At 35.6% G+C, this 1,153,433-nt stretch overlaps 3 protein-coding genes and 1 long non-coding RNA gene across 12 annotated transcripts; all 4 read right to left on the bottom strand.

Moving 5' to 3' along the window:
• Positions 1 to 155,863: 155,863 nt before the first annotated feature.
• HGF (hepatocyte growth factor) lies at positions 155,864 to 236,343 on the bottom strand. Of its 4 annotated transcripts, none has more exons than XM_061197654.1 (18): positions 236,099 to 236,343; positions 228,207 to 228,372; positions 216,543 to 216,655; positions 214,919 to 215,033; positions 209,371 to 209,498; positions 203,252 to 203,372; positions 201,738 to 201,856; positions 187,233 to 187,407; positions 183,616 to 183,743; positions 173,869 to 173,971; positions 170,370 to 170,503; positions 165,195 to 165,233; positions 163,878 to 163,974; positions 161,274 to 161,348; positions 160,239 to 160,385; positions 159,646 to 159,752; positions 159,379 to 159,524; positions 155,864 to 157,006 (listed from the first exon to the last, which is right to left on the bottom strand). In XM_061197654.1, the coding sequence occupies exons 1-18, from the start codon at positions 236,184 to 236,186 to the stop codon at positions 156,830 to 156,832; spliced, it is 2,178 nt and encodes a 725-aa protein (XP_061053637.1). In that variant the 5' UTR covers positions 236,187 to 236,343; the 3' UTR covers positions 155,864 to 156,829. The 4 variants fall into 4 exon arrangements, with proteins under 4 accessions (XP_061053637.1, XP_061053636.1, XP_061053638.1 ...); XM_061197653.1 differs by having other exon boundaries at positions 209,371 to 209,513; XM_061197655.1 differs by lacking the exons at positions 201,738 to 201,856; positions 203,252 to 203,372 and having other exon boundaries at positions 209,371 to 209,513.
• Positions 236,344 to 336,057: 99,714 nt separating this feature from the next.
• Positions 336,058 to 348,441, bottom strand: LOC133096461 (uncharacterized). The gene is made up of 3 exons (XR_009701780.1): positions 348,390 to 348,441; positions 344,314 to 344,393; positions 336,058 to 336,198 (listed from the first exon to the last, which is right to left on the bottom strand). It is a non-coding gene; the product is annotated as an uncharacterized LOC133096461 (long non-coding RNA).
• A 34,156-nt stretch (positions 348,442 to 382,597) lies between these two features.
• LOC133096172 (ribulose-phosphate 3-epimerase-like) lies at positions 382,598 to 383,284 on the bottom strand. Its single transcript, XM_061197657.1, is given in 1 exon segment — positions 382,598 to 383,284. A coding segment is annotated over 1 exon segment (687 nt).
• A 48,425-nt stretch (positions 383,285 to 431,709) lies between these two features.
• CACNA2D1 (calcium voltage-gated channel auxiliary subunit alpha2delta 1) lies at positions 431,710 to 926,254 on the bottom strand. Of its 6 annotated transcripts, XM_061198476.1 has the most exons (40): positions 926,090 to 926,254; positions 925,708 to 925,857; positions 839,509 to 839,590; positions 814,779 to 814,895; positions 659,964 to 660,023; positions 626,148 to 626,189; positions 608,162 to 608,291; positions 569,752 to 569,883; positions 550,225 to 550,294; positions 547,611 to 547,661; positions 545,326 to 545,425; positions 519,536 to 519,694; positions 514,613 to 514,717; positions 501,918 to 501,996; positions 500,972 to 501,021; positions 499,730 to 499,819; positions 495,586 to 495,663; positions 493,592 to 493,666; positions 493,242 to 493,316; positions 486,112 to 486,168; positions 484,785 to 484,856; positions 481,840 to 481,901; positions 475,426 to 475,502; positions 474,121 to 474,141; positions 473,382 to 473,442; positions 465,697 to 465,794; positions 462,751 to 462,838; positions 461,586 to 461,648; positions 460,797 to 460,900; positions 459,807 to 459,893; positions 456,903 to 456,970; positions 456,471 to 456,509; positions 454,634 to 454,705; positions 453,306 to 453,458; positions 453,167 to 453,219; positions 451,469 to 451,524; positions 450,934 to 451,063; positions 448,878 to 448,987; positions 447,665 to 447,747; positions 431,710 to 432,260 (listed from the first exon to the last, which is right to left on the bottom strand). In XM_061198476.1, exons 2-40 carry the CDS (start codon positions 925,800 to 925,802, stop codon positions 432,144 to 432,146), a joined length of 3,261 nt encoding a protein of 1,086 aa, XP_061054459.1. In that variant the 5' UTR covers positions 925,803 to 925,857; positions 926,090 to 926,254; the 3' UTR covers positions 431,710 to 432,143. The 6 variants fall into 6 exon arrangements, with proteins under 6 accessions (XP_061054459.1, XP_061054458.1, XP_061054461.1 ...); XM_061198475.1 differs by having other exon boundaries at positions 925,708 to 926,254; XM_061198478.1 differs by lacking the exons at positions 925,708 to 925,857; positions 926,090 to 926,254 and adding an exon at positions 897,969 to 898,055.
• Between the last annotated feature and the right edge of the window lie 227,179 nt (positions 926,255 to 1,153,433).

Genomic DNA, 1,153,433 nt, shown 5'->3' on the forward strand with positions numbered 1-1,153,433 from the left:
CCAGAATACTGCCAGACTAGGTTAAGAATTTTCTGAGCAATCAGGTATTCTGAAGGGGAAAATGTACTAGGGATCAGGAAATCTGTGTTTCAGTGAATGAAATCTTATAGATTTGGTACTCCTTTTATATAATGGAAATAACTTATCATGCCTTCATTGTAAAATCTCTATGTAATTAAAAAGCTGAAAGTTTGCATGTGGCTTTAGTGCTATCTTTAAATTAATGCCAGTAACATTTTAAAAATGAATTATAATTTACTATCCATACATATATATAATTTTTAGTGTGATAGTTGTCTTACCTCCCTGGAAGCACGGCGCTAGACAAATGTCATCTTTTGGGGTCCTTTCTAGCTTTAATTTTTATAATTTTCTGCGACAAAATAAAGCAGGTCCAATTGTACCAGAGAAGCTGCAAATTGGTTAAAAATACAGTAAAGATGGAAGGAAGGGCTTCTTCTTCATTCCAGGAATAGTATGTTGTTTACCCATTTATTTTTCTCTCTTTTCTCTCTATGCCAAAATCTGAAGACCAAATTTGCTATAATAACTTACATGTAAATATCCTGAGTGCATTGAGGTGGATTGTCATTGACATCTTGTAGAATCACTGTGAGTGTTCCAGTTGTGGAATGCAGTCGTTCTTTGTCATAAACGCTAAAATATAATACCCAAGAATGTGGGGTGGGTGCATCTTCATAATCCAAAGGATAGGCGATTGTGACCTCTCCTGAATCTAAAAGGCAGATAATGAAAATTTGTTCAACATTCACAAGGTGAAAACACTATAAATTAAAATAGTGATATGGAGAAAATTGTTCTGGGGATAAATTAAAGGACAAATCACAGTTGCTGACCTGATGAAGCTTATACACCACTCACCGTTGAGGATCTGTTGGGAATGGTTAGTGACCTGGAAGGGAAACCCTCCTGAACTGCATAGGTCAGAAAATATTTCATAGGAGGGTCATGGTGGGTGGGGTGAGGGGTACACAGTGAAGCTTATGCTGAGTGTTGAGAAACGAGCACAGGAAATCCAGGTAAAGAAGACTGGGGTGGAGTGGAGGTTGCGAGGAGGGAGTTAGGGCAAAGGGAAGCCAAAGGAGAAGAAGAAGGAGGACGGACACTCCAGATAAATGGAATAGCACATGGAAGGGCAGAAATATGTGCAAGAACAGAGTATTTTGAGAAAAGTAAATTGTACTGCTGAGGATTGGGTGAGAGATGTTGAATTACAATAGTGATGGAAAGAAAGGATTTTAATTTATATTTAGCAGATAGAATTGGTAAACATATATATTCTAGCTGATTAGGCACTTTTGTCTTAGAAGGAGCAACAGAAGTGAAGTGAAGACAATAAGAGAAATTCTTAATATCTTTACTATATCCCGTCCACTTTTCAAATTGTGTTGTTTTAAAGATATAGTTTATTGCAATTGAAAATATAAGGTATTTACTTTTATTATGATGGGGGCATATATTTTTCTGAATAAAAAGTTTTTATTTAAAAATTCACATATATTAAATCCAAGAGAATTATACAATGAACTCTTACGTACACATCACTAGCTTCAACAATTACAATATATGGCCAATTTTGTTTCATCTATAGCATTGCCTACTTTATCCCCTACTTGGATTATTTTGAAGAAAATCCCAAACAACATGTTATTTCATTTGTAAATATTTTATTATCTATTCTTAAAGGCAAAGGACTCTTCTTTTAAAATATAACTGTGATATAGTTAGCATACCTTAAAAATCACATTAATTCCTTAACATCATCATATATTCAGTAATGATAAAAATTTTTGGATTGTCTTATGAAGTTTTGTTGCTTTTCAAATCATCGTCTAAGTAAATTCCATACTTTTTAATTGGTTGGTATGTCTCTTAACTCTCTTTAATCTATAAAATTCTCCAGGATTTAAAAAATTTGTTGTATAATTTTCTGTTCTTTCCATGATAAATTTAACAGTAACACATTATGCACACTTTTTTTCACCTTCCTCCCCCCCCCCAATATAGTATCTCAGAGATCATTATGTAAATAATATAGAGAGCTTCCTTATTTCTTTTTCTATGGACATATTATTCCATTGTCTAGGTGTATCACAGTTTATATAATCACTACCCTATGGATATTTTCAATCTTGCTGTTAAATAATGATGCAACGAATGGTGTGTGCATACATCTTTTTATATTTTTGTCAGTGTATTTGAGGTATTTTCTAGAGGTGAGATTGCAGCATCAAAATGTAAATGCATATGCAGTTTTCCTAGATTCTACCATATTCTCTCAGTAAAGGTTGTAGTATTTTTCATCCTCACCAAGAGTTATATGAGGTCTGTTTCACGCAGCCTCACCAACAGAAGATATTTTCAAACATAAATTTTTGGTAATCCTATAGGTTACAAATAGTAATGTAGTATTATTTTAATTTTCAATTTTATTATGAATAAAATAGAGCATATTTTCATATGCTTGAGAGTCATTTGCAACTCCTCTAAACTGTTGACTCTTGTCTTAGTCCATTTTCATATCTGATTGTTACTTTTATTCTTCTAATATGCAAATATTTTCCCAATTTCTCATTTGTATTTTTACTTTTCTTATGGTGATTTTATTTGTTTGCCATAAAAATGTTGTTGTTGTAGTTCTTGTGATGATGGTGATGATGATGATGGTGATCATATGATGATTTATGTCACACTCATCAATTTATTCCCATGTGGTTTCTGGATTTTGAGTTACAGTTGTAAGTTTTTCCTACTCACAAGTTATAAAGAAATTCATTCATATTTTCTTCTATTATGTGTATGATTGCATTTTTGAGAAAATCTAATCAATTTGATAAAATCTGATATACAATACAAAAATGTTTTATTTTCCTCATGCTATGAGTTATTACATCATTTTTAAAAATGTCAACCTTTTCTGCACTTTTACATTTTCATGATCATTTGGGACTCTTATCAAAATTTTATATTCTGTTCCATACATCTATCTGTATAATCATTTGTCACTATCATACTGTTTGCAATTCAGAGGCATTATAACATGTTTTAATATCTACTAGAGTAGTCTCCCCTCATTGTGCCTCTGTTCCAATTTTTTTCCCTACTATAAATGCTTTTAGTTCTTCTGGCCCAGGCAGAGTAGAGTTAGGGTAGGGAGCTGTGTGCAGCGAGAAAAACAAAAACAACAAAAATCAACAAAAATAAAAACTTATAATATTTTAATTAACAGTTGCTTTTTAATTAATTTATCTATATTTGCAGCTAATGTAGCCTTTATGTGTAGTACACTCTCTAAAAACATTATTTATTTTTAATTTTGTAAATAAATATGTATTTGTCTCTCACCATCATTTCTTATGCTGATAATTCTCCAGTTATTTTGGTTGTCTGGAGTTCATTCCCTAGCAAATTCCTCAGGAAGAACTCATAGGAACAATATTTCCTGATGGCTTCCATGGTCCTGAAATTTTATCTGCTTTCTTTATCTGTGAGGTCATTTTCCTTTGTATAAATTTTTAAAGTCACAATTTGTGTCCTCAGGTTTCCTAAATACGTTACTCTATTAACTGTGGAAATTCTTGTAAAAAAAGTCTTTTTACAATTTGACTATCACTCTCTTATAACTGACTTAACCTTTTTGCCTAGGGGCTCAAATATTTTTTTCTTTTTCGTTAATATCTAATGGTTTACTAGAAAATGTCTCATATTCAGCCACTCCGTATTGGTCTTCCATAAACCTAGTTTGCCTTTTGTAACATGTAGCCTCAAATCATCTTTTATTTTAGAAACATTTTCTTGAGTGATAGATACTTTTCAGTATTCTGCTCTACTGCTTTTATGTGCTTCTTCAGGAATTTTTAGAATATGATTTAAAGTATTGCCTCTTTTCTGACTATCTTCAATATCATCTTTTTTTCTTTCTTGATTTCTATTTTTTAGTCTTTATAATTATTAAATGTTTTAAATAATCATGAACATGTGGGAAAAATTTTTTTTTCCTGAACCATTTGAGAATAAGTTGCTGATCTTGATGTCTCATCATCTCCATATACTTTAAGGTATATTTCCTAAGAGCATCCTCCAACATTACCACAATAAAAACAACAAAATCCAGAAGTTGACATCAATACACCTAATACTGAGACCTCCTTTCAAGTTTTACCAATTGTCTCAATATTTTTATAGCAAAAAATCCGGTTGTCATGTCCTTTTAGTCTCCGTTGATCTGGAAAGTTCTTCAATCTTCTCTTAAGTTTTAACACGATTTTGAAGATTAAAGGCTGGTAATTTTGGAGAATTTTCCTCAAATTGGATTTGCCTGATGTCTGCCCATGATAAGATTTGGGTTATGTAGTTTGGGATTAAATATCACAGAAGTTACAATATCTTCTTATGGCTTGCTATCAGTTTGACTAATTACTGATGATGTTCACTTTAATTACTTGACTAAGATGGTGTCTACCAGTTTTCTCCATTCCAAAGTTGCTATTTTATCCTTTGCAATTAATGAATATTTTATGGTGAGGTATTTTGAAAATATGTAAACATTCTCTTCCCCATGAAATTGTCAATTTATTTATGTATTTATATCTCTATGGACTCATGGAGTCCCATTTTTTATAATGGGTTATAATTTGGAACTATTATTTTCATTTATGAACTATTATGTTCAAAGTGCCCTTAAATTGGCTAGAGGGAGCCAATTCAAGCTAATTTCTGTTTGTTTGTTTGTTTTTTAACATACCCTCACCATTCCTTGAGCATGTTCTTGCTTTCTTTCACAACGAGTTATTTCAAGCTCATCTTGCATTTTAACTCCTATCACTTTCAAAATGAGTCATTGCTCTAGGGAGCTCTTATAGGATAAAATGGTATGTAGAAGTCAGTATCTGGGTACTAGATGTGCTCATTGCTATTGTTGTATCATCCTCCTAAGTTCTTTCACTCTTTTAGTAGATGTAGCTACAGATATGCATCTGTGTGTGTGTGTGTGTGTGTGTGTGTATGCGTGCTCACATACAGTTACATCAATATTTATGTAACTGTACACACACACACACACACACACATCTTCCTGTACCTAACCATGTAATGAAAAACATGTTTACTCTAACACTGTTAATTTTAATTTATCCTCATATTGTTCATTATAGTTTTCTCATTTTCTACTTTTGTAACTCACATGTCTGACAGGAGAAACCAGCCTTCATTTATGTTTAACACAGTTATTGTATCAATCCTCCTTTATGTAATGAATCTCGTATTTCTGCTGCCACTCCCTTCTTATCACTTCTGACCTGAACATCCTTCTCGCTTTGCTTAAGGTCTGGCGTGCCACAGGTCTTCCCTTCCACAGGTCTCCTTACTCACCTCTCAGATTCTACTCCCTATGTGGGACTCTTCACCGATAGGAAAGGCAGTGTGTGATTAATCCTGCTCTTTTATGCATGCCAAATGTACAATACCTCTTAAGAAATGGAAAAACCTTTCTTTCTCCCCTCCCCTTACTTTATGCCTAAGTTGTTAGAGGCATGCATGAACTCCTAACTTGTAGTCATATAGAATGTACTTAGAGTTATAGGTCTCTTTTTCAAGCAGTCTGAATTCAAGCGCAGGTTATGACATGCAAATTAGCTGCATGAGCTTGAGTAAATGAAGATTTCTCTCCAGGCATCGTATGTTACATGGGGATTAGGATAGTAAACAAAGAAGTTATTGTATATGCAAAGTGCTTATTAGAATGTATGATATAAAATAAATATTCAATTTATGTGACTAATATTATGGTTTTCATGGGAAAAGCTACTTCTCACAGAAAAATCATAAAATCCCAGGGAACCATGCTGTGGGTCTGAATTGTTTGGGAGCCCCCTGGAGCATACAGATTGTGCAGACTATTTCCATACTTCTGAGAAGGAAAAAATGATCACTTTTTACCTCATATAAAATATGCTAAATATGCTGCTGAATACTTTAAATATTCTTTTATCCTTATAGAATGGTAATCAAGCTTATTTTTAACTAGTGAAAAATACATTTTATAATATACTTTGTAAAATGATTAGCAACAAAAAATTATTATACCTTCATTTATTGAAAATTCTTTTTGTGTGTCTATAAATTCATAATGTACCGAGTCCCCTATGTCTCTATCAGTTGCTGTCAGCTTCACTAGCTTTGTTCCAACAGCCAGATTTTCATAAATATTTATAGGTGCATCTGGTATATATCTGTGGGACAAAAGGGATTTTTTTATCACTTAGTGTAAACAAATGTCTCTTTTCATCTGTCACACAACAAATATTTTAAATTTTATGTGATACATATTTTGTAAGAGTTTCAAGCCCCTGGCCTCAAAAATTCTTTTTCTTTATAAATTACTACATCTGTTAGAGAATATTTAAGTATTATAAAGTGAAGTTAAAAGTTTTCTCCTACCTATACCCTTTCTCTAGTCCTTCTACTGAATGGTTAATTATACTTTATTCCAGATAACAAAATACTACAAACACTTTTGAAATCACTGTTTCATTTCATATTCAGGCATACCTCATTTTATTGCACTTCACTTTAATGCACTTTGCAGATATTGCATTTTTTACAAATTGAAGGTTTCTGGCAACCCTGCATTGAGCAAGTCTGCTGATGCCATTTTTCTAACAGCATTTGCTCACTTGGTGTTTCTATATCACATTTTGGTAATCCTCACAATATTTCAAAATGTTTCATTATTATTATATTTGTTATGGTGATCTATGATCAGTGAGCTTTGATATTACTACTGTAATTGTTTTGGAGCACCACAAACTATGCCAATATGAGACAATGAACTTAATGGATAAATGTTGTATGTGTTCTGACTGCTCCACCAACTGGCCATTCCTCTGTCTCTCTTCTCCTCGGCCGTCCTATTCCCAGAGACACAACAATATTGAAATCAGGCCCATTAATAACCCTACAGCGGCCTCTAAATGTGCATGTGAAAGAGATGCATGTCTCTCAGTTTAAATCAAAAGCTAGAAATGATTAAGCTTGGTGAGGAAGACATGTAGAAAGCCAAAATAGGCTAAAAGCTAGGCCTCTTGTGCCAAACAGTTATCCAAGTTCTGAATGCAAAGGAAAAGTTTTTGAAGGAAATTAAAAGTGCTACTCCAGTGAATCACAAATGATAAGAAAGTGAAACAGCCTTATTGCTGATATGGGGAAACTTTTAGTGGTCTGGATGGAAGATCAAACCAGCCACAACAGTCCTGTAAGCCAAAGCCTAATCCAGAGCAAAACCCTAATTCTCTTCAATTCGAATGTATCAATGTGCATTTTCTACAATATTTTACTTATTAAGGAGTATTTACAATATATTACTTAATAGGAAAATAGAAAGCTTTGAATTCTTATTCCATAAAAAAAAAATTGACTTCTGTGGTTTCAAACATAAAATATGATTGAGGTTGACTTTCACTGTGTGTAAAAAGAGCAATAGTATGGAGCTAATAGAGGTTTGCTTCTAGGTCACTTTGAATGTTTGTAAAAAAATTGACAATGGAAATAATAACAAAACTCTGATATTTACCCCATTATAAAAAAAGTTTCAGTGGTTAAATCTTAGCATTTAAATATTTAGATTACTCTTTGCTTACGTAAGAACAGGACTCTCATCATTAACATTCCTGCTGTTTAAAGTCATGGTGCCAATGCATGACTCCAGAGACAGGTTCTCTCTATTTCTCGCAGCAACCACTATCTGGAAATGATAAAATAAATAAGAGATGACAGAATATGTTTTTTGAGTGCTTAAAATATGCAATTTCCCTTTACAAAAATATTTTTAAAAATAAAATTGAAAAACACTTTAAAAATTGCAGCATAAGAATGTAGGTCTATTCCTAAAAAAATCTTAAGGTCATTTGTCAAAAGGAGTATCTTTTGTACCCTCATGTAGATTTCTGTGTTTAATGCTACCTAGCAATTGTTATGGAACTTTGACAATGTTTTTAAACATTGGTATTGGTATGCTACATTTAAGGCAATAGAGTCAATTTGAATTTGTTGAAATAGCAAACTAAAAGGATAACTTAAGTTTCACTGTTTAGGAAAAAATATGTGAAGGTAAACAGCTATCTTATTTTTGGAAAAAAATTGAAAAATCATGAATACTTTAGAAACATCATAAAAAGTTGTAAAATTTTCATATAAAAAGTTGATATTCCAATGTCATAATAATCAAAAATGTTGTCTAATAGAATAATAACTAAAAGCTTGATGAAGTCAAAGAATCATTTTAATTTTTGTTTTATTAAATTTAATTATATAATTAATAAGTAGATTATGTACAAAAACAAAAGGCAAATCAAAGTGCTTTTAATTATATAATATTATACTGATACTTTATTGAGCCTTCTATTTCAGAAATATTTCAAATAAATGAGAAGAAACTGAAGATTACAAGGAATATTTAACAAAACTGTAGCTTGACCAAAAATATATTACCACTGAAGTAAATTATTATTCAAAAAAATGTATAAACTGCTTAAAAGACAAAGAGAAAGGGTGATTTAAAATGAAAAGTTTATTTTCAAATATGTCAATTTTCCTTTCTTTGACACTGGCTTAAAAAAATGGGGTTCCCTACGACAGCACAGCTGTTCTGAATTAAGTATTCACTCATTTGTTCACGCATCCTCAGTAGTACATCATTTAAGTACCAAACACTGATATTTAAAATAAGCAGCACACAGTTTCTGCATGTACAGAGATTACAGCAGAGCATGAAAGTATGAGGGAGGATAGTAACAGCTTTTTAGAAGAGATGACAAGCCAACAATGGCAAAGTAGCATAGTGGTGAAATACCCATACTAAAGTTAGGCTGCTTGAGGGAGGAACACTCCCAAACTCATTCTACGAGACCACCATCACCCTGATACCAAAACCAGACAAAGATGTCACAAAAAAAAGAAAACTACAGGCCAATATCACTGATGAACATAGATGCAAAAATGCTCAACAAAATACTAGCAAACAGAATCCAACAGCACATTAAAAGGATCATACACTATGATCAAGTGGGGTTTATCCCAGGAATGCAAGGATTCTTCAATATACGCACATCAATCAATGTGATAAACCATATTAACAAACTGAAGGATAAAAATCATATGATCATCTCAATAGATGCAGAAAAAGCTTTCAACAAAATTCAACACTCATTTATGATAAAAAACTCTCCAGAAAGTAGACATAGAGGGAACTTACCTCAACATAATAAAGGTCATATATGACAAACCCACAGCCAACATTGTTCTCAATGATGAAAACTGAAACCATTCCACTAAGATCAGGAAGAAGACAAGGTTGCCCACTCTCACCACTATTATTCAACATAGTTTTGGAAGTTTTAGCCACAGCAATCAGAGAAGAAAAAGAAATAAAAGGAATCCAAATCAGAAAAGAAGAAGTAAAACTATCACTGTTTGCAGATGACATGATACTATACATAGAGAATCCTAAAGATGCTACCAGAAAACTCTAGAGCTAATCAATGAATATGGTAAAGTAGCAGAATAAAAAAAGAATGCACAGAAATCTCTTGCATTCCTATACACTAATGATGAAAAATCTGAAAGAGAAATTAAGGAAACACTCCCATTTACCATTGCAACAAAAAGAATAAAATACCTAGGAATAAACCTACCTAGGGAGACAAAAGACCTGTATGCAGAAAACTATAAGACACTGATGAAAGAAATTAAAGATGATACCAACAGATGGAGAGATATACCATGTTCTTGGATTGGAAGAATCAACATTGTGAAAATGATTATACTACCCAAAGCAATCTACAGATTCAGTGCAATCCGTATCAAACTACCAATGCATTTTTCACAGAACTAGAACAAAAAAAAAAATCACAATTTGTATGGAAACAAAAAAGACCCCGAATAGCCAAAGCAATCTTGAGAAAGAAAAACGGAGCTGGAAGAATCAGGCTCCCTGACTTCAGACTATACTACAAAGCTACAGTAATTAAGACAGTATGGTACTGGCCCCAAAACAGAAATATAGATCAATGGAACAGGATAGAAAGCCCAGAGATAAACCCCACGGACCTATGGTCACCTTATCTTTCATAAAGGAGGCAAAAGTATACAATGGTGAAAAGACAGCCTCTTCAATAAGTGGCGCTGGGAAAACTGGACAGCTACATGTAAAAGAATGAAACTAGAACACTCCCTAACACCGTACACAAAAATAAACTCAAAATGGATTAAAGATCTAAATGTAAGGCCAGACACTATAAAACTCTTAGAGGAAAACATAGGCAGAACACTCTATGACATATATCACAGCAAGATCCTTTTTGACCCACCTCCTAGAGAAATGGAAATACAAACACAAATAAACAAATGGGACCTAATGAAACTTAAAAGCTTTTGCACAGCAAAGGAAACCATAAACAAGACAAAAAGACAACCTTTAGAATGGGAGAAAATATTTGCAAATGAAGCAACTGGCAAAGGATTAATCTCCAAAATATACAAGCAGCTCATGCAGCTCAATATCAAAAAATCAAATAACCCAATTCAAAAGTGGGCAGAACACCTAAATAGACATTTCTCCAAAGAAGATACACAGATTGCCAACAAACATGTGAAAGGATGCTCAACATAACTAATCATTAAAGAAATGCAAATCAAAACCACAATGAGGTATTACCTCACACTGGTCAGAATGGCCATCATCAAAAAATCTACAAACAATAAATGCTGGAGAGGGTGTGGAGAAAAGGGGACCCTCTTGCACTGTTGATGGGAATGTAAATTGATACAGCCACTATGGAGAACAGTATGGAGGTTCCTTATAAGACTAAAAATAGAACTACCATACGACCCAGCAATCCCACTACTGGGCATATACCCTGAGAAAACCATAATTCAGAAAGAGTCATGTACCAAAATATTCATTGCAGCTCTGTTTACAATAGCCAGGACATGGAAGCAACCTAATTGTCCATTGACAGATGAATGGATAAAGAAGATGTGGCACATATATGCAATGGAATATTGCTCAGCCATAAAAAAGAAACAAAACTGAGTTATTTGCAGTGAGGTGGATGGACCTAGAGTCTGTCATACAGAGTGAAGTAAGTCAGACAAAAAAAAATACCATATGCTAACACATATATATGGAATCTAAAAAAAAAAAAAAAAGGTTCTGAAGAACCTAGGGGCAGGACAGGAATAAAGATGCAGACATAGAGAATGGACTTGAGGACACTGGGAGGGGGAAGGGTAAGCTGGGACAAAGTGAGAGAGTGGCATGGACATACATACACTACCAAATGGAAAATAGATAGCTACTGGGAAGCAGCTGCATAGCACAGGGAGATCAGCTCGGTGCTTTGTGTCCACCTAGAGATGTGGATTAGGGAGGGTGGGAGGGAGATGCAAGAGGGAAGAGATATGGGGATATATGTATATGTACAGCTGATTCAGTTTGTAATACAGCAGAAACTAACACACCACTGTAAAGCAATTATACTCCAGTGAAGATGTTAAAAAAAAAATTTTTTTTTTAAATAATAAAGTTAGGCTGCTTGTGTTGGAATCATGATTCATCCATTTACCAGCTGGATGATCTTGGGTAGGCCACTTATTTATTTGGACTTAGTGTCTTCATCTATAAAATGGAGGTTAAAATGGTATCTACCTCACAGGGCTTTCATAAGCATTAAGTAAGTTATTATGTGTAAAACACCTTACTGGTGCCTAACACATACTCAACATAACGTAACTGGTTTGTTGCTTTAGGAAAAAAAATATATGTGTGGCTTCTTGAAAATCTGGGTAAGAGTGCCAACACAGTACTTGGCAATTCAAAAATGATTTCAAAGTAATGAATCTATTGTTCCTCATTGTTTTAAGTCTTAATACATGGACCCTTGAAATTAGTAGAGAGAATTCATGCTTTCATTCAAGAAATATTCTTGAGCACTGACTATACGATGCACTGTGCAGTACACCAGAGACAAGAAGTAAATTAGAAATAACCTTACCATGGAGGAAATCAATGGAGAAGATTAATATGTAAACCAAAAGAGGATGAAAGTTTATCAAATGAAGGTTTGTTTTTAGATCAGGTTGGTGGACAGAGTAAAATCATTTGCCATAATCCTTCCAGAATACCACTGCCGTTAAATTATAGGAGAAAAAGAAAGAGGGAGAGAGAGAGAAACTCATAAAAGTTAGGTTTTACTGCACATTTGGTCCAAGAATAGCTGGGCCATGAAGTTAACATATAAACTTACCTGAAACCAGTGATGCCCTATGAATGCCAAGAGGTATACCCCTTTGGAGGGACAATTGCTCAACACTGTTTCAATGTGTAAACATGCAGAAGCTCTTCTAGTGATGAGCTCACATGTGGGAAGAAAAAATGAGTGAACAAACCACCTTGAGCTTTAGTCAACAAAGACAAGGGAACATTTAGGATTACAATCCCCAAATTAAATTAAAATATTAGCAAATTGAATATAGTAATCTATATTGAAAACTACCTTATATGGGTTAGGTTATATGCCAGAAAGACAAAGATGTTATAATAACATAAAATGTATGAAAATAACTTATACATTTAATAAATTCACAAAAAGAAAACATATAATTTTCTAAGTAAATGGAGAAAAATATCGTAAAATTCAACATCAAATATCCCTTAACAAATTAGGAGTAAAAAAAAAACTTTTCTGGGCTTCCCTGGTGGTGCTGTGGTTAAGAATCCGCCTGCCAATGCGGGGAACATGGGTTCGATCCCTGGTCTGGGAAGATCCCACATGACGCGGAGCAGCTAAGCCCGTGTTCCACAACTACTGAGCCTCCGCTCTAGAGCCCACGTGCCACAGCTACTGAAGCCTGCACACCTAGAGCCCGTGCTCTGCAACAAGAGAAGCCACTGCAATGAGAAGCCTGCGCACCGCACCACTCGTCACAACTAGAGAAAGCTCGCATGCAGCAACGAAGACCCAACACAGCCAAAAATAAAATAAATAAATTTATTTAAAAAAAAAACAAACTTTTCTTACTTAAAAAAGATGTCTACCATAGCCCTATAAGAAATACCATTGTCATTTGAAAAATTAAACAACAACTTTTAAAATCAGGACGAAACAAGGATGCATCCTATTACCACTTCTAGTAAACATTGTTCTGGAAGTCCTCATCAAAAAAATAAGGCATACAATATGAATAAGAAGTTTTAAGAATTGAAGAGAAAAAAACAACTGTTACTCTTGACAGTTATTTTAACTGTGAATGTTAACACAGTTAACATAGAAATGAAAGCTCATCTAGAAATTATTCAAATTAAGCAGTTAGCAAAGTTGCTGTTTTAAATATCAAGGTGTAAGAATCAAGTTTAACCTTGAACAATTAGAAAATGAATATACAGCAGCAAAAGTCAAGTTGTCTAGGAATATCATACATATAATGTGTAAAATTACAAACTTCTGTGGAGAAAAATATGAAATATATGGAAGGAATTAATGAAGTTCTGAATAAATTAATAAATCATCCTGCTTTATGGATGATAGTGATGCTAATTCTCTTCAGTCTAATTTATAAATTCAGTGTAATTAAAATCAAAACGTGAATGGGGCTTCTTTCATAAAGTTAATTTTGAACATTATATGAAAGAGTAAAGAAGCAAATAGAACTGAAGCACTTTGTTTAGGAGTGAATGGAAAACAACAAAGTTGATAATATGAGAGATGATTGTACAATACCAAAGTGAAAATATTATAAAACCATTAGCCAGTTGTCCTAGAGCACCAGTTGTTGCTTTTAATTTTTCCTCTAACTCTCACACAGTGAGAAAATCCTGGTCAAAATATTTGTAGCTTGTAAAGGCTTGTTTTAGGTAAGGCGATGTTTTTAAAAAAACAGTGTTTCCTGATAAGTCTACTACTGGAAGCATTGAGAAATGTTTAAGGACACTGGGAAACATTTGAAATTTAAGTGGTCCCACTTCCCAGAATGACTTTGTAGGAGAAGAGATTTGTTATGTTTTTCCATACCCTTATATCTTTCTGTTCTTTCCAAATATTTGCAAATCTGAAATTTGACTAGGACATTGGGGGAAAAAAAGATTTAGGCCAGATCTCTACAGTCAAGTAAAGCCAAGGATAGAGGCAACACTCCAGATAATTTGTGACTGTAATAAAGGGCAATTTTATTTAATTACCCAGAACGTTGCCTCAGTTTTATGCTTTTGAATATGGAGGCAATCCCTTCTCCAACATTTTTATGCTTTTGAGTATGGAGATAATGCCTTCTCTAACTTTTATATGCACTTAAAGAAGCAAACACAAAAATTGAAATAATATTTTTTAAAAGTCTAATGGAAAGAGTAAAATGAATCAAATAAAATTCTAAATTTATTTTCTTAAAGTGAATTTTTGCTTGATCTATGTGAATATGAAAATGCAATTACATAAATTTGGTATTTTTATTTCAATTTAGGTAAGTTTTTAAAAGTTATTCTTATTGAAAATATTGAAAATTATTCTTATTGAAGGGTATTTAAAGGTATTTATTATTTAATGTTAAGTTTCATATTTATTCTTACCTTAGGATTTGTTTCATAATCCAAAAGAGGTCTCGTGGTTTTAGAAATCACGCCATTATGTGAATCCAAAGCAAAGTAGGCAGTGGCATTAACTGAAGAGTTTAATATTAAAAACTTTTAAGAAAGCACACAAAAAAAATGGTTAATACATTATTGAAAAAGCATGGATTCTGAACTTAGTTTTGATGCAGTTATTTGGCAAGACCTAAGTAAACCAAAATTAATTTTGTGAAGACAGTGCCCATAAAAATGAAAGCTAAACTTTCTTTTCCGGACTTCAAAAGTAATCTGAAAATTCATTTACATTTTTAGTTGTATTTTTTCCAAAGGTTTTTATATTTAAGTATTAGAGCATTTTTGGTAAATAACTATTATTGGTTTTATAATTAGTTTATTTTCTAGTGTTGCATTTACAGATTTTTCTAATATATAAAAAGTCATTCCCTCTTGTATACTCAGGAGGCACATACACTGAATTATTTGGAAAAAGCCATTAGATCTCATCTCTAAATTGATTTTCTGTATGGCACAATAAAATATTGCTTTAGACAAAGATATTTTTTAGGGACATCAGCATGTTCCTCTCCATTGTTATCACTGTGCTTCTAACTGGGCTCAGTTTCAAGATGAATATTAAAGATTTTTAAAGGGATTTAGTAAAGACATCATATTTTGAAAAAATTTACATCCAGTTTCTGGTCCAAAGAGAAACAATAAAACCTGAGAGACATATCCAATGCCATTTCCAAAAAGGCATCACAGCCATTTTGATGGGCATACTAACTGATTTTTATTTGTCTATGAGTGAACAACCAAAGTTGGCTTATATTAGGCTAAAATCCATTAAATGTTCTTTTGGAAAAATCTCATTTTCTTTGTTTCTCCCATTATTATTATAGCTTTTTGTTTAAAAAAATTATCATTTTCCAAGTCTTTGTTTTGTTTTTCTTTCCCAGTGACTTTTACAATATAATTCAGATATAATATTTAGTTATGAAATGTGTAATATTTAGTTATGTGTAAACACATAAAGTTGTAGTCGGTATTTACATAGTCACCCCATCCTCCTCCCACATGCATGTATCCTGGCCTAAACCCACATATATATCTACACACCCTAAATGCACATAATCCCCATATCCTGACCCTGTCCTCCCACACACATTTACACACCCACATAAATGGAGCTTCTGAACCTAGTAAACAAGAAACTACACTTTTCCTGTGTCATCTTCTGTCCTCAGTCTAAAATTCACATGAGCAAAAAAATGAAATTGGGAGTACTGATCAATGCCTCACTGTAATCAGGTCACCAGAAAAATTATATACAGGCTAAATTTTCCAACAATGACGCCCTAAGCTTTCATTTCAACCTTATTCTCCAAATAATGTTTATAAGCCAGCTATCAGAGTAAGTATGAACAAATGGAAAAAGTTTAGTTTGCTCTAAAGAGAATTAGAGCAGAATATTCCATTGTACTAATATGACTTATAATACATCCTATAATCAAAAACTCAATTTTTTCTTACAAGTACAATTAGAATATAGTTCATATGTACACCATAAAAATTCCTGAGAAAATCTCGAGTGATTATCTTGTATTTCTTCTTCTTTACTCCCTCTTAATCTGTAACTATTTTGTCATGTATTATTTATTAAAGCACTATTAATTAATTATTGCTGAAACTAGAACTTATATGAAGATACAACATATCCTTTATTCAAATTATGTGTATAATAAAGAAAATATGCCTGATCTGGGATGAATAAAAGGTAACAAACATTAAAGGATATTCTCTCAGCTGTATAAATGTCATCAGACAAATGGAAAAAAATGTAAGCTCTAGTTTTTCTAAATGCCTTTTAGAGCATTTTAGAAGGTCTGTTGCTTTCACTTCCAAGTCATATAATTTTTAGTCTATTACTATATTCAAAGGTTTAAAGTCCTTCTCTCACTTCAGTGACTACCATAAGATACAAAGACAATATTAATTCAAAGCCTGATGAAATAATTTTTTGCTCATTGAAAATTTGAGCACTTTTTAAAAAAAAAAAGTTGGAACATATTAATAGATAATAATACAATACTTACGTCAACTTCTTGTCCTGGATTTGGATCTCTTGCAAGAATCCTATATATAAAAGCAAATGCAGGAACATTTTCAGGAATAGACACTGAAACACCTATACAATTATATAAACCATGAGCAATAATTTAAATTCAAACATTCTTTCACTACTTTTTGCTTCATATTGGCTCCATAAGAATTTCTCCCTATAGCAGTTTTCTTAATGATATTTATTTCAGAGAAATAAAGACCACAAGTAATTTTTCCCACTAACATTCATTTTAAGAAAGCCAATATAAAAATATCAGTTTCATATTTCTACATTTAAATTTTGGGCTAGTGTGTGGAATAGGATATAATTGCTCAGTGTCTGGCACAAAGTCAGTGACCATCAAGATATGCTTTCAACTTTGATTCCTTTGTTAGATAATTGAAGTCTTCCATCTCTTTTCACAGTAATGTACAAAAATAGAGCAAAAGCTGTGGAGTCAGGAAGAAATGCAGTTGAATTTCTAGTCCATCAATATTCTCATCTGTACAATAGGATAAGATATATTCTCAACCTTAGAGTGGTTCTGAGGATTAAATAAAATACTATACGTAATGCAACTCACAAGTGCTCAATAAATGTTATTTACTTTCCTTTCTTCAACCACTGCTTCTTATCTTTCTTTCAGTGTTACCAATTGTGATTCTGTCTCACCTAAAAACCGAATAACACAAATGCACACACATTAAACTGTAAGTATTTTCTTCACCTGTTGTACGATTCTACAAATGATACTCTTTTAAAATTATTCCTGCTTTCTGTGCACTTGAATATTGAATATCAAGTCTATAACCTAGACTAGGTAGTCCTGTAAAAGCCTCATACAGTTTGACTATTTCGAAGAATGTAATGGAACAATTGTTGTGTGAACAGGTCTTGCTTATTTTGAACCTTTGTTTCAAACTGAACATGTGTAAACAGATTTCCTAATTTAGTGGTCGCTCTAGTTAATTAAGGCCATTGGATAATTTAACATAGTAAGTGAATTTAATATGTATGTATCACATCAGCCACCTGAAAGTTGTGTCAGTACCCTGTCTTGAAAAACCTCACAGAGACCCACAGAGTTACCCTATTTTAGATAGAAGGCAGTATTTTCTTGTCTGCTACTTCTCTGTCACAAAGACCATAAACCCACATGATGGAAGAGAAGAGAATCTTGATCTTGATCCTGCCTAAGCAGCTTATGCTGGTTCAGCCAAGTCTGTAGTAGAAGTCAGGTCAGAATGGCCTCCTTGGGGTCCACATGTATCTTTTTAAAGCTTTCTATGATTTGGGGGAGACCAAAAAAGTAAATTACGAAGAACATCAGTTCAATTGTCTCAAAGTGATCCAAAAGATAAAGTTTTCATAAGCAACAGGCCTGTAAGGTGATTCATTGTAAAGCCTACTAGGAGGCTTTTCTTTCTTAAGTTTAGCATTTATGAACAAGTCCCTTTAACACAAATTCTTATTTCAGATAGATTTATCACATAGTAGAATGTATGTTTTGGGTCAAAGTACAAAATCGCTTTGTGTGTATGCATGTGCACATGCATGTGTGTTTTGGAAATTTTCCGTTTCCAATAGAGTGATATTTCTAAAAATTGGAGAAGTGATAATACTGGCTGTGTGAAATGAATAGAAAGCAACAATGGACAGGAATCCAAAACAAAACAAAAAAAGCTATTTTAATAAAATTTGTGGTGTTCCATTTGCCCTCAACTTTATTATCCTCTCATTGTCTCCCAGTTAACTGGGTAGTTTCTCCTAATAGAAACAGCTAGAGAAAGAAAAGGAGTCAAAACAGAGAAGGCAGAAAGAGTAAAGAGGGTTTTACTATGACAGATAAGTAAGCTAGTAAGGTTAGAGATAAATGGAGGAAAAGAATGGAGAGACTAACTAGCAGAACAGATATAATTGATGAGCTTGAGTTGACCAAACCAAATTCAAACCAATCCTACTTGGATTTTCTGAGATACTACTATGTGCAAAGTCTCAAGTACATTTAAATGTTTAAAAGTTTTTATTTTCAGGAGGTCTTTATGAAAAACACAAACACACATAAGGGTGAAGTCAGGGAACAGTATATGAAGCTGTGATTTGTATGGCACTAATGAGAACATACTTCATTATCTTATACATGAGGGTATGCTGATTCTAATTAATATATTATGAATGTTTTTTAATGGGTGAAATTTTTAAAATGAAATGCAATTGACAAAATTTTAACTTATACCAAACTTTTCAGGAACATCTATTTTACTGAAGGATACCTCCATATATTACTTTAAATATCTATTATATTGCAATTTATATAATTGAAAACCTGTTTTAAGCAAGTACTCTTTTGGAGCAAGAATATCAGGTGAAATAGCTACGAACTATTAGGAGTAATGATGGTGATTATTCAAGAAGTTAAAATTGTATAACTGTAGCTAGAGTTTTAATTTGAGAAACATTTTTAAAATTAACAGTAGAGAGTATTGCAAAATAAAGAATAATTTTTTGTAATTATACAAAAAATAAAGGTAACTATGGTCATATATATAAAATGGTATTTATAATTATGGGTTAATATCACATAACATGTACACAACAAAATTAGGGAAACTTTACAGTTTGTATCACCACATGATTACTATTTTTTGAAAAGATAATTTTTAATTGCTAGGTAGCATTTCATCAAATGGATATACTATCTTTTAACCAATTTCCTATTATTAGGTATTTTTTTATTTCAAACATTATGTTACTATAAACTTTGCACATAAATCTTGATCATATCTCTAATAATTCTATTAAAAAAACTCTAAGAAACAAAAATACTGAAATGAAGATAATACTCATTTTAATACTCTTTATAAGTATTTACTAAAATAGTATTTTAGATTGTTATTCAAAATTTTGCTTTATGAAAGTGTTAATTTCTTTTTTATTGAAGTGTAGTTGATGTATAATATAAGTTACAGGTTTGCAATAGAGTGATTCACAATTTGTGTGTGTGTGTGTGTGTATTATACTTTATAAATATATTTAAAATATTTGACCCCAGAGTAGAAATAAAATATGACTTATGAATAATAATTTATTTGTCTGCTGTCATCCTCCTGAAATTTCTGCTCCTCAAATTTCTAGAGCCAATTGTCAAACCCTAAGCACTCCCCGCTTCCCCATTCCTGATTTTTTTACAAATTTGATAAGGGTCCCAAAGTTCTTCCATTCATTAGACTTTGAAGACATTGATTATGGGGATGACCTCAGTGTTTAACACTTAGTACATTCCTGCCATTCTGGAAAGAGGAGGTTTCTGAAGAACAGAGGAACACTCTGAGGCTTGTCCATTAGAATGGAGAGACAGGTGACACCAACTTGCAGAAGGTGCTTTATCTTCATTTTGCAGACATACTACTTTATTCTTGCTTCCATTGTCAAAATTCAGTAGCATATAGCTGTTCAGAATTTCAGGCGAGAAACCTAAACGTTTCCAGGTCACGCAATCTCCCAAATTTTGTCACCTTAGATCCTTGTTTACTTTTTCCCATATCAAAGCAATTAAATTATCTGAAAACTATGCCTCAGTTACATGATTTAATTTCCCCATCCTTCAAAAACAGTTCATACAGCCATTTTGCTCTTGCAAGAGTGTCCTAAATGGCTTCTCAACACTCAGTTTCTCTCCCTTTATGTGGCATCCAGACTGACTTTTTAGGTAGAACCAAAACTTATGATTTCTTTGCTTAAAACTTCTTAGTCATTTTCTATTCCTCCTGAGATAAAATTGGAACTCTCTGCCAAAGTTCTAAGACCCTTCATTATTTAGCCTCTTCCATCCCTTTCCAGCTCCCTCGCTGGTCCATGGACCAGCACCATCAGCATCATCTGGGAACTTCTAAATGCAAATGTTCAGGCCCCACACCACACCTGCTGAATCAGACCACTGTGGCTGTAACCCAGGTATCTGTATTTCAACAAGCCCACCAGGTGATTCCACTACACAATAAACTTGAGTATCCACTTGTCTAGAAGTATTGGCTTTCTTGGAGTTCTTCAAACCGACCATGTTCTTTCCAGCCTCTAGACAATTGCATTTATTTCTTTATGTCTAGAATTTTCTTCCTTTGTCCTACTCAACTTTTTACTTAAATATCAGCACTTAAAGATGCCTTCCCTGACCTCCCATCTAAATTCTCCTAATGTTCTCTCCATCAAGTTAGTCTCTGTTCCCCTTTTACTATTATTATTATTTTTCTAGTTACTAATATCATAATGAAAGTTTATTGTATTTCTTATCATTTAAGTTCACCTTCATCATCAAAACTTTTCCTTGGGTTACGTGGGTGGATATTCTTCTGGGGAGTAGAAAGAGAGAAAGGTGCTCTCCCCCGCCAGCCACCCTCTCTCTCTTTTTTTTTTTTTTCACAACTCACACACACACACTGTATTTTATTTTTGCAAGAGATAAATAAACTGACACCAAGCATTGTAAATGGATGACCACAACAAAAGCAACAATTACTGCAATTACCAAACATGAAACACACTCATACTATGTCATAATATTGACATTCAGTCCAGTAATCCTCCACTGAAACAGCTTCGTTACTTTGCAGTGAAAATTGATTTGTATATTTTTTGCCTCTGAGTCCTTGTGGGATTTTTTTTTTTATTCAAACAGAAAGTCACAAAAATTATAATCATCCTCATCAGTTCACTCAGTCCCATGAAATTACTTTTTTTTCATCTTGATCTTTTGTTAGCACTTTTATGAATTCGTCAGTTTTCCATTAGAGTTCTGAAAATGCTTATTCATTCAGTTCAGTAGTATAGTCAGTTACCAGAAACCTGTACTTGTCAGAGTCTTTTCCATGAATTCCTTGAAGATGAAACACTTTTATAGGAACATTTTTGCGAAAGCATCAGAGTACACCCAGAACTGTCTGTAAATGACAAAAGACTTAAAAATAAAGATGGTTAAAGATTTGATGAAAGTTCATAATAATGCAATTGACAAGGAAATTTAGTTATTTCTGAGATATACATTTTAAAGTAATAACTAGAATTATGACTTATAACATTATACCAGAACATATAAGATTTTTAAAATTTCATGTAATGTCTGAAACATTTATATTAACATATTTCCATACAAATAACCCAAAGAAAGTTTAGTATTAGTTGTTATTTTTTGTTTGTTTGTTTTTTTATACTTCAGGTTCTAATTAGTGATCAATTTTATACACATCAGTGTATACTTGTCAATCCCAATCGCCCAATTCAGCACACCACCATCCCCACCCCACCGCCGCTTTCCCCCCTTGGTGTCCATATGTCTGTTCTCTACATCTGTGTCTCAACTTCTGCCCTGCAAACCGGTTCATCTGTACCATTTTTCTAGGTTCCACATACATGTGTTAATATACAATATTTGTTTTTCTCTTTCTGACTTACTTCACTCTGTATGACAGTCTCTAGATCCATCCACATCTCAACAAATGACTCAATTTCGTTCCTTTTTATGGCTGAGTGATATTCCATTGTATATATGTACCGCAACTTCTTTATCCATTCGTCTGTCGATGGACATTTAGGTTGCTTCCATGACCTGGCTATTGTAAATAGTGCTGCAATGAACATTGGGGTGCATGTGTCTTTTTGAATTATGGTTTTCTCTGGGTATATGCCCAGTAGTGGGATTGCTGGATCATATGGTAATTCTATTTTTAGTTTTTTAAGGAACCTCCATACTGTTCTCCATAGTGCTGTATCAATTTACATTCCCACCAACAGTGCAAGAGGGTTTGTTTTCTCCACACCCTCTCCAGCATTTGTTGTTTGTAGATTTTCTGATGATGCCCATTCTAACTGGTGTGAGGTGATACCTCATTGTAGTTTTGATTTGCATTTCTCTAATAATTAGTGATGTTGAGCAGCTTTTCATGTGCTTCTTGGCCATCTGTATGTCTTCTTTGGAGAAATGTCTATTTAGGTCTTCTGCCCATTTTTGGATTGGGTTGTTTGTTTCTTTAATATTGAGCTGCATGAACTATTTATATATTTTGGAGATTAATCCTTTGTCCGTTGATTCATTTGCGAATATTTTCTCCCATTCTGAGGGTTGTCTTTTCGTCTTGTTTATGGTTTCCTTTGCTGTGCAAAAGCTTTGAAGTTTCATTAGGTCCCATTTGTTTGTTTTTGTTTTTATTTCCATTACTCTAGGAGTTGGATCAAAAAATATCTTGCTGTGATTTATGACAAAGAACGTTCTTCCTATGTTTTCCTCTAAGAGTTTTATAGTGTCCAGTCTTACATTTATATCTCGAATCCATTTTGAGTTTATTTTTGTGTATGATGTTACGGAGTATTCTAATTTCATTCTTTTACATGTAGCTGTCCAGTTTTCCCAGCACCTCTTATTGAAGAGACGATCTTTTCTCCATTGTATATCTTTGCCTCCTTTGTCATAGATTAGTTGACCATAGGTGCGTGGGTTTATCTCTGGGCTTTCTGTCTTGTTCCATTGATCTATGTTTCTGTTTTTGTGCCAGTACCATATTGTCTTGATTACTGTAGCTTTGTAGTACAGTCTGAAGTCAGGTAGTCTGATTCCTCCAGCTCCGTTTTTTTCCCTCAAGACTGCTTTGGCTATTCGGGGTCTTTTGTGTCTCCATACAAATTTTGAGATGATTTGTTCTAGCTCTGTAAAAAATCCCATTGGTAATTTGATAGGGATTGCACTGAATCTGTAGATTGCTTTGGGTAGTATAATCATTTTCACAATATTGATTCTTCCAGTCCAAAAGCATGGTATATCTCTCCATCTGTTGGTATCATCTTTAATTTCTTTCATCAGTGTCTTATAGTTTTCTGCATACAGGTCTTTTGTCTCCCTAGGTAGGTTTATTCCTAGGTATTTTATTCTTTTTGTTGCAATGGTAAATGGGAGTGATTCCTTAATTTCTCTTTCAGATTTTTCATCATTAGTGTATAGGAATGCAAGAGATTTCTGTGCATTATTTTTGTATCCTGCAACTTTACCAAATTCATTGATTAGCTCTAGTAGTTTTCTGGTGGCATTTTTAAGATTCTCTATGTATAGTATCATGTCATCTGCAAACAGTGACAGTTTTACTCCTTCTTTTCCAATTTGGATTCCTTTTATTTCTTTTTCTACTCTGATTGCCGTGGCTAGGACTTCCAAAACTATGTTGAATAACAGTGGTGAGAGTGGACATCCTTGTCTCATTCCTGATCTTAGAGGAAATGCTTTCAGTTTTTCACCATTGAGAATGATGTTTGCTGTGGGTTTGTCATATATGGCCTTTATTATGTTGAGGTAGGTTCCCTCTATGCCCACTTTCTGGAGAGTTTTTATCATAAATGGGTGTTGAATTTTGTCAAAATCTTTTTCTGCATCTTTTGAGATGATCGTATGGTTTTTATTCTTCGATTTGTTAATATGGTGTATCACATGGATTAATTTGTGTATATTGAAGAATCCTTGCATCCCTGGGATAAATCCCACTTGATCATGGTGTATGATCTTTTTAATGTGTTGTTGGATTCTGTTTGCTAGTATTTTCTTGAGGATTTTTGCATCTATATTCATCAGTGATATTGGTCTGTAATTTTCTTTTTTTGTAGTGTCTTTGTCTGGTTTTGGTATCAGGGTGATGGTGGCCTCATAGAATGAGTTTGGGAGTGTTCCTTCCTCTACAATTTTTTGGAAGAGTTTGAGAAAGATGGGTGTTAGCTCTTCTCTAAATGTTTGATAGAATTCACCTGTGAAGCCATCTGGTCCTGGACTTTTGTTTGTTGGAAGATTTTTAATCACAGTTTCAATTTCATTACTTGTGATTGGTCTGTTCATATTTTCTGTTTCTTCCTGGTTCAGTCTTGGAAGGTTACACCTTTCTAAGAATTTGTCCATTTCTTCCAGGTTGTCCATTTTATTGGCATAGAGTTGCTTGTAGTAGTCTCTTAGGATGCTTTGTATTTCTGCGGTGTCTGTTGTAACTTCTCCTTTTTCATTTCTAATTTTATTGATTTGAGTCCACTCTTTCTCTTTCTTGATAAGTCTGGCTAATGGTTTATCAATTTTGTTTATCTTCTCAAAGAAGCAGCTTTTAGTTTTATTGATCTTTGCTATTGTTTTCTTTGTTTCTATTTCATTTATTTCTGCTCTGATCTTTATGATTTCTTTCCTTCTGCTAACTTTGGGTTTTGTTTGTTCTTCTTTCTCTAGTTCCTCTAGGTGTAAGGTTAGATTGTTTACCTGAGATTTTTCTTGTTTCTTGAGGTAGGCTTGTATAGCTATAAACTTCCCTCTTCGAACTGCTTTTGCTGCATCCCATAGGTTTTGGATCATCATGTTTTCATTGTCATTTGTCTCTAGGTATTTTTTGATTTCCTCTTTGATTTCTTCAGTGATCTCTTGGTTATTTAGTAATGTATTGTTTAGCCTCCATGTTTTTGTCTTTGTGTTTTTTACGGGTTTTTCCCTGTAATTCATTTCTAATCTCATAGCGTTGTGCTCAGAAAAGATGCTTGATATGATTTCAATTTTCTTAAATTTACCGAGGCTTGATTTGTGACCCAAGCTGTGATCTATCCTGGAGAATGTTCTGTGCTCACTTGAGAAGAAAGTGTAATCTGCTGGTTTTGGATGGAATGTCCTATAAATATCAATTAAATCTATCTGGTCTATTGTGTCATTTAAAGCTTCTGTTTCCTTATTTATTTTCATTTTGGATGATCTGTCCATTGGTGTAAGTGAGGTGTTAAAGTCCCCCACTATTATTTTGTTACTGTCGATTTCCTCTTTTATAGCTGTTAGCAGTTGCCTTATGTATTGAGGTGCTCCTATGTTGGGTGCATATATATTTATAATTGTTATATCTTCTTCTTGGATTGATCCCCTGATCATTATGTAGTGTCCTTCCTTGTCTCTTGTAACATTCTTTATTTTAAAGTCTATTTTATCTGATATGAGTATTGCTACTCCAGCTTTCTTTTTACTTCCATTTGCATGGAATATCTTTTTCCACCCCCTCACTTTCAGTCTGTATGTGTCCCTAGGTCTGAAGTGGGTCTCTTGTAGACAGCATATATATGGGTCTTGTTTTTGTATCCATTCAGCAAGCCTGTGTCTTTTGGTTGGAGCATTTAATCCATTCACGTTTAAGGTAATTATCGATATGTATGTTCCTATGACCATTTTCTTAATTGTTTTGGGTTTGTTTTTGTAGATCCTTTTCTTCTCTTGTGTTTCCCACTTAGAGAAGTTCCTTTAGCATTTGTTGTAGAGCTGGTTTGGTGGTGCTGAATTCTCTTAGCCTTTGCTTGTCTGTAAAGCTTTTGATTTCTCCATCGAATCTGAATGAGATCCTTGCCGGGTAGAGTAATCTTGGTTGTAGATTCTTCCCTTTCATCACTTTAAGTATATCATGCCACTCCCTTCTGGCTTGTAGAGTTTCTGCTGAGAAATCAGCTGTTAACCTTATGGGAGTTCCCTTGTATGTTATTTGTCGTTTTTCCCTTGCTGCTTTCAATAATTTTTCTTTGTCTTTAATTTTTGCCACTTTGATTACTATGTGTCTCGGCGTGCTTCTCCTTGGGTTTATCCTGTATGGGACTCTCTGCGCTTCCTGGACTTGGGTGGCTATTTCCTTTCCCATGTTAGGGAAGTTTTCGACTATAATCTCTTCAAATATTTTCTCTGGTCCTGTCTCTCTCTCTTCTCCTTCTGGGACCCCTATAATGCGAATGTTGTTGCATTTAATGTTGTCCCAGAGGTCTCTTAGGCTGTCTTCATTTCTTTTCATTCTTTTTTCTTTAGTCTGTTCTGCAGCAGTGAATTCCACCATTCTGTCTTCCAGGTCACTTATCCGTTCTTCTGCCTCAGTTATTCTGCTATTGATTCCTTCTAGTGTAGTTTTCATTTCAGTTATTGTATTGTTCATCTCTGTTTGTTTGTTCTTTAATTCTTCTAGGTCTTTGTTAAACATTTCTTGCATCTTCTTGATCTTTGCCTCCATTCTTTTTCTGAGGTCCTGGATCATCTTCACTATCATTATTCTGAATTCTTTTTCTGGAAGGTTGCCTATCTCCACTTCATTTAGTTGTTTTTCTGGGGTTTTATCTTGTTCCTTCATCTGGCACATAGCCCTCTGTCTTTTCATCTTGTCTATCTTTGTGTGAATGTGGTTTTTGTTCCACAGGCTGCAGGATTGTAGTTCTTCTTGCTTCTGCTCTCTGCCCTCTGGTGGTTGAGGCTATCTAAGAGGCTTGATGGGAGGGACTGGTGGTGGGTAGAGGTGACCGTTGCTCTGGTGGGCAGAGCTCATTAAAACTTTAATCCACTTGACTGTTGTTGGGTGGGGCTGGGTTCCCTCCATGTTGGGTGTTTGGCCTGAGGCAACCCAACACTGGAGCCTACCTGGGCTCTTTGGTGGGGCTAATGACAGACTCTGGGAGGTCTCATGCCAAGGAGTACTTCCCAGAACTTCTGCTGTCAGTGTCCTTGTCCCCACAGTGAGCCACAGCCACCCCCTGCCTCTGCAGGAGGCCCTCCAACACTAGCAGGTAGGTCTGGTTCAGTCTCCCCTGGGGTCAGTGCTCCTTCCCCTGGGTCCCAATGCGCACACTACTTTGTGTGTGCCCTCCAAGAGTGGAGTCTATGTTTCCCCCCAGTCATGCCGAAGTCCTGCAATCTATTCCCACTAGGCTTCAAAGTCTGATTCTCTAGGAATTCCTCCTCCCGTTGCCGGACCCCCAGGTTGGGAAGCCTGACGTGGGGCTCAGAACCTTCACTCCAGTGGGTGGACTTCTGTGGTATAAGTGTTCTCCAGTCTGTGAGTCACCCACCCAGCAGTTATTGGATTTGATTTTGCTGTGATTGCGCCCCTCCTACCATCTCATTGTAGCTTCTCCTTTGTCTTTGGATGTGGGTATCTTTTTTAGTGAGTTCCACTGTCTTCCTGTCAATGATTGTCCAGCAGCTAGTTGTGATTCTGGTGTTCTCGCAAGAGGGAGTGAGAGCACATCCTTCTACTCCGCCATCTTGTTTCCTCTCTGATTCACAATTTTTAAAGGTTATACTCCTTTTATAGTTATTATAAAATATTTGCTATATTCTCCATGTTGTATAATATATCCTTGTAGCTTCTTTTATACCTACTAGTTTGTGTTTCTAAATCCCTTACCCCTACATTGCCTCCCTCCCACCTTCCCTCTCCCCACTGGTAAGCACTAATTTGTTCTCTAGATCTGTGAGTCTGCTTCTTTTTTGTTATATTCACTAGTTGGTTGTATTTTTTCAGTTCCACATATAAGTGATATTATACAATATTTGTCTTTTTCTATCTTACTTATTTCACCTAGCATAATTCCCTCCAAGTCCATCTATATTGCTGCAAATGGCAAAATTCCATTCTTTTTTATGGCTGAGTATTATTCCATTGTAAGTGTTAATTTCTTTATATCTTAGCCAGCACTGACTTTTTTCCTGTTATTTTTATGTCTTGGTCAATTTAGAAGATAAAAATTGTATTTTATTGTTTAGATTTTCACACATATGACAACTTGTTAAGCAACCTGTTAATTCATATGTTATGGATAAACAAAATAATTTTGTAACTATTCCTATACCCGATCTTCCACACAAAGAAATAATTATTTGAAAGTTACTTTAAATCATACCAATTCTATATTTTTTCTTTGTAGGAGTATATCTCTCACTTTATTGAGTTCTTTTACTTACTTCTCTTTTATTAAAACTAAAAAAAAAAAACTTTAGTTATTATTAAAAATTTTATTCTAAAATTTTCTTACTCTTTCATTTCATGAACGTTATCAATAAAATAGACTTGTAATTTACCTGCTCCTATTGAAAAACTTGAGTCACAGACAATAGGGTCGTCTACATCCTCCACAAAAACTGTAAACATATAGGTACTGGTATTATTCCCATTATCTATGGCCTCAATTTCCAAAGAATAGGTTTTAGGATTATTTGGGTTGTCAGGATTCAAAGGCTGAAGAAGAGTGATTATGCCTGTAACTAATGAAAATAAATAAAGAAAAATTACCAAACTCAAATAATTAGGCATATATTAATTTATTCATATTGATGGTAATTTAATTCATTTAATAGTATACACTTTTAGTGAATAAGGAAAGTGATGTTTAGCAGCTCTACAATCATTGAAAATATTTCTTTAAAAATGCCCACTTGCTTTATACTTGCCTTTAAAATATAATTTAATATTATAAATGGTTTCATCATATTTTCCTCCAAATCTCTGAATTGTAATTTATGGATTTACCGAGCATAGGTAGCATCTCGACTTTAAAAGTACCAAACCACAGTATTTTATTTTAATTATAATAATAGAGTTATTAGTGGTTTTGAGCCTGAAAAAACTAGCCTAACTATGTTAAAATCCTAATCATGTATTGTTTCTGCCATCCAAGTTAACTAATTCTTCTTTTTTTTTTTAGAAATTTCATGTAATGTCTGAAACATTTATATTAACATATTTCCATACAAATAACCCAATGAAAGTTTAGTATTAGTTGTTTTGTTTTTGTTTATACTGCAGGTTCTTATTAGTCATCAATTTTATACACATCAGTGTATAAATGTCAATCCCAATCGCCCAATTCAGCACACCACCATCCCCACCCCACCGCAGTTTTGCCCCCTTGGTGTCCATATGTCTGTTCTCTACATCTGTGCCTCAACTTCTGCCCTGCAAACCGGCTCATCTGTACCACTTTTCTAGGATCCACATACATGCGTTAATATACGATATTTGTTTTTCTCTTTCTGACTTACTTCACTCTGTATGACAGTCTCTAGATCCATCCATGTCTCAACAAATGACTCAGTTTCGTTCCTTTTTATGGCTGAGTAATATTCCATTGTATATATGTACCACAACTTCTTTATCCATTCGTCTGTCGATGGGCATTTAGGTTGCTTCCATGACCTGGCTATTGTAAATAGTGCTGCAATGAACATTGGGGTGCATGTGTCTTTCTGAATTATGGTTTTCTCTGGGTATATGCCCAGTAGTAGGATTGCTGGGTCATATGGTAATTCTATTTTTAGTTTTTTAAGGAACCTCCATATTGTTCTCCATAGTGGCTGTATCAATTTACATTCCCACCAACAGTGCAAGAGGGTTCCCTTTTCTCCACACCCTCTCCAGCATTTGTTGTTTGTAGATTTTCTGATGATGCCCATTCTAACTGGTGTGAGGGGATACCTCATTGTAGTTTTGATTTGCATTTCTCTAATAATTAGTGATGTTGAGCATCTTCTCATGTGCTTCGTGGCCGTCTGTATGTCTTCTTTGGAGAAATGTCTATTTAGGTCTTCTGCCCATTTTTGGATTGGGGTGTTTGTTTCTTTAATATTGAGCTGAATGGGCTGTTTATATATTTTGGAGATTAATCCTTTGTCCGTTGATTCGTTTGCAAATATTTTCTCCCATTCTGTGGGTTGTCTTTTCATCTTGTTTATGGTTTCCTTTGCTGTGCAAAAGCTTTGAAGTTTCATTAGGTCCCATTTGTTTATTTTTGTTTTTATTTCCATTACTCTAGGAGGTGGATCAAAAAAGATCTTGCTGTGATTTATGTCAAAGAGTGTTCTTCCTATGTTTTCCTCTAAGAGTTTTATAGTGTCCAGTCTTACATTTATATCTCGAATCCATTTTGAGTTTATTTTTGTGTATGGTGTTAGGGAGTATTCTAATTTCATTCTTTTACGTGTAGCTGTCCAGTTTTCCCAGCACCTCTTATTGAAGAGACTGTCTTTTCTCCATTGTATATCTTTGCCTCCTTTGTCATAGATTAGTTGACCATAGGTGTGTGGTTTATCTCTGGGCTTTCTATCTTGTTCCATTGATCTATGTTTCTGTTTTTGTGCCAGTACCATATTGTCTTGATTACTGTAGCTTTGTAGTATAGTCTGAAGTCAGGGAGCCTGATTCCTCCAGCTCCGTTTTTTTCCCTCAAGACTGCTTTGGCTATTCGGGGTCTTTTGTGTCTCCATACAAATTTTAAGATAATTTGTTCTAGCTCCGTAAAAAATGCCGTTGGTAATTTGATAGGGATTGCATTGAATCTGTAGATTGCTTTGGGTAGTATAGTCATTTTCACAATGTTGATTCTTCCAATCCAAGAACATGGTATATCTCTCCATCTGTTGGTATCATCTTTAATTTCTTTCATCAGTGTCTTATAGTTTTCTGCATACAGGTCTTTTGTCTCCCTAGGTAGGTTTATTCCTAGTTATTTTATCCTTTTTGTTTCAATGGTAAATGGGAGTGTTTCCATAATTTCTCTTTCAGATTTTTCATCATTAGTGTATAGGAATGCAAGAGATTTCTGTGCATTAATTTTGTATCCTGCAACTTTACCATATTCATTAATTAGCTCTAGCAGTTTTCTGGTGGCAGTTTTAGGATTCTCTATGTATAGTATCATGTCATCTGCAAACAGTGACAGTTTTACTTCTTCTTTTCCAATTTGGATTCCTTTTATTTCTTTTTCTTCTCTGATTGCCGTGGCTAGGACTTCCAGAACTATGTTGAATAATAGTGGTGAGAGTGGACATCCTTGTCTCGTTCCTGATCTTAGAGGAAATGCTTTCAGTTTTTCACCGTTGAGAATGATGTTTGCTGTGGGTTTGTCATATATGGCCTTTATTATGTTGAGGTAGGTTCCCTCTATGCCCACTTTCTGGAGAGTTTTTATCATAAATGGGTGTTGAATTTTGTGAAAAGCTTTTTCTCCATCTATTGAGATGATCATATGGTTTTTATTCTTCAATTTGTTAATACGGTATATCACATTGATTGATTTGCGTATATTGAAGAATCCTTGCATCCCTGGGATAAATCCCACTTGATCGTGGTGTATGATCCTTTTAATGTGTTGTTGGATTCTGTTTGCTAGTATTTTCTTGAGGATTTTTGCATCTATATTCATCAGTGATATTAGTCTGTAATTTTCTTTTTTTGTAGTGTCTTTGTCTGGTTTTGGTATCAGGGTGATGGTGGCCTCATAGAATGAGTTTGGGAGTGTTCCTTCCTCTACAATTTTTTGGAAGAGTTTGAGAAAGATGGGTGTTAGCTCTTCTCTAAATGTTTGATAGAATTCACCTGTGAAGCCATCTGGTCCTGGACTTTTGTTTGTTGGAAGATTTTTAATCACAGTTTCAATTTCATTACTTGTGATTGGTCTGTTCATATTTTCTGCTTCTTCCTGGTTCAGTCTTGGAAGGTTATACCTTTCTAAGAATTTGTCCATTTCTTCCAGGTTGTCCATTTTATCGGCATAAAGTTGCTTGTAGTAGTCTCTTAGGATGCTTTGTATTTCTGCGGTGTCTGTTGTAACTTCTCCTTTTTCATTTCTGATTTTATTGATTTGAGTCCTCTCCCTCTTTTTCTTGATGAGTCTGGCTAATGGCTTATCAATTTTGTTTATCTTCTCAAAGAAGCAGCTTTTAGTTTTATTGATCTTTGCTATTGTTTTCTTTGTTTCTATTTCATTTATTTCTGCTCTGATCTTTATGATTTCTTTCCTTCTGCTAACTTTGGGTTTTGTTTGTTCTTCTTTCTCTAGTTTCTTTAGGTGTAAGGTTAGATTGTTTACTTGAGATTTTTCTTGTTTCTCGAGGTAGGCTTGTATAGCTATAAACTTCCCTCTTCGAACTGCTTTTGCTGCATCCCATAGGTTTTGGGTCGTCGTGTTTTCATTGTCATTTGTCTCTAGGTATTTTTTGATTTCCTCTTTGATTTCTTCAGTGATCTCTTGGTTATTTAGTAACGTATTGTTTAGCCTCCATGTGTTTGTGTTTTTTACGTTTTTTCCCCTGTAATTCATTTCTAATCTCATAGCTTTGTGGTCAGAAAAGATGCTTGATATGATTTCAATTTTCTTAAATTTACTGAGGCTTGATTTGTGACCCAAGATGTGATCTATCCTGGAGAATGTTCCGTGCGCACTTGAGAAGAACGTGTAATCTGCTGTTTTTGGATGGAATGTCCTATAAATATCAATTAAATCTATCTGGTCTATTGTGTCATTTAAAGCTTCTGTTTCCTTATTTATTTTCATTTTGGATGATCTGTCCATTGGTGTAAGTGAGGTGTTAAAGTCCCCCACTATTATTGTGTTACTGTCAATTTCCTCTTTTATAGCTGTTAGCAGTTGCCTTATGTATTGACGTGCTCCTATGTTGGGTGCATATATATTTATAATTGTTATATCTTCTTCTTGGATTGATCCCTTGATCATTATGTAGTGTCCTTGCTTGTCTCTTGTAACATTCTTTATTTTAAAGTCTATTTTATCTGATATGAGTATAGCTACTCCAGCTTTCTTTTGATTTCCATTTGCATGGAATATCTTTTTCCATCCCCTCACTTTCAGTCTGCGTGTGTCCGTAGATCTGAAGTGGGTCTCTTGTAGACAGCATATATATGGGTCTTGTTTTTGTATCCATTCAGCAAGCCTGTGTCTTTTGGCTGGAGCATTTAATCCATTCACGTTTAAGGTAATTATCGATATGTATGTTCCTATGACCATTTTCTTAATTGTTTTGGATTTGTTTTTGTAGGTCCTTTTCTTCTCTTGTGTTTCCCACTTAGAGAAGTTCCTTTAGCATTTGTTGTAGAGCTGGTTTGGTGGTGCTGAATTCTCTTAGCTTTTGCTTGTCTGTAAAGCTTTTGATTTCTCCATCAAATCTAAATGAGATCCTTGCCGGGTAGAGTAATCTTGGTTGTAGGTTCTTCCCTTTCATCACTTTAAGTATATCATGCCACTCCCTTCTGGCTTGTAGAGTTTCTGCTGAGAAATCAGCTGTTAACCTTATGGGAGTTCCCTTGTATGTTATTTGTCGTTTTTCCCTTGCTGCTTTCAATAATTTTTCTTTGTCTTTAATTTTTGCCACTTTGATTACTATGTGTCTCGGCGTGCTTCTCCTTGGGTTTATCCTGTATGGGACTCTCTGCGCTTCCTGGACTTGGGTGGCTATTTCCTTTCCCATGTTAGGGAAGTTTTCGACTATAATCTCTTCAAATATTTTCTCTGGTCCTGTCTCTCTCTCTTCTCCTTCTGGGACCCCTATAATGCGAATGTTGTTGCATTTAATGTTGTCCCAGAGGTCTCTTAGGCTGTCTTCATTTCTTTTCATTCTTTTTTCTTTAGTCTGTTCTGCAGCAGTGAATTCCACCATTCTGTCTTCCAGGTCACTTATCCGTTCTTCTGCCTCAGTTATTCTGCTATTGATTCCTTCTAGTGTAGTTTTCATTTCAGTTATTGTATTGTTCATCTCTGTTTGTTTGTTCTTTAATTCTTCTAGGTCTTTGTTAAACATTTCTTGCATCTTCTCAATCTTTGCCTCCATTCTTATTCCAAGGTCCTGGATCATCTTCACTATCATTATTCTGAATTCTTTTTCTGGAAGGTTGCCTATCTCCACTTCATTTAGTTGTTTTTCTGGGGTTTTTTCTTGTTCCTTCATCTGGTATATAGCCCTCTGCCTTTTCATCTTGTCTATCTTTCTGTAAATGTGGTTTCTGTTCCACAGGCTGCAGGACTGTAGTTTTTCTTGCTTCTGCTGTCTGCCCTCTGGTGGTTGAGGCTATCTAAGAGGCTTGATGGGAGGCTCTGGAGGTGGGTAGAGCTGACTGTTGCTGTGGCGGTCAGAGCTCCGTAAAACTTTAATCCACTTGACTGTTGATGGGTGGGGCTGGGTTCCCTCCCTGTTGGTTGTTTTGCGTGAGGCAACCCAACGCTGGAGCCTACCCGGGCTCTTTGGTGGGGCTAATGGCAGACTGTGGGAGGGCTCACGCCAAGGAGTACTTCCCAGAACCTCCGCTGCCAGTGTCCTTGTCCCCACGGTGAAACAGAGCCAGCCCCCGCCTCTGCAGGAGACCCCCCAACACCAGCAGGTATGTCTGGTTCAGTCTCCCCCAGGGTCACTGCTCCTTCCCCTGGGTCCCGATGCACACACTATTTTGTGTGCGCCCTCCCAGAGTGGGGTCTCTGTTTCCCCCAGTCCTGTCGAAGTCCTGCAATCAATTCCCACTAGGCTTCAAAGTCTGATTCTCTATGAATTCCTCCTCCCATTGCCGGACCCCCAGGTTGGGAAGCCTGACGTGGGGCTCAGAACGTTCACTCCAGTGGGTGGACTTCTGTGGTATAAGTGCTCGCCAGTCTGTGAGTCACCCACCCAGCAGTTATGGGATTTGATTTTACTCTGATTGCGCCCCTCCTACCATCTCACTGTGGCTTCTCCTCTGTCCTTGGACGTGGGGTATCCTCCTTGGTGAAGTACAGTGTCTTCCTGTCGATGATTGTCCAGCAGCCAGTTGTGATTCTGGTGCTCTCGCAAGAGGGAGTGAGAGCACGTCCTTCTACCAAGGTTTTGGTTTTTGAGAAGGGGATGTGGCCCTTGGAGAACAGGAGGGCCACAGAGAGAACCCAAGCTCCTCAGTCCTGGGTTTATCCACAGTCTATCCCAGTCCTTGAAGTATCCGGAGATCTCTCCACTTTAAAGGCTTTCTTCTCGTGGCTCCCAGGACCCAGTCCTTTCCTGAGATTCCGTCTATGTCAATGGCTGCTCCTTAGGAGTTTTCTTTGCTTCTTCCTTCTCCTTCTCTCTACCTCTCCCTGACTTTGGACCTACTATGTCTCTCAAAGCTCCTAATTCTTCTTTTAAATAATTTTTATTGTAGTATAGTTGATTTACAATATTGTATTAGTTTCAGGTGTACAGCAAAGTGAATCTGTTATATATATACATATACCCACTCTTTTTTAGATTATTTTCCCATATAGGCCATTATAGAGTGTTGAATAGTGTTCCCTGTCCTTATTAGTTATGTTTTATATATAGTAGTGTGTATATGTCAATCCCAGTCTCCCAATTTGTCCCTTCCACCCTTACCCCCTGGTAATAATAAGTTTGTTTCTACATTTGTAACTCTATTTCTGTTTTGTAGATAAGTTCATTTGTACCCTTTTTTTAGATTCCACATATAAGAGATATATTTTATAGAAAGATGAAAAATGAGCTCAAGGGTCAAACTTAGGAAAATTTGTGAAGACAGAAATGACTGTTCATCCCTGGTGCCTCCAAGGGAGAATCTTGGTTGAACAGTTGAAAGTTAGCAGCAGACATTTCATTTCTTACATATGTTTTTGCTGGTCTGCTATCTCATCATTGGCGTGAAGTAGCAGCTGGCTCTGCAGCTGCTCTATCCACCTCTGGATCCTCTTTCAGCTTCTCTGACTCCTAGAACAGGTGTGTGTGCTCAGCCTTATAATGAAAGGCCCCAGCTTCTGCAGGATACCCTCACTACCGAGGTCAGCGGCAGCAAGAACAGACATGGGTTTTAGTGCATTCTCATAGAGTCCAGAGCCTGCTTGTGTGTCTGGTCTACCCTTAATCTCCCCCACTTTGTATTTGTCTTCCGTCCTGACCTCTGGGCTTGTGGACCTCAAGCTCTGGCATTAGACACAGAGACAGCAGCCTTACAGGGTCTGCTTAAGAAGCTCTCATAGTTGTGTTGCTGGTGGGGTTTTTTTTTTTTTTTCTGGTTGAATGCTGGACAGTTAAATCAAGTACTGTGACAAGCCATAGGAAAACAATATACCAGAGTAGTAATTCTGTACACATAGGTAGGAATATATCCATAATCAAGTATCCAAAATATAATTATTAAGGAAATGTTCCTATTTTCACAAATGAAATTAAGGGGTTAGATATGACTTATCTGTCCTATAGTTTACAAGGATTTCACAGAAGCATTGCACTGATTGCCTCTGAAAGCCAATAGCCAGTTATAAAAATAAGTTACTATAACAGTCATTATTTCACAAGAAGGTCATTTTTACAAGTAGGAAAATAGCAACTGTCAAATGCCACACATTTTTGGTGTTTCCTTCTCCATATTTAATCTAATTTTGAAAGGGTAGCTTTACTAGCCCGAAGTCTAAAGGAAATGCCGAGATTAGATAGTGAATGCTTAAATGAAGACAGCTAGAACTATGTATTTAAAACTTACAAGGGTCCAAAGCAAACTTTTCCTGCTGAGTTCTAAAGGTATAAGTGATGCCGCCATCTTCATCTCAGTCTGTTGGTTTTACTCTTGCTATAATTTCTCCAACAGGTTTTTCTTCAGTTACATTAATAGAATTCAGAGGAAAAGGTCTAAAGAAAAAAAATATGTTGATGAAAAAATGTTGCAAATGCAGATTTGTATGCACATACCTGCTCAGTTCTGATAACTTGCAAAGAATCTTTTGGATTTGTCATAATATTACCTTCATCTTGTCAAGAATTTAAGAGTTCCAAAAATATTCAAATGTTGAGAAAATCCATTTCTGGCACAAAGTTACATAACTTTTTTGCATAAGCATTAATTTTTAATCACTTAGTCTCTGGCATCATGCCAGACATGAAAGATAGCATGACATCAAAGAGATGAAAACTGGAAAACAGATTGAAATAGTGCACCTCTATTATTCCAAATACCAAATGTATGGAATAGTTGGCAATTGAACATAAGGGATTAAATATATTCATTTTCATCTTGTTATCTGGTATGATGAAATGCTGTCCAAAGTCATAACTTTGGACAAGTTTGGACAAGCAAGTTATCAGGACATTTATTTTAAATTTATTGTTCATCTCTTTCAAGTATATTTCAAGTCCCTGATCAATTTCCAGAACATTTCTGAAACTTAAATTTCTTTCTTATTCAACCTTCCATTCAAGCATCAGACATTTATCAGTAACCTACAGTATGTTATTCCAGTTTATATGCCTAAGAATAAGCCGGCTTCTGCTCTTTAGATCTCACTGCTAAAGGTGAACACAGATATAAATAACTATAGTGCTGTGTGATAGATACCATAACTTTGCTACACATTTTAAAGGGAAGGAAAGGCTAAATCTGGGTTTGGGAGAGAGGTTCAAGGAAGTTAAAGGAAAAGGGAGGTGAGTGGGTGAGGCCATTCCTCTGAGCAACCTTCTTGACCACCACAATCTAATGTGGTTTCTCCTTTACAGTGTGGTTTCTCCTTTATACCATAATATAATATAACTCACAGTATTTACATTCTGGACCACTTTGAATCATTTCCTTTTCTGTTTCATTAATTGTAATTTAACATACTATGTCTCTTAAGAAATGAAAACAATATTTTGGGGCCATACCAATATTTTAGTAATTTTGGTATTGCTTATATTATCTAGCATTGACTTCTACTAAATAAGTAAAGGCAATAAGTTTATGCTTACAGTAGGCATGCAGGTGACAAAAAATTATTTTAAGAAGTTGGCAGCACCTCTACCACAAATGTAGTAGGACAGGTAGAGTAACTATCCCCAGAAATAAGAGAAAAACTAAGCTCCATATTTGCTTCTCTTGTTCAGATAATATAAAAATGAATTTGGGGATTCAAACAATGTTACTCTCCTTAGTCATCTGTAGAGATATAACTTAGGGGTGGAAGGAAAATAATTTGAATACTACCATTTTTCTTTTTCTCTTCATCAATCTAAGTAGTATTTAATTTTTCTTAGATTGTAGTAATGTGTTTGATTACTACATTTTGAAGTATAGAAAAACATCTAACAGACATTCGTAATCTGAAAATGTTTTTGAATGCTACAATTATATCTCAGAGTATGGAAGTAAAGTAATTTAAATTAAACATTTTAAACTACATTTTAAGGTCTACTTTTCCCATTGTTTAAAATTAATATATTTATTTAAAAGCAACACAACAACTTTACAAAACCTTTGGGGAAGAAAACAAAAGACACACAAAAATCTTTTCACCATATCATATTATGATGTTGGTCACTTCTATATTTGTTTACCAATATTTTCTGACATATGTTTTACTTTCTATCAGCATATGTATCACTTACGTATATAGTAATATATTTTAATATAACAATAAAATATTTTTATGTAACTATATAATCTTTATTATTATTATTTACAATATGTATGAAAAGTTTAGTTAGCCATTCTCTATAGTTACACTTTAAAATAAATATGCTTACTCAGATTGAGGCGTCTCATCATTTATGTTTCTAATCATGATAATTAGTGTCCCTTGACAGAATAGACCTGTTGTGTCTGTTGCTCTCAGTGTAAGCTGGAAAACCTGGAAAAGAGTTTTTTTAAAAAACTTTACAATATACTATTTAGTAATACTTGTGTATCTTTATGATATGTCTCCTGTTAGGCTTTTTTGTTGTTGTAATGTTCTCCAATTAAATATAGTGTTTTATTTGTCTTCTAGGCAACTAAAAGAAATATAAGTGCTTTCTTAGTTAACTAGATTAGTTGTATATTTCAAAATAGCTTCATGTCATTTGCCATTAAATCTCAAAGGTCTGTGTAGCTTGGCTGCATGCCTAAATATAGACTAAATTGAACAAAAAAAAATGAATGAATTACAGATTCAATTATTAACTAAAAGTACAATGCACTGAAACCATTCACAAAGCAGACTGTTTAATGCTAACCCCTGGAAACAGGACCATGAATTACTCTTTGCGATCAGAACAGGAGGTCATTTCTGAAAAGAGTTTAGAATGTCATCAGATCTCAAATATTTTCCCCATCATCCTGTCACACATCTTACCCTTTAAATATTATTTATTCAGACATATCAGTAAGTGTCCTTCTGAAAAGAAAAAAACACCCCGAGGCAGTAAGGTATCCACTAAAACGTTTTTAAGCAAACATTAAAAAAGCCCTTACAATGTACAAGAACCTGTGCTGAGTGAGGGGCTGACAATGAGCGTATTTAAATTTCTTTTATAAAATGTCATAAAATTTATAGGTTAGCTATGTAGTAGAAAGATGAAGTAAGTAGGTCTTAAAGGACTTACCAAGTTTGGTTGAATGTGTGAGTCAAGGTAAGCAAGGGAAGTGAGGCAGCGAATGGGCACAAGTATGGAGCTGAACTGCTTAATACGTAGGTAGCTAATATGCACAATCTCCATTTTTCCCACCTAATTTTAATTTTAAGCTCATATTAACCTCATATTGTAGTCCTAACACTCAAATTGCTTAAAAGATATGTATCATTGGCTTCTTCCCCATTCTGTGACATTTAACATTTCCAGATTGAAATTGAAATAGAAGTCATTGGCTTTCTTCTACCCTTTATGTTCTTTTAGGCTAGAAGGTTGAGATCATCTTTAGTTATTAATACTCTTTCTCCTAAATATCTATTCAGCAGCACATTCTCTATTTTTTCTATAAATTCTTGCATTTGCTCTCTAATGACTATTTTCTCAACCACCTTATTGAAATAATACATGTGGAGGATTTCTGAAAATGGAAATGTTTTACCAATGCCAGTAATAATAATAATAATAATTTATCCCTTTATTTCTCAAATTTCACACTCCATTTCTGTGTGCACAGGTTATCTCAATAGCCCTCTAGTTGTTTTCTTTCCAATCATTGTTCCTACTAATATGTCATCCTCTACTAAGAAAAATCTTCCCAACAATGCTTTCCTTCTTTTTTTCATGGAAATACCAGAAATTGTTCTTTTTCCCTACCTCATTAGTTTCAAATTCATCTGAAAGACTTATACCCCATCTTACCTTGGCTACCTATGTGTTTTGTCATTCTAAGTAGGGCAGGGTATAAATTGTTTCAATACCACAACTTGACTGTTTTAAATTTCTTCCCATTTGTGATATTCAGAAGATTTTTAAATTTAGTGATTTACTGATTTAGTTTTCCCTAATTAGAAAGCTACTTAAAGTCTTTTTTTTCTGAAACTTCTTTAGATAGATCGAAAAAGTTAAGACATGATCTCTATGTTTTGATATCCACCAAGACTGGTTCTAGATATTTGGTTAACTGCACTAATCCTCATTAATGAATCACAAAATATTACTCTTCCTTTAAAATAATAATCTGTTTAATCTTTCAGGCAGAGTTCAGTTATGAAAGATTCTTGTCATTCTTTGTAGAATAATAAATAAATATATTAACTACATGATATCCAGCCTCAAAGTCCAAGGGATCATTCCCTCTCACACTAACAATGCCACTTACAGAATCCACTCCAAAAGAGTTTGCTCCTTTCTTTGGTCCAGATAACTGTGTTTCAGTGGAGTACTAGAAAAATAAAGCATACATTAATCGCACTAAACTAAAGGAAAATGTATTTGGAAGATCATTCAGATACAATAATGGAGCAAATATATAGAAAGTTCTTTATTTTTACATTGATTAATTTCTCTCTTTCTTTATTATCTAAGCCTGTATTAAAACCATTGGAATATACTGATGCAGAATACAGGAAAAGTAAGAGTTGTTTAGCTTATTAACACAACCAAAAGATTTGCTATATTTTTACAGAGCTGCATAACACTATACACATTCCTTTAAGAGAATTTTTTTTAAAAATTAGATTTGATTCTGCAAATTAATGCATCTCTCTCTGAAAGAATGTACAAAATAAACTCACTGTCACTGTTTGACTTTTTAGAAACAAAATAAGAATTATAATGATATTAACCAATTGCAAATATTAATATGGTTGAATACAGTTTATAATTTATCTTACTTCTTGATTGCACTTTTTATTTATTTTCCACCATGTTTGAGAAGAGGTGAGAGTAGATAAATCATTCTCAAAAGTATCTGAAAAAAATGTAGTTTGAAATGAGGTAAAATTTGATTAAAGTTCAATTATAACTGCATATTTTTTTAATTTGATAAGGATCAAGCCTTTAGCAATGTAACTATTTCCCAAAACACTAAATTTTAAAACACACCTGCTGCGCTCTTTTCCTGCGAATGACAGAACTGGTAATAACTATTTTCAGCTGGACCATAGGTTATTTTTTTTTTTTAACATCTTTATTGGAGTATAATTGCTTTACAATGGTGTGTTAGTTTCTGCTTTATAACAAAGTGAATCAGTTATACATATACATATGTTCCCATATCTCTTCCCTCTTCCATCTCCCTCCTTCCCACCCTCCCTATCCCACCCCTCTAGGTGGTCACAAAAGACATCATCTAATAGGAAAAGTCTCGTATTTCTTAACAATTTCATATAAATTGCATACTGGCTGGTCTACAACAAAGTATTTTTGAGCAGGGATTTTGAGTACCTTGACTGACAACAGCCCATATATCACTGGAGGTTAACTGGAAATCAAGGGCGAGAGGGATTAAGTGACTTCCCTAGGATTACACCGCTAGTTAGTGGTAAAGTCCTAACTTGACCCAAGTTACCTAAAGCGCCATTACTTCACCCCCATACAGTGCTCCTTACTTCATACTGTGAATTACCAAATTAGAAGTAAACTCTTTCAATACATGTTTAAAAAGAACAGCTGCAGAGAAAGCATGCTGACTTTTATAGTCCAATGTACTGCTAAATTCTCCATGTAGAGCTTTATGGGTTCTTTTTATTTTGCCAAATCTCTAAGAGACTTTACAATCATGAATCAATTATGAGAAAAGCAAGTCTCTTATAGTTAGATATCTAGTAATTAGGATACTGAAACATCAAAAAATTATAATCACATTCACATGTGACATTGAAATAGCTAGACAAGTGGAACAGTTCTGAATAGAATCCAAAAGACAAAGCCCCAGTTTCAACTCAGCGTTGATGTCTTTCTTGCAGCTGCCCACCTCCGTTAGAAGTTGTATAATTTTCTTATACTCATTAAGAAAATTTCTTATAAAAATGCTATTTCCAACATTAACACTAATATTGCATTAGAGTGGTTGTCAGCTTCATTATGCTTTCTTTAATTATCAAATTAAATATATTAACCACTCTTGAAAAATATCTCCAAAGCATAGCACTGTACTCAGAAAAATCTTCCCAACAATGCTTTCCTTATTTTTCTCATGGAAATATCAGAAATTGTTCTTTCCTACTGGATTAGTTTCAAATTCATCTGTAAGGCTTATATCCCATCTTACCTTGGCTGCCTATGTGTTTGCCATTCTAAGTGCATGCCAAAGCAATATATGTGTCTCACACAATGATCACCGCCTACCATCAGTATATCACCATTTAAAGAGTCCTCATCTGTGGCTGTCACTCTGTAAATTGACTGATATAATGGATAGTCCTCATCAATTTCTAAGGTAGCTGTGAAGTAAAAATCAACATGTATCAAAAATTAACATATATGATGCTTTCATTAGCTCTTTATATAATAAAAACATAACAAAACTAATTGTAGATTGGATGGTAGGGCTGGGATAATATTTTAAGATAGCGATCTATTTTTGTATTTTTCCCTTTGGCTTCCTGCCATCTTTCCTGCTCCTACAGAGTGCTTTTCCTTACTTCCTAGCACTGTCTATGGCAACTATAGCCTAAACAAAAAGAGCATGACATATATGCTGACAGATTGCCCCAGGAGAAGCCAGCCAAGTAACCTCAAAATAGATTCCTGTACTCCAGTTTCTAGACCTGATGGGGCTATGCGTGGAGGAACTCTTTCTTACAGAAAAACATTTGTGGACATCTGTGATTGACCTCCATCTTTCACACACCTTCTAAAATCTCCCCATAGCCTTGACCATGGGTAAAAAAACACAAACTACAATGCAACATGGATGGAGTGACCTAAGGAAAGACTCAGGTTGTTTTATTTGTTCTCTGATATTTTCTGTGCCTTGTATGTGTGTGTGTGTGTGTGTGTGTGTGTGTGTGTGTGTTTTATTACAATACATAGGTATGAGTTTGAAATAGAGTAACACAAGCTGTGTAATGAGGCACTTTAAAATCTTCTATTTCTTACACACATACATTTATGGACCAAATTTATACATCTTAATAAATTTAAATTTTAACAGATTGCCCAACTAAATTTAATTGATCTTTGTTTTTCTAATGTGATTACATTTAAAGTGAGTGACCAGGAAATGTCAGTGTAGGTGAAGATAGTGAGATAATAAAATAATGGTGGCTGCCTTAAAGCATATCTCCCAATATTTTCTCCAAAAGCAATACAGAAAACAGGAAGAAATAAAATTACACAAAATCCTGCCCTCAGCATAACTTGAAGATAGAACATGACCAAACTTCATAATAACTTTAAGTAAATTTTTTAAAAACCAAAAGAAACAAATTTAACAAATCCTGGCAAATAATATCTCAAGTTTTCATCCCACCATGAGGCTTCGTGTCTAGCAAAGGATGATGCAGAAAAGTTTTTGGTAAGAGTAAAAGATAAAGCAAACTACAGGCCTAAGATTGATGTAAAATTGCTGTCAGAAAGAGTAAGTCAAAATGTAAAAGAAAAACCCTAAAACTTCTATTATGTTGAAAGTACCATGCTTAGTACTGTAGGGAAATACATAATGAAAAAAAGCAAGTTCCAAATCCCCAATTTTTTTTTCTTAAGGGCAAATAAATAATAAAAACAAAACTGATTTTAAGATATAATAAATACTTTTAAACTGAACAATAATGAAGTAAAATATGTGCTAGAGATATACTGGCGTCTATATACTTGTCTTTGACTCAAATACTGGCATCTATATACTTGTCTTTGACTCAATCAGAAAATTGAACTTAAAAGGTTTTTTAAATTCTTCAACATTTAGACAAAAGTCAGATTCTGTGATACTTCATATGTATAAACCTGAACTATTAATCGCAAAGAAAATTAATAGAGGAATAAGTGTATTTGTCCCTCAATGCTGTTAAGCAAGTCCTGTTCTATTTATTCTTCACCTTTCTACAAAAATTATTTCAGACTTTGGCTTTTTGCCCCAAACCTGTTGCTCCTTCCCATCTGTCTTACTTCCCATAGAAGATCTCTCTTCTTACAACACAGAGTAAAGAGAAACCACTAGACTAGTGATAGCTCACTTTTTCTTTTAAGATCTATAGTCCCGCTTACATCTGCACCATTTTCCCTCCCTTTATAGTCAAAGGAGCAAACTGCTTGTTATTAATGATAATCCATGTCCACTGGGAGGTGTTTCCCCTTCTACTTTCTCTGGAACTTAACTCTATCTCCCACTTTCAAATACTCCCTCACTACTGTCTACTTTGTATTACCATTTGAACATGCTCAAATCTCATCCATTAAAAAAATCTCCCTAACCCTAAGCTCACTTTAGCTATGGCCCTGTCTCTCTACTAGAGTTTTGGATATTTCTTCACCTCCCACTCAGTCTTTAGTCCACTCTACTAGAGGTTCTTCCCCCCTACAAACACTAAATTTTTTTCCAAAAAGTCATCAAAAGCCTCCATGCTGAAAGACCCAATTAATACTCACTGTCCATCTTATTTGATTTCTCTTTGACGTTTACACAGTTGACGCTTGCTTTTTCTCTTGGGAGAAAAATATCATTGCAAATCAGTAGGCTCTGCTCTAAAATTTTCAGTACCTTTGGAAAAACTGCCTGGGAAACTCAAACTTGGCATGGTTCCTGAAGAGCCATTAAGTTCTCATATCAGATAAAATACTTGTTATAGCTTTTCAAATATTAACCAACAACTTCTAAATAACCTGCAGTCTCCTTTAGCTACCACCCTACTCTGTAATCCTTGAGTGCACACCTTTCACCACCTCATATCCTGGACAGAGCCAGCATTGGGAATGGAAAACAGAAAAGACTCAAGGGCCCTCAGTGTGACATAGAAGAGGGCTGAGAGCCCAGGAGAGCTTGGGAGAGATTATCTAGAGTCTTACCCATTGATCAAGAGAGAAAGGAAAAAAAAAACTATGAAGGGATTCAGGTTACTTATTCACATCCATAGCCAATATCATTATTGAACATGTGTATTTTTATTAATTAATTTTTATTCGAGTATAGTTGATTTACAGTGTTGTGTTAGTTTCTGCTGTACAGCAAAGTGAATCAGTTATACATATACATATATCCACTCTTTTAGATTCTTTTCCCATATAGGTCATTACAGAGTATTGAGTAGAGTAGAGTGCTATACAGTAGGTTCTTATTAGTTATCTATTTTATATATAGTAGTGTGTATATGTCAATCCCAATCTCCCAATTTATCCCTCCTCCACCCTTTCCCCCTTGGCAACCGTAAGTTTGTTTTCTACATCTGTTACTCTCTGTTTTGTAAATAGGTTCATTTATACCATTTTTTTTAATATTCCACATATAAGTGATATCATATGATTTTTGTCTTTGTCTGGCTTACTTCACTCAGTATGACAATCTCTAGGTCCATCCATGTCGCTGCAAATGGCATTATTTCATTCTTTTTTATGGCTGAGTAATATTCCATTGTATGTGTGTACCACAATTTCTTTATCCATTCCTCTGTTGATGGACACATCCTGGAGAATGTCCCATGTGCATGTGAAAAGAATGTGTATTCTGCTGCTTTTGGATAGAATGTTCTGTATGTGTCTATTAAGTTTATCTTCACAAATGTGTCATTTAAGGCCAGTGTTTCCTTATTGATTTTCTGTCTGGTAGATCTGTCCATTGATATAAGTGGGGTGTTAAATCAAGGGATGACAGTGTGTTTTCAAAATACTATATTTTAATTGGATGATAAAGAAAATTTCTGTCAGGCACACAACCAAATAAACTGGGACCTTCAATTCACTACTTGTTTTTCAGAGATTAGAGCTGCTAGTCTGAAAGAAAAGTCAAAGCTTCAAGGCATTTTGAATTTGTTAAGTATGAAAATAAATTGGAAATGTAAATATAGACATCTAAATTTTTGAGATGAGCAGATTAGTTTGATTAATTCCACCTGGGCTTTGATCCCATCTCTCTTTTACTTTCTCTTTCATGTATCTTCAATCACCAAGTTAATGAATTATCCCCACTTTTTTGTAAAATTACTCAGGTGTCTCCCTTTAAAACCAAATGCACCAGACAAAGTTTTCAATCCAAAATAGTTCTGCCACTGCCTTCTCTCCAGTTTCATATGCAGATTTCTGAAACATGGTTTTTATTTTCATAATCTCACTCCTAATTCCGCTCTGTTCTGGTTTCCTCCCCTATAATACCAATAAAACAGTTCTCAGTAGGTTCATTAGGTTTTATTATCCCCATATCACTAACTAAATGCAATGGACATTTTAACATCATCTTACTTGATTGTGGAATTCAAGTCTACTAACCACTAGCACTCTCTTTCAACACTCTCTCCCTTTGCCATTCAGGGTACAACTTTCTCTTTTTTCTACCACCACTTGAGCTGCTCCTTGCTGTCCTTGGCAGGCTGAGCTTCTTCCCTACATAATTAAGTGTAGGAGTTCCTCAAGGTTTGGCCCTATGCTCTCCTTTCTTCTAATTCTCTACTCTCTAGCTGAGTAATCTCATCCAAGTTTGCGTTTTCAATTACAAAACATGTATAGACCTAGGCAAGACCTATGAGCTCCACTGCTTATTTAAATCTCTCCTTTGATATAACAAAAGCATATGAAGCATGAAATGTTCAAAAGTGAACTCATAATTTTCCTCTGCAAATTTGGTCTATTTCTAGATTTTCCTATCCTAACTGAGAATCTCCAAACCAGTTATGCAAATCATAAACCTCAGAGTTCTCCTCTCTTCCTTTATATTTAATTCAATACCAGATTAATTTACCATTTAAATATCTCAAGAATGTCTTTTTATTTTTATCTCCGTCACCTTCCTTGGCCAAACTCTACCATTTCTAGTCTGAAATAACTTGATAACTGGCCTTCCTCTCTCTACTCCATGGGTCTTCAAACTACCGCCCACGAGTCAAATCTACACTGCTGCCTGTTTTTATATGGTCTTCCGATCAAAGAATGGTTTTTGCATGTTTAAATGGTTTTAAAAAATCAAAAGAAAGAGTAATATTTTGTGACACATGAAATTCAAATTTCAGTGTTTATCAGGTATTAACAGAACACTTACACACCCACTTGTTTCTGCATCATCTATTGCTGCATTCTTGCTATGCTGGCAGATTTGATAACAGAGATAGAGACCATAAATGATGCTCTCATTACTTCACATAGTATAAATTGCAGTAATCCAGTCACAAAAGCATTCCAAGCACCATGTTATTTTTTGTTATCATGCCTACACATCATGGCCAAGTAAGAAAAGAAGAGAAATGTGAACTTTGAATGCCACACTTTTAAGGTATGATGGAGTGTGGATTCTTTTAAGGCACGACAGGTGTTGCAAAGCATCATGCTTATTATACGGAAGCATTATAGCTGATAAAGGAATATGATGTATAAAAGAAGACTAAGCACTTATCACTATATTCCGATTTGACAGGAAAACAATGGTCAGAAAAAATGGTAAATGTATAACAAAATATCCCATGATGACAGATTTTATTCACAAAAATAAATCAAAATGAAGCTGCAACCAAAATAAGATTCTGAGTGGCTCATTTGTTATCCAAGCAAGGAAAACCACTCACTGATGTTGAGTTATTTAACCCCTCCAACCATTAAAAGGAAATTTAAAAAAATTATAAGGAATTTTTAATATTATTATATTTAAAATTTTTATTTCTCAGTAAAAATGTATAGAAATTTGCTTCCTCCATTGTTATATGAGTACTACATAAGTAATATTTTTGATCTTGCCTTTTGGACTTCAAAACCCAACATATTTACTCTGACCCTTCACAGCATCTGTTGACACCTCTTCTACCTTTGTCCCCTTCAAATATTTCTCTCCACTCAACCAGATGTATCTATTTAAAACACCTACTTGCTTATAATATTTCAAAGGATTCCCACTGCCCTTAGGGCAAAGATCAGCACCCTTAAAATACCTGTATTGCCTTTCAGTATTCATTTTGTGTCATATTGCTTAGTGATCTCTCCATTTCAGTCACTAGATTTTCAATTCTTCTTACCTTGTTCTATATTGTCTCAAGGCATTTGTACATACAATTCCTTTGACATGAAGATACTCTTCCCTCTCTTGTTTATTTACTTATATCAGAGTTTGGATCTAAAGTAAATTGTCAGTTCTTTAGAGAAAGCTTCCCTATGTCTAACTTGGTCAGCCCTTATACACAAATACACACACACATTATTTGCTTTTGTAATATGAAAATACCCCTTGAACCTTAAGGGTTTTAAAAATAAATTATTCTTTGAAGCATTTTCACAAATAAGGGTTTAAATTTATGTATTATGTTGTCCAGGCCTTTTATTTATTTATTTTTTTCTCTCCTGCCTCACTTTTCTTGTAGTAAGTCTTTTTAAGAATCTCTATTGCTGTTTTTAATGTATTTGCTTTCTAACCTCTTAATTGAGAAGTGAGAATTTCTACATGGTAAACATTTTTTCCAGACCATTCCATAGAGAGTTTATATGTTTTCTTATATACATGTATATCTGCACATGTTTTTGTATATTTACATAATAAAAAAATCACTGAACGTATCCGACTGGAGAAACATGCCTGGCATCTTTCATTATATATAGCTGTTGAAAGTAAACCATAAGAATTGATCATACCTGTACCTGAAGAAAACTGGATCAGCAGTACAGCCCGGAGGTTCCGGAACATCAATGATATTAACGGTCAAAATATGTCTTGAGAGACCTTCAGTATCAATTATTAGTAGAAACCTTCTGGGATCAGTTTCATAATTAAAAATTTTGGTAGATATTATTACACCATAACCTAGTTAAGAGATAATCCATAAATTATAATTACCATAAGCATATAGAAACATATCTTTTGAATTTTGAAAGATTTTAGAATTTCATATTTTAACTCTTCTATTTTATAAAGAAACTAAGTGGGAAATGATGTCATCTACCCAAAGTCACACAATTAACAAGCATGGCATGAATCTTTAATTGAAGGAAAAAAAAAAGCAGGAGTGGAAGTGTCCCAATTTTTATTTTTTCACTACCTCACAAGGAAAAGATTTAAAGCATGAAACGAAATAGCAAACACTAATAGTTGACTTATTTTCTTTTCAAAATGTTTCACAATTCAGACTTCTATTTTTATTGAACTGCATTTTGCTCTCAAACATTTTCATTGAAAATTATTCCCAAAGATTACAGGGACCATCAGTCCCGGAGATTGTATTGTGATTACAATACATGTCTATTTTTTGTTAACAGAAAAAAAACTTTTTTGTTTGTTTATATCCAACCTCATTAGTTATTATGAGTTTACCAAAAATCATAAAATAGGTTTGGTATAATTTTGATCTGGCACCAAGGTAAACTTTATCAAGAAGATGTCCTTGTTGTCAAAGAAGGCATATTGCCTCTGAAAAGGTATTTTTATATGCTACTAAGTTCAACAGCAACTAATTCCCTTCTGGGCTAGCCTAAGACCTGGGTGTAAAATAATTAGCTGTTTTAAGTGAAGACAAGAGAATAAAGTATGGATGAAGGGAAGAAAAACACAGACACTAATAAAAATATTTTTAAAAATTTTGTTATAGTGGGCAAGGTTAGTTCCATTAAATCTGGGCATTTTTAAGAAATTCTCATCATTTTTAACAAAGAATGTCTTTTAAAGTGAATGAAATATTGGGGATATTCTTAGAAAGCCCTGAGTCACTAAGGCTGTTGAATTAGAGGGAGAAATATTATTCTTAATTTGGGGAAAGTCACTATTATTGATAGGCAACTCTTTTTAAAAGTATGTACTAACAAATATTAGCTAATAGATTTAATATGGGCAAAAGAATCAGTCCATAACAAATTAATTTCCTTCAAGTTTTTGTATTTTTTTTTTCAATTTTATGGAATAATGAGTCAAGCAAAATTAGATCATAAGAAGAAACAAGAATAACCCAATGCAGAACTTCTTTCAAATTGAAGTAGAGGTTACATATCCCTTCCAAATAGGACAATAAGTCTCAAAGTGTGGTGGTGGATCAAACCTAGAGGGAATATTAATAGGTTTAACCATTGAGTGGTTGTTTATTATAATGTCTCCTAAGAAGTCTCTTACAGCCATACTAATGGAACTAAAACTTGATTGAATAATTCTGTGATTCTCTCCAATCCCCCTAGCCCAAGAAAGATTTTTTTACCCCTTATTTTGGCATGAAGGATACAAAGGAGAAAGAGTTCCAGTATCAGTATTGACATGTCAAGCAATTTGTGGTTCAATTTAATCAGTTGGATTCATCTAGGGACTGGTTGTTAGACTAGGTTTCAGAGGTTAACATGTTTTTTATTTTGGAATAGACATGAACACACCTTTGGAATTCAGTCATATGAGTGAACCCAGGCAAAATAGCAGATGAATCATTCAGCCAACCCACAGAATTATGAGAAACAAAGCTCAGTGTTTTAAGCAACTATATTTTTGAGTGATTTATTATGCAGCACCAGAAAATTGAAATAAGAGGCATACAGGCTTAAAGAGTTGGGTGAATAATTAGAAATACAACCAAGAGTCTATTGGTGTAGGAACATTCATAGAGATAAAATCAAGAGGGAAAAAAACTGAATCAGGCATAAGCCTTGTGTCAAGAGATTCAACCAGGGAAATAAAATTGCTGAAGAGTGATGTAAAAATACATAAGAAGGGCATTTTACCAAACGTTGGGATCAGGATGGATACTGAAACTTCTTCTTGGAGGGAATTATTTCTTAACTAATGCCTGAAAGATGTGAAGGGGTTGGTCACATGAAGAGGAATAAAGAAGGAAAAAGACGTGATATGTGCAAAGGCCCACAGGCAGAAGATAGTTTTGCCTTAGGAGATGTATATTTTGACTAAAATAAATAGCATGTAATGGAGGGTGGTTCCTTTTGAGTCTGGAGAAATAAACAGGAACCACATCTTAAAGAGATTTGTATGTCAGTTTAAAGAGTTTGGATTTTACTGTGAGGGAATTGGAAGCTGTCAGAGAGTTGTAAGTGGGATGACATTGATAGATGATAATGATAGATATCAAATAATTATAGTGTTCTATTTGTACTTTAATAACATTACCAAGTCAGTGAAGGGAAAATTGTGGAAGAGTTCTGGAGACAAGAAGACAAATGAGGAGGTAAGTGCAAAAGTCTAGAGGAAAGGTAATGGGGAAGTAACCTGAGATAGCGATAATGGGAATGGGATGAATATACCAGAGATTTAAAATCTGTAGGTTTTGGTGATTGGTCAGAGGTGGAAGTTGTGGCAAAATGAGTCAATAAGTCATGCCTATCACACAGTTTTTTGAAAGATAGATGGCAACAAATTTATCACGTATGAGGGTGTTTTCGATGTCCTGCAAAATAGTCGATGATAATTAGGGGGTTGAGGATTCTATACTGCAGTGCTAGGCTCCTTCTGCCCCCTAGGTTACTTTAACACAAAAGTTTAAGTAAAAGTAGATTTGGAGAAAAAATAACCAGTCGAAATTTGAATAACTAAATTTAATATTAGTTGTGACTATTTCAGTAAAGTAGATGTATTGGTCTGGTGTCTAGTCACAGTGTTTGAGTTTGTGTATATATTTGGCGATCATCAGAACATGTTTTGTAATTGTAGCCAAGAGATAGATAAGATTGCTCGGGTAGAATATGAACAGTATGAAGAAAAGGAAACCTAAATAACCCTGAAAAACACACACATGGACAGAATAAATAGAGGAAGAAGGTATGTCAGAAAAGAAGAACATAGAGGAAGAGGAGGAGTTGGAGAGGCAGGGCGATGACAAGGAGGATCACAGAGATGGGGAAAACCAGTAGAATATAGTGTCACAGGAATCAAAGGATGAGAGTGTTTAAAAAGTATGGAATGTTACTAAATGTTCTTAATGCTAGAGGGAGATTATATGAGACGAGGGCCAAAATATGGTATTATATTTAACAATAAATAAGACTGCTATGTATGGTGACATGTCTTGGTGTTGTGATTTGTCAGTACTTATACTGAACTTTGTGCAAGAATAAATGGAGGTGCAGGGGTGGAAAAAGTGGTGTAGAGAATTCTTTAAAGATGTTTGGCCAGTTAGAGGAGAAGTGAGACATTCTATAAAAGGTCAAAAGGAAGACAGTTAAAGGAAAGAGACATCAGTCAGGAGTGAATTTTATTAACATAGGAAAGGCTTAAGAGACTACTGAAAACTTAATGGAAGCAGCAGAAAAGAAGAAAAAATATAAGAAAAAAGGTATAAAAAGCATAGCAAGATGTCTGAAAAGGGTAAAAAATAGAATTCAGAATAAAGTTGAAGGGAATGGAAGTAGATGAAAGAAAGCATACATCTTCCTTTATGACAAGAGAGCAGAAAGAAGGAATAGGTTGCAAAGAACCACTGTCTACATATAACGACAGAAGGAAATTCCCTCTTCATGGCCTATATTTTTCCTCAAATACATAAGTTGAATTCATCTGATAAGAGGAAAGATTTAGGAGATTTGAGATGAGACTGGAGAAAATTTTAAATAGCCAAGTTGGCAATGAAAGAAAGATTTAACTAAAGAAATTTTGAAGGATTACCAGAAAGTATAATGAGACAAGTAAAATTTAGGGTTAATATGCCAGCTCATGTGATTTTCTCTAACAATACTCATTAGCCCAGGTGTAGCAGGAAATATCAACTATTGGATTTATCTCATGTTGAGTTTTCCTGGGTAAAAGTTATAGAAGAACAACAAGGCAAGTTATCTGAGGATATTATCACGGAGGGGTTGAAAGATACGTCGTAATGCTAGATAGGGAAGTAAAGAGAAGAGGTGAATAATTGAGAGAAGATCAACCAGTGGATATGTAACCCTGGTGATGTTGACAAAACAGTATAGTAGTAGGGATAACTGAGTAAAAGAGGTGAAAAGAACGTAGGAGCGAGATGTCTGAGATTAGGAGTGCAGAAGTGGAATTGTTCTAGATGCTAATGAAGTCCTGGCTGTGGCCACAGGAGTGCGTGTGTGGAAGTAAATTTTAAAGTCACAAGAATTTAGGTACCAGGATTTACACTAGATAATGTAGAGGGACTGAGCTTGTGGGGTGCTGGATGGGCCATAATGTGAATATCGAAGTAACCTAAGAGATGGTGGCAGGACTTGATATAGGGAGAAACACTGAGTGATATATTCAAGTCCCCAGGGCTTGAGGAAGAGTGATTAGTATATTTGGTAAGGAGCCAAATATCCTGAGCTCCAAATGAGCAAGGGAAGTGTCTAAAGAGAACTGGAGTAATGGTCAGGGATTGGCTTGGGGAGTGAGAAGAATGCTGACTTCCCACTTCCTGACCCAGAGATATGAGATGTGTGGGTGAATGAGTAACATCAGCTTGAGGCATGCTGTGGTTGTCCCACAGGACAATACATTTCAGTTAAAGCAAGAGGTAGAGAAACGTCACCAAAGAAATTTTAAAAGAGATTTATTTATTTGTTTATTTGTTTGCCACATAATCGGGATTTCACAATCCATAATTGAAAGGTGTGAGAATGCAAGAAGAGTGTGAGGTTAGATTAGGGGAGAGGAAACCTGGAGCAGTATGGAGATGAGAATAGAAAAAAGAAAAGAGGATAAACACATATTTGCAGGAGCTTTCATCTTAGGCAATTACCAGGGATAACAGGGATATGAGAAATAGGGAATTTAAGTGGAATTTGTGCTTAACTATAGAAACCATAACCTGAGTAAAGAGCATCCTGGTAAGAAAATAAATGGACCCTATTTCAGAGGAATTCAGAAATATCATTTGTATCTGTGATTGACCCTGGTTCAGTTATGATTTTGAAAACAAAGTTTGTTTTTGAATTTGGGTTTTAACTGAGAGACACTGCTCCACTTTTTCTTTGCACTTACTGAGGACCTACTGTGCAAGCCACCTGCTGAGGCACAGGGTGCTATGGGGAACACAGCACAGCACATATTCCCTGCCTTAAGTGAATAATTTATTAATTCTTTTTTTCCAGAAACTTTTCTATTCTTTAGCCAGAATTTTAAAAATTATTTTTCTTGAAATTAATACAAAAACATGTATTCTGGATCATCTTTCTTATTACTCAGAGAACACTTTTTTCTCTGAAAAGAATGGGGTGACTCTCATGCCAAATTAATAAACAAAATTTTTATTTTATCAGGAAACATTAGTGGCAACACTGGGATTGTGAGGCAGGGTAGTAATGAGAAGCTTCTCTAGAAATTAAGTGTTTATATAACTATCTGCAGCAGGTTTTAACCAAGAAATCTAATATAACACTTAGGTTTAATTACTTTTCTTTAAACTCTGAGTCTTAAAAGTAACGTCTAAAATAAATAAATAATATAAATGCTAAAATTCATTTACTTGCGTCGATGATAAAATCCTTTGTTTTACTCAGAAAGCAACAGACATCTGCTTTTCCAGCTACATCGCTGTCATAAGCTCTACTCAGTTGTGTCCCAGGAAGCGTGTTTTCAGGCAAATTCACTGGGTTAATAAAGATCTGAATCTTTTGCTGCGATGTGTGAAAACATTGAAGAGAAAACAGACTTTTAACTAAAACTAAATTAAACTATTAAAACGAACAAATTTATCAATAATTATTTCGTGTGTTTGTCCCTATAAATTACATTCACAAGTAAAATTGTAATTTTGAAAAAAAGTTTAAAACTAAGTCAATTTTTTTTTTCTTTTAACTCACATTTCAGTATTGTTCTGTGTTGTGCTGTGCAGAACAAACTTAAAGAACAAGTTGAGATCCCAGCTTTACTACAACTTATTTCAGTTCTTTCATTAACAGCTATAATGTAGAATGGTTATTTCAGTTAAAAGCCAGTTTCGTTAATTCTCTTCTTTAGCTTACTGATCATTTCCATCGAATCATTTTGCACATTTGAATAAGCTATATTTTTCATGTAAAAGTTTGCTGTATTGTATTTTTAAATGCTAGTTGAAAAAATCAGTGAAACATCCTTTCTGCATTAAATTATTTAATTATTTTCATTGCTTTTCTTTTTATTAGAAAAAAAGAGGCTCTGTTTTTGGTTAAGTTATGACTCATTGTAAATTGTGTTATGCTGCACCTCCAGAGCAAAAATCAGAAATAAGCATATCCTGTAACTCACTCCCAGAGTATGTAGTGTGACTATAAGTCAATATAAATAATATTTAAAATAGCCCAATATTAAAACAATAGTCTTAAATTATTTTATATAACATTTTGTTGTATAATAGAGTTTTTTATAAAACAAATTAATAAAAGAGGGCCCTAAAGGTAAAAAATAATACCAAAAGTAGAGCCTTGTTTGAAATAATCCAACATTAAGTCCTGAGTTTTTCTTCTTTATTTAAATACACGCACACAAGAAGAGACAGAGTGAGAATCAGAGAATAAGAGAAAATAATATTCAATGATTTAAAAGGATCTCAGCAGGGATTCAAATTCCTTATAACACTTAACCTTAAATATCTTAAAAGCTAAGGAATCAAAAGTTAAACAAACCTGTGCATATTAATAAAATCTTGAAGATGTTCATATCTAGACCAGCTTCCCTAAAGCCCATAGCAATGCCTGCTAATAAATGCATGGCTTTGAGTATTTATACAAATTCAATCTTTACTCGAATTTAAGCCAACAGGTCAATAAATTGTTTTTGTTTTTGTTTTATTTTATTTATGGCTGTGTTGGGTCTTCGTTTCTGTGCGAGGGCTTTCTCTAGTTGCGGCAAGTGGGGGCCACTCTTCATCGCGGTGCGCGGGCCTGTCATTATCGCGGCCTCTCTTGTTGCGAAGCACAGGCTCCAGACGCGCAGGCTCAGTAATTGTGCCTCACGGGCCTAGTTGCTCCGCGGCATGTGGGATCTTCCCAGACCAGGGCTCGAACCCGTGTCCCCTGCATTGGCAGGCAGATTCTCAACCACTGCGCCACCAGGGAAGCCCCAATAAATTGTTACTCAATGTTGAAACCAATCATTTTCTTCTGTTTAATTGAGTGATTATGCACATAGACACAGAAGCTGAAATATGACCTGTTTCCTGTGTATATCTGGTGAGAAGATTATCAGCAAAGCCAGGATCATTGTGTAACATCAATTTAAATTATAAATATTTGGAGTTGAGGTGGGGTATCCTATGGAGACTTTTTGGCAAGCAATCCAGGTGATTTGCAATTTAATCCTTGTTTACCTAATAGAAAGTGCTCTATAATAGGATAAAGAGTTATTTTTAACATTACTCAGTATATATTTGTATACCCTAAGGCGATTCAGTCAACATGTATTTCTGAGTGCCACCACCAATGCATTCAGTACTCGATGTCTGAGGATCTCCAGAGGTGAGCAAGAACCATTCTTAGGTTGTTTGTAACCTAGCAAAGATAATGGAGGGATAAAAATAACCACAGCATAGCAGAGTGGGTGATAGGTTTCAGTAAAATAGTATCAAAGTTCAGGAGAGAGAAGAGACACTTCCAAAAAGGGGAAAAGAAAGAAAGCTTCAAGGAGGATGTGACTTATATAAAATGAAGCTTTTAAGTACCAAAGTTTTTTGATCTTATCAGTAAAATGGTTTTAGTGGGTGTCTATCAATATATGTACATTTATATATTTATAAACTATATCAAATATGGCATAATATATGCTATAAAATATAAACAAAAATTAGAATAAATTTAAAAGAATGATACATGAAAAAGACTGTATCACATTGTTATGCATATTGTATTATATTTATCATAAATATTATTGAATGCAAAATGACATGAATATACTACAATAAAATGTTTTTCTCTCTTTAAAGTATAAATAATATGGTACATAGTGCTTTCTATTATTTTATTAATACTATTTCATAATGAGATGAAGAATCTGCTAGAGATAAATCAAGTAATGTTTCTTTAAAAACTTATTAATCATGCAAGAAGCATTTGACATATTAAACTCTTAGTTATATTTTATATAATTAGGTATATAATTTTATATAATTTAGGTATATAAATATAATGTTGATTATATTATTTAATAATACTTATAGTGAGAGCAAATGAATATGCTTCATTATTATTGACAGTCCAATTTTTGCATTGTGTAATATAATATATTCATAGCCAGGGTCAAAGGTCAGTTTATATTTAACTTGGTGGTTGTTAAAGATGGAAAAGATGCCATAGATCCCTCACAAATATGTGTAGAACTAAATGGAAGAAGTACATCATTTTGTAGTTAATAAATCATGAACTCATCTTTTAGTTTTATCTGCCAGTGCTCAAAAGTATTGAATATTGACAGACATAAAATGTTCTTAACCTTTGATGTAAATCTAATTTTATTTCAAACTAATAGGAAAGTATTGCATTTTACATTTTTAATCAGTTAGTTTAAAATCTGATGAGTCTTTTCATGTGGAAGATTTTTAAACTGATTAGAAAATTCTATTTTCCAGTACAAGTGGGCTGGCATAAGAGTATTTGTAGGTGGCACACTTTCAGTGATTTGAATCATAGAATGGTGGAAACATTTCCAAATGCATCTCTCCATAGCATGAGTTTTTTTCCGAAAGCAGTTGCTTTCTTATTCATCATTAAATGCCACATTGATCTCTAGGGGACTGATAGAGTACTTTCTATTATTATTATCCTCCACAAAGCACTTGAATATTACAGAAATGGTAAACATATTTGGAAGACTTTTTTTTTTGTAAGGAAAGTTATATAACTCATCCTTAAACTTGACAATTCTTTGAACACTGTGACATTTAATAACAAGTAAACATGTATAGGAAGATGTATTCTCATTATTTTCCTCACCTCTGTATAAAACATTATGATTTTTAAAGATCTGTTTCCTCACCTCAATCTCCAAAGTAGCCACTTTGATGATTACTTTTTTCCCTTTCTGTCTTAAACTTCTCCATGTCTGCTGCAATAACTTGCTATGAATAATGAAAGTGAACGTATTGATATGTCACATATGATGCTATTTCTATAAGCTAATTCTTGATTCCTTTGTTTATTTTTAATACAAAACAGCCATTTTATCAGAGATTATCATTAGATTTCCCCCCCTTAATTTTATCTTCTTTAGAGTGGTCATTTTTGTGTGTGTGTGAGAGCCCTTTTTCTTTAGTGAATTTTTCCTTTAGTGGTTCAAAAAAAGTAATTCTTCAAATTTTTTGTTACCAAAATAGAATCTAATAAGTACCATAAGCTAAGCATGTTTAAAGCCTGCACTTTTATCCAACTATAGTGCAACAACCTCATACTAAATGGTTAGTTCTAGTAATAGTTTATTTAAAACTTTAACATTTCTCTACATCTACCAAAAAATTAATATCTACCAAAAAATTAATAACAAAGCAATGCATTTTGCCTTGTCTATTATTACACATGAGCTCTTTTAGCCATATTTCTACTGTATAAATATCAATTATTACCTTAATCAAATGTAGACTTTTGACTTTTGCTATTATACATTTATTGCCAAATTGGTAAAATTTTGTCAGGCTCCAAATATACTCCTAATTTGCAACATTGCTAAAAATATCACATAATATTGACATTTTGCTAACTCTGATGTCTTCAAGCCACCATGAGCTAATATCTCCAAGAAAAATATGCACTTCAGCTGAAATTCTTTATTAATAATAATACATGCAAATCCACATTGCAACAACTTTTTCTGAATAATATTGAAGGTTTTTGGCTGTCTTATTGGTAGATCAATTTTTAACTCCTAATACCAGCATCAAGCATGCATGTCCAATGTCATTTATTGCTCCCCCTCTGTTTTTCTTCACTCTTGTTTCATTGAATTTAAATTTATTTTTTAATTAGCAAAGAGAGATTTAAACAAGATGATATAATACATAAATTCACTTCAATCATATTTACATGATGTGCAAATGATGCAACATGCCAGATGTAAGCAAATATCCCTTGTCTGTACAGTGGGATTCCTACTCTGACCTCCATGTGGCTTGTGCGTGTTTGACATGAGGACCCATAATAATGCCACTGCCTAAATGAATATTAAAACTTAGCTTCTCTTTTATATTTCAGATTTTTTAAGTGTAAATAGAAATTCTAATGTTTCCTTCCAACAGTACAGTAGATTATTTTCCACATTTCCTTGTGTGTTAGAATACACTTTAGAGAATGTTACCTTAATTTACTTCATTTATATGAAATATTTCACCATTAATATTTGCTAATTTATTCATTAATTTATGCATTCATGTAATAAAGGGAAGAAGAAAAGGGGAGAATGAGAAACTGGTGGTGAAGGCAGTATTAGCAAAATTAGGATGTTGGGAAAATATTTTTGTATAATGAAATACACAGCAGTTTCTCATTATTCACTTTTGAGTTAGGCTATGACATGACTGCAGATGCATTTTAGAAAGATTCATATGAAGGGATACTAAGGGTTGACTAGCAAGGTGAGAAAGTGGAGGGTACAGTGGTAAAAAGACTTTTATAGCTTTCTATGTGAGAGGTAAGGAGTACCCAAAATAAGTTGTCAGGAATATAGAAAGATACTTATACTTTATACTTATAGAATAATCTCTGGTATGTGGAATATATATTTATATTATAAACAATCATATATGTACACACATATATGGATAGGTAATTTAAAAGTAATAAAAGGATATTTATTTGATTCATTGTAATTTAAATGAAAATCAAAATGTTTTATTTCTTTGTAATAAAAAAAAACTTTTCCAGATTAGTTTGAACAGTGCTTGCTTTCTTCTCATCATGTAATTTGAGATATAGAACAAGGATCATTTCTGTGCCATGGCAAATTGTCCTATTTCTTTCTAGGCTGGATGAGCTTCCCATATTTTATCATTTGCACTTTCAACGTGGTTACATGTCTTTGAGATTTCCTTTAATGAGAAGTTTTTGACGATGTCACTACCTCTGGGACAGCTTCATCCTTTTTATCACAACGATTTTCTTCATTTTCATTGATAAGTCACCTTCACTGTGTTTCTCTGGCTACATATCTGGAGTTTCTCAAATGGTGGCAGCGTCAACATTCCCACAATCCTCTATTTCTTCTATTAACTCCATTTGTGTTTGATTGGAATCCTGCAAAGTTATTTGCACAATGTGGTAAATATTTCTACCATACTGCATGCATATTATTTGCTATTCCTTCTTTCCTGATGCTCTCATGATTTTATGTGCATGCTTTATGTTATATTTCATCCAAAAATCAGCTAAGGAAATTGCGTGATCTTCAGTTTTTGTGTCAATAGCCCGCCTGAAAAACAATCTAAGGTTATAAGCTTTACAAATTGAAATGATTTCTTGATCTATTGATTGGAAAAATTAAATTGTGTTTGGTGGTAAAAAGAAATTTTTCACATTTTCGTTCATGACCCTAAGAAAATCAGGATGATGTGAAGCATTATCTAGATTAGAAGTGCTTTAAAATTTAAATTATTTTGCCAATAGTATCTCTCTACCACTGAGAAAAACAAGGGTATATAGGATTCAACCAGTCACAGTGCTAGAAAAATCCTTTGAAGCACATCATCCTTTAATGGGGGCATCAAAATCTACCAAGGTTTGAGAGTTTTCTATATTGGATTAAAAATCAATTCCACACAGCCTTATTAATCATGAAATGAAATCAACAAGCTTCTATATAGCTGTGGCAGTGGAATTGAACTTGGCTTAGATGACCCAATTAAGTTCTAGGAAATGTTTGCATCTCAAGGGTGCCATGGGACTCCAGGTATGTAAGTTAGAAATGGTGGTTGGTTAGATTTCCTCACATATACTCTAGACACAGTTTCCTTTTGAGTGAGATGCTAGAAGACAATTCTCCATGGATTTCTTGCATTTCTATTGGTCTTGTGTACACAGAACATGACCACCTTTGTTCTAGACTATCTTTAAGGATTTATGTGTAGGGAACAGTCTTGAAAGATAGAAATAATGTATCTAGAATAAGGGATTAGTTTGTTTAGTGTCCAATATAATAAAGTCTCCCTCCAATGCAAAAATCAGGCAGACATAATAATGCTTATAAAAGATTTGATTTCCCTAAACCCGAAGATCCTCTCTTGTAACTCAACCCACTGCATATGCAGGCATCACATGGCCTCTTTGAATCACTCTTTGAAATTCAGGACTTAAGAACCAGTGTGAATGCTGACACTCTGGCTTCTGCAGTTCCCTTGAGTAATAATGTACTTTGTCTCTGACCCAAGAGACTTATGTCTTCCACCATGAGCAACCATGGTTCTCATAGCAGCAACCATGAAGCTATGGGAAGCAAACCTCTCTGCTTACAAATAAAGCAAAATTTCATACCCTTCACAAGTTCTCCCCATGATAAACCTCAATATATCTTTCTAATCACTCAAACAGATCTCAAAGCATAACTAGAGCAAGTTCAAAATGGTAGAAAGAAAATACTTCCTAGGTGTGCTATGCCTTAATGGCAAACTACTAGAGATTCTTATATAGAGAGGCCAAATTTTCAGGGAAGTAGTATAGCAAAGTACTTGTAATCAAAGGTACCTGATTTCAGTAAAGTTGTTACTTCTATGGATGTTATTTAACCTTCCTACACATCGTTTCCCTCATTTATAATAGGTGGAAAGTTATAGTAACTACCTCAGAGCTGTTATGAAGAGTATTTGAGGTAATGCATGAAAGGAACAAGCACAGTACAGGATATATGAGAAGCACTCAACAAATATTTTATATTGCTTTAGAGTTACTTAGGATACCTCATTAAATATTTCAAAATCTAGAACAGAATCTTGTGGATCCTCACATCGTACACCCCATGGGATTGTGATTTGAATTTTTTTGGAAGTAATCTATCCTATTCTGAGTTCTGTTCAACATTAACACTTGCAGTAAGATTCCTCTGTAATGTTATAAACCTTTCCCTAAAGAATTAAAGCATCTTTATACATGTATCTACAGGGATCTCTTATGAACAGATGGTAAATGTAGAAGGTTGCCTGGATGGTACAATTCATCCTCCAACCCACCATCAAATAGTTCTAATTTACAAACCTGATTATGTCAGTTTTCTGCTAAAACATTCTCCTTACAAAAGAGAGACCAAACAACTTAGCATGCAGTATCTCACATTTTGCTCATTTCTCCTTTCCCCTTCTCATGTACCATACATCCAGTAAAATCAAGGCTTCTTCGTAGTCTCTTTAATGCCTCCATTTTTACAGATATGATTCTGTGTCCAAAAAAGCCTCTCTCTGGTTTATTCCTTGTCAAATCTTACTCATTCTTCAGGAATCGAATCAAACATCATTTCCTCAGTGAAGACATTCATGATTTCCCCAGGATGGTTAGTCACCCAGCCTACTATCATCTAAAAGAGTTCTGTACACACTCTATTATGGCACTTATAACATAGAATGTAAAGATTTGCTTACATGAGTGTTTCCTTATTGTCTAACTCATGTTTGTGTTTCTATTGCTCAGAACAATGAAAGGCTTGTTATTTATCTTTTTGGTCTTTGAATGAATGAATGAACAAAAGACTCTGTGTCTACCATGATATTATGGCTTAAATTCTACTGTGAGAATTTAATTCCTTTGAATCTTAAGGATGTATATTCTTACAGAATCTTATATTAAAGTCCAAAACTGTCTGGCATGCACATCCTGCCAAACACAGTGCTGCCTCGGTCCCTTTGAAATGACCATTCTCTCTGCCTGGAACATTCTTCCCCTGGATGTTCACATGTCTTGATCCGTCATCTCCTTCAAGTTTTGCTCAATTATCACCTTCTTTTTGAAGTTGGTAAACTTCTGATTTAAATAGAAACTCTTCCTTCTTTCCCTGTCTTATTTTCATCTATAGTAATCATCCTTTAAAATACTATGCAGTTGTTTATAATATCTATTGTCAATTTCCGCTCACTGCAATGTAAACTATATGAGATCAGGGATTATTTTATTCTTTTCTTGAAGGAGCCATCGCAATAACTGGAAGAACACTAGGCTTAAGGATTATTTGAAATAATTACTATAAGGGGCAAACTATGGACAAGAGTTTCTCATTGAGTTCTTTCTGAATTCAACATCTTATAAAACTGATTCAGAGAAAAGTTCAAGGATTTGATTTATGATATTGAAATGAACTTTAGAATGCCTCCAGTACAGATTTCATAGTTCCTCCCGGGACCTGGATAGACAGATAGATAGATAGATATAAATTTATATGCTTATATAATGTTTTTTTCCTCTCAATGATTATGTTAGTCAACTCCTTCTAAAATATAGTTTAATGTGTGAAAAAACTATAGTTTTTTTTAAAGCATCTTTGAAAGTCAAGAACTAAAATAAGCAACAGAAGGGCATGCTGAAAGCAATCAACTGATTTGTGTGTTTTGGCTAAGCAGGGAAGAACAGAGGGTAATGGGGGGAGAAAAGAAGAGGGCTGGTCTGTTTGTTACTCATCCTGTTGAGTCACTGGTTGCGTGTCTGAAAAATACAGATCTTTTGTGAGTAACTCAAGGTCTTTTGAACCAAAGGCTTAAGTAACCCTTGGAGGAAATGAGAGTTTATAATTGATTTCTCATATATTATTTAATCTTATAACTGGAAAAATCCCATTAATACATGAATTCCCTCATATAGGATTTCAAACTAACAGATAAAGATTTTACACAGTAGTAGTATTTTTCTGGTTGATCTGTTTATTTAGTATTATACAATTTATTTCAGTAAGACTAAAAATCATTCAGGTATTTGTCTATTATTTGGTTGGTTGGTGGGTTTTTAATTACCTTCTTTTCTGAAATCTCCCAAAGAACTTCAAAGAGCCTAAATTTTTTTTTAATAAATTGCTAATTTACCCCTGATAGAAAAGGTACACAGTTAAAAGGCACTCTGTCTTTTTTGTTTGTTTAAATTTATTTATTTTATTTTTGGCTGCATTGGGTCTTCGTTGCTGCTCTTGGGCTTTCTCTAGTTGTGGCGAGGGGGATGCTACTCTTCCTTGCGGTGCACGGGCTTCAGTAGTTGTGACTCGTGGGCTCAGTAGTTGCGGCTCGTGGGTTCTAGAGCGCAGGCTCAGTAGCTGTGGTGCACGGGCTTAGTTCCTCCCTGGCATGTGGGATCTTCCCGGACCAGGGCTCGAACCCCTTTACCCCTTCATTGGCAGGAGATTCTTAACCACTGCAAAAGACTCTCTGTTTTTGGCTTTGTTTTTCCTGAATAGAATGTTTATGATGACAAATAGAGAATGAAGAGAAAAAAAATCAAGGACAAATAAATTTGTTTTTCTCTTTTGCTTCCATAAAATATTCCTTTGCAAGTTTCATTGTTTATGTAGTTTGGAGAAGTAGTCAGGCCTTGAAGTCTTAAAGTTATCAACCAGTATATGGGTCATGCCTAGTCAATCTGTCACAAAATGAAAGCTGGAAAATATTTTGCTGAGATGTAAATAGTCTTAAAGAGTCAAAGTTAATTACACTAATCCCTCTACTTCCTGAAGTTGTGATAACGAAAGAATTTATTTATACACTTAAATATATGAACTGAACATATGAAAGCAATCTGAATAGTGATGAATCTAATAGAATAACATGAGGCAATCTTTTCTGGAACTAGAGAGAACATAATATTCACTTCCAGTATTCCCTTTTGCACATAAGGGAACCAAGATCACGAATGGATATGTTGACATTTCACTCCATTCTTGGAGAACTCTATTTGTATACATGGTTTGATGGGGAAGAGAGCTGGAAGTCTGCTTACCACTTAATAACTCTCTTATTTATAATTTGTCCAAACCCCTCACTTTTCTTCTCTTTAAAATGAAGACAACGTTTTCCTCACAGTCTTTAAACATTATTATTATATATATGACATATGTATGACATCTATGACATTTCTTGGCTCATAGAGGTATTCATCTCCATAACCTTTCTCTTTATCGTCCACTCATCATCCCAAATTTGTTCTCTGGAGCTAAACAAGCCTCATTGCAATTCTTATTGTTTCATGAATTTGAAAAGGAATATTGGTATTTTCCTCAATTATTCAATGGTCCTATTATCTACTTTAAACATCACTAGTCCTGTCATTGTTTTTTAGGTGATATAATCTCAAGTGTTCTCCAAAATGTAGTTATTTTTTCCAAAGGCATGTCTGTAAATTTATGAAATGCAGTGTTCTGAACTCTATTCAATACCCGCAAAGGAAGGTTGATTGTTTCCAAGGTGTATGTTATACTTACATAATAATGGTAAGAAGTGATATTTTATTCTCTACTAACTTTTGTTTGTATTCTTTTATATTTGAGAACAAAATGAGTGTTAATAATTATATCAAAGATACTTTGGTTGGAACCCTAACTGCATAGCCACAAAGCCTACAATATATCCCATAATATCTATTACATTATTTTGGGAAATGCTGAGTTTGTTTAAGTCTCCTGGGTCTTTTTCATAAAATAAGTATACTAATACCCAGGTTGTATTGATTATGGTGTCTGGCACATGGAACACACATTAATTAATAGTGATATTAGCAGGGAATTATTGTGTCATAATTTTAGTTTTTCATCAACATTATAGAGTGTTTTAATAAGCCACATGTCTTTTAGCTAATTTACCTTTTTCCTGCTTGAAAGGAACTAATCTTGAAATTATAGTTTGGAAATACTCCCTCTCTTCTTTAGCCACAAGAATTTTAAGCTGTAAAGTCTTTTCCTTGAAGTTGAGGAAGCCCATATGTCTAATGTATGGGAGATATCTTTGCTCACACTCAGTGTTTTCTGCCTTGGCCATCACACACACATTTAAATGACATGGTCACTTTTCCCCAGATAGCATTAATTTACTTAATCCTTGTTCTTTCAGATTTAAATCTAAAATAGCAGCTCTACTAGTCAATCCCTTTACCTTCTTGAGAGAGGAAATAATCTCTAAGACAGAATAAAAATATAATAAGTGCTCATCTTTTAGTAAAATAAAATTTATATTTGCTATATGAATTACCAAATTCTCATATCACAAATAGTTCTTTTCTGTGACTCAGTTTTGTAATCAAATAATATGCTAATGAATATAGTTGTGATAATAACGATCAATGTTCGTATTTAGCGATCTTATAAGTGCTGTATCAGGTATTGTTTATTCTCACAAATCTATATTTTTTGGTTTCCACCACTCCCAATAGCATCTTCTGCTCAAGCCATATAGAACTTCTGCAGGTTTTCCCAACTGTACTCTGCTGTTTTAAACCACCTAGGCTTTCTATACTGTTTTTTCCATGCCTTTTCTCCCTGGAAAACTCCCAGTTATCATTAAATATCATCCTCAGATAGAGTTAATCACTCCTTCTATCATTAATGCACTTATAAAAAGGCATTTTAATTGCTTGTTAGTATGTCTCTAACAAGACATACTGGTTATGAGCACCTCGAAGGCAGAGATAATTTATTTTCATCTTAGTATTGTGTGCATTGCACACAGTACAAAATTTGTTGAATAATGGAATACTGAATGAATGTACAAACTGAATGAATGAATGAGTGAACCTCTAAATATGTAATGGTTATTAAATCTGGAATACAACCAACTATGGAGAACGCAGTCTCTTTATTTCCCATCCATAAAAATAACTGAGGGTCCAAATGGACCTCATTCAGGCATTGCACATTAGAAACCCATTTTGTTTTTTAAAAAAAAGTGAGTAAAATGCCAGTAATTAAAAATCTGGAGATTGCACATAAAAAATCCAAATTCCTAACTTCCTTGGAAAATCATAAGATTTGGCAACACACTGTATGCATTCCTTTATGACAACTGTTGGCTAAAGTTAGATGGTAGCTGCCCCCTCTAGTCTGGCACATATAGTCCCTGTCCCTATATTCTTACATACAGATTCTCTCATTCACCACTAGTGCATGAATTTGACCCAGGGATTCGGTGAGTTTTATTAGAGTTTTTAAAAACTGGGGATTGTTCTAAATCGAACACCACTGTTCTCAGTAAAAAGGGATAGACATTTTAGAGAGGGGAGAAAGAAATAAAGATGAAGCACATATAATAGATAAAACTCATGTGAAAGATTTCCTCCCTGTACCAGGAGGAAAGAAAACATCACCAGAGATGGGAGGCCAAGAGAAAGCTATACAAATAGACAATGTTAAAATTACTTTTATCTTCCTTTAGTCTTCCCATATATTTTAGTTATTTTTCCACAATCGCTTTTCTTTTTTCCACCTAGTATATAATATATAAGCACTTGGGTCTATTGGCTTTTTGAGTATTTTCCTTTGGAAGCTTCCATATATGTGTAAAAATGTATATGCTTTTCTCCTGTTGATCTGTTTTATGTCCATTTAATTCCCAGGCCCAGGTGGAGACTCTAAGAAGGTAGAGTAAAATTTTGTCTCCCCTACATATGGGTACACCTCTAACAGCCTTTTCTTCATTTTGCAACAGAACACTGTATAAATTTGACATTGCAAAGGTCTGTACTGTCTTGTCTTTAAATGTGCAGAGTAGTTTAGATACAGCAGAATCTAGCAGATGATCCACCAGGAGATGGTGGCAGATGTAGCAATAAGTGGTACGTGGTGAGTGAAAATAGTGGAACCCAGAAGCTGCTAAGCAGATAAAAGATGGTGTGGCAGTAGTGGGTATATTCATGAGTGCCTGTGACACATATTCAGAAGCACACTTGAGGGTTAATTTATAGGTAGTTGATATCCTTTGTGAAAACGAGAGACAAAGTCCAGTTATGCTTATTTTGAAATAGTTTATATGACCCTGTTCTGACACTTGCATGATATATAATGAAATATAAAATATTGTGTTTTAATATTTGAAGAACTTCCTAACTCCACTCCTGAGAGCAGCAGAGATAACTTTGCATTTACCAAAACCCATGATCTATATTTCCTGCTACACAGCTAGAGGACATTTTTGAGCCTTCCTTTCACTAGGTATGGCCAATAAGATGTGGAAAGAAGTGTAGTACACAATACCAGGCCTGGCATGTAAAAATATCCAGCATAATCCTTTAAACTCTCTCTTATGATTAGATAGGAAAAACCTTCAGTAGTCTTTGAGCCTTACGGATTGGGAGAGCCACATGACTAAAAGAACCTGGATCCCTGAAAGACAATATGGAAAGCTGCCCACCAACCAGAAACATCTGCATTAGGCTTGAGTGAAAAAGAAACTTCTACTGTGTTAAGCCATTGTTATCTGGGGGTTACCTATACTAACAAATAAACCTAGTCAACCAAATAGTCTGAAATTCTCTCTCTTCACATCTTTTCAGTTGATTACCTCTCTGAGTCAATGTAAAAAAGAAAAAAAACAACCCAAATTAGCTGAAACCAGAAACCACAAACAGTCTTTGTGCACAAATAAGTAGCTATTTGATCTGTTCCACAACCATCATTATTTCAGTCTTTGCATTGTCTACCTGAGAACTATCAAAAACACTGTCTGTCATATTCTCTTCCTTGTCTGGAAGAAACTAGACACGTTCAAACGTCCATGGCCATTCCAGTAGTATTGTTAAAAAAATCACTGCACACTCACAAATCTGTACTTTCCTTCCTAAAATAGGGTGTTGACCTCAAACGAAAACAGTTTTAAGCTACATCTACATGGGTGACCATGTGTGGCATAAAATAGATTTTCCAGCATGTGTTTATTTGGCAATGACTTAAAAGTACAACCAGATGTTTTTATGGAGAACAGCTCTTTTAGCCACAAATGTTTCCAATTTAAATACGTTTGTTTTGACTCTGTTTTGCTGCAGATGGAAAACATCCATTTTCTTTCTTTCTAGTGGGGATAGACAGTGAACGTTGGCAAATCTCATAGAGAATGATTACCACTGTAGACAAAACTTCAGTGAAAGCTTTCGTTTTCCATAAGGAGAATTTTTAAAAGACAATTTTGCATTTTAAATAGGATGGCTCTTTTAAGACCGTTTTCCCCCTCTAATTTGTACCATAAGTCTTAAACATCTGTATGTGTTTGATCCAAAGGGAACTACCTTACTTCTAAGTGATAAGTCAGATGGATCTATTCAGAATGACAGCATAGCTTCTGGGTGTGCCATCAGTAGCTACTGCATATAGATATTTCAAAATGTCTTATCAAAATGTGTGTTACGTAGAAACTTTTTATCAAATTTGTTTGCAATTGGCAGGTTGAAAAGTAACAGGAATTTTAAATATCATATAAGAATAACAAAAGTTTTTCTTATTTTTGCAAGAACAGACTACTGTGTACATGACAGAGTATAAAATGATCTTGGCAAGATTATAGTTTTCTGTTTTAAGAACCTCATTTTATTTTAAGTCATAAAATATAATATTTTCTTTAACCAAATTATTCTTAACATTTGCTCTTATAGTTTAACCTATGATATGTGAGGAGCTTGCTGAAAGACAAGAAGATGTTTTAAAACTGTATTCCCTGTCTTATGTATTTAAATGAGTAAAAAAAGTCCAAATATTGTTTTAAGTAGCAAAATTATAATTATTATATATCCATTGAAAGAGTGCAATCTCTATCATCCAGAATATACTTCCAATGACTGAGCACTGTGATATACAAATGTTATTTTTAAAAATAAAGCCTTTAAAAAGGAGATTAAAATACTAAAATGAATATTGACTTTTATGTTAGTCATTAGATTGATACAAAAACCATTGTTTCTTCCCCCACATCTTTCCACTTTCAAGTGTTTTCATTTAAGATATCATTCTTTGTGGAAAGTATTCATATCTATGTTATACAGATTTTTCTTCCAGATAGCATTAATCTCTATTTGTTAGATATCTTTTGATTATTCTCTTCTGTCACTGACTCTCCAATGAAATTTCAGTTATTCAAATAAAGGTCATGTTCCTAAAAAAAAATACTCTTCATCCTATGTTAATTACTTAAGTTTTTGCCACATGATCAATTGGCATAATTGCAAGATATTGGTCTCAAGAATGGCTACACGTTGGGGAAAATCTGGGGTTCTCCTAGAATTCAGTTAAGGAAAAGAACACTGAGATCTTGGCCCTGTTCCAAAACCTCTCCAGTGGCCCTACCAGTTTGATATCACTGGGGAAAAAATTCATTTTTCCAGATCACAAGGCTAGGCAAGGCCCAGAGAGTGTGGAGTAGTCATAGATTGTTTAAATGACCCATTGGAATTGGCTGTTGGCTGGGAAAAGTATGAATAAAAGGTAATTTTTAGCAGCAGAGTAAAATGTATGTTCAAAAATATTTTTGTGTTATCTGGAAAAGGAAAAGCAACACCTGTCCATTTATATTTTTCCTTAATAGCACTATTCTGTTTTATTAGCAAATTAAGTGATAAATAGAAAATGTGACCACTTTACTATTACCTCAATCTGACATAATATATATGATGGCAGTTTTAATGGGAGGATAAAAGAGAAGAATATCTCTTTGTTTCACTCAAACTAAATAGATGATTTTATACTACATTTAATTAAGACATCCTACCTCTGTATTTTTCTGGAAAATTTACTATTTTAATGTTATAAAAGCACTCTTGGTTAGGAACATTGTGTATTATTATTCTTTTTTTTTTTTTTAATACATTTATTTATTTATTTATTTATGGCTGCGTTGAGTCTTTGTTGCTGTGCGCGGGCTTTCTCTAGTTGGGGTGAGCGGGAGCTACTCTTCGTTGCGGTGCGCGGGCTTCTCACTGCAGTGGCTTCTCTTGTTGTGGAGCACGGGCTCTAGGTGCACGGGCTTCAGTAGTTGTGGCTTGCGGGCTCTAGAGCGCAGGATGAGTAGTTGTGGCGCACAGGCTTAGTTGCTCCACAGCCTGTGGGATCATCCCAGACCAGGGCTCGAACCCACGTCCCGTGCATTGGCAGGCAGATTCTTAACCACTGTACCACCAGGGAAGCCCTTATTCCTTCTTTTTAATCTGTTGATAACTGCTGGAATATCTATCTTGGGTTCAAGCATAGTTTGTGTTTGTTTTATGATAAGATGACTTAATACCTTTGTCTATTTTAAAATATTGTTCAGAATATTTTTTGTCTAAAATTTCATATACGTTAGCATATAAATTTTTATAATATCCTTGGCTTATCTTTTTTCCAGTTTTATTGACATAACATTGTGTAAGGTATCCAATGTGTTGATTTGATACACTGATATATTACAAGATGATTACCGCTATGGAGTTAGCTAAGACCTCCATCAGCTCACCTAATACTATTTCTTTTGTGTGGTGAGAAACTTAAGATTTACTGTCTTAGCAACTTTCAAGTATATAATACAGTTTAGTTATCTATAATCCACATGGTGTACATTAAATCCCCAGAGCTTATTCATTTTTTAACTGGAAGTTTGTACTCTTTGACCAACGCCTCCCATTTCCCCCAACCTTCAGCCCCTGGTAACCACCATTCTACTTTCTGTTTCTACACGTTCAACTTGTACAAGTTATAAGTGAGGTCATATCTCTTCTTTCTCTGTCTGACTTATTTCATTTAGCATAATACCCTCCAGGTCCATACGTGTTGTCCCAAATGATACAATTTCCTTTTTTTTTGTGGCTGAATATTCCGGTATATATATATGTATCTTGTTTATCCATTCATTCATTAATGGACACTTAGATTCTTTCCATATGTTGGCTATTGTGAATAATGTGCAATGAACATGGGAGTGCGTATATCTTTTCGTGATCTTTATTTCCTTTCTTTGGATATATATCCAGAAGTGGGATAGCTGAACTATATGGTAGTTCTATTTTTGCTTTTTGAGAAACCTCCATGGGGCTTTCTATAGAAGCTGCACCGATTTACATTCCCAGTAACAGTCCACAGTGTTCCCTTTTCTCCACATTCTTGCCAACACTTAGGCCTTTTCTTTTTGGTGATAGGCATTCTAATGGATGTGAGGTGGTATCTCATTGTGGCTTTAATTTGCATTTTCCTGATGATTATTGGTATTGACCATGTTTTCATCTACTTGTTAACTATTTGGTTGTCTTCTTTAGAAAAATATCTATTCAGTTCTTCTTCCCATTTTTAAATCACATTATTTTATTTTATTTTTTGAGATTGAGTTGTATGAATTCTTTTGATATTTTGATATAACCCCTTATCAAATACATGATTTGAAATATTTTTCCCATTCAGTAGGATGCCTTTTCATTTTATTTATTATTTCTTTTGCTGTCAGAGCTTTATAATTTGATGTAGTTCCACCTAATTGATTTTTGCTTGTTGCTTGTGCATCATATCCAAAAAATTATTGCCAAGACTAATGTTACGAAGTTTTTCCCTGAGTTTTCTTCAAGGAGTTTATGGTTTAAGTTTTTAGTTTTCAGTCTTTAATTCATTTGGAGTTAATTTTTGTGAGTAGTGTAAGATAGAGGTCTAATTTCATTGTCTTTAACGTGGTTATCCAATTTAAATTTATTGAAGAGACTGTCTTTTTACCATTGAGTATTCTTGGTTCCCTTGTCAAATATTAGTTGATCGTATATGCATGCATTTATATCTGGGCTCTCAATTCTGTTCCACTGGTTTATGTGTCTGTTTTTAATGCCAGTATCCTGTTGTTTTGATTACTGTAACTTTGTAATATTGTTTAAAATAAGGAAGTGTGATGCCTCCAGCTTTATTCTTTTTCTCAGGATTGCTTTGGCTATTCGGAGCTTTTTGTGGCTATGTACAAATCTTAGGATTTTTTTTTTTTATATATTTCTGTGAAATACGCCATTAGAATTTGATAGGAATTGCATTGAACCTATAGATGACTTTGGATAGCATGGACCTTTTAACAATATCAGTTCTTCTAATCCATGAACACAGGATATGTTACCATTTGTGTCTTCTTCAGTTTCTTTCATCAAAGTATTGTAGCTTTAGGTGTACAGATAATTCACCTACTTGGTGAAATCATCCTAAGTATTTTTTTATGCTATTGTGAATGAGATTATTTTCATTTTTTTTCAAATAGTTCATCATTAGTGTATAGAAATGCAGCTGGTTTCTGTATGTCAATTATTTATCCTATAACTACTGAATTTATTGATTAGTTCTAACAGGTTTTTTTTTGTGGCATGTTTAGGATATTCTATATAAAAGATCAAAAGATTTTTCTAGTTCCTTTAGGTGCAAAGTTAGCTTGTTTTTTTGAGATCTTTACTTTGTATTAATGTATATATTTGTTGCTATAAACTTCTACGGGAACTGCTTTTTCAGCATTCCACAGCTTTTGGCGTTTCCGTTTTCATTTGTTTAAAGATTTTTTAAATTTCCGTTTGAGTTCTTCTTTGACCCATTGGTTGATCAAGAGTGTGTTGTTTAATGTCTACATATTTGTGAATTTTTCAGCTTTCCTTCTGTTATTGATTTCTAGTTTCATACTACTGTGGTTGGATAAGATACTTGGTATGATTTCAATCTTCTTAAATTTGCTAAGACTTGTTTTATGACTTCTCATATGATCTATCCTAGAGAATGTTCCATGTGGACTTGAGAAGAATGTGTATTCTGTTGCTGCTGGATGGACTGTTCTATTTATATCTGTTAGGTCCATTTGGTGTAAAGTATCGTTCAAGTCCAAAGTCTCTTTGTTGATTGATCATCTGTCTGGTTGATCTACCCATTGTTGAAAGTGGAGTATTGAAGTCCTCTACTATTATTGTATTGTCAATATCTCCCTTCCGATCTGTTAGTATTTTCTTAATAAATTTAGGTGCTCTGATGTTGGGTGCATATATACTTATGATTATTATATCTTCTTGATAAATTGATCATTGTATAATAACCGTTGTCTCTTGTTACTATTTTTGGTTTAGAGTCTATTTTGTCTACTGTAAGTATAGCTCCCCCTGCACTGTTTTTGTTTCCATTGCATGGAATATCTTTTTCTATCGCCTCACTTTGAGCCTATGTGTGTCTTTAGGCTGAAGTAAGTCTCCCGTAGGTAGAATATAGTTGGGTCTTTTTTTTTTTTTTTATTCATCCAGGCACTCTATACCTTTGATTGGAGAATTCAATCCATTTACATTTAGAGTAATTGTTTATGTTTAAAAACTTACTAATTCTATCTTATTATTTTCCGATTGTTTTATACTTTTTTCTTTCTTCCTCTCGTGTGCCTTCCTTTGTGAATTGATGATTTTCTGTAATGATATGATTTGATTCCCTTCTCTTTATCTTTTGTGAATCTACTATAGATTTTAGTTTGGTGATTATCATGAGGCTTACAAAAAGCATTTTATAGATACAACGGTCTATTTTACATGAATAACAACTTAACTTCAGTCACACAAAAACTCTACCCCTTTACACCCATCCCCTTTTACGTTTTGATGTCACAATTTACCTCTTTTTATATTGTGTATTTATTAACAAATTATTTTAGCTATAATTATTTTAATAGTCTTGGGACTTATAAAGTTAGTCACCTGTGAATTAAATTTTTCTTAGAATGTTTGCTTTACTGTATTTCATGTGCACTTAAGAATAAATTGGGATAGATTATAGGGTTTCTGAATCTATTTATATAACTCTCACTTATTCTGAAAACTGTATTTGTGCCCTTCTAAATCAGAAATTCAAGATCTAGTTGATACTTTATACTTACAAATGTAGTCAGAGTGTAGGTAAATGGTACTTTAATGATTATCTGCATTACAATAATCTCCAAAGAACACAGATGTTGAAAGTCAATCTTCCATGCTCCATGAAAATGAAAATAACTTCATTTTAGGAATTTCCAATAAGAGTAAATTCATGACATCATTTTCCTTTATACTAAATTTAGAAAGCTGTCTTGAAATACATGGTACCAAAAGACTCCAATGATGAATTTGTAAACAATAGTTTCCTTTCATAAATGACCTCATGGACCTATGGGAAACTGCTAGGTTCTACATCTGGTATATGGTGAGTAAGACTGAGCAAACAATTTGAAGATCTTGATTCAATAAAATTGAGTAACCTTAAGGAAGTTAAAACTTCCTATAGCAGCTCAATGTTAGTCCACAAATAGCATGGTCCTGTAAAGTCAAAGCACTTGTTTTTAAAATTCATTTAATAACTCTTTAACACAATACATTGAAATCTATGGAAAATTAAAGTCCCTATTACTTTCAGCACAAAGAATTACTTAAAATTTGATGTATCAGGAGCCACGAACCAAAACATATAAAGTGGTTCCTAAAATAAATGAAGTCCAAACAAAAACTCAAAAGGATAATTGAGTAGATAAACAGTAGACTCTTACTTTATGACTTATCTATACCTAAGTCTGGGCAAATTAAACTTTGGACAAAATAAGGATAAATTAGTAAGACAATCAGCCATTTAGTAGTAATCTTGGCATATTCATCATATATTCTCTTGTATCCTCTACCTCTAAATGGAAACCACAGGAGCTTATATCCTTGAAATTCATATTTGGTCTAGGCTCTTTTTTGCCTTTATTTAACAATTCTCCTTTCTTATCTACCAACACTTTAGCCTCTTACCTACTTCCAGAAACAAGAATAATAACCATTTAAAAATATATTCTGAAGTTAATGTACGTGACATCCTATTTTTGTTTTGTTTTTACATTGGTAAGAATTAGCCAGCCATAAACCTGTATCAACTGATAGGGAATATGATAATTACTAGAATTTTAAGGCAAATAGAGAGCTAGATGATAATATATAATTATATATTGATTTAATATGAAAATCATAAAATCTTGACGTTAGGCCTGGAGGTTAATTAGAAGTTAATGCAGGTAGTATTCTCTCTATATGCAAATAATCCAGGTGACTCAGGACTCCAAGAGTGAGTTATCTAGGAAACAAGGTGCCTGATCTTTTATAACGGCCTCAAAAGTCAATAGTATTACTTCTGTCATACTCTATTGGCTAAAGCAGTCAAGCCCATTCAAGATTCAATTTCTTTACGGAAGAAATGTCAAAGAATTTGCTCTCATCTTTTAAACTTATGCCAGTATGCCTCTTACCATAAATTATTTATATACCTCCCATAAGCAAATGCACTAATTTCCTTCCAAGACCTTCCAAAAATTTTATCCAATGGCCATATAAGATCAAGACCATGGCCATGAATGCCATCATTTAAATCGGATCCAAATACAGATGAAGTTCCTAAGTTGTAATTCTTTAGTTACAGTTCATCTTGATCAGCCCCTGCCTCCTATCATTGCTACCACATCCAATATTCTTTGGTGAGACAGCATAGGTGTATTAGCCAGGGTTCTCCAGAGAAACAGAACCAATAGGAGATCTATGTATATCGGCTGTGTAATTGGCTCATACAGTTATGGAAGCTGAGGAGTCCCACAGTCTGCCACCTGTAAACTAGAGAACCAGAAAAGCCAGTGGTGGACAGGCATACCTCTTTTTATTGCACTCCGCTTTACTGTGCTTTGCAAGTATTACCTTTTTTATAAATTAAAGGTTGTGGCAACCCTCCATCAAGCAAGTCTATTGGCACCATTTTTCCAACAGCATTATTTTTAAATTAAGGTATATTCATGATTTTTTAGACATAATGCTCTTGCACACTTAATAGAATACAGTATAGTGGAAAGTAACTTTTATATGTACTGGGAAACCAGAAAATCTGTGTGACTTGCTTTGTTGCCACATTCGCTTTATTGCAGTGGTCTGGAATCAAACCTGCAATATTTCTGAGGTATGCCTGTAATCCAGTACAAGTCTGAATGTCAGAGAATTGTGGGGCCAATAGTGGAAAGTCCTGGTCTGAGTCCAAAAGCCCAAGAACCAGGAGTACTGATGTCCAAAGGTAGGGGGAGATGGCTATCTCAGCTAAAATCCTTCCTCCATCTTTTTGTTCTATGCAGACCCTCAACAGATTAGATCATCCCCAGGGGCTTTGGTGAATGCACTTTCTTTACTCAGTCTACTAATTTGGATGCTAATGTCTTCCAGAGACACCCTCACAGACACACTCAAAAATAATGTTTTACTAGCTATGTGGGCATCCCTAAGCTGACACATAAAATTAACCATCATAATAAAATCACCTCAACAGACATTATTTTCAAAACTAAATCTTAAAATAGATCTTAAAGTTATCATCACAAGAAAAAAAAAATGTAACTATGTGTGATGATGAATGTTAACTAGCCTTATTGCGTTGATCATTTTGTAATATATACATATCAAATCACTATGTTTTACATTTGAAACTAATATAAAGTTATACATAAATTATATCTCAAAAAATAGATGAAAAGAGAAGGTACACAACAGTTATTTGTCCATAGCAGTTTTATAAACCAGGCACACCCACAAGCCAATTACTTAATTAGGGCTTAGTCTTCTTTCCTGAAAATAATTCTCTGCAGCATGTGGCTCTACTTTGTTCATGTTCACATTTGAGTTTATTGCGCACAGTAGTGTAAGCAAATAAAGAACACTTTTTCTTTTGTATCATATTTATCCCCTTCAGTGCAGACTGGTATAATTCCTTTAAAAACATTATCTCTTTAATGCATAATTTGTAAATCAATTCCTTAGACAAAAGTCATCACTACAAATATCTTCCACTTAAGCCTTTCACTGCTTTAGGTTCCACAACTTTGAGACTGCTGTATGAAAAGCCCTGAAGAGTCTTACAACTCTTACTATCTAACAGTATCTGCAAGGCCTAAGCATAAGATCCTTAGACAGCCTTATGTCTTTCTGAAACATCTATGAGAAAGCACTTTAAATCCCTCTGAGACCTCAGCAAAGAATTTTTCTCTCAAACTTTGCCTTCATTTACACCCTGAGGCCATGATTTTTTGGCAGCATTCCAGATTTGATCTTTTTCTTGAGGTCTTTCTTACTTTGAGATCCTTTTGCAGGCTAGAAAGACTGTCAAAGATAAAAATTCATTTTTCTAGACCTTCCAGTAACATTTTCCTCAGTTTCTTTCAATCTTTCATAGACAAGCTCTTCAAGGACTGGCAGGCTTTCATATATTTGGTCCCCAAACCAGAATGTCATAGATTTTTTAATGAAACTCCCCAGATTTTTGGTTCCACTCCCAAATTATGTTCTGGTTTTCTACTTTTTAAAATAACAAGTCACCAAATCTTAATAGCAAAACACAATCATTTTATTTTGCTTATGGTATTATGGGTCAAGATTTAAAACAGAGCAGGGTGAGGATAGCTTGCCTCTGAATCACAATATTTCACATCTCAGCTGGAAAGGCCAGAACAACTGGGAGTAACTCAAATGATGAGATTGGAATGATCTGGAGGCTTCTTCACTCATATGTCTGGCACCTGGGCTGAAAGGACTCAAGGCATAGGCTGAGCTGAAATTATGGAACAAAACATCTACATAGCCTTCTTCATTTGGTTTGGCTTACTCATTTCATGGAATTTTTAGTGTAGTCAGACTTCTTATATGATGACATGTTTCTAAGAGTGAGTGTTCCAGCAAAAGGTGAAAACCATTTAGTCTTTTATTACCTAACTTGGAAAGTCACATAGAGTTAACTTCTGTTATATTCTTGTGGATGAAGTAGTCACAAGCATAGACAGACACACAAGGAAAAGTTAGAATCCACCTCTCCATGGGGGAAATATCAAAAAATGTGGGACCATGTTCTAACAATACCATAATAGTATATAAATAATAAGCAAATAATAATGACTTTTATGTTTGTTATATGGAATAAATATTTTAAAGGATCTATATATTTATTCTGTATTTATTTGCTTCATATATTTATTTTTTTAAAACTCCAATATAGATTTCTTGTATAAATATCCATTTTAAGATGGATATTTATTTAGTATATATTTGGTTTGAATGGGTTATGAAATACATTTTCTAGTACTAAATTGATCAAAATGTGAATATCTAGAGTAAAGGCAACTGAAATATAATTATATAGGTTATAAGTTGTATAGACTGGCACATTTATCAGAAAGCAAATTAACTTAAAAATTCCAAAGATTGCAAAACATATTGCCTTTTATTTTTATTAATTTTTCTAATTAATTGAAATATATTTTCTTTCCTCACACTCTCTAACTTATTCAACCATTTCAGTTCTTTTATATTATATTGACAATTGAAAAAATCAGAAATTTAAAATATAAATTTTGGACGAAAGTACCTGAGTGTTTCACACCTATCTTATAATTGAAATATCTTATTGAGTCATTGGAGAACTAGAATTTCAAGGCCAAATACCAAAGAAGAGAAAGTAAGAATAAGTTAAGAATTTTTCCCCTCTCCTTAAGGCAAATTTTTATTCTGAAAGCTAAAAGTGAGAAGCTGAGTAGCTAAGCAGGTCTTTCAGTAGAATTAGGAACATCTAAAGAAGAGGATACTAATAAATCCAACAGGTTTTCAGATAGGACTCTTGAACTACATCACAGGAGTCAGATTTCACAAGGACTAAAGCCCAGATTTGAACAATTTTGCTAAATAGAAGATGTCATCACAAAACAGGAAACATAAAAAATGAACTCACTGCAAAATTAAAAATTGAAAAAATGAAATAACTGAATCTAAGAAATTAATAGATGAGATTATATAAAGTTGAAGAGAGACTTAGCAAACTGGAAGATAAAGTAGAAGAATATATCCATCCTACAGTTATAAACGGATTTGAGCATGGAAATTACATGCAAAAAAAAAAAAACTTATGGAAGGGAGTTTTTTAAAAGAATAATATATGTGTAATTGGTTTTACAAAGGAGGAGAAAGGATAGAATTGGGAAGAAACAGCATTTGAAGAGATAAATGGCCAAGAATTTTCCAAAGAAGAAAAAAGATAACAAGCCATAGATTGAAACTGTACTACATCAACCCAAGTAAGATAAATAATAAAGAAAATCACATCTGCTTTCATTACATACAATTCATATGCATTAGCTTAAAATGAAATACATAAATTTGAGGCACTCAGAAAAAAAATACATATTAGCATCAAAGAAGGAACAAAAAGTCTAATCAGTAACTTCTCAATAAGAATAATGGACACTACAGTAAAATGGAATTATTGTATTTTCAAAATACACTTCTAAACTAAAAATATATATCCATGAAGCTTCTAAAAGGAAACACAGGAGAATAACTTCATGAATTTTTATGCAGGCAATTTTTTTTTTACAGGTTAAAAAAATTCAACAATGAAAAAATTTAAATGAACTTCATCAAAATTACAAATTTCTATTCATCAAAAGATACCATTAAGAAATGAATGGACAAGCTATAGGTCATTAGAAAATGTTCATTATACACACATCTTTCAAAGGACTTTTAAGGATAATACATCAAAAATGCTTCTAATAGTCAGTAATAAAAAAAAAAAAAAGACAAGCAACACAACTAGAAATGGATAGAAGTCTTGAACAGACAGTTTGCAAAAGATTTTTGATTGGCCAAAAATTCATAATAGTATACTAACAAAATTAGGCATCAGGTAAATGCAAATTAAAACCACAATGAGATTTCATTTAACACATTTGAAAGCCAAACAAAACAAAAACAAAACCTGGCATTACCAAATGTTGGAAGATGTAAAGCAGCTGGAGTATCCATACATTGTGTGGGAGTAAAATATGATACAACACCTTTGAAAACCTGATTTGTAGTGTCCTATAAAGTTAAGCACACATTTATCAATGACCCAACAATCCTTTCCTAGGTATTTACCCAAAAAAATAGGTCCACACAAAGACCTTCACAAAAATGTACATAATGGTCTTATTCATGATAGCCATAAACTGGACAGAATCCAAATGCCCATTAGCAGATAATGGATGAATTGTGATATACTCATATAGTGGAATAAGATTATGTGATAAAAAGGAATAAACTACTCATATATGCAGTAACATGGATGCATTTCAATAACATTACATTGAAAGAAAGAAGGCAAATGCAAAAGAATATAGTCTATATTATTCCACTTATATGAAGTCCAAGAACAGGTGAAGTTAATCTAAGGAGACAGAAATAAGAAATTTGTTGTATCCAGGGGTGGAAGTGGGAGAGTTATAAGGAGTTACTAGGAAAGGACACAAAGGAATATAAAGTTGGGTATATAATGTTATTAAAACTCAAGGAACTTAACACTGAAGATACAGACATTTTATTATGTATATATTTACCTTAATGAATAAACAAAAAAGATAATAAAGATGTTGAATAAGAAATTAATCCACCCCTCCACCTCCAACAAAATAATTCTAATTTACACACACTCACACAAAAATAAAAATAACACTTAATAACTTGGTTTAAGACTACAGTGTCTTGATACCAAAACCAGACAAAGACGAAGTAAGAAAGGCAAGTTCCAAGCCAATCTCTCTCACAAATATAGATTTTAAAATTCTAAATGAAACATTGGCAATTCAAATTCATGGTGTGTGAGTGCATGCGTGTGTGCATGTATGTATGTAAAATCACAACCAAGTTGGATTTATCCTAGTAATGCAAATTTCTTTTAAAAGTTCATTAATACAATTTACTATATTACAAGGATACAAAAATAAAACTGGTATTTTAGGTGCAGGAAAGGAATTTGATAATATTCACATTCATTACATAATAATCTTTGTAAACCAGGAAAATAAAGGAACTTTCTTACAAAACTCTACAGCAAACATACACTTAATGATAAAATTAAGTTAATTAATCAGTTCCTTGATAATTTATTAACAATGAAAGCTTTCTCTTTGAGTTTGGGAATGAGGCAGTACTATATAATATCATTACTTCTATTTAACATTTTTCTTGAGGTTATTTCTAGCCAATGCAATATAACAAGTAAAAGAAATAATGGAAAAGAAGAAATATAATTGTCATTATTTCAGACGACATGAATTTACATGAGATAAACAATCTATACTTAATTATTAAAATAAATAAGTAAATTTAACAAGTTCACATGATAGAAATATTAATTGTATTTCCATAAACCAGCACAATCAGAGGCTGAAAATTTTTTAAAGTCCTATTAACTATAACGTCAAAGAACATAAGATACCTAGGAATGAATCTAACCAATGTTTTGTAAGAGTCCATAGAGAAAACAACAAATCACAGGGATATTTTAGATTCTAAACTTAATGTTGAATTGCAAAAAGCCAAAAATAAAGAAGACAATATTGAAGGAAAAAATTGGAGGATTTAGTCTACACCATATCAGCCATAATAAGTAAGATTCTGTTATCTTGTTATAGTATTAGATAGCTAAGGCAACACAGTATTACATTGACTAGAACCCAGAAATAGATGCAAATAAAACAAAAGTAGACAAAAGAACAGTAGGGGAAAGGATAATCTTTTCAATAAACAACCTAAATATTTACTAATTAATAGAAAAGATTTAAAAATTATGTGTATTCACATAATGAAATATTATACATCATAGTTGTTCTCAAAGGGTGGTTGGGGAAACCCTAATGGTCCCTGAGGCCCTTGCAGGTGGTCTACAAAGGCAAAACTGTTTTCATAATAATGCTAAGATGTTATTTGCCATTTTCACTCCTGTTTTCTCACAAGCATTCAGAGTCTGATTCCACTTATAAGAAGTCCCAAGGCAGGTAAAATTAATATAAAGTGGCATAAATAAGATATTTGTTGTATCTAGGAGTGGAAGTGGGAGAGGTATGAGGGGCGATGGATTAGTACAGTTTCAATTCCACATTCTAACTTACCTTTAAGAAATTACCACTTGTAGAGATTTTCTGTACTGTCAAAGTTAAATATATGCACAATTACCTGAAAAAAGATATTTAAACAGCCTTTCTTTGCCAACTACATATTTGCATGAAATTACATGTCCTTCAAAATATTCAACTGAACAACATGTAGCAAAAAATGCAGAGACTGATATAAAAATCCAAATTTCTTCTATTAATACACATATTAAAGAAATTTGAAAAATGTAAATAATGACACTTCTTACATTTTGTTAGGGAAAATATAGTTATTTTACATAAAATTCAATATTTGTGTTACATTTAATGATTTTATTATTGCTATATTAAATTAATAAATATTTTATATATTTTATTTTTAATTTTAACACATTGATGGATATATATGTGTTTATTTTGTTATAATCTGCTCTGTACACTTATGATGTGTACACTTTTATGTATGTATATTGTATTTTAATAAAGTTTATTAAAGTATAAAAATATTTAATTGGCAGTGATGATTTTATGTGCTGGGGAGGATTTTCTAGGTCTTTTTCCAGTAAAATATCATCCATTTTAAAATTATATATTTTTTAATTCTTAATTACCATTCTCAGGAAATGAAGAGAATCTTTACTTTTAAGTTTAAAAACATCAACTTTATTTTCTCTTCATTACTCCTCTTTTCCATATTTAATCAGAGGTGGAGATTTAAAAAGTACTACTAAAGCTCTCATGATTTTTAATGAGGTAATTATTTGGCTGTCCTTTAACTATTCTGTTATCTGAATTAATAAAATAAGGCAATCAAAAGGTTTTGTTTTGTTTTTTGAAATTCAGTTTCAGACTGGTTGGACAAAACTCACTCGAGATGATTACCAGCAGTGAAGATATTATTTCAACACAAAGATTACCAAAGGAACAGAAAAATATCTTCCTTGTTTTCCAGGTCCTAGTCCAAAGATGTCAAGGAGAAGGAGCTGAGGTTTTGGAGAAAAAAGAAAGATGAAGCGTTATAGGGAATGGAGAACAAATATTTGTTATCTCCTACTATGTACAGGAACTGTTGATTTTTACATTAATGCTGTCAATAACACTGTGAAATAGGTGATTTTTTTTTCCTGTTGGAATTTAACATCAAAGAGGCTTTCATATAACAATCAATGATATAATCAGAGGGCAAATACAAGTCTGTCTATTGCCAAGGTTGGTGGCCTTCTAATTAATCATAAATGCATCACAGTCACCAGAAGTGATTTAAAGATGGTAAATCTCTAATCATAGCAGAGTTGTTATTCTGTAGTCACTAGAATTACAGGCTTAGAGAAGTAGAAACCAGCTTGACTCTGCTTGAAGAAAACAATATTCAATAAGTCAGCCCATTCTGGGGATCTTTGGTGTCCCTAAAATGATCCATAGACTAAAACATGTGAAAACTCGTATTCAAGAAGACCATTTTCTTAGCCAAAATCCTGTCTAATTCCATATAATCACGTTTCAGCAAATTTATCCTTTGGATGAACTAATTCTCCCTGGATGTAAATGACTCTTCTCTTGAATCTCCTGATTTGGACACACTTATAAAGGTCATATAACATATTTCATTTTTAATTTGTAGGAACTTGAACAGTCAGATTAAAGAACTAGAGGTAGAAAATAAAAATAGGAAAGCAAGCTTTTCTTTTTTCTTTCTTTTTTTTTTCAAACTTTCAACTTTTTCTCTCAGGATCCAGTATTAACTTTCACTTAACAGCAATCTCAAAAGTATGCCTCTTAGTTCCCTAGAGAAAATGGTAAACCAGTAAAAACAGAGACAGTACAGTCATTTTTGGCATGAGAGCATAACTTATTTGAACATATCAGGAAGCGTCAATAAAATGTAGTGACACAATATACATGGAAATATGATATACTGTAGGGTTATAGATTAAAGAGTGTCTCTTCTCCTAATATACATGTCAATCTAGCAAGATGATGGTCTAGCTCTCTGGTGTCTATCAGGCCATGGGGTCATCGTGGGAAGATATAGTCCAGATTATGCAGAGATCCACAAATGGAACACTGCAAATAGATAGAGGGATTTATGTCTTTATGCATTTCAAGAGATAATGTTTCAACTGGATAATTATAGTGTTTAATTTTGTGGAATGTCACAGAGTCCAGATTTCAAAAATACCTTAGTTGAAGCAGCCATTTATTAAAAATAGTTAATTCATTGATTTAGAAAAATATAAAAACGGAAATGAAAAAGACAGAAAACACCAGATATTGTACTCCATTTCACAGAATTTCAAGTAAGAGGAGAATAACAAAGTCATCTGAGATAATATCTATGTGGCAGGTAAACCCTCAAACCAATTGATTTCTATCAAAATGATTATTAATAGTTTATATTATGTTAAATTTGCTCCCCATGTCAAATTCTTAAATGTGAAAACATTTATTAATTTTATCTTTGGAAAGTAGTGTATTTAAATATATAGGTTGATAAATAATGTTTAGCAGACTCTAATTTCACTTTATTTTTAATATTACAGTATCACCACCTGTGAGACAAATAATATACTATTATTAAAATATCCGTAATCAAAGAAAGAAAAACTAATAGTATAAAGATTATTCCATTTATCATACCATGTTTTTTAAATCTAAGCCTTAAAACACTTCAATTATGTATTTTTCCCAAGGCGATATATATAGTATGCAATATATATAGGCGATATATAGTTCAACTCAAAATGCCCACCCCTGTTAAGGGCCCGCCACCTACCTCACTACTGAACCAAGAACTTAAGGAAAGTAAGATGAATATGAAACCATCCCTACCCAAAGGCAATTACAGTTTCATGGGGAAATGAAGAGACAAAAATAATTTAAATCTACTATAGTAATTTAGGTGAGGAAGATGTATTTAATTAAGTCTAAAAAAAAATCAGAAAACTCCTCCCTGAGGAAGTAATACAAGAGCTGAGTCTAAGTGTATTATATGTTCTAACCAAACTAGAAATGAAAGGAAGTCCCTTCCAGGGAGAGGAAACAGTATGAACAAAGGAACAGAAGTATGAAATGATATAGTACCTTCTCTCCTCTATCTCCTCCATCTGTGTGTGTGTATGTGTGTGTGTGTGTGTTTATGTGTATAAAAAAGAGAAAATCAGTTCAAACAATGAGTGAAGTGTGAAGTTCATGACAGATGATGAGCCTTGAATAGCAGATCACGATGACCTTGTTAAGTGATGATTTTTTTAAAGGGATGATATAATCAGATTTGTGTTTTAGACTCATTGATTTGAGTGTGTTGCAAAGTTTGGGGGGGTAAAATCCATGCATGAATCACATGGGACTCTGTTGCAGTTAGTCAGGTGATAAGTAGTAAGGATCCAAGCTAAATCAATATAAGTACAAATGGAACAAAAGGGGACCACTTTTTAAATCATATGTAAGTGATGAAAAGGTAGATATGGCTAGTAGGATTAAGATGTAGCCTGACTGGCTCCCCCAAGTCCCTATCTTGGGTGTTATATCGATGGAGGTGTCATTAAGTAATATGGGAAATGCAGGAAGAATACTGGGACATTGACTGAGAGGAAGGAGAGAGTAGTGAATGATTATTTGAGTTTGGGTTACACATGCGACATCCAAGTGGTTATTCACTAGGTAATATAATATATATATATAGAGAGAGAGAGAGAGAGACAGAGAGAGAGCCTGAGAGGAAGGAGAGAGTAGTGAATGATTATTTGAGTTTCGGTTACACATGAGACATCCAAGTGGTTATTCACTAGGTTTTATATATATATATATATATATATATATATATATATATATTTTTTTTTTTTTTTTCCCCTAAAGGTTAGAATAGAGATCAGGTCAAGAAGCAAATATCTGGCAGAGAAAACAGCATAAGGTTGTTAGTATCTTGGGTATAAATAAGGTAGAACAAAGAAGAAAAGAACTTTCTTAAAAAGCCACTATTTAAGAAGAAGTCCTAGTAAGACCACGCCACAATGGAGAATGGGAAAACATGATTAAAAAATATATAAGACAAAATCAGTAGAAAGATTGTCAAAATGATGAATGGGAAGGATGACTGCTAGATTTTGCTCAAAAGAACTCCTCTAAAAAGGGAGAGGGGATGAGAGAAGGGAAGAGAGAGAGAGAGGGAGAGAATGAATGAACAAACAGTACTTAGAACTGAAGAGTAGAGAGAAAGTTATTTAGAACAGGAGGAACTTGAACAATGGAGCTGATAGAGAAGAGAGCAGATCAGCATTGGTGCGTGCTTCTTTACAAGAAAGGAAGTGGAACCAAGAGCTCAGAAGCAGGAATTAGCCTCCATGGGGAAGGCCCCTCAAGTACTGAGGATAGAGAGAAAATATTACAATAGGGTAATGTAGATAAATTGGCCTGTAGGATGGGAGTGAAGTTGAGTTGTCTGTGATTGTGCATATCAGTTTCTTAAAGAAAAACAGGAGGGGAGCTTGTAGAGATTGAGGAGAATAGGTTTGAGTAGGAGGATTAAAGAAAGCAATGAAAAGTATGACAAGGAAGCTAGCAAAAAATAAGAAAGGTAAAGAAACACAGAGGTCTATTATACATTGTTAGTTAGGACTTGACTGCAATGTCAAATGCAGCATATAAATTCAGCATATTCCATCTATCCAAAGGTTAACTGTATAAGACCAAAATACATATATGAAATAGACTATAATATAATGGTTTTAGAAAACATAAAAGGGGACCCTAAGCAATCTGGAAATCATGAGAAAATGCTTGAAGATGTAAAACAAATGGAATTGAATTACAGGAGAAATGGAAGAAAGAGTATTGCAGCTCAAAACCTAAACTAAGAGCAACAGGGCCCTTAAGAAGCTTCAAGTTGGGAGTCAATAAACTCAAAATTTTGAGTAGGCCTTAGGCTAATCATCAGAGTTTAGAAAGGGAACTTCATTCTGAAGAGCTGAATCAGATGAGCCCAGTGGGTTTTGCCCTCAGCCTGCAAACCAAGAATTTCTCTGGAAGCAAAATGAGCCATCTGCCAAGGGAGTTATACAAATATGGGGGTTGCAAAGCAACAAATCTGCAAAGTAGACCTTAAAGTAGCTCTGGAGTCTAGACTACCACACATAAGGCTGGATAAAAGCAAAGACAGACTTATCTGAGAGTGAAATACACTGAAGTCCCCATATGCCAAGTGCAGATCTCTTCCTGTTCTGTTAAGGGTGGAGACGCTGGCTTTTCTGCGCGCTGCAGACTCACACCCCGTTGAATCCTGATTGACAGTAAGTAAGGATGAGAGCCCTCAGCTGTGCTCCATTTAAAAACAAGTTCTTTGGAGAAATTTACCTAAATCAAGGTAGAAGAAAAGCACACCAGCTACTTAGATAATTAACCTAACCCTTCATGTTCAAACATGAACAAGCTACCACGGATCATCAGATAAAGAGAAGAAAAAACCTGAATGAAAGGGACCAAGGTAAAGAAATCAACCTGGAAAACAAAAATAATTCAAGGAAGAAAAAACACACTTGTTTCAAGTTTTTGATTAGTATAACCACAGACAGATAATTAAAATAACAGTTAATATTAATTGAGGGCTTACTATGTGCCGGCCACAGTGTTAAGTGATTTGTAAGTATGAATATATGTAACCCTCATAGATCATAAAGATCTAAAAATCATAGACCTGGGAACTATTTTTATCCTTATTTTTCACAAGGTCCAACACATACCTTTTAGAGTTTGGAGTTGAACACAGATTATTTGATAAATTGGGCTCTTAATATTCATGTGACATCCCTTAAACAAAAAAAGGCTACTGAAAAATAGTGCTTCAAATAAACAGAAATATTACTGGAAATTAAAAGTATGAATGAAATTAAAATAAGAAGAAATAATAATGAATTATATAATAAAATGAATCAAGTTGTGACATACAAGATAAAATCAAGTAATCCTCGCAAACTTGAAGAGACAAAGACATGCAGTATATCTGAGAAAATTTAGAAGAAGGAAATAGAGGATAAATCAAGAAATTTCACAAGTCCAGAAACAATGTAGGGGAGGAAATATTGAAAGAAAGACACCTGAGTGAAATTGATTGAAAGGATCCACTCAGTTCTCAGTAAAATGAAGGAAAATAACCTATACTAGACAATTAGAAAAGTATCTCTCCCAACCCATACCTCTGACCCCTTACTATTATATAATTCCCCAGAATTATTTATTTTTGTGCTCCCTTCCAAATATACAGATGAAACTATCATTTTAAGTGTGAATAAACATTTTGTCAAAGATATTTAATTTAGCCATTAAAATTAATAAAAGCTAAAGTAAATTAAACATATAGGAAAAAAACAAGGAAACACAGCAATTATTTCCTTACCCACAACTTACTCCCAAAATAACAAGTTTACTTTCAAAATCAGGGAACAACCAGTAATGAAAGAGCAGCATGAGTGACCATTTCATTATTCAATATTTTATTTGGAAAGACTAAATCTCAAAAGATAAAGATTGCATGATTCATAAGATATTCTCAATAAAAAAGCTTATTTTATACAGGAATCCTTTTGTAGATACAAAATTGTAAATTTTCCTGTAAGTTCAAAGTGAATTTTTTGATTCAGATTGTATTTAAGTACAGTTAAAACTAAAATAATACCTGGTTTGAAAAGGATTAGATGTAGGTAGAGAAAGATAGTTTCTTCTAAAAGAAAATATGGACTTTCATCAGTTTTAAAAAGTCATACAGATAGATCAATTTAAATATATCAGAAACACTTATTACAACAAAATTTTAGATGTGAGCAACACATAATGAGATTAGAAAAATTTAGTTTTACTGAATTATAGATTTGTTGTCCGCTTAAAATTTGAATGAAGTCAATGGATAGAAAAGAAAAACTTTCTCATCTTATGATGACCACTGCTTTTAAATAGCATTTTTAGATCTATGGTAGTTAATGAAGCTTACTTCAAGTGGTGGAATATAAAATGGGCAGTGATATAAAAATAGCACATCTTCTTAGATGTCTTTTTTTTGTGTAATGCATAGGTGGCAGCGCTACGTATTTTGGCAATGCTGTGCATTTCCTGTTACATCTCATCAGGAAGCACATAATATCAGGTTGTTCCACTTTTAATGATGTTAAGATTGATCAGAGGAGTTGTGATACTATTTGAGACCCAGGTGCAAGCCATACCAATTAAATCTGAATATCCAGGGCTGAGAGTAAGGCCTCAGTAGTTTTTAAAATTCCCCACGTGATGCTAATATGTGACAAAGTTTGGGAACCAGTGGATTAAAGTGACGCTAACCTAATTCATCTATTAATTCCGTTTTAGTGTAATGATCATTACTTAGATCTATTATTTCATTACAGTATACTAATGATGGCTTTTAAAAATTCTATCATTATTTCTGATCTCATTAGTCTCATTAGCTGGACTTCTATAAAGAAATTTTCCTCATCAGTTATTTGATTACTGTAAAGTACAGTTTCTACAAGAAATCTGGACTAAATTTGTCATATTTACCTTGACTTATATTAGAAGTAGTGCTGGCTAACTATAGCCTATGTACTGTATATGGCCCATGCCTCTTTTTGTATGGCCCATAAGCTAAGATTGTCTTTTACATTTTTCACTGGGTATTAATAAAAATAAAGAAGAATATGCAACAGACACATTATGTAGACTTGTTGAAGAAGAAGGAGGAGGAAGAGAAGGAAGAGAAGGAGGAGAAGGAGTAGAAGGGGAAGAAGAAACCGAGACTGGATATGGACCCCATATTGTAAAATATTTATTATGTGGTCTTTTACAGGAAGTTTGCCAACCCCTGGTTTAGGATGAAGAGTTTGTGTCCTAGCAATCACCAAAGGTAAAGATAACAAATAAGGTTTTTTCTTTTTAAATATACTCATGGACTTTAAAATAACGTGTGGTTTCAATCATTGCAGTTACTATTTTCTTTGATACTATAGCTCTCCTACATTTTAGGCCAGTGGGAACACTTTCAGTGGTTCCCTAGTTTTGTTTAGTTAGTTTTGTTTGGAATTTTACTGGATTCCAGTGATACTGGATAGCTTCCTTTGTTTCTGGCACAAGATGCTCCTGGACCATCTTGTACTTTTCTTGCCCCAGACCTGTAAGCAACCATTTCTTCAAGAGTCCTGGTTCCTTTTAGTGGGACATCATACATAAAGACCCAAATCTGGGTGTTAGTGGTGCTAATTACTGCTGAATGTCATCATTTGTAGACTAGGTTGTTATTTTTCTATGCTTTTTCAATGAATGGCGCTTGAGAATAGTTATTTGTTTTAGAAATATAAAAATAAACTATTAAATCTTTCTGATATTCCAAAATCACTTATAAGACTATAGATATTTTTCATAACTCATGTGATTTTATACTATATCTCTTTTCTTTTGTGCTGAAATCTTAATTTATAACATTAACATAACTTCTTGTTTTATCTCTAATATGTTTAAAAATAACAATACTATTAATGGATACAAGTTAAAATTATGTAGCCTTGTTTATGTGTATTTTTGTTTAAAGACACATTATTTAACATGTACTGTTGATTCATTAGCATTGAACTCAAAGCCAACAGAGCTATCACTTGTTTTTTGAATGAAACTTGCTCTTGACTTCTGAATTACAGACACATTTTCTCTGTAAGGCACATAATAGCCTACTTGCACTTAGGAATACTAGATAGCACTGTGCTTGGGGTCCATTTTAAACAGCAAATCACCACCAAAAAAAGCACAAAAATGCAGAAAACATAGCACTAAAGAGATGGTGAAGAGAACACATTTTTTCAGTAATAGAGCTGAAACAAGGCAGAGCATCACCTTTTTGACCTTCCCAAGGAACTTGTACATTGGGGAACTCAAATATACATGAATGACTGTGAAAGATCCGTGAGTATTGATTTTGGGGTTACAAATAAATTATAGCAAATAGATTCTCAAATATGGAATCTGTGAATACTGAAGATTAGCTGTATGTGAAAGATTCATAGGTAACATATAAACAGGGAAGAGATATGATATGGGAAGAGTGGGAAAGGGTTATATCAGGTTGACTCCAAACTTAGAAATTTTAACCTGGAAGAATTTGTGCATGAGACAAGAGCATTACAGATTTTAAGCTGAGGAGTGATAAGACTGTATTTTGGTTTTATAATGATCACTTTATTTATGTGGTGGGGGAGAAGGGTATGGTGAGAAACAAGTTAAAGACTTATTCGAAGCTATAGTACTAATCCTGGTAAGAAATTGTAAAGCCTATCTATAACAAGGAAGTGGCAGTGGCACAGTGTGAAAGGGCTGGACATGATGACTGATTCAGGGTGAAGGATAAATAAAAAGGGAGGATTCAAAGTTGACTTTATGGGTGATAGAGGTGCCATGTACCAAGACAAGAATTAAAGGATAAAGAGCCAGTTTCAAGAGGGAAAAATGGAGACTTAAGTTTAGTCAGTGTAGGGGAGGAAAGTCTTTTTCTTTACTCTCTTAGTGCTTAAGATTAAACTGACATAAGACAGATTAACAGGAGAAAACCATACAATTTTTTAAAAATTAATTTATTTATTTTATTTTTGGCTGCCTTGGGTCTTCATTGCTGCATGTAGGCTTTCTCTAGTTGTGGCGAGCGGGGGCTGCTCTTCGTTGCGGTGTGTGGGCTTCTCATTGCAGTGGCTTCTCTTGTTGCGGAGCACGGGCTCTAGGCGTGCAGGCTTCAGTAGTTGTAGCATGCGGGCTTCAGTAGTTTTGGTTCACAGGCTCTAGAACACAGGCTCAGTAGTTGTGGCACACAGGCTTAGTTGCTCTGCGGCATGTGGGATCTTCCTGGACCAGGGCTTGAAACCATGTCCCCTGCATTGGCAGGTGGATTCTTAACCACTGCGCCACCAGGGAAGTCCCAAAACCGTACAAGTTTTAATTTTTTTTTTTTTTTTACATATACATGGGAACCTTCACCAGAAATACGAAGATCCAAAGAAGCAGAGTTGAATGCTTGCATGAGTTGGACAAAGAGTAGTAATTTGTGAAAACGTGGCAAAGCAAAGGGACTTGGGCTGGGGTAGTTAATCAATGGAGAAAGGACTAGGAGGATAAAACTTATTTTAATAAGGTTTGTTTGTACAAATATTTCTTGGTCTTGACTTCCCATCCTTGGTGATGAAAATGTTTCTTTCCTTCTGGTATAGGGAAGACATCTTTTACGTGGGAATTTAATCTACTTGTAAGAAAAAGAAGGAAGTTCAGAGTGTCTTTCTTACATCTGCTGCTTTTCAAGTACATTCAACGCAAGATAGTCAATATGCCAAATCAACATATTTTGAGGTAGTGCATTCCAAACTCCTTCACCATGTTGAGTTTTAGTTGCCTGTAGGATATCCAAGCATAGGTTTCCAGAAAATACTTAGGCATGTGAATTAGCTTTTCAATGAAATTTAAGTAGTGATGATTGGGCTGAGGGCTGAATTAAAAAAAACAGAACAAAGCAAAAACAAAATAAAGCTAAGAGGTTAAGTGATATGGAAGAATCTGTGAAAGAAACAATTCTTTAAAAAGTGGCCAGTCATCTGTTGATGGACACTTAGGTTGCTTCTATGTCCTGGCTATTGTTAATAGAGCTGCAGTGAACATTGTGGTACATGACTCTTTTTGAATTATGGTTTTCTCAGGGTATATGCCCAGTAGTGGGATTCCTGGGTCGTATGGTAGTTCTATTTTTAGTTTTTTAAGGAACCTCCATACTGTTCTCCATAGTGGCTGTATCAATTTACATTCCCACCAACAGTGCAAGAGTGTTCCCTTTTCTCCACACCCTCTCCAGCATGTATTGTTTGTAGATTTTTTGATGATGGCCATTCTGACCGGTGTGAGATGATATCTCATTGTAGTTTTGATTTGCATTACTCTAATGATTAATGATGTTGAGCATAATTGAGTTATTTGTAGTGAGGTGGATGGACCTAGAGTCTGTCATACAGAGTGAAGTAAGTCAGAAAGAGAAAAACAAATACCGTATGCTAACACATATATATGGAATCTTAAAAAAAAAAAAAAAAAAAAAAATGGTCATGAAGAACCTAAGGGCAAGACGGGAATAGAGACGCAGACCTACTAGAGAATGGACTACTTGAGGATATGGGGAGGGGGAAGGGTAAGCTGGGACAAAGTGAGAGAGTGACATGGACATATATACACTACCAAATGTAATATAGAGCTAGTGGGAAGCAGCCGCACAGCACAGGGAAATGAGCTCAGTGCTTTGTGACCACCTAGAGGGGTAGGATAGGGAGGGTGGGAGGGAGGGAGATGCAAGAGGGAAGAGATATGGGGATATATGTATATGTATAACTGATTCACTTTGTTATAAAGCAGAAACTAACACACCATTGTAAAGCAATTATACTCCAATAAAGATGTTAAAAAATAAATAAATAAATAAAGCAAAAAGAAAGAAAAAAAAAAAGTGGCCAGAATGGTAAGAAGGAAATGGAGAGTGTTTTCATGGAAGCTAAACAGGAGAGAGTTTCAATAAAGAAGAAGTAGATAATGATGTTAATTATGGCAAAGAAGTGAAACAAGTTAAACTCAGAAAGACATCCAAGAGATCTGGCAATTAGGAAGGACTTGGTGACCCTAGCAAAGAGAGTTTCACTGTAATGAAAGCCAGATTGGTTTAGATTGAGAGGGAAACAGATGGTTAAAAATTCTAGGCAGCCTATTTATGATCAAGCACAAGAATTCAGGCTTGTCAAGGTTCAAATCCCAATTCTGCCACTTGAAAACTGTGTAGATGTTGAAAACTGATTCAGAGTCTCATGCTGTTGTTTTGTCATCTGTATAATAGATTTGATAATAGTACTTAAATCATAGAGCATTATCTAAAAATAAATGAGTTAATGCACATGTGCTTAGAATACTGGCATAGAGTATGCACTTCCTAAACTTATAATAAAAATGCATTCTGACCCTAAATTTTTATACTAGACACTGTTTAAAAACACTACAATCAAAAAGAGCATCTATATAACTTTAAATCTATTTATTGGGAAAAAAAAGGAGACATATAACCTCTACAAATATCTTTAAAAATTCAAAAGTCCTTGTTTATTATTAAGCAAAAACAGACTGTAGAAAATTTAATTGCTATATACTTGAATTTCACATAACCAATGTTTATTTTTAACTTTGAAATCAGGTTCTCTTTAAAGAGTCTTTATAATATTTCTTGTACATACTTAACTTTAGCATTTATATTTAAAAATGCATTTTGTACCATACATTATAATGTTTTACATCTTAGTTTTACTTAGGCTTAAAAATGTTTTAAATTTCTGAAATAAAAAAATTAGTAAGAAGAAAAAAAAAGTACCTTTATTTTATTTGATTTCCAGTTTAATCAAAATGTTATGTTTTATTTATCCTTTCACATCATGAAGTGTTGAAAATTTTTTTAATGTTGTGGTTTTCTTGGACGTTGCATTACCATGAAACTGCAATGTTTTAAGTGTGAAAGCATTAGAGTTTCAAGTTTGATTTGGCAGGAATACTTTTCTTTGGCAAACCTTCAGCTTCAAATACCTACATGCCTATTTGTGGTTTCTTATGGTTTTAGACCTCTTAGGGGAGAAAGAGATTGGCTTAATATGGTTAAAAATATCTTTGTGGGGTGCTGGCAGGTAAAAAGGGAAACAGACAAGAAAAGACTGACTACATAAAGGATTCTCAAAAGATGTCCCAAGAGGAAAAAAAAAAATTATTCTGTTAACTATGTTAAACAAAATACCCATATTAGGTACAGTTCATACTTGACAAAATTGTGCTTGATATTTATTTTAGCTAGATTTGCCTTGGTATTAATCCCAGCTATTCAGTTTTCTATTTCTGGAACTTACTGTTAAGAGTTGTCTTTACATTAAAAAATGTCTCTTCTCTCCTGATCAATTCACAGTTGTCTCACCAGATCCTCAGGCTCAATTTCCCCAAATACATAATTATCAACTCTCTCCTATCATTCCATTTCTTCCTATACAAATGGATTTTTATCATTTTGGAAGGTTCAGGATCCCTTTTATTGTTTTAGCATAATTCAACAGAAAGTTTTGGGTAGCTAATATGTGCTGTACACTATTTACATGTGCTAGTGACAGAGAAATGAGGAAAATATGTTCAAAGATCCCAGTATGAGACATTCAACTTAGAGAGCAGTCAAGTCTACAGTACTTATTTAAAATCATTATAATCAAATCTTTCTAATGAGGCACAATGAGAACAATTCATAAGAAGGCCTAACCTTGTTTCAAATCAGACAATAAAGCCAAACTCTGGAAGTGAAAGCAGAAAACAGCAGGTGTGAAGTCTTCAGGGAATAATGATCTCCAGGTATTCACAGAGCTGTAAAAAGACCAGTAAGGCTTGAGTTAAAGCTTAGTTGGTAGGCAAGGGTTTGCAATAGTATGTGAGCTGAATATGAAGATGAAGTCAGGGGTTATATCATGCAAAACTTAAAACCTGTTAAGATATTTATCGAATGCTTTCTAGGTACTGTTTTAAATCTACTATTATTTAAATTCATTCAATTTTTACAATAATTCCATAGTGTAGATACATTTTATCCCCACTGTATAGTACTCAGTCACATTTTAACGATACATGCTGGTGGGGCCCAAAAAACAAGACACAAATGAGTACATTTTTGGTCTTATCCTTCCAGCTGTGATGGAGTTGCTTTCAAGAGACAAATTCTCCTGCTGAGAATAAGTATAAAAGCTATAAAAAAATTTTTAAAATAGCTGTTAGGAGGCATTAGAATAGTACCTAAGGCAGACAGGACTTGAGGGACTAGGTTGTTAAGACAGGAAAACACATTAAGATAAGTCCTAAATTCTTCACTGATTTTCAACCCAAGGTGTTAGCATATGTGTAACTTATGCAGACTGATCAGTAGCTTAGTGCTTTTGGAAGACAAGAGAGTAGGTAGACAAAAAACGGGAGTTGAGGACTACAAATTAGTTCTACAGATTATAGCTACAAGTTACAACTGAAGGGCTGAGGTCACAAAGAAAACAAAACTATAAGGAAATGAGTGTGGAATTGTGCACTGCTTTTTCTGGAGGTGTTTCCTAATCCCTCTGTTGCATATGGTAAGTGGCCAAGAAACCAAGCCTAAAGCAGCAGAATCTAAAAAGCTAAGCAAAGCTTTAACAGTAACATAGTGCTAGAGAGACAAAAACTGGAGCTCAGGGCCTAATAAGAAGGAAGGTACCTGGAACATAACCCAGACCTTCAGCTGAGATTTCTAAAGGGCTCGCCATAAGAGGAGAGACAAACAGGGTCACTCTTCACAAGTGCTGAAATATAACCCAAGTCTGCATATTAATCTGTACCTATTCTAATAAAATGCCAGACAAACTAAATATCCCCTGAAATAAGATAAACTAAGAGAATAAATAATTTTTATGTATAATAGTTATTCAAATCAGCAATTGTAGATATATGAGGAGGATCAATCAATCAAAAAACAAGAAAAAGACCTGAAAATAAGGTTATTGGATTGGTGATCCATATACTCTAATTTTTAGGCATGAATTTTAGAAAAATGGTGTTCAAGAAAACAGATTTTTCAAAAGCTAGAAATTTTCACCAGGGAACTTTAGACTATTAAAAACAATCAAATGGAAATTCCAGAGTTGAAAAATATAACAAGTTTAAATAAGAATTCAATAAATGGGGCCAAATAGACACAGCAGAAAGACAATTGATGAACTACAACATTGATCAGTTGGAATTGTTCAAACTGAAGAAAGGTGAAGAAAAAAAATTGAAAAAACAAAAGAGTTTAAGATGTATTTGGATCACAGTAAAAATTCTGACGTATAGGTAACTGGGATCCTAGAAAAATAGGAAAGAAATAGAGGGACAAAGCCAGTATTTGAAAAGATACTGGCAAAAAATATTTCAAAAGATAAATTAGACCATCAAGCCACAGAGACAAAAAGCTCTACAAATATACAACAGGATAAATGCAAGAAAAACATACCTAGCCACTAAAATAAAAAAACTAAGAGAAAATTTCAAGAGTAACGATTATTTTTAGTAAGACTGACTGCTGACATTTCAGTAGAAACACTAGGAGACAAAAGAAAATTGACATTTTAAAATGATAAAAGAATAACTGGCAACCTAGGATTTTACCTAGATTGGGTCCCACAGAATGTGAAAGAGAGCTGTGGATAGCTGGAGGCTCTTGGCACCAGCACTGAGGTTCTTCCCATGTGAAGCAAGTAGCAGCAGAGGTTGGACCTGGTAGGAAGAGGCTGCCTTAGCCCTCATAATCTGCATAGACCCTTACTCCTCCACCTACCCAAATACACTGGCTACAGAGTTACTGTTAGCACTCCACATCCAGTAGCTTATCTCAGCTTCTTAAAGAATCAGATGGAAATTTCCATAATGCTGCTGTACGTGATATGGATAACATTAGCATGTTACTGGGAGGAAGTGTTCCAAACACAATATTTTCAATGAGACATTCTGTTTAGATATATGTCCTTAAATGCTGCAGATACTCTTGCAATCAATATGGAATGATCAGCGCTAGTGAGTTGTTCTTAGTTTAGACATCAATTAGCACTTAATAAAAAGTTCTCTTCAGAGACTGAAGCTCCATGTTTCTTAAGGAACATAACAGAGGGATAATAACACTGAGAATTTCAGAAACATGGTACTTTTGTGTTCCTATGCTGTGTTACAGCCAAGCCAGTTGCCACCAGAAAGCAAGAGCTCCTTCAACACTTTCCCAGGAACCTCAAAGGAATAGAAGCTCTTATAAAGATTGGTTTCTCAGAAGCATTCAAGCAACTGAAGCTGAAGAGAATTCCTAAGGTAATGGTCAGCTTTGGACCTACAAAATGAAGCTACAGATGCCTCTATTATGAAGATGGAAATTCTGTGCCATCCACTATGGTTTGAATACAAGGCCCTACCTAAGATATGATTTACAAAGAAAAATATACATTAAATCAATTGCTATTTCTATCAGTTACTGAAAAGAGTTTAAAGTCTTTTGTTTGCTTTCTCTAGAAACTACAGACTCAGGAACATTTTGAATGTTTGATTGCTGGTGTAATAAGTGATTTTGTATAAGATCCAGGAGAAAAGATTAGAGTGAGTTGTTTCTCTGTTCTAGTTTTGTTTTGAGGTAAGACCTGATATGTGTGAAATGCCATTTGATCAGGATTTTCCTTGGTAGAAGTCTTCAGTCTCACACACTTGTTAATAGAGTCTGTTAGAAAGAATTTAGGTCAGGAGTCAATTGTGTAACTGAGTCAGAAACCTTTACCTTCAAATCTGAGTTGGATGTTTTGTTTGTGAACACAGATTATAAAGGCTAAGCATACTTCAGAAGAAATGTGTCATACATGAAGCAAGCTCAAGTTTTCATTTGGGCCTTTTTGAGTAAGCCTCATAGTATTATGTAAAAACTAAATTTTTTTTCAGAATCTTTGATCTTGTTCACAATGAAAATATGCAGTACTGTACCTAAGGAATATGACGCAATGTCATGTTTTGTTGTTCATCCCTAAATATAAATTTTCTCTTTTGATTTCAGTGGAGGAATGGAATGATACTGTTTTCTTCCAAAGAGGGAATAGTAAATATTTTAGCAATAGGATTTATCTATTCTTTTCAGCACTTAAGTATTTAGGGTTACATGGAAATGTTCTAGGAAAGTATAGTGCTTTGCAAAACAGGTAGATCTACTGTAAAATAAGATACTGTAGCTTTTTTTTAATTTTTAAAATTTTTATACAGTTTTAAATGTTACTTTCCATTTACAGTTACTACAAAACATTGGCTATATTCTCCATGTTGTACAATAAATCCTTGAGCCTATCTTATACCCAATAGTTTGTACCTCCCACTCCCCCACCCCTATATTGTACCCCCCACACTGATAACCACTAGTTTGTTCTCTGTATCTGTGAGTCTGCTTCTTTTTTGTTATATTCACTCATTTGTGTGTGTGTGTGTTTTAGATTCCACACATAAGTGATGTCATACAGCATTTGTCCTTCCCTGTCTGAATTATTTCACTTAGCATAATGCCCTGCAAGTCCATCTGTGATGCTGCAAATGGCAAAATTTTGTTCTTTTTTATGGCTGAGTAGTACTCCATTTTATATATAAACCACATCTTCTTCATCCATTTATGCATTGATGGACACTTAGGTTGCTTCCATATCTTGGTAATTATAAAAAATGCTGCTATGAACATTGGAGTGCATGTATCTTTTTGAATTAGAAGTAAATTAGAAGTAAAACTGTCACTGTTTGCAGATGACATGATACTATACATAAAAAATCCTAAAGACACCACCAGTAAATTATTTGAGCTCATCAATGAATTTGGTAAAATTTCAGGATAAAAAATTAATATACAGAGCTCTGCTGCATTTCTATACACAAATAATAGCATTTCTATACACAAATAATAAAGTATCAGAAAGAGAAATTAAGGAAAGAATCCCATTTACCATTGCCTCAAAAAGAATAAAATGCCTAGGAATAAACCTACCTAAGGAGGCAAAAGACCTATACTCCAAAAACTATAAGACACTGATGAAAGAAATTGAAGACAACACAAACAGATGGAAAGATATACCATGTTCTTGGACTAGAATAATTAATATTGTTAAAATACTACCCAAGGCAATCTACAGATTCAATGCAATCCCTATCAAAATACCACTGGCATTTTTCACTGAACTAGAACAAATAATTTTAAAATTTGTATGGAAACAGAATAGACCCCAAATAGCCAAAACAATCTTGAGAAAGAAAAACAGAGCTGGAGGAATCACTCTGCCTGACTTCAGACTATACTACAAAGCTGCTGTAATCAAAACAGCATGATACTGGCACAAAAACAGACACATAGATCAATGGAGCAGAATAGAGAGTCCAGAAATAAATTCACACACTTATGGTCAATTAATCTGTAACAAAGAGGCAAGAGTATACAATTGAGAAAAGATAGTTTTTTCAATAAGTGGTGCTGGGAAAACTGGACAGCTACATGTAAACGAATGAAATCAGGACAATCTCTAACACCATATACACAAATAAACTCAAAATGGATTAAAGACCCAAATGTAAGACTGGATATTGTAAAACTCCTAGAGAAAAACATAGGCAGAACACTCCTTGACATAAATCAAGCAATAGTTTTTGGATTCATCTCCTAAAGTAAAGGAAATAAAAGCAAAAATAAACAAATGGGACCTAACTAAACTTAGAAGCTTTTGCACAGCAAAGGAAACCATCAACAAAATGAAAAGACAGGCTACTGAATGAGGGAAAATATGTGCAAATGGTGTCACTGATAGGGATTAATATCCAACATATATAAACAGCTCATACAACTCAACATCAAAAAAACAAACAACCCAATTAAAAAATAAGCAGAAGAACTGAATAGACATATTTTTTTCTAAAGAGGAAATGCAGTTGGCCAATAGGCATATGAAAAGATGCTCAACATTGCTGATTATCAGGGAAATGCAAATCAAAACCACAGTGAGATATCACCTCACACCTGTCAGAATGGCTATCATCAAAAAGAACACAAATAACAAATGTTGGTAAGGATGTGAAGAAAAGGGAACCCTTGTACACTGTTGGTGGGAATGCACATTAGGCAGCTGCTGTGGAAAACAGTATGGAGTATTTTCAAAAAACTAAAAATAGAGCTATCATATGACCTAGCAATTCTGTTCCTGGGTATATATCCGAAAAAAACAAAAACACTAATTAAAGTAAGATTCTGTAACTTTAAAAAACTAACATGTAAAACTTTATTGCAGATATTTTTCTGTTTGAAATAGTTATATCTCACACCCTGTTTTATTAAAAAAAAATTTACCCCTGTGATTAAAAAAAAAAAAATTGAAAGCAAAATAAAGATGTTTTCAGGGAAAAAAAACCCCAGACAATTTGGTTTAAGCCGATGTCTTCTAAAGGATCTCTTCAAGCAGAGGGAAAATTACCTATAATGGAAGCATAAAAATTCACGAAGGAATAAGAAACACCAGAAAGGGTAAATAAATAAGCAAATACAAATTAATGCTGATTGTATAAAACATTATTAATATGAGTCAATATATTAGAAAAAAAAACACAATAGACTAGAGAGAAGTAAAAGGAGATCTAACTGATGTAAGATCTCTGCATTGTCTTAGAAATGATGAAAATACTAATGTACATCACACTGTAGAAAGTCAAGGATGTACATTGCTATCCCCAAGGTAACCATAAAAAAAAACTTGAGAGAGTATCAGGATAATTAAAAGAAAAATCGATGAAGAAAGAAAGGAGACAAAGGAGATATAGTAAAACGGTAGCTGTAAAACTAATTGCATCACAAGCAAATAGATTAAAAAGTCCTACCAAAAGCAAGATTGCCATATTGCATTAACAAATCAACAACTGCATTCTGCTTACAAGAGATACTTGTTAAATCTAATGACAGAAACATTTTAGAAAATTTTTAAATATTTAAAAATTTCTGTGTAAACACTACCCACAACTAATGAAATCTTGAATAGCCATACAATATCAGATAAAGATTCTGTGGCAAGAAACATTACTAGAGATGCAGTGGATATTTAACAGTGATAAAAGGGTCAATCCATTGAGAAGATATGAGATTCTAAATGTGTTTGCAGCTAATAACATAGTCACAAACTATATAAAGCAAAAATCAATGTAACTGTAGAAACAAATAGAAAACTCAAAAAGTATTATGGTAATTTTTAATAGACTTTTCAAACAACTGATACAAAATGTAGAAAAAACAAACCAGTGAAGATATAGATTTGAATAACAACATTAACAAACTAGCTTTAATTGACATGTATAGGGTACCATGTCCAATAATTGTAGCAAAATCATTATTTTCAAGTGCAGATGGAATATTTACCAAAATACTGAAAGGAAGTCTTAATACATTTCTAAGGATGTAAGTAATATAGAGTATATTTGTAGACCAGTTGAATTAAACAAGAAAGCAATAGGAACAAGATGATAAAAATATTACATAAACTTTTTCAAAGAATGTAAAAAAGAGGGAAAACTATTATGCTTTATGAGATGAGCATAAGCATGGTATGAAAACCTGACAAGTACATCACAAGAAAGGGGAATTATGAGTCAGTCTTTCTTATAAGCATCATCACAAAAATTCAAAACAAATATTTGCTAATTGAATCCAGATATATATAGATACATATATATATATATATCCAGATATATATATATACACATATATATATATATGGAATTTCTGAATATTCAGACACAAGCAATTAAAGAGTATATTTTTAATCTGAGATAAGGCATCTATATTACAAAAACCTTCTAAAAGCACACACCATGTGACCCAGTAATCCCACTCCTGGGCACATATCCAGAGAAAACCATAATTCGAAAGGATACATGCACTCTGATGCTCATTGCAGCACTATTTACAATAGCCAGGACATGGAAGCAACCTATATGTCCATTGACAGAGGAATGGCTAAAGAAGATGTGGTACATATATACAATGGACTACTACTCAGCTATAAAAAGGAACAAAATAATGCCATTTGCAGCAACATGGATGAACCTAGAGATTGTCATACAGAGTGAAGTAAGTCAGAAAGAAAAAGACAAATATCATATAATATTGATTATATGTGGAATCTAGAAAAATGTACAAATGAAGTTATTTGCAAAGCAGAAATAGAGTCACAGATGTAGGAAACAAACTTATGGTTACCAAGAGGGGAAGAGGGGATCGGATGAATTGGGAGATTGGTATTGACATATTTACACTACTATATATAAAATAGGTAACTAATAAAAACCTACTGTATAGCACAGGGAACTCTATTCAATGCTCTGTGGTGACCTAAATGGGAAGGAAATCTGAAAACGAGTAGATACATGTATATGTATAACTGATTCACTTTGCTGTACAGCAGAAACTAACACAACATTGTAAAGCAACTATACTTCAATAAAAATTTAGAAAAAAACCCCAGAAAACATACATACTTAAATTTGTTTTGAAAAACAGGCACATATATTTATGAAATATTGGAAAATATCCTTCACACCTCAAGTTTAGAAGTAAGACAAGAATACTCTTTATCATCATTCCTACTGATCATTGTTCTGAATATCTTAGCCAGTAAAAATAAGAAAGGAAAGCAAAAACTCATTATTTATAGTCAACATGATTGTATGAATGATAAATCTTTAAAGAATGCATGGAGTGTACTATTATACTATTCGATGATTTCAATTTTATTAGAATTGAACTATTAGAATTAGAACTATTAGAATTAATAAATTGGAAAGGTTAAAGATAAAGGTTAATATGAAAATCAAATATATTTTTATGATGTTACATATTGAATACATATTTGTAAACAGAGCATAGCCTTAAAAAGTGATACTACATAGAGCATGTCAATAGGATATTTACAATACCTCAACATTGAACACTTACAGTACTGTGGAAAATTAATTACCCAGAATGTACAGTGGTAATAGATATATGTAATAATTCCAGAATGTCCACATTTGTTTCCTGACTCATGAAATAAGGACACTTATTATAGAAAACAAAAAGTGTCATCCCCTGGCTGGAACCACTCCCACACATTCCAGTTAACACTGAGTCAAAGAATAAAAGCAATACCATGTGTCTGGGTTGTGCAGGCCAAGATTTTAGGCTATACCCAATTTCCATGCGTGCTATAGGGCACTGTGAGTGAAGTTCCAGTTTCATTTGTTATTGCCAGACTTGTCAGGCAATGCTAGACTAGCTGCCCCAAATTCCATTCTGCATTTTAATCTGAAAGTGCAGGAGCTAAACCCTTAGATTCATGTGACTGTCCACAGGATTTTAAGGTTCACCTTCCACCTTATGGGCTTAAGTTGACCTTGAATTTGTTAATTACATAAATTCTGATAACATCCTTGAAATCAGAGACTTTTTTAAAAAATGTATTTTATTGAAGTATAGTTGACTTACAATGTTGTGATAATTTCTACTGCACAGCAAAGTGATTCAGTTATACATATACATGCATTCATTTTCATATTATTTTCCATTATGGTTTATCACTGGATATTGAATACAGTTCCCTGTGCTATATAGTAGGACCTTGTTGTTTTTCCATTCTATACATAATAGTTTGCATCTGCTAATCCAAAACTCCCAATCCATCCGTCCTCCACCTGCCCTCCCCCTTGGCAACCACAAGTCTATGTCTATGAGTCTGTTTCTGTTTTGTATATAAGTTCATTTGTGTCGTATTTTAGATTCCACATATAAGTGATATCATATGGTATTTGTCTTTCTCTTTCTGACTTACTTCACTTAGTTTGATAATCCCTAGGTCCATCCACGTTGCTGCAAATGGCATTATTTCACTCTTTTTATGGCTAAGTAGTATTCCTTTGTATATATGTACCACATCTTCTTTATCCATTCATCTGTCAGTGGACATTTAGGTTGTTTCCATGTCTTAGCTATTGTAAATAGTGCTGCTATGGACATTGGTATGCATGTATCTTTTCAAATTAGTTCTCAGGATATAAGCTCAGGAGTGGGATTGCAGGGTCATATGGTAACTCTATTTTTAGTGTTTTGGGGAACTTCCATGCTGTTCTCCACAGTGGCTACACCAATTTACATTCCCACCAACAGTGTAGGAGGGTTCCCTTTTCTCCACATCCTCTCCAGCATTGGTTATTTGTAGACTTTTTAATGATGGCCATTCTGGCTGGTGAGAGATGGTACCTCATTATAGTTTTGGTTTGCATTTCTCTAATAATTAGCAAGATTAAGCATCTTTTCATGTGCTGTTGGCCATCTATATGTCTTCTTTGGAGAAATGTCTATTTAGGTCTTCTGCCCATTTTTTTATTGGGTTGTTTGGTTTTTTTGTTGTTGAGTTGAATGAGCTGTTTATATATTTTGGAAATTAAGCCCTTGTTGGTCACAAAATTTGCAAATATTTTCTCCCAGTCTATAGGTTGTCTTTTTGTTTTGTTTATGGTTTCTTTTGCTGTACAAAAGCTTGTAAGTTTGATTAGGTTCTGTTTGTTTATTTTTTGCTTTTATTTCTGTTGCCCTGGGAGACTGACATACGAAAACACTGGTATGATTTATGTCAGATAATATTTTGCCTATGTTCTCTTCTGAGAGTTTTATGGTGTCATGTTTTATATTTAAGTCTTTAAGCCATTTTGAGTTTATTTTTGTGTATGGTGTGAGGGTGTGTTCTAACCTTATTGATTTACATGCGGCTGTCCAACTTTCCCAGCACCACTTCCTGAAGAGACTGTCTTTTCTGCATTGTGTATCCTTGCCTCCTTTATTGAAGATTAATTGATTGTAGGTGTGTGGGTTTATTTCTGCGCTCTCCATTCTGTTCCATTGATCCATATGTCTGTTTTGTGCCAATACCACACTGTTTTAATTACTGTAGCTTTGTAGTATTGTCTGAAGTCTGGGAAGGTTATGCCTCCTGCTTTGTTCTTTTTCCTCAGGATTGCTTTGGCAATACTGGGTCTTTCATGGTTCCATATAAATTTTAGGATTATTTGTTCTAGTTCTGTGAAAGTGTTATGGGTAATTTGATAGGGGTCACATTAAATCTATAGATTGCTTTGGGTAGTATGGCCATATTAACAATATTAATTCTTCCAATCCAAGAGCGTGGGTTATATTTCCATTTCTTTGAATCAGAAATCAGAGACTTTTAGGTCTCAAATTCACCCAGAGAAACATTATAGTTTTCATCAATGAACAAATGAAAGGAGTATAGGTGTATATTATAAAGGGAATATACAATCTTCTTGGGTTAAAAGAGAACTGAGAGAAATTATCCAAACCCACGCATAGAAAGGTAATTAAACAGGGCTTTGATGAAACACTGTGCCTAGGAATCAGGTTTCCTCGAAGAGAAAATGTGGTGATTTGTAAAAAATGCTTAAATGAGAAAGGAACAGTTGATGAGTAAGAGAAAGAGACAACAAGAAAGAGCGAAGGAGAGAGAAGGAAGGAAGGAAGGAAGGAAGGAAGGAAGGAAGGAAAGGAGGATGGAAAGGAGGGAGAGAAAGGAAGACAAGATGATTCAACTGGAAGAAAAGAAAGATATCATTTGGGAAAAGATTGATGTCCAACGTTTAGAGAAATAAATTGAAAAAATATATATATTGAATGGAAAAGTTAATGCTTTCAGATCTAATTACTCATAAAGAGATAAATAAAGGAGGAAAATGTGTCAGCTGTTACTAAATCATATTGAGTCCCAAGTGGAGCAAAGTCTGAAAGAATAGATTGGATCAGTCTTCCAAAGCAAGCTAAGATCCAAAAAAATAATTAAGAAGTGTTTCTTAAATTTCCATTTTAAGAGCAATTTGGAAGCTATCTCCTTAAAGTTTGAGACTTTTGGCCACAAGATTACGGAAAAAAATTCACTGACTTTAGAGGGGAAGACTAAGAATATTGGAATAAAATATTCAAGGCATTAGTAATTGATTTTCAAGATGATATTATAAGTGGAACTACAAATACTGCCTATGCCTAAAGGATGTGTGACATTAGGCCTCTGAGGGAAGGTCCACAAAAAGACACACATTAAACATAGAGGAGAGAGATGGAAAGAGACAGATTGATTCCAGGCCTAGGTTATGTTTTAATGGGAGAATATCTCCTGGGTGTCATTCTTTCAAATCAAGAACTTCAAGGTGAAAAGAGTTATTTGGACAGTGGGTGGTTTGGAGAGTCATTGAACTAATTTTCATTATTTACCCTGTAGGAGATAACCCAAGACAACAAATAGAACATTATGAAAGTGGAAGGCAGGACAGATATTGGAGTAAGAAAGGAAAGGGGAAAGGAAATTGAAAGAAAGCATTCTGACCCAGTTTTAGTCCAAGTGCACTAAAGATGGAAAGGAAACAACTGGAACTTGTACCCACTCAGTTAAATCTTCCTAAAAAGGATAAAGAATATAAAGAAATTGAATATTAGAGGCATGAGCCACTGCTGCTGGTCAAGGCCTTAAAGCTACACAAGCCTTTCAAAAGCTGAAGAAGGACAATGCCTGGCGGAGTACATTTAGTGCTACTGTCTGACTTGAACTATGGGGCCCGCATTTCAGAGGTGTCAGCTGCACCTCAGTTCAGAAATCTCCTAAGAACAAATAGATAACTGAAACAAATGAGGAGATGAGGGATAAACCTTTCCTAGCAGTCAGGTATCACCTGAAAGCCTATGGAAGACAGGTCATCCCTAGAGGCCACACCCAACTCAGCATAGGAGGAACTTATCAAATAGGAGAGTTTGAACATGCTGGATATGCATATTGAGTGTGGGCTGGCCAAAATGCCATTCTCTGAGAGGAGAGAGAGTATGTATCAATGGCTTTTCCCCCCAACAGGAACATGCACAATGCCAAATTGGCCACTTGAAAGGGGTCTCCCAATAAAGTCTAACAGCTCAAGTTGTACACTCTGGACAACTAGCACAGAAAAACTGGCATCATTTGAGGCAAAGACAAATTTTCTCCGTATACTCTCCTTATGTGAAACACCACTACGTCTCCATTTTATATTTTGGAGTCATTCTGGAGTCCTGTATTTGCCTGAAATAATTGCTTTACTGGCTAGGGCTTGACATTTTTATTGTTGTTGTTGTTTTTTAAATTTGGTGGCTGAGGGTCCAATGCATGATCATCTTATTCATTCTGCTAGTTCAGTACTTAAGTGCAAGAAGTTATTCTAGACACTGAGGATATGGTCATGAAAACACAGAGCAAGTTCTGGAGACTACATTCTAGTGAGAAAGATGTATAGTAATCAGGCAAACATAATAATAAGTAAGATAATTTTTGATAGTTAATACATTTAGCCTCAATTTTCTTTTTTTATGAATTAAGAAAAATGCTGCCTACTTCATGGTTATTGCTGAGATTAAATAAGATAATATGTGGAAAGCATTTACTACAGTAAAAATTACAGCTCTACTACTACTGCTACTATAGGAGTACACGTTTAACTTTTGTTTGAATCTCTCTCTCTGTATATAGTATTTTTTCCTGCCTATAAAGCAACACATGCATACTTTAACAAGATTTAAACAATATAACTGATTTCTTAAATATTATACAGTAAGAATTTCAGTTTAACTTTGAAAATCTAGGCCCTCAATATGCCCAGGGTTTGCAATACTCTATTGTCTGTTCAAAATCTTTGCCTTCATTAGTAGCTTTAAGGAATTTAAGATAAATATTTGCATAAGAAAGAGTTTTTATTGAAATGATCCCAAATCAACATATGCTTTGTCATTTGCAATATTCCCCCTAGGAAGTAGGATGAATAATAAATGACCAGCCAGATGTAGAACTTATTTAAGTACTTAACAAAAAGTTTATATTTGAGGCATTTAGCCGTAACCGTACTTCAGCTGCGTTTCTGTCTTGAGACACATATTTTTTCCTAACTCTGTGCATGCAGAGAGCTTCAGACATCTACCATCTACTTTGACTCTTTCTCTCTCCCTTTTTCTTTTCTTTTTTTTTTTTTTTTGGCTCTAACAAAATGGGGTGGTAAGAATAGTTAAATGTGGTAAAGACAACAATTTTGCTTTCATCTGATAAGTCACGTTGCTCACAGGGAACCACCTATAGGTCAGTGGTTGATTATTTATGAATATGAAAACATTGTAAAATATTCCTAGAGCACTTTAGCCTGGTTAGAATCATATAAAATATTATAAGTTTATACACTATAAATAAGCAGATAATTTTACTGTTCATTTTTAAAAACAAATATACTGAAGGTTTTAATTTAACAGCCATTTAGTGGCACTTACTGTGTGCCAGACAATTTACAGATATTAACTAATATTAATACCTGGTAAGAACTAATGAAGAAGTTTCTAATACAGCCTCTATTTTGCAGTTAAGAAAACTGGAGCAAGAGAAATAAGGTAAATTTCCCAAGGTTGCACAGCTAGTAAGTGACCAAGCCAGATTCAGCACCAGTAGCTTGGTTTCTGAATCAGGGTTCTTAACCATAGGCCTCTGCTGCCCTACTTAAAAAGCACCTAGAAAAGGTCACTTATGGGTAGTGAAAGAAAAGTCGAAGCTAGTTTTGTTTAATATTATAAATCCCTGAACTTTTGCTATCTCTTTTTAAAAATATTGTTTTTTCCAATATTAAGTAATAGTATTCTAAGATAATTCTTATATTTCTCAATAGTTATCACTTGCTCTACATAGTTACTGAACTTGGCATGATTCTGCAAAGGGGAATGGATTGTTATTTTCTAGGGAACAAAAGATATTGCCACACTAATAGAATGTTCAGATATGTTTTATCAGACTTTTTTACATTCTTGGTAAAAAGAAGGATGCGAGAGTTTTTAATATGTAACACCAAATACATAATGAATTTTGTGAGAGTTGGCAAATAATATTTTCTGAGAGAATCATATAGTGTGCAGACAACAGTAATTATAAGCTAGTTTATTTCACTAATACTATATCCAAACGAAGATTGTATATACTTGGTTATTGACCTTTCAAGTCTTTTTTTTTTAATTTGGGGCCTATACTAGTTTCGTAGCAGACTTTAGCTATGATATGTAACTATTAGCAATAATATAATGAAGCCAAATGCTTATACTATTAGACACCAGAGCGTTTTGTAGCCCTGGTCCGCCCACCAATTAGTTGAAAACTCTGGAAAAGAAGAAAAGAAAAAAATGTCATAGAAAAGAAAGGGTGTATTTCAGCTAATTAATAAAGAAAGGAAAAACCAAGGATTACTGAATAAATTACATTTCACACTAAATCTGGATAATTTTATCATTCTAAATAGGAATGAAATTGTTATTAGCTATTAATACCTTGAAATTTTTAGCATAGTAATGTAGTTAAACCATTAATCATATGCAACTATTTTCCCACTTTGGGCTATCATGTTCTGCTGTATCATAATTACATAATGTGTGATTGGCTCTTAATCCAGGTCAACTGCTTACTAAAGCACGAAATCTCCAGACTAGACTGACAACAGTAAATAGCTCTACAAAAATACTTGGAAGTTTAATCTTGAGTTTCTTTCACTTAATCTTTATCAGAGGTTCATCATTATTGAACAGTAGCTGATGAATTTGCATCCCAATCCCTTTTCTAAGTCAGTCCCTGGATTAACCTAGAATCTGGATGACCAGAGAACAGTCTACCTGGATCTTATTGGGTGCATTTTCCTCTTAGAAAAGATTTCTCTGAAATGTTTTATTGGGAAGGAAAAAACTTTCCTCTACCCTTTTAGGTTCTTCTGGCTGGTCTAAGAATTAAATTGACATGAGACAGATTAACAGGAGAAAATCAAATTCAGTTTCAGATGAAAGAGAATTCCGCATACATGAGAGGTTCAGAGACAGAAGGTAAATGAGGTATATATGCCATCCTGAGCTAAGGAATGGGATAGGGACCTGGGGCTTCCAAAGACAGGAGGGTCATTCCCAGGAATATAAGAAGAAGAGCAAATGTTTGGTAATTAGATGTTTGCCCTGCCATATAGGTGGAACCATTTAGATAAAATTTATCTCCAGGAATAACTCTTTGTATGGGAAAAGTCCCTTAGTCTGTTAGTCCTGAGATCAGGTCAGTTCAGTTAAATAGTTGTATCTCCTTTCAGTAGGTGGTGATGCAGGTACGCTTCCAAAGCTAGGCCTATGGTGCAAGTAATCAGGTATTTAATAAGAGATATTTCTATGAAAACAAAAGAGAAACAATGGTTAGTGATTAGAGTAGACTATAATCCCAGTTTCTGAGTTCTGAAAGTAGCCAGTCAATAAGAATTCTAGATATCAGTCTCAAAGCAGCATTTGCAAATGTTTGAAGGCAAATAGAAAGGGATGTGGTGGACTTTGATTTTTGTTCTAATGTCTATCCTTCCATCTTACTAAAGGAATTCCAACACCTAGCCATATACCAATATGAGAGCTCTCAAAAAAAATTTTTTTTTTAATTTAGCCAATTCGAAGAATCCATTATGTGGCCATTGATGAGTAGGATCTGTTAATCTTAATAGCAACTCAAACCAATAAGCCTTTTTATGGCTTAACCATGTAGGTAAGAGCTGTCCCATAAGACAGTGTAAATGATTCAGCCCTCACAAGATCCAGGAAGTTCACTCTCAGAGTTAGCCTAAGAAAGTAAAGTCAGTAACTATGAGGGGGCTCTGTTTTTAAGCAGCTGTTCCAAAACACAGGGAAGCACATTTTCCCCTCACTGAATAGAATAGGACGACTCACCAACCCACAAGTCACCCATTTCTTTAGTTCCCTAAGCTTAGGTCCACAGCCTACTCAGCTGCTCACCAGGTGCATTTGTATCCTCTGGCCGGCAGAGATCAGAGAGAAAACAATGATCGTCTCTGGGAGGAATGGGATCAACAGAAAACCAGAATATACTCATCCCAGATATTTTCTAGAGCCCCTTTTGCCCAAAGAACTAGCTCCACATATACTTTCTTTCGGTAATCTGAATTTAGAAAAGAGAGAAGGGGGGGGGGGCGGGGAAAGACCCTTACCACTCTCACTTCCAACGGACCCTACAGCAGGCAGAGATCTGGGAGACTGACATGGCAAGAAATCTAACCTTCTGCCTGCTGTTGTCAGATGTCCCAGAATCTCTTCATCTGCAGTAGTCTTTGGGAGAAAGCACTTTTTTCCAGCCAGTGAATGCCCTACATTGGGTACCAAAACTGTCAGGAAGGAAAAAAACTTTTCTCTACCCTTCTAGGTTCTTCTGGCTGGTCTAAGAATTAAATTGACATGAGTCAGATTAACAGGAGAGAATTAAACTTAATTTTGTACATATGGCAATCCCACACACACGAGAGGTTCAGAGACAGAAAGATAAAATGAGATATATATGCCGTCCTTGTCTAAGGAATCAGATAGGAGCCGGGGCTTCCAAGGACAAGAGGGTCATTCACAGGATGATAAGATGAGCAGATGTTTGATAATTAGATTTTTACCCTGCCATATAGATGGGACCACTTAGATAAAATTTATTTCTGGTAATAACTCTTTTTCCAGGAAAAATTCCCCATTTAATTTCTTCTAGGTAGTTAAGGGATGGGCAGTAGTTTCTCTTGAACCTGCAGGGTCTAGATTGTCTTTAGCTCAAAATGATCCTCTTGCAAAAGCGACATATTTTGGTGAAGGCTTGTTCTGAACCCCTACAGTTTCTTGTTCAATAGTATTTGTTTAGATTTTTAAATATTATGAAGAATGAAATTCATAACTGCAAGGATTTTGAGGACAATATTCATTACTTTAAACTATGTCTTTTTTGTTAGAACACTTAGAACAAATTCACTTCTGGTTTTGTCATTAGGAAAGCTCTGCCTCTTCTGAGTAAATTTTGTCACTGTATATGGCTACCTATATGTTCCTCTTAGATTTGTTGGTAAGGAAGCTTTAAAAACTAGTTGCCTCCATTTATCATTTATTATAATTTTGTGGCAGTTTTGTATATGTTTTAGCTGGGTCTCAGCTCTCAGCTAGTATTTCCTGGGGTACCACATGGGACTGTACTACTTGTGGCAAGTTGCGATAGACATTCTCCAGAGGGAGCCAATGTTGTGACTGGACCAACCCTTCTGATTCTTACTATGATTGCAGGATGTACCTCAGCAACAACTATCAGGGAATTTTGAAAAGCAAGTTTTATTACTCACAGGTCTTGGAGGGTACACAGGACACCTAGGGCCACTCAGCTAAGTCACCGAGAAAGACAGAGACATAGCAACGACCTAGGATTTTGCCTTTATTGGGGTTGAGGGTGGGGTGCCCAGGATTTTGTGAGTTCACTCTTTATCAGTGAATTTAAAACATAAGAATAGGAATTCAAGCATGGGAAGGGAAAAGAGGGATCACTCAAGGGGTCAGTTATCTAGGTCACCCAGGGCTTTCTAAAAGTAATTTTATGGGTGGGGTGGCCTGAATCTTTATTTAGTTGTATAGCTGGCAATATGTTTATTTGAGATGAATGTCTTTGAAATGGATGCCTCAGCAATCAAAAGCTTAATGTCGGGCACTTATATTACAATAAAAAAAGCTAATTGTCAGGCACTTACACTAAATTACACTACCCTCATCTTTACTCAGTGTTATGTGGATCCGGTTCCTTCCTGTCAGACAGACCTGCAGTGTGTCTAGTTCCTATGAGGAGACTGTAGTACTTACATCCCCTGACGCAGCCTTATTGCCCTGCGCTACCAGCTGAGGTTGGTAGCTGCTTCCTGCTGTTGCTAATTCCTCTGTCCCCTATTTGGACTCTCCTCCAGTTTACCCCTGTGTAAACAATTTCTTCTATTAAACTCACTTTATTAAAACATGATTAGAGCAGTTTCTGTTTTCCTGTTTACACCCTGACAGTTATCTTGCTGAATTTCATGTATTTCCATATAAGGTATCTTATCAATAAATCTTTTTGGAACACAGCAGAGTCTGGATAAAGAGGGAGAAAGGGGAGAGAAAGACAGAGAGAGACAGAGACAAAGAGAGACAGACATAGATTCAGAAACAGAGACTGTATAAATATTCCAAGTTTGTAATGGTTGTAAACAGATTTCTAAGGCACAATTGCTTTCGAAGTTGCATTTCATTATGTAATTCATTCAGGTTTTTAAATTCATTTTTACTTTATAGTCTTTATAAGATTGTCGTAAAAGGATGTTAAGGAATCTAATTTATGAAAAGAAACAATTAACTGTTTTTTACATGACTGAGAGTAGCTGCAATTTTTTAATACTTTCCATTTCTCATTTGGATTTATTTAAAGCATTCTTCAGTCTTGGCTAAAATAACACATCTTACTTACTCGTACACTTTGAGTCAATTCAAAATTAATGTGCAAAATCTGATTTTTTCAAAGAAAGACACATTTGTTTTCTTTTTAATGTCGTGAATAATAATCACTCCTAGAAATTCCTGATATTAATATATGGGAATTATAATGAAGATATTATAAATCTGTTTCACCTTAAAAAAGCAACCTAACTGCTATCTTATTCCATATGTGCTCCAGATATTTTTCCAGAATCCTTTAATGAGACCTAGTTGTATTACTATGTACCCATGATTTTAATGTGCTTCATAGGAGTTTACATTTTTTAAATTTTTCATCTTTTTAAGCATTCCTTTCTGACATGCCGTTTGTCAAGAAAAGAGACGTGATGTGTGAGTCACAGCTCTTCAGTAGCAGATGTATGTCCATGAGAGACTTCAAGTTTCTTTTTGATAAATATTTATGTGACTTTAACACCACAAACTAAACTCTCAGCAAGCCACATTGATTTTTTTTCTTCCACAAAAATCTTTATATAATAAATACATTGACAAAGACAGCTACTCTCTATTTTGACAATTATTAATTATCAACAAAAAATCAGTAATTATTACTAATTATAATTTTTAACTTTTGAGACAAAGACTCTCTTCTCTCTTAAAAGAGAAGCTAACATTTTTCATGTTGGTAATTATGATTTCCATTAATAATTATGGTATATATTACATTGCAGGATTTATTTCTTTTTTCACGGTGGGTTTTTTTTTTTTTTTTTTGCCTGTTTAACTTATTCAATGCAAGCCTTTTTTTTATTGAAGTATAGTTGATTTAAAATGTCCTGTTAGTTTCAGGTATACAGCACAGTGATTCAGTTTTATATATATGTGTATATATATATATTTATTTTCAGATTCTTTTCCCTTATAGGTTATTACAAAGGTTATAATAAAATACTGAGTGTAGTCCCCAGTGCTATACATTAGGTCCTTGTTGGTTGGGAGGTTAATCCCAACCTCCTAATTTATCTCTCCCCAACCCTTTCCCCTTTGGTAACCATAAGTTTGTTTTCTGTCTCTGAGTCTTTCTGTTTTGTAAATAAGTTCATTTGTATCTTTTTTTTCAGATTCCACATATAAGTGATATCAAATGATATTTGTCTTTCTCTGTCTGGCTTACTTCACTTAGTATGATAATCTCTAGGTACATCCTTGTTACTGCAAATGGCAATATTTCCTTCTTTTTTAAGGCTGAGTAATATTCCAGTGTGTGTGTGTGTGTGTGTGTGTGTGTGTATGTGTGTGTGTATCACATCTTCTTTATCCATTCATCTGTCAGTGGACATTTAGGCTGCTTCCATGTCTTGGCTATTGTAAATAGTCCTGCTATGAACATTGGGGTGCATGTATCTTTTTTTTTTTTTAATCAGTCATCAATTTTATACACATCAGTGTATACATGTCAATCCCAATCGCCCAATTCAGCACACCACCATCCCCACCCCACCGTGGTTTTCCCCCCTTGGTGTCCATACGTTTGTTCTCTACATCTGTGTCTCAACTTCTGCCCTGCAAACTGGTTCATCTGTACCATTTTCTAGGTTCCACATACATGCGTTAATATACAATATTTGTTTTTCTCTTTCTGACTTACTTCACTCTGTATGACAGTCTCTAGATCCATCCACATCTCAACAAATGACTCAATTTCATTCCTTTTTATGGCTGAGTAATATTCCATTGTATATATGTACCACATCTTCTTTATCTATTCGTCTGTCGATGGGCATTTAGGTTGCTTCCATGACCTGGCTATTGTAAATGGTGCTGCAATGAACACTGAGGTGCATGTGTGTTTTTGAATTATGGTTTTCTCTGGGTATATGCCCAGTAGTGGGATTGCTGTGTCATATGGTAATTCTATTTTTAGTTTTTTAAGGAACCTCCATATTGTTCTCCATAGTGGCTCTATCAATTTACATTCCCACCAACAATGCAAGAGGGTTCCCTTTTCTCCACACCCTCTCCAGCATTTGTTGTTTGTAGATTTTCTGATGATGCCCATTCTAACTGGTGTGAGGTGATACCTCATTGTAGTTTTGACTTGCATTTCTCTGTTAATCAGTGATGTTGAGCAGCTTTTCATGTGCTTCTTGGCCATCTGTATGTCTTCTTTGGAGAAATGTCTATTTAGGTCTTCTGCCCATTTTTGGATTGGGGTGTTTGTTTCTTTAATATTGAGCTGAATGAGCTGTTTATATATTTTGGAGATTAATCCTTTGTCCATTGATTCGTTTGCAAATATTTTCTCCCATTGTGAGGGTTGTCTTTTCGTCTTGTTTATGGTTTCCTTTGCTGTGCAAAAGCTTTGAAGTTTCATTAGGTCCCATTTGTTTGTTTTTGTTTTTATTTCCATTACTCTAGGAGGTGGATCAAAAAAGATCTTGCTGTGATTTATGTCAAAGTGTGTTCTTCCTATGTTTTCCTCTAAGAGTTTTATAGTGTCCAGTCTTACATTTAGGTCTCGAATCCATTTTGAGTTTATTTTTGTGTATGGTGTTTGGGAGTGTTCTAATTTCATTCTTTTACATGTAGCTGTCCAGTTTTCCCAGCACCACTTATTGAAGAGACTGGCTTCTCTCCATTGTATATCTTTGCCTCCTTTGTCATAGATTAGTTGACCATAGGTGCGTGGGTTTATCTCTGGGCTTTCTATCTTGTTCCATTGATCTATGTTTCTGTTTTTGTGCCAGTACCATATTGTCTTGATTACTGTAGCTTTGTAGTATAGTCTGAAGTATGTATCTTTTTGAATTATAGTTTTCTCTGGATATATCCCCAGGAGTGGGATTGCAGGGTCAAATGGTAACTCTGTTTTCAGTTTTTTAAGGAACCTCCATATTGTTCTCCAGGAGGGCTGTACCAATTTGCATTCCCACCAGCAGTGTAGGAGGCTTCCTTTTTTCCACATCCTCTCTAGCATTTAATATTTGTAGACTTTCTGATTATGGCCATTCTGACTGGAGTGAGATAATACCTCATTGTAGTTTTGATTTGCTTTTCTCTAATAATTAGTGATGTTGAACATCTTATTGTGGGCCTGTTGGCCATCTGTATGTCTTCTTTGGAGAAATGTCAATTTAGACCTTTTGCCCATTTTTTGATTGGGTTTTTTGGGTTTTTAAATTAATTTTTATTGGAACATAGTTGCTTTACAATGTTGTGTTAGTTTCTGCTGTACAGCAAAGTGAATCAGCTATATGTATACATATATCCCCTCTTTTTTGGATTTCCTTCCCAGTTACGTCACCACAGAGCACTTAGTAGAGTTCCCTGTGCTATACAGTGGGTTCTCATTAGTTATCTATTTTATACATAGTAGTGTATATATGTCAATCCCAATCTCCCAATTCATCCCACCCTTCCTTCCCCCCTTGGTATCCATACGTTTGTTCTCTACGTCTGTGTCTCTATTTCTGCTTTGCAAATAAGTTCATCTGTACCATTTTTTCTAGATTCCACATATAAGCGATATTATACGATATTTATTTTTCTCTTTCTGACTTACTGCTGTAAGTCAGTCTGTAGATGCATCCATGTCTCTGCAAATGGCATTATTTTTTCCTTTTCATGGCTGAGTAATATTCCATTGTATGTATATACCACATATTCTTTATCCATTCCTCTGTTGATGGACATTTAGGTTGCTTCCATGTCCTGAATATTGTAAATAGTTCTCATAGATAACTAATGAGAACCTACTGTATAGCACAGGGAACTCTACTCAATGCTCTTTGGTGACCTAAATGAACATTGGGGTGCATGTATCTTTTTGAATCATGGTTTTCTCTGGGTATATGCCCAGGAGTAGGATTTCTGGGTCACATGGTAGCTCTATTTTTAGTTTTTTAAGTAACCTCCATACTGTTCTCCATAGTGGCTGCACCAAATTGCATTCCCACCAACAGTGTAGGAGGGTGCCCTTTCCTCCACACCCTCTCCATCATTTATTGTTTGTAGATTTTTTGATGCTGGCCATTCTGACTGGTGTGAGGTGATGCGTCATTGTAGTTTTGATTTGCATTCCTCTAATAATTAGTGATGTTGAGCATCTTTTCATTGGCCATCTCTATGTCTTCTTTGGAGAAATGTCTATTTAGGTCTTCAGCCCATTTTTGGGTTGGGTTGTTTGTTTTTTTTTGATATTGAGCTGCATGAGCTGTTTGTATATTTTGGAGATTAATCCCTTGTCAGTTGCTTCGTTTGAAAATATTTTCTTCCATTCTGAGGGTTGTCTTTTTTATGGTTTCCTTTGCTGTGCAAAAGCTTTTAAGTTTCATTAGGGCCCATGTGTTTATTTTTGTTTTTATTTTCATTACTCTAGGAGGTGAGTCACAAAAGGTCTTGCTGTGATTTATGTCAAAGAGGGTCTGCCTATGTTTTCCTCTAAAAGTATTATAGTGTCTGACCTTACATTTAGGTCTTTAATGCATTTTTAGTTTATTTTTGTGTATGGTGTTAGGGAGTGTTCTAATTTTATTCTTTTACATGTAGCTGTCCAGTTTTGCCAGCACTACTTATTGAAGAGACTGTCTTTTCTCCATTGTGTATTCTTGTCTACTTTGTCATAGATTAGTTGACCATAGGTGCGTGGGTTTATCTCTGGACTTTCTATCCTGTTCCATTGATCTATAATTCTGTTTTTGTGGCAGTACCAGACTGTCCTGATTACTGTAGCTTTGTAGTATACTCTGAAGTCAGGGAGCCTGATTCCTCTGGCTCCATTTTTCTTTCTCAAGATTGCTTTGGCTTTATGGGGTCTTTTGTGTTTCCATACAAATTGTAAAAATTTTTTGTTCTAATTCTGTGAAAAATGCTATTGGTAATTTGTTAGGGATTGCATTGAATCTGTAGATTGCTTTGGGTAGTATTGTCATTTTCACAATATTGATTCTTCCAATCCAAGAACATGGTATATCTCTCCATCTGTTTGTGTTATCTTTGATTTCTTTTATCAATATCTTATAGTTTTCTGCATATGCTTCTTTTGCCTCCTTGGGTAGGTTTATTCCTAGGTATTTTATTCTTTTTGTTGCAATGGTTAATGGGGTTGTTTCCTTAATTTGTCTTTCTGATCTTTCATTGTTAGTTTGTAGAAATACAAGCAATTTTTGTGTATTAATTTTGTATCCTGCAACTTTACCAAATTCATTGTTTAGCTCTATTAGTTTTCTTGTGGCATTTTTAGGATTTTCTATGTATAGTATCATGTCATCTGCAAACAGTGGCAGTTTTGCTTCTTCTTTTCCAATTTGGATTCCTTTTATTTCTTTTTATTGTTTAATTGTCGTGGCTAGGACTTCCAAAACTATGTTGAATAAAAGTGGCAAGAGTGGACATCCTTGTCTTGTTCCTGATCTTAGAGGAAATGCTTTCAGTTTTTTACCATTTAGAATGATGTTTGCTGTGGGTTTGTAGTATATGGCCTTTTTTATGTTGGCATAGGTTCCCTCTATGCCCACTTTCTGGAGAGTTTTTATCATAAATGGGTGTTGAATTTTGTCAAAAGCTTTTTCTGCATCTACTGAGATGATCATATGATTTTATTTTTCAGTTTGTTAATATGGTGTATCACATTGATTGATTTGCATACCTTGAAGAATCCTTGCATCCCTGGGATAAATCCCACTTGATCATGGTGTATGATCTTTTTAATGTTTTTTGGATTCTGTTCGCTAGTATTCAATATTTTGTTGCGGATTTTTGCGTCTATGTTCATCAGTGATATTGGCCTGTAATTTTCTTTTTTTGTGATATGTTTGTCGGGTTTTGGTATCAGGGTGACTGTGGCCTCGTAGAATGAGTTGGGAGTGTTCCTCCCTCTGCAATTTTTTGGAAGAGTTTGAGAGGGATAAGTGTTAGCTCTTCTTTGAATGTTTGATAGAATTCGCCTGTGAAGCCATCTGGTACTGGGCTTTTGTTTGTTGGAAGATTTTAATCACAGTTTCAATTTCATTGCTTGTGATTCATCTGTTTGTGTTTTCTATTTCTTCCTGGTTCAGTCATAGAAGGTTGTACATTTCTAAGAATTTGTCCATTTCTTCCAGGTTGTCCAATTTATTGGCATAGAGTTGCTTTTAGTAGTGTCTTATGATCCTTTGTATTTCTGCGGTGTCAGCTGTAACTTCTTTTTCATTTCTAATTTTATTGATTTGAGTCCTGTCCCTTTCATCCTGGTGAGTCTGGCTAAAGGTTTGCCAATTTTGCTTATCTTCTCAAAGAACCAGCTTTTAGTTTCATTGATCTTTGCTGTTATTTTCTTTGTCTCTCTTTCATTTTTTTCTGCTCTGATCTTTATGATTTCTTTCCTTCTACTAACTTTAGGTTCTGTTTGGTCTTCTTTCTCTAGTTGCTTTAGGTGTAAAGTTAGATTGTTTATCTGAGATTTTTCTTGTTTCTTGAGGTAGGATTGTGTTGCTATAAACTTCCCTCTTCGAACTGCTTTTGCTGCATCCCATAGGTTTTGGGTCATCATGTTTTCATTGTCATTTGTTTCTAGGTATTTTTTAAATTTCCTCTTTGATATCTTCAGTGATCCATTGGTTATTTAGTAGCATATTGTTTAGCCTCCATGTGTTTGTTCGGTTTTTTACAGTTTTTTTTTTTTTTTTTTTGTAATTGATTTCTATTCTCATAACGTTGTGTTTGGAAAAGATGCTTGATACGATTTCAATTTTCTTAAATTTATTAAAGCTTGATTTGTGACCCAAGATGTGATCTATCCTGAATAATGTTCCATGTGTGCTTGAGAAGAAAGTGTATTCTGCTGCTTTAGGATGTAATGTCCTGTAAATATTAATTAATCTATCTGGTCTAATGTGTCATTTAAGACTTGTGTTTCCTTATTAATTTTCTGTCTGGATGATCTGTTCATTGGTGTAAGTGGGGTGTTAAAGTCCCCCACTATTATTCTGTTACTGTCAATTTCCCCTTTTATGGCTGTTACCCCTTGCCTTATATATTGAGGTTCTCCTATGTTGGGTGCATAAATATTTGCAATTGTTATATCTTGTTCTTGGATTGATCCCTTGATCATTATGTAGTGTCCTTCTTTGTCTCTTGTAATAGTCTTTATTTTAAAGTCTATTTTGTCTGATACGAGTATTGCTACTCCAGCTTTCTTTTCCATTTGCATGGAATATCTTTTTCCATCCCCTCACTTTCAGTCTATATGTGTTCCTGGGTCTGAAGTGGGTCTCTCGTAGACAGCATATACACAGGTCTTGTTTTTGTACCCATTCAGCCAGTCTGTGTCTTTTGGTTGGAGCATTTAATCCATTTACATTAAGGGTAGTTATCGATATGTATGTTCCTATTGCCATTTTCTTAGTTGTTTTGGGAGTTTTTTGTAGGTCTTTTTCTTCTCTCGTGTTTCTATTTGGGCTTTTTTTCTTTCTATATTCACAATGTATTTATTTCTCTCATCTCAGTTTACTCATGATGCATACTCCACTCTCTTCCAGTAAGATTTTGGGAAGAATAAAATTAAATATACAGGAAAAAGGGAAAAACATTATGAAATTTAAAAATAAATTTAAGCCACAGATATAGGAATCATCAAGCCCTAGATTAAAAAATTACCAATATTGTGATAAATGATTACACATTTTTGAAAATCAAGGCCAGAAAAGGCAAACAGATATTCTGCCACTCACAAATTATACTAATTCACATGTAAATATACATCTTTTTCTCAGAAATCAACTGGGAATTTTACTCCATGACATTTAACAATAGAGTAGAAAATATCTTTAACTACCACAAAGGTGTCTTAATTAATTTTAATTATTCTAGTAATACCTGTTTTTATAAAATTTTCCAGAAGATGCAGAATCACTGTTTTAATGGTTAATACTTAAAGAATTCTTCTATGAAGTGCAGGATATTATATTAAATCAATATAGAAGACTGAAACAGAAGGTCCAGACACTTTTTTTATGTACTCTTACTTAATACTGGGATAGAACTTGGAAAATGTTTTCTGATGGATATTAAAAATGTCTGCTAGTCTGTCCTCAAATGTCAGTGTCTTAAAAGAGTCTTTGGCAGGTATTGAATGGCAGTAGACATGAATGAATCCCCTGATAAGTATATTTCCTTCAAATATGTTGCTAAAGTGAAATTCAGTTGCTTTATATAGCAGAAGCAAGGGAGGGAAAGTCGTCATACTTTGAATTTTTAAGAATTGGATGTTTAATCTTAAAGACAATTCAGAATTGATGCAGGCATTATGCATCAGTTAGATGCAAATCTGTACTCAGAAAAGAGCTTTGGCTCTTAAGTGCTATGAGAAAATGTTGGATGTATGAACTTTAAACCACAGGAGATATTACAAAGTGAAAACAAAAAATATGAAAGTGTTAGTAGCTCTGTATAACTCATAGAATGTCTAAATTGTATAAAGGATTAGGCCATAATAAACCATGAAGCCAAAGGAAAGTTTTGATGCTATCATTTAAGTCTACTGGTTTAAATGTTGGAGAACACACATGGAACACAAACCATTTTCGATTAAGTGGAATTGATACTGAGATGCCTTTCCAGTCATGAATCAGTCATGAAGCCTAATCTCAACACAAACCCACTACCAAAATGCAAGAAGTGTGAGGGTGATGCTTTGGCCTTTTTGTATTTTCATAGAGGAGAGGCATTTATTGAATTCACTAAAAGATCTAGTAAGTGATTATAGATTAAATAGTAAAAGTATATGAGGAAACAGCCATTTGACAATTTAAGGTTGGGATTAATGTCTGGGTATAAGTGATATGGTAATGTAAACATAAAAGTAACTAGTAAAAATTAAAAGAATAAATAAAAATTTGTACAGAAAAATTAGAATCAATGTTTAAAGAATCATCCTGATAAACTGTCCTCTGTTTACTAACTCTGGAGACTAGTTCAAGAGATCTCTGGGTATTATAAATAGGCAGAAGATAACAAATAGCTTGTAATGTTTCCAAGAGTAATTTTGGTTTAAACACAAGGCTTTACATGGTAACTGCCCCAAAGTACCTTGTTCTGCAAATCTTAACTTCTAACTGGTTTGAAGGACTGAAAGAAGGTAGACCAATCCATTAGGTTGGATAAAACTCTTTCTGAAACTATATTTACTTATAATTATAACTCACTAGCAATTTTCCTCTTTGAAGATCTCTATTTTCTAATGAAGTAATTGGAATTGGTATATATTTAACACCTACTAAGAGTGTGATTATTCAAAGTATGGAAGCAGAGTGTTAAGAAAATTCAAGTCCTTTTGAGGGGAGGGGGAATGCCACAATTTAAAGAGGAAAATTACTTTAACAGCTCAGTTTTGATGACAGTAAGTCTTAAAGACTTCTCTTTAAGGAATTATTCTGGCTTTCTTTTTCCTGAATAAATGTAATTGTCTTACAGTCAGCTTTCAATTACCTCCACCCAATCTGAGTGGAACAGAAATGCCCTACCCCTTCACGGCTATCTGTTGTCACTAATAATCTGAGTTGGAAAATCATAACTATGAAATGCATGTTTTTGCCAAGAAAAAGATTTCATAATTTTAAAGTAGTAGTATTACTTGAATTCATCTATTATGTATTTCAATTCTATGAAAACTGGGACCACAACTAAAATATGATACCAGACACAAACTCTTATTCAAAGACTGTAGTTCTCCCAAAGGATAAAGATAAAGCAAATTAATAACTTTAATCTCAACATCAACTATAAGGAGATTGTTAGTAAGACAGCTGAATTTACCCAAGAAAACCCCTAAAGTAGAAGTTATTTGTTCATATGCACAGTGCAGAATCCTCACATTTCAAATTTCTAACAAAATTTAACACTAATTCTAAAGTGTACTTTAAAGTTAATTAAAGATAAAATGTCTGTCTTTAAGCCAAAGGTGAAAGAGTTAGAAAGTACTACAGTAACTTGGAAGTCAAACTTGGTGACTTCCATTCTGTGAAAGGACAGAAAAATGATTCCTTGGCACTTAGAGTCACACAAGTGTGTATTATAGTTTAAGGCAATTTAGCTTAATTAACCACTTGACCTTAATGTGAGTTAGTTAAAATATAGATACATATATTTTATATTAATTTATTTATAGGTAAGAATAATTTTTGCTGAACTGTGGTAATGTTCTCTTTTGCTCTGACAAAGAAAAAGAAAAAGAAGGAAGAAAGGGAGGGAGGGAGGGTGGGAGGAAGGAAAGAAATTTGAAAGTTATGTTAATGAGCCAACTTGAAAATACACTATATTTGATTATATATCAGGCTAGTATTTGTGCAAGAGAAAACGTTGTTACCTAAATATCCCAAAGGATAAACATTAAAAAAGAAAAAAAGAGCCAATTTGTGTCAGCAGTTCAGTCAGGGAAGTCAGAGCAGTGAGTTAATTGGAGCAAGGGAAGGTAACAGATTGGGATGACAATTTTCAAGTTTACAATGTATTCGTCTATCCCTCATAATGCAGAAATATTTGTTTATTTGCTGCCTTCTTCACTGTTAGGATTTATCTTTTTCTCTTCTCCCGTGAATTTTGTTTTCTTTCTGTAGTCCCTTCTGAAAGGGAACAGGAACGCTGCTCTTGAATTGCCTTCCTCCATTAAGAGCCAAAGTCTACTCTGAGAACCTTCTGGGGAACTCCCAGTTGCTGAGACATGAGTTAAAATCTAGCAAGTGGATTTATTGATTGTTACAAACATAAAATATAGATGTCTATAAGCTTAATAGCCTTACTACAACATTAACACTACTTCCTTGATCATATTAATGGCACAGACTGGACATTATTTCAATAACCACCTTAGTTCTAAAGCCAAAAGAACTTAATTTATAAAATGGCCTTTTATTTATAAGAGATAAATGTGCAGTACAGTTGCATTTGCACTTGATTGAAAGCTACATTGAATTATATGCCATTCTTTGGAGAGAATTCTACTTTTAGATTTATTTTTTGGAAACAATCAAACAGCTGCTTTTAGTTTAAATAGTTTATTCTTGCTAAAAGCGATGGCAGTCCAGAAACATTTTTCTATCAAGGTTTATCTCCACTTGTTAAAATTTAGATAAGAGACTGCCAGATTTTCTGCTTCAAAAGAGATAAGAACAACTGTAACCACAGACACTGCTCATTTATCACTAGCATGTATGGTTCTACAGAACAAAGTAAAAATGCATCTATCTCTGCTTAGAAAGAGAATACATTTGTATTAGACCAAGGAAGAAATACCAGATATTTAATTTCAAAAGATAGTGACACAGTTTTGGTGCAAGAGGAGAGAATAATTCATAACTAATACAATAATGAAATTTTAAAGATAAAGTTGATAAATTAGTTTTGAACTTCACTAGATTCAGGTGTTTTTAAGGGTTTTTGGAGAAGAGTGAATGTTTAAAATTGTCGCTTATTTTTATTCTAATGATCAGGATCGAAACATAGTGGTTTGTCTATTCACGAAGATTTGCAAATATTTTTAATGACTACATAGTATCCTTTTTCAATTCAGCCTCCAATATTTATGTGTATTTAAATAAATAAATTATTGAGGATTACTAATTATTACAAACAAAATAATTATTAACAATTACTGTGTAGGTAGTACAGTCTAGGCATGATGCTAACAGAGAATTAAAAGACAACAAATAAAGAATTGCAGAGGGAGAAGCTCTATAAAAAATACAAATAATCAGAATATAGTATGAGAGGGATTATGGGAGAACAATGAATAATTAATTTATGGATAAAGCATGATTCATGGAAAGGAGGATATTGGACCTGGGACTTGAAGAATAATCAGGATTTTACCGAATAGAGAATAAGAACGGGTAAAGCAAACTATTTAAGGGGCGTAAGCAAAGGCACTGAATCATAAAATATTAGGAGTTTAGGGACAGAAATACAGTATGACTTGATCATACATTACCAGGTGCTGAAATGGTCTGGCAGGAAACACATAGGAAATATAGATTTAATGAAGAAAATGTGATTGAAGCTCTGTCAAAATTGCATGGTACATTTTTGTCATGGCAAATAGGTCACTATGGCTAAAACATCTTTGGGTAACCAAGGAAAAAAGAAGCAGATAAAAGACTGGAGAGATATGTTTGTAGCAAATTGACAAGCACATCACATCATGTTAAGTTTGTATTTAACTTCAGGCAGTGAAGGATCACTGAATTTAAGCTGAGAAATAACGCAATGAGATGTTAATAGAGAAAACTACTAGTAATGCTGTGTAGTATAAGAATGTGAAGGAACTGAATTGCATAAGACCAGGGTCATGTCAATTTTGCCTTCCCGTCACTCTTCTTCCCCCTTTTAGTAAATGCACCTTTTCTTTTTTTCTGAATCTGGAAGGAAGGAGCATCCTACCTTACCTTGGCTGGGTTAATTATGGTATCATTTATCCATGGCTATAGCTAAAGGACCAGAGAAGAGTATGTATGCCAGCTGCCTGAAAATTACAGATTAGAGGTGAAGAGAAGAGAGAAAGAGACTAATTCCTGACAGAATTCTATCCCCATATCTAATCTCTGAAAACAGCTCCATCCCATTTCTAAATTTTGTTTATGTGAGTATAGTATATTGAGTGTGAAAATGGCACCAACTCTTCCTCTCTCTCTTTACCTGTGCCCTTTGCAATGTGAATTTTCATCTCCTTCCATCAAAAATAGCATCTATTTCCCTACACTTTAAATCTAGGATAGGCTGTGACTTGCTTTGACCAATAGAATGAGGCAGAAGTGACTGTGTTCCAGTTATGAGCCTTGGCCTCAGAAGGCCTACGTTCTCCTGAAACCCTGCCATTGCCATAAGAACAAACCCAGGGCAACCTGCTGAAGGTTGAGAAACCATATGGAAAAAAGTTGAGTCAGCCTAACCACTAGGCAGCCAACCTGCCAGTCTACCTCAGACACATAAACTAGCCCAGCCAAGGTTATTCATACCCAGTCCATGTCAACAGAATTGCTCACCCAACTCACAGACTTACAGAGCAAAATAAATTTTAGTGTTATATTCCACCGAGATTTTATGTTTCTTTCTGATGCAAAATTATTGTGGCAGTACATAGTTGATACAATAAGCCACCAAATTTCCCCTTTTTTGAGTAAGTTACCTGGATTTGAGGTTCTGACACAACAGGTTAAGAAGGCATTTCGATATCTAGGTGAGAGTTCAAGCCAGAAATACTGTGGAACGCACAAGTCGTTAACATTAAAAACCAATCTAGGGGCTTCCCTGGTGGCGCAGTGGTTGAGAATCTGCCTGCCAATGCAGGGGACACGGGTTCGAGCCCTGGTCTGGGAAGATCCCACATGCCGCGGAGCAACTAGGCCCGTGACCCACAACTACTGAGCCTGCGCGTCTGGAGCCTGTGCTCCGCAACAAGAGAGGCTGCGATAGTGAGAGGCCCGCGCACCGCGATGAAGAGTGGCCCCCTCTCGCTGCAACGAGAGAAAGCCCTCGCACAGAAACGAAGACCCAACACAGCCAAAAAAAATAAAAATAAAATAAATAAATTAATTAATTAAAAAAAAGAAAAATCTAATGAGTAATGCACAAAACATTTATGCAGTTGTATATGGTTTGGGACAAAGTGGGCATTATTATGAATGATGCTAAAATTTATATCTAGAAAAATTGGATGATTTATAATTAAAATGGAGAATAAATAAGCAGACCAGATAAATGTGCCCTAGGAAAACAGTAAGTGTAATAAAGGTATTTTGCATCCGATGTCCTAAGGGAAGTGAGGAGAAGAGTGGAGTTAACATTTAATGTTTCAAATGTTTATGGAGTTCAGATGGAGTCTGAAATGAAGGCATTGTGTTTGATAATTAGCAACGCATGAAAGGTGGAACTTTTCGAGAGGAATTTCAGTGAAAAAAATACAGTTAAAATGTAATAGAAAGTACAGTCTGCGTAAATCATTAACAGTGATTGTTATATTCTCTATATCTACACATATATATTTTTGAAAGGTAGGAATACGTATGTATTTACTCATTAATTTATCCATTCAACATTTATTTATTGCCGGCTCTCTGCCATGTTTATTGCTAGGGGTGGTGATAGAGCCTCTGACCATAGTCTAATGGATGAGATAATTTGTGCATATACACCTGAAAAACACTAAAAATAAGACGATAGAGGAAAACATTAAATAATATAAAATGTCAGATTATCATAGAGGTAGAAATAACCAGCTCTACCTTTCATAAGGCTTCCTAAAAGATAACAAATTAATTAAGTTTTAAAGTGTGCATTTAAATTCTCCATTTGTTTTTTTGTTTGTTCGTTTGTTTTGTTTTGAGGGATTGTTTTGTTTGTTTTTAAGCTTTTTTATTAAAGTATAATGCATACAGAAAATGCGTATATCATAAGCATATAGCTCAATGAATTCTCACAACCTGAACTTAATTCAAGAAACAGAACATAACCAGAACCCCAGAAGCACTCCCTGTGCTTGCTTCTAGGCCTTACCGTCCACCTCTCCTACCCACCAGGTAAACACTACCTTGACGTCTAACAACATGGATTAGTTTTGCCTGCTTGGTATTTTATATAAATTGAGTCAAAGTTATATTTCATATTTTAGTAATATACTCTTTAGTGTCTGTCTTCTTTCATTCACATTATAAATGTGAGATTCATCCATATTGAATGTAGTTGTAGATAAATAATTCTCATTGTCATGTCATATTCCATTGTGTGAATATTCTACAATGTATTTATCCATTCGGAATAGTGCTGCTATAAATACTTTAGTACCTATCTACTGGTGAACATGTTTGTGAATTTCTGTTAGGTATATATCTAGGAGTTGAACTGCCAGGTTATAGGGTATCAGGATGCTCAGCTTTATTTTATAAAACTAGTTTTCCAAAGTAGCCACACCAATATACACTCCCCCCAGCACAGATACAAGTTCTAGTTACTCTATATCCTTTCCAGCACTTGATATTTACCATCTTTTTTACTGTAGCCATTGTGGTGGGTATATAGTGATATCTCAGTACAGTTTTAATTTTTATTTCCTTGTCCTCCATTCCCACCATAGTGTCTTCCCAAGACAGTTGACTGATATCTGAGACCTGAGACCCAGGTACAGCCTTCACATGACTGCACCATTTTATATCCCACTAGCAATAGTAAGCAATTAGTAAATTTAAATCTTCCCACACAAAAAAAGCCTGAAGTCTGATGGATTAATTGGTTAATTGCATTAAGCATTTACAGGAGATATAACATCAACACTCCACAAAATTTTTCAGAAAATAGGGGAAGAAGGAACACTTTTCCACTCTATGAGGCCAGTACTACACTGATACTTAAGCCATAAAAATATACCACAAGGAAAGAAAGCTATAGACTAATATGCTTTGTAAATATAGATGTAAAAATTTTCAACAAAATATTAGCACATAGAATCCAGCAACATATAAAAGGTTTATACATCATGACCAAATGGGGTTTATTCCAGTGATGCAAGACTACGTCAACATTCAAAAATCAGTCAATGTAATCTACCATATTAATAGACTAAAGAAGAAAAATCACATGATCTACAGATTCGGTACAACTTTATCAAATTTCCAGCAGGCTTTCTTTCCCAGAAATTGATGAACTAATCCTAAAATTTATATAGAAATAGAAAGGACCAAGAATAGCAAAAAGGAATTTGCCAAAAAGCAAAGTGGGAAAACAGTCACCTCCCAATTTCAAAATGATTATAAAACTACAGTACTCAAATTACTATAGTACCGGCGTGAAGTAAATTCTCCATTTGGATAAGCACATAAATGACCACCCAAGCAAAACAAAATAAAGAACAACAAAAAAAACACAACGATTTGCCTGAATGCACAGTGTTGTAAAGGCATATGGGATATGATCTAGAAATTTCATCAACTTGATTTTACTGGAGCACAAATTATGCTATGGAAGTTGTAATCAGTGAGGTCAGGGACAAAAGCATGGTCCAGATGAAGACGTCGTACATTACTAAGATTGGGATTTGTCCTATAAAGAAGCTTAGGAGTGGTTGACACTTAAGGCAAAGGGCTACAGGATCAGATTTTTGTTTAGAAAGATAACTCAGGGGACAGTATGGAGATAGAAAGAAGTAAAGATGAGGCTGGGGTAAAAAGACAGTCCAAGTAACATGTTTTTCAACCATCAGTTATTCCCATAAAAGTCATCAAGATTTTTTGCATATCAGTGTATTACCTATATATGTCTTTACTTATTGCTTACTTTTGTATCAACTTGCTTTAAAATTCAAACCTATTCATTCAGAGAGAATACTTGTATTATCTTAAAATAAATAACTATTTTTTATTTATTCTTATATGCAATCTAAAATAATCTTCTGTACTACTAGTGGCGTGTGTACAACTTAGAAAACAATACATTATCATTCATTGGTAACAAAAAGCAGAGGATAGAGTTGAGAGACAGAAAGAGAAAGATTCACCAAGGCCTCGTAACTGATTGAATGATGGTGGGAATATTAGCTAATTTTATATTAGACACTTAATATGTGCTGAACACAACTGTAAGCACTTCACTGTGAGAATACCATTATTATCTCCATTTTATGGAGGTATCCACATTTTATAGATGAAAAATCAGGCATGGAGTCTAGTAGGATACTTCTCAGATTTCCCATCCTGTTGATTTTCTCTAAAGATTCAGATGGGTAAAATAAAGAAAAATTCAACATTATTGTGAATAAGCGAACATTTACTGGGCACTTGTTTATAATTATTATTAGATATTACAATCAGATTTTGATGGTGTATGTTGGTATTACATCGAGACACAAAGAAATAACCATATTCCCCCCTGCTTATGAAAACTAACCACTTGTCTTCTACTACCATGTTAATTTCCCTGTAGAATTATTCTTAAAGAATGGCAGCAAGTTAAGGATTAAAGTCTCCATTGAGACAGTAGTCTATAATGCCAAGGGAAAACTCTGGTGAACTTAATTGAAATGTATAACTTGGGCATACAACCTTCTGCTGATCTATCTTTTTTAATCCCCCGTTCATGTGGTAAATGAATACTGGGTACCTGATACACTGTGTCAAGTACTAGGATTATGAGATTAAACCTACACCTCTCTACCTTCCTGGAGTTTATGTTCCCTTGAGAGAAGAGAGACAATTAACAAGTAAATTACATTTTCAGTATATTGGATGATCATAACTGGCATGGGGGAATAAATAAAGCAGCGAAAAGCAATAGGGAGAGCCAGAGAGATAGGAATGCAGTTTGTAGTAAGGGTGGATGAGGAAAGGTTTCACTGAGAGCTGTGCTCTTTGACAAAGACCTGAAGAAAGTAAGTCATGATATAACCAAAGTAGAAGTATTCTAGGCAGAGGTAGAGAGTAAGGGCTGGAAGGCTTAGCTAGGGTCTTATCCGTTCAGCCACCTACAAAGAGGAAGTGGAAGAGAAAGAACCGAACAATGGCAACCACCCTTTAAGTTATTGTTACCCCATTTGCTGGTTATTGCAGTTGATGACATCTTGTACTTGAGCTCTGATCAGAGGCCAGCAACTAGCTCTTCCCTGAGGAAAAACTAAGAATGGGTTTAACAGAGGCAAGCATGACATGAGAAAAGGGTAAATGTATTCTTCCCAATGCCAATCTCAGATTATTGATAGATGAATAGAGTGTCTTTGAATAACTTCAATGTGTGCCAGATTGTGTTCAAAGGATTGCTTTTCCAAATTAACTTCCCTGTGTTATCATCATGTATGCATCTACTTGACTTAATTCATCGCTGAAATAAAGCCAATCCTGTGCTTAAATACAATAGCTGTTTTCTAGTATATTATGGAATAATTGAAGGTAAGAAGTTTAAACACTATAATAATGCAATTAATCACTATTTTGTTAGAGTTCTCTCACTTAAATGTAATCTTATTTTTAATAAAGTATTGACTTTCAGTTTATAAAAATCAATAGCTCATTGGAAAAGAATTTTATGATAGTATAAATATGCATTCAACCAGTAAAGTTGCTCATAAGAGGAAAACAACCTTCAAATATAGGATATTATTGAAATGAGGTTCTTATATCCGCACTGGAAAGTCCCTGTTTCTAAAAATCTAAGAAGAGGGTGATTATAAATATGAATCAAAAGCCGCTGAAATGTCAGCAAAATTCAATAAAAGATACACTGGCCTGGCTTTCCCATGTGGCTTTACCAGAACTAGAAAATTATAAATGAAGAAGGTATAGCTATCATGAAAAGGTTTGGTGCCTTTAAAAGGAGGCCAAGGGAGTCTTCCCTCAGGTCTTCTTCTTGTGGCCAGCAAAACAATATACATGTTTTGGACCTAATATCATAGTAAACTCTGGCAATATCTGTTGGCTTCTTTGAATTGTCCTATAGTGGAAAGAGATGTCTGTCCAGCATTCTGACCTTTTTCATATCAGCTCTGGAGTAGAATAAGCCACAAAAGTGATAAATTTTAGACCATGATCAGTATCATCCACAAGGTACAAAAATACACTCCCCAAAAAGATGCAGATTTACATTAAATCAATATTCTTTTTGTAGATTTAGTAATTTCTTATTCTGTTATCAGAGTTGGTATATAACCTTAAAATAAGTATTTCATGGGATTTATTTAGCTCTCATTTCTTAAGCACTGACTATTCTAGCCAGTAGGCTAGACTGTTGGGAAGACAGAAGCCTCAAACACAAATCTTACTTTCCAAAAGTTTGTGTTTCAGTGGAAATAAAAACATAATTGTGCTATATTATGATATGTACTATGGTAAAGGCATGCAAAAATTGTTTTAGTAGCTCATAGTAGGAAGTGATTTTTTTCTCTGAAGAAGTCTAGGAAGACTTCCCAGAGGTGGTGACAATTCAATGGTATATGAAATATGAATATATGTTCACCATTTGTAGAAGTGAAATGAGATAGCATGTGAGAAAGCATACGCAAAGTTGTAAAACAATATGTCATGTTTGGTGAATGAAAATTAGTTCAGTATGATGATGGTATTTGGAAGCAGGGGACAAATGTTTGAATGGCTTTTAAACATTGTTGATAATTTAAGACTAGATCCTTTAGAGAATTTGAAGACATTGAAGGTTTTTAAGTAGGATTATTACATTTTATTTTAGAAAGATAAAATGCGGAGCAGTGTAAAACAAATATTATTTATTACAAACACTTAAATAAGTGACATTAAATGGTTTAATGGAAAGATTAAAGGCTATGTATTTATACAGATATGTTCATATACTATCACAGCCCTTTATCACCTTTACTTTTTAACCTTTAGAGCCCGTTTTCCCTCCCTTTTGTAAAATGGTGATTATATATCAACTTGCATGATAGCTGGAAAAAATTCACACAGGATCAGGTACATGGCAGGTGTTCAGTAAATATTTTATCACCAATGGCTTTTATTCATAGGGTTGTTATGAAGATAATATATTGAAGACAATGTATCTATGTATAAAACTAAAATATAGAATGATTTTAGATATAAGAGAGATAAATTATCCATAAATGTGATCATGGAAATATGCACATGATATAGTGTTGAGCATACAAAACAAAAGTATATAGTATTATATGCATAAGATACAATTTGAAAGATATATGCCAAACTGTTAATATAATTTCTGTGATGATTGGTCACTTTCAATTATACCTTATATTGTTATATTGTTCTGCATCTTTTGCATTTTTTATAGTTGTAGGCATGTTTTACATTTTTATTATAAATACGAAACTTGGTAATACAAACACACACAATTTATTTTACACTAAGATAAGACACAAAAGACGGCATTAAAAAACAAAACACCAATTCCTTTTACAAAGGGATCCAGCTCACAAAAATGCAAAGGGGAAGTAGTGGCTTTACCTCAATGATAAGGTTGACATTGAGAAAGTCCAGGGGAGGGTAATTGAAGAGACATACGGAGCCATGTTTCCACTCGTTTATGGTTGGTTACTGACTACCAACACTGCTGCCTTGTAAGGACCGCAGAGGCAATCTGTGTGGCTTACAATTAAGTAAGTAAAGATAAATCTCCTCCTTTATTCTACACGGAATTAGAAGCAAAAGTGGTCAGGGACTGAGGTGATAAATAGCATGAAATTAAACTTCAGCATATGGCTCCTGCAGTGACACAAGAAATATCTTCAGAGACTCCAGCTAGAGTTAATAAAGTTTTCATCATTTTCAAATGATAAATTGATGGTGTAAGATTATGAAATGGATTAATATGGAGTTATAAAGAGTCTCATTATGAGTTGCACAAAAGAATGTTGGCAATGTTAAAGGGGAAATTGCTATTTTTCATGTACATGAGCACTATGATTTTCTCTTTTAAACACTTTATGAACATTTTGCGTTTGTTATATTATGTTTTTCTGGTTAGAAAGCCCAAGGCTGAGAGGGAACATCTGGAAAAATACAAACTAAAATTACCTGCTAATCCAATACATCATGTTTAATTTCTTTTTCACCCTCAATTGAATCTTGTCTTTCTAAGATCAACCATAACACTCTACCTGCCAAATCCTATAGCCCCTATTCCTTCCTTTTTCAAATGTGGGTGCTTGCATACACTGTAGAGTAATAAAAATTAGTACAAAGTAGCAAGAATAATTTGAAATCACTCCTTTGTTCATCATCTTATGACTATAGTTGTCACCATTTTGGTTTCTTGCCATCCCACAGTTTTCTTTTTCACTTTTATTTTTACTGTGCTATATATATAGACTTCATAAGCACAAGCATTTTACATGTAACCTCAGCACATGTATTTTAATAGCAGCAAAATATATCGATGAGTTTGTACTATATATTACATCATTCTAAAGCTGGCTATTTAGGGTTTTTTCAGTGTTGAAATATTATAAAATATTTAAATATGATAAATATATTTGCATGCTTTTTTTCTCTCTATATATGTAATTGTTTCCTTAGGCTAGATGAGTTAGACTTCTCGGCCATGCTATCAAGAATCAATAATAATACTTATAGTAAATAACTCCCTGACACCACTCACCCTGGCCCAAACCAGAGTTGCCTATGAGAGGTAGGTAAGCTCTAAGTCAACACCTCTTTATTTGGAGTATCTACCTAGCTGAAATTTAATTTTGACTTCATACATGAAACCACCATTTGTTTTCTCATTCCATAGAATCTTTTTTCTTTTTTCAGCTTTACGGAGGTACAACTGACAAAATTGTCATAGAATCTTAATGCTTATTGTGTACTGTTGCTGACTGACCTTTCAAGTAGGGGTCTTAGTGTATCTTTTAGTTGCAATCCTCTGACACGTAATTCTATCAGTCAAGATAGACTAGGTTATGTCATGGTAATAAACAAAATGAATATCCTAGTGGTTTTCAAAACAAAGCTTTTTTTCTTTTCACCCCACATATCCATTGCTAGTGGAAAGAGCATGGAAAGGGACATCTTCGGAGTGAGAGAGACTTGTGGTGGGGGGGCATTGAAACTCTAGCTCCTCTTGGAAATCAAAGTTGGAAAAAGTGTTCCTATTGTGCTATATGAAGAAACCAAAACACATGAAGCCAGAAAACAAACTACTCATGATGCTCCAGTGACACTTAAGTTTTCATATGTTACTGATGGACGTTTAAATTCATCCAACCCAATGTGAAGGCAACTTGATTATATGTGTGAAGAGCTTCAAAAATAATTATCTCAATAATCCAATGATTCTTTCTCTAGAGCTTTAAATAGAAATTTTGACCTGTTTGTCTGGCGGATATGTCTGTTACGGAAATAGCTGGAACTTTGGTGGGGTTTTTTGCAAAACTGAGAAAATTTATTTAAAATCGTGTGATTTAAATTCTGTTGTATGCAGTATTTGAAATTTGTTTGGGTGGCACAGAGGACCCTCAAAGTAACAGCTATTGTGGTACATTATGTTATTATTCATAAATGTTCCCTCCCACTCCCTGGGGAAAGATTACACTGTCTCTCACAGATGCAGGCTTAGCCACGTGACATGCTCTCATCAATAAACTGAATGGAGAAGTGAAATGTGTTACCTGTGGGCAGCAGCTTTAAGTCCTTTCTGCAGTGAAATCTGGCAGGGGTCCAGACTGAGGCTTTTCCATCAAGCTGACTAGGCAGAGCTCCCTATTACATTTAGAATAAACCCATACTCCTAACCATGGCCTACAAAGCTATATATGATCTGGCTCCTGTCTACCTCCAAACCTCGTTTCACTACTCTCCAAACTCTCCTCCAGACACTCAGGCTTCCTTGCTGCTCTCATTCTCCAAGCATTTGACATTTCATGTCCTTTATTCTGTCTTCCCTCCCCGTGGAGCACATCTTTTTCCTCCCTATATTTTCTATCTCTACTCAAATATGATCTTCATGAAGAGAGAGTTCTTCCCTGATTATAGATCTAATACTGCAGGCTTTTCTTCTTGTTTATCTTCCTACTCTTTTATTTCTCAGTTCTAAAACCATTGTTTTTATATTTTTAAAAATCTGTTTACTGGTTTACTACCTGGATAGTTCACTGCTGTGTTCCCAGTGCTTAGAAAAGTATCTGACACATAACATCGGTTCAATAAATATGTGCAGGTTAAATTAATTAACAAATGTAACTTAGAGCAGGACCAAGTTTCACATTCTTGAATAAATTGTTTGTTGTCTTGCTGCAAGAAATTTTCATGAATATCAACAAGCAGAAAATAAATTAACTCCTTGAAACATATACTTAAAAACCAGGAAGGCAGACCATATAAATACAGCAACAACACTAGTATATCTGTCAAAATAGATGTTTTAGCTATTTCATCCTGATATTATAAAAGACTGAGAATAAAGCTCATGTCATGGTAGAGCAAGATGAAAATATCTGTGGTAAAGAGCACAGATTGGTTGTGAACACTTAATAGCTATCAACCATGCCTACTTTCTAATGTTCCATTAACTTGCAGCTAAAATGAAGATATACAGATTATTTTAAAGATTAAATTAGAAAACTATATTCATTTCTTACTCTAGTATCTGTCATATAGGAAGCACTCAATAAATATTAGCTGTTTTATATTATCTTTAATAAATATGCTTTAAATTTTGGGTATATAACACATCACTATTTTGAAGTAGATTACCTAATCATAAATATTTTCCAAATCAAATGTCTATTTAATAATGAAAAAGTAGGCATTACACTAGATATGCACTTTAACTTAAGATTTGGCCATTGTAGAATAAAACTTTCTTCCTCATAAGTACATAGACTCCATATGTACATAGACTCCTGACACAGAGTGTCAGGCCATTGTAGAATAAAACTTTCTTCCTCATAAGTACATAGACTCCTGACACAGAGTGTCAGGCTTTGGTGATATTTTTTTATCTACTACATGTTTTATCACAAGAATATAAATATGTTTGATTTAAATTGCAACAGTTGCTAGAACATGCATAAAAAATATTACTCCACTTTCTCTCCTGCATAAAATCCATAATTAGCATAACTATCCAACATACAATCGAATCACATGAGTGTCGCCTGAAGTACTCATGACAAGATGTTAAGTACAGCTTTGTCTTTCTAATTTAAACAAGATATTGTTTATCAGGCATAGAGGGAACATACCTCAACATAATAAAGGTCATATATGATAAACCCACAGCTAACATCATATTCAATGGCGAAAAGCTGAAAGCATTTCCTCTAATATTAGGAAAAAGATAAGGATGCCCACTCTCACCACTTTCATTCAACATAGTTTTGGGGGTGCTAGAGAGAGCAATCAGAGAAGAAAAATAACTAAAAGGAATCCAAATTGGAAAGGAAGAAGTAAAACTGTCACTGTTTGCAGATGACATTATACTACAAACAGAAGATCCTAAAGTCGCCACCAGAAAACTACTACAGCTCATCAAAGAATCTGATAAAGTTGAAGGATACAAAATTAATATACAGAAATCTGTTGCATTTCAATATACTGGCAACGAAGTATCAGAAAGAGAAATTAAGGAAAGCTTCCCATTTACTATCACATCAAAGAGAATAAACTACCTAGGAATAAACCTACCTAAGGAGGCAAAAGACCTGTACTTTGAAAACTATAACATGCTGAGGAAAGAAATTGAAGACAGCACAAACAGATAGAAAGGTATAATGTGTTCATGGATTGGAAGAATCAATATTGTTAAAATGACCATACTACCCAAGACAATCTGCAGTTCAATGCAACCCCTATCAAAATACCAGTGACTGTACACTGACTGTACAATACATTTTTCCCCAGAAAGTACACATAATAAGAAGTAAACTGTATTAAAAAGTGAAATTTCAAGAGTACGATCAGATGAAAACAGTAAAAAAATGAATATAAAAGGAGAATATGGGGGGCTACGAATTTTCTTTAGCATATATTCCCATTCTCAGTCCAAATAACATGGAATACTTATTTGAACTGCTTACGAATACCTGATTGTCCCTTTCAGAGCCTGATCCTGTCATTTAAAGAAAATGCTATTATTAGTGATTTAGATAATTATGTCAATATTCCTCTAAGTGTTAGAATAATACTAATTTGTTATCTTTCCACCCTCCCCCTCTAAGCCCTACTACACAAGGAAAAGAGAGCTATATGTTAAGCATTCTCCTCAAAAAATTTAAATCTTTTCTTTAAAAAAGTAAATCCTCCCTATCACAGAGTTTGCTAGCATTCCCCAAATCCATTCTCCATCTCTCCCTTAGTAACAGCGTCTGCAATGTTTAGCTTGGCACATGGAGTCTGAGATACCACATTGTCCTAGTCACAGTTTCAGCTCAGGTTTGGCCGTGTGACTACGTTATGGCCAGGGGACTCCTGGGAAGTGCTCTTAAATGCAGGGTGCCTTTCCATCCTTCCTTTCTCTTTTCTGCTGTCTGGAACACAGACTTGATGATAGAACTTCGAGCAGCTATTTTGGACCTGAAACAGAGCTGAGTACTGAGAATAATGCAGCAATAAAATAGAATCCCTAATGATTTCCTTAATTTACCATGCCAACACTGGACTCCTACCTCCAGATTGCTTTTATATGAAACAGAAATAAAGTTATTATTTTGAATTTTTGTCAGTTGTAGCCAAACCTAATTTTAACTGAAAAACCCACACCCATGGGGTTTTCTTTTGTATTAATAAACAAAAATATTACTATCAGAATACTTGCAAACTATAACAACAAAAAACAACAAAAGTATCAAAAGTATAGACAGTTAATTACTTAACTGGAGAATTAAGGTGATCCAAACTACTACTGATGAACTAAAAATCGAAAATTAAACTAAAAATCTAAAATTAAAATAATACAAACCCAAGGTCATAATTATTTTAGAAAACATTTATGTGTACAGTTTTCTAAATTCCATTTCATGGAAGGGAAAGCAAAAATATCAGAATCTATGGTTCATTGATAAACACCTGTTCCCCCTGCAGTTGTGAGCATATTAGGTGACATGATGTGGAAACAGAAGCTCCAAGGAAGAGGGATCAACTGTGAGAATAATGTCACAGGAGTTTTACATGTGACTGTTGTTCAAGCTCCAAGGGGCTAGGCCCAGCTAACAGCTACAGAAATGAGATTCTGTTGCTTCAGGGAAAGTAGGTTCTTTAAGGATATCCATCTGAAAACAGATGGAACTGATCTAGAGCAGTGTTTTGCTCCCAGACAACAGGGCTGGCAGAAACTGAACAAGAAAGTTGGACCCAGCCAGTCAGCTGGTTGGGATAAAGGACAAGAGGAGGCTACACCTAGGGTCAACCTCAAAACTTAAGATGTTAGCAAACCACAGAGATGGTAGGCAGAACTATTTCAAGAAGACAGACCATGACAAAGTTATTGAGGAAAGAAACAAAGGAACAAATAAAAACAAACAAACAATAAAACAAAATGAATCACTTCTTTAAAGCAGCTCCCATGATATCTGATATCTGTTTGCCTGAAGCAGAGTTAACTAGGAGGGAAGAGGTATGGAGTGAGCTCTGAGGTCACTCAGAAGCTTGGGGTCTGCATCCTGGCAGATGGAGAGTCATATGTATGTTTTGCCTTTGTCATATGTGCCTTTTAAATGGATCACTCTATCAGTATGGAAGAGGATGGCTTAAGGGAGAACCAATTTGGATTTAGCCTTTTAGGATACTGAGGCAGTAGAGGGAAATAATGAGGGCTTCAACCAGGGAAGAAGAGGTAAAAAGGAAGAGGAATGATCCTTTTCAAGGCATAATTAGGTGTTAAAATCAGCACACCTGGAGATCTGAGCGGTGGGGAAGGGGGAGAAGAATGGTATGAACCAGGGCTCTCACTATAAGAAGCCAGGGCTCTAGTTTGGTGGGTTTGCAGATGGTACTGCCACAACTGGAATAGGAAATAGAAAATACTGGAGGAAAATCAGGTTTAGGGGGAAAGAACCTGTTCTAGGTTTGGAAGATATTGTTTGAAGTACCTATTGGACATCCAGGTGGAAAGAGGCACAGGAGTTTTGTCTTTCTGAGTGAACCTCAAGAGAGCATTTTGGACTCTCGATACACTATACTCAATGTAATGGCCAGTTACCCAGGTTTGGCTGGGGCCTGTGACAATGGCAAAATGATAAGACTACCCTTTTTTGGTCATAGCTATGGCAAGGGTCAGAGCAACGATACAGTGTGAGAGAACAACAGCTATATGCAGTCTATAATGCATTACAACAGGTGGAAGACATTATAAAAGGCCTATGTGAGTCATGGAGCAATGCAAAAACCCACTATTCAGGGTCTAGAAGAGCTGTGCACGACATACAGGACCCCCATCGACATTGATAGTGACCAAGGAACCCACTTTACCCACCACAAAGTTCAGGAGTGGGCCTCTAAAAATGACATATGCTGGCATTTCCACCTGCCCTACAACCCCACTGCTGCTGGGCTAATTGAAAGGATGAAAGGACTACTTAAACAACAATTGAGACAGGAAATCTATAACCGAACATTCCAGGAGCAATCATCCCAGGGCCTACGCCACGTTAACCCAGAGACAACTAGTCAACACCATCCGAGTTCAACTGTTGACCACCAAAGGACCACTGCCAATTATAGGTCAGGACAATAACTCACTTTTGCCCTTGCCACAGAATCTTCCCCCCGAGGAACATATTATAAGATGGCCCTGAGACTGGCAGTATTCGACATCAGCTGGGGGGACTGAGTGTGGACAGGTGGTGTGGTACTGCAGGCCAGGACGAAAACCACAGACCACTATGGATACTGAAATGATTTGAGACGGAAGCACCTGCCAAGACAGTGTGTCTCAGAAACATAAAAAGAAACCTGATGACCAAGGAGCCTTCATAGCAGCTTTGAATGAAGACCTTCAGCCCTCCTTCACATGAGAGAAACAAAATTTATAAGTCATTTTATCGATAGTTTCTTTTATTTGCAGAAAAAAAAATGTAATGCTATGCATTACAGTGCATAGCACTTTAAGAAAAATCCAAAAAAAATTCAGTTGACTAAAATGTGTGCCACATTATCGTGAGGTTAATAAAAACAACATTTTTCAGTTTGTCGTTACTATTACCAAAAAAACTCCACAAAACTCAAGCTTATCCAACTGGACATCATTGACCATATGCTGAGGTGATAAAACTTGAAATGATCCAGAGGCCACATTTGCCAACCCTACCTCTTCCCCCAACAGGACTATTACATGAAGCAGAGACTGCACGTTTCTGAGACAGGATCACTACACTAAAGTAGGCCTTTGTTATGTTTTTAGACGTGAATGTCCTGAGAATGCTCATGAGGTACATAGAGGCAGAGTTTGAAAATTCAAACTGATGAATTAAGGTAGCTGAGGAATATATAAATCATGTGTATAATATTGGGAATTATAAGTACTATTTTAATAAGCCTTTAATCCCGATGTATAACTTTGTATTTGGGAAGTTTAGAGCTAGAGTTTCAAACTCATCTCCTTAACAGGTTGCACAACCACAGAACAGCCCTGACCCTAGAGGAGGAACTGAAAACAATTCTAATCTGCAAATAAAGCCAATCTTTTAAAAACTGCTTTAAAAAATAAAATCTCTGGGTGAGGAACTCTTATCAATTTCTGAATTGGTTAGCCCGGTAGGTTTATTTCCCCAGGGGTTGGAAAGGACAGTCCTGTGCACATCATTTCATTTTATGCTACTGCTTGTTAGCATGTGTTTTTGCTTCTTCTGCATTTCAGTTCCATTTTTGCCAAAAAAATAATCCCCCAGCTTGTCCTTAGAAGGCTTCTTCCCAGTCAGAGATGGGATCAGATCACAAACTGAGCTAGGGAAGGAAGCCAGATGACATCCACCTTGGCTTACTCCTTGTGGTGGAGTTTTCTAGATCTCTACCTGGGATGGCCCTCTCTGCCAGGAATTAGGCCAGATCCCTTTAGGCTGTAAAGTAAATTGGACGTCACTTTTACTTGGGCAGTATTTTAAGTTTTTGTTAACCTTTCTTTTAAAATTCTTTTTAAGTACTGTAGTTCTTTTGAGGTTTTGACTAAATTTCAGTATTATGTATTTTATGATCTCACTTCAAAATACGTAAATAATAAAACCAAGGTTTTGAATTTTAAAAAGGAGTAGATTTTGTTTCCGGGATAGGCTCTGCCTCTAGATGTGTGACCCTAGATAAGTCATTACACTTTTCTCTTTTTTTTTCTCTGTAAATTGACAGCCTTTGCAGCTATCAAAGTCTATGGTTTCATGGAGCATAATGCAAAAAATAAATATTAAATCAAGTTTTTCCCAGGACTGCAGTGGCCCTTTGTAAAAGATTATAATTTCCTTTGAAGGTTTTTCCCTCGTTCATATAACACCCTCTGGTATCTGCAATAAAGGACAAGCACCATTACTACTTTTCTCTGTTTCAAAATAAATTCTGAGTTCTTTTTCCCCATTGGGGCCCCTTTGAATTCTTACCACTACATGTTTCTCTATGGTTCCTACTATTTGTATCTCACAAGGCTGTTGTACTTTTTTTGTCAATAGCTATATCCACCTCCCCCATCAAAGATAAAGAAACCTCCCCTGTTGAACTAGCTCCTTACCCCACTGACCTTCAACTCCGTCATAATTAGCATTACAAGCAACTCATATTTTAGCCATTCATATTTGAAGGTGAGGAAGCCATGCTCCTTTAGCTGATGCCTCACAGAGCTTTGGGCAAGGCCTGCTTGAAAAGCAATTTGACCCCTGAATAGCTTTTTGCTCATATAGTTCCCAGATGATGGCAACGTTTCCTTGTTTAAATAAGAGTTTCCCCCTTTGCCGTCCTTTGCTGGAAAATAATTAAATTAAATACACATTAGACAGGCTAGAGTGAAAGAGTCAAGCAGAATTAATATTGAAAATCTGCCCGTAAGTATGTTCTTATTACAAGTTACTTGAACACTTCCTTTTCTCTAAAATGAATATAGAACCTGCCTATATAACTTCGTAATGATGATTAAATGAGATAAAACAGAGTCTGGCAAATAGAAAGCACAGAATAAACATTATCTATTGTTATTAGATCATCTTCAAATATAATTAAACACTTATCATGATAAAACATTTATCAGTATTGCGCTAGCAAAAGAAACCTTTATAATTTCATCTCTAAAAATTGTTAGTGTTCTCTCCCTTTGAGAACTTACATTATTTCCTGGATAATAAATGCGTAAACCTCTCTGAGTCTACCAAAAGTGTCATAAGATTCTTGGGAATGTAAGGAAAAGGGGGCAGAATTTAAAAGATTAGGAACCTGGAAAACTGAATAAAAAGGGGAAAGATAAAAGAAAAGGAACTGTAAACTTAGTTAAATAGTTAGTAATGCAATGATGGAAATGTTCATAAAATAGAAAAAGCTAATATTCAAATTGGCAGGATTTAAGGCTACAACAGTATAGAAAGATTGAGGGAAGATGAGTAAAAAGCTCAGTGAAATCTTACCATATGCTCCAGAAGTTATTCACACTTCTCAGTTAACACTTTCAGGTTCTTGTTTTATGCTTATCTCCCAGACGTGCCTGTATTTAGAATCAAGGTAGAGGCCAAGTTTTATTTATTCACTATTGTATCCCCAGCACCTAGCCCTATCGTAGTAGGTGATCAATAAATATGTGCTGACATGAAACAAGTGTATGACAGAGGCCAGTAAAAACTACCTCCCTGACACTACAACTGAAGCAATTTGGAGATGCTACTATTTTAATAGCAAACAAAATTTAGAAATTATAAAGAGATTGTATTTTGGAACTGAATGAAAAATAAAATATCCTGCAAGCAGATAATTACTGATACATTGACTTAAAAAATATTTGTCATGTAGTACTTAGCTGGTACTGAAGATAAACGTGTGAAGAATTTAAATCTAGCCCATGTTCTCATTGAGCTTACAATCTAGTAGGAGAGACTATGCAAATAACAATTTAATTAACTGAGATAAGTGTTCTGAAATAGAAGTGCATCATACTTTAAGATGTGTAACAGGGTCAGGAGTTGTGGGGGTGGGATAATTTGTGACATTTAAGCTGAAAGATGAAGTTGGCATTAGTCAGGCAAAAACTGGTGGGTGGTGGGTAATTCCAGGCAGAAAGAATAGCAGATGCATAGGCTTTGAGGAAGTAAAGAGTTTAGCCTACTCCCGTAATGGAAAGAGTCTGATATAGCTGAAAAACAGTGGACAAAAGGAAAAGAGGTAATGGATGAGTTAAACAGTCAAGGACAGTTCATATAGACATTCGTAGGCCAATAGTAAAAAGTGTCTTTCTGGACTGTAGTTTGTGCAAACCAGATTGATGTGCCTTTTATTGAAAAGAAGATTGAGGGGAAAAGAGGGAGTAGTGTTTAGTTTTGGATTCATTCAGTTCAGATGGTGAGAGCACATCCAAGTAGTGATGTCAAGGGGACAGTTGAACTTTTGCCTTTGTGCCTCCATTTGATACCTCAGTTCTTTCCTGTTGGGCAGTCTTGCTGAAGTTCCAGCCAAGTTCACTTGTATGTTATGGCAGAGGAGAAGATGCTAAAGCCCTCGAAGGTGAGAAGGGGGTTGTAATATTTTACAGAGCAACATTAATATATTGAGAATTTTGTTTTTCCCTGTTGGGTCACAGGCAATATACAATCGAGGGAGGCAGCAAGTAAAAAAGGAATAGAGAACATGAGAGAATAAAAATGGGACATTGACTGTGAATGTAGACAATCTATACTCATACTCTGTGTTTGTTAAGTTTAGGATGACTCATTATATTTAGTCTTTACAAGTGGATTTAGGAAATACAAATGATTGTGACTAAGAAGGAAAGAGAATAATAAAGGATAATGCTTTAGATGAAAAACAAATACCGTATGCTAACACATATATGGACTCTAAAAAAAAAAAAAAAAAGGTTATGAAGAACCTAGGGGCAGGACAGGAATAAAGACGCAGACATAGAGAATGGACTTGAGGACACGGGGAGGGGGAAGGGTAAGCTGGGACAAAGTGAGAGAGTGGCATGGACATATATACACTACCAAATGTAAAACAGATAGCTAGTGGGAAACTGCCACAGAACACAGGGAGATCAGCTCAGTGCTTTGTGTCCACCTAGAGGGGTGGGATAGGGAGGGTGGGAGGGCGACGCAAGAGGGAGGGGATATGGGGATATATGTATATGTATAGCTGACTCACTTTGTGATACAGCGGAAACTAACACGCCATTGTAAAGCAATTATACTCCACTAAAGATGTTAAAAAAAAAAAAAGCATCCCAGCATCTCTAAAACTTATTCAAGCCCCAAACACTTTGTTCTCAGCACAGCTTTTAGTGTCCTGCAGAATGGTGGTCCATGACAGACCAGTTTGGGTAAAGCTTACCTAAGTCAATCATGAAATATTCCCTATTTTAAGAAATGTCCATAGTTAAGAGGTTCTCAGTTTTCTTATTCATTTTTGTATTCTATAGTCTTCAGAACTAGGGAGTTCTACCTGATACCTAAACTGTCTGACAGAAATATCAATCTTATTTTTCCCAAATCCTTACTTTCTTAATCAGAAAAATCTAAGCATTTATTTCCTCTCAGAATGACTCTGAACAGCCAAAGAAAGATGTTAAATCATATGTGCACCTTCTCTTCTCTACTTTAAAGAGACCTAATTAACTTTTATCATTCCGTGGTGTCAAATTTCCACTTATTAAATATTTTATTATTATTCTTTTATAGAAAATAAAGTTTTAGGGTATAGTCTTATATTCCATACTGTCATTGCATTTGGATTTTAGCCACGTAAAAAATAAGATATCTGAAAAGTAGACAATATCTTGTAAAGTGCTAAAAATATATGGAAAAGAAACACGAAAGTCCTTATCTGCCTTTTCTCCATTTCATTTTATTGTAACATATTACCTGAGTAGATTTCTCTCAATTAAGAAAAGTCATCAAATGAAAATCCTTTGCTAATTAAGTAACAATATTGTGAAACTTCTCAATGCACAGCAGATGTCATATTTGCACATAAGTATTGAGTGGACTATTGTTGACTCAGAATTTTTTTGCAGTAATTGACATAATCCTTTTCCCCTAAAAGTTATGACATCAAGGATTCATAAAAGAAAATCAGATGGTAAAATATTCACCAACATAATCAACATTATATTAGGTTGTATGAAGTAAATACCCGTATCCATTGGCGAACTAAAATCTAGTTTTCCATTTTTATTTTAATAACTACATTTACAAATATAAATGTAAAAACTCTTAAAGTTAATAATTCCTCTCTTTTCCAGCTGTATGTTCTAGTGTGTGAAATACAATAAACTACTTTTAAATAGTCCCACTTACTAATTCAAATCTAAATAATGCAGTTAAATATAAAACCCCAATTTCTTAACCTTCAGTGAGAGTTGCACAATTTTTACAAACACTACAAAATCTCTGGATAATACTGATAAGCCCTCAAAAAGAGGATGGATTATAAAATATTAATAATTATAAAATATATATTGGGTATTACATGTAAGCACTGTGCAAAATAACGAATATACAAATATTAATAACAAGATATTGCTGATACCTAAGTGTCCATCGACAGATGAATGGATAAAGAAGATGTGGCACATATATACAATGGAATATTACTCAGCCATAAAAAGAAATGAAATTGAGTTATTTGTAGTGAGGTGGATGGACCTAGAGTCTGTCATACAGAGTGAAGTAAGTCAGAAAGAGAAAAACAAATACTGTATGCTAACGCATATATATGGAATCTAAAAAAAAAAAAAAAATGGTTCTGAAGAACCTAGGGGCAGAACAGGAATAAAGACGCAGACGTAGGGCTTCCCTGGTGGCGCAGTGGTTGAGAATTTGCCTGCCAGTGCAGGGGACACGGGTTCGAGCCCTGGTCTGGGAAGATCCCACATGCCGCGGAGCAGCTAGGCCCGTGAGCCACAATTACTGAGCCTGCGCGTCTGGAGCCTGTGCTCCGCAGCAAGAGAGGCCGCGACAGTGAGAGGCCCGTGCACCGCGATGAAGAGTGGCCCCCACTTGCCACAACTAGAGAAAGCCCTTGCACAGAAACGAAGACCCAACACAGCCATAAATAAATAAATAAATAAATAAATAAAACAACAAAAAAAAGACACAGACGTAGAGAATGGACTTGAGGACACAGTGAGAGGGAAGGGTAAGCTGGGATGAAGAGAGTGGCATGGACTTATATATACTACCAAATGTAAAATAGATTGCTAGTGGGAAGCAGCCGCACAGCACAGGGAGATCAGCTCGGTGCTTTGTGACCACCTAGAGGGATGGGATAGGGAGGGTGGGAGGGAGACGCAAGAGAGAGGAGATATGGGGATATATGTATATGTATAGCTGATTCACTTTGTTATAAAGCAGAAACTAACACACCATTGCAAAGCAATTATACTCCAATATAGATGTTTAAAAAAAAAAAAAAAAAGACATTGCTGATGTCTCCAAGGAGCTTAACGTGAGTGGAGGTAGACTGAACATTAAAAACAAAGCAGAATACGTCAGCTGACTTTATGCAGAAATTTTGCAAGCCAGAAGAGAGTGATAAAATATATTTAAAATGATGAAAGGAAAAACCTAAAACCAAGAATACTCTACCTGCAAAGCTATCATTCAGATTTGAAGGAAAAATAAAGAGGATTACAGACAATACAATGCTAAAAGAATTCAGCAGCACTGACTTTACCACAACGTTAAAGGAATTTCCCTAAGGGAAAAAGAAAAGACCAACACTAGAAAGATGAAAATAATGAATATTGTTTAGCATCCACAAAAACATGCGGACGCTAAACAATATGCTACTACATAACCAATGGATCACTAAAGAAATCAAAGAAGAAATTTTAAAATACCTGGAGAAAATGAAAACAAAAATACAACAATCCAAAACCTGTGAGACACAGCAAAAGCAACTCTAAGGGGGAAGTTTATAGTGACACAAGCCTACCTCAGAAAACAAGAAAAATCTCAAATAAGCAACCTAACCTTACACCTAAAGCAACTAGAAAAAGAACAAACAAAACCCAAAGTTAGTCGAAGGAAAGAAATACTGAAGATTAGAGCAGAAATAAATGAAATAGAGACTTTAAAAACAATAGAAAAGATCAATGAAGCTAAGAGCTGGTTCTTTGAAAAGTTAAATAAAACTGATAAACCTTTAGCCACATTCATCAAGAAAAGCAGAAAGAGGACACAAAACAATAAAATCAGAAATGAAAAAAGAAAAGTTACCATCAACATCACAGAAATACAAAAGATTATAAGAGATTACTATAAACAATTATATGCCAATAAAATGGACAACCTCTAAAAGATGGATAAATTCCTAGAAACAGACAATCTCCTAAAAGTGAATCAGAAGAAATAGAAAATATGAACAGACCAATGACCAGTAATGACTTTGAATCAGTAATAAAAAACAAATCCCCAACAAAAAAAAGTCCAGGACCAGATGGCTTCACAGGTGAAGTCTACCAAACAGTTAAACAATTAATACTTATCCTCCTTAAACTATTCCCAAAAATTGAAGAGGAAGGAACACTTCTGAAATCATTCTATGACCAGCACCACTCTGATACCAAAACCAAAGACACCATGAAGAAAAAAAAAATACAGGCCAATATCACTGATCAACATAGATGCAAAAATCCTCAACAAAATATTAGCAAATTGAATTCAACATTATATTAAAAGGATTATATACCATGATCAAGTGAGATTTATCACAGAGATAGAAGGATGGTTCAATATCCACAAATTGGTCAATGTGACATACCACATTAACAAACTAAAGAATAAAAATCATATGATCATCTCAATAGATGAAGAAAAAGCTTTGCCAAAATTCAACATTTATTTATGATAAAAACTCTTAACGAAATGGGTAGAGGGAAATACCTCAACATGATAAAGGCCATATATGACTAACCTACAGCCAACATCACACTCAGTGGTGAAAAGCTGAAAACATTTTTTCTAGGATTAGGAACAAAACAAGGGTGCCCACTCCTGCCACTTTTATTCAACATAGTATTGGAAGTCCTAGCCACAGCAATCAGAGAAGAAAAGAAGTAAAAGGAAACCAAACTGGACAGAAATAAGTAAAACTGTCACTATTTGCCGATGACATGATACTAGATATCGAAAACCCTTAGACACCAGTAAAAAGCTATCTGAACTAATAAATGAATTCAGTACAGTTGCAGGATATAAAATTAACAAATAATTCTAAAATTGTATGGAAATACAAAAGACCCCAAATAGCCAAAACAATCTTCAGAAAGTAAAACAAAGCTGGAGGTACAGTCCTGCATGATTTCAAACTATACTACAAAGTAATGGTGATCAAAAGAGTATGGTACTGGCACAAAAAAAGACACATAGACCAATGGTTCAGAACAGAGACCCCAGAAATGAACCCACGCTTATATGGTCAATTAATCAATGACAAAGGAGGCAAGAACAGCCCCTTCAATAAATGGTGTTGGCTAAACTGGACAGCTATATGCCAAAGAATCAAACTGGACTACTTTCTCACATCATGTACAAAAATAAACTGAAAATGGATTAAAGACTTAAACATAAGGCCTGAAACCATAAAACTTCTAGAAGAAAACATAGGCAGTGTGTCTTTCACATGGATCTTAGCAATATTTTTTGATATGTCCTCAAGGGAAACAGAAGCAAAAATAAACAAATGGTACTCCATCAAACTAAAAGGCTTTGGCACAGTGAAGTAAACTATCAACAAAATGAAAAGGCCAACTGAATAGGAGAAGATATTTGGAAATGATATATCTGATAAGGGGTTAAAATCCAAACTATATAAAGAACTCATTCAACTCAACATCAGAAAAACAAACAACCTGATTAAAAAATGGCAGAGGACCTGAATAGACATTTTCCCAAAGAAGACGTCCAACAGGCACATGAAAAGATGCTCAATATCACTAATCATCAGGAAAATGCAAATCAAAACTACACTGAGATATCACCTCGCACCTATCAAAATGTCCATTTTCAAAATGATTATATATAACAAGACTTGCCAAGAATGTGAAAAAAAGGGAACACCCATGCACCGTTGGTAGGAATGTAAGTTTTTACAGCCATCATGGAAAACAGTGTGGAGGTTCCTCAAAATATTAAAAACAGAATTAACATACGATCCAGCAATTCCACTCCTGGGTATATATCCAAATAAAATGAAAACATTAATTCAAGAAAAATATGCACCCCTATGTTCATTGTAGCCTTATTCACAATAGACAAGGTATGGAAGCCACCTAAGTGCCCATGGATAGATGAATGGATAAAGAAGAAATCGTAAATATATACCATGGAATATTACTCAGCTGTAAAAAAAGGAATGAAATCTTGCCTTTTGCAACAACATGGATAGACCCTGAGGGTATTGTGCTAAGTGAAATAAGTCAGATAGAGGAAGACAAATGCTGTATGATTTCACTTACATGTTGACTCTGAAAAAAAGATAAATGAACAATCATAATAAAACAGAAAGTCATAAATACAGAGAAAAAATTAATGTTGTTGCTGGGTTGTGGGGGTGGGTAAGGGAGCATGAGGGAAATATCACAGTATAGGTTTAGGATAGAATGGAGTTTTAGAAAAGAGTGTAAAAAAATCAAAATTTAGAAAAATCGAACAGGATATACATTTGAAATATTCTTACTGACACCGAAAAAGATTGAGTACATATATTCTGCTTGGACCATTATCATCAAGAAGATTAAGTATTTTATAATGGGCTCTAGAATTAGATACATTAATCATCACTTGAGATAAGTATCTATGCCAGAAAAATTAGTAGAGCAACCTTTTGGAGGGAGAGGCAGTATAGTATAACTTGAAATAGGCAATGGTGTTACAGAACTCTTTTTGTTTAGATCAGTTTATAATTAGTTCTTCCAATTTTGCTTCCAATTTGAATGAAATGAGTGAATTTGATTCATATTTATTCTGAATTTAATGCATATTTTGAAGATATATTCCAAATTGATTAATTGAATTATAATTCCCTTTGTAATATATAGTGATATGGTAAAGAAATTCAGATGATCATTCATGACAACACTATATATATACATTTATATATAAGCAAATTATATCATAGTACCACTCTAGCAAATATGAAGAATGAATAATTATATTTTGCAGTGGGAGAAATTGAAGTGCATAGAGATTAATAGTTTACTGAAGACCACTGATATTACCATAGATACAAGTTGGAATAGAATAATATTTTTTTGTCTTAGTTCTATAGACAGGTTACATGACATTTCTTGCAACAAAGTATATGTAATTTCTGTCAATGAGATCATTGTTGTTGTTTTCTGCATTAGGCCCTAGAGCAGATTCAGATATATCCATGTATATAACTAAAATAAGAAAAAGAGAGCATTTTGATAAAATATTTTATTATTATTAATAATAATATAATCATGGTTATAAAAATAACAACTTTATTAACTACAGAAAATGTATATACACGTCATAACCACAGTGTTCCCCTTTTGGGTAAGCATCCAGCTATACCACTCAATAGGCAGATTATCTATTTCCTATTTACACACAAGACAAACAGTCATAACATCCACAGTATTCCATTTTCAGTTTCCTAAAGACAGAAACTTTCTGTGCAAATGGAAATGAACCTACTTAAAATTACACTGTCAAGATTTTCAGGGTCCAGAGAATTTTAACATTTTTTTTTGTATTAGTAAATTCTTAGCTGAAAATTCAGTTGAACATTGAAAGGTAAATTCTTACTGGATTTTATTGTGAAAAGTAATTTATTCACATAAAGACTATATCTCATTTAAAATAACTTTATTTCTCAAATGAGTTTGTCTATAAATATGGGATATAATTGATTGAAAGTAGTTCTTTTTTGGACCAAGTCAATTTAAAAGTTTTTTAGTATGAGAGTTTACTAAAATTCTTTACCTCATGATCCCTATATTGAAAAACCATTATTTCTTTTTAAAAAATGTTTACAAACAACAAGAAAATTCCTGACAGCAATTTCTTATTTCTTGACAGTGTTTTTTTCAAGAGAATGTTGTGGCTATAACATTCACTTTGTACAGTACCATTGGTACCAACAAGAAATATTCACAGGAATAAGTGAAATACAATTTTGCTATCACATGTCATTATTGTTATTTTTCTTGCCTTCCAGTGTCTCACATTTCCCATAGTTTGAAACACTTAGATAGCAAGCAAGAGCCTGTTAATACTAGAGATTGACTCAATATAAACCATTGTACTGAGGACCTGCCCACAGCAGATAGGTAAAAGTCATTACACATTTTACAATAAAATTAAAGAAGTATACAAAAGGATTATCATCCCTTCTGCACGGCAGAGGCATTATGACAAATATTTTAATTTTACATTACTATTCCTGGTAGACATAAGAAAATGTCCACAATTATAACAGCATATAACCATTATTCAAACAGCCAAAATAAAAATAACATTGAAAACTTCTCATTTAAAAGATCTTTTTTCCGTGACTCGAAATGGATTTTTAGATAAATTGGATTTTTAAATTTTTTTTTGTAGTTTATTAAGAAAAGAATGCCCAGGAAATAGTATCTTTCACCAGAGAAAAATGACATGATTATTCCCTGTTGTACCACCTAAAATAACATGGGTCTTGTTCATCTTGCTTTTATTATCAATTCCATCAATCTCCTCCTATTAAAAGGAAACTCTCAAAGAAAGAACTGCATTTTACACATGTCTGATGGTTTATTGGTGGTCTTGTTTTTACCCTTTAATAAAATGGAAAACACTGAGTTCAAGATGTCTATAAAGTTAGCTTCATTTTGTATCTAGGCCATCCCTATCTCTCTGTGGAAATTTAGAGGAAAAGACATAAAAGAAATATTTTAAAATGTGAGTATTTAAAAGAATTACAATTCAGTAAATGTTTTACAAATATCATTAATATGTGACAATAAAATTTTGCCATTTAGCAAGAAGAAACTGAAAAATACTTTAATATTTAGACAATATTCCTTTGAAATTTCTGTATGTTGATTATAATGGTATATTACACAAGGGAGAGAGAAATACAATCAGATAAGCCGGTATGGACTAGCAACTTGTTGGATCTCTCTTTGCTTTCACTGTTTCTTGATACCAGCACAGATCTTATTACAGAAAATAAATAAATAAAATGGCACAATTTGGAAAAACATTTCTGGATTTGCTGCCCTATACTCTGTGGACTAAGCTCTTGAGTAAAGTGAAAACCGTTTTACTCAAGATGGAACACTGTCTTATGGAGCTTTTAGAGCATCATTTGAATCCCTGGCCTTAATTGAGACAATCCAAAAGAAACAAATTAGAGACATGGAAATACTAGATTCAAAATATTCAAATAATTATTTTTAGAGAACTTTTATACAGGAATATTTTGTGAAAATTCAGAACCTATCCTATTGCTCTTTGTTATTTCATTTCTTGGCAAATACATGATCTTTAGCTAATCATGACTAATACAACAATAAGTATGATTTGGTTGTTATCATACAGAATACAAAATCTGAATATTTCCCATGCAATAGGAAAGATCTATGTAAAATAAAGATAAAATTAAGATTTTTTGATAAAATATCTCATTCAGCAGATTTAACTGTACTTTAAAAAATAACTGAATACAGAGTTTAGACAAGCTAGTTCCTTTCCTTTCCTTTTACATTTTTTTCCTTTACTTGACTAAAGTTTTATTAGACTAAAAGACTTCCAGGTAGAGAAAAGTATTTTGACTTCTTTCTTCAATATATATTTTAATGCATAATTTGATAAAAAGCTATTTACAAATTTTGGAGACATGGAAATTTTCCTCTTAAATATTGTTTTTAATTTAAAGAAGGTGAGATAGAAGCCAATCACAGCAGCAAGTCTTAGAGTTAACATATTTAAATACATTTTAAAGACCAAAACACTTTTAAACTTCAATTAGTCATCTCAGAATTTTTTAAATACTTTAGGAAAAAAGATCTAAAAACATCTTGCATAAATAATTGTCCCTAAATTTGAAGGAAAGAAATAATACTAATACACATATTAGCCTCTTCTCTTTAAGAATTAGAAACTACGTAAAATAACTTGGATGATAAATATATGTAAGAACCTATGTTAGGTGTTATTTAATTTCGTAGGTCATGACCACACCTCACATGCCAACCAGTAGAGGTCATCTGCAGATTATGGATGGAGGATGAGCTAGTCACTTCTATCTTGCACCTTTCCTTAATATTTCTACTGGTCTTTAGAAATTTGTATATTTTTCTTAAGGAAAAACTGTAAGTACACAATTTCAGAACATTTAGGGGTTATATTAGATACACTACAATTTGAACTGTAGTGCATGCACATGTGTACCCAGGCATTTGTGTATAGGTATATGCTTTTGTAAAGAGTATATGTACCAGTATTACAGGATACATGGTGAGGAGAAATGAATGAAATATAATGTATGGCATATTAAAGGTAATATAATTTAATATAGAGTTACAATTTAAGGACACAAGATATAAATTGTTTTTGTGAGGTTGAAATAATGTTTAACTTATGGCTTATTTATTATTGAGAAACTAACCTTGGAAAGCAGCCGAGAGAGATTAGTTGATCTTTTCCATTATATCTTTAGCATCCAGCAATTATACCTTTGCATTTTTTAATCCATTCAAGTATCTTCAGGAGATATGTTACTACACTTGCATGTACCTTAATTCACTTCAACATTTACAAAATAACACTGACAAACAAAACAACAGAAAACACCCATAAATATTAGTGAGTATCTTAACAAACATGACACTCAAGTAGTTGTCTTGGGATTTTTTAAGTTACATTTTAATTCCATGTTCTCTGAAATCTTCATGTAAAGGAGAGTTGTATTATTGGAAGCTTCAGACACAGTTACATCAGCTACGACTGTGGTACCTTATACGTTAATATAATTTTGTGTATCCATTTTGCATAATATGCCACTCGGACAAAAATACCAGGACGATTTGGAATGGCACATCCACGACCAGGAACGATGACACCAAGAACCATTCTCATTTTATGCTGTTCACAAACCAGTGGGCCACCATAATCTCCCTAGGAAGAAGACATGCAACAATAACAACAACAAAGTATTATTTTAGAAATAAAAATTGACAATTCATTAACATTTCCTGTATCAATTTATATCTCAAATATACATATGTGCAAAAAAAGAGAATAACTTCAATTGAAATATGAAGACATAAAATTGATGTACTAGACCATGGCTGTCTTTCTGTTGGACTGAGATAAGTACAAAAGTTCAAAGTGTTCTATCATGTGTAGTTATCATTTAAGTATGACTTGTCTTTTCTAAAATAGTCACTCATGTTTTAAAGTGGTTTTTGCCTTTGTTGAATGCAGACTAATTAACACATGACCATTGATAGCTCTTTAAGAAGATAGATTTCATATTTATTTTGACTTTCTTCTGATGTTCAAAGTATGTTCAATATAGAAAATTTGGAAAATGTAGAAAAATACACGTATCCAAAAACTCACCTGTAATCATACAGTTTTAATGATTAGCCCACATTAAGTTTTCTCTTATTTCTAATTGTTTTCCTTTCCCTCAATCCTGCCCCCAGAATGATTTTAACAGTTAAATAAAAACTTGTAGGTGGTAAAATAATTCTGTTTACTATGTGGAAATTGCTTTTGCAGGCAGAAAGAAGGAATGTTTCTCCACTTAGTGTTAGTAGTTAATATATTTATATTTTTTTCCCCTTTGTGGAAGGTAGTCTGTGATATCATGGCATTTCTTGTATGGTAATCCTGTTGTATCATCATATATAGATAGGTGATAGATAGATGAAAGATGAATAGATTGATAAAGTGATTCGTGTGTATATTTTTATATACATATGTTTATATACATTGTTATATATGATCATTAAAAAATGCTGCATCACTTTTTTGTGCCATGTAGCCTTCCTAGGATTGCAGTGACTAATTTTTGGCATCTTTGTATTTAGAAGAGTGCTTCCCCCAGTAGTGATGTGATGAGATAAAACTAAACTACTGCAAAATTTAGTTCTGTAATACAGGTGGAAAGAAGAGAGCTATTAACATTCTACGACAGAGAAAATCAAGGTGGGGGTGAAATAGAAGATAAAACACTAAGGAAAATAGTTTATTCAAAGAGACTTCATATAAACTCTGCCACAGGTGTTAAATCTGGTTTTTAAATTAATGCACCAGTGATTACTGATATGAACTCTTCAAATCAATTCATTTTGAGACTTTCACTAAATGTGATGCTATTGCTATTATACAAATGTTTAGGAGATTTCATTTTTAGGTGTCTAGATTTCCCTGGTTTGGTGATTATATTACCCTGTTTCAAATATCAGTGATGTAAAAAAAAAATTCTGGAGGATGAGTGCAATTTTGAGAAGTGGCTGAATCAATTTGATTGACTGTAAATATAGATAAAAATAACAAATATGTGATAAATTTTTCAGTGCTAAAGTTAGGAATCTAAGAATGTATAGATGACAAACCAGATTACAGGCTATTCCTGAAGAGCAGATGTCAAAGTAGTAATGGCAGTAGGGCTGGGATAAGTGCAAGCTTTCTAAATATCTCAAAGATCTGGTCTAGCTCAAAACTTTGTGTTTACAGAACTCAGTAATAAGTAAACAAACAAATAGATAAATAAATAATTCTTTCTCCTAGTAGATTTTCATTTGTGATGAAAATCTTAGTGATACTGATTTACTGGAAAAAACACCAAATTTGAAAGTGGTTATAAACACATAATCAGTTTTTAATTGTATTATTTTAAAGCAATTTTTAAAATTCATTAACTTAAAAACATCAAAAATAACAGTTTAACAGCTTGTCTATGTGAAATAGGGATAGGAACACTGCCAAGTGGAAAGAACAGTTGCTTAACAAATGAAATGTCCAAGCTCTTAAAATCATAAACTTTGACCTTTTGGTTTTTTAAATAGAATTTGTTTAAACACACACACACACATACACACACACACACACTGGCTTAGCCAAAAACATATTTAAAAGTTTAAAAGCAAGCATGTCTCTCTTACTAAAATTAATAGAGTTAAGTTAGAATTTGGGAAGATCAGATACATTTAGAAAAACATTAGAAAAATGCAAGCTATTGTATCAAACTGCATATTGGATACTTATAATTTGAACAGCTTTCTCTTAGAGTTTTGGCTGTATTATTTTCTTGTTTTTTGAGAGACAAATGTCATCTTAGTTTGCTGCTAATGAAACATGGATTGCTTCACTATTTAGCTAAAAAAAAGTACAAGGATAATAAGGGTTATCTTTTTCAATTCCTCTCTCTTAGAACAGGTTGGTGTACAATGATTCTCATTTGAGAAAAATAGAAAATATAAACACAAGAAACTATGCTATCTATCACATACTCCTTATGTAAAAATCTCCGTTTTTACCTCGCATGGTCCTGATACAATATTTTCAGCCCCAGCACATATTTCAGACTCATTCAGAGTCACCTTCCCTTGATGATATTGGCTGCATTTCTCATTCCCCATAATATAGAGATGTGCTACTCGTAATAGACCGTCCGAGTTGATCACTAGAATGGCGCAAAATATGTACAGTTAATGAGCACAGGGTAAGGTGAGAAAAATAAACAAATATAAAATATTTTTACAAAATACATATGATATTGCCTTATCTTTCTAAAAATAGCTTACATCCAGTGTAGCCCCAGCCATAAACACTGCAAGTGGTTTTTTCAGGAATTGTGCACCCATAATTAGGTAAATCAATTGTACTAACAAAATCATCCAGAACAGCAGGCCTGAAAAGAGAAAATATAATGGTAAGTAACCTTGATTGGATTCAACACAAAATTAACATATTAAAATGTAGTGTGAATGTTTAATATGATTCATTTAGAGAGAATAAACAATTTTGCTTCGGAGTAGGTAGTAGAGAAATGAATATTTACTTACAAATATTTAAGAATAAATGGTCACTGCTATTTTTTTAATCATTATTTTACCTGTTAAAGTTATCATATAATTGCTCACTAACCTTTGGTTTTAGAGCAGGCTGATCATACTGTTGGTCCAATTTCATTTATTCACTTTTGAAAAATTTGAAAATGCCCCTCTCTCTGCCTCTGTACACACACACACACACACACACACACACACACACACCATGTGACATATGCTTTTATAATACATCTACATGAGAGAGAAAGAATAAGAACATAGTTGAAGAAAAAGCTTCAACAATTCCATTCTATGTTAAAAATATGAAACTATCTAAAGGAACTCACCTAGCAAGCTTCAGTAATACCAGATCTGATCCTTCCGGCCCATATACCAGTTGGGTAACATTTAGAACCTGTTTGCGTTTCTCATCTCCTCTTCCATGGACATCATGAATTCCAAGCCAAGCTTCATAATCTTTCAAGTCTTTGTTTCTAAGTAAAAAATTAAAATATAACTTTAAAATATGTAATATTAATCACATATATTGTTATATTAGCTTATAAGGGCAGATAAATAACCTAAATTTAAACTTTAAAATATAATAAAGAGCAACACATTTGTTACGGGAGATTCTGAATACTACAAGAACATATAAGCAGGAAGAACCTTTAAATTGCTGAAATTCTAAATGGCTTTTTTTTTTTCGAAAACTTGCTTATTCTTGCTAGAGAGTAGGTCATTTATGAGACATTCTCAGGTAAAGCACATTACATGAGTTATAATTTATTGCAAATTTTCCTTTTTATCTCAAATGTGTGTGTTTGGTTTGTTAATAGGGATTGAATATATATATATATATTTTTTTTTTTTTTTACAGGGATTGAATATTTATACTAACAAAATCAGTGTGACCTTAATGGGAATCAAGGAGTAAGCTTACAAATGCTACCTCCTTATCTTTTCCTTAGGCTAATTTCCATTGAAAATTATTCTCAGTATTATTCTGAGGCTGGTTCTACATAAGAAAGAAGTGAAGATTGAGAGAAGTTTGTTGATAATTCAGAAAAAGAATATCTAGAAATATACAGTGCAAGAAGGAGGTTGGGGTAAAAATTATTAACATAATTCTAGCAAAATTTTTCCTCAAATGAGAGTAGTGCCAATCGTGGAAAGAGGTGAACAGAAGCAGTACCCATAAGTAAGTATCAGTTAAGTCAAGGTAAATTTTATAAGCTAAATCTAAAAAAAGAAATTAATTTGTTCACCCTATGCTGGTGAATCTCTGTTAAATGAATACACATTCTAAGCCTAAAAGCTAAGTGGAAGCCATACATATTTTTAAATGCTCAAAACAAATATTGGTTTCAGAAATACTTTACCGAGAAGGGAAGCACTGTCTTGCAGTAAGAATCCAACTTTCCTTTATCAATGATCCTCCACAGATATGTTTATTTCTAAGAGAAAGAGGAAAGAGAAACAAGTAACGTCTGTGCAGAAAGGGTGCCTGCCAATTAATGCAAAACCTATGGCTCCACTTATTAAACACATTGAGAGAAAAATGTAGACATTAACCCAACTAGAATAAAACGAGTAATCCTTTTATCAGAAGGATGATATTTGATGATTATAGCATTAGAACTTTTTTTCATAATGTGATTACAATTTTATGAAAGCAACTTTATTTTTGTATGAGGAACGCTGTCACTACACACGAAGATCCATTCCCAACACATATGTTCACGTGTGTGTGTGTGTCTATCCTTGTGAGAGAAAGTATGTGCTACAAATATAGGATAATTAGACCTATTTTAAATTCAGTGTTTGATTATGAAAACTGCAAATTTGAGTTTTTATTTAAAATCTGAAAACCATCTGGTGGTAACCATATATAATATTTATGCGCTATTCCCTTCTTTCATTACCATTATGTAGTTCTGATATATTAACTTAGAGTATAACTGAGTTTGAGTAATTTGTTTGTTCAGCTTAAGACCAACAATATAACATTTATTTATAAAATCAAAACAATTTTGCAAGACAGATCTAGGAAATTATAAAATATTTGTAGAGAATAATAAATACTAGAATATTTACTTGATGTATCCAAAATCTGTAAATCCATTATTTTTTGGCAGACACATGGAAAAAAGTACAACTATTCACAATTTACATTTCCAAAGCATACAGATGTTCAGTGCTTCAGAGGGTAATAGAATAAGATTCCCAGACTAAGACCACAGTTATTTATGGCCTGTACCACACAGGAGGTTAAGAATATATATCGAGTTTGAATCTCTATTCCTCTCTGTGAGTTTTGGAAGAATAGCTAAACAGCTGTTGTTACTAAGAACTTGGATTTAAAAGGAAAAGTACTTTTAAAAAAAAAGTTTATACTACTCTGATCTGATGAAAAACAGTTTCACCTGCTTCTCCAAGGATGGAGACTTCCAAAGGAAGTCTCCTTTGAATAAGAATAAATTGAAAAGTATTTGCCTTTTTTTTTCTCGAGTAATGAGATTTGCAGAGATCCTCTAATTAGTTCAAAGATGTAGATTCTTGGAACATTTTCTATAATAAGGAAAATAAAACACCCCCCCCCCAAGTTTTACAGCCTTCATTAAGTCTTCATATTGCACAATCAGCTTTAATATTCTGGTGAGTTTCATAAATCTATTTCGGTACTACACACCCAGGACAGCTACCCTACAATTATCAACATAAATATTTATAAAAATTGATGAGTTACTCCTTGAAAGAAAGATACACTAAAAGAGAACTTTAGGCCATCTTCTACCTGGTATCTAAAGTCATATATATATCAAAGGATATAAACTTCATGCTTGTTAAGAATTGACTTATTTAAAAAAAACTTCAGTTTCAAGTTCTCTATTCTAATTTAATGCCACTGTGATTTGGTTATGGTTAAAAAAAAATGGATTTTCTTCCTCTATTCTAGGAGGCTAGAGGTAAAGGAACAGGGAGGGTTTCCAAAAAGAGGAGATATTCCAGTTGGTATTTAAAGAATGAAAGGTTTTCCAGGCATAAAATACAGAGGAAGAAAGCTACAACATACAGTGGGAACCACAGCACAAAGGCTCGGAGAGAGAAACATGGGGTGTCTTGAAAACAAGGGAAAATGTGGCTAGAATTCAGGTGCACTTTGGCGTATGTTGCATGGTGAGGTTCCAATACAGATAGATATAGACAAAGATATTTTAACATTCTGATTACCATACAGTATAATATGTGTAGTATATAGAAAGTTGTATGATCAGGTTTTAAGCTAACTCCTGTTTTCAATATTTAATTCTTACAACATAATTACTAATCTTAATTTTGTATAATAGTATATTTTGAAAAATTTTACATAGAACATGGCATTGATTCTTACAACATTGAGAAATAGACATGCCAAGAATTTTTTTATCCACTCTGAATATTATAATTTCAAGACTGTTCAACTATCAGTATAATTTGTTAATCTTTTCCTTAATGATGAAATGTTCTAGAATTTTAAATTATTGCTATTTTTCATTAGAATGACAATAAAAAAGTCAGAAATTAAAAACAAATATAAAATTTTTGATATGATTGTGCATAGACAAGTTAAAAAATAATCTCATAATATACTAGATTGGGAAATTAATAATATAAGTATTATAACTATATGGTGATATCAAGGTATAGGTAGGTTCTCTGTGTAGTTGTCTTTTGCTTTACGAGAATTGAAGTGCCACATCAGGGGCAATGCAAACACATATGGGACCTTTGTAAGCATTTAAAATGGCACCATCTCTGGAGGCACAAATTGCAAAATCCATGGCTTTTGGCAAGCAGAATGTGATTAGTCCCCTCTCGTGCCCCCCCTCATATAGGTGCCTTGTGGAGGGCACAACCTGCACGACTACACATGGCCATACTGCTGGGAATATAACTTTTGCAAATAATCCAGATATGTATGATTTGTGTCTATTAATAATTACCTGTATTTCAAACTAACCATCCATCCTACATTTGTTCGTGTTGGAATTCCATTTACAACTCGCAATTGTTTTGTTTTGGCGCAAGATATTACAGGATCTAAAAAGAGGACCAAACATAACATTTTGATAACACATTTTGAAATAATCCGTGCCTCTCAGCTTTCTTTAGTGCAATGGTAACTACACAGATGTAACTACTGTAATTGTGTCAGAAGAACATTTTGGACAAAAGAAGGTAAATAGCATAACTACAGTGCCAAATCAGGCCCAAAATGTTTGCTATCCTCATCTAAGTAGATGGGTAACACAGAAAAACTAATCAACTCAAGGTCAACAGCATTACCATGATAGTGACAGTGGCTTTGCTCACTATGTACAAGTTCTTCAGGTCTAACATTAATTATATTTCCCATAACAACCTCAACATAAAATGGAACAATGTTATTTACAGTGCTTATTTCTAAATGTCAATGAAAAGCAATAGCCTAAGTGAAAATAAAAAAACTATATTTGGTTTATTACTCCTGAATTTGTATAGTAAGAATGTAGAACCATTTTGCAACATATTACCAAAGTTATATTAATTGAAATTTTATCCAAATGACATAATTATGTCTAAATCATTATATCCAAATGATATAATTCAGAATTCTTTGAAGTAAACTTTTTCCTGACCCTCCTCTGTGTTCCTTGCCTTATCCTTTCCACTCTTGTCCATGGTCTAAAATAGATTTCCATTTGCTCTTCAGCCTGGGACACAGCAGGTGGTCTCTTAAATCAAAACATTTGAGTAACTTCCTTCAGCCCAAGAAATGTGTGAAAATCAGATACAAGCAGCTCCCAACAGATTTTCTTAAGCTGAGGATTAACTGAACCTCTCAGATTGTGTCATCTTTTGCCTCCTAGAGCATGCAAAGAGCTTTAAAGATAGAGCAGGATAAAGACACTGCATAACTTTCCAACCTTCGGGTTTCATTCTTTCTGACTGTAGCATCCTGATTTAATTTAAAGGATGGTGAAAGTCCAATGGATACCTTCTGCCCCCAATTAGGTAAAAGCAATATACATGCTTTTTTCAAAGTTAAATATAACATATTTTGTGACAGAGCATTGAATTTTGATATTCACTATGCAGTTGCCTTTGTAACACCTTTACACATGCACACAGAAAAAAAAATGTTCAAATAAAATAAAATAGATTATTTTATTTTTATGATGGAAGTTTATATAATGATAAGTTATTTTTCTGTGAAGAAAATAATGACATCATTTCTGACACATAGAGACTCAGATATATTATTTTGAAAGATTACTTACGGTCTAAATTGACTATTGTAGGTGTGGTATCACCTTCACCTGTAAAAACAAATATATATGTATATACATAATTTTTACATACATATTTCTGTTATATAGAACCAGAATTGTGTATTGAAATCCAAACATCCATGAATGGATAATTTACTACAATTCTTTACATTTTATTCAAAAATAAAATGCAATAATACTCTTTTGAGTAATTATGTATCGCTTTTAGACAAAGTTGAAAGCATGCACCTACTGGTAGTGGGTCATGTGAGGAAAGCCCTGTTTTATGACTGTGAAGGTTATCAGGTATGTGGTTTGATGGATGTTGGCAGTTTGAATTACACTGCTAGCAACAAGGAGCTGCCTCATTCTCCCAAGATGCCAAACATCGTACACAATGAACATTCCACCGAACAGCACTAACGCTTATTATTGTTTACTTGGGCCATTCATATAGATAAACTATGTAGCTTTACTGTAATTTGACCCATTTATATTTTTTCTGAAAATTAGTTTTCTTTTATATGGTTAAGGATAATTAAAACTTTCCTATGTTTCAGAAAACTTTTTTAAGAATTCGAGAAGATAGAAATCAAGGTCACTCATGGAAAAAGAGGGATAGCCAAATATAATTATGTTTTGTTAGCATATTTCAAAGACTGGTTTTTCTAGGTAGTAAGGGGAAAAGTATTAAAAAAAGAATACCAGAAACTGCAAATAAATTATAACTAAAACTTCATACTTACTTCTTTTTTACAACCTCCCTACTGAGTGGGGTTTAATTGCTGCCAAGAGAAAGGCTTGGAGGATGCTAGCATTTGAAAATACTTAAGTAGTAATGAATGAGGTACAAGACATTTCCTGGAATTTAGTGTGTGACTGTCCAGAATTGATGACATAGAGTTTAGTCAGGCATTGTTTAGACCCAGCTGGTTGTTAGTCTCTGGAAGTGCCCTGAGCTCAAATAAACTGGCAACAAAACAAAAATGGCATATGGATTCCTTTGTAATAGATGCAAATTTGATTTTTATTTATGGGAAATCTTGAGAAAAATTAATACATGCTAAAGCGTTTTTATTTATGTCCATTTTCCAGATCTAGATATTTTAAGTGAATAAGTGTAAAGGTGAACATACAAATTTCATCATTTCCCTTTCCCTTTAGTTTATCCTTGGGGATCGTTTTGTCTTAGAGTCAGCTGAGGTCATTGTTTTAGTTTACAGTACAAATTAGGATGGAGGCCAACTGTGGTCATTAAAACAACAAGGATATTGCTTTTTCCACTCAAGTTAATTACATAAAAATTCTAAAATAAAAAACTAGATATTTATTCTTTGTATCGTTTGTGGTGAGAAAGACTACACTATTCATTGTATTCTTAATTGCATATCAAGTTTCCTATTTCTAGGCATCAAGTTAATACATCAACAAAGTATTTCATTCATTATTGTACCTTACTAAAATATTTAAATTTTTTAAAATGTGTAGATCTTATCATTTAGGGGCTTTAATAATTAAGAGTATATATATAGATTTTCCTCTAAGCCAATATTTCTCACAATTTAGAACAAGCTGCATTACCACTTAAAATCAGATTTCTAGAGATTCTGGGTTGCTGGTTAGATTATGAATTTTTTGAAAGCATTCTAGTTTCTTCTGCTTTCTAGGCCTTTTCCATTTTACCTTAAAATACTATTTTCACTTCTCCTCTTTTACTTTTCCCTTACGTCTCCACCATAGTACTCAAATCTGAACAACTATATATGATACAAATCTTACTTTATATTGATTTACCTTAAACTTGAAGAAGGAAAACATGTCAATGATAAAAGTTTTTCCTATGGAAGTGTAGGGGTGTGTGTGAGTGTGTGTGTGTGTGTGTGTTTATATGGCCTCAGAACCAAACATGTGCTCTTACTGAAAACATAAAGAAAACTTTCTTTTAATAGGTCCTTAAAGTTTCAACTCAAATTCGAAACTTTATGAACAGCACATCTTTTTCCACGCTGACATTTGTATTCCCATTCTTATTATATATTTTAATATTAATATGTATGTATTTAAATGACTTTATTTGAGATTATGTATGTAAAATGTCTCCTCTGTACACTGAAAATGATTTGAGTGTAGGAAACATTGTTTATATTTTCTATACCTAGAATGATATATAGGGCTTTGCACACAACAGCAGCAAAATTTAAAATTATTAACAAATGAATAAATAAATACAAACTGAGGTGGAGATAATTTACCCAAGGCACTTAAAGTGATAGAACTAAGATCCTTACCCAGGAAATCAGAGTTGAAACTCTAAACCACTATGCTCTCTTAATACTTAAGAATTTTCTAAGATATACTGTGTATATGCATATAGACAAATATAGACATTTCTACAGTTTTATTTTTGCATCTTGAGAACCTTAAAAATATATGTTAAATATTATTTTGTAAGCATTTTTTAAAAAGGAATACAAACCTTTACAGGTTTTGTAATACAAATGTGCAGTGTGAAAATGATATATAGTCTCTGAAGTTAAATAAATAAGAACTCAAATCTTCTAAAGATAAACTTTATTAGCCTTTCACCAGCAAGAAAAATGTAAATAAATCCTGGCTATAAATATTAGTTAGAAAAATGACAGTGTAAAAATATTTGTTGAAATTAATTAATGTTCAGAATACACTGAAATAAATGAGTTATCTGCAATTGCATTTAATCAAATACTAGCGACACCCTGAAGTCTTTCAATAGCACATTACTAACTTTTAGTTTAAAAATGTTAGTTGAAAATATGCTTTAAAAACTTTAAAGTTATTAGAGTCTTGTCTCAAATTTATAAACCAAATCACAGTTCTCTATGGGAACATTTTACTCTTAAGTATATCTACATACTAAAATTAGGCTACTGTGATTTTTAGAAATCTGGAATTCTATAGGGAAAGCAATAGAACTTGTTTTAGAAGCCAGGTCATTGACTTCTTTCCTTCTTCCTAGGTCATTGAAGAGTCTATTAGCCTCCATTATTCTTTTTTTTTTTTTTTTTAATAAATTTATTTATTTATTTATGGCTGTGTTGGGTCTTCGTTTCTGTGCGAGGGCCTTCTCCAGTTGCGGCGAGCGGGGGCCACTCTTCATCGCGGTGTGCGGGCCTCTCACTATCGCGGCCTCTCTTGTTGCGGAGCACAGGCTCCGGACGCGCAGGCTCAGTAGTTGTGGCTCACGGGCCCAGTTGCTCCGCGGCATGTGGGATCTTCCCAGACCAGGGCTCGAACCCGTGTGCCCTGCATTGGCAGGCGGATTCTCAACCACTGCACCACCAGGGAAGCCCAGCCTCCATTACTCTTAATCGTAGAAACTTCACAAAGAGGTACCATGAAATAAAACTAATATTTAGAAAAAATAACCGTTTCACCATTAAAAAAATTTTTTTTGTGCACCAGAGAGGTTGGAAAGGTTGGTCTGTTTGCTTGTTTATTTTAATGTTAAAACCAGAAAGACATCTTCTATAAAAGAACATTTTCAGGACCTATGCAAACCCTAATCTGGGATAAGTTAGGAACATTAGGAGAACACTAATTAATTTGAAAGGCTATGATTAAAGCTGATGAAATGATATATAACAATATGAAATACTGTTTCTTTGCGAACATATATTTACTATTATAGAAAATTTCTTTATTAAAAATAGATTGGGAAGTTCCAAGTTTTAACTATAGATATAATTGATTAACATCATATTTTAAAAGTTTGCTTTTATGCTAAAAGTTCATGAAACGTGACTAGTGTTACAATTTATGGTGAGAAATTATCTCTTTAATTTGATGTATATTATGGAAAATATAGACTTGTGTTTGTGTTTTATGTTTTAAAGCAAACATCATTTCTTCAATCTAATCTCTTTTAAAGTGAGTATTTTTGCTGCTATTTTCAAGGTACTTGCTACTGCCTTGTCTCACATGAAAAACATTCTTAAAACAGGACTCTTACTGAACATATAAAACTATGTCTTTTTTAAACAAGAAGGCAGTTTAACATAGTGTTTAAAGATGTTTGCTATAAACAGAGCTGTGAGACATGTACTACAGTAAAATGGTCTCTTGCTACTAATAGAGCTTTATAAGTCTTTTTCACTCAATCAATAATATATTGAGGATATATTTTCATCTCAATATACATTAGCCTCCATTAGCAGTGGAGGTGATGCTATTGACATCTAGTGGGTAGAGGCCAGGAACACTACCAAACATCTTATAATGCATAGGACAGCCTCCCATAACAAAGAATTTTCCAGCACAAAATGTCAGTCGTGCAGAGGTTGAAAATCCTGATACCTTTCCCCAAACTGACTTCAATACAGGCTTCCCAGTACACAGAGCAGCACAGTATTGAGAGAGTCTGATTACCCAGGTTCTCACTAATATTAGGCATTAGCAATCATTTTCTTATTTGCCAACCTGATAGGTGGAAATGATTTCTTATGCTTTTATCTTTTCATTATAATTATTATATTTTCTTACTATTAAGTTTTAATATCTTTTCATTTGTTTATTAAGTTTATTCTTGAAGATTCATCTTCAATTTTCTCGAATCATCTCATCTTTTTCTTATTGCTATATAGACGCTCTTTTGCATGAAGTGTACCAGACATATACATTTTACATATATCTTTTACTTTATGTGCTAATACTTTTTAAACAAAATCATCTTGGGCTCAGAGAAGTAGATGGAATGTTTTAGGCTTCTTAGTCTTGGCCTAAACAGCTGAGAAGAAAATGGAAGCACAACTATCTCTGATCTGTTTATGGGTCTGTTAGTGGGCTGGGGACTTTGCTAAGAGCTCTGCTACTTGCAGAGGCTGAACAGTTAGTATTTATTGGTGGTGGTGGTGGGGGGGTGGAGAGGTCTTTCTAGCCCAGTCAGAACAATGGCCATGTATTACTTCTGAATTCCAAATAGGAATCTTCTGAGGGAGGAAAATCTCTTTTAAAAGGTCAGCAGATTGTCCCCTTGTCTAGAGGAGAGACGAAGTTGTGTGTATGTGTGTTGCTGTCTGGAATGCATCCTTATTTTGGGATCAACTCTAGCCCTCCTATATTATTTCCACCTCTGGTTAAGGTATCATTTTAGAGGTCATGCAGTATATTTAAAATGGTTCACCTGAAAAAGATCACAAATGTACTTACAACGAGAAATAGGGCAGTAATCCCAAGGAATGAGAGGGTTCCCCGTGTAACACCAGGGACCATGGGCATCATCATCAGGATTCCGGCAGTAATTCTTATTCAGCTTACTAGCATCTGGTTCCCAGAAGATATGCCTGCATAAACAACAAACTCTGAACATCACAAAATGCACATCTTGTCCAAGAGAAACAAAATGTCACGAAGATATAATCCTAGTGCATAACTTTCATTACAGATACAATGAAATTCACAAGCTACCTGCTGTGAATTTTGGGGTTTTTTTTTTTTGAGACTTATTTTGTTGTTCTTGCAGTTTGGAAGGATGTTCTTTAACTCAGGAATAAGGCTGAATAATCAGCATAGATAAAGTGATAAAAGATTTTATGACTTTGCTTCTATTTAATAACTATACTGGCAAGGTAACAATACCCCTGTGCCAAAAAAGGAGCAGATGACAAAGATCTAAGTTATAAAATGCATAGAAAATGCAAGCTATTGCAAAAGTATTTTTTTCATGTTTCAGAAACATGTAAAGAAGCATCACTAGCAACATTACTATGACAACGTACTGGAAGATACACTGAAAACAATAATAATGTGCTAATAAAATTATTAAATTCTAAAATTTCACTGGTCATATAGTTACAAAATATGATTTTTTGACAGATAATTGAGTAACACTTCAGCCTTTCTCATTTTACATCTTAACTAAATTTATTACAAAAGTAAAGCAAAAATACTCTATGTTATTTTATAAGACCATGCCCACTCATATAACATCAATATTTACATTTACCTCAGTAACATTAATGAAGTCAAATTCCACATGGCCATCCTGACCACGTGATGAAAACTATACATCCTAACTTAATTTGTTTTGGATTACTAATTACTACCATGCTTGAACATAATTAATGTGTCATTTTTAAAAATTGGGAAGAGCTTCAACATAGAAACTTGGACTATCTTACTAAACTTGGATTTACTTTTTGGACCAATACAACAGTAAAGACATACAATACTTACTATGTGACAGGTTCTATTACAGATGACTTACATATATGCCCTTAGACCAACCTGATGAGACAGGCTCGAAGATTATGCAATTTTGTATTTGACGAAATTGAAATCCACAGAGGACAATTAATTTTTCTAGGGTCACATGGTTTTTAAGCTTTAGAACATGTGTTTGAACACACGGCTCTTTCCAGAGTCAGTGTTCAAAACCACCACACAGTATTACCTCTTTACTCGTCATAGTTTGTTCTTAAACCAAAATGGTACCATGCAACTTAATCATTTATCAATATCCTACAAGTTGTTTCCAAATGACTCTTAACTATTTCCAAAGGCAAACCTAAACTCAATGAATTGAGTTATAACCATTGCATCCCTGAATAAATATGCGACGTGTTTCCAGTGGTATGCTGGTAAATGTTTAACAACTAGCACTCTGAAGTGTGTATGGGGGGAGGGGGTCTTTATTTGTTGTCCTTGCATATTTCTGTAGTGTAACTGTAACTACTTCCACCATAAAACTGTCAAGCTTCTAATATGGAATCACTGAAGGCAGAGTTGGTTACAATTGTCTTTCACAAGTCCGTGAAGAGCTAGATCCACCCCACCATATTTCTAAAAATGCTTTTAAAAATATCAGTGTTGAAATCAGCATTAATTTCAATCATGCCAATTCTTGCTTGAAATTCTTGAATGAATTCCTTTAATGCTTAGGATAAAACTCAAATTTCTTAACACAGCTTACAGGGTCCTGTATGGTTTTGCCACTGGAGAATTTCTTCTCTGTGGACATTAACCAAATTATACTGTTTCAACCTTATTAAAGTTATTTCTGATTTTTATACACCTCCATTTTGGGGCTTTTGGACAAGTTATTTCTTCTGCCTGATGTACTTTTCCTCCTACACTTACTTTCACCAACTCCTACTTATTATGTATGTCCCAACTAACATCCCTTCCTGTAGGAAAACTTCCTGACCATTTAAGTGTGGGTGTCACTTGTTTGCAGTCCCATAACATAAGATATGCTTTCTTCGTGGATTTTCTAATATGGCATTGGCATTTGCTGTTTTCTGCCATTCCATACTAGAGTGAGATCCATGATGGCAGAATTCTGCTTAACTTTGAAGTCCTAGAGCTACAGTGTCCAGTACAGTAGCTACTAGCCAGAGTAACCGCAGAAAAGCTAGTATGTGGCTCATCCAAATTGAAAGGTGCTATAATTATAAATATACAACAAATTTTGTAGCTTTAATATAAAAATGTAAAATAGCTCATTAATAATTTTTGTGTTGAATACATATTGAAATGAAAAGCTTTAGAAATATTGGATTAATAAAAACATTATTTTAAAAATTTGCCTGTTTAATTTTACTTCTGTAAGTATGGCTACTGGAAAACTTAAAAAGTACAAGTGCGATTACATATGTCAATTGCATATTTATGTTAGAGAACACTGCTTTAGAACTATCACTATTTGTGAAGTAAATTAGTCAAAAAAATATCATCCACTAGTGAGTAAATTTTGAAAGAGAATAAGAACTTTAAAGCTAAGGTGGAACCAGGAGCAAAATGACTCAACTTCTCTGGATCCTTAAATTCTTATTCACACATACAGAAATATCTTCCATATAGGATTATCATGGTCAAATGAGATAACAACTCACAGAAAGCAACCATGTTGTAGATACTTTATTAAATGACACTACCATTTTTCTTTTAATCCTGCTGTATATATTCCAGGATATTTAATACAAATCTGTTCTATGTTGCAACTATGTCTCATACGTCTTTTGTAATTTCAAACACACTAGCACTACTGCTGGGGTCAAGTGGAAGATAACTGCTTTTGTTGTGAATATGTCCAATGTCAAAATCTCTAATTCTCTGAAATATATAGATTTTTTTCAATTACATATCCATTGCTTTAATTATAGAAAAAGCGTGTGTATCAGAATAAAGCTATACAAGGAAACATGTCTCAATAAGTTTTTAGTAGTTAAGTGGAATTTTAAGGTGTGTATATACATGAAGATGGTCACTTATCAATTTTATAAACTAATATTAATAATTAAATAATTATGAGAATATAATCCTATAATGTACTATTTGAAACACTAGATTTGACATTTCATTATACAATGTCTTATCCAGTTGTGTAATTGTTTTCTCCGTATGACCATATCATGCTTAAAGGTGGAGCCCAAATGTATGTCCACTTTTTGTTAGTGTTCCCGAGGCACCTGTTACAGAGCAGAACACATAGTAAATGCTCAATAAATATGTACTGGTTTGAATTGTTTATTTAAGTTTGCCACATAGAGAGAAAATGTTAAATTGAGTTGCACAGAACGATCAATATAATGTTTTTATTAGCTTGCTATGATATATAAATGAATAGAAAGACATACCAATGTACCTCAATACACCTATCTGCCATTATCACTACATACTATATATTGAAAGAAAGAAATTTACATACCGATGTAAATCTTCCATGTTCTTGTCCCACATTGAACATGTTAGTCCAGATCGTGTTTTAGATAAATTGCCCATATAATTTTTGCCATTCCCACGGTAACAATCTAAACATAAAATATATGGAAAGAATAAAAACACAAATAAACAAATGGGACCTAATGAAACTTAAAAGCTTTTGCACAGCAAAGGAAACCATAAACAAGACAAAAAGACAACCCTCAGAATGGGAGAAAATATTTGCAAATGAAGCAACTGACAAAGGATTAATCTCCAAGATTTACAAGCAGCTCATGCAGCTCAATAACAAAAAAACAAACAACCCGATCCAAAAATGGGCAGAAGACCTAAATAGACATTTCTCCAAAGAAGATATACAGATTGCCAACAGACACATGAAAGAATGCTCAACATCATTAATCATTAGAGAAATGCAAATCAAAACTACAATGAGGTATCATCTCACACCGGTCAGAATGGCCATCATCAAAAAATCTAGAAACAATAAATGCTGGAGAGGGTGTGGAGAAAAGGGAACACTCTTGCACTGTTGGTGGGAATGTAAATTGATACAGCCACTATGGAGAACAGTATGGAGGTTCCTTAAAAAACTAAAAATAGAACTACCATATGACCCAGGAATCCCACTACTGGGCATATACCCTGAGAAAACCATAATTCAGAAAGAGTCATGTACCAAAATATTCATTGCAGCTCTGTTTACAATAGCCAGGACATGGAAGCAACCTAGGTGTCCATCATCGGATGAATGGATAAAGAAGATGTGGCACATATATACAATGGAATATATTACTCAGCCATAAAAAGAAATGAAATGGAGTTGTTTGTAATGAGGTGGATGGAGTTAGAGTCTGTCATACAGAGTGAAGTAAGTCAGAAAGAGAAAAAGAAATACAGTATGCTAACACATATATATGGAATCTAAGGGAAAAAAAAAAAAGGCCATGAAGAAACTAGTGGCAAGATGGGAATAAAGACACAGACCTACTAGAGAATGGACTTGAGGATATGGGGAGGGGGAGGGGTGAGATGTGACAGGGTGAGAGAGTGTCATGGACATATATACACTACCAAATGTAAAATAGATAGCTAGTGGGAAGCAGCCGCATAGCACAGGGAGATCAGCTCGGTGCTTTGTGACCACCTAGAGGGGTGGGATAGGGAGGGTGGGAGGGAGGGAGATGCAAGAGGGAAGAGATATGGGAACATATGTATATGTATAACTGATTCACTTTGTTATAAAGCAGAAGCTAACACACCATTGTAAAACAATTATACTTCAATAAAGATGTTTAAAAAAATATATATATATATATATATATGTATGGAAAGAAGACTAATGAATACTAGGGAGTATAGGACAAAGACTTTTTTTACAAGCATATGAATTCATGAAAATCAACATAAAAATTAAAACAAAGCACTGAAATCTGTACAAAGCAGACACTTAACTATCTCTCATAAAATATCTTTATTTTTAGTCAAATTTCTTCTTCATTAAAATGAAAGTTTATGTATCAAATTACAAATTCAAAAAAAATCAAAGAAAAAATTAAATGAGTGGCTCTTAGGGACACCAAAGAAATGAGAATTTTGTGAGTGACATATATATTTTTCAATATTTTCTACTGAAAAATTTTACTCCACAGGAAGGTCACAAGAATGATATAATGAGCACTCGTATACCAGTCACATTTGTTGTGTTTTGATTTTTGTCTTTCGTGAGATTGACATTCTGAGTCATCCAAGCCAGCTGTTTCACAAATGCTCTTTAATTTCATTTTGCCTGATTATTTTCTCATGAATGAAATCAAGTTAAATACAGAAATATTGCCTAGGTGATATTTTGTCCTTTTTTCAGGATTTTTTCATGTGACACATGATGTCAGTTTGTTCGATTATCGCTGATGAGTTTGATAACTTGGTTAAGTGGTATAAAGGAAAAACTTCTCTTCATATATAAGAAAAACAAACAAAAATATTTTGAGGCCTTTGAGGCTGACTACATCCTATTCCCAAACAAATTTTCACAAAATGGCTTAGGCATACTTTGATTAATTTTGCATGAATCAGTTATTACTCTGCTGGTTTTAAAATAATTTTTTTATTTCCTACTTTTCTTTCTCTCTTGTTATTCTTCTGTAAATGAAAGTTTTTCCTTCTCCTCTACTCCTTCCATTTAAGTATTACTACTACTACTAGTAGCAGTAGTAGTGGTAGTAGTAGTCTACTAGTAGAAGTAGTAATGTAAATATGGACTCATGGATTCTCTTTTATTCAGCATGATATATTATCTATTCCTGTTGTTCATTTTGATGCTCAAATTGTTCCATCTTTAGCCAATGGAAGCCATGTTAAAATGGCTCTTGTGTCTTTTATCATTTCCCATGTGGTTTTATTTTTCACTTTTTTTCAACTGAGCAGTTTGCGTTCTATTAAACATTTATAGAAGTGTCCGTATTTGTAATTTTAAAAAATAATAAAAAGAAGTTAAGTTCTTTCAAATATGTAAGTTGCAGTTCTACATTTGAAAAGAAACACTATTCCATATTTTGAAATAATCCTGCATATTTTAATAGTAACTATTTAACAATTCTGATTTTTATATGAATAAAAACTGTAGTTTTAACTATAAAATGTTATCTACAAACATACATTAACATTAAGATTATTCTCTGGTTTAAAGTTGGTAAGCCTTAGTATATTATCATTGGTTTTAAATATGCTATGTGATTAGAATAAATAATAGGTACAAATTCTAATAAAATTTTTAAATGAATAATAATTTGTCCAGGAGTTAGTTAATTTAGTAAAAAAGAAATATAATAATATATTCAATAGTCATGTTTTGGTATCCATAAATTTGAACTTAGATATAAAAACTCAAATAGGATAGGATTTGATACAGATAATATAGCAGTCATTACCATATACAATAGTTGTTTTCAGAAAGCATAAATTTGTAAAATCCAATTCTTGTACATAGGCAGAATATATCAGTTAAAATATTTTCCTCTGACAGTGCTATTTTTTTCTACATTAGGAAAGGTTAAACCTTTGGCTGTTAGGTAGTAAATTCTTCAGATAATTTCTTACTGAAGAAAGCAATTGTGCAAGGCGGTATATTGGTACTACTCTTTGATACATTTTTGATTTTACACCTGTGTTTTCTGTATTAGAGAAAGAGATCCTCCTTACCACTACCACCGTTTTATTTGAATATGAGCTAGGTTTTTTATTTCTTAGTAAACTTTTTATTTTAGAATAGCTTTTAATTTACAGAAAAGTTGTAAGTTGGTACAGAAAATTCTAATATACCACATAGTTTCCCCTACTTTTACTATCTTATATTAGTATGATAGATTTCTCACAACTATCTACCATACTGATGCATTATTACTAACTGAAAACTATATTTTGTTTAAATTCTTAGTTTTTACTGAGTGTACTTTTTTGTGTCCTAGGATCCCACATGATACCACATTACCTTTAACTGTCATGATTTTTAAGGCTCTTCTAGATGTAACAGTTTTCTCAGACTTTCTTTTTTGATGATCCTGACAGTTTTAAGGAGAACTAGTATTTTGTAAAATGTCCATCAGTTGGGTTTGTCTGATGTTTTCCTCATGATTAGATCTGGGTTATGGGTTTTTGAGAGGATGACATAAATTTTGAGCACTTATTAACTTGCTGGCATAAGATATTCCAGCTTCACTTTATGTTTTTCTTGCCCCAGGCCTAGAATCTTCAATTTCACCAAGGAACCATTGTTTATGTTAGTGATGAAAGGTAAGGAGAAGACGTGGGTGCCATGTGTGCTCATTGCTATTTGGTACCATTGTTTCTAGTCCCTTTCATTTGATAGAGCTGGGAAGTGTGTGCATGTGTGTGTGAGTGTGTGTGTGTGTGAGTGTGTGTGTGTGTGAGTGTGTGTGTGTGTGTGTGTTCATGAGTAACTGATCCCTCTAACTCCAATCTAGCTCTAGAGTTCTTCCTTGTCTCCTCTTCATTTGTGTATTTCTTCTCCCATAGTTAGAACCATGATTCTAGGTAACATCAGTATCTTTGCTCATTTTCTGAATTCTCCAATGCACACAAAATAATGTTAAAGCTGCTACATCCTAATACAGCAAAATTACACTTTAAAGTTCAAAAGGTATTTAAAGTTATCTAACTTTAAATGTATTCCAGTGAGGCTATATATAGTCAGAAAATTGTGTTTAAAAATTATTTGGAATTTTTTTCCAAATTCTGTAGTAATGGTATCTATTTGATATACAGATAGGCACATTTCTGTGTTTTTTTCCATCTTTCTTGAGATTACTTTTTGAACATTTAAAACATTATTAAAACATTAATATTGGTTGATAGTTAAAACTATGTGAAAGTGTGTATTCAGAGTGTTCTCATTTTCCCTCTTGCTTCTGTGTCATATTTCTACCCACTACTACCCACCATTACAAGTAACCAATTTTATTAGTTTCTTGTTTATGGCTCTTGTGTTTCTTTTTTTTTTTTTACTTTTTTGGCAAAGATGTATATACACACACACATATATACATATGTAATATAAATATATAACTATACGTATATATAGTCTATATATGTATTATTATATCCCATTCTTTATTACTAGTAGTAAATCCCTTTATTTATTACTAATAGAATACCAAATATATATTTTAGTGCCTTGCTTTTTTTTAAATTAATAATATACCTGAAAATCACTTCATATTAGTTCATGAAAAGTTTTATCATTCTTTCTGCAAATTTGCAGTATTCCATTGTGTGACTTCACCAGAGTAGATTTGGGTTGTTTTGCTAGTACAGAAAACGCAATAAAAAACTCGTGCATATGTTTTTGCATATTATTGGAGCTGTATATTCAGATAGTGCATTATTGGTCCAAAAGGTGAATGCATATGTAATTTAATTATTGTAATATTCTGTTCCATAAGGATTTTATCATTTTGCACTCCCAAGAGCAAAGCATGAGAGTTCATTTCCCCATACAGCTTTGCCAAAAGATAGTGTTGTCAAGCTTTTGAATTTTTGTGAATTTATATGTGAGAAATAAAAGTCTCATATTATGAAAAATCTCAATACTTATATTTTAGTTTTTTTCTTGTTACATGTGAATTTAAGCATAATTTTCATGTATTTAAGGGAATTTTTATATTTTTCTCTAAAGAAATCTTTCTGTTCATGTATTTTGTCCATTATTTAATTTTTTGGTCCTATACTTTTCACTTTCACAGTTCTTATATATTAAAAATAGTTAATCTTTGTCTGTGATATACATTTTAAGACTTATTTCCAAATTTGTCTTTTGAATTTAAATATGATGGGTTTGTTTATGTTTTTTGCCATGGCAAGTTTTTGATGTAGCTTATTATTTTTTTCTTTTATTGCCTTTAGATTTTTAGTGTTAATTAAAAGCATATCACCACATCTAAGTTATAAAGGCATTTTTCCAAGTTCACTTCTAGTATATAAATGGTATCCCTTTTTACACTACATCTCTTATCCATTTGGAGTTTATTTTCGGGTATGGTGCAAGGCATGGATTTAATTTTATTATTTTTCCAAATGGTACTTTATTGATCCATTATTATATTTTAAAATTTATTTTTACCCAGTGACATATAGTGCCACATTTTAAATATAATCTCAGTAAGGAGTCTATTTTTGGATTCTGTGTTCTGTCAATTTATTCATATGCTAGAACTACATTCTTTTAATTATAAACTCTTTAAAAAATATTTTAACATCTGATAGGGTTATTTACCTCTAATCCTCTTCTTTTTCAAGGTTTTCCTTAGTATAGTTACATGTTTATTCTCCTAGGAAAAATTTAGAATGAATTTGTTTGATATCAGAAAATATCCCGTTAAATTTACAAATTAGCTTAGGTGGAATTGATGCATTTATGATGTTGAGTTCTCATATCAAGAACAACGGATGTTTTTCTACATGTTAAAGTACAATTTGGGGCTTTCAGTAGTAATTTAAAATTTAATTACATAGATTTGCACAACTTTCCTAAGTTTATTCCTAAGTTTTCCTCAGTTTTGTTTCCTATTATAGATGTAGTTTTCTCTTTAATTAGATTTTCAAAACCATATATGAATGCTATTAATATTTGTATATTAATTGTGTATCCTGCTACCTTAGTGATTTTTTTATTTGAATTCAGATTTCCAAGTATATTACTATTATATCATTTTCACAAAGATCTTTTGCCTTTTTACCCAATCAATAAATATGCCTTCTTATCTAATTGTATAAAATAATATCGACAATGCAATGTTACAGAGAAATATAATGTTAACTTATATTTACAATATTAAATAGTAAAGGAGATGCTAGACATTCTTGTTTTCTTTTTGACCTTAGTAAGAATACCTCTTATGTTTTCCCATCAAGTAAGTGGTGGTTTTATGACTGAGATTATATCTACATCTATATATCTATATGTATATACTATATATATATATATATATACACACACACATATATATATATATATATGAGTGGATATATGGGTGTGTGTGTAAGTATGTATGTATTCCACAAATTCTTGAGTACTTTTATGAAGAATGCATGAATTTTGTCACTGTAATTTCAAAGTCTGTTAAGATTTGTTATATGGTTGTTTTTCTTACATCGAAGATGAATTATATTAATGGGTTTCTAAAACTGAACCATTTTTGTTCTCAGACTAAACTCCACTCAATCATTATGTATTATTTACTTAATTTCTTTATTGAACTGTTCACTCAAATTTCATTTAAGATTTTTACATTAATATTTACAAATGAGATAAGTCTATAGTCTTCTTCTGTGATACCTTTATCATGTTTAAGTTTCAATATTATAATTCCATCATAAAAATAATTTGGAAATTTTACTGCATTGGTCAAGCTACAGGGCAATTTACGTAGCATTGAGATCACCTGGACTATGAATTCATCTAGGCATGATGTGTTTGTGGTGGAATACTTTATTAGTAAATTTCCATGTTTCTTCTATAGGAATGAGTCTAAGTTTTCTTTCTCTATCAGGGTCAATTCAAATAACTTGAATTTTCCTAGTATATTACCCATTTTACTTTCATTTTCAGTTTTTACATGAAGTTGTATAAAATAATCTCATGTTTTCCTGTTTCACTGGTTATTTCTGCCTTCATAATTATTATTTTATATATTTTTCCTCTCTTGAGTCAGTTATCTGGTGGTTGTCTATTTTGTTAATTTTTTCAAAGAATCATCATTTGGCTTTATTCATTAGTTCTACTGTTTTCTTTTCTTTACCTTATTAATGTCTGCTTTTATCTTAGTTGTTTTCTTTCATGTGTTGCTTTTGGTTTACTTTTTCCTCCACCTCTTTGAGTGGGAAATTTCATTCCCCGGTCTTCATTATGTGTATTATTGATATAAATATTTAAAGCTGTGAATTGTGTTTTGTTTCCTGCCTTAAATGTACCTTATATAGTATAATACACTGTGTTTTATCAGCATTTTTAAAGAAATTCTGCAATTTCAGTTTTCTTTTTTTTAGCAGAGTTATTTAATATCCAACTGGAAGAGCTTTTATATATATGCTAAATCAGATGTTGCAAGATTTGAGCAAAAGTTTTTAACTCATCAACCTGTATGTGGAATTTATATTTCCTGCTATATAGAGAAGGATAAGAGCAACATCCTTTTGTGTGTGTGCGTGTGTGTGTGTGTGTGTGCCTGCATGCATACATATCAAATATGTAACAATCCATACTGCTAGCTTGGCAGTATTATACAATGACATAACTCTCTGTTAAAATTTCACAGCTGTATGTTGAATTGGCTAACAGTGTCTCTTAAGTAGGACTTATTCATTTTCAAATTGCCCCACAGAGCCTAGCACATTGTTGCATATATCAGGTATAATATAGTGTTAAAGAAAAGGAATATAATATATTGTTAAAAAAAGGAATATAATATATTGTTAAAGTGTTATTGAAAAGGAAAAAGCGTTGAGTAATGGAAAGGTCATTTTAAGGAGAATTTGAGTGACTCACAGTTGTGCTAATTTGAGAGTTCAGGCAAGTTATTTAAATTCCATAAAGCTAATTTCTTCATCTATTAATGTGCAGCTCTATTATATAAGCAACAACATCAGCTTAACTTTCAAAACCCAAAATCCTCATATTCTATTACCTGATCTTTGATAAGTGATATATATGTACATAAAAGCATCTTAATACACATCAGAAGCTTATAAAACAATTGTTCTCACTTGCCTCTATCACTCAGAATTTATCAGTAATTGTTTAAATGACTAAGGCAGGGACAAAGAAGATCCAGCTGGTACCAAACCTTCCTTCATCATTGGTTTCAACTTTATTTCCAACTGACCTTTAACGTCTGCCCACGAAGAGTAAAATTGATTGAAAAGGGACTCATCTCTTCTTCCCCCTACAACTGTTTTCAGAGTTGTTCACAAAAAATGGCACTGAGGAAAGTCAGGGGATGGAAGAAGTATGTACAGGGCAATAAATCCATGAAATAGAGTTTTAAGTTTGGCTTGGACTTTTCAGAATGATTTAGGACTGACCATGGCCATGACCATCATAATTAAATTTATGTGAAAGAATGTGATTATTTAAAAATCATAACTCCTAATTCATTATATACCAATAAACGCCCAGAGCCCATTATTATTAATTTTTGACAAATGATTTTTTAAACCTATTTCAATGTGACTTTTCTCAACCACTGCTCCCTGAAACAATTATTTTCAATGGTGTCTATGTTTCCAAGCACAATGGTGATTTATCCCAAATCCCACTGTTACATATCATCTCTACTGCTAACACCCCAGTACACATCACTCTCGTCTCTGGCCTAAATTACTGAAGCAATCATTCAGTTGATTCCCCTGTTTTGGCCCTTTGTCAGGAGTTCTGGCTATTTTTCATAATGCGGCCAGAGTCATCCAGTTAAAATTTAAGTCAGACAGATCATTTAGCTCCCGTCTCAGAATCCTACAACAGAGTCTCTCCTCTTTCAGAATAGAAGTGTAACTCCTTCCAGTTTCTACTAGGCCTATGGAATTTTAGCCCAGTTGCTCTCTCACCTCATCTCCTGCTACTCTCTACCTTGCTCATTCTGTACCAGCCACAGTGATGCGCGTTTCTTTCTCTTAACTTTCCAAGCACTCTCCCATCTCATGCCATTTTCATTTGCAGTTTCCTCTACCTAGAATGCTCTTTACAGGTATGTGCACGTGGCACGTGCTGCTCCCTGACTTATTTCAGGTCCTCCTTAAATGTTACCTTAATATGTAAGATCTTCTCAGACCATTAACGTATAAAATAGCAACACCCTCCTCCCTCTAACTCTGGGACATTTATCTCTCTAGCACTTACACAAACTAACTTACTATCCCCACCTACATTTTAATTTCGCTTGTTTTTGTTTGCTGGACGTTAGTTCAGTGGGGTCAGAGAATTTTGTTTTGTTTTACTGGTATATCCACAGTGCCTAAAACTGTCCCTGGCACTAGTATACATTCAAATAAATAAAGGGATATTGAACAAATTAATATATAAAAGAAATCCAACTTCAGGCTTGGTGATTTTGTTTGCTAACAGTGCAACAAGAAATAAGTCTTCTGCTGTAATGTGTACTCCATTCAGGCATTTCCACTGAATTTAATCATGCCCACACTGCAAAATGTCAGCTATTACCTTGTCCACTTGACACATCACATTTTGGAATTTGGGAGCAGTAGCCAACTCGGATGTTTGGATCAGTGGTAAAACACCACGGTGACTCAGCCCCATCTGGATTTCGGCAATAATTTTCTCTTAGGTCCCTATTGAGAATAAACATGTTAATGTAAATTGCCAGGGTTTCTTACATTGGTGAAGTCAGAGTTATTACATTTCTAGGATCCTAGAATGTATGCATTCTATAAATAGAGCCCTACGTTTTAGATTTAGGATAGTTATAACAGTTTAGAATTCAGTATACACAACTGACACTGCCCACATTACTGAGATAAATGCTGTCAGATGTCAGAATTCTTCTTCTTCCACAGACCTGGAGTTTCACACAAACACTACTGCTTCGTGAAAGAGAGAAATAGTACCACTTCATTCTTCTCACTCATTTTCAAGACGTGGACTCTCAACTGTTACAATTTTTAAAAACTGGTCTGTTATTACTTTTTCATGGACTGTATATAATGTAGAAACACGTTCTCTTTACAGAAGAAAGGCTATTATAATTAATAGTCTTTAATTTCTGTTGTTTAAAAATGAAGTTCCACCTATTCAAACATTTGCCACAAAACACATGATAGATATTTCTTCTTTAAATTCTGTATTTCTTTGACTTATTTAATTCACTACATAGATTTCTTTTAATTCCAATGTAGTTCTTTCTTGATTTAGAGATTACAACATGCAATTTTATATTTCTATAAAATTAAATCCTAATTACAATATAGATAACCTAACTATAGAAAAAGTTGTCAATGTAATACATGTACTTCCTTTATTTTACCAATGATATAGTTAGACATTTAGAGTTCACAATAAGGAAAAAGTCTAAACTAATATTATCTGTATGTAAAAGGATTTTACCTTAATGCAAGGTTCATGTTAAATAAAATGTGGAATTTATGATTTGCTCTCCTGATAATGCTCTCTAATTTGAAGAAAGCATGTACTTTCTTTTCGTAAATCCCTGCTAATAATTTAACAAAATTAATATTCAGTCTATTGGAAGGTACATTATTTATTTCACTTACGCCCAATTAAAAATACTACACTTTTATTACTATCCAAATTGACCATTAGAAACTGAAAAGTTTTTAAAGAAGAAGCTTGAGTTTGGTTATAAAATCAACAGGTAGTAGTTTATCTAGCCAAAATAGGTCCTGACATAACTGTTATTTAAGGTTGTAAGAACAGTGAATGCCAATAGCTAAGGCCATTGTATAGCAAATATTCTTATTTATAACCTATATTCAAGCCTTTACCCTTCTTATAAAATTATTAACTGGAAAGATGAAGAAAATCTTTTCTTTCTTCTAACCAATTTATACTCATGTTTAAAAAAACTGTCAGTACAAAATACGTGCATTGAATTTTACATAAAGTGTACACAAATTTGCAATTTTAGATGAATAATTGCTTAGTTAAATTATTTCGAGTTATTAATTTAAGGCAAGATAATTAAACAGAGATCTGAGGCTATCAAAAATCTTAGTTTAGGCCCGCTTTTATAATGTATATCTAGAAACACCTCATTAATCTAGATTAAGCAAGAATGAGAGTCAAGGTTTGCTCAAATATTTTTTCTAAGTTCTTTCCCTTCACTTGAAGAAAGAAGTGTTTACAATTATTAAAGCGAATTAATGATTATATGATTCATGTACATTCACCACAGGCAGTATTGTTCAGTTATAGTGTTTTTGTTTTGTTTTGTTTTGATTGGAGTAAAATTGCTTTACAATATTGTGTTAGTTTCTGCTGTATAATGAAGTGAATCAGCTATATGTATACCTATATCCCTCCCCCTTGGACCTCCCTCCCTCCCTTCCCCCCCCCCCACCATCTAGTTCATCGCAGAGCACCGAGCTGAGCTCCCTGTGCTGTACAGCAGATTCCCACTAGCTATCTATTTTACACATAATAGTGTATTTATGTCAAACCTAATCTCCCAATTTGTCCCACCCTCCCCTTTCCACCCCGTGTCCACATGTCCATTCTCTACGTCTACGTCTCTATTCCTGCCCTAAAAATAGTGTTTTAAAGATCGTCATTTGTAAGGAGTGTCAGTTTTGGGGCAAATCGTGTTTAATACAACCAGAGATACCCGACCAGTATTCCATTCTCTGCTAGCCCACAAACAGTAAATGCATCAATACTCTGAGTAAAATGTTGAGTCAGATTTTATCAGTTTTATAACACAGCTCACTTTTTGGTTTTTTTACATTTATGTTTGGTTACCTTGACCAAATAACCAATTAAGAAAGAATGGCTTAAATTCCAATAACATGTAACAGCTAAACTTTTGATCATTTTTAATTGTGAAATGTGTGGATTCAATTTCTATATTATCTTTTTTCTTACAGATGAGGTTCATTTGGGTATTTACACATACACAATCTCTAACTTGAGTATTACCAGTCATTAGAAGTTGACAAAAAGTGTGCATGGTGCTGACACTGTCTCCTTTGTCTCCCTTAACTATTTGTTTCTCATTTTCTTTGCTCTCTCCAGTTTTATGTTTATTTCTGAGGTATGAAACACATGGGTCAAAAATAGAGAGTGAATTGCTGTGAAGAAAATGAAGGAAATAAACCCCAGAGTGGCAACTATAAATTTGTTACTATAAAATAATTTTAAAAACATAACAGATGAATATTTACTATCTAAGCAAAGAACTCTGAATTGGCTTTAAAAATCTAAAAATAAAATAAAAAAACATAGACTATATCCCCTCTCCAGTGGATGGGCCAACTAATGTTCATAGTTCTCCATCTTGGAATGTTAAGCTCTCTTATTAAAAGCCAGTTACATAAAGGCAATATATGTTATTTATAGGTGCTATTTCAGCAAAGCCACTATGAGTGACACGTGTGTTATAAATTTTAAAAGCAATCATTTTATGTTCCTAATAACAAGGTGGGCAATTTAAAAACACATGGCATTGTGGCTGTCTGTCTAACAAAAGTTAAGTGGTGAAGAAAAGCAGCCATGGAGAAGAACATAACAACTATGTAATTGATATTCAAGGGCAGTTTCTTCGGCTTGGTTCATCTAAACAGCTGTTTTATTTCCCCACTTTTTAAAGAAAATTTAGAAACAATAAAAATCACTCATTCAAAATTTTAAAAATAATTTTTTTCAAGGCTGAAAACTCATCAGTTTACCATGTTGATTGAAATCAAGGTGTGCCTTGTAATCTCCCCTAAAGTTAATATGAAAATTTAAGAAGGCACTAGTTTGAAACTTGCCTGGTTATCATTACCACTAATTGGTTTATTAAATAGACCTGCAAGAGCAAAGCTGTGATCAGAAACCTAGGGATGTGTTTCCCAAAGCATGGATGGTACATCAACCATCTGATTCAGAATCACCAAGAGTGCTTGTTAAAATGTATTATTTGAAGTCCAAATTTCAGACCTGAGCAATCAAAGTCTCTGGGTGGATGTATCTGCCTTTTCATTGCTGAATTTTCCCTAGGCACACTAAAGTTTAAGGATCACTAACACAGAAATTAGTAAAAAGCAACCACTCTGCCTCGTTTCCCCCAGGGCCTACTGAAATTTATATTTCTCTAATTTACTCACTTGCACTTGAAATTTTCAGGAGTTATGTCATGCTGGTGAGGATACTGGGAATCCCAACGCTGACAGGGAATTCCATTCCAAATGGTATTGATGATGCCCCGGTAACCTTCTCCTTGACCTTGAATGCATTCAGTTGTTTCCATAGGGACATCCGTGTCATTCATAGTACTGTGAGCTATTGGTAAAAAGAAATATAAATTTAAATAAAATATTTCAATCTGTCATATCTACCTCTTAGAGTTCACTTGCATTTTATTAGCAGGGTTTTCTGTCACATAATTTTTATAATAATTGAATGGAATAAAAAATTCAATTTATCTTTACTACTGTCTCACTCAAACAAAAGGAGGAATTAACATGGTTAACTCAACCATGGAATTTCTCTGCTTGTAAAAAGAACATTCTGGCTTGACTTTATCTAGACCTGTTTTAAAAAGCATCATTTAATAATATTTAAATTTCCTGGATCTATCTACTCATTATTAACAATAGGTGTAAAATCTCTCTATTTATTAATGTTTAAGTATTGCATATATGTTTTTTAAAAATCACTTTTCTTACTTTTGAAATTGGAAAACATCTACGAATAATATAGTGACCAAGTAGGGAAATTTTAGCACTGTGCCGTAAGTTTGGCCATTAAAAAAAGTAAGAAAAAGAAAATTAATGCTAGTCTAGAGAACAGAGTTATTTTAAAAAAATCAGTTTGTCACTATTACTATCTCCATTCCAATTCTTTTCATTCAAACACTAAATTAGTTTATTCTTGAAAAATTCTTTAAAGGCATTTTACTTCCATATGTCACTATAACTTATACATGCCAAATATACAGTATTTCTGAAATGACTATACAATTACTCCTAAAATTAGTCTATTTAAATAGTTACAAAGTTGGTAATGGTATTAACCATGGTTTTCCTCTAAAATAATAAATATATTCTAAGCTGATATGTTACATTTTTCTTCTTAATCAACTTGTTGGCTTTTAAGAAATATTACTTGCTTCTAGGCAGATTTATTTGTTGCCTTTTTCCTAGTCCAATTGCAGTGCTTTACCATACTTCATGAAGATCCTGAAAATCTCAGTCAGAAAATTTTTAAAGTACAAAATTAAATTTACCACAACTTGAACTCCGTCTTTTGTCTTAAGGTTTACTCACTTGCATAAAATATAACTCAAAACATTCTGGAGCAACTAAAATTCATATACCTTCTCAAAACATTCATGAAAATGTTTGTTTCCATGTAAACTTCCCAGTTACCTTTATAACCTAAATGGTTATTCAAGGTGCCTCTGCATAAAACTCAAGTTGACACCCTCTAGGATAGTTTAAGAAGTGAATAAATGTCTTTGATTCATCCATTCTGGAATTCGATGCATCATTTCTCCAAAGGAGAGGTTAGAATTAGACATGCCTTCAGAGGCTAGGGATGTCTATAATAGGGTTCCATATATAATGGTTAAATTCTTTTAAAGTGGCTCTTTAACTTTATTTTAAATTTCTTTCTTTCTTACAAATAATTACTACCTTATGTGGCTGAATGCTTTATTTCATTGAGTTCCATGCAAACTAAGCAGAGCCTAAGTTTGGAGTTATTCTATGAAGTTTTGTGGAAAAAAAAAGGAGGATTAATTAATGACCATCCCAATCACTAGAATGTTTTATATACAGATTTCCAAAAATTGCCCTTTTAATAACTCTTCTTTTTAAAAAAAAATCTCTTCTTCAGCTCATCTTAAAATGTGTTTTTATTTCTTATGTATCTACTTTAGGGAATAGAAATGCAGCTCAGAAATATCCTAAATTGAAAGGAAATTCAAATGGACATGAGAAAATGTCCAGAGATTGACCTATAGAATGGTCATTGACAGTTGATGGCTTAGAGAATTTATATGTATTGATATTGGTAATATATATCGATTTAGGAAGAACAAAAATTTTGGACTGAGAGAAATGACTTGTATAGAAGAAGTTGGTGCTGTTTAACCAAGTTCATTACGATTTTAATATTACCTGAAGTTCTTTGATGAAATAGAAAATAAGATGGATTTCATAGGTTCTGAGGGTTAGAACTATATTTCATTAAAACAAATGCTATTAAGCTATTTTTCTGATGATTTGAGTTGATTGTTACATGATTTGAGGAAACTGAGTACGTGTGGGAAGTCTTTAAAGGGTGACAACTCTAAAACAGGTAAAAGGTCAAGCTTATACTGACATATATCATTCTAATTATAAAACTATGATGTGAAAGAAGACAAAACGAATGTCCCCAGGAATCTATCAATTCATTAGCTTAACATTTTAAGAAGAAAAGTTTTGATTCCCCCACTTCTTGGGTACAAGCTCCTGGGCAGCAAACTTGTGGCCTCAGTTAGGACTCAGAATACTGACAATGGGAGGAAGGTCAGAGTTAGGGCAGCCAGAGCAAAAGCACTTCCACTAATCTCACAGATTTCATTGCCTGACTTGGGTACTACAGCTCTCTTCCTTTCTTAGTTATTTGTGTGTGTCTTGTTTTATTCGTGTATTACTGATCCATTCTTCTCAGTATTATTTTGGCACTGTGAACTTGTAACCAAAGGATCCAGTCTTGATGAGTCAACCAGGGCCACGTTTGGCTAGATATGGGCCTATCACATCTCACTAAGTACCTAGTTCAAGGCTAAGCCCATCAGAGATTAACACACTGAGCTCCTTGGACTCTAGTATGATTTTCCAGACATCAACCTAAACAATGAAAAAAGAGGAATGATAAAATTTAAAAGCTAGTAGAAGATAAAAATTTTTCTAATTTGAGGGTAAACTTTTCAAATTTTAGGAGTCCCTGTGAAAAGAAATATCTATATTACAAAAACCCTAGGTCAGAGAAAAGAGTACCTATATAAGAATACTGAGGAAAATATTTCACTGCTGATTGATACACTAAAATTTCAGTGTCAAGTGCAGAGACCTGAATTGTTGTACTAACTTTGCACCTCAACTGCAGAGGTTCCCAGCAAGATTTAATTAAAGAATCTTTCACTTTAAAAGTAGCTATCATAAAATCCTCATTTGAACAATTATGTCAAAGATTTTTTTCTAAACTTTCATTATTATATTTTAAAACTTACGATATAAACTTATTTTAAGGGGGTCACTAAATATTCACTAAAAGATAATATAAGTTAAAATGGTTAGACTAAAAACCAAAATTTTGGATTTGGATTAAATAATTTGGATTATTTAACAGATTCTAATTTGGAGGTGGAAACTAGAACCTTTTGAAATTACAAAAATTACAGAATACAAAGAATTACTGCACATTAATAAAATACAATATTGTACAGAATAAATACAAATTTTCATTAGGCCTTGCTATAAACTGAATGTTTGTGTCTTCCTCAAATTCATATGTTGAAATCCTAATCCCCATGTTATGGTATTAGGAGTTGGACCCTTTGGTAAATGTTTAGGTTGTAAGGGCAAAGCCTTCATAAATGGGATTAGTACCCTTATAAAAGAGACCCTGCAGAGCTCCCTTGCTCCTTCTACCATATGAGGACACAGGGCAAAGCGTGAACCATCTGTGAACCAGGAATCAGGCTCTCTCCAGATACCAAACCTGCTGTCACCTTGATCTTGGACTTCCCAGCCTCCAGATCTATGTGATATACATTTCTGTTGTTTAGAATCCACCCTGTCTATGGTATTCTGTTATAGCAGCCTGAGCTGACTAAGTCAGGCCCTATCAAGTGTAAAGAATCTAAATAATATTATTATTTTTGTCTCATTTTAATAAGCATCTGTAACTTTGAAATACATAACTGAAACAACTTGAAAATTTTACTTATTGTTGTGTTTTAATTCAGTGGAAATATTTATTTTGATTTTAACTACAAACTAGCAGTGTTCACATAGTATTTTTCTTTATTTAAAAAGTACCCTCTGAAGTTAGTGCATCTGTATTTATCCCATTTCACATTCAGCTGCTAAAAGTAACCCCATAAACAAAAGCTACATAATTCTGGTGGTAATGTATAGAATAAATAATATAGGCAAAAAAAGATATATTAGTACAACAAGGTAACTACACAATTTTCATCAATTAGTAAGAGTTATTTTGCGACTTCATGCAGCTGTTTAATAAATATTATCTGATGGGGACCATGATGAATGATTTGTCCATAGACCATTTAACTGTGATGTAAATGTCTGATCTTTGTTGCCTGCATGAATACTTATGATTTGAACAAAAGGAATTATTCCTGAACCACAATAAAATAGACTCCTTCAGCTGTCCCACTATATAAACATCAAAGTTTGGTGCAAAAACAAAACAAATGTTTCATGCCAATTGATTGGGAAAGGGCTATTAAATGTTGGGAAAGCTATTCCTTTGGACTTAATACTTAAACATGAGACCTGAATAAGGGAAGGCTCTGAAGAGTCTCCAGTGGCCTAGTGAAGAGTTAAAGAAACACAGAAACATCCCCAATATCAGCTGAAGATTATCAAGTTTAGCCAAAGCAACATGTTTTTAAAATACTGCATCCCCACATCCACAAATGTTTTTGCAAGTATGTCTACCAAGCTCACACTGAAAATACCAGGAACTCTTCTGAGAGTTCCTCACAAATAAAACATTTTGCCAGGGGTGTCAGTGGTGGTCACCCTTTGGAAGCAGATGCAAAGATATTTATATGATCCTCAGTGGCCTATGAGTGAAGGAATGTTTTTCTTTCATGACTGACACAAAGTTTTCTATTTGGAAATGCTTTAAGGAAAACAACATTTGCTATTGAAAATTTTCACTGTCCTGTTAGAACATGATCAAATATAATGGTTGCCTCTTGGAACATTAATTTCACTTTGCTGGTGTGGACCTGCTATGATCTGATTGCTCTACTATTTGGTAGAGAACTTTAAGGTTTGAATAGATTTGTTGAGAGAATGAACATTAACTGTTATGTAATTGTTGGGAAAACCCTCTCGCCCCCCCAACAGAAAGAGATCAACACAACAAGACAACACATAATAAATCCAAACTTTTTCTCTGTGAAAGACTAGCCAAATCCTTGCGGAGAGGCCACAAGGCCCTGACAGAGGTCCGTGAATGGCAACTGGAGAATGTGAGTGCAACTGGAGAATGTGAGTATATTACAGAAAACCACACCTAGGGATCCATAAGCTTTACATGGGCAATAAGTAAACCCTTATGTTTACTGTCCCCTTAACCCTCCAAAACACCTGGATTTCTTAGTGGTGACAAGCTATTGCTATTCTTTTGCCTGTAGTTAAGAACAAGTTGCTTCTTAGGCCATTGGACAAATACCTGATTATTCTTGGAATAATTCAACCCATCCCACTTCTTATTCCCAGCTACTGAAGAGCAATTGAAATATAGGATTTACTTTATGATGGTCCCTGGATATTTAGAACAGTGTGTAAAGCTACTCTCCCATCAACAGACTTGTGCTCTTTGGCCGCAAAGGGCAGGATCAGGCTCAATGTAAATTTAAAGAGCTTCTTGTTTTAAAATTGACGTGGGAAAATAGTATAAAGACCTCCAAAGCACAAACCTCAAATTGCTTGCACGTTTTCTTTCCATGTGGACCTGGGATTCCTGTCTGAAACTTTTCTCTGGACTTTATCCAAGACTTTTCTGGTATAAAATACTCAAAAGACAAGACTTTCATGAAAGGTCTTCAATCCTATACTCTTACTCCTTAGAAGATGACTTGGAAAAGACCTCCAATACAATATCTTTCCCTTGAGAAAGGATATTGATAGCATTGTTTTTTCCTGACACAGAATACAATAAGAGGATTATATTTCTATGAATCTCTGTTCTGGCCTTGGATGAATTAATAAAATTTAGAGAAATAATCAGCTTTCTTTAAGAAAGAAAATAATTTGCTAAAATTATTTTCCCAACACACAGAGACACTGACGTTTAAAAGGTTACATATTCCTTTAAAATGATTCCAGCGTACATTAGTTACTAGGAGGAAGGATTCTTTTTATGTAGTACCAATGGCAACATATCTTCTTAAGCTACCGTAACAAAATAAGACTGGGTGACTTAAACAACAGTAATATATTTTCTCATAATTCTGGCAGCTGTAAAGTCCAAGATTAAGGTGGCAGCCAATGGTTCCTGGTGAGAGTTCTCTTCCTGGCTTGTAGATGTAGGTATAGACATATCTTTTTGCTATGTCCTCATATGGTAGGGAGAGAGAGAGATCACTCTCATCCTCTACTTATAAGACCATAAATCCCATTGGATTAGGATCCCGCCATTATACTTCATTATCCTTTATTATCTCCTAAAAGCCCTATCTCCAAATGCATTCATGGCTTAGAATTTAACATATGAATTGTGGGTGGTGGGGAGCACAATTCAGTCCACAATGATAATTTTGATAGAAATCTTAACTATCAAAGATCTGCCTCGGCCACACTTCTGCAGTGGAGAGTTGTTCAACAGGTAATAAAGTTTCAGTTATGCAAGATGAATAAGTTTTAGAGATCTACTATGTATAGTAGATCTACTATACTATGTTGTACATAGTACCTATAGTTAGCAATACTGTGTTGTATACTAAACAGTTGTTAAGAGAGTTGTATTCTTACCACACACACACACAAAGGCAAGAGGGGGCAGGAGGAAACATTTGCAGGAGATGAATATGGTTATTATCTTTGATTGTGGAGATGGATTCATGGGTGTATGCATACGTTCAAACCTATCAAACTGTGTACATTAAATATGTGATTTTTTAAATATCAATTATACCTCAGTAAAACTCTTAAAAATATAAAGTGGCTGTGGACACTTACATATCTAGAAGTTTAAAACATAAGAAGGAAAAGAAAGAGGAAGTGAAAAATAAGGTAAAATATGACAAGATTTGTTTATTTTGTTGAAGGAAAAGCCATCAAGACCTCAAGCAACGAAGGAACAAAACTAGCTCATGGAAGCATGAAAACTGACAATGAGTTGAGGTGTTGGGAAGAAGGTATGAAGCAAATCTTCCTGGTTGGCAGTGTTTGGGAAAAGCCAAGTTTTCATATGAAAATCAAGAAGCATAGAAGAAATTCCAGGAGACACTAAAAGAAAATGAAAACTACCACTGAGCAGGAAGGTAACCGTCGTTCATTCAACAAAGACTTGTTGAACTCCTGTCACATGCAAGGCAATGTGGTAACTCTGTGGAATACAAAAACGACCTGTTCCTTACCCTGTTGGAACTTACAAATTTTGATAGAGACAGCTATTAACCAAATAACTTCAAAAACAAATGTAAAAACCAAATTCTGAGAAGTACATGGAAGGAGAGGTTTATGTTGTTATAAATATACAATAAGGAATTTGACCCAGTCAGGGAAGTCAAGTGAAGATATGATAACTGACTTGAAATTTGAACAATGGGTAGCTGTCAACTAGGTGAGGAAGGAAGAGAAAATTTTTCAGGGGAGAGGAGATGGCAGGGGTGAAGAAACTATAATGAGAATATGGAAAATATGAGGTATAGGGAGAAAACTATTCTGGCTGGAACAGAGAGCATGGAGAGAAATGTATATGAGGCTAAAGATAGGGGTGGAGGAGTAAAGGATGGTTTTGTTTTGTCTGTGTCCTAAGATCAAAGGAAATGATTGAAGAGTTCTAAGCTGTTGTGTATGTGTGTGGTATGCTAGGCATAGGGAATGATATATTCAGATTTTTTAAAAATGTCATCCTGTTTGCAGTGTGGAGAAGGGATTGGAGGGGAAAGCTGGTGAACGTGGATATAGCTCCACTCAGAAGGCCACCCAAATATTCAAGATGAAAAATAACGCTGTCTTGGATAAAGGAGACAGTGATGAAGTGAAATGGAGATTTGATAGATACATAGAAAATAAAATTGACAGGACTTAATGATGGATCAAATGTGAGGAGTGAAGGAAAGAGCATGTTTAGGATTATTCTAGGCTTTTGGATTTTAAACTGTGTAAATGGTGGTACCAATCATGCAAAAGAGAACTTAAAAAAAGCAGATTAGACCATCCTATAGGATAAATGAAGAAAATCAGAGAAAAAGATAATACACGATAAAAGTCTCCATCCAGGCAAGTTGCTGGTGGTAACAGGTGGGGAACAATTGGAACAGCCAACAGGGATATCCTAGTAGGTGTACTTTAATGGGACATCAGCCTTACACGTATGGCATGTAGCAAGAAAGTTGTTCTCAGAGGGATACCTGGAGTTCCAGAGATCTTTTCAGGGATCTAGGAGGTCAAAACTGTTTTCATAACAATGCTAAGATGTCACTTGTCCTTTTTACAGTGGAATTTCCAGTTGCACTTGATGTATGGTATCCCAGAAGACTGAATGCAGAAGCAAATATGAGACACTCAGCTATCGTCTTCTAATTAAGGTAACATTAAAGAAATTTACAAAGAATCTAAAACAATGTCATTGTCCTTCCTATTTTTCTGAAAAAAATAGTTATTTTTCTTTTAAAATGTTATATTTATTAACATCCAATGAGCTTATTATTTTTAATGAATTAAATGTTTTTTAATTTATGTTTTAATTTCCAATACAGTAGATATTGATTCATGTAACCCACGCAGACAATTTGGGGTTCTCAATAATGTGTAAAGATACCTTCAGTCCAACTGATTTAAATACTCAATGGGATAGCTAAGGGACATCAACCACAAGATAAGGGGCATTAACCACAAGTTAGCTTTTCAGTTGCCAAAGAGCTACTAAAGTTCACTTCAGAAAAGCACAACAAATATTATTTCTCTCTGAAAAGCAGTGAACTAATGTGTAGAACAAACTCTTATTCAGAATACGAAGTTATTATTATAGGGGAAAACCATAAAAAAATCAGTACTTCATTTAAGCACTGCATGGGACTTCCCATCTTGCTATATGTTTGCAGTGTCTTAAAATTTCATATTCTTGGAAGTCTGTTAAAAGTTACACAGCCAGAATATGTGTGGGCTGCTGCCATTTAGGTAGATGTCACCTTCTGAAGAACATGGTGTGAAGGAGGACTGAGAAGGCCTGTCCCAGAATACCCTGCTACACATTTGTCAGGTGATGAGCAATGTTCATCCTTCACTTTTATACTAATTGTAAGACTGAAAGTTGGAAGCAAAGTGACACTACAATAAATCTGTAGTTCATTCAGCTTTTTAACAAATAAAAGGAATTGAGAGCAGTATTCAACACCTTGGATCTGGTGTAAATAGCCCAGTGTCAAGGCAATGTCAGCTTTTACTTTACTAGTTCATGCTAAAATTCTGAAATTTTAATTTTATCATAGATCTTGGTCCGTTTTGTTCACTTCTAGGAAAGTTCCCAGCAACTAGGAAAGCATGTGACGTATAAGAGCTACTCAACAAATATTTATTTAATGAATTCTATAGAAAAGGGGCAAAAACTCCTCTTTATGCTCTCTCTATGCTTCCTGGGATTGCTACTATGTCCAAGGCTTCTGCTATCACTATTCACTTATGACTCTGCATGACCTTCAGGGAAGACTGAACTTAGATGTACTTTGAGCACAGACATGAAGCACCTGCATCTCAATATAAGCAGAACCAAACTTATTATCTTTCTCCTCAAATTTATACCTCGTTAAATATGTATCATCTACCCAATAACTTAGGAAGAATATTAGACTTTACCTTTTCCCTATCTCATTTCCCACATTATCCAATTCATCATTATATATGGGACGTTCTAACTCTTTAATATTGCTCACATCCTCCTTCACATTGTTATTGGCACTGCTTACCGCCTTAGTTCACATTCTCTTTATTTCTTACTTGCCTGTTAAAATCAACTCTTATCAGATGCACCTGCCTCCTTGCTCGGCCCTCTCCATGCTAATTACCCAGAATACATAGTAATTCTTCTGGATCAGTAGTCTTCAAATGTTGTTGGTTTTTTAAATTTGTTTTTGTTTTTGCTCCTGTTACTAAAATAATTTTGAAAAAATATTTATATTCCCTCTCTTGTTTTTAAGTTGACATCTACATTTTTATGCTAAGTTTAAATAGCTGCAAAAGATGTGATTTCTAGCATGTTTTAACTATCGATAGTTTTAAATTGAAAATTTTTATATCACTCTTCTAAATGGATTTAATGGACTCTAAATACCACAGTGATTTGACACCTATACCTTTTTCTGGATAAAATGTACATTATCAAGTTCTTTTTCTCCTTGAATCATTTTTCCATTCCACTTTACCCACAGAATGTTATTTTAGTGTAATGTATTTTATTTTATGTTGGAGAGTCTTTTATTCCTCACCTATCATACTTTCCTGAAAGATTTTTATATACTTAAATTTTTTTTTAATTTCTTGTGACCACAAAATTCTAAGAGATAAATGCACACTATACTAAACACACGCACAGCCACAAACACACAAATATACATATATATGTATACATGTTATGGATAGAGTTATACAATTATTAGCAGAACGTTAAATGATAAACAACAATAATATATAGTATTTTCAGAGGTCTCTTTGTTTAGTGTCCCCAAGGTTTTTACACCCCAGGACAGTGCACCACATTAATATTCAGGAAGGATTAGCAGTTTGCCTTTTTTCAATAAAGTAGCAAAGGGCAGTTGTCAATGGGCAGGGAGGAAGTTGAACTTGACTGACTCCTTGGGAACACATGCATCTCAAGCAGAAGACTTTGGGAAAGAATTCATATAGAAAACTAGGAGCTGGAATTTGAGCCCTTTAACCTATCCATGCCCATAAACCCCTAGGACAGTCTTTGTGTTCCCCTGGGTTTCATAGACACCGATTTGGAAGCTACTGTTCTAGATGACAAATCAGATAAGACCACTCTCCCTGCTTAATTTTTCAGTGTTTCTCATGGCAACTGGATGGGCTACTCTTGGATCCTACTTCATCTGCCTCACATCAATCTTATTTTTCTTATCTTCTTCCATTTCTCTGTCTTTACCCCATCCCTACCCATATCAACCTAATTACCATGTCTTGAATATTGCCGTGCTGCTTTACCCATCATGTCTTTGCACACCTTTCTCACTGGCCTACCTAATCACAGTCATTTTGTAGAATTGAAATGAGGATTATTGACAGTAGATGGAAAGCACCTTTCTGTAGATGTTAAATAAATGGTAGCAATTATAACCTTCTTATACAGTTATTATATAATAAAAAAAGAGTTTTAAAATTCCCCTTCAACTTTAGAGAAGACAGGTGACACAATCATAAACTCTATTCTTTTCTTCAAACATATTGAAAACTCAGAATGAATTCAAGCAATTGGGACTGAGAGAAAACCAGAGAGCTCACCGAAGAATCAAATGATATAAATAAAAAGTGACAATCAATATTCTGTTACAACTAGTGCAGGTAAATATGTGTGTGGTATACAGAATTCTAATACACCCCTAAGATTCCTATCCACTGATGTACACTCTGTAATCCCCCCCCCCTTGAGTGCGGGTAGAACTTGTGAATATAATGGGAGAGCCACTCCTGTAGTTAGCTTATGTTGTACAACAAAAGTGAAGAGATTTTGTAGATGTAGTTAAAGTTCCCAGTCAGTTGACTTGAAATTAATCAAAGGAAGACTTCCTTAGGTGGGCCTGACCTAATCAGGTGAGCTCTTTAAAAGCAGGTGCAGAGCCTTCTGCATCGAATCACAGTGTGGAGGCAAAAACTGACCAGTTATTTTTCAATCATTTTCCCAAATAAAGATATATGATTTTCCCAGGAAAACAAAACACTGTTATTTTTACCTTTCACAACTCTGTGTTAAGGGGAAAGAAATTATATGGAAGTTCTAAAGGATATGATTTCTGAACAAGTCCTTTTGACATTCATCCCCAGTGCAGAATCTTGGGTAAAGTTGGCTTATAAAATTTTAATACCTTTGAAAAATATTCTTAATAAATAAATGGAAGAGGGTGCAGAGGTCAGAGGTTGAAAGTAACAGAAAGCTATCCTGTTGGCCTTGAAGAAGTAAACTGCCATATTGTGGAGAGGGTCATGTGGTAGGAAACATCAGGCAGTCTCCAGGAGTTGAGGATCTCAGCACTACAACCATAAGAAACTGAACGGGAATATTGGAATGGGACACCAAGTCTTAGATGAGACAATAGGTCTGGTGGGCACCAGGACTGTGGCCTTGTAAGAGCCTAACCAGAGGACACACCTGACTCATGCCTTGACTCCTGACCCACAGAAACCATGAGATAAGAAATATGTGTTATTTTAAGCTACCAAGTTTTTGATAATTTGTTATGCAGCAATAGAAAATTAATACACAATTGAAACCATCACCAAATTCCTTAGTTTTGCATTGTAGCCTTTACTATATGTATAAGCCAAAATATCTGGAAGACATTCTCTCTTATGCTTTCCAAAATTCCTGAATGTCACTTTATTTCATTAATTTTAATAAAAATATAGTCTCTATATATAAGTTTACAAACTAAAATCTGTCCTGTAATAAAATATTTTAAAAATATTCCCAAAGCTGAAAATATTTTTATCTTAACTACAATTGACCCTTTAACAGCATGGGTTTGAACTGCATGGGTTCACTTATACGCTGGTTTTTTTCTAGAGTAAATGCTATAGTACTACATGATCCCAAGGTTGGTTGAACTCACGGATACAGAGGAACCCAGGAGGGTCAGCACCTCCTAATCATCATGTTGTATATACTATATACTGTATATAGGTTGTATATATTAATACTATATAGGTTGTATATACTATATAGGTTGTATATACTATATACTGTATATAGGTTTGGGTCACAAATTCTACCACCATTTTCTTAGAATTAGCATCCTATAAACATCACCCTCTGTTTAAAAAAGCCATCAGAATTGTTGCACGTTAGTTGTATAAATAGCTAACTGTGGACAGAAAAGAAAAAGAAATTTACCTAATAGTTAGAAGTGTCATATTCATTCTATTTTTTTCCTCTCCCAATGTCTTTTAAAAATAGCCAGTCTTATGCATGCCAGTTGAAAGGTGAATGTGCCAGTGAATATGCATGTGAGTGTGTGTGTGTGTCTGTTTATACTGGTCTTATTCCAGAGACGATTTATGAGTGCCTAAAACACACACAAAAAGAAAAATGGAAGGGAAACTATTGGTTTGTTGTACCTAGCTGGTCTAGAATTACGGACAGATTAACAAGATTTTAAAACTCATTGAGTTTAACTAACCAATCTATACAGAGAAACACTGTCACAAGAGTCATCTCTTATTTTAAGGACCAAACAGATGGTTCAATTTCCTTGGAACACTGTGTTCACATTGAGAGCCTTCCAGATTCTGCAGTTATTTCACATATGCCAGACATATGTGGCTTTCTGTGGGTTTTATTTGAGTCGTCCAAAACGTTTCCTTTTATTAGCAGGTCTAAGTGGAGAGATATTTACCTTGGCAGTATCATAGTGTAGATAATACTGAATAAGTCTGTTCAAAGAAATAGCCTCATCATGCCAATCTAGGGAAATATGCAAATCCCTATCCATAGCCTCATAATTGTATATTTATCATTCTGGGTGCTGGTACCTGATTGTATGTCTTTACATTTTTCTCTCTAGATATACATATCTTTATATTAGCCAGCCAATTTATAACATGATTCCACCTTACTAAATTTATGCAATTCTGATTTGAAAGCATTTTAGGATCCAGTTGAAAAAATAAGAGTGTACACAGAGAAATAAAAGCATGTTTACATCTAATTATTATCCAGGATTATTTCAGAGAAGAATAAAAATGTGTGAGTTAACTGTGGAGGAGAGGACCAAGTGTACAGATTTAAAGGGGTATCACAAAGCAAGTAAGAAAAGAAGCTTTTATCATAAACTCAGGCAAGTTGGGTAAAGGCCAGTATATAGAAGGATAGTAGGACTGCTAAAAAACAGGTTGAAAGAGAATGCAGGCTGTGTATAAGGAGGCCAGAGAGGTGAGGATCAGCCACTAGAGATTAAAGATGTCTGTGAGAATCTTCTGTTAGACTTAGTTTTCTACATTGCAGCCTCTGTCATTCACCAGAAGATGTGCATAGTCAGTTGACAGCTCATGTTATATCTGGGAGGATAGGTAGGGAAAGGATACAGGATTGGAAGGTAAGAATCTGAGGTCCTAGCTCTTATGGCCCTAATGACATTATGATACTGCACATAATCCCTGATCTTTTTCCTCCCTCTGTAGATTTTTTTTTCCCTTTTTCTTGGTAACATGAGAATGTTTAGGTCTTTGCCATAAGTATAAATGTTTTGTGTGTACGTGTGCACTTGTGTGTGTATCTCTTTCAAAATAATGGCTCTCTGAAATGCAAAAGATTGGGTAGGATTATGTAACACATTCTAAAAATGTTAAAACCTATACACGTTAAAGTATCAAGTAAAGTAGTTGTTAACCTGTCTCATTAATAATCGCCTGCTTAGATCCAGTCTGTGAGAGGAAAAGGAAGCAATAAATTTGACCCTAACTTACCGCACATTTTAATTGCACAGTACTCCCAGGGGGTGTCAGGGTCAAGAGTATAGCACCATGGCCTCGGCTTGCCATCAGGATTGCGGCAATAATTATCATCAAAGCCCTTGTCGGGATATCTGCAAACCACACCAAGAAAAGTGTCATGTAAATCTGCCTGGAACACCACCCAGCTCTCAGCTCACAAAATAACTTTTGACTTAGCTCGGATACTGTTAGCTGAGGAAAGAAGAGATTTTCTATGTTTTGCCTTACAAGGACTGCTAATCATTGACTGCTGAATCTATTACTGTGCATATTCTACTAAGGCTAGAGTACCATCCCCTTTGCTAATAAGTTCGGTCCACTTGGTACCGGTCCACTGGTTGAGGTCCCAAACTGAATCCCCTTCTCACAAAGCCCAATTAAGGACAGATTACATAAACATGACCTCGTGTAGAATGCTCATTAAGAAAACAGGTCCTCTTCTAGGGCAGACTTAAAGTTCAAACTGAAAGTTAGGTTTCAATAGCTATGTTACTAATGATAGCTCAATTTTAGAGCTAGAGTCTTTCTAGGTCATGCCCTCATCTCCAGCAGAGCTAGAGACAGACTCTGTCACACCACTTTCTCTATACCCACCTCCCTTTAAATGAACAGGGTCCTGAATTGGTGAGTTGTTTTTAATCGCTACCATATTCCTTGTGCTCTCACTTAAAAGACAAGAGATGCACTTCAAAACAAAGCAGTTTTAATTTCATCTAGAAGAGCAAGACAAAAAGAGAAAGAAGAAAGAAAAAACACCTTTCAGCAACTTCAGAAGAAAGGTGGGGATAGACCTTCTTCTGTAGTTATTTGTATTTTTAGTCTTTATAATAAAAAGAAGGAAAAATTTTTTTCAACTAAAATGTTTCCTGTGAAATGAATGGGCCAAAATACACATAATTTTTAAACCATTTAAACTCAAAACCTACTCCTGAGGAGAAAAGTAGACTTGGTTGCCTGACTTTTCCAGATGGGCAACTTCAAAATCCACCACAAGAAAGCAGCCAAAGAATTGTTTGCTCCGCCTTTCATTCCCTCTCTATGGGCATGAGCTGCGTCATGGTGTCACACATTGACCCCACTTTACCTAAGTCACGGAAGGTGTGGCACTAGGAGGAGATTCACATTCACTTTTATTTAACAATAATGCCGCCCTCCCCAGCTTGAGCCTGTCCAAGTGGTTATTATTGAATGAGCTTTTCTCTCTTTGCTGCTGTGGAAGGGAAAGAGGAAGCTTCTATTAGTGTTTTCCTTCTCCAGACACTGATGCTCCTGTGTTCAGGACCATCCTGATTTCAGGGACTCTTAACCTAATCAGCCAAGACCAGTTGGAGGTGAAGCCAGCACTCTCATATACCTCATCATAAATCCCTGTGCCCCAAGACTATCAGGAAAACATTATATCAAGAGAATTTCCATGGTAATTTGCCATGGGGCAAATAACAGTTTGTAAATAGAATCATTGGACACATGATTTGGTGGTATTTTACCTTTCTGGCAAGAATTTATGCCGATGTGGAGTCTGATGATCCCAGCGCTGACAAATCTTGCCTGATTCTGTATGATCCATGGGACCTCGATAACTTTCCCCATTGCAGGTCATGCATTCAACTAATAAAATTAAAGCATGGCATGTTAATTGCTTCTGACAGCAAAATCAAGAACACCACTGTTCCATTTAAAGAACAGTAAATCACCTGTTTAGCAAGGATATTTTTAGAAAAACTTACGTACCCTTTTAACTTTAAACTAGGGCTTAATGTCCATTAATAGTGGCATAAAATACTCCCTACTGAACTTTTCATACAGTTTAAATGGGATTTTTGTAGTTAGTGTCATACAGATTTACCATAGGGCCAAGATGCTGCCTTTCTAATTTTTTAATAACTGTCCAAAAAGTACCTAGAAACTGAAAATCCTTGGGGATTTCCCCTTTGTTGTTCTAAAATGCCAGGGGTCTCAATATCTATACTGTCAAACACGATAGTGCTCTTCTCTCAACCTACCCTGCAACACATACACAGAAAATACATAATTTAAAATGAGTACACATCATACTTCTACAGTTAATGCCAAGATCAGGACCAGATAGATCTGAGAGACCAGCTTCAAATAGTAATCTGGTACTATTTAAAGAATGTGAATATTTTACAGGACGAAATCACGGTTCCTTTCTATCAGTGAGTATCCACATCGAATAGCTGAGCAGACTTACATACTTATCTAGCTTAGGATAGAACATGACCTGCTATTGAACTTCTTATACTCACTGTTTTTAAAATGTATAAGCTGATCTAATTATGCTGGATATTGCTGATGACTCTGTGAAGTTAATTAATAGTTCTCTTCTGGCTGGCCTCTTATACCACACTGAAAACTCTGAATCACATCAACTAGCTGAAAATAAGGCTTCTCAAATGGACAGGTTGATTTGTGGCACGGCAGGCATCCTGTGGAATAAATCATTGCTTGACTTTCCTACAAATCCGGCAAACTTCCCCAAACACATCATTTGTATCTTGTGATTACTGATCGTCTAACATTAGCTGAAGTGGGAAAAGATATCAGTGTTCAGTTTTATCCACCGGGATCTAGCCTAATGAGTATTTGTAGAAATTCGGGATATATTATTAGAATCGTCACTTTTGAACCTTTGATTTTTATAATCTAATAGGACGTTAATAACTAAATCCCTAAAACATGAAACCATTTGGCCTGATCCATCTGCTTCTTTTCGTGTAGGTTGATCTATGAACTAAGACAAGGGACCAATTCAGCTTCCTCTCATTTGATACTGAGATCCCCCAGACAACAGTCAGTAAGTTCCTGAAGTATAAATGAGAGGGATCCAAGATCATACCGATAAAGGTGCTCTGGTTGGCCAAGGTCAATTCCACATCGGTTATGTAGTATCACATTTCAGCTTTCCATCTGAATGGGGGTACAAGCTTAGTTCCCATTTTAAAAAGAATGCAAGGTTTGATATGTTCACAGAAAATGAGGCAACATTGATCATTGTTGTTTGCTCCTTTATATTGAATGAAAGAGTAGAATAGAATCCTATGATCGCAAATAAGGGGATAAAATATCCACATGTACAATTTCTAATCTTGTATAGTACTCAGGAATCAGAATATACCTATTTTGTCTCAATCAGAAAATGCAGTTTATAAGAGTATATCCTTCTCTAATTAGAGTGAATAAAATTATTTTCTGGGAAACTGTGTTGGGGCATTATTAAAAAACACTTCTCCTGAAACTTTAGAATTTTAAATTTTCTTAAGGAAACATAGCTACACAAATGAAACAGGTGATTCTATAAGATGACTGCTTTCCAGCATGAGCGGTAGATCAGTGCTTCGCCAAACTTTAATGTGCATAAAAGTTACTTTGAGATCTTGTTAAATAAAGGGCAAGTTCTGATTCAGTGAATCAGGACTGAGGCATTAATAACAAGCTCCCAGAGGATGATGGTGCTGCTGGTCCTTGGACCTCACATGGAGTAGCAAGTTTGTAGATAATTTATTCAATTCTGAAAGTTCTTAGTGTTTGGCTTTTAGGAGAGAATGGATTTTACTTAGACCTTGAAGGATGGATAAGATGTGGATAAACTATAAAGGGGCAAAATAACATAAACGGTACAGAAACATGAATTAGTATGCTATGTTTATAGTAAAGTGAAGAGAGAGTTATGAATGCAGGTGCAGACCTAATGAGATTGAAAAATAATAAAAGTTAACACGAAGAATGTTAGATTTTGGAAGGCAATGAAAGTTGCTGTTGGGGTGGGAATTAAGTGAATCCTGTGATAGGACTGAGATGCTAAGTATATTATAGTTACATATTCTTTGATTATTCAGTATTTTTAACATATAAGAAATCATTTGAGCCTTACAGTGAGGAAAACAAGGCTCACAAAAGTTTTAAGGGACTTACCTAAAACAGAAAATGCCAGATCTGTGCCTGGAACACAGGTCCTCTGACCCACAGTCCAGCACTCTTTCCATTCTCCCTAATTGCCTCTTTGTCCTACATATTTTAACTTGTTTCCTACACATTCTTACTGGTCATACTTTAAAATAGGTTGAAAGCAAAACTTTTAGAAAGTCAGTCTCCCTGCCTTTTCTCAGTATTGTCCTCATTACCCTCTTCGCTCCTGTTTACAGCAGTAGTTTGCCCACCTGTTGGTTTCTCACCTATTGGGGGCTAGGAGAAATGAGACTGGCCATCTTATCCAAGGATGAAAAATTTGTGGTTTCTCCACTGCATCAAACCGTCAGATTAGTCATAAAAATTACTTTGAGAAAGGCAAATTTTGAACTCATATTTACTTCTCAAACTTCAAGAATTCTAAGACTCTTCTAAGTTTTCCCAGCTCAAAGTCAAGCCGTATAGGTGGAAACCAAGTCCACCTACCTACCAAGGACTCAGGTGAAAGCATTATCTATATAAGAGTGCAAGAGGGTGAGGATTGCACCTCCTGCTGTATTTCCTTTTGACGCTCTCTATTGTTGCCAATGTATTATTTAACCGTTCCAGCAAGTTCTTCCCTTAAAAAAAAAACAAACGAAAGCAAAATACTGTCCCAGTTCACAAAAGCTCAAACTAAATAAATGTTTATATTCATAAGTAAATGAATACCTTTTTCTAATTATAGTTCTGCCCTAATTGATAATAGAAAACTACAAAAACTACACCTGAATTGTAATATAACTAGGATTAATTTAAAACCTTTCTCATATACTAACTAAACTCAAAAATTACTGTGTTCCATTTTTATCAATCATAAAACCACAAGTGATCTGAGTTTGCAGACTAAAACAACTATTTTGAAAATATCTCTCAGACAAATCCACGCTAGTGATTACTTCAGCAAAACTGAATGTTTAAAATATGGTCTCACAAATCCACATTTATAAATAATAGTTTTATTTAAATCTTTGTTTTTAAAAGTCTTTTGCCGCACAGAGTATGGAATTACACATTTAAAGTTATGGCAGTATTATTTGGTATTTTAAGTGTAAGGTATTTAAAAATAATGATTATGGCTTAATAAAATGCATTTACTTGAATATTTATCATTTAAAAAATCTGTTTCAATGACTAGTGATTGCTTTATTTTAAATCCCAAGCAAATGTTAAAGCAAGAAGTCAAATTTTACATACCTCCGTTTTCCATAATCTTTGAATTAAACATTAATGGTAATATTTTCTTTACATAATTATGTAAGGTTCTAAATGTGATAAACGAGTATTCATTTTGGAATGCTTAATATATTTCAAAGGTTTAAATTAAAAGAAAATAATTTTAATCTTTAAATACCAGATATAGTTTTATGAACCAAAATTGCAGACAAATTTCAAGTGATTATTTAGCAAATATTGTAATGTAGTTAGAAAAATTCCAAAAAATATATACTGTTCTACTTGTCCTTTTCCAAAGAACAGTCCAAATTTGACCACATACTTTTCTTATTTAATTTTAAAATATACAAAATGATGTGATCATTAATATTTCATCCATAACAATATAACCTTTGGAACTTGACATTTATAATATCCATAGATTAAAATGTCTCACCCATCATACTATTTAAACATTGTGGATTTTGAGGCTTTTTCCTCATATATGTATTTTAATAGAAATTTACATCATATCTACATTATTTTGTATATTTTGTATTACCCATTTTATAAATAGCTATTTTTCTCCATTAATGTATTGACAATGCTTCTTCTTATTTTAGATACCCTTCATTAAAATCCTGCTAAAACACTGTTTATGTTAGCATGAATTTAAATATCACAGCTCAATTCACCGTCCCTGAAATATGTTTAGCCTATAGGACAGGTGTTGGTTTACTTCTCTCACAGGAGGGTTATTGTACTCTTTCAGACTTCTAGTTGTTTCCAGAAAAAGCGTATCTGCAACCTTTAATGCCACCGTGACCAATAGCGTCATGTGCCATTCATACTAATGATCAATGCCCTTTTCTAAGGGAGGTGCGATGACCTCAAATCATTAAAAAATATTAGGGACGTATACTCTAATGAGATAAGGAATACCAGAAATTTTTCCAAGCATTTATTTTTTATCACATTTATTCTACACTGCCTGTCATTTTAGATATATGCCAATATAGTTTGATGAAGGTTCTTCTTTTAAACCAGGGGTTGAAAAATCACATTCCCACAGACTAGGCAGGCAAGATAAATGCTAAACTGTTTAACGTTTGACCAATTTACCTTCCCTTGAAAACACTGTCCCAGGTCAAACAAAACCAATAAAGAAAACTCCTTGCCAATAACTTTCAACCTCAGAAAACTGTGATAGCGGAGAGTTCCCTAAAAGTAGGGTTTTCTTCCATGTGTAAATTTAAGACAAATATTACAGACTTATTCATACAAAACAGACATTCATAACGTTATCACAGATCAGTTTATTATTTTTAAAAGAAAAGAAAAACAAGAAGTTATAGTGAACAGAATATTATATGGAATGGAAAGTAAGAATTTACAAACAGATGGAACTGGCTCTAGCACATGAATTCAAGAATTTTAAATTAACTAACAACAGAAAACAAATTCACCTTCTCTGTGACAATTAGCTAACAATGGCCTTTTTATGTGATAAATATCAACCTAATACTTAATGAATATTATGGAAGAAATAGTTCAAAAAATATTTGGTTAATAACAAACAGGTAAAATATCTCACTATAAAAACTGGACAGCATTCCAGCCGTAATCCCCACGCCAAGTACTTCAAAATGCTACTAAATTTTTATCAGAATTCAATCCATGTTTCATTTTGATTTTTAGTATTTTAGTTTCTGACAGAACTAAAAAGCCAGCTATTCAGTAGCCAGATAACCAAGAAAAATGAAGCCACATACAATGCTGAAATGGTTACTCTTCCTTCTTGCGGGTCATTCAGTTTCCACTGTAAAAGTAAGGACAGTGCCCTTTCATGCTGTGAGAGGAGGTGAAGACACAGACATGGGTTTAGAGTGCCTGCCTTCCAGACAGCCTGTGATCTACTGTTTTGATCTCTTCAGATACCATTCTGAATGGTATTCAGTTCCAGACTATGTATCAAATTTGGTTCACCAAAACACACACAGGGCACTCGAACTTTCAGTGACCCCCTTCTTTATTCTCTTCTGGGTCCGTATACCCTTGCCACACCACTTCAAAATAGCTTTGACAAAACTTCTGCAAAAGCGGGTTCTGGATGAGTAGAATTAGTGTTACTCATAAAGGGCTAAGTGTCATTCTGCTCCTTTCAGGTGATGTATGGGAGCAGATTTTGAGCTATTATGAGCTCAAAACAGCAGATGAGGAAGCCCAAACTTTTACTCTCCCCGAAGAGATACCTCAGGCTCTTTTGAAATTCAAACTGATAACTCGCTCCATTATTTTGCATTAATCTGATGATAATCAGTTTTTAAAACATCCTATAAAAATGCTCGAATTATGATCTATAGTTGCAATTGAATGAACATCATATTCGTTGTGATTTGATTCAATTCTGTTAACCTTTAATGTGAGTTGCAGTTTTACACAAAGGGAGAGCAGAGTGCCCCACATGGCATTCAGGTTCATTTACCTTCTGAACACTGAGGAATGTCACAGACTTCGTAGCGTACCTCTGGATTGCTTGTGAAACACCAAGGTCCCCCTTCTTCCCCTCGAGGATTTCGACAGTAGTTTTCCTGTAGGTCTTTACCCCGATAGCTCGAAGGCAAAAAGCTAGTTTTAAAATGATAATCATTACAGTATAAGAGCATGCAACTTTTGGGGGGGGCCTATTAATTTTACTAACTAGTGGGTATGTTTTCCCAAAAGTGGAGAAATCCTTTATTCTATCTCAGACCTCCATAGATATTAACCTGAATTCTGTCATTTCCATCTATTCTTAAGATACTTAAATTTTATAGACGTTTACCTAACTGAATTCTCGTATTCAGCAGCCTTAAGAATGATTCACCTCTGGATTCACTAAGAGTCAATCATTCTAGAGCCTAACTGACATTGTTTGAACCACAATTTCAAAGTTCCACTCAAAGGCAGCAAATGATTGAGGAAAGCCACTTGGGAGAGAACTGCAGAAATACTGCACTAGACCTGGAAATCTCACTATTACACTGCTTATCTGAGATAATTATTTGTTTATTGCTTTTCTTATGAATGATAGCCCCCTTTTTTTCTGCACAATTGAGAAATAGATTGATAAAGTAACAGGAACAAAGGGTCTAGAAACAAATTGAATCTGGACTCAAATTTCAGCTCTGTCTTACTAACTGGAGACCCCAGCGGGCAATTTTAGCCTCTTTCAGCCTACTAGCTTACCTATACACTGAGTATAACCATAACTTATAACATCTTACACCTATGTGGTTGTTTTGAGAAGTTCAAAGAGATGAGAGAGTAATTGACACTTAATAAACTCCATCTGTTATTAGGCACACTCCACTTAGTAGTCTTTAGACTGTCATAGTAAAAAACAGAAATGCTTATTCTCTTTAAAAATTTTTAAAGTTTTCACTGTGACTGGGGCTTGGTGCTTTCAGGTTTAATTCATAATAGTTGGCCATTGCGTGCAGACTGCAATATATTACCTTCATTTAAAATGTCTAATGCCCTGGTTATAATTTTGTTACCAGCACACAGTACTTCTACATAAGAGCAGAAGAGTTCAAAGCCCTTTTTATTCCTTTGTACTGCTTGTGACCTTGGCCTCAATGATGCTGCAAGTGTCTGCTAGATTGCACACAAAAAAAGCATAAGTAAACAATATATATCTGTAGGTAACATTAGTAAGCACTTTTTTTTGAAAATCAGGTTACATTTTCAATATTCAGTTCAATTTTTGCTATAAAGCCTAATTTCTACTTTTACTGACCTCTGAGATCTAAATGGTACTTAAATTACAGTGAAGTCCAAAGATTTTAGTCTCTCAGTAAATACCATTCAAATATGTTTCCTACCCATTGAAACCTCTAGTTAAGAAATTATCATTTTTGTTATGCTGTGGCATAAAATAAATATGGACATGCCTTGGGTACCAAGCAACATTTTGCAATGAAATTATTTAATTTGGACAGGAAATACACCAGAGTTAAGTGCTCAGAAAATGTAAATTATTGGTCAAAAATAAAGAGTCCAAGAGACTTACTACTAACCAAACAATTTCAAAATATCTATTAAGTATTATAAACATTATGAAATGCCAAAATGTCTTTACATAAAGAGTTTATATCCCTACTTCACTGGCATTTTAAATATTGGGGAACAAAAATTAGACATTAGGTCTTATGACTGACAAAAATTATAATATAATGAAAACTTATCATGACTTTACAGTTCCTAACAGTAATTTTCAAAGGAAAAATAAGTCATCTTTTGTCTTAGTTTTAGCCCCATTATTCCAGAATAATTTAATATAATCTTTGTGCCATTGTGTGAAAATTATTTCCTTTCATTTTGCCAGTTCTCCAATTTTTCATAGTAAATTTATAATGAAACACTCATTTTTCTGATAGAATCAAAACTGACTTTTACTTTATATTTTTTTCATAAAGTACTGCATTAATCAAATTTACCTAAGAAAATCCCCCTATAACTCTATTTTCTGAAAAAGCTTGATATAGTATAGTACTGAGAATAAGTTATTGTTAATCACAAAAATCTACATTGTTGCCCTATATGTATCACTCGACTAGTATATGACACTAGCCCTTAGATAATTTACTTACTCTTTGGGTTTTCAACTTCACTTACGAGATGAATGGAATGAATTAGATTATTATAAGCTCCTTCATTTTATATCATTTTATGTATTAAGTTTAAAAAACTAAATAATGATTTAACACATGTTAAATGCACACATATAAAATATCTACAGTTTTAGAGATTTTGTTCCACACACACACACATATACATATACACACATATACCTTTCCAGTGGATTTGTAAAGCAGAGAAGAAGTAGTGAATGGGACTTCCCTGGTGGCTCCGTGGTTAAGGATCCACCTGCGAATGCAGGGTACATGGGTTCGAGCCCCAGTCCGGGAAGATCCCCACATGCTGCGGAGCAACTAAACCCGGGCACCACAACTACTGGGCCTGCGCTCTAGAGCCCGTGAGCCACAACTACTGAGCCCGCACACCTAGAGCCCGTGCTCCTCAACAAGAGAAACCACTACAATGAGAAGCCCATGCACCGCAATGACGAGTAGCCCCCGGTCGTCACAACTAGTGAAAACCCACGCACAGCAACAAAGACCCAACACAGCCAAAAATTAATTAATTAATTAATTAATTAAAAAAAAAAAAAGAAGTAGTGAATGAATAAGTCAACAGTTTAGTAGGAAAAATGCAAGTAGGAAGGGAAAGAGATAAAGTAGAAATCAAAACTAGCTATGGTTAAAAGATGAATAAAGTTTTCCCACTGGAGTTAATAAAAATGAAAAATGAAGAGAAAAATGTGTGCTGCTTTCCACAATTCTATATCAATGCATATCACATGCCTCTTTAGGACATGCAGGGTAAAGAGCAGAATGGGTCATCTCTTCTCTTCAGTCTTTGGTGTATATGACTTTCTACCCCAATTAACTGGTTTTCTTTTGTGTTCTGAAGTTTTCGTCTGCTTTTCTTTAGTATCCCATACTTGACCAAGCAATGAAGCCTAGCCCTGCTCTTTGCACTCTATGTGTTCATTCAACACACGTTTATGAGAACCTATTACACACACACCTTGTAATAAACTGTAATAAACTTTTACTCACATATATACTATTTTTGGTTCTCTGTCCTTGTGAGCAAGGCTCTATTTTTAGAGAGATAAGTGAAGGAATATTTAAAATTGAGTTACATCCAAATATACTTTGAAACATAAATTAGATCTTCTGGGTGCTGGCCACCTTTTCTTTTCTTTTAATATGAACTGTGTTCATAGGAAACTTGATCCATTCCATCATCTGCTTCTTTAATGAATGCTGGGTGGCCAGTGAAGGATATAGATGTAGATATCAGGTCACCTGATTTTCTAGTTAAGCTTCTATACTAATTTCATCATCTATCATCGTCTTCCCATTAAGCCGCTTGTAAAATATTTCAATTTAGGGAGTTGACAATAAATCACTCCTCTAGACAGACGTATATAGATATATATTTCTCTTTCAATTTTCCATAGAGTTAATCTTTAGTTAACACTTAGAAGTGTTAACCTAGCATGTAGATATTCCAATAAGCTGCTAATTGATGAAAATGTGTTGCTCCCATTGAATAAAATTTTAAAAAATGATTAATGTACAAGGTCCTCTCAGCCCTAAAGCTTTATATCACAAGGAAATGTTTGTTGGTAAAATAGCTGATTGGACTGGGAAGCCAGTTCCCAGGGAGATCTATTTCACATGTACTCCTGTAGCAGAGAATCACAATCATAGAGAATTTGGGTTGAAATAAGACCTCTAGTGGGTCATCCAGTGCACTCTCCTCAACTAGGGTAGGATTGATTTCAAACGCCATTCCTTTGTTCATGAAAAACTTAGATCCATCTATTTAAGCAAAATGTTTTCCTCACTATGCAGGGAGTGACGCCATGCAAATCCTTATGAGAGGACAAAACCAATTACATTGTTTGTTTTGTAATGTAAAGATAAAACTATGTTTTGGAGGTATTCATGTAATTCATAAGTAATGAATTTGGAAAAATTAGTTGTTTTCTGTTATTGAAACACTGTAAAGCTGATCTGCTTGGACACTTACTAGCTGTTGTTAACAAGGCCAAAATCACAGGTTTGATCCCAGTGTAGAGCAACCAACTCTTTTTCTTTTTATGTGGGCCAATGAACTCGGTTTCTGTTTACTGAAGTAAAATCATCTTGCATAGTTTTGCCCCCCACCAAATGAATGAAATGGAATAAAAAGTGGATTCATCAAGGCAAGTTACTACCTCTATTGCAAAAACAGGTCACAGCACGTATCCTACTGATTTGCTGGGTGTTTAAGGCCCTGGGCTTGTTAAAACACAGCATATAGAGTGACACTGGCTGGCCTCAGATTCTGGCCATACCACTTGCTAGTTGTGCATGACCTTGAAAAGTTACTAAGGATCTTTGCTCTTCAGTTTCATCATATAAAAAATAGAACTAATAAAATCACCTACTTTGTGGTTCTTGAGAGGATTAAATGAGATAAACCAGGTATACTGCTCAACAAGGTACTTGGCACATGGTAAACTAAATCTTCCAATGCATCTAATAACCAGGGAGAGCTGTTTTAAACTACTTTAGTTCCTGTTAAAATTCTTTGTGAAATAAGTCTTGAAAAACTCTGGCTATATATGGTTCTCTAGTGAGTAGATATCTATGTTTCTCCTCCATGATGATTAAAATTCTCAGACTAATGAGCCTATGGATATTATGTTTACTCATCTTTAAATAGCATTCATCTGTTATAATGAACACAATTCTTCTCTTCACTATACACATTTAATTTCCAAGGAATAAAGTTTTCTCTAGTCATTAGGCACTAGGTGAAATGGGAAAGTTGGTCAATCTGAGGCATGAATTTTTAGCAGAGGTTCTCAATTTTGACTGTGCTTTAGAATCACCTGGGGAACTTTAAAAAAAAATACTGGGTGCCAAGTGATTCTGATTTAATTGGTCTGTGTTGATGCCCGGGTGGTAGGATTGCTTATGGGCTTGTAGCAGGTGATTTTAATGTGCAGTCAAGTTTGAGAACCACCATGGCTAAAGAACATTTGGCCCCTGGGTAAGATCAGAATCTGTTCCATCTCCAACTTAATCACAGGCAACCTCTCCACTCCAGCTGCAGAGTGCTGTGCCTTTTCGCAGGCAAAGAGAGGGGAAAAAATTTTTTAAATTACTTTTTTATTATTTCTTCCCAAACACCAAGATCTATAAATTGAGGTTTCGAGGTGAAAACATGTTAGGCTAAATCTTAATGATAATTTTTTATTCTTTGGCTAAATATCAGTTACAAATTCAGATAAGCTTTGGCCTAATACACTTCTGCAAAGTTGGCTAAATTATTATAGAAGTGTAGGATTATTCTGAAGCACTAACCTGGGATTGGTAACACACCTATAAAAGAGAGGCTCTATCCTCTTTTCTTCATGCTATTCTTACCTGTGTTCGTGTGGTATCATGGAATTCCAGGGCTGGCATTTGATGCCACTTTTAGTGATAGATACCGTTCCCTTATAGCTACCTCCTTTACCGATGATGCAGTTTCTAATGTAGTCTATCAGAAGAAAGCAGAGAAAAATGTTATAACTATGTGTAACATATATGCTGTGTATATTAAAAATAAAAATGATAAAATTCCATTCAAATCTTTAAGTAATGCTTATAAACCATCACAAATCATATTGAAATTTCTTGCCTAAAAATTCTACTAATATTTTCAAAATAATACATTTCAGAGTAGTCCAAAACAAACAAAAAACACCATTGAGAAGTTTTAATTTTGTGAGTATATACCTGGATAACTGTAGAGATTAGTCTACCTACTTAACGTAGATTATTCTTTATACTCAACTGGACAGGCAAATTTTATTTAGCATAATGATTTGCTCAAATTCACAGACCATTTTAAGAACATATTAAAAACAAAAATTTGTAAATCTATATTGAATTCAAAAAGTTACTTTAAGATAATGGAAATAACTGATTTGTCTTTATATCAGTAAAATTGTGTGGGTTTTTGTGTATGTGTGTGTATGTGATAATTACATTATGCTGATTGTTATTTTCCATATTTTTGCTAACAGATCAGCTGCTAAATTATAGGACAATCAAACTGAAACAAGCTGTATATTTCTATCCAATAATAGTATATACAGTTGTTAGCAACCTAGAAGATTAAAGATGGTTTTATACTAGATTATGAATTATATTTAGGATTTACAGAATTATTGGGGTATATAGAGATCATCTTATTTTCTAACATGAATTAATTTTAATTTCATTTAAACATTTTCCCTATTAACAAAGAAATGTCTGTGTATATTACTAAATACCTACGTTTAATAAAAAACACAGTATGATTTAAGAAAACATTAAAATTGAAATAAATAGTATTATCATAAACATAATTCATGATTATTATTTTGTGTAATGAGAGATTTATTCTGTAAAATACACATTTAATAAACATTCTTCAATTATTTATTTTATTATTATAAATCCACTTTTGAACAAAATAAATACCTTGTGAATATAATATCAAACTACCAAAGTAGGCAAATTAACTAATAATATGGTCTCAATTCCTTCAAAGATTTTTTAAAAGTATGTAACTAAGAATAGATCCAACTAATTTTTCAAAACCTCCACGTTTTGTTGTTATCAGAAATCATCACTATAACTTAGATTAATTATCCAAAGTTATTAAAATTTATAATACTATAGTAAGCTCAAAATTTGCTGTTATATAAAATGTCTTAAACTAATAACTTAAGGTGGCACTTTCTAAAATGACTGTGGAGAATATCAGTTCCGGGAGATGTTACTAGAAATAAACAAAGAGGGGAGGGATAATCTAACTATGGAAAATTTGGGAAAAGGTCTCTTTAAAGTACCATACTGAAAATAGTCAAGGCAGTAGTGTCATCTGTCTTAATAGATGAATTGAATGCATAATAGATCCATGATATAATGGAAAAATCAGTTAGAAAGAGCACTGTGGCAGGCAATTACATATATTTTATACTTTGTTTCATTACGAAATATTTAGGGAGAAGCCAGTTACCTTTGTTTTCATAGAGGTCAAATTCATGGCCAAACTCTTTTTTCACTCCACTTGACATGCTATTGAAAGGGAACCAGAGGCATCGCTTTCTTGCTTTGTCAAAAACAAAGGCCCTGAAAAAAATATCTGAATGAAAAGAAGGAATACTACTATTTATACAGTTTTTAAAGAATAGGCACCTGGTTTAAACAAGGCAGGCAATATAAAAACAGACGCATTATTACATATACAGAAACATGAGGGATATTTGAACCTACCATTTTGATAGCCAAATAAGACAGAACAAAATTAAATTTTTATAGGTGTAGATTTAAATATCAGATAGAATAAAATTTGAAATGTTCTCATGTTATTCTAAATGACACATAGAAGAATGAGGGCTTCAACAAGCAACATCAATATATAGCACAACTACTTGGAATATTTCTGAAGACTTTATTTTTTTTGTAAGTACACAGCAAGTTGGAAGATATTTTTGCAGTTACATACAAATTATTATATTTGAAATATCATGATTAAATTCTAAAGGTTGTAATTGTATAAAGCACATTCTAAAGTGACATGTCCTAAAATGTATTAGACAAATCACCACCCCAGGAGATTCTCCAGAAAAGAAGGATCTAAAATCAAATGTTTGGGAAATTTTGCATATAATATCCCTTCTTGGTGAGTTATAAAGCATTTAAGCTTATTAAAGGTGATGAAAATCCTGCTCTTAGGTAACTTTACATAAGTCAATGTTTCCTAAATGGATTTGCTTGCATAAGCATTTTTAGTTTAAATAAAAAACTACTAATATCAGAGAGAATATGCTTTTGATATACCATCTTGACAAAAATTGCTGAAATGTGTTAACTCCTAAAATTATCATTCCTACAGCTAAGTATTATATTGGTATTTTCTTGCTCACTAAAAAAAGTATTTCTAAAGCAAAATGATAAATACAAAAATCCCTTAACTGAGAATAGTAAAGTACTTAAAATTTTCAACACATTAAGTGTTACCATTTCTTAAAATACAGAAAATAAAGCTCGAATTCTGAACTATTTTCTTTCGATTAAGAAATAGTATTAAAACTCCTTCTTAACCATGTTCATGCTAATTATAATGTCACCATGTATAAGCATCTAATTAAGAAAAACACATAGATTTTCTAAGAATAAAGATTTTTGCTTCCAGATTATATATATATATATACATATTATATTAATATTAATATTAATATATACATATTACAATATATACATATTAATATATACATATTATATTTTAACATCTTTATTGGAGTATTATTGCTTTACAATGGTGTGTTAGTTTCTGCTATATAACAAAGTGAATCAGCTATATGTACACATATATCCCCATATCCCCTCCCTCTTGTGACTCCCTCCCATCCTCCCTATCCCACCCCTCCAGGTGGTCACAAAGCATCGAGCTGATCTCCCTGTGCTATGCGGCTGCTTCCCACTAGCTATCTATTTGACATTTGGTAGTGTGTATATGTGCATGCCACTCTCTCACTTCGTCCCAGCTTACCCGTCTCCCGTGTCCTCAAGTCCATTCTCTCTGTCTGCGCCTTTATTCCTGTCCTACCTCTAGGTCCTTCATAAATTTTTTTTTTTTTAAGATTCCATATATATGTGTTAGCATACAGTATCTGTTTTTCTCTTTCTGACTTAACTTCACTGTGTATGATAGACCCTAGGTCCATCCACCTCACTACAAATAACTCAATCTCGTTTCTTTTTATGGCTGAGTAATATTCCATTGTATATATGTGCCACATCTTCTTTATCCATTCATCTGTTCATGGACACTTAGGTTGCTTCCATGTCCTGGCTATTGTAAATAGAGCTGCAGTGAACATTGTGGAACATGACTCTTTTTGAATTATGGTTTTCTCAAGGTATATGCCCAGTAGTGGGAATGCTGGGTCGTATGGTAGTTCTATTTTTAGTTTCTTAAGGAACCTCCATACTGTTCTCCATAGTGGCTGTATCAATTTACATTAGCACCGACAGTGCAAGAGGATTCCCTTTTCTCCACACCCTCTCCAGCATGTATTGTTTGTAGACTTTTTGATGATGGCCATTCTGACTGGTGTGAGGTGATACTTCATTGTACTTTTGATTTGCATTACTCTAATGATTAGTGATGTTGAGCATCCTCTCATGTGTTTGTTGGCAATCTGTATATCTTCTTTGGAGAAATGTCTATTTAGGTCTTCTGCCCATTTTTGGATTGGGTTGTTTGTCTTTTTGATATTGAGCTGCATGAGCTGCTTGTAAATTTTGGAGATTAATCCTTTATCAGTTGCTTCATTTGCAAATACTTTCTCCCATTCTGAGGGTTGTCTTTTTGTCTTGTTTATGGTTTCCTTTGCTGTGCAAAAGCTTTTAAGTTTCATTAGGTCTGATTTGTTTATTTTTGTTTTTATTTCCCTTTCTCTAGGAGGTGGGTCAAAAAGGATCTTGCTGTGATTTATGTCATAGAGTGTTCTGCCTATGTTTTCCTCTAAGAGTTTTATAGTGTTTAGCCTTACATTTAGGTCTTTAATCCATTTTGAGTTTATTTTTGTGTATGGTGTTAGGGAGTGTTCTAATTTCATTCTTTTACATGTAGCTGTCCAGTTTTCCCAGCACCACTTATTGAAGAGGCTGTCTTTTCTCCACTGTATATTCTTGCCTTCTTTATCAAAGATTAGGTGACCATATGTGCATGGGTTTATCTCAGGCTTTCTATCCTGTTCCATTGATCCATATTTCTGTTTTTCTGCCAGTACCATACTGTCTTGATTACTGGAACTTTGTAGTATAGTCTGAAGTCCAGGAGCCTTATTCTTCCAGCTCCGTTTTTCTTTCTCAAGATTGCTTTGGCTATTCAGCATCTTTTGTGTTTCCATACAAATTGTGAATTTTTTTCTTCTAGTTCTATGAAAAATGCCATTGGTAGTTTGATAAGGATTGCACTGAATCTGTAGATTGCTTTGGGTAGTATAGTCATTTTCACAATGTTGATTCTTCCAATCCAAGAACATGGTATATCTCTCCATCTGTTTGTATCATCTTTAATTTCTTTCATCAGTGTCTTATAGTTTTCTGCATACAAGTCTTTTGTCACCGTAGGTAGGTTTATTCCTAGGTATTTTATTCTTTTTGTTGCAATGGTAAGTGGGAGTGTTTCCTTAATTTCTCTTTCAGATTTTTCATCATTAGTTTATAGGAATGCAAGAGATTTCTGCGCATTAATTTTGTGTCCTGCTACTTAACCAAATTCATTGATTAGCTCTAGTAGTTTTCTGGTAGCATCTTTAGGATTCTCTATGTATAGTATCATATCATCTGCAAACAGGGACAGATTTACTTCTTCTTTTCCGATTTGGATTCCTTTTATTTCCTTTTCTTCTCTGATTGCTGTTGCTAAAACTTCCAAAACTATGCTTAATAAGAGTGGTGAGATTGGGCAACCTTGTCTTTTTCCTGATCTTAGTGGAAATTGTTTCAGGTTTTCACCATTGAGAACAGTGTTGGCTGTGGGTTTGTCATATATGGCCTTTATTATGTTGAGCTAAGTTCCCTCTATGCCTACTTTCTGGAGGGTTTTTATCATAAATGGGTGTTGAATTTTGTCGAAAGCTTTTTCTGCATCTATTGAGATGATCATATGGTTTTTATCCTTCAGTTTGTTAATATGGTGTATCACATTGATTGATATGTGTATATTGAAGAATCCTTGCATTCCTGGGATAAACCCCATTTGATCATGGTGTAGGATACTTTTATTGTGCTGTTGGATTCTGTTTGCTATTTTGTTGAGGATTTTTGCATCTATGTTCATCAGTGATATTGGCCTGTAGTTTTCTTTTTTTGTGACATCTTTGTCTGGTTTTGGTATCAGAGTGATGGTGGCCTCATAGAATGAGTTTGGGAGTGTTCCTCTGTCTGCTATATTTTGGAAGAGTTTGAGAAGGATAGGTGTTAGCTCTTCTCTAAATGTTTGATAGATTTCACTTGTGAAGCCATCTGGTCCTGGGCTATTGTTTGCTGGAAGATTTTTAATCACAGTTTCAATTTCAGTGCTTGTGACTGGTCTGTTTATATTTTCTATTTCTTCCTGGTTCAGTCTTGGAGCGTTGTGATTTTCTAAGAATTTTTCCATTTCTTCCAGGTTGTCCATTGTATTGGCATACAGTTGCTTGTAGTAATCCCTCATGATCCTTGTATTTCTGCAGTGTCAGTTGTTACTTCTCCTTTTTCATTTCTAATTCTGTTGGTTTGAGTCATTTCCCTTTTTTTCTTGATGAGTCTGGCTAATGGTTTCTCAATCTTGTTTATCTTCTCAGAGAACCATCTTTTAGTTTTACTGATCTTTGCAATCGTTTCCTTCATTTATTTTTCATTTATTTCTGATGTGATCTTTATGATTTCTTTCCTTCTGCTAACTTTGGGGTTTTTTTTGTTCTTCTTTCTCTAATTGCTTTAGGTGTAAGGGCAGGTTGTTTATTTGAGATTTTTCTTGTTCCTTGAGGTAGGATTGTATTGCTATAAACTTCCCTCTTAGAACTGCTTTTGCTTCATCCCATAGGTTTTGGGTCATAGTGTTTTCATTGTCATTTGTTTCTAGGTATTTTTTGATTTCCTCTTTGATTTCTTCAGTGATCTCTTGGTTATTTAGTAGTGTATTGTTTAGCCTACATGTGATTGTATTTTTTACAGTTTTTTTCCTGTAATTGATATCTAGTCTCATAGCGGTATGGTCGGAAAAGATACTGGATATGATTTCAATCTTCTTAAATTTACCAAGGCTTGATTTGTGATCCGAGATGTGATCTATCCTGGAGAATGTTCCATGAGCACTTGAGAAGAAAGTGTATTCTGTTGTTTTTGGATGGAATGTCCTATAAATATCAATTAAGTTCATCATGTTTAATGTGTCATTTAAAGCTTGTGTTTTCTTATTTATTTTCATTATGGATGATCTGTCCACTGGTGAAAGTGGGGTGTTAAAGTCCCCTACTATGATAGTGTTACTGTCGATTTCCCCTTTTATGGCTGTTAGCATTTGCCTTATGTATTGACGTGCTCCTATGTTGGGTGCATAAATGTTTACAATTGTTATATCTTCCTCTTGGAGTGATCCCTTGATCATCATGTAGTGTCCTTCTTTGTCTCTTGTAATAGTCTTTATTTTAAAGTCTATTTTGTCTGATATGAGAATTGCTACTCCAGCTTTCTTTTGATTTCCATTTGCATCTTTTTCCATCCCCTCACTTTCAGTCTGTATGTGTCCCTAGGTCTGAAGTGGGTCTCTTGTAGACAGCATATATACGGGTCTTGTTTTTGTATCCATTTGGCCAGTCTATGTCTTTTGGTTGGAGCGTTTAATCCATTTATATTTAAGGTAATTATCGATATGTATGTTCCTATTACAGTTTTCTTCATTGTTTTGGGTTTGTTATTGTAGGTCTTTTCCTTCTCTTGTGTTTCCTGCCTAGAGAAGTTCCTTTAGCATGTGTTGTAAAGCCAGTTTGGTGGTGCTGAATTCTCTTAGCTTTTGCTTGTCTGTAAAGGTTTTAATTTCTCCATCATATGTGAATGAGATCCTTGCTGGGTAGAGTAATCTTGGTTGTAAGTTTTTCCCTTTCATCCCTTTCAATATGTCCTGCCACTCCCTTCTGGCTTGCAGAGTTTCTGCTGAAAGATCAGCTGTTAACCTTATGGGGATGCCCTTGTATGTATTTGTTGCTTTTCCCTTGCTGCTTTTAATATTTTTTCTTTGTATTTAATTTTTGATAGTTTGATTAATATGTATCTTGGCATGTTTCTCCTTGGATTTATCCTGTATGGGACTCTCTGCCCTTCCTGGACTTGATTGACTATTTCCTTTCCCATATTAGGGAAGTTTTCAACTATAATCTCTTCAAATATTTTCTCAGACCCTTTCTTTTTTCTCTTCTTTTTCTGAGACCCCTATAATTCGAATGTTGGTGTATTTAATGTTGTCCCAGAGGTCTCTGAGACTGTCCTCAATTCTTTTCATTCTTCTCTCTTTATTCTGCTCTGCGGTAGTTATTTCCACTATTTCATCTTTCAGGTCACTTATCTGTTCTGCCTCAGTTATTCTGCTGTTGATTCCTTCTAGAGAATTTATAATTTCATTTATTGTGCTGTTCATCATTGTTTGTTTACTCTTTAGTTCTTCTAGGTCCTTGTTAAATGTTTTTTGTATCTTCTAAATTCTATTTCCAAGATTTTGGATCATCTTTACTATCATTACTCTGAATTCTTTTTCAGGCAGACTGCCTATTTCCTCTTCATTTGTTTGGTCTGGTGGGTTTTTACCTTGCTCCTTCATCTGCTGTGTTTTTCTCTGTCTTCTCATTTTGCTTAACTTACTGTGTTTGGGGTTTCCTTTTCACAGGCTTCAGTTTCGTAGTTCCCATTGTTTTTGGTATCTGCCCCCAGTGGGTAAGTTTGGTTCAGTGGGTTGTGTAGTCTTACTGGTGGAGGGGACTGGTGCCTGTGTTCTGATGGATGAGGCTGGATCTTGTCTTTCTGGTGGGCAGGACCGCATCCGGTGGTGTGTTTTGGGGTGTTTGTGAATTTATTATGATTTTAGGCAGTCTCTCTGATAATGGTTGGGGTGGTGTTCCTGTCTTGCTAGTTGTTTGGCATGGGGTGTCCAGCACTGTAGCTTGCTGGTCATTGAGTGGAGCTGGATCTTAACATTGAGACAGAGATGTCTGGGAGAGCTCTCACCGAATGATATTATGAGTAGCCGGGAGGTCTCTGATGGACCAATGTCCTGAACTTGGCTCTCCCACCTCAAAGGCTCAGCCCTGACACCCGGCTGGAGCACCAAGACCCTGTCAGCCACATGGGTCAGAAGAAAAGAGAGAAAAAAAAGAAGAAAGAAAGAAAAAAGTAAATAAAATAAATAAAGTTATTAAAATAAAAAATTAAAAATATTATTAAAATAAAAAAGTAATTAAAAAAAAAAAAGAGAGCAACCAAACCAATAAACAAATCCACCAGTGATAACAAGCACTAAAAACTATACTAAAACAAATGGACAGACAGAACCCTAGGACAAATGGTAAAAGCAAACCTATACAGACAAAATCACACAAAGAAGCATACACATACACACTCACAAAAAGAGAAAAAGGAAAAAAAATATATATATATATATATAAAAAGGAAGAGAGCAAACAACTCAATAAACAAATCTACCAATGATAATAAGCTCTAAATCCTAAACTAAGATAAACATAAAACTAGAAACAAATTAGATGCAGAAGGCAAACCCCAAGTCTACAGTTGCTCCCAAAGTCCACCGCCTCAGTTTTGGGGTGATTCATTGTCTATTCAGGTATTCCACAGATGCAGGGTACATCAGGTTGATTGTGGAGATTTAATCCTCTGCTCCTGAGGCTGCACAGAGAAATTTCCCTTTCTCTTCTTTGTTCACACAGCTCCTGGGGTTCAGCTTTGGATTTGGCCCTGCCGCTGCATGTAGGACGCCCTCTGGCGTCTGTTCTTCGCCCAGAGAGGAGGGGGTTAAAGGAGCAGCTGATTAGGGGCTTCTGGCTCACCCAGGCTAGGGGGAGGGAGGGGTATGGAATTAGGGGCAAGTCTGTGGTGGCAGAGGCCAGTGTGAAATTGCAACAGCCTGAAGCGCACCATGTGTTCTCCCAGGGGGAGTTGTCCCTGGATCACAGGACCCTGGCAGTGGCGGGCTGCACAGGTTCCCAGGAGGGGAAGTGTGGATAGTGACCTGTGCTTGCACACAGGCTTCTTGGTGGCTGCAGCAGCAGCCTTAGCGTTTCGTGCCCATCTCTGGTGTCCACGCTGATAGCCACGGCTCGCGCCCATCTCTGGAGCTCATTTAGGCAGTGCTCTGAATCCCCTCTCCTTGTGCACCCTGAAACAATGGTCTCTTGCCTCTTAGGCAGGTCCAGACCTTTCCCCGGACTCCCTCCCGGCTAGCTGTGGCGCACTAGCCCCCTTCAGGCTGTGTTCTTGCAGCCAACCCCAGTCCTCTCCCTGTGATCTGACCTCTGAAGCCCGAGCCTCAGCTCCCAGCCCCCACCCATCCTGGCGGGTTGGCAGACAAGCCTCTCGGGCTGTTGAGTGCTGGTCGGCTCTGATCCTCTGCACGGGAATCTCTCTTCTTTGCCCTCTGCACCCCTGTTGCTGCGCTCTCCTCCGTGGCTCCGAAACTTCCCCCCCCCACCCCCCATCTCCGCCAGTGGAGGGGCTTCCTAGTGTGTGGGAACTTTTCCTACTTCACAGCTCCCTCCCCGAGGTGCCGGTCCTGTCCCTATTCTTTTGTCTCTGGTTTTCCTTTTTTCTTTTGCCCTACCCAGGTACGTGGGGTGTTTCCTGCCTTTTGGGAAGTCTGAGGTCTTCTGCCAGCATTCAGTAAGTGTTCTGTAGGAGTTGTTCCACATGTAGATGTATTTTTGATGTATTTTTGGGGAGGAAGGTGATCTCCACGTCTTACTCCTCCACCGTCTTGAAGGTCCTCCGCCAGATCATATATTTTTGAAAGCACATAATTTTCTTATAATTTTATGTAGTTCAAATTAGTCATTTATTTCTTAACATTGTAACAACTTTTAAGTAATTTTAAATAAGGGGAAATAACTTTTATAAAACAAATATTAAAAAGGTGTTATAAAATTAAAATATTTTAACTATTATTTTATATTTTTACATAGTGCATTTTATTCTATATCTAAATAACTTCAAAAATTATATGTATAAACTTTGTGCTTTGATTTACATGCAGACATTTTGAAATGTCCACCTACAAGAACATGTTACAGCTGAAATAGTATTAAAGAACAAACATAAAAGTCTATTTTTGCAACTGTGGCAGAATAACTTGATAAGAGAAAAACTGGCTAATAATATATTTGAATTTTGATCTGGTAGATAGTAAAATTATGCAATACATGTAAAATTTCCTATTTCCCTATTGTAGGGTGTTGGGGGGAGAGAGTTAAATAACCTTGAAAGCACAGTAATTAGATAAAGAATACATATGAAGATAACAACTAAACGAACATCTAAAAAGAAATTTTAAAATTACAGACTCAAATACCTGCCACTTAACATTAAAATAAAAGTGTACCACACATATATAAACTACTACTTTTTTTTCAGTAATATGGCTTTGACATGAGTTTGCCTTGCAAGTGACTCATGAGCCCCATCAGGAACATGTGAGATTTGCTTCTGTGAATACAAAGGTGATTCCATCTGGAAAGTGGGTGACAGGGTTTCCAGTTTGCTGATTTCATTCACCCTTTTCTCTCATTCCATTACAATTCCATATACTCTCAGAAAACTGTATTTGCTTGTATCATTTTACACCTCCATATGGACTGGATCCAAGCTGACAAATTCCATGAGTTGCATATCTTCTTTTAAGTTTGACTTTAGGAGTCTTTCTCTTGGCCTTATTTTAACTATCATCCTCCTTTCAATAATTTATTTTGTTGAGTTGTTTATGGCAGAAGGGCAATTCCAGTACCAGTTACTCAGTCATGGTTAGAAATTTTCATGTCTTGAGTCAGTTCATGTACAGTAATTTTTTGAAACGCTTAGAATCAGGCATTCTGGTCATCTTCCTCATCCAGCAAAACACAGCTTCAGTCCCTATAAAGTCAATATTGTTGATACCTTCTCAAGAGGAAAGAAAAGTTGAGACCTCTACCTCATGCCCACTGAATCACAGATGCTTTCACACAGCATTGTTGGTATTTTCCAAACATCTTAGTGTGTTTGCCATTGTTTTTCAATGATTCTAGTTCATGTAACAAGTCCTCAAAAAGATCTTTAATTCATTAAGAACCTACTTTCAGAGTATCACAAGTATGTCCATTCAATTCTGAATAAGGAATGTATTCAGTGATTCCAAATAAGTATGTATATATATTTAGTATACACAAGTGTGAAGGATGACACCATTTCTGAGCAGAGAACTTTAGCTGTACGTTGGTATTGCTACATGTGGTTTTCTGCACAGGTTGCCATAAATTTGGAGACTAAATATAACTCAACCAGAATATGGTTGAAAAGCGTGAAACCTCATATACATGGGATATGTAAAGTTTTATTAATCTGGTCACATGTGTTCTCCAATGCAGCAAAATCATTTTAGTTTCTCCTAAATAAAACAAAGGGAAAGCTGTTTTTTTTTTTTTTTTTTTCCTAGGCATAAGGCTGACTAATGTGAAAATCGAGGTTTAGCAATACTTTCCTTACTTGTGGATCCAGGAGAGTGTATTTTCAGATTCAAAGTTAAAAATCAACAATGAGATGTGGTTCTCCCATTCCCTTTGCCCTGCCCTTCTAACCCTGAAAGGGGAAAATACAATAAATCCAACCTCCTCAATTGCCAGAAGAACATCTCCATAAATCTACACAGCTGAGATGTTGATTGAGAGTAGTTTTCTCTAATTTATTTTTTTAAATCTCAAGGCTTTTCTAGGAAAGTCAGGGAAAGAAGGAATTATCATAGGAATTACTTGCAAAGTTAATTCCCCACTCCCAGTGCCAGGAAATATCTCCCTGAAAGTGGCAGTTTGGCTATAAAAATACTTCCAGAGGAGATCTAAATGAATAGAAAAGAGATAGTCTCTCCTCCTGCTAAATCTATTGAAGACCTCCTCTAACCATGTCCTTTCTCCTCAGGCCCATAACACTTACTTCTCTGAGAAAGGCAAGACGAATTTAGGACCTCTTGCCATGACATTACTAAATTCTGTGTTCACATTATGTGTTAACTACCCAAATGTAATAGAGTGGAATTCAAAAGTGACAGGATGCCATGTGCACTCCTGTTAAAGTGGGATGAAATAGGGAATAAAAAGGTGGAAAGTAAGTGTGGGGAGGGAATATTTATGAAGAACTAGGAAATGCATTTTCTTCTGGCAATTTGGAAAACTATTCAGATGAAATTGTCACCTTCATGGCCCCAAACTCCAAGTTTTATCCTCTGGCATACTGGCAAAGTTGTAAGGAATTTTTCCCTGGGAGGTCACAGAGAGACTTTCAAAAGATAAGAAAACTCTCCATTTGAGTTCCCTCATGCCTCTTTGAATTGCCCCATCACTTTTCACCTAAAACTTCATCATCACTACCCGCTAACTTCTTTTAAACAGCCTCTGCTGCTGACACCAATCCCTCTAGTTTTTTTATCTGATTATCTCAATGTTTTTTATTTACATCCCTAAAGACAATGATACAAGTTGCAGTAAGTTTTGGTTGTTGGCCAACTTCTATTCTGAAAATTCCTCCACTCCTCTTGTAAGAAAAAAAAAAAAGTTTACTCTGAATAGAATATTGTAAAATATTAGAGAGATAAAAAGTTAATCTAATTGAATTTTAGTTCCTAAAGTTCAATTGTTCATAAGATGATAAAATATAAATTCCATAACTAAAGCCCCTGTGGATTCTAAAAGATCTCAGTTTATGTGTTCTCCCTTACTCATATTTCCATCAAATGAGAGCTAAGTCTTCTGTTGCAATGAGTTAAAACTAAAATCAAGCTTACAATTTTAAGAGTACATTGCATTGAATACAAAAAAGATGATGATAATGAGTCCATGCCATATTTGGAAAATTATTCTAAGAACGAAATGAAGCAACTTACTTGCAAGTGAATGGAAGTCCTTTATTCCTAATACATCTATTGGCACATTGGTCTGCAGTGTTCATTTTTTTTGTTTTTATCTTCAGTAATGGGTCTTCTTTAATTAGAGTAGTCTTTGCTGACTTTTTGAATTCATGAAGTGTGTTTCTTCTTTTCTTCTGTCCTTCTATTAATAATAATAATTTTTTAAAAACATACGGGAAAAGCTTTTAAGGCTCATATAGAAAAAAATATCCCTAAGAATCATCTACGAGGTAATGATTTTATCTGGCAACATACCAGACCTCCAGGGGTTGGGGGGTGGAGTGATGTGGGTAATGATACTCTCAGATACTTAAGAGCAAGAGAGGAATAGTTAATCAGTGAAGAAAAAATAACTTCACATACAGAGTCATTCATCTACATTCTTTCAAATGAAGGATGCTTTTAAAAATTAGGACAGAGTTCACTCTTAAGAAATAAATAACATGGTATTCTCCAAACAGTATGAAAGGAAGTGCCAGGACATATCATATCATGCTCTATAATTAAATCTGTCATTTCCTTCTACAATTGGTCCTTATGTAAGTTATAGTACTAATTAGATAAGCCACTTCAATGACAGGTGAGAAACTTCTCACTAAAAATGGTGCACTGGGTAAATTCTTCTGAATTGGTCTTTAAAGTATTTCATACTATTCATATTTTAGCCCTTTCATTTCCTACATAAGTGTTTTCTGTGCTTTTGGGCACTATTTCTCAGTATCACTGAAGTGTTTGTTTTGAAATCAAGCCAAATGTTGTAAATCAAATGTATGTAAAACTTCATCCTTTAATGTAGCAATATCATTTTTCTTCATCAACGTATTCTACCAGGCCCCTAGATAGCATGAAACCTCCTATTAAAAAGCTGAAGAGCAAAGCTAAAACATGCCAAGAGACTTAATCTTATGGATAACTTTAGAATATGAAGAACTTGCTTCTTCATTCTTAATTTGCCCAGAGTTACCTGGTTTCTAATGGTAATCACCTCTTCACAATGAGGATCAAATTGTCTAAGAGATTGCAGCTGTTGTAGAACAAGGATGGACATAATGGTGCCCCTCCCCTGCCTGTCAAATTATTTGAATACCCTTATAACAAAGGCAGTAATAATACGTACATTTTTAAGATACGGAAACCAAGACACACGGGAAAATTGACGACTTAGAAGATCTGATTGAAAATTCAGCTGCCTGGCTTCAGAGCCCCCACTGTTAAACACGTATGATGCCATCTCTCTCTAAGACTTGCTAAGAAAGCATGTGGAAATAACGGCTTGTAAACAGTTTCTGAAGATTTGGTTAAAGCTATCGGTAGAGAAGTAACTTGGATGGCAGAACAGGAAATCACTTCTTGGCTTTAAACGTGGTGAAATGTGCCAAGAAAAGGGTGAAAATTTTTCTGCAGAAAATTTGGAAATATGGCTTAACAGAGTGAGGTACCAAGAATGGCATCATACTCTTAAGTCTGCCAGCAACCACTGGCTCCAGTTGTTTTATTAAACATGCAGATGCTACCCATTAATATCTATCCTAACCTGGAGTCTACAGTAAATAAGAGAAAACATGAATTCCTCTAAATTTCTGGTTCTCTATAAAACTCCAGAACACAATCCCCAAAAGACTGGTACTAATTTCTGTAATAATGCTTTCATTTTCTTTTCTTTTCTTTTCTTCAACTTTTCTTTGCCCTATAAGATGGAATGGCTATGGTAGAACAGATATAATTTAAAAGACATTTTAACATAGAAATTCAGTCAACCAAATAATCCATCAACATGTTATTTATTGAGTGTGGACCAAATGCCTTGCATAACGTTGGCAGACTGATGATAATTCTGGCATTCTTATTGACTTGCCAAGTGACTTTGTTTAATTACCTTAAATGCTAATATCCCATTACTCAATTTACAAAATGAAAGTTATATTATATTTGAACTAAAAGGAGCTATTTAAACTATAATCATTTGGAAATCAATTTGGGTTAAAAATGTTATGAATATGCAAAGTTTTAGTTTTGTTTTTGAAAATTCATCCTTTAATTTCTGGCATAAGAGAAGAAACCGTTATTATCCCAAGCAAATAAGTGGTATTATTCTTTTCAAATTTTGGTTTCTGCCACAGGACCATGTTAATGGGAGATAAGTTTCTCCACTAAGAGTTTCTGCTTCTTTTGACATTAGTGCACAATTTCTTAGGTGCTGTGAAATGTTTCACAGCATAAAAATCATCTGAATTCCTGTATAAATTGGAATACTTCTCAGAAACAAATAGTGGTTAATGGACGCAGAAAATCTATTCAAAAAACTATCTGCCAAAGTGGAAAAATTGTGGTATATATATGTATGTATGTATATATATATATATATATATATATATACATACATACATATATATAAAATAAATTCAATTAACTAAAAGTATAGAATTAAAATTGGCCTAATGTATTATGTATTTATTACCTATGTTTAAGTGTGAGAGAAGAACATAAAACTAAATTTTAAAAGTCTAAGACAAACATTGAGTTCAGATATATATTTTACTAATTACCAAATAAAATAGAATACCTGGTCAATGCTCTGGTTTCTTTTCTCAGAACCATACAACATGAAGGAAGGCACTGAGGATGACTAGAGAAAAGTGGTTTCTGTGGGATCGTTGATTATATTTAATTCTGCAGATCCTCAGCTGTCCTATTGAAATGTGTTAATGCCTGGCTGTACCTCATAAAAATAGTCTACTCTTGCTTGCTGATAAACTTTCGATCACTACCTTTCATCTAAAGATCAAAAAGTATCCTGAAAAGCAAATAAATCTATGATTTCCCTTTACTAGATAATAAATAGGAGAGAAAAGCTTGTCTGGGGCTACAAAGCTAATCAGGGGCAATCAGAACCAGATACTAAGATTCCCTTCTCACTCTTTATTTCTCATGACTTAGAAACTTTCCCTTATAATTCAGTCATATCTACTAGGTCAGTAACTAATTATTCAAAAATGCGAAGTTCAAGCTAGTTGTACGTCATGTAATCCACACATCAATAAAATTAATTCCTTCTTCAATAAAAGAAAAATTCAAAACAGAAGTCATTCAAAAACAGCATCTGAAAATAAAATTCCTTTGCTGAAAATACTTTTAACTTTCTCTTCCATATGTATTAACAACTGATGCTTGTTTTAACAACAGTTAAAAGACAAGCTTAATTTGGGAAGAAACTCAAAAATATCTTTGGATCATATTTTTCCCTACTATTTTTTGTGCATGACTGCTAGTTGAAGTTTATAAACAAAACATTGAAATGAAATCAAAGGGTAAGAGATCACTGCAACTTTGTCATGCTTTCTTATATTTTAAATTGCAACTCCTTTTCCCTCTTCCCTCAGTATGGGAAAACATTCTGTAGCTATATTTCCTGAAGAAACCAAAGTCCCTATTTTAAAACTGAAATCATTAGGCTCTTAGTGAAAAGCTACAAACAGAAAGTAGGGTCAAATGTATCAAGGTGCTTGAAGAAAGACACATTTCTCCCTCTGGTCCCTGGGCCTCACACTCTTTTCTCTCAGTACCTCATATATTTTCTTCTCTGTATGGACTAACCATTGACTTCAAAGAAAAATCATGCAAAGGAAAGGATTTGCAGGGTGTGGAAAGAAGCAGGAATCTGGCTCCACATATTCTGAGAAATCTACCCACATGATTAGTGATTAACAGCTTGAAGTGGCAAGATGTTAAGATGAAAGTACACAAATAATTAATGGACGGGAATGGTGGTGACTGGAGATTTACTTCCCAAAGGCAAAAATCATAAATACAAGTCCAAATCTTCATTTCTATTATCTAGGACTTGGGTTTCACAAGTGGACAATTTTCATCCCTTCTTTAGAGAAGGGAACAATATCATAAATAAAGATGTCAAGAAGGGATCAAGTCAGATTTAAATCAAATGTTGGTATTTGAGAAGCAGCATAAGTATCTCTTCCAAAAAGATTTACAAATGAAATGATGTTCAGTGTGAGAATAGGGACCTCCCTAGATATTTCCCTCCTTCTACTTCCATGCCACTTCCTCATTCATCCTCCTCCTGGTCTCTTCCTTCACTGTCTGTTTCTGCCTGCAGCTCTCCTCCACACACCAACTAAAACAACACTAAACAACACACCAACTACAACACACTTCAGTCAGGTATCTTGTCAACTCAAAAACTTCCAGCTGTGACCCATAATGTTTAAAATAGTGTAATTTAGCATGATATTCAAGCATACATGCTAGTCTAGCTTACTTTTCCAAACCCAGGCCATACTCCTCCTCCTCAGGTACTCAGTACACTAGCCCTACATGATTGCCTGTCCTTATACTTTCTCACTTCAGTACCTTCAGCCACTTTGTGTTCCCCTGACTTAAGTACTGACCATACTACTACCTGTATTTTCACACTCAACTTTAGATTGCATACTCCCTAAACCTGGTTTGATCCTCTAAGCTAGAAATGAACTCTCAACCATAACATAATAATACTTCTGACACAGAATTGTTCCTATATTACTTAGCAAAATGGATTTTTTAAAGCGAGTTTCAGTTGATTTCACTGCTGCTGTATTCAATATAAATAAAAGGGAAAAATGCACATTGCATATTTCATTCACATAGATTTGGGTAGGAATCTCAGCTCTGTCCATTATGTAAGATAATAAGAAAAAAATAAGTTCTTTAACTTCAGTTTCCTCGTGTAAGATGAGTCAATCCAATAATGCCAATCTTATTAGAATTAACTAAGCTTTGTTTTAGAACTTGGTGCATAACAGTCGCTCAACAAATGTAGCTTTCATCATCAAAAAATCTACAAACAATAAATGCTGGAGAGGGTGTGGTGAAAAGGGAACCCTCTTGCACTGTTGGTGGGAATGTAAATTGATACAGCCACTATGGAGAACAGTATGGAGGTTCCTCAAAAAACTAAAAATAGAGCTATCATATGACCCAGCAATCTCACTACTGGGCATATACCCTGAGAAAACCATAATTCAAAAAGAGTCATGTACCACAATGTCCATTGCAGCACTATTTACCATAGCCAGGACATGGAAGCAACCTAAGTGTCCATTGACAGATGAATGGATAAAGAAGACGTGGCACATATATACAATGGAATATTACTCTGCCATAAAAAGAAATGAAACTGAGTTATTTGTAGTGAGGTAGATGGACCTAGAGTCTGCCGTACAGAGTGAAGTAAGTCAGAAAGAGAAAAACAAATACCGTATGCTAACACATATACATGGACTCTAAAAGAAAAAAATGGTCCTGAAGAACCTAGGGGCAGGACAGGAATAAAGACACAGACGTAGAGAATGGACTTGAGGACACAGGAAGGGGGAAGGGTAAGCTGGGATAAAGTGAGAGAGTGGCATGGACATATACACACTACCAAATATAAAATAGGTAGCTAGTGGGAAGCAGCCGCATAGCACAGGGAGATCAGCTCGGTGCTTTGTGACCACCTAGAAGGGTGGGATAGGGAGGGTGGGAGGGAGACGCAAGAGGGAGGAGGTATGGAGATATATGTATATGTATAGCTGATTCACTTTGTTATAAAGCAGAAACTAACACACCATTGTAAAGCAATTATACGCCAATAAAATGTTAAAAAAAAATGAAGGTATTGGGGTGGCGAGTCAGTAAAAAAAAACAAAACAAAACAAAAAAAAACAAATGTAGGTTTCTTTCTCACTTGTTCATCTGTACATCTCCCACAGGCTCCTTGATAGTAGGTGCTCATTTAATGTTGTGTTGTTGTTGTTAGAGGGGATTGGATATTTGTATCCAGTGTAGGTGGGAGTAGATAGAGGATAATCCTATGTAAACCAATTCCTATAAAGATGGCTTGGGTCTATTATATTGAACATTTCTTTAAGTTTTCTGAAGCTTTTCTAAAAATATCTCCATAATATATTCTGCTCATAACTGGTTGTCACCTCATTATAGTATCCACTTCTTTTTAAATATTGTCTTATTTCACAATAGGTAAAACAGCAGACTCATAAGCTAAATCAAAAAGTATAACCGAAGCAAGTAACAACAAAATTCTAAGTGTTCGATGTTAGATGATATAAAAATGAACAGACTTTCTTTATATGTTCTAAGAGGGCTATCCATGTTTTCCACTTTGAAGAATGTTATTTTTTTTAAAACTATCAAAATAAAGTTGCCACCCAGACAAAGGCAGACCCTCTTTTGTTAACAATTTTAGCATTATCCACTTTAGGAATTATTCTATTACTTGTAATTCCCAACTGGCCTCTCCTTGCCTGCAGCATACTCTTGGGCTGCATTCCCCCTATCCTCAGGAAACGCAGTCATTTCAACATTAGCCAAAATGAAATATAATTACAAATGTAAATCTCCTGCCAAAACTTTGCAATGCATGCCAAAAACAAATAGACATTGTCTATGGTTGATCTACTGTTTGGGTTTTCCACACTGTGTTCCCCATGCATAAGCACAGATGATTCCAGGTAACCATATTCTACTTCAGCCCATCAATAGTTTGATCTTTGAAAATGAAAGTCCTCAAAATATTAGCTGTCATTTCAATTTATAGTCAAAATCCCACAAACCAGCAATGTCATATAAGAATCAATTTTAACATGACCCATCTCAAAGGTGATAACCTGCTAGATTGAACTTTTTTTTTTCACCTCTTCAGAAATCTAACATAAATGTTCTCGAACTGACACTTCCCACACAGTGTTGTTTTCCAAAAGGGACACATCACAAAATTGAAGAAAGCCAGGTGGGACTGATTTTTCTCGTCATTTTGCAAATTCTTGGTGCTTTCAACCTTTGTATTACATTGGAAACTAGATTGGAGGTCTGATAAATGTCATATTTAACTTATCTCAAAAGATATAACTGAGATATATCTCAGTTCTCTGTCTTACATGATTAAAAAAAACTATGTCTACTGTCTGGGCATTTATTCCATTCTTTTATTCCCCTGTGCCCACCTATGATGCTCACTACCTTCTCCCGTTGGCATCCCAGCCACGACAATGATAATACAACCAAATACAGATGTTTCCTCTTGCCCTGATAACAACAGAAAACTTCCCAAAGCAGCAAATGAAACCTCTAAACTTCCAGGCAATATGAACTCCCAAGCAACTCCTTCCCAACCTGTAAATTCTGGGGAGAAAATGGGAGACTGAAAGGAGCAGTTCTACAGCTATAATCAGAGTCACACAATTTTTGCCTCCTTGGCCCTGCAGTTTCAAAAGGGCAGGCATCCATACCCAGAAAGAATGAGACCTTAGGAGAGAGGCTTTCTCTTTCATTTTTTTTTCTTTCATTTTTATAACATGCATATACTCAGAGTTTAATCTGCCTTCTCCAAATGAAAACCTGTATTAAGTCATAATTTGGCCCTGAATGTTGACTGAGTGATGTGGGGTAGTGGATTGTCATGGAAAATTGTCCTCTGGAAAAAAAAAAAAAAAAAACATGTCCCTGCTGTACTGACCATCACTTTCCCCCCTCTCTTCAGCTTTAAATTTATCCAAACCAGCAAAGTTCAGCCAGTGTTAGCATCTCGTTCCCATCCCACCATCCCTGACTATCAGGCTAAGAGAGGGGGCTGGATCAATGGGGAGGGGGATGGAAACAACAGAGGGGATGCTAAGTATCTTTTTAAACGCTTTTCAAACAGAAAGAGAATGTCAAAAGAAAGCTAAATGAGAGATTTACAAAACCCATACCACATACAGAGTTAAGGAAGGATGCTGGGAATAGGGTAAAGAGAGAGCGTTAGGAAAAGGAAATGTTAGCAAGAGAGAGTTAAAGAATAATAATAATAAGGAAGAAAAGAGAAAACTAACCTGCATAGGGGATGGCAGTGGGAAGCAGGAGGAGGTGGAGGAGGACGTGCTGCAGCAGTACGACTGGCAGAAGTTTGGTCACCCACATGGTGCTGCTGGAGGTGCTGGCGGATCCCACTGGCGATGCCTGGATGAAAGAATCCTGTTCCGACTCAGTGCCTAGAAGAGCCCGGCGGCTCTGAGCTGCTTTTTATTGCGATGAGCTAAGTTTGTTGTGTGATTAACTGGAAAGATCTAGGTCTGAACTCCCTCTTACGGTAAGAAACTGTTTAACAACAGCCCTTTACTCTCTTCCACCCCCCTCCTTTTCCTCACCACCCCCCACCCCCCAACAGCACCAAACAGATCCCAGCTCCCCACGACCCCACCCCCACTCTGCTGAGGAAAGAAACTTACAAAGAGAAGGTCACCTGGCCTGAGGCCAGCTTCAATTTGGAAGTTGGAGCTCCAGCTCCCAGTGGCTCCTATCCGAGCAGGGAAGGGAGGAGCAAGGCTCAGCCCAATAGCTAAATCAAGGCACAGGCAGAGGACCAATTCGCTCAATGTAAGCAGGAAAATACACGTGTTTACATCTCTATTTGGGAAAAGAGGAAGGGGAAGCAGCATAAGAAGAAAGCACAGCACTGCCTTTCTGTCAAATGTGCGTCAGCTCCTAATCTGTCTAGTTCCACTACTAGAGCAATCCAGGGATTCCAAACACGGACACAGGCTCCCCAGGTGGTCAGAGCCCGGGAAGGAGGGGGGAGGCAGGCCGGCAGGCAGAGCGCAGACAGGTCCAGCCCAGGTAGCGAGAGGTCCGGTGAGAAAAGGGTATGATATTGTAGGGTAAAAATAAGTAAACAAGCAAAACAAAAGCACCCACAGTGTCAGGCAAGAAAATTGCCCCTGCCCAATGGGCTCAAAGCAGGTAGCTTTTTTCAGAAGCTGAGCTAAGCTCCCCAGTCACCACAAAGGTACCAAAAGCACATAGAAGAAATTTGTCTGGTTTGGGGTCTGTGATAAAATCTGGTCATGTACTCCTCTTAAAATGTCTAAGACATTGGGATTACCCACTGCCTCTTCCTGACAGATAAATGTGGCACGGATTACATGTCCTTGTGCACACACACACATACACACTCACTCACACATGTGGGTAACTTCTAAGACTAACTTTCACGGGAAATCTCTCAAGGGGGTTGAATTCATAAATAATTCACACCCCTCTCTTCTCTAGCTCCATCCCGCCTGCATGCGCTCAGCAGCCTCCCTAAATCTAAGTGGAGAGAAGGCGAGCTTGCATTGGGGTGGCGGCGGAGATAAGGGACAGACACTTGTTATCTAGAGATTTGTCTTTGCACCTTGAGGTGATGCTTTGATTGCTTTAGGTAAGAGCTTGCTTGATTTTTAATGGATTTAGGGGTATAGTTGCCCCTGTGTGTCTCTGAAATGGGTACAAGTAGGAACAGTGTCTCTATCCACGGAAGAAAGGAAAGTGGGCATAATGTGGAATGTCTCTGGAGCAGTGTGCAGCTGTACAGAGATGGTAGTGGGTGAAATTAAAACCATCCACAGAACAGCCTTCCCTGCACAGTTCTCATTTCTCATCCTCCAGTTCAGTCCACCCCCACCTCCAGAAAGAACCTAAGGTTGGGGGAGAGCTAGAGAAGCTAGTGATTAAGAACTAGTTTTGAGGAATCCACTTCATCTTACCTTTTCCTATTGTTAATCCTTCTCTTTGATCATTTTCTCCTTATAGAAACAAAACCAAGCAAACTTAAAAATCATTTGTCAGCCTATTTTACTTTCCTTTTCGCTTTCTATTACCATTCTCAATTTCAGTATATTGCGTGACCATGATTCTGAATTGCCCCATGGTATCTCCTGTGCTTTACTAGGGATTCAGACGCCTTTTAAAGAAGCTAGATTTTTTCTGTAAGTAAATTCTTATAGGTAAAGAATGAAGACCAGTCTTTCTATTTGTTTTCTCTTTCTCAGAGAAAACAGAATCAGGGCCATAAGCATAACTGCAATTATCATTATAGCTTGGGGCAAAATCTATCCTGGATAAGAGATTCAGGGCACTGAAAAGAAATTGAATAAACTTATTTAACAGGTCACACATTTTCACAATTTTTTATTGGCACATTAAATATAATAAATGCTTAACCTTATTTAGAGTTATTTATATTTCTATTTTGACAGGTTATTTGGTTTATCTATATTGAAATGACAGCTAATATGCATTGAGTTTTTAGTGTATGCTAAGCATTGTACCAAGTACTCTTAAAAAGATTCTTATTTAATCCTTACAATAAACCTACATTAAAAAGAATTATTATAATTCCCATTTTATAGTTGAGGAAACTTAAGTAAATTATTTTTATTCTTAAATAACTTGTTCAAGATCCCAAAGGAATAAAGATTCAGGTGGGAGAGTTGAACATTGTTGGTCACAACCCATAGGATGGGGTTAACTTCTGTAAACCTCGTAAGAAGAACCACATGTCTTTTGTACAAGATTATAATCACTAAAATCAGCCTAAGACCAAACATAGGAGATGCTTAATAATAATTTAGAAAACAAACCAAAATATAAACAATTTAAAATTTCCCAAAACTATGATAAAATACACAAATAAAATAATAAATTGTGCTGTTATTTTACTTTGTCTTGATAATACATTCTCTCTTTCTTTCTAAATTATAATAATGATGTTTTCCCCGTGCTCTGCTCTTACCTTTATACTCCTTAGGTGTTAAACTGTGTAAATCCCCAAAACTGTTTCTGAAAATTTTTTGATGAAACAGAAAATATAAGGAGAATACTTTAAATGCTACAATTTGTGTAATTACTTAAATACAGGATGGATACTCATTGCCCATATAATATCATTTTAAATCTTTCATAACTTTAAGGTCTCTAGTATTCCATGTAAACTGGATTGATTGAATGGAAAAGTGTACGCCACTGGAGTTTTTTTAAAGCCTGCACTGGGTTCCCCCCCAAAAAGAAAAAAAAAGGTCCTTGTCGTCAAAAGCCTCCTGTTTCTCAAGCACCAGTGATGTTTGCATCTATTTACATCAGAGTGAAACTGATAGGACTTTGTGCTCTGCAGACCACTGATGAGTTCTGCACTCTTGGACTAGTCATTTCATTTATTAAGTGATTGGCATATACGTGGTACCATTCTGTTTGCTACTACTACTCCTGTAGACTCAGTTTAGTCGTATGCCTGGTTTCAAATCCCAGTTACTAATTGAGAAAGTTAATTAATCTCCCTAAAACTCAGTTTCCCTACCACTAAAGTGGGACACTCTGTACCAGGTATTGATACTTGGCTCAACATTTCAAATGTGTTATCTCACTTACCCACCCACCCCTGAACAGAAGCTATATAAGTATAAGAGGTAAGTATTATTATTGTCTCTGATTTACAGATTTAAAAAAACTGAGATTTAGAGATGATAAGTAACTCGCTTTAGGTTAAACTGCCAATAGCATGCGATTCTAAGCCACAGCTATCCAGGTATCAAGTCACTGCTATCAAATACTATGCCACACTGACAGATCCAGATTGAAAGATTTCCAACCTTCTTCCTAGCTTTCAAATTTCCTTATTCTACTTATATGAATTCTTTAGTGGTCACTATACTTTTATGCAATTCTTGCCTTCAACATAAGAAAAACAGTACCTGTGTCATCTTTGAGATGGCTTATCTTTCCCATGCAACCATATCTTCTCATTCTTTCCCTACTTATTTGTTCCACCCTCTAAATGGTAATTTTTCATCTGTAGGCCTCACCACTAAACAATCGTGTTGATTACCTTTAATGTAGGAAATATTGCAAAATTCATTATGATTTGTACTGATTTCCTTTAGATAATACAGCTCATTTCAGAGCATGTATATAAAGTGTTGGTCGACACATTCATTAATTTGCCTTGACTTATATCCGGGGTGCTACCATCTGAATGTTTGTGTCCCCCCCAAAATTCACATATTGAAATCTTAACCCTCAAAGATGATAGTACTAGGAGGTAGAGTCTTTGGGAGGTGCTTTGGGAAAGGGATTAGTGCCTTTATAAAAGAGACTCCAGAGAGACTCCTTGCCTCTTCCACCATGTGAGGACACAGCAAGAAGGCACCATCTATGAACCAGAAAATAGGCCTTCACTAGACACCAAATCTGCTGGTTCCCTGATCTTGAAATTCCAGCCTCCAGAACTGTGGGAAATAAATTTCTGCTCTTTATCACCCACCCACTCTGTGGTATTTTGTTGTAGCTACTCAAAAAGACTAAGACACAGGTACCTTTAACAGTAGCTCCTAGTGAAGGAGTATATGTTCTAGGGATAGAAAATGGTTATTGGGTAATTGCTTTTCAGAAAACAAAATTTAAAAGTGTCTAATGTCTAACACTGAGTACTAGTTCAACAAAAACTTTGGATCAGATAGAAAACATTTATAAATAAGTGAAGCAGAATCAGAAAACAATATGATAAAAGTAGGCATGATAGCATGTTTATTTGAAAGTTTCTTCAAGACAGGGTACAATGGCCATGTAAAAACCTCACCCTGTGCTGTCAGCATGTTAGCCACAAGCCATATGTGGCTATGTAAAAACTTAAGTAAAATTAAAACTAAACTTTCAAAGTTGCACTATCAATGTTTCAAATACTTAACCGTCAAATGTATGTCACTCCCGTCGTGAACAATGCAGATATGGAATATTTCCATCATTGCAGAAAGTTCTATTAGATATAAGAGGTCATTTAAATGTCATTTTAATGTGATTGTAGGCTCAAGCAGAGAGGTAGAGCAAAACAATGACTGTTAAAGATGAAAGAAAAAGAGAATACTAAAAATTAATCTGTACGTTGGTGACATTTACTTTGAAATCCCCCAACTTTCTTTCTATTAGTATTTTACATAGTTTGAACAAGTATAACAGGACTCCAAATTACTTTGTCTTTTGAACAGAAGACAGGTCATTGTTTGGAGAATATGTCAGGCACACAGGACAGACACAAGCACAGAAAAATTTGTCATGAGAAAAAGTTTTTAAAATAGGTATTTTTAACAAAACACCTGTCTACTAAGGAATGTGATACAACCCATACATTCAAGTATAGGGTCTCTGGGAATGTGGCAGGTCTTTGTCTATTACATTTTTTTAAAAAATGACCTAATTGAAAACCCCTGGCAGGACTTTAGGATGCATTATAGATGTAACGTAAGGTTTTTAAAGTTAATTCAACATTGATTTACCACTAAAAAGATTAATGTTTACTCAATCAAATCATAGGTTCAACCCTTAGCCCTGACTTTTGCCACACTTCCAGGGAATCTGCTGCAGAGTCTGTGGTAAGACCACAAGGCAACATCCAGGAAAATGACAGTAAGATCATCACAAGGTAGGAATGGTCAAGTGTGTAAAAAAGCAGGGTTATTTTTTCTGTAGAAATGTATCATACATACTTAAGCAGAAATCTGCATTTTTCTTCATGCAGTTCATTAATGTCTATAAAGCAATAGCAGGGTATGTTAGAAAAAATTCTTCTAAAACCAAAAGGACAGTCATGATTAGAGCTGTTCCTTGCCTTTGGGGAGTAAAGAGAAGATAGGCATTGAGAACACCAGGAAATCTGAGCTAAAACTAAACTCTATGATGCTGCATTTTCAGTTTTCTTTTTTGAGCCGTGAGGGGCCATTCTTTGAATCCAGGGGGCCTAGTTAACGAACACTGATCACCTTGCGTTTAGAGGCCAGCTTTTATGTATTTCCAGGTGTTGGCTGCTTTGTTAAATCTGGAGTGCCCCCAAACTTATAAAGCCTAAGCATTCCACACCTGGTACGTTGGACACTGGCATATTAGTAAAATGTATGAATTTAGGGAATCTTGTCTTTTTTCTGAGTTTAGAATCCAACAGTGATAAAATCATTAGTGTAAGAAAACAAATATTCACAATAAGGAATTTTTCAAAGCAACTGTTTGATCCATTTATTTTTTACATCTAAAAAGCCACACAATAAAATTGAGGTTTCCTTTTTATTATATGTACATGTTGCATGTTTATTGTGGTCTTGGGGATATCTGAGGGCAACTCCGTTTACCAGATGGCACTCAATACCAGGAATTATATTTCAAACTTGAGAGAAAAAGGCTTCACCTGGTTGAGTACTGCTTTCACATGAATGTGGACATGTGTGTGCTGGGGGGTGCAGGGGGGAGTGTTTTTTCCTTATAATATTCTATACTGTACATAGCTCATCTGGTCTATTGGCCCTACTTATGAGTTAAAGAGCTATTTAACTAATGCTATGATAGCATGGTCCCATATAACATAATAACCTTGGTAATTTTTTTAAATGACTGAATTTCTATCTAGTTTGTTTGTAAGGCAATGGGGTTTAGGTTGTTAAGCAAGCTTACCCTTAAATTCCTAATCTATGAGCCTGGGACTCCTTACTCTAAATGGTAGGGTCCTTGGCTGACTTCTTACCCCTTTCAAGTTTGGGAGTATTTGTACTCACTGGACCCCTGGAGACTTTATAGAGCCAAATCCATCAGAAACATCACTTTTTACTGGCAATGCAGCGTTGAATATGAGGAGGCAAATTCATGGTTCCTGAAACTTTTTCTTTTTTAATTGCTAAATTTATATGCTTTTTCAGTTCACAATATTAGGGGAAAATAACAAAATTATGTAAAATGCCAGCCTTAAAGGACAGATGAAGTATGTTGCTGGATGCTTTAATCTAATCCTGAATGAAGGGAGAGAAATAACTCTAGAATGAACCAAATGTTCTCACCCTGAAACTCTAAAACAGAATTCCACCTCATTTATTGAATAGGTGATGACATTTAGCAGGACACCCACAATGGAGAACACTCGATTATAGCTATCTTAAACTTTTATTTTTTATTTTTATGAATAAGAGAGGTTATAACCTCCTTTTAAAAGTAAATAAAGTAATTTCTTTAGCTATTCTATCCAACCCCAAAACAATATATTTATCCTAACATTTCTTGTGTTTAAAGGTATACTAATATTTTTTCCAGGTTTTAGGTTTTGTTTTGTTTTTTTTCCCCTGACTTTTTGCTCAGAAACAGCTTCCTAACTCTCCAAAGTGCTATTTCATGTTATGGTTATTCTGCATCATCTGACAAGTTAATTATCAGAAAAAAAACAGTATCTTGCTTAATTTTTAATTCAGGATTTCTATACAATATATAACCTTAAGGCCCTACAATTTAACATTCCTTATTATGGATTTATTTGATTCTTTCTTAATGTATGCAAAGAGTGCAAAGTCAAGACTAGCTAGTTCAAGTCCTAATTATTTCATTTACTGAGCAAACCTGGAAAAATTAATTCACTCTACTCATTGGCAAAATGATTATAATTAGGGTTGTAATATTTTTTTTAAGTGAAAGCAAGTTTATTCAGGGAGATACACACTGCATAGATAGTGGGTGGGCCATCTCAGAAGGCAAGAGTCCCCAAAATATGGGGTGGTTAGCTTTTACAGGCTGGGTAATTTCATAGGCTAATGAGAGGGAGGATTATTCCAACCGTTTTGGGGAAGGGGAGGAGATTTCCAGGAATTGGGTCATTGCTCAGTTTTATAAGACCCTGAGGTGCTTCATAGACCTTTAACCCATCTTCCTCTCCACCTCCTTTCTTTTTTTTTGTTTCTAATTTTTTAAATATTTATTTATTTATTTAGGCTGCGCCAGGTCTCACTTGCAGCATGTAGGATCTTTAGTTGCGGCGTGTGTGGGGGGATCTAGTTCCCCGACCAGGGATGGAACCCAGGCCCTCTGCATTGGCAGCGCAGAGTCTTACCCACTGGACCACCAGGGAAGTCCCCTCAATTTTTGGCCTTTTATGGTCGGCCTCAGAACTGTCCTGGCGCCTGTTGGTGTGTCATTTAGCATGCTAATATGCTACAATGAGCATATAATGATGCTCAAGGTCTACTGGAAGTCATATCTTCTGCCATCTTGGGCCTAGTTTGTTCTAACCAGTTTTTGTCTTATCCTCAATGGCTAATAGTTGTGCCCTGCCCCCTTCCCTCCTGTCTCATTCCCCGCTCAGAGATTTTACTCCCATAATCTTATGGGAAGCAGAGGGGCAACGGTCCGTCTTCTGTAGCTGTTTCAGGGCTGAGTAGGAACATCGACTCTGCCTGTCAGAGAGTAAAAATGTCTCAATGCCTGATCTGGGGGTCCAGGGAGAGGACAGCTTCTTGTAACAATTATTTATAATTATATTTATTTTATAATTATTAATTATAGTAATTTTTGCTGAATTGGTTGACTGGCCCCCACGCCGGGGCCCTAGCCCCAGCCTAGACCTCCTTGTCTCAGCCAGGGAGGTTCTTTTTCCAATTGGATTTGCACAGCCAATAATGAAACTGATGCTGAGACTAAAACAGCACAAGCTTTAATTGATGGCCAAAGAATTGAAAAGCAAGAACTTAGTTCGCAAATCAACTTCTCAACCCAATTTGGGCAGAGACACCAAATTTACAGGAGGGTTGAGGTAAAGGGGCGGGGGGGGAAGGAAAAACTGGAAGGAATAGTCATGACTTATCACATGGGTGTGGTTTGGACCCGGAACTGCTGCAACCCTCCTTTTCAGTCCTTGCTTGGGCTTTTCTGGTTGTTGTCATAGCAATTGTCAACTGTCATGGCACTGGTGGACGTGTCATTTAGCACGCTGATGTGTTACAATGAGTGTATGAGGCTCAAGGACTACTGGAAATCAAGTCTTCCACCATCTTGGGCCTAGTTGGTTCTAACCAGTTCTTGTTGTTTTCTCTTTGCAGCTTCCTCTTGAAATTTAGGTAAGAGTAATTGGTTTCCATGCAAGGGAGAGGCAGGGGTATGATGCTGGGGCAATAGCCTTGGTAACATAGTGATTAGCAAATAGTCATACAAAGCACATGGGAAGTATTTAGGAATGCAATACAATTTTAATTATTATTGTCCTTTTAGATGCTCTTGTCATTTAATATCTCAAACAGAAAATACCTAAATTAAAATTCAGAGTGAAGACATGTTCTTGGCATGATGCTGTTAGGAAAACCCCTAGTATTTAACAGTTATTTAATCCGAAGTGTCTGTTAATATTTTGTGATAAATTTTAAGTGGCACTAAATATGAATTTAAGTTTTCCGTATGTATCCATGTATTAACTAATCTAGGGAAGTAGAAGGAGCCACAGAATTCCATATTATAAAGTAATGCTAGTGAAAATTAAACATAAGTAAAATAATTTGATAATTTAAAATGTAAAAAGTTTTGGGCATGCTCAATTTTGCATTGGCATCTTGCTTGGATAAATGTCATTAAAATATATTCCTTGAAGTTACTTAAAGGAAATATGGCATCAAGAAACTAACAGTATTTGTGTTCTGTTCCATTAAATCAGTAAAAAAGGTATTAAATGCCAGCATGCTTTATCCAAAAGATTCTTATCAACTCCATTTCTCAATGCTAAAACGTTCACTGCTTTTTTCCTATTTCCAAGTAACTCAAGCTACCCACTCATTTTACATTCAAGTCTACAGAGGAAATGGTTGAATAGATATTGTCCACCTTGCCAGTTAGAGCCTACAGCAATGTCTGGAATATCTTAGTGACTACCAACAGTATTTAGATTCAGAATAAGCTTTATGAATTTTCACCTAACATATCCAAAATTTTTGATGTTTGTCTTCAAACAGCATGACAAAATAGTAGTAAATTCACCATTTAATTTTATGCACATAGGCTTACAGATACACACATGAGTGCATAAATAAAATCTATTGGTCAAAACTACCATAAACTCCTCTAAGGAAAGCCAGTTTACCATTTAGTAGACCGCTAGATTTTTAAGTGACCCAAAGTCTGCTCTTTACAAAAAAGAAATTTAAACTGAAAGCAAAGTTCGACTTTTGTAGAACACTCAAATATCCCCTATTCTCTGACCTACATCTTTAGACATTGATTTAAGACAAAACCCAAGATCTATGTCCGTTGATGCTCTATTGAGATTGATTTCAGCTCTAATAAATACTATCTTAATAGTACATGATTTGTAATAGCAAAACTTAGGAACTATTTACATGCATCAACATTAGATTTATTTTTGATAATTTAACAACATCCAATGACATATCTATGAGCATGTATTTATAATAAATTCTAAATAGATATCTTTGAATCTTTTGACTTGAAATCTTTTCCTTCAAACGACTGTGTATTTCTGTAGTCATAGCCAGGTCTTGTAAATTTATGTACAAGTGATGTCTGTTTCCAAAACCCAAAACACACTTTCCTTGTATCTTTAATATATTGCTTTATAAATCTTTCCATTCATTGATTCAAAACATTTATGGAGCACTCTTTAGCACTGGTGCTAAAGATGCCACAGTGATTATACGTGTTGTGGTAGGCAGAAGAATTGTTCCCAAAGATGTCTGTGTCCTAATCCCTCAACCCAATGAATATACATAGCAAAAGAAACTTTGCATATGTGATTAAGGTTAAGGATCTTTTGATGGGAGATTATGTTTGGTTATCAAAGTGGGTGCTATCTCATCACAAATGTCCTTTAAATCAGAAAAACTTTCCCAGCTATTTCAGAGAGAGAACCATGATGACTGATGAAGAGTCAGAGAAGTGCAAATTGCTGACTTTGAAGATGAAGGAAAGGGGACACAAGCTAAGGAATTGGGGTAGCCTCTTGAAGCTGAAAAAGGCAAGGAAACAGATTCTCCCCTAGAACCCCCAGAAAGAACACCGCCCTGTTGTTATCTTGATTTTATCCTAGTGAAACCCATGTCAGACTTCCGACTTACACTAACTGAGGTAATTAATTTTATTGTTTAGGCCACCAGGTTTGTAGTAATTGGTTACAACAACAATAAAAACTAATACATATGCGTATGTCTAACCTCCCTGAGTAGTTTGTAAACTCTTTAAAGGTGGGAGTTAAGCCTTACATTTCCTTGTATCTTTCCAAATTAGCTTTGGAAAGGTAATTTGGAAAGATGCTTTCACTTCATATGTATTTTCACCTAGTAAGTATTCAAGAAGTCTTGATTGAATGATATAATATAGAAGTTAAAAAAAAAAACAAAAACCGTCTGTACTAACCAGTCTGTGATGGCAATCTTAACCTCATAGTGGTTTCTGCCTTGCCCTGTGCAATAATGCACTAACTGCTCTCTGAGAGAGACATTTTGCAATGTGCTGTCTATTCAAGTAATCAGGAGAAAGCACAAAAAATCACACTTGACAGTGCAGGAAGATTAGCAAACAATACTGCTGTTTTGAAAGACAGAGATCTGTATGTTTGAAAGGGGAAGTTGCAAAACTATCTTTTCCTTTATCTATTCAGATTCCTAAGGAAGGAGGATTTTACAACTAGTATTATCCTTGTTGGAGACTCTTTTATATGTCTGGCACTCCTCCAGTCCAAGTTTATCTGATACCCTAAAACTTCCCAGAGCCTCCTCTGGGATGTAAATCCAAAGTTCTTGTGCAAAAGTAACTGAAAATTTGACATAGCAGTGCAAAGAAAAAGCCAAATAATTTATTTAAAAAGAGCAGAAAAATAGTTATAAGAATTACACAAAGTCTGTCAAACACAGATGGATCTTGCTAAAAAGCCTGGCCACATACTCTAGGACCTATGGGTGTAAAGTGGGTAATTGAAAGTATTTTTATCCCCTCCAACCCATTTACTGTTTCTTGGATGACTGTTGTATTTACACATCTTATTACAAACATAAAATCATATGTTAAAACCTACTCCAATTCTTGCACCTGCTGGGAAGTAACATTAATAATATTTGACTGCCCAATGTACTAATAGATATGAGACCATACAAAGGAAAGGAGACATGATCCCCATCCAAAGGATGAATTATCTTCTACCAATAAGCCTAACAATGATAACCTGAGAGAGCCACTAGAGATATATTACATTATTTCGTGTATTTTTACATTTCATTTTGTGTTTCCATTCTTTGTATTACATTTCCTGTGATTTTTAAACTGTTGAGTCAGCAAGTAGAACTGGGTTTATTCTCTTCCTTTCTTCCTCACTTATCATAGTTTTTGGTCATGATGATGGCTAGTCAATACTATCCATCCATTTCCAGTTTCTGCAGCCTTAATATTTTCACTGTATTTTCTAATTTAAAAATAACTAGACATGCTATTTTCATTAATTTAAGAAATGTGCATGGGAAATCACCAGGTTATCTCCCTTATTGATTTTGCTGTAAGTTAAATGCATTAACTCCAGATCATAAATAATAATACACATTTATGGGAGCACTATTCAAAACACAGCTGATTCACTTTGTTGTACAGCAGAAACTAACACAACATTGTAAAGCAATTATACTCAAATAAAGATGTGAAAAAAATAATATAAGAAAAAATAATTTTAAAAATCGTCACAACAGGGGCTTCGCTGGTGGTGCAGTGGTTAAGGATCCGCCTGCCAATCCAGGGGACACGGGTTTGAGCCCTGGTCTGGGAAGATCCCACATGCCACGGAGCAACTAAGCTGGGGTGCCACAACTACTGAGCCTGCGCTCTAGAGCCTGCGAGCCACAACTACTGAAGCCCGCGTGCTTAGAGCCCGTGCTCCGCAACAAGAGAAGCCACCGCAATGAGAAGCCTGCGCACTGCAACGAAGAGTAGCCCCCGCTCGCCAAACCTAGAGAAAGCCTGCCTGCAGCAACGAAGACCCCAGGCAGCCAAAGTAAATTAATTAATTTTTTTTAAAAAGTATAAGGCACAGAGTTATGTGAAATAGTATGTTTGAAAAATATAGAAGATATTAAAAACAAAAAATCACAGCAGACATCTGGATAGGTACTATTATTGTCTCCACTTTACAGATGAGGGTCTGAGTCTTACTACGTACAACTAGTATATGGCAAATATAGGATTGGTACCCAAGCATTCTGCTTCTGAAGCCTACATTACTAGCCTCTCTCAAAACAAAACAAAACAAAACAAAAAGTAATATACTGCACGGTAGTCTAAGGACAAAGGATAAAGGGTTTCCTCTAATTTGAACTTGAATTAATTGTGGAAAATGGGGAGAAACCTGTCCATTAATATAACTGATTTCTCCATCTGGTAGGTGGCAGTGGGATTAGTCACTTCTCTCTCTCTCTTTTTTTTTAATTAATTTATTTATTTTTGACTGTGTTGGGTCTTCGTTTCTGCGCGAGGGCTTTCTCTAGTTGCAGCGAGCGGGGGCCACTCTTCATCGCGGTGCGCGGGCCTCTCACTGTCGCAGCCTCTCTTGTTGCGGAGCACAGGCTCCAGACGCGCAGGCTCGGTAGTTGTGGCTCACGGGCCTAGTTGCTCCGCGGCACGTGGGATCTTCCCAGACCAGGGCTCGAACCCGTGTCCCCTGCATTGGCAGGCAGATTCTCAACCACTGCGCCACCAGGGAAGCCCCTAGTCACTTCTCTTAATCATTACTCAGGACTGCCCCATTCCTGTGTACATCTATATAACTTTCCATTTTTTCTGAACCCTATTAGTGGTTACAGCTTTTTTCGCTATTGAAATAAAATATTGATTCCAAAATCCCAGTTACCCATTGTTGCAAACGACACCTTCAGCTAGTAGTCATTCATCCCCTCTTATTTCTTCAAAGACAAGAAATCCACCATCATTTTAGGTAGCTCTTTCTGTTGTTGAGCATTTGTACCATTAGATAATTCTCTTTCATCTTGATCTGAAGTCTACCATTTATAACTTTCACGTATTTGGTCCTGATTCTGCCTCCCGGAGCCAAAAAAATAAAACTACTCCCATTCAAACACATAAAGATGTGTACTGCTTCTTTAAGCAGTGCACCTTATTCCAATCCTTTCAAACACTCACTTCAGCTTTTTCTTAAGTTCAACTGCCCTCTTAAATCACCAAGTCCAGAGGAGAAGGGAACACCATAAACATGAACCAATCCACACAGAGTGAAACTCAGATTAACTCTATTCATGAATTAAAAACTAAAGAGATGTCAATTGGATTCAATTCTTATAATGTAGGCTCTGCCATCTATTGACAAACTATTATGTGCCCAGAACTGGGAAAGAATTTTGTATAACACCATACCATTTAACCCTCCTAACAACCCCAGGAGATAGATACTGTGGGGATCAAAGCATACCAATTCTATCCAGATGCAAATTTTCCTTCTCCACATTTTGTTCACTGTGGTCTCTCAGTGCCCACTCAGTATCACTTCTTCAAGCAGCCTTGTGAATATTCACATACTTCATGGATATTTAGGAACAATAAAATATAAAATGTACATAAATATATTTTATAGGAGTATTAAAACGACGTAGTAAAACTATTCCCACATAATAAATCCTCATAAATGCAGTAATTTTAAACGGTTATTTTCCCATGTAATCCATTCTCTAACTCATGCTTATAAGGTTATATCAGCTCGTATATTTACATATGATTTATGTAATATTTACAGATAAATATTTGGTGTTAGAATTTCTATCTTTTGTTCAAAATTGAAATCCACCATAATTAGGAAAAATGCGTATCATTAAGTAAATGCTGTTTGGAACACAAAAATTAAAACAACTATGCAAAAAGTATTCATAAATCACAAAGAAAAGCCTTTGAAATATTCACCCACATTTAAAACTAAAGATCCTGTTTTTTAACTGGAATAAAATTTAATTATGATACCATTAGGATCAGGGATAACTATCCAATAATGTGTTTTAAATTAACAAAATGACACCTTACACTCTTTCACATCTACTCCAGGAACCCCTGATCTTCATAGTTCACAAAAATATAAACAGACTTGTCAGACCTCACTAAATTTATTAAGGTTTGGCAAAATGCCTGTGGGAGAAAAAATCATATTTCAGAATAAAGTTTAAAATGAGTAAGAAAAATAACCTCTTGAAAGTCAAGCAGCAGAGCAAAGCAGGTTGCAGCTAACTGGTGAAATAATGAGTTCCTTTAGTATTTATCTATCATATGCTTACCATTCTTTTTTTTTTGAAACAAAGTTCTAAAGCAGATTTACTGCAACCTGAGTTCTGTTCATTCTGGCAGATGTAATCAAAATCTTACTGAAGTAAATCTGTGTCATGAAAATGAGGGAGAAAGATGAAGATAAGCATCTTAACTAGATGATTCTGTCTTAAAATTTGTTTTCACCTAAAACTTGAATCTATATAGAACTTGGTGAATCACGCCTGTATTACTGGACTTTAGGCATGGAACATTAGACTGCAGCTGTTTCAAAATAAACAATAAAACAATGGATAAGAAGTCTTTCATAACATTTATAGAAATAAAATGCATTTAAATCACCATTCTTTATTAATAAATTAAGAAAATATTAATGAAAAATGAATGCACATGTATAAATATTTACTCAAAATGTGTGCAGAGAAATTACTGTGTTGCTTTTATTTACCAAGATTTTGATAACTATTCATTAAAGATTTCTGGAAGTGTAATATTTTAAAAAGATAAGTCCATTTTAAAATTTAATGACTCAATATATTTAAGAATGAAAAATAATTGTTTTCAATAGAATAAAAATTACCCAAGGCCTTACTAATGTGGTACATTAATTGTGTTCATGATTAACCTAATTTTCTGCTACTATGGTTAAAAATATGCATGGGATCTACTCAAGTAAAGAGAGGATATGAATTTTCTAGATGCATCTATAATTTAAAGTGATTGTTGTTAATGACAGAAAGGAAAATGACTTCTGAAAGAAACAGAATTGTTTTGTAAGTTCTTTATTTTAATTCTTGAAATAAAAACAGAGAAGTCAGTTTTTTACCTCCCATTGAATATATCATAACAACAAAGACATTCAAGATAAAATAGTCAAAACTCAAACAAATTTGGAGACTAAACTAACTATAAAGTACACAGTTACCCCGTGAGTTACAAATTGAGTATAACTTTCACTAAAATAAAATTTTAGTGGTAGTAATTAAAATGTAATTTTAATTTTCTGCCAAGAGAAATATTGTTTTCATTCTTGCTAATCTTTTCCAGCTATTGAACTACCACTAATGTTACACTTATCTCCACATAGGGCCACTGATTTCAGAGGAAAATGATAATATGTAACAGGCCAAATAATGTGTTCTGATGTAGAGAAGGATAATTCCACCTAACTGTTCAGATGTAGCATAGATTATTATGTTTTTTCTATTGTTATTAAATATTTATTATACTATGTAAATATAATCCAAAAAGCACATGCAAATTTGTATTTCACACATTACCATTGAAACATTTCAGGAATGTTAGGGGCCAAAAGCAAAATTACTATAAATATTTAACGTATTACTTATTTTTGAATAAGAAAGACTAAAGATAGAGTTAATAACTTAGCATCTAACTAGGCCCTACATATTTTTGTTATCTCTGAAATTAATCAGTGAATGCAATTTAATTTTTATTCTGTATCACAAATGTTCACCACAATGCAATTTTCTCACTTGGTTTTTATATTATTCTATCATACTATGTGCTTTTCTTTTTCTTTCTCATTGCATCAGTTTTGTCCCACACACCATGTCTTTGGCTGCTCCCCAGAGTTTAGTCTTTCATTTTGTTCTTATACCTAAATACCTTCTCACAGAAAACTGCTTTATAGTCATGCCTTAACTCCTTAACGCCAAGTAATAAGCTTCACTAATTTATGAATCCTCAGTATTTAACTCAGAGACGCACATACATTTTGGTTTAATCATTTACATTTATTCCTTCTTTCTTTCACTTATTTTTTCTATAAAAATTTATTGAGTGCCTTTCTTCCAATAATAGTTCTAGGCTCTGAAGATACACTGGTAAACAAGATAAGCAAAGGCCCCTGGTCACCTGGAGATTATATTTTAGTGGGAAAAGACAGCATACAAGTAAGTAAATAATGATTAAGGTTATTTCAGAAATAATAAGTGCTAGGAGAACATAAAAACACGGTGATGGGTAGGTAGGAATGGAAAATTTAGATTGGACTAGGGAAGGCTAAGTGGGAGAGCTAACAAGAGAGTTAAGACCAGAATATCAAGAGGAAATAGCAGGTATAATTTCAAAGCTGTATTTCCAGAATAAGCCTGTCACATGACCTACCCTCTCAATTATCTTTAGTTACCTTCTGGTCATCTCAATAAAATATTTGTATATCAACTCAGAGTCAGTTTAACAAATCACCATATTAACTTCCTCTTTAAACTTGCTAACCCTTTTACCTTTAAAATGTTTTTGGTGACGTTACCATTTTTCATACCAGGTTCAGAATCTTGAATTAGCTGACACCCACATCCTTCCTTTTCAGGAAGCATCAGCCAATATTCTTTTGCCATGCTCTCCTATCTCTCTTCTTACTTCCCTGGATATGTCAGCCTAGACTAGTTCCATGACTTCCTTAAAACAATTTTTCATCTGTAAAACAGAAGTAATGATTGTATACACTTCTAGAGGAAATAACAAGGGTTTTGGAAAGATGTAAACAAATTTAAAATGTAGCTCACCACTTATTAGCTATGGCCTCAGAAATGCGACAACTTGTTTTTTATCTTTTTTTTTTTTGTCTTTTTTTGTGACAACTTATTAAAAATTTTTTATTGAAATATAGTTTTTTTTTAAATAAATTTATTTATTTATTTATGGCTGAGTTGGGTCTTCGTTGCTGTGTGCAGGCTTTCTCTAATTGCGGTGAACGGGGGCTACTCTTCGTTTTGGTGCACGGGCTTCTCATTGCGGTGGCTTCTCTTGTTGCAAAGCATGGGCTCTAGGTGCGTGGGCTTCAGTAGTTGTGGCTCAGGGGCTCTAGAGCGCAGGCTCAGTAGTTGTGGCACACGGGCTTAGTTGCTCCGCGGCATGTGGGATCTTCCTGGACCAGGGTTCGAACCTGTGTCCCCTGCATTGGCAGGCGGATTCTTAACCACTGTGCCACCAGGGAAGCCCCTATTGAAATATAGTTGATTTACAATGTTATATTAGTTTCTGGTGTACAGCAAAGTGATTGAGATATATATAGAATATACATATATTCTTTTTCATATTCTTTTCCATTATGGTTTATCATAAGTTATTGAATATAGTTCCCTGTGCTATACAGTAGGACCTTGCTGTTTATCCATTCTATGTATAATAGTTTGCATCTGCTAATCCCAAACTCCCAATCCATCCCTCTCCCTCCCCCCATCCCCCTTGGCAACTACAAGTCTGTTTTCCTTTTTTTTCTTTTTTTTAATTGGGGTACAGTTGATTTACAATGTTGTGTTAGTTTCAGGTATACAGAAAAATGAATCTGTTATACATATACATATATCCACTCTTTTTTAGATTCTTTTCACATATAGGCTATTACAGAGTACTGAGGAGATTTCCTTGTGCTATACAGTAGGTCCTTATTAGTTATCTCATATATATAGTAGTGTGTATGTGTCAATCACAATCTTTCAATTTATCCCCCACCCTGTAACCATAAGTTTATTTTCTACATCTGTAACTCTATTTCTGTTTTGTAGATAAGTTCATTTGTAGCCTTTTTTAAAGTTCCACATATAAGCAATATCATATTTGTCTTTTTCCATCTGACTTACTTCACTCGGTAGGACAGTCTCTAGGTTCACCCATGTTGCTGCAGATGGCATTATTTCGTCCTTTTTTATGGCTGAGTAATATTCCATTGTATGTATGTACCACATCTTCTTTATCTATTTCTCTGTTGATGGACATTTAGGTTGCTTCCATGTCCTGGCTATTGTAAATAGTGCTGCAATGAACATTGGGGTGCATGTATTTTTTCTAATTATGGTTTTCTCTGAATATATGCCCAGGAGTGGGATTGCTGGGTCATATGGTAGCTCTATTTTTAATAGTTTTTTTAAGGAACCTCCATATTGTTCTCCATAGTGGCTGTACCAGTTTACATTCCCACCAACAGTGTAGGAGGGTTCCCTTTTCTCCACACCCTCTCTATGTGACAACTTATTTTAATCTCAGTTTCCTTATTTTATAAAAAGAGAATTCATAAAATAGAAATGGTGTACTTGCTCCACAAGAGTTTTATAAAGAATAAGGGGAAGATATTACACCAAAAATCCTGACAAACAGTTAATGAGTGTTAAGCAACCTTCCTTGTCCTTTTGATTGTGGAACTGAAGGAATTAATATAGAAACTATTTTCCTGATGATTTTCCTGATATCAAGATGATAAAACATTTTGTCAGGTTTTTTTGTTTTGTTTTGTTTTGTTTTGCTCTTATCTTCCCAATGTCACCATCTGATTCAAATCCTCATCTCTTCTTACTTGAATTTTTCTCTAATTTTTGGCTGTTAAGTGAAAAATTCAGAATCCTTCTGCCTTTAGCTGTCTTACATCAAGCAAATGGAAATTGGGACACTGGAGCATACAGCCTGGAGATTTTGACTGGAATTGGTTCTAGGAGAGAGAAACTGTCATTGAGAAGAGTTGTGGCAGTTCAAGTATCATTTGATTTTGCTCCACCAGTAACAGTCCCTTGGGAATGAAGGCCTAAGCCCAGTGCAAGTTAGAAGGAGGATTCCAATCTCCATTAGAAGGAGAAACTTCTCCATTTAACTGTGATCTCCTGAAGGTCAAAGCCAGATCTCATTCACCTCAGTATCACCAGTGCCTAGCATAGTTCCTAGAACATAGTAGGTGCTTAATAAATGTATTTATTTTCAAGTGATGCTGATATAGTCTTGAGTAAGTTTTCAAATAAGAGGAGGATGTATTACTGAATCTGAAACTTCATCATACTTCCCATGATTGAGTTTCTAAGGGTGCAGAGGTTCACATGGGGAAGTCTGTAACCCCTGGCACCGTGTGGTTTGAGTGACTGGTTATTCTGAAAGGACTGCAGTCACTGAGCCAATTGGGAAGGGAGTCCTCGCCTAGTCCTGTAAACCCCACACCACCCCCTGTGATCAGGAGCCTGGCAGCTTTCTCTGCAGATTTTGCCAGCAGAGTGACTATAATATCATAGAGCAGGTCATAGCCCTCAAAGATCAAGAGAGAATCTCTTTTTGAAGCTATCATTCCCTGCACTGGGAGGTCCAGCAGAGAGGGTCTTTTGCTCTGGTCGCTTTATTTGTTTTTGGTTTTGTTTTGTTTTGTTTTTGCTTTTTTTAAAAAAACCAAATTCAAGGCCAGAGAAGTGTATTGCCCATAAAGTTACCCCAGAACTTCATGCCAGAGGAATTTCTGACAAAATGAATGGTTTCAAATGCAACAGCTTGCTACCAAGTTCCCAGCTTGTGATCTCCCTGGAATCTGCAGTTTCAGATTAACCCTCAGCTAGAAGCCCCTCATTCTGATGCCTCTGCTGTCCCAATAGTCTGCTCCAATCCTAGGGACCCTCCAGGCTGGGTAAGCTAATTTGGACAACTAGATGTGTGATCATACTTAAAAGCCATCTTGTTGTATTCCTTCCAAATATACTTTTTAAAGAATGTAAGGAAAAAGTAGCAAAGCCTCTTTAAATACCCAAATTCAAAAAACAGCAGAAGGAACACAAGAAGTTTTACTGAGTAACTGAAGTGATTACATGCAAAGCACTTTCCCATAATCAAGGAGTTTCAAAGGAGGGTAGAGGTGATTGACAGTGTTGGCCACCCTTGAAACTACATCCTGATTGGAGGAAATAATTACAAGCAGGGAGAAAGAGACCCAGTACTCTACATTTCTTTATTTTCAGATCTAATCTGGCAAAAGAGAGACAATAGTGGAAAATAAACTTTCGAAAGTTTAAAATCTTGTTCTTGGGGAACAAGAAAGTAGGAGTCCCTGATATATCTATGACAGATTTCCTTTTCCTTTTTTCTTTTTTAATTCATTTACTGAACACCTACTATGCTCCAGATTGTAAGAAAGATTAAAGGATATCATGTCATGAAACCCATTCATGTGAACTGTAAACCTAAAAAAAGACATAAGCTGTCATTGTGGATATTAACTTCTCAAGAAAAGTGATTAGGGCAAAGAAACAAGCCATGAGGCTGGATTAAGCTTGCTGTGTGTCTGCCAGAATGTACATCTGTATCCACATATGTGCAGATAGATGCAGAGCAATTTCAGTTGAAGCAGGCATGGTGTCACTTGACTCCAAGAATTTTAGAGTTCAGGAGAGCACTTGGAGGCCACTGGGCTTGAGGAGTGTTCATGCATCTTTGTCTGCTGTTGGTGCTTTGGCCTTTCAGAAGGAGCCAGGCTGTCTTCTTGATGTCTTTGAAATGCTTCCTCCTTTTTACCCTCTAACTTGTTTTTACACTCCAATGCTCCTACCTTCAATTCTTGATTTTGTCTTTTCTTCTTTTTTTTTTTTTTTTTTCTAAAAAAGCAAAAACCTGACCATCTTCCCTGAAGATTCCCAGATTCACATTTATCTTTTGATTTCCCTCGGTCGTCTGTGGTAACTACTAAAAGTACAGTATTTAATTGTATACATTTTTATTACTTACTCAATGTATGAGTTTCTCATAAGTCCCAAGAAGCTCATGAGGTAATTATCTACATCTTTTAAAAAACTTATCATGAGTGCCCAGTCTTTGGAGTCAGCTTGAGAAGACTAGAATCCTGGCTCTACCACTTTTTGCCGTGGCCTATAAGTAAGCTACTTACCATCCCTATGCTTCATTTTCTTCATCTATAAAATGGTGATAATACTAGCATTTACTTTTTATGGTTGTTTTAAGTGTTAAATAAAATAATAAATGTACAGTGTTTAGCACAGTGCCTGGCATGTATTACATACTCAATACATTTCAGCTGTTATTGTTAGTGTCAGTACTATAATTATTTTCTCAGGAAAATCATACTAAATGAAATTCTGTTGAATAAAAATTAGAATAGGTCTATGTTCCACATTCTTTCCCAAAGAGAAAAATGGAAACTTTTCAGAATGTCACCCATTCACAAGAATGCATTGCCACAGCCAAATGGGAAGGAACTAGAAAATCCTGAATGGAACTGGCTAAGCAGAAAGTATATTAGACTAAACAATGAGCCTGGTGATGTAGGGGAATAAGGCATTAATAAAAAGAGCATTGGCTTTGAAAACCCTGGTAACCCATGGTCAAGTTGGATGAGCAGAAAGTGATGCAGCCCAGCTGCCTTCCTCACCACGGCTTTGTCCATGTTGGAAGCATTTTCTTTTGATAGATATAATATCAACAGTATTTAATCCTACCTCTAGGTATTCCATTCCATTTTATGATTAATCATTCTCTAAGGTCCTTAGTGGATTTTGTAAATTAATTATAGGTGGCAGAACTTAATTGGTCTAGAAACAAATGTGGAACTTGGATATTTTTAGAGACACAGATAACCAACTACTCTTGGTGTAGGAGCTGGTCCACCAGTTCTGCTGTGTGCTTTTTAACTGTAAGAGAGTTGTGAAATATTAATGCTGAGCAAAACTTTAGATTCTACCAAACAGAAAACATTATGACATTTACAAAATGAAATATTCCATAAATAGCATATACAATGAAACACTTTAAAAGGATTTCTCTTTTTAATCATGTTTAAGTAAGTTATTTAATCTTGTACATTTTTCTAATTTGGTTGACATTCTCTCAGCAATCTTGTTAAGTAAATATCTTGGCTATTGGTCCAACACCATCTTATGTGTAAAAAGAAGCTACTTTATAAATAACTGAAATTTTAACTATTTCATCCCATATGTGACATACAAGATAAAAGCAAAATACTAAACCCCCTTTTTAAGAATATAAACTGTATAAATCACATAATCCACTAAATACATTTGTGATCACAAAAGTAAGTAAATTTCTCCAGGCTCAATATATCATGGACATTATTGGGGGCAGAATAGAAGAGAGAATATTTTTAATTATTATTTTTAATAATTTCAGTTATTCTCCCTATTTTTAGAAGCCGAAGAATCATAGGATAGAATTCAGCCACTCATTTAACATATATTTGTTGAATTCTCTCTATGGCCCTAACAGTTATAATCCTCTGGTATGCAAAAAATTATTTATGTTTTATTATATATATCTATATAGTAGATGTATGCATATATGATCTATAGGATATGATATTTATATATAATAAATGTATATGATATATAATAAATATATATATAAATATATATATCAGCCAGCAACTACAGAGATCTTTTTACGTGCTGGAAATTGCTCAAAGCACTTTACCTATTTAATATATCCAACAACTGATGAAATATGTATTATCTCCCATTTTGTAGATGAGTAAACTGAGACACAGAGATGTTAAACAAATGTCCTATACTCATACAGCTATTAGTGGTTATAAATCTAGGTCATCTCTATCCACAGAAGATGGATGAATACAAGAATATTAACCATGAACAGAACTTTTAACCAGGAAAAGAAGAATAGAATACTGCGTTTGTTTTTGCAAAGTTCTTAGCTGTTGATGGCAACAATTTCCTTTCTTCTGAATTTGAACAATAGGAGTTAATGTTCAAGAGAAACATTTTAATCATTACTGATAAAGCTGATTTCTCTCCAGTCCTTAAATCATTCTTGCGTTGGTAGTACAGTAGAGAGAGGTCTTGATCATAACACTTGGCATTTATATGTAGTTCATTAAAGATTATTTAATGGTTGTAACATTCCAAAAAAGAAACTTTTGAAAAAGATTCTTCAGCTCCAGTTTGAAATTTTACTTGCCTTTTTTTTTTTTTTTAATTACACCAAATTACTTCCCAAGAAGCAAGGCAAATGTTATTTTGCCCATTTAACAGATCAGAAAACTGTAGTATAAAGAGGTCAAGGAACTAACCACTTCCCACTACATTGGACTGAGATGAGTCTAAAGGCCAGATCTCTTCATTCCTACTCCAATTTTCTAGCCACTTCATGCTTCCTTCCCACATCAAAGAGTGCCTAATATTCTAAAAACAAATTATAATTAACCACTGGGTTTAGATAGTGGTGGATGATGATGTCCTCCCACCCAGTGTGTGCCCTTCCCCTCCACCCATCCACTGTGTGATTTCACTTTCAAAATCCAGCACCTGTGCCTCTTCCTCTGAGGGTGACTGCAAGGGCTTAGGAATTTTATCTCTAAATGGTAAGCAATCCTGAGGGTTCCCAAGCTCCCTTTTGCCTGGGGCAGTAACCCTCAGTCACATCCTAAACTTCTGAGTCCCTCTACAGCATCAGGCTGAAGCTACACTCTGGAGGATTTTGCCTGAGATGCTTCTTGGTTTGGCTTATTTCCCTACCTTGTCCTGCTTCTCCTCTCCTTTCCCACTTTATCTGAGGTTCCTCCTTAATAAATCACTCATACCTGTATCCTTGTCTCAGAGTTTGCCTCTCTGGAACTTAATCTAAGACAGATGGTATTTGTTTATTAATATTAATAATATTATTGTTCTCATAATAATTAATTTTTTGCTTTCTGTACAGTCCCATGACTACAATACTATTACATCACATCTCTACCTCTTCCTGAGATCTAGATTTGAGTTGCTAACTACTGAGCACCATCTATGTGGACATTTTGAAAGTCCTAAAGTCCAAAAGTGACTGTATCTTCTCCATACACCCTCACTGCCTTTCCTCCTTATCTCTGTTAGTGGGAATTTCTTAAGGAAGAAACAGCAGTCATTTTAACTTTTTCTTCTTTTTTTACCTTTTTATATTAAATCTGTCCCCAATATCTACCTGTTCATGCATTTCTTTTCAAATAACCTCTATTACTCCTCTTTACTACTTAGTTTACATTCTCATCACTTCTTTCGTGTACTACTCTAATGATGTTCTACATTTCTGCATTGTCTCCCTTATCTATCCTCAAATTTATTCTACACCAGAATGATCTCAAAATGTGATCATGTTATTTCTTTGCCTGAGGAACTGATGTGAATATTGATATTTTAGTTTTAGCAGGTAAAACTTGGTTTGGTTCAGACCACAAGTTCTGATCAGCCTTCAGTGAGTAAGCCTTCAATGTCAGTTTCTTTTTTTCAAAGACTTTACTGGTGATATTTGTATCAACCCCATGTGTGTATCACCAGTGGCCAGTCTGCAATCTTGGTGGTGGTCTGTCTCTTAATTCAGTTCTCAAAGTCTAGTCGGCTGTTAGATCCACATGTACACAGCTTGGTGGTGAACCCAACCCAGTTCTAATCAAAATCTCCAGTTTCATCTCATGGCAAATTCCTCCACTCAAGGAAATGCTCATCAGAACTACTGGGAAACTATAAATGTCCAATGCACTTAACTCAGAAGTGTCCATGGAGTGTCCCCTCTACCTGGAACACACTTTTCCCAGTTTATCTACCTCCTGGCTCTTTCTTCATCATTCTATCTTATAATCCAACACCTTCACTGAATTATCTTCTCTGTCTTCACCAGACAAAAGTAGTTCCTCCCTCCTCATTTGTACAATGAACTGGTTACAATATTTGTCATGTGGCTGTCTCTCTCACTTTAGGCTGTTAGCTCCTTGAGGGCAAGGACTTTATTAATGTCATGTATTTTCAGTTTGAGGCACATACTAGAGGAACAAAACATGAATGTTGAAAAAACAAATGCTAAATATTTTGTGACTAAAGAAGAATATATTTTTTTAAAAGTTTTCTACTAATTCTGAGGTGTAGATTGATAGAACTGCTAGGTTACTTTCTTGAATTCAGAAGTTTGTTCAACCCCCATCCCAATTCCAGGAAGCCCATTAACCAATGTCCCTAATATGAATGGTTCATCCACAGTCTGCTTGGACACAATATTTTGGGTTTCATTTCCTTGTTTGCAAATGGGGATAATTATATCTATCTCACATATAATATGTAAAACAAACAAACAACAACAAAAAAAACTCAAGGCATTAATCAGCTTTTTACAAATTCAGATGTTACTGTTGGCACTAAAGAGTAACAGCAAGAGACGCAATGACCAGGGACTTCCCTGGTGGCGCAGTGGTTAAGTATCCGCCTGCCAATGCAGGGGACACAGGTTTGATCCCTGGTCCGGGAAGATCCCACATGCTGCGGAGCAACAAAGCCCATGCGCCACAACTACTGAGCCTGCGCTCTAGACCCCGAGAGCCAGAACTACTGAAGCCCGCGCGCCTAGAGCCTGTGCTCTGCAACAAGAGAAGCCACCGCAATGAGAAGCCCGCACACCGCAACGAAGAGTAGCCCCCGCTCACCGCAACTAGAGAAAAGCCTGCACACAGCAGTGAAGACCCAACCCAGCCATAAATTAATTAATTAATTAAATTTTAAAAAAAAAAGGAAGAAGAAGCAATGACCATTGAGGGGCTTCCCTGGTGGCGCAGTGGTTGAGAATCTGCTTGCTAATGCAGGGGACACGGGTTCGAGCCCTGGTCTGGGAAGATCCCACATGCTGCGGAGCAACTAAGCCCGTGCGCCACAACTATTGAGCCTGCGCGTCTGGAGCCTGTGCTCCTCAACGAGAGGCCGCGATAGTGAGAGGCCCGCGCACCGCGATGAAGAGTGGCCCCCGCTTGCCGCAACTAGGAAAAGCCCTCGCACAGAAACGAAGACCCAACACAGCCAAAAATAAAAAAAATAAATAAAAATAAATTAAAAACCAGTTGGTTAAAAAAAAAAAAAAGAAGCAATGACCACTGAGAGAGTGCCCATTGGAAAGCCATTCCCAGGAGGAAAGATTTGTCAATTATCTTTGAACAAACCCATTCTTTTCTGGGAAAGCTTTAAGTCCACATTTCAGTACACAGTGCTGATAAACTTAAAATGCTAATGGAGATGCCATATGGTACTCTTTCAAAGGACAAAAAGGAACACTTACACCTCCAGAATCTTTAGGGGCTAATAATTACATCAGATTGATCATTCAAGATATTCCTTTAGGTGACCAACAGGTTACTATAGATTTGGCTGGTTCTAGATTTATTGTAAATAATTCTAGACTAAATACCTCATCTTCTAAAATAATATCTTTTCATTAAGAAACAGGTTAAACATTATAGATTATGTGTTCTGAAATGTCTAAGAGAATGATATCATTAGCTTCTAAATATTCTTTGGCTTCATATAATTCTTTGATCCCATATAAGATAGAGATAGATATACAAATTGTTCTATAAATATTGATTGCAAGTATATATATGCTTTACTAAATCAAAATGCATGAGAACATGTAAAATTTCCAGATTTAAATGCTGACATATTTAGTCACGCCTGTAAGATTCTTTCTATAACCCCTACTTCTGATTTAAAAGAACTTTAAAATATAAATATTGACAAATACATAGATACTTTAATAAAATTCCCTGATTGATCTTGATCTCTCTAAATAATACCTTAAGGAATTGTGTTTCTTTGTTACATAAAATGCAAATATTTTCAGGTGAAGTGTATAATGCACATTGTTCAGTGAAGTTCATGAGATGGTATAAATGATACAAACTTTTATTTAAATTACTCCTGATGTAAATGTAGATGTAGGGTAGAAAATAGTCAAGGCTCAATAGGAAATATGCTTACCTTAAAACATAGTGTGTATATTTCTCTATGTTTGGGAAAAGTAAGTGGTAGTTATTTCCTTCATTGTGTTATAACCCTATGTTGAAAATGTTACTAACAGACTATAACAAATTAGATAGTGGCTAAAAAGAATATTTGTATAGAATGTTAAATCCATTTAACCAGCGCTGGTTAGAAAATCTCCACCACCAGCACCAAAACATGAAATCAAAATGTAAATAAAGATCAAAGGCTTTGCACAGCTGGCAATGGTGGCCACTCAGTTCACACCAGGCCTCACTGAGCAGTTAACGAAGTCATGTTTAATAGCTATGCTGAGTGTCAGTGTCACCCTGAAAGCAGTGTATGGTTGGAGATCAAGGAAGGAAAATGGAGACAGGGTTATAAGAGAAGCTGAAAATATCGGGAAAATTCCCAGGAAAGCCTTGCCCTGCAGAGAAGAAAAATGATTTGGGCTTTAACACTTATTTCACCTTTAATAAGCAGCTTCATTTTGTAGATTTTGTTTGAAACAGTTTCTTGAATTAGTAAACATTTTGATTTTCAAACAAAACCACATGACACTGTCAAGTAACCTTAAGATTTGACACACTGTACATCATCAATTCCTCTCTTTAAATCAGGCATGCAAATTCCAAGTCACTTGCTAGGGATCAGTAGTGAATTCTGTCTTGCTTATATGAGGTTGCTTTATGCACAGAGTCTTCATTCATGGAATCATTTCAAAGAACATGGTGACGAATATGAATTGAATTCTTCTGGAATGAGATTATTACACAGAGCAACAATGGGTGGATCCCACTGTTTGAGAAATAGACCATTCCCCCGACCGCCACCCGCTTTTGTTTATAATGCCCTTTAAAGTCTGTCTATAATACATCTGGTGTTTGTTCTCCTAGACTGAAAATAACTAGTAGACCACCAGTAATTTAAATTGTACCCTGTTCCAAGGATATTTGACATGTGGTCCCTTTGGAAGAACTAATGCAAAAAACTGGCTCTAACCCTGGAAATAAGGTTACCATAGACTCACAGAAGGTTGCAATTAACTAATATCAAGAAGGTTAACCTGCAAATTTCTCTCTCAAATACATACTAATCTCATTTGTAGACCATTTTATGCAGTTACAGAGAATGAAATAATAAGGGTTATAATGTTTAATTTTAAATTTGATTTCTTTTCTCTGAAAAGAAAAATAAGAAGGAAATGTCACATTAAGTTAATAGTTGCCAGTCTACCAAAGAACACACACACAGTGAATTTATTCAATGCCTAAAATTTATAGATAGCTCTGAGAGAGAGAGATTTCTTCTGAAGACCATGACATCTGTTTTATTTGTGTTTAAACACGTTTAAAGGAAATAAATAAAACTTTATAAAGTCTCTCTAATCATTCTCCATCATTGTGATTTTCTACTGAGGTGGGGAGAAAGAATAGACTCATTAGAATATTGGAGCGTAAAGAGTTAGAAATTATGTAATTTAACCACTGCACTTCAGGGATTAGGAAACTAAAGCCCAGATCACTGAAGTGACTTGCTGCAGTGCGCACAGACAGTTACTTGCGAACACAAGCTAGAGATCTGTTTTCCTGATTCAAAGTCCAGAACACTTTTTTACAGTTCCATAGTGTCTCTCATAAAATATTCTGCATGTATCTCTGTAACTGACAAAATGTGGGCATACTTAACTAGAGGTTTAAATGGAAGCATATAAAACTAGGTGACAAATTTAAATAAATTCCTGTATAAAAAGTTTCCATTTTAAAGATTTTTTTTTAATAAAGTGGGTCAAGAGCATGAATTTTCTAATAAAAGGGAATAAATTATTTGATCCTTTTTAAATAAAAGAATCTGATCATGAAACATTTAAGACTTACCTGTAGTTTAAAGAATTATTTTAGTTTCATGCTGACTAATTGGAACAAAGTCCATAAACTGAAATAGGGAGGAACATATTACTATGTTTCCTGTGAATTATGATGCTATCCATCCACACATAATAAGATCAGTAGAAATCCCTGTGTTATTTTCTTTTTTACTTCTGTTGCTTAAGAAAGCATGTTACAGAACCACACACCAAGCTAAAAAAAGCAAAATAAAATAAAAATTGAAATGGACACAGAATATTAATTTATATGACAAAATAGATTTGTCTATAAAACTATAGAAATTATTATATAGTCATCCTGAGAATAAGTAAGTTATTGATTATTTTAGTCATTTACATTTTCCCTGTAGCCCTGCAGCACCCTCTTCCCAGTGACCACCCTCTCATGCCCTCCAGCTCTCTTTTTCCTTGGCTGGTTTATCTATGGCAAAGTGGATCATTCATTTATTTCCTCCATGTGAATATTAAATACTGAAACATAAGTCATAACACCATTAAATCCTAAAACTTTAAATACCACTGCACTAACATCGTTCTTGTTTTTTATAATATATTCAAAATATACAAAATTGAACAACAGAATTGACACTAAAAATGTCAACAATTTGGCTGAAGTGCAGATCTTCAACATGGGGAAGGAAATGAGCATTTGAAAGACTTGAAACAATGTCACTGATAATAAGGTTAATAATACAAATAAACTCGGCAATACCTACAGTTGATATTTTTACAGAGTGAAATAAAAAGGAAAAATAAACATTATTTTACAAAGTAAAAATGTTAGAAAATGTTACCTTCTGATCATGAAATTGTGACACACTCTTGACAAATTTTACTCCTGGAGATTTGATCTTGAAAAGTATCAGAAAGTCAGGAAAGATATCAAGTATGAATAAAAACAATATTCAGCAACTCCTCAAAGTATGATCAAATTAATTTCCAGAATAGGTCTAGGCTACTTTTATTTTTGGTACAAAGTCACCATTAAGAGAATATATCAAATTTTATCTTGAGTTTCCTTTCAAAGACTGGAAAGAAAGTCTTCCAGAAGGTGAAGTGATAAAGTAGCTATGAAACTGTAGAGATTATCGGTGTGACCCGCTTCAGTTTCCTGAACCACACTTTTCTCATCTGAAAAATATGGAAACTAATAAATGTCTTGCAGAGTTGTGTTGAGTTTCACACATAACATGTGTAAAATGCCTGGTGCAGAAGAGGAGTTTACTAAATGATAACCAGTGTTACTGATGTGATTGGAGGACATAGGTTCAGCAAAGCATGGGAGAAACTTCAGACAGAGGAAAGGAATAGAAAACGCCAGTTTTGCTAGGCTTGGCTCTATTAAACATCATCTTGGCAAGAGCAAATAATTTGTACAATGCAGCATTTTTTATGCAGGTGCAAATGCATGATTTATGCACTTATAAGTAAATCTGGCTTTACACATGGTTGACTGTGTAAAATGGGTTTTTTTTCCCAGGGGATTTGTGATCATGGTATTCGTGCATAGAAGAAAGTGGAATTACTGAGAACCCATAACAATAGGAATTATGGAAATGATGACTTTTCTTTCAGGAAAAGATTGAAATACTAGAAAGTAATTCTTTTAAATGCCATTATACCCAAGCCCGTGGTCATGGTTTACTTTGTAGAAAATAATACTGAAAAGAAGTTCAAAATTAAATCATAGGCAGTGTGCTGTCCATAAAGATCTATATGGAGGGGATCATTAAGCAAGAGATAAAATTTCAGTTATTCATTTGCTATCTGTGGGACCATAGTTAAAACACTGGGCACATTGTTTTATTAACAATAATCTAGGTCAGTGTGTCACTGGCTTTTTATAATTTTATTCTATTTATTTAAAAAATTTTTTGATTAGTCATGAAATCCTTACTTCAAAAGATAGCTTACTCATATGCCTCCTATTTAAGACAGATAAAACTCCATCTTCTCTGACTGAAGCAGAGATGGTACCCCGGCATTCTTCCAGAGTGGCCTACATACCGTCGTCCCAACCATCTTACCATCTTAGTGCACCATGCGCAGTTTGAAACAATCTTTTCAGGAGTCTTTTGACAGTTTAAAAAAAATGTTTGGTCCAATGGTTCATTAAGAACAATGACTACACTTTCCTTAAGAATATATCTCCCTTTTTGATTATTCAAAGAAAAATAATTATCTCTTCCATTTATTTATAAAAATATTTGACATGAGTCATCCACAGTTCTTCTGAAAAGACATATGGTATGAAATAAATAACAGTGGGTTTTGAGCAACAAAATCTGGTTTGGTTCTGCTTGCCTCCATTATCAACCTGGGTGACCTTGGCCAAATCTAACTTCTCTGAGCCTCCATGTTCTGAAATACCTAATGCACGTGATGATCTCTACTTATCTCAAAGGATTGTTTTGAGCTTCCAATAAGATAAATATATAAAAGTGCTTGTAATATTTATAACATTCGCATTCTGTACTATGACACTAATTTCCACAGATTCAGGTTATGAGTTTTTGTTCAATATTCAAATTGATTGCTGATTTATTTCTCAGTTTAACTCTTTGAAAATAACTGCCTTTCTCACAAAAATGCAAATTTGTAGAGTCATCATGTAAATAATACAGAATTTTACATTTGTAATAATAAATACATATTTATACTTCAATTACTAATAGAATTCAACATATGAAACACCCAAGAATCTTTTACTCCAAAGGAAGTAAATATTCAGATATGAAAAATAAATCTGAATGGCATGGTCTATTTCTTTTACTGTCATTGATAAGGCAATTAGAGTTCATGGGAACCCAATTACAGGCTGAAGGAAAACTTTGGTGCAGCTTTAAATGTATTTAAACTTCCTGAGTTATTTCTTGTTTTCTACTTGTTTTTTTCTTTATTTTGTCTTATTCTTGGTTTGTGGAAATGATTATCATTTCAAGTCTCTCTGAGGGTAACCCATAAAGATTTATTCAAGTTTGCTCTGTGTTCTAAACAGGGAAGGCCTGCTTCATGGGTGTGCAATCGTGCAGTCTCACAGGGCCCTCTGCTTAGAAGATCTCTCTTGGCTTCATGCTCTGCTGTAGCCATCTTGGAATATTTAATAATTTTTGAACAAGGGACCCAACTGTTTTTCACTGGGCGCCACAAATTATAGGGCTGTCCCAGGTCCTAAGTCTGCTCTTTCTTCTTCTCTTTCTTCTTCTCATTGTTTGCCTCATTCTGCTGCTTTTCTACAACTCTTTAGTCATCTTTGGTTGCCTATGCATTTTTTAAGGTGAGGTGATTAAAAATGCTCTTGGGATTTCTATGTATACAGACAGGGCTTTGCCTTAAAGTGCTCAGACAAGGAGCCTTCCCCTTCCTGTAGGGACTTAAAGCTTGTTCTTGGGACATTGGATTTCTTCATGGAACAAATTTCTAATTAAATGTAATACTGATACAATCACCTTTCAAGTTAGGGTCACTCCAAGGTACAATTGAAAACAGACCCCTCTTTATCCTCCCCACATGTAGCAGAATACATCTATATAAATTATTTTCCTAGAAAAATCCACCTTCTATGATGATCTTCTCATAATCTTATCATCAAACATCTAACAAATGACTCATTTCAAGAGTTAAGCGATAGAAAATGATAAGGTTGATTTAATGGAAGAAATGCTGTTTGAGTAGCTAAAGGAGCCTCTTTATAAGAAAGTTGGTTTAAGTATAGAAGATACTGAGGGAACTTCACAGTAAGATTCTTCAATGTTTACTGTGGACATGAGAAAATGTTAAACCCTGTGTGTCCCATGCACACATATGTGGTGCCTCATCCTGCATATTTTTAATTATAGAAAGAGCTGGTGCATTGAGGAGGGTTAGAAATGTTGAGAAAAGCCTGGGAATGCTGAGAAAAATTAGTAAACTCAAGTTTCATTTTAACCTGTCTTATTCTCACCCATTTCATATTCAAAGTGTTGCTAATTTTAAAATTTGAAAAATACCCCAAAAGTGCAGTTTTCTAGTAGTCAATAATATTTCTCAGAATATACTCAAAATTATAGAAATTCACTGTAACATGTCAATCTATGTGATAGAAACACAATTTAAATTTGTAGCAAAATAATATATAACTTTTATTATTTATATCATATATAACATAGTATATATGTATAATCTATATTATAGCATATTATATCATGTATAATATATATGGACATCATTGCATATAAAAGTCATATTTCCTGGTTTAACCTCTCAGTACACATTTCCATAAGTTGATTCTCAAATGAAAGAATACTAAATTAAAATGAGAGGTCTCACCATAAAACTATTGTCACTTGAATGACTTTATTGTGCAATGAACCCCCCCCAAATCATTTATAGACTTGTGGGAAGTACATATGTCTGTATGGGTGTGTATATATATATATACATATATAAACATGTATATACTTATATATATATATATATATATATTTTTTTTTTTTTTTTTTTTTTTTTTTTTTCCTAAAAGAAGGAGACGGAGTAGATTCAGAGTTATCAAATTCTCCCATGGATCTTAACATTGACAAAGTTAAAAAAAAATCACTCCTTTTTTTTGAAACTAAGACTACAAAGCAGTGACAGAAGTTGGGATATAGTAGAAGATAATATTTCTTCAATTTCTTACCTTGCCACTCAAATAATTTGATTATCATTTTCTTGGAGAAAAATATGAGACATATAAGATTTGGTGACATAAAATTTCAGTTAATAGCTTTCTCTATTATTTGGCTCTAATTCTGGGATAGAAATATCCCACAGCCATCAAGGAGTCTGCCTGTTTTTTGTGAACAGGGGTGTTTTAAAAAATGACACCTCACACTATTTTCATTTAGGGAATGGGACTGGCAGAGGATATGGGCATCAGTGACAAGGAACTTTTCCTTTGAAATTGGGGAATATCTGAAATTTTATAAAATTATTGGCAACATATTCCTTACTGTTTTTGTTTTTTAAAATATACAAGTAGAAAAAAAAAATTAAAATACTTTGTCTAGAATAGAAAGATACATTTTCAGAGAAAGCAATTTTAAATTCTGTACCATTAGAAAAAAAAAAAAACTTCTTATTTTTTCTAAAATAATATTGATCTTCATCTACAGCCTCATTTATTTAGCCTTATTTTTGGTATGAACTTGATACTAGAGGGGTTTTTTAAATAATATATTTGACATACATTTTTCTGAGTATATTTGATTATACACTCAGTGCTTTCAAGGAGCTCTGATTTTGCATTTATTTTTGTGAGAAGAAGCTGTATGAAAGCAGTTTCTGCATCTATTTTAAAACAGCTATTGAAGGTGTCCGTAGGGATTAAGAACATGAGTCCAGAGGTCAGGTTTGAATCCTAGAACCATCCCTGATCATCTGAGTGTCTTTGGCAACTTATTTATTAAAATTACAGTTATAAATTAGTACCCCATCTTCATAGGGAGGTTGTGAGGATGAACAAATGTAAAGTACTTCAAACAGTGCCTGGCAGATAACAGGCACTCACTAAGTGTGAGTGAGGTACTGTTGGTTGCTCTTCTTGCCTCTGCCACCCTTACTGGAGGGTGACCCTTCTGAATTGATTGCCCAGCAATCCATTTCCCCTTTTTTAAGATAACACTGATCTCCTGTTGAGGAATTGCCACTCCCCTGCTTTGTGTGGCTTGGGGGGATTGTAAATTCAGAGCCTCCTTTACCACTAGGGAAGCCAGTGAGGTCGCTGGAGCCTCCTTACATCAGATCCTTCCTCACTCTGCTCCATACAGCAGTTGTATGGGCTTGTGTGTCACCCAAGGTGGTGGTCAGCCAACCACCCCTCGGCCAACCAGCCCCTTGGGACTTGATCCCAAGCACCTTACCTATACGAAGCCATTTTTTTAAAATATCTGATATACCCTTTGCTTTTCTAGGTGTGGCTCTTTATCTCTCCTTCCCTGAGGGTGATAGGTTTACTCCCTCCCCCTTCTCTTTCCTCCTGCACTCTGGCCTGAGGGTAAGGGTGAGGAGGAGCTAAGACTAAGATTCCCATTTAAAGTGTTTCATTTTCTCCTGAAAACTTCTGTCTCTGGGTGTAATTATCTGTAGTCTTATCAGATTATTAAATTTCACTCTCAATTTCAGCTCAGTATTCCCTCTCCCCTCAGAATAATTTGCTTAACCATATTTATCTTGACCTGACAAGGGCTACTAGCTACTGGCACAGTGGGAAGGGGTGGAGGTTGATAATGGTGGCAAGAAAAGGAAAGCAGTTCCAGATCTCAAGTGACTTCCACAAGTAAATACTTGTTATAGAAGCAAGGGCAATGGAAAAATTGGACTAATTCATTAGCGTGATAGTGCCTGGGAGAAACTGTCAAATTCTTTCTACTATTGAGACGCGAGTCACCTTGTTATAGTACTGGACACAGGGACAGCAGGAAAGTGGGACTTACTGAAATGCTATTGCCTGGGAGAGGCTGTCAGATTGTTCCAGCTGTTGAGACTCTTAAAAAGCTTGCTTCCTCTTGGGTCCAAGCTTGGGATTTCAACCATCCCTTTGATTCTGGGAGCTCCCTCATATCTTTTCAGTGAGTTTCCTCAAGTTACCCAGAGGTGCTTTCTGCTGTTTGAAACTGAAGACTAACTGAATCAACGCTGTACAGTGTCACTTATGAGATAAAATCCTGAAAATTAGTGCTAAGGGAAAATTTGTTTTCCTGGCATTCTATTATGCTTCCCATGAGATAATTCATTCTATTCCTCTTTTTGCTTAGTCGCTAGAAAATTTAGGACCAGAAATAGTTCATGACTACAGTAGCTATCTTTAAGCTAGGATTTGGGGGGAAAATAATAATGCCTTTTTTTCCTATTAGTACTTCTTTACCTTATTTTGAAGTTTTTTACCTTATTTTAATTTTTAACAAAGATTTGCCTTGTATTCCAGGTTGCTCCCTTTATGCTTAAATGGATTAATAAATAAAAAACAGAACTTAAAAAAAATAAATCAAATCAAAAATGGAGATGGTACATTTTTATTTCAGGCTATTAAACCATTGCCCTGTTTTCATCTGCTCTGCTGCTCTCCTATACCTAGCCCCAAAGAATCAACTGTGAAGACACAGACTTTTATTCAATGTAACAAATTAGTCTTTACGTTTATTTTACCAGATTTCTTTTAAACCTGATATTTGCATATACGTATAGGTATAGAACTTTAGTGTCAGTAAGCCAGATTATCATGAAAATTTGCAAGATTTGTTTTTCCTCTGATATTTAATGTCATTGGACCCTTTTCTTTATATTTAAACTCTTCAGTGACACTCACTAATGATTAATGACCCACTGGCTCGTGCTGCCTTATAACATGAAAGTCACCGAAATACCTTTTCCCCAGAGAGCAATTATTCTATGGAACAATATCCCCTACCTGGTGCATTGAAGTCCCAAAGGCTGGCTGTTAAACTTGCAGTTGTAATTTGTGAAAAAGTCCAGAAAGCCAAGTTTTGAACGGCTGGGGATTTTATGCACAGTTGTTTCATTTTACTAGAGCAACTTGTTTCTTTTCTGCCTTTTCTTGCAAAGATTTTGAATAAGTGGCAAGAATGGCAAAGACTTGATTTAGAGGTTTTTCTATTTAAGTCCAAGGATAGCTACCTGGGAGCTATGTATCTTCTAGTTTTTTGGTTTGTGACGCTATACTGCTGACATGAAAAAATGCAGAAATTTAGCCCATGTGTACGTGTTCAGATGCTCATCCATTCTGATATCTCAATAGAGTAAGACAATTAGAAAGAGGATGCAGCTCAGACATCAGAGTTACATTTTGAAATAGTGAAGAATGTCAATATGTAATTCTGCATGTAAATCTCTGGTCCATGAAGTAGAGGATGCATCTTATTCCGATACTTCCCTTGTCACCAGAATATTCAGAATATTTGGCTCAGGATAAGTATATAAATAAAGCCAAAATTATTAGACTTGTAAAATCTAAAGAAGTCACTAACCTCCTTGAGATATTTGATACTGATGGATACCTTGCCCGCTTTTCCTATCTGCTTATAAAAAATAATAATGCATGTTTAGTGAATTAGTCAATTAGCAAAATATTACTTTTATGTGACTTCAACTGTTTTGGTGCTATGAAAAGTGCAATTAATATTAGTTCTACACAATAAGTATTTATATTCTGTTTGGTAAAATAAATACACCATATCCGTTAGAGCACAGTGAAGGACCAGAGCATATGATACTGATGAGAATCATGTGAATTCAGAAAATGGAGACATCATTACAAACTTCCTTAATCATAGAAGATGGAGGACAATGGTTTTGAGGTGGGCCTCCAAGTGTGGTTACAGTTTGAATAAAAGAAGAGAGGTAAGAAGGAAGGAAGAGAAAATTATTCAAGACAAAGTTTTGAAGCAGAAATAAGGATACTTTGTGTGGGAGGATGGAGGGAAAATGGCTTCCCTTGAGCTGAGAGTAAAGGTTAAGACTGTCCTAGAAAATTGACTTAGATTAGAAAGACTCAAAATCCCAGAAGAAGTGTTTGGACTAGCTAGTGGCTGTGAATATTGACGGGCCACTGATCTGAGGCCAGGGTGGCAGATGATGGAGTATAGGCAAGGGAGTCATCCTGAAGCCTCTTTCAGTAATTTAAGCCTGAGGTGATGAAAGCCCTGAGTAGTGAGGTAGCTGTGGGAATCCAGCAGGGGAGGCAAAGATGAAGGGTTGATAACTCTTGGGGACAGATGGTAATTAGATGATGAAGGAGCAGAATGAATAAAAGATGACTCCAAAATTTCTAGTCTCATTCAGATGACTAGAAGAATAATAGTATCTGTGAGAGATATGATGCAGTTAGGACTTGATAAATTAATTGTAGTGGCAGACAGTTCAGTGGTAATGCCCTGCAAGTAGTTGGAAACGTGACTCAGGAGAACTGCTGAAAGATCGGATATATATCTCCTGAGATATAAATGTTTATATATCTCTTGAGATATAAGTGTTTCTATGACACTTGGATGCATGCCATAGAAATTAGTAAACAGGAAACTGGGAAACCTAAACTAATTTCAATTTTGATATAAGTAAAAACGAATTGCCATATTAAGAAATCTCATTTATTCAAACTTAATATCTATTGACCCTGGATAAGTGCCTCAGCCACTTTGCACATCATTCTCCTTATCTGTAAGCTGAGGATAATAACCTTGGCCTTTCCCAGCTGAAAAGAAAGTATCCAAATTTTTATCCTAATTATGCTTTATATTTATTTTTAAAAATCCCCGGTTAGTCAATTAGCCAATAAGTAAAAATCTTTTTTTTTTTTTGTATTTGTATTTTGTTCTTATCTCTTAGTGATATAAAGATACGTACATAAGTTATAAACTATATACGGCAGTTTCTGACTACTCTGCACGTCTGTGCTGGTTACTTCCTGATAGCTACCTCAACTAGCCAGCTAAGGGGCTTACACTCTGGGTTATTGTAAAGTATACCACTTCCCTTACCCAACTGATGGGGAACATGATCCAGCTGATGTCTAACAAGCCCACTGCAACCCCCCACAGCTGCCTAACACCGTTTCCTTCTGCTTCTCCCATTCTAGAGGCCCATGGGGAGCAGTGGGTCATGGCTGCCCTGACAGCTGAGTGAGGAGAGGAGAGGTCTGAACAGAGTGCCCTGTGCCCCAGACGCCATCAGGGTGTTAGCAACCAGAGTATTCCACAGTTCTCCTGCTGCAACAGAGAGGAAGTAGAAAGGAAAGAGGAGAAGGAAGAAGCAAAGAGTAAAGTTGAGAAGGAGAATAAATCGCGGGAAAAGGAGGAAACAAAGTTAAGTCCTTTTCAATCATCAGCGAGTGTTCTAGAGCCCCTCTTTATCACGTTAACACTTCACTGCTATTTCTCAGCCTCTAACTCCTGATACTTGAATTCTTCTGTGTCTCCTCTACCCACTACCTGGAGTCCTTGCTTTCCAGAATCTTTAGGTCCAGAGTACTGAAAACAGTGCCGCTAGTCTAGAGTTGAGGTGAGTCTTGTTTATCATCATCTATCAACATCTAGCAGGACATAAAAGGGATGGAACGGTAAGAAATGAGAGAGTTTTCTGCCTTTGCACTGTTGTGCCATCACAATAGTGATCTTCTTGACCTCAAAATTCACTATTATAAAAAGAAATTGATGTCACGGAAAAGGTAAAGATTTTATTGTCCTTTTCCTCTCCTTTCACTATGCATAATACATTTTCAAAGATTTCTTAGCATTTACGCCTTGAGAATTCTAATTTCCATTGTTCTGTTCATAATGTGTTTATCATATTTTTTAATCTCTAGGTGAGATCCAGTCATTGGTATTTTCTGATTTCTTGATTTCTTGAATGAAATATTTTAGAACTTCCCTACAATTTTGTATGAAAGAAAGCACTGAACAAAATTTTTAAAAAAAATTCTTATCCCAACTTTGCCTCAGGAGCCTTGGGCACATCACATTGATTTCAGTCTTTTTAAGTGTATGTCATCACTGAAATTCAGTTCCCTCAATGTAAACTTGAGATGATAATATTTATCTCACTGGGGTCTTGTGACCTTTACATTAGGTAATGTAATTAGAGCATTTGGTAAATATTAGTATTTGGTGATAGCTTTAAGTACTATCTTTTATTAGTCTTTAATGAGAATCACAAATGTTTTGCAATATGGGATGACGTCAGTAACAGTTTGCATAATGAAATTAAGAAACCAACTCATATTGTGAATTAAACATTTTTGAATTCAGAAACTATTGATTTTATAAAGATTTAAACATCTTTTTCAAATAGAGAAAAATGTTGCATTTTAAGGCAAAGGAAAGTTGGATAAAAATAATGTTAACAGATGTCTAGAACTTTAAACAAGTAGATAGACACCCCTACCCCTGTGTTCTTGGAAGATAAGGCAGTCCTGATCCACTGACAGTTTGCCACTGGCAGAATTTTCCTTTCCCAGTTGCCATCTGCTCTGTATTTAAGTAGCATTTTAGTCCCATCATCAAGGCAGTGTCAGGAAAACAGGTATGTAGAGAATCATCCAGGTGGCTACTTTCACAGGTAAAACAGAAAACAAGCATTGAAGATGGTCTTAATCTATTGCAAATAAACTTGTAAATATATTTTTAATTTAGCTTTAGTTTTTATTGATTATTAGAATCATGAAGATTAAAATAGAAATTTTAAAATTTTAATTATAACAAAAATAATCCAATAGTTTTAAGGATTTACAACTTGCATATTATAAACACATCTCTTTTCTTTCACTATAAATGCATTTAGGCACTAAGTTCATTTTATGCATAGCGAAATTATAAAATGCATTTGTATTCAATTAAAATTTAAGTAAATATTTTAATAATGGGGCAATATAATATATGTATATTTTCCATTTTAAGAAATTTTGCCTCAGTTTTGCTAAACCTCTGAACTTCCTACAGGCATTTCCATATTTAATCAGTGAAATGTACAATTGTATGTTTACTCATCTGAAAATTAGTGATATTTTTCTCTATTCATTCACATTCTGAGGGAAACAATCATGTTTCGTGTTGTGATTCCTATCATAAAGATACCGTACAAATCGTTCACAAACATTCTGCTATATTCTCTGGCACCAGCAGCCTTCAATGGAAAAGGTTAAGTTTCCTCTATTCCAGAGTTTGGCACATAGAATTCTTTTTATAAAATATTTTTTAATTTCAGAGGCTTGGTCTTTACCACATTTAGAGATAACATCAAAAGTATCTAAACACTGGAGTAAGGCTGAGTTAGTCAAAAATCAGCTTGGCTTCCAGGGCAAGTCATTTCATTTCCCTTTGCCTTTTCTGTGAAATAGGGGCTAATCAGGCCTTTCTTTCTAGGCTCTTAGGAGAAATCAATGAAGCAACCCACTGAAGGCAACGCAAGACCTAGTAAAACTGTTAAGCACCCCCATCATGCTTGGCACTGGCCCGGGAGCAGGAGGTTAAGGGCATGAGCGTGTGTACATGCAGCACACACACACACACACACACACACACGCCCCACTCTTTCCTTCTTAGGGCTGAAAGATGCAATGGCACTGTTCTGAAAAGCCTCTATTTATTGTCTTCTAATGAAACCACAGTTTATAAATACAAGCTAGGTGTGTACTAACACAAAATGCAATACAGTTAAGTTCATACTCTCTTTGGACCTTGGGTGTGTTTCTCTGCCAGTCACAACTTTAACTGCAGACGCTCAAGAGAGTGTAGCAGGGACAAGGTTTACTCTCTACCCTGGACTGCACAGCTGCAAAGAGGCATTCTCTCAGCCTCTTATCAGCTGGTTTATAACAATCTCCACTCGGGTCTCACTTAGAAGAGCGCAGATCCAAGGGAAAGTCATTCTGTTTGGGACACTTCCGAAAGCATTAAACTGAACGTTAGAGAAAGTTTTAAAGGGAAAAGAAATCTTAGAAGCACAGCTTGAATGCATCTTTGCTATGCTGCTTTGGGATTATTGGCAGCCTGCCGGGAAACACCTTACATGCTCATAAGAGAGGCCTTCTTAGACCTTTTAAAAATAGTTTCATCTATAACTGGAATAAGACAATACGGGACTGACACTTTGATCCCTTCAGAGATAAGCACCGAGTGGGGGAAGCTGAGCTTAGTATGTGGTCACACCAGAAATACCAAAGTTAATTTAGGGAACTTAGTGAGAGTTTATGACAAAACTATACTTATAGTGGTATAATCTTTACATTTTGGTACTTTCTGGCATTGGTTTTGCCATGCTGAAAAGAGTCTGGTTTTAACAAAACACCAGAGCAATGGTCCTTTACAGATGAAAAGAGAAGCAAGTGATACTGTCTTCAGAAGAAACCTTAGTCTCTCAGGGATTCAGAAATGAAGATATACTACAAGACTTGCTTACAGCGGTCAGTGCAAGGCTCTGAACTTACCCCACCAATCTATATGGTCATGTGGTCCACCAGAGCCTGGCGCTGACAACACGGATTGCTTGCTGAGGCAGCAGGATTATTTTTAAGTATTATTTAATGGTCTTGAGTCCGTTGTTGAAAAAAAAAGCAAGCAAATGAGAGAAAATTCCTCTTTCCTTTCCTAAGTAAGGCAATACATATGTGGAGGCTCTGACCAGATCACCAAGACCTGATGCAGCACAGCTAAGCCTCTGGAATAAAGTTCCACTTCTCAGCTGACTGCTCTGGCACCACACAAAGGCTACTTCAGGGAGAAAGAGAAGGCAGCAAATTCTGTAATATCCATCCAAGAGTCTTAATTTCTGAAAGTCCTGTACAATACTTGGTGAAGAAAATCAGTCACTGAATGAATAGGTCAGCCCAGTAGTCCCTACTATTCTGTGACCCCTCACAGCACTAACGTTGTGTGAAAGCACAACGTGTACGTAAGCACAGGACATATGGAGTCACTATGGCCAGCACTGTGGGTCTTTGAGAAGAAGGCCACTAGGGTGAGACTGGACTCTTCCACCTATGTGACTTTCTAAGAGGCTTCACAATTGGACAACTCCCTAAGGGAGTTATCTGATCTTCATAACTGAGAAGTGTAGAAAGTTTATTTAGTCATCACACCAGAAGTGGTGTAAAGCAAATGTATTAATCTGGTTCACAGTAAACTCTGGATAAGCCAGAATGACAATTATCTATTTACAGCAAGAAATACAGTTATATTGGAAATTGAAAACCTTGCCCATGTGACCATTTTCTCTATTTGGGAGACTGGCGTGGGGATCCCAACCAAAACTCTAAGATATAAGCACAATATCAGAACAGAGAGAATTACATAGGCAGCATATCTTGGTCATAAGCTCAGAAGCTTGCTAAAAATATAGATTATCTAGCCATACTCTGGAGATTATGAGTGGGGCATGGGAATTGTACTTTAAAAGCAACTCAGACAATTCTTTGGCACCACTGTGCATGTTGAGTGATGTAGAGATCATCCAGTATGCACTGGAATCAGTCTAGGACAATCAAATGAGTTGACCTCCACATCAAACATATAACAGTCTCCTGGCTAAACAGTTCATACCCTTATCTCCTGTCCCCTTGGATGTAGGTAAATGAGCACTGCCCGTGTGAAGTTCCTTCTCAAAATGCCTACGGCTAAATAACTGCTTTTTTAACCAACACCTTCTTTGTTTACATACATTGCTATGGTCATTTGATTTTGTCATCAACTGGGATCTATTCTGTTTCCTCAAAGGCAGATTTCTCAGATAATAGTTACATTCATGGAACACTGATTTATTATTTACAAGATCTAATGCAAAGTAGTTTATAAACATTTTCTCATTTAATTTTCACAATTGCCTTGATAACTTACTCCTATTTTAGAGATAAAGAAAATTAATTTCAGCAAATTTAAGTTATTTGCCCAAAGTAAAACTAGTAAAAAAAATATGGTGAAGCTGGAAATCAAATATATTTTGAGTTAACTTAAATCCCAATGCCATAACCACTAGGCATATTGCCTTGTGCATTGGTTTTTATAGTTCAACTCACAAAGGATATTGTTAATCCCAAGCACTTGTTGTCCTGTTTTCTTTCTCTTCATGTATTACCTCTCATAGACTTGATACCTGATTGTCTAACAATGTATTTGTCTGGTCCAGACAAAGGATTCTGGAATTTTATGTATTTATTTATTTTGTCCATTTCTTCATTCTATTCATAGGCTCAATGAGAAAATATTTCAGTTTTATCAACAAGTGAACATTAATTTTAATAGAATATTGGAAAATGTCTAATATCAGGGGAAAACTTTTAAATGATTGGTTTTAGAATGGAGATTAAATAATACATGATAATTTTTGTTAGGAGAATATATACGCATATGATGGAATAGGAAATGGCTAATAAATATTGAAGGAAATATGTTCTTAATTCACCATAGGGTTCTTTAAAAACATATAAATTTCTTAATTTTGAAATTCTGGAGGTCAGGATACCTTCCTCCTCATTTTTGTTCCTTCCCTTCTTCACCCACGGTAGTAAGATAAAATTAGGGCAGGGGATATCTTTGGTAAAAGAGACGGACAACACCAGCGCAGGCAAAGTTTATTTGGCTTTTGTGGTGCTTCAACGGGAAATATATGAAATATTTAAAATCTCTTCTAGCAATGAAAAGTAAGTCACTCCTACATCGCTTCAGGGAGCATAACCTAGAGTCTCCATTATTGGAAGGACATTTCTCCGAAGTCATGAGCTAGGGGACTTGACAGAGAATTGCAAAATGTTGAGAAAATAGTGAGGAGAAGAGAGAAGACAGTAGGGGACTATGGTCACAAGATTTCAGAACATTGGAAAAATCCTAATTGGGCTAAAAATTAACTCAATAGGAAAAGGAAATAAATGTTTGGCACCATTGGACAGCCTCTAGACTTCAGTAGCATTCTGTGTCATCTAAAATGACTGTTCTCTTTCAAGGAGAAGACTATACCTAAATGTCCTGCTGGATGATGAAGATATAATGAAGAAATAAGCTTATTCACATTTTCTTCTAACAACTTGTCCAGCAATTAAAATAATGTCCCTAAACCTCAAATTCTGCCAAGTCCTCACCTTTACTTTTGCAAAAAGCATCAATGTAATTGGCAAATGTTCATTCATCTCCTGCCTAATTTCACACTTGATTCTTCTTCCCAATTTGATTTGAAAATTGTTCAACTTTTATTCACTCAACAAACTTTTATTGAATAACTACTATCATCTAGACACAGTTACATAGTGATCAATCTGCCTGTGGATTAAAGCTTTACCAGTTTTTGTGTTTTTTTTGAGTTCATGACAAATAAGTTCCCAGGCTGTTTAATATTTCTATACTTTCACTCAGGGTCTCTCTTCTTGCTGTCATGTCTTACTACATTGGTACAAAAATTAAACATCTTCTTTATATTTTAAAATTCAGGCCAAAGTTTACCTAATCTCTTAAGCCTTCCTTGACCCTTCCCATCCCTCTAGAATACTGGACACCAATTCCTTTGTGCTCTGATTAAGCCCTTCTCTATTTCTATAATACCTAGGTTATATATCTTTAAAATATTCATAACAGACATCATATTTTATCTTCCTAGTTATTTTTTGGAAAATTATTTCTCTTCATTTTGGTCCCTATGGTTCGGGCTGAACTGACTCCACCTTCCTGCTCATAGGATAGATACACAAGCTAATCATAATACAAAATGCCTCTGGCCACAATGAATAACTGAGGAAGAATAAATGACCCAAGTGGTAAAAGCCGGATTCCACTTTAAAATTGATATTGACACTTGAAAAGAAAGGGTCTCTTTTCTGAGATTGCAGTTGCTAAGCGTTATGTAAATTTGCAGGTCATATTTGCCCCCATTTATTGGAAGCACGCCTGAGAGTGAAGTTATCAAAAAGTAAAGAACAATCAAGAAGTCAAGAGGAAGAGAATGAACAGTAAAATATTATTTTAGTGCCAGGATTTAGTGCTGAAGCCATTTGTACCCCTTGGATATTCCAGCTGTTCTTGCTAATGGACATTATTCTCAGCTAGTTTGGGTGGAGTTTTCATCATTTGCAACCAGAAGAGTCTGCATTATTACATCATGTCTGTGTCTGTCACTACAACTGCAATATAGAAGTTGCCTATTCTATTCTATGACAGGACTTGGAACAAAGTGAATACTCTGTTTACTGATTAAAGAAGAAATGAATGGATGAATGGAAATAAATAAATAAATGAAGTATAGCCTAGAAATATGAGAAAAATATATATATATTTCTTGCTGTAGACCCAGGACATCAACAATTTGGTGCCCTTCTCCCAAGTAAAATAAAAGAATTTCCCAAGTAAAAATTAATTATTTTCAAACTATTGTACTGCATAGTGCTGGGTCATAGCGGTTTGTGATTCCGAAAAATATCCTTAAGGTGGCTTACTCAGGTTGGATGGATTTAGTAAATATCTCAGGATAATTAAGCCCTTTATTTACTATTCTTAACACCAAGTGATATCCTCCAGGTCCTAAAGTTATTTTAAATGGCACATGAGATAGTGTCTCTGTCAGTTCCCTTCGGATCGAATTTCATGGTTTAATCAGACTCACCATTAACAATCTTCCCCTGGACAGGAACAGAGCTAATATAGTGTGATGAGAGAGTGTTGGCCAGTGGCTCAACTAGCTCTGCAAGTCTGCACATGTGGATTCTATTTTCAAACCTATGATTGATTTACTTTCTGACCATGGCAAACCACTCCATTCTCCCATATGATGCTTATCAACAAATGGTGTCTGCTCAACTCATTTATTGAGAAAATATAACCGCATTTCAAAAATTGGAAATTATTTCCCATGAACAATTTTTGCTTTTTTACCACACTGCTTTTCTGCATGTGTGATTTACTACCTGATCAAAATAAAGTGACTTTGGGACAGGGATTTAACATTTTAGAAATTCATTATTTTCTCTTTATAAAGATACTGACCTCTTTAGATAATTTGATATTTCTCTTATCTCAATTCATATGTCATTTATAATCTCTACTGTAAAAAAATCCATTTTGAGGATGCATTGTTTTTAAATGTTCTCCAGTTGGTTCCCTACAGATTGTAAACTACTTAGACAGGGAGGAAAGGGGATTGAACAAATATTTGTTGATTTGACTTACTGACTTTTGAACTTGATGCAATAATCATCAGTTTCACATATTCATATGCAGTGATGTGTGTATGTGCGTGTGTGTGTGTGTGTGTGCGTGTATAATCTCCAAATGCAAACCACTAGAAGGAAGGAGTACTCACTTGGGATTCATTTTTCTTTTCTTGTTATACAAATTTGAGCTGGTTTGTGATGGGAAGAAATGGCATGGGCTGTGAGAAATAATTACAGCTCCTAAACTACTGCTGTACATTAAAGTCAAGAGTTAGGACAGATGACTTTAATGGATATTTTAGGAGTGATTTTGTTGTTTGAAAAGTGATATTGGACAACAGGAGAAATTATATAACACACTGTCATATACAAATTTTCTTTAAATTTTAAAAAATCTGTTTGTATATGGATTTATGGTCAGAGTTATGCTGATGTACTTGTCTCCATGTTATGGAACACACTAAATAAGATCAGCATTGTCTGTTCCTTCAAGGATCGAAAAAGAAAAGTTACCTGGGAAATTATCTAAGACTGACACCGGAAAGAGTATTAACTTCCATGGCGATTTGTTTCCATGGTTAATGGTTTGTTCAGTGTATTTCTCTTTTCTAGGAGCACTTTGGTGGTGTTGTTATTTTTAGTTTTTTGTTTTTTTAGTTATTTATGTACTTTGGTTTTTATTGTAGAAAATCTTCCGTTTCTCCTAAGTTTCCGCATTTATTCACATGTACTTTTGCAAAATAGGGCACTAAAAGTTATTTACCTCTGTGTCTGTGCCTTTTGGGTTTTTTATGATTGTGTAGCTAAGTTTTTTAATTTCATTTCTTTGTTAAGAATTATTTTATCTAAAATATTTGGTTCTTTATTTTTATTTTTTTCTATTTCTTAATCAATTTATTACTGCTTTTAACTGTATTTGTATCCTTCATTATTCTTCCCTTAGGTCTATTTTGTGCTCTGTCTCTATCTTGTTCTATTAAATGCTTAATTTAATCTTTTACATTATTGTATATCAAATTAAGTAGCATTAATGTGTAAGCCTCTAAATTTTTCATCTCAGCCTAAATTTAGCTCTATCTTATATATTTTGTGCATGTGGAGGTTTCATTTTGGATATTTTCTATCTACTCTGATTATTAAATATATTTACAGACATTCATATATTCCCATACGTATTTTGGAATGTGTTGTCTAAAATATACTATTTTTTGGAAATGCTATAAAATAACTTGAGAAGTTTTACCCTAATGCCATGATGTTTATTCACACATATATTTGGATCAACCTTATTAATAACTGTGTACATTTATAACTTTTTGTTTGTCTACCTGATTTTTGGGGGAATGTAAGATTTCTTGACTTACTCTCTTATTTCTATTGTTTCTATAGATTTATCTTTGAAAATCTGCCATTCTTGTTTAATATATAGTTGACCCTTGAACAATGTTGGGGTCAGGAGCACTGACCCTCTGCACAGAAAATCTGTGTATAACTTAGTAGGCCCTCTGTGTCCACGGTCCCTCATCTGAGGATTCAACCAACTGCAGATCACATAGTACTATAGTGCTTACTACTGCAAAAAAATCTGTGAAGAAGTGGACCTGTGCAGTTGAAATCTGTGTTGTCAAGGGTCTACTGTATTTGACTATTTACTATTTACTGCAGAATGAGTCATTCTCTAGTTCAGGAACATTAGGAATGTCTCCTAGAAGTTTAGTGTTAATTCTGTACCCAATCTAAACCATCTTTTCTCTAACTACTTTTCTGTGTCTTTTTTATGTCATTATTTTAGTTTTTATATATGCATATTTATTCTTTCCTAATAGTCACTTATCTATTCATTCTGTAAAGATATGGTTTTGATTCTCAATTTGTTTCCTGGTTCCACCGTCTCTAGTTTATGTCACTCTGTTGTTTCATTATCTCATCCTTGATTTATTTTTTGTTTCACTGATTTCATCTTTCTTAGCATTTCATCTGAATTTGAAAGTATTTTTTAAGAAAATCTTTTTCGGCATTTGTGTAAATTCCATAAGAAGTATTTTTAAGCCTGCAGTGCATTTTATGTTCTTAAAATTGTGGTAACATTTTTTTCCACAGTAGTCCGAGGTTTTCTTTCCATCTTTCTCACATTTAATGTGGGTAGTTATATCTGAATATTTTTCCCCAGATATAGTTTATATGAATTCCCTGTGATTCTTTTACTCACTTATCTGAGTTCTTTTGGTGTTCACCCCAGACTATCATGAAGTCTGAGGGCTGATTATTGTTGGTTTGTGTTCTGTCTGTATTTTTGTGCACTTATTTTAGATAGGAGGCATGGATTCGTCAGTAGAGTCTGTGTATTGACGTGACTGGTGGATTTGGTCTCTGATCTTTTTTTACTATACGTTTTATACCACCTAGTTACAGTCTCTCCTAACCCAATAAGAGATACATTCGAATTTAATATCGAAGTCAAATCGTGAAGGCTTCATCTCTCAAGGACTCAATCAGAGGGGTTGAGCTCTGCATTTTTGCCAACGTTTCCCCAGCAGGTCTCCACCTCCTCTCTTAGCCAGAGGAGAGAAAACTAGACGAAGTTTGTAGAGCTCAAATAGAGCTTCCTGGGAGGCCCTTGCCTTGGGCACTTACACAACCTCAGAGATCCTTGTGGAACTCACTTTCTCTTTTGTGTTTCTGTCTGGACAATTCCGTCTTTATTGTTGTCACCTCCCTGCCCTTCTACCTGCAAGAAGACAAACTCATTCATCTTCAGTGAATAATTCTTATGATGATGATGACATTTGCCTTTTCTTCCCTTTAGCTATCTGTCTGCAGATAAAATTAATTATTCGAGAAATGAGGTTTGCTGATTATTTAACCTGAAGTAATCCATTTTCCACAGCTCAATCAAAATTCTGAGAGGTAGGTAAAACTTCTGAAACAAATGTTCACATCTACAATGATCGATCCACCAGAATACTCATTTTCTTCTGAAAATATTCATTTTACTTTTCTTAGTTCCATAATGATGATGAGACATACAAGTCATAAAAAATTTTATTTTTTTTTTAATTTTAAGATTTCTATAGGCTATGATTTCTACAAGGCTAAAGGAAATGCTGTTTCTTTAGCTTTGCCACACTAATTTGTCCTGGTCAAGCCAAAATATCATTTTAGTTCATGTGGTATTTAATTGTGAACAGCAATGGCTGGAGGATTTTAAGGGTCACTAGGTCCAGATGTTTGGTCATTAGTCACCACCATATAACCCACCTTCAATATAATAAATATGGATAAAATAAGGAAACACTTCACCCGTCAACAAGATTAGTGTTCAAGACTAATAGGAGCCTGATTTCAACTTTGTTAACATTTAACCCTTTGAGGGCAGAGGATTTCACATGAAGTAAATCTCTCCTTACACGCTCTGCTCTTATTTACTGAAGTTTATATACCTTCATTAATGGCACGTCTATTCACCAAAAAAGTGCAGGCATGCTTTTAAGTATTTTAATACTTAACATCACACTTCATATCTTTTTCTTAACAACATATTGGAATGTTTAAAAAGGTGGTTTTGTTGGACAGTCACGTAATTGTCTGATAAAGGACCTATGTCTGTGGCTATGAAGCAGCCTATTTAAAAGAATTTATTGGACATATTGGGCTGATCTGGACTCCCCCAAGCAATAGAGATTCTTTCAAAACCTCTTTGTATGTTTACTTTCCTTTTTTTTTTTTTTGTATTTGTGTAGAATGAAAAGCAAATATACTAAAATCTTTTTATCTCTAATGTAGTATTTCTCACCTGCTGCAATGGAAGCCATTTCTGTAGGTTCCCCTAAAGAAAATTGAGAATAATAATACTAACCAGGTAGAGTTGTTGTTTGGATTTAATTTTACGTAAGTAGACCTTCAATTAATGTTAATTCTGTTTTCCTTATTTGCATAGACGTAGTACAATATTCTGACAGATGTGTTTGCAAATCAAATATCTACTTGAAAAAGTGGTTGAGAATATTGGCTACAAGGTGCAAAGTATCCAGTTTGGATACTTTCACTGATATTTTGCTGGTATTTTGGCATTATGTAATGCTTATAATGTCTATTATTTTACATCTAGCCCTTTCATGAAAATTCTTATGTTATATTATCAGATTAGGTATCTCCTTGATTCCATATTAGGGGAACTTTTTCTTCCTGTCAAAGCAGTCCTCATTCTGTACTATTAATAAGTTGCTTAAATTCTAGCTTTATGTTAAAAAAATCTTTATTAAAAAAAGAAAACAAAGAAAAATATATATCTCTGGCTAGTTGATTCAGTTTATTAGGGTGTATTTTTAATAAAGACAAGATGGCAACTCTGACCCCCCTTGAGTACAGATTATTTTTGCCCCATTTCATTGCTCCAGAACCTTACGGCTGGCCCTGTTAAATCATAGCTTGCCTCCTCCAGGACTTTGAGTCCCTCCTTGACCTGTCACAGGAGCCAGGTGGCAATGATCCAGGTAAAAAGAATTGTTCAACTGAAGGAAAACAGTGGGGAAAAAATGGATCACCCAGTCTAACCAAGAAGTGGGAGTCCATTGATTAAATCTCAAAACAGCCTCAGAAATTCTTCCTTTTTTAATGAATTGTATGGTTTTCTTGTTTCCTGCTCTCCCTACTCCTGCTTCCTCTTCTCTTTCTCTTTCTATAATTTATTCATTCCTCTATTCCAAACATTAAAAAGATTAATCTCACTCCACATGGTCTATTCTCATATTCCATTTTTATGAAAATAAAAAACAAGCATTTTATTTCCATGCTAATTTTATGATCATAAAAAGCCAACTTTTTATAACCATCTATATAATAACTAGCTGAATTATTCATTTTCTATTGAAATATTTCATTTTTTTGAAAACTCAATCAGCTTTTGGTTTTATTTAAATACTGAATTAAATATCAACTGTTTACTTACCCATAACCTTTATTTTTCAAGACCACTTCTCAATCAAAATATATTAAATGGCTACATTTAGTATGTATGTGTAGCACATACATGAATAAGTATATATTGTTCACACCAATATATACATATATGCACCTAAATATGCAAATTAATATCCATTTGTATTCATTTGGTCTTGTAAATCTAGAAATAAGCTTTCCAATGCTTATTTGCCTTATTTTTATTTCAATCTATCCCTATTGAATCTGGGAACATTGTCACAATTTATGTCATACACTGCTATAAAGCTCTGCAGAAAATATCCAATTTCTTTTTCAAATGTCGACCAAACACTTTATAGATCTTTTTTCTCCATCCCCTTCTTTACCCCTTTTACTTAAATTAGCAGAGCTGTCTAAAAAGTCAGATTTAAAGGCTTCAAACGTTTTCTTGGTCTTAGAACAGATGCCTCAGGAGACTTTCCACCAGGAAAGTACATTGGATTAGCACAGCCTGTTTTCCTACTACATTCTTTAAACATAACAGACAGCCCCAAAATAAGGAGGACAATTTATTTGTTAGGACATGTATGGAATTTAAAGAGAGGGCATATTTTCACCATACCAGTGTGATGGAGACCAGAATAAGTTGTTTAGGAAACAATTTCATACCATTTCAATGAACAATAGGAGGTCAAATAAAATACTTAAACGTGGCAGGTTTCTGTCAATGAAATGGATACTTGCAAAATGAGAAGAAAGGTTTGATGGTGAAGAAAATTAGTGTATCAGCTTAGTAGAGCTATCACTCCAGGCATAATTCTGTGCTAAGGATACTTGACATATAATAGCATTACTGAGTGCACACACTATGGTCTGGTTTTATTGGAACACACACATCGATAGAAGCCATGTTTATTGATTAGACAGAAATGAGACATTATGAGATCTGAGACAGAATCTGCTACCCCTCAAGAGAAAAATGGGTTTAGCAAAGAATGCAGCACCTGCGGCTTTTTACCAAGGGAGATTTTTCTTGTTTTTTCTTTTAACTCTGAACTGAGAAAGTAGACTTTGGATAATACCTCAGAATTAGAAAACACAACTCCAAGATGAAAGGTAAAGGTATGTCACAAATTATAGAGAGATGACTCATGAAAAATGAATAGGAAATATAAGCAAAACATAAATAATTCTGTTGCACTCTTCCAATTATGTGAGGGGGGGAAATGTGTCTGAGTATAAACTTGTGTTTTGGCACAAAAGACCCCGAATAGCCAAAGCAATCTTGAGCACGAAAAATGGAGCTGGAGGAATCAGGCTCCCTGACTTCAGACTATATTACAAAGCTACAGTAATCAAGACAGTTTGGTACTGGCACAAAAACAGAAATATAGATCAATGGAACAGGATAGAAAGCCCAGAGATAAGCCCACGCACATATGGTCACCTTATCTTTGATAAAGGAGGCAAGCATATACAGTGGAGAAAAGACAGCCTCTTCAATAAGTGGTGCTGGGAAAATTGGACAGGTACATGTAAAAGTATGAAATTAGAACACTCCATGACACCATACACAAAAATAAACTCAAAATGGATTAAAGACCTAAGTGTAAGGCCAGACACTATCAAACTCTTAGAGGAAAACATAGGCAGAACACTCTATGACATAAATCACAGCAAGATCCTTTTTGACCCAGCTCCTAGAGAAAGGGAAATAAAAACACAAATAAACAAATGGGACCTAATGAAACTTAAAAGCTTCTGCACAGCAAAGGAAACCATAAACAAGACCAAAAGACAGCCCTCAGAATGGGAGAAAATATTTGCAAATGAAGCAACTGACAAAGGATTAATCTCCAAGATTTACAAGCAGCTCATGCAGCTCAATAACAAAAAAACGAACAACCCAATCCAAAAATGGGCAGAAGACCTAAATAGACATTTCTCCAAAGAAGATATACAGACTGCCAACAGACACATGAAAGAATGCTCAACATCATTAATCATTAGAGAAATGCAAATCAAAACTACAATGAGGTATCATCTCACACCGGTCAGAATGGCCATCATCAAAAAATCTAGAAACAATAAATGCTGGAGAGGGTGTGGAGAAAAGGGAACACTCTTGCACTGTTGGTGGGAATGTAAATTGATACAGCCACTATGGAGAACAGTATGGAGGTTCCTTAAAAAACTAAAAATAGAACTACCATACGACCCAGCAATCCCACTACTGGGCATATACCCTGAGAAAACCATAATTCAGAAAGAGTCATGTACCAAAATATTCATTGCAGCTCTGTTTACAATAGCCAGGACATGGAAGCAACCTAGGTGTCCATCATCGGATGAATGGGTAAAGAAGATGTGGCACATATATACAATGGAATATTACTCAGCCATAAAAAGAAATGAAATGGAGGTATTTGTAATGAGGTGGATGGAGTTAGAGTCTGTCATGCAGAGTGAAGTAAGTCAGAAAGAGAAAAAGAAATACAGTATGCTAACACATATATATGGAATCTAAGGGAAAAAAAAAAAAAAAAAAAAAGGTCATGAAGAACCTAGTGGCAAGATGGGAATAAAGACACAGACCTACTAGAGAATGGACTTGAGGATATGGGGAGGGGGAGGGGTGAGATGTGACAGGGTGAGAGAGTGTCATGGACATATATACACTACCAAATGTAAAATAGATAGCTAGTGGAAAGCAGCCACATAGCACAGGGAGATCAGCTTGGTGCTTTGTGACCACCTAGAGGGGTGGGATAGGGAGGGTGGGAGGGAGGGAGATGCAAGAGGGAAGAGATATGGGAACATATGTATATGTATAACTGATTCACTTTGTTATAAAGCAGAAGCTAGCACACCATTGTAAAGCAATTATACTTCAATAAAGATGTTTAAAAAAAAAAAAAGAACTCTTGAGTTAAGAAACAAACAAGAAAAAAAGAACTCTTGAGTTAAGAAACAATAAATAAATAAATAAATAAACTTGTGTTTTGGGCTGCAATGCTCTTCCTTTTTGGCCAAGGAATTTTCCGTCATGAAATAGTAGCTTTTGTATACTGGATTCTAGCTTCTGACTTACTTTATGCAGGCGCTGGTTATGCTAATAGTGTTATTCAAATAATGAGACACATTTCTACACAGTGAAGACAAAGAATCCCCACACAAACAACCTGTACATACATTTTCACTTTATTACTTTAATAACAAAATACACATTTTAATACATGTGAGGCAAAAATACATCTAATTATGACTCGTTAGCATATCTAAATTTTATTTTTTACAAAGCTATGCCAAATAGAAGAATTTTATTTAAAGCAACAAAACGCTAGACTTTCAACAACAAAATAACTATAAGTATGGTAAAGGTAAAAAGAAAAAAGTCATAAAATAAAGAAGAGACAAAATACTTGTTGAGTATTTAATATGGGCCAGTTGACTTCTGATTTCTGATCCAACATGTAAAGAGCTTGCAAGTCATCACTCCCATCCAGATATGAGAAATCCTGAACAAATTGCAAATCAACAAATCTTCTTAGATACAGCAGAGAATTGAGGTCTCAGCTCTAACTGCTATCCTGAAAACTGGAAAGACAGACAGGCAGACACAGAGAATCACTGCTTACCTGAAGCAGAAGCACAGGAGCAGAACCCTGCAATGGATCTAGTATCAATAGGAAGACTTTAAGCTATGACTGATGAATTGCTGGAGGCACAGTGAGAGTTAAAAACTCAGAGCTGGCCCATTCTTGTCTGGGGAGGGGACCACTTTCATGATTCTTACTTCCAGTTGCCCTATCAGATTCTGTGAAGATTTGAGAAAATTACCTCATGTTTCCAGCAGAGGGAGGGAAAAAGTAATCTTTTTGATATATTTTCAGATCTCTGTTGCTGGCCCCAGGGAAACTATTTACCAAAGTCTAACTGATTGGGGTTTTACCAGAGGCTATCCAACCTGGAGAAGGGAAATACCCAACTCAAGCCTCCTCTAGCCTTTGACACTGGGGAAGGGAAATACCCAACTCAGACTCACTAAAATAAATGAGACCTAATCATGGTACTAGAGATCACTTTCCCTCTCCCACACCTTACCACCATATCAATAGAGTTCCAGTATAATAACAAGAATACAGCTAAAAGAAGTTCAAACCTCAGACCCTATTAAGAGGTCTCTAGGAAAACCCAAAATCACAGGAGAGGCTAAAACATGGACAGTAAATGAAATGTTAGCCTCTGAAACTATAGCTACGACAAACATACACACAGCCTAAGCCCTGGACAGAGAGATATAAAACCTCACACTGAAAGTCTATCTACCTCATTCCTTTTACCTGATAGTCATGTCTGGCTTTCAACAAGAAAATCACACGGCATGGTAAAGACAAAAAATATACTCTGAGAGGTAAAGTAAGTGTCAGAACCAAAGCCAGATATAATGGAGATTTTGAAATTATCACACTGGAAATTTTAAATAACTATGGTTAATATGCTAAGGGCTCTACTGGAAAAAGTGGACAACATACAGGACAAGATAGGTACTGTAAGCCAAGAGATAAAAATTCTAAGAAAGAATCAAAAGGAAATAGTAGTAATTGCAAGACTGTAAGAGAAATTAAGAATGCCTTTGCTGGGCTCATCAGTAGACTGTACACAGCTGTGGAAAGAATCAGTGAGCTTGAAGATATGTCAACAGAAACCTCCAAAACTGACACACAAAGAAAAAAAAAGAAAAAAAAGATGGAACAGACTATCCAATAACTGATGGATGATTATAAAAGGTGTAATGTATGTATAATGGGAATACCAAAAGAAGAAGAAAGAGAGAAAAAGTAGAAGAAATTTTTGAAAAAATATAGTGGCCGAGAATTTTCCAAAATTAGTGACAGATACCAAATCACAGATACAGGAAGCTCAAAAAACACCAAGCAGGATAAATACCAAAAAATTCTATACCTAAGCTCATATATTCAAACTTTAAAAAATCAAAGACAAAGTTTAAATCTTGAAAGAAGTCAGAGGAAAAAAAAAAACTACATTACCTACCGAGAAACAGGGATAAAAATTACATTGGACTTCTCTTCAGAAACCATAGAAACTATGCAAGCAAGAAGAGAATGGAGTGGAATATTTAAAATGTTAAGAGGAAAACAAAAAAACTGCCGACCTAAACTTCTCTATCCAACAAAATTATCCTTCAAAGAAAAGGCGAGTACGTTGATGATTATGATGTGTCAATGTAGGCTCACCAGTTGTAACAAGTGTCCCACTCTGGTGAGAGATACTGATAATGGGGGAGGCTATGCATGTGTGGGGACAGGGGGTATTTGGGAAATCTCTGTATCTTCACCTCAATTTTGCTCTGAACCTAAAACTGCTAAAAAATAAAGTCTTTGAAAAAATTGCATTTTTAGGTTAAAAAGAAAAAGAGTGAAGCAGGAATACTTTCTCAAACAAAAATTCAGAGAGTTTTCTGCCAGTAGATTTGCCTTGCAAGAAATATTAAAAGAAGTTCTTCAAAGAGAAGGCAAATTATACAGGTCAGAAACTCAGATCTACGTGAAGAAAGGAAGACTATGAGAGAAGGAGTAAGTGAAGGTAAAATATCTTATTTTTCTATTCCTAATTGATCTAATAGATAACAATTTGTTCAAAATAATAACAACAATGTATTTGGTGATTATAGCTTGTGGTTAAGTGAAATGAATGATAGCCATGCCTTAAGGGAAGAGAGGGAGGAAATGGGAATACTCTGTTATAGGTACTTGCATTGCCTATTAAGCAATATAGCATTTGAATGTGAATTGGGATTATTTGTAAATATGTATTGCAAACTCTAGGGCAAATATGGGTCAGTCATTTTACATGGTTTAGCTCCATAATTCCTTCAACCCTGTAGTAAATACTTATATTCTATTATAGATGTGAAAACTAAACATAGTTTACAAAAACAAACTAAATATTTTGTAAATGAGAAAACTAAGGCTCATAGAAATTAGATAAATCACATAAGGAGGACTCATGATTTTAACACATTTCTGTCAGGCTTCAAATACTGTAATTTCCACCACAGGTCCAAATGAGATCCTTCTCATTTGTGAGCAATGTTTAAAAGATCAAGGAGCAAACTCATAACTAAATGATCAAAGCAAACCAAAAAAAAAAAAAAAAATTAGGTAATATTTTTATTAAAAAGTGATATCAATATAAGAAATATATTTGGAAGTAGCAAATCTGTTTGCCACATCTACATTAAATAAAAGGTAATGATGGAGAATACATATCCAAAAAAGTTCAGTTCCTTACATTCCTGGGACAGTACTGTTGTCAATCAACTTAAAGGTATATATATTGTCAAAGGATGGAAAACTGATGTCGTCCAGTGTCCTAGAGAGGCATCCAAATCTTACCTCCCAACCCAGTTCAAAGTTTCATTCATTCCTTCAATAAATATTTATCCACCAAGTACAGCATGCCCTGAAGGAGAAGATGCTCTGATATTTCTGTGCCAGAACAGCTCTAATACAATTATATTGTACTAAAAGCTGCTTCATTAGTCCTAATCCTGCTTTTCAAATAAAAACCAGTACATTTTCCACATGGTAGTCTTGGACATATTTGAAGTATGTCTCATGACTTGTCTGGACTAAACATTCCTGTGCTTGTCCTTTGTGGGGGAAAAGTCATGACTTTCATTTTTCTAGCTGCTACCCTGAGGAATAGTTCCAGATTAGGGGCCCATGTTTGCAGAATATTTTTCTTGACCCATACATAGTTTAAAAAAATCAATTGCCAAGATTAAAAATCAGAAGATATCACATAATAATAAATATATCTCACATTTTGGTAAATACTTCAAGGTCCCAAGATCAAAGGCCCCTGGAGTAGCAGCCCCTTAACCATGTCATGCACTACCCAGTTCACCACACTCTTCACCTGTTCTTATTGCCTGAGGGAGGCCAAGTGGCAGTTGCCATTTAACATCTTGCTCTTTCTTTCTCTTTCTCCCACCCCACCCCCTTTCCTCCCTCCTTCTTCCCTCCTTTTTTCCCTTCCTTCCTACCTTCCTTTCTTCCTTCTTTCCTTCTTTCAGTTCTGGGTCAACTTCATTTCTTTACATTACATGCCTGGTATCTTAAGCAATTAAATTTGCTCCTAAACCAGACATCACTATCCCTCATAAAACTTTATGTCCAGAATTAAGCACAATACAGCACTTTTTAGACCACTCTCTTTGATCATGATGCTATACTCTTATATGAAATAACAACTGCATTATATTCCTAAGTATCCAAAATATTCAATTCACAGTCAAGTAAAATTCTCCAGGCTGAAGCAGCCCTTTCTACAAAGCTGGAATTCCTTGAAAACCATCTGCAGACTCAGCACTTCCTTACATCCTAGAGGAATACTTGGAGCTCTAGCTAACTGTGAGACTAAACATAAGTCACCCCCGAAATGACACATAGCTATGTTCTAATAACTCAGCTTTTACCTTATTCTCACTTGAATCTTTATTCTGATAACTGAATCACTGCTTATTTACCTGTGCAGAAGCTCATGCTTGGAACCTTGCCATTCCAGAACATGTGCCTGGTCCCTAAACCCTAGCACAGTAACTGATGCTGTTACTGACTTTAGAGGAATGGTACGTTGCTTGTATCTCAAAATGAATCTGGCTGTTGTATGTCTCTGTTATCCCAGCATCCTCATTTGTAATTGTTCCTGTTCTACCTGTTGGATTGATTTGCCCCCTTCTGCATAGGCTCTGGATCCCTCAGTGTCAACCCTATGAGCAGGCAAGCCCAGATCCAGGTGCCACTCCTAGTGATCTACATGATCTGCTAAGTAAATCATGCCAACTTTTATCTTCTTAAATGTAAATAGTAGATAACTGAGTCTTTGTAGTGTAACAGTTTGAATTTTTTAGTCTTAATTAATAACAATATTTACCAGCAGTATAATTAATGATGTAAGTACGTGACTATTTTTAAATTAGCATAGAGTTACAGTCCCAAAATACTCACAAAGGGCCTTTACAGTGTCCATGTTTTCCAATTGCTCTTTCCTTTTGGTTACCATCAACCTCCACGTTGCTTGTTTTAGCAATAAACTATAAGTTAGAGTTTACTTTTTGAACCTCGATGTAGAACTTTATAGATGTCCCTACTACATTTACCTAGTTAGCTATAGCCTTTCATTTCACTTTTAAACACCTTTTCAACCTTAAGTTATACAATATATTACATATGCATTCTAGTTTTAAAGATTCTGAAAAAATGATAATTATCCCCTTATTATCTACAAAGTAACTAAAGCAAATTTTGAACAGGCCAAGTATGGAGACTTGCAGCTCTTTTCTATAGACAATTCTCTGAGTTAATATATTTCTTGATTTACTGTACCATTAGGACTTGAGTTTTAGCCTTTTCCTTTCTTCTTACTGTAACATTGATGTTTTTAGTAGTTGGAAAACATTCAGTAAATAAATATGGATTCTGGCATTTAAAATTCATAGTTAAAATTTCTTCTTCACTAGTAAAATACAAACAGTCCAGGTAGAAGTGGTAGGTATCTGGTATAAGTGATATAAGTAAATATTTGAGCGTAGAATCCATAGAACTTGGGCTAATTCAAAGTGAGGTTACAAAAAAGAAAGGCAGAATCTAGTCTGACTTCTAAGTCTGCGATGTGTGTGATGTGTGATGGAGTGTATGGAGTACCACAGCCAACAGAGGATGGGCCTTAGGAAGAGGTAAGACAATAAACTATATTGTAGATGTGTGGTGGTCAGGGTCTTGTGGGATATCCAGGCATGGATACATAAAACACAGATAGATATATTAATCTGAAACTATAGAAGTCTATAGAGGAGAAAAAGATCTGGAATTCATTAGCAAAACAGGTACGGTGTGAAGCCATAGGAAATGATGAACTTGCTCAAGAAAAACATGCAGATGAGAAAGAGCATGCAGAAGAAAGAACGTTGAGGGACATAACAGGACTTGGTTAAATTGTGACATTAACTACCCCACTGGAAAAATAATATTTTAAAAAATTGGATAGGCTGCCAAAAACTCCATACCACTGCACATAAGGCACCAAGGTCAAATGGTTTCATAGGGAAGTTTCACAAACATTAAACTTTTCCAAAGCATACACCAGTGGATTTCAACCGGGGAGGATTTTTTTGTTTGCCAGGGGACATTCATCAATGTCTGGAGATATTTTTGTCCCAACTGGGAAAGGTGGTGGTGGTAATGGGGAGGGTGCTCTATTGGCCTCCAGTAGGAATAGGCCAGAGTGCTGCTGAACACCCTACAATACACAGGGCAGCCCCTGCAGCAAAGAATTACGGGCCCAAAATGTCAAGAGTGCCAAAGTTGAGAAATTCTAGCACAGAAGAAGAACTTGTAGAATGCAAAAAGCTTATTCTTGGTTTCTATTCAAAGGCAAATGAAATTCCTAAACTAAAGACTATCAAATGTGGCTGGGATAAAATTATGAATAAAGCTTACTTACAGTTGTTGATGCAGTTATATCAATAAAATATGAGCAAGTCCAAAGTTCTTATTAAAATAATACACATGACAGAGAAGGCTTTACTTCAAGAGTGCATGGGTGATTCAACAAAAGCAAATCTGACAATATTTAATATGAAAAATAATGGAGAAAAACTGCATTTCAACGTATCCCAAACAGTATTCAAAAAATTCAGTATCCAACCCTAATTAAAATTTATAATCCTAGCCTAGTGAATGAAAGAACCTTTCTAACACAGTAAAAAGCATATATTAAAATTTTAAAACTCTTATTCAATAGTGAACTACTGGAGATATTTCCATCAGAAGTAGGAAAAAGAAAAGTGTGACATTCATCACTGTGTTGGGTAATACTCTGTATTATAATAAGACAAGAAAAGGTCTAATAATATAAATTTTAGAACGGAAGAGACAAAATAATCATTATCTATATATATTTTGAATGCTTAGAGAATTCAAGAAAAAAGATAGAAAAATATTCAAATTATTGAAAGAATACAGAAAATTTTATTAAAGCAAAATTTAAAAATTAATTTAATTCTAGAAATAATCAACTAATCATCGAGTTAAAATTGTTATTCTATTCACTTTAATAATAATGATAATAAGCTTAAAATAGAGCCTATCTTTTGTTTTTGGCTACCCACCATCTCTTCCTCCTTTTCTGTATAGCAACCTCCTCGTTCTATGGTGGGGAATTGGAGATGTCCGTTACATGCTGCTACCTCGATCCCCAGAGCTACTCTGGCCATCTTTTTCTGAACCCATTATTTTTCTTTGTTTGTAGAGATACCCTCTAAAGGTTCAATTGATTTGAAATTGTTTGTTAAGAGTAGTTTTATTGCTTTCACACAAAGAACTAAAAAACTGATATACAGAGGACAAAAAGAAAGTAAAGTTCAATCACAAAAGCAAAAGAACACATGAGCAATTAGATGTATGTTGCTCCTGAGTGGAGAGACTCAATCAGTAAAGATGTAAGTTTTCTCCCAAATTAATGATTATAATTCTCTGCAATCACAATTCCACTGTAAGGGTGTGACTCAACTAATTAATACTACATTTTATTTGAAAAACAAATGCAAGAAAATAGGACAACTTTACAAGTATCACGCAGTGGATCTTCCCATCAGATAATAAAAACAGAACAAATAAGCCCTGTTTATTGTAGGAAGGAACAAGAATAAACACATAGATGAACAAACATAAAAGAAATTCGGGCAATAACTTCACAAGTAATAAAATTCTAATTGAAAACTAGTAAAAAATTATTCAAACAAGTTATACCCTCTCCCCCTATATTACACACACATTCACACATGCTCTAGTTTGATTAAAAGTTTAGATTTAAAGTATCGAACCATAAAAATTTAAGAGAATATTTTCATCACCTTGGTGCAGGGAGGGTCTAAATTTAGAAAAACGAAACCTTGACCAAACACCGTAAAGGAAAAAACGGATATATCTGTTTACATAAAATATAAAAATAAAAGTCACTGCACAACAAAAGTCACCATAAATGAAGTCTGAAAATTCATTTGACAAGTGAAAACATACTTTACCTCATTAGTAATCCAAGAACTGCAATTTTAAACAGCCAGTCAAATTGAGAATGATTGAAAGACCTATTGAGAAGGAGGCTCCAAACACTGTGGACAGAGACCAGTACATTTCTGACAGGCAATTTGGTAGAAGGACTTTACATTCTAAGTGCACAACAATTTCTACTCAGCAAATTTACTTCTAGGAATCGATTAAATGGGAATAATTTGACAAGTACAAAAAGCAGATATATGTTTTGTTCTTTGAACATAATAATACTAATTTGGAAACAGCCTGAATGACCATCAGTGGTGGATTATTCATGAAAAAAGTACAGCACAACCATGCAGGAAAATATTTATTATACAATCATTAAATATTCTGAATTATGACTAGAGGTAATAAACAGATGTCCACAACACATGAAGTAAAATAAAGCAGGTTGCTATTCAGTTTGTCTCTATGCTATGGAGTATAATCCCCAATTATTAAGACAAAGTCTTGAAGAATATACATCAAATAATTAGAATGATTACTGGGGGGTAAAAAAATGTTAAATCTTAGGTTTTTACTTCATATATTTTCTTACTGCTTGAATTTTTCACACGCATCAAATATTATTTTTGTAATTGCAACACATTAATGTCAGTTCACTTTTGAAAGAAAAGTTGGATCAGAAAAAAAATCATACATTTGGACCCAATAATCTCACTTACTATAGTTAATCCAAAGAAAAATAATTCAAAATAAGAAAAATCTACAGAACTATTTTATTGGATCATAATTTATAATTGTAAAGTATTAAAACCAGCATATGTGTCCAACAATAAGAGAATATGTTATCTGATGTAAAATTGTACAGCCATTAAAATGCAATTACAAAGTTTTGTAGGAACTTGATACAACATATTTGACAAAAATAACAAGTGAGAAAGCAGGATATAAATTGTATGTATTTAATAAATATCCAAGTGTGTGCAAATGGATGACAGATTTTAATGGGCATTAAGTTAGATAGGATTCTTCTTAGTCTGTATATATGTTTAAATTTTAAACTCTTAGTAATATTATTTAATTTTATTCCATGAAAATACTTTTAAAAATGAGGCATCCTTCGTTTCTTTCCATTAAGTCTCCTTGGCTGTTCAGTGAACTCCTGGGAGGCAATCAATTCCTTTTACCATTGACACTTCACTGTGATTTCACATTACTTATCACAGTTGTGATCATTTGTTTATTTGTATATTAACTGATTTTCAGTCCTTTCAAACTTAATCGTCCATTCATAAGTTCCATTTTTTTTCCCATTTTACTCACTAAATTCTAAGCAACATGAGGGCAACCACCACACCTGTTTACTTATACTCTTTTCTAGTAAAGTTATCGAAATAGTTCCACATTTACATCGTTTAATACTGTTTAATAAACTGTTTAATACCGTTTAAGAAACGGTACTAATCTGTCAGAAAATAAAAACTGCCCAGATAGGAGAAATATATTTATAAAAAAAATAAAGGGGGAGAGGACAACACACAACACTTACACAGTCCTTTATTAGGTTCTAGGAACTGTTATAAGCACTTTACAAACATCAACCCCTTCAATCCTCCTAATGAGCCTGTGAAGTAGGTACTACTGATAAACTATTTTACAGATGAAAAAAGCTGAATTATAAGAAGTTAAGGACTAGATGAATCCTGGTATGAACCCAGGCAGTCTGGACATTCTGGCTCCAGAGTCTGCCACTCTTTACCACTGGTGTTATCTAACATGGCTCTTTCGTACTGTTATTAAACAAGTACATCAATTAATATTATGTGATATACACATAGAATAACTAATTTAAAGAAAACTGTTGAAGATATGCATACATAGTGCACATAGTATTGAAATATTAGGAGGTTTTTTTCTGAGGATTTTATGTACTTACAGGAGTTGGTCATAGGGAACCCACTAAAATCTATCTAAACTTTATTTTTGGTCTAATTAATAAAAAGATCTCTCTGAAAAACTATCAGATAACATTCCTTTTCTCTAATTCCAAAGTGTCATTTAAAATTAAGAAATGAAATTGCATATATTTAACTTACACAGAATCTAGATTATTTGGAAAGTTCATCTGTCCTCACTGGTTTTTTGAGATAGACCGAGTAAGTAAGACTAGCAATTATAAAATATGGTTCATCAAATTTTCTCTGAATCGTCTTAATGGATTGCTGGCAATGGAATAGGAATTTCCATTATATAGAAAGGAGCGGTCACTAATTCTACTTAAAGCCAATGGCCTGAAAGATTTTGGCCAAAAAATGTTGTAAACTCATTTGCAATGCAGCACTAAAAGTATTTGCAGGGAGACAAAATGATTATTTTTAGCAGGTAGGGTCTTCCACATGTTAAAAATGTGTTCTTCACTGGTACTTCCTAAGCTCTTGGTAAACTGTGAATTTTACAGATTAGCCTTTTACCTACTATCAATGCAGTACAAAGTCAGGCTATTTAAACTGTAAAAGTGATTAAATTGTACACCTTAGAGAGAATGCTTTACAAACGTAATCATAAATTCATAGTTCCTTTTTTTTTCCTATTTCAAAATGGGCTGTTGATGGCTATAGCTAGGATGGTCCTATCTCGTCTGATGTTATTTTATTGTTTCGGTACATTTGACAGTAAGGAATGTAATTATCTTTTCTACAGACTTAGCAATGGTACTATGAGACATTAGCAATCAACCAAAGCAAAATACTTAAAAATTTCATACCTCTTTTAGGTCAAGCAGAAGGACAATAATGCTCTACTGTTTTGTGATGTATGGCAATGTTTGTTTTTTCTTATTTTGAAGTGTTCCATGCCTTTATAGAGAGTGGATCGTACTCTTCAAACTGTGAGTGTAAAACAAGATAATATAAGTAAAAGCACTATGGAAAGTGTAAACTAGGCAAGGTATTCTTCATCATTCTTATGTCTTAATTCTTATGTCTTTTTTATTATATTATCTCCCTCTCCCTATCCTTCAGCCTAAATATCAAGCTGCCCTCCCTTCATTCCACATAGGGTAGATTCCCCACTAGTCATTAATCAATGAAGCCATTCTGTGGGGTATGGCCAGGAAATTTACCTCATCTTCCAAATTTTAAATTTGCTGTGTTTAAACAATGGGAAGAGATGAGTTGTCAACTCACCATATTGTCATTTTAAAAATCCAACATTTCTAGTCAAACATTTGTGATTTTGATACCTCCTTTTTGGTCTTTAGATTCCTATCTCCACCTCCCTCAAATAGGTCCTAGTTAGGTTCACAGTAGGAAACACCAGCTGAAATAAAACACGTGAACTTTGGAATCAGACAGAATTGGGTCCCCATTCTTAATTTGGTATTTTGTGTTTGTGGGTTTACCATTGAACTACGTAATCTCACCATTGAACTACATAATCTTTCTCAACATCAGCGTTCATAGCTGTCAAGCGAGCACAGTAATAAAACCTCTTAAGTTGTTATAAAGCTTAATATCCAACCTACTACATTTAGTAAACTCTCTATGTGTGATATTTAGTGCATTTTCTTCTTTCTATAACAATTAAGGTCAACTCTTCTTTGGAAAGCTATTTTTTTAAAGTCCTAAATAATCTTCTTTAATGTTGCCTATGTAATAGGAGCTATAAACTCTTTGCCTCTCTGTCTTAACAGGAATGACCAAATTATATGTAAACAAATGTTCTAAAAAGTTCAAAATGATATGGTATTTGTTTGAGAATTAGATGTATCTTACAGACTAATTTGGATTCTTGATGTTTAGTTTCCTCTTTCATTCTGCTCACAACCCAGATGATAACTGAAAAGAGATATAAGAAATGTTTACAGTTTAGTTTATCCTCTCGTGTTCTTCATTAACTTACTGTGGGTGTTGTTCTTTTAAAAGGCCAAGGTTCATGGTTCTGTTTTTTAATTGCCATTCACTCTTTCCCACTTCTTCCAGGAGCTTCAGCTTTATCATTGCTGTGAGATTTACAGTGCTTCCTTCCATCGTCATCTTGCTAATAGGCAGTGGTTGAACTCCCCAGAGCCTAAACTAGGAAATATGAGCAGTATGTAATTGCTGTGGCTGGAATCGCATTCCACTTCAGAAGCTTCTTAACAGCATTCTCAGATGTGTGACTATCCATTAGTGACCCAAGGGGATTACTCCCTGGCACCAAGTTTACCTTTATGAGGGGCCTGCATGATGAGCCCTTCCCTCCCATAAGCAGAAGGTGAGGAGAGGCAGGGGGCTCAGAGGTTGGTGAATTCAAAAGGAAAATATGTGGGAACAGAGAGTGCTTTTAAAAGAAAGGAATCCAAAAGGGAAACTATAAAATTTGGCCTTGGGGGTATGTAAGTTTAGTATTTATACTGCGTAAATAGCTAACATATTTATCAAAACATCCAAGGGCAGTAAGGCTAAGTAACATGACTTGATCTTCCTGTGTCTGTTTATGTGGATGGTAACTGAGAGTAAGCAACACTGAACTTTCACTTCCTGTTCACTGGATCTAGGACAGACAACACTGGGACGATGACTCAGTTGCTCCAGCAGCAACTGCCCTTTGAGGAGAAAGCTTCCTGATGTCACCATGTCTCTGTTTAAATATTTCTACCCTTCCTGCCCACCCCCAACAGCCCTTCAGCTTCTCTTTTTGCAACATGTCTAACCACTGTCCCCTAGATGTTATAGCAATCACAAAGGCTCCTTTTCACAGTTTTTAGATCAAAGCAGAAATATTTTGGCATGGATGTGCTTATTTTACAGAAGAGGTTCACGGGTTTTCTTGCATAAACAATGTCTGCATTATCACATATGCACAATCAGTGTGAAAGGCTACTATGTATTCAAGTACTATGTACAGTGAGAAGATAAACAAAGAAAATTCTAAGGTTAAATTTATGGTTTAAACCCATGATATGAGCAAACTGAGGAAAGAGTTCATTCAAAAATATCAGAATCTGGAAAGTATCTAGCCACACTGTATAGCCTTTCACAACTCCTAGTAGAAACCTTTGCTTCTAGTAATAAATACACTATTTAATGTTAGTGCAACAGAGGATTTAATAACATACAGTTTAAAATTATAAGTTTTGAAGGCTTATATGAATAAATTAATGAATATAAGGATAATTTAATTAGAATTAGAAATTTCCTAGGCCAAAAATAATGGCTTATATGGTTCATAAACAGATGGGTATTCAGATTTCATCCATTAGAGTGGGTTTCACAACCCTGGCTATATGTTAGAATCGCCTAGGGAGCTTTTAGAAAATGCTGCCTGAGCCCCACCTCCAGAAATGCTGTTTTAATTGGTCTGTGGTGGGCCTAGGCATGGGTATTTATTGAAAGCTCCCCAGGTGATTCTAATATGCAGCCAGGGTTAAGAATCACTACATTACAGTCTCATAGGTAGGCTTTTAGAATTCCTTGCAGATTATAGGAATGAACATCTCTCACTGATCTATTAGGGAGAGGGAACTGTGAAAGAGCTAGAGAAAGAGGAAAAGATGTGGAGAAGGAGAAAGAGAGGGAGAAGAAAAGGAAAGAGAAGAAAAAGAAAGAAAGAAAGAAAGAAAGAAAAAGAAAGAAAAAGAAAGGAAACAAAGAAAGGGAGAGAGAAGGAAGGAAAAGAGAAAAGTAAATAAGTGAGTTCTGGCTGTTCCACATTAATACTGAGTTCTTACTGGATAGCTGTTAAATATTGACACCTATAGTAGTGACTATAAACACACTATGGTGAAGCTTATAGTCTATTGAGAGGAAACAGACATTAATCAAATAAAACAGAAATGCCTATGAAATTATAAATGACAAAAGCCTTGAAACCAAAAGTACACAGTGCTATAGGAAAAAGGTTCTTCTGTACTGTGGGAGGCAGGGGTTTCCCAATGAAGTAATTTTGAACTGAGATCCGAATTACAAGAAAAGATGAAGGAATGAAGTGATAAAAGACAGAGGGAACTGCATGTGCAAAGGCCGTGAGCCTCCAGGGACTGTATATTGAAAGGAAAACAGTAAGGTTCCATATAGAGATCAATAAAGAGTTTTTTCATAAGCGATACAAATTTAGGAGTCATTTCCAAAGTGAGTTAATGAATACTATTGGATGAAATTTCCTTTGGAGAAAGTATAAAGAGAAGTTTGAAGAGAAGAGAGTCTAGGGCCTGATCTTTAAGAACATTCTCTTCAGAAGAAAACCAAGAAAATGTGGTCTACATTTATTTCAAATTTTCTTTCTTTTATTTTCCTGCATCTATGCATCATGATATAGAAGTTTCCATGAAGTTCGAATCAGTTTAAATGAAATATGGTCGTTACTGTCTTTGCTCCCAACCCTGACTTCTCTAAGTCCTAGATTCATAATATTTTTTATAATATAGACTTTTTTAAAAAACATCTTTATTAGAGTATAATTGCTTTACAATGGTGTGTCAGTTTCTGCTTTATAACAAAGTGAATCAGTTATACATATACATATGTCCCCATATCTCTTCCCTCTTGCATCTCCCTCCCTCCCACCCTCCCTATCCCACCCCTCTAGGTGGTCACAAAGCACTGAGCTGATCTCTCTGTGCTGTGCGGCTGCTTCCCACTAGCTATCTATTTTACGTTTGGTAGTGTATATATGTCCATGCCACTCTCTCACTTTGTCCCAGCTTACCCTTCCCCCTCCCTGTATCCTCAAGTCCATTCTCTAATAGGTCTGCGTCTTTATTCCTGTCTTGCCCTAGATAGACTGAGAAAGAGCAATCTGATGCTCAGAGAAAAACAGATGATTCAAAAGAGAGTGAGAAGTTTCAAAATTATTAGAGCATCCAAAATCTTATGGAAATTAATATAGATCTAATCAATGGTGTGCTGGTAACTATTTCACAATTGGTTCTTCAAAATTGAAAAAAGAAGCTGATTTGGAACAATTGTCCATTTTCATAGTGTAAGTACTCCCACTCTGGCTGATTTCCAGCTTCAAGGACGTCACTGAACCTAGCGTTTAGAAGAGATTCACAAAATTGATCCTTGCAAGCCAGTTCAAGCCAGCTCAAGATGAAAACACGAAATCTCAAGAGACTACCCCAATTCCATAATCTCATAGTTCTAGCATATGGAACATCTGAAAGAGAGCTCAGAACATCTCACAAGTCTAGTGGTTTTTCTACTCACCATGCTAATAATAGTGATATAGACTAGTAGTTCTCCAAATATGATCCCAGAACCAGCAACCTAAGTAGTATCTGTGAAATTCTTAGAAATGCAAACTCACAGGTCTCTTCCCAGACCTACTGGACCAGAAAATCTAGGACACAGCAATGGGAGTTGTAATAAGCCCTCCAGGTGACTCTGATGCATCTTAAATTTTGAGAACCACAGATCAAGACAATAATAATCCCTTGAGTTTTAGGTAAGAGATGCTTTCCAGAGAATTATTATCCTCTCATCCATGTTTCCTATAGCCCTAATTCTAATAAAAATGTAAAACTGCTCTTTAGGAAGATCAATCTGGAAGCTTTGTTAGATTCAACAAAGAGAAATTGAAAATTTAGAAAGAAGTTAAGGTCTTGATTTATTGTGCTGATTGTGAATGGAGAAAGGAACAGTCCCAAGGTAGAATCGGTAGCAACAACATCTTTTTGGAAGTGAAGGCTAACATACAGAGAAATTTAAATTGCCTTCAAGGTTTTCAGCTTGGTTAGCTGGAGGAACAAGTGTTTCACACAGAAATGAATTAAAAAAAAATCCTGTCTGCAAACCTATCCTGGTTTCTCCCCAGTTTGTCTCTATGGTCTTTCTTCTTTTTAACACACTCAGAACTTTATAAATATATCTCCTATAACACATAGTCTCCTGAATAGTATTATATTTTCAATCTCTGCACTGGAGGATGCAGAGCTGTATTCACCCTTACATCCATTGCAAAGCTTGGCAGAATGTCTTCCACATAGTAGATTACCCTAATAACTGAAATAAGGAATCCAGATGTAGGAATCATTTCACAAAGGTGATTAATTTCATCAATATTTATATACTTTGACGTCTCAGGACAATGGGAAGCATGAGGTGAAAATATAAGGAACAGTTGGAGTCAAATTTCCAGGAGTGCTCACAAGCACATGTAAACCTTCAAACAAGGTTCAGTCACAGTTTAGTTCAAGCCAATACATTTTTAAGTGAGTTTCCTTTGCTGCAGCCAGCACTCATTTTGTGTATGCCAAGTCCCTGATTTTAGCGTTTTCCCTCATTTTATAGTTCCTGTAGTTTGGGGGTCCTAAAACTGTTAAGCCTTTCATTTTACATTAATGTAGAAGTCAATATCAATTATGGAACCTATTTTTAAATTGAAAATGTAGAATTACATGTCAAAATATATTTTAAATATTAATTCTCTAATACTCTTGCTGTCTGAAATATTTTAGCTAGATGGAAAAAACATTTATCTTTACACTTATACGCCAAGGCATGCATAAACTATTTTACAGAAAATAAAACAGAAGCTTCTAGTAAATTCATTATTAAGAATATAGAATATTATTATAGAATATAGAATAGGCATTTCTGAGTTATGAGCAAAACCCAAGTATGTTTACTATCAACTGGAAAGGAAAAAGGAAAGAAAAGAAAGAAAAATTTATTTGTAGGCTATAAGAAAGAAAAGTATGTTTTTGTACATATTCAAATACATGTGGAATTTTAGAAAAAAGTGATGTATATATTTGGGTGTAATTCGACTCATATTCTTCTACTCTGAAATAAACTAAATTATATGGATCTAGGTAAGAAAGAGTATAGGTAGTGGAACAAGATGCCAGGAATTGAACCTCTTCTGCCACTGTGACCTTGGGAAATTCATTTCATGTAGGTTTCAATCTGAAAAAAATGAGATAATAATAATACCTACTACAAAGTGTTGTTCAGAAGACTGAATTCTGTTTCAAATAGAGAAGTTAGCATAGCACCTGAATCAATAGCAGCCCAAGCATCTAAAACCTAGATAAGAATATTCTGCGGGGTAAGAATTTAATTATTTGAAAGTTTAATCACATGAAGGAATTATTATTCACTTTTAGTTGTCATAATCGTATTGTGGTTATGTTTTTGTTTAAAGAGTATTTGTCTTTTAGAGATTTATTGATGTACGTATAGATGAAATAATGTCTCAGATTTGCATGAAAATAATCTGGAGGGAAGCAGTAGATAAAACAATTAGACATATTGTTGAAATTAGAATATATATACATGGGTTTCATTTTACTATTCCATTCACTTTTGCATGAATTTGAAAAAATCCATAATAAAAAGTAGCTAATAAGATTAACTGCTTGAACTACACTCTCTTGTGCTTTAATTCTTGTTGCTGCTAGTCTCTGGGAAGCTTGACTGTCAAGTAGGAAGCTGCCTTGCCTGTATGCCCATGGCGTCAGTGACTGCCAAAATATACAAAGTTCACTGAAAGAGGAGGAAAATGCTTGCTTCTGGAACTCTTTCCTAATAGCAAATAGGTTCATTCCTCCTCCCTGCCCATACATACAAATAAAGGAGACTTTTATGCAAATAGAGTATGTTATATATTAATGAGGTAATTTTTCAGTAAATATGAGTAAGAACAATACTTTTTTTGTGGCTCAAAAGCCTAGTATCCTAGTGGATTTAGAAAACTCTGTATAGTTGGATGAGGCATATCTATATATGATAAGACAGCAAGGAATAAGGCAATTTCAATATAAAGATATATCGGAGTAATGAAACTATGCTAAGTGTTGGCCATATGACAGATTTTCCATGACTATAAAAATGTGACTACTTTTCCAAACTTTTGCAAATTCACCCTTATGGAAAACCTTTCCAAGCAACAAGATATGCTCTATGAGAATCAAAGGGAAAATGCATGGTTAACCTTGAACTTCATTTAACCTAACCAAATCCCACATAATTGATGGAAGGCAGTTTTCAAATCATCTCAAAATAAATAAATTTATCTCAAGATAAAAAAAAAAACATGTATTTGTTCCACTTAAATCTAATTTTGGCAATCTTCCTTATTGGTTAGGTTTTCATTATAACTATCAGAATAAGATTGTTCTTAATCTTAGTAAATTTTTCATGTAATTCATTGTTAGGTCATTGTTGTGGTGAAGGTGAATGTTTGACTCCCAATGAATTTTTATGATAAGGAGGTATTGTACTTCAAAGTCACTTCTTAAAGTGACTTTGGTAATTGATATGTTTTAATTAGACCTACTCTTACAAACATCCAAAAGGAGCCTAAATTTTTTGGTTTCATCCTTTACAAATATATGACTTTCTGACAACCATGTACTGGTAATTAAATATAGATCCGGTGTAAACATGAGAAGCCATAAATCATAGTATCTTTTCAAAACTAGCTTAGTTCATGCAGGCATTTCAGAAAACCTGGAGCACCTTAAGCTTGCTCAAAGCTCAAAACAAAGCAAAGAAAGCCCCCTGTATTGCATTTGAGTTTTATTGTTATTGTGGTTGTTGTTTAGTGATTAAGACAAGCAATGGCAACAAACTTCTAATTCATGAAAATTGGGGAAAAAAATCTCTGTTTAACCTCAGAAGAACTTGTTCTGATTTATCATCTAATCCTGATAATCAGACTATTGAAAAGGAGTCACCTTCTGTAAAAAAGGAAAATGTTAAACTGGACAATGTTATTTTTATAGGTAATATTACAGAGCATGCGCTTTCAGCTGAATTTATTGATACGCATGGACAGAATTCATGGCATTTTTCTACTTAAATGATTATTTGCATACGGTTTGATTTATATGCAAAGAATACATTTAGAAACCGCATGGGTTATCACTTTTTTTAACCTTACATTCTTAGTTTAAGGCAAAGATAAAATATGTCCAGATTAAGTCTCCAGAAGATGCTTCGAGTTTTACAATTTGGGATACATTTGCTTTTTGGGGGGAACGTACAAAAGTCCCTCCTTAGCTCACATGGAATTATTATAGAATGTTACTCACCACTGGTGATAACCCTTGACTTGTGTTGTGCTGTCAAGTGGTAGGATGAAAAAACAAGCAGCCTTAGATTGTGATACAATCGCATACTCTTTTCTGCTGGATTTAGACAGTATTAGTGTTAAGTTACATTGCATTCATCATGATGACATGAATACGATGATGTGGTATAGCAACAGACACCTGACCCAACTTCTGAACTCAGAGTCATTCTCCTTCGCGTGGGTGCGTCTCGATCTGTACTCTGAATAACAGAACAGCCCTTCAGTTTGTCTGACCTGCTAATCAAACTTCAGCATACTATAAATCCATCAGATGTCTCCAAGTACACTCCAGACTTTTTGTATTTTATATTTTGGATTGTATTTTATTTTGTATTTCATTAAGTTGCATGGGTTTTTTTTCATTTTTTTTTTCTTTGTGCACAAATCTCCTGATATGAATTGCTCTTTGGAGTAGCCCCTGAAATTAAAGTATGCTCTTATAATAGAAGGAGGAATTGGCCAAAAAAAAATGTATCCTGTGTTTGTCATATGCATATTTTAAAGGATATGGAAAGGGAGAGGGAATGTAATGCAATAAAAAAGACACAAGAATTGACATAACATTTAGGTCCATGTGAGTCTTGAAGAAAATATGTTATCACTGATGTCAGATAAAATGTTATTACTCTTTGTTTTTTCTCTTATAATAGGTGAAGTATGTTTCCTAAATTTTATGCAGCTCTCAATACAGGAAGAAAATATGTAATACATTCTTCATGTTTTAAAACTCAGATTTAGGAATAGTATTTTAAGGAAATTATGCAAAGAAATTGAACAGAAGTACCATAAGGACTGTGTTAAGCCTATGATTACTAGATTACACAAGTAGACAGAAGTTTTAAGGTGTATGTTTAGTTAACTAGCTGTCATCACTATAGCCCAAAGGATTATTGCACAGTTTTGCAAAACAATTAGCGTATTTAGTTTTGGCTGCTAAAGCAGTGTGACAGAGGAATATATTTAATAGACATTAACAACATGAGGCTACTAATGGTATGATTACTGATTAGAGGTTGGTTTTTTGTTTTTTACATTTTAACCCTATAATTCTTTCTCACTCTCCCTCCAAGGTATGAATAATTTTTCAGTTTTGATATCTAGTATGGGTGATAAAGGCAATAGGTATATCAAACAGTTTTTTTCATAAACTCCAGAATACTTTTCCTATCTACAACATGGATATTTGGTAAGCCCTTTCCTCAGAGGATATGTTTTTTAGTCTAACCCTGGTGGAGAATGACTCTCTAGAATGATGAATTTCTTATTAGGGGTCCAAAGATCATGAATGAAATTTGAAATGAATCAAATTTAAAATAAAGCAGGGAACCACTTTCTTGCTTTAAACACTTAAAATTGTTTTGGGGGAAATTTCCATTTGTTACTTAGGTATTTTAACAACAAAGTGGTATAAGGAGTCATGTAATTCTAAAGAAAATATATTATTATCATTTCTATGTTGTGAATTCTAGATTACAATTACAGTGGGTTACATGGTGGCAGTCAAAAGGTATGTCTGTATCCTAATCCCAGAACCGGAGAGTATGATCTTATTTGAAATAAAAAGTCTTTGCAGATGCTACTAAATTACGGATCTCAAAATGAGATGATCATGCATTATCAGGATGGGTCCTAAATCCAGTGACAAGTGTTCTTAGAAGAGACACACAGAGGAAAGACATATGGGGAGAAGTAGAAAAGTCAAGTGAAGCCAGAGTCAGAAATTGGAGCTCTGCAGCCACAAACCCAGGAATGCCAGCAACATTCAGAAGCTGGAAGAGGCATGGAAAGGTTGTCTCCTAGAGCCTTTGGAGGGAGCTTGGTTCTGCTGACACCTTAATTTCAGACTTCTGGCCTCCAAAACTGTGAGAATATAAATTCTGTTGTTATAAACCACCCGCTTTATGGTAATTTATTTTGGCAGCCCTAGGAAACTAATATGGTATCCAAGAGTATAAATTAAAGAAAACACACCCTTCAGTTTTAATTACAGACCATTAAATAGGCACAGGCACCACCAAATGCAGAGAGCCAGGCACCTAGTAGGTGCTCAATAAATATGTATGCTAAATGGCATCTCTCTTTTCTTTTAATACCACAATTCATGTAATGTAAAAAATGTAAAAGACAAAAAGTAAAGCAAAGATTTAATATGGGTTTTTAAAACTTAATTATATGTGATAGGGAAGCAAATTTTCAGTGTTTCTAATGTTAGTGTGGAATCAACAGGAATCAAAAAACCTGAATGAGAACTTCACTCCTGTCCTTTGTGAAAATACATCGTGCAATATGTGTTCTTTCTGAAGGGAAAGTTTCACTTGAAAATATTGATAATTTACTATAAGTTGCTTCTGCCACAAAACCATGAATGAAACAGCACAAGAGGTTTAAACTGTTTCCATGTAATATGAGATGCATACAAGAGAAACAGATATTAAATATTTCATATATGTTATGAAGCACAGTAAAAGAGCAACCATGAACCCCCTTCCCCCCTTCACTTAAGAATTAGAACATTAGGAATAAGATACTTTTTACCTTTGTGCTTCTTCCTTGGTTTCATGACCCTTCCTCTTCCACCCACCCCACCTGTTTTAGCTATTTTTTGCTGCAGAAAACAATTAACCAACTTAATGTCTTAAAACAACACCTATGTATTATCTCAGAATTTGAGTTCTCTGCCTCATGAAAAGATTTAAGACACATGGAGCTGTGCTTATTAAGCATGACATCATATTAATAAAAAGCTGCTGTCTCCCTATACAATTAGACCCAAGATGCTAGTTCTTAAGTCTGTTTCTCAAGGTTTCTGGCCCAGCATACCCATTGTATGCTGAACCAATCGAGAAATAGATACAAGATCAGATGTTCTCCAAATTTTCTCTTTACTTCCAGTAGAGCTAGATTAGAAAATGAAATTCAATTACCAGAACAAACTCAGACGTCATACTATTCCTTGTGCAACTGAATTACCACCCAGCCAGAAGGAGCAAATGATAAACAGCAGTTTACAACATAAGTTTACCAGGGAGAATAGAAAGCATTATGAAAGCACACACCCCGTGAAAGGCAATTTATTGATTCACGCAGGAGCATAGTCTTTCAGCTTACTATCTTTCCTAAACAGTGGGCAGCTTCTTGCAAGTCCCTGGCTCCTTCCCACTGCCCATCCACACACTGGTGTCTGCACCAGCTGTGGCCCCATCTCAGCCTTCCCCTCCTCCAAACAAGTTTACTGTACTGTCACCATCCTCCAGCACCTCATTCACCCAACAGGTCCTGTCCCTCAGTAGATCATAGGAAACTTCAGCTAGAACATTTAGACTCTGAGTATGGTCGGAAACTGAAAGCCATGTTGAGATGTGGGGAAAATATAATGGCCACAAATGAAGAAGCACTTTCAACTGTCCTAGTAAAGGGGGAAGAAGATATTGAAATATTCATTAATTTGACATATTCCTTAATATTTGATTGCTTTTATTCCTTGACAGATTATCAGTACTTTGTTCAAATAGTCATTGTAGCAATTATAATGTATTATATATATATGTTTACATATCTATTACTCTGATTAGACTATGCATATCTCAAAATAAGACTCCATTCTTACTCTTGTTTCTCTCTATAGTACTCAGTGCTATTGCTGTCTCTATAGGTACTCAAAGAGTTTGAGAAATGAAGATGTATTATCAGATACGAAACTTTATAAGTGAACTCGAAGGAAGAAGAAAATCTTAGCCAGAATGATTAAGAAAAGATGATGCCAGTTTTGTTGGAACTTTGTATCAAACCAGTTTGGAGGACTGACCTAGAGTACCTCTTTGATCAAGGAAGATGACCAGCAGACCCAATTCTGTGATCCAAAGGGATATGATCAACATAGGTTTGATTTTGACTGGCTTCTATATTGAAGGTTGCCTGATTTGGTGGAGGCAAAACCAGCAACTAAAAATCATCAGGGAATCATATTACATTGGGTAGGGGGCAATGTTATTGATCAGGATATCAGTTCATTTTAAAATAGTATCCCAGTCAGCAAATGAAAGCACAAAGAGAGTATAGGATTCATCCCTATGAGACAAGAACTTAGTCTGATTTTCAAGGAAGGTGTGAGCTCTGAGTAAGCTTTCAATCTAACAAGGAAATTGCAGTGCTAATTAGGAATTGGAATAAGCTTAGTTGGAGGGAATGACTAAGAGGATAAGAGAAAACTCTGGCTTAGTGGGTTTTCTAGTATCCGGAGTTCAGTCGCAGAAACTTCTGTATATGAAAGTTTCAATATTAAGTAATAGTAAGCATTTTATAAAGCTAGCCTTGGCCAGGAGGCTTTGCTTTCAGGTTAAAAGCAGGTGTATATAAATTTGAAAGATACTTTAAAAGATGAGAGCTGAATACAACACTAAAAGCTTTAGAAGAGGAAACAACGTCAATAACTTGCAGCAATGTAACATTTAGCTCCCTTAAGAAATGGCTATATAGAATTACGCTAGTTGTCCATTGTTTTATAAACCTATTGTTATATTACTGAATATAACAGAATTATGAGAATTATGTTTTTTCCACCATCTTAGTCTTCCTTTCAACAAGGCAGGATCCAAAATGAGATATATTTGGTGGTGGTTTATTTCTGAACATATACCATTTGTGAACTCAATTTCTTGCATTCCTCTCAGTGCAGGGATTTAAGGAACTTTACTATATTTGACTATCCCTATCTTAGGGAAACTGTGAACGTAATGACATAGACGTTTTATTAGCAACTCCTGGGGATCTTCCTCACTTCACCTAGTGGGACACAGCCTGGTTACTCATATCTACTTCTCTTCCTAGGAATCCAGGAAGAAGACATTTCCAGGATCCCTTCAAATTAAGCTTGGACCATGTGACTGACTTCTCATGCTTCGGATGTGGCCTCTTTTTGGCCTGTGTGTTCATTCTCACTCTGGTCTATTTCAGTAGGGATCTTGGAGGTCATATGATCAAGACAGCGGGGTCACAAGGTGAAAGAGCCTGGGCCCCTGAGTTACCACTTGCTCAACCTATTATCTTTTTTATTATATGAGCAAGAAATAAACCCTTATCATGTTAAGCCATTGAATTTGGGTGGTTATACGTTACAAACACATGCATTAGTTTACTTGACTAATACTTCTAGCCTGAGTTAAACATCTTCCATTTCACTATAGTAACACCATATTTACATGTCTCATAACTTTTGCCTCAATAACTTTACTCTCTCCCTCTCTTTCCCTCTCTCTCTCTCTCTCTCTCTCTTTGTTGCTTGAGATATAAACACTAGCCAAACTAGCTAAAAGCATTAACAAGTAGTAACTATTACGTATTATTTTTTTATCATAGCTGAACTATAAAGAAAAGGAAACTTGAAGCTTCCAGAAGGAAATTTGAAGCTTCATTTCATTCCAGTAATGAAGAGACAACGTAAAGGCAAATGGAAAATTCACTAGTTCAGGCTTCAAGAGGAGAAATTAGGCCCCGATACAGAATCTGCATCTAGAGAACTGTAGTTTTAATAACCAACAACAAGAGAAAACATGGTATTGAATCTGAATTTAGTGTAGAGTTGGAAATAAGACTTCTAAATACAGGTGGGACTCTCAACGTTTGTCCACTCAAGACAAACAAAGAAGAGGGTCTAAAAATATAGTTCTCCTTGTCCCAGTGTAACAACAGGGAAATTTTGCCTTCATCAGGACTTTGGTGTTGAAAAACAGTCTCTCATAAGAAGTAAAAATTCCAAGCTTTACACAGCTCTGTGCATATGACCCCCTTTAGTGGAGGGTTGGTGTTGCGAAGGGGGAATCTCACAAATACAAATTAGAAAGCCACAGTTAGAAAATGTCTGCCATAAGGAAGAACCAGTAAATAAGGGGTCTGTCAAAATAGCTTGTTAAACCCTCAGACCAATCTGCCAAAGCAGACATGCCAGACAACAGTTACTCTGCCACAAGCATAAGAAAAAAGGCTTCTCCTCACTAGTATTGAGAGACATACATCTTTAAAAGCCTATATAATTATAGACTTTCTTTTAGGATATTGTATTAGTTTCCTAAGGCTGCTGTAACAAATTACCACAAACTGGCTGGCTTAAAACAACAGAAATGGGCTTCCCTGGTGGCGCACTGGTTAAGAATCTGCCTGCCAATGCAGGAGACACGGGTTCGAGCCCTGGTCTGGGAAGATCCCACATGCCGTGGAGCAACTAAGCCCGTGAGCCACAACTACTGAGCCTGCGCGTCTAGAGCCTGTGCTCCGCAACGAGAGAAGCCACGACAATGAGAAGCCCGCGCACCGCGATGAAGAGTAGCCCCCGCTCGCCGCAACTAGAGAAAGCCCTCGCACAGAAACGAAGACCCAACACAGCCAAAAATAAATAAATAAATTTATTAAAAACAAAACAAAACAAATTTATTCTCTCACAGTTCTGGAGGCTTAGTTTAGAAGTCCAAAATCAAGTTGTTGGCAGGGCCATGCTCCCTTGAGTGACTGTAGGGGAAAATCCATTCTTGCTTCTTTTAGTTTCTGGTGGCTCATAGCAATCCCTAGCCTTCCTTCATTTGTGGCAGCATAACTCCAATTTCTGCCTCTGTCTTCAGAGGGCCTTATTCCCTGTCTCCTCTGTATCTCTGTATATCTCCAAAGCTCCCTCTCCTTATAAAGACACCAGTCATTGGATTTAGGGCCCACCTTAATCCAGTATGAGCTCATCTTAAATTGATTATACCTGCAAAGCCTTACTTCCTTCCAAATAAGGTCATATTCACAGGTACCCGGGATTAAAGCTTCGACATGTCTTTTTGGGAGACACAATTCAACCCATGACAGATATATAAATGCTTGTGGTGATTCAAAGGAACAGACATTCTCATAATGTGCTGTCAAAGATTTGGCAACTTTTCTGGAGGAAATTTAACAATAATTATTGAGACGTGAAATGTTCATATTCTTTGGCATAATGATTTCACTTTGAGAAATGTATTCTCTAGAAATAGTTGGAAATATGTAAAAACTTAAGTACAAAGCTGTAAAAGCTTCATTTATAATAAAGTTTTAAATACATATTATTTACATAGTAATAAGGACCTTAAATTATATATTAAGTAATTTTTAATATTTAGTAAAATACTAATGAAATAATTTAAAGTAAAAGAAAAAATTTTGTACCACAGTTTGTACCACAGGTATTCATTTGTCAAAAGATATTTTTCTAGGTGCCATAGTTTTTTATTTTCCTTTTTATATATTTATTTATTTTTTCAAAATTTCTCTAATGGTCATACACATATGTTACTTTTATAAATCAGGGGAAAAAATAGAACAATGTTATCTAAAAACCCACGTATTCTGTGGTCATTCCAGCTGTAGTGACCTCTCAGTCTCCAGTTATAATAGATTGTATCTGTTCATCCGCTTTTTTGTCTTTTGTTTTCCTGAATTGTAATCATGTCTTTCCTCAAGCTCTTTCGATCAACGCTGTTATTGTTTTTCATATCCTACTGAAATAATAATGTACTGTGTGTGATCACAGACCTGCTGAGGTAAATAGAAAATGATTTTGAAAAACAGCTACTTAAAAAAATAAGAATACTACAAAAATCTCTCAGCCACACATTTAGCAAGTTATACAACACTCTGAAAACATGCTGAGAAGTTATGCTATTTCACAGATGTGGCAGAGAACCATCAATAAAAGAGAACCATAAAAAGAAAAGGATCAAGGAAAATCATAACAATCCACAAATTAGAAACTGAAGAGTTGAGTGGCTAGGATACACCTGGAATGTTCAGATTATTTCAATATAACGGAGGATTTCCAAGCTTGTTGTGTTATCCTTGTTTCGATAAAAGGTATATCCTACCAAGCAGACTCTAGAATTAATTAATTAATTAATTAATACTTTAATGCCCAACGTGTGTCGAACTCTACGGAGACCTAATCAGTCCGTCCACTCTATTGGTCTGCGATGTAGGAATTGAAATCTCATCAGGAACAACAGCCTGACATTTCGAACACTGTGGGGAAAATGTTAGGTTAACTTTGAAAATAAGTTATCAGAATATTAAAATAACACAAAGTGATAAATTGAAAAAGAGAAGTTAGACCTGAGAGCATAAATTTTAAACTGAAAATTGAGGTCAAGAAGGGCCCAAGAAAAACTCAGGAGGTGGGGAAAGCTTGAAGGGAAGAATAAGCTATGGCCCAACAATATCTCTGTTGTAAATATGTGGCTTGATGGCCTCCAAGGAGATGAGATTTGGTTGTGGATGAACTTGACATATTAGCAATAGTGGATTACTGAAACGTCTTGGATTCCACTTGACTTTCAGTCTTCCTCTAAAATCCTCATGGGTGACAAAAGTTCTCATATGTGTATATGTAATATTTTAGTGAACTGAAGTTGTACGTGGATGTTGCAGAGACATGTGATTGCACTGAGGTGCCACTACTTCTTAATCTGTTACGCACTTATTCTAACATTACATTTTTATAACCACAAGCAATTATCAATAAGAAAATTATTTAAAACAACGTCATGCTATTTTCCTTATATCAGATTGTAGAACTTTAACAAAAATGACTGTGCTGAATGTTGGCCAGTATATGGAGAAATATGCATTCTCATGTGCTGTTGTAAGGTATGTAAGTTGATATCCAATTTCTGGAGGGAAACTGCTGTCTCTGTTGACCAGACCCACCTTGATTAAGGAATTTTGCTTCTGGGAATTCACCCCAAGGTAATATAAGGATATCATATAGGAATATATGAATAAATATGTTCATTCATATTTTTAAAATTTCTAAATAAGGAAAAAAGCCCAATATCAAAAATAAGTGCTTATTACATGTAAAAAATTATATAAAATAATAATAATTTAAAACGAAATATCTATAAGTAGAACTCTTTATAGGAATTAATAGAAAAATTATGTAGATACCGATTTATTGATATGGGAAATTATCTCTGCTACATTATTTACCAAAGTGAAATTAAAAAATAGATTTTAACTGGTGAAGATTATCAAGAATTTGCATGGTATGGCCTTTTATTCTTTAACATCTTTATTGGAGTATAATTGCTTTATACTGTTGTGTTAGTTTCTGCTGTATAACAAAGTGAATCAGCTATACGTATACATATATCCCCATATCACCTCCCTCTTGCATCTCCCTCCCACCCTCCCTAACCCACCCCTCTAGGTGGTCACAAAGCACCAAGCTGATCTCCCTGTGCTATGCGGCTGCTTCCCACTAGCTATCTATTTTACATTTGGTAGTGTATATATATATGTCAATGTCATTCTCTCACTTTGTCCCAGCTTACCCTTCCCCCTCCCCGTATCTTCAAGTCCATTCTCTACATCTGCGTCTTTATTCCTGTCCTACCCCTAGGTTCTTCAGAACCTTTTTTTTTTTTCTTAGATTCCATATATATATGTGTTACCATACGGTATTTGTTTTTCTCTTTCTGACTTACTTCACTCTGTATGACAGACTCTAGATCCATCCACCTCACTACAAATAACTTAATTTCGTTTCTTTTTATGGCTGAGTAATATTCCATTGTATATATGTGCCACATCTTCTTTATCCTTTCATCTGTCAGTGGACACTTAGGTTGCTTCCATGTTCTGGCTATTGTAAATAGTGCTGCAATGAACGTTGTGGTACATGACTCTTTTTGAATTATGGTTTTCATTAGGGTATATGACCAGTAGTGAGAGTGCTAGGTCATACAATAGTTCTATTTTTAGTTTTTTTAGGAACCTCCATACTATTCTCCATAATGGCTGTATCAATTTATATTCCCACCAACAGTGCAAGAGGGTTCCCTTTTCTCCACACCCTCTCCAGCATTTATTGTTTATAGATTTTTTGATGATGGCCATTGTGACCGGTGTGAGGTGATACCTCATGTAGTTTTGATTTGCATTTCTCTAATGATTAGTGATGTTGAGCATCCTTTCATGTGTTTGTTGGCAATCTGTATATCTTCTTTGGATAAATGGCTATTTAGCTCTTCTGCACATTTGTGGATTGGGTTGTTTGTTTTTTTGATATTGAGCCGCATGAGCTGCTTGTATATTTTGGAGATTAATCCTTTGTCAGTTGCTTCACTTGCAAATATTTTCTCCCATTCTGAGGGTTGTCTTTTCGTCTTGTTTATGGTTTCCTTTGGTATGCAAAAGCTTTTAAGTTTCATTAGGTCCCATTTGCTTATTTTTGTTTTTATTTCCATTTCTCTAGGAGGGGGGTCAAAAAGGATCTTGTTCTGATATATGTCATAGAGTGTTCTGCCTCTATTTTCCTCTAAGAGTTTTATAGTATCTGGCCTTACATTTAGGTCTTTAATCCATTTTGAATTTATTTTTGTGTATGGTGTTATGGAGTGTTCTAATTTCATTCTTTTACATGTAGCTGTCCGGTTTTCCCAGCACCACTTATTGAAGAGGCTATCTTTTCTCCATTGTATATTCTTGCCTCCTTTATCAAAGATAAGGTGGCCATATGTGCGTGGGTTTATCTCTGGGCTTTCTATGCTGTTCCATTGATCTATATTTCTGTTTTCGTGCCAGTTCCATACTGTCTTGATTACTGTAGCTTTGTAGTATAGTCTGAAGTCAGGGAGCGTGATTCCTCCAGCTCCATTTTTCTTTCTCAAGATTGCTTTGGCTATTTGGGGTCTTTTGTGTTTCCATACAAATTGTGAGATTTTTTGTTCTAGTTCTGTGAAAAATGCCATTGGTAGTTTGATAGAGATTGCATTGAATCTGTAGATTGCTTTGAGTAGTATAGTCATTTTCACAATGTTGATTCTTCCAATCCAAGAACATGGTATATCTCTCCATCTGTTTGTATCATCTTTAATTTCTTTCATCAGTGTCTTATAGTATTCTGCATACAGGTCTTTTGTCTCCTTACGTAGGTTTATTCCCACATATTTTATTCATTCTTTTTGCTGCAATAGTAAATGCGAGTGTTTCCTTAATTTCTCTTTCAGACTTTTCATCATTAGTGTATAGGAACACAAGAGATTTCTGTGCATTAATTTTGTATCCTGCTACTTTACCAAATTCATTGATTAGCTCTAGTAGTTTTTGGGTAGCATCTTTAGGATTCTCTATGTATAGTATCATGTCATCTGCAACAGTGACAGCTTTACTTCTTCTTTTCTGATTTGGATTCCTTTTATTTCTTTTTCTTCTCTGATTGCTGTGGCTAAAACTTCCAAAACTATGTTGATTAATAATGGTGAGAGTGAGCAACCTAGTCTTGTTCCTGATCTTAGTGGAAATTGTTTCAGTTTTTCACAACTGAGAATGATGTTGGCTGTGGGTTTGTCATATATGGCCTTTATTATGTTGAAGTAAGTTCCCTCTATGCCTACTTTCTGGAGAGTTTTTATCATAAATCGGTGTTGAATTTTGTCAAAAGTTTTTTCTGCATCTATTGAGATTATCACATGGTATTTATCCTTCAGTTTTTTAATATGGTGTATCACACTGATTGATTTTCGTATATTGAAGAATCATTGCATTCCTGGGATAAACCCCACTTGATCATGGGATATGATCCTTCTAATGTGCTGCTGGATTCTGTTTGCTAGCATTTTGTTGAGGATTTTTGCATCTATGTTCATCAGTGATATTGGCCTGTAGTTTTCTTTTTTTGTGACATCTTTGTCTGGTTTTGGTATCAGGGTGATGGTGGCCTCGTAGAATGAGTTTGGGAGTGTTCCTCCCTCTGCAATATTTTGGAAGTGTTTGAGAAGGATAGGTGTTAACTCTTCTCTAAATGTTTGACAGAATTCGCCTGTGAAGCCATCTGGTCCTGGGCTATTGTTTGTTGGAAGATTTGTAATCACAGTCTCAATTTCAGTGCTTGTGATTGGTCTGTTTATATTTTCTGTTTCTTCCTGGTTCAGTCTTGGAAGGTTGTGCTTTTCTAAGAATTTGTCCATTTCTTCCAGGTTGTCCATTGTATTGGCATATAGTTGCTTGTAGTAATCTCTCTTGATCCTTTGTATTTCTGCAGTGTCAGTTGATCCTTCTCCTTTTTCATTTCTAATTCTGTTTATTTGAGTCTTCTCCCTTTTTTTCTTGATGAGTCTGGCTAATGGTTTATCAATTTTGTGTATCTTCTCAAAGAACCAGCTTTTAGTTTTATTGATCTTTGTTATCATTTCCTTCATTTCTTATTCATTTATTTCTGATTTGATCTTTTTGATTTCTTTCCTTCTGCTAACTTTGGAGTTTTTTTGTTCTTCTTTCTCTAATTGCTTTAGGTGTAAGGTTAGGTTGTTTATTTGAGATTTTTCTTGTTTCTTGAGGTAAGATTGTATTGCTATAGACTTCCCTCTTAGAACTGCTTTGGCTGCATCCCATAGGTTTTGGGCCATCGAGTTTTTATTGTCACTTGTTTCTAGGTATATTTTGATTTCCTCAGTGATCTCTTGGTTATTTAGTAGTGTATTGCTTAGCCTCCATGTGTTTGTATATTTTACAGTTTTTTTTCCTGTAATTGATATCTAGTCTCATATCATTGTGGTTGGAAAAGATTCTTGATATGATTTCAATTTTCTTAAATTTACCAAGGCTTGATTTGTGACCCAAGATATGAGCTATCTTGGAGAATGTTCCATGAGCACTTGAGAAGAAAGTGTATTCTGTTGTTTTTGGATGGAATGTCCTATAAATATCAATTAAGTCCATCTTGTTTAATGTGTCATTTAAAGCTTGTGCTTCCTTATTTATTTTCAATTTGGATGATCTGTCCATTGGTGAAAGTGGGGTGTTAAAGTCCCCTACTATGATTGTGTTACTGTCGATTTCCCCTTTTATGGCTGTCAGCATTTGCCTTATGTATTGAGGTGCTCCTATGTTGGGTGCATAAATATTTACAATTGTTATATCTTCTTCTTGGATTGATCCCTTGATCATTATGTAGTGTCCTTCTTTGTCTCTTATAATAGTCTTTATTTTAAAGTCTATTTTGTCTGATATGAGAATTGCTACTCCAGTTTTCTTTTGATTTCCCTTTGCATGGAATATCTTTTTCCATCCCCTCACTTTCAGTCTGTATGTGTCCCTAGATCTGAAGTGGGTCTCGTGTAGACAGCATATATAGGGGTCTTGTTTTTGTATCCCTTCAGCCAGTCTATGTCATTTGGTTGGAGCATTTAATCCACTTACATTTAAGGTAATTATCAATATGTATGTTCCTATTACCATTTTCTTAATTGTTTTGGGTTTGTTATTGTAGGTCTTTTCCTTCTCTTGTGTTTCCTGCCTAGAGAAGTTCCTTTAGCATTTGTTGTAAAGCTGGTTTGGTGATGCTGAATTCTCTTAGCTTTTGCTTGTCTGTAAAGATTTTAATTTCTCTGTCAATTCTTAATGAGATCCTTGCTGGGTAGAGTAATCTTTGTTGTAAGTTTTTCCCTTTCATCACTTTAAATATGTCCTGCCACTCTCTTCTGGCTTGCAGAGTTTCTGCCAAAAGATCGGCTGTTAACTTTATGGGGATTCCCTTAAATATTATTTGTTGCTTTTCCCTTGCTGCTTTCAATATTTTTTTCTTTGTATTTAATTGTCGATAGTTTGATTAATATGTATCTTGGTGTTTTGCTCCTTGGATTTGTCCTGTATAAGACTCTCTGCCCTTCCTGGACTTCATTGACTATTTCCTTTCCCATATTAGGGAAGTTTTCAACTATAATCTCTTCAAATATTTTCTCAGACCCTTTCTTTTTCTCTTCTTTTTCTGGGACCCCTATAATTCCAATGTTGGTGTGTTTAATGTTGCCCCAGAGGTCTCTGAGACTGTCCTCATTTCTCTTTTTTTTTTTTCCTACCAGAACATTACATAAGTTTATCTCAGATGTAACATCAATGTTAAAATCAACAAGTTTAAATCTTAACTGCACCAAGTAAACTCAGCTATTTAAGTATTTTTAAAGTTATTCCCTCCAAAAAACTGAGGGAGCTTTTCTTTTCCACCCCATATGTCATGGTTTCCCAAGAGTTGTATTTTTGGAGGACTTTCAATTTATGAGTAAACTGCTTTGGGGATATTTCAGAACTTCTTTCCCCAAATGAAAACTAATCTGGACATATTATATATTGCATAGATTTCTCTGTGTCCTCAATTCTTTTCATTCTTTTTTCTTTATTCTGCTCTGTGGTAGTTATTTCCACTATTTTATCTTCCAGGTCACTTATCCATTCTTCTGCCTCAGTTATTCTGCAATTGATTCCTTCTAGAGAATTTTTAATTTCATTTATTGTGTTGTTTATCATTGTTTGATTGCTCTTTCGTTCTTCTATGTCTTGTTAAACATTTCTTGTATTTTCTCCATTCTATTTCCAAGCTTTTGGATCATCTTTACTGTCATTACTCTGAATTCTTTTTCAGGTAGACTGCCTATTTCCTCTTCATTTGTTTGGTCTGGTGGGTTTTTACCTTGCTCCTTCATCTGCTGCATATTTCTCTGTCTTCTCATTTTGCTTAACTTACTGTGTTTTGGGTCTCCTTTTTGCAGGCTGCAGGTTCATAGTTCCCATTGTTTTTGGTGTCTGCCCCTAGCTGGTAAGGTTGGGTCACTGAGTTGTGTAAGCTTCCTGGTGGCAGGGACTGGTGCCTGTGTTCTGGTGGATGAGGCTGGATCTTTTCTTTCTGGTGGGCAGGACCATGTCTGGTGTTGTGTTTTGGGGTGTCTGTGAACTTCTTATGATTTTAGGCAGCCTCTCTGCTAATGGGTGGGGTTTTGTTCCTGTCTTGCTAGTTGTTTGGCATGGCGTGTCCAGCACTGGGGCTTGCTGGCTGTTGAGTGGAGCTGGGTCTTAGCGTTGAGACAGAGATCTCTGGGAGAGCTCTCCCCAGTTGATATTATGTAGGGCCGGGAGGTCTCTGCTGGTCCAGTGTCCTGAACTCGGCTCTCCCACCTCAGAGGCTCAGGCCTGACACCCGGCCGGAGAACCAAGACCCTGTCAGCTCAGAAGAAAAGGGAGGAAAAAAAGAAAGAAAAAAATAATAAAATAAAATAAAGTTATTAAAATAAAAATTTTTTTTAAATATTAAAATAAAAAAATTTAAAAAGTAATTAAAAAAAAAAGAACAATCAAACCAAAAAACAAATCCACCAATGATAACAAGCGCTAAAAACTAAGTTAAGATAAACACATAAATCAGAAACTAGTCAGTTGCATACAGCAAACCCCAAGTCTGCAGTTGCTCCCAAAGTCCAGTGCCTCAATTTTGGGATGATTCGTTGTCTATTCAGGTATTCCACAGATGCAGGGTACATCAAGTTGATTGTGGAGATTTCATCCGCTGCTCCTGAGGCTGCTGGGAGAGATTTCCCTTTCTCTTCTTTGTTCTCACAGCTCCTGGGGTTCAGCTTTGGGTTTGGCCCCACCTCTGCATGTAGGTTGCCCTCTGGCATCTGTTCTTCACCCAGACAGGAGGGGGTTAAAGGAGCGGCTAATTAGGGGGCTCTGGCTCACTCAGGCCGGGGGGAGGGAGGGGTACGGATGCGGGGCGAGCCTGTGGCGGCAGAGGCCGGCGTGACGTTGCAACAGCCTGAGGCGCGCCGTGTGTTCTCCCAGAGCAGCTATCCCTGGATCCCGGGACCCTGGCAGTGGCGGGCTGCACAGGCTCCCAGGAGGGGAGGTGTGGATAGTGACCTGTGCTTGCACACAGGCTTCTTGGTGGCTGCAGCAGCAGCCTTAGCGTTTGATGCCCGTCTCTGGTATCTGTGCTGATAGCTGCGGCTCGTGTCGGTCTCTGGAGCTCATTTAGGCGGCGTTCTGAACCCCCTCTCCTCACGCACCCCAAAACAATGGTCTCTTGCCTCTTAGGCAGGTCCAGACTTTTCCCTGGACTCCCTCCCGGCTAGCCATGGAGCACTAGCCCCCTTCAGGCTGTGTTCACGCCGCCAACCCCAGTCCTCTCCCTGCGATCTGACCTCCGAAGCCCGAGCCTCAGCTCCCAGCCCCCGCCCGCCCTGGCGGGTGAGCAGACAAGCCTCTCGGGCTGGTGAGTGCTGGTCGGCGCCGATCCTCTGTGCAGGAGTGTCTCCGCTTTGCCCTCCGCACCCCTGTGGCTGCGCTCTCCTCCGTGGCTCCGAAGCTTCCCCCCTCTGCCACCCGCAGTCTCCGCCCGCGAAGGGGCTTCCTAGTGTGTGGAAACCTTTCCTCCTTCACGGCTCCCTCCCACTGGTGCAGGTCCCGTCCCTATTCTTTTGTCTCTGTTTATCCTTTTTTCTTTTGCCCTACCCAGGTGCATGGGGGTTTCTTGCCTTTTGGGAAGTCTGAGGTCTTCTGCCAGCATTCAGTAGGTGTTCTGTAGGAGTTGTTCCACATGTAGATGTATTTCTGATGTATTTGTGGGGAGGAAGGTGGTCTCCACGTCCTACTCCTCCGCCATCCTCCTATGGCCCTTTTTTATGTAGAGTGTGTGACACAATACACACCAACAAGTTGTGTAAACAATCAAATGTAAGGGTATTTTTTGCTTTTTGCTTCCTTACTGTGTCTAAGACTACACAATAGCCATGGGATAATGGATAATAGCAAAATAAAAGGGAGAAGCAGTATGTTCAATTCTTTACCACCTGACCTGCTAATTTAGGTTGTCCTGTATGGTCATCAGCTTTTTAAAAATCTTAAAGCACTAGCCTTTTAATAAGTCTTAAAACATCAGAGTCAAAAAGATGGACATATACTTGTTGTAAATTGTTTTAATATATTGTGAGAACATTTTTCATCTAATACTAGGTTGTAAAGTGGTCATTGTAATTACAGCAGAGTATATGTGCAGGGTCTTCCTTTAGCCCTTGGACAATTTTTGAGTGCTTAAACTTGAACAATTGAGGTTGTGCCTGAAATAGAGTTTCATTCAACAAATATTTATGGAATGCCTACTATGTACCAAGCACTACTCTAGGCACTGGGAATAGAGCAAAACAGGGAAATTCCTACTTCATGAAGTTCTCATTCTAATAGAAGAGACAGATAATAAGCAAAACAAGTAAGTAAACTATATATTTTATTAAAGATGATATGTGCTATGGAGAAAAATTAAGCAGGGAAGCCTACAGAGGCAATGCCAGGGGAGGGAGTGTTGCAGATTTTAATAGGGAGGTCAGAAGCCAGAGAAGGGTGCTAGTTATATCCCATTTTTCTTACTCAGATCTATTCTTCACACTTCACAGTACTTTCCTGTGCTGTGCCCCAGGAAAATGATCTCTATGACTGCATCATCTGGGCTCTGTTGTCCTCGGAGTCTAGTTGAATTTGGGCAAAGGAGGTTACAAGTCAGAGAGTAACTTCTCATTTGAAGTGAGAGAAGTCTGATTATTTATTTCTCCCAACTACCCGCTGTGGGACATGGCTTTGGTGCACTAGCCTAGCCACGGATACTGTTGGGAAACTTGTATACTATGGAAACAGCTCTCAAGTTTCTCTTAATTTCCTACCTTTGTCTGTCAATCTTAAGTGTTTTAAGGGTTTCTCATCAATGAATCTTTCTGGGTGCCATGCCATCCCCTATTGCTTCTCTTTACTCTGTTTACACCTACTTAAATTGTTCCTACACTGAACTGTTGAAATACTGTTTTGAGTGTACTGTTTCCTGCCTGGCCAATTTCTGATACTTTAATTTTTAGCAAATTTCAGCACCCCAAAATAGACCTTCTACATTAGATTTAGAACTATTGCTCATGTATTTGAAAGAATGCAAACTAAGAATCCCTTTGCTGGAGTAAAATGGGACACAATTTGTGGCTTGCATTGGTATTAGGATTACTCAAACTATCACTGGTAGTGGCATGGGATGGAAAGCTGGTGGAGGATAAGGCATTTGCAAATCTTGCAGTAGCGAAGCCTTTAGTCACTATGGTGATGATGATGATGATTATAAAAACTGTGGGATGAGTTAGTCGTTTCTCAATAACTTAAAAGCGTGAAAAAGAGAGATACACTGAAAGCCCTGAATTCAGAACTCAAATCATGGGTGGAAAATCAATTGGCTTTCAGGAAATATAAAAGAATTATCTTATTTAGTCACAGGAAAGACATGGCTAAGGATTCAACCCAAGGCCCGATTGCTAGCATTATAAAATTTCAATTCCAATTAAATATGCAACACTTTCAGTCTCTTCTCCTGAGAGAAAGATATAGGCTTAGTAGGAATAGTCCCTGAGATGTGGTATAGAGACATTTGGGCAGCTGCAGACAAGATAGAAAGCCTTGAACATTCCTATTTTTCTCAACATTCCCTGGAAAACTCATTCTTCCTCCACTCTATCCCCTGAGAAACAAGCTTCCCCTTCTATAAAAACCTTTCAATAACTTTACTAATTACAAACAGTTACAGATTCTCTTTGTTGTCACTCACACCAGTTTCCCTCACTTCCAGGCCCATGGGAAGGAGAATTATATCTCAGCATAGGCAAGATATAAAAGTGAAAAATCTTCTCCAAGCATGAGGCAGCTCAAACAAAGGATCTTACCTAGTTGCATAGTCAAGAGTTTAGGCAACATAAATGGGAATTATTTACTAGAGTAGGAGAAAAAAGAGGATAAAATATAAGGTTGATTTTAGCTGAACTTAGGGAAGCTGGGATGAACTTAACATGTTAGCTCAAGCACTTGGGAGCAGAGTTCACAGTGGCTTGGTTCATTAACCAAGTGAAAACTGAACTCAGTGGTGAAATACTATCAATGAGGTTGAAATGACAATACATTCTGGCATGCCAAAGGAAGGCGTGTGAAGGCCTGAGGAATGTCAGAGTGGATCCACTTGTGCAAATTGCTCAGCCACATCCTATCTTCCCAGAAAGGCCAGAAGATATGCTCTTTTCCAAAGCTTTAGTGAAAGCTCTGGGATGACGATCTTCTATAGATAATGATGGGAGACAATAGATTGGAACTGAGATCTTTGAGTTTAATTTTAATAAGAATCTCCTGGTCAAACGTGCCAGAAGCAGGCCTAAACCATTAAAGACAACTCACCATAAGTATTCGAAAAAGGCCGCTGCAATGTGGCCACAAGTTATATCATGAATCTTTCTCTCAGTCTTCTCCAAATGGAGGGAGAAGGTGGTAGAACTCTATACCAGAGATGAAAATACACAGACTTTTCAGAAGGTTATTAGACCTACCCAGAGGCTCTTCACTGAGGCTAATCCCTAGAAATCCAAAATGCCACTGATATCCACGGCTTAGAGTGGAGGTTAATCGAAGTACAATGATAGATGGAGTCTTGGTCTGAATCTGTCTCACAGTGAGACCAGTGAGCCATCCTGTGGTTATTTACCCAGTCCAAGCACGCTCAGTGAGAATGTATATACTGCTTAGCAGCTGGCCAAACTCCCCACATTAATTACCTGACCTTGGAGTAAGTGCTATTATGATAGAAAAATTCTAGTGGAAGCCTCTATGAATGTTGCTCTCCACCCAAAATAGTACATTCAAGGCAACATTGCATCTATAGGAGAATTACAGAGATTAACACTATCATTAAGGTCTTGAAAAATGCAGGGTTTGTAATTCCTCTCACAACCCTGTTTAACTTGTCTCTTTAGCCATTGGGAAACCAAATGTGTCTTGAATAATGACTGGATTTTCTTAAGGATGATAATCCCAGCTGCTCTTCTTGATATGATCGTGGCAAATCAGTTCTTGATACCTGATATACAGCCATTGATAAGACATGACTTTCTTTTCAATTCCCATCAACAAAGAGAAGTAGAAGCAGTTGACCTGCACCTGGAAAGGTGGAAGAGTTTTGTTTGCTGGAAGTGATGCACAGAAATGAGCAAGCACATTAGATACACTGTAATAGTCTGGTATGATGTCCTTGTAATGGACCAGCAAGATGACTGTGGTTCCTCTGGACTATAATACAACAGAGAGAAGAGATGACATAGACCTGAGGTATGGCAGTGAGCACAGATGGCTGATTTTTCCAGGTGCAAGCCCATTACTTCTACTTATCTTTGTTAATGGGAATTGACCTTTAAAATGTCAGTTTTGTGGCATGTAAAACATTATGTCTGTACCGCTATTATTTTTTTTAAAAAGTGGATTCTGGGAGTGGGGAAGGGATGAACACCTGTGATTATTTGCCATTTTACCCACGAGATCTATTCTCTGACTTTCTTTGCCCCCACTCTGTGCTCTCAGAGGCTTTCCTCTACAGTGTATATATCCCAGACTTCCTCACTCTTTGGCCTTTATTCAAACACAGCAAATGTAAGGTCCCACCAGTTAATCATAGGATGAAAAGAGAGAGAAGGATCAGGGTATCTATTCCCTTGATGAAGTACAGTTTGTTAACACCCTTGTTTCACTATTTACAGCTAGAAGCTTCTGTCAGGTAGCTTTCCTCAATATTACAGCTCTTTCTACTTTCAGGTAAGAGTCTCTCTCCCTGGTGCTTTCACGCTAGGGATGGTAATGGCTTCCAGCTGTTGCTAATTTTTGGAAGCTTCACCATCCTTTTGTAGTTTCCATGAGACTTCACAGACTTTGCAAATAATCCCTAATGATCTCTTGAAATTGAGGCACCAACTCATTTCTGCCAGGACGCCGGCCGACATGGAAGGTCTGACAGAGCTGTGAGAAGGTAAGGTTTGCAAAAATATTTTAAGAGGCAGCAAGCAATATGAATATGTTGGGAAAGAGTGCTCTGTACTGAGGTAAGAGAAACACCAAGGCCTTGAGGCAAGAGTGTGACCATCTTCCTCGCTTGAGAAGTAGCAAAGAGGCAAATTTTGCTAAAGTGGAATATGCAAGGGGAAGAGCTGTAGGAAATGAAGTGGAAAAGAGAACAGGTTGGTTGAACTTAAAATTTGTTGTAGGGACTTTGGGTTTTACTCTGTAAAATGGGACGCTATTGGGAGGTTCAAATGCAAAAGATAAATTATTTAACAGGATCACTCTGCTGTGCTGTGAACAGACTGTAGGGGCAAGTGTGGTAGAGATAGTTGCAATAATCATGAAGTAATTTAGGCTAGAGATGATGGTGGCTTGGATCAAAGTGATAGCTGTGGAGGTAATGAGAGGTAGTCAAAGTCTCAATATATTTTGAAAGTAAAACCAGCAGTATCAACTTATGGATTGGATAAAGAATGTGAGAGAAATAAGAGAGTCAGGAGTGTCTACAGCTGTTTTGTCTGACCAATGGGAAGATCAGACTCACCATGAATTGAGATGATCTTTGAATTGTTTCAAAGGAAAACAGAATACTCATTTTTATAATCAATTCACACATTAATCCTTCTGAAGAAACTCAGTATTTTGTCTATCTGCTTTATCCTACAAGATATAAAAATATGTTACATATTGTTTTTCTTATTGAATGACAGATTCTTTAAATTCTATAGTGCTTAACAATTTTCAAAAGTTTCACACAAATGATTTCATATAACCCCATAATAACCCTTTTCTTCCCTTACCCCTCTATTGCCCCTCCCCCACTTCCCTCTCTCCACTGGTAACCACTAGTTTGTTTTCTATATCTGTGAGTCTATTTCTTTTTTGTTTTATTCACTAGTTTGTTGCATTTTTCATTTTTCACATATAATTGATATCATATACTATTTGTCTTTCTCTAACTTATTTCACTTAGCATAATGCCCTCCAGGTCCATCCATATTGCTGCAAATAGCAAAATTTCATTTTTCTTTAATGGCTGTGTAGCATTTCATTGTGTGTGTGTGTGTGTGTATATCACATATTCTTTATTCATTCATATGTTGATGGACATTTAGGTTGCTTCCATGTCTTGGCTATTGTAAATAATGCTGCTATGAATATTGCGGTGCATGTATCTTTTCAAATTAGTGGGTTTTGGTTTTTTGGATATATTACATACTGTTTTATTGTAACATTGTTGTGTGATGATTCTCTAAATAGCAAACCAGTTGAAATTTTCACAACTTAATTTATTTATTTTAAAAGTACACAGGGTTTTCATGCTTTATTTTTATAACACAGTGTAAGAAGCTGTATAAACCAAAAAGAATTGTTTGATAATGGCTACTCACTTGATAATCATTCATCTTTTTTCCTTGTGAATAACACACTTGTAATATTTAAAAAATGATAGAACTGTTTCCTGGGAATGGCTAGGACTTTGAAGATCATAAAACCTACCGTCAGGGTGCTTTATTGTTTTTTTAATTCAAGAAAAAATAGTGCATGTGGTTAGGTCACTGACGTCAAAGCGATGATGTGTCTCACAAGAACAGATGTAGGGATTTTTTTTAATTTCATAAATTAAACACATTGTTTTCTTAGATGTGTTTCAGTTTACAGTAATTAGAATCTGATGTTTATCTAAAAGAATCTGGAATTATTGCTGTAACTGGTCCTACAGTTTGCATAAGATAAAAATGAACAATATCAATGAATTGTTAAGATACTCTGGGCTCTATATTTTCTTAAAAAAGGTTTATTGAAACTTACAAAGAGAAGTTTATTAAATTTTTATGCGGAGATAATTTAAGTAAGTTAAACACCATTAAACAAATACTCATTATCCAAACATGGGTTTATCAAGGAAAAGTCATGAAGTAAGAGAATGTTGCCTTTGATTCCTTTCAGTGCAAGATTTGATGGATCTATTTTCCTCGGGATATTATTTCTTTAGAGAACTATTTAATGATAGGCAACTGAAAGACTAAATTTTCTTACTCTTTCAAATTTCAAATGTAAGCCTGACAAGGGCAAAGGACATAGAAAAAAAACAGTCATATCTGAATGTCTGAAATAACAATAATAAAAGTGAAAATCACCATTCCAATGTTTACAACAGTGTAGTATTTTATTAGGCCTTTAGAATTTCAATCCTTTAATAATTGAAATTATATTAATTCATGTAATTCTTATCATGACCCCATGGGGGCCAATCTAACTAATTTGTACATATGGTACACCATGACTTAGATTATGAAAATTCATCTATTTAAAAAAAATCAGTCTTTAATACTATACGTTCATATCTCTCTAGATATAAAGTCAATAGGCCAGTTTTGAATGGGTCCGCTAAACAATGCTAACTCACCTAAGAACTGAATATCTAGTGGTAATTTCTTGTTGCTCATTAATCAATACCTATTTAAGAATAACATGCTAAATCTACCCAATTTGCAGTCACCAATACCCCTTATAATAGGATCTGCACATGTACTTTCATGAATGATAATAGAATGAAACATACAATGAGGCCTTACCAACCCAGAAAAATATAGAAGGCAGATGTAAATGTATAAACAATTTAAATTACCATTTCAGTGTAATTGTGTTAATCCCAATAAGCATTTAAAAGCTACATTAATGGGTTCTTTCATTAGGTTTATTATTAAAGTATATACCTATAACAGTTTTTTGCATGTAAGTAGCACTTCTTTTTAAAATTTCTCTGCCCCATTTTGTTGGCATGATTAATTTGCATTGAGAAATATTTTTAAAAGCCTATCAAAAGTCAATTTAAGTCTGGCTCCTGATGAAATTTTCATAGTCTAAATTGGTAGAACCTAACTTAATGCCAGAAACTGAGTGTTGTCCTCAGTTCCTCTTGACTCTACCCCTAACCATTCAGTTCCATTCAATAATGGCTTTTAAATATCTCTTCAGTGTATATATTACTACTGAGCCTATATCTAGGCTTTACGTGGGCTCTTTACACCCAATCTTGAATTGCTCTGAGTGATTCTCAATACTGCAGTGACAAAGATAGCAAAAATGTCTCTGAAATACGAATATGATCCATCTATTTGTTTAAAGCCCCTCAGGGCTTTCCATTGCTCCAAAGATGATATCCAAAATCATTAGTAACACTACAAGGTACTTTCCTTTAAAATAAAAGCATTATTCAATAATTATAAAATAAGTGTAAAAAATGATGAGCCACACTACAGTTCATCCAAAATGCTTCTTTATAAATTAAATAATGCTACCTGTTTGTTTTATTGAATACAATACAACTTTAAGCCTTCACTTGTGTTAACTTCGGCTGTGAATCTGTTCTTGGAAAGTTCATATGATTTTGGATGTCATTGATTTGCCCCATGATTTCTCTTATGTGTTCACCCTCCTCCTTCAGGATGGACTGAACATACTTCACTGGTAGGCACGGAGAGTGATGGTGGGTTTTTGAGGACTCAGTATCTTTTTCATCTTACTCTGTTCAGTCATTTTTCATAGTAACCTGCCTGATGGCATTGCCCAAATGTTGAACAGGTATCAGTAATTCTTTCTTCATGTCTCTCTCACTGACCTATGCTTATCTTTGCTCCTTATCTTCCCCAACCTCCCTAACTCTACCTCTAGACTCCAAATCCCAATGAGCAAACACACAAACCAAAACGTCTCTGCCCTTTGTCTCAGCCATGCTGACTTCCTTTCCTGAATTTAAGACACTCCCCCTACAACTTTGCCTCCAGTCTTTGTACATGTTTTTCTCTCCACCAATTTTTAACTTAAAAGTTATCTTTCAATAAGCCTTGTTAGACCCTCCCACCTTTTTAAGGCCTGGTTTAGGGGGTCCTTCTGTCATACCATAGCGTCCCAATCTATTAATCATTTTGTTTATTTGTCAGTCTTCCCTCTCTAATTGGAAGTTGCTTAAGTGTGTTCTGTACTTTTATTCCCAATGCTTAGTGGTTCCCCCAACTAAATCATAGAATTAGTTTGATGCAATGAAGTTTAAATTTCTTGCAGAGAATTTATTTTATTTGAAGTCACCGAATAAAAGTTGCTAGCAAAATAGAGGCTAGGCAAAAATTAATATATTAATAATTACAATTGTTGGAGTCCCTCCACTTCACTCTGCAGACCCGCTCTCCTAACAAAATAGTCTCAACACAATAGATAGCTAACAGTCATAGAGATGATTTAAAACAAAAATCAGATTGTTTTACTTCCTACATAGTCTATAAAGCCTTACATGATCCAACCCCATCTCCTACCACTCTCAGGCCTCCTCAATCCTCAGTAGATATCTTGCAGTTTTCCGAGCACTGGATCCTTTCCTTAGGGTCCTTATACACGTAATCTCTCTGCCCTGAGTTACTTGCATGTCTCCCTCCCTCATTTAGGTCTTGCTCAAACAGCACTCAAAGAGAACTAGCTGACCTGGGCACCACGCCTAAGATATCAGCTCCTTGTACGCCATTACTCTCTTGCTTTATTCTAGTATCTGTACTTTCTTAATAACTCTTTTCAATATCTGATATTGATTTGCATATTTCTGTATTTATTGACTCCTCTAATTATAATATAAGCTCAAGGATAACAAGGATTTGTCTTATAAACAGCTCTATTTCTAGCACCTGGATCAGGGCCTCACACTTAGTATATGTTCAGTGAGTGTTTCTGGAAGGAAGGCTAGATTAAAGATTTTAAACTGTTAATTTTCAAAAAAAAAAGTTTATTCAGTGCTTTAAACCAGTTGAGGAGCTGACTTGTCATACACTCAATAAACTGGGCATGCAGTCATCTGCCTTTTAATTAATCTTAAATAACAAGCAACAGGTTGATTAAATGGTGGATTTGATGATTATGTAGAAATAATCTCGTCAGAATTACATTTTAATATATTGTGACTGCAGAGAACACATACATCATGTTGTAACATTACAGTAATAATTGCAGATAACAGACACAGGATGTTTTTTTTTTTTTTAATTTTATTTTATTTATTTATTTATGGCTGTGTTGGGTCTTCGTTTCTGTGCGAGGGCTTTCTCCAGTTGCGGCGAGCGGGGGCCACTCTTCATCGCGGTGCGCGGGCCTCTCACTATCGCGGCCTCTCTTCTTGCAGAGCACAGGCTCCAGACGCGCAGGCTCAGTAGTTGTGGCTCACGGGCCCAGCTGCTGCACGGCATGTGGGATCTTCCCAGACCAGGGCTCGAACCCGTGTTCCCTGCATTGGCAGGCAGATTCTCAACCACTGCGCCATCAGGGAAGCCCTGAAAGAATTTTTTTAAACAGCAGAGATAGTCCCCTTTCCCTAGCTTCAGAGGTGAGAGTGTTTGAGGACAGAGATGCAGATGGCTGTTTCCACCCCCATCTCGTGGAGAAGTCCATCTATGGTTAAGATAATGAAGATGACTCACGGGAAGAAATAGAAACCAGGGATAGACAAAATCTTACAGACATTTGTTGCCTGGTTTGAACTGGTCTGACTTTGGAGCTGTCTAGTCTGAGGTTTGGTGGTTTAGTTTTTCTTTCAGTTCTCTGTGCTACCACAATATATGTCCAATACGTTACTTATTATTGATTAAGTTGTTACAAATTGATTTCTGTCTTTTGTAACTAAGAGTTCTGACCAACATCATTATTCGTAACAGAAGACTTATTTTTTGAAAATTCGTTTGATTGAACCCTTTGAAATTTTATGATGCTGTTAAAGAAAATGGAGATAAATTAGTACTTGGAATTTGCCTCAGTGCATTATACGAACAAATTTAAAAATAGCATATATCACAAGATACCATTTGGGCTGGGGGCTGAGAGTATTGGGGGGCAGGGGAACTTTATAATTACATATTGAATTTTTTGTTCATTTACAATAAATATTCATTATGCTTATATTTTTTTAATATAATAAGAAATGTAGAATTATTTAAAAAGTAAAAAATAAAAGCAAGAAGAACCTGTTTACCAATTTAAGGCAATTCAGCCTAGACTGAGAATACTATGGCTGTGTCTATACTACTAAGCCATGTTATGTATATTTTTTAGGCTAAATTTTTGTCTTTAAACTGGTAGTATAATGGCAACCTGATTTTGACAATTTTTTGATTGCTACAAGCCACCAGCCATGATAAGGCAACTCCATAGACATAAATCATGTTTCTAAGATCATGTCACAAACTTTATTCAAGTTGTTTTATGTATTACTATACTGTAAGCATTTAACAAAAGATATATAGCCAAAAGAAAAAAATCTTTCTATAAATAGTTGAGAGAGGAAACACAGAACTAGGGTTACACATAGATTATTTTGTGTGGAGACAAATTTTGGACCAATATTCTTTAACTGTATTATTATAGGCAAAGAGTGAGGCTGTTAGCCCTGTGGCTCACGTGCTCTGTGGTTTCATAACAACTGACACAGATGCAAGAATTCCTCGGCACTCTGGGTCTGGAGTCTCACAGAAATATGATGTGACTTTCCAGCTGTTGCAATGCATTAACTTCACATAGAAAATACATGATACTTCTCACATCAAGCACTGATGTCACATGTGTGTTACTTAAACTAAGTTCTGATTCAACATTGCCGGGATCCTTTTCATCAAGTAAAGATAATGTATCATAGTGGAAAAGAGCAGGACTTTTGAGGCGTTCAAATCTGGGTTTGAAATCCTGATTCTGTTACTTATAAGCCTTGGGATTTAGGCACATTACTTAATTGTTTTAGCATGTTTTCCTAATATGAGAAATAGGTTGCTAATGTCGAACATACAGAGTTTTTGTTAATTTTAATTGTGAAGGGTTTGACACATAGTAGTGCCTCAGTTACTTATAGGCATTGTTACCATTACTCTATTCAACATCCAGCTCAGTCACACCAAAAAAACATTGTTGAATAAAAGGCTCATAATGAGTAGAGACAATTGAGGCAAAGTCTCTCGTAATATTTTTCTATGAGCAATTAATTTAACCTTCAACAAATAGAATTACTATTATTATTATTGTTGTTATTTTAAGAATACAGTTTGCTCAGACTATTAACGTGCCCTGTGTCAGTTCTAGTAGCAATATGACAGATTCATTATGACTATAATAAAAATCAGCATAAATCCTAAGCTCTCAGAGATGATGTCTATGGTGAAATTATCTGGAACTGCACACACAAAAATATTCATCCTTTCTGGAATTGATCTAAAATGAACTGACCAAATTTTGCCTATGAGATTTTATTGAAATTTATTCCAATGCATAATTTCCCCTACAGCTATAGTTAACCACTGAGAATTTACAGGGTTTAAGTATTTTGAGAATATAGCTTTTAAGAATAAGGTGACTTGAAAACAGCAAGACAACAAAAGAAATTGTTTTTTGGAGAATCAGGAAATTGTAACCCAGGTCTCTCTTGTGTGTTTACTACAATGTCATCCTAATTACATGGGTTATATGATTTTTCAACAACTTCTGCATTTGCACAGACAACAAAGCCACCAAGTATGATTTCCTTAAAGGTCCAGATAAGGGTGTAGTGTCAGTTTTCTGAGTGACAGTTGATACTAGATGACAGAACAGATAACAGGCCAATAATGGGAAAATAAAAAGTGGCAAAGAGTGGTTCTGTGCCTCCATGGGATCAGGACCAACTTCTGATTAGTTCAGTTGTATCAACTTCTGATCCTTTAAATTCAAATATTTCAGTAAATGTCCTCTATTTTTTATGTCGTAATAAGAAAATTAATGGCGATCCACAAACCATCCTGGGAGAGCTTTTGATTCATAAGTTTTACATAGCATTCAGTTCAACAACTATTTATTTACAAACTTCAACAAATATTTGTTCATTCTGCACTAGGCCTCTGCATCCCTGAACAGATCTTCCAGAAATGAACTTGCCCTTTTGCTTCCTTTAATAAACTGAGAGAACTATTTCCACAAGAGTTTTCTGGATAATGGATATCAGCAAAAATATACATAGAGTATTCAGAATCCCAGTATTTTCTGGCTATGATACATTAGTATCTTACCTAAAAAGCATATTTTAAAAATGAATCGTACCATGTGATAACTTAGGAAAATACAAGGTTAATAGTCTCATCTTCTATAAAAATAATAACAAGAGCAGCAAAATCTAGACTTGTTCAGGATTTAGGTATAAATTGTGAAAACAAGCTAGAAGGAAATAGAATTAAAGCAAATCTGCATTCTAGCAGTTGACCACACAAAAACTGAATGTATCAGAAGCCTTAGAAATGATCATCATTTAGTACCCTGCAATTCTGCTTCAAGGAATTTATTCTAAGTGAGTTATCAACGATAAGTGTATATAAAATTTTATATAGAGATGTTTTTATTTTTAGCTAATATAAATCTGCTTGCAATAACAAAACCTAGAACTCTAGGTCTAATAATAGAATGACTAAATTTCATTTGTTATAGACAAAAAGGGGATAATACATTTTCAAAGAACTTTTAGGAGATGAGATAATGCTAATGGTATAATGTTAAGTGAAAATTTGACACACTGTGCAGTCCATTGATGAAAAGCAACAAAAGAAAAAAAAATATTAATAATTACTTTGGAGTGGTGGACTTAGGATTATTGTTCTCTTCCCTTTTTATATTTTTAATTTTTAAAAGTCATATAGTAATTTCAGATTTAAATAAAAATAACCATCATAAAACTGAATAATATAAACATATGCCATATATAATATAGGAATATGACTGTATGTCTAGCTTCCTTCCATGTATGGGAGGAAGATGCTCTACATTTCTGTCTTTTTCGTCCAGTTCATATTAGCGTTTTTAATCTAATCCATCCAAAAAGAGTTTATTCATAGTAAAACAAATCCAAACAAAAACAACTAAGGTAACTATAAGTGCCCATTAAATGAATAATGAGATTAATGAGGTTTGCACATGACAGCTTTCACTGAGGAAACTAACATACAGCACATATTTTTCTTTCGATTCTCATATATGATTATTTTCTGAAAATAAAGAGTTGGACAATGGTAGTGTTTAAGGGATAGTTTTTGAATATTAAAAAAAGAAGAAGAACCTTAGGCAGGACAATATTCCCTTTAATGGAAATAACACAGGATTTTGCATGCTGGCTTCCTCATAAACATCCACTTGCCTTCCTGGGTAAAATAATGTTTGGTCCTCCAGTTTGAAGCAAGCTATCTTGTTGACAATACAAAACTATGGGACTATAGTATAAAATCTAAATCTTTTCTAAACTTTTATTTTATATTGGAATATAGTTGATTTACAATGTTGTGTTAGTTTCAGGTGTACAGCAAAGTGATTCAGTTATACGTATACATGTAATCTATTCTTTTAAAAATTCTTTTCCCACTTAGGTTATTACAGAATATTTAGCAGAGTTCCCTATGCTATACAGTAGGTCCTTATTGGTTATCTATTTAAAATATAGTAGTGTATATATGTCAATCCCAAACTCCCAGTTGATCCCTCCCCCCATCCTTTCCCCTTTGGTAACCGTAAGTTGGTTTTCTAAGTCTGTGAGTCTGTTTCTGTTTTTTAGATAAGTTCATTTGTATCATTTTTTTTTTAGGTTCTGCATATAAGCAATATCATAGTCTTTCTCTGTCTGACTGACTTAGTATGATAAGTAAGGTAACATAAGATAGGTCCATCCATGCTGCTGCAAATGGTGTAATTTCATTCTTTTTAATGGCTGAGTAATATTCCCTTGTGTATATGTACCACATCTTCTTTATCCATTCCTCTGTCAATGGACATTTAGGTTGCTTCCATGTTTTGGCTATTGTAAACAGCGCTGCAATGAACATTGTGGTGCATGTATAATTTCGAAGTATGGTTTTCTCCAGATATTGGCCCAGGAGTGGGATTGCTGGATCATATGGTAGCTCTAATTTTTAGTTTTTTAAGGAACCTTCATCCTGTTCTCCATAGTGGCTGTACCAATTTACATTCCCACCAACAGTGTACGAGGGTTTCCTTTTAACCACATCCTCTCCAGCATTTATTGTTTGTAGACATTTTGATGATGGCCATTCTGACCAGTGTGAGGTGACATCTCATTGTTAGTTTGATTTGCATTTCTCTAATAATTAGCAATGTTGAGCATCTTTTCATATGATTTTGGAACATCTGTATGTCTTCTTTGGAGAAATGTGTATTTAGGTCTTCTGCCTATATTTTGATTGGGTTGGGGTTTTTTTTTTGATATTGATATGTTTTGGAGATTAATCCCTTATCATTGGCATCGTTTGAAAATATTTTCTCCCATTTTGTGGGCTGTCTTTTCATTTTGTAAACCCATGCACCTATGGTCAATTAATCTATGACAAAGGAGGCAAGACTCTACAATGAAGAAAAGCTGTCTCTTCAATAAGTGGTGCTAGGAAAACTGGACAGCTACATGTATAGGAATGAAATTAGAATATTCTTTAACACCATACACAAAAATAAACTCAAAATGGATTAAAGAACTAAATGTAAGACCTGATTCTATAAAACTCTTAGAGGAAAACATAGGAAGAACACTCTTTGACATAAATTGAAGCAGTATCTTTTTCTATCAGTCTCCTAGAGTAATGGAAGTAAAAACAAACAAATGGGACCTAATTAAACTCAAAAGCGTTTGCACAGTAAAATTTAAGTCTTTTCTGTTTAAAATATCTTCCCTTACTCTGAGAGTCTATTCTGTCCAGTTGTTTACACACTAACCAGATCTTCAGTCACCATATAATGACCGATTTATATTTATTCATTTACAAACACATTGTACTGATAGCATATTTAAACCTTATTTATTTTTTTAATTGAGGTAAACTTGGTATATGACATTATGTAAGTTTCCGGTGCTGACGTTATGATTCGACATCTGTGTTCATTACAAAGTGATCATCACCAAAAGTCTACTTACCATACATCACCATACACTCAACCCCCCTAAATCATTTTTAAAGGGAACTTCAAGACTAATGCCATCTTTTGATAGTTTAATATATGCCATAATATATGATACAACATAAGTGATAAATATTATAGAAGTTTTACCAGTTAATGGCCTACATTAAAAATAAGACAATAGGGTATTACCAGGTGTGTGTGTGTGTGTGTTTCCTACTCTCATAATAAACATGAGTTTCTGCCATTAGTATCTAATTTCCTTTAATCTGCTATGAGGTAATAAAGACAATAACACCTATTAATGTAGCTTTTATTATGAAAATAAGTAGTGGATTATTTGGGGGGGACTGCAATAATATAGAAAAGTGGAAAAATAAGAATCGGGGATGGGAAAAAAAATGAAAGGTAAAAATAAGTCATCCATCAAGAGACTATTAAGATAATATGACTGGCTTTCAGAAATTCAAACATAGCATAGTAGAAAAAAGAGCGCAGGCTTGATTCCAGTTCATACTCTATCCCTTCCTAACAGTTTGGATGTGGGAAAAATAATAGCTACCCTTCAGTGAGGAGTTACCCTCTCAGGTGCCATAAATTTATTTTTCCTAATCATCAAAAATAGTTGAAAGAAATTATCAGTGCCTGGCATAGAGTAGGTACTTAATAAATATTTAAAACTAATAATAATAAATACTTATGTAGGTTAGAATAGAAAGTCTCATGTGACACAAAAATATCAATTTCACCTGCCAAGTCAAACATGAACGAATGTGTTTTATACAAGTGTGTTTAAAATAGTCAGTAACATTTTAAATGTTCTCTTCAGCTCTAAAAATTGTCTTGTCTTTCTTGTGGAATTTTTTGGACTTGAGCAGTTCTAGTAACATTATTATGGCCTGTCCGCATTTCACTTTCTCCCCAGGTTAAGAGGATATGATTACACCTCTCTCTCAACCGTAGATTTCCTTTGCACTTGGTCATTTTATAAATTCTCCATCTTCACAACTCTCACAACAACTACTTTTTACAATCTAGTTCTTATACCACAGCTTAGAAACAGGAAAACAGGATCAAGTATAAGCTGACCACTGAAACAATTTTCATTATTAAAAACCCAACATTTATTGGAAATTATCTGTGTTACCAAAGATAGCCACAAAGATGATACTCATACTAACCACAGCATGTTGAAAGACTTTTCTTTAGTGTTGCACATTTTCTCATATGCATGGTCCACAGAAGCAGATAAGTCCATATTTTATCTATAAACCTATAGGTAAGATATGTACTTTCAAATTTTATCTATAGCTTTAAAGGGAGAGAAGTTTCTATTTTGATGCCACCATTTTGTTTCACATCATCAAGACTGTTGACAGCACAGCTCCCACTGTCATGCTTGTTATCCTGGTCCTGGCTTACCTACAGTCTTCCAACTTTTCTCACTCAGTGACACCAATTTGCAGTTCTTATGGAAGTGTTGTTTTTCCAGCACAAAATACAGCCACCCTCTGATAGGCTTGATATGGCCATTATTTCTCCAACCTGCTCTTGGGGGAAGCTCCACAGAGGTGGCCTTTATATGGCTCTTCAGATTTCTTATAAGCAGTATTTACATTCATATATAGTGATATTCCTCATGTTTTCCTTCCATGTGACTTTTGCTCAATGCTCTTCATTTTCTTGGTATATTTGGTCATACCAAATTTTTCACAGCTTCCCTCAAGTGTCTTTTTCACTATCATAGTCATGGGCTACCAAATCCAGCCTGGAGAAGAGGTCAGCCAATATGAAGTAAAGGATCATTGATTCTGAAACGTAAATCTAGGACTGTAGAGAAAGCTCTGGTTATATCAATAAATCTCTTCCCAATAAATAATTTATTCCTACTTGATTGATGAGGAAATTGACGTGCAGAAATGTTAAGAAATGAGTCTACACTTACTTGAAAAGCAGAAGCAGCACCGTGACCCATTGCCTGACCTTAACTGATTTTAAAGGCTCTGCTGTTGGTAATCAGCAACTACCATCATCAACCACATGACATTCTTGCTTTCTTATACCTGATCCTGAGTCTGGGGCAGATGCTAATGGATCACAGCACCTTTTCCAGCTGAATCTGAACTTAACCTCTTAATCTTTCCCAAAAGAACTTTGCACACAGGCACTAGCAGTTGGCTTTAGTTAGCAGTCAAACACAAAGCTATTTTCTGTCACAAAGTTAGAATACATTTAGGTCTTTGTTTACTTATCTGCAGAATGGGAACTTTGGACTAGAAAATCTCTGAAGGTTTTGCCACACTGAAATTTATATGAAGATCACCAATCTATATATTCCCAGAAAATACATAACTTAGGAATTCCTGGGTATTTTCCATTGAAAATATATTTGAAATTCAGTATGTTTACAGTAGAAAAGTAGTGTTACCCATGAACTTACATTCATTTTGCAACCTTCAAATATTTTTCCTCAGGGTGGAAATTTCTCATGCTTGATCACAGCTCAAAGATAATTTAGTCCTGGAAAATACACACACCATATCTTTATTCATCTAGAAGTCCTACCCTGTATGTGAAGAAAAAGAAAAAAAAAATGAAGAGCCCCACACAGTTGAAATATTCCATGTGTCTGGTCTTTACTGAGGCATATTCTCCTGAGAATAACCATTTGAAATATGTTTTACAAATTGAAATTTTAATGGACTATATGTAGTATGAGGTCAGGAGAAATTCTTTGGTTATTTCTTTGAAGTTTAATGTTTTAAAAATAATGCCAATACAGATTTAGGAATCTTTCAAAAGTACATAACTGTGGTTTAGTCTTGCTTTTTAACCTAGAGGTATAATCTTTTTTCCCTCTTGAAAGACACCAGCAAAGCACTGCCGTGAGAAATCTCTCCCTTTCCCAACCCCTTGCCTTTTGGCCAAAATTATGCTCACATCTGTCCAGAGTGGAGGAAGTCCCAGCCACCACATGCCAGTCTTTGTGCTTTCAGCCTGCAGCCCAGGAAATTACTACCTGTGTGGGCAGATCCTCAGTCCTTAAATGTGAGGTCCCACTAAACTGAGGACTCAGCAAGAATAAAGAGGGGGGAGCAGAGGATGGGCGCAAGGTAGAGGGGGAGAGAGAGAGACAGAAGAGGAAAGAAGGAAATCTCTGCCTCTTCCACCGAAATACTCACCATCATTTAGGGTTTCATAGCCAGAGTTACACACAGAGTAGAGAGCCAGAAATATATGTTCCCTTATAAGTGGAAACTAAACAAAACACATAGAACACCCTTAATGACGTTTAAGAATATTTTTATAATAATAAAAATAACAATACATTCACCAAGTGAAAACTCTGTGCCAGAGTTTACTCATTTACTCATCACCTCAACTCTGTTTACTACAGATTATTATCTCTGTTTTATAGATGGAGAAATTGAGGCACAGAGAAGCTGAATAAATTGTCCAGAGGTCCGGGACTGAAGTAGTGGTGCTGGGATTTGACTCATGAGTCTCCGACTCCCACAAACTAGAACACTGACCTGTGCTGTCCCATCACTAGATTTATGCATAAGACCTATGCATCTTTCTTAGAGCCTTCATAGCACCCCAGATAATATAGTGTTGTAATTACTTTTTTAGTTCTTAATAAGAAGAGAATATGGGGTGGGGGGGGGAATCTGCTCCTTTGGGGGACCATCATTTCCACAGTCTTCAACCCGTAGCAAATGCTATTTTAGAAATTCCCTATGTCATTCTCTCCTCTGTGACACCCCGAGACTACCCCCTCTATAACCCAATGGGGTGCCACAAAACTCAGTCAACCTCTTTCATTCTGTCACTCTTTTACACACCTAATCAGATGATTTACTATAGTATGTGGCAGGGCAGTGATACAGAATCTGGAAATTCTCTTCCTTAAGGGCCCTGCAATGCCCAACATCCCATAGTGTATTGATGGCTGTGTTCCGTGGGAATAAGAGCTACAGATATACAGATAACACTTAATCACTGCATGTCATTGTTAGTGTTATGCCTAGAAAACACCCCTTCCAATTTAGTGTTCCGTTAGACATAACAAAATTCTTTGAGGAATGTAAAAGCAATATTGTGTGGTAATCCAAGTTGGCATTAATATATTTAATATATGCTCAACTTAAAGAGGCAGGATGTATAAATAAGATGTTTTCTCATTTTGCATATGCAGCACTTAATGTTTTAACTCTAGTTTAAATATCTGAACAATCAGCAATAAACAGTAGCCTCAGAGGTGTCTAAAAGAGTGAATTTGTCTATCTCAATCATCTTTGAATTTCTCCTCCTCCCTTCCCTACACTGGAAGTGTTCAAGCAGAGGATGGTGGCCTATCTTCCAGGGCAAGAGTAGAGAGAATACTTATATTAACAGAGTTTGAGTGAGATAGTTCAAGAGCCCATCCTGTTATTATCATTTATGATTCTGGGATATTGTACTGTATTGCTATATTAGGAATAAAAAAAAGCATATAAATCTTAATTACGAGTTCCAAATTATTTAGAATATAATTTAAACCTAAACCAATTTCTATATGAGTGGTGATAAATTGAATTACGTTTTAAAAAAATATTCTGGCTAGATTCCCTGCAGCTAATCTATATGGTTATGCCATGTGGTTGGGAACAGGAAACACCTGTCTCTCTGCTTGCTAGCACTCACTTAACATGATCCCTGGCAAAACAGTTTTTTCAGCCCCAGTCCAATTCACCAGAGGTCATTTCAATATGGACTATTTCAACTTGTATTACAAACCATCAGTGTTTAACAATTTTGAAGCACTTTCTGGATATGAATCATTATATAGTCACCAGAGGTTTTTAAACTATTGTCCTGAGGTCCTCTGAAAGAGATCATTTGCAAATTTCAAATTCATTGGGATTTCAATACATAAAATACCTTATTTTTACATTTTTATTGTCATAGAGAGACTATATCTCACCTTGCAAAATGAAATGTGTATTTCTAGTTCTCTGTTTTTAAAAAGCATAATAAATAAAATCTATTGTAAGAGTTTCAAATGTCAGTGCAATATATTTGCGTTAGGGCATTTAGTTTCTTTTTTACTTTTTACAGTGCTTGAGAACAGAATCCTCATATTTAATATCCCACTCAAGTTCTGGCTTTGAATTTTGCAATGCAAAGTTTGACAGTTACCACCAATACAGATGCTTCAGATATGCTAACAATTTCAGCTCTGGGAATGAATATCTAGACTTTTTTTTTTTTTTTTTTTAACATTTCCATGGTTTCATAATTGGCAGTCTGCCTAGGTTGACCAAGAAAACAATGAGTTTGGGCAATTGCTTTACCATTCCCTCTGGCTGTGAGTATACTCATTTCCAAAAGAAGGGGATTAGAATAAATAGACTAGACTTGTTTTTTCTCCAACTTGGAAGGGTTAAGAGGCAAATACTGACTGACAGATAGCAAATTGCAGAATATATGTTATAAAAAACGATCCCCAATTATTGTGCTATTTAGTCAATCATCCTGTAGAACTATTGGTTGCTTAGCAGAGCTGTTTTCCCTGATGTAACTGCTCTCTTCTCCTGTGCACCCGACAAAACTATCTGATAACCCAAGTAAATACTATGTAGGTCTGGCTCTGAGTTATTATGACACTATGTTCCTTACCCCTTAAATTATAAACTGCCCTATATCATGTTTTACAACCTGTTTGGTTAAAAAGTCAGTATGACAAACAGCAACATAACAGCATGCGTCTTCAGTGAAAACAAAAATAAATTTTACACATAGATTAAAATTTGGCAGCCTACCTGTGAATGGTTTATGGTCCATCAACTTGCCTTTGTATACAGGTGAAGCACTAACTGATTAAACCTGGATCAAGTAGTCAGGCGATCAGGCAAAAACCAAGACCAATGGTTGATGAGGTAGGTAGAATTAGGAAAGGTGGCAGATTGCCACCACTTTGTAAAACCACCTAGCCCCATGCCATCCCCACCCTCCAGAACCTAGAGAATTTTTTGAGCAGTCAACTGTTCCAATAATGAGGTTAGTCCATGGAAAATGGGGAGTTGGAGGGTACCAGCCACAATGTGTCAAAAACAGTTGCCAGGCATGAGTTCTCTGGGCAAAAGTCATGCCTATACGTGTAGAAATAGGCAGCCATATGTCAACTTTTTTTCAGGAATCTGTCTCTCTCAGTGGAGATGTCTCTCCAGACCCAGGGAATTCTCTGCCAGCTCTAAATTTATTGCATAGTTTTAAGAACTATATTACACTTTGGGAGTCATATCATTACCAAGGGAACTGTAATTCTGACCAAAGATAGCTCAGGACAACAAGAGCAAGGCTTTTTCCTTATGTCAAGTATTTACCAATTTACATGGAAATACCTCAATATTGAAACAAATTTTTAAACTACCCCATGCTTTATTATTCCAATCTAGAAATAAAAAAGGAAGCTGTAGGACAATAATATAATCCCTTATTGTATAAAAATCAAAATAGAGGCCAAGGACCTACCTTTTCCTCCAAGCCAATGACCCACACAGATCTTAGCAAAACTCATAAAAGTCCATTTCCTGAAATACTCACTTAAGCTGTAAATGAAGTTTCCTTGTCAGGATGACACAGCACATTGTAGCCAATCAGCAATGGCCTAAGTAAACTGCTTGTCCAAACCAATGAGAATTAAGCTCTATGAACTTCCTCTTTTATGCTCCATAAGCCTTACTGTAACCCTGAAACAAACTTCTTACCACTTTTGGTTTTGAAGCCTCCTTGTTCAAGAACAATTTGTTTCTCACCCAGTAAAATATCCGTATCAAGTAAAACCCTGAATTTTCTTTTGACACCATTTACACATAAAAATCTTAATTTGAGGAAAAGAAGGGGGAAAAGTGAGAAAGAGTGAGGAAGACAACACATTTTATAGGACAATTTGGATGGGATAAAAATAAAATTTTGACTCTGATTTGTCTCCAGTCAGCCTGAACAACTTGAGCCATCTCCCTGAGCAGAGATTTAGTGAGATTCTCCTGCTGTTTAACATTCTCTAACCACAGGATAATTATGAAGACACAGAAATAGTTAGCTTATAATTGTTATCCCTCCCAAAAGATTTTAGGAAGGTATTTTTTAGGAACATAGTGGTCCTAAGTAAAAAAATTTCAAAAGAAGATTTGATGACAAAGATTCAACTAAAATTTCACTCCCCTACCACCCGAATCCTAAGCTCTTCTCTCGGCTTCTACCACCTCTCACTCTGAGTTCACCGAAAATGGAACCTCCTGTGAGTAAATCTCCATGTTGATTTTTAGTTGACTAAATGAATGTTCCTAAGTTTTAGAAATCAATTTAAAATAATCTGATTTCTCTTGTGAGAAAAAATAAAGCAGAACATTTTCTCAGTGGTGATTTCTTCTCTAAGCAAGTGTGGCAAGTTAAAATCCTTGTTATATGTTATTGAAACAACTGGGGGAAATGCTTCATGTTGTAATTTGAAATCCAGAACAAAGTCTACCATGGCAGGAGGTTTGGGGGCCTTTGTTTAAAACAGTGGAATCTTTTAATCTATTTCTTGTGACCTTTAGTAAGTTCTTAAGAAAGGAAGAGACATCAAAGAGGCATAAAGGGAATTTTGTTTTTTAAAAAAAATCCTTCTCATGGACAAGTTTGTAAAATGACTAACTCCAATAAGAGTCCTACAGAACTCTAACAGGTTAATTCTCTGCCACATACTTAAGTTCACATGGGCAAAGGCACAAGATTGAAGATAAAATTGGGTTGTGATGGGTAGAGATGGGAAACCTTTAGGCACCTCTGCATTAACTCTGCTGTGTACTGTTTGCCCAGAATAGTAACATTTTCACCTCCCTTCCCTGCAACACAAAATGGGATTTCATGAATGCATCATGGAGCAGTGGGCATATTAGATCTGTCTCACATTTGTGTAGGGGAGGTAATAGCTGAGACTGTAGCTTTAGTTTGGGAGCAAGGTATTTTATCAGATAAGTTACCACTAATGCTTGCTAAATAACTGAGTGTGAGTATTGCCAGAAAACATCAAGACTGGTAAACATAGGTACATGATTCCTTATAGAATATCCTAGAAGCAGTAAGACTCAGAATCCGTGGTTCTTTTAATTTTCTATCTATTCTATAAGCTATCCCAATATACATCCCAGAAAAACGGGGTGGTGTTTTTTCCCCCCATTAAATTACTTGAGGTCAGTTTCTTTTCCCATTAAGGACTTTTACTTCTCACAAAATTCAAAGGAAATTCCATTTTCTGAACTGATATACATCAGAGTTCACTTAACACAGCTTTTTTGGTGGCTATTTTTGCCTTGGCCTTATAGGCAATATTATGGTCTCTCCTGAAATATTTAGTCTATTTATATAAGTTGCTACCCTAGAGGAGGAGATGGGAGATCAACAGCCTGTGAACTTTCCAATGCTGGAACTATTTCTGCAGAACGAAGTCAGGAGTCGATATATCAGCTTCACTAACAGCAAGAATCTAAAGACACCTGGGAACCCTGCACCCTTCTTTTGAAGATAACTTCTGCTCAGACAACCTCAGAATGGAAATGTGGATTTCTTATTCATTTCTTGCCTGACAAAGACAACATCAATGAGGTATACCTTGCCAAAGATTATGTCAGCCTTGAAGATGAAAGAAAAGATTTGACATGATTTCAAAGAAATGTCAGAGAATTCTGGGTTTCCTTAACATAAGCTACACTTACCTGGAGAAGTGGCTATGAGAATTCACTCTGTTTCTGTTCGCTAACACATACTTTTATGAGTATGGATTTTCTGCAGCCTGCTGTTAAATAGAAAATGGTCAAAATTAATTGCTTGTCAACAATAGCATGTGCATTACCATGTGAAAGACCACTCACCAATTCAAATTATTATTCATACCCACAACATCAGTCCTCATACTCAAAGTTACTTGGAGCAGAATTAAACTGATTTGCACAAGTTGAACTTAGTTCCGTTTTTAGAGGAAATGGTCATAGGATTTGTAGCAAAATTATTAATGAAAGACACAATTTTTGAAACATAATTTAAAAAATTATTTTTTCTTATTAGTCATCCATTTTATACACATCAGTGTATACATGTCAATCCCAATCTCCCAATTCATCCCACCACCACCACCCCCCCACTGCTTTCCCCCCGTGGTGTCCATATGTTTTTCCTCTACTTCTGTGTCTCAATTTCTGCTCTGCAAACCGGTTCATCTGTACCATTTTTCTAGGTTCCACATGTATGCCTTAATATATGATATTTGTTTTTCTCTTTCTGACTTACTTCACTCTGTATGACAGTCTCTAGATCTATCCACGTCTCTACAAATGACCCAATTTCATTCCTTTTTTAGGGCTAAGTAATAGTCCATTGTATATATGTACCACATCTTCTTTATCCATTCGTCTGTTGATGGGCATTTAGGTTGCTTCCATGACCTGGCTATTGTAAATAGTGCTGCAATGAACATTGGGGTGCATGTGTCTTTTTGAATTATGGTTTTCTCTGGGTATATGCCCAGTAGTGGGATTGCAGGGTCATATGGTGATTCTATTTTTAGTTTTTTAAGGAACCTCCATATTGTTCTCCATAGTGGCTGTATCAATTTACATTCCCACCAACAGTGCAAGAGGGTTCCCTTTTCTCCACACCCTCTCCAGCATTTGTTGTTTGTAGATTTTCTGATGATGCCCATTCTAACTGGTGTGAGGTGATACCTCATTGTAGTTTTGACTTGCATTTCTCTGTTAATCAGTGATGTTGAGCAGCTTTTCATGTGCTTCTTGGCCATCTGTATATCTTCTTTGGAGAAATGTCTATTTAGGTCTTCTGCCCAATTTTGGATTGGGTTGTTTGTTTTTTTAATATTGAGCTGCATGAGCTGTTTATATATTTTGGAGATTAATCCTTTGTCCGATGATTCATTTGCAAATATTTTCTCCCATTCTGAGGATGGTCTTTTCGTCTTGTTTATGCTTTCCTTTGCTGTGCAAAAGCTTTTAAGTTTCATTAGGTCCCATTTGTTTATATTTCCCTTTCTCTAAGTGGTGGGTCAAAAAGGATATTGCTGTGATTTATGTCAGAGTGTTCTTCCTATGTTTCCTCTAAGAGTTTTATAGTGCCTGTCTTACATTTAGGTCTCTAATCCATTTTGAGTTTATTTTTGTGTATGGTGTTAGGGAGTGCTCTAATTTCACTCTTTTACATGTAGCTGTCCAGTTTTCCCAGCACCAATTATTGAAGAGACTTCCTTTTCTCCATTGTATATCCTTGCATCCTTTGTCATAGATTAGTTGACCATAGGTGCGTGGGTTTATCTCTGGGCTTTCTATCCTGTTCCATTGATCTATATTTCTGTTTTTGTGCCAGTACCATATTATCTTGATTACAGTAGCTTTGTGGTATAGTCTGAAGTCAGAGAGTCTGATTCCTCCAACTCCTTTTTTTCCCCTCAAGACTTCGTTACCTCTTCGGGGTCTTTTGTGTCTCCATACAAATTTTAAGATTTTTTGTTCTAGTTCTGTAAAAAATGCCATTGGTAATTTGATAGGGATTGCATTGAATCTGTAGATGGCTTTGGGTAGTATAGTCATTTGCACAATATTGATTCTTCCAATCCAAGAACATGGTATATCTCTCCATCTGTTGGTATCATCTTTAATTTCTTTCATCAATGTCTTATAGTTTTCTGCATACAGGTCTTTTGTCTCCCTAGGTAGGTTTATTCCTAGGTATTTTATTCTTTCTTTTGCAATGGTAAATGGGAGTGTTTCCTTAACTTCTCTTTCAGATTGTTCATCATTAGTGTATAGGAATGCAAGAGATTTCTGTGCATTAATTTTGTATCCTGCAACTTTACCAAATTTATTGATTAGTTCTAGTAGTTTTCTGGTGGCATCTTTAGGATTCTCTATGTATAGTATCATGTCATCTGCAAACAATGACAGTTTTACTTCTTCTTTTCCAATTTTTATTCCTTTTATTTCTTTTTCTTCTCTGATTGCCGTGGCTAGGACTTCCAAAACTGTTGAATAATAGTGGTGAGAGTGGACATCCTTGCTTGTTCCTGATCTTAGAGGAAATGCTTTCAGTTTTTCACCATTGAGAATGATGTTTGCTGTGGGTGTGTTGTATATGGCCTTTATTATGTTGAAGTAGGTTCCCTCTATGCCCACTTTCTGGAGAGTTTTTATCATAAATGGGTGTTGAATTCTGTCAAAACCTTTTTCTGTGTCTATTGAGATGATCATATGGTTTTTATTCTTCAATTTGTTAATATGGTGTATCACATGGATTGATTTGTGTATATTGAAGAATCCTTGCATCTCTGAGATAAATCCCACTTGATCACAGTGTATGATCCTTTTAATGTGTTGTTGGATTCTGTTTGCTAGTATTTTGTTGAGGATTTTTGCATCTATATTCATCAGTGATATTGGTCTGTAATTTTCTTTTTTTGTAGTATCTTTGTCTGGTTTTGGTATCAGGGTGATGGTGGCCTCATAGAACGAGTTTGGGAGTGTTCCTTCCTCTGCAATTTTTTGGAAGAGTCTGAGAAGGGTGGGTGTTAGCTCTTCTCTAAATGTTTGATAGAATTCACCTGTGAAGCCATCTGGTCCTGGACTTTTGATTGTTGGAAGATTTTTAAGCACAGTTTCAATTTTATTACTTGTGATTTGTCTGTTCATATTTTCTATTTCTTCCTGGTTCAGTCTTGGAAGGTTATCCCTTTCTAAGAATTTGTCCATTTCTTCCAGGTTGTCCATTTTATTGGCATAGAGCTGCTTGTAGTAGTCTCTTAGGATGCTTTGTATTTCTGTGGTGTCTGTTGTAACTTCTCCATTTTCATTTCTAATTTTACTGATTTGAGTCCTCTCCCTCTTTTTCTTGATGAGTCTGGCTAATAGTTTATCAATTTTGTTTATCTTCTCAAAGAACCAGCTTTTAGTTTTATTGACCTTTGCTATTGTTTTCTTTGTTTCTGTTTCATTTATTTCTGCTCTGATCTTTATGATTTCTTTCCTTCTGCTAACTTTTGGTTTTGTTTGTTCTTCTTTCTCTAGTTCCTTTAGGTGTAACATTAGATTGTTTATTTGAGATTTTTCTTGTTTCTTGAGGTAGGCTTGTATAGCTCTAAAATTCCCTCTTAGAACTGCTTTTGCTGCATCCCATAGGGTTTGGATCATCGTGTTTTCATTGTCATTTGTCTCTAGGTATTTTTTGATTTCCTCTTTGATTTCTTCAGTGATCTCTTGGTTATTTAATAACGTATTGTTTAGCCTCCATGTGTTGGTGTTTTTTACGTTTTTTTCCCAGTATTTGATTTCTAATCTCATAGCATTGTGGTCAGAAAAGATGCTTGATATGATTCCAATTTTCTTAAATTTACTGAGGCTTGATTTGTGACCCAAAACGTGATCTATCCTGGAGAATGTTCTGTGTGCACTTCAGAAGAAAGTGTAATCTGCTGTTTTTGGATGGAATGTCCTATAAATATCAATTAAATCTATCTGGTCTATTAGTTCATTTAAAGCTTCTGTTTCCTTATTTATTTTCATTTTGGATGATCTGTCCATTGGTGTAAGTGAGGTGTTAAAGTCCCCCACTATTATTGTTCTACTGTTGATTTCCTCTTTTATACCTGTTAACAGTTACCTTATGTATTGAGGTGCTCCTATGTTGGGTGCATATATATTTATAATTGTCATATCTTCTTCTTGGATTGATCCCTTGATCATTACATAATGTCCTTCCTTGTCTCTTGTAACATTCTTTATTTTAACGTCTATTTTGTCTGATATGAGAATTGCTACTCCAGCTTTCTTTTGATTTCCATTTGCATGGAATATCTTTTTCCATCCCCTCACTTTCAGTCTGTATGTGTCCCTAGGTCTGAAGTGGGTCTCTTGTAGACAGCATATATATGGATCTTGTTTTTGTATCCATTCAGCGAGCCTGTGTCTTTTGGTTGGAGCATTTAATCCATTCACGTTTAAGGTAATTATTGATATGTATGTTCCTATGACCATTTTCTTAATTGTTTTGGGTTTGTTTTTGTAGGTCCTTTTCTTCTCTTGTGTTTCCCACTTAGAGAAGTTCCTTTAGTGTTTGTTGTAGAGCTGGTTTGGTGGTGCTGAATTCTCTTAGCCTTTGCTTGTCTGTAAAGCTTTTGATTTCTCCATCGAATCTGAATGAGATCCTTGCTGAGTAGAGTAATCTTGGTTGTAGGTTCTTCCCTTTCATCACTTTAAGTATATCATGCCACTCCCTTCTTGCTTGTAGAGTTTCTGCTGAGAAATCAGCTGTTAACCTTATGGGAGTTACCTTGTATGTTATTTGTCGTTTTTCCCTTGCTGCTTTCAATAATTTTTCTTTGTCTTTAATTTTTGCCCATTTGATTACTCTGTGTCTCGGCATGTTTCTCCTTGGGTTTATCTTGTATGGGACTCTCTGCGCTTCCTGGACGTGGGTGGCTATTTCCTTTCCCATGTTAGGGAAGTTTTCAACTATAATCTCTTCAAATATTTTCTCTGGTCCTTTCTCTCTCTCTTCTCCTTCTGGGAGCCCTATAGTGCGAATGATGGTGCATTTAATGTTGTCCCAGAGGTATCTTAGGCTGTCTTCATTTCTTTTCATTCTTTTTTCTTTATTCAGTTCCACTGCAGTGAATTCCACCATTCTGTCTTCCAGGTCACTTATCCGTTCTTCTGCCTCAGTTATTCTGCTCTTGATTCCTTCTAGTGTAGTTTTCATTTCAGTTATTGTATTGTTCATCTCTGTTTGTTTGTTCTTTAATTCTTCTAGGTCTTTTTTAAACATTTCTTACTTCTTCTCGATCTTTGCCTCCCTTCTTTTTCCGAGATCCTGGATCATCTTCACTATCATTATTGAGTTCTTTTTCTGGAAGACTGCCTATCTCCATTTCATTTAGTTGTTTTTCTGAGGTTTTATCTTGTTCTTTCATCTGGTACATAGCCCTCTGCCTTTTCATCTTGTCTGTCTATCTGTGAATGTGGTTTTTGTCCCACAGGCTGCAGGATTGTAGTTCTTCTTGCTTCTGCTGTCTGCCCTCTGGTGCATGAGGCTGTCTAAGAGGCTTGTGGAACTTTCCTGATGGGAGAGACTGGTAGTGGGTAGAGCTGGCTGTTGCTCTGGTGCACAGAGCTCTGTAAAACTTTTATCTGCTTGTCCGCTGATGGGTGGGGCTGAGTTCCCTCCCTGTTGGTTGTTTGGCCTGAGGTGACCCAGCACTGGCGCCTACTCGGGCTCTTTGGTGGGGCTAATGGCGGACTCTGGGAGGTCTCATGCCAAGGAGTACTTCCCAGAACTTCTGCTGCCAGTGTCTTTGTCCCTTGGTGAGCCACAGCTGCCCCCTGCCTCTGCAAGAGACCCTCCAACACTAGCAGGTAGGTCTGGTTAAGTCTCCTATGGGGTCACTGCTCCTTCCCCTAGGTCCCGACGCTCACACTACTTTGTGTGTGCCCTCCAAGAGTGGAGTCTCTGTTTCCCCCAGTCCTGCAGAAGTCCTGCAATTAAATCCCGCTAGCCTTCATAGTCTGATTGTTTAGAAATTCCTCCTCCCGTTGCCAGATCCCCAGGTTGGGAAGCCTGACATGTGGCTCAGAACCTTCACTCCAGTGGGTGGACTTCTGTGGTATAAGTGTTCTCCAGTTTGTGAGTCACCCACTCAGCAGTTATGGGATTTGATTTTATTGTGATAGCACCCCTCCTACCATCTCATTGTGGCTTCTCCTTTGTCTTTGCATGTGGAGTATCTTTTTTGGTGAGTTCCAGTGTCTTCCTGTCTATGATTGTTCAGCAGTTAGTTGTGATTCTGGTGTTCTTGAAAGATGGGGTGAGAGCATGTCCTTCTACTCCACCATCTTCAACGAATCCTCGAAGCATAATTTTTTGAATTTTAATTGTGAAAAGGAATTAATTTCTAATGCAATGCAATGAATTTTTGGTAAACTTTTGACTACAAGTGTTGATACATATTGGAGTAAGTGGGGGAGGAAGAGTTTTATACATTTCTTCAGTCTTACAAAGGTACTTGGCTCTAAAAGATTGAGTCACTTTTATATGGTTTACTTCCTTTGTTGTTATATTTTTAAATAATTGGCAATCTATATATTCTACCTGCATGTATTTTAAATTTTCTGTTTAGTTTTTTTGTTGAGCAATGACAAGTCTTTAGACTTCCATATTATGTAGAAGAAAGAGTTTAACATTATTTTATAAACACTTAAGATTGGAGCCCAATAGATTTCTCCTCTATTGAATGTATTTTTCACTTTCAGATCCTGTTTATTAAGTACTATATTTTTTAATAGCCATATGAACTTTGAAGGAGTAATTTTGTAATTAGCCCCCCACTTTGCCATCATATTTACTAAAATTATTCAGAACACTATGTGTTTAAATGCTTCAATATCTTACTGCTAGTTCTTTTTATTTTCCTGTTTTTAAATATTTATTTTTATATATTGAGAATGTGTATTAAATATGTTTGAGCCATTTTCATATCTGAGAGAAACTTACTATAGTTTCAAACATAAAAAAATTCCAACTGCAGATGAAATTCTTATTTTATAACATTTCACTTTAAAACTAGTGATTATATGATTTCATGTTCTAGATCATCACCTTTATTTCCAGTCTGATTTTTGTTCAGTGTTAAACAATTTTCACCCTCCTCTAAAATTTACATTGTAGAACAGTATCAAAACATTTTTATTATATTGCTTTAATTTAAAATGTATTTGCTAATTTTTCACTAATTTTTCATGACACAAGGAAAGCCGGTTAGTTTTCTGCATAGCTGGATATCTTTTTTTTTAAGTCTGGAGTTTTATTATGTGTTTGGTTAATGCATTCTTTATGTCATATGTATTATTTTGATACTTTGTCAAAAGTTTTCACACATTGATTCCTTTTGTCCCTGTTCTCAATGTGTATATTTTATTTTTATAACCTACTTGTCCATTTACACTTCATTATAACACTACACTGAAATAATTTCTTAGATTTGGTCTCCACTTAATTGATTTCTATGCTGTCTATTCTATTTACTGCCTAAAATATAAAATTTTGCTCTGCTACCAATATTTTAGTTTTGTTAAAATTATTTTTTAAATCTCACCAATGAATAAAAAAAGTTTTACATATCCCTTTACAATATGAATACCTTTTATTACCCTGCATTGCTTTACTGCACTGGCTAGAAACTGCAGCACAATGTTGAGTTAAAGTGCTGAGAGGGGACATCCTTGTGTTGTTACTTATCTTAGAGGAAAAGTACTTAGAATTTCACTGATAATGTGTGATATTTGCTTTAGGTTTTTCAGAGATGCCTCTTATTATATTGTGCAAATTTCCTTCTATTGCTAGTTTTCTGAGCATTGCTGTGTGTGTGTGTGTGTGTGTGTGTGTGTGTGTGTGTGTATCACATTTTCTTTATCTATGATGGACACTTGGCTTGTTTCCATGTCTTGGCTATTGTAAATAATGCTGCAGTGAACATGCAAGTGCAATTATCTTTTTGAGAGAGTGATTTTCAGTTCTTCAGATAAATACCCAGAAGTGGAATTGATGAATAATATGATAGTTTTTTTAAATTTTTTGAGGATCCTCCAGACTGTTTTCCACAGTCACTATACTAATTTACATTCCCACCAACAGTGTACAAGAGTTCCCTTTTCTCCACATTCTCAACAACAGTTGATATTTCTTGTCTTTTTGATAATCGCAATTCAAACAGGTATGAGGTGATATCTCATTGTGGTTTTGCTTTGTGTTTCCCTGATGAGTAGTGATCTTGAGCACCTTTCATTTACCGGTTAGCCGTTTGGGTGTCTTCTCTGGAAAAATGTCTCTTCAGTTCCTCTGCCCATTTTTTATTCAGATTGTTTGTTTTTTTGCTATAAAATTGTATGAGTTCTTTATATAATTTGGATATTAACCCTTTATCAGTTGTATGATTTGAAAATATTTTCTCACATTCCATAGAATAACTTCATTTTGTTAATGGTTTCTTTTGCTGCTCAAGCTTTTTAGTTTGATGTAGTCCCAGTTGTTAGTTTTTGCCAGCTTGCTTTGCTTTTGGTGTCAAATCCAAAAAATCAATGCCTAGACCAATGTCAAGGAGATTACCTCCTATGTTTTCATCTAGGAGTTTTATGGTTTCAGGTCTTACATTCAAGTTTTGAATCTGTTTTGAGTTGATTTTTGTGTATGGTGTAATATAATCGTCCAGTTTCATTCTTTTTCATATGACTGTCCACTTTTTCCAACACCATTTACTGAAGAGACTGTCCTTTCCCCGTTGTATTTTCTTGCCTCCTTTCTTTTTCTTTTTTTTTTTAAATTATTTATTTATTTATTTTTGGCTGTGTTGGGTCTTCATTTCTGTGCGAGGGCTTTCTCCAGTTGCGGCATGTGGGGGCCACTCCTCATCGTGGTGCGTGGGCCTCTCACTACTGCGGCCTCTCCCGTTGCGGAGCACAGGCTCCAGACGCGCAGGCTCAGCAATTGTGGCTCACGGGCCTAGTCGCTCCGCAGCATGTGGGATCCTCCCAGACCAGGGCTTGAACCCGTGTCCCCCGCATTGGCAGGCAGACTCTCAACCACTGCGCCGCCAGAGAAGCCCTTGCCTCCTTTCTTATAAATTAACTGACCATACATGTCTGGGTTTATTTCTGTGTTCTCTATTCTGTTCCATTGATCTGTGTGTCTGTTTTTATGCCAATACTATACTGTTTTGATTGCTATAGCTTTATAATATAGTTTGAAATCAGGAAGTGTGGTGCATCTAGTTTTATTCTTCCTTCTCAAGATTGCTTTGGCTATTCTAGTCTCTTGTGTTTCAAAACAAATTATAGGATTTTATTTCTATTTCTGTGAAAAATGCCATTGGAATTTTGTTAGGGATTACATTGAATCTTTAGATTGCTTTGGATAGTATGGACATTTTAATATTAATTCTTCCAATCTATGACCATTGATTATCGTAATTGTGTCTTTGATTTCTTTCATTAGTTACTCATACTTTTCAGTCTACAAGTTTGTTACCTCCTTGGTTACATTTATCCCTAAGTTTTTTTATTCTTTTTTTTAAAAATTTATTTTATTGAAGTATAGTTGATTTACAATGTGTCAACCTCTACAGCAAAGTGATTCAGTAATACATATATATACATTCTTTTTCATATTCTTTTCCATTATAATTTGTCACAGGATACTGAATATAGTTCCCTGTGCTATACAGTAAGACCTTGTTGTTTACCCAGTCTATATATAATAGTTTGCATCTGCTAATCCCAAACTCCCAATCCATCCGTCCCTCACCTTCTTTCCCCCTTGGCAACCACAAGTCTGTTCTCTATGTCTCTGAGTCTGTTTCTGTCTCATAGATAAGTTCATCTGTGTCATATTTTAGATACCACATATAAGTGGTATCATATGGTATTCGCCTTTCTCTTTATTACTTACTTTACTTAGTATGATCATCTCTAAGTCCATTCATGTTGCTGCAAATGGCATTATTTCATTCTTCTTTATAGCTGAGTAATAGTCCATTGTATATTTGTACCACATCTTCTTTATCCATTCATCTGTTGATGAACATTTAGGTTGTTTCCATGTCTTGGCTATTGTAAACAGTGCTGCAATGAACATTGGGGTGCATGTATCTTTTTGAATTCGAGTTTTCTCCAGATATATGCCCAGAAGTAGGAGTGTAGGATCATACAGCAACTCTATTTTTAGTTTTTTGAGGAACCTCCATACGGTTCTCCATAGTGACTGTACCAATTTACATCCCCACCAACAGTGTAGGAGGGTTCCCTTTTCTCCATACCCTCTCTAGCATTTGTTATTTGTAGACTTTTTAATAACAGCCATTCTGATCAGTGTGAGGTGGTACCTCATTGTAGTTTTGATTTGCCTTTCTCTAATAACTAGCAGTGTTGAGCATCTTTTCATGTGCCTGTTGGCCATCTGTATGTCTTCTTTGGAGAAATGTCTTCTGCCCCTTTTTCAATTGGGTTGTTTGGGTTTTTTTGTTACTGAACTGTAGGAGCTGTTTGTGTATTTTGAAAATTAAGTCTTTGTCACTCGTGTCATTTACAAATAGTTTCTCCCAGTTCATAGGTTGGCTTTTCGTTTTGTTTATGGTTTCCTTTGCTGTACAAAAGTTTGTAAGTTTGATTAGGTCCCATTTGTTTATTTTTGCTTTTATTTCTATTGCCTTGGGAGACTGACCTAAGAAAATATTGGTGTGATTTATGTCAGATAATGTTTTGCCTATATTCTCTTCTAAGAGTTCTGTGGTGTCATGTCTTATATTTAAGTCTTTAAGCCATTTTGAGTTCATTTTTGTGTATGGCGTGAGGGTGTCATTGATTTACATGTAGCTGTCCAAGTTCCCCAGTACCGCTTATTGAAGAGACTGTCTTTTCTCCATTGTATATTCTTGACACCTTTGTCAAAGATTAATTGACCATAGGTGTGTGGGTTTATTTCTGGGCTCTCTATTCTGTTCCATTAATCCATATGTCTATTTTTGTGCCAATATCACACGGTTCGATTACTGTAGCTTTGTAGTGTCATCTGAAGTCTGGGAAGGTTTTGCCCCCTGCTTGGTTATTTTTTCCCAGTTTTGCTTTGGCAATGCTAGGTCTTTTATGGTTCCATATAAATTTTAGGATTATTTGTTCTAGTTCTGTGAAAAATGTTATCGGTAATTTGATAGGGATCACATTAAATCTGTAGATTGCTTTGGGTAGTATAGCCATTTGAATAATATTAATTCTTCCAATCTAAGAGCATGGGATATTTTCCATTTCTTTGAATCATTTTCAATTTCCTTTATTAATGTTTTATAATTCACAGCATAAAAGTCTTTCACCTCCTTGGTCAGGTTTATTCCTAAGTATTTTTTTATGTGATTTTAAAAGAGATTTTTTTAAGTATTCCCTTTCTGATATTTCATTGTTAGTGTAAAGAAATGCACCCTATTTCTGTATGTTAATCTTGTATCCTGCTACCTTGCTGAATTCGTTTATCAGTTCTAGTAGTTTTTGTGTGGAGTCTTCAGGGTTTTCTATATATGACAGTGTCATGTCATCTGCATATAATGACCATTTTACCTCTTGCCTTGCAATTTGGATACGTTTTATTTTTTTCCTTATCTGATTGCTGTGTCTAGGACTTGCAATACCTTGTTGAAGAGAAGTGGTGAGAGTGGGCATCCTTGTCTTCTTCCAGATTTTAGCGGGAAGGCTTTCAGCTTTTCACCATTGAGTATTAGATTGGTTGTTGGTTTGTCATAAATAGTTTTTATTATTTTGAGATATGTTCCCTCTGTATCCACTTTCATAAGGGTTTTTGTCATGAATGGATGTTGAGTTTTATCAAATGCTTTTTCTTCATCTCTTGAAATGATCATGTGGTTTTTGTCCTTTCTTTTGTTGATGTTGTGTATCACACTGACTGATTTGCCTATGTTGAACCACACTTGTGACCCTGGGATGAATCCAACTTGGTCGTGGTGTATGACATTTTTTTATGTGTTGTCAGATTCTGTTTGCTAATATTTTGTTGAAGAAATTTGCATCTATATTCATAAAAGATATTGATCTATAATTTTCTTTTTTGGTAATGTCTTTGTCTGGTTTTGGTATCAGGGTGATGGTAGCTTCATAGAATGTCTTTGGGAGTGATTTTTTCTCTTCAGTCCTTTGGAAGAGTTTGAGAAGGATCAGTACAAGTTCTTCTTTGTGTGTTTTTTAGAATTCACCTGTGAAGCCATCTGGTCCTGGACTTTTGTTTTTTGGGAGTTTTTTAAAATTACAGATTCTGTCTCACTTCTAGTGATCAGTCTGTTCAAATTATCTATTTCTTCTTGAATCAGTTTTGGTGGGCAGTATGTTTCTAGAAATTTGTCCATTTCTTCTAGGTTGTCAAATTTGTTGGCATATAATTGTTCAAAGTACTCTCTCATGGTTTTTTGTATCTCTGCAGTATCGGTTATTATTTCTCCTTTTTCATTTCTTATTTTGTTTATTTGGGTCCTCTCTCTTTTCTTCTTGGTGAGCCTGGCCAGAGGTTTGTCAATTTTGTTTACCCTTTCAAAGAACCAGATCTTGGTTTTATTGATATTTTTCCATTGTTTTTTGAATGTCTACTTATTTCCTCTCTGATTTTTATTATTTCCTTCCTTCTGCTGACCTTAGGTTTTGTTTGTTCTTCTTTTTCTGATTCTTTTAGTTTGTAGCTTAGATTGTTTATTTGAGATTTTTCTTGTTTTCTGAGGAAGGCCTATATCACTATGAACTTCACTCTTATGACTGCTTTTGCTGTATCCCATAGATTTTGTATGGTTGTGTTTTTCTTCTTCTTGTTATAATTATAAATGGGATTATTTTCTTAATTTCTCTTACTAATAGTTCATTATTAGTGTATAAAAATGCAACTGATTTTTGTGTATTCATTTTTTATCTCCTGCAACTTTACTGAATTTATTAGTTCTAACAGTTTTTTGGTAGAGTCCTCGGGGTTTTCAATATGTAATATCATGTCATCTGCAAAAAGTGACAGTTTTACTTCTTCTATTATCATTTGAAAGTATTTTATTTCTTTTTCTTGCCTAATTGCTCTGGCTAGGAATTGCAGCGCTATCTTGAATAAAAGTGGCAAGAGTGGGGATACCTGTCTTGTTCCTGATCTTAGAGGAAAAGCTTTCAATTTTTCACCATTGAATATGATGTTATCTACAGGTTTGTCATATATGTTCTCTATTATGTTGAGGTATGTTCCCTGTATACTCATTTTATTATGAGTTTTTTAAATCATAAATGGATGCTGAATTTAGTCAAATGGTTTGTCTGCATATATTGAGATGATCATATTATTTTTAGGCTTCAAATCGTTAATCTTATATATCATGTCAATTGATTGTGGAAAATAAACCATACTTGCATTCCTGGAATATATTCCTCTTAATCATGGTATATGATCCTTTTAAAGTATTATTAAATTTGGTTTACTAATATTTTGTTGAGGATATTTACATCTATGATTATTGAGGATATTGGCCTGTAATTTGATGTTTTTAAATTTAATTTTTATTTTATATTAGAGTATAGTTGATTTACAATGTTGTGTTAGTTTCAGGTGTACAGCAAAGTGATTGTTATACATATGCATATATCCATTCTTTTTCAGATTCTTTTCCCATACAAGTTATTACAGAATATTGAGTAGAGTTGCCTGTGCTATACAGTAGGTCTTTGTTGATTATCTATTTTGTATATAGTAATGTGTATAAGTTAATCCTAAACTCCTAATTTATCCCTCCCCCCACATTTCCCCTTTGGTAACCATAAGTTTGTTTTCAATGTTTGTGAGTCTGTTTCTGTTTTGTAAATAAGTTCAATTGTATCATTTTTTTAGATTCAACATATAAGTGATATGGTATGATATTTGTATTTCTCTCTCTGACTTACTTCACTTAGTATGATAATCTGTAGGTCCATCCATGTTGTTGCAAAAGGCATTATTTCATTCTTCTTTATAGCTGAGTAATAGTCATTGTATGTGTATATATATATATATCTCACAACTTTTTTATCCATTCCTCTGTCGATAGACATTTAGGTCACTTCCAGGTGTTGGCTATTGTAAATAGTGCTGCAATGAATATTGGGGTACGTGTATCATTTTAAATCATGGTTTTCACTGGATATATGCCCAGGAGAGTGATGGCTGGATCATATGATAGTTCTATTTTTAGTTTTTTAAGGAACCTTCATCCTGTTCTCCATAGTGGCTGTACCAATTTACATTCCCACCAACAGTGCAAGAGGGTTCGTTTTTCTCCACACCCTCTCCAGCATTTATTGTTTGTAGACTTTTTGATGATGGCCATTCTGACCAGTGTTCAGTGATACCTCATTGTAGTTTTGATTTGCATTTCTCTAATAATTAGCGATGTTGAGCATCTTTTCATGCACCTCTTGGCCATCTGTATGTCTTCTTTGGAGAAGTGTCTATTTAAATCTTCCACCCATTTTTGATTTTTTTTTTGTTTTTTTGTTACAGAGCTGCATGAGCTGTTTGTAAATTTTGGAGACTAATCCCTTGTTGGTTGCATCATTTGCAAATATTTTCTCCCATTCTGTGGATTGTCTTTTTGTTTTGTTTATGGTTTCCTTTACTGTGCAAAAGCTTTTAAGTTTAATTAGGTCCCATTTGTTTACTTTTGTTTTTATTTTCATTACTCTAGGAGGTGTATTCAAAAAGATCTTGCTGTGACTTATGTCAAAGAGTTTAATTAGGTCCCATTTGTTTACTTTTGTTTTTATTTTCATTACTCTAGGAGGTGTATTCAAAAAGATCTTGCTGCGACTTATGTCAAAGAGTTTAATTAGGTCTCATTTGTTTATTTTTGTCTTTATTTTCATTACTCTAGGAGGTATATTCAAAAAGATATTGCTGCAACTTATTTCAAAGAGTTTAACTAGGTCCCATTTGTTTATTTTTGGTTTTCTTTTCATTACTCTAGGAGGTGTATTCAAAAAGATCTTGCTGTGACTTATGTCAAAGAGTGTTCTACCTATGTTTTCCTCTAAGAGTTTTATAGTGTCCCATCTTACATTTAGGTCTTTAATCCATTTTGAGTTTATTTTTGTGTATGGTGTTAGGTAGTGTTCTAATTTCATTCTTTTACATGTAACCGTCCAGTTTTCACAGCAGCACTTATTGAAGAGGTTGTCTTTCCTCCATTGTGTATTCTTGCCTCCTTTGTCATAGATTAGGTGACCATAGGTGCACAGGTTTATCTCTGCACTTTCTATCCTGTTCCATTGATCTATATTTCTGTTTTTGTGCCAGTAACATATTGTGTTGATTACTGTAGCTTTGTAGTACAGTCTGAATCAGGAGAGTCTGATTCCTCTAGCTCCATTTCTCTTTTTCAAGATTGCTTTGGCTGTTCAGGGTCTTTTGTGTTTCCATACACATTGTAAAAATTTTGTTCTAATTCTGTGAAAAATGCTATTGGTAATTTAATAGGGATTGCACTGAATCTGTAGATTGCTTTGGGCAGTATATTCATTTTGACAATATTCATTCTTCCAATCGAAGAACATGGTATATCTCTCCATCTGTTTGTGTCATCTTTGATTTCTTTCATCAGTATCTTCTTGTTTTCTGAGTACAGGTCTTTTGCTTCCTTATGTTGGTTTATTCCTAGGTATTTTATTCCTTTGATGCAATGGTAAATGGGATTGTTTTCTTAATTTCTCTTTCTGATCTTTCATTGTTAAGGTATAGGAATGCAAGAGATTTCTGTGTATTAATTTTGTATCCTGCAACTTTACCAAATTAATTGATGAGCTCTAGTAGTTTTCTGGTGGCATCTTTAGGATTCTAAAGTGCTGAATCTAAACAGTGACACTTTTACTTCTTCTTTTCCAATTTGTATTCCTTTTATTTCCTTTTCTTCTCTGATTGCCATGTCTAGGACTTGCAAAACTATGTTGAATAAAAGTGGCAAGAGTGAACATCTTTGTCTTCTTCCTGATCTTAGAGGAAATGCTTTCAGTTTTTCACCATTGACGATGATTTTTGCTGTGGGTTTGTCATACATGGCCTTTATTATGTTGAAGTATGTTCCCTCTATGCCCACTTTCTGGAAAGTTTTTATCATAAATGGGTGTTGAATTTTGTTGAAAGCTCTTTCTGCATCTACTGAGATGATCATATAGTTTTTATTCTTCAGTTTGTAAATATGGTGTATCACATTGATTTATGTATGTTGAAGAATCCTTGGATCCCTGGTATAAATCCCACTTGATCATGGTGTGTGATCCTTTTAATGTGTTGATGGATTTGGTTTGCTAGTATTTTGTTGAGGATTTTTGTGTCTATGTTCATCTGTGATATTGGTCTGTAATTTTGTTTTTTTGTGTGATATCTTTGTCTGATTTTGGTATCAGGGTGATGGTGGCCTTATAGAATGGGCTTGGGAGTGTTCCTTCCTCTGCAATTTTTTTGGAATAGTTTGAGAAGGATGGGTGTTAATTCTTTTCTAAATATTCGATAGAATTTGCCTGTGAAACCATCTGATCCTGTACTTTTGTATGCTGGAAGTGTTTTAATCAGAGTTTCAATTTCATTACTTGTGATTGCTCTGTTTGTATTTTCTATTTCTTCCTGATTCAGTCTTGGAAGGTTGTACCTTTCTAAGAATTTGTCTACTTCTTCTGGGTTGTCCATTGTATTGGCATATTGTTGTCTGTAGTAGTCTCATAATCCTTTGTAGTTCTGCAGTGTCAGTTGTAATTTCTCCTTTTTCGTTTCTAATTTTATGGATTTGCATCCTCTCCCTTTTTTTCTTGATGAGTCTAGCTAAAGGTTTATCAATTTTGCTTATCTTCTCAAAGAACCAGCTTTTAGTTTCATTGATCTTTGTTATTATTTTCTTCATCTCCATTTCATTTATTTCTGCTCTAATCTTTATAATTTCATTCCTTCTACTAACTTTAGGTTTTGTTTGTTCTTCTTTCTCTAGTTGCTTTATGTGTAAGGTTAGGTTGTTTATTTGAGGTTTTTCTTGTTTCCTGAGGTAAGATTGTATTGCTATAAACTTCCCTCTTAGAACTGCCTTTGCTGTGTCCCATAGGTTTTGGATTATTGTGTTTTCATTTTTATTTGTCTCTAGATATTATTTTATTTCCTCTTTGATTTCTTCAGTGATCTATTGGTTGTTTAGTAACACATTGTTTAGCCTCTATGTATTTTTGTTTTTTACTTTTTTTTTTTTCCTGTAATTGATTTCTAATCTCATAGTGTTGTGGTTGAAAAAGATGCTTGATATTATTTCAGTTTTCTTAAATTTACCAAGGCTTGATCTGTGACCCCAGATATGATCTTTCCTGGAGAGTGTTCTATGTGCACTTGAGAAGAAAGTGCATTTTGTTGCTTTTGGATGGGTTGTCCTGTAGATATCAATTAAGTCTATCTGGTCTATTGTGTCACTTAAAGCTTGTGTTTCTGTCTGGATGATCTGTCCATTGGTGTAAGTTGGGTGTTATAGTTCCCCACTATTATTGTGTTACTCTCAATTTCCCCTTTTATGGCTATAGCATTTGTCTTATATATTGAGGTGCTCTTATGTTGGGTGTGTGTATATTTACAATTGCTATATGTTCTTCTTGGATTGATCTCTTGATCATTATGTAATGTCCTTCTGTCTCTTATAACAGTCATTATTTTAAAGTCTATTTTGTCTGATATGAGTATTGCTACTCCAGATTTCTTTTGATTTCCATTTGCATGGAATATCTTTTTCCATTCCTTCACTTTCAGTCTATATGTGTCTCTAGGTCTGAAATGGATCTCTTGTAGACAGCATTTATACAGGTCTTGTTTTTGTATCCCTTCAGCCAGTCTTTGTCTTTTGGTTGGAGCATTTAATCCATTTACCTTTAAGGTAATTATCTATATGTATATTCCTATTGGCATTTTTGTAATTGCTTTGGGTTTGTTTTTGTAGGTCTTTTTTGTTCCGTTCCTCTTTTGTCCTCTTCTCTTGTGGTTTGATGACCATCTTTAGTGTTGTGTTTGGGTTGCTTTTTCTTGTGTGTGTGTGTATCTATTGTAGTTTTGGGGTTTGCTGTTCCCATGAGGTTTTGATGTAGTAGTCTGTATATGTACAAGGTTGTTTTACATTGCTGGTTTCTTTCCCACCTAGAGAAGTTTCTTTAGCGTTTGTTGTAAAGCTGGTTGGTGGTGCTGAATTCTCTTAGCTTTTGCTTTCTGTAAGGCTTTTGATTTCTCCCTCGAGTCTGAACAAGAGCCTTGCTCGGTAGAGTATTCTTGGTTGTAGGTTTTTCCCTTTCATCAGTTTAAATATGTCCTGCCACACCCTTCTGGCTTGCAGAGTTTCTGATGAAAAATCAGCTGATAACCTTATGTGGATTCCCTTTATGTTATCTGTTGCTTTTCCCTTGTTGCTTTTAATATTTTTTCTTTGTCTATATTTTTTTCAGTTTGATTAATATGTGTCTCAGTGTGTTGCTCCTTGGGTTTACCTATATGGGATCTCTGTGTTTCCTCGACTTTAGTGAGTCTTTCCTTTTCCATGTTAGGGAAGTTTTTGGCTATTATCTCTTCAAATATTTTCTCAGGCCCTTTCTCTCTCTTCTCCTCCTGGGACCCCCATAATGTGAATATTGGTGCATTTAATGTTGTCCCAGAGGTCTCTTAGGCTGTCCACATTTCTTTTCATTCCTTTTTCTATATTCTGTTCCACAACAGTGATTTCCACCACTGTCTTCCAGCTCACTTATCTGTTTTTCGGCCTCATGTATTCTGCTGTTGATTCCTTCTAGTGTATTTTTCATTTCAGTTATTGTATTGTTCATCTCTGTTCTTTAAAACTTGTAGCTCTTTATTAAACATTTCTTGTATCCTCTTGGTCTGTGCCTCCATTCTTTTCCTGAGATATTGTATCCTCTTTACTATTATAACTCTGAATTCTTTTTCAGGTAACATGCCGATCTCCACTTCACTTAGTTGTTCTTCTGTGTTTTTATCTTGGTCCTTCATCTGGAACATATTTCTCTGCAGTCTCATTTTGTTTAAATTTCTGTGTTTGTGGTCTGCGTTTCTCAGGCTGCAGGATTGTATTTCTTGGTTCTGGTGTCTGCCCCTGGTGAGTGGAGTTGGTCCAGGGGCTTGTGCAGGCTTCCTGGTGGGAGGGACTTATGTCTTCCCACTGGTGCGTAGAGCTGGATTTTGTCCCTCTGGTGCATAGGGCCATGTCAAAGAGTGTGCTTATAGGCGGCTGTGGGGTCAGCTTGACTTTAGTCAGCCTGTCTGCTGATGGGTGGGTCAGTATCCCACCCTGTTGGTTCCTTGATCTGAGGCATCTGAACACTGGAGCCTGGAGGCTGTTGGGTGGGGCTAGGTCTTGGTGCCAAAATCATGACCTCTGGGAGAGCTCACGCCAATGAGTATTTCCTGGAGCATCTGCTACCAGTGTCGTTGTCCCCACAGTGAGCCACAGCTGACCCCCGCCTCCCCAGGATACACTCCAAGGCCTGCAGTCATGTCCAGCCCAGGCTTCTGTGGAGTCAGTGCTTTGCCCTGGGTCCCATTGCATGTGAAACCTTGTGTGTGGCCTTAGTGAGTGGAGTCTCTTCCCCCAGTCCTGTGGAGCTTCTGCACTCAAGCCCCACTGGCCTTCAAAGCCAAATGCTCTGGGGGCTCGTCCTCCTGATACCAGACCTCCAGACTGGGGAGCCTGACATGGGGCTTAGAACCCTCACTCCTGTGGGGAACCTCTGGGATATAATTATTTTCAAGTTTGTGGGTCACCCACCCAGTGGGTATGGGGTTTGATTATATCGTGAAAGTGCCCCTCCTACCATCTTGTTGTGGCTTCTTCTTTGTTTTGGGGTGTAGAATATCTTTTTTGGTAGATTCGAGTCTTTTTTGTCAATGGTCGTTCAACAGTTAGTCGTGATTTTGTTGTTTTTGTGAGAGAAGATTATCTCATGTCCTTCTACTCTGTAATTTTGTTTCCAGGCTGGCTTGTAATTTTCTTTTTTGTAGTGTCCATGTCTGGTTTTGGTATCAAGGCAATGCTGTCCTTGTAAAGTAGTGTTTGGAAGTGTTCCCTAGTCCTCTCTTTTTTGGAAGAGTTTGAGAACGATTGGTATTAATTCTTCTATAAATGTTTAGTAGAATTCACCAGTGAATACATGTGGTCCTGGACTTTTGTTTGTTTGGAGTTCTTTGATTACTGATTCAGTGTCTTTACTTTAATCGGTCTGTTCAAATTTTCTGTTTCTTCATTATTCAGTCTTGGTAGGTTGTATATTTCTAGGAATTTATTCATTTCTTCTAGGTTGTTCAGTGTGTTGTATAATTTTTCATAGTAGTCTCTTAAGATTACTTATAATCATGTATCAGTTGTAACATATTGTCTTCCATTTCTGCTTTTGAGTCCTCTCTCTTTTCTTCATGAGTTTCCCTAAAGTTTTGTCCATTTTTTTTTATCTTTAAAAAAAACAGCTCTTAGTTTTGTTGATTTTTTTCTATTATCTTTTTAGTCTCTATTTCAATTATTTCTGCTCTGATCTTTGTTTCCTTTGTTCTACCAATTTTGAGCTTAGTATTTTCTTTCACTAGTCCTTAAGACATAAAGTTATTTGTTTAAGATCTTTCTTGTTTCTTAATGTAGACAATTATTGCTATGAACTTCCCTCTTAAAAATACTTTTGCTGCATAAATTTTGGTATGTTGTGTTTCCATTTTCATTTGTCCCAAGATAGTTTTTTTAATTCTCCTTTGATATCTTCTTTGAGCCATTTGTTGTCCAGGTGAATGTTGTTTAATCTCCACATATTTGTGAATTTTCCAGTTTTCTATGTGTAATTGATTTCTAGTTTCATACAATTTTGGTTAGAGAAGATGCTTGATATGATTACAATCTTTTTAAATGTATTATTTATTTCATGTGCACTTGAGAAGAATGTGTATTCTGCTGCTTTTGGATAGAATGCTCTGTAGACATTTATTAAGTCCATGTGGTCTAACATGTCATTTAACTCCAGTGTTTCCATATTGATTTTTTGTTTGGATGATCTATCCCTTGATGAATGTGGAGTATTAAAGTCCCACACTATGTTGTATTGCTGTCTATTTTTCACTTTACGTCTGCTGATATTTGCTTCATATATTCAGATGCTTGTATGTTGGGTGTATAAATATTTACAAATGTTAAATCCTTTATTGGATTAATCCCTTTATCATTATATTTATTTCTGTCTTTTATCATAGTCTTTGTATTAAAATCTTTTATCTGATGTAAGAATAGCTACCCCAATGTTTTTGTTTTTTATTTTCTTGAAATGTCATTTTCCATCCGTTCACTTTTGATCTTGTGTGTTTTTAAAGCTGAAGTAAGTCTCTTACAGGCAGCATATTGTTGGGTCTTTATCCATTCAGCCAGTGTATGTCTTTTGATTGAAGAATTTAGTCCATTTACTTTTAAAGTAATTATTGTTAGGTGTGGACTTATGGCTATTTTGTTAATTTTTAATGGCTTTTTGTAATTCCTTTGTTCTTCTATTGCTCTCTTCCTTTGTGATTTGATGTGCTTCTATAGTGGTATGTTAGATTCCATCCTCTTTATCTCTTATAGGTTTTTGCTTTGTGGTTACCATGAGACTTACATAAAACATCTTAAACTCATTCTAAAGCTCTACAGTTTTACTCTAACTGCCATGTTTTATGTTTATGATGCCACAATTTACATTGCTGTATCTTATGTATCCAATAACAAATTACTGTAGTTAGTTTTTGACTGCTTTTGCCCTTTAACCTTCATACTAGATTTCTAAGGATAACCTACCACCACTTCCTTATATTACATTATATTTACATTACATTTCCCAGTGAGAATTACACATTCATATGTTTTTCTGTTACTAATTAACACCCTATTGTTTCATCTTTAAAAAAGTCTCTGTAACATTTCTTGTAAGGTTTAGCTAGTCATGCTGAACTCCTTCTGCTTTTGCTTGTCTGGGAAACTTTATTTCTTCTTCAATTCTGAAGGACAAATTTGTCAGGTAGAGTATTCTTGGTTAGCAGTTTTTTTGTTTTTTGTTTTTCTTTCAGCACTTTGAATGAATCTTACTACTCCCTTCTGTGTTGCAATGTTTCTGCTGAAAAATCTGCTGACTGTCTTAGGGGGTTTCATTGTATATAACAAATTGTTTTTCTCTTGCTGGTTTTAAGATTCTCTCCTTGTCTTTATCTTTTGACAATGTAACTGTAATGTGTCTTGGGGTGGGTCTCTTTAGATTCCTCCTGTTAGGAACTTTCCCAGCTTTCTGGATCTAGATATCTGTTTCCTTCCCCAGTTAGAGAAGTTTTCAGTCACTATTTCCTCAAATAAACTCTGCTGCTTTCCATCTCTTTTCTCCTTCTGGGACCCCTATAATGTGAATATTGGTCTGTTTTATATTGTCTCATAAGTCCCTTAAACTATCTTTTTTCTTTTTCATTCCTTTCCTCCACTCTGATTGGAAGAATCCTACTTGCCTTCATCAAGTTTGTTGATCATTTCTTCTGCTTCATCTAGTTTGCAATTGAACCCCTCTTGAATTTTTCAGTGCAGTTAATGTAGTCTTCAACTCTGTGATTTCTGTTTGGTACTTTCTCATATTTTCTTTCTCTTTGTTGAAATTCTCATTTCATTCATGTATTGTTCTCCTGACCTGAGGAGGCATCTCTGGCCATTATATTGAGTTCTTTATCAGTGAATTTCTCTTCTCTCTTTTATTAAGGTATTTTCCAGGGGTTTTATCTTGTTTTTTCATTTGGAACATATTCCTCTGTTTTTTCATTTTCTTGACTCTATCTTGGGTTTTTGTGCATTTATAAAACAGCCACCACTTCCAGTTATGAAAGAGCAGTCTTGTTTGGGGTGATGAACCTTACTGTTCAATCCTGAACTAGCTCTTAGTTGCTTCTCAAACTTTGTGATTGTCCAAGCAGCCACCTTTATTCTTAGTGGTGCCCAGTAGGTGAGAGGATCTTAGTCAGCACCTAGACTCAGGTTGATTGGAACCTGGACACTTGGCAGAAGATTTAAAGTATACAAATATGCTTCTTTCAGAGGAAGTCTGGGAGATGGGCATTTCTGTCTGCTCCTTTTTGCACTGAGACCTGGGGGGAATAGCCAATAAAAAACTGTTTATTTTTTTGCTACCACCCCAATGAATTTGTGAGCACAAGACCCACTGGTCACCAGAGCCAGGCTATCAAAGGATGTATCTTCTAAGTGACAGCCACGGTAGCTGGGGTGCCAAACATTTGAAGAAACTCCTTTCATGGAGACACTCATCTCCTGGGTCGAGGTAGAGGGAGAGTATAAAAATGGTATCTACTGGCCTCACCTGTCTCTGGAGAGAACTGCAGTCAGACCCTGTATGTGTGTTAAATTAGTAGCCTGACCTTCAGGCTGCTGTTTTTAGGATCTTCAAATAGACAGAAAGACAGGACATTTCTGTCTATTGCCTCTACACTGTGCCCTGGTGAGTCCCCATAAGCCTGTTAAGAACTGTTTCTTAGTTCTCTACATTCTTGTGAGTCTCATGGATGCAAGCCCTGTTGGCTTTCTGAGCTACATGATTTGGGGACCTGTCTCTGGGTAAGAGTCTTAAAAGTTGGGGCACCACATATGAGTCCAAACCCTTCATTCCTCAGTGAGAATCTGGGAGTTGTTAGTTCCCTCCTAATTGTGTGTCACTGTGCCTGGGGTGGGGTTTATGGCAAGAATGGATCTCAGCCTGTTCTATACATTTCAATGCGGGTTTTTTCTCATTCACCCAGTGTGTAGCAGTTGTTAAGCTAGCTTCTAGATCTCTTTCAGAGGGAATTTTTGTGTATGTAGCTGTATATTTGGTGTGTCTGTGGGAGGAGGTCAGTTCAGGAGCCTCGTATGTCATACTCTTGAACCAGAACTCCCCTTTGCGCTTTTAAAAATTATGTAGTATTTGCTATTGAGTTGAATGAATTTCTTGTGTATTTTTATATTAATTCATTTTAAGATATATAGTTTGCAAATATTTTTACCCATTCTGTAGGTTGTCTTTTTGCTGATAGTTTCAGCTTTTTAGATGGATATAATACCATTTGTCTATTTTGATTTTGTTGTCTGTACTTTTGGTGTCATATCTATGAAATAATTGCCTAGACCAACGTCAAGCAGGTTTTTCTCTAGGTTTTGTCTATATTTTTATGGTTTTGGGCTTATATTTAAGTCTTTAATCCATTTTGAGTTTATTTTTGTATATGGTGTGAGATAAGACTCCAATATCATACTTCTGTGTGTGGATATCTAATTTTCCCAACACAATTTATTGAAGAGAATATCCCTTCCCCATTCTCTGTTCTTGGCACCCTATTCATAGATCTGTTGACCGTAGATGTGTGGATTTATGTCTGAACTCTCTATTCTTTTCCACTGGTCTGTATGGTTTTCTACAAGACCATGCTGTTTTGACAGCTGTAGCTTTGTAAATATATTTTGAAATCAGGAAGCGTGATACCTCCAGCTTTGTTCTTCTTTGACGTGATTGCTTTGACTACTTGAAACCTTTCATTATTCTATATGAATTTTAGGTTTTTTTCTATTTCTGTAAAAAAGTGTAACTGGGATTTTGATAGTAGATCACTTTGGGTGGTATAACCATTTTAACAATATTGATTGTTCCAGTCCATGAACATGAGGTGTTTTTCCATTTATTTGTGTTTTCTTTAATTTCCTCATCAGTGTTTTATAATTTTAAGTGTGCAAGTCTTTCACTTTTTTAATTTCATTTTTTCTTAAGTATTTTATTCTTTTTTGTTACAACTGTGAATGGGATTGTTTACTTAATTTCCTTATAGGATGGTTGGTTGGTTGTGTATATAAACATGATTGATTTGTGTATTCTGATTTTGTGTCCTGCAACTTTACTGAATTTATTAGTTCTAACCTACTTTTTATTGTTGTTGAGTGTTTTCTATGTATATGATCATGTCACCTGCAAGCAGAAATAATTTTGTTTTCCTTTCTGATTGGGATGTCTTTTATTTCTTATCTAATTACACTGGATAGGATTTCCACTACTTTATTGAATATCAGTGGCAAGAATGTCTATCCTTGCCTTGTACCAGATCTTAGAAAGGAAGATTTCCATTCCTCTCTCCCCACATTGAGTCTAATATTAACTAGGGCTTTTCACTATGGCCTTTATTATGTTGAAGTAAGGTCATTATCTTGCTATTTTGTTGAGAGTTTTTATCAAGAATGGATGATAAACTTTGTCAAATGATTTTTCTGCATCTATTCAGAATATCAGGTGTTTTTATTTATTTTATTTTGTTATTTATTATGTTGTATCACATTAACTGCTTTTCATATGTTGAACCATCCCTACATCAGTGGGATAAATCCCACTTGATCATGGTGTATAATCCTTTTAATGTGCTGTTGAATTTGGTTTGTTAGTATTTTATTAAGGATGTTTGCATCTATGTTCATCACGGATATTTGCATATAGTTTTCCTATAGTGTCTACTTGGTTTTGATATCAGGGTGATGACACTGTCCTCATAAAATAAGTTTGGAAGTGTTTCCCCTTTTATTTTTTTTTAAAGTTCAAGAAGGATTGGTATTAATTCTTCTTTGAATGTTTGGTAGAATTTACACATGAAGCCATCAGATCCTGTGCTTGAGTCTGGGAGATTTTTGATTACTTATTTAATTTCCTTTTTTTTTTTTCTGGTCTCCTCAGGCTTTATATTTCTTCTTGATTCAATTTTTGTAGGTTGTATGCTTCTAGGAATTTATTCATTTATTCTAGGTTATCCAAAATTAGTTGGCATATAATTGTCCATAGCAGTTTATGTACTTTTTAATTTTTATGGAATCCATTGTAATGTCTCTTCTTTCATTTCTGATTTTATTTATTGAGTCTTCTCTCCTTCTTCTTACTTAATATAGCTAAGAGGCTGTCAACTTATATTTTAAAAAACCAACCTAATTTTATTGATTTTTTTCCTTGTATTGTTATTATTCTTTATTTGATTTGTTTCTGCCGAGATCCTTATTATTTTCTTCCTTCTGCTAAGTTTGGACTTAGTTTGTCCTTCTTATTCTAGTTCTTTGAGGTATAAGATTCAATTGCTTATTCGAGATCTTTTTTTGTCAATATAGGCATGTATCACTATAAATTTTCCTCTTATTTTTGCTTTTGCTGTATCCCATAGGTTTTAGGATGTTTTTATTTTTATTTTATGTTTTTATTTTATGTTTTTATTTTTGTCCGTCTTGAGATATTTTTTAATTTCCCTTTTATTTCCTCTTAAACTAATGGCTGTTCAAGTATATGTTGTTTAGTTTCCTTGTGTCTATGAATTTTCTGGTTTTTTGCTGTTGTTGATTTCTGGGTTTATTCTATTTTGGTTGAAGAAGATACTTAAAATTATTTTGATTTTCATAAATTTCTTAACACTTGTGTTGTGACCTAACCAGTGATCTCTCCTGGTGAATATTCGATATGCATTTGAGAAAATTGTGAACACTCTCTTTGTTGGGTGGAAAATTATATTAGATCAGTTACATCAGTTAGATTTTTTTGGTCTATAGTGTTGTTCAATCAGTCATTTTTTCATTTATCTTTTTGTCAGGATGTTCTATCAATTATTGTTAGTAGGGTATTGAAGTCCCTTACTATTGTATTGCTGTCAATTTATGCCTTCAGATCTGTCAATATTTGCTGTATATATATATGTGCTCTGATGTTGGTTGCATGTATATTTATAATTGCTATATCTTCTTCCTGTTGAATTGACCCTATAATTAGCATTATATAATGACCTTCTTTGTAACTAGAAACAGTTTTAGATTTAAAGTCTACTTTGTCTAAGTATAGCCACTTCTGCTTTTGGGGGGTTACCATTTGCATGAAATATCTTTTTCCATCTCTTTACCTTCAGCCTGTGTGTGTGTGTCTTTAATTCTAAAGTGAGTCTCTTGTAGACAGCATATCGCCGAATATTTTCTTTTTTCTTTTAATCCATTGAGCCACTGTATGTCAGTTAATTGGTGACTTTAATCCATTTACATTTAAGGTAACTATTGATAAATTAGGAGTCAGTAGTACCATTTTGTTCATTGTTTTCTTTTTGTCTTGGTGTTGTTTTGTCCCACTCATTCTCTGTTGCTCTCTTCCTTTGTTATTTGATGAATTTTTGGTAATAATTTGTTTTGTGTTTTTTCTTTATTTTTCCTGTATCTTTTATGTTTTCTCTTTATGGTTGGCTTGAGGCCTAAATAAACAATCTTGTAGTTATAACCTATTTTAAGTTGATAACTACTTAACTTCAATCACATTCACTTTACTCAACCCCATTTACACTTCATGTTCTTGTAGTCAGTTTGCTTCTTTTCATGTTGTGTGTCTATTAACAAATTTTTACTTATTAACTTTTATATTAGGGCTATATTAGTATTAAAATACTTTACAGTATTTTCATTTATATATGTCTATACATTTACCTATATGTATGAGATTTATGCTCTCATATGTTTTCACATTATTGCTTAATACTTTTACATTGCAATTTGAAGAACTCCCTGAAGAATTTCTTTCAAGTCAGATCTAGCGGTGACGAATTTCCTCAGTTTTTGTTTGTCTGGGAAAGACTTTTTCATTTTTAGAGGATCATTTTGCTGTGTATAGTGTTCTTGGCTGGCAGGGTTTCCTTTCTTTCAGTACTTTGAATATAACAACCCACCCTTTTCTGGTTTGTAAGGTTTCTACTGAGAAATTTGTGTATAGTCTTATGGAGTTCCCTTATATATGATGAGTTGTTTTTCTCTGGATGCTTTAAAAATTCTCTTTTTGTCCTTGACTTTGACAATTTGATTATAATGTGTGTTGGTCTAGACTTATTTGGGTTGTTCTTATTTGAGAACCTTTACGCTTCATGAATCTGAATGTCCATTTCCCTCTCAGGATAGGGAATTTTTTAGGCAATATTTATTTAAATAAGCTTTCTGTCCTTTTCTCTCTCTTTATTCTCCTTCTGGGACTCCGATAATGTACATAACAATTCGGTTGTTGTTGGTATTCTATAAATTCTGTAGATTTCTTCACTCTTTTTCCTTCCTTTTTTCTTTTTTGAAAATTTTGTTGTTGTTGTTGTTGTTGCCTTGAGGAGTATCTTTATTTTTTTTTAACATCTTTTTTTTTAAACATCTTTATTGGAGTATAATTGCTTTACAATGGTGTGTAAGTTTCTGCTGTATAACAAAGTGAATCAGCTATACATATACATATATCCCCATATCTCCTCCCTCTTGCGTCACCCTCCCACCCTCCCTCTCCCACCCTCCCTCTCCCACCCCTCTAGGTGGTCACAAAGCACTGAGCTGATCTCCCTGTGCTATGCCGCTGCTTCCACTAGCTATCTATTTTACATTTGGTAGTATATATAAGTCCATGCCACTCTCTCACTTCGTCCCAGCTTACCCTTGCCCCTCCCCATGTCCTCAAGTCCATTCTCTACATCTGCATCTTTATTCCTGTCCTGCCCCTAGGTTCTTCAGAACCATTTTATTTATTTATTTAGATTCCATATATATGTGTTAGCATATGGTATTTATTTTTCTCTTTCTGACTTACTTCACTCTGTATGACAGTCTCTAGGTCCAATCCACCTCACTACAAATAACTCAATTTCATTTCTTTTTATGGCTGAGTAATATTCCATTGTATATATGTGCCACATCTTTATCCATTCATCTGTTGATGGACACTTAGGTTGCTTCCATGTCCTGGCTATTATAAATAGAGCTGCAATGAACACTGTGGTACATGACTCTTTCTGAATTATGCTTTTCTCAGGGTATATGCCCAGGGGTGGGATCACTGGGTCATATGGTAGTTCTATTTTTAGGTTTTTAAGGAACCTCCATACTGTTCTCCATAGTGGCTGTATCAATTTACATTCCCACCAACAGTGCAAGTGGGTTCCCTTTTCTCCACACCCTCTCCAGCATTTATTGTTTGTAGATTTTTTGATGATGGCCATTCTGACCAGTGTGAGGTGATACCTCATTGTAGTTTTGATTTGCATTTCTCTAATGGTTAGTGATGTTGAGCATCCTTTCATATGTTTGTTGGCAATCTGTATATCTTCTTTGGAGAAACGTCTATTTAGGTCTTCTGCCCATTTTTGGATTGGGTTGTTTGTTTTTTTGATGTTGAGCTGCATGAGTTGCTTGTAAATTTTGGAGATTCATCCTTTGTCAGTTGCTTCATTTGCAAATATTTTCTCCCATTCTGAGGGTTGTCTTTTCGTCTTGTTTATGGTTTCCTTTGCTGTGCAAAAGCTTTTAAGTTTCATTAGGTCCTATTTGTTTATTTTTGTTTTTACTTCCATTTCTGTAGGAGGTGGGTCAAAAAGGATCTTGCTGTGATTTATGTCATAGAGTGTTCTGCCTATGTAAAATAATGTAATTAGAACACTCTCTAACACCATACACAAAAATAAACTCAAAATGGATGAAAGACCTAAGTGCAAGGCCAGACGCTATAAAACTCTTAGAGGAAAACATCAGCAGAACACTCCACGTCATTCCTTTTTTCTTTTTTTTCTCTGACTGGATAATTTCAAGTGACCTGTCTTTCAGTTTATATATTCTTTCTCCCATGGAGAGCAGTAACACCAAGAGGATTCCTCTTGGCACCTAGCTGTGCCAGACTGGAGAATGGGGTGATGCAAGCAAAATGCTTCCTATGTTTTCTGTGTAGGCATCCTCAGTGTCTGTGCTCCAAGTGTTTCTGCACCTCCTTTACTATACTTCAGAGCTCTCCCAGAGCTATTTTCATTGCTGTGTAGATGTTATTTATTATGTTCGTTGTTGTTGTTGTTTTGGGGGGAAGCACTGGGATCTCATAGTCTGCTATCTTGCTTACTTCACCTATTAGCCTTTCCTTCTTTATCATCTCTGCTTTCCCTCTCTGACATTGAGAAACCTGGCTCCCACAATCCACCATTCATTATATTTGTCTATTTATAAGTTCCTTTTTGTCTTTAGACCAATAGTTCCAGTCAAACATCATTTTCCAAGATTAATTAAGGCAGTTTCTCCCTCACTTCCCCTTCAGTGTGGTTATCATCTCACATGTTGGTAATAGAGTTACCTTTATTTGTTACAGTCAGCATTCCATCGTGGCATCCCTCAGCACCCTGGATGATGGTCCTTTTTCTAATATTATAGACTTATATATCTATAGTTCCCTTGTGTGTCCTCTCTGTAGTTAACCTCCCACCCCTCTTGAACAACAACTAGCAACTACTGATCTGTTTTCCATCTTGATTGTGTTGCTTTTTCCAGAAGGCCATATAACTGGGGTCATTTAATAGGTAGCCTTTTCTGACTGGCTTTTTCCACTTAGCAAAATACATTTAAGATTTATTCATGTAGCATGAAACTATAGCTCATTTCTTTTTATTTCTGAATAGTATTACATTATTTATTTCTCCATTCCCCTTTTGGGGAACAACTTGGTTGCTTCTAGTTTTAGTTATATGAAGAAAACAGCTATAAAAATGTTTTATGTGTGAACATAAGTTTTCAGATAACCTGGGTGAATACCTAGAAGTGAAATTTCTGGATTCTATGGTAAATCTATATTTAACTTTATAAAAAACTGCCAAAATGTCTTCCAAAGTGCCTGAACAATTTTGAACTCCCTAAACAATAAATGTTCCACATTCTTGCCCACATTTGGTACTGTCATTTGGGGGGATTTTAGTTACTTAATAGGTGTGTAGTGACATCTCATTGTTTTCATTTGCATTTCTCTAATTATAAAGGATATTGACCATCACTTGATATATTTATTTTTTTATCTGTTTATCTTTGGTGAAGTTCTGTTAAGATCTTTTTTTTTTTTTAAAGAAATTCACGTTCTTATTTATTGATTGATTGCTGTGTTGGGTCTTCGTTTCTGTGTGAGGGCTTTCTCTAGTTGTGGCAAGCGGGGACCACTCTTCATCGCGTTGCGCGGGCCTCTCACTATCGTGGCCTCTGTTGTTGCGGAGCACAGGCTCCAGACGTGCAGGCTCAGTAATTGTGGCTCACGGGCCCAGTTGCTCCGCGGCATGTGGGATCCTCCCAGACCAGGACTCGAACCCATGTCCCCTGCATTGGCAGGCAGACTCTCAACCACTGTGCCACCAGGGAAGCTCCCTGTTAAGATCTTTTATCCATATTTTATTGGGTTGTTTTCTTATGGTTGAATTTTGAGAGTTTTCAATATGTTCTCCTTGAAGCCATTTATCAGAGATGTGATTTTCAAATACTTTCTCACAGTCTGTGGTTTGTCTTTTCTTTCTCTTAACAGTGTCTTTTGCAGAGAAATTTCTAACATTTTGATAATGTCCAGTTTATTGATAGTTTCTTTCATGGGTTTTGCTGTTGGTGCCATCTCTAAAAAATTGAAGATGAATTTTATAGTTTAATGTCTTACATTTTGACCTATGATCAAATTTTTGTATAAGGTGTGATTTGTGTGCTGGGGCTTATTTTTATTACTTTTTTATTTTTTATTTTTGCATATCAATGTCCAATTTTTCCAACTTGTTGAAGAGACTGTCCTTTATTAAGTTACCATTGAGCCTTTGTCAAATGCTGTTGGTTATATTCGTGTGGATCTATTCTTTTTTATTTGATTTCCTCATCTATGTGTCTATCCTTTTTCCAGTACTACACTTTGTTTTTCATAGTAGCTAATATGCCTTCCTTAGGCATTAAGACACATTTCTGTTCATAATCTTAATACAGCAATATTTTTATTCCTTATAAAAATTGTCTCCCAGTAAAAATGGTATTTTACCACACTAATCTTTAAATTCCATCCTAGAAATGTAGTTATACCACAAATTTCTAACCTCTTGGACCATTCGGCATAATGGATTTTAGTCACTGGAATAAATAGTTGCTCAGAAAAGTAGCACTGCCTCAATTGTGGTATGATTTGGTAGTCAATATTCTTGTTTTCCAGTATAAAGGAGATCTCATAAGCAGAAACACTGGACTCCTTGTGGTTTCATCGATCAAGAGAATGTTTCTGAGCAGCTTCTGAGCAAACATTTCTTAACAAGTTGATCACAGATCTGGGATCTTCACTCCTCAAAATGGCACTGCCAGACACAGTCATGTTAGCTCCTGCCTCTGCACATTTATGGATGGTGTCAGGATCTACTCCACCATCAATCTCTATGTCCAAAGATGAGAACTGGGTCCTCAACCAGTGAAGCTTTGGCATCATATATTCCACGTATTTCTGCCCTCCAAACCCAGGTTCCACTGCCATAACGAAGGCCATATCTATCTGATTAGCCCATGGTGCCAAATATTCAACTGTAGTCTCTCGTTTGATAGCAAAGCCAACCTTCATTCCATTCTCCCAAATGTCTTTGATCAAAGCCCCTGGGTTCTCGGTAGCCTCAAGATGAAAGGTAGATTGATTGGCTCCTGCTACAGCCATTGGATTTACCCACTCTTCTGGCCCAAACACCATCATATACATGTCAAAGAAAGGGTCCTAGCCTAGCTGCTTTCAGAGGCTTTCTACCACAGGGTGACCAAAGGTGATGTTGGGAACAAAATGCCCGTCCATTACAACCAGGTGCAGATAATTGGCCCCAGAGTCCAGCATCTGGAGGCCCTCGACCCCTAAACTGGCCAGGTCAATGTTGAGGATGGATGGGCCAATCTTGTAGCCAGAAGCCATGGTGCTAGTTCTCTAGAGATACACTGTCTTGATTACTGAAAGAACACAGTAAATCTTGAAATTGGAAAATGTGAGTTCTTCAACTTTGTTCTTCCTTTACAGATTGTTTCGCTAATCTAGTTCCTTTGATTTGAATGTAAATTTTAGAATCAGCTAGTCATTATCTAATAAATTCTTAATGGATTCTTGATTGAGATTGTATTAAATCTATTGATCCACTTGGAAAGAATTAACATTTTAACAATATTGAGGTTTCCAATCCATGGATATGACATCTCTCTCAACTTATTTAGATTTCTTTGATTTCTCTCATTGGCGATTTATAGTTTTCCACATACATAGCCTGAATGAATTTGTTAAATTTATACCTACATACTTCATTTTAGGCTATTATTTTACATGGTATATATTTTTTTACCTTCAATTCCAATTATTAATTCCCAGTATATCAGAATACAATTGATTTTTGTAAATTGACCTTGTATCTGCAAATTTGCTTAAACTCATTTAATATTTCTGGAAAAAAATTTTATAGATTCATTGGGATTTGTTGCATAGGAAATCATGTCATCTGAATAAAGACAGTTTTATTTCTTTCTTTCCAGTTTGATTGCTTTTATTTATCTTTCTTGCTGTACTGCACTAGTTAGGACTTTCAGTGTGATATTGAAGAGGAGTGGTGAGAGGGGACATTCATGCCTTGTTCAAGATATTAGAGGGAAATCATTCAGTTTCTCAACATTAGCTATAATATTAGCTAAGGACTTTTTATAGATACTCTGCATTAGGTTAAACATTTTACCTTCTATCACAGTTCACTGAGAGTTTTCATCATGAATGGATCTTGCATTTTGTCAAATGCTTTTTTTACATCTATTGATATGGTTTCTCTTCTTTAGCCTCTTAATATGATCAGATTCATTGGTTGTTTTCCAATATTGAAACAGCCTTGCATCTGTGGATAAATTTCACTTGGTCATGATGTGTTGTCTTTTTTACACATTCCTGGATTAGATTTGCTAATACTTTGTTAGCGATTTTCTGTCCATATTCATGAGAGATTGAACTGTACTTATAATGTCTTTGTCTGGCTTTGATAATATGCTGAAGTCATAATAACATTGGAAGATTGTTTCCACTGATTCTATTTCTGGGAAATGATTTTGTAGTTCTACCAGTACATATATTATGTAGTTCCATCATTATAAATAACTGACATTATTTATTTTTAAATGTTTGGTAGATTCACTTTTGAAATCATTTGGACCTTCAGTGAGTTAAAACCTATAATTGTATTTTATTTATTTTGTTGAAGTATAGTTGGTTTACAGTATTAGTTTCAGGTGTAAAACAGTGATTCATGTTTTTTATAGATTATACTCCATTTAAATTTATTTAAAATATTGGCTATATTTCCTGTGCTGTACAATGTTTGTAGCTTATTATTTTATACGTATTAGTTTCTACCTCTTAATCCTCTACCCTATTTTGCCCTCCCCTCATTCCCACTCTCCACTTGTAACCACTAGTTTGTTCTCTATATCTGTAAGTCTGTTTCTGTTTTCTTATATTCATTCATTTTTTTAGGTTCCACATAGAAGTGATCATATAAAGCATTTTCTTTCACTCTGATTTATTTCATTAAACATAATACCCTCCAGGTCCACCATTTTTTTGCAAATGGCAAAATTTGTTCTTTTTTATGGCTGAGTAATATTCCATTATATATATATATATACACCACATCTTCTTTATCCATCCCTCTATTGATGGGCACTTGGGCTGCTTCCATATCTTGGCTATTGTAAATAATACTGCTACGAACATTATTGAGGTACAGGTATCTCTTCAAATTAGTGTTTTCGTTTTCTTCAGATATATACCCAGGAGTGGAATTGTTGGATCAAATGATATTTCTATTTTTAGGTTTTTTTTGAGGAAACTCCACACTGATTTCCACAGTGGCTGCACTAATTTACATTCCCAGAAACAGCGTACAAGGGTACCATTTTTTTTGACATTCTTACCATTTGTTTTTTGTGGTCTTCTTGATAATATCCATTCTGACAGGTGTGAAGTGATATCTCATTGGGGTTTTGGTTTGTATTTCTCTGATCATTAGTTATGTTGAGCATCTTGTACACCTGTTGTCCATCTGTATGACTTCTTTGGGAAAATGTCTGTTCAGATTTTCTGCCCATTTTCTGACTGGTTTTTGTGTGTGTGTGTGTGTGTGGTTTTTTGTTTTTTGTTTTTTTTGATAGTGGGTTGTATGAGGTGTTGATATATTTCGATATTAACCCCTTAATGGTCATACCATTTGCAAATATTTTCTCCCATTAAGTAGGGTGTCTTTTCATTATGTCAGTGGCTTCATTTGCTGTGCAAAAGCTTTTAAGGTTAATTAGGTTCTATTTGTTTATTTTTGCTTTTGTTGCTTTTGCCTTAGGAGACATATCCAAAAAAATATTGTGACGATTTATGTCAGAGAGTGTTCTGCCTATGTTTTCTTCTAGGAGTTTTATGGTTTCTGGTCTCACATTTAGCTCTTTAACCAAGTTTGAATTTTTTTATATAGTGTTAGAAATTTTTCTAATTTCATTCTTTTACCTGTAGCTGTCCAGTTTTCCCAGCACCACTTATTGAAGAAATGGTCCTTTCCTCATTGTATATTTTTGCCTCCTTTTTTGTTAGACTATTTGAGCATAGGTGCATGGGTTTATTCTTTTTTGTTGTTGTTATTCCATTTATTTTTAAAAATTTTTTGTTTTATGTTGGAGTATAGTTGATTTACAATGTTGTGTTGGTTTCAGGTGTACAGCAAAGTGATGCAGTTATACATATATCTATTTTTTCCCAAACTCTTTTCCCAGTTAGGTTATTATAGAATATTGAGTAGAGTTCCCTGTGCTATACAGGAGATCCTTTTTGGTTATCTATTTTAATTACAGTAGTGTGTATATGCCAATTCCATTTGTATCATTTTTAAAAAATTCTACATATAAGCGATATTTGTCTTTCTCTGTCTGACTTACTTCACTTAGTATAATAATTTCAACATCCATCCACATTGCTGCAAATGGCATTACTTCATTCTTTTTAATGGCTGAGTAATATTGCATTGTATATATGTACCACATCTTCTTTATCCATCCCTCTGTCGATGGACATTTAGGTTGCTTCCATGTCTTGGCTATTGTAAACAGCACTGCAATGAACACTGGGGTACATGTATCCTTTGGAACCATGGTTTTCTCTGGGTATATGCCCAGGAGTGGGATTGCTGGATCATATGATAGCTCTATTTTTAGTTTCTTAAGGAACCTCTATACTGTTCTCCATAATGGCTGTACCAATTCACATTCCCACCAACAATCCCTTTTATCAACACCCTCTCCAGCATTTATTGTTTGTAGACTTTTTGATGATGGCCATTCTGACTTGTGTGAGGTGATATCTCATTGTACTCTTTTGGTTGTTTGTTTTGTTTAGCAAGGAAACGCATTTTTTTTTTTCATTGAAGTATAGTTGATTTACAATATTGTGTTAGTTTCAGGTGTACAGCAAAGTGATTCAGTTATATATATATTTTCAGATTATTTTCCATTATAGGTTATTACAAAATATTGAATATATTTCCCTGTGCTATCTAGCAAAATCCTTGTTGTTTATCTATTTATGTGTAGTAGATTGTATCTATGAATCTCATACTCCTAATTTCTCCCTCCCCTCCTCCCTTTTCCCTTTGGTAACCATAAGTTTGTTTTCTATGTCTGTAAGTCTGTTTCTGTTTTGTATATAGACTTATTTGTATTATTTTTTAGATTCCAAGTATAAGTGATATCATATGGTATTTGTCTTTCTCTGTCTGACTTCACTTAGTATGATATTCTCTAGACCCTAGAGTAATGGAAGTAAAAACAAAAATAAACAAATGGGACTTAATTAAACGCATTGTACTTTTGTTTACCATTTGTCTAATAATTAGTGATGTTGAGCATCTTTTCATGTGCCTCTTGGCTATATGTGTGTCTTCTTTGGAGAAATATCTATTTAGGTCTTCTGCCCATTTTTTAATTGAGTTGTTTGATTTCTTTGATATTGAGTCACGTGAGCTGTTTGTAAATTTTGGACACTAATCCCTTGTTGGTCACCTGATTTACAAATATTTTCTCCCATTCTGTGGGTTGTCTTTTTGTTTTGTCTATGGTTTTCTTTGCTGTGCAAAAGCTTTTGAGTTTAATTAGGTCCCATTTGTTTATTTTTGTTTTTATTTACATTACTCTAGGAGGTGGGTCAAAAAAGATCTTGCTGTGATTTATGTCAAAGAGTGTTCTGCCTATGTTTTCCTCTAAGAATTCCCTAGTGTCTGGTCTTACATTTAGGTCTTTAATCCATTTTGAGTTTATTTTTGTGTATGGTGTTAGGGAGTGTTCTAATTTCATTATTTTACATGTAGCTGTCCAGTTTTCCCAACACCACTTATTGAAGAGACTGTCTTTTTTCCATTGTATAGTCTTACCTCCTTTGTCATAGATTAATTGACCATAGGTGTGTGGGTTTATTTCTGGGTTTCTATCCTGTTCCATTGATCTATATTACTGTTTTTGTGCCAGTACCATACTGTTTTGATTACTGTAGCTTTGTAGTACAGTCTGAAATCAGGGAGCCTGATTCTTCCAGCTCTGTTTTTCTTTCTCAATATTGCTTTGACTATCCAGGGTCTTTTGTGTCTCCATGCAAATTGTAAAATTGTTTGTTCTGGCTCTATGAAAAATGCCATTGGTAATTTGATAAAGATTGCATTGAATCTGTAGATTGCCTTGGGTAGTATATTTATTTTGACAGTATTCATTCTTCTAGTCCAAGAACATGGTATATCTTTCCATCTGTTTGTGTCATCTTTGAAAACTGTAAGACATTGATCAAAGAAATCAGAGTACAGGTCTTTTACCTCCTTAGGTAGCTTTATCCCTAGGTATTTTATTCCTTTTGATGTGAAGGTAAGTCAAATTGTTTCTTTAATTTCTCTTTCTAATCTTTCATTGTTAGTGTGTAGAAATGCAACAGATTTCTATGTATTAAATTTTTATCCTGCAACTTTACCAAATTTATTCATGAGCCCTAGTTGTTTTCTGGTAGCATCTTTAGGATTTTCTATGTATAGTATCATGTCATCTGTAAACAGTTACTGTTTTACTTCTTCGTTTCCAATTTGGATTCCTTTTATTTCTTTTTCTTCTCTGATTGCTGTGGCTAGGACTTCCAAAACTATGTTGAAAAAAGAGTGGCAAGAGTGGATATCCTTGTCTTGTTACTGACCTTAGAGGAAATGCTTTCAGCTTCTCACCATTGAGCAAGATGATAGCTGTAGGTTTGTCATACATGGCCTTTATTATGTTGAGGTAGGTTCCCTCTATGCCCACTTTCTGGAGAGTTTTTATCATAAATTGGTGTTGAATTTTGTTGAAAGCTTTTTCTGCATTTATTGAGTTGATCATATGATTTTTATTCTTCAATTTGTTGATGTGGTGTATCACACTGGTTGATAAGCAGATATTGAAAAATCCTTGCATCCCTGGGATAAATCCAACTTGATCATGGTGTACAATCCTTTTAATGTATTGTTGGATCCATTTTGCAAATCATATTAATATGATTTTTGCATATTAATGTTGTATCCTGAAACTTTGCCACATTTATTGTAGCACTCTAGTAGTTTTGGAGAAGTGTCCCAAGGATTTTCTACATATATTATGTCATTTGCAAAAAGTAACAGTTTTACTTCTTCCTTTCCAATTTGTATTTCTTTTATTTCTTTTTCTTGTATGATTGCTGTGGCTAGGATTTCCAATAGCACCTTTAATAAAAGTGGTGATAGTGGCCAACCTTATCATGTTCCTGATTGTAAAGGAAATGCTTTCAGCTTTTCTCTATTGTGTATGATGTTAGCTATGGGCTTATCACATATGGCCTTTATTATGTTCAGTGATTTTCCATCTATACCCACTTTCTGGGGAGTTTTTACCTAAAATGGATGTTGAATTTTATCAAAAGCTTTTTCTGCATCTGTTGAGATGATCATAAAATTTTTATTTTTCAACATGTTAATGTGGTGTATCACATTGACTTGTGAATATTGAACAATCCTTGCATCCCTGGAGTAAATCCCACTTGATCATGGTGTATGAGCCTTTTGATGTATTGCTGGATTTGCTTTTCCAATATTTTGTTGAAGATTTTTGCATCTATGTTCTTTAGTGATATTAGTCTGGAATTTTCATTTTTTGTGATTTCTTTATCTGGTTTTGGTATCAGGGTGATAATGGCCTCAGAGAATGAATTCAGAAGCATTCCATCCTCTGTAATTTTTTGGAATAGTTTGAGAAGAATATGTGTTAACTCTTCTCTAAATGTTTGGTAGAATTCACCTGTGAAGAATCTGGTTCTGGACATTTGTTTTTTGGGAGTTTTTAAAAATTATTATTACTGACTCAATTTCATTACTGGTAATTGGTTTGTTCTAGAAAATAGAAGAAATTTTCTATTTGTTCCTACTTTAGTTTTGGGAGAGTGTACATTTCTAGGAATTTGTCCATTTCTTCTAAATTGTCCACTTTATTGGCATATAGTTGCTCATAGTAGCCTCTTATGATCCTTTGTATTTCTGTGGCATCAGTTGTTAATTCCCCTTTTTCAATGCTGATTTCTTGGATTTGGGTCCTCTTTTTTTTTCTTGATGAGTCTGGCTAAACGTTTATCAATTTTGTTTATCTTTTCAAAGATCCACCTCTTACTTTCATTGATCTTTCTTTTATTTTTTTTAGTACCTATTTCATTTCTGCTCTGCTCTTTATGATTCCTTTCCTTCTACTAACTTTCAATTTCATTCGTTCTTCTTGTTACAGTTCCTTTAGGTGTAAGTTTAAGTTGTTTGTTTGAAATTTTTCTTGTTTCCTGATTGAGCTTGTATTGGTATAAACTTCCCTCTTAGAACTGCTTTTGCTGCATCCCATAGATTTTTGATCTTTGTGGTTTTGTTTTCATTTTTCTCTAGATATTATTTTATTTCTTCTTTGATTTGTTCATTGATTCATTGGTTGTTTAGTATCATATCGTTTAGCCAGCCATGTTTGTGATTTTTACAGTTTTTTTCTTGTAGTTGATTTCTAGTCCCATAGTGTTGTGGATGCAAAAGATGCTTTATATGATTTCAGGTTTCTTAAACTTACTGAGCTTTGTTCTGTGGCTTGCCACTGCAAGCTGTGAGACTGCAGTGGTCCTGGGATTGGTGTCCGCCTGCTGGTGTGTGTGACCCAGGCTCAGGTGTCCTGGGGCTGGTACCTGCCCACCAGTAAGTGAGGATGGTCCCAGGGCTAGTGCTGGCCCTCTGATTTGGAACAGGGTCCTGGGCCTTCTGTGGGACAGACCTGTGTCCTTTTGTGGCTGAGGCAGGGCAGCCTGCCTGCTGGTGGGTATAGCTGTGTCCCTGTCCAGCTAGTTGCTTGGCCTGAGGCTTCTCAATACTGATGCCAACAGGCTTGTTCATGGGACTGGTTCCTGGTGCTAATAAGCTAGGATTCCTAATGACGCTTGATAGCACCAGTGTCCACATGGTAGAATGAGCTTCCAAAAATGACTCCTTCCAGTGTCTGTGTCATAGTGTGAGCTCCAGTTGCCTCCTGCCTCTCCAGTATACCCTCCAAAATCAGCAGGTGGGTCTGACCTAGGCTTCTTTCAATTGATTGCTTCTGCCCTGGGACCTGGAGCATGTGAGATTTTGTGTGTGCACTTTAGGAATGGAGTCTCTATTTCCCACAGCATTCTGGGCCTCCCAAAAGTAAGCCCTGCTGGCCTTCAAAGCCAAACATTCTGGGGGTTCCTCTTTCTGATGCAGGACCCCTGGGCTGGGGAGCCCAACATAGGTCTCAAAACCATTGCTCTTTGAGGAGAACCTCTGCAATTGTAATTATTCTCTCATTTGTGGGTTGCCCACCCAGGTGATAAGGATCTTGACTATACTGTGACTCTGCCACTCCTTATCTCATTGTGGTATATGTGTGTGTGTGTGTGTGTGTATATATATATATACACACACACATATATATTTGTAGAAGATATTTTCTGCTAGATTCCAGTCTTTCTTATCAATATGTGCTCTGTAAGTATTTATAATTTTGGTGTGCCCATGAGAGGAGGTGAGCTCAGGGTCTTCCTACTCCACCATCTTGGCCAAGCTCTCAAAACCTATAACCTAAACTACAATTTAATTTTTTCAATAGGTTTTAACTACAATTTAATTTCTTTAACAGACATAGGACTATTTGGTTTATCTATTTCTTCTTTGGTGAGTTTTGGTAGTTTGTGTCTTTCAAGGAATTTCTCCATTTCATCTAAGTTACTGAATTTATGGGCATAGGTGTTTTTTTGGGGGGGAGGCGTAGCATTTTTTATTATCCTTTTAATCAGTAGTTTTGTCTCCATTTGATTCCTGATATTGGTTAGTTTTGTCTCCTCACTTTTCTTCCTGGTTAGCTGAGGTAGAATGTGGGCTTCACCTAATAAAAGAATGAGATTTATAAGAGATACAAAATTTTAATTTATATTTTTCTCTAAGAAAGCAGGAAGATAATTAAAGAAGGATGTAGGCCAAAATAATATAGTTAAGAAGGAAGAGCTAATTGATATACATCAAACTCTGTACTCTAAAAATGAAGAAATTATCTTCTTTTCCAGGGTTAACGGAATAGTCACAAAAATTGACCATATATTATTTCACAAAGAAAATGTTCTAAAAGTACAAACCAGTAGTACTACTATATACAACATTCTCTGGTTACACTGCACAAAAATTAAACCTTAATTAATGACAATTACCATAAACAACTATGGTAGTAAACCTTAGTAATTCTAGTCTTATTGGATAGTAAGCACTTTATAGAAGAAACTGGGGAAATCAACTATACTTCAAGAAAAGAAAAGAAAAATCTAGAATTTTCTGCCTTGCAAAAGAAGGCAAAATGAGACTAAATCAAGCTAACAAAGATATGTAGCTCCCCTTTGAACAATCACTAACTCAGTCAAAATGATCCTGGTGCATGGAACTAACCATGTGAAAATTGCTATGTGCTAGTAGTGAATAACATAGTTCAGTATTTTAATTTATACTTATACTTTTTTAAATTTAAATAAGAAGTTATTTACACAGCATCCTTGGTTTGTATCTTGAATATGTAATGCCTCCTTTAAACTTTTTATAGAATTTTCTATCAACATATTCTGTACACATATTTCTGAGAATGCTTCTGGTGTGTTATATAATTTTTATGAGGCTCTGAGTTCATCCTGGAAACATTGGAAGAAGTAATTATACATTTTATATTCCACATCTTATCTTAAAATGTTTCTATGTTCTTATTAATATTATAATGGAAGCATTTGCAATTATACAATTATTATTACCTTTTTAATGACTTATAGGTAGTGGAGATCCATGTACTAATTTGAGGTCAAACTCTTCTTTTAAGGTATAATACATGCATTTAATCCTGTACATTGGAAAATGTGAACTTTTAAATACTATACAATTCTTCTGTAATAACACCTGCAATCAAAAAGCCATTTCCCACACATTAAGACTTTGAGTTGCATGGCATATGCTACTGAAGGAAAAGTAAATCTCTCAAGCTTGCCAGAATTTTATGTCTGAACAGAGTTGATGATGATACGTTAATTTCCTGTTTGATACACTTCTAGATAATTTCCATTCTAATCAAATACATTTTTTAATTGGGTTAGTGGATTATTTTGAAAAGTTACAAAGAGTATCAAGAATAGGTCTGTAGTTCTACTAAGAAAATCTGTTTGAAGCAGGGTAATTGAATAATGTGTGGTTACAACAAATAATTCAGACACTTATTGTTGTTAATATGAGACTATTGAGATTGGATAAAAAGGTTTTCTTTTGCAAAATTTAAAAAATAAAGGATTTATGTCAATTTCATGCTACAAATTAATGATGACAATTGCCTCATTTAATTTTCCTCAGACTTCTTTGGAGGCTATTTTAATCCTACAGATTTTTTTCAATTCAAATGCAAATATGTGGAGAGGGTCAAAATGCCTATTTGTTTCAAGAAATGAAACTTGAACCCAGCCTTCCCCTATATCTTTCTACAATTATTCTCTGCAAAACACATTGACTCACTAGCAACATAATATGCTTTTAATGCTGTTATCTCAATTCCTGCTTAATTCATCAAGGGTGGTTTCTGTCCTTAACACCTCATTGCAATCACAGTCATTAAGGTCAGTGGTTTGCTGTCTTTTACCTACTCTCTTTAATCTCATCAACACCATTAACCTAATAGGTTACTGTTTTACTCCCCCCCTTCTTTCCTCTTCCTTTCCCTCCTTCTCTTCCTCTGTCCCTTCCTTCTCCTCCTCCTTTTCATTGCATGAGATTCCCTCCTTTTCTTGTACATTCCTGATGCTGGACATGAAATAAATCTGCAGTGAAAAAGTTAAAAATAATAATTATTCCATCTTCAAGTAAACTGTGTATACACTGTGGCAAAAATATTCTGGAGGTGTAAAAAAATAAAACAGACTTTTCAGATGACCTGAATGCTATTTGTATAATTCAGTTGAAACAATATGCCTTTTCTAAATTATGTCATAAAATGAACCTCAGTGATAGATTAACCATATTGCTCAAAGGGTGTCAAATGAATGACTTCTTCTGAAACAAAAATGAATACATACAATACAGGTTCTTTGTTAATATAAACATTTTAAAGGTCATTTTTCAAACTGTTTCAGTGACCTAGAGCCAAATTCTATGCTTCAGGTGAACAATAATCTATCTTTTCCAAATGAACAGTAAGGACTGGCAGTTTACTTAGAGGAAAGAAATGTTTAATATATTTTCTCTGCTATGACTATCAATAGTGATAAACTATAAAATATAAAAGAACCTCTTTGTGAAGAATAAGCTTTGCTTCACCCCTGTGTTAACATAAATGCAGTTTGTACTCACAGAAAAACAAAACTTTAAACTAAAATGTAGTACCATGTCACATCAGTCTTAAAAAGCTTACTTATGTCTCAACCATATGGATGAACATCAGAAAAAAATAATGTCAACTAGATATATGTTTTTAGCAAAAGGAAAAAAACGTGTTTTTATTTTCTGGCTTAAAATATTGCTGTTCTAGATGTTTTTCCCCAAAGCTCATGAATATACCATACATCTAAAGTAATACAGTGAATTATGAAACTGTAAACTAGTCAGTGTTTGAATAAATTAATAATGAATCTGAAAGTATGGAATAAATCCACAAAGCATGTAACACACAATTAACTCTTCACAGGCTAATAATTTTTAAAACTCTGAAATCAGATTATTTTCCAATAAAACATGTCATAATAATTTATTTTATAATTGTGATAAGGACATTAAGATCCAATAAATTGTGATGTCATCAAGGTTTATTGAATCAGTATGTAAAGGCAAGGGGCAGTGATCATATCTTTATTACAGCAAATATAAGAATGCTTAGCAGTTTCAGTTGCAGTTAAATAGAATGGATTCAAACAGTATTGTTTGTCTTGGAATCTATAGGAAAGAACTGTATTATTTGAAAACCTGATGGATGGAAGAAATGAGGCCAAGGTATGGGTAAGCTTTGGGAGGTAGAAGGAAGGCCTCAGAAGAGACACAAAAGTGGAAAGTGTGGGTGAGATCAGAAGAGTGCAAGTGTTATGTTGTATTCTAAGAAAATGCAATGTTGTATCTGATTTAGTAAGGGGACTGAAGCTGATGAACTACATAAATGCCCTCTATATCAAATTAATCTTGAAAGTCTAGTTTTTATATGTGGATTTCTAAGAAAAAGTGGAGGAGTAAAGAACCCAGCTACATAGCCCAGACTCTGTCTGTGATCCATCTGTGATTGATTCTCTACTAGTCAATACCTTCATCCAGAAAATAATTCCTGTCTGGACAAAAATCCCATGTTTTTTCATAGTCTTTCCCTTTCCTTGATGTGGTCTTTTCTAGACAACCAAAATATGATTGTTAAAGTCATTTTCATTTTTTGCCTTATGAAAATTTAATATCACGGGTATCCTTTTCCTCATAAACTTTAAAATTAATGTGTTTAATTTAAAAATAAATTCTTACTACATTTCTTTTGTTAATTTAAAAAATTGATTTAGTGATAACTGATGTTTTTATTACAGATTTTCTCATCATGCTCAAAACATAATTTTCCATTTATTCATTTATTTTCAGTTCCTTAGTAGTATTTATTATTTTGAATGTTGGACCATAGTTTATTCCTGCAAGTCACATTGAAAAGAAAAAACAGCTACTATGGAGGTGGTAGGTGTAGTAGCATTTATTTTTAAATGTATTTTTCCACATTTCCTGTTAGCCTTTTCCCCTAGATATTTAATCTTTTTATTCCTATCTTCTAATGTATTCTGTGTTTATAGGAAGACTCCTAGTATTGTATATTAATTTTGTACCTGCCACTTTACTATATAACTTAGTGTTTGTGATATTCTCTAGAGTTTAACTAGTGCCATTTCATCAACATATAATTATAATTTTACCTTCTCCTTTCCAATTTTTTAACTCATTTACTTTTTTCTTTCTCATTGCATTATTTATATAGTATCATTCAAAATGACTTGAGCTAAAATGTCATAATTTTGTTAAGTCATTTTGCAAGTTTTTGTGAAAGAGGTACGTTTTAGAATGTTTTGAAGTACTGATGAACAGAATAAATGAAAATGTAGCTATGAGAGTGATGCCTTGTGAGAAGCTTCTGAAGTGGAACAGATGACTGATGTGGACACTGAGTATTGCAAAAAATGATCTGTCAACCTCATTTTGCTGATGAAGTAATCAAAGCAGAAGTAGCATCTGCCTTTCACTTTTTCTCTCTGTTTACCTAGCATCATTTGGTTTGCTGTCTTTCTCCTAACCAGTTTCTAATACTGATAGGGGTTCTTAATCTACTCTGGCCATCACCTCCCACTACTCTCTGGTCTTTCTTTAGTACTAAGGGCTAAGTGTGGTCATTTCCTCAGATGTGCCACCAGTTAGATGTGGGGTCTACCGTCCACTTGGTTCCACTGGTCACTCATGTTAATCCTAGAGCTATAGCTCTCCCCACCCTTTGTGCCGTATTCCTATTACTGAAGCTTGGCTTCCCTGAGGGACTGAGCCCCAGTCCAATGTCTTGTGACCTGCCACTTCAAGGGCAAAACTTTAAAATGACCATGTAACCCACTAGTTCCCAACCTTGACAACATATTAAAATTATCTGGGGTGCATAAAAAATTTATACTTGTCTGTGTTTCAACCTCAGATGTCTGGGTTTTGACCCTAAATATCTGATGTCATTAATATGAGATGGGGCTCTACAACTCTGTAGTAGTTTGAGAACCACTGATCTTATTTGACTATAAAATACCATCTGCCCCTCTCCTCTGTCTTGCTAGATGACATTCTACCAGTACGTGGATACCTGTAGGGGACTATGGCCTTAGATTAGCCTGGGTTTACCAGTTTTCTTTGACCACTGTTCTCTGTATTGTCTCCCTGGTAGATGCTCTTTTGTCACTCTAGCTCACCTGTCAGCCTATTCAAATCTGGTAAACTGCTGCCTCTCTCTTTATGTAACCTAGGCTGTAGGGAGCAAGTATAATTTACACTTTAGTTGCTCACATGGGTATTTAGCAGTAAAGCCAGGGCCACCAGGTGTACTGACTTCTAGACATCTGTTCTTTGCATTATGCCTGAATGCCTTTAATTTAGTTCATTATTTACTTTGCTATGTTCTAGATTCTCCCTTTTCTTCCCGCATTTGGGCCTAGTACACTCAATAAATATAGATTAGTGATTATTTATTTTTTTTACACATTTTCTCCCTTTGTACACATATCTCATTTTAGACAATGCTGAAAAGATCATGATTCATTATTCCACATAGAAACTAACAGCTGGAGTCAATTAAAGTGAGTCTAACTCATATACCACATGGTACAGAAGCTGGATGAAGTTTTTATTGAAGCTAGACATTGGTAATGCAATATGTAATGTATATAGACTCTTTATCACATTTCATTCCACATGTCCTTGAACTTAGGTGCTATAAAAAGGCATGATCAGTTGATGAGAAATTATGATGTCTTAATTTTTTTAAAAGACATAACTGTTTTTCATCTAGGTCCCCACAACTATACTTTATAACAAATTAAAATACAAATTATTTTTCACTCTAATACTGAAAGAATCTTGAAATAAAACAGCAAAAATGTGACTTAAAGTATTGGTTAGTGGTGTTTCTTACAAGAAGTCATAACGTTCTTATCTTTCTTCTCTTTAAATTTTTTTTGTCATTGATGTTGGTATTTAAAACCACAGCTAAAGATCATATTTCTGTAAATTAAGCTATCATACTAGACATACACATCACATTATATAGTTTAATCTTTGGATCACTAAAAACTTAAAGAGGTATCATGTATTTGTCCTACAAGAAATAATAGCAAATGTTGTGTTTTTCAAAGTTATATATCAAATACAGGTGGACCAAAATGAAAAAAAATCATAAAATATTAAACTATTTGTGTTTTAACCATAGGAAACCACACCCAAATAGCATTATACATGAATCCCAGAGACATTTATAAACTTTAAAGATCAAAACAGAGCCTTAGATCACATTCTCTAAGTATCACATCACATTAAGGACTGAAGTCTTATTTTCATCCATTCATTGATTGTGACAGTTGCCTAAACAGTGAAGAGTAAAACTGTACCCACCACATATGGATTGAGCAATGGGTTAGAGATCTTAGGGAAAGGCTGAGTTTAGAATACAAGTTTCTTCTCAACAGAAATGCCTACAGTGTAAGTTAGTCTAATTTCATGTTATGATTTATTTTTATAAATAAAGCTCATTATTTTTCTCCCACGGATTCCAGTAACTGTGTGATACTGTAATTTCTTTCATCTCTAAATCTAGTTAACATCTTCACACCAGTCACGTGATTTATTTACACATCCTTTAGTATGTGCCCTGGATGCAAAAGCATAGTTGCAACTTAGTGTAAAAGCTAGCTACAATTTAGATATTCATGGCTGTCACCAACATGAAGAAGATTGGGAAATTTCTGACTGTAATGCAAAATGTGATTGACATTATGAACCAGCATGCCTGCTGAGGGTTCACAGTGGAATGGGGCAAAGGGACCCTGTAGCTGAGGCTATAGAAATATAGTCCAAGCTGTATTGGGAGATAGCTGAGTTAAGAGCATTAGTCTTTGCAACAAAGACTAAGATGGAACCCAGATTGACAGGAGGAGAATCAAAAAGATTCACTCCAGAAAAAAATAGTTTACATTTCCTATGAAAGCAGAGACATAAATTATTCCATCTGGGAACAAATTATTGCAATGGAGACAGTGGCCAGCATCCTAGGCCGGACATGGGAGGCTATCAAGGACAGACATCAGTACTTGGAGCAGACATAACACTCCTAGGTACCTCCCGTTCCCACTCATTCCTTCTATCAACAGGAGAAGCAAGATAAGAAAAGAGTCCCAAGAGCCCAAGCTTTAAAACCCTAAGTATCTGAGTTACCTTGAATTGGCCAGTTAATAACTTCTACTACCAAACACTATTTGGGATTCATGAGCTAAAAACAAATTTCAGTTAGGAAGAAATATGGACACTATAAATGGACACTGTAATTGTGTTCATTTCGTAACTGCAACCATTTAAAGCATATTATAAACTCTGAGTGCATTGCCCTACTCTCTTCTCACATTCAGGGTTGCTCTTTGATAAGTCTGAAAATTATTATAGTCAACACATTAACTGCTTATTGGGTCTAGGTACTGTAGTAAGCACTTCAAGGTCTTAACAAGATGGAAACTATTATTATCTCCATTTTATAGTTGAAATAACTGAAGCACAAGTTAAATAAATTGCCGGAGTCACATGGTTAATAGACTGCAGCTCCTGAATCTAGACCTCATGTGTTTAGATACTACATCACACAGATCCTCATGACAGGCACTTTCTCACTGCTTTTTGAGTGGCTCTTTAACAAAGTCTTTAGAAGCTTTTAATATCTTCTCCTTTATTTTTCTGAAGTTTAATGAATATATGTCTAAGTGTGAGCCTTTTAAAATTTAAAGAGATGGGCATTTGATGAACTGTTTCTAAAAATTCTGTCTCATGTCAAATCTGTTTTTCTCTTCTCCATCTTTTCTCTTTATTTTGTGTGAACCTGCAAAAACTGGAATGATAAGGGCTAAAAATATCCACAATAAAAGGCTTGTAAGGACTTCCCTGGTGGCACAGTGGTTAAGAATCTCCCTGCCAATGCAGGGGACACGGACGGGTTCAAGCTCTGGTCCGGGAAGATCCCACATGCCGCAGAGCAACTAAGCCTGTGAGCCACAACTACTGAGCCTGAGCTCTAGAGTTCGCGAGCCACAACTACTGAGCCCACGTGCCACAACTACTGAAGGCCACACGCCTAGAGCCCGTGCTCCACAACAAGAGAAGCCGTCACAGTGAGAAGCCCGTGCACCACAACGAAGAGTAGCCCAGCTTGCTGCAACTAGGGAAAGCCCGTGTGCAGCAACGAAGACCCAAGGCAGCCAAAAATATAAATAAATAAATGTATTAAAATAAATAAATTAATAATTTTATTAATAATAAATAAAAGTTATTAATAAATGAATAAATTTATTAATAAATAAATTTTCATTTTAAAAAAGCTTGTATTTCCCACTCCCCTCCCCCCTAACTTCTGGATAAGACAATAGGCAAAATAAGAATAGATTGGATTTTGTTAAGAAAAAACCAACCAAAAAACTTAGTGACTTTAACAACAGTAGAGACCGGCATCTTTGTTCTACATCTCTTCAATCTGGGTGTAGGCTGATAAAGCAGCCAGCATCTCGATGTTGCTGCCCTGTGATTGACGGAAACAGAATTCTGCAAGGGTACCAATTAAATGATCTTGCCCCCAAATGGACACATAGCACTTTCTCTGATAGTTCATTGGTCATAACTAGTCACATGGTCCTGTACAACCAACAATGAATTTGCTTGGCAATGAATATGTATTGCTTGTAATTTGTGTGTTCAAGATTAGAGAAAGGGGAATGGGTGTCTAAGGGCAGTTACTCCATAGGGACATTTTCACTGAACTTCAGCCCTAATTTTCATTTCTGTGCTTTAGCCTACTCCTCACTCTGAGATGAGAGCTTCTGAGAGTTTCTCTGTGAGAACTTGCTCCTTCCTTCCTCCTTCTACCCTATTCTCGGTTGCAGTTTCTCTCCCTCTTCAACGAAAGTGTTGGTCTTTCTCATTGGTCAGTGATGCTCACGCCCCAACTCCTGTTCTCCTCGGGGTTACACTTTTTCTTTTTTATAATTTAGTTTTTATTTTATATTAGAGTATAGTTGATTTACAATGTTGTTAGTTTCAGGTTTACAGCAAAGAGATTCAATTATACATATACATATATCCATTCTTTTGCAGATTCTTTCCACATATAGTTATTACAGAATATTTTTTAAACTTTTTATTTTATTTTGGAGTATAGTTGATTAACAATGTTGTATTAGTTTCAGGTGTATAGCATAGTGATTCAGTTATACATGTGTGTATTTCTCAAGTTCTTTTCCCATTTAGGTTGTTACATAATATTGATCAGAGTTCCCTGTGATATGCAGTAGGTCCTTGTTGGTTATCCATTTTAAATATAGCAGTGTGTATGTGTCAATCCCAAACTCCCTAACTAACCCAGCCCCCCACCACTCCCCCCTGGTAACCATAAGTTCATTCCCTAAGTCTGTGAGTCTGTTTCTATTTTGTAAATAAGTTCATTTGTATCTTTTTTTTAAGATTCTGCATGTAAGTGATAATCATACGATATTTGTCTTTCTCTGTCTGACTTACTTCACTCAGTATGACAATCTCTAGGTCCATCCATGTTGCCACAAATGGCATTATTCCATTCTATTTAATGGCTGAGTAATATTCCATAGTATATATGTACCACATCTTCTTTATCCATTCATCTGTCAATGGACATTTAGGTGGCTTCCATGTCTTGACTATTGTAAACAGTGCTACAATGAACATTGGGGTACATGTATCCTTTTGGACCACGATTTTCCTCCAGATAAATGCTCAGGAGTGGGATTACAGGATCATATGGCAGCTCTATTTTTAGTTTTTTAAGGCACCTCCATACTGTTCTCCACAATGGCAGTACCAATTTACATTCCCACTAATAGTGTGAGAGGGTTCCCTTCTCTCCACACCCTCTCCAGCATTTATTGTAGATTTTTTGATGATAGCCATTCTAACTGGTGTGAGGTGATACCTCATTGTAGTTTTGATTTGCATTTCTCTAATAATTAGTGATGTTGAACACCTTTTCATGTGCCTTTTGGCCATCTGTATGGCTTCTTTGGAGAAATGTCTATTTAGGTCTTCTGCCCAGTATTTGATTGAGTTGTTTGTTTTTATGATATTAAGCCGCATGAGCTATTTGTGAATTTTGGAGACTAATCCCTTGTTGGTTGCATCATTTGTAAACATTTTCTCCCATTCTGTGGATTGTCTTTTTGTTTTGTTTATGGTTTCCTTTGCTGTGCAAAAGCTTTTGAGTTTACTTAGGTCCCATTTGTCTATTTTTGTTTTTATTTCCATTATTCTGGGAGGCAGCTCGTAAAAGATATTGCTGCAATTTATGTCAGAGAGTGTTCTGCCTGTGTTTTCCTCTAAGAGTTGTATAGTGTCTGGACTCACATTTAGGTCTTGAATCCATTTTGAGTTTATTTTTGTGTATGGTGTTACAGTATGTTCTAATTACATTTTTTTTTACATGTAGCTGTCTGGTTTTCCCAGCACCACTTGCTGAAGAGACTGTCTTTCCTCCATTATATATTCTTGCCTCCTTTGTCATAGATTAATTGACTGTAGGTGTGTGGATTTATTTCTGGGCTGTGTATGCTATCTATATTTCTATTTTTGTGCCAGTACCATATTGCTTTGGTGACTATAGTTTTATAGTATAGTCTGAAGTGAGGGAGCCTGATTCCTCCAGCTCCATTTTTTCTTTCTCAAGATTGCTTTGGCTATTCAGGGTCCTTTGTGCTCCATACAAATTTTAAGATTTTTTTGTTCTAGTTCTGTGAAAAATGCCAGTGATAATTTGATAGGGATTGCATTGAATCTGTAGATTGCTTTGGGTAGCATAATCATTTTGGCAATATTGATTCTTCCAAACCAAGAATATGGTATATGTTTCCATCAGTTTGTGTTGTCTTAGCATATAACATTCATATATAACATAGAAGCATGTTAGTTATTTTTGTCATGTTGTCCTTTACATCCCTAGGACTTATGTATCTTATAACTGGAAGTTTGTACATTTTGACTACCTCATCCAATTCCCACCCACCCCCCGTTTTTGGTAATCACAAATCTGATTTCTCTTTCTATGAGATTGTTTATTCATTTATTTTTGGAGTATAGTTGACCTACAACACTGTGTTAGTTCCTGATACAGAAAATAGTGACTTTATATTTTTGTACATTTCAAAAAGATCATCACAATCTAGTTATATGTCACCATACAAAAATCTTTTAGAGTCATTGATTATATTTCCATCACTGTACATTTCATGCCTGTAACTCATTTATTTTGCAACTGGAAGTTCGTACCTCATAATCTTTTTACTTATTTCTTTCCTCCCAACACCACCCTCTCTGCTGGCAACCAGCTGTTTGTTCTCTGTACCTATGACTCTGTTTCTCTTTTATTTTTACTCATTTGTTTATTTAGATTCCACATATAAGTGAAATCGTGCACTATTTGTCTTTTTTTGTCTGATTTATTTCACTTAGCATAATACCGTTTAGATCCATCCATGTTGTCTTGAATGGCAAGATTTCATTCTCTTTTATGACTAAGTAATATTCCATTGTACATATAAACCACATGTTCTTTATTCATTCTTTTATTGATGGACACGTAGGTTGCTTCCACATCTTCATGATTGTAAATAATACTGCAATAAACATAAGGGTGCATATATCTTTTCTACTTAGTGTTTTGGTTTTCTTATGATATATACCCAGGAGTGGAATTGCTGAGTTATATGGTAGTTCCCTTTTTAATTGTTTGAGGAACCTCCGTACTATTTTCCATATTGGCTGCACCAATTTACGTACCCTTAAACATTCCAGCACAAACGTTCTCTTTCCCCATATCCTTGCCAATATTTTTTATTTGTTGTCTTTTTGATAATAGTTATTCTGACAGGTGTGAGGTGATAGCTCATTGTGGTTTTGATTTGCATTTCCCTGAAGATTAGTGATTTTGAAAATCTTTTCATTTGCATGATGCCCATGCGTATGTCTTTGTAGGAAAATGTATATTCAATTCCTCTACCCATTTTTTAATTGGGTTGTTTTTAATCACTGATGTGGAGTTTAATGAATTCTTTGTGTGTTTTGGATATTAACCCCTTATTAGTCACATCATTTACAAATATCTTCTCCCATTCAGTAGCTGGTCCTTTTGTTTTGTTGATAGTTTACTTCCCTGTGCAAAAGCATTATAGTTTGATGTAATCCTATTTATTTTTTCTTCTGTTTCACCTGTGCAAAGAGACATACCTAAAAAATATTGTGAAGACCAATGTCAAAAAGTCTATTACCAGTTTTCTTCTACAAGTTTTATGGCTTCGTTTTGAATTTATTTTTATGCATGGTGTGATAGATAAGTCCAATCTGATTCTTTTGCATGTAGCTGTCCAGTTTTCCTACTGCCATTTGTTGAAGACTGTCTTTTCCCCATTGTATATTCCTGCCTTCTTTGTCATAGATTAATATTCCTTATAAGTGTGGGTCCATTTCTGGGATCTCTATTTTGTTCCACTAATCTATGTGTCTGTTTTTTGTGCCAGTGCTGTTTTGATTACTGTAGCATTGTAGTATAGTTTGAAATCAGGGAGTTTGCTACCGCCAGCTTTGTTTTTCCTTCTCAAGATTGTTTTGGCTATTCAGGGTCTTTTGTGTTTCCATACAAATTTTGGAATTATTTGTTGTAGCTCTGTGAAAAATGTCATTGGTATTTTGATAGGAAGTGCATTGTAATTATAGATTGCCTTGGGTAGTATGGTCATTTTTATAATATTCTTCCACTCCATGAACACCGTATATTTTTGCATGTTTGTATCATATGCAATTTCTTTCATTCGTGTCTTAGAGCTTTTGGAGTACAAGTGTTTTACCTCCTTAGTTATATATATTCATAGGAATTTTGTTCCTTTTGATGTGATGGTAGATGGGATTATTTTCTTAATTTTTTTTCCTTTTTATTTATTTTTAATTTACAATCCACATTTTACCGTAATGTGTTAGAAATCAGTTCTGGCTGTATATGTCTTTCACTAAACTTGAGAATTTTATTTGTTTCATATATAGGACATCATTTACAATAGTAATTTAATATAAAAATCACAAAAATGCTAATGTGATGACTATAAATTAGGAAAGAATAACGTTTAGTCTGATTAGAGTACATACATTTTAGAATTTCAATCAAGGTCAGATCTGTTAGGTAGGAAGCAATTTTTTTCATGACCCTTTTAATTATAATTTTGAATCTGTTTACCTAAACAGCACTACTGTGGAAGTACTCTTTAAACATTTGATAAAGGTAACAAAATGACTGAAATATATTTTAAATTACTACAAATTTGCACATTCTAGCTTTCAGTTTTCCACATCCTCTTTTAATGTTTGCATTTACATGTATGAATTTTACATCCTAGCAATGATAGGGTATAATTGGCAAATTTTTTTTAATTTAATTTTTATTTTATATTAGAGTGTAGTTCATTTACAATGTGGTATTAGTTTTAGCTGTACAGCTAAGTGATTCACATATATCCATTCTTTATCAGATTCTTTTCCTGTATAGGTTACTACAGAATATTTAGTAGAATTCCCTGTGCGATACAGTAGATCCTTGTTGATAATCTATTTCATATATAGTAGTGTGTACATGTTAATCCCAAACTCTTAATTTATCCTCCCCCCCCCCACCCCAGTGCTTCCCCTTTGGTAACCATAAGATTGTTTTCAAAGTCTGTGGGTCTGTTGCTGTTTTGTAAATAAGTTCATTTGTATCTTTTTTTTTAATATTCCACATGTAAGTCATATTATATGATATTTGTCTTTCTCTGTCTGACTGACGTCACTTAGTATGATAATCTTTAGGTCCATCCATGTAGCTGTAAATGGCATTATTTCATTCTTTTTTATGGCTGAGTAATATTCCATTGTATATATGTACCACATCTTCTTTATCCATTCCTTCTTTATCCATTCCTCTGTTAGTGGACATTTAGGTTGCTTCCAGATCTTGGGTATTGTCAATAGTGATGCAATGAAAGTTGTGGTGCATGTATCTTTTCAGATTATGGTTTTCTACAGCTATATGCCCAGGAGTGGGATTGCTGGATCATGTGGTCATTCTACTTTGAGTTTTTTAAAGAACCTTTATCCTGTTCTCCATGTGGCTCTACAAATTCACATTCCCACCAACAGTGTATGAGGGTTCCCTTTTCTCCACACCCTCTCCAGCATCTATTGTTTAGACTTTTTGACAAGAGCCATTCTGACTAGCATGAAGTGATATCTCATCGTAGTTTTGATTTGCATTTCTCTAATAAGTAGTGATGTCAAGCATCTGTTCATGTGCCTCTTGGCCTTCTGTCTGTCTCTCATTACTTTTTGATTGGCTTTTTAAAAACTGTCTTTAGGTGATTTTAATATCTTCTCCTTCCTTTATTTTTTTGAAGTTTAATGAAAATATGTCTAAGTGCGAGCCTTTTAAAATTTAAAGTGAGGAACATTTGACGAACTCATTCATTCTAAAAATTGTATCTCATATCAAATCTGTTTTTCTCCTCTCCATCCTTTCCCTTTATTTTGCGTGCACCTCCAAATACTAGAATGTTAAGGGCTAAATTCTGGGGTACAAATGTCCACACTAAAAGGCTTGGATTTCCCATTCCCCTTCCCCCAATTTTTGGAAAAGACCATAGGGAAAGTAAGAATAGATTATATTTTGCTAAGATAACAAGTAAACCAAAAAACTCAGTGACTTTAACAACAGTAGAGACAGGATCTTTTTTTCACATTTCTTTACCCTGGGTGTAGGCTGATAAAGCAGACAACATCTCAATGTTGCTGGCCTGTGATTGATGGAAAGACAGCTCTGGAAGGGTAATAATGAAATGACCCTGTCCCCAAAATGACACAAATCACTTCTGATTGTTCATTTGTCATAACTAGTCACATTGTCCTGTACGACCAAAAAAGAATTTGCTTGGGAACAAATATGGTTTGCTTGGTTTATTTTATTTTTATTTTTTTGTAAATATTTATTTATTTATTTACTTATTTATTTGGCTGCACCAGGTCTTAGTTGTGGCATGCGGGATCTTCATTGCCATGTGCAGGATCTTTTAGTTGCAGCATGTGGGATCTCTAGTTGCAGCATGCGGGATCTAGTTCCCTGACCAGGACTCGAACCCGGGCCCCCTGCATTGGGAGCATGGAGTCTTAGCCACTGGACCACCAGGGAAGTCCCAGTTTGCTTGTGATTTGGGTGTTCAAGATTAGACAAAGGTGCATTCACGTCTAAGGACAGTTATTCCATAGTGACACTTTCACAGAACTTCAGCCCTATTTTTCATTTCTGTGCCTACCTCCTCACTCTGACATAAGAGCTTCTGAGAGTTTCTCTGTGAGAACTTGCTCCTTCCTTCTTCCTTCTAGCCTATTCTCGGTTGCAGCTTCTCACCCTCTTCAACAAAAGTGTTGATTTTTCTCATTGGTCAGTGATGCTCATGCCCCAACTCCTGTTCTCCTCAGGGTTATACTGTTTTCTTCTTCGTAATTCATTCCACCTATTCCAGAGGAATCTCACAGAGAAGGGGGGCAAACTATACGTATTATCTGACATCTCAATCTGAAGTCAGAACACTTTTTTCCACTTGTTCAGCCTCATGTTTTATTCATTCATTGAGACGCACGTAAATATATGAGGAAAAATGCATTGAGTGCTTTGAGATCACATCTTTTTACAAATCAAAATTACACTATAGATCTGTTCTTCCTAGATTTATGGGACAAATATCAGACTTTTAATCTTCTATGTCACAGTGGGATTACAAAGGTAATTGGCCCTTGGTTTGAAAAACTCAGGCTTCACCAGTGAGGGAAGATACATAAACACAGATATACAGCGTTTTTTTTTTGTTTGTTTTTTTAATTACAAAACAACTACAGAATTACAGAAAAGGAATAAATTATTTTTACCTATCAAATGCAAGAATGTCTGCATAGGAGAAGTAATATTTGAAATGAACATTCCTCCTCTTCTTTACCCACCCTCTCCTTTACTTCTCTTTACATATTCTAGTTTTTTTTGCTCTGCCATAAGTTCATTTCAGCTAAGTATGGGATGTGTTCGATTCCTTCACAGGAATTTGAGAAAATACCTACTCAATATTTAGGGTTTATTTCATATGTTATCTAAGACCTCAGACATTGTTTTGTTATCAAACTTACCTAAAAAGCAAGAGATTATTTGGGCATAGTCATGCAAATAAACATGTTTCTTAAAAACATCTGTTATATCCTTTAAAAATCTACATTTATACGAAACTTAAATAAATAAGATTGGCACAAATAAAGTTTGGAATCAAAAGATTCTTTAGACTAAATACATGATTATTGCCAACATTTCTTTTTATTTCCCTGGCCTTGCATGTCTAAACTGATGACTTCAAGTGGTATTTATAGATTGAACCCAATCTGTCTTTTTCCCTACGAATTCTCCTGCTGAGATGTGGACTTATATCTTACAGCTACTCTATACCATGTTATCCCATGGGTACATGAAACCAAACCTTGCCAAATGAACTCATTCTTTCTCTTCCAATCTAGTCCCTCTCCTGAATTCTTTTACTTAGTGAATGGTTCCATCTTGTATCTGGAATCATGGTTCAGTTTAGTTCCATTTGTTTCCATTAGGGTTCTTTTGCTTCAAGAAACAACAGCAGACTAAAATCTGAAGAAATCATTATCCTATCTACTTGGTTATTGTTTAATTGCTGTCTTTTTACCCCACTGGTGAGAGAGGAATTCCCCAGCCTAGAGTTATAGGGATGTCTGTACACAGCATCAGTCTCTGGGCAGATGAGACTGACAGTAGTTGATTAGTCACATGTACCCACAGCCTGGGGTAGGATGACACAGTACGCACTAAAAGTCCACGTGGGGTTTGTAGTTGAGAACAGAGTGAACAACCAGGTATGGCGGGAAGCTTTGGAGTATCAAGATAGTAAAATGCCCTCTGGGTTCAATGGGAAAATATGATTGGCTTCCTCGAATAAGTCTATGTGCTTATAGTGAACTGAAACTTGTTACAATGGTATAAACAGAAATTGTCCCTGGTATATTTGATAGACATCTTATCCACAGGAGTAGAGAGGGGAGGAGAACTTGTCATTGAGCCATCCCAGTTTCGGATGTCAAGCTGGCCCTTAATATTCAGACTTACTTTTAGTTAGGCCTTACACAACAATTAAGAGTTGTTTTCTTTCTTTTCTTCCAGTTTTATTGAGATATAATTGACATAGAGCACTGTATGAGTTTAAGATGTACAGCTTAATGATCTGACTTACATCATGAAGTGATGATCACTGTAAGTTTAGTGAACACCCATCATCTCATACAGATAGAAAATTAAAGTGAAAACAATTTTTTTTGGTCTGATGAGAACTTAGGATTTACTCTCTTAATAACATACATATATAACATAGAGCACTGTTAGTTATTTTTATCATGTTGTACATTACACCTCTAGTTTAATATTGTCCCAGAGGTCTCTGACACTGTCCTCATTTGTTTTTTCATTCTCTCCCTTATTCTGTTCAACAGCAGTAATTTCCACCACTCTGTGTTCCTGCTTGCTTATTCATTCCTCTGCCTCAGTTATTCTGCTATTGATTCCTTCTAGTGTATTTTTCATTTTAGTTATTGAATTGTTCATCTCTGTTTGTTCTTTAAATCGTCCAGCTCCTGTTTAAACATTTCTTGTATTTTCTCAATCTGTGCCTCTCTTCTTTTTCAGAGATCATTACTCTGAATTGTTTTTCAGGTAGATTGCCTATCTCCTCCTCATTTAGTTGTTCTTGTGGGTTTTTATCTTTTTCCTTCGTTTGACTTCGAACATAGTTCTCTGTTGTCTCATTCTGTCTAACTTTCTGTGTTTGTGGTCTCCTTTCCACATCCTGCAGGATCATAGTTCCTCTTGCCTCTTGTGTCTGCCCCCTGGTGGGTGAGATTGGTCCATGGGTTTGTACAGGCTTCCTGGTGGGTGGAGCTGGGTCTTTTTCCTCTGATGGGCAGGGCCGCATCAAGTGTTCTGTTTTGAGGTAACTGTGATCTCACTATGACTAGGTAGCCTGTCTGCTGTTGGGTGGGGCTGTGTTCCTGTCTTGCTGGTTCTTTCGCCTGGGGCATTCCAGCTCTGAAGCCTATAGGCTATTGGGTGTGGCTGGATCTTGGTGCCAAAATAGGGACCTCCGGGAAAGCTCACACCATTCAATATTCCCTGGGTCTTCCACTACCAGTGTCCTTGCATGCACAGTGAGCCATAGTCGACCTTCGCCTCTCAGGAGACCCTCTAAGACCCCTATGTAGGTGCAGCCCAGGTTCCTATGGAGGTACTTCTTTGTGCTGGGTCCCAGTGCATGTGAGACCTGGTGCATGCCCTCCAAGAGTGGAGTCTCTGTTTCCCCCAGCCCTGTGGAGCTTCTGCACACAAGCCCTGCTGGCCTTCAAGGCTAAATGCTGTGGCAGTCCTTCCACCCAATGTCAGACCCTCAGACCGTCTTGGAGGACTATTTTATGTGGCAATGTCCCTATGTCACCTGAGTGGGTTTAATATTTTTTGATGTGAGTGTTGTTTTTAGTATAGATGTCTGCCACCTCTTTCCTCAGTGTATGCTGGCTGTTACCCCTTTATAGGCGGTGTGACTGATGTTGTGGTGACAAGAGCCTGCACTGGATATTGAGTAGGGCCTCCGCTTTGCTCTGTGGTTGTCACTGCCCTGTCAGAGGTGGGGTCTGCTTCCTAGTTGTTGGAGTAGATTCCCCCACATCTGTTTCCTAGCTGTGTTTCTGGTCAGCAGTGTGAGGTATGTGGGATTGGAGCACTCCCACTGGGAGGGAAGCCACTAAGAATTCCTCCTCTGGAGCTGTTCACTTGTGAGTGTGCTCTGTGGTGACACCTTTCACCCGTTGTGGGAGCTCTCAGATTACACTGTTGCTGGCACTGTTCTCAGCCCCATCTTAACTGTGGTTATGTTGGCAATTGGACCTGGTGTCTCTCAGACATTTTCACCAGGCCACCAGTGTAGATCCACTGAAGTCAAGTCCTAGGATTGCAGTAATCATGGATATGGACCTGCTTTGGGTGCTATGGGGGCAGCTCTGATTCTAGCCTGGCCCAACCCCCATGTGTATGTGCCCACAAAGTCTACAGCTGCTACAACTAGGCCTGTCTTGTCTATGGAGACAGGCACTTGCTGTGTGTTCAGATGTTCTGTATGTGCTGAGTTTACAAGTCCGGTCACGGGGGTGCAGTTTGCGTAGCTGTGAAGAGAGATTTCAGCTTTTCTTCTTTACTTGCACAGCCCCTGGGACTCAGCTGTGGTTTCAGCCACACCTCTGCATGTGGGCCACCCACAGGGGACTACTCCCCAGGCTGCCCCGGAGCACATGATTCTGCCCAGGCAAAGAGGTGGCACGGAGGCAGTGCAGCGGCCAGGGTCGTGGGAACCCTGGTGGAGACGGGTGCGTGGGGGAGCCAGCAGCCATGGGCATAACAGAGCTGGCCTCAGCGGTGACAAGACACACAAGGGAGCCAAGGGTCACAAGCGCAAGAGAGCTGGCCCCAGTAGGGGCCTTTCCTAGCGCCAGCCACCCGAGCGAGAGAACAGGTCCCACCAGGGGCCTTCCTAACAACCGGCCACCAGTCCAAGAGAGCCAGCCTCAGTGGGGGCCCTTCCTAGTGCAAGGCCATGGGCATGAGAGAACCAGTCCCAGTGGCAACGAGACATGTTGGGGAGCTGGCAGCCGTGGGCTTGACTGAGTCAGCCCCAGAGAAGGCCGTTCCTAGTGCCCGGCTGCCCGTGTGAGAGCTGGCCCTGGTGGGGGCCCTTTCTAGTGCTTGGGAGGCAGGGCCTGGCACATGGGGAAGGAGGCTGCAATGGCGGCTCCGCCCATTGTGTGTCACTTAGTGATGGTGCTTTACTTCTGTGGCAGCCTGGATTTCCTTCACAAGCATTCCCGGTTGTGGACTTCCTCACTCTTGTCCTCTCAGGCTCTCTCCTTGCAGCCAACAGCAGTCCTCTTCCCAGGTTTGCTCTCCAACCCCACGTTCCAGCACACAGCCCATGTGCACACTGGGGACACACGACTCAGGCTGAGGCGTGCAGGGCTGTGGCACGCGCCATCTGTGTAGGTCTCACTCTGTCCTGCCTGTCACAGAAAGGTTGCTGCACTCTCTTCTGATAGCCCCCGAGCTCCCCTTCTGTCCCAGCTGATCTCTCCACCGGTGAGGGGGCTTCCCTGGTTGCGGGAACCTATCCTCACCTTCAGCATCCCACCCAGGGGTGTTGTTACCACCCCCTTCCTATCCTCTTCATTCTCCCTTCTTCTTTCTTTCATCCTACCCACTTTCATGGGGATCTTTCTTGTCCTTTTAGGTGTCCGAGGTCCTCTGCTAGTGTTCAGCAAGTGCTCTGTGAGAATTGTTCTATTTGTAGAGGTATTTTTGATATATTTGTGGGGAGAGATGAACTCCATGTCCTCCTGCTTCTCTGCCATCTTGACCTCCCCACTCATTTGTTTTATTTAGATTATACATATAACTGAAATCATGCACTATTTGTCTTACTTTGATTTATTTCACTTAGCATAATACCCCTAAGATCCATCCATGTTGTCATGAATGGCAGGATTTCATTCTTATTCATGGCTAAGTAATATTCCATTGTACATATAAACCACATCTTCTTTACCCATTGATTTATTGATGGGCACTTAGGTTGCTTCCATATCTTGGCAATTGTAAATAATACTGCAATGAACATAGGGGTGCATATATCATTTCTAATAGGGGTTTTGGGTTTTTTCTGATGTATACCGAGGAATGGAATTGCTGAGTTATATGATAGTTACCTTTCAATTGTTTGAGGAAGCTCCTACTATTTTCCATATTGGCTGCACCAATTAACATATACTCCAGTCCTCCAGCATGAAGGCTCACATTCTCCATATCCTTACCAATGCTTGTTATTTGTTGTCTTTTTGATAATAGATGTTCTGACAGGTGTGACGTGATACCTCATTGTGGTTTTGATTTGCATTTCCCTGATGGTCAGTGATGTTGAAAATATTTTCATTTGCCTGCTGACCATGTGTATGTCTTTGTAGGAAAAATGTCTATTCAGATCCTCTGCCATTTTTTAATTGGGCTGTTTGTTCTGTTGACGTTGAGTTGTATGAGTTCTTTGTATATTTTGGATATTAACCCCTCATAAGTCACATCATTTACAAATTTCTTCTCTCATTCAGGAGTTGGTTCTTTTGGTCGTTGATAGTTTACTTCCCTGTGCAAAAGCTTTTCATTTGATGTAATCCTATTTGTTTGTTTTTGCTTTTGTTTCACCTGTGTGAGGAGACATATTAAAAAATAAATACTGTGAAGACCATTGTGGAAAAGCATATTGCCAGTTTTCTTCTAGAAGTTTAATGGCTTCATTTTGAATTTATTTTTGTTCATGGTGTGATAGAGCAGTCCAGTTTGACTCTTTTGCATGTAGCTGTCCAGTTTTCCCAGTGCCATTTGTTGAAGAGTCTGTCTTTTCCCAATGTATATATTGCCTTTGCCATAGATTAATGTTCCATATAAGTGTGAGTTCATTCTGGCATGTCTATTTTGTTCCACTAATATATGTGTCTGTTTTTTGTGCCAGTACTGTTTGGATTACTGTAGCTTTGTAGTATATTTTGAAATCAGGGAGTGTGCTACTTCCAGCTCTGTTTTTCTTTCTCAAGATTGTTTTGGCTATTCGAGGTCTTTTGTGTTTCCATACAAATTTTGGAATTATTTGTCTTAGCTCTGTGAAAAATGCCATTTGTATTGATACTTTGATATGAATTGCATTGATTCTGCAGATTGCCTTGGGTAGTATGGTCATTTTAAGAATATTCTTCCAATCCATAAACACAGTATATTTTTCCTTGTTTGTGTCATATGAAATTTCTTTCATTTGCGTCTTAGAATTTTTGGAGTACAAGTCTTTTACCTCCTTATTTAGATTTATTCCTAGGTATTTTGTTCTTTTTGATGTAATGATAGATGGGCTTGTTTTCTTAATTTTTCTTTCCTTTTATTTATTTTTAATTTACAATCCACATTTTGCTGTAATGTGTTAGAAATCAGTTCTGGCTGTATGTGTCATTCACTAAACTTCAGAATTTTATTTGTTTCATATATGGGACATAATTTACAATAGTAATTTAATATGTAAATCAAAAACTGCTAATTTGGGGACTATAAATTAGGATAGGATAACGTTTGTTCAGATTACAGCACATACATGTTAGAATTTCAATCAAGATCAGATCTATTGAGTGGGGAATCATTGTTCTCCATGACCCTTGAAATTATAATTTTGAATCCATTATAGAAACAGTCCCACTGTGGAAGTACTTGTTAAATATTTGATAAAGGTAACAAAATGACTGAAATATATTTTTAATTACTACAAGTTTGTACATCTTAGCTTTCACTTTTCCACATTCTTTTTTAATCTTTGCATTTACGTGTATGAATTTTACATCATAGTAATTATAGGGTATAATTTGCAGCCTTTTTATAAATTTAATCTTTATTTCATATTAGACTATAGTTGATTTACAATGTGGTATTAGTTATTAGTTTCAGGTATACAGCTAAGTGATTCCGTTTTATATATATAAAATGGAAAAGAATATATATATATATATTCTTTTTCAGATTCTTCTCCCATATAAGTTGCTACACAATATTGAGTAGAGTTCCGTGTGGTATACAGTCGGTCCTTGTTGATTATTTATTTCATATATACTGATGTGTATATGTGAATTCATATATACTGGTGTATATGTGAATCCCAAACTCATGATTTATCCCTCCCCACCACGTTTCCCCTTTGGTAACCATAAGATTGTTTTCGAAGACTGTGAGTCTGTTTTTGTTTTGAAAATAAGTTCATTTGTATCATTTTTTTTTTTTTTTAGATTTCACCTGTTAGTGATATCCTATGATACTTGTCTTTTTCTGTCTGACTTACTTAGTATGATAATCTCTAAGGCCATCCTTGTTGCTACAAATGGCATTATTCCATTTTTTTATGACTGTATAGTAATCCATTGTATATATGTACCACATCTTCTTTTCCCATTCCTCTGTCGATGGATATTTAGGTTGCTTCCAGGCCTTGGCTATTGTCAGAGGTGTTGCATTGACCATTGGGGTGCATGTATCTTTTTGAGTTATGGTTTTCTCTGGATATATGCCCAAGAGTGCGATTGCTGGATGATAATGGTAGTTCTACTTCTAGTTTTTTAAGGAACCTCCATTCTGTTCTCCATAGTGGCTGTACCAACTTATATTCCCACCAACAGTGTAGGAGGGTTCCCTTTTCTTTAAACCCTCTCCAGCATTTACTGTTTGTACTTTTTGATGGTAGCCATTATGACTGGTGTGAGTTGATATCTCATTATTTTGATTTGCATTCTCTAATAATTAGCCATGTTGAACATCTTTTCATGTGCTTCTTGGCCATCTAGCTGTCTCTCATTGATTTTGAGGGGCTTTTTAAGAAAATGTCTTTCAAAGCTTTTAATATCTTCTCCTTTATTTTTCTGAAGTTTAATGAAAATATGTATGTGTGAGACTTTTAAAATGTGAAGCAATGGGCAGTTGATGAACTCTTTCATTCTAAAAATTGTATCTCATGGCAAATCTGTTTTTGTCCTTTCCTTTATCTGTGTGAACCTCCAAATACTGGAATGATAAGGGCTAAATGCTGGGGTACCAATGTCCACCCTAAAAGCCTTGGATTGCCCCTCCCCACTCCCCCAATTTTTGGATAAGACAATAGGCAAACTAAGAATAGATTAGACTTTGCTAAGATAAAAAACAAACCAACCAAAAAACGTAGTGACTTTAACAACAGTAGAGACCAGGATCTTTGTTCCACATCTCTTCACTCTGGGTGTAGGCTGATAAAGCAGCCGACATCTCAATGTTGCTGGCCTGTGATTGGTGGAATGAGAGCTGTGGCACACTGGTGGGTGGATTTGAGTTCTGGGATAATGGTTGCTAAGCTGGCGTTCCCAGATCTTATGTCAGCCTGCTGGTGGGTGGGGTTCCTTCCTGACATGGCTACTGTGGGTTTTGGGGTATCTCAAGGCTAGTGCTGACCCATTAGTGAGTGGGGCTGGATCCTGGGGTGGCAGGCTTGTGATCCCAAGATGTCCCAGAGCTGGTGTTGGCTTACTAGTAGGCAGGGCCAAGACAAGGTGAACTCGAGGCTCATGCAGGCCTGCTGGTTGGTTGGCTGGGTCCTGACAAGCCAGGCTGTGGGGCTGCAGTGATCCTGCAGCTTGTGTCTGCCTGTAGGTGGGTGTGGTCAGGGCCCAGGGGATCATGGGAGCCAGGTGGAGCCAGGTCCTATGATCTCTGGAAGGAGGGTCCTAGGGGTCCTGGAGCTGGTGTTGTCCTGCTGATGAGTGGGCCCAAGTCCCAAGGAGGATGGCTGAGGGGTCCTGAGGTGTCTCAGAGCTAGTGATGGCCTGCTGATGGGTGGGGCCAGGGCCCAGGAGGTCCCCGGGCTGGTGCCAGCTTGCTAGTGGGTGGTCTCGGTTTTGCCATGGCAGGCTGTGAGGCTGCAGTTGTCCCGGGGCTTGTATCCTCACATTGTTGGGTGAGTCTGGGGCCCAGGTGGTCCTGGGGCTGATGCCTGCCCACTGGTGTGTGATGTTGGTTGTAGGGTTAACAGTGGCACTCTGATGAGCAGAGCCAGGTCCCAGGGTTTCTGGCTGCAGGACCCTGGTGGTCCTGGAGCTGGTGTTGACCTGCTGGTGGGTGGGGCTAGGGCCCCACAGGGTCCTGGGGCTGGTGCCTGCTTACTGGCGGGTGGGCCCCTGGCCCAGGAACTCCTGAATCCGGTGCCTGCCCGCTGGTAGGCCCAGCCAGGTCCTGGGGTCTCTGGCTGCAGGCCCTGCGGGTGGTCCCTGAGCTAGTCCTGAAGCACTAGTATGTGGGACCATGGCCTGGGTCCTCTGATGGGCAAGACCGTGTCCTGGGGCAGCTATGGGCTCAGGGGGTCTGAAGGAAAACTGCCTGCTGGTGGGTGAGGCTGTGTCCCCACACTTTTAAGCTAGAGGGAGGATTCCAAAATGGTGCTTACTAGCACCAGTGTCCTCAAGGTAGAATAAGCTCCCAAATATGGCTGATGCCAGTGTCTCTGTCCCCAGAGTGAGCTTCAGTTGCCTCCTGCCTCCAGTAGGCTCCGTAATATCAGCAGGTGTGTCTGACCCAGGCTAGGGAGCTTGACGTGGGTCTCACAACTGTTGCTCCTTGGGGAGACCTCTTTTAACTTTTCATTATCCTCCTATTTGTGGGTCGCCCACCCTGAGGGTAGGGGTCTTGACTATACTGGGTGTCCGTCATTTCTTATCAGCCTTGTTGTGGTTCCTTCTTTATATCTTTAGTTGTAGATAATCTTTTCTATTAGATTCCAGGTTTTCTCATCAACAGTTGCTCAATAAATATTTGTAAGTTTGGTGTGCCCATGTGAACAGGGGAGCTCAGGGTCTTCCTACTCTATCATCATGGCCACCTCCCACCTACTCTCTTCTTAAATACCCAAGAAGCACACTTTTTTTTAATACACCACATTTTCATAGATTGTAACAGAGATATGTTCCAAATATTATTGCAGTCTGTGGAAGGAGGTATAATCACACCAGAGAAGGCTTCAGAGAGATGGCAGCATTTGAACTGGGTTTTCAAGTGGAAGTGGAAGTTATAGGGGAAGTTAGAAGTTATGAGAATCACGTGTTCAGGCACTGAAATGTGTTGTATTTGGATAACTGTAGGTAGTTTGGTAAGACCTGAGGTAAAAATTGCATTTTTTGGTGTTGGGATGGGAATGGGAGGGAATATTAAGTTAGATTTAGGTAGAGGTCAACTCCTAATTGATGTCATATGTCTTCCAAAGGAATTTGTATTTTATTTAATAGGCAATGAGGAGTCATGGAATGTTTTTAAACCAGAAAATGATGTGGTTAGGGATAAATTTTAGAAAAATAAAATAGCATGCAGGATAGATTGAAGTGGAAAGAAACTCAAAGTAGGGAATCCAGTTGGGAACCATTTAAATAGTCTGGGGGAGTTGAAATTCTGAAGCAAGAAAGTAGCACTGGACATGAGAAGTGGGGAATTAAAAGGTATTTAAGAGCTAAGTAGGCTTGTCAGAATTTGGTAACTTAATGGCACAAAAGACTCTAGTTTAAGTGGCTAGGCCTCTCTAACTAGGTCTTTTCCCCCCCCCCCCACACACTGTATTTTATTTTTACAAGAGATAAATAAACTGACACCAAGCATTGTAAATGGATGACCACAACAAAAACAACAATGATTGCAATTACCAAACACAAAACACACTCATACTATGTCATAATATTGACATTCAGTCCAGTAATCCTCCACTGAAACAGCTCCGTTACTTTGCAGTGAAAATTGATTTGTATATTCTTTGCCTCTGAGTCCTTGTGGGATTTTTTTTTTTAATTCAAACAGAAAGTCACAAAAATTATAATCATCCTCATCAGTTCACTCAGTCCCATGTAATTAATTTTTTTTCATCTTGATCTTTTGTTAGCACTTTTATGAGTTCATCAGTTTTTCATTAGAGTTCTGAAAATGATTATTCATTCAGTTCAGCAGCACAGTCAGTTACCAGAAACCTGTACTTGACATGCAGAATCAAAAAGGAGAAGAATATATTGAAATATAGATAATAATTATTTTCTTGGCATGTGTTTAAGACATCTAGGAATGGGTATCAAATGGCACTTGGAAATTTGGACCTCACAGAATATAAAAAGGCATGAATTTTTATTTTTTACTCTTCTCACTAATTTTTTTTATTTTGGAAAATATAGTTATTTTTAATAAAAAAATATAATTATTTTTATTTTTTGCTTTACCAGCTTTTTTTTAAAACATCTTTATTGGAGTATAATTGCTTTACTATGTTGTGTTAGTTTCTGCTGTATAACAAAGTGAATCAGCTATATGTATACATACATCCCCATATCTCCTCCCTCTTGCATCTCCTTCCCAACCTCCCTATCGCACCCCTCTAGGTGGTCACAAAGCACCGAGCTGATCTCCCTGTGCTATGTGGCTGCTTCCCACTAGCTATCTATTTTACATTTGGTAGTGTATATATGTCCATGAAAAGGCATGAATTTAATAAAATCAGAGAAGTGAATAATTTAGAGTGAGATAAGTAGAGAAGTAAGGATGAAATTCTACAAACATATTTATGAGTCAGGTGAGTTGGAAAATCTTGAGAAGGAGTAGAAAGAGAGAAAGAGAGTGAGCAGGAAGTCAGTGGAGCATTGAAACCCAGAGAAATCTTGAGTTTTAAGGAGACAGAATATGACAGGTAGAACACATTGAGATTGGAATGTCATCAAAAGCAGTTTTTGGAGAGAGGTGGAGATGAAATTTCAAGAGATTAGAAGTAATAGTAGGAAAGCACGTGGTAATTGAGCACAGAAAAATTTGAAGAAGGTTTGTAATAAAAGGAGCAGAGAAAATGGATAAGGGGCTATATTTTAGTTCAGGGAAATTTAAGTATAGGCCCGTCAGTGAGAACGAGTTCCTTCTTGCACAGCCGAAGCTGTTATCTGAAGTCAAAGGTTCTCCTCAGGGCTAACATCACCATCTGCTACACTCTTATGTCTATATTTACTGTGCTCCAGGTGTCTAATTGTTTTTTTTAATTGAAATGTATTTGACATATAATATTGTATAAATTTAAGGTTCAAGACATGTTAATTTGATACATTTATATATTGCAATATGACTGCCATTGTAGTGATAATTATAATTTCTATCCTGTTATATAATTATCCTTTCTTTTTAGTCGTTGCAATAATTCTAGTCTCTCAGCAAGTTTGATGGTAATAATACAATATTGTTGCCTGTAATCACTATTCTGTGCATTAGATTGCTACGACTTATTTACCACTTGTTGCAAGTTTGTACCCTTAAAAAACATCTGTTCTATCTCCCCACTCCCATCCCATGGTAACCATCATTTTATTCTTTTTAGGAGTTTGGCTTTTTAGATTCCACATGAAAGTGATATCATGGAGTACTTGTCTTCCTCTGCCTGACTTATCTCACTTAGTGTAATGTGTTCAGTGTTCATCCATGTTGTCAAAAATGGCAGGATGTCCTTCTTTCTCATGGCTGAATAATATTCTGTAATTATTAATAATAATAATTTACATATGTATGTATGTACATTGTATATTTTTAAAGGTAACAAACTTGTATACTGAGGTAGATACTTTTTTTTTTATGTGACTCCATTTGGAAATAGGGTCTTTTTTTAAAAAAATTTATTTAATTTATATATATTTTGGCTGCGTTGGGTCTTCGGTGCTGCGCGCGGGCCCTCTCCAGTTGCCGGGAGCGGGGGCTACTCTTCGTTTCCGTGCATGGACCTCTCATTGTGGTGGCTCCTCCTCTTGCAGAGCACGGGCTCTAGGCTCACAGGCTTCAGTAGCTGTGGCACATGGGCTCAGTAGTTGTGGCTTGCGGGTTCTAGAGCACAGGTTCAGTAGTAGTGGTGCATGTGTTTAGTTGCTCCGTGGCATGTGGGATACTCCCGGACCAGGGTTCGAACCTGTGTCCCCTGCATTGGCAGACGGATTCTTAACCATTGTGCCACCAGGGAAGCATATGTGTGTATGTGTATATATAAATATACCCCACTTCTTGTTTATTCATTCACCCACTGGTGAGCACTTAGGTTGTTTCCATATCCTGGCTATTATGAATAATGCTACAATAAACATGAGAGTGCATATATCACTTCAATATCCTGTTTTCATATCCTTTGAGTATATATCTAGAAGTGGAATTGCTAGATCATATGGTAGATCTACTTTTAATATTTTGAGGAACCTCCATATTGTTTCTATAGTGGTTGCACTGTTTACATTCCCACCAGTAGTACAAAAGTGTTCCCTTTTCTCTACATCCTTGCCAACACTTGTTATTTCCTGCTTATTGATAGTAGCCATTCTATCAGGTGTGAGGTGATATTTAATTGTGATTTTGATGTGCATTTTCATGATAATTTGTAATGTTGAGCATCTTTTCATGTACCTGTTGGCCATTTGGATATCTTCTTTGGAAAAATGTCTTAGCTCCTCTGCCCATTTTAAACTCAGATTGTTTGGGTTTTTTTTGTTTTTGTTTGTTTGTTTTTTTTTGTTTGTTTGTTTTTTTCCTGTTCTGTTGTATGAGTTCTTTATATATTTTGGATATTAACCCCTTACATACGATTTGCAAAATGTTTCTCCCATTCAGTAGGTTGTCTTTTCATTTTGTTGTTTCTTTTGCTATGCGGAAGCATTATAGTTTTATGTGGTCCCATTTGCTGAGTTTTGCTTTGGTTGTTTGTGCTTTTGGTATCATATCCAAAAATTCTTTGCCAAGACCAATGTAGAGGAGCTTCTTCCATACATTTTCTTCAAGGATATTTATGGTGTCAGGTCATATGTTTAAGTATTTGATCCACTTCAAATTTTTTGTGAGTAGTGAAAGATAGGGGTCCAATTTCATTGTTCTGCATCTGTTTATGCAGTTTGCCCAACATCATTTGTGAAGAGACTTTTCTTTACCCACTGGGGGTTCTTGGCTCCTTTGTTGAATATTTAGTTGACCATATAAGTAGGGTTTTTAATTCTGGACTTTGTATTCTGTTCTGTTGGTTTTTGTGTCTATTTTTAATGCCAGTACCATACTGTTTTTATTACTGTAGCTTTACAGTATAGTCTGAAACCAGGAAGTGTGACACTTCTGGCTTTGTTCTTTTTCCCCACAGTTGTACTGGATATTCAGAGTCTTTTGTAATTCCATACAAATTTTAGGATTGGTTTTTCTATTTCTGTGAAGAATGCTATTGGTATTTTAATGGGGATTGCATTGAATCAATAGAAGACTTTGGGTAGTATAGATATTTTAATGTATTAATTCTTCCTATCCATGAAGAAGGGGTGTCATTCCATTTGTTTGTGTTTTTTTTTATTTCTTTCAGTAAAGTCTCATCATTTTGATTGTTCATATCTTTCACTTCCTTGATTAATACATGCTATTTCATTGTTTTTTTGATGCTATTGTGAATGGGCTAGTTAGTCTTTATTCCTTTTTCTTATGTTTCATCTTTAATGGATAGAAATGCAACTGATTTTTGTATGTTGATTTTATATCCTGCAAGTTTACTGGAATCATTGATTAGTTCCAACAGTTTTTTGGTGGTCTTTTTTTTTTTTGGAGTATAGTTGCTTTACAATGTTGTGTTAGTTTCTGTTGTACAGCAAACTGAATCAGCCCCACGTATACATAGATCCACTCTTCCTTGGATTTCCTTCCCATTTAGGTCAGCACAGAGTATTGAGTAGAGAGAGTTCCCTGTGCTATACAGTCTGTTCTCATTAGTTATCTCTTTTATGCATAGTAGTGTATATATGTCAGTCCCAATCTCCCAATCCATCCCACTCGTCCTCCCCCCATGGTATCCATATGTTTGTTCTCTACATCTGTGTCTCTATTTCTGCTTTGCAAATAAGTTCATCTATACCATTTTTGTGATTTTCTATGTACTAAATCATATCATCTGAAAATAGTAACAGTTTTACTTCTTCCTTTTCAATTTGGATCCCTTTTATTTCTTTGTCTCGCCTAATTGCTCTAGCTAGGACTTTCAGCACTATGTTGAATAGGAGTGTGAGAGTGGGCATCCTTGTCTTGTTCCTGATCTTAGAGAAAAATCCTTCAGATTTTCTCCCTTAAGTATAATGTTAGCTGTGGGTTTGTCACATATGGCCTTTAGTATGTTGAAATATGTGTTCCTTCTACAACCAATATGTCAAGTGTTTGTGCCATTAAAGGGTGTTGTATTTTTGTCAAGTGACTTTTTTCTACATCTATTGGGATGATAATGCGATTTTTAAATTTCATTCTATTAATGTGATGTATTACATTAATTGATTAACATATGTTGAAGTATCCTTGTATCCCAGATAAAGTCCCTCTTGGTCATGGCGTATAATCTTTTAATGTGTTCTTAAATTTGGTTTGCTAATATTTTGTTGGAACTTTTGCATGTATAGTCATCTGGGATATTGGTCTAGTTGTTTTTGATATTTGGATGAAGACACCCAGGACAGTTTGGCTCTTCCACCTCCCTTCTTCCCAGCCCTGTCGCTAAACCCAGTTCAGTTTCCTCCTGGCCCTGTTCTCCAGCTTACCATCAGTTTCTTATTACCAAGATCTTTTATTACAATGTGACTTTTTACAGTTAGTAATAATGTTTATTTACGTGAATTTTTGGATGAATTTTCTCCCCATGTTCTTCTACAGTTTTGCTGCTTGTATTTCTCGTCATTGTATCCATAGCGTCCCACAGTGTAAAAACTTTGAAGTTCTGGCAATATTCCTCACACATTAGAAATCCTCTTGATGCCAAGTTTCTCTAGGCACTCTTGAAATCATCAGCATCAGAATGATTGAACTTCTGAGATAAAAAGCAGAGGCTGAACAACTCTTAGATTGTGACTATTATCATTTTTATATCCAAATATTTGTGGAGTCAATAGTATAAATAAGACTGACAAGGAACAGAAAGTTAGAGATGTTACATAACGTGCCCCAGTTGGCGAGCTGTGATGTGGACCCAGGTGGTCTGACTGCAGAGCTTGGCATCTCTATTATGTACTCAATTGTCTTACCTCAGTCAGATATTTGAGGTTCTATGGATTAGATGGACAGGGAAGTCTGAAATCAATCTGAACACTAATCTTTTTAGTGGGTTTTAAAAAGTTTTGGTTAGCCTTTTATTTTATTAAGGAAAACATTACTTAATTAAATACAATATCTATAGAAACCAGATTGTCAAGTAATATTATTTCCTAATGTTATTCTGACTTGCCATATCATTTGCCATAAGAATGAACCTATTGACAAAGTTCTCTGATAGTATTTATAGAAATCTGTGGTTCAACCCTATGAGACATTTGATATCATCAATATGACTAATAGGAATAGAATTTCCTGTAGTAGAAATTGTCCTAATAGTGGTTGTGATTATCAACCACAATCAATGATAACTTTATTGGTTATCAGCTGTGTACAGTTATAGAATCTGGATTTGAAGAGAAAATAAAACATTAAAAAGTATAGCCTTCAGAAAAATTGCAGTTGAGTTGGAATCATAGTGTGTGTTACAAAAAAACATGTTCAAAAAGGGGTTAATTAAAAAAAAATTGAACCAGTAACATGCACCTAAATTGGGTTTTGAGAAGTCTAATTCAGAAATAACCTATACCAGAACTGTCACACCTGTCATCTAAGATGCCCCCAGGTAGTGTAATGCTTGCTGTATGCTGGAAACAGTTGAGATTCTGAATTAGAGTGGGTCCTGAGTGTCAGTATTTTAAACAAAACAAAACTAATGAAACCTCCAATAAGGGTTTCTAAATGAGTCAGTGTTGAGAATCATTATCCTGGAGTATATATTCCAGAGCATGAGAGAGCATATCATCTTTGTATCCTCAGCACCTTACAAAAATCTCATTCACAATATTTCTGAAGAGTACGCCCTCATGTTCTCCTCCAGACTTGTCCCGCCAATCCCTGCTTCTAGTACCCTCCATTGTTGCCTAACTTGGGGGACTGCATCCCTCTGCACAATATTAAACTTCAAAAACCTGGGAGTAATTGTAAATTTTGTCCTTTCTTTTTTAGTACACAATCCTTTTTCCCTTCTAAATATTTCTAAAATCAGTCCACTCTTCTTTATCTAGCTTCCTATGCCAGTCAACAAAAAGTTCTCACCTTGACAATAGCCTCTAAGTTGGTCTTCTTCCCTGTAGGTGTTCTACCAATAACCCACATTTCATCCAGAGTGTTTTTCCTGAAATGCGAATCTGATCAAACTGTTCTCTGCTTAAAAATTTTCAGCAGCTTCCAGTTGCCTAAACACCCCATGTCATCCAGAGAGGACTCCAGGCTCTGGAGCTTTTTCTCTTCAGCCTCATCTTCCACTTCATCTCTACCTACTTATTACCCACCCCTCAAGCCATACTGAACTCATATTCAGCTCCCTCGTTTCTTGCATGCACCTCTCAGCTTTCACACTCTCCTCTATTTGAAACAGTACTGCTACCCCTTTCCCTCAACTCAAAATCATGGCAGCCTTCTCTGGCCACTCAGTCTAAGTTACCCTACTGTAAGCTCCCACGGTACCATTCTTTTCTTATATCATAGCACTTACTTCATACTGTTGTAAATTCTTGTTAAATTTTCAATATTCCTAGCCAGTAGTTCCATCAAGGAAGGAATTGCTTTTTATCTTGTATAAGGCTCTACTTCTAACACTTTACTTGAATAAAGAATTAGTAAATGTCTTAAATGACAAATGATGCAGATAATTAGGATCTTAAAAGCTCTAGGCCAAAATGAGGATTATGATGACTGGGAAGATGATTGTGATAGTAATTCATAATACTAATGGAGAGCATTGTTGAGAACTTACACAGTACTGGGCCCTATACATTAATTATATCACTGAGTCAGCATTACAACCCTACTGTGCAGTTACTATTACTCTTTTATGGATGAGGAAACGGAAGCTTGGAAACATTATGTAATTTGCACAGGGTTACAAAGCTAGTAAGTGGTAAAGTCAGAATCCCAATCTAAACAGCAGATTGCAGTTACTACTTGGCTACACTGCCTTCATGATAAGGACTAGGTCAGTAGTTACCAGATGTAGGAATTTTACAGCTTAGTATAATTTTGAAATTAAAAAAGGAGGGATTAGAGTGCATATATGACATGTAACCTAAGTTTATTAACAATTTCGCTATTTATAATAGTTATCATCAACTATCCCATAATTTCACAAAAGATAGATCATTGTTTCTTAAACAATTCTAAACAAGAAAAGAAACTACCTGGAAAAGAGCAGTCCTTCTCAATATAGGAAATTGCCAATGTTACTCCAATCTTGGTACGTTATGCATTGTCCTTATATCAATGAAAATGTTACAAGTAACCTTTAAAGATATGTTAGGGTCCTGAGATACTCAAGAACTATTATTATTATGATAAAGCATTTTGAAAAAATAAATACATGCACCTAAGAAACTCAAAATTTGAAAAAAATTTCATGAGTATGCATTTTGGTAAATATATTTTAATGTACTAATAATTACACTGTATAGTCAGATGGCTGAGTCCAGATTTAAACTTTAAGACATTTGTGGCAGAAATAGAAAAATTGCCTAATTTATCATTACAATAAATGTGTTGAAGAAGTGTTAGGTTAAATCTAGTACAATTGACCCTGGTTTATGCTGATTTTTTAAAATTTCATTATGATAGATATGAACCTGTGACATGATTACTAATTATGGCAAATTATATTGGCTTTCCAATTCTGCAGTAATGTTAAGTTTCTTTCTTAAATACATTTATTTAAAAAAAAAGAGTCCATTTAAATAAAAATTCTATTAAGCAGCATTGTCGATTATATACCAATTTATAGAAAATTGTGTTGGTGCTTTGTGAATAATAACCCCACTTACAGATATAATGAATTTGAGAATCAAGAAGTGCCCAAGACCTTAAACTTATTAGAACTTCATACCAGTAACTAAAAATTTTCAGTGGTCACCCAAAACTAAAGGTCAGAGATAATATGCCTTTCAGATCTAATATTCTAAGGCCTAGTTGAGTATACTGCAAAGAGAAGAGACTGTCAATATGCGTCTGTGAATGTTCAAAAAAACTTTTAAATTCTAGGTTTATTACTCTAGGAAGTAATGGGGCGAATGTGCAGCACTGGATGTTTGATTTTCCTGTCTGTTTTAAGTAGAGGTGTTCTGAATGTGTTTGCAGGCAGAGGGAAGAAAGCCTGTACAAAGGGGAGACTGAAAATGCTTGAGAAAGGAGAATTGATGAGGCAAGGTCCCAAGGGAAGAGGTGGGGATGGGATCAAGATGATTGATAGAGGAAATGAGGGTAGCTGGGGAGTAAGAGGATTGATTGAGGAGATAAATTGATACAGAATGAAGCCAGATGTTCAAAAAGCAAATGTTATCCACCTCACCCTTTTAAGTAGGGTTTTCCTGTTAAAATGCCTTGATCAGAGACTAAGGGTCAGATTTTCCAGTAATCACCATCATTGGTACCCACACACTACATTCCTCCCGTGTAGGTATTTTCGCTCTCTCTTATAGGAGTCCCCAGAATGAGAAGTAGGCTTACATTATATTAGATTCCACATAACATCAGGCTCATTACTTATTAGGTGAGCATAGCGGGGCAGGTGGTAAACTGGTCTAAAGGTAAAAGGCATATAGCAGTTTAAAAAAACAAAAACAAAAACAAAACTCTTTATACTATACTTCACTGCCCTAGCTTCTGTTTGCTATAAACTAGCTAGGAGAGATATTTAAGTGCTAGTCAGATGTATAAAATATATGCACGTTTCAGATATTCTAACTTGTTTCTTTCAAACTATTTTCCCAAGGTCTTTAAAGAAACATGGAAACATTATTTTTGCCTAGAAAAAAGTTTTTTCTTACATAAGTCAAAAGTCTGTTTTAAAAAGTTTCTAAACGCCTTGATGGCAAAAGCACATGTGAGAAGTGTCAGAGTCTCAAGGAGTTGCAATTTCATTTGTTTGTGAGTTGAGGTTTGTAATTGTAAAGGCAACTTTCATAATCCCAAATTTTACTTCCACAATCTAGAATTCTCTGCACTGGAAAGCCTGCTTTCTTAAACTGTATGTATGACAGAGACCTCTGTTTCTTTCAATTGGATTTTAAATAATTAAATAATCAAAACTGGTGACTTTATGACATAAGTCAGACAAAGAAAGACAAATACTGTATGATCTCACTTTTATGTGGACTGTAAAAAAGCCAAACTCGTAGAAACAGTAGAATGGTGGTTACCAGATGCTGGGGGTTGGGAAACTGGGGAGATGTTGCTTAAGGGTAAAAACATGCAACTAGTAGGTAAATAGGTTCTGGAGATCCAATGCACAACATGGTGATTATAGTCAGCAATACTGTATTATAAACTTCAAAGCTGCTAAGAGACAAGATCTTGATTGCTTTCCCTGCACACACACAAAAAATGAGAATTATGTGATTTAATAGAGGGGTTAGCTAGTGCTATGGTGATAATCATATTGCAGTACAAATGTATTAAACCAACACATTGCACACCTTAAAAAAAACAAACAAAAAAAACTGGTGACTTTAAATGATAAACTTTTATTCTGAATATACTGTTTTTGCACAGGATTTAACACAACATTTTCTGGGATTATAAATATTTTTATAACAGTAATATACAAATTTTTACAAAACGTTTTTATCAGGCTAATTTCCACAAAAGTGTCAAGAGAACATAATAAAGGGGAGAAAAGATCTTTTGTTCACAAAGCCACTTGGCCTTTTGCATGATGCACACTGGGCACTTCAATAAAAGTATCCCTAATAGTATGATCCAACAACATACAGCACAACAAAAAAGACAGCTTTGTCAGGTCACACTGTAAACTCAATTGGCATCTATTCAAGACAGTATCCCATTAGTCTCAGTGGAATTTCTTTGAGTTAACCTTGTGAACTAGAAATAAAGTAGAGGAAACTTGGTAAGGGTTGTCTAAGACTTTGAAATTCTGGAATTTTTTCAAGAAATCAAGAAACTTCACACTTTTGCTTTACTGATTTGCTCTTTACAGAAATGTACATGGAATAATAGCAATGTTAACATTCTGCTATGGGAAAGCAACACACATTCCAGATAACTGTAAAATATTTGAAACTGTGGTCATTCCATGCTACGCTTAAAAAAAAAGTCACAACATCCATTTTGTTACACTAGGTCAGACTCTGTACCTCTAGACACTTTAATGTCAACTAACATGATTAATGGAATAGTTCAGTTCAGAGTTTTAAATTAAGACATAGAATTTAAGCTTTGGTGGAGAGAAAGATTTAAATGAGATGTAAAGTACAAGAGAGCATCAAATAAGCAAGTAACACTTGGGTTGCAAAGGTCACTTAAAAGGGATACTGCCTATTTGAACCCCGTAAGGCCAGTTTTAACGTTAATAAAAGGAATATTATAGGAAAACTTACAAATGGCAGCAACACTGTCTTGTTTTTCCAAGTTAAGCAATAACGCCTCAAGCATTAGAAACATGAAAAAAGATCATACTAAAATCTTATAGGCCCAGGACCTAAAAGTCTCTTCAGTCAAACTTGCTAACTATGTCATGTTAAAAACCTGTTACAAATATGGACCACGATTGGTGTTTGGCAGTAATGCTGGTTGTTCAAATGAAGAAATATAAACAAACCATTAATGCAAAGTTCATTCCTGTTATTCAACAGCAATGCAAGACTTTTGATTCTGTTAGTGACAAACTACATTAAGCTGCATGAACATAGCAAAAATTAAGTAAGCAAAAGGGGTTTAAAAGCCTTTTTCTTGATCTCTTGTACTGTTTAGTCTTTGAAAATCAGTATTTATAACAGGCTGAAATTTAAGTTCTTGTCAACAATTAGAACTCACAGAAAAATCCTAAATTAAAGATAACAATCGGATGGGACAAGTGTTACTGTCTTTCAAAAAATTACGCCAAATGCATGAAGACTAGTATTAGGCATGAGAACAAGGTTCTAACCCAATTTATTAACGTATGTGTAGTTAATGTTCAGAGAGCATGTTCTTGCCCAATTTATTAACGTATGTGTGGTTGTTATAGTATATGTTTATTTTATAACAGAAAACAAAGGATCAGGGCAAGGCTCGTGCATGTAAATATATTTTGATGGCAAGTGAAATCAAATAGGACCCTGCCAAGAGATGCCAAGTTTAACTGTGATGAACACAACAACAATGTAGTTGATGAAAACATTATTTCAGTGACATTAGCCATGAAAATACACTTAATAGATTTTAAAGATAATTTTAAGGTAGTTTGTTGTATGCTGGAAGCAATTCAGTTGTTTAAATGTGCGTCGTTTATATACACAAACTAACATAACTGTATATTTCGATATCCCCTTCCCAACACTTTCATGATTTAAAATAGTCTAGCAAAAGTTAACAATAAGTTTTAAATATTTAATTAACAAACAACATGATTTAAACATATTGTTTCTAGAGTGAGAAGTTCCATATTTTTTTAAATCACTTTGGTGTTTTCTAAAATGTCAATACCAGTTACAAATGAGACTACAAAATCACAACAATGCATTAGAAATGGTAACTGATGTCAACTCTTAGAACAATAGTTGGCAAAGTGATTCCATTTTCCCCTCCCCCCATTTTTAAATAAAAAAATATTTTAAATAAGGAAATGTACACAAATGGTACCTAGGGTATATTGGTGGTGGAGGAAATTACAAATGTATGCAAAGCTAAAAACAAAACAAATAGACCTTTTAAACTCTGTTAAAGAATTGGTTATATCTTTGATATATGAAGCATATTAAAGCATGCCGGATAATGTTAATAAGATTTTTACTTAAAAATGGTATATAAGAAAATTTCCAGCATAGACACACACCAATATTTGGCATGTTTGAAAAAAGAACAAATGCATTTTACCATTAAAAATATCTGCATACTTCCAGCCTTCAGCAGAATTATTCCCTATAATTAGAGTTACACATTCATTGTTTTTACGCTTTCTTCAAATACTGTTTACCCCTGAAAATAATCTTTAAAAGCATAAATAAATTCTGCTACCATATTACTCTATAATGAAATATCTGATTTACTACACTAACCATTTTCACTAATGAGGCTGTATAAAAACAATTTTGATTATTCACAATCAAGTATTAGTGTGCATACATACAGATTCAAGGTTTCCTATTTGTTCAGATTATTGTAAAACCCTCATCAAACTGCATGGAAATTTTGGTCAAGTGATCATACCATTTAAAACAGAGGGAACAAAAGCAGCCGCAGCAGCAAATTTGGGATTGTACGTGCTGCTATTCCAGCGAACAAAGAGGAAACCTAGGATGAATCTTCATTGAGAACGTATATGTACTCTTCAAAAAATAAATGTGTCAAATCTGATTTATGTACTTAAAATATCTGTACATAGGTTTTCAGGCAAAAGCACGAATCTGTATAAAATCCATTAATTCCCATTTCACCATTTACCTAATCCAATCATTCAGCATTTACATTGCACAGTATATTCAGAGTAGTTTAACGACATTTTAAAAGATGACTTAAGTGCATTACATTGCAAGGTTCAGATTCTTACATAACAATAATGTCACTCAGTTAACTTTTCAATGGACTATACTCTACAGTAAGAGAGAAACAAACCGAAAGTTAAAATAGCAGCAGCATCATGCAAAATACCCTTGGTAACCAAAGTTCATTTATCACAAGAAAAAACATTTCCCCTCCCCCCAACAAGCTTTTCTTAGAGCATTTTGAAATATCTGGCTAGCACTACAGAACTTTACTGTGAACAAAAAGAACATTACATCAAAGCGTTTATTAAGGGCTCACATTTATGAGGAAATATGTCGCATATTAATTCTACCCTCAAGCACCTTTAATTTCTTAGTTATTATTTTCAAACAACCAATTCATTACCCCACCAAAACTTGGTCATCATTTGTGTTATATTTCTGGCAGAGAAGCCATTCTTCATAAGGCATTTTATTCATGGCGATTTTTTTCGTAGAAAATAAGCCATAATTTCTATTTTGACAGATTACACCAATGTTAATTATCTCTCTCCCTCTCTCTCTCTATGTATATGTTCAATAATAATTACTCAAAGCAGGAAATAATTTGGAACAGAAGAACAAGTGAAGGAAAAAATAACTCTTTCTTTTCCCCTAGAGATTTTCTTGGTAAAAGGACAAGGATTGCAGCAAGTCAAAATTCCAGGTCAAAATCAAGATAATTTGTATGATTCATAAACAACTGTGTGGGGAGCCCTTTTACATGTAACCACCAACAATGCAACAACAAATTCTCAAATTTTCCAATAGAGAGCATGTATAGAATTTTGCTTTGATGTTATATATAGATGATGCAGCGTTCACACTTAAGGATCTGACACCCTGACATGCAGCCAGTGGGTGCCTTAAGAGTCTGTGTCTTAGAGTGATGCCATGGGATGGGCCGAGCTAGTGGTCTGCTGATTCCACAGTTGACCCTCTTTTAATGCAATGGAGGGCTCATGTTTTGGCAGGGTCTGGAGTTTAATATGCAGATTCGGTTTTAGAAGGTCATAACTGGTAGTGTCTGCTGCCAGATAAAAGCCAAAGTAGTACACACTGGATTCCGATGATGGACCACAGGGAGGGACTTAACCCAGAAACACCCCCGCAGTCGGTATAATCCTCCTGTTGGAAAGAAAAGGAAAACAAAAAACTCCTGAAAAATATTTAGTAAGACATCTCCCAGAGCATGCCGTGTTTAGTCCACTTCTGAACCCACCTTATAAAGCTGCTTTAATTTGAATCCAGATAAATTACACTGTCCTAGATTTTACTGTTCAATAATTTTAGATAAAGCCATTTTCCTAGTACCGTTTGAAGAATGCTTTACATTTTTAGTTGTAGATTCTGATGATTATGAAAGGAAATACTTTAACAATAAATGCTGTTTTGAGTGATATTCCAATTTCTAAATTGAAAAATCTTACTTTCACAGTATTAAATATCCTTCTATATTTATAAGTACAAGATATAAAAATAAAATTTCATAGTCTATCTTACAATTCCCAAGAATTATGATATTAGCAATTATGCTCAATAAGGCAAAGTTTGAGATTGGTAAAATAAATAAATTTGAGAAATGAACTTCTATTTTCCCTATGCCTTATATCCAATTTCAAACGTGAACATATCATGCTGCACATGTAGCATCTGGACCTTCATCAAGAATTAAAATGAAGAATAATGTAGTTGAACCCTAAACGAAAGGACACTCTGAAAACCTATATCCAAAATAAAGAGCTAAGCTAGCAAGAGAGGTTTATCCTATTTAGAGAACCATGAAATAGAAGCTACATATTTGCTCATTTGGATCCCCCCCTGTCTAGTGGCAGATCATTAGATTCCTTGCTAACACAAAATTATTCTTTACCTTTTATTCCTAGGTTCAGTATTCTGTAACATTTTCTGCATCCTTTGATTCCTTTAACTATACTGAATTTCATTAAAAAAACTTCCTATCTTAAGAGGTACAAACTATTAGGTATAAAATAAGCTAAAAGGATATATTGTACAGCACGGTATATAGCAATATTTTATAACTATAAATGGAATAAAACCTTTAAAAATTGTGAATCACTGTATTTTACACCTGTAACTTAAATAATACTATAGGTCAACTATACTTCAATTAATAAAAAAAAAAACAAGAAAACTCCCCTTCTAATTATTTTCCTAAACATCTTTCAAGAATTCACTAATCCAAGGTTCATCTTCCAATAATCAAAATAATAGGTTATATAAGAAAATAAATAAATTTTCTAGTCTGAATAATTTTACAAAGACTCTGAGCTCCCAGAGACTAAAACGTTGGCTCTTTTTGCTCATTAGAGTTTAATACAGTGCCTGCCACCAAGTAAATAACATTTCCTTCTTGAATTGTATTCTAGGGCAGCAGAAGTCTATTAAAGAGAATTCTGAGGAAAAAAATCTATTAAGGAAAATTTTATTTTTCAAATCCCAGAAGTGGGATTGCTGGATCATATAGTAATTCTATTTTTAATTTTTTGAGGAACCTCAATATTGTTTTCCACAGTGGCTGCACCAATTTACACTCCCACCAACTAAGTGTAAGGATTCCCTTTTATCCACATCCTTGCCAGCATTTGTTATTTCTTGTCTTTGTGATAATAGTCATTCTAACAGGTGTGAGGCGATAACTCATTGTGGTTTTGACTTATATTTCTCTGATGTGTACTGATGTTGAGTATTTTTTCACGTACCTGATGGCCATCTGTATATCTTCTTTGTAAAAATGCCTATTGAGATCTTTTGCTTATTTTAAAATCAGATTGTTTATTTTTTTGATCTCGAGTTATATGAGTTCTTCATATATTTTGGATACTGGCCCCTTATCACATACATGATTTGCAAACATTCCCTCCCATTCTATGGGCTGCCTTTTAATTCTGTTGGTTTCCTTTGCTGTGCAGAAGCTTTTAAGTTTGATGTAGTCCCACTTTTTCATTTTTGTTTTTGTTGCCTTTGCTTTCTTATGGTGACAAGTCCAAAAAGTCATTACCAACACCAATGCCAAGGAGCTTACTCCCTATGTTTTCTTGTAGGAGTTTTATGGTTTCAGGTCTTCAAGTCATTAATCCATTTTGAGTTGATGTTTGTGTATGGTGTAAGATAGTGGTCCAGTTTCATTCTTCTGCATATGGCTGTTCAGTTTTCCTAGCACTCTTTATTGAAGAGACTATCTTTTCCCCAATGTATATTCTTGGCTCCTTTATCATAAATTAATTGACCATATATGCATGGGTTATTTCTGGGTTCTCTATTCTGTTCCATTGGTCTGTGTCTTTTTTTATGCCAGTGCCATACTGTTTTGATTACTGTAGTTGTTTAATCTAGTTTCAAATCAGGATGTATCACGCATCCGACTTTGTTTTTCCTTCTCAAGATTGTGTTGGATATTTGGGTCTTTTGTGGTTTCATATATGTATTTTAGGATTGTTCTTATTCTGTGAAAAATGCCATTGAAATTTTGATGGGGATTGCATGGAATCTGTAGATTATTTTGGGTAATATGGACATTTTAACAATTGTTCTAGTCTATGAGCCCTGAATATTCTTCCATTTATTTGTGTTGTCTTCAGTTTCTTTCATTAATGTCTTATAGTTTTCAGTGTATAGGTCTTTCACCTTCTTGGTTACCTTTATTCTTAGGTATTTTATTCATTTTGATGCAAATACAAGTGGAATTATTTACTTTCTTAATTTCTCTTTCCGATAGTTCATTATTATGGTAAAGAAATGCAAATGATCTTTGTATATTAATTTTGTATCTTGTAATTTCACTGAATTTGTTTATTAACTCTTAATAAAATGTTAGTTTCTTGGTGGAGTCTTTAGGACTTTCTATATATAATATCATGCAATCTGCAAATAAAGACAGTTTTAATTCTTACTTTTCAACATGGATGGCTTTTCTTTCTTTTTCTTGCCTATTTGCTCTGCCTAGGACTTTCAGCACTATGTTGAATAAAAGTGGTGAGAGTGGGCATCCATATCTTGTTCCTGATCTTAGAAGAAAAAGCTTTCCGCTTTCACCACTGAGTATGTTAGCTGTGGTCTTGTCGTATATGGCCTTTATTATGTTGATGTACATTCCCTTTATATCCACTTTGTTGAGAGTTTTTATCATAAATAGATGTTGAATTTTGTTAAATGCTTTTCCTGCATCTATTAAGATGATCATATGATTTTTAGCCTTCATTTTGTTAATGTATGTATCACATCAATTGACTTGTGGATTTTGAACAATCCTTGCATTCCTGGAATAAATCTCACTTGATCATGGTGTATGACCCTTTTAATGTGTTGTTGAATTAACCTTGATAATATATTGTTGAGGAATTTTTCATCTGTTTTCATCAAGGATATTGGCCTAAAATTTTCTTGTAGTGTCCTTGTCTGGTTTTGCTATCATGGTAATAAGGCTGGCATTGTAAAAGTGAATCAGGAAGTGTTCATTCCTCTTTAATTTTTTGGAAGAGTTTGGAAGGACAGGTATTAATTGTTATTTGAATGTTCGGTAGAATTCACCAGTGAGGCCATCTGGTCGTGGACTTTGTTTCTTGGGAGGTTTTTGATAACTGATGCAATCTTCTTACTAGTAATTGGTCTGTTCAGATTTTCTATTTCTATTTTTTCATGATTCAGTCTTGATAGGTTGTATGTTTCTAGGAATTTACCCATTTCTAGGTTGTCGAATCTTTTGGCAATTTTTACTTTGTCTTGCTATTTCTCCCTTTAAGTCTGTTAATATTTACTTTATATATTTAGGTGCTCCTATGTTCGGTGCATATTTACAAACGTTTATATCCTCTTGTTGGATTGACCACTTTATCATTATGTAATGACCTTGATTGTCTCATTACAGTTTTTAAGTCTATTTTGTCTATGTATACCCACCCCAGCTTTCTTTTGGTTTCCATTTGCATGGAATATCTTTTTCCATTTCAGTCTGTGTATGTCCTTAAAGTTGAAATGTGACTCTAATACACAGCATAAAAGCATCTCCTGTTTTTTTTTAATAGATTCTGCTACTCTATGTCATTTGATTGGAGAATTTAGTCCATTTAACATTTAAAGTAATTGCTGATAGATGGTAATTATTATTACTACTACAATTTTGTTAAATTGTTTTTGAGCTATTTTGAAATTCCTTTGTTCTTTTTCTCTTATTGCTCTCTTCATTTGTGAGTTGATCATTTTCTATAGTGGTATGCTTAGATTCCGTTCTCTTTATCTTTTGTGTATCTACCATAGGTTTTTGCTTTGTGGTTATTATAACAACTGTTATAAATACAACATATTGTATGTAAGCCTCATAATATTGTGTTATAAATAAGTTGATAAGCCTCATAATAAGTTGATAACAACTTAAGTTCAAATGCATTCTAAAACCCTACATTTTACTTCCTCCTCCATGTTTTATGTTTTTGATTTCACAATTTACATATTTTTAGTCTGTGTATCCATTACTTATTGTATGATAGTTATTTTTACTATATTTGTCTTTTAACATTCATACTAGATATATGTGATTAACCCACTATCATTACAATATTAGATTATTCTGAATTTAACTATATATTGGTCTTTACCAATGAGATTTATACTTTCATATGTTTTCCTGTTACTAATTAGTGCTGTTTTGTTTCAGCTTAAAGGAACACCTTTAACATTTCTTGTAAGGCCAGTCTAGTGGTGATGAACTCCTTTAGCTTTTGCTTGTCTACAACTCTTCATTTTGCCTTCAAAGTGGAAGGACAGTTTTGCTAGGTAGAGTATTTATGGTTGGCAGGTTTTTTTCTTTCAGTACTTTGAATACATCATGCCACTCCCTGCAGGCCTGCATATTCTGGTGGAAAGATCCTGGTAGCCTTAGAGGTTTCTTTGTATGTAACAAGTTATTTTCCTTGCTGCTTTTAAGATTCTCTCCTTATCATTTACTTTTTAAAAAAAATTTAATATTTTATATTAGAATATAGTTGATATACAATGTTGTTAATTTCAGGTGTACAGCAATGTGATTGTTACACATAGACATATATCTACTCTTTTTTCAGATTCTTTTCTTATATAGGTTATTACGGAGTGTTGAGTGGAGTTCCCTGTGCTTTACAGTAGGTCCTTTTTGATTATCTATTTTACATATAGATCAGTGTGTATGTGTTGATCCCAACCTCCTAATTTATACCTCCCCCAACGTTTCCCCTTTGGTAACCATAAGTTTGTTTTTGAAGTCTGTGAGTCTGTTTCTGTTTTGTAAATAAGTTCATTTGTACCATTTTTTTTTATTCCACATATAAGTGATATCGTATGATATTTGTCATTGTCTGACTTACTTCATTTAGTATGATAATCTCTAGGTCCATCCATGTTGCTGCACATGGCATTATTTGGTTCTTTTTTATGGCCGAGTAATATTCCATTGTATATATGTGCCACATCTTCTGTACCCATTCCTCTGTTGATGGACATTTAGGTTGCTTCCATATCCTGGCTATTGTAAATAATGCTGCTATGAGCATTGGGGTGCATGTATATTTTCAAAGTATGGTTTTCTCCAGGTATATGCCCAGGAGTGGGATTGCTGGATCATATGGTAGCTCTATTTTTAGTTTTTTAAGGAACATCCAGACAGTTCTCCATAAAGGTTGTACCAATTTACATTCCCAATAACAGTGTAGGAGGGTTCCCTTTTCTCTGCACCCCCTCCAGCATTTATTGTTTGTAGACTTTTTGATGATAGCCGTTCTGACTGGTGTGAGGTGATACCTCATTGTAGTTTTGATTTGCATTTCTCTAATAATCAGTGATGTTAAGCATCTTTTCATGTGCTTTTTGGCCATTTGTATGTCTTATTTATTTATTTTTAATTAATTTTTATTGGAGTATAGTTGATTTACAATGTTGTGTTAGTTTCTGCTGTACAGCACAGTGAATCAGTTATACATATACATATATCCACTCTTTTGTAGATTCTATTCCCATATAAGTCATTAGAGTATTGAGTAGAGTTCCCTGTGCTATACAGTAGGTTCTTGTTAGTAATCTCCAAATTTATCCCTCCTGGCCCCCCCATACCCCATGGTAACCTTATGTTTGTTTTCTACATCTGTGACTCTATTTCTGTTTTGTAAACAGGTTCACTTGTACCATTTTTTTTAGATTCCACATATCATTTGTATGTCTTCTTTGGAGAAATGTCTATTTAGATGTTCTGCCCATTTTTTGATTGGGTTGTTGGTTTTTTTGATATCGAGGTGCATGAGCTGTTTGTCTCTTTTGGAGATTAATCCCTTGTCTGTCACTTTGTTTGCAAATATGTTCTCCCATTGTGTGGGTTGTCTTTTCGTTTTGTTTATGGTTTATTTTGCTGTGCAAAAGCTTTGGAGTTTAATTAGGTCCCATTTGTTTGTTTTTATTTTCATTACCCTAGGAGGTGGATCCAAAATATCTTGCTGCGATTTATGTCAAAGAGTGTCCTGCCTCTGTTTCCTCTAAGAGGTTTATAGTATCTGGCCTTACATTTAGGTCTTTAATCCATTTTGAGTTTATTTTTGTGTATGGTGTTAGAGAATGTTCTAGTTTCATTCTTTTACATGTAGCTGTCCAGTGTTCCCAGCGCCACTTATTCAAGAGACTGTCTTTTCTCCATTGTATATTCTTGCCTCCTTTGTCATAGATTTACTTTTGATAATGTAATTAAAATGTGTCTTTGTATGGGTCTCTTTTACTTTAATTGAAATATATTTGGAATATAACATTGTGTAAATTTAAGGTGTACCTGTTAATTTGATAATAATTTATGTATTGTAATATGATTGCCATTAAAGTGATAATTAGCACCTCTATCACATTACATAGTTGTCATTTTTTTAGTAGTTGGAATAATTCATTTTTAGTCTCAGCATATTTGATGAATATAATAGTTTTCTATATTCACTGTACTGTGCATTAGCTCTCTAGGGCTTACTTACTACTTGTTGTAAGACTGTACCCTTGAACAACATCTGTCTTATCCTCTAACCCCCACTCCATAGTAACCACCATTTATTCTCTGTTTTTATGAGTTTGGCTTTTTAGATTCCACACACAGTACTTGTCTTTCTCACTTAGCAAAATGTGCCCAAGGTCCATCCATGTTGTTGCAAATGGCAGGCTGTCTTCTTTTCTCATGGCTGAAAAATGTTACACTGTGTGTGTAAGTATAAATCCCACTTCTTGTTTTATTCATTGGTTGATGGCCATCTAGGTTGTCTCCATATCTTGGCTGCTGTGAATAACGCTGCAGTGAATGTGGGAGTACAGATATCTCTTCAAAATCCTGTTTTCATTTCCTTTGCACATATACCCAGAAGTAGAATTGATGGATTTTGTGGTAGATTATTTTTAATTATTCGAGAAACCTCCATATTGGTTGCAGTAATTTACATTCCCACCAACAGTGTATAAAGGTTCCCTTTTATTCACATCTCCCCAGCACCTGTTGTCTCTTGTCTTCTTGATGACATCCATTCTAACAGGTGTGAGGTGATAGCTCACTGTAGTTTTGTGTTTCCCTGATGATTAGTGATATTGAGAATCTTTTCATGTGCCTCTTGGCCATTTGGATGTCTTCTCTGGAAAAATGTCTAGTTTTTCTGCCCTTTTTTTAGTTGGATTATTTGTTGGTTTTTTTTCTTTTTGTCTTTGAGTTTTATGAGTTTTTAAATATATTTTGGATATTAACGTCTTATCTGATACATGGTTTGCAAAATTTTTCTTGCATTCTGTAGGATGCATTTTCATTTGGTTAACTGTTTCTTTTGCTGTGCACAAGTGTTCAAGTTTGATGTAGTCCCATTTGCTGATTTTTTGCTTTTATTGTTTGTGCTTTTGGTGTTATATCCAAAAATCATTGTCAATACCACTGTTGAGGAGCTTCCTCTCTATGTTTCTACTAAGTTTTATAGTTATTAGGTCTTGTGTTAAATCTGTGATCCATTTTGAGTTAATTTTTTGTGAGCCGTAAGATAGGGGTCCAATTTCATCGTTCTGCATGTGTTTATCCAATTTCCCCATTACCATTTGTCAAAGAGACTATCATTTCCCCACTGGGTATTCTTGGCTCCACTATCAAATATTAGTTGACTGTGTATGCAGGGGTTTAATTCTGGGCTCTCTTCTGTTCTGTTAGTCTGTGTCTATTATGCCAGTATCCTACCCTATTTTAAAAATTACTGTAGCTTTGTAGTATAGTCTGAAAACAGGATGTATGATACCTCTGGCTTTGTTCTTTTTCCTGAGAAATGCTTTGACTATTTTGCAGACTTTGTCACTTCATATAAATTTTAGGATTTTTTTTTCTATCTCTGTGAAGAATGCCATTGGTTTTTTGATGGGGGATTGTGTTGAATCTAAGGTGACTTTGAGTAGTACAGACATTTTAACAGTCAGTTCTTATGACCCATCAGCATGGATGTCTTTCCATTTGTTTGTGTCAACTTCCATTTCTTTTAGGAAAGTCACGTAGTTTTGATTGTACAGAACTTTCACTTCCTTGGTTAAAGTAATTTCTGGGTATTTCATTGTTTTTGATGTTATTGTGAGTGTGATAGTTTTATTTTTCAGACATTTCATCCTAGTGTATAGAAATGCAACTGATTTTTGTATGTTGATTTTATATCCTGAAATTTAGTCAAATTGTTGATTAGTGCCAACAGTTTTTTACTGGAGTTTTTTATATACAGAATCATATCATGTGCAAATAATGACAGTTTTACTTCTTCCCTCACCTTGAGTTTGGAGTTATTGCCTCTTCCTCACTTGGTTTGCATGTATTTGGATAACTCTTATTTGTAACTCTCTGGGCTTCCTGGATTTGGGCATCTGTTTCTTTTCCCAGGTTAGGAAAGTTTTCACTCATTATTTCTTCAAAAAGTTTTCTGACCTTGTCTGCTTTTCTTCTTCTGGGACACTATAATGTGAATTTCGGTCTGCTTGATGTTGTCTCATAAGTCCCTTTAGCTATCTTCACTCTTTTTTAAATTCTTTTTTCTTTTTGCTCCTTGATGGGATGAATCACTGCCCTGTTTGTGAGTTTACTGATACTTTCTTCCACTTCATCTGGTCTGCTATTTGAACTCCTCACTATTGAGTTTTTCAATATAGTTACTGTATTGTATTCTTTGGCTCTGTGCCTTCTGTTTGGTACTTTCTTGTGTTTTCTTTGTTGAAATTCTCAGTTCACGCATTCTTGTCCTGACATGGTGACCATCTTTATAACCAAATTTTGAACTCTTTCTCATGTCAGTCACTCTTCTCTGTTTTATTAAGGCCTGTTTGTGGAGTTTTATCTTTTTCTTTTAAAACATATTTTTCTGTGTCTTCATTTTCCTTGACTCTCTGTGTTGGTTTTTGTGCATTAGATAAAAGAACCACCTCTCCTGGTCTTGAATTGGCTTTTTCTTCTTGGCTCCCCACAGTTGAGGACGTGCTAACATCTGTCAGTGTCCCAGTGGGGAAGACCTCAGTCAGCATCAGGTACAGGCTGACTGGAGGCTGGATTCTCAGGCAGCAGCTCTCAAAGCGTGCAAAAAGACCTCTTTCAGGGAAAGACTGAGAGACGGGCATTTCTCTCCACTCCCTCTGTCCTGAATTCTGAGGGGATAGCCAGTTGAGAACTATTTGTTTGCTGTGGTCCAGGATCCTTTGGTGCTTGTGAATGCCAGTCCTGCTGGTTACCAGAGCCAAGTGATAAAGGGGTGTGTCCTTTGGGCAGCCACCTCAAAGGCCAGGATGCCAGGTGGGTTTACAAGCCTCTTTTAGGAAGGCACCACTGACCTGGAGTGGGACAGAGGGTCAGTAGGCATAGCCTACCCCTTCCCCTGTCTCCAGGGAGTCTTGCAGTAAGCCCCCAAAGCTGAGCTAAATTAGAAGCCTTACTTGCAGGCAATAACTTTTAAAGTATGCAAATAACCTCTGTCAGGAAATGATTGGGAGAAGTGCATTTCTCTCGGCTCCTGTTTCTCTGAGCTTTGGAAGGATAGCCATGGTGAGTCCTTGCGAATCTGTTAAGAATTGTTTCTTTGTTGGCTATAGTCCTGTGGGTCTCATGGACACAAGCGCCATTGGGCGTTCAGAGCTAGGAGTTTTGGGGGCCCACCCCTCCGTGAGAGTCCTAGGGTGACAGATGTTCAATCTAAACCCTTCACTGCTCAGGGAGAAGCTGGGTGTTGTGAGTTCCCTTCTAATTTTATGTTGCTGTGCTGAGTGTGGGGTTTATGGAGATAGAGTTCCTCAGCCTTTCCTACCCATTTGGATGTATATTACGTTTGCCCAGTGCATAGGGGTTGCTCATCTACTTCCTAGATGTCTTTCAGAGGGAATTGCTCTGTTTATAGGTGTAGATTTGGTAGGTCTGTGGGTTCGGGTGAGTTTTAGGCGTCCTATGTTGCCATCTTGGACCAGAACCTCAATAACTCACACTTTTATATCTTCAGCCCTGAAAGCTCCGCTGACCTCCACATTCATTGATCACTATCACCTCTCCTTCTGATCCTCAGAAAGATCTCAAACTTGTCCCCAAATATTATTTTTCTGAATGACACTTCTAGGAGTAATGGATCAGGTCAAAGACAACAAGTCATCTTTGATTCCTCCTTTTTTTCCTCAAATCTAATCTATCAGCTTGTCCACTTAACTCTAGCTTCAAAATATAGCTCCAAACTTACTACTTACAATTGCATGTCCAAATTACCATTACTTCTTGTCTACACTCTTGCAAAAGCTGCCTCACTTGTCTCTCTGCTTCTACTCTTGCCCTTTAACAACTTTTTCTCCCAAAAGCAGTCTTCTTAAAACCGTAAATCAAATCCTTTCGTGCCCTTCTTGAAATTTCTCAGAACAAAATCCAAATTTCTTATGAAGGCCTACAAAGCCTTAGGTGGTCTGCAGCCTGGCTGCCTCTCCATCTTCATCCTATATTCCTCCCCCTCCCCTCACCACTCACACTGCTCCGATAACACTAACTTTCTCTGCAACAGGTCAAGGTATTACTATCTCAGGACCTTTGCACTTCCCCTTCTCTTTGTTCAAATACCTTTCCATTTAGGTAGGTTAACCAGGTAAAAAAACAGGGTGCTGAGTTACATATGAACTTGAGATAAAAAGTTATATTTTAGTATAAATGCATCTTAAATATCTCATGCATAGAAGAATGGCATGATACATAGTAGGTGTACTGTAAGTACTTGATAAATGATTAGTGTGTACTCAAATAAAGCACTGCATATATTGATTGGTTAGAAACACTGTAAACGTAAAATACTAACTTAAAGACTTAATTGTCATTTCACCAGGAGAGCTCCCCAGTTCTAGTTAAGTATTAATTTGATGGAATGGAAAATTAGCACACATACAAGACCCACTGATGTATTAACGTAAAATACATCCTTATGTTCTAGAAATGTTATGGAAAGAAAAATATTCTCTCTGGCTCTGCTTCCATTGTTTTTATATTTCTAGTGTGTTTTTTTTTTGGGGGGGGGGTTCATTTCCTCTGTGTGATGATGAGATATGTCTGTTTCAGTCTGGGAGGTGGTAGTTCAGATAACTTATTTGGAGTCCCTGAAGTCTGCACGTAGATTCACACTGAAAAAATCTGTCCCTTCAGTTTCCTGATCATGTTTTCTCATGTGTTTTGCATGGGCAACCACATCTACCAAGACTTGTAATTATTATATGAAAGTAAATTATGAGATACATTCTAAAAACATTCTAAATCACAAATGCATAGATGTGGGAGAAACCTCAGCATTTTTTCTATCTTAAAGAAAGACCAAAATCCCACTAACACCATGACCAGAAAAATCACTCTGATTTTTAAAGATTATTGTAGTAGATAATAATAACAGATTGGTAGCTGGTTTCAGCTTAAAATAGTAAAGGGATACAGTGCCAACATTATATACATACGTTTTAAAATGAGTAATTTAAAAATTTAATTTTAAAATTAAATAATTTTAAATGAGTAATTTTAAAATATGAGTAATTTTATTTGATTTCCTTCTAGGGATCTCTTTCAAAATACTCTTAGTAAAGATATCAACTAAGAATCCCTCATTCTTTTTTTCTTTCCCATTACTACTTAAAAGAAAAAGATGTCTAAACCATAGTTATAGTCATGATTTCGCCCCAAGGCTTACTTTTTAAAACCAGGTATACTAGTGAGTAAAATCCTCTTCATTTTTCTCTTAGACAAGTATTACTAAACCCTTACTCTCCCTTTCTTTCCCCAACCAGAACCTGGGGTGACTAATTGCAAACAATAAGAGTTCAAATCACTGGTAAAAACATCCACCAGAGAATAGCTAACTTTTGAATTCAGATAGGTCTATACTTACGTCACCCACAGCAGCTTCAAAGAAAATGCATATTTAAAATTATTTAGGCAGGTAGATACCACACGTAACTCTTTTAATCAGAATAAGATCCCTAACAAATAGTTTCCTACAGAGAACCTTAACACACTTACCACATTAATTCATGAGGTGGGTTTAATGTATGTATGTGTATACATACCTATACACACATTTATTCTGCATATTCATGTTTCATGTACCCAGTAACGTGCATTTATCAATTATGGTTGCATAAGATAATGAACTTCCTCAATAGTACATGTTATTGGCTTGCTTTACTTTCTTCTTTGATAAACTTTAGCTTTGTTTTTCTTTACCACTTAAATCTTCAAAACCATTATTTTATTATCCCAGAACAAATTTAGTTTTTTCTGACACTCCCTCTGCTTCTCCACTTTCCCCTCCTCTGATGAGCTCACTGCATTTATAGTAATGGCCACATCTCCATCTAGTGGTTTCCTAACCAATGAATACCTGGACAGCAATGAAGAAAGAATACAACAAAAGTGGTCTAGTTACAACAATCATGATTCCAGACCATCAAAAAAAAAAAAATGCAAAACTGTAAATGGAGCCCTGAATGTAAACTCAGGCCCTAAAATATCTATTCAGTCGTACTGAGTATGTAATTCAGAAATTTGTCAAAGAGTAACAAATAATGATAATCTTGGCCTAGATAATGTAAGTTATACTAAAGCACTTCACTAAGAATATCAATATCTAAAAAATCTAAAAATGCTGTTTAAACCATATCTTTTTGTTTAGAAAGGAAAAGAAAAATTAGATAATGAGCTTAGAAGGTACTGAATAATGCTTAATAAAATTGAAACAGATCATTAATTTTATGTTAGCATCTTCTGAAACAAAATTGATGACCAACTCTAATAATTGTCCTTAGGGTATTCCTCTTAAGTAAAAAGTTAAGACATCGTGAAGCATATATAATTTTTTTTCTCCACACTGACTTAATCTTTATACAAAACCTTATGAGAAATTACTGATTGATTTTTAAATAAATATAGGAAACTGATATGCTCTGCTCAGGATTAGAAACTTCTGTAACATTTGAAAGCTGCTATTCTCAAAACAACATTACTACTGGCATTTTAATAACCTGGTTTCAGGACATTTATTATAGTGGATTTAGGGATATGGATTACTTTTTAAAATTTCAAGCCAAACGCAAAAGCAAAGAAAAATTAGAGAAAGTGACTGACCATCCACACCACATGAAAACTTGCAGTAAAATGAAGATAGATAGGAGCTGACATCATGGTAGAGGCACGATTCGTTGTGCATATAAGTTGATCCTATTAATAACGGGCAAAGTAGCAAGTACAGGAAAAGGAAGGAAAACACAGAAGACATACAAGATGAGATTTCATGCAATTTGCTGGCAGTTAGCAGTTTATGTGAGCCTCGATCCAGAGCAGATTCACAGTGACCATTGCAAATAAGCATTACCAAAATATTCCACTGCCAAAAAAACACAAGACATTATTAGCACATTAAGCTACTGAGCAAAAGTTGTACTTTCACACACAATCCACTGTATAATTTATAGGAACTTGAGTATTGGAAATTTTTGTCTTTGTAAAATCTTCATTATGCCTCGATCAAAAAGATAGTTACCTATGGTGAAAATATTGGGGGTAATGGTTTTTATACGATCTTTCAAGTGCATCTGAGTAAATTTATTCTCAGTCTTTCTTTGGTGACAAATAATTGATGAGGGAAGTTTCCCTAATGAGTGATACTACCCTTGGGCCCACAGACAACACTCTCTGGGGAATGATTTGACGTGGCCAAAGCTCCTGAAGGTATATAGTAGACAGAACAACAGAAGTCCTCATATCTGGATTTCATTTAAGGCTCACTGTAAAATGAAAAAAAATCAAGTAGCTGCAACTTTGAATCACTTTACCCCTCAGAGAGGAATGATCAGTAATAGTCCTTACAGAGATAACTGGGATTTATTGGCTAAAACATTTTGCTTTTTTAGCCTTATTCCCCATCACTGATTTTATTTCTTCTTTGCTCCACTTTATGTTATCTACTTGCATATTATGCATCTATGGAAATGCCTTATTCTTTTTTGGAACAAATGTGGCTATGTGTATTTGAGTAAATAAGTACATACTAGGTAAATCTGTTCTAAATAAACAACCACCCCTAGAAATGCACATTAATCAATAAATGATCTGACATGTTTTTAGAATAAACAGTTCCCAAGATGATAACGCTTTATGTTTGCAAGCCACTTTATGCAAAGAGACATGACAGATTGGAGAACTGAGAAATATTATTTTTAAAATTTTAGTTTTTTATAAGTGGTGAGAAATTTTTATATGGGCTTTATGCTTGAGAATAAAGCTTCTTAAAAATTAAAATAATTTGAAAAGCATAAAACTGCTTCTATACACAGTAAGTCCAAATAGTGTTTATGAGAGGAAGACAGCTGACCTATAGGAAAAGTAGTAGTCATCTTAAATAACATACATTAAATATGCTTTGTAAAATTATACCAACTTAACCCTGTGTTATTGACCTGGCCTAGTTTCAAACAATATAAAAAGTAATACAATTAAGAGAAATAATACAAACCTAATAGGTGGCAGAATTAGAAACCATGTAAAGTACAATTACAAAATAAGGGGAGGATAGTGATTTAACAGGTTTTTAAATACACTGAATGAAGAATAAACACAAAAAATGTTACAATAAAAATAACTGTTATATCTTCAGGATTGGAATATAAATGAAGGTGGGCAACTCATATACCATTAGTAACGTTTACTGTCAGTTACTGGTCATTAGAAAGTTTTAAAATCATCAGATTTGTGATCTTGGATTATTAGTAAATTGGTCGGCATTGTGTTTGAAAGTACAATTTCTGTGGAAAGGACAGAAGAGGCAACTGTTAAGCTTATGCTAACCACGAAAAATACTGAAATAAAAAATCTATATACCAGCAAGTATGTCATGTTAATGAGAAACACTATGGTTATGGTTAAGACATTACACTGGAGTTAAAACTACAATTTGTCTCCTTAAATTATTGTGACCATTGAGTTATATATTTTAATATAGCAAATGTTTGGTCTTACTTACCAAGGCATTGTTATCAAAGCAGACATCAGGTCCTTTTCGGTATCTGGGTTGCTTCACCATATCACAAGGATCTGGACCATCAGCTAAAGAAACTTGTTAAGGAATATGAAGTTACTTTTTTTTTTTTTACACAATTAAAAAAATACAATGCAACACACTTATTTCTTAAAGCAAGCCAGAGAAACCAATGCCATTATTCTGGTCCCACACAACCAGTTCAAGTACTATGGGATTTAAAGTACTGAACTGCCACAAATTTTCTCCTGTCAGTCTAGGGCCTGTGTGAAGAGATCAATGCTTTACACGGCATGGTCGCTGGCACAGAGGAAGTACTCAGTAAATATTTGTACAATACAAGTGGATGAAATGTGCAAATGACGTAGCATATAAGACAGGGTCATACACGTAAGACCATAAGGGAGGGCCTGGGTGCCTCCTATTTAGCAAGATAGAAATAGAAACTAATTCCTAGTAATAAACATCAGTTCCAAACATAGGTGAGGGCTATTTTTTTTTCCAGAAACAGCAAAAACTAGAGGCAGTCTACCGAACCTCTGCCTGCAGTGCTTCAATAGTCATTTCACTGTCATTTAGCATATTTACTACCCGAAGTCTTTTTAGCATTACTGCCATGGCAGTTCTAGCATACAACAGGATTTACCTTCTTTTTTTTAAGGCTGAATAAGATTCCATTGTAGGTATAGACAACATTCAACTCCATTTTTGATGACTGGCTGTTGACAGCTTTCAAGCCACAACAATCCCTTTTCCCTTCTGCCCCACACCTGGGCGAGCTGACAGGGAAGACTGAGTGTCCCCTCCTTTGGCGCTGCCTGGAAGTTCGGGCCAACAAGCCCCAGGCAGCACTGGCAAAAGCCCAACACGGTCCCCAAACACCATAAAACCCCAAACCAGGTACTTCTCCCTGCTCTCTCTAGCCATTTTCAGGGCTACTTGGGAACCTGCACTGCTCTCTCCACCAAGACTCACTGTACCAGTATGAAGCCTTTCACATCCTCTTGGTGCATGTGTAGCATCATCAGTCTTGACATCCAAATGAAATTTTGTGTGGAGGGTCCATTCTGCCTCTGTGAGGTGATCTCAGCACTCTGTGGTATTTTTCTCTTTCTGGGCACGAACAACGTGACGAGGTTAAAAATGCACAGCTTTAAGACGGTTTTCCATTCCAAACCTCCCCAATGTCAAAGGATACAAGTCTGCTCTGCTTGTATGAGCAATCGCGTGTCACAGGGACAAGTCCCTTTGCTCTCAACCATTATGAATATTAAGTTGGTGTTCATAAGTTTTTCTACGTGGAAGATTCTGTAAAATAAATATTTTTAAAGATCAGAAAAAACATTATCATCTGAGAAAAGAATAGATTTCAAAGATTTTTACATATTAAAATGAAAGAAAATAGGACCTTTTGAAACAAAGCGTCACCTACATGAACAGTAACATTGAATTATTTTAGAAGAGAAAGATTACCATGTTTGATTAACATGGACGTGCTATCTCTCAAATGAATACTAAAAAAATTCCAACAGATGTTTTAAGTGTGACCTTTGTTTCTTAAGTGATAGTCCTCATTGCAAAATAAACACCATCTAGTTGTTTCATTTTACATATTTAGGGAATTGTGGTATCTATCACTGAAAATGTGCCCAAGTCATGGCAGACTGAAGTGTGGATCCGTGCCGTTCAACAAACTTTCTGTGAAGATAGAAACGTCTTCCGCTTTAACCAGCATGGTAAACAATTGCCACATGAGGCTATTGAGCACCTGAAATGGTGACTAGCGTGACTGAGGCACAAAATTGTAATATTACTTAACTGCAATTGATGATTGAAATTGCCACCTGTGGCTGGTCACTACTGAATTGGGACAACACAGGTGTAGACAGAATTATGGGCTTTGAATTCCATGCAGTGTTTTTTCCACATCTTAAGCTGCTTCTACCTTCCACAATAAAAAAGTAGATCTGTCATTGAAGAGTAATTTATTTTTCAAAGAATGGGATTCTTTTTTTTTTTAACCTATTGAAGTTGGGACACAGTGTAAAGCAAATCAAATGTAAGCATGATTTAACTTAATATCTTATATTGATCTTTACAGTTTAACTTAGTCATTTTTTAGAGTATATACTGCTATTACTGAACATCAATCAATGAAAGCCCAAAGACTCTAAACTCTTTCTGATGTACCCATTAAACATGCCACAGTTCTGTTTCCTGAAGGTGATGTCCTGATATGCTAATCTCGAAACAAGACGGTCTGCTTTTTTCTGAGTACATGCCTTACTCCGCCCCTTTCCTCTTCCTCCTCCTAGGATATACAGGTTTAATAGAGTAAGTCATAAAATCATACTGACCATGTCTATTAAAAATTTGTGCTAGTTTCAGTTAACCCCTTCCTGAAAATATATATTTTTTTAACTGTTATAAACTTCTTTTCCAAATCGTCTAGCAACTAACTATTCCAGCCCTGTCACCTGCTCAGATTACCTCACCTCCTCATCTTTCCTCTTCTCTCTGTTAACATTTCTTCTAGAATAAGCTGTCCTCAGCTACGGAAAACAAAGTGTCCCAACTCTGTGCCTTTCTGCTCTGTTCTCAGGGATCCTGTGACATGGATCATCCCTTTCCTTTCAAAACTTCAAATATCTCCCACCTTGCCTTTCTCTCTCTCATTACAACAAAATTAAATCTCTCCATCTCTTCCAAAATTTTTTCAAGATGTTTTATGGGCAGTGATGACTAACATTAACCTTGATTTTAGGAAATGATATGTTCTCCTAGTTCTTTCAGTTTCAACTCAAAGATACATTCAATTCTAAGTTTAAGTGAAGACTACAAGTAAAACTTACTAGCCAAGAATATTTTTGTTAACCTGTTTAGTAAATATAATTAATTCTAATCTTATCAGAGAATATAATCTCTGAAACTATCTCTACATTAGAAAAATTTTAATATGGATTCTTCTAGACAAAATATAATACAATCAAATTTCTCTATGTTCTGCCTAAAAGTGGATATAATTTTTTTGATCACATAATTATTACAGTTGAAGGGATTACAACTTATCAGAGTTAGAATTAATTTTAAAAACCTTCAGAGAAACTGAAGAGGTCTGATATTTTCAACTTAAAGCAGTTATTCAGATCTCTCACACTCAAAAGACAATCTGTGTTATTTTCTGTGATGATTATAAAAGTGAATACAATTTCTTAGTCAAACAGGACTAGTCCAGAAATGAAGAAACAAATTACCTGGAACAGTTTCCACAGTCTAATACACCGCTGAATGATTTACTATCGTTATCGAAGAAATACTGGGTTTGTTCGGTAATGCAGCTCTGCTTTGACAGAGAGGCTGTGAAGTCGTCATCTTCCATCTCAACTGTGGGGAAAATAAAGACCATCACCATGAGGGGACACTTCAGTCCGTCTCCCAGAGCCTTCATTTCTCACAGAGCAAAACAAATGTATGAGGGCAGGCACCTCAACTGGCTTGTTTACTCCGTGTGGTGTAGTGGCAGCCCTTAAAGATGCCCAATAACTATCAATAGAATAAATGAATTTGAATACATTTGAGTTTGAATACAGCTGCAAAACAGAGGCCAATATGACCTAGGAATGTTTCTAAGGCACTAGGACAGTTCTGACAAAAAGATTTCAACCTACAAAAGTGTCAAATGGACGATCTCTCTCTCTCTCACACACACACGCACTTTCTGAGTTTTGAACTCGGAGCATCCAAAAAGAAAATGTTAATTATTAGGACAGTATCTGAGCATTTACATACCTGCCTCAAGAAGTCGTGGAAAGGTCAAACTCAAGAGAAACTGCTGTAGAATAGACCTGAATTTTAAATATGAAAAAGTATTGATATTTTCCTTCATAAATTAACAAACAAAGACCAGAGTATTTTTGCATGTACACAAACACGTTTCTTTTTCATCTTTTTGGAAAAAGTTGAGAATTTGCTAATAGAAAGTTGAACATTTTTATATAAGTATTTCTTAAATTATGCAAGACATTGTCAATTCCCTTCTGTAAAAGAAGTCATGAAGTCAGATGTGTTCAGGACCCAGTGAGGGACACATATGTGTGAAGACACCTAACACAAAATCAGAGCGAGGAGAAGTGATAACTCTAAGAGGGACAATGTCATTATTCTGGTGCGTAGTTTTCACACGCAAGATTTTCTCCTTATTTTAGTTATTAAAGCTCTGTGGTAGGAAAAAAAAAACCCCAAAACAAAAATGACTTTGTACCATGGGTTTACGAACGATTTACTTTACAATATAGAACATATTTGTAAATACATAATGTGGCATTCATGAAATACAACATACATATTATATATAGGGCATATGTCATGTTTCAGTTTTACAATAAATGACAATTGAGCCAAATATTAGTAAAAACTCATCTGGAACTGAGTTTAGTTAAAACAAAAGTTGGGTGGGGGGGGGAGGTTGAGGAGGGGGAAGGTTCTGGCCAGAAAATAGCATAAAGACAATCAAGTATTTCAGGATGACTATGAGCTTCAGAAAACCTATGTAAATTCATATACAAATGTCATTGTCAGAACAGAAAGCACCCTTTTTCACAATTTTTTTAGAAAAAATTGGATTTTTAATCTCACATCTTTGCTATTTTAATAAAATGGCATAATCATTTAATTTTCACTGGGAAAGCCTCAACATCAAGTGAACGTTATAGATTAATCTACATGGAATAAAACTTAGACAATACAGTAGGGTAATGATACAAAAGAGAGAGAGAGAGGGAGGGAGGAAGGGAGAGAATGGACACAGACACAACAGGAGGATTAGTTACTTGACTGATCAGACCCAAACAATGACAAATTTGATCTTCCAGACTTTCCACAGTGCCTCAATAAGCAGTTTAAATGTCTGCTTTTCATAGGTGGCAGGATATAGGTAAGAGGGGAAGGAGGGAGGAAGGGTAGAACCAGTGAAAAGAAAGAATTAGATCCATTTCAGGAACATGATGCTTCTAAAATGATGCCAGCCTTTGTAAGAAAAGTGAAGAGGTAGAAAGATAAGTCATCATGTCATGAATTTGATGGATGAAGACATTTAACTTGGATAATGAAGACATTTAACTTGGATAATGAAGGCAATAAATAGTAACTTTTTATAGATCAGTATGCCTAACATGTAAGGATTGAGTATAATATAAACAAAAAATACAAAGGAAAAGAGTTTCAACAGATCCAAGGATAAAAGAAGCCCCTGACAAGGCCGAAGTGTGCATGAGCATAATACTGTTTTCATATAAAAAGCTGAATAACTGTAACGGTTTTACAGTGATCATTAAGAAAAAATACTTATGAATATTACCAATATGTGCTGTAGGAAATGAAAACACTAGTTCCCATAATAATTATCTACATATCCATCTTTCCATCACATTCTTTACTATTTCACAACACTTTTCTCTCATCACCAATAAAACTACAATTTTGACTTACCAGGCAGCAGCAGTGGCCCACCAGCCAATGTGTAATATGTCTGCTATTGATGGCTGTAAGGTAGAATAAAAAAGTATTACATTAATCTACACTGAGTGTCCCTCTGAGAGAGTGGAAGGGTGACTTGCACATTACTGACCACGGATGCTGAGCGATGCCCTGCTCCTTGTTTCGGTGCAGCTCCAGGCTCACACACTGACTGATAATCATAAGATTTATTATAAGCATAAACTGATATATTAACCAGGTGTCTCATCAAGCTTGGATCAATCTCTCCAAAAAATCTTCCAATCTGGTACAGAAAAAAATAAGAAAGTTTCAAATGTAAGCCAAATATTAACACCTGAACCAGTACAAACAAAAGAAATGATACAAAGAAACAGAACTAAAACTATTGAGGAGCTTGAAAACAAAAGCAAGTAATAAACCAGTATATGACACTCTGAAAGAACTCCAGTGAGATTAGGTATTCTCACTTCTGAATGGCTCCCTGTGCTACTTGGAAGGAACGGACAGTTTACTAAGCCTTAAGTCACAATCCAATAAGAGAAATGGTGAAACTGGAAAAAGAAACTTGTAGGGATTGTGCTGAACTGGGGTGAGTCCCATCTATAGGGACAACCTCTAGCTCACCAATTCCAACCCATAAATATTGTCATTTAGGAAAACTGTCCAGTATTGAGAGATCTTTTTTGTTTGTTTTTTAAAGAAAAGCCAGATATACAGATTCAGAAATGAAATTAGTTGGCAATTAATTCAACTTTGTTTAAAATCCTGTGTAAAGCAAAGAGCCTAACTGTTGCCAATTTTCAAATTTCAGGTTAGAATTTTCATCTGTTTCAAACCAGCTATGTGTTAGGACTGACATTATCAACTGATTAATATGTGAAAATTTTCTAAATTTCTGAGAGGTCAAAAATAAAAAGTTCATATCATGTTAAAATCCTTAGCTCTGGGCTTCCCTGGTGGCGCAGTGGTTGAGAATCTGCCTGCTAATGCAGGGGACACGGGTTCGAGCCCTGGTCTGGGAAGATCCCACATGCCGCGGAGCAACTGGGCCCGTGGGCCACAACTGCTGAGCCTGCGCGTCTGGAGCCTGTGCTCCGCAACAAGAGAGGCCGTGACAGTGAGAGGCCCGCGCACCGCGATGAAGAGTGGCCCCCGCTTGCCACAACTAGAGAAAGCCCTCGCACAGAAACTAAGACCCAACACAGCCAAAAATAAATAAATAAATAAATAAATTAAAAAAAAAAAATCCTTAGCTCTATGTTTTAATGGTAACTGTACCAGAAAGTAAACTCAACTAACAAATATAAGGAAAACCAGTTTTAGGATGCATTTCTTAATGGTTTATATTACACTAAGCACTTCAATTATCAATTTTTATAGTGGTGTGAAGGAGTTTTGTAATGTTGATCAGGGAAACACACTTTGGAAACCCTACTCCTTGCCACTTTAGGTACATACCTGGTTAGTGTAATCATCATGATTTGCCATCAAAAGAAACCCACCGTCATCTAGAATCACACAATCCATTACCTAGCAAAACAAAAATAACAGTTAATACACTTTTTTAGGAAGGTTAGGTTACATAATCATTACTCCATTATATAGATGATTATAACAATAAAAATAGGAGAAAAACTTCTTAGATAACTGTATCTTCTCTTGAACATATATGCTCAGGAGATTCTGATGAAATAAATTAAGGGCATGCATATAGATCGCTATCAAACCATCAGGGCTTGAAATTCCACCACGATCCATCCAGTTAAAATTGTCAACTCAGGGACTTCCCTGGTGGTGCAGTGGTTAAGAATCGCCTGCCAATGCAGGGGAAAACGGGTTTGAGCCCTGGTCCAGGAAGATCCCACATGCCGCAGAGCAACTAAGCCAGTGTGCCACAACTACTGAAGCCCACGCACCTAGAGCCCGTGCTCCGCAACGAGAGAAGCCACTGCACCACAATGAAGAGTAGCCCCTGCTCGCTGCAACTAAAAGAAAGCCCGCGCGCCGCAACGAAGACCCAATGCAGACCAAAAAAAAAAAAAAAACAAATGTCAACTCAGTCTGAACGAAAACATAAGAACAAATCAGAAATAATCTTTTTGCCACCCCACTGTCATCTAAATGAACCAGGAAATTGGATAAACCAAAACATTTAATAATGTATAATTATTATTTTAAACACATACTTAAGATTTTGACAAGAAAGACATTAAGAAAAATCCATTTGGGGCACTATTCATCACAGACTTAAAAATAAAAAGCAGCAGCATGAGGTTATTTATAACTATTTTATATTAAAAATATTTGATTGATTGGATAATTTGAGATGTAAAAGCAGGAAGCAAGACAAAAAAAAATGCCGCTGACAGAGGAAAAATAATCATATATCCTAAAGTATTCCTATCCAGTTTAAATTATGTTTAAATGCATGAATCAATAATTTTTATTGTATAAAATCACAATTAAAAACATTATTTTCAGATTTGGGGACATAATGCATTCTATTTTTCTAATATGGAAGGAGCTTGCTAAAACCTTTGCTCTAAAAACAGCTAATACATAGTCTATGTAAAATGGATGTTACAAAAATAATTAAAATTACTGGCTTATGATTTCACAAGACTAGGAGCGATAAAATGATATGAAACCCTTGCTTCCTTTGGAAATATACAGACATACATAAGAGGACTGAAAGAAAATAGTGGAATTCATCATTCTTATTTATTATATGAATAATGTATCTAGTATCATTCTTACAGCATCTTCAGCTTGGAACAAAGCAAGTTGACATTTGCTTTTTCAATTTCTCAAACAGAAATGGAAGTAATAGAAGACAATGTAAAATACAATCCCGGCAAGTGAAACTATGTAATACCAAGGTTTAGTTAAAAAAACTTTCTCACCACTATAAACACAGTGTGAAAAATTCACATAAACTGCAAAAGATGAGGGAAGATTGCACTGATAATCAATAAATATGCTTCAGTTAGAAACTCTGGTCAGAAACAAATTTGTATTTATATGTACAAAGGAATCTACCACAATTGAGACTGAAGTGAATACAATCTATATTGATATGGCTTTCTAATGAATATTTTTAAATGCTTCTCATGTTTAAGGTTAGGAATTAAAAGCATATAATTCAAATTCTTATCTATGAATTAGTTCACAATTCCATACAATATTTTTTTAGCATTTGACTAAACCTTCCTGCATCTTTCTTTATCATTAGAGTCTTAGAAAGAGTAACACAAAAAATTGTACTTAAAAATTCCATTTTAAAGAGTTTTCTTACATCACTGTTTCTTTTACAGTCACAAACTGGACCAGCACACTGAAAGACAGAAATACAGTTATCACCTCATATTATCTTTCTAATTGGATTTTAATTATATCATTTTAATTAATACCATATTGTAATTAGAAATTTTATAATAATTCAGTTAGTATAAAAGATTAAATGACAGTCTAGTCAATAGCTTTATCTTTACAAATTAGAAAATATCAGCCAAAGATATTTAAACTAGCATTTTAAATTATAATATTGAAATATTTTTCTTGTATTATTTATTAGTTGACTAAACAAAAAAATCTTTGAAAAAATGGGAATTCATAATTCTGCTTCAATGTAGTAGCAACGAAAATTTATTTTGTCACTGTATAAGACTTTATTTGCTTTCTAAGATCAGTAAATGTAGCATAAGAATGTTTTAAAAAGTTATCTTACCGGATCCCTGATTGATGTTTTGGTGAAATTCTCTATCCAGGAATTTACATCAATTTTAATTCCAACAACTGAAACAATCATGTAAAGAAAAATTGACACATACATTTAAAAAATGTAGCTATAATTCTCAATTATCTTTCCTCTCACATTTAAAAATTCCTGAGCAGGCAAATGTAAGTTTCTTAAGATTAAAAAAAAAAAAAAAAGTTTAATTGCAGATATACATTGAAAAGCTGATTCAAATTCATTTAAAAGGTGGCAAATTTAATTAGCTACAATATAATTTCTGGGGTATGATAATTTAAATAATTTATATTCAATTTAATGCTATTTTATAATGTTTATTACCGATATATATTTCTTGGGGTTTTCATTAAGAAGTAATGCTAATAGCTCTTAAACTGTTATATAAACTTCATATATACACACATTTATTTACTATAACCTGGTCAATTAACTAATAAAGGAGGCTTAAAAAAATGAGTGTCAGGAATGGCTTTATAAATATGAGGTCATTCAAGTGGTGGGTTTTAAGAGGCTTCCCTAACCTGACCAGTGCATGCAGTAAGTGCTTAAGAAATGTTTGCTGAGAATATACAATGGAGAAAAGACAGCCTCTTCAATAAGTGGTGCTGGGAAAACTGGACAGCTACATGTAAAAGAATGAAATTAGAACACTCCCTAACACCATACACAAGAAAAACTCAAAATGGATTAAAGAGCTAAATGTAACGCCAGGCACTATAAAACTCTTAGAGGAAAACATAGGCAGAACACTCCATGACATAAATCACAGCAAGATCCTTTTTGACCCACCTCTTAGAGAAAGGGAAATAAAAACAAAAATAAACAAATGGGACCTAATGAAACTTAAAAGCTTTTGCACAGCAAAGGAAACCATAAACAAGACCAAAAGACAACCCTCAGAATGGGAGAAAATATTTGCAAACGAGGCAACTGACAAAGGATTAATCTCCAAAATATACAAGCAGCTCATGCGGCTCAATATCAAAAAAACAAACAACCCAATCCAAAAATGGGCAGAAGACCTAATGAGACATTTCTCCAAAGAAGATATACAGATTGCCAACAAACACATGAAAGAATGCTCAACTTCACTAATCATTAGAGAAATGCAAATCAAAACTACAATGAGGTATCACCTCACACTGGTCAGAATGGCCATCATCAAAAAATCTACAAACAAGAAATGCTGGAGAGGGTGTGGAGAAAAGGGAACCCTCTTGCAGTGTTGGTGAGAATGTAAATTGATACAGCCACTATGGAGAACAGTATGGAGGTTCCTTAAAAGCTAAAAATAGAACTACCATACGACCCAGCAATCCCACTACTGGGCATATACCCTGAGAAAACCATAATTCAGAAAGAGTCATGTACCACAATGTTCACTGCAGCTCTATATACAATAGCCAGGACATGGAAGCAACCTAAGTGTCCATCGACAGACGAATGGATAAAGAAGATGTGGCACATATATACAATGGAATATTACTCAGCCATAAAAAGAAACGAAATTGAGTTATTTGTAGTGAGGTGGATGGACCTAGAGACTGTCATACGGAGTGAAGTAAGTCAGAAAGAGAAAAACAAATACCATATGCTAACACATATATATGGAATCTAAAAAAAAAAAAAGGTTCTGAAGAACCTAGGCGCAGGACAGGAATAAAGATGCAGATGTAGAGATTAGACTTGAGGACATGGGGAGGGGGAAGGGTAAGCTGGGACGAAGTGAGAGAGTGGCATGGACATATATACACTATCAAATGTAAAATAGATAGCTAGTGGGAAGCTGCCGCATAGCACAGGGAGATCAGCTCGGTGCTTTGTTACCACCTGGAGGGGTGGGAAAAGGAGGGTGGGAGGGAGACGCAAAAGGGAGGAGATATGGGGTTATATGTATACGTATAGCTGATTCACTTTGTTATACAGCAGAAACTAACACACCATTGTAAAGCAATTATACTCCAATAAAGATGTTAAAAATAAATTAAAAAAAAAGAAAGAAATGCTTGCTGAAGTGTGGATAAATGAGTGGATGAGTAGGTAGGTGAGTGGGTAGGTGGCACATGAATGAGTGATTGAGAGAATAAGATTGAATGAGTAAATGAGCAATTGAGAGAATGGAGGAAGGAGTGAATGAGTTGCTGAGTGAATGTATGCAGTTCAACTGCTGGGGGGTGAAATTGCCCTCAAGAGCAGAAAGGAGTTTATCTACCTTCTCAATCTGGCCTAGTTTTTCTAAAATTCAAACAATACTGAATTATGCATTTTTTTTTTTTAGCTTTTACTGCATCTGTTCATTACAGCCCACTTCTAATTCCCACTGATGCTCAGTTTTATGAACTTTTTCATTTGCTTGATTTCTTTTACCAAAAGACTCATTATTCTATATGTTTTATTGTAAGGTTTTTTTTTTAATAGATCCCTACCTAATTCTTTTTAACAGATACATAGTATAGATATGCCACAATTTATCTTTTTCCCCAATGATGGAAACTTAACTTTTCATGTTTAAATTATTACAAATATTCACATCCTTGCCCATATCTACTTTTGTATATTTGAAATGCTTTATAGGATAGACTTCTGAGTGGAATTGCTGGATCAATCCAGCATTTAGAATTTTGATATACAACATGAAACTGACTCCCTGAATTTATGTCAAGAGTGTATAAACATACACACTTCTTTGAAAACTCAACTCTTATTTTATCCCCAATCTCATAGGTAACTAATTGTGTTTCATTTTATTTTTCAAATTTGACTTATATTGGTTGAAGCTTTCTGATAGCCTTCCTGATAAGCACTGCCAGTTGATAATATAAACAGTAGGTCACATTTAATTTTGGTTGTGTGTATGTGTATAATATATGTGCTTACCTGCAGGTTTAAGAAGTTTTCCTTGGATGTATATTTCTACAGCTTTGCTTACCATAATGCCTGATTCATAAGCACCAGGTCCACTTTCTAAAAAAAAAAAAAAAAAGGAAAAATAGACCTATCTAGATAAATCAAATAATATTAAATTTATTTTAATAGGTACAGGTGGATACTGTTTTACTTAAATGTTCTAGCATAAATATGTCATCAAGAAGTGGTCTCCTCTTCCCTTTTCTTCCTTTTTATAGCAGGCTAATTAGAGTGTCCAGGAATTGGTTTGCATTAATTGACTTTGGAATGAGAATTACTCAGCTTGGCTGTATCACTCTCACAATAAAGGATGCACACCAAATCCCTGCTTTATGACACTTACTACGATATTGGGGAGGCTGCTGAAGTAAAGCAGAAAGATTGATCTTAGATTCACAAAACTGCTGTAAAACTGTAAAAGATACATATTCCTGGAAAAAACTGAAATTCTCTGAACTTCAGTTTCCCCATTTGTGAAAATGGTGATGGTAAAACCAACCCCCAGAAAGGCTGAAGGATTAAATTAGAAAGTTTTAGGGAAAGAACCCAATAAAGTATTTTAAAATATAGGCTATTATTAATTTTTATAAATGTTATGCAACTAATACTGATTAAAGAGCAAACTGATTAATTACATTTTAAAAATTCATTAAACATTCTTAAATATATTTGCAGTTTGTGAAATGAGGGATGATCTATATGTGTTTCAATGTATTATGCATGCCTGTAGATATGCTGTCTTTACATTACTGGGTGGCTGATTTCTTGTAGATGCATTTTCTTTCCTCAACTAAATGGATGCTCTGTCCTTCCAATGTCGTGCATATGGTATATGCTTAATGATCACTATTCTGAGCAAATAACATAAAATATATTGTTTGTGTGGGGGGAAGCAGGTAGTAGCAATAATTTATTTTAAAAAAAGGAATTGAGATGGCTGAATTCTAAAGCAATACTTACTGTTAAAGTACGGAGCAGTGAAAACATAGTTATCGTTATCGAGACTTCTTTTATAAAAGCTGTCCTCATATGTTTCTGGGTTTTCTTGCCAATTTTCTCCAGCCCTAAGGAGGAAATGGGTCATCATTTTTATTCTTTAATCTACTCGATAACTTACTTTTCCCTTTGTGGACACCACTGAACTTTACAGATATGTCTGTATCTCAGGTACGTCTAAGGAAGTTAGTGGTAATTGATGGTGTAAATGACATTCACTACTAAGCAACAGATCTGCTTAGAGTTAAACTAAGGAGCAGAAAAAGCTGACGTCTAGTTTTACTCTGCCATTTACTAGCCAGGTAATTATAGAGAAGTCAGTTAATAAGTCAATTAATATTAATAAGCCTACACAGCCCACTTTATGGACTCTTCTGAAGATAAACACAGATAAAATCCATAGAACAGTGAAAATAATGAAGTGCTATGCCAATATTGCCAGTCAACATATTCGTAATAACCATTATGTTCATTTAACCAGGTTAGCTTATGTCTATGAAGAGAGAAATCTCTTTGATAACCTCTTCAATGTTGTAATATATATGACAAGCAAAAACATCATTGAAGAATCATATAATAGCATGTTTGAAAGAAATGGAGTATTTTAATAATTAAGTACTTTAGGTAAATTCCAATTTAACTACTAATAATGATCAGTTTCTCTGAAGATTGGCTTCCTTATACAGTAAGGTACAGATCCTTGGAGAAGTCCTTTGTAATCTAGTAATTTTTACAGATGCTATTTGAACTTACTCTTTGGGATAAACTCTGGTAATCCCACCATCAGTCACAACAAACCGTGCTTTCACTCCCTTGCTGGAACAGAAGACAATAGAAGGAAATTTTCATTCAACTTATTCTTTGTAAGGTATTACTTTAGGTGTTGGTGGTACAAAGAGAAACAGAATGAGTTCCTGAGATAAAGGAAGCCAAAGTAAATGTATCAATAGATGTAAACTATGTTTTAATAAAACATAGTTTTTAGATATTTCTTAAAATATCTAAGAAATAGTTAAAGGGAGGATGCTTAAGGAAGACATTTCATAAGAAATAATGAGATAGCTGCATCCTGAAGATGGAATGGGAGTTAACACAGATAACAGGAAGACATCACATGTAAAGAAAAGAGTACATGTAAGGGAAAGCTAGTGAAGAGCGGTAGTATTTGGTGTAATAAAAGCATAAGGCATGAGGTGAGAAACAACAGGAGGTAAAGTTGCAAGTAAAGCTTCTGAAGAATGGTCAGCTCGTGAGTGATCGTGAAATCCACGCTGGAGAGGCTGCTTCACCTTCACTCTGAAGTTAGGGCTCCATTTTAAAAGTGAGACTCTGGAAAGTATGAGTTACATGGAGAACAGCCTGGGGCCCATGGGCAGAGGAATTGGAAGCCCTAAAGGCGGAGACATCAGCTGCTGTGATTTCTTAGAAATGGAAAACAATTAGAACCCTGAGTATGAAGAAGAGAGGAAAACATTTTTAGAAACAATATTTAGCACTTGGTGGTTGATTGGAAATGGGGCGGAGAAGAGACTGGAAACGAGAACCATCATCAGATTTCTCCATGTCTTGACTGGCTGTAGGGCAGGGCTATTAGAAAGCTAACTGAACATTCACTAGAAGCCCTAATTTACCACCAACACTGAGACACACGCAAGCACATCTATTTAATTTGGTTATTCACACTGTAGTGTATACATGCGTAAAGCTGAGTAATGGTAGATGTTAGTCCTGACACACACCCACAACCGAAAATTCAAGTTGTCAACAACTACAAAATGGTTTTCTTGAGAAACAGTTATTAAAGAAAGATAAATAATAAACTTTAAATTTATGACACCTATTTTCCAAAAATTTCCCCAAGAGAAGCTAAACCGAAATACAGAATGTATATCCTTTATTAATAAGAACAAACACTTACATGTTTTTCTGCTTACTCCAGTAATTTTGGACAAGTTCATTTGTAAAGCCTGCATCCAGCAAGACTCTATTAATCAAGTCCGTATTGCCTAACACGGAAGAAGGAGAGCCTCAATTACACCCACATAGTTTAATTAGGATAGTAATGAAACAAACATTTTCTATTTCCAGATGCAATTTAGAGTGGATAATATTTCTATGAATTTAAAAATGTAACCTTATTAATTTTCTACATTTTTTATATTGTTCCTCTTCCATTTTTCAGGATATGGACAAAATTAGAAGTGGAAAAACCAATTCTAAATGAGGCAAATTATTTTCTAAATGCTATCAAAAGGATAAGGATTCCAAAGTATCATAATTTCACAGACAATTTTATGCCTAAATGTAAAACTATATAATACATATAGGGTTTTCTTTGTTTGTTTTTTTGTTTTCTGTTTTGGGGCCAAGGAACAGAATAACTTATCACAGACCAGCACTGCTCCAAGACCGGCTTTTGGAATCTGTTGGTACTGATGAAAGAGCACAGGCTTCAGGCTGTCACTTCTGGAGTAACTGAAGACAGTATTAGCCCAGGTTTGAAGGTAATGGAGGGAAGAGATGACGAGGACCAAGGGTCAATGAATACACTCTCTTAAACAAAAAATGTTGCCTTCTTCCCTTTCTCTTGGCTCCTCTGCTCTAAGCCCATAAAGCTCTGAAATAACCTACACGTACCGACTGAAACTTCACACTTCTGATTTCATTTTATTCAGATACGGAATATATGGTCTTACTTAATATTGTATTAACACAAGAGTTGGGGGTGGCATAGGCTAGAAAACATTTTAGTTCCTTTTAATTATTTTACCTCAATGTATCTTTCACTCAAGATTAAAGGATCAATTTAATCCATATTTTAGACTTCAATTCATTCTAGGAACTTTTATTACACTATTTTAGAAACAATCACTATAAAAAATAATCCTTTTGGAAAGTGAGTGATATATTTTAATTCTTAAATCCTTTTAATTCTTAAATCCTTTTAGGTAAAACAAAAGAGACCATTATTTTAATCTGTAATATAAATCAATGTTACAAGTAATTTCATAGTTTGATTCATATTTTCATTATGCTCTAAGCCTAAAATCAATCTTGAAATCTGTCTCCTGCAGCTGGTTACATGCAATAAATAGATTATTAGTATTAAGCTTTACCATTTTATACATATACACTTTTCATTTTTACTTTAATTCAAAAATAAAGAAGAATATGAAGAAGACAACCACCCTACAGCATTCACATTTAGGTAGGTTAATAAATTAACTTAAACAGTAGGTGAGAATTGTAATTTTATTGATGGATTAAGTACTTTTATAAACCAAAGTTAAACTTGACTGTACCTCTTTTAAAAAAAACCATTTAGGTCAGTTACATTTCAGTCACTGATATCTACTTTTAGAGTTGGTTTTACAGAATATTGATAACATGAGGTAAAGTATGATTGAGAAAAATCTATAACACTGTCAGAGGAAAATAGAGATTATTTCATAGCTATTAACTCTTTTATAATAAAACATCTAATAAGTTCTCAATTTTTTATATAATCATCTCAAACATTTCCCATAGAATTATAGGGGAGGCAGAAAACAGTTAATTGAAATGAAGGAAGAGACTGAAGAACAGAAATAACACTATGGATATTAGCGCTATTTTACTAAAAGTATTTTGTTTAAACATTTATACTTCTCTGAGACGAGACATCCAAGTAAAGGAGTATTCAATAATCTTATTATTTCAGTTCTCTGTTGGAAATAAATAATAACACTGTAAAGGTTCTGCTCAGAATGAACTCACACGGAGCAGAAAGTTTTGAAATCACGCGTGTTCAGGCATGATCAATGCAGACTTCACCCACCCATGACAGGTTTCCAGAGCGGCTCTTTCGAGCAACTGGCTAACTCGTCTTCGAGGTGCTCAGTAGTTATTTCTTACGAGATAAATATAAGCTTGAGAGACAGCTTTAAGAAGGGATTTTCTTTTTTTATAACTGAGGAAATGCTTTGTTTAACCCTTCCTGATAGCAGGAGAAATAACTTTTAAGAAGAAAAAAAGAGAGAAGGACGAGGGAGAGGAGAAGGGAGAAGATGCAAGAAGGAGAAAGAGAACAAACAAGTCATTTATGTGCACTTTTATCTGCAAGTTATATTTACTAAGGTAATTTTTGCCAGGCAGTTGGTTTTTCTCTCTTATTTCCTAAGTATACTGCCTTTTCTCCTGATAGTACTTTTTAATAAATAGGGTAATTTTAGGAAGAAAAAACAGTTAAGAGTTTTAAATGTTTTAAGAGCCCAGAATCCATAAATCTCTATGAGGTTTCAGAGTATAAATGATGCAAATTTCTCTGAAAGACAAATAAAACTGTTAAAAACTAACTACTAAAATTTATCCATTCTAACTTGATTTACTTCATAAAATGGGAAATTATAGATGCGTATTTTTTAAGATTAAAGTTGACTGTGATCAAGATAAAACCCCACTGTTATGTCTCTATTTGTTGTTTTTATGCTATCCATGTTAAAACTCATTATATAAATTGGAGGATATAAATAACTTGATTAAAATGTGTTTTCCTCTGCATAGAGGAAAGAACAATGCAATAAAGAACCTTCAAAAGATCATTCCAAATTAAATTTCCCAAATTTGAGAGGGACAAGGTAAGCATATACTATTTACATCTAACCATTTGCAAGTATTGAGTACCTGGCTTTGAACATTGAATTTTACTTAACAACAGAATGAAAATTCTGTAATATATAAAAAAATTAAGGGTCAAATTGTTACCATTAAAACTTCAAAAAGTAAATAAATAAACCAGCATACCAACAAACTAAACTGAACCACGATTTGACTACTTTGGATATAACCACAGTGAAGCAATTATTGCAAATTAATGCATACTTACATGATGGGTTGTTTGGAGTTTTTCTATCGATAAGCTCATTAAAATTTAAAAGAAATTCGGTGTTATTATCTGATATTTTAAGATCATTGCAGTAATCTCTGAAAAAAATATTTTAGGATATTAGGCGTTAAAATCACAACTTTACAAAAATGTACACAGTAAGCATAGGTAGTGAAAACACTTAATTTTTAAACGTTTTACTATCTGCGTGACTTTGCAAGCTGTTGAATTCTGGTTATCTCCATTTCCTCATCCCTATAATGGAATAATACTTTAACATCAAGTGGTCAGGATAATATATTATATACTAATATATATTAACCATTTGAACTCTGGACAGAAGGTGCCCAATAAGTGTTGGCTTCTGTTACTCCTACTGTACTATTGTCATTTTATGCTGTAGGTTAGCAATTTACATATAGAAATTAAGACTGAGAAATTTAAAGATAACTATTTATCAAATATCTACAATAAACCCATTATGTTAACGTTTTTTTGAGAAATTACTATTTAAAAAAATAGAGTAAAATAAAGTGGCATTGATTTAGCTATTTGCACATATCTGTAATTACTGACTTAAGAGAAGACAATAATGTCTCTGCATTCAGCTGACTGCAAGATTGTTTTGGCACATGAAAAAAGTAAGTGCTCACACAGATCATCAGTTGGAAAGGAGAATTATTTTAATAATCTTTTCAGATAATTGTGGGTGTTCTTTTTTTTTGAGTAACACACTAAAACTTGATTATTTGCAATTTCTTGATTCGTAATTTTGATATGGAATCTGAAACAATACCAATGAACATTTTGTACTCTGTTATATTAAAATTCAATGCACCATCTTACATTTTGAATGAATCTTTTACCCATCATGATTTTTATCACATCATAAATTGGTTATTTGGAAGATATGAATAATGCAGATGTTCCAAACGGTAACATATTATACAATAATGAAAATTCACATTCATTAATAACATCACTGATCTCATCAGATAAGTCTGTAACTATTGGGAAGCTGTCATGCTTACAGTAATGAATATGTAACTTTCCTAAAATTCTAACTTTTGTTTGAAGTTCAGGTTTTGTCATTGGGAACAAATACTTTCAGTTGTTTTCTTCAAAGTAAAAGGCTCACTTGATTTTTGAGAAAATGTCTGCCAAACACCCAAGTCTGAATAACCACAGTTTCTCTGTCATTCATTCTTTCTAGTAAAGTCTCATGGAAAATCTAGTCTCTAGTAAAATCTCATGGGAAAAAAGCAAGAAGCTCCTATTTTAGCTCTCAATTCACACAATTTTTGGAGATAGGCAAGTTACTCTGGTATGCAGTAAAACTTCCATTTTTTTTTTTTTTTTTTTTTTTACACAGAGTATTAAAAGACATATACTCACGGGTAAACCTCAATAAAATTAATAATTCTTACTGCTTTAATCAAGGATATTTTAAAGTGACACTGGCTTTTTCCCCAATGTGGGTGCCTGGCAATGAAAATTACAGTGGCTACCAGTAGTCTTCAGTACCATTGTCTTGATTCCTGATAAGGTATCAGCTCACCATTGCTTTTGTACTGTCACTGCAAATGTCAATATGATGAAAAACACAAATGCCATTTAACATTGTTAGGAAAATAGCTTTGTCCTTGCAGATTCTCTGAAAGAGACTTTGGAACCCACAGCGTTCTATACTTTGAGAACTGCTGTCCTAAGTGTTTTGGAAATTAAGAATAAATGTAAGGCAACATAAATATTATAAGAAGATTGCAATTATAATAACTAGGTTAATACAACTAACAGACTGGATAATCAAATATTCAAGACAAAAATGCAATCAAAAAGTAAATATTTTCAGATGCAAGGCCATTATCTAAATACAAAGCTGCAGAGAGGAATAGAATGTCAGAACATCAAAAACAAGACTTCTCGGTTCATGGAAAATTTTCGTTTAGAGACAAGGTTTAAAAAGTTTTCATAATACCCATTAAATTATTGACAGAGCTAAAGCTGACTTCTTCCCACAATGCTATGCTTTTTTGGAAATAACACTAGCCTGGAAGTCAAAAGGCCAATACATTGAACTAGGATCGCACAGAATTAGAAGCTGATGGGAAGGTTTTAAAAGGATTAAATAGAATGTTTTAGAAGGACTAAATGAAATAATTATTAATAAAATCATTAATAAAACATGGAATTTAAAAATTCCATGTTATCTAGAAGGCATTTCTAAAATTATCTTTTAATCATTTAATCCTAAAAATAACTTTATCAGAAGGTAATTTAATATTTCAATAGTGAGGAAACTGAGATTCAAAGATGTAAAAAGATTTACCCAAAGGCACCTAACTAGCAAGTGGTCAAGCCCTGAGGGGAAGCCAAGTCTTCAGATCCCTAATTAGTGTTTTAACATAACCTACACTGTGCTTTGAACTTTCAGTCTGTGAGCTTTTATAGTCACAAAGCTTCAGGCCAAAAGCAGCTTTGACCTCTACCAATAGAAGGCTGTCAGTGTTGTGAGCAGTTAGTTTAGACAATGTCATCATGTTTTGTTTTGTTTTTGTTTTGATCCTTGCTGGCTCGGTTGTGCCCAACTTTGAAGGAGTCTAAAGATATTATTGACCTTTTGATGTATCGTAATGGCAAAAGCAGTGAAAGTGCTGAAACTACCATTAAGGAGAGTTGTTGAATTAGGATGTGAGCAGAAGTGAAAGAATTTAAACAACTGCGACGTGAGAAAACACAACGCTGAATGTTGTGTCAGGGGAATGAGTTCTCCTGCAATAAGAATGAGCCGGGACAACAGAAAGTCACCCACCAGGCAGAGCAGCGTGCCTGTGCACTAGGTAGTAAGTAGCAAGAGCCTGACTGAAATATTTGGGATGCGAATGTACGTCTAGACAGACAGCATCAACATCGGTTGCCTGTTAGCCTAATGATTGTTCAGCATAGGCCTGGGAGCTTGACAACTGGAGATAATCAGCGTTTCTTAAGATCTCTCCCAAAGGAACCACCCCAGGAAAGTGCATGACAGGCAATAACTGTGGTTAGCACAACTGCTGAGTTCCCTCAGGACGTGTGGGATAGACTTTGCTGATAAACTTTCTATGAGGCGCTGTTTTTCTAAAAGAGATCAATTTTACACATATTGATCATTACTTTTCTGAGGAATTTTTTTTTTTTTTCCCCCTAAAAAAGATTAAAGTAGCAAGGTGGAGAAACCTCTGCATGGCTTTAAAGGAACAAATTCAATTTCGATTTGCTGAAAATACCTTCAGGGCCTCAAAGCTATATAATCTTTTTTGATCACTTTGTGTTTCTAACCAAAATGGGATTTGTAACTTAAATGGCTGTAAACTAAAAGATGTTTGGTATTAGAAATTTGGCAAATTATTTATTTCTAGAATACTGAAAGTCAGTTTGTTCTCATTCTATTCCACGAACTTACATAGGTCATACATCTCAAATTAGCATTGAATTACTGGTGATCACATACTTTTCTTTCTTATTCTAACTTATCTTTGAAGTGCTTTCTCATTTCTGATTATCCAAGAAAGATAGAAAAATTAATCCATGTTGTAGACTTTCATCCCTATGACTGTAATTCTCTTAAAGATAGGAATAATGCTCCACACATCTGTATTCTCCATGCTTTCCTTTCCAGTAGTTTTCAAAATTTAAGGAAATTGCAAAAACCGAGTACTAATTAGGATCAAAGAGTTTAATTATTTAAGAATTAACAAAAATGGTTCTACCTTTAAAATTCATGAGCTTTCTTCAAATTATTTTAAAATAACTGCTTTTTAACATCCTTTATTATTATTATTATTATTATTATTATTATTATTATTATTATTGGCCACACCACATGCCTTGCGGGATCTTAGTTCCCCAACCAGGGATTGAACCCCGGGCCCATGGTAGTGCGCCAAGTCCTAACCACTGGACCGCCAGGAAATTCCCACAACATCCTTTATTAAATAACTATCCCTCCTCCTCTGACCTCTTACTATGACCATCAATAATAATAACTAATATTTATTTAGAGCTTATGTTATACCAAGAGCTATGCTAAATATCCTGCATGCAATATTATCTCACTTAAAGCTTATAAAAACTGTACGAGGTAGGTATTATTGTTAGCACCATTTTGCAAGTAAAGAAACTAAGATGCAGAGAATCTGAGTAACACAGCTATGACCATGAAAATCTGGCAAACAGATCCTGAAAGTCTTTCTCTAGAGTTTGCTTCACTGTTTCCCATTAATAACAGTGACAAAAACATATGCCGGATGTTCTATACTACATAAATGTCTCCCTTTTCTCACCAATTTTTTCTTTATCCCAATTTTCTATCAGTTTACTTTCCACAAATCTTTGAATACACATCCAATGCTCACGTTTCCAGGAAATGTTCCCTACAAAAATATTTTACTCAGCTGTACTGGACATTCTTTTGAGATTCCCTAACTAAGTATTTGCATATTCAGTGTAGATATTTATACCTTAGAGTAGCAAGGAAACGGATTCAAATCCTGTATTATTTAACATCTCTAAAACTGTTTCCGAATCTGTGAAATAGGATAATATATAACACTAATTTATTACAGAGCTCTTTTGAGGGGTAAATATAATCAAATCATACATGTAAATCATACATGTAAAAGGCTTAAGACATGTTAACTGGGGTGAACACTCATTGTTTCTCCCACAAGCTACAACATTTCTTCCCTTCTCTGCTATTTGCTCCTTCCCCGAACACACAGGTGAATTCCAGTCTTCCAGCCAGTCAGTCATATTGATATTGAACGTGACAGGCCACAGAAACGATCCATATGCTAATGCTTGCTGAACTATAACAAAATCCATTGTCTGTGAATTGGGAATTGAGATTGAGAGATATACTTATCTTCTCTGGGAATTCCTGGACGTTTACCATGCTCGGAGGGAGGGTCTCATCGACACAGGGCACCCAGTATCTCAACCTCTTCTCACCCCTGTGCTACATTAATATTCTGCTTCCCAGCTAAACCTAGTTTTAGCAGTGGCCCAAAGTTACTTGTATCAAAAAACTGCTAGTAAGATTGCAGGTATTATAATTAATAATATGATTTTTAAAATACTTTTCATACATTTATAGATTCTCAGTCATCAAATATTTATGAGGCCCCCACTGTGTGCCAGTCAGTGGATTTGATATTGAGTACTGAATGGTAAGTCAAATAGATGCCATCATGTCTCTGTTGGGGAAAATAAAATGAAATGTGGCCAGTACTCTAGTATGGGAAATACAGGATTCTATGAAGCAGTCAGCAAGGATGTCTAACCCAGTGAAGATGGGAAAGAAATTCCCAGATCAAGGAGCTTTGAAGTTGGAGTCTGGGAAGGACTGGAGGTGTGTGTGTTCAATCCAAAATAGAAAAGAAAATTAGTGGATGAAAAGCAGTAAGGAGGAAAAAACAGTGCATTTTAGGAAATAAGAAAAGTTTAGTGCGGCTAGACTTTAAAGCAGAGGTTGGCAGACTGTTTCTTAAAGGGCAAGAGAGTAAATGATTCAGGCTCTATGGGCTAAAAGGTCTAGGCCACAACCCCTCAGCTCTGCTTTTGTAGTGAAAGCAGCCACAGGCAATACATCAACAAATGCCTGTGGCTGCGTTCTAATAAAACTTTACATATAAAGTTTTATACGTAAAACTGCAGGCTGTAGTTTGTCAGCCCCTGATTTAGAGTATAGGGGACCACACGGGTAAACTGGGACCTAGTGACAGAACATTTGAAAGCTATCCTATACAGTATCGTTTATCATGAGGATAATACTAAGCCACTGGTTAGTATTTAACAGATGAGAAACATAATGTTATTGAAAGTTTAGAAACTCCCTCTGCTTACAGAAAGGAGACAGAAATTGGAAGCAAAGGAGAAATACTGGAGGCAGGGAGATCAATTAGGAGGCAGCCTTAGTAGTTTAAGTGAGGAAGGCACTAGTCTGAACTAGAACAAAGGCAGCAGAGTTTGACAGACATACTTGATACTCATAAGATAAATTCTATGTGGCAAGACTTGTTGATCGACCAGAAGTTACATATAAAGGAAAGTGAGCAAAGACATCTGTCAGGTTTCAAGACTGGGTATTTGGGGAGGACAGTATTTTTGTCACTGAGGCAACACAGAAGGAAGAGTTTTCCAAAGAGGACAAATGTTCAGGAGTTCATGAATTTGAAGCACCTTGAAGAGAGATTCCTATTAGGCTCCATAAACATGAAGTCTCATATTAAAATATGTAGGGTAGGCATAAAGTCTGGAAATAGATATACTGTTTGATCTTATATTATAATGTAAGGTCAATAAACCACATAGTATGTCTATTTTGTTTCTAGATGTTATCAACATCCTGTAGATTGGGGAGCCATCACCCCAAACTGTAGACACGGAATAGTGGGCGTCTGTGGTATGTCTGTAGACTCAAAATAGGAAGAGAGCCCAGGCCAGCAGCTTCATATGAGTGATGTGCACAAGAAGGGAAGCTCATGAAAGAGACTGAATATGCAGCCAGGGAGGGAGGAAGAAAACCAGAAAAGCATGTCATTAAGCAAGAGGAGGCAGAATGTCAAAGGGTGGGATCAGCGGTGTCCAAGACTGAAGGCAATTCAAGCAGGAAAACTGCTAGAGGCAGAGTCACTCACAAAGCCAGAAATATGCTTTGTTAACAGAGACTTCTCAAAAAGTTATATATATTCCCTACTTTCAATAAGAACCAAAAATTCAGATAGTCTTATGCAGAAATAAAAAGAAAGAATAACTGAGACCAATTTTTAGGAGCCTTCTTAGAGCAATTTCTTTAAGAAGGAAAAATTGTGAGAATTGGATACTACAAGCTTCTGAATCTATTTTATTCAGTAGCCTAGGGTAATAGGAATTCTGTTGATTTGTATTATTACATGTGTCTGATGGAGAGTGGGAGTCAAAAACTAAGGAAAGAAATAGAAATAAAGAATAATCTTGGATTCTTGAATGGAGTTTCAAATAATTACAAGAAAATAGAGGTAGAGATGAAGATGTATATTAGAGCTAGGGAAGGGGGATTATAAGCGAGAGAAGTAAAATTGGTTAGGAGGAAAAAGAATGCTAATCTTAGAAATTATGTGAGAAAATCTCACTATATAAAAATATATTTTCCCAAAAACTTGTGTTAAAAAAATCAATGATGTTAAGCCATTCTATGAGGCATACACATTCTTGTGTATATATATACATATATGTATATATCTGTACATATCTATGCATATCTATCTCAGTGTGTGTGTGTGTGTGTGTGTGTGTGTGTGTGTGTGTGTGGAGAGAGAGAGAGAGAAAGTGAGAGTTTGTATGTGTATACATAGTCACAAATGCAAATTCACAACTCTTCATTTTTGTTGGATACACTGTTGGTTCCAACAAAAACAAAACCTCCATCTGTCCTATTCAACGCTGTATCCCCAAGTCAGCATATTCTTTAGCACACAGCAGCTGCTAAGTACCTGAATGAGTAAATGGATGAAAGAACAGCATTCTCTTTCAGTTTTAAAGTTATTGTTTCCTTTGGTTCCATAATTTGGCATGGCATAATCCAGAGCAGTCTTGACCCCAGCTCAGACCTGTTCTTGAAGGCCTACATATCCACAATGACCTATAAAAAAGAAAACAAAACCTACCTTGGTGCTATGAATGTATAGCCAGATTCTTCAAAATTATCCGGCTTCAGTGTTTCTGAATCTGCAAAGATAATGTTATAGGGTTAGACAAACAATGCGGAATATGCACCCTGAGATTTGATGTCAATAGGAAGGCATTCGAAAAATAACTTTACACGGAAAAATAAAAGTAGACTATTTCCATCCTAAACTGAAACACATGAATGAATATAAAGATCCCCAATACTTTACAGTAATAAAATCAATTTTAATTTCATAACATGGATTACAACAGTTATATCAAAGACAATGTTAGGTCTATAATTTTCCCATTTACTAACTAACCCTACTATAACTAAGATATCCTTTAAAAAGTGACTTTTGTCAATGTTACACCAGACGTATTTATTTAAAATGCCAAATATTTTACCAATATTATGATAAAGAAAATGTTTTTAATAAACCCATTAATGTCTTTAGTGAATTAATAGCATTCTTCATATTAGTATGAATTAGTAAGTGGAAGGATAAAAACACACAAGTATTTAAGTTTAAGGAAAAAACCAGAAAGTGAAATAGGTTACATATATAAACACAAGCATATTCTTTCCCCCTTTTTTGCCGCTAAGGTCTCAGTGATCATGGAGGAAAATCTAGCAAATGAGAAGCACAGAGGATAGTATCCAATAGGAATGGAAATATCAGTGGAAATGTCAAGTGTACTAAACAAAAAGAAATTGAGCAACAAGAAAATACTTGCCCTTCATTCTGCCCTTTTTTGCTGTGAAAATCCATCAGAAAGAGAAAGCAGGGAAACAAAAAAAAAAGAGGGTAAAAGCAAAGGGGGGTCACAAACAATATTTTATTCAATGACTTTCTTGAATAAAAATATTGTGCATAGATCAAAGGTTTATTTATGTACAGCTGTAGTCTGGAAGAAAAGACACATATTTTTGAAGACTGGAAAATATGTCCTGTCAATTACTACTAGAGCACCCTCTCTGTACTGTGGTTATTTCAAGGGTCTGTTTTGCAAAGTGGCTAACGCAAGTGCAATACCAATGATGCTAGCCTATAAACAGAAGCATTTACCCATCATCAAAGACCCACTAGGCACCCCCTCATTTATCAAGTGAAGAACTAGCTCATGCAAAGTTGGTGGTTGTTAAAAGACCATCATATCTATCTATCAAGTGAAAGCGGAAACATAAAGGTCTAAATTACCACAATGTACAATGAGAACCAGGACTGTGGACAGCAAAAAAGAACTGACAGAGAAAGGAAAGAAACTGTAGTTCATGTACAATCAGAGGTAAAAGGTATATTCATATATATATGCATATATATATTTTACTTTATCGTAACAGACAAAATTTAGGCGGTTAGGAATAATTGAGTGATATGCAAAGGATATGATGGTCATTTTACTTTACTAAAGCTAGTCACCCAAAACAAAATAAAGATTAATAATGACTTGAAGTATGCACTAGTGTTAATAATTACTCCACATTCCAAATGACGCTTAAAAAAAAAAAACCAAACTGATCCATTTGAGTTACTGAAGACATTAATTTGGATAATTAGAAGAAAGTTAATTGCCAAACCAAAGCCAAAGACCAGTGCAATTTAATTTATTCCAACAAAGTCGACGATGTCGAGCATAATATCATTCTTGCCAAATGCAAAAAAAAAGAAAAGAAAAGCTTTACTACTACCAGCAGAGTGCCGTGAGTAGAGACTATGTGAAACATTTTGTGCCAGCTAGCAGACCCTTAAAACAATAGCAACAGAGGACACAGCACTGCAATGATTCTATGAGCACAAAGCAAGGCAGGGGAGGGTGGCAGGGACTGCCAGTGAGACTGGAGTACCTGCTCATATTCTATCCATGTAGAATACTTCTTGTTCCTTGCATGTTTGGAATGGGTTAGAATCATTGCTGTTGATTTGGTAATAACACCCACTAAAATGTATAAGCCTTGGGTATTCCAAAGTCTAGACGTAGTTAAACCTCTGGTACTAGGAGATAACAAACAGACCCTGAAGTCGCTTTCACAGTACTTACATCTGGCCTGAGTTATTGTCTCTTCTATTTTGGCTTTTATATAGTAAAAACTGTAGGTTGGTAATACCAAGGCCAAACTGCAATAGAAACAAGAGAAGCATAAACACAAACAAACAAACAAAAATGAAACATAACTTAAAAAAAAAAAGACACATCAAGTTCATGGAAAATCCAAAGATCTTCCTCACGGGAAGGAAAAGACATATTACTTTGACAGGAAAATGCTTTCAGCAAATAGGGTACTTAATTTGGTCTTGCCATCCAGTTCTCTACATCGTAGAGAATCAGAAGAGACACATGGAAAATAAGCTACAAAATGCGCCCACAAATCAGCTGAAGAAGAAATGTCATGGATACTGTATTTCCAGAAAACTATATTAAAATACTTTGTGGACAAAAATAGAAGAATACTAGGGCTACGTTTAAGCAAAGTAATTATATCATGCCAATTGGCTATCTCCTCCCTAATGAATTATACCTAATGCTACAGTGCTTGCTAGCAAATGTACACTACTAAAAATTACAAATGAAAGAAGTATTATTATCATTGCTAATTACACAATGCATAAAATCATCTGAAATAGTCTGTTTTGAGGGGTTAAATACCTAATATTGTACAACTCTTTTCTAGGCAATTTCCCCCACGTCTTTTGGAAGGGAAATTCACATTCCTTTATAGCACTTGCTCATCCCATTGGTTCTTACCCAACAGTGTAACTGTATTTATTTCAAATTCATTAACTGTGGATATCCCATATCATTTGGTAGATTGCTGTTAGGTACAATAGGAAAAACATCTTGACTTTAATAGTTTACAAGAGCCATGGGCTACTCTAGTCCCATGGTACACGTACACACTGGAGGAAAGCTCCAGTGCAAATCTTAAGCCAAATTCTGAACATTTTAGACGCAGGGACTGTCAAACAAGCCTGTCATCCAACCCTGTCTTAATATGACTGTACAAACTAAAAAGCTGACAGGCAGGTAACTGCACTCATTTTGAAGCTGACAATTAATAAAACACACAAAATGTTGGAATTGTTAAAAGATATCAGAATATTATGCACTCTCCCGTAACAACGGCATGTGTGTAATTCTTCTACTCTCACAATGGCTGATACACATGTGCAGAACATAACTAATTATTCCATATCCATACTTACAGTTGCAAATGGCCTCTGCTATCCTTTGAATACAGAAGGAAACTAACGAACTAATGCCAAAAATGAGGTTATCTTTAAGATTCCCAATGCAACTATTATTAAAAAACGACGCTTGATTCATGTGACCAATTGAGTTATTCAGCATTCATTTTTACAATTTAACCCCAAATTTAGCAATGCACAGAAAAATGTGTGCATTTCTAGGCTTCTGAGTATTTCTAGGCATTTGCAGAAGATCTTCTTTTAAATCACTCAAGCCTCATGTTTCCCAGGCTTTGGGGATGGATGTCCAAAGTGTAATCCTGTTACACATTTTTTATTAGCAATATAGAACAGGACAAAATATAAAATTCCAGGTTTTTCTTCTTATGAATATATGCTAAAAATTCACTCTATGAAGAGGAAAAATGCAAGGGCTTATTTGCTACAATTTAATTATGCAGTCAAGAGAGCAAAATAAGTGGATGCTTGTTACCTCCAATTCCCAAACCTTTCTCCATCATTAAGTAATTCATAGACTTTCCTTATGGGAAAAGGTCAGAGAAATAAAATGTTATGTAGATTTAATGAAAATCTCCACATTCGTTTTAAAGGTAACTTCCTTTAAGGGGAGGCAGAGATTAAAATTAAAATAAGCAGTGCAATTAGTCTGAAAGCAAGATGACCTTTCATGATTCACTTGCCATTTATAAAATGTAGAGCAGAATTAGTGAGCATTTGAAGACTGTCTCCCACAAATGCCTCTCAAGGGAAATTAGGACGTTTTTATTGCCCTATCAGCATTTATAGCTAAGAGAAACTTCAAATTAAGACCGATAACATTACATCATGTGGCTGCTACAGTGTCACACTGTAAGCTTGGGTTACATCTCATGTACCATAAAAAATAGTGTGGAAACCCATGAGGAACACAATAGATGTTTTAAAACTGACATATCGAATATACATTTTATTGGCCTGCAAGTCTCAGGTTACTATTAATAGCTATACTTTATTTTATAGAAAAATATGGTTACACATAATTTAATGATTTTTTTCTTCAGGCAACAGTTATTTCTTCAACCTATAGCAGATAAGATCTTCAATCAACATTCTGAGTCAAGGATGCTGCCATATGCAGTGTTTGCTGTCTCTCTCCTTATAAAACCAACAAATCAAGTCTGCTTTATTTTCTCCCAGGGATAAAAGTCTAATAAAGCCAGTGGCCACCAGATGGATGGTACAGCCCATGCAATATTTTTGTGACTCCCATAAACATGGTTAACTTAGTTAAATGGAATGTAACACACTTTTCAACTCATTTATATCACCATAAAAATCAAACTCTTCATTAAAAAAAAGAGAACATTCTGTTAAAATAACTACTATATTTCAAAATATGTTATATCAAGTTATATCAAGGCTTAAGGAGACAGAAATCACTAAGTGAAATTTGATACCTAATTCATTAAATAAAAACACTGCCATTTTTTTCCTTCAATTTAGATGTAATATGTTGTTCTAGCTTGTTATTTGTGGATTTATTTGTACGGAGATTCAGGGGAGTACTTACAATGGAAATAGACTTAATCTGGCTCTAAGTTGTAGATTTGTGAAGAGAATGTGTGAAGAAAACATGCAAAGGTGGTGAAGTTAGGGCTTGTTCAGAGAACAGTGGTTTGTATGGGTAGTGCAGTGCAGTGGGGGAAACGACAGGGCAGACAGGTTAGGCTAGAAATGTGTGATGTGAATTTCAGACTTGGAATCCAAACTTGGATAAAAATGGGAAGAGACTAAAGTTTTGTGAACAAGGAGAGACGTACTCAGAACTGGAGAAAAGAACATTAATCTGGCCACCTGTATTACAACTTGGTGTGTGAGGGAAAGGGGATGAATGCAGTAGACATTTGTGAGACTATTAAAAACATATTTAAGAAAGGTATAGTAAGAATTTAAGATTCCCCCAGAGTATAATTATGACTGCAGTAGGACCAACCATCAGACTCACTCACTATCAGGGTCAAAAAGAAATGGTTTTTCTAACTTAGAATTTGTTTGTCTAAGAAACAAAGGCAGAGAGCACTTTCCCACACGTGCATCCAACATTTCCTTTTATCATGAAATCATCGCTAACGAGACAGGGCTCCCAGATTTCCTGTTGGCCGTCACACCTTTTGACAAGTTTATCCAAAAAAATGAAAGGTGGCAATAACCGTGGAAACGGAAAGAAAAATAATTACTGATGTATGTACATAAAGATTGTATATGCGTAAAGAGATGCCTAATAGAAATGAGAGAGAGAAATCAAGAGACACAAGTAAAATAAACATTCATTCTGGTGTTATTCAATAGGTTCAAAATTATGTCAAAAACTGAAAAACTGGAGAAAGACTGGCAGGTGGCGTCTCATGACATTGGTAACCGTGTGCCCCTCTTCTAGACCTAGTCTGCATGCCATCCTAGCAACCCACTACAGCTCTAGGGGAATCCCCAGCACTCTAGGCTCCCCTGAAAAGTTATGTGTATGTTCTGGGGCAGAGTGGGGAGGAGTGTTGTTTCGTTTTATTAGGAAAAGAACAGTTGAGTCCACCACAGCCTATTAAGTAGGCTACATATTAACTGTATATTAATATGTAGTTAAAGAGGCCCTCATATTTGAGTATTGCAATGGAAGTTTGGAAACTATTATTTGGATTTGACAGAATGAGACAAATTGAAAATCTAAATATTTAACTGTGTAAATATTTACAGAATGTCTACTCTGTGCCACTGACTTATGAGCTGAGGATTCAAAAATAAATGAAGCAGGCAACAATCTTAGAATCTCAGAGTCTAACAGTCTTAGAACGTTGCCCTCTTAGAACTTAATACTGAAGGAAGACAAACAATAAACAGTAGAAATAAATTTCTTTATATATGCTTCATATATATGTGTGTGTACGTGCATATACACATATATAATATCAAATGATAATGAGGCACTTTACACTTTAGGTAGGATTATTGGGGAAGGCCTTATTGAGGCGACAAAAAAGTAAGTGAAGGTGTGAAGATGGAGTAAGCATGTGAATACCTGGGGAAAATTCATCCTAGGCAGAAATAACTTCAGGTGCAAAGGTCCTGAGGCAGAATGGTCCCGGGTTTATGAGGACTAGCAAGGAGGATAGTGTAGCTCTAAGATGAAGGTGGTTCAGTGGAGAATCTGAGAAGGTAACTTCAGAGAACTGATGGTAAATGAGGTCAGATGCTGTAAGTCCTCTAATGGTCATGACAAACTTCGGATTTTATAGAGATTAAGATAGCAAATTATTGGAGAATTTTGAGTAGAGAAATGAAACAATATAACTCAAGTATTAATAATATCACTCTTGTTATTGTGTTGTGAATAGAAATAGAGATAGGAGATGGAGATATAGATGCAAGTCGTTATGTGGTAGAAGGTCTCTTCTGATCGCTTCCTATTTCACTGAGAAAAACAGAAGTAAAGACATCACCTGAGAGAAAAATGGATGGGAAAGAGATGGGTTTGAGCAGTGAAGAGAGGCTATCAAAAGTCATCTAGAAGCATCCTAAATTTACTGGACTATTGAGATCAGCAGGCACTACTGAAGTACACTTAAGGTTATAGGTCCTGAACTTTAGATGTCATCAGTCAAGCAATATTTTATTTCTCCCATTTGTAGCTGTGTGGGTGCAGTGTGGTGTTGGTAATAATTTAATTTAACCAGGATTGGGATTGGTCAACCTACTGTTTGCCAAACGTGAGTATGACGCAGGGAGTTGATGGTGTGTGTAATAGAGTGAACGTAGTAAGACCCAAAGAATTTATGCTGAATAAAGAGGGGTACAAGGACATGAGGAAGGCAAGGACAGTGAAAAGGTCGAAGGGGTTGATGGATTTCAGGTCTCAATTGAGTCAAAGGATTGTTACAGTTGGACTATTAGAAGGAGGGGTTGGAAAGCTAAAATGTATTACTCTGAGAGTTGGATAAAAAAAACTCAAGATTATGAAGGACTTGCAGTCTTAATGTCACAGTTGTAAAACATGACCTTGGAGTAGGTAGCTAAGGTAGGGGAATGACAAGATCATCAGAGGGGAGGAGATTTAAAAAAAAAAAAAGAGAGTCCAGGCACCAGAAAAATCATCTAAGTCACTGGTATTTAAAGTGTGTCAAGGGACCTGGCCCACTTGCAAACTATCTATTACCAGCTCATGATTAATTAAGCATAGAAATTGAGAGTAAGCATTTAGAAATTTTTATAGCAATTTGACACACGAATTTCATGTCTATGAAATGTAATAAACATTTTTTTTCCACTTGAGTTTTCATCTCTTTTAAAGTTCATTTTAGTAAACAATTTTTGTTTTATTTTATATAAGTGTGGGTATGTCTCAAATGCTTTGAGAAACACTGATCCGTGTGAATGGAGGAGAGGGTGGCAACCACGCAGAAACTGATATCTCACAGGAACGAGAGGGAGATGACTGTTCAAAGGGAGGAATGGTGCACGGTGTGGTCTGGTGACATGAGATCCAAAGATGGGAGGTGTGAGGGAGGAGGAAGAGAGAATGAGTAACAAGAAGGACATTTTCATATCAGCCTCAGTAGTATGAGGCTGTAGGAAGCAGGACCACAGGGAAAGCGGTGACCTTAGAGTTAGAGCAAACAAAACAAAAAATGCTCAGCAAATGTTGAAGAATGGAGAATTTCCAAGAAATTTTAGGGTATTAGTCTGTCCAATTTTCCAAGGTCCAGTCAATTGAAGGGACCAGGATATTACAGAATTTCTACTCATAAGATTAAATTATATCAATTGAGCGTTTTATATCCGATTATACTATGATGTAATAAGTTTCATTTTTAAGTTAATTTGCAACCTAAATGTAAGTAATGTAAACTAAATGACAATTTAAATGAGGAGGTCAGTGGAGGTGATGACCACAAAGTAAGTAATAAATGTCAACATTTATTATTACTAACATAAATATATAAAACACCAAATATATGTATATCATACAAGTTTTCATTTCTAAATTTTATATTTCTAGCTTTTTCCCATCTTTCTCATTTTGAAAATCAGAATGTATAACTTTAATGCATTTTAATGTTGGAAAGGATAACATTTCTATTTTAATTATATTGAAAATAGCTTATGAGTATGTAAAGACAACATTCATCCACTGGAAAAATGGCTACTTAAAAATAGGTGAAAGGCACTGAACTAAATATTCTTTTATACAGCACACATATAAATAAATAAGGTTAATTACCTGTAATCTGTGCCATTGACAGGGGTCCATGTATACGTCCTGTTTCCTTTGTCTATATATCTCTAAAAAAAAGAGTTGGACATGGTTATCATCACTTTTTATTTGAAGTGAATTTATATGAAGAGCAGAATGCTAGGCTCTATTTATAAATTCAGTCATCATTCAATACCCTTCTTCACAAATATCTGATCTATTCTATTCTACAATTATTTACTCTGTTATGGGGGGTGTGTGTGTGCAAAGCAATATTTTAGGAAAAAAAATACCCACATAATAAATTTTAAGGACGTTTAAGTGCAAAATCTTAGTAATTTATGCCAAATTATTAACCTCAAAACTTTAAAAACATTTCCTGAAAAATAAATTTTAATAATGAAACAGGACTGAAATATTAGATAATGCTCAGATATTTCCATAGTAGGGGATGTTGAAGAGAAATTGATAATATCAGGAAATTAATGCAGTGTGTCTAGACCCAAATGTATGATTAGCACATTACTGTTCTTATTAAGCCATTATTATAGTATTTATCTATTATAAGAGACTAATTACTTAGTATCATTGAAGGTTAGAAAGACAACTATATCCACCAGGGAAAGGAAGTAAGAGCTAAATAACTTCATGGATATTGAATCTTTCTTATGGAGCTACTGAACAGTAGTAAAGAAATGATCATTACTTCTTCCATTAGGTATGGTGATGACACATATGTATCTTTCAATATTTTTAGTTATCACCAGCTTCATCATCCTCATCAGAACAATAATATTCACTGAATATTACTTGGTGTTAGGCAATATCTAGGCATTTTACAGTCATTGTATCATTTAATCAACTCCCTGGAGTAAATGAAATACTATTCTTTTCCACAATTTACTGATGAAGAAATGAGGACTTTAGCCGGCAGGATGAAGGAGAATGTACGATGTCAAGTTCATTTTATAACAACTACACAGTGTTGCTTCTATACATCAAATATCCCCATGGCTTTACTGAGGTGTGTGGAGGATGGGGGGGAGGGAGGGCAGGAAGTGCTCAGGAAATTTTTGGACTCCTAAAATTCATAAAAGAATTAAAAGAACTAATGTTTACATATTTATTACTCATAAAAAACCATGGCAAACTAGTATTGTTCAGCAAGTTATAAAAAACAGAATATCAAAAACTGTGTTGGATTAGAGAAATAAACATACAAAACACTACTTTCTTCAATATAATTAATAGGAAAAGTCTATGGGTGGATATGGGTCAAAAAGAAGAATTTACAGTAAATTGAAGGAGAGAAATATCAAAGTGATTGAATAAACAGAAAACTGATTTGTAAGTGGAAACAAGAACGTGCGGGTCCCAGAGTTCTTGTTGGCAGAACAAGACGGAGAAGCTGGCAGAACTGCTGAATGCCTTACACCTTTCCTCTGAAAAGTGAGGTGGTAAACAGCATGGCTAAAGTCTAAGTAAACAGAGTTGACGTGTCAACAAAGACGGAAACTGGTGTATACCCCCCCCCCTTGGGTTCTGGTAATAGGGACTCCTGATGATATTAAAATGAGAAAAGGCACGTGTTAATGAAGTACTGTATTTAGATCCTAGCTCCATCTTAGGGAAAGCTCTGCTGAGAAATTCAGGAGAAGTGTTACACTTAAAACGGATGGGGGGCTTCCCTGGTGGCGCAGTGGTTGGGAGTCCGCCTGCCGGTGCAGGGGACACGGGTTCGAGCCCTGGTCTGGGAGGATCCCACGTGCCGCGGAGCAACTGGGCCCGTGAGCCACAATTACTGAGCCTGTGCGTCTGGAGCCTGTTCTCCGCAACGAGGGAGGCCGCGACAGTGAGAGGCCCGCGCACCGCGGTGAAGAGTGGCCCCCACTTGCCGCAGCTAGGGAAGGCCCTTGCACGGAAGCGAGGACCCAACACAGCCAAAAATAAATAATAAATAAATAAATAAAATTAAAAAAAAAAAAAAAAAAACGGATGGGATTGTGAGGAAACAGACATAAATTATACATAAAAGCTTAAATTAAGTTTCCAGGCTCAAAAGCTTGGGAGTTCTATACATTTTTCCAATCCTCAAACATACGAATGTGTATTTATTCCACACGTGACTGATAATGAATAGACACACTTCTCATATACACGGAGTTTTTCCACGTCAATATAAAACAATACAAGTGTTACCTAGCTGTACCAGTGATTTTATGGCAGTAGCTGTGTTATCTCTTGATTTAATTTCAGGTTTAAATTCAGGGCAATAGTGCATAAATAGTAAAAGAAGATAAATGAAGCCAGAAACAAGTTAAGAAACAAAAAAACAAAAAATTAATATATGGAACTCAACAATTAGAACATCTGCATGCACAACCCATACAAAACATACAGCTATTAAATACTAACTTCAAATTTGTATGACTGAAATGGCCTAAAAGAACATGGCAAACATCATATTGTGTATTCTATTTCTTATACTGGTAAAAAAAAAAAAAATGGAGACATAAATATAATTTTCGCTAACCAACAAGGACCTACTGTATAGCACAGGGAATTATATTCAATATTATGTAATAACCTATAGGGGAAAAGAATCTGAAAAAGAATATATATATATGTGTGTATATATATGTATGTATAACTGAATCGCTGTGCTGTATACCTTAAAGTTACATGATATTGTAAATCAACTATACATCAATTAAAAAAATTAAAAAATAAAATTTTCAGGAACATATTGTAAATGATAGAAGAATACATCAAGAAATCTAAAGCAACATTTTATAAAAATTTCAGAGTTAAAAATCTTATTAAAAATATCCCTCCAGCAAAGAGTGCTTTAAACAATTTTTATTTTCTAGAAACATCCCTTTTTATGAATAAATATTGCTTTACCACTAATATCAATGATCATTATTAATATATACATTTTTATTTAAGAATAAACCTGACTTAATTCTTACCTCATCTTGAGATTTAACCAGGGTTCTGAATGTTTTTTCTCCGCTTTCTCCATCTATCATTTTATTTCGAATCTAAGGGAAATTGAAACAATTACTTTATAGCAGATACTAAATTGACCTACTGAAGTGTGGAAATATTCTTTTAAAAGTTACCACATCGTTATTTTACATCATCTTAAAGTGATAAAAACATTCTTAATGAAATATTTTCAACCAGTCATTAATTTTTGAAATGTAATGAATAAAAGTGCTCAATTACTTTATGGGATTGATGGAGGGGAAATTGAGACTTGAGAGGTTAAATATTATTACAGTTACTCAGTGGTATGAGAGTCCAGAAACCAAGCTCTTCACCATTACACGATCCTACTTTATCCTGTCAAAATACTTTACAACAAATATTCATTATTTACCTAAAACATCCCAGCACTATGCCTCAGTCTAAGGTAACTATGATAAATAGATTCTCTTGTTCTACATTGAGGGAGTAAGGTTGTAAAATGTGTACAGCAAGTACAAATTAAAACACACTGTGACAAACTGTAAAAGAAATATGGTGGCCTTTGAATAGATAAGAGAAGGAGTTAATTCATCTGAAAGAATCTTAAAAATCTCTGCTCTGGAGTGCAAGGGCCAGGTTCAAATCCTGGTTCTGCCACTTAACTAGCTGAGTAACTGGAGATAAGCTATTTAACCTCCTGTACCTCAAACAGATCATCAGTACAACAGATATAATAATAATAACAAAACAATGTATCTATTCAAAGGTTCTTGAGAATCCATGACTGACACATATCATGTACTCAATAAATGTTATTATTAATGATTATCCCTATTATTATGGAAGGCCCTCTCGGAGGAAGTGGCATGCAATTTTGGTTTTGAAATAAAATAGAAAATTTCTGAGTATAGAGTACTAAGACAAACATGGCAGCTTCTTTCCTCATGTTGTTTATTGGGTGGTTGGATGATTAAATTCCCTGCAACTTTTCTTTCATCTCTATGGCAACGTCCCCCTCTCTGTGTTTTTTATTGAAATTTACAAGTTACATTTGTATTGAGATACTGAAAATAACTCTACCTGTGGAAGGAGAAAGAAAAAAACTAAGGTCACACCCAATTTAAAATATTTATTCCTTTTCATAGGATCTTTCGGATGAGAGAGCCCAGGATCTAGAAAATTTTAAAGATAAAAAACATTCATCTTCGTGTGTATAGTACCAAAGACAGAACCAACACAATGAAGCTGCTCAACAGATCCCTGTAGACTGGAAGAACACCAGCATCTGACCTGAGGGTGTTGTTCAAGCTGACTGATTGCACTCACCTCCACTTTAATATCGTTCTCTAATTCTGCATCAAGGAAATCCAAAGTTACTGGCTCCTGAGATTTGGGGTTCTACACAGAAAATAGTAATTAAGCATATATGACATTGTAAGATGATGCTGTATATAGAATAACTCAATAGATATTTAAATATGAAATTAATTCCATAAAAGTTACTTACCTAAGGTATCTTAAACAGTTGACAAAATAATTATATAAAGGTATATTCTTTCATATATATTTTAAAATAATAATAAGTAGGCTAGGGATTTGAGCTTTAAGTACAGCAGACAAATTTTAATTAATCACCAACTGAAGAGTTTTGAGTCCTGTGTTAGATAGGACATTTATAATCACAAATCCTGTGGCAATATGACTTTTGAAGATCCACCTACAGCTTTTTGTCTTTAATTGGGATGTGAAAGGAGCAAAATGCAGCCATGTGGATAACATATTTGGCAATAAAACAAAGGCAATGTGTAAGTAATATACATTATTTGTATTCCATAAAAAATAAAATTATATGGGGGAAAATGTTTTAAAAAAGTTTGAATTTGCTAAGCAAAACAAACTCTTCTAAATTTATTTTTCCTTCTTCAAATGCATAAAGATGCAAGTTTGCTTCATGTATTTGAAACTCGGAAATTTTACAATATATTTTAATGAGTCAAATTAAGTCAATTTTGTAAGATAAAATTTATGGTAAAGTCATAAGGATTTTAATAAAGATTAGCTATTGTGATTGAAGTCTAACTTGAATAATAACCCCTAGGTTCACTAAATACTGTTTTCCTGCTCTACACGTCCTACTGCTGCTTCTTGCTGGTGTGTAATAAGAAATCAAATTCACTATGGAACAGGCAGATTATTTATTTACATAAACATATCAAATGAAACTGTTAACCTGGTAAATTTACCTCACATGACATTTAAAAAATTTCTCAATCATAAAATGAGGATATCAAAATATTTGATAAACAAAAATATACTATTCTCTTATAACACTTACTAAGTAATGTAACATGCCATAGTAGAATTTCAAAGTTCACTAGAACATAAAATCATAATAGGTGTCTATCATTTTACAACTGTAAAAATTTAGAAACTGGATTTTTAATATTTACTAAAATAAATACCATCAATATATGATAACTAATTAGATAGAAGTAATAAATAAATAGAAATTATGCTGTATTAGTGCAAGGTCACTGGAATTTTAAAAATTTCAGCCTCACAGGTTCTTCCAAAATACGTTCAGATCATCATTATTTTAAACACTGTTTTAGTAGGGTTGACTACCCAAGACAATGCCAATAATTAAAAATGTATTAAAGTTAAACATATTTATTTCAAATGCTGAATGACACAGTATACATGGCATGTATTTACTTTATAATAAAGACAAAAATGCCTTCAAAGAGTAGCTCCATTTAAATAATGAAAACATATGATTCCCATTGGTTTTGATGAATGGGGATTCTTAAAGGCAAATTAAAAAAAAACAAAAAACCCAACTGTGCCTGGCATTTTTGTTAAAAAAATATTCACTGCTTATGAACTTCATATCTAGATTCACAAGGTTCTAGAATATTGAAAGTAAGTATTAGATTGTTCAATAGGTGAAAATACTGATCATTGTTTAGGCAGCATCTTATTGGCTCAGAAGCAAATACTCTTTGGAAAAGTAATATTTTATAAGAAGAAAATAAAAATCAGCATTGAAAATAATTCTAGTCCTCTGTTTAAAAAACAAAACTGAGAAAGTTTCTATCCAAAGGATAGTCTAAAGCTGACAAATTATTCTGAATTGCTTATTTAAAGTCTCATGAAATAAATTATCTTTACACAAACACCCTCACATCAGTGTTAAAATTTTAACTCACCACAAAACAAAGTCAAAATAAAATGATAAAATATAAACATAAATAAGAATATTATCTTACATGCAATGGATAATGCATAGCATGACCAGACCCAAACAGCATGCACGGAGGAGGCATTATCAGGAAGAATTGGCAATATGAAGATCACGTCCCAATCCAACATACAAAGACACAGACAGGAAAAGGAAATCATAAAAGAAAAATGTCAATGCATCACTTGTACTTTTTAAATGCCAATCTGGCTGACCATTTTTTAAAAGACTCATTACAGGTACAGTGATTGAAAAATTCAAAAGCAGAACTCTTCTCATCAGAAAGCACCAAGAGAGGCTTGAGAACTGGAATCCAGTCCCTGCACTCCCAGTACTTTTGTTTGATGTTTTAAATATCTAACAATTCTCATTTGTAAAATTTGAATATCAACTGATATAAAGACCATACCATTTGTGGAACTAAGATAAAAGGCACAAGGCAATGTTGTTAAATTTTAAATTGAAATAATTAGTAGTTGGTATTATTAAAAATACTACATAGCTCAAAAAATATTTTCCAAGTTCATACGTCTTGTGTGGTTGCTAGTTTGCCATTTGGAGTTTCCTTGGAAGGAAAACAAAAATAAAACAAACCATTTTTCAGGTTGTTTATTTTTAAATTATATCACAATATTTACATGCAATATTTGAAAGTACGGCAAAACTAAAAATTCACTAAAATGTACATGACTGCAATGAGTATAATCCAAGGTAATCCACAAAAAGAAACATGCAAGAGGAGTAACATAAAACAATTTAATAAATCAAGAAAAGACATAAACATAATTTTAACCTCTACAGGAATCACAAAAGAAATGGAGACTGATGCAACAACACGAAATTCAGATTGTCATGGAATTCTAGAGCTAGAAGGAAACTGAAGCTTCTATTAATCCATTGGCTCTTGTACTTTAGAATTACCTGGGAATCTTTAAAACTATTTCAGAAGCCCGGCTCCCATCCCTGGTCAAATTAAATCAGAATTTTCAGGAGATGGAGCTGGGGATCAATATACGTATTCAATTTCCTAGGAATATACTGTGTAGGATAGGAAACAATTATTAGTTTAATCTTCCTGCTTTTCAGATGAAGAAACTGAAGTACTATGGGGTTTAGTGAACTACTCAAGGATATAGTGTTGGCTATAAGTAGAACAAACTGGAACTCAGTTCTACTAATTCATAGCTTAATGATCTCTTAATATCACACTACCTCTCCATTGTAATGTCACCAACTTTTTAAAAAAATGATAGGCTGTCATAGAAAACCTTAAGTCATATTGAACTTTCTCTGAAATTTTGAAATGCTCTTGCTAAATTCTACTAAACTATAGGAAGTATCTTTTTATGCTGATTATTTTTAGTGCACTTATAGAAACAAGCATACATAGAATAATGTTTAAATATGTTGCCATCAGAGAAAAGATTTTGCAGTAAGTTTGCCAGATAATATTTATTTGCAATTCTGGACATTTTTAATTAGGTGAAGGGAACTTCCTCTAACTGCTAATCTGAAAATACACTTAGAAATCCAAAGAAATTTTGGGTTAAATTGTGTGGTTTATAGAAATTATATAATAGAATTGTATTTTTATTTCCACAAAGAAGTTAATTTTACAAGCAAATTGTTAGGATTACATGGATTTGACACTAACTTCACAATATTTAATAACAAATTTATTTTTTAGAAGCCGTTTAATAGCGATTACTATGATTATCATTATTACTACATCATTTGCTAGCAATCTTTAGTCAGCAAATGCATACCCTCTGCCATTATTAATAACATTTTTGCTCTGGTTTATTGAGAAATGATGCTCATCTCCATCTCATGCTCTGGAAGCTTGCTGTCAGGAAAGGCAGCATTAATCATATGCTTTTAGGAAGAGAAGCTTAATTGCAACTCTGATTTAGCAAATTTGAAGGCACTGCTAACTTCATTCACAGTTACCTGAACATTGGGTCTCCTTTTTCTTAAATTAATTGTTGGTATACCTACACCAATAGGCTGAAGCAACAGAAAGATGGTAATTCATCATACTACATATCAACATGGGTAAGCGTGCTATCCTATCATCAATTTTGGTCAGGTATTTCCTCGATCAGAAACCGGTATCATCAAGTTCATGATGAGTCAATAAATGAAAGTTCAAAAATATTTTTAGTGAATAAAATATGTAATGCTAGTAAAAATACTCAAACTTTTTTTTTAGCAAAATGACTAATGTTTTCCTTTTATTCCTAGGGGAAAAAGAAGTGAGAATGTAGGAAATGAGAGAGATGGTTTGTCTCAGACAACTTCTCTGCTGATTTTATTTTATTTTTGGCCGCGCCCCATAGCTTGCGGGATTTTAGTTCCCCGACCAGGGATCGAACCCAGTCCCACCGCAGTGAAAGCGGCGAGTTCTAACCACTGGACTGTCGGAGAATTCCCTATGGTGATTTAAAAAAAGGAAAAAACAGGAATTCTTTAGAATGTATATGATTCAAATGTGTTAAAATATAAATACGATAGGATATTAAAAAGTCAGTCTTAAACGCTTAAAATTTGTGCCTTTGTTAGTGACATCAAATGTTACATCTATGGAACAAATGGAGAATTCAGTCATAACACTGTAGGTTTATTTTAAATATGGACTTCTAAAATGTAAATTATGCACAATTTCCTATACAATAAATATTTCTTTAGACTGATAAAAATGAGGTATTAATAAGTATACCTAATCTGGTTATTTCATTGAAACACAACGGAGGAACTCTCAAATGCATTTTGGAATAAAGGAGGATACATAATTCAGCATTTGTCAAAATGTGGTCATGGTGGATACTTTGAAAAGTCTCTCTGAGAAGATAAGTAATGATTCCTCAGAAAATTAGATATGCAAAAGATTCATAGCTACTTTATTTTCTGATATTCTTGCCTTTAGGACACTTGTTCTGCCTTCTATAAACTTCAAAATTGTACTGAAACAATGTGAATTAAGATTACAGTTTCAAGAAGAAAACAAAAGGCATTCAGCAAAGGATACCTGCGTAAGATTAGACTTTGATCTTGTTAAATAATAATGGGTACTATGGAATGTAGCATTATTTTCCTTTATTTCTACTGGTGAATTTTGGATGAAAAAATTAAGATTAATTTTGTTAGTATATTACTCTAACCATATTGGTCCTCTGTATTTGTCAATTTCTAAAACAACTATCTTATACTATATCATCCTTTATCAGGTTCTTGTATCTCTCTGTATAGCAAGCACTGTCACCCACAAAAAGAAATTATAATATTTAACCTGTTAATGATGAGAATTGATAAGCATATTTAATTCACAAGCATGAATTTCGGAAAAAAATAATACATTGACTGTTCAAACATTTTATTTTTAATGGTTTTCTAAAACAATATTTTTTCTAAAAGTTTTTTCTGTTGCACACTTGCTTATAATAATCTCCTATATTAAAAATATGAAAAGCTAACATAATCCTGAAGAAAAATCACCTGGGCTTTAATAAGAATTTCTAAAGAATTTCTATTTTCTTTGTAACTTTACAAATTTTAGTAAATTGATTATTCCAAATATGAGTCAAATATATGTTAACAGTATTCAAATAGTAATAAAATACTTTTTACATAAATACTGATTATTAGTACAAGAAGGTAGAAAAGGGGAAAACCCTTTTCAAATAATTACCTCTAAATGATGGTTTTATATATATACATCATATGTGATTATTCTAATTATTCTTTTTTATTATTTTGTCTATGACATATTTTAGTTCTTTCTGGGGAAGGAGTTAAGACTTACAATCATAAAATGTCCAACTACGTAAAAGTTGGGATCCTTCACATCCTTCAGCACATTACATTATTACTGCATTTAAATCACTTTACTTACGGGAATATAATTTAAAATACACTGGATATACAAACATAATACAAAATATACTGTAAATGTTAAAAACTCTTAAAAAGACTTAAAAATTTTCAATTATGGAAAAATCATAGAATGATTAGCCAATCATAAACAACTCTGAGAGGAACTTAACATGACATGTTTTCAAAGAGCTGTGATAGACTAATAATAATGTGAAAATATGCTTATACCACATTTACAATAAAATAACAACTTTAAAAATAATGCAGGGTGATCAGCAGCTACATATGATTAGCAAATATTTAGATCATGATGGATTTTATATGGAAATAAGTTCCAAAGTGAGAAATAAAATATAGACATTAATTATAACCATTCAATATGTTTTTACATTCAATATTAATGGTTCTTAATTATTATTTTTTTGAACAGTTTTTAATGACCCAACTGTGTGTGTGTGTGTGTGTGTGTATGCACATACATACTTGTATGTGTCCTAAAACATCACTAACATTAAATCTCCATGTCTGGGGAGAAGGAAATAATATGCATAAGTCTGTATATATTTCCATCCAGCATGGTTTAAAGTATCCTTAATATTATCTTCAAAGTTAAACAATAACTTGAAGATGCTTATAAATTAAAAATACATAAGGTTTTGCCAATTTTACTTCTGGATAAATAAAGTTTTTTACCTGTGAAGCATTAATGAAAAGTGAAATGAGTTGGATGAGACATTTAGGAAAGTATTTTATATCTTGGGAAAATAGGCATAAAGATTAGGATAAAATGGTTCATGTATGGAATTTTATCACTTCCATATAACTCCCTGATTAATAAACCCTTCCCACTTCTGAAGCCCATCCCATTTGAGTTTTTCTTTTTGAATTTCATACATATCTTTATAAGCCTGGCAGATGGAAAGGAGAGATAATTACCAGAAAAAAAAGGGCAATGCAAATGGCCTACGCATAGAGGAACATGAATAATGCTCTCAAGTTCACACCTATCCAGGCCATCTCCTTCACCACCTTACAGCCTAATCAAAATACCAAGCGGGATGTGTGAAGCTCAGGCCCAGGAGGTGATAATGGCTGCCTTTGAGATAGGAATATTGGTTAGCTGGATAGTGGATAGAAACATTTCAGAACTAAACAGGTAAGAGAAAACGAAAACTGTTTTCACACCTTCATATATTATAAACTGTGGTCTTGTCATCTATTAACGTTACAGGTATAATGTTCCTTTATACTTAGTGCTGTATAGTGAATTTAAAAATGACGAACCTTTTAAGAACATTAATTTTACAGAACACTAATCATTGTAAATAAATTATATACATACCTTTGGCTGAAGATTTGGATGTAATAAAACATAACCATTAGGATCAATTGCAAAATAATAGCCATTGGGGCACAGCTGAAAAATAATAAGAAACAACCTTAAAGATTCCTGAGTCACAATCAGAAATCCATATTCTTTAAAAAAAAAACTCTTAAATACATATTTTAAAGCATAAAGAAAGATAACATGATATCTTTACACTCTTTTAAGAATCCTTTTAAATATTTAATTCTTTGCTAAGATAACGGCACAAAATTTTTGAGAGTTCCTTTTAAGTGCTTTAAAAACAAGCTAAATTAGTACAGAGTTTTAAAACAGAAAAGTTACCAAAAGAGTAAATTGCATCTTACTGTAAAACGTGGTGTCAGTCTTTTAATATCTTCCAAAGACACATCAACTCCCATCACACCAAGAATCAGCTGGTTCTATAATAAGATAGCAAAAGGCAGTGTATTTTCTACCGAAAATTTACATATTTCTACACAATTATTATATACGTTCATCCTTCTGCTTGACAATGGTTGTATTCCATACTAGCTTAAACATATATATATGTAAGGGTGAGGCACTTTTGGTATCAACTTGCAATGATTCTCAGCTTTGATTATATTCCCACAACTGTATCATTATTATTTAGCTTAAAAAGTGAAATCTTGATGATTAAAGCTAAAATACAAAAGATATATGAAATTTTAAATTTGATACTTCTTGTACTAATACTTATTTTAATTGCTGTACAGTCAGCAGCTGTAGGGGTCTGTGTGTGTGTGTGTGTGTGTGTGTGTGTTTGTGAGTGTAAACTAACTTTTTGGTATGCTATGATTAAGAAATCACAAAAATGTCCAGTTTAAAGTTAATTAGGCAATATGGAATGAGAAAATCATGGATTTTTGCTGCTGATAATACCTGTGTATACGTGAAAAGTACAATATGTGACCTTATTTGTAATAAAATAGCAGAAATTCTTCCAACACTATTTCTGGTTGCTGCTAACTTCTAAATACCAAACAATGGGCATCACAGTTTTAGTTGCAAATCAAAAAGGCCATGTGGTAAACTGTTATCATAATCTTCTGTGGGACATAGGATGTGAATGGTGTTAAAATTTAGAATCAGGAGTTTTCATCTTAAATGTAATTATATAAATTATAAAATAAATCAAAATGTTACAAAGAAAATCATAAAATCCAGTTAATAGTTATCACAAGAACATTTTAAATTTTGTGTAGGTGCACATAGAACGAGAAAGTCATGTCAACAACTGCTCTTTTCCCATGAACCAACCCTAGTCTGAGCAAATACCCTAAATTTAAGCATTCCCTTCGATAATCTACATGAGGAGTTAAGAGAATTACTCCTTCCTGAGTTATGATGACTAGAACCAGCAGATAGTTAAGAATGGTAATGGGCCCCCAAAGAGGAATAACCAATGTTTTCTATGGCCACATTATTAAAATAAGGAGTTCCACTGACATTTATAATAAGTGAACAAGCAATACTTTAGTGCAACTGACTTCATTACATTATAAACTGGAAATAAATTTCCCTCAAATCAGGAATGTCAACCAAACTATAAAATGAGTATTTAGCATTAAAAAATCTTAACTTCTCCCACATTCTTAAATTCCTTCTTATGTAAGCTAAGAAACAGAAATGTAAACCTACTTTTCAATCAAAAGTATTTTTAAAAAATGAGACAATTTAACAAGTACAAGAGACATATTTTTCAAAACTTGTAGAACTTCAAGTTGGTAGCATTATATTACATTGACAATATTACCAGCACTATAGAAATCAAGATTTTTAATGAAACTCATTAAGTATTTTTCCTGAATCTTAAAAAAAGAGAAAAAAATAATGAGAACTATTCATTTAAATCAGATCCTTAAGTTACATGACAATTAAAAAAACTATCCTTTGAATGTAAGCTGGAGGAGGAGTGATTCTAAAAAGGTACCTATACACCTGATACAAACATCACCATGGTTTTTTTCTTTGGATTTTTCTTTCTGAACTCCAAGGATATCTTAGATGCATTTAAAAACGTGCACACAATAGTACTTGCCCATTTATCATGTAATTACTCCCGGAGTCTGAACTTGTGTTCTCATCAAGTCACAGTTAAATAGAGTTAAGTTGAATCTTGGCTCTGGGGAACTGAGAACTTGACCTGCATTTCCTTTTTCCCAGGTGGTTATCACATAGGCAGCTGCTGCCTTTTACTTCCCGCCTCACGAGACAGTTACATTGTATGTATTTCCTTATAGAAATATCTTATCCACACTGAGCTTCAACGTCATAGCTTATCATTTATTATTATTAATTTTATCAATTAACTTTTAACCTTTAAGTTTGTCTTATTTTCGTTTTGGCCGGTTATGTTGAAGACCGGAAGAGTTCCAGTAATGACAAGTCCCAGTTCCTTAAAATAGATTCAGAGAGAAAAGTCAAATTAAAATTACAATTTAAACTTTATCATTCTGCATTAGTTTTTGATATCTGACAGTGCATTTTAGTTACTTTATAAACAGCCACAAAAAAATTAGTAATTGATTTTGAAAGCTTACTTTTTAAAAAGGCAATGAAATGTCTTAGAAATAAGCAGGATCTAGTAGGCAGTTCTTTGAGCACGCAACATCTAAAATAATACTCTTACGAGAGCATTGCAAATAACTATAAAAATCAAATTACACTAAACATTGCAGTAACCCTGCCCCTCCACTCTTTTTTTCATAGTGAGTGATAGTTCCCCTAATACCAGGGTCCACCATGAGCAGAGTGATATTAAAATATTGTTTCAAATGATTTACTTAACCTTCCTTTCTTTTTGCTTCATTCTTAACTTTTTTCATGCCCTAAGCCAAAGGCTTCATGCTAAACCACAGATGTGTAGCAGAATAACATTATAAACAGAAAAAACATGATACTGCATCTCTGGGATATTCTAGGTAAGTACACTATGATGTTCAAAAGAAGCAATATTGCTTCTAAATACTCTCCAAAATAAATAGTGATTTTTGACAAAGTGAAATGATGCAGACAACTGCAAACATCAAATATGAAAGTCCAGTCATGAAACCTTTTAGTATAATAAAAATAATCGCATACTGTTACTCAGCATGTAGACAGTTTCCTATGTTACATGAATCCACAGAGATTAGTTGGAATAAACTAATTTTCAGGTCAGAGGTTGCTTTTTTATGACTGTCATCTGCAACAATTATATTTCTTTTAACACTATTTCATGTCAAAACTACATTTTCACAAAATTACTCTTTAAAATAATTTAAAAATTATTGTTGAAAATTTTGAATTTGCTGAGAAAATATTAGTAATCTTTTTGTGAATAGAGACCCCAAATCCAAATCTCATGACTCCTGTTCTAATTCTAGAAACAGCACGGTCTTATAAAGAAAATGGCTTAGGCTATGGTTTATTATTAATTATACCTGTGGGAAGCTCAAAAACAATGGGAACTGAATTAGTGCGGAAGGACAATCATAGGCTTTCAGCAGAACAAGATATCAAATTGTTTGGAACCAAGAAAATTAAAATTAAGGAAATGACTATACGTAGTTGGCTGTATGATATACATGTTGGCTTTCTACTTAATCCTAAGGAAGAACCTGTGACCATGAAAAATCCTTAATTGAATATGCAAATTAATATTTGCAGTGAAAACTTTCCACCTCAAAGAAAGGCAGATTACAGATAATTTAGAAACCTAGTATCCAAAAGACACCAAAATCCACGGATGTTCAAGTCCCTTATATAAAATGGGTAGTATTTGCATATAACCCATGCACAACTTCCCATAGACTTCAAATTATCTCTAGATAACTTATAATACCTAATACAATGTACATAGTTGTAAGTACAATGTAAATGTTATGTAAACAGTTGCCAGTGCCTGGCAAATTCAAGTTTTGCTTTTAAGAACTTTCTGAAATTCTCTTTTCCTGAATGTTTTCAATCTGCACTTGGTTGTGCCTACAGACATGGAACACACGGATATGGAGGACCGACCGTATATGTATATGCACAGTTTTAAAAATGGTAGCATGGTATAAGATAAGGTATATATGGGTGCTCTTTTTCGTTGCATAACTTTTACATTTACACAGAATACCATAATTTGCTTCTCAATATGGTAATATGTGCCCCCCAAATGAGATACTAGTCTTCTAACATATTAGACAAAATTATGGATGAACTTATTTGTGCCTGACTTCCATTTTCTCTCTCCTTCATTAAGCAGACCAAAAAAATTGTACGCTATTCCAAGGCACTGTGCAAGTCTCTAAAAAAGAGAAATAAAGTAAGATTTCTGCCTCCTGGAATTTATTTGATGTTTCGTTTCTAGGGTGCAACTCTTTTCATCTCTCTAACATAAAGAACCTCACTTTGTCTCCCAAATAAAATGAACCCTCCACAATTCTGTCCCAGTCTTGGTTCTGTTCTCATCTCCCATTATCTCCAAAAGTGGCTTAGGTATCATTCTTTTAATATACCCGGCACTTCTCCAATTTTCATACTGCACCTCCCTTCTCTGATTTCACTACTCATCACCAATTTTAGAAACCTTACCTAGACTCATATATTTAGCTAACATGACACCATCTTTTCAACCTCACTCTACTCTATCCCCAAATATATGGCCTTCTTTCTTCTGATTTCCAGAGCTCTCTTCGTTTTCCTCATTATATTCATTACATTTTGTCTTGGATTATTTTTACCTTTTTCTTCTTAAAATAACTGTTAATTTGACTGGCATATATTTTGAATCTGCTATGTGCAGAGATTATAAACAAATACTTAGAAATGAAAGATGGGTCACTTTTTATTCTCAAGTCAGTAAAAAGAATGCTCTGTATATCCACTGACTAGACAATTCATTTGTTTCCTTTTTTTTTTTTTACATTTAGTTTCAGCTGGTAGAACAGCATATTTAGAACCCAAATCTCTTCCTAAAGTCATTTGTGCTATCAGTAAGAACCTCACCAACAAGGCAGACATGCTGGTTAATGAACTTCTGGTCATAGGAAATACAACAGGGCATAGTTATTGACTCCTCCTATCATATTTTGTCCTGTGATGGATTTGGATACGTGAAACATTTTGACCATAGATTTAGTTGACCATGTGACCTTAAATAAATATGTGATGTCAAGAAGGAACACTGGACAGTAATTTTAGCGAGGGCTTGAGGTAAGCAAGCTTCACTTTATCTTTCTCAGCACGCAAGGCTGCTGCTAATAGTGCCTATTTTTCTTCTAACTTCCTGTGTATGTTTATTTTACAAGAACCAAATGATAAGTAATTCTAAATGGATTGCATTCTGCCCTTTGGGTTCATCATTGCATTCAGAAAAGTAGTATCAGCATATAATTGAACTCCAAGTAGGAAAAGGGGTTATTGAATTAGCATTTACTTTTCAGGGCTTAATATTTTAAGTCTCTCCAATATATTACATTAGTAAAATTGTTAATAAAGTCTTCTCTAATTAAGTTAAGTGTATGAGTAAATCTTAAATATGATAATTACTATTGATAACTTTCATACCAGGAAAGTAAAAATTACATTAAAACATGATTTCCCAACTTCGGCCCTATTGATATTTTGAGCTGGATAATTCTTTGTTGTGTGTGTGTATGTGTGTGTGTTGGGGGTGTGTGTGACTGTTTTGTGCATTGTGTGGGATGTCTAACAGCATCCCTGGCATCTATTCATTGGATGCCAGTAGCAACCCCTCCCTATTCAGTCATGACAATCAATAATACCTATGGATATTTCCAAATGACCTGAGGGGCAAAATTACCACCAGTTGAGAGCCACTGCTTTGAAATTTGATGGCGTACCTGTACTAAAATTTCTATTGTGTAGTGGACAGATTAACATGTTTTTGTTATTTCACACCAGATTTGATCACTTCAATGGCTATTTCCATAAATATTTGGGGTTGAATCTAAAGCAAGAAATTATATATGAAGAGGTGGTTAGGTTTGTGATTGTTCCCGGATAGGGTAAGATACTTTCTATTTAACTGCATGTACTTCTGAGTTTTGTTGAGTCTGGTTTGAGATATGGAGGATATACATGCTTCTGCTAGCTGAAGTCTATTTTAAAAATACCTTCGTCACAATTCCTGTTCAAAATCTGCAGTAATAGGTACTAATTCATGTGACTTTAGTATTTTTTTTACATAAAAATTCAAAAAGTTATCAAAATGGTCTTAAATTCAAGATTAGAGGTTTGAAATTCTACAACCTCAATGGCAACTGAAAAATAACACTTTACATCTGTGGTTCTCCACTACACATAAGTCTACATTTTTATGTAAATTATCTAAATTCTAGCAAAGAAGGTTGTGATAGAAGGAATTTTGAAAGGGTTTCATGAACAGGAAAAGAGAAATGGAAGCTAGAAAGAAAGAGAAGTCAGCTGTGTGCTTTTGTTATAACAGTCTTTGGTTGAACAGCTTAGCTTACCAGTGCATCCAGGTATACATTTGTCCACTGGACTTGCTTAGCTTTGTCTCCTGCTAAAACCATTGGTCTTCCCAGAACATCCAAATATTCCTATATATACATATACATAAAAAAGAGTTACGTGGTTGAAAACTAGGAACGCAGTGCTAAAAAAAAAAAAAAAAACTTTACAGAGAAAAAATTATCTAGAGTTAAAAATGAAGATGGAATCAAAATTATTAAGAAAGTTAAGCATATAATCATTCAATTCCTGCTTTGGGTACTCCATAAATGGTATGTCTGCATACTTAGAATAAACAATATTTGACTTATATTATTTATACAATGTATCTACCCCAGTTTTTTTTCTAGTAACAAAATATTCTCTTTCTGAGGTTCAGCCAACAATAAGTGAAATAGGTTCCTTGTGAATTGTTTTATGTTAATCTAAACTATTTAAGGCTCTGTGATTTACTGGATGGAACTACACAAATTTGAAATAATAAAGCAGCCACGTACTTGTTTTCATATCACAGATTGTTTGGCTGAAATTCAAAACTACATTTAAACATATCAAAAAATACATGAACTACTGTGCCAAATCTAGACACCAGGCTTAAATACAGCTGCTGTTTCATTTCAAAATTCAATGTATTCAGTATTCATTTCCACAAATGCCACGTTATCTGTGCTAAATTTTGACTTAGTTTATTTTGTAGACCCTCAGTTATGTTTAGAATTAATGAGTTTAAGTAGCAATTTAGGAATATTTAAAAATAATATACATTTAAATTAACTTAATTGCTTCAATCTCCCTGGTTATTTAACAAGCATGTTTTCAACTGAATGGTTGCAGAAAAATCATCTCCTTGTTGTAAGTTGTAATAATTATTGTTTAACTTTCTATGTTGTACCTACAACTTGGAGAAACTCATTTAAATAATTTGCAATAGAACCAAGTTGAAATTATATGATGAGATTGTTAGTAAACTGATTTTATTTACTTTCTATTATGTTTTTAACATCTGAGAAGAAAAAAATACTCATATATTTTTGCCTGAGTTTTGGATGTCTAAAAACACTTGGAACCCTAATGAAATGAAAACCAATACATTACCATGATACTTATCATTTTATTACAAATGGAATAGTATGAATCATTTATTCATTTTCACCCATTTTCTCCATATTGAGCATATTTAAAGCAGCGAAGAAATATCCTAGTTTGAAAAAATACTTTAAACAAGTTTTAAAAAACCATACCTGAGTATTGATTCTTATTGCTCCAATGGAAGGAATTTCATAATAATAACCTGAAATATATATATATACAGATTTATACATATAAACATTATGATAAAATAAAGGACCACAAAATTATTTTATGGCTTTGTAGGAGACACTGAGCACTTCTAATTGAGCAAACACTAAAATATCAACATCACTGATAAATCTGGAAAATGTTTGATGAATGTATTCTCATAGCAAATACACAGGCTTTATGAGAAATATCACTACATTTCTTAGATTGTATAAAACAAATGTTATTTTTCTACAAAGCAGTAGGGAACCTGGTATCATTAAAATTTTTTTTCATTGAAGAAATTATTAAAAATACACAATGATGGGTATCTAACAATTATTATATTCATATAAAATACCTGCCTAAAAATAGCTTTCAGAATAAATCTACGTTCTTTTTATTGCCATGTGGCATTTTTCAAATAACATGTTTTTTTTGTCTGAGTATAAAAGTAATATAGGTTCACTACACAAAGTCTGAATTACCTAGGAATGTATAAGAAGACATTTAAAGAAACAATAATTTAACCACTCAGAGAAAAAAATGTGCATATTGTGTCACACTTCCTGATACCTAAGTTTTACATAATTCAGATATTGTTTCATTCTTAATTCTTCATGTCAAGTTATATTTGATAAGCATCATTAGTATCATGCAATAAAATATACTCCTTTATAAATGTACAATATGATCAGATGTCTGCATTTTAATGTAATGTAACACTAATATCAAAGTTTCTTAAGTGTGTGTTTTTTTAATAGAAAACATCTTCAGCATCTTATTCTTGCCTTGATTCCTATAAAAAATTAGCTATAACTTTAGAGTATTTTAAATGATAATATGTAGAACTAACAACTACCAAATTCTTCTTCTTATAAAATGTGGTCAAGTAAACAGACTTGTTACCTTTATTTTCACAGGCCATCCACTGAATAGGTCCTCTGTCATAATTATGTTGACCAACTGAAAATGTGAATACACGTACCTGGTGAATTGAAAAATGGGTATCTGTTAGGCTGCATAAAATTTAATTGAAAGGCAAAACAAAAGAACTAAAATAAAAAACATGTAAAAGCATGGTTTTCAGTTAATTAACGTGACAAGGAGAATTGAGGCCACTAAATCACTCAGGAAGGCACCAGAGAGAAACCACATAATCTACTGTAAATACAGACTTCAGTTACTGAATTTAAGTTAGTACTTGGGTGCCCTGCACCATATGTCAATCCTGTGGCAGGATCATGACTAAGGTTTCATTAGTAGAAATGGCATCTTTCAGGTTCAACCCAACTTCACCTGTCTCACTTGGTTAAGACATATTATTCATATATTTAGTCACTGCAAAGAAAAAAAAAAAAGTCCTATTTCATAGGTATGAGATTATAAAAATGTATATAGAAAGGTGGTCATTATACTTTTAGTTGCTTAGGGCATTATACTTAATGATGGTTTCACTACTTTCACATCATAGAAATATTTAGGATGTACATGTATGATTATGATGTTAGTCATATTACTTACTTTCTATAAAAGATGACGGGCATATATGATAAATATTTTAAGCTCCTAGCATTTTTAAAAAGAATCAAAATATTGACTGTTTCTAATATATAATATGCAAATGTTTAAAAATTTAATTGAGATAGTGTTTAATTATAGTAATTTATATATTCATTGGAAGCCACTGAATTTAAATAGTATAAAAGCATAGAAGATAAATTCAATGATGTCAATAAGTATTTAATAAAATGGCTATTTGACTTATATCGATTTTTACCAATTTAGTAATCTAAGTAAACAGGTACTCTAAGTTCATCATTTTAGCTTTTTCTAAAGATAAACATGCAGAAAATCACTTTTCCATGAATTTATGGTCTGGTTTGAACTATGTTAAGAGCTTTTCCCTAATTCATGTCGATTGTTTGAATTGACATTTTCTAACCGTTTCATCTGTTTCATCTTTTGCACAACTGCAGAGCACAAATCTCAAAAGAGATTTCACATCTGTTCTCTGTTCTTTTGCTGGTCTTGACTGCACTGAGGTCACATCATGACAATCCTTGCCCTAAAATGTACATCAGGGATGTTGTTTCACTTGTAAAGTTTTACGTGAGCCACCCTTAGGTCGTCTGGGTTTGCCTCGGCTAGTTATGTAGGAAGCCATACGTCAGAGTTTTAATCATCTCAAATTGTAAGGACAAATGACTGGTTCTAGTTTAACAGAAGTTGGTCACACCCACCTCTCTCTCTCAATCCCTCAAAATGCAAAATGCAGTCTCATTTCCTTAAAATCTTCAATTGGGTCATTTTGGGGGCTATGTATTTCAATGTAGCGTCACTACTTACATCGTAAAACTTACTCCTAAATGGAAATATTTTTATAAACAGGTTGGCAACCCTACTAACAGTTCAATTTAACTGCCATACCTTAAAAAACTGTCACGTGAATTCAGGGCAGGGAAACAATCAAGATGCTCCAGAAAGCACTTGGGGATGGCTTTCATAATTAACATTTGAAAGCATGTCTCACACTTTCAGTTTAAAGCACTGCTTTATCTGGTCGCTCCTCTTACCACGACAGCGCTCCAGTAAAATGTTTTCCATAGAATACTTTTCGGTACAAAGAAATAAATAATAAGACTAAATGAATTATTATATCTACATCCCTAGAAATCAAGCATTTCTAATAACAAAGAGGCTACACTTAGACACACACCATGTGATTATTTTTGACTGATGTTATTCATTAAATAGTCCAAATAAACACAACTCAGCCAAAAAACATACTAGTAAAACACAACCACCAACAACAAAACTTGTTGTTTTATTTGTTTTGCTACAAAAGTTTTGCCTGACCCCCATCGTTGGCCTCCATGGAGACCTCAGAGGTTGTTCAAATTAAGGAATTCCGCATCAGAGCTGGGTGTCGAAGTGTACATTGTCATAATTAATTATAATTTAATAAAATTTTACTGCACACTAGGCTTTTTTTTTCTCTCTCTTTATTCATTTATCACATAGGTCCTTCCCTGGCTATTTGAATATAGGCTGCATTAACTGACTGACTCATTCCCATATTACAAATATATAATTTTTACCCCTTTCTCAGTTGTGCCACAATGAAGAGTTGTGGCACGTGGACGCTCAGCTGCGGCAGGCACGCGGGATCTAGTTCCCCGACCAGGGATCGGGAACCCAGGCCCCCTGCATTGACAGCATGGAGTCTTACCCACTGGACCACCTGGGAAGTCCCTAGACATTTTTTTTTCTTTTTTTTTAAAAAGATTGATTGATTGATTGATTGTTTGATTGATTGCTATGTTGGGTCGTCGTTTCTGTGCTAGGGGCTTTCTCTAGTTGCGGCAAGCGGGGGCCACTCTTCATCGCGGTGCGCGGGCCTCTCACTATCGCGGCCTCTCTTGTTGCGGAGCACAGGCTCCAGACGCGCAGGCTCAGTAGTTGTGGCTCACGGGCCCAGTTGCTCCACGGCATGTGGGATCTTCCCAGACCAGGGCTCGAACCCGTGTCCCCTGCATTAGCAGGCAGATTCTCAACCACTGCGCCACCAGGGAAGCCCCCTAGACATTTTTAAAGACATTATTTTTCTGAAATTTTCCTACCAACGGTTACTAAAATCTTAAAAATTACAAATTCAACCTTTCTATAGTTTCAGCAACTGCCTTACCATTACAATATTTACAAAATCTTTCTAATATATCTAAAATGCTTATTTTTCTCTTGGGGGATACACACATGCACACAAAACATATGCATGTAAAAATTTAATGATTTTATAGATTATCTTAGAATTTTCTAAAATGATTTTATAAATATATATTTTGTTGAGAAAATTTTAATATAAACCACTCACACTTTTTAATTCTTTATATGACAGTGAAAAAAATCAACATAAACATTACTTCAATCCCAGGTGCTGTACCCATGCTGAATTTGGCTTTGCTTTACACATTTTAGCTAATTATGTAATATGGATTTTAACTTCATTGATTTCATAAGGAGGTATGATATTCAACATTTCATAGTGCATGTACACAATGAATTGGTGAAATTTGATTATTTTTGTATCCTAACTTTCTACTTGGAGTTTTAGATAGTTTCATTCCTCCTTTTCCACACTATATTACTGCCACCCCGTGGAAGAGTTAATGAACTAACTAAAATTCCAGATGCCAAATCCACAGAGATGATTGCTATCCCCTCATTCTTCTGGTGTTTTTCACTTCTTTAAGTGTACCATTCTTCCTTAGCTATAATTCTGGGGAAAGGAAAAAATAAAGTGATTCCTTGAAATAGGCACGATTTAGAAATTAAGGTAAATTACATTCTCAAAGATGTGTATTTTTAGAGTTCTTTTCTTATTAATGTATTTACATGGTCTTACATAAAAACAAATAAAATGACATATAAAATAACTTGAAACACAATGTGCAGTCATACAAGCGAAATATTCCATCTGAAGTTTCCATTAAGCAAATTATTACTTTAAATCAGGCCTCCATTAAAGCAAAGTTAACTTTACATTGATAATTACAACACGAGATGCATGTAACAAATACATACTGGAGACTTCTGTTCTAAGTGAAATGTTCCTAGAAAATTTGCTAAATGATCCTGAACTGGTTGATTTTAGGCCATGTTTCAGAATGTTCAGCTCTGTGAGGGTCATATATGAAATATACACAGTTATAGATGGCTTTGAAAAATATTCTTCATAATGCTGGAGTCTAGGTCTCTAACAGAAATAATGTGCGAAGGTAGTATTGAATAAACTCTGGCTAGGGTTAAAACAGTTCCAAAATTGCACTACTGTATCTATTATAGTGCCTTATACAGAAATAGAAATAAATATTAAATGAAAAAAAATTGAATAGCTAAATGAGTGGTCTTAACGTTTTCCCAGAGGGACATAAGACAAACTTTGATATCATCTGACATATAAATCAGTTCATTATTATAATAGAGTAGAGCCAAAACCGGACTGATAGACGTCTTGCATTTTATACTCTGGGTTGTTTCATATACTTATATCATGGTAAATTCATAATCTTTTTTTTTTATGTTATGCTGTCTTGCTCAATGGAGATGAGCAAACTTTTTCAGGCAAATTAAAGTATGTATAATACACTTAAACCCTTTATGTGCTGTATTATTCCTAGAGAATGAAAATAACTCATAATTATTGACTCGTGCTTAGTTATATAAGAATAGTCACAAAATAAATTGTAATTTGAGAGCGTATTTAATAAAATTAAACTTAAAACAATTAAAAATCTCTATTATTAGTTGCAAATTTATATAATTCGGCCTTCAGTTGGTTCAAAAATCATTTTTTCTCTGAACAGAACATTATAATTCCAAGATGCAAATTTGACATGTCAAGCCTGACCTACTTGATCAGAGAAAACTTTTAATTAACAGCAAATTGGGTTATTGATTGGTTTCTTACAATACACCACTGATTTATCCTTCAGTTCTAGACTTCCGTTACTCTGGTTTTTATTTTGTCTTGTTTGTTGAAGACTAAAATACTTGTCTTCAATTAAGATTTTTCCAAAACCACAGGGTCAACCTATTTTTAAAAGCCATAGGAATTTCTTGTTTCCCAGCAGAACCCAGTTACTGGAAACTGTCACCTCAACAATTATCAGTTACCCAGAGTTCAAGTTTAATTTACAATAGGCAAATCTCCAAGGAATAATGGAAATGAGACTATGAAGAAAGAAAGCCAATAAAACTAAAATAAAAACTTCAGCTATCGACTCATGTTAGAAAAATGATGTCAGAAATGGGTTTTATTAATTTACTGTGCGTACTAAAATTTTTGGCATGAAGCCTATAAAAATACTAGATTGGACTGAATATTTCAGGAGAAAATTCTACAGCGGTTTCCATAATTCACAAGTGTACCAGAATCCAGAGCGTTTAAAATAACCTACATCTCTAGTTTTATAGCATTATGAAATAAATAAAAGCGTCTAAATACACCTTTCACACTTAATTTATTTTATAAAGCCCAGTGATCTGAAAGGTTCTTACAAGCCTGCAAAGATCTGATGGCTTAGTTTAATCCATCTTAGCCTCTTAAGGCTGTGAGAAATATGTCCCTTAGCAGTAAAGCTTTGCTATCCGACCAGAAGGAAAGATCCTGGGTGGGCAAATGATGATTGGCATGGCCACAAGGCTGCCCTGGAGAGAGAGACACACACAACCAGACAGCGTATTCCACATGAGGTTATGAAATTTGGACTGTAGATCATTTAAATGACTGACTTTGCCACTTAGTAGCTGTTTAACTTTCAACAAGTTCCTTAACGTCTCAAATTTTGGTTTTATTTCCAAAATGGGGATGATGTTGATGGTAATAAACATCTTTTGTCATATGGTTATTACAATTGTGAATGAAGTAATACATGTAAATCTTTTGTATTATATGGAAAATAATAAGCACAATAAATATTATCTATGGTAATAAAGATGACCATCATGATGATGGTGACTACAATGTCTCCTACAGTCAAGCTATCAGAATTCAATGAGGTAACATTTTCCATTAGTGGGATACTAGCCTTTCGTGCCTTAAAAAGAACTTAAAATAACTTGAAGTAACACCTTCCCAAAGGAACAAATTTGGCTTGCTTTATTACATTTAGCAGTAAACTCCAAAGAAAAGGAGGCAATATTGTCTAAATGCCATTGTGTCCATATAAGATATATCTGCATGGAATTGCCCAGGGTCTGACGAAGGCAAGAATTTCATAAGTGACCTTTGAATTAGTCTGAGTAAATCACACAAAGCAACTTTAAAAAAGGAAAACAAAATGCCGTAGGTTTTGCCTACATGATCTTAAAGCACCAAGCAGATATTTCTCTCACATCTCTTGCATGTGCGTACGTAACATAGATACATGCCTCAGGATTATATCAGTGTTTAAAATTTTTAACAATTATAATGAATCACCCTTGCATTATCAGATTATAAGGAAGTAATTTTGGGTTTCCCTGCATACATTTATAGTACTTGACACAGGAGGAATAAGCTATGGACGCATTTCATTTCCAAGCAGTTATAGCTCTGCAAAGACTATTGTCAGCAGAGGCCAAGAAATAAGCAATATACTGATTTATTTCAGGTGTTCTTCTTGGGTAATGCTAAATACTTCACTGACACTAATTATGAGAATACTCATGAAAAACTATGTGTTGGACTGGTGAGGGTGAATGGAGAGGTGCCATCAATACAATAGTTTTTTAATATAAACTTAAGCCCTCCCTATTTACTTATAAGATGACATATCCAAGAGTGGAACATAAATTTTACTCTACATTCCACTTATAAGGAAAAAATTGTTTTAAATTATTTGCTTTTAAAAGAGCAAAGCTATTGAGTTTTTTTAACATTTATGAATGTTTTATAGTTTACCTTCGAGCTTATTCATTGCATATTTATATTTATTTATGTTGGGCATCCTCAGTAAATATACTTAGCAACTGCTGTGCGTCAAGCCCTTGCTAGCCTCTAAGGAGTCAATGGTAGGTTTACAAACTAACACAACCCCTAGTTCATGGAGCTTTTAAGAGAGGAGAGTTCAAGACAACAGGTGAATAAATACATAATTAAAACAATAAAAAATGGTAATCTGGGAGAATGAAAACAAAGAGGAAAGATGGTGCTGAAATAGAGAATGATAAAGAAGGTGTGTGCGGAAAGGAGACCACACTAGAAAGACTGAGCGGGGAAGACCTCTGCGCAGAGATACACGGCAAGCAGAGTTCTCATCTGAGAAGAAGGCAGCCACAGAAAAAGCAGAACAGAGTGCCTCTCCTGGTAGAACGATTGCACACAAACAAAAGGCAATCCCAATTTGAGGTGGCACAATTCTACCTAGAAATTATTTCGAGTGCATTTTTTGCACTCTATGGCTTAAGTCTTGCAATATATTTTGTGCTTAATGTAATACTTATTCTCATTCTTCATTGGATTTGTTTTAGCTACTAAATTAAGGACTCTGTAAAATGTATGGAAGTAATATTACTCAGACCTGAAGAGAATGTACCTGATAATATTTTCCTTAGTTTAGGCAATGAATTATCAACATTAATTTTATTCTAAGAAAGCAAATGTAAATAAATCTGTCAGAGAGAAGGACACATACACACATGTACACGCACGCACACACATGCCTTTTAAATTGATCATCTCTCTACTGGGCCAGTGTTACTTGTAATTATTGTTTTCAGCCATACCATAAGTCCAGCATAAATAATATATTTGGTTTTTAGAACACAGGTACAGTTCCTAATCTAAAGCTGAAAAATCTTTTGGAAACTGTTGAAAGTGCCAAAATACACGAAATGAAACTTTTTAGAAGCAGTGTATTTGTTAAACAGTATTAAACATTCTACAAGTCTGAATGCCCTTCATTATCACATGTTTGAACATTCCTTCCAAAGGCTTCATTCTTTCCTGATGGAGAAGCCAGGCAGAGACAATTGAGAAGGCAATGAATTATTTGCCATGAATTATTTTCCTTACCATCTGTTGAAAAAGTAATTGACAGTTTTCACTCTTATCGTATAAAACACATGTGCAGATTCAGCCATTTGTGATTTGATTTAGATTTTTGTAGCCTATAAATTATTTCTCTCTATTTTGGATCTGACAAAAAAATAGAAAAGACTGCCAATCATTTTTTAAAGAATTAAAAAAAATAATGCATCTATTGTCAGGCAATTATAACTTTAGCTATGTATTCTTTATTTTAAAAATTATTCCACATCTATCATATGCTTTTTTCCCATTTGTTCTTCTCTTTCGATTGACTAGTTATTTTGAAATTTTCATTTTATAGATTTTGAATGCCTTTTTATTTTTGATTAATTCTGAGAATTAACCTAAGAGTCCGAGAACTATTTTCTAGCTGGCTAGACAATCTTAAGTGTGTACTGCTAACCAAAATCCCTTTGCTATTATACAGAAAATCAAATATCTTTAATTTTCCTAGGTCTGGGAATTATCCTTCAACTCTGTGTCTGGTTTTACTTTCCTTTATTCATTTGTGTGCACTCTATGATAGAGTTCATTTTGGTTTTGGCACCATTTTTAAGGAAGTCTCGCACACATGGGTGAGCCCTAAGGAATGGCATAGTTACAGGTAAAGATTAGAAAGTGAATGCATTTTAATGTGGAACAGCTGTGTGAGGAGATTACCATGCACTCAGTTTTAAACTGTACCTATCTATAATCAGGTAGATTAATTCCCAAGAGTAATACATTTCAAAAGAACCCAAACATTTTGTTCTAATTCTTAAACCTTTTGGCCTCATTAAATTGTGCTGTATATCTGCAGCCTCATTCATCAGCTCTCTGATGTATCTCATCACACCTACCTGGGTTGCTCTGAATGATTTCTAATGTCATCTGGATGAAAAATGGCTTTAAATGAATCATTCAGCAGCCACATTAATGTCAAGCAAGAGGCTTGGGGAGAAAGTAGGATTCAAAGAGTAGTTTTCAGATTTTTTTTCTTTAAAAGCTCTCCAAACTTTGTGACTTTGTAATTTTGATATTGTTAAGTTACAAGTGAACTTCTGTCTTGAAGAGCATGCTTTAAAATAAAGTTATAATCGAATATAGAATTTTTAAAAGTATTGAAAGTTTTTATTTTACTAACTCTAGCAAATTCAGTTTTATACATCAGCCATTTGAAAGATAATGTGTCTAGTGAAGTTCTGAGTTGATAAACTTATTATGTAATATATGAATTTTGCAGGTAAAGAATTGGTCTGTCATACCCATACCCATCCTTAGATGACAAAGATAGACAATGATCTTCCATATCAGTGTCTGTGGCAGCAAATCTCTCAGACTGGGTGGATGAATGGAAGGTATAGAGAAGTCTGAATAAGGAGGGAAAGTTAGAAAGGGTTTGACAATTCACCCAAAACCCTTTGAAGCCATGTTTGAAGATGGTGGAAAAAACCTCTCTTATACATATACACACTGTTTTTAGTAGGTACATTTACACACTATTTGCACACATACACCCTTGGCATAAACAATTAACTATGTAAATGTTGTCTTGACAAAGTACAAATACACTCAAAAATATAAGTGAATTAAAAGTGGTTGTCTGCCATCATCTATTTTCACTGTTAGTGGACACAGAACATACAAATACCAAGAGACAAATTTTGTGTTTAATGTGGTTTTCCCACATTAGGAAATTCGAAAAGCCATTGAACTTGAAGTAAAGTGCATATGAAATGTGGTACAACAATGTTTCCAGAAATATAATTCCTACTTGTCCAATTCAGGTATCTGTGCTCTGTATCTCTCTCAATCCCTCCTCTTTCAGGGGTCTCCATCAATTATCCTTTCTCTGTTTTGTAACTATAAGATTTCTTGTCTGGGTATCCCTTTACTAACCTTAACATATAATAATGACTTGGCTCTTCCAACTTTAAAAAAACAAAATGTATGCATGCACATATGTGTGTGTGCACAGCTTCACCCAGAACTGACTGTCTTATTTTTTTCCTAGTATTTCTTAGCAAATTTGCGAAGATTTTAGAAAAATTAGTTTATGTTCAGATTTCTACTTCCTCATGCCTTAAGCACTTCTCAACTACCTGTCGGAATTTACTCATTGAACTTTATATAAGAGAGCTAAGCCAAAGTTACACACATGGTCCCTTGTTCCTGGAGATACGATGGACAGAAGGAATGTCCATTTAAAACAGATATAAATATGTGTGCATATATCTATGTATGTAAGTACATACACATGTATGAGTGTGTATCACAGAACTTCGCTACACCACTGAAATTAGACTCACATAAAAAATGTAGTATCTAATTCCAAGGACATCTTAACTTTTCTTACCTAATCATACATTTACTTTAAAATCACAGAAACTAAGCACTGACTACTTAATTTTCAAAGTTGCTTTGGAATTCACAAAAATTATATGTCCTTAGGAGAAGTGTGTGTCCTTAAAGCACAGCAACATTCACAGGCAAACAGCATGATTGTTGAGTAAGATTAGATTCATCAGTTTTACAAAAATGAATTCAATATGAATAATTTCTTATGTGGTTTAGCATGTTGCAAAATGCCTTTGTTTAAAACGTGGAGTTCCTATAAAAGCTGAAGGGGATGAGAAGCAGTGTTTCAAGATAATAATATTTACATTGGACATTTTTAGGATATATACATAGAAAAATGATTTTCAACTAGTTAATTCTTCATATATTCAATCAACTGAACAATTTGTGAAAACAGAGGGTAGAATACAATTGTTTTCCTTATGGTATAAAACCTCTTATATTTTAAAAAAAGGAAAAAAATAAACTTATGATATGCCTCCAAGACATATTATTGTGTTAATTCTATATACAAACAGAGTTCGGGGAGAGAAAGAAAAAAAGTTTAGATGAAAATTTCCTCTCTTTTTATACATTTAAATTCTTTTACTTAAACCTGTTAAAGTTTTTTTTTTACTCTTTGAAATCAGAATATATCTTAGGCACAAATTATGATATAGATTGTAACATTCATTGCCATATTTGTTTAAGAAACTCTTCCATTTTGAAGAAAAATATCCAGAGGTAAATGATATTCCTGCTGGTTGGTTCAGATGATATCAAAATTAAAGAAAAGATTTATCTAAACTTATATTCATTAAAAAATGAAAAGTAGTGGGGCTTGCACTTATATACCTCTATCACAAAATAATAAAATATACTTGAAATTATGACTATAAGATGCTAAGAAGTCTCTTCCAAATTATCAGTGTATGATTAATTAGTAGAATATTGAGATAAATGTATTAGATTAATAGAGTTCAATTTGGGCTAAATTTATTTTATTACATTTGAGTTCTTCAAAACATGGTAATGTTACATTATTGAGAATATTTAAATAAGCAAAATAGTCCTTACTCCAGGTTATGTTTTATAATTATGAATTTGTTCTATAACAGAAATCATGCTTCCAACTTTTGTTAGACATACTCAAGTTACTTATTGCCATGTATTGAGAACTATCTCTGAATCTGTGCTCTCAGCAGGATGCTGAGAGTTCAAAGTTAAACAATACAAAGGCCCAGTCTTGTAGGACCTTGTCATCTAGAGAGGGAACAGAGAAGAGATTTTGTGGGTAGAATACAGTGTGAGGGACGCGTAGGGCTGAATACACTGTGCTATATGGGATCAGAGCACGAGCCTGAAGTGGGAGGAAAGTGTCAGGAACATCCTTCAGGGGGTGATGATTGCCCAGGATTCTGAACAATGAGTAGCAGTTACTAAATAAAGTAAGTAATGCACACTACATCTTAGATTAATACATCTGTATCTTCCCATTACTTTTCATTCTACTGATGTTTTTGAAACAAATATTCACAAAATCAAGTTACCATTTGAAAATATTCAGTCTATTAACAGTTCAGTCCATTTATCAACTTTTCCAAAAGGAATGGCTCTTCTGTATAATCAAAGTCACCAGGTGTTTTAAAAAAAACTTAACCCTTGCATTAAACTTATGTCATATGACATTATACTTTAATAGCATATGTAATATCAAAGAGTTGAGTATTAAAAAATTTTGTGAATAATTTGAAGTTATATGTATTGGGTTGGCCAAAAAGGTCGCTCGGTTAATATGTTGTTCAATAAAGTTCCTAGTGAAAATGAAAAATGTGTCTTTTATTTTTACTTAAAACTGAACGAACTTTTTGGCCAGCCCAATACGTCTATGTTTTCAACTCGAATCATTTTTAAAGTACCTAAGGGTGTTTCAAAGCGTCCCAGATTTTTCCATTAATACTCTACCCCATTATTCATAATATTTTGCCTGCCAAAATATATAACTTACGTATATTTACCTAAATGTATTAATATACATTTTTTTCTCTTTTTAATTCCTCAGACGCATATAAAACAATTCATTAGAGTTAATGACGAGTCACACCTCTCAAAATGGTAAAAATTTCAATTAAAAGCAAAGTAAATTGGCATTTTACCCTTCAGAGTCCCCTTGTGAAACATACAATTTCTGTTGAAATTTTGGAAACACAAGATATAGGTTATAATTTTTCATTACTTATTTATGGATCCTTAGCATTTTAAGAAACCAAGTTGAGAATCATTGATCTTTTATAAAATATGGAGAGTCAGTCAGAAAATTGAAATAAGCTGATAGTAGCAGTGCTAGAAAAAATAGTTACATTTGATATTTTCCACACTATCAGTAGGTTCAGCCACATGGGTGAACTTTCAAAACAGGTCTTTCTACAATACTTTCCTCTGCAGTAGAACAAACAAAGAAACAAATATATTCCTGTATAGGCTTCTATAAGTTCAAATTATTTTATTAATGAATTAGTCATAAGGTACTTATGAATCTCACAGAAGATATCTAACATTTAATTCAGTGATTAGCTTATAATCCATCTGTATGACTTTATAATCAGCACACTAATGTTTTAACCAAAAATGTCTTCCCTCACCACCCCTACCACTCTCTCTTTAAAAACCACCTAAATTACTATTAAATTTAAAACATTGGAAAAATTACACTCACTTTTTTGTCTTTGTTGTATTTGGTAAATATCTCCTGAGCTCTCTCTTCTCCTCCATCCGTGAACAACATGATAATCTTATTGCAGTTGGCTCTAGACACATTATACTGTTAAAAAAAATGTATATCATTCATAATAAAAGGTAGGGAGTATAAAAGTAATATGGAAAGAGCATGCACAGGTTGCAAGTAATGACTGAAGTATCTGCTCAATAAGTCAATTCTAAGAACCGGTTCCTGGATCAGGCCAGGCCTACGCATCCCTACACAGGGGCTCTGCCTCATTCCCAACACCCACGGGTCTCCCTTCCTTCAGGCTTCTGATCAAATGTCACCTTACCAGTGAGGACTTTCCTGACAACTTTACCCTCCCAGGCTGTATTTTTCTCCATAGCATTTCACATTCGTTTACATGCAGTATATATTTTATTTGTCTTTTTATTATTGGCTTCTCCCAATAGAATGTTAAATGCCAAAAGGGCATAAACTTGTGTCGTTTTTGTTCAGTGTTGTTTCCTTGCCTAGATGAATGCCTAGCACATAATAACCTCTCAGTGGTTAATTAATAAATGGGTTTTAAATTAATTAATGGCCATGATGTCAATTTTATACCCCTATAGTTTACACCATAAAGAAATAATATTAATAAAATGTGCATAACTTTTCACATATATTTTCAATCTATTCACAAACATTTGTTCCTCTCTTCCCTCCTTCATCTTACTTTATTCACTTTACGTTTCTGAAATTGCAGTGTTGATCCCTAATGCCCAGTGCTCTTTCATATCTTTGTAAATGTCGACACCTACTTCCAGAATATTCTCCTATCTGCTCGCAAGCAGCCACACATATTCTAATCATGAAAGACTCAATTCCAGTGGTAAATCCTTTCTTACACTTTCTTTAAGGTCCCCAAAGAGGTGGATTTAGGTAAACAATGGATTAGCATCAAAGGGCCATGAAAATGCACAATTAATTTAGAAAGCTGTATTTCTTTGAGGTCTGAAATTATAATCTCAGCCTTTCTACTGTTGTGAAATGTGTTTGTGAAAGTGTTGAGAATAAAAGATTCACACTGATTTATGAATGCTCAGCTTCTTCGAAAATGTCAACCCTCTAGTTCAGCAATATTCAAAGGAGATATAATGTGAGCCTAATTTGTAATTTTAAACCTCTAATGGCCACATTAAAGAAAGTAAAAAGAAATATCTGAAATTCTAATAACATATTTAACTCAGTCGTTCAAAAATGTTATCAATTCAACATCAAATCAATATAAAAGTTACTGAGATAATATACTTTTTTTTCTTTCATAGGAAGTACTAAAATTTCAATGTGTACTTGTAACACATTTCAGTTCAGACCAGGCACATTTCAAGTGTGCAACACCCACTTGTGATCATGGTTATCACACTGGACAGCACAGTCTTGGTCTTTAAGTGACTAATACATTTTTTAAAAAATCACTAATTCTCCTATAGTATTTAAGCTTATTGAAGGTCCCTATACCTATTTGTCAAAAAAGGTAAATCCCACTTCCTGTGGAAAAGTTAATGAAGACAACATTTTGCTTTACTGATGAAAAGATCCTGTTTCATATATTCTTACCTCGTTGACTAGGCCATTAGACCATGGGGAGTTAAGGCTTTTAACCAAGCATTGTGAAAACTCAAGTATTAACTAATACAATTTATCACATTCAAGCACCATTCTTATTTTTGAAGATAATTATCTGAAAATATGACCATACAAAAATTTACATATTTTATCATCAAAATAATTTTGTGAAAGATGTTGAAGTCCCTTAAACTAAAATTAGTTTCTCTGATGACTTGTGTTTTCTATTTGCGTATGTAAAATGGGCAAAATAATATTTACCTAAAGGACTGTCTCAGAAAAGTGATAAAGTTTTTAGAACAGAACTTGGTTTCATTTTTTGAAGTAGTGGAGGTATTATTATTATTATTATCACTAAATACAAGTATCAAAGTTACTTTTAGCACATTGAGTCTTGCTGATCTTTCGTAAGACACCCACAAAAAGAGGAACGCAGAAATGTGTTTTCAACATCATTCTTCCTCAGAACTTGTGGGAAAGCAGAGTCTATCTCAGCAATTTTTCATTGGGTTTGCAGCTATCTAAAGAATCACACAGTCACAACAAGTATACGTAACTGGCTTGGAAGGAACTAATCAAAGGAAAGAAATTGATTATGTCAATAAAAATACAACAGCTAGAGTTGGTAATCTACTTTAATATGGTATTTCATGACACACTGTTGTATCTCTGTGTGGCCAGTATGTAGCACAGCATCTATCATATGCACTCAATAAAATTTTTTTGGAAAAATGCATCTCAATATATTTGTCAGTATTTTATGAAATGCTAACTGAAGACTAATTCAAATCTTAATATCTAATTCTATTTGACAACTGGTTCAGTGATCTTAAGGGTAAACCTGGCCAGGACAAACAAAAGAGAAGGAATGGCATTGCATGATGCGAAAAAGACTAGAAGTGTCTGAAAGAGGTAACAGAACATGCCTCAGCTGAATAAGGCAAGCCATGGCATTTGGGAAAATTATTTTAAAATGAAGAACTGCAATATCTAAGGGACATGTGGAAAGCAAAACACATGAGGTTTACTATTGAGGACATATTAAAAATCATTTACAACTTTGGTAAAGGCAGTGGGAGAGGCCAACAGGAGTTAGATCATATTTTATCAGCAACTAATAATGAACGTGGGAGGTAACGTGGCCCCTCTACATGACTGCCTCTGAAATAGTACATTAGGCTTGAGACTCCTCCTCATCATTTCACAACGGAAACCTGAATAGGAGGGAATGAGTGAGGCCAGTTAACAACACTAAGAGGAATAATTAAAATGCCAAGATCTAGAAAACTTGATTATTGACTCAAGAGAAAAAATATAAAAACCTTTCACATTCCTTTACTACAGAAAGAATATATCCCACTCTAATGATCAATTACGCTTGAATTTCAAAGTTTTGAGTTTTCATTTTTTTATTAATAAACATACATTATTTAATAATCATATGTATTTTACCAAAGATAATTTCCCCTGAAAACTGCAGTGTGGAACTCCTTTGCTTTTCTACCTCCTTACTTGCTTATCTAATGGTATCTAAAAAAAATATCACTACCTCCAACTCCAAATAATTGAAAATTCTACTCTCACATTCCCTCTTTGTAGACTCCTGTGCCACCATCCACCTAGTTTTCCAGTTCAGAGAACTTGGAATCACCCCCTCCCCCTCCCTGCAACCCCTCCTACCCACCCAATCAGGTCACTCGCCTTAACATCTCTGCACATCTAGTCCAACACCAGGATTTCTACAATAGCTTCTTAACGTAGAACACTCGTCAGACCATGTCATTCTCCTACCACAAACTTTTCATTTGCTCCTACACACTTCATTTAAAGGCAGCTCATGGTCTTTCCTTTTCCATCACCTCTCCCCTACTGCTTATGGCCCAGCCATACCAATCCACCTGCAATTCTTTCAATGTGCATGACACCCCATGCTTCTGTGCCTTTGTTGATGCTGTTCATTTTATCTCCCTCACCACCTACCTAGATTCAACTCATTCTTCAAAATCCTGTTTTCAAGGAAGTGCAACAATTTTCTGACCTCCTTTGGGTAAGTTGAGCCCCCTTCCCCAAGCTGCTCCGAGCAAACACACCGTGAATACCCTGTAACAGCACTAACATGTTATATGAGAAATGATGATTTAGCATGTTATGCTCAACCTTCTTGAGAGCAAATGGTTTTGTTTATGTCTGGAATTTCAGCAATAGCACTGTGACAGGATAAATTGTGAGGCACTCAATAAATACTGGCTGAATGAACAAATCAACGAGTCATCACCCAATCAGAGATCTTGAAAACTGTTTAGAAGATTTACTTCGGGAACAACGAAATCAAGTTTGCAGAAAAGACCAAATATAAGGGCTTATTTAGTGACTCAGCAAATATGATAGGAATTATGTGCTGATTCTGTCCCAGCCACATGCTAGTTATTAATTAATTATAATACCAACTCAACAGCCTACAGTCTCATGTGCTTTTCTATGTGGTTTGCTATGCCCACAGATTCTGTGGACATTCTTTACACAACCCCAGTTAGGAAACCAAGGCAGAGAGATGTTAGGTCCATACTCTGAACCATTGCAATAATATTGCTTCAGAAGAGATACAAACCTGAATGATAGCTCCTGCTTTCAAGTAGTTCAAATGAAACAGACAACACGGCCATTTGAAAATACTAGTCCGCAGTGTGAGATTCATGTTATAATATTGTTATGATATGGGACAGGGAGTAGGTGTGCCAGAGTCTAAAAGCCTAACTATAGACATCGATGATTCATTCAAGGGAATTTTCTCTTTGGAAGGAATTTCTGCTCTTCCTGTCTACCTTGATGTTAACCATTTGGACCTTTCTGTACATTTAGGAACAACTTGAAGACTCAAACTAGATGTTTAAAACTGAAATATTTCCAGAAACCATTTGATGATTGAGAGCACAAGTTTCCAAATAAATACAGTACTAATTGAGATAAGACAAAAGAGATGATATTCTAAATGTGCCAACTAAGTTTCCAGTGCTTCTTCAAAATTAAATAATTACCTTACAAATGTATTTTTTAAACATAGTTTGAAAAAAGAGAGTAGAAGAAAAGATCTAAAAGAAAAAGAAAATCTACATTTTGTATACCTTCTGAATTTTGGATTTAAAAATTAAAAAAGTTCAAACATTTCTACTTCCTAGACACATCTGCTTTCTAAATGAATGAAAAACAGAACTGTTATCTAACCCTACAGAGCTGCAACTACCAGGATATTGAAATTCAGATCCTACAATTCAATAATAAAAGACAAAAGGGGGTAGAATTAATACTTACATTAAGCAGCTGTTCAAAAGCAAAACTAAAGCCCTTCTTATAATCTGTGATTCCTTTCGCTGTGATATTATTCACTGCATCTTTCAGCACTTTCTTATTTCTTACATTTGCTTGGACGAGGTGCTGAAAACAGCTTACATCCTGGGCATTGCTGTTAAACTGCAAAAGATAAAAAGGTAAATGTATAAACCAACATTAAAATCAATCATGTAATTTTTACTGAATTTGTGTTATACTTCTCAATCCTTCTGCATTGCTTTCTCTTTCAAAAAGAAAAGTGAGTAGATTGGTAACAGAAGTGCACTAAAGATCAAACAGTAATTTTCATCCACGCCCCAACCCCTACTGTATTAGCCTGTCGCTTATTGACACTTTCCTGAACCTAGCTTGGTTTCCCTGATTATAAATTTGGGATTTGAGTTATGTGAGGTCCCTCCCAGCTCTCAAATTTTATGAGCATTTAGATTACAAAAAAAAAAAAAACCACACAAAACTCTCAACAAACAATGAAATATATTCAGAATGCAGAAATGATATGATGATGCCTGCACAGAATACAGGGAGAAACTGAGCATTTTACTTGCCTCGCATGAGGAAACGCTAAATGGAAAAGTGGTACACAGAATGACAGGAACAGATGTTTAGTAAATTTGAAATTTGATGGTAGTCTTTCCATGGGGGTTAAAACAGGAAAGTAATCTGAAAGACTCAAGAACAACGAGTGGTCTTTCAGAACTATCACTCTAGAGGTTATATAGGGAATGCAGTGGAATCACAGAGGCAAGAGAAAGGGCAAGCAGGTCATGGCAGAGTTACTACTGTGAGTGATAAGGGCCTGAACAACAAAGAGTCTGTAGGAGGAGAAAACAAACTCCAATAATATCTGCCCCAAATTGAAAATTTAAGAATGATCACCAAAGTAATTTCAGCAACCGTATAAAAAGTATTCACACAGTTCACTGGATATTTCCAAAAAGATAAGAATAGGACTCCAGCAAGAAGATCAGGGCGCTAAAATGAATGGGATCGTCCTATCATTTATTAACTCTGCTATGTGTACAAGCCCCTTAGGCTCCTGGGGCCTAGATTGTCACATCTGCAAAATGAGAATGATAATAAAAACATACTTGCTAAAAGGAAAGGGGCTGGCCACATCAAATGTTGAAGACATTCTCAGATCAAAAGCACATAATGATTTTAATAGGTGGATCACAAGCCAAAATATATATTTACATAAGTGATTATCTATTCTCGTAAATATAATGCATCATTCTTTTTTCTCTGAAGATCCCTGAAGCCTAGTGATAAGGTACACTGTACAATTCATCAATCCATTAAGCAAATATTCATTGGCGGCCTGTTATATGTCCAGAGCTGTGGTAGGTGAGAGCTCTGTGCCTTCAGACATGAGGTAAATTATGCACACACACATATATATGTATGTAAGCACTTATACGTGTTTACTTTGTGCTGCATTGACTATTTGCTCTACAAATACTAATCATTTCCTCTTTGGAAATGCGCTGCAAGTAAGTAGTATTATTACCCATGAGAAACCTTAAGCATAGTTAAATGACTTGTCCATAGTCACGTAACAAATAAGTAATAGAGAGTCAGGATTCAGACTAGCACTGTAGCAAGAGTCTGGGATTTTAACTACTCCCGCAGTGCCCCTCAATATACTACAATAAATCATGATGAGTTATGTAAAGCAATATAATCCTAATCTCTAAGAGATAATATCTGGAGAATGGGTTCTGATTCAGACTGTAAGCAGTTCGGGGGAAAATTCCCTAAGAAATGGCATTTCCTGTGATTCCACAGAAATGTTTCCTTGAAGACTATGGAGGAAGAACATTCCAGGCAGATAGAACAACACGTAAAAAGGCCCTGCTGTGACAAAAAGAAAAGAAGCCTCTTAGGGAAACATAAAGATGGAGAGTTTAGCTCAGTTTCACATGAGGACTAATGACATGAAATGAGCCCAGGGACGGAGGCAGGTTCTAATGGCAATGCTAAACAATTAGGCATGTATTCTCTGTCGAACGGCCAGTCACGAAAGGTTTTAAGCCAAATGCAAAATAATTTAATCTAGAACTTTAACAGCTCGCTTAGGAATTGGATGTAAGGTGAGCAAAATTCAAAGGATGGAAAATAATTAGGAGGCTATTGCGGTAACCCAGCTGAACAGACAAAGTGGCTTTGTTATTCATGGAGATGGTCTGAAAAGAGGGGTTCAAAACCTATTTTGGAGAAAGAATCACTAGCCTGTGATGGTGCACTGGGTCTGCGTTGAGTAAGAAGAGAATTCTGACATGGGCATCTGCGTGGCTGGAGGAGGGACGGGTTCAGGGACACTTGAGGATTAGGGGAGAGAAGCACACAGTTCAAGTGCGGGTGAGACTTCAGTATGTGAGATACGCAAATGAAGATGTCAAGAAATCATAACGTTGAAAGCAAGAGGCTCAGAAGAAGTCTTGATTAAATATAAAAAACACGGAAAGCTTCAGCAGAGAAATCTGGTTTAAAACCATGTGAATAAAAGTGAAGCAGAGGAGGGGTCCCTGAGAAAACTGAGCAGGAGTAAGATCCCCTGGAGGCAGGAAGGAAGTCAGGAGACTGGACTGTCTTAGATGATGAGAGGAAAACAGTCTCAAGAAGAACACACTGCGGGGCAGAGACAGGAAAGATGAGGGCTTAAAAGCACCCACTGCACTCATCCGCGTTACACAGGCAGCGTCTGGAGGGCGGGGCAGGAACCCGATGGAGCGCGCCGAACAATGGGAGGGATTAGCCCGTGCAGAGGCAAGTCTTCAGAGCACCTCGGCTGGGAGGCAGAGAATTAACAGGGTGGTCCCTGAAGGGGTGGACTGGGGTCGAGGAGAGGCTTCTTTAAAGTGAAGGGTCACTAGAGCAAGAGAGGATTTATCTTGAAGAGAGAAGGAAGAAAACTGTGCAGGCAACAGAACAGAGGTGAAAAACGAAGCTCTTGTGAAGATGGGGAAGGACGGGATACAGATGCTCCTAGAGGAACAAGCCTGTAAGAAACCATGTATCCACTTCATTGTTCTGGGAAAGAAGAGCGAGGGCTGAGTCCCGCCGCTGGGTGTACAGAGATTTGGTGTGGGGAAATGATATTATTGCCTGTGGCTTTTGTCTCCACTGGACCATGAAGCAAGGTCATCAGGATAAAGTAAAACAGGAGGTGGAAGGTTTGGAGAGAGTATAGATAAAACAGGAAGCAAAATGTCTTGCAAAGATAAATACTGAGTTCTTTCTCACTTTTACTTTGAACATTACTTTTGGGTACATCATATATATGAGAACAAAGCTCCAATATACTTGTTTTCAATAAAGTCAATCATTGAAAAATCAGTATCTTCAGATCCGAATCCCACTGCCTCTTCCCCCGCCCCCCATTATTTGATAATCTGACACAATCTTATGCTACACATCCCGTTTTAAAAGAAAAAGAATGTGAGAATTCCCCTGTTAGAAAGTAAAAAAATAAAGTAAAAATAAAAAATGGATTGCCAATACATTAACGGTAAAACATCTGACCTTAAAGAATCATTAGAAATGATTACAGGAAATGTTATTATGTGATTTAATTAAATCATGAAACTTGATAAAATTACAAGTTATGCAGAAAATGAACACTGAATCATGTATTGCCCGGAGTCTTTCGGTTGGCCTTAACCTGCTTTTAACACAGAAGAGTGAAGCATCTCATTAAGTCACTTTAATACAAACTGATTAAATGTAAATTCAATTCATTAAATACAAATTCAGCGGTGTATAACAGAAATACTACAATTATACTCATAACAAAACTCATAAATAATGCAGAGAAAGGAATAACTCACAAAGTATAAGTCCCTATGGCAAATCTTATTCCCCAAGAAAGGAATGAGAAATGTGAAAAGTTCTGACTTAGGTAAGTATATATTTCACAGACATCTTAGACTCACTTGCTTTTAGAATAGAAAAAAAAAAAAAAAGAACAGATTTACTTTCACGAACTGAAATTACAGTCTTTGGTGACATGTGTCCTGACTGTAATTTATAAACTACATATTTAATACATTAACCACCACTTAGGGCAAAAGTCTAATAATATAGCATTATACAGCTTTGAAATACTACATGGTGACTGAAAATAGATTTAAGGAGTCCTGCTTTTGTAATCTCTTAAGAAAATACTTTTAAATATGTATACTTAACTAATCCTACAGAGCCCCAAATCCAAACTAACATCGCGCTCATTCCTTTCCCAATCCCAGAAAATTCAACCAAGTAGGTCCCTTATCAGAAATGCTGAGAAAAATCTCTGCTAGCACGCTGAGACAGGAAGGTGTGTGGGTTAACGTGAGCATCTGGGGTAGCAATGAGGAGGGATTTCTACCTCTGCCCCAGCATTTGAACATTCTTTTGCTTTCCTCTTCCACATACCCTGCTCCTTCCGCCTACAACACTTGTTGTCCCACTTACCTCAACATTCTTTCCTTATAAAAGGCTTTCATGATCTTCCCTGACTAGGTCAAATCACCCCATTAAAAGTTTCATAGGCCTAGATATATCTTTTTTATGGACTACATCACAGTCATAATTCTATATTTCTTTGTATGATATCTTTATAGACTCTTTGACTGGATTAAAAGCCATGGCCAAAAAAGAAAATAGCCATCCCACCACTGTACTTGACATATTAACAGGTATCCATATAATTGGTGTACAATAAACATACAAAATAAATATTTACTGAATGAATGTATGGAGTTTAAGAAAATTAGAAGACAGTGCACAAATACTGATCAATAATTTAGCTAAAGCCTTCTAAGTATAGAACCTGTATTTTAGTTCTGCAATATCTTGTTAAATTTGTACATTTAAAAATATAAATACTCTGTCCAAAAAGACACTATTAAAATATCCAAATGAAGATGTATGCAGAACACCTAGCATGGAGCCCGGCACATAGTAAATGTTAAATCAACTGCAACTCTATTGTTTTTTTTAAATTTTATTTATTTTATTTATTTATTTTTGGCTGTGTTGGGTCTTTGTTGCTGCACGCGGGCTTTCTCTAGTTGCGGTGCGCGGGCTTCTCATTGCGGTGGCTTCTCTTGGTGCGGAGCACGGGCTCTAGGCGTGTGGGCTTCAGTAGTTGCAGCACGTGGGCTCAGTAGTTGTGGCTCACGGGCTCTAGAGCGCAGGCTCAGTAGTTGTGGCGCACGGGCTTAGTTGCTCCGCGGCATGTGGGATCTTCCCGGACCAGGGCTCGAACCCGTGTCCCCTGCTTTGGCAGGCGGATTCTTAACCACTGCGCCACCAGGGAAGCCCCAACTCTATTGTTTTAAAAATTATTTTAGTAAAAACATTAGTATACTTCATAAGAAATAAGAATAGATTCCTAGATTCATGAGAAAGATTCATATAAACAATATCAGCTTTAGTGACCCTTAAATAAAGTTCACTACTGGGATGGTACAGGTGGCCCTCAAACATTAGTTTAGTTCTTGAAACAGTCTCTGGGAATAACCATGAACAGTAAATTTCAATGCCTCCAATGAACCTTCCTATTAAATATCACAATCAAGTACACGTATCAAATTAAAAGATAATTTAAGACCCAAACAAATTGTTAATTTCTCAAATGAAATAACTTAAACTCTTGGTTTTGTAAAGGCAAGGTCTATTTTTTGTTCTGATGTCCTGTGCCGAATAAGAAATCATCCACAAAATATTTCTGAGAGAGGAGGCTCTGCTGCTCATTGGATTAACCTGAGATACAAACACTGAAATGCTGACATTGCCTTGATATACACAAGTCTAAGAGGCATCAAGTTCCTGAAAAGCAACCTTGTCTAGAAATGGCACCTATAATACACCTTCATGGAGTACCAAGGCTCCCACTGAAGAGATTGGTGGGCTCAAGTAGTTTTGCCCTAGACGGTTGAAGAATTAAAGGCAAAATAAATCCAAAGGTGATGTTCTTCCACTTGGAACTGCAGAGAAAAAGTGGCCCATTTAATCTTTGTCTGACCACTCAGTATGTCCTTAATTTCCACTCCCTCACCTCATTCATGTATTTCAAACTCTATTTGTTTTTTTGCCATGAAAAAGAAATACAGTGTAAAATTATGGGCTCACGCTGTGTAGATGATCAGCAAAAACAACTCAAATTCAGACTGGCCTGCTTTGGAACATGGGTATTTTTTTAAATTATAAAATATAAGTAAACTACTTTACATAATTAACTACTGTAAATAATTTATATAACAAATTTATATTATATAAAGTAATTTAAATGGATTATCTAAGTTAAATAAACTGCAAACAATTTTGCATATCAGGCAGTAGTTACGAATTGTGGTATCAGAAGCGATCTACATTTTGGACACCAGATGGCAATGAAGGAAAATAAAAGGAAAGTGAACAGAGGCTGTGATCTTCAAAATCTTGGTTGCTTTATTCCTACTAAAATACTTGTTATTTATTTTGATTTTCCCATTTTTCATAGGAAACTAGGAAATATTATAAAGAAACAAAATGGTTATTCTAAAATCCAGAGAAAATAGCTTATAGCATTTACCCGCATGCATATGTACATATTCCTAGTTAAGAATGATTTTAAGGTTTTTATCTATTGCCAAATTACTTTCCAGATATATTGAGCCAATTTAAATATGTGTGAGAGTCTCACTTCACTCTCAGACACACATTTTTATTTGCTAAACTGTAATTTAAAATAATATTTCAATATTCAATAATTACTTGAATTCCTCAGTGGTTAATGAAGTGAAAGTTTTTCTCACATATTAATTGTCATATAAACCTGTGAATTGTAAGTCCTATTTTTTCCAGTTTGTTGCTTACCTTCTAGTTTTAACTTTTGATCCTGTTCTTTATGATTTCTTAAAATATTTTTATGCTTAGAAAACCATCCACTATTCAGGTAAATAAACATCTACAGTTTCTACTAATATTTGATGGTTTTGTTTGCTTGTTTTACATTTGGTGTTTAGTCATGGTGGAAATTATTTTCCCCAATAGTACGAGGGGACAATTAGATTAAGCAATTTTTTTCAAATAGCCAATTTTCCCTTTTATTGAATAATTATTGGCTCCTGATCCACTGTGTATAATAAATTAAGATTATGGATACATTTCCTTTACTATTTGGATACATATTCCTTTCCTGTTCCCATTATTTCACCAGCTTCTTACTTTTTAATATTAATAATAAAAATATTAGCTAACATGTACTGAAAATCACAGCTATGCCAATCTAAGAACATCACATGTATTAATTCACTTAACCTTGACCAAGCTTAAAGTCTTAGCTGTAATATGGTTTCCCTTATACAGTTGAGGAAATGAGGCTTAGAGTGTCAAGGAAAGTGCTCAGAGTCAGTCAACAACCGAGGTCAGGACTCTACTTCAAACCCAAACCCCTGAAGCTCTGCTCCATGGTGTCTAATCACTTTTAATTTATGCCAGAAGAATAAGCTGCCATACTCTGTCACGCTACTTTTTCCACCACTATTTTCCTATTGAACTTCAGAACTGTCTTTTGTCAAATTAAAACCACATTTACCAATAATTTGGGGACAAACTGGTATCTTCACATGAGTCAGCTTTTCATTCCAGGAAGAATTATTCATCAATTCCACATTTATTACTGTTCCTCCATTTCAACTCTTATACATATATCTCATATACTCTTTTCTCTTTCTTAAACTTCAAGTCCTAATGAGATCAATCAAGATGGCAGAGTAAGAGGATGTGAAGCTTACCTCCCCCCACAAACATATCAAAAATACATCAACATGTAGAACAATTCTCACTGAAAACTAACTGGAAACTGTCATCAGGACTCCTGTACAACCAAGGCTGTCAGAAAGATACATATGTAATTGGGTAGGAAGGGAAGAAAAGTGATTGGGTCAGGACCTGTGCCCCTGGGAGGGGACTCAAAGGAAAAGGGAGATTCCACAGACGGAGACCCTCCGTGGGGAGCGTGCGGTGTGAGCCACAGATGGGGTAGCCCAGTACCGGTGTCCTGCACGGGGCGGATGAGACCCTCTGGCTGGTGGGAGGACCTCTGCAATGACCAGGAGGGCTGCGGGTAGCCTGGACGTCACTTGTGAGGGGTGCATGCATGCGCTGGCTTGCTCCCAAATCAGGGTGAAGAGAAGACTACTCTGGCGGCTGCTGGTGGCCCATGACCACCTTGCTGCCTGCCTCAGCCCGAGCTGAGAGAACGCCCTGGCCCCGCTCATTCCATGTCACAATGCGGCACTGGTTCTGGGGTGGCCACAACTGGGAAGAAGATTCAACACAGGGACACGGAGGCGACGCCATCCCAGGGCAGAGCCTGGGTGGACTGACAGTGGCCATTGTTGGCATTTACTCAAGCAGCGCCTCAGAAGAAGCCCAGATTTCTGATGGCAGCTGCTCCATCACAGCTCATGCCCCAATATATGCTGGGAGTCCATACGGGCCCTGCCTGCCCTGCGGTGTGGCTCTACCACAGAGTGGGGGCAGCAGAGTCTTAGGGCTGTGGTCAGCTGTGAGGGACAAAAGGCACTGGCACCCAAGGCTGTGTCTGAGCAGAGCAAGGGAAACAACTGCGGGCACCTGAAGGGACAGCTCATCTGAGACAGCTCAGACTCCTGTCTGTGGACAACATGAGCCAAGAGCTCACATGGGCCCCCCTGGCTTCAGCACTCCCCCACTCTGGGGCAAGGATCCCATTTTTGCGGAGAAAGGAAAAGACAAACTTAAAGAGAACAGGACCAACTCAGGCCTGACCATCAAGGCTTTTGCTCCAGCAACTTGGGATCAGACCCCCCCCCCCCCACAACAGGGCAGTGATGGCCCCTGAGCAGAGGGTAAGTCTTGCCTCACACCCAGCTTCAGCTTTAGCCCCTCTGTGTGCAGTCCCACCCCCTACCAGGGTGACAGATGCCAGCACATCCTGAAGAAAGATGTTACTTGCATCCACGTCAAATCCAGCTCTCCCACCAAAGGCACTGGGCACATGCAGTCTGTACAGGGACACTCTCACATAAGCACACACATTTAAAACTGCAATAGGTAACTGCTTCACCTAAATTCATAGAGGCAGAGAAATTTAAGCAAAATTAAAAGGCAGAGGAACTTCTCTCAATTAGAAGAACAAAAGAAAATCCCTGAAAAAAAGAACTAATGAAACAGGAATAATTTTCCAGATAAAGAATTCAAAGCATTGGTAATAAAAATGTTAACTGAATTAGGGGAAAGCATAGATGAACACAGTGAAAACTTTAACAGAGAACTAGAAAATACTACAAAGATCCAATCAAAAATAAAGAATTCAGTAACTGGAGAAAACAAACAAAAAAACCCAACACACTATAAGGAATGAGTAGCAGATCAAGTGATACAGAAGAATGCATAAGTGATCTGGAAGACAGAATAATGGAAATCACCCAAACAGAACAGCAAAGAGAAAAACAAATTTAAAAACATGAAAACATTTTAAGAGATCGCTGGAACAACAAGTATACCAACATTTGCATTATAGGGGTCCCAGAAGGAGAAGAGAGAGAAAAGGGTATTTAAAATGTATTTGAGGAAACTACAGCTGACAACTACCCCAACCTGAAGAAAGAAACAGATATCCAGAAGCACAGAGAGTCCCAAACAAGATGAACCCAAACAGACCCACACCAAGACACATCATAAGAAAAATGGCAAAAGTTAAAGTGAGAATTCTAAAGGCAATGAGAGAAAAACAAAGAGTCATACAAGGGAATCCACATAAGGCTATCACCTGATTTCTCTGCAGAAACTCTGCAGGTCGAAAGAGAGTGGCATGATATATTCAAGGTCCTTAAAGGGAAAAACCTGCAACCTAGGATACTTTACACAACAAGATTATAATTTAGAACAGAAGAAGAAATAAAGAACTTCGCAGACAAGCAAAAACTAAAAGAGTCCATCAATACTAAACATACCCTGAAAGAAATGTTACAAGGTCTTCTCTAAGTGAAAAAGAAGTAAGAATCTATATGAAAGGGGAAATCCCACTATGAAATGCAAATATATTGCACATATTGAGGATCAACCACTTAAATACGCCAGTATGAAGATTCAAGGACAAAACATTGTAAAAGAACCATAACTACAGTAAACAAGGGATGAACATGAAGATGCAAAATATGACATCAAAAACACAGTATGTGGGCGAGGGGAGTAAAATGTAGATCTTTTAGAACGTGTTTGAACTTAAATGACTATCAATTTAAAACAACTAGATACAGTTATAGGTCAACATGTATGAACCCCATAATAACCATAAATCGAAAACCAACAATAGACGTAGAAAAAAAAAAAAAAAGGAACACAAGCATACTACTAAAGAAAATCATCAAACCACAAGCGAAGAAGCAAAAAGAAAAAGGAATGAACAGAGAAGAACTATAAAAAAATACCAGACAAGAAGTAATAAAACAGCAATAAGTACATACCTACCAATAATTACTTTAAATGTACATTTAATCCAACAATGCATAAAAAAGATAATACACCATGATCAAGTTGGATTTATTCCATGGTACAAGGATGGCTCAACATATGGAAATCAATCAATTTGATAGACCACATTAACAAAAGGAAAGACAAAAACCACATGATCATCTCAATAGATGCAGAAAAAGCAGTTGACAAAATTCATCATCCATTCATGATATAAACTCTCATCAAAGTGGGTACAGAGGGAAAATATCTCAACATAATAAAGGCCATTTATGACAAATTCACAGTCAGTATAATATTCAATGGTGGGAAGGTAAATTTGTGTAGCCACTATGGAAAACAGTATGGAGGTTCCTAAAACACTAAAAATAGAACTACTATATGATTCAGTAATTCCACTCCTGGGTATATATCCAGAAAAAACAAAAACACTAATTCTAACTGATACATGCACCTCAATGTTCATCGTAGCACTGTTTATCATAGCCAAGAGACAGAAGCAACCCAAGTGTCAATAAACAGACAAATATATAAAGAAGATGTGGTATATATTTACAATGGAATATTACTCAGCCATAAAACAATGAAAATACGCCATTTGCAGCAACGTGGATGAACCTAGAGAATATTATGCATAGTGATGTAAGTCAGAGAAAGACATATACCATACGATATCACTTATGTGTGGAATCTAAGAAAGAAAACAAATGAATGTAAAGAGTAAAACAGAAATAGACTCACAGATATAGAAAACAAACTAGTGGTTACCAGTAGGAAGAGGGAAGGAGAAGGGACAAGATAGGGGTATGGGATTAAGAGGTACATACTACTGTGTATAAAGTAGATAAGCAAGAGGGATATATTGTACAGCACAGGGAATTATAGCCATTATCTTGTAATAACTTCTAATGGAGTATAATCTGTAAAAATACTGAATCACTATGCTGTATACCCAAAACTGGTAAAATATTTTAAATCAAAGATACTTCAATAAAAATAAATAAATAAAATAAAATAAAATGCAGGTCCTAAATATATTAGTAAAAGTACTGCTAGGTAATTCATGGCTTTTGCTAATATTGCGAATGTGATTTTAATTTCTATTATTAATCCTTGTTCAGCGAAAACCAGACATGTGGCCACCCTTCCATGGTTAGAGGTGCCACAAGTATCTTTGCTAATAGCACTCTGGGACTTCATCACTCCTGTCCTCAAATTGATGTTGCTGTCCCCTAACATTGGCTGCTGGCTTACAGTTTCCTTAGCCTATAGAAAAAAATTTTTAATAAAGAATTGACCATTTTTTAATTCAGTTTAGGAAAACCAGGTCTAGTCCAGGCCCTGCCTGTAATAAGCACCCACAGTCATGGCTGATACAATTATCTCCTCTGAGCTTCTGGTTTTTCTTTCTGAAATAAAAGCCTTTGCTAGATCACTTGGAAAGCCCCTCGAATTCTAAAATCATATTTATATATGATAATTTTAACTATGATGGAAAAATTACATAAATGCATAGGAATAATAAATTCTGTATATACCAAAAGAAAATGGCATCAGTAAAAAGTGAAAATATTGAGAACATTACTAAGACACAATTTATGTTTGCCTCTAATTATAAATCATGGCCCATCAAAACTTCTGATAAATGTTGTCATTTTTAAACAAATATTCCCATTAACTTGAATCATGACATGCCCAAAATTCAGTCTGTTGACTTTTGTCAAAAACTTGAAAGAATTTCTGAGTAAGTCCCAAGTATCTTTTTAAATATATTCTATTTACATGTTGGTACAGAAAACTTTTAAACCTCTCTAAATATAGGCATTTATAAGAATTTCAAGCAATTGAGAGTGTGCTACTCTTTTGCTTCAGAATTAATTTGTATTTAGCTTCCTTGCTCATAACAACTTGATATTTATATTTTCTCAACCATCTTTTAATCAACCAGTGTGCAATTCTGATTCCAGAGCACTCATCCAACTAGAAATATGGGCAGCTTTCTCTCCATCATTCTCGAGATATAATAATTGTATCAGTATTATTCCTAATATAAGTATTTTTCTCATAGCCCTGTGGAAATTTGCGTGCCAGCTCCCAAAGATGAAGCTTTACTGAAATGACCAAATGATCACATACTCTATGATCACTTCCTCTTCACCCACACTGTGATGCAGAGCTGATCAATATGTTTAATATTTTCATGGTACATGAAGCTGAGTACTTGGAACATCTTCCCTAATTGAAAAAAGAACATTTGTGATGATGGCTGGCTTTGCCTAAAGAACACAATGAGCAAGATACACACACCTAATGTGTTTGCAGAGTAGAGATACTGTCATACAGACAATATGAGTGAGAATGACTCTGGTCACTTAAAACACAAAGGTATTTTATCACTGACTGAAATTTGTTATAAAATGACATCTATACAGCACTCTCCCCGCCGCCCCAGCAAACTTTACTGTTGTCTTATTTTAAGAAATGGCCACGGCCACCCCATCCTTCAGCAATCACCACCCTGATCAGTCAATGGTCAGCAACAAGGCAAGATCCTCCATCAGCAAAAAGATTAAGATTCAGTGAACGGGGCTTCCCTGGTGGCGCAGTGGTTGAGAATCCGCCTGCCAATGCAAGGGACCAGGGTTCGAGCCCTGGTCCGGGAAGATCCCACATGCCGCAGAGCAACTAGGCCCGTGAGCCACAACTACTGAGCCTGCACTCAAGAGCCCGCAAGCCACAACTACTGAGCCCATGCGCCACAACTACTGAGCCCATGTGCTGCAACTACTGAAGCTCACGCACCTAGAGCCCGTGCTGCACAACAAGAGAAGCCACTGCAATGAGAAGCCCGCGCACCGCAACGAAGAGTAGCCCCTGCTCTCCACCACTAGAGAAAGCCTGCGCACAGCAACGAAGAGCCACCCCAGCCAAAAATAAATAAAGTAAATACATTTATTAAAAAAAAAGACTCAGTGAAGGCCCGGATGATGATTAGCATTTTTAGCAATAAAGTATTTTTTAATTAAGGTATGTACATCATTTTTTAAAGACAATGCTATTGCACTCTTAATAGACCACAGTTTAGTGTAAACATAACTTTTATATGCACTGGGAAACTAAAAAGTTCGTGAAACTTGCTTTATTGTGGTGTCTGGAACTGAACGGGTAATATCTCTGAGGTATCCCTGAACTTTGAAAAATTTTACCTGTTAGGTGCAGTTATTCATATGTGTTTACTGGACGTGAAGTCTTTTCATAGTCCTTCTAGACCCAGCAAATAAATCAATAACTTTTGTACTTTTAAAAACTATAGTTCAATTCAAAATGAAAGTATTCCCTCTGCCTCACCTTAAGAATTACTTTGCTATTTCAAAAACTGCAAATACAACTAATTTCTAATTATAAAAAACTATCTTTAGTGCATCATGTAATTAATGGAAAAATATTTATCATACTTGTCAACACCTTCCTATAAACTTTCCTTATACTTGCAAAGCAATTAAGTTATCCTCTGGCATACTCTCTTTTTAAAAATTAAATAACCTTGGGGCTTCCCTGGTGGCGCAGTGGTTGAGAATCTGCCTGCCAATGCAGGGGACACGGGCTCGAGCCCTGGTCTGGGAAGATCCCACATGCCACGGAGCAACTAGGCCCGTGAGCCACAACTACTGAGCCTGCGCGTCTGGAGCCTGTGCTCCGCAACAAGAGAGGCCACGATAGTGAGAGGTCCGCGCACCGCAATGAAGAGTGGCCCCCACTTGCCACAACTAGAGAAAGCCCTCGCACAGAAACGAAGACCCAACACAGCCATAAATAAATAAATAAATAATTAAAAAAAAAAATTAAATAACCTTGATTACTTGCCCTGCAAGTAATATAATTACTAAATTTGTCCATTATTTCAGACTCTTTTCTTCACAGTCTGTTATTTTTTATGTCTTTTAAATGAAGATAATTCTAAGAAGCACCGATGTTTTTTGCCTTAACAGTACTTTTAAAAAAATTGAAATATAGCTGATTTACAATATTGTGTTAACTTCAAGTGTACAATATAGTGATTTAGTTTTTTTTTTTCCTTAAAGAAACAAGTATATAAGAGAGAGAAAACTCTGGTTCTCTTAATGAACTTAATTCGACTCCTTCTTTCTGCTCTTTTTTAATACCTCCCTCCAGAAAGCAAATGGCTGCAAAATAAAATACTCATAAACGTCCATAGAACTAGCAATTCTATGAATTAAAAGGTCTTAAAATCTAAGTCAATGATATGCATGATTAGTTATAACAAGCCCCAGACAGATGCCGGCTGGACTTTGCTAAAAGTACCTCCCTAAGGTACCCTGATTTCCTCATTGCTTAATAATCACCTGGGAGACTTGCTAAATGCAGATTCTGGCTCTTCAGGTCTGGGGTAGAGCTTGAGATTCTGCATTTCTAACCAGCTGCCAGGCGCTGCTCAGGCTGCTTGGCCACAGACCTCACTTTAAGAAGGAAGGGCATAAACTACAATATTCTTGTTCGTTGACATAAATGATATGAATCAACATAAAGTTTTCCTGAAATCTAGATGGGTGACTATTTGATAAGACATGAAATGAAATTACTCTCCTCGAATTCATATGTCACAAAACTGTACTGGTGTGCCAAATATCTTTTACTTTACTTGAATTCTGGCAAAAGGGCCTGTTTTGCAAGAGTGGAGAAATCACTTTTAAATTTAAATTGTGCCACAACTTACAAATGTGCTCATTATCATATGCAGAGTAGGAAAGTTCCTAAGCTAAGAAAACCATGCCTTTGTCTAGGAACACATTAGGGATATTTTAGAAAGAAAAGTGAAATTTAAAGCACATAGGAAAAGGAACAATCCAAATCATGTCTTTCTTGCATATACAGTGCAATTCGATATTTAAACAAAGCCCCACTCTGACATTAGTAGGTGTTAAACTGTCAAGCCAAGAACTGAGATTTTATCCTTCTTGCAAGCTAATGAGTAATCCACCTACAGCTTCATAGACACTGGCAGAAAAATACAAGCCCTTTGGGTCAGAGAGAAAAGGCCGCTTACTACTCATAGCAATACCAATAGCAGTACCAAGAGCCAGACTGCCACCTTTGCTCACACTCACAACTCAATTCCCACAGGAGGATGGGAAGAGGGCCGGGGGTCACCTGCATAGGCAGTAGGTGTGTTTCAGGCAAGGAATCCCAAGATGAGGAAGGCCTTGATCTCATATAGGGGCTGCTGGCAGCTGGCCCATCCTCCTCTCCAGATAGACAATATCTTAATTACTCTGCGTTGTAAATCTCTTCTGGGGAAGGAGACATCTCTGTCTTTACTTATCTTGGAATGTACATAAATCTGAGCAACTGACTGTTAATGCTCAGACTTGGAAGAAATGTGACACATTCACGAAGAACTGTCTCCTAACAGTTGGTATAAAAATGTTGGAAGATGACAACAACAACAACAACAATAATAATAACCAGAAAAATGATTACGATAAATAAGCATTTTCATGTGTTATTCCATTTAGTGCTCAATAACTTAAAGGCAAGTTAAATATGGTTCTGGCTATTTCAAAGAGGAGAAAACAGATCTGTAAGCCTTAAGTAACTTGTATAAGCTCACATAACTAGTAGTTTTGAGGCAGGAGGCAGATGGGCACCTCCCCCCCCCATGGCCAGCAATTGGAGATTCATTCCCTGTAGACCGACACTCCAAGACGAGAATAGCAGGACAACTGAGAGAGAAGGCTGGGCGCTGCCCAAATAGAAGATAACAGACCACATATTTCTATTCTCGAAGTCAAGGAGACCCTCCCAACTAGAAAGCTTCTTGGAGGTCAAAAAGGGAGGGGCGCCACCCCATAGTAAGTGATGTCAACTACCCGTAGGTCTCTTCACTAGAATCCATCTTGGCTCAGAGATGCACAGGCACACGTGGCAGAATCCTGAGATACACCAAATACGGACTCAGAACTAGGCAAATCAAATGATTGGCCAAAGGAAACCTGGAAGAAACGCCCCAAAGAGTGATTCAAACTACCGCGAGGGCGTGACTCTCTCTCTGAGTCCGCCCATTTGTCTAACCACATGTGCTGTGCTCCTTTCCCTCCTAATAAATACTTCACTTGCTTCACTACTTTCCATCTTTGTGGGAATTCTTTTCTGCAAAGCCGAAGGGGCAGGGCCTTGTCACTGGCCACTGGTCTAGTGGCTAGGATTTGGTGCTCTCACTGCTGCGACCCGACCTCAATCTCTGCCTGGGAGCTGAAACCCTGCTTCAAGGTGCTGCAGGCCGAGGCCACCTGAGATCAGTTTCAACGGTTGTGCATTACTCCTATGCAATTCTATGAGTACATCTAAGAGGCAGGATTGTGAGGAGAGTGGGAAGTAGGGCACTTAACCAGAACTTAGCCTGACTAATGTCACCAGATCCTTTCATCATGATCATCCCTTCCAGCCTCCTATGTGGCTATGGGTCCTCACTCCTCATTTTGCACTGGCATTTAGAGATTGTCACCTCTAGAAATGTTGTTTAGTGACTACAGTTGGGGCAAGGGGTAGAGTTGAATTTTTTTTAAAAGTTATCTCCTACAACTAATAGCAAAGATATTATAAGGAGTATTTTGATTATTTCTTTCTGATGAATAATCAAAGATAGCATTTTAAAATGACCACAAGTTAGGAAAGCTTCCCACAAGAAAACTGACTCAAAGATCATTAACGAAATCCTAACATTTGCATCTAATTCTTAAATAAAAATATGTGATTTTATTGAAACACAAGACCATCTTCTTCAGTTGTTAACTTTTCATATATTGTCCATAATCAGCATACATTTTCCTTTCATCCTCCACTGGCTTGCAGTATTTTACTCCTAATACGTCAAACTTCCTCACTTTCATAAACAAATTCCACTCTTTGTGTCAACATTTGAAATTTTGCCTGCAAATCAGAACATGCTGTGATTGAATTGCTGCTCTTATCATCTACCACTTACTTCTGTCAAAGTATATAACTGGATTAGTGGGAAAACAGCTACATTATGCCTGCATTTAAGCTTTGCCTAACAGCAGGCTTCCTGTCTGCAACAAAGAACAGCCCTGGAGATTACAGAAACACTAGGAAACGATCAACATTTGTTCTGACATTTTATGTGTGATTGAAGCATAAAAATTACCGTTCTCAAAAAAATAAAGAAACTTAGATACATAAGCCTAAAAGTGAGAAGCTGCTTGATTTTTCTGTCTGATGGTTCTAGGCAACATTGGGAAAGCGTTCATACAGACTGCATCATAACTCTGGATGACAGACATGATCTTAGGTTATGAGGATGAAGAGAAATGCATGAGGGCTTTGTGGGAAGATTACTGTCAGAGTTAATTATAGAATCACTACCAGCTTTCCTCAGTGCCTTATTATTATGCCTCCCTGAAGTTACAAAAGCTAAAAGTTATATTGCTTCTTTCCTAGACTTTCAAGCAGTTTCAGAGAGAAAAATATACAAGCACGTCTGCGTGCATACACACACATATAGCCCAAGAGATTACAACTATATTAGAAGTTTTTTTTCCCACAGAATCTCTACATCATTAAGTTATTACATTTCTATTTAATGAGAAAGGCCTATCTTTTAAAGACAAAAATATGATTTTACTTTTCTTTGACCAAAATGTTACATAAGAATTAATTCTTTTAAGTTTTTTAAAATTAATTTTTATTGGAGTATAGTTGTTTTACAATGTTGTGTTAGTTTTAATTCTCTTTAAATGTATCACTTTCAGGTATTTTTTTTCACCCAACTAATAAAAATGAAGAATTTCTTTTAAATTATGAAGTTGATGTGGTTGACATTAAATATTATATAAATGTAAATAACAATCTATGTAGTTTGATAGAAGCAAAAGGACACATGATAAAGGAAGTAAATAAATTTATAAAAAGAAGACACATTACCTAAGCAAAAATGTATAATCCAGATATAATGTTTAAGTGTTTATTTGCAATTATAAGAATAATCCAATTCATATATGCTTTTTCAAGCCAAAATACGGCAGATTTCTTAAAACAAGTCCTCCACTGAAACATAAATAACTTTCTTCTTCAAAAATTAATAATAAATTTAGATTTAAAAGAAGCATTTCTCCTTGCTATTATAACCTAATCATATTTTATCTTAGAATTTCTAAGAATTCTAATAGCTTGGAATTTTATTTAAATACATCAGATTATGCACTAAAATTAGTAAACTTACTTTATATTTTCCTTCAGGATCCAACCACATAACTTTGTGGATAAATCTAGACTAATAAATGAAAACAGCTGTGCTCCAATCCTGGCTTCTCACTTAGAAAAGTTACTACACTTTATGTTTCTTTATCTATAAAATTTAGGTCAGTAATATTATCTCCCTCACAAGGTTGTTGTGAAGAATAAGTGAGTTACTCTGAAAAACACATGGAACAGTTCCTGCCTCATGAGCAGTGTTAAAAAAATTAACTCTAATAATTCACTATAATGTGATTAAATTGAAGATTAATACACAAATTAGATAAATAATGAACACATACCTACTTTAGATCTTGTTCGTATTGATTTTCTGAAGGGTAAATCTATGTCTGGAATAATATGATCAGCTAATATCATTTAGTGACTTTTCAACCATGAAAATGTACTAATGTTTTTTCTCAAATAACAGAATTAAACAAAAATATATGGTCAATAAAAAAATCAGCGTATAGTTGACAAAAATATCTCCTTATGGTAAATAAGGACCATAAACCACAAAGTAAATTAATGAACCTCAACTAAATAAACCAATATACTAGGAACTGAGACCAGTAAAAAATTTCTCTGGGAGTAGAGTGGGATATCACTATGACTTCATCATAGTGTATGATGAAGCATCTTCTGCAATATTCACCTTAGAATTTGCATCTTTTAATATCACTCTTCTCCCCTATTTTTGAATACATAACTGACATATTTTCATAATTTTTAACTCAACACATTGAGATACATTACTTCCATATCAAATGCATTCCCAGTTCTTTCTACAAGCAACATATTCACTTTGCCTATATGCTTTCAGTTCACATATTCAAGTTACATCAAGTGAGGACGCCCCAGCAAGGATTTACAAAGAGCTGTCAATGCATCAATAAAGTTTATATTAACCTGATTCACAGAGATCACAAGACCTTGCAATTTTGTTTCTTAAGAACTTAGTTAACAATTTTCTTTAAAGAAATACACATTTAACAACCATAATATTTTTAGGAGAAGCAAAGGTCCTTAAAACTTGTCAGGCATTAAGAATCTCAAAGGCAAACAAACGTATGGACACCAAGGGGGGAAAACCACGGTGGGGTGGGGATGGTGGTGTGCTGAATTGGGCGATTGGGATTGACATGTATACACTGATGTGTATAAAATTGATGACTAATAAGAACCTGCAGTATAAAACAAACAAACAAACAAACAAAAAACAACTAATACTAAACTTTCTTTGGGTTATTTGTATGGAAATATGTTAATATAAATGTTTCAGACACTACATGAAATTTCTAAAAATCTTATATGTTCTGGTATAATGTTATAAGTCATAATCCTAGTTATTACTTTAAAATGTATATCACAGAAATAACTAAATTTCCTTGTCAATTGCATTATTATGAACTTTCATCAAATCTTTAACCGTGGTCATTTTTAAGTCTTTTGTCATTTACAGACAGTTCTGGGTGTACTCTGATGCTTTTGCAAAAATGTTCCTATAAAAGGGTTTCATCTTCAAGGAATTCATGGAAAAGACTCTGATAAGTACAGGTTTCTGGTAACTGACTGTACTGCTGAACTGAATGAATAAGCATTTTCAGAACTCTAATGGAAAACTGATGAATTCATAAAAGTGCTAACAAAAGATCAAGATGAAAAAAAATTAATTACATGGGACTGAGTGAACTGATGAGGATGATTATAATTTTTGTGACTTTCTGTTTGAATTAAAAAAAAAAAATCCCACAAGGACTCAGAGGCAAAAAATATACAAATCAATTTTCACTGCATAGTAAAGGACCTGTTACAGTGGAGGATTACTGGACTGAATGTCAATATTATGACATAGTATGAGTGTGTTTCGTGTTTGGTAATTGCAATCATTGTTGCTTTTGTTGTGGTCATCCATTTACAATGCTTGGTGTCAGTTTATTTATCTCTTGTAAAAATAAAATATAGTGTGTGTGTGTGAAAAAAAAAAAAAGAATCTCAAAGGCAATCCCATCTAAGTTTTTTATTTTAATTAGGAAAGAATCATTGATTGCTACCTAAATGTTGAAAGCATAAAATTCATTCAAAGCCATTTCTACTGTTTAGTCAGAAAGTCTTTTGAAGCATATTTTTTAATAGCACTGTTCAGTTTCTAACTGAGGCAGATGCTACTGGTGCCCCATCCATATTTCCTCACATATCAGCCCAAATTTAACTGTCCGAGATTTCTGGGAGCCTTTTGCTTGTGCACATGGTGGCCTGGGAACACTGGGGAATTAACGTCCCTTGGGAGCAGTCATTAACTTCAAATACTCCAGCACACTGTCCCCTTGGAAAGAATAATTTTAATTCATGCAATCTACCTTGGTACACAGAATTGCCCAGAGGATTAAGCTCTACTCACTCACAGTGGTAACTTGTTTGATAACCCACTGTTTATCAGTTCTCTTCTTTTTTTGGCTTTACTTCTCACATTTCTCTCAATCTTTCTTAGAATTACTTTCCAAATAAGTCATTTGTACTTGAATCCTTATCTCATGAACTATTTCAGAGGAAAGACAATATAAGCTGATATTAGCAGAGGTCTTAGGAAACAGATCGTCAGGATGGGATTCCAGAATTAAATCATTCACCCGCCATGTGGCAATAAAGATTCCTCTGGTAATTGGCTATATATCAGTGGTAACTGGAGTAAAGAAAACCCCTCAGAGGCCACAGCATCATAACTGCTAAGATTTTTACCTGTAGTGACTGGAACACAATACAGAATAAAGGGGAGGCACCTAGCATTTGAGAAATATGGTGACAACAGTAATTATAGGGGCTTGGAGTTGGCTGGTTGTTAAATTCAATGAAGAAAGTGACAACCTCAGATCAGCCAACTACCAACTAAGGGCAAAATGTGAAAGCCAGAAGATATACAGGAGCCAATAAAGAGATTCTAATTTTTTGATGTGAGAAGGACAACGTGTGCTAGAAACAGACACAGAATTTGCTTTTGAAAGTCACATAACTATAAAGGAGGCCGCATCCACAGCCATGGCAGGTTTCTATGCAAAAGTCAGGGCACTGATAGGCAAAGAATGGGATCTTAAGAGTAGAATGGGGACATGGGTAGATGCTATTGAGAACAATGAACTTCCAGATTCCCCTATACCCTCTGGGTACGCAGAAGTAATCTCTTCCTCTTAGAAGGTAGTAGCTTCTCCCATTCCTAGAGACCATAAAAGATGATGCTCTCCCTTAAGATCTGATCTCATCTTCCCTCATGGCTCTAGGCAACAAATAGACCAGGTCTCAACATGGCCTACCTAGAAAAATAGTCTCTGTTCCAGGAAAACAGAAAAAGAGAATATTCAACAAAAGAGATGCAAGATCTGTCTAATATGAACAGCAGATACTGGGAGAACATGCCAGGGGATGGATGTTGATGAATCTTGAGGCAAAAAACACCTGGTCATCAACTTGGTGTGAGGGAGCAAGTAGCCTGAGATAAGACAACACCACTCCTGCATAGGGGCAAATGGCTTAGCTGGTTGGCCAATGCCCTTGAAAAAGCAAGAATGGAAGACTTTCCCCAGACAAAGAGTTCTGGAGAGGAAGCGAGAGGATGGACCTATGGGAGTAGGCATGAAATGTGCAGATGTCTGTCTCACATCAATCACCACTAGAGAACATTCACACAGAGGAGGTACTGAACAACTGAGTGGAGAGGAGGATTTGTCCACTGTATGCAGCAACTGCCCATAAATGCAGCAGCCAGGTAGCAGAGAAAGAGGGGATATATGTGGGCCTAAAAACCTGGGCTCTTTCTCACCAAGTGGGATATAGCTATCGCCATTAGTGAATGGCTAACCCATTGGAAACTGTCCAATGCTGAGTCTTTAATACAGTATCACTCTTCAAAAAGACATTCAACAACTTGATTTCAAACAGATTGTATTCGATTTTATCCCTCTGGAATGGGGTGGCGTCAATTTTGCTTTTCTTGCTATTGATACATGTTTCAGTTAAGAGTTCCCCTTTCCTGTTTGCAATGCCTCATGCAGTATCATTAATCCTCTGGATTCACATACTGTCTGATTTATCATCATGGGATACCATCATGGAATCCTACATAATATCTCCTCAAATCAAGCAATCTATTTTATGGTGAAGGAGGTCCAACAACAAACAAATGACCACAGGACCCACTGGGTCTACCATATACTGTATCACTTAGAAACAGCCAGCCTGATAAAACACTGGGATAGTCTCTTAAGTGTGCAACGAAAGCTCCAGCTTGCAGATGACAGTCTTTGAGTAGGAATGTTGTCCTTCAAGATGCAGTATGTTCTTTGAATCATGGTGCTAAGTCCACTGACATGCTGGCATCAGACTGTATCCACTCATAAAAAACAATGTTACATTTTCAGGAATTTTTAAATGATAAAGGGATCAATCCAACAAGAGAATATGATACTTGCAAATATCTATGCATGCAATATAAAGCACCTAAACACATAAAGCAAATATTAACAGATATAAAAGGAGACACTGACAGTAGTACAATAATAGTAGGGGACTTTAATGCCCCACTTTTATTAATGGATAGATCATCCAGACAGAAAATCAATAAGGAAACACTGGCTTTAAATGACATGTTAGATGCCATCTTTAAGGATCATGAACTGGATACAGTGGACATACTGGACAGGTTTCTAACTACCATCACCTGCAACTTTTTGTTACATTTCTCTCTCTTATGGTCAGAGTATATTCTGCCCACACATATGGAAGGCTGGTACTTAAAACCGCAGCTCACTTGGCCTTGAGGCAGACTAACTTTGAAGTTCATATTCTATACAGCTTCTAGGATGCCTCAATAGGATTAAATCCCTTTAAATTAAATTAAGTTCTTTTAATTGGCATTCTTCCTTCCTTCCCTTGCCTAATTTCCTTTAATTGGTTGTGTTTCCTGGGATACTGTCCCCAAAAAACCATTTACACTTGAATCCATGAGTAAGAATCAGGAGGAAGCCAGATTAAGACATTAACCGTATTTAATGTCCGCTGGTTTTATCTAAATTTCATTAGATATGCCAAATCTGTACTGAATTTAATGTTTTTACAACTTTCTCTTTTGCTTTGCCAAAGATAATGTTTTGTTAGCAACCTTTCCAATGCCTTTGTAATAAACAATATTTTTATGTACAAATTAAACTAAATGGTTATCTTTTCTGATCATTTTATTTGAGAGACCAAGCACTACATTTTACTTGTTCTCATTTTGTTGAATAAGTCGTGAGCTAACACACAGGGTCAGATTACAAAATCAGACTGACATGAATCAGAGCTCTTAAGCAGTATCAAATTTTACTAATAATATCAAGGATGCAGACAAGCTAAAGGACTGCTAAACGTTCAGATAAAGCATAGAAAGATCTGGGTATGGAGGGCAGTTCCCCAGATGTTATGAGCTGAACTGTGTCCGCCTCAAATTCCTATGTTGAAGTCCCAACCCCTGGTACCTCCAAATGTAACAGTAATCATAGATAAGTTCTTGAAAGAGGTGATTAAGTTAAAAATGAGGCCATTAGGGTGAGGGTATAATCCACTATGACTTGTGTCCTTATAAGAAGAGGAAGAGACCCTAGTCTGCACAGAGGGATGACCATATGAAGTGGTAGCAAGAGGGCAGCCATCTGCAAGCCAAGGAAAGAGGCCTCAGGAGAAACTGACCCTGCCGGCACCTTGATCTTGGACTTCCAGCCTCCAGAACTGTGAGAGAAAAATTTCTGTAGTTTAGGCTACCCAGTCTGTGTTATTCTGTTACAGCAGCCTCAGAAAACTAATAGACCAGGTCCTTCATTACTGTATTGGAGACACTCCTCTGGGCCCAGATGAAAGAGGTCTCAAAAAGAGCTTTGCAGGGTTCCTTGTATAGTGGGAGTATTTAAACTATGAAATATCTCCAGTTTATCACCCAGAGAGTTATATTACCTACTAGATAGTTTTAAAGGAATCTTGTTTCATTCATCTTGGGTTCTATTTATGACAGTTACCCTTAGCTAGGGATATCCTGCTAAAAGCATTTTTGGAGTAATTCCTCTTCCTCTTAGTAAATATGATTTATCTAGTTACTTGAGGCTCTGGTTGACAAGAGACTATATTCAGTTTCTCTGCCTACTTTTTTCCAGGGGGTACCCTTCCAGTGAAGGGAGTAAATTGACTGTAGGCCAGCTGCTTTAACTTCCTCCCATGTGGTTTTAGAAGTAGATCCATTCTCCTATGTTCAATACAAAATGACCTCACCACAAATACTTCTTCCCTCACGTGCATCTCTATGAATATAACCACTTCAAGTGTGAAATTATATCAAGCAGTACACGGCCATGAAATTTTCTGCCAAAATTCTATGAATTAAAGTGAGATACAGTAACATTCATTTTGTCCTGTTTTATTTGCTTCAGAGTTCAATGCTCTCTAGCTATGAGGAGGAAGGTCTAAAACGGTTCCTGGAAACAAGAATTTTAAGAAAGCACATTCAAATTATCTATTGGTTCTCATGTTAATAAAAAAAAAATTTTTAAAACATAATACATTATGGATATGTGTCCAGTATGAAAAAGGAGCATTACAATGAACAGAAAATTGCCATACAATTACACTGCCGAGTCACTATTTATTGGGAGTTACAATGATATCAATGAGTACGGGGGTTCACGTCAACTGTTTAAGTACCTCTGAGTCAAAGAGAATATATATAATGTTTTTCCTTCATGTTCATTGCTTCAATCACTCCATTCATGGGTAAATCCTCAAACATTCAGAAAGGACCTTGGTGTGGAAGTATGGGAGAATGAGTCACAAGACAGGACAGCTCAGTAAGATAGTCTTGTAATAGGACCAGAAATATATCAGCCTATCTATGACAAAACACTATAAAGTATTTAAAACCAGAGGGAGGTAAAAATTGTAGATTTTACTCAGCAAAAATGCAGTCATCATATACTTACTGAAGCTACGTTCACAAAATCATCATCTGAGAGGGTTTCCAACATTTCAGAGACAGATGTTCGGATGAGCTTAAGTGTCAATCCACTAACACTCCCACTCCTATAAAAAAATGAGTCCACACATGTTAATGACCATGTAGTTAATTAACATCATACACCCTAAGGAAACGCAACTTATGCACTGACTCTAGATAATAATATTCAAATAATTTTGTCTTCAAAAAACCAGTAGTAGAAAAAGTCCTATTTTTGATAGCAAGTAGAAATAAATTACAAAAAATCTTGTCTTTCTTTCCTGCAAGCATCAGAATGTATATTTTTCTAACTACAATGATGAAAATTACATGTCAAGTGACAATTTTAAGAAACTGTAGATACTCATGGCATATTCACTTATTCAGGACATATACACTGAATACCAGCTCTGTTAGCCAAGTTAGTAGTGAGGGCTACAGAGGTTAATAGATACAGTCACTGCCCTAGGGAGCTCATTGTTTGACTTGATTAAACCAATAATTATGAAGCAGCATAATAATTTGATAATAGATTTGTAAACAAAATGCTTTGTTTTATATCCTAAAGTAGATATTCTCTGGGGTTTAGTCTTCATTTTTCTTGTCTCTACATATTTTATGATCCTGAATGACCGCATCTATTTGCAGGGCTCATCTCTAGGCAATTAACTTCCACTTTTATGTCTCTAGCTCCCAACTTTTTCCCAGTTTTACTTTTCTAGCTGTTTTCAGATGTTCTCATCTATGCCACTTTGCTTCTGTCATCCTTCTACCTGAAATTCCACTCTCTTTCCTCTCCCTTCCCATGCTTGCCTTGTTAAATCTTAGCTATAAGGATTCAATTCCAATTTTATCTCCTTAATGAAGTCTTTCCTGACACTTTAAAATGAAATGTGCTCTCTCACCTATGTATTCCTTCAGTGCTGTGTCATACTTTATATCTCTCACTTCCAACAATTGTTTTAATTTACTAATGTGAATATGGTTTAATTTCACTAATACATTTGAATCATCTTTGAGATCAGGGACCATGTCTTAATCATCTTTGTATCATCACATTGTATATAGGATACCCTCAACACATTTCTGTTGAAATAATTTTTTAAAATGGCATTACAACTTCTTCTACATTTTTATCCCACTTGGTATCCAACATGGGTTCCAAAGATTTTAATAAAAGAAATTATTTCAGGAAATTAGCATATATCCAATAGGATTATAACATATTGCATTACCATTCAGATTTATACTTCAGAAGAATATCAAGGATTAGCATATGTACAAACTCTATAATAACTTAATTAAAACAAGATGAAGTTTAAATGCATTGTAACAAGTGAAATGAGATTTAATATTTGTTACATTTGTCAAATTCATTTATCTTCTCTTTCTCAGGCAAGGTTATAAGATTTTAAACTTGTTCAGTTCACATTATAATGGAGAAATTTTCAAATGCTGACACTATCCTGTGAAATGAATTTAGTTGCCTATAAAATATTGGATTCTGTTTCTTCCAGTGGCAAAGAACAGATGAGGGTATACTTTTATTCCCTCAGGGAAAATAATATAAGCATTTTATACCTCACATTTTTAGTTCCTTGGTATTGCTCTTAAAAACTAAATCTCCAAAGCAGGATATATTCTTTGCTATGTTCTACAGTTTCATCATCTATCTTATTGGAAGATTACACACACAAGTGTGCGTGCGCACACACACACACACCCTAACTTGAAGTAATGTGACAAAAAAATAAAATGACCAATATAAAAACTCATGAAATTCTTTCTTGTATTTCAGCATTGCCCTTGAGAAAGGCCTAGTATTGACATTTAATATATGTAATATTTATCTATTGATATTTTGTGGCCAATCCCTAAAAGATATTTGAATCATTAATAACTAAGTGCCAACTAATTATTCTACTTTTTTTGGAAGCAGAAACAGCTTAGATTTAGCAACCACGTACTTTAATATTGTTTAAAATATAAAGCAAAAAACTGGAAGCAAATCAATAATTTTTCAAAAAGCTCAGACTTCAGAACCAAGCCATAATTTTCAATTTTGACATAGATTCCTCTCATTTTCAATAAGAGAATTTTTGTTTGTTTTGTTACTGCCTTAATTTGATTTCTTTGTCTGGATATAAAAGCCATCATAATTATTCCTTGTCTTTTTTTCAACCTATTTTCTAGTCCCAACCTACTACTGTTATCTAAAACTCCTCCCTATATTCTCAGTATATGAAAATTATGTAATATTTAACTACTTACACGTCAACCAGAATAAGCATGTCTTTAGGAGATGCGGCTCCTTGGATGTACCTGTAACAAATATCATACGAATAATTTTTTCTCTTGTAAAATATCAAGCATTGATATTTGTTGAACTGCTATTTACTAATCTCTGAGATATTTTCCAAGCAAGGCCCTACTTCCATTCTATCTAGGTAGACGATGCTCTTTTATTCACAATTCTATAACATCAACTTTAGAAAAGCTACATTTAACATAATAGAAATGTCAGAGGCATAATACATAAGGTATGTTTTACAGATATTTATAACAAAGGAATAAGAGATGTGCTTTAATACTAGGAGCAAAAGAAATTAACTTCTGGAAGAACATTTCCCTAAAAAAAAAAAATGTTATCCTAAATTCCATTTTGCTGACCACAGGTTGTAAAACTCACTCTAAAGAATAATAATAGGGCTTCCCTGGTGGCGCAGTGGTTAAGAATCCACCTGCCAATGCAGGGGACACGGGTTCGAGCCCTAGTCCGGGAAGATCCCACATGCCGCGGAGCAACTAAGCCCGTGCACCACAACTACTGAGCCTGCGCTCTAGAGCCCGCGAGCCACAACTGCTGAGCCCACTTGCCACAACTACTGAAGCCCTCACGCCTAGAGCCCGTGCTCTGTAACAAGAGAAGCCACCACAATGAGAGGCCCGTGCACCGCAACGAAGAGTAGCCCCCGCTCACCACAACTAGAGAAAGCCCGTGAGCAGCAATGAAGACCCAATGCAGCCAAAAATAAATAAATAAATAAATACATAAATAAAGAATAATAATAATAAAAACAAATAATAAGATTGTATCATATATTTAAACACACACACAAAAACCCCGCAAAAATAGATTAGTGGTCTAATCTGACAAAGGGACAATAAAGACTGACAAAGGGACAATAAAGTAATTAAAAACAATATATAATGTTACTTCCAAGAGTTTCAAGTAGTGGTTCTCAGACTTTATAGTATCTTAAAAATCACCTAGAGAGCCAGTTCAAAATGCTGATTCCCACACTCAACCCCAGCCCTACAGATTCAGAATCTCTGCACGTGAAAAGAGACTCAAGGAGAATAGTTCAGCCACTGTAGAGATAAACTTAACTACAGGTGAATGATCCTGAAAACTCATGTTGCCTGGCCACAGGCTGATGGGAAGTGGGGACCTGCCTTCCCCAACAAGAAGAGCTGCATCTGAACTCAGTGTTCTACTTATTGTCCAAGACTCTAAATCTAACTTCTCAGAAGCCTGCCAGATCACTTGCCAATAAGTTTTCAGGCAACATTCAGCACAATTAGTAACTATTCAGGACTATATGTTCATGAAACAGAGTTTACAGCTTGCACTCAAGTTTGTTTTTCTATTAGAAGGTAAAATGGCAGGGTTGCTGGGATATTCCAGTGGAAGGCAAATCTAGTTCATGTCTAGCACCTTGACAAATGGTCCTGACATGCCTCTCCTGAGGAAGATGGAGGACAGGATATCGTCTGTCTCTTCTAGTTGGGACCTAGTTTCTAAGTTTCCGCCGAAACAACTGGTTCCTGAACCCAAATCACGTGATGTCATAGGCTTTGCCTCCACTCAACAACCCATGGCTCCAAAGCCACTAACTTAGAGAAACATTATCAAGAATAATATGTGGATTAATAATACCTGGTACTATTATACATGGTTGGTGTTTATGTAAATTGCTACTGGGACGTTTAATAGGGCATTTTAAAAGCCTTAAATACGTTTCTTTGAATCAACTATTATGTGTCTTAGAATTTGTCTGAACCCTAGCAAAAAGTCAGAAATAACCTAAATGTCCAATAATAGGGGATTTTTAAAGTAAGCTACCATCTGGTCATTCTTTTAAAATGATGTTACTGTGTCTCTTATGAAAAGGTATTGATATGAAAGAGTAGGTTACAAAGCACTATATTGTATAACATGTGAACTCATTAAAAAATATAGAGCCACACATTTAAATATATTAAAGCAATGAATTAAAATGCATGAGTTTAATAATTGTTTCCCAGTGACTGTAATTATGATGTATTTGGTATTTTTTGATTCATATGTTAGGAAAATGAGTTTATTTAGTAGTAAGGAACAAATAAATTTTTTTTTGGAAAAATGAAACATAAGCTATATGACTATAACTAGGGGCAGCTCTTACCTTGGGGCTAGTTCTCATTAGTTCACCACCAGAGGCAAACTACATTCTACTCTATCTAGATGTTGATTATTAGAGCCCTACTCCAAGCAAACTGGGAGACTTTCAATAGAACTCCCCACCAGCTAAAAGAGATTTAGAAATGACATTGACTATAAAACTTAAAGTAGTCCATTTGAAATGCATTTGATGAATCATTTCAACAACTTCATTATCACTGCCCATTGAACTCATCATCTTCATTTAGCTTTAACTGTTTTAAAGTATAAATGTATAAAAAATTCAAATGTATAAACGGGAAAAAAAGAGGTTTTTAAATAATCAGATAATATTCATCCTAATAATGGAAAGATTCCCTCCAACTTTTTAACAAAAAAAAGAGAGAAAAGAAACCTTATTTTGTCTTTTTCATCTTTTCATGGCTACCCCAAAATTCTTACCATGGTCTCCTGCGTACATCATAAAGATCAATCTTGTTTGGAGTTCTACTGTTATCAACCCATGGAGAAGCTTAAAAAAAGAGAGGGAGAGAGAGAAAGTGAGTGAGAGACAGCAAGAGAGTGAGAGAGCGAGAGAGCAGGAGAGAGAATTTAAATTTCAAATAGAGAATTAAAATCAAACTATTGGGTTGGCCAAAAAGTGCCTTCGGTTTGTAAGTAAAAATAAAAGACACATTTTTCATTTTCACCAAGAACTTTGTTGAAAAACGTATTCACCCTTTTGTTTTACTACTTTCTGCCATTTTTCAGGCAACTTCATAATTTCATTTTCCCAAAATTTTTTATCTTTTTGAGCAAAGAACTGTTCCAGGTGCCTTTCACAGTCTTCCAGGGAATCGAAATCTTTTCCATTAAGAGAATTTTGTAAAGACCGAAATAAATGGAAATCCGAAGGTATGATGTCTGGTGAATACGGCGGATGAATCAGAACTTCCCAGCCAAGCTGTAACAGTTTTTGCCTGGTCATCAGAGAAACATGTGGTCTTGCGTTATCCTGATGGAAGATTATGTGTTTTCTGTTGACTAATTCTGGACGCTTTTTGTCGAGTGCTGCTTTCAGTTGGTCTAATTGGGAGCGGTACTTGTTGGAATTAATCATTTGGTTTTCCGGAAGGAGCTCATAATAGAGGACTCCTTTCCAGTCCTACCATATACACAACATCACCTTCTTTGGAAGAAGACTGGCCTTTGGTGTGGTTGGTGGTGGTTCATTTCACTTGTCCCATGATCTGTTCCCATTCCACAGTATTGTACAGTATCCACTTTTCATTGCCCGTCACAATTTGTTTTCATTATGTTTAAGTAGAGAATCGCATGCGGAAGTACGGTCAAGAAGGTTTCTTTGCTTAACTTATGTGAAACCCAGACATCAAAGCGATGAACATAACCAAGCTGGTGCAAATGATTTTCAATACTTGATTTGGATATTTTGAGTATGTCAGCTATCTCCCACGTGGTATAATGTTGATTGTTCTCAATTAATGTCTCGATTTTATCGCTATCAACAACTGGTCTACCAGATCTTGGAGCATCGTCCAGCAAGAAATCTCCAGCACGAAACTTTGCAAACCACTTTTGACACGCTCGATCAGTCACAGCACCTTCTCCATACACTGCACAATTTTTTTTGCATTTATGTTGCGTTTTTACCTTTCTTGAAATAATGAAGCATAATATGCCGAAAATGTTGCTTTTTTTCCTTCCATCTTCAGTATTAAAATGGCTACACAAAAGTTCACCAATTTTGATAAGTCTTTTTTAAATGCACGCTGATATGACAGCTGTCACATACTGTCTAACAAAATTGTTTCGAATGAAGTTAAAGACAACTAAGTGCTACTAGAGTCATCTTACAGAAAAAAACTGAACAGACCTTTTGGCTGACCCAATATTAGATTTTATCTAGGAAAGTAATACTTTTAAAAGTCACAAAGCACCAAGGACACATTCCACTTATCCACAGTAATGTTAAAATGGGAGATACCATTTTTATGCCCTTAACCTTTTTCTTTTTTAAAATTTAAAACAACACAGCAATACAAAAGAAAGTTGTATAAGTCAATTTCTTTTTCATATTATTTCAGAAATAACTTGTTCACAACTGGGATCTTCTGGGTGCCAATGAATATATTTTACCATGTGTCCAGAGGTTATACATTTTCTTTCTTCTCTACTAACAGAAAAATTTACCTTAAAAGAAAATTTATTTGCCACTAATGAAAACTGTACTTACAATTATTTGATCCTTATATTTTCATTCAATGCTATACTATCTTGGTCTATAAAAAGATTGTTTTTCTTGGATTGTTATCACATAATAGCATAATTTTTTAACCTTATTATTCCCATATTTGATAACGGCCAGTCCATTTGAAATTATCATTTAAAAGTTAAATTATAATTAACATAACTGCACAAAAACTTTTCCTGATATTTATTTGAATGATCTGAAGTAATTCAAGTATAGATTCAAGAACCTTCTGTTAGGGGACTTCCCTGGTGGCACAGTGGTTAAGAATCCACTTTCCAACGCAGGGGATGAGGGTTCGATCCCTGGTCAGGGAACTAGATCCCACATGCATGTCCCAACTAAGAGCTCGCATGCCACAACTAAGGAGCCCGCTAGCCGCAACTAAGGAGCACACGTGCCGCAACTAAGAAGCCTGCCGGCAGCAACTAAGGGGCACACGTGCCGCAACTAAGGAGCACAGTCCACAAGCCAAGACTAAGGAGCCCACCGGCCGCAACTAAGGAGCACATGCCACAACTAAAGTAGCCGGTGAGCTGCAACTAAGGAGCCCACGAGCCACAACTAAGGAGCCTGCTTGCCGCAACTAAGACCTGGCACAACCAAAATAAATTTAAAAGTAATAATAATAATAATAAACTTAAAAACAAAAGAATCTTCTGTTAGTTTCAGAGCCTTTATCACTTTGCAGTAAACAGAAAAATAGTACATCTAACTATTGCTTTTTAAATGCAATTAATTTACACTATTCTAATTAAATCTATACTTACTTTAATTAAAATACTTTACAAAGCTTTACACACACACACACACACACGCACCCCTTAGACCCAATGGAGAACAATAAATGCTGATGATAATTTTATGCTGAAGTCCTCCTCTCCTTGAACACGTTTAAACATATGACTCTTGGGAAAATTCCTAATAATAATTCATATGACTTATGCCCTTCAATCTATTTTGCCCTTTTATTTATTGAGAAATGATGAAAATTACATAGCACATTTCTGAGAATCATGTTTATTAGCCAACTAAGATAATTTGGCCATTTAGGATATGTCAAAAACATATACTACTGAGCCTCTCCTTGACTGTGAATTTTCTTTCTTATTAGCGGCTATATTATAAAACGATTTATTCATTTTAAATGACTAATCACATTTATAAGAAACAGTTAAGTTTAAATATAGCACTCCCCCAACAACCATTTACTGGTACAGTCAATGCAACTGAAATGGTAAATTTACTTTAATTCTTTCCATGTGCATTTGCAGAAACTCAGAGCCAGTGAGATAAAATGACTTTTTTTGTGTGTGTGGTAGCACTAGAATTAAGCAACAAGCATGCAGGCAGACATGTCAGTTCACTTTCAACTATTATCTAAAACTCCTCAAGATAGGGTCTTTGTAATAACTACATATTAAAATAACTTTTATTCTTCTTTTAGTACAATGTTATGCTGGTTGTACATTTATTGCCTCAGCTCCGAATTCACCCATTTATCTTGTTCTATGAAAATATCTCTGGGTCCTTCAAATATTTTTCTTTTACCCACAAGCACAATCTTAAGCTTTGTCTGCAGATGAAGAAAGAAAGATGTTGAATGAGAAAGTGGTTTTTGCTTCCTGGTCTGGTTTGTTTGCTCAAAGGCTCTGGCAGCAAATGTAGCTTTCCTGGTGTTTGGCTCCTGCAGTGCTTGAGTATTCTCCAGAGCTCGTGGGTAGCTTCTCCAGACCAAGGCTTCTGGAGGGCTCTCCGGTTCTCCAGCAGTACCCCCGGGTATTTTTGTAGTGGAGAGCCTATGATGAGACACCTGGAACCTTTTAGAGGGTGAACTTCCAGCAAGTCCTACCAGTGTGACACTGTAGTACCTTCTCTGCCATTTGGCAGATCACGACCACGTCCTCTGTAAAAAGATCTGCATCTCAATCCAGGGGCACTGGGGGACCGAAGTCTCTTCCTTGGGCTATTTCTGCCCTATGGGTGGTAGTTATTATATTATATTAAATTATATAATATTTCACCTGGTAGTCCAATATTAGAGTTCTCTATACTTCTAGCCAATCCCTCCTTAATCCCTGCTATAGTTAATAATTCTTTATTAAAAAATTAACTTTTAGGACTTCCCTGGTGGCGTAGTGGTTAAGAATCCGCCTGCCAAGCAGGGGACACGGGTTCGATCCCTGGTCCGGTAAGATTCCACATGCTATGGAGCAACTAAGCCCGTGAGCCACAACTACTGAACCCGCGAGCCATGACTAGTGAAGCCTGCACGCCTAGAGCCTGTGCTCTGCAACAAGAGAAGCCACCTCAGTGAGAAGCCTGTGCACCACAACGAAGAGTAGCCCCCGCTCGACGCAACTAGAGAAAGCCCACACACAGAAACGAAGACCCAACACAGCCAAAAATAAATAATTTAATTAAAAAAAATAAAATAAAATTATCCTTAAAAAAAAATTAACTTTTCCTGTTCAAGGCATTGTGTTACCTCTCTCCTGACTGGACTCAGACTTACATAAATATTTTGATGAGTTGAGAAGTGAGATTAATTACCACCGCCAATATAATAGTGGCCATCATGAGTTGAAAGTGGTCAAAAAACTGGAATTTGAAAGTCACGCTTAAATTAGATTTCTGAATTCTTTGCAGAGCACATTCACCTGGGATCTGTTTTCAGTATAACTGCTAATTGAAATGAACTGTGATATATATTACTATGTTCTATAAAATTTATTTCTTTAAAGACAGAAAAAGGGGCTATAATTTACAGTAGGAGCCAGACCATTACATTTTAACATGTTTTATAATCTTAGATGGTTTCTATTTAAAAATATTAATAATGTTCCCTTAGAAGTCTGCTGAGACATTTACTATTAGGAAATATCCCTCGGTTACATTAAATTATTTATATTATTTTAAAATTAAATAATGTAGTTTCTTCTGTGATATTACTAATTAGTTTGTTGTAAAATCCCACTGTGGTACTTACATGGTACATTATATATATAGGCTCAGAAATATGGAAGGTCAAATAGCAAAAACAGATAATAACCATACACTGCAATTCCCTGAAATAATCAGTTTCATAATGAGGTACAATAAAGGCTCCATGAATGGAAATCAGAGCTTCTACAGTCCCTGCAAAAAGTGAAATGTCACTCATTTTAGATGTCCCTTTTGCTTTCCAATAAGATTTTGGAATGACAGGAGAAAGGAGTGGAAATGACAGCCTACAATGTGGGCATCTCATTTCTGAATGCCATCATTAATGGTGATAATGATCATTTATGCTTTTTTTCCTGACAAAAAATGAACTGTGGGTGTATCTGACTAAATCTATCTGATGACATTTCTACTTCACATGACATTTAGGGTGTGCTATGTCAGTATCAAACCACTGAGTTAAAAAAGGTGTTTACCTGTACGTTAACATAGGATACTGAAATATTCTTGAGAAAGTATGCAGATTGTAGAGGCATTTTCTAGTTAATACGGTCTAAAAATAATAGAGTATCAATTTTTTTTATTTCTGCTAGGAGACAATAAAGTACAAAATGATGAATTGAGGGCTGATTCTCTTGGTAGAAACACCATTTCAAATGACATCTAATTGCATTTCCAATTAACTTAAAATGCATTTTCTAATTCTAAAAGACTTCACATTTTTAGTCTCATGGAAAGACAAAAAAAGTAAATTTCACATACTCAAAAATGCCTATAAAAACCAACCCTGTTTCTATTGCCTGGATCTAATTTATGTTATGTGAATCATTTTTTTTAGGCTTGTCTCAATCATCTCCTATGCAGTATTAGTCATGGTTCTGAATTGCTAGCCAAGATAATGAATTTGGACTGTTCTTTTAAGGAAAAATTAATTCAATAAATGTGTACTGCACAGCTCACAAAATTTCCTGGAATCTGAGTCTGGCTGCGCAACTACTACCATCTCAGTATGGATTCTACACAGTCCCTAATTTATTTGCATCATGGCTCCCCCATCAAGGGTCAGGTACATAACAAAGTGAGGGTTATGTACACATACCCAGATGCCAGTGCCTCTTGGAAAGCAAATAGCTGTCTTCTTCAGATTTTGAGGCAGCAGATAGGCTCTGCTCCCCAATAAAACTTTTAACCTGGGAAATACCCTAAACATAGAAAGAGAATTCTGTATTAGCTATTTAATACAAAGTGACTTGAGCAATCTCAAATCTTCTGTTTCTGCACAGTAAAGCTTATTTCTTTCTCATAGAGCAGATTAAGTTAGATATTACTAGTCACAAGGCATAGATTCTGCTCCAAACAGGTATTCAGAGACCTGTAGCTGGTGCAGCTTTTGCATTCTTCAATGCTTGGTTTCCAAGGTCACCTAGGGCAGTGACATGCAGCTGCCAGAGGGAGGGAGGAAGTTCCAAGGAGAAGGAACAACCAAGTCCTAACAATCTCAGATTTGAAATGACACATATTTTACTTTCACTCATATTCTACTGGTAAGAACTAGTCACATGGTCCTACATAGATGCAAGAGTGGTCCTGGCTAGGCAGTCATGCCCAAAAGCAAAACATTAGGCTGGAACGGGAGGACAGAACTTTCGTAGAGAGCCAGGAGCCTCTGCCACAGGTACAGATAGACAATTTAAAAATGAGTAATGCCCACTACTATGATAATATCAAATGTTCTATTCTCAGCAATGTTGTCAAGTAAGCCACCTTTAAGATGAGAGAGATGAGAAAGGGCTAAATACAGAACCCAGTAAATGTATACGACGTTGAGCTTAAGAATGACTTCTAGACTAAATCTTAGGGCTGGGGTTGCTTGCACAAGAAACTCGCTAGAAGAACAAAATTGGAAGCCAACCAAGTGTTGTGACTTATATTTGTGTTACCAAAGAAGGCACAAACCGAGCCTGCAGAAATCTTGCAACTGTTGTGAACCCTAAAGCAGTTTTTGAGCTCTAAACCTGCACCAGAAACAGCAAGGTATGAAAGCTGTTTAACCCCAAGCACGCCCCTTCACATGTGCTTGAAAGGGTTACAGACAAGAGAGTTGCAACCACAGAATGCTACTGGGAGCAGTCAGATGGGCTAACCAAGAAACTTTATGCAGGAGTAGGAGGTCTTTATATTTCCTTGCCTGGAGGATTATGATACATACCATGGACCAGTGATTGCTCTGTTTTTCCCACTCACTTTTTCCATATGGAAGTTTTTATTGTCATCCAGAAGACAGCACCACTGCCTATTAGATATCTGGTCAGTGATGGGAATAGGGCAGAGAAAGTAACGGGTATTCTGCTGTGTTGCTAAGTAGCCAAATTAGGAAAAGTCATATCCACATGATGGAGAGAATTGCATGTGACCCGGAGATCCTGAATTTTGAGCTGGAGGTACCAACTTGTTGGGACTTTGGATCATCTCCTGTGGAAAGGAAGTGAATATGTTCTATGTATGGGAAAGTGTGCACAGATACTTACACTCCCAGAGGAACAGACTGTGGCAGGGCTTCGAAATACACTTTTGTTTTTCCTTCTGGTAAAAGTAAGCCTAAAGTTTTAGTTGGCTGCGCACAAGAAACTGTACTTCTCAGTCTCTTTTGCCAAGGTGGGGTCATGTGATAAAATTTTAGTCAACAGCATGTGAGCAGAAGTGATACAGGTACAATTTGGGGGTCATGCTGCTTGCCTTCCAGTTTTTTCCCCTTTACTTTTGGCCTCAACTGTGGACGTAGTCGTGTTGATCCAGTTTTGATCCTACAGATGAGGGCAACAACCTAAGGAATGGCAGATAGATGGAACCCTCAGTCTCTGGAAACCTCATGGACCAGACTTACCCCAACCAACTGATTTACCTACTAAGTAGGAGTTCTACCTGAGAGAAATATTTATAGTCTCTGTTATGCTAGCCATTGTGTATGGAACTGAATTAACAGCCTGATACAGGTCAGAACTTTTCCCAGTGACACAGACCCGAGTCAAGTTTTAAAGCTCAGAGAAAGTGCAAGAGGCAAAAGCTTCATTGAATGTTTGAAATCTATTTCACTATTTTTTTCTTATATTGTCTTCTTAGGAGAGTATTATTTTGGCCCTAGGAAACTGCTTATTGCTATATAATATTTGTATTGCTAGAATCTAGGCAGTTGTGATGTCTGTCTTATCTTTCATGGATCAGTGATGAATTTCAGGGTAGACATGTGTTTCTGAACAGTAACTGGTCCCCAAACAATAACCATTCCCAGATCAAGTTTTCGAATCCTGAACGACTGAAGCTTTACAGCGTAGAACCACCAATGGGATCCACAGGCTGAAGGCAGTCATTCCAGCTGGGTAAACGCTAATAAGAAGAGCCTATTCCCTTGTCCCTTCAAAATTTTCTTCTCTGACTGGAAATAACCTTTAAGAGATAAGTTTTAGAGCTAGTCTACCTAGATTTTCATTGGCTAAATTACTTAACCTTTTCCAGTAAAACGGGGGTAATAGTTTCCACCTCCAAGGGTTACAGCTAAGATTCAATTATTTATACACATAAACATTTAGAACTAGTGTTGGCACAATAATAAGCACTCCATATGTGGATATTTGCAAACAGCATCATTGAGTCACTGGAACTACTTATCATAGGTTGTAGATTTTTTAAAATAATAGATTACTATAAAATGTGCTTAGATTTTAACTACGTAAATGCATAGTCTTATGACTAGGGCTTGGAACATCATACCATTTTCCCATCCTACCCCCTCCCCATGATGCAGGCTGGTGTCACACAGTCAATAAACTTCCTGGGAATCTAAAAACTGACTTCATGAGGTTACCCCAGAAACCCCTGGAGAATACTGGCAGAAGGAAGAGGGCAGGATGGGAAAGGTGTATAGGCAGGGACACAGATAATGGTAACTCTATGTTTCCTATCTGCATTTTTCCCTTTGTTTCATTTTATTTAGAAACTGATTCTCTGAAGTTCTACTGTGATACTTGTTTTCAGCTCTGATATGATCCTGACTTATCTAGCTTAATTTAGCAAATCCCTTTTCTTCACTACATGCAAGGCTCTGCCTTAGGTGCTATGGGGCAGGCACACAGACACTTTAGATATAGATATAGATACAGATATAGATATAGATATAGATTTATATACCTCTTTACCTGCAGTTACTTATATTGCCAAGCTTTTTAAAAAAGAGCATATGAAAATAAATTCTGAAGGAAGAAAAAATTTGATAGTTGTTGTAATCTAGATAAAAACCAAGTTCTCTGAGAGAACAAAATAAAGAAAGATTGCTTTTAGGAAAGCCTTCACATGTCTGTATTCTATTTTGAATGATGGATAAGATGCATATGACCAGAAATGGGGGTCTGGGATCAAAGCATATAGAGATAGGAAAAAAGGGGGGCAGGTTGTAGAAAATAAGAGTTTAAAAAGGGGAAAAAAGGCAATCTGGGGTACATGGTGAAGGTTTAACTGTACAGTAAGAGGCAAAACTCGAAATGTAGTCTGGGTTAGAGTTTTTGGATGGTCTGAAGGCCACAGCAAGTGAGCCAAATGTCATTAAGTGAACAGTTCCAGACTGTTTAATTTTACTGGAGAAGTGATAATCTAAGTTAACTCCAGATAACTTTTTAATAAATTTATTAGATGTCTCTTTGCATTGTGTGTTAATGTCTTTATATTTTTTCTGTCTCATCTACCTGTGAGCTCCTCCAGAGCAAAATTCTCTCCTACTGGTATTTGAATCCTTAGGATACCTCAATTTCTTCAGAAACAGCAGTTTTGCTTGTTCTTATCAGTTTTCCTCCTTCCAACTCACACTTGACTATATTGACATAATCAAATTCTTTTTAGATTTTAATACAGCTTCTGAGCAATGAGACTTGAGGTTCAATGATAGTGTTATATTGGCTTGAGTGCACCTTTGGTATCTCCACTGTAATATGTCCAGAACACTTCTCTAATTTATAGAAAAATAAGCATTGGAAACTCACATACAGATACACAGTATTAAAGCCAAGGATAAATCATCATAGTTTTAAAAATTAAAGCACTTATTACAAAGTGATTTGCTGGTAATTCTGTAGATGTCAGATAGACCAGGTAAAACATTTCCATTTAACAAGGGATATTTGTTTGTCAACAGAAGTAACAGATAACAAGGTCAAGTTGTGTGGTTAAGTGAAATATTCCATAAAGTAAATGGTACACAAAGACTTAATCATTTAGATGGTCCATGTGTAGTTATTAGCTGTGGCTCAAAAATAAACTCGAACACAGCAAGTTCTATGAAGTAAAAGATGAGGAGGATTTACTGGAAAGTAATTGCAGATGTGTGCTACATAGAGAAAAATGTGAACTCCAACAGAGAAAAAGCTTTCTGTTTTTGCAAGCAAATAAATCCAGTTAGGTGATGATAATGACATATTTATAAAAACAAACAATGATTCTACAGGAACAAATTTCCTATTTTTATGTCAGTAAATCTTCTTAGATAATGGGGTAAGGATATATTTCTTAGAAATTTTATATTTGGTATATCTGAGAGAAGTACTTAAAAAGTCTGAATTTTTGACAAAAATGTTTTTAATTTTTCTTAATAAAATATACTGAACACAAAATGAATTACATATCAAAGATGGTTCTATGCATCTAAAAATGGACAGCATAAGGTATACAAATTTAGCAATATATCAAAGAAAAAGGAACAGAATGAGAGAGATATTTTAGAAGTTACAAAGAGCTGAAGCTTTTTAACTAAACTTATTCACATATTTTATATACAGTGTTATCCCCCATCAAATTAAGAGCACCTTCCATTTTCATATTAGTATCCTACTTAACTGCTCTCACCTGTGAAATCATTTCATCAGTTTAAGTGTGACTGGATCCATAGTTGATTGCAAAGTTAGCAACTCTGCAACCCTTACATGCGAAAAAGAAGACGGACTCAGGTAAGAGATGAGGTTATGTAAAAGGAAACAAAAATAAGGCTACAGAAATACCTCTGTAAATCAGGATCATGTGAGAATTTCAAAATAATATATTATTTTGTATATATATATAAGATGTGTCCCTCAGACAACACAACTGATTGATGGTATATAGAAAAGCAAATCATGTAATTCAGAATATAAACCTTGTGCTTGGGTGTAAATAGAATTATTGTGCACTCTCCTGTCAATACATCAAATTTTACTATTCTAAGTCAAACTCATCATTCTAGTCCCAAAATAAAAATATTTCTGATATTTTATTTCAGTAAGCATTCTCATATCCAAATTAAAAATTAGTCATCTTAACTTATATCCTATGTCTGTCACTAAATTCATGTATTCATTTTTATGTTTTTCTCATTTTATCTTTTTTATGGAGCTATAATTCAGATATAACATTGTGTAAGTTTAAGGTGTACAATGTGTTGATTTGATACACTTTTATGAGGGCTAAGTCAGACAGAAAGACAAATACTGTATGACATCACTTATTGGTAGAATCTAAAAAAGCCAAAACTCACAGAAAGAGTAGAATGGTGGTTACTGGAGGCTGGGAGAAATGAGGAGATGTCGTTGGTCAAAGGGTACAAGCTTCCAGTTAGAACACGAATAAGTTCCAGGGACCTAATGTACAGCATCATATATAGTTAATAGTGACTATTGCTAATAATACTGTATTATATACTTGAAAGCTGCCAAGAGAGTAGATCTTAAATGTTCTTACCACAAAAAAGAGATGGCAATTATCTCTGGTAATTAGCAGAGGTGTTAGATAACTCAATGCTGGTAATCATTTTGCAATATATAAGTGTATCAATTAGTTTATTTTTTTGGTAAGGTTTCTAATACCCTCATTTTCATAGCCAAAGATTCTTCTTTTCTAATTCCTATTTTCCCCTTGTTCAGATATTTAAAATTCCATATCTGACCACTATAATAGCATATCTTCTGGTCAAGGTTTCCTAAGTATTTCTCCTTCCAATCAGAATAAACACCGCTTTAACCCCAGTATTCCACTGCCCTCCCAAACATGGTATTTTCCTACACATTAAATCCCAGACAAATCAGTCTGACATTCAAGGCCACATAATCTGTCACTACTAAACCTTTTTTTTTTTTTTTTCCTGCCTGCACCATGCGGCTTGCGGGATCTTAGTTCCCCCACCTGGGGTTGAACCCATGCCCTCAGCAGTGAAAGCGTGGAGTCCTAACCACTGGACTGCCAGGGAATTCCTACTATGATACCTTTTGATTTGAAATCACTCTTTTTCTGTTAGAAACTATTAGATTAGCTGGGCTCACTAACCTCCAATAGCGCTTGTTCATGTCCCTGTTTTTTACTTTATGCCTTTCTTCCCTCTAAAGAGGTTTTTGCCTTTTCTACTTCATTGATTTGATTTTCAGTCCATAGTTTGTAAACGTGTCCCATGACTCTGGTCTATAATTACCCTGACTTTTTCAAAACTGTAGCAAATCTATTGCTACAGTCTGTCTAATTTATTTGACATTTAATCATTTAATGATTTGTATTGTAATTTAAATTTCAAGATGTATAAATTCTGACTCCCTAATTTGATTAAGTTTTTCCACACAGCAGAAACAACTTGTTATTTTAAAACACAGATTTGCACAGAGGAACCATGACAGAGATTTTTTGTCCCCCAATATCTCTTCTCCCCTTCCTCCTTGGTATAGCTTGTGCTTTTTAGCTGTGTACATGGCGCCTTGAAGCTAACTGTGACCATGAGACCACTAAACTCTGGCCAGTGTCACGTGAAAGGTTTTGTATGACTTCCAGAAAGTGCCTTAAAAAGGGAGGGAATACCACTATTAGTCCCTTAAGAAAAAACACAAGCAACAGTGGTGGACACTGCAGCAGACAATTTACTCAGAGGATGACAGAGAAATGATAGGAGTTGTCAACCCCTTATATGTGAAGCTTTCTTATCAGTCCTGGTCTCTGTAACTGATATTCTTTGACTTGAGTAAGAAACAAACCTCCATAGTGTTGAAATCACCATTGTTTTGGATTTTCTTTAACTGGTAGCTAATATTAGTCCTAACTGATACACTGGACTTTAATCATTATTAGCATAAAAAAAACAATAAAGTAATCATTTCAACATAAAGGGTATTTATACAGCAATCAACAAGTGTAATTAAACATATTTATAGTTAAACTTTGTATCCATTCACAAATATCAAAGTAAAAAAAAAAAATACAGGTATTTTTTAAGATAATTGATCAATGAAAGCAGTTCTTTTATAAATGCCCCCAAATGGTGAAGATCCACTGTTATCTTGTTTTCTTCAAATCAACCAGAAATCTATTAAATGCTCCCTTTTCTAAATAACCAAAAAAGGATTCTTTGGACTACTTTGTCATCTGCTATTTGCTGTTTAAAACATTTTTAAAGTATTTTCAAAAAGAGTTAAGCAGCTCAAGAACAACTGGCTATCCAAATGGCAAAAATATGTCCTTCTATATACTTTGCACACAGGTCCTTTTGCATTTTCTTCGAGCAAAATCCTAGCAGATGTAAGAACAAGGAAGTGTCTCCCTAAGGAATATTTAAAACTAATTCAACATATACTAGGTTCCTGTACTGTAAACCCATGTTTTTGAAATGAACAAATGAAGGAGGATGAAGAAAGAACAAATGATTAATAAGATATTTTAAAAATATAATATGAAATTTAGGAAATTTTTAGTTTTTTTCTTTCTTTTTTTTTAAGTGCAACTAATTATCTAAAAAGAGTAAGCTGCCTACATTGGCATTTTGACGAGCCACTAAGTCCTGATTACAATCCCAATTACTACAGTAATTGGTATAATTTCAAGAGACACTAATAGATGAAATGCGTAGTTTGTATGTACAGTTTTTATGATGCATAAAAATTCACAAAGTTGATAGCTCTTGAAAGCAGTTTTAATAGCATTAAGGTTAATTTATATAAATCAATTAAGGGCTTCTAAAGGAAAGCACTCATAAATTAAACTGATTGTCTAGTCAGCACATATTCAATGAAGATGTCACCAGACACGGGTTCCAGCTTTAACTCTGCCATGAAACAAGCTGTATAACTAAGGCAAGCCCGTCTAGTTATCCTACAGAACAAAGACTGTGAACTTAGCAAATGCTAAAGGTCTAAATGCATAAGTAAATAAAGATAGTGCCTGCCCTGGAAATCACATTCTTCAATCATCCCAAATTACTGTTGAAGAAATAGGTTCAGAGATATAACATGACTTAGCGAAAGTACACACCTATGCTGATGGCAGTTTTAATACAAATCAAGAACTTCTCTTCCCTCAGAATAATGTTCCTTCTATTATCACACACCCAGCCTACCTACCTTCTAATTTGGAGAGGAGAAAGAGGAAGACGGGAGAGGTGGAGGAGGAGGAGAAGGAAAAGAAGAAGGAGAAAGAGGAGAAAAAAGAAAAAAGACATACAAGTCATTTTTATAGCTTATTTCCATACATATCAACCAAATTAGAAAACAGACAATTTATTGATATTCAGTCTAAGGACAGATGTTAGAGTACAAATTCCCACTAATTACCAAACTGCTATTCAGAATCACTCTGCAGAGGTGCCTTTATATTATGTCAGCTCTAGAGCCCTCCTTATATGGAAGCAGTAGTTGTCTCCACGCAGTTTAAACAACCTAATAAATGGAAATCATGAGGGTGGCTAACCATCACTTACTTTCTCCTACACATTTTAGCAAATAAGAAACATATTTAATTCCTTTTTCCTCTTAACAATTCTACAATTTAACCATTTTATCCTCCTTGTTTCACAGCTCAAGTCTGTGACTGTTTTCCAAAGCCTACCACCACTTCAACTGATGGCAGCGGGATTTATACCCAGGCTATTGGGTGTATACCTGCTTAACCCACTCACATCACGTAGCCCTGCTCTAAGTATCATCTTACCACTGACCAAGACTATTTTTTTAGACTCTATTGTGAGTCTAAGAATTCTAATTTCTACAAAACACTTTATTTACAATAATGTGGCAACATTTTTTAAAGGTAGTTTACAGAATTAAAAAAAAGACAATTACAAAATTCTACATTTGTATTGGGTTGGCCAAAAAGTTTGCTCGGGTAAGATGATATGGAAAAACCTGAATGAACTTTTTGGCCAACCCGACATTAATATATGAAATAGACTGTCTGATCCTCACAATTCTGTGAGGTAGTGGGGAAGTTGATTTCTCATATTTTCTCATAAACTCAGAGCCTGAGAGATAAAGTTAACCAATTTAGGAAAAAGAAATACAGGACACCCAGTTAAATTTGAATTTTGATTAAAAAAACCCACATTTTAGTGTAAATATTTCCCAAGTATCACATACTTACATGAAAAAATTCTTCTCTATCTGAAACTGAATTTTAATTGGGCATCCTTTATTTTATCTAGCCACCCTACAGAGAAGTGACTTAACTAAGGTCATCATCTAAAACCTACATCTTCTGACCAACTCCACTGTGTGGAGTTACTGCTAGGCATTATTGCTTAGTCATCTGTCTAGAACTCCTTCCACATTTCTGTTTCAGCTCCCTTGTCAATTGATTGCGACCTCAATTATGTTTTTTAATTTCTCACATGAAGAGAGATCTGGATTTAGGCAAAATTATTCTAGTTGATACTCACTCTTGTAAAAATGCCTACTGTTTTGCATTTTCCGAAGTACTTTTCCTTGTATTATCTCATTGATCACAACAACCCTCAGAGGATAAACTGAGGCCTTGGTGTTCCTATTTTTCAGATTTGACGACTAAAGCTCAGAAAATTTAGGAGACTCACCCAGTTCCTCACAGCTAGCAGGGAGCTTCTAGCCTGAGGCCCAAATCTTGTTAAATGAAAATCCAATTAAGTAACATTTATTCTATTTCCACTCACAATTAAGATAATTAACAATATTTAAAGGCTATTTTGATATTTGCTTTAACAGACAGTAACCAGGGATGAACCGTTCTACGTTAATTTGGCTGGAATCAAAATGGTGAGGCTAAAATCAGAGAGGAAAGTGTGGCTTACCGAGAAATTTTTTAAAAATCACTTCACTGTAAAAAGTCTTTAAACCTGAAAGAAGTGTGAAATGTGTTGAACACACGTCTTAGCATAAAAAAGAAATATAGTGGTCCACTTTTAATTATAATATTGTCTTAGTGTCTTTGCTAAAGAGATTTGGTTCTATTACAGCATTATTACCATAAAGAGCAACTCATTCAGCTTTAAAAAAGAGGAAATCCTGCCACATGTGACAACATGAATAAGCCTGGAGAATATTACGCTAAATAAAATAAGCAGACACAGAAGGACAAGTACTACATGAGATCACTTATATGAGGAATCTAAAATAGTCAAACTTATAGAAGCAGAGTAGAATGGTGGTTGGCAGGGGCTGGGGAAAGTGGGAAATGGGGAGGTATCGGTCAAAGGGTACAAAGCTTCAGTTATAAAAAATGAATAAGCCCTAGAGATCTTCTGTATAGCATAGAGCCTGTAAGTAACAATACTGTATTGTGCACTTAAAATTTTGCTAAAAGCGTATGTTGGGCTGCAACCCGCAGGCCTGCAAGCCCTGTACTCTCCCAGCTTCAAGAAGAAAGAGCCTAGAGTCAGTGACAGAGACGTCAATGGTTTAATGGATGGGGGAGCTTATGGGTGTGAAGCAAGGTCCTGGAGTGACACCCCATTGTGTACAGCTGCTGGCGGGCAGAACATGGCAGCAGGCTTTGATAGGGGTGGAGGTAGGGAGGGGGGGAAGGGAGGTAGGGAGGGGGGGAAGGGAGGTGGGGAGGGGGGGAAGGGAGGAGGGGAGGTTACCAGTTACAAGGAGAATTGACATTGACGTCTAGTTGGCTCATCGGTTGCCAGGGAAACCAGCAGAGAAGCATGCCCCTCACTGCCCTTTTTGTAATCTATCAGGTGGCGATGTTCTGATCTAAAGCTTAGAATAATCATAAGTTGGGGCTGGTGGCAAGTAAGTAGGCATTTACTGATTAGGCTCTGTTATTAAGAGGGAAGGTCAGTCAGGTGAGTAGGGTGTAGGTGAAGCAGGGACTAGCTGAGCAGGGGATGGACAGAGAGCGAGAGAACAGCCATCCTGGCTGCCCATCTCCCTGCACAGGGTAGGTCTTATGTTCAGTGTTCTCATCACAAAACATATAATAATAAATAAGACGGTGGGAGGAAACTTTTACAGATGGAAGATAGGCTTTATGGCATTGATTGTGGTGGTGGTATCACCAGTGTATACTTACCTCCAAACTCATCAAGTTGTATACATTAACTATGTACAGCTTTTTGTATGTCAAAAAATAATTTAAAAATAAAATAAAGAGAGCAACTCAGCAACAGACTGACTAAAACTGAAATTTCACTGAGTGCGTTCCATAGCAGTCAAGAGAGCCATTACAGGGGCTCGGAGCTCATTTGGTGAGTCAGCTTGTCTGTCAAACACTTGCTGAAAAACAAGACATTACAGAAGAGCCCAGGGTTGCTTCCACAGCTAATGTCCTGGGGGGACCACATGGATTCAGCTAAATTAAACCTTTAAAGATCTTTCCAAGGTGAAAGTGGACAAAGGTCAACATATTAGGAAATATATGATTAGGGTTTAAAAAAAATTAAAGCCATAATCCCTCAATTAGCATTTAAAAGAAAAAACATAAAAGATGATTTATTGGTATGTTTAAAAATTGACTGCTATTTGTAAAAAGAGCCATCTTTGAAAAGTGTGCAAAATATGATCTATCTTTCCTTCCGCCTCTTGACCCCAATGTTCTCTCTCCCCTTTCTTATACAATCTTCCCTCTCACACCCATTCCTATTTCTCTCTCATAATCCTTATGTGTCTTTCTTTTATTCATGGCATCATCAATTTCTCTCTAGTACTGGGCTCTTGGTTTCTCCTCATTATCCTAATTTTCTCTTATTTTTTCTCCTTCCTTCAACTGCATATATATGGAATTTTGTATTGAGGTAATATATTTTAAAAGACTTAAAAGCTACATAATGCAATAAGTTATTGATAAATATAAATAATTATATTCGTGTATTATTGTTATCACTTGTGTATTTATTTTTTTTAATTGTACTTATAAATGTCTTATAAGACCTGCTATAGGGACTTCCCTGGTGGTGCAGTGGTTAAGAATCTGCCTGCCAATGCAGGGAACACAGAATCGAGCCTTGGTCGGGGAAGATCCCACATGCCGCGGAGCAACTAAGCCCGTGCGCCACAAATACTGAGCCTGTGCTCTAGAGCCCGCAAGCCACAACTACTGAGCCTGTGTGCTGCAACAACTGAAGCCCAAGTGCCTAGAGCCCGTGCTCCGCAACAAGAGAAGCCACTGCAATGAGAAGCCCGCTCGCCGCAACCAGAGAAAGCCCGCACACAGCAACAAAGACCCAACACAGCCAAAAATAAAAATAAATTTAAAAAATAAAATAAAATAAAATTTAAAAAGACCTGCTATAACTTGAAAGTTTATTATATTAGGTTTACCATGTACATGAGTAATAATGCTTTTTTTCTTTATATTACATACGAAAATTTTCAAACTCTTGCTATATGGTATTTAACATATTAATAACATAAGAGTATTTTAGAAGTGTTGTATTGTATTGAACAATATTTCTGTAAGTAGAAAATTCCACTATTATGATAACAACATCAGATATTAACATTAATATTTTGCTAACTCATGATTTTTTCAACATTGAAATACAGAGTAGGCCTTTCTGCAAAAAATAACTATCAATGATCTTACCATCTGGCACTTGTTGCAAGAAGTTATATATCTTTACCTAATTTGAGTGCTATTTAGTCTGATAATGCCCACATACTTTTATTCACTGCTATTGCCATACAAAGATAGATATTATCTAATTTCTATTTCACCCCCTTTTCACTGTTGTGACTTTTTATTGTTAATAACTCTATTTTTTAAATGTTTAGAAAACACAAGTCTAAAAAAAAAATCCTCGTATATATTGTAGCTGTTTAAAGCCAAATTACCTAGCACGTATCCCATAACTCAGGTCACGCTTTGAGAAAGTAAACGCATTTGTGCTTGTCAGCTTGTTCTGAAAGGTGGAGAAGTTAAAAATACCAACAGACATTTCACTTAAAGTGTTTTCAATAGGTTCTCGGGATCTACTACTGATTAATCTTTCATTTTCATTACAAACTTACTTCTCCTTACCCTTTTTTTATAAGAATAAAGGACATTACAAAAGGGTTTATTCATGTTAATTTGTAAAATATATTCATCTCATTTTAACAAATCCACATTCACTGATTAAAGAAAAGCATCAGTAACTTTCACATAAAAGCAAAGACTTGAATCTGGAAAGAAATATTTTAATTAGTTTCTAAAAATTCTATTCAGTTCTCTAATGTGACTCATGGTCCATGATATGCAGTTGGACCCTTAGAATTGTTTTAGGATTCATGATAACGTCCTGTTCCCGGTCCATAGATACCTGCCCACGGTCTCACTGCAGCCCACCTGATTCCATGGGCCAGCTGCTTCTCAGGTGTTTTGGTTTAAAATAATTTTGGTAGATACAGAGCCAAGGAAGGAGGAATACTCTCTCCTTTTAAAAGTAGTGTGATAACCATCTTTTACCAAGTAAGAGAAAGTAACAGAGTGTTCAAGAAGAACGAAGTCTGGTACTTACAGTTTTATTTGGTACCTCCTGATCACTAAGCACTTACCTGGATAATATCGTGCCAGGCCTGTGGCACTGCCAAACACCTGCCACAACAATGAAGGATCTTCCTCCCGATTTTTCTTGAAAACTTCATCTAAGGCACTTGTCCAGTTGAGTTCATTTAACACAATTGTTGCTACCCCAAAAAAATAAGAAAAATCAATTAATTCAAATTTGGAATTAATAATTGAACCTGTCTTCACTTTACTTGCAAAATACTGTTATACATTTTCATTGCTTTACCTACAAAAGCGCTCTAATCTGGTGGTAATCAAAAGTTTAGACATGGAATCATTTCTTCAAACACATGTTTATACGATGGTGGCCCTATCGACATTTTAGGGCTGGGTGATTTTTTGTAGCGGGAGCTGTTCTGTGCTTTGTAGATGTTTTGAAGCATCTCTGGCCTCTACCCGCTAGAGGCCAGTAACATCCCCCCAGGTGTGATGAGCAAAACTGTCTCTAGACATCGTCACATAACCCCTGGGGGGCCAAATTACTTTCTGTTGAGAACCACTGTGATGCATAAAACAGGCAGTATCAGAACTCTGCTGCTGGGAGGTATCCCTTGCACTGAGGCAGTTCTGAAGAGCTTACAAGGCACCTCATGACACAGTGTGACCACGACCGCCCTCAGTATTTTTTTGGGGGGGGGAGGGGAGAAGGAAGGATTTATTACTTGCAGCAAGTAAGGAGAACACCAGGGATTTTCCCCAAAGCATTGTCTCCCCAAACAGCAAAACTGGGGAAGTTTTAAGCTAAGGGTACATGCATATTCACGAAGGGGCTTGGGTGGTATATGCATATTCATGAAGGGGCTTGAGCAGAGGAGAATTCAGCATAGCTCAATATTGATGATTCTCTGTGATACACTAACATAGTTTGGTCTGTTACCTGAATTTAAAAAAAAAACAAAACCCAAAACAAATAGATGTTTGTTACTGAGCATACTTTATTAACTGTGCTTATGTAACAACCAAAAATGCGTACATGTTGATAAAGAAAAACTCATTCAGAGGCTTGACAATATCAGTGTTAGAACTAAGAAGTGGCTGATACCTTATCGCTACCTTTATGAACAATAATTTTCTTTTTTCTGGTTAGTTCAACTAATAACTAGAGCATGGTGCTAATAAGGGACAGGTCATTGATTTTGATACCTACTTATAGTGACTGACTGATCTGGGATAGGTATCACAAACATATACCAGTCATTATAATGAAAGAGAAACAATGATAATGTGGGATATAACATGGGCTGAAATAATATATAATTTATAATTATGGGCCTCCATGATCATAGCATCCTATGTCTAACATATTAAAATTCTAATTGGCTTAGGATATCATTTTCCCTTTATGCAAAAAAGATGACATAAGATAATCTCATCTTTTTTGGAGGGGTCTTTATATGTAAAATATGCACCATGCCCACAAGCAGATTAGCAGATTGGGACACTCTGCATTTGAGAATCTATGACCAAGCCTAAATAGTGGACGTGAGCTTGGGATAAGGACTGGAGATACTGCTTAACTCTTCCCATTCTTTTCTGTGACCACAGCAAGTAAAAGAAACAGATGTGATCATGGTTAGCTCACACACAAGATTTTTTAAAGGGAAAAGGAAAAAGAGCTTCTATCAAGAAAGAGGCACAGCATATGTATTTATATTTTAAAGTTTATCATTTACCAAAAAGTGAAAAGCAAGTATACTGTGAAATTGTTCTGGGATCAACATCATCATGCATTTCTCATTACTGAAAACTAACGAGATTTCCATCTTTATGGATGTGATTACCTTCAAAAAGATCAGTTGTGTGTGTGAATATTCATGAGCTGGGTCAGATCCATAGTGCATCTGAGATACTAGTGAATTCATATTCAAAAGCATGATCCAATGAACACTGAGTGGCCAGTTATGTGAAAATTTATATTCACATAGATAACCTGAACTGATACTCACTATTCATGAATATTTATGGTACTATACAAAACATCACAGAAAAAGAGGGACATCCTACCTTTTTTTAAACATTCATGAATTTTAGAGTAATATTCTACTCAGCAAAATAATCATGTTTATTTATGTTCCAGATAGTTAGAATAGATTGGGGATTAATGAAGTCTATCTCTTCAATTTCCTTGGCTCTTTAATTCACATTAAGCAACAACTGATATCTAATTATTTTTAATAAAGTTTTATTTGTTTACAGGGCTGCTAATTGTTTTCTCGTTTTATTTGATAGCAATTACTAAGTATTAGACTCTGATACAGTGATTGTGAATTGTACTTTTTTAACTGTCCATTCCAATGAACATTCCCCATTTCTACTTTATTAGCATAACTCAGGAAAAACAGTAATGAAATAACTGGGTCATTTGCAGATGGTGGCATAATAAAACTAATGCAGAATACTGCCCATGCTAAAACTTTTAAAATGCAACTATTTTTCTGTAAGGCACAGTCTTTATATAAATGTCCAGAGCAAGAAATAAAAATTCGAAGGATTTTATTTAATTGCAGAAACATTGGTATAAACTAGTAGCTTAATAATATTTCTTAAAATAATTCCAGAATAAGTGATCTTTTTAAAAGGACTTGAAATAGTTCTTGGCCACAAATAAAACTTTACCTTTTATTTGGACAGATATACTCAAGAATATGGGTAATAGTTCAGACTGGTTTTCCATAAATCGTTAGGCAGTATTTAAAATTCTTTTGTATTTAATTTTCTCAATTATATACTGGATATGTATTGCATTATTTAATATACTGTATACTATACTCACCCATGTCCTCCTTCTCTACCCCTTAAAATAGTAATGTTTTACATTCATACATTCAAACTTCTAATGTCTTGCTTGAATGGAGTACATGAGGGTACACAGAAATTCATGAGTGGCTTCTACTTTTTTCACTGTGTAAGACAAACTGGTCAATCATGATCTAGCCTTGAACCTACTGCCAATTACTAATGAACTTAGCTAAGTGTTTTATGGCTTCTTTAAGAGTAAAATTAGTCCTCATCTTCTGTCAACTTTTAAGAAATGAAGATTTTTATCTTTGTTTGAAAATTAGAGTTTGTGAAAATAAGTCTTTCATAGATATCCAAGGCTAAGCTTATTAAAAGCAGTGACTGCTGGGAAAGCAAACCTTGACTTTGGGGCCTCTATTCTGAATGGTATAACAGCATTTCACTGATAATTGATTCAGAACACCAAGCATACGTCTCTATTCTTCTACTCAGTTTTCAGAAACAGGGCCTTGATGTTCAGCAATTCTCTCTTTTGGAGGATTCTTTTGTTCAATCTGGCTTCTCAAGGGAAGAAAGAAAAATCTAATTTGTAACAGCACAAAAGAAGCACCTTACATTTGCTGCTAATTCTTCTAAAATACGTGACATATCTGTATCTCGTTTATGACATGAATACAGAATTGCTGACAAGTTCGGAATCCAATTTTCTCCTGTAAATTTCAGCCATGAAGTGTTGCACTATTGCTCCCTTTTAAGTTTGAATACATTTTGTTGACTTATTCAGGGTTCTGGGCCTCACCATGCATTGAAGGCACTATATAACTATTTGAAAAACCTTAAGGTTATTTATAACGTCAGCTACAGCTTTGAAATGAAGTGGAAATATGCTAGAAAAAAGAAGAGAAACATATTTTTTATGATTTACTTAAAATATAAAATAACTTTGACAAGTCTGCATCAAAAATACATTTTACACAACATAAAGTAGCTTTGACAGGTCTTTGATAAGCTCTGTAAATCTTAAAGCTATGTAAAGGGACTGGATACTAACAATTATTTTTAATAGTAAATATGATACAATTAAATAATTAAAACAAGAGAATTGTCCAAAATGTTTACTACGCTATTTCCACTTAATAATACCATTCTATTATCATAGCCTTTCATTAAGATAAAACTAGCTAAACTATTGCCACTGATAACAAATAAAGTCAGGAATTTTTTAAGAACTTACTGTGTGCCAGCAGGTGTGTTAACCATTTTCTATGCATTATCTCATTTAACTAAATATGACACTTTGAGTGAGATACTCATATTATCTTTTTTTAGATGACAAAAACAAAACTTATTTTTAGATGATAAAAATAAAAGGGCATGTAATTTGTCAAAAATCATACAGTGAGAGCTGTAGAGAGAGCACCCAAATAAGTCAGATTACAAGATTCTTACTGTTTATGAACTATTTATTATTTCTAAGCTTTCATTATATGTGTAGCTCTGATTTAGAATTTTAAATCTGAAAAAAGTAAAAATCACCTATGCCTTTGTAACACAGTGTTTCTCAACTGAGAGAGATATTCCTTCCCAGGGGACATTCAGCAATGTCTAGAGACATTTTTGATTATCAAGACTGGTGGGAGCCTACTGGCATCTGGCAGGCAGAGGCCCGAGATGCTCTAAATGTCCTACAATGAACAGGACAATCGCCACAACAAAGAATCACCCAGTTCAAAATGTCAATAGTGCCCAGGTTTAGAAACTTTGCTCAAGTACAGCTATAAACACAAGACAATTAATCTGCTTTGTAAAAAGCAATATTCCCAACGAATACTGTCAACAAAAAGCCACAACAAAACTTCTTCAAACCGAAAGTTGATACATTTTAAAAATATTATTGTTTCATATTAAATTATGTCAATATTTCAGGCTACATTTTGACACCCTTTGGGTGGAGCAAATTTTCATTTTAGTCCCAGAAATTCTAACACGTTCTTCTCATACCTGAGCAAGTAAGTAAGGATTTCAAAGCTACTTTTTTAGTGCCATTAAATGTCATCCCTCCCCACCTCCTGCTTTAGGACATTCATAGAATATTAGAGTTTTGCTTTTTTTTTTTTTTTTAAATGATTCAACACTATGCAATTCTAAACTAAATTTTATCTTTATAGCAAATGTTCATTTTATCCTATAGTATATAAGGCAGTCATTAAAGGAGTTGCATTTAGCTGGTGAGCTGAGCCAGATGTCACTAACTTTATTCATCAACCTTAATCTTGAGAAAGAAAAATGTTAATAAGAAGAAACCCACTGATCCAATTAAGCGCACAGACAAAAAGAAGCCACTTTAAGGACTAGACAGTGTGCATAAATATTAAAATGAACGAATCTTTTCAGTGGATTTGGCTAAAGGAATCTCATCTAATCCCAGTGTAAATGAAAGATTAATAAAGTACAGGGAGATGGGAAGACCAAATCTAATCTCTCTAATCATGACTTTGGCACCAGCATCCACCTCCCACTGAAGACAGGAGAACAGAAGGCTCCAGGGCACATGTGGGCCCTGATGAGGAGATAAGCCTTATTCCTACCGTTAATTCGGTACAAATATTAAAAGGCCGTTGTCCTTGTCAATTCTCTAAGGCCCGTATTACTGAGATATCTGGTCTCACTCCCTATGTCTTTAGTTTCCCAGCACATAAAAGGAGCTCAGGAGAAACCACTTTATTATTACAGAAAATAAGAATAATGCAAGGGGAATAGAAGACACTAGGACCCAATGTCATATTTATTAATTGAAGGATTTTTAATGTCACTTTCAATAAAATGACAATTACTTGTAAGATTTTTCTTGAAGGGGTGTAAGGTTTATGCATAAGAAATGTCATAAGAATAGGAGGCACAATAAAAAGTTTATCTTTCAAGTATTTTAAGTTTTTCTCTTCTTAGTATTATCAAAACCAGATAAACAAGTAAATGATTAGTAACTTTGATGGCCAAGAGTCTCTCTCACTGGCACAACCTGCTACTTAAAACTAATCATTTAATGTTGTACTTCTGTTGTCCTTTCGTCTAAAAAAAATAAACATAAACACGCTAAGGATGTTAGATAGGGTTAGCATGAATGTCAAATAAGCTTATGAATAAAAGGACATCAGTGAGTGTGATTTTATTATAGTCCTTTCCTTAGCTGGATTACAAAATTGTAAGATGCACATTTCTTTTAGATGCCTTACATAGAAAAACAGTTTCTTTTTACATCTTGGCGTATTATTTTGTCAGTTATTTTCTTTTACTTGAACAATAACACATTTCTTTTATATACAGCAACTAGAGTATAACACTGTGTAATTTGTAAATATAAGGCTGAACTTTACAGTAATTACCTGAGGAAGACAATACAATTTTTTCCACTGATACTACTTCACAATGTCATTTTCATCATAAGTGTGACTATTTGTAATTAAAATTGTTAAAAGAAAAATTGTTAAACATCTATTTCTATATATTAGAGCAATACTTCAGTAAACACAGAGCCTACTAAATTCTGAACAAATGAAAAATAGCCAAAAATGCTCTAAACATTTTTTAAATTTAAACTTTAAAAAGGGAAATAAAATACATGAGTTTAAAAAAGAAATCAGGGCTTCCCTGGTGGCGCAGTGGTTAAGAATCCACCTGCCAATGCAGGGGACACGGGTTAGAGCCCTGGTCTGGGAAGATCCCACATGCCGCGGAGCAACTGGGCCCGTGAGCCACAGCTACTGAGCCTGCGTGTCTGGCGCCTGTGCTCTGCAACTAGAGAGGCCGTGATAGTGAGAGGCCCGCGCACCGCGATGAAGAGTGGCCCCCACTCGCCGCAATTGGAGACAGCCCTCGCACAGAAACGAAGACCCAACACAGCCAAAAATAAATAAATAAGTAAAATATGGTATAAAGTTTAAAATAAAATAAAATAAAGTACATCTACAACAGTGTTATTATAAAAAAAAAAAAGAAATCAGAAACTATGAGAACATAGAAATGAAGTTGGAAGCCATATAAGTATAAATATGCAATTAAGCCCAAATATAAAGGACTCCAAACTGAGGTTTGTTTGCTTTGTGAAATGCCTAATTATCATGCTGGTGATTCTTTTTCCTTTAAATAATTGGCATTTAAGAATTCAGTATATGCATATATGTAGTATAAGCAAAGACTATTCTTACTTACTGCCCTCCCACTGAAAGGCCGCGTGTCTTTGTGCCAGAAGTATCCATCTGACCTTGGGAAAGCATTTTATTTTCTCTAAACCTCAATTTTCCTCACCTGCACAATGGGGATAATAATAGTGTCTGCCTCACAGATCTGTGCTGAGGATTACAGGTACTTGTCACTTAGTGACTGCACAATAAATGCTACCTGCCCTTATCATTATCATTATCTTCTTATTTACCTCTTAGTACTCAGCATTTAAATTATTCTTTTTAAAACATCTTAATGGAGCCGTTCTGATTGCGCTGCTAAAATGCTAGGATGAGTGATGTAAATCTAGCAGCCTCTCTTTCCTCAAGGAACCTTTGCTCTTACCTGGGTCCTAAGTTAATGTCCAACAACACTACTTAATTTTCTTATTATATATCGCATGAAGAAAATAGCATGTTAACCTTTCCAAACCATTTACTGATACACTGTTTCAAGAGAAGGCAAAAATGAAAAAACAAATTTCTCTAATGATAGCATTTAACGTACTGTATAATTTCAGTAGAGATGATTTTTACTATGGAATATTCTCAGCACTCCTGAAATCAAACCACGCTGGTGATTGTGGCCCTGAATACAGCATAGACACACTAAAATTCTGGGAGAAGATATTAAATTATATGAGACCTAACATACATACCAGACACAACACAGGCACATGCACGCACACACACAGAATGGTGCACACACAGTTCTGTTAAAGCAGAGAGGAAACTCTGGCCGAGAATTACAGACCAAATTAGATATGGGAAATCTCTTGCCTTTGCTCTGAGACTGCCTAACTGCATAGGGAATTTAGTGTCTCCATTCAAATCTGGACTGCTGAATTCATAAAGAAGGATCAAAAAGTATTGGAGCTGACTAATGAGATACGGCTGCAGGATAACAAGGCTCCTGGGGGCAAGGGTGATACTGTCAGTGAGGCACACACTGCTTAGTACTTAAGGGTTTGTGTCAACTAGTTTTAGAACAAAGAGTTGCCTGGTGATTTTAAGATGGAAAGATCAGATGCACTGAAACACGGTACATAGCAGATAGCTATAATCAAGAAGAACAATCGCTTGGTTTAAACACCATGCACTGCTTCAGAGTGAAACTAAACACAAAATAAATCTAAGAAATTGAACTACAGGTTGTTACTTACAGAGTCATGTTCCATAAAGGTATGGATGAAATCTAACACCATATCTAAGACAACATGAGGTTAGTATCCTTACATCCCTACTTGCACATGAATAAAGAATTGTCATATGCATATAAGCATACATGCATGCAGAGCACTCATAACTTATTTTATTATTTTTACAGATAGATAGACATCTACATATAAAAAGAAAAAACAAATACCTCAACTATTTCAGTTTTCAGGATGCTTACAACATAGTGAGCATGATTTGTTCAGGCTTTAAGGTATTTATTACAGTTATTGACGTGTTAAATTTATATTTAACAGTCTTAGCTACTGCCCAGTTCAACAAATACCTTAATAAAGAAATAATTCTTTTTCTATTCTAATAAATCATGTATTTTAAATTTTTCATTCATAGCTTGATATCCCATAAAAGTTTAAACATATCATTCAAATTGTCTGAAGAAGCTCAAGTTATTCTGACATAGCTTTAAAATATTATAAAGGATTCAATACCTGGTCAAAACAAATACTCTACATACAAGCTTTTAAAAATGGCTTAAAGGTTTTTGATCTGATGAAATATCATAAGAGATGGTAAGTGACCAGGTCACGTTGGTTCTAGCACTGTGTCTATCCTCTCTCACTCCAAGGCCAAACTCACTTAGGTCTCTCACAACAACCTTTAAATAGTCTCCCTCCCTCCAGTTTCAGCTCACTTGCAGCCATTCTTCCCACTACTGCCACAGAATTCTACTTGGCAAATGCCCTCCCTAATGAAAAGTCTTCAGTTAGTCTCCATAAAAGTTGGTCTTTTATGATTGCTTCTACCCCATCTTCCAACCTCCTCCCACTGCCCTCCTTATCAACAGAATGGCTGTAGGATCTAGTGTGATATTTCAAGGATAGAATCTCACACAGTTTTCCTGCCACACCAAAATATCCAAACAGAAACATATGGCACAAAAGGAATACTGTGACATTAAAAGTGGTTTGGGTCTCTTTACTGTAATAGATGGAATTTTAGAGAGGGGAAGGTCTATTTCCAGCACTGTATTCAATCATTCAAAGCACATTAATAACCCTTGACTAGGCTCTTGGAGTTAAACTCATATAAACTGTGATAAAAAAAATTGTGATCATTCTTCTCAACTTGCTCTAAATCTAATGGAGAAAGAGAGATAAATCAAAGCATCTTACATTCAATTTTGCTTTTGTATCATAGACCCTATTAACAACATTACTGCCTATCAGAAGCTAAGTAAATGTTCTGAGGGTCAGGGGAAGGGGTGGTGGTCGAAAAAGACTTCCTGGAGGAGGTGGTACAGACAGTTTTAAAGAAGAGTGGAGAAGTGGTAGGAGAGCTGGATGACTAATTCAGTGAATGCCCTGTGCAGAACACAGAGGCAAAAAAAAAAAAAAAAAATGCACAAGGCATTTCAGGAGCTCGATGTTCTTCAAAATAGTTGAATGAAAGAGGAATATGGAATAAGGCAGCCAAGATAAGATTAGAGACACACTGTTGTGATGATCCAGCAGTACTAAACACAAAATAATTTTACTCTGAGAATTACAGAAAGCCATATAAGCTAAAGTATGAAATAATCATATTTGCTCTTGAGGCTTCACTCAGAAGTCAGCATGGAAAAATACTGAAAGTATATTGGAAACAAGCCAGATGTGAATGGGGAAGACAAGACAGAAAACTAGTGCGGTCAGGCTCGTGAGGAATGACAATGGTCTGAACTAAAAAAGCAGTGCTGGACGTGGGGAGTGGAAGGAGATTAAAAAGATGTTGGGGAGAAATAATCTACAGACCATAGTGACAGATGGTGGGGAAGGGGAAAAGGGAAGCCCTTGTTTTCTGGCTTGGGCCTGGATGATACTATTAACAAAGATATGAACATTGGAGGAGGGACATATTTGAAGATATCAGTGTCATAATGAGTGGTGTCTGTGCCATTTAATCCATTGAAAAGGGTTATCCAAAAGGTAATTGGAGAAATGAATCTGCAGCTTAGCCATGAATCCATATGGACGAATCGGATTTGGAAGTCATTGTTTCAGTGACAGTCGAAACTAACTGTTTGAAGGATGTTCACGGTATTGACATCAGTAAGCTCCACAGATCCTTAAGTACTGAAGCAGGTTTACTTCTCTGAGAAACACTGCCAAAGGGAAACAATGTGGACCTAACTCTCATAAACAAGAACACCTTTTCCCATGAGAAGTAATCAGCATAGCATGCTTTAATACGTACCTACTGTTTTCATTTAACAAAAACAGCAAAATGTGCCTTTCGAATATAATTTTCACAACTGCATTAAAATAAATGCACTGAATACAAATTCAATTTCTCTATGCCTGACTCACAGTCCATCAAGAAGAGATAATATGAAAAGATACTGGAACCAATAAAAACCCATTATCTTCTAATGCATTGTTTTGAATTTTGCCTTTTTAAAAGAGTTACTGACTTAAATCAAGTACCCAGGGATACAATGCCTGAAACTCTTGCATGTAGAGCACTTTAACTAATGCTTGCTGTGTACTTGGAGAATAAGCAATTTCCCTCCTGCTCGGTTAGAATGATGAGGTAATCTATCGTGCCTTTACACTTACACAGAGCCCCGCAAGACTGAAGCTCAACGATTACATGGTCTTACAAGACCATAAAGTTCTACCACAGGAGTCGTATATGTATTAAAAAGACACTTCAAATTGCCGACCATGCACTTCTTTCCATCACTGTGTGGCTCTCTTCTGCAATTCACTTGCACCTTTGACTTTCGGAAATGATTTAAACCTGCATCAGTAGCTCTAAAAGCACCAATGCCAACCACCCTCATTCATCAGAAGTACAAGAGTGACAAGATTTAATTACTTAGAAACATCTTAGATATTTATTCCTAAAAACGAAACTTCAATTGGCCTTTCAATAAAATTTAATATCAGAAGGTAACATAAAGACTTTAAGTCTTCTATTTCATAAAACATCAATGTTAAGAGGTAATAAACTCAATTTAATTTTAAACACATAGTTACCATTCTCTAATATAAACATGGATGGTTTGTTGAAATGAATTTTACCATTCTTTGCAATATGTGTTTTCTTTGACATTAATCTTTTTCACGATTTTGAAACAAGCCTTTACTTTCTTGTCACTTTGTGTTCCGCATCAAACGCATAGAAGCCAGAATCTTTTACATTATTTGTGTTTCTCTGGCCTCCCAAATAAATTTGAAGTAAAGCCTTTTCTTTTTTTTTCTTAGTGAAATTCTTTTATATTTATCTACTAAAGTATCAATCTCCCCATTTCTTGCCCTTTCATCTCCTATTCCTAAATGTGACGTCTACAACATTTTTTGTTTAAAACCAAAAGCCTGTGCATTTTATTGTTTAACTATTTTTGTACTTTTTTTTTTCCATTTTTAAAATTGCCTACCCTTAAACAAGGTAGCAATACCTTCTTAGACAAGAATGTAGGGATGTGTATGTATGTGTGTGTGTGAATCACTATGGGCACCAGATCATATTATTCAATTCTCTATTTAAAATGATACATGTTATGGGGATATATGTATATGTATAGCTGACTCACTTTGTTATAAAGCAGAAACTAACACACCATTGTAAAGCAATTATACTCCAATAAAGATGTTTTTAAAAAATGATACATGTTTATGCTACATTTAACCAATAACATCCAATTAATTCTTTTAAAAGCATTTAGTTATAATAGCTCTTCTAGACACTGCAAAAACTTCACATAACTATTTTTTAGTGAGGACAAATAACTTTTTATGCTTTTGGAAAGTGCAAATATAATGAGATTAAGACTGAATTTTATGTTTCTTTGTAATATTCTGAGATTTCCCCTAGGTGCACATTTATTCCCTTGCTTCCAAAGGTATGCCTAGTGATCTTGTCTACTATTGGAACCTATCTTACTAATCATTTCCTAGAAAATTTTCTTTTTAAAAAAACCATTTAAAAAATCTCATCTTCTTGTCTAGAATTTAGCATCTTTTATTAAAGTTAATAAATCTTTCATGGGTATTATCAGTTTTTTGGAGCATAAAGACGTGTTCATTAAAATGAAAACTTCTCTGAAACCCATGAACATTGTTTATGCCCATTTCTGAACAACTCTCTTTTTTCCCTTAGGTCAGAATAAGTTGAAATTTATGCTATCAACATCAAAATATAGACTATGGAAGCATATCTTTATCTGAAATTTGATTCAATGAACAGCTTACTGGAAAGAGTTCTATATTTGATTGATAGACATATATGAAATGTATGTATTTGTACATTTATGCAAAGTAAAATGGGGATTAAGTGGGGATTTGAAATGGTATTCTAAATATTTCAATTTTCAGAATACTTCACACAAAGGTGTTTTTTTTCAAATTACTGTTTTTATTTTGGATCAAGACTCATGTCCTTAACCTTTTTACACTTTTTCTCGCAAATGCTTTATTGTCATTTTCTAAGAAGAGCTCATAATTTTAATTTTTGAAATGTAGACAACTTCTAATTATGATTTTTGATATGTATAAATCATAGTCAAGACCATGGGTTTGTGGATAAGTTTTTGAAGTAAAACAGAATTAAACTATTTGGCACTATTTTACATTGAAATGTAGACCTCACTATTTATACAAAACACACAAATGTAGATGCAGACACAATAAATGTGTAAATGTAATATTCCTTTATAGACTCCTAACACGGGGGATTCTTAAGTATATAACATTACATAAATAGATTAAAGTTGTAGTAACTATACGCTAACATAACTTTTGAAAATCAAAAAGGAGAAAACAACTATGCACATGTACCACTGTATGTTACCAAAAGAATTTGAAGTTGGAAATTAAGAATGTCTTGGTCAGAACAGAATTCTTAACTTTCACTGTTAAGATCTCCCATGCCCTTACTACTAGAGAAGGTCTGAACTAAGTATGGCCAAAATCTAAGGGAGGCAGATCAGATGATGGGCCACACACAACTTCTAAATTATTTACCCAGAAATTCAACAAACGAGCACCAGTAAAATGCCAAATGAGAGACTGAACTCCTAAGACAAATGAAAATCTAAAAGTTCCAAAATAAAACTTCTAAATAAGGTACCTACCTTATTGTTAAATTGAAAATCAGCAAGGTGTATAATATTCCTATTTGACTGCAAGCCTGTAGTTTTTTCAATTTTCATTAGAATTTTATGCTTCATTATAAGAATTAATGGAAAATATTTAAATTAAGGTGAGTATAGCCATGCCATAATTATAGTAATGGTATTATAATATACGGTCCCCTGTAATGTAAAAATGTTATATTTTATTGACCATATAGAGTATATACATATATATATATACTTTATAGCTTACTAACCCAGGTTAAATTCAAATCTCCTTATTTGAGTATGTACTCTAGCCTAGTCAATTTTATTTTCTCATAAATTATAAGCAGTACAGTTGTATCAGTGGGAGAGTAGTTAACATTAAATATTGTGGATAATGGTTTACTTTTGAGTTTTATAAAACAAACTGATAAATTGGAGACAATATCATCTCAACATGTAAGATTTATGAATTTTTATAATACTTTGACTGCTGACTTGGAAATGAGCAAAAATGTAGATTTTAAAGTGTCAGAGTCTAAAATCAATCTAACATCCAACCTCCTAGGAGAGTAAGCAGTGAGTTTTTGTTTTCCCTAAGCTGTCATATTTTTAAAATCTGGATTAGAGAGAAAGAGAAAAAGAATGAAAGATTGAGAATAAGCGAATGGAAGTGACATTTATTTTGTAGCTCTAGATAAATCTGTTTGATAAAGGCTTTATGACTTGGCAAATATTAAGTCTTTACTTTCATTTTGGAGACAAAACTTTTAGACTGAAATTTTCAGTTTTAAATATTTTGGGAAAAAATCCTGAGAAACAGAGAAAGCCATATTAGTCATTTTATAAATAGAACGATGATGTAAAGATAAGTAGATGAATAGCGGTATTTTAGGAAGAATAGTTAGGTAGAACTATTAGAATATTATTTGTTCTGTGAGTAAGGGTGTGTGTGTGTGTGTATCTATATGCATATTATATATATGCACATGCATATGATTTCAGTGGGTTAAACATCAAAGTAGTTTGTTTGCCTGTATCTTTTTCTCACTCATCCTACAAACCCATAGCTTATCAATGATGGAATCCAAGTGTGGAAGAGGGGGTAGTGTCTGTAGCATGTGCTCATTCAACCCAGGGATGTAGACTGATGGAGGTTCCTTCTATGTTGTTCTGCCCATCTGATCTTAGGGCAGGAAGAGAGTTCCAGAGAGTCTAATTCTGGCAATTTTAAATCCACCAGCTTGAAAGTCACAAATATCACTTCCACCATAACCCACTGGATAGCACTAGCCATGTCACCCTACCCTGTTGCAGGTGGGAAAAGATGTGTAATTCTCCTACGTATCTAAAAGAGAGATTCAGATACAGCTGAGCAATGCAGTCTGTATTAATCCTTGTCATATAGCACACCACACTGAGGAAGGTGTATTGGTAGAATGATGGTTTTTAATTTCATTAAAAAAGAAAAACATTAAACTAGACAGTAATGGCTTCTCTTTTAATAATAATTTATGTAGAAGAACACAAGAGGAACAACCTAATAAAAGACAGACAACTGGAATGCTTTGGAATGATCTGTAGAACAAGGTTCCATGGAGAAGACTGTACTGAATGGAGCAGAAGGCTGGTTTTGATCAAGAGCAGAGAAAAGGTTGGCCACATATTGAAATTCTTGAAAGGTAGAAAGAATATTATGATTATGCTACTATGTGACATAGAACCCTAATAACTAGTCTTTGTACCTAATTCTTAATGTTTACTATACATAATTTATACTATATATAGTCTGCTACAATACTATAATACACTAAAATACACGAGTTCCAATTACTCAACAGCCTTGTCTTTATTTTTATATTCTGATTTTCTTATATTTGCTGTATAAATTAATGATAGTTACACAATTAGATCGTCATAACTTAGGCCTTTGTATACATATTTTCAGACTTTTTTAGAATACATAAAAATAGAGATCACGTCTAACCTCAGCCCATCCTTTTTGAGAGAGATAGGAACAATATACTTAATGCCCTATGAGTAAAACATACTTAATCCCAGATATGTATAGTAAATTCTACTCATTCATAAGAATTGGCTTTATGGTAGCAAAAGAATGTTTTGTTTTTATTATTGTATGTGTAGTAAACTTAACTGAACTTGAAAGATTGAAACCTTATGAACTCTAAAATATATTAATTTATTACACAAAAGGAGACTGTAAATTAGTAACTTAATGATCTTTAAAGTAAATATGCTTTCATATTCAAATTTTCAGATTCACAATCTATTCATTAAAATATTAAAATGTATCTCAAAACTAGCAACAAAAAATTATGTTCCCAAGCTACTTACTATGATACCATAATGACCCTGACCAAAGAGCTATGAAAAGAAACTAATCAATATCAAATATTTCTAACTTACTTAATTTGGATTAAAATAAATTTAATTCTATAATTCATTAATATTTATTAAAACATTTATTTTTCTTAACTCGATGAATGAAAAGAAGATGTATATATGTACACAATTCCATATTAAGAACTTCAGTAGATGACAATATTGTCATTAGACTTAGAGAAAAATAATTTATACAAAAATAATACATTTTCTTAGGAAAATAAAACCTGCTGATATACAAAATAGATTTTAGTTTAACATTAATCTAGGAGTAGTCTAATTATTTTATATGTTTTTAAAATTTTCATAATAGTCCTTTGAGGCAAGTATGATATGTATTAGATTAGTCTTACAAATGGCAACTTTGTCGTATTTTGCTAAAGGTCTGTTTATCTAAATATTCACTGACAGGGCTTCCCTGGTGGCGCAGTGGTTAAGAATCCGCCTGCCAGTGCAGGGAACAGAGGTTCGAGCCCTGATCCGGGAAGATCTCAGATGTCGCAGAGCGACTAAGCCCATGCATCACAACTACTGAGCCTGCGCTCTAGAGACCGCGAGCCACAACTACTGAGCCCGCGCACCACAACTACTGAAGCCCGTGCTCGCCTACAGCCCGTGCTCTGTAACAAGAGAAGCAACCGCAATGAGAAGCCTGAGTACTGCGACGAAGAGTAGCCCCCGCTCGCCACAACTAGAGAAAGCCCGCGTGCAGCAACGAAGACCCAACTCAGCCAAAAATATTAAAAAAAAAAAAAAAATTCACTGACATATCACCAACTTTCCTTTTATAATTTTAAATTTTAATTCTTATCTCTTAATTTTGTATTTTTGGTACCATTCTCAAAGGCTATCCAATGTACTCCATATACTGTATAACTTCTTCCTTGACTTTTTCTACTTTGGAAAGTCTTTCAATAATGTACAAAAACAACCCACGGGATCCTTTTGAAAATAAGAAATATTAGACAATAAATTGAATAAATTTGGACACCTATGAGAAGATTTTAACAACAGGACTTGGGTTAAAAAAACAAGATGTGATGGAAGTGAAATACAAATAAACAAATACAATCACTGACTTTACTGAAACCAAAATAAATAAAATGCATTCTGCATCAAAATGATTATACATGTAACACTTGTATGATCTTTTAAATTATAGACGGTTACCGTTCAATTACACCAATTACACTTGTGGGAAGCTCCTTTCCCTCAAACATTTTTAGAAATCCTTATCTTGAATTATATTTTAAATCGATGACAAATATTTTGGCCCTTTCATGAGTTATTTTATTTTTCAAAAGCTGTAACTCCTTTAGAATTAAGTGTGATGAAAAAGTCTAGCTGTTTTATTATTTATTTGTTCTATTTAAAAATATGGTAATTATTTAATTTTTTTCCTAGAACTGGAACACTGGTATTGAAGGTAATAGGAGTTGGAATTGGTAATAGGAAGGTAATAGGAGTTGGTAATAGGAATACAAAAAGGAGTTGTAATGTCAAAATACCAAAAATAACTAAAATGTATATGCAAAATTTTTGAATAAAACTTGTTCACATTTAGAAGAAAAAGAAAAAACATTTTTATATTAAAAAGACATTTTAAAAAAAATCTGAGACTATAGAAACTTCAAATAATAACTGACAAATAAAATACAGGGGATAATTGATTTTTTTCCATTAATTCTACTAGAAATGGGAAAACGTCAGGTATATTTATTGAAAAATGATTGAAACCAGTTTTTCTTGTTATTTATTTGTGGGTGTTTTTTTTGTTTTTTTTGGTTTTTTTTTTCCAGCTTTAGGGTAGAGCTGATAACTGAAGAGGATCAAGGAATTAAATTATTCTGGAATGAGGATGTTTTTCTATGGGTCAAAGAAGCCCTGTGATTTACTAAAGATGAAGATTAAATAGACAAGCCATTTTCAGTATGAAAGAGACCATCCCCATACAATCATTTCTTTCAAAAATAAAGTCTTCCACTACTTGTGTAATTCTCCTGGGGACTTAAGCTCTGTACGTAATAATTATCGCTGATGTATTTTTTATATGATGGGTAGTGACTACCAAGAAAGTACAAGAACAACAACTGGTCTTCACAGACCTGGAAGGATAGTAATGGGCCATTTCCTCAGTCATGCTCCAGTCTGGATGAATGTAAGGTAATAAAGGGCCCCACGTTCACGGGCGCCTCTCATGAACTTCCTCATAGCTTCCAGTTGCTATCATTTGCAAGACACAAGTAAAAACAAAACGATTTTTATGTAAGACTGAAACAATTAGCAAGGCCTGCAGTATTTTTTAAGTATCATGTATTATTCATTAGGTTAAAATTGTACATGACTTGATTTGCTCTAATGACAAAAATATTGACTAAATTCCATCTCAATACAAGCATAACTCATAGCCCCATACTTTAAAAATCCGATCTTTGTATCTGAGACAAAATAGTTTTGAAATCTCTAGCCCATTTAAAATCGTTCTCTTTTAATAACTGGATTTTAGAAATATCTTTTAAATGCCTCTTTATCTCTAGGGAGAAATCTGAGTAAGATCTTATCCATGAAGCAAAATGCCAGATGATTAAAAAATTCTCATCTCAAATTCCAGACCTCTATTTTCTCTCCAATTGTCAATCCCTTTTTAATTTTCTGCGAACAGTACTGTCGGTCTGTTTTGGAAGCTATTCTAATTTAATATTTCATTATCTCTCTTCTTCAGCCTTTGAATGGCCTGTCACTTGTTATAGCCATCATAAAAAGCTAGCCAAGTACACTTCTGATCTCCAGCTATCAATTTATAGAGGCATTGAATTGTGCACACATTCTTTTTGATGTCTTCCCTCTATGTTCTCTTTTTAATTTCTTTTTAAAAACAAAGAAATGATGAATTTTTATTTATATTCCCCCTCTAAACAATTTTTTAAAAGTATAGCAATAACTGGACCTTTAACAAATCCCTGAATATTCTTGTTCAGTAACAGACTTAAAAAATTGACAGAATATTTTTTCACAACTGCTAATAAAATATGAAAAATGAATAGAAATTAGAGAAGTTTAATAAACATGTTATACAATATCTGAGGGCCCCCCTTCTTAGAAAGAACACTGAGAAATATATTTCATCTCTGAGAAGTTACGGAAAGATCCGTGATTTTCCTTAGTGAGTTATATATACACTAGACAGAGGGCTGGGACCTAGGTGACCTACATATGGGCATTAATCTTAGATAAGAAACACCGATGCAATATCAAGAGTAACCATATATGTTGACAGAGATTCTTAAAAAACTTTTCTAAGTCCTCTGGACTCACCGAATATTCTTCATGAGGCTCCTAAGAACAAAAGACTTTCCAGTGGCTCTTTCTTATATATTTGGCCAAATATGCAACAATATGGGATAACCTTTGCAATGAAATATAGTACAAGACATACTATAAAACATTAAGAATGATGCAACATTTTATGCCCAAATCTGGCCGATTTGGTAGCATCTGCTAAGGCTGGCACGCAGCATGAGGATGCACTATTCTCCTATAGTACCTTAGGTAGTTCTGAGGAGACAAATCCAAAATGTCACCCAAGGCCATGGAAACAAGTAGCAGAAAGTCTTCACATAGTATAGGGATGTGTGTCTGCTGGGTCAAAGGAACTACAGAAGAGGATAGCCCAGTAAGAACTTTCTAAATAACCCATAAAATCTCTCCCCAAGAGAAAAAGTTTAAATTACTTACAAGATAATTACATCTACCTAGTCCTGCCAAAGTCACACAGCCAGATACCAACCATTCTCTGCCCTCCCTTGTCCTTAGCACTTCTACCTGATGGGCGCAAAATACACACAGCTAGGAAGTACCCCATCCCTTTTGCCTCTTTTCCATTGTAGGCCTCCATTAGCCCTAATCTAGGGTGCAGGGGGGTGGGGGGACAGGGGTTAATACTAACTCAAATTTGGAATTGAGACTTTTTTTTATAGACTGTTTTTATGTCTAAAAGGGACCAAGGCCATTTTATTATTTGTCACCAAGAAAGTCATCTTTATCCAGTCATTCACTGAAAAAATTTGAGTCTAACAAAATAAAATTAGATCTTTACAACAAACTGCATGTCACGCTTGGACAAGGTGATTCACAGAGACAACAAAATGAGTTGTAAATTTTATCAAAAGTATTGTGCCCACTTGTCAATAATATAAACATTTCTGGATAAAGTTATTATGTGAATTAAATGAAATACACATTTGTAGTATGTTAATGTTACATAGAGAAATATGAACAATTATCAGTAAAACAACTTAAATTTTATTTATTCCTAGCATAATTTCTCTGAGCTTTTAAAGATTAATTAATGTATCTATGAATCTCCAAAAACGGAGCTATAAAATACATTTCCCAAGTTTATTTGGCCAGCAAACCATTACCCCACTTAAGAATCCTGACATAATTTTATTGCCTATACCAGAATTGAGAAAACATGGCATGTTCGAATGAACAGTTGTCAATAACATGGTAGTTGATACAGAAGACAGATACAACCACCATGATAGATGTCTATATACAAGAGCTGAGTCGATCTTGCAGTAGAAGCTATCTCAAGAGCTAATTTACAACTTTATTTTCAATGAGATCTAGGGGTTTTTATAATCTTAAATATAACTGTGGTCTAAAATATCTCTCAAATTTCAAATAAGGGACTGGGATGCTTCACAGATTCAACCACGGAAGAGTATTCTAAAGTGTAATCACTTTGTAATGTACACAGGACAATGTTATCTGCACAGACTAGTAACAAAAAACTTGTCAGTGTGACTCTGGCACCATCTAGGACACAGGACACCATGATCAAATGACTGGACAATCAGTCAGGTTGTTACAATATTCTTCTGTCCTCTCTTAAAAAATAACAAACAAAACCATGCTTCAGTAACTATAAATTTCAGGCTCTACATCTGCAGAGCCTATGGACCCACGAATTTAGGGAACTATAACTTAGGGAATGCTCCAAGAAAACAATCAATCTAATTATTATTGCTATATATGCCTAAAATGGCAAATTAAATGTCTCTCCAATTCAAGTCTATTTATCTATTGAGTTGGTGAGCATTAACTGATTTCCACAGCACAACCACTGTGAAGGGAAGTACAGAAATTAAGATTCTAAATTAAAATGCAAAAAAGGGTCTTGCAAATCCAAATTTAAGCAGCCAGATATTTCTAAACCATACATTTCAGTATAAAGCATGAAATATCCAACTTAACTTTTTCATAGCTCATTTTATATTTATTCTTTTAAACCTGAGTTTAAGCCTATAGCAAGTTTTCTCTGGAAACAAATTTGTCTCTTAGCCAGCTCAGGTTGCCGTAACAAAAATACCACAGACTAGGTATTTTCTCATAGTTCTAGAGGCCGAGAAGTCCAAGATCAAGGTGAACAACAATTTGGTTCCTGGTGAGAGCACTCTTTCCGGTTTGCAGACAGCTGCCTTCCTGTTGTCTCCTCATATGGCCTTTCCTCTGTGTGTATGTGTACCTCTTCTTATAAAACCACCAATCCTACAAGATCAGGGCCCCATCCTAATGACCTCATTTAACCTTAATTGCCTCCTAAAGGCCCTATCCAAATATAATCAAGTCACACTGAGGGTTAAGGCTCCAACATGAGAATCCAGGTGGGACACAATTCAGTCCATAGCAATTTACAAAACCCATAAAACTGTTGCTACTAATTGGTCTGTTATTCTATCATTCTGAATGAATTAAAGGACTAGTACCTGTAAGATCAGAAGAATACCGTATCTTCGGCATTTGGGTTTACTTGTGGTCAACATTTTCCTATCAGAATATAAATACTGTATTGCGATCTATGACATGAATGTATTAGAGAAACACCATCAGACAAGAGCAACGAAAGGAGGTGCAAACTTTCCCTCAGAAGTGGAACTGCTTCTCTTTGTCTCATACTTATTAAACATGATCAAATTACCCTATCCTAAAAATTTATAATTTGTACCTCAGTACTGTCCTCGATGTCTTTTCATGATGTTCGTACTATTTCATTGCTCTGCTCCTAATGAGGAGTGATGCTAATTAGTTAAGCTAATCCTTTAAACACACACACACACACACACACACACACACACACACACAAAGGATGATCATTTTGTTACAGAATTCATTGTATTTCTTAAAAGTGTCCTTTTTTTTTAGCACTCATCAGATTTCTGGTTCCATGATTTAGAATCAAGGCTTTATAATTTAAATAGCATCTTAAAAGAAGAAAGAAAAGCTACTTTGTTAATATCATAACCATGATAACATTTTAAAGTCATTCACTTTTTAGTCATTAAACACACAACTCTATAGTTGCATCATCCAGAATTGCAAAAACTTTTTTTGGTAGATTATCTGGTTAAAAAAAATTAACACAAAACTTCAGAATGCACTAATGCTAAAAACATTTTATATTATTGTATCTTAAGCCAAATTCATATTTGTGATAAATAACAGCAAAGACAACAACTATTCTGAAAAAAATAACAAGTTAGAAGTAGTGGGATTTCTCAGCATCCTTAATCATCAGAGCAGTTTTTATTGTTGGTAGCAGTATTTTGATAAGATTTTAATTAAAAAAATGAGTGTAAAATTTTTTTTCTATTTCTTTAATGCTAAATCTATATTAGATGATGGATGTTCACTAAATCTATTGTGGCAATCATTTCATGGTGTATGTAAAAGTCAAATTATTATATTGTACACCTTAAAATTATACAGTGCTGTATGTCAATTATATCTCAATAAAACTGGAAAAAAATAGGTGAATGCTTAATTTGCATCAATTGATATAGAATATAAAAGCATTATTAGACATCTAAACTACTCAATTATTAAGTCAGTTATTTTGTTATCAGGCATTATTCTTTCATTGATGCTTCACGTGGCAAATGTTTTCTTTTTAATTTTTCAACATTATTCGTAAAGTGAAATTGGCCTATGGTTTTCTTTTTTTCCCCTTTTTTGTGTTATATCTTTCTTATAAAAGAAGTAATATGAGTTAATTAACTTTTCATATTTTTATGTGTTCTTGTAAAATTTTTAAAACTTGAAAGTATTTATTTGAAAATTTTATAGAAATGACTCAACATGAGGTACTTTCTTTGGCCAGAAATATAAATATGTTTCCAATTTATTCTATGATTACTGACCTAACATTGAGTTGATTTGATTATTTATATTTTATAATAAACCATCCACTCTTCTTACACATTATAACACTTTATTGTAAAATTGTACAAAATGCCCTTTTATGATTTTAATCTCCATTTTATCTGGAGTTATACTTCTTACTTTTAATAATTTTCTCTTTCAACAGCCCTGACAATTTTTTTAAAGCTTGTGATTTTATTGCTAAAGTATACTTTAACACATTTGCTATTTTGAAATTTTAAATTTGCATATTTATCAAAGTTCAAGTAAACATAATCATTAAATTCAGGCTATTGAGGTAAACGTGAAAACTCTACAATATATGTTGTGAAAGATCTGGCATGCGGGAAAATCAGGGTAATTTCTAAAGGAGTTTGCTATCATCCCTCAGACAAACTGCTGCTACTTTTCATAGTGCCCTACTATTTTATTTCACACAGCATAGGAACCCAGTGCAGAAAAAAGAAACGTATTATATTAAAGCTGCAAAAAAAAATTAGCAGTAAACTATTCCAACATATTATCAATAATCTACACAATCGATAAAACATTATAATATTGGGGCTGACAAAGGTGGAGTTAGAAAGGCACTAATTCATTGAAGGTATGATCTAAATTGGTACTAACCTACGAGATCAAGGAAATTTATCAATAGCTTTGATCTTTTAATACCATTTTTTGTATTTTATCTTAAGGTGATAATGAGAAATGCAGAGATTTATTTATTCACCATGACAAAATGGTAACAATCTAAATGTAAATTAGTTTGGAACATATAATATTAAAATATTATTCTCCAAAAGTGTTATTAAATATATGATAAAGCTTCCTGGTAAGTTAAAAGCTCAGGTATAAACTTTGTAGTGTTTCAGTATTTGTATATTTGTTTAGTTTGCTATATACTTGCTATTAATATATTGAATGAGCATACACACATGTATAGTATCAAGATTTTTTTCCTTCACACTAGTCTGTATTTCATAAAATCATCATGTGTTTCCTTTATAGTGAGAAAAAAGCATTTTAATGTTGCATTTATGTCAAAAGCAATTTTAAAAATTGCAAGATGTTCAGCAGGAAAACATGCTATTTCAACCAAGATTCTGGTAAGTGGAACAACCCAATTAATATTTTTACTTCAAAGAAATAGAGCATGGCATTAACTCAAGATTATTTGTTTTATATAAAAAACAACAGCTAAAACACTACAATGTACATAGTGAGATGTAAATACCACACCAGAAGTCTATCACAGGAAATATGCCAGGCACACCCAAAAAAGGAGCTCAACAATTTGCACCAATGTGTAAGGATTTATGTAAACAGGAAAAATGAATAAATTTCTCTGCATATTTTCCCTCTGTTTTCCTCTAGGTTTACTACCCCCTGTTCCTTGTATCACTGAATGATCAGAAGGAAACTAACTTGCATGAAACTCCTTTAACTTGAAAAGAAAATTTAAAAGTTGTAGAGAAAGACATAGAGACCCTTTTGATATTCTACTGAACTGTAGTTTGAATTGATTCACTACTTTTTAAAGATCTCAGTAATTTTATCTTAGCTCATTAGCTGTCAATTAAAAGTGCTTTTATAAAGTTTGAGGATTAAATTTTATGTCACAGTACTTTCAGATAATTAAGTTAACTGAACAGAATGTCTTCATCATATAAAATTAAAGGAAGAATCTAGACCTCAAAAATATACACATTTTAATAGGAATACTTCCCTGGGCTACAACCTTGATCCAAGGCCCCATCATCCCTCCTCCGTGTTCTTGCCTTTTTTGTCTGTTCTCAACAAAGTATCCAGTATCCACTTCTTAATGAAAGTAAGGCAGATTATGTAATTCCCCTTCAGAAAAACAAAGTCCCCTTCCATCTCTGTTATGGACTTAATGTTTGAGTTTTCACAAAATTCATATTTTGAACCCCTAACCCGCAATGTGATGGTATTAGGAAATGGGGACTTTGGAAGGTAATTAGGCACAGATGAGGTCATGAGGGTAGCACCTCAGTAGTGGAATTAGTGTCCTGCCTTCATAATCGGATTGCTATCCATGTAAAAAGAGGGAAAAATATCAGATTTCACTCTCTCTGCATGTGTACAAAGAAGAGGTCATGAGAGTACATAGCAAGATGGCAGCCATCTGCAAAACAGGAAGAGAGACCTCACCAGGAGTCAAATCTTCCCAACACCTTAATCTTGGACTTCCCAGGGTCCAGAACTGTAAAATTAAATATCTGTTGTTTAAGCCACCCTGTCTATGGTATTTTGTTATAGCAGCCCAAATTGACTTCGACAATCTCAAAGTAAAAATCAACTGTAATTATCCACAAGGCTGTACAAAAGGAGGCCCCTGCTGCTACCCTCAGCTGCTCCCTCAGCTCTGCCCACACGGTCTTCCTGCTCTTTATGCACCCACTATGCTCCGGGCTCAGGATCTTGGTACTTTCGGTTACCTCTGCCTGCAACCTTCTTACTCAATGATTTCATGACTCTCATGCTTACCAACTATAGACTTTTGCCACAGTGCTGTCTTATCCACAAAGCCTTCCTTATGTACATATTTTAAATATCAAGTCCCCAACTCCTAACCCAGGAACTACCTACAACCCTTCCCTATTTTATTTTTACCTCAAACATTTATTATGCTACAATATATCCCATTATTTTAATTGTTTATTTGTTTATTTTATGCCCTATTTCCATCAGAATGTAAGCTCCATGAGTACAGGGGTTTTTATCTATTTGTTCAGTGCTATACTCCCATTACAAACTGTTCTTTAAAACAGTAAATGTAAACTATTAGCACTCTCTAATTCAATAGTGCCCATGTCTTGGAACAGATTAATTGCTTGTGAAGGATTATCACATAATCAATCAGCAAAGGCCGAGCAGCTTTTTCCTCTATAATTTCTATACTAACATCATTTGAGGTACAGTAGCTATATTTTCTATAATAAAAAAACGAACATTGAGAGAGGAAAGATAGGGGTAGGGGATTAAGGGATACAAACTACTATTTATAAAATAAATAAGCTACAAGGATATATTATACAGCACAGGGAATATAGGCAATATTTTATAATAACTGTAAATGGAGTATAACCTTTAAAAATTGTGAATCACTATGCTGTACACTATACTGTATATAATATTGTATATTAACTATACCTCAATTTTAAAAAATGATAAATTACAATACAGTATTATAGACAGTTCAATTTATAAAAAGCAAGTATTTTTGTTAAGGCATATGAGACCTCCAAGGATATTAATACAACTCCTGAAAATTTTCCTGTCTTCTTTCAGCAAAATCAATGTACCTTTGTGATAGAAGTATGTTCATTTTTAAATTTCTAAAATAGAAATTATAAATTGCTTTGCTTACATTACAAGGTTAAGTGTAAGGCCAAAAGTATCTAGTACCTGAAAGTTATGCAAGTTGGGGTTCCTTATTATTTTCTCTTAGCATATTCTTTTATAACTATAATAATTCTACAAATAAATATCAACATAAACTTCTAATGACAAATGACAAAAAAATTCTATGAAGACATTCCTTATACTAGAATCTAAAGTGCTTAACAAATTAATAAAGTTCTGTGATTAAAACAAATTAAGTCAGAATATTCAGCCATTTTTACTGAGTTCATTGCTCGTTTTTTTTTTTTTTTTTTAATATTACTTTTTATTTATTTATTTATTTTTATCTTATGGCTGTGTTGGGTCTTCGTTTCTGTGCGAGGGCTTTCTCTAGTTGCGGCAAGCGGGGGCCACTCTTCATCGCGGTGCGCGGACCTCTCACCACCGCGGCCTCTCCTGTTGCGGAGCACAGGCTCCAGACGCGCAGGCTCAGTAACTGTGGCTCACGGGTCCAGCTGCTCCGTGGCACGCGGGATCCTCCCAGCCCAGGCCTCGAACCCGTGTCCCCTGCACTGGCAGGCAGACTCTCAACCACTGAGCCACCAGGGAAGCCCCATTGCTCGTTTTTTTATACTCTTAAACAGATAAATTAGATCTGAAAATTAAGTGTGGTTTGGGTGCCCTCTGAAATAAAAGTACCAACCAGTGAAATCCTCAAAAGTAGAATCTTTCAGATAGGATTTTAATTAAATATACTATTTGAAAACTTTAAATACATCATGGAGCAAAAATAATCACATTTGAATTCAAGAGACTTTGGAAAGTAATCACCTTTGTAAAATTAGAACACAAGGTATCTATGAGAATGCAGAGACACAAACTGAGTAAAAGAAGAGGCTGTTTCCTTCAGTTACGCCTTTAATGAGTATGCTTTCCCATTTATTAAATTCAGAAACCTAGAACGATCCTGGATATCTGATATGTTCTGATGAGCTGCATGAAAAATGCTGGTAATTATTAACTTTTCAAGATCTTGTTGACATTTCTGATATTACTCCTGTATCATTTACCCACACAACCCGAAACACTGGATATGAATTTTAAAGTGGCACAGGCCAGGTAAGGTCAGAGGCTTACTGATGAGATCTCAGCAAGGAAGGAGAAGCAAATATTAACATAAATGGGACTAAATAAATAATCCAAAGACAGAGCTTCTTTTCCTTTGTTTTTTTAAATTATGCCACATACCAAAGTGTCTTACAACTTCTGAAAACATCTATTTCAATATTTTATCTTATTGATTTTCAAAGTAATCAAAGTAATACTTTTTATTTTCTGAGACTATTAAAATCATCCTTTGTAAATATTCACAGTTTATTCTAAATTAAAAAGAAAAACATTTACACCAAGTCAAGACTCTTCTGTAGGATACAGAAAAAAAGATGTGTATACTATGTGACACCAATCTGAAAAAAACATGCTCAGATTTACTTTATGTGTCATATTTTATGTCTGTTCCAGCATAAAATAGATGAAGACTTTCATGAATGTGATTTCAATGAGAGAAAAAAAAAAAAGAGCAAGAGAAATAAGAAACTGAAGAGTCTCACACAAAGTAAGTATCTTACTAACTCCTGTGGACAGTCCTGGCTCCCAAGCAATATACCTGAGTCAAAATTAACTCAAAAGTAAAATATCAGAGATTTTATCTGAGAAGAAGCTTCAAGATGGTGGAAGAGTAAGACGTGCAGATCACCTCCTCCCCACAAATACATCAAAAATACATCTACATGTGGAACAACTCCTACAGAACACCCATTGAACGCTGGCAGAAGACTTCAGACCTCCCAAAAGGCAAGAAACTCCCCACGTGCCTGGGTAGGGCAAAAGAAAAAAGAAAAAACAGAGACAAAAGAATAGGGACGGGACCTGCACCAGTGGGAGGGAGCCGTGCAGGAGGAAAGGTTTCCACACACTAGGAAGCCCCTTCGCGGGCGGAGACTGCGGGTGGAGGAGGGGGGGAAGCTTCGGAGCCACGGAGGAGAGCGCAGCCACAGGGGTGCGAAGGGCAAAGCGGCGAGATTCCCGCACAGAGGCTCGGAGCCGAGCAGCACTCACCAGCCCGAGAGGCTTGTCTGCTCACCCGCCGGGGCGGGCGGGGGCTGGGAACTGAGGCTCGGGCTTGGGTCGGATCCCAGGGAGAGGACTGGGGTTGGCGGCGTGAACACAGCCTGAAGGGGGCTAGTGCGCCACAGCTAGCCGGGAGGGAGTCCGGGAAAATGTCTGGAGCTGCCGAACAGGCAAGAGACTTTTTCTCGCCTCTTTGTTTCCTGCTGCGTGAGGAGAGGAGATTAACAGCGTCGCTTAAAGGAGCTCCAGAGACGGCGCGAGCTGCAGCTCTCAGCGCAGACCCCAGAGATGGGCATGAGATGCTAAGGCTGCTGCTGCCGCCACCAAGAAGCCTGTGTGCAAGCACAGGTCACTATCCACACCTCCCCTCCCGGGAGCCTGTGCAGCCCACCACTGCCAGGGTCCCGTGATCCAGGGACAACTTCCCCGGAAGAACGCACGGCGCGCCTCAGGCTGGTGCAACGTCATGCCGGCCTCTGCCGCCGCAGGCTCGCCCCGCATCCGTACCCCTCCCTCCCCCCGGCCTGAGTGAGCCAGAGCCCCCGAAGCAGCTGCTCCTTTACCCCGTCCTGTCTGAGCGAAGAACAGACGCCCTCAGGCAACCTACACACAGAGGCGGGTCCAAATCCAAAGCTGAACCCGTGGAGCTGTGCGAACAAAGAAGAGAAAGGGAAATCTCTCCCAGAAGCCTCAGGAGCAGCGGATTAAATCTCCACAATCAACTTGATGTACTCTGCATCTGTGGAATACCTGAATACACAACGAATCATCCCAAATTGAGGAGGTGGACTTTGGGAGCAATGAAATATATATTTTTTTCCCTTTTTCTCTTTTTGTGAGTGTGTATCTGTATGCTTCTGTGTGTGATTTTGTCTGTATAGCTTTGCTTTTACCATTTGTCCTAGGGTTCTGTCTGTCCTTTTTTTTTCTGTTGTTGTTTTTTTTTTAGTATAGTTTTTAGCACTTGTTATCATTGGTGGATTTGTTTTTTGGTTTGGTTGCTCTCTTCTTTCTTTCTTTTTTTTTTATTACTTTAAAAAATTTTTTTTAATAATTATTTTTTATTTTAATAGCTATTTTCTTTTCTTCTTTCTTTCTTTTTTTTTTTTTTCCCTTTTATTCTCAGCCATGTGGATGACAGGCTCTTGGTGCTCCAGCCAGGCATAAGGGCTGTGCCTCTGAGGTGGGAGAGCCAAGTTCAGGACACTAGTCCACAAGAGACCTCCCAGCTCCACGTAGTATCAACCGGCGAAAGTCTCCCAGAGATCTCCATCTCAACACCAAGACCCAGCTCCACTCAACGGCCAGCAAGCTACAGTGCTGGACACCCTATGCCAAACAACTAGCAAGACAGGAACACAACCCCATCCATTAGCAGAGAGGCTGCCTAAAATCATAATAAGGCCACAGATGCCCCAAAACACACCACCAGACGTGGACCTGCCCACCAGAAAGATAAGATCCAGCCTCATCCACCAGAACACAGGCACTCGTCCCCTCCACCAGGAAGCCTACACAACCCACTGAACCAACCTTAGCCACTGGGGACAGATACCAAAAACAACGGGAACTACGAACCTGCAGCCTGTGAAAAGGAGACCCCAAACACAGTAAGATAAGCAAAATGAGAAGACAGAAAAACACACAGCAGATGAAGGAGCAGGGTCAAAACACACCAGACCTAACAAATGAAGAGGAAATAGGTAGTCTACCTGAAAAAGAATTCAGAATAATGATAGTAAGGATGATCCAAAATCTTGGAAATAGAATAGACAAAATGCAAGAAACATTTAACAAGGACGTAGAAGAACTAAAGAGGAACCAAGCAATGATGAAAAGCACAATAAATGAAATTAAAAATACTCTAGATGGAATCAATAGCAGAATAACTAACGCAGAAGAATGGATAAGTGATCTGGAAGATAAAATAGTGGAAATAACAACTGCAGAGCAGAATAAAGAAAAAAGAATGAAAAGAATTGAGGACAGTCTCAGAGACCTCTGGGACAACATTAAATACACCAACATTCGAATTATAGGGGTCCCAGAAGAAGAAGAGAAAAAACAAAGGGTCTGAGAAAATATTTGAAGAGATTATAGTTGAAAACTTCCCTAATATGGGAAAGGAAATAGTCAATCAAGTCCAGGAAGGGCAGAGAGTCCCATACAGGATAAATCCAAGGAGAAACATGCCAAGACACATATTAATCAAACTATCAAAAATTAAATACAAAGAAAAAATATTAAAAGCAGCAAGGGAAAAGCAACAAATACATACAAGGGCATCCCCATAAGGTTAACAGCTGATCTTTCAGCAGAAACTCTGCAAGCCAGAAGGGAGTGGCAGGACATATTGAAAGGGATGAAAGGGAAAAACTTACAACCAAGATTACTCTACCCAGCAAGGATCTCATTCAGATTTGATAGAGAAATTAAAACCTTTACAGAGAAGCAAAAGCTAAGAGAGTTCAGCACCACCAAACCAGCTTTACAACAAATGCTAAAGGAACTTCTCTAGGCAGGAAACACAAGAGAAGGAAAAGACCTACAATAACAAACCCAAAACAATTAAGAAAATGGTAATAGGAACATACATATTGATAATTACCTTAAATGTAAATGGATTAAATGCTCCAACCAAAAGACACAGACTGGCTGAATGGATACAAAAACAAGACCCGTATATATGCTGTCTACAAGAGACCCACTTCAGACCTAGGGACACATACAGACTGAAAGTGAGGGGATGGAAAACGATATTCCATGCAAAGGGAAATCAAAAGAAAGCTGGAGTAGCAATTTTCATATCAGACAAAACAGACTTTAAAACAAAGACTATTACAAGAGACAAAGAAGGACACTACATAATGATCAAGGGATCAAGCCAAGAAGAAGATATAACAATGGTAAATATTTATGCACCCAACATAGGAGCACCTCAATACACAAGGCAAATACTAACAGCCATAAAAGGGGAAATCGACAGTAACACAATCATAGTAGGGGACTTTAGCACCCTTCTTTCACCAATGAACAGATCATCCAAAATGAAAATAAATAAGGAAACACAAGCTTTAAATGATACATTAAACAAGATGGACTTAATTGATATTTATAGGACATTCCATCCAAAAACAACAGAATACACATTCTTCTCAAGTGCTCATGGAACATTCTCCAGGATAGCTCTTATCTTGGGTCACAAATCAAGCCTTGGTAAATTTAATAAAACTGAAATCGTATCAAGTATCTTTTCCGACCACAATGCTATGAGACTAGATATCAATTACAGGAAAAAATCTGTAAAAAATAAAACTACATGGAGGCTAAGCAATACACTACTTAATAACCAAGAGATCACTGAAGAAATCAAAGAGGAAATCAAAAAATACCTAGGAACAAATGACAGTGAAAACACGACAACCCAAAACCTATGGGATGCAGCAAAAGCAGTTCTAAGAGCGAAGTTTATAGCAATACAATCCTACCTCAAGAAACAAGAAACATCTCAAACAACCTAACCTTACACTTAAAGCAATTAGAGAAAGAAGAACAAAAAACCACCAAAGTTAGCAGAAGGAAAGAAATCATAAAGATCAGATCAGAAATAAATGAAAAAGAAATGAAGGAAACGATAGCAAAGATGAATAAAACTAAAGGCTGGTTCTTTGAGAAGATAAACAAAATTGATAAACCATTAGCCAGACTCATCAAGAAAACAAGGGAGAAGACTCAACTCAATAGAATTAGAAATGAAAAAGGAGAAGTAACAACTGACACTGCAGAAATACAAAGGATCATGAGAGATTACTACAAGCAACTATATGCCAATAAAATGGACAACCTGGAAGAAATGGACAAATTCTTAGAAATGCACAACCTTCCGAGACTGAACCAGGAAGAAATAGAAAATAGGAACAGACCAATCACAAGCACTGAAATTGAAACTGTGATTAAAAATCTTCCAACAAACAAAAGCCCAGGACCAGATGGCTTCACAGGCGAATTCTATCAAACATTCAGAGAAGAGCTAACACCTATCCTTCTCAAACTCTTCCAAAATATAGCAGAGGAAGGAACACTCCCAATCTCATTCTACGAGGCCACCATCACCCTGATACTAAAACCAGACAAAGATGTCACAAAGAAAGAAAACTACAGGCCAATATCACTGATGAACATAGATGCAAAAATCCTCAACAAAATACTAGCAAACAGAATCCAACAGCACATTAAAAGGATCATACACCATGATCAAGTGGGGTTTATCCCAGGAATGCAAGGATTCTTCAATATAAGCAAATCAATCAATGTGATACACCATATTAACAACCTGAAGGAGAAAAACCATATGATCATCTCAATAGATGCAGAGAAAGCTTTTGACAAAATTCAACACCCATTTATGATAAAAACCCTCCAGAAAGTAGGCATAGAGGGAACTTTTCTCAACATAATAAAGGCCATATATGACAAACCCACAGCCAACATCGTCCTCAATGGTGAAAAACTGAAACCATTTCCACTAAGATCAGGAACACAACAAGGTTGCCCACTCTCACCACTATTGTTCAACATAGTTTTGGAAGTGTTAGCCACAGCAATCAGAGAAGAAAAAGAAATAAAAGGAATCCAAATCAGAAAAGAAGAAGTAAAGCTGTCACTGTTTGCAGATGACATGATACTATACATAGAGAATCCTAAAGATGCTACCAGAAAACTACTAGAGCTAATCAATGAATTTGGTAAAGTAGCAGGATACAAAATTAATGCACAGAAATCTCTTGCATTCCTATACAGCAATGAAAAATCTGAAAGTGAAAATAAGAAAACACTCCCATTTACCACTGCAACAAAAAGAATACTATATCTAGGAATAAACCCACCTAGGGAGACAAAAGACCTGTATGCAGAAAATTATAAGACACTGATGAAAGAAATTAAAGGTGATACAAATAGATGGAGAGATATACCATGTTCTTTGATTGGAAGAATCAACATTGTGAAAATGACTATACTACCTAAAGCAATCTACAGAGTCAATGCAATCCCTATCAAACTACCACTGGCATTTTTCACAGAACTAGAACAAAAAATTTCACAATTTGTATGGAAACACAAAAGACCCCGAATAGCCAAAGCAATCTTGAGAAAGAAAAACAGAGCTGGAGGAATCAGGCTCCCTGACTTCAGACTATACTACAAAGCTACAGTAATCAAGATAGTATGGTACTGGCACAAAAACAGAAATATAGATCAATGGAACAGGATCGAAAGCCCAGAGATAAACCCACGCATATATGGTCACCTTATCTTTGATAAAGGAGGCAGGAATATACAGTGGAGAAAAGACAGCCTCTTCAATAAGTGGTTCTGGGAAAACTGGACAGCTACATGTAAAAGAATGAAATTAGAACACTCCCTAACACCATACACAAAAATAAACTCAAAATGGATTAAAGACCTAAATGTAAGGCCAGACACTATCAAACTCTTAGAGGAAAACATAGGTAGAACACTCTATGACATAAATCACAGCAAGATCCTTTTTGACTCACCTCCTAGAGTAATGGAAATAAAAACAAAAATAAACAAATGGGACCTAATGAAACTTAAAAGCTTTTGCACAGCAAAGTAAACCATAAACAAGACCAAAAGACAACCCTCAGAATGGGAGAAAATATTTGCAAATGAAGCAACTGACAAAGGATTAATCTCCAAATTTACAAGCAGCTCATGCAGCTCAATAACAAAAAAACAAACAACCCAATCCAAAAATGGGCAGAAGACCTAAATAGACATTTCTCCAAAGAAGATATACAGATTGCCAACAGACACATGAAAGAATGCTCAACATCATTAATCATTAGAGAAATGCAAATCAAAACTACAATGAGATATCATCTCACACCGGTCAGAATGGCCATCATCAAAAAATCTAGAAACAATAAATGCTGGAGAGGGTGTGGAGAAAAGGGAACCCTCTTGCACTGTTGGTGGGAATGTAAATTTATACAGCCACTATGGAGAACACTATGGAGGTTTCTTAAAAAACTAAAAATAGAACTACTATATGACCCAGCAATCCCACTACTGGGCACATACCCTAAGAAAACCATAATTCAAAAAGAGTCATGTTCCACAATGTTCACTGCAGCTCTGTTTACAATAGCCAGGAGATGGAAGCAAACTAACTGTCCATCGACAGATGAATGGATAAAGAGGATGTGGCACATATATACAATGGAATATTACTCAGCCATAAAAAGAAATGAAATTGAGTTATTTGTAGTGAGGTGGATGGACCTAGAGTCTGTCATACAGAGTGAAGGAAGTCAGAAAGAGAAAAACAAATACCGTATGCTAACACATATATATGGAATCTAAAAAAAAAAAAAAAAAATGGTCATGAAGAACCTAGGGGCAAGATGGGAATAAAGACACAGACCTACTAGAGAATGGACTTGAGGACACGGGGAGGGGGAAGGGTAAGCTGGGACAAAGTGAGAGAGTGGCATGGACATATATACACTACCAAACGTAAAATAGATAGTTAGTGGGAAGCAGCCACATAGCACAGGGAGATCAGCTCGGTGCTTTGTGACCACCTAGAGGGGTGGGATAGGGAGGGTGGGAGGGAGGGAGACACAAGAGGGAAGAGATATGGGGACATATGTATATGTATAACTGATTCACTTTGTTATAAAGCAGAAACTAACACACCACTGTAAAGCAATTATACTCCAATAGAGATGTTAAAAAAAAAAAAGAAATTTTATCTATTGTAGTACTTAAAAGTATAAAGTTTACCATTAGAATTTATATGAAATTTGACCCCATTTCTTACCAATGATGTGGCCTTTCATTAAAGACTCAGCTTCAATTTCTCTTTCTTCAAAATTATTGAGCAAAGTTATAGTAAATAAATGAGATATTATAATTTACTAGACTGGTGAATTAGGTTCTAATTATTTTAGGTTCTATTTATCTAGGGAAAAAATGCATTTTTCATTGATTTCTTAAACATCAGCCCATTGAAAAATTAAGCAAAGTTATTTTGTTTTGATATTCCTGGGTAACCCACTCCTGAAGAGATACCTTCCTCCTCTCTACTTTCAGCTTTTTAATAGTTCAACAACGACAAGAACAAAAAGTCTCTACTCTAAGTGAAGTGGGTGGGGGAAGGAGGAAGCAAGTTGAAAAGCAATATGAAAAATCCCATTTGGGTTATTTCATTGGTTAGTGTTCACATTTAAATATACATTTTATAGGACTGTGCCCCCAACTGTTAGTCATGATTAGCTTCAGTAGGTGTTACAGTTGGATACTTTCATCTTCTATCTTAAATACGCATGCACTATTAAAATTTCCGCTACTGTGGTACATGGCTTTTAGAAAGAGAAAGAAATCTGTTTTTAAGTGTGTGAGGTTGTTGGGGCCCAGGGCAACTGACCGCAAAATGTGCCTCAATGGCATATTGATTATTTTGAATAAAGTTATGTGAGAAACAACCAGTGGAAAATAAATGATTAAAAAAAAAAAAAAAACTCTGATGCCCCTTTTTCCCCCTGAAAGTGGGAAATAAATCTCCCATGTGAAGGTACCCTCCCTATACCAGGAGGATAGAAGCATCCCTATCACCAAAGTTAGGGAATTCAAGGCTGTATAGATAAAGTTTGTTACTTCATTAGTCTGCTACCCCAAACACAAGCCCCCTTGTTTTGTTACATCTCTTCAAATAGTTGTTTCTTTGTCTAAACATGATATATAATTGGCCTGCTCTGGACACTTCGGGGGGGGTCCCATTTTTATGACGTACATGCATACAAATTAATTTTTTTAATTAATCTTTTCATCTGTCTTGTGTCAATTATTAGACCAGCCAAAAGAACTCAAGAAGAGCTGGGGCGGGGTTGGGGGGCGGGGAGAATCTCCCCCTCCCTGGACAAAGTTATGATATCCTTCCTTGGGAATTTAATGGAAAGTTTGAGGATTTCTGGATAATCACTATTGGCAACAAAACAGAAACACAATCATGAATGCTTGGTAACAAATTAAAAACACTCAAGTTGGCCTCAAGTTTGTTCAACATAGTACTACAGATCAGATAACAGTGACATGATAGCCAGAGTACTGACATACAAATGTTTTGACTCAAAACTTCTATATCCATCCAGTTTGTTCTTCTAAAGTGAATTCAAAAGAAAGATATAATTGTAGAGTAATAAGATTATCATCCTGTTGACATACCTGACAACAACAGGTGATAACAATTTTGAAAGGAAATTAAATGAATGAAATAGTTTTTAAAAAAATGAGAAACACAACCATACAGCTCAGTATTATCTGATTAATTGTTGTTATAATAGCTGCAAAATTTAATTGCAAACATCAAAAATAATTCTTGAAAAAGAGAATGCAATAGACAAAGTAAAAAACAAAAAATAAAAAAAACAAAACTGAACCTACATCCCAGTAATTCCTAAAAGGACTTGGAATTAATAGGGTGAGTTGTAAAAAAGTCAGATTACATTTAATTCTCATGTAACATCAGAAACTACTTACATACACCATTGTTTCTATTATAGAGAAAAATCATATGTTTAATATCTTTAAAGACTTGATACGATAAAAACAACATGTACTTTTAAAAATATTAAAAAGGTGAAACAAAAAGAATGAATAAAATAATTTGACAGAAGATGAAATTTATATTATGGAAAGAATAAGACATGTACTTAAAAATGCCCTTTTAAACAACAATCTCGGAATGAATCCAAAAAACTAAGGCTAATTTTTTATATTAGTCCTTGTATTTAATCCTTTTTGTGTAAATAAACTTTAATTGTAATTAATAATAACAGCAAACATTTACATAATGCTTACTATTGCACTCTTATGCAAACTCAAATATACTAACTTACTTTACTCTCAAATGAACTTTTCGGTTAGTAATCTTATCCCCATTTTACGGGTGAGCAAAATGCTAGCCCATAAAGTTAATAAATTTGCCAAAGGAAATACTGCTAAAATTTAGATTTGAAATTTAATTTAACCCAGGCTGTTTGCATCCAGAATCCAGGCAGTTCTGGATACACTCTGGATACCCAGTACACTTTACAGCCTTTTTAATTAAGGGAACTATTAGAAATACACTTTTTAAATTCTCAAGTGGTTCTTTCTCCTTACCATTTACTTATGTGAAAGGCAGGGTACAAGGGGGAAAAGTGGGAACGAGTTAGAAAATGGATAACATCTAAGACCAGAGCTGTGAATGGGCAAAGATCCTGCCTTCTGGGTCACAGCTGGTCCTCATAGATGATTAGGCTGCACTTAGAAGAATTCCTACTTAGAATTGTCAGGCTCTGCCCTTATTAGTATATTGGGTGTCTCTAAGAAATACCACTGGCACAAGCTTCCTCCCCTGTATCTTCCTAAATAACTTATTCCCCTCCTTTCCTCACAGTGAAGCCTTCTCAATCAAGTCTTCCAGTTGATGTTTTTCTATTTCTTTAGGTCTATCATTTATTCCTTTACCCAACACTTTTTATCTTGAGTCCACAATATACTAAGACAGAGATATCTTTTTCTTATATCCTAGAGTAAGGCAGAGATACACAGAGAGACAAAGAGAGACAGTAAAACACAGTAAGATGTGATAAGAACTAGAGAGTCTACAATGTACATCTCGCTTCCTTTACCAGTTCGTGGGTCTGTACTAATGCTACATAGTTTTGATTTTTTAAAAAAATACATCTATTACTTTTTAAGTTATTTATATCAATTAGAAAGGCAGAATTATTTGTTAAACAACAGAGTAGAAGGACAACTCCATGGATACAGGTTCTCCTGCAAATATTCACAGAGTGAGAGCCTATGAACAATATATTGCTCATGAAAATCAAGTTTCTTCTTTTGCATAAATCACAGTTTACCACAGACTCTTAACTGACATGTGAACAAAACACTATTACATTTGCTCTTTTTTTTTTTTCAAATATTAGATATTTAAGATAGATGAGAACATGGTATTCCAAGAGTTGTTCACATTCTTTTACTTACAGCCCTCATAGATGTCAGTGGGAATATGGACTGCTGCATGCTGATAGGATATTTGTCGCCCAAAATTAGCATCATCGATAAAAACAGGTTTTATCCTCTGGCTGCCTGGCTCACTATCGTTCTTTTCCGGCTATAAAGAAAAAATAGACAATAAACAGAATATTACAACTTATGCTAACACAGATATTGTCACATTCACTTCTTCATTTGCCAAATGCATAGTCTTTAAAAAACAGATCTACAAGAATATTTTAAAATATAGTCCCATGATGACATCAGACACACAAATTTCCATTCAGGTATTAGCCTTCACATTATAACCTAACTTCTCTCCTAATTTCCTCAACATTAGAGTCACTCGGGATCATCCTGAGAGGACCAGAGCTTTCCCACATCCAGTAGGTATTAGAATATACATTTAAAGAATAGCCTAAGTACCTTTAAATACAACCAAATTAAAAGTTTCCCCTTGAAATAAATTTCACCACTTATGTTACCAAATTTCTATAATTCTTAGTTTGATAACCAAAGGTACACATGACCTTTGTGTAAAAATAATAATAATAATAATAGCAATGAAGGATTATTTTATGTCATATTCCCTTGATTTCTGCATGTATTCCAGGTGTATCAATTTTTGTTTTAAAAAAGTAAGTACAAATACTAGGAAAGAAGAGAGATCTATTGTAACTCTAAGTACAATCGAATCCTAATTTCAACCAATTTGTCTCCCAAGGTAGGAGAAAAGATCCAATCAATAACGATTCAAGAAAATCCCACAAGAGTTTCAGGTTGAAGATTAATTTTCTACCTATTTGAACTATGTTTTTGATACTGAATTACCCTGGCAAGGTAATCCAGTTTCTCGTCTGGCAGGAAACTAAGAATCTCACTCTTTTATCCAAAATGCATCTCTCTAACAATTGTTTTTGGCTAATTATGTTAAACTTCTTATTCCCCCAGTTCAAATATAGTTAACTCTTTCCTAACTAAACATTTTTTTATTAAATTCAGACCTGTATTATCAACTCCATTTTAGGGACTAATGTATTCCATATTCCCAAGGTAATTTCCTCAAAACAAAACTGAAAAAAGAATCACAACATTTGACTATTTTCGCAGCACACTGCAGTAATGCAACTGATAAGCAAGAGAAAAGACTTAAATGGACACTCAGAAAATTTCATAAGAAGGCTGGTAGAATGTTGCAACACAAAGTCTACAAAGAAGTGATAGTGTCCAACTTTCTAGATGGCTCTGATAATTTCTATAACCAGATAACCCATCAGTATCCCAAGATATTTTAACACACACACACACACACACACGTGTGTGTGTGTTTGTGTGTTTGCCTAAGGAAGTTGCAACACTGGAAAGATGATTTAGACACAAATATTAGCAAAAGGGCTTTTTTTTTTTTAAATCAATGACTTCTAAAGCTGCAAGTCCAACTCATTATGTATTGAAATCAATTTAATAGGTCATGACCAAATTATTTTTCAAATGAAACAATGTTGAAAGAAAATATGAAAATACTCTCTATAATAAGGGGAAGGACTATAATTGGAAACTGTGGTTTAGGTATTCTGTTTTGGGGGTTTTTATGTTTTATTATACTTTGTTGAAAAGGAAAAACTGCACATTTTTAGACTCTTTTTATGAGTCAATTTAATGTGCTGAAATTAAAAATTTAAAAAAAAATAGTTGAAGACAGATCACTGTTTTCTATCCATGTGAAAGCCACAAAGATATAATTGCTCCCCCATTAACTAAATATACAAAATAATGAAACAGTAGTGTTGAAAGTCTAAAATTTGGCAAAATACCTACACGCAGGAATCACTAATTCATACTCTTTTCTAAAACAGAGGTTAGGTGTGTACAGCATGAAGGATAAGAAAAGAAAGGAGAAAGATGATAAGAAAAAGAGACACCATAGCGCCAAAGAACACGTAACCTAACACACCTACCAGCATTCCAACTGCTAATAAAGGAAAGAATAAAAATAATAAGATTTGGGATAACTGGGATTTGGTCTTGGATTCAACCGTGAATTTTAACATATTTTAAAATTCATCCTCTGTTCTATGGCTCTCTGTTCCTGGGCACAACTGACTTGAATAAGAGAAGGGATCATTAAAACAAACTACTTTCATTAATAACAAGAATGTAAAGAGGGTCTCACCTAATAAATGATGTCATTTTTCTTCCCGACTGCAAACATCCTGAATTAGTGAAAAGCCTCAATATTTATTTTAAAGCAGAGGTTTCTCAAAGTGTGGTCCTTGAAGAAGCAGTATCAGCAACCACTGAAACTTTTTAGAGTTCAGGCGCTCCGGCCCCACCCCAGACCTAGTCAATCAGAAACGTCAGGGGAGGCATCCAGCAAGCAGTAGTTCAACAAACCCTCCAGGTGATTGTGATACACACTAAAACTGCAAGTCCACTGCTTTAAAATATCAATAGTTTAAATTGGACACACATTTTTGTTTAGAACTATTCATGAAAAAGTTAGAATTGATTAATAATAAGCATATTAATGGATGTCTGAATTTTTTCTACCCTCCATAGGGTAGAAACACCGTTTTATTATTACTGAATAATAGATGTGTGCACATGGTAATATGGCCAGTAATATCTGTCAAAGGATATTTCAAAAGACAGTAGTTTCTCAAGATACTGTAAGGGTTAACTCCAACCTGAAATAAGTTGGGCAAATATTCTTCTACTCTTATGTTAAGAAAATAACAAAGCACATTGGCACATCAAAAGCTCTGAAATAAGCGTCACTAAAGAAAACCATGTTTAACCCAGCGTTCTCAAGCTTATGTGACCCTGGAATTTTTTTTTTTTCCATACAAAACCTATTACAAAGAACATACTTACAAAAAACTGTGGAAAGGCATAGTGGAAAGTAAAGACATCAGGAGATTTGGTTCTACTCAGTCGTATTAATAACACCTCAGACTAGGGCCAGTCACTGTTCCTTGGGCTTCAGCTTTCTGACTTATAAATAATGCTGGGCTGCAGGTGTGGTCCTTATTCCCTGGGGCATATCAGAATCACCTGGGGAGCCCTCCCCCGCATCAATAAAGCAGTGAATCACAACGAGGAGGACATCTTTGGAAAGAATCTCTCGGTTGGTTCTAATATCCTCTCCTACTTAAATTAAGAAGACTCAAACTAAAGAATCTATAATGGTATTTTCAGTTATGAAAAAATTATAGTCCTATTTCTATAATTTTAGAAAATATTACATTAGTTTTTGTAAGCATATCTTTTCCAGAAATCCTATTTATATCTATCTCTAGCAAAATTTAGATATATGAAAAGTAGAAAGACTGGATGATAGATAAGAGACAGATAGTGAACTATGTGTATGAATTAGAGTTAGGAATATGTGGATAAGTGCAAATATTTCATTCATTCACTCACTCTAGAAATAATTTATTGGCAGAGTGGAGGATTTAATGATAACACTTATGGAAATGTCATTTAATATCTAAATCTTGAAACAAATGTGCAACAATAGTAAAATAGTCACAATAAGTATGACAAATACAATTTTATATTGTTATTAAGGAATATAAAACAGTAATTACATTGGGAATGTATATATATGCTGTATTTGTTTTAAAAGGGTTTTAAGCTTAAATGTAGATGTTAAGCACAAAGAAAGAAGAGAAAATCAGCCTATATTTTTAGAGGAAAGAGAGGTAAAGAGAGAAATGTAGGGATGAGTACATAGCAAACACTATTAGCACTATCGCTGGTTTTTATAGTTTTAATGGTATTCATCTTTGTGCTTTCTTGTTGTTTCCAATGTAATACAATAAACATGTATTATATTTGCAATTAAAAATATTAATTTTTGTTTTAAGTCCTTTCTAGAGTGCTATTAAGCACTACACGATTATCTTACTAAGGTGAAAGTTGCTTCTATTTCCTCTGAACCCTCTCACACTTAAAAATTATGTTTTACATGTATTTTAACAGAGATTCTTTCACTTTTCAATTGCCAAAGAGGGAATTCCCAGGCGGTCCAGTGGTTAGGACTCAGTGCTTCCACTACTGGGGCCCGGTTCAATCCCTGGTCAGGGAAATAAGATCCTGCAAGCTGCATGGTGCAGCCAATAAATAAATAAATAAATAGCCATATAAAGGCCTTTTAGGAATAATTTAAAATAATGTACTTCTCAACTTGTATAATCATGTATCAAGTCTAGTTTTAATGTGCAGCTGCTAAATATATTAAGAAAAAATAATATGGCTGTTGCCCATGGTCCCCCCCTTTATTATACTCCCCATAAATTGAAGTCATTTCATGAAAAGATTAAAATTTCTAAATGCAGCTCATTTCCTTAAACTTGTGAAATTATTGTTTCTGATATCATCATAATTCATCTTGACTTTTCTTGATATATTATGGCATTATATAGTATAATTAACATAGAGCAAATACTAGACACAAAGGAACTGACTGAGAAAAGGAATGTGGAGAAAAGCTACTTAACACATATTGTTTAGTGTGTTAGTTAAAAATTTCAAATAAATTGTCCCCCTGGAATTAAGATTTCCTTGTTTGCCAGACCACATACAAGAAAAATTAAGTCAGCATGTCTCTTGCCAATTTTTTTCCCCCAGAACATCTCTTCTGAATTCTCCCTACTACCCTATATAAATGTGTACAGAGACACTGAGGAGGTAAATTCCAAAATGTATTCAAATGTATCTGGTAAAACACATAAGTGAAACATGAGAAGTATGTTCCTCTGACTATTCATCTCAACATAATTTCAGTTATTAAATAATAGATTAGATCACTCAGAGACGGAGGTACCAGCTAATGCTGGATGGGTCATTCGATTTTGCAAGCAGTACCTATTTGCAAATTTCATTTGGAAAGTCACAATGATAAGTCTATGACAGACACAAAAGACTTTTGCATATTTAATATATTTACCTCAAATGAAACACTCTTAGAATTGATGTTTATAATAAAACATTTGTTTTTAATATTTTTTATCTTTTTCATGCTAAAACTATTTCTACCAACAGTAAAATGTTCAGAAATTAAAAGTTTATATATTTCACTTAAATTACAATAAAAATTAGCTTAATTACTGTGCACAATTCAGACTGAACATGCTCACTGAGAAACTTTGTCCACAATCACATTATGGTTAGGTTTACCTCCCCCTGCTCTCTACTTTTTGTGTGTCTCACAAAACTGTGAGAAAATTAGTTGATACTAAATAAGAGCTGAGACCCTCTACAGAGGCATCACAATTGGTATTTCTATCCCACTAGTGAAGGGGTTAAATGAACGTGTTCTTGTGTAATGAACCAAATTCTTCAATAACCAGAGACTACAGACTTGTATACAATTCTCCACAATGTATATGAGTATATTTTAAAACTTCCACCTCCAAATACATCCTTTTCTTTTTTACAACTATTTCACAGATATTGTTTACAAGAGGGCCTTACAACTTTCACAACGTACACATTACTGATTCTTGAAAGTTTTAGTCTCAATTGTATTCCCAATATCAAATAAAATTTTGGATACACAATATGCTTTTAGGCATGATATTATCATCCAATGTAAATAACTATCATGGATGTACTATATTTACAATAGACTTTCATACAGCCAGCAAGGCGGAAAAGGCTGCTATACTGACATGTTGGTATCTACTCTATGGATTAAAAAATAAGGTTGCTTCCGTAGCCACTAGTTCATCACTGGAATGTAAGCTGGTTACCAGTTCTGACCCACACATAGGAAAGCTTCCTTTTTAGTAAATCACATGCATCAATTAGAAGTGGAGATTCATCAAAGCAGCTGCAGCTGTCCATGCCCAATTAATGAATAATAAATAGAGAAAAAGGTGCTGAGCCTTCAGCCAATTATAGTTGTTCTGGTCAGGGTGTGAGGCCAGGCTGAATAGTAAATAATGAATCCAGTTACAGTGGCAATAAGAGCACTGTTGAGTCTCCTGAGGTAATTGGTTTAAGCTGCTATTTTTCTCCTTGAGGATGCCGTGACTCAGAGACATACTGAGTGGATGAATAGACCTGAAAATGAAATATGAGTTGGATGACACTGAATACATGACACTAAGGGCTTAAATATAATATTTGTCCATTTGCTTTACTGAATCATAGCAATAAGAAAATAAAAATTTTAAATTATAATTTAATGGATAGACATATTGTTCTTTGAAAAAACATATGAGTTCAGCTAATCATAATATATTTGATGAGGAAATAAGAGATTTTTTTATGAATTGAGAAGATTTCTCCAGTTCTTCAAGTAGTTAAAATGTTTTAGCTGTACAGATTGCCAACAGACACATGAAAGAATGCTCAACATCTTTAATCATTAGAGAAATGCAAATCAAAACTACAATGAGGTATCATCTCACACCGGTCAGAATGGCCATCATCAAAAAATCTAGAAACAATAAATGCTGGAGAGGGTGTGGAGAAAAGGGAACACTCTTGCACTGTTGGTGGGAATGTAAATTGATACAGCCACTATGGAGAACAGTATGGAGGTTCCTTAAAAAACTAAAAATAGAACTACCATATGACCCAGCAATCCCACTACTGGGCATATACCCTGAGAAAACCATAATTCAGAAAGAGTCATGTACCAAAATATTCATTGCAGCTCTGTTTACAATAGCCAGGACATGGAAGCAACCTAGGTGTCCATCATCGGATGAATGGATAAAGAAGATGTGGCACATATATACAATGGAATATTACTCAGCCATAAAAAGAAATGAAATGGAGGTGTTTGTAATGAGGTGGATGGAGTTAGAGTCTGTCATACAGAGTGAAGTAAGTCAGAAAGAGAAAAACAAATACAGTATGCTAACACATATATATGGAATCTAAGGGAAAAAAAAAAAAAGAGGTCATGAAGAACCTAGTGGCAAGATGGGAATAAAGACACAGACCTACTAGAGAATGGACTTGAGGATATGGGGAGGGGGAGGGGTGAGATGTGACAGGGTGAGAGAGTGTCATGGACATATATACACTACCAAATGTAAAATAGATAACTAGTGGGAAGCAGCCGCATAGCACAGGGAGATCAGCTCGGTGCTTTGTGACCACCTAGAGGGGTGGGATAGGGAGGGTGGGAGGGAGGGAGATGCAAGAGGGAAGAGATATGGCAACATATGTATATGTGTAACTGATTCACTTTGTTGTAAAGCAGAAGCTAGCACACCATTGTAAAGCAATTATACTTCAATAAAGATGTTTAAAAAAAAAAAAAAAAAAAATGTTTTAGCTGCTTAGATTTACCCTATGGAAAAACTATAGCATTAATTCCTCAGAGGCAATTTACTCAATATATTAAGAATGTTTTACAGTTAACATGAAAAATAAACATAACATTAGTGGTCAGAAGAAACTTGAAGAAATAATTCTATTCCTTAAAATTAGATCTACTGTTAAGTCTCTGCGTTTTCTTCTACTATTAATTATGATATATAAAACAGAAGGAAGAAACAGTCTGAAATAAGCAGACGTGGAGGTAGGGGGAACAGTAAGCAACTGAAACTGTGCAAAACACAGAGAAAGACAGCAAGTTAAAAAATACATAGGGGATATTAAAGCAAAAAAATATACATTTTCTAATATGACAAAGTGAATCAAAGACAACTATGAATTTGAAACACATAAAACAACTAAATTAAGTCAAAAAGGAATACTGGTCACTGCAAGAACTTGTTCATTAAATTTTAAAAGCAAAAAGAGGCACTCCTTAAATAAAATGTATTGAGGTTGCTGATAAGGATTACAATAACATTTTAATAAGTTGGAATACAGAATCTGAGGACATCCTCAAAATAAAACTGATGAATTTTCAGTTTGCATGATGGATGAATGCGTGTGAATCACCTGTCCCAGGATCTAGCCCTCAATGAGCATGACAGCCATCACAATATCACGGTACAGGTAAGTGTGATGACAAGGACTGAGGGCTGGTTTAAACTCTACGAGTAGTATGAAAATTTCAAATTATCAGCATTAGAAAGGGATGTAATACTCTGAACATATGTATACATTATCTATTTTATACATAAATATGTAACCTAAATTTTGGGGAGTGGTTGATAGGGTATTTTCTCTGCTAAGGGACTGCGAAATGGTGTCTTGCCTATGAAAAGCACTATGTGATTTCAGATAGTCTGAAAGTTCAATATAGCACCCGCCCCCCACCCCCGCCGGAAACCATATAGTGGTATATATTATATTAGGAAAGGAAAACATTTCAATGGGGCCAATCTATTTCTTAAAAAATTAAAAGCAAATTTTCATATTATGAAGATTATGACAGATAAATATACTTTAAAAAGTATTGTCAGGACAAAACAGGTTAAACAAAAAAACTTTGTAAGGTAGAAAGATCAATTATTTTCCCTTGATATCTGGGGCAAAGACTGACTAACACCTTACAACTAATATACAGTAAAAAAAAAAAAAAAAAGCCTGGACTCCAGGACGCCAAGATCCCACCATACTTACAAAGAAATGAAAATCTCTCTGTGGTCCATAAGACTCTGAATGATCTATTTCCAGCCTGACTCCTCATCCAGATCTCCTGCCCTGCCTTCCCTTGCTTATCATGCTCCTGCCACATTGGACTGTTTTCTCCTCCTTACACACATTATGCTCTCCCTGGTTTAACGTCCTTGGGTCTGCTGTTCCTCTTGTCTGGTAGGTTGTTCCCTGGTCTTTTTTCATAGTATCAGTTCATTCTTCAGATCGCAGTTGAAAAATACTCTCTTGGAGATTCTCCCATCTAAATTATCCCCCATAGAATACTGAAAACATTACACTTCATTTATTACATTCAGAGCAATGTAGACATAACTGATTTCATAGAATTTCACATTAAGGTTTGTCAAACATTTACTGTACTGCTTAACATGCAAAATTTAAGTCATATCCTAAGATATATCCCTAGGATATATCTTAACGTTGATAGAATTTATGTATCTAGATGGCCAGACATCCCTTTCAAGATAAAGACTATAAAATAATAGTTTTGTATAAAATGTCAAAGGAAGGGATACAGATTGGTTATGTAACTGCTTTGGTGTGGTTGACTTTTGTTTCAATTCTGTCTTGTACAGATTTTGCCAACTTAACTTTGGAAGCAATAATTTTACTACTTTTTATTTTCAGGTATCTTTTAAAAATCGGTATTGTAAATGCAACAATGCTCATTAAATGATCAGAATTCTCTTTATTAAAATCAGAAATGTGGCATCAACACTTTGATATTCTAAATGGTGTTTAAGGATTTATGGATGTGTAAAAACGCTATCGAATTTTTTATTTGCCCCATGTTTGCTATCTCACTACACTAAAACGTAATCACCACGAGGGCAAGAGGCCTCATTGACATCGTTCGGTTGTGGCCCTAGCACCTAGCAAATCGCTTAGAACTGTATCTGCTTGCCCTATTTATAATATTTGTTGAGTGAATAAATAAACTTGAATCACTGTTTCCTAGTCCCCAAACTCATGCTTTTTCTACTTCAGCATGAAGCAAGGACAAACACTGGAGGCAGTCCGGTGAATGGACAGACAGCACCTCAGTCAGGAATCCAGCTCCTCATTCGCATTTCAACTCTGGGTGTACAGCTCTGTGTGTCCTTGCTATGGCTCCTCAGATTTTTTTTTTTTTTTAAGAAACAGAGGGTAACAAGATCTGTAAGGCTCCTTCTAGCTCTGAAAATTCTCATTCTGAAATCTATGAACTTAAAGCAAATTGTTTCCAAGGCTTTTTTTTTTTTTTTAAATGCCAAGGAACTGCAAGAACATGTAAATGATGAAAGGCTGGTATAAAGACTCTTTTTGGTAAATATTAGTAAACTTTAATTTTTTTCTTATTTCATTTGCTAGAAATGGGTATAACTGTAAGTTCTAACGTTTTCTTCCACCCTTCCAGTGAATTCCTTTGGAGACCACTGACCAAAAGACTCTTTTGGTATCCAAACCCCTTGACCCTGAGAATTTACATTTTAATTTAGGGCAATGCATTCAAAGCACAGACCTATAGATATCAATCAAACAGACAATTTGTAGGTGAACATGGGTTAGAACATTAGTTGGGTTTTTCATCTCAACTTCATGAGTTGAATTATTTCGATTACTTCCCTCAAGTGACAGTCAAGGCCATCTTTTTGAGAAGAACTTAGATAAAAATGAACACACCATGCATCAGTGGTCTCCAAAGGAATTCACTGGAAGGGTGGAAGAAAATGTTAGAACTTACAGTTATACCCATTTCTAGCAAATGAAATAAGAAAAAAATGAAAGTTTACTAATATTTACCAAAAAGAGTGACATTAGCATTCCCTCTCCCCTGGCCTTACTGTGTGTGAGTTGGTCTCAAGTCATCTGTCATCCTCCAGGTACCACAAGGAGAAAGTGGAAACCCCACATACTGATAATGAGCCGCCTTCTCCCTTACACAGTCCCTTTCAATGTACTATTCTTCACTTTATATGTAAATTTACTTATTATCTTCTTGGGTTTAACCTACTCCATACGTGCTACCAGCTTTAAAAGATTTCTGAAATTAACAATGATTGAAGTTGAAATTCTAGTAATGGAAGTTGCACTGAACAAGAAGAGAATGACAGAGATGATGCTTCTATTCCCAGCACTAGCTCTTCTTCAATCTCATTACCAGATAGAAAAGTGATTCAATTAGTTCAACTAGCAAGTTGGTCAAAAAAGTTAATATTATCAAGACTATCATAAATATGGATTTAGATTTACTATATCGGTAACAATGTCCTGTGTTCATATGGACTGTTGAGATATTTCCTATGGTACTATGAAGTCATCATAATTAAAGGCATTTAATAACTAAGCATCTAGAAAAAAACTACACATTTTTCTGGTGATTTTTAATGTCAAATGCCACTTAAACCAATACTTCATAAAATTTCACTCATCTTAAAAATTTAGAAGTCTCTTGGGAGGTTTCTCGGCATATTAGTTCAGTAGTATATAGAGAGAATTTATGAGTAAATATTGTTATATTGAGAGGTGCATTTTTTTAACTGACATGCATGTGCAAGCAAAAAAAGGTTGAAGATACCATTCAAAACAATCCAGTCCCCATATCTCTGTTCACCCAATGCTGTACATAGGGTGAGTTTATAATGCCCACATAATGCCACCGAACTTTCCAAACAGTGAATATTCAGTGAGTTCTAAATACATACACCATACACTAGCCTCTAGAAAGGAAGAACTGGATGTGGAATCTAAAAGAGAATTATGCATGCCACCACCCCAAAGCAGCTGAGGACCAACGTTTTAACTATCCTTGCAAAAGCAGCACATGCCCAAGCGCACAAAGCATTACAAAAATATCAAAATAGACTCAAAATTTTTGGAAGAAGGCCCAAAAAACATACAGCGCTATTCCTAGAAGAAATGGAATCTAATCTTATCTTCCTTTTTATTAGTTTTAACAGTTTTTTCCCCCCAGTGAATCCTAATATGGCTATATTTCACACAAGGGTGCATGCATTAATTTTAAGGTATCCATGGTAAATATCACTAGGAATGATGGATCAGCTCAGTGAAGATTTATGATTTAAAGTCTAACAATCTTTTTAATCACAGAGATCTTATTTTACCTACTGCAAGTCACTGTCAACTAACAACTGTCAATGATGAAGCTGGTTGGATAAGTACAAGCCACATACATCAAAATTAAATACGGACAGAGTGATGGATAGGTATAATAAATGAAAATTTTAAACCAAAACCATCTTCAAAACTTTTAATCTTAAGCCTTGATTTACAACAGTTCCATCACATGGCCTTCTCCTGTCCCCCATGGGGCCCACGGAATAGGCAGTGTAGCACAGCACAGGGACACACGGCTCCTGCTGTGGGTCACACGGGCTGCACTGCATGCAGTTCCCTGCACTACCAAATACCACATGTGTGACAGCGGACAAGTCACTTAAACTCACTAAATTTTACTTGTCTTTTCTGGATATCATTAAAATAATAGTATTGCCACAAAGGATGAGTGTGAACTTTAAACGATAACATTACCTGCAAAGCATTTACTTTCTAGTATAGAATAAGTACACATATGTTAATTACTATTATAATCCAATCCAAACATATAGCAGTGAAAATATTTAAACCACTTATTTTAGATGCACACACACAAAAAGGTAACTCTGATTGTACCATTTACTCTACAGAAGCAATTAATATTCTATCTCTATGCCATCTCCTATTTGAGGATTCAACAACAGTCATTAGCAGAGCCTGAAATAAAGGCTGTATACTATTAGATAGTTTTTTTTAAAAAGCTGCAAAAGAAACCTAGACTTTCTTTCTTTAATAATTAGAACAGAGTCATTGCTGTCTGATACATATCCCTATTGGTTCACTCTAGAAGCAGACTGATTTATTTCTATAAAATAAAAACAAATCATGAATGATTAGGCTTTCAAGAAGACATTTAGATAGGACATTATGTTGGAATTAATTTTAATGTAGACAAGACTGGTAAGAAAATAAATAGCAACATAAATATGCAAGGGAATTCAGCAGATTAGCCAAATGTCCCAGACAGGTCAAATTTTAAACATGATCAATATAATAAAACGTAGCAAATAAATCAACTCAAGTTATTGACATGGGAATTCTGGGCTGAATTTATTTCATTTGGATTTCAGTCTGAAACATAGGTCTTGGAATTAGGTTAATAAGAGTTTGTAATGATCTGCTTTCTCTTTGCTTGCTTTGGGAATTAAGAAAATAGTGCTGCTTACTGGCACAACTGAAATCTTCTGGGGAATCTGCTTCACTACATCTTTAGGGAAGTTAAGGATTTATTGGGACAGATGTCTCTAAAACCCTAAACAAGAACCTAAATAAATTTCAAAACTAAAGAGAACCTGAATGTGGAATTTCATAAATAATTGTTGCATTATTAGCTTTTTTTTCCATTTTATTTTGACATTTAATTATCTTTTCAAAACCGGATATATAAAACGTACAATGATTTCAAGACAAATTTTTGCATTGAGGTCACATTTATTTCTAAACGTTTTCTGAAGATTCTGTTCTGATTTTTATTTTGTTACACATTTTCTTAAGTTTTTCACACAAATGTAAGGATATTCATAACAATAAAATGAAAGAGTTCAAACTAGTACCCTTCAATTATTGTTAACACATCCACACATATAAACGTGCTCCATTTGGAACTAAAATCATTTCAAATCAATATTAAATGTATTGTAGTAATATTAATAATTATTATTTTTAAAATTATACTCACTAACATTTCTGGATTGCCTACTGTAAGACAGGGAATGTTCTAAATGCTTTATATGTGTTAACTAATTTAATTTTCACAGTAACAGTATGAGGTAGGTATCACATTACCTTTATTTTTCAGACCAAGAGTGAAGCGCAGAGACGTTAGGTGACTCTGCCGATATCACAAAGCTAGAAAATGGCAGAGCTGGGCCTCAGATGCAGGCAGTGGGACTCCAGAGTATAATGTCTTAATCATCAAGCTCTGCTTCTTCCTCCGTATAACAACGTACACAGCACTTATACATGTATGTCTTGTTATTAATTAGGGATAAAAGTTTCCTATGGAAGTATTTAGGAGTGAAACGTCACATCTCTAATTTATCTTAAAATATTTAGCAAACAATACGTACAGCAACTATGGAGACTCAGTTTACTGTTCTCTCTTCTTTATATTTAAAATATTTTTCCTGATAAAAAGTTAAAAACTAATCTTACATTAAAACATTGTACCCACGTTAATGCTGTGGTCTCTCTGGAAATGAAATTCAACAACTTACTTATTCTAATTACATGTAGAATTAGACAAAACTTTAGTTTGATGGGCTAATAAAATAAGTTTGATTTCATGCTTCACAGAGATTCATAAAAACTTAGATTATCAGATCTCTCCAGACTTGGAACCCCAAATCCTGATTCTTATATTGCTTGTAGTAATGGCAAACAAATATTCTAACTCTGCTACTTATTCCCAACTTGAATCAGTTTTAGACACAGGGGAAAGCACATTGTCTGCCTGACTTTACTTAGTTCTCATGACTGAACCAGGGGCTAATGAGAGGAAGGGACAGATGAGAGAAGAAGAAGGAACAAGGTCCACTCCACTCCCATCTTCTGCAGCCTGCCCCGCTGTATGAACAAAAGGAAACGAATGTCTATATTAAAAAATTAATTCAAATACAGTCCACAGTCAAAGCCAGTCTTGCCATTCCTCTCTTAATATTGTTTCCACTCAACCTTGAAACAAAACAAACATTTTCGTTTCCACCATATTTGCAAAGGGTTTCCTGTTTACTTTGCAAATAGGGCACTACTTTAAAAAGCGAACAATCTTCACAAATGCTATGTAAGCAATAGGGGGACTGAAACACACAAACACCCACCCAATTTAACAAGCATTATCTCAGCAATTACTCTAAATCATTAAACAGAGAAAATGAGTAAGACCCTTACCTCAAGACACTAAAATTTTAATAGAGAAGATTATCCCTGTATAAAAATACCATAGTATAAGATATTACACCATTGAAACCAGAAACGTGTAACAAGTTATTTTGACCACCCAGAGGAAAGAAATACCATTTGCTACTTAGGAAAAGCAAGGCAGGCTTCAAGAGGAGGTAGTATTTGAATTAGTTTTTAAAGAGTACTTAGCATCTGATTGGAAAAATTATAGGATATCAAGATCAGATAATTAGAGGAGAGAATATGTTAACATTAACTAGCACAGGGTCAGGAATGATTGTCTTAAATTTCCAGCATGGCTATGTACCTTATACCTTCCATGAGAATTGTGGCTCACCAAATAATTTAGCCAAGTTTTACGTGCATTTTTCAATTCCAAAGCAAAAATTTGTGTAAATGACTAGAGTCATAATTTTTAAATCATATTATGCAATCCTAAGGGACATTGACTTTACCCCTTATTTCAGTCACTGTTTTAGCTAAATCTGGCTGTCACTAGGTATTTATTTTTATACCCAGAAGGGGAATATAAACAGCATCGATCTAGAGCAGCACAGATATTATAAAATGCCCCTGAGGGACCGTCTGGTATCAAAGTCCTTGAAAGGCTTACAACCTGACAGCTCCCCACAAACTAGCTAATTCAGACGTAGCTCATAGAAAGTTACACTCCAAAGAGATAGCTGTTGAGCTTCACTGAGAGGTAACTGATGAGATTAAAAAGCACTTTAAATGCTTGTTTTACCTTTAAGTGAGGCCATGTATCATCATTATAATGAACAAAATCAATAGATTACACTTGACTATGTCATTCTTTATATGCAAATCTTAACTTGGTGATGGACCAGCATATTTAACATGGGAGAATAATAGGAACCAGGAGATTCTAAATTTAATCCTGAATCCGACATAAACTAAAGTTATGGACTTTTCGTATGATTTACTTCTATTATGAAAGCTACTTTTTCTTCATTTCCATCTACTCACATCCTACACACCTTACCCTGCCCTCACCTTCCTTAAATGTTGGTGTGATGAAGAGTCTACCCTATACTATCTTTTTTTTTTTTTTTTTGGCTGCGTTGGGTCTTTGTTGCTGCATGCAGGCTTCCTCTAGTTGCGGCGAGCGGGGGCTACTCTTCGTTGCAGTGAGCAGGCTTCTCATTGAGGTGGCTTCTCTCGTTGTGGAGCACGGGCTCTAGGCGTGTGGGCTTCAGTAGTTGCGGCACGTGGGCTCAGTAGCTGTGGCTCATGGACTCTAGAGCGCAGGCTCAGTAGTTGTGGCGCACGGGCTTAGTTGCTCCGCGGCATGTGGGATCTTCCCGGACCAGGGATCGAACCCGTGTCCCCTGCATTGGCAGGCAGATTCTCAACCACTGCGCCACCAGGGAAGCCCTGCCCTATACTATCTTAAGGCATTTTTATTTTATTTTCTTTATGTGTGTAGATGTGTGATGTAGGCAGAGAGTAAGACAACAAGGAGCAGTGGAATTGTAGCAAGCTGGAGAATGCATCACATCCAAAGGCAATCAAACTCACTTTGTTTCTGTGTCAGCACACCAAAATACATCTGTAGTTAAATCTGGCCTTCCTATTTCTATAGCTTCACACTTGCTGGGAAGATTTCAGCCACTTGTTTTCAAAGTCCACTCATAGGCTAAATATAGAACTATTCTATAAAATAGAAAATTTATTTATATCTCAGATATTTATATCCCCATTCAAACATATGAGGATAAATTTATTAATTGATAACATTGTTTCAATATTTAGTATTCTAATTAGTTCCTGTGTTCATTAGATATTAGATATTAATGTATGAGATTATAAACTCACATTATATAATCTCCGTTCACCAGTTTTTCATAATGAATATGGCTTTGTGGAATTTGAGCAATAAAAATATACAACTAAATTGGAATATAGAAAAGTACCACAAAGAACAGTGAAGGTAAGCCAATTCAAATCAAAACAAGATGGCATTATGATTATACAAATATTTGATAAATAAAACATCAAGCACTACGTGTATAAAGTTGGAGTATAGCAACCAATTAAATCCGATTGTATACAGCAAAACTTTTGGTAAGGATGAATATATCTCACCATCCATGTAAGTCCAACTTCATCTGATAAGCAACAATCTTCAAAAAAAGCTACAACCACTAAAAATCCTAAGGTGAATATCAAAGTTCAACATTTACTTACATTTCTTAACTTTCTTTCATTCTAAGATAGTGAATATTTCCATTGCAGAAAACAATTTGATTGTAATGATCAAAACACATGCTTTAAGAAGGACTAAATAATACTCAACACAGCACATAATTTTATAATCATTTTCCTGTAAAAGAGAATTTTTTCCTCAGTTCCAAGTTGAAGAATTTGACTATACTTAATTGATAGAAGTCACTCAGATGAGCGGGTACAGTCTGGGCATTAACTTTAATTATGCCAAGAAGAGCAAAATTAAGTGCACAAACTGCTAATTAACTCCCAACTAGTATTCTCCCTATTCTCTCTTCAGTAATGGAGCCCTATATTTTATTTGGGTACATGCTTATCCAAGGGGAAAGAAAATTATGTTCCATATCTTCTTGCATCTAGGCAAGACTAGTCACTAAGTTGTGGACAACGGGTGCAGATAGAAATGCTGTGTGCAATTTCCAGAACATGCCCTTAAAGGCACAGGGTGTGTCCTTCAGTGCCATCTGCCTCCTTCCTGATGTATAGAATGCAAAAATCATTGTGGATATTGGAGCATCCATTTTGGACCACAATATGGAAAAGCTACACTGAGGAGAGCAAAAAACATGAAAGTAGGACCGTAAGGCCTGGACGATGGAGAGTTGTTATATTAGGCCTTGTACACAGAATGTGACATGAGAGAGGAATAATCTTTTATCTTGTCTTAGCACTTTTACTTTAAGACTCTCTGTAATAGCCAAACCAATATACTAATCATAAAACATGATTCATTTTTATTCACTATCTAAGGGTTTACAAGAGCAATAGTATTAACATATCTAAAGGACTGTGAACTCCCCCAATAAAAAGTTTTAGTGAAGTATAAAATGTATTATCTTACATTTCTTTATAAATTCTCAAAAATTTTATGTGAAATAGCCCAACTCCAGCAAACTTGACAAAGTTAGCAGGATTTCAAGAATATGCAGAAATAAAATGAAATTTATGGATCACCGAGTCAACTGTAGCATGTCTTAGATGAGAGAAAAACAGTTTGAATTTAAATATGTTTTAATGCCCTTAGGCAACTACAATTTTAAGGCTGGACTGGTGCATGAATCCAACTAAACCTGCTAGGTCTGCCTGTTTGTAAAGCCAATCACCCTAGTATACCTAAGTTTACCCTGGAATTTAACGTAAAACTTTTAATACTCACATCAAGATCATCCTTTGCATTGTAGTAGACAACTTCATTGCTCTATAAAAAAAGAAAAACAAAAGAATGCTTTAGTGATTTGATTAAAAACATAATAATATACTGGATCAAACCCTGAATACATTTTATTCATATTTTAAATAATAAACCTCTCATAGTATTCCTTTTACAATATATTCCACAAAGATCGAAAAGATTAGCCAATATTTTCTAAGAACATATTCAAACACTATAGCGGTGATATTAGAAAAGCACACCTTGCACTGCGGGAAAACTTCTCAGTATAGGTCTGAGAACAATTTGTGAAGAAAAAAAAATTTTAATTCCTAATGCAAATAAGTTATATATATATATATATATACACACACACACACATACACACAAACACACAAACCTAAATAATGAAATGATAAATAGGATAATTCAAGAAAAGTGAATACTGTAAGTGGCCGCTTAAGAGTTTGCTGAAACCATGACTTTTAAAAAATATGTATCGAATGTTGAAATTATTCTTGAAGAAAGGTATATCTGCACTATACTGGCAGGAATTCCTTCAGGAGATTCAGATAAGGGATTAAGAGTATCTGTGAATTTAGATAGCGAAGAATATCAGATAATCCAACATACTAATGGTCTCATATTCTACCAAAGTATCGAGTGAGTGTTGGCTTTTCAAGAATGAAAGTGTGTGGACATTTCTGCTTAGCCATCAATGTCGCTGAATACGCCATAAATATAAAGTATGGACATAAATTGTGTTACAGAGGAAAAAATGGATAAAACAGTTATCAATGACTTTTAAATTTCTATATTGTCTACAAGGCTAGTTCTATGCAATATAAAAATAATCTGCATATACTGATATCTTTCTTCTTTCTTCTCCTCCTGAACTGTTTGAAGATATGTATTACCCATCTTCTGTACATCTTTAGTAGTAACTTGAGTACCATGTAAAAGTGTATTTTTCTGTGTCTCATAAACATTTACAGACATGGACAATATAAAATTTTGTTAAAAGAAAACACAATTCACAAAAATGTTTAAAAATCGCTTGGGAAAAATAGACTAAATTAGTGCTTCTCAAAGTATGTTCCAAAGAAAATCACTAGTTCTTGAAGATATAATAGATCTTACATAGGCAAAAGTATTCTGTGGTCATGATTTTAGAATAAACAATAAAGTTAAAATTGTGTCTTTTCAGCAGGAATTCATACAGCCTCATTGTATGAATGCACATTATAAATCTCCAAGAGGAAAAGAGATCTTGTTTTGTTTCCAAATTTTTGCCACAGATTCTGCCCCCGTTTTTTGATTTGAAACATACCATGATAATGAAAATCTATAAAATACAGGTATCTCTGAAGACCAAATAACCAAACCAAAAACTACATAGATAAATATAAGAACATATGATTTGTAATACTGAATGAAATCCATGAGTTTCAATTTATTTCATTTAGAATCATCAAAACTTTTAAAATTACCATTTAATTGTTTTTTTAAAAAGAACTAAGTAGCTAGAGAATTTTCACATACATAAAAGTTCTACTTCCTGGAACATAGTTTTGTAACAAAGTTAAAATACAATGTCAGAACTCATCACATCCATGAAGCAAGAGAATCTTCTGAATTCCCCTGAGATCCAAATCCAATTACCAGTTTATTGATCCCTCATGGAACCCTGTAATTTATACTCAGGAGACAATTTTCAATTTAGAATGTGGATTCCATCAAAAGTTAAAACACTGAATAAGATTACTTCATTTTAGATATTATGTCTGCCAACTGATTGCTTATATTTACAGAATTGAAACGTGTGGAAAACAAGGTGAAACTGCATTAAATTTCAAGTGGTTCAGCAGCATCATTTTCAACATTCATTCAATACCTATTTGTATATATTTCTGTGCCAAAAAAGACACAAAATAAGTTAAACACATCTGCCTCTATTTTTAGGTAAAATAACATGTTCAGATGACTATATAAAACAATTTATTTGTCTAGGATTACAATTGGCCCATGGTGCCAGAGCTAATGGACTAAACTAATTAGTCAAATTTTCTTCTTATGTGTGACACATGGTCACGTTTACAAAGAGAATTTACTTATTAAACCTAAGATGAAAAGTATCACATACAGTGTCAGAACAGGGTAAAGTATGATAAATGCTAGTTTTCACTCAAACTAAGTATTTTGACTCTACTAAGATAAACTGTGATTGAAGTTAAAATAAAAATTAAAATGGAGAAAACCTAAGTTTATTTGAGAATTTCCAAATGTTTTTTTCTTTGTTACTGTATTATATTTTACATAAAGCCCCACTACTTGCCTCTTCTTTTAGAAGGTCTACATTGCTTCTAAAACTGTCATTGAAAATGTGTATTGCTAAGTTTATTTAACTTTTATGCATTTGCACAAAATTTTCTGGACTTTGGAAGACGTATAATTCCAAAACCTGGCTTTTTTAAGCAAACTGGAAACAAAATACATTAGTCATAAAATAATACTGCAGGCCAAACATTGGTACTCCTTGTGACTAGGTATTTTATATTTCTACTTTTAAGAAGCTCTTTGCTTATACAACATCCATTTCTTACATGGTCAAAATATAAATGCAAAGGAAAACAAAAGTGTATCTTTTTTATAGAAAAACGACATACCTAGGAAGCACTTAATCAAACATGTGTGCTTAGACAGGTGGTCATGTTTCAATAAGAGAACACAGGCCTTGGCGGAATGTGCAACTGATTACATCCACTGTCTTAAAACAAAATTTCTTCCCTCCAATAAATGACATTGCTTTTGACTCAGAAGCTTTTTTTCAACCTCATTTTTTATAAATACACTTTCCTTTCTCAATCCTCAGACTGTGCATTGATAGCACGCACATTTCATTATTCCTTACTCTATCTAGTAGAAAGGCTCAATTGATCAATTTTCGTAAAGCTAAATCTCTATAGGGCATCAGGATTTGGGGAAACTGTAATTCTGCATTTAACCTGTCAACCTAGTCCACCTACATGGCAGCATGACGTTAAAATAAATGGCAAACATTCATAGGCCCTTTAATTTGTATAATTATATAAAAACATTTTTTGTCTCAGTTCGTCATAATTTCTTGTGGAAAATTGCAGTGATTGGCTTTATTGTGGCTTTTGTTTATATAGTTTCAGAATTATTTGGTTCAGAAATAATTTTGAAAGTAGGCTTGAGAAAAGTCATAATTTGGTGGTCATAATTCTCTTTCCTATCACATTCATTTAGAGCCATTTCTTCTGCTTTATGGAAATACATATTAGCTCTATTATAAAATATATACATATATATATATTCAGATGTGTGCAGCTACATTAAACTATGTCAGTCTGAAATCAAATCATGTAAATCACTGAATCACCAAAATATATCCAGAAACAATCTTAAGAGAATTGGGTTAAAGGACAGTTCTCAGGAATGAAAGACAATTCACACCGAATCAGCCCAACTTCTATGTCCTGATGTTTTTACAGGGATGACTTTTGGCTAAAATTAACTCTGTGTTAAAAGAAAATTAGGAGAGGATATTGCAGAAAAACAGTTAAATGATCTGAGTGGGGGAAGTTAGAGGAGAGGAGTCAGAGTATCAGCTGAATTCCTTCTCCCTTTAACCTGCCCCTGCCCCCATCTCACCTAGACTTTGTACAGGGAGGTGCTGGGGGTCTCACGACCAACAGAGGGAGCCACACCCCATTCATTCAACAGTACTCTGGCGCCCTCACTCTGTGCTAAGTGTTGGAGAAACGGAGATGAAGACTATGGACACACCGACCTAAGAGGCAAGTTCTTGCCCTCCTGATTCACACATGACAAGATGAGCAGGCAGCTGGGCCAGTTGCCCCAAATCTGCTGTAACTGAAGAAGATCTCTTACTATCCTTGCATGGTAGGACCACATAAGCCAAAACCTTCCCAGGTTTCAAAATACGCAAGAGTTAAGAATTTCAGATATTTGAGACGTTCCTCCTCTATTGATCAATTCAAGGATGTGTGTTTGAAAATGTGTGTGTGTGTTTCTTTCTGAACCATTTACCTACCCTATCACTCAAAATTCCCCCAGTCCCTTTTCCAGAAAGTACATAGGTATATCATTATCATTTAAGACTTTAAAACTATAGCATATAAACTAATTATCGCAGGCACAGATCGGAATTGAGTAATCTTCTTTCCCTACTATCCTTCTAGGTAAACATTTTCATGCAAATTATTAAACAACATCATCTTAGAAGGTATTTTACCTCCAAACACAGAGGTTTTCAGTGGATTTCAGTGCATTATGTGCAGTATGATAGGCTAAAGCTAGCAACAGCCTCAAACGAGATTCATAGATTAGTCAAACCTTTAGAGAGCAATTTTTCATAATTTAAGCACCACTAGATGACAAGAACAAATTGTTTCATTTCTGATTTTTAACCAAGTAGTTTAGTTATTTATTATCTCTTTGAAACAGATTTACCCAAATGGTTCATGCTAATACAATGCTGCTGTTTACTGAAATTTAAAACATCCCCTAGCAAGTTGAGAGATGAATGACTTTAGTTTCCCAGTGTCTACTGGGAGTCAAAAATTAAATCTGGACAAAATAGACCATTCCATCTTAAAAATGTATACTGTGAGTGACAGTCCCTTGCATGCCACTTTCCTGTAAAACGTGGCCTCTGATGAATAGTTTATGTTAAAAATCTGAAGCATAAGTACAAAGCTTCAACCTGGGAGTAAGATGTTGCCAAGGATAAGATTTAAATAATGGAACTGAAAATTAGGATTTTATAGGTAACATCTGAAATATATGACACATTCAAAACTCAAATAGACATTAACTTCCTGTCCAATTTACTAATTCTCTTTTCTTTGTTATGCATTTGACTCTGTATATGATCCACAGTGTGACAAATTTTGGGCAACTCTATTGCCTGTTAAATCACCTTAAAAAAAACAACTCATTCTTACCGTCTTTTTATCCTTCTTTAGTTCCAAATATGCTGTCAATAGGATGAACATTAAGGATACTCTTTGTTATAAATGAGTTGTGTTAATGATTCCGGCCAACCAAGATCCACACTGTTTAGCTCAAATCATTTAAAATTCAAATTTTTTGATTATTATATCTTTGTAACAATTTGTCCTGGTAACCAGACACAGCACCACTATTGACTGTGCCCAAGTCAACCATGCTACATGACATGGGTTAACCAGCAGTACTGATTATAGCACTGTGTGAATAAAACAACTTAGCAAGGTGTTGGGGGAGGGGGTGAGTGTATACATCCATGTGTGTGTCGGAGAGGGGGTGTGAATGTAAGTGAACTTTCCAAAGATAGCTAAAAGTAGCTGAAGCAGTAAAGACAGTGGTTCTTGAAAAAAGATATTTTTTATGCCATTCTATCTGTTTGGGGTTTGGAATGCATGAAATATTGCTTATGAAAACAAAAAGGGAAAATAAAGATGGGCACAGGTCCATCTAGAGATCAATGTTACCAGATTACTGGACTGAAGGCATGTGATAAACCTACATGCATTCATATTATGTGACAAGAGATAATAAAGAAGATAATTGACATAAAGTGTTGAGCACAGGGCCTGTTATTTTATATACTGAAAAAGAAAAATCAGAAATATCCATAGAATTTATCTATTAGCTTTAACTGGTACTTACATAGGAATTAAAGTAAAATGCTTACAATTTTATTTTCTTAGATCAGTTACTATGCTATGAGTCTATTTAATCATTTAAAGTCCTTTCTTCAAAGATTCCATACAGCACAGTGGAGAAGAAATGGTATTATAGCTGCTATTGCTATTTTTATTCTGATAAATTAAATGAGGTAATTTATAAGAAAGTCTAGTAAAATGGTAATTAAGTGTTGGTTCTATATGCAACCTGTCCATTAAATATGTTGCTATGCTCCAAACTCCTCTGTGATTCTAAGCACACTGTTTCCAACCCCACATCTCCTTTAAACATCCATCCTCATCCACTCCTGCCTAGAAAAACTCCAACTTTGTATTAAACCCAAAATTTGTTTGTCCATCCTAACACCCAAACTGTGGAATCTTGCTGGAGAAAATTACACATGCAGCCCTCACATAGAGTAAGTCAGTGGTTCTCTGTTTTAAAAACTGTAGTAAACTTTGTTTCATAATTTTTTTTTAATTCAGAAACCCTCCTATCTTTGGGAAACTGTTTCTTCCAATCACATGATTCTGATGGCTGGCAAATCAAACCACCTTATTTCTCTGACCACAGAAATTAACAGGTGCCTAAATCTATCCAAAAATAGCATCTCATCTCCCTATTCCTTTTTCAGCAAAATATCATTTTCCAGGAGTGGTTATGGTTGCAAACGCTGTACTGCTTAAAACCTGAATCTTCTGTCAGAGGCTACCTCTATCTGTTGGCTTCTTAATGACAGAACCAATAATTTTTTTTTCTTAAGCTTCTTAGAAGGTGCTAACTCCTACAACTGATAGTACTAATGCAAATACCACACTACCTACAATGTGTTTTTCCATTCTAATTTCCTGTTACTAACAGTCAATAGTATTTGCTTGAACTTTAATTTCTGTTGGTGGCATTATTAGACTATAACTGTTCTAGAACGAACTCCTCTCCTGCATCCTGAAAGATCCCATTCCTTCATCCCTTGTCTTTCCTGTGTGTCTATCTTCTCTTTAATCGCATTCAGTGGTTTGCAAAGAAGAAGATTTGCAGGATAAAAATCCAGATGTGCTGTGGCATCTTTGTCTAAAATTTAAAATTCTAGTAGAAGATTAAAACAAAAAATCAAAGAAGCCAAGAGATGAAAATTTTCTTAGCTCATATATAAAGAGAAACCATTAATATTTTTCTAACACTTCTCTAATGAACTAAAGGTCAAAAATCTCTTAGTGTCAAGTTAATATTTTGTAAGTAGTAAATCAGCAAGTTAATTACCATTTAAAAAAATAATTTCTATCAATCTCTGTACTTCAACTCACTAGCCTTTAGAAATTAGTTGCACAATACAGCATGGAATGACTACATAAATTTTGATTATATGCTTGAGTATCACACTTTCTATCAAAGAAGATGAAAGTAGAACGCTATTGCTAAGAGGTTGCTCAATGATCAATGATTATAATGAAAAAATACAAATAATCTATTCCTTCCCTGAACTCTCAGTGTTCATTCAGAAGAATAAATATATATTGAGCTTTGTATACATGCCAAGCTCTGTGCTAGAAACCTAAATACATGTGCTTTTTTGAGAACCCGACTGTTAAAATTAAATCAGTGAGTAAGATATTATCAATCTCAATTTTGTATATTCGAAAGCTAAGACCAGCAGTAGTCAATCCGAGACTAACAGAGGTCTTCTTATCCCTAATTGAGTACTTACTCCTCCCATATCCTGCTGCTATGAATGCGGAATGATCTGCTTCTTAGGGACAGTGAGTTCCTTATATACTCAGTGTCTACCTAATAACAAAGAGAACGGCTAATAATCTTTGAGGCACATTCAGTCGTCTTAGCTGTTCTTTTAACTTTGACTTACCATTTGTTTTAAAATGTGAGTTGAATTCAATACTAATTTCTTTAGCTTACTGGAAGAAAAAACTAGAAACTAATTTTGGCCTTCCTTTAAAAAAGCTTGCTTCTGTTACTTTAAGCAAACACCATCTTACATGTATTTATCAGTTAATTGCCAGCATATATTTGCAATATAGTTGTTGTTTTTTTTTAAGTTGCCATTATGGTGCTCGTAAATTGAAGTACTACTTAATACCTGGCCCACCACATTAACCAATCAACAAGCAAGGCCCTCAAAGAGCCACCAAGGCAAGAGAGAATAAATTCAGGTGTCTTACTATGTTTAATGACCTAATTACAAACATGCTCACGTACTCAAGCCCCAAGCTATACTTATTATGAGGCTCATGACACAATTGGAACTATCATCCTAGATGAAAAAAACACATAATATTCACCAAATTCATTTCTTCTACATAAAATGTTCATTACTTCTACATAAAATAAGAATTTTTTTTAAAAAAGGAGAGAAAAATTGTTTTAAGTAGAGACACGTTCTATTAATGTATATATTCGATGCTATTGTCTGAACTGTATGAACTACCACTGAATGGACAGATAAATGGATAAATGACCATCATGAGCTTATAAGGAACTATTTTAGAAATTCTAGAGTAAAAATAACAACAAAACGCACACACATATACATGCATGCACACACACACACACACAATGCATCAGAGTAGAGAAAAAGTATATAGCCTTTAAAAAGCTTCAAATAAGTGAAAACCTAGACCACGTTCACTCTTATAAGAAACCAAGGAGGAAGTCCAAGTGGCCTGTGATCTCAGAGTTCCGCGTTCTTGAACTTCAGAGGAGAGCAGTTCCTATTAAACATTAAGAGCTATAGCAATTCATTTCTTCATCCGATAAACTTCAATAAGAATCTGCCTGTAAGCCTTTTTAGTGTTGCAGAGGATATCGACAAATATATTATTTAAACTATAGGATAAAAGCCAAAGTAGAATATAAGAAGATAAATATGTTATTTTCATCCACCAAATCTCCCAGGAAACTCAGTCCAGGATTGAACAATCATATCTCTAATGCTGAGGACCTTGCTTTAATCTCCTTTATCTGTGTTTCTAATGAAGCTTGGGGTATAATCAACTAAAACATTAAAATTTAATCCACCAAAATATTCCATTTTCTATGCTTCTTCCTATTGATTTAGACAACTCACAGATTTTCTTGACTCATGATCAAAGTTAACAGCACTTGATCATAACAATATATGATGTCCTAGTAATAGAGTTGCATTAATTTTTCCAAAGGTAATATCAACACTCCCTTTCCAAATTAATCATTATCAACTTCAGAATATTATCATGCTAAAGCAAAATACACAGACTTACACTATGGCTATTGAATTACCGAATATAAAATAATTTGGCTAAAATCAGACCTTCAAAGAACAGTAAATTGGTAATCACTACATCAATTTAATTCATCTTTCACTGGATTTGAGGGGCTATATAGGTAGGATGGGAAAGAAGGAGGAGAAGAAGAGATATTTGTCATGTGTCCATTATGGGACAGGCATTTACATATATCATTTAAACCTTACAAAATTCCTTGGATATACAATAGCTGTGATCTTCTTGAAAATAATAAATTGGTAAAAATTTAATTAACCTTGTATCCCAGTATCATATTTCTTGTTGGATTTCCCACCCCTCTTTCCCCTCCATCCCAACTCCTCACTATTTTCAGACAGTGAAAATTTTGGCTAATACAAACACATCATTGTATGGCCTGGATATTGTATTAGGATTAAGTCTCTATGAAGCAATATTCTTAAAAGCCAGGTGGCTTGTTAAAGTAGAAAGGAGATTTACAAACTTCAAAAATGGATAACTTTATATAGAAAGATGAAACTAGGAAGTCTAAACACTGAAAAATGCTAAAGGGGAGATCTAAGAGTGAAATGAAATGTATATGACCTGGCTCCCCTTACAGGTAGAAAACACAGTGGGAAAGGGAAGATGTGTTTGGGAGAAATTCTAGAGCAGACCAAAACATGCCGTCCTTCCTATCTGGGACTCTGGAACAAATTCTTTCCATACCTAAATTACATCCAGGAAGCTTTCCTTGTTGTGGAAAACTTCCTCAGCTTTCCCACTTCAAGTCAAAATTAGATATCCCTGTTAATGCTTTTCACAGCACCTTCTGATATTTTTCTCCTCTATAAATCAGGGAGAAAAACAGTAGCTACCTTACTGGTTTGTTGCATGGAATTAAGGAGTGAAAGTTTGATCCAAAGATCAGCTACAACCCCTTCTGCAGTCCTTACACTTACCACACTATATTCTGTCCACATGTCTGAGCCCTATGAGGGGACAGACAGTTCCCCTCATCTTTGTGTTCAGCGTGTGGCTACAGGCCCATCACAGTTAGGTGCCAGGGACTATTGGACAAGCCTGCCCTCCTCTGCTTAATGATGTTTATCCTCCACAGACGAGGTCTTTATGGACAGGTTTCTAGCACTGCCTTAGGTTTGGTTCTCCAGAAGCAGACACTAAGACTAAGTTTTATTGGGGAGCTGATCCCAGCAAATACCACTAGCAAAGTGGAGAAGTGAGACATGGAGTTGAAGAAATTCAAAACAAGGTGTGCTAAAAAGCAGATGGGCAACCAAGCTCCTCCAAGAACTGCTGGGAGGCTTTACAGCATGGCTCAACATTGTTATATCCAAAGAGTGAGAAGATTGGTAGTTTTCACCCACACCCGTCATCACTGGTTGGAAGTGTTCTGCAAATTCCTGTCACCACAGAAAGCCCTCAAGCAAATATCTGCAGATGCTTAGAGTAGGAAGCTATACAACTGTGTGTGTGTACTGAGTAGTAGTGGGCAGGGAACCAATATCTACCAGAGTCACATAGTAAGTGTTTTAGAAATGTGGCTAAATGTGAGTGTTTTACCGAGCATGTGGCTAAATCAACAAATGATATTAAGCACTGACTAGTTGGCAGTGTGACTTCCTGAGGCTTCGGTTCTTCATCTGTAAAATGCTGAGTCATTTGACAACTGTGGTCTCTAGAATTCTTCCATCTATATATTTTGATGTTTCCACTAAGTAACTGTTTTTCTTTAGGTCACATAAGACCTAGGAGCTGTGTGCTCATCTATTTTTCTCAGTGAATCTTTGATAGATTTGCTTCTCTTCTCATGTGAACATCCAACAGAACTCAGAGAGACATCTTTCAACTCTGAAAAACAAAGGCAAAGCTGCTTCTCCCCACTCCCCACCCCGCCCCGCCACTGGAAATGTCTCTGACATATTTCTGTAGAAACATGCAAAAGAAGAATTGCAACATCATTATTTTTCTTTATGTCTTGAAATGTCAACTCAAAGTATATTCATTCATCTCTGAAAAATAGTAACTGTGTTTCTGAGGAGGGATGTGTTGAGAAAGAAGCATCCTCAAACTAGCTTAAATCAACCCCTTCCCTCCTACCACACAAAGTCTGGCAATCTCTCCATTATGGCAGAAATGAACGGCTCCAGATCAACCGCTGCTACCTTTCATTAATATAATGGAATGCCATTCGTTTGCATTTAACTGGAGTAGAAATGAAAGTGTTTTTTCTAGGGGACAGATTACAGTTTAAATAATCTGAACTACCTTTGTGTGAAAATAATTTTGCTCACAGTACAAAGAAAGAAAGGTTACTGCAGAAGAAAGAAATGGAATAATTTCTGACATTTTAGAAGCACTCCATTCCATCTGAATAATATATAATTGCTTTGGAAAGAAACAAAAAAATTCCTAGTAGCCTATACTTCATTAGCCTAGTTTCAGTAATTGTATTTAATTAAGTCATATTTCAAAGAGCTTTTTAAATTCAAACTGTTCACTGATTCAGATATAACTTGTCTCTAATTAAAACATGCATAAATGTTAAAGTGTTAATTTATGAAAGCCACAATCCAAAAGATTCTCAAGTAATCCAAAAGACTCTCAACATAGCCCTAGTTAAGTTGTATACTGCATTTCATCTGTTGTCCAAAATTTTTAAAAGGAGGGACAGGGAAAGGGAATTCTGTGGATCATGCGACGTTCCTCAGACATACTTTCAGAATTCTATTCCTTGGTCCAATTCTTACCTGGTGGCAGCAAACAAATAAATTAATATGGCCAAAGTTGTTTTGTCTTCTCATTTTCAGCTAGGCAAAGAACTCCAACTTCAAAGGGTTGCAATGATAATTTAATGTTATGATTTATCTGAAAGAACGTTGAAATTTTAAGGATGTATATAGATAATATATAAATAATATATAATATTACTTTCTAGTATTCAAATTATTCTAAGACTATTTTATACAACTATAATCAAGGCCATTACTTAAGTACCCAAAGTATATTTGTTTCAGTGATGTAATTATATAAGTAGAATAGTATAAGAGAAGGTTGAAATAGCAAATAAAAATTTCCTAAAAATAAAAAAAGGCATTCATCTTGGTCAAGTGTAAATAATAAAATTTAGATAGTTTTTAAACAAAAAACAGAGGAAAAAGATAGATTGACCAGCTAAAGGACTTGGCTAAATGAAGTTACTTCAATCATAAGATGCTGGTGTCACTTCAATGGAGAGCAGAAATCCTGCAGAAAAGCCAAGCCAATTATAGAGTTGTCTACATTTTAAACTATGCTTCCAGATGTGTTACCGAACAAAGGAACACATCGACATACTCAACTTTTGATCAAAATGACTTCTCTCCCTGTACATAAGAAACTCAGTATGAAAAATAGTTTACATTTAAAGAATAAAGACATTTCAAAGTCACTATCCAGGTGAGAAGTAGGAATGGAATACATTAGCAGCCAATTAACCTTTACAGACACAATTTCCTCCCTAAAGAATTAGAAGGCTGTGTTTTTTCCTCCCATCTGTTGTATATTTTGGCCACTTTCATGGATTATTTGTTTGGTAAAAATAGCAGCTCTAGAAACACCGAAGAGGAACAAGTAAACTGAAAGCAGATCAAGTGAAATTATCCTCTATATTTTACATTTTAAAGGTAAATTTGTCAACCTATATATCAACAGAGTGCAAGATAAACCTAAAAATGACTAATCAAGCTGATAAACATTAATATAGTGTCCTTTCCATTCACCATCAAATAAATGATACAAAAGTTACAGTTATATGATTGGACTAGTATTGTTTAGAAATTGCTCGGAGATTGTGTAAAAAAAGAAATAATAAACATAGGAAGTTGAGGAAAGGTTGAGCTAAGAATTTTCATTTAAGAACTTAATGTTAGTCTTTAAAATATAGTGTTCCAGATAAAAGAGATCAATTAAATTTGAATTTCTGATGATGGATTTTTTTAGTAAAACAATGTACCAAACTTACACAAAAGAGATATATATTTTGTTTATCTGAAATTCAAATGTAACTGGGCATGCTGTCTTTTTAGGTGCTAAATCTGGCAACCCTAATTTGTAAGATACTATAACATCATTTAAGTATATTTTATATTATTACCAACAATTTAAAAAGTAAATGTTGTTGCAGGAATTTTTTTGGAGGGGAGAAGGATGCTGTATCATTGAACACTAGCTTTGAAATGAAATTTGGCACGATGATCTCAAAGGAGTGACATCAAAATTACAAACTGCTCCAGACTTTAGAAAACTTAACTACCCAGGAAGGCCAAGGAATGTTTGTTTTGCAAAGTGGAATAAATCCTTAATCAAATGCATTGTATGCTTCAATGATATTCTCAACTTTACATATATATTTATCTGGCATTGTTCATTTAATTCTCATTTTGAAATACATTAAGGCATAATCAAAACAGCTACATTCATAACAGCAGTAGTATGTTAATTTTTGATGGTTAGAGAATGATGGCTGTCATATCTACAATCCCACAGATCACCTAAATTGATATCCATGACCTAACCAGCCAGGTATTTACACACATTCAAACTATAGTTTATTTGACCTTCTAAACTCCCACACTAGGTCAAATGGTATAACCTTCCCAGACCTAGGACATTCCTGTTATCAAAAGTACACAAAAGGCTGACACCTTGTTAGAACCTGTAAACTAAGTGTTTTAAGTAACGCCTAAGCAATGCTCATCCTGTTGCCATTGGTCATTTTGTTGAGATCATTAGGAAGTTAGCTAGTCTATGAAAAGGACTCAGGATCATCTGTCATAAAAATTCTGGACACAATTTCTAAACTAAAGGCAAACCAGTCATGTATAAAAAAACAAAGTAAGTTGGAAAGAACTAAGTAATAAATTACACATAATTAATAAAATAAATATAAATCTATTTTTAAGATTTTATTTCCTATAATTTAGGCATTGAAGATAAACTCCAAATTCTGTAAGGATAAGACAACTGCTCAATAACACAACTGAACATTGCTCATTTTACCATTTTTCCTCACTCTTCGTTTAAATGACTCGAACATATAGCAGTTTCTAAAAATGACAGATTGGACTTCCCTGGTGGCGCAGTGGTTAAGAATCCACCTGCCAATGCAGGGAACATGGGTTTGATCCCTGGTCCGGGAAGATCCCAGATGACGCAGAACAACTAAGCCCATCCGCCACAACTACTGAGGCTGCGCTCGAGAGCCCGTGAGCCACAGCTACTGAGCCGGAGTATTGCAACTACTGAGGCCTGCGCGCCTAGAACCCGTGCTCCACAACAAGAGAAGCCACCGCAATGAGAAGCCCGCGCAGCGCAACGAAGAGCCCCCGCTCCCCGCAACTAGAGAAAGCCCGTGCACAGCAACCAAGACCCAACGCAGCCAAAAATTTTAAAAAATTAAACATAAATAAAAATTAAAAAAATTAAAATGACAGATTATGTAAAAGAGTATAATAGACCATTGGGTCTCTACCTGTATAATATAAACTTATTTGTGGCAAAACATCACTTTCACAAATTCCAGTGCCTTAAAACTTTTAACCACAGCTTTCATCTATGTTTGTATGACCACTTACAGATTTTTAATTAACCAGCCATTGATTTGTAACTGGATTTTGTGTAGGGATATCAAGAAAGTTGTATTTGAAATGTTCTGATGGAGATTTTTCTGAATTCCTCTCTCCATCCACCAACCCCCCATTAAGCATCATTGTTCTAAGACATATAATTCCATTCTCAGAGCAAATTACAAAACACCTATTCAACAGGCCAGTTAAAATAAATATTTCAACAATAATAATTTTTAAAAACTTAGAAGGAGAAAAAGGATAACCGTTATAGAACCCCATAATCCTGTAACTAAGCATGAAATTTAGCCATGAATTTCTTGACAGACTGGGAGAAAGAAAGTCGCATCATTCTCCTTGTCCGATGAAAAGGATAAATGAAATTTTGCCCTGAGTCATAAGGTTCTTCCTGTCACCAAAGCCTGATGAACATTGAAAAACATAGTGGGCAGAGGTCTTCAAAGGTGTTTTCTGAGCAAACACAGAAAGATTCTTCAAATAGTCACTCTGTCTCCCTCTCTCTGTTTCCATAACCTTCATACATAGTATTATATATTTGTATATACAGACAATAGACAATGATCTAATATCATTCTTTCAAGATTTTTTTTGTACATTTGCCAGCGCAAAACTTTAAGTGAAATATTTTCTTAAGAAATGTGTGAGTTTTATACGTGTACAGAGGAGAACAGAGAACCTAAGATTATTAGCACTGATTTCTCATCCCAGTAGAGGAAAGAATGATACAACACACAAAGCACATATGCGTGCTCACCTAATATTGAAAAGACTTGTACTGAATTTAAGGATGTATAAAACATGATTCAACAAATAAATGCCAGTTAATCTTCACAGAGCTATCTTTTGTAAAACAGGATATAAACAATAATAACGATAATAACGTTATGTCCATTTACTGACAATCTAGTATGGAAACCTATACTATCTCATGAAATGTTCATATCCAATATTAAAGATATGTAGGGCTTCTCTGGTGGCGCAGTGGTTAAGAATCCACCTGCCAATGCAGGGGACACGGGTTGGAGCCCTGGTCCGGGAAGATCCCACATGCGGCGGAGCAAGTAGGCCCACGAGCCACAACTACTGAGCCTGCGCGCTACAACTACTGAAGCTCATGCACCTAGAGCCCATGCTCTGCAACAAGCCCACGCACCGCAACGAAGAGTACCCCCGCTCACCACAACTAGAGAAAGCCCGCGCACAGCAACGAAGACCCAATGCAGCCAAAATTAAATAAATAAAATAAACAAATGTATTTAAAAAAAGATATGTTTATCATTATAATTTACAGATGAGGAAATGGAGGTTCAGGAAGGTAAGCCAATTTCTCAAAGTTACTTAGTGAGTAGCAAAATAGAATTGGAATCAATGTAACACCAAAGCTTCCCTATTTTCCTCTAGAGCAAATGAATGTCATTTTTTCATTTACTAATTTCACACTAGTATACTATATATTTTAAAATTGTGGATGTTTAATAAATATAATAATAAATCAAACAAGCATCTTTAGTTTGGGAATACCAAATCCTAATCTCTCAGTTTCTGAATAACAACGTTCCTTCCTTGTGAGCTTCTGAAATGGTATTTTTTTGCCATTAGCAAAAGGAAATTATCTCAACAAAGCTAGAATTTTCCCTAAATTGGTCTCTGTGCTTCTCCAAATCTCCCTCACTGATTATTGTCAGCAAGCCCAAGTATAATGCAGATGACATAAAGAGGAAAATGATAATCAAACGGGGAAAGGGTAGAGAAAATAAGGTTTCACCAGCATGAAAACAGGGTGTAACAAATTACTGTCTTCATTACTGTATATTTCACTAGAGGGCAGCCTAAACAGACAGCTAAAAGTTTAGGAGAAACACAAATACAGAAGCAAAATATTATATTTGGATAGAAATATATTCAGCATGGTATATTTGTTTATACACTGTCAGTATTCATGTATTAGTAATACTTTATTTACTCCCTCATCTAATTCTTAGGACATTTCAATTTACTTAAAAAAAAAAAAAAAAGCAGGTTTAGAAACAAATGAATTTTATATCATTAAAGACTTGGTGCTAATGTAAGATTTAAAATATTAAATCATACCAAGATGTCATTAAAATACCTATTGGCAAGATTATAAAAAATAATTTTACACAAGACATGTGGGCACACTATGAAGTCAACTGCCCACACTGTTGCTTTAATTCAATAAACCGTGCTTTTAAATTTAGTGACAATCAACGCCAGTAATGCCTATTTAATTACCTGTTCTGCTGCCCTTTTGGTTTTACTTTTGGTATCAGGTATCCCAGCAGGAAACTGTTTGTAACCAAACTGCCTGGTACAAATAAAGCCGCAGGGAAGCTTGAAAGCAGCTGAACTCCTGCCATATATCAGTTTTTAACGAGGGAGAAGCCCAGAAATCAATCCGCAAGCTACTTAGACATCAGTTCTCCCAATTTTTCTGGGTAATCAACTTGCACTCTATCATCCCAAATAATATATTGCTACCCTACTTTTTCTTAATTAAAAAAATATATATATATATCCATTTACATTCATTGTACCTCTTAAAAAGCATAATTAAGAACTATGATTTTTAGTATAATAGTAAATAAATCCATCTTTCTCCCAAAAAACGAGATTCATGTATACAATCTCAAGTAACACATAATAACCAAGCTATTCATCACTACTAATCACATTTTTTTTCCTTTCTTCTTTTGTAGTGGGATGGAGAGGGGAATTGAAATGGAAAGCTAATTAAATTTCACTTTTTCATGAAAATATGCTTGAACTTTTTCTCTGTAAGCATAATGTGAAAGTTCCTTAAATTTTATAGTTTCTGTGTTACCAAATTGACTAGCACTAACATGATTCAACAGACTTTCTCTCAAACCACACAATAGATGTTTATACCCTTTGAAGTCAAAGTATTTGATGAATTTAATTTGCTCAACAGTAACCTTGAATTTTACATGTCCTGAAGAACTTGAAAGCTGTTGAAAGATATGACTCCTTGGCACTCAAGCAGAGCTATGAATTATAGTACAATTGCCCATCTTCATTCTAAATTCACAAAGCTTTCAACATGGCCAAGTGGTGCTTTTGTAGAGAGACCTTGGCTTTTCTTGTCATTGCTGTATTTTTCTGTGAGTCACATGGCATGACTCAAGACAATTCATAATCATCAGTGAAATACCCTTGACATTTGAGAGTACTGAGAAAGGAAACAACAGCAAGTAAGCCATACAAAGCTTCCAGTGCCAGAGAATCCAATGTTCTAAAGTTCCACAACTCTTGGTGCTTATTCTGTGTTCATTCAGATGAGAAAATAGGGTTTGATGAAAATGGCGTACGATGTGAATACTCATTTATGGATTAAAATTATTCATGTTTTCCCCCATTTCCCCTTGCCACCACAAACTGGTAACTAATTATGAATCAGAATTTAGAACTAAAAGTCTGTAAGACAGAAGAAACCTGAGATTAAAATCTAGGTTATCAAATGAATAACTTTATGAACCAGAATTTCAGAGAAAACTCTGTAAAAACTAGAGACTTCTGGGAAGCCTTAAGATTAACATCTATGATATTAAAATAACAGAAACATTGATATTCTCTGACAGGTAGTTTCATTTCCCTTCTAGTCAAAGAAACAGGCTTAAGTCAGCTTGAGTACATGATTTGGTTATTTTCACTCAGCACAAAGATGATGAAAAAAGAATTTAGCAACCATGAAACATATATTTTAGATTGATTACAACTTAAATTCTGTGATCTCTCCTGAGTTTAATGAATGCTCTTTATTCCACAATCAAAAACCCTCAGAACAAAGAAACATGAAAAATAGTTAAGATTTTGAAATAAAAGGGTAGAAATGTAAAATTTATTAGATTTTACAGAGTGTAAGCTGTAAGATAATGGGATTCCAATATTCATACATTTTAAGAGCTTAAAATAGCTGTGCTGAAAAAAAATGTATATTTTGCTCAAAGCAAGAATATAATTTATCAAAATGGATATTTTGATTCTGTACTGCCTTCCTTATTTAACATTTCATAGCGGGTTTTTTTTTTTTTTTATCTTTACAAACATGTTTCAAAAGAGAAACAACACATTTGCAAGAATAACTGATCTCGATGAAACGTACTGATTATGTGTATGTGAAAGGTGTCTGATGATGGCAGGATGTTGTTCACCTGAAACCAAGCAGGAAGAATATAAGCCAAGTTTTTAAAGAAAACTAAATTTGATTGCTAAGATAATTTCAGTTATCTCAAATGCTTGAATCTACTTGTCAAAGACCTGTGTGAAGGCGTCCATGCATAATTTTCATTAAGTATCAGAGTAACTCCGTGCTATTAGTACCAATATTATCCCCTCTTTATTGTTGAAGAAACTGTGGCTTAGACCTTATATAGCTAAAAATCGCACAATAGGAAACAACCAAACCAAACTCTTTCTGGCACCTTGGTCGGCAATTCTATTTATTAGAGTACGCCACTTCTAAACATCACGGCTTGTGACTTGCTTCATGGCTCAAAAAATAATTTTAGACTGAATACTAGACAACAAAATATCCTAATGGAGTCAGAAGCACATTATAAGCTGAGAATCAATAATTCTCATGAGCAAATGGTAACTAGGCTTTCTACTTAGAGTATTTTCTGCTTTATCGTCACACTGGTTTACACTGTATTTTCTTTTCTTCATCATATTTTGTAATAATTTGTTTAAAAGTGGCATTTACAATATCCAGCTGGTATCAAGTGGATAATTACATATATATTTTTTCAGGAACACTTACATTGGGCATCCCCTATTTTGGCTTTGAAAATGCAATTAATACTACTATTACCTGCAGTTTTCTATTTTTTTACTAAATAAATTCTAGCTGAAAAACATAAAAGAAAATAAATCCCAGTAAGAAAGAGAAATGGCAATCATCATCTTGCTTCAAGAAAAGCCATGACTTAATTGTTTTTACCATAAGTCTTACAGACTTCTTGAGTGTTAAAAACTGACTGGAAATGTACAAAGGAAAGAGCATATTTTGGAATACAGCTGAGACTATTCACCTCAGTGGAACAGTTTTATTAGTGGAAGCCCTAAAGTATCTTTGAGTTCTCTTTAACTTTCCTTCATCATCTTCCATCAAATCATTACTTTACTCAAAAAGATTCAGGAACCTGTGCCTAGCCATTTTTGGAAAAGGGAAGGAAGAAAGGAAAACTAATTTAATATATGAAATCCTAAAATAAAAGAAAGAATTAAGATCCATGGTTCTTCACAGCCCCAGAGAAATTGTAGACCTATTCTTTAAGATAGGAGGTGGAGGGAGATAGCCAGGGGAAAAAATGAAAGAAAATAAAAGATAAATGAGTTTAAAAGATTAGATTATAAACCAATATAAGTTGGCAAAGAAGCTGCCAGAACATAGAGAAAACTGGGAGATACAAAAAAGATTATTGAGCGAAGAAAACAACAAAAGCATGGATGCAGGTGAAAAGACCGTCATTCCAGACAGGCTTCAGAAAATCATGCCAAATGAAATGTAACTGAATAAAGATGTATTTTTTAAAAACTGTAATAGAGAAGATACCAGTTATAGAAAACAGAAAAGGAGGCCCAACTTACACTAAGTAATATTCTTGAAAAAGAGATCATGAAAAAACTTTATGCAGAAATATTCAAAACTATGCTGAAAGTAAATATCTACATCTCTGAAATGAAATTACAACTTTAGTAAGAAGACATCAAACAATCAACAATCAGATGCATCATTCCTAGCTCAACCTCAAGAACAAAGAACATATCATTAGAGAATCAGTGAAAAAAATCAAGTCAATTCAGGATGGAAACCAGGGGCTAAAAGTGGAACAGCTTTAGAGCTCTTGACAGCCACTAAAAATGACAGAAGACTGTGAAGCAATGCCCCAAAATTTTGAGTGGGAAAAATGCCTACTTAGCCAAGGTTTTCTTCAAGTCCAAAATGAAATACTCAGATATTCTCTAACACATAAGAACTCAGGACTTAAAGCATCTCACGGCTCTTCTTGATCAAACTACTTCACAACAAAATCCACTCAATCAAATTATGAATTTAAAGAGAAAACAAAAGCAAAAAAATAAGGTGAGTAATGGAGGATCTAGAACCAGGATTAACACTGTGGAAACTACGGTTACACAACATAAGACAAATCTTAATGTAAAAGTAATAATTTAATAAGATTTGGGGATGTATGAAGAAAGTGAGAGAACACAGAAACATGTTAATTTATTCAAAATAGAACACACTCTCTGATTATAAGTTTGTACATTCTGTTATATGACTGTATCTATGAATTTTGTGTGTATATCATGAAAAAAATACATGGAAAAAAGGTATAAACAGATAAATTGAACATCATGAGACTCACTAAATATAAACAAGGAATAAACGTAGTTGTGGAGATTAGGGGAGATTTTAATTTTTCTTTTGTAGTTATCTATATCATTTTAATTTTTAATTAATGATATTAAAATATTTTTACAAAAACAATGAAGGTATTATAATTTTAGAAGAAAAGTGATTGAGTAAGCCTGTTTATTGTTGTTATTGCTATTTTGGTATTAACTAAACCCAACTAGATTTTTTTGAGACTCTGGCTGCTTATTATAATTTTCTTTTCTACATCAAATCTATTTACACTCAATCCCTTTTTTACCCAAGCTTTAGAACTGCATTTAGACTCATCACTTTTATTTTCATAATTAATAAGCCCTTCAGTTAGTGTTGGTCAAGCTTTCTTCAGTTTTAACACCCATGAGAGAGAGATCATATTCCACTCAGTCACACTGGCTCACTACAGAAGGATTCTCAATGTCTTGACTTCACCCCCATAGGACACCACTGAGAACCTTGAGGGGAGAATGTAACAGACAACTTTGAAAAACAGGATTCTAGGTGATTCTTATAAGATCCCCAGGAGAACTGTCCACACGGTGGTGAAACATTATAACAAAGTAAAGCAGTTTTAGCAATGTGGTAATTTTATAATTTTTGGAATCTAATAATTTAGTTAACGTATAATATATGTCATGGCACACAATGCTACAATTCTACGATAGCTGATTTTCTACAACATTCAGCAATTACAAGCTCTCTTGATTACCTTTTCTCTCAGACCATAACATGCCTTCTAACAAAGCAGAAGCAGGCACTTTGAAATTGCTATGTTACAACCGAATTCATACAAAACCTCACATTTTGTATCACTAATTTTGACTAAAAGTAAAGTTTTGCTCTTTTTTAAATCTAGTTGTTACTTGTCCTGCCTGGATTTTATTGTTGCTGCTACATAGACGTATTTTTCATGGGCGGTTTGAGAAAAGCAGCACATTACTTTCTAAATTCAGGTATGTGTTACTTAAACTACTCGGTTTTGATATTTGCCTGACTTACTGGTTTAAAATTCTTACGACTCGTCCATCTTATTTGGTCTCCAAAGCGTTTGCGTCAGAAGGATATACAAAACTACATTTCCCACTACCTTATAAAATTGTGTATTAATTTTTTAAAAAGTCTCATCATTCTCTTCTATCGAACTGACAGTCAAAAATTTTATTTAACTATTATGTATGTGTTGGACCACTACAATTCTGTAAAACAAATTTGTGAATTCCCTAGGACAGTAGAGTGGACTCTGTGATTCATAATTTGGTCAATATTTTCAAGATTATTCTGCCTGTGGGATGTCAGTGGTTTGGACAAAGATGGTGGTTATGAAGATGAAGAGAAATGAATGGTTGCATGATATATATGGAGTTGGAACTGACAGAATTTACACGTGGATTATATGAGGGGTTATGGCAGAGGGAGAAATTAAGGATTACTCCTTAATTTTGGCTAGATGAACCAGGAGAAGGTGATCCCATTTGTGATGGGGAAATTAACAGATCACCAGGACACTGGGGGAGGGAGGAATGGAAACATTAGCTCATCTGGCCATGTTAGCACCATGCAGGTGAGACAGCTAAATGGAAACAGCAAGTGGTCAGTTACATAAATGAGCCTAGAGCTCAGAAAAGAGATTTGGGTGGAATTCTATTTAATTTCAAAGCAATGGATGAGGTGTCCTGGGAGAAAGTATGGGCATTAAAGACAAGAGGGCTAAGACTGTGCCCTAAATTTAGGTAATATTAGAGCTACACTACAGAAAGAAGTACTAAAAGGGAGATTGAGAAGGACTAAGTGGTGAGAAAATAGGAAAATGGGGTTTCCTGAAAACTAACAGAAGAAACTTGTGTTTGAAGAAAGGGGAAATAGGAAGTGGTACAATAAAAAGATAGGAAAAGACCAAGTACAAAGATAAACAAAAAATGTCCGTAAGATTTGATGACCTGGAGGTAAATGCAACTACTAAGAAAAATTTCACCACGGATGAATTTTGCAGTCAGATTGGAGTGGGCTGGCCACTGGGTGAAGGTGAAGATGAAGATGAAGAGGTGGTGTAGGTCTACATCTCTTTTGAGGTTTGCAGAATAAGACAGCAAGGAAATGTGGCAACACTAAAAGAGATAGCAAAAATTTTTTTTTAATGATAGAAGATATGGGAGCCAGTTTGTATGTTGATGAGAAAGTAAAAGGAAAACAAAAAGGTTGACTAACTAGAGAGAGAGAGGATAGCATAAGGAATAAATCCACTGACAGACTGGCTTGGAAGGTTATAAGATGACCAAAGGCATGAACTTTAAAGAAGTAGCAATTTTGCATGAATGGAGGAATTGGCTATTCCCCTCAATTCCCATAGCATTTTTCTCATATGTAATCAGGTCCAGCACTCAAGTCTAGTTACATACTTTTTTAAACTTCTAGATGAATATTCTCTAGGTTTTCTTGTCTTATTTTTCTTTAACCTATAAGTTAAAATCGGAGACCTCTTAAAAATGTCTTCCATCTACTTAGAGACTTATTTTTTTGACTAAACTTTTGATTGCAATATCCACACTCTCAACATTATCCAGACCCTTGTTTCAACAGCTTTCCTATATTCTGGACATATAATATCCCTCTACTGAAATTAGTGTACTAAGCCCTCAGTTCTCAGGGTCAATTCTCCTAGGTGGCTCCCAAAGTCAAAATGTATCCTACTAGTGACTAAACCCCATGACCTACATTAATTGCCTGCATCTTACACTTTGTTGCTTTATTTTAAAGCTCCAAGTTTCATCACTATGGTGTCAATCCTTTAGGAAAAAAGCTCTCTAGGCCAGTTCTTCAATTCCTAAAACATTCTCTTTCCCATAACAATAAGAACAAAGCCATTAACATATCTATAATTTCATCAAGTTGAAATTATTCCAACATCTAATGTTATTCTGAAGATAAAAATTATCTCTGAGAACAGAGTTATTGCCCCAGGGCTCAGTCCTAAAGGATCTACAGTAAATAGAAATATGTATTAGTGTCTGTACTCCCTAAAGATCTCTTTAGATACAGCTGTTTTGTTTTGATTTGTTTCTGCAAAGATTTTCCAGGGCTGTTTTAGGCACCAAGTAAACCAGAACTTCATACAGATATAAAGACAAACATCGAAAAGAACAAAAAATTTTGTTAGTCTCATGCTGAGTACTTGTCACTTCCAAATGTAGTCATTCTTCATGAATGCAGTCTTAATATATAAATGGAATGTAAGTAAAATGGGTTTAAGTCAATTCAATAAGCATTCATCCAATGCCTATTATGTGCAATGTATATTTTCCTTCTTAAGAAGGTATAACCAGCTACACTTAATCATTAAAAAGCAATATGTCAACTTCTCAAAAGAAATAAATCTAGGAGATAGCATCTCCTCTATTAAAATTATCATTTTTTAAGACATTTCAAAGTGCTAAGTATATTCCCATAAACTATCTCACTTAATTTCAAAAACCTTTTTGGGAATACGGATGTATGAGGTCTTCCAATAGAGGTCTTCCAGGCTGAACATAAGCTATGACAATACAGGATTAAAGCTGAAAAATTATCAGAAATCTGTTTGCATGCATTCATTTGCTGGAGGCTGACTAACTGTTTCCTAAAAAAGGAGAAAAACATAAACAAGTGTTCACAGGGACACTAATGAAATGAGGATAAGGTAAAAAATAAGTCTCCTCACAGATTCCTAAGGAAAGGTGTTTCTGCCTTCTTCGAGAGAAGAATTAAATAAATGAGAATATGAGAACTAGCTTCAGAGTCTGATGATTAAAACTGTCTAGGGTTGTAATTTTTGTTAATGGGTTGTATGGGTTCCTTATATATTTTGGAGATTAACCCCTTGTCAGATACATGGTTGCCTTGCACTCTGTTGATTGTTCCCTTTGCTGTGCAGAAGCTTTTTAGTATTACGTAGTGCCACTTGTTTCTTTTTGGTTTTGTTGCCTATGCTTTCGGTATCACATCCATAAAATCATTGCCAAGAACAATGTCATGAAACTTTTCCTCTATGTTTTGGTCTAGAAGTCTTAGAGTTTCAGGTTTTACCTTTAAGTCTGTAATCCATCAGACAACCAACAAGCATTGGCAAGGATGTAGAGAAACTGGAACTCTTGCACACTGTTGGTGAGAATCCAAAATGGTGTAGCCGCTACACAAAACAGTATGGTTTCTCAAGAAAATTAAGACTAGAACTGCCATATAATCCAGCAATCCCACTTCTGGATATATATCCAAAAGAATTAAAATCAGGATCTGGAGGAAATAGTAACACTCCCATTTTCATTGTACCCTTATTCACAGTAGTTAAGATGTGGAGACAACCTAAATGTCCATCGACAGATGAATGGATGTAAAAAAATGTGGTATATTCATATAATATGATATTGTTCAGCCTCTAAAAAGTAGATGATTCTACAATACAATATGCATGGACTTCAAGGACATTAAGCTAAGTGAAATAAGGCAGACACAGAAGGACAAATACTGCATGATTCCACTTACATGAGTTACCTAAATCAGTCAACTTAATAAAATCAAAGACTGGATGGTGGTTACCAGGGGCTGGGGAGGAGGGAGAAATGAGAGTTAGTAATCAATAGGCATAAAATTTCAACTAAGCAACACAAGATAAATAGCTGTGGAGATCTACTGTACAACATTGTACCCGTAGTCAACAATAATGTATTGTACACTTTGTTAAGAAGGTAGGTCTCATGTTGTGTTCTTATCACAATGAAATTTTTTTAAAGAAAAATAAATTTAATATTTTGTTCACTGTGGATTTTCTTATGAACTTTGACATTTTTAAATAGTACATTAAAATATGATTTATCTAGGTTTAAAAAAAAATCTGTGGTTGGAAATAGGGTCATTCACCCTCTTTCTGCACAGAGTCCACTATGACTCAAGTTCAAGGGCTTTGCAGTTTGGGATGCACCAGTTGACAGCAGCCTGAGCAGAGTGGTATTCTTTCACTGGAGCAATGATAGCAAATCGAGCACCACAGTCACGGGAGCTGGCAGATACTTGCTGGACTAGGCGAACAGCCATCCAGGGACTTGTGTCAACCTGTGCGTGAACACCTGAGACATACCCCGAGGTTTCTAGAAAATATCTTCCTTGGTAGGGAAATAGGGCAAGCACAGAGCATCTTACAAAAACAATTATGCTGGTGGAGACTACAGAACTAAGAATTTTTACATAAACTGATATTCAAAAGACTGTTATTTTTCTAAAATTGCACTGCAAGTTAGTGGCAAAGCCAACATTTGAAGTATAGATTTGCATAACTCCAAGCCCAGTGTTCTGTAACTATGTCACAGCTATGGGCAAATATATTCAGACTTTAAAAAAGTACAGTTTAAACCAAGTTTTTTTTTATTATTTCTCCAGTAAAATTGACAATAAATGTTTAGAGTAAAAATAGATACCTCAGCACTACAAGTAACTATTTTTAATTTAAAAATTACTTATAGGCTACTGCATTGTAATATTATGTCTATTATGCATTGTACTAGACTACAGTTTCTTTAGTAATGCTTTAGCCAAAGTTCTTATCCCCAGGAAGTTTACATTTTAGTGCTGAAAAAATGTGGAAAAAGGAAAATTATACAGGGAGTACATACTTGAATATGAATATATACTGGACATTAGAGGGCCATATAAAACAGACAACAAATCCAAGATTGGTGGATCAAAGCCAAAAGGAAATTGGGAAGAGATGAGAGAGATTTCTAGGCAGAGATTATCAAAAGGTCTGAAGATGAAGGAAAGAATACTGTCTTAGGGAACCATCAAATAATTTACTCTGTTTGGGACTCAGAATTTCAGGAGAAGGGTAATAGCTGCTGGGGAAATGTTCCAGTAGAAATGTATGAAAAATAAGATGGGGCCAGATCATGAAGGACCTGTATATCATTTATGCTAAACGGAAAGTAACTGAAGATTTTTAAATAAGGAAATGAAGTGGACAAAAGTTTATAGAGCAAATCTTTGTAGACTATACAGTGATTTGTAATGCTTATACTTTTTTCTTCATCTTTTTATTTCTTTTGTGGTTGAGACATTTTTAATATAGTAAACCCCACCTTAATGCAAATAAGTGGTGTCCAAAAATTTTAATAAAATGTAGCTCAAGTTATAGAGAGGTTAATGAAATACCTAAGTTCAAAAGCTCTCTTGTGACAACTACAATTTGATACCTGCAGATGGCAATAAATAACCCTAGCTTAAATATCAATGAGGTATTGATATTTGTGTGTTCTTCATGGCTACAATTTTTAGAATATTGGCAGCAATTCCTGGAATCTCCCAATAATTTAACAATGTTTTCATCAGCTCAATACCAGGACACTGAGGCAGCAGATTAGACTTGAAAAACATGAAGACCCCATCCACCTCCCCATTTCCCAAGTTAGAGATGCCTGCCCTTTCTAACTCCTCTCTACCTTCCTGAGAGCGGGACAAAAAAGAAAGAAAGAAATTTACCCAGCTCCAATTAGATCTAAGTTTGCATTATCCCAGGACATACTGTCATGATGTCTTACTTAGGGAGTTCTAATGTATCATCATGTGCTATCATGTGACCTTCATTTTAAAAGAAATAATGGTGAGAACAGGAAGATCATTAGAACATATTAAACATTATTAAAAATAAAACCAAGATTACTGGCTAGGTAATTACTGGATAAATATTTTGCTTCTTCTTTTATTCAACATAAGAAACAAAAGAGAGGGGTTATCATCCAGGATAATTAATAATTTAAAGCCCACGGTTACTATTTTCTACTCTGCTATCTTATAATGCTCTTACCATGGGCATTTATATGTATGCGTAAGCAAAAAGAATATGGTACCATGAATTTGCCTGGCTCTTTTCTACTAAATTGGTTTCCCACAATTTAAGGGTAAATCAGTTTTGCATTGTGTCTCCTTTTCATCTCTCTTGATGATGAGGAGAAACTGACAAAACTCTTAAAAAAAAGTAGTAGTAAAAAATTGATTGTTTCTCTACATAAGAACTGTTGCAAAATATGTAAGCTCTTGATTCCAAAAGGACAATTCAACCAAATGTAGAAACTAAGAAAGACTAAATCCAGCTAGAGACTAAAATCATTGATAATCTATTAAATTCATTCTTTCATTAAGACAATGCCACTCCCCCTTACTTTTTTTTTTTTAATTTTAAGAGTTTATTTGAGCAAAAATCAATTTGAATCAGGCAGCATCCAATCTATCAGATAGAAAGGAGCTCTGAGGAACTGTACAAAATGAAAGACTTTTACAGCAGAAGAGAGTGGGAAAAAGGAAGTTATACTAGGCAAAAAAGGCAGGTTGGTTACTGCAAGGTTACTGTCCTTTAGAGGATGGCAGGGGTCTATCAGGCAGATTCCTAACTAGGGCTCAGCAGGTAATTCCTGACCAATTGGTTTAAGATTCCATTTCTAGGAGGGTTGAAACTGTAAGTTAAGTCTTGGTTTGGTGATGTGGGGCTTAGCATATGTGACTCCATTTGGGGCTGATCGTCTTTTTTTTTTTCTTAGCAATAGTTTTGCCTTTTCCAGACTGTCACATAGTTAGAATCATATAGTATGTAGTCTTTTCAGATTGGCTTCTTTAATTTAGTCATATGCATTTCAGGTTCCTCCACATGTTTTCATGGCTTGATAGATCATTTCTTTTTAGTGCCGAATGATATTCCATTGTCTGTATGTACCCCCCACTTTTTATTCCTAAAAAGCCAGCACTTTCGTATCCTGAACCTGCACAATTATAATTTAGAATAGTGTTTCTCTTTATACATTGTAACCAAAATAAATACAGTATGATTTCATAGTTCCCATATTCACAATTGTTTGTGCTGCAATCAACAGAGGTGATGTTATTTCATGAAATGATTAGGATAGATGAAATAATAAAATATAGAATGCCAGTACCTATTAATTTAACTCATATAAACACAAAATTCTACATAGTACAACTTTTAAAGCAACATTTCAAAATATGATTTGAGTAAGGTAATTTTAAAAAAATATATATATATAATTAAAACTCAATTAGGAGAACTAAATTAGCCTGATTAACACTCAATAACATTCAACTTCACTAGAAAAATTCCCACCATCTAATTTAGTTTCTCTATGAAGCTGGAGCTAAAAAAGGCTCCCTAAATGTTTTATTTACTGCCCAATTTCTAGACTGTCTGTACTCAGCATTCACAATAACAAGCTGATGCTAATAAGCCATACATAAAAATCCTACTTATTAAAATACAAATTAGGCACCCCTTATGTTTATACATGTGTACGTACAATTAATATCGCAGGCTTAGTTGGAAACAAAATTGCTTTAGTTAACCAACCATTGCAATGCAATCAAAAGAGATTTCAAAAGCAACTGGAAAAGATCTGTTCAGTAGAAATAATAGCAATTATTTTATGCAGAACAATTAATTTTCTAAGCTCCTTTTTCCTTCTCCCACCTGCCCTTAATAAAATAATTTGTCCATCATAAGTGACATGAGAGGTGCCCTTTAATGCCAGTAAGTTGCATGCAGACCTGAAAGGCAGCTGGTAGACACAGCTTATTTACAAATATTGGTTTGAACTTGTAAATGCATGACTGCATAAATCTTAATCCATTTAGAGTGTATGCCCTTTGTTCCCTCAATTGTACATCCAATTGGGAATTGAGTGGAGCTGAGGGAGAGTGTGAATTACAGGAGCCCTTTCTTGTTGCCAGCATTTTAGTGCTTTGCCTTTTGTTCTTGTTGTTCTTGAGATTTCTCTACAGTACAGAGTACAGAATGTTAATCAACATTTTGCCTAAGTAATGTTAATGAAACTTCCCTACTTATACTAGAGGGAAGAATCAGCATATTATATTTCATTTTGAAATGTTAATGTACCTTTTAGGAAATTATTTCTGCCTTCTAAATCATCCTAGTGTTAAATTATTAAAGGGTGGCATTAAAGAAGTATTGCACTGATGCATACAGTTAAATGCCTTAAAAGATAAAAGGCTTATAAAGTTTAAAAGAAGGACCTTTTGGAGTATGGCAGCATTTAACTTCAAATTAAACATTTTTAAATGTTTGGTTAAGATATTGACAAAATTTCTGATTGTTTTGTATGTAATCACAAAATAAAGAGACATTTAATGTTGATGATTTCTAATTTCCAACCATGTATGAATCTGATTTTTATTATGGTCTTGAAGGATGTGTTTAAACCTTATTGTATGTATATGAATTGAAGCATCATCTAGTTTATCAGAAAAGAAAAAAAGGAAAAAGGGAGAAAGGGGCTCTTATGTTTGCCCTATTTACTTATTTGAATTTGAAGGCAATCTTCATTCAGGTTCTATTCTTCAAATATAAAATCACTACTATCTCAACTGTCTATCACCTATGGTACTTCAAAGGGAAGTGCTATTGTAAAGACTTTAGGGAAAATATCAATTGTCAACATGCAAACTGTGACAGATATGTGTCCTGTGAACATCATTTATAGTCCATCAAGAAGGGTACTGGGGAAATGAGTTGACAGGGCTCTAAAGTTCTCTAATTTGTTTTCCCTTTAACAGTCTCTTCTAATGTCAATTAGTACATTCACAAGTCCTAAATAAATTGTGAGGTGATCTAAGGGGAAATTTAGAACAGAATTTGTTCAAGAATTCTCCCACACAGTGACGACTATTTGCTAAGAACTCCTAACATTTACTGGGTAAACAATTTATTTTCTATTTAACCATAGAAGATCTAGTAATGGCATCTGTGTCATTGTGGAACTGATTTGTCCTCTTGCATGACTTTTCCTAGCAGTACTTCTGTTTGGATATAGGCACTGAGAGAACAGATAAAAGGAGTTACATTTCAAGGTAAATTTTTACACATTTTGACATCCGACAAATATGAATACTGCGTAAAATTGTTGATGTGTCACAATTTAATTAGCTTCTTTTTTTCTTTCTTAGCCTTACAATTGATGATGGTCTGGATTCAGTAAAATAGAGTAATGGCTACCACACACTGAGAGTTGCTGTGTCATCTACAGTGGTCACCCATTACTTTTGTAAGGAAAAATAAATCACTGCCAAAATGTTAACTTAGTGTTAATGAGCCAATATATCTGGAAAAGGAAATTTTATATACTACATTCCTATTTGTAAAGTTACTTTTAACACATCATTTCTCCCTAGAAAGCTGGAAAAGACATACAACCAATAAATGACTACATGAAATATTACCAAATTCCTTTAATGCAAGAAAAGCTTTTTGAAACAGCAATAGAACCTATATACTATGCAATCTGATTTGATGAACTTAATGATTTTTTGGATTCTCAGAAGTACTCAGGATTTAAACTAAAACAGCGCCAATTTATATACCAAGACTAGGCAGAATACAATGTCTAACTTCACAAATATTATGCCTTTACACTGCTTTTACTATGCCACCTCTAAGATGGGGAAGAAAAGTAAATGTCACTAATTATTAGTTCATCGAATGGATATTTATTGGGATAAATTACTTTGGCTATTTTTGGTTTATTCAAGACACACAAAAAAATGCAGGTTTACTTTCCTTACATCTAACAGCAACAAACTGCACTGTAAAATCTTCACTGGATGAGCTTAAAATTTGTCCTCTATACTCAGAAAGGTTGTGTTTTTAACTTAATCACTGATTTTTTCTTTATATATTATGGATGACAAATTGATCTTTCTTAATGTACCTATAACAAACAGTTGTGGATTAAGCCAGTACCTACATGATACCAACAAATCAAGCAATATGATCAATTCAAGTGAAAGAATCAAACTGACAGTCAAATAGAGTCTCAACTGAGTAGACTAAGAGTTTGCTTAAGAAATATAAATTTGTGGAAAAGATAGTAAAAATAAATAATATCAGAATCATCAAGCATGAAATACTATTTAACTGTTATCCTACATTATTAGTGAATGAAGTATCATTTTCTATATTTTCCTTTGATAGACAATAAAATCACATAAACACAAAGTAAAAGTGCCAACTCCTAAACCTCAGTTTAGTGTTCTATTGAACCACAACTTTCTTACCTTCAAATCTGAGAATGCTGTCTTGCAAAACATTCAAAGACAATTGAACAGTATTATCAAGCTGTCACTCACAGTCTAATCGTATTTTAAATGGGGAGAGGGGGGTTGACATCCCCCAAATGAGTTGTCTGGAATTTTTCTTTAATCAGAAACTAAAGAACTGTTGGTGGGAATGTAAATTGATACAGCCACTATGGAGAACAGTATGGAGGTTCCTCAAAAATCTAAAAATAGAACTACCATACGACCCAGCAATCCCACTACTGGGCATATACCCTGAGAAAACCATAATTCAAAAAGAGTCGTGTACCACAATGTTCATTGCAGCTCTATTTACAATAGCCAGGACATGGAAGCAACCTAAGCGTCCATCGACAGATGAATGGATAAAGAAGATGTGGCACATATATACAACGGAATACTACTCAGACATAAAAAGAAACGAAACTGAGTTATTTGTATCGAGGTGGATGGACCTAGAGTCTGTCATACAGAGTGAAGTAAGTCAGAAAGAGTAAAACAAATATTGTATGCTGACATATATATATATGGAATCTAAAAAAAGAATGGTTCTGAAGAACCTAGGGACAGGATAGGAAGAAAGACGCAGACATAGAGAATGGACTTGAGGACACAGGGAGGGGGAAGGGTAAGCTGGGACAAAGTGAGAGAGTGGCACTGAGATATATACACTACCAAATGTAAAATAGATAGCTAGTGGGAAGCAGCTGCATAGCACAGGGAGATCAGCTCGGTGCTTTGTGACCACCTAGAGGGATGGGATAGGGAGGGTGGGAGGGAGACACAAGAGGGAGGGGATATGGGAATATATGCATACATACAGCTAACAAATAACATATACATATGTTATTAATAACATAACATATACATATGACAAAGACTCACTTTGTTATACAGAGAAACACAACATTGTAAAGCAATTATACTCCAATAAAGATGTTAAAAAAAAAAAGAAAAGAAACTAAAGAGATTTTCACTATAAATGAAACAATTCAAATATGTAATATAAGTATTTTAACTCTTAAGGTCAGCCTTCTTCATTGTGTACCATGGATGTAAGAAGATATAACAGATAGCTAGAGATGAGATGGGGGGGAGGGAGGAAGGAAGGAAAGAAGGAAGGAAGGAGGGAAGGAACTCATCACAAGAAGAATTTCTGCAATTTGTATAATTAGCCCAGTGACTCCTGGAGCACAAAAGTAGTTTATCAAAAAAATATATGCAGAAGTTAATATCAGCTGACGTTTCTAAAAAGCAGGCCAGAGCAGACGAAGGATAACTTCTAACTAATGTGGAGCAAATTAAATTTTAAGAGGCTTTAATGCATCTGTTCTAACTTTAATTGCATTGCCCACCGTCAAAGTGACTACAATATGCATGTCACTTCTTAAAAAATGTCACTTGTTTTTCAACTAGTATATTCATAACACCTACAAAAATTATTCAAATACTATAATTTAATGTTATTTTTCTGTTATTAATTTTATAAATACCTTTGAGTATGAGAATATTTCAAGGTATTTTTTTTAAAGCAACAAAGTATAGCTAGCTGTTTTTGGTCCCATAATACCTTAAGAGTCCACCACTAAAAAAAATATTTTAAATGCAATCATGATTATCCAAACACAAAACATCGATGTACTTATTAAATCAAGTGGTTAAAAAGGGTCCTTACTGCAAAATCCTCCCTCCACTGGTGGGCTGCTTGAACTTTCTCTGCTTCCAAAGCCAGGCGCTGGAAAGAAAACAAGAAATCTTAGAATTCAAATGACCACATGAATACATAATTGTTATACAGTGCTTGGGTTTTCAAATCAATTATTAAGACACACAAAAAAGAAGAGATTCCTTATTTGTGATTCATAAATTCTAAATCATTTAATACTTTAATTTACTAAAGTTGATACATATGTATTCACTCTTCAGTAATATAAATAGCATAGTATTCTTGAATACCGTTAAGTTTACTACCTCTGCCATCATTGGCAGTAGTGTCCACTTCGAGTGCTTTCTATCAATGACTAACATTTCATTTGTTTTTTTAAAAATAAGCTTTGATCACTATATTAATCTTAGTGGAATCTTGCTTTTCATAAATACCTTCATAGCATATATTTCTATATAAGTGGAAAGGAAGTAACAATGAGAAATCAATAAATATGTGCTAAGTGCTGTATAGGCACCTTCTTAATAGCATTTTTAGTTTTTTACCAAAAGCCACAAAAATGTAATAATTTTCTCCTTGCTAAAGTACATTCTTAAGAGTTTATTCAAATACCCATGAGTAACAAACAATCATAATCCGTACATCTGAAAAGGCTTTATTTCCCCTTCACTCTTATATGCCAAAGTCGGTAGAGAATTCTAGCCTGACCTATTTTCCTTTAGCACTTTTACAATGTTATTCCGTTAGGTTCAGCTGGAGATGAAATGCCTATTGTCAGCCTGCTAATGACTTTTTGTGAATAAATTCTTTTTTTTTCCCCTTGTCTAATAGTTTTTAGAGTTTTCTCTTTGTATTTTCCAGTGTTATTATCATGTTCTCCGTGTGCTAAACTTTCACAAGACACAGTAACATTTAGTGATTAAGAACAGATTTGAAACCTGACTGCCTGGGTTTAAATACCAACCCTGCTGCATACTAGCTGTGCAAACTTGGGAAAAGTTAAGTCTCTCCTCCCCTTTTCTAATAGGAATAATGTCAAAATCTGCCTCATGGGTTGTTGAAAGGATTAAATGAGATACTATATATAAAGTGCTTAGAACAGTGCCTGGCAGACAGTAAGCAAATATATATGTCAGCTATGTAACTATGAAGGACAATTATGATTCCATTTGTACATTGTGTCCCTTTGAGTACTGAGTTCACCTGTAGCCTGCCCCCCACACAGCTAGGAGACAGGCAAAATGGGACAAGTATATCAGTAAATATAATAAATGTATTAAACTCATTTATTAGGAGATAGAAATGATCAGGTTAGGTTTTAGAAACGTATAATCTCATAGTGGTTTGTTGATTCACGTTTTTGATCTTTCACTATGAACTATACGTCAGTGTGTGCTCTTGATGTGGAAGTCTAGCCCACACTGGGGAATGGAAACATCCCTTTCGACTAGTTTTATATTAGTGTATTGGTTTTTATTCCCTCTTATTTAATATTATAATCATTTTTCTAAACTCTTACATAGGCATTACCAATGACTACAAAATACTGCCTAGTGGGAAATCTCAAGTTAAGAATCCCTAAACTGAATTAATTTAAAGGAAAAATTCTCCAGTGTGCTTAAATGACAATGGTTTCAGTTTATCAACTACTAGGCAGCAAGGGAACATAAAAGAAGCTAGTAAATGTAAGATACTGTACCAGGGAGAGTAACCCAGAAAAGGTTCTCTATCCCTACAAGGTCAAAAACCTAAACAGAGAAAAACCAAGGGAAAAATGTATACATCTCAGTAATATTTATCACAATATTTTTGGAAACTCAAATTCCGTGTGAAAATGTTGCAAGAAAGTGAATAAAATGGCAAAACAAATGGAAATGGAAGCCATTTCTTTATAGGAAAACTTTAGTAGGGAAGATAGAAAAAGAAAAGACAGAATGAGAAAATAAACACAAAGTCATATTCTTGACAAAATTCAGAATATAAGTCTTCCCTCATTTTTAACAGGCCACATAAGAACAACTAAATTGTTCATATGTATGGGGCCAATAATAAAATTAAGCACTTTGTGAATTTAAACAAAATACTGGGTAAAATATAAATAAGTTAAATAATTTTTTAGATTAAGAAACATTAGAACTCTAAAATGTCTTGAAAAGGGATATTAACATGTTTTCCTCACGAGACACACAGAAGGAGGCTGCCATCCCAACAAACAAAACACATTGGGGGACTTTCACCCACAAGGCCATACGTGGTTTGCAAGACACCAGCTCTAACTCAACCATGCTGTGCTCTACTCTGGAGAGCAGGAGAAGGTATAACTTAATGATCTGACTCAGAATCACATGGCTTATAATATGAACTTAATCCATGTTTAATAAGCCATAGTGACAGTAATCATCACAGTTAATTATTTCTAGGAAAAAAAAGTTAAAGAGGGATGAACAATGGTCACAAACTATCAGACAATTCTCCTAGGGGGAGGAGAGTCCAAATCATCTTTATTTCTAATATATATATATATAAACACTAATTTTATCAAGTAAATGATATTTATTGCAAGATTCTGAGATAGTTTTAGAAACCTAAAGACCTGTAGTTATGTATAAGAAAAAAAAAAGTGTATTTTAAAAGGTTAGTTTAGAGCTGGAAAGTTGCTAAATTTTATATCCCCAGCTTGGAAATCTAGGGATACATAATCATGAAAATGCACTACTATTATCTTCTTTGTTCATGAAGAAATTAATTTTTTTTTTTTTTTTTTTTTTTACCTAGCAGATTTCACGACAAAGCAAACTACAGAACTCTAGAGACTTAGCCTACCTTGGGGAGTGATACAAATAGTTGCTGATGGTGCTTTTTCTTGTGGCAAAAGACCAGCTAGTCATGACTCATAGAAAACTGACATGTCTTCTGGACACTGCAAGTCCCTAATTAACTTCTATTCTAGTCAAGTGACATTTTATTTTTAAAACCAATGACCTACCATTAAATGCCACAGGCAAATTGTGTTAAGACTGATAAAATTCCTACCTAATAAAATGTGAATATTTGCTCAGTAGGACATCCCTGTTTCCATAGTTAGCTATATATATATATATATAAATAGACCCATAGCAATAACCTACTTCAGAAAAAGAAAATGTATCTTTTCTCATTTAATTCATAGTACAGTTTAATATAGTATCAAACATTAAAACCAGATGGAGAACCAGATAGAAACAAAAAACCCAGCTCAGTGTAAATACCTACAAGAGAAAATTGAAAATTCTGCTCATATTAAGGTAAGTGAGAAAGTTTCATTAAACGGCTTTATTATAAATGAAACAGCACATGTATATACGAAAATCCTTTGGGTATGGAATTATAAGTATATATACAATGTCATAAAGGTAATAATAATATGTACATCCCTACCTACCTACTGGTTTGAGCATTTAAAATAAAAAATCATTTTAAAGACTATTTTAAGGACTCACAAGTTTAACAAAATGGACTTGAACATAAGCCTTCCGACTCCAAAGCTTATTCTTATTCCACAAGACCGATCTTTAGTTCCCACTAAACCCATTAAAGTGTTAACATCACTTGGCATTCATAGAATACATGAAGACATAGTAGTATCAAAATAAAAAACACTGGTAGAAAACTATTTCAGATTAATGGAAAATTTCCCAGTAATTTTTAGAATTTGCTAAAGGCAAATTCTAAAAACAGCACAACATGTCGTATGTCAATTTGGAAACTATCTTTACATAAGTCTTGCCCTCTGATCCTGAGAGAATGCTGCTAATCAGAGAAAAAGCTCTTGATATGCAGTGATCTGCAAGGAAAAAAAGAAAAAGAAAAAAGAAAGAAATAGATAATGGGAGAGGTTTTATCAGATCAGAGAAAGATCAGCTCCCTTGAAGGCCTATTCATTCTCAACCTTCACCTTTTTGTCATATCTTTATCTCTTCCACTAGCATTGCATCTGGCAAGTGATATGAAAGTTTAATAAAAGCAGTATAACAGTACAGTATAAAAAGAAATAATTCTATCATTCTCCTTAACAATACTTAAATGTATTTTTTTCTTGGAAATAAGTATTTTCCAAACCTGTAAATAATTTGCCTCCTAGACTGTATGTTTATTGCAGATGAAAGATAAAGTTCTCTGAAACATTTAATTACAAAGAATTTTCTTTTGATAGTTTTGAAAGTAAACCTTCAGGGATCATATGACAGTTCCGTTAGACTCCAACAATGTTGGTACTTATATTAATAATATCAAGAATTGAAATATCATTCAAAGAAACATCTCTAATTCAAAATGATTTCTTTGGCTAGTGTATGTCAAGATTTTTCGTTCTAATAAGCAGGTAATAGTTATCCACAACAGACTTACCAGTAAAATATGCGCGTGTTATATGATTAATGTTCCAATAGTTAACACCCAATAAGGATGAACAAATTATTGTATTATGCCTCTGTTGACAAGTTTTCCCTATCCTCATCAAATGTTCTTAACATATCAAAAGAATCAGGATAATCGTTTGAATGGTCTAACAATATCTATTGAAAATAGCAAACTTACGTGAAAGAACAGACTTCTATGCTCTGAAGAAAAGTGTACAGGTGCCATCAATAACTTTGGAGTTATTAAAATAAGTATGCGCTTTTGAATCAGACCGATCTGGTTTACAATTTTGGTGCTGCTATTCACTAACTATAGGATTTAGGCAATGGACTTAACATTTTTCAGCATTTAACAATAATATCTACTTGATATATTTTCTATTGGTATCCTCAATACCTAGCATATTATAAACTCAAAGTTTTACTTCCATTTGAATCTTACAAACACAACTACCTAGAACAGAATATGTTAGAACTGTAATCACTGATGACCACTTCAATATGTACACAAGTGAGTTAAATGAATGAAAACATCTTAATGGCCCCTAAATTTTCACTGTATTTTTCTCTGCAAGAAAGCTCTTATCTATGGAACTATAAGGTGAGCCAAAAGCAAATGCAGTTTAGGGAATATAGCAGTTTAATACAGTAGTCAATAAAATGAGTTCTTCAGTTTATTTCATTTTATTTTTACTACAAATAAAATGAGAAAGGAGAGCAGATCATTCTGTTCTGCTTTCTCACCTTATTTCCTGAAATATTAAAAAAAAAAAGATTGAGGTGTGACATTTCTTTTGCATTTCTTAAGGTGATAGAAAGCTTGAAGACCTCAACAGAAAAGATAACATCATAACTCCATGAATATTTAGTATAAAGTTCCATCTAAAAGGTAAAAATACTCTTTTCTTTCTAATAACTTTCACCAAATAATGGGAAACAATGCAAAATGTTCACTTAAATTCACATAAAACAACGTATAAACAATGTTTCTTTAAATTCATATAAATATATATACCCAGCAGAATTCTACCAAAGCCTTCTAACAACTTGTTATAGCCTAGTGAACAGGGAGTTTAGTATGAAAATCTTCACGTGTAGAGAAATTGCTTTCTACTTTTTAAAAAATCACACCTGCTATACTTACGTATTGTTTAAAACGTTTTTATAAAGGAACATTATTGGTACTTTGAAAAAGATCTATTGGCTCAAGAAGCCAGGCTGGAAACTGGGATTTGAGAAAAGTTATAAAAATTGAATAGGCTAACTAGGATGAGTTTTACCTTTGGCACGTTTTGACACTTGATGACTGTGATCGCTAGGTAAATGTACATCCTGACTGGGAGGATAAGAAATACAGTGTGCATTTGCTCTTATTCAGCAGACATTTACTTAGCACTTGCTACATAGAAGTGTTCAGGAGAAACTACAGGACTCAGTTCCTGCTTCTAAAGGGAACTGCCGCACATTCATATACCATATATCATATCCTATATAACATACACTCGCACACACACTTAACAGCATAGGATCAGTGTTTGACAGATGCTTTCTTAATGGTTACAATATACATTTGTTAGTTTTAGTTTAGTTACAGTGGAATCAGTGACACGGTGAATAAATTTTTTAAAATATTGCTTTTATCAAGAATGGCAATGTCTCAAAAATAAAGAACAGGAAGGATTCTAAAAATAATGAGTACTGCTAGCCAATGACAAGTTTTAGCCTTGGTTCTTTTTATTTGTTTGGTTTGGGAGGAGATTAAAAGCACTGAAAAGTATAGAAACAAACAATCTGGAATTCATCACCCAGAATTCACTTTTATCTTTAATTAAAATTTGCTTTATAACTTTTAATGTGAAAAATAAAATGTTACAAATAACCTTGAAGTCCACCTTATTCATCCCTTGACCGATTTCCCTACCCACAGCAATCACTATAAATGTATTTGTCTGTATCCTCTGGCATTGTGTGGCATGCATTTTTAAAAATTATGTGAACGTTATCTGATATTGATATTGTTGATTCTTTGTTCTAATAGGCTGCATGCAGGTTGAATACCAAAGAGAAACTCCACCAGCTTCATGGGGGGAATGAGTTGTCTAAAGTGAAACCTATCACCCTTGCAAGTGATGGTTTAGATTGGACAAGAGATTTGGTTAATGTCAATGAGTTTCGAGAAATGGTTTGCTGGTGGTTTTGGAAAGTAAAGATAATGCATGGAGGAGGGAAGAACCCTCAGGGAAACAAAGCTGGAACCATCTCTAAGCCCCCTTTTCAGCACCAAAAGCCTATGCATTTATTGCATCCTTATCGTCAGAACACAGAACAGGCCTTATTTGTAAACATAGTCCTACCTATTCCATCTCTCCATCAAGAGACCATCATTCTGTTCTCATAGGCGCTACTCATGCAGTTTGAAAGATGCTAAATCAACACTTAAGCAAGGCAACTTATCCAAAGATATGACAATCCCCTTTCAATATGGTTCTATGGCTTAGCAAGCCCACTCTTACACAGATGACTAAATTCTGTTTTTACATTTTACTTATGCTTGTCTAAAGCATACTTTTGCAGACTTTCTGCTTTTAATGACGTGAAACATGAGCACATAACTATAATCATTATCTTTCTTTTTTTTCACATCATTTTCCTTTTTTTAGCAGGGTAGTCCCAAATTGATTCCAAGACACACAAGAAAATGTGTTTTTTAAAAAATAAAATCCAATTTTAATTTAGAAAAATATATTCCAATGACTTGAGGAATTCTACCAAACCCAGTAAAATAACTTAGCATCAGTTCATCTACTTGAGTTTATGGAGGGGTTAAAAAAAAGGAGTTTGCCTTTTTGAGCATTGCTTCTCAAGTGAAACAGAAAAGACTACATAACATACAACTTTTAATACATATTTTGATTAAAATTATTTGTAGACTGACCAAGTAGAAATAAAGTATGTAATCTTGCTATTTATGTCTACTCAAATATTTTAACACTTCTGTACATACTGGAACCGTGACATAAGTAGAGGATTATCAAGATTAATAGCAAAACATCAATTTTTGACTATATTAAGCAAATCATATACAAATCTTATACTATACTCATAAGCTACAATGTAAGGTTACAGATTATTTCTTTTAGATTACCTATCATTTTCCTACAATTGATTTCATTCCAGGTTATATGAAATAAAAATTTTATAATATGAATACTATTTTTCTTTCTAGTGTAAGATTTAAGGGCATATAATATATGCAAAACATATAAATAAAAGTTGCTGAAATCAAGCCAGTCATCATTTATTCTCCTATTTGTGGCCCAGTGAAAATTAAATCTTTTGGAACATGGCTTCTGGATCTTGTTGTACAGATTTCAGCCTGGATCTGCCATATTCAGGAAATGCTTTTGAAATTAACCACAAAGCTTCAAGTCTAATATTCAGAGATATAATTAGCTCCAAATAAATTGGCAGACTCTTGGAATACATAAGCCAGGTAAAGGAGATGTCATCTGGTAAGAACAGCAAAACTCTATCAGTAGTGAAAGTAAATTAATACACAACTCGGAATTATCACTACCTTTTTCTTGGCTCTACAGCACCAACACTAAAATAAAAGACTGTTGAACTGAATATAATTTCTACATCAGCTCTACACTTTGACACATGAGAAGAATCACCAGATAAGCCTGTTCAAATCACCTGGACCACATACAAACCCACTCAACCCCACAACCATCCAAAGATTCTGATTCTATACTTGGTATCATTCCCAGAAATCTACATGCTTAATATAATACACCTTTTCCATGGACTAAACTTTGAAAACACTCCTCTAGAGGGTAACATTTTTAGCTATATTAGACATATGGATTTAATTACTCTGAAAAACACCGTTCAAAATCGAAGCACAATTGGATAGACGGAAACAAAAATAACCCACTAGTGCCCTATCCTTACACTATCCTGACTCCCATCACGTAATTTATCTCTCTCCATCTTTTTCTGTTTTTTTCTCTCCCTTCCTGCTCCCTCATTCCCTTTTCCCTCTCCTCTCTCTCTCTCTCTCTCACCCACTTTCAATAAACTACTAAATGCGGGTTCATTAGGCACAGGACACAGTTCTTTCATGTCTGTACACATCCAGTATTTCATACAATGTGTGGCAGAGAGCTGACGCTCAATTGCTGTGTGTAGAAATGTATAAGTAATCATTTCCAAACCCTGTCAAGGTTTTATCTCAGTTGTATCAAGATTTATAATTAGGTTCACTTACATTATCACCATTCATTATCGTGATACTTTGAGAGGCCACAAAACTTGTTCCCACATGACAAGCATATTCCTGAATCAATACATCACTACCTAATTCGTAAAAATTGCTGGATTAATTCATCACCACCTGATCCTTAAAATTTAGTAGAATTTGGCTGTGAATGTGATAGGGATCCAGACTAATCCACATAATTCCACTCTGGGATTCTAGAACTAATCTATCGATATAATCAGTTGCCTTATTCTTTAAATGTCGAACACGAATGCAGGTTCAGAAATCCAAGAAACCACATCCACAATGGCCACCCAGGTCCATTTTGGCTGCCTGAACCATAGTTCCTCCATTCTGATTCTTAAATGATTTTAATTATGTCATCACTCTTCTCTCTGAATTACTCCTACAACCAATCACCATTTGGGAGACAATTCTCCATGCGTCTCTCATGTTCCTGCACCGCATGTGAACAAGGACAGCCTCTGCTCTGGATTATTTTCTCAAGAATGTTTGTGTAGCAAACAGCCTTGGAAGACAGAGAGTGTCTCCCTGCAGGGCAGAGGACAGATTTATTTGTTGCTTAGGAAAATAAAAATAAATCCTGTGGGGTAAAATTTAGGCAGGCTTGCTGGTAGGCGCCCTTTAAAAGAGTGGTGTTTCCCAAGTTCAGGGTTCAGGGTGCCTCAGCTGTGACACCAGCTCATGGCATAGGCACTGTCCACCTGGGCTACTCAGTATGGCCCCCTAGACTTGATGGTCAGGAGTTACCCATGGGAACACAAAGCCCATGTTGCCTCCTGTGTGGGGAGATATAAATCCATTGTGTCCAACTCAGGGAGGCTCCTGAACCAGTGAAATGGTGGTTGGCTAGCTTGTTAGCTTGCACGAAGGGTAAAATCTCAGATCCTTCCCACTACTTGATATACCATATCTGGTTGAGCCTGCTTCCATAAAAATGTTCACTGGTCCATCTCCATATCTTCAAACTTTCACCATCAAATAACTGATGTAATCTTTATTTTGTCTTCAGTTCTTTCCTGAGCGTGCATTTTGCACCCTTCTCAAAGTGTGTCTAGACCAGCAGGGGCAGCATCACCTGGGAAAAGGTTAGACTCCCATATTCTTAGATCCCATCCCAGACCTACTGAATAGAAGCTCTGGGGGTGGGTCCTATCAATCTATGTTTTAACAAGACCTTCCTGTGATTCTAATATGAACTGAAGTTTGAGAAGCACTGTTCTAAAATAAAAATGCATAGCACTGTTCAAGCAGAACAATGCTATTACCTTAACAGCAAGCTCTTGAAGCTGTAGGAAATAAAACGAGAACAAACTATTTGTTCTAAAGCCCTCCTTTTGAAAAACCAAACCTTGTAAATCAGACATACTGGAGACGATTCAGAAGTCTAAATATTCCCTTGTATATATGTGCCACATCTTCTTTATGCACAATATATCTGTATCTTTAGCCACGGTCTAAAATTACCTTCTCTTACAATTTTTTTCTTTGAAATATATTATTGAAACACACTGCCTTAATCTGCCTTAATTTATGGTCTTTACGGTTCTCTCCTTCCTTCCTCCCTTCTCCCTTCCCTTCTTTCTTGTATACAGGATACTAAGTGGGTTAAACTTGCTTAGTTCTTATGAGCCCACTACTCACAATTTGCAGGCACTTTTATAGGCTTCAGGCTTCATTTTGTTTTTCATATGTTGGTTGGCAAATACAGCATAAAGCACAAAAGTTTATGCAAGTGAGAAAGGGAGAAATTGCTTTATTTATAAGAAAGTGATCAAATTTTGTAGGAAGCAGGTAATATAAAAAAAACTGGTGAAGTATGCAACCACTTTTAAAAAGAAGGAAAAAGATGTGTTAAGACCATTTTTCACCGTCAGATGCTTTGCGTGAGGCTCTGCCTTCCTGTAAATCTAGGAATGCATCAAAGTTCACATGAGTTTTACTAGTCTATGAAAAGAGTAAAAATGCTATTTAATTGAACATGATGCAAATTGACATAATTAATAAAAAAGATGTAGTATAATAGATGAGAAGTACCTTTGAAATTTTTTTGCTACTTTATTTCTAATCTTTTGTTTTTAAGAAAAACAGAAGGTGAGTCCAAAAGCTTCAACTCTCTTAAAAGACCATAACTAGGGGCTTCCTTGGTGGTGCAGTGGTTGAGAATCCGCCTGCCAATGCAGGGGACACGGGTTCGAGCCCTGGTCTGGGAAGATCCCACATGCCATGGACCAACTGGGCCTGTGAGCCACAACTACTGAGCCTGCGCGTCTGGAGCCTGTGCTCCGCAACAAGAGAGGTCGCGACAGTGAGAGGCCCGCGCACCGCGATGAAGAGTGGCCCCCACTTGCCACAACTAGAGAAAGCCCTGGCACAGAAACAAAGACCTAACACAGCCAAAAATAAAAATAAATAAATTAAAAAAACAACAACAACAACAAAAAAACTGGGTCATCTTTAACTTTAAAAAAAAAAAAAAAAAGACCATAACTAGACACAGGAATAGAAATAAATACATCTGGTCACAGAACGTATATTTGTAATTTATCTTTAGTTTCATATATGCATACCTATGATTTTACATATGTAGTAATAAACTGAGAACAAGTGAAAAAAAAAAGATTATCAGGAAGGGTAGATTAAAAAAATCTACCAAATTTATTTTGATATCCTAAAGTGAAAACTAACTTAAGAGGTTTATCCTGTCAGTAAAGGATCATTTTTTTTACATATAACTTATCCTTCAGCACATAATAATCACTAAAGTGTTTATCACCATATTTCCCTTGTCATAATTTAAGAGTTTTAAAACAGGCTGAATTATTAACCCTCCAAATCAACTCACAGACAGACAGACATCCATTACCTTCCACTGCCCTGAATACTCTTTGAGTAGGTAATTTAAGAGGGTAGTTACAACACATAAATTTAAAGTACTAGTAAATGCATTAACTTCCTAGTATTACATAGTAACTAAAGTTATTACATAAAGTATTCAGCTATTCTGAACTTAATTTTGAAGTTAGCTCTTATTTTTAGTTAAAATTTTGTGCAGGGCTTGTTCAACAATTCTGGAAACCATAGAAGATGTACTGACTTTGAAAATAGGGGAGAATTTATTTAATTTCTCTACGCTTCTGTTTCTTCATCTGTAAAACAGAGATAATAATACCTTTTCATAGAATTGTTTAGGGATTAAATGAGATTTTTGCTAAATAGACACAGCAGTGACATGTTCCTCAACATTAGCTTTTAGGAATTAAGAAGGGGAAAAAGGAGTTCTTTCACTTTATTGAAGGTATAATCAAACAGCTATCAATATATGTCACTATGGTCTAAGTAAATTGCAGTGTCCAAGGTCCTGTCAGATTACAGCTGCTTGAGCCACCCCCCATCCTTTTAATTTTACAATAACCATTTTGCATCTCCAGCTCCCCTCCAACCATCCTCCCTTTGATTCTTATTCTATCAAAGGAGATTTGTTTCCTTTACCTCAGGTTACCCTCTGACTGGCTGTAAACTATTTATCATTCCTGCCATGTTATCTTCATTTCTTTTTAGTTTTAAATAATTTACCTTTGAGTTTCATTAACTCTTCACAGGCTGCCAATGTGGTGAGTGGGTTGTTGGCTCAGAAAAAAAAAAAAAATCTAATCTTACACGGTAGGCAAATTTTCTATTTTGCTAATGTTGCTATGGAAATACTCCTTTTATTTTCTGTTTTTGCTAATACATTGGGGGTGAATGTATCACATTCTGTGGTAGATAAAAGTGTGTACTGTGTGCTCCTCCCCCACTTGTATAATTTCTCCTCCAAGGATTTGGAAAATCACTATGATGTGTAAATCAGTCAAACTGGCAAAATATGCAATTTACTAGGTTTTTTCAAATATCAGAAACATCATCCACTACTAGTCTGCAGAAAACATGCCATTCCTGTTCCTCCCTTTGACAGAGAAGGTGGTTTTTATTTTTTTATTCATTTTCTTTATTTTATCTTTTACTTTTTGGCTGTGCCACACAGCTTGTGGGATCTCAGTTCCCCGATCAGGGATTGGACCCAGGCCACGACAGTGAAAGCACTGATATTCAGTATTTTTTGGTTTTTACTTTTAACTTGAGTAATATTATTATTTCTCCTTACCCTCAAGTAAGTTTTAACAATTTGAGTAAAAAGCTTCCAGTAAATGATAATATCAAATTTCTCTTAATAATGCTCACACTATTATCCTATAACTTTCTGCTCATATTTCTTAGATATAAACTTCTAAGAAGTGATAAAATTTTAAACCCTTGGCTCTCAGGTGGAAAGTTCAAGAAGGCTTTTTTTTTTCCTTTTTAAGAAGATTAAAATTGTGTATTCATTATACAAGGCACATGATGTTATTAAGAATAATGATGGTTAAAATGTGTGTAGCTCTTCACAATTTATGGAATTTCTTTTACAGATGGCACCTCAGTTGACCATCATAATGAGATAAAAAATAAGAAGGGCTGACATCATTTCAGTATTTATTCTTTGCCAAGCACCTTATAGGAATTATGCCATCTGTCTTTCTTACAAACTTAGTAGATACATCTTTTATAGAGGAGAAGACACACTTCAGAGAGCCAGTAATGTAGGGTAACTTAAACAGCTCTGAGGTCTGTTTGCTCATCTACACATGGAATTAATGATAGTATCTACTATGCTTGTAGGATGGAATAATTCCTATAAAGTGCTTAGGAAAGAGACAATGGTGGAGGAGCTGGAATTTGAATAAGGCTACCTATTCCAGAGCCCTGCCCCTAGCCTACCTTTGAAAAGAAGTTATACAACTTGCCCTCAATATCACATAAGTAGAAGACAAACTATGAACAAGAAGTAATTTCTTCTCATTCCATATTCAGCAGAGAGGAGCTCAGGTATGTATGTATCAAACAACCAATGAAGCACTTTAAAAAAGTCGCCCTCAGCATTTGATGTCTTGCTCATTTTCTAATTAGCAGAATTCTTTCACATCTGATTATTTTTCTGTCCCCACCCCACTGCACTGCACTGCTTTGCCATAGCATTTCTAGGCTAACACAATAGGTGAAATGAGATAAAGTTGCATCTAAATTTGTGCTAATCTAAAAATTAGATAAGCGTTATCCACCCTGATAACTCAAAAGTGGCAATGTTACTATCAATAAGAATGAATATCAAGAATGGAAGAAATGATCAGTTCAAAACAAACAAACAAAAATGCACTGTGGAGGTAAGTTTCCGTCCTCAAAAACTCCACTAACTCAATCCTTCAAGAGAGATCTATGATACCTAATGATTAAAAAGGCAAGTGAAGGGGAAGAATGGTGCCTAGTTTGGACACACAGACTGTATCTACTCTGTCCAAGTTTGAAACAGCAGATGAAATGTTCCTGCAGAGATTTATTTACCCAAGGTATCTAGGAGCTTTCAATATATCTCTAGTTGTCCTTATCCCAGTCCCCAAGGACTCGTGAAAAAAATGCTAAAAATTATTTTACCAAAATCTCTGTAAGGGATTAATGGCCCAAAGTGCAACTTTGATGTGTGTTACAGAGCGAAGTGAAGTGAAGGGTGCAGGGTATTACTATCATTCGTGTTACTGTGGTGTGACCAACCCAGCAGGCTCCAAAATGCCTCAGCCTGACAGAGATGGAGGGCTATTGCCATATGCAGAGAGAGTCTCAAAGAAATATGTTTGGGCAACTATGCTTTTAAAAGCTTATCACACTCCTTTTTTATCTCCAGGTTGAGTAACATGTTGGGGAACATGTTAAAGCAAAGGGAATAGAATGGAAGACTCCTTGAAAAGTGATCTAATAGCGATCATAATAGCTAACGAGTATATATCCATATATGATAATATGATGCATCCAAGAAAGATGCATGATGGATTTAGACACAGATCTGAATTCTAACTGTGGCTCTCCCACTTTTTATGTATAATCTTTAAACCCCAGTTTCTTCTCGTATAAAAAGAAGATGATGATCTCAAATATCCTCACAAGTTTATGGTGAAAATTTAATGTCACAATAGACATAAACCATCTAAGACTTAATCATATCTCTAAAGTTGTCTTTTCCTTCCATAACCCTTGATCCACTGTTAAGGTCACAAATGATAATAAATGATTTTATAAAATCCATGAATCTATACTTCACACATACCTAGTTTTAAATAAATATCAGTAATATAAAATCTGGCATAGTGAAAAAATGATTTGGTGAATACTGAAAAATATGAGCCTATTTTCAACTGAATGCACATGAAATCTACGTTTCTACTTTCAATCAATCTCACAGGTTGAAGGTAAGTACCATAATAATCCATAAAGCGAGTACATTCTGAAAGGATTAGTCATCTGAAAGTAAAAACTGTATAGAAAATTATTAAATTGAAATCCTTTCAAGTATCATAGAATCTTGAAATGATCTAGCCTACAGAATATTAACAATGGAAATAAGGACAATGTACAATAGTATTTATTAAGCCAGCAATATCTGTAGATGAGAATCATTTCAATTACAACATCAGAAAAGGTCAAAAGATCATCTACACATAAATAGGTAAACATAACAAGAAAAAAAGATAGTAATAGTCAAGATTTCTGAGGAAATTGCTAATAGCCATCAACAAATCAAAAATGATTTAATTAATCAAATCAATCAATGTGTATTTGTAATCACCACCTTTCTATCTGAAGAACATGATTTTAGGAGCTAAGTAGAATGCTGTGATAAGCTGAGAGCTAAACTTCATGCTCAGATCATAGCACATCATAATCTACCTGGGGAAAAGATCACAAAGAGAAAGAAACATAAAATAGACCAAAAGTATACTAAGAAAATATTAGTTTCAATTAGATGGATTTGTGAAAAAGGTAGGAAGCAGAACAAGAATTTAGCAGACAGGGAGAAAATGATATCTGATGGGTAAGACAGTGAAAAACAAAACAATACAGTGGTCATATTTAAGGAATAGTTTACTTGTTTGGTTTGTTGTATGTCAAATAAAGTAATGTAGCATGAATTTGTCTAAGAAAATAAGGTAATATGTTGTTGAAAAGCATCACTGTAGGAAATTGGTACGATGTCTACCTTCTAAATAACCAGTAAAGAAAATCAGGTTTTTAAGAATCCACCAACTTCAACACTATGAAAGAAGTATTTGGGCTGCAGTGTTCTGGTCTTATTTAATGCATAAGAAGAGTATTAATGGGATTATTTAATGGGTAAGCAGAGTAATACAGACTGGTGACTGGGAATCCAGAAAAATGTAGCAGGCTGCATGTGTCCGTAAATTTTTCCCTGCTTGGCCAATAGTGCTCTAAAGTTTCTCCATCCAAGATTTACTCATTTGGCCTAAACCTGTATTACTTATTCCAAAAATGCTCCTAAAATGAAATATCCATAGGAATAGTCATCATGAGTTTTCTTAGCATGGAATTACTGTGACTTCATTTATTATATTGTTTTTAGAGATGGGAGACAAACAGGATACCAGAAAATGTGAAATTTCACAAGGATTTACAAGCAAAGACAAATAAAAGCATTACTTTAGACTAACAGGTACCACCTGATTATGGCATGTCCGGGGAAAGGTTCAGAGCAGTAGATCCTGGAGAGAAATGAAAGAGCAGAGAAGAACGTGATTTTTACAAAATGGGATACAGGAGGGACAAGAACACACACAGGAAAGGTTTCATTCACAGAGTTGTTATTGAGTGAGTTGCTGGAAATACATAGATGAGGAAAGAGTCATAGCTGCATTAGGGCTACTCAAAGGGATAGATGTGATTTTGCTTTAGAAAGAATTTAAATTATTTTTTTTAATAGTGAATGAATTAAAAGTTTACAGTAAATAAATGGAATGATGGGAGCCACAAACTTTATTTCAGATACATTTCAAAGATAAGCAATTTGAAATGAGTTTATTGTTTGAAATTATTAGCTAAACCTGCCTTGCCTTGAAACAAATTCCCTGTTATAGAATTTGTAATCAAACAGTGGAGTGTCCAATTATGGGAAACTGCCATTTTTGGACTCCTGACTGAATGATTTTTAAGTCATAGAAGCAAAATTTTATAAATAAAAGTAACAATCCTAGAGGCAAAAATAATATTGCTATTCACATCCACAGAAAGAATTATCTCCACAGTAAGACTGTATTGCTCTTGTTCTATGCATGGAGAATTCAGTTTATCAATTAGTTTTTCTTTATCCTGAATGTAAGCCAATGTTTAATCGCTTCATATCCATAACTGTATTAACCTTGAATAAATTGTTTTAAATAAAAAAACTTGTTCTATGACACAAAGGAGATTAATTACTAAAAGACAATAGCAATCCTTTGCTATCAATCAAACAGGTAGAAAAGCATGGCCACCTAGTGAGGGTTCAGCTTCATTAACTTTCCTCAAATCTCATTTGTAATATAAAAGACCACCATATATTCAATTCCCAGAAAGATAAATTTAATCAACCCAATAGTGTGTGGATTTGTTTATACCACCGATACTCATTATCTAGCCGCAATCTCATGCTCTCTTCAAATTGTAATATCATCTTATTAAATATTCTCTGCTAGTACTTTGGACTGTTTTCAACTGAATAAAGGATTCCTCCAATATCCTTAAACGCATCACCGTGTCCTCTTGGCATTATGATAAAAAATCAAGTCATAAAATCTTACGTTGTGAGTCCCTCCCATCAAGAAACTTCCAAAAGCCTCTTAGATAGCCTCCTCCACCAGAGGGCAGACAGCAGAAGCAAGAATAATTACAATCCTGCAGCCTGTGGAACAAAAACCACATTCACAGAAAGATAGACAAGATGAAAAGGCAGAGGGCTTTGTACCAGATAAAGGAACAAGATAAAACCCCAGAAAAACAACTAAATGAAATGGAGATAGGCAATCTTCCAGAAAGAGAATTCAGAATAATGATAGTGAAGATGATCCAAGACCTCGGAAAAAGAATGGAAGCAAAGATCAAGAAGATGCAAGAAATGTTTAACAAAGATCTAGAAGAATTAAAGAACAAACAGAGATGAACAGTACAATAAATGAAATGAAAAATGGACTAGAAGGAATCAATAGCAGAATAACTGTGGCAGAAGAACGGATAAGTGACCTGGAAGGCAGAAAGGTGGAATTCACTGCTGTGGAACAGAATAAACAAAAAAGAATGAAAAGAAATGAACACAGCCTAAGAGACCTCTGGGACAACAGTAAATGCAACAACATTTGGATTATAGGGGTCCCAGAAGGAGAAGAGAGAGAGAAAGGACCAGAGGAAATATTTGAAGAGATTAGAGTTGAAAACTTCCCTAACATGGGAAAGGAAATAGCCACCCAAGTCCAGGAAGTGCAGAGAGTCCCATACAGGATATACCCAAGGAGAAACATGCCAAGACACACAGTAATCAAACTGGCAAAAATTAAAGACAAAGAAAAAGTATTGAAAGCAGCAAGGGAAAAACAACAAATAACATACAAGGGAACGCCCATAAGGTTAACAGCTTATTTATCACCAGAAACTCTACAAGCCAAAAGGCAGTGGCATGATATACTTAAAGTGATGAAAGGGAAGAACCTACAACCAAGATTACTCTACCCAGCAAGGATCTCATTAGATTCGATGGAGAAATCAAAAGCTTTACAGACAAGCAAAAGCTAAGAGAATTCAGCACCACCAAACCAGCTCTACAACAAATGCTAAAGGAACTTCTCTAAGTGGGAAACACAAGAGAAGAAAAGGACCTACAAAAACAAACCCATAACAATTACGAAAATGGTCATAGGAACATACATATCAATAATTACCTTAAACGTGAATGGATTAAATGCTCCAACCAAAAGACACAGGCTTGCTGAATGGATACAAAAACAACACCCATATATATACTGTCTACAAGAGACTCACTTCAGACCTAGGGACACATACAGAGTGAAAGTGAGGGGATGGAAAAAGATATTCCATGCAAATGGAAATCAAAAGAAAGCTGGAGTAGCAGTGCTCATGTCAGATAAAATAGACTTTAAAATAAAGACTGTTACAAGAGACAAGCAAGGACACTACATAATGATCAAGGGACCAATCCAAAAAGAAGATATAACAATTATAAATATATATGCACCCAACATAGGAGCACCTCAATACATAAGGCAACTGCTAAACAGCTCTAAAAGAGGAAATCAACAGTAACACAATAATAGTGGGGGACTTCAACACTTCACTTACACCAATGGACAGATCATCCAAACAGAAAATTAATAAGGAAACAGAAGCTTTAAATGACACAATAGACCAGATAGATTTAATTGATATTTATTGATTGATATTGATATTGATATTTATAGGACATTGATTGATATTTATAGGACATTCCATCCAAAAACAGCAGATTATACTTTCTTCTCAAGTGCGCACGGAACATTCTCCAGATATGATGGATCATGTTGTGGGTCACAAATCAAGCCTCAGTAAAATTAAGAAAATTGAAATCATATCAAGCATCTTTTCTGACCACAACGCTATGAGATTAGAAATCAATTACAGGGAAAAAAACGTAAAAAACACAAACACATGGAGGCTAAACAATACGTTACTAAATAACCAAGAGATCACTGAAGAAATCAGAGAGGAAATCAAAAAATACCTAGAGACAAATGACAATGAAAACACGACGATCCAAAACCTATGGGATGCAGCAAAATCAGTTCTAAGAGGGAAGTTTATAGCTATACAAGCCTGCCTCAACAAACAAGAAAAATGTCAAATAAACAATCTAACGTTACACCTAAAGGAACTAGAGAAAGAAGAACAAATAAAACCCAAAGTTAGCAAAAAGAAAGAAATCATCAAGATCAGAGCAGAAATAAATGAAATAGAAACAAAGAAAACAATAGCAAAGATCAATAAAACTAAAAGCTGGTCTTTGAGAAGATAAACAAAATTGATAAACCATTAGCCAGACTCATCAAGAAAAAGAGGGAGAGGACTCAAATCAATAAAATTAGAAATGAAAAAGGAGAAGTTACAACAGACACCGCAGAAATACAAAGCATCCTAAGAGACTACTACAAGCAACTCTATGCCAATAAAATGGACAACCGGGAAGAAATGGACAAATTCTTAGAAAGGTATAACCTTCCAAGACTGAACCAGGAAGAAATAGAAAATATGAACAGACCAATCACAAGTAATGAAATTGAAACTGTGATTTAAAATCTTCCAACACACAAAAGTCCAGGACCAGATGGCTTCACAGGTGAATTCTATCAAACATTTAGAGAAGAGCTAACACCCATCCTTCTCAAACTCTTCCAAAAAATTGCAGAGGAAGGAACACTCCCAAACTCATTCTGTGAGGCCACCATCACCCTGATACCAAAACCAGACAAAGATACTACAAAACAAGAAAATTACAGACCAATATCACTGATGAATATAGATGCAAAAATCCTCAACAAAATACTAGCAAACAGAATCCAACAACACATTAAAAGGATCATACACCATGATCAAGTGGGATTTATCCCAGGGAAGCAAGGATTCTTCAATATATGCAAATCAATCAGTGTGATACACTGTATTAACAAATTGAAGAATAATAACCATATGATCATCTCAATAGATGCAGAAAAAGCTTTTGACAAAATTCAACACCCATTCATGATAAAAACTCTCCAGAAAGTGGGCATAGAGGGAACCTACCTCAACATAATAAAGGCCATATATGACAAACCCACAGCAAACATCATTCTCAATGGTGAAAAACTGAAAGCATTACCTCTAAGATCAGGAACAAGACAAGGATGTCCACTCTCACCACTATTATTCAACATAGTTTTGGAAGTCCTACCCACAGCAATCAGAGAAGAAAAAGAAATAAAAGGAATACAAATTGGAAAAGAAGAAGTAAAACTGTCACTGTTTGCAGATGACATGATACTATACATACAGAATCCTAAAGATGCCACCAGAAAACTACTAGAGCTAATCAATGAATTGGGTAGAGTTGCAGGATACAAAATTAATGCACAGAAATCTCTTGCATTTCTATACACTAATGATGAACAATCTGAAAGAGAAATTAAGGAAACACTCCCATTTACCATTGCAACAAAAAGAATAAAATACCTAGGAATAAACCTACCTAGGGAGACAAAAGACCTGCATGCAGAAAACTATAAGACACTGATGAAAGAAATTAAAGATGATACCAAGAGATGGAGAGATATACCATGGTCTTGGATTAGAAGAATCAATATTGTGAAAATGACTATACTACACAAAGCAATCTACAGATTCAATGCAATCCTTATCAAATTACCAGTGGCATTTTTTACAGAACTAGAACAAAAAATCTTTAAATTTGTATGGAGACACAAAAGTCCCCAAATAGCCAAAGCACTCTTGAGGGAAAAAGCGGAGCTGGAGGAATCAGACTCCTTGACTTCAGACTATACTACAAAGCTACAGTAATCAAGACAATATGTTACCGGCACAAAAACAGATATATAGATCAATGGAACAGTATAGAAAGCCCAGAGATAAACCCATGCACCTATGGTCAACTCATCTGTGACAAAGGAGGCAAGGATATGCCACAGAGAAAAGACAGTCTCTCCAATAAGTGGTGCTGGGAAAACTGGACAGCTACATGTAAAAGAATGAAAGTAGAACACTCCCTAACACCATACACAAAAATAAACTCAAAATGGATTAGAGACCTAAATGTAAGACCAGACACTATAAATCTCTCAGAGGAAAACATAGGAAGAACACTCTTTGACATAAATCACAGCAAGATATTTTTTGATCCATCTCCTAGAGTAATGGAAATAAAAACAAAAATAAACAAATGGGACCTAATGAAACTTAAAAGCTTTTGCACAGCAAAGGAAACCATAAACAAGACGAAAAGACAACCCTCACAATGGGAGAATATATTTGCAAACGAATCAATGGACAAAGGATTAATCTCCAAAATATATAAACAGCTCATGCAGCTCAATATTAATAAAATAAACAACACAATCCAAAAATGGGCAGAAGACCTAAATAGACATTTCTCCAAAGAAGACATACAGATGGCCAAGAGGCACATGAAAAGCTGCTCAACATCACTAATTGTTAGAGAAATGTAAATCAAAACTACAATGAGGTATCACCTCACACCAGTTAGAATGGGCATCATCAGAAAATCTACAAACAACAAATGCTGGAGAGGGTGTGGAGAAAAGGGAACCCTCTTGCACTGTTGGTGAGAATGTAAATGGATACAGCCACTACGGAGAACAGTATGGAGGTTCCTTAAAAAACTAAAAATAGAATTACCATATGATCCAACAATCCCACTACTGGGCATATACCCAGAGAAAACCATAATTCAAAAAGACACATGCACCCCAATGTTCATTGCAGCACTATTTACAATAGCTAGGTCATGGAAGCAACCTAAATGCCCATCGACAGACAAATGAATAAAGAAGTCATGGTACATATATACAATGGAATATTACTCAGCCATAAAAAGGAACGAAATTGGGTCATTTGTAGAGACGTGGATGGATCTAGAGACTGTCATACAGAGTGAAGTAAGTCAGAAAGAGAAAAACAAATATCGTATGTTAACGCATATATGTGGAACCTGGAAAATGGTACAGATGAAACGGTTTGCAGAGCAGAAATTGAGACACATAAGTAGAGAAAAAAACGTATGGACACCTAGGGGGGAAAGCGGCTGGGGGGTGGTTGTGTGATGAATTGGGAGATTGGGATTGACATGTATACACTAATATGTATAAAATGGATGACTAATAAGAACCTTCTGTATAAAAAAAAGATTAAATTAAATTAAAAGAAAAAAAAATCTTATGCTGTGAAAGATTGGAAGGGATCTCAGAGGCCATTGGGTCCATGCATCTCACAGAGGGATGACAAAAAGAGATGAAATAAAGACCTGTCAGTTTGGGCATTGAACAAGGCAACCCAAAAGTATTTTTGTTAGAAAGAAAGGTGTGCTATTGAATGATACCACAAAATTACAAAATCTGATCCATTGTATTTACAGATAAACAATTCACATTTAATAAGAATGCTGCTAATGAGGGCAATAATAAACAATATGCTCCTAAAGAAGATGAAGGTTTTATGTACAACTTGAATAAATCTATTATCTATAAAGATTTGCTTTTCTTTCTTCATCCTGATCTCCATACGATCCCGTTCGTAAACAATTACTAAGGATTTGTAAAGAGAAATCTAAGAGGCAAGGGGTCAAAAAGTTATTAAATTAATTTGCCTTAATTATTACTAGAAAATATGTACTTACACATTTACTGATTGTATATTTCATACTTTTTAAGATATATTTTTGCACCTATTCGATGTAAGGATTCTAGCAAGTGTATTTATTTAAATATCTTTATAATTTATTTCCAGTCTGGGGAATAATTTTTCAAAAGCTATTAGTTTAAAGGACTTTTGCAATATTAGCTTACTGATAAAAGCTTTGAGAGCTTCCCAAAGCAATCTGAATTTATTGAGCTGCTTTTCAGCAAAAAGGTGTTTAATTAGGTTGTCTCACACTTCTCTAAATCTGAAAACCTAATCACCACCTTCAAACTCAAAGTACGCATACAAGTTGCTTTGAATATTATCCTGTACAAAACTCTTGGTTTTTCCTTCCACTCATTTCCACCTTCTATCCAGGAAAACTTTGGTTTTTAAAGTATTCTGTATTTTTTAAAATCAAAGAAAACTAAAAAAAAAAAATCAAAGCATGAATAAACCCAACTAATTTCTTTCTTCTCTTGTTAAGAGAGCATCCATGTGTGGGAGTGTGTGTTTGTGTGTGCCTGTGTAATAATCTTCAAGAATAAATTGGCATTTGAAAGCAGCTAATCAAAAGACAGGAACAAAGAAAAGTAAAGAAAATGAAAAAGCTGAATCATAGTGTTAATGGATATATTTCAAAGGAACAGGCTGCAATAAGCAGGCTTGGTCAGATACAATTTTCTCTCAATTAAGACAATCATCTTAGAAACCCAAAGAAAAATTATCACTACTTACTGAAAGTTTAAGCCCCACACCCCTCCAAAAGAATCTCACCACATACTACAGGGAACTTCTTAAAGTCATATTTTCAGAAATCCATGCAGGTAAAAAAGTGTTTGATTCTTCTCTACCCAGCTCCAATTTGCTCTGTGAGATAAATATACATGAGCACCAAGATACAGTTCTTGCACTCAAGATTTTTACAGTTTAATGCAGAGAAACAGAAAAGGAAAAAAAAAATTAAATAGGATGACTAATGGAGTATCCTAAAGTCACTTAATAAAATATGGAATTCCAAAGAAGAAATAAGGGGAACATGACATTTAATCCCTTAGTGCTATGGGCCAAGCATGGTGCTAGGTAACTGCAGAATAACCCTATCAAAAGGTATTAACATCACTGTATTCATAGTGTAGAAACAGGCCCAAGGTCACCTAGCTAATTAAAACAAGAAATGTATATTATTTTGTTTGATAGCAAATGAAATAAATCTCTAAATTTGGAGAAAGAATTTAAAAATGAAGGTCCAGGTGGTGTGTGCCTCACAGAAAAGGGAGACTGACAAAGAGTTGATTTCAATTTCTGAATCAAAATGGAATACGGGGACTGCATAGGGAAGAAACAGAGTAAGGGTAGCTGGCACCCCGGAAAATTATTCCTAGAAACAATGAATTTTTCCTAAGGACACTAAATCCTATGAAATAGAAGTGCATTTTGTGCTGCTGTGCATCTAACTGGGTTTACATATACAAGTTTGGGAATCAAGCTAAGAAAAGCAGAATTACTCTGCACAAGCTAAAATGAAATTACAATTCTGAGGCAATTCTGGAGGGTATGAGGAAGGGAAGAAAAGAAGACACTTCAAGGTCGTACGTATACGTAGAACAGATAGAATGAGAGACCAGGGACAATTTCTCATTTTTGGATAGTCAAAAAATTTTTAAATAATTGGGAAGCTTAATTTTCAATTTAGCCTGACTTTTGTCACAGAGTTAATCCCCTATTCTAACTTTCCCCTGAAATCTGCAGTACAACACACACGATCACTTTGGGAAACTGAAGAAATGTATTTAGCTTCTTTTGGGCCAATTAGGCTACAACTGTGGAAACAGAAGTTCAACACAAAAAGAACACAGTTATTTTTAAAGGTATAAAATTTTGAGGAAGGACTTTTTGAGGGAAACATTAACCGTTCAGTTTGGGATTTTGAGGTGTATGTGGAATCTGGAAATCTGAGTAGAGATTTCAATGTTTTGGGATGGGGAACAAGAGCTTAAAAATGCAGAAGTATTCACGATCAAGTCATCTTCTCGTATGTGAAAATTTTAAATCTGATCACAGAGGAGAACATAAAGAGAATGGCAAAGAGAATCAAGGATCAATCGTTGAGAAATATGTATTTGTTAGGTAGACGGATCAACAGAACCAGGAAAGAAAACAGAATATAAGCATCAGGGATGCTTCAGAGAGGATTCCAAAACGTATAGGTCACAAGCTGAAAGAATGGTGGTGTAAATATTAAATCAACTCCTTTTGGCGGAGGCCAACTGCCTGGTAGATTTCCCAATTTCTTTTATTCACTACTCTCCACTGTCTCTGTATTTTCTACGTAGACTTTCAGATGCTAATAACATGAGCGGCCATTGCTTTTTTTTTTTTACTGCAACATCTAAATTAAATACTGCACCCACCCCATACGTTCTGTCTCTATACTTTGAGATTAGCTCCAGAAAGTCTTATTCTTTTGTACAATGGCATCTAAAATCCTGACCTACGTAAAAAATATTAGTGGATTAGTGATATTTTAGTCATAATTTCCTTGATACAAAAAAAGTTACCAAGATCAGCTTTGAATCATTAGTTAAAATGGAACTAGATTCCCTCTGTTCTAGTTCCTAATACCCTTTGTCTGATGTTTTTTCTACCAAACTGTATTGGTGAGTGATATGCTGATCTCAGGGGTGCACAAAGATTTATCCTGAAGCCTTAGAGTTACATTTGGATAGAGAACTGCATTTAACCTGGGCTCTAACCCCTCACAATCCAAAATATTAAACAAGGCCAAATAGGTGAGAGAAATGTTTGAATACTGTTAATGGTAGACACAGCTGGAAATTTTTCTGAAGTAACTTCAAACAATACACATTTACACATTATCTACTTTTTTTTGAGGACTAATGGCCATATGACAATAGAAAATTAATCTCTTCTACCATGTGTGTCCAAAATAGACCCGGGCAAACTGACAAATATCTGGGATATTTTAGCAGTCTTTGGAATTAACAACAACTGCTTTCATTACAGTTTGCCAAGTTTTTTGAGATGTGTGGGTTTGTAGTGGTATTTTTAAGTCTAAAAAGATTTAGCATGGACAAAATGAAAAGTCTGATTTCTATAGCACATTAAAACAACGAATCTACGCAAAACATGTATTACACCTGAGCATATCATAATATATGGAAATGCATACTACATTGAAATGAGTATTAAAAAGTTAATGCACTGAATTTCCTAGCGTTTTCTAAATCATTTTGGCAATGTTTTGGAAACCTTATGGAATGCTTGAAGTTTTATCTTCTCCTCAACTCCACCTAAAATTCAACATCCGAACGGTACATTTTTTTTTTTTTAAAGATTTTTTTCGATGTGGACAATTTTTAAAGTCTTTATTGAATGTGTTACAATACTGCTTCTGTTTTATGTTTTGATATTTTGGCCACGAGGCATGTGGGATCTTAGCTCCCTGACCAGGGATCGAACCCTCACTCCCTGCATTGGAAGGCAAAGTCTTAACCAGTGGACCGCCAGGGAAGTCCCTGAACAGTACATATTATTAAAAACAAATGTATTTAGCGTGCTAGCTAGTTACGATACTTGGTATGTTTAACTTTATCTTTGCTTAGCTGCTTTATAACCTGAAAATTCATTTGGTGTTCCTAAATGAAATCCAAGAACATAAATATTTATAAATGCTTTCCAAATATTCCTTTTATTTGTTATATATGTTTTATCATCTTTATTTTATAATTTGTTTTTAAAAAGAGACACGTCTGCTTTAAGAATGGACTCTTACTTTAATAATTTTGGCATCAAAATGGTAAGACTACATTGTTGTTCTGGTAGCAAATCCCCCTAAATAAGAGATTTTGTGTTGAGTTAAATTTCTAAAACTAACCAACCTTATTAGAGTAGTATTTAAAGCAGCTGCTGAAAGCCCTATGCATCTCCTTACAAGTTAGGACCAGTCACTGGCAGAGTCTACAGTGTTCTCCCATGAGCTGCTCAGAGGACCTGGGCACTGGTTACCATAACCAACCTCCAGCTGGGGCAGCCTCCCTGAAGTGCTCTGGGAGTCATGTCAGGGCACAGGGGCTCCTGTGATTGCCTCAACTGTGTCCTTCAAGATGACAAGCTCAATTATGCTTTGTGCCAAGATAACAAATAACAATAAACTTTCTCAAGTTCACATAGGGTTAGGAAAATATGTCTCTACTTCCTAGGCTGGAACAGCTAAAAAATGAACATTTTCTTTCCATAATGATTTGCATGCATGGGTGTGTATGCACATGGAAATACCATGCAAGGGTTGAGGTGTTTACATGGTGGATCTCACACCCATTTCTCCTTAAATCTTTTTTTTGTTTTAATGAATTGTAGCTAGTAAGGTAAAGCCTAACCACAAACATTAGAAATCTTAATGAGAAGAGAGGGCAAACAAAACTACATAGTATTTTTATTTAATATATATTATGGTACATTTTAATAAAAAATTAATTCTGAAAACATGTTCAGATCAGATTTTGAGAAAGGGCATAATGTTTGGCAAAGGTCATATCAAGGTGAAGAAAGAGAGTAAAGAAAATAATACTATCTGTAAGAAAGGACTGAAAAACCTATAATGAAAAAGAACTCTCAAGTGTATTCTATAATGAGATAAGAGACTGTGAAAGGTGCTTGGTAGATGGAGGGTGAGTAGTATTTTTACCTCTGCTCAGCACACGGAGAAAGTGAGAGAGAGAATGAGGGTGAGGGCAGGGAAAGCAGGAAAGTGCTTCCAAGTGGTCACATGAAGGTAACATTTTGAATTTTACTCTTTTATCTTTTACAGGAAATGTTTTTTTTCTGCAATTTTTAAATGTTTCAGTTAGCGAGCTATACTCAAAGTACTTCTTTGGATTTACATCATATCTCAATTCAAAAATGCCATTAACAATTAATTTTCATTTACCAAAAAAAAAAAAAAAAGACATTGCAATTGGTGTCAGGGATGCAGATATAAAAGAGAGTCCTTGCGTTAAAGAATTACATAGCCTCACAAAGGAGACTGACAAAACCACCATTATCCAGGTTGATGAGTGATTGGATGGAAGCGAGTGGGGTGCCATAAAAAGCATAAAAGGGAACACGTAATGTAAAATGTGGTGTGGTGTGACATCAGGGGAAGCTCCATTGAGAAGGTGATTCCTGGACTGTGTCTTAAGATCAAATAGGAATTAATCAAGCAAGGAAGATGAGGAAGGGTGCTCAAAGTGTTTTGATAAGGCATAGAGTTTGGGATTGAAGGATTGGTAGTAAAAGATGAGGCTACATAAATAGGCAACAAATATTAAAGACTTTGCCTTTAATCTGCTATCAGAACTGGATTTTTTTAAGGTCTGTAAGACACTAAGTGCAAGAAACTCCCTTTCTTCCTTGCAATGTCAAATCTCCTTTCCCTAACCCAGGATGTTACCTTCTCCTGATTCTATAATTTCAGATCTTAAAAAAAAAAAAAAAAAAAAGCTGGCCTAAATGAAATCTCTATCAAATTGAACATTGTCCTCTCTTGCCCTGATTCAGGCTGGGAAATCTACAGAATAACTTGCAATATTTACATACCAGGCTCTGAGACTACCCTCCCATCCTTGCTGCAACCCTTAAGAGTTGGCTCAGGGGAGGAAAGAGAAATGATGGCAGAGAGTGTCCCCCTTGGCTGCAGAGAGCTATAATTTGCTGTGGGTGGGTTTGAAGGAATTCCAGTGTTAAATCTGTTTCCTAGGAAACCTTAACCATTCTACAGAATTCTCTCACTGGAGATACCTCAATGTAATCACCTAGAAATGGTGATTCCTTCCCCAACTAGACTGTAAGCCTCTCCATGCAATGTAGATTCTGATAATCCAAGCCAGGCTCTTTTGGTTGGGGAAAACTTGACTCCCACCAGGTATACTCTTCACTTTTTATTACCTAGCCCCAAGGTAGAAGATTAGCTAAAGCTAGAACTAGATTTTGGAACCACTGTTTTCAAGTCCTACATACATGGTCTAATAACTCTCTTTAGAACAGAGATATTTGGCACTCATAATCCTTAGCTTTGGGGCCTAGCCAAAATTTCCAGACAAGAAGAGTCTCACGTTAACAACCAGCTTAATATGCTATGAGGGTCAGAATTTATCATAAAGACAATGCCACTAAAGAATTCTACGATGGATGCTTGGAAAGATAGACAGGAGAGACATACCTGAGGCAAGAATTTCTGTTGGATACTTACTGTACTAACATAATAGGAAGAAAATGATGGGATCCCAGATTAAACCAGGGGCATGAGGAAGGGTGATGTGGAGAAGATTCTACAAATAATAAGGAGGTAGAAATGAGAGGACTGGAGTCTAGAGGGCCTAGAGATACTGTTGCCATTAGGCTTTTTGGTTTTGTTTTTTATGGTTCATTAGTTGGTATGTTTGAAAATTTGTTTGCTTTAAAGAAAGAACAGGAGAAAACAGGAATAGTTAACGGAGGGGAGTAAAGTCCTTTAAGAGGAGGGAAAGAGATCCAATAACAAGAGAAGATTGTTAGACTGGAGCAAAGTAGAGTCCAATTTCCCTGAGTCAGAAATAAAGGAAATGGATGAAGACGGCTACAGATGAGAAGAGGTGGGCAAAGAAATTGAGGAAATTCCCACCTGACATCCTCTATTTCATCTCTGAATGAACAGAGATCAGGTGCTTGAAAATGAAGGTGGGTATGGTAGAGTGGAAGGAAAGGAGTACAGGTTTGAAGTAATACTATTTTTTTTTTTTTTTTTTGGTGAACTGAGTGAGGGCATTATCTAAGGATAAATAAATAGATTGTATAATCCTCAATAATTTTTTTAAGGAAAGATACCCTTGTCTTAATAAATTGAAAAAACTCAGAACAACACAAAAACAGTCAATGAAAAATTGTGGCTAAGCATTTAACTATCACATAAATGACTTTATTATAACACAAAAAATGAAACAGATTACTTCATTAGAGATTAAAAATTATATGGAGATAAATCTTTATTAAATATTATTTAATTTAAAAGACTGTTATTGTGGCAGGATACAATAATTGGGAAGGTTCAAAGAGAAAATCTAAAATTTAAGGGTAATTTATGAGGTGAATAGAAATAGGACATTTTTCATTTCACCCTATCCGTGGTTCTCTGAATAATATATCTGATCTTTTAGGTGCTTCAGAATACATTGTGAAAATAAACTGAGTTTTATAATTCAAGAACATTAGAAAAATTGAGAAGCATGTACATGTTACAACTTTGTGAAGCATAAATCACAATATAAATGTAAGGCATTCTACTGCAAAGATGAGAACTGACAGGCATATAATTTCTAATATATGAGGCAGAAAAATGAACTACAAATAGTCCTTTTATTGTGTGATGAAAGGTACTTTTAATGCACTGTGATATGTTGCAAGCAGTTAAGAAACCTAAAGGCTTTGTTAAACCTGGTCATTCTTCACAAAATCTGTTGCTATCTAGATGTGCCACACACATGACACAAACAAGTTAGAAACCATTTTTCAGAAGAATTAAAACTTTCAACTACAATTACTTTTAACACATTATGCATGAAAATAAGATTTCCAAGAAGATTAAGCTACATCTTTCATCCTTCTGATATCTCTTTAACAATCATGTATCTGATCTGCTGCCCTGTGATTCCAAGTTAGCTTGTTACCCTAATGTCAGTGATATCAATTTAAATTTTTAATATATATATTATATATTAATACACATTACATATACAATATACATATTAAAGGGAAAGGATACACAGCACTTTTTTTCTGCATTGAAAAAACTTTTATTAAATGTCAGGGTCTATACTGAACGCCGGGTATGGAGAGAGGAATCCCAATTTCTGTCCTCAACGAGCTCACTGTCCTCTGGGCATCCCATTCATTTCTACACCCCTAGTACAAAACAGCAACACAACAATAAATGGATAACATCTGCTGAAAACTCAGCACTGCGCTAATAAGCACTTTCTAGTCATAATCTCATGGGATCAGCGCAGCCACGCTACCAGTAGATACCATTAAGGCCCCCATTTTACAAATGAGGAAACCAAGGCACAGAGAGGTTAGTTACCTAGTGAAATAATAGGATGGGAAGGGTATGTCAGTGGGGTGCAAGAATAGTATAGCCAATCCTGGCTCAGCCACAGACATTCTTTGTGAACCTAGGCAAGTCCTTCCCCCTCTCCGGGCCTCAGCATTCCCACCTGCAAAACAGGTAGATGGAGCTCTGTGAGCTACAAGGAGATAAGATGCTGGTTCCCAAATGTTGCTGCATGTTAGAAATACTGAGGAGCTTCCATATATCTTGATACCACTGCTGGACCCAGACCAGTTAAAACAGAACGTCTGGGGATGGGAGCCAGACATCTGGGTTTATGCAGAACTTTTAATGGGCCTGGGTTACTTCCTAGTTTGGTATGAAAACGGGAAAACAAGCTGGTCCCTTCTGTTTATGTTCAAACCAATCAAAGAGATATATTTAAAACTGAACATTTTTAAAAAGTGCATACCCTCGCCCTCTGGATTGCCACCAAGGAAAGAAAATGGACTATGGAGAAGAAACCTAATAAAGCCCCAATCCTCTACTCCTTTAAAATAATGCTACTCTAGTGAAAGTTGGACTTTTTACCTTTTGTTTAAAACTGAGTCACAATTTTTGTAGGTTCAAATTACCAATAGGTATATATACCCAATCTATTATGAAAATTTGGTTTTGTGAGGAGTTTCACTTATATGCCCCAATTGGGGTTATGATCACTTCTCATTTCTTCACATTTACAAGGAAGGGTTGGATTTCCCTTGCCTCTGACTTAATAGAAGAGTCAATATGCAGACATCCTCCCTCCCGGACATTCATGATTTTAGTCTATAGTTTGATAGTCACAGCCACTGTGTCCCATGATATCAACTTGTTCAAAGAGTGAGGTATTATTTACAGATGTTTTATAATTTTCACTGATTTATTCTGCTTTCACTGGCTTGTATTTACTTATTAATTATTTACATGGATGGGTCAATTACATAAATATTGATTATCATATGTGTGTTTTGTCTGTGAGTATAGCCTTAATATACAGTATGTTCCAACAACCCAGAGCAAGAGCAGGAAACAGACATATTCTAGAAAAATTTATGAAAACAAGATGACCTGTTAGGTTGTATTATGATAACTAATGTTAACTTTAAAGTAAATTTGTTTTATCATGAAAAAGTATGAGTCTGTGGGCTCTGGAACAAGTAAAAATGCTTGAAAATAATTCACCCTAAAAGCTTTTATTCAGTAATGAATTATGCTGACTTTGTGAGAGAAGGCTTTGTATGAGATACCTTCACATACAAGGGCAAAAATTCTAATTGCTTCTGAACACTTTATTTTTAACCCTATTTACCTTATGAGAGAGAACTTAGAACCGATGGACACTTTTTTCAGCCAAGAAAAACCTTAATTCTGAGTTTTCCTCTTTGCTAGTTTCTTATAAAATTTCACATAGTATTCCTATCTTATGATCCATCAATTCCACTCCTATTATATGACTCTCCCCAACACACGTGCAAAAAAAACCATATAAACACATATTTATAAAAAGACTTACAGAAAAAGTTTCACAGCAGCTTTACTCATAATAGCAAGAAAAAATCAGAAAAAACATGATTGTAAATCAACAGGAGAAAAGATAAACAAATAGTGGTATATTCATAAGACATTACTACTACACAAATCAACCCATAAATGACTCTATAAAATATTATGCTCTGTGAAAGAAGACAGATACAAAAAGAATGCAAACTGCATGATTTCATTTTATGAAACACAAAAATGAGCAAAATTACTACAAGACAGAAATCAGAATGGTGTTTGCCTGGGGTTGGGGCAAACTACAAGTACAATTATTCTTAAATAGGGAAAAATATCTAAAACATATATGTGTGTATGCATACATATACATAGATATTACAAAGACAATGCAGCAAAACAGGGTACAGAAATTATTAATGCCTATCTAACTTTCTTTCCTTACAGACCCAAACAGAAGGTATATTATATATTACTTAGCAAAAAGAAAGATGTAAATATTTATCCATCTACCACATATATAAATATAAAATATTCATATAAATATTTACAAAATATTCATGCATCATAATATTAATGAGGATATACCTTTGGGTATTAAAATATTTAGATCTTTTTATTTTTTTCCTGAAATCTTCCATACTGCCTTATTTTCCTTTTTAATAGTAAGCATATATTTTTATAAAAAAGAATATTTCTATCTTGAAAAAGAATAAACGTAACAGTTGAGGTTAGCTTTATTTCTATGTCCTTCCTGATGAATAAAGAACATGACGTATACATTATTTGCATGGTTTTGAATCTGTACCATGGCACTCTGCATAACTTTTAAAATTTTGCTCTTAATATATTTCTTCATAAATTTTTTTACTCCTTTATCTTGATCCTTCAATATCTTATTTCTTCTGTCATAAAATGTTGGCTGTCTGTGAACATACCTTAATTACAGGCTATTCCATACTTTTGAACATAATGCATCCTGAAAAAGAGTACGAACACTGAAAATGCAAATGAACATTGTAGGAGGAATGACGTGTAAAACTATCAAGTGATTCAGGACTGTGAAGATGTTGGCTTATCTATCTGAAGCCAATTACACAAGAAGAAATACAAAAAGATGTAGCTTTTGAAATTAGAAAACCTGCTACTGAACAAAAGTAGCGCCTGTGCGTGCACTCATGCACGTAAGCTCTGCATAACAGAGATGTGCACTTTGTACAGGGTTCTCAATAAAACAGTGTAAAAAGAATCACAGAGTGTATACATTTATTAATTATTCAATTACCTCTAACACTCGGTGGCTCCATTCACATCCAGTGTCCCTTGTTCATTCACTCAGCAAATACATGTGAGGGACCATTAGACACCAGGCATTGAGAGAGATGTGTGTGACCCAGTAGTAACATTAACTGGGCTTTCCTCCCCTGCTTAAGAGTAATCAACCATGGAAACCTGTGTGCTGAGAACCACAGAGGAGAAGGTGAGGGTGTTAGAAAAGGCTAAATGATCTGAAGAAAGAGAAGTGTCCATTACTGACACTGAAACCTCAGAGAGAAGTTCGGTCAACATGTTTTGTATGTTTTCTGCATTTTGTGTCTCATAGTTCTAATCACATTTGTTTTAAACACTAGAGAATGTGTATCACTCACAAAAATACTTCAAACACTACATTATGGTCTGAATAATCTGACCAGTATCATAGACTCACAGAATTTACTTAGCAAATACTACCAGGTTCTCAAACGTGACATCCATTGACTGCACAATGCTGATGCCAGCCCACTTCTCTTTCCGTGGAACCTTCCGTTGCCAGGCATACCCATCCCCTAGCTGCAGTGAGCTGTAGCTTCGAACAGTTTACAGCTGCCCCTTCTCTGGAGAACTACCCTCAAGTGCCCACATTCTCCCAAGATGTTTTGCTCCCCTTCCCTGTCCCCTTGCCTCCTTCATGCAACCTTCAACCAACGACTGTTTCACATGGGAAGACAAAAAGCCAACACCATCCCTGACGTGAGACCAGTTTTGTGGTGTGGTTCATGCTAAAGTGTTCCTCATGGGATCCGGCTTAAAGTGAGTCTTCGAGCTGAAAGCATGTCTTGCCCATCCCAGTATTACCTGAAAGCATCTGCTGAACAAACAAGAATTCCCATCTCAAACTCTGCTTTTAGGAGGCCTGAGACCTAAGACAATTTTATATATATATAAAATTATTAAACTATATTTATGCTTATTTGCAATGAGGATATATATAAATAAGTACGTGTAATGAAAGCTTATTTACAAAGCTTGGTGGAACTGTTAGCTCATCAAGACTGCTTCTATTAGACTCACAGACATAGAAAACAAACTTATGGTTACCAAAGGGGATACGGGGGATGGGGGAGAGATAAATTCGGAGTTTGGGATTAACATATACATAACACTACTACATAACATTAACATAACACTACTATATATAAAATAAGTAAACAACAAGGACCTACTGCATAGCACAGGGAACTATACTCAGTATCTTCCAATAACCTATAATGGAAAAGAATCTGAACCACTTTGCTGTACGCTGGAAACTAACACAACACTGTAAATTAATTACACTTCAATTAAAAAAAAAAGACTGCTCTACTAGAGTGGAGAAGAATACCTATTAAATTTTTACTTCCAGCTAAGTATTGTTCCCAACTAAGTGATCTCTCTTTCCCTGTATGTGGGAAAATACTATTGCAATGAAAATCTTAAAAATTTATGTTAACAAGCAGCCATCAACAGTTTATCAAAACGAACTTATACAAACTAACAAATTTATTCCACAGTATTCAGTTTTCTAACCTCTTGGTATTGCACACTGTATATTTTTTTCACTCATATGTTACTCAGTTTAATACACTGACCTCTGCTATTTTAAGTCCCCCCAAAAGTAATTTATCCTTAAGGCTGCTCACTATAATACCCCTGAGTGAAATTCTGATATTAATTTCTGGGCAGGTTGTTCTCTATATACAATTGCAATAATAACTAGGATAGCATGGCTATGTCTTTCCACTGTTGGAAGAGGACAGAAATGAAATAAGGGAATAAAGTCATATATATATGTATGTATGTATATGTATATATATATACCTTTTAAGAAATGCCAACTAATTTTTAGGTCAGAAATGATTAAAACACAAATATTCTATGTTACTAGAAGAATGTAGATAGTCCCAATTATTTTTATGTTATCTGTCATTTCAAATAACAGATTTCCCTACAAAAAGATTTTTAAAATCAGATCTATGCAAATATAAATTCAACTCATATAACGTGTAATTGCTGATGCTTTGAAGTATTAAAAAGCTTAACCACAAAACCCACAGAGCTATGGTGCACCGTGACACAGTCCCCATAAAAAAGACGAAATCAAGCTCAACTGATTCACTCCAGTAATTTCAATCTTATTGTACATGTCTTTTCTACTCTTTTTCATTTTGATATACAACTTTAAACATTCTTTACTTAAAAAATCAGCTAATTGAAAGTAAGAAAAATATAAGCACCAAGTATGTGCTTCAGAATGGAAGTTTCCCATTAATATCTAAAGAAAATTTTGTTTCTGAGGTATATTGGACTTCTATTAATCATGACCTTAATATATGTATTTAATGAAATAAGACATGAATGTGAATTTTGTGGGTTCTTTTTAACTTTATTAACTAAATCCTAATCTATTATTTCTGAAAGCATAATTACAAACTCAGTGTGAGTCAATTAACTCCACATAAGCCATACATCTTGTTATTTATAGGCAGATGAATGTATTACATATATACATTTTTTTTATTCAAAAACTATGCTATTATATACTAAAACTGTCAAAAATTTACCAATTTTCTTATTCCCTTTGATGAATGAGGAAGGTAGAGGAGGTAAGGCTATAATGACCATGAAATTAAACACTTATTTTACTTAATTGTGTTAACTCTTAACAAGTAACAACCCTGTATATTTTATTTCCTAATTTGTCAAATGGTAACAATACTACCACTATTAACATTCCATAAACCAAATTAGATATTTAGGAAATAAAATAATTAGCACCCTTCAAATCAAATGTTAAATATATGCAAAAAAGGTGCAAATTTAATTGCAAAAAGAACAGTTTCTGCTGTTTCTTCAGGCAAAGCCTGAGGCTTATTACCTTTCCCCTCAGTTTCAGAATAGCAGGAGCTAACCAGATCATTTGGTAAAAAGTTTAACAGGATACCAAATTTAAAGGAGGGTAAAAATTATTGTTCCAATAACGATATTTCTAACTTGGAAGAATAATAAATGGAGTATATTAAAATATATAGAAAGATATAGATATGTTTTTATGTGTATGTGTGATAGCTGAAGGCCAAAAAAGGAATGAGGAATTATAATTGTTCATTTGTTATTTTACTGGTTCTATTTATAATATTCTTTAGAGAGTAACATTTTATTAACCATACAATCTTAGACTTATTTATAAAACAAATGAAAACAGGAATAAATGTACTGAGTGGAATTTAAACATACATATAAAATTATGAGAACCACTTTCCTAGTATGCCTCGTAATTGTAAACGTTTCTCAACAGAGGCATCACAGGATTTTTAGGGAGAAAAAGTGCTGGTTGTGTGCAACTATCCTTGGCCCCATCCACTATATGCCAGCAGCTGTTACATTATGACAACCCAAACACCCTCACACAAAAACTCTCGTGGTGGGAAAGGGGAGAGAGACGGTGATAGGAGGGTTATTATATCAGCCCCTGGTTGAAAACATGATCAAAGGGCTCAGAATGGAGCAGACAGAATTCAGCAAACCTGATCCTAGTAGGTCTGTGATCTTAGGCAAATTTCTGCTCTCTCTGTGCCTCAGTTTATTCTTCTGTGATGTGGGTTCAACAAGAGCTGCCCTCAAGCCTCACAAAAATCACTGCATGAACGAAAGGAGACACTGACAATGAAAAAGCTCTGCATAATGTCAGTGCCACCCAAAATTAAAACATCCGGCTTCATTTACCAATTATCCTATGACATACTTTTCGTGGTTAATTAATAAAGACTTGAAGGAAAAAAAAAAGCATGTATTACTGGTATTACTGTCTAATTTGAACAGAAGTGCACTAATTTGAAGGCTCTGATTTTTTCAGTTATCCAAGCCAGAAGCAATTCTACACCTGACCTTGTGTTACAGCCTTAATGAGGCTCCAGTCACCTGCTGGTAGCTCTGTTAGCAAAGGAAAAGCAGCTGGTACTTAGTAGGAATTTAATAACCTCTTCGGGGTTTGTTCTGGAAAGTCCAGGTTTTTTGTTTTTTTTTTAACTAACAACAATATGCTCATTTTAACTTACTTCTATGGATTTGGTAAATTACAGACTTTTTCAGTCCATGTTTTTTCCCCCAATGTTTTTACAAATGTATACCAAAAAAACCAAATGTATACTAAAAAACCAAATGTATACCAAAACCACTTTGGTATACAAATGTATACCAAAAACACACACACACACATACACACACACACACAAAACCCTCTCTTTTCTTCATTATTGAAGAAAATTCTTGGCCTCATAAGAAGATTATAAAGCTGTCTAAATTTTAATGGCAAATAGCAACATGTCACATTCTAACTTGTTGTGAACTTGTGCCATATACCTTAAGGGCGAGAAAAGGTGGCTGTCACTTTATAGTAAGAATGGTACTTCTGCAATAGAGTGACAAAATTCACAGTCTAAGTGTGATAATGCAAGAATTACTAAAAAATGACTCATTTTCAGATTTGTTCCCTAAAATTGCTTCTTATTTTTAAACGTTCAATAAATAAAATATATTATATGTATGTATATAATATACATGAAGCCCAGTACTTAGATTCTATTCTATGACATAAGTTCATTCTACAGCATTACTGACTCGATATCCTTAATAATTTATCATAAAGCAATAGAATTTACAACTTACATTAAAAATATTACAGGCTAATTGTCCAATCTACCAAACATTTCTTTTTTGCTATTTCTGTATCATATGGGATATATGCAAATAGCTCAGATGCAAATATAAAATTGTAATCAGATGAACACAACCACAGGTAACTTCTCATTTGTTTTTTAGGAAGAAACACTTTTTTTGGAGAAAATTTAATCACTTAAAATGAGTGACCTATTCTTATCATTCAGATTCTGAATCTATTAGTTATATAACTCCTCTCAAACTGGTTTCCTCAAGTTATTTTTTTTAATCTATTGATTTCAAAAATGATTTTGAAATCATTTTCAATCATCTAATCAGAATTTTTACCACTCATTATTATCTAATTTTATCACCTTATATTTATCCAAGAAAGGCCCAATTTATAAGTAAAAATGATTTCCAGTGATTGCTTTATAAAGTAATTGTCCATATTTTTTTATCATTTAAGCGACTGCACATTCAGACACACACAGGCACGCGCGCGTGCACACACACACACAGCTTTAAAGAAAATCCTGCAGAACACATTTCAAACAAATATATCTGGGGAAAATTAAACTGGGAAATAGAGACCATTCATGGATTCTGAGTACACCAGCATATACTCCCTGCCGCTACTTTTCATTTGTGAAAGCTGTCATAAATCTATGTCCACTGATCCACTTGCATTTGGCAGAGGGTTGGTAGATTATTTATCGAAGGGATTTCTGTCAGGCTGGGATTAAGATGTCCTAAAAATTCCCACGTGGGCAATTCATCACTACACAATTTAGAGAGCCACAATAGACCTTGGTAGCAAAGTGGGAAGTGAGTGATAGGTGAACCAAAACCCCCAGCTTGATCTAAAGAAAGCAGACAACATATACCAATGGTGTCAATCAAACTGCCTCTGAGCAGCCTCATGAATATGAAATAGGGAACAAACAGACTGGTTTTTCTTTTCTTGTTCCCAACAGTTATAAGAAGATTTTCCAACAATAATGAGCTCATTTCTGTATATACGCCAGGAAAGTTCTATCTCTAATTCTTTCTTATAGTCAAAGAAACAAAACATGCATTATTTCTGAAATAATGGTTGTTGTGAAATGGTTTACTGTTGCCAAATTGCTCCCTATATAGCCAGTGCCACATTTTTGCACAGTGTGAACCAAATAAATCTTGCCTCTTTGTTTCTAAAAATTAACAATTTAAGTTATATTTTTGGTACCTTCAGACCAACATTTACAACACAGTCGAAAAACATCCTCAATGTAAGTGCGAGTCTTAAATCATCATGTTAATCTTGAACTTAAAAAAAATAAAAAATGACCTGCCAGCTATAAAGCAAACAGCCTTGTGCACCAGAATTCTTTGAAATCAGTAGTCATTAAGTTAGTCAAAATTTCTCAACTTAAACATGAAATCAATTTTTTCACAGACGCTAATGTAAATAAAATGATGATCACCAAGAACCATGCCTACTGAATGGCATGAACTATACAAGTTTCGGTGTATAAATGCATTGAGGAGGTAATTAATAATGGGTTCATTGTTTTATTAAGATAAGTTCGTAACAGATCTCTTTAAGATTATGCTGAATTCACAATACATTTGAAGTTGTAATTCTAATTGAAGTATTTTGCATCTATTTATTACCTTAGAGAGATACATTTTTGCCCATTTTAACTAACATCTATAAAATCTGGATTGGTTTTACAATGAATGATGACTCACAGTTTGTAGATTTTTTTTAAATGCAGTATTATCCTGTGTCCTACAATGGGTGGCACCCTAGATTTAAAGAATATTTTTGAAATTAATATTTCTCTGACATTACTCCGATCACCGACCATGTTAACTGACTCTAACATCCACTGTCGTACTGACAGCTTAGTTCCTTGTATTATGTCTTTGCCTGTATGTTTTGTCTTCTCGATGGGACTGTGAGATTCTTAGAGCAGAGACTCTTCTATAACAGCGCGAGGCACATACAACTGCCCTACATATAATTATTAACTTGAAAACCAAATAATCAGTTAACATTCAACGTGGAAACTTCTTTTGCCTTTCTGTCCTAACTTGCCTGAAATTTCTCAGTCCTGGACCAGCACAATCTCCTTCTTTTCTGCACCTACACCACTTTACAAATTGGTATGTGTTATGGTACACGTTCACGTTCCTCCAAAATTCATGTTGAAATCCTAACCTCCGATGTAAGGTATTGGAGTTGGAGTCTTTGGGAGGTAATTAGGTCATGAGGGTGGAGCTCTCATGAGTGGCATTATTGCTCTTATAAAAGGGACCCCTAGAGAGCGTGTACTGTCTCTCTCTCTCTCTCATTTTCTGCTATGTGAAGAAAAAAGAAGTCGGCCCTTGGCAACCCAGAAGAGAGATCTCACCAGAACCTTAACAGGCTGGTACCCTGATCTCACACTTCCAGCCTCCAGAACTATGAAAAATAAATTTCTGTTGTTTCTAAGCCACCCAGTCTATGGTATTTTGTTATAGTTGCCAAAACCAAAGACAGTACATAATCACAGTCAACCAAACTCGCATTAATGTTTACCTTTTACTTAATTAATATTTGCTACAACTCTCTCCTCCTCCTTCCACCTCAGAGGAAAATATTCCTTAATTCTGAAGACTAATCTCTCCTCACCTGTGCTCAGCAGACTCTCTTTGATTGTTTTCTCTGTCTACCTATCTATAGGCCTTACAGGCCTTTTCTCCTGAGCATATGAATATCCTCAAGGCTTCCCTAACTAAAACAAAATTCTGCGTGTTTTCCCAGCTGATTATGGGAGTACCAACGGCTATATCACAGCCCTGTGAGAGTTAAATTAGCTAATGTTTGTCACATGCTAAGCACTGAATAAATGGACGTTATCACTGTTAGGTCCTAGTAAAGTTAATAGGATAATGTGAGGCACTTGGTCAAACAATGCATAACTATTCTTTCACAGAATTATAATTAAAGAAATGAAATACAGTCAAAGTAAAGACAATGCTCCACGTAGGTTTCCTCTTCTACATAAATACAGAGTTACATTACCACAATATTGGATAAGCAAAGCATAAGTATCAGGGTATGGTGGAGTTCACTTTCTAAATCACATGCCTCTTGCAAGCAATTCTTTCCGAACACTGGAAGGAAAACTGAAACATTGATATCTTTTTTTTTTTAATAATGTTTTTAAAATTTTATTTATTTATTTATTTATTTTTGGCTATGTTGGGTCTTCGTTTCTGTGCGAGGGCTTTCTCTAGTTGCAGCAAGCGGGGGCCACTCTTCATCGCGGTGCGCGGGCCTCTCACTATCGTGGCCTCTCTTGTTGTGGAGCACAGGCTCCGGACGCGCAGGCTCAGTAGTTGTGGCTCACGGGCCTAGTTGCTCCGCAGCATGTGGGATCTTCCCAGACCAGGGCTCGAACCCGTGTCCCCTGCATTAGCAGGCAGATTCTCAACCACTGCGCCACCAGGGAAGCCCTGATATCTTTTTATATGTTGCCTGGTATGTTTATGAAAATGTTCTCTAAATTATGATGTATGTGTCAGCTAGTTTTATCATGATTATTCCTACTATCAATTTAAAAATCTGATCATAATTTTCATTATTCTTTGGTATGCAGAAAATAATTTCAGCACTATGAACTTAATTTTCCTTGTGGCTCTTTTAGCTATGTTTTATATGATTTCACAGTATTTTTTGTGATAAATTAGTGTTGAACTAGCAACCATCTGACGTGTTATACAAGCCAATGAATTTCTTATCCTCAAAGAGTTCAGTGAGCCTCTCTGTGACATAGTCAGTGGTGTGGAGGCAAACGATACACAGTCAGTCAAATGAAAGGTATGATGAAACTTCATGAGTGTTGAGGGTGTGTTTGGATATGAGGAAAAACACTCCTAAAATCCAAGCCCATAAGAGCAAACATGTGCAACAGCATCAGTCTCAGACTCAAAGAAGACAGTATTTTACATTAATGGAAAGTAGTGATTGATTGTTGATTTTCAAAGAAGTTGAGTGATTACCACTTGTATAAATATTTAAGTACAGATTGGGGAAAAGGTGATATTTGGTGGGATTGGGAAGTTTTGTTGGTTAAAAGAATATTAGGTTAAGACAGTGACTGTTGTTGTCTAAACTTTAGATATTTACCAATTTACTTCTAAGAGATAAATTTCAATCCCCTTTTAGAGAGATGTGTAGAGCAATTCAGGAGACCCTTTTGGCAGGCTTCCTACATGTACCCAAATTAGCACACAGTTAAAGTATGAATGAAACCCCCTAATGTGGCCCCAGTCAGATCCTTGTTATGGGGACTTTTTAGCTGAACTTTTATCTTTAACAGACAAAACTGAACATCAACACAACTAACCTTCCTTGAAGTTCCTATAAAAATAAATTGCAATCCTAGTCAATTTCTCTTCAGTCTTCTGAATAAAAGGAACAACTAGAAAGAACTGAAAGTGAGAAGAATAATTCTGTGAACCTCTGTCATTATGCAAAGCCGATCAATTTGATCAATTGGGATGGCTAGAGATCATTCTTCCACCTCAAAACAGTTATTTGAGCAACTTCAAGAATCTGGTTTTTCTCTAGTATTAGGTTTATTTTGATAAGGCTTTCCTAAGTAAATCTCCTTATGATGTGCTGTTCATTTTATCTGTTGTGTGGATTGCCTAGGAAGACTGACTGACCGCAGAAGGTTAAAGATATACTGGAAGAAGTCACCAGAGAAGGAATAAGTAGCTCTGGAAAAAGAGTAGTAACAATGAATTTCCAAGTCCCCTGAACTGTCTCTAAGATGGGACTTTTCTTGTGTTGGGGTGGAAGTTGAGAATGTTTCTCTCAGGCCTGGGAATTATAGGAACAATACTTTTTAACCTTGACCTGTAACTTTAGCAGTAAGGGGTCGTATGAGCTGGGAACTGGATTGAGAGTTTAGATTATTGGATGGGTCTGTGCAAAGGTTATTGGAAATAGGGCTGAGTCTGTGGGTAAAGGGAGACAACTGGTCTCTGTGGTTTGGAACATAGATTCCTACAGAACTGTAACTGACAGTTCAACACAAGTAACTGGAGATTCAAAACATTCATTCCCTCTGAGCTAGTAACTTCTCTCTCTTCCTAGGAAAAATTTCATTTTGGGAGGGGGAAAAGTCTAATGAACAAAGATGTTCAACACAATTACCTCACCATTCTCCTATTACGTCCTTTATTCCAATTAAGATTAAAACATGAAAACTGTGGAATAATACTGAAGTGCTCAATACATATTTGCTTAATGAATGGAGTCAATACTTAGGTATTAGAATTAGTAGAACAGTAATAGTATGTACAATGGAAAGCATTTACTGAGATTTTCTATGTGCCAGGCACTGTGCTAACAGGTTTAAAAGGATTATCTCATATGATGGAATCTCCTCGGGAGTTCTATCAGAAACCATTTTTATCAAACATTTTCATGTGTGTACATGTTTTTGTTTTCTATATGCACAGCATCTCTTCTTTAACAATAGCACCTCAATTTTTGTATGAAGTTACTTTTCCCCGTCTCAATCCATTTGCTTTGAGGTGGAGGATTTAGCTAATAAGGCATATAACCAAGCCGAATCAACACTCTCTCACACTAACCAGAGTTACGGGTTCACAAATTGACAGGTTTCTAAGAAGGGTTATCATATCTAGCAAATGAAAATATAGGATACCCAGTTCCATTTGAATTTCAGATATACAAAGAAATCGTTTCTTAGTGTAAGTACATTCCATGCAATGTTTAGACCACAACCTTAAAAAATGAGTCACTGTTTATTTGAAATTCAAATACATTTGAATTGTATCTGGAAATCCTACAAGGAGAGATGGTAAGAGTCAGACCAGGACTTATACTGAACCACTGGACAAGAAGTACTTCATATTATTCCTGCAATAGCTAAATTTGTAGAACATAAGCCTACCATTGGCTGGGTGCCATCTTTGGTTCAACATGGAGAAAGTCGGCCTAGGAATGAAACCTTCACAGAGTAGCGTAGAGCCAAGGTTCTGATGACATCACTTGAGCCCCTGGATCCAATACGGCCTCTGCAATTTGTCTCAGTGGGTACAATTCGAAGTTATTATGCCAATACAGTTTTTTCATTGAAACATGAGTTTGGTTTATGTCCCATGGCAATGAAATATTCTGACCTAATATGTCATTATCATATCCATAAATGAAGAAACAGATATTTAAGATCTCAGAGCAAGTATGTGGTATATTTGGGATTTAAAACAAAGTCTGAGTATAATATTCTAGTTCTTAAACAATATTCTAAACTGTCTTTCTAAAAAGTAAATATATAACATGATAAACTGTAAAGAGTTCTTTTAAAAAAAATATTTACACACACACACTCAAAGAGAGCCACTCTCTTGAGGAGGCCAGTCCTTTCAGGCTCGCAGGTTGAAGGATCCATCCCTGGGTATATGCATATGGCTCATATAACTTGGGGCAAATTTATACCTCCTAACTATACTAACGAAACTCAGCTCTCCCTCCTACTCTGGTTGTACTTCCATAACATTCTACTCTCTCCCACTGCAAACCACCTAGTAGATTTAAAAGCCAAGGTCACTAAAAAACAAAATCTAAAACAAAACCTGTTTATAATTAAACTTATAAAAGAATACACAGCTAAAATACAAATTTGATCATGGCAGTCCCCTACTTACCGGCAAAGTATACTTTCCCTTTGTTGACATGCAAAAATTGTCATTATCTGTCCGTTGTCAACTTTCATGTCCCAGTCTTTTAACATTCTCTACTTGTACCTGCTGACCTGTCATGATAAACTTCTGGGAGTTCTGTATCCCACCCAGGCTTCTTGTTTACCCTCCAAACAGCTCATGTTGTTCTGTGTACCTGGAATGCACTGCTATAATTAGTTGAAAAGTAACTGAATATGGCTCCGCTGAGAAAGCCTTCCTTGATCTGTTACCACCCCTCATTGGTGAGATAATGCTCTTCTACTTATGACAGAATTCAGTGGGCAGGATGCCTCTTTCGTGCTATATTTTAACCTCTGATTAACCAGTCATTCAATGTAGGTCTCCTCCGAGGAGGGGGCACAACTTGTGTGCTTTCCTCTGGCTGACGACCATCAACCACCAAAGCTCTCAGTAGCTGAGAAAATAAGGATCTCAGTCCTCGAGGGCGGGGGGGGGGGGGGGAGAACCTAAGTGGGGCAACACAGCACACAGTGCCCAACCTAGAAGTTAGGGGAGTTTGGAATGAGATTATATTATCAGAGAGAAAACAAAACAGTCTATAATTTACAATAATGAGCATAGTTGACACGGTCCATTTAAAATGAAAAACAGTATAAATGACTGTAGCAAAGCTCTTGTATATATAGTAGCTTCTGTTTATAAGTGTCAAGACAATCAATTAACTCTTTACTGTTCTAATAATACCCTGCTACCCTAAAAAGCATTTATAAATTTCCAAAGGGTTTAACTGTTAAGTAACTTAAAAATAATAGAATATATCATTCCAGCTTTATCAATAGTCTCTTTCTTTCAGGAAACATCAGAAAGACATATCCCTGAAGTCAACATTCCAAAGAACAATTAATTTAAAAGAAGCTTTTATAGAAAGCAGTTAGCCATATAGTAGAACCATAGTAGCAAGTAAGAGATCTTACAATTTTGCTCCAAATACATGCAGAATCTGAGCCTCAACACTTCTATTTCACATTCCATAAAAAGAAATACTAGTTTCTCAGAATGACTTACAAATAAATGACATTATATAATACATAATATAAAGTCTAATGTAATTCATGTATGATCTCTTTTACAACTATTTTAAAAATTTCTCCTGTTAAACCTTTTCATTTATTTAGCATGTTCTGATATATTTGGCATTTAAAATAATTTTAGCTGATTAATACTCCTTTAAAATCCAATGCCTTGGTCTTTTAATTATATTTCTTCTTCACCATGAGTTCTTCTTTTATACCAAAATCTCTTTGACAGTAATCATTTTCTTAAATCACTAAAATTCATTATTTGCTTCACCTAAAAATACTGTTTTTCTGATTAGTCCTACTAATATCTTTGCATCTTTTTCTTATAATCAGATTTACTCTGATAGGTCATGAAAAATTCTGTGCAAAATAAACACTTCATATAACCCAATTTAATCAGACATAATAAAACATATATACAATAAATCTCGACTGTGCCTTTGATGAAAATTAACGAGTCAAAAACCATTTTACCTCAAATTGAGTTTTTTTTCCAGCTTAATACATTACTTTTTCACTTTATCACAGATTCCCTGGCCATACTATCTAATTATAAAACTATGCCTCTTCATTCTCTAGTATGTGCTGTCCTCAACATTAAGAGGTATTACAATGTGGCCTTCAGGTAAGTAGACCTCTTTATCCTATAGAGTTATGTACCCTCAAATACACTTAATCACACCACATATAGACACTTGAAAATAGGCAAAAACATTTTTTAAAGCATCTCAAATGAATGCTGTGGGTGAAGTAACTTTTCACAAACAATAGTTCAGTCTAGGACCAATCTGTTCCCAAGCCTGGGAAAGGTCATAAGGAAACCAGAAGTGAAGGCCCACCAGAACAGAGATCAGCAAACTATTTTCTGGTCTTGAACACAGGCCCATCCTTGCAAAGCACTGCTGTACTGAGTACTGAGTTTGTTCTAGCATATTTTTAAAGTAAGGGGTAGCTTCTCTTTCTTCCTTTCATTCTCCTGACATTCATACCACTTTTTGTTTCCAAATACTCCTTATATTGTTTCAATTTCTCACCACACAAAGCAAAATTTTCTAGACAGAGTAATAACAGTAGAATATGAAGGAGTTTATCAAAATCAATTTGGTTTGCTACATATTCATGAGATATTTCATTGTAAATATTCTGAACTTTCCTTTTCCAAAAATTAAACTACTGATATATTCTTACTTTTATTCTGGAACTTAAAGCATCATCATAATAAGACAGTTTACTCCCAAGAATGGTTTTATTTTATCAAGTATTTCAGTTACCCAAAGACCAGATTTCTAGGAAAATCAAGTAACAAGAGCACAAAGAATCCAAAAGGAAAGTACAAAAGGAAACGATGTCCCAAATATCAAAGAAACCACCATAAATAAACAACTGAAAAACTAGTAAATACATCTGATGAACAACCAAAATAATAGCTATAAATTTAAAACTTCTTGATCTTCAAATTGGCTATAAACCTAAATAATATCATTAAAAATCTGATGGCTGAAATACTTGAAAAAGACAGATATAAAAACAGGAAAGACAGAAGGAAGGGAGGGAGGGAAGAAAAAGAAATCCAAGGAATACACTTTTTTCTAAAAAGATGAGGTTGAAGACATTTAAAATTACATTATATGATATCCTTTTTATGTCAAACCAGTGGAGAATTATCTTTTAGTCACCTACTTTAAAAGTGCTATTTTCTTTCTCTGCATAATGTCTTTGACCACCGCCATTAAGGACAGAAGCTCAGTCTTTCATTCCTATCACCTGTCATTTCTAGCTGGTGAGTGATTTCTGTGAGTTAATTTGCTCCTCTCAAACCTTTTTTTCTGAACTCTTTAAACAATATACTTTGAATTAATTGCAAGTCACACACACAAGGTGACAGTATCCTGAAGCTATAAGATCTAAAGGAGGAAGCTAATCAGAACAACTAGAAATCAAGATTTGTACTTCATGTTACACTGATGTCTGTTACATCCTGTTTTTTTGGGTTTTGTTTTAATATCAGGAAAAAAAAAATATGACTTTGACATAAAGAAATTTCAGAGCCAGGTTCAAATAAATTATATACATTTCCAAAGTCAACTAAAAATTTTTAAAAATTAAAGAGACAGGAAATTTCATTTCAGGTATAGATAGAATTGCAATAGTTTTACGGCAGCTGTCATATTATTGCCACAAGCAAGATCTACTGTCAGTCATGGTGAAGTTTCACACACACACAAAATAATATTTTTATCACGGAAACGACCATATGTCCATCTCATTAATTTCAAATAAAAGAAAAGGAAAAATAAATTTAAGGTTATTAAAATGCAGAATAGTTTCAGGGGCAAAAATATCACTAATCTTTCATTTTGAAATATTTTCCAGTTCTTTCTTCATCATTCTTGACATCATCATCATCATCAACATCAATGGAGATAACACACATTAAGATTTTCTTTTTAATGTGGGAGATATTACGCTACAGCTTCACCAACACTATTATTTAATTCTCAGATAAACCCTTACACATAGGTACTATTTTTATTCCCACTTAAGAGATAAGAAAACTGATGCTTAAGGAGGCTCACTGACTTTCTGAAGTTCAGACAACTAGTAAATACTGATCCTAAAATAGAGAAACTTTTCCTCTAGACCTAGAATTATTAAGCCTGCAGTATGCTGCTTCTCCAGGAAACAGCGAAGTTATCTGCAAGTCTTTATTCCAAATTGTTTTCTACTTGATAATATTTCCAATGACACCCTACTATAAAATAAGAGTGTAGGTTTTTTCTGCATCATAAATTCATAGATTTTTTTCTTAGTTACGAATTTATTAATTACCAGGAAAGAAGAACAGACCAGAGAAGAGTGGTCCAATTTCTGATATTGATGCAAAGTTTCATTTTCTCTATAGCAGCTGAGAAATAGACACAACACATGTCTGCCTTTTGCTAGAATGTGATACATTTTTCTCAAGAAATCTCAAGCAGTCCAAGCGGTTTATGTTATGACTTGAGCCAATTAAAATTTTGAACAGTTAGATATTTTGGATTGCTTTTTTTTTTTTTTAACATTTTAAAATTATCAGAATAAAGAAAGTAGCCTATAATTGTGAGAAAGGAGCCAGGGTAGCCAAACTTTGCCTAAATGGTCTTAATGGGATCCTCTACTTCAGGACTGCTTCATCTCCCTTCTGTAATGTTAAAATTAATTGTAAATTGAAAATATTTATCAAAAAGATGTTTTTAAAATTTATTCACTTGTAAAATGACAATGGTATGGCCTAAGGAACTTACAACTGTGTGAATTATTTATCTAATAAATATTTATCTAATAAATACAAAGTGTTTTGGGATAACAGAGTCTTATGAGAGAGAGACCTATACAGCCTATGATCATATGGATAAAATAGTATAGGTGAAACATTTGTGATTTAGTAAGAATTTGATAGTTATATTATTGACAGTCATAATACTGCATACTTCATAAAAATTACTATATAGCTTTTTTTTAAACTTGGAAAATGACATAATTGATTTTACATATAATTATTTTTTTCAATTTCTGCATCACTTAAATAAAGGCATCATGATTCTTTCCACCGCTACAATTTTATGTTTCCAATAGTAACAGAAAATCATAAGGTTTGAGCTATTCACTATTTTTGCTGTTTATATGGGACATTTACTGTATAACAATTAAAAGACTACTTATCTGTTGTATTTATTTTTAAACAAAGAATTATAGCCAAAAGTCTAGGTGACCTTATATTTTAATATATTAGGAATATCTTCAAAGGACATTTTTTTTGAATAAAATAAAAATCTCTTTTCATAGTTCCCCCACTGTAAATTTTTATAAACAAGAAAACTGCTAGAAAAGGTCACAAAGTAACTTTAAATCTAGTCATGCTTAAATAAAAAGTACAAACTTGATCCTAAAATTCCAGCTACATTTTAGTTACAAAAATACCTGAGCAGCGTTCTCATCTATGCCTTATAATTAATTTTATCTTATTCTGATGAGAACATTGAAATATCAATATAAAAGGTACCTACCAAGAGTAGACTATCCATAGAAAATATTTTAGACATAGAAAAAAAGTCTACAATGTCACCAATGGATTTTCATAGGTAGAATCTTTATGAAGTGATGACAATTTCCCCTTTTAATGATATAAAGATTACTGTAGATTTGTTCATTGGTTTGTTCTTTAAAAATAGTAAGCATGGCTTCTGAGAATGGCAGAAGTCACAGCCATTAATAAAAAGCTCGTATAAGCGTCTCATTTTGGGTTTCTATAACAAATTACCGTGCACTGGGCAGCTTAAACAACACATTATTGAGTCTGGAAAGCTGGAAGTCGCAATCAATATTCAGTCTCATGATGTGTTTATACTCTTAAAATTATTGAGGACTCCAAAAAGGTTTTGTGTGGGGCGGTTATATCTATTAGCATTTACTGTATTAGCAACTAAACTGAGAATCTTTAAATTATTATCTATTGATTCTTTTAGTAAAAATAATAACCCTCCCATTACATGATTAAATGACATGTTTTAATGAAAAATAAATTTTTTTAAAACAATGAGAAGGGTGGCAAAGATACGTAGTATGAAACAAAGGAATATTTTAGTGTCCTTTATAGAGAACTGTGGATAAACTTTTGTGATACTACATCACAACTCAACAAGTAGACATTTCTTTAAGTTTCTTAAAGGTTTGTGCAATATAAAATCAGAAACCCTATCAATGAACATTTCCTTCTGTGTTACATTAAAACTTAATTATTGGTATGTCTTGCACGTGAAGTATATTTTTTACCCATGCATAATTTGTAACTTGCAGACCCTCTCAAAGGGTTCTGGAGATTCCCAGATGAGCCTAGACCACACCTTGAGAACCAATGATTTTGAGTGTTTTAATATAGATAACTTCTAAAATACTTTTGCATTATACACATACCAAATAACTATTACACTTCGGGTTTGCACATGACATGTAAGACTCACTCATAACACTTTTTCTACAACAGATTCTTGAAATTCCTATCAGAGCTATGACATGGCCTTAGATTTCCAACTAATTGTGAAATCAGCTCACTGTTAGAAGAATATTAGAGTACTTACAAATGCTGATAGCACATCAAAATGGCTCCCAGACAAGTTATAGGATATTTTCTATAATGGTGCTTTTAAAGTAAATACCATGATTTTGATACAAAGAAAAACTCTTGCACTCTAAAAAGCTGAGCAGTTTTGGGTAATGAAAGGCCTGCCAGCTATAATAAAAATAAAAATAAGAGTTTCCCTTTAGGGACTTCCCTGGTGGCGCAGTGGTTAAGAATCCGCCTGCCAATGCAGGGGACACAGGGTCGATCCCTGGTCCGGGAAGGTCCCACATGCCGTGGAGCAACTAAGCCCATGCGCCACAAGTACTGAGCCTGCGCTCTGGAGCCCACGAGCCATAACTACGGGGCCTGCGTGCCACAACTACTGAAGCCCGTGTGCCCTAGAGCCTGAGTACCACAACTACTGAGCCCACACGCCGCAACTACTGAAGCCCGCACGCTCTAGCACCCGCGTGCTGCAACTACTGAAGCCTGCACACCTAGAGCCCTTGCTCCGCAACGAGAAGCCACTGCAATGAGAAGCCCGTGCACCACAACAAAGAGTAGCCTCTGTTCACCGCAACGAGAAAGCCCATGTGCAGCCACGAAGACCCAACGCAGCCAAAAGTAAAAAAGAAAATTTTTTAAATAAGTTTCCTTTTAATCTGTCTATAATACCAAAGGTTTTTACCAGTATATGAGGAATGCCAGCCCCGCCTCAAAATCAGAACCCATTTCTTTAGGTGCTAGTAGAATATCATTATAATATGAGCAAAATTAATAAAGGAAGATAGAAAAAATAGTTTTGGTCCCAGCATGGAAAGAAGCAGCCCAAAGATTCAGTTCAAGTTGAAAACAACAACTTCTAAGAGTCATTACCAGAAGCTTATCTTTCATGGTCAGTTGAGATCTGGGTGGCCAGAGAAAGCTATTCTAGACTACAGATATGCTACATATATACTGTAACTGCAGTCATAGGTACCTGTGGCTACAGTTATATGGTTTTCTATACTGAAGAATGAAGATTTTTATTCCATGAATCAAGTGAACTTTTCCATTGTGTCCAATGGTAACAGAAGAGACGATCTATCACAAATCCTTTCTCCCCTCTGAAGACTTCCCTGCCATCCTCAAGACACACATCTACTTACTGCTTTCTACTTTCTACCAGAACACTTTATCTTTTCCTTTAATACAAGCTATTATCATTTATTATACAGCTAAGCTTTTGAGGGCAGATATCATGTTTTACTCATTTTTTTTTAATCCCAAGTTTCTAATACAGTACCTGCCACAGACTAGGCACTAAACAATTGCAATGATTATTTACTGAATACATAAATATCCCATTAAAAGTTAAACGTTTTTTCAGGATTTTTGATTGTTCCTAGTGTTCATTTTTGTATTCTGCTTCTAGTGTTTTATCCTAAAATGCTAAATTGCCGTTCAGCTTGTTCCAAAAATAAGTTTTTTACTTTTAATGCACGAGATTTCTAAACATTAAAAACTCCAAAACCTGAAGCTATACAACTTCTTCCATTTTCTTCAATCTGCCAACCTTACAACCTTTTCCTACAAGGTATCCACTAGGGTTGAAACTATCCATAGTCTATGTGAAAAGTCAACTAAAACACAGTATATGTGAAAAGAGAAGTTTACTTAGCTGGGCAACGTGATCGATGTGCAGTACTTGTCATTTTTCTTTTCTCCTTTACGTCTGGATGTAGAAATAAGGAAACACGACGAGCATCATGCTATACTTGCACTTCAGTTGTATGACCTTGTGGGCAAATCATACCTCTGAATAGTAATGAGATTTCCCTTTTAGGGCTGTTGTGTGGATTAGACAATATATATAGAAAGCATCTCGTGCATGGTAGGTATTTAACATATGATTATCAGGTCTTTTTTTTTTTAAACCTTAACCACTACGAGGCTGGTCCCAAATACCATCATTTCTGCCTTAAACCACTGCAATTGCTCCTAATTGATCTTCCCGATTCCATGCAGATCCCCCATTGTCCACACATAGCTGCAGTGATCCTTCTTACAATATAAATCAGATATGTCACTCTCTTGCTCAAAATCATCCAGTGGCTTCCCTTTCTTCTGCCTGTTATGGAAGGTCTGACGTGACACGCCCTCTGCTCCCACCATCACCATCCACCTCATCTCCCGTGGTGACATTCCTACCACTACCTCGCTGGCCTCCTTCGGGTTCCTTGAACAGGCCAGGCACACTCTGGCCTTGGAGTCTTACTGCATCTAAAGATCCATTGCCTGGAATGCTCTTCCCTTCACTTCCCTTACTTTACTTCAATGGTCTACTCGAATATTCCGTATCATCAACCCACCCTAGCAACCACCCTCAGCCCCACTCCTGTCACTCTGTTTCATCCACTGCTATTTGCCTAGGATCTAGAGCAGTGCCTGCTACATGGGGGCCACTCAAACATACGTGCCGAATGAATAAATAATTATTGATGATAATTTTTTAAAATCCTAGGTACATGCATATTTATAAAATTATGGAGAAACATTTTTCATGACCCTTAAATTTAATAATAAGAATAGCTAGTATTCATTGAAAGCTTATTTACTATACATCAGGCATTAACTAATCCAGTCCTCACACAAAACTGATACGGTGGGGATAATCATTGCCCCTGTTTGACAGATGAAAAAAACTGAGGTTCAGCAAGTTATATAACTAGCCCAAGGTCACGCAGCGAATGACAGCATCTGGTTTTTAACTCAGATATTCCCGTTTCAGAGTCTATCTGAATCAACACACTAATTTCCAAGAAGAACTTCACAACAGAAATATTCTGGTGTCCTCACAACATTCATTTCCTTGTAGGGTTCATAAAATCATTTTGATCTACTGTTAACTACGTGTCAAATGATTTGTTACGATTCAAGGAGCATTTTTTCCTGTCATGTTGGGAAGGATAGGAAGTAAGACAGGACCTACTTCTCAGTCAGCCCACAGCTGATAGTTCATAGAGGTCTGAGGAGATGTAGCTCCCTGTCTCAACAGGAACTGTGTGAACTGCTCCTGTTCATCAATCATGTAGTGGCTGTTTACTCATCCCCAGGCCACATTTCTCTCCACATGGCATCTGGATCTTCTCCTCAGCAAAGCTAAAATGTGCAATGACAGATGAAATTTCTGCTCCCATTTGGATGTAAAATTCAAAACTAAGTTGGAATGTCTCACTGCTGGAAAACAAACTTAGATCACTAATGAGACACAAAATTCATGCTTGGTAAGACTGTCCAATGTAAAAATACATTCACTAGTTGATATTCATGACAAGAAGTTAGTACGTAGAATTATACAAAAATTGTTCTCTCTTAACTTTTTCTGTTTTCGCATTTATACATTAAATTTTGTCTGTGACCTTGTTACTTTGCCGAGAAAAGTGGCCAAATGTGGAAAATAAATTGACAGAAATAATGCAAGGAGCAGTAAGAATTATGATCAGAAGTAGTTATGCAATGTAGAACACATTCTACAGGCTCTGCTGATTATAGAATTAAATCACTATGGATACAGCTAGGAAAGAAGGGAAGAAATTGCTAATATAAGAATTAAGAACTAGGCTTTTTTTTTTTTCCCCTAAAAAAGGTAGCTGAGTGGCTTATCTACTCTGTACTTCAACAAACTCACTAGAAAATTAATTAAATCGCTTAGATTTTCCTCCCAGCTCAAAGTTCACTGAAGAATGGTGCTGACTTTGAGATTCATGAACCGCTTACCAGAATTAGATTCATCAATCTCTAGAAACTGTCCACAAAATTTTGTGTAGGCACTTATATAACAATTTTTCTGGAAAAGTTCCACATCTTATACCAATTTTCCAAGGGAATCCATGACCTAACAGAGTTTAAGAAAAAAGCCTACTCACTATGATCATGAAAAAATAGGTGTTATTTGATATTTGTATATTTTATATGTGCACACACACATACATATACAAATACACGGAAAAGAAGTATTATAAGACATGCAACCAAGCTTTTCCTTTGCGGATACAACCGACCTACATAAAGGAATGTCGACCCATCTTCTACCAGAGGACAGTTTTTAAACTGCTGGTTTATTAATGTGTTGAGTAGACAGAGGTATTCCTTCTGATTCTTATTTTCTTTCAACATAAGGATATTTCTAAAATGGCTAGCAATGACCCATTTAATCGAGCACCCATGCATATTTATCATGGCTCTCCATGCAAACGTAGACTTGGAGTAGGACTAAGGTCTGTAGAGAAACTAAATGCGATAAAGATAATAGCTTATTCATCATTCAAAATAAAACCAATTCCCAAATGTAAAGTACACGTTAGAAAACCCAACATTATTCTACTTTAATGTTGTTTTAATACCAAATATAAAATTATATTTTAAAAATTGTGTCCTAGGTAGTTGTTTAGTTGGCTTACTAGGTAGTCAGTCCTTCTTAGACATCTTTTGCAAAACACACGTGAATAACAGTTCATTTATGGTCCATTTATGACTTTCTTACACTAAAGACTCATTGATTCTCATTGATTGAAGAAGTACGAACAGCTCAAAATGCTGTCACCAACATGACCACAGCCACCTCTGCTGCTCTACAGCCGCCATTTATTGGGGCTGACTCACACTCTGCTGGGCATTTCATACATATTTTCTCATTTGTCCTCACAAGAGATCGAAAGGAAAGAGATTGAAGTGCATTTTAGATGAGGTAAGGGATTATTACCTAGACCTCCTTTCTGGGACTAAGGCTTTTCCTATTACCCATTCTTTTTGGAGAAATGGAAGAAGTGATTCAACTTCTCAGACAGGTGTGCAGGCTCTGAGACATTTTGTCATTCTGCTAGCATATCAGCTCTTCAGAGTGATCGATTAAAAAGCAATTGAGCTACAGGACCAATGGAGCAGGCTTCCTGAGTACAGACGAGGAAGGGGCCCATTCAATCATCCATCATATTAGAAATCAGAACAGATCCAGAGACAAAAAAGCAATTAATATCTTAAAGGAAGAAGAAATCTGGGATTCAGAGGCTTAATCCAATAATATTAGACCTAGAAAGTCTCTTAGCCGGCTGTTACTGTGCACCCCTCAATTAACCCTCAAATTGTATGTTTTTATCTACTTTATTATATACTGGATATTTTCAACAGTCCTTCTAAATGAAGAATCAGTTGAACCAGGCAGAGTGCTCAGTTTAACTTGTAATATAAAAACTGTCTTATGAGGTCCTCCCCTTGCATTATATAAAATACACAAAAGATTACAATTCTTATTTGCACAAGGACAGTGAACAAATTTACACTACCTTGTTATTTTTTGCTCTCGGAATTTCATGTTAATAATTAAAAATACCTTTTTAAAAAATCTTGGCTATAGGTTAATAAAATTGAAAGATGTTGCTATAGAGGTAAATACAGTCTCTAGGATATACAGAGTTGAAAAAATAATAAAACATTATCCATTCCCCCAATTTGTGAGAGCAAGGTTATTTATTCAAAATAAGCTCAGGACCTTCAGCCTGAAAGGCTGGGAGAAGTTAAAAATTAGTCAGCCAAAACTACTATCATGGTCTTAAATGTCTCACAGAGAACAGGAAAAGGGCTTTAAAAGCCGAGATACACAAATGCAACTGATCTTCCAAAAGGAAAAGAAAATAAATTGTATAAACGACAAAGTTGAGTGTTTGGTATTGATTCTGGGAAAGGCTCTAGGATAGGTTTTGAGGCCTGAGAAGACACAATAGCGTCAAGTATCCGATTGATGATTGGTTTAACAAGCTATTAAGAGCTCTTCTAAACCAGAAATATAGGCCTATCAATCACAGTGACTGGTTTGGGTTCTCTGGATAAACGTGTTCCTAGAATGAAGAAGAAAATTTATTAGATTAACATAGCTTAATAAAAACATCACATGATAGCAGTATAGCCTAGTGGTTAAGAGGGATTCCTCTAGATTTGATTAGACCTGCTTCTGTTCTTATTCCTGCTTCATAATCCTTTATCTAAAAATTTGAGGCCAGAGTTTGGAATTTACTCCTTTTTTAAACTTTAGAAGGGAACTTTATAGATGAGTATATACAGATGAATATTCTGTATATTATATTAATATTCCCAGAACCCAGTATTAAACACAGTGAAATGTCTGAATATTCATACTGTGTGGGAAAATATTTAAGTCAGATTTTAAAGGCCATATTTAATTTAAGTCAGATATTGTCTCTGTAAATAAGGACTCATGTACCTATAGTTGTGCGACTTTAGATAAATTATTTAATTGCTATAGGCAAGTTATTTAATTACTATGAGCTTTAGATTCCTCATCTTTAAAAAGCAGATAACAACAACTACCTCAAAGGACGCTGGTGATAATTTAATTAAAGAGTGTAGGTAAAACACTGGATAGAATATCGGGAATCAGCATGCCATCAAACTTTTTATTTGTTACTATTATTATCATTATTATTGTATTGTTATTAATTTTACAACCTTTGTTCTAAACCAGTGGATCTCAATACTAGCCACACACTAAAAACACAAGGGGATCTTAAAAAAAAAAAAAAAAGCAATGTCTGGGTCCCACACCCTATCAATTGCACTGGCATCTCTATCTTTGCTGGTAGGACCAGGACCATGGCAGTTCTAAAAGCTCCCCAGGTGATTCTAATGTTCAGGCAGATTGAAAACCACTACTCCAAATATATGGTCACAGAGAATCCTGGCTGCTGCTGCTGTTTTTTTTTTTTGTTTTTTTTTTTTTTTGCAGCATTTAATGGCTATTTCTGAACAAACTCATCAAAAAATGGAATGTCCAATTGTTGAATAAGATATGCCTACCGCTTTACATACGTAAATGATCTTTCCATTATAAATCTCTTAGATTAGTTCAGTGTGTATGGACTTAGTAGGTACTTTCTCACAGTCTAATCACTTTGAGGAAAACTGATAAATTACAGGTCTAGCCCCCCAAATACAAGAGACCAAGCCTTAGATCCAAAGTGCACCAAATGTGAGGCTCTGGCAGAACACATCACTTTCCTTGTACCCTAATGATTCACCTTCCACATGACTCTTTCTAGGATGAGGCTGAATATTCAAACAGACCCCTCGGACCATATGTGACAACAGAACTCTGACCCACAACTTCTGAAGCAACCAACTTGGGAAACCACACCACAACTCTGCAGCAACTTGCCCAGTACTATCAGAACTTGGTTAAAGACCACCAGTCTCTCTATATTCTTGCCCTGGCTTCCAACCCAGGATCAAACAGAGAAAGCCATCTATGCTCCCCAAACCAATCACATGAGATGCCCCACTTCTCACCAGCCCACCTCAGCTTCCTCTGCCAACATCCTCCAATCACAGCATACCGGAAGCTTTCCTTTTCTTTTTTTTTTACCGTAATGCTGTCCCACTCCCCTCCTTACCCCTGAGTCTCCGCCAAATGCAAGTGACGGTGGCTGCTATAGAAAGCTCTGAATAGACAGCCTCTGTCTTTTCTAATAGGTGAAGTCTTCATTTACTTTCGGAGTTCAGTGGATGAGGAGCATGAATATTTGGAGCACAGCTCCATTTCCTGTTACATTTTCCCATATATTCACTTACTTTAACTGTTAATTTTGAAACTTTGGGTGGAAGTATAACATATATGCAGAAAAGGTCATATCTCATAAGTATAAAACTCAGCGAATTTTCAAAAACTAAACACATCTGTGTAATTAGCACCCAGGTGAAAAAACTCCATGTAACGAGCAGCTCCCAAATACCCTCTCTGTGCTCCCTTCCAGGCACTACAGTCTCCCCCAAAAGGGTGACCTCAATGCTAACTGCTAATCCCACAGTGTAGTTTGGCCTCTTTCATATTTTATTGATACGGAATCAGAGAGTAGTATCCACCTGTGGTGTCTAGCTTCCTTCACTCAATGCTATGTTACAGTTTTGTCCTTACAGTTGCCTGTTTTCACTACCATGTGATAGTCCCGTGTGATAAATGTACCACAATTTATGCTTCCATTTTACTATTGATGGACATTTGGGTTGCTTCTAGTTTGGTGCTATTAAAAATAGTGCTTCTCACTACTTACAGTAGCCAAGACATGGAAATAACCTAAATGTCCCCCAACAGATGAATGCATAAAGAAGATGTGGTGCATATATACAATGGAATACTACTCAGCCATTAAAAAGAATGAAATAACGCCATTTGCAGCAACATGGATGGACCTAGAGATTATCACACTTGGTGAAGTAAGTCAGAAAGAGAAAGACAAATACCATATGATATCACTTATAGGTGGAATCTAAAATAGGACACAAATGAACCTACTACAAAAGAAAAACAGATTCACAGATACAGAGAACAGACTTGTGGCTACCAAGGGGGAGGGGAGTGGGGAAGGGAAGGATTGGGAGTTTGGGATTAGCAAATACAAACTATTATACATAGGATGGATAAACAATGAGGTCCTACTGTAGAGCACAGGGAATTCAATATCCTGTGATAAACCATAATGGAAAAGAATATGAATAAGAATATATATATATGTATAACTGAGTCAGTTTGCTAGACAGCAGAAATTAAACACAACATTGTAAATCAACTATACTTCAATAAAATTTATAAAAAATAGTGCTGCTATGAACATTCTAGTGCATGTCTTTTGGCAGCTTAGATATTTCTACTAGGAATGTATCTAAAGAGTGGAACTGCAGGATCATAGTGTATACATATGTTTCACTTCGACAGATACAAAAATTTGTCTTTAAAAAAGAAATCATAGAAACCATGTACTGGCTCTCAATTAAAACTAAAGGAAGAAATTTAGTGTCCAAATAGGTACAACCCCAATCTTGTATTCTCTATCATGCTAATGTTACTTGAAAAGATTGTTTTCAACTTTTCTTACGAAAAAGAAAAGGAAAGAAGGAAGGAAGAAAAGGAAGGAAGGAAGGAAGAAAGAAAGAAAGAAAGAGAGAGAGACATTATGCCAGTTTTACTTCTAGAAATATACAGACTAGCTTTTGTGAAATGTAATTTACATCTACTGGAAATATATATATCCGAGAATACCAGTATATTAAAAAGCATCCTTGGCTTTCTTTCTATGTAGTATAAAAAGAGAAGAAGCTATTTGCATTTTTGGGAAGCTTAAAATTAAGGACAAACTTTTCCCTTACATAAGCTACTTGAGGTAGGGACCAGGTCAAATTCATCTTTATATTCCTACATCTGTACCTCCGGTACATAGACGGCTCTGGCTAAACGCTTGTGGAATAAATGAATCCTCAAAAAGCCACATCAGCAAATGTTCCCCTTGAAATGTTCTTTTAATGAGGTGGTAGGGCACTTGATAAAATTAATTAAATCTGCCTCCCCAGCCCGCCTTTTGTTGTTTGTGCTTCAGGCCCTAGAGCACAGTGCGGAGACCCTGCAGACAGGTCATGCCCCTCTGTGGGAGGCTGGAAAGGACTTGAACCAAAAGAGAAAAAAAAGTAAATGTTTACATTTTACCCACTCTGCTTACACAGACTGCTCACCTATGCATTCGTGTAAGAACCCTCCAACCCTAAGCCTGGATGGAGACAGATTCCACTCAGTGTCAATGTAGCTAGAATTAGGCACAAGAAGGGGAAATCAGAAATGCAGGTAAGCCACCAAACCTAGAAGGTTTGATTCATATTTGTTGCCACATTAACTGTGCTTATTAAATAATTGACATTTACCTTTTACATTTTCTACGAGATGGTTAGGTCAAATTTCAGTGATATGTTTTGGGGAGAACCAAACAGACAGAACCCTGTAGCAAAGCACCTCAATTTTGTAAAACTGTAATATAATGTCACCAAAAAAAAAAAAATCACACTGTAAGGTAAACAGGTATCAGTATGCCAGGGAAAATGTCATTGGTCTAATTAAAAAGAAACTGCTCTGAAGTTTATTATGTACTCTCGCCCTCCACCTCACCGTGTCCAAGTGGAAAGAACAAAAATAACAACATTAAAAGAACATTATCCCCCCAAATTCCACCACTTTAATTCAACAGATGTTTGCATTTTTTCCTAATTCTTGTAGTCTTTGTTCAATTGTACAATAATAAATAATGGTATTCTAATAAATAATGGTAATCATGGTATGTATACACTTTCAAAATTTTACTTGACCCCATGACACACTGTCTATACTGAAACAAATGCTTCATAATATTTGTTTTTAAATTATAAAATACTCTACCCACTGGATAAATTAAAATTCTAAATATTCTATTATTATGTATAGACAATTGTTTACTATTCTATGTTCGTGGCTTTGTAGCCTTTTTCCTACTTTACAAATTATTTTCTGAGGATATATACCCAGCAACGGGAATATGAGGCCAAAGAGAATGCATGCACTTATTGTTTCCAAAATAATTTTGCCAGTATTACAAATTTAAATAGTCACAATATTAAAATTTAAAACTAACTAGCACCTCAAATTAGAATACCATCCTCATTTGGCCCATAATCACATCACATTGATAAGTGTCATCTATAACAAAGATTTTTCATCTGGCTAATGCTTTCATAAAATGCTGCATATTTCAAAGTAACAAATGTTCCCTTCTTTGTGTTGCCAGCAAGTCAGAAAATCCATCCATTTCCAACTGTAGACTGAGGTAAGATCTCCATGGGAGAAAAAGAATATACAGACTTTTATTGAAAACACATCATGTACCAAACCTTATGCTATAGACTTTCTCATGTGTTATCTAAGACTGCAAAGTCTATAGTAATTGCTCTCATTTTCACAAAATTCAGGGTAAAGTACAGCCCATGTTGCTTCTACTATAACATCAGAAATATATAAGAAAAAAAAAACTAATAAACTAATATAGATGCTTCAGGATTGCTTTCAAGCAGAAGTGTTGAAACATTTAAAACTGGGTAGATAATTTCTTACAACCTGGAAACAATTAATTGGTCATTTAGAAGACAACTTTTTCTTTCCTGACTTTGAGCTAATTATAGAAAAGAAACACTTCATAAAATTTATTTTAGATGAAAGAATTAATTCTAAAGCATCTTAGAACATTGCTATAATTTTCTTCAGGTGTTCACAAATATTTTTTTCCCTTTTTAAGTTAATTGTTGAAAACTAGTATCCATACAGAAAAGTGTATAAAGCGTAATGATTTCAACAAGGAGGAAGTACTCGTATGATGCATTCGCATCAAAACAGAATTACCAGCATCTAAGAAATCTCCCTCGTGCTCTAACTTCTAAAACCAGAGATTACTTTTACCTTCACAGATACTTTTTAATCTAGCAAAGCTCTGATAAATTCTTTGTGACCTTTACTGAAGTACTCATTTAATTTCTGCTAGCTCTTCCATTTTCTCACTGAAGATGGAAGTTTATCCCATGAGATCAAGTAAAGCAGACCTGATGAAAATAGTAATATCAAATTGGCACGCATCAGGACAGCCTTTGAACGTCTGTCACTGGCACATACTATACATTGCAGGTTCTATTTTTCCTTTCCACTCCTACAACCACATCAAAACCAAAAAGATTATGTTTCACTAAAACAACTCACAGATAGTAGTAATATTTGCATAACATGATTTATTCCTGCTTAGTTCACTACCATCTGTTTTCATATTTTAAGTAGAAAGATTTATATATAAAACAAGCTTACATAACTTTTCACATTCTATTTTAGAGAGCAATTGGCCCAAATCTAGATTATTTTTTCTATATATATATAGTCATTTCCAAAAGGTAAGACACAAACTCTCCAGGTCAATATTTTTTTCAGTATAAATAATTTAAAGTCTTACTACACTGTGAAAAGAAAAATTGCTTGTTCCATTTATAATAAATTATTAATTGAAATATGCATTAAGATATATAATGCATATATTAAGATGATATATTAAGATATATGATGGATATATTAAGATATATGATGAATATATTAAGATGTCTCCTGATATCAACCTCTTGAACCCTTCTGCAAAACATAAAACTGCAGAAAGAGAAAAACAAATACAGTATGCTAACACATATATATGGAATCTAAGGGAAAAAAAAAAAAAAAAGGTCATGAAGAACCTAGGGGCAAGACGGGAATAAAGACACAGACCTACTAGAGAATGGACTTGAGGATATGGGGAGGGGGAGGGGTAAGATGCGACAAAGTGAGAGTGACATGGACATATATACACTACCAAATGTAAAATAGCTAGCTAGTGGGAAGCAGCCGCATAGCACAGGGAGATCAGCTAGGTGCTTTGTGACCACCTAGAGGGGTGGGATAGGGAGGGTGGGAGGGAGGGAGACGCAAGAGGGAAGAGATATGGGAACATATGTATATGTATAACTGATTCACTTTGTTATAAAGCAGAAGCTAACACACCATTGTAAAGCAATTATACTCCAATAAAGATGTTAAAAATAATAATAATAATAAAACTGAACATAGGAGAAAAAACTTCAAAAGTGTACTTTCCTTAATGTTTATTTTCTCTGAAATGGTTCAAGATGCTTCTCCTAATCAAAACTAAGTAGGATTATATGAGAAACTAGATAATTATTTTAATTACAATGTTAAGATTTAATTACCAAAAGCATATACATAATTCTGTTTCACATCCTACTTTCTTACTAGGTTTTAACTGGTAAATAATATATAGTTAACAGATTCATCATCATATGAGAAATACTTTTTTAAACTACCTTATTAATATATCTGAACTAAAATATCACAGAAGGTGGGGTAAGGAATATAATTATTCAGATATTTTATTCACATAAGCATGAACATTTATCTCTTTATGGAAAAAATTAGGTATTTGGCCACATGTTAATTAAATATATGTTCAGTGAACTTATGTCTTTATTCTCCATCAAACTATTTTGAGTTTTGAAGCTATAGTTTTTGAATTTTCAAGAATAATTTTTTTAGAAAAAAAGTTATTCTTCAATCTTGAGAATTTTACATTATTTCACCACAAGGGGGCCATAATTATCTTCTTTGAATTTTTTAGACAACCCAGTTAGCAGGGAAAACTGAAAATGGAGTCAATCAATAAATAAAAATTAAGTAGTTAACATAAGGAAACGTTTACTAACGTAAAAGTCTGATTTTTGAAAGTAAAAATGAATACGAATTACCTTGGTTTGTCCCATACATGCTATACATTTGAAGAGAGAAACTTTTTCCTACTTTTCTCTCCAAAACAGGCATATCCTTGTGCCTCTGGGCTCATAACAGACTTTTACACAGAATCAGTGTTAAATATGATGGCTTATGAGAATTACTAATAAAGCTGTTACTATTCAAGTGCTGCAACATATCACATGACAAATATTAACCTCTCTCCAATGTCTAACCCAGTGACCAGAGGTGAAACTTGAGAATGAGTAAAATTACCAAAACATGTTCACCAGGCTAAACAATCAAACTAAAAGATGAAAGTAACGTCTAACAACAGTACGCTTTAATTCTGTTCCTCTTCCTTTTAATGACAATTACTTACAAAACAAGTGGACGGGTAAGCTATATAAAGCAACTAAACATTTTGCTCAAATATTCTCTGTGGTGTAATCAGCAAAAATCAACTCCTCTCTGCCGATAAAAATGTAATAATGCTTGTCTCCCGAAAGAAACAGTCCAACCAGTGCTAATGTAAAGTGGAACTAAACCAGTTATCCTTCAATCCTTTAGTTGGTGCCCGAGGACATGTTATCCAGCACACCCACCAAAGGCAAAGGCACTTTCATTTGAGGGGAGGGGAAGCTTCCTTCAGGGTACCGGGCAGCATTATGAATTCACTATATCCAATGATCCTTTTAATTGCCAGTAACTCATTCCATTCTCACACATCACTTTAAATTCTGTTAAACCAGAGAAGTGAAGTGATGGTGGTGATGATGATGATGCTGATGACGACAGTAACAGCTGGAATAACCAAAGATTAATCATAAGAATACTGATAAAAGATCTACTAATGACTCTTCTACTTTTATCGTTTATATTCATTCTCATGATTTCATCATGTCTGGATTTTCCATATTTTTTCCTAGATTTTGCCTAAGATGCCAAGGAACACTACCTAATTACCCTGATGGCTGGACTTTTAGATTTGGAGCTATGGGGTCATGACAAGCCAATGGGCCACAGTTAAGGAGACAAGGATGACCTGGATGTTTCCTAAAATGCCACTGTACATGAGGCCCAATGATGTCTCTGTACTAACGAGCTGATATTTCCATGACTCATTTCCCTCATCTCTCTAATCGAGATATACTCACCACCTGCCCTACTAATGACTGACCATGTGCTAGGAACTGTATAAGAACTTTCCACGAATGAACCCTCCTAACCCTCCCAATAACCTATGTGAAAGGCCAGCAAGGGAACAGAAATGAGCAGGCCAACAACATTTGACAACATTCTCAGTTGTGTAGCACCATCCTAACAAATAGACACCTGTTTCTTAAGGAAAATCAAGATTTGAGAAGAAAAATGCAGCACAGAGAGAAAAGGCCTCTCTAGAAACTCCGCTGTTTCTAGGTAAATCGCAAACATGGACAGTGAAAACCAACTTCCTAGGCAAGAATGTTATTTCTAAGCAAATTTTCAGGGGCTTTGGATCCATTCCGAGGCACAGACTCATTCCTCTCAAATGGAAAATAGAGACAAGTGTCATTCCAAGAGCCAACCTGCATTAAAAACAGTGCAGATCAATAGTGTACTTGGCATCTGTGTGCCAAACTGGTAGGTGCTCCAGGCATGCATAACTAATGTACAGTCTTACTTGTTTTTCAAAAGACCTTCAACAAGTTGCACTTGACATTCACAAAAGAACACATTCTCTGTGATAATGCTGTTTCTCTCTTTAGTTTTAAATTAAATGTGACATTCATAATGTAATCTCTACACTAACCAATTGTATATCAGAAAAATTGACTCTGAGTAAGCCATTTTCTTCATTGATTTAAGTTAGAAAAAGGAATTCAAATAAAGCTATTAGAAGCCTTTGTCTCTTTCTATTTAGTAGTGTTTCTTACATTGGGCTTTTTCTAAAAGTATCCAACTTGACGATATAACAAAAATAGAAGAAAAACGTTACTATTTTTAAGTTCTATTTGACTCATATGTTCTTAACGATATTTCCTCACTTATGGCAGAGTTCCATGCCATAAAACTAATTTACCGTCTACTGCAGGTGATTTTTATTCTAAATTCTAAAATTTTTTATTGAAGAGGGAAATAAAATAATGAATAATCCAATTAGCTAGACCTTGTGAAAGGAAATCTGTTTCCTCAGCAATGGTGGAATCTACTTACATTTCTAACTGGGTATTTTAATACAGTTATAAATAAAAATGTTCTTTATTTTAATGGGTCCACCTAAATCATATACTAGCACCTGTAAAAATAAAAATTATCACACTAATTCTATAACACTGTGCTTATTATGAACATATTTTAAAGTGTCTTTTTCTAATAGCTGAGTACTATTATCCAACATTTTTACAAATTATGTAAAAACTTAGAACCAGAGTGTTCTAAATCCTAAAAACAAGATTTTCAAGTATCTTCCTACTAATAAAACTCAAAATATTGATACTAATAATAATTCCTCCCCTTTGTATTTTTTTAAAATGTGGGGTAACGTCAGGAACTAAACAGAAAATCTAATAACTAGAACTTCTAAAGCTAGCTCAGTGAGTAAATACTCAATGCAAGATATCAGAGTTATATGTGTTATTGGCAAAACATCACACACATACACACAAACATATCCTTCTGTCTTGTTTTTTAGATTTTTTTTTTTTCTATCTTCTGCTATTTTTTTCTACTGGGACTATCAGGTATGAATAGGTTGTGTTAAACCCTACTCATTTAAGTACTTTTAATTTTACAACCAAATCGTGAACAATTATTAACCTCACTTTAACATTCTGATCTCCTAATGGAATTACTTTCCGTAGCCAAAGTAAATCGTCCAATTGGTGGCTTACTTAGAAACTGGAGAGGTCAATTTAAAAAATAAGGAAGCATGCTTAGAATGATGTAAGCATTACACATTATTACTTTTACTCACAGGTATTTATTGTTATACAGTAATATTTTTTCACACACTATCTTCTACATAATCTGACTTCATCCTCTCAACCATCCTACATTTTAAAGTAGGTACTACCTTCTTTTGTGGATAAGGAAATTGAAATCACACAACAAATTCATACTGGAGACAAGAGTAGGATTCAGTGTTGTCCGTCTTCAAGTCCCGCATTCAACCACTATCTAACATGTGTTTTACAGAACCTATATTTTCTTTTTTTTAATTAATTTATTTATTTTTGGCTGCTTTGGGTCTTCGTTGCTGTGAACAGGCTTTCTCTCGTTGTGGTGAGCGGGGGCTACTCTTCGTTGTGGTGCGCAGGCTTCTCATTGCGGTGGCTTCTCTTGTTGCGGAGCACGGGCTCTAGGTGCATGGGCTTCAGTAGTTGTGGCGCACAGGCTTAGTTGCTCCGTGGCATGTAGGATCTTCCCAGATCAGGGATTGAACTCTTGTCCCCTGCATTGGCAGGTGGACCCTTTCTTTTTTTTTTTTTAATTTACTTTATCTTATTTTTGGCTGCACTGGGTCTTCACTGCTGCGTGCGGGCTTCCTCTACTTGCGGCAAGCCAGGGCTACTCTTCGTTGCAGTGTGAGGGCTTCTCGTTGCGGTGGCTTCTCTTGCTGCGGAGCACGCACTCTAGGCGTGTGGGCTTCAGTAGTTGCAGCAGGCAGGCTCAGTAGTTGTGGCGCACGGGCTTAGTTGCTCCGCAGCATGTGGGATCTTCCCGGACCAGGGCTCGAACCCATATCCCCTGCACTGGCAGGCAGATTCTTAACCACTGCGCCATCAGGGAAATCCCAGAACCTATATTTTCTTGTGTTCCTCACTGCCAAGTAGACTTATGCTAACCTTTTGAATAAGTTCTTATTTTGACACCACAATTCACTTAAATCCAATCTAAAAGGAGAGCAGAAAAATTACATCACACCAGTAGTCATTCCCACACGTATGCTGAAGTTATTAATCAGTCACATCAGCAATGGTTGGAAGCAGAGCATGTCTTTTTTTTCTTCCAGTTTTACTGAGATATAATTGACATACGGCGCTGTGTAAGTTTAAAAGGTACAACATGACTTGACTTAAATACATCGTGAAATGATTACCACACTAAGTTTAGTGACCATCCATCATTTCATACAGATACGAAATTAAAGAAATAGAAAAGGTACATTTTCCCTGTGATGAGAGCCCTTAGGATTTACTCTTTAACATCAGTGTTAATTATATTTATCATGTTGTACATTATATCCCTAGTACTTATTTACCTTATAACTGGGAGTGTTTACCTTTTGCCAGCCTCCATCCAATTCCCTCTCCTTCCTCCACCTGCCTGTGGTAACCACAAATCTGATCTCTTTTTCTATGAGTTTGTTTGTTTGTTTGTTTTGAAGTACAACTGACCTACAACACTATGTTAGTTCTTGTTATACAATATAGTAATTTGATATTTCTGTACATTTCAAAATGATTGCCACAGTAAGTCTAGTTATGATATATCATCATACAAAGATATTACATAGTTATTGACTATATTCCCCACACTGTACATATCATAGCCATGACTCATTTATTTTGCAACTGGAAGTCTGTACCTCTTAATCTCCCTTATCTAGTTATTTCCTCCCCTCCACCTCCTCCCCTCTAGCAACTACCTGTTTGTTCTTTGTATCTATTACTCTGTTTCTATTGTTTGATCATTTGTTTTGTTTTTTAGATTCCACATATAAATGAAATTATACAGTATTTCACTTATAAGTCTGACTTATTTCACTTAGCATAATGCCCTCTAGGTTCATGTACGCTGTTGCAATGGCAAGGTTTTATTCTTTTGTTATGGCTGAGAAATATTCCATTGCATATATATACCAAACCTTCTTTTTCCATTCGTCTATTGATGGGCACTTAGGTTGCTTCCATATCTTGGCTATTGTGAATAATGCTGAAATGAACATAGGGGTGCATATATCTTTTCTAATTTGCGTTTTTGTTTTCATCAAATAAATACCCAGGAGCAGAATTACTGAATCATATGGTAGTTCTGTTTTTAACTTTTTGAGGAATCTTCATACCATTTCCCACAGTGGCTGCACCAATTTACCTTCCCACCAACAGTGCATTAGGTTTCCTTTTCTCCACATCCTCGCCAACACTTGTTATTTTTTGTCTTTTTAATAATAGACATTCTGACAGGTGTGAGGTGATATCTCACTGTGGTTTTAATTTTCATTTCCCTGATGATTAGTGATGTTGAGTAAGCAGATCAGGTCCTAACAGAAACCTGCAAAGACCAAGGTCACCGGACTTGAAAATACCTAAGTATCCTAAGGCTTCGAAACAAACATGGGCTACAGGCCAGCACCGAGCTAAAACCATCAGGAGTTTATGAACATATAACTAGAGGCCAGTTGTGAACACATCAATGCTGACTCTAAGGGTGATATCCAAAATCTTTGCAAACTTTTCTTACTATCAAAGTATAGTGGAGTCTGTCCCATAACAGAGCTCTTAGTATTTGTGGATTAGGAAAATAAATAACAGCAAAACCTGCTAGAAAATCAGTAATTCCACTGAAATGACTTCCTTTATTATTTATCGTTATTTATCTATGGTGAACATGAGGTACCTCTGAGGGTCCAAAGTTCATAGGCACATGACACTTTCATACATATTTCACTTTTTCTATAGCGTGTCTTTTATAAACTGCTGGTCTCTAGGAATATGATGTATAATTTTTAGACATCCATTAGGTATAAACCAATGAAACTCTCTATTAAGCTTAATTTAATTGAAAAAATATGCGGAAGGCAAATTGAGGAAAGGTCTTCAATAAGTCCAACACAGCTAAAGATCATCTCTAACAACCTCAGGGAGGGGGACCATGAATCATTTTTACACTTGTCTGCCAGAAAATGCCTATGGGAAGGCCCATGTCACAGCCTCTTTATAGTCTCAGATCCCAACACAGAGCCCAGAAAATTATAGGTACTTGAATTCAGTTGATCAAATAAACTGCCAACTTTCAACACAGAGCCAGCGGGCCACGGGTCCTTAACAGTGAAATTTCTTGTTAATGAGAAGTCTTCTGGCCTCTGGCCTTAACCCTTTCTAGGAGGACTCCTGCACTCCTGGAATAAGTATTTTTAAAAACTAACGTGATCCACTTAAAGTCCCTGTATAGCCGCATGTCATTTTCAAGAAAAATCCCAAATTCTTTAATATGACATTCTGTGTGGCTACCAAAAGGACAGAAGACAAATTAAGTCCTCTCTACTGTGGAGTTTCTCTAGTCCCATCAAATTACTTTTTTGTTGTTATTGGCAAGCATGTTTTTCATTCAGCATTGCCCAAGTCAGGTAGTAGCAGTCCCTTTGTTACTCCTAGCCCCGCACAGGTAAACAGCCCTTCCTCTGTGCTTCCCAGAACCACGAATGTAATTCTAACAGCCATGGTCAAGACAAACCATATGCTTACACCTCCATTTGCCAGAAGAGTTTCTGAGTTCCTTAAGAGGCACAACCTAGACTTAGACATGTTTGTACCTTCACTGCTATCACTGTGCCTGCCACACAACACACACTCATTAAATGTTTGCTGAACAGAAAACTGTCATTGCTTAATACCACACATGTAGTTGACTCTGATGGATCTGTCTTTGCGGATAGACTAGATGTTGCTTGAGAACAAACATGGCAACTGAATTTATTCATCTTATTATTCTCAAAACTCATTACAATATCTGACACAAAATACATGTGGAACAACCCTTTGTTGAATAAAAAAAAAAATTACTGAGTAGACGAATGGTGTATTAGGATAAGGACATTTTGAGGTAAGTAAAATACTACTAAGTAATATAGTCTTAGGAGGCCCCTTATAATATGTTAGGAGCCAATACATTAAACCGATAAAAAGGGAATAGCAACCCGACAGAAGGTCTAGCAACCTATGCTTATTTTTACAACAGTATTTTAGTTAAATCCATCTCTTTTCTCCCTTTTCTCTAATTTCTTTAAAAGCAACAGAATATTAATTTAGAAATACTATTGTGTCAGGAAAATAAAAGACATTAAAGCGAATGCTGCTAGTAGAGAGCTAGATCTTATTCCCTCTACATACCAATAACTTCGCCAAATGAAGCTATATATGTGGGCCAAATGAAGCTATATATGTGGGCCAAATGTGATAAATTTAGAGTATGCTGTAAAAAAACCATCAGGCCTATATAAAGACACCATAAGGGGACTAAAATTTTAGCTCTACTCAGTCATGATTCAATGGACTAATCATTTTAAAATATTCGGTAAGCACCACCCCTTTCACAAAACAAAACAAACAGAAAAAACCCCACTGTTATAGGGATACTTCCCTTGTTTCCTCCAAGTTTCTCCTCATTAGTAATTATAGCAGTAGCAGCTAAAAATAATTGTGTTATCTGATAGATTTCTTCTAGCAAATTAATTTTTCTCTTTAAGGCACATTTATGTAGCTACAAAGCCTTTCACTAAACAAAAAAGACAAAAATTAATTTCCCAATATCCATTATAAAGATATCAAAACCTATATTGTTTTTTTTTTTTTAACGTCTTTATTGGAGCATAATTGCTTTACCATGGTGTGTTAGTTTCTGCTTTATAACAAAGTGAATCAGCTATACATATACATATATCCCCATATCCCCTCCCTCTTGTGTCTCCCTCCCACCCTCCCTATCCCACCCCTCTAGGTGGTCACAAAGCACTGAGCTGATCTCCCTGTGCTATGCGGCTGCTTCCCACTAGCTATCTCTTTTACATTTTAAACCTATATTGTTAAAGCCAGTGCCAGACTTTTTCTATAGGGTAGAAGTAAGTCTAAATTATTTGCCTCTTTTTAAAATTATGTTAGAAGCCAACTGCATTTTCCTGTCTAGTAAATGACTTTGTCGAAGGCAAGGAAGGCCTACTGTAAGTATTTAGCCTATCCACAAGGTCGACTTGAACTTGTCTATGTGCTTATGATGTGTAAACTCATGCGTGTGCGCACACGCACACACACACACACACCACCACCACCACCACCACCACCACCACCACCACCACCACGGAACAGTTTTCAATTTCTTTACATATTTGCAAATCTCAGCCACAATGCTCAAGCTCTTTCCACAGTCTGTAGTAAAAAGGTAAACACATTAAGTGTAAAGAAGTAACAACTAAGGTAGATGTTGCTTGTTTAGCTAAGAATTGGCCTATCAAAAATGAAGACAGGACTGAGCGATAAACACAAACTACAATATCAGACTCTCTGTGACGCGTATGGATGAGGAAAAGGATCCTCATCTTTGGAGTCATACAGATTCAGGTTTAAATCCCATCCCTGGCACTCACCCACCAGTTGTATCACTCAGACAAATTAATTAATGTCGATGAGCCTGTTTCCTCCTCTATAAAACTATAATAACATCACTGACATCATAAGTTACTGTGGTTATTAAATTACATGGAATCTCTAAAACAGCAGGTTCTCAATATATGTTATATTCCTTCACCTTCTCCATCTCCTAATTTACTATAAACTTCAAGAGAATTCAAATTTCATTCCTGAGCTAATAATCCCATTTTACATTTTGGATCTAAATCTATAACTGAGTTTAGAAAAATATTAGCCTTTTATGAGAACACGAAACATAAAATGGGCTTTAAAATCTCAAAGTTGAGCGGCAAGTCTAACTGTACTACTGACCTGGCAGTGTCAATGCGTCAAAGAATTCTTACAAACCATGTGTCTTTCATTTCCTATTGCTTTATATGTTAATTAATTCATCAATTAATGTAATAATTTGTTCTATAAATACATAAAGTACTCTTCCTTAAATTTTACCTAAAAGGCACCTTTAAGGTGTCGTTATAGAATTATTTAAAGATTAGAGCTGAACTAAGAGTATGCAAACCTAAGGATCTAAAGCACTCCTTAAAACATCTTTAATTTGGTTGCAGGCTCTCAGTATTCCAATTCTACCAGTTGTATAGTAGGACTGATGTAACTTGAATGTAAACTGAAAATAATTTTTCAGATTTTCTCAGTAGTTATTAACCCAATTATGAATCAGACACCTCGATAAGCTTTATTAATGGTTTAGATTAATAGATGTTTACTTATTAAAGATAAAACTATGTTTCTGTAGCTCAACATTTAACCTAAATACTTTTTTTTCTATATTTTGCTCTCAACACTATGAAGTAGCTTCAGAGAGAATCATGCTAATCTAGACTATATTTTGCATTAATTCAGGGATATCTGGAGTTCCAGGGAATTGCTGGAACCTACTTAAGGTCAGACAGCTGAAGACAAGCCAATACCCTACAATGCAATTTCAACCATCCGGGAATACTCACTTCATCTCTGTGGGATCAATTTGGAGACTCATGACAAAAGGGGTACCAAGAGGTCTACTTATACCATCACCATGTCACCTTTCAGATGTTAATCTCCTAATCATTCTGGAATGTTTGGGGGTGGGGAGGGGGGAATGTGTGTATGTGTGTGTGTATGTGTGTGTGTGTGTGGGTGTGTGTGTGTGTGTGAATGGAAGGAGAGGTGGGAGGAGACTAGGTCAGAAGGGATAATGCTGGGCCCAGGCACACATATGTAGAAATAATTTCTATGTTTAGTGCTAATACGGTTATATCAACAGTATGAATTTATATACAGTGGCAAGCTTCCAGAGGGAAAGAAATAAAATAAATAAATATAGCGTCAAGCTAACAGCAGAAATATATGCTACTATCTTTAATTCCTCTAGGAGTAAAATTGCCTCACTATTCATAGTATTGGTCTACTGAAAACCTTAGTACAGGAAAAAATATAATGTCCTGGGCTGTAAGAGCAGAATTACGATGGTACCTCCTCAAGTGCATTTAATCATTCACATGTAAGCTTCGAAAATCATTCTCCAAAACTCTTCTTCAACTACTTCACCTTCATAAAGAAGATAAAATCTATCAACAAAAGTTTGCTATGAGGCTTGAATAAGAAAAAAAAAAAAAAAGGTGATAAGGTCTCTTATAATGCATGAGCTAGGGATTAATTATGGATTAATTAACATTATGTGAATCTAAATATCCTTGAAGTAACAATAAATGAATTTTATTGCCAAGAATAAGAAATAATATCAGAGAGTAGCATGCAATACACTAGACTAAAATAATGAGTGATACCAAATGTTTTACTCAATTATCTAATCTACCTGAGACATTATTATCTTTAAACACAGTTAACAGCAGACATAGCTACCAGAAGCAATTCTCATGATGTGAGAATAAACATGTTATTTGTATCATATTCAAATTCACTACAAATATTTCACTTTTCTGTTAGACAAAGAATTTTATTTTTGGATTTTAACTAATTTATACTCATTTCTCCTAGTAAGAATTTTTTAGGTTGCATCTTTTTAAATAAAGTCCACTTTTTCACGCTCATACGCTAACTGGCATTATGTTTTTTATAGTAGTAATCACTGAAAGAACATGGCTCTGTCAAATGCAAAAGATCTTATTCAGCAAATCAAATAACACGGAAGAGATTTTCATTATATAAACTATAAAATTTTCCTTCGCCAAATGAACTCACTGCATTGTTTTTTGTTTTTGCTTCATTTGTTTGCTTTGTATTATACACATCCACACATTCCAAATCAATTTTTTGAGTCAGGCTCATACTGAATTTATTGAAGAAAAAAAGTATTTTGCAAAAGCAGGGAAAATGTATTTTGCTCACATTTTATTAAAATTAAGAGTGTGCCTTAAAATCATATTTAGTGTCACAGTTAGGAAATAGCTCATCATACCATGAAAGTCAATCTTCTTTTGAAATCACAAATCAAATGTTCAAGAAAATCTTTCAAGCACTGAAAAGTTGTATATTTAACTCTGGATAGTTAGGATACCAAAACATTTTGTTATATGTTAAATAGATATTTGTGCTCCCAATATCTATTTAAGTTCTGTAGCAAGACATTTTAAACTGTGCTGCTCTGATCTTTTGCTTTATAATGAAAGCAAACCTTTAAATATGGTATACAGAACTAAACTGTTTACCTCTTTTTTATTTCAAGTCTTCCCCATCTTTCACCTCCCCCCACCAGAACACCTTCCACAAGCACCATTAAAGGACAAGTTTTATGTATAATACATTTTTCCAAAGAGAAGAATCCTGGCTGATTTTAGTTATAGATCATTTAAAACTTCAATTCTACAGTGGATTCCATGCCTTGCACGCATTTTTTTAAAGATAGCTTGACATATAATTGGTTCATCTTTTCCTGAAATAGGGAAACAAAATTCCCAATTAGAACAGATAAGATATCCGAATATTTACCTGTTATTGGGGGTGGGGAGGGGGGAATGTGTGTATGTGTGTGTGTGTGTGTGTGTGTGTGTGTCAGTTATTGTCAGTTATTATTATCAAAGTATTATTGAAATAGGCAACTGTTACTGAGTAGGGGTTACCTGCCAAGCAATATGGTGTATTACATACATTATCTCTTCCAATCCCCACAACAAACCCAGGAGCAAGGTGTCGTGATCCCCCTTCGGAGGTGAGAAGGCTGAGGTAGCAAGAGGCCATGTCTCTAACCCACTCTCACCCTATACACTGCATGGGTGCAGCCAGAAGGAAACCCACATAGTAGGACTCTAGATCCCCACACCTTAACTTTATTCTATACAGCCTCCAATAGTGAAATCACAGAATTATTTACATTTTTGCTCTAGCTTTTGAGTTTTTAAAAGTATGATTTGAGGTTCTTGCATTTAAATGTCAAAATTCCCATTTTCAAAGGTAACCAGAAACCTCATGCTGTCTTCATAAAGGGAATAAAGACAAAAGACTTTTAAGAATTTTCTGGGCTGATCTCACCGTTCTTTCAACAGACTAATTTAGAGGTATAAAGCCTTTCATATTTCACCTTGATTTGTATCTTTAAATGAGAGGGAAAAGAGTTTTCATTCATTAATTAATGTGTACATTAATGAGATAATTTGTGTGTTTTACAATTTTTTGAAAGGCATTGAGCTCCTCAAGGGAGAACATTTCGTAGAAACAAAGCGCACTCTTGTTATTAAAATTGCCATTTTTATCTCAATGGATAAATACTTATGTGTATTCATTTATTAGGATTTTAATCAGCTCTAAGTTCAAATCCTTCATGACACTAAGGGATGAGGTATCCAAAGCTGCATACAAATCCTTTTATTTATCAAAGAGGTTTCTATAATCCCATAAGACAAAAGGAAGAAAGTGAGCTTGAGGAAGAAAGCAATCTAAAATAACTATGAATCATAATTGCATTTAAAAATGGCCTTTACATTTTCTTAGGTGCAAATTGGATGTTTAGGTTTACTTTTATAAAGTTTTCTACAGTAGACCACCAGCCCTAACCTATGTTAAACTGAATCAAGTAATAACTACTAAGAGATGAGCTTAAAGCCCATGTGGAAATAACACAACATGGCCAAATGCCTGCACATCAGTTGAAATAAAAAGAAAGTGAAATTAAACAAGAAAAAAAAGAAATAAAACACAGAATGATTATAATTAGAGGAAATTAATAGCCAGAAAACAAGGTCACACAAAGGAAAATTATTCTCAATAGGAAGAAAGTTCTTCATTACTTAAGAATTCTGATGCAGCATCCTCTTTCAAATTTTCTCTATGGACAGCATACTTTTTGTTTTCAAGTATCACCACATCTTTTATCATATTTGATCTTCACAAGTTTATTGTGAGCAGCTTTCCTATGTTTCCCTGTGTCATAAATGAGTAACTTACTTTGATAAAATCTCACATGGGCAAATGGATGGCAGAAGCACGACTGGTAATTAGTCACCTTATTAATTTAATGTTTTTGTAGTACACTTAGTTTAAAAATGTGTTTGTGTGTGTGTTAAAACTGAGGTTTGATTATTGTCATTATGTACCTATTCTTTTATGTAAGATTTTCGGTGGGTCTTTCTCTTCAAAGCTTAGGAATGGATCTGCAAAATTTGACAGACAATCTGGGGGCAAAATTAGGCAGTTAAATTTACATGCCAGAGAAACGTAAAGGGCAATCAGAAACAAATAAATAAAGGTAATGAAAATGCAATGCTAGGCATTAGAAAATATTAATGTACACACACAATTTGTACGTGGGTATGGATAACATGTATTTCTTAAATTAAATGACTTGCTAAGCCACAGGAGGCAAAGCAGTATTCCAAAAGTAGCTTAAAAGTTGTCAAGGGTAGGACTGCCTAGGTCACAAATACAGACCATGAATGTTCTACAAATTTCATCTTCAGTAAGGTACATATATTGACAGCTTGATAAAGTATACCCTAGAGGTCTTTTTTAAATAGTAGCTGAAAGATGAAGACACTAAGGCCTTTCAAAAATCAAAATCTTTTCCTAACATTCCTAACTTTCCAACTTTAACACATACGAACACAATTACTAGTATTATTTTAAATGTATAATTTTAACCATATTCCACTACTACAGACAATGGCGATGTGCTTTCCATCAGCATCATATGAATTATACATGAGAAAAAAATCTTTGATCATTACTGTCTCTCATACTTCGGAAAAGTGTAATAAAATTGAAAATGTAGCAATGGCTCAGGAGGGCTGATTTTCCAACAAAGCATGTCCACTTCAACCCAGGGAGCAGCACTGATACCAACAAGAACTATAATATGTCACCTGGGCAGCAAGTCCATGGCCAACCTTAGGCCGGCCATGGAACATTAATGTTTCACAGTATCAACGATAACTGTCTCACTCCAATCACCTTCATCACAGGTGAGACAAAATTCTCCAAATCCTCTTGAGCTTACAGCCTGCTCAGCTCTGCACTGATGCAAAATTTGTTTTTGTCTTGAATAAACCCCTGGATAATTATCCATTCATGCAAAAGTCTCCACGACACAACTGAACTCTTCGTTTTGGTATTTCCCAAGATGGAAGAAAACTCTAGTAATAGAATAACTAAACACTATATACAGTAAGATTGGTGAGGATATTTGTTTTATAAATAAAATGGAACACCAAATTTTGCAAGAAAGCCAAGCATTCTTAAACATTCAGTAATTCAAAATGTTGCAACTTCTTTGTCCAGCTACACATACACACACACACACACACACTCGGGGTTTAGACAACCCTTTAGTTAGTTTTGTAAAGTTCACTTTAAATAAAATGCTGTCAAGTCTTCATTTTCAAGGAGGAGAAACTGACAACATTACAGAGTAAAACACATGTTGGTGGTTAGTTATAAAAGCCCTGATACTTCACTTTCTTGCATAGCATAAGCTATAGGTTTATATTTAAACATCCCTTCTATGATAGTTTACAGTTTATAAGTATGTTACTTACTACTATATATGTGTTCTATAAATATGCGTGTATATAAATTTGTGGCCTCAGCTCATTAAAGGTCAGGTGTTATCTTGTTTGTGTGTACTGGATCCTCTGCATTCAGGGTAAACTTACTTCAGGCTATCACAGGAGTCACATCCCTTCAAAGCCCTAAGCCTCTGCATCCAAGAACCCTTATCAATCATTACGTTTTTCAAAAACAACAAAAAATACTTATTTTATAAGTGCTTCATGCTCATTGTAGAAAAAAAAACTAGAAAATACTGATAAGCAAAAAAAGCAAACACTCTACAGCCCACTCAGTTAATATCGTAAAGTATATCTGACACCTATATATACTTTCATATTTTATGCATATGTAGAGATATTAATATACACATTTATTTTATAAATATTTTATCACATTAAAAATATACTTGTATAACCTGTTCTCGCTCACGTGATAGTAGAATACGAATATATTTTCAGGTCAATAAACAAATATCTGGTACTATAAACATGTATCATTTTTAATTTAGCAATCTACTATTATTTGATAACAAAGCATGCAAGAAACATTACAGAACTTTCTCAGCATTGCAAGAGAAGCATTTTATTTTAAAAACTATTTTGTTAGTATTGTTGAGACAAAGTCTCTGCTTTAAGCCCTGTCTGATCTGGGTGTGTGTGTGTGTGTGTGTGTGTGTTAGCAGGATGTGGAGAATGCTGGTGGGGGGAGGAGTGCTGAGAGAAGGGACTTTATTCTTTGATCAGCTGACAAAATGATTGAGATATCTGTGCAAGCTCCTCCAATCACCAGTTGTTTCGTAAAAGTGTTTTAAACATATTTTGGGGAATATTCAGACAGTTTTAATCTTTATGAAAAGGGCAAACCATCTTTGCCTGGTGATACAGACCCACAACAGTGCTGGGGCAGAGGGAGGTGGGATTCTGGGGCCCTTTTGGCTTAATTCTGTTAGTTCTATTCATCAATATACTCTACACTCCCACCCCCTCCCCACTGCCACCCGACAAATACACACACGCACACAGACACATTCCCGCCGAGAGCACATGAGGCACAGAAGACTCCCACTCCCAGGGTCTTGTTCCTGACCCCTTGGACCGTTGCTTATCAACCAAAGCAACCCGCTTTGAAAAGAAGGGAAGCTGGACAGAGCATGAGTATAAGTTTTAGGACTGCTATCCCTATTAGTTGCTTTCTCCTCTTTTATGTCTCTTGGGAACTTTAAAATAAGAATCTGGCATGAAGAAATAACATTTCAGTAACTGATATGGAATTAAACCATACCAATCCTTTTCAAGCCAATTCGAATGCGTAATTCAAAGCGAAAGGACCAAACTCTTCTCACAGGGCCATTTAGCTCTGCCCTAAAACACATCCAATCATGTATTGCTGGACTTGCTGGTGCTTTGTCATGGAAACAAAGGCTTTGCTTGATTTGATGGTACCATGTTGACAAAACCTTTTTTTTTTTTTTTAATATTAACTATAAGGAGATAGCCCCCATGATCATTTTCATCTAGTCTGTAAGATTTCCTTAGGATAAATTAAGTTTTAGCATTATAAATTCATTATTCAGTAATCCTGAAATTTGGAGACAGAAATATTCTACAAATAACAATCTGAACTCTATGAAATAGAGAGAGAGGGGAGAGAGAGAGAGAGAGAAGTCCTAAGCTCTTCAAACATAGACTTCAATATCTGATAAGAAGAATCCCAGCTATTCCTGTTTCAGAGAAATGAAACTAGGAAGTAAAACACAAATGTGTGAAAAGGCCCATGTATAAGGAACAGGCACTCCGCACCTTATATTGCAACCAAGTTAACAACTTTAACACACTGAGCAGGCCAAACAAAGGATATTTGGAGATATTCGCAGGCCTGTTTTAGATTCCAAGCTGCCATAGGTCATGACTATGTGTACTAATAATAACAATAACCATAATAAAATGACAATGATAAAGTACTTCATGCATAAAGTTAACAATGCTCACTCAGCAGTCAGGCATTTACTTTGACTGTTTTTTCCAAAATTGTTGGCAGATTTACATGGACTATACATGCCTCCACGAGAGTTCTCTTATGTCCCTCCTTTTAAAAGGCATAATTGGGGACAGGGCAATTCTGGTGACTTGATAAGAGAAGGAAGCTCTCTGGCCCACACAGGAACGAAACCCAGGTGTGACCCTATTTGAGTTGTGCTGTTTATTTTCCCAAGCACTTTGCTCTCACAATCATTTAAAACAGGATTTTGATAATTATGAAAATGTAAAAGATAAAATTAGAATCCATGTTTTCTTATTCACAGGCTAATACTTCAAATAACCAAGTGATTTGTTTTCCAAGATTTGAAAGTGAAAGTTCACACTGTGAACCCAAGTTCGTAATATCTTTTTTGCACCTGATGTCATTTGAAAGATAATTATTTTTAACAGTTTCATATAGAGGGCAGAATATCATCAGAATGCAGCTACATCTCAATTATAAAAAAACAGCATTGATATAGTCTATCAAAACTCTGCTATAGTACTATCAGCATGAAGGGACAGTTCTTTGGACACAGTAATGAAAAAAAATATCAATCCTAAAGATGCTCTAGTAAGACAGAGGCCAAATTCTCCACTTAAAATTCAACTTAGAGTCTTTCCACTTTCCAAGGTGTCCTAGGAAAACAGAGGAGGAATACCATAATCAGTAGACGCAACAGGGGTAAGTAAAAGATACTAAGAAATACTTCAAAGAGACAGTGTCTTAGTCCATTCTGGCTGCTGTAAGAAAAATACCATCAACTGGGTGGCTTACAAACAACAAACCTTTATTTATCACACTTCTGGAAGATGAGAAGTCTAAGATCATGGCTCCTGGCAGATTTGGTGTCTGGTGAGGGCCCTCAAGGGTCGTCTGTTCATTGTAACTTCACATGGCAGGAGGGGCAGGAGAGCTCTCTGGAGCCTCTTTTATAAGGGTACTAATCCCATCCATGAGGGTTCCACCTCATAGGGAGGTTCACCTCCCCACTCTCCCCACCTATACCATCACATTAGGCATTAGGTTTCAACATATGAATCTGGGGGGCACACAAGCATTCAGACCATAGCAGACAGTTTCCTTAGAGTTGAGTTCTAAAGAATAAATGGTAGTCGGACATTGAAGAAGCATGATTATACGAAGGATTTTAGGTAAAGGGACTTAAAGGAAAAAAAGAATTTCATAGAATTAAGATTATGGGACAATCTGGAAATTCTTCACAGGATCATGTGGCTGGGTTAAAGAGTATAGCAGGGAAGAGCCTGGAGATGAGGCTGAAAAAGGTGTGAAACAACCAGATCATGAAAGACTAATTTTGCCACATTAAAAAAGAAAAGACACGACCTTGTCTCTGACCTCCTCCCTGTGTTGGTGTTATCTTCAGCACATCATCTTCAGCTATGCCAGCCTCATGGTTGCAAAATGGCTGGGACTCGCTGAAATCATCCTTATTTTTATCCAGTGGAAGAACATGGGTCATATTCTCAAAACTATCAAACAATATTCCTAATCCTAACTATTAGAGCACTCTATAATCAAGGACAGATCTTGTGCTGATTGGCACAGGCAAATTTTATCTCCAATCCTGAACTGAGATGGTTTACACCAATCAAAATCCACTCCTAAGTGATGGGTTCTGGGCCTGGAATCAGTCCTACCTAAATCTTATGACTGATACCACAAGAGAACTTTGAGAAGGGAGAAAATAGGAAATGAATTGTGAGTAGACAACTAGCAAAACCGTCTCTATACCTCCCCTGCAATTCCTCTGCATTTTAAAGAAGCTTGATATAATTATCAGGGAAAAAAAAACCAAAACCACAATGAGTTATCACCTTACACCTGTCAGAATGGCTATCACCAAAAAGAACACAAATAACAAATGTTGGCAAGGTTGTGGAGAAAAGGGAACCCTTAAACACTGTTGGTGGGAATATAAATTGATGCAGTCACTGCAGAAAACAGTATGGAGGTTTCTAAAAAAACTAAAAATATAACTACCATATGACCTAGCAATTCCTCCTGGGTAGATATTTGAAAAAAACAAAAACATTAATTCAAAAGATATATGAACCCCAATGTTCATAGCAGCATTATTTACAATTGTCAAGATATGGAAGCAACCTAAGTGTCCGTCAACAGATGAATGGATAAAGAAGATGGATACTATGTGAATAGTATTTCACATAATGAAATACTATTCAGTCATAAAAAAGAACCAAATTTTGCCATTTGCAGCAACATGGATGGACTTGGAAGCATTATGCTAAGTGAAATAAGTCAGAGAGAGAAAGACAAATACTGTATGACATCACTTATATGTGGAATCTAAAAAATACAACAAACTAGTGAATATAACAAAAAAGAAGCAGCCTCACAGATACAGAGAACAAACTAGTGGTTACCAGTGGGGATGGGAGAGGGGCACTACAGGGGTGGGAGGCACAAACTACTAGGTGTACTGTACAACATGGGGAATGTAGCCAATATTTTGTAATAACTGTAAATGGAAAGTAATCTTTAAAAACTACAAACTTTTTAAAAATTATTAATAAAGAAGCTTGATAATATTATGTAGAGGACAGAGTTGGCCCTATATAAATGAGTTTTACAATAGGAAAGTGTTTTGTTTCTTAAACACCATATAAATAAGAACTTATCATTTCCTAATGATATGTACTGAAGATTATTCTCCTTTTTACTTCATCACATAACTTAGGATATACAAGGCAATTCTTAGGGACCCACAGCTAGTAGCATCACTTATCTTCCCTCTGAGGGTGATCACTATTACACGAGGAGTCTAAGCTTCAATTGTTCTTGATTAAGCAACTAATTTATGTGTAACAGATCTCAAATTTTAATGAATATCAATTTCTTACCACTTTAATTTAATGTATATTTAGCCTTCTGCTTTCAGTATGCAGCATTCTTCTAAGAAATTAAATATTGGCTCTTTTTTGTGTTCTTTTCTTCTTAAAAAAGATTTATGGTTTACTAGTAATTTCAAATACCTGCCATTTGAAATTTTGTTTTCCATCACTATCAGTTTTTCCAAAGGCTATCAGCAATCAAAAATCACTTAAACATTTTACCACAAGAACACCTCAGGACTTGATTTGTATAATTTTTAGTAATCTTTTTCCAGATATTTTCAAATGTTTTCAGTTTTACATATTTATCTATGTATTTAAATAAATGAAGCCAGGAACAATAAGTCATAAGAAAAATAACAAGTCAGTCTATCTCTATCTGAATTCAAAACTCTTCATTAAAGCAGACGTAATAAAGAATGTTGATCTCTAATACTCCCCTGCATTACCCATCTCTCAATGCCAAGATGTAACAAGAAGTTACTAAACAGTACTAAAATACCACTTGCCTCTGCCACCTGCATAATTTCTTTATTTTTAAAGGGCTCATGTAATGGTCAGTATACTAGCACCAAAAACAGGCCGCCATTGTGATACTGGAAAACAAAGAGATTTTAAATCTTGCGCTAAGAACAATACTTTTGGGGTACTGGAAATTGTCCATATCTTGATAGGAGTCAGGGTTACATTGCAGTAAGCATCAGTCAAAACTCATAGAGTTTCACATAAGACTTGAGCATTTCACTGTATATAAACTGTACCTCAAATTAAATATATAAATACACACACATATGAAATAATCCCCCAAAGTACAATATATTATCATTGTGATGTTGCAATTGGATCCTTATAAAGTAATCACTCACTCCATTAGTTACCCCCATGAAGATGTATGGGTGTGAAAGGACTGAGCTCTAATGTACTTTTCCATTTCCTTTCAGGTGTGTAAGTGATTTAATGCAGCTATGCTCCTTGTTCTTTTTATTTTCAGAAACATATATTAAAAATATTTTTCCAGACTTTTGTATGCCATACGTTAGATTGATTACAATAACTCCCGGGAATTCCCTGGTGGTCCAGTGGTTAGGACTCTGTGCTTTCACTGCCAGGGGCAGGAGTTCGATCCCTGGTCGGGGAACTAAGATCCTGCAGGCCGTGCAGCACGGCCAAAAAAATAAAATAATTCCCCAGATAATTAGGAAATGTCAAGTAGTCCATCAGTGGTCAGCTTGGAGGCAACAGGAGATGGGATGCAAACCTGGATCTGCCTGATGCCAATGCCTAGTTTCCTAAGGACCTTTAACATTTTTTGTCAGTGTTTTGTCAACATTTTTTATCAGTTGTAGAAATACAAAGGATGTGAGTGATAAAGTCTAGCAAATCATTACTTTATTTCTATGATTCATTTACTTTTCATTACCTGAAGTTATGTCCTTTAAAATATAAGTGCATCAAATTTTTTATCTGTTATCTACTAGAGTTCACTTGTTAGACGTTACAATAATGACTATTTTCTAAATATGTTCTACCCTATTCTTATTTGTACTCTAAAATGAGGATGTGAGTAAGCTTTGGGATAGGCAAAATAGACTGTATACTATAATTTTGATAAACTTCTCCACTTTGCAATAATAATAATAGTTAGCATTTGTTCGAGCATTGATGATACGCCAAGCATTTTGCTAATTGCTTTCTGTAGTCCTTGCAACTATACTCCGAGCTAGTTATTTCTGTAGCATTCATTTTCCAATCAGGAAAGTTAAGCACAGAGAGTTTAAGTAAGTTGCTTGTTAATAATAGCTGGTAAGTAGTAGAGGCAGGATTTGAAAACTGGCAGGGCTGCCTGGCCTTATCACAACTACATTAGCCCTGTCTTAATTAAACATGCCTTTGCTCACTCATTAAATATACATTTACTGAATGTCCTCTGTACTCATCAATGGAGATACAGAGTTCCTGGGCTCAAGGAGTTACAAAATAGGAAGCATCAGAGCACTACAAAATGTCACTGCAGTGTGTTAAGAGGTAAGTTGTTTAAGAAAAAGAAAAAACACTCAACCAAGAGACAAACTACGGAAAGTAAAGAGAATGAGTTGCGGGACATATCAAGGAGACTATAATCTAGAAAGGTTTTGTGAAGAAACTCACATTTAAGGATAAGAAGTTCACCTGTTGAATAAAATGAAGGGTGTTCAAAGGTCAGGACACAGTGTGCCAGCATTCAGGGAAACAAAGTGTGAGTGGCTCTAGAGAAGGGAGAGAGAAACAGCTGGGGAAGCAGGGGCTGTGCTGGAACACAGGCTCAGTCTGAATTTGAAAATAATGTGAATTACATCCTGAACGGGATGAGAAATGAGTATGGGATTTGGGGTAGGGAAATAAAATTTTTGAATCTGAAAAAAGATGACTGGCAGTAATGTGAAAAATGAACTGAATCAAAGGGCAGTGGGGATCTAAAGCAAGAGGACAGTTAGAAACACAGGTCAGAAATGATAAAGGCATGAACTGAGGTAGGGATGATCATCAGGGCAAGACTTCTTAAACGTGCTTGAAAAGGGGGATCCGCAAAGAGAGAAAGGAACTTTGTAAATACAGTACTGTATATTTCACGTATAATGTCCAAGAATATTAGACAAGGACGTAATGACAAAAATTATTGGCTCTGGAAGATGATTTCACTTTATAAGAAAATCTGAACGATATCGATCACAAAATGAAGACAACCAAAAAACACCTGGTAAGACATACAATATTGGCATACAAAAGAAATGTGCAATAATGCTGTTAATGATATTTCATATTAAATCCTTTTCTGGTATTTTTCATTTAATAAATTCCATGGTCCCACATAATGTATTTTTATCATATGATTTTTATAATAGAAATAAAATATACTTACTGTTTATTCTCCAGGCACTTGCAAGGTTTTAGAGCAGATTCCCTGAAGCTATTGAACCTTGAATTTAGTATGTTCCCATATGGCTAAGAAACATGAGGTCAAAATATTTTTTTAAGTGGCAGGTTTTCTGCAAAGGAACGCTCCTCTTCCCTGACAATTCAATTTGATGAGTAGCTTCACCCTTCCCCTGATCTGTGCTTGGGGAGTGTTTCTGTTCTGACTTAAAAATAAAATGACATCAAAAATTGATGCCACCAACAGATTATTCATCTAATCTTTATTTTAACTTACCAATAAGAAAATTCAAATTATATTTTTGCTTTGCTACATACTAAATGGGGGCTATAAAAAAGTGAATTATATACCACTAAGGACTTAAAAAGATCACATCCTCCTTCCTCTCACCTTTTTCCAACTCTAGAATTCAATTTGGTTAGTTCTTATTCTGTCCTTCCAAAAATGAATATAAAACAGACAAACAAAACAAATTAGCATTCAGCATAAATCCCTTGGATATCCTGTGTTTTCCTGAAATATGCTTAATAGGAGGAAAAGTGTAGTACAATTTGAAGGTAATTGTAAGAAAAAGGAGCCATAAATGGTTGCTTGTTTTCATATATATATATATATATTTTTTTTTTTTTTTTTTTTTTTTACTGGATCACTTTTCATTTGTTCTCCTATGACTCTTGTTTATAATTCTTTGTGTTGTTAATTTTTCATTTGTTCTCCTATGACTCTTGTTTATAATTCTTTGTGTGCCTTTTTTGGTAGAGACTCCTAGTGGTGGAAGGAAGGATGTGTTTAAGACCTAGCTATAAAGCAGCATTTATGTCTCTTTAGGTTGTGTGGTCTCTCTTTGCCCAAATAAGCATATCACTCTCTGAGTTAGCATTGTAAGGTCAGTCCTACATTTTGAAACAATAATGATCAGAAGCATGACATTTTATGAGGCATTGTTGATATAATGTTATGCTTATCATTCATTTCGTTGCTAGCATATACAGGAAGAGTCTACAGGCTCAGGCTGTGAGAAAAACTGACCTCAAAAGACCTCATAGGATAAAGTTCATGACCTTGTTTAAATTTACCACATTCCAGAGTCAGGCTTTCAGCTTTAGAGATTTAGAATCCCGTTTTCATCAGTGCCCTTGAAGTAGATCCATCTCTCAGGTGGAGATGTACAACTTATCTATTTATTGCATTTAGAAAAAATCCAAACTCACTGATCTACAAGGTTGTATTTAGGCTTATCTATCCCTACCTCTATTAGCCTTCTTTATATACTAAAACTCTAGTCTGCTCAGAACATTTGGTTTTCTCTGCTCGGAAAACTGTTCTCTTACTTGCTAAATAAGTGCTCTGAGCCTTTAGTTCCTTTCAAAAGTCACCTACAGACTCCACCCCCAAACTACTTCTTTCCTCTCCCCCTAGTTATGCTGTATTATAACATCATGTTAGTTTCCGTTACTGTATTTTTCTCAGTGTGAATGTATCTTGTCTATCTCACCAGTCCAGAATATAAGGTTTCAGAGAATAAGCAACTTACCTGTTTATTCACTGATTTATCCTGATTACAAAATACAGCTGACCCCATTAGCAGACTCCTGATAAACATTTCATGAAGGAAAGAATTAACTTGGTTCATAAGACTGTGGTATAATACAAAATTGTCAATTACTGATAAGAAATATCATTTTCTGGATTACTATAGTTGACATAACCTATACATTAATCTCCCTGCAGGCAAAACTTCTTGAAAAGCCAAATGATAAATAGCTTTTGATCATGTGATAAGAATAAGGGGCCTTAGATGAATAAAATTGTTAATGGGAATGATTAGAATAGATTGATGCATCTAGGGATAATCTCACCAATGGTACCTAAATGTCAATGACCAATGGCTAAATGTCTCCCTCTAGAGGTAATATTTGGTCACTGAAAAGGTTTTCTCTATGATCTTCCTTCTTTCTTTACTTGAACTACTACTGACCAACTAACTGCCTAACTTATTTAGTAAGTTAGTTAGCTAACTAACTAAGTACTCTCATTTTTTAAATAAGTGAATACATTCAGTCAAGTTATGAAAGCATTCTGGATTCTGGATTCCTAAGACTCATGCTTCAGCCCTCCAATGAGTATATGTGTCTGTGTATAGCAATTAAAATTTGACTATCGAATTCTGATCTTCTTTCTAAGTTGTGGGATGCCTCAACTCTAGCTTCCAAGTACTGACAAGAATATATAAAAGTATAAATTTATTCTTATCTTCTATAATTCACTGTGTGTATTTTCTAATATATTTTGCTAAAAATTGCATTAAGTTTAGCCATAGAGTAACTGATTTCATAGAGCATGTAATCATTGTATGCATTTATAGAAACAGGAAAATATAGACATATATTAATATTTTATACATCAAAAAGAGAATAAAGATTAGTGGTACAGAATTATGAGAACTGCTTTTAAAGTACATTTGAATCTTTCAATATGAGTTTATTGTCCTATTTAGAAAACCTTAATTAGTTAGAACCTAGGATGAAGACCCTTAATCAAGCCATCCATTAAAAGATACTATGATATGGACTTATATATACTACCAAATGTAAAATAGATAGCTAGTGGGAAGCAGCCACATAGTACGGAGAGATCAGCTCAGTGCTTTGTGACCACCTAGAGGGGTAGGATAGGGAGGGTGGGAGGGAGATGCAAGAGGGAGGAGATATGGGGATATATGTATATGCATAGCTGATTCACTTTGTTAGAAAGCAGAAACTAACACACCAATGTAAAGCAATTATACTCCAATAAAGAAGTTAAAAAATAAAAACTAAAAAAAAAAGATACTATGATAATATTATTGTGACAAAAGAAAAGCACAAAGAACTGAAATAATCTGAATCTCTAAGTCACTTAAAATTTGAAGCAAAAAAATTTAAATAAGACATATTTCATAAAAGAATATCTGACTTACTTAGTACATGCTCTGATTACACTACCATCATTGGAAATAATACACATATCACAAGTTTCAAAAATTTAAAAACCTTACCCACAATAAGTGCTGAGAATTCATTAGGGATGATATCAACAATGAAGGTGGTAGCAACAAATCTAACTTTGGAAGTATTTTGTTAGTATTTCCCAATACTAACCAGATTATAGTATACTGTCTTTGTTATTTGTATTTGTGTTAAGTTTTAATACTTTTCGTTACAAAGAAAAATAAAACTTCAGTGAGTTTCAGTCAAAAAAATAGTTCATCTTCCCTCCTTTGATGACACTCAGTATGGTATCTTACATATGACATTTTAGTTGAGCGAATCAGCTCTCATTGGCTCTGCTCCTCGAAGGGACTGGCACAGAATAGGAGACAGGATTCTGGCCCCACGCCCACAGCAGTCTATATTTTACCACCAGTCATATATATTACCCCTAGCTTGACACTGAAAACACACACTCAGTGCCAGTCATCTATATTCAGGGAAAAGGCATATGCATCTCGGGATAATTTCCATTTACAAGTGGCAACGCAGTCCACTGAATTAAATCGCATTCCCTGTTTTGATTCAAAGCCAATGTAGTGATGCCTAAAATCTAAATACAGGCACTGAACTGCAACAATGAGATCACAATAAAGAAATGAAGGAAGGAATTAATGAGAGTAAACATTCTACACTCCAGGACTATGTAAACCCTAAAACAGATAGTCAGAATAGAATAACATAAATATGTCCTTCCTCCTTTTATGTGTTATAAGATCCTCTCTTTTATGAAATTCAGTCGGTGAGATATGGTAATTGTTAGTAATCTAGACTAATTCTTACATTTAAAAGAATATACTGGTCTGTGAAATCTAAAACTCCAGAAAGCTCCAGTAAAATGTGGCTATAAAGTAAAGGAGAGAAGAAACAATTTAACTAAAGAGAACACAGAGTTTGTTTTGTTTGTAGATTTATCTTATAAAGATGGGAGAGATTAGAGCATGCATAAATTTACAAGCTTTGAGCCAGGAGCCAGCAAAATGGAAGAGATTGAAAATAAAATAGGAACACGGATTGTTGGTGGAGGGAGACCCCCATGTTGGGAGAGATGGGGGCAAATATTTTTAAAAACAGGCCATGCCATTAACTTCTAGCATAGGAAAGGACATGTTTCTGGGACTGGATGGAAAGAGGTACAAGTGGAGATAAAGTTTGAAGATATTAGAGCTGAAAGAAGGAAGCCTGCCTACCACTCTCACAACTAAAGTAAATCAAATGTTCTCCATTCTAAAGAGTATATACTCACAATGACTTTTTCCCCCTCTCCATATCCTTCAGAGATTACAGTCCTGCAGTCAGATTCACTTAGTTCTCCACTTCTCCACAGGGAGAAGAAGGAAAAATAATGCCTTTGTGAGTTTCATCCAAGGAAATAGTTCCCTGGTCAATCTGAAAGCATGTAAGACTGTCCAGTACAATGGGCAACAAAGGCTGTCAAAGGACAAAAATTCCTTAAGGAATTTCTCCTCTTGAGCATTCCTGGCAGGCACACGATTTGAGCCCTCCAGCTTTATGCAAACTTTATTGAGTCAGCAGGGTTTATAGAACTAAGGTTCCCAATTCATAACCACTACTGCTCTGACAAACAATGAATTTCTAGTTTAAAACCTGGGGTATCACTCGAAACAATTTCAGATGACAAGATAACATATAACACCAAGAAAGCTCCCTTGAAGGTATTTAAATATTAATCACACCCCTATCTTCCAAACACGGTGTTCTCTTTTCGCTCAACATCGAATCATTCATCTGAACTAACAGGAACACACAAGCCAATACTTTTGAAAGTGTGTTTCCTGTTTATAATAATTACTTAAGAAAATAAAATCCTATATCTTATCCCTGAATAAACACTGGGTAGATAGGCAGATGACGATGCAGATCTACATATAGACCAGCCAGATATAGAAGGATAGAAGGATGGATGGATGGATGGATAGATGCGCACACACACGTGCTCGGAGTATTGCAGGCTCTCTGGGGATCGTGGCATCTTCTATCCAAGAAAGGACCACTATGTCTGGCCTCAACCCAAACAATTTAGGTGGTGATAAGGTTAAAATACAAAATGCAGTTTTAAAATTTTATTTTAAATTATAGATATCTCAGTATCCTTTTATATGCACATATACAACATTCATGTCACATTTGTTGTTTGGATTATACGGAAGTAATCTAAAGCTTTAATGTGAACCTCTTTGTAATATTTCTATGATCCACATTTGAGTTATTTATGCCATGAGCCTAAATTTGAATGTGAATTATTCAGTCACTGAGCTTAACTGAAGGCCTCTTCTGCTACTTACTACCATAGTCTCCCAATCTTGTGAGGCAGGTATCAATGTCCCTCCATTATCAACGAAAACAAGCAGGGACTGAAATGGCAGAACACTCCACAAATTTTGAGATTCCAAGGATCCTCTGGATATATTTACATTTTGATTGTCAAACGTCTAATGAATATCATTTGAATAACTATTCAGAGATTTTTAGGAACTTTTTACAACATAAGAAAGAAAACTCATCCTTTCCCATAAAGGTCTATTGGAAGACAACATTATGAGATGTTAGCAGAACATCTCTGAGAACCATTCAGCTGATAACTTTAGTTCCAAGGGAGAATAACTTCTAGAGGCGTGTTGTTTGGTTTGATTGGTCGTTAAGGGTTAAAAGATAATGAGAACTCTTTGATTAAGTACTTATTAAGTACATACTGATTTCAGTCCTAAATGCTAAAGGGGTTATAAAGTAAGTAGAAAGCCATAAGCATAACTATCCAGGAACACTGATAACGGAAGGCTAAAGAACTGAAAAATTAGGCTTGCCGTGGGTCACATGCTCATGCAGGTGGGAAGTGAGGACCAGGGCTCTTCACGAGGCCCTTTCTCTTCATATACTGTGGTGGTTAAGAGCCTAGACTCTGGAGCCCTATTGCTTGGTTTGACTACTAACTCAACCACTTATTAGCTTTGTGACCTTGAGCTACTTTCTTAATCTCTCTCTACTTTGTTTTTTGGTCCATAAAAAAATATATATATAGATACAGACATATACACCTATGTAATATTCAAAAATTTTCACAATGATATATTACACACATACATATGATATCATTTGAATATATATGAAACACTGGACTACACAAACATAAATCGATTTCCTAAATGTAGGACTTTACCCATGTCTTATATATCCAAGGGTTTAATGAGTCTACGAGGAAAGATATATAAAGTACGTCCAAAGTTTACTGGATCATGGCCCTCTTTTTATAGACTGTCTCTCTGAACCTGGGTGCTATGGAACACGTTTTGGCAAACCCTGCACTGCATCATTACCTTTCCTCTCCTTAGCAGCAGGTATGGTTCTAAAATTTTCATTATGTGTAGACTTCTCAGACTACTCTTTTCCTTTTTTCTCACATGACAGAGTGTGACTGAGGCCAATGGAAAGTGTATCCCTTTGCATTGGTATTTCCATTCTAATAAGCCTTCCTTAGGCTGATGAAGTCTCCTTTCAAGTCTCCTTTCAAGTCTCCTTACGAATCAATGAGGGGATAAGAACTGGTGAAAGGAACGTTGTCTTCTAAGCACTCCTGATATCACATCATAAAGGTAGTCACTCCAGCTACATGTAAGGATGGTATTCTACTTAATCATTTCTAACCAAATATAAGCGATCTTATCACGGAGAATATAAGCACTTTTATAAGGAGAAGACATTAGAAATAGATACAACATTTTCATCGTAAGTGAAAAAAATGAGGTAAATGATTTTTTGGTGTTGGTGAAGCCCGGAATCTCACTGGTACTCTTCTTTCAATGACCTTGGCATTAAAAGTGTTAAAGTAGATTAAACCTGCTTTGTTAATAACTTATTTGGAGGTAATGTCAATTTCAAATGCTAGTGAGGAAGCTGACCAACCTGCCCTTTCTTCTGAAAATGACAATGTATGTGATGTTTCCGTGCTGACAAATAACAAAGAGTAGTAAGTTTTTCATTATTATTATTGTTGTTATGCTATTGCTATTATTATTTTATCATGTAATCCACTGACCTACAAGAAAAAATCTGCTGAAGGCGATTCAAAATCTCACATAAAAGAGAGAACACAAGAAGAGGGAGAGATGTGTTACTCTTTTACATATATACAGCAACATGCTGGGGAAAGCATCATGCTTTGGTCTTTTGGCTCCAGACAAATAGGGAGAACTTTAGCCTAAACTTAAATGATTAAACCTGGATGGTGTTATTTTTAAAACACTGATACCAACTCAAAAACAGACATACAAACAAACAAAAAAACACTTAGTCTGGTATTTTTCCTTAAAAAAAAAAAATCAGAAGATTGACCCTATCCACAGAATTAACTCTGCAGTTAGAAATGAGTATGACATAAAAAATATTAGATAAAAGTGATTATTTCAATAGAGCGTTAATACATTCTGCTTAGAGATGTCTTAAAAGAGACATTAAAAATGAAAATAAACATATGAGTATATTTAATATTTTTCAGTTTTAGTGCTATTAAAACTATTATGAATCGTTGCGGGCCATTTCTCATGAAGAGGAAGAAAAAAACCAGGAAAGCAAAGGTATGTTTGATTTTCCTCTAAATGGTGTGAATAAATCTACATGGGTATGGTAAACATAAAAGAGAGGCTTGTTTCAATCTCTGTGCAAAATGAAACATATCACAATACGCTGTTTTTCCCCCAAGACCAGGATAAAGCTATAAAGAAACACATCATATGGGAATTTTTTTCTCTCTGTTAATTTGGAGAATATTCTAGTTTAACATTATTATGTAGGCTCTCACTGTTTTGAAAAATTGCATTAGGCCCATAAACTCATTCTAATTGGCAGATTTTTAAAAAATGATGTTTATGTTTACAGATCCTAATGCTTTTGAGGAAACAGACACCCATTTCCATTTTTTTGCTTCTCAACATGTCGTGCTGGTGACAGATGTTTCTGAACTGTTTCAATGTCCCTGTCCAAATATAAAATGCACACTTAATGATACCCATGTGTGTGTATTTATAGTTCCAGTCATATCTTTATATATTTACAAAAAATTGTTCCCCTTGGTAATTATATTTCTATTCAATATTAATGAACAGTTGGCCAAGAAACATCTTGTATGTATATATGCACACACAAAAATGTTTTTGCACATTATAATGATTATAGATACACACTTAGGTTTGCTTCAGTGTAAACGGCCACAATCTTTTTTTTTTTTTTCTTTTAAAAGCTTCAACTTCATATGCTTATTTTCAAGGCATGCAGTATCATTTACTGTGAGAGAGTAAAAGAAATGCAGCTTAGTGTCAGCTCTGCTGTCTTTGACTAATCTGCAAGCCACCCACTTTAATGGCTCTTCATAAATAATTCAAATTTTAATTATGCTGCCAGCCTCTGACCTGAAGAGAAATGAAGAAAGAAAAGGAAAAGAATGGACAAGGGAAAGCATATCAGTTGAATCAAATTTTGCCTCCAGTAAATGACTTGATATCTCAAAGCTCAATTTTCTTACTCAAGATGCACCTGCTTCCTCATCTAAGATTTTGAAATTAAAATTAGAGTCATCCAAGATACACCAATGATGATAGAGCCACTCACTCTAAAAAGAGGCATTCTTGCGCTTACTTTAAAAACCTTTCTCTCTCCATATCTATCACATATGTGTATACACACGCACACGCACACATGTATATACCTAGAGATCAAAATATATACCTATATTACTGCAGCCTCTCCCAATTAGGTATCTCCTCCATTTCCAATTTCAGCCTCTCTCTTCTCTCCTGAAAATCCAGTGGGGTTCATCCTATTGCCAGGCATGTCCCTATCGCTGCAGTGACACATCTGATCTCTGTTATATTTTAAAAGGGACACATAAGTCTTCTTCCAAACCCGGGTCGTATAAGTTATTTTTGGAGGGATCGCTGCCAAATTAATGGTTGGCTGAATAGACTTAGGAAGATCTAACTGCATCTGTCGCCTGGAAAGCTGGCCAAGGTAGATCTGACAGGCGATACATGGCTCAATGATCTCCTCCCACCTAAAAACATCTTTTAATTGCATCAGGTCTCGCAATACACAGTTGCGCATCTGCTCATTAGAAGCAAAGCGCTATTTCTCAAATTGAAATGCTAAATTTCACTGTACAATTTTTTTCTAAATATTGCCTTACACTTTTCCTAAAGCAAGGCAAACCGAGCCATATTTAATCTAAGATCTCTGGGGCCAAACCTAACCCATTAATAATGATTTATTTTTTCATTTTTTGATGTCTGTACAGTTTTTGTCCCTTTATTTAACAGTGAACACATTTGGATTTCATTCAAGAAAATCCCCAAGTCTCATTTGCAACAGGTCCTTTTGGCTTATTTTGGCGATGCAGAGATATACATCCAGAAATTTATTTAATCTGCTCTGGGTTCTTTTTCTTCTCTGAATATCTATCTGCCTTTTACTGCAAGCCCTAATGAAAGATTTGGAAAAATCTATTGGGCTCTATGTAAGACTATAATGTAGCTGTCTCAAGGATAAATTTACCTTAAAACTGCATCTTATTCTTCAACAACCTGCCGTTATTTGCAGCCTATTTTCCATTTTCTTATAAACCTCTGATTTTTCAATCATTCTCCTCTTTATTTTCTTTCTCCCTTATCCAGGATTTGATTCTGAGAAGTGAGAGGCAATACAGAATCTTATAACTGTATTTTTGGTTAGCTATTTTTAATGGTTCTAGTTCTGTCTATATGATGATAAAACAGTTAGATGAAAATATATTCTACCTCATTAAATCATCTATTTGGTCTACACGGTAGCATATTTATTTGTGTGTGTGCATCTAATGCACTGTTTTTTATAAAATTATACAGACACAGTCTTATAGGAGCCATTCAATTACCTTGAAAAAAGCCACAAAAGCATTTCTATTCAATAAAGCAATTTGGAAAATGAAAGAGAAATTGCCTGGCCTTTAGATAATAATGAGGTAGGTCTCCTTTGCCTATGTGAAATCCAGGTTTTGATTTAAGATTTATAAGTGCCACTAGTTATCAGCGGACACACTCCTCCATAGGTTACTGCTGTTAAAACACATTTGTGCTTCCACTGATTCAAAAAGTATAGCTTCTCCAAATACTCTTAAGTTGGTTTAGAAGACCATATTGTGAGAATGGTTCTGAGTTTACTCTCATTTCCATGTAAAATAAATCATAACAGCCGTAGAAATCAACTCATAAGTAGTATCTTACGAAACCCTAAATACACCAGGTCAGGGCTTGAAAGCTTTCCATCACTGTCTACTGGCAGAAAAGGTCTTTGACTAATTATTAACAAAAATGTGTTCAACCTTTTTCCTTGCCCAGATAAACTGTAAGAAGAACTAAATTACGCTAAAGAAGACTGAATCCAGGAAATATTTGATTTGTTCTATATCTACATTTCAAACACAGGACAAACTGCTTCTGAAATACATTTTCATCTATCAAATTCATCAGCTAGAAGCTTCCAACAAGTGTATACAGAATCTAGCTCCCTTAAAATTAACAAATTAAGGGCTTCCCTGGTGGCGCAGTGGTTAAGAATCAGCCTGCCAATGCAGGGGACACAGGTTCAAGCCCTGGTCCGGGAAGATCCCACATGCCGCAGAGCAACTGGGCCCATGCACCACAACTACTGAGCCTGCTCTCTAGAGCCCGCGAGCCACAACTACTGAGCCCACATGCCACAACTACTTAAGCCCGTGCACCCTAGAGCCCATGCTCTGCAACAAGAGAAGCCACCGCAATGAGAAGCCTGTGCACCACAATGAAGAGTAGACCCCGCTCACCGCAACTAGAGAAAGCCTGCATGCAGCAACGAAGACCCAACACAGCCAAAAATAAATAAAATTAATTAATTTTTAAAAAAATTAACAAATTAATTTAGATTCAAATAGATTTGAGGCAAATATCAAAACCCAAAAGATCCCTTATTAATAGATAATATTTATTTTTCAGTGAAAAATATATTTGGGGAAAAAGGATATACCAAAGTTTTGATTTGCATTTCTCTTGGAAGAGAATAAGCACTTTCATGTTATTGGTGTGTGTGTGTGTGTGTGTGTGTGTGTGTGTAATGACTTTTCTTATACATTGCTTGTTTTTCTTTGGATTATTAATTTTTTGCTTATTGATGTGTAGAAAGTCTGACTTTTTGATATAGATACTCATGATACAGTCTGTAAGCATCACATTTATGGCCCAGCACCAACTGATATTATATGCAAATCAAGAAAACAGCTCAGAATAATTTGTTTGCTAACAATTCATCATAAGACATTCAATTACAGCCCCTAAACATATAATATGGTATTACTGTAATACTACTGGCACTTGTCTGTTTCTCCCACTAGCCCATAGGCTCCTTGACTACAGGTACTAAATAGCGTCCTTGATATAGCCATCAGCTCACACTTTTCCTCATATACAACAGCAACACATGATTTTCCTACTGAATTGAAGAAACTAAAGCTTTTAAAGCCAACCTCTTTAAACCTATAGACTTGGGCTTCCCTGGTGGTGCAGTGGTTGAGAATCTGCCTGCCAATGCAGGGGACACGGGTTCGAGCCCTGGTCTGGGAAGATCCCACATGCTGCGGAGCAACTGGGCCCGTGAGCCACAACTACTGAGCCTGCGCGTCTGGAGCCTGTGCTCTGCAACAAGAGAGGCCGCGATAGTGAGAGGCCCGCGCACCGCGATGAAGAGTGGCCCCCACTTGCCACAACTAGAGAAAACCCTCACACAGAAACGAAGACCCAACACAGCCATAAATAAATAAATTTAAAAAAAAACAATGAACCTATAGACTCTACAAGCTACGTATTTGGAAAACAAAAATCAATAAATTAATAAGGAAAAGTTATTTTACTACTTTTGGTGAATTAAGTCATTTAAATATTTTATATAGGCAGAGGGAAAATCTATTTTTGGTGTAAAGTTTTGTTTTTAATGTTCTTTTTTCAATTTTAGTAAAATATAAACAGAGTATGGCAAGACTGAAATGGATCAAAAGAAATACAGTACTATAATTGCACCAAAGTTAAAATTCGTCTTTTAAAAAATAAATTCCATACTAGATGGCTAAAATTTAATGCTTCAGATATTATCTCTATGAGTACTCAATAAGTACTTTAACTGAACGTTTGTACTTTAACTAAAAAAAATTTCATAAAATATCACAGCAATAAAATTAACTTCTAATGGTTCTTTCACAAAAATGGATGAAACAGCCAATGGACCTAATATTGAGAGAACCCGAGGCATACTGTGGGGGGTTTATTTAATCACAACAATGTATGGGCATCACCCAATTATTTACTCTCCCTCCAGTCACACATGGTCCACTAGGACTTCTCTCCCCCCTCCACCCTATTTTTCAAACAAAACTAGAAATACCCAAAAAGAAGAGTTACTTGCTAGAATCATGTGGACCACGTTTGGACAAAAAGTTGAGAAACCAGTTTGGTCACATGGAGCAAGGTGTCTTGCATAGTGATTAAAAGGATGAAAAGTTAAGATGAGCTTTAGAGAAAATGGGAACGGAAAGAGGACTGGAGAGACCGAGACAAAAAATAAGAGGATAAAATTAAGCAGAGTGAACAGAACACTATGACAAGGAACCTTTCCAAGACAGTGGATCGGAAGAGTCGGCTAAATAGCTTAATACAGGAAAAAGACAAGAAGAGGGTGTCAGGAAGCTTCAATCCAGAGTTCCCGATCTGTAAGAGAAGGCAAAGAGAAGAAATTGAAAAGACGGTGGTTCCCCGGGCCAGAATCAGAGCACAAGATGAAATGGCAAGGAAAAATGCCAGGAAGTGTAAGCAGTCTGTGACAGAAAGTGGACGCCCCTCTTGCACACTTGCTTAGTGGGAAAGGCCAGCGTCCACCTGATTATCAGAAACCTAAATATCTTCTTTTCTCTCAAAGGTCATGTTCAGTGACTCAGCATGACTTAACACATTCTCCTCTTTTATGTCCCACCTCTCCTCCATTTGCAAGAGAACTGTTTCCTTCCAAGCTGCCTTCGCTTTCCAGGATTTCTGCAGCAGCCTTCTCACTGGTCTTCCGAAATCTGATTTTGAAATCCTCCTAAAGCTGTCAATGTGAATTTACAATGATACCAATTCTTATTCTCCTTCTTTAGTATCTAAAACAACAGCAAGCGTGGCTTTAAGCCTGTAATTCTCACAACACTGCAAAATGGACACCATTTTCTCCATTTTAGAGGCAAGTCCAGATGTGTCCACTCTCAAGTGTGGAGGTTTCCCAGGGCACAGGCCATATGAGCCCCTTTATTATCTGGCCTCTACTTACTTCTCTCGTCTCACATCTCACCATTTCCTTAATGCACCATAACCTCATTGTGCACCTTCTCAAAGTCTCTTAGGCTTTCTCTTCCCCTCCGGAGTTTGAGAAATGTTCTACCTGCTTCTATGGTATTTGTACATCGATTAAAATTGTTGGTCTAGGGGCTTCCCTGGTGGCGCAGTGGTTGAGAATCTGCCTGCCAATGCAGGGGACACGGGTTCGAGCCCTGGTCTGGGAAGATCCCACATGCTGCGGAGCAACTAGGCCTGTGAGCCACAATTACTGAGCCTGCGCGTCTGGAGCCTGTGCTCCGCAACAAGAGAGGCCGCGATAGTGAGAGGCCCGCGCACCGCCATGAAGAGTGGCCCCCGCTTGCCGCAACTAGAGAAAGCCCTCGCACAGAAACGAAGACCCAACACAGCCATAAATAAATAAATAAACAAATGTGGGGTTTAAAAAAAAAAAAAAAAATTGTTGGTCTAATGGATAAACAAGGTCCTACTGCATAGGGTAGGGAACTATATTCAGTAACCTGTGATAAACCATAATGGAAAAGAATATAAAAAAGGATATGTATATAACTGAATCACTTCACTGTACAACAGAGATTAACACAACATTGTAAATCAACTATACTTCAATAAAAAAAATTTTTTTTTGTCTGTTTGACAGTCTTCCCCCACTGGACTATAAATTCTTTAAGGCAAAGACATCACCTCTCAACTGTATATCCTTAGTACCCAGCTCAATGTCTAGAACATAAGTTACTTAAGTAAAAAGTTTCTGAGCAAATGATTGAGATAACAGATACCAGGAAGAAAGTGGCAGGAAAGAATTAACCTCTTCATTTATATTCTCCCCTCTACCCAACTCACAGCATTAAACTGGGACTACTAAGACATCAACAGTAGACAAGAGAGACTCTATTGCCTTATGTTGTCATCAAGTTCTACACTGTTGTTCTGCCTCTCTGGTTTCCATATCTTGAATTAAAGATCCATCACTTGGCTTCAGCTAATTAAGTTCTTAATCTGTTCTCTCTTCAGTTGTTTCTAACTTTCCCCATTACTTTTTACTTTTTTAGACTTTATTTACATATCTTTATGCTCATTTGAGTCAAGAGCTATCCTCCCCTGCCCACATGCCTGAGGTAACCTCCATTCTGACTTCTGTTTTCACAGATTAGTTTTGCCTGTTCTTGAACTTCACTTATATTGAATCATATAGTATGTAGTCTTTTCTGTCTGGCTTCTTGGGCTCTTAACTGTACCTATGAGATCTGCAACTGCTGTTGTGTGTAGCAGTCCTTTATTCTTTTTATTGCTGTGCAACATTCCAACGTATGAATTTACTAAAGGTTATCCAATATTTTGTTGGATATTTGAGTTGTTTTCAGGTAAGAGCTATTGTGAATAATTCTACACGACTTTTGGAAGACATATGTACTCATTTCTCTTGGGTGTGTTCTAAGAATCGGTGGGTCATAGGGTTAGATACTGCCAAAGAGTCTTCCACAGGAACTGCTATAAAAATGGGCATCCCCACATTCAATGAATTTACACTCCAGTTGTTCCACATACTAGCCAACAATTGGAACTATGAGTCGTTTAAAAATTTTGGCCATTCTGGTTTAAAAATCTGAAAACACAGACTTTCTTAATGTCTCCATTACTCAACTCCTTCTAACTACTCCTTTGGGTCTCACTCACTGTTTAACTTATTTCATTATGGCCTCTGCCTAATTACTCTAATATCCACGATTTGAAGCTCAACATAATTTTTTTCATAATCACCTTTCTTGAACCGTATTCCTTAACTACAAATTCCTCCCCTTGCTACACTGAATGACATGTTAATTTTATAATTCCTATGAGACTCTGGCTCTAGTCCCCACTTCCACCTTATAAATATCGTGTTTTAACCACTGATTCAACCCTCTGCTCTTGCTTTTTCATGTCAACTGTCACCTAAATGAAACTACACATCCACTACCATCCTTTCTCTCAGAAGTGTCAATCCTCTAACTTCACTGGCTGTTAACCAGCTACAGCAAGAAAGTTAACCATCACGTTAAATTCATCATGTAGAAAAGTAAAGTCACTGCTTTCTCTAGAACCTAGCTTCCCATCTAGAGTTTCCTTTTACTACTCAAAATACCATTATTCACCCAGTCATTCAGTCTCAAAATCTTGAGTCATTTATTTTTACTCGTTTCTTCCCTATATGCAGTAAAAGAATGAATGATCTTGATTCTTTCTCAAATTTTATTCCCATTCTTTTTCCCATAAAATAGATTTATTCCATTAAAATGGAAATTTTAATTATAATTTTATGTATCTTCTACCATCCATAAATTAACCCATTCCAATTGGCCAAATTTCACACATACTTGCTGCTGTTCAATTTGCTGATTTTGGTCCCTCAGACTATCACCACTATCCCACCACTAACAAAGCAATAACTAACTAATATCACAACTACTCTGTGGATAAAGTTCATTTATTATCCCTACTTGGAAGCTGACAGAAATTGAGCTTTAGAAAGACAGCTATTAATTAGAGCCAAGGAGATAAAAAGGCTTCAAGTGTAAGGCAAATGGCTAGAACCAGGAAAGCAGTTCACTACAGTGTAAAACTCGAATAATCATTTTCTTCTTTCCTGAATCTATCTTAACCTACTTGAAATAAACAGTTTTATAATCCTAGACAGTAGATGATGGACTAACAATCCAAACACTACATACACACAAGAATTACAAATTTACAGAAGTCAAAACTCATTTAAGCAGAAATCCAAAATGATTAATCTATGAATCAAAATGTATGACAGTATTTTTCCCTCAATACAATCTGTAAAAGACAGGTATTCTATACAATATGAATATAACCTAACTTGTAGAATTCCAAATTTTTAAAAAGAACAATTTTGAGAGTACAGGAACTGGAATATATGATAAACATGTAAAATAGCCCTTACTGAGTAACATCTGTACTATAGACAAGGAGGTGGTGTCATTAGTTGTCCAATAGTAACAATAATTGTAGCAATACAGTCAATGCCCTATCAATATGCCAGTGAGAAAATGGTAAAACCTAGTGAGTGGCTTTAAAATATGTCTACAAATTCTTTGATATTCCCTTCTCCAAGTGTGAGGTCTGACTCAGTGACTACATCTAATAAATAGCATAAAGTAGAAATGACAGGGCGTAACTTAAGAGACTAGGTCATAAAAAGGTACTGTGAATTCCTCCTCACGCCCTCTTGGATTATTCGCTGTGGAGGAAGTTACCTACCATTGTCAAGCAGTATGGAGAGAAGCCTATACAGTAAGGAACTGAGATCTCCTGCCGAGAGCCATGTGAGCAAGACATCTTGAAAGCAGATCTTCTAGTGCCAGTCAAGGCTGCAGATGACTGTAACCACACAAGAGACGCTGAGAATTACCCAGATAAGCCACCCCTGTGTTCCTGACCCATGGAAACTAGGAGACAGCAAACGTTTGTTGTTTTAAGCCACTATAGTTTTGGGTAATTCATTACACAGCAATGGATAACTAACACAACTATATAATAAACAAACTTGACTTCATGTCCTAAATAAAACCACAAAAGAAATAGGTAAAGTGAGATACCATTTTTTATCTATCAACTTACATATTTAAGAAATGATACTATCCAGTGTTCCAGAGAAAGTAAATATGAAGACACGCTCATATACTGCTTACAGTTTCAGATGGAGAATTTGGCAAGCTCTATCCATATTTAAAAAAAAATAATAACGTATCTTTTGATATGGTTCCACCTTAGAAATATATGCTAAGTAAATAAGAATTTTGTACATATATTTTTATATAAAAATGTTCATGGGATTGATATACGTGGTGCTAAAAAAACTGGGGTTCTACTAAATTAGCCACAGATATTGGTATATCCTTATGATGTTGCTATTAAAATATATTTTTTAAATTTTATATATTATTTACTGTTTTATAAATAATTGTATATTTTACATATTATGTAACATAGGCTTATTTTTATTATTACATCTGATGACAGAGACAAACATTCTCAATACATTAAGTGCAAATAACTGATTTTAAACATGTAAAGAGTATAATTCCAATTTAATAAAAAGTTGCACATGTGTGCATGCTTGTTTGCACATGTGTTTGTGCCTGTATGCATGTGCATGTGGGTATATAAGGACAGAAAGAGGAACAGAAATAAAAGTACCACAATGTTAATAATACTTATTCCTGAGTATAGAATTAAAAGGATATTTTATTGTCCTCTTCTACTTATCAGTATCTTAATACTAAGAAAGTAATTTTTCTAGTGAAGAAAATAATAACAGTCAGTGTCACACACTGTGAATGCTCTTCTAGAAACCATATGTCATCTGACCCCTGACTGCCCCTCTGAACTCTTCTTAGACACCCTCACACTTGTTCATTAAGTTCCAGTCATCCTGGCCCTTCTGACCCTGGGACCACACAAAGCTCCGTGGGCCACAGGGTCTTTGCACTAACCACTCCCTGCCCTCTTCCTGGAACGGCGCCTTCACACCTGCACATGGCTGCTTCCTCCATTGCATTTTCCTCTCACGTCAGCTCAGAGGACCTTTATTGAACATCACATTCAAAGCAGCCTGCCCAGGCAACAAATTAAGAATTATGTCCCTCTGATTACCAGAGTACTTCATACTATACAAAAATCTCTTTTTTACTTTCTTGTTTGTTGATAGTATATCTCCTTTAATTTATAAATGTAAAATTACAGCAGGAAACTTGTCCATCTTGATAACTGCTATACCCCTTGTCCCTAGAAAAAAGCCTACTCAATAGCAGCAATTCAAGCAATGTTTTCTGAATGAATGAGGGCTAGAATGAGGGCCTTGGCTTATAGGTACTGCACTCTCTAATTTTTCCTTCTTCGTTTCTACTGTTTCCTCATTCACTGAAGTCTGCCACTCGGTTATCCTTACTAAAGCACAACAAAGGGTCAAGCAAAGTGGAGACCACCAGACCTATATAATCAATGTGTGGGCACTCCTCTGAATGCAATACACTCCCACATTCAAACACTACTAGAATACAGCCTCTATGAGGGAGGCCAGTGGTTTTTGTTTGTTGTTTCTAGCCCCTAAATCAATGCCTGATATAAATTAGGCACTCAATGAATAAATAAAAATTGTTGAATACATGTATTTACGAAAGATTGAATGAGGAATCGCCAATATATTTTGTTCCCTGTATCCATAAAATAACATTAACATAAGGGAATGGAAAAAACAAGCCAAATGTAATTCTATACAGGGACACACACGCTGTGACCTCAAGTGTGTAGCAATAAAAGTATGTATACTGAATGAAAATCACTTGCTCGTGAGCCAATCTCACACGCAAGCATTAAGTTTGAAATGAAATATATACACATCTGCACAGTGCAAGCTTCTTCCATCAAGCAGCCAGCTCCCTGGTGCTGCCAATTAAGTCACAGTGCAAATTTATTACTTCAATTAAACATCAAAATTTACTCAGGACCTACAGCAAGATCCTTGGCTCTGTCATGTAGTTCCCTGAAAAGACCTGGAAACAATACCACATTTGAACTGTTTTCCCAAGCAATCAAAATTTCAATAGCATCCCCTCTTCCCCCCATATTAAATTCCAGTCCATCTCAGAGCACATACCCAGCAGTGTGTGCTCATTATCTAACACTTTCTTTTTAACTTCCCTGATCTTCTTGAATAGAGAGCACAGCTATCCCCCCAAGGTGAAGGCAGCACCCCCCATCAGGTTGCTCTCTGATTCTATCAGTCCCCAAAGCAGCTCTATCATCATCTCTGGAAGGGGTCTTCCTGCAGAGAGCCCATAGTTTCTGTACGCTTTTCATACACTCTCCAGCGTGACAAACATCATCTAGCTGGCTTTACACTGTCATTTCCATTGAAAGCCTGTAATTACTTTCCACAAGCCACACTTCATCCTGCCAGGCTGATTAAAGGCAATATACACTGGAAGGCAAAGAGCAACAGTGCTCAGGCGATGTATCTTGTGAGTATATATCTTGTAAGTAACAGTGCACAGGCATGCACACAGGAAACACTAAATAATTGTTTGAGGAGATATTATTTTTGCCCTTTGACACAGTATAATTACTGATTTTCTGCTGAAACGTAACAGATTTTTAAAGAGCAAATTGAGCAGACCATAACGGGCTTTTGAACTGTCACTTATTAAACATATCCCACCATAAAGGATATGCTCTTCTAGGGTCTCCACTCACATTATCTCATTTACATCTATACCAATTAAGTAATTGTTTAACTGTTCTCATTTCCTGACAGGCAAACCAATCAAACAAGCAGTTTTACTTTATCATGTTCTTGAAAGGAGTTGAGTCTATTTTACCCTGGCTGATTAGAGTAATCAGGGAAACGTGAAATGTCAAATTATTTCTACAGAGGTGTGTTTAGAGGTACTTAACTGCATGGCTAAACTTTATAGACATCTGTCTGAGTTTTTACCTATCTGTTTTTGAGTCTCTATGTTTAGAGAATTTCTAAAGATATAAATTATGCTGGGAGGCAGTGCCCACATCAAGTACAGAAATCAAAAGCTTGTTTTGGGGCTTCCCTGGTGGCGCAGTGGTTGAGAATCTGCCTGCCAATGCAGGGGACACGGGTTCGAGCCCTGGTCTGGGAAGATCCCACATGCTGCGGAGCAACTGGGCCCGTGAGCCACAACTACTGAGCCTGCGCGTCTGGAGCCTGTGCTCCGCAACAAGAGAGGCCGCGATAGTGAGAGGCCCGCGCACCGCAATGAAGAGTGGCCCCCGCTTGCCGCAACTAGAGAAAGCCCTCGCACAGAAACGAAGACCCAACACAGCCAAATATAAAAAAAAAAAAAAAAAAAAAGCTTGTTTTACCTGTTTTTTTGCCGCTGAGACTTGGCCAACCACTTTGATTCCACCAATCAGACGGAACTGCCCTGAACTTTGAATGAAAAGCTAGTGACCCAGAGAAGCGGGGACAGTGACAGACCCATCCCAGCTGTAGCAGCAACATCCAGTTTTAGGGGCAGCAACAACAGCTCCAGTTGACCAGTGCTGATGGCAGCAGCATAAGCCAGGATGATGCCCATGTTTAGGGGTGGTGACAAATGTGTCCTCCTGAGCTGGCTCTGTCTGCAATTTTCTTCTGTGAATTACCCGATATACTCCTTCAATAAATATGTCTGCTGTTTAAGTCAGCTTGTCATTCTCTGTTATTTGAAACTTTGAACTACCACTAGGACAACTTTCAAGTAATGGACAGTTGGATAGGTTATACATTGACACTTTTTTTTTTTTTTAATCAACTCATGTTGACCATTTAGAGCTGGTTCAAAGTGCTACTACCTAAGAGTATGGCTTTATTGGACAGCATTTTCACATTTATCTGTATAGCACTGTCAGTAGGATCCTGTAGTTGAACTTTTAATTGCATTTTGCCTCTTTTTATTTTATAAAATGATTGCAGACTGGAAAAGCAAAATAGCTTATATTGGGGACAGAAGCATTAATATGATTACTTAAGAGTCAGGACAATGATAGAAATTTGACATAACAAAACTGACCAATCCCTAACCTCAACTGGAGATATGTGCATATATGGAATTGTTAGTGTGTGTATATAAACATGCATACATATACATTCAAAATCTTCAGAATATATCATTGAAGCGTATATCATAAAAAAAAAGCATAACAGAAATTTCTATTAATTTTTAGCTCTTTGATACCAGGGCTTTTCTCTCCTTCAATATGTATGCTAACTTTCATACATACAACTTTTAGTAATGTATCACATACAAAAATAGATTACTGTCAACCTCCTATTATGTTAATACAATTTATACCACAGATGGAAGGCAATTTATTAATTTTTTTGAAACATCACTGATAGACTTAATATATTGATATCAATGAACAAAATTTACATCTTCCTGACATAAATTCCCATCTTTGGATGAAACCAAGTAAGTTCCAAAAATGGAACTTTAGTAAAATTTATCATAAAATTCATGAATCCTCTTCTCTCATTTCTTTGAAGTAAATAATGTAACAATTCAAATAAACATTAACTATAAACTATAAGATTGTAATTTAATCCCCACGTTTAAAGTTTTCTTAGTTTCATTTGAATAGGCATCCAAAATTTAAATTAACAGTGTCGGGAATACAGGGCAAAAGACTTGAAAGGCAAGCATATGTAAGACACTCCTGTGTAAGTGTCAACAGAACACAACTTAGTAATTTTCAAAGGTTTCTGGAAATCTAGGCAAAAACCACCTGACTTCCTTTTCAGCTCTTGACACACTTTAAGCCTCCGACCTACCCTTAGCCACCAGTCGCAGCATTTCTATTTAGAGAAGCTCTGCAGAAAGATCAGTTCCAAAGATTTCCTCCCTTTTCACAAAAACTTCATTGTATCTTGTGGGCCAATTACATTATCTTGGTATTTGAAGGGAAAAAAAAAATAGAATCTTGTTATTAAGCTAATTTGCTTATAACAGATAGATTTACCTGTTCCAGGGAGTAAGCAATAAACTGAATTGAGTATGTTCTGGAAAAATATATGAGTACAGGGCCCCTTCTGCTCCTCTTTTCTATTCCAGGCTGCAATCTGCCCATTTCCAGCAGTAACAGAGACTGACAGTGAATAGCCATTTTGAAAAGTGGCCAAAACACAATCTATATATTTTGTAGATTAACAGTTCATATACAGCGGGGGTCCCCAAGCCCCGGGGCCACAGACCAGTAGCGGTCCGTGGCCTGTTAGGAACCGGGCCGCACAGCAGAAGGTGAGCGGCAGGCTAGCGAGCGAAGCTTCGCCTGTATTTACAGCCGCTCCCCATCGCTCATGTTACTGCCTGAGCTCCGCCTCCTGTCAGATCAGTGATGGCATTAGATTCACATAGGAGCGCAAACCCTACTGTGAACTGCACATGGGAGGGATCTAGGTTGCGCGCTCCTTATGAGAATCTAATGCCTGATGATCTGAGGTGCAGCTGAGGCGGCGATGCTAGCTCTGGGGAGCGGTTGCAAACACAGATTATCATTAGCAGAGAGGGTTTGACTGCACAGAGACCATAATAAATCATTGCTTGCAGACTCGTATCAAAACTCTATCACTGAGTGGAAAGTGACAATTAAGCTGCATCTTACGGAGTAGACTGGACATAAGCAACACACTTCAGGTGTCACTGTCTCCCATCCCTTCCAGACGGGACCATCTAGTTAAAGGAAAACAAGCTCAGGGCTCCCACTGATTCTGCATTATGGTGAGTTGTAAAATTATCTCATTATATATTACAATGTAATAATAATAGAAATAAAGTGCACAGTAAATGTAATGCGCTTGAATCATCCCAAAACGATCCCTACCCCACCCCACCTCTGCTGGTTCATGGAAAAATTGTCTTCCACAAATCTGGTCCCTGGTGCCAAAAAGGTTGGGGACCACTGATATACAGGACCTGATTATCAACCAAAGAGTCATTTATTTCTTAGAAACCAAAGTACCTGGCCAATAATGTTCACTCTAAGATGTTTCCTCAGAAACTACACAGAGATAAAGACCTCTTCTCCAAGTTTATTTTTATCTGAATGTGGATAAATGTGCATGAGGTCGAACCTCTAAACAAATCGCTTAAGTAATACCCAAACTCCTCTTCTCAGAGTTGCTATCATCTTAGGCTGCAGGGTTTCCATAACCTACTGTTGTTCCTTTAATAGCTGTCTTTTAAAAACTGATCTGTTGTTAGGACCTGGAAAAAATTAGTTTTCCCTGAACAAATAATTATTATATAAAATGCTTATTATCTGTACCTTGAACCTTTGTATTCATTAATAAAAGAAAACAAAAACTAAAATGTTATTAGGTTGTATCTTATGACAGGAAGAAATTTGGTCCAGATAATTTTCATGCGATTCAATCTCTGTTCACAGCTTCAATAATCAAAAGTAAACTGTACTGGATATCTGTAAAAACACAAAAATCTTGTAAGAGCCACATCTTTTTTCATATCTGCACTTTTAAGCAATATGAAAAAAGTCACAGTGATTAAAAAAGTAAAACAGCTGGCATCCACTTATTAAAATGAAAGTAAATCCTTGAATTAGAAAAAGGCAGGAATTAAAGATATATTGACTTTAAAATATAAATAATGTAATTTATCTTAAATCACAAGTGAAATAAATGCTACCTGTAATGGTATTTTTGACTGTTAGGTTTTGGCTAGTTTCTATTTTAAGGCATTATTCAATATTCAATATGTAAAATATGGATTAGGAGTTCAGGGTTAATAGATGCAAACTATTATATATAGAATGGATAAACAACAAGGTCCTTATGTATAGCACAGGGAACTACATTCAGTATCCTGTAAGAAACCATAATGGAAAAGAATATTTAAAAAAAAAAAATATATATATATATATACACACACACACACATATATATATGTATGTATAACTGAATCACTTTTCTATACAGCAGAAATTAACACAACATTGTAAATCAACTATACGTCAATAAAAAATTAAAAATAAAAAATAAAGAATAAAGAACATGTAAAAATTGTGTTTGTGTGTATGTGCATACACTTGCACACATGTGCACACCTTCATATATATGGGAAAGAAACATTTGAGTGACAAAAGTACTGAGAAACATAATTTTCAGAATCCCAGAGACAAAAGATTCCAGAGAAATAAAACTCAAAGCTCATGTAATCAATAAGGGAATTCTGTGATATTTTTTGCTCATGTTAACATCTTCCCAGATCAACTTTGATCTGTACCATCTTAATATATCCCAAAGAGTGCACAGGCCTGCCATCCTACTCTCAAGGTCTGTAGTTTTCTCGCAAAAGCTTAGAGGACTAGACTAGCTCTGAAAGAAGCTAATGATCTTCATCAGTAACCAAAATTCAGACAGTGCTTTTTTTCCCCACTTTTTAATTCAGAAACCAATCTAGGATCAGAGGATTTTAGAATTTTAGAGCTAGAAGGAGACTTTTATGTAATCTCATCATACCTTTTTTACATAAAAATAACTTATTTGAATCAGGTCAAACCACAAGTAAATGGAAGAGCTAAGACAAGAATTTAGGCTTCTGATTTGGAATCCAGTTCAGTGCTAATTCCAAGACAACAAGTGTATCAACCCAAAAAAGTGGGTTTCTTTCATCTGCAAATAACTGAAAACCCAATTCAAATTGGCCTCATCAGTAAGGGATTTATTGGATTGTGGCACAGAGAAGTCCAGATGTAAGGGGGGACTCAATGTTCATCAAGGATTCAAGTGTCTCATCATCCAAAGACTCCGCATGTGTTCTTAGGAGAGCCAGCTTCCGGATCAGTGGGAAGGAGAGAGGTTTCTCTTCCTCACACAACTACTGAAGAAGGGATTTGAGCTTTGCACTGATGAGATCATCCCTAAACCAATCATTCTAAACAGTGGAGGGCCATGTGTTAATTAAGGGAGTCCTGGGTTGTTACAAGAACCAGTCACTGTTTCAAGAGACACAGTGCCATCCAAACCAAATGGATGTTACACCAAGGAGAGGGGTGGACTGGTTGTTAAAGAAACAGTCTCAATGTCTACTACACAAGACAACTGGGAACTTAACTTTTCACATCAACAGTTACTACTCATTGTTATACCTTAGACAGTGAACATTCTCAATTATATTGAGTTGTTTTACATAGATTACTAAGTAACATTATCCCCAAAAGCTTTCCACCCTTTAAAATACGTACTGTATATAAAATTCAAAGAGTTGTGCTTGCCTTTCATTTTATTTACACAAATACTGCTACAAAGAAAGGAGGGATAATTAAAAGACTAAGAATACAGTGGGTAGTTTATAAAGAGATATGCTATTTTTATATAGATTTATATCAATATGACTAAAAATATCAAATGCACATATATATCATTGTGAAATTTAACTGAATGGCTAAAATAATTTATAAATTCAAAATGCTTATTTAAAACGCCTTAATTCCATTTAAAAATGGCATTTCCCCCATGAATGTAAAGTTACACCTCTTGAAATAACTTAATGGAGATTTTCTTTTTATGATAGCAGTCTCTAATATCTTTCATAATATTGTAAATATCAAGAAAACCAGGCAAGTAAACTCCAAATACCAAAGCTACATCTAATCTGTTGTCGCAATTATGTTCACATCCACTGGGTGACCTGGGGAAGTTGGAGAACATCTAAACCAAAAAAGAACAGCAGGCTCCCACAAGTTCCAGAGAGCAGATCTGTCTAGAGTTGAAATCGATGCATCCTGACCCAAGGGTAACCCCTATGAAACGGGTAAGTATTTAGGGGTCGAGAGGTTAGTGGGACTTATGAGGAAAACTCTTAGCAGAAGGCAGGCATGTCTGATTCTCTCAGTAGAATTAATTAGCCCAAGTGATTACCCCATTCTCTTACATTTGTAACTAATTCCCATACTGCCAATAAAATTTTTTAAATTCATTATTTCATTTCATTAAATGCAATATAAATAAAATTGTAAAATGGGAGAAAAGTCATAGAGGGTTATCTATAAGGATATTCAAATCAATAAAATGGATTCCAAAGTGAGAACACATGTCTTAGGTTATTTCTGAGTTTTTTTTTTCCTTTAGTTCAAATCTATTACGTGTGTGTATGGTGGGCAGAGGGAAGGGGGGAGCAACTCAAGTACAACATGCACCCTCCTGCCATACATTATAAATTTAAACCTTGCAATTGAATCAATAAGAATCAAACTGAGTAAAATTGTCAATGCTATGACAATAGTGACTGTACTTTCAGAATTTTTCAAGTGTCTGTAATTTTTATAGCTAACCTTAATTTAAGCAACTGAATCAAAAGATAGATTTTTGTCTCCCACACTTCTTACAAAGCACTGAAGAAAGCTTGCTCCCACAATTGTGTTTTAGACCATATTAGACCTTCCCTGAAGAGTACACCAATCTACCTGCTGCCATAAAAAAAATTGAAGTTAAAACAATTTCATGGCAGAAAATAAATGAAGAGTGTATCAGTCTTTTCCAGCCTGTACTCCAGAATTCAACCTAACCTTCCTCAAGCTATTTAATGTTTTATGATATGTTTTCAAAGCTACCTGTCCCAAAGGTTCCTTCTAACAGTAGTAGAACACTCAGTGTTTACTATATACAAGGTGAGGGCAAGGTAAATAAAAACGTTAGGAACGATCCAGCAACTAAAGAGCTTAGGATTTTGTAAAAGTTTAAAATTTATAAAGGGAGAATAGATATTTATTCAAGCACTATAATACACAATAAAATGACTGAGATTCTGGTAGACTTGCTAACAAGCAATTGGATCTGGGGATTAAGATATTAAGAAAGAGTTTCAGGAGAACATTATCTGTGAATATGGGAAGCAAGATTATAGAAATTAGGAATTTAAATGGTATGTTTTTGAGGAAATAATATAATGAAAAATTTCTAATAAAACTACATTAACAATCGCAATGAAGAATATCCATTTTTAAATAAAATAAGGCTATACCTGGACTTTCAGATATTAAACTGCACAATAAAGAAAAAAGTAACATTAATGTATGTTACTAGTACAATAACATACGCACAGATTAATGGAATAGAACTGAAAGCCTAGACACAGAGGTGTCATTTCAAATTAGCAGGTTTAAGATAAATTCTTTAATAAATGGACATGATCTTGGAATCATTAGTTAATTATTTTAAAAGGAAAAGAAAAGGTAAGGTGCCCACTTCACTGCATGTGCCATAACCATTCATATGGATTGAGAGGTTAAATAGGAGGCGAAAAAAGTGTTATAAAAACAATAAAAGAGTAAATTAATTAAAAGAAAAAAAAAAGTAGTTCAAGTTAGAGAAGTTCTTTCTAAGCAAAACTGTGAAGACAGAAACTATAAAAAAAAAAAAAAGAAAGACAAGGCAAGCTGGAATAAATGTGAGCATCGTGACTCTCCAAGCAGGGGGCCCATTCAGTTTAAGGCAGGCACTGTATCCTCTGTGCTTATCAAAACCGACACTCAGCTAACGAATTTTAAAGAAGTGATAAAGGGTGAAATCATAATATATAAAAGTTCATACACATCAGTAACAAAAAATAAACCCATGAAATAAAATTTTGCAAAAGATCTAAATAGGAAATTTACTGAAAAAATGAAAAGTAAGTAACAATAAAAATACAAATCCATAAAATTATTCAACTGTATGGTGACCAAAAAAATGCATGGTAGGATGTCTTTTTTTTATCGAAAATCAGAAAAAACATTTTAAAGGAATATATGTATACTATGAGTTAAGGTTTGGGAAGGTAAGAACTTGGTAGTGAATATAACCAAAGTTTTCCTGTTCGTATGTTATACCAGGAGTTGCACCAGGAAAAAGTACAAGACTGATGCCCACGATGGCAATGAGTCTGAGATGGAGCAGTGGTATCATCACTGCTACATATTTGAACAAAAATGTTTTAGAGGCTTAACTGATCCATAAAAAGCCACTGGAGTTTGTCCAGCTATTTGCTATTTTCTCTCACATTACGGGGGTTAATATACATCTAAGTTGTTCGGACTGTCTCTGTAACATCCTTTGACCCAGAACGGTCCAGCCCTTTCATTCAATTGACTCTGGGAAGCTGCACGGATCAGCCTGTTATATAAATGAGCCCAAGATGACCCCTGTCTATTGGCCCCTAGGTTGTTTATATCTTCTCAGCAGACTGAGTTCTGTGAGCTCAAAAGCTCACTAGCACCAAACTCAAAATTTACACAACCAATTGTTTTAAAAATAACCCAAACAGACGTTGAGCCGTTCAGCACCTGCCTCCTTTGCATACCCGCTCAAACTCCTACCCCACATCTGCTAGCAACAAATAAACCCTGGGGTGGGGCATAAAGAGCCTAAGACAGCAACATGGCTGCCATTCAGAGCTCTCTGACCCAGAGACTCCCTGCGGTACTGCCAAGAGACACCACCTAGACATGCAAGCCCTTCTCTGATGCCCCTCACCTCCAGGAGCTCCCTTGCTCCCGCCCCTTCTGGAGGGTGGCCTCTGTCCCATAAGCTTTTGGACTGTCATGTGCTATGAGGGACTTCCCCTCTCATGCAACCCTGGCCAAGTGCCACCCAATAAAGCTTGCTGTATGTTACTGCCTACCATGGTCATGTCTTTTCCCTTGATCGGGTCCCAAATCCTTCAAAACCCCTAAACAGCCCAGCCCTGGATAGTCTTGCAGTACTAGCCAGGGCACCGTTTACAGATTGCAAAGTGTCACAGTATGTAGTAGCTACTCTTGAAATAGTTATTTCCTTATTTACTTTTTTTTTTTTTTTATACCTGAAGATGTGGTTTATTTTTTTTTTAAACATCTTTATTGAAGTATAATTGCTTTACAATGGTGTGTTACTTTCTGCTTTATAACAAAGTGAATCAGTTATACATATACATATGTTCCCATATCTCTTCCCTCCTTATTTACTTTTAACATATAAAGGACTTTGAATATTTGTTAACTCTTCAGTTCTTTAAAGAGCCAGATAACTGTTATAAGAAATCTCAGCTCCGGGTAGGGGGTGACAGGAAGGTCTCAGAGGCAGGCCTGTATACATATTACAACAGCTTTCGCTTGGAGTTCATTTAAGTGGCCCGTATAACATTTTGTTAAAATGGAACCCTTTCAAAGAGAGTAAAATTGAGTGCTATGTATAAATACGCTGGATGACAGACAGAATCAGGACTTCCCCAGGCAACCTGGACCACAAGGGTATCCTCATTATTTTGGTAATAACGTACTGATGAATTTGGGACTGGAGCCCACAAGACCCTCTATGGAGAATATGGGTCATGAAGAATCTCTCCCACTTCGTCATGCATTGAGTTAAATAGGTTAAATAAACACAGTTGATAAAATACAGCTAGGAGCAGGTGTTTGAATGAATAATTAGTTCTATTACTTGTAAAGCAAAGATGAAAAAGCCACAGAGTCCACTAAATTACTCCTTAGAAGATGAGAGCAGTTTCAAAGGTAATCCAGTAGCAGTATTTGTTGTTCTCCTTTTGTCTTGTCTTTTCATCCCTCTTTCTTCCCTGCTCTCCACACCCCTTATATCACACCATCGCTTCCTACTTTCTCTCCTGTTTTTCCTTCTCACCTATGTCTACCATTTTTGTGTGTGTCATTAGTGTCCCATGGATAGTACTTGCCATGCTGTAGGCCTAGTCATCCAGACAGGAACAGAAAGGTCTCCGGGGGAAATGTGTCCTGACGACTGAGAAACATCACTTTGTGGTGCAGGTTGAATGGCCTCTCCCAGAAGTCTCTACTCTTCCTACCTCATCTTTGCTCCCGTCTCTCTTTCCTGACTCTGCTACTCCCCACACTCCTTATCTTCTTCTCACACTTGGATTTATAACCACTCACAGGAAATTTTGATCAAGTATTTACTTACACACACACACACACACACACACACAGTCCATTCAAAAGAAAAAAAAAAACCTCACTGAAATGGACACACGTTCAACCTAATTTAATAATTAAAAAAAAAGATATGCAAGTATCCTATAGCTTTTTGTAGTGTAAGATAACAAAATACAGTGTTACAGAAACATACCAAATTGATTTTCTCCAAGTCTTTAATTTTCCAGTTTTGCTCTTTTCCCTAAGTTTCCCTACTTTTATATTCTGACAACTGACTCTGATTATTGATGTTAGCACAGCCTGGTCAGATGATGGCAGATTAGATCATGTCTCAGTACCTCATTTGGCCTTAAAAAGCTTTAGTTTGTTCTGATAAGAAAGGAAGAAGGAAGCAAAAAGAAATGTGTTTTACTAAAACAAATTTTCCCAATAGGTTTTTAACTTCCTTAGCCAAGTTACTTTGTCTTGCCGCCTACTTACGTGTGTGTTTTTCCATTTATAAAGATAAAATGGACTCCATGGGCTGCTGGGAACATACTTGACTTGTCTAGAGGCATCAAAAGCACAGCAGGTCCAGGGCACGGAAAAGGCAGGCAGGCGCTCTCTGTCTCCCGCACCATTTAACAAGCACATACAGATTAAAAGAGTAATTTCCTACTGTCTTACTCATCAGCTGGTCTAATTTACAGTTCATTTACAATTTATTATCACTGTCCTTTGAACATTCTTTTTTTAATAACATATATCTTCAACCCAGGGCAGTGACAATTAGCACCAATGTAATTTCTTTTCTTTTTTTTTTGGATTTCCAGAAAGTAGCTTCAAGACCAATTGCCTGGTTACTAACATACAAATCAATTAACACATGGGAAGCCTAGCCAGGAATTTTTACTTCTCTTTTTGCACACTAGAGGGTCTCTCGTTTATTTCTAAAAATGAATTTCTTACTAACTTAAATTATATTTAGGCAGGCAAGTTAGGCAGTAAGGTCAGGGGCCCCAAGAATGGATGCTATATCTGGTTGGAATGTTCTGCAGAAATAACCATATTGAATTCTATTACATCTCTTCCCAATCACATTCCATTGCACAGTTGTGTTTGTTTTCAGTTTTCTTTCTCATACACATCTGTCCTATATGCTTCACTGCACTGTCTTTTCAGAGAAAAAAAAATTGCAGCTGAGAAAGAAAATGAATATCAAATTCAGAACTCCCAGGAGTACTGACCCAAATTCTCAAATGATAGCATTAAAATGCACTTTCTACTGTCAGATCTGGGATATCATAATATGATTCCATAATGATTCAAATGTCATGTATTTTGGCAAGCTATCTTTGACAAGCCTCTTAAAAATGATGCAGACAATTAAAATAATGAGAAAACAAACTATAAACTATCTAACGACGTTACTGTAAAGGGGTAAAGCTCTGAGAAACACAAGGACTAAGAATAGAACTTGTTTATATTCTTACTTTTACCCCGGTTACAGACTTTCACACTGTGATGCTTTTCTCAGCTTTTCTCAGCTCGTATGTGCAGCAGAGCACTGGATGCTAGATGCTTGCTAATGGTATCTTTCTGCTCTATGAATTGTTATGAATGCTTGAGGCACAATCTTCCCACGTATTTTACATATAGGTTGCTAAGTGCCACAGAGTAAACCTTCCTGCAGTTGTCTTCTGGACATCCATTCCAGTATTAGAATTTGTTTTTGTTATTCAATATTTCTTTTAAAAAATGTTGTTTTTTTCTGGCTCCCTTTGGTCCCATTCCTGTCCTCCAAAAGTTATTCTATGAATTATTTTAAGGAAATTGAGGGGAGGGAGGATTGCTTTGGGGTTTAAGATAGAAGAAGTAGCACTCATATCAAAAGCTTGGCCTCTCTATGTAATAAATACACACACACACACACCCCCCCCGAATGCTTAGCTTCTTTACTGAGCCACTGAATTGATATACTTTCTTGAGTAGTCTAGGCAGATTAAAAATTATTCCTACTTAAATATTTGTATCTCACAAATACACACATATCTTCCAGACACCAGTTTAATATTCCATCTCTATAAGGAATCTGATACTAATTGAGCAGGCTTTTTCTGGTATTAATTTTAATTATTTAGAGCAGCATGAAGCTCTTCGTAATTTCCCACCTGACAACTGGGACCCAAAACACCTGCCTATAGTTTTATGCTCCTATGAACACACTGGCTATCAGAGAGGCAATAAGCTCAGGCATGCGTTCTCCGTGTGTTCCGCTGAGATTACGAAAATGAACCCTTTTGGAGGAATTCAGCGGGATCTGCAACTGAGAACAATATCCATGCCACTGTGCAAATACGATGACAGTCAGAGATCTCAAAGGAGCTGCCGGAAGAGAGGCTCCCTGCTGACATGAACACAGCCCATGGTTAAATAATAAATCACAGCCATGTAGCCAGCATGCAACAGCCACTACCATCAGAAGGGCACCATGACCACATAGTGCAAATATTTAGTTCCACGCAGTTGTATATCTTGATGGGATCCAATTGAAGTAGTTATCTATTTGTTCTTTCTAAAGGAAAAGATGAATGTTATTTGTTTATAATAATGTGAGAGCTGAAATGATATTATTTAAATTTATCCAATGCAAAAAGTACAATGAAACCTAGTTATATATCCCCACATTTAAATATACCCCTTAGCATGACTGTAAGAATCAAATGCTCTACATGTAAATAATTTAACACAAACATCTTTTGACTCCTCACATTTTTCTACTCCTTCTGCAAAAGAACAAAAGGTTTCCTGTATGAACACACAGGATTATATTTGCTCTCGGATATGCCGATTCAGGATACAACAAACCAGATGAATTATTCATTTTGAAGTTGCAATTGTCTGTGGATGGAAGTGGGCAGAGGCCCAGAATAAAAACGTAGGTAAAAATGAGAATAGAAATGGACCCAGAGAAAAGGGGCACACCATTCTCAAGAATGTAACCAACTATATAATTAACTTTGAATTATGATAATTGAAAGGGCTTCGATTAAAAAATTAAATATTATTCTCAGTGAGTAAAGACACAAGAGGGGAAAAGAACCACCATTTAACCTACCATAGCTGAAATACACTTCAATGATCCGGTATCTCTCTTAGCAAATACTTAGCCAACTATTGGCTCCGATACCCCACCCAGCCATTTCTGTGAAAATGCTAATATTCACTGCCTTTCTACCAATGTGGTTTAAAAGGCAGCGGACTATCTATCTAATCTTTATAACCCTAGTAGCTAGTAGAGTGTCTGGCATGTATCAACGATCAGTAAATATTGTTGAGTGAATAGCCTTATCACTGGCACCAGGAATAGTGATGTAATACGCCTACCCAAAGATAATTATTTTCTACTGAAAATGTTTTGCCTCATCTACCCCTTAACTCTTTTTTGTTTACTGAAAGAACTTGCATCACTGTCCTGACTTCTGAAATTTAACCTGTAAGCACTGTAGAACAAACTGAAGCAGAAAGGGACTAGGCAGGTAGACTATCATTCCAGAAGTTGTTGCTATATTCCAGGTGAGAAGTAGTAAACTTCTGTAAAAGGAAGAGGCCAGTATAACACAAAAAGAATCAAAAGGATGTCTCAAACATTTGCATGCTGAGGCATAGAAGAAGGAGTGACAAATTGTTGCTATTTCAATCTTACTGAATGCAAAAATACAGATTTCAAGAAGAAAACAGATATATCATTCAGCGGTATTATGGTGGCTAAAACTAGCCACAAATGTAGCAAAGATTCAAGAGTTCAAGCTAAATTGGGGGGGGCGATACATAAATATGCTGCATTTGTATTGCTTCTATAAAATTATTTCCAATTAGAAGCTGCATACAATATTTTATTGTTAATTAAATTTTATTTTCCCCAAATAATACAGATGCTTCGTTTAAAAGTCAATCAGTATTATGTCTTAAAGGGAAAGAGAAAGATTTTTTAAAATCCTGCTACACCCTTCCCCACTCCCAGTTGATTCCCTGAGCCAAGCACTTTCAATCATATTATCTTCCTTTTGTTATATACCTCCATTTTAAAATATGACATGCTACTATCCATAAAATTCCTCCTATGAAAAGTAATGTCATAAGTGACTTATGTCTCTTCCCTTTCCCCACTATAAACACACACACATTTTTTCCCTCCCTCAATTTTACCAGTATAGGTAGTCAGATTTTTTAAGTAATTCAGTTCTCAGTGTTGATATAATTATGATAATGTAAATATTACTCATAGTTAAGCCATGTAGTGTACTGGGATAACATTTCCTTTCTTTTACAACCTTTTGCTTTCCCTGGAGTTATATATTGCCAGGCTATCTAAAGGAAAACTCAGTCCTTCTAATAGGGTTAACACACTGAGCAATCTAACTGCTCATGTTTTCTGTGGAGACCTCACTCTGGACCCCTCCATCACCCGGACATGTTTGGACTGATTAACTCCTGACCTGCCACTCTGCTGACATGCAGGTAATTACCTTCCCTTTTCCATTTTCAATTCCTTCTTTTTTAAAAAATCCATGCATTCCTCCTGTTACTTGCTTCCTCATTATGTTAGAGTATTTCCATCAGTACCTTCCTGAGAAAGAGTGCATGGGAGAATAATATTTTAAGAATTTACTTACCCTATCTCACACTTGATTGATGGCTTGACTGGATATATAGTCTTGTTTAGAAATTATCATCCCTCAGAATTTTGAAAGCATTTCCCACTGTCTTCAGCTTTCAGTGTTGTTCTGCAAAAGTCTATTGCCTTTTGACTATTACGCCAACGTAGTATCACTTATTTTTCTCTCTGGGCCTGTAATATCATCTCTAACGTTCTTAAACCTCTTGCCAAAGTCTTTTCTTTCTTATACTTCATACTTAGTGATTCCCATCAATCTAGGTTTCAAGGAATTATACATATGTACACATAATTGAAATATATAAATAATTATATGAATAATGAATATGCATTCATGATGTATATAAAAATATATAAGAAAAATCATACAGATATACACACATTTACATATTATTTCTTCCTATTCATTTTCTTTTCTCTCTTTTTTGAACTCTTATTTTACTTGGGATCCCCTAGACTAATTTTCTAACACTTTGTCTCTTATTTCTTTGTCTTTTTTTCTAGGAAAATGTCATCAACTTTACTTTCCTTACCTTCTACGTAACGTTTTTTGTTTCTGTGATAAATTTTTAAATGCTCTCTGAACATAGCACTCTGGTCTTAATTCAGAAATGAAAGATCTCTTATCTAAGGATATTTATTATCATTTTTTGAAGTCTTCTTCTGTTTCCTGCACTGTTTCTGTTGCCTCTGTTTTGCTTTTGTCTTTTTCTCCTGTTTGTCATTTTGACGTTCTCATTATGTTCAAGCCTTGCTCAAATATACGTACTCTGTCTACCTATAGAAGAGAAAGGCTTTGAAAAGCATATTGAAAGTTCTCTGTGCTTGGACAATCTTGCTGATACATGGGCTTTACTACAGGGTGATCACTTAGTGACTTGGCCATTTTGTTGGTGAATCCCAAAATATCAGACTTCATAGATCTCCTGTCCTGGGCCAATATCTCCAGAAATTAAGTCCCAAACTTCTCTCTAATTTTGGGATTCAAGAGGGAAGGAAATTAGGAATCTCATAGCTCAAAGTACAGACTTCATTTAACTCTGAAAAGAGTTTCCTCTTTCAGACTGATGATACTTCTTTTAGAATGATGACACTTCTCTTATCTCCTGGTATCTCTGAGTGCAGAGCTTCTAAGGTACAACCCAAGGCTGAGTTCAGGGAGAAAGGGATTTGGGAATTGAACTTCTTTTAAACATTCAGCCAATTGTATTGTTCTGTCTTCAGCCCTATCTTGTAGCCAACCTTTCAAAGTCACCTTGTGGCTACAATTTCTGGTCTCTTCTAGAGTTCTGAGATACAAATGGGATTTTTTTTTTCCCTCAAAGTAGAACATATATCTTATATATCACCCCAATACACGCACTTATCTTTTTGTTCTTTCTGCCTCTCTAAGTCAATGATCAGTCTTCCAGCCCAAAACTTTTTCCCTTTGGTTTTTTTTTTTTTAACATCTTTATTGGAGTATAATTGCTTTACAATGGTGTGTTAGTTTCTGCTGTAAAACGAAGTGAATCATCTATACATATACTTATCCCTATATCTCCTCCTTCTTGCATCTCCCTCCCTACCTACCTATCCCACCCCTCTAGGTGGTAACAAAGCACCGAGCTGATCCCCCTGTACTATGCGGCTGCTTCCCACTAGCTATCTATTTTACAACTGGTAGTGTATATATATCCATGCCACTCTCCCACTTTGTCTCAGCTTACCCTTCCCCCTCCCTGTGTCCTCAAGTCCATTTTCTACATCTGCATCTTTATTCCTGTCCTGCCCCTAGGTTCATCAGAACCATTTTTCCTTTTTTTTTTAATTCCATATATATGTGTTAGCATAAGGTATTTGTTTTTCTCTTTCTGACTACTTCACTCTGTATGGACTCTAGGTCCATCCACCTCACTACAAATAACTCAATTTCGTTTTCTTTTGATGGCTGAGTAATATTCCATTGTATATATGTGCCACATATTCTTTACCCATTCATCTGTCAAGGGACACTTAGGTTGCTTCCATGTCCTGGCTACTGTAAACAGAGCTGCAATGAACATTGTTGTACGTGACTCTTTTTGAATTATGGTTTTCTCAGGGTATATGCCCAGTAGTAGGACTGCTGGGTCGTATGGTAGTTCTATTTTTAGTTTTTTAAGGAACCTCCATACTGTTCTCCATAGTGGCTGTATCAATTTACATTCCCACCAACAGTGCAAGAGGGTTCCCTTTTCTCCTCACCCTCTCCAGCATTTATTGTTTGTAGATTTTTTAAAGATGGCCATTCTGACCAATATGAGGTGATACCTCATTGTACTTTTGATTTGCATTTCTCTAATGATTAGTGACACTGAGCATCCTTTCATGTGTTTGTTGGCAATCTGTATATCTTCTTTGGAGAAATGTCTATTTAAGTCTTCTGCCCATTTTTGGATTGGGTTATTTGTTTTTTTGATATGGAGCTGCATGAGATACTTGTAAATTTCGGAGATTAATCCTTTGTCAGTTGCTTCATTTGCAAATATTTTCTCCCATACTGAGGGTTGTCTTTTCATCTTGTTTATGTTTTCCTTTGTTGTGCAAAAGCTCTTAAGTTTCAACAGGTCCCATTTGTTTGTTTCTATTTCCATTTCTCTAGGAGGTGGGTCAAAAAGGATCTTGCTGTGATTTATGTCATACAGTGTTCTGCCTATGTTTTCCACTAAGAGTTTTGCAGTGTCTGGCCTTACACTTAGATCTTTAATCCATTTTGAGGTTATTTTTGTGTATGGTGTTAGGGAGTGTTCTAATTTCATTGTTTTACATGTAGCTGACCAGTTTTCCCAGCACCACTTATTGAAGAGGCTGTCTTTTCTCCATGGTATATTCTTGCCTCCTTTATCAAAAGTAAGGTGACCGTATGTGCGTGGGTTGATCTCTGGGCTTTCTATTCTGTTCCATTGATCTATATTTCTGTTTTTGTGCCAGTACCATACTGTCTTTTTTTTTTTTTATCATCTTTATTGGAGTATAATTGCTTTACAATGGTGTGTTAGTTTCTGCTTTATAACAAAGTGAATCAGTTATACATATACATATGTTCCCATATCTCTTCCCTCTTGCATCTCCCTCCCTCCCACCCTCCCTATCCCACCCCTCTAGGTGGTCACAAAGCACCGAGCTGATCTTCCTGTGCTATGCGGCTGCTTCCCACTAGCTATTTATTTTACGTTTGGTAGTGTATATAAGTCCATGCCACTCTCTCACTTTGTCACAGCTTACCCTTCCCCCTCCCCATATCCTCAAGTCCATTCTCTAGTAAGTCTGTGTCTTTATTCCCGTCTTGCCCCTAGGTTCTTCATGACCTTTTTTTTTTTTTTTCTTCTTAGATTCCATATATATGTGTTAGCATATGGTATTTGTTTTTCTCTGACTTACTTCACTCTGTATGACAGACTCTAGGTCCATCCACCTCACTACAAATAACTCAATTTCCTTTCTTTTTATGGCTGAGTAATATTCCATTGTATATATGTGCCATATCTTCTTTATCCATTCATCTGTTGATGGACACTTAGGTTGCTTCCATGTCCTGCCTATTGTAAATAGAGCTGCAATGAACATTTTGGTACATGACTCTTTTTGAATTATGGTTTTCTCAGGGTATATGCCCAGTAGTGGGATTGCTGGGTCATATGGTAGTTCTATTTTTAGTTTTTTAAGGAACCTCCATACTGTTCTCCATAGTGGCTGTATCAATTTACATTCCCACCAACAGTGCAAGAGTGTTCCCTTTTCTCCACACCCTCTCCAGCATTTATTGTTTCTAGATTTTTTGATGATGACCATTCTGACCGGTGTGAGATGATATCTCATTGTAGTTTTGATTTGCATTTCTCTAATGATTAATGACGTTGAGCATTCTTTCATGTGTTTGTTGGCAATCTGTATATCTTCTTTGGAGAAATGTCTATTTAGGTCTTCTGCCCATTTTTGGATTGGGTTGTTTGTTTTTTTGATATTGAGCTGCATGAGATACTTGTAAATTTTGGAGATTAATCCTTTGTCCGTTGCTTCATTTGCAAATATTTTCTCCCATTCTGAGGGTTGTCTTTTCGTCTTGTTTATGGTTTCTGTTGTTGTGCAAAAGCTTTTAAGTTTCATTAGGTCTCATTTGTTTATTTTTGTTTTTATTTCCGTTTCTCTAGGAGGTGGGTGAAAAAGGATCTTGCTGTGATTTATGTCATAGAGTGTTCTGCCTATGTTTTCCTCTAAGGGTTTGATAGTGTCTAGCCTTACATTTAGGTCTTTAATCCATTTTGAGTTTATTTTTGTGTATGGTGTTAGGGAGTGTTCTAATTTCATACTTTTACATGTACCTGTCCAGTTTTCCCAGCACCACTTATTGAAGAGGCTGTCTTTTCTCCACTGTATATTCTTGCCTCTTTTATCAAAGAAAAGGTGACCATATATGCGTGGGTTTATCTCTGGGCTTTCTACCCTGTTCCATTGATCCATATTTCTGTTTTTGTGCCAGTACCAAACTGTCTTGATTACAGTAGCTTTGTAGTATAGTCTGAAGTCAGGGAGCCTGATTCCTCCAGCTCCATTTTTCGTTCTCAAGATTGCTTTGGCTATTCGGGGTCTTTTGTGTTTCCATACAAATTGTGAAATTTTTTGTTCTAGTTCTGTGAAAAATGCCAGTGGTAGTTTGATAGGGATTGCATTGAATCTGTAGATTGCTTTGGGTAGTACGGTCATTTTCAGAATGTTGATTCTTCCAATCCAAGAACATGGTATATCTCTCCATCTGTTTGTATCATCTTTCATTTCTTTCATCAGTGTCTTATAGTTTTCTGCATACAGGTCTTTTCTCTCCTTAGGTAGGTTTATCCCTAGGTATTTTATTCTTTTTGTTGCAATGGTAAATGGGAGAGTTTCCATAATTTCTCTTTCAGATTTTTCATCATTAGTGTATAGGAATGCAAGAGATTCCTGTGCATTAACTTTATATGCTGCTAATCTACCAAATTTATTGATTAGCTTTAGTAGTTTTCTGGTAGCATCTTTAGGATTCTCTATGTATAGTATCATGTCATCTGCAAACAGTGACAACATTACTTCTTCTTTTCTGATTTGGATTCCTTTTATTTCTTTTTCTTCTCTGATTACTGTGGCTAAAACTTGCAAAACTATGTTGAATAATAGTGATGACAGTGGACAACCTTGTCTTGTTCCTGATCTCAGAGGAAATTTTTTCAGTTTTTCACCAGGGAGAACAGTTGGTTGTGGGTTTGTCATATATGGCCTTTATTAGGTTGAGGTAAGTTCCCTCTATGTCTACATTCTAGAGGGTTTTCATCATAAATGGGCGTTGAATTTTGTTGAAAGCATTTTCTGCATCTATTGAGATGATCATATGGTTTTTATTCTTCAGTTTGTTAATATGGTGTATCACATTGATTAATTTGCATATATTAAAGAATCCTTGCATTCCTGGGATAAAATCCACTTGATCATGGTGTATGATCCTTTTAACGTGCTGTTGGATTCTGTTTGCTAGTATTTTATAGAGGATTTTTGCATCTATGTTCATCAGTGATATTGTAGTTTTCTTTGTTTGTGACATCTTTGCCTGGTTTTGGTATCAGGGTGACGGTGGCCCTGTAGATTGAGTTTGAGAATGTTCCTCCCTCTGCTATATTTTGGAAGAGTTTGAGAAGGATAGGTGTTAGCTCTTCTCTAAATGTTTGGTAGAATTCGCCTGTGAAGCTATCTGGTCCTGGGCTTTTGTTTGTTGGAAGATTTTTAATCACAGTCTCAATTTCAGTGCTTGTGATTGGTCTGTTTATATTTTCTATTTCTTCCTGGTTCAGTCTCGGAAGGTTGTGCTTTTCTAAGAATGTATCCATTTCTTCCAGCTTGTCCATTTTATTGGCATATAGTTGCTTGTAGTAATCTCTCATGATCCTTTGTATTTCTGCAGTGTCAGTTGTTACTTCTCCTTTTTCATTTCTAATTCTATTGATTTGAGTCTTCTCCCTTTTTTTCTTGGTGAGTCTGGCTAATGGTTTATCAATTTTGTTTATCTTCTCAAAGAACCAGCTTTTAGTTTTATTGATCTTTGCTATTTTTTCTTTCATTTCTTTTTCATTTATTTCTGATCTGAGCTTTATGATTTCGTTCCTTCTGCTAACTTTGGGGGTTTTTCTTTCTCTAATTGTTTTAGGTATAAGGTTAGGTTGTTTATTTGAGATGTTTCTTGTTTCTTGAGGTAGGAATGTATTGCTATAAACTTCCCTCTTAGAACTGCTTTTGCTGCATCCTATAGGTTTTGGTTCATCATGTTTTTATTGTCATTTGTTTCTAGGTATTTTTTGATTTCCTCTTTGATTTCTTCAGTGATCTCTTGGTTATTTAGTAGTGTATTGTTTAGCCTCCATGTGTTTGTATTTTTTACAGATTTTTCCCTGTAATTGATATCTAGTGTCATAGCATTGTGGTCAGAAAAGATACTTGATACGATTTCAATTTTCTTAAATTTACCAAGGCTTGATTTGTAACCCAAGATATGATCTATCCTGGAGAAAGTTCCATGAGCACTTGAGAAGAAAGTGTATTCTGTTGTTTTTGGATGGAATGTCCTATAAATATCAATTAAGTCCATCTTGTCTAATGTATCATTTAAAGCTTGTGTTTCCTTATTTATTTTCATTTTGGATGTTCTGTCCATTGGTGAACGTGGGGTGTTAAAGTCCCCTACTATGATTATGTTACTGTCGATTTCCCCTTTTATGGCTGTTAGCATTTGCCTTATGTTTTGAGGCAGCACTAAACTTTTGTTAGCATCCCTTATCTGACATTATCTTCTCTTCTATAATATTTTTCCTCATGGATTTAAGCCTTTTATTCCTTAATTTTATTTTAATGGAATTTTGGGAGGAAGTAGAGCTAAACATGCTTGTTTAAACCACCATGATTAATCATAACTCACTTTTAAATTATTTTGTTTAACAATAACATAATCTGGGGCAGCTGTATTTTGATATGGTTAAATATGCTAGTAAATTTTCTTCTTACTATTAGAAAGTACTTAAAACTGATAATAAAGTAACTTTGTGTTTATTACACAAAATTCAAAGATTTTTTTTTGTTTGATATGAAGGTCAGTTTTACACAGAAGCATGATATTAAAAAATTGTTTTAACTTGATATCAGGCCCCTTTATCACAGGTCTTTTCCTCTTGAATTTAGGAATTCAGAGTTATTTCCACTTAAAATTTCTACCTGGTAGCATGACTCATCACTTATTTTTACTGTAACTGAATATTCTCCGGCAACAAAAATATGATTTTTTGTACTTTGAGATAAGCTGTTTTATTCTTAGGAAATATGTCTAAAAATGAAAAGATTGATCAAATGTTAATAGTAAGTTGTATCATTAATATTACGATATAATACTATCTCTTAATATTAAAAACCTATTTCAAAGGTCATGGAATCCATAACGCATAAAATAATTAAAGAGAAATCCCTTGTAACGAAATAGATGGTTACCCAGGTTTACAGCATTTGTATCCCTGAATCCCAACCATGTACAACAAAATTTAAACAGTCTAAAAAGCACCAATACTATCTTTCTGAAGTTTCATAAGGGGATTACACTAATAAGTTTAAGAGCTGATTTAATTTATATTTTTCTACCTACATTTTATATTGTTACAATAGTTTTTGTTTTTATAAGCTTATATATTCACTTTATAAAAAATCTAAATATTAACAAAGAAAAAGTTAACCAGTCTAAAACATATCAACTGAAGATAACAAGTATAAAGAGACCTACAGTTATCGAGATTTTTACATGGTAAATTAAACAGGAAACAGAGGAAAGACTTGCCATCTAATTATTAGCTGCGTAAAATCTTTCAGGAAAGGAAATGAAATATGAGATATCAGTTTGAGGGGAAGAAAGCAGGTATTTCTAATAATCCATTTTGCCTATTCCCTCAAATATCCTATAAAGGGAAAAAAAATCTCTCAAACGTGTAAGTTAATGTAAAATATTTCTTATTATAGTAAAATAACAAATAACAGAGCAGAAAAGATTTATTCAACTCAATCTGAGTAACAAGAGCACCTGGGCCACTTCCTCCAAAGCATGTCCAGAAAAAAACCCAATTCTCTCTCAAGTGCATGCTGACTCAGACATTGTACTTGGAGGGATAGTTTCAAAATTAAGTAGGACAGATGGTTCAGTGATTTACGTATGCACATAAACGAGTCACTATTGCTATAACACAGGACAACTCTGTGACAGCATAAAGGACTAAATGGTAGGGGAAAAAATATGAGGATACTAAGTTTAACATGTATTAAATTTAGATATTGAATAGGAAAAGCTGTTTCCATAAGTGACCCATTTAAAATGGGTTAACATCTCAGAGCATTTGTGACTTCTGAAGCAGTCTGCTCAATGTTTTAAGTTCAAGTACTGCAGCCTTAAGAGCCATAGCTGTTATAGTTGAAGCTTTGAGCTACCACAATAAATTAGCAAAAGACACATAATTAGAAACCTTCTTGGAGTACGAGGGAAGATTTTGATGCATTTAGAGAAATTTAGACCTAATTTAGACCTAAGAGACCTAATTGAACATTTAACTTTTCAAGTACGTACTTATTTACAAGGTAGCTACAGCATTCCCTGACCCCATCCCACCCCCAACAAGGTAGAGTTAATCATTCTCTCCTATGTATTACCACTGTACCATGTATGTTCTTTATGGTTTTACTTCTAAAATATCCTAATTAATTGTATATGAATATGAAGTCTTGCATCGCCAACATCTATATTCCTGGATAATAATAATATATTCAGTAAATAAGATTCTGACACCAGATGCTAAAAGGATTTGTGCATGTAATTGGAGACTGACTATATATCTGCAAAGATTCTTTTATATTTCAGGGTCTAGGATATTATGTTTCTTCACTTAAAAAAAAAAAAATCACATTAAATGCATTACCCCATTCAATAGTATAGAACAATCTTGGGACTTCCCTGGTGGCACAGTGGTTAAGAATCCGCCTGCCAATGCAGGGGACACAGGTTCCATCCCTGGTCCGGGAAGATCCCACATGCCGCAGAGCAACTAAGCCCATGCACCACAACTACTGAGCCTGCGCTCTAGAGCCCATGAGCGACCACTACTGAGCCCGCAAGCCACAACTACTGAAGCCCGCGCACTCCAGGGCCCACGTGCCTCAACTACTGAGCCCGCATGCTGCAACTACTGAAGCCCACACACCTAGACCCGTGCTCTGCAACAAGAGAAGCCACTACAATGAGAAGCTTGCGCACCGCAACGAACAGTAGCCCTCACTCGCCACAACTAGAGAAAGCCCGCCTGCAGCAACAAAGACCCAATGCAGCCAAAAGTAAATAAATAAATAAAAATAGAAAAAAAAGTAAAATAAACAGTATAAGAACAATCTTGATAATAGATATGTGACATAAATGTCTCCTGACAGCCAATATTCAAAAAAAGACACCTTTTTTGGAGAGGGAAAGGTTGAAAGACAATCTACCACTGGTTTTCCATATGTAACTGTATCTAATTAGAAGTGTATTTCTTCTAATCTTATTATAAAAGCAGTAACAGAACGAATGTACAGAATTTGGTAGACTAGCAAACCTCAAGCAAAGTCAACTATCATTTTCAAAGGAAATTAAAATGAAAAGAAGTTTCATTATGATTACAGAATAAGCAGCATCCTTGTTAAAAATAATAACAGATTTCTAGGAGGTAGGGGCTACATTTATTTCTGAGATTCCCTTCAACCTTTTAATCTAGCTGTGGTCTTCACCAATATCTGTGTCTTGTGGCACTGTTCAGCTCATTCTATATAACACAAATTCTCAGGAATGTGTTATATTTAAGGTGCTGGAGGCCAGTAATAAAGAATTTTACTATATAACAGAAGGAGTAATAAGCAATCTTAAAAATAATTATGTATTCATTCACCTTCATAAACAACCTTATTACCAAATGAGACCCAACCATAATTTTCACAATTACTCTTGTAGTATGAACATCTGAGAAGCAGACTTTATTGCCAAGGGGTAGTTTTAATTAAAATCAAATAGGGTACAATTGAAGTTTTAACAATAAAAAGAAGACTTTCCTCATTAAATACATTAAAGAAAAATTATCATAAAATGCATGACTAATTAGAAAATGTTATTCCAAGTTTTCAATTCAATACAAAGAAATGTGTGAAGTTATTGCAGGACCATAAATATCAATTAGAATTACTAAATAATATTTACTGTGAATTTTTAAATTTTTAAAGTACTCTACTACTGAGTAATGGCTGTAAAGATCTGTATCATATAAATATTTTCCATAAACAGGGAATCCAAGAGAAATGCAGACATTCCCATAGACTACTCACCTTTTTATTTCTGAATTTACTAATAAATAATATTAGAGAAAAGGACTATAATTGTAATTGCCACTAAAAGACACATTATATTACAGAGTCACATTATTAAGTCTTCTGAGATTCCATTATCTTCCTTTCTCATCTGCTTATATATTTTAGGAGTTGTCATAATCCAGGTTTTCCATTCTTTTCTATAATACTATTGACATCTGAATGACAGTATCTTCTATCTTTATCTAAAACTGGAGAGTAGAACTCATGAATTAGTTTTCTTTCTTCATTTTAAACTTCATATTTATAGCTCAATCACACTATGGAATTTATTTAAACTGAAGGGTTCTACAAATGTCTTTCACAGTTATGCACGTTAAAGTAGGCACAGATAAATTAATAAGTAGAAATGATGGTAAATGCTCAATTATATTTTTCTGACCTGGTGAACTGGAAAAAAAAAAAATTCTCTACTTGTCATATAGACATATTGCTAACATTAAAGACATGTTACACATAAAATGAAACTTGATCTTACACCAAACTGTTCTCGGTAGTTTTTTTTGTTTGTTTGTTTTTGCTGTTTTTAGGGGAAAGGATAAAGTAGAAACTTTTATTTTTTCATTACTGGTCTTTTTTGTTTGTTTTTGTTTTTTTTTTTTTTCCAATCATCGTGTTCTCAGAAACAAGAGCAAAGATCATTTAATGTAAAAAGTGAGAATATGCTTGTTTAACATCAAAGTCTCCTCAGTATTATTTCATTCAAACTTTCAGTTTTATTATTATTTGAGTAGCAATCAAATAAACATGATTCAAAATCATTTCTACATTTCTAAAAGATTAGGAGTATAGCAAACCAGAAAGTATTAGAGAGATCATTAAGGAAACAAAACTATATTTTAATCATTAAGGAACTTATTCAGAAAATATTGACTGAACATTCACCATACATCTGGTACTACTAGAAGCACTGCAGATACAAAGATGAATAAAAACTGAAATGGACCCTAATGGACATTACTGCTTAGAGAGACAATTAAAAAAACAAACAAACAAAAACTTAAATAATTACCAATTTGGATCACTGCTCTGAAGGTAATATAGGAGTCTCTAATTCAGAATGACAATTGTGGGTGGGCTGTCTGATTTAAACAATACAGTCCAGCATGGCTATTCTGGCAACTGACCTTCACAATGAGATCTAAGGAATGAACATAACGCACTGAGCTGAGGAAGGAAACAGAATACAGAAATATGCGTAGGTGGGAATAAAGATAAAGACCCATGAACTGAAGCAGTGTGAGAGGTCAAGAGGAATGAAGGAGGTCAGAGAGGAAGAAACTAATCAGATGTATAAGGGCTCACAGGCCTTGATAGGAATACAGATTTTATTCTAAATGAATAATATTTTGTAATATTTTATATGCAAGTGGATGGGCATTTGAAAGCTCTTGTATGATTTAACATACAGATCATGTTGTCCTCATTAAACAAAACTGAAAACACTGAGTCATTCATAAAATTAGAGTTTCATACAGAATATGTATAAAAAGCCCCAGTGTTTTGCTGTATTTTGCTATCTTAAGTATGCAGGAAATACCACTTTTTAGCAGTTATTATTTCTATCTCCTTAAGTATGAATACTATCAACCATATTTTTCAACTGAGGGCCATTATTAAGTAAAAGTCAACCAAAAGAAGCCTTCTTAAATTAGAATATTAGCATACTGAGATTACGGCATTCAGAATACTGATAATTTACATCTAATCCATGTATCTGTCTTCTTAATAGAATAAAAACAAAACATAAAATGAACTAAAATATTATAAATATTATAGTATAAGTATGTATAATATAGTTCCTAAAATTAAAATATTTTATTCCCATAATCTCATCCTTCAAAAGAGAGTCTAAATAATTCAATATAGTGATAAGGAAGTAGGATCTGGATGACTGGTATTAGTGATTATAAAGAGTCAATGGCAACATCCAAATATAAATTTTATACAAGAAAAATGAGTTGATAAATAACATCCAAATTTAATCACCAAAATTTAATTTATGTAATACAATTTCATTATAATTGCATCAAAGTTGCAATGGTAGGAAGGTGAATGGCTAAAGGAAGTTTTGTTAACCTAATAGACTGACCTTATGTGATTACGTGGCAGAAACTTTCAGAGCTCAACTTAAGGAAATGTAATAAAAAGCCCTGAAATGTGTACGGCCTCAGCTCTATGATATCTAGTTCTTAAAATTTACTTAAGGGAATAATTCAGAATTTGGGAAATGTCTACCTACAAGGACATGCATGCCAACATTATTTATATATACAGACAAAATATAAGTCAAACCTAATTGTCCACCAAAGGGAGATTGTTAAGTAAATGGCATTATGTTCAAGATAGTTTAGACAGTGATAAAAGCCATGTTACAAAGACATAGTCAATAATAAGAGAAAATGTAGGAGGTGTGATACATTAGGGAAAAGATCCATATAACTTTTAACAAATCTGTTGTTATCAGTTTCAAATGATCCTGACTCTACTACTAATTAATCTTGTGATTTTGGAAAATATATTTATCTGAGTTTCAGATAACTCCTCTCTAAAATGATAATTGTGAAGATTAACTGAGATAATGCATTTGAAATATTTTGTGAGAGGCTGGTGCATGCGTGTATAAGCATACAAAATATGTCAGCATCATTTTTTAAAGTACATATTTGTATTTTACTTTCTACTTTTAAAGTAAATATGTGTATAGAAATAATCAAAAAATACACACCAAAAATGTAAATCATGGTTGTATCTGGATAATAGGATTTAATATATTTTTCATTCTCATATTTCTTATGTCGAACATGTATATTTTGTGACAAAAAATGTTACTTTAATAAGTACCAAATAAAAAATAAAACTATATTACATATTATGTCAATGATTTCTACCAATAGTTTAAATATATTTTTAAGGCAAAACAGTAAACATTCTTTTTGACTATTTTTATTTATATCCAATGCTGCTTTGAAAAAACACATGCTTTCTAAAAGAATGAGATGAATAAATAATGCTTAAGTCATTACATTTTTGATCTTAATAATGTTTGGTTTCTTTTATATCTGAATCCCTAAGGATCAAAGGATGCCAAGGCAGACAGGCAAATACTTTGGTTTACTTGATTTTTTTTTTTTTCTATTTGTTATAGTTTCCATCTTAGCTTAGCTAGAAATTGAAGAAAAAAAGTTATATTTGTCTTCATTAATTTTTTACAGATACTAAAGGAACTGTACTTGTGTTCAAAATGCTAAAAGCATTTGTTCTTCCAGTCAGTTATATGTGCTGGTAATTAAAGAATGTGAGAAAGTCAGAGAATATTGTTTTTGTCCAATTCTTCCAAACACCAGGATAATGAGACTTCTGGCAAAAACTGTATTCTAAGTTATTCCTATATTCAGCATACCAAATAAATGTAGTGAATATCAACAATAGGTAGGAAGAATTACAAGAAAATGTAACATTGGCAGTCTTAAAGCTCTTGAGAGAAATATGTTGCTTGACCCTTTGCATGCCACCTTTTCCTTTAAAAAATATTAAAACCTTAGTTAATTTACATGGTTCATATTTGGTTAAGCAATAAATATTCACCTATTTTACTTAGTGAGTTTAAACAGCAGGCATTCTTTCCCAATTCAAAAAATGTCCAATCACCCTAGCAGCAGTAATAATAACATTTTATATGGCACAGAAATGCATGAGATAACCTTATCTATCATTATACCCGTGATAATGTGATGATTCAAAGCAAGTGTGACTAATGTTAACAATGGCTTCAGCACCCTTTGTTTCACCATTCCACTTCATATTCCACTGTGGAAAGAAAAGGATAAATAGCTTTGTTTCTCCTGCTCTAGATTTTTAAGCACGCTACCTTCTTATATAATATAGTCAGTGCTGGATAATCAATGAGAAAGGAAACAGAGCTAAAGGAAGTCCACAAACTAATATGAATAAAAAATTTTATCTTCCCACAGGAAATGTTGTCACAGATATTGGAAGTAACAGAAACTGTCAGATTTGGATTTTCCCCATATTTACCTAAACGTAACTTTAAAAGCAATGCTTTCTTACTGTTAATGACATGGTAAGAGTCTTGTGTAATTTACAACTAGATAACATATCCTAAAACATATATTTCTAATTGAAAAGCAAGACAGATTTATGGTTTGCTTACAAGAATCCAAATGTTTACTTTCTGAACATTTTTCACATGATTGGAATAAGACTAATAAACGTGTACCATTTTGCCATTTAATGAATAGAATTTCACTTGGTGGGGGAGATTCTGATAGCATAATGACCTGAATATAGCTACCTTTTCCTCTGCTGCCATCTCCTTGCTTCTCCTGAATCAATCAATCAAGTCATTTGCCTCTGCTGAGTCAATCACCTACTAGAACCTCTGGGCAACCCATCTATTAAGATCTGCATTTAAAGTGCTAGGGCTGCCATAACAAAGTACCACAGACTGGGTGGCTTAAAAAACAGAGATTTATTTGCTCACAATTCTGGATGCTAGAAGTTCATGTTGTCAGGAGGGCTGGTTTCTTCTGAGGCCTTTCTCCTTGGCTTGTAGATGGCCATCTTTTCCCTGTGTCTTCACATGGTCTTCCCTCTGTACTTGTCTATGTCCTAACCTCTTCTTATAAAGACACCAGTCACATTAGATAAGGGCCCACCCTAATGACCTCATTTTAACTTAATTACCTTTTTAAAGAACCTATCTCCAAGTATAGGAGGAAGAGGGCAGGGTTAGGTCTCCAACATATGAATTTGGAGGTGGGGGGGCGAGGGGAGACACAATTCAGCCCATAGCAAGATCCAAGAGGAAAAAATTTTCCAGGTCTTCCTTCCCCAATGGGACAAAAGATTTACTGGAATTTGTATGGAAACCCAGTATAAGAACTCAAAGGTGGAAAATCCAGGAAGAGTTAGCATCTAGTATCTATGGTGCCCATCCACAACCCCAAGGTGAAGGCAGTCCCCTGTAAGGCTCTTTGACCTCAAAAAAGTCAAGACGGATGATTTCAGCAATCTGTTCTCTGCGTGCATTGGGGAAGTGGGAAAGGGTTAATGATGGGGCACTTTGGGGAAACAGGGGTGAATATGATATGACTGGGGTTTTTTTTACTGATCTAGCAATTTTTCTGTATGTTTGAAATTATTTTAAAATTTTTTTTTAATTAAACCAATCTAAACAAAATTCCAGAAGGAACTAAGTAAGTAGGATGAGTTTCCCTTGCTCTAGAGGCTCAGAATGTGCAGGGAGACCCCAGGTCAGAGGACTGGCAGAAAGCTCTGTTACAACATGGACCCAAAGAATTCTTTGCCTTTCAACCCTTGCGGGATTCCTGCATTAGGTGTATTTCAATAACCAGACTATAGCCCCATGATAGACAGAAAAATTTTAAGTCCAGAGAAAAGACCAAGGAGAATGATCAGAAGATCCTCTTTTTAAACAGAACATATAAAGTAGACAAGTAAACTCATGAACAACAACAACAAAAAAAGAAATGAATCCGGGGGGAAAATAAAATAAAATCATGAGTTTCTATGAACAAAAACTTAAGTAGATGAACTAAAGGAGAGGGTTTTCATTGTGGATATCTGAATTATCAGCCTGAAAGTTCAAATATATATTTTACTTGACAAATAATAATACTGCTTATGTTTTTAAATCCAGTTTATAAGTTTTAAAGAGAATCATTAAGAATTACTAAAGGAAGTAGATAATGAATAGGGTCGTTTTTATTATTTTATATAGTACCAACTTCATTTAACCATTTAAAATAACTACTTCAAGCATATTTAACACACTGTTCTCATCACTGATAGGGCAAAACTGTTCTTCAGGTATACATATACAACGGAATATTACTCAGCCATTAAAAAGAATGAAATAACGCCATTTGCAGCAACATGGATGGACCTAGAGATTATCATACTTGGTGAAGTAAGTCAGAAAGAGAAAGACAAATACCATATGATATCACTTATAGGTGGAATCTAAAATAGGACACAAATGAACCTACTACAAAACAAAAACAGATTCACAGACACAGAGAACAGACTTGTGGTTATCAAGGGGGAGAGGAGTGGGGAAGGGAAGGATTGGGAGTTTGAGATTAGCAAATACAAACTATTATACATAGGATGGATGAACAACAAGGTCCTACTGTAGAGCACAGGGAACTATATTCAATATCCTGTGATAAATCATAATGGAAAAGAATATGAAAAAGAATATATATATGTTTGAGTCACTTTACTGTAGCAGAAATTAACACAACATTGTAAGTCAACTATACTTCACTAAAATTTTTTTTAAAAAACTGTCCTTCAACCTGTGTCTCTCAGTGAGTACTGCTTTTTGTATTTGGGTATATATTCTTGATAACTCAATTATTTCCTTTCACTTCTAATTGCCTTTATAAACATTAATATTTCTTCTCTGATTAAAACTGAAAAAAAATACTATCAAAACTCCTCAGCCTTGCTGGTTCTAACTCCAATTCTTCTTTTTTTTCCCCACTCCCAACTTCTCATAAAGAGAAAAAAGGCCAGTTCCTTACAAGAAAACATGCCCATACGTTATGCTGGATAACTTACTGAGAACCTCTTTGATAAGGAGAACTAAATACAATGGAATGATTTCCTATGACCAGAAAAGAAAACTAAAGCAACTGAGTCAGGATCTAATACACAAAATCAAAATATCTAATTCAGCAATACTGGAACAGGTAATACCACAAAGGGAATCAGAAGAGGATATACCAATGTCATCAAGGGCACATTAGGCGGACCCTGGTCTTTCATTGGTCAATGTCAGTTGAACATTATCCAATTTTTAAACATTAGCTGTACCATACATACGATTCATATGATTGGCGTTTATATAAGCTCCCAAGAGCCTTTTGGAGCGCACGCTTTCTTAAAATGCATACATTATTTTCCTTTGTAAACACTGTCACTAAATGGAGAGGTGGGAAATTACTATTGTCACACAAACACAACACAAATGTATTCTGCCAGCCCGACTACTTACGTGGCTATAAAACACCGGCAGATCGCAGGGCTAATTCCTCCCGTGTGTGTGCGGCTGAGAGGAAAAGTATGGCCTGCCTTGACAGAAATGCCTTTATGTCTTTAAACTGTCCTCCTTCCAGTATTTATTCAGTGTGCCTTCCACGCAGCTGAGAAATGCTGTTTCAAATCAGCGAGCACCTCTGAATCCCTTCAGGGAGAGCAGCTGAGGACCTTCGAGGTGACTCAAACGTGGTGACTTTTCTCAAGACGGGCATTAGGTGCCACTTGCTGCTTCTCAACGTGCTGATTTAGCTTCCAACAGCAATGGGGCAATTGGTGTGAAATGTGAGCTAAGGACCAGACACTACCATTCAGTGAAGGGAAATTTGATCACGGAATGGCAACAACAGTAAGCAGCCCTGATTTTCCTGGCCAGATGACTGGCAGACATTTGGCATCACTGAAATTAAAGAAAGAGCTACCCTCCTCCAAATTCCCAAAAGATAACATCACTTTCAAATTATAAAGCGCCAGTAAACAATTATGTGGGGGGAAAGGAATGACGGTGAATACACTGAATACCTATAAATTTGAGGAAGAATGAAAAGTCTAGGAGTTTACATAGGTTCTTTGTATTTTGCTACATGAACTCAGCTGGCCTCCATGTTTTACCTTCCCTATTCCCATGATGCCTCTCTCCATCCTCTAATGGAGTTAAGTGTTTTTGTCCTTTAACTATATACCATGCCCTGCATTTCTTGCAACGTAAGAAAGACAGACTGCCACATGCAGCACCTCATTTGGATGTGTCTGGAGTCCTGGAGTCCCCGTTCTCCTACAAATAACCCTTGAGAGCACATTTGGAGGTTCCAGCAGGAGAGTGCAGCTACTCTTGAAACCTTGACCAAAGAAAGGTCCACCTCTTTCAGGGAAGGTCATCCTCTTCTACCCAGTGCACAGCTTCAGGGGTGACACACTTGGAGCCATGAGGGAGATGGGGACACCACCCAGCCCACGAGATCAGCGGAACCAACCCTGGTGATCACTGGGGTGACAGCTGTCCACAGCCAGATGGACCTCACATCCAGTTTCTCACTATTTGTAATTGAAAGTTGGTTAATTTAAGAATACCTTAGGTTCAGAAATGCAAATAATCTACTTAGCTCAGCATCTTTGCCTTTAACCTATGTTTAGGAGCTAGTAAAATTTACTCCTTGAAATACCAAGTGAGGAGCACAGCATCAAAGAAAAGTTGTTGATTTCATCGGTTACAATAAGACAGTGAATATCTACATGGTATTTAAGCTCAAGTTTAGAAATAAGAACCTTTCTAATTAATTTTGATCTTTAGGCTACGACTGTACATGTTGTACTATCTAGACCAGAGTTTCCCTAAAACACTCCCAAACTGCATTCACTTATTGGTGTAAAAGCCCCAGCACAGTAGATACACAGTAGATACAGGCTTGTAGATACTCTAAAATTGTTGGTTTTCAGATATAATCCCAAGTAATTACACTGAGCTTAATAACACTTTTGGATCTTATGATCTCTGTCTTCATCAGCTGACAACCACACATTGTTATGTAAATACTTAAGGCCTGAAGAATAACAGTAAGTCTAGAGAATAGAAAGGCTAGATCCTCTCTCTTTTGTTCCCTCCATTCCGCCCTTCTTCTCTTTCAGTCCTTCTCTCCTTTTACATACACTGTAATTAAAATTAAAATAAGCTATCATTACCACTTCTTTTGTACAGCACATCTTATATAAAATAAAACACAATAACATATAACACTATTTTGGAAACAAAAATATCAACCTAGAACTACATGACCTTGGATAATACACTTAAAACTTTCTAAATCTATACTTCCCCACCTTATCACATTATATGATAATAACAAGAAGATATGGGTCAAAGGAGGAGGAGGAGGAAGAAAAGGAGGAAAAGCGGAAGAGAAAGAGCAGGAGGAGTAAGTGAAGAGAAAGAGGGAAGTTATTAAATGGAATAATACATGTAAAATACTCAGCGGAGCGCCGGACACATAATAAGTGCAGAAACACTATTATAAAACTTGGAAATGAAATGCATCTGGGTTCAAATCCTTGGGGAAAATATCTCTACAAAACAGTAATAATAATATATCAGTGGAAGTATGTTGTGAGAATTAAATAAATAAATGCAAATAAAGTCCTTAGCACAGTGCCTAGTATATCGTAAGCACTTAATAAATTGTTCCTCCTATTATCCTTCTACATTAAGGCGGCATATAATGCTATTTTCAAAAGCAATTTAACATTTAAACCAGAGATGTCATCACTCTCTACTGAGAAAACGTGAGAATCAATTTCATTTCAAAAGATATAATTAGTAAGTCAAAATATACTTATTAATAAAGGCATCATAAATTATACACTTGATTAATCTATTTTGATCTCTCAAGTTTAAAAAATGCCTATTTAAGAGGGGAGAGTTGATGTATACGAAATTATTTAATGAAACTGAACATTTCTGCAAGAGTCAAACTCATTACTGTGAACTAACTGCAAGCAAAAATGTCTACTGAACATCCACATTTTAAAGAAATATCCCAAGCACATAAATATCATACTGGATGATTTACTTAATTATTTTCCTTTTTAAGAGGTCATATTATGTTGTTATGCTGGGGAAAAATATGGCACAGTCAGTGATATATAGGGCAATAAATTCTCTGTAAACCCTCTTGGAGAAAATGAGTCATTATTATTTACTATTGGACTTTTAAGTCGGCCGACCTAGAATTCCTCATAAAAGACAGTGTAAATAATCAGAGGTGATTGGTTTCTCAGGCAACAATAGACCAACATTTCTAGGAGTAGCTGTAATTGAGAACTAATGAGTCCTGGGACTAAATGAATAAATTAACCAGAGACAGTCTCTTGTAACTAATGCCTTGGCTGTCAAGACATAACTTGGTTTTTGCTCTTAACTGGGCCTTGACGGTGTCAGTTGCCGTAGAATGCAAGGTCTGTGGGCAGCAGGATCACGCATCCACAGTGTAGCATGTTGGCATGCCACCTGTGGCTGAGACAATGCATGTAAGACAGAGCATATGAGCTGGTATGTGTAATCAGCAACTGCAACTCCTAGGCTGAATTTTTTTCAAATGAATCTAGAAGACAGATGTTTGCCCCAGCCAGCCTGTTAATTTTGAACTGATTATGTTGCCAACAGCAAAGGCACTAATCTGTAGAGAACAGTATGAGTTTTTGACATTATTATAATAATTAAAAATATATCTATCATTTAAAATTAAACGGCATGGTTCTGTCCTGCGGACCCATATTTAACTTATATACTGGGCCAAATGCAACCTGGTCACTCCTGCCTAAGTCTATCAGAAGCCCTGTTATTTAAAAACAAACACAGAAAAGGGTGAGAAGAAATTAGTGGAAAGATTAAAGATTTCTATTTCCTTAAAAGAAAAATATAAATAATGCCCCATATGCCTTTTGACCATTCCATTTTACATGACTTCATTCTAATAAATAATCAAAAGTTTTCCCATAAATAAAAGTGTGCTATAGGGCTTCCCTGGTGGCGCAGTGGTTGAGAATCTGCCTGCCAATGCAGGGGACACGGGTTCGAGCCCTGGTCTGGGAAGATCCCACATGCCGCGGAGCAACTAGGCCCGTGAGCCACAACTACTGAGCCTGCGTGTCTGGAGCCTGTGCTCCGCAACAAGAGAGGCCGCGATAGTGAGAGGCCCGTGCATCGTGATGAAGAGTGGCCCCCGCTTGCCGCAACTAGAGAAAGCCCTCGCACAGAAATGAAGACCCAACACAGCCAAAAATAAATTAATTAATTTTTTTTAAAAAGCCCTTTCTTTAAAAAAAAAAAAAAGTGTGCTCTACATAATATTAATATTGTCTGTATTAAAAAATATAGAAATAAACTAAATGTCTGTCAATAGGAGACTGGTTAAATAAACAATATATTCAAATATACAAAGCCATTAGAAAGAATTATATATTCATATCCAGTGACATAAAAATCTCCTTGAAATATTGATAAGTAACACACACACACACACACACACGAGTCCTAAAGGGTAGTCACCACACTATAAAAGGTAGTTTTTTTCTGGATGGTGAACTTTTAGGGAATTTTTTGTTTTCATTTTATAATACATTTTATATTGTTTAAATTATTTACAACAAGGATATATTTGTATATCTAGCAACATAAGTATAAAATATATCAGAATCATCTAACATACAACCCACAGAGAATAAAGCAGTTCTCACTGTAGTTGGATCACACGCCAATAAAAATGGCTGACTTGCAGTTATACTGTGCTTTATCAGAGCACTCCTTTATAAAAGTACCACCTTTGATTCCAGCCTCTATGTTTTAAGAAAAGTTGAAGAATAAATATTTGATAATTTCCAGAATACAGAAATGAAAATGGAATAGAAAATATTTCTATGTAGGAAAGTTAAAGAAATTAGTGTTCACTAGGTTATGGAGCTACAGCATACTGTCAAAAAGCATAGGCTTTAGAAGAGTCAGCGAGCGATACCCGGGTTGAAAATCTCTTCTACCTGATACTCTGAGATGGCTCAACCTTATTGGGTAACACCTCTGATTTTTAGACACAACCTACAACACACCTACCTCATAAAACTGTCCTGAAGATTAAATGTGAGAATGTGTGTAAAGCATTTAACACAATGTCTGGCAATAATGATTGCTTAGCAACTGAGAATCATCATTATGTATCTGCCAAGAACACCCAGCTATGATGAGTTGATGATGGCTCCTACCACCCCCAACTTCACCCCCTCCAAAACACACAGACGCAATGAGATATTCTTGTAAGGATAACGCCAATCAAATTTCAAAATATAAAGGGAACAGAAAATAAAATAAGTTTCACTAGACAAGGACATGGATGTTAGAAATAATTTCTTGAATACTAAGCTAAGCAACAATAATGGGGTATGACAATTGTGCAAGCTTCATCACCAAAATATTTGAGAAAAGAACAGCTAACTCCTTAACCTGGGTGCTTTAGACATTCACCTGCCTGAGAAAAGAGGATCAGAAAAATGAATTCCCAAATTCCTTCAAGATTCTATGATGCTTTAATTAAATTATCAGGGCATTCCATCATTCTCCTGGTAAACTGTGTCAGGGGATTTTAAGCAAAGCACAGAGAGCTCATCTTTGCAAATGTAGTTCTTGATTTTATAAGGTCTGAAAAAAAATTTTTTTTTAAATTATGGAGAATAGATTCAAAAGAACTCCTGTATATACCAAAAAAAAAAAAAAAAACAAAAGCTGGATGGCACTGGGTATCTCACAAAGGACTTCTGCCTGCATGTTCTCCATTAAAGTTAGAAAATGAATTCAGAGGAAGGTTGAGAGTTTATGGATTTCTGAGGACAATAAGGGGTTAGTGAGGAAAGGGGAAAACTAAACATCCAAAGGTTAAAAGAAATAAAGTTAATAACATTTAAGAATCAGACCACCATTTGAAGTTGAACTCTCTAAATAGCTAAAACAGTGTTTACCTTTATCAAACACTACTTGATCAGACTGTCTCCAAATATACGGCATGTTATGAAGGGTTTATCTAAAGACTCCATTATGTGAATCAAAGATGGTGGCCTTGGATTAACACTGTTTCTCTATATTTATTTTATGTAAACATCATTCACTACACATTCAGATCAGAGCATGTCTATTGCTCTGCTGGGTCAAGTCTGCAATTTTATAAAACAGAAGTGAAATGAAATATGAACTTTTTTTTTTTTTGCCTCATTTTGGGATTAACAGTCATCACAGGTTTCGTAGATTCCCAAGTGACCAGGTAAAGTTCAACGACTATCACTGTAGAAACAGCACTGTACACGTGGTTAAGAATCCCAAGTCCAATTCCAGTTCTGCCACTAATCACCTGGGTGTGACGGCTGGCCAGCTTCATGGGTGTGGGGCTCCTGCAGTCAGATAGGACCCTTCACCCAGAAGGACGTCACAACTGGTCTAAAGCTCTGCTGCGGCCATCTTGAAATTCTTAATAACTTTTTAAGAAGTGCCCCACATTTTCATTTGGCACAAAGACTATGTAGTCATTACTGCCTATGTGAGCTTTGCAATTCACTTCATCTAACTCTCATTCTCTTCCATGTGATCAACAACCCAACACTCCCATTCCCGCAATTTTTGCAAATGTTGTGCTATCACAGCATACATTGTCTTTGTCACATTGTCAACACAGTAATGCTGTTGTGGATACTTTCAATATTACTTTCTGATCCTAAAGAATTAAGCCAACTCAAGTCTATGAGAATCTGATTTCCAAAAGAGATTTCTTTTAGTAGAGACTATCAATGCTGCCCAGAACCTTTCCCTGTCTCAACACCTTCCATTAGAACATGAGGTGCACTTTACCATTAATTGTATTCTCTGTCTTCAAGGTATATTTGGCAGTTACCTTTTTTTCAAAAGTGACTTTGTTCAGTCATTTAGTGCAAACACTACTTCATGGAATGGGGGAGAGAGAAAGTACTGTGTAGCACAGAGGGATTTACAACAGGAGATGTTGTTTAAAAACACTACACGGCTAACCTTTAAATAACATATTAATCAGAACAGAATGTTACAAATCTTAAAGTGCTGACTGTGGTAGCGAGTAGCAGCATTGCTACAGGTATATGGATCTGTTTCCTTCTTAGGGTAATTTAAGAGGTCCTAAACACAGCACTTAGTGTTTCTCCATCCCTTCTGTTTGGCCCCAAATTTTATAATTACTTTAGATTTAAAACCCATAAAGACGCTACTAAAGTGTGTAACTTGCGAGAGGAAATGTGCTGGTGTATCTGGAGATTTCCATTTAACACATTAGCAAATGGGATCAAAAAATATAGGCATCTCCCATTTAAACCTGTCATCTACTTCAGAAAAATCATATGTTCTGAGTGAAAACTATGATATCATTTATTATGGTATTTATTTTGTTAAATGGAAAAAATACATCATGTTTGTATCCATCCGCACCCCCATATACATATATGGGTTTGAATTCTTTACTATGGAAATTCCTTGAGCTTTCACTTTTTCATGTGTAAAATGAGGACACTTATACCTATTCTGCAGAATAAACATTGTGTTAGAAATATATAGAAAGAACCTAGCAAACTGCTTGGACATTCAGTAAATGCTAACTATTCCTTTGTTCCTTACTATTAACACTCCAAAGACTTTCACTCTTCTCCATCTAAATAACCCACTCATTCATTCATACCTCAACCTTGTTATCACCCAGAACTCTTGATTTAATTTCTATCATTTAACATAATTTCTTGCTTCTCCATTGTTCCGTAGAAATGTATACTTTATACACATAAAAATGTTTGCTCCTGAACTCGTAATTCCTGACCATTATCAGATGCTACTTATCATGGTTCATGATTTCAAATATTTCTACCACTGCTGACTAATTCTTAAGTATCCCTGATGTTTATAAAATTTACTCTGGTAAGTATTAATCCAAGATGGATTCAACAGTCCTTTCATTTTACTACTGTTCACACCATGCCAGGCCTTGTTAGAAAAAGCTGATTTGATTATGCATGCAATCATTATATTGAAGGAATGGGACTCTATATAAAAAGCCAAAGAGGGACTTCCCTAACGGTCCTGTGGTTATGACTTCGCCTTCCAATGCAGGGGGTGTCGGTTCAATCCCCGGTGGGGGAGCTAAGATCCCACACACCTCACGGCCAAAAAACCGAAACATTAAACAGAAGCAATATTGTAACAAATTCAATGAAGACTTTAAAAATGGTCCACATCAAAAAAAAATCTTTAAAAAAAAAAAAACAAAGTAAGCAACATTTTCCTTTCTCTCCTCCACGTCTTCAAAATGAATTTTCTCTAGACTTTCTTCCCTAAAACTCCCATTAAATCTTGAAAAGATCTTGACACAGACACCGGCTGGCTGGATCCACATTTTAATTAAGAGTACCACAATTCAGTAGAGAGGCGATGGCCCAGCTACAAACTCCATCTCTTAACCCCCCTTGCAGCCAAGGGTTACCCAGTGAGATGAACACAGAAGTAACAGAATGGGATTTCTGGAAATCTACTGAGCTACCTACAGCCAGGTTTCTTGTTTTCAGAGAAAATGAACCTGCAATCTGTTTTAATCACTCTTTACTTGGCTGGTATTAATCATATCTGAACACAACTTCAAGCCTACAGGTCCCATAACTTTTCCATTCACCTTTGTATACACAATTTTTATACCTAAAAACAGTCTCAGTTAATCAAATATTGAATTTCTTCAACCTGGATAAGTTTATATCCTCAGAGAGATTTTGGGCTAATGATACACACACACACACACACACACACACACACAATTTTCAGATAGCTTGTTCAACCTCACTTTTAGAACAGGAGGGTATTTTATATCTTCTGTTTTTTCTCAATGTTAAGAAGGCTCTTGATTTATTTATCAGTCATTTCACTTATCCAAAGTAGACTCTTTTCACTTTTTCTTACTTTGCTCTCCAAATCACTCCCATGGCCCCTTCACTCTTTGCATAAATATCAACTTGTACTTTACCAAGAGAAAAGTGGTCATCTAGTGCAACTCTCAAATTTTCTCTATCTGCAAACTCAATTGTCTCTATTCATATTTAATATCCCTTTTGTCTCAACTGAAAGATACCACCATCTTTTCAAAGATAAATTGCATGACTCTGATCTTCTCTGTGTCTGTTTTTTTGAGAATCAACCTTCAACATTCAGATTTTTCTTATTTTCACATTTCACAGATTCCTTCCCTTCTGTCTGTAAGCATACTTATATGTCCTTCATTCTCAAAAATAAACAAAAAAGAAAAAATAAGTCTTTAGTAGTATTCCGTACTTCTCTTTCACTGTCGTACCAAACTTCATAAAAAAGGAGACACATTTCTTGCCAGTTTCTCATTTCCTAATCACTCTTTCACACTGTAGTCTTTACTCAATCCAACACAGATTCTACTGAATCTGTTCTCACAAAAGTAAACCAATGGCTACTAATACACAAATACAAGACAGTTTTAATTCTTTGAGTCTCTGAAGAATTTCATATTTTTTTCCTGGATCTCTTCATCACTTCTTTGGACCTAATTTTCAGATTTCTAGAGGTGAAGGCCAGGAGTCTACATTTTTAACAAATTCTATAGGCACTTTTGACACACATAAAAGATACAGAACTACTGGAAATAAGGGCTGAAGTAACACGAGAAAACAATTGGATTAAACAATAATCTAGTTTTAGGAAAACAAACCCTACTTTAATAGTTATTTAAAAACATTTGTCATCTTCTCCTTTTCATTAACTAATCCTAAACTAAATATCAAGGTTGAATTAAGAGATGGAGTATATTACAATATTTAAAGCTTCATAATAGATGGGAGCAGTTTTAATTAAAGTTACCAGGACAACCAGAGGGAGACAGGATATACCATAATTGAAAAAGTGTCACTAGAAAAAGCTGTTTATGATAACCTTGATCCTGTTTCCTTTGAGCAAAATGTCTAGAGACCTCTATTTACTCAGCAGGTCCCCTTGGCTGGGCTGGTTGGTGAATAATGAGACCACTGGTTTCATTCACCTCCATCGTTCTGGAGGCACCACTGGAGGCTGCATTGTTTTATTGAAAAGCTTTCTCCTATAAACTGTTCATTAACTCCTGCAGATTTTTCAGCCTAGTTCAGGCTACAATAAATGTTAATAACAATGTTAAATAATTTTTTCTTCTTTGCTTCCAAACACTGATTAGAGATCACTTAAAAATAATTCAACAATATTAGCAGGATAATCATCATACTGAGACAGTTTCTAACACACAGAAAAAGCAAGGGTCGGAAAAATAGTCATTTACAGATCTAGCTTTGAAATAAAGGGCTGAAATTAACAGTGTGGGCTTAGAGGGAAAAAAAGAAAATAGATTTGGAAACAGAAGTCCTAAAATTGAATTTCACCACTACCTCAGGTTATCTATACAGTCTTCAGCAAGAACCTTGGTCCCCTCTGAATTTTCCTAAGTTACAAAACAAGAGTAAATACATTTTTTTTAATGTGCTTACGTCATAGATTTCTGGAAGAGCCTAATGTATATGAATCATCAGAATCATAACGTTTTTGTACAGTCACAAAAACAAAACAAAGCCAAATAAACAACTATTTGAGTGCAAAGTCTGTTTTGCTAGCAAAGGGGTGGTTTTAGTGCAAAAGCAAGTGATTTTTTTTTTTTTTAATCAATTTCTCTTTCAGCTCTTCCTAAGGCTGGTTTGATGGAGCAGATCAAAGACCATGGCACAAAATGAATGTGAATAAAAAGTCAAAATAAATTCTGAAATTGAAAAAGAAAATATTGGTCAAAGTAGTTTAAACATATAACTAACACAAGGTAAGCATAAAGCAATGAAATAAGTGGTATTTTAGTTTTTAATCAACAGGCTATAAAAGAATTAAAATTTTAATGTCCAAATACATAAAAACTGTGTACATGCATGCACAAAAAAATTATTGCAGATACTGAAGAGTAATCATTCTACTAAAAAAAAAAAATCTCTAGTTCATCTTCTTTTTAAAAAAGCTGAATTATTAAACATAAACTGTTAGGTAATTTATTTAGTATATATGTAAGAAAAAACAGTTCTATTTACTTCTCTTTCATAGATTTTATATCTATAATATATTTTCAAAGGTATCTTAGGTTGAGAACCTTGATGCTAAAGAAAAGTAACAGTTTTAAGCCTTCACATTCAAATAAAAATGACATTTTTTTCAGTACCATATATTTTATTTCATTGAATCATTTTTTGAAAGTGCTTCATTGATATAGGATTCACTGACAAATTCATACCCTTCCAGAATATTCTATCAACTGCCACATCCAATTCTTAATCAGTCTGAATGAACAGTAGTTTACAGCATACTACTTAGCCTTTGTTTCTTCCTAGTTATGATTATACACTTCTTTAGACCGAAGGATATATTTGTGTAATAGGTAAGAATGAGAACTTAAAGTTGGACACAACTGAATTTGAATCCTCTCACGTTGTTACTACTCAAAATATAGTCTTTGTACCAGGACCATCACCTGGGAGCTTATTAGAAATGCAGTATCTCTGACCAGATCTACTGAATAGAAATCTGCATTTTAACAAGAGCCAGGGGTGAACCAAATGCACATTAAAGTTTGAGAAACACTGGCCTACATTGCTTGTTAAATACATCTCCTTGGGCAAGTTAAAGGAATCCTCAAAAACCCAGCCTCCTCATTGAAAAATGAGACTAATAATGGTGTCTAGAGCACAGCATTATTGTGAGAAATAATCAGATAATGCTACTTGGTAAACACTCAGTAAGATCTAACTGGCATTAAATTTTATCATCTACCTCAAATTTGTATATTCAAGATATTTTCCAATATATTTATGTAATTACATTGGTACCCCACCCAGATAAATTAAAGCTCCTTTAATCCAGAAGTCTGTCTGAGTATAAGCCTCCAACAAAATAGAAGTAAATTAATAATGCCATCTTGCATTCATTTACAATACAATGCAGCACCTGTTTTTCAATTAGACTCGAAATATTTCTCTTCCAAATAATGTATTTTATTTTCATAGAATCAAAAAAGTTAAATAAAGAATCTAGTTTGAAAACAAACATGAATCCTTCTCCCTCACATAAAATCTAACTAATTCTACATTTAATTAGTCATTGTGTTTTCTGTGTTCTGCCATCACGTGCTTAAGATAGTCACTGATCGCACAGGACTCAAATAATGCACCAGGTGTCTAGACCTTCAATTCCAAATGATAAAAAAGAAAGTCTCATTAGGCTCCCATTTTAATCCAATTAAGGCAAGATACATCCTACTTCATTCTATGACCTTTTCCAAAGGACTGTGATGTCCAGATTACCTGCTTCCTACATCTGGAGAAAAAAATGTAAGCTGATAAAAATCAAGGTAAATGGAATCATTTTCAGTTGTCATTAGTGAATATTAATCACTTAAGTAGAAAGTACCTAATTTCTATTAGATAAACTTTTAATGAAAACATATTTACATCCATAAATGATGCTTTAAAAGGGTATTCACATATCCATAATTGAAGATAATAATGCTTTGAATCTTCCAGTCATGAAAGTTTACCTTACCATTTATACATTTCTTAAAAACTGTTTCATAGAATACCTTAATAGACTTTTCTCCAAAGAAGACATACAGATGGCCAGCAGGCACAAGAAAAAATGCTCAGCATTACTAATTATTAGAGAAATGCAAATCAAAACTACAATGAGGTACCATCTCACACCAATCAAAATGGCCACCATTAAAAAGTCTGCAAATAACAAATGCTGGAGAGGGTGTGGAGAAAAGGGAACCCTCCTACACTGTTGGTGGGAGTGTAAGTTGGTGTAGCCACTATGGAAAACAGTATGGAAGTTCCTCAGAAAACTCAAAACAGAGTTACCATATGATCCAGCAATCCCACTCCTGGGCATATACACAGACGAAACTATAATTCAAAAAGATACAGGCACCCCTATGTTCATAGCAGCACTATTCACAATAGCCAAGACATGAAAACAACCTAAAAGTCCATTGACAGATGAAGAAGATGTGGTACATATATACAATGGAATACTACTCAGCCATAAAAAGGAACAAAATAATGCCATATGCAGCAACAAAGATGCAACTAAAGGTTATCATACTAAGTGAAGTAAAGTCAGAAAGAGAAAGACAAATACCATATGATATCACTTACATGTGGAATCTAAAATACGGCATAAATGAACCTATCTACAAACCAGAAACAGACTCACAGACATAGACAACAGACCTGTGGTTGCCAAGGGGCAGGAGGGAAGGGAGAGGGATAGACTGGGAGTTTGGAGTTAGTAGAGGCAAACTATTACATTTAGAATGGATAAACAACAAGGTCCTACTGTAGAGCACAGGGAACTATACCCAGTCTGCTGGGATAAACCATAATGGAAAAGAATACTCAAAAAAGGGTATATATGTGTATGACTGAGCCACTTTGCTGTACAGCAGAAATTAGCACAACACTGTAAATCAACTATATGTCAATTAAAAAGAAATTAAGTGTTTCAACTTCTGGCAATATGGCATACCAAATATTCCAAAGGCCCCTCCTATTTCAACAAGATCCTGGATATTTTAAGAAACATAAAAATGTATAAGGGGGCTTCCCTGGTGGCGCAGTGGTTGAGAGTCTGCCTGCTAATGCAGGGGACACGGGTTCAAGCCCTGGTCTGGGAAGATCCCACATGCCGCGGAGCAACTGGGCCCATGAGCCACAACTGCTGAGCCTGCACCTCTGGAGCCTGTGCCCCGCAACGGGAGGGGCCGCGATAGTGAGAGGCCCGCGCACCGCGATGAAGAGTGGCCCCCGCACCACGATGAAGAGTAGCCCCCGCTTGCCGCAACTAGAGAAAGCCCTCGCACGAAACAAAGACCCAACACAGCTAAAAATAAATAAATAAATAAATAAATAAAGTAGCTATTAAAAAAAAAAAAAATGTATAAGGGCCAAAAAAAAACAAGACAATTTCTGAGTGCCAAGATATATATATAATACATTAAGCTAAAAATCTGAGCTGTAAGTGATAAGCAAACAGAGAATTCAGAGTTATCCTGGAACAAACACCTGTAACAGTGCTGAGATCTGTAGAATAAGAGGCGCTAAACTTCAGCTCCAGCATCACCTCTAACAAAAGATGCATAAGAACTTTATGAAGAAATTTTTAAACTTTATTAAATGGCATTGAAGTAGCTAAGTGGAAAGAATATCATGTTTATCAATAGAAAGACAAAATATCATAATGATATCAATTCTTCCAAATTTGGTCTGAGTCAACACAATACCATTCAAAATCCCAGTAAAGAATTTTTTGCGTAATAGCATGCTGAATCTAAAATTTAGATACAGTATGAAGGTTCAAGAATACTCAAGATCCTTTTGAAGAGGAACATGGTGAGAAGGTGTGTCTACCAGCTTGATAAACGGGCTTCACCGGGGGAAGGTAAACTATTTAATAAATGGCCCCAGGAAAACTGATTAGAAAAAAAATTAATTTGTATTGCAACTTAAAACTATATACTAAGGCTTCCCTGGTGGCTCAGTGGTTAAGAATCTGCCTGCCAATGCAGGGGACATGGGTTCGAGGCCTGGTCCGGGAAGATCCCACATGCCCTGGAGCAACTAAACCCATGCACCACAACTACTGAGCCTGCGCTCTAGAACCTGTGAGCCACAACTACTGAGCCCACGTGCCACAACTACTGAAGCCCGCTCACCCTAGAGCCCATGTTCTGCAACAAGAGAAGCCACCGCAATGAGAAGCCCACGTACCACAACGAAGAGTAGCCCCCGCTTGCCATAACTAGAGAAAGCCGCACACAGCAACGAAGAACCAAAGCAGACAAAAATAAATAAATAAATTTATAAAATTATTTTAAAAAACTGTGTACTAATATTAGCTGCAGGTGGGTTAAATAAATCTGAAAGAAATGGAACCTTTTAGAATACTTAAAAAATATTTATAACCTCAGGGTAGGGAAGGCTTTCTTAAACAAAACACACCCCAAAATACTAATAATTTTTTTAAAGTTGACTTTGCATCAAAATTGAGAACTTACTTTATCAAAATATACCATAAAGACAATGAAAAGACAAGTCACAAACTGGAAAAAGATATTTGCATCACATGTAACTTAAATAAATTACCATCAAGAATAGATAAGTTACAAATCAATTTAAACAATTAAAATGTGCAAAAGGTATGAAGAGATATGTCACTGATGAGGAAACAAGAATGGTCAGTGAATATAAAACAAGATGTCCACCTCATTAGTAATAAGCAGAGGTACCATTTGGTACCCATTTGGTTACCTATAATTAAGAAGTCTGATATTGCCACTTATCGGCCAGAATATGGACCAATGAGGACTCAAATACTGCTAGTGGAGGTCTAAATTGATACAACTATTTGGGAAAATCATTGTCATACTTGTATAAAGGTGATTTTGTGAATACCCTACAGTCAGGTAATTCTACTGTCACGTACTGACCCTACAGATATTCTTGCACGTGTGTACCAGGAGACTTGTTCCAAGAAAATGTAGCCATCCTGTTCATGGTAGCACCTATCTGGAAACAATCCAAATAATAATTTACCAGCAGGGAATAAATGAATAAATTAAGATATATCCTCAGAAAATAGTATTTTACCATGAATAAAAATGAATTAAAGCTAAGCACAAACATCTAGATAAATCATGCAAACATAATGTTGACAGAAGAATGCAAGTGGCTGATGACTACATACAGCATAATGTGATTTTAATAAAGCTGATAAACAAGCAAGCTAACACATGTTTAGCAAAACATTTATGTGAGGTACAGCTACTTTTAGAGAGCAAAGAAATGAGTAATGAAATGTCTAGCGTATTGGCTACCTCTGGCAGGGAGGCAGGGTGATGAGATAGGAAAGTACTACAAAGGCAGCTTTAAGGACGCTGGCAATATTCATGGGTTTTACACTGTATGATCGATTTAAACATGATTATTATGCATCATAACTTATCTATGTATAAAAAGATGTATGTACCAATTAAATTACGATTTCTCTGTATTTAAATCACCTAATATAAAAAAATAAACTAATAATTAGATATAAGCTAACTCATTATTTGGTGTTCACAGTGAAATCATGATCTCATCTTTTATGAACATTATCATTGAACACAGTTTCTCAGGGAAAGAAAGCATACTAAAGAAAACCTCCAAATAAAACATGAAAGATAAATAATAAATGAGTAATGGAAAATAATAAACTGAGCAGATACAATTTAAACTCACCACCAGGGCTTTGGATCTGTTGCTCAGAAGTTTCTCAATATCCCTGGCTGCAATTTCCACCAGCTGGCGTGCATTATTTGGTTCCACAGTATACAAATCTTGGTATTTCTCATAAATCTGTATGAAGGGAAAATAAAATTAATAAGAACAATAATTGCTTATTTGGCTCCTAAATGCTCATTAGAATGTATTTAAAACCATAAACAACTGATTTGAAGGGCAACCCCTTTCCTTTCTTCATCCTGATCTTTTCTGAGTTTAGGTGTGTCTGAAATATATATATATATAAATATCAATTTGCTGTAAGACCACAAGCTCACCAAAATAGTGTGTCATGTTAACAGGTTGTAAAACATCTTGTACCACAGTGGTTTGTGTATGCAATTTTGTGACCTGAAGTTGTACCCCCAACCTCAAAACCTGGTATTAACTGCTTTCAGCATTTTAAAGAAAGAGGGAGGCCATTCTAGAAAACAGAAGGAGAATTTAAGCACAGGAGGTCAAACCTGGAGGATGTGTGCAGTGAACAAAGGTCGGGGGAAGGGGAATGCGATACTGTGACGAGGGAGACTTGCACTTTTTCCCTCGCTGCAATCACTGAGGCTAAAGACTATGCTGCTAAGCTTTATGACCAGAAAGAGAGACTTGGAGAATGAAACCCTTCCCCTGCTCAGCTTCACCCTGGTGACACAGGGAGCTTCATTTCACAGAGAAGAGGAAGGTCACTGAGCTCTACATTAAAGTTTGGTTAAAGCTGTAACAGTATAAACATTTTTATTATGAAACTGAATTTTTTTGTTTAACTCACCAAATAAAACTATACTGAAAGTAAGCTAGACAGCAATAGGAAAACAACTACGTTTCTGGCTCACATCAGTGTTTATGGAAGGAATTCCCCAGAGTGGCAATAAGATGCACCTGGTTTACCAAGCGTGTACTCTCCTGGCAAGAGAGGAAGAATTAAAGAAAGGAGGGAGAAAAAAAAAAAAAAAAAAAAGCAGTGACTGTGTTTGTGACTGGAGGGCTGAGCTGAGAAGGAAATCCCTTATGCATCCAACAGATGGGTTGCACATGCATGACTAAACCATCTTTGAAAGCCAGGGACTGGCAGGTTTCTACCGTCTTATGAGAAGTGAAACCAGGCACAAGCAGGAACCAGTTCAACCCTGCTTTTAACTGGCATAACGCCAGCCTTCTGTGTTACTACCAACAGGTTCTATAGCCTGTTCCCAGCTGAGCATGGATGCTGCTGGTGAACACTGGTTTCAAAAGGACACAAATACATATGCTAATATTTTTTTTTAAGTATTTTGGTTTTACATGAAGTTATACATTTTTATTTAAGTGATTAAAAACATACCAATATTTTAATTAATAAATTAAAAACAATTAACTATAATTAAATTAATAAACTAATCAATAGTTTTTTTAAGATTTCAATCAAACTCTTACTGCTAAAATTATCCTTTTCAAACCGTGAGGCTTTTCTCACACTTGTTTGAATTTTGACCTTGTAGGTTTTCATTCCAACTATTCAAGGCACAGTAATTTAGTCATATAAAATTCCCATATTTAGTTTCATTCAGGATTCCTGCATATTACTGGATTGCTTCTGCTTTCTTCTACTGATGAGTAGATTATTGAGTCCTGTTTTTAAAGACCCAGGTTATCCATGAAGAACTCCCTCCAACCCAAGGCTGCCTATTTCATTTCAGCCTAAAATGCCATACAGGAACATGTACTCCTGAATAGATTAATTGATTTTGGAGTACAAACAGATAAACCTCAACATCACTTTAACTGATCCAGGATATTTAGTTCTTTGCAGCAAAACGGATATAGCTAATTGGTGTGAAAGGCAGTTGTGCTTTGTACCATTAATATCTTGTCCATTTCTGTCTGAATTCTAACCTCCTTCCTGTGGTATAGGAACTCGAATAGAATTGAGAGTTGGTAAAGATTAGGTCAGGACGCACAATCTCTACTTCGCATTATATACTACAGTTAATGGCATTTATTAGTCATTATCTATGTATGCCAGACACATTACAGGTGCTATAAAGAATGAATGAATTATAAATCAGAAGAAACAATTTTACTTCAAGTATATGTATATTTTCTCAAATAGATATAGAATATTCTCACAAGTTCTGTTTATAGTGTAATTTTTAAATGCGTCGAAAATAAAAAATAAGGTCTAGGTTGCAAATAAACTATAATAAATAAAGGAAAGGAAGCTTAAGTCTAGATTCCCAATGTAAATATCCTACTGTATACTTTTTTATGTATAAAACCACATCTGAAATGTTTTCTTTGTAATAAAAATGAATCAGAATCACATAACTGCCCCCACCAAAAGAACTGGACCTTGCTTCTGGTTTCAAAGAATGCAATATTCTTTTTTGTTGCATGAGATACTGTGAAGGCTCTCAAAAAGTCTCCTGGTGTATGGTTAGTAAACAATTTTCAGAGTAGAACGTTTCACATGGATGTTTAAGATGACATATTTCCATAATTCACAGATATTTATAATTCTTTCCACCACTAAAATAAACCACATTTCTACAATATTTAACATGTTAACATACGAATATTTTAAACAGAGTCTAAAGTATCTTTTCTTTTCCTCTTCCTAGCTGTTTTTTCCTTTTTAAAAAATTAATTATCTGCTTTACCATTTTACCCAATGTTTTTCCTGCAAGAAAAACAGCATGGTGGAAATAATATGAGTTTCTGGCACCAGATAGAGCTCAATTCAAATCACATGTCAACTCCTCACACACTATGTGACATTGGCTTCCATTTCTTCTACTAGAAAGAACGCAGCACATAAAGAGAATTCAAGACAGGATCTTTTTCCTCCTGACTGATATATTAATATGCTTTAATTTTTTGTATAGTTCAAATCTTCTCACTGCCACCCTTGACACTAGTTTTGACAAAAAGAATACCTGTTGCTTGTACATTCTTTCTTTCCTACAATCTTAATTAACTGGCTTTAATGTTATTTCACTACTAAATTCACAGGCCAAGTTTTGCTGTGATGAAAACAGAGACTATGGTTTCCCTACCCTTTTCACTGGAAACTTCTAAGTCTCTTTGCTCTAAATAAGTCCATGGTTTTTCAGAATAATACATTTAAAAATTACTTCATACGTAATATCTAAAAAGTGACATCACTCATTGATATAATCGCTTAGTAAACATACCTAAAGAAATGTTTCAGAAGTCATAATACTTAGTATTACACCATGGAATTATGCCATGAAATAATACCAATACCCCAGAGGTGTTTACTAAAAGCTAGATAGGCTTCCAAGTTTTGGATGACCTAGACGATTATATTAGCAATCACATTCAGGCAGCTACTTTGAGGTGTTTCACATACATCATTTACTCACTTTAAGAAATCTAAAAAATACCTTTAATTAACCAATTGTATTAGTGAGAACAGTAGGTTTCAGGCTTTGGAATATCAGAGTGGAGGGAGTTTAAATCCCATTTCACATCATTCAGGAGCAAACCACTGCCTAGAGCAGCAGGCGACATGATAATGTGTCACGTTTAGGTAAAGGGAGTCTGCAGTGCCACTGTGGGCCCCGGACCTTCCTTGGCTTCAGCAGGATGTAGAGAAATAGGAAAGCCCCTTAGGATGAACAAGAAAGGTAGCTGAGAATTAAGGATCAGTATGTCTGCTAGGAGACCGTCTCGGTGCGGGTTCAGGGGGATCCTAATGCAGAGACAAAGATGGACAGTGGGAAGCAGAGGTCCAGCTGAAGGACGGTGGTGACAATCATCCAGAGCTGAGGCACCCTACACAGGCTGGAGAGACTGGCCGAGTTCTTAGCAGCAATTACATTAATAACCATATCAAGAGAACAGAAGAGAGCAAATACGCCAGATATCTTGCCACATAAGTTTCCCCTTGCACCCAGATGCCCAGGAGAAAAGTTAAAAAAATCAGAGAATATTGAAAGAGAGTTGGAACTTAGAATTTATTGAATACATAATTGACCACAAGAGGCTGTTTTAAACTGAAAGAGACTAACCTTGAAATGCTGAGACTAATTTTTTTCCCCTCCTGGGAGAGAGAATGGCAGCCCATGGTAAGTTAAGTTCCCTAAAGAGAAACAAAGTCAAATTTCTGCATATTAAATTTTAAATATGAAAATTTTGACAGCCCCTTCCCTCAGTGCTTTTACATTTACTTCCCTCCAATGGAACTTGTCCTGGACAAGCCATCAAGACCTCTGCCATCTTTCTGAAGGAAGTTTCTCCTTGGACAGCCCCTGATGAAACAGGAGTTTCCTTACAAAGGGGTAGCAATATTCTAATATAAGACCTTGCCCTTGGCCCCTACCTAATTGCATCAGGGCATATCAGACCCTGAAGCAGCTAATTTCTGAATTAATGGCCTGTGAGGAGTCAGGTACAAAGGATCCATATAAGCAAGGATAATATATTGAACCAATCAGATTCTCCCACCATAGGATGACAGTTGGATGGATCGAGGGCAGAAGCAGCATGAAAAGTGAAAAGAGGAAAGGAGGAAAACAGTCTTCAGATACTATTGAGTGACATAAGTGATGGCTGTGGTAGGTAGAATAATGACCTTCCAAAGATACTCACATCCTAATCTCTAGAACCTGTGACTATGCTGTTACATGGCAAAGGGGAATTAAGTTTGCAGAAGTTTTGCTAATCAGCTGCACTTAAAGAGATTATCCTGTATTGTCCTGGTGAGTACAATGTAATCACAAAGGTCCTAAAAATGGAAGAGGAAAATGTAACCATGCAACAGAAAACCAGAGAGGTGGCAGCGTGAGAAGAAATCAGCCCCTGTTGCTGGCTTTCAAGAGGGAGGAAAGGGGCCATGAGCCAAGGAGAGGACTTCTGATCTATAGCATTGTAACATAATAAATCTGTGTTATGCCAATAAATATATAGTAATTTGTCACACTAACAAGAGAAAACTAACACAGTGAGTTAGCTGTGAAGAGCCCCCAGCTGAGAGGCAAACAATACTCAGCCTTTGGGGCTGCCTTGGCTCTGGACCTTCCCTTCCACTGCCCAAACTATCTTCTAAATGCCTTGAATTCTTGCTGAAACCCAGGCTCTTCCTGAGTTCCCTTAAATGAACTACCTTTATTTTTCTTTTACGGGTAGTTCTATGATACACTCCCCAAGTGATTCACTCTGCCGAAAACTAAAAATGTTAAGAAGCATTTTTGTAAGTTGTGATTAACATTATTTATTAATTACTACTTTGCATGTCCATTTCATTAGTCGCCAGATTCATTTCACTGAAATGAAAAATGAGCTCTAGTGTGAGAAATGTACAATTTCTGTTAGACTTTATGATATAATGAAATTATCTCAGGATTCCCATTATAACCTTCATAATTGTGTAGGATTCTGAAAAGAAATTTTAGACAGAAGAGCTAAAAATATAAAGAATAGATGGCACACTGTACAAAAATATATATGAATTGGGTGAATAAATGTGATTCCACCTTATAATAATGAAAGGTGGGATTAAGAGAAAATGTTACAATATAACCCTCATCATCATTCTAACTTCACTATCTTTATTGGCTAAATTCATGTAACTTCAATACTAATGCAGGCAGGAAAAGAGATTCACTGTCCCCTCAACTGCTTTAGATATTCACAAAATCAGTTTTACTTTTAGTTGAACTTTCCAATGTGGGATGGTTTGGTTTTTTTCTTTTTCTTTATTAAGTGTTCCATGGGCTTTTGAAATACATGTTCCCTAGCAACTTAGAATGTCTTGTTTCTAAAAGATGCATTAACACAAAAATATGATATAATTTTCTTTCTTGGTCACTTTCAAGGATGAAAGTTCCCTTAAGAAATTTTACAATTCAAAAGTAAAATCTTGGGCTGCCCTGGTGGCACAGTGGTTGGGAATCCGCCTGCCAATGCAGGGGACGCGGGTTCGAGCCCTGGTCCGGGAGGATCCCACATGCCGCCGAGCAATTGAGCCCGTGCGCCAGGGCTGCTGAGCCTGCGCTCTGGAGCCTGCGAGCCACATCTACTGAAGCCGGCGTGCCACAACCGCTGAAGCCCATGCGTCTGGAGCCTGTGCTCCGCAGCGGGAGAGGCCACCACAGCGAGAGGCCTGGGCAGTGCAACGGGGATTAGCTCCCGCTCGCCGCAATTAGAGAGGGCCCGCATGCAGCAAAGAAGACCCAACACAGCCAAAATTAAAATAAATAAATTTATTTAAAAAAATAAATAAAGTCTTCCTTTTAATTTATCATAAATCTCATCATCATCTAAGCTGGCCAACACAGAGAGATGTTGAGATATGGGAAGAGCCCTTTATCTAAGGTAAAGAGTAACTAGTGACACTAAATCTGAATTGATGTTGGAATATATTTTACCAAAAACAAAGAATAAAAAACAACACCTACCTTCCTCCTTTGAAAATTAGCTGAATTTTAAAAAGTGAACTTTGCCATAAAAAATATGCAGTGTTTCCTAGTTAACCCCTAAGCTCTTCAAACTCTCTCCTCTTCCCCTTTGATTAAAAAAGTGAATAACGCAATCTCTTTAAACAAAAGTCAAGCTTTTAAAATGCATTAGTTCTATTATACTGTCAGTTACGTCAGCTAACACAGTTGGGTAAAAAAGGAATGCCAACACCAACTGCTGAAATATATTAATCCAATACAGTTTGCGTAAATTTATGAAGATATAAGCACTCGTCTCATAAGATGAAAGGCATTATATTAACATCATTAAAAGAATCAGATCTGATAGTCTACAACTTCATTTTAGGTAAATTACAGCACTCCCCCCTTTTTTTTCTTTCCCCAATAACCTAGTTTTTTGGTTTTTGTTTTTAATTGGGGTATACTTGCTTTACAATGTTGTGTTAGTGTCTGCTGTACAATGAAGTGAATCAGCTATACATACACATATATCCCCTCCCTCTTGGACCTCCCTACCCCACCATACTACCTTTGAAATTTTTATAGCTTCAGATTTCTATTTTGCTACCTTTAAGCATATGCAAACATCATCTAACCTATAAGTATCATGTTTATTATGTATTTCCTACTTCTCTTAACCACAATGTTAGTGTCAAGAGGACAGAGACTTTTGCCCATTTTGTTCACTGGTACAGTCCAGCACATAGTATAGTGCCTGGCATGCAGTGAGCACTCAGTAAATACTGATGGCATGAATGACTGAATGGACAGTGACACTGGTACTATGTCAGGCTTTTCTAGGAATGTGAATGCTTACTATAACGAGGGCTTCCTTGCATTTTAAAATCAATATCTACTCTGAACCAAAAACAAACGATGCTACGTAAGGACCTATGCAGTTACATAACTAAATATAAACACAACACCTAAATGATAATTAGATTCTAATAATAAATACACAAAATAAGGAAATGATCAATATGAGGAAGAGTATTAGAGGTATAGAAAATTGTGTTGTCAGAATTCAGAGGAAATTAAATCACATGGGTTATGATAGTCAAAAACAGGGTAAAAGATGGTATTACAGCCACGCTTCAGATGCAATGTGCATTAATAAGGAGAGAAAGAAATCTGAATGTGTGTGATACAAGGAATTATTGGACAATATTGAAAAGCAAATTGAGATACTATTATGAAGAGCTATAAAATTCAGGGTATTGGTTTGTATTTTACTATGGAGTCAACGCCAAGCTGTTTTAGACTGACTCCTAGCTCAGAACTTCCAGTGCCTATTACAGCAATTAGTACATAGGAAGAATTCAAACTATAACATAGGCTTGTTTACTACAAACATCATCCGAATATATATATACACACACACACACACACATACATATATATACACACGTAATTATGTACATATATGCACATACGCATATACAATATGTCTTGTTCTCAGATTTACAGTGCATGCTTTTCCTGTGATAACTACATTGAACAGGCATTCTAACATCAAACACAAGGGTTTGATAATACTTTCCCTACTCCTTCTATTCATTCTATTTGATATGATATAGCTTCTTAGCTGGGACAGCATCATGTTTCAAATGGGACATTATCTTGAGGAAGATTATTTAGGAAGAACTAAGTCAGAATTGATGACCCTTCCACAGCATATACTACTACTTGCCCTAGGTCCTAGTAACAAGAATTTGATGGTGACACTTTTGAGGAACATACTAAAAATGTAAGAAGGAACAGAACAAGTGACAACCATAAACATGCCTGTTCACTTTCTCCATACTACACATAGGAACAGGTGATTATTTTTAACCAAAAATACAAGCGAAATACTAGGGGTCATTGCTGGAATGCAGAAAATAATTCTAACAAAGACTAAGGAGAGCATGAAAAAGATTCACATCAAGAATTCTTCAGTTTTTAGGTTGGAGACATCTCACACATATGGTAAGTTTTAAGTTTCTCTTAGAATACTTAGAATTAAAACAACAAAAATATTAAGAATATTAAGATATGTATAAAAGCTACCTACTTGGCTTTTTGTTTGTCTTTAATTCCAGAAGTAACTTATTAAACTATCTTGTTTCCCTTTAAATATCTGGAGCTGTATATGAATTGTTTATGTATTTTGACCAGAAAATGCATATGCAATTAAAAGTAAAAGAGATCATACTAGATTTTATTAAAATTAAATTAAAAAATAATTAACCATAGGCTGAGTGAGTGGCTTGTTTAATGTCCCTAACCCCAAACGACCTAAATTCATTTCACTGCCAACAAAAGAATTTTAAAAAGCAGCAGTTCAATTTGCCCTTAACCATCATACCTTATTAACAAATGGCTTTTCTAAAGTAAAATTGCTAGGTATCAACGCTGAGATGCAATTTTTTACAACTTTGTATTCATTTAAAGAATTTCAGACATTTATTCTTACCTCAAATTCTTCAGTTTTTCTAGAGCTGTTTTGCAACCTCAGCACTATGGACATTTTCACCAGATAATTCTTTGTTGTGGGGTGACGCCCTGTGCACTATGGGATGTTTAGCAGCATCCTCAGCCTCTATACACTAGATGCCAGGAGCACTCACCCCCTCTCCCTCCAGCTGTGATAATCACAGATGTTCCCAAGTATTGACAAATGTCTCCTGGGGGACAAAACTGCCCTCAGCTGAGAACCACTGCTCTAGATATAAAGACATTAATGAAGTCTTCAGGAAAAAAAAGCAGCAGCTCTATGTTGCATATTGATAGTGCACAGTAGCAAATAATGAATGGTCTTTTATGCCATTCATCTTCATCCTAGAGAAGAAGCCAACACTTGGCTACATCATTTATGAGTTTGTAGCTTCCCTTTCCTCTGTGCAGCTCACAGGCAAGAAAAGAGCATAGCCACTACCCATCACTCTCTCTGTAATTAGTATTACCAAACCATCTGATTTCTATTTGGGGAAATAATAACTAATAATTTATCCTTCAAGTGCGAACATAACTTAAAGTGTTAATTATTGATTGCTAATGGAACAGATTTGTAAGGTAAAAAAATTTTTAATAGTCTTTCACCATTCATGTTTGTGAAACAATAGTACTTCACTTAAAAATCTGTTAATAAAATACTGAAAGTCACCCTAAGATTAGAAATCCCCTTAGAGTTTATTCTGTACCTTTGAAAATGAATGTAATTAACCACTGTCTTAAAAAAATAGCTTCTTATTTAAAATCTCCAGTAGGTGGGTAAAGGGGATCCACAGTCTCTACCGACAGTACATTCTGTAGTCAAGTAGATTTCCTTCTACTAAGAAAAAAAAAAGTGCTTTTCCCCTCAAAATAATAACAATCTCAGGTTGCTGACATAACTGTGGTAACTGATTTAGTTACAACATATCATCATTGAGGGAATAAGGCAACTCTAAAACAAAACCAGAAAATATGAAATAAAAATAAATAGCTTTATTTGAAAAGTAATTATATTACCTTTATAAAATAGTTATATTACTTTTATAAAGTAACATTACTTTTACAAAAGTAATATAAATATAAAGCTACATTTTTTAAAGTAATAAGCATTTAACTTCTTCATAGCATCTATTATTGCTCTCACATTTCTTGTTACACTCCCTTTTACCCCTGTTACATTTCTATAAGGAAGGGAGAGTGTTACCATTTACCTCAGTTGACAAGCAGGTAAAGAGAAATCTAATATTATCCAGCTACTTAACAGAGTAGAAAAGAAGATTCCCCAACCCTGTTGCTGCCTCTGCATCTTGCTGATTCCCTAATCACAGTCCCCAATGATTAATTATATTCTGCTTTACAGTATCTTTTTCTGTAAACAGATTAATAGATTAAACTCTCTACCACCAAGAAAATGAATATTCTATTTACATAAAGATGGCATGACCACAATGTCAAAGTCAAAGCATCAGTCTGTTAATCCCATGAGTTACTAATGAAAAGAAATTCTTCACTTAAAACAGAAACCATTAATTATGTTATAGAAACCATTAATTATGTAAATACTAACTTAATTAAGAGCTCTGAATGCTCAATATTTAGACACATTTCATAACTACATCTTTGAGAGCATATTAAACTATGAAGGTATTGATTTCAACATAACTTTAACTTATGAAATCATAATAGTGAATCAAGAGCCAGGAAATTCTATGACAATACCTTTGAAGAATGACTCTACTTCAAAAATAAACTTCCAGGAAAAATTAATCAATAAATTTCTTAAATATTTTTACACATTCTAGCCTAACATGTTAGAAATGCAGACAGAATTTACTTTTAAGATGAAAGTCTTGGGAGGAAGAACCAACATGGTGGAGTAGAAGGACATGCTCTCACTCCCTCTTGCGAGAACACTCCCTCTTGTGAGAACACCAGAATCACAACTAACTGCTTAACAATCATCGACAGGAAGATACTGGAACTCACCAAAAAAGATACTCCACATCCAAAGACAAAGGAGAAGCCACAATGAGATGGCAGGAGGGGTCCAATCACAGTAAAATCAATTCCCATAACTGCGGGGTGGGTGACTCACAGACTGGAGAACACTTATACCACAGAAGTGCACCCACTGGAGTGAAGGTTCTGAGCCCCACGTCAAAATTCCCAACCTGGGGGTCCGGCAACGGGAGGAGGAATTCCTAGAGAAACAGACTTTGAAGCCTAGTAGGAAATGATTGCAGGACTTCGACAGGACTGGGGGAAACAGAGACTCCACTCTTGGAGGGCACACATAAACTAGTGTGCGCATCGGGACCCAGGGGGAAGGAGCAGTGACCCCAGGGGAGACTGAACCAGACCTACCTACTAGTGTTGGAGGGTCTCCTGCAGAGGTGGGGGGTAGCTGTGGCTCACCGTGGGGACAAGGACACCGACAGCAGAAGTTCGAGGACATACTCCTTAACATGAGCCCTCCCAGAGTCTGTCATTAGCCCCACCAAAGAGCCCAGTTAGGCCCCAGTGTTGGGTTCCCTCAGGCCAAACAACCAACAGGGAGGGAACACAGCCACACCCATCAGCAGTCAAGCGGACTAAAGTTTTACTGAGCTCTGCCCACCAAAGAAAGAGTCAGCTCTACCCACTACCAGTCCCTCCCATCAGGAAACTAACACAAGCCTCTTAGATAGCATCATCCACCAGAGGGCAGACAGCAGAAGCAAGAAGAATTACAATCCTGCAGCCTGTGGAACAAAAACCACATTCACAGAAAGATAGACAAGATGAAAAGGCAGAGGGCTATGTACCAGATGAAGGAACAAGATAAAACCCCAGAAAAACAACTAAATGAAGTGGAGATAGGCAATCTTCCAGAAAAAGAATCCAGAATAATGATAGTGAAGATGATCCAGGACCTCAGAAAAAGAATGGAGGCAAAGATCAAGAAGATGCAAGAAATATTTAACAAAGACCTAGAAGAATTAAAGAACAAACAAACAGAGATGAACATTAACTGAAATGAAAACTACACTGCAAGGAATCAATAGCAGAATAACTGAGGCAGAAGAACGGATAAGTGACCTGAAAGACAGAATGGTGGAATTCACTGCTACGGAACAGAATAAAGAAAAAAGAATGAAAAGAAATGAAAACAGGCTAACAGACATCTGGGACAACATTAAACACAACAACATTCGCATTATAGGGGTCCCAGAAGGAGAAGAGAGAGAGAAAGGACCAGAGAAAATATCTGAAGAAATTATAGTTGAAAACTTCCTTAACATGGGAAAGGAAATAGCCACCCAAGTCCAGGAAGCACAGCGAGTCCCATGCAGGATAAACCCAAGGAGAAACATGCCAAGACACATAGTAATCAAATTGGCAGAAATGAAAGACAAAGAAAAATTATTGAAAGCAGCAAGGGAAAAAAGACAAATAATATACAAGGCAACTCCCATAGGGTTAACAGCTGATTTCTCAGCAGAAACTGTACATGCCAGAAGGGAGTGGCATGATATACTTAAAGTGATGAAAGGGAAGAACCTACAACCAAGATTACTCTACCCAGCAAGGATCTCATTCAGATTCGATGGAGAAATTAAAAGCTTTACAGACAAGCAAAAGCTAAGAGAATTCAGAACCACCAAACCAGCTCTACAACAAATGCTAAAGGAACTTCTCTAAGTGGGAAACACAAGAGAAGAAAAGGACCTACAAAAACAAACCCGTAACAATTAAGAAAATGGTTATAGGAACATACATATCGATAATTACCTTAAACGTGACTGGATTAAATGCTCCAACCAAAAGACACAGGCTTGCTGAATGGATACAAAAACAAGACCCATATATATGCTGTCTACAAGAGACCCACTTCAGACCTAGGGACACATACAGCCTGAAAGTGAGGGGATGGAAAAAGATATTCCATGTAAATGGAAATCAAAAGAAAGCTGGAATAGCAATACTCATATCAGATAAAATAGACTTTAAAATAAAGAATCTTACAAGAGACAAGGAAGGACACTACATAATGATCAAGGGATCAATCCAAGAAGAAGATATAACAATCTTAAATATATATGCATCCAACATAGGAGCACCTCGATACATAAGGCTAACATCTATACATAACTGCTAACATCTCTAAAAGAGGAAATCGACAGTAACACAATAATAGTGGGGGACTTTAACACCTCACTAGCACCAACGGACAGTTCATCCAAAATGAAAATTAATAAGGAAATAGAAGCTTTAAATGACACAATGGACCAGATAGATTTAATTGATATTTATAGGACATTCCATCCAAAAACAGCAGATTACACTTTCTTCTAGAGTGCGCACGGAACATTCTCCAGGATAGATCACATCTTCGGTCACAAATCAAGCCTCAGTAAATTTAAGAAAATTGAAATCATATCAAGCATCTTTTCTGACCACAACACTATGAGATTAGAAATCAATTACAGGGAAAAAAACGGAAAAAACACAAGCACGTGGAGACTAAACAATACGTTACTAAATAACCAAGAGATCACTGAAGAAATCAAAGAGGAAATCAAAAAATACCTAAAGACAAATGACAATGAAAACACGATGATCCAAAACCTATGGGATGCAGCAAAAGTAGTTCTAAGAGGGAAGTTTATAGCTATACAAGCCTACCTCAAGAAACAAGAAAAATCTCAAATAAACAATCTAAACTTACACTTGAAGGAACTAGAGAAAGAAGAACAAACAAAACCCAAAGTTATCAGAAGGAAAGAAATGCTAAAGATCAGAGCAGAAATAAATGAAATAGAAACAAAGAAAACAATAGCAAAGATCAATAAAACTAAAAGCTGGTTCTTTGAGAAGATAAACAAAATTGATAAACCATTAGCCAGACTCATCAAGAAAAAGAGGGAGAGGACTCAAATCAATAAAATTAGAAATGAAAAGGGAGAAGTTACAACAGACACCGCAGAAATACAAAGCATCCTAAGAGACTACTACAAGCAACTCTATGCCAATAAAATGGACAACCTGGAAGAAATGGACAAATTCTTAGAAAGGTATAACCTTCCAAGACTGAACCAGGAAGAAGCAGAAAATATGAACAGACCAATCACAAGTAATGAAATTGAAAATGTGATTTAAAATCTTCCAACAGACAAAAGTCCAGGATCAGATGGCTTCACAGGTGAATTCTATCAAACATTTAGAGAAGATCTAACACCCATCCTTCTCAAACTCTTCCAAAACATTGCAGAGGAAGGAACACTCCCAAACTCATTCTATGAGGCCACCATCACCCTGATACCAAAACCAGACAAAGATACTACAAAGAAAGAAAATTACAGACCAATATCACTGATGAATATAGATGCAAAAATCCTCAACAAAATACTAGCAAACAGAATCCAACAACACATTAAAAGGATCATACACCACGATCAAGTGGGATTTATCCCAGGGATGCAAGGATTCTTCACTATACGCAAATCAATCAATGTGATACACCATATTAACAAATTGAAGAAGAAAAACCATATGATCATCTCAATAGATGCTGAAAAAGCTTTTGACAAAATTCAGCACCCATTTATGATAAAAACTCTCCAGAAAGTGGGCATAGAGGGAACCTACCTCAACATAATAAAGGCCATATACAACAAACCCACAGCAAACATCATTCTCAATGGTGAAAATCTGAAAGCATTTCCTCTAAGATCAGGAACGAGACAAGGATGCCCACTCTCACCACTATTATTCAACATAGTTTTGGAAGGCCTAGCCACAGCAATCAGAGAAGAAAAGGAAATAAAAGGAATACACATTGGAAAAGAAGAAGTAAAACTGACACTATTTGTAAATGACATGATACTATACATAGAGAATCCTAAAAATGCCACCAGAAAACTACTAGAGCTAATCAATGAATTGGGTAAAGTTGCAGGATACAAAATTAATGCACAGAAATCTCTTGCATTCCTATACACTAATGATGAAAAATCTGAAAGAGAACTTAAGGAAACACTCCCATTTACCATTGCAACAAAAAGAATAAAATACCTAGGAATAAACCTACCTAGGGAGACAAAAGACCTGTATGCAGAAAACTATAAGACACTGATGAAAGAAATGAAAGATGATACCAACAGATGGAAAGATATACCATGTTCTTGGATTGGAAGAATCAATATTTGTGAAAATGACTATACTACCCAAAGCAATCTACAGATTCAATGCAATCCCTATCAAATTACCAATGGCATTTTTTACAGAACTAGAACAAATCATCTTAAAATTTGTATGGAGACACAAAACACCCCGAATAGCCAAAGCAGTCTTGAGGGAAAAAAACGGAGCTGGAGGAATCAGACTCCCTGACTTCAGACTATACTACAAAGCTACAGTAATCAAGACAATATGGTACTGGCACAAAAACAGAAACATAGATCAATGGAACAAGATAGAAAGCCCAGAGATAAACCCACGCACCTATGGTCAACTAATCTATGACAAAGGAGGCAAGGATATGCAACAGAGAAAAGACAGTCTCTTCAATAAGTGGTGCTGGGAAAACTGGACAGCTACATGTAAAAGAATGAAATTAGAACACTCCCTAACACCATACACAAAAATAAACTCAAAATGGATTTGAGACCTAAATGTAAGACTGGACACTATAAAACTCTTAGAGGAAAACATAGGCAGAACACTCTTTGACATAAATCACAGCAAGATCTTTTTTGATCCACCTCCTAGAGTAATGGAAATAAAAACAAAAATAAACAAATGGGACCTAATGAAACTTCAAAGCTTTTGCACAGCAAAGGAAACCATAAACAAGACAAAAAGACAACCCTCAGAATGGGAGAAAATATTTGCAAACGAATCAACGGACAAAGGATTAATCTCCAAAATATATAAACAGCTCATGCAGCTCAATATTAAAGAAACAAACAACCCAATCCAAAACGGGCAGAAGACCTAAATAGACATTTCTCCAAAGAAGACATACAGATGGCCAAGAAGCAAATGAAAAGCTGCTCAACATCACTAATTATTAGAGAAATGCAAATCAAAACTACAATGAGGTATCACCTCACACCAGTTAGAATGGGCATCATCAGAAAATCTACAAACAACAAATGCTGGAGAGGGTGTGGAGAAAAGGGAACCCTCTTGCACTGTTGCTGGGAATGTAAATTGATACAGCCACTATGGAGAACAGTATGGAGGTCCCTTACAAAACTAAAAATAGATTTACCATATGATCCAGCAATCCCACTACTGGGCATATACCCAGAGAAAACCATAATTCAAAAAGACGCATGCACCCCAATGTTCATTGCAGCACTATTTACAATAGCCAGGTCATGGAAGCAACCTAAATGCCCATCGACAGACGAATGGATAAAGAAGATGTGGTACATATATACAGTGGAATATTACTCAGCCATAAAAAGGAACGAAATTGGGTCATTTTTTGAGACGTGGATGGATCTAGAGACTGTCATACAGAGTGAAGTAAGTGAGAAGATAAAAACAAATATCGTACATTAACGCATGTATGTGGAACCTAGAAAAATCGTACAGATGAACCGGTTTGCAGGGCAGAAGTTGAGACACAGATGTAGAGAACAAACGTATGGACACCAAGGGGGGAAAGCCGTGGGGGGGTGGGGATGGTGGTGTGATGAATTGGGCGATTGGGATTGACATGTAGACACTGACGTGTATAAAATTGATGACTAATAAGAACCTGCTGTATAAAAAAATAAATAAAATAAAATTCAGAAATTAAAAAAAACAAAAAACAAAAAAACAACTAAAAAAAAAAGATGAAAGTCTTATAATAACAAGGTGACAAGCATCATTTCAACTCTCTTAGATAACAAGAGGGATACAATAGTCTCTGTTAACAAAAAGTTTGTATTTCCCTAACATCCTTCATTATAAGAAGACACAACACATTAAAATTGAAATAGAAGGGGAAGTATGGAGCAATGTCAGATAATGTGGGTGAGATTTCAAAATGCATATATTGTTAACACTGGAAGAACAGCCATTGTACCTTACAGGGACATAAGAGGAGTCTGGGAGACTTACAAAACATCAAACAAAGCTGTAAGAAAGACCTGACATTATACATTGGGGGGAAAGGCACAGGAAAGAAAATGTAGCCTGTAATTTGTGTGATGTCCAAAGGCTGCAAATGTCTCTGCATTCAGCCATGGGGAGCAGAATATACAGAGCAAGTTAGGCCTTTCCTGTCCTTGGGCCTCAGGGCTAGGACGAGGGTGAGTCAAGTGAGGCAGAGAGAGCACAAAATTTTAGGAGCCCCTAACTCACTCTAAGGATCGTGCAAGTTTATGACCCTCAGAACAAGTGCGCCTCCTTAAAGTCTTCACCTTCAGTGCATCATGTGCCTCACCTCAGCCCAGGTTCTGCTAGTTCCCTGTCCCCACCTGTTCCCTGCCAGGAATAAGAGACCTATTTGGAATGAGGAGAAACTCTACCTCTTCCCAAAATATGGTCTTCACATCTGCTTCCTAATACCAAATATGTTCTGCTCCAGGGCTCAAAGAGCTACCAAAGACTTAAATAACCAAGTGGAAATGATAACTGTCAATCCCTTCCTTTTGTAATAAAAAGGAGTCTACAAGAAGGTCTCGGATTCCTAAAGGGAAAGGCGGGAGTGTGAATAAAATAGCACACAAAGGAGACAACTAACCTCCGGGATGATTGTAATTTGCTTCCACCGTTGTGGTTTGCTTTCCCCAGGGCAGAGGCAATCAAGTGCAGCAACTGAGGATTTCTGACATATTTGCAAAGTTCCATTTCCTTTTAATATAACTTTTTGCAGATTCAGCAAGGCGTTTTATAGAAAAAATAAAGAGCAGTTTCTATTCCTCAATTTATTTTTAGAAACCTTTTGCATAAAGCAAATTCTTATTGTTATAGAAACCATTGATTTAGAATACCTGGTCATTTAGATACTGGTTGAAATTTTGGTATAACTTTATCATGAAATAATTTATTAATGTATTAAATGAAAAAATGGTTGCTAGTGAATGTTTTATGAACTTAACCTTGTTTCCAAAATATTAAGACCACTTTAATTTCTAAAATGTCATCTATTTATTAACATATGATTATCATCGTCTCCACTTGGCAGCACAACAGCTAAAAAAGTTTGTGTTTGTGTGTGTGTGTGTTTAAAAGTAATAAAATGCCCTCACTTTACTGAAAGAAATTGGAGAAGACATAAATGGAAAGACATCCTGTGTTCATGGAACGGGAGAATTAATATTGTTAAAATGGCCATACTAACCAAAGCCATCTCTAGATTCAACACAATTGCCATCAAAATACCAAACGCATTCTTTACAGAAGTAGAAGGAATAATCCTAAAATTTGTTTGGAACCACAAAAGACCCCAAATAGCCAAATCAATCCTGAGAACAAAGAACAAAACTGGAAGTATCACACTTGCTGCTTTCAAACTATACTACAAAGCCATGGTAATGAAAAACAGTACGGTACTGGCACAAAAATAAACACATAGACAACTGTAACAGAATAGAGAGCCCAGAATTAAATCCCAGTACATACGATCAACTAATATTCAACAAGAGAGCCAAGAACACCCAAGGGGGAAAGGTTAGTCTCTTCAATGAATGATGCTGGGAAAACTGGAAAAACACATGCAGGACAGTGAAACTGGACCTCTATCTCACACCATTCACAAAAATTAACTCGAAATGGAACAAAGACTTAAACTAAGACCTGATACCATAAAAATCCTAGAAAACATAGGCAAGAGGCTCACTGATATTGGTCTTGGCAATGATCCTTTGGGCACAATGCCAACAGCACAAACAACAAAAGCAAAAATCATCAAATGGGACTACATCAAATTCAAAAGCTTCTGCACAGCAAAAAAAAAAAAAAAAAAAAAAAACAATTAAAATGAAAAGGTAGCCTACAGAATGGGAGAAAAATTGGCAAACTAAATATCAGAAAGGGGTTAGTTTTTAAATATATTTTGCATATTAACACAACTTAATAACAATAATAACAAAAATAATCCAATGGAAGAAAAGGGCAGAAGAAATAGAAATTTTTTCCAAAGAGGTCATCAAAATGAGCAACAGGCACATAATAAGATGCTCAACCTTATTAATTATCAGGGAAATGCAAATAAAAATCACAACAAGCTATCACCTCACACCTGTTAGAATGGCTATCATCAAGTAGACAAGAGACAACAAGTGCTGGCACGTACTGGTGAAAAAGTAATCCTTACACACTATTGGTGGGAAGTAAATTAGTCCAAAAACTATGGAAAACAATATGGAGGTTCCTCAAAAAATTAAAAATAGACCTACCATATGAACCAGCAATTCTGCTTCTGGGGATATACCCAAAGGAAAGAAAATAGGAGTTTGATGAGACATATGTACCCTCATGTTTATTTGCAGCACTATTCACAATAGCCAAGAAATGAAAACAACCCAAATGCCCATCAATGGATGAATGAATAAAAAGATGTAGTATATATACAATAAAATATTATTCAACCATGAGAAAGAAGAACATTCTGCCATTTTCAACAACATGGATGGACCTTGCACATATTACGTTAAGTGAGATAAGCCAGACAGAGAAAGAAAAGTACAGTACGATATCACTTATGTGTGGAATCTAAAAAAATCAAACGTGTAAAAAAAAAAAAAAAAAAAAAAAAACACAGTAAAGCAGAGGTTACCAGGGGAGAGGGGGCAGTGGGATAAAATTAATAGCATTTAAGGGTACAAACTTGTAACAAATACTAAAATAGTGATACGGATTTAATGTATGGTTTACTGAACACAGACGATAATATTGTACTGTAAGTATGTAATGTGATAAATATCATTACAATGGCCACCATATTAAAAAATATAAATGTATCAAAGTAACATGATGTGCAACTTAAATTTACATGATGTCAAATTTATTCAATAAAAAGTAAACAAAAGTAATACAATGTCTCCAAAAAATTCTATAATTCAAATTGTTTAAAAAATACATATATGTGTCATAATCTGCATTGCATTTTGCATTGCATTTTGTATTAACGTGTCTTTAATACATTTTTAGACATAGCTCTTCAAAAAATAGTACCTATGGAAGTGGTACTAGTGGATTACTAGTGGAAGACTAGTAATCCTCCACTCTTTGTTCTGTCCTCTTCCACTGTGAGAGAGTAAGCGTATCATTACCCAGCTAAAGACTCCATTTCTCTGACTCCTTTCCAGTTAAGATGTGGCCATGAGAATAAGTTCTGACCACTAGAATGGGCGCAAGATGTCTTACCCTTACAGGGACTGTGTACCTGCTCTTCTAGTCTCTCTCCCTTTGCATGATGGCTGGGAAATAAGGGCAACTGAAAGATCACCTTGGACCCAGGAAGGAAGCCATATGCTGAGGATGGCAGAGCCACTCTGCTGACCCTAGACTGCTCACCTCTAGATTGTCATATGAGAGAAAAATACACGGTTATCTTACCTCTTTGTTACATTGGTTCCGCCTGTACCTCCAACTAATATAATACTATACTCTCAATTAATATAACAAATGAATGACATTTGTTGAGTTCTGATTATAGGTCAATAAATATTTTACATGGATTATGTCAACTATGTCAGCAACACCATGAGGTTAATAAATAAACATCTTGGCTAGATCACAAAGCTATCAACTGTAAGAACTACAGGTATAATAGTCTTTAAGATTTTTTAAAAGGATATGCTATAACATTCTATAAAAAATAATAAGTATATTTTCTTCAGTTAGAAGACCATGAAGACAAAATCAGGAAAAACTTCCTGTACAATTTGTAGCAATTCTTTCAACGGATATACACACAAAACCATTTCTGTGCACATGAACAATAATGGAAGTTTTTAAATACTGCATGCAAATTTACATCTTAGAATTTCCTTCTACATTTTTCTTTTTTAAAGAAACTCAAATGGAAATGTTCATGAGTAGATATTTGGTGGCAGAGCTTTCACTTCTTCTTATATCTTTTATAAAAAGAGCAGTAGCATAACCAGATATATTAACCTTGTACCTAACTGAAGATCTGCTCACCTTCTCAAAATACAAGTGGTAATATAAAAAGGTAAAATATTAACATATATTCTAAAGCATAACAAGACTCTTTTCATTGTTGGAGTTATATCCCATTTAGTAGTTGTATACCCTAGAACAAAAATTTAACCTTGCAAATAATTTCTTCCTTCATATTAAAGATGATGATATTCACTTCACAAGGTTGTCCTGAGGATTAATAAGATAATGGATGCAAAGGGCTTAGGACAGTGCTTGAACACTTGAACTAATTTAGAAAAAAAAAAAAAATAGTCCTCAGTTGTATTTAAAAGGTTCTAATATATTAAGTACTATACTAAGAAAAAGTATAATGCATTATCTCTTTCTCCTAATTTTATTTTTTCTTTCAATTTTTTTTGATAAATTTATTTATTTGTTTGTTTGTTTATTTATATATTTTTGGCCTCCTTGGGTCTTCGTTGCTGCGCGCAGCCTTTCTTTAGTTGGGATGAGTGGGGGCTACTCTTTGTTGTGGTGCACAGGTTTCTCATTGCAGTGGCTTCTCTTGTTGCAGAGCATGGGCTCTAGGCGTGGGCTTCAGTAGTTGTGGCACGCAGACTCAGTAGTTGTGGCTCGTGGGCTCTAGAGCTCAGGCTCAGTAGTTGTGGCGCACGGGCTTAGCTGCCCCGCAGCATGTGGGATCTTCCTGGACCAGGGCTCGAACCCGTGTCCCCTGCATTGGCAGGCAGATTCTTAACCACTGTGCCACCAGGGAAGCCCCTCTTTCCTCAGTTATTTAATCTACTTTGTGAATGATCATATGCAATTGAAGGACATGTGTATTCTTCCAATACTTGATTAGAAATGGAAAAATCCAATAAAAGATATCTTAAAACTTGAATGCATCAGGGCTAATAGTACTACATAAGCCTATTCATTCTTGATCTTTAACAGAAGTTAGTCAGGTACCTGGGCAAAATCTCTAATTTTTAAAGTTAAAGTACTGCTTTTATTCAATACTATATATCAGACTTCCCTGGGCTAATATTTTATGATGCCCAAAGTAATTTTCATAAAATTGCAAAGATGTCCTATTTTAGCTATGTTTCCTCATTGCAGCTGAGCCTGCAGGTAAAAAGCAAGATGTGCCCTGTGATGCCAGTAGAAACTACATTCAATAATTTGGGAATCATCATTTTTTAAATATTGAATTTCAACCCAAAACCTGCTAAATTCCTCTATTTATTGAACTTTTGATCCTCACCATGCATCTAACACCCCTAGTCTCAACACAAAGTTCACTCTCAACTCTGGCGTCCTTCAGCTAGTCTGCACTTTAAGTTCCTGTGGCCAAAAAGAAATGCACCTCTGGGACTTCCCTGGTGGTGCAGTGGTTAAGAATCCTCCTGCCAATGCAGGGGACATGGGCTCGATCCCTGCTCCAGGAAGATCCCACATGCCGTGGAGCAACTAAGCCCGTGCACTACAACTACTGAGCCCGTGCTCCGCAACTAGTGGACCCACATGCTGCAACTACTGAAACCCGCGTGCTCTATGGCCCGTGTGCCGCAACTACTGAGCCCGCGTGCTGCAACTACTGAAGCCCGCGTGCCTAGAGCCCATGCTCTGCAACAAGAGAAGCCACCGCAATGAGAAGCCCACGCACCGCAATGAAGAGTAGCCCCCACTCACCACAACAAGAGAAAGCCTGCACAGCAATGAAGACACAATGCAGCCAAAAAAATTTTTTTTAATTAAAAAAAAAGAAATGCACCTCTTTTGCCCCCATCATGGACCGCCTTCTCTCTGGGCAAAAGGAAAGAGGCATATGGACACATTTATCTATCTTCTTGTCCCCTAATACTTAAATTCTTCTTCCAACAGTAAATTCCTCTTTCCCTCCCTTGTTACATACATATAATTCTCTTATTTGTATTTTTTCTATCACTGTAATGAGGTACAATGCCTCATAAAAGCAGCATTGTGGGGATTTTCTTCCATCCTGTCCATTCTATTTTGTTACCCTAATTTAGACAAGGCCATTTACTCATTCATCAATATTTATGCTCTTCTTACTCATCTATAACTCATAAAGCATAATGGACATCAGGTGAGACTTTTTTTTTTCTTAAGGATGCATTGAAAAAAGCAGATTTGGCAAGAGAGGGTTCACATATTAACACCAAAAGTAAAAAAAGAGGTCACCCAAGAAAGTGGTTTTTGAGGCTGATAAAACACTGAGTAAAGAAGAGCTCCCAAAAGCAGTTTATTTTTAATTTCAATCTGTCAATAAAAAGAGTTACATAACTTTTAACCAGAATCTGTCAATTCTCTTTTCTTTTTTTCTCATTCCACAAATGCCATCACTTTCATAGAGGCTTACTTATTACCCTACACACTTTCATATTCTAATTTATTTTCCCACAGTGAATCATTGCAGATCCCAAACATCAGCTAACAGTAGCCTTCAGGCATCTTTGCACCTTCAAAAATGGAGATTTTGATTACTAGCATGTCAGTTCTCTGAGGAGAGGAACTGTGTCTCTGTCAACCCCTGGTAGCCTGCACAGTGCCTGGGACATGTTGTGTGCTCAATAACTGTTCATTAGAATTAATTCGATCATTGTTATTCACAAAGAACACTTTTCACTTCAAAATATATTCCTTATTTCAACTCATAAATATTGAAATTTACTCAACATATACTCTGTTTGAAACCTACAATTGTGTTATGAAGAGATTCTGGAATAATATTTTGAAGTATATGCTTAGTAAGGTTTCTTTATGAATTCCTATTAATACATAGGGTAACCATTCATTCTAGTTTCTCCCAGAGAGGAATATTCACATATAAATATTCATATAATAAATATTCACAGATCATACATGAAACCACTTTTATACCATTTCACCTCATTGATCCACCACATTTTTGGAAAACAAAACACCTCACTGCATCACTAAGAACACAAGATGAAGGTACTTTCAAATTGTTAGATTACTTACATTGAAATGAAAGCAGTGAGACTCTAAAGAAATGAGGTTTAAAATTTAATAAATCTTACGGAAGCTATACATGTACATGCTCTTACCCAAGGAAAATGATCTATTTAAGATGCTACACAAATATTTACATGTTGCTATTATTATCAAAAATCATTTTAGAGTGACATTCATAGTCATTTCATAAATCATAAGAAAAACAATCTTTTATAGTGTCTCCTTTCCTTGCACAAAAGTCTGTATGACCCATCTCAGTGATTCACTCTAGCCTCTAGGCATGGCTATAAACATTGTAAACCACTTTTAAAAATAAAATCTACCCTCAAAGAATGAAGATATGTTTCCACTGAGGATATTCCAAAGAATCCCTCACAGGGCTTAAAGTCACCACTATACAAAAGATCCTAATATCCTCTGAAGACTGGAGGAAACAGGACACCCCAATTTGAATTTCAGGGATGACTATACATCATATGAACTCATGTAAGGGAAGGCTGTATATAAACTGTAAAGTGTGGTGAGAACACCTCACTAATTATTAGGGATGGCAATAACTAGCAGCACCAAAAGCCCCTCTCAGAACTTCACTATCAGATTCACATGAAAAACTGTCCTAGTTATAATATAGAAAGACAGTTTCTTAGAGGAAAGAACTGCATGCAAATTAAAGAAATGATTACTAAGTTTGGGGAGACTTTACTCACATCAACAAGCTGATTGACTCCACTTGCAGTTTTTGCCAGGGTGACAAGGTCTTCCTGCATCTTATCCACCCATGACTTGATGCTGCAGAAATCAGAGAAGAGAATATTCTATCAGATCTCTCACAAAGTAAGGCCACAGACTGACATTCTATATGCACAGGTTATCCACAGATAATTCATTAAATTACCTTTAAGTCTTTCTCCTCCTTCCTAGCTCCTACTATACCTACCTACCCCCCCAGCCCACTTTTAAGTGACAAAACCAATGAACCTTTAGGGGTCAACCTCTTAGGATGCTAAAATATCCCCAACTCAAAAAGAGAAAAATGACAAATGAGAGTAAACGTTTGCTTAATTTTTATGAAAATGCCATTAAAAACAAGTTACTGAATGGAATATTCTAAACTAAACTTTATCCTTTAGTTTACAAGCCTTCGTAATATAATACTAAGGGTGTGCTAAATGTAGAATATTTGAAAAATGCCAGAAAATGACAAATATTTTTAAATTTCTTATAATTCCAATACCCAAGGATAATCACTTAACATTTTGATGTATTCCCTTCAAGTCTTTTAAAATTCTTTCACAAGGTCAAGCACATATTATGTAAAATTCACATATCTTTTTTTCCATCAGTCACATGATAAATACCCTTCCATGTCATTACAGATATTTTATAAACACTGTACTTTAATGGCCACTTAATATTCCCTTATCTCTAAATCCTATAATATACTTGACCATCCTCCTTTTTTAAAAGATAACTAGAATGTCATCAGCTTTAACTGCTAAAAATTTCACTGCAACAAATATCTCAGTACACATTAAGCTTAAAATTATTTCATTTCCTTAGCTAGACTCTTAGATTTGGAATTACTGGATCAAGGCTTAAGTTTTAAAGAAATGGTTTTGAGCATTAAAATTATGATTGAAGGTTCCAGTTCAAATCCTTTTCATGTACAGGTGAGCCTTGAACAATATGGGGGGTTAGGAGTGCAAAGCCCCAGGCAGCTGAAAATCCGCAAATAACTTTACAGTCAGCCCTCCACATCCGCGGTTTGGCATCCACAGATTAAACCAATGATGGATCATGTAGTACTGTACATTAACTGAAAAACAATCTACTATAAATAGACTCACGAAGTTTAAACCCATGTTGTTCAAGAGACAACTGTATATACTTTAATGTAATGGAGATCTTAAAATACAAGCTATGGATGTCAGAACATTTTAGAAAATTCTAAACTGATGGTCTAATTTTTCCTGTCATTAGAGATTACCAAATACCACACAATTTTCCCCATTCTAATAAGTTAAATTTAATTTGCAATCCCTTCATATACTTCATTTATTCATCCTCATGTTGCAAAAAGACTTAAAGTGTGTGCCCTTTTCTGTCCATGCAAATATAAGAAAACACTAATAAGAACGATAGGAAATGATTTATATTGGAATTTGAACTTCTCTCTACATATATATGGTATGTGTATCTATCATTGCTTATTTATTCTATTGTTTGGATTTTATAAATACTAAATGTTTTCCCTCCTTTTTTTTTTTTGATTGACAGTGTGATTTATTTAGTTTCAGTATACTGCAATAGCATACAAATAATTTATACATTTAAAAGGTAACTCTTAGATATGTTCATTTGACAGTGAACATAAACTCTCAAATGAACATATCTACAATACAGAAACAGACTCAAAGGCATAGAGAACAGACTTGTGGCTGCCAAGGGGAGGGGAGGTGGGGGGAGAGAAGGATTGGAAGTTTGAGATTAGCAGATGCAAACTATTATACTATACAGGATGGATAAACAACGAGGTCCTACTGTATAGCACAGGGAACTATATTCAATGTCCTGTGATAAACCATGATGGAAAAGAATATGAAAAAGGATATATATACGTATAACTGAGTCACCTCACTGTACAGCAGAAATTAACACAACATTGTAAATCAACTATACTTCAATAAAAAATTTTTTTTAAAAAGGTAACTCTTCTGTCATAAGAGAGCAAGCTGTAATTCAAGGACTGAAGCCGGTTTCCCCACCGCAGCGCGGGCTCTGTCCAGTCAGCATTCACACTGAACTGAGCCCCCTCTCTCCCGTCTGTCAGCCTTTTCAATGGAATGACAACAGGGCATGGTTTAAAAAATGTCAAGGAGCAGAAATCATATCTGCTGATCCCACCAGGAACCTCTAAAGGCACGGGTTCTTTAAAGCACGTTAGAGAATGAACCCGTCAGTGGGTGGACTCTGTGGAAGAACAACAACCCCGGTCCCTTCCCCCCTGTTCTCCAGAAGTGTGTTAGTGGCTCTCAAATGTTTCAGAAAAATTTACTATGAGGAAGATCACAGCTTTCATGATTAGTATTTAAAAGGCACTTATGCACATTTTCCTTTAGGAAATTGATTGAGTGATGAAGAGTAACACTGAACCATTCTCATCCTCAATGACCAACATTCTGGATCTAAAATGGTAGGCGGCTGCATCACCTCTCTCAAGAGAGCCAGTTCTCATTATTCTGAGGCCTGGCCATGTTCACTGGTTTCACCGCACTGGTTTCTACCCCTCCAAGAATGGGGTAGAAAAGTGCTGTTTTGAAAATGAACTTTATATTTCATAAGTGCTTTGATCATGAGGATTTAACCACGTTTGTCTTCTCCTTAGACAAAAATTTCAATAGTACTACAAGGTCATCAACCTTTTTTCTGATAAATTTAAATGTAACAGTATTAAAAATTAAATGTGGAAAAAGTATAACATGGGGAAGGGATTTAAGTGAGGTACATATAGGAGACCATATAAAAGAGTAATGAGCTAAAAAACTAAAGAGGAAGAAGGAAAACTGAAAATCAGTCATGAAAAAGGATGAAATGCCTTAGAAGAAAACACAGAGGGGCTTGATTTACATGTGAAACAAACTAGTTGGTAAATGAAATAGATAAAAGCAAGGGGTACTTTCACACGAATGAAAATAAGGAAGAATATTTGTTGAATCATGCTGTATGAATATGATTTTCAAAATGATTATCAAGAAACAAAAAATAAATAAACGGGAAAAGGGTGTAAAGTTAAGAGAAATTTCTAGAGCCATTAAAATAAATGATACACACCACATTATTCTAATATACTTTGTGCTACTTATGGGCTGGTATATATATTTGAAAAATAGTACAAATACTAACTAATATTCGTATTACTCTATTAGGTAAGTATAATTGTGATCCATTTTTACATGAAGAACAAAAAAATTACAGTAGGAGATGGGTAGGAGAAAAAAACATGGACATCATTTTCTAATTCAGATGAGACCCTTTCATTTCTCCAAGCAATCACTGAACAAAACCCAGAGAAAATGAATCATCTCTTCTCAAATATAATTGCCAACACTGACAAATAGTAAGAAGTGTTATACATGTTTTTGGCTGGAAAACTGAGAAACAAAAACTATATATGCAAAAAAATAAACTTAACTCCTGAATTCTGATTCATGCTAAACCGATCCAAAACGTGCTTTCTAACTTGACACCTGAGTGTACTGTCACTGCCAGTGTTCACTGGTGTGAGCCTGTTTTGTCTGAAAAGCAATTTAGGGCCCGACCAGTCTTCTCTGCCCCACTAACAAGCTAAGAACATAGTATAGGAACAAAGATTATTTTTTATAGATGTGAGGTATTACCTGGTTTTCCTAAAATACATAAGCACTCTGCCTTTCAAACCTGGAATTAGAAGATTATAATGGCTAGGAAATAAGCGAAGATCTCATTGATCGTGAAAGTGAAAAATTACATAAGGGAAAATATTCACATGGGCAAATTCTCCATCAGTCTTTCTCTTTCTAGGTAAATTGTCAACCACATATGCATAATCACTAAGCACTATTTTATTAAATGTCTCCAGAAGGCACTATAATATTTTGGAGAAAGTTACAGAGGATATAGTCTTTTCAGATAATAAGAAATGAACATAGCACTCCATGAGGAAGAATTTGTTGTTTCTTCTTTGTCAGCCCATTCAACAAGAACTAGTATCTGCTGGAGAAGATACTAAAAGCTGGCAGGGCAGAAACGAAAGATATATGCTTTACAGTCTGGTTAGGTTTAAAACTGGGTCTGACAGGAAAGAGGCAGAAGAGAACAAGAATAAGGTGGTGTTGGGGAGGAAAAAGTATCTTTTCTTCTACCTTTCTAAATTCTTGACTGAGAACCTGTAACAAAAGACAGACTAATAAGTGAAATGCATACAAATTGATTTAAGTTTTACATGACATGGGAGGCTTCATAAGGAAATGAAGACCTGCCCCCCCGAAAAATGGTTAAACCTGAGTGTCTTTATGCTAGGTTTGATGAAGAACAGAAAGATACGATGGGACAAAGAATATGAGCTAAGTATAGTAAACTGGGGGAAACTTAACAGAGACCATTCATTCACATTTCTCTTTCTGCCCCATGTCTTCAGAGATGAGGATGCTCCTTTCTCCCAGGTATAGGGGAGCAATGCTCACATGAGGGGAAGGTCACAAAGTCCTTCCTGCAGATGCCACATCCCCAACGCCTTCAGCTTAAAATATTCAATAGGCTATGTAACCATATTTAGCCCATCCTGAATCCCATCAGTAGGACATGCTTCAGGAATCAGAAGAGTCACTTAAAGTTTATTAGATAGTTGTGTGGGGAGGTGGATAGAGGAGGTTTTCGACTAGTAGCTACTTAAAGTGAGATTTGAAGGACAAGTGGAATTTAAGAAAATCGAGAAGGGAAGGAAGTAACAATGAAGGCAGGGGGAATTTAAAACGTGGCATAGTCAGCAACCACAAGTAGTCTGTATGGCTGGAGTCCAAGGTTGTTCATCAAATGTATGGAATGGGGGCAGGAATGGTCAGGAAGAAATTCTGGTAAATAATTGGCCAGACCCAGGGTCTTAAATAACATTCTGAAGCATTTAGATTGTATCCTCAAAATAATGGAGAGATAATGGAAAATGTGAAGTTAGCGAGTAACAAGATTAAGGGTAAATGAACATGATAAAATAATTTCTCTGATAGTCAAGTGGATGGTGGCTTAGAGGGAGAACAAAAAGTGAGGACGGAGGGGCTAGATAAGATGGAAGAAATGAGGAGGGTTCAAACTAGCTCAGTAGTAGCGAGAGTAGAGAGGGAAACAAAAGGGAGACCAAGCAGAAGAAACCAGCTCAACAAAACTCTGAAGGATGGATGACAGGATTTCATGTACTACTAGATTTAAATAGTGAATGGGAGAAAGGATTTGCAGATGACTCACGGAGTTCCTCAGTTAGACAATGATAGGACATTTTGTTATAGAAAGTATAAGAGGAAGAACGAATTAGAGGGGATTGATGAGTTCGTTTTTATTGGTTCAGGTAGAGATGTTTTTGAGAGATTCACATATAGAAACCCAGTAGGCAATTGAATATACATAGATTTGAAGTTCTCAGAAGTTTCCATAGCATTTAAAGATCAGGTAGTTACAAAGGACAGAGGTAAATCAGTGTATGACTCCCAAAGGAGAGTTTATAAAGGGAGAAAGAAAATACACAGTAGCTAGAACTCTGGAAAATAACACTGAAAAAAGAGACAGGAATCTGAGTAGTGGCAAGAAAGAAGGGAATCCAAGAACAATGGTATCACAAAAGCCAGGGAAGGGAAGAATATCGAGAGAGAGTCATCAAACAAGGTGAGAGAAATTTATCTATCTTATATGTGAGGACAGTGAGAGAAGTGTGGAACCTAGGAAAAAATGGAGAACAAGGAGTTAGTGCTCCTTTTTGTTTTTTAATAGGAGAGATATAGGCATGGCTCCATGCAAAAGGAGAAAGGCACGGAGAGGAGACATCACAGAGAAATCTCAGGAGAGAACATGTAACTTACTGACAGGGCAAGGGCCTTCAAAAAACTCTAGATTCACTCAGCTTTTTCTTGCTCACCCCCTATATTCCAAACATGATCAGGTGAAGGATGAGTGAAGAAATAAGCAGAACACAGGAAAACCCTAATCCATGCCTGGAAGGTAGGTTACTTCTTCCATGGAGATTGAAGGGGAAACGTAAAAGGTTTTAAGTAAATGAAAATAGCTACAACAACTTGATCAAAAACTGGAGACAGTTCTACTTATTGGTCTCTATTTTTTTTCTTTTTTGTAATAAAGTAGACAGAGTCATCGGTTCAGAGATAGGCAGGAGGTATTAAGGTAGGGTAGTTGAAAAGAAAAGTTGGAGGTTTCAAAAGAACAATGACTGGAGAGTATTTAAGGACAAGCCCTATACTGGGGGTCACCAGTTTTCATCAGTACTAATCAGCATGACTGTGTGAATTTCTCCACCGGTACTAGGCTAAAGAGGGTGAGATGGGAGAAAAAAGGCATTCAGATGAATATGGGGCAGATACCAGCAGGTGGGAAAGATGGACAAGGAAAAGTGAACTGAAGGGCCTGAAAACTTTAAGATCTCTACTAATTCTAAATAACAAAGACTACCAAAAATATTCATTAAAATGTTACAGTATTATATTTATACACAATACTTATTTTCTAAACATTTTTCTTATGGAACCAAAAATGCTATTACAATATTTCTAGGAAAATGTGAAAATACTGTATTGCCAAATTTCAAATTTCTCATCATTTTGGGGGTTTGTAGTCTAATAATCTCATAAAAGAATATGCTGGAAGACTAAAGGAAGAAAGTGGCCTGAACACATATCCCACATTTAAATCACTTGAATCAAAATATAATTTCTAAAAGAAAGAATTCTAAAAATCACCGAAATAAAATGGATTGCTCTCAGAAAGTTTACAGTTTGTTTGAAAATCTTTCTCTTGGAAATAAATATATATTACAATATCTGCACAGCTCAAAAAAAGTTGAATCAATGTATATCGGGTTATATAGATACAACAGAACTGGACTAACAGGTGTACTGTTTCCATGAGAATATGCTCCGGATTTTCCAACTTGTGATGTCAGGAACATACTTACTCTGCTTGTTAGAAATGTAACTTCTTGGCTTCATGTGTCAAGTGGTAGCAGAGGATTAGCAGGTTAGGACTTGAGCATGATATAGTCAGGAGAGTGAGAATGCATGGTATTTGTAGAGAAGAACGATGAGAAGCTCCAGAGACTGGGTATGCAGTCAACGCATGCAACAAAGCTACTTCCTATCTCTCTGCTCTCTCCCGTCTCCCAGTTTTCCACTGCCTTTTGAAACCCTGTGTTTCTCTAAGCTCCTACAACCCCAAAACGTCAAAATCTCATGACTGCAATTGCCACCTTTACATACATAATTCCTACATTTGAGCTCCATTTCTGCCTTAACTACAATTTGCTAGATCACTCCCTTTTGATTTTCCAGCATTCTTTTTCAAAACATCTATAAAACTAAACTTAAAATCTTCCCTGCCCATAGCACTAACCCTCTGTGTTCCTTCTTCTTGTTGGCAAACCATCTCCTCAGTCATCCAGGTCCATGCCATCAATTTCTTCATCATATCCCTCCTTCAATCCTTTGTAAAATAATAGTATCTCAGTGTTTTTCCCAATACGTACCTGAGAGCTGAATGCACTGAGACCTTATTTTATGCCAAACTTCTTGCCAAAGGTATTTAACATTCACTCTCTCATTTAGTCATCAGAAGAACTAGTGCTCACTTTTCATAGATGAGAAAACTTCAAGTTGAGAGAAGTTTAACAGCCCAGCCTTGTAGCTTCCGATTTTCTAAGCCATTTTACTTCCAACAACCTCACACATTTCCATGTGTGTCGACCGTCCTTCTCCACATTCTGCTTTGGCTCTATAACCTCTCCCTGAAATTAATCCTCCACCTCCATTGTGAATAAATTTCCCAGCTACTCTAATGTCACCTTCACAAGCTCCCAAACTAAAAACGTCCTCTTCTATCCACTAAATTCCAAAGCACTTTAATTGTGCTTTGTGTTTTTCTGTAGACTTTCATGATTAGATGGATATACTTTTATTCTCATTCATCACTGAATCCTCAACATTACAGTATTACAGTGCCTTGCATATAGTAGGCACACAGATATTTATTGAATAAATAGAAAAATGTATTGAAATAAAATGTAATTGCAGTATTGTTTTTTAAAACACCCAATTATCTTTACTTAATGCATGCAGAGTAAATAATTTATTTACTAAATTTCCTCTTCCCTCCAATATCCACATCAGAAAAAAATGAACTGCTGGACCCATGCATCTATAAATAGCACCCACTTTTCAACAAGTAGAAGAATTTTTAAATGCGACTTAATACTTTAAAGAAATTTTTTTTAATCTGTATGACGCATACCTTATAATTCTAAATCTTTCAAGTGGACATTGAATTTCATAGGAAAAAAATGAAGTCTTGTAATCCTTCTCTACCTCTACAATAACTCATTACAGAGTCAAATAGCAGTATATGTTCCCAACTGTTTGATGATGTCTGCCGGCTCAGTGTACTTTGGAGAATTCTATATGAGATCTCTAAAAATTGAGGCAAATATTTTATTGAGTAGTTGAGATAATCTTTTATATCCTCTACTTCACTTTATTGTACAGAAATAGCCCAAATTCTAAAGGCAAATAATATAAAATATTCAAGTTTTCACTAAATTTGAGAGAAGAATACTCGCCATGCAATTAATACTGTTCCTTTTGAGGTTAGATTTGCCTGTAAGATGGCTTTCAAAAGAGTATTGCATAGTTCAGGAAACTATTTAAAAAAGAAGAAGAAGAAGAAAGAACGAGAGATGGTAATCCATTTCACTTTGCATGCATTTGAGGAACATCAAATTGAGAACAGCACAAATTACACCCTGTTTCATCTATTGTAAAGTGCAGCAGTTGAGTACAAAGTGTCAAGTCTGCATAGTTATCTATTTAATTGTTTTAAATGCTACAGAGAGAATTTGCCTTTTTACTGGTTGGAATAACGGAGCCAAAGTGATAGCTAAGAAATATTACAATAGGTCCTACAAAGACTGACTTTCCTTCCTTCCTATATCTCACGTAGTAAGTCCTCTGTCAAAAAACAATGTGTGTGAACTTCCTGCTATTAGTAAGAAGAGAGTATTAAAACAGACATCTTCCTTCCACATCCATCTTGAATTATCCCACTAGCAATTATCATAGAGACTAGAGCAAAAAAGGAATATAGTAGTGTGTATATGTCAATGCCAATCTCCCTACTTATCCATTCCACTCCCCCTTTCCCCCTTGGTAACCATACGTTTGTTTTCTACATAAGAACCTACTGTATAGCACAGGGAACTCTACTCAATACTCTGTAATGACCTATATGGGGAAAAGAATCTAAAAAAGAGTGGATATACGTATATGTATAACTGATTCACTTTGCTGTACAGCAGAAAATAACATAACATTGTAAATCATCTATACTCCAATAAAAATTAATTTAAAAAAATTATTTTTAAATAATAGGAGATACACAGAAAAGAAATGGGAATGGAAAAGAGCTGGTACAGTATGGGAATGAGAGGAGGAGGAGAGGGAGAGTGAGAAGTCTGTACCCTTTGGGGCCCTTGTCCTAAAGCAATTCTCTGCCTATGCCACTATTTTTAAGAAATAATTTTATTTTTAACCCAAGGAAATCAGAGACATAGTTCTGCCCTGTAGACCTGGGAAAAAATAAACATATCACAAGATCTAACAAACTGACCATTTCAATTGTGTTGATATATAAATAGCTTATTAATAAATTTGAAGTAATAAGACCATGTATTTCAAAACTGTTCCACTTGCTATAAATATCCCACCAATGCCAAACTGCTCCTTTTTTTGTTATATAATAAACCACCCACAGTGTTCTTATGGTTGGGTAAAAAATAACATAAGTAAGCCAAAGATTTAGATAACCTAGACACACTATTTTGCTAAATATGCATTTCTTATAACATGGGTAACTATATCATGAAAAGTACTGTGTGTGTGTGTGTGTGTGTGTGTGTGTGTGTGTGAAAGGAACACTTGGTATCTACAATAAATCTAAAACTGCTTGTGAGATGGCTGTCATGCCAGTAATGTTAGTTCCTGAAATTATTCTCGATTTAAACCATTTTCAATAACACTGCTGCTCTGTTTTTAGAAAGCTGTTTAGACTTGTGAAATGCTTTAGTATTCCATTTGTGTCTAGAGTCAATCCTGAAAGAAATGCAGAAAGGGATGTGATCATGCTAATCAGGGTGGAAAGGTAAAGTACTCGAGAGAAGAAGAAAAAAGGTTTTATCACTAAAAATCGGATTCTTATGCTGTTCGTGTTCCTCTGCCTTCATTTTCTGTTTGCTTTCCACTGCCGCGCGCGCGCGTGTGTGTGTGTGTGTGTGTGTGTGTTTAATCTGCTGTACAAATATACATAGTCATAATTCTCAAAGACCAAAGATTCTTCATGAGATCTACCTTTCCCACCATCTCGGATTGATTTTTGTTTTATCCCAGCATTTTCGTTGTTTCTTTATTTAGTTAATATTTTTTGTCTCAGCTGCAGCAATTTGCTGCCAGCTTCCAAGACAACAAATGAGCAATACACTTTAGGGTTGATGTTAATGTAGTTCCCCGGATTAGCTAGACGGGGGAGGGTTCTCATACAAGGGATCTGCTCGCTGGAGGCCTGGAGAGCTTTGTTTTTTATGTCCACATCACCTTTAGTTACAACCTGCAGCATTGTCCCTCCAGCCTGGTGCCAAGGGAGGTGTCCCAAATGGCCACACAATCTGCTGCTGGTGTTTCTATGAACCAAATGGGTTGAATTTCTAATTGCACATTACAAAACTTCCATTCATTTTCTTGAGGATCTTCTCTTTCATTGTTTACCTTATTTTTTATCAGCCATTGCAGATAGTTCACAAAATGTATTTTTGTCTAATTCAAGCATGTAAATATTACTTAATGTCATGATCAAATTTTCCTCATTTCCTTTCTTCTCTGAATTAATAATTGTATCCATAATATTTCCAATACTGCAAAATCCTCAAATGTTTATTATGTTTGGATTCTGACTTAAATGCCCCATCTACTTCCCTACATAGATCGGTATCTGCAGTCAGGCCAGTTTAAGTGTTTCACAAACATGTCAGTTTTGTCATGTTATTTAATCATGTTTTCCACTAGCCTGAAATGACCTCTCTTAAGTCTCTTCAGGGCTTGAAAATCATTTTTCAAGTCTGTACTTCAGTTCCTTCTTCTGGGCAAGTCCTCAAGTGTTCAGAAATTTTTTTTCTAAGTTCCTAAAATAGATATAGCCTGTCCTACAAAACATCACACACGTTGATATACTGTCTTACGTTAGTATTATTTTTTCCCAACAATATTTGCTTTCCTTGAGTGGATGGGCCACAGCTTCCAGTTCTGTATTCTGAGAATATCTAGCACATTTCTGGACATATATTAGATGCTCAATAGACAAGAGACAGCATCTATCTCACATCTATGTGCCAACAGCTGTTCTAAACATGTTATGTGAAAAAACTCTAATTCTCACAAAAATTCTATGAGGCAGATACTATTATGAATCTCACTTTACAGACTGAGGAAACTGAGGCATAGAGAGGTTAAATTACTTGCCGAAGGTCACAGAATTAGTAAGTGGCAGAGCTGAGCATTTGCCCTTAGAAGCCAATAGAGTCTACCATCGTAATAAATGCTAATCGATATGACCTGAAACATGGCTTGCTCTCATCATTAAACCACCAGATAACCCCCAACTCTCCTCTCATCCTAACTTACAAATGTCTTGTGTTTTCTATTTTATACACTTTCATAGGCCTGGGTTCTAAGTCTGTTTCATTGACGTAAATAGAGAAAATGACAATTACCGAAGTCTTATTTTTACACAGCAAGAGGAAAGTTATAGTTAGAAAATAAGGATTTACATACTGCAACTGAGAAAACCCAGGTATTTTCTTCCTTAGAAGAAATATGCACATGATTATTTAATGCTACAATTTTTCCTCAAATTAAGTTTTCATCCAGATTATCAAATAAACAAGCACTAGTTGCTGTATTTACAAAACCATGAATTTGCTGCTTTCATTAACATAACATCATGGCATCCTCAGCATCAGGTGCACAGCCATTGACTCTCATATTATACACAACACGGCACAGAGATCTGACACAGAGTAGCAGGTCAGATGTAGAGTCAGCCCTGATGCGTTTTTAAATATAAAATATTCTAGAAGCAACATTTAATCCTTCAACTACGAATGGAAAATATGACTCTTTCGGTTGGCCTTGTGTTCATAACGCAGGTTCAAATACACAAACAAATGCAAGAACATAAAAGTCTGGGCCCAGACCGACTTGTATGGTGCTCCTTTTAAAGATAGCTCATAGTATAGTTTGTCTGATAGCTATTCCAGGACAGAGTTTATTTATCGATCAAAAAGCCGCCCATGCAAATGTGTTAACTCGCAAATTAGAAAAACAGTAACTCTCTCTGAAGACCATCAGAAAGGAACATCTTAAAAGTAGTCATTCCGTAACATTTTTATTCCTTTTAGTATTAAGCACAGGATTCTAGAAAAATAGGAAAGGTCTTTCCAAATATAAAATACATTGCAATTTCATTGCTTTCAACCTTTTTGTCCGCACAGACACGTGGTTCTCTTTGACGCTCTGCCTGAGCAGCATGTTCACTGCCCTTGTGCTCCCCTCCAATGGTCTGAGCGCACTAAGTATTCCAAGCAGAAGATTGCTTCTTGGATAGGAATAAGAGCCAGCTCCCCTTCCTGATCTGCTCAACAGAAACACAAAGCTGAACTACTGTTTTTAATCAAATAGTTTTTTCTCCATTAACGTAGTGAAATTAACAATAACTGTGTTTTAAAATGAGTTTATGCTTACCAAATGGTGAAAATATCACAATTTTTAGCACTACCAAATAACTCCTTGCAAAGACTGTCAGCCATTGGTGAGAAGTTTATATAAATGTCGAAGTACTACAGGAAAAGAAATCATTTTCAATTTCTTGGTCACAATTTCAAACATTTTTTATTTGAATTAATTTTCCAAATTATGTCTTCATTGCTAATGTTTAAATAACAACATTATAAAATCATGACCTTTGATGCATTATATGTAGAAAAATAGACCGAAATCTAGGCAATTAAACAGAAAAAATATCAGGGAGAAAAAGTTTGCACTTTAGCTAAATCCAATTGAAGCTTCTATGTCATGCATTTAGTAAATTTAAAAAACACTGTAGGGAGTTCCCTGGTGGCCTAGTGGTTAGGATTCAGTGCTGTCACTGCCGTGGCCCAGGTTCGATCCCTGGTCAGGGAACTGAGATCCCGCTAGCTGCGTGGCTCGGCCAAAATTAAAAAAAAAAAAATTTTTTTAAATAAAAAAAAACTGTAAAGCATGATTCATGTATGTATAGTTACTTAGAAGTCCATTTTAAATACAAACTAAAAACATTATTCTTCTAGTTAAAATAAATCTTTAATATCAGATAATTCACAATTCATAACAAAAAATTAAAAATCAAAAAATTAAAAATCAAAAGTCTTAGGTATATTTTCCTTTACCATGAAACAAATGACAAGATGATTACTGGAATTTAAACTATTTCTATATATATGAAATAAACATTTTAAAATACAATGGTCGATCTCTTCATAGAAAGACTCATTTGTGCTGATATTTGTATCTTCCACATTTGAAATAATTCTTCTGCAGTCAGAAGGAAAGGCTTAGAAACTGATCTCATTCGGTCATTTTAGAAACAGGTATGAAGCATTTCACAAGCCCTGATGAAAAGAAGACAGGACTTCGGCTCGAGGGGCCAACTGTAAGATGGCATGCCCACAGAACTCATCATCTTTATGGAACAGGAAGGAATCACAAAGCAGCCAGCAACATGAATTAAACATCAACGTTCCGAATGAACTGTTGCAGGCTTCTAATTTTTTTTTCATTAATAGTCATTCGGTCACCGTTCCTCATGTTCCATTTAGAGCACACCCCAATGTGGATTTCAACAAGCAGTTTTAAAACGGACCACCCCGTTTAGTAATGTGAAAATCTAAAGATTTCTGAAGCCAGATCTGTGAATCATATGTGACTCAGCAGCCTCCCACAGGCCTGACATCCTGTATATTTTCCCTCAAAATGTTCTTTCTGTAAAAGAGAGGCTGAATGGACTCCCTTACGACTACTCAGAAAATACAAAGGAATTTGAGGACAGGCACTCCATTCGAATTCACGCTACCAGTTCTAGGTCACTGTAGTATAAGAAAAGAAAAAAAGAAAAAGCCCATTGCCACATCTCTTGCTATCTGGAGAACTGTCTTTTCAACTATCCATGGTGTATTGCCTCCAAGTTCCACATCATGCTCTCATATCTCTTGATCACAGCAGGGAAAAAGTAGCTTCACAGGCATTTACATCACCTTTGAACATCCTGTAAATGAATCTTTAACTGAAGTTATTTATCCAATTAATGCAGGTAATAAACATTATTTTAGTCCTAGAAACTGCAGAAGAACAATATACCTCAGGCTTGGAGTCCACTTTCCTACTTAATGGAAGCTTTCCAGATACGTTACCCATAAAAAATTATCATGCTAATTCTCCGAATACTTCCTGGGGTAGCTGTTCATTATCTTACTAACAATCTTTTTGTATGGAGGCAAAACTGTTAGAAAGTTCTTCTGGTGCAAAAGAAATTGTGGTATATTTATCTTATAAATTATTAGGCAACTATCTAAAATAAGATCTACCTTTTATAACATTTCTATATTGCTTTTTAATGATCATTATCACTTTGGAATTTACAAGTAAAATTATAAAACTTTCAGAAAAAAATCAGAAGTGTCTTCAGACATCCAATTCCTAATGCCTAGCAGAAAACAATGGATGCAGCTGACTTAGTTGTGGCCATCTGACTGCCCTATTTTTGTCTGTGCTTACACTAAGATTTAAACAAAATGAAAAGGGTGAATAAAAATATATGCATGTAAAGGGCAAAGTGAGAATTTATGTCTTCTCCCTGCTATTTAAAAAAAAAAAAAAAGAGGTACAATCAGCAACTAAAGGCAAAATAGGTGATAATGATTAATAAATATCCCATGTAAGTTTAGTATTTTTTCTGGCCAAATGGTAAGTTCTAGAACCTGGGTTTCGGGTTTAGGAGCAGACTGGGTCTGGTTTCAGCCAGGTTCTTTGGACTATGGATATAAAGACGCTCCAACAGCAAGTGTCCAAAAGGAAAGTTGGAACCAAGAACCAAAGAAGTTGCCCACAGAAATAACAGTTCAAAGAGGCTAGATAAGAAGAGTAGAGAGCTCTAGGAAGAGAAGAGCAACTAGAGACAAGGATACAGCAAAAGCCAAAAACAGCACATAATTTTGGATCAAAGGAGTAGCCAATAATTTCAAAACGTGGTTAAGGACCTATCTATAGAATTCCTGTGTTCTTGTCTACCTGTGGATACAAAGGGAGCTGCTAAAAGCCCCAACTAGGCCATGAGAGAGACGGCCATGAAGGTTTGTTTAAAGAACTCTACTCTGTATATAATTTTTTACTCTGAGATCACAAAGTGCATCATGCAAAATGCCACTACAATGGGAAGTTAATTTGGTTTTCCTATTTCTTTTATACAACTAAAGTTTAAGAAGTAAATATACTTATCTTTATATTAATGCCAGGGCACAAATTAGAACCTTATTCTTGACTCTCTCAATCAGATTCTTCCTGCTGGATTTTTCAGAAAGGCCATGGAAATATCTGTGGATAAATTCAAGGACAGTGTATATATTTTCCATCTAAAGCAAACACCTCTGTCAGGACTATGGTAAAGGTGTTTTCTTTTCCAGCCAAGCTGGTCTTGTTCTCTATGTTCACTCTTCTGATTTGACAGAAGGGGAAGTTTACAGGATGAATGGGCAGGCAACAGAATTAATGAAAGAGACTCCATTATGCCCATCACAATATCTCTCCTCTTCATCAGAAAAAATCCAGAGGAGTGCACAGAGCCAGGAAGCCCAGGGGAAATAACATGTTCCTGATTAACCAACTCTCCCTGAATTTATAACACAGCTGCCTGGTAGTATATAAGATTAAATGAAGAAAAATGAAGCAGAAGGAATTGAAAGAGATTCAATGGACCCAAAGGAAAAGAACTCAAGAGAAGGAATGAGGAAGAGGGACACATGGAAGTTGGGAGGAGTGAGGAGGAGAGTATAGAAAAAGAAAGGAGACTAAAAATAAATGCATATTTCTAAAAAATAATGTGGAGTTTCTCCTAAAAAGATGAAAATTTACTTTTGTACATCTGAAAATTTTTGACTCATTACCAAAAACTTTAAACAATGCACTATTTACTATTGTTCAAATAATCATCGAGACTTTTAAGATATACAATTAACAGTCCTATAAACTAAAATGATATAGCCTTTAATCCAATTATAATGGAACATATGATTGCTTTGCTCTATTTCACATGGAATTGCGAAACCAAATCTCTTTTAAGACTATGTTTATTTGTATGAATTTTTTTGTTTATATTCAATTTATTGTTAGGAAAAATAATGTTCATTTATCTTTACAGTTCAAGTACACATCTTTTCAGTGTGGACAATGGATTTGAATAACACTGATTTTTACTGTGTAGATCAATGACACATCAATAAATGAATGGTGATTTGTTTACAGCAGTGATTAGGTTGGCTCCCTGCAGAGAAATGTAGCTCATATTTGTGCATCTCCACATTTTACCTACACTTATATTTGAACATTTCCATGAAACACAACTTTATTGCATGAAATACTGAAGTGCCGTAGCATCTGCTACTTCTACACCTTAGGCCGCCATCTTTCACATCCTCTTCAGGAGTTCTAAGTGGCTAATAAGGAAAGGTTTAAAGACGGGCTGAAGTCATATTTTTTGAGTTGTATGACCATACATGTTATTTTCTACTGAACACAGTGGGTGATGCAAGATTTGGGTAGTCAAGCTACTATGGGAAGGTGGTCTTGGTTGTGCTCTATAACCCTGGCTGGGGGTTTTGCTCCCTAACATTTCAGCTAATGAATTGGAGAATCTTTAGCACTTTGACCCTCAAAAGGGAAAATGAACCCAAATGGCAAATAACTCCTGAGCCAACCCTTCTCCTAGACCACTCATTGCTACAGCAGAGATGTTAGAGATGTAGATCTTGAACTTGCCACTCTAGAATTTGACACCATCACTGAATAGCATGTTCTTGCCTACTCTTTCTTCTGCCTACCATATTTCCCTTCCATGTCTTCTCATTCCTTTAAACCCCAGGGCAAACGTCAACACCTCACAGACACATTCCTGCCCACACTAGCTAAATGCATCTCTTTGTCCTGCCTCCTGTCCTTCACATCAGGCCCTTACTGTTTTTTCAGGACACTCACAACTTTGCAACTATGATATTCGTATATTTACTTGTTTTCAGTCTCTTTCCTCTAGTAAAATGTAAACAACACAAGAGAAGGTCTTTCTCATCTGAAATCAAAAGCACTTAGCTTTGCACTGGGATAAAATAGTTGCCCAAGAAAGTATTAATAAAATATTAAATTAAAAAATGAACAACTCTTTGGGGGAAAGCAAGGAGAATGGTCAAAATGGGATATCCACATTTATGCACAAGGCATGGTAAACAAGGCTCAACTGGGAAAGCATGGTCTTAAATCCAATAACGTCTCTTTTTTTCTTAATTAATGGAATGGAGAATAGGTAAACATAATCTGGGCTGACACAGAGACCATAAACTTTCTATTAAAGTCACGTGGGGAAAAATTTATATTTCAAATGTCTGAATTTTCATACAAAATGTCCACAAAATTATGTCAGGTCATTTTGGAATGAGAAAAATAAAGGGAACGTTGTTTCCCTAGAGCAAAAATTAGACAATCCAACAGGGATGAAGCCACTGCATCAGCAATGGCAATGCAATCAGAGCTAACAATTTTGGGGCACTGTCCACCTCCACCAGCTTTGATCCAGCACTTCACGCCACTGCCAATTTGCCCAGCTACACAGACTTCAACTGCTTTGATGATGGGAAGGTTCCTCATCATCTACAGAAACTTCAACCCAAGGAATTATTAAAGGTCTTTCCCTATGAAGTTGAAGTACTGGCATACTAGGGTAAATGTTTAGATTCTTCAGAGAAAAGCAGCTACACAAACTGTGTAGAAATACACTGAAGTTACTATTTAACATTGTCTGGCTTTGCTAATGGCTAAAATTACTTTTAAAAGCTTATTAAGTTCTATGAAGTGGGAAAGTAATGACACCATAGCTGATATCTCATTCACAGCCAAAAGCAGAATCTGAAATTAAAGTGGAAACAGAATATCTCTATTTCTACATTTTTAGACTTTAAACAAATCAACATATCATTTTATTTTCTTTTAAACTGTTAGAGACTATTAATTCCAAGGAATGTGTTATTTTACATATTTTACAAATTCTTTAATCCAGCCTCATTTCGCTAGGTAGCTGCTTAAGGATTGGCATTCTACTATTGAACAATAACAACAACAAATTAAAGCCCTATGAATTTGTTACTCAGAATAACAAGAACCTATCATTTCACTCCCTGTTCAGAAGTTTCCAAGTACATCCCAGTAAGTTACATTTTAATGTTTTATGAGAAGCTTCCATAAACTGGCACCTCCTATATTTCCTATCCTATCTTCTAACAATATTTTCTCTTCTTTTGCTGCATGTAACAATGATCCTTATATCATTCTCACTCCAGAATAACATGAGTTCATCTTAACATCATTTTGTATAAAAATTCAGAAATCTGAAATAATTTCAGTGTGGCATGTTACTGACAACATCACGTACTCTTCTTTATCCTAATGTACAAACTCTTCACATTCTACTTTCTCTGCTGGAAACATCTATTCTTTGAAATCCTTCTCCTAGAAAATTTCCAATCATCCTTTAAAGACCAAATGCAAATACTTATTTCTCAGCAAATCTCTCCGGATATCATTCAATTTACTTACAATATCACAATGGTATTGAATTTCATAGTAATTATTTGTTTGTCAAGCTCACTCTTATCTTCATGGCAACAATCAAAATGACTATAGTAGGAACTTGATACATAGTAGGAACTCATTAAATGTTTAGTGAATTAATGTTAATTCTATTACATGAGTAATTCTTTGCCATCCCTTCCTCCTTTCCATTCTCACTGTCACTGCTTTTAGGGACTTTTCCCTCTAGTGTATGGACTGTTGCAGTAGCCCACTAACTGGTCAATCTGACTCTAACTTCCTCTGCATCCAGTACTTGTAACTCTAAGTTACGACATTGGAATAACTGTGCCCTTTACACAGAGCCCCACTAAAAAATCACTTGTTCTAGAGAAGATTAATAAATAACTTTCATTATAATGAAATTCTATGAGATGCTTAATGTGCAATTTCATTACAAGAGTACAGGCCTAGAATGTTATACAACTGTTTGTCATTTTCATGCTTTTATTAAAATCCCCCTCAGTATTTTTTCTATGTCTAAGAAACATTCTATTATTAGAAAAAGAAAATGAAATTAACTGATCTTCAGTTTCATATGCTGAACAAATTAGTAAGAAGCTTAAAAACTGTAGCTATTTGATTTATATATTATCATTATACATATTTTTGCATCAATATAATACAAAAAGTATGCTCAGTTACAGCATTAACTTACATATAACTTCTATTCCAATACTGTCAAAAATAAAAATATAGCAAATAAATATTAACACAAAAATAAACTATAAAGATTAAGATATTATGTAATCTCATTATAGCATTTCCAAACTTACTGGGTAATTTTCCTGGGTAATTTTAGCACAGTCATTCCTCAAAAAATTTGTCCAGTTCTCTGGAAATTAGTGTGAGATTCCTCACTGCATTTAAGATATGCATGAATTAGTTCTCTAAGCAATAACTTACAGAATTGATACAAAGAAAACAGAAATAAATTCAGTAAGGTAAAATTTCATTCTGCATAAAACTATGGCAATATATAATGGAAAGTAGATTTTTATTTTCTAATCTTACCTAAAACATAAAAGAAAATAATCTTATCCAAATTTAGAATGTAGTTTACAAAGAAGAATCCTGAGCACTATTTACAAAACATTAAATATTGATAAAATTTGTGAAAGGGAGGACTTGCAAAGAACCTACAACAATGGATGATTAAATATTATTCACTGTGTCTAGAATCTAGAGATGGCTTACAGTTTCCTTTACATATTCTTATATTTTACTATCTTAAGGTATAGTTAGAAAAAAAAGATTACTAATATGAACAAGAACAATATTAAACAGAGAACTGAAGAGACTTGAAAATTGCCAGATTGTTACTAGACTGCCTTAACCCACATAACTCTTTTTCTTTTGGCAAGAGGCTTCTAACTGAAGTTACTACAATCAACAACGCTTTATTCATTTTTTGAATATCATATTAACATCCTTCTCCTTTGTTATGGAAAACCACAAAAGACACTCCAAATGCTGATAGACTAGGTGATTAAACAAGATCAGTCTTCTACTCAAACAAGCCTCAACTATTCATTTTTAAGAACTTGATTTTCTGTGCTGTGAATTCCCCCTTTTTAATTGTTACAGGATCTCATACATAATACATACTTTTATTAGAACACATCATATTGCCTTGTGACACAGCATGAGTTGTCAGTAAAGAGTAATAATCTTTGACCTCAACTGACCCACTGACATCAATAAAGAATGAAAATAACACCTACAAGCTGGCTAAAAAGGCTTCCATACTGTGGCACTCATAACTCCCCAATAATGTAGTTAGCTCCTTAGTCACTCTCCATTCTACTACAAATCTTTTCCCATTCTGTTTTCAAGAGTTATATTTATAAATACTCGCTGTTATTCACTGAATAAGCCTACGCATTAGTCTATCTATATTCTAGAAACAGGTTCAGTGTGATCATATCATTTAAAAAAATATGCAATTGGTCTTTCATTTGTTTATATCTAAATACATCTAGATAAAAAGCAAGTTATACTTTTAAACAATATAGCCTCAATTTTATTTGGAACAATATTTTCTAAAGAAAACCCTCCCAGAGAAAAGAAAGCTATTTAACCAAAAAATATATTACCGATGGGAAGCTCTCCTTCTGTTGCCAGCTAAAGGTTGACAAGGGTCACTCCACAAGAAACTGGACATGAGTGACATTCAAAGCAAACCAGTTCCAATACATACAGCTCACTTCCTAGGGAACATTACACTTCTCCAAGACAGTATAAATGTTTTAAGGTCAGAAGAACACAATGCCTGTCAAAGTGTCCTGTGTACGTTAAAAAGACAAGTAATTTAGGAAGCATTTCTGACATTTAAAAGGGAATCATGCTTTCACATTCTCCCTCTCTTCCAACTTGACACCTAATTAAGCATCAATACAAGACAATGTAATTGAACAGATGTACTAGTCATTAACAGGAATTACCCATTCTCCTATCAAATCAGAATGTACAGAGAGGGCTCTATTTGCAATAGGTTGACTTAATTGCTTGAGAATTCCCCAGAGAAATAAACAAATGGATCAAGACATCTCACATGCATACACACACACACACACACACACACACAACCCACAAACACAGACACCCCTTCTAAGCTTTGATCCATGCTTTAGTCATTGTTACATCCATCTCTGCAAATGAGAATTTATGGTGGCTGCAGTCAGTACTAGAAGATCAAATAAATAGATGGAAAAATAAATGAAAGGTAACAGAATTCAGATTCAGCAACACCTTACTACAAATTTCTTACACAGCAATGCTTTTCATAAGATAGTTGTTTAAAAAAATTAGTAAAAGACAGAGCACAATAAACAAAACATCCAAAAAAGCAAAAATAAAACAAATCAAAAAACACATACACACAGAATACAGAAGAATTGAATCTTCTGGCAATTTACTGTGAAACATTTGTTTCATCACAAGGACCTGATACGCAATTACTACAGTTGCAGGGTTTGTTGATTAGATCAGCCCACAGACATCCTCAGGGGGAGCTCAGAAGTCCTGAAATATGCCAAGCAATTCTCACATCATTATGCAAGGCAGAGAATCCAGAAAGTTAACACAATTATGTTTTCCTGTCCTTTTGATTAACAGCCGTTTCAGAGATGTATTGTATATAGTATCTGCTGACCAAGGTAGCTCACTTTACCCCTACCAAAACCTCTCTTAACCAAAAGCATTTAAAAAGGAGAAAATAAGGCATTTCCATAACAGGTTAAAGATGTAGCTGGATTTTAGAATTTAGAAAACAGATTCCAGTTTTCTTATACTCAAGAAGCTAAGGGCATTAAATTCACGGAATATAACAGATTTATTCCCATGAGTATCACATTGGATCTGAATTTCTGGGGATAACTCAAATGAAAGATTGGGGTCAGAAATATAGAAAATAAAAACGAGGAGCAGAAAAGATGTAGAAACACAACTTTCAAACTGAATGCTCCTAACACACACACACACACACACACACACATTCAGAACAGTTAGGTTTGCCACTATTCTATCTGCCCTACCCCATCACCCATAAAGGGGTCTGTAGAATACAAAAAAGCGTCGTCTAGTAGCCCATCACCCTAAGTCATATTTCAAGCCACCAGAGAATATAAAGGACTTATTTCAAAGACTGCTTGCATTTCAGATTCTAGAGATGACATTGTCAGGGTTGTTCCTAGGCATTTTCAGTGACGGAGAGATTCCCTGGCCACATCATAAAATCTCTCCTATTGGAGCTGTAAGTGCCCAATTAAATTCCCAGGAGTATGGAGGCGTGGGCTCTGCTCAAGCCTTTTCCCCTACAGATCATTCCCAATTGCCCCAGCTCCATGGCGCCTCCCTCCTCTCTTCCCAAAACCCGTATTATCTACACCACTTCCTTACTCATTCACTTATCAGTTACTGCTTTCAACACTTCTTACAATTTTGTATTTGTTATTTTTTATTATAGAGTTAACAAGCTGTCTGTGTGTACTTTCTCCTCCACAAAGATGCAGATTTTTGTGGGCAGGTAACATGCATGTGTGTATGTGGCACAGTGCTTAGTAAATATACTCAATGCCCCCCAGGTATGACTGATTTCATTGTAGACTGTCTTAATTGCCTACAGCCCACACAGCATGTCTGCAAAGTCTTGGATGAAAATCAGTTACCGGTGATTGCCTCGGGCTCTCTCGGCTCCGGGAGCAAGCTTAATGACTGAAAACACACTGGCTGCCCCTCAGTGGAACAAGGCCACGTGTCACTGCATTTCTGCGCCAACTAGAGCTGGGGGTACAGAAAACAGGTGTCACAAAGGAGATCTGCAGGACACTGGGCACCCTACCCTCTTATGAAATATAGGAAATCTGTGTTTCTTTTCTCAAAACAAAAAAACCTATGACTGGTTTTGTCCAATTCACCAGCTTGGGACATTGGTAAGAAATGTAGTTGGATCCCCAAAACTACCAAATTTAGTTTTGAATTCTTTAAAATATATTTTTAAATGACTAGGAGCTTTTAATGGATATTTTTCCATCTTGCTATATGTCTAGAACAGCTCAATAAATACCTGTCATCACACACTAGAAATGAAACAAGCTTTAATGCATGTAGCACCACTCTTACAGTTTGCCCTATTGTTATTATAAACATAAAACAGCTGGGAACGTGGCAATGCCAGCAAAGCACTCAGGATTTCCAGTAGATGTTGTCCTTGCTTGACTTCCTTATTACAAGGATAATGTTCTCTTCAAAGAGAAAGCACTAAGAGGTAAAATATAATCTTTGACTATGGACCGTATATTCTTGTCACAGTTAGTAAACAATAGATATTCTAAAACAGCAGGTATCTTAATTCAGTAGTGTTAGCAATGGTTAAACTCTTCTCACCTGAAATGAACAGTTTCACACCTCTTTTCCAATATATCCTCTGTATCTAATTTAGAAGAATTCATGTGGGTTAGACTCTTAAATCTATATATTCACAGAATTTCCATATAGTATCTAGCCTGATTAAATTTTTCCTTGTGACTAGCCTTCTCAGACACTGATAAGTAAAATATTTGGCTTTCAAACACCACTGAGCTCACTGTTGATGAAAGAAAGCTGTATTGAGCAATGTCAGGCTTATACGTTTAAGAAAATCTCAGGCAATGAAGGAAAACAGAAACAAAACCAACACAACTTGGAGGAAAACGCTGAACAATGAAATGGGGTGTTATTAATTCTCTGCCACTTGAAGATTGTTTTCCACCCTTTGGCATGCTGAGATAATTATATACACATGACACAGTATTATACGCGCTGCTTGCCTACTTAAAAACTGTTCTCCAAAGCAAGTATTATTGATTGAAGCTTCTTGTGCATCATGTTTAAGTCACACAAAAAATTGCCTAATTCCCACTGGAGCTAATCCATTACTCAAATTTTGTCAAGGAAAGTCTAGATTATTGTGCAAAACTGCCAGGCTCCATTCCTAATAAAAATTGATTATTTTTTATTGGGGTCATATAGTCAGCTTTAAAATTCTAACATCCATTCTTTTGCCAAAATCTAACATTCCAGTTATTGATTAAAGCTTCAGAGTTGCTTTGGAAGGTATTAGATTCTCTTTTCCATTTAGATCAGGATTGTTATACTAGATCAATGCACTTGTGGCCATCTGTCAGATTCAGCTCTTCACGTTGGCTTGTCTTGGCCCATATTTTATCTACAGAGTTAGTATAACTAGGATGGTTCTTAGGAAGTTCGGGGAAATTGTCAAGAATGTAGGCAGGAAAATCGAACAGAAGGAATATTTTTGCTTTCTCTCCACTGCTTGAAACATTTGTCTCCATCTTCCTAGGTGGGATCTCACCGTCTCAGCTTGCCCTATCCAAAAGAAGGATTTCATAATCGTATTGTTTCACACTTGAAATACTGATTATCCAGTGAACACTAACGATCAGGGATTACTAGGGCTTCAAGGGCAAGGATTCTTTAAGAGAAAAGATCTCACTCTGTTGCACCTTTTGGTCTTTGCCACATGATTATCTGACCTCAGACTATATCATTCGCGTTCTCATTCTCTTCCTGGTCCTAAGAATTTGGATGGAAAAGAAAGCACAAGTCCCCTTTGTGGACCTAGCTTTCTCTTTCTGTCTTGCTTTAGTTCTCACTGTTTCCACAAGCACTCAAGCATACTGGGCTCGAATTTTAGATTCACAAGAGATTATTTACAGCTAAGCCATTAGCTCCAAACACAGGATGAGGCTATCAATCACTTGGTGAGCACCCACGATAGTACTTTTTTCCCAGAATTATGTGCCTGTATAAACAATTTCTCTGAAAACTCCAAAAAAGGAGAGCAGTGTTTGGCAGGAATTCATGCATTTCTAGACCCTTCTTTGTATTGTTATACCATCGAGTAAGACCAAAACACTTTCTTCTAACCCCCAAGATGATAAAATCCAAACTCTACTTGGTGGGAAACAGGATTGACCTTCCTATCCTCTACTGTTAAATACGACAACTGTAACTACTAAGAGGTCATGTCAATCTGGATCTATGTAAGATTAAAGAAAACCATTAAGACATGTGGTTGACATTCAAAAAAGAAAACAAAACCCCTAATGTATCTAACTCAGACCCTCTTCCAAACATATGTAATCTGAATATGTTATACTTCGACTTTATCTTCTTATTTGGGAGTTCAATGTTCACAAGAGCTGAGATTTGATTCTCTGTCCTGTGCAGCCTGTGAGGTCCTAGGCAGGACACACAGTCTTCTTGAATGTTTATTTTCTCACCTGTAAGATAGAGCTATTTACCAGTACCTTTCTCTTAGGGATGTTGTGAGGATTAAATAGAATGACAGATTAAAAGGGTTTAAGAATATTTCGTATACAAGTGCTCAATAAATAGCAATTATTATAATTATATTAAACATTATGATTTATGACAAGCTCAGCTTCTTGAGAGTTTGTTTTAAACTTTGTAATTGATAAAAGGAACTTCTTTAAGTTGAACCATTCTCTGCCTCCCTATGATTTTCACTCACTAGCCTAAATTTCTGATGCTTTCCTTACATATCTACTTCTGTCATGAACTCTCTGGGCTTGCTAAAAAAAATACCAAATTATTAATTGGTGTTCTTCCTAGAATATGATTCCTTGCTACTTTAGCATCCTAGTCTCTTTGAAAATAATCTAATTTGTCAATAAACTTATTAAATAAAATTTTGATTCTGAGACCTGAAGCCAACATTCAAGTTGTCATCTGACCAGGGTACAGTTCTGCGTCTCAGTAGGGATGGTATGTTTTGCTTATAGTCAACTGGCTACTGCCGCTGCTGCTGGTGTGTGTGTGTGTGTGTGTGTGTGTGTGTGTGTGTGTGTGTTAAACTCAGGTGTGTGTGTGTGTGTGTGTGTGTGTGTTAAACTCAGGAGCTGTACCCAAGCCAGTTCTTCTCTGCTGGTGGGTGGGTGGGTGGGTGTGGGTGTGTGTGTGTGTGTGTGTGTTAAACTCAGGAGCTGTACCCAAGCCAGTTCTTCTCCACTCTGTACTATAGATTGTAAACCTAAACTAAGAATTTGTATTTTCCTTGTGAAACTGTATTTTTTTAAATGGGAGTGAGGGAAGAGACTGGGAAAGTGGAACTATTTTTTAGTGACCTGTACCAGTTACTTTTTATTCAGAGTTTCTCAAATCTGTTTCTCCAACTACTTGCATTATAATAAATTAGATGCTTTTAAAAATTACACATTTGTTACATATATACAATGGAATATTACTCAGCCATAAAAAAAATTAAATAATACCATTTGCAACAACATGGATGGACCTGGAGATGATCATACTAAGTGAAGTAAGTCAGACAGAGAAAGACAAATACCATATGGGAAGGTGGGGGAGGGATAGTTAGGGAGTTTGGGATTGACATGTACACGCTGCTATATTTAAAATAGATAATCAACAAGGACATACTGTACAGCACAGTAAACTCTGCTCAGTACTCTGTATTAACCTAAATGAGAAAAGAATTTGAAACAGAATAGATACATGTATATGTATAACTTAATCACTTTGCTATACACCTGAAACTAACACAACATTGTTAATCAACTACACTCCAATATAAAATAAAAATTGTTTTTTAAAATTACACATTTGCTGGTCCAGCCCCATGTCTGCTGAATAATGAATTTCAGAGTGTGGGTCAAAAGAATCCATGGAAACATAACTCATAAACCATTTTTTCTCATAAAGTTATTAAATATTTACTTCTCCCTAGAAAAACACTTCAAAGATAACCTTGATAAATAATAGAAGCACATAACATTTTTTACCATTTAAAATTAGCAAAGCACTTTAACAAATATACTCTTTCATATTTACCTTTATAACAATTGTATGAACTGATTTTACAAAAATAATCATGATTATGTAATTTATTTACATTTATCTGAATTTCTCTGAAAATCGCATTTAGGAAAATGTGTGTGTATGTGTGTGAAGTATCTGTATTGCCCTCAGACATGTTAAAATATTATTGACTACTCAGAAAATGGCCAAAAATTTCAGACCTAATATCTCCACTGAATCACTCATTACCTCTTTAAAAATATAAAAGTAATACATGGTATGGAAAGTTATAAAGTAAAAAGTAAACATTTCTTCTCATTCCATACCCAGTTTTATTCCATGGAAGTACAATTATATTTTTCAGTTTCTCTTTATATTCCTTGTTTTGGCCATGTTCAGAACTTGAAATAATCTGTTTTCACCTCCATTTCTTGATTCTTCAGCTGTAAGGAGTCCTACTTACTCCTTCTATGAAATATATGGAACTTAACTCACATGTATGACTTTCCTCTCTTCCCCCATATATCCATCTGTCTTTTTCTCTCCCTTCTTCCAACTTTTGCTACTTATAATTTTACTTTTAACTTTTCCATTATTTTCATTTTAACAAATAATACCTTAATTGGTATTTTATTATTGGTATTGGAGGGATGGAATGGGATTTGGGGATTAGCAGATGCATAGATAGATAGATAGACAGATAGATATGGATAAACAACAAGGTCCTATTGTACAGCCCAGGGGACTATATTCAATATCCTGTGATAAACCATAATAGAAAAGAATATGAAAAAGAATGTATATTTATGTACAACTGAGTCACTTTGCTGTACAGCAGAAATTAACATAACATTGTAAATCAACTATACCTCAATAAAATAAATTTTTTTAAAAATAGAATCTATTGGACTATCCATAGGCTTTAGGCAATATTACTTACTCCCTAAGTATGAACAGTGAAAAAATTAGTACCTTGCCATATCCCTCCACCGCCTCCCCCCACTCAAAACCCAGATTCCCTCCACTATAGCATTACTTTTAAATTGTCAGCATTTATTACATTTACATTCTGTTCTCTAACTATAATTGTCTCCCATTACATTACCCAAGAAGCAGAAAGTTTCTATTTGTCATTAAAGCATGGTTCGTCTCAAATCTCAAATTTTCTCACCTCTAGAGAAGGTGATAAAATTTAAATAGAAAAATTAGTTTTATGACTGCTTAGAAAGGTATAAGTCACCCCATACCCCGGAGATGCTCTCACCTTCTGAGAGGGACCACATTCTGCCTCTGGAATGTGTTTCTCTAAATAAACTCACTTTCACTTAAAAAAAAAAAAAAGAAAAGAAAAGAAAGGTATAAGTCAAATAAGTCTACAACAACTCCAGCTTGTGCTTTCAGATAATTCATAATATCAACTTTGTGTCAACACTTTCTATGTAACAGAGCTCATACATAGAGAAAAATACCCCATGGTTATTGGTTGTTTCAAGAATAGGTTTGGAGAATTGACCATTCAATTTTTCATGTGTTAGGGCGATACAGAACTATTATATAAAGAAAAGCCCACTCTAACTGTAGACAGTCTCTTAGAACACATTTTCAAAAAAATGACTGGCAGGTGGGAGGGAAGGGTATCCATTTAATAAACATTTTGATAAGGTAAATTCAATTTTCACAATACTTCATGATCTACCAACCACTCTTTAACTATTAATGTACATAAATATATTCTTAATAAACAACAAAAACTATCTAGACTGCAGGGTCCTGTGGAAAATATTGAGGATATATTCTCAATTTATTTGTGATTGCCTTTACCATTAGCCCGATGAAAAGACATAATATTTATGGACAACAATTTAAAAGACATTACTCTGGAGTCTAGATTTTATTTGTGAATCAAAGCTATGTTCTTGGGCCACATTATCTTAAAACCCTGTAAAATTACTTTTACTAAGTTTGGCATTGCAATTATACCCTCAGCTGTAACGGAACACAGTTTATAAAATCCAGTATTTCAGTTATTAATCCTTCAGCAACTCATGCATTGGAAATTCATAGGAACACTTTCTTTCAGACCAATAAAATACTTGAGTTCCCCTATAAAACCAATACACTATATCCATATATAAATTATTAAATAGATTTATTTCCCTTCTTGCTTTGGCCTCTAGGAAATTCAGGAGAGAAACTTGCTGGTCAATTTTTAAAAACTATATAATATCCTGTGGTTTACATATTTGCATTCAAACTATCCTAGCCTCAAATTCATATTCAGCCTTTTCCTGTCTTTAACTTTGTATTATTTTCATATTCTACCATATTTTTTATATTCTTATATTTGTATCTGTAAACACAAAAATGTTAATAGACACAGTTCTTTCCTAATGGACTTATTTTGCCCATATCACATAACAGACTATTAAAAAAAACCATACATTGGGGAGAGACATCAACTGACTTGAAGAATGCATCCTTAATAAAGATATTTTGAACCCCAAAGTAACAGCAATGAAGTTTGAATTGAAGCTGGGTTGTAGAAGTACAGAGTTCTAGTGAGAAGGAAGACATCCATGATGAATAATCTCATATAGGAATTCATTTAAATTTAAGGAAATTTTCTAATTTTCAGATGGTCAGAGTTTTGTCTTTCACCTCTCAAATGCACTAGAATTATAGTGAAAGGAAAACAGGAGCAACTACCGGCCTTCTCCTCCTGGAGCCCTCCTCTGTCAAGTGGGTGATTTAGAACCTAAAGTGTTCTTTTGTTTTCTTTGTCCGAAGTCGTTCCCAGATTAGTTTGAGACTTGCTTGCACGTGTTTCCCAGCAGTGATCCTGGGCTGTCCTGTTCACTTCTGACCTGCACCTGCTCTTATCAAGTTTGCACCAAGAGTGCCTGAGGCCTAAACAGAGGCATGCTGGCCCATTCACTGAGACTATTCAGAGAACTGTTAGGGGAGGGGCAGTGGGCGGGATGGTGGCCCTCCAGAGAAGAAAGGAAAGTGACCCCTTAAATCAGAAAATGACCTTCTATTTGTCATTGGTTGTCTAAGTAATGTAAGGGGACCACCTCCTCTATAATACGCTTTGTTATACCGTAAATGTTACATGGCCTAAAATGGGGCTTCTGAAAAGATTAGATGAATTATTGGTTTTTAAGAGTAATCAAGTGACATGTTTAGATACACAGAAAGAGTATAAAATCTATCACATGACTGGTATTCATAAATATTTACGTTTGTTCTAAAAACAAAAGGGTAAGTATATGTGAGACATTTCTTCATGAAAACATATAATGGTAACAAGGGATTTGCAGATGACTTAGGTCTCTCTACCTAAGGTTTGGGATTTGATCATTTAACTGCTTCCATCAAAGTGATACTGTGATTTCTTCTAAATCATCAGTTGCAGAGTCATAGAAGAAAGACTCACACTGATATTTTCTCTAGTAACCTAAAAGTCAGTAGAGGTTGTAAAATGAACCACTAGGGATATTTACACCTTTGTCATTTAGAATACAGTCTTGATCAGAAAACAGATAATAATTCATATTGGGTATTTTTCTCCACTAGACGAGTTTACAGAATTTGTGCTTCAGCTTCTTTTATCAGTTTTTGGGCACTGATCTATTCCAAAAGAGAAGAATTGGACCTGAGGCTGAACTATTCCATCCCAAGGAGGCTTGTAGGCAAGACAGCCAGCTGTACCATTGCCACTCTGAACCAAAAACTACTTGCCATTCAATTATTCATATTCAGCCCTTGTTTGGAAGAGAAAGCACTAAGGAGAAATAGAGCAGCAAATATGTAGACTGAGAAGGAAGGAAAAGGATTTTTAATAGTTATGAGGGAAAGGAGCATCACAGAAGAAAGATGATATTTGAAACAAGGAATATGGAGAATGTCCTCAGCAATTCTAATAAAAACAGCATCCTTGGTCTTCACACATGCAAATTAAATTGGTAGCAAATATGTATGAAATGTTTAAAGAAATCCTGAATGAGCCGAGGCTTTCAGAATAGGAACAAACACAGTATTTACACTGCTTTCTGTTTTTCACCTGAACTCTACTCTCCCTGCATGCATCATTTTTACATATTTGAAAAGCCAAATTATTTATTTAAAACTAAACAAGCCAAAAGCAGCTTCTGGAAAAATTTGCAAGTCTATATGAAGGGAATATCCACCATGCATAGCCAAGTAAGCGCTGAAAATATGACATGGTAAAATACACAGAAAAACTAGCTCCTTTTCAGTTAGAGTATACACTTAAATCTCTCATTTCTCAAGTTTCATTTGACAAAAACCCTAGAGAATGAAAGCAGCAACTGAAGAAAATCCAGGGTTGTTGTTGTTTTCAATTTCAATGGTATGGACTAAATGGTGTGCCCCCCAAAATTAATATGTTGAAGCCCTAATCCTTAATGTGACTGACTGTATCTGGAGATGGGACCTTTGGGAAATAATTAATGTTAGATGAGGTCATGGGGTAGGGCGTTTATATGGGATTAGAGGCTTTACAAGAAGAGGAAGAGAGAGATGCTCCCTCTTTGCCATGTGAGGACACAGCAAAAAAGGTGGCAGTATGCAAACCGGGAAGAGGGGGTCTCACCAAGAACCAAATCTGCCAACACCTTGATCTTGAACTTCTCAGCCTCTAGAACTGTGAGGAAAAAAAAAGTCTATCATTTAAGTCATCCAGTCTATGGTATTTTGTTATAGAAGCCCAAGCAGACTAATACAATTAGTTGTAAAATATTTTGAAAAAAGAAAAAAATAGATCACTGTCAAACGAGAAAACAGAAAAAATGAAATAAAAAACACGTTTGCCCTAGAAAAAATTCTATTTTATGATATGAAATAAATACTGCATTAAAATGCTCAAGATAAAAGAAACGTAAAGTTATTTGTTTGCCTGGTATATAAATGACAAAAATACCTGGCTGGTTGAGGAAGAGATGTTTTTCATATAATTTGAAATCAGCAGAAGTTAGGGCAGAAATCAACAGAAAGTATATTTCACTGCTGAAAATAGCAAAGATGGAGTTGTTTTTAACTGAATGTTGATGCAAGACACAAGGGGAAACGGGGTATGATGTAAGAATCAATTAATGCATGTAGATGGACCACAAATCACATTAATGTATTGAAATGCTCTTGCGCCCTTATCCCCTACTGAAACACTGGGCCTTGCAAATCCTTCTTTTCTGTCTGCATTAATAGCTTCCTCCTCCTTGTTTCAACATCTCCTACAAAACTTCACTATTTCACCGGACAGTGAAACTAAGAATTGTCCGCCTTCCCTCCGGATCACAAGCTCCCTAAGGAGCAGGACCACATTTTGCTCAGCTTGTGCTGTGCTGTGCTTCCCTTTCCACCCTTGCTACTGTTGCCCAAAGAGCTAGAGAGTGAGTCTTCACTCCCACTGCTGCAAGAAAGAAGATACTTCAGAATGTCAAACTGGAATGGACCATAACTTAACATGGAAGGAATTTATTAAATCTTTAGAGAAAGGTAGACAAAGATACCACAAAAAAAGAAAATTACAGGCCAGTATCACTGATGAACATAGATGCAAAAATCCTCAACAAAATACTAGAAAACTGAATCCAACAATACATCAAAAGGATCATACACCATGATCAAGTGGGATTTATCCCAGGGATGAAAAGATTTTTCAATATCCTCAAAGTCATCAGTGTGATACACCACATCAACAAACTGAAGAGTAAAAACCATATGATCATCTTGATAGATGCAGAAAAAGCTTTTCAGATAAAATTCAACACCCATTTATGATCAAAAAAACTCTCCAGAAAGTGGGCACAGAGGGAACATACCTCAACATAATAAAGGCCATATATGACAAACCCACAGCCAACATCATTCTCAATGGTGAAAAGGTGAAAGCATTTCCTCTAAGATCAGGAATAAGACAAGGATGTCCACTCTCACCACTATTATTCAACATAGCCTGGAAATCCTAGCCACGGTAATCAGAGAAATCTCTAGAGAAAGGGACTTTTCTATACATATTTCTTCTGCCCCTCACACCTCCATCCTTCACCCAAAGTGCCTACATATGTCTCCCACTGATGTTCATGGTGAGTAAATGAGCAAGAAACCCTGGTGGTGAAATAGTTCTATTTAAATTTTCTGTCTGGGACATGTATGGGCTTTACCAACCGAGCTGGGAACTTACTGTTTTTGTAATAAAATATATTGTTCATTTTCCAAAGAATGTACTTAAAAATACACTTCTGGAACACTACAGCAAGATACCACCTACACTGGATATACTTTCTGACATTTCATTTAAGTTTGTTTTTTATTATATAACATTAACTATATCCTGGCATTAATATTTAGGTTTAGAGTTGTCAACACATTTAGAAATAACTGACATAGGATTTTTTTCAGGTAATTTCAAAATATTTTTGGTTCATGGAATGAATATGCATTCTTGGAATCTTCTGCAAAGTCCCCTAGAGACTACCCGCTACCATTAAGTAAGCAGCAGATTCTGCTTGCTTAAATGGCAATAACCACTGCAATAAGCACATTCAGCAAGGGGGGGGGGGGAACTGCTATAGTATTGAATACCCCTCTGTTTTAATCAACCAGATTCCCAAGTCTTATTTTGTGCTTTATTCTCCTGTGGCAACTTTTATATCAAATCCAACTGTACATCATTAGAAAGTGAAAAATAATAAGACAATACGTTAGAGATACATTTGCACATGAGATTGCGGGAAGAAATTAGCTCTTGTTTCAAACAACATCTTTTTTAATAGGGTCTTTTTTTAATTAATTTATTTAATTTATTTACTTGTGGCTGCGTTGGGTCTTCGTCGCTGCATGCGGGCTTTCTCTAGTTGCGGCGAGACGGGGGGAGCTACTCTTCGTTGCGGTGCGCCGGCTTCTCATTGCGGTGGCTTCTCTTGTTGCGGAGCACGGGCTCTAGGCGTGTGCGCTTCAGTAGTTGTGGCTCTCGGGCTCTAGAGAGCAGGCTCAGTAGTCGTGGCGCACGGGCTTAGTTGCTCCACGGCATGTGGGATGTTCCCAGACCAGGGCTCGAACCCGTGTCCCCTGCACTGGCAGGCGGATTCTTAACCACTAGGCACCAGGGAAACCCCAAACTACATTTTCACATAATAATCATAACCTTCTAAAGCCAAGGGAGCGTCCATTAAGAACCAGCACTCAGCAGAAACACACATGCAGGTATGAAGAATGAAATAAAATACACTCCCATACCTATTCAGAGACTTTATATGCAAAAGTAACAAATCCATTGTTGTTTCACTGTAAAAAAAAAAAAAATACTATAAAAATTTGGCTTTTAACAATGAAATTAAAATGATTATAAGGCAATTAGATTAGCACCCTCTACACACACACACACTCTTAATGTATGTGGTATAAGGTAGTGGCTATTTAAAGAATTATTTATCATGTGGTTAAAGAACAGTGTGGCAGTTTAATTAATTACTGCACTTGAGATATTTCTTTGAAAAAAATGTATCATTTACAATGGCCGTATGTCCTTTATAAATCATTAAATGCCCTTACTATGATGGCTAATAAAGGAATCCACAGTTAGCCCTTCCTCAGGCTCTTTTTTTTTTTTTAATAAACAACCATAAGAAATAATATTAGCAAAGAGAAACATGTGTGAAATAACTCTTGGAAATAAGTGAAGCATTCTTATCCTTCAAAATTTAAAGCATTCATTGCTCCAATCCCTCCCCACCTTAAAGGGCATTTTCTTGAATATTATTCTCTATGTGAAACTGAAGATCAGTGCTGGATCAAGGAAGATCAGACCTGAGTCAAAAATACACATTTTTAGCAATATTGTTAGCTTGTTTTGCACTGCCAAATTTAATAATGTTTATTCACATTCATAAATGTTTTCTCATGCTTGTAAGTGCCAAGGATGGCAAATTTTATTTACAAAGTTATAATGTGTTGATATGATGATCCAACAATGAAAATTACCATGAAAATGTCAGTTTTCACATTGTAAATGATCCTTAATTCTCTGAGGTACTCAGATGATCAAGAGGAAAAACTTTAATCAAAACCTGACTTTCCTACAGTATTTCAGACATTTTCCATTTCAAAATACCTGAGAACACAGTATGAATAGTTCATTTTCTTCGCTAGATGCAAATAAGAAGTAGCAAAGGAAACTAAAATATATTAGAATAGCATAAAGTGTTCAGGTTCACAGTGAAGGTTCCTCAGTTCAAATTCAAATCAGAGCTACTCTCTCCATCTCTAGATCTGACTTTCCATTGGCAGGGCTGTCTTCTTTTTATAGGAAAACAGCGAATTACTGACTTTCTACTTATAAATTCACTTTCAGTCTTGGCAATCAAAGAGGTGGGTCATGGTTTGATTTTGTGTTGGCTTACTTTACTAGTGGCTAAGTGGAGGTGTGACTAGCTAACAACAGATCAGAAAATAAATTCCAGATGTTCTAACCACCTACAGTACTCTGTTCTGAGAGCAAAATTCACAAAACTACGAAAATGAATTCAGGTGGGTTGTTTATCTTGCAGAGCATTTTCCATTTCACGTATGATCCGTGAGGTCAGAGGCTCTCTGCCCTGAGCAGCTCTAGGCTACATGAGGAAATAAGCAGCAGGATACAGTCAAACAATATTCAGGGGCATCAAAGTTCACCAAACCTGAGGCTCACTTGCTTCTCTCAAGTGGCATTTTCTTCACAGGAAAAAAAAAAGCGCAAAAGACATGCTTGAAATTAGTGTGAGGTCCTGTATAATGTTCACCTTTTGCAGACAAGGTGAGACCATATGAATTTACTTCAAAGGTAGGATATTCAGGAACTCACCTCAATATTTAATACTCTAAACTTTTGTTTTCTAGAAAAAAAAGAAAAGAAACTGTGCAATTGAAAAAAATTTAAGATAAATCAGACAACAAGGATAGGAGATTTTTTTAAATCCCTAGACTATGTTCTTTTACAGAAAGTTATCATTTTGGCTGTCATTTCTACCCCAAACATTTTAACGCACACTAGAGGTTAATAAGGTTTGAATGCTCACACTGGTGGCATTTCACAAACAACTGAATTCCAAATTGCATTTATATATTACATACGCTCTGATTTTTTTAAAGATTTCCTGGGTTCTTTGCTTCATCTCCATTCTTAAATACACATTCTATTAATAAAGCCACATGTAGGTGCACAATAGTATAGAGGTGTTACCGCTACTATGATGATCTTAGTCTCCCTGCCCCAGCAGCCTTCTAATAATGAAGCTGGCCCACTTAGCTAATACCTGAATTTGATGCCTCATTCTTACTTAATGTGTGACCATAGAAACTGTCAGCCTGGGACCTCCTTGGTGGCACAGTGGTTAAGAATCCGCCTGCCAATGCAGGGGACACAGGTTCGAGCCCTGGTCCAGGAAGATCCCACATGCCGCAGAGCAACTAAGCCCGTGTGCCACAACTACTGAGCCCTCGTGCCACAACTACTGAAGCCTGCGCACCTAGAGCCCATGCTCCTCAACAAGAGAAGTCACCGCAATAAGAAGCCCGCACACCGCGACGAAGAATAGCCCCCGCTCGCCGCAACTAGAGAAAGCCCGCACACAGCAACGAAGACCCAACGCAGCCAAGACATAAAAAAAATTTTTTTTTTAATTTCTAAAAGAAACTGTCAGCCTCAGTTTCCTCACCTTTAAAATGCAGGTAACAATACCTAATTTACTGGGTTGTTGGGAGAATTATATTAACTAGCATATGTAGAAATAAGTAAGCAGATAAGTTAAATATATCTCACATGCTATTTTGTGTTAAGTTTAAAAATATGTACATGCAACAGGGGAGAAGACAATTAGAGATGTCAGGACTTTCCCTGGGATCTTCAGGGGTTAATATATAATTAGCAAAATGAGGATGAAATAGCATTCCAGAATCAGCAAACGTTTACAGAAAGGGCAATGAGGGTGTGGCTCATCTGAATGACAATCAGTAGAACACTTTAATTTACTCAGAGTCAGTAATATCGGAAGAAAGAAGACTGGAGAGAGCAATTCCTCTCTTTGGGTCTTCACCTGACTCTAACAGAAAGCGGGGTCACTAACCCTTATCTCTGTGCTAACCTTCCTATTTTTTTGGAGTAAAAGAAAAGCCTGCTGGGAAAACTGAGTATTCTCCCCGGTCTCAGGTAAATGTGCAAACCTGGAGGTGAAATAGAGTTGAAGCTTGATAGACTCTTTAGGAATTCCTGAAAGCAGGTCTTAAGGACCACATCATCAAGAAGAAATAGCCAATTAACAATGAAATAACAGAAGAGAGGCAAAACACCAATTCTAGAAAAGGGATTTATAAACTGTGAATGTGTACAGTTCCAGAGAACTGAGGAAGCCTGGTCCCCATCTTTTTTCCCTTGAGGTGTTTACAATCGGTCATGGGAAAGCACCTACCACACACATTGGTACATAATACATACAAAACTATGTCTCTAATGTAAAAACTGTTACTGAAGGGATTAACAGAGCTCTAAAAGTGAAATCAATCTTTTAATGTTTATCATAGAAATTATTTTGAAAGTAGTATTTTTTTTTCATTTTTAAACAGCTTCATTGAGATTGACATACCATACGATTTCCCACTTAAAATGTAAAGTTTAATGTTTTTTTAGCCAAGTCATAGGATTGTGCAACCATTACTACTATGTAATTTTAGAACATTTTTGTACCCCATGAAAGAACCCATGCACCCATTAGTAGTCAATTCCCATTTCTTCCACCTGTGCCCCGACTAAGCCCTGAACAGTTGCTAATCTACTGGGTTGGCCATAAAGTTCGTTCCGCAAGCTGTTACAGACAAAACCCGAACGAACTTTTTGGCCAGCCTAATACTTTCTGTCTCTATTAACTTGCCTATTCAGATAACTTTATACAGGTGGAATCATACGATACATAGTCTTTTGTGTCTAGCTCCTTTCACTTAACATAATGTTTACAAGGTTCATCCTCTCTCTCATTTTGCATTTTTAAACATTTTTCATAAACCTAAAGGTAGGATTTTACATTCATCCTCATTTAATTTCATCTTTTTAGCTATGGCTAACGTTTCTACCTGTCAAAAATAATTTTAACTTTCAACATTTCCTTCAAATAGTGATTCTTTTACTAATGACCTGTCCTGCGGCAGCATGGTCACTGGTGGGGAGAAAAAAAAGGGACAGTAATTACCACTTATAGAGCACTTACTTCAGGCTAACTCGGGATTAATTTATGTATAAGTATCACTATTTATACAATAATACTATAAGGTAATAGTATCTCCATCTTATAAATAAACAAACTAATGCTTAAACCAGGTAGGTAACTTGTCTATGTTCACACAGCCAGGAATTTGCAGGACTGGGGTTCAAATCCAGATCTTTCTGGGTCTGAAGCCCATACTTTAAGCTAGTAGACTCCATGATCTCCCATGACATTCCTTAGTTCCCAATAATAATATCCAGGAGCATTACTATGTACCATTCCCTATACATATATTACTTTGTGCTATTACATGGAAAACACAATAAAGTAGATATTGTGATCTTCAATGTAAGGTAAAAGAACCTTAAGTTCAAAAGGGTTAGGTAATCTGTCCAAGCTTACCAACTAGTGTATGACAGAGCTGGTGTTTACTTCCAAGTATACCTAGAAAAGAAGTGTTCTTTTTCATGACGTAGTAACTCCATTCACTAAGGGTGTTTTCATCTAAGGTCGATGCTATCTTGATAGTCACCTTTTTTTTCCCATGAAGAAACACAAAAGAACCTTTGGATTCTTTCTCCCTTCCCAGGTACATAGTGTAGAAAAGCAGAGGGGGAAAAAAAGCCAAAAACTCTGCCAAAAAGCTGTACTTCCAAGCAAGACAACTGGCCCATTAACAAATGCCTCCATCAATATCTTACCATCTGCTGTTTGCACTGTACTTGTCAATATTGAGCATCACTCACAGTTCATACGACCATACAAAATCTCAGAAAGCACAGAGTACCAAGGTGAAAAAAAAGCTAATTCAAGGATGATTTTACAATCTGACAACACATTCACCACACAAGTATATAATTAGATGAAAACAAGTTATGTCCTCTGCATGCTTTATGTGTCCGGGAAAAATTCCTCATAATTTCTAGCAGTAGATTGAACAGGACTGGCAAATTATACAGAGTAATCTCCACTTCTCCTGCTGACTCACCTGACATTATGCCCCCTCATCTAACGCTGAAGCCTCAGATTATCCAAAGTGATCTGCTTAAATTCAAAGTACAGTGAAATTTAATTATCCATGTCATAAAGGGGTACTAATATTATGGCAGACTAAGGTAGACTACAGCACAAAAATATATTTGGCCTTTAAATACCTTAAGTATTTTCACACAATAGATTTTTTTTCCTTAAGTTTTGTTTTGTTCCCTTGCACAGACTCAAACCAAATGGAAGGCAGGAATTGTTTGCAGAGGTAAAGTTGGTGGTCCCATATGGTGAGATTTAAGTGGAGCTGGAAAGATTAACGTCCTTCCCATCTGTAATTAGTCATTCCTTGTTTTATATAAACTTTTCTCCCTTCCCTGAAATGTTCTTTTATGTTAAAATACCCCTGTGAGGGTTGACATATTAAAGCACTATCAGCTGAGAATGAATGAATTTATTATGATTGAGAAAACAGATAAAACAATATATATGAACACTAAGTACCTCAGAGAAAAAAGAAGAAAATCCCTGGGTTCTGTTCCATGTCAATGCAAAAATCCTAATTATAAATGTTTCCCCCTAGATTTAAAGGTTCAAGTGCCTCTGTAAGTCATTAGGAAACAGCAAAGATAAGAAATAAATTTATTATCGTTCACTTCGAAACATAATGTTCCCTTTTTCCAGGTAATATTCTAGGAGTGATATCAATTTGATTGTATTATCAACAATTTCCATGAATTTTGTAAATATGAAGTTATAAGTAAACCGTCTTCCAGCTCAATGCTGAAAGATTCAAATATAATAAAACGACAGACTACAAAAAAAAGAAGGAGGGCTTCCCTGGTGGTGCAGTGGTTAAGAATCCGCCTGCCAATGCAGGGGACACGGGTTCGAGCCCTGGTCCAGGAAGATCCCACATGCCATGGATCAACTAAGCCCGTCCGTGCACCACAACTACTGAGCCTGCGCTCTAGGGCCCGCGAGCCACAACTACTGAGCCCGTGTATCACAACTACTGAAGCCCGCAAGCCTAGAGCCCGTGCTCCACAACAAGAGAAGCCACCTCAATGAGAAGCCCGCGCACCACAACGAAGAGTAGCCCCCGCTCGCCGCAACCAGAGAAAAGCCCGCACGCAGCAACGAAGACCCAACACAGCCAAAAATAAATAAATAAATAATACTTTTAAAAAAAAAAAGAAGGAAAAGAGCAATAGCCTTGAATTACCTTGAAACGGCAACTACATGTAAAATTTTTACCTATATAAGGACATATACTATTTTCATGCTAATTCTTACACAAAGAACAACGCTACGTATATTCTTGAATGTAAAGAATGTATAATCCATGCTGAAGGCTACACAAATGTGGTCCAGTTATGCAATGGCTCAAATAATAGTACTGTATCTATGTGAACAAAAATGCAGACAAATAAAAAGAGGAGCTAATAAGATATACATTTAAATTAGAAATGGAATTAAAAATAAAATTTAATCGTTTATTTTATTTCAATGTAATAAGCAAACAAAAAAGATGTACTTTCTGTCCATTCTTAAATTATTTTAACATAATAAAAACAAAAACTTGAAAAAAACTTTCCAACACATAAAATCCATTTATAAGAATATCTGCTAGTAGCTAATCTCTCTTGGGCATAGCTACCAAATGCTGCATTGTATTTATACTAAAGCTTTCACTTGTGTCTGATGTAAAGAAGACTAAGAAAAGTAACTGTAAAGAAATATTTATTCTTGATATTCTAAAATGTAAAATTATGAAATAAATATAAAATAGACGTTTGACTTATTGATATAGGTACATATATAATTTATATACACTATCTTATTTATAGATGGCTATCTTACACACCACTAATGCAATACCAATGAGAAAATGGCAGAAACGACAGTTTATTGAGATAAGCATTGAAAAGAAACAGAAACTTAGAGTGAGAAGTGAAAAAAAAATTTGCTAAAGGTCAAGGGTAAAATATCAACATTTACTCAGCCTTTGGTACGTGACAAGTATACAATGCAAGGAACAGCAATAAAAGAGACTCACTTCTTACTCTCAGATAATAGAGAAAAAAAATAAATTAATTAAAATAAATTAAGTATACTAAGTACATCAATAAAGGCAAGCACAAGTGCAACATGACCCAGAGGAGGGTGTGATTAACTCGGCGGCGAAATGGAAGTTGAGAGGAATCAAAGTGGGCTGTAGAGAACACATTTCTGGATACATCTACCTGAATTTAAGTCAGAATTTAGTGATTTTATCATTAATACCTTCACTCCTCTTTATAAATCTTAAATAGCTTACAAGAAAAAAGACAGACGGAAGGAAGGAAGGAAGGAAGGAGGGGAAGGGAGGATGAAGAAAATTAGAAGGAAGGAAGAGAGGAAGGAAGAGAAGAAAGGAAGGAAAAAATAAAACTAAATTTTCCATACTGAAATCTATCATGATAGATAAGAGAAAGCATTAGTGTCAAGTTATCAATAATTAATATCACTTGCCAGCTAGTTTGCCTCACAGACCCTTTCTGAGAGCAGTGTATCCTGTATAGAGAACAAAGAATAAGAGACCGCTCCCAAAAAAGCAACATGCATAAGGTATATGTCGGGGAGTTTTTAGGGGCTTCTTTGGTTTTGTTTGTTGGCTATTTGGTTTGTTTTGTGTTTGTCTTCCTAGAATCCTTTCTATTTAACAAAAAAGATTTCTCAAAAAATGACAAACATTTCAGGCTACTATTAACATTTAGTATATTACAAAATCCCTAAACCCTTAAAATACTGTACTAGACCTGTGACTTTCCAAATTAGTTCTACATTTGGAAGAGAAAAATTACACACTAGTCATTACATTTAATTACCTAGAGCTATTGCATATGAAAGCATAAATAGAAAGAGAAGTGATAGGGAAGAGAAAAACTGAGCCACGACACCAATGGCTTAAGTTACAAGCCTCAAATACACAATAAACCCAACCATCAGAAGTAAAAGAATCAAAGGCTGATTATCTGTGAAAGGGAGAAGGAGAAGAGGAGAAGAAGCCAAAAGATTCAAGGCCACTTCAGATCTTTATTCGTCAGGACTTCCGTAAAGCCATTGCGCTCCTCTCTCTGTGTTTGACTAAAATGAAACAAATTACCAGATACTAACATACTTTACCAGAATGGAGAGCCCTTCTCCAAAACACCAGCTCTCTTACTTGGAACAGTCCACAGTTCCTTGTCTTTTAAACCTCTTCAACCTCAGCCACAATATGAGACACTAATAATGATAATGATGGTAATAAATGATAGCAGCAAGAGGAGATGGCCTCTCCTATTGCCAAAAATTACGGTAAATGGGCTACTTTCAAAGCAACCTATGGGTAGATAATATAATCAGCCCTTTGCAGATGTATTTAAAAAATACTTATTGAATGTCTATTACATGTAGACATTTGAAATACAATATTGAACAAAAAAGACAAAAAAACACAACTCTGATGGATTGCACAATCTGGCTAAGTAAACTGAGCTACAGAGAACTTAAGAGATATTTGCCGGGCACTGAACACTGGGTAAGTGACAAGTGCAATGTCAAGCAATTTGATTCCAGGACCCATTCCCTCATACCATGTGCTTTGCTGCTATGGATGTAAGAGCACACTTGCCAGGGCTCAGGCATGGCATTCTACTTTTCAGATTTTAGATTTTTCCACTAAATATTATATTAGTAGTAATTCAATGTAATACAGTTATATTTTAAAAAAAGAAAACCTCTAAGCACAAAACTCAAAATATGCAAAGTAAAAATGCTGATTCTAAAAGTGTTTGAGGAACTAAGCTGAATATTATAATGTTCGTTGATAGAAACAATTGATTACAATTAATAGTTTATTTGAGTCCAATTAATAGCCTAAAGGAAGTTAGAATAGCATGCATATCTATCTGTACTTACAATAAAACACTTCACATTTTGGTCAATGTTTAGTAGTAAGTACCTATTTTCTCAGCCTAAAGAAATATTCTGTAACAGAAAGAACACTGTAATTAGAGCCAAGCAGATGAGTCTAACTACTCTGAGTCTCCACTCACGTATGTAAAAAATAAAATGGGCATAAGACACATTCCTGACATTTGTTTGATAGGCTTAAGTGAGATAAATGTAAAAATGCTATGCAACCTAAAGAATGCACTGTTCTTTACCATTCTCTCTTCACAAAATTACAGAATTATTTGGACTTTCTAGTATATTTTATATACTAGATAAATATCTAGTATATTTTATATAGTATTTTATACTATACTTTGGTAACTATTAGTTGAATTCTGCCTATGTACAATTCAAAATAAATGTACCCTTCCCTTAACTCTTTAACCCAAACTCAAGCTTTAGTAACCATTATTTCCGAGTTGATACTACCTCTGAACTGCCATATTGGTCCTTTACTCTCCAAGTTTCTTCTTTCCCGCTTTCAAGTTTTGTGTAATTTTTAAACAATGCAGAGTTCTAGGTATAACTGGGTAAGTCCCATAATCTAGGTCTTTAAACATGGAGATGAATATTTGGATAATCTCAAATCAGCTAACATTTCTCTAATATTAGCATTTCTCATGTTTGATTCACCACTTAGTGGCTATACAACATATTTCTGCCCTGGGGATTCCTTGTACTTGCTACTTCTTTACTTCCGAATAACTATTCCTCAGTTTAGAATATAGCCCTTCATTTCTGTTCACTATGTACAACCTTTCTATGTAAAACTCACTATTATTCTTAAATTGGTTTTCCTGGCAGCAATCCTACTTTCTGTATCCAAATAATGAAGGAAATAGATGTACGCTGAAACCAAGATCTAAACCACTACTCAGCTTATACAGCTCAATATCAAAACAACAAAAAACCCAATCAAAAAATGGGCAGACGATCTAAGCAGACATTTCTCCAAAGACATACAGATGGCCAACAGGCACATGAAAAAATGCTCAACGTCACTAATTATTAGAGAAATGCAAATCAAAACTACACCTCACTACACAAAACTATCACCTCACTCCAGTCAGAACGGCCGTCATCAAAAAGCCTACAAATAATAAATGATGGAAAGGGTGTGGAGAAAAGGGAAACCTGTTGGTGGGAATGTAAATTGGTGCAGCCACTATGGAAAATACTATGGAGGTTCCTTAAAAAACTAAAAATAGAGTTACCATATGATCCTGCAATCCCACTCCTGGACACATATCCAGAGAAAACCGTAATTCGAAAAGATACATGCACCCCAATGTTCACTGCAGCACTATTTACAATAGTCAAGACATGGAAGCAACCTAAATGTCCATCGACAGAGGAATGGATAAAGAAGATGTGGTATAGATTTATAATGGAATATTACTCAGCCATAAAAAAGAATGAAATAATGCCATTTGCAGCAACATGGATGGACCTAGAGATTATCATACTAAGTGAAGTAAGCCAGGCAGAGAAAGACAAATATCGTATGATATCACTTTATATGGGATCTAAAAAATGATACAAATGAACTTATTTTCAAAACAGAAATAGGCCCACAGACACAGAAAACAAACTTATGGTTACCAAAGGGGAAAGGCAGGGGGAAGAGATAAAATAGGAGTTTGGGATTAACATATGCACACTACTATATATAAAGTAGATAACTCACAAGGACCTACTGTATAGCACAGGGAACGGTACTCAATATTTCTTCCTTTTCTGAATATATTTATAGGCTTTATATATTTGTGTTTATGATATTTTTAGATTGTGATTATTCTTAATAACAATATTCATTTTGCCTAGAATTGAGCATTTGAAAATGTAGACATCTATGCTGATGGAGCCCACAAACTAGTGGAGAAACACAAAGGCAAAGCAGTCATAACAATAGTACCATAGATGAGTAGAGAGGTTAAATAACTTACCAAAGTAACACAGTAGTGGGTCAAGATGCATAGCACTTACTAGATAAGACTTTAAACTGGGTCTTGAAAGATGAAATGGTTCTCAATAGGTGATAAAAGCGGAAAAGAGCAAGCCAGTGGTGGGAATAAAATGACTAACAGCCAATTGTCATGACTATGTGAACACAGGCTGGTTAGAGGCACCAGCGGGACAGGATTGGCCAGGTGGAGAGAGTGGTCAAGGACAAAGCCTCATAAAGAGGCTGCTTCCAACTGCTTTTTTACCTAAATATCTACAGGTGAAGTCATTCCTTGAACATTACATCTATAGGAAACTCAGGGTAAACCACAACTATCAACATACAAGAAAGGACTCAGCAGCCTTACAGCTCCGGTCCTAATAAATAGTTAGGACAGAGAGACTTACAGAGGGTGAGGAAGAAAGAAGACTGAGCTGAGAGAGAAGGATCATGACCCCTTCATGATTTTTATCGCAGAGAATCAGCTTATTTACCACTCCTATCGTTTAACTGTCTTTGCCCCAGTACAAACATTATTCCATTTACAGAAGCTTATTTTAACAATATAGTTTTCAAGTCAGAGTTTGTGTGCATGTTTTAATTCTTTATTATGAATTATGTGTTGAACCATTTATTATTACATAAATATATGCATGTGTACATATGCGTGTGTATGTATCTCTTCACACTACTATACCCAGAGACGCAATATGCTAATAGACACAATGAATAAAATAAGTAACATTTTAGAATTGCTCAACTCATTTCTGAGTGAGGTTTCACTAGAAAATCACTGTAGTTTCCCTCTTTCCTTCTTTCCTCCTATCCTCCCTTCCTTCCATCTGTCCTTTTTTCTTTTCTTCCTTCTTTTGTTCATCCTTTTGTTCTTTCATTCTTTCTCTGAATTATAAGCTGGGAGATATTTTGATATTGGAACAGAGAACCTTCTACAATTAAGTCACCAATTCAAATCTAAACAACACAGTCAGTCACCAAAATCTTGCTGGACTGTTATTACTGTGAAATGGAGTAAAGTTTTCAGTCACATAAAAGTCACAATCAACATGAAAAGGCACTCTTGCTTCTACTCAATTCTATTTGTCTCTGTTGTGATTTAACAAAGCTTTGTGTTTTAAATAGCTATGTAGGAATTGAACTGTTCTCACAAGATAGTAAAAGAATTTAGAAAAAAATACTGTTAACAACAAAACAACTTTAGGTTTACATTTCCCTTTTATAAACTGATTGGTGAAACTTTTATATTACAGTTTTAATTCACTATCTATTTGTAAATGGGTGAAAACTAAGAAGCTGCATCTCTCATCTCACCTTTTCTTTCCATTTTATACCCTCCATCTCAAAAAGACAAAAAAGCCCAAAATGAGGTACTTGAGAGTTATCATTACAATTCATACCCACAGTCTCTAAAATTAAATGTACCTAAACCTTCACAGAGACCCTTCTACACTTAAGTCACCAACCCACATTCTTCTAATTTTCCAGGTTTATAGCATCACTCATTCATTTATTCAGCCAACTTTTTCTGATACCTAAGATATGCCAGCTAATGTGTTAGGCATTAGAAATAAAAGATAAATAAACCATTCATTCATTCATTCATTCAATATGTTGACCACAAAATCCAGAAGAGAAATATTTTCTTCCCTACTTACTGAAAAATAGCCTTAGACATCATTCTAACCAACTTGGGTGTCATTCCCACCACCATCATGAGGGATGGGATTGCACTGACTAGCATGGAATCAGGGCTCACCTAAGCTATGTGGAGGCCACATAGCGGGGGAAAACTGGAATGAATGCTGGGGAAGCAATCCCAGTGTCCTGCTCAATTGCCTTCCAAGACTGACAGTGGTTATTATTATTCCATTTCCCTGAAGGAAATTATTTTTTAAAAACCATATCAAAGAAAAAAATATTTATCTGTGATTTATGGACTTTTTAAGACTGATTAAGCTTCCAACATCACCCAAATCCAACCAGACTCCCTTGCCAGATGTAGTGACCATGGAAATATTCAAGCTCTATGAGAAAATATATTAATACTGTAAATACGGAATAGTTTTTATAGGTGTGAAGGGATAAAATCTAGTGCAGTAAACTAAGAATTCACTTCCTTCCCCCTTTCTCTGCCCTCCACCCCCAATACTTAACACTGAGTCAGTAGTCAAAGGAGGACACCAAAGTACACAGATGCAAGAGTCAAATTCTTGGATGAGAGTTCTAAATAAGTTCTTGAAACCCTGGCCAATAGAGAGACATGGAAGTGGCTGACAGAGGCCAGCGACCTGAAGGAACCTCAGGGCTGCAGTGAGGAGCACAGAGAGCGACATGTGCAGGAACATGCGTATCTAAGGATCTGCAGTAGGGACAAAGGCCAAAACAGACTTGCTTCATTTCAAAGGATGCTAGAAGAAATCTTCCTTTCCAAAGCCTAGAAACGACTTAGGCCTGCCTCAGATCTTAAACTGCCACCCCTAGTTCAAATGGGTTAGTGAACAATCCTCAAACTGATGGAAGTTAGTTGTAAGTAACCAGCTTAAGTTCTCTACTATCATTCTTAAGGCTCAAATTTAAAATAAAGGTCAATTATAGGTGAATAAATTTCGTTATATTTCCTGCATGCTTGCTTTTGTATGCATCACAGAACATTCGCTTAAAGCCAAACTTTAATTCTACCATTGGCACCACGAGATAACTTTTAAAACTAACTCGTGGGCTTCCCTGGTGGCGCAGTGGTTGAGAATCTGCCTGCCAATGCAGGGGACACGGGTTTGAGCCCTGGTCTGGGAAGATCCCACATGCCGCGGAGCAACTAGGCCCGTGAGCCACAACTACTGAGCCTGCGCGTCTGGAGCCTGTGCTCCGCAGCAAGCGAGGCCACGACAGTGAGAGGCCCGCGCACTGCGATGAAGAGTGGCCCCCGCTCGCCGCAACTAGAAAAAGCCCTCGCACAGAAACGAAGACCCAACACAGCCAAAAATAAAATAAATAAATAAATAAAATAAAATAAAATAAAAACTAACTCGCTATTTCTCACCCTCAGTCAGTACTACTAATTTTACACGCGGAAAAGAAACCCATGAACCTATCTGCCCTATGTCTCATGTAGCTTCTCTCTCTGGTGTCAACAGAAAAGATATTTTGCTAGACCAGTGAAGTCCAGAGAGAACAGTGATTTGCCAGATATCATCCATCGCAGCACTAAGAATTTAGGGTTAGGTTTCAGCATTTGTTGCTGTCATTCAAATACTAAATCTATATTTACATGGGGCAGTAAGTGGAGATTTAAATAGAAGAATCCAAAGCATCCAAGATACTTTCCTGTCCTGACTTAGCTGCTTTTGAGAATTACTCTCATGGAGCTAGAGTTTTTCAAAACTAGTTAAATAAAACCCTATTGATGTTATAATAAATTGTGTTGAGGTAAAAGGGGAGGGTTGGCAAAAAACATTGATTTTAATCTTTACCACCTTTCTAATTATCTGACTAGTCATTTCATGTCACTGTTCGTGAGGATTCTGAACATAAAATATGATCAGTGTTGAAATACAAGTGCTCTCGATTTACAAGTGCAGATGTATGTCTAATAAAGATAAAAGTAACATGAAAATAATACACCATTAATACTCATTACTTTTAAATGTATTAAAATTTAAATATAAAATTTAAATATGAAATTGTATATTAAAATTTAGCAGAATGGTCTAAAAAAGACATAGAATTAAGGTTTAAAATCAATATATAAATTGAGGTGTACAGATAAGTTAAACTTATGTGAACAGAATCATATTTCTAAAATTGGGGAAATTATTTACAACTAAAGAAAATACAACATCCCTGGCCCAAAAAAACCCAAAACAAAAAACAAAACCTGGATAGAACTATAGGAGCCGGTCAGTAGGAAAATAAAGGATAAAGAAGTCTAGGAATTCACACTACGGTTCAGTGCCCAGTAGCAATGTTGTCTGTGGAATTCATAAGGGGATTCCAAAGAACATGGCTCAGCATGTATTATACAGTGCAAATTATCAAGTCTGTACAATGGGAACCATTTCTCAAGTGTGGGGATTAGAATCTGTATGGTGTTTGGTGGAAGACATTCCCCAATCTACCAACAAAGAGCCGTAACATCCTCAACTCTTCCCACCTGTGGGTTATAGTTTGGATTCTCGTGCTATACGTAAAAGGAAAAGAATGTTGATAATAAGGGAGGCTGTGCACATGTGGGGTTAGGAGGGACATGGGAAAATTCTGTATTACCTTTCTCTCAATTTTGCTGTGAACATAAAACTGTTCTAAAAAATAAAGTCTTTTAAAAAAATTCTAATTTTGGAGAAAACCTGGCTGAGAAATCATACCTTTGGTGTTTATCACACTGCTTTTTTTCTGTAAATACTTACCTATTTTAATCTTGGAAGCTTTTTTTTTTTTTTAATCTCACTACTTTAGTTTCTTTCTTTGTTCAATTTTATTTTATTTATTTTTTTATACAGCAGGCTCTTATTGGTTATCTATTTTATACATATTAGTGTATATGTGTCCATCTCAATCTCCCAATTTATCCCACCACCCCCACCCCTGCACTTCCCCCCTTGGTGTCCAAACGTTTGTTCTCTCCATCTGTGTCTCTATTTCTGGCATGCAAACCAGTTCACCTGTACCATTTTTCTAGATTCCATATTGTATGGATTCCATACATGAATCCATACAATATGGAATTCCATATTGTATGGATTCCATCCATACAATCCATACAACATGGATTCCATCCATATTGTATGTGGATTGTATGGATTCCACATATTGTGGAATTCCACAATATGTGGAATCCATACAATATCCATACAATATTCTACATTCTTTTTCTGAATTCCACATATTGTATATGCGTTAATATACCACATTTGTTTTTCTCTTTCTGTCTTAGTTCACTCTGTATGACAGTCTCTAGATCCATCCACATCTCTACAAATGACCCAATTTCATTCCTTTTTATGGCTGAGTAATATTCCATTGTATATACATGCCACAACTTCTTCATCCATTCATCTGTTGATGGGCATTTAGGTTGCTTCCATGACCTGGCTACTGTAAACAGTGCTGCAATGAACATTCGGGTGCATGTGTCTTTTTGAATTACGGTCTTCTCTGGGTATATGCCCAGTAGTGGGATTGCTGGGTCATATGGTAATTCTATTTTTAGTTTTTTAAGGAACCTCCATACTGTTCTCCATAGTGGCTGTATCAATTTACATTCCCACCAACGGTGCAAGAGGGTTCCTTTTTTTCTCCACACCCTCTCTAGCATTTGCTGTTTGTAGATTTTGTGATGATGCCCATTCTAACTGGAGTGAGGTAATACCTCATTGTGGGTTTGATTTGCATTTCCCTAATAATTAGTGATGCTGAGCAGCTTTTCATGTGTCTCTTTGCCATCTGTATGACATCTTTGGAGAAATCTCTATTTAGGTCTTCTGCCCATTTTTGGATTAGGTTTTTTGGTTTTTTTAACATTGAGCTGTATGAGCTATTTATATATTTAGGAGATTAATCCTTTGTGCATTAATTCATTTGCAAATATTTTCTCCCATTCTGCGGGTTGTCTTTTCGTCTTGTTTATAGTTTCCTTTACTGTGCAAAAGCTTTTAAGTTTCAATAGGTCCCATTTGTTTATTTTTGTTTTTATTTCCATTACTCTGGGAGGTGGGTCAAAAAAGATCTTGCTGTGATTTATGTCAAAGAGTGTTCTTCCTATGTTTTCCTCTAAGAGTTTTATAGTGTCCAGTCTTACATTTAGGTCTTTAATCCATTTTGAGTTTATTTTTGTTTATGGTGTTAGGGAGCGTTCTAATTTCATTCTTTTACATGTAGCTGTCCAGTTCTCCCAGCGCCACTTATTGAAGAGACTGTCTTTTCTCCATTGTATATCCTTGCCTCATTTGTCATACATTAGTTGACCATAGGTGCGTGGGTTTATCTCTGGGCTTTCCATCCTGTTCCACTGATCTATATTTCTGTTTTTGTTCCAGTACCATATTGTCTTGATTACTGTACCTTTGTAGTAGAGTCTGAAGTCAGTGAATCTGATTCCTCCAGCTCCATTTTTTGCCCTCAAGATCGCTTTGGCTATTCATGGTCTTTTGTGTCTCCATACAAATAGTGAAATTTTTTGTTCTAGTTCTGTAAAAAATGCCATTGGTAATTTGATAGGAATTGCACTGAATCTGTAGATTGCTTTGGGTAGTATACTCAGTTTCACAATATTGATTCTTCCAATCCAAGAACATGGTATATCTCTCCATCTGTTTGTGGCATCTTTGATTTCTTTCATCAGTGCCCTATACTTTTCTGAGTACAGGTTTTTACCCCTTAGGTAGCTTTATTCCTAGCTATTTTATTCTTTTTGTTGCAATGGTGAATGGGATTGTTTTCTTAATTTCTCTTTCTGATCTTTTGTTGTTAGTGTATAGGAATGCAAGAGATTTCTGTGCATTAATTTTGTATCCTGCAACTTTACCAAATTCATTGATTAGCTCTAGTAGTTTTCTGGTGGCATCTTTAGGATTCTCTGTGTAGAGTATCATGTCATGCACAAAGAGTGACAGTTTTAATTCTTCTTTTCCAATTTGTATTCCTTTCATTTCTTTTTCTTCTCTGATTGCTGTGGCTAGCACTTCCAAAACTATCTTGAATAACAGTGGTGAGAGTGGATATCCTTGTCTTGTTTCTGATCTTAGGGGAAATGCTTTCAGTTTTTCACCATTGAGAATGATGTCTGCTGTGGGTTTGTCGTACATGGCCTTCATTATGGTGAGGTAGGTTCCATCTATGCCCACTTTCTGGAGAGTTTTTACCATGAATGGGTGCTGAATTTTGTCAAAAGCTTTTTCTGCATCTAATGAGATGATCATATGGTTATTATTCTTCAATTTGTTAATACAGTGTATCACACTGATTGATTTGCGTATATTGAAGAATCCTTGCATCCCTGGGATAAATCCACTTGATCATGGTGTATGATCCTTTTAATATGTTCTTGGATTCTGTTTGCTAGTATTTTGTTGAGGATCTTTGCATCTATATGCATCAGTGATATTGGTCTATAATTTTCTTTTTCTGTAGTATCTTTGTCAGATTTTGGTATCGGGGTGATGGTGGCCTCATAGAATGAGTTTGGGAGTGTTCCTTCCCCTGCAATTTTTTTGGAAGAGTTTGAGAAGGATGGGTATTAGCTTTTCTCTAAATGCTTGACAGAATTCACCTGTGAAGCCATCTGGTCCTGGACTTTTGTTTGTTGGAAGATTTTTAATCACAGTTTCAATTTCATTACTTGTGATTGGTCTGTTCATGTTTTCTATTTCTTCCTGGTTCCATCTTGGAAGCTTATACCTTACTAAGAATTTGTCCATTTCTTCCAGGCTGTCCATTTTATTGGCATACAGTTGCTTGTAGTAGTCTGTTAGGATGCTTTGTATTTCTGCAGTGTCTGTTGTAACTTCTCCTTTTTCACATCTAATTTTATTAATTTGAGTCCTCTCTCTCTTTTTCTTGATGAGTCTGGCTAAAGGTTTATCAATTTTGTTTATCTTCTCAAAGAACCAGCTTTTAGTTTTACTGATCTTTGCTATTGTTTTCTTTGTTTCTATTTCATTTATTTCTGCTCTGATCTTTATGATTTCTTTCCTTCTCCTAACTTTGGGTTGTTTGTTTTTCTTTCTCTAGTTCCTTTAGGTGTAATGTTAGATTGTTTATTTGACATTTTTCTTGTTTCTTGAGGTAGGCTTGAATAGCTATAAACTTCCCTCTTAGAACTGCTTTTGCTGCATCCCATAGGTTATGGATCGTTGTGTTTTCATTGTCATTTGTCTCTTTTTTGACTTCCTCTTTGATTTCTTCAGTGATTTCTTGGTTATTTACTAACGTATTGTTTAGCCTCCATGTGTTTGTGTTTTTTATGTTTTTTCCCCTGTAATTTATATCTAATTTCATAGTGTTGTGGTCAGAAAAGATGCTTGATATTTCAATTTTCTTAAATTTACCGAGGCTTGATTTGTGACCCAATATGTGATCTATCCTGGAGAATGTTCCATGTGCACTTGAGAAGAAAGTGTAATCTGCTGTTTTTGGATGGAATGTCCTATAAATATCAATTAAATCTATCTGGTTTATTGTGTCATTTAAAGTTTCTGTTCCTTATTTATTTTCTGTCTGGATGATCTGTCCATTGGTGTAAACGAGGTGTTAAATTCCGCCACTAATATTGCGTTACTGCCGATTTCCTCTTTTATAGCTGTTAGCATTTCCCTTACATATTGAGGTGCTCCTATGTTGGGTGCATATATGTTTATAATTGTTTTATCTTCTTCTTGGATTGATCCCTTGATCATTATGTAGTGTCCTTCCTTGTCTCTTGTAACATTCTTTACTTTAACGTCTATTTTATCTGATATGAGTATTGCTACTCCAGCTTTCTTTGGATTTCCATTTGCATGGAATATCTTTTTCCATCCCCTCACTTTCAGTCTGTATGTGTCCCTAGGTCTGAAGTGGGTCTATTTTAGACAGCATATATATGGGTCTTGTTTTTCTATCCATTCAGCGAGACTGCATCTTTTGTTTGGAACATTTAATCCATTCATGTTTAAGTTAATTATCGATATGTATGTTCCTATGACCATTTTCTTAATTGTTTTGGGTTTGTTTTTGTAGGCCCTTTTCTTCTCTTGTGTTTCCCACTTAGATAAATTCCTTTAGCATTTGTTGTAGAGCTGGTTTGGTGGTGCTGAATTCTCTTAGCTTTTGCTTGTCTGTAAAGCTTTTGATTTCTCCATCGAATCTGAATGAGATCCTTACTGGGTAGAGTAATCTTGGTTGTAGGTTCTTCCCTTTCATCACTTTAAATATGTCATGCCACTCCCTTCTGGCTTGTACGGTTTCTGGTGATAAATCAGCTGTTAACCTTATGGGAGTTGCCTTGTATGTTATTTGTCATTTTTCCCTTGCTGCTTTCAATAATTTTTCTTTGTCTTTAATTTTTGCCAGTTTGATTACTATGTGTCTCGGCGTGTTTCTCCTTGGGTTTATCCTGCCTGGGACTCTCTGTGCTTCCTGGACTTGGGTGGCTATTTCCTTTCCCATGTTAGGGAAGTTTTCAACTATAATCTCTTCAAATATTTTCTCAAGTCCTTTCTCTCTCTCTTCTCCTCCTGCGACCCCTATAATGAGAATGTTGGTGCATTTAATGTTGTCCCAGAGGTCTCTCAGGGTGTCTTCATTTCTTTTCATTCTTTATTCTTTATTCTGTTCCGCGGCAGTGAATTACACCATTCTGTCTTCCAGGTCACTTATCCGTTCTTCTGCCGCAGTTATTCTGCTACTGATTCCTTCTAGTGTATTTTTCATTTCAGTTATTGTATTGCTCATCTCTGTTTGTTTGTTCTTTAATTGTTCTAGGTCTTTGTTAAACATTTCTTGCATCTTCTCGATCTTTGCCTCCATTCTTTTTCCGAGGTCCTGGATCATCTTCACTATCATTATTCTGAATTCTTTTTCTGGAAGGTTGCCTATCTCCACTTCATTTAGTTGTTTTTCTGGGGTTTTATCTTGTCCCTTCATCTGGTACATAGTCCTCTGCCTTTTCATTTTGTCTGTGTTTCTGTGAATGTGGTTTTCGACCCATAGGCTACAGGATTGTAGTTCCTCTTGCTTCTGCTGTCTGCCCTCTGGTGGATGAGGCTATCTAAGAGGCTTGTGCAAGCTTCCTGATGGGAGGGACTGGTGGTGGGTAGAGCTGGCTGTTCCTCTGGTGGGCAGAGCTCAGTAAAACTTTAATTCGATTGTCTGCTGACGGGTGGGGCTGGGTTCCCTCCCTGTTGGTTGTTTGGCCTGAGGCAACCCAGAACTGGGGCCTACCCAGCTCTTTGGTGAGGCTAATGGTGGACTCTGGGAGAGCTCATGCCAAGGAGTACTTCCCAGAACTTCTGCTGCCAGTGTCCTTGTCCCCAAGGTGAGCCACAGCCACCCCCCACCTCTGCAGGAGACCCTCCAACACTAGTAGGTAGGTCTGGTTCAGTCTCCTATGGGGTCACGGCTCCTTCCCTCTGGATCCTGATGCCCACACTACTTTGTGTGTGCCCTCCAAGAGTGGAGTCTCTGTTTCCCCCAGTCCTGTCAAAGTCCTGCAATCAAATCCCATTAGGCTTCAAAGTCTGATTCTGTAGGAATTCCTCCTCCCGTTGCCGGACCCCCAGGTTTGGAAGTCTGATGTGGGGCTCAGAACCTTCACTCCATTGGGTGGGCTTCTGTGGTCTAAGTGTTCTCCAGTGTGTGAGTCACACACCCAGTGGTTATGGGATTTGATTTTATGGTGATTGTGCCCCTCCTACCATCTCATTGCGGCTTCTCCTTTGTCTTTGGATGTGGGGTATCTTTTTTGGTGAGTTCCAGTGTCTTTCTATTGATGATTGTTCAGCAGCTAGTTGTGATTCCGGTGCTCTCGCAAGAGGGAGCGTGCACACGTCCTGCTACTCTGCCATCTTGAACCAATCTCTGTCTCACTACTTTGTTATTTTTAGACTTTCCACTTTCTTCTCTACCTTACCAGCTAATCAGTTTTAAAATTTTTTTCAGTAATTATAATAAATTAACAGTTATGTTTAAGCAATTTCACATCTTTGCTGAGTGAATAGATGGGAAATTTTAAAATGTCACCCAGACCAATACTTCTGATTCTGTCCTGACTATTCCTACTTTTCTCATATTTATCATGTAACTAAATTCTGCCCACTCTTCCTTTATATTATTTCTTCTTTCCGTCCTTCCATTTTTTTGACCCCTTGAGTTGAAACCACTTGGACCACTACAAAAGCCTTGGTGATCCCTGTATTGCCTTCTTCCCCTGGAACCCATCATTGTTGCAACTGGGCACACAAAAACGCCAATATGGACCCAATTATCCAATAGGCTGGTTCAACAATAAGATATGTAAAGGGCAGATGCTGTGTCTTATTTCTCTTTATCTTCAAGGTGTGTAGCACAGTGTATTACACAAAGAGAGTTCTAGATTAAAAGCACTCATTAATACAACTCCACTCCCAGGGACTAAATACTGTGCAGAACACAATATGTATTCAATAAATAGTTTTTGAATGAATAAGCATTTTTACTGAACTAATATAACCTACATATCTTTGCCAGATTAGCCTTCTAAACTACGTAAAATATATTCCCCCTTCAAAAATCTTCAATGGCTGCCCACTTCCATCAGGCTGAAATCCATTCAAGGCATTCCACCATCCAGCCTCTCCCTTGCACCTTCCTTTGTCTCTTCTCATTATTCCTTTATAGAAGGCAACACGGCACAGTTGAAAGGCCACTGCTTTTGATATCAGAATAGCTACTGAATTTGTATGAATCTTGACTTGATGACTTACTAATGTATGATATTACAAGCTCTTTGAACCTCAAATTTTACTAAATAAAAGTAATTAATACCTGGCAGAAGTTGTAAACATAATAATCAAAATGCAGACAGGGCACACAGAGGAAAAACTGTATGAACTCTGCTCCCATTACAATAACAGTCCTTTTTCAATCGGACTGTATACTCTTAACCTTAGTTTAGTATGTTCCTCGTGCTAATCTGAAACAGGGAAATTCAACCTACTATACTTGCACCTAAATCCCGTTCATTCTGTAAGGCCAGCTCAAAAGCTGCTCTGTCTTAGATAAACATCATATTCAAGTACCAAGCAGGTGTAAACACAAGGGGTAATCAGCTAAGTAAGCACGGTCCCAACATAATGTTATTCAATGAGAAGAAATTATCTACAGGGGAAGATCAGATAGGTCTAAATTAGTGATCTGAAGGCACCAACAAATGTTCACTATCAGTTTCTAACTGAGGCTTTAAAAGAAAATCTGTGATGGGGAGGATTGCAAACCAACAACTTGGTAAACTTTACAAGTGTCATACTTTCTATGAACTCTCCATGACCACAGGAGCTCAGAGTTGTTACTCTTTCCGCATTCACTATAGCACTATTGTACACTGCTGTGAGGCACACATAGCTGTGGAATGTTAATTACTTCCTAAGTTATATCTATTAGTTCCCCAGATCCCAAATTCCTTCAGAACAAACAAAATGCCAGATTCTTTAGTCTTTCTATCAGTGTCTTCTACATAGTAGGTATTCAACAAATATCTGAAATGACTATCATGTGTAGATTATCAAGCAATGAAAGACTTGTGGGGTTTTTTTTTTAATTAATGCTAGTGCATTTTAAAATGTTATTTCCTACAAATCATGCAAGCCAAATATAACTGGTTGTATATAATTCTGAAAGCACCTTACACAGGTCTCCAGTTTTTAAAATATGTTATTTCTTCTAATAGTTCTTAATACAGGACACTGACATACAAAGTGAAGTATGGTACCCAAAATGATGTAGATATTGGCAAAAGCAGAACTAATTGCTGTTGCATTCTCTAAGTCAGTGGTTCTCAACACTGGCTACACAATAAAATCATCTGGAGAGATTTTTTTTTTTTAGATACCAATGCCAAGCCAATTACTATCGTCTCTAGGGTAGGACGTGATTCAAATATGCATCTGTGCTTAAAACCACTGTATCTCTCTTAATTCCAATGAACAACATGAATTGCTGACAGTTCCTGAGAAAGTCATTGTCCAAGATCTCTTCTGCTCACTATTGCTTCCTGGGCTTTAAATATTTAAGTATTTGAAACAGATATTCTTTATTAAGTATTGTTCTACCACTCCTGCACCACTATCTACCCAACACCCTTTCATTCTGATTACCTCAGCCTTAAGAAAAAAGTAATGCATGTTAACAGTCAGAAAAATTACCTCTCTTATGAGCTCAGTGGGTGAAGAAGCAAGCTACATCAGGGTGGCTGATGACAGGTGACTGGCTGCGACACTGAGGAAGTCCCTCGCACATGTCAAGGGAAGCAAACACTGCAAGAGAGAGGGCGAGTCGGACGGAGCAGGCGCATAAGAGCAAACAGTGCTCCAACTGCCGTTGGCAGAGCTCTAAAAATAAAACTACAAAAGCACTGGGAAGGCAGAATGAATTCTTAACACTTGCTCTCTTCTATTTTAGTCCGTTACGAAGCAGGTGACTTCGGCACCAAGCGAGTCTTTTAACTTTCTATATCCCTCACTTTCAGAAATGATCCTCAGTTATGTTGTCATGACTGAATTCATTCCAACTGTTTCAAGTTCATAATCATAAAGAGAATCTTTTTTAATCTTTCAAGACTGTTCTCTCTTAGGATTACACTCTAAAATAAGCTTCTTTGATATTCATTTGCCTATTTTACTTTGAAGATTTCTTTCACATGTATTATTCTGAGGAAAAAATGTTTATCCATTAATACTTTATGTATTCTTTTTGGGACTCATGTTTAAGAAGCAAGAGTATCCAGAGAAACGTATCCAGAGAAATAGCAGTTTAAATGTCCTCCATTAAAAAAATCACTGGTCTAGAGAAAGGAAAACTATAGACTTTCTAATAACATATTCAGTGACCCAAATAAGGTCATCCTTATTTTAAATGCTATTTTAAATGTTTGGTCTAGGGCAGTTCTGTATGAGAAGGTAACACAATGTTGAGGTTGAGAGCAAGTTTGGGATCAGATCAGAGTTGCATCCCCTGTCCCACTGTTACTACCTATGTGTTCTGGAACAGGTTATTCACCTGCTCAAAACCTCAGCTTCTTCTTCACTTATAAAAGAGGAAAATAATGTCTATCCCTGTTTTATAGGGCTGAGGTCAGAATTAAATAAGACAATGTAAGTAGAACACTAGCTTACTGCCTGGCCCCTAGCACTCAATAAATACTACCAATGATGGTTACTGCTAACAACAAATTATTATTCCAAGAGCAGCTGATGATCCAACCATCAAGAAGCAATGTTATTTTAAATGTTGTTGATATTTTTAAATAGGCAAATACTATCAATATTTATATCTAAGAATCCAAAATCTCAAAGCCTTTTTTCTGGACAAGCTTGCCTCTTCCCGTTTTCCTGGCACATACAGCATAATATAATAGGGGTAGAAAATACCTTGGGGAATTATTTTTCCTGAGTAGTAAACTTTGCTGGAGGAAATTCTGCATTTTGGTACATTTCTCACAACAGGCATGTACTACAGATGTCTACATTTGAAGAAAAGTTGAAATTATTTCATAGAAATTCAGAGTGCCTCAAGATGCTCAACTCCTAACCTCAAGCCCAAACTAAAACTACACACACACACACACACACACACACACACACAATTATCTATATTTGCAGATCCCAGAAAAATCCTGATGCATGGTTAATCATTATCACTTTACCTAAATCTCAAACAATGTCACTGAGTTGCCACCCACCGAGGTGTCACTGAACCCATGAGAAGTCATTTTAAAAAGTAAACTTTGATCAAAAGTCTGGCCTCATCTCACAGGCATCACCCCTGGACTCTTGATCAGTCTTCCCAGAGACTGTTCACGGCTTCAATTACACATTTGTATTTGTGTTTGAAGCTATCTGTGCCCTGTTTAAACCATTTCCACTGGTCTGGTTCTCAAAGAAGATAGAAACCAGTTGTTAATCTGGTGAGTACTCGTTTTATTTTTGAAATATATACTAAGTTCCTTCTTACCTTACTCTTTAGACCAGAAATCATCGATTCTTGCTATAAATGAAGAAAATTATGGAGAAATCTATGTTAAAAAGAATACTTGAAATTTAGAAGGTCCATTTAGAGTAAACATTATATACCTCCCTTGAGATTAAGAAAACATTATGTTAAACTCAGAATTAATTTAAATATCTCCCAAGTTGTTTCAGATATAAAATGATGAGGAAAAAAGCTCTAAATTGCTTATGAACTAGTGAAATAAGTATTAACAGTTTGATGAAAGTAAGGTATTTAGCTTGCTAAATTATTTTAACTATAATCATTGTATCTATTTGAACTAGTTCGCATATCTATTTGTATTTGTTATACAAACTAAACAGATTTATAGACTACATTAGTATTTCTTGGATAACTTCTCAGAGCAGTTCTTAACTGGATATTTCTCAATCACTTTTTTTTTCTTTTTGACTGAGGAACCACTTTTATGTCTGTTCAAAAGGAACACTGTATTGATTTATTAATTTTCCCTCTATAATATCTAACATTTGCCCAAAGAAAAATGGGTCATCAGCAAGTTTATTTCTATTTGTGCCCTGATTTCTAGCCAAAGAAGCGATGTGTCTGCATTTTCAGACCTGGGCTGAGACTGTTTCTTCAGAAGTCTTCCCATCTCTGCCTGGCTACACGTGTCTTACCCTTATGATCAACAACTCCCTGAGGACAATGGCTGACAATGGGTTTGGCTCTACAGCCCCACTGTTCCTTAGAAAAGTAAATGGAGTTTATTCTACTGGATGCATATGGAAAAGTTGAGTTTCTTTTTAATTCTTCATTACAATCAAAACACTTGTTAACCCAAAATAACCTAGAAAAAGTAAAATTAAAATAAAGCTTTAAAATAGTAGATGTTAATGTTTAGTAAGTATTAAATAATGTTATAACTATCTTATGAATTACCTAAGGTATGAACTTGTTCAATGCCTTTGTCTCTTCAAGGACTAACATACTGCCTAGCTCATGACTGGCAATGCTTAATTATTTTATTAATCTAATTAGTACATATATTATATATACAAATATATATACATATATGCCTATATTATATAGATGCATATACATGAGATACATGATGTGCATGTGCATCTATAGATACAATGTATATTTACAGATACATATACACTGAATATTTTACTAATGAGGATATATTATCATGGATAACATTTATAACTTAATCTATATGCCAGAATTTTAACCAATGAAATACTAGAATAATAAACCAAGATATAACTGTAACACAGTCATAATTTTAAAATTATAGCATACAAATGCTGGTGTCTAAACAACATGGTGTCTATACTGCATTTCAAACATAAGATGGGCGCAGAAAAAGCAAGGTTCTGAAACGGAGCCCCACCACCAACCTTAATGGTGCGTTTAATGTTATACAAATCCACCACACTGGCTTAAATGAGGGAAATGAATAGTCTAAGATCACATGTCTGTGCTCTAGGGCTTCCCTGGTGGCGCAGTGGTTAAGAATCCACCTGCCAATGCAAGGGGCACAGGTTCTAGCCCTGGTCCGGGAAGATCCCACATGCCACGGAGCAGCTAAGCCCGTGCGCCACAACTACTGAGCCTGCGCTCTAGAGACCACGAGCCACAACTATTGAGCCCGAGTGCCACAACTACGGAAGCCTGCATGCCTAGAGCCCGTGCTCCGCAACAAGAGAAGCCACTGGAATGAGAAGCCCACGCACTGCAACGAAGTCCCAACGCAGCCAAAAATAAATAAATTAAAAAAAAAAAATAGTGCTCTAGAGTTTGTTCAAATTATTCCATAATACTGCCACATTTGAATGTCACGATAACACAATGAACTCAGTAAGATAGAGCATTTGAATGCATTTTACTGATGAGGAAACGGAAACTGAGGTATAAAGCACTGTACCCATGGGCCCACAGCTAGCACGAAAACCAAAGTCACAACTGACACCTACACACATATTATACAGCTGTTTATTGGAAGCATCAAACAAGCCAGGAAAAATTACTAGTGGAAAGAACTACTAAACATAACTCCAACAATGAAATACTGAGTATTAATTTGTGGGAAGCAAGAGTAGCAATGAGTGTTAGAAGCACATATCAAGCACCTATCCAGGGAGGCCAGGGTGCAAATAACATCAAGTCCTGAAAGAGGATACACACAGTATTGATTCAGCGTACGAGGGATTTTGATCCATTCTAGGGAGGTGCATGTGTCCAGACTGTTTAATGTAAAAATGTTTTTTTCAAGAAGGTGAACATAGTACCAGCACTGGTAGCTCACAGTGAGCATGACCTCTGATTCTATGAGACTGTACACCCTGGGAGCATACACCTCTGTGAAACTGTGTGTTTAACGTTCTGGCTCTAGCCATCCATTTATGTTTATAATCACATCATCAACATTCTACAAATGTACACAGTAACAAATTCATACTTTTCTAACTTAAAATGTCCCAAAGTAGAAGGTACTATTATTACATTATCTTATTTTATAAGAAGAAATAAAAGCTTTCCAATTTGGCCTCTTTTTTTTTTTTTTTTTTTTTAATTAAACTAATCTTTAAAAGCCTCAAGGTTCTCTTTATTTCTTGGGAAGTCTGTCTGGCAAGAATCATCCTATTCATCCATCACATATTTTTCCAAACCTGGAGCAGGCCAACTGGTGCTGTGCCAGAGAGGAGTACAGGACATAATAATATCAGATAAAAGTCTCTCTTTGTAAGAGAAATGCCCTCGACGTGAAGACTAGGAGGTGCGTCAAACTCCCTACAATTTTTGCCTCTAGGACCTCAAAGATAAGCTACGTTGCATAAATCTTGATTCTAGTCAGGTAGGTTATGCACGAGTCTTATCCACTGCACAGGCTGGGTAGGAATATGCAACAGCAGTCTTTGAATATTTTTCTTTAGCTTAAATGTACTGCACCTTATCTTTGGAAAAATCAGGTTCATTAGTTCAATCTAAATTTTTTACAAGAGAAAAAAGTACCCAGAAGACAAGCAACATAGCAGGGTCAGTGTGTGTGCAGGGTTAGTACGTGAAAAAGACCATTGGGAATATAAATATATGAAGTATTCATAGCTAAATGTTCTAAAGGAATTATTTTTAATGATGTCTCTTTTAAAATGCAACCACATTAATAATTATGGCATCTTATGACAATCTGACCCACCAGGTCTTAAATGACTGAATGTGATGTCCTGACCATCCCAGCAGAGCAGCTCAGACATGGGGTCCATTCTAGCGTGCTGGGGCTGCCCTAACAAAGCCCACAAACTGGGTGGCACAGAACAGAAATACATCGTCTCACAGTTCTGAGGGCTCAAAGTCCTAGATCAAGGTGTCAGCAGAGCCATGCTTCTGCTGGAAGCACTAGGGAAGATTTGCCCTATGCCTCTCTCCTAGTTTCTGATAGGTCCTTGGCTTGCGGAAGCATAACTCCAATTGTCACATAGTGCTGTCCCTGTGTGTGTGTGTGTGTGTGTGTGTGTGTGTGGCCCAAATTTTCCCTATCTATATGGATATTTGTCATATTGGATTACGGCCCACCCTACTCCAGTATGACCTAATTCAAATTAATTACATCTGCAAAGACCCCATTGTCAAATAAGGTCACATTCTGAGGCAAGGGTGGTTAGAATTTCAACATACGAATTTTGGGAGAACACAAGTCAACCTAAAATAGCGTCCTATGCTGGGACTCAAAAGCAGTCTCACAAGTAATGCATAAATTAGGATTGTTCTTCATATTAATAGTTTGCATAACTTGGTAATTCACAACTGTTTAAAAAGTCTAAACTAATACTGTATAATATATAATAAATACTCCATTTCTTAATGCATTTAAAGGAAAGAGTATATCCAGGATATGAAGAAGCTAGAACAAGTATGTCTCAGTCATTGCGTTTTTTGAGTTAAGATATCCACAATCCAGACATATGTATAGAAGTGTATAAATACTCAAATATTTCCACTATATGTTACATATACACATTAATAATATATCATCTAAATTTCATAACAGTGACACCATAAACTGGAATACACAGTATGGCATACTGGTGATATACCCTGAGCTCAGGGTCATCATATAATTTGGTGTCTGAACCTGGACATTTGTGAGAGTGAAGAGGCATTATTAACAACTACGCTGGGTAACAGGCAGAAACCAAAAGCATCCTGGTCAAACCCAACACGAGGATAAGCAAAAGAGCTGGGTTGAAATAAAATGCTGGATGGCATAGGATACCTTTTCCCCTATTTGTGTGTAGTTGAGAAAGGGAAAGGCAGTGCTCAGGTATGAATATTCTGCTCAGGTATGAATACCTAAAAGAAGGGAGAAAGTATGTGGAAATGTATAGTGTGAGAGTGTAATATATTTAATGTTTTGTTAATAAAATGATATGCATGAGAAAAGTATGAAAGTGGACAATATAAAAAGGAGATACTAATCGCGTAAAAGGGGATCTTTCCAGCCTCCCCTAAATTGATCAGGGTAGAATGGATCTGAAGTACTTCAAGAGCCCCATTTAAGCCCAATCAACTAAAGAGGTCAACTATTCATGTTATTATTATTTTTTTAACAGACAGAAGAAAAAGAAGCAGAGAAATTACTTTTGACTGAACAACAGAAAAACAGAGTATCTTGGACCAGAGATTCTGGGTTTCCATTTTCCCTCGAGTAATAGCATTCCCTTGTAACCAACGCAGACAGTGATCCCTGGGATAACTGTTTCTATACTACACCACTTTGTGTTGCCATTCTTGTAAGTGCACTGTCCCAAAAGAGAACAAACAGCATGTAGCTGTTCTCCATTTACAGAAAAAGTAGATGAGCAGAAACACGTGGTATTCTTTTTCATACTCATCAAGATATTTTTGGTGTGTGATCAGTTCACACCAGCCCTATAAAATTTCAAAGCTCCATATAAGACAGAGCACTATATAATACACCTACAAATAAAGCTCAGTAGTACGGTGACTTTGTCGCAATAGTGCTGGTATTGTTTGGGGGTCGCTGTTAATTGTTCTCCCCTGAAAAAAATGGAGCACTTTCAACCAAGAAAAATCTTCATTAGTTTACTATGCAGCTTTCCCAGGTGAAACAAATACCCCTATCAAGAGTGTGTGTCCTTGTTAATTAGTTTGCCCACAGGCCACCCTGGCAGCTATCCAGCATTTCTGGTATCTACAAAGCATTTTATCCAGCGTGCACAAGGACAGGAGAGATTGTCTCATTTCCGCTCCAGACCCAGCAGGAAAGAGCAGACACCAGTATGCTTCTGTTAAAGACATGTTTCACTACAAAATTTTCCTTCAGGAAATTCAGAGATCTCCAGGAACAGGAGAATTTTACCCCTGCACATTTGACTAAATGTTAAATAATTACACTTCCTGCTTCACCAAGCACTAAATTTAACAGCTTAATTTAGAAAATATTTTGAACTAGCTAACTTACCCTTTTTAATAGCACACTTATTATCAGGGATTAATGAATAAAACTCACTGATGCGACAAAACGTTGGCAAAATGCAAACACCACGTAAGCATTGTGGGAGACAACTGGAAATACACATCACTGGCAAAAGGAACACATATCAGGGGCCAATTTATTGTGCTGATTCCATTTAGGTCAGTGGTTCTCAACCAGGAGTGACTTTGTACCCCAGCAGACATCTAACAATGTCTGGAGATATTTTTTATCATCATGACTTGGGGAGGAGTTGCTACTGGCCTCTAACAGGGTAAAGACCAAACTGCAGGACAGACCCCCATCACAAAGAAATGTCTGGTCCAAAATGCCAGTAGCGACAGCTTGAGAAACCCAGCCTTACATTGTGTGGGTAAATTAGTGGTTTTTTTTTATAAATTCCATGTGGTAATATTATCTTTCCTAGGTGCATTTTAATAGACTTTAATAGTTATTTTCAGTGAAGTTTCTCTGATTTGATTTTTCTAACTTGTCAAAATTATAATTCTGAATTGTTCCCAAATACTATAAAATTATTATGAAATGCTAAAAAATACTATAAAATTAAAATTAAGCAGCCTAGCCTTTATCATGCTGTGTGTGAATTTAGGAGAAACCAAGATTGGTAAGAAATATAAATGAATTAAAACTGAACTGCATGTAATATTAATTGAGGATTCCAAAAACCTCTTAATTTCCAGTTTTCACCCCATAACCAACTCGTGATTTTGTTTTCTTTATAAAACACTGCTTTTAACCCACCACATCATGAAGGTCAGAAACAGAACCACGCTCACTGAAAGATAAAAGCATGAGAAACGGTTTCAGAAATGTACCTGAATGAATATAAAGAGGAAATCTAGTGCTCTCTCTTAAAAAATGCCAGAATATCTTCTGTCTGATATACTTTACGGAATAAATGCTTTAAGTGTTTTGAGGTTCTTGTTTCCATATTTTAAACAACAACAATTTTGCAGAGTACTTGCCTTTGATAAATTTGTATTATGTTTTATGTGGAGCAGATTTTCAACCTTCAATTCAGAATGACATAAAACAGTAAAATCAGAACAGGAAAAAAAAAAAAAAACCCACATCAGGCCACACTTTAACATTGGTTGTATCACTTAGCTCTTGAAGTATATAGCTCAATTATCCTTTATACTTCTTCAAGTGCATGTCCTTCAAAACATCTTTGTCTTTTTTATCCAACCGTCTTCCCCTCTTAATCTACCACACTGGTGTCCCACTATCCATAATTTTATAAAATAGCACTCTTGCTTTATTATTATAAAATACCACATATATCCAGAGTAGTTCTATACTGGCTAAGTCCTGCTTCTTATCACCACTTTATTATGTGCCACTGATAACTATCTTCAATGATGACTTCAGAATAGTACCAGGAGTTCTAAGGGGTAGTATCTGAAGTTAGATAGAAAACCCCAAGAAATCATGCTTTCACAACTTTTTCCAGGACTCTATGGCAAGACACTGGCGAGCACACTTTCAGTAGAAGAAAGCCCAAATGTTCTTCCTCTGACACAGTGTTTGGCAGCTGCAATCACAAAGTCTAAACAGAACTACAGAAAAATCCTCTCGAAAACTATGGTTTGCATTTATATGGTCTACATATTCAGGATTTATCAGTGCTAATAAACTCTCTTTAAAATGACATCTCTAGGAAGATTCTGTTTATCCAATGGTTTGGGAAATAAGAGGTCCTTTGAATTTTTTTTTAAGTGGGGAGGGGTCTCAAATCATGGATGGAGCCTAAGACCAAGGAAGAGCTTGTGTATACCTGTTCCATCAGGAAAGGAGTAAATACAGTGGTAGAGGGATAGGGAAAGAGAGGGAGATGCACACAAAGCCACATTTCACCACAGTTGGTGACTGCCTCTAATACGACTAAATATGATGCCATGTCAATTCTAGGATGCTCACCTGGAGATAGGGCTGGCTCAGATTTAATCAGATCATGTATGCCTAGGTGTGCCTTAATTCGCAATCTAATTAAAAACTGAGGATGCTCAGGGAAGAGGAAGAACCATGCAGAGACTTGCATTTCCGGACCACCTAAGGTCAATAGAATAACCTCACAGATTAAAAAAAAAAAAAAAAAAATTCCACGAAGCAGCAAGGTTTTGGTTGCCTTTTTCATATAGTCTTTTTTTTCTCTCTGAGATTTTTTTTTTTAATTAACTTTTATTGGAGTATAGTTGCTTTACAATGCTGTTAGTTTCTGCTGTACAGCAAAGTGAATCAGTTATACGTATACATATATCCACTCTTTTTTAGATTTCCTTCCCATTTAGGTCACCACAGAGCACTGAGTAGGGTTCCCTGTGCTATACAGTAGGCTCTCATTAGTTATCTATTTTACTTCATACAGTCTTTAACCTTATTTTCCCTTCCTGTTTTTCCTTGTAGCTCTAAGAAACAGGCCTAACTAACCCCTAACCAAAGCTGTTCACAAAAAAGATAATACTTTATTTTCAGATGTGACATTTATAAGACAATGACATCTGGTTCTAAATTCTCACCCTATTTTTGGCCAAATTGCAAATACATTAAATTACATTAAAATATTCATGTATGAGGGTCATCTTGCCAAGATATTTTAAATGATATGCACATAAAATGTAATAATATTTTATTGCAATAATTAACGATAATGGGTACCAAGGTGTTGGATAATTTCCATTGGTGAGATTTCAGCTGATTTCTTAGAATCATGGCCTTTGTAATGTGCTAAATTGAACATTCTCTTTCTTAAAGAAATCTTTCTTCAAACGACATAGAAACAGCTATAATTTTTACTATGTACAATCCATGAAGTTAGAAGAAAATTTGTCAACAAGGTATTTTTTTGTGAGCTTATCCTGAAAGTCACTTAAAAGGGATAGCTGTTCTGGGAAGTTTAGCAAGAGTGTGTCTAGCACTGTTAAGATTGGTATTGTTCTTGACCTGATATACTATTAGCTGGAAGATGCAGCGTCTTTATAAAAAGATCTAATTTAATTTGGTTTGTTTTAAGTGACCCACTAAAGAACAGAGTTAGAACCCTTCAAGAGAGTCTTAAAACATAGAATTCTGATTTTTTAGGAAACTAGTTTATCTCAACAGTCTGGGAAATCTCTATAAAAATCCATGAGACAATCGTTCAGGAATAAGTGTATATAGACAGATATTACTCAGAAGTACTGCATGGAAAAAGCATAAAATAAAGAGCAGATAATCCTGTTGTACCAGTCTATTGATATAATTTAATATGCCTCAGTTTTGTTAGGTAAAATCCTACATGCAATTTAAGAACATCTTTGGCAACAGACGGTCAGAAAAATCTCTCGTCGAACCAATAGAAAATAAAAATATTCTTCGTCCAAAAAAGTCAAGTTTTTTTTAATACATTTCAACTTCAAAGTGCACAGATGCTGAAGGAGAAAGTGGACTTTACAAAATGAAAAAGTTCTGCAATTCACACTACTTACTAAGTGAACATTTGAACCGAAGATAAATGGCACATTCCATTCTTTGAAAAAATCTTTTAATTGCCTTTTGCAAGAATCGTTATGTTTGACTCTGGATGTGTTTCAATACAGTGAGAAAGTTTATACTTTTATACTTTGGCAGACACTCTGAGATCTGAGATATAGGTGGAGATTTATACAAAGCCTCAGCCTCATAGACCAAGTACACCTTATACAGATAATTTTTTAAAAAACAAAGTGGGGGAGAAAAACGAAAACGAAAACCTCAACCTGCCCCAGGAATGTCTTATGATGTTTTCATCTTGATTCTGGGACATAAAATCTTTGTGGAGTAAAAATTTTTTATCCATCTGTTTCTTGAATACATCCAAGTAATCCCATAATCCATCAAAAGGGAATAATAGTTACCTTCACATGAGTCCTGATTTATTGAACTGGTCCTAAAAAGGGTATGCAGCCCTTAACTTTATTACAGTACCAAAATATTTGCTTTGCTGACAGCAAATGCTTGGACCCATTGCAAATAGTAAATATTCTAAAGAGAATACATTAAAAGTCAAATAAATTTGCTTGTGAAGAACATAAAATTCCTGTAAGGAACTACAGCATTTAACGATCTGAAATCGGCAGCTCCTTTCAAGCCAAATTATTATGATTACTTTGATGAAAAAGGTCATAGCTATCTAATAGCCAAAATAAAAGGTAAGCATTAAAGTGGGACACATCATTTTAAAAAATCATTTAATGTGAAAATCTTCAATTTTAGGTTTTTTTACATGCCACTTTAAACTGAAAACAGTCATTTAGTTACCTTAAACAGCCAAATCAATTAAACTAGAGATACTCAGATTATGCTCTGCAAATCTAGCTCAAGGAAAGCACAGAAATAGAGGGTGTTTAGACACATTATAACAGTTTGAAGAAGTAATGTTATGACTACCGAATCTAATTATTTAAAAACAAAGGTTCATATCTTTTTAATTTCATTTTTCTACTAACTGATTTTCATTGTAGTATTCTACAAAAATATACATTTGCAATGAATATGAAATTTACAAAAAATAAACTCTGTTCCTTTAGGACAGTTAGTGTGAAAAGCACTGAATTAAATAGACAATTACTCTGGCCAGAATCCCCTGGTGTTAGCAAATTAATTAGTGCTAGAGGTATAACAAGATAAACCCTGAACAAATCAGACAATCAGCTGTACTTCCAAAATGAAAAGACTAGGTATGCATAGTGCAGAGCAAGGGAGCACCTGTATGCAAGAAAAGAGGGGCCTTTTTTTAGGTAAACTTACTGAGTACCCAGTACTTAGGTATTGTGAAGAAGCATCTTTCAATGCATCTGCTTTGAAAAGCAGAAGTCATATCATAACTATTCACCAAAATCCAGTCAGTGAAGAGGAGAAATCACATACGGATGCTTTCAGTTACATATGAACATTCTTGCATGAATACTTTATAACTGAGGCATTAGCTAGAGAACATGACCAGTCCATAAAGATACATATAAGCAAAAATAGATGCTGGTTAGGATTTTACAGAATCACTAGTTTATACAGGCAGGGAAATGCACACAATTTAAGGAGAGACCCAAGATTTCACGAAGTATATACCTTAATTTAGAGTTAACTTAATCCTTTACATTTCAAAAGAGCTATCTTACAATTTTTCTACATATTTATTAACAATAATTGTGTAAACTGGCTTAAACCATACTACAGAGAATTCTTTTCTTTGTAGAGGGGGGAACAACGTTCAGCTAACTAATTATGACAACACTAGTAATAAGTAGTTAATGAACTTTTGGGATTGATTTTCCTGACTCCTGATGGGCTGGATCAGCACCCATGTGGCAAACCACAGTTTGCCTGCGGCAAAAAGGATGAGTCATCTGACTGCTTCCAAGGATCTCCAAAGTTTGTGAACATCTAAAGTCAAAAGGAGTGAGTATTCCCATTTTCCAGTTTTTGGTGTCTTTATGATGGGTGTCTAATAATAAAACCCAAGGGAGGAAGAATTCTAAGATGGCTCCCATGCATCATCTACTCTACTGGAGTGGGGGTGGGACCTGGGATCAGGAAGAGTTGTCACTCCCATGACTGTTATATGACTAAGGTGAAGGGATTCTGTAGATGTAAGTAAGATCCCAAATCACTTGATTCTGAGTTAAAAGAAAGATTATCACAGATGGTCTAACTTAACTAATTGAAGGTCCTTAAAAGAGGGACCGGGCCCCCTTTCTGAAAAGAGAGATCTTCCTGCTGGCCTTGAAAGAGTAAACTGCCATGTTGTGAGAAGACCTTTGAGAGGGCCATGTGGGAAGGAAGTGAGCGGCCTTTAGGAGCCGAGAATAAACAGGAAAGGGGAGGTAGTCCTACAACCACAAATAAGTGTCCACAACCACCAAAGCTTGAAAGAGGAGCAGAAAAGTAGCCCTGGAAAGGAACACAGGCCAGTCAACACCTCACTGCAACCTTATGAGACTTTGAGGAAAGGAACCTGCGAAGCCCTGGCTGGACTCGTCACCATGGAAACTGTGAGAAAAGAAATGTCCATTGTTTGAAACAACTGAGTTTGTGGCAATACATTACACAGTGTAGAAAACACCAAACTAAAATAAATAAGTGAGTCTAGATTACTGAATTCATTTGCTCTCTCAGTCTTCATATAAGATGCATTTATGAAGATTCTGTCTGATTTGTTTCATTCACTGTACTTTAAACCAGTGGTCACGGTCAGTCTTCAATCTCTTTCGTTTAGTCTGATTCACATCTTTTTTGCATAAATCTTAAGGATTTAGCTGTTTCTCTAACTTCTCTCATTTAGGAATTTCCTTACTAGGAGGAAAGCTAATTAACTGGGCAGAAGGAAAGGCCACACTTAATGTGATTCTGCACACACACCTCTTCCAAACTTTAAGACGCATAATGAGCCCTAATATTAATTCTCCTTGAAAAAGTATTTTAAACAGTACAATATAATTGATTTATACTCTTCTAAAAACACTTCATAATATTCATTTATTCCTTGGGTAAGACAGGATTATGTGTTTTTTGCTCATCTTAAAAGAAAAAGAAAGCACCATTCTATGTTACACAAGTATCACTATTATTGCTGATATTTTAAAGTTACCATTTGCAGACAGTTTGCAACAAGTACTAGAAATATACTGTCAAATGAGAACATCTAGGGCCTATTTCACAGAATCAAGATCTCACATGACAACAGGCCACTAACATTATTTCTCTGCACACAAGAATGCAAGGTCACTGACTTCCTTATATATTTCTTAACAGGCCCTTCAAACAGACAAAGAAAGGAGTCTGGTACCATACCATGCTTGAGTACAACTGGGGAGAGCACAGAGTATTAAAAAGGGAGGAAAACATCAAACTTCAGCACTTCGGCTTTCAGAAAGATTGTGAGAGAGAAAACTAAAATGTGAGGGCTGGGGGTGGGACCTTTTCAGTGGCATCCTCAAAGGCAGTGGAGTACTCGGGTACCAAGAAACATCTCCCTTATGCTCAGCAGACACGTGACAACTAAGACCTAGTTGTTAGGAAACGGTTGGGCGGTGAGCAATTATAGCAGGTGCTAAAGCCAGGAACTGTTCCTCACAAGATGTTACCTAGGTAGGTCCCACACCTAGTTAGTGGCGGAGGCAAACCAGAACTCAAGTCACCTGACTCCACCAAATTCTCCTGCTTCTAATCAAATTATATTTATCCAGTACTTTCTATGTGCCGTGCTTCGTATGAATTAACATTCTTAATTCTCACAACAACCTGATGAAGTTTTAGCAATGAAAGAGTTAACTTGTTCAAGTTACCCAGCTAATAAATGGTAGAACTGAGCTTTGAACCCACATTATTAACCAACCAGGCAAATTCCAAGAGGGAATTAAGCCCTAATGTTCAAAACCATCCATTATTAAGTTCTCCCCTATGCCTCTAGAATGGTACTAGCCATGAACCGTTTTTCAGAGAACTGAAAAAATCGTCACTCAAACCATTATCTGTGTTCTGTGGTTCAGATGACGAAATTTGGAAAGGCTGCAACCGCACCATAAATGGTCACTTTTTAGAATTTAGAAGTACTCGATAGTCACCTACAGGAACGCAGCTTCACTGACACTCAGCATGGAACCAACATCTAATATTCGTACATTACGTGTGTGTGTATATGTGTATATATATACATACACACACATATATTTAGTTATAATTATACAGTTATATATATATATAAATAATGTGTTTGCTTGTAATTAAGGTGGGGGTACAGAAACATAAAAATGAAATTGAAAAACAGATACTGAGCAGCCTATTGAACTCAGGTTTTAGATCCCTGTGTATATTATAAAAGCAGACTCTCAGGGGCAAATCTACTTCACTTATGGAAAACAACAGAAGGGGTAGGACCAAATCCAAAGCTTGCAACCCTCAAACTGCCCCTCTGTCACGGTCATTTACACCCAGGGACTCAGCTGGCGTTTAGACACCACACAGACAGGTTGTGTCACCTCTGATAATTTAAGGAGATGAATGACCTCATCTAATTATCAGGCATGGTTTGCACTGTGATGAGTTGCCATTCCCCTATGTTTATTTATCACCATCGAGTATTAATATAAATTTTAAACAATTACTCACCAGCCGACCTTAACACCGTGTATCAAACCCCCTGGGAACTGAGCTACACATGCACAATACAATTTCACCTCATGAAAATTAATTCGCTTTTCTACATTTATATCGACAGGAAAATCAGGTGTTTTGAGAGACAACCAAGCATTCTACATGCTTAATTTAGAGCAATCTGCACACACCCCATTGTGCCCATCCTCCTGAGGCTTCACATGGCCCATTTGTTTGTCTCTCCTAACATTTTCACAGATGCAAATTTAAGTCAATTCTAATGTAATGTTATGGCAAAGAAGGGTTGGTATTTTTAAAGCGACAGACGTCATAAGAATTTTACATTCCTTTCTGTGGCAAATGTCAAAATGACTGCCATAAAAAGGCAGGTTCCTGGCACTTGAAAACTTGCTGCTTCAATGGTTATCATCAAGTTGTACTCGTTAGTCATTGGTATTAATGTAAAGTTTCATCTAAAACATCTCTTCCCTCCACGAATCAATTAAAAATGTGCAGCAGAAATGTCATTTAACTGTTTTATTTCTACCAATAAGAGAACAGTGTTTGTGAAAGGCTAAACTCCATTTATATTATAAAGTGAAGGAGTGGGGTTCAGTGAGTGTAACTAATCATCAATTGGATGAGTCAAACGAAAATTGGCCTTTTTCAGTATGCTCTTGGCAGATTTTTTTTCTGACTTCTGTGTTCATTACTAAAAATGCAACTGGTCTCAATTTTACTATTCTGTGCTCGCTCAATTTGCAGGGTTGTCTGAAATCATTTCTATAAACATCATGGATAGATTGCTTTATTCACTTGCAAATGTTCTGTCTTGAAGCTGAAAACTTCCATCTTTGACAATGAGAGGTTATCAGTGGCAAAGTTGTGACTTTTAAAAATAGACTCAATCTCCTGTGGCACAGATCTCATACAACAGGTGCTGGCTGAAATGTCAAGACGAAGCACATCAAATCCTTTGTGGTCCTGTTTTCTTCGTGGTCCCTTTTAAGATACAGGTTGTGTCCTGAACCTAGAGACAGAACACTTCACTCACTCTAGTCCACTGCATCTCTTTTCATTTCCTCTTTATGATTAAAGGCTACACAACTTTTTAAGAAGAAACATTTTTAAGGCCTGCTAAGCATCCCTTTTCCCATTCATTTCAGGTTTTTCTGAATGAAAACAATAGACCAAATGATATGTTAGCACAATAATCTAGCTCACTAACCCTTAGTCATCAATTCATGATCCCTTGAAGGCAGAGAAATCTCACATGGTACAAATAATAAAGCCTGGCCATTAAACAGTCCTTCAAGGTTCCCCATGCATCCGCTCACTTGATCCCCATGATATAATACTGTGATTCAGGATTAGGTTAATATTACCCTTGTTCTGCAGATGGAGAAGTTGGACTTAGTGTTAATTCTGCTCTACTTTACACTGACTCCTTTACCCTCTTGGCCTCATTGCTAGAATATGCAGCCAGCCACAACTGGAACAGGTAAGATAATGGGTGCAAAGAAATCCAGGCTCCTGCCATGTAAGGGCAGCAAAGTACAGCAGCTAAGTGTAGGACTCTAGAATCAAGCTGCTTGGGGTCAAATTTTCTTCCTAAAAAAACTCAGAAAAGTCCTTCATACTCAAAACTTAACCTTCCTCATCTATAAACAGGGATAATACTTATCTTAAGGGACTGACTTAAAGGTTGGATGGATTAAAAAACATGCAGAGTATTAATTCACAGTGCCTCACATTCAGGAGCTCAAATATGTTAGAAAGCAATATAACAATAATTGAAAGATAGCTGTAATTATTAGTATCCAGACTTTCTGTGGGTAGAGACATCAAAATTAGCTCAAGCAAACTGTGAATAGCTATGGAAGAGAAAAAAGAGCAGTCACAAAATGGACATAAATATCCGCCCTAACTCTCCTCATCTCTTGTTACAGACCACAAGGGTGGTTTTTCCACACTGCACTGGAACCAATGAGATCAAGACTGATTCTCAGATCCGCGGCATTTGCAATCCTAACCGTTCATTCAGTCATCTTGGAAACTCAGGGAACTGCTGTGATGGCAGCTGCCAGTGATTTTCAGACCTTCAGGAGACCTGAGATGCCTCTGTAAGGGTTGACCAGGGACATGCTTTGCAGGAATATTTGTCAGTGGTTTGTTGTCTTATCGAATTCATTATATTGTTTGGTTTTTTTTTACAAGGATCTGTTTCAATTCAAATTTCTGCCCTCTGCTAAAGAACGGACATGGGGTTTGGGCAGGTGGGGGTGGGGGAGAAGCACGGACAAAGTAGGGCCATAAGCCACCCCTATCTGCCAAAAAATTAATAAGTGAATAAGGCTAAATTGCCAAAATCAAGAACTATTTGTTCTTTTTTTGTTTTCTTTTGCTTGATATTCCTGTAACATCTATCATAAGCACATACACTTATTAAATCTAATGACATTTTGCAAAACTCCATGGGTCTTCAAGATGACAATGTCTATTTTAAAAAAAGAAAGAAAAGAGAAATAAAGACAAAAGAGAACCAAATGTTGCTGTGTCCAAAGGAAATATAGTGATGTACTAGAGCCTTGTTACCTACTACCAAATAAAGAAAAACTCTGGTCTGTACATCTCAAAATGTGAACATTACTAATGTGCATTTATTACATTTCTGAATCATGTCATTCCTTCTTGAGCATGGAATATATAATTTGGAACATTCCTCCAAAAACATCTCCAGTAAATTAAAAGTGTATCTATCCTATATTCCAACCATCTGCTTTAATTCTCAAGGCTGTTTCATATTTCAAAAGTTACTTTGTAAGACACTGTTTTTCGTCTTGATCCCTTCCTCAGCTGCCTCGGTCAGAATGTTCACCCATCAATCATGGCCTCTCTCATCCCTTTCATCTCTCTGCCATTTGGTCTTCTCTCTCTGATATGCTCAAATCTCCCCTCTGGTAACACTTATTTAGTTGCCTCTACAACCTCCCCCGCCCCCCAGGAACCTTTTTCTAAGAATTGCTTCTTCCTCTATCCATGGTACTAGCAACTGGCCTGTTGCAGTGCAATACCTCTTAATGAGATTGGACCAGGGTATGAGAAGTGACCCAAGCTTAGGCAGCCAAAATCCTTTTTCCAAATCCCATCTCCTGTTCTCAAATGAATGAGCTACAGATGGTCATCTGGTCCATATTCAGATTACCAACATATCTTTCTTTAGGAGGCTATGTTTTAGACTAGGATTCTAGTCTCAAACTGTTTGAAAGCTTCAATAGGGAAAATGTAAACCTTCACAGGCATTCAACAACATGAGCGTCAGGAAGCAGATAAAGTCAGTTCGCAAGGACAGAGAAGAATAAGGAGTCAAACAAAGAAAACCAGAGGCTAGAGCAAGAGACGATCCTAATAAAAGCTCCACCCCTTTCTGTAGGTGTTGGCACATCCTTCACCTTGACTCCCATGACTGATCATCCAGCTCCAACTACCACTGACAAATATTTCCCTTTTTGGTTCAAGATAGTCCTATGGTTTTCTACTACCTGCGATCCCAAACGGCCTATTATAACTCCTATTCTGTAAGCAAAACAAAAGAACGCCAAATCCCTTACACTATCTTCCTCTGAACTTGCTACACTCTCCCTTTCCTCACATTGTCAAGTTCCTTTAAAGAACAATCTGCACTTGCTGCCTTCATATTCTCACCTGCTACCAACTCTTCAAGGCAAGGAAACCATGCTTGCATCCAAAACATTCTACTGAAACTGCTGTCACATCAGCAACGACCTGGTGATTTCCTTAAAGGGCTCATCTTATCCGACCTCTCTGCAATATGAAGGATCAAGACTCTTCTTTTGAAACTCACAGTGCCTATCATAATAGATACTAAATAGATATTTGCTAAATGAATGAATGGACCCATTTTCTGGCTTCAAAGTTACTCAATTCGCCTCCAAATCTGCTTCAGATACATATTTCCAATGCCCTAATAGTCATCTATAGAGACATCACAAACTCAAAATGTCCAACAGTGAGCATGTTACTTTCACCCCACCACCAACTTGCTACTCCTCCTCTGTGTCTAGTCTAGGAAGTTCAGTATAACATGATCTACCTGTTAAAGAGCCTGGAGCCATCTCCAACACTTCTCTCTTCCTGATTCCCCCAATCCCATAACCAATAGCACCTGAATATTTACCTCTACAACATGTTTCATCCCTGCTTTGCCTTCCCACTGCCACTATTCTCTTTAGACCTTGGGCATCTCTCACTCTGGGATGCTGCAAGAGTCTACTAACTGCTCCCATTGTCCCTGCTTAGAATATTGTCTCTTTAATCCATTTTCTACATACTATGATTCAAAACCTATTAATTTTATTTTTAATTAAATAAAAGTCTTAGGATGAAAGCCAAATTTGAGTACCCAGAGCTGGGCTACCACAAATGTCCATGCGTTGTGAACAATGCCTGACTCCCCTTTGGGTCAGGTAGGAAGAGATCTCTGATGCAAAAATTGTATAACCTAGACTCAGACTCACGGTTCAGTCCCACCAACATCTCTTCCCACCCAGGAGTCCTATGCCTGACATGAAACAGCCCAGGCAAATTTCTTCACCACGTTATGTGCTCTTCCTTGATCATGCATTGCCAGATTCCACTGCTTCACAATCAGCCTGGAGTTGGGAATGTCTTCCTTGGGGTCTCTCTTCCTCAATGTGGATTCTCAGCATGTAGTTCAGTGCACTACATAACTTGCTCTGAATAATAATAATTGCATTAATCATTGAATTAAATTACATTTGATGCTAAAAATCTTTGAAACAGGAGACATTAAAAGAGACAGCATAAATCAAAACTATTTTTAAAAAGAGGTACTATGTACTTAGAGGTCTAAATAGTCTTCAGTGTACTACCTAGAAGCCTAGAACCTGCAAGCTATTTCATTTCTTATAATCCAAGGGATGGAATTTACTAATGGAATTTCTTTCTTGATTGTTAGCATTTAAGGTTTTAATAAAGTGTTATAGTAATATTTCTTATCCAATGAACCATTTTCCCAGAGTTATATAAAAAATAAGAACGCTTAATTGCGTCTATTTTTTGAGCTCTAGACAATTTTACTGTCTTTGGTTTCTAAGGTGAATTTCCATATATGAATATTTAGGTCTCTAAAAACAATTATGTGCAGTAAACAGCATTTCCAGGATAACCGAGCTCACATGGAAAATGGGAAAAAAGAAGAAAATAAAATAAAGCAAAACAAAACAAAATAAAATAACTAACTGCCAACCTTTAGCATCTTTAATGTAACTTTGCACCTCGCAAATCTGAGGGCTCCTTTGCTCCACTTACACACGCATCATTCCTCACAGCATCTCCACCATAACGCCTCTTTTTTTTTTAATAAATTTATTTATTTATTTGTTTATTTTTGGCTATGTTGGGTCTTTGTTGCGGTGTGCAGGCTTGTCATTGTAGTGGCTTCTCTTGTTGCAGAGCTCAGGATCTAGGTGCGTGGGCTTCAGTAGTTGTGGCGCATGGGCTCTAGAGCACAGGCTCAGTAGTTGTGGCGCACGGGCTTAGCTGCTCCGCGGCATGTGGGATCTTCCCGGACCAGGGCTCGAACCCGTGTCCCCTGCACTGCCAGGTGGATTCTTAACCACTGCGCCACCAGGGAAGTCCCACTGCCACAACACCTCTTGATTATTTTTTTAAAACAGATTTTCCCAGTGCGCATAAGCTCATTTATTTTACTGAGCCACTCCTCCTCTGACCCTCAAAATGAAACATCATTAATGTCTAACCATCCCTTTATATAGCCTGACAGAGGACAATCTCAACAGCTCGCTTCACTCTTTCCCCAATTATCCCCACAGTAAGTGGGCAAATGTCAAAGGAACAACAGTCTAGGCCGTTTGACAATTTTGGTGAAAGTGTTGATAATGTACTACAGATTTATCTATGCATCAAAATCCCTCAACAATTTCCCTATAGAGAGAAAAATCTAGTAGTAAGAGGTCCCCGAAACCGTGAGTGAAGATTCAAGTGCGAAGGACCCAAAATTGAGGTCTGGTCACAGGTAACCTGATGGAAAACAAACCAAAACTTTTTCTCCATTTGACTTGATGTTATGTACAAATAATAATAAACTATGACGAATAGTAATTGTGTGTGTGTGTGTGTATGTGTGTGTGTGTAAGAAAGAGAAAAAGAAGAATTAGTAATTAATTATTTGAATAAAAGAATTCAGGAATTATTTTTCAAAATTTGCCAGGAGACTACTGTAATAAATTTTTAATTACTCAAGGAAAAGAACTTCAGATAAACAGTAGGATTATCCCCAAATCTGAATCATTTTAAATGGGCAACACCATTATTTCATCATTTCTAGTTTAAGTTGTTCTTCCATTTATGATATAGAATTTAAAATGTATCTGAATTTTTTTAATCCAGCAGAAGCATATGGTTAAAAAAAAAAAAAAAAAAAAAAACCAGCAGAAGCAAATGTTAAAATAACATTTAGCCAGAAATATCCCACATTCATATTCAAAGAGAACTTTAAATATTGCTTCATATATAACAGCCTGATTCTGTATTATTGAAATTAACTATAAAAGTGTGCCAGTTTGTTGAGGCCACAATGTCAATCTTTTCCTTGTTTATAATCTTGTTAGAATCTATATAAATGGTAAATTTTAAAGGAGCAATGGAATTGAATTACCACAAATTAGATAAAGCCTATAAGAAAGAAAAACCTAAAAGTTTAGGTTTTAAAACCTGTGCACATTTATCCTTGAATCCTAAAACGTGGTGCGTCAAATGTTTAATTCTTAAAAATTTCAAAGTATCCCATATCTAAATAGCAGAAATAAAATTGCTTAGTATGCAAAGACCTTTTAATAAGAGCCCAACACTTCAAGTGCAATAGTCCCTTCCTCATATTTGTTTTGCTTAACGGACTGCAAGCCTATCTTTAGAACCACGTTTCTGTTGTTACTCATCAATTATGTTAATAACTTGCCCAACAGGACCTGAACATTTTCAGTAGCTCATCTGATTCTCTTGAAAAAATTATTCTTAAATGCTGGTGTTATAAAAATATTCTGAATGAGATTTACTCCCCATAAACAGTTGTGGATTGGCAGAGAGCTTTCAGCATGCACCTTTGTTAATAACCTTACCTTACTCAGGTTCTTCTACCCTAGCAAAACACCTGAAGAAGTTTAAAAATAAATACGTGTGTGTACACATATACATAGAGAAAGATATAGATAGACACATAAAATATTATCTATTAAATAGAATACTACAGTAAGATAAACTAGACAAATTATATAATGATGCAATGTTAACATATTTTGGACCCTCAAGGAAAAGGTGGTAAGTACTATATTTTCACAAACAAAGTACTATCACTTTCATCTCAATTAACACTGAAGTCAATCACTTTTTTTCCTTAAACTCTATAAACAATATGACACAATAATTTCCAGGTTTCGTGCACACAGAAGAAAACATGAACCATGTGTAAGCTACATGGTTGACTATCTCGGTGCAGTTCCAAGTTTATTGGAAAGCAACCATACGAAAGCTTAGGGAACAGTTGTGGTACTATGCATAAATAGTCCAGGAAAAGAAAGACTGGCTCACACAGTGTGACACAGCGCCTGATACATACCATATGCCTTAGGTAAGTGTGCAATAGATGTCATAGAACAGAGGTCATTCCCCATGGTAAGCAGCTTACATGCTTTTTGAAATACTAGGATAGACATCTCTTTTATTACAAATGATGGAAGGCTGTCACTTTAATAACAATAAAATGTTACTCTTCAGAAATACTGAAACAAATTCTGATTTTTTTTTCCAAACTTCCATCTAAGTATGCTCATATCAGAGTTGATTATGTCCACACATGGAAGACACTGAAAGAAATCAACAAACTGGACAATATGCCTAAAATATTTCACTTTAACCATTTAAATCCCCACTTTTTAGGTTATAAGTAGTTTGCTGACACATATTAGGTACAAGATGTAAATTCAGAAGAATAGATTACTTTCTTGAATATTTGCATCTGTATTGAAAAATAAGAAGAACAGAAATTTCTGTGCATGTGTTGAATATAGAAACACTCCAGAGAACACATTAATTTAAATAATACAGTTTGTTATGGGCACGGTTTTTGGTATTATTTTTTAAATTCCTAAATGCATTGTCATTTCTTATGACTATATACTTCTAAATGTAAAAAGTAAATTTGAATACATAATTTCCACGTGTTATTTATGTTTCTGCGAAACGTCACCATGTGTAAGCCCTAGAAGGAAGAGGATTTTATGATGTTATTTTTATCAATGTTGGAGAAGTATTGGAAAGGCATCTACAAAGCAAGGTCTCTTTGAAGAAAGAGAGTGGTAAAGTTTTTACCTATTTTCAAAATGAACAACTTGCGATAGAATCTGATTTTATATGTATTTATTAAAATTAAATTGGTGAAAGCCATACGAAAATAAAAAAGGCACATTTTATTTCCTTTTATAAACCATAATAAGCTTAGATTCTTGTACCTTCCCAAAAATGTTTTTTTAGACTGTATCCATTTCAGTCTGCCTAATGCTCATTCAAAATGCCTATCCAAACAGCTACCCATATAACCATGTATAAACATTACTAAATTTAATACCATGTTACTACTTGTCTGGAAAAATATATCTACTGTTGCATATTTTAAATGTACACCTGTGGAATAATAAATGTTGTCATGTGGTTAAGCTGATGAAAACTAATCAAAGATCTGAGAAAAGGATTTATTAATGTTCACTGTTTTTAGGTTTTATTTCACATTTAATACTGTATCTCATATTTTATCATAAGGCACATTTCCTTCTCTATGTTGTATGTGAATAGAAATTGCTAAGCCCAAATGAGAATAACTATGTCACTTCTAACATATGAAAAAGATATCCATTCCAAAGTTATGACATAGAGAATTTATTTTCTGTAGACTTTATATGTAAATTTGTCTAATAATAGAAAAATATTTATATCCTAAGCAGTCAAACCCCAAAGTACTATTCTTTTATGAGATTTTATGCTTATTTCCTGTAGATACCAGTAATTCTTACTAATATATTTATCCTATTATATAGTTTAAATATATTAAAATTCCCACATACCAAAGGGCTCCCAGCCAATTATTCTGGATTGGCATTTTGATACGACTGAGATAAAAGTTTAACATGAATAGTAGTTATAACTATGTGCTTTTTTTAAAAACTGGATTTGTAAATAGATTCTAAAATTAGGAGTGACAGATTTAAATTAACATTACAATACTGGCTACCATACTTATTATCCTGAGTTTTAAAATAGAAGTGTTTTCACATATGTGTCAAGAAATTATTTCTAAAGCAAGGGAGAATTCCCTTTAGAAAATGACATTTTAAACTATCAATATAACATGTGCATACTATAACATGAAAATGATGTACTTTCCACTCATATACAAACCAATATGCACTAGGTGGCTGCTACCAGATGGCATACTTATGTTTCACACCTTATTGAAACAATCATTGCCAAAAGAAAAACCTAACCTAGCAAAAGAATTGTATCAAAATTCCTTCCTTTGAAAAAAAAAACCCAGTTTTTTTAGTGTTACCTCTTAGAACAGTTTAACTACTATTTTAATTCAGAATATGCTACATGAGAACGTATGTTAAACCAGAGAAAACTAAAGAAAATATTTAGAAAGGTATTTATGTTTTATTATAATAATACTTAAGCGCTTAATATTATTGTAAACATTCTAAAAAAACAAAAACAAAAACCTTTGTATTACTAATTCTAATTCAGGTCCCACTCCCATGAGTGCATAATAAATTTTATACTGTGTTGGTGGCATATTCTTCCTCTTCTGATGATAAAAACTTCTTACATTACTTTTCCTGGGAAAAATAAAATGATCAAAAAACCAAAAGAATTTACTAATGATTTCCAGAAAAATGTATATATAGAAGCACAATAATTTGCCTTTAGTGACACTATAATCTTTGTACTGAGTTTTTAATGAACTTGAAATTTTTCCCAAAGATTTGAGATTTATCCTGATAAATTCTCTGTATCAACTCTTTTCTTGCAAGAAAAGTAAACAGCACCACATCTTAATAAAATTAATGCTGTATTTTTTTTTAATTTCATAAAGTTTACTCAGAAATACAACATGAAGTATAAATGCCAACTCTCATTTCTCCTTTCCTCAGAAGGTTACCAACTTTTCAAAAAAATAAAGATGCAGAAGCCTTACAAAAACATTGCCAATATTTCCTAAAAGAGACTGACTTAGCTCTACAAAATCTTTTATTAAGCTCTTTTTTACAAAATAATTAGTGTTTCATATTATTTGAAAATATCTTAAATTTTCATTGTTAAAAAATAAATTTCAAAGCCTTTCAAAGAAAAGAAACTGTGGCTTCCTAAGTCCTATTTTTGCCCACTATTTATTTTCTTTCTTGTCTTTAGTGAATTTCTGACCATGAAAATTGAGCTATTTTAATTTTAGGAAAACATTTATTACAGATGTCCTTCTTACAACAAGGATTCTTTTATTAATATTTTAGCATGGTCTGTTCAGGAATAAAAGATTGCATTTTGTAGTATCTTAAAAAATCATAGTTTTCCCTAATGGTGTGATGAAGCATTCCCTCCAAATGAGAGAAATATTGATAAATTGTCAGTTAAAAATAACACTTTAAAAATGTGTAAACTGAACACACTGACTGCTTTAAAGCACCACTTCTTTGACACAAAATGCAAGCGACTCGCTTGAGTTCTAGCTTTACAGGCCAAGCTACAAAGAGACTAAAGAAACAAATATATAGAAGTGTAATTTCTTAATAAGAGTGAATAATTTTGAAGCATCTTCAGTGTAATTCTTACTCTTTTCATGTTTCAAAATATCCGCTTGGAACATCCTGCCAATTACAGGAAGATCTACAGATGGCATTTACCCTTGTGCTTCATAACAAAAAGGATCTGCAATCATTTTTATGGAAGATTATCTAAAAAGGTACATGACTGTAAATCAATGACAAAAATATTAGACACACCCCTTCGCCGGGTTAGAATGTGCATCCTTCGGATTCTTGCACTGACACCTAATGTAATAAATACTTTAAGCTGAACCTTAAATAATAGCTGCAGGATTTCAACTGGTAAAGATTCACGGTTAGTATCCACCACAAACTCCAGTATTCAGCACTCAGCCAACAAAGGACAGCAAATAATTCCCAATAGCAAAAATACCGGGAAGGCTACCTTGGGCTTTGTTTTTGTTATGTAAAATTCATTAAAGTGACTCATCCACTTACGATTGCCTACTCTTAGAAGCTTTAAAGTAGCTTCAAGAACCAAAGAAAAAACGCTTTCCCAGACCTGATAGGCTATTCCGCGCATTTAAAAATATGTGTGTATTTTTATGTGCCACTGACTTTGTCTTTTTTCCAGCCTAAAAGAGAATTATTATTTTTCATTCCCTTCCTGCCCTGTGACTATACAGCTACCTTCAAACACTCTATTTCCAGAACAGCAGCGAGGTTTTTTTAAGCTATTTTAGAAATGGTAAAAATAAGAGAAAATTGCAGGAGACTCTGGAAACACTCAGTCCCTCCCCCAAAGAATAGGTTCTATTCATTCTAAGAACAGGAACCGCGTGTCCGTCGGCACTTAACGAGTCCCTAGGGTGGACAGCACCTCTACCGCGTGAAGCGAGCACTCCTGTCATCAGGAAGGCTGTCGAGCGCGCCCAGTAATTTGGGCTCCAAACGAGTTTGGATACCACAGCAATTAGAGAGCATCCCAGAGGCCAAGTGCGGGGAAAGTGCGGGAAAAGTCCACGCTACCCTGGCCAGCCTGCAATTACCTATGTGCAAAATACCCAACCCAAACACAACTTTTTATAGGGCTGGGTTTGATGAGAGCGGGTATCTGGCTGGAAACTTTTCCCACAGTACAGCTAAACTCTTTTAAGTCCAAGGAATCCTTTTAGAGATGGGCTGAGGCGCCGCGAGTCGTCGGCGGACGTTTCCCAGGACAGCCCGGCCCCGCCGAGGCTCCCGAGACGCGGGTTCCGTGCGCATTCCGGCGGCGAGCAGCGCGCACCTCCCGCTCGGCCTCTCCAGATCCAAGTCCGGCTCACTCCCCACCCCCACGGGCAGAGAAGCCCCTCAACTGGGGAATGGAGCCCGCGCCGGGCTTCCGCGGCACCCCTCGGCCCGCACTCCCCGCCCTGCCCGGGCACTTACGTGACGGCCGAAGGGAACGGCTCCTCAGACGAGGGGCCGATCAGCAAAGATTGGAAAAGTGTCAGAGTCAAGGCCAGCAGGCAGCCAGCAGCCATCTTCGCGATCGAAGATCAATCTCGCCTCCCTTCCCAGCTTGGGGAAGGACCGGTGCTGGAAACCGCGGGAGGAGGAGAAGGAGCACGGTCAGCCCAGACCGCGGACGTTTGAGGGCTGGCGCGCCCAGGGCCGGGACCGGGACGCGGGCTCGCGCCGGGGGCTGCAGGGGCGAAGCCCGGCGCGGGGGGAAGGGGCGGCGGCGGGCGGACCCACTAGCGCGCTTCGGCTGCTCGGCGCCGCGGCTGCCTCGCCGCCGCCGCCATCAAGGACGACTTTGGAAACAGACCTGGGCAAGCCCGCCGGCGCTCGCGCTCTCGCTCCCTCTCGGTTTCCTCCTTGATTTATTCCCGCGATTGCCGTGGAGAAGGCGGGGGCGGAGGCGGGGGCGGAGAAGGGGTGACGGCACTGGGGAGGGGTGGGGTGGCTGCAGGAATGGGGGAATGGCAGGCGGAGAGACTTGTGGCAGAGAGAGAGAGAGAGAGAGAGAAAGGCTCCGTCTGGCTTCTCCGGGCAAGTCGGAGGGAGGCGGCTGGGGGTGGGCAGGGAGAGGGCTGGGCGTCAGAGCAGTCGGGCGGAGACGGGCCGGAGCAGCCCTCCATACAAGGGAGAAAGGAACTCTCAAAGTCGGCGCCGGCTTGCCCCAGCCGCCCGGCGCGCAGAGAGGGAGCGGAGCCGCCCCGCGGGGCTCCCCGGGGACCGCCAGCCGCCCGCCGGGTATCCACAGGCTGCAGAGGCTCCGGCCGAGCACTTGGCTCGTGGCTTTGCGGGTTATTTTTACCCAGGCAGGCAGCGTTCGCCCGGCCCTTCTCCCAGACGCAGAATCCACCGCCTGCCTAGGAACCATGGAGAAGTGATTTGACAACAAATGTAGGAGGGGTTTGTATTTGCAGTTTAAAGCACCACTTTTGACTCCCTACCAGGTGGCACTGTTTATTTGCCCGGGAGTGCCAAAGGCTAGAGCCTCCGGCGTGGCTGAGTGCCAGTTGTGGCGGCGGCCCCACGCCCAGGTACCGCTCACCTGGCAAGACTGAGCCTCGGGATCCGGGCTGAGGACAGTCAGAGAAGGACCTGATGCTGTAAAATCCTCCTAGTCCTGCCGTGTGGTAGGACAGGGGTGAAGGGACGAATTCTACACCCAGGGAGCATAGTGCCGTGACAAAGGCTTTGTAACTACCTCCAAAAAGTCCCGAATGCCCTGGTCTGGCCAGTGGGCTGCCCTGCCTTGACAACGTTGCTACAGGACGAGTTCACTTTGTCCCGGTGAGGGCATGAAAAGGATAAGCAGCAGGAACAGGTGGCAATTTGCAAAATGCCCCTGAAATATGGAGGAGGAATTAAGAGAGGGAGAGAGAGCTAGAGAGTAGCAGTCTGCGGACCAGTTTCACCTCCATCCGCAGGAGAAGCAGTGGCAGGCGTGCCCGGGCCTTCTCGTAGGAAAAAACAGAAGGGTCCTGGGTTAGGCCTCTTCTCCCGACCACACAGGCCTCCTTCAGGAAGGCGCTGATGTACCGGGTGGAAAGGTTTCCTTGAACATCTTAAATTCTTAAGCCCCTTGTAGTAGTATATTAGAGCACTTTTGACACCATTCCTCATGAAAAAAAAAAAAAAAAAAAGACTATCTTGCATATGCGTAAAAGGTGTCATTATGGGGAGGCCGTCAGACTTTTAATTAGCCTTTCTTTAGTTTCAGGAGAGCTTATGAAAACAGAAGGACACTTATTAATTCGTAATTGATTTTCCATCTCTCTAAAGGCAACCTCCCCAAACAGGGAAGACTGATAATACTAACTAGCAACGTTTTAAAAGGTGATGCGATTTTATGATTCTTGACCCAGTGATGTTTCCTTCCCCCTTACCTCTCTTTTTTGTGTGTGTGTGCCTTATTTGTTTTCTTTAAATTCTCTACATCTCTATCTTGCTCTCTGTTTCTTTCTTCTTACTCTGAGTGGCCTCACAAAAGGCACCCCACCGTGACTTGAGTTAGTTTGTTTTATGCTAAGCAGATAGAGCGTGGCAGCAGGAGCTAGCATATGAGAGATGAAGTGGAATGGAATGAGATTGAGACTCGAGCTCAGATGGATATTTTAAATAACTGAAGGTAGCTTTCCACTCCAAAATTAGAGAACTAAATAGTCAAGTCCAGCTTTTTTTTTTTTTTTTTTTTTTTAATGATTCAAAAGCAGATTTTCTTCCCCAGCCTGGGGATTAAGAATGGCAGAATTAGATGCCCATTACTGTCTACATGATATGTTGGTATCATAATAGCCACACTGCAGAAAAATATTATATTCTGTCAATTATTTCAATAATGACTTCAGACTTCCTACTAAGGTACACCATTTCCAATTTTATATGTTTAAGAGAAAGAGCTTAAGGAATAAGAGAATGTAATAAAGTTCTAGAGAAGGTAAGACAGGCTTCATTATTAACTTTGTTGGCCTTTGAGCCAAATCGCAATTTCTTTCGATCGCTCTGATGAAGCACTGTGTTCTCTAATATCTGAAGCTGTTGAAGAAAGATATTGCTTCTACAGTCCTTTCTGAAAGGGTTGGTTGTCAACTATAAGCCTAAATCATTGCTTAATGCTCTGTTTTGAAGTTTGCCTTTAATTGCTTTTTATCAACCTAAAGCTTTTTAATGAGGATATTCAAAATATGGCTTTGTTTCTTGTGTATGAAAGGTAAACCAAGACCATTTTCACAACATAGCATTATGTATCTATTGGATTAACCATAGCCTTCCATAATGCACTGTTTCTGTTCAGTTCTGTTATTTTGGAAAATTCCATGAAAATCAGATCCTATCCCATTAATTTTAATAAAATTTTATTAAGTCACCAAAATTTGCCATTCAAGATAAAATGTTTATAAATCATAAAGATTGATGACAAAGCTGGAATTATGGGCTGTGAGCAAGAAGTGAAAAATCAGTATCTACTATTCATTTAAGAGGAAATATTCTGATAAAGTAAAGATTAGTTAAGAGTTACAGATGTTTGTATTTAATCATTTCTTTAATAAAGTTTAAAGATCTCATGCAGAGCACTGACTTTTACTTATGACATATTTATGATCTGTAACTTCTGTCTGACTATCAATTGCTATTATATGTAAATATTTAATTTGTTCATATACATTTCATTTTTATTAATTAAAAATGAACTAAGAACAATATGAACATAATAGCCACAAAATGTTCCCTATTACTCCCTTTTTGTTTTAAGTTATACTATGCATATTGGTAGCATAAAATTCTATTGATATTTCTGTTGTATTTTTCTGTAAGTATGTATGTATGTATAAGCATACATACATTTTTATATGTATGTATAAGCATGATTTTTATTATTTATTTTTCAGTACATCAAATTAATTTCTTCAATATTTTGGCTTAAAGAATAGGACAAAGAAACTCTAAAAATGGCTTCTCTTTCTTTTTCCTTTTTTTTTTCCTCTCATGTACAAACACAGACACAGACACTAGAATGGAAAATAATTCTCCTTGGCTAGAAAAGTTTTAAAGGAAATGACGAATTTTCTAGCTTTTTGGCATATCTTAAGAAAACTAAGGGAAAAACTGTGACAAAAGACATTATTTTTTTATATGCAAATAGAGTAAATGACCTGTCTCTGAGATAAATGTATACTGAAGCGCCACAATCAGAAATACTTGTGATTTGAGGCCCTATCATGCTTCTGCACACACACAGATGTGTGCCGAAGAAGGCCAAAGTTAAAGACAAATGGACAGAAAGCTTCAGTTATCTGTGTCCTTGGGGAATATTTTCAGGACATGGGAATACGAAAGTAAGCAACTCAGAAGCTTCAATTCCCAGGAGAATTGTTAAGAAAGTGTGTAGTGGTTTTTAAGTCAGCATTCACATTCAGTACTTTTATACTAAATCAGCACGTTGAGGCCATGATAGAAAGCAACACAGAAAAGACACTATCTTAGTTAACAAATATGGTCAAATATTTCCTAAAAACAAGACAAATATTTAGAAGACATTTTTGCTTGGCCTGAATACAGCTATTGACAGATACCGCCTTAAGCTTTTGAGGAAAGAAATGCCTTTTCTAAATGGACACAAAGTAACACGAAAAAGTATTTATTGGAAGTTTATCATTTGCCCTTCAGAGTCTCGTATTGGCAAACTTACGCTAACTTAAGTATGTAGAGAAATTAGCTCTTATATTTAAAATACCATATCTGCAACAAGCAATAGCTTTTATGCTATTCTATTTTTCAATCTCTGTTAATCGTAGAACGTTTCATTCATTTTTCTTTTATTTTTGCTCTTCCTCTCCTCCCTCAGCCATTAAACCCAAGCATATCTCAGAAAAAAATCAGCACCTACAGTATGACTTTCCATTAAAAACAAACAAACAAAAAAACTCTATTAGACTCTAAAATCTAGATTTCATAGTAAGATCCTTCTCCATAAATAGATGTGGAGTTTTGTTGTTGCTGTTTGAATTGTAAGTTATAGCACAAAGTATATGGAATTCATTTCCTTAGGCCTACACTGACACAAGGAAGTAGAGAATTCAGTTATTTATCTAAGTATTCACTAGCAACAAAAATGCAATGGGAAGTAGTTAATAAGAGACAGATAGCAACATTTGAAATAACAAAAACTAATAACTGTTGGCACTCCTTTCAGTTGTTTTTTTTGTTTTTTTTTTTTAATTTCATGGATGCAGATATCCATGAGAGAGAAAGGAAAAGATCATTTTTTGATATGAGTCTCCTGAGACTAGGTTCTTAATATGCTTTACACACAATAAAACACCATTATAACCTAGCATATTTCTACAAGCATTTGGATATGTTAGGAATCAAATTCACCTTCAGTACAGATACATATAATTAATTAATTAGATGAGTGTCCACTGAAGCACCACAAAAGGGTGTTCCTAGGAATTTCTCCTTCTGCAGTAATGAGCATGGGAGAGAAAATAAAAGAGCAGTCATTTGATTTTGGAGCCACATATTTTAGACTTAGGTGATTAAAATGCCTACTGTTATTACAAAGAAGACATGACGATCTGGTCAGTAAACTTAGAGTTAAAACCCCATATTCCACTAACAGATGACAATGATACAATCTCTTTTTTACTCATCTATCACAAATGGGAGATAAAAACTTCTAATTTTTGTATCTGGAAACACTGGAAAATCAATAGAGCAAATATTTTTATATAATAACAGTATTTTCTTCAAGATATATAAGGTGGTGGGATATAATTTCTAAGGGTTCCTGATAATTTGGGGAAGAAATACTGTAATGCCTAATTGGCTGAAGGATATTGTCATATGCTATCAAATGTTCTATTGTTTTTTTCATAATTGAATCAGTAATATTTCAACATTTTATACCTTTAAAACTAAGAACAGAGATTTGAACAATACTAAAGATAGCTTGCATTGTATACAATTTCAATTTATATAAATTGATTTTTCTCTTTCTTATTCAAATTCCTTAAATTTTACTATAAGGTAACTTGTTCTTTACGAATATGATGCTCTCAATGTCCAAGCTACCTAGAAGAAAAGAATTGATTTCATAAATTTGCCAACCTGGGTGACGATAGTCCAAAGTAAAATGGTGAACTGAATCCCGAGTTTCAAGCTGAGCCTATTTATTACCTGGATGTTACTGCCAGTCTTTCTGTTACACAGAGATCAATCTGTCTTTTGCCAAGATGTCATTCATTTTGTGGACAGAATTTATACTTGTCAGCATACTTGCAGATTAATTTTCCTAAGTTTAAACCAAATGCATAACTTTAAAATATCAAATGAATTCAAAATAAAGATCTTTGTCTTTATAATATTCTAGTAACATTTCATAATCTAGCTGCCATTGATAATGATATAATTTATTTAATTACATCACTCAAGTGGTTAGTAGTCATTATTTGTAATAAGAAGAAGCATGTTTTTTGTTGGGAGGACTGTGTATATTCACTCATCTCTGTCTCTTTCTCTGTTAGTACCTGAAAATTCTTTATATTCAAGACCTGATGTTTCTCAAAAGATTATGAGAGTACTTTTGGATTTCCTATATATTGGACAGACTATACATTTCCTTTAAACTTTTTTTTCCTCAAAATGTGTAACACTTTTCCCTTTCAACAACAACAAAATACTTATCAAAGATGAACTGTCATCATAAACTTAGTTACAACTCGGTGACAAAACTTCAATTCAAGTCTTAACAAATGTCCATGATTCATCAGTGTTCAGGAACAGAGCCCAGTTCTGCTGTTCTTTCCTCTTTTCTTCCCCAAGTCAACCAACCAGCCCCACTCCACCCCTTCTCCACCCCTTCTTTTTATCTTTTTCTTCCCTCACATACAATAGTTGACTGTCTTTAAAACAATACCACAAGAGGGACTCTTTTTTCTTTCTTTCTTTAAAGTAATAAGGAGAAAAGGAAGTGAAAAAAATCAGGGAATGCAAAGAGAAATTATCCATAAAAAAGAAAATGGAAACATGAAGGAAGAACAATGCGAAGCAAAAAATGAGTTTGTTCCTGTAACACAGATGAACACAAAACAAATGAGAAAGAGGTAGAACAGAGACAGCCAGAAACATGAAGGCCAAAAGTGGGAATGAAACTAGTAGCATATGTGAAGCAAAAGAGTAGGGCAAATCACTGATTTCAATATTTAATCACCTAAAATTTTACTGCTAAACAAATATGATACATAATCTTCGATACCCCCCAATTTACAGAAAACATGAATAATTTTTCAAGATTCTTTCTCTAGCCAGGTTATGTGATGCTAATGTTTAACCACTTTTTTAAATAAAAAATGTAAATGATATTAAAGCATTATACAAGGTACAACTACTGTATATGTTTACAAATTCCCTATGCATTTGATAGGGACAGAAAATATCATCACTTGACATGTAGGATTTTTATATGAACTCTAGTAAAAAAAATAATCCATTTCATATGGAACATTGATTTGTATGTAACAAATACTTTTATAGTAAATCACTTGGGAACGTTAATGAGCCTACATTCTTTCCATATTCAACCTCCAGAACCACTTCTTTCTCCCAATACCCTTTTTTTTCCCCCCCAGAAAAATTCATGAACAATAAGAATGTGTAAATGAGATTAGGAGGAAAGGTCAACAGTGACTTAACTGCTTCAATGACTTTGTTCTCACCTGAAAAACTGTTCACATTTAGATAATATTCAGGAAGCCTAAGTGTCGAATGTCCGAGGTTTCATCCCAGGTCTTACATTAATTTGTTCTTAATTAGTGAGAAAACTTGAACTCATCAATCTCTATGACCTCCATCAAATACTCAAATTCTTGACCCCAGATGTTTGGCTGACTCTTAAAATCATTAGAAACTCCTACGTAACTACACAAAAGTATGATCACATGCAGTGGCATACTAGAAATGGCACAGACGTATCTAACTACAAAACCAAATATCAGTGGTTTAGTAGTTCAGAGATGTAGGCCAAATAACTTTGCTTTTCTGAGCCTCGCTTTTCAATTTTTAAGTATTGGAATAATCCTGTGAGGATTAAAGGATACAGCATAGTTCCTTCATGCATCCTTAGACACACCCAAAGTCAGGGATGCTACAGGACAACAGGTAAAACACTTAGCCATGCAAGGTGGAAAATCTTCTCCATCTCTATGGACTTAAGAGTTGAAAAAAAATCTAGTTATAACAAGTCATTTTAAAGAAAACTAAACAATTTCATGTAAGAACAATTGACTGGCAGGTAGTATACACTTAATGACTTGTGTGGTACACACATGCTCTAAGGCAGTACCGTTATTTTTCTCATTCTGCAATTTGTATGTGTGCATGCCTTAAAATGTACATAATAGAGTAGTATACTAATGATCAATAAAGGTAGAGACTCTTGATTTAGGAAAAAAAAGCATGTAATAAAGAAAAAATTGTCTCAATAAATAAACCATTTTCAAGGCTCAATTTAGGTAGGCAAATTTGACTGGGGAAAAATAGATGCTGGAAATATATGATAAGGGTTTTTTTTCCCCAATTTGTTATTTTTAACAGCTTTATTGATATATAATTCATAAATCATACAATTCACCCATTTAAAGGGTATGTTCCCATGCCTTTTAGTATTATACAAAGATTTTCACTACCGTTTCTATTTAAAAAAATCAATCATTACATATTGAAACTAGGAGAGTACTTGATGAGACCTGCAAGTATTAGCTATGCAGACGTAACAAATATTAATTCAACTTAACATTAATGTTAAACAAATTTTAATGACCCTGATACTTAAATTATACAAATTACTGATGACTAGGGTATTTCCAAATATAAAACCTTAGCCTATATTCTCCACATAATCCACCTCAAGCAACTGATCACTATAAATTTTTATATTTAAACTTATATGAAAAAAATAATCATTTGGAGCTCACTCTGATAGATTCATATAAAAACATGTAAAAATTATAATTCAGATTAGCATACGCACCTACTTCTTCATTTGTATCATTTAAGTGTATGCTCTGGAGTTTATTTTGTGTTGCCATCTTTACAATGAGAATAGTATTTATGATTCTGAAGGATATGAGGCTAAAAATGGCATTTGCATTCATGAGATGCATCAACTCTGCTTCAACATTTAAACACTGGCTAGAGCTATTTATTGCTTCATGTACTGTTCTTCCATATACAGCAATGTCTTAGTAGGACACCTTCATAGTTCTGAATTTTAAGCCTTTCAATGGAGATGAGAAAGACAGAAACATTTTATAGAGATGAAATATTCTCACCTTGATCAAGTATATAAGAAGCTTTAAAAACTGAATATGAAAGTACTAGAAAAATTAGATCAATAAAATCCATAACTAAATGCATTTTATTTTGATAACCTCTATCAGATCTTCAAATGTAGCATATGTGGAGTATTTGTCATTTTATTTCTCAGTGAAATATTAAGACAACAAACTGAATTGAGCACATTGTCTTAGAAGTGTTTTTAAAAACTTAAGTAAAAATACTTTCTGAACACCATAATAGTAATAGTAATCCAAAAATATAGTCAATCCCCAAATTGTAAACATATGTTCCAAACAATTGTTTTTATATCAGCCTGTGTTTATAAGGCTGCATTTTCTCATAGAGAGAACATGTAGATTTTAGTTGGCAACCTGAGCATGCATTCAGGTTTCTACTTAGCTTCAAATGCTGTGTATAGAATTACCATTTCTAGTCATAAAGTCTAACAGACTTCAAATAACATTTAAATTAATAACCTTGGAAGTACCAGTTGATGAGTGTGGGTTTATGGTCATCACTTAATCTCATTAATAGCATTAAGAGTAATTTATTATATTCCATTAAGAAAAAAAGACACATCTTCCCTTTCACACATGTTGCATATATGCAGGAGTACATAATAGAACTCTAAAAACTCACCAAATTGCTTGATGCCAACTAGAAATTTAGCTGTGTCTTTATTAATTTGTTCACATATTTATTCTTTCAGCCAGTAATCTATTCATTTGTCATTAGAACTTGCTAAGAGCTAAATATTCTGATAGGAATCATGATAAATCATGTATTTATTATATATAAATCATAAATTTATATATGTTTCTACTCACCACCCAGAAGTTGGGTGAAATGTGTGTTTGTATGTTATATGTAAATGTTTAGATGAGACACCCACTTATTTTCTAGTCTTAGGATGCATGATATCCTTTGTTACTAAAAAAAAGTTTCAGAACTTGAAATTTATATCCAGAATACCAGGTCAAACACCGTTGTAAATTACGCCACAGGTGGGAATGTAAATAAGGCAGCTGCTTTGGAAAAGGTTAAGCAGAGTTACCATATGACCCAGCAATTCCACTCCCAGGTATTTACCCAACAGAGATGAAAACTTAGGTCTACACAAAAACATGTACATTAAATGTTCATAGCAGCAATATTTATAATAGCCAAAAAGCAGAAACAAGCCAAATGTCTATCTACTAATAGATAAATAAAATATGGTATATCCATTCAATGAAATATTATTTGGCAATAAAAATTACTGAAGTACTGATCATACTAAACATGGATGAACCTTGAAAATATGTTAAGTGAAAGAAGCCAGTCACAAAAGACTACATATTATGTAATTCTATGTATATGACATGTCCAAAATAGGCAAATCCATAGGGACAGAAAGTACATTAGTGTTTCTTAGGACTATGGTGGGCTGTTCGGGGAAATGGGGAGTGACTGCTAATTGGCATCAGGTTTCATTTTGGGGTGAGGAAATGTTCTAAGATTGATTTTGGTGATGATGGTTGCCGACTTTGTAACTACATTAAAAACCATTGAATCGTATATTTTACATGGGTGAATGGCATATCAACTCTACCTCGATTATAGTTCAGATATATACCATAGATATATATGGTACAATTTACTATGTTGCAACTTTTGTAGACAATACTGCCTTTAGTCAAGTATCTGGGCTATGGAAGGCACTCTCCAACTATATCATTAAAGAAACAAGACAGAAGGTAAACAAGCCAAAAGCATTACTTGCAAGAAAAATTAAGCAAAATTTGGTATTCTGTCTGTTTAAAGTAAATCCAACATAGCTGAGATTTGTTTTAATTATCCTCCTAAGAGCCAAGATCAATTCCTGGGAGGGGTGAATTTGTAGAGATGAGGATTTATCCCTCCTAAGCAGTTTCAAAGGACATATTCAGCACCAGGAAACTGAGATAGAGGCTGGACTGAGGTGCTGAGGGTAGAAAATCCTAATGACAGGAGAAAGCTATAGCTGTAACTCTGAAGCTACCTTACCATTCATACATATCAGTGGTTCTCAAATTTGACCAGGCAACATAAACACCTGGAAGACCTGTTAAAACACAGATTACTGGTCCCAAGGCCTGAATTTCTTTTTTTTTTTTTAACATCTTTATTGAAGTATAATTGCTTTACAATGGTGTGTTAGTTTCTGCTTTATAACAAAGTGAATCAGTTATACATATACATATGTTCCCATATCTCTTCCCTCTTGCATCTCCCTCCCTCCCACCCTCCCTATCCCACCCCTCTAGGTGGTCACAAAGCACCGAGCTGATCTCCCTGTGCTATGCGGCTGCTTCCCACTAGCTATTTTACATTTGGTAGTGTATATATGTCCATGACACTCTCTCACCCTGTCACATCTCACCCCTCCCCCTCCCCATATCCTCAAGTCCATTCTCTAGTAGGTCTGTGTAGGTCTGTGTCTTTATTCCCATCTTGCCACTAGGTTCTTCATGACCTTTTTTTTTCCCCTTAGATTCCATATATATGTGTTAGCATACTGTATTTGTTTTTCTCTTTCTGACTTACTTCACTCTGTATGACAGACTCTAAGTCCATCCACCTCATTACAAATACCTCCATTTCATTTCTTTTTATGGCTGAGTAATATTCCATCGTATATATGTGCCACATCTTCTTTATCCATTCATCCGATGATGGACACTTAGGTTCCAAGCCCTGAATTTCTGATACCATAGGCCTGGATGGGGCCTGAGAATTTGCATGTCTAAAAAATTCACAAGTGATATTGATCCTGCTGGTCAGGGGAATTCTGCTGCTTATTCATAAATTAAATGTTTGTAAGTGGGAGATGATGTGAGGTAAGCTAGGGAAAAGTAGAGGAAATGACACACTGAACACAAATTTTGTAAGTCACTAAACTAACTTAGAGCAAAGCTGCCAGCAATGGTGGATTATCTTGGTACCGGGTGAGAGGGGTGATTGAGTGAGTGAGCTTTACTGTCAGGTGATACCCTTAATACCAATTCCTGAGTTAAATTGCTTGTCAGATCTCCTGCCACCTTTCATGTTTCAAATTCACTGATATCGGCATGCCCCTAAAATAGTTCTAGCAACATGTGAGGCCAAGTTGGAAGTCCACTCTTCATTATGAGAGCTCGAATGTATCAAAGACCGCATTCTTCCTGAAACATGTACCTCTCAAGGCCATATCCCTCTCCTACTTAGCTGCAAACTCCACTATCAAATTTATTACATTAGGTTAGTTAAGAAATACATTCAAATGCATGAGCCATTAGGGTGGAAGCACCTCTCCCACTGAGACATAAATATCCATTTGTCATCAACAAAAATTAGTTTATCAGATGAACTAGCTATCACCTTGAAAGGAGACTTCCAGGCTCTATTAGAAGTTACTTTTGTTTTGGTAAGAAAAGTCAGTACGGACTGGATTCATTCCAAGTATTTCACTCTGAAATAAAATGATTAAGATATTTTACTTAATTTACCATGAAAATAAATTAGCAAGAACCATAATCTACAAGAAAGCATTATTAAGGAAGACTACTTTAAACATAGTCTTAGCTGTTTCTCAAATCTACTTTGTGTGACATTGAAGGACAATTTCATTCACTTTCACTCTTTTTAATAAGACTTAGAGCCTCATATAGGTCACAGAATCCTTTCAGAGAACAAAAGCAAAAAATAAACAAAACTCCTTATTGGATAGGAACTGGCCTTAAGTGCCTTGGGCAGAAAAGTAATCTGGATGCTCCAAAGAAAATAGGGTTATGAAAACAAAAAGAATTCAGTAGAGAAAGTACAGAAATGTAAAATGTAATCCAGTCTTACTTTTTCTTCAGTTCCCCAGGTTTACCAAAGAAATGTGTATCATCTGGAGATAGATGCTTGTTCTTTATTTGTATTTTGTCAATATGAATAAATAGATAGGCACACTAGTATAGAGACTGACACTGGTAAATACATGGATTGGGTTACCGTAAGATTTGGAAGTTTAATTTAGAATTCTGTGAGCACAGTGACTTTTGACAACCATTTGCAAAGCCAAAAAATACATATGTAATATTTTAATTGATAAGAAATACTGCACTGTAATTGTAACTATTTGATAATTCACTATTACATTTAGTATATGTTATGGGTTTAAAGCGTAAGTGACATCATTAAAGACCTTGATACCATAAAAAAAAAAAATTAAACTCCTGAAATGTTAGGGCTACTTTAGCAATAATATATAAAACTAAATAGGTTCGGGCTTCCCTGGTGGCGTAGTGGTTAAGAATCTGCCTGCCAATGCAGGGGATGCGGGTTTGAGGCCCGGTCCGGGAAGATCCCACATGCCGCGGAGCAACTAGGCCCGTGCGCCACAACTACTGAGCCTGCGCTCTAGAGCCCGTGAGCCAAGACTACTGAGCCCACGTGCCACAACTACTGAAGCCCGTGCGCCTGTGCTCCACAGCAAGAGAAGCCACCGCAATGAGAAGCCTGCGCACTGCAACGAAGAGTAGCCCCGCTCGCGGCAGCTAGAGAGAGCCTGCGTGCAGCAACAAAGACCCAAAATAGCCAAAAGTAAATAAATTAATTAAAAATAAATAAATAAAATCTTGGGTTTAAAAAAAAAAACTAAATAGGTTAATTATTATTACGATATACTCAACATTTCCAAGTGTTATCACCTATAAAATTTGGTTCTATTTATACTTCTTTTATATAAAATAATAATACTGCTGTTAATAGTCATATATATATACATATGTTTCTCTTTAATACAAAAGTTTTTCTAACCTTGGAGTTGATGGGACAAGATTATATTCACACATACCTTAAAATAACCAAGACCCTTAAAAATAAAAATCATGCTAGATTATATCAATGTGTTTTATCTTATTCTTACTTTTAAAGGAATATTCAACAGAATAGGCATTTTTGTACCTAAAGAATTATAAATTTAACACTGATTAAAATAGTCGCAGAACTATCTACACAATCATGCTGCGGTTTTTGTAAATTTTGGTGTTTCAATGGTGGAAAAATGAACCAACTCTAAAGTTAATTTTGCATCTTATAAGATTAAGCTGTTTTTGTTTGTTTTATTTTTACTAGTTATATTGGTAGTTTCGATATTAGGTTAACATTGATTTATGTGAGAAATAAAACTTTACATTTAAGGACTTAACATAGAAGGTTTTTTGTTTTGTTTTTGTTTTTGCTCATTTAGTAATCCAGTGCAGGCTCGCTTGTCACCAGGCAGGTTGCTCCTCGTGGTAATTAAAGGAATCAGGTTCTTTCCTTCTCATAGCTCCTCTGCTTCCTAGGGCCCTGGAGTCCTTTGCATCCAAACAGAAGAAGAAAGGGAGACGGGGCAAGGAATCTCCACTTCTTAATAGCTTCTTCTCTCATTCTCTTGCGGTAACTAGTCAAATGGTCCTGCCTGGATGCAAGTGGAGGTTGACAGACGAGGTCTCTGTGGGAGCAGTAACTTCCCATAAATACTATGGAAGCTGGAGCACAAATTTTGGTGAACTGTTAGCTGTCTCTGCCACAGGCTATCCTGCCATTGGCAGGAGAGCCAATGTCAGAATAATGCTGAGTGAGAAAGATATGACCATCTATTGCTGGCTTTTAAAATGGAAGAAGAACATGAGCTAAGGAATGCAATGGTCTCTAAATGCTGGAAAAGGCAAAAAGCAGATTGTCTCCTAGAAGAAGTAGTGCAGGCCTGCCAACATTTTGATTTTAGTTAGTCCAGTGAGACTCATTTTGGATTTCTGGCCTCCAGAACTGTAAGATGATAAATTTGTGTTGTTTTAAGCCACTATATTTGTGGTAATTTATAATAGCAGCAATAGATATTAGATCACAATTCCTGTTATTATAAATTAGGGGGGAACAGAGGCTTTAGAAAAAAAAAATTTTTCTTTTTAGGCCAGGTTCATGTTTTGTTTTGTTTTGTTCTTAACAATAAAATTATCTAAAAATATAGAGGCTTCTGATCTAATTCCATCAGTACCAAGTTACAATTACCATACTCAAAAGTTCTTTCTTAGACATCACACTCGTCAGCTTTAGTTCTTTTCTTTTCCTCCTTCCCTCTATCTATCTCTATATTTCTCACTCTCTCCCCTTATTATCAGTTGCATTAGGACGATGTGAGATTATAAACTTCTTTGGATTGCAATACTCTTAATCTTTGCCATAGGGCTGAACTTTTCATTCTGTTCTTTCATGAGCCCTTCTTGTAAAATTCCTTTAAGTCACACAAGAAACATCCATTATCTTCATTATGGGTTTTTTTTTTTCTATCTCTTTTTTAGAAAGAACTATAGGTCTGGTAGTTATGTAATTTCCGTACTAAGTTCTGCTGGTGACACTGATGAAATCTGCGTAACATGGGTCTCTTTTCCTAGCCTGTTAGAACAGTTTCTTTGCTGACCACCTCCTGACCATTGAACCAATGCTGCATATTTTAGGTTTTTGTTCTGGTATCACCCCAGTTCAAGGAATCAATCACTGCATTAGTTTGAGAATGTTAACTGTTTTACCAATAACCCCATATGTTTCAGTGGCCCACCAAAATGGGCATTTTTTCCCTCACTTTGTTAACAGCACAACATGGGGATTCACCTAGATGTTATCAGGTTGCATCCCAAACCTCCCTGAAACTCACAGTCATCTGCAGGAGATAGAGAGGAGAAGGCAGGTTTTCTTTTTAAAACATTTGATATAAGAATAACTCACAGAATTTCTGCTCACATTTCAATGGAAAGAACTAATTACATGGTCCTGTAGAGGTGCAAAGACGCTGGGAATATATAGTCTTTTTTCGTAGCATGGGCTCTCCATAGTCCGTTTTATACTATGCAAGGAGGGCTACACATTTTGTTAGACAGTGAGCTGTTTTTGCTACTAATGCATATTCATCATACTCGAAACAGAGTATTTTTAAATTTTTCTTATATATAAAGGTTTTGCTAACTAGGACGATGTCCCTAGCCAGGATGGAAAACCACTGCTTTAGAGGTATTATGCTACATCCTGGGAGGAGGAGTAGCAAGCATAAAAATGTTGAGTCTTTGGAGAATGAATACTTGAATAGGTACCGAGATAAAGGTCAGGAAAACACAAGGACTGTAATAGGCTCTGGGGGAAAAAAACCATTAAAAAAAAAAGAAGAAGAAGAAGTAGTACAATGATCCCTGCCCTTTTGGACCTTACAATTTTGTCAAGGAAAAGCATTAAATAAATCACACATATAATTACAAAAGCTGAGAAGTGCTATAGATGAAAAGTCTAAAGTACTATAAGAGAGTTCAAGAGTAAGACTTAATACCAGTTGATGAATTAGTAAGTCGTTTCTCAGAGAAAGAAAGATAGAAGAGGAATGATGGCTAGGAAGGTAAAGAGTGGGGTTGAGCTGCCCCAGGGAGAGGAAAACTGTGTGAAGACATGGAGGTATGTTTCCATTCTGATAGAATGAGGTAGCTGGTAGCAAACCAAAGTCTCTTTCAAGAACAACTAGAAAAGTCACATAAAACATTTAGAAAGCACCAAAGATCTTCAAAATCAACCATGGTAAAGAGGCCAGAAGTCTGGAGAAGTGGGAACTGTGGAGAGGGAAGCTAATATTCCTCAGCAAATGCCTGATAATATGGGCTTTTCTTGGGCAGAAGATCACTCACTGCTGGAGGACAGGGAAATGATGAGAGATCTCAGCAATCTTGTAAGGCTGAAAGAAAAAAAAAAAAAGATCTGCAGGGCCAACATCCAAGTTCCTGATGAGAAGAGGGGTTTGGAGAATTATGTCTGACGCATGACCAGTTTAACTAGCTACGAAGAAATCTTCTGAAAAGCGTAAGAGTTTTCAATAGTTTCATTGTGCCTAGGGGACAAGAATTAGAGTTCTAGACTTCCAGGAAAAGAGCTCATTCATTTTAAAGCCCTACAGGAGTATGCCCTAGGAGCAGGAGAAATGCAGAAGCAGACAAAATATCATCAAAATCTCAACCCAGAAGTTGGTGATTCTATTAAGGAGATCAGTCTCTATATTTTCTTAGAAGAAGAAAGGAGAGGATAACATAATTTGGAATCTCTATTTTTTTTAAATGCCTAATGTCCAGCATTTAGTCAGACATTCTAGAGATGCTAAAAGATCAAACCACGTGATTAAACATTTAGAAAACTTAAGAAAATAGAAATAGATTTACAGTGATCTAAATAGTGGAGAAAGCAGACAAGGACATTCAAATAATTATGATTAATGTATTCAAGAAAAGAGAGAAAAACATGCAGAAATAAATAAAATTCTGAAAATTTCTGCCAGAAAATCAAAAACTAAAAAAAAAAAAAAGAATCGAATGGAAATTTTAGAACTGAAAAATAGCTGCATTTAACAGCATATTGGACATGCAAAAGACAAAACTAGGGGACTGGAATACAGACTTATGGAAACTATCCAGATAAAAGAGAAAAAAAGAAAAAGAAAAGTATGCACAGACCTGCAAGACAGAGTGAAAAGGGCCTAACATACATATAATTGGAGTCTCACAAGGAAAGGAGAGAGAATGGAGCAGAAGCAGAGAGAATGGTTGAGAATTTTTAAAACTGAGGAAAGATATCAGCTCAGAGATTTTGGAAGCACTGTGAAACTCAATCAGTATACATAAAAAGGAAATCACATTTAGGCACATAACAAACTGCTGAAAATCAAAAACAATGAGAAATTTCTGAAAGCAGTTTAATGAAACAGAGGCAGGAAGAGTTTGCCACATTCGAGGAAAAAAATTTAAAAGTCAAACTTGAACTTCAGTTAAAAAAATAAATAAATAAAGGAGGAGTGATTCAATATGAGGCTGCAAAAGGAAGAAACAGGTAAAGTCATAGAGAATCTTGAAGGATTTTAGATTTTATCTTAGGGTAATAAAAAGTCATTGAAGTCATTGAAGGACTGAATTTGGGAACTGCATGATCAAATATGCACAATTAAAAGTTTACCTTTGCAGTTTTGAAGAGAATGGATTGGGCAGGAAGCATAAATAGCGGAGATCAGGAATCTGGTTACAAGAATTAGGAGCAAAAAATATTAAAGATGGAGGCACATTTGGAATGACTAGGCACAAGTTCAGAGAACAACTACCAGCAAGGTCTCCATGTGGTGAGTGAGATCTTGTAAAGATGCCTCTAACCAGTGGTTGTTGGGATACTGTCAAGACTGAAATTACTGGACAGGGTCCAATGATCAGTGATCAAGTCTGTGGGGAATTAAAGGCTGCCAAGGTGAGGATCTAGCAATGTGATACTGCTCATAGATCCTGAAAAGATACTTTGTCCATTATTTTGTTTTTATCTGTATAATTTTAAAGATGTTGAGGCTACATACAGTCACAATGCAGATAAAACATCTAATTGGATTAATGGAAGTTAAGGAAAATAACAAGTGTTAAGCACTTATTCGTGTTAGACACTGTGTTATATGTTTTATATATATATATATCACCTCACTGAATTTTCACAACCACCATGTGAAGGAGGTCTTATATCCCTTATACAGGTGAGAAAATTGAAGCTAAATTTAAATGATTTGTTGAGGGAAACAGGGATTATCAAACTTGTTTAGGAAGGCACACTGCCAAATAGCAGCATTGGAAATAAACAGAGGTCATGGACTTTAAAGCCTGTGTGGTATTTTTACTCTATCTTGCTCTTTAGATCTTCACAACCTTGTTCAGTTTTCAGGAAAGACTGAAGTGAAGGCGGAATTTAGGTTCTACAGAAAGTTAGGCTGGTAAAGGTATCATCATTGCTGCCTCAGGTTGTAGGACCACAAGGTAGGGTAATAAAGAGAAGGTGACTCAGTTTCAATGATTATTATGATCGTTTTTTGCCCAACTTGGTGAGTCACATATAATTTTGTTTTATGATGATGTCTGCTAACAAGAATGGTAAAATATTAATAAGCATACATAATTCCACAGAACAAGGTCATCACAATGATAGAAGAAATAAAACAAGAGACAATTACAACATATAGTGACATTTTAGAAAAAATATATAGAATCTAATCATTTTTCTTTGTTTCTAACAGTTTGTGATTGTTTCTGTGCATAAACCTCTAAACGTGGCACCACCCTTAGTCAGTTTTCAGTTAAGACTGAGCGGTAATTATGGGAAATAGTATTATCCAATTTTAATCTTTAATGAAAGATCATGTGACGCATGGAAAAATCCTATACATCACATAAGACATTGTTTGGGAAGAGGGACTTGAAATAGAGAGAGATACAGTGATGCATAAGAATGCCTTTAATAAACGTGACCTAATACCTTTGCTACAGATTCCAAACTCAGTATCTTAAGAAAGATGACTAGTCTTGAGAAGAGTCAGGAAACGGTTGAATTTCTTAAAAGGTGAACGTAAAGGCTTGGACAGACTTTTACTCTTATAGCCCCTGACACAGTCTGCCTAATTTGCATGAGACCAAACAAAATCCCCATAAATGACCTAGTTACAGTCTAGGCCAGACTGAGGGAGGTTCATGGAAGCTTTGCCAGATCGGCTAAGAAAAATCAATCACTCTTCTGGGGACCATGATTCTAGGAGACTTTATGGTGTTAAGAAATGTATAACTGTGTACATGGTGGATGGATGTTAACTAGACTTATTGTGATGATCATTGAATCGTTATGTTTTATACCTGAAACTGATATGTTAAATGTCAATTATATCTCAATGAAAATAACAAAAAGAAGGAACGAACCCATCTGGAATGAGATTAATATCCCCATTCTGCCACTTACCAGTGTGAAACCTTTTCAAGTTTACTGAGATTTTATTTGCTTAGTTTACTAATGTGAAAAATAGAAATAGTAGTAGGACCTATATCCCATGGAGTTATTGAAGTGGTTAAATGAGTTAATGTATATAAACTGAGAACACTGTCTGGAAAATACTCCATAAACATTAGATACTATATCCTCATCATCATCATTTTGATGTTATTGTTAATATGTCACATGACCAGCATTTCTCTGTTCTTTCCAACTTTCCCTTTGGGATTTCTATTTTCTCAGACTGCTTAACTATTTTACTCCTCTTTCTTAGTCATTATTTTCCATCTTTATTTTCCATGTTTTTTCCTTCCTCTTTCCCTCATTCCCTTTCTTCCTCACTTCCTTCCTTTCCTTTATAACTCCATGTTTTAAATTATTTTAAATTTAATATTTGACATGCACAAAATAATAAAATATTTATTACAGATTGTAAACTGAAATGAATAATCATAAACTGAACACTTCCATACCTACCACTCAGGTTAGGAAACAGAGCATTACCAGGACACCTTGAAAGCCCCTGCTTGCCTCGCCCTGGTTCCATCAACCCTTCTCATTACCATGAATTCACTAATATCGAACTTTTTCTTTGCCATAACTTTATCTCTAAGTATTTTTTTGTTTATTTTTAATTTTTTTTTAATTTGGCCGCACCATGGCTTGTGGGATCTTAGTTCCCCAACCAGGGATCAAACCCAGGCCTCGGTAGTGAAAGCGCCTAGACCTATCCACTGGACCACCAGGGAATTCCTAATCTCTAAGTATTTTTATCTCCTATGTCTGTATTTCCAATCAATCAGTATACTGTTTTATGGTACATGTTTTAAAATTTTATATAAATGGAATTTTACTGTATATACTCTTCCATATCTTATTTCCCTGCTTAATCTCATGACTCCAAGGTAGATTCATGCTGAGTTTAGCTAAAGACCATTCATTGTTGTTGCTGGTTAACATTCCATTGTATAAATTTACCACAATCCTCTGAACCATTTTATTGCTGATAGATCCTTACGTAGTTCCTAATTCTTTATTCTCACCAACAGTGTTTCTGTGAACATTTTTGCACCTGTTTCTTGGCTCACACATTTGAGAATTTCTTTAGCATACAATCCTAAGAATGAATTGTTGAGTAGTTGGGCATGCACAATTTTACTAGATAATGCCAAATTATTTTTCACAATAGCTATCATGCTTCACATCCCAACTAACAATGTATAAGAATATGGGCTATTCCAGAGCCTCACTTACATTTGATAGTATTTTTTTTTCCTGCTACAGCAAGAACTTAAAATGAAATTTACCTGGAATTCAGAGCCTAAGAATCTACAGTAATTTGCTAGGCCTAAAGACATGTATTGTTTTATCATAGTTAGCAGTTTCATCTTTGAAACTTCTAATATTTTTACAACTTTGGTAGATGAGAATATTGGAAATAACAGTTTGTAAAAATTTAAATTTTTCAGTAACATAATTGGTCCTCCCGTGATCAAGCACATAAAGGAAAAAAAAAAGGATGTAACACAGCGGGTTATATGGTTAGACAGCTGGAAACATAACATTGCTATATGAGGATGTTGTCAAGCTGAAGGGCATTCTCTATAGAAAGGTTAGGGATCAAGGATACAGAGATGAAATTCCTCTGCCATGATTTTTTGGAAATAGTATTGAGTCATGCCAGCTAAGCTTGGTGTGAAGGCCAACTTGTCTCAAACCATTTGCATTCTATGGCTCTTTTAAGTCCAATGACAATGGCTAAAAATCAGATGAAATAATTTGCACTTTCTTTTGAAACTGTCTGCATATGTTTCCAATAATTAATGCTTAAAAAATCTATTTCTCTATATTTAATATTCTTTATAATAGAAATTACTGCGGTGTCCAATGTTAGAGAAGTATAAAGTTTGGTCTCATTAGCCAAAAAAAAAAATATATATATATGTATATGCTTGGGGGTGGGGTTGGGCGAAGACTGCTTGGGAAGCAAGAGTCTTACAAAAATTATCAGGCCCACAAAAATTCCATTTGGGCTGCCAAATTTGCATTAGTCCCACCCACAGTTTGAAATGTCACCCCGCCCTCTCTTTGCCATCTGCACCACCACCTACTGATTCCTATGTCTCTAGTCTTAGAGAACAGAAGCATCTGCCTATGACAGGCACATTCAGAATTGCCCCCCAAACACAGATTCAAATGAAAAATTTAAAAAATATATTAAAGAAAAGTCAGGATGTATATTTCTTTTAAAGTCAGAACTTTACCATCATAAGGCTTTCAAGCTGGTTTCTTTTTCCCTGATTCCTTCCATTTCATAAGCATACAAAAAAAGAGAGTGTTACCATGATGGATCTAAAATCACTTTGCTGGATTAGTAACATAAAACCTGTGCAAATTTCTTTACTTGTTGGTAATTAAATAATGCAGGCATTTTCCACTGATAACTTGCCATTTATTAACTGATTCCTTCAATACATAGTTCGGGCCATATGATATGTAGAAGATCAATAAAATGTTTTCTCTGCTCCTGAAGACCATGATCTACGCTAGTGCGATCTAATAGAGATATAATGTGTGGCATATATGAACATTGTAAATTTTCTAGTAGCCAGGTTAAAGGGAGTAAAACAAAAAAGTGAAATTAATTCTAATAATATACTTTATCTCAATATATTTGAGATGCTACAATTTCAACATGTAATCAAAATAAAAAATTTTATTGTGATACTTTGTATTCTCTTTCTGGTACTATTTTCAAAATGCAGTGCATATTTTACATTTACAGCATAATTCAGCTTGGACTACCCACATTTCAAGTGTTCATTAGTCACATGTGGTTAGTGGCTACTGAACTGGACAGTATAGTTAGCAGACAGATGCTATTCATTCATTATTCCAGGGTGAGGAAAATAGCAAATAAATAAATACAGTGCAATCAAGGTGTGATGCAAATGACGAGGGGTATTTACAAAGAAACCAGTTAATCTTAAGAGACTGGGAAGGTTTTCTAAAAATATTTTAAGCCAAGGACTGGTTGATGAACAGGAGTTTTACCAGCAAAACAGAGAAGCATTGCGGAGGGGGTGCGGGGTGGGGGGAGAGAGAGAGATCTCCAGATCAAGAGAATAACATGTGACACACTGAGGCTCTGAAATAAGTCCAGTAAAGAGAAGGACATGCACTAGATATGGCAATTGATTATGTATAGTGGATGAATGTTCAAGATGCAATGTAGAATGGAGCCATTCTGGGGTTAGGAATGAGGGCAAAATTTTAGCCAGAACTTGAAGAATGTGTTGTTGTTTTAAAAATGGATGAGGATTAGGAAGGAGAGGTGGTTTCCTATGCAGAGTATAAAGGTTAAAGCTGTAAAAACAGCATGGCAACATGGGAAATTTGAGGTAGTTCCTTCAGGCTGATAATTAGGGTGTTGTTGGAAATGGCAGGAAATGAATCAAAAGAGCAACACTGGCGCCAGATCACAAAGGGCTCTGTTTGCCAGGATCAGTGTGAATTTAGTGCCATAGATGAGCTGCTGTTGAAGAGTAAGCCAAGGTCATGATCAGGTTGGCACAGTAGAGCCATCCTTCTGCATTGTACAGGTCCTATCAGAGGGCAGGAAGACTGCAGGGAAATGTCATTTAAGAGGCCCACAATCTCTCAGAACTGCCTTATTTCTGTTATCTGAAGAATTTTTTATGTAGTAATATTAGAATTCTTATTTGACTGTTGTCTGGTCATTTAGGCATGTGGATAATCATGAAATTGAAGACTTCTGATTGTTTCCACGTGTTAGTCAGGTTGGGCTGCCATAACAAAATACCATAGATTGGGTGGCTTCAACAACAGAAATTTACTTTCTCACAGTTCTGGAGGCTGGAAGTCCAAGATCAGGGTGCCAGCAGGGTTGGGTTCTGGTAAAAACTCTCCTCCTGGCTTGCAGATGGCTATCTTCTTGCTATGACCTCATGTGGAGGGGAGAGAGATCTGGTGTCTCTTCCTCTTCATATCAGGATACAAGTCCTACTGGATTAGGGCTCTACCCTTATGAGCTCATTTGACCTTAGTCACTTCCTTAAAGACTCTATCTCCAATACAGTCACATGGGGAGTTAAGACTTCAACAGATGAATTTTGGGAATACACAATTCAGTCTATAGCATAGCCCGAGCAGACCAAAACACTTAGCCTTGATCTTTAGGTACAGACCACCTTGGGTCCTAGATATCACCCTGTTTTCTGGCAGGGGTAACAGGAAAAGTCCAAAATCTGAGCATGTCAGCCTCAAAGAGCCTCAAATATCTATTATTTTCCTGAATAAACCTATGAAGTAGATTATTACATTTTCTTATATACCAATTAATCATATTTTAGGTACCAGAGTCTTGCAAAACAAAGAAAATTCTTGCTTCTTGATCCCTATATTGTTGCCTTGCAACCTGGTACTTTACGACTTTAGCCTTTGTCACTTTGCCTTTTCTCATCTCGCAATTCCAATGAAAACCATTCTTTTGATAATAGAATCCAGTATCCTAGAAGCTGGACACACATGGTACCTTCTAAGCATGTTTGCAATTCATTGCTTGGATCTGATTGGTTTTCAGGTTCTGACGGGGTCTTTTTTTTAATGTTTATTTATTTATTTATTTAGTTGCACCAGGTCTTAGTTGCAGCAGGCGGGCTCCTTAGTTGCAGCTCCAGGGCTCCTTAGTTGCGGCTCACCAGCTCCTTAGTTGTGGCATGCGAACTCTTAGTTGCAGCACGCAGGTGGGCTCTAGTTCCCTGACCAGGGATCGAACCCGGCCCCCTGCACTGGGAGCGTGCAGTCTTATCCATTGCACCACCAAGGAAGTCCCTCTGACTGGGTCTTGATAAACCATATGCATTCTCCAAGGTCTATCTTATATGCCACCTACTAAATAAAGAATTTTCTCATTTCATTCATTGGAAATGACTTCTCTTTCATTTGAGCTCTATATGATTTATTGGTATATTTTAAATAATAAGCTTTCATCTTCTAAGTTTTGTCTTATATCTTTTGTAACAGGATTGCAGCTTGCATTTGACACACTACAGTCTGGTTGACAGTGAAAAGAATTGTAAAGAAAAAGTTTTGGCATTAGGATAGTAAAGGTATATGTTTGCCCCCCTTTGATAGTGGTCATAAAGGAGTTTGCTGACGAAGGGACACTTGATCGAAGACCTGAATGAAGTGAAGGAGCAACCTATGGGACCACTGAAGGACAAAGGGGTCCAAGGAGTGGGTTCTTAGACCCTAATGCAGGTGCTCCTTGCCTCGGCAAAGGAATAATCATGAGGCCAGTGAGCCTGTAGCAGAGAGAGCGGTAGTTGGTGAGTGCATCAGAAAGGTACCTAAGGACGAGATGACGAGAAGCCCCCTAGACCACAGTGAGAGATAGGGATATTATTGTGAGTACACTGTGAAACCATTGCAGGGCTTAAGCACAGAGAGACATAATATGACTTATCTTAAAAATATCATATTGACAGGTGTGTGTGTGCAGAATAGATTTAGAGTGGGCAAAACTAGTATCAGGGAAACCAGTTAAGAGATTATCAGGCAAAAGATGATAGTGGCTTAGATTCAAGTGGTGGTAGAGGAGATGGGTGGAAAGCAACCAGATATTGAGTGTACTTTGAATTTACAGATGGTCAAACCTGCTGATGGATTTGAAATTAAGTATTAGTTTAAGAGTGGAGTCAAGACTGATGTTGGAGATTTCCAGCTGAACAAGTGGGTAAGGTGAACATTTATGGAGAGAGAAAAGGCAGGAGGAGGAATAGGCCTGGGGTAAGGAATGTGATTTCCATTTTAGGTACGCCAGTTTTGAGGGGGCATGTTAGTTTTAAGACTTCAATTTGTCATGCAAGTGGAAATGTTGACTAGGCCATTGGGTATGTTTGTTAGAGCTCAAAAGTGAGGTTTGGATGGTAGATGGACATTTGTGAGGTTTGGACTACACATAGACACTTGTGGCAAAGAGGTAGCATATACTCCGATTTATACACTGTCCTGGGGAACCTTACTGGCTTCCGCTGTGGGATGGTTGGTCTCACCATGTTTCTAGTGAGATGGGCTCTGACCCTTTGTTGCACCCTATTGACACTCTCTAAGGCTCTTCATTCCAGGCATTTGTACTTCCTTTGCAGAAAACCTCTAAGGCTTTACCTTTTACACCAACCTTCCCATTCCCCCAGGGCACCTCCATCTAGACACCACCTTCCTTCCTTGGGATGGATCACAAAGACGAATTCTCCAACAATGTTGCAGCCTCTTCCATGATCTGCCCAGGAAAATGAGGTACTAACTCCAAATATTTTTAGTCTCCTCTGATACTTGTCTTGATATTTCTACAGTGTTTTTCAAACTCACACAATCTCATGGAGAAAGGGAAAATATTTTTCCTTTTTCTCTCCTGTAATTTCTTCTTGCTCCCAACCTTAGAAACCTCTTTAAAACATTTTCTTCCACAGGTGGCAAGACTCACTTTCTTGATGTTTCTCTCTCACAAGAGATGTAATACTCCAACTCAGAGGGCTGAAATCTTAGTATGCTAACGGACATCTAAAGAATTTAGAAAATCCTTTTCTTTGTCAAAATCACCTGGAGTTTAGACAGTTGTCTTGCAAGACACACACACCCCCAAAACTACTTTTGTTCTTAAAAACTGAACAGTTACTTCTTTCTCTTTCTTTAACAGCCCCAATTCTTCCCCTCCCACCACCAACACCCACCCCTCCACACACACACACACACACACACAAAGATAGCTGATTGGGAGAAGATAACATAGCACAGAAAGATGAGAGAAAAGCACCTTAATATATTTTAAAGGATTATTACATCTACCACATGGGTGAGTATGTATGAAAAATTTTTTAATATATTATAAGCCTCATTGGACACTGATTTTGTTTCCCTTTTTTCCTTTAATTTAAAAACATTTACTGAGTACCTATTGTGGTCCAAGCACTACCCTGGGTGCTATATAAATAGGGATGAATGAGATAAAAGCGGTCCCTAGCCTCACGGAGAAAAGTGCTAGGAAGAAAAACATAGGACAATGGGATAACTAATATAGCACTCAGGATGCTTCCTGTTTCAAGTTACTGGGAAAAAAAATATTTTTTGTCAGTAAGGACATTTATTACCTCACATGATATGAAGTCAAGGGCTAGAAAAGTTCCAGGATGATTAATTCAGGAGCTCGGTTACCTCATCATTTATAGAAATCTTTCTTCTTTGCCATTTTCAGCATGTTGGCCCGTCATTTTTGCCTAGATATCTCAGGGTTCCAAAAGAGCTGAGAGAGTCTCAGATGTCACATATACTGGGGTAGTAAAGGGGGCATTCTTTTTAAGAGATACAGTTTTCTAGAAGTGTAATGCCTTGTCCCCACCCAGAGCTTCCTGTGAATTGTTTGATAGGCTTATGCCTAAACTGATTGGCAATAGTCTGAGATAGTCCTGATGGCCTTATATTAACCGAGCCATGCCTTGGGGCTGGGAAGAGTCCAGTATCCCTTGAAGACTCTGTTCTTCTAGTGGATGTGAAGATTCTGTTACCAAAGAAAAATAACTGTATAATAAGCAAATAAGAGTGTCTGCTACAGTGACAGGCTGGTTTGGAAGGAGTGAGAGCTCCAAGAAATCTCTCTGAGATAAAATCGAACTAAGATGTGACCGATGAGAAAGACACAGCCACGTAGATATCTGGGGGAATAGTACTGCAGGCAAAGTGAAGAGCAAGAGAAATGGACCCAAGATGGGGAAAAGTTTGATGTGCTTGAGGAACATACGAAAGACAGTGTGACGGTCAGAGAATATCAGGGAGAGTGCATGAGGAGAGGACCAAGAAATAAGCACTAACTAAAGCTCCAATATCTTGTAGGCCACTGGAAGGAGTTGGTTTTATTTCTACTGGTAACTGGGAGTCATTGTAAGATTTTTAAGCCTGGGAAAGTTTTAAGCCATTTTAAAATGGTCAATCTGGTTGCTATATAGGGACGAACTACACTGAGCCAAGAGTAAAAGCATTTAAGAAGCTAATGTAGTAGAACAAGCAAGAAATGATAATAGCTAGGATGACAGTAGTGTGTTAAAGATGGTGAGCAGGAGTCAGATGCCAAGTGTATGTTGGGATGATGCTGACATGACCTACTAAGGGATCATCTGTCAAGGATATGGAAAAGAGAGAAACCGTACATAACTTCTGAGTTTGACGCTTGAGCAAATGAGTTGATATTTGTGGGGAATTCTTGAGGAGAAACTGATCTTGTTGACCTGGGGATAATCAAAAGTTCTTTTTTGGACATTTTGAGTTTGACATGCTGATTACACCCTAGTAGAAATATGAATAGAGAGTTGGATATGTGAGCCTAGAGATCTGGACAGGGTTCTCAGATGGGGATTTTAATTTGGGGGACTGGGTAAGATCACCTAGAAAAAAGTTAGATGGAGAAGAGTGCTAACAACTATGTCCAAAGTCATGTAAATGAAAAATATTGCCTGCTATATCAGTAAACAAAGGATGTTGCAGCCACCGAGCCATCACATTACAGCTGCCCTGATGGTGAGCCCTGAGGGAACTCAGGATGAGAAAACACTGAATACTGGCCCCAGATAACTGAGGTGCATACCAAAGGAATGATTTCAGTGAGCCCAGACTCTTGTATCTTCCCATACACAGAAGAGCGCTAAATTCCTTAACTTGCGATATCTGGGTTTCTTTAATTAACGGTAATCTTTTGATGTTCCAGCTACCTTGCCTTTTTTGCAAAAGCTCCTATATATCCTGGCTCCCCGACTTTGACTCTTTGGAGCAGTCCCTTGGAGTGATGTGAGAGTCCTGTCTCCCAGGCTTGAGGTCCTCAGAATGTCTGCCGAATAAAACATATCTCTCAACTTTTAGGTTGTGCATTTTTTTTTCAGTCGACAGGCATACTAAAATGTAGAGTTTTATCAGATGAGTAAAGTTAAGCAAAGTAACCCAAAGAGGAGCTACCAATAAGGTGAGAGGAAAATCAAGATATTGTGGCATCTTGGAAATCATAGAAGGAAGTGCTTCAGGGTTGAGAGGTAATCAACTTTGTCAGTGCTGCAGAGTGGTGGAGTGAGAGAAGGACTTTGGATTGACCAATGGCTTCAGCAAAATGGGGGTTTTTGATGACTTAGATAATGGCCTTTAACACAGTCAGCTCTATTTAAAGAGTTGTTGAGTTAAAATGATATTTCTGGTCTGGTTTGCCTTATTTACTCTCTCACTATTGTCCCAAACTCCAACTGTGATTGACATCTGAAATGTAAATAGTTTTAATATAACACAATACATATTTTTACTGTATGTGGCCTTAATGATTAGCCACTCTTATACAGCTTGATTTAACATATTGTTGGGAGTAATTCTCCATAGATCTCTTGGATTTCTGTACATCCTGCTAGCAGTAGAACTGACAGCCTTTTTTCTGGACTGTCTTCCCAAGGATGTTTGTATATATAGGGAATAATCTTTGAAACTGAAGATAGTGTCTCCCTCTGGAGCAAAAAGCTCGTTTGCTTACTGTTGTGTGTAAATGTGTCTCCTACTGGGGCAAAGGTCAGTCAGACTTAATATCCATTTTAAAGGACTTGTTCCCTAAGGTCAGGACTCCTCTCCAATAATGTAACCCACTGTGTGTATGGGTAACATTTGTCCCTCTTCAAATCTCCCTGTAGGAAGTGAGGCACAGACATAAATGCTGATACTCTAATATCGACTCATACCACAAGGAATAAAGTCCTCTGTCTTTGACTCAGAAGTCTCATGTCTTTTGTCAGCAACCATGAAACTGTGGCAGGCCAACTTGTTAGCTTGCAAGTATGATAAAATTTCCAACCTACTTGATACATATTATGTACCTCAGTGATCTAAGCTGAAGATCATGAAAACAATGATTTCTTTCTAGCTTTTAATATTTAGCCCCCAATAATTCTCCCATTACATAAAGTTTTTGCTCTATGAAAACGTATAGAAACTGTGTACTTCCAAGCCTTAAGTAAATGATTTTGACTGCTACTTCCACTAGAAGAAGAGCTGTTAGTTGCAAACATTTGGTAAAATGAGGTATCTTGAACAGACATAGGGTGTATATTATAAGAGGATTTCTAACTCTCCACAGATTCTACCAACACTTGAAATTTATATTCTACCTTTTTCTTGAACTAGAAATGAAATTATGATGTTTTGAAATTGACACATTTGTTTCTGTGAAGAAAAAAAATACTGCCATTCTGTTGTAACAAATATTGCTTCAATAATATATGATGATTTATTTTATCCATTCTCACATACTCAGAATAATACATTATAGAGTTAGAAGAACCTCAGAGAACATAATTTCTAACTCCTACTTTTGCATATGAAGAAACAAAAACTCAGACATGCTAAGGAACTTGCTTTTGTTCGTTATAATACAGGAATGAATTCAGACTTCTGATTGTTAGGTAATTTCCCCTTCCACAGTGCTTTATACACTTGTTCCCTCTGTTCTCTCTTCCCTGTTAATCCCTTAGTGCCAAGAAGGAGGGATGTTTTGAAAAACAATGTATTTTGAAGAGGGAAATAACACAGAAGGGAGGTAAAAGGAAAGGGTAAAGTTTACAGCTGAGGCTCCCCAGTCTCCTATGGTCTGCTATTGCCAGCAAATTCTATTTAAAAAAACAACCCATCCAATCTGGAATTTCATAATTCTGCTTACTTTCAAAAACAAAAGTCCTATTGGCTAGGAATTCAGAGAAATTATGAGCAAATCATCAACACAGAAGGGATGTTGGGCATGTTACCAGCATCGCAACATCCATTTATTCCTTTAATTAGTTCCCTGGACTGGTCAGTTGAGAGAATAAAGCAAATCCATGATTATTTGGGATAAAAATTTAGGTGCTTGACACACACACAAAAATTTTCCTTAACAACATGTTTTTAGGCATACATAGACATAGAATAAGAATCCTTTTGCAACTAGAAACACCACAAGACTTAACAGCTTAAATCAATTTAGATTGGGTCTAATTTGTCTATATATTTTGTGGAGAAGATACAAATTTAAAATTTGTATTTTTCTCTTAAGTGCAATAACAATATTTTATTTCATGTTCCAAAGTTGATTATAATTCCTCTTTTGAATCCACCAAGAAGCTTCCATATATCATTTTTTCCTTTTATGTGTAATCTTGTTTACGACTCTGTTTGTGGAGCAGCTTGACTTTAAGAACGATTGATTTCTATCTCTAACCAACCTTGAGAATTTTATTTTAAATCAACTCCAATGAGCTTCTAATTTTACTCTTACCTCAGAGCTGTAAAGCTACCCCATTTAATCAGCAACAGAAATAATATTATCTAGCAAGTCCTTGATATTTGGCTGGTAACTAGGAAGTTTATCCACTGCCAGCTAAACAGTGAGAACTATTTTTACAGACATCAGTCATTTCTATGTTTAAATGAGAAGCAACAGTGTGGAGAGTCAGAGCACAGCTGTTAACAGCTGTTATGACAGAGACAGTTTTTCCTTAAATTAGCAGTAGCATTAGATCCTATTGTTAGTTAAGACCACTTCTTGTGTTTCCTAGGTTCATAAGACTTTTAAACGTACTTGAATTTGTATAGTTAGGAAACCATGAGTGAACAAAGATTTCCTTATCTAAACCAACATATACTTGAACTCGTTGTGATTTGTTCAATCAGCTGAACTTCTAAAAAAAAATATGCAGAATAAACTCTCACGATGCACCTAACAGAGATTGAGTTAGATATAACATGCTTATTCCTTGACTTGCCAATAGATGCCACTTATTATTTAATAAGTGAGATCCAGTTTCACAGCACAGCTAAACTTAGATGAGGTTTCATTATTCATGGAGAGACAAACCAAAATGGATTTCTCATGAAGTGTTAGTCAGTTAAAGTGAGTCTCTGTAAGATAATCATACATTATCCTCACATCTCAAAAGCTGTGACAAAATGCACAGTGTTCTGTCTTGTGGTCATTTTATACTTAATTCAAAGGCTTGCTCATTATCTCTTTTAAAGTCTCCTGCTTTCTTCATTGTAGTCTGGTGCCTCACTCCAAGATAATCTTGCCAGCCTGTCATTTCTTCATTACCAAACGTAAGTGAAAATACCTTAATATTGTTTTTCTGGCTTTCTCTAGGGAAATCTTGACCCAGTACTTCTGTTTTTATACTCACTCCCTTCTTAGCTGCTGTGATTCACTCATGTTGGTTTTATGCCATTATACTACCAATAAACAAAACCATCCACAGCATTATCACTAAGTGATTGCATGTGTGTGCATTCATATTCATATTTTAATCTTTTTTGATATTATGGGCTATTGTTATATCGAAATCAATATGGATTAATCTCTATTATATTGTTAAATTATGGTTAGCCAAATTTCTAAAATATTGATAAATGGATAAATATATAGCACTTAATCAAAACATTGTTACTCACAGAAATATATATATATGTGCTTTTTCGAAATTAAATGATCAAAGGAATTCACTAAAATGGGGATTAGGAAGTTATCTTAGCAAACCTATTTACAATTTAGTAGGATCTTATTATCAATGAATCATTTAACTGCTCTAGACAATTTGTTTTTAAACTGAGCCTAAATTATTTGCAATAAACTAGAATATAGGCAGTTTAAAGTTACCGATTTTATTTAAACTTAACTACCAACATTAATTTATTTTCAAGTTTGAAGCAAATTATTAAAAGTTAAACTGTCATTGCAAAACATGCAAGCATTCTATATCCGTTACCGACCCTTTTATAATTGGCTTTTTTCTTCTCAACTGTTACCTAACAGTCTGTCCTAAACACTGCTGTAAAATTAATTTTCTTAAATTACAGGTATTGTATCATTATTCCGTTGGACAACATTGAGTACAATTTTTTCTTAGATGGAGGACAAATGACTTAGACATTCAAAACCCTCCATAATCTGAATCTAACCTTTTTTTGGTTTTGTTTTGGCTGCCTTGGGTCTTCGTTGCTGCGCACGGGCTTTCTCTAGTTGAGGCAACTGGGGGCTACTCTTCGTTGTGGTGCGCGGGCTTATCGCGGTGGCTTCTCTTGTTGCAGAGCACAGGCTCTAGGCGCGCGGGCTTCAGGAGTTGCGGCGTGTGGGCTCAGTAGTTGTGGCTCACAGGCTCTGGAGTGCAGGCTCAGTAGCTGTGGCGCACGGGCTTAGTTGCTCCGCGGCATGTGGGATCTTCCTGGACCAGGGATCGACCCCGTGTCCCCTGCATTGGCAGGCGGCTTCTTAACCACTGTGCCACCAAGGAAGTCCCCAACCTTTTTCAAAACTTATTCCCTTCTACACTCTTTCATGGATTGTGATAGCTTGCAGAACTAAACCATAAACTATTTATTTAGGTGGGTTTTTTTTTTTCTGGTCAAAAATAAATTGAAGCATTTTAATTAGAATTTACCTTATTTAAATAGTAACTTTTAAGTTCTTTGGTTATGCTATGCACTTATTATAAGCTGTCACATGCTTCTTTTTCATCTTTTGATACATATTTTTTGATCACTGACTTTGAGGTAACACTACCCAAAGCAATGATAATGAACACACCATTGCATTTTTTCCAGTTTGCAAAAATGTCATCTAATACATAGTCTTGTTTTATTTTTGGAAAACTCTGTGATGGGACTACCACAGTTGGAATTATCTTCAGTTTTCTTGTCAAGAAACTGAAGCTCAGAAAGTTGTCATTTGCTTGGTATCACTTAAGCAGCAGAGTCAGAAACAGAATCTATATCTTTGATACTTAATCCAATGTTTGTTTTTTTCACACTAAGAAACTGCATCAGTATCATGTTATCATATGAACCCTTTTTAGCATCATCAACATTACTATTACATAAAAAAAGACAGGCAAATAATATTATTAAGTAATACTTATATAATTAAATATCTACTAATATAGCTTTAACAGAATAGCAAGAGCACATGTGAAAAGAGATTAAAAATAAATCAGTCAGTTCTTTTGACACCTGGAGCAATATTATGTACACTATTTAGACGTAGTGTGAAATTGAAAATCTATATGGTTTGATAATTCAGAAAACAGGATTTTTAGATACGTCACATCATTGGGAAATTTTAAGATCATATGAATTTAAGACATAGAAAGGAATAATAAATAACCAAAAATGGGAATAAACTTCAAGACTGTATGGTAAGGGATGAGAACTTGATAACTTTTAACAATATGTTGTTTCCACGTAGCAGAACTTAATTGCTTCTAAGTAACTGAAGCCAAAAATCTATCAATGTATAAGCTGCTAAACTTCCTGGGTTGAAATCTTGACCTTACCGCATACTGGTGTGAGATTTTGAGCAAGTTACTAAACCTCTCTGTTTCTTAGTTTCTTTGTCTATAGAACCAGGACAATGATAGTACCTACCTCATAGGTTTGTTTTGAGGATTTGATGAGTTAATTCATGTTACATGCTCAAGATAGTTTCTAGCACACTTAACGAGGTTGTTACAGACTCTGAACAGTGCCTGGTTCAGTAATGCCAACCATCAACGTTGTCATCAGGTTCATCATCAAAAACAGTAATAAGAAGTCTATGAAATTAATACTTGTAAAATTTGAAAAGGAACCATATACCCAGAAGATTACACATTTTCCAACAGCAGTTTCAGGTTAAAAATAAAAGAACTAAATGATATCTAGCTGCAAAGGCTTAATCAAGTCGATTTAAATACATCTAATTTAAGGGTAAAATGGAGACACTCTGAAGAAGCTTGTGAGCCTTTTTGATACTTAAAAAGTAAATTTAGGATTTATCATGAATTCTAACCAATCTAAACATTTTTCGTAAGTGCATTGCCAGATTTCTCTTCTACCACTGAGTGTGTGGTTATCCTTGAATAACAGTCTTCATACATTTAAAGTAATTATTGGTTTATCTTATTAAATTGAGTCTATTGGATTTATCTAAGTAATAAATAATCATAAAAACTGAAAATAGCTTTTGGTTTGTTTTCAAATAAATCCCTTTAAAAATAAGGCGCAAAATGTTTGTCACAATAAAAGCAAAGGAGAGCTATTTGCCTAGTCAAGTGGCTCAAATCATCTGTGTTTATAAATTATCTCAAAGTGTAAGCTGGCTATTCCTATAATAAAATTCTATGAAGGTAAATAATACTTTAAAATGTAATAAATGGTCATATATTGATTAAATAAAGTATTGTTTTGCAGAAATGTTTTCACATGGAATTGTGGCTGTGTTTTTTATTTCACCCTCTAGTGGCCTGATTCTAAAACTGCATTATCCCTTTTGATCAATTCATAGTAGTCTCTACTCTCTTTGGTTAACCATTGTTTTATAGTTCAGTGTTAAATGATTTAATCACATCTCTAAATTCATGCATAACAGTTTTTTAGTCTATACTAAAATACTACTCTTATAGCCATAGAAAGAAAATGGATTTATTTTATTGTTTTAATGATGTTTATAGACTAAGGACTCAAGTCTTGAGTTGTGCCATCTACTCACGCTTTTCCAATTAAATATTTTGTTGAGTATGTCATACCTCCAAAACATGCTCTAAAGATCCTCATGGAGGGAAAAAGTAATTGACATTCTTCCGAATGTTCCTCATCTTTATTTCTATTTATTTTTTAAATAAATTTATTTTACTTATTTTTAAAATTTTTGGCTGCGTTGGGTCTTCGTTGCTGCACGCAGGCTTTCTCTAGTTGCAGCGAGCAGGGGCTACTCTTCGTTGCAGTGCGTGGGCTTCTCATTGCGGTGGCTTCTCTTGTTGCGGAGCACGGGCTCTAAGAGTGCGGTCTTCAGTAGTTGCGGCGTGCGGGCTTCAGTAGTTGTGGCACAAGGGCTCAGTAGTTGTGGCTCACGGGCTTAGTTGCTCCACGGCATGTGGGATCTTCCTGGACCAGGGATTGAACCCGTGTTCCCTGCATTGGCAGGCGATTCTTAACCACTGCACCACCAGGGAAGCCCCCCGAATGTCCCTCATCTTTAAATCAATTTTAAAATCATAATAAGGTGGCAAAAGATCATTAACTTGACAAAGGAGGGATCAATGCACACCTTTTTCTAATCTAATTTGGAAGTTTGAAATATATTTCAGTTTCTACATAATGGCTAACAGATGAAAAACTATGCTATTTTGGTTTCTGTCTTTAAGTTTAACCATTTATGTTGATATGATACTATGTTTTTTTTGTTTTGTTTTGACTAAAATGTGAAGTAAGCAAATGTGAAATAGTCTTATTAGAATTACATGGATTCCCTCAATGACGTCGACTATATGTAAAAAATGATTGTTTGTAAACAACCATGCAAGAAACTTTTCATTAAGACCTATTAAGGAGAAAATCACAGTCCGTGAGTGATTTTTAAATTTTGTAAATAGCACTCTTTTTTTTTTTCTCACAATGATTTTATGGAAGGATTCAGAATTCAAGCATTTTATTATTTGATAGCAGCACTGATAACATTCTCAGGTCACATTGTATTCTTCATGTTTTTAATTATTCCAATAACACTAAAGTTTGCCCTACCTTTAATTATTACATAATAAGGAATAGGTTTGAATTTTTATGATTTTTCTCATCATTTGTTTGCTGTTCTGACTGAAAGGAAATTAAATATTGCCTACAAAATTTATGGTTACCATACTGATGATAATACTTGGTAATTACATATATATTTTTTGAAGCAAATTTAATCATACAGAAGACTGTGCATTATTTCCTCTTTGCTTATGTGCTCTTGGCACAGAATCAAGATATGACCAAGAGAAAAATAAGCAGTTTTGGAAATTAGCTGGAGTTTAATTTGGATGAACATCTAATAAGAGTCAAAACAGATAAGACCTTTGGCTTCAGGTACCCTCTATTCTTCTAAGAAGGTATAAAATAATAATATAAATAAATAAATGATTACAAATTCTGCAATGAAGTAATATTAAGGATATAATGAAGATCAGAAGTATGTGATTTAGATTTGCGCAGGTAGGTAAGACTTTGCTGAGGAAATAATATTTAAGTTGAAACCTGAAAGATAATTAAGAATCAGCCAGAAAAAAAGTGAGGAACAAGTTTTCCAGGCAGCAGAACTGTATGCTTAAAAGCCCTAAGGTGGGGAATCCTCCTACGCTGTTGGTGGAAATATGAGTTGGTACAACCACTATGGAAAACAGTATGGAGGTTCCTCAGAAAACTAAAAATAGAATTACCATATGATCCTGCAATCCAGCTCCTGGGCATATATCCAGACACACTATAATTCGAAAAGAAACATGCACCCATATGTTCATAGCAGCACTATTCACAATAGCCAAGGCATGGAAACAACCTAAATGTTCATTGACAGATGAATGGATAAGGAAGACACGGTACATATATACAATGGAATATGACTCAGCCATAAAAAAGAACAAGATAATGCCATTTGCAGCAACATGGATGCACCTAGACATCATACTAAGTGAAGTAAGTCAGAAAGAGAAAGACAAACACCATATGATATAACTTATATGTGTAATCTAAAATATGACACAACTGAACCTGTCTACGAAACAGAAACAGACTCACTGACATAGAGAACAGACTTGTGGTTGGCAAGGAGGAGGGGGTTGGGGGAGGGATGGAGTGGGAATTTGGGGTTAGCACATGTAAGCTTTTATATATGGAATGGATAACAACAAGGTCCTACTGTATAGCACAGAGAACCATATTCAGTATCCTATGATAAACCATAACGGGAAAGAATATAAAAAAAAGAATGTATGTATATATATAACTGAATCACTTTGCTGTACAGCAGAAATTAACACAACATTATAAATCAACTATAGTTCATTAAAAAAAAAAAATCTTCCCTAGGTTAAAAAAAAAAAGCTCTAAAGTGGAAAATAGCTAAAAAGTGAACTACCAAGTTACATTTATGTTTACACTACAAAACTGTACTTATATTCTCTTCATTTTCTCTTTGGTATTTTTTTGGTATATGGACATTCCTACATTATCACATAATTTATTCACAATATCTGTGTTGTGTATCTCAGTAGGTGAAAGTTATGATCAGTATTTATCTATGTATATGTACATATACATGTATGTATGTGTGTGTGTATATAGATAGATATATACATATAGTAGGCATGGCTTACGTTACTATTAAAAGGATTTTTTTCAAATTTTCTATTCCTTAAAAAAACAAAGAATGCTACTGGCCTGTTTGGAACACAACATCTTCAAAAGAATCTGAGCAGCAGGCTACTTCATACAGGTGGCATTTTTTGGAGAGCATTAACCGGACTTTTTGTCTCTGTTGCTGGTTTTGTTTGTTGTTCCTCTATTACTTCCGCTACAGTAACAACCTCAGCAATAATTTTTTAAACCATAAGACTTGACTATAAGGTCAGATAAATTCCCAAGATAGCAAACCACTATCCCGGCATCTTAGGGGTGGCATACTCAAAATTTCATAGAAAGAGATGATTGTTCAATGACGAGCCCATTCCTTCTTACTTCTTAAAACAAAGGAGCCAGAATGCAAACCAGAGCTTATTATCTGAAGTTTTTTACACAAGATACACTAAAAGTAAGAGCAAGACCTATGTCCTGGTTTTGTTTTACATCTGTGGTTACAGCTTAATTTTGCGTGATGCCCACACTTAGACTCCCAAAAGTGTCCCAGGTTAAGATCATGAATTATAGTTAGTTTACCTATAAGACATTAATGGGTCCAAAGTATAACCCATCAACAATAGCATGTCACACTGAAACCCCCTAACTATTTTGAGAAGTTGCCTGCTACCAGTCAGTATTATGAGTTGCAAGCCATAGAAACTCTGTGGGAAAACTGAAGCAAACCATGAATTTCTTGGAAGCATATAAAGAGAAAACTGAAGAGCCAGTGTCCCAGTGCCCAGGAAGTAGAACAGCTCCTGGAGGCGAGGTCACAGAAACTAACGAACAGTTTTGTTAGGGTGCTGCTACAAACTGGGATATTTTGCCTCGGAGTTTCAGATTTGGTGGCACTCTGCCAAGGTTTCAGTGCCAAGGACACAGGGAATCTGATTCATATGGGTCGTGTGTCCCTCTCAAGGTTAGGGAAGGTCAGGGCATTTTCGCCGGCAAATCTTCCACAACAGAGAAAGCAGAACTTTCAGTGAAGTTTTGCTTTCTCTATTGTAGAAGCGAAGTCAAAGGAAAGGGTGCTGGGCAGGAAAACCACAAAAGCCCACCACGTACTGTTGGATAGCACTGAGGAATCATCTCAGGGGATATTTCAACAGTGAGAAATCCTCTTTCAGAGACCTGAATTCGTTCTTAAGGTTAATAAAGATATTCATAGCATTGTTTCAGCCAAATGTTTAAAATTCTTACATCAGTTTCCTTTTGCAAAATCTCCTCTCAGGTCAAAGAAAAGAGGCATGGAATGAACAACTGCTGTTTTCAGCTAAACAAGTTCATCACTTTTTAACTGATCCAGATCTTAAGCTTATGTTTTGATTTATGGATGTAGTGACTCAGGATCCAGATGAAAGTATTAGTACAGTGTTTGAGATCCATACTTCTCAATCTGGCATTTAATATCCTTCACAAACAAACCCAATCTTACTTTTACTGCTCTCTTACATATATTCAAATATCCTGGGAAATATATCAACTTGCCAATTCTAAACACGCAGAGCATTTGCTTGATCCTTTGCCTCTGTCGAAACCACTCTTCTCCTTATCATATTCAGCTGTGACATATCCTTACATGTAAACATATACTTACTGTGAACAACTTTATCTTGCTGTCTTAGGTCAGAGATATTTATCTTATGCCCTAACTGCCTGGTAATTGCACTATCTTGTATAAATTATATTTCATGTGAACATATCTTATACTTTCCACAGTATCATAAATTTCTTTAAGGCAGAAATTATTTCTCATATATATATATTTTTATCCACAGTAGTGGGCCTTGACACTTGTTGATTAAATACTAGTCTAGGTTTCAAGTAGCAATAATCAATGTCTACAGATAAAGCTAAATAATTGCTTTGCTCCCTGCTATTTAAATACACATGTTCAAAATAAATTTCCTACCATCTTTAATAAGTTTATTTGAGACAGTCTCCATGCCATTTAAATAACACTGGGATCTAAGCCAGTTAGGCCAATTCGCTCATATCTGCTTAGATTCAGAGTGAGTACAAACCACCTGCATGAGTCTAGTTGATGTAATTCAATATCCTTTTATGACCTAAAAACAGTGATGATAATTTAAAAAATGACTAGCCCTGCGAATCCAGGCATTTGAATCATTCAGTTCATTTCACTGTTTGTATTAAACATAATGCAAAAGAACACATTCCTTTAGTTCCTTTATATTAGATGAGCTCCGTATACTGCTGCTACATTTCCAACAATATAGAGTTGCTGACAAATCATCAAACTTTTGGATGGTTTTATATAGATCTTTGAAAGCTTGGAAAAAATCCAAAAGCAACGTACAATTCTCTTCTTAAAAACATCTATGGGCTTCCCTGGTGGCGCAGTGGTTGAGAATCTGCCTGCCAATGCAGGGGACACGGGTTCGAGCCCTGGTCTGGGAAGATCCCACATCCCGCGGAGCAACTAGGCCCGTGCGCCACAATTACTGAGCCTGCTCGTCTGGAGCCTGTGCTCTGCAACAAGAGAGGCCGCGATAGTGAGAGGCCCGACCACCGCGATGAAGAGTGGCCCCCGCTTGCCACAACTAGAGAAAGCCCTTGCACAGAAACGAAGACCCAACACAGCCATAAATAAATAAATTAAAAAAAAAAAAAAAGTTAAAAAAAAAAAAAATCTATTACTGCTCAAGATTTATTCATGTAACTATAGTCATGGTATCTTTGTGTTCTAGAATTTTTTTGCTAAAATATAGTACTATATTTGACAAAGACTCCTTTCTGCCATCTAAAATGGAGTTGTCTGGTGCCTGAAAAACTATTTTACTTTACATACACACACACAGCTCAAAGATTTAATTAAGTTGGCTTTAAAAATTATATATAGGTCACAACTTTGTCCTCTGCTCTGAACTGGTGATTCTAAACTTTTACAGTAGTAACTTTAAAATGACATTGAAAATCTAATTTTTTTATCACCAATTCTTAGTGTTTGTTTATACAATGCTATTCCCATGCCTTCAAGAATTTTTCAGTTAAAGTTCTGAAGCCTAAATGAAGTCTAAGTTTCTGTCTAAATTAAGATCTACAGATCCTTTGAAGCTGTATGCACTTATTTGAACATCCCATCTAGCCAGTCACTTCATATAAGTCTTTGTGATTTGACATATACACATGAAACTGTTTAAAGCTGTGGCATTGTCAGGTCAGGAGTGTCCCCAATTCTCTAAATGTAAGCGACAATGTAGTTATTGGCAAGTATAGTATTCGTTTAATCTTCTATCAAAGCAAACACATGCTTTAAAAGTCCAAGGTACCATAATGTGCAGAAATGAGGCCAGGATCACACTGTAACTACCCCAGTATTTACTAAGTGCAAATATTGATGTACCATGGTGTGGAAAATTCCTCTAGCCACAAAAGTATTGTAAGCTCTATGTTTATTTTATTTTCATGACCAACAACTTGTCAAATACAATGTCTTACTTCTAAGGGAAAAAGTATCATAGTATCAAAAATAAATATGACTCTCCAAACATGAGAGCTTCTTACTAACCCACCCAAAGGCTGCCCAAGTGACATTTACTCTCTTTTCATAAACTCTCTCCGCACACATCTCTATATTTGAGCACTGGTGTCCAGTTTTGTTTATTGGGGTTTCATTATAGGCACAATTGATTGAATCACTGGGCACATGATTGAACTGATTCTCCGGAGCCTTCTCTTCCCTAGGGGTCAGGCTGATGGTACATGGCTCAAAGCCTCAATCCTCCAATCACATGGTTGGTCTCTCTGGCCTGAATTACCACCATGCTGAGTCATCTTGCCAGCTTGAAATACACTGGAGCCTACTATAAGTCACTTGGTTAGCTTAAATTATCAGGGCCCAACATGAAAACAAAGGCATTCCTATCACTCAGGAAATTCCAAGGACTGAGAGGCTACCTCCCAGAAACCAGAGACCAAGGCTAGCCAAAATTTTATTATACACCACCCCCCCTTGCCAAGCCCAAATTACCATTATCTCTTGCCTGGACTATTGCAATGGCTCCTAAAATGGTATTCCTCTTATTCTACTTTCTTTCAGCCCATTCTCCCCACATCAGCTGAAGTATTCCTTCAAAGCCTTCAATGGCTGCTTAGTTCCCCAAAGCCTCCAATGGCTGCTTAGTTCACTCACTGTACAAGCTAAGGTTTTACATGGTAAATGAGGTCCTACATGACCTGGTCCATGGCCACGTATCTGAACTCATCTTCTATCAGTCTCCACCTCCTTCACTCTTTATAGCCACGACAGTTTCCTAACTACTCCTCAAATTTTCAATACAGTCTTAGAAAAAAGTTTTGCACTTATTCCCGTGGATTTTTTCCTTATTTCACCTTCACCTATGTCTCACTTGGGGTGCAGTTGCACTCATCTGCATATTGCTCAGAAAAACTCCCCTGGGTAATGCAGAGTCTAAATACTACAGTGCTTCCACTGAGACTAAAAAGTACAAGCAATTCAATAAGTTTAAAATGTTAGATTCAACATGTTTTAATAAATGGGCTTATAAAAATTTGGGCTTTCCAACTGAGACATCTATTATCTTCTTTAATTGACAATACTGAATGTGCCACATTAACAAAAATTAATCTAAAAATATTTTGCACCAATAAATGAATATTTAAATGGCTAAGGATTCCTTTATTAACTAAACTAGTGAATTATTGAGGATAATTAGCAATTCATCTTTGAGATAAAAATATTCCACTCTTCCTCATTCCAACTTCTATGTTGGATTAACACACTAGTGTCACGAGAAGGTAAAGTGAAACATTTAAAGCAGGGGTTGGCACACTTTTCTCTAAAGGTACACATAGTAAATGTTTTCAGTGTTGTGCACCGTAATGTTTCTGTCACGACTATTCAACTCTGCCACTGTACTGCAAAAGTAGCCACATACAACATGTTAATAAATCAGTGTGACTATGATCCAATACGACTTTGCTTACCAAAGCAGGCAGTGGGTGAGATGTGGTCTATGAGTCATAGGAGAAATAAAAAGGGATATTATGGTAACTACCTATTTGTGTCAAGCAGAATTTTCTCATTATAAGGCTAAAAAAACTACCAAAATAAATCAGATGCTGAAGGTCATCTGAGACTTCCATCAAATAGTCTCACTGTCCTCACTGATAAAATTATAATAAATAAAAGTTATAAATTTAGATATATAAAATAAATTTATTTTTGGATTTCCACTTCCGGGAAGGTGGAGTAGATTTTTTTTTTTTTTTCCCACATACCTCCCACTAATTACAACTAAAAGCCTTGGACATTATATATAAAACACAAATAGCAATTCTTAAAGGTGAAGAGAAGAGGCAGACCAGCTAGAGATCTTGGGACCAGAAAAAAAGCGTGATATTAAAGCATGGATTTAAAAAAAAAAAAAAAAAAAAAAGTCTGGATTTTCTTTCAGCCTCATATATCCCAGACTGTGTGCTGGAAAAGTGGCAACCTGGAAATACAAATAGGGACAGACAAAAATAACTCCAACAAAAGCCTGTTCTCTCTAGCCCCAAGACCAGGAAATGAGCAGTTTAGCCAGAGAGAAACATTTTAAACAATAAATAACTGCTCTACTCCAGCCAAACATCAGAGAAAAAAAACTAGGGCTCCAACTGTGCCCCCCACATCAGCCAAGGTTGAGGAAATGTTGTAACAGTGTTCCACAACCACGTTCCCAGGTGGTGCAAGAGAAGGCCAAGTTGGGAACTTAAGACTTTCATCCCCATTGAGCAGTAAAGAGAGCCCCTTCCCACAGTAGCCAAGGAGCCCATGTGGGGAGCACAGTCTTCTGCTACCACCTGCAGTGACTGGGCATCCCTCCCCGTCCCCACCAAGGTGAGGGCAGATGAGGATGAGTGAAGATTCAGGAGTTTCCCCAAAACCCAGTGATCATGAGATCACTCCTTCTGCCCCGATGTCACTGGAGGCCAGAACTCCTATCCCTACTCAGTAGAAAGGAAGCACTCCTAACTCTCTCAGGCAGGGTGGCATCAGCAGAGACCTAGAGGGGAACTGGAATTCCACCCCTCTCCAGCAGAAAAAGACCCTCCCCAGTCTCACTGGAGGCTGAGTAGGAAACTGGACGTCTACCCCTACTTGGCAGTTACAGACTGGCGAGAGAAAGCCAATTGAAAGAGGTCTGTATGAAATCCAGAGTCTCATCAGCTTAATACCCCATATGTCCAGGTTTTAAATTTTTAAAAATCACATATCATACTGAGAAATAGGAAAATCACAATTTGAATTTTAAAAGACAATAAACACAAACACTGAGATGACACGTTAGAAATATCTGACAGAGATTTTAAAGCAGAAATTTTGAAAATGCTTTAACAAGCATTATAAACATGCTGGAAATAAATGAAAAAAAATGGAAAGTTTCCGAAAACAAAGTCTCAGCAAAGAAATAGAAGAAAAAAGAATTTTAGAACTAAAGTATGCAATAACTGCCATAAAAAAAACTGCAATGGTTAGGTTCAACAGCAGAATAGAGAGGACTGAGGAAAGAATCAGTGAATTGTAAGACAGAATGACCTATATTACCCTTTGGAACAACAGAGAGAAAATAGATGGGGGGAGGGGGCGAACAGCAACATAACCTCAGGGACTTGTGGGACAATAACAAAAGATCTAACATTTCTATCATACCAAGAGTCCTCGAAGGAAAGCAGAGAGAGGGCAGGACTGAAAAAGTACTAAGACGTTATGACTGAAAAGTAGTATCTAGAATAATAAGGAACTCTCAAAACTCAATAGTGGCAAACTAAATAACAATTAGAAAATGAACAGAAGACATGAGAGCTAAATTAAGATAAATCTCAGTTTAATATCCCAATCCAGCTGGACGTTCGAGTGACCGTAAAACAAAAAGAGGAACTGCTTCATTCATTTTGGGTAACTTGGAGTTTTTTAAGCTCATAGAAACTGTACTCACTCAAATGGACCTCTGTAGAGCAACTAGTAAGGGAGAGTGGGCAGCACTTAAAGGGATCTCTTTCTGCATGTCAATTACCTTTGTTAATAACACCTTTAAAGGGGGTGCTTTCCCCTGGGCACTGTTTCCTTTCAGAGGATCGTAGTTATTGAATATAAAAAGCTGATGACAATAGCAAAAAGAACAATGGTTCCTAGCATCACATTTTGCTGTGACTTAGTGGGAAAAAATTACTAAGAAATACTTATTTTATATGTGAATATCCAAGACTGCATGACACAATTCTGGTTTTATATCATCCATCTATCATATCAGTGTGAATGCACAGCATTGCTAGAGACTACATGGCTGGGCAATCCTTATGGGGAGCAGCTATTTGTCATATATTATTTAACACTGATTTCTTTGGTTAAGTTCAGTCATGTATTTATTTCTACTGACAACTCAGTGTATAGCAGCCTTGATAAAAGTCTGTGGGACATAAGTATTTGAATTTCACAAATATGTTCACAAACATATCAAGCTCAATAATTCCAAAAGGATTCCCTGACAATATTCTTAAAGTTATCACATATGATTATTTAGAATTCAGCTTTAAACCAAGATTTAGTTAATAAATATGCAGATAGTTTTTCCTTATTTATAATAAATGGTCTAAGTTAGAAATATCTATCATAAATATGACCAAAGTGTACGGTTTTTAAAGACAATTACTGTCTCTTATGCATCTATAGATTCCCCTCTGGGCTACTGAGAGTACTCTCCACCTACTTGATACTCAATATATTTGTCAAATGAATGCATGTGTGTGAATAGTATTCATTTTCCTTGAAATATTTATCCTAGGTTTAGTTACCATTTTTAAGGACTGTATTCTGCAAATTTGCCATTGGAATTAAAATTGACTCACTCGTTGCTATGTTTTGAGCTTTGATATTAAAAAAAAAAAAAAATGAGGAAGAAAAAAGCAGTCCTAGGCAGCTTAAAACTGGTCTGACATTGACAGCTAGGACTTAGTATTGTCAGAAACTGGCCTGGCGCTCACAGCTAGACCATGCTATCCTGTTGAATATTAAACATTCTTATAGAACATCAACATCAGACAAGATCACTTTGAGACAAAACAAGGTCACTTGGTGATTTTATTTAAACATACCAAACAAGATCACTGTGTCACCTACAAACTACTACACACCTCCCTTTCCCAAGAAATATGAGTGACTTTTTTTTAACCAGTTACTGTTTTATCTTTATTCTAGCTGGCTCTCTCTATAGATATTTATTGAGATATCTCATTTTAAAATTGTCCCCACTTTTCTTTTCTTTTTTTTTCTTTTTCTTCTGGCTGCTCCACACAGCCTATGGGATCTTAGTTCCTGACCAGGGATCTAACTGCACCCTCGACAGTGAAAGCACAGAGTCCTAACTGCTGGACCGCCAGGGAATTCCCCCCACTTTCCTTTTTCTAAAATCACTTCTAAATTACTTCCTGGATTGTCAGGGGAATGAAGGTGTTCAACAGAACCTCTCTTTTATCTTTTGAAAAATTTTAAGCCTACCAAAGGGTTGAAAGAACAGAACAAAAATAACCATAAACCCTCCATCTAGATTCAACTGTTGTTAACATTTTGCTGTTTGGTTATCTGTGTGTGTTTGTGGTTGTGTGTATGTGTGTGTATATATAATATGTATTTTATACATATATATAATATTTAAGCTGCAGATTTATTCCTAGTTAACTATGCGTCCTAAGAATAAAAATAATTTCCTAAATAACCACAATATCATTGAGTTAGGCAGAATAACGTTCCCCTCCCACCCCATCTCCCCCAAATTCCACTCTCAGAACCTATGAATAGCTAACTTACAGGGCAAAAGGGACTTTGCGGATGTGATTAAATTAAGGACCTTGAGATGGGGAAGTTATTCTGGATAATCTGAGTGGGCCCAGTCTAATTACATGGATCCTTGAAAGTAGAAAACCTTTTCCTGTTGTGGTCTGAGGCAGGTGTGACTATGAAAGAATGGTTAGAGTGACGCAACACTGCTAACTTACAAGATGGAAGAAGACAGCCCCCTAGCCAATGAATGTTGGTGGCCTCTAAAATCTCAGAGCCTCCAGAAAGGAACACAGCTCTGTCAATACTTTGATTTTAGCTCAGTTAGACCAATGCGGGACTTCTAACCAACAAATCCTTAAGATAATAAATACTTGTTGTTTTTAACCAAGTTTTGGGCAAATTGGTACAGTAGCAATAAAAAAAACACAACCATTTTCATCTGTAAGAAAATTAACAGTAATTCCATATAATCAATATACAGTTCACATGAAAAAATTCTCTAATTGTCTCCAAAATGTCTCTCAGAGCTTTTTTTTTTTTCTTTCAGATCCAGGATTCAATGAAAGTTTACATATTGCAATATTGTTTTGTCTCTCTGGTCTCTGTTAATCTAGAACAAGAGCCTTGCCTTTGTTTCTCATAACACAAAGTATTTTACTGAAGATTCCAGGTCAGTTGTCGTGTAGAATGTCCCTCATTCTGGATTTGTCTGGGTGCTTTTCACATGATTAGATTCAAGTTAGATAATTTTTGGCAAGGATTCTTCTTAGGCAATGATGCGTACTTTTTAATTAAAAAAAAATTTTTTTTAATTTTGCCCATGCCGCACGGCATGTGGGATCTGTTCCACGACCAGGGATTGAACCCATGGCCCCTGCAGTGGAAGCATGGAGTCTTAGCCACTGGACAGGCAGGGAAGTCCCACTGATGTGTACTTTTTATTGCTTCAAGTCCTACAGGGATTAATTCATTTAATCCTCATAACTGCCCCATGAGATAAAGACCACTATTACCCCTATTTTAAAGAAAAGGAAACTGAAGCACAGTTTATTAGTAAAGGCAACTTCTCAAGGCCACAGAGAATTAACAGAAGTCTTAGGATTCAAACCCAGGCTTTCTGAATATAGAGCTCATATTTTTAACCATCACTCTCCTACAACCCATATACTCTAAGATAGCTGGGGTGATACAACAGTTCCTCCAGAAGATGGAAAAGGCAAGGAAACATTCTCCCAAGAGCCTGTAGAAAGAAATACAGCCCTGTCCACACCGTGGGCTTTAGCCAGTGATAGCCACTAGACTTCTAAACTACAGAACTGTAGATAATAAATTTGTGTGTGTGTGTGTTTTAAAATTTATTTATTTTATTTATTTATTTTTGGCTGTGTTGGGTCTTCGTTGCTGTGCACAGGCTTTCTCTAGTTGCGGTGAGCGGGGGCTGCTCTTCGTTGCGGTGCGTGGGATTCTCATTGCGGTGGCTTCTCTTGTTGCAGAGCATGGGCTGTAGGTGCACAGGCTCAGTAGTTGTGGTGCACGGGCTTAGTTGCTCCACGGCATGTGGGATCTTCCTGGACCAGGGCTCGAACCCGTGTCCCCTGACTTGGCAGGTGGATTCTTAACCACTGTGCCAGCAGGGAAGCCCTGTGTTGTTTTTAAGGCAGGAAATTTGTGACAATTTGTTACAGCAGTAATAAAAACTCACACAGAGATTAAGTGAGATGATGTGTGGAAGGCACTGATCATAGTGCTTATCTGAAGCGCAGACCTATTTCCTAATTATTAGATATTATTATTGCTTTTATTATTTATCATTAATGATGTCATTCTGAATGTCTGAGAAAGCTTCAAAGAGCAGTTGTAGCCTGAATTGGTCTTGAAATATTGATAAGCTATAAACAAAAGGAAATGATACGTAGAAGGAAAAATGTTGGCAAAAGTATGACAATGGAATAACACAAGGTTTACTAAGTGCTAGGTTTTGGAGGCCCTTCAATAACAAACTTCATCCTGTTAGAAACTTTCACATTTGTTGGTATGTTGGGAAGTTTGTTTTTAAGAGTTTAATCTGTTACATAATTAATTGACAGCAGAGGAAGTTCAAGAAAAGGAGACTGACTCTAGTATTGAGATAGGAGCATGAACCAAGGGAGCAAGTGGAAGGAGAAAGACTGGGATGGAGAGTTTGAGCTCCCTGAGGGCTGGCACTGTGTCTTACTTTCCTGTGCACATCTAAGAGAGGGTATAACCATATTGACCACTGAATATGTACTAGTTTAACAAGGAAAAAAAAACATTTAGAAAAAAGGCTCACTAAAACATGACATGTCTCCAACTTAATTGTAAATCCTCCAAGTTCTGGTTTAACATCTAACATCTTTCTTTTACTCTCAGGGTCGAGGTAGGTGTTTCCACCAAAGCTCAAAAAAGATCTACTTTTGAAGAGGTGATGACCAAATCCTTAAGTGTGGGTTAACAAAACCTTAGGATATAGTCTGTATGTTGAAAAGCTGTGAATTGATCCAGTGATTTCTATGGCTGCCCAGAATCTAAATCTTGACCTTCTCACTTCTTGACCAGTGTCTTTATGCTGTACTACAGTTGTCTGATTAGAGATATTAAGCAACTAATAATTATTAATACTTCTTTTTTACCAGAAAATGTATCTACTTCCAACCTTATTGTGATTATTAATTAGCAAATGTTTCTTATAATGCAAATATTAGAAGGCAGATACTGAAGAAGTGAAAGTATTTAAAATAATTTTAAAAAAAATAAGATACTATTTCTGTATTAGCAAGGATTCATATGCTTTTATTTGTTCCTAACAAAAGAATCATGATCTCTTCCCACCCATTAAATCATTTGATTGCATACTCGGTCTTTTAAGAGTTTCCAAATGTCATGCAGCTTTAATATGATATTTGTTTGCTTGCATGTGCGTATTTTGGGAAAGGTGTGTTTGCTAATAAATTTAAGACAGCATGGCTGCATTTCATATGGCACATAACCTCAATACTGTGAAATATTGTCATGGTTACCTGCAAAGCAGCAGGATGTATGTGGGTGAAAGACAAGGTTCAAACAGTGTAAGAATAGGCTCTTTAACAGAAACCAAAGATTATGGCCAAAGAGAGGAAGGTGGAGAAAGGTAGAAGGAAGTGTGACAGACCAGTATTCAGCTGACTTAAAATAAGGTATTGGCTAAATAATTCTTTTCTCTAGTCATGATCTAATAATTATTCATTTCAAATGGCTGTATCTCAGAAATCGCTTTCTTTAGGGAAGTGGCCATGCACACACACACTCAAACACACAGTTAAAGTAGGTGAGAGTGAAAATATAAGCTTTTAAAGTTACAGAATTTTTTTAAGAAAATGATGAATGTTTTTATTAGGGCAAGACATGGGCCTCTTACTTCAGGCATTTTTAAATTATTGAAACAGTAATCCAGATTACAAACAATACATTCACACCTAGAATATTTAGCGATTTTTGTGTTTAAAGCACTTTACAATGATAATTTGTTGTTTCTGAATCTTCTCCTGGAAAATAAAATTTCTTTCAATACAGTTGACCCTTGAACAACACAGGGGTTAATATGTCTATAATTTATAGTTGATCCCCGTATCCACAGTTCCTCTGCATCCATGGATTCAAACAATATTGGATGGTGTGGTACTGTAGCATTTACTATTGAAATATATCCATGTATAAATGGACCCTAGCAATTCAAACCCGCATTGTTCAAGGGTCAACTTGTAGTTATTAAAAGTCTTAGTTATTTGATTAGATTCCTCAAAAATCTAGTCTGACTTGTTATTTGTAACAATTTACTTGGTTCATTTTGTTTCTTGCTTTTCAGCAGCTTGGTCAAAGTACAATATTCTCTTATTACGTTTACAGTCCTCTATGAATTTAGAGAAAAGAGAAAATGATTAGAAAGAACTAGTTTTTTTTTTTAATCTAGATAACTCAATAATAAATTCAACAAATATCTATCTAGCCCTTAGCAAGTACCAATTTAAGTACTGGAACAACACAACTAATAAAATATGATCTCTGACATCGGGAATCTCACAAGACTGAGAAAAATGCCACATGCAGAAAAAAGACAGGCAGATAAATATAATGAGGCCCATGCTAGGATGAGGAACAAAGGGATTTGGGACTAAAGTAAAAAGAGCAATTAAAAAGAGACTAAGTTTGTCAACAAGGAGTATTCAACACAAAACTAGGACACAAGCTTTTTTATTATTCCTGTAATGAATGTGAGAATTGATATTTAAAATTTTCTAAATATCCTACTTTAGTAATAACAGAAAACTAGAAACATTCCGTCACCCAAAGAAAGCAACAAATCCTTTATGAAAGATGGAGATTCCTTTAATCCTGTGGTTCTACTTTAACTTGCCTAGTTCTGCAAATAATCTTAATTTATATAATTTTTATAATTGGAAATTATTTTGTTTCTCTTCCCATAGGCTTACAATTGCTTTTAAAATATACATAATACAAACATAGGTTAGATCACTCAATACAATGAAAACAAGTTTGCTGAAAAAAGCACAACTTATGACATAGGATCAGATTTATGAAGCTGTTATTTCCATGAAGTTTACTTTTCTTTTTCCTAATAAATATTTTAGTACCATCATCTCTGCAGTTTAAATTGATGCTAAAGATGTATAAGAATAAAACTGGTAAGAAAGGAGCCATGGTTTTCCTATTCCCAGAAGAAAAACCTCAAGCTGAAAGCACAGGTTTTTTCCGAGACCCAGTTAAAACACAGCCAATTATGTTCTGTGATGCATTCATGCCTCCTTCCAATTCTTCTCTATGCCCATCAAGTAAAACTTTCCACTTGTATGTGTTGGAATTTACTAACGTGGATTCCATACATTGCTTCACCAATCAACAGCACTTTAGCTCCAAGGGGGAAATGAGAACTAATATGTGTTTCACTAGCTTTTCAAATAATATCACATTTATGACATGTTAAAAAGCAGGCACTAACTCAGATTAAGTGAGGGGCCTCAAAGCAAGAACCAATGAAAGGAAACAGTCTCAAATGATGGTACAATTTTGTTCTTAAAAAAAAATTACAACTGTCTTTCTCTGTCCATCTCCCTAGAACTAAAAAAAATAAATCTTTTAAGAATATGAATCTAAAATCTCATTTGCAGCCTACTTACCCAAAATCTGTAACACTGTTGTGAGCATGCTGTAAACAAAAGCAAATCTATCACTGCACATGAGATGCTCTCTGGTTTTCATAACTGGAAAGATTCAGAGAGCAATATGAACATTTGCAAAGGAGAGAATCTCTTCTTATGAGCTGCTGGTGTGGCTTCTCTTTAAAGTGAATTGAGCTGTCATTCTTTTTTTCTATAAATAAAACTTTACTGTTTTAATGCCAGCTGGTTTCCCCCCTCAGAATACAATTTATAATGGAAAAAGGATTCTTTTCTTGAAGAATGAGACTTTTTTTCTTGTTTAATAACACTAAGTCTTCTAATCTTGCTTTGTCTTTCCAGAATATACAGTCAGAAAGCATTCTATGATAACCAGAAGAATATTTTTAAATTAATTAATAAATATTTTACAGAGCACTTAGAATTATAATTTAGAGATGAAAGAAATTTAGAAATCTCTCTATCTAGCTGCTCAATTTTACAAGTATTGAGTCTGAGGTCCACAGAAGTTCACTGGCCAAGATCTCCTGTGAGGGTCAGAAATGACACTAGGACTGAGATCTTCTGCTGAACTTTTATTTCTTATTAGAGGGGGGGAAAACTCTTGAATAAAATATTTCGTTACATTTAAAAAAAGCAGCAACAATATCTAAATGATTCTGGGTCAACAGGGTAGACTGAAAACTTACACTTATCTCCTCTCTCTCCCCAAATCACATTTCATTGATAACAACAGAATTTCTAAAACTGTATTCTATTACATGAAAGTATAGCAGACAAAAGGTTTAATCAAATATCTGGAAGACAGTAAGTGGACGGAAGCATGCCAACAGACAGAGCAGGCAGTGGAAATCCATTGTACAGTTCTGACAGAGGAAGTGAAGAGGAGGGAGTCCAGATTTGAACATGGAAATGTCATGAATTACTGAGCACTAGGCACTTGACACCCCCTTCCCAAACTTCTGCGTGGAGAACAGCCTGCTGCTAGCAAGTATGCAATAAAACCTCCAACAGAGTATAGTGCTCTAAATAACTTAACAGAATTCTACTGAGAAGTAAAAGAGCAAGTATGTTTATTGGCATCCCGTACAAATCTCTTCTAATCCTGGAATTTAAGGCACACATAGCATAAAAGCCAGGTCCCTGACTCTACCCTTAAAAGAATCAGTCAACATAGTCTATACATATATAAAATGTGCACCTTCCTCTTTCCTATTAATTACGAATTAATAACCAAGATCTTAGTCATATTATCATTATGAACTGATAATCAGGTATTTGAAAGTAAAAGACCAAAATAAAAAGTAAAGACTACAATAAAGGAAACTAAGTTAATTTCCACAACTTAAGAGAACATTAAAAAATTGTTTGCTGTCCTTAAAGACATTCACTAAAATATTGCATCCATGAAAAATAATCATATGTTGTGTGAAAGCAACAACTAAAAAATAGAAAAACTACTGGAAATAAAATGTACAACTGATGAACATAAATCCTGTATTAAATTTGGAAAACAAAGTAAATAAAATCTCCCCGAATGTAGATCAAAAGAATGTAGAGTAAAAAAATTATAAAAGAAAAATCTAAGATATAAATGATTAATCTAAATGTCCCAACGTCTGACTAAATGTAGTTCAGATTGAGTCTAAATTAGAGAAAACAGACGTGGTGGGAATAGAGGAAATTATGAAAGAAAAAACATACACCAGGGACAAATGTTCAGATCGAATATTCCCATGGAGGGCTGATGCAGATGAATCAGAAAAGATCTAAGAATAATGGAAAGATATTAGAGGTCTGTCTGTGTGTGTGTGTGTGTGTGTGTGTGTGTGTGTGTGTGTGTGTGAAGGAGAGAGAGCAAGAATGAGAGAGATCAATTTGAGGATATACTTTGGCAAAATAATGGTTTCACGAAGAATGTTAAGAAACTGGTTCTAGAAAAGTGTTACTAGAAATAAAGGCAAGTCCTAAGGTGACAGCCATACAGCATGCCTAGACAGTGTAAAAAATTAATAAACAGAAACCTTAACTAAATAGAGTAGGGAGACCAGAAGTGCGAGCTCTCACACCTGGCTACAATAGCAGAGCCCAGTAGGAAGAAGAAAGACTCCTTTCCTGGCAACAACTCAGCCAATGAAAAGCCCTGGACTCTTTGTTTATGGACAGCCCTCCCAACTTCCTTTCCCCCTCTATAAAAGAGTTCTCCAGGGCTTCCCTGGTGGCGCAGTGGTTGAGAATCTGCCTGCTAATGCAGGGGACATGGGCTCGAGCCCTGGTCTGGGAAGATCCCACATGCCGCGGAGCAACTAGGCCCGTGAGCCACAACTACTGAGCCTGCGCATCTGGAGCCTGTGCTCTGCAACAAGAGAGGCCACGATAGTGAGAGGCCTGCACACCGCGATGAAGAGTGGCCCCCGCTTGCCGCAACTAGAGAAAACCCTCGCACAGAAACAAAGACCCAACACAGCCAAAAATTTTAAAAAAAAAAGAATGTTCTCCTCATAACCATAATACCATTATCATATCTAGGAAAATTAAAAATTCATTAAATAATAGCATATAATATACGGTTAAAAAAAGAAAAAAAAAGAGTTCTCCATTTTTTCTGGGGACTTGCACGTGATTCACCACGTTTGCACACCACAAATTACAATTCTCTGCTAAACCCATTTTGCTGGAGAAATAATTGGCAGCCTACTTGTTTTAGGTCAACAAGAGCAATCTGTCCAAATTGGAACAGAAGGAAGGAAGGCTCTTGGAGGATATTTCCAGAAAAAAAAAAAAAAATTGAAAACAAAGACAATGTGACTACAAATTTAAAATAAATGGAGGATATGAAAAGGCAATGGCAGGGACTTCCCTCGTGGTGCAGTGGTTAAGAATCCTCCTGCCAATGCACAGGACACGGGTTAGAGCCTTGGTTCGGGAAGATCCCACATGCCATGGAGCAACTAAGCCCGTGTGCCACAACTACTGAGCCTGTGCTCTACAGCCTGCGGGCCACAACTACTGAGCCCGTGTGCCACAACTACTGAAGCCTGCGTTCTTACAGCCCATGCTCCACAACAAGAGAAGCCACCGCAATGAGAAGCCCATGCACCGCAACAAAGAGTAGTTCCCACTCACTGCAACTAGAGAAAGCCCGCGCTCAGCAACAAAGACCCAACCAACGCAGCCAAAAATAAATAAATAAATAAATTTATATATTAAAAAAAAGAGGGAAATGGCAATAGTCCACGTGAGAAATAAGCATGGTAGTAGAGGAAATGAGAAAATATTACATTTTGGCTATATTTTAAAGGTAGAGTTGATAGGGTTTGGTGGAAGACACGTGTTCTATGTGAAAGAAAGAACAGGGTCAAGTGTAAGTCCAAAAATCCTTTACTTTAAGAGCCTGAGGGAATAAAAGTGGCCCTTTGAAACTTAACAGTCTATTAAATCTGTACAAAAATGTGTGGCCTAAATATGTGGACATAAATGCAACTTAGAGCCAAAAATCTGTGACTTCAAGAAGAATAAAATGAGGGAATAAATGGAGTGATTGAGATTAAAGATACTAGGGATTAAGTGGGATAAGCAAATGCTTCTTCCTCTTCCTCCCCCAATAAGTCAGAAGCTCCAAGAAAAAAGAAACTAACAACAAAACGGTATACTATATTCATGACCCAAACATAAAACTAACCAAAATGTGGCATTAGTTTGAATAATTCATTCATTTATCCATTCCTTAACAATGAGTTATTAATATGTATCAGGCACTGTTAGATACCTGGAAGAAACAACAGTAAACAAAACAGATATGTCTCTTCTAAGCTTTTATTAAATGGAGGAGGTAGACAATAAACTAATAAGACACAGATAATATGTTAGTTAAAGGTCCCTTGCAGAAATCTAATGCATGATTGGAACACAGAGAGCGATAAAGAATATAATTTTTAAAATGATGGTCAAGAAAGGATTCCTTGAGGACGTAACATTTAAGCAGAAACATGAGTTAAGTAAGGAGACAGTAGCCTAGATCTGTAGGGAAAAAGTCATTTCAGAAAGTGCAAAGGTCCTGATGCAGGACCATGTACTAATACGAAGGCAACAAAGATGGTTGGAAGCTAGTGAATGAGAGGAAGTGTGAAAAGACAAAAGACTGGAGGAAAAACTATTTTCTTCTAAATTAGATGAGAAGTTCATGGAGAGTTCCAGACAGGGGAGTGCTAATGATCTCACGTACGTTTAAAAAAATTAGTCCGGTTGTGATGGGGAGAAGATTATGAGATGGTGGCAAGAGCAGATGCAGGAGACAAATTAGGAAGTGATGGCAGTAATCCAGATGAGAGATGGGTATGGTAGTGGAGGTGTTGAAAAGAGATTAGACTGGGGTTATATTTTGAAGGTAGAGCTGATAATATTTACTTGAAGATTGGATGTGCAATGTGATAGGAAGAGCAGGGTCAAGTATAGCTCCAAAAATTTCACTTTAACCATTTAGTAAATGGTGCTGGCATTTATTGAGATGAGGAAGAATAGGGTAGGTCTTGCAATTTCACACCTTTGCTGTCAACATCATTTGCTCTGCTATTGATTTCCAGAGTACACTTGGAAAAGCATAAAAATGATTTTGACTCAGAAGTCTAAGCTATATCCATCTTGTTCCTCATGATCATGCATATAGAAGGTTAGTCCTGCTGCTTCATTGTTGAGGGGAGAAATGGAAATAAGCATACTTGGGAAAGAAACCCCTATTACTATTACAAAATATGATCATACAACCTGTATGTATAAATATAGGTATATGTGTATAAATGTAGATCTTACATACACATTCTTGTTAAAGTATCTATGAAGCACTTATAAAAATTGACTATAAAATTGTATCATAGTTTGAAATCTCCAGAAGCAGAACATGAGACAGAAATTTGGATGCCTGTGATTTATCGAGGCGAGGCAGAACTTTTCAAGGAGGAAAAACCCCTATACTCAACGCTTCTAACTAATATTGGACAGAAGGTTCCTCAAGGCAGACAGAGGACCAAGCTCTGCCTCGGTTGCCCCTCCCTGCCCTGCACCCTGGTAACCCTCTCCAGGCAGTAAACTGAGGCTATTGTAGAGCTCACCTTGTTTGTTTTCCTTGTTTTCCCTGTTGCCAATCCTCCATGGCATTTCTACATGTTTTGTGACAGTTTTTGTCCTGGACTATCTTTTCAAGGATGTTTGTATAACATCAAGAGATAGTTTTCCCTCTGGGGCAGAGGAGAGAGATCTGACCAAGATAATAAATACAATGTCTTCCTCTAGGGCATGGGTTGGCCAGGCTTGCTAGCTCAAGGTACTTTTCCTGTAATGCACCCCCAGTGGGTATACAGGTAACACTTGTGGGAATTGAACTTTGGAAAATCAGCTCTAAGTTGTTACCATTGCTGCCAGAATCAAACTGTCCAGATCCATTTTTGGCTCACTGTCTTCCTTTCTGTGGCAAATCAACCTAGCAGCTACCACCATGCCACTGCTTAGGAACTGCTTGACTATGTGACATCTCCTCTCTCAGGTGTCACCTTCCTGTACTGTCTGATGTCAAAAGTCTGAAAATTATTGTTTAATATATTTTGCACTGATTTTCAATTCTTTCAGGTGTGAGAGTAAATCCAGTTCCTGTTACTTCACAGTAGTCAGAAGCAGAAGTTCCCTATGATGATTTTTTCAAACAAAAACTAATAATAATAAAAAAAGATACTTGGCAAATATATTCAAGATAAGTCAGAAAAAACACAGATCCACAAAATTAGAAATGAGAAAGCTTTGTAACATGTTCAAAGAAGACTAAGTATTATAGGATAATAAAAGAAGATTAAGTATTATAGGATAATACTTATGGCAGATACCATTTCTTGGCTGACCTAAGATATATTCTCAAACTTTTGCTCTTAGACCCTAGGGCAGTCCCTGTGACAATAAGTGGTAAGTGGAAGTTCGCTTGGCTAGGGCTCCCAGGAAAAATTTTTTCTGGCAAAACTGATGGTCCCATCCATTGTTTTTTCTCTTCTCTCATTTTCCTGCCTGGTAAATGGATAATGCCTGTACCATGAGAATAAACCATGCTTGACAAAGATGGAAGAGCAGAAAAATAGAAAGAATCCAGATCCTTGATGACATTCTTTAGCAACTGCATCATTACTGCACCCCTCACTTCAAGATTTTTATTTATCTATTTGTATATTTTAGAAAAACAAATCTTTAAGGTAGTGGTATTTAGATTTTCTGTTATTTGCAGCCAAATGCATTCCTTGTAATAACTATAAAGTATCTGATATGTTGCCATTTTTGCAAGCTCACAAGTTATGCTGACACAGTTTCATAGAAGCTGGCAGGAGACACAAGACACCTGAGTTAGAGACAAAGGATAGTTGATTACTCACAGCAACATCAGAAGCTAGAGTATCATCATTTTCTTATGTTTATTTCCCAAGCTGCAACTCCCACAAGTGTTAGGATAACGGTCTCACCATACAGGGGGTTGTGTTACAAGAGAGAAAACCTCAATCTTCTATAATAGGCTGCAAGCAAACCTGCTCAACTTTTGCCCAGAGACATCTTTATTATACTGGGCAGCAAAAAGAAAAAAAAAAATCTGTCCTCTGCTCTAAAATGATCTCTATCTTCCAAAGTTGTTTGCTAAGTCTAAGAAAATCTCACAACACATGTAGAAACATTGTGAAGAATTGGCAGTTAATGCCTCTTCTCACAAGATGTGCACAACCATGAGATCAACAGAGAATTATTTTTCAAAATTTGTAACTGGTGTGATTTAGAATTTTGTCCTCTTTATTCTGTGCTTTGAAATTTTTGAAATGGCTAAATTTATCTGAAAAAAATATATACATTTAAATAAGTTCAAACCTGAAATTACTGGAAAAAAAGTAATAGAGGAAATTGAAAACAGTTATTGAAAAATTATCCACCCTTTTCTTTTCCTTTCTTTTCCACTCCCTTCCCTTCCCTTCCCAGATAACTGGATCCCAAGTCTATTAGATGTGGCGGGGAAAAGTAGGTGTCTATAGTGTACTGGGAGGGGAATGAGCCTGAAGTGGGGTATCAACCCAAGCAGTTGTAGGCGTCACCCACTGTGGGAAGTCAGAACCCAAGCAGGGGGAGAAGGATAATACTTCATGGGACTGTGGCCTGAAGTGTCAGATCTTGAGCAAAATAAGGACAGCAACTGCATAGGAGGGTGGCCTAATAGAAAGTATGGTGTCACAAGCCAAGCGAGGTGTGGAGGACAATGACACGACACACTGGGCTCCAACAGGTTGCGCCGGCATTCACTCTGGGGAAATGGGGAGGCCACTGTGAAGAGTTAGATCGAAAAAGGAAGAGGGACGCTTCTGTGTGAAAGAGGGGTGATAGGGAAATTTTGAGATAGGTCATAAACAGGGGGTTTGTCAAATAAGTAAATACGTCAAGCAGTGTGAGAGCTGGATTCCTCAATCTCATAGAAGGGAGTTAGGGGTATGGACAGGGAGAAAACAAAAATGAAGCTTGTGGTGCTGAATTGAAACTGCACGTGTTAGTGTGAACTAAGAGTTTCCAATATAGAGATATAGACAGATAAAGCAATAAATACAGAGCACATTGTGTGTGTGTATGTACGCATGCATCTACACACACATACATGCATATACTCCCTAGCTCTGTTCTCTATCTGGAATCAGTGACATTTCAATAACATAAGCAAACCTAGAGCTCAGACACTGGCTTCCCAAAACCATCTCCACTAAAAGTAACCAGGTCTCCTGGAAGAAATGGTAATATCATGCCTGGAGCAAGGAAATTACATGATGAATCTGGAATATCTTATGCCAGAGACTGGGCATTGCTCAAAGAATAACGGGGACATGTGAAGAGGACACAAGAGCTGGCTTGAAATGGCTCCCACTCGTCTCATCAGAAAGAACACGAACAACCCAATAGTGCTAGTAATGGATTATAACCTATAGAATAAAATGAGAAACAATGAATCCATATAAAAAATTAATTTAATAAATACATAGAAAACATATTTACATAGCCTTAAATTACCTCCACACAAAATACCTACTAATTTCAAAAAGAGAAGAGTAACCTGACGGTGGACAAACCCGGTAGATATCACCTTATCAAGGGGTCAAAGTGAACCACCAACAGTGATGGGAATAATTGAAATCATGTGTCACCTGAAAGGATGCAAAGAGGATGATGCAGCCACTTCTGTCACAGTTCTGCCAAAGATCCATACATGAATTCAATCATGAGGAACCATCAGACAAATCCGGATTGAGAGGCATTCCACAAAATAACTGCAAACTATAGCAATGCCAAGGTCACCAAAGTCAAGTAAAGATTGAGTAATTCTTCCAGACTGAAGAAGACTAAAGAGATATGAAAGCTAAGTGCAGCCAGTAGTTATAAACTGAATCATTTTGCAAGAAAGACATTTTTGAAACAAGCAGTGAAACTTGAATGGTATCTGAGAATTAGATGGAAAAATGTATCAGTGTTAATTTGTATAGGGGGAAGTCTTTATTTATGGGAATTACACAATATGGTATCTGACGGTGATATGATATCAGTTTGGCAAACTAAACCATTCATTAAAAAAATCTTACTCTTCTAGTCAGAGAGAGAAAGATAAATATCTTATGATATCACTTATACGTGGAATTTAAAATATGATACAAATGCACTTATTTATGAAACAGACTCACAGACATAGAAAACAAATTTATGGTTACTAAAGGAGTGGGGGGGATAAATTAGGAGTTTGGGATTAACAGATACACACTACTATATAAAAAATAAATAACAAGGACCTATTATATAGCACAGGGAACTATATTCAATATTCTGTAATAACCTGTAATGGAAAGGAATCTGAAAAAGAATATATATATATAAAACTGAATCACTTTGTTGTACACCAGAAACTAACACAACATTGTAAATCAACTATACTTAACAGAAAAATCTACTCTTCTGTAAATTTTGTGATTATCTCACAACAAAGATATTAAAAACAGAAAAAATACATCGACTCAAAAAATTCTTAAAATGATTCTGAAACCACGGAGTTTGATTCCAAAATTTCAAAATATATTATTTCATTATTTCATGTTTTATTGGAATATATAATATAATCTTCACACTATTAACTGGTGCAGAATCTAGGAAAAGAGGAAGAACAGTTCAATTTGGTTTATGAAGTTAACATCATTCTGACACTCAAATGCCAAAATATAGTATATATGACTAGACAGCAATCTCTACGTAACACAAAATCCTAAGTAAAATATCACCATTCCAAATTCCAGACTAAATCATGAGCAATTAGGGTCAAGACTAGGAATAGAAGGTCTGTATAATATGTAATGATGAAAAATATAGGCACTGAGGTAAAATAACGTGGCCTGAATCCTTGGGCTGACGCTTACTACCTGGGTGAACTTGGATAGGTTCCCAAACCTCTTTAAGCCTCAGTTTCTTCCTTAATAACCTAGTTCATACTGTGGTGGGAAATAATTGAAATATGCATATATATATATATATATATAATATAATATATATATATACACACTAGCTAATTATTATTAAAAGTAGAAGATACATCAGTAACTACCTAATCAGAAAAAGTTAAGGGACTTCCTTGGTGGTCCAGTGGTAAAGAATCTGCCTTACAATGCAGGGGATGTGGGTTTGATCCCTGGTCAGGCAACTAAGCCTGTGTGCCACAACTACTGAGCTCATGCACCTCAACTAGAGAGCCCGCATGCCACAGCTACGGAGCCCACACGCCCTGGAGCCTGTGCACCACAACTAGAGAAGAGAAAAACCCTCACACCACAACTAGAGAGAAGCCCACGCACCACAAGGAAAAGCCTGTGTGCCACAACAAAAGATCCCGCATGCCTCAACAAAGATCCCGTGTGCCGCAAGTAAGACCCGACGCAGCCATAAATAAATAATAAATAAATCTTTAAAAAAAAAAAAAAGAAAAAATTAAGAGTAGCTTCCTTTGCTTCTAAGAAAACATTTAATAAAGTATAATACCTAATATAACTACTCCAGGACAGAATACACACATACACACACACACACACACACACACACACACACACAGAGACACCCCTCTAGCAATAAAATGATTTTTCTTTAATAAAATAAAGAATATAAATCTATATTAGCCACCTATTGCTACATAGTAAATTACCTCAAAGTTTAGTGGCTTAAGACAACAATAAACTTTTATATATCTCTCAATTTCTGTGGATCCAGAATTCAGAAGAGACAAGAATGGGCAGTTCTGCCTCAGAGTCTCTTATGATATGGTAGTCAAGATATTGGTTGAGGTTGTAGTCAACTGAAAGCTTAAGTGGGGTTCAAATTTCTGTCTCCCATGTTGCCAAAACGTCATGGCTAGCCAGATGAGACTAGCTGTTGGAGAAAGCCATAGTTTTGTCTATGTGAGCCTCTCTTTAGGGCTGTTTGAGAGACCTCATGACATGGTACCTGGCTCTCTTTTGAGTGAGCAATCCAAGAGAGCAAAGCTAAAGCTACAATGTCTTTTATTAACTAGCCTTAGATGTCATTCCATCATGTTCACAGTAGTCACATAGAACAGACCATTCATGGTGGGAAAGGATTACACAAGGATATGAACACCAAGAATGAAGGACTGGAAGCCATCTTGGAGCCTGGCTATCACACTATCTTAAACCAATAATCAATACCTCATCTATGATGAAACCTAGAGTGGATCACTTTTGGTTGACTAAACGGTCCTCCCATGAACTTCCTTTTTCAGTGACATCCATGATCCACAAATGAAATGGTGCACCAGATACCTCCTGCTTACCAGCAATGACTCAAGGCCATGACCACATTTATTTGGTCACATGACTCAGACTAGGCCAGGCAGTATCTGCTTCCTGTAAATTTGCCTTGGGACAAGAAGTTCCCAACGTAAACCTGGCTATCTTCTTGAAAAGAGGTATTCTAAACTCAGATATAGTAGCCAGCAGTCATTTTGCAGCATAACAGAAAAATGAAGCTCTGTACAAAGAGAAACCGATGAGAACTGGAGAGAGAGTACATCCTGTGGTGGTTATTGATTGGTTGCCCATGGAAAATCTATTTTCTCTTTTTAAATTATCAGCACATCTACGTCTCCTGTAGGTGGTATGAGAGATGCTCCTATCACTCCTGTCTTGTGGAGTAAACCACAAAACCAAGGCAGGACTGATCATCGCATTCCATCTTCTAAACATGACGATGGCCTGGAACCTTGTGAGCATAGTGAGCATTTGGTCTTAAGGAATCGCAGATATTTAAAGACACTTGCTCTTTCCTGAAGGAATGAGAAGGCAGGTAGCCTTGGGATGCATTGGCTGCCATATTGGAATCAGGCTCAGGATCAAGCTGGCACTGAGAAAGGCAGAGGGAAGAGGCAGGAAAAAACTTGACCCTTGTTAATATATTTGAAAAATTATGGTCAGCTTTATATGAAGCCTCACCTACCTCTAGACTTCTCAGTTATATAAGCTAATAAAGTATATTTTATTTTTTGAATGCTAGAGACATTTTTATTTTGCAATTATCAGAATGTAAGAACACTTTTTTTTTTTCCTCAAAGATTTGCTGGGAGGCAACAATGATAATTCCCAGATCTCTGGAAGTAGCCTAATGTGAGAGTATTTTTAAATCTGGCAGTATTTTCACATTTCTTTTATTTACAGAGCTTCTTTCTCTCTAATAGTTTAGCAGAGAAGTTAGGCCTCTAATTATGCAAGCTTCACTCACAATGGGGATACTTTTCATATGATCATCAACCTAACAAAAAATTTAGTTCTTTCTTCTGGCTTTCATAATACAATTTGAATTTGTGTCCATGTTGCACATAAGATGGTTTTTTGGTATTCTATGTGTTTTTTTTCTCCTCAAACTTTTAATTAAAAAAATTTTCAAGTCCTCAGAAATGTCAAAAGGATATTACAGAGAACATCCCTAAATACTTTACCTAGATGATTGATCAGTTGTCACTATTTTGCCACGTTTTCTCTCTTTCTCTTCTCCCCTTGTGTATGTTTGTGTATGTATGTATGTGTGTGTGTGCGTGTGTGTGTGTACAGATACATGTATATCCATAGGCACACACAGATTTTGTTTTGGTTATCAAATGCTGGGATTGTACACCCCAAAACTTAGAGCTTAAAACACAGCTGACTATTACCTTTCATGGTTCTGTGGGTTGACTGGGCTCAGCTGGGTGATTTTTGTTTGGGGTCTTTCATGTGGCTGACGTCAGTTGATGGTTTCAGTTAACTGAACCCTCAAGACGGTCCATTCACATGACTACCATGCATTGACTAAAGCGGTCTCCTGTATTAACTATATTTTCTTTTTCTCTGTATTATTTTCCCTCCCACAGTATTGTTAATTTATCAAGAAAAAGTGTTCCTTAGCCCAGATACTCACAGTTCATAGCTTCAAGGTTCAGGAACACAGGTCAGTGACAAACTTCCATGGAACGCAACCCAAAGAAATTCTTTACATTCAGAATCACTTTGTACTCTGAAAGATACCTGCTTTCCTCATCTCCTCAAGATCTTTATGGAATCATAATTTCTGTAGAAATCTGCATATGCCTTCTTTCTTGGTTCAGCCACAGCAAATTTATAGAAAGCTGCAACCCCCAGGGTTACAACGAATGCTCCAACAATATGAAATCTCAGATGCGTGGCCAGAAGGCCACGCATCTGAGGTTTCATCAAAGAATTGGAAGCCGCGGTAGTTATTCTCCTCAACAACAACGTCCTTCCAGACTGAGGGAAAAATAGACCATTTTCTGTATTCTTGATATGCTGGCCTCTGAGGCCTTGTTGCCTAGAGAGAGACTGCCACTCCCAGCGCTGGCTATTTCTCAGAGATAGCAAATGACGTGCAAGGGAGCATGCCCTTTGTATGCAACTAACCAATCAAAAGCCCATATTCTTTACTACCTCCTCTATCTGGCTCTTACACTCTAGGGGGCAATCTTCTCTCTGGTCTAGTTATCCCAGCACCAGGTACCAGACCAGTAAAGACAGCCCCTACATCCCAGAGCCTGCTGAAATTATTCACACTAGCCAATCCTAAAACTTCTTACCTTGTTGGCCTTGCCTTTCCTATGGAGATCACAATAAAGATTCCTACTCCATACTTTCCCCACTCCTTCTGCCTCTTGACCCACCCTAGTGGATCCCTGCAGGGCCCTATGTCGTACTATGTGTCCTTTCCTCTTGACAATTGTGAGCAACAAACAATCCTTTCAAAAGTAGTTGTCTCTTCAACTGTTGGTCTCACCATAGCTGAAAATTAACCAAACCTACATTTAAAAACATCTCTTAGGTTTCCCATAGCATGGTGAGTGTCCAGAGGATGTAAACTCCACTAGTCTCTTAATGCTTGGGCCCAGCAACTGGCACTGTACCACTCCTGCCATATTCTATTGGCCAGAGCAGTGACAGAGTCTGCCTACACTCAAGGAGAGGGTACCTGAACCTGACCCCTTACTGGAATGAACATCAAAGAGTTGTGGCCATCATTAGTCTGCCATAGTCCATCTTATGTCTATAAATTATTTACACCTCTTTCATATGTAAAATGTACTTAGCACCTTCACCATCCCAAGAACCCAAAATGTACCAACAATTACAGCATTAGCCTAGGATCCTGTCATCTAATTCAGCTCCAGGTGCAGGTGAAGTTACATGGATGATATTTATTGAGCATGATTGCTTTCAATATGAAGACCTATAAACTAAAGAGAGAATTTACCCGCTGTCCACAGACCCAACCTAAAATGGTGAAGCTGAGACACAATAATCACAACTGACATTCCCACTGAAAGGGAAGGGAGAGTGGGAAACAGAGTCATAGTAGTTACTCATCCACAGCAGTCCTGAAAGCCAGCTGAGCACCTGTCTCGATTGATTACGATCTAGTCCTATTCCCTGGGAATGATTCTATGAAACCCCTGCATCCATCATCTAGACTCCTGGTTCTACTGGCTGAGTCATCTTGCCATTTTGATAAGAAATAGCCTGTACTTGCAACTGAACAGATTTCGGGGTTTTCTTCTTGCCTTTGGAAGGTTCAGCAACCAAAGGCCTCTTTTCACTTCGTGCTGTCTTTGTCTCATACTTTCCTATGAATCATAATGGGATTCACTCTATTATCTAAAAGTCATACCCACAGATCTCTTCAGGAAAGCCTCTCTCTATTTCATACCCAAAGTGAAGCTTCCGTGGGACAGTGCCTTTAAGGTTCCCGGAAGTCTACTGTTTAATTGAGAAAGACTGCAAGGAAACTTTTTCAGAACCTTAGAAAGATTTTGCTTAACTGAAAGTTAACTAGCTCTTTCTGTCTTACAGAAACAGAAGGTCCTCCAGGGGTACCCTGGATTGATCTTTGCCCTGAAGTCATGTCTTATGTTGTGAATTTTTTCTGGGAAAGCCTGGGGATATGAAACAGCTTTATTTTTAAATCCAGGAAGTCCTAGCTCCTTTATATTATTTTATAAATTCCCCAAAACCAAACAGACTCTTTGTTAGTTCATCTCTTTCTTCTTTTATTTTACCATAGAGAGTATATTAGTTTCCTTGAACTGCATAACAAATTGCCACCAACCGGGTGGCTTAAAATAACAGGAATTTATTCTTTCACAGTTCTGGAGGCTGTGAGTACAAAATCAAGTGTTGGTAGGGGGCCATGCTCGCTCAGAAGATTCTAGAGGAGAACCTGTTCCATTCCTTTCTCTTTGCTACTGGTGTTGCCAGCAATCCATGGTGTTCCTTAGCCTATAAACACATCACTCCAATATTTGCCTCTATTTTAACATGGGATTTTACCTGTGTGTCCATGTGTTTATGTCTCTTCTTATAAGGATACCAGTCACATTGGACTAGGGCCCACCCTAATAACCTCACTTAACTTGATTACATTTGCAAATATCTTACTTCCAGATAAGGTCAAATTCACTAACTTGGGGTTAGCACTTTAAATATCTTTTGGGGGTGGGATGCTCTTCAACCTATAGCAAGCAGCTAGAAACAGCCAGTTGCCACTTTCTCAATTCCTCCTGGAAACCTTTGCAGCCAGATTGACAAACTCAATTAGGTACACTTTCTATTTTTTTTTTTTTAATTGCAGGTGCCAGTATTACCAAACTTTCCTTTACTCTACAACAAGGACTCCTTTCTCTCCATCTCACACTAATATTTTCAAACCCTTACTAACAGTCTCCTCTAGGCTCTTCCAACTTGGACCACTCATTCCCAAAGTCAATGCCACATGTTTAGTGCTTTTTGATACAGCAGTCAGTCTCTTTCTCTCTCCCCTCCCCCATACACTCACAGGTGCGCATGCACACATGCACACACACATTTATACAGTAAGACTAATTTTCAGACATCATGGCACTACACATCATCTCTCAGTACTTTGACAAATGTCTCCTAAGAATTGGGCTGTTCTCTCTTATTGCCACAATACAATTACTTAATTCAAGAAATTTAACTTTGATACAATCTGTTTACTTAATATATGCTTTTGTAAACTAAAATTATGAAGGAAAGAAGAGTATCTTATATCAGTATGCAAATGAGAGCAGTTCTATCTAGCAAGGCTCTGAATGAACTGATTTGGCTTCTGGGGCTTTATAATTCTTCTAACTCTAAGTGTCTAAGTGATTACCTATTGTTGATTATATCACTTCATTAAAAATGCTAAATAAAATGCCATTTATTAACTTCAGTTTTTAAATATTTATTCGGCATGTCTAAACTCCAATTTTCCATGTAATAACTTTGAAATGAGACTATTAATCTATATGCTGGTTTAGTCACTGCAGATTTCTCCTGTAAGGAGATTAGCAAAGATTATATCTAGTTTTGTTTGTTTCACATTATTTTCTTGCAATGAGTGGATGATGAAAAAACTAAATTATATATGCACATTCAATTTAAGAAACATGACATATAGCATTTTATAAAAATTTTACCACATAATTTTTAAAAATTAGTTGTATCCCATATCAAGAAAACCTTCTCAAAGAAAACAAAGTGTGTCCAGATGACGAAGGTACCTCAAGGGTTAATATTTATCCTTTATTTCTTCATAATTTCATTGAATCCACATAAAGGAAACAGTCAATATGTTAATGAAAGTCACTGTAAAATTGAAAGACTCAAATAACACTAATATTTTTATAAAAACTTTAAATCATAAAGAGCCATGATAAAGCACTACCTTTTTGATGCAGATAAAGTATTTTTTAATTCATTTTTTCCTTAAAATGACTTTTTTTATCAAGCCACAATGGAGCAAGCATTACAGGTAGAAACAAATAAATATATATATTCCTACATTAATTTGGCCCAAAATTTTGGGAGCATTTCGGGCACACTGAATTCATTAGTAACACGCTTCCACACAGTAAAATCATTTTAGGTTATAGTTTCAAAGCTTACTTTCTTTCAAGTCTAGGGCCTGAGGTTTTATATTAATTTTCAGAATGGACAAAAGCAAATCGGGGGGAATATATGACACATAGAAAGCAGAGAATTAACATGGAATTTGCAATATCCATATAGAAGGGTATCTCTGCACGATATCTAATCATTAGTCTACTCTGTCTTAAACGAAGTAGGAATAATACTGAAGGTTATTAATCATTCAATTTTCACAGCAGTGCACCAGCATGAATTTATTTAGCACAGCCGCTTACACTGTTTTGACACATTAGAAAAAAAAGTGTTTTGTCTAATTGGCCTTCAAACTCCCACTTCCACCAGGATGTTGTGTTAATCTATTATTATTTCACATGATATGTGCTACGTGGCACAGAGCGAACACAGCCTGGTTTCAGATATGCTAACGAAGTTCCATTGTGTCATTTGTGTATTCCCTTTAATCACTCTCCTCTCCTTCTACAGAGATTTTAAAAGGATACATCTTCAAAGAAGGTAAAGAAAGACTCTGCATCTACAGTAGCATTTCCTACAGAAAGCCATGTGGAACCTCACTGTCTGAACAGCTGATACAGTTTTGAAGGCTAATGAGAGGCACGAGCGCCCGGTGGCATGAGTGTCACAAATACCTTTCTTTCTTCATTTGCTTGATTATCTGCAAGTAAGTAGCCTTATGAGAGTCTATGACTGAGAATTGTTCACTACCCAGATTCTCTCAAAAGTCAAGTAAAGTGATTTCACAGGAAAATAATCTAAGAAACATGGTACTCATTCCCTTTATGACCACATCACAGCCTTCATTAATATATAAACAGACGCTTTTATCGAGACTCGTTAGAAGAAAGATCCCACTGAAAAGCACTTTCTGGGTTTCCAGGACTATTTCATATTTCTCTTTTCTTTTCAAACGTCTTCCTCACTGCTTCCTTAATCTTACTATCTCACCTTAGACTTGTGAAATAAGAAGCAGTCACTGAGGAACTCTGAATTCCTCCCACAAGTAAGAACTTACCTACATCTGTACACAGTCACACTATCTTCTCTGTTGCTGTGGATGAAGGCTCCCTCCCTTTACCAAAGATGAACTTTTAACTTCTCTGCTTGAGCTCTGGATGCCATCACCTCTCACCTCAGCAACTTCGTGCCCATTACTATTCTCCTTCTTATATAATTGGTTTCTTCCTATCTACTGGATATTTCTACCAGCAAGCAAACATGCTTGAGTACCACTTAAAATAAATAATCCCCTTTGTTCCACATCCTTTCCAGCTACCTCACAGTTTCTCTCTTCACAACAAAACATCTTGAAAGAGATGCCCAGGATTTCTATCTCCACATTATTTATCAACATTTATTACTGGCATTTTTGCCCTTCTTGCTTCTTCTATTTGTGCTTTTTTTTTGCTGACAAATTTCAAAACAAATCTCAGACATCATATCTTTTTGCTCATACTTTCCCATACCTCTGAGATAAAGTCATTTCTAAATAAGTACACTATTAATACTACACCTAACAAAATAATAGTAATCCTAAATGATCTAGTACCCCATTAATGCTCAATTTTTCCTAGTTGTATTAAAAAACAGTGTTCCTTTACCCTTTAAAACTGCTGTTTTTTGTTGAAGCAATTGTATCACATATACCATGGACCTTGGCTAATTACATTTTCTTGATATCACTAAACATATCCTTGTATCCCACATAGTTCCTGTGAGATGACATGGAGATTTAATTAGATTAAGGTTTGATTTTTGTTGTCGTTGTTGTTGAAGTGTTAATATTGGCTGTGCTGGTAACACTGCCCATCTCAAAAAATAAAGTCAGTTTTTTCCCCCAGTTCTCCACTTTTATAAAATTTATTTTTTGAGCTTTTAACGGTGCCACTTCCCCCATCTCCTACATCATGTTCAACAGGTATCTTCTCTGCTATTTCAGATTGAAAGCTGTTAGAAGGAAAAGCCCTCAACCTTCTGCCAGTGGATTAGTAAACGTGCCCATATAAACACTTGGGCATTTGTTTCTGTTAAAGTTGGAAGTGATGTCATTTTTCCTACCTGAGAGTCTTCTGCCCCTTCTCAGGGAAATTGCTACATTGACCTCTCTCTTCTAGTTCAACTTCTCTTTTTCTGCTTTTATTCCATTAGCATTTAAAAATGCTCCCATTTAAAAAATAATGAAAGAACTCTCTTTTAGTCCCCTAACCCTCTCTGGCTATCTTTTTCATCCTGATTCATAACAAAACACTTTGAAGGAGTTTTCTACACTCATAATGAATTCTTTCTTATCTCCCACCCACTTCTCAACCCATTGCAATCTGGCTTTTTCCCATCAACAACTCCATTGAAATTGCAGTTGCCAAGGAAATCAACAATTTCCACATCACTAAATCAGATGACCATTTCTTAGTTCTTATGTTGATTTAGTGTCTAGAAATATTTGACTGTCTTGATGACTTTTTTTTTTAAGTGAATTTTTTTAAAAATTTATTTTATTTATTTTACTTTTGGCTGCATTGGGTCTTTGTTGCTGTGCGCAGGCTTTCTCTAGTTGGGCAAGCGGGGGCTACTCTTCGTTGTGGTGCATGGGCTCACTGTGGTGGCTTCTCTTGCTGCAGAGCACGGGCTCTAGGCGTGTGGGCTTCAGTAGTTGTGGCTTGCGGGCTCTAGAGCACAGGCTTAGTAGTTGTGGTGCACGGCCTTAGTTGCGCGGCATGTGGGATCTTCCCAGACTAGGGCTCAAACCCATGTCCCCTGCATTGGCAGGTGGATTCCTAACCACTGTGCCACCAGGGAAGCCCATGACTCTTTTCTTGAAAACTGTCTCTATTTTGTTAAAAGCTAAGGTGATCTTGGCATACCTAGAAAGGCAGCAAATAAAATCCGGCACCCTCAGCTACTTAGGAGCCACCCTAAAATGGATGATTTTACTAACTGCCATTTCTCTTGGTGGGACACAGGTACCACAGGGGATTTATTCAATAAATTGATACTTCTGGAATATGGTGTGATCATATGTCCAAGACTTGTTCTGCCTCTATCTTTTATAATTTCAACCATTGCTATAAAGAACCCTCACTAATTCCTAATGCCCATTTCCTTCATAGAGTTTTAATCAGATATTTAACTAACTAGGAGGAGAGTCAGTTTTAAAAGAATTATACTCTTTTTATTTTATTTTATTCAGGGTATACAAGATTTCACATTTTCCTTCTGTAAAAGCAAGCTAATTAGAATGGTGAATGGAGTTTGGAAATAGAATTCCTGACCACCATATTTAAGGAATGTTTTTGCAGTTGATAAGACAGTATAAAAAAAACTTGAGTCCCAAGGAATTAATTAAAAGTGGATTATAATAATGAATACCAGGGCTAGAAAGGTCTTGTTGGACAAATCATTTTTAAATTATAATAATTAGCTAAATTCCAATAATTCTACTATATATATTACAGCATCCTTATTCTCATTTGTAAGGAGAATATTTTCTAGTCAAACTCATTAATTTATTTTAAAAAATTACTGAACAAAACTTTTCAATAATGATACTTTATGATTTCTTTTTTTTATAAATGTACTCTAAAGAAACAGTACTAATATCAAGAAATAACACAATTTCAATTGGATTTTTGACAATGATTTATCGTTCTTGTTAAGTCTGTTGGATGACCACTTTGGTTTCAGCTCCATAGCAGTACAGAGAATTTACCTCTATAGTCAAAGTAGATGTTACTGTCTAGATTTTATGTCATGTATAACATGACATCACACATGATAATACATTGATACTAGAGAAAAGTCGAATTATTTAATATTACCTGGTACTTATCATAGAAAATTTGGCTAAAAGTCAAGATAAGTATAATTTATGATATATGGTAACATCAATTCTGCTGAATTTGTGCATAAATTAACAAAATATCTGATTGTTATCTGGCAGCACTTTCTACTGAATTTTTATTAAATTGGTTCAAAATTAAGATAAATTTTTGGATCAGTTATTTCACAATTGGGCAAATTATTATTATTCCACAGTAAATGATATAGCTGAATATGCTATTAAATTCTATTCCTTGAAATAAATACAGATATATCTATACCATTATGCAAAACTGAAAAATATATAGTGATTACATAAGGTGTACATAATATATAACCTGTAAATTCAGACCAAGGACTCTGGAAGTCCAAGGATCTGAGGGCTTTAAAATGTAAAGCTGCTCTATGTAAAATGCAAAATGTAAACCTTACTGTGTCAATGTAGAGTAATTATAATTTGATTATTTTTAATAGGAAAAAAATCAACCACATACAAAGCTAGTAGGAAGGTTAAAAGACAAAAGTAATAAAATCATCTATATCCATAATAAGTAGTTAAGGGACAAACAAAACAAAAAGATGTAAAATATGTCAAAAACAGTAAACATGGTGGGTGGGTAAAAATGCAGGGTTGTTAAAATGTGTTTAAACTTAAGAGAGCAGCAACTTAAAATAATCACACACACATATATGAATCACACAGTAACCACAAATAAAAAATCTGCAATGGATATGCACACAAAAAAGAGAAAAAAATTCAAACATAACACCAAAGATAGTCATCAAAATGCAAGGGAAGAGAGCAAAAGAGGAAGAAAGGAACCACAAAAACAACCTCCAAACAATGAAGAAAATGGCAATAAGTACATATCTATCAGTAATTACTTTACATGTAAATGGACTAAACACTCCAGTCAAAAGACATAGAGTGCCTGAGTGGATACAAAAACAAGACACATATATATGCTGCCTACAAGAGACTCACTTCAGATTTAAAGAGAAACCTAGACCGAAAATGAGGGGATGGAAAAACATATTCCATGCAGATGGAAATGCAAAGAAAGCCAAGGCAGCAATACCTATATCAGACAAAATAGACTTTAAAACAAAGACTGTAGTAAGAGACAAAGAAAGACAGTACAAAATGATCAAGGGATCAACCCAAGGAGATATAACAATTGTAAATATTTATGTACCCACCATAGGAGTACCTAAATACATAAAGCAAATATTAACAGCACAAAGGAAGAAACTGACAGTAACACAATAGCAGTAGGGGACTTTAACACCCCACTTACATCAATGCGCAGATCATCTGGACAGAAAATCAATAAAGAAACACTGACCTTAAATGAAACATTAGACTAAATTGACTTAATACATATATATAGAACATTCCATTCAAAAGCAGCAGAACATACATTCATTTCAAGTGCACATGGAACATTCTTCAGGATTGATCACATGCTAGGCCACAAAACAAATCTCAGAAAATTTAAGAAGATAGAAATCATACCAAGCATCTGTTCTGACCACAATGCTATGAGACAAGAAATCAACTACAAGAAAAAAACTGCAAAACCCACAAACATGTGTAGGCTCAACAACATGCTACTAAACAACCAATGGATAACTGAAGAAATCAAAGAAGAAATTTAAAAATACCTGGAGACAAATGAAAATGGAAACACAATAATCCAAAATCTATGGGATGCAGCAAAAACAGTTCTAAGAGGGAAGTTTAAAACAATATACCCCTATCTCAGGAAACAAGAAAAACCTCAAACAACTGAACCTTACAGCTAAAGGTACTAGAAAGAGAAGAACAAACAAAACCCAAAGTGACTAGAAGGAAGAAAATCATAAAGAGTAGACCAGAACTAAATGAAACAGAAGCTTTAAAAAAAAAAGAGAGAGCAAGAAAATGTCAGGTAAACTAAGAGCTGGTTCTTTCAAAATATTTGTTTTTTAAATTGATAAACCTTTAGCCAAACTCATCAAGAAAAAAAAGAGGCCTCAAATCAACTCAGAAATAAAAAAGAAGTTAAAACTGACACCAAAGAAATACAAAGGATCAAACAGATTACTATGAACAACTATATGCCATATGGTCATATGTGTGTGGCCAACAGAAAGATGAAAAGATGCTCAACATCGCTAATCATCAGGGAAATGCACAGTCATAATTAGACATTTCCTCACACCTGTCAGAATGGCTATTATCAAAAGACAACAAATAACAAGTGTTGGGAAGAAAAGGGAACCCTCGTGCACTGTTGGTGGGAATGCGAATTGGTACAGCCATTGTGGAAAACAGTATGGAGAGTCTTCAAAAAATTAAAAATAAAACTATCATATGATCCAGCAATTCCACTCCTTGGTATTTATCTGATGAAAATGAAAACACTAATTGGAAAAGATATATGCAGCCCTATGTTCACTGCAGCAGTATTTACAATAGCCAAGATATGGAAGCATATCTACTGTATTGCACACACTGTTCTAAGCAATGGCATCTTATACTGAATTGACCTCAACATTAAACTCTTTGCATATATCTGAAAATGTAAAATAAACAAAATATATGAATAAATTATATTTACCATCTATATTTCATTTTTCTTGCATAATTGAGGAGTTTTTTGACATAAGATTGATTTGTCAGTGGTTCTGTGAAATAAATGCCTAAATTCTTTCTTTTCATGGTACTTTACTCAAAAAGACATGGGTGGTGGCCTTTGGCAGCTTCTGCTCCCCGTTATTCAATGCCCCTCTGCTATGAACAGGATATGGTATTTTTTCTGTGTTTCAATAAAAGTCCCGGGATTTATTGTGATTTGACTATGTAGGCCAGATACCCACCCTAATTAATCTCAAGGACAAGTGGAATATGATGGTGTTTAGGACAGAGAAGTAGAGTTCACTCCTTCGAGAAACATTTGAACTGTTTCAAAGTGTTTCCCAGAGAAAAATCAGGATACAGTTACTAAAGATAGGAGATGTATAACGAGTAGCTGAAAAACTATTAATGTTCATTCAGAGTGACTCTAAATCACTTGACCTCTTTGCTTCTTTTCAAAAGAAGGATTTAGAAACCTCCTAATAAGCGAGAACTTGTTTTGCCTTTTAGTGTCACTCAGAGTAATTAAAATGTATCTCCCAAGGAAATTACTGTCCTATGGTTTGTTTATTCCATTACTTCTATAGTAAATAACCTTGACTTAATTATTACCTTTACTTTAATACTGATATACCTCTTTTAAAGAATACTGATACTTTCGTTAGTTTTTCAGTGGTGTTAAGTCATACCCATTTTGTTGGTTTTTCAATGGTATTTTTCTGTTTCACTAGAACACACTTGACTTATAAATAAAATTATGGCAGTCAAAAAGCCTTAGTTCTGAGATAGATTTTAGAGTACAACTATTTAAGTGACCTCTTTTTTTTTTTTTTTTAAACTTCGGGGTTATTTATTTATTTATTTATTTATTTATGGCTGTGTTGGGTCTTCGCTTCCGTGCGAGGGCTTTCCCCAGTTGCGGCAAGTGGGGGCCGCTCCTCATCGCGGTGCGCGGGCCTCTCACTATCACGGCCTCCCCTGTTGGGGGGCACAGGCTCCAGACGCGCAGGCTCAGCAATTGTGGCCCACGGGCCCAGCTGCTCCGCGGCATGTGGGATCCTCCCAGACCAGGGCTCGAACCCGTGTCCCCTGCATCGGCAGGCAGACTCTCAACCACTGCGCCACCAGGGAAGCCCCTAAGTGACCTCTTTTCTAGGTGTAGTAACTCAAACCCATACAGGCTAAATAGTTGCTTAATTTCATTTAATGGGCAAAATAGGAGTAAAACACATTTTTTTTTCCTATTGTAGTACACTTCCATAATCTCTGAACAGGTGATAATTCTCATACATATTTCTGATTAAATTTTTTTCTTTTGCTAAATTTATTTATGTTAATTCATAATATTCATGCATCTTGAGGTGGAGGGTGGGAATAGATTAAATACAAATAAAACAAAAGCAGCAGGAAGTGGAAGGAAAGGGAAGCCCTTGCATGAGTCTAACAAAAGGTCCAGTGTTTGAAATTTTAAAGTGAACTACATGTCACATGAGCGAGAGGGTCACATCCTCAAATGACAGAGGCTCGTGTATTTCCTGTCCTGATGGTAATACAAACGACATTTAAGTAAGTGAAACTGTGGGTCATGTGTTGCTCTGAATTTTAAGAACAGCATCAATAGCAAATCACATGAAGCCTATATAATTGCATGTGTTCTTTGTTTATTGATTTTTATGTTAGGCATACAATAACATATGGTGAAAGGGGGGTTATATTACCATTTTCTTGTTTACTAATAACATATGGTAAGAGGGGGGTTATAGTACCATTTTTTTGTTTACTTACCCTGAGGTCTGTTACCAGTACAGATTTTCTTTATAGATACATTTTTCTGAGCTGTTTGTATAAATATACTTCACAACACTGTAAAAAACACATCCATTTCGGGATTTTCTTTGAGGCTTCTTTTCTTTGAGGTATTTGCTGGTTGTAAATATCAGGGGAAATACTCAAAATCAATTATATTCCATTGCAAGACATAAAAGGACAAAAGATATTTTAGTACGATTTGAGGATGCAGTGATTTTCTTTAGCATGGTGTAAGGCCACTTTTGATCTGGTCATGTATAAATTCAGACTCAAATTCCATCACTCATTTCTATGTACTCCTTGGTCAACCATACTGAACTACTATTAAGTTATTATTTGTCATACTTTGCTAAGCACTGCTAGGTACTGTGTTAAGCACCTTACATACATAATAAGAAACTTAACAACAACTCTATGACAGATGTATTGTTAAATAACCCTCATCTCACTGGAGAAGAAACGGAAACTTAGACAAAGTCAGGCAAGGCTGTAGTATCACTGTCAGTAGCAGATGCGAGGATTCCTATCGCCACATGATCCCAAGCCTATGCTCTTCTACTCGGTGCTATGTATACAGCCTCCTACTCGCTTCTCATAAACCACCATGCTATTTAATACCCTCATGTCTTTATGTCCTCAACGTCCATTGCTGGAAATGTCCTTATTCTTTTCCATCAGAAAAATTCCTGTACATCCTTCCACTGAAGTCACAGATCAAGCCTCCAGTCTCCACCATGATACTTAACATAGGGAACTGTAATTGCTTGTTTTCTAATAGGATTTTCCTCTGGCTGTGAGTTCCTTGAGAATAGAGATCATATATTATACATCTTTGATCCTGCAGTCTATCACAGAGCTTAGCTCTAGAAAAGGAACATAGAATAAACACTCACAAAAACACTGCATTATTATGTATCTCTCTGACACTAAACTCTACTGTGTAAAGAATGGCTGCTATACTTGGTAAGCAAAATAGTTTCTTGTTAGCTCATTGAGCACATAATAAAATCCTGCAAATGTTAAATGCGTTCTTTTTGTTTCTTCTTTTCTTTTCCTTTTCTTTTTTTTTTTTTAAATTTTAGGTGCAAACAATGTAATTCAACCCTTACTGAATCTACAGTGTGGTAGAGATTTGAGAGCAGTTTTTCTAAGATATCAAACTGGTCCCTAGCAAGGGGGGAAAACCGCGGTGGGGTGGGGATGGTGGTGTGCTGAATTGGGCGATTGGGATTGACATGTATACACTGATGTGTATAAAATTGATGACTGATTAAAAAAAAAACTGGCCCCTGTTGGGAAGAGGGCCTTCAAAGGGCAGAGAGCTGCATGTCCTAACTGCTTTCTCTCTCTTTTGTTTCCTCTCCAACTTCTTACCCTATAAATCTCCTAAGACCCTGCCTTCATCTTGGGTTGGCAGTAAATCACTACTTGATCCTGTTCTGCTCTGGAAAGAGTGACAGGGGAGCAGTACTCATGGGGCTTCAGGTCCTGAGGATGAGGCCTGGAGGAACAGGAACCTCCATGGTGATCAGGGCTCCAGATGCCGTATCAAAAATAAAATTATACCGCTCACATGTTACTGTCCTGTTAACATAACTTTTGTAAATTATGCTAAAAGGGTGTCCATATCTAGCCAAGATCTTATACAGGATTGCCTTTTGTATTAGAGTTTATGTATGCCAGGCTCCAGAATGTGGGGATAGGAGATAAGAAATAAAATCCCTATACCCTCACAAAATATTAATACTTATTCTACTAGGTCTCTTCCTCTAAAGATTGCCAAAGCTGGCTAATCATTAGAATCACCTGAGAAGCCTTCTTAATTCTAATTCAGAAGGTATATATTGGTGTTATGAAAAATTTATTTTTTAAATAAAGCTTCCCAATATTCTGGTAATTTTATAGGTTTGGGAAGTATTGTCATAAATCCTAAGAGTAACCAAATTATTCTTAGTGTTAACCACTTCTATCCCTCTATATTAAAACATACTCATTCCATTATTTATTACAAGACTCCATGTCTCTTGCATTATGTCGGTAATAAGGATACAATTTCAGGTGACAAAAGAAGAATTGAAGAGGATGAAGCTGTCATAGTCTTGGAATGTTGAAGAGATTATAATCAGTCAACAAGTATTTACTGAGTCTCAGTAAGACTATTAAATCGTGGTAAGTGCTATGACAGGAGTATAATTGAGGTTTGTGGGATACACACAGGATGGGGTGTTAAATTATAGCTGGAGGGATTAGGCAGAGCCTGATGAAGGCAGTAATTTTGAGTTGGACATTTAAAATGAAGACCAGTTCTTGGAAGGTCATGAATGCTATAGTAGGGACTTCAGATTTGATATGTAGGCAATAAGTAGCTTTTGAAAGATTAAGCAGGTAATTTGACAAGATGTGTATTTCAGAAAGATTTGTCTAGCGACATGCAGAGTCCATAAAGAAAATCAAGACTGGAAACAGAGAGACTGTTAGGAGACTATTAAAATTATTTGGTAGTAATAAGGATGGACAGCAGATGTTAATGAAAGGCAGTCTTTTTTTTTTTTTTTCACAAATGCAATCTGTGAGCTAACAGAAAAATGGTAAGAATGATTTCTAGATTTTCTGGAAGGAGCAACTCGGTGATGATGATGACATTGACACTGAGCATGGAGGAGCAAATTTAGAGAGCAATTTCATGTTCAGGTTTGGGAATTTTAAGAGGATCTGTCTGGTAGATATATAGATTTTGGAAACAGAGTCATTAGTACAGTACCACTTCCAGACACCAAAATGTAATCTCCTTATAGTTTTTCTTGTGATCTCTGTTCTCTATCAATAATCTAGCAATTTACTAATCAAATTAGTAAATAATTTCAGTTATAGTTTTGAAATCTTTGATGTTGTGAAGTAATTTACCTTTTCATTTTCAGCACAATCCCTGGCTTACAACTGGTCGAATGCGTGAATGTATACTATAATTTTCAATCAACAGTTCAAGGAATCAAGACATACAGACATAAATGTTAAATACCAGATGAAAAGGGGAAATCACGACACACTAGAAAAGATATGCCTTCACAAAGGAGATGATATTTAGCCAGGCTTTGAAGAATGGGTAGGTTCTGAATGAGTATGCTGAAGCAGAAAAAATACTAAAGCTTGGGAACTTGATATGAGAGCAACATTTTCACATGCATTTATTATCTTAAACTCAGTGATGGTCCAGTTAATAGTCTTCAGGTTTAAAAAAGAAATATCTGATTAAATATTGTTTCTCTGTACGGTTAGGAGTCATCAATCTGGACTGAAAACATTGTATCTGTTTTAGATTTAAAATGACTTTTGGGCTCCCAAATTACATCCAATAGAAGATTCGGTGTATGTGTTATTTCATTAGAAGGAAAAGGAATAAGGGAAAAAAAGCAAAAAATACTGTAAGTAGGCATAGTATGGAGAATTGTATGACTGGTAGATGCTATTGTCTACAAAAGTAGACATTTCATTGGTAAAACTCTTTGTAGAATAAAAAGAAGATTGAACCAGATAAATTCATAGAAGATCCTCCTTTGACATTTGCTTGGAAGTAGGTATTGTGAAATTTCAGTGCCTTACGGGTGTAAGACACTTAATAAGATTAAGCATTGTCTATACAATCAAGACATAACTTCTATGTCAACAATGAAAATATAAATATAAATATGGCATAGAAAAGCAGCAGATAGTGAAAACAGAAGCCTATGAGTTGTATATCTGAGTAAAAATATAAAATGCATTAAACAAGGGAGATCACTGATATGTTTGTTGGCGGAACTTTTTATACTTTTATCCCAACTTTAAAACACTCTCATTTTAAAATAAGACACAAATGAAGAAATGAAAGACACACACATACATTATTAAAAAACACTTTCTTATAGTCTTTAAATGTGAGCTTCAGTTAATATCAAATTATCATTACTTATATTTTATGTAGTACCTTTTCTGAGAACAAGCTTCCTTTGCACATGTAATTTATACATCACTCAAAGAGAATTCTAGGCTTTTTAATAATAATTTCTGCTGCTCTTGGTGATATAGCAAACACTGAATTCTTAATAAAGACCTTTCTTGACTTTAATAGTTGCCATAAAAATGAGGAATACTTCAGTTACTGGAGTCCCACTTTTAAGTCTTTCCTTCACAGGTATTAAAAATAAATCTGTAAGGCAATCACAACCAAAACCTTTATGTTTTTCTCTTGAAATCCTTATAAGAGCCAGTTGTTCCTAAGAGGAGCTGGAATGAGCTTCAAAGGACAGAGCACAGTTGACATGTATGTAAGTATTGCCAAGACTCCCTGTGGTTTTTAAAAGAAATTGCAATGGCTGGTATTAATTCTTGATAGTTTCATTTCTAATGTCATCTGGTTGACATAAAAGAGCCACTGTAAATTTTGAAAATGAGGAGAGCAGAATGAGAAGAGAAAACCAGTGTAATCTAAGAGTGAACTCTAAGGCACCTGAAGTGTTTTTTTTTTTTTAATTGAAAGGAAAAAACAACTTGGTCTATGAAAACACTGACTTTCCAAATTCCCAATTAACAGTAAATACATATTTTACATCCTTTTCTTCCCCATTGCACACAAAAATGCAGTAATGCCTTGTCAGAAGCTCTCTTATTGATGAAACATTTTATTTTGGCACGTTTGATTACAGGAAGTGATGTGCCTGACAAATTGGTTTCAGTTTCTCTGACATGCACATAGAATCCATCTCTACTTTGCTCTTACACACTTTTTGAAAAGTCATTAAAAGTGGGGGTGGTCTGAGACACCTTTGGTTTGCAATGAATAGTCAGTGAAACAATATGGGTAGATCATTTAATATAGTTGTAATCGATGGCTGCTGTTGCCTTTCTGGCCAAGCTGTTGTGCAGGAACAGATTTTTAATTAAATAAATAGCTGGGTCGGCAGGCAGGTGCGCCTGGGCAAGCAACCTGCCCAGGGATTTGGTTTGCAGCAGTTGCTTGGCAACACAACACAGCCGGTCTCCTGAACAACAGCTGCACCCTCTGTTAGCAGCTAGCAGATGCTCACACCTCAGAGAATGGCTTCAGAAATAATGATTTGCAAAGAATAGTTTGTGGAGCTCTCTAATAAATAGAAAAAAAAATAGCCTGAATGATAAAGGTCAAAGATATTCCAGGCTGTTATAATGAATGTGAATTTGGATCCGCTGAAATTATCAGAAGACAATAAAGATAAAATGTTACCATATACTGTAGCTAAAAAATAAAAGAAACTTCTATTATGCATGAAGCAAAGTGAGAGGTGTTTTCATATATCAATACATTATCTCATTGAATTCTCAAAAACTTCTAAGGTAGTGTAACTATATTTCAGCAGATGAGACATTAAATTTCAGAGAATTTATATCACTTATAAATGTAAAGTTTTCACTATTATTTTAGTGTGCTAATTTAAAATTGTGTTAAAAGTAGGAACCAAAGACGGAATGTTTAACATATCACAAGAGAAAATACGTGTAAATAGTCATTGTTACTACTAGCGACTGGTGGACATGTCTGTTCATAACTACATTTCTCGTGCTGTGTCTATAGGCTCATGCTTGAATTTAATATAACCAAAAATTTCAGTAATTTGATTTGTTACAGCTAATTTAAAAATATTATAAAAAGCAGGTCTGGAAATTCTTAATTTCTGTACTCATAAGGATGTATAATTAGGTTGTGACAAACCAGAACCTCCTACTATTTTATTCTTATCTGATTATCCCGTGCCATGAACATATGGCCCCAATTTTGATGTTTCTTTTGGTACAAATTCAGTAGAATGGAATCATTAGAGTGTTGTCTATTTGCATTTTGGTAAAATAAAACAAATTGCTTCAACATTCATTTTAAAATGTATAATATTTGTATTTTACAAGAGGCTTAAATTTTTTTTTCAGGAAGTTTATGAATAAACTATTTTACAGTCCAGCATCCTATGCACATATGGGGTTTGAGGACGAAAGTACAGATATAAATTACGTAATCACACAGAAAAACCCGTCTCCTTTCACAGCAACACCCAAACGTTCAATGTGCCCTTCTTTTCCCTTAACTTACAAGGGAAACGAAGGTTGAGGAATAATGAGGCAGCTCAGCTATAAAAAATATATGCAGTCAGGGCTTCCCTGGTGGCTCAGTGGTTGAGGATCCGCCTGCCAATGCAGGGGACACGGGTTCGAGCCTTGGTCTGGGAAGATCCCACATGCCGGGAAGCAACTAAACCCATGCGCCACAAGTACTGAGCCTGAGCTCTAGAGCCCGTGAGCAACAACTACTGAGCCCACGTGCCGCAACTACTGAAGCCCGCGCGCCTGGAGCCCGTGCTCCGCAACAAGAGAAGCCACCGCGGTGAGAGGCCCGCGTACTGCAACGAAGACGCAACGTAGCCATAAATTAATTAATAAATTAATTTAAAAAAATATATATGCAGTCAAATTTTTCATTTCTAATGTTTTTTCAGTAAACAAAGTATATTTTCTTTCAAAGCTATGTTTAAATAAAAAAACACATCTTCACAAGTAATCTTTGATCATCCTAACATTTTTCTATGAATCTTTGGATGAAAAATATTGATTCACTTTCCCTTTTAAAGCCTTAAAAACTTAAGTTTCCAAAACAGCATTTTATGCTTTATCACATTTTTGAACAGCTACAGTTCTTTTAGAAGAAAACGAAAACAAAAACAAAAACAACAAAACTCCACCCCAACAACTGAATATATAATTTTGTGATATAGCAGTAAGATTAATTTAATGTAGAGTAACTATACTAAGTTAATCCTTATTGGGTCAACAAATAAGAAGTTGCAGATAATTTAGATAGTGTTTCTTTCCTGTTCTTTTCCAAGATACAGACAAATCTAATAAATGAGATGATACACATATAAAAAATTGGATGCCCTTAAAAGTAAATTCCTAAGGGAAGAAAAGTACTTTTTTTGAAGAGGGCAATGTTTACTGATTAGATACATTGTTGAATTCCAGGAAAAAACCCTCCACTCTCATTTACCCTTAAGACAGACCTAAATGTTCAAAAAATTTTCAACTCATACTCAAAAAGCTCTTCACCTCATTCACTCATCAGTGTCACATATGAATTGAGGACAAGGCGTAGGAAATGTTCTCTTCAGTTGATTGTTCAGGCCGAATTTTTAGATAAAGTAGATCATGTAGAGAATTTTTCAACATCAGAGCTGGGCACTCTAGTTTACTCAGGTAAATTTAATTTATAAGTGGGTTAACTGTCCTCACAGTCAACCTCCTACGAGGAGATCAGTATGAATCTTTGATTTACAAAACCAACAGAAAAAGTACAGTATCATAAAGGACTTTATTATATAAGGTTTAAAAGGTCTAACATGTGGATAAGACTATCACTGCAAAACAGAAAAGTGAAAATTTGCATTTGTACGATATTATAATTTAAGGAGTTCTGTGAGTATATCCTAATACGAGGTAATGAACATACTACATCACTTCTCTGGTGTTACTGCTAAAAAGACATTGTCCAATTTAATCATAAAAAATGTAAGATACACTGAAATTGAGGGATATTTCCAAAATAATTTGCCAGTATCCTTCAAAACTAAGGTCTTGAAATAAAAGAAAGACCGAAGAGTTATTCCAGACTTAAAAGAAGATTATGAAGAAATTATAACTAAATGCAGTGCATGATCCTTTATTAGATCCTAGACTAGAAAAAAGACATCAGTGGGGCAGCTGAGTAAGGTCTATGATTAGAAAACAGTATCGTATCAATATTAATTTCCTGGTTTCTATCATTTTACTGTGGTTTTATAAAACATTAACATTTAAGAAATCTGGTTGAAGGGTAAACAGGAATTTTTAGACAATTTTTGCAAAATTGTTGTATGTATGATTAATTTCAAAATAAAAAAAATTTTTAAACTTAAAAACCATTCCTTAGCATCAAGTCATTGTTGGATACAGGTCAATACCTATTAAGAAAGAGTCATACATTAAGCTCCTTTTAACATCATTTTCTTTGTAATGGGTGACTGATGTCATTAAGGATAAAAGGAAATACATACATATACACGTAGATTAAACCAGATTCCCTGAGAGTAAAATGGGGAGTTATAAGCACTGGTACAACAGGAGTAAACAAGGACTGTTCAGAGCAAACTGGAGTGTATGGTCATCCTATTTAGAGGAGAATTTTCTGGGTTTACCGAGAAACAGACTATAATAACAATGACTCATCCATCTTATCCATTTTTGTATTCCAACCACTTAGCACAGTGCCTTGCATATACTAAAAAGTCAGTACATGTTTATTGAACGACACAGGAGCCTGGCAAAGAAATCAAGTTCCTATGGAAGGAAAATGGCATATTTGATCTGTTTCACAGTTTAATGTGGGACTGGCTGGCCCACTCAGTAAAGAAAGTATGGGAGAATGTCTTTCCCACCTTATTGTTGTATTTTTAGAATTATTAACATCCTTGGTATTTATTACCACACATATGATAAAAATCCAAGACCCAATTGACCCTGTCAACTCAGGAGGAGACTCAGAAAGAAAGGAATGAGCTGCAGGGTGTTCAGTAGAAATGCTAGAAATTTCTGTGGTTAAAAAAAAAAAGTTTTTTTTTTTTTTTTTTAAGAGGAAGCATAAGCAAGGAGTCATTATTGAATAGAGAAACTGCTTTTTAGAAGGCAATCTAACTATTGAATGTGCCCGCTGGTGGTGCAAATGAGAAAATCTTTGAACACCACTAGTTCCCAAATTCTCTCTCATGACACATAAACAACAAAAGCCTCAACAATCAATCAAACAATTCACTCAGAATCCAGTGCTGTGTCAAAAAGATGGCTAAATGCTACTTGTTAAACTGTATTATCCTTCAGTAACTAAGAATATAGTTTTCTTATGTTTCCTCTTAGTTAAAAGCATATTTTAATCTATTCCTGCTGTCTTTCACAAATAATACCAACAAATGTTTGGGTTGTTTTAGACTGCATGAAGACAATGCAGTTTATTCCCTCCTGAAAGGTTGTAAGTCTCAAGCATGAATTCTATAAATAACTATTACTAATCTAAAGGAGTGGGTGCCACTTTACCCTCCCTGATTAACTTTCTCGGATTAAGGAATAATTAATAAAACTTACATTTTTAAAAATTAATTAATTTATTATTTTTTTTTATTTTTGGCTGTGTTGGGTCTTCGTTTCTGTGCGAGGGCTTTCTCTAGTTGCGGCAAGCGGGGGCCACTCTTCATCGCGGTGCGCGGGCCTCTCACTGTCGCGGCCTCTCTTGTTGCGGAGCACAGGCTCCAGACGCGCAGGCTCAGTAGTTGTGGCTCACGGGTCTAGTTGCTCCGCGGCATGTGGGATCTTCCCAGACGAGAGCTCGAACCCGTGTCCCCTGCATTGGCAGGCAGACTCTCAACCACTGCACCACCAGGGAAGCCAAAACTAAAATATTCTTGATAACTTTAAATAATGAGAATGTGGAAAGATATTGTTTTCTATTGTCACCGCTTTAATAACTTTATGTTCTTCTAAGTGTTGAAATTTATTTACTTAAAATACAAAATGATTTATGGAATGTCTGGGTGAGGATGGCAGGGTGCCATTAGCCTGTGGTGAGCTAAGTAAAACCTTTACAAGAATTTTTAAATTTTATTTTGGAAAAGTACCTTATTTAAAAACACACAATAAAATAAACTAAAATATCTAGACACTAGAATTATATTTATCTGAACTATGAACATAGTTGCTGATCAAATATTCTTATTTTAAAAAGCTTCACCATATTTTTATATTTCAGGAAAATGGCTTCTCATTTCCCCCAAGGAAAGAGAAATTAGAAAACAAGCTTAAGTATTTATTCTCTACCTTGAACATGCAGATTTCTGAATGACATTGAACAGGAATGGTAATATTTAAAGACATTCTGGAAGTTGGAGCAGAGGAAGGATTAGAGAGTGTTAATTATGCTACACAAATAGTCCAAGATATGAAGGACATTAATTCATCAGAAGCAATGCAACTGAAAATTTTTTAAAGCAAAATATTTTCTCCATTATTTTTAAGATGTCTTCACAACTTGACTCCTCTCTTATACCCATATATTTCTCAAAAAGTGTAATATATCTGTGACCCTAAACACTACTGTCCTAGACAGTAGTTGGGGAATTGAGCATGGTAACAGGGGAGTAGAAAATGGAAAGAAGAGTTAGACATTATTTCTTCCTTCATTTTAGAGTCCAGACACAAAGGAGAGAACCAAGTTTGAAAGAGTCTATATTCCTAGGAGATAGACAACATGCAAATGAACAGTATTCTACTGCTATTAAATTTATCTGGGCCAGGTACGAGTCATGTATGGAAAAAAAAATCCCATTTTACTCTCAGTTTAGCATGAAAGAAAAGCTAAGATTGGGTCATTTGTAGTTTTTTAAACTTAAGTACCTTTGTTTTTGCTTCGGATCCACTTCCCACATTAGGTATAGTCATAGTTTCATGAGCCAGAGTCTCCCTGCTAGTCTTAGCAAATATCATCTATAACTTAAATGTATATCATAATGGATTGTCTTTATAAACCTTTAAAAGCATTAATTGTTCCCTAGTGAGCATAATATAGAAGCCAGTGAGGCTGTAGAGCAAGTTCCCTTTTAGGCACCCAGAACCTGGGACAAGATAATTGGTCTTTTCCGTGAACAGGTGGTTTTTTACATAAATTGCACGTTACAATCACCTATAAAGCTTTCAGAAAACACTGATGTCCAGGCCCCAGTCCAGACCAATTAAATCAGAATCTCTGGGCTGGAACCTGGGAAATAGTATTGAATATTTTTAAATTTTAAAAAATTCCCCAGATGCTCGTGTTAAGCTCGGGTTGATAAACACTGATGTAAATGCTTTAGTAAGGATTAGGCCCTCTTAGTGGTGGATTCCTGGCTCTCCCCTTGCCCCCAACCCCCAGGTGTACGATCTTGGCCTAGTGTCCTCATCTATAAAATGAGGATGAGCAAAGAGTAACTACCTCATGGGATTATTGAACTAAGTAAATGGGTTAATATTTGTAAAGTAGGACAGTAGTCATGACTATGTAAATTTCTATTAAATGTGAAAAATAAATCGGGCTTTGGAGGTAAAAGGGGAGAAATTCTAGGAGAGCAAGGGAGTCAGTGTAGCAGCCTGAAGTTCTCAGAGATTTCACTGCAGTTGGAACATCATTAAAGGGTTAGCTTGGGCTTGTTCAAGAAATCCAATCAAACAGATAGAAATGGGAATATTTTGATGCTTTATTTAGTTGTAGATGACTAACAAAAACTGACTAAAAAGTACTGATGCACGTAATTGAAAAGACCAGTTGGCTCAAATGAGGTGATGAAGATTTGGAAACACTTTCTCCTCTGTCTTGACCTTACTTTCCTTTCCAGGCTGTATTCTAAGGCATGCCACTCCCCTTTACAACAAGAGTTCCATCTTACATGCATTTCACTCAGCGGCTCAGGAAAAGACAGACCTTCCTTCCCCCACAGGTCCAGGCAAAGTCCCAAGACTGAGTTTCACTGGTTCTGGTTTGCCCTGCTCAGAATGTTGTTAATGTGCCTTTGTTTTCCTGACATCAGAGACCCATGGTTTGACTAATGATAAATAATCACTGAGTCCAGGGGAATTTGATGCCCAAATTAATTCATCTTAAATCATATGCTCATTTTGGGATCCAGAGTTGGAATTAACCCTACACAAACCAGAGAGGTAGAGTGAGGGATTAACAATCCCTTATAGAAAAATAGGCTGCTGTAACCAAAAAAGGGAAAATGCATTCAGGGCAGGCTAGCAAGAATAGGTTTCACCATGATTAAGGTATAATAATTCTATGTCCCCTGGAGACCTCTTTAGTGGGCTTCTATGTTCAGCTGGATTTGAAATGTATGGGTTGGTGTGTTTAGAGACCCTGGAAGGATCTTCTCTCACTGTCCAAAGTCTTCCTGCTTTCTAATTCCTGAAATTAACATGCAAAATAACCCTGGGCTAGAGAACACACTTAACTCAAATTAAAATATAATTGCCTGACATGAGATCCTCTCTGAAGAAAAAAAAAAAGGTCTTGATGGGAGGAGAGAAGAGAGAAGCCCAGGAACAAGAAAACAGGTGTGGAAAGGTGAAGCCTTGGACACTCTGGGCAAACAGCCTACTTCCCATGGCTGCCAAGACTGGCCGTGTCCCTTGCCACACCTCTAAAAAACTAGATTCTCAGCACATTACATTCTGGCATTTTTGAGCACTAAATGTAGTTCACAATTTCACAATCTGCCTAAAGTACCTTTGATTCAAAATCAGTTCTTTGGGAGCTTCCCTGGTGGTGCAGTAGTTAGGAATCCACCTGCCAATGCAGGGGACATGGGTTCAAGCCCTGGTCCGGGAAGATGACACATGCTGCGAAGCAAATGAGCCCATGCGCCACAACTACTGCGCCTGAGCTCTAGAAACCCGCGTGCCTAGAGCCTGAGCTCCGCAACAAGAGAAGCCACCTCAATGAGAAGCCTGCGCACCTCAACGAAGAGTAGCCCCCGCTTGCCGCAACTAGAGAAAGCCTGCGCACAGCAACAAAGACCCAATGCAGCCATAAATAAATAAATAAATTTATTTTAAAAAAAATCAGTTCTTTGGGTGGTTATAGATGGGATGGATTGTGGATGCCAAAACAATCCCTCAATTCAGTAAAGGACTTGATTGTTTGACATTATGTGGATTAAATATTGTGGTTATTGAGTAATTTCTTTCACATTTCAAGATGTTGTTGGAACATCATGCAGACAAGACAGTTTTCGTTCAAGCAACTGCCAGAAATGTTACTGTACACCTTAAGAGTTAAATACTTTTACCTTGGAAAACTGGCCATTTGAGGACTATGAAAGATTTTGCTTCCCTTTCCACATACCCACTTTGGGGTGTTGTGTCTGCTTCCCTTTTTATTTGGCTTGCCCCCTTTTGTCCTCCATCTTTATTTACTCCTGGTTAACGAGTGTCTACTAAGTGATTACCATACATACGCACAGTCCTCCACGCAGAGTCATAAAGTGGTTTTAAAAAATAATCAGTGTCTTTATGACCTCTGAGGTGAATGTGTTTAAATCTCTGTCTTTAAATTCGGTTTCCATTTTTTCTATGAGTCTAGAATGTTGATTTTGTCCTCCCATTTCTCTAACTTCTGCTTCTATTTCCTCACTTCGCTGTCTAGAAATATAGGGAGGTGTCTTTGCTTCCATGACATCAGAGTCTTTGCGTTTCCCCTAACTCCTTTCTGTTGGCTCCTTCTCCATCCTCCTCACCTCTTACATGTAAGTGTTCTTTTGATCAAATTTCTGTAGCCTTCTAAGCTGGGTTAACTGTCCCTTCTTTGTGTTCCCATAATACCCTATCAAAGAACGAATCACACTGCACTGAAGCGAGTTGTTTGCATATGGGTACCCTTACTGAACTTAAACTTGAGAAAAGAAACTGCATACTAATCACTGTTTGAACTCTACTACCCAGCCCAGTGTGTACAACTGCAAATAACCTCTTTGCCCCTGATAAAATATATCCAAGATACTTTGCCTGAAGGAATCGCGTAACAGGGAGCTTCAGGCCACTCCAGGCACACATTATGGTAAAGTTAGATCTGATGCTGTATGGCAAGCTGTTCCCCAACCTAGAAAATGATGGTGTTCTTCTTCTCTAGATCTATGGAATCAGAATCGTCCATCACCAGATAGTTGTGATGACTTGCAAACCAAGTCAGGTATATACTTACACCTAAGTCAGAGTTAGGATAGCCCCTTTTGTCACATTTAAAAGAAAGTTAAATCTCAACACAGATGGGTTCTGATACTAAGAGAATAACTATAGATCAGGGGTTTTATGAATGTGCATGAATAGTGATAATTATTAAACCATTTCAGTAAAAAAAGAAGATTCTGCGCATCTTTTAAGAAGTACATATTCACCTGACCAACAAACTTACTTCCAGAAATTTGAATGCCGATGACAGTAATAAAATATGGAGAAAACAGTGATGCTGGAAGGGAGTACTGCTGAAACGGTATTCATGGATAGTCAAGAGGGGATGGGATCTTGCCCAAGCAGATGGCTTGGAGCAGTTGAGAGCACAGAGAGTCTCTCCATGTGACAGGAGACAGGGTACACTCTGGGCAGAGACACAGGTGAGATTGCCTAAATCCTTTTCTATTTCTGTTTTCATATTGAAATAAGTAGCAGGTCATTAGCTGAGAGTGAGAAGGTGCTTGAAATTTGAAGAGAATTCTTCAAGTATGATAAAGAATTTTCTAACAGAGCGGGAGAACAGCGAATGACTTCCACCTTGCTAAATCCACTGGTCAATTCTCAGGTGTGTAATTTGAATGACAGACAACATTTGACATGGTTTATCACTCCTTTCCTCTTAAGATACTTTCTTCACATACTTTCCAGATTTTCTTCCAACTTCCTGACCACTCATCTCAGCCTCCTTTGCTAGCCCTGCAAGCATCTCTATAAACTCTGTGAAGTGCCCCACAGCTCAGACCCTGAAAATCTTTTTTCTACCTACACTCCCTAGAGGATCTTATCCATTCTTCTGACTTAAAAACCATCTATGAGCAGGTGGCTCTCTGATTTATATCTCCAGCCCAGACTTCTCCAGGTTAATATATGCAATTGCCTACTTCATGTCTCCAGTTGGAATTGTGCCCTACCTCTCAAGCTTAATGTGTTCAAGATGGAATCACTGACATACCTCCACCCGCTACTACACTGCTCCTCCTGTATTCTTTCCAATCTTAGTAGGTGGCAGCTGCAGTCTTCTGATTATCCATACACAAAACTTGGAGTCCCACTTGACTGGTCTCTTTCAGCTCATCTCGTTTCCAATTCACCAATAAATCTTTTTGTTTATAATTTCAAAATATATCCAGACATCCAAATACATCACATTTCCCCCAATCCCACTGCCACCACTCTGATCTAAACTACCATCATCTTAGCTTTCTAATTAGCTACCTTTTTTCAGTTTACTCTTTCTCTTCATCCATCTACTGCAGTTACATTACCCACCTCAATACTCCTAGAATACACTAGGCATGTTCCCAATTTTGGGCTTTTGTACTTACTATTTTCTCTGCCTTTAAAACTGTTCTACTGTTCTCTTTGTTAGCCATATGGCCTACTCCCTCACTCTCTTCAAGTCTTTAAAGATGTATAGAAAAAAGTATTCAAGAATGTATACCAAAATGTTACCTTTACAGTTTATAGAATACACACACACATTTAACTAGTTCTTGCCACATGATGGAATTTAAGGTGACTTTTAATCCCCTATTTGTTTTTTGTTGTTGTTAATTTTTGAATTTTATTTTACTTATTTTTTTTATACAGCAGGGTCTTATTAGTCATCAATTTTATACACATCAGTGTATACATGTCAATCCCAATAGCACAATTCAGCACACCACCATCCCCACCCCACCGCCGCTTTCCCCCCTTGCTGTCCATACGTTTGTTCTCTACATCTCTCAACTTCTGCCCTGCAAACCGATTCATCTGTAACATTTTTCTAGGTTCCACATACATGTGTTAATATACGATATTTGTTTTTCTCTTTCTGACTTACTTCACTCTGTATGTCAGTCTCTAGATCCATCCACGTCTCAACAAATGACTCAATTTCATTCCTTTTTATGGCTGAGTAATATTCCATTCTATATATGTACCACATCTTCTTTATCCATTTGTCTGTCGATGGGCATTTAGGTTTCTTCCGTGACCTGGCTATGGTAAATAGTGCTGCAATGAACATTGGGGTGCATGTGTCTTTTTGAATTATGGTTTTCTCTGGGTATATACCCAGTAGTGGGATTGCTGGATCATATGGTAATTCTATTTTTAGTTTTTTAAAGAACCTCCATACTGTTCTCCATAGTGGCTGTATCAATTTACATTCCCACCAACAGTGCAAGAGGGTACCCTTTTCTCCACACCCTCTCCAGCATTTGTTGTTTGTAGATTTTCTGATGATGCCCATTCTAACTGGTGTGAGGTGATACCTCATTGTAGTTTTAATTTGCATTTCTCTAATAATTGGTGATGTTGAGCAGCTTTTCATGTGCTTCTTGGCCATCTGTATGTCTTCTTTGGAGAGATGTCTATTTAGGTCTTTTGCCCATTTTTGCATTGGATTGTTTGTTACTTTAATATTGAGATGCATGAGCTGTTTATATATTTTGGAGATTAATCCTTTGTCCATTGATTCGTTTGCAATATTTGCTCCCATTCTGAGGGTTGCCTTTTCGTCTTTTTTTTTTTTTTTTAGTTATTTCTGAGATATACATTTTAAAGTAATAACTAGAATTATGACTTATAACATTATACCAGAACATATAAGATTTTGAGAAATTTCATGTAATGTCCGAAACATTTATATTAACATATTTCCATACAAATAACCGAATGAAAGTTTAGTATTAGTTGTTTTGTTTGTTTTTTTATACTGCAGGTTCTTATTAGTCATCAATTTTATACACATCAGTGTATACATGTCAATCCCAATCGCCCAATTCAGCACACCACCATCCCCACCCCACCGCAGTTTTCCCCCCTTGGTGTCCATATGTCTGTTCTCTACATCTGTGTCTCAACTTCTGCCCTGCAAACCGGTTCATCTGTACCATTTTTCTAGGTTCCACATGTATGCGTTAATATACGATATTTGTTTTCCTCTTTCTGACTTACTTCACTCAGTATGACAGTCTCTAGATCCATCCACGTTTCTACAAATGACTCAATTTCGTTCCTTTTTATGGCTGAGTAATATTCCATTCTATATATGTACCACATCTTCTTTACCCATTCGTCTGTCGATGGGCATTTAGGTTGCTTCCATGACCTGGCTATTGTAAATAGTGCTGCAATGAACATTGAGGCGCATGTGTCTTTTTGAATTATGGTTTTCTCTGGGTATATGCCCAGTAGTGGGATTGCTGGATCATATGGTAAATCTATTTTTAGTTTTTTAAGGAACCTCCATACTGTGCTCCATAGTGGCTGTATCAATTTACATTCCCACCAACAGTGCAAGAGGGTTCCCTTTTCTCCACACCCTCCCCAGCATTTGTTGTTTGTAGATTTTCTGATGATGCCCATTCTAACTGGTGTGAGGTGATACCTCACTGTAGTTTTGATTTGCATTTCTCTAATAATTAGTGATGTTGAGCAGCTTTTCACGTGCTTCTTGGCCATCTGTATGTCTTCTTTGGAGAAATGTCTATTTAGGTCTTCTGCCCATTTTTGGATTGGGTTGTTTGTTTCTTTAATATTGAGCTGAATGAGCTGTTTATATATTTTGGAGATTAATCCTTTGTCCGCTGATTTGTTTGCAAATATTTTCTCCCATTCTGAGGGTTGTCGTTTCGTCTTGTTTATGGTTTCCTTTGCTGTGCAAAAGCTTTGCAGTTTCATTAGGTCCCATTTGTTTATTTTTGTTTTTATTTCCATTACTCTAGGAGGTGGATCAAAAAAGATCTTGCTGTGATTTATGTCAAAGAGTGTTCTTCCTATGTTTTCCTCTAAGAGCTTTATAGTGTCCAGTCTTACATTTAGGTCTCAAATCCATTTTGAGTTTATTTTTGTGTATGGTGTTAGGGAGTGTTCTAATTTCATTCTTTTACATGTAGCTGTCCAGTTTTCACAGCACCACTTATTGAAGACACTGTCTTTTCTCCATTGTATATCTTTGCCTCCTTTGTCATAGATTAGTTGACCATAGGTGCGTGGGTTTATCTCTGGGGTTTCTATCTTGTTCCATTGATCTATGTTTCTGTTTTTGTGCCAGTACCATATTGTCTTGATTACTGTAGCTTTGTAGTATAGTCTGAAGTCAGGGAGTCTGATTCCTCCAGCTCCGTTTTTTTCCCTCAAGACTGCTTTGGCTATTCGGGGTCTTTTGTGTCTCCATACAAACTTTAAGATGATTTGTTCTAGTTTTGTAAAAAAATGCCATTGGTAACTTGATAGGGATTGCATTGAATCTATAGATTGCTTTGGGTAGTATAGTCATTTTCACAATATTGATTCTTCCAATCCAAGAACATGGTATATCTCTCCATCTGTTGGTATCATCTTTAATTTCTTTCATCAGTGTCTTATAGTTTTCTGCATACAGGTCTTTTGTCTCCCTAGGTAGGTTTATTCCTAGGTATTTTATTCTTTTTGTTGCAATGGTAAATGGGAGTGTTTCCATAATTTCTCTTTCAGATTGTTCATCATTAATGTATAGGAATGCAAGAGATTTCTGTGCATTATTTTTGTATCCTGCAACTTTACCCAATTCATTGATTAGCTCTAGTAGTTTTCTGGTGGCATTTTTAGGATTCTCTATGTATAGTAGCATGTCATCTGCAAACAGTGACAGTTTTACTTCTTCTTTTCCAATTTGTATTCCTTTTATTTCTTTTTCTTCTCTGATTGCTGTGGCTAGGACTTCCAAAACTATGTTGAATAATAGTGGTGAGAGTGGACATCCTTGCCTCTTTCCTGATCTTAGAGGAAATGCTTTCAGTTTTTCACCATTGAGAATGATGTTTGCTGTGGGTTTGTCATATATGGCCTTCATTATGTTGAGGTAGGTTCCCTCTATGCCCACTTTCTGGAGAGTTTTTTTCATAAATGGGTGTTGAATTTTGTCAAATGCTTTTTCTGCATCTATTGAGATGATCATATGGTTTTTATTCTTCAATTTGTTAATATGGTGTATCACATGGATTGATTTGTGTATATTGAAGAATCCTTGCATCCCTGGGATAAATCCCACTTGATCATGGTGTATGATCCTTTTAATGTGTTGTTGGATTCTGTTTGCTAGTATTCTGTTGAGGATTTTTGCATCTATATTCATCAGTGATATTGGTCTGTAATTTTCTTTTTTTGTTGTATCTTTGTCTGGTTTTGGTATCAGGGTGATGGTGGCCTCATAGAATGAGTTTGGGAGTGTTCCTTCCCATGCAATTTTTTGGAAGAGTTTGAGAAGGATGGGTGTTAGCTCTTCTCTAAATATTTGATAGAATTCACCTGTGAAGCCATCTGGTCCTGGACTTTTGTTTGTTGGAAGATTTTTAATCACAGTTTCAATTTCATTACTTGTGATTGGTCTGTTCATATTTTCTATTTCTTCCTGGTTCAGTCTTGGAAGCTTATACCTTACTAAGAATTTGTCCATTTCTTCCAGGTTGTCCATTTTATTGGCATAGAGTTGCCTGTAGTAGTCTGTTAGGATGCTTTGTATTTCTGCAGTGTCTGTTGTAACTTCTCCTTTTTCATTTCTGATTTTATTGATTTGAGTCCTCTCCCTCTTTTTCTTGATGAGTCTGGCTAATGGTTTATCAATTTTGTTTATCTTCTCAAAGAACCAGCTTTTAGTTTTATTGATCTTTGCTATTGTTTCTTTGTTTCTATTTCACTTATTTCTGCTCTGATCTTTATGATTTCTTTCCTTCTGCTAACTTTGGGTTTTGTTTGTTCTTCTTTCTCTAGTTCCTTTAGGTGTAAGGTTAGATTGTTTATTTGAGATTTTTCTTGTCTCTTGAGGTCGGCTTGTATAGCTATGAACTTCCCTCTTAGAACTGATTTTGCTGCATCCCATAGGTTTTGGATCGTCGTGTTTTCATTGTCATTTGTCTCTAGGTATTTTTTGATTTCCTCTTTGATTTCTTCAGTGATCTCTTGGTTATTTAGTAACATATTGTTTAGCCTCCATGTGTTTGTGTTTTTTCCCTGTAATTGATTTTTAATCTCATAGCCTTGTGGTCAGAAAAGATGCTTGATATCATTTCAATTTTCTTAAATTTACTGAGGCTTGATTTGTGACCCAAGATGTGATCTATCCTGGAGAGTGTTCCGTGCGCACTTGAGAAGAAAGTGTAATCTGCTGTTTTTGGATGGGATGTCCTATAAATATCAATTAAATCTATCTGGTCTATTGTGTCATTTAAAGCTTCTGTTTCCTTATTTTCATTTTGGATGATCTGTCCATTGGTGTAAGTGAGATGTTAAAGTCCCCCACTAATATTGTGTTACTGTCAATGTCCTCTTATAGAGATGTTAGCAGTTGCCTTATGTGTTGAGGTGCTCCTATGTTGGGTGCATATATATTTATAATTCTTATATCTTCTTCTTGGGTTGATCCCTTGATCATTATATAGTGTCTTTCCTTGTCTCTTGTAACATTCTTTATTTCAAGGTCTATTTTATCTGATATGAGTATAGCTATTCCAGCTTTCTTTTGATTTCCATTTGCACGGAATATCTTTTTCCACCCCCTCACTTTCAGTCTGTATGCGTCCCTAGGTCTGAAGTGGGTCTCTTGTAGAAAGCATATATATGGGTCTTGTTTTTGTATCCATTCAGCAAGCCTGTGTCTTTTGGTTGGAGCATTTAATCCATTCACGTTTAAGGTAATTATCGATATGTATGTTCCTAAGACCATTTTCTTCATTGTTTTGAGTTTGGTTTTGTAGGTCCTTTTCTTTTCTTGTGTTTCCCACTTAGAGAAGTTCCTTTAGCATTTGTTGTAGAGCTGGTTTGGTGGTGCTGAATTCTCTTAGCTTTTGCTTGTCTGTAAAGCTTTTGATTTCTCTATCAAATCTGAATGAGATCCTTGCTGGGTAATCTTGGTTGTAGGTTCTTCCCTTTCATCACTTTAAGTATATCATGCCACTCCCTTCTGGCTTGTAGAGTGTCTGCTGAGAAATCAGCTGTTAACCTTATGGGAATTCCCTTGTATGTTATTTGTCGTTTTTCCCTTGCTGCTTTCAATGATTTTTCTTTGTCTTTAATTTTTGCCAATTTGATTACTATGTGTCTTGGCATGTTTCTCCTTGGATTTATCCTGTATGGGACTCACTGTGCTTCCTGGACTTGGGTGGCTATTTCCTTTCCCATGTTAGGGAAGTTTTTGACCATAATCTCTTCAAATATCTTCTCTGGTCCTCTCTCTCTCTTTTCCTTCTGGGACCCCTATAATGCGAATGTTGTTGTGTTTAATGTTGTCCCAGAGGTCTCTTAGGCTGTCTTCATTTCTTTTCATTCTTTTTCTTTAGTCTGTTCTGCAGCAGTGAATGCCAACATTCTGTCTTCCAGGTCACTTATCCGTTCTTCTGCCTGAGTCATTCTGCTACTGATTCCTTCTAGTGTAGTTTTCATTTCAGTTATTGTATTGTTCATCTCTGTTTGTTTGTTCTTTAATTGTTCTAGGTCTTTGTTAAACATTTCTTGCATCTTCTCAATCTTTACCTCCATTCTTTTTCCGAGGTCCTGGATCATCTTCACTATCATTATTCTGAATTCTTTTTCTGGAAGGTTGTCTCTCTCCACTTCATTTAGTTGTTTTTCTGGGGTTTTATCTTGTTCCTTCATCTGGTACATAGCCCTCTGCCTTTTCATCTTGTCTATCTTTCTGTGAATGTGGTTTTTGTTCCACAGGCTGCAGGATTGTAGTTCTTCTTGCTTTTGCTGTCTGCCCTCTGGTGGATGAGGCTATCTAAGAGGCTTGTGTAAGTTTCCTGATGGGAGGGACTGGTGGTGGGTAGAGCTGACTGTTGCTCTGGTGGGCAGAGCTCAGTAAAACTTTAATCTGCTTGACTGTTGATGGGTGGGGCTGGGTTCCCTCCCTGTTGGTTGTTTGGCCTGAGGCTACCCAACACTGGAGCCTACCTGGGCTCTTTGGTGGGGCTAATGACAGACCCTGGGAGGGCTCACGCCAAGGAGTATGTCCCAGAACTTCTGCTGCCAGTGTCCTTGTCCCCACGGTGAGCCACAGCCACCCTCCGCCTCTGCAGGAGACCCTCCAACACTACCAGGTAGGTCTGGTTCAGTCTCCCCTGGGGTCACTGCTCCTTCCCCTGGGTCCTGATGCACACACTAGTTTGTGTGCACCCTCCAAGAGTGGAGTCTCTGTTTCCCCCAGTCCTGTCGAAGTCCTGCAATCAATTCCTACTATGCTTCAAAGTCTGTTTCTCTAGGAATTCCTCCTCCCATTGCCAGACCCCCAGGTTGGGAAGCCTGACATGGGGCTCAGAACCTTCACTCCAGTGGGTGGACTTCTGTGGTCTAAGTGTTCTCCAGTCTGTGAGTCACCCACCCAGTGGTTATGGGATTTTATTTTACTGTGATTGCGCCCCTCCTACCATCTCATTGTGGCTTCTCCTTTGTCTTTGGATGTGGGGTATCTTTTTTGGTGAGTTCCAATGTCTTCCTGTCAATGATTGTCCAGCAGCTAGTTGTGATTCTCGTGTTCTCGCAATAGGGAGTGAGAGCACATCCTTCTACTCTGCCATCTTGATTCCTCTCCAACCTTAAGTCTCTATTTGAATACCTCGATACTTTCTTAGTTTACTCCAATGAAAATATAATAATGAAACTCTAACACCCTTCAAAAAATGTTTTTTTTTAAATGGTGTTAAATAGTCTCATGAATTATAAACATGCATTCACCCCCACCCCCACTGATATAACTATTTGTGGTAAATGCTATTTGCTATATCCCCATCACTCTCATCTGTCACCCATTACTCAGTTTGACTTTGTACACATTAGTGAGGATTTAGAGATGTAATACTTGAGGTCTACAATTGCCTTTTAAATTTTGTATTCACCTTCTACTGATTTTATAAACTAGTATAAACCCATCTGGGATTACTTACAGTAAAATGACCATTGCAGGGATGGTTGGGACAGCAACAATGACAGTAATGACAACTAACACTACTGAAGATTTCCAGACTCCATCTTAAGCGTGGTATCTTCTTCACCCTCAGACTAGCTCCAAAAAAGAGATAGTTGGCTGTCCCCTTTTAAAGATAAGGAAACTGAGATGCAGAGAGATTAAATAAGAGATGAATTAATTTGCCCAAGATTATGTAACAAATCATTTTGAATTCAAAATGAGGTCTGTCTGACTTCAATGGCTTTGGTCTGGAGCACTGTACTCTTCCACAACAAAAAGGTCATCTCTATGATAATAGCCTCCAAAAGATGAGAAACAGATTAATTGAATCCAGAATCAGTCAATGGAGAAACCTATCAGAGGGATTTTTTTTCACTGGGCACCACAAGATTCCTCAATCTCCCTAAGGTCTCCTGTTAAAATGAGCTGTGAAATTGTCAGTTTAAGACACAGAATATAAGGAATTATGAACAAACATTAACTTCTAGTCCTTATTCTTTTACTAATTTTGTATAAGGTTCAACACGTTCTTTCTATATCACAGCTTTCTCATTGTAAAATTAGTGGGTTTTGATTCATTGTTCTCTAATAACACTTTCAGTTGAGCATTTAAAAAAAACTTATGTTTGCCTCAATTGTGGAAATATACACAGTAATTTTGTATTCCAGTTGGAGTCTCAAAAACCAATTTTGACAATAAATTATTAAAAATAGTGAGATGTGATGAATAAATTTTGGATTCCTTTCATGTCAGTAAGAGTGGTGGTAAAGACTATCAAGGAGATTGAAGTCCCAAGGGATGACCTTACATCGTTTCAACAGATAATGCTTAAACAAAAGCAGACCACCCGGACTTTGATGTCTCCTGCTCTTTCCATGGAAATGAGGTTAGAAGAAAAGGGTGGTTTGCCTTTGGAAATGTTTGTCTTATGTAGTCAAAATCTCAAGAAGCAGATTCCTAATAGTTCTAAAGGGAAGGTCGAATGTTCAAAGCTTCTTGTAATGTTGATTAAAGTATAGCGTCCTTTGGAGAACTTTGACCGTAATGAACACTGTCAACATGGCACTGCTTGGCTAACCAACTTCAAGTTGAATGTAGATAGAGATTGGCACTGTTATATTAATACACTCTGAGTTGATGTACTGGGGGAATCAATCTAAATTGTCCTTAAATTTTTTAAATTACTATTATTAAAAAATTTAGAAAAGTGAATAGAATGGAAAACAAACTCTATCCAGTCTTATGGTCAATAAAAGTATCTGAACATGCCGGCTGAAAAAGACCTTGGCATTGGAAGGCTTAGTTGAAAGGTCAGGAAGTTTCATTAGCCCTAGTAAGGAAATAGCATGTTTAGAAGCAGTGAGGAAGAAGCATTCATTCTTACAGTAAAACCTGCCATATCCGAGAAGTTTACCTTGAAGATACAACTGAATAAAATAAAGGGTTGCTTTATTTCAAGTGCCCAGGCCTGACCTACTGAAGCCGGCCCCCCGTTTCCAGCAATTAGGCTGAAGGAGCTGAAGCCATCCCTTCCCATCCCTGCTATGGTTTGGCGCCACCTGGTGGAAGTTAAGCTCTCTGTTTTAATAGAGTAGGGTCCAGAGGATCATCACAAGCATCGTTTTCCATTAAAGGACTGGTGGGGGTCAGAGGACCCTCTCCAAATACTGAAAAAATGATTTGAATAAGGAATGAAAAATCGAGGCATAACAGACACATGGCCTAGGCCAACACTTTAGAAATCTGAGAAAGCAGAGTGTGGATTAGTCAGTTTGGGCTTCTATAACAAAATACCACAGAATGAGAGGTTTAAACAATAGACATTTATCTCTCATAGTTCTGGAGGATGAGAAGTACAAGATCAGGGTACCAGCTCAGCTGAGGGGTTCTGGTAAGAGCTCCTGGTTTGTACACAGCTGCCTTCACACCCTCCAGGGCAGGGGGAGATAGCAAGCTTCTTATAAAGGCACTAACTCCATCATGAGGGCCCCACCCTCATGATCTCATCTAAACCTAATTACCTCCCAAAGGCCCCATCTCCAAATATCATCACATTGGGGGTTGGAGCTTCAACATATGAATTTTAGGGGGACACAATCATCTGGTTCCTAACAGAGTGAGAAATAGAGTGAGTGACCCTACTCCATTAAAATACCAAAATTCTCATGCAAATTTTTAGTATCTTACAAATTGGACTTTTCTGTCTGGACAAAATAGCAGTTATCATAATGATTATTTTTCTTTTATTCAGTTTTTAAGAAAACTTTAGATTAGTGAAATACAGAAAGCAATGATTGCCATTTAAAATCTTGTATATATGGTTAAACAATGTACTGGAATACATAGATTCTGGGCAATATTGGTGTGTGTCTATTTTCAAATTCCTTTTTATCCCACCTTTACTGGGAATCTTTGTCTCACTTTACTCCTCTATGCCTCAGTTCTCTTATCTGTAAAATTACAATGTCGGATTAAATACTCTGGGTTCTGCCCTAGAATTAACACTAAGGTAATATTACAATGTAACATAGTAACTATATTGTTATCACAAATAACATATTTGTGCAGCACTTTACCCTTTACAAAATGCTTCCCTATGCTATCAGTTAAACTCCCAATAACCTCGAATGTCAAAGTTTGTAATGGGCCATTTTACAAATAGGAGGAATCAGGCTTTAAGTAATTTGTCTAAGTGAGAAAAATTGGTAGTTTATGGGGTTAAGATTCAAACCTGGAATTTCTGATGCCAAATTTCATGTTTTCGCTACCAGGCCACAGTATTTCCTTGTCTGGGAGATCAGTGATGTATCTAATTTTTTTTTTCCCCATTAGTCTCTTATTTAATGGCTTCTTTTAAGTCAGATTATGCTCATTATAAAGTGACACAAAACCCACTGTACCCAGTGCTTCTCTTAAGCCATTTCCAAAAGCCAGTTCCACTCTCAAGAAGATCCTCAGTACACACATGGGATATTCCATTCTGCTCTGAGCCCACAGTCCCTCTCCTTTGAAAGTGGGAAGTTTCTGAAGTATGGAAAAGGTTCCAAGATCACTACTCAAGAGGGATGATAGCAGGGATTCCAAGAAAGTAAAACCAGATTCACACAACATTATGATTGGTAGATTAGCTTCCTACCTCCAGAAAGGCCCAAACAACTGTAGAGATGGAGCAGAGATACCAGGAGAGGCAATCTGGGAATGAACAGGAGTGTAATCTTTGATGCCAGATGAAACTGAGTTCATGTCTTGCCCTCCCCTGACAAGCTGAGTTAATCTTGGTCAATTTTGCTGACTGATTAGAGTCTAGGTCTTCTTATCTGCAAAATACCCACAACACGTGGCATTGGAGAGGCTACAAATGCCACAAATGTATAAAAAAGCACCAAAGTCAGTGTCAAGAGCATTGATGACATCTGATAACATTATGTCTAATTATACATACCAGACAGTTCAAGTGAAACTAATATTAAATCTCCGTACCCATTTACAACTCTGTCACCTAAAAATATTGTGGACTATGATTTTTTAAAATGTTTTAACGCAACCAACACAGTAACGTAAGTAATAATAAATAATGTCAAACTGTATGCTTTGACTTGAGAAACCCATATATGCATTGAACAAATTCATCCATTCAGCAAACATTTATAGAGCACCTACTAATGCTCAGTGCTGGGGAACAGGACAGCTATTTTTTTTTTTTTTTTTTTGGTATCATGGAGTTTATATTTTATTTACACTTCCACTTGATTGTCTACATATAGTGGGGATGCACTTTTTAGAAAATCTTGCCATTGATAAGTTCAAATTTACTTTTAACTTCGGTATAAACCTCCCTTGACAACTCTAACTCCCACAAGTATAATAAGGCAATAGATATGTTTGGCAGAGCAACTATTTATGTCCTGTCTTCTGTGTTGCCAGGGTGATGGTAGCAATATTGAAAACACCGGAGGTGGCTGTTATTGGCAAGGATCCTGACTTTCATTTCCAAATGGAAGGACTGTAAAAAGCAAAATGTAGACTGGGGTGTGGGCTGCAGACTGGTCATGGCTATACATAAACTACATGAATGGATTATTGGTGATTAACCAAGTGTGGATGCTATTCTTGGAAATGTAATACTCATAGGCCATATTTCCTTAATATTTAAAAATTAATGAAATGTGATTACACCAAATACCTCTTTTTTTTAAAATTTTTATTTATTTATTTATTTATTTATTTTTGGCTGTGTTGGGTCTTCGTTTCTGTGCGAGGGCTTTCTCTAGTTGCGGCAAGCGGGGGCCACTCTTCATCGCGGTGCGCGGGCCTCTCACTATCGCGGCCTCTCTTGTTGCAGAGCACAGGCTCCAGACGCGCAGGCTCAGTAGTTGTGGCTCACGGGCCTAGTTGCTCCGCGGCATGTGGGATCTTCCCAGACCAGGGCTCGAACCCGTGTGCCCTGCATTGGCAGGCAGATTCTCAACCACTGCGCCACCAGGGAAGCCCCAATATCTCTTTTTTTAAAGCTAATACCATAACATTACACACTTTCAAATATTACATTTTTCACCCGCTTATCTTCTTTCTTTCAGTGGAAGACGATTCAAAACATTTACAGCGCTTTTGGTCCCTCAATATAAATTGAAATGTTGCTACAGTTCAAATTCATCTTCTAAAGGATTTTTTAAACATACTAACTATATAAAGGGAATAAGTGATTATATACCACCCTGAAAGAAAAAGTCATCTAATACATTGGCTGAATACTTTGTCTTATTCGAAAGCACGACGCATGTACCAGGAGGTAAGTAATTGGTGACTTTTCTTCCTCACCAACAACTTCAATCAATCTTTTAACTCCACGCCAACTAGTATACTGGCACTGAATTAATCAAAACAGAAACTTTTCGTGATGGATGCAGTGCATTGACCCAAACTCCGCGTCTTCTCCCTGAAAGTGTGGTGAGAGAGAGTGTGGTATGGAGAGAGAGAGAGAGAGGGATTGAGATGGCAGAGACAGAGACCAAGACTGCATTTCTTTGCTGCTGGATTTTTGTTTGTTTGCTTTGTTTCTTTCTTTAGGTTTCTAATGTATTTTCTTTCATCAATTATGCTATAATGAGCAGCAGAGGGCTTAGATGACAAATTTGTTTTGAAACAATTCTGTATTAGAGAAATTGTAATGGTTACTTATCTCTCTACCCCTTTGGGGTGACGCTACCAGGTTGCATTATATTCCATCCTGTGATTGCATGCACCCACAGAACAACACAGAAAATGGTTCGGCTGGTTAGCACAGCATTACCAAATTTGTCACGAAAATCCAGTGAGTATTTTTTTTTTTAACATCTTTATTGGAGTATAATTGCTTTACAATGTGTTAGTTTCTGCTGTATCACAAAGTGAATCAGCTATATATATAGATATATCCCCTCCCTCTTGCGTCTCCCTCCCACCCTCCCTATCCCACCCCTCTAGGTGGTCACAAAGCACCGAGCTGATCTCCCTGTGCTATGTGGCTGCTTCCCACTAGCTATCTATTTTACATTTGGTAGTGTATATATGTCCATGCCACTCTCTCACTTCGTCCCAGCTTACCCTTCCCGCTCCCCGTGTCCTCAAGTCCATTCTCTACATCTGCATCTTTATTCCTGTCCTACCCCTAGGTTCCTCAGAACCATTTTTCCTTTTTTTTTTAGATTCCATATATATGTGTTAGCATATGGTATTTGTTTTTCTCTGACTTACTTCACTCTGTATGACAGACTCTAGGTCCATCCACCTCACTACAAATAACTCAATTTCCTTTCTTTTTATGGCTGAGTAATATTCCAATGTATATATGTGCCATATCTTCTTTATCCATTCATCTGTCGATGGACACTTAGGTTGCTTCCATGTCCTGGCTATTGTAAATAGAGCTGCAGTGAACATTGTGGTACATGACTCTTTTTCAATTTTGGTTTTCTCAGGGTATATGCCCAGTAGTGGGATTGCTGGGTCATATGGTGAGTATTTTCAGTGGCTCTTTCTTGCTGTAACTTTCTGAATGCTTAGATTTTTGAGACTACTGTTGACCCTTGAACAATGAGGGGGTTTGGGGTGCCCACCTTCTGTGCAGTCAGAAATCTGCGTATATAGTTAGCCCTCTATATATGTGGTGTTCCCCACCCAAGGATTCAACCAGTCAAGGATCATGAGTACCATAGTATTTACTACTGAAAAAAAAATCCACATATAAGTAGATCCACACAATTCTAACCTGTGCTGTTCAAGGGTCAACTGTACTTAGTGCATTTCTGGCCAAGGGAAACATCATGAAGGTGTGATAGAACTGCAGTTGATTGCAGCTGTAGGTAGACCAGGTAGGAACTCTGAAACCCAAATGCATTCCTTATAAAGTTCAAGACTCAGCCTCTATTGCCAGTTTATTAAAAAAAAAAAAAAAAAAAGATACATTTCAGGAAAAGCCAAATGGAAGAGATGCGTAGGACAAGGCACGGTGGGTGAGGGGCTTTCATTCCCGCTCTGGGTGTACTATCCTCCCAGCACTTCACTGTGTTCACCAGCCCGGAAGCTCCACTGCTAGATTTCTTGATGCAAATTAGGTTTTGCCAATTACATGCAATGCTGTGGTATTTGAAAGGCAGGACTAATATGGAGACATTTTGTATGTTTGACCTGGTTTGTTTGTTTCTGTTGCTCATCAAAGTCATATGGATATGAAGTTTTCCTGCAGCAGTTTTAAAACTTTCCTGGCAGAGTTTTAGTGTTCTACTTTTTAGCTTCTCAGGTTTTGAGAATCATTGTACAGCCACCTCTGAAGACCCAGGCTGGTGCTTACTTCTCAAACTGTTCCAGAAATTTTTGTACCCAATCCTCTGTCAAGTCACTTTCTGCACAAAATACCTAACGTAGTTTTGGTTTTCTATATAAACCTTGTCTATTTTACCTCTCAGGTCCTTCTCTGCTTAAAAGCTTTAATACCTGACCACTCTTTGTGGGAATCTAAATAATTAGCATCACACCAAAGGGGCTGCATAATGACAAATTTTTCACAATTATAGATGTATCTTTCATTATTTTTTCATAAATTCCCTTCTTTTCTTTCCCATATTCATTTATTCATAATCCAGTATATTTAGCACACGTTTTCTTAAATGTCTCTCCTCTTGAACTTGTTTATTGAAATCTACCTACCTTAAAATTCTCATTCTAATCTGCCATTATATGATAAACCTCCTATGATCATGTAACCAGAATTAATCTCATTCTTTCCTAGCTAAACTAATCTAGCACTTGTGTTTCTTTAGGATCCTGTGAACGTAACATTCAACACCATTCAATTTCAACTGAACACTGATAAGTCTCTCCCCCAATTTACATCATTCATTTATTTACCTCCAAATTATCAAGTACTTAACCATAAGCCAGTCACATCCAGCTAGGCACTGGAGTGAGATATGAATACACAGTCCCTGTCTTATTAAACCTTATATCTTAATAAGGTAGATAATTATTAAGTAGACCCAAAATGAATATGAAAGTGTCAACTCTGATAAGTGCTATAAAGAGAAGAGTTACCTACCTATACAGGAGATCTTACCTGGTTTGAGGGTTAGGAAAAGCTACCTATGGAAGTGACACTGGAGGTGATACCTAAAGAATGATGAGACATTAAATGGACTGGGGAGGAATACTGGCAACATGGCATGTCAGCAAGTCTTTTGCTAAACAGGCATTCAAGAAGGAAATGGAGTCCCTGCTCTTTCTACAGGGAGGCTTCATCTCTGGGTGATTCTAATGAAACCTCCTCCTTATTTTGTTTTGGATGTGGGGGGAACACCTTTTCTCGTACAGAAACAGCGTCATCAAAGAGCACACTTTCCATTCCACAGGGCTTGCTACACCCATGCCTTCAACTGTGTCTCTTCTCCTCTCCAGTTTTTCACACACACACACACACACACACACACACGTGCACACACCTGGGGGAACGGTTGTATTAACTAAGGACAAAACCACACATTTATTGAGTACTTATCTAGGCCCAGGTACTTTTCTTGTTATTTACACCTATGCTGGCATTTAATCTTCACAATAATCCTATGAAGTAGGTATTTACAAAGGAGGACAGTGCAGCATAGAAAATATTGAGTTGTATTTACTGACCACTAGATATGAGCACCACTGAGCCTTTACTATGTGCTAAGTGTAACTGTTGTGAGCACTATTTTTGTAGTTATTATTATTCCCATTTTACTGGGGAGGCTGGGGGGACTTGCTCATGGTTACACAGCTAGTGTGGCCGGGCCAGGATTTGAAGCAAGCGGACTCAGTACAGCACCTGTGCTACTAACGACTCTGCAGCTTTCCAGGGCTGGTTCTGATCCTGCCTAGTAAACCCCACAGAGAGGATTCTCACCTCCATTTTTGGATTCTGACCTCCACTTCTTCAGAAGTGAGTACCTAGTACCTCTTTGTCCTAGTCTTTGGGTTCTAGTCACCAATTCTGGGACAACCAGAAAATTCCCACTCATCATCCTGTTATACATGAGAAATTTCCTCTGTCATTCAATACAATTCTGGATTTCTGTCTCTTCTAGGGTAATATATACTGAGACGTGCACACAATTTAATATTAAAGTAATTAAAATATAACTAGGATCGTAACTTGCTTTAAACAAATGTAAGTAAACAAGTGAGCCTTGTAAATAATGTATTATTTTAGATGATTCACAACATCACTTACTTCCATTAGTTTGTACTGGTGAGAACCAAACTATAGTAGAAAGATAGAGTTAATATATTTGTATCAAGAATGAACAAGAAAATATCACCAAGATGATTTTGCTAGCAAGAAGACCAGCATAATGAAAAAAAGTATCTGTTATAGAAGAGACTTAGAGAAAAATGGTCTTACCACTCTTTTATAGATTTCTTTGCCATTACATGAAAACACAGAAGCAGGGTTTTAAACAGGTCCTGAATTGAATTCTAAGGATGCCTCTGGAAGAGTATTGAGGTGTCAGTAAACACCCCTAAACTTTATGCAAAACTTGTGTTTATTTGTGTAGATATATATTTTTTTTTTTTTTTGGAGGAAAGAGTCCATAGCTTTTACCAAGTTTCCACAGTGGTACCCTGCAAAAGGTTAAGAAACACTGATGGAACATGGTGGTATAATTATGTAATTATCAATACTAAATAGATCCAAGAGAATGTATTTTATTTATAATTACCAAAAAATCACTCATCATTCTCTATTAAATAAGAAAACCGTGGCTTTAAAGATGGACTAGATAAACCATTAAAATAAGCACTGATTTATACACCTCTGCCCTGGATGAAGTCAAGGTTGGCCTCAGGCAGATTGCTCCCATGGAACTGGGTTCCCTGGAAGCAAATTTTACTTTCATTCTTATATCTTTAAAAAAAAAAAAAAAATTTGAGGTGATTACAAGTGATATAAAGTTCTCAGAACTAATAATTTTTCAAGTTTAAAATGTTCTGATAAATAAAAAGTTAGTAAAAGTGGATTCTCCTTTCTCCCATCTAACTACCAGAAGGCATAATTATGTGGGTCTCACTGGTTATACCAGAGATACTGCAGTAGAATAATCTGATGGATAGTCATCTTCATTGTCCAAAATTGGTCCTTCTTCCTTAGGCAATGTTAGAAGGTCAGCTTATAATCATATTGTTGGTTTACAAGATTATTATGTTAGCTACTAATTTGTATGAGTCTAAAAAAATAAATCTGTGTGATTTAGAATTTTTAAAAAGTAAAAGCAATATGTACATGTACATACACATACATATAAGAAATTTTTAAACAATACATAAATAGAGTTAATGTCATATTTGTCAGGTGACACACTTATTTTAAGAACTACTTTACTTAATAAAATTTTAGAAAAACAGACCAACTTGACCATACACTTGATCGTGTATAATATACTTGCATTTTCTTATCTCTGAATAATCTTCCCAGCATTTGTTTGCATTATGATGCTAAAAATGTCTTCATATGATTAATGTACCTTGAAGTAAAATTTTCTCTGAAAATCCTAATATTAGAAGATTTTCTAATAGATTCAGAGACTACCCAGAAGGAACATACCTACAAGAAAATTAATTGACTTTAAACAAAATAAAACAAACACCGAAAGGGAAGGACAAGGACAAACGGGGGAGATGAAGGGTGTAGCCTTTGTGGCAGAGTCTGCTGGTGGTCCTCTAACTTGTCCTTTCATCTTCTTGATGTATGACTGGTCTACATTTCTCCAGGTCTCTAGCAGTTGGGTGTCATATGTGATTGATTTATCTCAAATGGAATGGGCTGGAAGGACAATGTGCCAACTTCTAGGCCTAAGTTTTCAGACCTTCACATTCTCCTTCCACTTCCACTCAGAGTAGACCATGAACATAACATCAGCACCATAGAAAAGGAGCTTTTAACCCGTAACCCAAGGGCCAACACTAGATAGAATTCAATGTGCTCATGAAATTTGGATGGTGAAAAATTAATAAAAGTGAAGATAAAATTTAAGACTTTCTTCTGTGGAAAATGTAGACAATACACTATAGTACTATTAATAGTATGTGTGGCTTTGTCAAAAATAGAAATCATAGGGATTTTTGAATCATATTATAGCCATTGCAGATATCTTAAAATATTGCTTTTGTTCCTAATTGCTTCAAACTTACAGTATTTATACCCATAATATACTTTTTATATCTTATAATTTAAAGTGTTAAGGAAGCACACATCTAGATATTTTGATCATGGTGTTTTAATGTAATTTGTTTCCTTTTTAATCTGATGCATTTTACTTTATGCATTTATTAAACATTATTCTGAGAAAGTCCATGTAATTTAGCAGATTACTAAAGAGGTCCATGGCACAAAAAATTTAAGACCCCTGCCTGCCCTGGAGGATGGGAGAAGCAAGAACTTGGAAGGAACTTGAGTCCCTAAATGACCACAAGAGAAAGAACTTCCTGACAGAACTTCCTCACAGCCCAAAAGATGTAACACAATTTTTCCATGAGAGAAAGAAATATCTTTGTTATTTAAGCCAACCTACTTTTGAGTCCTTTTTGTGGCAGCACTCTACACGTAACTAATATATCCTTTATTACCAACTTCTGTTTATTTATTACAGGAAAAAAACACTATTTACAACTTTTTACTAAGAATTAAAAGAATGAGGAAAAAATATTTTTAAGAATTAAAATAATAATTCTTTTTTATATAGAATTAAAGAGTGTTCAATGCCTTAATACAATAAAATACCTATGTAAACATTAAGCTGTTATAAAAGCTAAGCAGAATCTTTAATCCATTTTATTTTTGTATATGGCATGAGGAAATGTTCTAATTTCTTTTTTTTACATGTAGCTGTCCAGTTTTCCCAGCACCACTTAAAAGAGACTGTCTTTTCTCCATTGTATACTCTTGCATGGTTTGTCATAGATTAATTGACCATAAGTGTGTGGGTTTGTTTCTGGGCTCTCTATTCTGTTCTATTGATCTACATGTCTGCTTCTGTGCCAGTACCATACAGGTTTGATTACAGTAGCTTTGTAATATAGTCTGAAGTCAAGAAACATGATTCTTTCAGTTCTTCTTTCTCAAGATTGTTTTTGCTTTTTGAGGTCTTTTGTGTTTCTATACAAATTTTAAAATTATTTGCTCTACTTCTGTGAAATTAATCTACCACAAAGCAAGCAAGTATATATAATGAGGATAAGAGTTTGTACAAAAAGTGGTCCTGAGAAAACTGGACAGCTACATGTAAAAAAATGAAATTAGAACATTTTCTCACACCACATACAAAAATAAACTCAAAATGGATTAAAGACTTAAATGTGAGCCCAGAAACCATAAAACTGCTAGAACAAAACATAGGCAGAATGCTCTTTGACATAAATCATAGTAATATTTTTCTGGATCTGCTTCCTAAAGCAAAGGAAACAAAAGCAAAAAATAAACAAATGGGACCTAATTAAATTTACGAACTTTTGCATAGCAAAGGAAACCACTGACAAAAGGAAAAGGCAACCTACTGCATGGGAGAAAATATTTGCAAATGATATGACCCATAAGAGACTAATATCCAAAATCTATAAACAGCTCATACAACTCAACATCAAAAAAACAAACAACTCGATTAAAAAATGGGCACAAGACCTGAATAGATATTTTTCCAAAGAAGACATACACATGGCCAACAGGCACACGAAAAGATGCTCAACATTGTTAATCATCAGAGAAATGCAAATTAAAACCACAACGAGATATTATTTCACACCAGTCAGAATGGCTAGCATCAAAAAGAACACAAATAACAAATATTGGCGAGGATGTGGGGAAAAGGGAACCCTCTTGCACTGTTGGTGGGAATGTAAATTGGTGCAGCCACTGTGGAAAACAGTATGGAGGTTTCTCAAAAAACTAAAAATAGAATGACCATATGACCCAGCAATTTCACTCCTATCCAAAACAAAAACACTAATTCAAAGAGAAACATGCACCCCAATGTTCATAGCAGCATTATTTACAATAGCTAAGTCACAGAAGCAACCTAAGTGTCCAAGAAAAGATGAATGGATAAAGAAGATATGGTATATATATATATGTGTGTGTGTGTGTGTGTGTGTGTGTGTATATATATGTATATATATATATATACACACACAATGGAATGCTATTCAACCATAAAAAAAGAATGAAATTTTGCCATTTTTTTTTTAACAACATGGATGGAGGGCACTATGCTAAGTGAAACAGGTCAGACAAAGATGAATACTGTATGGTATCACTTATATATGGAAACTAAAAAATAAAACTAGTGAATATAACAAAAAACAGACTCAAAGATATATAGAGAACAAACTAGTGGTTACCAGTTGGGAGAGGGAAGGAGGGAGGGGCAAGATATGGGTAGGAGATTAAGAGGTACAAACTACTATGTATAAAATAAATAAGCTACAAGGATATATTGTACAGCACGGGGAATATAGCCAATATTTTATAATAAGTATAAATGGAGTATAACCTTTAAAAATTGTGAATCATTATGTTGTACACATGAAACATATAATATTGTATTGAATACATCAACTATACCTCAGTAAAAAACAAAACAAAGTGATAAATAAACTTTAAGTATATTATTCTAAGAAATAAAAATACAATGGATACTATTGATTATAATTATTAAAAAGTTACAATCAAGGCAAAGATCAACAAATGTATACATCTCTGAGGATGTGTCATTTGCAGTCATTGCAAACCCACATCATGTCAATTTCAAGTGCCCGCTCTATTATCAAACAATCTTTCAAACCCAGCAATACAATCTGTTAATCTTACAAAAACCACTTTTCTGCATTTCCCTTATGAACTCATTTCCCTTTTACCAAACTTACATCCCACAATCAAACCTTCTATTCATTCTCTTACATATACCCAAAATCTCTTCCATCTTTTGTTGTACTCTCTGCCTCTACCAAAGCATCAGTTTCGGTAGGAGAAAAACATATTGCCATAATCACCATTTTCATTTGAACTTCATGACCACTGACTTGAAGTGGGTCCTTGGAGCTCTCTAGCAATAATACTACACATTCCTTCTTAGTCTATTCAGTCTTCTACTCTCATAAAAAAATATTTTAAGCTCTCTCTTCTTTCGTCAAACTTGTAATTTATTCTCTCATCTTTGCTCTCAGTTAATATCTGTGATTCCTTCGCCATGGAAAATTCAAAGATAGAGAAGAGTTCTTTTCCCAGCTCCCATAACCACACCTACACATCTACCATCATCAAGCATTCCTGGACTCAACCTTCACTCCTGTAACTATGGATGCTCTGTGCTCCTTTGTAAAGCTTCCTTCTCCACTTGTGCACTAGGTCCCATTTCCTCTCCCATCTCAAAGACCTGCTCATACAATCACCCTCTGAACTTGATCATTCTCTTTTGCATGTACAATACACTGAGATTTCTCTCATCATTAAAAAAAAAAAAATCTCTGGACCCCGTATTCTGTTGCAGCAGCAATCTTATTTCTTTTGTTTGTTTTTATAGCAAAACCCCAGGTAGTGGTCTATTTTTTCTGATTCCAATTTCTATTTTTTCCCTTAGACCCATTCAAATCAGCTTTAGCCCAAACCCCACTCTCACCAGGAAACTTCTCTTATCTTGGTCACTGGTGATTTCCATACAGGTAAATAGTCAGTTCTTGGTCCCCATCTTACTCAAACTACGAGCAGCATTTGCCAAAGTTAATATCCCTCCCCTTGTTTGAAACATGTCCTGCATTTCCAGGACAAAATTCACTCCTTGTCCTTCCCCATTCCCCATCACCAATCACACTCCCTTCCTCTCTTTTGCTGTTCTTTTTATTTGTTCTCCTGATCTTGTAATATTGGAAAACTCCAGGGCTTGGGCATTGTTCCTCTTTTATTTTTTATCTACTTTCACTCCCTTAAGGACCATAAGTACCATATATTTAAGTGACATTTATATCTTCAGCCCACGCTTCTCCTCTGAACTCCAGGCTCATATATAAATCTCAAACTGAACAATAAACTGAACTCATGATCTTTCTCTCCCAACATGCTTCACTTGCAGTTTTCCCCACCTTAGGGTGGAAAAATGGCAACTGTATTTTTCAGTTCTTCAGGACAAAAACACTGGAGTCACCCTTGACTCCCCCTTTCTCTAACAAACCACAGGAATTCTGTAAGCATGTCTTGTCTGTCCTAGCTTCAAAATCCAAACACCTCACTCCCTGCCTGCTAAAACATGGTCCAAGGCACCATAATCACTTACCTGGATTATTGCAATAGCCTTCTGCCTTGTCTTCCTGCTTCTGCCTTGGCCAACTTCAGTTCTCAGTCACATTCTGCATGATCCTGTTACAATGTAAGTCAGTAGAATACAATTAGAATACAATTTGTCAGTCTCATTTAAAATAAAAGCAAGATCTCTCATCATAAACTGTAAATTCTCATGTGATCTACCCCCCCTCTCTAATTTTGTTTCCTACTCTGTTGCCCCTGATGACCCTCTCCATCCATCTATCACTGACCTTGCTATTTCTTGCACACTAGGCATATTCTGGCCTCAGAGCTTATAACTCTGTTTATTGTTCCCGGATGCTCTTCCCCCTGGATTCTTTTTAACAGTCTCCTTCACCAGCTTCAAGTCATGAGCCAAATTGTCATCTTCTTAGGGATGCCTTTCCTAATCATCCTATTTAAAATTCACCCACCCCCTACCTCGGCACTTCCTTGGCCCTTCCCTGCTTCAATTTTCTCCATGTCTGGGATCACCTTCTAACACAGCATGTTTATATCATTTTGTTTATTTTCTCTCTCCTCCCATGACAATGTGAGCTCCATCAGGGTAGAGGTTTTGGCCGGCTATGTTCTCTCACCTATAAAAGTTCCTGACACATAGTAAGTATTCAGCAACCTTTAACTCTTACTACTATAATTTTTGTTATGATTGACTCAATTACTTGTGAATACATTCTGGTCTATGCTATGGGGAGAAGAGAGAAAACAATTTTAACCTCTCTATGATAGCATTAACAGCACTTATTTTCTAAAGTGTCCCGATTTCTCCAGAGAATGTTAAATCTGCCCCATTTAAAAAAAAAAAAAAACCCCAAAAAAACTTGCAAGTTAATTTTTTTTTCAAAAACAGTTAAGAGTTGCTTAACCTCTGCAAACAAAATATTAGATGGGGTTTCATATATCTCCTGTAAAATGGAATGGATAAGATGACCATAGGGCTGAAATTTGATAGTTGAATATATATTCAATTCTTTTAATGTTTACATCATGAAGTATATCTATAAACATATGTTTATAATAGTTTAAAATAGACAATGCCCACCTACCCACAATGAAGCTTAAGAAATAGAATATTTTAATGTTTGAAGTCCCTATGTGCCCCTCCTCAATTACTTCCCTTCCCTACGTCTAAGAAGTAAATGCCAGGGCTTCCCTGGTGGTGCAGTGGTTAAGAATCTGCCTGCCAATGTAGGAGACACGGGTTCGAGCCCTGGTCTGGGAAGATCCCACATGCCGCGGAGCAACTAAGCCCGTGAGCCACAACTACTGAGCCTGCGCGTCTGGAGCCTGTGCTCCGCAATGGGAGAGGCCGCGACAGTGAGAGGCCCGCGCACCGCGATGAAGAGCGGCCCCCGCTCGCTGCAACTGGAGAAAGCCCTCGCACAGAAACGAAGACCCAACACAGCCAAAAATTAATTAATTAATTAATTAACAAAAAAAGTAAATGCCAGAAGTTGTGTTAATCATACTTTGTTATATTGTTTTGCCATATACATAACTATCCACAAACAATATGTTGTTTCCTTTTGCTTGATTTTGAAATCTACATTAATAGAACCATACTACAGGCTTTCCACTGTAACTTTTTTGGCATGCTCAATATTATGCTCCTGAGATGTACTCATGAGGATTTGCTGCACCCTAATTTATTTAAAATGATGATCTGATGAACATTCTTGTTCATGACTTTAGGACCTTATATTCAAAACTTTCGAGGCATCACGATTTTCTTTACAAAGAAGTTATACCACTCTCTACTCCTGTGAGCAAAATATAATGGTATCAATTGTTCCACATCCTTGCTGTTATTTGAAATTGTAAGTTTCTATTTTTTGTCAGTCTGATGAATGTGAAATGATGCTGTGAATTTAACTCAAATTTTCTGATTACTAATACAGTGGATATTAATAGTGAGATTCAACAGTTAAATATAATGTAGCTTCCTTTTTAAATCTTCATTAAGAAATGTTTCCAATTTTAAAATTCTGCTTAAGAACTTCTTTCCTACCTCAATTTCATGAAGGTATTCCCCTCTTACATTACCATCTTGAATACTTTGTCTTTTATATTTAAGTCTTTCATCCATTTGAAATTATTTCTCAGTATATGGGAAGTAGATTTCTATTCCAGGACCACTTAATAAATAATCCATCCTTTCCTTACTTATACGGCTTCCATAGCTCTTTCGGTATACTTATGAGTTCTCTATTCTGTTCCTTTCTCTATCAGTCACCAATACAATACTACCATATTAGTAAAACTTTAAAATAATCCTAATATCTGTTAGAGAATCTCTCTCTAGTATTTTTTTTTTTTTTCAGTAATGAGTTAGTATTTTTGGCCCATTTGATCTTCCATGTATATATTTTAGAATGCAGTTTTTGATTTTAAAGAAAACTCTACTTAAAATAGTAACCTGTCACAATCCCCTCCCCACTACTTCTAATCATTTACTTGTGTCTACTTTCTGTTCATAGTCAAGTATTACCTTCTAAGATACTATATGGTTTATTTATTCGTATGCCTATTATTTTATCTCCCTCTCACCCAGCCATCTCCTACCCAGCTTGACTATAAACCCAAAATTGGCAGGGTTCTTTTGGATTTGTTCATTGGTACATCTCAAGTACCTAAAACAGATCATGCTTGAGTAAAGATAGCTACTCAGTAAATATTTGCTGAGTCAATGAATTTAACTAGAATTTATGGCTCATCTGGGGAAAGCTGACATCTTTATAACATTCAATTTTTTTTGATCCATGAACATAATGGTTCTCTCCATCTATAAAGGTTTTCTCTAAAATATTTTAATAAGGCTTTATAAGGTTCCAACATGAAGTTTTCACACATATTTTTTAGATTTATTCCTGTAAACCTTACACATTTGCTGTTGTTGACACTGTTGCTATGGACTTAATGCTATTTCTGTCTATTTATTCACTCTATTAAATGTAAATATAATTCTACTTTATATTAATATTTATAATAATGTAAACCACCACAATCAAGATATTGAAAATTTCCCATCACTCCAAAAAGTTCCTTTGAGCCTCATTGCAGGCAATTCCATTCCCCTACACCCAGCCTCTGTCAAACTCTGATCCATTTTCTGTTACTATTTTGCCTTTTCTAGAATGTCATATAAATAGAATCATTATGGTATATAGCCTTTTTTGTCTAGCTTCTTCAGTGCAATGCATCTGAAATTCATCCATATTGTTGCACCTTTCAGTAGTTCTTTCCTTTTTAGTGCCGAACAGATTCTATGGATGTAATGCAATTTGTTAATCCACATTTGAATTGTTTCTAGATTTTGGTTATTATGAATACAGCTGCTATCAACATTCACCTAATGAATTTTGTGTGGACAGTTTTCACTTCTGTTGGGTAGATTTCTAGAGTGGAACTGCTGAAGCATGTAAGAAATTCTTTAATTTTGTAAGAAATTCCAAAACTGTTTTCCAAAGTATTTGTACCATTTTTTTCACTCCCACCAGCAGAGTGAAAGAATTCCAGTTGCTCTACATTTTCACCAGCACTTGGTATTAAGAGTCTTATTTTTATCCATTCTAGTGGGTATGAAGTGTTATCTCATTGAGATTTTAATTTACATTTCCCTAATGACTAATGATGTTGAGCATCTTTTCATGTTCTAAGTTGTCATACTTGTCTTGTAAAGTGTCTCTTTAAATCTCTTGCCAATTTTTAAATTGAGTTTTTGGTTTATTATTGAATTGTGAGGGTTATTTCTGTATTCTGGATACAAGTCCTCTTCTTCCCAGCTCCACAGTAGCCTTGAAAATTATCAGCCTCAAAACCTCAGAGCTGTGAGAACCAGCAGCCTTGCAGCCACTGGCGGGGGGCGGACCAGGTTTGAAGCTCATCAAAAAGTCCCATGGCCAGAAAACTGTTATTAACTAACCTTACAGCTCCTTGGAAAATACCTATTTACGGAGTGTTGTCATTATTTGACCTGACATGGACTCACTTGCAGGATATATCTGGTACAAGACTTGCATCTAGAACACATAAAAAATTTACAACTCAAGAGTAAAAAAGGCAAATAATCTAATTAAATTTGGGTAAAGGATCTGAATAGATATCTATTCAAAGATAATATAAAAATGGCAAAAAAGCATATGAAATGATTCTCTACATGAACCATTAGGAAATACAAACCAAAACCACAATGAGATAGCACTTCATACCCAGTAGAATGACTATAACCAAAAACACAGATAATAATTGTTGTCAAAGTTGTGGAGAAATTAGAATCCTCATCCACTGCTGGTGGGAATGTAAAATGGTGCAGCTACTCTGGAAAACAGTTTGGTAGTACCTCAAAATGTTAAATAAACAGAGTTACCATATAACACAGCAATTCCACTCCTAGGTATATACCTAAGAGAAATGAAAACATATGTCCACAAAGAAGCTTGTATACAAATATTCATAGCAGCATTATTCATAACAGCCAAAATGTTCAAACTCAAATGTCCATTAACTGAGGAATGGATAAACAAAATGCAGTAAGTATATCCATACAATGAAATATTATTCAGTAATATAAAGAAATGAAATATTGATACACGTGAACACTGATAATCCTTGAAAACATTATGCTAAGAGACACCAGTCACAAAAAACCACATATTGTATGTTCTCGTGTATATGAAATATTCAGAGTAGACAAATCTATACAGACAGAAATTGTTACCTACTGCTGAGCAGAAGTTTATGGGGAGTGACTCCTAATGGGTTCTTTCTGGAGTGATAAAAATGTTCCAAAATTAAGTTGTGTTGATGGTTACATAACTGTGAATATATTAAAATTCACTGAATTGTATTCTTAGACACATACACAATGAGATACCATTTTAACTAGATTGGCATATTTTAAAAGCCTGCTAATAAATACTGCCAAGATCGGGGGATATGGAGCAGTGGGTCCTCCCATTCACTGCTAGTGGGAGTACACATTAGTGGAGTCACTTTGATAAACAGTTTTGCGTTTAGCCATGTTTAGCTTAGATATATACTGTAGTGAAACCTCTGCACACATCCACTAGAAGAACCACACTATTCATAAGAGCCTTGTTCTTAAGAGATTAACATGGAAAACAGAAGAGAATAAATACAATAGAACATATTCCTACAATGAAATGCTATGCCCCTGTGTAAATGATTGAAATACATCTCACATGTTAACATGGCTGATTACATCTCACAGGTTAACATGGCTGATTATCTGAAACATATTTCAATGAAAAATTAAGTTACAAAGTACAGATTGAACAGTCATGTAAAGCAAACAGAAAAAATATTTTTGTGCAGAAATATGGCAAAAATACAAAGAAAAACAAATGAAAGATGAACATAAAATTTGGGATAGTGGTTACCTCTGTGGGGCAGGAAGGAGGACATAGGACATTCCACAGTTGTGATAATGTGGTAAATCATTTGTAATTAAATCCCCTGTAATAAACTTCACTGTACATCAAATACCTAGCCATGAAGTGGGTGAAAAGTCAATTGGGGAGGGCTTCCCTGGTGGCGCAGTAGTTAAGAATCCGCCTGCCAAAGCAGGGGACACGGGTTTGAGCCCTGGTCTGGGGAGATCCCACATGCCGTGGAGCAACTAAGCCCGTGCGCCACAACTACTGAGCCTGCGCTCTAGAGCCCTCAAGCCACAACTACTGAAGCCGGCGAGCCACAGCTACTGAAGCCCACGCGCCTAGAGCCCGTGCTCCACAACAAGAGAAGCCACCGTTAATGAGAAGTCCGTGCACAGCAACGAAGAGCAGCCCCTGCTCACCGCAACTGGAGAAAACCCGTGCGCAGCAATGAAGACCTGACGCAGCCAGAAATAAATTTATTTAAAAAAAAAAAAAGTCAGTTGGGGAGCAAAGAGTCTATATTTTTTTAAATGGTAAATTGTTAAAAACTGCCAGGAAAATGTCTGTTTCCCAAATTCTTAGTGTCTCTCCATAAATGTATATATGTATGTGTAATATAAAATTTTACATATATAATTTAATGTAATTATATAATTTTATATAATATATAGCAAATATATTCTAGATATATTTGAAGACCATATAATTTACACATATGTATTTGAAAAATATATATGGATATAACACATATTTGAAAAGAAATCTAAGAAGTATTTTTTAACTTGTTTGTGTTAAGAGCAGTGGAATTAGCATCAATTAAATATCTTACTGAGAAAAACAAAAACATTTCAAACTTAAATGCTGAAAGCATCAAGACTATTTTATTATGTAATTTCCTATCACACCTTCAAAGTATTTTTTTTCTTCTCTTGTCTTTTAGCAGTTAAGTATTTTCTTTTTTTAAAAAAATATTTTATTTATTTATTTATTTATTTATGGCTGGGTTGGGTCTTCGTTTCTGTGCGAGGGCTTTCTCTAGTTGTGGCAAGCGGGGGCCACTCTTCATCGCGGTGCGCGGGCCTCTCACTATCGCGGCCTCTTGTTGCGGAGCACAGGCTCCAGATGTGCAGGCTCAGTAGTTGTGGCTCACGGGCCTAGTTGCTCCGCGGCATGTGGGATCTTCCCAGACCAGTGCTCGAACCCGTGTCCCCTGCATTGGCAGGCAAACTCTCAACCACTGCGCCACCAGGGAAGCCCTTAAGTATTTTCTTGATCTTTACTGATTTTTATTTCCTATTTTGTGGCAGGGAATTACTATTGTTATATACGGATTTTTCTGTTTTCAGGTTAAAATAACACTTGGTGAAATATTATTTCTCTCCAGAGTTAAGTACAAAAGGGTAAAGATCAGTCTACAATAGAATGATGTACAGAAACCTTGGCTAGAAAATATCTGGCAGTAGAAGCAGAAGCGCTTCTCTGAGGGCTAAAGGTTATCTTTTCTCACCAAGCTATCTAGTCTCCACCACTAATGAAACTGAAAAAGAACCTTTTAAAAGTACTTTTTGTCCTTCTGGTATCAAATTATTTAAATCGATGTTAATAAACTCAGACATCTAATATATATGTAAATATTACTATTTAATAATTTTGCTATTGGCATAGTGACTCCATGCATAAATTAAAGGTGTACAGTAAGATCTTAAATAATTTTGTCTCTTTCACAGACCTATCCTCTTATTGTGTGATTAGAATCATGGAATTTTGAGGGCTTCCCCATTTCCATTCATCCATCCATCCATTTAAAAATTAATAATGTATTTTTAGTATTATTCATTTATTTACTCATTCATCTATTCAACAAATATTTATTACTTACCTCCTGCCTGGCACTATGCTTATTTCTGGGAATACGGTAAGAGTCAATGGTTAAAGGATCCTTGCCTTCTTGGAACTTAGAATCTATCTACAGAGGCAGATAATCATGATTACCACTTACATACTGTAACTAGTGCTACACTGTGGTTAGTGGTACAAACAGAGGTGTTTGGTGGTTTGGTTGAGGAACTTGAGGTAGAACTGAGATGAGTGAGGGTTAATAAAGGAAGGAGAGAAGAAAAAGCATGTCGAAAGCCATATGACAGAGGATCGAAGATATAAGGATAGAAAGGCTGGAAGAGAGCAAGAAGGAATGTGATAGTGAGCATAGAAAGGCCAGGAGATTTCAAGTCAGGCAGGACTTGATTAGCTATGTATAAAATGATGGGAAAACATTGAGGCACTAGGCAATAGAGAGACATTGCCTGACTTGTGTTTTCAGATCACTTAGCTGCATTTTTCAGCATGTGTCCTGCAGTTATTCAGTCTCCATTCCTCTTGGTGAGTTGCCATGTATCGTCATAACTGGGCTGCGATGTTCCAAACCCCCCGCCTCCATTATCATGCATTCCAGTTTGTGAACTCGGAAGAGAATTTAAGTTATTCTAAGATGCATTAGACTTTAAATTCTTCTAAAGTCTAATGGGCAATAAATACCTATACACATACACTTACCATATGATGTGGTAAGAACTCAAGTAGAGACATAGATCAAAGTGCAAAGGGTAACAGCAGAGGGAGTCAATTACTCCTGCCTGGAGAGAGAGGGAAAGCATACAGAGAAGAGGGATATTTTATTTGGTCTTGAAAGGTGTCTAAGAGGTTGCTTTGTTTTGTTTTTAAAGAAGAAATGGAAACAGCATTCTGAGAAAAGAGAATTTTATAAAATCATAGAAGTTTCCTGGGAGACGATGAGAAATTTGATATATGGGAAAGGACAGAGGGAATTTGGGAAAGAAGCTCAAGATAGATTCTAAGAGATATTTTATGACAGGATAAAACACAGATTCCAGATTCCATCCTTTAGGCACTAGGGAGCCAAAGCGGGGGTGAGGGTGGGGACTAAGCTGGGGAATGACTCTCTGATGGTTAATCTTAGCACCGTTATACCTGCTTACAGGATTAGAATTTACCTTCCTGAATGTCCAGTTACTTTACGTAACTGCCCACCTACTTTGTATTGTGTGTACAGACCACCATGCTTACCTGCTTCAGTTCAGATACCATCAGTTTTGCTCCCTGCATTTCATCTTCATTCCTAGAAGCAGACTAGGCATATGGAACAGACGTGATGTTGTCCTAGAGGCCATGCTTTCTTCTCTAGTTTGACTTCCACGTTCAAAAAATTTTGGTCTTCTCTCGAAACCAAACCTTTTCTACTTACCCAAACATCTAACCCAAACAATTCAAACATATATTTATTTCTGTGAGATAATATTTCCTCTCCTGCTTAATTAAATTGTAAGTAAAAAACATTTGGCTCATAAACATATATCATTACCTATTTTATTAAGAAAAACTAATTATAACTTCTAAAAATAAGATGTAGACATTGATAGAATGGGAAAAATCACTGTTCCAGCACAAGGCAAGTGCCAGTTTTTGAATTATATATAGTGATGATTCATGGGTATAACCATCAATCTTAAAAAAACAGCACGTCTGTCTTGGGGGAATATCAGGAGCATACGGAACCTTCAGGTGCTGCAGTGACTAATGACTACTCGTAGGTCGGGGTGAAATGCAGCTTAATGCCTAGGTTTGCATAAGTACATGATAAAAACTCTCACTATTGGGGCATTCTTTCCCTAATCTGTTGTGAGCTCCAAAAGATACAGTTATTACTAAATAAATCAGATATCAAGTGATTTATTTAAAAATTATTTTCCCCAAAACAGAACGGTCATATTCAAAATTACAGCCTGTGTGCACACGTGTATACACATTTGTGTGTGTTTAAATGTACACACTATAAACCTTGTGAATCTCCCATGCCATTGTGGACATTTGAACCAGCCTTTGTGTGTTGGTTTATTTATAACACACAGAGATGATTTTTTTAAAGTAATGCTTAATGAAAAGAGGAGGCTGGATAAAGAGAAAAGGATTTCTGATATGGGAAGATGCAATCTAACCCAGTACCTCCAGTTTTGAGCTGTACGGCTAAACATGAGCTCAGTTACACATGAAAGGTTCAACCTGTACGGAGGTGCTGCTAAGGAATTGTGAGGATGGGAACCTATTTAAATCCTTCCACGTCTCTTATGCTCTTACACGGCTAAGACAGAAAGCCAGTATTTAAAAGCTGATGTAGTATTTTCTCTCTTTGGGAAGCAACAGCGCTCTCTCTAACCGAAGTGAAAAGAAAAATCCCTCCTCGCATCTAAGGAAGAGAACCGACCACGGGCGACGGTCCCGGCCGCACTGCTCTGTTCTCGGTAAAACTGAGCTGAGAGAAAGCTGCCTAGTTTTTGTTTCATCAACTCCACTGGATCCCGCTTGCACAAAGCTTTTAATATCTAGCCAGCCTTGGGGGACTCTATTTCTCACAGTTACTTCAGGATCATTCTTCGCGCTAAACCAGGCAGGTTATTTTTAGGTGTTGAGAGCCATGGTACCAGGTGAGGAGCAAAAACAGAGTGAAGGGTCAGACTGTGGGGAATTTTCAGATTCAGCCACTAAAAGCCCACTAAGCAGAATCAATTATGTCCACCCCCTCCTAAATTTAATTTAAAACACGATTTAAAATATTTTGCTTAAAAATAGACCTTTTGGAGTTGTTTTCTATGCAGAAAAAGCAGAGAAATTCAGAAAACATGACAGGAAAAAAAAATTCAAGCTCTCATGGTGGGTTTGAAAGCTCACATCTATCAGTTTTAATTCTATCTCCTAGGAGGAAGGCAGACCATTCTGGCAGGCTAAGCATAGATTTTATTTGGCCTTCTACCATTTTCTTCTATGTGTCTGCAATTTGATTTTTGTTGATTTCTCCCAGGGATTTTTTTCCTGATGAATAATTAATTATAGTCTATGTCAATTTTCCATGGCTATTGAATTCTGTAGAAATCTTCCTACAATAAAACTTTCGATGTGTAAAAAGTGATTTGCTACGTATTCTGCTTTCCTTGCAGTTTTAAGGTTGTCCAAATCCATATGAGATTTGCCATTAAAAACTCAATTAGCTTTCACTGTTAATCCCTGATACACTTTCCTTGTTACGCTCTCCCTTTTCTCATTTCAACCGTACTCCAGGAAACTTTTGTTATAGCTTGAATAGTTTGTATTTTATTAATTTGGCTATGATTCAGCTACCACTTAGCATCCATGATATATTAGATTATAAAAATATGTAGCTGTGGTCTGTTCTTAGGGAATTTTTAACCTTTATTTTATGGAAACATTCTAAGAATTTCTGTACTCAAAAATAGCATGTAAATAAATGACTATACAAGTAATGGAATCAAAGAATCTGAAACAAAATTGAGATAAGAAAATACAACATCCATGTATGGTTAATCCTTGCTCTAAAATGGGATGGATGATTCTACAACTTTCCTCAGTCATCTTAAATATTTATCATTTGTATATTAAGAATAGTTTCATTCACAACTAGTGTATTCCATACATTAAAAAAATTCTCCTTCCTCAAAGTTTTTTTTTAAAAGTGTTCCTTTTGGGTTCACTTTTCAAAAATTTCTCGATTTTGACTTTAAAAACCATTTAAGGCTTCAACTCCTTCCTTAGATGAGAAATCAAAATCGGGTTCAGTATGGGTTCAGTTAATTCTGAGTAGGAGACACTCTGATTCATTTCATCACTATCTCATTGACCCTTCTATAGAGTTGAATATACAGCTTTGTTGACTTGGATTCAGTCCAAATATACAGAAACTCATGTTTTTTATTATCATTATGTTTCTTATTTCTGATTATTTCTCAAATGTATTAATATTGATGACAATCATGATATTGGGTAAAACGTTGTAATATGTATTTGGAATTCACAATCGTCCACTCTCTTTTTCATTTTTTCTACACTAACGTATATTAGAAATAGATTTACTCTCCCTGCGACCTCAATTTTCTCCTCCTTCACTACCACTTCCTCCCTCCTTCTTTCTTTTCATGTCTTCACCTAAGATACTCTTGCTTTATCTCTATAACTTCCATAAGGTTTTTCTTTTATTGACCATTCTCAAGCGAAAGCTCGCATCTCTAAAATTTCACAGCAATTATTTGGTGTGTAAATTAACTTGACCACTCTTTTATTCAACAACATTTCTTGAGCACCTATTATTTATCAGGCAACACTGAATAAAACAGAAATGAATCCATGTCTCAAGGAGGCTTACATTCTAGTAAGTGAGACAGACCATAAACAAAATAAATATAATTATATAGTATATTGAAAGGTGAAAAGAGAAATAAAGTAAGGGAAGGTGATAGAGAGTGAGCTCACAGGGGCGAGGGGTTTGTTTCTATTTTATCCTTTTCTCTTGATTTTCTGTCAAGTGCCACCTTCTCAAATGCGTGATTTTGGATTGAATGTCAGATTACATATGCAAAATTGTAGAAATAATTTGAGGCTCTAATTATAATCCCTGTGAGGGCTGCTCTGTTTTCATGCCACTCTTATTGAAGACTAGGTGGCCTTTTAGGTTGTGAACAAAAGCCTCAGCAAGTCTTGGAGTCCAATTTTAACTCCTCTGCCCTGTGAGTCAGCCAGGATTTTTGCTCAGCTTTTCAGCATCCCAGCCGCCACTTGCGGACCTCGCGTAGTGCACCGTTGTTGGAAGTGAAATGAGCAGCGGGTGGGAGTCGCCGACAATTTTAAACAGTAGTCAGAGGCACCTGCACCGAGTGTGCTATAAAATGCAGCTTGTTAGGTTTTGAGCAGAAACAGTCATCTTGGGATACTGATAAAAAGCTGGGGCTTCCTCAAAGGCCTCATACTTTTTCAGCCAGGTCTTGATCTTTGAGACGATGGTCATCTCCCATCTGCAGGTGTCTCTTTGCTGTCGGTTCAGGCCTTGTGGATAGAGGTCAGATGCAGGAACTTCTCAGTCAGGAAGTGCTCATCTCATCGAAGTCATCTAAAAGTGCCGTTTCGCACAACCTTTAGATTTCTGCTCCACACCACTTCAAGTAAAATTAGTATTTAAAATTATCTTCTTCTAGACACCCAGGAAGATAGGAAAATCTCCTTGCCCATTGTGATTCTCTTACCTTATCTAGTGACCCACCCCCAGTTGGAATCTAGGCAATAGGAGAATAAAACCTATCTACAACGTCCTCCTTTACTCTGCTAATTTTTTTTTTTAAACAGTAGGTGAAGTTTTATTTTATTTACAAAGAATATTTTATTTTTTAATTTTTATTTAATTTTATTGAAGTATAGTTGGTTTACAATATCATGTTAGTTTCAGGTGTACAGCACAGTGATTCAGTTATATATATAAAAATATATACATATGTGTGTGTATATATATATATATATATATACACACACACACACACACACACACACACACGTATATATTGTTTTTCAGATTCTTTTCCCTTATAGGTTCTTACAGAATATAAAGTTCCCTGTGCTATACAGTAGGTCCTTGTTGGTTATCTATTTTAGGTAGTGTGTATATGTTAATCCCAACCTCTTAATTTATCACTCCTCCACCTTTCTCCTTTGGTAACTGTAAGTTTTTTTTCTATGACTGTGTGGGTCTATTTCTGTTTTGTAAATAGGTTCATTTGTATCTTATTTTTTTTTTTTTTTTTTAAGATTCCACATCGAAATTGGTATAGCCACTATGCAGAACAGTATGGAGGTTCCCTAAAAAACTAAAAATAGTGCTACCATTATGATCCTGCAATCCCACTCCTGGGCATATATCTGAATAAAACTATAATTCAAAAAGATACATGCACACCAATGTTCATTGCAGCACTATTTACAATAGCCAAGACATGGAAATAACCTAAATGCCCATCAACAGATGAATGGATAAAGAAGATGTGGTACATATATACAATGGAATACTACTCAACCATAAAAAAGAATGAAATAATGCCACTTGCAGCAACATGGATGCAACTAGAGATTATCATACTAAGTGAAGTAAGCCAGACAGTGAACAACAAGTATCATATGATATCGCCTACTCTGGTGATCTTTTCTTTCCTCCTCCCGCAACTTTCCAGGCCCAGAAGAGACAGACTTCCCTTTCCCTGCAAGTATCTCTTTCTATCACAGGCTTTATGTCCAGGGACTTGGGTAAGTACTGTGGAAGAATCCTTTGTGCTAGGTCATCCCATTTATCTAGCAAATCACCTCACCACAAAACCAAGCCTTGAAACTATTATCTTGGAAAAGAGGACACATTTTTACTGCCCTACCCCACCCTCTTGTTTTGGAATGATAATCCTCAAGATTGGTCTTAGAGATGGGAGACCATAATGGATCCTCATCTAATGAGGGAAGTTAAAACACATCAGCTTAAACTTTATAAAATATTGGCTCTGACAAACTAGGAAAGCTCTCTTACTAAACAAAGCCCTCAAAAGTTTGGTTTCTTAGGCTTGATCTGCTTGTGCATTTGCACTCAAGAGATTATTTCACCAATTAAATCCCAATAACCTATGTGAGAATCTAGCACCAGTACAGAACTTTATTTATCACCAAAGTCAGTCAGAAAGTGGTAGTTTAAAATAAGTCATCATGTGTTAAGTATTCTAAAAAGAATTGCTTATTCAAACATTCAATTTTTTTTTTCCATTGAATTCAAAAAATTTCATCAAACCTCAGTGACTGGGCTTCCCTGCTCAGTGGTTAAGGATCTGCCTGCCAATGCAGGGAACATGGGTTCGAACCGTGGTCCGGGAAGATCTCACATGCCACGGAGCAACTAAGCCCGTGCGCCACAACTACTGAGCCTGCGCTCTAGAGCCCTCGAGCCACAACTACTGAGTCCGCGTGCTACAACTACTGAAGCCCATGTGCCTAGAGCCCGTGCTCCGCAACAAGAGAAGCCACTGCAATGAGAAGCCCGCGCACTGCAAGGAAGAGTAGCCCCCCTCGCCGCAACTAGAGAGAGCCCGCGCAGCAATGAAGACCCAATGCAGCCAAAAATAAATAAATAAAATAAATTTATTAAAAAAACAAACAAACAAACAAACACCTCAGTGACTATAACTTGGTACAGAGGAAATAGGTGCCTTTTACTGATTGGTTTTGTCTTCCAGATTTGCACAACCCCTACGACTATGGTGACTGGTCACTAGCAGAACTTTGGTGTTGAAAGTAGACTTACCACATCTTTTCTACAGATTTTAATTACAATGTCTTCCACTCTTGTGCAGTATTAGTCCCTATCTCCACCATCAAGTATTTATTGAGTTTAAACTGGTTATGTGCGACAAATGAGGGGGCAATAAAGCATACACAGGCTTGGGCATGAAATAGACTACAGGTAAAGTAGCATTTGGGAAACTGGGAAGTGAGACTTGGAGTAATAGTTCTAGGCTAAAAGAATCATGGAATTCAGTGATTTCTGGGAAGAGAGGAACTCTTCCCATGTTACATTAAGAACATGGACTTGAGGTAGACTGCCTGGGTTCAAATGCCATCTGTGCCACTTTTAGCTGTCACAAAATATTCACTCTGTTACAACACTAGAGATGCTCTTAGTGGATAATATCCTTGTAAACATGGCTCCTTAGGATTGGCCTGATCGTGCCATTTTCACTTAGGAGATTGTTTCACCAGTTAAATTCCAATAACTTCTGTGAAGATCTAGCTTCAGTGCAGACTTTTATTCTTGTATTCCTCTGTTCCCCAGCTCCCTCTTTTGTAAAATGGAGATCATGATAATGCCCGTCTTACTGCGTTGTTCGAAAGAGTAAATGAATCAATGTTTGTAAAGCACTTAGATCAGCTTGGAACCTATTAAACACTGAATAAACAAAAATCAACATATGCCCAGAAGCTATTTTTCTATTAAAAACTCAGTATTATGTAAAATACCTTCTAACCCCATAGTGGACAAGATAGAAGAAAACAGAACAAAGCTAAAAACGGAAGACAGAGCTGAAAACTATGCAAGGAATATATACACTTTCTTTGATAATAAACAACTAGAGAAAGCCTTTCTCAGGGGTCCAGTTTGAAAGAGTGCACACTTTCTTAAATTCTAGGAGTGCACAGATGTTTGCATAGCTAGAGATAAAATAGACAAATTCCGTAAACAAAGTCTAAACTGTAAACAGTTCTCTCTGCAACTGATAGTAAATGCCATGGCATCAAGCAGCAACTACAATGATGCAGACAGAGCAGGATATGAACCTTATAGGACTTTTAGAAGAGGCCAGTAGGTGGTGCAGAGCTGAAAGATGAAAGATCGAAATCTGGGTAGGAATAGCATGGATAGCTTTGTGTTTTCACCAGATCCTTAGTGAAAAGCTTGCAGAAGTTAAAACCACATGTATAAGTATTTCTGGTTTGAGATATATGTATGTATGTATATGTATATATACATACTTAAGCATATATATATGTATATAAAGTGATTCAGTGATTTTCATCTCACATAACCCTTTAGTCACTTTTAGTAAATTCTCTTGAATAACCAACATTCAAGAGTAACTTCTTGTAAATAACTGTATAGATAGGGGTCTGAATGAGGAGAACTCTAAGAATACACAGTCCAGATACTCTTATGAAAGCCTTCATTGTATACAGTGTAACAGTTAATACCATGTGTAATTAAGATTATACATGTTCAGGGACTTCCCTGGTGGTCCAGTGGTCAAGAATCCGCCTTACAATGCAGGCAACGTGGGTTCAATCCCTGGTCAGGGAACTAAGATCCCACATGCCGCAGGGCAACTAAGCCCACACGCCACAGCTCCTAAGCTCGCGTGCCTCAACGAGAGAGCCCACATGCTGCAAATTACAGAGCCCATGCACTCTGGAGCCCCTGAGCCACAACTAGAGAGAGAAAACCTGCATGTGACAACTAGAGAGAAGCCTGCGCGCCACAGTAAAGATCCTGTGCCACAACGAAAGATACTGCATGCTTCAACAAAGACCCCACGTGCCACAATTAAGACCCAACGCAGCCAAAAAAAATAAATAAATAAAATAAAATATTAAAAAATAAAATAAAATAAAATGCCACCTTCATGTGGCACATATATACAATGGAATATTACTCAGCCATAAAAAGAAACGAAATTGAGTTATCTGTAGTGAGGTGGATGGACCTAGGGTCTGTCATACAGAGTGAAGTATGTCATAAAGAGAAAAACAAATACCGTATGCTAACACATATATATGGAATCTAAAAAAGAAAAGTGGTTCTGAAGAACCTAGGGGCAGGACAGGAATAAAGACGCAGACGCAGAGAATGGACTTGAGGACACGGGGAGGGAGATGGGTAAGCTGGAATGAAGTGAGAGAGTGGCATGGACATATATACACTACCAAATGTAAAATACACAGCTAGTGGGAAGCAGCCGCATAGCACAGGGAGATCAGCTCGGTGCTTTGTGACCACCTAGAGGTGTGGGAGAGGGAGGGTGGGAGGGAGACGCAAGAGGGAGGGGATATGGGGATATATGCATACATACAGCTGATTCACTTTGTTATACAGCAGCAACAAACACAACAATGTAAAGCAATTATACTCCAATAAAGATGTGAAAAAAAATAAAATAAAATAAAATGCTACCTTCAAAAAAAAAGATTATACATGTTCATGGGAACTTTAATGTATGGAGAGGGTTTTGTGGAGAGGGACACACAGGATGACGTATACAATTTAAATGCTAAATTTATTACTCTGAAATCAAATAAATCGAAGACAAAAAGGAATTTTTTCTTGAGCATTGAAATATTTACTATAAATTTGATTGATTGTATTCCTTAAAGAATTATATGTTGCTATGGTTAATTCATCAAACCCCTTAAACAGCAGACATGCAAAAAAAGACCGCAAAACTCATTAAGTTGATGTATATACACCTTCTTTAACAGTCAGCACCATGGACTTAATCTTTGTTCTATTTTCCTGTACCTGTTTTTGTATATTTCTTATATTATCATCATTCTTATTGTGATAGCAATAAGGGATTCAGTGATATCATTTTGATTCTTTCTGAGGGTTTCAGTAACGCTTGCAGAGCCCCATCTCGCAAATAATACCTTCTCAGACCTGCTGAGGTTATAGTTATTGGGTAAAAGATCAATTGATTCTAATAGCTAAATGGGTTTTTGGGGGGTGGCAAAAATTAGATTGTGGTGATGGTTGTACAGCTCTGCCAATACATGAAAAACCATTACATCATATACTTTAAATGGGTAAATTAAATATATGTGAATTATATCTCAATATAACTATAAAAAATGGATCAATTGATTCTTGGTTGCTTCTCCCAAGGAGATTCAAAAATCAAGGCATTAGTTATTCTGAACTTCCTTTTAAATAGCTACATTTTGCTTGTTCCATCAATGTGTGTTTTTAAGTCCTCATATATTTTATAAATTTGAGCCTGGTGTCTTTCCCACAAAATGATTTTTTAAAAGTCTTCTTTGGCCAATGTATGGCATGTAATTATAACTCCTTAAAATAATTTTAATTCATAGGTGCATCAAAGGTTTTGCCTTCTGGGAAGTCAGGACGGTGTCCGAGTAGTTAGACTCAAAGGGTCCCTGTGAAATGTTTGAGTTTAGAGGTTAAATGCACTGGTCTTAAGTCTAACTACCTCGAATTAAATCACAGCTCTGCATGTTATGAATTGTGTGATCACAAGCACAGTACAGAACCCGTGTTTCAGTTTCCTCCTATAAACTGGGAATGATAATAACACCTAACTTACGGTGCTATTAGAGGGATCGAATGAGTTAGTATATGTAAAGCACTGGAACATAGGGCTATTATTACCATGAAATATTATTAATAAATACTACCTTTCTATCCATCACTTTGTTCATTCTTTTTATATTTGGTTATTTTTTGTGACCACTGATGTTGACTAGTCCTTCCTGTTTTCCATGTAGTATCTACTTTCCCTGCTCTATTTGGTTTACTCATTATTCTTTGTGTTTATTCTTCCATCAAACAGATAGACACATGTTTATTTATATTTCTAAAACTGACATAGAAAACAATATCTATAAAAATGAATACTCTGCTTTACTACAGATTAAGGTGAATGAAAGAACTAGTCATTTCCTCTTCTATTCCCCCTAATTTTGCTTGATCATTATCTTCCCACATACTTTAAAATAACATTTCTCTTTTGACTATTGTATGTCCATACCCTTTTATAGATTCACTATGTTCCAGTTGTCATTTTCATCACCATTGTAATCAACATCATTTTTACTATTACTTTATTGCTCAAATTATCAAATTTGACCATTAAGACCTAGTTTAAGTTAGACATTCTTTTTAGCATTGCCCCTGAGATCTTTGAAGGGTCTTCCAGAAAATGATCAGCACCACCTTGATAGTTTCTGCCCTGGCACAGTAAATCAGTCATCTTCCAAGAAGCACTGAATCCTTAGCGGGGTGAGAATAAGATAGAGCCAAAAGTGGACACTAGAAGTGCACTGGAGGAATTGGGGTCCGAAGAAGGACATATAGAAAGAAAGATATAGCTCTTGGCCTACTGGTTAGAGCACAACTGGGATATAAGTTCCATAAGGTCATAAGTTCTCTCTATGGTTATGAGTTCATATTGCTCATTCCATTTTTTCCCAATATGTTACATTGTTATCCCATACTTCTAGTACATAATTGTATCTACTATCAAAACTTTCTTCTACTCTGATAACAAAGTAAATTTTTTGTTTATATTTTAAAAATCCATGCTCTTAGAATATTTATCGCCTAAAAGGCAGAAGTTGCATGTTTGGCCATCAGCCTACTAGTGATAAGAATTTTTCTTTGATCTAGTTTCAGCTTTAGGAATAAAAGAAACAAAGTGCAGAAAATGTCCTTTCTAATCAATGAATGTGAAAACCGATTGATCTTATTTGATATTAACATAAAAATGGTTGATCTATATGTTGGATTAAACTTTTTTTTTTGCTTCTTTTGCTTTCCTTTTTTCACAAGTGCAAACCCTTCCGTGTTCTAACTGTATACACCTCTTTTGCCTTATTAAAGCATTCAAGTACTGTTGATGAATAGATAACACACTATTATATACTAAAGTGTACATATATTAATACGTTCAGTCTCATTGACATATAAGACAGCCCAGTGATGTGACAAGCCCTTGGAAAAGAAAGTCCCAGTTTGGCTGAAACTCCAATTCTTAGTAAACTTCTCACCATTATAGGCCCCTAGAGACAAACCAGCATATGAAATTCATAGATTTTGATTATAAGTTGTAAAATGATATCTGTAAGTCAGGTCCTATGAAGAATACTGCCCCTCAAATCTATATCTAACTATTCTCATTTTAAATAAATCACATGAATTCAGAGTAAACCTAACTTTTAGAAGATTTGGTGTAAAAACGACATCATGTTATGCTTCCACTATAGAAATGTACTTTTGCACCATCTTTGAAGGAAAATTTGGTAAGATTATTACTATAATAAATACAGAAAAATTATTTTCAGTACAACTGTTTGGCAGCAATTAAAGTGATAGTTACATATCAGAAATAAGAGCCCTGGAATCAGATTTTAATTAAAATCCTGGCTCTAGCATCTATGTCCAGTAAGGCTCAGGGCAAGTTTACCTAACTTCTATAAGCTTTTGTTTTCCTACATTTGAAACAGGAAGAATACTTGCCGCTTAGTTATTGTGAGGATTACATGATATAACATTTAAAGCAACAGTGAACATGACTAACTATAGAAGTTATTACTAAATGGGTTTTCTTTATAGATTTATTGTATGATTCTATAAGGCCCTTCTTCCTCAGAGTAACAGTATTATTACATGTAGATCTTTCCCTGATGGATAGTGAACTGTGAAGATCCTCAAGACCTGGCATTTTGGAAGCACCTCATGCTCCTGAAAAGAGCACAGATTCTAGGTGGCAGAGGAGAGGAGTTTGAGAGCTCTGCATAGATCTTAGGATATAGCCGGTCTCTCTAAAAAAAATTCCCTGATGTTAATCTGAACCTGACTTCTCCTGTTAAGCAGAGTGGAAAGACACATGGGACTATCTAATCTTCAATCCAGATAAAGCTTCGAACACATAATAGTTCATTATTCTCATTTAGGGCTTTTCAAAACTTAGACTAAGAATTTCTTGTTTACTGAGATTTAGTAAGATGTTGCTACATGAATTAATTTATGGAAAGCTCTTTAATGATGTTAATAATATTCAGGACAATAAAAGACATTAATTTCTTCAGTGTGGTTCAGTTGGAATTTCAAGGACCATGATGAACTTTTGTTTGGGGGAAATATTTATTAAATAATGATGGTGCCCATTTAGTGTCACAATGAAGGGGGCTTATATTGAGAAGTGACTGATACTTGAGATTTGATAATTAAATTCTTAATTCTAATCAAGAAATGTAGTGTTAAACACATGGTCCTGGCGCCCCTTAGCGTACAAATGGATTATTATAGTTACACTGATACTCTCCCTTGTCCTCAGTACTCTGATAAAGTTCCAGATCTTTGAGAAAAGATGCTAATATATAAACCCCCAAAATATACATGTTGAAAATAATATCTGTATCACCACCCACTTTGTGATGTATTTAACAATCTTTGCTGTTTCTGTATTGTCATACATCTCCAATGAACCTGATCAATTCAATTTAGAAGTTCTTGATGCCATATTTCTGGGTTATCATTGTGCCGTGTGAGTAAACTAGGATAAAATAGATTTCCTCAGTGGTTTTTTTTTTTTTTTTTTTTCAAAAAACATCTGGAAAATATACTCTGCCTAAAAAAATAGTGGGGCGGAGAGGCAAGAAAGCGAGAATAATATATGGGGTTGTTTTAGTTTACTAGGGCTGCCCGAACAAGATGGGTTGGCTTAAACAACAGAAATGTATTTTCTCACAGTTCTTGGAGGCTGGACGTCCAAGATGCAGAGAGAGCTGGCTTCCTCTGAGGTCTCTCTCCTAGGCTTGAAGATGGCCAGCCTGCTGCTGTCCCTTCAAATAGCTGTCTCTCTGTACACGTGTTCCTGGTTTTTCTCTTTGTATGTCTATCTCCTCTTCTGATGAATATACCAGTCAGATTGGTTAGGGCCCATATTAACAACCTCATTTTTACTTAACTATGTGTCTGAAGGCCCTATCTCTAAATACAGTTATATTCTGAGGTACCAGGGGTTAGGGCTTCAAGATATGAGTTTTGGAGAAAGAAAATTTAATCCATAGCAGGGGTCTATGAAACAAGGTTAGTCTCAGGGATGATGCTTTAGTGAACGTCCCAGCACGACAGCTTCAGCAGGTCAGAGAGTAACCAGTACAGCTTGAAACAGGAAGATACAAGATTCCCACAGTGATTTCCACAAGAGAAACAGTAAACTCGTAGATTTACCTGAAGTGTTTGAAAATATTGAGATAATATTTACTCTGCTGCAGATCTGAGGGTGACTGGTGATATGTACAAAGAAAACTAAGCAAATAAAAAAATGACACTTATTAACTCCATGGAGAAGAACAGAGTTGTACAAGAAAGGAAACACAAGTATAGCACATTACATGGCTAATTATGAATAAGATTTTCATAGCTACAGTGATAAAAACATGGGTTATTTTTCTAATGAAAACTGTGACATAACTATCAAAAAGATGGGCAGGGTAGGTGTAAAAGGAAAATCCTCAGCTTTTGTAATAGGAAGTCAATATATCATACCTAAAACTGAAAAAACAAACAATTCAAGAAATGGTTGTAGAGCATGATATTAGGTATATGGAGGCAAAGAAGAGAATAAAGAGCTACAGAGTTTAAAAAGTTTACTTCTGGGAGTGAAATAAAGGGGATAGGTAGAGGTGAGGCAGGACACTACCATTTTGCATTAAACCTTGGTAGAAATTTTGACTTGCTAAACTATGAACATATAATAAGTTTTTTAAAAACTAAATGAGAAGATTCAAAATAGAATTTCCACTTAAGAACTCTATGCCGATAACTGCCAAACTAAAATTCTAGTTCAAATATCTCTCTGGACCGGCCTGTCTTACCAGTTTTTGACACCCCCATTGCCTGGTCCATAACCAGCTCCTTATTTCGCAGCCTGCTGCTGCTTCCTCCTGCCTCCTCATTTGCCCCTCCCCTCCCCACCCTCTTGTATTTTTCCAAGCCGGAAGTAGCACTGTAATTCAGCCAATCACCCAAATCAGAAAACTAAACGTCACACTTCTCTGACTTACTCCCAACACAAACACTGAATTTTTTTCAATTCTACCTCTTTACAATGTCTAGAATAGGTTTTCTTTTCTCCATCCCCGCTGATTCTCACTTAGCTCTGGTATTATTGAACTTACAGTTCTGCATAGATACGTAAAGTATTCTATTGTCTTTAGTTCTCATCACATACTGGTCCTTCTGCTTGGACCAGTTTTCTGTCTTTCTCTTTTAGGGATCAGCAAAAGCATTGGATCTTCCAGAAAGCTCTCCCTGATATATTCAACTCTTTACTCATTTTTACCTAGATATTTTATTTGTGCCTATCCTAACTACTGACACAAAGATGATACATAATTTTGTTTCAAGAATTAATAAATATTCCATATGATCCAGCAATTCCACTCCTGGGCATATATCCTGATAAAACCATAATTCAAAGAGATACATGCACCCCTAGGTTCATAGCAGCACTATGTACAATAGCCAAGACATAGAAGCAACCTAAATGTCCATCGGCAGATGAATGAATCAAAATATTCCATATATACAATGGAATATTACTCAGCCATAAAAAAAAATGAAATAATGCCACTTGCAGCAACATGGATGCAACTAGAGATGATCATACTAAGTGAAGTCAGAAAGAGAAAGACAAATACCATATGATATCATTTATATGTAGAATCTAAAATATGTCACAAATGAACCTAACTGTGAAACAAAAACAGAATCATGGACACAGAGAATGGACTGGTGGTTGCCAAGGGGGAGGGGGGTGGAGAGGGATGGAGTGAGAGTTTGGGATTAGCAGATGCAAACTGGTACATATAGAATGGATAAACAACAAGGTACTACTGTATAGCACAGGGAACTATTTCAATATCCTGTGATAAACTGTAATGGAAAAGAATATGAAAAAGAATGTATATATATGCATAACTGAGTCACTTTGCTGTACAGCAGTAATTAACACAACACTGTAAATCACCTATACTTCAATAAAAAAAATTTTTTTTATAGAATGAAATGGATCGAATAAATTGGAATTGATAAATTCCAAGAGAACGAGTCTTTTTCTTTGATCACTGGTGAGCACTCATTTCTAGGTTACTGAGATATAGATAGAAAACTACATATCTGTTCCACCTAAGTTCTACGCTGCCCAGAAAATTTTTAAACTATTTTAATGAGAAGTCCAAATGTTCTATCATCCATAAATTCAAACATGGCCTTTATGTGAAGTAGGAAACTGCCTGTCAGTGCAGGTGTTTTCTTCTAACACATAGATATTGTGAAAGAAACGTCTTTCTGCTTCGGGAGGTGTCTTCTGCTTGGGAGGTTAAACTCAGTAGAAGCACACTGTCTGCTTAGAAGACATCGGTCAGAGATGTAGCTATGCCTTTCCCCCCCTTTCCTCTCTTAGTGGAGCAACTGTCAGTTTGCCAGGAAAGACCTCAACCCTTGCTCTGCTAGGATGTCAGGGAGATGCATATTCATCTAAGATGGCTAGGGACAGGGTGAACTTGGGTGGCTGCTTTTATTTTCAGAGAAAATTTATTTTAAGATAAAAAAATTTCTCCCTCCATTATGATATAATTTTGACAGCTCAGGGGGTAAACAGTCACAAGAGGTTGCTGAGTGGAAAAATTCTAGTAGAGCTAACATTAGGAAGAATTTAAAATGAAACAACTGTTGTATAAGCAACAGAATTACCTTTGTCATCTCCTTCAACTTTTCAGTACTGGAACTTTCCAGGAGCTAAGTACATACCTGGAATGAATCTAATTTTCTCATACACATTTATTATGTAAGTAGGAGGTGGCAAAATAAAATTATGCTGTTGTGTACTTACCCCATTGTTTTTCTGTGAATGTGATGTGGTAGAAAAAAACTGCACTGGGAAACAGAAGTCATGTGTTCTATCCTGGTTCATTCCTTACTTTGTGACCTTGAACAAATTATTTCAGCAATTCAAAGCTCAATTTCATTGTCTACAAAATGGGGATTATATGTCTTGCCAAATACCAAGTTTTAAAAAATATGTCAGATTTATATGGAAGGGCATTACAACTATAAAAGTGCTTTACAAATGCAAATTATTATTTCTTGGATAATATATAACATTTATTATTTCAATAATAAACATTTAAATAACAAGTACTATATAATTATGTTGTAATCAATTCATAATTTATAATGTTATTTTCTCTATAGAACACACAGTAAACTTATATATAATTTAATATATATCTTGTAATTATATTGTATATTATATAATATATACTAAAATTGTAATTATATATATTTATTATTAAAATTTTCAAGCATAAGAATAAGCTAGTTAGAGGCATAATGTACTCAATATAGATTTATTGTTTACATGGTTTGCTCATTGTATAAGTTTGTGAACACTTAGTCAAAGCAGAACAATTCTCTAGAGCAGGCTAGGGTTGTGCTATGAAAGGGCTTAACGCTACGGTTAGGAGTTACGATGTGATTTGTTGCCAAAAAAGAATAGAATCTTTTTTTTTTTAATTTATTGTATTTATTTGTTTTTTTGGCTGCATTGGGTCTTCATTGCTGCGCGCGGGCTTTCTCTAGCTGTGGCGAGCGGGGGCTATTCTTTGTTGCGGCGTGCAGGCTTCTCATTATGGTGGCTTCTCTTGTTGCAGAGCACGGGCTCTAGGCGCGCGGGCTTCAGTAGTTGTGGCACACGGGCTTAGTTGCTCCGCGGCATGTGGGATCTTCCCGGACCAGGGCTCGAACCTATGTTCCCTACATTGGCAGGCGGATTCTCAACCACTGCGCCACCAGGGAAGTCCCTAGAATCATTTTTATTCATGCTTTTATTCATTTGAAACTATTAGTTCTCTAATATATTTGAGCTACTGCTAAATATTTCAAATAGCTTACGGAGAATAAAAAGATTAATATCACTCAGCCTCTGTCATCTAGCCACACACAATCTAGTAGGGGTAAGAAAGATAAAATTTGCAATATTCTATGCATGCTATATAGCATGTCATAAAATCATAAAAAAGTAATAATTCTGAATGGAGCAAGGACAGGTCCAAAAATGCTACACCGAAGAGAAAGGTCTAGAATGTGAAGGATAAGGTGAGATAAAAAGGAATTTTAAGTGACAAAGGCACAGTAGCATAAAGTGACATAACTAAATCTGGGTCTGAGGAGCAAGCTTGTGCCTAAAGATTAGGGAACGTGACAAGGAAAAACTGATGATTAGAGAAGAAAGGGATGCAGATCACGAAGAGCCTCTAATGCTAAGAAACTTAAACTTTATTCTGCAGATACTGGACTATCCCGAAGAGTTTCAAACAGACAAGTGTCCACATCAGATTGTGTATTTCTCTCTGTGTGTATGTATGTGTGTGTGTGTGTGTGTGTGTGTTCGGAAAGTAGTGTGGAGAATGAATTCCAGTGTGAAGAGGATAGATTACTGTAACAGATTTAAAACATGTTGAAGCTGTGAAATAAAATGATTTTCATGGGGATAAAGACTTGGGGGTGATCTGGGTGAATATTTTAGGATTACAATGATAACATACTAATGAAATATGAGGGGGAAGTTAATGTCCAAGGTGGGTTTGAGGTATGGGTATTAGTGGTGAACAAAATTACATTTAGGGTATGTTGAGTTTTACCTTTAGATCATTCAAAAGGAAGTTTTTACTAAGTCATGTAAGTCTAACCTCTGTAGAGAATTAACAGGTATGAGAGAGGGATAAATATAAAAGTTATTTTACAAAGCTGATTTTCAAATTTATGGGTGCTGGTTAAAGAGCTTAAGAAGACTATTTAATGTTAAGAGCTTACAGGAAGGAGAACTCTTTCTCACAGCTGTCATCAGGTCAAGGAGCAATACTGAAATCTTTCATGACATTAAAATGTTATTCTCTATTGAAATGGAATGAATGGTCATTCACTAGTTAGTCATATCTGCATAGCAAAATTACGTCAGGATATACAATAGAATAAAAGTTTTCAATAAAAATTGTTAGGTATAAGTTGTACAGAACTTTCTAAATTTCAGGATTTTATTGATCAGAGCACAACTGAAGTATAATACAAGCAATCTGAGACAAAGTATTTCTTCCTATGTCTTAGGTTCTTCAACTTAAAAATGAGGACTTTTAGCAGGAAAGTATGACAGTGATGAACCGTTCCTTCCTATTCCTACGGACTCAGGCAGGGCTGTATTAGCATCCAGGCTGTGCCATGTACTGTCATGACCCTGTACCACTGGCTTTAACTGTCTTATTACATTTAACCGTTTTATGGTCCTGGTGGTTCTGGTGACCAGCTATGGGGACTCGAGGTATCATCGAAATAACTAGACAAAATAATAAAAGATAGGTGACATTTAGCTATCTAGGCATCTTTGTTTAAAATGTTAATAAGGACATTAAATCTTATCTATCCATTTCCATCTTACTAATTTACTTATCATGTGGAATGGGGATACGACCCCTTATTAAAAAGGAGAAATAACAGGTCACAGTCCTATCATTTGATCTCTGATTTTAAAATTCGAGCTTAAAGACTGTTTTGTCGTCTTAATTCAGTCTCGCTTTTTGAAGAAAAGTGGGTAATGTTTGCATATATTCTAATCACTAAAGTTACTTTAGTTGATGGGTTCTCAAGAATCTAATTACCTTCATGGTACAAAATATATCTTTCTTCATGTCACTTTTTAGAAATGAAATATACAAAACACAATATAAATGCACGTTATTTAAAAACAGAAGGCAAGAAGCAATACTTTTTCCATCTTTAATGACAAGATACCTCCTTTATTATTTTGGTCTATTGGCCATGCTGTAACATTCTATATGACTTTACTGCATCACTAATTTAGTATTTCTGTAAATGTGCCTATTAGTGGATAATTAAAAACTTAAGAATTATGCAACTTGACAAAAAAGCTTTGTCTTTCTATACAGCTAATTGTTTTTATTTTTTCTTTATACTTTTGAAAACATTTAAGTTTTAAAAAATATGATTTACTTCCATTATATTGATATAAAACATTTGCTCTCTTTCTCTTTATAATTCTTTCCCATTAATATCCTGTTTTAATAATTTGGTATTATTTGAACTACCTATAGATATATCAAAATTCTTAATATATACTAAATATAAGATTTTGATATTAGGGTTTTTTAATTTTAGATTTTGAAACAAAATTCTTTTTATCAATGTGAATGTTTTCAATAATTTAGTAGGACATAATCTACTAAGCTCAACTATCCTTATCATTTATTTTCTTGCTAATAGAAATAGTCATTAACCAGATTTACCCTAAATATCAAATATTATCTTAAAGACTTAAAAGTTGTCCTATGTCTAAATGTATAATGCACAGAAAGTAAACTTGCTTTGATGATTTATAACAGGGGTCAGCAAATTTTTCTGTAAGACTAGATAATATGTATGTTGGGTTTTGTGGAGAAGAGGCAAAACTGAGAGTATTATGTAGTTTCTCATGTAACAGGGAAAAAGCAAATTCCACAATTTTTATTGACAAAATTCAAAATATAGGAATAATTGAGTATAATATTTTGTAATATTAGTCTACTAATGAGAATAAAATTGTTTTGAGGGAACAATATTTTGCTCAATTTGTGTTCAAAGTTAGTGTTCCCCTATCAACAAATCAACTGAAAATGTTCATCAATAAGAAACATTCTTAGGTTGAAGTTCATAGAAAATTAGGTGGTAGACTGAATGTGGCCTGTGGGCTGTAGTTTGTCAACCCAACCACTGAGTTAAAAGATGCTTCAGCGAAATATGAACATCTTTAAAATAGTTAAGAAAATGTTGGAACAATTTTAATTGTAGCTATATGATTTAATGAATAACAAAAATAAAACCCAATACTATTAGCTATAGATGTCTATGGAAAGTTGTGATCCATATATTGTACCTTTTTATAAACTTGATGCTTAATTATCCCAACTACAAGTCAAAGAGTGATTGTTGGCAAATGCAAGAAGACTTACATGCTGATGAATTGCCATACTATTAGTGCTACATAGTTTTCACCCTAGAGTGGGAATAATGCTATTGACTTCTTTTCAGGACTTACAAGGATAGGTATTTTGTTTTGCCATCCCATAGGCAGAAAAATTATATGTAAACATTTTACCAAGTTTTCCAGAGAAATAAGAAGTGACTACAGAGAGGCTTCCCACGAAGCATAAGGTTGGACCACTCCGTGTCATCCTTCAATGTAGTGAGCTATGAAGAGCCCTGAATCCATAACTCTCTCACCTGGATACCGGGGGAAATGACTGTTACATAAAGATTTTTCTCTAGCCTTAGCAATGGTAATTGTGTCTTTCATTTTCCATAATTTAAAGACTATTCCTAAGCCAGAAACTGAGGAGATTCAGGGTTAAGCTTCTCTTTTGTTCCTGCTTTTATGCCAGAACTATTAGCTCAGCTACATGGTTATCACTGACTTTTGCCCTTGCCCTAGAGACTTGGTCTCAATATGCTGCTCTTCAAATTTGAGTCTGGCCTCAGTAACCTGGCCCGCTCCTGTTTCCTCTAAAGCCATGGTGCTTCCCTCAGGATTGGAGTTGGCCTGCGAACCCCAGCCTCGACACCAAAGCACTGCTGTCTACTTTGGACCTCTGGACACTGCATTCTGGTCTTGGGTCTCCAGAGTCTGGCCAATGACAGGCTCATGGTCTGTCCACTACCACGGTTGTCAATTATTCTGAGAATTGGCAAGATTTCACCTTGTTCTATGACATGAAGAATTCTCTGTCCCCAACGATGGCTGTTTGGTGAGAGGTTATTTTCTGTATTTTACCAATCTAGTTACTGATGACTACAGGGCTCAAGTGACAGGGCTACCTGGTCAATCAATGTCAAAATGGGGGCTAAAAGGAACGCTAGCCGTTCAGCAAGTGACTACAAATCAGAGTGACTGAACCTATTCATCACATCCAAGTCTGTTACAGGAAATAGGCCTGATGAAATACAGTAACTTAATCCACCAGAAACAACATGCTCTGTCCATCAAGCAAGCAAGACATCACCTTCATATTTTTCCCTTTAAAACAACTCAACTTCCATATAGAAACTTTCTAGATTTGTCTGAACATCTTTTTGTGCTTTACCTCCCTGTAGACTTGTGTTGGCCTCATTTAGGCATTTAAGAGAGTACCATATTAGAATTCCATCCACCAAGTGTTAACAAGCTATGTAGGTTAACATGCATTTATATGCACTTTTCCACCATGCTCATTAGGCATGTTTATTAATTATTATCACGATAAGTGTAATATTTAAGCTTGCAGAGGGGTTTCACTGTTATGTAGGCAACTGCAAACAATTTCAACTGGCTGTATTTTGGAACCATCTCTCTGCTACACTTTCCCACTTATGTAAATGCATTATATAACAAGCATCATCTTAGATGTATGTAACGCAACCGGGTCACTACTCAAGAACTGAAAATACCACAGAGATGAAAATAAATTTCAGAGTAAAAAATGCTTTAGGATGTGCCAGCACTTACAATTCCCCAAGTGCCTGCGCTTAATCATGATCGGCTCTGTAGTAGAAGACCGAAGGACAATTGCAGAAGTGTTGTTTATTTACTTGGAGAGGATTCATTACCTCCAACATTATTTGACATGAAAACAGATGTACCTCTGTCACTGCTTTGATCTCTCTAATAAGATGAACAACTAGGCTGATACAGTTATTGATCAGAGCAAAACCCATTCCACTGGAAATAGACAATAGATGCACAGCAGTGTAAATGAGGATTTAACATCTGCTCCAAGTAGACTGGCTATTAATCTGGAATCTAAAATGGCACAACTAGCTGTTTGGCAGTGCTACCTCTTATTGTAGGTATACAGTGACAAGGACTTCTTATATTGCTCAGTAGGCAATGTTTTATGAATATGGGTAATTGTATATGAAACTTGTAAATCAAATATCTCAAGCTAGGTCTGCATTCTAAATGTGTTGAATATTGAAAGTGTTTATCATTTTGCAATTAACTTGCCTTTTTTTCTAAAGGTAACAAGAAGTATTTGTGAATATTAGTGGGTACTTACTGAATAACCGATTCAGATGCTCTTTCACTGTTAATATTTACAATATTTATACAATATAATCTTACTAAAAGTGTTACATTAATAAAATGTCAAAATAAAGCTTGCATGTGATGACGTACAAACAGAGCATTTTGAATGAGTGCTTTAAACAAACACTTGAATTTGTTTAAGTTAGCTAGGAGCAATTTTATAAACTTTGACAGTTCTAAATGTTTTTCAAGTTCTTGTATGGGTCTATTTTTCATGGCTCTTAAATACTAAAGAAAATTAAAAAGCAACTAACAAATATTTAACACAAATTATATATACATGACTAGGTAAGGACCAGGAACCATTCAGTAACTACTTTGATGCAACTCAGTTAAGGTATGTATGTGTCTTGGGGAAAGGATAGTGGGAAAGCAGGACAGAATGATGGGGTCTGGATATTTCTATGTATTTCCATTTCTCCTGAGTTACTCTTTTGTCATAATAGAAATAAATTTATGTTTTAAACTTTAAGTTGGATGAATATTTATACACACCACACACACACACCAGACTGGACTTTCTGCCCATTTAGTCAAACTTATAAAAGGGAAGAATAATGATGTGTTTTCTGAGGCAAATAATTTGTACCAGGCATGCCTGAATCAACAGATTTTTTTATTTTTTTAGCTGCATTGGGTGTTCATTGCTGCTCACTGGCTTTCTCTAGTTGTGGCGAGTAGGGGCTGCTCTTCGTTGCTGTGCGCAGCCTTCTCCTTGTGGTGGCTTCTCTTGTTGTGGAGCACAGGCTATAGAGCACAGGCTCAGTAATTGTGGCACACGGGCTTAGTTGCTCCTTGGCATGTGGGATCTTCCCAGACCAGGGCTCGTACCCATGTCCCCTGCATTGGCAGGTGAATTCTTAACCACTGTGCCACCAGGGAAGTCCATCAATAGATTTTTTTTTTTAAATGATCTCAATAGAACAACTTCTGTGCCAACTCATATGCTATAAATATGAGATGTGCCATACTGAAATTGCTTTTTTTCTCCATAGAGATTTACTGACAAATTTAAACCCCTCAACATTCTAAATGTAGAGTTTATGCAATGATAAATGTCATTAACCATTTCTCTATCACTTGGTTCATTCCTTTGTCTATGGACCTATGTACGCCCTTTCATTAGATGTCATAAAGAGAAAAAAGTTCAAGTTGCTTCTCTTAGAGAGCTCAATTCTTTTTCACACAGTAAAAATGAAAATGGATTAAAAATCCCATATGATGAAGTTGTTTACAAAGATTTAAATAAAAATATTCACAAATTATAAAGACAATGCTCTCAGACTCAAAAGGCCAGTGAAATTTGGACACACTTGAATATTTAAGAATAATTTTTGGATGATTTCTCCATCAGTATCAATTATTCAACCTTTTAAAAATAGTCCATTAATTTGAAAGTATAAAATTTATTACATGAGGACTACAGCTGTACAAATGGACTACATAAAGAGATTTCGTCCCTGTGGAAGTCAAACTTGCTTTGTAGCATAGCCAAGTTATCCCTGTCAATCTTCTTAACTACTGAAATTCTTCTTACAGTTGCTTTAACTATAATATTTGCTAAAAATTTTAGAAGTGGTAAAAATAGGGTAGAAAGAATGCTAAAATATTCTTGGTCATTTTCTTTCAGACAAAGGCATACGGGTCATAAGCAAAAATGGTATCTTGATGTTATCAGGGTTACTACCACCTATAATGATATATATATAGTACACCACTTTAGTGGAGAAACACATGTTCATTTACATTTCTCATTTAAACTTTAAACTGATCTTAATAAACTGATAACATAGGTAGGTAGGTAAATAAAGTGATTTCTCATCATCAATTAACAAGTAAAGAAAATGAATTTAAGAGACTTGCCCAAGATCTAATTCTGAGCAGCAGTAGAGCAGAAACTCAACCACTAGTCTTCTGATTCCAACTCCAGTGTCTTTCTGCATCACACTAAGCTGCTAATACAGTCAGTTCCTAAGTTCAGATCATCTCTTTTACGGTTTATTAAATGACATTTAGGCACTGCTCTCTCTTCTGTCAGATATTCATTTCAATAGCATTCCACCACCTTTAAACTCAAAAAGTCGTGTGAGAGAATCCACGACATTTGTGATTGTATTAAGCAGAGAAAAGTCAAGTGCAGAGAAAAATTTCAGGATACTATAGTATTACAAGTCTGGGTTTGGGGCCAGGAGACTACTACAAAGCTGAAGTATTTAGAATTTATATATTTTCATAATTTTATAGAAACACCTAAATTACTCTTTAAAAAAATTTCTCTCCTCACCCTTTCCCCACCACTTGCTTTTTGGGAAAGCTATCTGTTGATGAAATCCTCTTTTGACTTCTCCTTCACCTCCAAAGATAAAGTTTTTAAGCTCTCTTATGTCACTACCTTCCTCACAGCAGCTTTGTTAGTGATGCACTACCGGGAAATGCAATACCTGGAAAGGCTAGCAGGGTTGCAGATAATAGGCTGAAATTCAGCAAAAACTTCCCCCATAGATGGCATTTTACTGATCACTAGCATCATAAATACATTATATTCAATTTATGTTCTCAGTGCCTAGCAGATTGTCAAGCATATAGTGAACATTCACTATTATTTCACTATCAGTGAGTGGATACATAATAACAGTCGTGGAAATGGAACTGGCAAGAGTCAGTAAGTAACTGCCATACAAATTACAAGATATTTTTTAAAATACCCATAGAAATATCATATGCAAAATTTGAATTGACCATTTTAATTTTTTCTCCTATGCATATAACATGCATATGTGTCAAAAGATTATATGTATAGATTTTTATCCCAATAATTTTGCTTGTGTTGGGGAAGCTAGTAAAATAGTCTTGTTCAGGTTTCAGAGGCAACAACAGGCCTTTGACTGAACAGAGACACTGAAAAGAGTTACATGCCAAACTGCTGACTGGCAGAAACCACGAAAGTAGGTCTTGAAAACCAACAGATAAGGAAGGGAGCAAGTCACAAAGATGGGAGTGGGTCACGGAGCTTCCTGGGCCCTGGGAATCTAGCCAGTTCCTGGGGATCAGCAAACATTCTGAGATTTATGATTAGAAATACAAGCATTTAACATAGGAGCCAGAGCTGAACATTTGCACGTAAGCTGATGATTATCAGCTTGTTGCTTGGCAATAAAAGCAGGATTCCTTTGGATGACACTCTGAAGTCTCACCCGTGGGGTGGACGCACCGCCTGGGACCTTCCCAACTGGGACTCCAGATTGCTGTTCAAGGGATTTCCCAGCGCTGCTTGGATCTGGATGTAGGTGCTTCCCCAATTCGGTGACGTATAATCCTCTGTCTTTACTATTCTTGCTTGGTTAGTTATGCTATTCTTTTCTTAATTAGTATACTGTAATCTTTGTTAATTCAATAAACTATCTCTAAATTCTTGATTAACTGAATGTAGAGTGGTTATTTTGCCAACGAATCCTACGAACATTGAAACCAAAAGTAAGGCTTTTGACAAAACAGCCTGACATTTTAAGAAGTTGTTTCTATGACTGTATTCCTAAACATAATTTTTTATGTCTGCCTAATGCTCCACTAAAAGGGTACAAGAATTTACCTCCACATTTCTCCATTAGATGCCATTTAGGCTGCTTCAATTATTTTGCACTTTTTAAAATGATTATCTGTTTACATATATCTGTTTAAAAAGTTTGGATTATTTCCTTAGGATAGATTCCTAAAAGAAGAATTTAGAATAGAAGGATATAAATAGTTTTTAAGGAGAAAAGTGTTTTTCAAAGTCTGGCTCAATTTATTTTTCATAAGCACTGTCTGAATACACCAATTTCTCTGTGCCCTTGCTATTAACATCTTTGTTATGTTAATGTGATGAAAAAAATGTTAACTTATTCAGTTAATTGACCTGTCTTTTATACTTTTGAGTTTGAACTTTTTGTTGACTAATCAATGATCAATATTCTCTCTTTTATAATACAATTTCTTTCATGAATTTATTCATTCATTCAATAATATTTATTGAATGCGTATTTTTGATCAAACACTAGTTAATACTAAGAATTTGAAGTTGAAAAGAAAGTCCTTACTTTCAGATAGTTTGCAGTCTATTCATACAGAAAAGCTAAAGGGAGGCAAAAATTAATTGCTGGTGTTCATCTTTTTCCCTTTATAAATTATTATTAAGTAGTTCCCATTATCTGACAAAATACAATCCAAGAACTTTCTCCTTGGGCCACGATAAAAAACAGATAAAGCACGTATTGTTAATAGGAGCCACAGTGATAAAGTGAGCACAGAGGTGCTGAAATATAAAGCACAGGAATTTAATAGATAATGTCAAATGAGCCTCTTAGTAAAACATGAAATGCAAAATGCCTATATACAATTTAAAAATGCAAACAATTAATAACCTCTTCCCTTTTATAAAACTGCCAAGTCTTATGTGACATTAGATTAAAATAAATTACTTTTTTCTGCACAATATTCTTTCCTTCCACAATTCTTCACTACCATCACATCCACCTAAGATAACTACCATCAGCATTCTATTCATTTTATTCAATGATCAGTTTTAGGACATTTTCATTTGAAAGCTAGGATAATTATGTACCATATTTAAGTTTATGGACCAATCTTGGAACCCATTGGAGCTAACACTTAACGTTTGTGTCATTGTTTATAATTTACAAAACACATTAAGTATAATAATGTCTTGGAATCTGCAGCAAGATATGGGAGGATAGATGATGCATCAGTCTTCTTTCAGTAATACGGTCATGGAAAGAGCCAGAAGCATCTAGCAAGACATACAACCCCCAAACAACATTTACCGTAAACTTTCTTTCCACCTGTCTTCAGCCTTTTCTCTCTAAATATCTTTGTGCCTCGCAGTTGCTGTTCCCTCTTCAATTAACATCTTTCCTACAATTGACTAATTAGAAAATTTCTGCCAATTTCTAAGGTTCACATCTAATGCTTTTCCATACTGCTTCTTGTCTCTGCCTTCCTTCATGTTCTGGGCAAACTGGTTTCTTATTTCTGTTTGTTTCCCATAGCATTTTGTAACTTCCACTATGCCATCCAGAAATGGTAATACTATTATATATTTTCTGTTTCTGTCTCTCTCTCTCCCCATACTGCCCTTCCCCCCCGCCAAGAATTCAGCACCTAGGGCTACTCCTCATCTCTGTTGGGTGCTTAGGTGACTGTTGGCAGCAAGTGTGAACAACTGAATTGATTATACAAGTTTGGAGTATTGAAAGTTAGGGTAGAGACAGTACATTTGGACACATCTGTAGTACTAAGTGTACAGAATTCTGCAGAAGACAAGGAAAGAAAATGGAGTAGGGTCAACAATAAACTTAATTAGGATTCTACCTTTAGGAGTTTGTTTGAAAAGTTCTAGGGACTTAATTATTAAGTCCTTTTTATTTTAGCTGAAAATTCCATTGTATTAACTTGTGCTCCAGGGCATTTTAACGTCATTTCTCGTAAGTGAAACATTTTGTGTGAATATAATAAACTTATAAAATATTTTATTCCCCTATAAAAGGAAATGTAGTTGTTATCACTGCTTTTAATTTTTGATAAATAGTTGTTTACACTGTATTTTTTTATAACATTTAAAAAGTAGATGAATAAAGTATTTTCTAAAACTCTGAAAAATATCTTACCTTAGACTACATCTTATCAATATTAAAGGTAACAAACTAAATCTATCCTACATATTTGTTCTAAGGAGGAAAATTCTAGCAAAAAGATAGGTTCACAATCCCTTATCAGAAATACCAAGAGCCAGATGTATTTTGGAATTTAATACGGCTTGGGTTTCTGAAAGGTAGAATACTGATACTCAAAATTACCTAAGTCCCCAGCGGGGTCTGAAGCAGCACTCCATAATCAAGTACATTAATATTTCTGCAATAAATCATATGAATATTCAAAATAAATATAAATAAAAACTCAGCCTTTCTTATTTTTTTCTCACCAAGGTTTGCAGCTGGATGATTTAAGAAAAAATTTTCAATTTTCAGAACTCTTTTGATTTTTACTACCATGGATAAGAGATTATAAAATCGAACAGTTTAAGCTTATAATATAGACTGTTTGTCAAAGTCTAAATGAACAACAATGGAACATAATTCTTAAGTTTATGTATATATCAAACTTAGTATCTTAAAATTTCTAACTAGGTACTACATTGAGCAGAGTCTTAGTTTCTGAATTTAAACTTGAATGAATTGCGTTGTTTGTTTTTTTGATATTGAGCTGCATGAGCTGCTTGTAAATTTTGGAGATTAATCCTTTGTCAGTTGTTTCATTTGCAAATATCTTCTCCCATTCTGAGGGTTGTCTTTTCATCTTGTTTATGGTTTCCTTTGTTGTGCAAAAGCTTTTAAGTTTCGTTAGGTCCCATTTGTTTATTTGTGTTTTTATTTCCATTTCTCTAGGAGGTGGGTCAAAAAGGTTCTTGCTGTGATTTATGTCATGGAGTGTTCTGCCTATGTTTTCCTCTAACAGTTTTATAGTGTTTGGCCTTACATTTATGTCTTTAATCCATTTTGAGTTTATTCTTGTGTATGGTGTTAGGGAGTGTTCTAATTCCATTCTTTTACACGTAGCTTTCCAGTTTTCCCAGCACCACATATTAAAGAGGCTGTCTTTTCTCCATTCTATATTCTTGCTTCCTTTATCAAAAATAAGGTGACCATATGTGCATGGGTTTTTCTCTGGGCTTTCTATCTTGTTCCATTGATCTATATTTGTTTTTGTGCCAGTACTATACTCTCTTGATTACTGTAGCTCTGTAGTATAGTCTGAAGTCAGGAAGCCCGATTCCTCCAGCTCCATTTTTCTTTCTCAAGATTCCTTTAGCTATTCGGGGTCTTTTGTGTTTCCATATAAATTGTGAAATTTTTTGTTCTAGTTCTGTGAAAAATGCCAGTGGTAGTTTGATAGGGATTGCATTGAATCTGTAGATTGCTTTGGGTAGTACAGTCATTTTCACAATATTGATTCTTCCAATCCAAGAACATGGTATATCTCTCCATCTGTTTGTATCATCTTTAATTTCTTTCATCAGTGTCTTATAGTTTTTGACATACAGGTCTTTTGTCTCCTTAGGTAGGTTTATTCCTAGGTAAAAGTCCTAGACTCTTTGTTTACTTAGCCCACCCAGCTTTCTTTTCTGCTCTATAAAACAGTTCTCCTCCCCTTGCCAAGCAGGGACTTGCACATACCTCGCTATGTCTGCAGACCTCAAACTGCAATTCTCTACTGATCCCAAATAAACGTATCTTTGCTGGAGAAATAAATATCTTGCAGGCTATTTATTTCAGGTCAATGCACAGCAACAGGAACTAATATACACTTCAATAACTAAAAAAATCCAGACAAAATACATGAAAATAATTTTCAGACACTAGATAACCAGCAGTACAAAGGAATGTGATATCCATAATAAGGAACAAAGTGAGCTATATGATTTGACCAGCTTTCTGCCTGGAGTCAAAGTCTAGGCTACTGTGCAGGGAGGAAGAATCTATACCGATGTCTGTGGCCTCACTGGGATAGGGAGGCCCACACAGCTAGATTTGATGGGGTACAGTACTAAAAGAAAATTATTACATGGATTGAGAGAGGGTTCTGGAGATTTGCACAGGGGTCCTTTTGCATCTTTGCCTGAGTACTAATCTGTTCATATATACCTAGTCTGTGTCCCACAGTGGAAAGACCTTGTAATACATGGACATCAGGTAGACTCCTCCATAGGGTATCATCCTAGTAGAGGGGCCAAATTAGCCCTGGAACAATGGCTACTCTGGACCTTTCCTGACCAAGATTTAAAGCAAGCCTCAAAAGGTTTTTACTGATTTTTTATTAACTTAACTGCTTGCCAAAACACAATCCAAAGTGATTTTAAGGAATACAACAAAGCCAGCCATCAACAAAGTAAAAAAACACAATATCTGGCATCCAGTAAAAAAGTACCAGGCAGGCAAAGGAAGCAAGAAAATATATAATATATTCCATAATTAGGAGAAAAATCAGTAATACGAACCAACTATGAAATAACAGACATGGTGGATCTGGCACACAGACAGACAGGCACTAAAGCAGCTATTGTGCATATGATGTGTACATTCAAGAAAGCAGACGAAACCATGAGCACAGTGAGTGAAATGAATGATATTTAAAAAGACATATGGGACTTCCCTGGTGGCGCAGTGGATAGGACTCTGCGCTCACAATGCAGGGGGCCAGGGTTCGATCCCTGGTCAGGGAACTAGATCCCACATGTATGCTGCAACTAAGAGTTCATGTGCCGCAACTAAGAAGCCCACCTGCCACAACTAAGACCTGGTGCAACCAAATAAATAAGTAAATTAAAATATTTTAAAATAAATAAATAAAAATAAAAAGACATAAACACAATCTCTAGAGATAAAAAATACCATCTCTGGGACTTCCCTGGTGGCACAGTGGTTAATACTCTGAGCTCCCAATGCAGGGGGCCCGGGTTCGATCCCTGGTCAGGAAACTAGATCCCACATGCATGCCGCAACTAAGAGTTCGCATGTCACAACTAAGGAGCCGGCACAACCAAATAAATAAATAAATAAACAAAATCTTTTAAAAAATACCATCTCTGAAATGAAAAATACACTGAATCAGACACTGTAGGAAAACATCTATCAGTAAACTTGAATAAATAGAAACTGCCCAAAACTAAGCACATGAGGATCTGGTTCCTGGTTAAAAACCTGTGTGTGATTTTTCAGGCCTGACCATAGGCCATTAGAGACTTTATCTGATAGGCCATACTGGGAAAGCTGCCCTCCCCGCACTGGACTCAGGCACATTTGTTTCTGAAGGGAGCTGAGGTCAAGGACTCAGATGGCTGGCCATGCTCTTTGCATATTTACATCCATAGCTCAGGCACCTTCATTCTCAGATTTCTTTAACTGGGGCCTTGAAAAGAGGTCTTCAAGTACCTCTGCTCAGTCCTCCTTATGGGGCAGGGGGGAGATCGGGCCTTGAGGACAGAGGGAAACACTGAAAATACTTCTCCCCACTCAGATTCAGTACCCAGTCCTTCTCCACCCCAGCCTTTCCCCCTTGCCTTCTCTCTGACCCCAGTGAACACAAAACTGCCCAGGCCTTCTGTTGGGGTGTGAGGTGCAGGTACTCAACAGTGGGAAGACTCCAAGAGTCTGCACTGATCCACTTTCCCCTCTACCAGGTGTGTTCTATGGGGGACAATGAAGAGGGGAAGTGGAAGCTTTCTCTGGTTTTATCCTCTTGCTTACACCATCACAGTAAGTGATGAAGGTTTAACTCTTTCATTTTGGGCTAGCTGCTTTCACCAGCTACTCGAACACCTGGTAGCTCAGCTCAGCTCTTTCAGCTCAGCTGAGCTCCTGACTGCATAGAAATAAAGACTGAAAAATAATAAAGAACATCCATGACCTATGAAAAAATATCAAGCAGTTTAACATCATAAAATTGGAAACCCAGAAAAAGGGGAAGAGGGCAGTATGCAGAAAAAAAAATTGAAAAATAATGGCCAAAATTTTCTAATTTTGAAGAAAATTATAAATGCACAGATCCAAAGAGTTTGAGTCCCCAAAAAATTTGTAAAGGAAGATACAAAATTATCATTCAATAAATAAAATAATTTTATACTTAAACATTTGATGAAAATGTATTTTAACAACATAATCCAGTAACACGGCAGGTTATACAATTAACAAAATTAATAGCCATATATTTGAAAGAAAAATATTTATAGTAGTAAAAAAAAAAGTAAAGTATCTAGAAATAAGATTTGTAAGATCTGTACAAAACCTAACTTCTGAAAGTGAGGAGATAAATATTGATTTATTCTAAATATATACTTTTCTATTCTATAGAATATTACTGAATAGAAAATCTCAATTATAAAGTAATACCAAGTTTCCCTAAATTAATTGCAATAAAATACCAACAGGAATTTTAGGTGACTGGAGAAGATTACTAGACTTCATAAAAAATATGGAACACAAAGGGGAAAAAAAGTAATAAGGAAAGACTAGTTCTATTATTGCATAAAGCCATATGAATTAAAAAACAATTTGGTACTGAAGCATGAACATACAGACAGAAGTGAAGATTTCAAAAACAGACATAAATTTTTAGTGTATGGTAAATACGGCATTTCCGATTAGTAGAGTAAATATTGATCAATAAATAGTCTTAAGGCAGTGTACTAACTCTTAAAGGTTGAGGGGAATGGCTATGAAACAAGCTGAATCTCTTCCACATTTCTTTTAACTATGAGAATTCCAGACGAATCAAAGATTTAAATGTAAAAAAACCCTCTAAAATATTTTTTAAAGAATAAAAAAATAATTGTGAGTACAAAGGTCTTTCTAAGCATGACTCCAACCTTTAAACTATTAAAGAATTAATAAATTTGACCACCCAAAATTTTAATGTCTGTATAAAAGGTATATTATAAACAAAAACCAAGCCTACCATGTGTTTTGGAAAAAGCATGTATTCACAAAAAGCACAGTTGACAGCAAGATCATGTGAAATGATGCTCAACCTCAGTCTTAACTAAGGAAATGTAAATCAAACTAATCATGTGGAGATACTTTCCACCTACAGGATTGACAAAGGTAACATCTGAAATGTCCATGCAGTATGCAGTATGTTGATTTCACATTCTTTGTTAGAGGGCAAGGTGGCAAACTCTTTGGAAAAAGATTTTGTAGCAATTATTAGTTATAAAGATGCACCTATTCTTTGATACACCAACTCAATTTTTAAGGTTATTTAAAAAATATTATCAAATATGTATGTTATGGTATTTTTATAAGAATATCGCTCACTGTATTTTTATATTAGTGAAAGACTGGAGCTGACCAATACCTAACGATGTATGGAACACTGTGCGGCTTATAAAAAGAATAAGACACATATGGAATAATTTCCAAGACATTTTAAAATGAAAAAATTTTTAAATAAGGGGCAGAAGATGGTCTATACTACGTATCAAAACTATAAAGGGCATTGAATTGTGTACTTTAAATGGGAGAATTGTGTGATATATTATCTCAATAAAGTGGTTTATAAAAAAAAAAACTATAAAGGGTGTGTGTTTATGTAGCACATCCACAGTCATATGAACTGGTATATGCATAGACTATGGCTGGGGTAGATACACTTGCATCTGGTCAGGGAAATTAGGAGCCTAGAAATATATATCACCACACTCCTTAAATGTATACATATATATTTATACATACATCACCATATGCCTTAAATTGTTAAAAGATCTTTTAAAACTTTGTAAATTAGTAACTTTCAGGTTAATAAAACTGTTCAATATTAGCCAGCACAAGGGAAATTTTTTCCTTAAGTAAAATAGATTTTCTTCTTTCCAGGCATAAAGGCTGAGAGTCACTTTTTTTTTTTTAATTTTTATTTATTTATTTATTTATTTATTATTTTTGGCTGTGTTGGGTCTTCGTTTCTGTGCGAGGGCTTTCTCTAGTTGCGGCGAGTGGGGGCCACTCTTCATCACAGTGCGTGGGCCTCTCACTGTCGCGGCCTCTCTTGTTGTGGAGCACAGGCTCCAGACGCGCAGGCTCAGTAGTTGTGGCTCACGGGTCTAGTTGCTCCGCGGCATGTGGGATCTTCCCAGACCAGGGCTCGAACCCGTGTCCCCTGCATTGGCAGGCTGATTCACAACCACTGCGCCACCAGGGAAGCCCCAAGAGTCATTCTTATAAAGTAATTTTCAAAGTATAGTAGAACTTTGTTTTTTCAACAATTGAATAATTATAGTTTTAAATACGGGTCAACTGGAAGGCCCACTGAACATGTAATTTATAATCTGAAATTTTAGTTTCAATCAATTAACATTACATTGAGCCTAGCCATCTGCACAGCATTTACAATTTTTATTTTGATGTGTTGATTTCTAATTTAGTTTACCTAGTAATCCTAATAATGGGATAAAATTATATGAAATATAGTGTGTGTTTGTATAAGCCATTGCCAGTGACAGGGAAGAAATCTAAGAAGCTGCAACTGGGCAATTTGATTTTCAAAAATCAAGGAGAGGAATTTACTCCCTAAACAAAGTTTATTAAACCTATACAAGGAAACACAACTGTATGTGAAAGGACAGAACTACCTGAGCATTTACTCCTGAGTGCATATAAGGCCTTGGCTAAAAACTTTTCCAAGTCCTTATGCTATTCATATCATTGTCTACTCATAAATTTGGAGGGTTCACAAAGGTCTCTAATACATCTTTAACACTGTTAATTTTTTGTCCTTCCTGCACCAGGCACTGTTGTATTCCTTAGTTCTCTGAAGTTATCAAAACGAAACCTGGACTTCCCTGGTGGTGCAGTGGTTAAGAATCCGCCTGCCAATGCAGGGGACACGGGTTTGAGCCCTGGTCCGGGAAGATCCCACATGCCGTGGAGCAACTAAGCCCGTGAGCCACAACTACTGAGCCTGCGCGCTAGATCCCGCAAGCCACAACTACCGAGCCCATGCACTACAACTACTGAAGCCCGCGCACCTAGAGCCCGTGCTCCGCAATGAGAGAAGCCACCGCAATGAGAAGCCTGCGCATCGCAACGAAGAGTAGCCCCTGCTCGCCGCAACTAGAGAAAGCCCGTGCGTAGCAACGAAAACCCAGGACTGCCAAAAATAAATAAATAATAAAATAAATAAATTAAAAAACAAAACGAAACCTGTCGGGGCCTTGTCCAGCTGCCTATAGAGGGAATGCTTCTAAGGGAAGCACCATGCTTTTCATTACATAGTTTGAATTATTTAATGGAAGCAATAGAGTATCTCCCTGGAATAAATTATCTGCAAGTTTAGACGTTTGATGATAATGGCACTTTGCAGAAAGATCACCAAACACATAGGTAAAAGACCTGCTATCTTAAGACACTCTTTTATATACACCAATTTAGCAAGAATAAATTCTGAAGGACAATCTCCCAGTGCTGCCATACTACAGTACAGTGAGCAGGGTCTATACCAACCACTGTTATGGCACTGTGATCACTTCAGCTCTAGCAATATGAAGGATGTAACTGTGCAGAATTCTTTGCCATATGAAAATAACGTTACCGAGCGTTTACGTATTGAGTCAAAATAAAAACAAGTATATGAATAAAGGTACCCACTGCAGTATTACCTATACTATTTTTTTTAAGTTGAAATAATCTACAAAGATGATTCCATAATCGTGGAACCTCAGTATAATGCAACATTATGTAAGCCTCTTAACATGGAAATATTTATTATGAAATATTAAAGCAAAAGCATACACAATGGTATTGATTGTAACTCATAAAAAATTGAGGCATTTCTGGGACAGAAACTTGTGCCTTGTTTTATTTTCAGACCTCATCTCCTTCAAGAGCCATGGCTTCTCAAAGAGTTGGTGTATTAAGCAAAACTTAACTATGAAGAAAAATGTCATAAAATAGACACAGATTAGACAACTTATTTTGTCTTCAGTTTATTGCTGTGATTTAGTGCTTTGAAGAGGTACCGCTGAAGGTCTGCCCTGGGAATGGAATATATGCCATTTACTTTCCAAATGTGAACAGCTGCAAGACTAGATGGCTACACAGACTGCTGATGATGTAATCCTACCTTTACCTTCACACCACTTTAAATGGGGCGAGTGGCAAAAAACAGTGTACAGGTATCACCAGAAGTAACGTCATTACTGAACACGAAAATTTAAATTGGTTCAGATAAATTTGGATCCAAAAACACGTTTTACCATATTAATGATTTTTCCCAAGGAATCCTCAGGTCGTCCTTAAAAGGCAAACTCAACCAATGCATTTATTATTAATTCATTGGGAAAATTTGGTTTACATAAACTCTTAAACTGAACCTTTATTTCATATGTTATGATATACCTGTGCCAGGAAGTAGTTTGAGTTTATCCAAATTATTCAACTGACCATTTTTCTGTTCAAGCTCAACGAGTTTATTAATTTCTCCACAATAGTGTGTTTCTTCTAAGGGAACAAATAATGACAAGAATCTATGCTAGGGCTTCCCGGGTGGCGCAGCGGTTGAGAATCTGCCTGCCAATGCAGGGGACACGGGTTCGAGCCCTGGTCTGGGAAGATCCCACATGCCGCGGAGCAACTAGGCCCGTGAGCCACAACTACCGAGCCTGTGCGTCTGGAGCCTGTGCTCCGCAACAAGAGAGGCCGTGATACTGAGAGGCCCGCGCACCACGATGAAGAGTGGCCCCCGCTTGCCACAACTAGAGAAAGCCCTCGCACAGAAACGAAGACTCAACACAGCCAAAAATAAATAAATAAATTAATTAATTAATTAAAAAACAAAAAAAAAGAATCTATGCTATTCCCTCAACAGGTATCCTCAGTGCTGAATCTGTGATTTACATTTCAGTCTTCATTCTCTGACCTCTTTTAAGTATAACCTGCTCCTGAGAAGAAAGATCCTTCCTGTTCCTCATGGGCCAGTGTCTCATAGAACCCTTTATCAGAGGAAATCTGTGAAACACCCAATGGTCTGGCCTTAGAACAACTTCAACACATCTAAAAGGTACTCTTTCACCTTCGTACTTCACCAGAGCAGGGTTGCAAGGGCTGCCGTAGAGTCTCACATGAACGAGGCAGCAGAGGAATCCAGATCTGACTTTTCAGTTGAAAAATATGTGCCTTAGCCTCTTAGCTGCTTAGTTACAGAGGCACAGATGCCTCCCTGAAAGCTTAACAGAAGGTGGGAAACTTTATTTGAAAGCTTCATCTGTGCAGGAAAACAAAGAAAGCATACCCCTTAGCTTACTGTTTATTAAACTAAGAGTGGCAAAGGGCTGAGTTAAAAATCCTACTAGAAGTTTGCATTTTATTTACCAATTATTTATAGGTAGTTCATTAAATAAAAGGAAAATAGGATCACAGATTTAAGAAAGATGGTCTCCATTTAACTTATTAGGTCTAAATTATCCATGTAATAATATTTTATTACCTATGTTATAATAGAATAAACTGAATTTGTCTTATTTAACTATACCTCCACTATATATATCTCAATCATTGAACTATAGTCAAAAGGCATGAACACTTTTTTTTTTACTGCTCTTTCAAAAATTATTAGATGTCTAAGTAAACTGCAAGTAAATATTTGTTTTTGATAGAAAATGGTATGAAGTTTATCCCCGATGAATGATTATGAAATTTAACTTTTAGTGTAAGCATTCATAATATTCTGCCCATATCAACTTTTCTGTGTTTGAAGTTTAGGAATGATATATGTGGAATGAGTAACTGGGGGAGAAGGACATCTGCCTGACCAGATGGATCAGATAAACACATTCTAGCCATAAATAAATAGAATAAAATTTCACAACTGGATCATCTCACCTTTTAACCAGCTATCAGATCTCTAGAGTAATAATGTACAGGCTGGCATATTTATTCCACGTATTTTATTGAGCATCTACTCTATTGTAGACACTGAATAAGGTAAAGACTTTGAAAGACCACATTCCTTTCCCTAAGAAGCCCAGAATCTAGGGGACCTAAGAAAATCTGCCAAATAATCATGAAAATTCAGTATCACTGGCAAGGCAATAGAAGTAGGTACAATTTGCCAGAGGTAAGTTAGGAAATTACTGCCAGCCTCCCATGATTATTTGTTTTGGGATCATAAATAGAGACATTTCCATGTGAACTAAGGAAGAGATAGTCATTTCACATTGAGGACACAATTTATGCAAAAGCGCAGAGACAGGAAGGGCCACAGGCTGCCCCAGGGCCTGAGTGCTTATAGTGGCCTGAGTGCAGAGTCCCTCTGTGAGTATGGTGAGAGGGGAGGTTCTTCCCTAAAAGGTTAATGATTAAATGGTCTTAAACACCATGTCAAAGAAATTAAATTCATCTTGTAGGGCAATTTATAAGTTTATAGAATGACGTGATCAGAGCCTCCTTTTGAAATGTGTTTGGAAGATCGCAGAAACAGGTATCAGAGTGGGACTGACTCAGGAGAGGAGCTAAGAGTTAATATTTGGCAGGATCCCAACAGACGGCACACTCAACGTAGGATAAACCAGAGAGGGTGTGCACATGGAGTACTTCCAAAGGCATGGACAGACGGTAGGGGAATCACAAAGGATGGTGCATGAACCAGGCACTAAAAGCAAAAGGACAGGAGAATGAAAGGTTATAGGAACCTGGACAAAGAGTCATGCAAACTGGTTGGCTTCAAAAGGAGCAGTGACCTGCAGCCACAACACAAGTATCCTTAAATACCTCACATGGAAGGAACCAGGAGATTCAAGACCCCCAACCTTGCTCTCTTCCCTCACTCTCATCTCCTGCTAAGGCTTGCCACTGGTCAAACCCAACTGAAACTAGGGCGCAGAGCCTCCCAGGGCACAGGGCCAGGTAGAGAAGGCAAGCTAGTGGATCTTGAAGGATAAACCAAAGATACCCACTATTGCTGTGATTCTAACTTAGCAACATAAGCAAAGGTCTTGGGAATAGAGAAGATGGTAGGATTTGAAAAATAGGTAAAAAGCATGATAACCAGGAAGTGGCCTAACTGTACCAAATGAATGGCAAATAATAGTCAAACAAGGCTCTGAGATTTCTAGCTTGGGTAACTGAGGAGATTTAAGGGATGTATCTCCACCCATTTTACTACCTCTGCTGATCTGGACCATTTCACTCCCAATTCTAGACCATTACTCTCCCATCCTCATCTTTAGGCTCATCCTCTTTTGAAGTTCATACTAGTAACCCAACTATAACTGTTCTTGTTCTATAATCTAGTAACCCTAATGACCTCCCAGTCACTCCTATGGGTCACTGAACTCTGAATTCTAGCTTGCACTTAAATCTGCATGGATTAGACTCATCAAAAACTATATCTAACATCAGCTATTCCATCTCTGGATGATACCTGGATCTTGGCATCATCCTGTACTTTTTTACTTAAAAAAACTTTAATTACTTCTTCTTAATTACATCTAAGAAATATTGTACATCAGTGCTAACTCTGACAAGCTTTTATTCTTCCAGCCCTCTCCTTGCATACGTCCTATGTATTTGTCTAAATACCTTAAACTATGTACATGATACACAGGTATCTCAGAGGAAAGAGTTTTTTCTGCCTATCAAGGTTAGGCTTCACAAAGAATGTCGATGTAGTATGTAACTCAGACACTGGAAGGTTATAAGTTTGTTAGTTCCACAGAAGGCAAAAGGGAATTCTATGAAGAGAACATTATGCTCAATCATATAAAGGTATAAAATATTATGTATGCTAGGAATTGCAAATGGTTCATTGCTAGATAGGAAGATAAAGTGAGAGATGGCAGAATCTTAAGGTAGAAATAGTGAGGAAAATTTATACTAGGTAAGTATTATTTCTTTTCAATATAAGGGCTACTAGAATAGTATATTTGGAAAAATAATTTACATTATCAATGAATCAATTCAGTAATAGATATTTTAATAAGATCTGTAATTTCCATTAATTTAGACAGGTGTATATTATAGTAACATATAAGAACATGGCCTTATCTACTATATTTTGTCAGCTCATAGGCTGGGTAGTTTAAAAACAAAAATTTATTTTCTCACAGTTCTGGAGGCTGGGAAGTCCAAGATCAAGGTTTTGGCAGGATTTGGCTCCTGGTGAGAATCCTCTTCCTGGCTTGTAAATCGATAAAGTTTATGTGGCCTTTCCTCTGAGCATGCACCGAGAGAGCAAAAGCCAACTCTCTGGTGTCTCTTCTTATAAGGACACTAATCCTATGGGATCAGGCCCCAGCCTTATTATCCTATTCAACCTTAATTATTTACTCTAAGTCACATTGGAGGTTAGGGATTCACATATGGATTTTGGAGAGACACATTCAGTCCATAACATCTCATTCCAACCCCTAATTCATGTCTTTCTCTCAAGCAAAAGACATTCATTCCATCCTGACAGCCTCAAAAGTCTTAACTTATTCCTGCAACAACTCTGAAGTCTAAGGTCCAAAGTATCATCTAAGTATCATCTAGATCAGATAAGGGTGAGACTCCAACTATGATTTAACCTGAGGCAAATTCTCTTTCAGCTGTGAACCTGTGAAACCAGGCAAGTTATGTGCTTCCAAGATACAATGATGGGACAGGAATAGGGTAGACATTCTCATTCCGAAAGGGAAAACTTAGAAGAAAAAAGGGGTGATAGATCCCAATCAAGTTGAAAACCTAGCAAGACAAATTCCATTAGATCTTAAGGCTTGAGAATATTTCTCTGGCTTGATGTTCTGCTCTCCAGACCCACTGGGGCGCCACATCACCCCTTTGGCTGTAGAGAAGCTCTGCCTTGCTAACACTGGGCCAAGGCCTTGCCCCTGAGGCACTGGAATCTGATCCCACTCTTCAAAATGGAGGACCTTGTCCCCTGGACCTGGTAGAAGTGGTAGAGGTGGCAGCCCTGAGATCTTGTAATCACCTTTGGGGTCATTCTTCCTTTGTCTTGAAAGCTAAAGCATGTTTAAAGCTGAATAGCTCTACGGTCTCGTCCAGTAGAATCAAAGCAGCTGACAACCTTTTCTTTGAGCATGCATGTGGAGTGTGAGCTCTGTCATCTCTCTTTTAGAAGGACACTAATCCTAGCAGATCAGGCTCCACCCTTAGGTCCTCATTTATCTTCATTCCCTCACTCTAAACACAGCCAGTCTGGAGGTGGGGGCTTCAACATTTGGATTTGGGGGCTTCAACATTTGGATTTGGGGGTATACAACCATTCAGTCCATACATCTATCTATATGTAAGCTACTGAAATAGTGAAGACAATTATTCTACAAAAATAATCAGCCACTTAATTGGATACATCAGCCAATCCTGTCAAATACTAAACCCGATTCTTTACAGGTTCTATACTAAATAGAAAGTATACTTTTTATTGTTTATGATCAAAGCATATAGAGTTGATTTTCAAATTTCTTGCATTCTTTTTTGCACAGTCTGTTGAATTCTGAATGCTTTTATCTTTTTTTACTCAAAATTTTTCCTTAGCAGATGTCCACGACAGATTGTATAAAATGAGACCATTGATAGGTGCAATGCTATTGAGCAGAGGAGTGCTGTTCTTCCTAAAGAATTTGCCAGACCAGACAGCAGCTGAACAAGTCCATTATGAACAGTTTAAACCTCTCAAGTGCTCAGCAACGCTAACAGTCTTAGAACTTACAGCGTATAGTCTCACAAATCACTGAAGTTTTATAAAATGCCAGAAGAGTTTATTTCTCTCTTTGTACCAGAATCATTTAATTCTAAATCAGACACGTACCATCACTATTGCATTATTCCCTTCATCTCATAGATTTAACCATGGAGTGCTGCGGGCTCTTCAACTTGTGTTTATTTCTCTTTATAAATTCACAAAATTTACTTGAAATGAATGAAAAATTCTGTTGTCTACTATAGTCTGGTCATTCTGTCTTGCAAGCCAAGCACAGCATTTAATGTCAAATGCAGAGTCTTAATTGGCGCTCAGTGTAGCTTCAACGTCAGCTGTCTAGTTTATCCAGATGGAGCTGGTTTCACCCAATGTGTCATTTTTATATTAAATGAACCATTTCACCGTTAAGTGCCAAAGGAAAATGAATTTGTTTTTATTCCCTTGTGAATGAATTCAGGCTCTCCATGATGTACTAAAAAAAAAGTGTGTAGAAAAATTGGGGGGTATAGCTGATTCACTTTGTTATAAAGCAGAAACTAACACACCATTGTAAAGCAATTATACTCCAATAAAGATGTTAAAAAAAAAAAAAAAAGAAAGAAAAACTGGGGGGGGGGGGTCAGGCAAGATATCCACTTTTGGAGAATATCTATTCTGTCATCACAGAATATTTCTTGCTTTCCTTTTTTTTCTATTTTTGTTTATCTAGTACAGTAACTTCCCTGAAATTGACCATAAACATCAAGGTTTTTTAGTCAAATTAAACTAACTGGGGGCTTCCCTGGTGGCGCAGTTATTAAGAATCTGCCTGCCAATCCAGGGACAGTGGTTCGAGCCCTGGTCCGGGAAGATCCCACGTGCCGCGGAGCAACTAAGCCCGTGCGCCACAACTACTGAGCCTGCGCTCTAGAGCCCGCAAGCCACAACTACTGAGCCTGGGTGCCACAGCTACTGAACCCCGCATGCCTACACCCCGTGCTCTGCAACAAGAGAAGCTACCGCAATGAGAAGCCCGTGCTCTGCAACAAGAGAAGCTACCGCAATGAGAAGCCCGTGCTCTGCAACAAGAGAAGCTACCGCAATGAGAAGCCCGTGCACCGCAACAAAGAGTAGCCCCTGCTCGCCGCAACTAGAGAAAGCCCGCATGCAGCAACGAAGACCCAATGCAGCCAAAAATAAATTAATTAATTTTAAAAATAATAAATAACATAAAATAATTGAGGACAATTTCTCCTCCCTCCGGGAGATAAATCTTGTGTTCACGAAGTCTCTCCCCTGGTGCTCCTTGGTAAAGGAAGGGTGGAGATTCTGGAGTTCAGAAGTGTGGGTTGACGATTAATGATCATCCAGGAAGTACTTCTAATTGCTGCTAATGAGCCCTCCATGCCTCTTTCTGAGCACCTTAATTACGGCACCGTCATCTTTACACTTGCCTCCACCATTAAATAAAGCTCCTCAGGGCGAGAGTATTCTTACACATCTTTACATTCCTAGGTAGGACCTAGGACATTGATTAGTACACAGGGAAAAGCAAACATATTTAAAGAAGTTGTATTTAACAGCACTGTCTTCCAAGTCAAACAGATCTGGTTTTGAGGCACGGCTTTAACCACTGGATACCTAGGCAAATGTACTAAAAAAAACAGTCAACATGTTTTAATTCCTACATGATTCCCCTTCTTTCTGTTGTGGAACCCTGAGTTTTCCCCTTCTTCGGAAGAAAGGGGATGTAGATCAGGTGGTCTGTCCCCCATCCCAATTTGGAAAGATGATCACAGGACCCAGGCTAAATAACCTCTGCTTGTCTTCAAGACAGGTACATCATCCATCAGACTTTTTCAGGTAAGCCTGGAGCTTGTTAAAACTATGGGGGAAGAGAGAGCCTCTTGTCAAATGACCAAACTAAAACAACTTAGTAACAAGTTTGCTATCCTTTATTCCAGGGAAAACAATCCATGGACTGGGGCAGTACAGTGCCGTACAAGCAGTAGAACTCGGCTCCCAAGAGATTAGGGGCAAGAGTGAGTGTTACAGAGAGTTAGAAAAGGCAATGTGGAAATGGCATGACTGGCCAGGAGTTTGGGGATTTTCTTGTAAGACTAGCAGGTCCTGTTTTCTATAGCAAGGGAAGGGAGCTAAGCTAAGTTGGAAGACTGTGACTGGTGTACGGTACGATTCCTTGACAGGTGTTTCCCATTAGTGTAGGCTGACTTGGGTTTAGAGTTGTGATGTGGGCCAGGCCACTGGGGCAGTCTCCATTTTGTGGGTCACAAGTTAAGAATTAAACTTTACCACTCTTTTCAGCTAGGAGTTAGCAGAAGGGGTGAGGCGGAGCCGGGGTAAACAGCTGTCTTCCCGAGGAAATGATATGGAGAGAACACAGGTCTTGCTACCATTATTTGAACCCCATGAATACAGACCTTTCCTGGATCTCTCTCTAGAATTTTCAGCTATGCAAGTCAATAAAATCCCTTAAAAAAAAAAAAAAAAAAGCACCTTGATTAGATCTGATACTTGTCATTGAAAGGATCCTAATTCAAGTTTTTTAAACTCTTGAAGATGCAGTGTTTATATGTACAAAAAAGGGATAATACAAAGCTTACAATTGGAATAAGGGGTCTTAATAATATAAAATTATACATTATATTGATAAATGTAAACATAATAGCCAAGACTTTTAGAGCTCTGTTTTCCAGACACCGTTTGACATGCTTTACACATATTAATGCATTAATCCCCCTAACTCTTTGAGTTAGGTATTTTGCAGATGAAGAAATTAAGGCAAGGAAATTAAGGCACAGAATTTAAGGAACTTGTTTACAGCAATAGAGCTCTTAAATGGTAATGGTGGGGATTCAAGCCTACAAATCTGGTTCCAGAGTCTATGCTCTTAATCACTGTGCTACACTGTCCCTGATTAATGTTTATAAAGCCTAGTGCTTGTCACAGAGTCAGGGTTCTGCAGGCTTATCATTGCCCCTATTTTGTAGGTGTCCACTGAATACTTTGTTTCTACAGCAACTGTTGTACCTTCCCACAGCTGATGTTATTTTAAAGCAACGCAATGCTTCTCACATTGGAGTCTGCATCCAAATCACCTGCAAGGCTTGTTGATGCTCTGACTGCTGAACCCACCCCCAGAGCTTCTGATTCCAAGTAATTAGCAGTTCTGACCGGTGTCTGGTGATGCTGTGGCAGCTGACCCACCCACCACCACCTATACCCTTCGAGAACCACTGCTGCAAAATTACCTTGCAAAGACTTCTGTGTTGATTGTTCCCAAGCAAAAGGAAGGATGCAGGGAAATATCTCATTTCACAACTGCAGGGGACATATTTTACTGTTTCTATGATTTGAGGGACTTAAGCAGGTTGCTGAAGTCTCCTAAGTAACTGAATTCCTAAAATTTCACAGGGAGCTGCATCAAGTGTGTGTGTCTAAAATACTGAAAGTGAGGTCAGGGTCCATGCAGAAAAAAGGACTCATTTTGTTCAATAGCAAGTGAAGTTTTTTTGTTGTTTTTTGTTTTTTTTGTTTAATGTGGGACTCCGTTTTTTTTAAAGGCTCATTTTTCCCCACTAGAGTGTTCCTCTGGAAACAGTATAACTCACCTGACTCATATAAAGTAGATAAGGATGTCTTAAACTCACATACCATATGCTAAGAACAAATTCTTATTCTGAATTTTAGCAAGTTTATAAGGGCTTACATCTGTATTTCATTTCATGTTTGTGCTTTCTGAATTCCTCAATTCTACTTTATATCCTCCAACTTCATTTTGGCTTTAACCCAAATGTGGGACTCAGTCTGTTTTCCTGAGATTGACCAAAACCAAACAGAAACAGTCACACAAATGTATGTATGGACCTGACCGAAGATTTAGAGAGATGGAGGAAGTTTTGCATTTTAACCAAAGAACCAGTTTGTTTACCAATTCATCACTGACTATCTGACCCTCTCCACTAGGATGAAATCAAAGTTCTTTGTGCACTCTCGTTACTTAACCAATTTCTATTTTCTTTTCTCCAGCTCTGAGACACAAGCGAGCAGATTATGAGAATGAAGAAGGATGGAGAAGCTTGAATAGGGACTTCCCTGGTGGCGCAGTGGTTAAGAATCCACCTGCCAAGGCAGGGGACACGGGTTCGAGCCCTGGTCCGGGAAGATCCCACATGCCGCAGAGCAACTAAGCCCAGGAGCCACAACTACTGAAGCCCATGCGCCTAGAGCCTGTGCTCCGCCACAAGAGAAGCCACCGCAATGAGAAGCCCGAGCACTGCAACGAAGAGTAGCCCCCGCATGCAGCAACTAGAGAAAGCCTGCGCACAGCAACAAAGAGCCAACGCAGCCAAAAATAAATAAATAAAATAAATTTTAAAAAATTAAAAAAAAAAAAAAGCTGGAATAATGGCAAATTATTCTCATTCTCTTATGCAGCTTTTGGTACCCCTTGCATCAGCTCCGGCCTCAGTGTTCTCTACAGACTATAAATGCTTTGAAATTCTTGTATTGATCAGATAATGCCCCTCAGGGAAGGTACCACCCTGTCCTGCTCAGAGTTGTTGGAACGTGGAGAATAATGTATTTTGTTCTTCCAGTTACATGTATGATTTTAAATTACTGGGATGAGATGGAGAAAGCAACTAATATTGCCTTTCCCAGTAACCCCCGACACTAAAACTCCTATAATGGGAACTTCGACTTTAATTTCCAAATAATAGGTATTACTAATGGCAAATCACCTTAAATTCATACAAAGATATAAGTGACTACACCTGTATGCCCAGACTTTACAATGCTATGACTGAAAAAATCTAGTCACATAAATAACCCCATATCCCTGTTTTAGCTCAAACCTGCACCCTAGGACCTCCCATTCTCCCTGCAAAATTCGTGAGTCTTCCCAAGAGCAAAAATAACGTACATGCCAAGACAGAGCACCTTCTGAGAACTCTCACATGCTTCCTGCTGTCCCACATATGTCCCAAAGATTCAGTTCTCCCAGGACGTAAGGGAAATAAAGGGAGTCCATGTAGAAGAAGGTAGGTTTGCCTCTCATTAAACACTAAGCCAACTGTTATCACCTGAGCACCAAAGTAACAACAACACTGATCTCAAAAAGCCTCTCATGAAAACAACAGCCATATCTTCTGCCCTAATACTTCTTTACCTTACACAGTGATTCCTGATGGGAACAGAGAAGAAATGGCACATTAGTCTAGGAAACTTTGCAAGCTGGGCCGACTCATCTCCTTACCCAGAGCACTCTGCTAACTGAGAAGCTTCTGTGGGTACTGTTACATCCCTCGGGAGTGCATGAATGGAAAACAAAAACACAGACTCCTTCCCAAGACAGTACTTCTCACACCTGGCTACACATTAAATTCACCTGAAGAGGTTTTAAAACGATGCAAATGCCCTGAAGACAAGACCAATTAAATAAGAATATCTGGAAGTAGGATTGGGTTTGAGATTTTGTTGTTGGCTTTTTAAAATTCTCTTAGCTTCTGTATTAGTCATCTCGGGAGCCATAACAAAATACCGTAAACAAGGTGGCTTAAACAACAGAAATTTAGTTTCTTACCATTCTGGAGATTGGGAAGTCCAAGATAAATGTGCTGGCAAGGCAAGTTTCATTCAGAGGTCTCACCCCTCGGCTTGTAAGTTGCTGCCATCTTGCTTTGTGCTCACATGACCTCCATGCAATGTGCGCATGGCAGATGGAGAAGTAAGCGCTCTGGTGTCTCTTTTTATAAGGGCACCAATCCCATTATGCGGGCCCTGCCTTATGACCTCATCGAGCTCTAATTACCTCCCAAAGGCCCAGCTCCCAATAGCATCACATCGGGAGGGAAAGTTTCAACGTATCAACGGGGGCGGGGGGGGGGCGGGGAGAAAACACATATTCAGGTCATCACAGCTTCCCAGGTGATTCCAGTATGCTGCCAGAAGAAAATGACTCTTGTAGGGACTACAAACCAACTATTAAATTGTTTTGTTGTTTTGTTTTTAACTCTCCTTTGGCCCCTCAAAACATGCAGTACAAAGATTTGCCGGAGGAAGGTACTTCATAAATATTTGCTAAATAAATGAGTTGGGCCACATAAAGCAGAGGCCTTACAATATTCTTGGCATGCCTTTACTACTTAATGAGGATCACTAGAATAGAATTTTGAATCTTACTCTGGGTTGCTCTACTTGCACTTCCTAATTTCCAAAAAGATAAGGTTACATTACTATGACCATAAACAGAAATATCAAACAAAATTATCGACCTTACTGAAGGCAAATTTAATTAGTGTTTGCAAAAATCATGCCAGTTACACGCATGTCAACAGTGACATGATTTACAGATTAGTGAAAAAATAAATTTCAAAATCATGCTCTCATCCTTGAGTGGTCCAAGAAGTACCACATAAATACCATATAAACCACAGTTGTTATATCAAAACAGAGGAAAAGAGAGTATCCATTCAATTATTTCTCAAATAAGAATTTTGGGGGTATATACACAAACTAGAGTTGGCTTCTAGTATATGAGTTTCTTGAACTGTTTCTCAACACCACATATTGAGTGATACTATACTTTGTCATGTCCGTTAAGTAACTAGGGATGGATTAGTGTGTCACTCAGTCATAGAGGGGAGGCTCATAAGATGTTAGTTATTCTTTCCTGACCCTAGCACTGTTGTGATGAAGAAATGACAGCAAGATTCAGGTACTTTATGGACCCAGTATTTGGGTTCCTGGTTTCAAACACTTTCTGCTGCAAAATATTACCTTCCTCCAATTAAAAAAAAACCAGAAAACTATTAAAAACTTTGGATATGAATTTAAGCATTATTTTTAGCTTCCTAAAAATTAAAATCTTGTTTTAATAAACTCTTCCTACTACTGAATGCCACTATAAAGAGTCATCTGCCGGTGTTCACACGTTCAGAAGAATGTATTAACATTTATTACCACAAATGTCCTCATTAATATTTTATAGAATGGCTGGCAGAGAAAGTGACATTAAATCTCTGAGAGACTGCTGTCTTGTTTATTTTACGCCTTTACTTGAATTTTGTAGTAGCAGTAGAGGATCAAAGTTTGTAGGTGATTCCACTGAATTTTAGAAAATAGAGTACAGTCACTTTTTAATTTATCCATTGTTACCTTCCCCTTTCTAAGTATAAAATATGTTAATCAGTAAGGAGATAAAATACTTGGGTTTCAACAAAAATAGACAAATGATTATTAATCTTTTAAAAGAACCCTTGCACATGGATCTGCTCTATATTAGCCATGCTGGCACTATGGAAGTTTGGCAAAACTTCTTCCCCACTACATGTCTTTACTATAGAGCAGCACTTTCTAACAGAATGTTCTGTGATGATGAAAATGTCCTATACCTGCTGCACAAAGGACTGTGGTAGCCACTAGGCACATACACCTTTGAGCACTTGAAACCTGCCTACTGAGACCATGGAACTAAATTTTAAATTTTATTTAACTATTTGCAGCAACATGGATGGACCTAGAGATGGTCATACTAAGTGAAGTAAGTCAGACAGAGAAAGACGAGTATCATATGATATTGCTTATATATGGAATCCAAAAAAAAAAAAAAAAGGTACAAATGAACTTATTTACAAAACAGAAACAGACTCACAGACTTAGAAAACAAACTTATGGTTACCAAAGGGGAAAGGTGGTGGGGAGGGATAAATTAGGAATTTGGGATTAACTTATACACACTACTATATATAAGATAAATAACCAACAAGGACCTGCTATATAGCACAGGGAACTCTGCTCAATATTCTGTAATAACTTAAATGGGAAAAGAATTTGAAAAAGAATAGATATATGTATATGTATAACTGAATCAATTTATTGTACATCTAAAACTAACACAACATTGTAAGTCAACTATAGTCCAATATAAAAAAATTAATTTAAATTTATGTTTAAATAATCACATGTGGCTTATGGCTATAAAATTGGACAGAGTGGCTATAGAAGTTAAAAAACTAAGAACTCATTTTCTCTGTATCCCTTTGCAGTTGACTGTGGCCATGTGTCACAGTTATGATCGATGAGACTGTATCTCAGAGTGTAGTCATGAGAGCAGAACCACTTGATATATAATAACAATAATGATAATGATATGATAATAATAATAAGATGATGGTGACAATAACGGATACACAATTCTTGGAAGGGCTGAGTGTCCTAATTTATCAGTTAGGAATGTATTCTGTAGCAAAAAACAGCTTTCAGAAAATCTATAAAGGATGGCATTATTATCAATGGAATAGATCCACCCAGCCCCAATGAAAAAATGACAAAATGACGATGATTCCTTATGAATCCCAAATAGGGAGAATTCAAATAATGAAGAGATGAGTCTTCCATTTCCAGAAACCTTTTCAATGACAACTTTCCATTTCTATTTTGGACTTGCTCACTATTGTGTTCTTGTTGTTGTTGTTATTTCTCTTGCTGCTATTATCTTTCTCCCTGAAACACTACCAGTGCACCATCACTGGCAACATTTCAACGAGAAGTAAACATCTAATGATATTCAATAAGTGAATTCTCCAGATTACTCTACTATTAGGATCATAATCTCTCAAAGTAATAACTTCAATATTACAAAAGTTGAATGTTGGCTAATTAGAAGCACATATATTCTTTGAGTTTGCTCTGAGAAATAAGACATTCAGACACAGATGAACATCTGTAAGTAATGTTGCAAGGGCATTAAGTCTTCTAAAGAGGCAATAAGTAGGGACACTCAATGATCAAGTTGATAATTTAGGACATTGTCATTTTCCTGATTAGAATTGTTTGATGGGGGGTTTCCCTGGTGGCGCAGTGGTTGAGAATCCGCCTGCCAATGCAGGGGACGTGGGTTCAAGCCCTGGTCCGGGAAAATCCCACATGCCGCAGAGCAACTAAGCCCGTGTGCTACAACTACTGAGCCTGCGCTCTAGAACCCACGAGACACAATTACTGAGCCCATGTGCTACAACTACTGAAGCCCATGCACCTAGAGCCTGTGCTCTGCAACAAGAGAAACCACTGCAATGAGAAGCCCGCGCACCGCAATGAAGAGTAGCCCCCGCTCGCCGCAACTAGAGAAAGCCCGCGTGCAGCAACGAAGACCCAATGCAGCTAAAAATAAAATAAATAAATTTTTTTCAAAATTATTTAAAAAAATGTTTGATGGTTTCCCTTTGACTAAAAAGATAAATGCCAAATTTCAGAACATGGGCATCAATATGTCTTTAAACTATCTGTGGCATCTCCCTTTCCTGTTTTGACACATTGCATGCTCCATTCCCTCCCAACTCTTCACCATTAAAGGAAAATGTCCCATGCTCCCATGCTTCTCTGTCTTATACTTCCTTTAGCTTGATTCTTTTTCTGACTTTCTGTTCAGGGTTTCAACTCAAAGAGGCTCTTCCCTGTCCCCTATCTGTAGCTGCCTCCATCACAATGTGTTATGTTTAATACCATTTTTTCCCTTCTCTACCACTGAAATCTATGTTCTAAAACAGCATGGAGAGTTTTGCTAATCTCTTTATCCGTAACATAATGTCTGGCATGTGATATACGTTCAAGAAATGTTGGATAAATTATTTTATCAATTACCTTAGGCCAGGACAAGCTGCAGTTAAAAACAGAAACAAAAAACTTAGGACTCATTCCTTCTGGACAACCAAGGTTTATTCCTAGTTCAAGTTATATGTCTATCACAGGCTGTGGTTCTGCTCCATGTCATCTTCATTCTGAGGGAACAGGTCCTAGGCTGAAGGAACAGCCCCTATCTGAGACATTGCTGATTTCAGGAGAGAGCCAGGGTAGAGGTAGTAGACCATCACAATGGTTCTTAAAGCCTCTTCTTGAAAGTGGTTACTTTCACTCACAATTTATTGGCCAAAGCAAGCCATACAGGAAATTCATGGGATGAAAATATAAAATCTTTTTATAGGGAAGGAAAAAATATATTTAATCATAATACAGTTTAATATAATCATCCATAATAACCCCAAATTGTTAATCAATTAACATATATCAAGCATAGCGCTAAGTACTTTATATTATTCCTGTTAGAAGAAACTTGAAACCCCCTAGAGGTCAAGCAATTTGTCAAGCCATACAGCTAGCAAATGGCAGAGCCTAGTGGTAAAGATAGTTTAATTTGAAGATTAAACATTTGAGTCTTCATATTGCTTCCCCATAAAAGATGAATAAGTAAATATAATTCTCAAGGAAAGGAGCAGAAGAGTAGCAGCAGGCTGCTTATTTAAACCATGGTTTTTATGACTAACTAGATGATAAAGTACAGGTTCTGATACAGGTTTTCACACATCTTTATCTAGGGCAGTGGGTCTCAGCCAGGGCTAATTTTGTCACTATTTGCAAGGGGCCGGGGGTTGCTACTGCCACCCAGTGGGTAGAGACTGGAGAATCTGGAAAACATCCTGCAATATACAGAACAGCCTCACAACCAAAAACCATCTGGCCCAAAATGTCAACAGTGCCAAGGATGAGGAACTTTGGTCTAGGGTACAGATAAAAATATAGGTTGCCTTGAAATATGAAAAGCTTTATTCTTCAAGTAAATAATGATGGGAAGTCATTTTTACCCTGATGAGAAGCATATTATTAATTTTTACTTCTTATCAATTTAAATAACCCCTGAATTTTTGTGTTCACATTTTTCTAAAAATTATTCACAATTGATTTAAAAGCAATTCAAGCTCTATACAAGTTCAGAAGGAAGAGGTCATTCAGCAGGAAGGTGACATTTGCAGGAGAGGCTTTGAGTACCACAGGATGTGGTCGCCGGTCAAGGAGCTGAAGAGGCAGAGCTGCTGAGAGCTCAGTTGGCTCTTGGAATCAAATCACTTTGGATATACTCTAGCGACATTTTCCCTCTCCCACATCTCACAAATTGCACTTTATGTTAATTGGCTAATGGCTCAAGTGTTTTAGTAATGAAAATTCAAGTAAATAATCAGTATCATTAATGTCTATTTGGCCTCCTCTTAAATTTGCATAGTATATAGACAGTATTATTTCCTTATTACATTAAACTCAGTTTTTTATTCTTGATGTATCCCTTGAATATTTCTAAAATTTTTCATATTACCACAAAGCTTAAAAGAGTGTTTTCCAAGGTATTTTATGACATATCTAGGCCTTATTAATATCTCCACTGATCAATTTATGTTCTGAACTTTTATTCACTTTTCTGAATGACATCAATGAGTTAAGGTGTTTCATCGTATAATGACAAAATTAAATAAGTACAAGTTTTAATACAAGTGGTGCCTCAAGCATTTTTACAAGGTGACAGGAGTTGTTGAAGAATCAGTCAATATTGAATCAATGTTGAAAATCCTTACCCGGCATTTTGTTCACATAAACAAAGTTGATCTGTTTATGCAGGGCAACCATAGTGTGGCTTTGAGAAAATACACTAGTACAAGGGTTGTCAAGCTTTTTCTATAAAGGACAGATTTTTAGGCTTTTCAGGCGATATGAAGCTACTCAGCTCAGTCTTTGTAGCACAGAAGCATTCACAGATACTATGTAAACAAAGGGCAGTGGCTGTGTTCCCATAAAATTTATTTATAACAACAAAAAAACCTGTCTGGTAGAAATTGCTCTGCAATTGACTCTGTCAAGTATTTTCGTGCATCTAACACTGCAGGGTTGTGGAAAAAGCATGGGCTTTAGGGTCAGACATATATAGTTTGAATCTCAGCTTTGCCACTTGTTAGTTATGTGACTTTGCACAAGATACATGACCTTTTTGAAGTTTATTTTTACCATCTGCAACACTGGATAATTAATACCTGCATAGAAGTATGATGGTTAGGAATAAATTAAGCAATTCAATGAGATAGCAAATACAGGCGTTCAGGGAAAGTCAGGTGTACCACACCTCCTCTCACTTCTAGGGAGTCATAATCCTAAAATGAATGAAATAACTAAACACACAAACAAACAAATAAAAATGTTTCAAGGCAAAGTGACTCAACAAAATGTACCTATTCTTACTGAAAATACTTAAGGTAGTATGATAGAGGGAAAAAAATGTCAGGGCCATGAAGCAGAAACCTAAACACCTAGGAGAATTAGATTGATGGTAATTGTGGCATATCAAAATTTCAAGTACAATACAAAATGTATCATTCAATAAGTGGTGTGAAAACGACTGCAAACTGGAACAAACAATCAAACAAGGTAAGTTTCCAATAGCACAAAGGAGTAAGCATTTTAAAAAATGAGGCCATAAATAAAAGTGAGGAAAATGTGAGTGAAGCTAGTCACAATATGGGAATATAAAACGGCTTTTGAGTAGCTGTTAATTAAAAGATTGAAGAAATTGATCTTATAAAATTAACAACAAAACTTCTGGATGATAATAAATTTCAAAATCAAAATTGAAAAATTAATAACTTGAAAAACATTTTTATGCAAATAACAAAATGGTAATTTTCTTAATTTACAAAAAGCTTATGCAAATCAATAAGAAAAAATGAACAAACCAATTTCTTAAAAGAGCAAGGCATTTTTTAAAAAATACAAATGACAATAAATGGCATGTAAATGATGCTCAATCTCAGTAACAGTGGTAACAATGGAAAAATGCAAATTATGAAAAAAGTACATTATTCTCCTATTAAACTGTCAAAAATTAAAATACTTTGATTTTTCCAGTGCTGGCCAGGGTGTGGATAAATGGGCTGTCTCATACTTTGTTGTTGGGAATATAAATGTTGCTCCATTCTGTCTGGAGGACAATTTCACAACATCTATCAAAATTTAAAATATTTATACCTTTTGCTCACTTCTTGAAATTTAATCTATCAATAGCCTTACAAAAGCCTGTCAAAATTTATGTACAAGCATACTCAGTGCAGAAATTTTCATAAGAGCAAAATGTTAAAAACAACCAAAATGCTGTTCATCAAAAGGGGACAGGTTAATACATTACAATGTATGAATATGATGGTATACTCTACCATAATGATAAATAATAAAATATTGATATACATGCTAGTGTGAACAGATCTCTAAGATCTATGTTAATGGAAAAAAGAAAAATACAGAATAATATAAGATCCTTTTTGTGAAAGTAAATTTAAAACTAGCTACATGTATGTGAATAAATGTATATTTTGGTGAGGGAAAGGAATCATAAGAAACTGTTAATAGTGGGTGTTTTGAGGAGAGGAACTGGTGGTAAGCATTTTGCAATTTCCTGGAAAATATAAATTTTCTAACTTTATGTAATACTTTACATTATTTGTCATAGGAGTCAAGAGGGTAAGTATATGGTACTTGAAAGTTACTGAGAGTAGATCTTAAGCATTCTCACCACCAAAAAAAAAAAATGTTAACTATGTGAGGTGCAAGATGTGTTCATTATCTTGACCTTGGTAATCATTCCACAATGTATATGTATATTAAATCACCACATTGTATACTTTAAATATATATACTTTTATTTGTCATTTATCCCCAATTGTTACTCAATAATAAAAAAGAAAATGGTAAGAATTGGGGCTATTTTATATATTATTCTGTATTTTGAAAAAAAAAATCAATATTTTGAATATGAATATAGACACACACATACATGTTATTCTTCTTCTTCTTATTTTTGACTGTGTTGGGTCTTCATTGCTGTGCGCAGGCTTCCTCTAGTTGCAGCAAGCGGGGGCTACTGTTTGTTGCGGTACGCAGGCTTCTCATTGTGGTGGCTTCTCTTGCTGCGGAGCACAGGCTCTAGGCGCACGGGCTTCAGTACTTGCAGCATGTGGGCTCAGTAGTTGTGGCACGCAGGCCCTAGAGCATGGGGTTTCAGTAGTTGAGGTGCATGGGCTCAGTTGTTGTGGCATGTGGGCTCTATGGCACGTGGGCTCAGTAGTTGTGGCTCGCAGGATCTAGAGCGCAGGCTCAGTAGTTGTGGCACACGGGTTTAGTTGCTCCAAGGCATGTGGGATCTTCCCAGACCGGGGATTGAACCCATGTCCCCTGCACTGGCAGGCGGATTCTTAACCACCGCACCACCAGGGAAGGCCCCATACATGTTTTTAAAGGTTAAGCTAGTCTCAAGAAAAGTGCTTCCAATGAAAGTATGTGGTTTGTATCAGAGTATGTTAGATATAAGGTAGATAAAGAGAGAACAAGATGCTAAAATACAGGCAAATGATCATTTAACAGCTTGTGGATAAATACATCTTAGTTTCTTGGTCAGTTTTTCTGCTCTCAACAACTATGTCTTAAAATATTTATGAACTCCTAAATGTATGCTATTGAGGAATTACTAGTTCTACATTCTCTTTTCACTTTTGTTTGGTTTTGTAGGACTCTATTGAGGAAGTGTGGCCTTTTATTCTTTTCATTTACTTATTTATATTTATTCCATGTTTTCTTCCAGAAAACATTTAAGGCAAGATTTGAGTGTCTACATGGTCAACACTATAATGGTAAGGGTGGAAATAACCTTTTCACTGATGTGTACAGTGTATTTTTAACCAATAAATGGATTGGCTAGTTTAAAACGTCAGGTTGGTACTGTGAATACAGAGTCCCAAAAGATAATTCTTCATTGTTTATTGGAAATCTAACTACCTTTCATACATGTAATCAACATTGCTTTCAAAATATTTTTAAAGGCCAGTTGTATAGTTTGTAGTGATGTTGTAAGAAAATTATAGGACAGATGCACCCCTATTCACACCTATCCTTAGTGCTGGTCCACAACTATTATATCTGTCTTAAGTCACCTTTTTTTCCACTTTCTACATCAGCTTTCCTAAAGGCCATTATATTTCTTAAAATCTGTATACTAACACTGGTTACGTTTTTTCTCAGAAAATGGACAATCTTCCATCAAGGGAACTAAAAGTGGGGGTGGGGTTAGATGAAGTCTATATGAAGTTTAAAATATTAATGAAAAATGTGACTTCAACTCAGTATGCTAAAAATATTTTTTGTAATAGAAATTATTTTCCAAGACCAAAAATTTTTGTCTAACAGTTGTGTCTCATTTCCAAATCTTCTTTGATCAAGAAAACTCCTTTCATTGTTGTCCTAGAAGTTTTCATGCATGATTTCATTTTCTTTGTTGCACTTGAAAATAGAAATAGAGGGTATAAAGTTATAACCTTAAGATACATTGATGCTGTCAAACTGAAGGCCATGTAATTTATTCTTTGCATTCTTCCATGTTTCTTAGCATGTCAAGGATGAATAGTCACTTTCATTAAGCACTATGACCCGGATATGAAAATCCAAAGATATTGCAGGGTTTCTCAAAATAGCTTAGCTCATTTAGCATCTTCTGTGCACATTTATTTTAAAGTTTAAGAAGTAGAAAACAAAGAGTTACTGAATAATGACATAATTATAGTTAATAATTATAAACAATAATAAATTATAAATGGTATTTACTAGTGCTTATATGAAAAAAAGTCAGCTTGGAATAAGGGGGACAAAATTAAATGTCTGCAGGAATGGGGCAGGTTATGCAGCCAAGTGAGTTGGGCCAGGTTGAACTCAGTAACTTGGGAGGACAGAGGGAAATAAGGTCATATTCATAATCTAAAGGGGTTATCGTTGCTCAGGAGGAGCGAATTGTTGCCTTGAAAAATGATGGGCTCAGTGGCCAGATCTGATTTTTAAAAGGGAAAACAGAAATCAGAGCTTGTATGAATTCTCCTTAATTTTAAAAGTTGCCAAATATATCAAATATACATAAAAACAAAACTAAACCCAAACTGTGTGAGTCAGTGTCAGCTCACTGGTTACCGGGTGCCAAGTCTGGTTAGAATCTATTAAGAGGAGAAGAGTTCATCCCCACAGTATGGTTTCCATACAATACATTTGCATTAAGTTTCCAGGAATAAACATTTATTTTTAACCACATATGTAGTTAACTACATATTTTTGCAAGAACAAATGGACTCTGATCAGTGATTACTGTGTTTTCTTTACAGTTAGATAAATATTTAGAAGCCTAATTAATATTTTAGTCAGTCTTATTAAATAAATTAAAAAATGATTGAGAGAATGAACAGCATATAGGGTAAGAAAGTACAGGTGAAGGAAGGCCTTATTATTTTTAAAAGCATTGATTTTGTTGTCAGGGACTTTACAAAGCCATTGGAAAATAAGTATTTAAACACAAGAGTTAATTTAATATAGAAAGCAATCCATCACTGCAAATTAGTAAAATGTAATTAACCATTAGGGTAGGCAGGTTTTCATTAGTATATCAAAGCAAGTCCATTTTTAAGGAACATAATGCTAGTAATAAATAGAAAATATAAAAGGGGAAATGATTCACAATGTTCTGTATATATAGGAATACACTTGTGATTTTATGTAGATGTGTGTTATGTATCCATGACTGACTTTTATATTCATCACCAATGTAATAAAAAAATGACATCAGGTTAATCACTCAGGCTGCAGTCATACTTCCTGGCCTCAAATGTCAGCTTTACTGTTTGCTAGCAGTGGACTTAAGCATGTTACTTGACCTAACCCTCAGTTTCCCCATATCATAGGGTTGTAGTAAGATGTAATAAGAAAAGTGCTTGCAGCAGGGAATGTCACATCGTAAGCATTCAATAAATATTAGTAATTACCATTATGAAGCATTTCTCTAAAAGACGTATTGTGATTGGCTGATGGACTACTTCATCTCTTGATTCTCCAAAATTTTCATCTACTGAACAAATATTTTAAGTACTAGGTATTAAGGCAAGAATGAGAGAAAGATGTTGGTTCTATACTGGAAGTGCTTAATTACTAGTAGAGGAGATAGAAATATATGCATGCCCAAAATTGCCAATGTGGCTTATGTTAACAGAGAACTTTTACAAAATATTAAGGAATATATATGGACCTGGAGGGTTTAAAGAGAATTTAATACAGAGGAGATGTTTTAAGCTAAGTGAGTCTTACAGGATAAGCAGAGGTTTTCAGATGAAGAAAAGGAATCCAGAGCGAAGGAGGAAGCAGCATGTGTATGTGTATTGTTATCTTTCAAGGACATGTTCACACTAGTAGAAAACGGAAAGTAGTTTTGACTCAGTGAATTGTAGGAAGTTGAGAGGTCTGGGTCATCTTGAAAGTCATCATGGTACATTTGTAGATCAAATTAATTTGCCCACAAAATGAAATTGCAAACTTTTATATGGAGTTTCTTATGCACCAATCTCTAAGCATTTTACTTGCATTAACTTTTAATCCCCACAACTCTATGACGTTAGTACTATTATTGTCATCCCATTTTTGTGGATACGAACAGTAAACACAACTATGTTCAATGACTTGTCCAACAACACACAAATAGTAAACAGCAGAGCTGGATCCTGAGCCGCATTACCTAACTCCATGCTCACCCTTACAGTAAAATGATTCTCATGAAGTCTTACTTTCTCAATGTAAGCTTGGTGGGCTAGTTAGAAGTCTTTGTATCTTTGAAGATGGTCATTATTACATGCAAGGATATAGGAAAGAAAGTAATAGTTAGGTCATTTAAAAAAATCAATTTTATGACTTTCATTTTGGCAAAACTAGTTATTTTCTAGAATTATTTACAATTCTGCATAATTAGTTACATTTTTATGACTGACTTGCTTACTTTTTGTGCTATTTTCATGAATATCTTGATATTTCACAAAAGAAGATAGGAGATTTCAGAGACTGTACCCAAAATTAATTATATTGATGACCTTACCATTAAGATTACCAATAATATATTTCATCACAAAATACATGAAAAAATGGGGTTTACAGTCAGCAAAGTAACAACACCAGTGTTAAATACAATGAAATATTAGCAAGTGTCTATACTTTTCCTTTCTTAGTGTGAAGGACTTCACCACACAAGCAAAACCAAATACCAAAAACAATGAGGTCAATCTAGCTTCACACGCTAGGCTCCACTTTTTTCTCTTTCCAGAATAAACAGTATGATGTATCACATTAGTCCTTCTCTTCTACAGCAACTTCCTTAAAAAGTTCAGTCTTAGTAATAATTTAATTTTCTTGCTGTTCTCTCCCTATTCCAGATTGCTGGGCTTTAAGAGAAAATATTACAAAAGTATGCATTTAGGAATCATTACAAATGTGTGGGCTACAGTCTCTCCTGGAGCCTCTCTCCAACTTTGCCTGGTGAGTTTAGATTTTCCTTGGTTCTTAAACCTATTCCTCACTGAAGCTATTTTCTTCCCTTATTTCTTCAAGTGCCACCATCTCTCCTCTCACCGTCAGAATTCTTGACCAAGAAAATAAGATCTTTAGGCATGAAGTTTCTCAACTTCCAATCACCTACCTACAAATTCTCATGCATCCACAGTCATCCTTGCCTCCACAGGTGAAGCACTGGTCTCTGCCCCAGGGGTCCAGTGTCCATTTTCTCTGGCATGAGCAAGTTCTCTGCCCAGTTCTCCAGGCTCTGTGGTCCACCATTCACTCTGCCTTCCGTGTCGACCTGTTACACCTGGGCACAATCCCTTTGATGGTCTGCTTCTCTTCGTCATCAAAGAGGTGGGTGTGAGGCAGATTTCCGTCCTCTTTTCTGCCCAGTGCATTTAGAATCTTTATCATCACCATATAAAGGTGAATATGAGGATAAGCTATTGTGTAAGGAAAGATTAGAGTAATGAGAAGAAACTATAACATAGGAGAGGAAACTGTGTCAAATGTGACATTCCCCCCCAACCCATAATTTAAAGGGAAAGCATTTAAGAAGTATAATTTTCTAAAGAAGATCCTAATTCAAATAGAAGCAATGTTTCTTCCAGAAATCTAAAATTTGGAATTGTGATGTATGCAGGCTTTGGAAGTGAGTCATTTAAATGTCAACTCTGTAAGAAATGGATCTATTTATATTTACATTTATACTAAAGGACACCTACTCCTGTTTCTTCTTCACCCAAGGATTGACTGTACAACTTTTCTTTAGTTTCTCTGGTATTTTGTGAGTAAAGTGCCTTTTTGGTCAAAACCATCCAGTGAGTTTCTTTTGCTTACATATGAAAGAGGCCTAAATACTAGCATGTGATATAGACATGTAGAAGAAAAATTAGGGGTCAAAAGAGAAGACAAACAATCAGTACAAGAAAAGATGATTAGTATCATTAGTCATTAGGGAAATGCAAATTAAAACTAAAAAGAAATATTACTACAGACCCACTAGAATATCAAAAAGTTTAAAAATCGGACAATACCAAGTGTTGGGTGAGAATATGGGGTAATCAGAAATCTCATATATTGCTTGTGGGAGTACAAAATTGCACAGCCACTCTGGAAGATGGTTCTGCAGTTTCTTATAAAGTTAAACATACACTTAATATGTAACTGAGCAATTTAATTCCTAACTACTTACCCAAGAGAGATGAAAGCATGTCTTACCAAAGAATTGTACACTTGTATTCAAAATTTCCCCAAACTGCAAACAACTAAATGCCCATCAATAGGTGAATTTAATGAACTCCTGATATATGTAACAATAAGATAATGTAAAATTATTATGCTGAGTGAAAGAAGCCAGATACAAAAGAAGCCAGACCCAGTGTATACACACTGTATGATTTCATTTATTTGAAAGTTTAGAAAAGGCAAATTAATCTATGCTAGAAAGCAAGTGATCATTTGGACTAGAAATCAAAGAATTAACTTCTAAAGGGCAAAAGGGAACTTTTTATGGCAATGGAAATATTCTATATCTTGATTGTGATGGTGATTACCTGACAATATATATTTGTCCAAAACTCATCAATCTGTATACTTAAAACAGGTAGATTTTACTGCATGTGAATTATACCTCAATAAAGGAAAAAACAGGTAAAGAAAAATGGGAGCACAATAAAGTTATGTCTTTGGGTTAATTGCCTAAGATGTACTTGCTGGCTTTGCATCATTTCAGCATGAAAATAATTATAAGCTTCTCTGTGGATGTCTGTGGTCATGTCTTACCACTCCCAATAACACTTAGTAAAATGCATTATACATTGTGATTATTAAACAAATACACACAAATTAGACTAATATAACTTTTTTCTTTCAACCAACTCATACAGATAGATGTCTTACCTTACGTTATATGGATAAAACTTTTTATCAAGCTATTTGTTAACCAGAATTTCTGCTTTTCGGTTGATAGTGTTGTTCTAAATACTACTAGCTCAGATACTCTAAAAGAAATTCTAAAAGGGAATAACAAATCTACCTGTTGCTCTACATTTGGGAAGGGTAATTTTGAGGATTCCACAGGTAAGTAGGGAATCCTGGTAAGTTGTATGAATCACATTTATCCATTATGTTTAGTTTTTATTAATGAGAATTTTCCTTATCAAACAAAAAATAAAGGGAAACAAGTCTAGGTTTTTCTATGAACCCCAAATATTACCACCAGAATAAGATGACCTAATAATTCTCTCAAAGGAAGTTTGAATGAGATTAGAAGCTAATGTTTTCTGAATTGCATATTTGCCAAGATAAGTAAAAAAGTTTTCTCTGATTTCTATACATATTCATTTAGAGAACATTCTTGGTTTTTTCTTGGATGAAAATCTACTTTTTCTGTAACTGAAATTGCTGAGTACAACCTGAACTATAAGACTTTGTAAATATTCTATTCAGATTTCTCAAAAGGTTTAGCTGAAATTTTACCTATGATGACAGATAAGAAAGACAGAGCAAGTCTTTACTCTGACCATATTCTGAGCAGAATGGATTTATGTTCTTGCTTTCTACCAAGGACAGAAGATACCAGGCTTCTATCATAAAGCTACTTACATTTGCTGTGGAATGAGTATTACAGCCAAATGTTTGAGTGGATTTGAAAGAGCCATTCGGTTTCAAAATGGGAAAAACACAGGATGTTGGAAAAATGGTATCAGTGGTGTGCTGGCAAACGCTTAAAAGCCAACTCTCTGAAAAAAGAAAGCAAAACCAAAAAACCCAACCCTAATTTGTAGCATTTGCTGATATTCTTGATGTAAGAACTCCTACCATTTACAATTTCAAGTCACCAACGTCATGTCAACTGGCTTATAAATTCCTAAAACGTCAATGCTTGTGAAAGCCATTACATGCTGACCTCAGCACACAAGTGAATTAAACACTGAAATTTATTTTTAGCAATGAGTTTCAAGCTCATCAATGACCTGATCAAAGAAGAATGACAGTTCCCCTTTTAAGTGAAAGTGGAAAATAAACTTTAGCCCTTATTGCACCAAACTGATGTTACTTTATTATTGCTTTAGCGTAGAAGAAAAAAATACAGTCTTTGGGAAAATGATACAAAATAGCTCCTTTTTCATATCGTGGATTGTTTTGGGTGTGGTCTTCCTGCAAGTACATATTTCCTTTGAGATCTACATTTAGAAAAATAAATCATGGAATTTAGGAAGTGAATGGAAACAGTCTTTAAGGTGATTGCAGTGGTACATAACAATTTCCTGGATCAACATTATAATAGTGTGTCAAGTGATCAGAATAATTCTTATCTATAGACAAGGCCAGAAGTAAAAGGACGTTAGAACACACATATCTCTCAAAATATACACAATGCATACAAAAATTACTATTCATAATACATTTCATTTATTTATTTTTAAAATAAATTTATTTTATTTATTTATTTATTTTTGGCTGTGTTGGGTCTTCGTTGCTGTGCGCGGGCTTTCTCTAGTTGAGGCGAGTGGGGGCTACTCTTCGTTGCGGTGCACAGGCTTCTCACTGCGGTGGCTCCTCTTGTTGCAGAGCACACGCGCTAGGCGAGCGAGCTTCAGTAGTGTGGCACGCGGGGTCAGTAGTTGTGGCGCAAAGGCTTAGTTGCTTCGCGGCATGTGGGATTTTCCCTGACCAGGGCTTAAACCCGTGTCCCCCTGCACTGGCAGGCGGATTCTTAACCACTGCACCACCAGGGAAGCCCCATAATACTTTTTTTTTTATTATCAAATTTATCCCATAATACATTTTAAAATTCCTATAAATCAAAAGAAAAACACAAAATGCCCATTAGAGAGAAGAAATTCCAGTCATATAATCAGAAAATTCTCATGAGGTAAGTCCTATTATCATCATTTTACACACAAAGAAACTGAAGTACAGAGAGGTTAAATGATCTGTCTAAGGTCACACAGCTGGTAAGTGGCAGAGCCAGGACTCAATCCAACTATGCTTTTCACCATTAATGCCCATTTGATACAGTGCCTGAACAATATCCCTTTAACATTTATGGTTTAGGATCATCTATGCATTGGTTGTTAGCAGAAAAGGCTTGCTCAGGCTTCCTCAAGTAATTTGAGAATATTAAAAACAGGAATTGTATTTTGTGGCTAAATCTCACTGGGACCTAGAAAAAGCTACACACTCAACTTTCAGGGAAGACACAAGAATTGCTGCAGACACAACTCATTGGATGCAACACCATTCTGAATTCAATGCCACTCTGGCTTTCACATGACCTTGCTGTCCTCTCTAGAGCAAGAGTTCATTGATTTCTACAAGAGTGTTCTAGAATTGATTTGACTCCACTGCTCTTGTGTTCTTCTAAATTCCTTGCTCAAATTGTAGAAAAAGAAACTGTGATGAAGCCAGTCAATTAACATTGTCCCTGTGTAAGCAGAGCTGTGTGCCAAGGTGTCTTCATAAAGGACACTGATTATTAAGGAGAGGGAGGGAGTAGGAGAAATTAGGGCTTCAAGCTTTGGTAACTAGAGGGATGTCAGTGTCATTCACCACAGTAAAAAGTACAGGAGAATGATGGAATGATGATTTTAATGTTGGCTGACTTGAGCTTTAGTGCCTGCAAAATACATAAGAGGGGCTATTCATTAGCAAGACAAATTTAGTGATCCACAGGTCAGGAGAGTACCCTAGACAGCGACCCATCAGTGTACCTGTCATGGTTAAATCAAAGTGTCTCTTAGTCATGCAATAACTTAGTCTCAAATCCCTCCTTTGTTATTTTCATTTAAAAGCTGTGTTTCGATTAAATATTGAAATTCAATCCCAATGCATTTTGGGTGTGAAGTTTTAATTAAAAGTCAGTACACTATGGTTTTCTCATGTAAGTTTGTTGCTTGAAGGCTGCTTAGCAAATAAAGGATAAAACAGAAAATGTCTTTGAGGTAAACTCAGCAGAATCATAGATGCAGTTCCTCTAAGTACTGCCACATTGAAAATCCCTCCAGAGATAGGAAAAAAATATTCCTGTCTGCAATGCTGCACATTCCCTGAACTATAGTCTTTTGAAGCAGTCATTAACATCTGCATCCTCGGTGTATATATAGCGTTTTATGGCTCACTGTATATGACAACATTAAACATCATTAAAAACGGTAATTAGAATACAATTGGAAAGTTCCATATATCTTTTGAAATACATCAGATGTAGTCTGTCCTTAAAACAGAAAAAGGGCACAGTAATAAAGTTAGCTTTTCTCCCTTCTAAAATATGTACATGGATAGAATAAGAAGCCTCTAGATTGCTAAAAGACACAGTTAATAACTCTAAAAAAAAGTTAAAAATAGGAAATTTCAGTGCTTTATAAGATCCTTAAGTGAAAAAATGTTTTTAAGATAACTAACTAAGCAATATAGTAGAAAAATAAAGCAATACATAAATGTCTCTTTGAAGAAACCATAGGGTCAAGCAGACAAAATTTATTGCTAAAATTAGTGAAAAATTAGGGAAAAAATAAGGAAAAAATGTCCAATCTGAATGTAAAAGCATCCATATAATGACAAACTATACAAACATTATCAGATGTTTTTGAAGTGTAGTTAATAATAGAAAAATACTCACATTTTAACTTTAAGTGAAAAAATCCAAGATACCCAACTCCATAGAGAGAATGATTGAAAATCATAAGGTCAAGTATTTAATAACAATTGTCTCACTATACGTTCTCCTCCAGAACCATTAACTGGGAAGCAAATAATATTTTAAAAAATTATTTAAAATAATGAATTCATTTTCTACATGGTCTCTAGTAAATTTTCCTATCAAGTAACTATATACTGAACAGCGTAAGAGTTCTACAGGAATACTGGTATGAAATGTAAATCTTGGAGAAACGGTTATCAACTGTGACTCAACTTAATATAAAGTGATCCATCTGCTCCAGCCATGGGAGATGGAGTTTTAACTAAAGAGATCATTCTTAGTTTGTTCAGGATACATGCATGCTTTAGCTTTGAGTTTAGGGAGAGCTGAACTGGTACATGTATTTTTGTTGATTATGCTCGAGTCTTGATTTCAACTGCATGCTCTAAACAACCTCCACTGAAAATTACTATACAGTTAAAGGGATGCACTACTTGTAAACAGCTTTTTACAAATAAATAAAACTGTATTATAAAACAAAAAAATTAAATTAAAAGCATTAAAAATTCCAGGAAAAAAAATTAAATATGTTTCTGATAAATAGATTGGTTATTGTGAGAAATACTTCCTAAAATGGTTCAAATATTGACATGCTAGAGATGATTTACGAATTAACATACTTAGAGATTGAAAGCCATGATTTCCTTTAGGAATGAATTTACATTCTGCTTCAGGGGAAAAAGATGTCTTTCACTTCTTCATCATTCAGTGTTAAGTACTTAGTCACAACTTTAGCCTCAAGTTTCTATGGGGATTAACGAGCATGAACTGGAAAAGATTGACAAGGCTAAATTCAAAGATTGACAAAGTCCTGACTCAATAAACAGAAACTTTTTTTTTTATCAGTAAATTTAAATTTGTAACCAGGACCATATTTTTATATCAATGAAATAAAATTAATATTTTATGGCAAGACAAGAAAAATTTAAACAAAATTTTCTCTGCCCCTTTGGGCCTTCTCCTTCCTCTTTTTTTTTCCTCTCCCCTCCTCTTTGGTGTGTATTGTGCATCTTCCTTAACCAGACCTCCTTAGGAAATAACATTCCTTCTTCATCTTGTAAAGGGTCAAGATGACCCACTACTGCCTTTGCATATGCAGATCTGGATTGTGTAAACTGTCAATATGTCATTTGACATATAACCCTTTGTCTCAAAAACTGTGTATAATAACTGTGTTTGACCTCAGAGCTTTCTTTTTTTTAAGTTTTCTTCTTTTTTACTGAAGTATAGTTGACTTACAATGATTCAGGTGTACAGCAAAGTGATTCAGTTATATTTATATATATATATATATATAAATATAAAAATATTCTTTTTCAGATTCTTTTCCATTATAGATTATTACAAGATATTGAATAAAGTTCCTTGTGCTATACAGTAGGTCCTTGTTTATTTATTTTATATATATTAGTGTCTATCTGTTAATCCCAAATTCTGAATTTATCCCTCCCACCCTTTTCCCTTTGGTAACCGTAAGTTTTTCTCTGTCTGTGAGTCTATTTGTTTTGTAAATAAGTTCATTTGTATTTCTTTTTAGATTCCACATATAAGTGATATCATGATATTTGTCTTTCTCTGTCTGACTTACCTCAGTTAGTATCATAATCTCTAGGTCCATCCATGTTGCTGCAAATGGCATTATTTCATTATTTTTTTATGGCTAAGTAATATTCCATTGCATATAAGTACCATATCTTCTTTATTCATTCCTCTGTTGATGGACATTTGCATTGCTTCCAAGTCTTGGCTATTGTAAATAGTGCTTCTATGTACATTAGGGGGCATGTATCTTTTTGAATTATCATTTTCTCCAGATATATGCCCAGGAGTGGGATTGCTGGGTCATATGGTAACACTATTTTTAGTTTTTTAAGGAACCTCCAGACTGTTCTCCATATGGCTGCAACAATTTACATTCCCACCAACAGTGCAGGAGGGTTCCCTTTACTCCACACATTCTCCACCATTTATTATTTGTAGACTTTTTGATGACGGCTATTCTGACCGGTTTGAAATGGTATCTCATTGCAGTTTTCATTTGCATTTCTCCAGTAATTAATGATGCTGAGGATCTTTGCATGTGCCTATTGGCCATTTGTATGTCTTCTTCGGAGAAATGTTTATTTAGGTCTTCTGCCCACTTTTTGATCGGTTTGTTTAGTTTTTTGATATTGAACTGTATAAGCTGTTCATATATTTTGGAAATTAAGCCCTTGTTGGTTGTATCATTTACAAGTATTTTCTCCCATTCTGTAGGTTGTCTTTTCATTTTGTTTATGGTTTCCTTTGCTACGCAAAGCTTTTAAGTTTATTTCTGTACACTAACAACAATATATCAGAAAGAAAAATTAAGAAAACAATCCCATTTACCACTACATCAAAAAGAATAAAATAGCTATGAATAAACCTACTTAACAAGGCAAAAGACCTGTACTCCGAAAACTGTAAGATGCTGATGAAAGAAATTGAAGCCCACGCAAACAGATGGAAAGATATACCATGTTCTTAGATAGAAGAATCAACATTGTTAAAATGAAAATACTATCCAAGGCAGTCTTCAGATTCAATGCAATCCCTATCAAATTACCAATAGCATTTTTCACAGAACTAGAACAAATGATTTTAAAATTTGTATGGAAACATAGAAGACCCCAAATAGCCAAAACAATCTTGAGAAAGAAGAATGGAGCTGGAGGAATCAGGCTCCTTGACTTCAGACTATACTACAAAGCTACAGTAATCAATACAGTATGGTACTGGCACAAAAAACAGACACATAGATCAATGGAACAGGATAGAAAGTTCAGAAATAAACCCACACACTTATGGTCAATTAATCTATGACAAAGGAGGCAAGAATATACAATGGAGAAAAGACAGTCTCTTCAATAAGTAGTGCTGGGAAAACTGGACAGCTACATGTAAAAAAATGAAATTAGAACATTCCTTAATGCCATATACAAAAATAAACTCAACATGGATTAAAAACCTAAATGTAAGACTGGATACTATAAAACTCCTAGAGGAAAACATAGACAGACACTCTTTGCCATAAATCACAACAATATTTTTTTTGGATCCGTCTCCTAGAGTAATGGAAACAAAAGCAAAAATAAATCAGACCTAATTAAACTTAAAACCTTTTGCACAGCAAAGGAAACCATAAACATAATGAAAGACAACCTCAGAGTTTTCTGAAGACTGTCTCTCAGGTTAAAATCCTCAAACTGGCTTGAATAAAATTTTCCATTTCTTTCTTCAATCAACTATTGATTAATTTTTTTTCATTGACAATATAAAAACCACCTTGAGGGTTAAAGAATAAAAAAGAAATTTAAATTTTAATATTCACATGGAAGAAATCCTTAAACATGCCGGCTTGACACATGCTGGTACTATGGAAATCTCCGTCTCACTGAAGAAAACTTGCAAAGATCCTTACAAAGGCTTCCTTTTATAAATCTAGATGGAGCTTAGCCATTCAGTTGATGATCAGGGGCTACACTTCCTGGTACCATTTCCTTGTTACTGCTGAACATCTCTGTCTTTGGGGTGTGCCTTGTGACATTCCACAGGGACTTGGCTACTCAAAGTGTGGACCAAGGACCAATAGTACGAGCATCACTTGAAAGCCTGTTAGAAATGCAAAATCTCAGGCACTACTCAAGACCTAATGGATAAAAATCTGCATTTTAACAAGATCTCTAGGTGATTTATGTGCACATTACACTGAGAAGCACTGTTTTAAGCTCTTGAGGGGCTCACAGGCCACCCACTTCTCACAGCCCTTTCTCTTTTAAATCAACTATTTCCGGAAGTACTACTTCACTCCCCTACTAAAATTACTGAGTTTCAGGTTCCCTTCTGCGTTTTAAAGTTCTCCTTCTAAGTTGTGGTGTTTAAGTTTCTTCTGCTTCTTCTGCTTAAGTTCAAGGTACCTTGGAAGGGGGCGAAATGATCCTTGGTTCCTTAGACTCCCAAGTTGCCATTATTTTTTTTCTCAAGTACCTATAATAGTAAACATATCTTGGACTTTGAGAATTATTTTCCTGTTGAAACCCTCAGTTGGTCTACGTTAGATATGAGATTCCCATTTTGCGTATAGCTCTGACCCTATTTTACTAAAAGAGAATTCCCACCTGGCCTTACCCTCAAGAGAGGTATGTTTTGGAAGGAGTGCTTACTTACATGATAGTTTCTTCAAATGCTTCCTTTTCTTAAAGGAGGTCATGTTTCTTCCAGTTTCATCACAATAAAGTGTGGAAAAGCCCGCTTGAATAAAGTAACCTGTAATTATAAAAACAAATCAAGTTTTAATGACTTACTGCCTCAAGGAAGAACACCTTATACTGACAATTCCAAATGGCAGCTCATTAGGAGAAGGAGAGCAAGTTTGTACTGCTTATTGCATTGAGCTATGGAGTTCCTCAGGCAGGATATCAGAAGCAGAGTGTGCTTTTGGATTGGCTAATTTCTTAAAAGGAGAATGGATGGAAGTGAGGTGAGATTCTAAGGGAAGAAAAAGCAACATGAGCGTCGTCAGACATTGTGCAGTTGTACTCACAAAAGTGATGATAGTGCTTATTCTGTTTCTCAGGAAGATGGAGAAGAAAGGCAATTAAACTAAAATGTTACACTTTTCACAAATTAAAATCTCTATTTTTGCAATTATTTACTATATGAATTATACTTCAACAAAACTTCAAATGCACAAGATAAAATACCCAATGAAATGCCATTTTGCCCTCAACAGTTAAAAGTTTTGTTAAATCAATTCCATCCCTATACTATGTGTTTGTGTATACAACCTGTTTTCACAAAACTAAAATATTTCAGAATAGGAAGACAGCTCTATAAATCCTTCATTTAATGTGAAAAAAAGAAGTAAAGTTTCTACTGACTATTCTGAAACCATTTGTTCATTCTTTCCTTTTTATACTATGACTACTAGTTAGTATTCAGAATGCCCAGCTCTGAGGTTATAATGGTGTGCAGCAAAAATAGACTCGGCCCATGTTTTCCTGTAACATAATTTCATGGGTGAGACATACAAAAGTCAGATAGTCATACTAATGAATGTATAATTACAAAGTGTGACAGTGTTGAATTTTACTGGATCCTTGTGATACTGGAAAACAGCATTGGTTAAAGAAACCCCTTACCTTGTGTCTAGGAAATGGCTTACTGCAGAGAACCATACTTCCTCATATGATTTAGATAAGATTCATGGATTCACCCTTGTATTTACCTACATCAAGGCCAAACACAGACGCTCCAAATTCCCATTCTTTGCCTCAGAAATGATTAGTGAGCATGGCGCAATGACTATTAAACGTTAAGCTTCTCTTCTTCTTCCAGGCACATGAACTTTGACCCATCCTCAGCCTCATCCAGCATACAGCCTGTCTTGAGTATACATGGGCCTCAAGGTAAATATTCTTTGATGTATTATCCAACCAAGCCAACTTTTCACTCTGCTTCCCCACACTGCTTTTTTCCAGCCTTATTTCTTCCTCATTGTAAAACAAAGACCCTTTTTGCCTAACCCTAGAGAAGCTTCCAGAATTTATGGTCAGAGCTTTCTTTACTGTAATAGTCCCTCCTCCACACTCCCTCTCCACCCCTTGCAACAATCCTTTCAAATAAAGTCTCTCCTTACTCAATCCAGATTTGTTTTTTATTTGACAAGTGAGATAAGGGGTTTAATGAAAGAAAAGCTGCTCATGAAATCTGCCCGAAGGACGACAGCAGGCTGCCTTGAAGAAGGAACTCCAGCTGAGGAAGAGTGAGGGTGGGGAGTTTCTAACATTTAGTGGAGAGACCCGGGGGTGAGTTCTCAGGGCAGAGCCAGGCATGACCTGGGCAGAGAGAAAGGGAAAGGGGAGGAAAGCTAAGCTGCCACTTGGTAGAGTGGGCAAGCATTATTTTAAAAAGCTACAGGGTATTGTTTTGTAATCATCAAACTTGCTAAGAGCCTAGAACTTAATTATTCCCACCACAAAGAAGAAATGCTAACTTACACCGTGATAGAAGTGCTAAAAATCCTTAAAATGGCAACCATATACAATATATAAATGTATCAAATACACATGCTATATCCCTTAAATTTACATAATGTTATATGTCAAATATATTCAGTGGGAAAAAATGTCTACCCTTTGACCAACTTTATTACACGTCTTGGGATCTTGCTTTCACTCTACTTCCTCTGTTTTTTCATTATTGTCATGACAAATGTCATATAAAACTATCATATCAACTTAATGCTTTAAAAATCAATCATGTTGCCACTGAAGAGTCACTTGGTTTTAGTTACATTTTCACATTCATTTTTATTACATTTCTGGGAAAGAAAAGAGCTGGAAGAAGGAAAGTCACATAACATTGATATCCTGAGTTTAATTTTACAACTTAAGCTTTCCATATTTGTACATTTGCATTCTTTGTCCTCATTTTAACTTCTCTCAATTATTAGATTGAACTTCTTGATCCATCTGTATTTTTCTAACATGAAAATCTTCAAAAGAAAAATTGAGAGAGGATTAACCAAGATGGCGGAGTAGAAGGACGTGCTCTCACTCCCTCTTGCGAGAACACCAGAATCACAACTGGCTGCTGGACAATCATCGACAGGAGGACACTGGACTTCACCAAGGAGGATACCCCACGTCCAAGGACAGAGGAGAAGCCACAGTTAGACGGTAGGAGGGGCGCAATCACAGTAAAATAAAATCCCATAACTGCTGGGTGGGTGACTCACAGACTGGCGAGCACTTATACCACAGAAGTCCACCCACTGGAGTGAAAGTTCTGAGCCCCACGTCAGGCTTCCCAACCTGGGGGTCCGGCAACGGGAGGAGGAATTCATAGAGAATCAGACTTTGAAGCCTAGTGGGAATTGATTGCAGGACTTCGACAGGACTGGGGGAAACAGAGAACCCACTCTTGGAGGGCGTACACAAAATAGTGTGTGCATCGGGACCCAGGGGAAGGAGCAGTGACCCTGGGGGAGACTGAACCAGACATAACTGCTGGTGTTGGGGGGTCTCCTGCAGAGGCGGGGGCTGGCTCTGTTTCACCGTGGGGACAAGGACACTGGCAGCGGAGGTTCTGGGAAGTACTCCTTGGCGTGAGCCCTCCCAGAGTCTGCCATTAGCCCCACCAAAGAGCCCGGGTAGGCTCCAGTGTTGGGTTGCCTCAGGCAAAACAACCAACAGGGAGGGAACCCAGCCCCACCCATCAACAGTCAAGTGGATTAAAGTTTTACAGAGCTCTGACCGCCACAGCAACAGTCAGCTCTACCCACCTCCAGAGCCTCCCATCAAGCCTCTTAGATAGCCTCAACCACCAGAGGGCAGACAGCAGAAGCAAGAAAAACTACAGTCCTGCAGCCTGTGGAACAGAAACCACATTTACAGAAAGATAGACAAGATGAAAAGGCAGAGGGCTATATACCAGATGAAGGAACAAGAAAAAACCCCAGAAAAACAACTAAATGAAGTGGAGATAGGCAACCTTCCAGAAAAAGAATTCAGAATAATGATAGTGAAGATGATCCAGGACCTTGGAATAAGAATGGAGGCAAAGATTGAGAAGATGCAAGAAATGATTAACAAAGACCTAGAAGAATTAAAGAACAAACAAACAGAGATGACCAATACAATAACTGAAATGAAAACTACACTAGAAGGAATCAATAGTAGAATAACTGAGGCAGAAGAACGGATAAGTGACCTGGAAGACAGAATGGTGGAATTCACTGCTGCAGAACAGACTAAAGAAAAAAGAATGAAAAGAAATGAAGACAGCCTAAGAGACCTCTGGGACAACATTAAACGCAACAACATTTGTATTATAGGGGTCCCAGAAGGAGAAGAGAGAGAGAAAGGACCAGAGAAAATATTTGAAGAGATTATAGTCGAAAACTTCCCTAACATGGGAAAGGAAATAGCCACCCAAGTCCAGGAAGCGCAGAGAGTCCCATACAGGATAAACCCAAGGAGAAGCACGCCGAGACACATAGTAATCAAAGTGGCAAAAATTAAAGACAAAGAAAAATTATTGAAAGCAGCAAGGGAAAAACGACAAATAACATACAAGGTAACTCCCATAAGGTTAACAGCTGATTTCTCAGCAGAAACTCTACAAGCCAGAAGGGAGTGGCATGATATACTTAAAGTGATGAAAGGGAAGAACCTACAACCAAGATTACTCTACCGGGCAAGGATCTCATTTAGATTTGATGGAGAAATCAAAAGCTTTACAGACAAGCAAAAGCTAAGAGAATTCAGCACCACCAAACCAGCTCTACAACAAATGTTAAAGGAACTTCTCTAAGTGGGGAACACAAGAGAAGAAAAGGACCTACAAAAACAAACCCAAAACAATTAAGAAAATGGTCATAGGAACATACATATCGATAATTACCTTAAACGTGAATGGATTAAATGCTCCAGCCAAAAGACACAGGCTTGCTGAATGGATACAAAAACAAGACCCATATATATGCTGTCTACAAGAGACCCACTTTAGACCTAGGGACACATACAAACTGAAAGTGAGGGGATGGAAAAAGATATTCCATGCAAATGGAAATCAAAAGAAAGCTGGAGTAGCTATACTCATATCAGATAAAATAGACTTTAAAATAAAGAATGTTACAAGAGACAAGGAAGGACACTACATAATGATCAAGGGATCAATCCAAGAAGAAGATATAACAATTATAAATATATATGCACCCAACATAGGAGCACCTCATTACATAAGGCAATTGCTAACAGCTATAAAAGAGGAAATTGATAGTAACACAATAATAGTGGGGGACTTTAACACCTCACTTACACCAATGGACAGATCATCCAAAATGAAAATAAATAAGGAAACAGAAGCTTTAAATGACACAATAGACCAGATAGATTTAATTGATATTTATAGGACATTCCATCCAAAAACAGCAGATTACACGTTCTTCTCAAGTGCGCACAGAACATTCTCCAGGATAGATCACATCTTGGGTCACAAATCAAGCCTCAGTAAATTCAAGAAAATTGAAATCATATCAAGCATCTTTTCTGACCACAAGGCTATGAGATTAGAAATGAATTACAGGGGAAAAAGTGTAAAAAACACAAACACATGGAGGCTAAACAATACGTTACTAAATAACCAAGAGATTACTGAAGAAATCAAAGAGGAAATCAAAAAATACCTAGAGACAAATGACAATGAAAACACGACAACCCAAAACCTATGGGATGCTGCAAAAGCAGTTCTAAGAGGGAAGTTTATAGCTATAGAAGCCTACCTAAAGAAACAAGAAAAATCTCAAGTAAACAATCTAACCTTACACCTAAAGAAACTAGAGAAAGAAGAACAAACAAAACCCAAAGTTAGCAGAAGGAAAGAAATCATAAAGATCAGAGCGGAAATAAATGAAATAGAAACTAAGAAAACAATAGCAAAGATCAATAAAACTAAAAGCTGGTTCTTTGAGAAGATAAACAAAATTGATAAGCCATTAGCCAGACTCATCAAGAAAAAGAGGGAGAGGACTCAAATCAATAAAATCAGAAATGAAAAAGGAGAAGTTACAACAGACACCGCAGAAATACAAAGCATCCTAAGAGACTACTACAAGCAACTTTATGCCAATAAAATGGACAACCTGGAAGAAATGGACAAATTCTTAGAAAGGTATAACCTTCCAAGACTGAACCAGGAAGAAGCAGAAAATATGAACAGACCAATCACAAGTAATGAAATTGAAACTGTGATTAAAAATCTTCCAACAAACAAAAGTCCAGGACCAGATGGCTTCACAGGTGAATTCTATCAAACATTTAGAGACGAGCTAACACCCATCCTTCTCAAACTCTTCCAAAAAATTGCAGAGGAAGGAACACTCCCAAACTCATTCTATGAGGCCACCATCACCCTGATACCAAAACCAGACAAAGACACTACAAAAAAAGAAAATTACAGACCAATATCACTGATGAATATAGATGCAAAAATCCTCAACAAAATACTAGCAAACAGAATCCAACAACACATTAAAAGGATCATACACCACGATCAAGTGGGATTTATCCCAGGGATGCAAGGATTCTTCAATATACGCAAATCAATCAATGTGATACACCATATTAACAAATTGAAGAATAAAAACCATATGATCATCTCAATAGATGCAGAAAAAGCTTTTGACAAAATTCAACATGCATTTATGATAAAAACTCTCCAGAAAGTGGGCATAGAGGGAACCTACCTCAACATAATAAAGGCCATATATGACAAACCCACAGCAAACATCATTCTCAATGGTGAAAAACTGAAAGCATTTCCTCGAAGATCAGGAACGAGACAAGGATGCCCACTCTCACCACTATTATTCAACATAGTTCTGGAAGTCCTAGCCACGGCAATCAGAGAAGAAAAAGAAATAAAAGGAATACAAATTGGAAAAGAAGAAGTAAAACTGTCACTGTTTGCAGATGACATGATACTATACATAGAGAATCCTAAAACTGCCACCAGAAAACTGCTAGAGCTAATTAATGAATATGGTAAAGTTGCAGGATACAAAATTAATGCACAGAAATCTCTTGCATTCCTATACACTAATGGTGAAAAATCTGAAAGAGAAATTATGGAAACACTCCCATTTACCATTGCAACAAAAAGAATAAAATACCTAGGAATAAACCTACCTAGGGAGACAAAAGACCTGTATGCAGAAAACTATAAGACACTGATGAAAGAAATTAAAGATGATACCAACAGATGGAGAGATATACCATGTTCTTGGATTGGAAGAATCAACATTGTGAAAATGACTATACTACCCAAAGCAATCTACAGATTCAATGCAATCCCTATCAAATTACCAATGGCATTTTTTACGGAGCTAGAAAAAATCATCTTAAAATTTGTATGGAGACACAAAAGACCCCGAATAGCCAAAGCAGTCTTGAGGGAAAAAAACGGAGCTGGAGGAATCAGACTCCCTGACTTTAGACTATACTACAAAGCTACAGTAATCAAAACAATATGGTACTGGCACAAAAACAGAAACATAGATCAATGGAACAAGATAGAAAGCCCAGAGATAAACCCACGCACCTATGGTCAACTAATCTATGACAAAGGAGGCAAAGATATACGATGGAGAAAAGACAGTCTCTTCAATAAGTGGTGCTGGGAAAACTGGACAGCTACATGTAAAAGAATGAAATTAGAATACTCCCTAACACCATACACAACAATAAACTCAAAATGGATTTGAGACCTAAATGTAAGACTGGACACTATAAAACTCTTAGAGGAAAACATAGGAAGAACACTCTTTGACATAAATCACAGCAAGATCTTCTTTGATCCACCTCCTAGAGTAATGGAAATAAAAACAAAAATAAACAAATGGGACCTAATGAAACTTCAAAGCTTTTGCACAGCAAAGGAAACCATAAACAAGACGAAAAGACAACCCTCAGAATGGGAGAAAATATTTGCAAACGAATCAACGGACAAAGGATTAATCTCCAAAATATATAAACAGCTCATTCAGCTCAATATTAAAGAAACAAACACCCCAATCCAAAAATGGGCAGAAGACCTAAATAGACATTTCTCCAAAGAAGACATACAGACGGCCACGAAGCACATGAAAAGATGCTCAACATCACTAATTATTAGAGAAATGCAAATCAAAACTACAATGAGGTATCACCTCACACCAGTTAGAATGGGCATCATCAGAAAATCTACAAACAACAAATGCTGGAGAGGGTGTGGAGAAAAGGGAACCCTCTTGCACTGTTGGTGGGAATGTAAATTGATACAGCCACTATGGAGAACAATATGGAGGTTCCTTAAAAAACTAAAAATAGAATTACCATATGACCCAGCAATCCCACTACTGGGCATATACCCAGAGAAAACCGTAATTCAAAAAGACACATGCACCCAAATGTTCATTGCAGCACTATTTACAATAACCAGGTCATGGAAGCAACCTAAATGCCCGTCAACAGACGAATGGATAAAGAAGATGTGGTACATATATACAATGGAATATTACTCAGCCATAAAAAGGAACGAAATTGAGTCATTTGTTGAGACGTGGATGGATCTAGAGACTGTCATACAGAGTGAAGTAAGTCAGAAAGAGAAAAACAAATATCGTATATTAACGCATGTATGTGGAACCTAGAAAAATGGTACAGATGAGCCGGTTTGCAGGGCAGAAGATGAGACACAGATGTAGAGAACAGACATATGGACACCAAGGGGGGAAAACTGCGGTGGGGCGGGGATAGTGGTGTGCTGAATTGGGCGATTGGGATTGACATGTATACACTGATGTGTATAAAATGGATGACTAATAAGAACCTGCAGTATAAACAAACAAACAAAACAACTAATACTAAACTTTCATTCGGTTATTTGTATGGAAATATGTTAATATAAATGTTTCAGACATTACATGAAATTTCTAAAAATCTTATATGTTCTGGTATAATGTTATAAGTCATAATCCTAGTTATTACTTTAAAATGTATATCTCAGAAATAACTAATTTTCTTGTCAACTGCATTATTATGAACTTTCATCAAATCTTTAACCGTGGTCATTTTTAAGTCTTTTGTCATTTACAGACAGTTCTGGGTGTACTCTGATGCTTTTGTAAATATGTTCCTATAAAAGGGTTTCATCTTCAGGAAATTCATGGAAAAGACTCTGACAAGTACAGGTTTCTGGTACCTGACTGTACTGCTGAACTGAATGAATAAGCATTTTCAGAACTCTAATGAAAAACTGAGGAGCTCATAAAAGTGTTAACAAAAGATCAAGATGAAAAAAAAAAAATTAATTACATGGGACTGAGTGAACTGATGAGGATGAGTATAATTTTTGTGACTTTCTGGTTGAATTTAAAAAAAGAAAAAATCCCACAAGAACTCAGAGGCAAAGAATATACAAATCAATTTTCACTGCAAAGTAAAGGAGCTGTTACAGTGGAGGATTACTGGACTGAATGTCAATATTATGACATAGTATGAGTGTGTTTCATGTTTGGTAATTGCAATCATTGTTGCTTTTGTTGTGGTCATCCATGTACAATGCTTGGTGTCAGTCTATTTATCTCTTGTAAAAATAAAATACAGTGTGTGTGAAAAAAAAAAAAAAAAGAAAAATTGAAAGAATTGTGCATTGAGCACCCAAATACTTATCAACTAGATTGTATAATTAATATTTTATTACACTTACTCTTTAGCATATGCCTATGCATATAATTAGCTAGAATGTTTGTTTACAGTTTCTTTTTTGGGTAAAATTTACATATGATGAAATACACAAGCTTATTTATTTACTTATTTATTTACTTACTTAGGCCACGCCTCACTGCATGTGGGATCTTAGTTCCCTGACCAGGGATCAAACCCGTGCTGCAGAAGTGTAGAGTCTTAACCACTGGGCCACCAGGGAAATCCCAGATGAAATACACAATCTTAAGTGTAACATCACTAAAGGTCTCTGAAAGTTCCATGACGTTCCTTTCCAATCACTGCCCACCCCCACTTCCAGAGTTAAAAGATATTCTGATTTTTCCCCCATAGCTTAGTTTTGCCTGCTCTAGAACTACACATAAATGGAATTATTCATGTGTTCTTCATATAAATAGAATTACTTATATGCCCATGGTACAAGGCTTTAAAAAAAAAATACTAAAGGGAACCCTCTTGCACTGTTGCTGGGAATGTAAATTGATACAGTCACTATGGAGAACAGTATAGACGTTCCTTAAAAAACTAAAAACAGAATTACCACATGACCCAGCAATCCCACTACTGGGCATATACCCAGAGAAAACCATAATTCAAAAAGACACATGCACCCCAATGTTCACTGCAGCACTGTTTACAATAGCCAGGTCATGGAAGCAACCTAAATGCCCATCGACACACGAATGGATAAAGAAGATGTGGTACATATATACAATGGAATATTAGCCATAAAAAGGAATGAAATTGGGTCATTTGTAGAAACGTGGATGGATCTAGAGACTGCCATACAGAGTGAAGTAAGTCAGAAAGAGAAAAACAAATATCGTATATTAACGCATGTATGTGGAACCTAGAAAAATGTTACAGATGAACCGGTTTGCAGGGCAGAAATAGAGACACAGATGTAGAGAACAAACGTATGGACACCAAGAGGAGAATGTGGCAGGAGTGGTGGTGGTGGGATGAATTGGGAGATTGGGATTGACATATATACACTAATATGTATAAAATAGATAACTAATAAGAACCTACTGTGTAAAAAAAAAAAAAATACCATACATGATGCTTTTGAGATTCATTCATATTGTGTATTAGCCATTCATTGTTGAGTCAATTCCATTGGATGGTTTTGGCACAGTCCATCATTCTCCTAATGCTGAACACCTGAAACATGTCGGTTTTTTTGTTATTATGAATAAAGATGCTATGAACATTCTTTTTTTTTTTTTTGGCCATGCCGTGCAGCTTGAGGGATCTTAGCTCCCTGACCAGGGATTGAACTCAGACAGACCACTGCAGTGAAAGCACCAAGTCTTAACCACTGGACCACCAGGGAATTCCCTGAACCATCTTGTATAAGACTTTTTGTGAATATGTTTTTGTTTCTGGGTCATAAGTTAAGTCTAGGTTAGTTACTATATAAGAATTAGCCAGAGCATTTTTAAAGTAATTATGCCATTTTAGCACTCCCACCAACATTGTCTGAGTTTGTGTTGTTCCACACCCTCATCAACATTTGTCATTGTCACTTTAAAAAATTTTAGCCCCTCCAGTAGGTCCACCCATATTTAATTTAAATAAAAATTATACAAATTGACTTTTCCATTTCCTATTTAATTTTTCCATTACTAATGTATGTCTAACTGTTGTATTTCTATTTTTTTTAAACCTCTTTAAGTAGGCTTGGAAATTATACCACCATGTATTAATATATGGGCAAAATGTATAATATTTGTATAAAAATGAAAGAGACTTCATAAATTAGGGAAAATAACCCTTCTATATAGATATAATGGAATCCTCAACTCATCACCTTGGAAAGGAAATTAGGATTCTTGCTCACAACCAGAATCCTTTCTAAAGCAACAATGATAACTGGACATCTATATTCCACTTGACCACCAATAACAAAATTACCTACTTTACATTGCAACCCATTCTATGTTTTGATGTTCATGATTAGTTGTTGTCGAATAACTCCAATATTATTTTAGGTTTTTATGATCTTAGGTTGATGAACTTAAGACTCTATAGATAAAGCAGTAATTTTAAAAATATTTGCTATCATATAATTATCTGACACAAGAATATTATTTTCTAATATTCTTTTCCTTTTACCATGCCTAGCATGTTAAATATTTTTAAATTAAAAATTCCCTGAAATGGGAGTGTCCTTCTAGTTGTTAAGTGAGATGCTGCCTCATTCATGAATCTTTGAATAAAGACAATTATGTCTTCAGAAAAAAAAAAAAAAATCCCTGAAATGCCAGTGCTTTGCTAGTTGATGTCTTAATTTTGCAGATAAAAAGTATACTAAAATGCATTTTCTATGACTTATAAATATGGTCACAGAACACAGGACAACAATTGATTTAAAGTCTTTGTCTAGGAAGTCCAACATCTGAGCTTCCTCAGGTACAGTTTCTTTCCGCTGATTTTTTTTTTTCTTATGTCTGGACCACACTTTTCTGATTCTTTACATGTCTCAATTTTTTGTTAAAAATGGATATTGAAATAATATAATGCACCAAGTCTGGAAATTAGATCCCCTTGTCCCTATTCAGGTTTGTTATTTTACTGTTTCTTCTTGTTGTTATTGTTGTTACTATTTACTTAGTAAATTTCCAGTACTAATTACTTAAAGTCTATATTCTTTGTCATGTGTGGCCACTGAAATCTCTGTGGTTAGCTTCGTGTTCAAGTAATGACTGAACAGATGGTCCCTTAAAGGCTTTGAATGAATAAGTCCCCCAATGTTTGTCTAGGGTGTGTGTGTGTGTGTGTGTGTGTGTGTGTGTGTGTGTGTGTGTGTGTGTGTGTGTGTGTGTGTGTATGCTTCTGATGCTCCAGCAGACAATTTACAACTCTTCCTTAGTCTTCACTTCCAGTCAGGCAGAGCCTAAAGTTCAGCCAGAGGTGAGAGATTACAGACTTGGGTCTTTTGTGGTCATACACACAGCCCTAACTCTGCATGTGGACTTCAAAATTTCCAGGAACAAATCAGAGTTTTTCACAGCCGCTTATGGACTTCCAAGTTCTCAGTTTTTACTTTCAAGTTTTTTGGTCAGTGTCTCATTAGCCCCAACCGGCAATGCTACCTCGGGCAGTTCCAATGTTTAACAATTGTCACTGGTTGTTTTCTGCTAATGTCCTAGGGTTAGTGCTATTCAGCAGAGGGATCTCAGAGTTGGAGCAAATGAAAACAAGCCCTGAAAACGGAGCTGTTTAGCAAGCCACCAGATAGGTCAATAGCAACAATTTTGAGGGTATGGGGACTTTGAGACACTCTAAACCAGTCTGCTTCTTCTATGGCTTGCTAGGCTGCTGGTTTTCATAATCATTGTAGCTGTGAGGCTTTGGGTTTTCAAGGTTACCACAGAGGAAGGGAGAAAGGATAGGACTGGGCCATATTGAGTGCCATAAAACTCACTGTTCCTACTAAGTTTCAACCCTTTTTCTTGAATAAATGGTCCTTGGCTTGTTGCATTAATTTAGTTAATTTGCAGAATTCTGAAAATGTTTATTTTTGACTATTTTTGTTGGTATTCTCATTGTTTTCATGGAAGAGTAGATTTTGGGGAGTTCTTAATTTACCATTCCAGAAGTTAGCCCTCTAACTTACAAATTTTATTATTACAAGTTGAAAAATACTACCATCTTGTGACATTAACAAATCAATTTACATTTTTTTGAATGATCTTCTAGTTCTCATTCATATGAATGTATTTATATAAGTATAATAATATCAAAATATGCAGTCTTTTTTTTTAAATAGCAGGTCATGAACATTTTCTGTTCTAAGCTTGTATCCTATACTATTAACATATTATAATTTTAATGCTTTGTTACTCCTCAGATTGTCTCCAATTGTTTGATACTGGAAAAAAATCTGTGGTATTATTTTTGTATATATAACATATTTCTTACTTTGGATATTTTTCTTATGAAAAATTCCCAGGAAGCAGAATCAGCAGATCAAGAGATTCTTATGTAACTTTTTAAAAGTACAACATATTGTATAAGTCAGGACTGTGTTAATAGTTATGAATTATATCTTTCCTATCTTTGTTTTTGCCTAGGTACTTGCCTTATACATATCTCCCATGTCTTTTTATTTTACGAGGTTAAAAGACCCATCAATTACAATTTCTTTGCTATACATTTCAGAAGCATTTATACAGCTTATCTATTTTTACTTTTTGTAACATTCAATAAAATGACCACTAGGATTAAGCTAACTGAAATGTTTTACACTATTTAGACTAAAATAATCTTTTTTTTTTTTTAAGGAATTCCTTTATTTTTTTATTATTTATTTACTTATTTATTTTTAGCTGTGTTGGGTCTTCGTTTTTGTGCAAGGGCTTTCTCTAGTTGCGGCAAGCGGGGGCCACTCTTCATCGAGGTGCGCGGGCCTCTCACTATCGCGGCCTCTCTTGTTGCGGAGCACAGGCTCCAGACGCGCAGGCTCAGTAGTTGTGGCTCACGGGTCCAGTTGCTCCGCGGCATGTGGGATCTTCCCAGACCAGGGCTCGAACCCGTGTCCCCTGCATTGGCAGGCAGACCCTCAACCACTGCGCCACCAGGGAAGCCCTAAAATAATCTTTATTAATATAATATCTATATTAAAAGCTTCACAGGGTAATTGTAGATTTCCTTAAGCCAATACTTCTAAAACTTTATTTGGGTTATTATTCAATTGAGAAATCTTGTTGAAGTACAGATTCTGAATTGGCAGATCTGGAGTGGAACTCCAGAGTCTGCTTTTCTAACAAGTCCTATAGGTCATGGACCACACTTTGAATAATAAGACTTTAGGACACTCTCCTGCATTCATGCTACAGACCAGACCTTTAAAAGGATGAATTTAGTCAAGTCACTTTTTTTGGTCCTGGTCTAATCTTGCCTTGGAAATCTTCACCTTCGTTACGGAAATACAGTGGGATCAGGACCCAAACAGTGAATAGACAGATTTAACAATGATTCCTGGTGAGTCCTCATGGATTAGATATCCTCTCTAGTTAACTTCTTGTCCTTCTAAAGACAACATTCTTTTCTTTCTCCCATCTCTCTGCTCTCCAGGAGCCTATTTTAGAAACCATCACTTAAAGTTGAAAACTAGATATAACACCTTGTTACTGTTCTACTGGTTGTTAAATTGTGTCAAGGATATAAATTGTTTCAAAGAACAATATAGTTTAGTATTTAGTACTTACTTTTCTCTCTGATTTTTAAACTTATAATTGAAACTAGGATCATAGCATACTCCTAGGAGGTACTTGCCTCAGAACAGAAGGCAATGTTTCCAGCTCCAAAGCCTTTCTGATATGTTCATCATCTATTCTTTTCTAAAAAAATAAAAATGCAGACAGATGGCTATGTATGTTTAATAAATGGATTAAAAAACATAAAGTACATTTATCAGGATATGAATTGTCAGTAGGATTTAGAATAATAGTTTATTCACTGTTTAATTTCTGAAGTATTACATTAGAATTATCCTTTTTAATGGAATTAAATATTACTTGAATTAGATGAAATAATTTCATTTTTAGTTTAAAAATAATTAACTGCTTTGTATGGCTTAGTAATATAAAGTAAATACTGTAATATTAAGTGGGTCACTTAAATCCATTTCTAAGTAAACCACAAGAACCTCGTGACAACCACATTGGATAGAGCAGGTCTAAGAAGAGAACATCCAGGAATATGGTACTCTAAAGTTTAGACCTAACCAGGTATGGAACAGATAAGAAAAAATTAGTCTCCTAAAATCTCCTGGGATGTCTAGAAGTTTTGTGACCTTTATCTTAGTTTAAAGTAGTCCTAAACTGATCATGACCTTCTATACATGGCAGAAGCAAATGAGGGAAGTATTTTATTTACTATATTATAGGCTTCAAATGATTTCTTTAAATAAATTTTTAAGTACAATACCAAAAAAAAAATCCAAAGATAATTAGGCACAAAATATAAGTAGATCTCAGGAGTGAAAAATAGCAAAAATAATAATAGCAGCAGCAGCAGCACAAACAGCTCTTCAAATGCTCAAGATATTGGGATTATCAGATTCAAATTAAACAATTATGTCAAGTATATTTAAAGAGGCAATAGATGGGCTTGAAGATATCTGCTGGAAACAGGAAAGTAATCAAAGTGACACAGAATTATTAAAAATGAACCAAAAAACTTTAGGAATAAAAATAAATGAAAATAAAATAAGGCCAAATTTTTTTTTTTTAATTTAAGGGAGGAGATCAAGATGGTGGAGTAGGAAGACATGAAACTCACCTCCCTCCACAAAGACATCAAAAATACATCCTCATGTGGAACAATTCTCACTGGAAACTGGTAGAAAGACTCCTGTACAAACAAGGCTGTAAGAAAGACCCACACAGAATCATGTAGGAAGAGAAGAGAAGTGACCAGGTTGGGTCCTGTGTCCCTGGGAGGGGACTCAAAAGGGAGGGTGATGACATTGGTGAAGATCTTCCCTGGGGAGTGAGTGGTTTGAGCCACATATTGGGTGCCTCAGACCTGCACTCTGACACAAGGAAGATGAGTCCTCTTGGCTGGTTGAAGGGCCAGTGGGACTAACAGGACAGCTGTGGGAAGCCTGGACTTTGCTTGTGAGGAGTACACAAACATGCTTGCCTACTCCCAAAACAGGGAAGAGAGGGCAGATTGAAACAGTACAAGACCATGGTCAGTTCCCATGACTACCCCAGTGTGTATCACAGACTGAGCTGAGCACACACCTCAGCCCCACTTGCTTCACAGTGCAGCTCCACGCTGAGGTGAGGGCTCCCATGGCCCAGGGCAGAACTCATGGCCCAGGTGGGTCACTCCCAGAAGCATCTGAGCAGTGTGGGAGCAGCCATTATTGGCATTTACAGAAGCAGAGCATCAGAAATGGTCTGGGTCTCTGACTGCTCTGCCACAGCCCACACCCCAGACCCATGCCGAGTGACTGCACCAGCCCCTCTTCCTCCATCACGGCTCCCCTCTGGGGTGAGGATGCCAGTGCTGGGAATGGAGGAGAGCACACACTTAAAGGGAATGGAGCCAGCTCAGACCCCACCCTCAGGGTTTCTGCTCCAGCAACTTGAGACCTGACCCTTCACCCAATATGGTAGTCCTGGCCACTGAGCAGAGGAGAAGTCCCAGCTTACACATGGCTCTGGCCCTATCCCCTCCATTCCCACTTCCTCCTATCAAAGTGTTAGCTGCCAGCATACCCTAAGGAAAGACATAACTCATGTTCATATCAGCCTCAGCTCTCCCACCAAAGCCATTGGGCACATGTAGATTGTATAGAGTCGCTCCCACACAAGGACACCACTTCAAGATCACAATAGGTAACCGTATCACCCAACTTCATAGAGCCAGAGAAAATTAAGCAAAATGAGAAGACAGAGGAATTCGTTTCAACTGAAAGAACAAGAATAACCCACTGAAAAAAGAACTAGTGAAACAGAAATAATTAACCAGATAAAGAGTTCAAAGGATTAGTAAAAAGAATGCTAATTGAATTAGGGAAATTAATAGATGAACACAGTGAGAATTTTAACAAGGAACCAGAATATATTAAAAAAAGAACTAGTCAGAGCTGAAGAATACAGTAACTGAAATGAAAAACACACCAGAAAGAATTAATAACAGAGTAGGTGACAGAGAACACATAAGTGATCTGGAAGATAGAATAATGGAAATTGCCTAATCAGAAGAGCAAAAAGAAAAACAAATTTTTAAAAATGAGAACAGTTTCAGGGACCTCTAGAACAACATCAAGTGTACCAACATTCACATTATAGGGGCCCCAGAAAGAGAAGAGAGAGAGAAAACAGTGAAAATGAATTTGATGACATTATGGCTGAAAAATCCTCAAACCTGAAGAAGGAAATAGATACCCAGGTGTAAGAAACACAGAAGGTCCCAAACAAGATGAACTCAAACAGACCCACACCAAGACATATCATAATTAAAATGGCAAAAGTTAAAGATAAAGAGAGAATTCTAAAGGTAGCAAGAGAAAAACAAAGGGTCATATACAAGGTGATACATATCAGCTAATTTTTTTGCAGAAAATTTGCAGGCCAGAAGGGAGTGGCATGATATATTCAAAGTGCTTAAAGGGAAAAATCTTCAACCTAGGATACTCTACACAGCAAGATTATTACTTGGAATTCAGAATAGGTAAAGAATAACTTAGATAAGCAAAAACTAAAAGAGTTCATCATTACTAAACCATCTCTAAAAGAAACGTTAAAGAGTCTTCTCTAAGTAGAAAAGAAGTAAGAATCTATAGGAAAAGAAAAATCTCACAAGGAAAGGCAAATATATAGTAAGGGCTAAGGATCAACCACTTAAATAAGCTAATACAAAGATTAAAAGACAAAAATTGTAAAATCAACTGTAATTATAATAAACAGTTAAGGAGTAGACATAAAGATATGAAACATGACATCAAAAACACAGAATGTGGGGGAGGGGAGTAAAATATGTAGATATTTAAGAATGTGTTAGTACTTAAATGACTACCAGTTTAAAATGTGTAGATATACTTATAGGCCAACATATGTGAACCCATGGTAACCACAAATAAAAAACCTACAATAGATACACAAAAGCTAGAAAGAAAGGAACACAAGCATACCGCTAAAGAAAATCATCAAACCACAAGGGAAAAAACCAAAAGAAGAAAAGAGAGAACTACAAAACAACCCAGAAAACAAGTAACAAAATGGCAATAAATACATATGTATCAATAATCACTTTAAATGTCAATGGGCTGAATGTTTCAATCAAAAGACATAGGGTGTTTGACTGGATAAAAACACAAGATCTATCTATAGGCTGCTTACCAAAGACTCACTTCAGAGCTAAAGGCACACACAGACTTAGTGAGGGGATGGAAAAAGATATTTCATGCAAATGGAAATGACAAGAAAGTAGGGACAGCAATACTCATATCAGACAAAACAGAGTTTAAAACAAAGGCAATAAGAAAGGACAAAAAAGGGCATTATATAGTGATAAAGGGATCAATACAAGAAGAGAATATAATACTCATTAACATATATGCACCTAATATAGGAACACCTAAATATATAAGACAAATATTAACAGATATAAAGGGAAAAATTCACAATAATACAATAATAGTAGGGACTTTAACAATCCACTTACAACAATTGACAGATCATCCAGAGAGAAAAATCAATAAGAAAACAGTGGTCTTAAATGACACATTAGACCAGTTGAACTTTGAGAGCTACAGGACGTTATATCCGAAAACATCAGAATGCACGTTCTTTTCAAGTGCATGTGGAACATTCTCCAGGGTAGATTACATACTAAACCACAAAACAAACCTCAACAATTTAAGAGGATAAAAATTATATCAAGCATTTTTTCCAACCACAACGGTTGGAAGACTGAACAACATGCTACTAAAAAACCAATGGATCAATGAAGAAAAACCAAAGACAAAATCAGAAAATACCTCGAGAGAAATGAAAATGGAAACACAACTTTACAAAATCTATGGGATGCAGCAAAAGCAGTTCTAAGAGGGAAGTTTATAGCAATACAGGTCTACCTCAAGAAACATGAAAAATCTGAAATAAACAACCTAATTTACCATCTAAAAGGCTTAGAAAAAGAACAAACAAAGCCCAAAGTCAGCAGAAGGAAAGAAAGAATAAAGATCAGAGAGGAAATAAATAGAGACCAAACAATGGGAAAGATCAATGAAATCAAGAGCTGGTTTTTTTTGAAATGTTAAAAAAATTTTTGACAAATCTTTAGCTAGCCTCATCAAGAAAAGAGAGAGGACCCAAATAAACAAGATAAGAAGTGAAAGAGAAAAATTACAACTGATATCACAGACATACAAGAAAATGCTAAGGGAGTACTTAGAATAGTTAGAGGCAACAAATTGAACGACCTAGAAGAAATGGACAAATTTCTAGAAACATACAACCTTCCAAGAGTAAATCAAGAAGAAATAGAGAATCTGAACGACTGATCACTAGCAGTGAAATTCAATTTGTAAAAACAAAAACAAAACTCCCAAGAAACAAAATTCCAGATCTGTCTGGCTTCACAGAGGAATTCTACCAAACATATAAAGAAGAACAAATACCTATCCTTCTGAACTCTTCCAAAAAATTTAAGAGGATGGAACACTCCCAAATTCATTCTTGAGGCCACCATTACCTTGATACCAAAAAATACACTACAAAAAAAAAAGAAAATTACAGACCAATATCTCTGATGAACATAGATGCAAAATTCTTCAACAAAGTATTAGCAAACTGATTTCAACAATATATTAAAAGGATCATACACCATAACCAAGTGGGATTTATCCCAGAGATGCAAGAATGGTTCAATATCCACAAATCAATCAATGTGATACATCACATTAACTAAAGGAAGGATAAAAATCACATGATCATCTCAATAGATGCAGAAAAAGCATTTGACAAAATTCTACATCTAGTTATGATAAAAACTCTCAGCAGAGTTGATATAGAGGAAACATATCTTATCATAGTAAGGGCAATTCATGACAAACCCACAGCTAATATCATACTCAGTGATGAAAAGCTGAGATCAGGAACAAGACAAGGATGCCCACTCTTGACACTTTTATTCAATGTAGTATTGGAAGAGCTAATCACAGTGATACACAAGAAAAAGAAATAAAAGTCATCCAAATTGGAAGGGAAGAAGTAAACTGTCACTATTTGTAGATGACACGATACTATATATAGAAAACCCTAAAGTCTCCACCAAAAGATTATTAGAAGTAATTGTTCTATTAGAACTAATAAATGAGTGGGACTTCCCTGGTGGTCCAGTGGTGAAGAATTCGCCTTACAATGCAGGGGATGCAGGTTCAACCCCTGGTCAGGGAACTAAGATCCCACATGCTGAGGGGCAACTAAGTCTGCGCCGCAACTACTAAGCTCGCACGCCTCAATGAGAGAGCCCACGTTCAACAAACTTACAGAGTCCATGCGCTCTAGAGCCTGCGCGCCACAACTAGAGAGAAGACTGCACACTGCAACGAAGAAGCGGCGTGCCGCAACGAAAAATCCCGTATGTCTCAACGAAGATCAGTGGGGTGCAACTAAGATCGGACACAGCCAAAAAAAAAAAAAAAAAAACTAAAAAATGAGTTCAGGGAAGTTGCAGGATACAAGATTAATATACAGAAATCTGTTGCTTTTCTATACACTAATAATGAAAGAGAAAGCAAGAAAACAGCCCTATTTAAAATTGCATCAAAAATAATAAAATACTCAGAATAAACTGAACCAAGGAGGTGAAAGACCTGTACACTCTAAAGTATAACACATTGATGAGGAAGTTGAAGATGATACAAAGAAATGGAAAGATATCTTGTGTTTATGGATTGGTAGAATTAAAGTTAAATTTTCCATACTATCCAAAGCAATCTACAGATGTAATGCAATCCCTAACAAAACACCCATGACTTTTTTTCCATAGAACTAGGACAAACAATCCTAAAATTTCTATGGAACCACAAAAGACCCCAAATTGCCAAATCTTGAGGAAAAAAAGAACTAAGATGGAGGAATCAAAGCTACAGTAATCAAAACATCATGGTACTGACAGAAAAACAAACACATCGCTTGATGGAACAGAATAGAGAGCCCAGAAATAATCCCACTCGCTTATGGTCAATTAATCTATAACAAAGGAGGGCAAGAATATAAAATGGAGAAAAGACAGTATCTTCAATAAGTGGTGCTGGGGAAACTGGACAGCTACATAAAAAAAAAATTAGAACTTTTTCTCAAACTACATACAAAAATTTAATCAAAATGGATTAAAGACCTAAATGTAAGACCAGAAATCACAACACTCCTAGAAGAGAACACAGGAAGAACACTCTTTGACATAAATTGCAGCAACATTTTTTTGGATCTGTTTCCTAAGGCAAAAGAAGGAAAAGCAAAAATAAACAAATGGACCTAATTAAGCTGAAAGCTTTTGCACAGCAAATGAAACCATCAATAAAACAAAAGGACAACCTACCGAATGGGAGAAAATATTTGCAAGTGATATGACCAATAAGGGGTTAATATCCAAAATATATAAACAGCTCATACAACTCAATATCAAAACTAATAATAATAACCCAATAAAAAATGGGCACAAGACATGAATAGACATTTTTCCAAAGGAGATAGGCAGATGGTCTACAGGCACATGAAAGAATGCTCAACATCACTAACCATCAGAGAAATGCAAATCAAAACCAGAATGAAATATCATCTCATACCTGTCCAAAAGGCTATCATCAAAAAGTCTACAAATAACAAATGTTGCAAGGATATTGAGAAAAGGGAACCCTAGTACACTGTTGGTGAGAATGTTAATTGGTGCAGCCACTATGGAGAACAGTATGGAGGTTCCTCCAAAAACTAAAAATAGAACTACCATATGATCTAGCAATTCCACTCCTGGGTATATACTCAAAGAAAAAGAAAACACTACTTTGCAAAGATACATGCATCATAACATCGGCAAAGGGCTGGAGTAGGCCATGAGGACCTACAATATTTGGTCCTTTTTGGAGTTGTATACCATAATGTTCATAGAAGCATTATTTACAATAGCCAAGATATGGAAGCAAATTAAGTGTCCCTCAATAGATAAATGAATAAAAAAGACGTGGTATATATATACAATGGAATGCTACTCAGTCTTTAAAAAAAAAAATGAAATTTTGCCATTTGTAGCAACATGGATGGAAGTGGAAATGATCATACTAAGTGAAATAAGTCAGATAGAGAAAGACAAATAGCATATGATATAACTGATAGGTGGAAACTAAAAATTGGTACAAATGAACTACTTTACAAAAGAAAAACACACTCACAGACTGAGAAAACAAACATATGGTGACCAAAGCAGAAAGGTGGGGGCCAGGGATAAATTACCAGGTTGGTATTAACACATACACATTAATATACACAAAATAGATAATCAACAAGGACCTACTGTATAGCACAGAGAAGCAGACTCAACACAGTAATAACCTATATGAGAGAAGAATCTGAAAAGTCGTAGATGGACGTCTATATATAAGTGAATCAAGCTGCTGTACACATAAAACACACACAACATTATATTATAAATCAATTATAATCCAATATAAACTAAAAATTATATTTAAAAAAAAAGAAAGAAATGCCTACTATATTCGCCTTGGGCCTGAGGAACCTGGGCTGGTTCACATCCTTGGAGCCTGAGCAGACTTGGTTCCCAAGACTAGACTGTCACAGGGCTGAGGGAGCTGCAGGGGATGTACCAGCAAAGGAGCTCCCCTTGGACCTGTAGTGCCTGGACTCCTCTAGAGGGCAAGACAATCTCCAAATCCAGGAGGGACCTCCGACAGCTATAACAAGCCTAGTGCACCCAAAGGAGGGTGGACCCTCTGGCCCTGAAGAGCTTTGAAAAGTCACCGGGTATCCACGTCTCCTGGTGCTGGGCTTTCCACCTCTAGCCTCCTTCCTTAGAGTCCCCCACCTACAGGTGATAGCACCCTCATCAGAGTTTTGCAGGGGTTGGGATTTGTCCGGGGAGTGATGGGTAAGAGGGAAGAAGTCATGAGACACAAGGCCTTGGCTGTTTATTCTGACACGAGTCACTGCACCCACGGACGAAAGCAGCCTTTGCACATCATTTGCAGGGGTTGGGATTTGTCTGGGGAGTGTAGTGTAAGGGGGAAGAAGTAAAGAACACAAGCCCTTGGGTGTCTGTTCTGCCTCGCTCCACTCTCATTTACAACCCTGAAACATGACTTTCCCCAAGCCTATGGTTACCCCAGTAACCATAGTCGGACATGAAGAAATGTTGCCTCCTTGTGGCCATTTCCCAGAACTACAACTTTAAAAACCTGAGCTTATGGGCACTTCACATTCATAAGGCATGTAGGGCTCGAGAAGATACCTGCTCTCAACAAACATCCTGGGGTAGGTAATCAAAAGAGAATTCATAAAAGGGCAGACATTCAAGAAGGCAATTTGAAAAGCGAAATTTCAAACACACTGATTTTAAAAAAAAGAAAAAGCACATGAAAAGATGCTCAAGGTCAGTTAATAGCAGAGAAATGCTAATCAAAACAACAAGAAGGTAGTACTTGGCACCAGTCAGAATGGCCATCATTAAAAGGTATACAAACAAAAATTGCTGGAGAGGATGTGGACAAAAGGGAAGCTTCCTACGCTGTTGGTGGGACTGTAAATTGGTATCAGCCACTATGGAGAACAGTAGGGAGGTTCCTTAAGAAACTAAAAATAGAGCTACCCTATGATCCCGATATCCCACTCCTGAACTTCTATCCGGAGAAAATAAGAATTCAAAAAGACACATGCACCCCAACCTTCACTGTGTTGCAGCAAAAATAGAAATGAAGTTTTCCCTCCCCTGAGAACAAGGAAAATAAAGGGAACAGTGAACAGGCTAGAGAAGAAGCATAACCTGAAAGAGTAGCCTTTCAGGAAGCATAGCCTGGAAGAGTTAATCACTCCTTGTTTTACTTTAACTGTCACTAATTTGTAGTAACTAGATTTGTACTTTACAAAGCTACCTCACTCCCTGACACTATGTAATTTACATTTGGCACCAATCACCCCTAACTCTGTGTGAGTTACATCCCGTGCCTCTCACTCCCTAACCTTATTATGTCCCGGCACTTACATTCTCTACACCCCTCCTAACAAATCACCCCTTATGGTTTTTGCATTTCAGAAACAAGGTCACCAGCCGATAAACCAGAGGCAAACCAATGCAATTACCAGACTGCCGGACCCCAATTACTGGGTGGCCTGACGCCAGCTATGACTGTTTTGAAATAACTATAGGAAAGGAAGAATGCAAGACCTTCAATACTTTGATCCTTATCATACACCCCGGACTGCGAGCCCCACATATAAAATCTTCTCTGATTCCCAAGGAAGAGGGGCACAGTTCTTGAGGCGCTAGCCTGCTGTGTCTTCCCTTCTGCCTGGCAGAAAAATAAAGCCACCTCTCTCTTCCTCCAAAATCCCTGTCCCCGTATTTCTGTTCGGCCTCGGTGAACAGAGAAGCCGATATTTTGGCAACAACTGCAGCACTACTTAAATAGCCAGGACCTGTAAGCAACCAAAATGTCCAGAGTTGGATGGATAAAGAAGATGTGGTACAGATATACCAGGGAATGTTACTCAGCCATAAAAACAAATGAGACCGTGCCATTTGCAGTAACATGAATGCACTTGGAGATGATCATATGAAGTGAAGTAAGTCAGGTAAAGAAAGACAAATACCATATGATATCGCTGATAGGTGGAAACTAAAAATTGATACAAATGAACTACTTTTCCAAACAGAAACAGACACATATTTAGAAAACAAACTTATGGTGACCAGAGGGCAATGGTGGGTGCCGGCATAAATTAGGAGGTTGGGATTAACATATACACACTGATCTATATATAAAATAGATAATAAACAAGGACCTACTGTAAAGCAGAAGTAAATCTACTCAACACAGTAATAACTGATATGAGAAAAGAATCCCCCAAATACTAGATGTATGTCTACATGTAACTGAATCAAGCTGCTGTACACCTAAAACAAACACAACATTGCAAATCATCTCTCTTCCAATATATCGTAAAACTTAAGATGAGAAGAAGAAAAAAAAAAAAGGGAATGCCTACTATATTCCCCTCGGGCCTCGGAAACCCAGGCTGTTTCACATCCCTCTACCCTGAGCAGCCTTGGCTCCCAAAGCTGGACTGTCACAGGGCTGAGGGAGCTGGGAAAGATGTGCCAGCAAATGAGCTTCCCTTGGACCTGAAGTGCCTGGTCCCCTATGGATGGGCAACAATCTCCAGTACCAGGTAGGACCTACGACAGCCAGACCAAGCCTAGTGCACACAAAGCATGGAGGACCCTCTGGGCCCAAAGAGCTTTGAAAAGTCACCTGGTCTCCACGTCTCCTGGTGCTGGGGTTCCCAACGCCAGACTCCTGCTTTATGGTCACTGCACCCATGGACAAAAGCAGCCTCTGCATATCTTTTGCAGGGTTTGGGATTTGTCCAGGGGGTGTACTGTAAGGCAGGAGAAGTAAAGCAACACAAGACCTTGGGTGTTGTTCTACCACACTCCACTCACATTAACAACTCCAGAATAGGAATTTCACAAAGCCTCTGGTTACACCAGTAAACCCAGTAGGGCATGAAGAAATGCTGCTGCCATGTGGCTCTTTCCCAGAACTATAAAACTGGTCCTTCTGGGCACTTCACATTCACAACGTGTGTGGGGCTCGAAATGATACCAGCCCTCAACAAATGTCCTGGGGGCAGGTAACTGAAAGAAAATTCATAAAAGGCCAGACTTTCAGGAAGCCAACTTGAAAAGGTAAATTTCACTCACACTCACTAACAACAACAAAAAAGCACATGGAAAGATGCTCAAAGTCACTTAAGAATAGAGAAATGTAAAGGACACCTGCCCTCGAAAAAACTCTTGCGGTAAGTAATCAAAAAGGACTTAAAAACAAGTCAGAATTGCAGGAACTGGATTTCAAGAGGTAGATTTGACTCCCACTTAAAGCACAGGAAAAGCGGCTCAACATCACCAGTGAGTGGGTTGGCCAAAAAGGGCGTATGGGTTTTTCCTTAAAGTTTTAAGGAAAAACCCATACGCCCTTTTTGGCCAAACAAACATGCGGGAAATGCAAATCAACACTACAAAGAGGTATCACTTCCCACCAGTCAGAATGGCCATCCTCACAAAGTCTAAAAACAAGAAAGGCTAGAGAGGGCATGAAGAAAAGGGAACCCTGCTATGCTGATGGTGGGAATGTAAATTGCTAACAGCCACTCTGGAGAAGTCTATGGTGTTTCCTAAAAAATCTAAAAAATAGAGCTACAGTGCGTACGGCACTTCCACTCGTGGGTGAATATCTTGGGAAAACCATCAATCGACAGGACACAGGCACCCCAATGTTTAGTGTAGCCCTGTTTACAAGAGCCTCAACTTGAAAGCAACCTAAATGTCCTTGGAAGGAAAAAAAGGATAAAGAAGATGTACATTGTACTTATGTACAATGGAATATTACTCAGCCATGAAATCAATGAAATAAGGCCAGCTGCAGCAACTCAGATGGACCTAGATAATGATCATACTAAGTGACATAAGTCAGACAGAGAAAGAGACTTATCATATGATATCACTTATAGGTGGAATCTAAAAATGGATACAATGAACAAACTTACAAAACAGAAACAGAGTCACAGATCTAGCAAAGAAGTTTATGGCTACCAAAGAGGATAGTGGCAGGGTGGCGGGGGAGGCATTATCTGGAGGTTGAAATTAGCATGCACACGCTTCCATAGAGAAAATAGGTAATCAATAAGGACCTACTGTATAGCACATAGAACTAGACTCAGCAAACTGTAATCACCAGAAAAGAATATACAAGACTGGTAAGAATCTGAAAAACAATATATAGATATCTCTCTGTAAGTGAACCAAGTGGATGTACACCAGAAAGCAATACAGCATTGAAAATCAGCTACACTCCACTATAAAAATAAAGATAAATTACAAAAAAAAAAAAAGAGAGAGAGAGAGAGAAATTCTTATTAAATTCGTTCCGCAGCGGTGATCCATCCTGCTGTCACATCATCTAGACCCAGAGCTGGCTAGGGTCCTAAGACTGGACACTCATGGGACTCAGAGACCCAGTGAGGATGTGCCAGCAAAGGCAGGCCCATTGGAGTTGTACTGCCTGGTCCCCACTCCATGGATCCCAAATCTCTAGGTGCAGGGGAGCCAAACTACAGCTAAAACATGCCTGGGACACCCAGAGGATGGTGGACCGTCTAGGTGAAAAGAGTATGGAAAAGTCACCTCATCTCCAAATCTCCTGCTGGTGGGTTCCCCCCTCCATCCTCTTGCCTTATATTCTCCCCACATTGGGAAGGCAGCACCCTCAACAGCCGGTTTTACACGGCTTGGAATTTGTCTGGGGGATAAAGGGGAAGGGGGGGAAGGAATGAGACACTAGCTCTAGGGTGTTTGGACAGGCACTCTAATTTCCAGTTGGGAAGAGGACATTCGCAAAGGATCAGGTTGCCCCAGTAAGCAGAATGGGGCTTGAAGCAATCCTGCCCCTTTGTGGCCGGTTTCCAAAACAACAAGATGAAAACCAATGTTCCTGGGGAATACAATACACAAAACCTGCAAGGCTGTAAATGACACCTATCATAGAAAAATTTCTTGGGGTAAATAATCGGAAAGGACTTGAAAACAAGGCAGAATTGCAGGAACCAGATTTCAAGAGATAGACTGGATTCACCATTAAGGCACAGGAAAAGCGGCTCAACATCACCAGTGAGTGGGTTGGCCAAAAAGGGCGTATGGGTTTTTCCTTTTAAGGAAAAACCCATCTGCCCTTTCTGCCCAAGCAAACATGCGGGAAATGCAAATCAACACTACAAAGAGGTATCACTTCCCACCAGTCAGAATGGCCATCCTCACAAAGTCTAAAAACAAGAAAGGCTAGAGAGGGCATGAAGAAAAGGGAACTCTGCTACGCTGATGGTGGGAAAGTAAACTGCTAACAGCCACTCTGGAGAAGTGTATCGTGTTTCCTAAAACATCTAAAAAATAGAGCTACACAGCGTCTGGCACTTCCACTCCTCGGCGAATATCTTGGAAAAACCATCAATCGACAGGACACAGGCACCCCAACGTTTAGTGCAGCCCTGTTTACAGGAGCCTCGACCTGGAAGCAACCTAAATGTCCTTGGAAGGAAAAAATGGATAAAGAAGATGTACATTGTACTTATGTACAATGGAATATTACTCAGCCATGAAATCAATGAAATAAGACCAGTTGCAGCAACTTGGATACACCTAAATACGATCATACTAAGTCACATAAGTCAGACAGAGAAAGAGAGTTGTCATATGATATCACTTATAGGTGGAATATAAAAATGGGTACAATTGAACTAACTTACAAAACAGAGTCACAGATTTAGGAAAGACACTTATGGCTGGTAAAGGGAAAAGTGGGATGGGGTGACGCATAAACCCGGAGGTTGAAATTAGCATAGATACCGTTTCATAGACAAAATAGGCAATCGATAAGGACCTAATGTGTAGCACATAGAACTCAACTCAACACACTGTAATCACTGGAGAAGTATATATAAGACGGGTAAGAATCTGAAAAAGAATATACAGATGGCTCTCTGTAAGTGAATCAAGTGGATGTACACTAGGAAGAAACACAGCATTGAAAATCAGCCATACTCCACTATAAAAATAAGGATAAATTACAAAAAGAGAGAGAGAAATTCTTACTAAATTCGTTCAGAGGCGGTGACGAAACCTGGTGTCACATCATGTAGACCCAGAGCTGGCTAGGTCCTAAGGCTGCACACTCAAGTGCTGAGCGACCTGGTAGGATGTGCCAGCAAATGCAGCCCCATTGGAGTTGTACTGGCTGGTTCCAACTCATAGGTCCCAAATCTCCAGGTGCAGGGGTCCCAACCTACAGCTAAAACATGCCTGGGACACCCAAGGAATAGTGGACCCACTGTGCGGGAAGAGATTTGAAAAGTCACCTCATCTCCACATCGGCTGGTGGTGGGTTCCCCCCTCCAGCCTCTTTCCTTAGAGTGTTCCCACCTGGGGAAGGCAACACCCTCAACAGCTGGTTTTGCACGGCTTGGAATTTGTCTGGGGGATGAAGGGGAAGGGGGGAAGGAATGCGACACGAGTCCTAGGGTGTTTGGACAGGCACATGCTGCTCTAATTTCCAATTAGGTAGAGGACTTTCCCGAAGACTCAGGTTGCCTCAGTAAACAGAACTGGGCTTGAAGCAAACCTGCCTCTTTGTGGCTGGTTCCCTAAACAAGTTGAAAACCGGTGCTCAGGCGCACTTCAATCCACAAGGCCTGCAGGGTTGTAAATGACACCTGTCCTCGAAAAATGTCTTGGTGTAAGTAATCAAAAAGGACTTGAAAACAAGGAAGAATTGCAGGAACCGTATTTCAAGAAGTAGATTTGACTCGCCATTAAAGCACATGAAAAGCTGCTCAAAATCGCCAATGATTGGGTTGGCCTAAAAGGGCGTTTGGGTTCCTGAATGCCCTTTTAGGCCAACCAAACACGCGGGAAGTGCAAATCAAGATTGCAAAGAGGTATCACTTCACACCAGTCAGAATGGCCATCCTCACAATGTCTGAAAGCAAGAAATGCTGGAGAGGGCGTGGAGAAAAGGGAACATAGCCACGTTGTTGGTAGGAATGTAACCTGCTAACAGGCACTCTGGAAAACAGTATGCAGTTTCCTGAAAAATCTAAAAAATAGAGCTACCAAGGATACAGCACTTCCACTCCTGGGCGTATATCTTGGGAAATCCATAAATAGGACACAGGAACCCCAACGTTTAGTGCAGCCCTGTTTACAAGAGCCTTGACTTGGAAGCAACTGAAATGTCCTTGGAAGGAAAAAATGAGTAAAGAAATGTGGTACATATGTACAATGGAATATTACTCAACCATAAAAAGGAATGAAATTGAGTTATTTGTAGTGAGGTGGATGGACTTAGAATCTGTCATACAGAGTGAAGTCAGTCAGAAAGGGAAAAAAAATACTGTATGCTAATGCATATATATGGAATCTAGAAAAATGGTACTGATGAACACAGTGACAGGGCAGAAATAAAAATGCAGACGTAGAGAATGGACTTGAAGACACCAGGGAGAAGGGGAGGCTGGGACATAGTGAGAGAGTAGCATTGACATACGTACACTACCAAATGTAAAATAGATAGCTAGTGGGAAGTAGCAGCATAGCACAGGGAAATCAGCTCGGCGCTTTGTGACGACGTAGAGGGGTGGGATAGGGAGGGTGGGAGAGAGGCTCAAAAGGGAGGGGATATGGGGATATATATATACATATAGCTGATTCACTTTGTGATACAGCAGAAACTAACACAGTGTTGTAAAGCAATTATACTCCAATAAAGACGTATATAAAAAAAACCCCACAACATTGTAAATCAACTATACTTGAAAATAGTTTTTAAATGCATTTTGTGTGTGTGTGTGTATCACAGGTTCAATATATAAATTATGTCAAATTGATTACATTGTTTTCAAAATAAAGAATTTTTGATATTTTACAATGGCTTCATAATATAAATGCAGAAAAAGTTTTTTTTCTTAAAGTTCAGAAATAGCCATTTTGCTCACTCTGTATACTATAAACCACTAACTTTATTAAAAATGGATACATGACCTTTCCCTCCAAAGAAATATTTCTCCACTCTCTCAAGTTTAATAGAATGTTCCGCCATGAACTGACTTCTCACCTTAGAGACATGAGATTTGCATCCTGAAATCTCTTTCTTGCACAAATGTCGAATTAGCATCCAAGGATTACAGAAGAGAAATGCTTTTTTACAGATCTCAAATTCCATGCAACTTTACTCAAGACATCATGTAAAGAACAAACAAAACCCAAAGTTAGTAGAAGGAAAGAAATCATAAAGATCAGAGCAGAAATAAATGAAATAGAAACAAAGAAAACAATAGCAAAGAGCAATAAAACTAAAAGCTGGTTCTTTGAGAAGGTACACAAAATTGATAAACCATTAGCCAGACTCATCAAGAAAAAGAGGGAGAGGACTCAAATCAGTAAAATTAGAAATGAAAAAGGAGAAGTTACAACAGACACCACAGAAATACAAAGCATCCTACGAGACTACTACAAGCAACTCTATGCCAATAAAATGGACAACCGGGAAGAAATGGACAAATTCTTAGAAAGGAATAAGCTCCCAAGACTGAACCAGAAAGAAATAGAAAATATGAACAGACTAATCACAAGCAATGAAATTGAAACTGTGATTAAAAATCTTCCAACAAACAAAAGTCCAGGACCAGATGGCTTCACAGGTGAATTCTATCAAACATTTAGAGACGAGCTAACACCCATCCTTCTCAAACTCTTCCAAAAAATTGCATGGGAAGGAACACTCCCAAACTCATTCTGTGAGGCCACCATCACCCTGATATCAAAACCAGACAATGATACTACAAAACAAGAAAATTACAGACCAATATCACTGATGAATATAGATGCAAAAATCCTCAACAAAATACTAGCAAACAGAATCCAACAACACATTAAAAGGATCATACACCATGATCAAGTGGGATTTATCCCAGGGATGCAAGGATTCTTCAATGTACACAAATCAATCCATGTGATACACCATATTAACAAATTGAAGAATAAAAACCATATGATCATCTCAATAGATGCAGAAAAAGCTTTTGACAAAATTCAACATGCATTTATGATAAAAACTCTCCAGAAAGTGGGCATAGAGGGAACCTACCTCAACATAATAAAGGCCATATATGACAAACCCACAGCAAACATCATTCTCAATGGTGAAAAACTGAAAGCATTTCCTCGAAGATCAGGAACAAGACAAGGATGTCCACTCTCACCACTATTATTCGACATAGTTTTGGAAGTCCTAGCCACAGCAATCAGAGAAGAAAAAGAAATAAAAGGAATACAAATTGGAAAAGAAGAAGTAAAACTGTCACTGTTTGCAGATGACATGATCCTGTACATAGAGAATCCTAAAGATGTTACCAGAAAACTACTAGAGCTAATTGATGCATTTGGTAAAGTTGCAGGATACAAGATTAATGCACAGAAATCTCTTGCATTTCTATACACTAATGATGAAAAATCTGAAAGAGAAATTAAGGAAACACTGCCATTTACCATTGCAACAAAAAGAATAAAATACCTAGGAATAAACCTACCTAGGGAGACAAAAGACCTGTATGCAGAAAACTATAAGACACTGATGAAAGAAATTAAGGATGATACCAACAGATGGAGAGATATACCATGTTCTTGGATTGGAAGAATCAATATTGTGAAAATGACTATACTACCCAAAGCAATCTACAGATTCAGTGCAATCTCTATCAAATTACCAATGGCATTTTTTACAGAACTAGAGCAAAAAATCTTAAAATTTGTATGGAGACACAAAAGACCCCGAATAGCCAAAGCAGTCTTGAGGGAAAAAAATGGAGCTGGAGAAATCAGACTCCCTGACTTCAGACTATACTACAAAGCTACACTAATCAAGACAGTATGGTACTGGCACAAAAACAGACATATAGATCAATGGAACAGGATAGAAAGCCCAGAGATAAATCCACGCACCTATGGTCAACTAATCTATGACAAAGGAGGCAAGGATATAAAATGGAAAAAAGGCAGTTTCTTCAATAAATGGTGCTGGGAAAACTGGACATGTAAAAGAATGAAATTAGAACACTCCTTAACACCATACACAAAAATAAACTCAAAATGGATTTGAGACCTAAATGTAAGACCAGACACTATAAATCCCTAAGAGGAAAACATAGGAAAAACACTCTTTGACATAAATCACAGCAAGATCTTTTTTGATCCACCTCCTAGAGTAATGGAAATAAAAACAAAAATAAACAAATGGGACCTAATGAAACTTAAAACCTTTTGCAAATCAAAGGAAACTACAAACAAGACGAAAAGACAACGCTCAGAATGGCAGAAAATATTTGCAAACGAGTCAATGGACAAAGGATTAATCTCCAAAGTATATAAACAGCTCATGCAGCTCAATATTAAAAAAAACAAACAACCCAATCCAAAAATGGGCAGAAGACCTAAATAGACATTTCTCCAAAGAAGACATACAGATGACCAAGAAGCACATGAAAAGCTGCTCAACATCACTAATTATTAGAGAAATGCAAATCAAAACTACAGTGAGGTATCACCTCACACCAGTTAGCATGGGCATCATCAGAAAATCTACAAACAACAAATGTCGGAAAGGGTGTGGAGAAAAGGGAACCCTCTTGCACTGTTGCTGGGAATGTAAATTGATACAGCCACTATGGAGAACAGTATGGAGGTTCCTTAAAAAACTAAAAATAGAGCTGCCATATGACCCAGCAATCCCACTACTGGGCATATACCCAGAGAAAACCATAATTCAAAAAGACACATGAACCCCAATGTTCATTGCAGCACTATTTACAATAGCTAGGTCATGGAAGCAACCTAAATGCGCATCGACAGAGGAATGGATAAAGAAGTCGTGGTACATATATACAATGGAATATTACTCAGCCATAAAAGGGAACGAAATTGGGTCATTTGTAGAGATGTGGATGAATCTAGAGACTGTCATACAGAGTGAAGTAAGTCAGAAAGAGAAAAACAAATATTGTATGTTAACACATATATGTGGAACCTAGAAAAATGATATAGATGAACCGGTTTGCAGGGCAGAAATTGAGACACAGATGTAGAGAACAAACATATGGACACCATGGGGGTAAAGTGGTGGGGAGTGGTGCTGGTGTGATAAATTGGGAGATTGGGATTGACTTCTATACACTAATATGTATAAAATGGATAACTAATAAAAACCTGCTGTATAAAAAAAATAAATAAAATTAAATTTAAAAAAAAGACATCATGTATTTTTAAATTATCAACACTCACCTGAGGTCTTTAAAAATCAACAAAAACAGGGGCTTCCCTGGTGGCGCAGTGGTTGAGAATCTGCCTGCCAATGCAGGGGACACGGGTTCGAGCCCTGGTCTGGGAGGATCCCACATGCCGCGGAGCAACTGGGCCCGTGAGCCACAACTGCTGAGCCTGCGCGTCTGGAGCCTGTGCTCTGCAACAAGAGAGGCCGCGATAGTGAGGGGCCCGCGCACCGCGATGAAGAGTGGCCCCCGCTCGCTGCAAGTGGAGAAAGCCCTCGCACAGAAACGGAGACCCAACGCAGCCACAAATAAATAAATAAATAAATAATTTTAAAAAAATGTCCTAGTACTTTAAAAAAAAATCAACAAAAACATAATTTTGTGTTCTCTTTCATTTATTCTGGTTCTTAGTGGCCATTTCTGAATGAAAGTATTTAAGTATGTTAACGTCACCTTATAACATCCTATTTCAAATGACTACCATCTCTCCAAAGATGAAATATAAGGAACTCACAATTAGGCTCTCCAAAGATTTACTCTCTGAATCTGTATTGCCTTTCTGCTGAACTCTACACTGTTCATTATTCTCTGAGAATATTTTTTTTCTTTTATGGCCATTTCACATGCTATTTCATTTCATGTAGCTTTTTCCTACAATTTTATGCTACTTTATTTCTGGGAAAATGCATTATTTCAGATTGAAAACTATAGACACAAAGACTTCTCTATAATTTCCTGATTGTTTCAAGAACTCCTTCTCTTTTTCTTTTAATACCTACATTCTGAAGCCCTCCACCAAGGACTACTAAAATTGCATTTCCGTAAGTATCTATATATTAATCACACAATAATGCATTTATAATTGTATTATGATTTATTGCTAATTTTGGAGCATAAACATAGCTGTCTTATTTACCACCCTCTTGGAAATCACTTTAATATTTGCACTTAGGACTTGAAAGAGAATGGATAAATAAAAAACTGAAGAATATGCAAATATAATTTATATATTTCTCATAAAATTAGGTGATTATCTAACCTTTATCCAAAAAAAAAGAAGAGCCCAGATACTGTGCAGGCATGATAGTCAAGAATGTGGGGTCTTACAGCAGGAAAACATGCAGTAATCCATGTGGCAGAGTTTACCTGTGACCAGCTGGGGTTAGTGACCTATGCATTCCTTACATGCAACATATCAGGAGTGGAAAAGGGAATTTGTCAGTTGTGGCAATAAGTATAATGAAGCTTTATAGCAGGTCATGCTCATATATTCAACACAGGTACAATCAAATTTATACTCAATTCTGGTAAATCTAAGTCTGTATCTGTTACCTTGTCTTTAACTATGAAATGTCAGAAATGACTTACAAAAAAACCAAAGTGTTTTGTTTGTTTGTTTTTTACAAAAAAACCAAAGTGTTTTGTTTGTTTGTTTTTTTAATTACGGTCATGGTGAGTAAGACAGAGCTCAAAACAGCTAATGTGACTTAATGATTCTCTCATCA

Source organism: Eubalaena glacialis, chromosome 8 (assembly GCF_028564815.1).
Source record: "Eubalaena glacialis isolate mEubGla1 chromosome 8, mEubGla1.1.hap2.+ XY, whole genome shotgun sequence".
In the NCBI taxonomy this organism is placed as follows: Eukaryota; Metazoa; Chordata; class Mammalia; order Artiodactyla; family Balaenidae; genus Eubalaena; species Eubalaena glacialis.

Excerpts from the sequence above, each read along its gene's own strand:
- CACNA2D1 (XM_061198476.1), bottom strand. The coding sequence starts at position 925,802 with ATGGCTGCTGGCTGCCTGCTGGCCTTGACTCTGACACTTTTCCAATCT. Across the intron at positions 547,662-550,224 it reads GATGTACGCAGGAGACCATG|GTACATCCAAGGAGCCGCAT; the intron begins GTAAGAATTTTG and ends TATTTGTTACAG. Across the intron at positions 481,902-484,784 it reads TGGTTAAATCTCAAGATGAG|AGATATATAGACAAAGGAAA; the intron begins GTAAGAATTAAG and ends TCTTTTTTTTAG.
- HGF (XM_061197653.1), bottom strand. The coding sequence starts at position 236,186 with ATGTGGGTGACCAAACTTCTGCCAGTCGTACTGCTGCAGCACGTCCTC. Across the intron at positions 201,857-203,251 it reads CATAAATTCTTGCCAGAAAG|ATATCCCGACAAGGGCTTTG; the intron begins GTAAAATACCAC and ends TGTGGTTTGCAG. Across the intron at positions 163,975-165,194 it reads TACAATAGTCAATTTAGACC|ATCCTGTAATATCTTGCGCC; the intron begins GTAAGTAATCTT and ends TCCTCTTTTTAG.